This window comes from Stegodyphus dumicola, chromosome 12 (genome assembly GCF_044657685.1).
Source record: "Stegodyphus dumicola isolate Sdum_Otavi_A_Nest chromosome 12, ASM4465768v1".
Taxonomy (NCBI): domain Eukaryota; kingdom Metazoa; phylum Arthropoda; class Arachnida; order Araneae; family Eresidae; genus Stegodyphus; species Stegodyphus dumicola.
In genome coordinates, this window is record NC_140779.1 from 30458728 (window position 1) to 31612160 (window position 1153433).

Consider the following 1153433-nt stretch of genomic DNA (forward strand, 5'->3'; position numbering starts at 1 on the left):
TTCCACAATCTTCAACAGTTCACCTTCAGCGTTCAACAGTTCACCTTCAGCGTTCCGCTGTTTTTTGACATTTTTCATTCTGGACCGGAATCGATATGCATTCTGTGTTCAATTAACCTTTTGACTGTTAACGGGACATATAAGTCGCACTAAAAGTTTATAAATTACTGCTGGGTTAAAGAATCTCTTGAATGTTGGGGATTATCTTCCAATTGTTGCAAAATCAAGACTCCACTGTACTTGTTATACACAAATGAACATAAAGAGAAGAGCAAATATGAGTTGCCCAATGTGTAATGTTGCGTTATGCAAAGAATGCTATTTTACCCTGCACCATACGATGTAAATCTATTTCATATAATAATGTTTTCCACATTCAGGGTCTGGCATAGAATAGCCAGAAGAGTCACCCGAAGATGACTTTGAACACACCTGCTGGGCCCGGGGTCCCACATCCCCGAGACACCAACAATTTTGAAAGACCCTCTGCTAGATCGCTCAACGAACAGTGAGCCCATCTCTAAACACGAGCCAGTCAAGACCACCGTCCCGGCTGGACCGAGACCACGGTGGGATGGGCGATGAAAACTTGGGGCGATGACTAGCCGTTGATTGAGGCTACCTGCCAGCACTACACGGGATGCCCCTCTCCTTAGGCTTTACATGGAATTCCAGGACAGCAGTGACCAGACTCTCAATGGTCCAGTTTGCTATTTGGCTACCAATACTCTGGTAGAGAGGACTTACACCTCCCGGCCCATGAAGAGCAAGTATAGACTTACCCCATGGTCCATCGGGAACCGCCAAGTTCATAAATTTTATACCCCCGTGGCCGAGACTGCCTAAGTACAGATCCTAACCAGTACTGCGCAGAGTACTCTACGTCGACCCCGGGGGGGATAATAACTTAGAGTACTTAGAGTAAATCGATCGCGGCGTGTGGGACATATACAGGATGTATCAGTACAGCGGTGACAAACGTTCAGGAGAGACAGAGTACGCCTAGACGATCAGAAGTCACATAGCAATGCATGGTCAGAAAAGCTTTCCTGGTGCAGTAGTGGCGACACAAAACGCAAAAAAAGAAGAGCACAAACAGTGAGACAAAACATGTTTTATTAGGCTTAGTATAGCAGAAACCTACAAATAAGAACAAAAACAAACAACGATTGGTATTAAAGATGTTATAAATTACAACCCCGGACCGTGATGCAGGCCTCACCTTTCTGGCGTATTGAAGATCTGCATCAAGAATGGAAGATTGTATAGAAGATGCATGACGGTCTAGGTCCTGTATCACGGTCTAGGTCGTAATTTCAAACTCCTTCTTTGATGGTGATAGTTGTCTCTTTATATTGCTTTCTATTTGTTTTTGTTATAATCCGAATAATAAGCATGTTTTCTTACCTCTTTCTTTTTCTTCTTTCCTGACGTATGCGTGGTTACTACTGCGCCAGGAAAGCTTTTCCACTCATGCATTCCTATGTGATTTCCCATCATCTAGGTGTAGTCTGTCTCTCCTGAAAGTTTGTCACCGCTGTACTGACACATTGTAATGATACGGTGATAGGGGAGGGATTGGGACATATGCCTGTTTACCTATGATAGACACCAGGCGTCCCCGTCCTCCGTAAGCTGTAACCTGTAGTAATACACCCTGTATATGCCACCATTTATTACGGCTGTACATATGAGTCCCAGCTTTTGGCTTGAAAAACCGTTTGCCAAAAAATCCAACATGATTTTTTTTTCCAGGAATATTCGACTTGGCTGTTGAAGCACGGAAAGGTGGTTTCTATCATTTCGTCTTCTTTGGAGTATCGTAGTGGATTCATTTTTCATCACCAGTGGACTATACGATGCAAAAACCCCTTCGCTTATGCATGGCAAGCAGCATTTCACGATTAAAAATCGGCTTCAGTTCATATGGAACTCAGTTTCGTTGCTTTCGAAGTATTCCCAATAATTTTAACTATGTTATGTGAAATTGCTTGTTGAGTCACTAGTAACGTTATTAAGTGAACGTTCTAGTTACGTTTGACACGAATCTTCCTGCAGTGATGCTTCCCATTCCGTGTGTTCGTACGCTTTCATCCTTCCGCTCCGTTCTTTGTCTTTGATGACAGAGTCAACGTTCTTAAACCTTTAAAACCACTCGCGACAACTTCTCTCAATCAAGGCAGCTTCACCTTCTTAGCATGCCTTAGTGGTGTAGTGGTCAGCAAACTCGGCGCGTGTTCTAGAGGTCTGGAGAGGACGTTGCCAGTTTTTTATTTTTCCTGCTTCGGAAATAACCTCATGTCTCTACAGTGGCGCCCGAACTTAAAAAAAAGTGATGGATTATGATTCTCCACCAATAGGATTTGGCAATTGGATCCCCTCATTCCCAGTCGCCCTTTATAAGGTATTTCCCGCGTCTTCTTAGCGAGCCTTCGTGGTGTAGTGGTCTGCACGCTCAGCGCGTAATTGAGAGTTCCGCGGTTCGATTCCCGGCGAAGACGTTACAAATTTTTCACCTCTCCGGCCTCCAAAAAAAAAATCCTAATGTCTCTACATGGTTGAGTTGATAGCCCGCCAGGAGTTCATATCTCAGCGAAGATTTTTTATGACCACCCTGTATATATACCCACACAATGTTACTTACATGTGTCTATGAGTGTATACATACTTAAAAAATACATTTAATCAATATTATGCTGTTAATTTTGCAGGAATATCATAAGTTCCGTTTATTGAAAATATACACATACACAAACCACACACACACACATACACACACAAAAAAAAAAAAAAAATTATAGCCTTGCTTTGTAAAATCTCAAAGCATTCAGAAAAATGTACAAATGGAAAATTGTTTGAGGACAAACGATAGCTGCAGAAAAAAAAAAAAAAAAATCATACAACTTTATAAAGTTCTAATTTAATTTAGTGTTCTTGGCACCTAGAATTTTAGAAGGCACCTAGAAGGATCTCGCGAATATTCGCTGGTCTTCTTACAACTGTAAAGACAAAGTCCAAGGAAGGGTTAAAATACCCTTTTATTCACTCAATATTTGACAGATGACCCCTCTCGGGATTTAACTTCAGATAGCAAATAAGAAACTAGACTAATTCTAACTAGCTAAATTTAGCCTAAACCGTACAAAGATAACTAATTGAGTTGGCCCGTAATTAAACCCCACCGACGAATACTAACATGCACGTAAGACTACGATCGTATTTAATAAAATAGGCTTAAAGAACCGACGTGGCCGGAAAGCAGAACACGGTCTACTGAGAACTTCTGAGCTCTGCTATGAAACTGATTGAACTTCCCATTAAATACTGCTTCTACTTCATTTACATAAAACGCAATACTGAAAACTCATTCTGGTAGGGAGTAGTAGGTGGGGAACAAAAATTTAAAGGAAAGGATTTCAAAATTAAAAATAGCTTTTAGAAACCCTAAATAATGTAAAATTTTAACTTTGGAATCTTTTAAAAAGTATTAAAAAATTTGCATTTAGTTTATATGCATATTTGAGATTATAGATCTCATTAATAAAAGCATGAGTCTAACTCCACTGAAAAATAAATACCCTATTGAGATTCCAAATTATTTGTTTATGAAACAATACTAAGAATTTATTTGCCCACACATCAAACTTTTTAAAAATGTGCAATGACTTTCATTATAGATAATGTTTTTAGAACTGAGAAAAGAGAGCTCTTCTAGCTAAGTTAACTTGCTTATAATTAAGCTAAATATATGCAATCTATATTACGAAATATAAGACTGTATGAAAAATGAGGATGTTTAGTGATAAAATGAAGATGCCTTGTGTTAGATGATAAACTAGAATCCCACCACACATTCCTTATTTAGTCTGTTTTTATAGAGAACCTTTTATTACTGTATTCCGACAATTTTGTACTGGAATCTTGTGGAGGAAAATGCTTTTATAATATCATCAAATAAGTTGCATTTGCAGGTCTTAATTTGAACAAACTATGGCTATAGATATTAATTTAAAAGATATATATAAATAAATTATATAAATAAAAAGATATATATATCTTTTTATTAAAAAGATATAAATAAGATATATAAGATTATATAAGAGATATGTTATTATATAAGAGATATATAAGAGATATGAGATATATATAAGATACATATAAGATTATATAAGATGGCTCACCAGCGGCCGAGCGGTAAAAGCCGCTGAACACTGGCAGTTCGGTCCGGGATTCGAATCCCGGCAAACAGGCTGGCTGCATGGGCGTTTTCGTGGTTTTTCCCATGTGTAACGTGGATACGAGCCAGTTTACCTTAAAAAGACCTCCACGAGGCATCCCTCCCTTTCCGTGTAGTGCCTAAAGGCGGAGCACGTAATAAGTAAAAAAAAATTATATAAGTTATATATTAAAAAGATATATTGACTATAGATATTAAGCTCAAGAAAATTCAGTGACGAAATGCAACTTACGTTATAATATAAATGTGTTATACATCAGTAAGAAATATCATGACTCGTAATAACAGATTCTTGTTGCTTAATTAGGATAAATCATTGGTTTATATAAATTATTCCGAAGAAACGTTCATCACTCTTAGAGAGAATTCGGCACCAATTTGTAATCTGACCTTGCCATATCATATATGCTTTTGACAGCTACCAGACGCGATAAAAGACTTTAAAGCATAGCTGATGGAATATATATACAGAGAGCAAAATCTTACAATGAAAAGATGTTTATTTCAGTCAACACTTCTTTTAAGGGAACTTTCTATACGAAAGAACATTGACTTTGAAAATCAGGTAGCCCCTATTCGGATCAACTTAGCTTTTCTGTATTGCAGAGTTATCGTTCAAACTTCTGAGTAAAAATATTACATGGTAATTTTTGTGTATATAATTCTGTGTATATTAGGATCATCAAACTGGTCTTGATAAATTCAAAGATGAATGGATTTTAATTCTATGTTTATTACGTTGTAGAGATATTAGGTAATTTTTGGAAATCGGAGAGATGAAAAATTAGCAAACGCCTTCGCCGGGAATCGAACCATGGACCTCTGAAGTACCGGCTCAGTGTGCTAACCACTACACCACGAAGGCACGCTAGGAAAGTGGGAGAAGTACCTTTATACACTCCCCTTTTTAAAGGTCGACTGGGTTTTCAGGTGACCCAATTGCCAAATCCCGGGTGTGGAGAAACCTCATCCAACACCCTTTTAGTTCGGGCGCCACTGTAGAGAAATTAGGTTAATTGGAAAAGTCGGAGAGATGAAAAATATGCAACGCCTTCGCCGGGAATCGAACCATGGACCTCTGAAATACCGGTTCAAGTTGCTGACCACTACACCACGAAGGCACGCTAGGAAAGTGGGAGAAATACCTTATAACGTAATCATGCTGATTTTTATTGATCATAAAATACTAAACTCACTGGCGCAATAGCCTTAGTGGTCCACGGCCTGCAGTGTCCCGATATCCGCTTTCTTGACCTTGGGCCCCGGAATACGTCAGCATATGCCCTGGGCAAGTGGTCAGCTTGTCACAGAATCCCCGGTGTTTAGTCCCCAAGCGAGCTTGGTACTCATTTTAATCGACCCATTTAAGGGTTGAAAGGCTGAGTCAACCTTGCCCAGCCGGGGATCGAACCCCGAACCTGTGGTGCAGCTGCTCGACTTCAGCCACTTCGCCACCGGGTCGGTATTTTATGGATCATTCTAAAGGGAATTTGATGTGTTTTATCAAATCTCCCTTGCATTTTAAATCAGCTGCATAACTGTTCCAATACACACAAGATGTCTCTGGCAGTTCAATAACTTTCACGTATTCTTCATTGCTAGAATATATACGATATACTCAATATTGCAAGGGAGTGATGTTCGCATTAGGGAAAATGAAGACCAGTAAAGGTATGATATAAATATAGAATAAGCTGCTTAAATTTTTTTGTCTGACCTCTTTGTCAGATACTGGGAATAGCAAGAATGACATCATTATTTTATTTATTACTCTGATGCGCAATCTTACATTTATCACAAAGAAAGTACCGCTGTCCTCTGATTTCCTATCGAAGGTCACGAACCTGTTCTTGCTGCTGAAAAGCTTTCTGTTCTAGCTTTCTATTGTCTTGTCAACAGTATGAAAGAATTCGTGTATCACAGTCTCGATTTGCTACACTTCCAGTTTATCTCAAAAACAATGCGTTTCCAATCTCATCATGTGGTACTTTCAGGAAATCAGTGAAGAGTATGGTTAAGATTACCATTGAAGCATTTAACCCATACACTATTATTTGTTCTTTGTTGAATTAACCATTCTTCTTCGTCTTCGAATGCGAATAGAGGATATAAATTTATTAAGTAAATTGTGGCCTGCAAATGTGTCTAACTTTTCTCAGAATATAATTGGCATATCGTAATAATATGTACTGAAATTTCATGGCTACAAACTGGGACTTATCTCGCTTGTCTGACAGCAACATCAAAACAAGCCAACGAAATTCATCGTAGGTAGGGGTGCGAGATTACGCCTGTCGTTGCCAAGACCTTGACCACCATACAGGGTGACTACGAATTTGCTCAGTTCCACACCCCCCAATTTTGATGTAGGGCATCCCTGGGGCAAGACGGGTCTCAGGGTCTTCCATCCCTCTTCCCGTACCACTAACTCCTCGAGAGGGCTTTCGGCTCGCCGCGTATTTAGAGTGCCTCCATGCGTGCAGACACTACACATTTATAAACATACATGCCTTCTCCGGAATTCGAACCCGGTCCCCTCGGTATGACAGTCACGGTCACTAATCACTATCCTGTTTGAATGGCTCTGTAGAGCCTAAATGCATTTTAGTCAAAGATTTATCACAGAAGAAGTTTTATAATTTCTTTACGGGGATTAGTTAAACTGATAGGCATATCAAGTGGAAATTAAATGACAAGACAAAATTACAAATGTACGGAAGAAACACATACCAATGTAAAGCATAAAATAGGCCCATAAAGGACTTAAATTAGCGTAAACTATATGTGAGGAGCAAAATACATTTGCAGAATTTATAGCTTTTTGAAGGAAAAAGACTACTTTCGAAATGCATGGAGTTTTATGTAAAATCTAAACTAATCAAAATAATGATGTTTTTTTTGGACTAATGTCTGTTATAAAACAATGAAGAATCTGTATGTATTATGCATGTATGTTCCTCTCAATGTGGACATATAGAGGCAGGTAAAACAATCACATTTTTTGAACACCGGTAGTCCTCTATCGAATACGTGCAACTCGAAGCTCGAATTTTGAATTTCAAATTTGTTTTTGATTTGTTTCATACTTTATGAGAATTTAATGATTATTTCATTAACAAACTTAGAGATTTAATAGCTGTATATGAAGACTAGAAATAAAGCTTTTTATCTTTCAGGCACCAATTTGTTCCTATTCAGCAAAATGCAAATTATTTATAAGATTATTGCTACGAAACGACTACTGAATCCTCTATCATAGAATTCCTCAATAATAACAAAAACAGCGTGAAATAGAACAACTGATAGTCGAGCTAATGTCAAAATTGTCAATATATACAGAAAAACAATGTAAAATACCAAAAATAATATAAGTATATTTGAAACTTTCTAAAGAAAAACGAAATGCCATCCACATTTCCCATTCCTTACTGAATTATTAAGATTCTTTTATGCGCTGAAAAATAAAATGCTTTAGGATATTTTTCCGTATTCCAGACCTTTGCGAAGCATAATTAAAAAAAGGAGTTATCATAATAAACTGTATAATGACCTATACTATTCACTACAATTCATTGTATACTTCCTATTGTAATTAAAGTCTAAAATCGTTGGACTGGAAAGATTAATTAAATTAGTGTATTAAAAAAAGTAATACTTTTTTATTATTCACATCATTAAATGTTTTTACGAAGTGATAAATTTTATAATTATAAGTATCATTCGAAGATGTTTCAAGTGTTCTCAAAGCTACGTTTTATAAAGCAGAATAAAGATGGATAGAATTTCTAGAAAAAATATTATTCATTTCAACAACAGGATGTAAATAATGATATAATGTTTTCATAGCTACATTTTTACATAAGATTGGTATTTTTCTATCACCGTAGTTGATTTAACACTATGTTTACATTCTTGTGGCATGTTAAAGTTATATTATTACATTTATTTCCCATGAGGTCGCAATTTCTCATTTGTAAGATTTTAGAAAAAACTAGCCGGCTGCAGCCAAAGCAAAATTTATAAGTTCTATGTCTCCTGAAAAGCAAATGTATAAAAGCATTTCAATATGAATGAAATCAGTTCATTCTTTCCAAGCAACAACCAAGTTGTAAAAATTTTTTATTGCCAAATCAGGAAACAAAAACTTTTGATACTACAGATTAATACATATCACATCATGATTTAAATTTCATGTAATTTAACAGCATTTTCTCAATATAAATAGAAGAATTAACGTGCAAATAACATTTCTTGTCAATTATATTAACCTGAAACAAAAAATTTACTAACAACAGCAATTTATTTAAAATGCTGACATTTAACGAAACATTTTCGACATGCAATGACGTCACATGCAATCGCGGCTTTCTTCAACGTCAGAAAATATGACCGTATATAATAATAATAATATGTTTAATGTTTGGAAATGCTACTTTGATTTCATATTTTGTAAAGCTTACAAATTTTTGATTAATAAACTCTACAATTTGAAATCGAGCAGCAGTGGCAACATTTTTCGAAATAAAGCATTTTTATCTCCAGCGCACAAGAACGTTGCCACTCGGAAAAATGAGTGCGAAAATTAGCGTTTTTAGAGTTTTTAATTTACTATATCGTCTGATTAAAGTCGTACCAAAATTAGGATACTCGAAATGCCATCCCACGAATTTTTGGAATGCGGAATACTGTATTTGATGTTTGTCAATACTATTTTTATTTCTTATTTTGTAAAAACGTACATTTTGTTTATTAACTACGATTTGAAAGCGAGCAGTGGCAACAGTTTTCGAAATAAAGCAGATTTATATCTCCAGCATACTAGACTGTTGCCACTCGTAAAAATGAGGGCTAAAATTAGCGTTGTTTTCAGAGCTTTTACTCAATAGCTCGGCTTATTAAAGTCGTGAAGATGAGAATGATCGAAATGGCTTTCCACGAATTGATGGAATTTGGAAGTAACTCTTTCTAAACTAAACTTCCTGCCGTTCCGGAGGACGTAATGCCACAAAGAAACAAACAGAGGCGCAGAAATTTTAATAGTACAGATGTTCTAAATGTTTATTCCTCCAGAACAGAGGTTAACGTATTTAAATATCGCATAAAATACTTGAAACCAGTCTTAAAGATATATCGGTATTTCCGGCAATATTGAATTTGATATGAAGAACACTTAACCCTCCTTAAAGATATTACGTATAATAACAAATTGAAAAACAGGGTTTCGTAATTTTTGCGTGTTCAAAACAAATTTTTGTATCTGTTTCGTAAAAAAAGAATGCTTTCGTAATTTTAATTTGTCGAAGTTCACAATTTCTTACAGAAGTTCACTATATGGCACATTTTCGAAAATGCCTCTGGGAAAAAAAAAAGAGTATAAATATTTTTTTCTTACTTTAATCTCCGTTATATTAAAAGCGTTCATTTCGTCAAATGAATATGAAATAAAAAACATTAATGTTCCGTATGTGAACAACGAGAACACAGTTCATAATAAAACTGTTTACACTGAAAAACAGTTGTTTATCTGCCACTTTGAATGTTTTCCCCATTAATATTCAGATATAATGAAGAACAAAGACGCCAAACCAAAGACCACAAGGAAGCTAAAAGGCCGAAAGAAATGATCTTTTTTTTTCTTTCTATTTTTTATAAATGCAACTTCCTGAAATAGTATTCTTTTCCGAACAGCTTTAAATTATGTTATTTTCGGTCTGTTTTGAGTTCTTTCTTTTCCAGGAATTATTTATTTGCAATTTTGTCCATTCTTACATACCATTTACCTCATTTACTAAATACGTTTTTTAGAGCGCTATCCTAAATTACGACAATTGCCGTTTTAGTTGTACATATAAGAACGATTTTATAAGGTTATAATGAAATTGTGGATTGCTATTGGTTGTTTTCAACAAACTCTTCAAATTTAAAGTCCAATTATTTCTGTTCCGCTTTTCCTTTCTAGATAACGAAATGCACATTTGACCCTTTTATCTCAATCTCATAAAAACGGGAGTGTTTTTAGTTAAGCGGATGAGGTTGAACTAACTTGGATTCAGTTATAAATTTTATCTTCCACCCCAACGCTTTCCCTAACTAGAATATACATTCTGACAGTAAACATAAGACATAGGACGTAACATTTTTCCTGTTATTACGTCTTCTTATACCTGATTTATTAATTTTTTATTGCTATATTTATAAATACAAAGTTCGGTTGCAGATTCCATTCAGCATCGTCTGCGCTAGTAGTTGTTGTTGTCGTTATTATCTTCTCCATGTAACTCATGGAAGAATGGTAGCCAGAGCCTCAAGGAGGTTGGACATCTACTTCCACTAAATTTTGGTGGAAGCATAATTGGGGGGCGGCGAGGATCTGGTGCTAGAGAGGCGGAAGGACACATAATGCCATTTCAGAAACTGTAAGAAACTCAGTGTTAGCTCCTCCAGAATTCAGTCAAGATTTTTTGTGGAAACTCAAGTTTTAAATTTGAGTCTGTCGATAGCTCAAAAAAGTTCTTTTGGGCTTTATATGGGTGCGGGATCAATCTCATTTATGTCAATTTATGTAATTTCTATAAATGTGTCATTAATGTAATTTATTTAAATTCGTGTTTCTGAATAAAATTTTCCCGACCATAAAATTTCGCTTTGTTCCGTTTGGTGTTGCTACCCATAGTTTAATAAGCACTGGTTTAGGCCAACATAGTAAATTAGGTAAGGGCTGTATCTAAGAAAGGAATGAGGGAAAATGGTTGACATTCACATAATGGTTAGATTTCTGGATAAAAAGATAAGGAAACTCCGAAACACCTTTATCAGGTGTAAAACTACCTCAAACTACCAGTATGCAGGAATCTTATACATTTGTACATTAGTGTGCCTTTAGATTTTATATAAAATCTTTCACTAAAAGAAATTTTAATTTTACAGTATTCTGAAGAATCTAATTCATTATACATTATAAAGCATTTCTTTGATTTTTTGGAGACATTCAGGCATATTATAACCACAAATTCTCTCCGATCTAATTTATGCAAATTTGTTTAACAAGCATATCATGTTGTTCTTGCTGTTTTCTTGTTCACGAATTTCATGGAAGAATGGTTTCCAGAGCTTCAAGGAGGTTGGTCTTCTACTTTTGTAGATACATTAGGTTATTTCGAAGCAGGGGATATGAAAAATCAGCAGTGCCCTGGCCAGGACTTGAACCACGGACCTCTCGAATACGCGCCGAATGTGCTACCACTACACCATGAAGGCATGCTAAAAAGGCGGGAGAAATACCTTATATACTCCCCCTTTTAAAGAGCAACTCAGGAATAGGGGACCCAGTCGCCACATCCTCGTGGTGGAAAATCATCATCCACCACCTTTTATAGTTCGGGGGCCACTGTTGAGACATTAGATTATTTTCGAAGCAAGATAGATGAAAAATGAGTAATGCCCTCGCCTGGATTCGAACCACGGACCTCTCCAATACGCGCCGAGTGTGCTGACCACTACACCACGAAGGCATGCTAAGAAGGCGGTAAAAATAGCATATAAATTCACCGGAAGTTTGTGGGAGTGTAGGAGAGTACCCCGTGGGGAAGGAGAGTCCGAGAGTCTCCTACGTCTCTTGCCTATTGCCAAACCGCACGAGAGGACTTTTGGCTCACCATATATTTAGCGTCCCCATGCCGCAAAGACGTCAAGTCGTTTTTTCACAATACGAGAAACATACATACATTCATACAGATTCTTTATTATTTAATTTCTCTAAATATAATACAGGGCGATAATATTTGGTGGCAACAGTTTACGCCGTTTATAGTGAACAGATGCAGAATGCCGTTTCGAAATTAGCCCTTCTGGACAAATTGGCCCTTTTGGCTAATAAATTATCCATTGCATACACTTCGTTAAGTGCACAATACTTTTAGAATATATCCAGTCGAATACAACATTAAGTTAAAAAAATTACGTTAATACTTCAGAGACGTTAAAACTTGAGATTTTTAACACGTAAAATTTAAGCGAAAGGTCGTTATTGTTTTCTTAAATAAACTTTCTATCCTTAAAACAGGACAGGCTTGCAATTATAGTACTCTATACAATTGAGAATGAAGAAAATTTTTCTGTAAATATATTTATATATATATATATATATATACAGGTTAAATATAGTCATATAAATATAGTCATATAAATTAGTATTTTTTAAAGAATGAGTTTTGATGATATAAAGATTGTGAAGAAAGAACTTAGGAAAAGCAGGCAGGAAGAAGCGGAGAAATGAAAGTCATCCAGGCAGTTTAAAGAAAAACCGAATTCGTTTTTGGCAAGATCAGCTAGAATAATATAAACTCTTCTTGCTAGTAGAGATTACAGCAAAATTATAAAATTCCTCTTTTCTAATATTTTTGAATAAATTGACAACTAGGCAGGAATATTATAAGGTATCGCAAAGTTCTGGCTTTCCACCGATATTTGCATAAGAAAAGGAGAAAAATCTCAGTCAAAATCGGATTCAGTGTTTACTAATCAATATTTAAAGCAATATATGTCGTGTATTTAATGTGTGATACCGATTTAATTATAATTTTAGAGAATTATGCATTTTCTAAATTAAGTCTATTTGTGTTGATATTTATTAAAAAGGCCATTTTATTTTTGCTCATGTTTCACATTTAAAAAAATTCGTTTGTAATCCTAATGCTAAGTAGTTATTAACTCATGTTTGTAAAATATAATTTCATTTGTACATTTTTACATTCTGGTAACAACAATACATCACTTTATATTCCGGCTCTTATTTATAAAATTTAATTTTGTTTATTATCATATCTCTAGTTACAAAATATTATTCTGTACATAGTAATGTTCATATTTATAACGTAGGTTAATTTCACCATTTTGGCGCTTAATATTGAAAGGAATTATCTCAGTTACCCGTGGATAGTCTCGTGTAAGTGCTGTATATTTATTTAGGAAATGAAAAAAAAAGCGTGGTTTCTTACCCAATGAAGTCACTCATGTTTCATCACATTTCCTGTTTCCAAAAAGTCTAATAGATTCTACTTATATGTATTGAAGTAACTAAATATTCGATGACTACGTGAAATGTTTGTTGATGTTATCGAGCTGACTTGTCTCACAAAGGTTGTAGAGTCATTAGTTTAATTGGAAGCCAGAGAGATGAAAAATACGCAACCGCCTTCGCCGGGAATCGAACCACGGACCTCTGGAATACCGGCCCAGCGTGCTACCGTTACACCACGAAGGCACGCTAGGGAAGTGTAAGAAATACCTTATATGCTCCCCTTTTTAAAGGGCGACTAGGGTTTTAGGGGACCTAGTCGCCAAATCCTGGGTACGAAGAATCATCATCCACGACCCTTTTAGTTCGGGCGCCATTGTAGAGACATTAGGATTTTTTGGAAGCCAGAGAGATGAAAAATATGCAACCGCTTTCTCCGGGAATCGAACCACGGACCTCTGGAATACCGGCCCAGTGTGCTACCGTTACACCACGAAGGCACGCTAGGGAAGTGGGAGAAATGCCTTATAAGGTCAGCATAAGCCCACGCCACTCATTGTGGCAAGAACTCAAATGCGCCTGTCATTGGCAACAACCCTTAAGCACCACATAGATGACAGCCCGACTGTAGCCGACTTTCGACCCCCAATTTTGAGTGACAATGCCCCTACCAACAACCTCTCGAGAGAACGTTTGGTTCGCCGCGTATTTAGAGTGCCCTCAAGCCGCACAAACACTATACATTTACAGGCATCCATCTCCAGGATTAGAAACCGAACCCTTCGGTACGGGCGACAGCGTCGCTAATTACTATCCTGGTTGAGAGGCATGTGTAATATTTGATACCCATTATAAAACACTGCTTTAGCTAAATTAAAAATCATGTTCAAAATATTTTCTGATTAGAACAAATGACAAGTTATATTATTTTGCGAATAGATTAGATTTTTTGTTTCGCATTTCTACACATACTTCCTGTTTCACTCACTAATTCTAGAAGTGCATAATTAGGTAACTGAATGTGAAAGCATATTAAGGAGACGCTCATATATTTTCAAATCCGAAGTTAGCTACAAATCTACCTGTATTTTGTTGCCGAAAGTAATGTTCATAATAAATATTAACTTGGAATTTATCTAGAAAATTTTATTTTCTTGTGGAAAAAATAATTGTCGTGCCAAGCATAAGCACACACACACACACAAAGTTAAGGCTTAATAAAGTTTTTTGTTTTATATTGCAGATAATAGCATACGAGTTATTTAGTGTATTTTGAAATGTGAAGTTGTGGTAGTTATAATAGTTATGTAATAGCAAACGAAAAAGGATGTTATAATAACGCAAACTATTGTTACGAATTTTCGAACATTTGTAAATAATTTTAGTGAAATTATATGTGAAATTGTAGTATTTCCTTTCTTTGTGTAATATAACATAAAAAATCTAAAGAGGCGAAGATTTGCCAGACCAATTAAACGAGATAACCATTCATTCGATCGCAAATCGACTTTTCCCTGTATTCTTACTTTTCTGGCCAAGCTGGCGACCGTTTTGGCGACTAATGTTTGTCTCCAAATTTGTCAAGAAATCACTATTTGGCAACCTTTTGCTCCGGTCCATGTATAACTGTAATTAGTATTGTGATTAAATGAATATAATTAATCTAAATATGTAACTGTAACCGTATCCGGTCATCATATACCTTCCAGTAATTTCGAGAAGTGGAATGTACTAGAGATTTCTCGGCGGCCAGGGGATAACTATATAAGACGGAGAGACTACCCGTTACTCAGTAGTTGTTGTTTAGTTAGGCGGGTGTTCGGAGTATTGAGATATCTCCGTGTGAGCTTCGCTCTTTAGATGCGCTTTGCATTGCATTGTATTTAACGCTCTTAGTAGTTTGAAGTGTAACTACTGATTATACTGTGTAATACTGTGAAGAACTGCACTAGTATTTTTGTGGAAAGTTCCAAAACTGTGGACGTGTTTCTTTTGGTAAAATAAATTTTATCAAGCTATCATTGGTCCTGCGTGCAATTAAGTCTATTACGAAATCGTACGCACGCAACGATATACTATTATTAAGTTGGCTTTCTATTTAGAAACTTTGATTTTAAATTTAATGAAATTTTCTAAAGTAACATTTCTAAACGCTTTATCTTTCTGGAACTTCTAATGTAACTTTCATGTTTTTGGTAGCTCCTGCGTAATGTATTATACATGATTAGCCCATTCATAACAATTTTCCGTCGTCTCTTGAGTAATTTTCATTAAGGGGTATCAGGAAACCCTATACCGACAATATTAAATTGGTCATTTTCGATGTAGCTTTTTTTGAAAATCTGCTGTAGATACACGTTTGAAATTTGTATTTAACGTATACTTACCTGATTATACTGAAATGAGCTTTTGAAACATTTCAAATTGTAGAGTAATTTACACAATATTTTGTTGAGCATAATAAAATTTAGCACTTTCCTCACACAAAAACTTTTTAAATTTTTTTTCTTAGTTTATCACAAAAAGCTCATTTCAGTAAATATTAGGAAACCTAATAAATAAGCCATAAAATTTTTAAATTCCTGTGCGCAGTAGTTACTGAGAAAAGGTACATCGAATATAAAAAAAATCACGTTTGGAGAGAAACGCGTTTTTATGTAAAAATCCTCATTTAATGATCCTCATTAATCCTAATTTCATTCGATGACAAATTAAAACTAGATTTTTTATATTTCTAATTTTCATAGAGGTTAAAGAAGGGTATTTTTAGAAAGATAAAAGTTTAGAGAATTCGAAAATGCAAAAATCCGAAATTATCATTTTTTGAAGATTTTTGGGTTCTAACCCCTTAAGAGCAATGGCTGGTCTAAAGAGGAAACTCTGTTAAGAGGCAGTGAAAAGCTCATTAATGATTATAAAAAATTGCTGAACATTTTTACTCATTGGTCTTTCACATCTATAAAGGTTGCTTTATTTTTATTTTTTGCTTTAAAGAAATATTTTTAAAAAACTAAACATTATTTTTAGCTCAAAGAGGGCTATTAATTTCGTTTTGTCATTTTCCGTCGTCCAATATAAAACGATGTTTCACTTTTTAAATTGTTGCCACCAAATATTATTTCCCTGTGTTATATTTAAAAAAAATAAATAATGAAGAATCTGCATGAATGTACGTATGTTTCTCGCACTGCTAAAAAACAACGTACTTAGAGACATCAAATTTTAAATAACGTAGTCCTTCACCCGAATATAGGCGCCTGGAAACCTGGAATTTCGATTTTTCTTAATTATCTATTCCATATTTTGTAAAACGTAAAACGGATTTTTGATTAATTAACTCAACAATTTCAAAACGACCAATGGCAATACGAAAAAAAAAGGCATTTTTATCTCCAGCGCACGAGACTGCGTATCGGAAATTCTAAAGATATGCTCTTTTTAAATATTTTGTGATACTGCTGTTGAATTGAATTTTACGGTGTAAGTGCGAAGAAGATGATATTTAATAAATAAAGATAACGCGTAACACACAAAACGCTAAAACAAAAACCTTTGGGCGTAATCTAAAATCTGAAAGCCTTCAGATATTTTTAGTTACGCTGATAATTTAATTTGTCTTATTATGTAATTTTTATTGAAAATATAATATATTGAGTCTTAAGTTTGACTTATTATTTTTACAATGAAATAAATAAAATGATATTTCTTATTGAATGCTATTTTGATTCTTGAGTTGAATAGCTGTTATCCAAATTCTTATTTTTTAGAATATATTTGGTATATTTTAGAATATATTTTTTAGAATATATTTTTAGAATATATTTGTAAAGATCGTGACTTGTAGAGATCGTGACTTGTAAAGATCATGACTTGTAAAGATCATGACTTAAAGAGAACGTGAAATATAAATAATAGGATAAGAACTTGCATTTTACGGTGTGGCAACAAGAAGGGATTCGGAAGATTTTTATATTTTTTGTTTAGAGAGTTTAATTTTTTAGTATTTTAATAGTTGTAAGAGTTTAACTGTAGTAGTTAAGAGTTTAAAATTTTGATAGTTAAGAGCTGCAGCATTTATTTTTTTTGGTTCTGTTTTAAAATTCAAATAAAAGTATTTTTTTCATTCTGAAAATTTAGCTTTGTTCTTCCTACAAGGTTCAATATCCATTATATTGAAATGAGGAAAGGATTTTTACTATATTTGAAAGCTTAAGTCACTCAATGGCAATACCTAAGTAGTTACTATTCTTAACTATACAAGGATTTATTTTAATAATCCATTCACAACGAGTTTAATAAATAAAGGTAAGGCATGGAAATTTTACTTTTTTGTCATAAAAAAATGGTACATTATTTTTATATTAATCCATTCACAATAACACAAATCTAACTGCAAATAAAAAATATATATATTGAAAATGCATGTGTTTAATAAAATGAAACTTGCGAATGAATTATGGATTAGCGTCTCGATTAACCGATTCAAAGGAACGAATGAAGCCAAATGAGTTACCAAATTCTATAGTCAAGTCATTGGCCTTTGAGAAGTTGTATAAATGACAACACATTGAGCCCATTTTTGGTAATCAGCCTTTTATACCTGCATTTATTCCGTTTCCTGTCGAAACATTTAAATAATTTAGTTACCTTAGAAATTTAGAGGTTTGGTTAAATTAATGAATTTTCATTCTTTGCAGTTTTAATACAGTAAATACTGATTTGCGTTTTGGTGTACGTTAAGTGATTCATATGCACTGTAATTAGCCTCAATGTCTTGTGATCTAAATTTTCTTACCTATTTACCATTCATGATAAATTTATATTTGGGAGACATTGTTCCTCCAGGAATTCCAGACAGGAACTCATTGACGATAAAAGAATTCATACCCAGTGGTTCGTGCTTTACACTGCTGCAGCCTTTTCACCTCAAGGCCTTACCTTTGGCAATCAAGGTCACTGACTTCCCGAACTTGGCCGATTTCTTCCACAATTCTCGGAGGTTGTGGTCAGTGTGTCAGTGAAGGGAAGACGAGGAAAATCACCATTTAATGAGATGCGGGAAGAGAAATAATAAAGCATAAAAATAAAAATATAAAAATTTTGTAATATACCGCTTCATTACTTTCCAGGTTTATACTTGTAAAATCTGTAACTAACAAAACAATGCAAAAACTGAAATGTAGTTGTATTGATTTTCTTGAAGACAAAATATTCTTCTTTTCTTTTGGTTAAGTGCAGCAGAAATGGTAGTTAGGTAATAGGTTTTCTAAATATTCCTCAGAGGACTCGTTTAACTCTTAATTTATAAGAATGATAACTAATTATGATTAATGAAAGCTTAATTAAAATTTTATGTTTCAGATACGTACACTTTTGATTTTTTCCACCGAGGTCTGTGAACTTCGGTATGCTATTCAAAGCTTTTCCTTGAACTCGATTATCATCGTACAATTTATGCAGATACTTCATTGTGTGGTTTCCCTATGCGGATATTTCAACTGAATAAAATAATATATCAAACTAATTATCTGCATTCGTGTTAAAACTAATGAACCAGGAATCAACGTAATTAAGAATTTAAAGGCAAAAAAAAAAAAAAAAAATCTGAAATGTTTCAGATTTTAAATTACGTCCAAAGGGGCGTTTTTTAACATTTTGTGTGTTACCTTTCTTTATTAAATATCATGTTCCTCGCACTTAAACCATAAGATCCAGTGCAACAGCAATATCGCAAAATAGTTTTAAAACGAGCATATCTTTAGAATTTCCGATACAGAGACTCACGCGCTGGAGATAAAAATGTTTTTTCTGCACAACGTTGCCATTGCTCGCTTTGAAATCCTTGAGTTTGTTAATCAAAAATTCGTCAAAGTTTTAAAAAATAGGAAATCGATCATAAAACAAATTTCAAATTTCAAATTTGGTCTTCCACATGCTCATATTCGTTGGAGGATTACGTTATTCAAAATTCGATGACTCTATGTACCGTTGTTTTATGACAATGTGAGAAATATACATACATTTACGCAGATTTTCATTATTTAATTTCTTCAAATATAATGCAGGACTCTAACATTTTATGGCAACAGTTTGAAAAGTGAACCGACATTTATCCGTCCGACGCAAAATGCCAAAACGAAACTAATAGTCCTTCGGGATTCAAATCCCTTTGGACTAAAAAAAAAAAAAAAAAAAAAAAAAAAAAAAAAAAAAAAAAAAGTCTGAAAGCTTTCAGATTTTACATTACACCCAAAGGGGTGTATTTTTAACGTTTTTGTGAGTTACCTTTATTTATTAAATATCATGTTCTTCGCACTTAAATTTCAATTCAACAGCAGTATCGCAAAATAATTTTAAAATGAGCATATCTTTAGAAATTTCTGATACACAGTCTCGAGCGTTGGAGATAATTTTTTTTTGGCTGTACAGTGTTGTCATTACTCGCTTTGAAATCGTTTAATTTGTTAATAAAAAATTCGTTGAAGTGTACAAAATATGAAATCGAATATAAAACAAATTCCAAATTCGGGTATTCGGGTGGAGAGTTACGTTATTCAAATTTTGATGGCTCTAGGTACCATTGTTTTATCACAATGCGAAAACATACGTACATTAATACAGATTCTTCATTATTTAATTTCTTTAAATATAATACAGAGCTCTAATGTTTGGTGGCAATAATTTGAAAAGTGAACCGACATTTATAGTGAACCGACGCAAAATCCCAAAACGAAATTAATAGCCCTTCTGGGCTAACGCTCTTTGGGCTAAAAATAGAGCTTCAGTACCATACGGAAGTTTGTATGTCAAAATTTTTTAAAAGCATATATATATACAGTACACTCCCGATTATCCGCGGAATTGGGTGGCGCGGCCGCCGCGGATAACAAAAATCGCGGATAATCCGAAAAAAAGCTAAAAACGGGTATAGCAAAAGAAAAAACAGTCATTCCAACTTTTAAAAATCGTTTTATGTACAACAAAACGTAAAATAAACAGCAGAAAATGTTCAACTAACGCTTAATATTTTAGTATATCACTCCAAACTAACCTAAAATGCATTTTGTTAATGAAAACAGAAAAGTGCTTTGTATACTTACGAGAGGCGGCAAGAATATACAGAAAAAGTAATGCATAGGTACTGTTTTAATACTGTAATGTATTATGTACGAGTAATTACAAAAGCATAACTGTAAAACTACACCTTTTTGAAGAAATCAGTCATTTGTGTTTGCTTCTTGTTTGGAAGCATTTTCTCTTGATCCGAGATTGCATTTTTCGTAGCATAAGTTTCTCGGCCAACTCCGCGTCGTCTTGGTCTTCCAAATAGCTCAGCAATCCGTCGACTTGTTGCAAAGCCGCTTCGTGAGTCTTCCGCATCTGCACAGTGGGCTCTTCTTCGCCTTCACTTCACTGTCCTTCATTCTCGGTCTCTCCAGTTGCTTTCTTCACAATTTCTTCACAATTTCGTTCGAAGTCAGGTTCGTTGACGTCACACTCCAACCACTCCTTAATGTTTTCAGCATCGACGTTCTCACCATCCGGAACTGTTTTCACCATATCGGCAAGAGTTGCCATGGGCGTGTCTACATCTTCATTCTCTTCTTGACAACTCAAAGGGGTTAGGTTGTTGTTGGCTTTAACATTAGGCATGAGTTTTCTACGTGATTTTATGAGGGTTGACGGTTTCACTGAGTCCCATGCAGATGCAATATCGTAGATGCTGTCCAAGATTGTGCAGTGTTTCCAAATCTCTTTCAGATCATAACCTTCTTCAATTTTGGTCATTAGCAGCTTGGTTCCGTATGTTCTCTTCATTTTTGCAATGACTCCTTGTTCCATGGGTTGGATTAGCGCAGCAACACTTGGGGGGGGAGAAACGTTGCAAAAATTTGTCGATCATAAGACTTTAGCACGCTTGTTGCTGGGTGAGAAGGTGCGTTGTCGATCAACAGCACAGCTTTTTCAGGCAGGTTTTTTGATTTAAGATGTTCACGCACTTGAAGAACAAAGATGTTTTTGAACCATTCTTGAAAAATGTTTCGGTTCATCCATACTTTTTTTTTTTTTTTTTTTTTTTGGTTAAAGTAATCAACGGGCAAATTTTCTATCCTTGTGCCTTTGTAAGATCTCGGTTTGTTTTACTTTCCAATGACAACAAGTCTAAGTTTATGTCCACCCGTAGCGTTACTGCAAGACATGATAGTGATCCTTTCCTTGCTGCTTTTATGACCCGCCGCTTTACTTTCATTTTCAAATGGTAAAATGCGAGTGGGAAGACATTTCCACAAAAGTCTCGATTCGTCGGCATTGTAAATTTGTTCAAAAGATAGCTCTTCTTTTAAAACAAATTCTTCAAATTCATGGTGGAAATCGTCGGCTGCTTGTTGGTCACCACTAAGTTTCTCCCCATGAAGTCCAATTTTTCGAATTCTATGTCGCTGCTTAAAACGAGTCAACCAGCCAGAAGACGCATCAAAATTTCCTTTCAGGCCTAACAACTCAAAATAGGTTTTTGTCTTCGCCGCAATGATAGGATCATTTACAGGAGTACCCGTTTTCATTGCGAAAGCACATTGATGCAAAGTTCCCCAGTTTGTCCTTTTGCTTTAGAATGTCACGCACTGCTGTTTCCGCGATTCCGTAATCCAATTCCATCTGCTGCCTTGTAGCGCTGTCAGCTACTTTGGAAATTAATTCTAGTTTTTGCGCAATCGTCAACGCAACCTTCTTTCATTTTCCTGACATTTTAAATCGGTAACGAAACACACAAAACCAAAACGCACAAGCACTGAACACAATAAAAAATAAGAAATTTACTCGGACGGGTTCGCAAACACTATCAGGCTTAAACTAACAATGGCGAGTGGGAGGAAGTGGATGTGTCAGTAAGATTAAGACGAGAAAGGGCGGTGAAGCAGGCACTGTAAAGGTGAGTAAGAAATCAAAGGGGCCGAGAGGAAGGTTCCGAGAAGGCCTGGGATATTTTTGGTATAAGCACGATGTTAGCAAATTAAATGTTTCGCTCAGTTTTGTAAACATTTTTATTTTCTTTGCTTTACGCTTTAAAAAAAAAAAAAAAAAAAAAAAACAACTTTGTGCGGCAGACGCGGATAATCCACTCCGCGGATAATAGGGAGTCTAATGTATATATAAAAATAACGATCGGAACGAAAATCAGTTTTATTCCTGAAATATGAAGGTATAACCTTTCTCCTCCGGATAAAAGTTACCAAACTGAATAAACGCAAATTAATGAAACGTTCAAAAACAGAATCCTTAAATGAAAACTAAAATGAGAAAAGAGATTTTTAAAAAAATTATGTGAGATTACATATGACAAAACAAAATCAATTTGTTTATTAATCTTCTCCTCTCTCTTTTTTTTTCATTAACTTCCTTTTTATTATTATTAATTTGCTATAAGACACGCGCAGATTCATCTCTTTGCTTCCTTAATTTTTAATTTTTATAACTTCTTTAAAGATTATTCTCATTATCTTGCATTGACATTACACTCTATAAATAATCTTAAGTTAATTAATGAGAAACAACTGTATCCATCTTGAAAAACTGAATGAAGAAAATTATCGAAATATATATTTCGTCATGGGCTGCATGAAAAATGTCTTTAATACAAATCTTTTTTCAGCTCATAATAAGAGAGCCATGAGTTATTTAATGAAACTTAAATTTATATTATACCTCCGTTGTTATTGGTGTGAAATATATGGAGTTCGTAATGCAAAGTATTCGTAAATCTGTTCGAAGTTCGTAAATCTGTTCTTCCCTGAACTTTCTTAGGAATTTAAATTTATCTAGGAGAGGTTTGGTTTGGTTTATTTGATTCTGGCAAAGAACTCGAGGGCCATCTGCGTAAGGGGAAGGATGCTTTCGTGGAGGAGTTTCTAAGAGAAACTGCATCGTATTCACTTTATACATGATCAGACTAGTGGGCTTTTAAATATTTATTTGTAAAACTTAAACAAAGATTTCTGGGTTAATAAAAAGTAAACCAGCCCATTCAGCAGCATTCGAACTTGGACCAGTCTACGGCGTTTTTTAACGCTCGTCCTCTGGTAGGCTTAAATTTATTATAGAAAAGTTAAATCTGTCGTCTGTAATCCACTTTATACATGATCAGACCAGTGGGATTTTATATATTTATTTGTAAAACTTAAACAAATATTTCTGGGTTAATAAAAAGTAAACCAGCCCATTCAGCAGGATTCGAACTTGGACCAGTCTACAGGAGACAGGAGACCACTGGGTGAGCAGCTGTGCCGCCATGAAGACTTTCAGCTTTATTGCTCACTCAGTGGGACCACGTTTATTTAAAATTTTATTACAATAATATTACAATAATATATTTTATATTACAATAACTCATAAATAATTCACTGTTCATTATAGTGCACAGTTCATAAGTCTGTTAAAGTTTATTTATCTGTTGAAGTTAATAATTAGTCTGAAGTAAGTTCTGATAAAGCTCTGAGAAATTTTATAGTTTTATAGTTGGTAAGTTTCATATTTGTTGATTGAAGTTGGGCTGTCTTGAAGTGATGCTAATTATGCCGAAAAAATGCTGATGTGGAATTGTGATGACTTAATTTATGCTGCCTTTAGATTATCACAATTTTCAATGAGATATTCCATTAAATTATGAAGTTTATTGCGGAGAGATTTACTTCTGAGTAGTTGTTTGAACCATCCTTGGGCATTTTCACTTGTGAAAGGACGAAAGTGGAGGTCTTTAGTGATTGTACATGCAAACAGGTAATGATCTATTGTTCCTGTTGATCCACATATACAGTTGTCTGTATGATACAAGCCGAAATGAAAAAGATATGAAATGAAGGGTCCATGTGCTGTTAGAAGATATGTTATTGCATTATTTGTTGTAACTAAATTTCGTGTTGGTTTTAGTAGAAACATAAAAGTTCGTCTGCCCGTATTATCTTGTGACCACATGAGTTTCCATTGTAAAATCAAGACTTGTTCAAGTCCTGATTTTAAAAGTGATATTGGATTTGGTAAATACGTTATTGCTGTTATAGTACTATTTGCTGCTTCTTTTGCCAAGCTATCTGCCATTTCGTTGCCCAATGTTCCAACGTGGGCACGTGTCCAATGTAGTTTAGGTTTTTGTCCAGTTGGAAAATATGCGAGTAAATATTGTATATCTTGAACCAAAGGAGAGCGATTATGACCAGCTATTGCTTGAATACTTGATGCACTGTCAGAAATTATAACACTGGTTATTGAGAATTGCTTTGCATATGCTATTGCTTCTCTTATAGCCAATAGTTCTGCTTGAAATACTGAATTTGTATGATTAAATTTTGTTTTCCAGGTTTGTATAAGATTATTATTTCTGAAAACGCAATAAGCACTGCCTACGCCTAACTCTGTTTTTGATCCATCTGTAAAAATTTGAATTTGAAAATGATCTATATTTGAATTTACTATTAGATTTTCTGAATATAATTGATTTGGATGTAAGTTTACATTTTGTTTGAGTTCTTCATATTCTGTTGGATGATAGATATTAGAATTATATGTGCTTGTTTGTCGCAGGCGTGCAACTTTTGTTTTAACTGCTTCTTTCTGTAAAGTCAGAGTAATTGGTGGAATACCTGAAATTATTTGTAAAGAACTGGTAGGTGTTGTTCTATATGCTTTTGTTATTGCTTTTGTTAGCGACTTTTAACGCTCGTCCTCTGGTGGGCTAAAATTTATTATAGAAAAGTTAAATCTCTTGTCTGTAATGATCAGAAATTTTAGCCGCTAACATTAGCTTATAATTGGAGTTAGAATATAGATCTGTTAATTCAGAAGTCAAACAACAAAAATCAGCGTTAATTTTCAAAATTTTCACAGGACTAGTTTCGATGGTTTTTCCGAACCATCATCTTCAGCTGCAAAACCGCAAATGAACAAGATAGGAAATAATGTTTAGATAAGATAAGAAAGCCTGGACAAGAATAAGCAAGTGGCGCCATCTGTTGGCGAAACCAGAACTAAAACATAATTTCTCTAAAAGCCGAAGGCAAATTTGGATTGGAATTAGGATCGTTAACTAGAACAGAAAGATTTTTATGAATGTGAAATGCTTCTAGAAAATCCAGTTCTCCAATGGAAGATGTTTTTTGAATAATTTTGGCAGCAGAAAAATTGAAAGTGTGATTTTCGGACCAACAATGTTGAGCAACAGAAGACTTCTGTGTTTCCTTTTTTCTAACATATGCCTCATGTTCTTTGACGCGAAATTTTAAGGCTCTCTTAGTTTGGCCAATGTAAATTAAACCGCACTGGCAAGGAATCCTATAAATACCCCAGGAATTCATAACCGGAATGGGGCCCTCGAGTATAGAAGTTGGAATTTTATTGATGGGAGAGTAAACAACCCGAAAGTTAAATTTCTGCAAAATATGTGCAACTTTATAGCTAATTGATGGAAAGAAGGGAATGACAACAGAATTTTTATAATCTCCTAAAATAAGAGTGTGGCTTTTAGTGTGTTGAGATGAGAATTTTTTAACTGCTTGATTAATAATGTTGGGTGAAAAGCCCCTGTCAATAGCTATTGCTTTTAAATAATTTAGTTCTTCATCAAGGGCTAGTTTGGAGGAGCAAACTTGAAGAGCACGGAAAACATAGGAATAAAATGAAGCTAACTTTTGTTTAGTCGGATGACATGATTTAAAGTGTGGTGGAAGGCAAACCGATGAAGGTTTACGGTAAACTGTAGTACTGAAGTTGGATGTGTTACGTGTGACCAGAATGTCGAGAAACGGAAGAGAATTGCAAGTCTCAAGTTCAAAAGTGAACTGAATAGCAGGATCAATAGAATTCATTGTTGAAAGAACTCTATTTAAATCATCTTTATTACCTTCAAACAGGGTAAAGGTATCGTCTACGTAGCGGAACCATGCCGGGAAGTTTAAAGTTTCAAATAATTTTGATTCATAATAATGCATGTAGATATCAGCCAGGATGGGACTGAGGGGGCTTCCCATGGCTAATCCCTCAGTTTGCTTGTAATATTTATTTTCGAAAACAAAATGTGTTTGTTTCAAACAGAGTTGAGTGAGAGAAATTAGCTCATCAATTTCGATGCAAGAGAAATGAAATTCGCTAAGTCTGGTTTCTAGACATCTTAATGCACCCTCCACTGGGACATTGGTGAATAATGATTTTACATCAAAAGAAACCATGAGTAAATTACGAGGAGAAATGTTTTTAACCTTTTTTACAAACTCTATTGAATTTTTTATGGTGTAAATGTTATTGTCTAATAGAGTGGAAAATCTAGAAACTAAATATTTAGCTAATGGATACGAGGCAGTACCTAAATTTGATACAGTAGGGCGGAAAGGAATACCCCTTTTATGAATTTTGGGAAGAGCATATAATCTGGCACAATTCGCAACAGATGGGATAAGCGAATGTTTTAAGTTGCTTGAAATGATTTGTTATTGGTTCCTAATTATAGAAGCCCCAAACAGGCTTACATTTTGCTTTCTTTTTTGCACGTGGTGTGGCCGCCATTTTGTGAATGTAGGAGTTTCGGTGAGTACATTTTTGCAATTTTCAAGTTATGTTTATGTTTTGTACATTTGGATATTGTGCTTTGCTTGTCTGATTTCATGCATTTTGCTTACAAACATTTTGTTTTCTATTCATTTCAGTGAGGGATTTTTCTGCTATTTTGTGTGTACTTTTTTATTGCTCAGTTAATTTAGTTTGATTTTCTGCATTGTTTATCATGCCTTCATCCGTTAATCGTTTCACTAAATTACGCCAGAAACGGCAAAAATTCCTGAATCATCTTGACTTTTTACTTAAATGTAAATGTAAAAAATTGATCCCCAATTTTATTCAAATCAAATCTAATCAAAAACCTTCGAGTCGCGTTTCAAGAATTCTGTTAAATTGCAAACTTGCCTTACTTCGGTCCGTGATAAGGGATACACGTCAACAATTGTCCAAAATTGAACATGAACTCTATAAGCTTCATCTGGAACTCGCTAAAACATATCCAAAATTCACTGCCCTTGAACAAAAGTCTTGGTCTAGAACGGAGAATGCAGTTAACCGTCATAAAAACACCCTTGCAGTTAAATTCGAAAAACCTCTTTTACAGTCTTCCAGTCGAAGTAGTTCAAAAAATCTTCCCATTGTAAACATCAAGCCAATAGTTAATATTTCTAATGTTAGTCTTTCAGAAAAACAAGAGAGAATTCTAAAATATAATTTTAACTTCTCACAAACCTGTAAACCCTCGATTCCAAAGATTTTCGCTCCTATCGAAAAAGCTTTCAAGTTCAGTAAAGTTTCAGATTCACAGAAAGAAATGATTATCCATCTTATCGCTCATAATGTAAAATTCAATAATAAACCTTTGAAACCAAATCTAACTGCGAGAGAAAGAGCTACAATGCCCGAGATTCATTCTAACCCGGATATTTTCATTTCAAAGGCCGACAAAGGTGGCCAGATAGTCGTCATGGATAAGAACACTTACATCGATGGTGCCACTAAACTCTTAAACGAAGGACCATATAATCCGATCCCTAAAGATCCTTCACCTTCGGACTTATCCAAAATAAAAACTGCGATCAAATCTTCGCAAATCATTTCAAGCAACTTAAAACATTCGCTTATCCCATCTGTTGCGAATTGTGCCAGATTATATGCTCTTCCCAAAATTCATAAAAGGGGTATTCCTTTCCGCCCTACTGTATCAAATTTAGGTACTGCCTCGTATCCATTAGCTAAATATTTAGTTTCTAGATTTTCCACTCTATTAGACAATAACATTTACACCATAAAAAATTCAATAGAGTTTGTAAAAAAGGTTAAAAACATTTCTCCTCGTAATTTACTCATGGTTTCTTTTGATGTAAAATCATTATTCACCAATGTCCCAGTGGAGGGTGCATTAAGATGTCTAGAAACCAGACTTAGCGAATTTCATTTCTCTTGCATCGAAATTGATGAGCTAATTTCTCTCACTCAACTCTGTTTGAAACAAACACATTTTGTTTTCCAAAATAAATATTACAAGCAAACTGAGGGATTAGCCATGGGAAGCCCCCTCAGTCCCATCCTGGCTGATATCTACATGCATTATTATGAATCAAAATTATTTGAAACTTTAAACTTCCCGGCATGGTTCCGCTACGTAGACGATACCTTTACCCTGTTTGAAGGTAATAAAGATGATTTAAATAGAGTTCTTTCAACAATGAATTCTATTGATCCTGCTATTCAGTTCACTTTTGAACTTGAGACTTGCAATTCTCTTCCGTTTCTCGACATTCTGGTCACACGTAACACATCCAACTTCAGTACTACAGTTTACCGTAAACCTTCATCGGTTTGCCTTCCACCACACTTTAAATCATGTCATCCGACTAAACAAAAGTTAGCTTCATTTTATTCCTATGTTTTCCGTGCTCTTCAAGTTTGCTCCTCCAAACTAGCCCTTGATGAAGAACTAAATTATTTAAAAGCAATAGCTATTGACAGGGGCTTTTCACCCAACATTATTAATCAAGCAGTTAAAAAATTCTCATCTCAACACACTAAAAGCCACACTCTTATTTTAGGAGATTATAAAAATTCTGTTGTCATTCCCTTCTTTCCATCAATTAGCTATAAAGTTGCACATATTTTGCAGAAATTTAACTTTCGGGTTGTTTACTCTCCCATCAATAAAATTCCAACTTCTATACTCGAGGGCCCCATTCCGGTTATGAATTCCTGGGGTATTTATAGGATTCCTTGCCAGTGCGGTTTAATTTACATTGGCCAAACTAAGAGAGCCTTAAAATTTCGCGTCAAAGAACATGAGGCATATGTTAGAAAAAAGGAAACACAGAAGTCTTCTGTTGCTCAACATTGTTGGTCCGAAAATCACACTTTCAATTTTTCTGCTGCCAAAATTATTCAAAAAACATCTTCCATTGGAGAACTGGATTTTCTAGAGGCATTTCACATTCATAAAAATCTTTCTGTTCTAGTTAACGATCCTAATTCCAATCCAAATTTGCCTTCGGCTTTTAGAGAAATTATGTTTTAGTTCTGGTTTCGCCAACAGATGGCGCCCCTTGCTTATTCTTGTCCAGGCTTTCTTATCTTATCTAAACATTATTTCCTATCTTGTTCATTTGCGGTTTTGCAGCTGAAGATGATGGTTCAGTAAAACCATCGAAACTAGTCCTGTGAAAATTTTGAAAATTAACGCTGATTTTTGTTGTTTCACTTCTGAATTAGTATTTATTCGGCGTGTTATTGTGTCTTAAATATAGATCTGTTATTTGCACCTTTCTTTTAAATGCGCAGGATAGAGTATATGGTAGAGCTTCTTTTTATTTTTAATTTTTCTTTCATTTATAAGGTATTTCTTCCACTTCCCTAGCGTGCCTTCGTGGTGTAGTGGTTCTGCACGCTGGGCTGGTATTCCAGAGGTCCATGGTTCGATTCCCGGCGAAGGCGGTTGCTAATTTTTTATCTTTTCTGCTGCATATTAAACTAATGACTCTGCAAGTGGCGCCCGAACTAAAAGGGTTGTGGATGGTGATTCTCCGCACCCAGGATTTGGCGACTAGGTCCCCTAAAACCCTAGTCGCCCTTTAAAAATTGGAGTATATAAGGTATTTCTCCCACCTCCCTAGCATACCTTCGTGGTGTAGTGGTTCTGCACGCTGGGCTGGTATTCCAGAGGTCCGTGGTCCGATTCCCGGCAAAGGCGGTTGCTAATTTTTCATCTTTCCTGCTTCATATTAACCTAATGACTCTACACATTAAGCGCATTTTTTTAATTAGTTGCATGTATCTTAGAGCAGAAAGGTGGAATCCTTTTGTAGCTTCTTTATGTACGCCACAAGAAATGGTTTGCGATAATTAATGTCCTTTAAACTTTAACAATAATGTACATACGCTATTTAACAATGTAAGTAACCATGTACTTTGAAATAATTTTGATTTCCTTCCCTGTACTCATCAATTGTAGGAAGAAATGAAATCCTGCTTTACTTTTTAATTAAATCATCCTATGGATAATTTAAAAATTGACCTAGAATTAAAACAGCTCTGTATGGATCCTGCGTGTTTATCCTTACAAGTAATGTAAACACAAACGTGTTTCCTTTAGAAAGTCCTTCATGAAGGCATTCTTTCCTTTACACATAGGCCTTCATATACTTTGTCGTAGTTAAATAAGTAAACAAGTAAATAGATTTTGTATGTTTTATTTAATAGTATCATGCATTTAATTTATCAAATTTTGATATAGATCTGCAGTGTAATTTTAATGTATATTTGAAAAATATATTTCGACTGATATGAACATCCTAAGATTCTAAATTACCCAGTTTCTGTTCGATAATAACAAAAGTAGGATTCTGGTTTACTGTAGCAGGCTTGGAAGTTCGAGTTTCAATTAAGTTAATTATTCACAAATTATAATAACAAATTTGAAAATGTTGGTTTATTCATCACAGCACGCATAAATTGTTATACGCTCAAAGAAAAAAATAAATATGTAACTCTCTTATTTTAAACTTAGGTAAAAATTAGCACTGTTTTTTGCATTAATAAATTACTTCACGGTTTTACAATCTCAAATCCATAATAGTGATAGTTATTCTCAATGGCATCTTAGCATCTTCATTTACAGTATTCTAAACCTCATTTGAAGGTTTGGTAGATCCAAACATCATACGTTTTGCATTTCAAAATTTATTATATTATTCGCCGACTTAATATAACAGATTGGAAAAATTTCATTACTTTTTGCACAGAAGTATGAATTATAAATATTCAGTTTATTAATGAGAAATAACTGTATCCAATTCCAAAAATTAAAGTTAACTGGAAATTACCATCAAAAGAGCCTGAGAAATATGCACTTGCACGAAAATTACCATCAAAAGAGTATGAATTATGCACAACTACCATCAAAAGAACCTGCGAAATCTGCACATTGCATACGCAATGGTTTAACCCAGCAACTCCTTTTTTTCCCAGAAGAAGGATAATTGAAAAATAGAATGTTACAAAGATCTATCGAGCTACGGTACTGAAACTGAAATTGTACTGAAACTGAAAACGCATAGAGAATATAAATTTATGAAGATATCACAAATCTTCCAAAACTACACTGAAGAGACAAAACATTACAACTCGCATTGGCACGAATGCCACAGGTTCTTGGTAGATGACTGGAGACAGGTTGTACCAAATGTCTAAGCAGCGGTCACTCAAAGTCGAGACATACCGACATGGTGATGTTTGAGCTCTGAGTTACCGCTGCATGACATCGCAAATGTGCTACATTGGATTAGGATCTAGAGAGTTAGTTAGGTGACCAAGACGTTAATTGGAATTCATCGTTATGCTTCTCGAACCACTCGAACACAATTCGAGCCTTGTGAAATGGATCGGTGTCCTGCTGGATGATTCCATTTCCAGTTGAGAAGGCAAACGCCATGTATGGGTGTAACAGATCCTCAGTTATGTTCAGATAGTCCGTTGCTTTCATGGTCTATTCTACCACAACTAAGGATCCCAGAGCACGCCCATGAGAACGGCTCTAAAGCATAATACCGCCATCAACAGGCTGTGTATGACCTGTTGTAGAGGTGGGATAACTGTTCGCCAGGAAGACTGCGTATTCTGACACAACCATCTAGGTGATGAATGAGAAATCGTGATTCTTCTGACCAGGTCCTTCCACTTATCCATGGTCCAGTCTCGATGTTCCCTGGCTCATTTTAGGCATAGTTGACAATGACGCTTGGTCAACAGAGGCACACGAGTGGGACGTCTACTGCGCAGACCCATATCCAACAGCGTCTGCTGAACTGTGTGTTCCGAAATGCTAGGACTTGCATTGTACAGGTTGCTAGCTGAGCCATTGTCTGGACGCCGATTTTGCTGTACCTAGCAGGACAGCCTCCAACGTCCTTTTTCTTTGATGAAGTTTGGACGTTCCACACCTTGTCGTCCACTGCTGCTTTCTCCGTCATTTATTCACTTTGCCTAAATACTAACAACGGCAAGTCTTGCACAATCTATCAGTCTCGCAGTTTCGGAGATACTCGTTCCCAGACTTCAAACCCCTACAATCTGCACTCCTATCAGACCAGCAGCCTTTCCCAGTCACTCGCAAAAGTTTGTGCTGCAATGATTCCTTACCTTCTCAAGCAGCAGTCGAATGCCATTCCCACTTAATCACATGAGATCCACGTGATCCAGAACAGTTCATTGAAAAATGTGGAGATAGTCATACGGTTTTGGTTCGTCAATCTATATTTATATACGAAAGAACTGAAGTTTTACATTTTAATTTGCCAAACCTATCAGTTATTTAGCCGTCTCATGCCTCAGAACATAATCCAAAATAAATCACAAACAGCCACCGATTTTAGACCGCAAGAAGAATAGCTAGACAATTATGTTTATTAATGGTCTGGGATTCGTGTCCGAGACAAACAGCATAGCAGCTGATTACCCTTCCACTAAATACGAATTAGATTGAAATACGAATTCTGAACTTTAGGTAAAAAATAATTTTGTAAACCTTTTCCTATTGAAATTTTCATTAGAAATTCAATCCGAGAGATTCTTCCCAAAGTTATATTGAAATTTTCATTAGAAATTCAATCCGAGAGATTCTTCCCAAAGTTACATTGAAATTTTCATTAGAAATTCAATCCGAGAGATTCTTCGCAAAGTTATATTGAAATTTTCATTAGAAATTCAATTCGAGAGATTCTACTAAAAGTTATATTCAGTTAAAATAAGTAGTTTAGAATAAAGCTAAAAGTGACATCGTAACTCAGTTTATCTTCAAAGTCCTAATTATGATATTAGAGATATTATATCATTCTGGTTTTTGATGGAAGGAAGTTACTTACCAGATGAAAACTGACAGTTGTATTCATAAAGTAGAACAATATTTCATTTACAAAATAAGTCAATAAAATTTTATTTATTTTCATTTGTAAAACATTAACAAGGTGTATTGACAATTCTAGCTTCTTCTTACTATATGTCGATAAATCAGGCATAATAAGTGACCTAGAGTCTTGACTTAATATGGTAACTACATTTTCCACAAGCCGCTCCCTTTGTCTGAGACGCATGCCTATAACACTGAATTTTACATGTTCTACACCTGAAAATTATCGGAAATTTTAAATATTTCAATTTTCCTTATAACTTTTTTGTGAAATAAATATGATTATGCTAATTATTTTCTTTCATTGTTAGGACTTTTAATAGCCAGCAGTATATATAAATTTAGTTGTTGTCTCTGTATAAACAAATACTGAAAACTGTAGGGAATTCTCTAAAGCGACCACCAACGATTCTATATGGCTCTGGGCTTTTATACAGAAGCCATATAATAGCTATAATTATTTGCTCACTTTGTAAAGTTTGAATTAAAAAACTTGTACTTTTACTTTTGTTTGCCGGAAGTAGGTATGTTAGCTATCTTGTGCTTTTTTGCGTCTGCATTTAATTTATTATATTATTTTTACTTTAATGAAACAAATAAAATGTTCAGAAAGGGAGTTAAGCTTGTTAATTATTTCTAAATCTATTTGAAGTTAAAATTTAAGAGTTGAAAACACTGTATAAAGTTTTTTAGAATTTTTTATGCTGGAAATGTGAAAAATGTGTAATGTCCTCGTCGGGACTCGAACCCTAGACCTCTCGAATGTGTGTCGAGTATGCTTCCAATGACACCACGAAGGCATGCACTTTGACACTACGAAGGCATGCACTTTGACACTACGAAGGCATGCGGACAAGAGGGAGAAAATATCTTATATACTCCACCTTTTAAAGGGCGACTAGGGATGAGAGGACTCAATCGCCAAACTCTCGTGAGGACGAATTATCATCCACCACCTTTTAGTTTGAGTGCAATTTGTTGAGTCATTAAGCGATTAGGTTATTTTGAAGCAGGAGATGTGAAAAATTTGCAGTGTCCTCATCGGGGCTCAAAGCCTGGACCTTTCGAATACGCGTCAATTATGCTTACAATTACACCACGAAGGCGTGCGGAAAGTTGGGAGAAAATACTGTATAACTTTTAAAAGAAAAATATATATATGAAATATTTTAAAGTCCTTATGCAAACACTATTCAAATAAAGAGACTCATATTTACATTTCACATATGGAAAACCGTAAAAATAAACTATCAAACCCGCCTAGCTTTAGCTTGAAATGTGGCAAATGCTTCCGTCGCCATTTGAAGAAATTTGGAATTGTGACTAAATTTGAAAGGCATGTTCCACATGAGCTTACTGAGGCTAATCGAAGAAAACGTGTGAACATTTGCGCTGTTCTTCTTTCGTCTAAAAAAGGAAGAAAAAATCTCATTTCTTGAACCGTTTAGTGGCAGGTAATTTGAAGTTTTCAAAAATCTCGTTGATGGAAAAAATACAGATTCCCATGAATCTCTTCAGATAGACTTTCCATATCTCTCTCTCCAATAAGCCGGCTGAATTTTTTTACGAATTACATAAAAAACATGTTACAAAGTTAGAAAAAAGTAATTGATCCATATCAGGAATGTGCAGTTAAATTATTACCTTACATTACTATTTTTCTTCAAAACCTGCTTCAAGAAATTTTTCATTATAAATTTGAAATTTTTTTTTTTTTTTTTTTTAGAAAAGTACAGATAACTAATCTATCTAAAGCATGACTAACTCACCACTTGCTACATTTCGTTGATGAATTCGACATGGCTGGAACTTTGAATTCATACTGATCTCTACTTGCACATGATCGTTAAATTTTCAAGAATTAATTCGCTTATTAGTTATAATATTGTCGGACAGATGGCAGCACCATTTATACATAGCCTTATTCTCAAAAGAGCGTCGTTTATTTTGTCTTCTCCCTCAGAAAATTCCTTCACATTTATACATCGTTATTTTAAACATTTTATCCATTTGTGTTCATCCTCAAGCTGTTAGCTAGGGTTGTATTAATGTCTGTTAGTCTAGTTTGCATTAATGTATTGAGAAGTAAAGAATTATTCATATAGTCTTCATAATTAACATAATCGTAATTACTTGCATAATTTGTTATCAGTAAAAATTTGAATGACAAGTTGTAACCTTAAATAATAGTTGTAACCTTAAATAATCATCGATCAAATATGTGTAACAAGTAGGAAAGGGAAAATTAATGTTATATGTGGAAGCACTGTTATAGTGTAAGACAACGTGTCATCTTCTTTGAGAAACAGAAAGCAAACTGATATCGAAATTTTACAGTTAAATATTTACAGTCTATTTGGAATTAATATGCAATCTGTGTTTAATAATGCAGACTGCCCTTAATAATATACGATAAAAATACAGAGAACTGCAAAGAAAAGTTGCATTAAATTAAACAATGTTATGAATTAGAATATTTATAGACAATAAATTTCTTCTAGCTGTTACAAAAGTTATATCACACGCACACGAAATTTAAGGATTAGTTAAATTTAATATGCGTAAAGAAAAAATTGTTGACGAATGGGAAAACATATAGCAAACTATTTACTTCACATTATCTAATACAACAAGTGGTAGAATTTAGAGTGAAAAATTTAATTTATTTACTCTACACTATAAGCTAGTTGATATAAAAGTTTGGTTTATAATGTACACTGTGATATCTTTCTCTTTGATGTCATAATATGAACTACATACAATAAATTCAACAACTGATTTATCCCTAATCAACAACAAATTCAGGCAATTTGAGTAACATTTCCTTCGTTAAATAATCTGCGGCTTTGTTAGGCTTAATTCCACTTAAAGAACTTTTAAATTGTTTATAATTCTACAGCTATTGCATGCAGATTAACTAAAGGCATAAGAACTTTAACTGGAACATAATAACAACATAATTCAATTACATTTGAAGCAAAATATGCCCAATTTACCAACATATAATAAGAATAAAAAAAAAAAATTGAGCTCACCGAGCCGGATACCGGGTAACAGACAAAATATACATACGTTTTGGTGCGACCGACTGCAACGAAAAAGGGAAATGCACATTTATATATTATAGCAGTCCAATGTACAAAACTTCAACGCTCTGAGGCTACTCTGAGGCTATTTTTGAGTTAGGCGAAATGTGAAAAATACGTAGAGAATATACATACACTGGTGTGCAAAAATTAAGGACGAAGTCGAAAAATTAGCATATCAGCTGAACGAAGAGGCAGAGCGGACAGAAAGACCAATCAGGAGATTAAGTAAGGTGATGTACGGTAGCACATGCGCAGATATGCAGGTAAACGTATTGGGGGAGTGTCTGAGTAGTATAAAGCATGTTGTCGGTGTAAGATCAGTATTTCTGGCAAAGATATTGCACGCCGTATAGCAGTTAAAATCACACCGAGTTGCTGCCTCAGCGAGAAATGGCGAATAATCAATCTGTTAGACGACATCTGGATGCTTTTACCAGAGGTCGAATCATTGGGAAGCTGGAGGAAGGCCGCAGTGTGACAAGTGTGGCTGCAGAGTTCGGAATTGCTCACAGCATCGTTTCACGACTTTGGAGACAATTTCAAACTACAGGAACAGCTATCCGAGGGTATCAGTATCAGTATCAGTAGCGGGCGCAGCCCGACCCGCCTAACCAATCAAGTTGGTCTTATGGTCATGACAGGCCATGCCCATTTCAACAAATGAAAAAATAAAACATAAAATATCTAAATGAGAATAATCATGTGTAAAAAAAAATCATAAGCAAAAAGTGAAGAAAAGGAACAAATAAAAACATTTAGACAAGAGCAGACACTAAAGACAGAAACAAAAAAGCGAATAACAAACACAAACAATGGTAACAACAAATTATTAAAATATACCAATTAGTGATGGCAATTAAATGCAAATATCATACACTGATTCCCACTGCCCGGCGCTCACCGTCAATAAATTTCATCACAGATTTACATAATTGTGCGAAATCTTTATAGCATAAAAAGGGATTGTCAAAATCAATATTTTTATTGTTTCTTAAACCATTAAAGTAGGGACAGACCTCGAGGAAGTGCTTAGCATCACCAAACAGATCACATAGTTTACATTTATCGTCGTTCTGTATCTTAAACCTAGCGAAGTATCTCGGGAAACGCCCATGTCCGGTCAGAAACTGGTTAACTTCAAAATCATTAAAGGTAATTTTTTTTTTTCCTAATCAGTTCTAAATGTTTCAAATAGCGACTTTTCCTTTTAGAAGAATTCCATTGTAACTGCCATTGCTTAAAATAAAACGAATAAATAACTTTAGTTGCTATTTTTTTTTAACCCTGAACATAAGGCGTCCCCGAAACACTCCCTATGACAGCCTGTTTTGCGAGCACATTCGCTCTCTCATTACTTACCGTATATTCCGATATGGGCTTTAACCCAACCAAACTTAATATTAAAGGATAAGGATAGTTTTTGAAAAAGATTTTTAATATCGATAATCAGACCATTATTATTTATTATAAAGTGCATTATAAAGCATTATAAAGTGCATTTAAAGAAGGCATGCAATCTGTAAAAATATGGAAGTGAGAATTTCTTGCAAAATTACTTTTCAATATCCATTTAAGGGCATAGAGGACCGCAATGAGCTCGGCTTGATAAACAGAGTTATATTTTTCAAGGCCCAATTTATAGTGATAGATCTCAGTATCAAAATAATATGTTACAAAAGCCGAACCCACCCCGCCCTCATAACCCGATCCATCAGTAAAAATTTGGTATTCCGTTAAACAAGGATCATAAATATTATAATTGATAGAAATACGGTTTGCCGGATGGATCACATGTAAATTAAAGACAGAAAATGAGTCAGCAAAAACTGGGATTTCATCATAGTTAAATAAGTCCGAAATATTATTCCTTAATATAGTTTTATCATAATAAAACTTGTAGATTATCGAGAGAGGCGGAGTGCCCGCCAGGATGCAAAGCACCTCACTCGAGACTGTGTGGAAACAACGGGTGAGCGAGAGAAGCCAGCTCCGCTGAATGGAATTGAGTTTCGTACGTAAGTGTAGTAACTCCCTTGCCCTTCGACCCCAAGCCGTAATTCCATACATAACAATGGGTATAAAAACATTATTATAGAGAAGTCTTAAGATATCGTTTCTTTTATTCAAGATATTGGATGGGTAATTTCTTTTGTAAAAATTTTAAATTAAATCAGTTCGTTTTTGAATATAATTAAGATGATAATTAAAATTGAGTTTTGAATCCAAATAAACACCTAAATATTTAAATTCTTGATTGATTTTCAGAATTTCACAGTTAAATCTTAATCTAGAGGGCCGAGTGTGGCGACCGGACTTAGGAAAAAACAAAAATTTAGTTTTGGCAGCATTTGATTTCATTTGCTCCTCAGAACACCATTGATTAAAAATTTTCATAATGTTATTAAATTTATTTTCAACTCTTTCTAATGAATCAGCTGTAATTAGGAAAACCAAATCGTCCGCATAAGCAACCACATCGACCCCCGAATCAAATTCTGTCTTTAAAAATTTATAGACTATGAGGCCCCAGAACAGCGGAGCACTACAAGATCCTTGTGGACAAACCTTGAAGATACTTCTTTTAATTTCAATCATGTTATTCGGTTTATAGATTAGAATCCTATCATTGAAAAAAATCCCTAATGAGTCCGAAACTATTTGAGCTAATACCAATATTACACAAGGAGGAAAGAAGAGAAGGCCAAGAAACGGCGTCAAAGGCACCGGAAATATCGACGGAGACCACCGCGACGTGCAAATTAGGTTTATTATATCTTATAAAATCAACCACCCGGTAGAGAGCGCCCTCTGTTGACCTACCAGGGACAAAACCAAACTGTCTTTCTGAAATTAAGTTATTAATAAATAAATGGTGATAAATCCTTTTTGTAATCAACTTATCAAGAGTTTTAGCAAAAACTTTCAATAAACAAATCGGTCGAAAACGATTCTCTTCCTTCGGTATCAAAAAAATCTTAGCCATCTTCCAAGCGTTAGGAAATGTGCGTAATTTTAAACATTTATTAAACAGTGTTAAAAGAAAACCAGGAAAGAAATCAAAAAATATTTTCATAAAAGTCGGGGTGATCCCGTCGAGACCCGGTGCACTCCTTAATCGAATCGCGGAAATAACAGAAGCGAGTTCGGACCTGGTGAACTGTTTTTCCTCATAGCCAGCATAATCATCAAAGCACATTGTGTCATCACAAAAACCAAAATCAAGAGCATTATCCAATAAATTTTCGTAATAATGTTGAGGATTCAATAAATCACTTGCCGAGTAAAAAATATTTTTTTTACTCTTATTAGTAGCATTTTTAAAAGGTTTGTCATAATAATTTTTAATTTTTTTGAAATTGAATGTATTTAAATTCACGTTTAGATTTACGAATTAGTTTTCTGTATAATGCAAGTTCTCTTTTGTATTCAGTTTTTCTCTTAATTCTTTCATCGCAATCAAGGTCCCTGACCTGAGATCTGGACCTCAGAGCACGGACTCTCCTACGAGTACGAGCCAGTCCGTCATTCAAGTGGCTAAAGATTTATTTTTCTTCCTAGATTTTAAACGTTTTTTCATATTTGAAGTCAAAAACTCTTCCAGATCAAAAACAAAGTTTTTAAAGTCTTTTTTAGAGTCAATATTTCCGAGAAGATATTCAAATTTCCTAATTTCTTTTTTCAGTTTATTACAAAAGTAGCGAATTAGCTTGTTATAGGCCTAAATAACATAGTCATCAGAACTCAAAATTTTAATTTTTCTAATATCAATCAAAATAAAACGATGATCGCTGTGTGATTCTTCATCACGAATATCAAGCTGAATATCAAACTGATTGAAGGAGAAGAATCCGATTACAAGATCGGTCCACCCCTGCCCAACCGAGGAAACAAATGTAGGAGGGGAATCCGGCTCATTAAAAAGAATCAAGTTCATTTGAGTTATAAAATTAAGAGTTAACAGTCCCCGGGAATCGTTCAATTTAGCCCCCCCCATATAACATTTTTTGCATTAAAACCACCACAAATTATAAAATTATCAAAAAGACTAACAATCCCTTCCAGTTTCAATAAGTGTGGGTTAAGGTCCTCGGCGGGCGAGAAGTAGACCGAAATTACACCAAGATCAATCCCCTCGTCGTAAATACGTACTGCCACTATAGTATCCTCCACATGGGCTACCAAAAAATTAATAGAGCTATTTGGAAAAAGAATGGCGGCTCTTCCCCCCTCCTTGATAACTGTTCTCCAGTTTTCCGGCAGAAAAGCAGGGATGCCCCGAACCAAATAAAGCTCCTGGATTAATAAAATATCAATCTTTCTTTGAATTAAATTTTCAAGCATCGGCAGCTGACACGCAGCGGTTCTACAGTGGTTAAGATTAATGTTAAGAATATACATCAATTAAATTAAAATGAGGGAGTCCATCCACTCATAAAAAAATAAAACCATGTTAGTGTAAAATATAAATAATCCCTAACTCATTAAAATATTTAATAATAATAATTAATTTGAAATTTAAACATACAAATTATTGAAAACAAATATATCAGAGAGTTATAGAAAATGAACTTATAGAAAGTTCATTACACACCTAAAAATCCTGTGTCAAAATTCGTGTGTGCCTTAATGAAATTTAACTCCCTTTTATAGATAGGACATTCCTTTGAATTGGCATAATGAGCAATATCAGAATCAATGCGAGTCACATTATTAGCCGTAATACAATTAATACAACAGTGTTGATTCTTATTTTGGCATTCTCTCGAACTGTGTGTGCCAGCGCACCAACGACTGACTGAAGCATTTGGACAGAATTTGGCAACATGACCATATTCCTGACAGTTTAGGCACTGTTTAGGTCTTATAAAAAGATTAACATCATAGGTGTGCCATCCTATGGAGATACTTCGGTGATCCACGAAATCAACTTGACATAAAGGCAAAATCTGAAAAATCCTGTGGCTCAAATCATTGTCTCTCCTGTTCCAAATTTCAAAAAGAAAACGTGCACATTTCTCAGTACCACATTTGCAGTTACCCTTTAGGGCTTTTACTAAATCATCGTTTGAAAGATGCTTAGGCATATTATAGATGATAATCTTAGGAGTAATAAATCTTCTTCTTTTTGTACGAATGATCTCATTACATTCTTTTCGAGAGCGGATTTGTGCATCCAGCCTTGAAACCTCTTCGCTGGAGCCTAATCTTAGTACAACATCACCATTTCTCCTAACAAATCTCTTACGTGGATGAACCCCAAGGGATTCAGGGGCCGGTAAGTTCTCCAGTACAGATACACCTTCCTTCAAAGGGCATAAAATAATTTCATCATTACCCTTTGACACTTCATCCGTATCCATTGCCACGTTCGGTCTCACAAATTCTTTAATTAATAGAATTTCATCGTGCAGAACCTCCAGTTTTTGCATCACTTTAAGTTCATTCTGGTTTGAAAAATTGTTAGTAGTTATAACATCAAAAGTATCTCTTGTTGACACTTCCGCTTCAATAACTTTCAAGCATTGATTAGCTGCCAAGACATTAATATTTTCAAGATTTTCGGATATGGCATCTAGATATTTCTTCCCCACTTTCTTTTCTCTTAGTACGTTCACAGTCTGGAGAGTTTGTCGAACCAATGACATAATAGCACTGCCAACTTCGTGCATTTTGTTTCAAAATAAATACAATATCAATACAAGATCAATAATAAAAATTAAAGGTAAAATCACCAAGTATATGGATAATATTAATAATCAATAAAACATCTAAACAATCATATAATATTTACCAAAAGCGGTCTGTTTTCACAAGATAAATTGCACACACATGTTTACACCACAAACATATAAGGTATTTCACAAAGAACAACAATAATAATAAAATTCTCAAATGCAAACACTCAAATACTTAAATCAATCAGAACATTCGAAAAACACCTAAATATTCTTTAAAATCCAATTAATTATAATAAAAAGAACAAAATGAGAGTGTTCTGCGCTAAATCGACCATAGTGCACTCAATATTCATTAAGTCTCTCCTGGTGAGAAGGAGAGAAAATAGTAAAAACAATATCCCTGAGTTGGCAAAAAATTCAAAGTGCAAGGAGCAAAACTCAAAAATATCAAGTATCAACAAACGGCGGCCACATTAAGCCTAATCGTTCACTCGGAAAAGTAAAACGTTCTAAAAATCTATACTACATGTTCAAATGCAATAACTTCCTGTATGTAAGTAGAAAAACACATAATCAATCATAAATTAAAGTCAAAAATATCTTGCACAGTTTATAATTAGAGAAAAAAGCATAAACTTATGTTTGGTATGCAAATGAGCATCTCCTCTGACACAGAATACTAAAATCCTTATATCTTTGCGAAAACACGATGCATATCCAAAAGAAGCACTGTTTTATAAATCGGAACACCAGTAGATTCTAAAAATCACAAATACACAAGATTAAAACCACTATTCCACATAAAAAATGCATAATTGCCGAGAGCACTCAAAAAGCCAAGTAACATGGACGGCGACATGCACAGAGATGATATCCGGGGGTTTAGTAGTGGTGGTCCACGAGGAACCACACCCGCAGATGACCGGTATATTGCCTTACAGGCCAGAAGAAACAGGCAGCAGACAGCGGGAGAAATCGCTAGACACACGACACAGGTGACTGTACGACTGATATCGCGTTTTACCGTGGCCAGAAGACTGCACGGTGGTGGTCTGTTTGCACGACACCCTGTACGGTGTGTACCAGCGCCTGCCCATCGGAGAAGGCGTTCTCTGTGGTGCCGGAAACACCGGAATTGGAGAGACAATGAATGGGGACGAGTACTCTTTACAGATGAGAGCAGATTCAGTCTGAGTAGCGATTCTCATCGCATACTCATCTGGAGAGAGCGGGGAAGCCGCAATCATCCCTCGAATATCATTGAAAGGGACAGGTATGGAGGTGGCGGTGTTCTCGTTTGGGGAGGCATCATGCTTGGTAGTCGTACAAACCTTCACATCTTCGACGCAGGTTCAGTCAACGGGACCCGTTATTGTAACGAGATTCTTCTTCCATATGTGCATCTTTTTAGAGGCGCTATGGGTCCGCAGTTCCTTTTCATGGACGACAACGCACCATGTCATCGCATAGTAGCTGCCGAACAGCTCTTAGAGAGTGAGGATATTGAACGTATGTATTGGCCGGCACGATCTCCGGATCTCAATCCCATCGAGCATGTATGGGATTTTCTAGGCAAACGCTTGGCAGCTCGTACCTTACCACCAGTAACGATTCTGGAGCTTCGATTGGCGCTGCAAGACGAATGGGCAGCAATGCCTCAACAACTCATTGACACCCTCATTCCCAGCATGGGCAGACGCTGTGAAACCTGCCTAGCAGTCAGGGGAGATCATATCCCCTATTAAAGACCGGATGTTTCTTGCTGGACACCCATCCCAGGGATGTTTCGGCCTTCAGTCCCATTGCGCTCCATGCTACTTTTTCAATAAAGCTTCTTTTTATCCCTCTGATTTCTCTTTTAGTAAGTGTTGCTTACATTACTCATGTCCTTACGTATTGGGGATCTTACGGTATTAAATGTGTTGATTTGGAAAGCTTTTGTACAAAGTTATATTAAAAAAACCGTCTCGTCCTTAATTTTTGCACAACAGTGTACGTAGAGACATCACGAAAAAATCTTTTCTGAATCCATTGTAAATCCATTTTACAAACCGTTTCTGAAAAAAGAGAGTCTTTTTATTGTCCATACGTAGAGATGTCACGCAGAAACATTCTTCAGATGGATTCGAAAGCAGTAAAAATGGACATTTTCATTGAAATATGATACCCGAAATTTTTCGCGATTACAGTATTTCCTTTACTTCGTACAAGGAAGTAAATCAGCTTAAGTTTGTTAACCGCAGGGCGCTGTAAAAATTACCATTTCAAATCATCAAGGCAAAGTAAAATTCCAAAGAGTAATATAGAAAATATGTAAAATAACAATAACTGATAGCAGATTATACCAGGATATTTAGGAACTGTTTTTATCTATTTGTATTGTAGAGTCTCGCTATTTTAGGAAGTATGAAGTAAGACAAAAATCTTGATTAAACATCAGAGACTTATCGCTATGACTAGTTAATCACACAGAAACGTAATAAGGGTGTAAAAGATCCTTTTATTCAAAACTCAAACAACTGAACAGAAGGCTCTTGTTGTGCTTACAAAACCAGCCAGCATTTCTGGCCTAACTCAGAAGTAAAGAATTTCAAAGCTAATTGCTTCAAGATAATGATATGGCAGATAATGGTTTTCTTGGCAACCTAATTGTCACTTGGATTGATTTTTTCAAAATAAATGTATTCAGCAGTTAACAAAAAGCACAAAAGACATCATCTTTATTATAAAAATTAATATAGTTAATTCTATGTAAACTTTTAGCTTCGTAAAAATATTGTACATATCGAATTTAGATATTTAAATGAAATACATTTAGGAAAAAAATTATAATCCTAATTATCTTCCATACATTTGCTAGACGTATTTTTCTTCGAATTTATACAAATGATCAAAGCAATAATCTTCTTATTATTAAAACTTTTTAATGTTGTTGATTTCAGAAGCCTTCTGGTTGCAGCGCGTACGAAAGTAATATATATGCTTTTCGCAATGTTAAAAAATGAACCAGAGATAATACACAACACCGGAAATTAAGCAGTTTTCAGGAAATGTTGCCTCTTATTATAAAGCTCTGCAAATGTCCAGACAAAAACTGTTCAACCGCAGCGTTGGTGATACTGGTCTGATAAGGAAACTAAGACAAGATCCCACAATTTCTTTTGTAACCATCTGAGGGCTAAAACGTCCGAGATGGCCTTTTATTCAAACGACCACAAACGCCGAAATTACGATGTTGTTTTCTTCCCTCCCCCTATGGTTTACAGTACCAGGTGCCCTTTGCCCAAATGCATTATATCATATTAATGCGAACGGCTTTTCATAAAAAGTTAATAGAAGCTTCTTTGTTAGGAAGCAGAAAGGCTGTTATCTGAAATATTCACTCTTTGTGTGTTAATGAACGGGGAGAAGAAGAAACGGCCGGGACAGGTAGTGAACGGGACGGGCGTTTGGTATTTTAAGCATACAGGTTAGCGAAGTTTTCGGGTTACTAAGGGTTAAAGGATCAATTAGCTTTTCGAAGGGAAAGGAACTCAGATGAAAATATGCGGAAAGATCCACTCCAAGCGTACAGCAACTCATTGTCATGGGGGATTTCTTTGAAACTGAAAGCTTAGAAATATCCCCCCCCCCTCTCTGATTGATCCTAATACTTATTTCAATATTCATTAGTTTCTAAGGAAACGTTTCCAAGCAAGGAAGGACCAGCAGGAATAGTCCTTCCCCATAATGAAATTCTAACTCACTCTTTTACCAATATCACTAATGGCAAATCTACTTTTTTATGGGGTCAGACCAGAATCACTGTCTCACTGAACTAAGTCGGTTCTTTTTTATGACGTGCCACTCACTAACGATAACCTTGATGAACAAAATCAGAAAAGAGGAGTGAATAAAGAACGGTATTCATGATTGAAGGAAACAGCGAAGAGAATCGAGCGAGGAATAAGATTGGGAGAATCAACTGAACACACTGGACTAGTTTCTTTCAGCTGTAGTTTTGAGATTCTATAAAACCTTCTTTCAAAGTAGAAGGTAATAATATAATTCTAGAATTAAAAGAAAATTTAAGTACGAAAATCATAAAAATCCTATATGGAAAGTATAATGTGGAGCTATATTTTAATATGGAAGAGACAACGAGCCTGTCTCTAGTAAAATGTGAATCAAACCATCAAACGTTCCTGGCACGCTTCCAATAAGAAATCTTGAAGCAAGTACCGCTCAGTTTTGCTGAATCACTGTTCATTTCCTTAGTAAAGTGAATCGTTTATTTGAATCACTTTAAGAATGGGTCGCCTATCATTAAAGATCATAAAAGAAGATAAATATTGGCTAAGTTAAATAACTCAATCCCATGAAATACAGCCTCGGATTCTACAGAAATCATATGACCGGTCTGGATTTCATTTGATGTTTAAAATTCTACCAATTTCCATTTGAGAATCAAATCTTAACCTCTTCAGAGACACTCACGATAGGTATGATTAGTTTTCTTTAATTAAAATTATTCTAAACGAAAAATTAATTAAAATCTTGTGCAGAATTATTCACTTAAGAGTCTCTCAACAATGAAAAACGAAAACTCGTATGGTAACACTGATAATATTTTATCCTACTTGAAATAATCACTGTTTTTGTTCTTGAAATTAGATTAGACTATTTAGGTCACTATCCTAAAAAAAGGACATTAAAAATCTTTCAAAATATGTTGAAAAAAATTGTATAAGATGAGAGCGCTACTTCTGCGAAAGATTTAAAGAAACGGTATGTTCTGGACATACGAAACATTTTCATTGATATTTTGACATGAACGCTTAATGACCATAAATGTGGACATCATTTTGTCTGCATGTATGCGTGTGATTTTCCCCTTCTTTTTTTTTGCTTGGTCTCACTGAATTGCTTGGGATTTGAAATAGATAAAGCTTAATCAAACAAAAAATTAAAATATTTTTAATACTTTAAAATTGGTTTACTATTTTAAAGTATTCTTTCTGCGCAGCGATACGCATCAATGTTGAAAACAACCAGTGATTAGATAATTTCGGTACTTTCTTATTAAAGCGGCCTCTGGTTTTATTTGGCGATCTTAGGTTTACGCCAAGATCGCAGCTATCATTTCGCCAAGCTCGTGAAGCGCGCAGCTTCAAATAACTTCGTCCTTAACCTTTTAACTGTCATGCCCGAGATAATCTCGGGCACAGCACTGGTGTTCGAAAATGTCACGCCCGAGTATTACTCGGGGTAATTTTTTTTTGAGTGCATCGTATTGTTATAACCGAATATATATCGGGAGACGTTTATTTCGGCTTCATCTCTTTGTCAAACCCGACTGTATTTCAGGAAAAGTTAATGTGCGCTCAGTTCAATAGATGACAGCACTTTACTGAAGATTTCAAAGGTTAGAGGTTATTTGGTTCAAGGTGCATGTGATCTTTTTGTTGTAAAATAGCGTCCAGTTCTTTGAAACGTTATATAGATGATTTACATTCTTCAACCGAAGATGAAGGATGTGTGTTTGATGAGCAGTATTCATGATACTTCCATGGTCAGCCTCAAAAATAAAAAATGGCGATATACTCAAGCCGAAGATTGTTTCTAATTACGGTCTAACTATGGGTGGTGTAGATCGCTGTGATCAGGAAATATCCTTTCATCCAACAATCCGAAAACGTCAGAAAAAATATTATAAAAAGATATTTTTACATTTACTAGACAAGGTACTCTGGAACTCATATTTGCTCTATAAAAATGTAGTTGGGAAACGTATTACATTTTTAGAATTTCGAATCCAAGTTGTAGAAGAGCTTTTACATAAATATGATGATGCAACTTCTGGACAAAAGAATGTTGGCAGACCACCTACAATAGATAACCCTGCCCGTCTTACTGAACGACATTTTATATCCCATTTTCCTCCTATTCCTGCGAAACGTGAGCCTACAAGACAGTGCAAAGTGTGTTGTTCGAAAAAGGATAAAAATAGGGAAAAGATAAGGAAGGAATCACGATTCTGGTGTAGTGATTGTGGAGTTGGTTTGTGCTTGGAAAAGTGTTTCCAGTTGTACCACACAAGACTGAATTACTGGACTACTAATAGGTATTCACTTATATTTATTTATGTTTTAGAAAATAGTTGATTTTTTTTCATTTTTAGAAAATAATGCTCCACTAGAAGCGAACTTTGCAACTGCCATGTTGAGTGACAGCCGCCTCAAAGAAAATATGCAGTGGCTACAAAACTTTAAAAATTACGCCATGTACGTCAAAATATCAATTTTTAAGTACTTAAGTATATTTTATTTTGTACTAAACATTTGGTTTTTGCAATAAAAAAATTTGACAATTTGTGTATTCAAATCATCAAAATAACTTGACAGTTAAAGGGTTAACATATAGTTTCATGTTTTGCATATTTTCAAATATTTGCAGGTAGAAAACCTCATTCTTGAGAAAATGATATGACATCCACGTCTTTATTTCATAATCTCATAGTCACACACACAAAAAAATAAATAATAAAAACAATATTAAAAAAAAAAAAAAAAAAACTCTGCGAATTCGAAAGCCTTAGAAAAAAATTAAACATGCTGCTACGTGGTAAGAGCAAAAATGTAACGCAATACTAATATAGGCGAACGCAAAAATGTAACACGATACCAATATAAGTACACTTGGCGAGGTACGTGGTGAGATATCTCCTTTGATTAGCTATTCACTGTCTGGTGCTGCTATAATAAGAATTTACCGATAGTTCTTTATCATTTACTTCGAATGTCACCTTGCCTCAGAAAAAAAAAAAAAAAGTTTATAATTTTTTTCCCCTAAGGCTTAGCTGAAAACAACTACTAGGCTTAATTTAGCTCTGCTATTTTAAGTAAAAATATACCCAAATAGTAAAATATTAGTTGCAATGGCGAATGTACTTATGTTTAATTTTTTATTATTATTATTTCAGTCAATATTTTTAATTTTCCACTTACAATATTACCCTTGGATGTATCTTTGGTAGGCTTAATTTTAAAATTTTCGTACGTGAAGACTGATAATAGGCTAATGAAGACTAGATTAATATCCCAACCAATAGTTCATTATAAAAACTTCCTTCCTTAGTTGCTCTATCGAGCTCTAGATGGCAGCACTGCCAGAGACATCCCATAAACGTTAATTCCTCGACGCTAGTAAATTTTTCTTCTCTAAATAATTTAGAAACTTCGATTTGTACTTTAAATGACCTCTAAATTTTATTCAAAACGATTAAATAATGAAAGTTTAACAACGTAGAATAGAAGGAGAAAGTTTTCAATTTAGATTTTTTTTTTTTTTTTAATTACGATTTAGCTATTGAATAAAATTACGTACGCCCTCTGTTTGAACTCTCAGTAGAGACAGATATTTAGAATGAAAATATATTTGCTACAGTTTAGTGGGGTGTTTTGAATTTGGAGTTTTACAGCGATTGAACCAGTTTTCCAAGGTAACGTTTTGGCCGCCATGTTTTTTTAAGCTATTGAGAGACAAATTTTCCCGTAAAAGGTCTTAGTTTATTATGGCAAAGCATACTAGATCTATCTGCCAAAGAGAAGAGACGCCTTTGTGGAACAGTTTATAAGGGTAACTGGCTTGTATACACGTTACACATAGGGAAAACCACGAAAACACCCATGCAACCCGCCCGTTCACCTGGAATCGAACCTATTCGGAACTACCAGTGTTCAGCGATTTTACCACTCGGCCGCTGGTGGGTTCTTTTCCGTTCGAGAAACGTGAGACTGGTTATTCTGAAGAAGTAAACAAATGCAGAACTAAGAGCTGTTTCTTTTACTCTTCTTTTTTTACGAATTTGTGTGGATTTAGAGTCTTTGTTTATTACAACTCAGTTTTATTCTTTAATTTCTCTCTGGATTGTGAATTTATTTAGAAAAAGAAATAATAATAAAAAAAAGATTCACACTTTATATTCTATATTTTACAATTTTCACTTGCGTACGAAACCAATTGCAAATGCTTTATTGAAACTTCCTTTCAAATCCTTGAAACCAATTTTTCAGTAAAAACTTGATACGATCTATAAAATAGACCATAATGTAGAATAAATTAACGGTATGTTTTATTTCATTTTAAGTTCGAGAAGAATATCGTAGATATTATAAACTTTTCGGGTTTTTCAAATACGCAAGTTCGTATCCAAATTCACTTACGCAGATATACATATACCAGACGCAACCAACACGTTCACCGACATTTGAATCCTGATCGAATCACCAATTTTCAATGATCTTACTTCTCAAATACTTTTTGAATTAAACTGGCTCATATTTATTGGAAAAAACACGTAAAGCTCGAGCCTTCAGTGGAAATCAAACTTTGGTTGAACTATGAGTATTCAGCAGTCTTATCTACTTCGTTGCTTGATAGGCCTATTGATACTGATTATTATTATTTGCGTGTTCTTTCCTAAGGGAACAGGAAGGGAGGAATGCCTTCGTAGAGGACTTTCTAAGGAAACTTACTCGGCCACTGGTGGACTGTTGATACTGATGTGAGGCACAATTCTGGAGTTTTATGTGCTTTAATCTAGAAAGTTAAGATTTTTCTCACTTGTACTTGTTTTCCAGAAGACTACTACAGAAAACATAGCTGATTTAGCCAGTTTTTAATATTCACTGAAATATGGGAGACATATAAGCTTCCACAAGAGCCTTGTAACTCATAAATCAATCGCTACATTTAATTAAATAGTAGTAAATCTTTTGAATATTTATAAAGACACTAACTCAACACAAATCTTCAGTTTTGTAGTTCAGCGTGCGGGTATGCGGGCATTAACGTCGAATATTCCGAGAAGCTTTCTAAGCATAGCTACGGTATGTCGATTTAAAACGAGGTAAAACAACAGCATAGTAACCGTCATAAGAGTCCTAATCAAAATCTGTTCTAAAGGACTTTAAATAAAGGTGTCTTTTTGCTTAATTTTAAATTTCACATTTGTGTGTTTCACTTCCAGATGAATCAAAAGACTCAATTTTTTAAAATATTTTTTTGCCTTTTCTTACCGCAATATTTTTATGTTGTATACTACGAGTGTGTAAAATAAATGTATAAAGTATCTAAACCGTATATTTTTAAGCATATGAAGCACTTTAAAAGAATATATATAATATACAAGCATTTTAATCACATTTTTAGATTTATTTTTCGTAAATTTTAAAGATGGACTACCAATATTTGAAATAAATCATTCTTTTACAAAGATGTTAGTTATAAAAAAGAAATAAAAATTTCCAAACATTTTAAAAATACTTCCTAAAAAACATTCAGTATTATTATAAAAACAATATCACTAGAATAAAAGGTATACTTCTTTCTACTGCTTGTACTATAACTTAAAGGATATTATAATAAAAAAAATTTTAGATATGATCGATGATGACAAGATTTTCTATGTTACATCTGAAAAAAGAACTGTTATTAGAAACATACCAGCACAATTGAATTTCTTTCAGTACAGGCACAAGAAAACAATATAAAACAAGCATCCGGGGTTTCACAAAGGTGAGATAATATTCTGAACAATTATTTCGGAAGTGAGGAAATTTGGAGTCAAAATCATTTTTGAGAAAATGCATTTAAAGTTCATAAACTGTAGTAGTAAAACGTTTGGTTGTACGCCGCCCAAACAGGATAGTGATTAGGGGAGCCTACTGCGGTACTAAAGGGCTCGGATTAGAGATGGCATGGATGTTTGTAAATGTATAGTGTTCGTGCAGCATGGGGACACTCTAAATATGCGGAGAGCCAAAAGCGCTCTCGAGAAGTTGCTGGTAGGAAAAGAGAGGTTGGAGACCTTTCGACCCCAGGGTGCTGTTCATCAAAATTGGGGGCGAAACTGAGCGAAGTCGTACTGTCACCTGTATGGTGCTCAAAGCTCTTGCCAATGAAAAGCCCAATCTTGCACTCCTTGCCAGGATGAATTTGGTGGACTCGCTCTGATGTTACTGTCATCACGCACAGTTTGTTGTTCTAAACATTGCCTTACAGCTTTTACTTTCATAAAATACCTCTGAAGCTCTTATTTGTGTTCTTCCGTGTATGCATTTCAGTAATAAATTTCGATAACATAATCTTATATACACATGTGTAATTATATTTATTATGTTCTTTGGCTCGTTTCTGGATTTATTTCTGTATTTTGCTTAAGTTGCTTCAGCTTGTTAAAATTTGTATTGTCGTCCGTGGCCCGGCATGGCACAAATCATGCATCGGGTGCTTAACATTTGAACAACGACGGATATAGTTGTAATTCTTGCATACTTTGCAAATTATTTTCAGTTTATCAGTAAAGATAATACTTAATTTTCCCCGACGTCTTTTGAAACTCATAACCGACATGGTTTTGGAAGGTGTCCAATATATTCATATGTGATTACTTCTGTTTGTTAAGTTAATATTTCAAAATCTTATTGAAAATATTTCAAAACGTTTTTCACTGAATTAGTTCAATTGATTTCCAGGACTTTAAAGCCCCTTTTCTAAGATTTAAACGTTTCTAAGCTCGTACAAACTTCTAAAATTATATCAAGACAGCTAAGATTCTACTTCGAAAATTGCATTATGCAGTAGCATGTTAAAAAACGATGAACAAAATTAAGGCATTTTATGTGCAGAAAAGATTATCACCGATTCTTCAGGACCTGAAGCGAACAGAGCTGCTAGCCGAATTCCGATGATTTTACAACAAGCCTACGACAGGTAAGCTAGTTCTATCTCTTACGGCCCACTTTATTCTCGCTCTGGCGATGCTAACATAACTAAGAGAGCTAAGTACCATATTTTTTATATTCAATTGTCCTGGAGAACAATAACTCAGTTCTTTCATTTCGCCAAGCCACTCACTGTACAGGAAAAACTCGGACAAATGGAAGGCTCTAATATCAACTAGCCGATGTTAAACTAGCCAGTTAAACCAGTATCCTAGTGAAAGCTTCCACCATGTTCTTCCTACTCCATAAGCTTCAGTGCCATTTTGAACCAAAACTGGCCATTTCAACATCTACGACAGCCTTGAATGAATTTATTCAATAACCAACAGTTCTTTTATCGATGAATGTTAGGCAAATTTCTTTTTTGTTAAGCCTGAACCTATGGTGTGGTGGTGTCGATTAATCGGGGACTTCACGCGGCTTCGAACGGTTGGCAGTGTTGGCGAGAATGCCACTTATCTCAATTTTATATCAGCATTTTTAAGATACAAATAGATGTCTTACAGTGTAATGAAAAGCATTTTTCCTGAATCGTTGAAGAGATTTAATATGCATTTAATACACCCACTCGAGAAATTTGGGATTGGATATGATATGCAGAAGCCTAATATAAGATGATAGTTCGAAGTATTATTTACTGATGGTTTCGGCTTTCAGGATGGATGAGCTTGGGTTCGTTACCTTTTACTATGACGTGGAAGTTTGGTCACAAAAGCTGGGTCTTTATCATTTCAACTGTTATTTAGCCGAGGTCACGGCCGTTCTCAGAAATCCTAGGTGAATTACGAAAACCTTTGATCAGTCACACAACTTATATATATTTACAGACTACATGTCCTCTTCGGAGGCTCTGAAGAACCCAGAGAGTCTAAATATGATGATTAACGATATACAACATTGCACGAAAAACTCTGTAAACTGGTACAAAATTCACCTCGGTTAGGTAATGAGAGGACGAACACTCTAACCAAGGAAGCCCCTTTGGCAGCGTTTCAGGGTATCCCTGTGTCCAGAGTTCTAAACGAATAGCCACTAAACTATACATGTATTATTTTGAGACTTTTAACAAGCGAAGAAATTATAATGTGAATATAAACCTTAATGTAATCTAAATAACCTTAATGTAATATTAATAATGTAATATAAACCTTAAAAGAGAATATCTATTTTAAATGACTTTATAGATTTTTTTATAGACCTACTAGATATGGGCGCTTCCTGGAATACCTTTTGAGATTTAAATTACAATAAAACAGACTATATAGAATATGTCACGAGGTTCATAACACTCAGCACCTCGTCGAGAAATGTAAACTTTTATTAAGTTTTTACACACCTTCTTGTTGCTGAGCTGCAGAAATCGACATATAGTAGACAATACTTCTGGAGGTGTCTTTCCTCATGCTTGTAGACGAAAAACAATTTATGATAAAGAAGAAAATTAATGTAACGTTTTCTTTAAGTTATATTTATATGCTTTCCTTATGTGCAGTCTAAAATCCAACCTGAAAAAGTGTTTACGTTTGACTGGATGTATACTTAGTTCTATTATTTACTTTATTTGGAACTCAGGGCTGTGTTTTGCGGATTCCAGTAATATCTGTCAGGGCACTCTACGGATGGATTGCTCGACGTCCTCGTTTGTCGTTAGACTGGATGCAGTTCGCATAGTCTTAAAACCAACTATATGTCATTGAGGCAAGCTGGGGATACGGCCAATAATACTACCGTATTGGTGCTGCTGTTTATCATTATATTTTTACAGGCACCTACCTTGTTGCCATTGGAAATATCGTGTATTAAGTGAACTTTGTATATGATTTTAGAATGTAATTCTTAGTTATTCATAGGTACTGCGAGATGCTTTAATTTTATAGGTATCTAGCTGATGGTGTGGTAGTGTGTGTTACCAGATATACATATTATTCGTAATACATTTCAAAACTGGCATGAATTTTACCATTTTAAAAACTTTAGTACTATATGTATGCTATAACTAGAAAATAGTCAATTTCGCACTTCGCTAGTTTTCTGGCTGTACAAAATTCTGCGCTGCTGTTTAGCAACGTCAGTCAGTCTGGTGGTGCACTTATGTGAATTAGTTAACTGTTTTGCTCGCGCATTTCGCGCTGTCTCTGGAATTTATGCACCGTTTACGAGTTTTATAGAACAAAATGAACTGGAAGATATTATGCTGTGGGAAAAAAAGATCCATGAGTTGAAGTGACTTATGAGATATGGTATTTAATAAAAGTGCTCAGTGACACTTAAGATAACAGTAGAGGCGAAAATAAAATTTATAAGAATGGCAACCAATTTAGAAAAACAGGTGATGAACGCAGTAGATTTTACCGCATTTATCCAAAACGGCTGTTTATGAAACCGACTCTGAGGATCTGCCAGAAAAGCAAGGCAAAATGCCTAGTTTAGGAACTTCAAATGAAATTGGCGTTCCAGGACCATTTGCATAAAATAACGCCTGAAAGAAATACTATATGTATTAATATAGTGCATTTTGTTGCAACAGGAGTCCTACGTGATTATATGTTGCTCAAGAAAACCTATACCATACATCAAATTTTATGTGCATAAAAGTGATTTGCAGATTACCTTCCTTGTTTGTAGTTCCTATGGTATAAATGGCTGTATTGCGATATGAAATGCAACTTACAATAGATGTTGGCACAAGTGATAAATAACTGATCAAAACAAGTGTGTTATTTAACACCATATATATATAGTTGCTAAGAAAATTCCGGTCATATTTATAACTAACTGCGCCACTGTAGTCGTCTTGGTCTCACAGAAGGCATTGTGTTATACCGCCCTCAGTGTTAATTATCCGTAGTATGAGATTGTTATAGATTATGCCACTAACAGCAATTTTATAGCAATCTGCTTGGTATTAATTTCCCCCCGGGGGGTCGACGTAGAGAATTCTGCGAAGCTACTGGCTAGGATCCGTACCTAGGGAGTCTCGGCCAGGGGGTATAAAATTTATGAGCTTGGTGGTTCTGAAGGCCCTGGGAAAGGTCACTTATTGGCCGGCCTCGGCGGTCTCATGTTCTGAGCGGTTGGATCCCCGGTTTACTGGGTAACGGCCTTCTGCGACGGGCTCGCCCATGCGACTGGCAGGTAGCAATTGACGACCAGTGCTGCCTGGAAACGTTTTCAGGTGATGCGCTGCTCCTCTGGAGGGGATGTAAATATTTTGACGCGTCAATCATGCCCTAAATGATTTAATGGACCTTTTGCGTCAATTAATTCTTGAAGATAGGCTTATGCGTGTGTATGCTATAATTAGTTAAATGCAACTTATTTAAAACGCGCAGGCATTGTAATATACGCACACTCTGCAATTTGTTCTACCTATGTAAGTAGTTTGGTCTGCTCCAGGAACGTAGAGTATAGTATTGTGAATATTTAATTAAGGTATATGCACCAGTACTGGTTTATAAGGTATATCTTCAGTTTGTATATAGCATCGTAAGTATTTACTAAGGAATATTTCCGTTCGTATTAATTCATATTGTTTCCCCAGCATTTGATCAGTAAAGTAAAAAAAATCCGATGCCACTAGTGGTAGACTGTATTATTAATTACATGAAAGTCTGCTTATCTGCTTCTTGGAATGGATGCATACGTGAAGACGTTTGTAAAGGAAACTGGCCTGTATTTGCATTACAAATGATAACCATGAAACCTTCATAAAAACATTGTTTAACCCTTTTGACTATACTAACGGGACATGTATGTGCCACTAAAATTTTAAAAAACTACTGCTAAGTTAAAAAGTACTTAAAATCTGAATGCTGAGGATCATCTTCCAATACTTGGAAAACCAAGACACCGCCGTGCTCGTTGCACACAAATGAACATAGAAAAGAACAAATAGCAGTTGTCTAATGTGTAATGTTGGGTTATGCAAAGAATGCTTTACTCTGTACCATACGACATAAAATCTATTTCATGTAATAAAGTTTCCCAGAATAAAAGGTGTGCTTATAATAAGTCGACCGCGACATGTGGGACACATGTATTTCATCATAAACTATGACTGGGACATGTGTCCCAGCCTTTGGCGTGAAAACCCTTTGCGAAAAAATCCCAAATGCTAAATGTACCTTATTTACGACATATTTTGCTCACTTGAATAGAAAATAGGGGTCATTTTTTTAATTCGCAGTCAAAGGGTTAAAGCCCGAAAATAGAAATTACCACCGATTGCAGGTTATTTCTTGATTTTAACTACTCGGCTGCTGTTCGAACCATTTAAGGCAGCTAACATTGCAGTCCATGCTCGCGCTCTTACAATAAATAAACGTAAGGTTAGAAAATATCACTGTAAAATACAGTGTATATCAGTACAATAAGTGGCAAACTTTCAGAAGAGAGCGAGAGAGTACACCAAATGATGGGAAATCGCATATGAATACATGGTCGGAAACGCTTATCTGGCGCGGTATTGACGACAGAAAACTCAAGAAAGCACCCGAACGGAGTGAGAAAACATGTTTATTATTCGGAGCAGAGAAAAAACAAGGAATAAACAACAAAAAGAACGATCATCATCAAAGATGGTGTTTGAAATTACGACTCTGACAGTTACACAGGAATCGTGCGTCATGCATCTTCTACTATTGATGCAGATCTTCAATGTGCCAGACAAGTGAGGCCTGCATCACGGACTAGGGTCGTAATTTCGAACGCCTTGTTTAATGACGATCGTTGTTTTTCTTATTTGTAGGTTTCTGCTGTACTAAATAAAACTTGTTTCAATTTCCTTTCTTTTAGGAGTTTTGTGTCGTTACTACCGCGCCAGAAAAGCGTTTTCGATCATGCATTGCTATGCGATTTCCCATCGTCCCTTTGTCTCTCCTGAACGTTTGTCCTGAACGTCCTGTATAAAATTATTCCTTAACCCTTTGGCCTATATAACCACGAGTCTGACTCAGAGTAACGAATTTGCGTCATAAATAAAAGCCACGAGTCTTATTCGTGGTAAAGAATTTGGGTCAAACAAAAGCCACGAGTCTTACTCGTGGTAAAGAATTTGTGTCAAACAAAAGCCACGAGTCTGACTCGTGGTAAAGAACTTGTGTCATAAACAAAAGCCACAAGTCTTACTCGTGGTGAGGAATTTGTGCATAAATTGCCGCGTATTATTAAAATAAGCGATTGGAGTTATTCTACATCGAATATTTTCCTTTTTATTGTAACGTCAGTATTTTTTTTTCAGCTGTTTCTGACGAAACTGGATGATCTGTTACTTTAGTTCCGCGTAAAGCTTCGTTACGTTCACACGTTTCAAATATAATTTCGTATAAAGAATTAAAAAATACTCTTATACCCATCATGCCAAACTCTTATGCCAACCATGCTATTTTTATCAACTGATCAATTGATTATGATTACACCCTAGACGTCTTAGAATTACTATTTGTACCTAAAACATTGTTTATTATTTCACAATTCCTTTCGTTACACTGAAATATATATGTCATGAAAAGTATACATTTTATGCCAGTTTGGGTACACGGCTGAACAGTTGAATGGCACGTCGCGCGACCGACTTGTTTACTATAGCTCGCGCAATTGGCAGATATCGTGTAGCCAAAAGGTTAAGGAGCGTCGCTCCTCGTCCCTATGTTAGCAAAATCCTTATAATAGAAACTAGTTTTTCACTAGGTGAAGTCTGAAAATTTTTGACAACTGTAATTTAGGTATCTGAATATTAACTCTTTCGCATCGAAGTCGCCCGTAACGTCCGTTCATTCAGGCAACGGCAAACCGCCCCAACGCCTCGTTTATTTTCTACCTAGTGCTTTCCCCCTCCACGTTAGTGTATGGCTCATTGGTTTCGGGAGTTGTTAAGAGACATGTCAATCATTCTTTTGAAGCAACTAAAGAAGACATACGGAAAGCTATTAACGTCCGCAGGTGCAATCCGGCTCTAAGGTGAAACTGCACACAATGGATGAAACCGCAGAAAAACCCCCAAGAGAGAAGCAGTCATTTCACTTAAGTAGGTTATTGTTAATGCTGTAGCTATCTACCAGGCAGGGGGAAAGGACAACTATTCCAAGACAAATTCGTAAACACGGGCGTTTTCGATGTTTGATGAAAACAGATTTGGTCGTCTCTCGATGCGAAAGAGTCAAGCTATTTGCTTCCACTTACACTTAGTTTCATCATTTTTTAAATGGACTTGGAAGTAATGAATTTTCCTCCCATTTCATCGATGCATGTGATACAATTTTTTTTTCTTTCCGAATTTTTTGTTTTAGGGACATGTATTATCTGAAAGTTGGCATAACAAACCAAAGTATGAAGAACTGAAATAAAACCATTCTTTCGGAAACGACATTTTAATAACATTAACATACTGAACAAACTTAAAATGCTTACATTTTGTGATGAAACAGGATGATTGATTGTGAAGCTTGATTAAAGTTAACTATAATCATTACAAAACTTATGATAAAATTGCTGGAATCTTCTTTAAAATTTCTATGGATTAAAAAACCAATTATCCTTATAATAAAAGCACTTCGATAAAAATATTTAGAAAGCTTGCAAAAAATATTGCATGTCAGCCGAAATGTTTTATATTATGCATGAACATTTTATTTTTTAAAGGCGACTGCGTCTGCATAAGACTTTTTTGGCTCGGTTCCACTTATCTCTTGCTTATCTGGGTATATCACCTTATTGTTGACATGAATTTTAGGTAATAATTCACTTCGAACTATACTCGATTGATTTGATGATCCACATTCGCCGACATTAGAGTTACCACAATCACTAGAGTTGAAATTCTTGGATACTACACCGTGATTTTCATAAAGGCCTTCGCTTCTAGTGTTCGAATCACTTTTTGCGTGCTTTCGACGACTGCTACCAGTTTTAGGTACTGACTCATTTTGAATTATGGACCCTTGAGTTAATGAATCGTATGTTCCCAAATTATAGCTATAATTTTTGTATTTTTTACTCAAATTTGTAGGCTCTATTTTCCGCAATGATCGCGTGCTCCTTCTATAACAAAAAATTCCTGCTTTTCTCTTTAATGACGATTGAGAATATTTGGCAGAGGCACCTTTCGACGGAGTTGCCATGCAACCTCGCTTTAACCTCGCATCAGTTGTACTTGAAACGTTGAAATTTCTATCACCTCTTGATGCTGTTGCTAGGTTAGGCTTTTTCTTTACAAAACTGTCCCTTTTATCGTATCTAATCCTGTTTAAATCCGTTTCGTCGCATCTATGCGCTCTGTCTGAATCCGTTTCATCGTAGTATCCATGCGTTTTGTTTGAATAAGCGATCTCACCTTCCGTTCGAGTTCCAAAATCGCGCAATTGGTAACCTTTATTCATTGCATTAACGGGATCAAACATATCAAGTGCCTTTACTTGATTTGGAACTACATCCATCTTCTTATATTCAGAGAAATGAAAAGGCTCAAATGAAGCTTGATCACCTTTTTGGTGGACTTCAGTAGCTGTTTCAGACTTAACACTTATTTTAAATGAAGGGTTTTCGTGGACTGTATTGGAAGCACAGTTTGCGTTACTATTGCTTTGGAGTTCCTGTACCTGTTCCGAGCCATCTTGTTTCAAACAGAAATTACGAAGTTTTGGAATCATGCGTTTACATTTTTTGGCAGCTTTCAATATAGATTCCAAGCGGGGTTCTAAATCAGCGGTATTACAGTTCGTCACCTCTTGTGTAAAATCAGCTGTGCTGAAAATAAATAAGAAACGTATATTAAATGGACTCTAAATTTGCAACAAGGAAGACTTGTAAAGGCATATTTATTTACAAAAAACTAAGCAAAGGTTGCTTTTAAAGTATTTAAATAATTTAATTGCTGTTTAAGTGCTAAAACAGCATTATTTATAAAACGTATATTTCAACATTACATTTTTTTATTGCTCAAAAATAAGGATAAGTTAAAAACTGTCTTTAAATTGAATATATGAAATCACTCATGAAACAACTTATTCCACTCACTCAAGATATTACACTTCTTGCACTCCCACTACATATAAGAAACTACACTTGTTACATGCAATTCCTCTAAGTACAAAGACAAGAAGCTTTATAAAGTGTAGTTTTCTTGAATTAAGTTTTACATCGTGAAATATGAAAAATTGCGTGGAATATAAGGCAACAGTTGCTAACAATCAGCCGTCAGAATTCTACAACTTGTAACACTAACACAATCCATTTTCGTTTACCAAGATTTGCAACTAAACGTCCATTTCCATAGATAAAGAAAAGTTCGGAAGGACTATTTTAAATAATCAAATCCTGAAGCACGGAATGTACTGGAGAGCTGGAGGAATGCTGCTACAGGCTAGTAGAATATATATCGATGTGGAGGAATGCTGCTACAGGCTAGTAGAATATATATCGATGTGGAGGAATGCTGCTACATGCTAGTAGAAGATATACATATTACGTGGATAGTAAAACTAGTTGTACATAAATTATTGTTAAAGGTATCCATTTTCAAAAGAGATTGATTTAGACCTATGCAGCCACCGACTGCTGTATCAGAATACAAATCACGACTAACCGCAAAAAGAATGACAACCGACCTATTAAGTGAAATAATGTCCAAAGTCTTGAAGCTTTTGAACCGCATCGCGTACCAGAGGTGAGCGATGACCAGCACTACTCATAAAAATATGCTAAGGACGGCATATCGAATTGAATATTACCAATAGCCCCAATTAGACCTATACTACTACAGCATGCAGTATAATTTATTCATTTTTGATCATTATCTATATAATTGCCCTCAACATCCTTATAGTAAATGTATCAGTAAGCGTGTGACAAGTTATCTATGAAAATATCTTGTAAAACACTTTAAATGTCCTTTCATTCTACCCTCAATTTTGCACTTGCATCTTGCATCAAAAAATGGGACAGTTATGCATCTCCTGTTCTACTGGACAGATTGCCGAAATTTAACTTGCATTTTACTTGTGTCTCGAAATCGTGACGTAAGTTTATGTCAAGTAAGTATAGGTTAAGTGAGCATAGTTCATCGTGACGTAAGTATAGGATTTAAAGTATATAGCATTATTGTAACAGGTATTTTAACACAAAATCGGACTTTTCCGAAAATAACATTAATTTTTTTTATTTCGATTCTATAACTCAAATTATGCCTACATATTGAATTTTGTAATTTTTGGTGAGAAATTTATGAAGAAATTAAAAAAATTTATCTTGGCGCATTTTTCCCGTTTGCGCCAAGAATAATTCACTTGGCGAACTTCTTAATTTATAGCAAGCTGTTTTCCTTGCCTTTTCTGTTTGTACACGGTCACCGTTCATTACTTTCAAATAATTTTAACAGTGTAAACGGCATCTGTAGTGAGCTAGTTCTCGGAACAGGGAAGCCAAAACTTATAGTGTAAACGGCATTTGGCATTATTATCACGTATAACGAATATACTTCAAAACGTGCCGAAAAGGAAAATCACGTATTATCTTAGTTTGAACTAGAAAACTAATTTTTTTGCAGGAATCCTTAGAAATACATATACTTTAAAATGATGGTTAAAATTCTATAGGTTATAATTCAAAATTTTTTTCGAAAAGATTTTAAAAATTATTTAAAATTCCACATTTAAAAAATCATTAAAGTGCTCGAATTTTATATGGAATGAACCTAAGTTTCGAATTGTGACAGGAAGAATCAAATAAGTTTAATTAAAAAAGAGCTATTAATGAGTATATACCATATTCAATTAACATGGAGGAGCTAAAATTTTGAGGGAATTTTTAAGTACTTGCGAGGTTTTCACAAAACATGGCACTTTGGCGTAATTTGAATCGTAGAATCGAAATAATGAAAAAAATGGATATATTATTTCGGTTTGATTTGGTTTTGGTTTATTTAATTATGGCAAAGCACACTAGGGCTATCTGCCTAAGGGGAGGGATGCCTTCGCGGAGAACTTTCTAAGGGAAACTGGCTCGTATACACGTTACACATGGGGAAAACCACGAAAACGCCCATGCAGCCAGCCCGTTCGCGGGATTCAAATCTCGGACAGAACTACTAGTGTTCAGCGACTTTACCACTCGTCCGCTGGTGAGCCTTTATGTTATTTCGGAGAAAATCCGTTTTTGTGTCAAAATACGTATGTTAGAACAAATGCTACATATAATTCTAATATATATGTTACAGTAAAAAGGATAAATCGATGATTCTATAAAATTACCGATGATTATACATACCACTGAATTTGGTAAATATGATAAATTATTTCATATTTATCAAATTCACCGGTAACTCTATAAATTCCCCAACTCGTAATGGAAAACATAATAAATTTGGATTATTTTGTAGAAACAAACCAAACCCATATTCGATTGGGCAAAAAAAAAAAAAACATTTTTTTGCATTTACATCCAAGTTTACTTCTTTAGACGTATTACTGTTTTAGAATTACAAAGCTTGCCAGATTTTTTACATTTGCACTTATCATCCTAATCACCACTAAATTTGGGAAATATGCAACTCGTAATGGTAAATGATAAACATCAAGACTTATTGTGCAGGTTTTTTTAGTAGTTACTACTCGTAAAAATATTTTTTAGTTGGACAATATGGCGTAAGATACCACTAATTACAATATTTATGTTTTGCAATTAAAAAGTCAATAAATGGTTATTTTAGGTCACATATATTTATTTAGCCTGAACGAAATTTGAATAAGGGCCTGACCAGTGTTGTGAAATGAAAAAATGCAATTTGCATGAGCTTGTGCAAAACAGTTGCACATAAAAAAACTGTAGTTACATATAAAAAACAAACTAAGCCCATATTCTAGAGGGGAAAAACATTTTTTCAAATAACGTTAAATGTTATTACTACGAATTACTAAATATTTTAAGTTTACTTATTTAAGCATATTAGACTACTATGACATTTAGAATTACAAAGTTTGCCAAAATTTTTACATTTGCAGTTATCAGACTTGCATGGTTCATAAAGTCAGTATTAAAATCCGATACACCATAAAAGCGAAATTTCTTTTGAGGCGATGAAATGGAGGATATCCGTTCATTGGACTGTTGATTTAATTCAGGTTTATAATGTCAGAACCGCCTCTCCTTAATTCTCGTTATTTTTCGGAAGAAACAGGGACAAGAGAGATGCAAGTAAAGCACTTGCGTCAGGTGAAGACATAGAAGGGGCGCCAAATATTATATGAAAAGTTAAAAAAATTTCCTCTGCTTAGCAAAAATTACATTAATTTTCAACTTTGACAAAATAAAAGATGCTTTGTATTATATTTAAAATAACAAAACTATTAGCATTATTTCTGACAATTTGTAAGTATTATACTCATTTATTTTTATATCTCATTCTCTGCACTGTGTCATGTAATCAGACGTTATCAAGATTATTTACATTAAAGCATTATATTTTTTCATATATAATGCTTTAATGGGAAAAAGCATATTCTTGATGTTGCTTTCATTACTGTAAAAAAGCACTATATTCTTGATGTTGCTTTCATTACTGTAAAAAAGCACTATATTCTTGATGTTGCTTTCATTACTGTAAAAAAGCACTATATTCTTGATGTTGCTTTCATTACTGTAAAAAAGCACTATATTCTTGATGTTGCTTTCATTACTGTAAAAAAGCACTATATTCTTGATGTTGCTTTCATTACTGTAAAAAAGCACTATATTCTTGATGTTGCTTTCATTACTGTAAAAAAGCACTATATTCTTGATGTTGCTTTCATTACTGTAAAAAAGCACTATATTCTTGATGTTGCTTTCATTACTGTAAAAAAGCACTATATTCTTGATGTTGCTTTCATTACTGTAAAAAAGCACTATATTCTTGATGTTGCTTTCATTAATGTAAAAAAGCACTATATTCTTGATGTTGCTTTCATTAATGTAAAAAAGCACTATATTCTTGATGTTGCTTTCATTAATGTAAAAAAGCACTATATTCTTGATGTTGCTTTCATTAATGTAAAAACCATTATATTCTTGATATTGCTTTCATTAATGTAAAACCATTATATTCTTGATATTGCTTTCATTAATGTAAAAGCATTCTTTATATTGCTTTCATTAATCTAAAAAAAGCATTATATTCATGATATTGCTTTCATTTCCGTTAGATGGTAGTCTGATTTCCATTAACGATCTATCTCTCATAGCAGCCTCTTCAGACAGTAGGTGCCTCACCGTTAACGTATGGCACTGCTTAGTATCAAGAAAACAAGCAGCAAAATTTAGTCAAATATAAAATACATACAAATAAATATTATTCAGCAAAATTAACAAAATGTTATATTATTTCATTGCAATCGGGTTTCTTTAGCACACAAATTTATGCCATAATTTCTATTAATTCCTGGAAAGGCGTTTGGATTTGGTTCCGTTAACTTCGGTAAGTAACTGAAGGGTTACCTGCCAGTTGGGTAGGATGCCTCTGTGAAGAACCTTTTAAGGGTTTGGTTTATTTGATTACGGCAAAACCTCGAGGGTTACCTCGAGGGATGCCTTCGTTGGCAAAACCTCGAGGGATGCCTTCGTTGAGTACTTTAAAGGAAATTGGATCGTATGCACGTTACAGATGGAGAAAACCACGAAAACTGCCATGCGGCCAGGGCGTTCGCAAGATTCAAACGTCGAACTGAACTATCAGTGTTCAGTGACTTTACCGCTCGCCCGCCGTTGGGCCCAAACCTTTTAAGAAAAACTGGCTCATATCCATGCAACATACGAAAAAGCCCATGCACCCAGCCAGATCGAACTACCAGCGTTTCGTGACCTTAAGGCTAGACCACTGATGGGCTGGGAAGGAGTTAAGGGAGATTTTTCTTCATAAATAATGCAGGGGATAAAGATAATGACGTCAATTTGATTTAAAATTAACTGTTTCATAATACTACATACACCATCTTCTATTAAAATTTATTATTGTAACTAATGTACATAAGTGGATTTAAATTCGCCGTAATAAGCTTTATAGACTAAACCTACATAATAAGCAATACTTATTATATCAGTAGTTCTGTTTAATTTGAACTAGCTCTTTGTTTCATGAGGTATAAAACATAAAAAGTCGCGAAAACGATAGAGTTTTTTTTTTTTTTCAGTTGGCACAATTTAATCTGAAAATAAACTTTCTAAATTCCTTAGGTAAAACAATATAATGAAATTTAAACATGATTTTAGTTACGTTACATATAGCAAACTAATTTTGAGGACTTGGAGATAGTCAAGCAATTCGGGAACGACAAATGTATCTTTTTATGAAACAGCTATCTATAAACTGACGAGATAATATGAATGCCGAATTTATGTGATGCTCTTTTTTTTCAGTTCGAAACAGAACAGGTTTTTACTATGAATTCTGACTGGAGAGGATCCCGAGATCTGAGAATTAAACAACCTCGCGTTTTGTTCGGATGTCGTCCATCTCAAAGGAACTTGACCACCAGTAATCGAGCGGCAAAGTCGGTGAACACTAGTAGTTCGGTTCTAAGTTCGAATCCTGCCAACGGGCTGGGTGCATGGGCGTTTTTGTGGTTTTTTCCATGTGTGACGTGTACACTAGCTAGCTTCCCTTTGAAAGTCCTCCACGAAGGCACTGCTCCCCTTAGGCAGATAGTCCTCGAGGATTTGCCGTAATCACATAAAGCTGAAAGGAATCTAAATATTTCTTTCAAAGGACCACGAAAATATTCTTTTCACCGGAGAAAGCGTCTAATATTCTAAAGATTTCCTCCAACATCGCGGATAAGACGTTCTAAAAATTTAAATAGCTAATTATGTAACAGTTAACAGAAAGAAAAATTCTAGTTTATTAAATGAAATAATTTAAGCATAACTTCCATTTTGGGTAAGGCAAATCGTATGTGTTATGGTTAACATAATAAAACGCATACCAAAAAATGTTTTTCCATCTTACTTTGAATTTTCCTCACGTGGTACATTGTCAGGACCTTGAGCAAAATAGCGATGCAGAAATGCATTTTTAAAATTCTTTAGCTCCTTGTAAAGAGAATCGAGTTCATTCCTTGATTCTTCAACCCAAGATGGCGGTATTCCGTGCAAATCTAGATTCGCTTGATTTTCCATGCTCCGTGTTTCCGGCTTATTCTGTGCTTCTACAACACAAGATGGTGGTATTTCGTGCAAATCTAGATTCACTTGAGTTCTCCTGCTCCGCGTTTTCGGCTTATTCTTTGCTTCCTCAATCCAAGATGGCGGTATTCCGTGCAAATCTAGATTCGCTTGAGTTCTCCTGCTCCGTGTTTCTGGCTTATTCTTTGCTTCTACAACACAAGATGGTGGTATTTCGTGCAAATCTAGATTCGCTTGAGTTCTCCTGCTCCGTGTTTCTGGCTTATTCTTTGCTTCTACAACACAAGATGGTGGTATTCCGTGCAAATCTAGATTCGCTTGAGTTCTCCTGTTCCGCGTTTCCGGCTTCTTCCGACAACTTGAACATATATTAGTCTGTTGTCTAATCTGTTCGTCGTTATTTCCTTCTGCGACTCCAACTGTATAATAATAAGATGTCAATAAATTACTCGTAAAACTTCAGAGAACAAACAATACAACACTAAAATGTTTGGCATCATTAATTTATGGAAGAAATTATGCATTTAAACTATTTACAAGAGAAAAATATTAGAATAAGTAAATAAATCTGAGAAAAATTAAATATAGTGTAGCAAACATATTGCTATGCAGTGGGAGTACAATTATTATGTAAATAGGCAATTAAAATTAGACAAAAAGCATGTTTTTGTTTGGGATGGATTTTAAATAAAATTATCAATTTCGAATGCTATCAGACAAACGTTTCTGTCTCATTCAAAAGCGAAAATGTATTTTTTTTCCTTAATGCTACGAAATTTGGAGCCTATTCTCCGATAACCTGCGCGACAAAGCGATTCTGTTCAAAATTCGACTTAGAGTTTGACACTGAAACGGTCTATTGCCACTTTTTGCACATATCTTCGCATAAAACAAACTAAAAACAGATGAAAAACTTTACTACGTAGTTCAGTGGACAAATTGAAAAAGAATGGATGAAATTTGTCGGAATTATTAATACAATTTATTTGATTTTTAACTGTTTTTCAAAAATTTCTCGATTTTTCGACCATTTCACAGTTATTTAGAAATTTACATTTAAATACGATTTTAGTATAAAATTTTGAAGTAGTCATCTCTACATATAATAAAAGAAAGAACGTCTCTGTGTTACTTTCGTTCGTGCTGAGCGTAAGCTAATAGACCCAAGGCTACGAAATTTGGTACACAGGTGTATTTAGACAAGAGGCCAATGCACCTAGAAGCGATTTTTTTTCAAAATACGGATAAGTTTTTTTTTTTTTTTTTTTTTGGATGAAACCGCATCATTTTGAATAGTTTCATTCTTTAGAAATGTGGATTTGGCATTTCAATGTTTTGTATACTTGACTGCTGACTGTTGTAAATGAGATAAAATATTAATTATACTTTTACAGAATATTTTTGTTTGTTTGTTATAAAAAAACACGCTTCGCCGTTTTGAAACAAAAAATAGTAGACAAATTAAGCGATTTTCTTTTCTAACTAGCCTCTTCTTCAGCCAACATAATTTGTATCTATAATCGCCTGATCGGAAGCTAAAAAGTTATGAATGTATAACTATAATTTAGTAGTTATAGGCTTCTGTTTTATTAAGAATTTGATAAAGAAAGGTAGCATTGCCAGAACCTATTTAAAACACAATTCGATATTTAATTAAAAACAGACGATTTCTTACCAAACATGAATCGCTACCACTATAATGTAATCAGGATAAATAAATCAAAAATAATATTGCACAATCAGTTAACATATTTAGGCTTCAGAATTTTACATTCATTTTAAAGTTTAAATTATGAATATAGCGGTGTTTGATGAAATCTGTTAATGCATATAAAAAAGTTAAAGAACTCCAGAGACTGTTCAGTAAATTCTTGAAGGGTTAGATTCCGTGGAGGCCACGGTTGACCAGCGACGCGACCAACAGTAAAATCACATGATCAGAGTAAAATTTTTAAATAATACCATCGTTACTATAATGGTTTGAAGAATAATAAATCGCAAAAATGGTCTGCAGCTCCTCGGGAGAGGGATCACCGGTGACCCTCCCCCGAGGGTCAGGATTATATAACTCATCATATCTTCTGTAGATAATATTTTAACATAATATATATGGCATATACTGGCGCCATGGGCAAACCAAGTAAATCGCGCTTGGCAGTCAATGTGTTAATCACACGATTTCAATTTACACCAAAGATGAAAAATACAAAAAATATACTCTTTTTTTCCTTTTCCTTCTCTCTTTCCTAACATTCGGAGAACAGTATATATCCTTATTGAATTCTGTTAAGGGAATGAAACGTAATTGTGATAGAAATGTGTAATGAAATATCATTTCTGTGCAGAGCACTTACTTACCGATGCCAATAACTAGACAACGTTCAAGAATAAATGAACAAAACAGGGGCAAATGATGACACTTTGCATTGCTTCAATGGGTATGGGACCATGAATGTTCCAACTATGCCTATATGGCATTTTTTAAAATTTTTTTTCTTAAAAATGGAATTTTCGAATTTCGAAAGGCGAAGGGTAAAAACTGATTAGTGTTTTGCTGCCCTTTTTTCCATCGCTCAATATTATTTTGATGTCGCATTTGACTGCTATAGAGAAGCTCGCAAAAGATAATTTTGGTAACTGGAAGCTACAAACCGAAGCCGTATTGATTAAAAATGACCTGTGGGATTATGCGATCAGTAAAGAACTGAAGGAACCGAAAATGAAAAGAAATGGCTCCAAGCTATTAAAAAGCTTGCGAAGACATGAACTGTGTCATATAAAGCACTGGGAGCTTTGAAGAAACTCAAAACGTGTGTGAATGAAGGGATCCGCGAAGAAGTTTACCATATTAAAACTTTTATTTAGAAAAATGTACGAAAATCTATGAAGGTTAATATAACGGATGTAAAACAAAAAATACCAATTTGTTAAATCTAAAGCTTGCGATTTGCAGGTTGGTTGATTTTTTAAATGGCACAAAACCTCGAGGGTTATTATGCGTCAGACAAATGGGGAGTAAAATTCAAGATGCATAAACAAGTATCAAGTGAACTGATGAAATGAACGTGAAATGCTGATGAAGACATGGAGAAATGATTTTAAAATGTCCAGGCAGAAATGACTGAAAAATGCTCTAGCAACAGGTAGAGCAGGATAAAATGTAGTTCAAATCATATGGTAAAAGGAGATGTCTTTTATAAAACTTATGATGTTGATGTGAGGGTTTCTTCCAACGAGATCTGTTAACATTCGTAGAGTTAAAATAAAATTCGCGTTTCTAACTAAAAGCAGGACAGCAGGTTAAAATATGATTGAGTGAAACGGGAACGTTGCAAGTGCCACTAATAGGCTCATTATCTCCTTTCAAGAGGTACTGAGGTGTCAATCTGCAATGACCAATTGGTAAGCTGGCATCAAAGTCAGTAGTACACTCTCCTTTCGATTCCCTCTCAACTCCCAGAACTCCAAATTGGATTTTACCTGCTTTAACTTGTTCAGAGTTTGGCATTCCCAGAATTCTTGCCACCTGAACAAGACTTTTGTTCTAATGTAATTCCGTATGTCTGTAAAAGAAACATCGTTTCCTGAGGTAATATCAGCAGATTTTGCTGCAATATCGGCGAATTCATTGCCTTTGATGCCAGCGTGTCCAGGCACCCAGCAGTACGCGATATAATAACCTGAGTTTCTCAAACGGAGGTGTGCTTTTAAAATTTCTAAGACCAAAGGGTGGCTGATATTTGTATTTGATTCAAGAGCACTCAGAGAATCAGAGTAGATGATGAACGTTCTATTCTGCCTAGAGAGAAAGATTAAGGCATTCAAAATAGAAAAAGTTGCCGCAGTAAAGACAGATGCAGCCTTATGAAGTTCACCATTTATTTCTTTATCACAAACAAAAGCTGCCCCAACGTGGTCATTGATTCTTTGAGCCATCAGTAAAAATTGTCTTGTAGTTAGAATAACTACTTCTATGCTCTAGGAAAATTTGTTGGTAATGGACATCATTGGTATTGCTCTTCTTTAGTTCTCCAAAAATGTTAAGTAGGTGAATGTTCACTTCTTGCCAGGGAGCAGTACCGAAGAGGTCAAAGCTTTTGAGATGCAGATCATTTAGGTTAAATTCTTCAATCAGTGAGTGAATGCGAAGATCAAAAGGTGAGATACATGATGGACGGGCATGGTAAAGACGCCAGTACTGATCAGATGTCACGAGTCGGATAGGATGTTCGGCCTGTGACATTACTTTATAATGAAGATCAATGGACAACTGCTTGCGTCTGAATTCCAAAGATGGTTCAAAACCGATGACATATAAACTCTGGACTGGAGATGTTCTGAAGGCTCCACAGCAAATCCGTAGCGCTTGATGGGGGACTGGATCCAATTTCAGGAGCACAGAAGGTCTTGCTGATCCGTAGATAACACAGCCATAGTCAAGTTTGGAATGGATTAAAGCTCTATAAATGCGGAGATCTCCATGAGGTATTGGCCAGAACTTTCAGTATGTTGAGAGCTTTAGCACATTTTTTCTTTAGATTTAGGATATGCGGAAGGAAAGTGAGCTTTCTGTCAAAGATAACTCCTAAGAATTTTGCTTCTGGCTCAACGCGGATCAAAGAGCCGTCAAGATGCAGCTCTAGATCAGGATGTAGATTTCTTTTGCGACAAAAGTGCACGCAGACTGTCTTCTGGCTAGAAAACTTAAAACCATTGTTGTTGGACCACTTTATGATACTATTTAGAGCAATTTGTATCTCAATGCATCTGATTTCTTGACTTGACAATAGATCATCAGATCATAAACATACAGGGAACCATGCACTGTGGGAGGAAGTTCTCTTAAAATGGAATTAATTTTCAGGCTGAAAAGAGAGACACTGAGCACTGAACCTTGTAGTACACCTTGTTGTACAAATACTTGAGAAAGCAACGAACCAATCTTGACTTGGAAAGTGCGGCCCTTCAAAACGTTATGAGTAAAAACGAGAAGATTACCTCGCAATCCAGTGCTGTAAAGGTCATGAAGAGTCCCATACCGCCAAGTTCTATCGTATGCCTTTTCCATGTCAACGAAGATTGAAAACACATGATTTCTTTTCACAAATGCATTACGTACTGCGGTTTCTAAAAACAAGGCATTATCAAGTAAGGCTCTTCCCTTACGGAAACCACTTTGGTAAGGCGATAGGCAATGATTAGTCTCCAGATAGTAGGGTGAGGCGGTGATTTACCATTTTTTCCATAATCTTGCAAAGGCAGCTAGTGAGCGCGATGGGGAGATAATTTAAAGGATTTTTCGGGTCCATGCCGGGTTTTACTATAGGGATAACAAAGGCCCTGCACCAGGCAGTAGGAAAAATTTGTTCCTTCCATATCTTATTATACAGAGCAAGAAGGACCACTACAGATTCATAGGGCATGTACATTATCATCAGATAACTTATGCCATCAGGACCAGGGCAAGTCCTATCAGTGCGAGATAATACATTTCTTAATTCACACATGGTGAGATCTTTATTATAAGATTCTGCATTAGGATGGGAAAAGTCGATTTGAATCCTTTCCAAGCACATTTTTGTGGGCAGAAACTCTTGAGTAAATGCTACTGCCAGATACAAGAGCAAATGTATCACCTAAAAGCATCGGCTATTTCTTCTCTAGTGCTAATCAACTTTCCATCTTTTTCTAGAACAGAAAAGGAATAATCATTATATAGTCCAGAGGCTTTGCGGACTCTTTCCCAAACCTGTTTGCTAGACATTGAGGAGGTAATAATGGACACGTACTCTGCCCATGATTTTCTCAGACTTTGCCGCCTCACTTTTCTTGCATTCGCCTTAGCATTTTTAAAGGCAAGAAGATTTTCCAGTGTAGGATAACGGCGAAAGATACGCCAAGCTTTCTTTTGCTCTCTCGAAGTTTTATGACAATCATTGTTCCACCAGGGTTTAGGCCTTTGGAATCACCTTTTGGATACCTAATGACCTTTAGGATATTAACATTCCCTTTTGCATTTTTCCACAATTATTGTGACACCTTTTACTTTTCTTACTGTAAAATGTTCGACAATTTCATACATTTACCAAATGGAACATCTATAGTTTTAAACCGTAGTTTTAGTAAATACTTGGGTATAAAAACTCCAGAATGTCGTTAAACGTTGTACGTAGCGTATTCGGAAACTAAGCACCGTTTCATTCTAACGCCGTCGCAGCGCTGTGGTAGGCGTCTCGAGCATGCGCACTAGTCTTTCTTGTTCACTGACTTTCAATTGTCGCCATTTTGGTTGTTCTATGTTGTGTTTTCAGTTTGCTGTGCACATTCAAAATGTTTAAGACAACTAGTTCTCCCGCTGACTGTGAGATTCGTGCCGTGATTAAATTTTCGAACGCGAGGAATGTTAAACCAGCTGAAATTTATCGTCAAGTGACAGAAGTTTACGGTGAATACGCGATAAGTTCTGGAATGGTGAGAAAGTGGGTAAGAATGTTTAATGCAGGTCGAACAAATGTCCACGCCGAGGCTCGGAGTGGTCGGCCTTATGTTGTCACTGATGATTTGGTAAGGAAAGTTGACAGGAGAACAGACGCTTCACAATGACAACACTTTCAGAGGCATTTCCACAAATTTCACGTACTGTTTTGTTCGAAATTGTGTCTGAACGCTTGAATTATCGCAAACTGTTCCCGATGGGTTCCACAAATGCTCACTGATGTTCACAAAACAAAGCGACTTGGTAGTGCCCTGACATTTCTCACGCGGTACAGTGATGAGGGAGAAAACTTTTTAAACCAAATTGTGACAGGTGGTGAAACTTGGGTGTGTCATTTCACACCAGAATCTAAACAATCGATGTAGTGGAGACACACTCATTCTCCGAAAAAACAAAATTTCAAAGTGACATTGTCATCACAAAAAATCATGTGCACTGTCTTCTGGGATAGGAAAGGCGTTTTGCTTACTGAATTTCTTCCCAGGTGAAGGTGAAACCATTAATGCGGCACGATATTGTGATACTTTAACAAAATTAAGGCGTGCCATTCAAAACAAACGAAGAGGAATGCTCAGTAAAGGAATTGTGTTGCTCCATGACAATGCTCGGCCCCATACTGCTAGTGTCACTCAATCGTTAATTCGACAGTTTCATTGGGAGTAGTTCGATCACCCGCCGTACAGCCCGGACTTGGCGCCGTCCGACTATCACTTGTTCCTGCACATGAAGCGCGAGCTTGGTGGCAAGCGCTTTGGATCTGACGAAGACACGAAAAATGCTGTGGAGTCGTGGTTATCGAAACTGGCGGGAAGTTTCTTTGACGATGGTATACAAAAACTGGACACCCGCTATGACAAGCGTTTGATCATTGGCGGAAACTATGTTGAAAAATAGTTCAAGACATGTATTTTCATGTAAAAATAAAATTGGATTCGAAAAAATTGTTTTACTATTTTTTTTTTTTTTTTTTTCAAAACGGTACTTAGTTTCTGAATACGCCTCGTATACGCATTTTATACGTTTTATTATCGTCATTAACTATGTCGTTGCTTAAGCTCACTTGTCTGACGTAGTCAGTCCAAGCCCACGAAACTTCCTTGTGGTAAGGAGCGCTAGATTACGCCTGCCGTTGACAACAGCCTTGAGCAGCATCCAGGTGAAAATGCGATTAGCTCCGTTCAGCCCTCAAATTTTATAGAGAGCACTCCAGGGGGGGAGGGTCCCCATCCCTCTCCCCAAACCAAAAGAGGACGCATATTTAGTGTGCCGCCAAAGCCGCACCGACACGATTACATTTACAAACACCCACGACTTCTCCGGAATTCGAACCCGTGCCACTCGGCACGGTAGTCACGATGCTGACCGCTATACCAGTTGGGCGGCACGTTATTAAATACAAAACATTTCACTAACAAAAACACGTTTAAAGACTAAACAGAATTATCAGAAGTCTTCACACAAGTATAATTTTAGAAATATTCAACTTACTTTGATCCATCTTTTGCAAGGGAACGAAATAACCGTCATTTTCATCATTTTCTCTTGCCGCTCCCTCAGTATCGAAATAATTATCGTATTCTTCAATAATAGTAGATAATTCGGCTTTCTGGCAGCGAAGTTCTGCAGAAGATGGGGACTCTGATTGTTCAGAAGCTGGATTGTCCATCGAGTCTGAGTCACCAAACGAAGCAGCTCTGTTAAGAATTGTAGTAAATTTAAGAATTTATATGTCTGGTATTTTCATAGAATTGATAGAAATATAGAACAATACTAGAATATTACGACCATATTAAAGCCAGCCAATATTTTCTTAGTATCAGTTGCGTGATATAGCTAAGGATTTAAGCATGAAAAAGTTGAAGTTAAGAACTGTAACAATTCATAAAACTTCTTAAACGATGGAAGCAGTTGTGATAAATAGAGCCGAAAATTAGAATTTAAATTGGTTCGAATGCAAGACGGGAATTCGGATTCTAGGATTTAGCAACTGCATTTATCTAAGATTACATGAAACTGCGTAATAGTTAACATGCATATTTACACCGAGTCAACTGTTACTACTAATGCGATTAATTTTAAAACTATTGCTACTACACTTACAACTAAACTATTATTCATACCACTAAACTATTACTTCTATTCGTATTACTACTTTCAACAGTAAAATCCAACCGATTTTTATTCTTCCTATCACTGAACGATCACAATGATAGAAAGGATCACAGTTACATACAGGAGTATACAAGTATTAACGTAACTGATTTAGCAGAAGTCGCTAAATTTTCAAAATATGCTCCAAACTTTGGCATCAAGGCCCATAGCAGGTTTTCGTTTTAAGAAGCAAATATGCTTTCCTACGTGTTCTTTTAACTGTATTCCAAGCTACTGAGGTTTTTATAGCAACATTGTGATTTTCAGTCCAAAGGGGCAATTTTCACAGAAGGGCTATTTAGTTTTGGCATTTTGCGTTGGTTCACTTTTCAAATTGTTGCCACCAAATATTAGAGCCCTGTATTATATTTAAAGAAATTAAATAATGAAGAATCTGCATAAATGTACGTTTCTCGCATTGTGATAAAACAATGATACCCAGAGCCACCAAATTTTGAATAACGGTCGTTTCCACCCAAATATGAGCATCTGGAAGTCTAAATTGCGAATTTAGTTTTATTATCTGTTTCATAGTTTGTAAACTTTCAATGAATTTTTTATTAAGAAACTCAACGATTTCGAACCGAACAATGGGCAAAACTGTACGAAAAAAACAAAAAACCATTTTTATCTGCAGCGCGCGAGACTTTATCATAAATTCTAAAAATATGGTCATTTTAAAATTATTTTGCGATATTGCTGTTGACCGTAATTTTATGGTTTAAGTGCGAAGAACATATTGTTTAATAAATAAATAGAACACACAAAACGTTAAAAAGTCCCTTTGGGTGTAATGTAAAGTCTGAAAGCTTTCAGGTTTTTTTTGTTTTGTTTTTGATTTAAAAGAGGATTTTTGAAAATTGCATAGGAAGAAAATTGTTGTGAAATTCTAGAGAAATTAAATTTTTGACGCAAAAATACTAAATCAACAATTGCTTTGTGTCCACTCTTATGTACCAATTTCCCACTTAAACAAAGTAATTAAAACAGACCCAAAGTAAGCTCATTTTTGACTTTTCAGTATAAATACTTAAATTGAAACGTAAAACATGTGCGTAATAAATTATTTCTGAAATTTTAAATAATCATTCTTTCGGAAAAATTACTTGTGGCAATACGCAAGTACAATAATCATTCACTACTAAATATTTTAAGCTTTTCTAAAATATTGTCAGATGTGCACTGTGATTTGATAAATTTCATCTTAAAACTTAAAAATATTTCCTTTTACAGTAGGGTAATCATCAAAAGCTGTGCTAAATAAACTCTCATAAAAAGTCAAAATACACAGAAGGAAAGTGCTTCCATTTGAAGTTAAAAACCAAGGGGTAATGCATCATTAAACTGAAGTTTTCACTGGAAAATTTAAGTTTTGAAACTGAGAATAATCTGAATTTCTCGACCGAAAATTTTCGGCCTATTATTCCGACCAACTCCACTTTAATTTTGAATTCTGAGTAATGTTACGTTACCACTGTTAATTTATGTCGCCTTATTTAATAAAATATGTAGCGAATCAATTTCCAAAATTCTTTTGGAATTTGAACCGAGCTGTAAAGTATTATATTTATTAGAGACTTTTCTTAGAAAAAAGCACATAAAAATGCAGTTTTTACTCTGCGTTTTACGTAAACTCTTGCGTTACTTTTAGTCAGCGCTAAACTCAAGTATGGTGCAATATTTGCTGAATAACAAAAGGTGATGATAATACTGCATTCAGTTTTAGACATGTAAAAAGGAAAGCAAGCTCCACAGATATTTGATTTTTGTGAAGCTGTTAAATGCTATTGGTTAGTGATGTCTCTTAATAAAAACAAACATCGTTCAATGATAGAGTTCTTGGTAAAACAGAGCATAACATCAACATATATCCAAGAATGCTTGGTTGTGATTTATTGTAATAACCAGTTCTTCACATGCCGCCATCAAATGGTGAGCTGTCATGTTTAGACAAGGAAGTTATTCGAATATGATCCACGATTCAGACAGAAACGAGCATGTGGCCAATAAAGAAATGTGTGCTGAAGTCAAAGAAATCCAATGTGAAAGTGTGACAGTTTCTCTCAATGCACCGGAAATTGATGTTAGTATTGTATGACTGGAAACTATCTGGCATGAAGTGCTGGTGATGACGAGGGATTGGCCCCAAATGGAAACCTAAAATTTTTAAGCCAGAAATGAAGGAAAATTCGAATACTCTCAAGAGCCGGTTTTTGTAATAAACACCAATAAAAACCTGTATTTATCCATAGTAATAGGAAATGAATTAAAAGATTCACCACTGAACAGACTGCACACTAAAAAAGACTAGAAATCGTGGTGTGAAAAAGATGGATATCTCCACTTCCACAAGTTCAGATGCTAGAAATCCAAGGTATAAACTTCAGATTCTAATTTTCGAGGTGGTTAGGTTAGGTTATTTAATTACGGCAAAGCCTCGAGGGCTATCTGCCTAAGGAGAGGGATGCATTCGTGGAGGACTTTCTAAGGAAAACTGGCTTGTATACACGTTACAAATGGGGAAAACCACTAAAACACACTACAGCCACCCCGTTCGCGGGATTCGAACCTCAGACCGAACTACCAGTGTTCAGCGACTTTAGCGCTCGGCCGCTGCTGGGCCAACTTTCAAGGTGGAAAAGGAGAGACTATTTACAAGTTATATACCATACAATATCACAATACCATCTGTTTAGTATACGGATTGTGCATGAACTCCGGCTGCCTATAAAAGGCAAAATGACACGGCCAATGCAGCAAATTAAGTTTTGCATTTGTTGGATAACGGCTCCAACACTCCAACTTAGATTTGCTTATAGCTATTTAACTATTGTGGCTTCAATTTTGTATATTATACCCCTTATTGCTGTTTTCCATAATGTAAAGTATTAGATCTGGATCTAAGTAACTCTTTCTTTCCAAAACTGAAGCAGTATCGCAGCTATGAGAAGGACCTGAAGAATATATCTCAGCAATGATTTGAAGGTGATAACAAATCACTTATGTTAGAGACCGACGCTTGAAAAAATATCTCTGTACTAAACTTGACATCGAATAGGAAGCTACACAGAAAACTGAAAAAGTAATTTTGGACATTTACCTTGGGCAAGAACTTATTGGTCATCAATTCCATACCAATACTTATGTTTGGTATAAAACCAATATTACTACATAACGCTCGTTCTTTTAATAACAAAACTGAATAATTAAACATTTTATGAATAAAATTGTGTTTTAAGAAAAAATTAATTAAATTTTTAATTTTGATTTTTATTTAATTAATCATTTGAATTCGAGTTAACATTAATGACTTAATTTGTTTTCGTTGTATAAAAATTGCCGCATTGCACAAAATCTAAGCCGCAGTTTTTATTATGATAAAGTTAGGATGCGATTTATATTCATTTCAAATATTTTAACGCATTTCTTTCGATTGCGCCTTCCATTCCTGAAGAAATTATCAAAGAAAATGGCTGCATTTCACAATTTAAATGACATTGAAAATTGGGTACTGTTTTGTTATCGGGACCAGATTCAGAAATGTATGAATGTATGCGCATGTGTATGTATGTGCATATATGTGTATAAACTCATATTCGTGCTTACATATACATACGCATACAAGAACACATACATCCATACATACAGTTAGTCAATAAAGTCTGCGTACATCAAGAAAAGTAATATCAAATCCAAATTTTAAGGTGCGAAAAGGGTAATTTCTTAAAGTTTTATTTTTTAAATATTTAGTTTCAACAAGGGACTTTGAAATTATTTAACTCTAATATTTTCATATCTAATAATTTATGCACACTAATTTTTAAAAGATATGTGGCCGGAAATCAAAGCCAATAAAGTTTGCGTACAATGCGAAGGAAACGGGGGATTTCTTATCTAACTTTTAAACTTCAAACTTGAAAATGCAAAGAAGGTTACACTTTCAAGGTCATTGACTTCCGAAGCAAATTTTACGTTGATTGGAAGTTATTTCCATTTTCTTTGACGAAAACGACAACTAATAAAGAGATTCCTTTAGTTACGAGACAACTAATTATCAAATTGAGAGATGAAGGTAAAACTCTTCGCTATATTGGTAAAAACATTTCTAAAACATTTTCTAGTGTGCAAAGAGTTATTCAAAACTATCTTGACACTGGTAGTCTTACTGTAAAACCAAGATGTGGGAGACCGAAGAAGCTAACGCAGAGAGAAAAAAGAAAAATTCTTTTACGAATTAAGCAAAATCCTAAACTTTCTGCTGCAAACATTGCAAAAGAATTTTTTTAACTAGCAACAAGAAAATTTCTCCTGAAACTGTACGAAAAGGGCTGCGAAAGGCCGATTATCATGGATGCAAACCCAGGTCTAAGCCACACATTTCCGAGACAAATAGAAAGAAAAGAACTGCTTTTGCCAAAACATATTTAAACTCTTCGCAGGACTTCTGGAACAATCTAATTTGGTCAGATGAAAGTAAATTTACAGTATTTAAAGTTAATGACCCCCCTATCCCTATTGTATGGAGAAAACCAGGAACAGAACTGAATCTGAGAAATTTAAATCCAACTGTCAAACATGGAGCTGATGGTGTGATGGTATGAGGGTGTATGTCGTCGAAAGGAGTTGGAAATTTTCCCATTATTGTTAAAGTCATGGATAAGTATGTTTATCTGGATATTCTGAAGAAAAATCTACGAGACAGGCCCGAAATTTAAACCTTCCTAATATTTTTATTTTCCAAGACAACGACCCGAAACATACAGCTAAAATTGTGAAGGAATATCTCCTCTATCACACTCCAAGACAGTTGCGTACTCCTCCACAGTCCAATCGAACATTTGTGGTAAAAATTGAAGAAACGAATTTGAAAACACAATATTAAGTCTCGAAATGAGCAAATTAGTAAATTGCAGGAAGAATGGGCGAAATTTACGTTGGATGACACTGAAAAACTAGTTCAGTCAATGCCCAGACGTCTGCAAGCTGTTTTGAAGAATAAAGGATATCCAACAAAAGTGTTGAAGTAATGTAAAAAACTTATAGTTTGCTTTTTATTTTGAAAGCGTACGAAGACTTATTGGAGGGAATTTGAGTTTTTTTGAAAAATATATTTTAAAAAAAATGTAAAATGTATTACACTGATATTATTTACTTTTAAGCTTACAGTTTTAGCTAATAAAAAAAAAACGCAATGATTAAAATACATTTTTCTATGCTTTAAGTGTTTTTTTTTAAATTTAAAATTTAGTCTGTGCGAAGACTTGTGACTAACTGTACATTTCTTGATCCAGTCTTGATAATAAAACTGTACCGCTATTATGGGGTCAAAAATTCCAGTTGATAAAATAATTATAAAATCCGAAGCTTTTTGTACGTTTAAGTTTTTGCGCAAATAGCATTCATTATTAAACATTTCACATCTATTACACAAATTTTATATATAACAAAAAATTCTAAAATGACTTAAAAATAAGAAACAAAACTTTTCCTTTTACCTAATTAACCCAAGTAGAAAACCTGTGAGATATTTAAAGTTTTGAAACAAGTTCTTAAATTTCGCGTATTTTTAAGCTGAAAAGGTAAAAGTTACTTATAGAGAGCAAGATGTTGGCTTCTGCGCCCTTTTTCTGAACGATTCCCAAGCTATCGAAACTTTATCGTAAGTCGGTATATATTATCAATATATGAAAATAAAAAATGCTTAAGCAATTTAAAATACAAATTTGAATTCTTAACTAAGGGTTATGCGATACCTTAAAACATAAAACACTTACATTCATCTTAAAATGTTTAAGACATCATAGAATTGCGGAGAATCGCCTTCCTATAACCCTTGGCAGCTAATCTTTAGAATATGGTAACCATGTAGTTTGGCGACATTTTGGTAAGGCGATAAAGGTTACTAGCTAGGACTTTAGCAATAATCCGAGAAGTACACAGTTCGAATCAGATTACTTTGTCTCAGAGAAATGGAGATCATGAGACATGTAATGTGACATTTTCCGGAAAATTCCGATCGTGATTTTAGCTAATAAGCACTTACAATTTCGCTGCTAAAGTGCAGAATCGCCCACTTATGTTTTGGCGCTTTTTACAAGAGTGAAGAATTTGATATTTGTCAATTTTCTTTGACTTTTTAAGTGAAAATAGGTCGATGTGTGCATAGATAAAGTCAAGAGTGTGCGTAATGCTATTTTTGTGCAATTCTGGGATTTTTTTTTAGTGAAAATAGGTTGACATGAACATGGATACCGTGTATGTGCAATTCTTAAAAACGCGGCAAGCAAGTTTACGATTCTGCACTTTCTCCCAATTTCGCACCGAATCTTCGTCATGAGTAAGCATTTTTGTTCCATAAAAGTTCTAGTATACGCGTAATTCGGCTAACAGATTGTTGGAAAAAATGTTGAGTAAAAAAAACATGCCTTTACTTCGTGAAAACGAAATGGCGTCCAAAACAAAACTAGCAGGTTGCTGTAGCAGGGTTGGTCGCCAAATTTTCGCCAAAAAATCGCCAGGTTACCATAATATAAAGATTTACCCCCTTCGCAACAGCAGCTATCTAGGAAAGGCATTTCTTCATTATTCCCTTTAGAAAAGTTTCAGCAAAATTATGCATTTCTTCAGAAATTTTACCGCAGTTTCCTCCGTTGCTCGGAATACAACAAATAGAAAAAGAACGCATACTAAAATGGCAGCGTTATTTAATTGAAGGAGTGTTTCGAGCAGGGCTGCTGGAAGAATATGGTCACGCGCATGGTTGCCAGAGCTTGGCACATTCTGAATGTTTGGCGACGTCTAAGATGATTGCGTTGATGCGTAAGTAACGTACATTTTTACTTTCATTATTTTATGACATACCTTACATTTTGCTAATCAAAACTTCAATGAAATTAATAAAATCTGCTCTTTGGCTACACTTGACGTATCAGTACGTCCTGCATTTATTTGGGCAAAGACACACAACACTGAGAGGAGATTTAACTAGTTCATCCTGGTTTATTTCAAAGTGATGTGTACGTGTTGCAACGGTAGTTTGGTGAACCTTGTTTGGGATACACAACCCCATAATGACAAAAATAAATACATTTTATCAAAGTGATAACGACAGTTTTGATGAAAGTAGTAGGATGTTTGATGAAAGTAATCTTGAATCTGATGAATTTTATATTGATCCTTTAAGCGATAAAGCGGCATTTCAAAACTAAAATGAATATATTAAACTAGAAAGTAATAATGATAGTGAAATCATTCCAAGACGTATAAAACGCTTATCAAGCAGTGATAGTGAATCTTCTCGTGAAAAATTGGATGAATAGATTTGGGAAAAAAATTTACCTGATGTAAAACTTTTCTGAAGTAACTGGAATCAAAACTTTCATTAAAACTGCAGTTGTCCCTTTGATAAAATATATTCTCTATTTCTGCATTATGGGGTTGTGTATTCCAAACTAGATTCACCAAACTACTGAAATTATTTGTTATGTTGCAACAGATACACATTACTTTGAAATAAACCAGAATGAACTAAATTTCGTGTCAGTTTCAATGACATATCTGAATGCCATGTGCGTCTTTGTCCAAACAAATGCATGACGTACTGATACGTCAAATGGTTAAATATGCTCCAAGTGCAAAATGTTTTTCAAATAAATGTACACCCAAAGGGTTATTCCTATAATGTGTATACAGAGATAAACGTGATAAAAATGCATTATTCCAGACAGCAATACCAGTGATGTTTTTATTAAGGTTACTGTATCATTTTGAAGAAGTCTTATATAATTTTAAAATATTTCGAGGTCAAAATTTTGCATCAGGGCACTACGTTTGAAAATTGCTGTACTGAATTTTTTAATCAGTTTTTTTTCGTAAGAATTGTCATTTGACCAAGAGCGCCTACATGCATGTCAAAAATAAATACGATAGAAACAAAACTTCAGAAAATGCAAAAAGAAAAAACATTTTCGAGCATGTTTCGTGTATTGCTTATTCTTCATCAGTAGAGAAATAGCTGTAAGCATTATTAACGCATTGTTAATTGAATGCGTTAAAGTACAGCATACTATCTCCTTAAGAAACGATATTCCTTCACAGACAACTTTATAAGAAAAATTAACACGTATTTCCGCAACACGCATAAAACTCATGGAAATGTTCCTTCGGTCAGATTATTCTGTTGGGATAGGAATTCGAATGTGGGTGGGCCTGTCACACTGTCAGCTTGGGTTTGTAGTGCAGTTAGTGGGCAATTTTCGATGCAGAATTTTCTGCAAAATCATGTGGAATAAAATTTCAAAATATCTAAAATTCTTCAGAGAAATTTATGAAATCTAATTTAACACCATTTACCTTTTCAGATGGAAATATTTTTCGTTAGAAACCCAATATCTTGCTCATTTTTTTATTGTATACTGTGAATATAAAGAACTACTTCCTGCCAGGTAACGTTTGGTTAGTGTGATTACGGCGAAACCTCGAGGGTTATCTGCCGAAGGGATGACTTCGTGGAGGCCTTTCTAAGGGAAACTGGCTCGTATATACGTTACACATGGGAAAACCACGAAAGCGCCCATCCAATCAGCCCATTCGCGGAACTCGAACCTCGAACAGAACTACCAGTGCTCAGCGACTTCGCGCTCGGCCGCTGGCGGACCTAGGTAACGTTTATAAATAGATCATGCTTGATCTTTAAGGTTTTGCATGAGGACCCGTTGTCGTAAGACTGACACCGAAGATGTATTACAACTTATACTATCACGGTACACATGAGAACATACGATAATTTCTTATACATTTATTTTTCTAAAGTTTCTAGTCTTTCATTTACACCAATTTTGCAGGCAATTGTTAACGTGAACTTTCAAGCTGGAATAGTTTCCAGTTTTTTTATGGATCGATCCAAATAATTTCATTGCTTTACGGAAGTCGCTACTTCAGTATTTAATAAAAATTTACAGCTTACATTTCGAATTAAGGAATTAAATTATCTACAAATTTAAATTGCTTATGTCAGGGATTTCTGAATGATTACATTTAGACATGTATACGTGAAAGCAAATCGTTGCTGTATCTGATTTGGAAACTATATTTTTTTTACATTGATACTTTTATTCATTTCAAGATATACATAAACATAACCAAATTAGCAGACGTCGCCAAGTTATCAGAATGCAATAACCACTGGCAATCATGCCCATAACAATTACGACGTGGCTGTTTTCGTGTACAATCTTTTTAGTATTCCAACAAGTGGCTGAGTGGTGGTATAAAGAACGTAATATTTTCTAGTCCCATCTTCAAGTGTTCTGTACCAGTAACCGGTACAAAATGCCAAGCAGATATAAAACAGTACATTAGTGAACCCCACATGTTTCTCAATTAACACAAATTTCCAACTCTATACACCGATTTGTATTTCTTAGAGTCTTTAGTGAATATACAAGTGAATAACAAAGGCGACTAACTACGAATGTGGCAAGCAAATATTACACAGGAACTCTGAAAATGTGGTACATTAATATACCCAGTTGATATTGTTCAGAATATTACATCAGAATGACTTCTTATATCGAAGTTACCAGACGTCTAGTGTAAATATTCTCTGTAAATTCAGAATCACAGTGCATAAAACATTTCTAAAATCCTCATTCTGCACAGTCTTGTCAGGGTCACTTTCATAAATACAGGTCACAAATAGCCATCTTACGAAGTGACTTTACAGAATATTAAAATTTATAGCGGAATTTATAGGTTTTTGGCTTTTAATATTCTTTAGAGATTTAGGCCTAGTGACAATAGAATGCTTCACCAACTGAGTGCAATGCTGATAGTCGTAACAGGCGGTACAGCAACTCAGATGGTGGTAGGCAAGTATGCTAACAAGTTACACAAAAAAAAGTAGCTATAGTCCTAAACCGAATAGGCCAGCCAGATTTCGACAGAAATGCAGCATTTTACTTCAAAATGGCGAATGGGAAATATTCTTTTCAGTTTATTCTCAAAGCGATTGCGATGCAATTTCCACCAGAAAAAGAAATATCCCTTTTAAATAGGTGATTTTCAGAGTAAAACAATAGATGTATATAATGATTTTTGCAATTATAAGTCCTTTTCTGTCTATAAAAATCGCCTAAACTGCGCCGAGATGATTGCACCAATAAGTAAATATTTTATCTTAATCAGCAATAATTTGTTTAATATATTCTTTGATAACTTTACATTTAATTCACGATTATAGCTTACTGATTATCACATGAAACTTATCGTTTCGGCAATGTGGATCTGCAAAAGATGATACTCGGTAGTTATCGAATTCCCGTATTTTTCAAACCTTGGATTTCTTCTTTCCCTCTTTAGTTCGAACTGCCGAAACGAACATACCTTTTGTATTAGCTGTTGTAAAGGTGCTAAAATTGCTGGGTGAAAGGAAATATGTTGCTAACAAATAAACTCAAAATATAAGCAAATGAAACTTACGAATCACATGAAAATTAAAGTTCTGCATGGATCTTATATTTACATTTTGATTAGGAAAATAGGATTTTGAAATTAGTTGGTAGACCTCACTTATGAATTCGGATATAAAAGTGGTAGTATTATAAAATAGCTTGATAACATTGAATAAAATGAACCATTATGGAAGACCATAATAGTTCTTTTGATTTAAGTGAAGGACGCTTTTATGCATGACATATTAAGGAAAATTATAAACGGGTGTATACAGCAGCAAATAAATTGAGACATGATCGTACACGGTAAATAATCTGAAAATGCGGTTTATTTGTCTTACGATAAAACACGCGAAGACTATCTGGCTACTAGGAGAGTTACTATCACGGAGGATTATTTTAACCGGCTCATAGCCATTATTTGTCGCTCTACACATGTGGAAAACCACAGAAACTTGGATTCAACCAGCCTTTTATGACTGGAAATCTGATATAATTCAACAAACTTTGGTCACTGCTAGACTATTGCATTTTAAATTGGTATTAAATATGCATAAATTTTCAATACATTATATTTAATTGATTATTTATACTTGTATGGTACAGCAAATGCAGAAAAAGTCTATACAGCTAAACGTAAATTCATAAAAATAAATTTTAAAAATTCACGCGAAGTACTGGTAAGACCGCTGAACACTCAAATACACCAGAGTTTAAAAGTCAACGAACGTGCTGTATGGGTTGTTTATTATTTATTTTAAAAGAAACTGGATTCTGAAATAATATTTTTTGATTGAGAGCACGAGATTTTTTTTTTTTTTTTTTTGCTTTGCTATGCACAAGAGGTATATCTGTTTAAGAAGAATGCCCTTGGGTAGGACGTTCGAAGAAAATCTGACTCGTATTACACGCTTCAGATTGGAAAAACCACGAAAACATGCAAGCAGCCAGCCCGTTTTCCTGGAATCGAATCCAGGTCGAACTACCAATGCTTGGCGACTTTACCGTTCGGCCTGGATTTTGAACTATTTTGTGTAAAATTATTGAAATTCAGTTAACAAAGATTACAAATGATGGATACTTCAAATAAATTAGCAGCAACTTTGCAAAATTAATCGTTTTTACATATTGTTTTTAAGTATAACTTTAAAGTAGCTCCTAAAACAACGCGAAAAATACATGCCAACTTTAATGCTTGTCCAAATATAATTTCTCTTTTTCGACATTTTATTTAAACTCACTGTCAAGGTAAGGTTAAAATTTTGCAAGCTTTAAAATTTTTGATATAAAGTATGTCCTCAGTGAGATGCTAAAAAGCACAAATAATAGAGAATAATAATAATAAAAAAGAACGGAATTTTTACCTGGCTTGAGTCAAAGTTTATCTGGTTAGCCCGAAGTAGTGGAAAACACAAAACGCAATCGCCTTCTAAAGAGGAAACTTTTAATCAGGAACAGAAACTGGTTGCCAGATTCAAGAGAATTTATATTGTTAAACAGACTATTAGAATAAAGATATCTTCTTTAATTATTATGATAAAGAAAGAATAATCAGGATTATATGTTGTCAAAAATAACATTAATGTTAATTATTTAATTAAAAATAATAATGATATTTATACTTAAGTACAGGGGCCATTCGCACATTTTTAGACGGCTTTGTTTTGGTGTAAAAACGTCACTTACTTGGAAATATTTTAACTGCAGCTATAATTTTTAAAGTGTAAATTATCGTCTGCTGTTTCACAAATTTTTTTTTCATGCAAAATGTCGCTTCCAAAGAAAGAGTGGACGGAAGGCTAGGTTTACGCTCTTTCCAAAGAAAATTATTCGTATTTAGTTATTAAAAATAGTGTGAAAGCTATGATTTTTAAAGTGTAAATTATCGTCTGCTGTTTGACAAATTTTTTTTTCATGCAAAAGGGCGCTTCCAAAGAAAGAGTGGACGGAAGGCTAGGTTTACGCTCTTTCCAAAGAAAATTATTCGTATTTAGTTATTAAAAATTCTGTGAAAGCTATGATTCTTCGGTATCTAAAGCACCGATAGATAATTATCAATAAGAGAAGAGAAAAGGCAAAGTTTGGCTTCAAGGAGAAAAACTGTTCAAAACACATATGCAAATATAAAATGGAATGTTTCGAATGTTACAAAGGTAAGAACTTTAATGTTAAAAGCAAATTTTCGAAGTCAACGGATAAATGCATTATGATATTAAAATGCTCAATCTCAATTGTAAGACACAGGGATGAATGCTTATTTGAATCTTAAAAAGGCGAAAAAACGTAATACGCGTCGTCTTTTTTCACGACGCATTGCCAAAAGCAGAATTTATTCGGACAATAATGGAAAATATTGTAGCAATATATAAGTGTTGGGTGTATTTAAATGACAGCAATAAAAAGAGATCCATTATCATCAAAGTGAAGAAAAAAATTTTAGAACATGTTTCAAAGATTCTAGAAAACGTTTTTCAAAGGGATTTGTGATTGTTGATGGTTTTTGATATAATCACAAATAAAAATCAAAGGGAGTGCAGAAAACCATTTAGGTCAACTCCACATATTATCAGGAATATATTTCACACCCAATTTTCAAACATAAAATACCTTCTTTTACACACAGTACCATTAATCAGTAGAACTGCATCAAGACAAAGCAAGCAGACAGACATCAAAACCCATAGTTTATTTCCTGGGAAAAATCGATTAAGAAATGTGTATGGAAAACCATACCCTTCATTCATATCTCTACTAAATCTCCTTATATATCATCCACGAAATTTTGTGCTTTTAAACTTTTAAAAAGAAAATTGTCCAGACATCGACTTACAAGCCTCCTTGGACTTTGGAAATGGAACATTTAATTGTAGATAAATTATTTCTATACATACATTGAAAGTCGTCTACAAAATGTGTGAACAGCCTTAGTATATAACCCCAAAAGGGTAGAACTGAGAGTATTTTTCTTGAAGTCCATTTATTTTAAAGTTTCGAAACTTGAATGTGAGCTCTCAGTGTAAACTACATTGAGACGTTTAATTTTACGAAGCTTCTTTATGAATATTTTCATTATAACATTTACTCACTAAGTATATTTTTGTAATTATTTTGGATTTTCCATGCATTTGGTTTATAAAACTCGAGTTCACTATTACTAAAAATGTATATTAGTGAATGGGAATTGTGCACTGCGCAGTCACATTGCGTTGTTTGCTAGAAGCAAAATGAAAATCACTCTGTGGAAAATTCTAAACGGGCATACGATCTTGTCTCTGCAAGTTATATTCGACACAATGAAAAAGAGGCCATTATAAGTAATAGTATCATTTTATTCTTATTTACTCGTATAAGAATCAGAGACTTTACCTCAAGTCATCTGACTACATGTAATTGTATAATTTTATCTTTTGCAAAACCGAGAACATAAAACCTTCATAGAAAGCAACAATGATCTTTAAAGAAAGGTATTAATAATATAATATATACTTTCTTATCACCTCTTGTAAGCCTATCTAAAATACATTTTACTATTACCTATAAAGATTATTTAGCCACTGGTGGAAACAATCGGAGTAGTAGACTTTTGTTTCTTTGTTGCTTTGTCATGTAAATCTAAAATCTTTAAATAATAATCTGCAAAATCGAAGTACGATTTTGAAGTACTTCTTTCCCCAAATTCTACTGTTCTTTTTGTGTTGGGAGGACGCGAAGTGACAACTTTCAAAGCAGATATGTACGTAGGCATGAAATGCGTTTCATGATCAGAAAGGCTACTTTCCTTTTTTCCCTCATATTTATCCTTACTTGTTCCTTCAAAATCCTTTCTTAGGCTAGGAAAACTTAGAGTCTTTTCTCCTTCAATTATATTGTTGTTCCGGGATCTATCCGAAGAAAAACTTTCAAGTGTCTCGTAACTGTGTTTCTCCTTGTTTCCAGTGTCAAGCTTCTCCAAGTTTTCCGAAATGCTATTATTTTCGAGTCTAAAATTTAAATCTCTATGGTTCAGGATTTTATAACTTGATCCAAAACTCTTTTGCGATTCAGGAACTTTGAGCTGTCTGACATAAGTGTTTTTAGGCGAAGTCTGAGTTGTTAGAGTTACGCTATATCCAATAGGATTCTCAAAGAGACTGTCCATTTCAGTTTTCTTTCGAAGAGGAACCTGGCATTCTAATTTCGTTACAATTCGAGATAAGACATTTAACTCATTCTTCATATCATTTATCTGGTTTAACAGTATGGACAATGAGCGATAATCTGGAGGCCTTTGAGTTGGATAAGTAATAGGGCGACTGAAATATAAATGAAAATACATCATTAAACGTGGAAGTATTATGTTACGCAATTCGTATATTTCTCTAAAGAGTTACCATATTATGTTCTTTAATGAAATATATAACCTTATGCTTTAAATAACTTAACTCTAATTTTGTTTTCCGGTTCTAATTTAAGGCAATTGGACAAACACTTATCAGCAAAATTTCACTCCCAAAATGCATACTTACGTAGTCGCTCATCCTATTCCAAACGCAAGCCAGAGCAATTTAATAACACTGATTCATCTAATTATTATCAAAAATGTAAGTCACAAAAACAGTATTATTATTTATATTGTAATAATTAACATGAAAACACAGTGATCCTCTTTAAAATAGCAATGAAATATAATTAAGAATTACACTTTTCTCTAAAAGTGGCATATACAATAAATTCATACACTATATACCTGAGCTCAAATTTTCCTTTGAATTAACCACTTTATTCTATTTTTGATGGCCATCAACAAGCCCAGCTCACATTGCAATTACGCACGGTACTACTCGCAAATGAATACAACTAGCATTACAAATTTACGACTGACAGATATGAGTATTTGGGAAGAAAGAATTACTTACTCTCGAAACCTTCTGATAATTAATGTATATAGGTGTCCCCTTCAATTCCTACGTCTAATTGTAGTGGAATACAATTTGGCTAAGAGTGATTATGATGCAGGGTGCCCAGTTTCTCTTAAAATATCTATTATAGTTCGATGCCACTGTAGACCATCATTCAAATTTCAGCCATCCTTCCGTCACTAAACTAAACTAAACTACTTAATGAAATTTAGAACTGCAACCTTTTGACGTAATTGCCTTAATCTGTAATCTGAAAGGGTACATTCTCACAAATTTATACGTGCATGTGCTTTGCTTCTGAAAGCATGAAGTTTGGATTTGATAAACTTAATGCGATGCAGTTAGAAGACTATAAAGAAATTTGTCATTCTTTAAAAAATAAGATGATACAATGAGCGAAGACAGAAATCAAACTTTTAGAATAAAACAAAGGTTGGAAAAGATGAGATTATTTTATTAGAGCAAATAATAAAATGCATATTTTCCTACGGGTAAGGATAATTTCTTGGAGGATTTTCTGAAAAACTTTTGCCTGCACTGACGTTACCTGTGAGGTAAACAACGGAGCAACTAACTGAACCAGCTGATTCGAAGAAAGTTAAAAGTCACTAAACAGTGGCCTCATTGAGCCAGCTTTGTTCAAGCCGGTTTGTACAAGACGTCAAGATTAGAACAGGACTAAAACTTCAAATGTTTTGAGACGCTAACATCTCGAACACGGTTTATGCTGTCAAAAAGCATGGTCATTCATACTGGAGCTCATTAATACAATTAATGGATGACAAATCGAAACTGAAGCTAGTAGAAAAAATTTCGATATTCCAAAATTTGTCACATCGAGAAGAGTAGCATTCTTTTCAAATTGTACACTGCTCAAAATAAAAAATGGGACAGTGCTATATCTCCTGTTCTACTGGGGCGATTCACGAAATTCAAACTGCGTTCTTCATGTATCGAAAGCGCGACTTAGGATAAATATTAGATTTATATATAGCACTATTCTAACATAGGTATTTTGACACAAAATCGGACTTTTTCTGAAATAACATAACTATTTTTTTACATATTTCGATTCTACGATTCAAATTATGCCAGAATACCAAGTTTTGTAAAAATCGTACGAGTAGTTTTTGAAATATTAGTTCTCAAAATTTTAGCTCCTCAATGTTAATTGAATTTGGCAAATATTTATTTATATCTCTTTTTTTATTAAACTTTTTTGATTTTTTCTCTCACATTTCGAAATTTAAGTTCATTCCAAATAAAATTTACCCATTTTTTGTGTTTTATCTTTTAAATTTCTATTTTTAAATAATTTTTATAAATTTTTCGAAAAAAATTTTGAATTATAACCTATAAAATTTTTACCATCATCTTAAAGTAGGTATATTTTTAAGCATATCTGCAAAAAATTAGACTTTTTTATTCAAAATTTTCTAAGATATACACAAATTTACATATTTTCGCGCTTTGAAATTTGGCATCTTTTTTTTGAGCGATAATAACGCCAAATGTGGTCTATGGATTTTTGTTACACTGTATTGCCACAGCTATTTTTAACCTTAAATTTCAAGTAAAATATTACGGAGAATTAATTATATGACATTTTTTCCCTCAATGATGCGTAATAAATATTTATTAATACTATATGAAAAGCTATTTTTTAAAATTATAGATGATATTATTCAAATTTTAACAATGTTTTTTAATTTCTCTCTTTCTTCCTTTTTTTTTTAAAAAAAAAAAATAAGAGTACATTTTTCTAAGAGTAAATTTTTACCTTCGGCATTTTATCGTCTGCTACTTTACTTCGTTTAAATCGAATTGTCTAAAACAGAGAATTTTCGTTTGATGTTTATTTGAATTTTATGACATTAACTACACAATTTATTTCTAAACAAACGGATGCTTTTGAAGTGGCTGAAAGAGCGGCTGGTACTATCATCCATATTTTTAAAGCACAGTATATTTTTATAGAAACATAAGATTTAGAATAATCATTTTTATAAAAGTCAAATTATGATATAAATATACAACCCTCTAGAGACTGAATTAATGGAAGTTCAATGGTTATGTAGAAATGATCTGCAGCTACTTAATCGCTGGATAAGTCAGCAGATTCCGTGGACAAGTAAGAATAATTATATAAACGACACCCAACATTCTGAATTCAATTAACAACGAGGATACGATGTTTATTAAATGAATTCAAGGAGTTTTAAAACATAAAAAATCGACTCATTTTTTATCCTAAAATGTATTTTTGTGCGTAGCGTATTTTCATTATTCTAATTTAAAATTCTAATTTAGAATGTAATTGTCAAGAACTTATTCCTAATCATCAGTAATATAATAAGTAATTATTACGGTTATTAATAAATCCTTCTTAGAAAGTAATTGCAAATATTTCAAAAAACTTTCTGTCTGAATGCAAATATTTTTAATTTTATATTAATCAAGATTGCACACGATATTATTTATTTGCACTTCAATTCTTAACGTCAGTTCTAGTAGTAGTTACAAATCAATTATATTTAATTAAGGATTGGATTGGATTATTTAATTATGGCAAAGCACACGAGGGCTATCTGCCTAAAGGGAGGGATGCCTTCGTGGAGGACTTTCTAAGGGAAACTGGCCTCGTATACACGTTACACATCGGGAAAACCACGAAAACACCCATGCAACCAGCCCGTTCGCGGGATTCGAACCTCGGACCGAACTACCAGTGATCAGTGTCTTTACCGCTGGGCCGTTTGTGTGCCTTTATGAAATGAAAGGCGATAACTTTATTTAAAATGATTGTCAGAAATACCAAAATGTTTCGAAAAGTTGGATACTTTTTAATATACTTTCAGAATGCTTAAAGAAAAAGAGAAGAAAAATAAATTTTTTCGTAAAATTTAGTATCTGTATTTTTTTTTTAATTTAAAACTTCTCAATGTTATGATATTTGATTCTTGCGATTTCAAAAATAAAATATTTGACTAAAATATGAATAGCATTTTAAGAAACCAAATGTAGGATAAAATTGTGTAAAGCAATGGGCACAATGATAAAACTGTTTAAAGCAGTGTATGCAAGTCATCCTAAGTTAAAATGTCGGTTATACATCTGTCTTATTTATATATATCTTTTCTGAACGGAACATTGAAAGGCGTGTAAAACCGTGCTTTACTGTATTTTCTCTTTTAATATAGTATGCAGTTTTCAAACTCATCGTAGTCTAGGTTACAAATTATTCTTCCGAAAGAAACGTAGTTCAAATAAATAAAATCATATTCTGGAAAATTGATATTAATAAATATATTTAAAATGCTCAGTTCGAAGGAATAGATAGAAAATTTTAAAACAATTATCTGAAGAGACAATGCAACACAAACAATTAAAATAAAAGTATAAAAATTTAAAAATTACCTAAAATAATAACTATGACGAAAAATATATATATAGAAAACTATTTGAAAAAAAATAAACGCTGCACCTTTATTTACGCAGTTCGAACAGGTAAATAGAAATTTTTAAAACAGTTATTCGGAAAAAAAAAAAAAAAGTGCAACTTAAACAATTAAAATGAAATTCGAAAAAGAAAAAAATACTTAAAATAATAAGTTATAATTAAAAATATAATATAAAGAATATTATTTGGAAAAAAGGAACGATGGTGACTTTTTTCCCTCTCACGGGAAAGGAAACTAGGTTGCCATATATTAAGAAGTTCGCCAAGTGAAGTATTCTTGGCGCAAACTGACAAAAAAGTGCCAACATAAATTTGTGAATTTCTCCGTAAATTTCGCTCCAAATTTTACAAAATTTCATATTTAGGCGTAATTTGAGTCGTAGAATCGAAATATGTAAAAAAATTGGTATGTTATTTCAGAAAAAGTCCGATTTTGTGTCAAAATACCTATGTTAGAATAGTGCTATATATAAATCTAATATATATCCTAAGTCGCGCTTTCGAGACATGAAGAACGCAATTTGAATTTTGTCAATCGGCCCAGTAGATCGGGAGATATAGGACAGTCCCTTTTTTTTTTTTTTTTTTTTTTTTTTTTTTTTTTTTTTTGAGCAGTGTACATTTACTTCTGCTTATTGAAGTATCCGAAGTAATACAGCATTGTGACACAGAATAGCTATACTGTTAGTGTACATGAAAGTAATTATCTGAACCCTTTTCATTATTATACAAGACAGAAATCCTAGTATTTTTATTCTGGTCACCGGCGCAAATCTCGCCAAGCAGATTTTGTTGGCAACAACATACAGTATACACATAAAAAATGTTAATAAATGTTCCTAAGAATTTTTTTATTTTGAAGGCATAAACATTTTAATATGGTTTAAAATTTTGAAAAACGACAATAAATAAAGACAATAAATCTGTAAAAAGACATTAATTTAAGAATTTACTAAGCTTTCATGGTTCAACATCCTGATTCGCCGGTTCGTATCACGTGACCCCAAATGATCTTATTTCACGTAAACGACGCTACAAAAATCTAATTCAGCAATTTTCTACATTAATTTCAAGTTAAATCTTAATTTGGAATACAAGTCTAAATGAAAGAATTATTTCAATTCGTACGAATAGCTTACTCAGAAATTATGTAAAACCGCAGTGCTTTACTTCGCTAGTGCATTCTCATTAGAAGTGATTAATTTAACCCTTGATTTTGCCTCTTCTATATTTTCGCCTTCGGGTGAGCGGTGTGATTGCATTCTAAATGACTTAATTACCGCGAATGGTCTTGGCATAAAATTTAAATATTCTATGTAATTGTATGCCAGTATTGAAAGAAACAATCAATCTGGTAAGAAATGGCTGTGACTTGTTTTGAAAATGAGGCATAAAAGGTTACCAGCGAAGATATTCCGTTTGGCATCAGTTGTACCATTATTGGCGACTTTATCGTTTGCGCCGGCAAAACGGAAAAGTACCGAAATTCTTAATAACGAAAAGCCGTACGTGGTCTAGTTTTTAAAAATTCTTACATGGAATTCGATTCTAGTAAAGTACTAAATTTAATAGAACTATACAGAAATCTAGCTATGAACAAATGAAACCACATTCAAAAGAATGTGGTTTCATTTGTCATTCTAATGGACCTTTCTCTATGCGTAAAATGTAATTTTGTCGCCTTTTTGAAAGTATATTTTTATTTAAAAATGAAGCACTAAAGCTACCTAATAGAATGGTCATATATTTATGATATATAATATAATATATCATACATAATTAATTTCTTATGAAATCATATATATTTTTTCCTATATCTGAAATGCTATATTAAGAGAAATCATCTAAATATATTCAGATGATGTTACATAAAGTAACAGTTAATTTCATACCTTAATCGCAAGGCCTCAGTTTCAGACACAGACATCTTCTTTCGTCTTTTTCGTTGTTCAGCTACGAGATCTAAGTCAAGAGGTATATAGTAGTGCCTTTAGTAATTTTCTAATGCTTTTATCTCTTATATATTGGGCCCAGAAAATTTTTCAAAAACATTTATTAAGTTGCTCAGTTGTTGATGTAATGTCTTTACTTGCTTTCTAAGCCCGAAAACCCAAGATGCTGTCAGTCCAGATCAGTAGTGATCAGTCTGAACTCCTCTTCCTTCTTTCAAAACTCTCACGCTTTCTTGCCATCTAGGTGAGGAGGAATTTTGTCTTGTAAATTAAATCTAATCGGAAATAGAAATTTTTATAATTAAGGAAGATGGGAACTTATTCATGTAACAATGGTTAGTATTTTGTTTTTCAGTTTTAGTTCATTAATCATGTATCTAAGATTAGTTTGTTTAACCACTTTACTGTCCTACAGAACTCAAACATTTGTTACCTTTGTTACCTTCTTACTTGCAAACATAAACTTTTTGTTACTGAAAGTGGCCTCTGTTTAAGATACAGAAACATTTTTCCCATCCTTTAACAGGCTGTCAAGACCCATTTAGAAGATACCGAATCAATTTAAACAGCCTACTTATTGTACTCAAGGATGTTGAATAGTGTCAGCTTACCCAGGAGAAAAATTCTTTTGTTTTCCCTATTCCTCTTTTTTCCTCTTATTTGAAAATTAACAAGGCCAATCACAAATGAGCAGCAGTTCCCACTGCAACACCATTTGAAAGGGAGTAAAAACTCATTCTTATTTCCTGTCCATATGCTTTGTATGAACCTTAATGCAATCCCGCTCTATACAGCGCGTAAGCAGTTAAGCCATTAATTCCCTCTTTTAATTTTCGCCGTGTTCTGGGGGTTGGAAAATAAGAAGCGACAAGTCACTCTCGAGTGTAACGATCGAGGCCACATTAAAACCCGACGAGTATGTCTCGTTGCTGACGTCTGAGGACACGTTTCAAATCGATGAATCTTACTCGAGGGAAAAGGATAAGAAACTGATTCTATAGTGGATAATGATAATTAAATTTGCTGGTAACCTTTTAAATAGGTGATTTTCAGAATAAAAAAATCTGATATGTACACCACATGACTTCCTTGTACGGAATATTAAATTATACGCATTTTTTCTTGCATTTCATTTAAACTTATTGGATTGAATTAAATCTACTTCGCCGACAGCTCATAAACCACAATAGAATAAATGCATTCTTTAAAATTCACTCTAGTGTTTGTTTACCATAGCGAAACTCTGGCGCTAGATTCACTTAACAGTATTCACTTAACAGTTCGTTCATATCATAACTCATACTGCAGAAAATTTATATCATTTAAAGAATAGAATTATCTAATCGTTGCCACATGTTTTATTCCAATACTATAATAAAGCTAGAATGATGTATAAAAGAAATTAAGCAAATAAAACAAAAAAGGAACAGTTTTTCACAGACGATTGAGTATTTCTCATTCAATTAATTCAGTTCTCACTTCGCGAGAAGGCAAAAATACATAAATACTCAAAATATCTATATTAAAAATTACGAAGTAAATCTTAAACACTTATTTCCTCGAAAAAATTTCAGAAAGGATTAAGCATGATTTAATGGGCAAAATTAAATGAAGGCGTTATCTTTGTTGTTGCGAAGCTAAGTTTCTCTAGATTGGCAACAAATCCACTAGTCTGCTGTTTCAAATGTAAGCAATCAATGGCCGCCATAAAAAAGGCTTAGTGGCACTTAAACAACTTTAAAATTGTTGATAATTCTAAAAATATTGCATACAGATTTACTAAAGGCATAAAAACATTAACCGGAAGATAAAAACAACATAATTCAATCATTTTTAAAGCAAAAAATGTACAATTTACAAACATATAAGAGTAAAGAAGCTGAGATCATTGAGCCGGGTAACAGAGTGGATATAATTATAAATATATTTATATACGTTTGGTGAGGCCAATTGCAATCCAAATACGAGGTGCACATCTACATGTTATAGCAGTCCTATATACAAAATTTCAACGTTCTGAGGCTACTCGTTTTTGAGTTATGCGAGATACGTACGCACGTACGTACAAACGTTCGTACAGACGCCAAGAAAAATTCTCTTCAGAATTAATTTTAAAGCAGTTTTATAATTTTTTTGGAGGAAACGAGTCTTTTATTCCGTCCTTACGTACAGATATCATGCAAAAACATCGTTAAATTGCATTCAATAGCGGTCAAAATGGATATTTTCGTTGAAATATGCTGCCTGAAACTTTTCGCGATTACAATACTTTCTTTTCACTTCGTACAAGGAAGTAAAAAACAATTTTTACCTAGTTTTCTATTCAAGTGAACAAAATATGTCAAAAATAAGGCAAAATTTGCATTTGGGATGTTTTTGACAAACGGGTTTTGAAGCCAAAGGCTGGGCCACATGTGTCCCAACCATAGTTTTAATAATTAAGACACAATAACACGCCGAATAAATACTGATTCAGAAGTCAAACAACAAAAATCAGCGTTAATTCACAAAATTTTCACAGGACTAGTTTCGATGGTTTTACCGAACCATCATCTTCAGCTGCAAAACCGCAGATCAAATTGCGGTTTTGCAGCTGAAGATGATGGTTCGGTAAAACCATCGAAACTAGTCCTGTGAAAATTTTGTGAATTAACGCTGATTTTTGTTATTTGACTTCTGAATCATAGTTTTAATGTTGGTATACGTATGTCCCACACGTAGCGATAGACTTGCTATAAGCATACTTATTATTCTGGAAAACTTTATTACATGAAATAAATTTTACATCTTATGGCATTCTTTGCATAACCCAACATTACACATTGGGCAACTCCTATTTGTTCTTTTCTCTGTGTTCATTTGGTTACAACGAGCATAACGGTGTTTGATTTTCCAACTATTGGAAGATGATCGCCAACATTCAGAAGATTCCAAGTACGTTTTAACCCAGCAGTAATTTTTAAACTTTTAGTGGGACACTTATGTTGCGTTAGTAGTAAAAAATTATTTGATATGTGTTAGAATTGAGAGACATCAAATGAATCAGCACCAAAATCTAAGCAAATGCATCGAATTCCTTTGTTTCTAGTCTAAAACTATTTCTCCACTCTTATAATTCTTTTAAATGACTTTTATACAGGTCAAATATCACACATTCTTTTCAGTCACAGGCATAAAACTCTGCAGCATAGCTTTTCATTTTTAAAAACATTGTATAAAACCACATTCCAAATTTTCATATGCTAATTATTATAACAAGTGATATAGAATTATCAATCATGTGAGAAAGCTGTTAATTATTAATTTGGCACTTAAATCTAAAGAGAAATAATTTGGTATAGTTTCTGTGAACATTTAATCTGATACCCGAATTTCTTGCGAACTTTACGAAACTTGAGTAGTAACAGAAAGAAATTAGCTAATCAAATATGGTCACTGTGCTTTTATGATAGAAATTTAGGTAAAAAATGCAACAATTACTAAAGAAATAATTTTGAAATTCATTGCAATTTTTCAAATAATCGTCATTGCTATTAGCTAATGGTTCTAAAGCAGAATTTACCTTTCCTAACGTGTCTTCAGAGTCTTTTTTCTGTCGATGTTTCGGAAGATTTTGCAATGTCCTTTGCTTTATCAGCGTGAGCTGAAGAAATTTCTTCCACATTAAAATAACATAACGGGTTTCTCAAAACTACATAAAAATTATTTACATTTGCCATTGCTGATTTTTGAATAAAATATATAATACTTTTACCAAGAGCTACTTACGTATTAACGCAACCAGCCTGATGTAATTTGGTGATTTTTTACAGATGAAAATGTAAAAATTATCTATCCAGTGCAAGCTGGTGTTTTTCCAGGATTTTTTTAGAAAGATTCCCAAACTATCGGTATTTATCATAAATCGGCAAACATTATCAGCATATAAAAAGAAAACATACTTTTGTAATTTAAAATGCAAATATTAATTATTAAATAAGGATTACGTGATACATTAAAAAATAAAACGTTTACATTCTTCACCAAATATTTCCGTATTTTTTTCTCCGATATTCTTCTCTACAAATACACAGAGATATTTTCTTGTTTTAAAAATATCAGAGAATTGCAGAGATTCGACATCGTGTAAACGTCAACAACACCAGCTATCTACCAAAAGCATCTCCCTGCTGTTTCTTTTCAAGATTTCGTGGCAGAATTCTATATACCTTCAGAAATTTTACCGCAATTCTTTCCATTACTAGAAAATTACAGAAGCTCATAAAATTAAATTTAAGGCAATCAGGTTGCCTTAAATTTAAAAATCATAATAAGGGAATCAAGTTGCCTTAAATTTAGGCAATCAGGTTGCCTTAAATTTAGGCAATCATAATAATGCAATCAGGTTGCCTTAAATTGTTAGGTATGAAAATCACGACATCAAATATCATGATATCACAAAAAACCGAAATACAGTACTTGAAATACAAAGAAAAGAATGCATGCAAAATGGCGGCATTGCGTGACTGAAGGATTTTATGAGCATGGTTGCTTGAAGAACGGTTTATGCACATGGTTTACAATAGTTTGAAACATTCTGAAAATTTGGAGAGTTCTACTAAGGCGGTTGTAGTAACACGTAGTATGTATATTCGAAGCTATTTTAAGTGCAACTATCATGTGCATGTAATAAAAATATTAGTAAATATACATAAAAAGAAAGGAGAGGGGGAGAAAAAATGCCAGTTTATCTATCTTTAAATAAACTAACATCATAAAAATGTATGTATTCAGTTTAACTAAATATTACATTCCATTAATATTTCACATATCTCTTATAGTAAAAACATATTATTGTGTTTTGAAAGCATAACCATTTTCATCGTTATAACTATCTCCAACTTATATTTTAACAGGAAAATTCTGTAATATTTTTAAAATTTCCAATGATATTTTAAATAGGCAAGATAAGTGAAATGATCGTCGTCATTATTTTTATCATTTTCGTAAAATTATGGTACATATTTTTAATGAAAATTGCTTAGAAGTTATGAATAAAAATGACAGTGTTCATGAAAATAAAGATAATTCTAAAAAATTTATAAAATAACTTACAAATTGAATTTTTGGAAAACAAAAATGAAAAATTATACAGAATCAAAAATATTGCCTACCAAAGCCCTGTGAAGAGAGATTTTGAGGGTAGATCTGAGATACGGACTGAAAAAAATTTACATAAGAGCAAGAATAATTCCCTGTAAAAATGGCGAACTCGGTCAAATCAAAGAATTGAAAGATTAGTTGCCAGATTCTCAAACTTTATCGATGGAATTTTCAACGTAAACGTGTTTGATTTTCAGAATTGTTTTGATAATGAATTTGTGCATGTGATATCATCGATTTATTACTTCCTCGTACGAAGTAAAAATCTGATGTGTACACCACATGGCTTCTTTGCACGGAATATTAAATTATACGCAATTTTCCTGCATTTCATTTAAACACAATTAACAATTAACGAATTTTGAACTAAATCTACTTTGCCGATAGCGCATAAACCACAATAGAATAAAAGTTCTTTACTTCGTACAAGGAAGCAAAAAGGAAGTATTGTAATCTTGAAAAATTTCGGGTATCATATTTCAACGAAAATATCCATTTTGACCGCTATCGAATGCAATTTAACGATATTTTTTGCGTAACATCTGTACGTAATCACAGATTAGAAGACTCTTTTTCCCCAAACGGATTATAAAACCGATTTAAAATGGATTCAGAAAAACTTTTTTCATAGTGTCTGTACGTACGTACGTAGGTATGTATGAATCTCGCTTAACTCAAAAGCGAATAGCCTCAGAAAGTTGGAATTTTGTATATAGGACTGCTATAACATGTAGATGTGCACATCCCATTTTGGTTGCAATCAGCTGCACCAAAAATATATAAATATATGTATACATGTGTCCACTCTGTTACTCGGCTCAGTGATCTCAGTTTCCCTATTCTTATATGTTTGTAAATTGTGCTTTTTTTTTTTTTTTTTTTTTTTTGCTTTAAAAATGATTTAATTTTTCTGTTCTTATCTTAAGGTTTTTGTGCCTTTAGTAAATCTGCATGCAATATTTGTAGAATTATCAACAATTTAAAAGTTTTTCAAGTGCATCTAAACCGAATTATTTTTACCATGGCGTCCATGTTTGTTTACATTTGAAACTTAGCAGAATAGTGCATATGTTACCAATCCAGAGAAAGTAAGCTTCGGAACAACAAGGATAACGCACTTTATTGTGAATTAAATCATGTTCAATCCATTCTGGAATTTATTCGAGGAAATATGTGTTTAAGGTTTACTTCGTAATTTTTAATATAGATATCTTGAGTTTTTATGTATTTTCGCTTTGTCGCGAAGTCAGAACTGAATTAATTGAATGAGAAATACTAAATCGTCTGTCTGAAAAACTGTTTCTTTTTTGTTTGTTTGTTTGTTTGTTTAAGTTCTTTTATACATCATTTTAGATTTTTTATAGTATTTGAAGAGAATATATGGCAACGATTAAATAATTCTTCAGATGATATGAATTTTTTGCATTCTGAGTTATAAGATGAATAAAATGTACCGCTGCTACGTGAGCCTAGTGCCAGTGTGTCGCTATGGTAAACAAATATAGTGAATTTTAAAGAGTGCATTTATTCTATTGTGGTTTATGCGCTATCGACGAAGTAGATTTAATTCAATCCAATACGTTTAAATGAAATGCAAGAAAAAATGCGTATAATTTAATATTCCGTACAAGGAAGTCATGTGATGTACAAGTCAGTTTTTTTTTCATCTAAAATATTGACCATTTTTAAATTATAAACATTTGAAAACAGTGTATTTTCTGTATTATTTATAGGGTGCAACATGTTTAATTTTTTTCTCTTATTTTAGACTACGTAATAGCGTTCTTTTATTGTCCCCCTACCCCTCCAAAAAGATGGCCATTTTTATCACTCCATCAAATCCATTCAAATCCCTTTGAAAACTTTAGATTCTTTGAACCATGTTCTAAGATTTTTTTTCTTCTCTTTGATGACAATAAATAGATTTATTTCGTTGCGACCATTTAAATATATGCAAGACTAATTTATTGTGACAACATGTTTCCATTTTATCCCGAATAATTGCTTTTCATAGAGAATTCTGCAGCGCGTTCTGCTTTCGGCAATATATTGTGGAGAAAGGCGATGCACATTACATTTTTTCACCTTTTAAAGATTCCAATCAGCATTAATCTTTATGTTTACAGTTGATACTGAGCAAGTCATTTGACGTCGAATTGATAATGATTATGCAAGTCATTTGACGTCGAAGATTTTCTTTTAACTTTAAAGTTCTTATATTTGCATCATTCGAAAAATTCCGAGTTTATCTTGAATATGTATTTGAGCAATTTTTTCTCATTGAAGCCAAATTTTGGTGTATCGTTTCCTTGTTTATTGAAAATATTATTTATCTTATACTTAGATACCGAAAATATTAAATTAATCAGCTTTAAATAACGAAAACTCAAAGCTGTCACAGCTTCTTTTAATAACTAAATACGATTATTTTCTTTGAAAAGAGCACAAACATCGCCTCCCATCCATTGCTTCTTTAAAAGCGCCATTTTGTATGAAAACAAAATTGTCAAGTAGCAGACGATAATTTACACTTGAAAAATGTAGTAGTAGTTAAAAAACATATTCCAAGCTGGAGAATATTTTCGAAGCCGTATGCCAGATCATCAAGATTCACTTTAACTATAACTCTTAAAGTCCAAGTCATTTGATTAACAAATGCTAAAGTTATATCTTTCTGGTTTCAAGCATAAATAAAGCTTATGAAATGACCGCATTTTAACAATTATATACTAAATTCTGTTGTTGTTGTTACTTATAACCACTTGCCTGGCAGTGGTCATAAGTAACTATACATTTACAAAGTAACATAGGTAACTATACATTTACAAACATCCATGCCTTCTCCGAGATTCGAACCTAGGCCCTTCGGCACGCCAGACAGCGAAGCTAACCTCTATACTGGTTAGGCGATTTACTGAATTCTTTTGCGGTTAATCTGAGGTTGCAGACATCCCGGATTTTAATGAAATCATTCACTGTCTCAAAATAACGTTTTCTCTTTTCAAATGAAAATTTCTGAGATGGCTTAAATGCGAAGACATATAGTATTGGTTCTTAACCAGCTGAACGGTAATGCCGTATGTATACGGCCTATATTATTTTCGTGATATCTGTAATAACGTATATATACGCACATCATGAAATATGTCCAAGAAATTAAGGCAGTGTGTTAAAATTACATAAATCCAGGTATAAAGTACCAAGGGCATTTTAACATTAAAATCAAGAAAATACCTGCTACTCGTGGCAATTTTCGGAAATTTGGGCTTTATCAGGGCGCAATCCGGTCAAAGGGTTTTAAATTTTAGTTGGAAAAAGTATTTTCTGATCAAATTTGCCTTTGTTGGAAAATACTTTCTTCCATCCCTCTGCTTTGTGAGAATATTGACTTTCTTGCGCACAGCTGATGGTTTAATCTCATACCTCTAGTAACATTTTCATGGCAACGGTTTACGACCATTTTGTTAATCCTTCCTCTTGGATTTATGTCGACTCTCTGGTGTTCCTGAAATGCCAATTGTGAGTTAAATATCCTGGTTAATGCTCTTGTGATGCTTTAATCCTTATTATTTAACGTCAGTCCTTGCATATGTGTGCATTGATATTAAATTTGCACTTTGAAATTTAGATGCGATATCCCACATAGCACAGGAATATAGCTGGTATATTTCAGAAAGACTGCAAAAATATTCCAGCAAAATTCCATAGTCGTCCAGACTTGTATTAGAGTATACATGAACATCCGAATATTTCTGGTTATTATCATAAGCTAGGAATGCATCTAAAGGGCGCTGTTTAAATGCTCTAGGAAAGTTTCAGAAATTTAAGCTACGAACAAAAAGCAAATCTGTTTATTTATTAATAGCTTAAAATTTTCTATAGGCTTGTTTACAAAACACTGTCACAGTTTACCTGCATGAAAGATAAGTAAGACACCTGTATGAAATGTAATTTATTAATATAGATTCTTTGTTGTTGTTTTTAATCTTTTCATTACCGTCGAGGATCACTTCATCATAAGGGGAAATATGTACAGTTGGTTATCAAACTAAAATACTTTACTTTCATAAATAACTATTATGTCATCAGCTACTAAACACTTTTGCATAAAATTATATTATAAATATTTATCAGTAATGCAATAATATTAGTGACATGAATGTTTGGCGTACTATTTATTAACAGTTTCAATGATGCTACATTAAAGTTGAAGTAATACACCTTCGCATTTCAACATTAAGCATAATAGCTCCACATGAATTGCAGTGAAAAGAATCAGAATTCCTTTTATTCTGAAATACTTAGGTTCTCTGAGAACAAAGTTTAAACGAGTTCAGTACACTGCAACATGTTCTGCAAGTTTTGAAATTTAAGCATAATAATATTGGCAAAGATTTGAAATGAATATTTTACCTTTTACAGTGATCTCACTGTTTTGTATTCATAAAACATGCATTTCAATATCATATTAATTTAGAGAATGGATTGGAAATTATTCTAAATTATAAAATAAAACCAATCATACCAAAATTATGTCAGATATCAATACAGTACTCTTAAATAATTTTAAAATAAGAGTATAAAGAGAAGAAAAGAATCAGAAACATGAAAATAAATTTTAGCAGTTTAACCTTTACTAGATTTCATGAAAACAACATGTTTGGAACAACCCTGATTAACATATCTGTGTGATATAGTTACAAAAAAAAGAGAGAAATAACTCTGAACTATACTGATTTAGTCAAAGAAAAGGTCAAGAATGCAGCTAAATAATTAAAGGATTATAATTTTCAAATTAATCAGAAAGACTAACGTCTAAGATAGTTAAAATTTTTCTCAACGTTTCTTAATATTCTTAAAATTATTATAATACTTAATAAGTACTCATCTTTGGAATGAACATCAGTACATATGCACATTCCCTTCTGCATTTTCCCTTTCATTCTGTGGTAAAGGTGGAAAATCATTATCGTATGTTAGGGAGTCTTTGCTAAACGAAGCCGAAGATAAATTAGATCTTTCGCGTTTTATCAGATAAGATGGGAAGTAATTTTCACATGTTAAAGCGTCTTTGCTATATGAAACTGCAGTTAAAACAGATGATCTTTTGCACTGCGCCAGGTAAAATCGAAAGTCATCATCAGATTTCATAGATTTCTTTTCTGCAGGCAATATGGCTGAACTTTCGAAAGAGTTCCGATAATACGGGAATACATATCGATATCTTATAGGTTCCTCTTTTGTAGGTGAAACAGATGAACTTCCAGAAGGCATATAAAAAGGTGGTAAACTCTTATTAGTTCCTAAAGATTTCTTTTCGCAAAATGGAGGGGAGGAATTTTTGTGCATATAACCAGTACATGAAATACGAGAACGTTCTTCCGTGGTTAGACATCGAAGAAATCCTCCATTAAATTTCTTGGATTCCTCTTTGGTGGATAAAATGGCACCTGAAACTTCTGGTTGCTTGCAAGGAGCCGAACATTTGTAAGCTCTTGAGGGAAATGCAAAACTATGATTATATTTTTCATATCCCTCTTTCGTAGATGAGATAGCACACTCTGGAACCTGTGATGGCTTGTAAGTAGCTGAATGTTTCAGCGTTATCAGAGGAAGTTTAGTGGAGTTGTTAGATTTTAGCGATTCGTTGTTGCGAAAAATGGATGTCAAAGATATTCCAGAAAGTTTCGAATATGGTGAATCACTACTAGATTTACTGTACTTCTCCTTGTTAGCTGGAATGGAAGAAGCTAAATTCAAAAGATAAAATGGTGTACTTCTTTTGACGAATACAGGAAATACATGAGGAGATTGTACGGACACCAGTTTGCTTGAATCAACGGGAGAAAAAAATTTCACTTTGCGAAAGCTCAATGAAAGAGGTGAACTTTCGCAAGATTTCAAATGACGTGGAAAATCTGTACCGTTTCTCGATTTCTCCTTACTAGATGAAATGAAGAAAGCGGAATTGATCACAGAAAGCGGTGCACTTCTGTGAGACATTAGGGGATGTGAATTGCCATTAGATCGTGCGGACTCCATTTTATCAGACGTAATGGACGAAAAAACAGGTAGGCGTTTATAAGGCATCTGATGCTGTGGAAAACCATAACCTAATATTATGGATTTCTTTTGAGTAGACGAGGAAGATGAAATTTTATAGGACATATGTGGAATACGATCATCTGATTTCGTGGTTGTCTCCGCAATAAACATATCGGAAATTTCCCAAGGTTCCAGACGGCGTGGAAACTTACCATCAAGTTTTACAAATTCCCTTTTAGGAGAAGAAGTGTAAGATGGAAATAATTTATTTGCATGAGGTTTCAAGGGATATAACAAATTATGACCAAATTCAGATTTTATGTGCTTTCCTTCAGCAGGCTTTGTGTATTCCTTTTCAGAAAATTTCATGTGTTTCTTTTCAGCAAATTTTCCTGATTCCTCTTCCTTTATTTCTTTATATTTCTCTATAGCAGCAGACTTTGTGATTTGCTTTGCAGCAGATTTTCTGCAATCCTCTTCACCAGATGAAATACGTAGGCATCTACAAGAAATCATATGAGATTTTATTAAATTCTTATTCCATATGGGCAAGCAAAGTTCATGACATAATGGGCATTCTGTACCATGGCTGTATTCGCATTGATCTCCTTTGGGGCATTTATTAAATAACTCAAAGGTTAAACAAGAAGGTTTGATATCAATGTTCTTATTCCTTGATTTGCATATCTCATCGAAATGTAACAACTGCTCTGATTTAGACAATTCTTCATTTTTAGCAGAAGTTTCCTTTTTTGAAACTGCAACCATAAATTTCGATGCTTTCTCGGTAACAGGAAGGGTAGAAGTTTTTGCATTTGAATCATTTTTTGACAAAAGCTTATATAGCCGTTTCGAAAAGTCACGCTCACTCATAACTGCAATTTGAAACTTCCAAACTGTAGTTATTGACTCAGTAATTATTACTTAATATTAAGTATTTTCAGGCACCGTGAAACATTATCTTAGCATGCACATGCATTCTTAATCCGACGCTCAAAATGTATCATGAATCATCAACACAATGAGTCGGTGATCATTAATAATTCATGCAATTCATAGCCTGCCTGAACTATTTTATACTTATTTTAAACATCAGTTTCCAATAAATGGGTGCTCGTTGCTACTACTTCTACGAAGACGTTCTTCGTAATGAAGGATATTTTGCTTGCTGTGTTCTTAGAAATCGCTGTAAAGCGAAATACAGTTTCACATCCGGAATGCTATTAGGAAATGAACCGCACTTAAATACAAACAAAAACTAGGAATCAGTGGATTCAGGAATTATTATTAATAATAATTTTCATTCATTAAATGCGTAAGCAAAATTCGTATGAAATGTGAATTAAAATACGTAAGTGAAAGAAAAGCACTTGCAACCTGAAAACATTATATTGCCATCAAATATCTCAGAGAATATTTTAAGGCAATACCTATTGTTACCAATTTGATAAGGTATTTTCTTCCACCTTCTAGCATACCTTCGTGGTGTAATAGGAAGCCTACTCAGCGCGTATTCCTGAGGTCCAGGTTCGAGTCCTAGCGAGGGCATTGATCATTTTTCACATCCAAAAAGGTAATGCCTCTACAGTGACGTCCGAACTAAATGGTGATGAACAATAATTCGTCACCAGCAGGATTTGACGAATGGGTCCCCTAATTCCCAGTCTCCCTTTAAAAAAGGGGAAGTATGTGAGGTATTTTCTCCCTCCTTCCAGCATGCCTTGAAACAGTAACGGTAGCACACTTGGCGCGTATTCGAGAGGTCCAGGTTCGAGTCTCGGAGAGAGCATAGCACACGTCTCCTGTCGGAAAAAAAACTAATGACTCTACAGCATATAAAACTAAACGTTTTCTTCCGAATAAAATTAAGACTCATTTCAAAAAAGAATTTCCATTTTTAAAGGTCAATTTTTAGTCCAAAGGGGCTTTGTCCCTGAAGGACTAGTTTTTTCGTTTTGCGATTTTGCGTTGAATCACTATAAGTGTCCGTTTCACTTTTCAAACGGTTGCCCCCAAATGTTAGACTCCTGCATTATATTTGAAGAAATTAAATAATGAAAAATCTGTATAAATACATGTATATTTCTCGCATTGTGATAAAACAACGGTACATAGAGCCATCGAATTTTGAATGTTGTAATCGTCGTACGAATATAGGCATGTGGAAGACCAAATTTGAAATTTGGAATTGGTTTTATGATCGATTTCATATTTTTTAAAACTTTAACGAATATTTTGATTAACAAATTCAAGGATTTCAAAGCGAGCAATGGCAACACTCTACGGGGAGAAAGAATCCTTCTTATCTCCAGCGCGCGGAACTGTGTATCGGAAATTCTAAAGGTAGGCTCATTTTAAAATTACTTTGCGGCATTGCTCTTGAACTGAATTTTATGGTTTAAGTGCAAAGAACATGATATTTGATAAATAAAGGTAACGCACAAAACGTTAAAAAAACGCCTCTTTGGACGTAATTTAAAATCTGAAACCTTTCAGATTTTTCTTTCGGGGTTTACACTTTATACTGAACAAAAAGTAGCATAAACGGCAAAATATTTATTTATTTTTCAATGGCTGAACACTTTACTACTTAAGCATTCGTCAGAAATGGCAGAACCCCATTAAACACGTCATTCATCACTGACAGTTTTGTAATGGATGCATCACAAGGGGCACTAGCGTGAAAAAGGAAGCTCCGTCCCAAATTTGAAGGAGAATATCCCGGGAGGCATATTTCACAAGTGCACATCAGCGTAGCTACTGAGGGAGGGGTTTCGAAAATGAACCAATGAACTGCTATTGCTCTTGTGACGCTAAAGCTTCGTGCATGTGAGCGTATGTTGTTTACATTTTAATTTGCATTTGTTTCGAAGTTATAAATATATGGAATATATATAGCATTATAATATATACAGTAAAAAATCTCGTCGTGCTTTTGTTTTCTGAGTTTGATTAATCGCTAACATTTCATTTTCACGATTTTTATCAAGCATTAAATTAGGAATAGATGTTCACGGCATATTATGTGGATTAAGAGAATTCAAGAGTATAGTTTTTTTAAATGAGCTGAGAATGACTGAAAGTGTAACAAAGAATATAGTGTTTTCATATTTCAGTGCTTGCATTCTTTTGATTTTAAAGTGTAAGATTCAGAATAGTATATATGATCTGATTATATACATTGTTTAACATTAAAAATTATATGTGAATAAATTGAATATACGCCTTGTGAATACAATACATTCACTCTGTTTCATGAGTATTTCTTGTATAGACAGTTCACTTAAGAGTGAGCAGTTATTAAATGTGAAATTTAACACACTAAATGTATTCGAATGCAAATTAGTAAAGTTCACTTTGAATAAAATTCTGCATTGGTTATTATTATAGAACATCTTTTTCATATAGACTGCAATAAAAAGTGCTGACTTCTATTTACATTTTACTTTATTTTACTCATACGCATTATGTAAAGATTGGGTTTGGGCTCAGAACTTTATCACATATTTCTTCTTCATCTTATTTACCACTTATTAAGTAATATTTCACATCGATATTTTTGCGAAGTATCCAACATGTATTTGTATTTATTTCAACCAGGTAGCAAAATCTTCGCAATTGCTTATATTTGATCTAAATTCGCAATGAAAATTTTCAGAAGAAATCGACGATGCTTTAATTATTTTGTACAGAAAATTGCGTGGCAGAATATTTTCAACCATCTTGTTTAAATCTTAAAGCACGCGAAAGATCATGTAACATAACAGAAATATTTCTGGATGCCCATTGGTCCATCCTAGAAGCCACTCCCTCGGTGGCTATGCAGATGTGCACTTGTGAAATATGCTCCCGGGAGAATGATCTGACGATCTTCTGCCACTCTTCCCCTACCTACAGATGACCTTTCCTTCGACAGTTATTTTAACTTACTCCCCCAATGCCATAAAGACATTATGTACTTGAAAAACATCAACGACTTTTCTTTTCTTGGAATTGATTCTGAAACCAAGACTATGGCAGTAGGTTTTATTAACGTCATACCAGTGGTAAAATTTTCTTGTTGTTGTGTCTACTCTCGCTTATCAGATATCAGAGCAAGACCTCATAATTTATCGTGGCAAGAAGGTAGCATGGCGTTTGCCATTGACAACAGCCGAAGGCACCGTACATGTGACAACACTACTTTGCTCAGTTATGCCCTCAGTTTTGAAGATAAGCAACCTGGGGGGGGGACGGGGCCGAGTGTCTCCCACCCCTCTTCCCTTACCACCAACCCTTCGAGAGAACTTTTGCTTCACCGCATATCCCGCACCGAGTGCCTCCATGCCGCACAGACACTACATCTATGCCTTCTCTGAGACTCGAACCCAGGCTCTTTGGTCGCCCGGCAGTCAGGGTTGATACGGCATCACTATCCCGGTTGGGTGGCGGAAAAATTTTAAAATGTGCAACAAGAAACTTTTACCATAACCGAATAAAATTCAAAAACTGTAAGTGTAAAGGGAGGTTTTCAATCTAAATGTTACTATAAAATTTCATTACTATTAAATTTTGACAAAGATGAAAATGCACACAAAACGCAAACTTATAAATTTAGCAATCGATTATTGTGGTCGTAGTTAACATGGAAAATATTACTTACTACCAACTGAGTTGCTGTACCGCCTGTTAAATGACTATCAGCATTTGTACTCATTTGGTGGACATTCTGTTGTCGCTAGGCCCTGTCAAAAATCTTTATGGAATATTAAAATTTTGTAGCGAAATTTATAAAGTTACTTCGGAAGATGGGTATTTGTGACTTATGGTGATTACAGAAACTGTAAAGAGATTGACCGTGCTAAATGAGGATTTTAGCAATGTTTTATGCATTGTGATTCTGTGATTTAAATTGAAGTCGTCAAAGTAATTTTTTTAACTGGAGTAATGTCGTCAAGTAAGTTCAAAGTAGATTATAAAAATTGTTAAGTGACAGGAAGTTGCCGCTAAGTAAGGGGGTCAAGTCGCCAAAATGTTGAATTTCAATTTCAGTTAACCATTTAAAATTACGCAAAAATATAACCTCAGCTTGACGTAGATTTTGAATATCTTTATGAATTTTGAGAGCGATAAGTCTTAGGTCTCCCTTCTTCAGAAGCAAAGACATTTCTGAAAATTTATTTATTTTATAAAAAAAAATTCCTGAAAATATATATGCAAAACTATAAGATTGCATTTTTTTGTCTAATTTTAAAGTTTCAATTGGCATAATTTCTTCCAACGCGAAATGCGCTCTGAATATTAACACTAGGGGTACGTACAGCATTAGTCAAATAATTTTAAGAAACGTAACGAACAGTTCATAAATGAACATCAATTTTAAAGAAATTATGAGCAATTCATAAACAAATATTTGCGTTTTACTTATTAAAATGATGTATTTATATATTTCTAGTTGTATTTTAAATTCCATTGTTATTTTAAAGAATATTTTTTCGCATTGTTTAATGTTATCATTCAATTAATGTCCGTTGTCTTTTTTCCTTCATGCTGAAAAACTTGTGCTTTAACTTTAATTTATTATTTTCCAAATTACCTTTCATTTATCTTTTTAGTAATTCTTAATCGCAGCTATTCACAGCACTAAACAAACCTTCAACTGACGACTTTTTTTACTTATTCGGATTTTATTGTTTCTTTTTTTTAGCTCAATGGGGCAATTTGCTCAGAAGGACTATTTTATTTAGGCATTTTGCGTTGATTCACTATAAATGTTTATTCACTTTTCAAATTGTTGCCACCAAATATTAGAGCCCTATATTATATTTAAAGTAATTAAATAGTAAAGAATCTGCATAAATGTATATATGTATCCGCATTGTGATAAAACAACGGTTCATAGAGCCATCAGATTTTGAATAACGTAGTCTTTCACCGAATATGGGCGTCTGGAAACCGGAATTTGGAATTTGTTTTACTATCTATTTAATATTTTGTAAACCTTTTACGAATTTTGATTAACAAACTCAACGATTTCAAAGCGAGCAATGGCAACACTGTATGGGAAAAAAATTATCTCCAGCGCGGGAGACTGTGTATTGGAAATTCTAAAGATATGCTCATTTTAAAATTATTTTGCGATATTCTCTTGAATTGAATTTTATGGTTTAAGTGCAAAGAACATGATATTTAATAAATAAAGGTAACACACAAAACATTAAAAAACGCCCCTTTGGGCGTAATGTAAAAATCTGAAAGCCTTTTTTTTTTTTTTTTTTTAGGCTTTATTTCTTTCCTAGAATTCTAATAAGTCGTTTTAAACGAGATCATCTATTTTCTCTAAGAAATCTTAATAATCGATAATAATTGAAATGAATCGATAATAACCTTATCAGGGCATTGTTATATTTTCCCGGCATTTGTTTGCATTTCGAAGTATTTTAAAGATCTTTACAAAGCTGATGTATAAAAACTAAGAACTCCTTTGCAAATAAATGCCTTAAGTTTTGAATAAAAACGCATTTTGTTCTCAATTCATTTACATTGGAAAGAATTCAGGTGTTTGATATATAAATAATTTTATGAGCGCTATAAACCTTTGCCTCGTTATTTTATTTTATTCTGAGAAAAATGTATTTACTTTATTCCCACGCTCAATCGTCTGTATAAACATTAATAAGATTATTTCCATATTTTATTTACAGACGTACACTATTTATCCTGCTGTACGTGAACAAAGAGTAGGCGATCTTACTCATAAATCATTCGTCTGTCTACTTTAATACATCACAACAAATCCTCAAAATAAAACTGCACTGCTAGTAGAAAAGAATTAAGACCATTTTTCGACCGATAAGCCTTGCGAAGTTAGCTGAACAAATACGCTTCAGTCTGCTTATATACATACATGTATTTGCTCTAACACAAACGAATAAAATGCGTGTACAGTTAAAATATAGAAAGAAACGTTCATCCGTACATTTTGAACCACTAATACTACGTATAAGATACGTTAGAAAACGTTATAAAGCATGCGTTCCGTGCATTTTAGAGCTCGAACGTCGCGTAAATGCACGCAAGATAATTAAAAAATGTCTGGTAAACATGTAAAAGCAGGTAGAAGCAACCGAAATCAGTAGATTTTATAATGGAATGTGTGTGCTTAAATGGCGGGTTGAGGTAGTATAAGGCGCTGCTGAGCGGGAGATAAAACTGTTTCGCTGGAGCAAACTGTCATTCATCGTGCGGATTTTAAATATTATGCATTGTTACCCGAATGTGGAACTCGTCGATATAGATTTTATTTATGAAGCAATGGCTAAAATGGAGAAGCTACTAAAAAGAGGTACAAAGAACGATTCCCATGCATCGCATTTGAATACATCCAAACTTCTTGAAGTCCATTGTTACAGGTGATGAAACGTGATGTTTCCAATATCATCCTGAAACAAAGCGACAAAGTTCGGAATGGAAGTCACAAAATTCACCGCAAGCAAAACAAAAACAAGGAAAGTTCCATCCAGAATCAAAACAATGCTCATTACATTCTTAGATAGTAAAGGTATTATCCACAAAGAATTTGTTCCAACTGGACAAACCATCACAGGTTAATACTACTTAGCTGTTTTAAAGCGTTTGAAGGCCAGAATTAGTCACATTCGTCCAGACTATCGGACTGAAAGCAGTTGGTGTTTGTTACTCGACAATGTACAAAGTCATACCTCCCACCTCCCTTATTGTTGGTCGATTTTTGGCAAAAAATAATATTTATGAGTTGAACCTCCACCACATTCACCGAATTTACCACCCTGTGACTACTCCTTATTCCCAAAACTTAAAACGAAGTTAAAATGATGTTATTTTTTAAATACTTCTACCATACAAGCAGCTTCCACACGTGGTTTACAGATCATTCCACAAAGTGATTTACAACAGGCGTTCGATTCATTAACAAATCGCAGTAGAAAGTGCATTGAAGCTGGAGGGTTCTATTTTGAATAAAAACCAAAACAAGTATTAATTTCTTGTTTTCATTTCTTTTTACAGATCCAGTCTTAAAACTTAATTTGACGCATTGTGAACATCAATCTAAGACTGTTTTTGTCTAATTTTAATTCATAATTTTTGTGTATATAAGATCAATAGTTTCATTAAAAATGCAGTAATGCAAACCAATCCAAAAGTTTAATTTGAAATGCTATAATAAACTTTTCGTAACTAAAATATTAATAGCAGTCCTACTTGAGATTGCAACGATTCCGTGTTGATCCTTGTTATAAGAATGAGATACGAAGCAATGTTGAAGTTTAGTATCTGGTGAATTATAGTAATATTTATTACTACACAAAATTTATAGTGTATAATATACTTTAAAGATTACAACTGAGAAATAATTTACATGTAATATTAATTTTCAGAAGAAAGCTTGTGCCTTTTCAGATTTTGGAAACTTTAGTGGTGACGTTACAATGTAGTATAAATGACAAAAACACAAGTTCAGGTATTCTCTTTAAATTTCCAAAGTTTGGTTATCTTAGTAATACACATTCAGAGCGTTTACATCTAACTACTGACAAGGAATAGCGCGACTTAGGATATGTATTAGATTTATATATAGCATTGTTCTATTATAGGTATTTTGACACAAAATCGTACGTTTTTTGAAATAACATACCAATTGTTTTCCATATTTCAATTCTACGATTCAAATTACTGCAAACTACGGAGTTTTGTAAAACTCGCACGAGTAGTTTTTAAAAAATTAGCTCCTCAGTATTAATTGAGTTTGGTATATATTTATTAATCTCTCCTTTTTTATTAAGTTTATTTGTTTCTTCCTTTCACATTTCAAAATTCAGGATCATTCCAAAAAAATTCACCCATTTTTTTGTGATTTATTTTTTTAATTTGCATTTTTAAATAATTTTTATAAATTTTTCAAAAACATTTTAAATTATAAGCAATAAACGTTTTACCATCATCTTAAAGTAGACGTTTTTCTAACCATAATAAAAAATTACAATATTTTATTCAAAATTTCCGAAGATATACGTGAATTTATAAATTTGCGTGTTTTGAAATTTGACATATTTGTTGAAAGCGATAAAACATCAGATGTGGTTTAAACACTTTGCTAAAATTATGTGGAAGTAGAAACGATGTGACTTTTTTACCGTTTGGTATAATGGAAGGGAAAGGAAAATTGATTGCCATATATTAAGAAGTTCGCCAAGTGAATTAATTATTCTTGGCCAAACTGAAGAAATTTTGCCAAGAAAATTTTTTTATTTCTCCGTAAATTTCGCACCAAATTTTTAAAAATTTAATATCTAGGCATAATTTTAGTCGTAGAATCGTGATATGGAAAAAAATTGGTATCTTTTTTCTGAAAATCTCTGATTTTGTGTCAAAATACCTATGCTAGAACAATGCTATATATAAATTTAATATACCGTATATACCCGCGTATAAGTCGACCCCCCCCCACTTCGACATAAAAAATTCGTAGAAAATAAGAAAGCCGCGTATAAGTCGATCCCCCATTTTCGAAATCGATCGAGAAACTTCGAAAAAAAATTTTTAAGTACTACATTTATTCAAAATCATCTGAGAAAAAAAGTAAATATACGATTAAAAATACCTTGGTAAATAAACAAAATCAAAATCCTTCAACGTCCGATTCATGGTCAGATTCGCCAAACATTTCATAGAGCTCTTCTGTCGTCATTGGCTCGTCATCATACATATTTTCAGTCTCGAACTCTGTATTATTACAGTCACTACTAGAGCCTTCGTCGTGCCCGGTCGTTTTTATCACAATGCTGCCTTTGCAGTCAATTGTTTTATTTTCTGGTAAATCGAAACACATGGGGGTTTCGTCCATATTCCCTATTTGGGAAAGTTCAAAAGAAGTCCTTTTTTTTACATCGATAATGTATTTTTGAAACTCCATAACCTTTGCTTCCAAATCAGATGGTAACTAATCAGAAGTATGAAACTCTGTGATTAGTTCGTCACATAATTTAAGTCATGAAATTACTTCAAGTAAGTGACTTATTTGATAAGTCGTCCAATTTGAGTGCGGGAAGAAAACAACTGCATTATATAAAGAAATTTTTGAACTTCCGATTCTTTTAATTTTTTATGGCCCCGCGTATAAGTCGATCCCCCCCACTTTGAAGTCTTTTTTTTTCGTCCAAAATATCTCGACTTATACGCGGGTATATACGGTATATCCTAAGTCGCGCTTTCGAGACATGAAAAACGCAATATGAATTTTATCAAACGGCCTAGTAGAACGGGAGATATATAGGTCCTTGAAGGACATTTGTTTTCGTTTTGCGATTTTGCGTTGAATCACTATAAATGTCCGTTTCACTTTCCAAACTGTTGCCACCAAATGTTAGAATCATGCATTATATTTGAAAAAATTAAATAAAGAAAAATCTGCATAAATGTATGTCTATTTTTCGCATTGTGATAAAACAGCGGTACATAGTAGAGCTATCGAATTTTGAATGACGTAATCCTCCTACGAATATGGGCATGTGAAAGACCAAATTTGAAATTTGGAATTTGTTTTATTATCGATTTCATATTTCGTGAAACTTTAACGAATTTTTGATTAACAAACTCAATGATTTAAAAGCGAACAATGGCAACACTCTACGAAAAAACGACCTTTTTATCTCCAGCGCGCGGAACTGTGTATCGGAAATTCTAAAGATAGGCTAATTTCAAAATTATTTTGCAACACTGCTATTGAACTGAATTTTATGGTTAAGTGCAAGCATGATATTGAATAAATCATATAATAAGGTAACACACAAAACGTTAAAAAAACGCCCCTTTGAACCTCATTTAAAATCTGAAACCTTTCAGATTACTTTTTCTCAGTGTACATTGAGGTACAATGGTAATGGGAAAACAGCAAGGTATTTTTATAAATTTCTATAAACATTTAAATAGTTTTGATTACATTCCTATTTTTATGCATTTTTGTAATGTTATGCATTTGTTTACTCAGTCATTTAATTTTTGCATTTAGGATAATAGTTTTATAGTGTATTTTTTGCAATTAAATTTGTGACCACATATTTTATACTATGTAAGCGTTTTTCTTGCATAGAATTTTAGCTCTTTCAGCTCTGAATCCAACAGCATTTAAATTGTAAAAATAGCTCAATTGATCGTGAGATATGGGACAAAAGTTCCCTCCTGGCGACATCGGTAAAATGAATTTTTGAAGCTTTAGGAACAAATTTTCTCGAATCTTTCAGAATCTTGCATAACGCCATATAAATGTGGTTCTGATAGTAGGAATAGTCAGTTGATAATTAGCTGTAAATGTGTGCAGTTCAAACAGAGTTATCTGAATTGAGGTTTAGAATTTAATCTGATTGGTTCAGGGAATGAACGATATTTCTGGTGTGCTAAGGAAAAATTGCTTAATATCCGATTTCTCCTTGAGCTATTTACAGTTATTTATTTTGCTGTATTTAAATTACATTTGTATTTGGCCTTTACAGCTATATATTTTGCTGTATTTATTATTTATAAAAAATTGTCGATTTCTTCTTATATACTCATATACACTGATTACTTAAAGAGACAGCTATGAGCCTATAGCTTGCAATAGTTTAAGGAGTGTGGTAGATAAGTTTGTTTATATCGCAGACAGGAAAAACCCCTTGATCCGTTTGATTAAATAGAGTTACTTCTCAATAGCAATAACGTCTACTTCTGGATGGGTTTCGAGTCTTACAAACCAATACCAGATAACGGATGCCGTTGTATACCAGCTATATAAGAACACAAGACGTTAGGTAATGCTGTTTTCCCAGGTCATATGATTTCATACAAGTATACCTGTGTGCTGGTGTCTTTGTTTATTATGGAGCAAAGAACACAAGACCTGAACAACGACGCTGTAGAATACGATACGATTTTCATAATGAAAGAGCAGGTTCAGACTCAGCAATGGTTTTGGATAGTAGCTAATAGGACGAGGTCGTACAATAATGTAATGCCGACATTTTTGAAAGAAATCGATATAGTGCTCAAGGGTTTTCTTTTGGGAAATCATTATGCTGAATGGACCTCCAGGCATTGAAATTTGGGATTGAAGAGGTGTATTCTATTGTAGGTGAGATAATTCTAAATTATAAGAGCGTTAATGTTCTTCCCCAACATATTGCTACGAATTTTGCCTTTAGTTAGATATTTTTAGTAGAATTATAATTAAAATTGTTTCATTTGCCCGTGCAATGCAGCGGGTGACAAATTTTAAGAGAAAGCTCTGCCGGAAAAGTAAAATTACAGGAGCACGTGCATTTAACATTGAGTAAAAGTTTATCTCGGTAGTTTATATTTAATTTGAATAAATGTAATTGACTACTGTGTTAGGTGTAACCGTAATTCCATCCTCTTGTTGCTTTCCAGAAATCTCGACAAGCAAAGAAATTACTAGAACTCTCTCGCGACCGATTGAAAGCTTTGAAAAATCCCGGAGAGTCCAGTAGTTGTTTAGCTAGTTGCTGTTATTATTTTTTTGCGAATTCAGCGAGAACTTGGATTATCTTTCTCTTTAAATGCGTTGAACTGCGTTCTATGTAACATTTGCGTTTTACTGGATATTACTGCCTGATATTGTGAGCACATGTATGAATATCTCTGAGGAAAATCTCAGCGTTTTGTTATATCGCTTGTGATAAGAATAAATTTTATTAACATTTTATCGGACTTGTGTATTCAATCTATTATGAACCCGTACGCACGCAACAATATTGTTGTTGCTTAGACGTTGTTGAAAATTAGAGCATTGTTCGAATAGAGCATTCTTCAAACTTGAATATCATCGAATATACCTGGGATATATTACGCATATGTTTTCCGATGTGCTTACACTTCACCAGTAACAATTCAATATTTGAAGAAGATATTAGTAGAAAATTAGAAAATATTACTACAAAAAAGTACCAAAACGTTTTCCGAAATATATTCAAACTTCAGCATATGCATTGCTGCTCAAGGTATTCCCTAGTGAGCCTCAAGCAATCCATGCAATTTTCTGAGCAATTTTCAAGCAATTTTCTACCTCAAGCAATCCATGCAACTGGTGTTTCATATAAATTAAATATGCTAATAATTCTGTAATGTTTTATGATAGTTAATTCAGGTATCAAATTACTTTGGCTTTACGTTAACCTCTGCTTTGATCAGTTTTAACAGAAATAAAAATAAATTTTATAAAAAAAAAAAAAAAAAAAAAAAAAAAAAAAAAAATTCTGAAAGGTTTCAGATTTTAAATTACGTCCAAAGAGTTACGTTAACGTTTTGTGCGTTACCTTTATTAATTAAATATCGTGTTCTTTGCACTTAAACCATAAAATTCAGTTCAATAGCAATGTCGCAAAAAAATTTTTAAAATGAGCCTATCCTTAAAATTTCCGATACACAGTTCCGCGCGCTGGATATAAAAAGGTCGTTTTTCCCGGTAGAGTGTTGCCATTGCTCACTTTTAAATCGTTGAGTTTGTTACTCAAAAATTCGTTAAAGTTTTAGAAAATAAGAAATCGATCATAAAACAAATTCCAGATTTCAAATTTGGTGTTCCACATGCCCATATTCGTAGGAGAATTACGTCATGCAAAATTCGATGTCTCTATGTACCGTTGTTTTATCACAATGCGAGAAATATACATACACTTGTGTGCAGATTTTCCATTATTTAATTTCTTCAAATATAATGCAGGACTCTAACATTTGGTGGCAACAGTTTGAAAAGTGAAACGGACATTTACACTGGTGTGCAAAAATTAAGGACGAGACGGTTTTTTCAGTATAACATTGTACAAAAGATTTCCAAATCAACACATTTAATACCGTAAGATCCCCAATACGTAAGGACATGAGTAATGTAAGCAACACTTACTAAAAGAGAAATCAGAGGGATAAAAAGAAGCTTTACTGAAAAAGTAGCATGGAGCGCAATGCGACTCCGCCACCTCCATACCTGTTCCTTTCAATGATGTTCGATTGATGATTGCGGCTTCCCCGCTCTCTCCAGATGAGTATGCGATGAGAATCGCTACTCAGACTGAATCTGCTCTCATCTGTAAAGAGTACTCGTCCCCATTCGTTGTCTCTCCAATTCCGGCGTTCCCGGCACCACAGAGAACGCCTTCTCCGATGGGCAGGCGTTAGAGGTACACACCGTACAGGGCGTCGTGCAAACAGACCACCACCGTGCAGTCTTCTGGCCACGGTAAAACGCGATATCGGTCGTCCAGTCGCCTGTGTCGTGTGTCTAGCGATTTCTCACGCTGTCTGCCGCCTGTTTCTTCTAGCCTGTAAGGCAATATACCGGTCATCTGCGGGTGTGGTTCCTCGTGGACGACCACTACTAAACCCCCCGGATAGCTGTTCCTATAGTTTGAAATTGTTTCCAATGCTGTGAGCAATTCCGAACTCTGCAGCCACACTTGTCACACTGCGGCCTTCCTCCAACTTCCCAATGATTCGACCTCGGGTAAAAGCATCCAGATGTCGTCTAACAGATTGATTATTCGCCATTTCTCGCTGAGGCAGCAACTCGGTGTGATTTTAACTGCTATACGGCGTGCAATCTCTTTGCCAGAAATACTGATCTTACACCGACAACATGCTTTATATTACTCAGACACTCCTCCATTACGTCTACCTGCATATCTGCGCATGTGCTACCGTACATCACCTTACTTAATCTCCTGATTGGTCTTTCTGTCCGCTCTGCCTCTTCGTTCAGCTGATATGCTAATTTTTCGACTTCGTCCTTAATTTTTGCACACCAGTGTATAGTGATTCAACGCAAAATCGCAAAACGGAAACAATAGTTCTTCAAAGAAAAAGCCCTTTTGGACTAATAAGTTGAGAGTTCTTGAAGAGAGACCCCTTTGTAGAATAGGCTGACCGTCATTTTGCTTTATTAGCCCTGTTTTTGCAATTTGTCTTGCCGATATAAGCTTATGTCAGCCGAGATTATTCGTAAGCGCTTAGCGATGAGCCAACGCAAGGTTATCGCAGCTCTCTTTCTGTTACATTTGTGTTTGCGCAACCGTCTGCTTCTGCTTCGAAATAACCTATGTCCCCACAAACTGATAAGTAATTTTTTTAATTTATTAGAGCTTACTTAGATTTGTGGGTAATTATTTTAAAACAGTATGCTTAGAAACATGCAAAAGGCTTTAAGGATGTTGGAATGGAAAATAAAGAGCATCTACCTCATAAATTCTAGGATTTTTTGATACCTATAGATTTTGATAGGCATCAATTATTTTAATATGCTGCATAAATAAAATTAGAATTTCTATGATCATTAGGGCACTTTTAAAACTATAAAAAATGAAAAAGGCTCGCCAACATTTAAATATCAACATGCGTATGTGTGTTATACATTCAGAATAGTTCCAAAGAAGATTCAGTATTTTCTTAAAAAAGAATAATTACCTGTTCTACAATAGTGAGCTAGAAAACATGAGTTGATAAGCTTTGTGTATCTCAGCAGAAAGGTATTGTTCAATGCACGCATCATTAAGCATAGGAATATTTTTACTTTGACCTACTCTGTATAAACGTCAGATTATTCATCTAAATACGTATACTATTACGTGTTGCGTAGCTGAGATCTGCTATTGTTAAAAATATTAAAACTGGAATCTGTAAACTAAGCCTGACGCTTAATAAAATTTAATTTTAAAGTTTCAGAAAGTTTAAAAAAGTGTATTTAAATTTTTCAACTGCATTTAGCCAGTAAGTTATTGCTTCCTCTAACGTGTGACTGTGGATTAATAAAATCAGGTTTTTCCGAGTAACAAATATAGAAGTCAACAGTACTCTTAACGGAAGTCCAATCATGAATTTTCAAGCTACCAGCTGGATCCCATCTACATTAAAACAGCACAAACAGCACTTATGAGGGGGAGAGGGGATCCGTTAATTCCTTACGGCGTTTAATATCGTGTTGATATATTTCACAGTGATGTGAACAAGAAAGCCTAATGTAACGCTAATTATTAGCTCATCATTTTATAAGATATTTCTCCCGCCTTCCTAGCGTGCCTTCGTGGTGTAGTGGTTCTGTCCTCTGGCCCGGTATTCCAGAGGTCCGTGGTTCGATTTCCGGCGAAGGCGTCAAATGTGGGATCCTCACTTGTGTATTTCTCAGTTACGGTAGAAAGTGAAGAATCTTAAGAACTGCTAAGCAAATAATCGCTTGAATTCATGTGACAAGAAACAACAAGATGGAAGGGTAAATAACCCTTTATTATTCCAATAAGATTTAACAGAACTCCATCTTGGAGTGTACAATCAAAGCCGACACTTGGGCTTGAACTTAAGAGACTAAGAAATAAACTAAAATTAATTTTAAACTAAAAGAGATATAGCCGAAGCTATCAAGATTCTAACCGAGTTGTCCCTTAACACTAGTTGACTACGAAGCTGTCAAGGTCCTGAGTACGGCCGAGCGTAATAACAGCTTTGAGAGAGAGTAGCCAAAAAGGCAAACGCGAGCAAATCGGAAACTCTGATTCTCTCTAACTAAGCAAGTATGTGTATGGCATAATTAGTTAAATGCAACTCATTTAAAAAGCACAGGCATTGTAAGTATTTATTGTAAATATTGTGTATATACGCACACTCTACAATTTTTTCTACGTATGTAAGTAGTTTGGTCTGCTCCAGGAACGTAGACAGAGTATAGTATCGTGAATATTTAATAAGGTATATGCACCAGTACTGGTTTATAAGGTATATCTTCAGTTTGTACATAGCATCGTAAGTATTTACTAAGGAATATGTATGAAATAGAATAGGTGTATAAAATATATGTACATATGTATGTAACAGAACTGGTCAGTATGTCAGCTAATTTCAATGTAAATCAGTATCATTCAAGCATAAGTAATCTAGATATGTCTGCGATGTGTGTATATAAGTGTAAGCAAGCGTGTTCTAATGTATGTTATTTTTTATTTATTTATTCTATTTATTTTTATTGTGTTAGGTGTATATACTAGCTCTGTCTTATTATTCCAAAGCAAATTAAGGTAATGTCATGTAGGTATTACAAAGTATATGTATGTAACAGAACTGGATTGTATGTCAGCAAATATGTATTAACAGAAGCATGTAAATAACTACTAATGTATATCTGTCCTTGTTTAGCCATGTGCAATGCTATTTTTGAAGATTCAATAATCACTGAACCCGGGCACTTTGGACGGGAGTCTACCCGGTGGCATATGGTTCGCGGAACTGCCAACCGATGGTCCAGGCGGTGGGTTTGGGCAACTTGTGCAAGCATCCCATGTGGCCTCTCTGGATTTACTCTGGATAAGGACGGAAGTGGCCCTATATGCTAATTAACTTAATAGTAAGGGGGTGGTGGCCACGTCCTCCGTCACTATCACTATCACTAACTCAGCAAGTAGAACTTCGTGGTTAAATACTGTTCTTCCTTATTATGTATTCAGCGTGATTCTAAAACTACGTTCTGGCCGGAAGTAGTAAGTTGAAGTTAAAAATTTGGCAGGAAAGGAACTTAAAATTTAACTGTTAATAAAAATTAACATAATCTTTACAATTTCATGCGCGCTAAGCTAATTCGCGTTAACAGTGTAAGATTCTCACTAGTGCAAATCTCAGTTACTGGAGAAAGTGAAGAATCTTAAGAACTAGTTAGCGAATAATCGCTTACGTTCGTGTGACAAGAAACAACAAGATGGAAGGGTAACTAACCTTTTATTATTCCAATAAGATTTAACAAAACTCCGTCTTGGAGTGTACAATCAAAGCCGACACTTGGGCTTGAACTTAAGGGACTAAAAATTAAACTATAACTAAGATTAACTAAAGAAATATAGCGGAAGCTATCAAGATTCTGGACTATTTGGTCCCTTAACTCTATTTGACTACGAAGCTTAACATGGGCCTGAGTACGGCCGAGCGAAATAACAACTTTGAGAGAGAGAGTGGCCAAAAGGCAGACGCGCATAAATCAGAAACTCTGATTCTCTCTCGCTAAGACCAAAGAACTTCGCGGTTAAATACCGCTCTTCCTCATTATGCATTCAGACGTGATTCTAAAACTACGTTCTGGCCGGAAGTAGTAAGTTGGAATTAAGAATTTGACAGGAAAGGAACTTAAAATTTAACTGTTAATAAAATTAGCATAATCCTTACAACAGAATACCGAAAATAATTCACTTTTCACAATACAAGTGAATAATATAATTCACGTTTCACAATATAAGTGAATAATATAATTCACGTTTCACAATATAAGTGAATAATATAATTCACTTTTCATAATATAAGTGAATAGCATAATTCACTTTTCAGTTAACGTGAAATTGAAAAAAAAAAAAAAATGATAAAACTTTGTTAGAAGATAAAATCTTCACAGTTAATGAAAATTAGTTATCTCTGTTTTTAATGTTCAGATATTTTATTAATAAAAAATTATTATTAAATATTTTATTAATAAAGTAAAAAATCATTGAAAAATGAACGACTTTTTTATCTTGTGATGTAATTTTTGATAAATAGAGACTACATGGTCAAGATGTTGGTGGACTTTGAAACTTCATTGTTTCAGGATCAACTTTACAAAAATTCTATAGCATGCTCAATATCTGCTCGGGACTGAAATCTAGCTTAAAATCTTCTCAACCACCATCTGCTGAATCGTAACATACACTAAATGTTTGTGAAAAACGCAATACCATGAAGAAATTGTTTGAAATTAATAAAATTTATCTCACATATTATAGATAGTGGATCTAACTTACAAGACAAGACAAAAAAAATCTGAAAGCTTTCAGATTTTATATTACGTCCAAAGGGGCGTTTTTTTAACATTTTGTGTGTTACCTTTATATATTAAACATCATGTTCTTTGCACTTAAACCATACAATTCAGTTCAATAGCAATGTCGCAAAATAATTTTTAAATGAGCATATGTTTAGAATTTCCTATACACCGTACCGCGCGCTGGTGATAAAAAGGTTTTTACCCCCGTAGAGTGTTGCCATTGTTCGCTTTTAAATCGTCGAGTTTATTACTCAAAAAATGATTAAAGTTTTACAAAATAGGAAAACGATAATAAAATTTGGTCTTCCACATGCCCATATTAGTAGGAGGATTGCGTCATTCAAAATTGGATGGCTCTAAGTACAGTTGATTTACCACAATGCGAGAAATATACAGTTAGCCACGAAAGTCTGCGTACAGACTAAATTTTAAATTAAAATAAACACTTAAAGCATAGAAAAATGTATTTTAATCATTGTATTTTTTAATTTATTAGCTAAAATTGTAAGCTTAAATAAAAAGTAAATAATATCAGTGTAATATTTTTTACATTTTTTCAAAAATATATTTTGTCAAAAAAAAACTCAGAGAATCCCTTTAATAAGTCTGCGTACACTTTTTAAAAAAGTGTTTACATTACTTCAATACTTTGAAGGATATCCTTTATTCTTCAAAACAGCTTGCAGACGTCTTGGCATTGACTGAACTAGTTTTTCAGTATCATTCGACGTAAATTTCGCCCATTCTTCCTGCAATTTACTAATTAGCTCATTAGCTCATTTCGAGACGTAATATTGTGCTTTCGAATTCGTTTCTCCAATTTTGCCCACAAGTGTTCGATTGGATTGAGGTCTGGTGACTGTGGAGGAGTGCGCAACTGTCTTAGAGTGTGATAGAGGAGATATTCCTTCACAATTTTAGCTGTATATTTCGGGTCGTTGTCTTGTTGGAAAATAAATGTATTAAAAAGGTTTAAATTTCGGGCACTGTCTCGTAGATTTTTCCTTAGAATATCCAGATAAACATACTTATCCATGACTTTATCAATAATGTGAAAATTTCCAACTCCTTTCGACGACATACACTACCATACCATCACACCGCGAACTCCATGTTTGACAGTTGGATTTAAATTTCTCAGATTCAGTCCTGTTCCTGGTTTTCTCCATACAATAGGGTGGCCATTAACTTTAAATATTGTAAATTTACTTTCATCTGACCAAATTACATTATTCCAGAAGTCCTGCGAAGAGTTTAAATATGTTTTGGCAAAAGCAATTCTTTTCTTTCTATTTGTCTCGGTAATGTATGGCTTAGACCTAGGTTTGCGTCAATGATAATCGGCCTTTCGCAGCACTTTTCGTACAGTTTCAGGAAAAATTTTCTTGTTGCTAGTTAAAAAATGTCTTTTGCAATGCTTGCAGCAGAAAGTTTAGGATTTTGTTTAATTCGTAAAAGAATTTTTCTTTCTTCTCTCTGCGTTAGCTTCTTCGATCTCCCATATCTTGGTTTTACAGCAAGACTACCAGTGTCAAGATAGTTTTGAATAACTCTTTGCACACTAGAAAATGGGTTTCCGATGGTTTTACCAATATAACGAAGAGTTTTACCTTCATCTCTCAATTTGATAATTAGTTGTCTCGTAACTAAAGGAATTTCTTTATTGGTTGTCATTTTTGTCAAAGAAAGTAGAAATAATAACTTCCAATCAACGTGAAATTTGCTTCGGAAGTCAATGACCTTGAAAGTGTAACCTTCTTTGCATTCTCAAGTTTGAAGCTTGAAAGTTAGATAAGAAATCCCCCGCTTCCTTCGAGTTGTACGCAAACTTTATTGGCTTTGATTTCTGGCCACTTATCTTTTAAAAATTAGTGTGCATAAATTATTAGATATGAAAATATTGCAGTTCAATAATTTCTTATTACTCAATAGTCAAGTCCCTTATTAAAACTAAATATTAATTTCTTCAAATATAATGCAGAAGCGTAACATTTGATGGCAACAGTTTGACAAGTGAAACGGACATTTATAGTGATTCAACGCAAAATGAAAACAATAGTTCTTCAGAGACAAAGCCTCTTTGGACTAAAAAAAAAACGAACGTCGGAAATCAGTGCACTGTGCGTGTCCGCTACGCTTAGCGATGAAATCCGCTACATGTCGTGGCATTGAATGATAGAGTTCTGTATGTTATCTTGGGAACAGGATTCTATAGCGAAATCTGGTGTGCCCTAAAAAAGGCTTGTGCAGGTTGAGAAACATGTACACGAGCTTTATCCTGCTGACATAGAGCGCCCGGAATACGTAGAAGAATGGGAAAGACCTATTGGCTCCACAAATTCCTTATATAGCAATCACTGTTGAGGTTGCCCGCAATCTGCATTAGATGAGATCGACAATTATGCCCAATAGCTGTCCACGCCATGAAGCTAGTCGTTTGTGCGGTATGACTCCGGATAACACACCTATAGGAGCAGACGTTTCCCTCTGTAACGTCTGAAGGGTACTCTTCCATCATTGTGCTACAGACTATAGCGAGACTCATCGGAGATAACGGATTGTTGCCACAGGGCACGCATTGTGTGTCGTGCTACTTGAACTCGGAGGCGCCTCTGTTTCAGCGACAGGAAAATCCTACGTAGAGGGAACGTAGCACTCAGTTCATGCTGCAGGAGACGGCGACGAACCATAGAGCTAAACAACACAATACCTGCAACCTGTTTATTATCTGTACTATATAATTAACATCTGTTGGCCTTGATATTTTTAATTTTAATAATTTCTCTTGCCATTGAAAATAAAATAACATAAATAATTTTTCCAGTTGAAAAGGCTGTTAGAAGTACAATGAGTAATTTACGGGTAATTAATAGTTATTCACCTATTAATCTTAACAGATCTTAATAGGTGAATAACAGTCATAAAATAAATTTTTAAGGTATTTTTCCCACTTTTCCGCATGCCATTTGTGGTGTAGCTGGGTATTCGGGAGGTGTGGAGCTCGAATCCTGGTAACGGCACTGCACATTCTTCATTTTTCTGACATCGAAAATTCTATAAGAAGTATAAGTAAAAGCAGCACCCAAACCAAAAGGTGGAGGACGATAATTCATCCCCGCCAGGATTTGGCGATTGGGTTCCTTAATTCCCAATTCCACCATTTAATATGGGGGAGCCTGTAAGGCATTTTCTCCCTCTTTTCTGCAAGTCTTTGTAGTGTAACTAGAGGCAAGTTCGATGCGTACTCAGGAGGTCCAGAGTTCGAATCCTCGGGAGGGCACTGCACAATTTTAACGTTCCTGCATTGTTATAACCTAGCAATTCTTTACATTTCATCATTAAAATATATTTGTAACTAAATTACATTTTATTGTATAAGGATTTAAATTTTACTTTTATATATTTAAAAGAGTGGTCTTTCATCCGGTATTTTGTGATTCGGTTCTCGATCTCTCCAGGATAAATAAAATTTTATCTTAATGCTAAATTTTGTAATATGTATTCTTAGCACATTTTCAGAACATGTAGGACAATTCGGTTAAATAAATATTTATTATTTTTTGATAATTTACGTACGTACCTTCATACACAGTGATAATAATAAAATTAACAGGAAATATGTCTAATTTTAGTACAAATGATTTTTATAATGCTCTTTGGCATTGATTCTGCTAATCTTGTACATATATGTTTTACTTCATTATCATGAAATCACATTATTACAACATTCTTAATCATGCGTTATTTTGTTATACAATCCATTTTGCTAAGGTGTTCCTTCAGAATATACCACAAGTTTTCGATCGGATTTATGTCTGATGAATTCCCAGTCCAGTTTTTTCAACATGAATCTTCTGATAAATTTTGAATCGTGAAATACTGCCGATATTTTTTCTCGGGTATAGGTAGCTCGAATTATATTTCAGTCATTTTTGAGAATATGTTGCTTTATTATAGTTATGGTTCTATAACTCATTTTATAAAGATCAAAACACATATAAAAAGAGATAGAAACTCAGAATCTAACATTGTAACAGTTTATTAAAAATATATTAGTTTCTGTACAATATCCTAATTATAAAAACAAATATGATTAACAACAAAAAGCTCATTAAAATTGAAATAACATATTATGACATCATCCACGCCCGTGCTACCTTCCTATGACATTCGGGTGCAGAGCTGTGAGATCAGGATAATCAATGCCTTTGTCTCTGAAATATGGTCGAATGTCTTCGTAAGATGGAGTAGTTGGAATGTAAAAGGGATCGATGAAAGATCGAATTCTGTCTTGGACATCCTTGTCGAACTTTGGTGTAGGTCCATGCTTCAAAGGTCTGGATGGAAATCCAAATCTTCGGTAATAAATTGGATGATGATATGCTTCAGGCCAGAAAAAGGCTAAAGAATGGTGGACCATAATAGCCAGGATAACAGCTAAATGTATGGCAAAATTCCTGAAGTTATAAAACGGCCGCATCTGCAAAATACGAAAGTTTTTAAATATCTAATAACTCAGCATTATTCAGATTAAGTAAATAAGTTTTTTTTAAAGTTAAGAGACATATTATTTACTTCTGCACGAGCACAGTTTTATTTTTCTTAGAACTGTTAATTTCTTAACAGCAAAAATAAATTTTAAACTCTACTAACCAGTCTTTAAATTGACCAAAGCTAAATTGTATTTTTTTTTAAAAATTTAAATGAAGCTTCCGAGTACACTTCTCACATCTCACATCTTTAAAAATGTGATTTTGGCAACAATTTTCCTTTCTTATTGTTGCTGATAGATTTTTGATGAAATCGCGTCATTTTGAATAGTTTCATTCTTTTAGAAATGTGGGTTTGGGAACAATTTTCCATCGTATTTCTTATGTCACTGTTTTTAAGAGATTGGCATATTTCATTGTCTTTTTTTTTTAATATTTATAATACATTTTTATTGATTTTTTTTTTTTTTTTTGGATAAAGTTGTTTTGCAGAGTAAAATTCTGCGCGGAATTTTTTATTTTTGAGTTTCTTTCATGTTATTTTTTGCTTATTTTTCTATTTGTAAGATATCGAAAAGTTTTGTATGATTTGTTTTCCTTCAACGGAAAGTTGGTTAATTTTTTATTAGGATAATTAATATTTGTATTAAGGAATATAGCTTATTTCATTGCAATGTTTTTCTCTTTAAAATATAAGATAAAATATCATTAATTATACTTCGCTTTTCAGAATTTTTTGTTTTTTATATTCTTTTATGTTATTTATTTCTCATTTCACTGTCTTTAAGATAATGAAAAGTTTTGAGTGATTTTTTTAGGAAACAAAGTTCTTAACCTCCTTTATGACATTTGAGTTCTTAAGATTTTGCAAAGGGAATTTGGTTAATTTATTTATTAGGATAATTAATATTTGTATTAAGGGACATTGCTTATTTCATTGTAATTTTGCTATACGTAATAACTTTTTTTTATGAAGTTGTTCTGAAATTCTACGCAGGTTTTAAATTTAACGTTTGGTGTTCCCTTCAGCCATTTTTCAGGTACATTTAAAAGCCAAACGAAGGCTGGCAGCGAAGCTGCTATTTATAAAATATTACAGTTTTCATAGGGATCACGACAACGAAATTTGGCACAAAATATATTGGTCAGTTTTACAAAACTGTTAATTTTGAAAACTGCAAATATATTTATTTAACCCAAGAACATAAGAGAGCTTTAACGAAGCCTTAACAATCATGACAGAAAAATGAGACAGAATTCTATCTGATTAAAATGTTCATTCATATTATAAACCGTATAATATGAATCAGCATTTTAATCAGATAGATGAACATAGTAGATAGCATATGAGAGTTGAGAGCAGGGTTCGGACATGCGGGGGATTTCATCGACTATTTGGGTATCGTCTGGATCCCGCAACTGTCCAGAAAAACAATATTGCCAAACAGGAGCTGATGTAGGAAGACAGACGTACTGCGGATTCTTACAATACCAATGCTGAATTAAGACAGTAGCTATACATCGTTGTACATTATATATTAAGGTGACTCATACACCTTAAACCCCTCATGATCTTCGAATATGTGACTGTTGCAAGAATTGGGATATTTTATTTATTTTAAAAGCAATTATTTCCAACTTTTTACAGATGACTACATAACATAGCTGCTTTGGAAACTAGTAACTAGAAAGTTTGTGTTGCCACAAATATTTTTGTAATTTAATCCTCTTTGTGACAAAATATTTCGCCATGTTTCCACCTTGCGCGCATGATATTTTAAAAATGGCTAATGGTACGTGCTTGAAATTAGATGGACTTCTTTATGTGGGCACTATTTTCTATCTGAACCAACAATCTGATGAATATTTTAATATTGAAAAATTTTATGGACGAAAACGTTACAAATTTTGTTAATAAAATACATTTTATATACTCAACTCAAAATAAAATAAAAATTTAACATGAAATTTTTAGAATTTTAGGTTTACAGTAGTTTCCAAATGTTATAAAAGCTATATATTAAATATGGAATTAAATTATGAAACAGAATGTTTTAAACTGTGCGCGCAAGTTGGAAACATGACGAAAAATGTTGTCACAAACGGATTAAATTATAAAAATATTTTTGGCAACACAAACTTTCTGATTACTATTTCAGAAAGCAGCTATATTATATAGTCAGCTGTAAAATGTTGGTATTAATTGCTTTTAAAATAAATAAGTTATCCCAATTCTTGCAACAGTCACCTATTCGAACATCTTATGCGTTTTAAGGTGTATGAGTCCCCTTAATAGTGCACTCGATATATTAATACATACAATAATAAAAGTTCCTAAACTCTAAAGACATATTGCAATACCAGTGCACATTATGTAAGTTACGTTATAACTACATACTTCGTTATACATTCTACATTAATAATGCATGCATACATACGTTACGTTAATACATACATAACATAAAAAAGTGCACTCCCTTTTTCGAATCCATTGAGCGTTAAACTTATGCATTAACATTACATTAACTGGTATAAAATGTACGTATGTATGAGTTAGGTATCCTATGGCTAAATGGGACCCTGTTCTGCACTGCAGAGTTTAATGCCTAGCGCTTCGGGTTTTAACATCATTATGCGTATTTTCTTCTGTATTGAGGGTTGCTTGACCATAAATCTTTTGTAGGGGGCTGTATTTGTAGTTGACAAAGCCTGTCGGAAGTATTGTGAAAGTGGGCATCATGTCATATAATAATCAGAACATTGATAGCTTTGGCACAGGAGATAGAAAAAAAACGAAGCAAAGCATATACATAAAGAGAGAAAGCGCCTCTATAAGGGTGACTTGCGCATGCGTCAGAAGAAATCAAGCTCTAAGCCAGGAGTTCTCAACTTATGTTACGCACACCACTGGTGGTACGTAAGAGAAAAATAGGTGGTACGCAAAAAAAGCAAAGTGTTTTTAACTATTAAATTCAAAAATTAAAACCCCAACATCCTGATTGAGTTTTTTTCTCTAACAATCGTAAATTTATGCGATCCGAGCTTTCTTCAAGAGTGATGGTGGTAATGGTACTTTGTAGTGGTGGTACTAAAGGTTTTCAATTTTTGCTTAGATGATACGCGTTAGTCAAAAGGTTGAGAACCGCTGCGTCTAAGCTAAACAGCGGATATTAAAATCCAACGAATCGATCTACGTCTGTAGTAATTTTATTGCTGCTTCGAAGAACGATTTTAAGATGAAATGATTGCTACAACATCTATGATGTAATTTCGTTAGAATTCCAAAATGCAAAATGCATGAGCATACTACTAAACTTCCATTACTAAAATGCATGAGCTAATTTGCAGGTGCAATTTGCCTGCATACAGCGAAATGCATTTAGACTGGTTTTACATGGTAAAGGAGTTCCACAAAAAGGCCCCTGTTAAAATGGTGCAGGATGTAAAATAAATTCATAACTAAAAAACTGGTTCTAAAAATGATATCAATAATTCAACTAAAACTTGCTTTAAAATATCACATCTAAACTTTTAACTAAAGTTTTATATAAATCTATTTAAATAAAAGTTATGTTCAATAAACTTATATTCACCTGGTAAATATTATGGATACACTTTTATACATATGCTTTTTTTTTAAGAATTTTTCTTTTAGTTCATTCCCTTTTTAAAGAATTTCATATGTAATGCAATCTGTTTCATGCAATTTCAATCTAGATGTATTCTATTTTGCACCTCATCTTCTATCCAGAACCTTTTCACTCGTTGGGTTACATAAGCTGTCACCCACATACACTTAAGAACCGACTATGTTATTTATTTTTTTTATTGTACTTTATTAAAGTTTGGACAAAAAGTTCTGCATATATTTTGAAATGTCCTCAAAATTAAAGAAAACTACTATGATATTTTATACGGTTAACGAAACTGCACAAAATAATAATTTGAATAACATTTTCAATTATAACCGCACGACTACTTGATTGCGTCTCTAGATCAGATAACTTACATTTAATTTAAAAATTGTAAATAAAATGTATGACTTCAGTTTTAGCTACTCCACTAGATTTTTATTACGCAGATATTTTTAAACTCAGAAATACGCCCACCATGATGATGCGCCCAACAACAACATGTACACCAAAAAAATGTTGGATTATTATAGAGAAAAGATTTAGAATATAATATAAACAAATATAAGTGGTATAGAATATGCCTGAATGAAATTCGTCTTTGAAGAACATTTTTATACTAAATTGTGCTGCTGTCTAAAAAAGATTAATCGAAGCGTATATAAATTCAGTTGCACAAATTATTAAATAAAGGCAGAGCATCAAAAGCTGCACTTTAAAGCAATTATTTAATGGCAAATTGAAGGTCATTTCTTTCTCAGCTTGCATTAACTCTAATAAGAAAGATCATGAATTAAAAATAATCCACATTAGATCCACTAGAAGATTCCAAATAAAATAGTTTAAGTATTCTAGCCGCAGAATGCGACATTACTAAAAAGGCATATCATAATTAAACTGTGCATAGATCTTTGAAAATACATGCCCTCCTAAAAAATAGAAAAAAAAAAAACAAGACCTTGTTTTTATTTCGCATATTTTTACGTGTATATAAATACTAACTTTTGAATTAAATAAAAATGGACAGAATATCTTTGTAAATATTTAAAAAGATTCTTTTCAGTGAAAGTAATTTAAATAATGATAGCTTTCTGCGGGTTCGTGGATTTGGAGTAAGTGATGATAACACTTGATGAAAAATCAAAACACAATTTATTCCCAGTGGCATAGTTAGGGTGGGGCAAGGGGGGACATCTGACCCCGGGCGCACCATCCAAGGGGCGCCAAATTTATGCTACGAAATTTTTTAATGAAGTGTTTTCCATTCTTGGTACACAGAAAGGGGCGCAAATTCTTCAGTTGTCCCAGGGCGCTGGAAACTCTAGCTACGCCCCTGTTTATTCCCCAGTATTACATAGGACAGTTCAAAAGACACGTTTACAGTTCTCGAAAAACTACGATAAAGACGCTGAAACAGTGCACAACACTGCCTTCGGGGTATGACGGTGAAGACAGCTTCATGGCAACTAGAGTACAGCTTCCGACTCGGTCTATCCCTCTCAAGCTAATCTCCAAACTCAAGACACTACTACTGAACTCATGATACTCTACTACATTACTATTCTGCGCACAGGCAGGATATATATATCTTTAACCTACCTTCCAGAGTATTCCCAAGAAAACTGCTAAGAATGCATTCTAGAATGTTCTCGCTTCATCTATGGCATATAGCCAACTTTGTCGCCAATTATCGCCAAATGTGGAAACCAGACCTTTTCTTGCCGCTTTCTGGCAGCCCTAATGCCGCTTAGCCGGGAAGCTACCTCAGTAAAAGCTCGGCATTTCGCAACAATATGTATTATTTCGATAGTTTTCAATAAAGAGTGAGTAAAATTTAATTTGTTTTAGAGAAGGAGCTTAGTCTTGCTAACCTGGCCTTGTCCTTAATATTTTACCGTCTTCACGTTTGCTAAAATATTTCTCCTGTAAGTCGGCAATTTAGTTTTATTTCATAGAGCATCTTAATGTCAAGTATCTTTTGTTTCTCTTGTGAGAGATTCTTTTTCTAAAGAAGATTTCATATGGCAGATACTTTTTCTTTTAAGGCGTATGTGTATGGTGGTTTGGTTTATTTGATTATGGCAAAGCACTAGAGTGCTCTGCCTAAAGGGAGGGATGCCTTCTTTGGAAGACTTTCCTAAGTGTCTCCACACATGGGGAAAACGAAAACATCCATACAGCCAACCCTTCGAACCTCGAAACGGACTACCAGTGTTCAGCGACTTTACCGTGCAAAATTTAATAAATTTATATTGATTACAAAATGTTGAAATAAAACTTTTTGCTCTTACTTCCATTATACATCTAAACATCTGTATCTTTAAATACGCGATAAATACACGATTTAAATACTCAATGACATAGTTTAAATACATGATATTAGAGACTAGACTCACGTATATAATTAAGAAAGAACCAAGGAGAATTGAGCATGATTCGATGCTCAGAAGGGTATCATCAGAGTTAAATTCCCAGACTTTCGAAGTTAAAATCACTTGAGAAAACGTGGCGTAAAACCTTTTACGACTACGTTCTAGAAATCATTTCCTGTTCCTAGAAATTCTATAAATGTTTTCTTGAATAGAATATAACAAATTGAAAATGTGTTCTACGAGTTCTGGAAATATTTTCCAAAGACGTTAAATGATGTTTTCTAAATTAGCGTCATTTGGAATGGATTGTAAAAATAAATCATACAAAAAAATTTAACTTTCACTTAAATTAAAATCCAGTAAAAATCGTGAATAGCAAAAGTAGGTGTATTTTTGATTCATAATCGAAGAATAACACTAAACATATTAAAGAATAACACTACACAAAAATTTTAAACAGCATTAAATAGGTACAAGTAGGAGCTCAGGTGTTTGAAGTATTGTTGAATCTAGTTAACTGTTCGCGCTAATTTTGAGTGAGAACACCGTAGAAGGCGGTTTGAGGAACTCTCACCACTCCTCTTTTACCAAAAACCTCTCGAAAGGATCTTAGCTGTTTTGTGCAGTTCGAGTGCCCACTTTACTCTTAGAATTAATCACTTTACTCTTACACTCTATAAGCTTAGCATTAATTTAAATGCTAATTCTTAAGTGTTACGTTGAAGTACTAATAGTAATACAACGAAGGGTAATTTCCGTTTTTACATGCAGGTATTTTATACTCAGCTTTTTAATTCATATATGCCTGTTGTGGACCCAGAGCCGGGACAAGGGTGAGGCACGCTTAACCTCAGGTTAACAGCTAGAAGAAACGCCAAGCTGGTTATGAAAAGGTTAAAATAATTACGGTTGTTTAAAACAAATTACGATTGTTAATTTTTAGCTTTGAAAAGATCAATAAACCCTGTTTTAAGGCATCGTTTCTAAAGTAATATCTTTCATTCTCTGTGCTGTGTCAAATATTAAGAAATAAAACGCCTTTAACACAGTTTACAATGATTTAAAATCATTATATTCATGATACTGCTTTCATTTTCATTGCTATATTGCCAATTGCCTAATTTCTAATGGCCATCTTTCATAGCCGTCTTCTGCACAATAATGGAGCTCCGTGAGACACAGCAACGTCTCACGGAGCATAGTATCGTTAACGGAGAACATAGTGTCAGCATAGTGAGCATAGTGTCGTTAACATGAGACACAGCATAGTGTCAGTAAAGAACAAAATTATTCGATTGTAATGAAATGCTAATACAAATTATTCATCAGAATTTTCAAAATAATTTTCACATTCAAAATATCACATCCTTTTTAGAATGAGGTTCATTAATTTCTATAAAGGGATTAAGGAGAATTTTGTATTGTAAATAATTACTCGAAGTCTGAATGAAGTCAGTTTGTTCTCAAAACTTCTGTGGGTTTACAGTAATACATATGTATATATATATATATATACATATATATATAACATTATTAACATAACGTTAAAACATTATTAACATTTTACTTTCAAGTTACTTCAAAACATCTTTCAAAATATAACTTACTAGTATGGATTCACTCTTTTAAGATAATTCTACTTTAATTAAACTTAGGAGATAATCTAACCAATTAATCAATATTATTTAGTAAATAAATTAGTATATATATATATATATATATATATAATGTTGTATGATCTTAAATCCATTTAGTGTGAATACAAGTTATTACTACTTGCGCAATTGCTGCAAAGTAGGAAATATATATATATATGTGTGTGTGTGTAAGTAGCAGCACACACATAATATAAATATAATATGTAAGATAAAAAATATAAAAGCAAACTGCTAAATTTAATTCACTATAACCTCTTTTATTTTATTTGGGAACATCTATCTGTCCTAAAAATAGCTCTTAAGTCATTCAAATTAATCATGCAATCTTACGTAACCCTTAATGGAGATGCCTCTTGACCAATCATCAAATTGTAAACCAAAACTAAAAACTGAATCTCTCTCTTCTTTCTATGAATTAATGCGTCACTTTTGCTTATGTTCTCCTGTTGGCTAGACGTCTTTCTGCAATTATGTGTGTGCTGCTACTTTCGCTTCTATGGGAATAATATCAAAATTGAAAATGTTCTTTAATAGGCACGAGTAGAGTGCCAAGTGAGTTGTAGCCACAAGTGAATTAAAATAAATAAAAGGAATTTAATCCGTCTCGATTGCTTATTCTTCAACATAGATGGAGCTTCACGTATCTACGAAACTAGTATTTTCTACGCATCTACGTCTCAGTGTTCTTATTTCAGTGCCTCTAAAAGTGTTCTGTCATTACATTGTTCGGCCAGTTCTAATTATGAAGAAATCTACATGGGTTTTTTTATTCTGTGTTTGTTCACAGTGAATCATGGGAAATGTCCTGTTTCACCGAAACTTTTAATGCAAGTTTGTGCCGCATTCATAATCAAATCTTTCATGTCCTGTCACCCAACCAGTTTCATTACATATGTATATATACTATTCTCTAACATTAAAATTTATTATTGCAACTAACGTGTTGAAGACGATTTGCGTTTAATGAACTTCATTGATTAATCTTGCATGGGAAATGCCATACTGCTTCTTCTTCAACCAACGCTTGTCTTTGGCAAGCCGGCTATGTAACTCCGCGCCATCCAGTATAACCTTGTCCATCCTTCTAGTAAGTCTTCTCGAGTTTCCACCTCCACAGCGTTGCAGGTGGGGAGATGATCAGCGATTAAGCAGAAGCACCTGGGTCGACACGTCATTAAAATTGCCAGACACGGCACTGACCTTTGCGCAGTCGAATAATTAGTGCAAGGCCTGCATGGCTTTTGAGAAATGTCTCCTCAGATAACGCAAATATAGCGCTGAACAAGCAAACTCTACCAACAGTAAGTCAAACATGCCAAGTATACCACGTATGTGTACATGTACTGTATATCCGAAGCGTGCCGCAACATTTCAGCAGTACTGATCAAAATTCAAGCAATGTAAATAACTTAAGAACCATTATATAAAATAGCTCCTGCACATCAGCAAGTATGCGCGAACATCTCCACTAATTTAACAGTGAATATTAATTTGGATGACGTGTCAGACAAAGAAAGCACACAGCTGACTTCAGGCTCTGTCTAGACCTGAATTGCAAGTGTAATGCTACCCAATGCCCATCCCCATAAGTGGCTGCACAACCTAACTGCTTTAAATACGTGTATTTAAATGTAAATGTCGCATCGGATGTACTGAACAGTCAAAGGACAATATCTTAGAATATCTGTGCAAAAGCATATGTACAGTACAATCCTGCGCACACCGCAGTGACATAGCAAGATGCGCCTATGAACAGCAGAAATGTATACTTACATGCCCCGGCATGTCAGACATCCTAAGCTCATTTGCATAACTGCCAGAGCAATTATATTGCTCAATATGTATCAAAATCTAATGTCACATTGGACATAATAAAAACACTGCTGAATCCGAACACTGCACAAACTGTAAATGTAATACCACGTAACGCAAGTGTAACGTCATTTCCGCATAGTAATGTAAAGTCATATGTTGTATCGAATTACGTAACATAATATAGAAAATACTTACAGTACCGCATTATATGCAAACGCTGTCATAAATAAGTATCTATGTGTCTGTACAAAAATCAAACAGGTGCAGCAGGATCTCAGATGTAGCTGCCTTGAGCACATATAATGTCTATATATCAGGTCTGCCTGTACGCTATCCTAAAGCTCAATCACATAAATGCAAGAGCAAATATAGTGTAATAAATATTCTATATGCAATGTTCTATATACAATGTATTTACAGAGTTGAATCTGCATAATGTAATTCGTAAATGTAAAGTCAATAATGGTAATGTAATACCACTATTATCTCATATCTCATATATAATGTAAATGCCGTATTGCATAGTGTATATATAAGACATGCAATGTCATAATTATGTAAATATGTATATTCACAGCACTATTTATACGTGCACTGAAGTAATTTAGTTGCAACCGCCTTCTGCACACACGTAGTGTATATGTACTAGCCCTGCATGAAAGCTCCCCCAGGCTCACTTGCGTAATTACTGGAATAATTATTATGTTCTATACGTAGATATATGCAATCTCTAGCCAACTTTAGATAAGGGTGGACGTGGTGCTGTACTGATTAATCTTTACGGCAAAGGGACAGTGCCCACGTCCACCGACACTTATCACTTATCCCCTTCTCGTGAATACCCTTCTTTTACAACAGAATAAATTTCATACTATTTTAAAAGAAGTATGGAATCAACATAGATCTCCTTTCAAAGGGCAACCGTATGATCCTGCACTTGTTAACATTCAGAATGCAGACAGTATGATGTAGGTCCCTTCTCGTGAGTTGTACAGTGGGCATATGGGGAAGCTGACAATGCCTATTTTATGGAGATCGCTCTGGAAGTAGTCGTGGCCTGTGTTCAGTCTGAAAGATGGCCACAGTGACGTCTTAGCCTAGGTTGTTGGGGTGGATCTTGGTATTACAGTAGAGTCCCGCAAACACGACTCCCGATATCTCTCATTCCGTATAACTTGACAACTTTTTAGGAAATGTTTTACGTTATGTTTAGGACAAACAGAGGAAATATTACAAAATACAGTACATATAATTATTATTTATGTGTATGCCTTTCTTGTTCTGAGTACAATTAAACGTGAGTAGTTTTATAATAAAAATGTTTAATATTTTTATTACAACAAAAACTCTGAAACACTCTTGCAATGATCTTCTAGTAAAGGCTTCATGGCCGAGTGAATAAATCCATTGAATACGTAATAGCTCAATATATTTGGTAGGATTTGCTCAAATCTACCAAACGAGAGTTCACCAGAGGCCGAGCGGTAAAGTCGCTAAACACTGGTAATTCTACCCGGGTTCAAATCTCGACAAACAGGCTGACGGCATGGATATTTTCGTGGTTTTCACCATGTGTAACGCGTATACGAGCCCGGTTTCCTTAAATTTAAAAAGTCCTGCACGAAGGCATACCTCCCTTTAGGCAGATAGCCCTCGAGTGTTTTCCCATAATTAAATAAACCAAACCAAACGGTTGTGTTGTAGGTGTGCTTTCTTGTTTTTGCTCACGCGTAACGTGAACACAAGCTAGTTTCACTTAGAAATGTCTCCACGAAAATTCTCACTTATTTTGTCTTAATCAATTGACCAAACAAAAATGAAAAATTTATTTCATTATTAACTTTCGTCATTAAGTATTTGATTATTAAAAACTGTTTCATTATTTAATAAGTTTTATATTTCGGTCGAGTATTTAACATTTGAATTTGTGAGAATGTAAACTCAGTATCTCGTATTTTATTTAACTTTCAGATTGCTTAATATTTATATTAGTGCGTCAGATTTATATAAGGTATCAAATGATACACCATTACAAGGTGATAAAAATTATATTACCTTGAAGCAAAAAAGTATAAATTTCTTCTGTAGTTCACTTCTATCAAATTTACGATTACAAAAAAATAACGGAAAAGTTACATAAAATTCTTGCCATCAACATCTGCAACAGTACCTCAAGTTGGAAGTTCTAATACTATGATTGACTTTTGTTTGAATCTCGATTTTCAGTAATATTTCTTTGTAAATTTCAGTCGATGGCAACACATGAGTATTTATTTTTATTCAGTGCCCCGAAACAGAAATTTTTCGTTTCTTTGCCAGTACTGAACTAATGAACAGAGATCTCATCAATACCATGCCAAAAACACGAATTCTGCATTTTTTGGTTTCAATTTTTTAACTTTGTGGAGAAAAAAATATAAATATTTTCTTACAGAAATATAACTAAATTATTATATTAAAATCATAACTCAAATTTTTCCATCATTTCACCTGTCACAGTATGAGCATGATGTAAGACTACCTGTCATAATAATAGATTTAGTAGGTATATAGTACACGCTTACAGTAGTTACAGTAGGTATACGCTTTGGATAGCAAAAAGCATAGGTTTTGGGCTTTTAATAAATGGTCAGGTGGCGTTTCTGAAACTGTTCTAAACTTATTCAACATTTGTTAACGTAACAGCAAGGAAAATTAAATGTTTAACTTCAGTTTATGGAAAGCTGTAACAAATATTAATATTTCTTTTTAGAAATTTTTAAAAACATGTGTCTCACAGACGGCAGTCATCTGTGCACAACTAAAGTTCATATGAGATGCAAATAACAGTTAAAACTTTCATTAGTATTTGCTATGTTAAAATTTTGTGAAATTTTTATCTTAATCATTAACCGGAATAATTTTAAATGCCGAGAAAGATATGATTATGATTTCTCCTAAATATTTTGTCAATATGCTAAAAAAAGTGGTGCAAACGTAATCATCATATTTTTAATAAAATAAAATACTTAGGGATATTCCCTATACGGATGCATTGAAAAATGTCTCGTATTTTAAACTTGCTTTTCTTGAAGCAGTCATTTTACAGATTCGTGGTTTTGGCTTTGTGTTGACCATAGGGTTATTACATTGTCCGGTCTTTCAAGCAGTTTCTCTCAGTGAACTCAAATTTAGTTCTTTATGGAATATAAGCAATTTAGAATGATCCTAAAATGGAAAAACTTTGAGCATCATGCAAAATCGGTGACTCCAAAATTATTTTGCAATTATTTATGTGGTTCATCGCAATCGTTATGGAGCCTTAATTGCATAAAGAGAAAACTATATTGAATAATACATTCAAAATATAGAAAGAGCATTCTTACTTACCGCCTACGTCCGGAGTTGACCGGGAACAGCGAAACTCGTCAGATTGCAGGCAATAAGTGAATGTGTTGATGTTGACATAAACTCTCCATCTCGAAAGGAGGCGGGAACGAGCGTTTTTCATTTCTAACGTGTTCCACTTCTGGGTCTGTGGGTCGAGGACCCTTCAATAGAAGTTCCACCGCAGAGCTGTGGCAACAAACCCAAGATCAAGGCCATCAGGTCATTGTCCTGGGAAACGACCATACTCTCCAGAGTTGCCGACTGTCTCAGTAGGATGCCGGTAAAAATAATCAAGTAATTTCGCCATAGCAGAACTATGTTTCGTACTTTGATGAGAGTTTTTTGGGGTTTATTTATTTATATACAGGGAAAATGTCAAGGTAGCAAAAAACATAAAAAATGCAAAGGATGTTGTTGAGCTATTTTAAAGTCATAATGCTGTAGCTATAAGCTAAAAGTTACTCTCTTTTGGCCTGGCTTCGTGTTTTAGTTATTTATGGGGTTCTTATGATTTGAGGTTGATGAATTTCTCATTTCAAGAGCTATTTAAAAGTTAATACGTTTAAATGTTACGCATAATATAATATTAAGAAGAGGACAAATTCTACTTTTTCTCGAACTCGAATCCAAATCCTAAAATGTTCGTGAATTTCTCAGTATCTTCATATAAGCATATAATAATAATAACCAGGAGAGCTATTAGATTTAGTTATAAGCTTTTAACTAACACAAATTTCAAATCTGTGTATAATGAAAAATTTTTTCCTTTTTATCTAATATACCAAAAATATTTTATACTTAATTAAAATTTCTAAGCTTTCTAAGAATTTTGATGAATCGAAGCAAATACGTAGGAGGTAAGGATTATTTTAAGAGTTAAAGTAGATAAATACTGAACGCAGTACTCTAAATTTTCTCCAGAAAATGAGCAGTGTAGCTCTCAGAGTCGCCACAAGATGTTACTGGTAATCCAGGTTAACTAAAATTTCAACAATCGTATTCTTCTCTCCCCCCCTCCCAAAAATAGCCTCACCAGTGGCCGAGTGGTTAAAGACTTCTGAATACTGGTAGTTCAACCTGGGTTCCAATACTAGTAAGTGGGTGGACGGCATGTTTAGTTTTCGAGGTTTTTTCCACTTGTGACGTGAATACGATCCAAATGCCTTTAGAAAGTCCTCAACCAAGGCATCTGCTCCCTTAGGTAGATAGCCCTCGTGTGCTTTGCCTTATTCAGGTAACCTAACCTAACAATTAATGCTTGTGTTAGACTTTAATAAAAATGCCAATAAAACTAATCTTTCCAAAGTTTTAAATTGAATGAAAAGCTAAAAAATAAGGAAGTGAACAGTGAAAATCAATAATAAAACGCTAAAATAATTATGTCTTAAATGTGTCACTTGTATTACTAATATTATAAATCGGAACTACTCTGATATGCGCTCTCAAGTCGCCAAATTTCTCGCCAAACATTTTTGGTGAGAAACTCTACGCTGCCATATTACTATTTAAATTTTTTGTCTACATTTCGAACTTAAAGCCTAATATGTCTCCAAAAACGCGGTTTTCGCATATGCAAAAACCACGTTTTGAACACACAATTTAAGCTAAAAATCTGAAACAAAAACAAAAAATTTAGATATCAAAAACGTAAAGTTTCTAACCAAAAATATTTGACAAAAATCCATGTACACAGCGATATGTTTTAACTTAAAAAAACATCTACGAATTGCAAAATATAACCAGCAAAGAGATCTACGAACTACGCACACCTCGCTTTAATAAATTAACATAACAACAATGAATTTCAAAGAATACCATGTACACAGCATCCTGTTTAAACTTTAAAAAATATCTTCGAATTGCACAATTTAGGCAACGAACGAATCTACGAACTCCTCACACTTCGCTTTAATAAATTAACATAATAACAATAAGTTTCAAAGAATACCATGCACACAGCGTTCTGTTTCAACTTTAAAAAACATCTAAGAATTGCACAATCTAGACACTGCGCACTAATTAACAAAATAAACAAAAATAACTAAAATGAATTTCAAACAATTAAAGAAAAACAACAACAACTACAGAAATTCATACTAAAAACAATGACTATAACATTCTACAAAATAAGAACAGGAATAAAATAAAATGCACTTACCATGAATTAATGCTTTTTCGAACAGCAGAAATACCAATTTCATACCGCCTTTAACATGCCGCCACGTAATCACTATCGTATTTATATGACAGCCAGACACACTTTCCAGAAAATTCATGCTATGGTTCACAAATAAAAAAAAATCACAAATAATCACAAATCCCTACTTCTATCATGCACAGCCACTACAAATAATCTCCCAGACCCTCTTTCCACTCCTCCAAACACCCACTGCCTGTCAACAGGATGACCACAATGATATTTCTTTTTGCCGAAATTCAATTCAACAACTTCCACCATTTTATCTTTCCCCCTATCTTCTCAGACACAGACACGAACCAACGAGCTCCAGCGAAAGATTTTTCAACGTCAACAGGGTTGCCATACAATACGCAATCGCGCCAAAAACCAGCGCAGAACACATATCGCCACATTTGCTGAAATTAAGGCGTATATCAGAGTTGTACCTATAAAATAAAGTATATATAGCACTTTGTCCTTTAGCTAGGGCCGCCCCGCCGGTATAGTGGTTAGCGACCCTTATTGCCGTAACGATGGGTCTGGGTTTGAATCCCGGAGAAGCCAGGATTGTAACAATTCGTCCCTTCATAGGAAGCAATGATGGCCACCTTGCAGTGGCATAAGGCTAATGGCAATTAAATAAAGCGGCCGTCCGTTAAAATAATCCTTTATCTAGGAAATATACTATCACTATTACTTTTCCAAAACTACACCAGAACAGCGCTATCTTCTGATAACTGAAGGTATGGAACTATAAACCCACAACTGCGATAAATTTTACTGTCTTCACTTTTAAAATCTGCTAAAAAATTATCATAAATATTATTAAAAGCACTGCCCCATAACATATTGTTTTATATATTGAGCAGTTGGAATTTCAAAGCAAACAAAATACGGTTTACCAATTGCTAAGAAACACTAGTGCTAAAGCTTATAATGCAAAAATTCGAATAGAAGAGATTTTCAAGACATCACCAAAGTTTCTACAGAGTTTGGCAAAAGCGTTTAACATATAAAATAATTAAATTCAATTTTCCTGATTTTATCATTAAATTAATTGCACCTTATCTTCCTGATAGACTCTTTTATATTGACAATATTATTCTGCTAGGAGAAGAATTTTTGTGTTCTCAAGATTCTTTATTCACTCTGCATTTATCCTATATTTTGTATTTATTCTATATTTATGCAACTGATGTCTCTCGTTACTATACATCCAATTACATTTGCTTGTTGATGATACAACTATCTACAGTCAAGCTACAAATATGATTCAAAATCGATTACAAAATTATCTGAACAGTCTTGAAAATTGCTTTCTTCATTGGAGAAAAAATCAATACCCAGGAATTAACTACAATAATTTAATTTTTTAGCACTGGCATAACCTAAAAAAAAAAAAAAATAAGACAACATTGTAACATTGTGCTGTTTGAACAAGATATAGATTTTACAACATACCTGGGCATTACTATAAGTAGCAGTTTTCTTTCAGAGAACATTGTTAAAACTTCAACAATTCGGTTTTTTATTAATCTAAGGCCTTTATTAGTTAGATAAAGCAGACTTTCAGTATAAAACAAGGTAATCTTATACAAAACAATTTTAAGATCTGCATTACTACATGCAGTATCTATATGTAAACTGCAGCAAAAATAAACTTCAGAAGATTAATTTAATACATTGTCCTCGGTACATTAAAAATAAAGAAGTGCACCGTGGCTCAAATCTGCGTTGTCGCATAATTTATTTAAAATGCAACTTTTATTGTAAGTATCGGTATTTTGGGGATTTTAAATAAAATTTAGTGTGTCTTTTTTAATGATGTATAACGTGAAGTGGAAAGAATTCATAACAGCAATAAAGGAATTAATATTTTAGCTCAAAATGTATTCTTCAGAAATACTGATTGTAGGAACAAAAATTAGTATAAATTAAATAGTATGCTGACTTATTTAGTATAGATGAACACGAAAGAAATCAACTCATATTTTGTGAATAATAGAAAACATTTTGTTGCGCCAAATTCTCAAATTAGATAATTAAACTTTCAGATTTTTCGATTTTTGCTTCTTTGTAGGAAGTAAAAAAAACATTGTAATCAAGAAACATTTCGAGTATCATATTTCAATGAAAGTATCCATTTTGATCGGTTTCAAATCCATTCATACAAGTTATTGCGTGATATCTATACGTACGGACAGAATAACGGATAAATTTTTTTCCAAAATGGATTGCAGAATGCGGCTTTTTCGTGAAGTCTGTACGTGCGTACGTACGTACATACGTATCTATCTCGCTCAATTCAAAAACGATTAGCCGTATAGCTTTGAATTTTGTATATGGAACTGATATAATATCTAGTTGTGCACTTCCTCTTTCCTTTAAAGGGATTTGATTTTGTTGTTCTTATGTTCTGGTAAAGGTTTCTATATCTTTAGTTAATCAGCATGCAGTAGTTGTAGAATTTACAACAACTTATAATGCGTACGTTTTTGCTCAGCCTAACGGTGTCAGCTATTCGTTATGTTTAAACTCTTAGTACTACAGTGAATTAAGTCAGTTGGATCACCAACTTCAGTGCGTTTTTGAATCAGTAAATGCCATTGCTTTGTATTTCTCAGTAACTAGCCCTTATTTGCTTTTGAACATCTGTAAATGAACTCCCGATGCAGTGCTTTTGGAGCACAGGATCTGCTCGTCCGGACAGTACCGAAATAGTGTATGTAGGACGCTCGGGTGTCCTGACTTACTTTCACCTGACACCTGCCCAGTAGGACTAAAAGTTGACTTTAAATTTTTGTGCACCGAAAATTTTATCTTCTTGCCCGTTGAACAATTGCTTGATTTTTAGGTCCTACAAGGAAGTTATGTAGTGTCCACATCAGATTTTTAAGACTTAATCTCCTGTGTTATTTCGCAGAGATAGAAATTTGATAAAAGTAGAGGAAAAATAAACAAGAACTTTGGCTGCCATTAAAAGGGAACATAGTATTTTCATTTGGATGTTTCAGCAAGAAATTAATATATACGATTTACCTTAATTCAAGAATTGCTTGCGATTAAAATATGCTTGTCTCCGACCAAAATTCTTTCCTTTTTACCGAGTGATAATTCTAGCTTTTTATCTAACTCCCTCTCTATCTTAGTTTCCAGATTTTACAAAAGACCGGCAAGATCGAGCTAATTTTTCTAATGACAAAAATCTTGCAATAAATATATGATGCACTATAATTTAGTCAAATCTTCGTTACCTCTTTAACTTGCAAAGAAAACTCTCCAAAACAAAAAAGTTCATTAATTTCCTCAAAGAGGAATAACCAGGAAACAAGGAGGCGATGTTTTCCGTATTTTCTCCTTGACTGAACTGCCGGGTTTTTAACATGTTGAAACTAAAGTGTTTTCTTTTGCTCTATTCTTTCGTAAATAAACAGCGGATTAAATAAATGAACAGTTTAGAAAGAGAAAGTAACTACGGTTCATTGAGAAATACCGTAGGTTACAACCGAGCATTTCAAAGCAACTTCTAAACATTCTTCTATCGTTTGACGAGAATTTGTAGATTAATTAAAATCGATTGAATCAACTAATCTATATTTTATTACCGCTGAATAATTTTTTCTTAAGAATTATAGATTTGTGTTGTGATTATAAGAACACTGAAAATAAACCAAAATCAGATGAAAATAAGAACTCTGAAAATAAACCAAAATCAGAAAATAAACCAAAATCTGTCGTACAGATCTCTACTGAGTCTGAATAATTAGAGCAGTCAGCATAAGATAATTTGACTAAAAGCGCAAGCAAGGGTTGTTGTTCAAATTACCAATTATGAAAAAAACGCAGAACAAGAACTGACCAATATTGAAAGACTCTGGATCCATATTCAAAGGACGAAGTTCTTAAACAATTGAAACAATTTTCGCATAGCAGAGCGGTAGGAAATGAACCTTGATTGTTCGGTCTCGACCCTCTATTTGGATAAAGATAATACGCGCTTGGCAAGCCATCTCTATAATTCATGCTTGATTGCTAGTCGAAATCTTCTGTTGATAAAGCATCACATTGCTGAATTGTTAATTATGAGAGAGATCAAATGAATTGTTAAATTTTCGGTGAATCTTTACATTATGGTAACTTGGCGAAAATTTGGCGACCAACCCTGCCAACCAACCCTGCCAAGCCTGCTAAAGCAACCTGCTAGTTTTGTTTTGGACGCCATTTTGCTTCCACGAAGTAAAGGCATGTTTTTCCAACAATCTGCTAGCCGAATTACACTTATACTAGAACTTTTATGGAATAAAAATGCTTAATCTTGACGAAGATTAGGTGCGAAATTGGGAGAAAGTGCAGAATCGCAAACTGCTTGCCGCGTTTTTAAGGGGACTCGGTACCTTTTGAATGATTTTTTTTTTTATTTAAGCACTTTCATCTACTTTTTATGAATAATATTAAGTGGTTTTATGAGACAAAATGGTTTTAAGCTGAAAAAAAATTTTTTTTGCAATTAATTTTTGTTTAATTTGAATTTTTTTTTAAAAAGTTCAACAATTAAAAATTCTTTCTTCTTCCCCAATTTTCAATATTTTTGCTTCAAATTTTTTATTGTATTCATAATAGTGTTCTTAATAACTTTACGGATCGATTTTTCAATTAACGAATTAGTTTCTGTGAAAAAAAATAAAAAGCACATTTTTATATAAAAACTTTTAAAAAATATGGTTTCAGTAACATTTTTGCTTCCAATAATTTTTCTTTTCACTATTTTTCAAATCTCATCCTTGATTCTATGCAGTATATAATTTTAAATAAGCAGTAAATTTATTAAATAATTTGGTCCATATCTGAACAAGTTTTAGGACTTTAAGTAAAAGGATATATTAAAAAATTGCAAACTGAGAAATCGCAGTTTAAAGAATGTAAACTGTCTGGACGGTCATTAAATCATTTCCAATTTCTTAAAAATTTTATAACTGAATTTCAATACATATATATATTTATAATAATACTTACTACTGTTCAATTGATTAATATGAATATAAATTACAAGCTTTTGTTTAAAACCTTATCTGGCTAGATATATTGCAAAAATATCATAAAATGCAAGTAGAATTTTCCTTTACATGTTTTTGTTTTTTAAAACACTCTCAAAACAATTTTAATGCATGAATTAATTATAATATATTTTCTAAAACGCTTATAATCATTATTAATAATATTAATTTGTCGTTTTATTCATTTTTTAAAAAGCAAAATTTGAAATTTTAACGGACATAAAACATTTTATTTAAAAGCACTCAGCAGCTTATGTGATTTCTTCTCTTATTTTAGCCATTTGTTCTTGTATGAAAATTCCATTTTAAATTAATTTATGTGCATTTTAATCAATTAAAAAGTTTAATGTTTGTTCCAGCACTATTTCAATAATGCTACGGTCAGAAATTTGATCACTTTCATTACACCACCTCTTTCTGTTCGTATCTAATCACATATAATTTCAACTTTTGAATAAACATAGCATTTTTGTTGACTGTTAATACATATAAAATTATTTGCTGAGCTCAGTATAAATATATAAACTTGCCAGTTTAAAGGTGAAAAAAAAATTTTTTTCCAACTTTAATTTGTATTTAAATAAATCAGTATATACGCATAAATAGAGGTTTTTGATAGTTAGAGTTATATTTAATTACACTCTTTTTCATTTACACTGATTTTTAGTAAGTTACTGAAAAAATTAAAAAGTAAAAAAAAAAAAAAATAAACACTAAGGGGGTGTGGCATTTAAAGCGGTGTCAAAATTTTAAAAACCTTTTTATGGCATTTATTATCGTCAGATAATTTCAAAATTCCTCTTCAGTGTAGTAAGTGTATTAAAGTACGTTTTCAGCAAAAAATTGAAAAATCGGTAATTTCATTGATTTTTGGGGTACCGAGTCCCCTTAAGAATTGCACATACACGGTATGCATGTACACGTCGACCTATTTTCACTTAAAAAAACATCCCAGAATTGCACAAAAATGGCATTGCGCTTACTCGTGACTTTATCTATGTACACATCGACCTATTTTCACTTAAAAAGTCAAAGAAAATTGACAAAAATCCAATTCTTCTTACTCTTGTAAAAAGCACCAAACAAATAAGTGGGCGATTCCGCACTTTAGCAGCGAAATTGTTTCTAAGTGCTTATTAGCTAAAATCACGATAGGAATTTTCCGGAAAATGTCACATTACAGGTCTCATGATCTCTCATTTCTCTGAGACAAAATAAACTGTGATTCGAACTGTGTACTTCTGAGATTATTGCTAAAGTCCTAGCTGGTAACCTTTATCGCCTTACCAAAATGTCGCCAAACTACCTGTTATCATATTCTAAAGATTAGCCAAATTTTCATAATTGGTAATTTGATATTTAAGTTTCAATGACACTCTTAATGAAAGTTGGAGTGTCTAATGAATTAAAGCTTCCAAACCATTAAAAACGTTTATAAGGTATCTCTTCCGCCTTCCTAGCGTACCTTCGTGGTGTAGTGGCTCTGCTCGCTGGGCCGGGTTTCCAGAGGTCCGTGGTTCGTTTCCCGGCGAAGGTGATTGCTCATTTTTCATCGTGCCTGCTTCCAAAAAATACCTAATGTGTCTACACGTTTTGAACAATAGTTATAGATACAAAAGTAACGGCTGTGCTACCTCTAAAGATTCAAGCAGCATGAAGTCACATAAGTCGACTTTATTGGACAATTTTATAGAAGCATAAGTGGAAATTTACATATTATCTTCTCACATGTGCTCATCGTCTCTTCGAAAGCAGTTTTGAGCATAAAGAGGGCAAAGATTCGCCTGCCTTTAGATATTTTATCTGAAGACGTGAACTGTGTATGTTTATGTACAGTGACAAATGAAATATAAAAAAGAAAAAAAAATGTGATCTTCAAAAATGCGGAATTCCGTCACAGATGGTGAAATGGTAGATTTTTTGCAGCAGAAGAATAAATTTGAATACATAGAAAGAGTTGCTTAGTAGGGAGGGTTTGGAGAGAGGAAAGTAGAGGAAAGGAAATTGTATGAGTAAAGTTCCTAGAAAGAATTTTTTATATCTGATGAGCGTATCCATCCTTCATAAGAATATAACAAAATATTTATGTAAACGGCAACTCCAGCTTCCAGAACAGTAGTAGGTTGTATGCCTTCCAAAGGAATAGAACGATTCGTGTTGAGAAGTGTTTGTCCTTGCACTTGTTTTCGAGCACATGATATGTACCATGAGATTCTGCTGAAATAACGATGTGGAATGCAGCCGCTGCTGCTGGAACATGGTAATAAATGGGTCTTCAAGCATTCCGCATGTTTCTTGGAATCCGACAATACTAACATGGATTACATATGATTTTCGGTGGAATTTACAAGCTTTTCTAAAGCAACAAAAGATAGTAGATAAAAACGGACAATGCGTTGCTGAATATACCATTATACAATATAGCCTGCCGCTTAACCGGTATGGTGGTTAGCGTAGCTGAAGGCCGTGCCGAAGGGTCCGAGTTCGAATCTCAGAGAAAGCATGGATACGTAATGTCCGTACGTATCCATGCTTTATGTACTTATCCATGTATTTCTATCCGTGCTTTATGTACGTATCCATGATTTATGTACGTATCCATGTATTCCATGTACGTATCCATGTATTTCTCTAAAGCTACGTGTCTAAAGTACGTGTCTATGCGGCATGGCGGCACTCTAAATATGTGGCGAGCCGAAAGTCCTCTCGTGTGGTTTGATGCTCAAGGCTGTTGCCAACGACAGGCGTATGTTGCGATCTTTGCCATGAGGAACTACGTGGGTTTTGGCTGATGTTACCGTCAGACCAGTGAGCCATAAGTAACAACAATAATGTAACTGCTTTCAATAATGCATCGTCTTTCATTTGTGTTTAAAATATTTCATGCATTATTTCTGAATACAATGAATGCGTGCTCATTTGGGGATCATGCGGCCAAAAGCAACGATCATGCGGCCAAAATACTACGAAATTCCTGTTTCACACACACAAAAAAAAAATCAGTTTTCGTGCAATAATTTATCAGTCATCATCGTGATTAAAAAATATTATTGTGATCAATATTATGCATTGACTAAAAACATCTAATGCCATAGAAATTATATTTGTACATTTGTTTAAACAAAAGCATTTCAATAGACTTGGCACATAAATCCCTTTTTACTTCCTTCTACGAAGTAAAAAGGAAGTATTGTGATCCCGAAAAGTTTCAGGCAGCATATTTCAACTAAAATATCCATTTTGACCGCTATCGAATAAGATTTAACGATGTTTTTGCGTGATATCTGTACGGAAGGACAGAATAAAAGACACTTTTCCTCCAAAAAATTATAAAACTGCTTTAAAATTAATTCTGAAGACAATTTTTCTTAGCGTCTGTACGAAAGTATGTACGTACGTACGTACTTATCTCGCATAACTCAAAAACGAGTAACCTCAGAACGTTGTAATTTTGTATATAGGGGACTGCAATAACATGTAGATGTGCACCTCGTATTTTGGTTGCAATCGGCCGCACCAAACATATATAAATATATTTATATATATATCCACTCTGTTACCCGGCTCAGTGATCTCAGTTTTTCTTACTCTTATATGTTTGTCAATTGTACATTTTTTGCTTTCAAAATGATTGGATTATGTTGTTCTTATCATCCGGTTAAGGTTTTAATGCCTTTAGTATATCTGTATGCAATTTTTAGAATTATCAACAATTTTAAAGTTGTTTAAGAGCCGCTAAGCCTAATAATTGTTTTTGATGGCGGCCGTTGCTTGTTTACATTTGAAACAGCGTAACAGTGGATTTTTTGCCAATCTAGAGAAACTTAGCTTCGCAACAACAAAGATAACGTCTTCATTTATTATTGCGAATTAAATCATGCTTAATCCTTTCTGGAATTTTTTCAATGAAATAAGTGTTTAAGATTTACTTCGTAATTTTTAATACAGATATTTTGAGTTTTTATGTATTTTTGCCTTGTCGCGAAATCAGAACTGAATTAATTGAATGAGAAATAATCAATTGTCTGTGAAAAACGTTTTCTTTTTTGTTTTGTTTGCTTAATTTCTTTTATACATCGTCTAGCTTTATTATAGTATTTGAATAGAACATGTGGCAACGATTAGATAATTCTTTAAATGATATAAATTTTGTGCATTCTGAGTTATAATATGAACGAAATATAATAGTGTTAATTGAAACGGGCGCCAGGGTGTCACTATGGTAAACAAATAGAGTGAATTTTAAAGAATGCATTTATTCTATTGTGGTTTATGCGCTGTCGGCGAAGTAGATTTAATTCAATCCTATAAGTTTAAACGAAAAGCAAGAAAAAAATGCGTATAATTTAATATTCCGTACAAGGAAGTCATGTGGTGTACACATCAGATTTTGTTTTCGGAAATACGTGTAATCTCTTCAAGTATTTTAATATTGTAATATAAAGCACTTTCACATTTCCCAGACATACTGCCCCACATCACGTAGTAACAAGATACCTGCACGTGTGTCAGACACAAAAACAGCTTTCTCTGCCTCTTTATTTCAGTTTATTTTTATTTTTATTTTTAATGATAAGCAGATAATTACAATTACTTGCACGAACATTGTACGTGTCTCTAGATATGTTAAAGGAAACGAAGAAAATAAGCTTCATTTTCTGAACCATAGAACATTTATTCTGTTTTTACTATGCTTAATAAGTATATGCGCCGACACAAAACGTAAAAATTACGTTATACGTCTGTACTGTTTTAGCATAGACAGATTTTAGAGCTCTTTAGCTTCTAATTTAAACAGATGGTTGCTTATATCACTTTTGAAGCGCAATATATGTTCACTGCGTTTCAAAACCGTTAGAGCCATGTGTAACGTGTATACGAGCCAGTTTCCCTTAGAAAGTCCCCCACAAAGGCATCCCTTCCCTTAGGCAGATAGCCCTCGTGTGCTTTGCCATAATTAAATACACCAACACCAACCAACACGAAAACCGTTAGAGACCATTCACCATCAGAAACACAAATTTCTAGGCTGATATTGTATAGCTGTTCTTCACTCGTAGATTTGTAGCATTTAAATATCTAACGCATTATTTTGACTTTATTCTATTTCGGAACTATTATATTATTCTATTCGGAATTATATTATTCTATTTCGGAACGCACAAGTCTTTTAATTTTAAAATGCATAAATATAATGGTCTCAGTTTTCCACTAAACAGTGTCATCATAAAGACGCCGCTCTCTTGTAATCACAGTTTCGTGTGAAATTTTCTTTAGAAATGAATCTTAGAAAAACTTTCATTCTAAACATGTGGTATATGGTTACGTGAAACTATTCCTTGAAAACGGAAGAATAGTACTAGTAACCATTTCGAAATAAACGGGTGCTGTAGAATTTCATAGGGAAAATATCATTTTGAGTTACTTATATTATTCTGCTATCACTTTTTAAATACGAAATTAAAAAAGTTAATTCTAAGAATGCAGAAAGTTAGGAAAGAATCCTAATTTGATTTCTCAGACATTTTAGAATTACTGTAGATATTTTATATTAGAAAACGCAAAGAAAAAAATGTGTGTGCCACGAACGTTGTTGTAACTGTTTCAAAACTCCTTATTTTCTTGTTAGTTTGTAGAGTCATTGCGTTTCTTTTAAAAAAAAAAAAATGCAGGAGAGGTGAAACTAAGCAATGCCGTTCGCGCCACTCGAACCTAGACTACTCGAATATGATCCGAGTGTGTTACCATTGCACCACGAAGGCATGCTGGGAGGAAGGAGACCCTTTTAAAGGGCGATTGAGAATTATCAAATCCTGGTGGTGGCGGATTACTATCCACCACCATTATTTTTAATTCGGATGCCAGTGTTGATTCATTACGTTTTGTTTGTTTGTTTGTTTGTTTGTTTGAAGCGGGAGGAGACGTAGGGAAAGGGCTCGAATATGCTTCGCTTTGAGTATGCTACCGTGGGGCCACGACGGGGCGGCATGCTAGACGGAGGGTAAAAAATACCTTATAAGTCTCTTGTGTTACTCTGTTTTATATTAAACTAGCACCTTTGCTGCCAGCCTTCGTCTGGCTTTTAAATGTACCGGAAAAATACCTAAAAACTGCGTAGAATTTTACTCTGCAGAACAACTTTACAAAAACATCAATAAAAGTGTATTATATATATAAAAAAATGTGAATGAAATATACCAATCTCTTAAAAACAGTGACATAAGGAATGCGATGAAAAGTTGTTGCCAAACCTAGATTTCTAAAGGAATAAAACTATTCAAAAAATGATGCGATTTCATCAAAGAAATTTGAAACAACAATAAGAAAGGAAAATTGTTGCCAAAATCACATTTTTAAAGATGTGAGATGTGAGAAGTGTACTCGGAAGGTTCATTTAAAAAAATTTTTAAAATACAAAATATTGTCATTTTTCCAAAATTCTTTTTGTAAAAGCAGTCGCAAGGATGAAAGTTTAACGTGTCCAAAAATTAAAGAAAAATAAACTGTACATTTTTAAACATAAACTTTTATAGAAAAAAATCCCTTTGAAAAGGTGTTAAGCTCCCTTTGTTAAATAAATTCGTATTGAATCGATTTATTGAAATACGAAATTTATTTTAAGTTCGTAAAATAGCTAAGTGCCTACGTTTCATGACGATGTGAAAATGGAGTGTGTAGAGTAAAATCTCGCTTTACTATAGCCCATTATGTCTCCAAATGACGCGATTTCGTCAGAAAACATAAAATAAAAACAATTCCAAATCGAATTTCGAAAAAATCGCTTCGAGGTGCACTGGCTCTTGTCTAGATGCACCTATGTACCAAATTTCGTAGCCGTGGGTATATTAGCTTACGCGCAGCGCGAACGAAAGACACACAGAGACACACGCAGACAGACTCTTTCTTTTATTATATGCAGAGATGATAATGTTCTGAATTCTTTTTCTACATGCTGACATTTGTAAAAGTTGAGATTCTCCGAGATTACTTTTACCAAATTTACGAAAGGCATTTTAAGAAGCTAAATTCTTTATGAGTTCCAACACTGATATCCGTGAATAGAACTTTTAAAATTATTTTACGATGGTTAAAGCTGAGAACGAATTAGCAATAGGTAAATTAAAAGTGGAATGAACTTGCTTTACGATGTTTGCTTTCTGAAGCATGTAAGGAATTCGACACTTTCTTTTGTGCTCCTGATACCAGTAGGAATTTAGATATCTCATGTAAATAAAGTTGTTGATAAGGCAGAAAAGTTACTTAAAGAGGATATTTATCTATCTTTATTGATTGATTTTAATGAAATGGAATTTGATATTGCTGAAACTTACATGACGCGAATATTTCTAACACATCTACGGTCATTTATGATCACTAGCGGGCAAGTCCGCCAGATGAGCGGGCTGTGGAAAAAGTAAAAATTATAAGTTCTATGTATACCTGGAAAAAATGTATAAAAATATTTCAGTATGAAGGAAATTAGTTCATTCTCTCCAAGCAACAATCAATTCGTAAATATTTTTTTTGTTGCCAAACCAGCAAACAGTAACTTTTGACACATCAGGTTAATACATATGACGTCATGATTTGAATTTAATGTAATATATCGACTTTTTCTCAATAAAAAGTGGCAATAACATATCGTGTGAGTTATCTTAACCTGAAACAAAAAATTTACCAACAGCAGCTATTTGTGTTAAGGATTGTTGGAACTCCAAAATCTTCAAAAAATTGTGATTTCGGAATTTTGCATTTTCAAATTCTCTACACTTTTATCTTTCTAAAAATACCATTCATTAATCTCTATGAAAATTAGAACTGTAAAAAAAAATCTAGTTTTTAAATGTCATCTACTGCTTTGATCAATGAGGATTTTTACATAAAAACGCGTTTTTCTCCAAACGTGATTTTTTTATACTCGATGTACCTTTTCTCAGGAACTACTGCTCACAGGCATCTAAAAATAGTTTTTATGGCTTATTTATTAGGTTCCCTAATATTTACTGAAATGAGCTTTTGTAATAAACTTAGAAAAAAAAATTTTTTTTAATTTTTTTGTAAAAGAAAAGTGCTAAACTTTACTATGCCTAACAAAATGTTCTGTAATTTACTCTATAATTCAAAATGCTTCAAAAGCTCATTTCAGTATAATCAGATAGGTATGCTTTAATTACAGAAAAAATTCAAGCTTGTATCTACAGCAGAGTTTGAGAAAAGGTACATCGAAAATGGCCAATTTAACATTGTCGGTATAGGGGTTTCTGATACCCCTTTAATGTTGACATTAACGAAACTTTTTCGACATGCAATCGCGTGATTTCTACAACGTCAGAATATGAACTTATATAATAATAATATATTTAATGTTTGATAATACTATTTTTATTTTCTACTTTGTAAAACTTACAAATTTTATATTAACAGACTGTACGATTTGAAAGCGACAACGAAAATAGAGCAACACTTTTCGAAATAGAGCACATTTTTATCTCCAGCGCGCGAGAGTGTTGTCACTCGAAGAAATGAGTGCAAAAATTAGTGTTTTCAGAGTTTTTTGATTATATCTCTGCTGATTAAAGTCGTACCAAGAGCAAAGTGATTGAAATGGCTTCTCACGAATTTTTGGAATCCGGGAGTACCTCTCTCGAAATTCATCTCCTTTACGGAGGGCCCACCAGCGGCCGAACGGTAAAGTCGCTGAACACTGGTAATTCGGTCCGAGGTTCGAATCCCGCGAACGGGCTGTCTGCATGGGTGTTTTCGTAGTTTCCCCATGTGTAACGTGTATACGAGCCAGTTTCCCTTAGAAAGTCCTCCACGAAGGCATCCCTTCTCTTAGGCAGATAGCACTAGTGTGCTTTGGCATAATTAAATACACCAAGTCAAGATTGGTTCGTTGCTTACTCAAGTACAGAGGCAGTTCCCATACTTTTTTAGACGATGAATATTGTATCCACAAAACTAAATTACATAAAATTCTTGTGTTTTAAATGTTCTATTTGACATCCCTTATTCTGAACTATCTTTCGATACCGCAATTTCCAGGATAATAATGCCTTTTGACGTGGCAGAAGAAGTATCCTATCCCATGCCTCCCGAACAGCTTTCCAGAGTCCTGTTAGGGTTTGGGATGCCTCCACGAAAGCATCCCTCCCCTTAGACAGATAGTCCTCGAGGCTTTGCCTTAATTAAATAACCTAACCTAACCTTTACGAAGGAGATAATGTCACAAACAGACCAGCGCAGATTTTAATAGTATAGGATAGAGTTCACTGTATCAAAATTAAGCATCAAGGAATTTGATATAGTTCGGCGAAAGTAGGCAGCATTTTGTAGGACAATTCTGGGGTATTCATGGAGATAATCGCACTCGAGAAGAAGATGAGTTCCAGTATCTCATGGCTTCTTTAAAATTAGAATGCAAAGCTAGGGATACTGTGTAAAGTTATCCATCATCTAAAGATAATTACGTTTAAGACACAGAAGAATAGCATTCATTTATATTTGGAAGAAAAGATTTCTTAATTGAAGTATATATTATAGATCTTTTAGCGCTTATAAGATAAACGCCAAATATGAAATTAACATCACAATTCATTAAATTAGGTATGAATTTAAAGCATAGCCGTTATGACAACTAAACATTATGCCTCGATATTATATCCAATTGTTGTTGTTACTTATCTCACTTGTATGTAATTTTAGTATTATCTTTTTTCTATTTCTGCACTTCTGAATATTTTTAAAATTTCCTTTTAAATTTTCATCTTAAAAATAACGTAGTTTGCTTATTTTAAATGTTCTGTATTTATTGACCTTAGTTTTATTCTGCTCTGTTAAATATTATAGTGGATGACGTGATGTGTGAGTTATAAGACTTTTGAATATTTTTAATTGTTTTAAATCATTAAAACTGAATCACAACTAGTTTATCATTATTGTTGTTTAAGTGATTGTAAATCAAATTTTTAAAATGTTTCATTTTACATCATCTTACGAGAAGTAAGATCTTAACGAGATTATTTAAACTTAAAGTGTTTGTATTTTTAAATGATAATGGTAATTATGAAATTTTTTTACACTGAATTCATGAAGAATGGCTATGTCTTACCAATGCGATATTTTTGTTCGAACTGAACGAGTTTACTATGTCTTTAAGGAGAACAATTAAATATATTTACAGTTGATGAAAATATCACAGCCTTTGCAAAGAAAATTGATTTGTGGTGATCATACTGCAAGCAGATTAATTTTGCAGCATTTTCTACTTTAGGAAATTTTGTTATAGAAAACAAATTAAAAATCGTTCAATTTGCTATTAAACATACAATAACACATTCGACAGGTTTTAAATATAAATTTTGTTCTTATTTTCCGGAAGATTTTTCTAATTCTGAATGGATATGAAATCGCATTCTCTGTGCATTACCCAAAAATTTAGCATTTTATTTCATTCACTGAAAAACTGAGTTATCCTTTGGTGGAAAATCAAAATGTGTTTTCAGTGAGCTTGAATTCAACAATTTTTAGCTTAAAGTTCGAAATGAATTTCCTAACTGTCTGATGCAACTCTAAAGGTATTATTATCTTTTATATAATTTTATATGTGCGAGATGGTATTTTCTCAGTTTCCCTCTCGAAAATCTAAATACCGAGACAAAATGAACAGTAGAGCTACTTTTAGCACTAAAATTGAACAAAAAAATTCGCCTTTGTAGTTATTTAAACTGATTTTTTTTCCAATTCCTACATATTATATACGCTATGCTTAATTTTAGTTTACTAATGATTAATGCTAGCCAATTTTTCACCTACATATTTGGTAACTACATTGTTGATTTTTAGTTTACCGTACTTGATTTGACACTAATCTTTGTTTAGTAAGAATAAAAAAACGTCACTAGATGGCAGCACAAGAATACAATCTTTATGGAAAAAACACAACCTTAAAATGAAAAATTATAATTTTTCATTTGCGTGCTGGCCAGAACTCGATCTAAAAATAGTTGACGGGCCAGAACTTTTCTTTAAATTTAAAATTTGGTTAACATATTAAAGAAAATATTTAAAAAAAATTTTTAATTCCGCTTACTGAATTTTACCCAAACATACATTATCAGTAATAATAATATGGCAAAAGAAAAAAAAAAAACTTTTGTTAATGAATTTATATATATTTTCTATCTTAAATCTAAAATTTCATACCTACAACACATTTTTACCCTCCCTCTTGTTTATTAGTCCATAGGGGCTTTGTCTTTGAAGGACTATTGTTTTCGTTTTGCGGTTTTGCGTTGAATCACTATAAATGTCCGTTTCACTTTTTAAACTGCTGCCACCAAATGTTATAGTCCTGCATTATATTTGAAGAAATTAAATAGTGAAAAATATGCGTAAACGTATGTATATTTCTCGAATTATGATAAAACAACGGTACATAGAGCCATCGAATTTTGAATGACGTAATCCTCCTAAGAATATGGGCAAGTGGAAGATCAAATTTGAAATTTGGAATTTGTTTTATGATCAATTTCATATTTTGTAAAACTTTAATGAATTTTTGAGTAACAAGCTCGAAGATTTAAAAGCGAGCAATGGCAACACTCTATTGGAAGGGGGAATTTTTATTTCCAGCGCGCAAAACTCTGTATCGGAAATCCTAAAGATAGGTTCATTTTAAATTTATTTTGCGACATTGCTATTGAACTGAATTTTATGGTTTAAGTGCAAAGAACGTGATATTTAATAAATAAAGGTAACACACAAAACTTTAAAAAAACGCCTTTTGGATGTAATTTACTAAAATCTGAAACCTTTCAGAATTTTTTTTAATTTTTAAATTTTTCTTCGACGCAAAATTCAAACTACAAATGTTTGTATGTAATTTTGAACTTCTTTCTTTCTTAGTACAGCTGGACACTCGATGCCATTTCGATTCTCATAAAGTTTGTAGCCTTAGAGAGAAATTACTAGAAATAATTGTTATCATGGCTTGCAAATGCTCAGCGGTCAACAGGGTCATTGTCTTATTAAGTTTCAACTTTGAAAAAAGGCAGTTACATATATTATAGTGGATGACAAATACATTTCCAAGCAAAGCTATTTATTCTTAAAGATTTGTGGCTTAGCTTATTTACATTTTGACTCGTGTGAATAAAAATTAATGAAATTTTTACCGTAAAATTTTTAATAAGAGTTATATAACATTTTAAATTAATTACCTCTGTTTATAGACATTTTCGTGATTTAATAACGTTCGTTTTCAATGGAAATGAAAATAATATAAACTCGGTTTTCAAATAACTAAAATCTTGAAATCTATGCAAAAACGTGGTAACAGCAAATACATCATTGCAATTTCTTCTCAGACTGAATAAAACCATTTCGGGGGTAGCAAGCGCCGCTCGTGCGCCAGTTGGAGAACACTGGTTTAGATAATGAAATCATTAAATAAGTTCATTCTTTTGCAAAAAAAAAAAAAAAAAATCTATTCCTTTTTTGTGATAATGTCTTTATTTTTTTAAATTATAGCACTTATTTTATAGTGGATCTGTAATCAGTAGTAGGTAAGTAGGCAAAAAATACTGTTACTATATTTTTTGCTCTTAAATATTTATATATGTGCCAATAAATTTATTTACTTTTTCCATTAAATATAAATTTGAATTTTTAGCCCAAAGGGGCTTTAACCCAGAGGGACTATTTGTCTCGAAACGGCATTTTGCGCATAATTATTGTAAACGACTGTATAATGAAGAATTTGCATGGATATATGAATGTTTTTTGCATTGTGAAAAAGACAACGGAATCTAGATCCACCAAATTGTGAATAAGAATAGTTTCTGAATAAGTCCTCCTCCTGAATATGGGCCCCTGGAAGCACGAATCTCGAATTGGTTTTCATATTTTTAAACTTTTAAACGAATTTTAGGTTAAGAAACTCAACAATTTCAGTGGCAAAACATTGTGCGGAATAACATACTTTTTATCTCCAGCGAGGGAGACTGTCCATCGGAAATTCTAAAGATATGCTGTTTTTAAATATTTTTAGCCCAAACGGGGGACTAGATCAAATGCTCTCAAAAGGTGTATATGTGTAAATAAAATAAGCGACTTTTTGGTCTTAATATAAAATATAAACGTTTTTAGATTTTTATTACTATTTATATATTTTGATTTCAGATTCACCTTTTGATTTTTAAGGTAGTAAATAATTTCGTGCCAAATATTAAACCATCTAATCCCACACATTTAAGATTTTTCAATTACATATTTAGACTTCACAACACATTTAACATTAAAAATCTGTCAAAAAAGCATAAAAAGAAGCCTTGAAATCTGCATGTTTAAAAATACGTGTGTGTGATTATGGCAAAGCCTCGAGGACTATCTGCCTAAGGGGAGGGATGCCTTCGTAGAGAACTTTCTAAGGGAAACTGGCTCGTATACACGTTACACATGGGGAAAACCACGAAAACGCCCATGCAGCCAGCCCGTTCGCGGGATTCGAACCTCGCACGGAACTACCAGTGTTCAGCAACTTTACTGCTCGGCCGCTGGTAGGCCTCTTTAAAAATACGTAAATTATATATATATAATTAACGTATTTTTATAAATACAGATTATGAAATCTGCTGCTCCGTTTTTTCTTTAATTTAAGATTTATAGCTCTGCAGCTATCTGCGGAGATTTCTGTTCAAAGACAGAGTGTGATGACAATTACCTTTTGTCTCAATTAATAGGAAGGGTACACCAGCCCGCTGAGCAGTAAAATCACTGAACACTGGTAGTTCATTCCGGGGCTCGATTCCCTACGATTAAGGGTTGACTGAACAGGGTTTTTCCGTGTTTTTTCTCATGTGCAATATCTTGCTTATAGAAAGTCCTCCACGAAAGCCTCCCTCGCCTTAGGCGTACAGCCCTCCAGTACTTCGCCGCACTTAAATAAACAAAAACCCAACCTTTATTAATGGAGGAATTTTCTTTATTGTTTGCCAAATAATAAAACAGAAAAGAGCTGCGACTTTACGTCAACTTTTATTGAATTTAAGTTTTTCATTCAGAGACCATAGAATCTTCTTTATTTCCACTGAAAGGAAAGGAAAAGATTATTATGCTATCTTAGGACAAGTTTACTTTCAAATCTACTTTTAGGGAAGTATATATATATTACTGAGCTCTCTCAAATCATTGATATTGTCATAACATATGATGATTTTTCTGTGTGAGAATTTCTATGTGACAATGATATTTTTTCTCAGATACATGAGCCACTAAGCTGCACATACACTGCACGAACTGCCCACCAGCGGCCGAGCGGTAAAGTCGCTGCACACTGGTAGTTCGGTCCGAGGTTCGAATACCGCGAACAGGCTGGCTGCATTGGCGTTTTCGTGGTTTTCCCCATGTGTAACGTGTATACGAGCCAGTTTCCCTTAGAAAGTCCTCCACGAAGGCATCCCTCCCATTAGGCAGATAGCCCTCGAGGCTTTGCCATAATCACACACACACACACACTGCACGAACTTTTGCCAGTTGAAAATGAAATAGCTGTACAGAAATAATCGGAGTTTATTGTAATAATAAAGTAATAATGTAATAAATGTAATCTAAGATTACACTGATAAGTCGTAATAAAGTAGGTTAAGTTTATATTATAAAAAGTAATTTACGTTTATGTCGACCAACACCGTGCAGTGTAGAATTAATGCTGCAAAAAAGGCTAAATTTAGAGCAGGATCTCCATCTGAAAATTGTCGATGGACAAATATGCGTAAGAAAGCTTTGTGTAGTAAAATGTTTCCCAATAGTGCACTTTAATCTACGAAAAATATTGAAAAGTCTTAATTGCTGAATGAAAGTTAAAAACTTCAAATAGGGAAATATGCATTTGAGTTTATTTTTCCTTACCCTCAAAGCAAATCTTGAAATAAAATGTAGGTAAAAAGGATGTATATAATGCATGTAACGTAGATAAAAGGAACGTATATTTTCCAATAAAATTTCATTTTTACTGCTCATAATCATGATCAATAAAAGATAATTTTAAGTAATAAATATTTTTAGAATGCATTTTGGTTTTTGATATTTGAGATTTTTTATTGAAAATATAGTTTATCAGTTTAAAAAACGGCTCCGTACAATACCAAGCTGATGTAATTTCCTAAAAATTATAAACTGAGGAAATGCTATATTTTGCTATTCGTTGTTGCTGCAGAAATACTCTTGTGCGGAGATAGCTCAGTACTTCATCATGCTCAAAGGATTCATTGCAAAAATGCTTGAGAACTAGTAAACTACTTTACAACAATCGTCAACTTTCGATATAATAATAAGGAAAGTTGCCATCTCACACACTACGTAGTCGATCATTTCCATACTTTATGTATCATATCTATGGAGTATAAATACTTCTTATTGTTAATAAATAAAAGTTTCAAATTTCTTTAATAAACATTTTAAACTGCGCTAAGATACATATTCATGCCAGCTTCATATGTTAAGCTGGAAACTGAAATAAAATTGCAAATATTTTGTCTTTCCTTTCGTTTCTCTTTATTAATTTTCCTAACAGACGTAGAATAATAAACTGATAGGAAAAGGAGACTGAAAAGTACAGAACATAAAAATAATCATAAACCCACATATAATCATAAATTCCCAAAATTCTTCAAATTCACATTTTTGCACTGTTACTGGCAAAGATAAATTCCACTTTTTAAGCAGAAATAAATAGCTGATTAAAGTGCACTAGAAATAGAACTGTTTCTATTTATTTACTAAAATATATAGTTGTAAGATTTATCTTTATATATCTATCTATCTATCTATATATATATATAATTATTATAATCAATGCAAATTTGCATAAAGTGCCAAAATGCTTCTTAGATAACTCATCAGTTTTGATTTAAGACTTATAATAATGAGGCATGTGCATACTGAGTTTCAAATTACCGTTTTGAATTAACGACGTAACATCATATTGACATAAAGAAAATTAAATGTAAAATAGGTATTTGTTAAAAAGGCACTTTACATTCGCCTGAGACATGTGCAACATTTTTGGGTGTTGCCTGTGTTTAATAAAACATTAAGTTTTAAAGAACAACTTTTCATTATATTGATTTTACAAGCAATTTTTACAATTAAAAGCTGAATCTAAGTTCGGCTTTTAAAATAAGTTGCGCATTAGTTCGAAAGAGGAGGTAGACTTATATAAGCCCTTCAGCAATGTTGAGTTTTTTGGGGGAAAAGCATATAAACCCATCTATATAACAAATATCCCGCTGTATTAATATTTTAAAATCATGGATATTAGTGTGATAGAAATTCTAATCTAAATACATTTTAAACTCATGTTAAATTTCACTTTTCATTAAAAATATTACGAGGAAAAATGCTCAGCCAGTTGCGATATATTTGGTGCTGTCATCTGTTGTTACCTATAAACATCATTTATTGTATGTTGCTAGTTTTGTGAAATAACATAGCTAGTGCAGTTAAAAAAGTGTACTGCAGGTCATATAATTAACTTTTATTTTTAGATAATTCTTTGTTATATATTTCGAAGAATTTAAAAGCAGGGCATTTTTGATAACTTAGATTATGAACATTTCATTATTCGCATGGGACTGAAGGAGAGAGAAGACTATTATTTTTAACATCAAGAATTTATAATATGCAACATTAAAATCAATTTAAAAGTTATTCTAATGATTATTTTCAGTCCATTATTATTGAATTTCATCTTGTTATTATTGTTAAAATAATGTTACTTTGTTTCTAAGAATAAAAACTTTTTTTTTTTCTTTGTAGGAAAAGAATACCTCCCACCCATGCAACAAGCTGAAGAACACATGACAATATTCTTTGCTAGTTAACGCAGTGCCATCATCATATTGGAACAAATGTAAGCGGCTATCTTTCTTTCTGAGTCTATAGTGTTTATATTGCATTACAGTAAAGTTAATTAATAATAACGGAATAAATTATTAATTAACTTTGCTATAATGCAAAATATAATAAGTTAATAATAACGAAATAAATTAGATAAAAAATAGAAAGCAAAAATTAAACATTGTAACTTAATTTATTGAAGAAAAAAGAACGGAAGAAAACATATAGGAATTCTGAAAGGATTCAGTTTTTAAGGTTCGTTCAAAAGAGCTTTAATTTTTAAAATGGTGTATTGATAGAAATTATCAATAGAAATGTGCCAGTAGTGGAATAGAGAAAACTTTTGTAGTGCTAAATGAATATGCATTTAGACTACATGGGGCCATTATATGTCTTCTGTATATTTAAAAAGTGAAAAAATATATAAATGAAAATATTTAGCGTTTTTAACTAGATATATTATGAATTAAATACATTTTTTTAAAATCAAACCGATTAAAAAGTTAAAAGTAATCTAATGTAGCCAATATAAGTTCTCCCACCAGTTTAAATTTCATGTTGATGGAATAACAACGAGTCTTAAATAAACTGTTACTTTTCGGTTGATGGTTTGGTGCTTTCTGAAGAGAAATATTCCTATTCTACAATTCAAAAACGTTGTAGAAAGCGTGGTATTAAAATGTCTAATCGCAAAAAAGCAATATTAATCAGAAAGGAGAAAAACCCTTAGTAATTACTTCTACATGAAAAGAAAACTCCAAGCGAATACCCAAAAAATCGCACTATTTCTGAAGTTTCTAAAGTTAAATCGTTGGTAAACAGAAAAAGTTCGCAAATGCAAAAATCATTTGCTAAGTACTTAAGGGGACTCGTACACCTTAAAACCCATAAGATTTTCGAATATGTGACTGTTGCAAGAACAGGGATAACTTATTTATTTTAAAAGCAATTACTTCCAACTTTTTACAGATGACTACATAATATAGCCGTTTTCTGAAATAGTGATCAGAAAGTTTGTGTTGCCACAAATATTTTTATAATTTAATTCGCTTTTTGACAAACGTTTTCGTCATGTTTCCACCTTGCGCGCACACTTTAAAACATTCTGTTGCATAATTTAATTCCATATTTAATATATAGCTTTTATTACATTTGGAAACTACTGTGAACCAAAAAATTCTAAGAATTTCATGTTAAATTTTCATTTTGTTTGGAGTCGAGTTTATAAAATGTATTTTATTAAAAAAATCTGTAATGTTTTCGTCCATAATTTTTTTTAATATTAAAATAATCATCAGATTTTAGGTTCAGTTAAAAGATAGGGCTGATATAAAGAATTCCATGCATTTTCAAATATGTACCGTTAGCCATTTTTAAAATATCGTGCTCGCAAGGTGGAAACGTGACGAAACATTTTGTCGCAAAGCGGATTAAATTACAAAAATATTTGTGGCAACACAAACTTTCTGATCACTATTTCAGAAAGTAGCTGTATTATGTAGTCAGCTATAAAAAGTTGGAAGTAATTGATTTTAAAATAAATAAAATATCCCAATTCTTGCAACAATCACATATTCGAAGGGTGTTAAGGGGTCTAAGGTGTATGAGCCCCCTTAAATAGATTAGCAGCAACACGAAATAAAGTAATTTAACTAAGATTAAACAGGTTAAGATTTACAACTTAAAAACGCTATAAAACATAATGTTAGCTTTTGCGAGGCATATGGCTCAACGCTGAACAATTCGTAAAACTCTGTATAAGAATTATTTAGCCGGAGATAAATGGAAATACATTTTGACCCTTGGTGAAACATGGGTTTATCTAAATCACTGCAATAAAAAAAAGATCTATTTATTATTGAAAACGAAGGGAAAAGAATGTACAAACCTGGTTCTGTCAATGCAAAGAAAATAAGTAAAGAGTTAATGATTGTTACAGAATTATTTTTTAACTGGAAATTAAAAATAAAAAGGGTGACAAAAAAGCTAAATCAACTCAACGGCCTATCATGAGAACGTTTTACGCCTGAGGTTTACAAAAGAATTACAGCTCTTTATCACGTGACTTTCAAAGACAGAAACTTCAAGACAAAACAACAAGTCATAATTCAAAAAGTACTACTTCATTCCTTGAAAAAATGAAGACTGATATAGGTATTGCACATATACCTTTTCAATGCAATCCTGAGAAGTCTCGTGATGAAAGGCGTTTCATCTATGAACTTTTGTGCCTTTGGTTCCTTGATAACACTCTTTCTTAGCGCAAAACCACACTCTGGAAAGCAGTGGAAGATGCATGTAAATCCATAATCCATGTAATTTATGAAAAGCCCTTCTGTCATCGATACATGATGCATACATATAGCCCCGAAAAACGCTATTTCACTGAACGTTTAAACAAAGTCTATTTACATTTTAAACTCTAATTAAACAATCCCGAAATCATTCTGAAAATGTGTAAACACCTTTTATAGGTAAAAAATGTGTTAAAACATTTAAATGCATAAAAGACTTCAGTGTAAGGACTTATTAAGAACACAATAACGGCTAGTGAAAAATTATCTTTATTGAAAAACTAAACGTTTAGAGATGTCCATTTGAAATGAAATTTTGAAAACTGTTCTTTGCTTGATTCGGTCGTTTTGGAGAAGGGGAGAATAATAATATATATGGAATTGCAATACACGTCCAACAACTGAGTTTCATGTATATTTAACCATGGAAAATATTAGCAATGTTCAGCGATGAATGCTGTAACCACTTAACACAAATTCGATGAACGATAGCGATTAAATAAAACACGACATTAATAAAATCGTTACGTATGTGTTCAAATGAAATTTCAGAAAATTGACTTGAAACAATTCTGCAATATACATTTGTAACCTCATCAAATTCTGGCAAAAGCAGCATTGCAAATGATTTTACAGTTTGCCAGCAATTACCTGTGTGAAATGGAATTTTCATCACTTCTTGCACATAAAATGAAAAGCTAGAAATCTCTTTAAATTAAGTGATGACTTTTGGGTAGCTCTTTGAAAAATGAATTTTCGCTTCGGAACTGTTATTATGAATAAATAATAACTATCGTAGCCATTACAAATTGATACATCGTTTTGTACATAGATGTAAGTGTATATAGTATTAATTTATTAATTTATTTTTCAATAAATTATCATGCAACAAAGGTAGTTTTCTAAATAAAATATCTGATGTCAGCACCACGTGACTTTCTTGTACCGCCAATTAAATTATAGATATATATATATGGGATGTACCAGCTTTTGTCCAGAATAAAAGATTGGTGAAGAATCATAAATGTAGTCGTAGCTTAAATTATCAGACGATAAGTTTAAAAAAACGGGATCCATTTATTATTATTCAGGAGAAATAGCAGTTACAAAATCAGATATCCGGAGTAAATAAAAAGTATTACTAATAACTTTTTGTATGAAGTTTACTGCATCGTGACATTTAAGAAAAAGCCCCGATATTCTTTTGCGAGTCTTTTTATAGCCTCTGGAAAGGCGGAACTTCCAAGAAATGACGTCAGCCAATGAAGTTTGCTTTAAATATTTCCAGAACATCCTATAACTGTACTTGTAGAAAAGGTGGGAAAAACAACTTGACTACGGGGCTGTGGATTTAATTCCACGTACTTTCAAATAAGAGAACGTCGCCATTAAAAATGAAAAGAACATACAGTTAGAATTTTAAGTATATTCTTGACTATGGAATTTTATTATTATATATATATATATATATATATATTGCTGCACTTCATCGAAACTTATTTCCTCGAATTTCATTACACATCTGATTCAGACAGCTCTGATCTCACTTCACGGCAAAGTAAAAAATGTATAAAAATTCAATCTTCATTAAAAATTGTAACATACAGAAAACCATAAAACACCAAATACACACACAAAAAAAATTTACAATCAAAATTAGAGTTTCTACGCGAAAACGATAATTCGGCCAGCCGGCAGGAAGACAAAATTTTCGGTTCAAAAAATTGAAAGTTATCTATTGGTCACATTGGGTAAAGGGACCCTGGAGTTGGTGCACCAGCTAACTAGGCTACTAAGAGTTTCAAATATGAGCAAATGGTGGCCTCGTTAAGCTTAGAGCCACTTAAACTTTTAACTTGTTGATAATTCTACAATTCCTGTATGCAGATTAACTACAGGCATAAAAACCTTAACCGAAACATAAGAACAACGTAATCCAATCACTTTTGCTGCAAAAAATGCGCAATTCACCAGCTTATAAGAATAAAAAATCTGATGTGTACACCACATGACTTCCTTGTACGGAATATTAAATTATACGCATTTTTTCTTGCATTTCATTTAACTTATTAGATTGAATTAAACCTACTTCGCCGACAGCGCATAAACCACAATAGAATAAATGCATTCTTTAAAATTCACTTTGTTTACCATTGCGACACTCTGGCGCTAGGTTTACTTAACAGTATTGTATTTCGTTCATATTATAACTCACAATGCACAAAATTTGTATCATTTAAAGAATTATCTAATCTTTGCCACATGTTCTATTCAAATACTATAACAAAGCTAGAACGATGTATAAAAGAAATTAAGCAAACAAAACGAAAAAGAAACAGTTTTTCACAGACGATTGAGTATTTCTCATTCAATTAATTCAGTTTTCACTTCGCGACAAGGCAAAAATACATAAAAACTCAAAATATCTGTATTAAAAATTACGAAGTCAATCTTAAAGACTTATTTCCTCGAAAAAATTCCAGAAAGGATTAAGCATGATTTAAATCGCAATAATAAATGAAGGCATTATTTTTGTGTTGCGAAGCTTAGTCTCTCTAGATTGGCAACAAATCTACGATTCTGCTGTTTCAAATGTAAACAAATATGTCCGCCATGTTATTTAAAACTTAACCGCCCTTAAACAGCTTTTAAATTGTTGATAATTGTACAAATATTGCTTCCAGAATTACAAAAGGCATATAAACTTTAACCAGAAGATAAAAACAACATAATTAAATCATTTTGAAAGCAAAAAATGTACAATTAACAAACATATAAAAGTAAAGAAACTGAGATCACTGAGCCGGGTAACAGAGTGGATATATTTATAAATATATTTATATACGTTTGGCGAGGCCGATTGAAACCAAAATACGAGGTGCACATCTACATGTTATAGTAGTCTTATATACAAAATTTCAACGTTCTGAGGCTACTCGTTTTTGAGTTATGCGAGATACGTACGTACGCACGTACGTACATACGTTCGTACAGATGCCACGAAAAATTCTCTTCATAATTCATTTTAAAGCAGTTTTTTAGTTTTTTTGGAGGAAAAGAGTCTTTTATTCTGTCCCTACATATTGATATCACGCAAAAACATCGTTAAATTGCATTCGAAAGCGGTCAAAGTGGATATTTTCGTTGAAATATGCTGCCTGAAATTTTCGCGATTAGAATACTTCCTTTTTTCTTCGTACAAGGAAGTAAAAACCGAACTCACCGAGTCGTAAATGTGTGTATACATATAAAACACCAAACGTATACCATGAATGGTGCACCCAACGTTACTTTCGTTTCTATTAAACTTATAATGGAAATGTTATATTCAAATGAAAGAACTCATCAAATGCAAACTTATGACTATTCACATTTGTTTCTAGCTCGAATAGGTCATGAGATATCTTCAATCATAGAAACGTTTGATTGCAACTAGAAAGGGAAGTGCAGAACTACATAATATAGCAGTCCCATATACAAAATTTTCAACGTTCTGAGGATGTTTGTTTTTGAGTTAGACCGAGATTCGTACGTACACTGCGGTAAAAGAAAGAAAAATGGCACACCTCCTACATCACCCGTTCTAGTAAGCCGATTGACAAAATAAAGTTTGCACTTTCATACCACGAAAGCGCGAGTTAGGATATGTATTAGAGTTATATATAGCATTGTTCTAATACGAAAACAATCTCTTCTTAATGGATTTTAAATCCATTTTACAATCTTTTTGGGGTAAAATTAGACACGAATGAAAACACGTTTTCCGAATGAGTTTGGGAAAATATTTTCAGATTCAAGATAGTGCTGATCACTAAACAGATTAAGAACCGTTGCTGTAGAAGCCAAGACAGTGAAAAAGTACCTCAAAAGATGCATCTCACGACAAAGAAACTTTAGGCAACACCAAAGTCTACTCATTCATCAACAATATGCTTAGTGAGTGCTCCTGTATAATATAATGCTTAGTGAAGGTTGATTGCTTGCGCGAAACCAAAGATCTGGAGTTCAGCGCCTGAGTAAGACTTAGCTACATGTGTGATGCCCTTTCTCAGAGGTGTATTTTCGTTTGGCCTCTGTAATGGCAGCGTTCGATGGATGCGTTCTTGCCAATAAGACGGCCATACTATTAGAGGTTTGGCTGTTCGCAATGATTGCGCCAGAAGAAAGCGTGCGGCTATTGGAGGAAAAAAGAGAAAGAAAGAAAAAGAAATGTGTTTAATTGAATACACCATGAGATGACCACTTACACATATAATTCTATACAGATGATCACCTTATAGAGATCACATTCAATACGGATGTGTATTTGCATTCTCAGAGATATTAGTTGCATTCTGAATGTAGTCTCCTGCGGGTGAAGGACTTTTCGCCGTTGCCATTTCACCGTGGCCGTTTCGCCATCGATCCGTTTCGCTGTCGGTACGTTTCGCCGTCGCAGTCAAGATATATTTTTCTTTACATGACGGTATTATATCTCGCCGTATTATACTCGTATTAAATATATTTAGTTTAATAATTGTGTTGACCTTTTGTATACGTAATAAAGGTTGCTTATAATAGTATATATAGTTGCTTACAAATATGAGATATAAAGAAATTACACATAGTTAGTTAGAAAATTATGTGAGTATCAAAGAGAACTGGGCCTAAACCTATGATATAACAGAATTTATATTATCGATTTCAAGATTATTCAGATACAAATTTTACACTATTCGTCAAATTTTCTTGAAATTTTAATCGGTAGTTGAGAGAAAACACTCATGCAAGCAGGAAATTCATATTTGTATGAAATCTGAATAATTGAAAACGGAATTATTTTTGAATAGTGTCAGCATATTACTCTCTTAACCCTTTGTGCATACAAATAATTTAGAGAAGTTAAACGAAAATGTTTGTATTTTTTTCTACGTAAAATAACCTTACTACTAATAAAAAAAAATTAATTTTATTCAAAATTCGTTTTAAATAATTGCTACAGTTTGTTCACTACAGTGGACAGCATGCATATACGTACATGCATACAAATCTCTTCCCAACGATTTACGGTCATTGCATTTGAAATCATTTCCTGCCTTGTTTGCAGTGATCATGACCGTCTTCTAAATGGTAAATCTACAACTGACATGTACATACAGATCCCCCAAAATACCTTCATTTCGTCGATTGTGATTGAATTCATTTTGCTACGATTTTTTAACCTGTACCTATTGGATTCAAATATCAAATGTTCTAGAAATTCCTTGCCCAACATAAACATTTACAGTGGTGTTTTGGCTTGATAAACAGTACATTTATGGGTTTCAATTCACTCTTTTCCGTAGATCTTTTTCTACCCACTCCACAATTTTCTCAAACTGACATTTAAAATAAAATGTCTAAAATTACTAATTATGAATAAAAAATGGTAGTATAAGAAGATGTAAGCAATATTATATAATGTTTACTATGAGAAATTGTACTAACTTGGAAACAGAAGTAGCAGCCATTTTCCGAATAGCAATGCTTTACTTAGTGATCCTATACAGCCATCTATGATCAACAGTTGTAAGTTCTAATAATATAGAATGAATAAACATAGGAATGGAATCTGTTAAGGCATTTACAGAAGAATAAACAAATTTACACTTTTATCTACTAGAGTGGACATGATGAAACAAAGGGTTAAAATTAATATGTCATGCGTAACGATGTGTGTGTATAACATTGTATACAAAAACATTATATATATTATTCAAAAGCTTTTAATACGAAGAATTTGCTAAACTGTAAATGTTAACAAACTATCTGGTACTTTAACTGATACAAATTTAAAAAGTTCTTTTATGCGATTTGTTTAAAGTAGTACTTGCAAGAAATTGCAAAAGTTTTTTTTTTTCCTTTTAAAATTTAAGACAGAGGTATACAATAGGTGAGCAAAATCATTGAATTCAATGAAATTAATAATATAATATGGGAAGATATAATATAGGCATTTAAAAAAATATCTCTTAAATATACAATAGGTAAACAGAATTATTAAACTAAATAAACTTAATATACTACGTCAAGACATAATACAGCCACGCAAAGAAAAATATGTATTGACAGCGAAACGGCCACGACGAATAGTCCTATTCCCGTCTCAAAGATAAGTTTTATTATTTTATTTATGATATTCAAATAATATTTATTTAATATTAAATAATATTTTACAAGAATTAAATAATCAAAAGTCTTAGCGACTTCTCATTTCTTTGTTGATGAATGAGATTTATGCTCAAGTATATTACCGCCCCTAGGTCGATGCATAAATCGCAAAGGATGCCTCTTGGTAAAACCGGATCTGTTTAAACAGCCGTGAAGGCCGGATTTGTGTATCAGTTTAATGCATGAATAATTCGATCAGTGAAACAGCAGACTTTGATAAGATCTCTTCCATAATCACAGCTACCGTTTTAATTTCAGCCGAGTTTGTTATCGGTATAATGGGTAGCTCTTTCGCTTTCCTTAAACATTTATAGAAACATAAACATTAATAGTTCACTCTATCTAAAGAACAATTTCTTCGGAATCAGAGAATCAATTAACTTCCATGATCCCTATCTAGAGGTATTTTTTTGCTATGAAAAGCTCAATATTATCTTCAAGTGGGTAATAAAGATTACTGCTAGACATGATTGCCTAAATACAGTTTATGTATTTGTTGTTATTTGTTTTGTCAAATCAATTGCAGTGTCCCAAAGAAAGAGTCTTTTAAAATCTCAACATTCGAAACAATGGTTTCGTATCTCATGTCATCAACTACCTATAATTTTGATCTCTAGTTTCTATTCTATAGTTTTATCTCTTTTCATAATATTTAAATATTTTATCTTTAAGACCAATTTTATTTTTACATTGTCTTTGACACAAATATTATTAAGACAGCTATTCGATATTAAACCTTATTTAGGGCTCATTAAAATTGCATTTAAATTTGCCTTACGACTTTCTTTTCTTCATGTCTACGTTAATAAGAGATGCTAATAAATTTAAATCAATCAGGAAAACGTTTGACAGTTAATAAGTTAATGTTAGATTCCTGAATTCCATAGTAGTAACTCTTCGTACTTCAGAAAAACCTTCGATACGACAGTTTTGACAACATGCAGACTTTCAATACACATCTTACGAAAGAAGTAAGGCATTGAAAAAATGGTTGACAGCTGGAAATGTATAAAATTCTAAGATGTAATTCAGTGAAAGGTTTCTTTAGAATATTACAATATAGATATGTTACCGTGAAAGACCGATATTGGAGAATGTCAACTTTCACCGGAGAATGTCAACATTCACCAAATACGTCGGTGAAAGATCGAATATTGCACTACATTCTTGTATATTCGGACCCTCACCGGTGTATGTCGACAATCACAGCTATGCTCTGGTGAAAGTCGAAAAGAGAGGTTATAAAGTGCCATAATAGTTTAAGTTGTTGCAATAAATAAGATTTTAATCACATAATTTAGTAAGTTTTTTATTACTGTTATTTTACTTTCTCATTTAGAACGTACTGTATAATTAAACAGGTTTTTAACTTCTATTATTTTCCTCTCTCATTTTGAATGTATTGTGTGTTTTAGGTTCTCATGTTCTTATTTCAAGTCTCAAGTGCGTTTATTCGCGACTGAATTACGGAGAAGAAAGTATAATATTGTTATATGTTTAACATTCACCATTAGTACATGGTGAATGTCGACATTGACCGGTGTAAGTCAGAAATAAGAGTATTTGGAAAATATTTCGGACATACACCAAGAGACTCTGTGAATGTTGACATTCACCGGTGAAAGTCGACATTTTCCAGATTTCGGTGTTTCACCGTAACAGATACATTAGATACATAAGAGATACACAGATACATTAGAAAATGTATTTTAGAACGTTAAGTTCCAACAATGGTCCCCACTTGTTCTATCTTCAAATCTTATATTTTCCCCCTCAAAATTTAATAAAATTGCCTTTTATATTATATGATTATTTTAAATATAACTTAATATTTTCAATAATTTATTAATATTTTTATTTATATTTATATTTTAAATTACCTTGTTTAATTCTTTAAAATTTTATCTAACACCTAAAAAGGTGTCAAAACCTGGTTTCCTTGTAACGCGAAATGCACGAGTCCATCAAAAGAATCCAAACCTATTCTTTTAAGTATTAAAAGTATTTACTCGTACAATATGCATAATGCGATAGTTCCAAATTGAAACTATGAACATAATTTTGCTGAACTGCCGACCAGCATGAAATCATACAGATTAATTTGCAAGATTTGAGATCATATTGTTTATGTTCAAGCTTCAGAAAAGACCAATTCATTTTTAGCCCATTCAAATTGCTGCCATCACATATTAGAGTCCTGTATTATATTTAAAGAAATTAAATAATGAAAAATCTGCATGAATGTATGAATGTTTCTTGTATTGTGATAAAACGACAGTACCTAGAGCCATCCAATTTTGAATAACGTACACGTTTCAACCCAAAAACATGGGCATCTTGAAACCGTAATTTGGAATTTGTTTTATTATCTGTTACATATTTTGTCAGCCATTACAGAATTTTTGATTAACAAACTCCCCGATTTCAAAGCGAGCAATGACAACACTGTACGGAAGAAAAAAACATTTTTATCTGCAGGGCGCGAGTCTATGTATCGGAGATTCTAAAGATTTGCCCTTTTAAATATTTTGTGATATTGCTGTTGAATTGAATTTTACGGTTTAAGTACCAAGAACATCATATTTAATAAATAAAAACAACACACAAAACGTTAAAAAACTTCCTTTGGGCATAATATAAAATTTAAAAACTTTCACGTTTTTTTTAGTCCAAAGGGATTTGTCCCTGAAGGACTATTGTTTTCGTTTTGCGATTTTAGGTTGAATCACTATAAATGTCCGTTTCACTTTTCAAACTGTTGCCACCAAATGTTAAAATCCTACATTATATTTGAAGAAATTATATAATGAAAAATCTGTATAAATGTATGTATATTTCTCGTATTGTGATAAAACAACTGTACATAGAGACATCGAATTTTGAATGATGTAATCCTCCTACGAATATGGGCATGCGGAAGAGCAAATTTGAAATTTGGAATTGTTTTATGATCGATTTCATATTTTGTAAAACTGTAACGAATTTTTGATTAACAAACTGAAGAATTTCAAAGTGAGCAATGGCAACGTTGTACAGAAAAAAAAAAAAAAAAAACATTTTTCTCTCCAGCGCGCGAGACTCTGTATTGGAAATTATAAAGAAATGCTCAATTTAAAACTACTTTGCGATATTACTCTTGAACTGAATTTTATGGTTTAAGTGCAAAGAACGTGATATTTAATAAATAAAGGTAGCACACAAAATGTTAAAAAAACGCCCCTTTGGAAGTAATTTAAAATCTGAAACCTTTCAGATTTTTATCGTATATTTTAATGAAAAAAAGTGATTAAATAATTGTATTTACAAAATTCACCTACAATCTTATATGACAACAATATAAGCTTGGAGCGCCTAAACAACGAAATCTATTAATTTTACTGCTTTGGCAAATGTATAAGCTCTTATCATTTATATATATGTGATGTACCAGCTTTTGTCAGGAATAAATAGATTGTTGAAGAATCATAAATGTAGTCGTAGCTTAAATTATCAGACGATAAGTTTAAAAAACAGGATCCATTTATTATTCGTCAGGAAAAATAGCAGTTACAAAATCAGATATCAGGTGTAAATAAAAAAGAACTACTAATAATATTTTGTATGAAGTTTACTTCACCGTGACATTTAAAAAAAAGGCCCCGATATTCTTTTGCGAGTCCTTTTATAGCCTCTGGAAAGGAGGAGCTTCCAAGAAATGACATCAGCCTCGCCAGCCAATCCAGTTCGCTTTAAATATTCCCAGAACATTCTATAACTGTACGTGTAGAAAAGGCGGAAAAACAACTTGACTACGGGGCTGTGGATTTAATTCCACGTACTTTCAAATAAGAGACTCTCGCCATTAAAAATGAAAAGGACATACAGTTAGAATTTTAAGTGTATTCTTGACCATGGAATTTCATTCTTGTAGTAAAATATTAGTAGTATATGTAGTAAAAATAATTCTTACGGCACCATATGTGGTGAAAATAATAATTGAGAAAAGCTATATGTGGTGAAAATATTTGTAACAGTAAAAATATTTATATATTTTAATTTCTTATGTAATTATCAGCGAAGAAATTATAACAATGATTAAGAGTACATCACGTTGTTTTCGCAATAACCCGAATGACAGGGATAAAATATGTGACCCACAGAGGATAGCAAAATAAAGTACTTACCCCAGAATATGACAACTGTATGTTACCAAATCAATTATATTTTATTCTTCATCTTTGATATTGAAATAAGCATTAATATAAATAATTTTATCAGCCAGACAGACGAATGTATTTGAACATCAAGCACGAGTGATGCGCATCACTAGAGTTAACATTGCACTGAGAATAAAGTCAATCTTTCTCGATCCGCTCGAAACAAAGTCTTGGTGTAAAAGAAACAATCAAAATTTGATGGCAATCATTAAGCATACTTGATCAATCCTGGTATTTCTGCATTTTCTTCTTTAAATCAGGAAGTTTCAGATCTCACAAACACGTGCGCGCGAAGAGTTCTGGAAAGGAGGAAGAAGCTCAAAAAAATATTTTTTCTGCAATGATGTACAGGAAACAGGAGTAATTATTTTCTTGAATCTTCATGCAAAAATCTCACTGAAAGGATTTTCATCTATGGCAGGTAGCATCGAAGGAACAGCAAGGCGAAGCAGGAAAATGGCACATCATATTGGCCAGGGAGAGGACAGACCGAAGCCCGTCCTACACCCTCGAACGCCAGCAGCCGAAGAGGAAAAAAACCGGTCCAACAACTGCCACCAAGGGCTTGGACGATACGATGACGATTCTAGAAACGATATCGTCTGAAGGTAGATGCCGGCTTGCTAGCACATTCCCTCCGGCCAAAGAAAAAGCACAGATCACCGCATGAACACTGCTTTCACGTTTTTTTTAGTCCAAAGGGATTTGTCCCTGAAGGACTATTGTTTTCGTTTTGCGATTTTAGGTTGAATCACTATAAATGTCCGTTTCACTTTTCAAACTGTTGCCACCAAATGTTAAAATCCTACATTATATTTGAAGAAATTATATAATGAAAAATCTGCATAAATGTATGTATATTTCTCGTATTGTGATAAAACAACTGTACATAGAGACATCGAATTTTGAATGATGTAATCCTCCTACGAATATGGGCATGCGGAAGAGCAAATTTGAAATTTGGAATTGTTTTATGATCGATTTCATATTTTGTAAAACTGTAACGAATTTTTGATTAACAAACTGAAGAATTTCAAAGTGAGCAATGGCAACGTTGTACAGAAAAAAAAAAAAAAAAAAAAACATTTTTCTCTCCAGCGCGCGAGACTCTGTATTGGAAATTATAAAGAAATGCTCAATTTAAAACTACTTTGCGATATTACTCTTGAACTGAATTTTATGGTTTAAGTGCAAAGAACGTGATATTTAATAAATAAAGGTAGCACACAAAATGTTAAAAAAACGCCCCTTTGGAAGTAATTTAAAATCTGAAACCTTTCAGATTTTTATCGTATATTTTAATGAAAAAAAGTGGTTAAATAATTGTATTTACAAAATTCACCTACAATCTTATATGACAACAATATAAGCTTGGAGCGCCTAAACAACGAAATCTATTAATTTTACTGCTTTGGCAAATGTATAAGCTCTTATCATTTATATATATGTGATGTACCAGCTTTTGTCAGGAATAAATAGATTGTTGAAGAATCATAAATGTAGTCGTAGCTTAAATTATCAGACGATAAGTTTAAAAAACAGGATCCATTTATTATTCGTCAGGAAAAATAGCAGTTACAAAATCAGATATCAGGTGTAAATAAAAAAGAACTACTAATAATATTTTGTATGAAGTTTACTTCACCGTGACATTTAAAAAAAAGGCCCCGATATTCTTTTGCGAGTCCTTTTATAGCCTCTGGAAAGGAGGAGCTTCCAAGAAATGACATCAGCCTCGCCAGCCAATCCAGTTCGCTTTAAATATTCCCAGAACATTCTATAACTGTACGTGTAGAAAAGGCGGAAAAACAACTTGACTACGGGGCTGTGGATTTAATTCCACGTACTTTCAAATAAGAGACTGTCGCCATTAAAAATGAAAAGGACATACAGTTAGAATTTTAAGTGTATTCTTGACCATGGAATTTCATTCTTGTAGTAAAATATTAGTAGTATATGTAGTAAAAATAATTCTTACGGCACCATATGTGGTGAAAATAATAATTGAGAAAAGCTATATGTGGTGAAAATATTTGTAACAGTAAAAATATTTATATATTTTAATTTCTTATGTAATTATCAGCGAAGAAATTATAACAATGATTAAGAGTACATCACGTTGTTTTCGCAATAACCCGAATGACAGGGATAAAATATGTGACCCACAGAGGATAGCAAAATAAAGTACTTACCCCAGAATATGACAACTGTATGTTACCAAATCAATTATATTTTATTCTTCATCTTTGATATTGAAATAAGCATTAATATAAATAATTTTATCAGCCAGACAGACGAATGTATTTGAACATCAAGCACGAGTGATGCGCATCACTAGAGTTAACATTGCACTGAGAATAAAGTCAATCTTTCTCGATCCGCTCGAAACAAAGTCTTGGTGTAAAAGAAACAATCAAAATTTGATGGCAATCATTAAGCATACTTGATCAATCCTGGTATTTCTGCATTTTCTTCTTTAAATCAGGAAGTTTCAGATCTCACAAACACGTGCGCGCGAAGAGTTCTGGAAAGGAGGAAGAAGCTCAAAAAAATATTTTTTCTGCAATGATGTACAGGAAACAGGAGTAATTATTTTCTTGAATCTTCATGCAAAAATCTCACTGAAAGGATTTTCATCTATGGCAGGTAGCATCGAAGGAACAGCAAGGCGAAGCAGGAAAATGGCACATCATATTGGCCAGGGAGAGGACAGACCGAAGCCCGTCCTACACCCTCGAACGCCAGCAGCCGAAGAGGAAAAAAACCGGTCCAACAACTGCCACCAAGGGCTTGGACGATACGATGACGATTCTAGAAACGATATCGTCTGAAGGTAGATGCCGGCTTGCTAGCACATTCCCTCCGGCCAAAGAAAAAGCACAGATCACCGCATGAACACTGCTTTCACGTTTTTTTTAGTCCAAAGGGATTTGTCCCTGAAGGACTATTGTTTTCGTTTTGCGATTTTAGGTTGAATCACTATAAATGTCCGTTTCACTTTTCAAACTGTTGCCACCAAATGTTAAAATCCTACATTATATTTGAAGAAATTATATAATGAAAAATCTGCATAAATGTATGTATATTTCTCGTATTGTGATAAAACAACTGTACATAGAGACATCGAATTTTGAATGATGTAATCCTCCTACGAATATGGGCATGCGGAAGAGCAAATTTGAAATTTGGAATTGTTTTATGATCGATTTCATATTTTGTAAAACTGTAACGAATTTTTGATTAACAAACTGAAGAATTTCAAAGTGAGCAATGGCAACGTTGTACAGAAAAAAAAAAAAAAAAAAAAAAAAAACATTTTTCTCTCCAGCGCGCGAGACTCTGTATTGGAAATTATAAAGAAATGCTCAATTTAAAACTACTTTGCGATATTACTCTTGAACTGAATTTTATGGTTTAAGTGCAAAGAACGTGATATTTAATAAATAAAGGTAGCACACAAAATGTTAAAAAAACGCCCCTTTGGAAGTAATTTAAAATCTGAAACCTTTCAGATTTTTATCGTATATTTTAATGAAAAAAAGTGGTTAAATAATTGTATTTACAAAATTCACCTACAATCTTATATGACAACAATATAAGCTTGGAGCGCCTAAACAACGAAATCTATTAATTTTACTGCTTTGGCAAATGTATAAGCTCTTATCATTTATATATATGTGATGTACCAGCTTTTGTCAGGAATAAATAGATTGTTGAAGAATCATAAATGTAGTCGTAGCTTAAATTATCAGACGATAAGTTTAAAAAACAGGATCCATTTATTATTCGTCAGGAAAAATAGCAGTTACAAAATCAGATATCAGGTGTAAATAAAAAAGAACTACTAATAATATTTTGTATGAAGTTTACTTCACCGTGACATTTAAAAAAAAGGCCCCGATATTCTTTTGCGAGTCCTTTTATAGCCTCTGGAAAGGAGGAGCTTCCAAGAAATGACATCAGCCTCGCCAGCCAATCCAGTTCGCTTTAAATATTCCCAGAACATTCTATAACTGTACGTGTAGAAAAGGCGGAAAAACAACTTGACTACGGGGCTGTGGATTTAATTCCACGTACTTTCAAATAAGAGACTCTCGCCATTAAAAATGAAAAGGACATACAGTTAGAATTTTAAGTGTATTCTTGACCATGGAATTTCATTCTTGTAGTAAAATATTAGTAGTATATGTAGTAAAAATAATTCTTACGGCACCATATGTGGTGAAAATAATAATTGAGAAAAGCTATATGTGGTGAAAATATTTGTAACAGTAAAAATATTTATATATTTTAATTTCTTATGTAATTATCAGCGAAGAAATTATAACAATGATTAAGAGTACATCACGTTGTTTTCGCAATAACCCGAATGACAGGGATAAAATATGTGACCCACAGAGGATAGCAAAATAAAGTACTTACCCCAGAATATGACAACTGTATGTTACCAAATCAATTATATTTTATTCTTCATCTTTGATATTGAAATAAGCATTAATATAAATAATTTTATCAGCCAGACAGACGAATGTATTTGAACATCAAGCACGAGTGATGCGCATCACTAGAGTTAACATTGCACTGAGAATAAAGTCAATCTTTCTCGATCCGCTCGAAACAAAGTCTTGGTGTAAAAGAAACAATCAAAATTTGATGGCAATCATTAAGCATACTTGATCAATCCTGGTATTTCTGCATTTTCTTCTTTAAATCAGGAAGTTTCAGATCTCACAAACACGTGCGCGCGAAGAGTTCTGGAAAGGAGGAAGAAGCTCAAAAAAATATTTTTTCTGCAATGATGTACAGGAAACAGGAGTAATTATTTTCTTGAATCTTCATGCAAAAATCTCACTGAAAGGATTTTCATCTATGGCAGGTAGCATCGAAGGAACAGCAAGGCGAAGCAGGAAAATGGCACATCATATTGGCCAGGGAGAGGACAGACCGAAGCCCGTCCTACACCCTCGAACGCCAGCAGCCGAAGAGGAAAAAACCGGTCCAACAACTGCCACCAAGGGCTTGGACGATACGATGACGATTCTAGAAACGATATCGTCTGAAGGTAGATGCCGGCTTGCTAGCACATTCCCTCCGGCCAAAGAAAAAGCACAGATCACCGCATGAACACTGCTTTCACGTTTTTTTTAGTCCAAAGGGATTTGTCCCTGAAGGACTATTGTTTTCGTTTTGCGATTTTAGGTTGAATCACTATAAATGTCCGTTTCACTTTTCAAACTGTTGCCACCAAATGTTAAAATCCTACATTATATTTGAAGAAATTATATAATGAAAAATCTGCATAAATGTATGTATATTTCTCGTATTGTGATAAAACAACTGTACATAGAGACATCGAATTTTGAATGATGTAATCCTCCTACGAATATGGGCATGCGGAAGAGCAAATTTGAAATTTGGAATTGTTTTATGATCGATTTCATATTTTGTAAAACTGTAACGAATTTTTGATTAACAAACTGAAGAATTTCAAAGTGAGCAATGGCAACGTTGTACAGAAAAAAAAAAAAAAAAAAAAAAAAAAAAAAAACATTTTTCTCTCCAGCGCGCGAGACTCTGTATTGGAAATTATAAAGAAATGCTCAATTTAAAACTACTTTGCGATATTACTCTTGAACTGAATTTTATGGTTTAAGTGCAAAGAACGTGATATTTAATAAATAAAGGTAGCACACAAAATGTTAAAAAAACGCCCCTTTGGAAGTAATTTAAAATCTGAAACCTTTCAGATTTTTATCGTATATTTTAATGAGAAAAAGTGATTAAATAATTGTATTTACAAAATTCACCTACAATCTTATATGACAACAATATAAGCTTGGAGCGCCTAAACAACGAAATCTATTAATTTTACTGCTTTGGCAAATGTATAAGCTCTTATCATTTATATATATGTGATGTACCAGCTTTTGTCAGGAATAAATAGATTGTTGAAGAATCATAAATGTAGTCGTAGCTTAAATTATCAGACGATAAGTTTAAAAAACAGGATCCATTTATTATTCGTCAGGAGAAATAGCAGTTACAAAATCAGATATCAGGTGTAAATAAAAAAGAACTACTAATAATATTTTGTATGAAGTTTACTTCACCGTGACATTTAAAAAAAAGGCCCCGATATTCTTTTGCGAGTCCTTTTATAGCCTCTGGAAAGGAGGAGCTTCCAAGAAATGACATCAGCCTCGCCAGCCAATCCAGTTCGCTTTAAATATTCCCAGAACATTCTATAACTGTACGTGTAGAAAAGGCGGAAAAACAACTTGACTACGGGGCTGTTGATTTAATTCCACGTACTTTCAAATAAGAGACTGTCGCCATCAGATTTTTTTATATTGCTTGTAATTGTTTTACATGACCTTGGTTTATTCTCCAAACACTGTTGACATTTTTCACAAAAGTTTTTTGTATCTAAAAACATGCCCTTCCAGAAATACTTTTTCTTAATGAATTCATAAGTTTTACTAGTACCAAAATGCGGAGCATGAGCAATCTCTAAACAAGGTTTTACTAAAGAATTTGGAAGTAGAATTTTATTTTCTAAATGCCTTGTCTTTAAATGATGTGCTCTAGGTCTTAATTTTATCATTACTACACCATTTTTTTTATCAATAAAATATTTTCCACAAATATCAGCTTTATTATTGTTAATTTGGCTTAAGATATCCTTAATATTTTTGTCATTTCTTTGGTGATTAACTATATTTTGGATGCTTAACTGAGTATTATCTGAATGAAATAAATTGATATTGTTTACACTATGAGATGCTTCAGGAACTCTAGAAAGAAAATCTGCAGGATTGGAAAAACCAGGTATATGTTTTAGAGAGTAATCAAAATCCTGTAAATACAACAACCATCTGGCAACAATGTCAGGCTGCTTATCCAGCTGCATATGAAAAGTGAGTGGTCTAGCATCAGTTAAAATAGTAAATTTTTTGCCATATAAATGTTCATAAAAATGCTTGACAGAAGAAAAAATAGCATAAAGCTCACGCCTGATCGATGGGTATCTAGACTCAGCAGGAGTGAGAAGTTTCGAATAAAATTCTACAGGAAAGAATTATCATCAATCTTTTGTAACAGAATACCACACATAGCTACTTTAGAAGCATCAGTGATCAAAAATATCTCATGATTATCATCAATGTTGCTTATAGTTGGTTTGTCCAACATTATTGATTGTAATTTATCAAAAGCATCTTGGCAATCTTGATTCCAAACAAAGGGAACATGTCTTTTAGTTAAGTGTACTATTGGCTGAGTGATCTCAGCAAAATTATGGATTAAATGTCTAAAATAGTTCATCATGCCAAGAAAAGCCTGAACTTGTTTTACATCCTTTGGGATAGGAAATCTTGTAACCTTTGAAATATTTTCTTCAGAAGGAGAAAAACCTGCTTGTGAAATATTGAAACCCAAATAAGTTATTTCAGACCTACAGAGCTGCACTTTAGCTGGATCTAGAGTTAAATTAAATGATTTTAATCTGTCAAACACTTTTTGAAGAATTACTTTTAACTCACTCATACTATCAGCTGCAATAATAATGTCATCTAGAAAAAATTGAACATTACTACCTTTAATGTCATTTAAACATTTTGAAATTAATGTATGGAAATAAGAAGTGCTATTGCGAGCTCCAAAGGGAAGTCTACAAGGATGAAAATTACCCAGTTCGGTGCAAAATGCCAACTTTTCTTTATCAGAGTCCTGCAAATTGATCTGGAAAAAGGCTGACTTCAAATCCAGTACACAATACAATTTCCTACCAGCAATGTTATGCAAAATCTCAGAAATTTTTGGTAAACAAATTTTGTATGATTCTGTGATACAGTTTAATAGACGATAATCTACAACCATATGAATTTTTGGTGCATTTTTATCTTCACCAGGTAAATTCTTTTTCCTAACAAATATTACAGGAAAACTATAACTTGAAGAAGAGGGTTCTATTATGCCTGCTTCTAATAATTTTGCAATTTCTTGTTGAGCATACGGTTTTGCAATTTTAGGAATAGGGTAAGGTCTAGTTTGAATTGGGAAGTTGTGAAGAAGTTTAAATTCTGGTACAACTTTATCAGTAGATCCTAAAGTATTATATGATTTTGAAAACACAGCATAGTTATTCATTAGCAATTCTATCATTTCATTTTTTGCTTGTTCATTTAAATGATCTAGTTTAAAGTCTGATACATTTAGTTCCTCTTTTCTAAGTTTAATTACTTCTTGCAGATTTAGTGTGTTGATTTGTAAAGTCTCATGATTTTTGGGACTAACAATATCCTCAAAGTGAAATGGCACAGCAGTTCCAATAACAGAATTCTTCCTAAGAATTAATTTCTCATTGGTGTTGTTTTCAACAATAGTTTGAATGTGGTTGTGACAATCAACTATATGTAAAGATTCATTGATATGGAACTTATTTTTTGATGGCTTTGGAGAAAGCAAAATTTCTTTAAATTGTTTTAAAGCTTCAGGAACAGCTAAAGAAATGATTTGAGATTGACCTGGCTGGACAGTTATATTAGAAACCATTCTTAATGAGTTTAAATTACAATTTTTTTTCTTACATTAACTGAGTTGCTTAATTTTTTATTGGGATAATTTTCTTCAAAGTCCAAATGAGTATTATCTACTATGAGTTTCTTATTTATGGAGTCTAACAAAATTTTGTTACTTTGAATGAAGTCATAACCTAGGATTATCTGATTAGTAGAATTCCAATTATTTTGGGTGACATAAAATAAATTAGTGAACCATTTACTTTGAATTTTGAATTTTAAATTAACTGCAGACATGTAAGGGATGCATGAATCTTCAATAGTTTTTATTCTTACCATCCGAGAAACAAATTCAACTTTAGTGAATTGTTTAATTTCCTCAATAACATCTGGTTGGACTAAAGATAAATTAGCACCAGTATCAAGAAGAGCTTCATAAGTCTGAGAACCAATTTTAAGTTTGATTATTGGCAGATAATTAGAATTTTCTGAGTTACAAGACATCAACAATTTGTTTGAGTTTCTATTATTACATCTTTTATTTTTTGCAAACTTGTGTTGGACATTATTGCTGTTACTTTGGATCTTTTTTGGATTATGATGTCTATACAGGTGTTCTTTATAACCCCAGTCTCTGCGGATTCTTGCAAGGGGTCTAAAATTTTTGTTGTAATATATCTGGCAAGAATCCTTAGCTAGTTTAAATGCTTATTCTGACCTTTTTTGTATTGACTATTATTTCTGTAAGGATGATAGTTCCTCCGACAAGTGTTTCGAAATTGTCTGTGTCCCCTGAATGTGTTGTTTCTAAAATTATGCTGTTCTTGCCTAGGAAAATACCAACAATCTGTTGTTAAGTGTCTTTTGCTACATATATGACAAGATACACTATTAAAGTTGCTAGAATTTTGAGATGTAGAAGCATTGTGATTTATTCTTGTATAAGATGTGTTTATAGGCTTATTTTGAGAAAGTTGATTTACTTTATCTGTTAGCTCCTGAATAGTTTTATTCTGTTCAAGTCTTTCTTTGAGAAGATTATTAATCTCTAAATTTTCTCAACATTTATACTGTTCAAATATGTTTTCTCATCATTCAATGCATTTTCTATATTACTTGCCAATTCTACAGCCTTATCAAAGGAAGATGGACCTAATTTCTTAACTTCAATCCTAATGTCTGTTCTGAGGGCCTCAAGAAATTTAGTGAGCTTCATTTTCTCTTTTAATTTATGTAAACTAGAATCCTCAACTGAATCTTCATTTATGTATTTTGTCGCTGTTGTAGTAATCTCGTCAGCTAATTCCCTAACAGATTGGTTACACTTTTGAGAATTGCTGTAGAATGTCCTGAAAGGATTCAACTCGTGCAAATTTATTCTTTAATAATTTTTCTAAATTTTCAAATTTATTTTCCTTAGCGACTCTTGGATCATTAATTAGGAAATCTAGAGCTTTATCCCTACAGTTTATTTTCAGAATGATTATTTTCTTTTCCTCTGACCATTTTTCTAATTTAGCAACACTATTTATTTGATCAAGAAAGAAATTTACATTTTCAGATAAGTTGCCACTAAATGTGGGCAGAGCAGAAGCTAGGGAAGTTGCCATACCAGTGTTAGATCTACCTTTAAGCTTTGACATGGATGAAGAAATATAGTTACTTATGTTGCACTAACTTACAATCTGCTATTTCTATTTTAATGTTATTGAGATCTACATTATTTTACACAAACACTTAGCACTCTCTCTGATAATTTACATATACATTTACCAAACATGCATATAAGAGTAGATAGCAAAGTTAAGGTAATTTTTTTATATATATATATATATTTTTTATTTTAGTAATTAATTAGGATCTCCTGTAACTTCAACCATGCATATATCAAATTAGTGATGCAATATAAGTACATTGATCATTAACACTTCTGGATTCTAATACTGCTGAACATTATTTTATCATTACATACCACAATCCAATGAAATTACTGAAATCAGCTTTTGATTCAAATATCTTAAACTTTCTTTAAATATGCACATATATATAACAATACATATGAAATTGAATTTTTGAATTATCCAAAATAGAATTACTCTTTCATGGCATATTACCTATCATTTATCATAAATTTTCAACAATATAATTCATATGTGTAGCAAATATACTATAGGTCACACATTTTATTTGAATTCTCAACCTGAACTAAATGATTTTAAGTTATTTCTTTTGTCACGGCACCATATGTAGTAAATTATATAGTAGTATATGTAGTAAAAATAATTCTTACGGCACCATATGTGGTGAAAATAATAATTGAGAAAAGCTATATGTGGTGAAAATATTTGTAACAGTAAAAATATTTATATATTTTAATTTCTTATGTAATTATCAGCGAAGAAATTATAACAATGATTAAGAGTACATCACGTTGTTTTCGCAATAACCCGAATGACAGGGATAAAATATGTGACCCACAGAGGATAGCAAAATAAAGTACTTACCCCAGAATATGACAACTGTATGTTACCAAATCAATTATATTTTATTCTTCATCTTTGATATTGAAATAAGCATTAATATAAATAATTTTATCAGCCAGACAGACGAATGTATTTGAACATCAAGCACGAGTGATGCGCATCACTAGAGTTAACATTGCACTGAGAATAAAGTCAATCTTTCTCGATCCGCTCGAAACAAAGTCTTGGTGTAAAAGAAACAATCAAAATTTGATGGCAATCATTAAGCATACTTGATCAATCCTGGTATTTCTGCATTTTCTTCTTTAAATCAGGAAGTTTCAGATCTCACAAACACGTGCGCGCGAAGAGTTCTGGAAAGGAGGAAGAAGCTCAAAAAAATTTATTTTCTGCAATGATGTACAGGAAACAGGAGTAATTATTTTCTTGAATCTTCATGCAAAAATCTCACTGAAAGGATTTTCATCTATGGCAGGTAGCATCGAAGGAACAGCAAGGCGAAGCAGGAAAATGGCACATCATATTGGCCAGGGAGAGGACAGACCGAAGCCCGTCCTACACCCTCGAACGCCAGCAGCCGAAGAGGAAAAAACCGGTCCAACAACTGCCACCAAGGGCTTGGACGATACGATGACGATTCTAGAAACGATATCGTCTGAAGGTAGATGCCGGCTTGCTAGCACAATTATTACATATATATATATATATATATATATTTTCTTGTTTCTCACGACATTCAGCATACAAGGGGTAAAATGCGCCTGTTTTTAGCAAGAGCATTGGTCACCACATAGGTGAAAGATCGACATTTGCTCAGTTCTATCCACAAATTTGGACAGATCACCCCAGGGAGACGTGTCCTACAGTCTCCCACACCTTTTATCCTACCACTAATCTCTCGAGAGGACTTTCGACTCGCCGTATATTTAGAGTGCCTCCATCTTGTACAGACACTATACCTTTACGAACATCCGTACCTTCTCCAGGATTCGAACCCGGTCCCTTCGCTACGGCAGTCAGAGTCATCAGCCACTATCCCCGATGAGAGGTCTATTTTCTGTTTAGATTGCTTAAAATCACTTCATGGAATTTAAAGCCCTGGAAGATCAAAATTTAATAAATTAAATTCATGGAACATAGCAATTTAATTAATAAAAATAATATTCTTCAAATGAATTATTATTAAACTGTCTTTTTTACTTCTTTGTACGAAGTAAAGGAAGTATTGTAATCAAGAAAAATTCTGGCTATCATATTTCAAAGAAAATAGTCATTTTGACTTCTATCGAATGCAATTTAACGATGTTTTTGCATGATATCTCTACCTAAGGCCAGAATAAAGGAGCATTTTTCCCCAAACGGATTATAAAATGGAATTATAATGGATTCCGAAGAGTTTTTTTTTTTTTTTTTTTTTTCATGACGTCTATACGTACGTATGTATGTATCTCGCATAACTCAAAAATGACCAGCCTCAGAAAGTTGAAATTTTGCATCTATGACTGCTATAACATGCAGCGGTGTACATCCCTTTCTGCTTGCAATAGGTCACAACTAATGTTCGGTTGCAATCGGTTTGTTCTAATATGAATTCTTATTTTAATTTTAATTTGTTTAGACATTGTGTAAAACCTATTATACACAGTTGCAAATATGAATAATATTGTTGAGGAGCTTTCTTGCTTTGATTCCAATTTAATATTAACTTTAGATGATTTAACACCCACTCTGTTACTCGTCTTGTTTAAGTCAGTTTTTTTTTTTTTTTGTTCTTATATGTTGATAATTTGTGCTTTTTTTTGCTTTAAAAATGATTGAATTATGTTATTCTTATTTTCCACTTAAGGTTTCTGTGCCTTTAGTTAATCTGCATTAGCTGTAGAATTATTAACAATTTGAAAAATGTTTACGTGCGGCTAAGCCTATTTTTTTACAATAACAGCCATATTTGTTTACATTTGAAACTTAGCAGAATAGTGAAGTAAGTCAGTTTCTGCACCTTCAGTGTTTTTTTTTTTTGCCGTGTGGGACCAAAAGTAAACTTTCAAATTTATTCACCGAAAAATCTCCCTTGTTGCCTGCTGACCGAATTGCTTATTTTTGTGTAGAAACTCTAATTTTAATTGTAAAAATTGTTTTTTGAATTGTTTTAACTGTATTTGTGTTTTAATTTTTTTCTGTATTTTTCAATTTTTAATGAAGATATTTAGAGATTTTATGCATTTTATCCCTTACCGCGAAGTGAGAACTGAAATAACTGAATGAGAAATCTATCTGTAATGAAATTGGAGGAAATAAAGTTTAAATGAATTGCAGGAAAAAATGCGTATAATTAAATATTCCGTACAAGGAAGTCATGTGGCGTCCGCATCACGTTTTTTTATTATAGCTGTGTTTACAGATGTGAGAGTACTTCTCTCGCTTTCTTGAATATTTTAATTTAATTGACACGATGGGACTTTTTGAAAGCATTTTGATTTTCTGACAATAGAAAAAGCTGGCATGGTCGAAACAACTTTCTGTTTTGATAGGCAATGGCGGAAATGTGTGGTACTGACTTCATGTAACGAAAATGGATGATGTTTCATTCGAGTGCCCAGAATAATAACACCAAGGTGTTCATAAAAGCCTTTACGGAAGAATTATATTGTAGAAACAATATCAATATACAGTTGATCACAATTGAGCTTTCTTTAATCCGAGAGTAGTTCAACTAAAACCGATGTGCCAGATGCGGTCAGTGTAAATGTCTCGGTCAAAAGGAAAAGCTTCCACTGAACCAGGACTTCAAGATTTTCTTATTTAAAGAAGACAACTTATGTTCTAATCCTCGCCTTTTTGAAATTATTTCGGGTGGATGAGTAGACCTCTATCATTCTTTTGTCAGTTTAGAGGAAAAATATTAGAGTTTAGCTAATACAGTAAGACCCCGCTTTACGCTGTTTCGTTTAGCGCTGTTTCGGTTTAGCGCTCTTTTATTTCAACCCGAGGATTCCACGAAATCGCTCTCAGCATACGGGGATTCCCCGAAATATTATGCAGCGATATATTTCAAATACATATCCGAAAGAGTGAACTTGTATTTCTTGTTTGGTGCGGTATTGTACAGACATATTTTGAAGGGGTAAATGTGGAAGATGTCGAAGAAATAATTCAAGAAGCAGCGGCTAGTCTTTCTAATGATGAGCTCAAGGAATTAACTGAACAAGAAGAAAACAAAAATGTTGACAGCAGTGATTCAGAAGAAGAGCAAAAAGAACTTTCGATGGCGTTTGTAAAAAGGAGTTTGTCTACCATAACTGAAATAATGGATCAATTCATTGAAAATGATCCGAATTTTGACAGGAGCTCAAAAGTAAGGCATGGTGTTAGAGATGCTCTATCCGTTTATGAAGAACTTTTAAGAGAACAACGCAAAAGAAAAAGGCAAACAACATTAGATGCTTTTGTCACAAAAAGGCAGAACACTGAAAACGCGGAAGGCTAACTAAATATGACTGACTGCGAATTTTATTTTTTTTTTTTAAGAATATTCGTTTTGTTATTTATATTTTGTTTTTATTTTTGCAAGAAATAATAATGTGGTATTAATTTGGGCTTTAAGAAATCAATGTTTGGTTTTATTTTTATTAAAAAAACATACTTTTTAAATTTAATACCTAACCAATTTCCTAGCCATCTTCCCCTAACCCCAATATTTACATGTAAAGATAGCCTCGTTTAGCGCTGTTTCGCATTACGCTCTACTTTGATGGAACGTATCCCCCGCGTTAAGCGGGGTCTTACTGTACGTCATTTCGTCTAATAAAACTGTCATTTAGACCAATACTGGAAAATCTTTGGGACGAATTCACACATTGCTGCTCTTAAGCAGAGCTCTTTTTCACTAGTTATCCTGACACTTCATGATGTACCAACTTTCAATGATACTTCTCTATTGGCTGCATTATCGAACAGCTGTTAAACTACACTTTCATACACTAATTTAGTTAATTACATAGGAGAGCATGTTGTTACGTAAGAAATATTTCTTATGGTGCCAGTGGTTTTACTGTAAATTTAAAATGAGAAAAGTATCAGAAAGAAAATAAAATCTAAAAGCTTTCACATTTTATATTATTCCCAAAGAAGCGTTTTTTAACGTTTTTGTTAAAATTTTATTAAATATTATTAGCCAAAAGAGGCAATTTGCCCAAAAGGGCTATTACTTTTGTTTTGGCATTTTGCGTTCATTCACTATAAATGGGGAATCACTTTTTAAATTGTTGCCACCAAACATTAGAGCCCGGTATTATATTTAAAGAAATTAAATAATGAAGAATCTGAAAAAAATGTATGTATGTTTCTCGCATTGTGATAAAACAACGGTACATAGACCCATCAAATTTTAAATAACGTACATCTCCACTCGAATATGGGCATCTGGAAGCCCAAATTTGGAATTTGTTTTATTATCTCTTTCATATTTTGTAAAGCATTTATGAGTTTTTTTATTAAGAAACTCAACGATTTCAAAGCGAGCAATAGCAACACTGTACAAAAAATAACATTTTTATCTCCAACGCGTGAGACTGTATATCGAAAATTCTAAAGATATGCTGCTTTCAAATGTTTTGTTATATTGTTATTGAATTGAATTTTTTGTGGTTTAACTCTTTGAAATCCAGACCCTTCGCTAACCTTTATCCTCAAAAGACGGAACCGCCCGAAATACTTTTCCAGTTTCACAGCAATTTCCACCCCTCCCCGTCCATTAAAGCAAAAAATAGGTGTGAAGATTTCCAATGACATCCTTTGTACTTTCTAACAAAGATTCCATTAGCCTTTGACCCCGTTATTTATAAAACTATTCTGAAGGTCAGACAAACAAGCCTTTCTGGCTTTGTTATGATCACGACTGAGATTTTGTTTATTTCCGTTATTTTTATAGGAAGGAATAAATTGATTAAAAATAAATATAATCCTTAAATTTTTAAACTGCACTTTTATTGCTGTTTAAAGCTTAAAAGCACACTGTACCACAAAAGAATCAACAACGAAATGTCACGAGAAACCTCTTAGGACAAGCTGTCTGCAGTAAACTGATACAATGCATTTGAGAAAACTGCACCTGCTACTGCATACCTTAGGGGGAGAGAAGAAAACAAGATTACAATATCGGTCGTTTTCGGGCGGTTCTGGTTATTTCAATGTAGGGCCGTGTGGGGCGGATTTGTTGTGAAAGAATTAAGTGCGAAGAACATGATATTTGATAAATGAAGGTAAAACACAAAACGTTAAAAAGGCTCCCACCACCTGGTGTGTAATATAAAATCTGAAAGCTTTCAGATTTTTTTTTTTTTCATTTATTTCAACTTGAACATTTTGAACATTAATGTATTAAGATCACCAAAAGAAAAAAAAGGGGGGGAAGAAAGAAAGGGGGGAAAAGAGAGGAAATTTTATTCATGAAGCTTATTCAAATCGTAATTTCCGTCTTATAGTGAAAATCGCATGTTAATCTCAAATGCTGATGTTTTTATTGCATGTCTGGCAAGTTTTGCTTCGTTAGAGCTTTTTATTCTTCTCCAGCAAGCTGAAGTTGCAACTATAACAAAGAGGATCGGAACCACTGAATAATCAGTTTAATCTGTTGATAAAATATAGTTTGTTTCCCTCTTGTAAATCTTATTAAATAAGTTATAGTAAAATGAGTTATTCTAATGAATGAAATCTCAACAGTTGAATGCCCCGAGCTGAATATAACAAAGCAGAAGCTGAATGTAACAAATTCAAAATTTTCTTCGTCTTAAATTTCAGCCGACTGCTTATAAAACGCAAAAGTTCTCGCTTCGCTGCTTCTTAATCCTTTGTTTCCGGCAACGGGTTGGCAGCCAAGTCTGAACACATTCACCAAACCGTTCAGCTAACGTCACGAACGCGTCTCGTTCCCAGAGATTTAAATACCGGTTGACCTTCCAACCATTCATGCCCTTCAAGATCAATGGAATTTAGGTTTTAAAATCTGAGGTGAATGGGGATCAGGCATCGACATTCATATCATCATAGTTCTATCAAATCAATGTCAGCTTCATCGGTATAGCCCAATGTCTAGACGAAAGCCATATAAAAGAAAAGCCTTTTTATGATTAATTTTAAGTTAAATTTCTTTTGATGTCCAAAACTTCAACGGATTTTCAAGACTACTAACAACAAAAATTTCTGAATTTATGACAGTTTTGTTAAAACCAAGCCATGGTAATCTGAATGAGGAAGCAGCGAATATATAGGGAGGTTATAATTAAAGTGAACCCTATTCAGCCCCTCTAGAACCTGTCCTACTTATTGAATTTTGATGTAATTTGGTATATAAGTTATATGGTTCACAGGGAAACGAATTCTGCAATAAAAAAACAGTTCGGCATGGATCCTTTTCGCAATACCTTTAAATTACGATATCCATGCAATGCAGCTAAGCTATTGCTGCCGTTCTGATAAAACAGTTTTACCAGTAAAGCTAAAGCTTTCTTCTGTAAAGGCATTATTACGATGACAAATACACTCAAAATGGTTTTCTGGATCTGACTGTAAGTCTCTTTATAGGTTTGACTAATTTGTATGAGGAATGCTTGAAAATTGCCATCTAATGGTCAAAATTTGAACTATTTTTTATTGCAGAAATCTTTTCCTTATAGTCCATATAACGAATATACCAAGTTTCATCAAAATCCGATAGGCAGAACGGGTTCTACAGGGGTCTGAATAGGATCACTTTAATTATAACCACCCTGTATTTGGGGGATTTCTCGTTTGCTGTTCTCCCCAGAAAAAAAATTCAACTGTTCAATTTAATGCCTTTAAAGGCAGCTTTAATTTATAAAATAAGTGATCATTTTTGAAAAATGAAGTCGATCATACTCTCCGGAAACACTCATACGCCATAGTTTTTGACCATAGCCATAAGTGTTTTTGCCCATTACTGTCATTAAGAATGCTATTTTGGGCCCACCAGCGGCCGAGCGGTAAAGACGCTGAACACTGGTAGTTCGGTCTGAGGTTCGAATCCCGCGAACGGGCTGGCTGCATGGGCGTTTTCGTGGCTTTCCCCATGTGTAACGTGTATACAAGCCAGTTTCCCTTAGAAAGTCCTCAACGAAAGGCATCCCCCCCTTTAGGCAGATAGCCCTCGTGTGCTTTGCAATAATTAAATACACCAAAAATGCTATTTTTCAGAATTTATTACTTTGGAAACTATAAAATTCATATTTAATTAAGCATTAAACTTTTTAAGGAAATTTGCAGCTTTAATTTCCGTTTAATATTGTTAACTGTAAAATTTATTTTAATTTTCGAAAATACTTCTTTCGTTTTAAGGCGTTTATTGCTCAGAGTGTAAATAACTGTGGATACCAAAATAAACAAAGGAAGCAAACAAAAGAAAATTTAAATTCTGGATTACTGCTAGACTTTATCCAACTTTCTTTCAAAAATACGTAACAGAGCTATACAATTTTTAAGACATAACTTTTATCCAGGCCCTGTGGATAAGTTAAAGAGAAACTAGTGATAATATCTTAATTATTTATTCATTAGATTTGGAATTCGGCAATTAACTTCCACATTTTTTTCTACGAAGAGAGATTCTGCACTGAAAGAGGCAGATTTGGTAGCATTTCAAATATATATCGAAAACGAGACAAATAAATGAAAGAGCATATGCCAGTGGCTAGAATGTATGAAAATATCCAAACCCAAAGGTTCTATCAACATATCAATAATTATACAAGAATAATAAGAGTGTTTGCAGAAGATTAAATAGTAATATTGTTTTCTTCAAATATCGAATCTTTATAAATTCGGACTTAATGTTTTGTAGTTGTATTATATATATATTACCTGTAATGTTAAAGAAAGAAAAAGGTATTGAATTGAATGAAAAGCAATCAGGAAAATTGTAATGTATTGGTATATATACCATAAGCTTTGTATATTTGATTCAAATTATGCCGAATAAGATCAGTGAGAAATTAAATGTAGAAGGTATTCTCAGTTATTTGCTTTTTTTTTTTTTTTTTTTAATTTTTAAGACATTAATAGCAATTACGTAAGATACATGCCGCCCAACCGGGTTAGCGTCGCTGAATGTTGTACCGAAGAGCCCGAGTTCGAATCCTGGAGAAGGCATGGATGTTTGTAAACGTATAGTGTTTGTAAGACATAGGGTCACTGTAAATATGAGGAGAGCCGAAAGTCCTCTCGAGAGGTTGATGATAGAGAAAGAGGGGTGAAAGGACCCCCGGACACTTTCCCTCGAATGCTGTCCTCCAAGCTTGAGAGTGGAACTGGGTAAGTCGTACTGTCACCAGTATGGTGTTCAAGGCTGTTGCCAACGGCAGACGCAATCTTGCACTTCTTGCCACGATAAATTTTGTGGACTTGTTCTAATGTTGTTGTCAGACAAATGAGATACGTCACAATGCAACAAGTTCCCATATATGCGACTTGGCATTAAAGTCAGTGTAGGATATCCGTTGCCAGTAGAACCACCCACACACGAAACGTATATAATTCATGAATTAGAATATGATCTTTCATGTGAGCGCCTCTTCTGCCCAAATTAGCTTCATAATATAAATCACAAACGCAGTTAGCGAATACTTCAGCATTTTTTACTACCTTGTACGAAGTAAAAAGGAAGTATTGTAATCGAGAAAAGTTTCAGGCAGCATATTTCAACGAAAATATCCATTTTGACCGCTTTCGAATGCAATTTAGCGATGTTTTTGCGTGATATCTGTACGTAAGGACAGAATAAAAGACTCTTTTCCTCCAAAAAAATTATAAAACTGCTTTAAATTGAATTCTGAAGAGTATTTTTTGTAGTCCTCCCTCCCGCTCCTGTGTAACATAAATATAAGCCAGTTTCCTTCGAAAAGTCCTCACTGATAACTTCGCTCTCTTTAGGTAGACAGCCTCACTCCCTATAATCAATCGTGTTGAGTAAAATGAATAAACAAAAAGTTTATCACTTTTTGACTGACAACCAGATGATACAAGCTGTTCTTTCTATCTTTCTGTTTATCTTTCTGTTTCTTTTAGGCACTATTCATTTGTGCAACATTGTTTAGAATCACTGAATACTCGAGAATGCATCGAAAATTATAAGGTGTCCCTTTTTCTTCGTCTAAGGTAATGTAACCATTTTTACTTCCTAAGAAAACTAAGTATTATACTCGCGAAACATTTCGGTTATCATATTTCAACTGCTCTCAAAACCATTTCAACGATGTTTCTTTCTCACATCTGTACGTACGGACAGAATAAAAAACTGTTTTTGCCAAAAAGGATTGTAAAATGGATTTAAGATGGATTCAGAAGAGATTTTTTTTCCCTTCATATCTGCAAGTACGTACGAGTAGTCGTAGAACATTGAAATTTTGTAGATAGGATTGCTATAACATTTAGTTGTGCACCTCCCTTTTACGTTGAAATCGGCTGCACGAGTCGCATATGAATATATAAATATTCCGACTCTGTTACCTGGCTCGGTAAGCTCAGTTTTTTTCTTACATGTTGGTAAATTGTGCATTTTTTTGCTTTAAAAGTGATTAAGTCATGTGGTTTTTCTGTTCCGGTTAAGGTTTTTATGCCTTTAGTTAATTTGCATGCAGTAACTGTAGAATTATAGAAAATTTAAAAGTGACCAGTTAAACCTAAAGAATCACCATTTGTTTACATTTGAAACTCTGCAGAATAGTGAATTAAGTCAGTATCTGCACATTCAATGTCTTTTTGCCGACTGGGACGAAAAATAAACTTTCAGTTTTGTGGACCGAAAATTCTACATTCTTGTCCGCTGGCCAAAACGCTTGTTTTGCGTAGAAACTCTAATTTTAATTGTAAAAATTAATTTTTTTTTTTTTTTTTTTTTTTTTTTTTCTGCTTTAATTGTATTTAGTGTTTCATGTTTCTCTCTATTTTACAATTTTTAATTAAAATGTTTTGAGTTTTTATTTATTTTTGCTTTGCCGCGAAGTGAGAACTGAATTAATTGAGTGAAAAATGTATCTCTAATGAAATTCGTGAAAATAAGTTTAAGTGAAATGCAACACAAAATGTTTAGGCCATACAGGGAAGTCAATGTGGTGTCGACATCAGGCATTTTTCTTAGAAGTCATTTGAAGGTTATTCATTGAAGGTCATTTGAAGGTTATTCATTAAGGTCATTTGAAGGTTATTCATTGAAGGTCATCTGAAGGTTATTCGGATATTTCCTGAAGCAAAAAACCTTCGTGCGCTTTGATGTAATTAAGTATATCCCATTTTCGGATTAGACAAATTGTTGCCATACTTTTAGAGAAGAATAATGCTCAATTTCAAATGAAGAAAATTTTCTCCTTACTGCATGTCTTTGTGCTGCAATGAAAAGCATGACCAGCTAGCAGTCGGGAAGTCAAGAGTTCTAGTCTTGGTGCAAATCTTGCTTGTTTGTTTTTTTGCACTTCCTGTTCTGAGAAAAAAAACTGATTACTCTAATTATTAATTGACTTTTTATATATTTCAACAATATTGCGGCTGTCATACTAATTAAAATTTTAATTAAAGAACAAGAAGACTTTCGATGTTCAAACATCAAGCTAGATTTTACAGTTATGAAATGTTACATAGTGAATTTTTCGTATTAAGAGAAGTTAAGTATAGACATAAGTATGTATTTCTTCTCATGTGTTACACATTTTCAACTCTAAGTTAAAAAATTGAATATTCAATAATTCAGTTTTTCTAATGCTCAGGTTTTATAGGCGCAAATTAAGTAAAAGAGCAAAAAGTTTAGAGCTCAATGCAATGAACTGGAAACACTTTGGAATCCGCATATCCGCTTATATGAGGTTCAACTGTGTACCAAGACTTTGATGAGACTCCAAAAGTTTATGGCGTTTTTTTCAAATCATGTTACTTTACCCAGTTTCATTACATTAAAGATTTTTGAGGAAGTTTTACTTTAAGAGAAAAGATTTACTTGTATTTTCACGTCTATAATATTGGCTAATGTTTCTCTTCTTTTAGATAATAATTTGTATTTAAAATTATGAAAACGTTTCCTACTTTTCACCAGGCAAACTTGGTGGATTAGGTCCAAGAATTATATAATGGAATTTAGAAAGGGTTAGAATTAGCATTATTACGCTAAATTTTGATTCTTCCATTGGTACACTTTTCTTACTTTTCTGTGCATCTTTCATAGCAAAATCCTACTAGCTAAAAATCCATATTGCAGCTAAACAAAAACAATGCGGCTTTCTCATAAGCTTTAGAAAGTTTCGAAATCGAATTTTTTTAGCAAATATTTATGGTGAAGGGCCTTTTCCCTCTCTTCAGTTCTGAAAATTTCACTTGTCGGAAAAAAATAGAGCGATGCGAATTTGCTGAGGTGTAACGGGTTTCAAGTTAGAAATTTCTGCTTAGTTACTCATTTGTGGTTTCTTTCACGCTCGCGCTTTGTAAAGTAGCAGGATGCGCTGTTTATTTGTGCAGAAATTCGGTTTCTTGTACCCGATTCGGTTGTCATTTTTGTACTCTTTTTTTATTTTCCCATTACGAAAAAAATACTTTCCATCAATTTCTTACCTTAGGATATGTGAAATGGTGATTTTGTTTTACGTTCATTTCGTGAACTTTTCAGCAGTGGTAGATACCGGTTGTTGTTTCCTTTTAAAGTAAATCTAATTATTCATTTCTTTGAAAAAAAATTGATGTGGACACTATATGACTTCATTGTAGGGCCTATTAAATTTCACACCTTTTTTGCTGCCCCGTATTTTAAACTTATTTCCTCGAATTTCATTACAGATATATTTCCCATTCAAATAATTCAACTCTCACTCCACGGCAAGGCAAAAGTACATAAAAATTCAAAACATTTTCATTAAAATATTTTTTATACAGATTTTTATTAGGAGAAACTAAGTTGCCAGAAAAACCAATTTCAGATGTTATCACACACATTAAAAAATCTTTTTTAAAATAAATTTCAGTCGAATTACAGTTAATTTCTATTTATTGCATAATATAAAAATGTAAAATGCATAAAATTTAAGAAAATATTTATCGTAGTTTTTCGACGACTGTAAAGGTGTCTTTGGAACTCTCCTGTGTAATACTGGCTCAGGAATTGTGTTTTGATTCATCGTCAAGTGTTATAGCGTCAACTACTCCAAATCCACGAACCTGTAGAACGCAATAGTATCTAAGACGGAAGAGATCTTCCATAAATTGAACCGATATCTGCATTGCACCCCAAAAGCCCCTGGGAATATTGTCTTACTTTGTCACCACTACAGAGAAATATCACTCTGGACACGGAGCCATAACAATAAAATGGTATTCTAGTTCATGAAACCTCTTTGTATTATATTTAATAAAATCAAACCAATAAGACCATGTTGCTTTAAGCACTAAAAAATTTTAACATTTTAGTTTCAAAGTGAATTTTGTAATAATTATCCTGATCACGTTAAAAACTATTTTTGAGGTGTAGAACAAATAAATTTATAATTTTTGAGATTACAAAAAGGGCATTTATGGTTACTCAGAAGATAAATTAAACACACAAACAATTATTTGCAGTACATATCTGAATTATGTAAATATTCATTTGTGTAATATATTAGAGTTATGCTTTTATTATTTACCCAGTGTTTTCTTGTTTGCCCAGTAACTCGTATAAATTAAGCTGAAGATTGAACGCAACTACAGGAAAACCATTACAGTGTGCCAATAGTAATAAACAGCATAACCCGGACTATGGCCTTTTTTAACATTTGATAATTGATTCTTACGTAGTTTTAGGGTTAAATCCCAAAATGAACTTTCCTAGAGTTTCATCAGAAGTTTCTGTAAATCGGAAAGTTCAGAATTGCTAAAAGTCGAAAACTTGCGAAAATATTGTTGCGCTCTTCGGGTTCATGGATTTGGCGTGATCGATGACAATACTTGATGAAGAATCAAAACACAATTTATTCGTCGGGTACTACACAGGACAGTCCCAAAGACGCGTAACAGTAGTAAAAAAACTAACGACAAAGAGGCTGGAACAATCAGCATCACAGCTTTCAGGGTATCAATAGTGAATCTTCAGGCTATAATGTAACGGCGAAGACAGCTTTACGGCTAAGCACTAAAGTAGAGCTCTCAACTCCGTCGATCACTCTCGAGTAATCTCTGAACTCAAAGCACTGCTACTGAACTCAACACACTCAAGATACTCTTCAGGATAAACTCTTGATACACTGCTACTCCGCGTGCAGGCGTATTTATAACTTTTGACCGGCCTTTGGGAACATTCTGGGGAAAACAGATAAGAATTCATTCCAGAATGTTTTCGCTTCGTCTATGGCATATCGCCGATTTTGTCGCCAAATGTGTTATTTCGTGCCAAATCTGGCAACCCTGCCTTTCCTTGCCACTTTCTGGAAACCCTAAACCCGCTTTGAAGGAGAAGCTATCTTATTGCAGCTGGGTATTTCACATCAATATGATATGTTAAAATAGATATAATATATGTTTCCTTACAGGTTGTTTTTTCTGGCTAAGCATTCTTGTACATGGTAAAAAGTCAATTGAACCCTTCCATTTTGTAATAAAAATTACTTACATATTTTATTTATTTCAATTAACATTTGAAAATTTTTTTAAAGGTTTGATTGCTAAACACTTTGTCCTCCACTTAAAAGTTCGATAAAGGATAAAAGAAAAGTGTCCAATTTCGAGTTCCAACTACGTGGTGAGAGTCACGAAGTCATGAAAATGATTGTGACTTTTGTTCGACTAATGTTTACAGTTTCATTGTGAAGAACATAAAAAAAAATCATCTATCCAAATATGGCACCAGCTTTACGCTAGTTCCTCATGGCTCAGACGTACTAGTGTCAATTCTAGCAGAAAATTTACCCGAGACAAGACTGTTCCGCAAATGATTCAAATGAAAATAACATCCAAGTGTACCAGTTTGCTGATACCTGCGCACGAGAGTTTTTTCACAATCTAACCTGAACGATTTGGTTCAAGACTTCCATCTGACCAAAGAAAATTTAGAATTGCTTGGTTTGAGGCTTAATGAGCAGCTGCCACATCGTTTTGCTAGTTTAGGTACAGAGAAAAGCATATTCTCCCATGTTCTTATGTTCTTCGAAAGCACTACTACCGAAAACTTTATCTTCTGCACTGATGGACGTGGATTTTTGAATCAATTTAACATTTAGTACGACTTTATTGATTGAAGACTGTTCATACCTATTCTCCCAAAAGAAGCTTCAGTGTTTTTCTCCTTTATAATGAAAATTAGTACCCGTCGGATATTCGGCTCATTAAGAAAGCTTGGAATTCATTTTCGATAAAATTACACTGCTGGCCATTCAAATTGCAACACCATGAAGGAAGATCTGATGAACGTCAAAATCACATGAAAGAAAAGTTTGGGATATGCAAATGATTAGTATTTCAGCGCATTTAGCCGACGCAGGAGGGGCAAGCAACGGCTGAAATACTGCATAAAAGAAACGTTGTGTATTGGATTCCTCATTCGGAAAGCGCTTTGTGAGGTCGGAGATTGCTGAGAATATCGTGTTATACCTCGAATAATAAGAAGAAATGCTTACCAGCAAGTGTCCGAATTCGGTAGATATAGGATTGTTGCCTGTCGAGAGTGTGGAGTATCGTTCCATGATATCGCCAGTTGCACTGGTCGATATCAAACCAATGTCATGCGAATATGGAATCAACGAGTTGCTAAAGGTCATACTGAATAGCATGCAGGATCTCAACGCCGTCTCATGACTAGCGCCGGAGAGGAGAGACATATTGTGAGGTCAGCCCTGCAAATCCATACAACTGTATCACGGACCATTAGTCAGGAAATTGGCATTTTTTTGCGGCACGTCACGTAACCGCTCGTAGGGTGCGTCGACGTTTGCAGCAACGTGGTCTATCAGCACAGCGACCATTACTTCGGCTTCTCTTGACAAGGCTGCATAGAGAGAGACGGCGACTCTGCTGTCCCGAATGACAGATCTGGATACAGGAGTGGCACAATGTCGCCTTTTCAAACAAATCCCGTTTCTGTGTGCAGTATTCTGATGGCCGTATACGTGTCTGGAGGTTCCAAAGAGGCTGAACGCGCCTGCTTTCATTCGATATCGGCATAGGGACCCTGCACCTGATGTAATGGTTTGGGCAGTATCTCTAGCTCGTATTGACGGTAATTTTAAAGCTGATTAGGACATTTCTGACATCTTACGTTCAGTGGTTGTGCCTTATCTTCGATGCTTTCCAAACGCCCTATTTGAACACGATAATGCAAGACCATATGTTGCACATCGTGTTCTGACCTTCCTCGATACACAAAGTATTCGATTGCTCCCCTGCCCTGCACGGTCTCCAGATCCGTCACCCATTGAAAACATCTGCTCATGGTTTCCTGAGAGATTGGCTCCCCACCCCTATCCAGCTAATACGGTCAATGAAGTGCAATCAAGTGTCGTATATATTTGAAGCAGCATGGATTGAGTTGCTCTGTTCTGTCATCCAAGCCCAGTACGAATCCATGTCTAACCGGGTAAGAGCCATTTTAGCTGCCAGGGCTGGCAGATGTTTTCGCACCTTTGTAAACCCCCAGAGTGCCTACAAATTTTATTAGTTTGTCTTCACGCCATACTGTATTCGCACAATAAATATCTTTGTATTTGGTTTCCTTCGTGGTGTTGCAATTTTAATGGCAAGCAGCGTAAATACAACGATCGTAACTGGATTATTTGCGGGGACTTCAAAATAATATCGATGCCCCTAAGACAAATAGGAGAATACACAGTGTTTCCTTGTTTTTTTGTGCCAATGGGATAGAAGATACAGAGAAAAATGTAAAGGAAGACTGTCCTAAAAAGGCCTGGAAGATTATATAGAACCTGGAACCAAAACTATGCTCCGAAAAGCTCTCCTTTCGTGTCTGCATAACAAGTTAAGCTTGATGAAGCAACCAAAAGAAAGTCAATGTTTTAACTCTCTCGTGGCAAGACAAACCAATACTTCTTCACCTCAAACGTCTGAAACGCAGGTGTATACGAATTTCTGTTGAAATGGATTTTCTTACTCCCGTGCCTAGTAAACTGAGTGAAGTTTTTACTTCTCTTTTGGGGATCATTGTGCGGTCTCATACACTGTATGCAGTTTTCTCGTAGGACAAGATTGCAACTACGAGTACCAACAGACTCCTTTGTTTGACGCCAAACAAAGGAGAAGGAAGATGCATTCAAATAACAGAGCTCCTTCAGCAGTTTCAAAAGAATGATTGGCAAGTCATTTAATTACTCCCGAAAGCAATGAACCATGCTCTAGCATTATGAGGAAAAGAATCACATAGAAAATGTACGTAGGCGTTCAGGTTGTTTGCTGCTGTTTGATTGTATGGGCGTTACGGGCGGCTTCGCTGTGAAAATGTCAAAGGCATCTGCGAAAAATGTCCAGACTTATGAAGTGCCAAACTGAAAGAATGTGGCATTAGAAAATTTCTCAAAGATGGTAATTTTTGAGAAACAAATGAAAGTTGCGGAAAACGAAGCCTGAGGAGCCTTTAAATACTTAGTAAACAAGATTTTGAGTTGCCAGATAAGGACCCGAACTTTGAATCGAAAAATAACTGCAGAAATACAGAAATTTAGGCTGTTCCATGAGCTTAAAGGTTCACGTCTATTTTCCTGAAAATCTGGGTGCCGTTGAAGCGATGAAGCGATGAGTAAATGATTTCATGAAGTCTCTAAGAACTGGACAGGAGGTATCAAAGAAAATGGCCTACTTCGATGATGGCTGACTACTGCTGGATGTTACATTGAGATAAACACCATCAAGACCATAAAAAGAAGAACATCGTCAACGAGAACTACGTCCGAAGCGGTCAACGAAATCTCCCACACAAAATTATAAAATTGTGCATTTTAGATTAATTTATTATAAGCTGAAAATAGACCTTGACTTGACTGGTCGAAAATGAACGTCATTTTCGGATTCAGCGCCAAAAAACACATTGGAACCAATTAACGAAAGTTAAAAAACATGACACTACCCAAATTTGGCAGGCTTGTGTAATTCTTAAAGTGGCAAATGCTTTAAAGGTATTCTTAATAGGGGAAATTTACGAAAAAAGTATTTCACTCATTAACATGAATTAATTAGCGTCAGATTTAAAGAGTTTATGTATTTAATTGTTTCCTTTTAACCGATATGGTTTTTCTAATGTAAACTAATACGAACAATTACATAACTCATATAAATTCTTAACATAGATCCTATATATAAGATCCTATATAAATTCTTAAGATTTTTTGTAAAAATTTTTAGGTTAATACATGATGTAACTTTATGTATTAATGTTTATTTTGATTAACATAGGTTTTACAAAATTCTTTACATTAATGTTAAGTTTTATGCAATTTTAAGCGTAATGCGTTAATGTTTGGTGGCAGCAGTTTGAAAAGTGATACGCTGTATGTAGTGATTCAACGCAAAATCCTGTTCCAAAACCAATATCCCATTCAGGATTAACGTCTTTTTTTTTTGAGCTAAAAAAAGAAAAGAAACTTCAAAAGGAAAAAAATGCTAAAACTGTCAAAAATTAATTACTCGGAAGGTTTTCAATCACTAACCTAAAAGAATCATAACCAGGAAAATGGCACATCAGTATGTTTGTTGATGATATTCACAGGTTAATTATTAAATCCTCATAGAAATAAAGAATTCTCAAGTATTTCAATAGCTTATTTTTCTTTTATTCCACTATCAACGCTCTATTTAACATCTTATTGAAAGAAATTCTTTCGGAATGTCTAAAAGTATTTTTAATCATTCATAGAAACCGAAAAGTCAAATTCAACTCTGTAACAACAATTCAAACTATTTAGCATCTGGTTAACTTAAAATGCTTTTGAATGTTTTGCCTACAAAAAGTGATTATTGCTTTTAATTTAGCAGTCATTATTAAATTATCAAATTATCAGTCAATGGCGAAACGCTCTTTTGAAATTCAGCTTGCGACTGCATTTAAAGACTTTGTATATTGTAAAGACTTGTAAAGACTTGCATTTAAAGACTGATAATTGTTGATTTTACGCAAAAATACGAGTATTTATTAAAAAAGTAACTTATGAACTCCCCCAATAAAAAGGTAAGCTTTGAAATTGCTTCACGGGTAATAAATATTTTTTTTAATAAAGGTTAGAAATCTCAAGTCTTTCAGATTTTATATTTTGCCCAAAGAGGTGTTTTTTTAACGTTTTGTGTGTTACCTTTATTTATTAAATACCATGTTCTTTGTACTTAAATTGCATAAAATTCCATTCAACAGCAATATCACAAAATACTTAAAAACTGCATATCTTTAAAATTTCCAGTACACAGTCTCGCGCGCTGGAGATAAAAGATTTTTTTTTCGTACAGTGTTGCTATTTCTCGCTTTCAAATCGTTGAGTTTGTTAATAAAAAATTCTTTAAATATTTACAAAATATAAAAAAAGATAATATATCAAATTCGAAATTCGGGAGTCCAGCTTCAGCTGGAGGATTACGTTATTCAAAATTTGATTGTTCTAGATACCAAAACGAGAAACATGCATACATTCATGTAGATTCTTCATTATTTTAATTCTTAAAATATAATACCCGGCTATAATATTTGGTGGCAACAATTTGAAAAGTGAAACAACGCAAAATGCCGTTTCGAAACTAATAGCCCTTCTGATGGGTTGAAGCCCCTTTGTGCTAATAATTACAAATTCGTTTTTTAGTGTTAGAATATTTACTAATGCATTTCAAATCATATCCGTACTTTTGAACACACTTTCTTTGTTCAATTCTTCCCGAATTGATTCTACTGAAAAAAATTTCTATATTTTTATTCTGGCGCAACGCACTCCTTGCTAGAAGTTAGTTGATCAAACGAAACCATACTTCTGTTTTCTGAAATCGCTTCCAAATGATATACGCGAAAATATTTTACCGAAAATCAAGTTGAACAAGTCGAAAGTTACAAAAAACATAAGCTTACTGAAAAATTATAAGCTTACTGACGGCAGGTGCAACATTCTCCACCTACAGCAAAATTGAATGCTTGCTTATGTTAAATTACAGAAAATGTTAGGATGGCGCAATATTTTGTAGGTCTTTTGCATATAATAATTCCACTGTCAGAAAAATAGCTCATTTCAAAGTTGAAACTAAATTTGGTCTGACCGCATTAGCTTTCAGATAATGAAACAAAATAATTCAAAATTCGGGCTTCCAGCTGCCCATGTTCAGTGGAGGATTACGTTATTCAAAATTTAATGGCTGTAGGTACCGTCGCTTTTTTACCAGTGCGAGGAAAATACGTACATTTAATGCAGATTCTCGATTATTTAATTTCTGTAAATATAATACAAGCGATAGATAATATTTGGTGGCAACAATTTAAAAAATAAACCGACATTTATAATGAAATGCCACAAAATGCTGTTGAGACTAATAGCACGTCTGAGCTACTGTCCACTAGGGCTAATAAATATCCTGGATTTTTTTTTGCTATATTTGTCAACATTTTATCATTACTTTAAAGATGTATTATATGGCAAAAGAACAAACATCCAAAGTTTCATTCACTTATAAATAGCCTTATAATTCTCTTATAATATCAATTCTTCATAAAACCTTCACTGATGTATTTGCTCATATCAGAGTCAGAAATATTAAAACAAATTATTCATTTGAGTGATATTTCGGTCGATTATTTGAGTCAATTATTTATTCATATTTTCTGCAACATTTTCTGAAATTCACAAGATATGTTTTAATTACGCAGATCTAAAAATAATTAATTTGAAATTATTAATGGAATTTTCAACTATATTAACAAATTTTTCTTTTTCTTTTACATGAATAAAAGCCAAACTAATTGTGAAATAAGGGTTTGGAATACATTCCCACAGACATAATTCAGATACGCATTCGTTTATTTCTCCTTTATTGCATATATTGGTATTTAATGTAGATTTTGGTTCAGATTTTAAAGCAGATTCAAAACTTTGGTAAGAAACTGTAAGGGATTCAAGTATGTTAAGCTTCTCAAAATTACTGCAGTCCTTGAGGAATCAAGAGACTTTTTAATTGATATCATTGTATGAAATGCTGTAATAGGCCAAAGAAGCTTGAAGTAACAAATAAATAAGAATAAAAGGACTGGATATTTTTTACAGAGGTTAAAAATTTCTCTTCAGAAATATACATGATAATAATCCACGCAGAAGTTTTATTTGGGACTTAAGAACACGTTCAAGTTATTAAGCCGTTGACAAGGATGCGAACCAGATATAAAGAATGAAAAACTTCCTATAAATCTTACCTGGTTTCAATGTAGTTTATAATAATAACATAAGAGTAAAATTACGTACAGTCTACATAGCAAACGCGTGTAACATGCTTATTCTCTATTATAAATTTATTATATTGTTGCGTGCGTACGGGTTCGTTACGAAATGAATGCACAAGTCCGATAAAAAACTGAAGAAAATTTATTATTATCACAACAAATATGATTAAATGTCCTCAAATAATCGTGCAGTATCGCAATATATCACAGTAGTATCTTCTAACTACTCAAACGTTCAAGAGAACTTAATTCAAAACAGCTAAAGAAGGCTAATCCGCGAATTCGCTACAGTCAACAAGAGCAGTTTTCTAAACAACAACAAACTAAGTAACTCTTGAATTGAGAGGTTTTCCTCCTATTTATAAAATTTTAAAATCGCGCGCGAGAATTTTCTAGTACTTTCTCGAAATCTAAAACAGATATTTATTAAATGTTAAATGCACGCGCTCTTGTATTTTCAATTTTCCGGCTTAGCTTTCTTTTAATATTCGTCATGCGCTGCACTGTGCGAGAAATAAAACCATTTAATTTATAATTGAAATAACATTAGCTTTTTAAATACCAAATTCGTAACACTATTATTAAAAATATTGTTTTTGTCTTTTATAGATTAGCTGTGTACATCTTCTTTGCATTGAAAGTTCATTTATTACATATATACTGTTACGGATTTTGAATTTATTTAGCTATTTTTAGTGGAATTGTAATTAAAATTGTTTACTTCCCCGTGCTACGTAGCGCGTGACGAGTTCTAAGAGAAAGCTACACGGAAAAAGTAAAATTACAGAAGCGGGTGCATTTAACATTTAATAAACAGATATCTCGTAATTTATAAGGTATTTCTCCCACCTTTTTGGCGAGCCTTCGTAGTGTAGTGGTTTTGCAAACTGGGCCGGTATTCCAGAGGTCCGTGGTTCGTTTTTTGTGTTAATTGTAGTGAATTCGCATTAACGTTTTAGTAGTTTAAAATATAACTACTGTGTGATATTGTACGAATATTTGTGAGGAAACATTTCAGCATTTTGTTTTATTTCTTGTGAGAAGAATAAATTTTATTCACTTTTTATCGGACTTATGTATTCAATTTATTACGCACCGAACAATACAATATATTCCATACAACAGACACTTTATCTCAAAGACCGATGCACTTATTCTTAATTTCATTTTAAAATAAATTTATCAAGTCATCTTATATACCGCCTACAAGTGTTTTAAATTCCATAATCAAGTCTTCACATTCGTCAAATTTTTGGGGTTTTAAGGAATAAAACATTTATCTAGTAAAATGTATTATTTGATGAAATAAATGAATACTAATAGCCGTATAGGGTCATAAGGGAATTTTCAATATTTTATACATTTTGAAAGCACCTGTGAAAGTTAATTATGTCTACTGACCTCGCAATGATATAAAAAATGAGAAAATGATTTTTATCTTACTGCTAAGGCAAATATTTTTATTTAAAAGTACTTTTATTTGTCCTCAAACTATAGATAATATTCCGAGAAATGAAGCTGCACTGTGGAATATTTAAATCTTTAGCTGTGGTAACAGCCAAGTGCATAGCAGTAGTCTAAAAATATGGAAAATATCATAAGCAAATTCGAAAGATTATTTTAAAATGTAAAAGTCTCTTTTAAATTTTAATATTATAAATTTAAAAAAATAGTCTGTAAAGAAATTTTAATATATAAAAAAAAGAAATTTCAGAAGCTGGGCGGTGATATGATGGATCTAATTTTAAAATGAAACACAGTAAATTATTATTTAATTTTTTTATTGAAATCTGAAAATATCTGAAAATCACACGACCAGGAAAAGTTTGTCTTAAAACTCGATGGTTTCCCTTACTGCATGGCCTGTGGCCCCATTCTGTTGAAACCACATTTCTTCGAGTTCCATATCATCTGCCAGCGGCCGAGCGGTAAAATCGCTGAACACTGGTAGTTCGGTCAGAGGTTCGAATCCCGCGAACGGGCTGCATGGGCGTTTTCCTGGTTTTCCCCATGTGTAACGTGTTTCCCTTAGAAAGTCCTCCACGAAAGCATCTCTGCCCTTAGGCAGATAGGCCTAGTGTGCTTTGCCGTATTCTCAATACACCACCACTACACCACCACCATATCATACAAATGATCCCTTAAAAAGTTCGATATTATGTCTCAGTATAGTACTGCATTTACAGTTATAGCTTCTCCAGATTAACTTTTGTTGTTGTCACCAAATTTACTTGCCCTCAAGGTCAGCGGAAGCCCACGACATTCTTTGTAGCATGGAGTCACACGGGCCTGTCGTTGGCAAGAGCCTTGTGCGCCATATAAGTGATAGCCCGACTTTATCTCCGATAGTGAAAGAGAGCACCTCGGGGAGACGGGTCCGAGGTAGTTCAGACCTGGGCTCGATTCCGGGCGGACAGGCTAGCTGCATGAGCGGTTTCATTGTTTTCTTTCTATGTGTAACGTGTATACGAGCCAGTTTCCTTTGGAAAGTCCTCCACAGAGACATCCCATCCCTTCCTGTAGGCAAATAGCCTTACTGTGGTTCGCCATAATCTACTAACTCAAACCAAATCTAATCAGCTAAACGGTTGAAATGGAAATGTTTTATTCTTTTTCAAGTAAACACAGTAAAAAATTTGAAATTTTCTAAATTTTATGCAATGAAAATGCGTTAAATTTGCTATTTCGGTGTTGATTTTCAGTTACAATAAAATTTTTCTAGTTTCATATTAAGAATCTGGAAAGGCATTTCAGGCCCTGTGTATATTAATGAAATATATACTAAAGTTGTATTAAATGATTTTTTCTATATGACTTTAGAAAATAGAATATGCATAATAGACTTTAGAAAAGAATTGTTTGGAAGACATGGAAAGCATTTACGTTAAGTAGAACAGAATGCTTCGATTGATTGAGGTTAGATATTCGATATTTTAAGGAGTGTGTCAACGTGGATATCCTGGAAAAATTACACTCACATATTGCTGTGTCAAAAACAATTTAGTGCCACTCCAATTTCGACAGAAACTGTACCAAAAACAAGTTACTGTAGTTGAAACATCGTGATCGAAATTAAGGTTATTTTGTTCTCCTGATCGCGATTACATTGCTTTAGATGGTAATTGGCTTTTTGTTTCCACCGCTCTCGAAGAAGACTGCGTAAACAATAATAGAATTCACTCTTTGGCGGAGTTGAGGGTCACGCTTCACTGCTGCAGTAAGTAGACTAAAACACGTCCCAAGACATCTTTACTATAGAAAAGAACACTAGATTTAATTTTAACCGCCTTTTGATCTTCAAAACGGATGTGAGGTTTTTTAAAAAAAATTGTAGTTTGTAGGATAATTTACTGCAGAAGTAATTTTCCTCAATTAATGAAATACCTTTATTTATTTTTTATCTACGATTGAAATCAAAATTTGAATTTTTGAGTAGGTAGTTATTACAGATTTATCGCTTTTTTGGATTTCGCCTTAAGTTTAATCATCTCAATAATATTTCTAAAATTTCATATTTGTTTTGCAATTAAAGCCTTATTCCTTGATAATTGTTTGATTTTTATACTGTTGGAATGTTAGCCGGTTATTCTTGAGATTTGTTTCGATTCTTTTTGTTCTTTAAATTGTGATAAATAATCCTTCTAAAATATGAGAAGTATAGAATAAAATAGCTAAAATAAATTAATGCTATGTTTATTTTTAATTTCGTCTGCCTGGAAAGTCGCTACATTTTCGTATTTTAATTTACTTTTTTTCAGCTTTTTTATTGACGATTAGACGTGTTAAAATAGCTTTTAGACAACTAGTATTTTTATCTAATTTTTAAAAAGGGTTGTCATGGCAATTTACTTCAAAACATACTTGCACTCAAATTTTCTTTTTTTAAACTTTCATCAAATTTTAAAAATTTGATGGAGACACCACGTGACTTCCTCGTACGGTCTATTAAATTATACATTTTTCTTGTTGCACATCGTTTAAACTTTTTACTGTGAATTATTTTAGCTCAATTAACCGATCTCTCATGGCAAACTGAAAATGACACCAAAAACTGCAAATTTTCAAATACTCGGGACAATTTTTTTATAAAAGAACCAAATTTCTTACGATTTTATTTTTCCATAATGAAAATAAAATTTCTCCAAACATTAGTATACCGGGAGACCACATTAAAAGTTAGATTTCGTTATTTGCCGAAGAACATTTTTTAAAGTTTATATTGCCGAAACATGATTATTTTTGTCATTTAAAACATTTCTGTCATTGGAAGTATATGACTATGACCAACGATTGCAGAAATAAAGGCCATAAAAAGTAAACGTAAGGAAAGTGAGGTAAGGAAGTGGTATATATATATTAATATTCAAATGCAAGGGTGTAAGAACTTTGGTTCTGTGCCTAGGCTGCAATGGTTTAATTAAACATAATTATAATTAAAGGGGAATACTCCTATTAAAATTCGTATACTTCAAATCAAATTATGAAAGCTAATAAAGTAAAATAAATACGATTTGAAGACTATAAAAATTACAATTTACAAATACGTAAATTTTAAAATGTATTAAAATTTTTTCTAAATTTTGCAACGTTTAAGAAAAAATTTTACAAGTATTAAATAGTAGCAGTTAACAAGTTTTTACAAGTATTAAATAGTATCGTTTAGTACCAAAAGATTGTCCTTGGGAAGTTCAGGACAGTGGTCACCTCTGGTAGTGTTTAAATCGGCAATCCGCTACTATTAGCCGTTGCTGGTAAAGCTATTTTTTCATACCGATTTAACTTTTACTATTTTATATTTGTAAACATTTTTCTTAAACATTTTAAAAATTAAAAAAATTTTAATAATAACATTTAAAATGATACTTAAAATTTACGAATTTGTAAATTGGAATTTTTTTTAGACATCAAACTGTAAATCTTTTACTTTATTAGCTTTCTTAATTTAATTTGAAATATAAGAATTTTAATAGGACTTTACTTACGTATATATATATACACACGTTTGGTACTGCCATTTGCAATAGAACAGGAAGTGCATAATTAGAGGGTATGGCAGTTCCATGTGCAAAATTTCAACGTTCTACGGTTAATCGTTTTTCAGTTATGCAAGATACATATATAGGTACGTACAGGCGTCATTAAAAAAATTCGTTTTGAATACATTTTTAATCCATTTTACATTTCCGTTTTGGGGGAAAGTGTACTTTATTCTCTCCGTACGTGAATCATTTGAATTGATTTAGGATGGGTCAAAATGGATATTTCCGTTGAAATAAGATACCCGAATTTTTCACGATTACAATACTTTGTTTACTTCGTACAAGGAAGTAAAAAAGAATTAACCTTAATTCTGTTCGCCCAAATATAAACCCATACTTTTTCTCATAAAATAATTTTTTGAAACAATACGCAGTTTAGCGGCACAGTATTAGAAAAAAAATGTGTTATCTCTTATACCCCAGATGCTAAAAGAAGGTGTTAATTTAAAAGAAGACTTAATTTTATCCAATGATGCAATTTTTAGATAATTTAATTAACACTATCGGAAGTTAACTCATATATGCGAGGCCGTCTTACATTCGAACCTATATGGTATTTATTTATCAGCAGTTTATGACTAAAGAAAATGATTTAGAAGATATTTAGAAGATAAGAAGATGAAAGTAATTTCTTTGCTAATAACGTTTAGGATTTCTAACAATGAGTTTTAACAGTTTAACAACGGTAAGTACATTGAATTGAATATAACATACACTGAAGTTGAATTGTTTTTGAACGTATTTTTGAAAGAACTGATTTAAATTGGCATAAATTACATGATTTCCAGCTAAGCTCTTTGTCTCGAAAATAATGTTATTTTGTATAAATACTTTAGAAAGAAGAAAAATATTTTCACAGAAATTTCTTTTTATTTCTATACAAATTATTTATATTATAGAATAAGAAAAAATAAATAGCATTTCCATATTTTATTTTAGGTCTAAGATTCAGAGGGAAAGTACTGCTATAGAACTGCCAGCAATCTATCTTTTAGAATTGCTATAGAAATTTCTATGTTTTAAACTGAAGCTAGTGTATTATAAGACCATTCATTAAAGATTTCATTTTGCATGATACTTCCCCATTTAAATCGCTATTATTTAAAAAATAGTTAAAATCTTCACTTAATGCAAACTTCAAACTTGCATTAATATTTAGATTTATACGTTCTTGAAAATGTTCACTCTTTTCGGGACAAAAAAGAAAATCATTTAAAATATCATAATAAATTTATTGGTCTTCAAAATCTGTTCGCACAGTTTTTTGGAAATATCAAGTAACAAATATCAAGAAAATCAAGAAAACATTAAATATCAAGAAGACATTAAAGGAAACATATGTACAAAACAGTTTTTTGACGTCTAGCGTCAATAGGTGATAATAGCACACTTTTTCACTTGTGTTCGATACTCCTAGCTAAGAGCAATATTATGCTTATCATGTTACTATATTTACTATATTTAAGACAATGAATCTTGTGAAACAATATGACGGCCACCATCATTTAATCGTTTGCAAAGTTTGTGCGTATTTCTCGTACGACGTTATCACATGGGATGGGTAACTAGAGTTTCAAATTTCAACTTATCTGATGAAGTAACAGGAACATGTAATATTTTGAGCTCGAATTTCACTGCACAGAATGGTCTTATATAAAACAACGTTTCATTCTGGAGTTTTCACCGCGATTTATTAGTGTTCGATTCAGAAGCTATGCTGGCGGCTTCTTTATAAACACCATCATTTTCACTTACAGCTTCTTTATACACTGTATTTTGATCGCTACTGGAAGCCTGATATATTGGTTGAGCGGGAACATACGCATCCAGCGATGTCTGAAGAGGCTCAGCAGGGTCTTGACCATAAGATGGACCTTGGACAATCTTCAGGTCTTCACTGCTGTAGCCTATTTTTGAACTGGATGTTGGGTCATCCGGATGATAGAAAGTGGCGGATGGTGAAGATTCTAAAGCACTTGAATCCATAAATGTAAATGATTGACCTTTCTTACCTTCTTCAGAATCTGGAGAATTAGTATAGAATTTAATGATTGAGCTGGCTGATGACTGGACATGCTCTTCCATTTCATCCAGTTTGGAATTCTGAAGGGCATTGGAACTTTGTGCTTTGGTACCAGACTTTGCATGCAAGGCAAATGGATCGTTTTGTTCACGATTCTGTGACTGCTGCGCGCTTTGGAGTTGCGAAAATGTTTTAGGTAGGCCAATATTTAAAATGGGATTGGTTATTGCTGAGCTTGAGGAGTCGGGTATTTCATCACTAACTTGCTGACTGTAACTGTAGCTGTACGAAGTCGAAATCCCTGGATTTGTTAACAACGGTTTGGTGTTGCTGAAAGAGGTTAATGTTTCAGATTCATTTTGGCTAAATAATGGCATTTCTGGTTTAGATTGAACTGGCATCTGATAGGTTGCTTGAGGGGAGAATTCAAAAGACGGTTCAGGAGGAGAAAACTCAAATGATGGGCTTTGGTAAGAAGCTTGAGAAGAAGCGTCATAGGAATTGCTGTTTGAATAGCTTTTACTTGAATAGCTACTTAAGGAACTAGATGGTTGACTATAGGTTCCCGAACCAATATGAGTGGAATGACTAGTTGATGCTGAAGTTGGATGATTTTTACTAACTGAATTTGTCATTTGAGAACCATGGCTATGACTGTAGACTTCATTCGTGGCTTGCGGTGAGTAACTTCGAGCATCACCATAATTGTTTCCATATGCATTGCTACTGTATGACACTGAAGAACCAGAAGGTGTAAAAAGCCCAGGAACAGCAATATTTGAGCTTGAGGAGTAGGAATTTTGACTGGAACTTTGATCAAATTTTTCATTTTGCCTAAACATCGTGTTTTCGCTGCTGCTAGCCTGGAATCCAGCATGTGGCGGACTGTAACTATTGCTGTAACTACTACTACTAGCAGAAGAGCCAGATGGTAAGTAATCATTAAAGTTATGGAAATTATTTTTTGGTTCAGTGTTTATGGAAGATATGGCTTGAGAACCCGGTTTCAGACTACCTGGACTATTAAAAAAACCATTTTTCAGTCCTTCATTATTTTGCGTAGGTGTTTGCCCAAATAAGTGCTGGTTGTATTGTTGGAATTGTTGAAAATTATTGTCTTTCGTATTTTGATTCTGATAATTATTTGTCTGCCATGGTAGAGAATTGCCACGGCCCATTTGATACTCATTTACTTGTTTGTACATGTTATCAAAATCATAATTTTGTTTTTCTGGATATTTCGGCTTTGGAGCGTTATAATTTGAATATTGTTCTATTTGTGGAATATTGCTAAATCCATTCATTTGTTGTGAAGATCTGAATCCATTGTTAAAAGTATTAGATGGATATTGCTGATAATAGTTTTGCGTTTTTGATGCTTGTGTCAACATGCCTTGATCAGAAGCTTGTGCCATCATACCTTGGTTAGACACCTGTTGTTTCATATTTTGGTTAGATTCTTGATTATTTAGGCCTTGATTTGATGATTGTGATCCCATTCCTTGATTAGACATTTGAGACATTGTACTGTGACTGGGTTGTTGATTCATCAGCCCTGGACTAGATTGCGACATCATACTTTGGGCATCCGCTTGAGTCGTGACACCTTGATTAGACATATGTGACATAACTCCTTGACTGGGTAGTGACATGACTCCTTGACTGGATATTTGTGATGCAATTCCTTGATTGGAAGCTTGTGCCATTACATTTTGAAGACTGTCCTGAGCTGTTTTACTCGTTTCGTAAGATTGTGAATACTGCGAGATATTACTCTGAGAATATTCAGGCTGTTGATTACTTTGCTGTTGGCTCATTAGATATTCAGCATATCCTGCAGGATTATATACAGGTTGTGAATATTGTGTTGAAGACTGAGTATACTGAGGATTGCTAGATAGTTGCTGGGAACCGTAAGTATTACTTGCATAATTGTTTGAGCCTAAATTTTCTCTACCGTCATTAATTGCTTGCCCATTGTTGTAGTAAAGACCATTTGGTGCGTTATCCTGCCCATTTTGGTTGTAATTAGTTGGTGCAATCTCTGAGCTATAAGGAGCATCGTTTATCTTCACACCACGGGGACTGACATCGGCATCCAGTTCATAGCTTGTCCCGTGTACACCAGCAGGGTGTTTGTTGATATTAGAATTGTGGTTGTTAGAATACATTTGGCTTTTAGTTATTCCGTTGTTAGCGTTGTTAGTTTGCAAGCGATGAGCCCGGGGATATGACTGGGGTGGATAGAAAGGCCTTTGATGGAAATTTTTCCCCTGCTGTTGGAAATTCAGTTTCTCTCTTTCATTAAATTGCGCAGCGTTTAAATCAATGTTCTGTTGCATATTACTATAACTCTGATGCGATCCAAAGTCATCACTACCACCTTTTCCGTAATCAAACGCAAAGCTATTGTAAGGCCCATCCTGATGAAGGGAGCTTCCTTGGTTTCCACCAAAAAAGTTGTCGCCATCACTGCTGTACCCATTTCCAAAATCGCTGTCATAATGATTGCTGTAACTGCTACCAGTAAATGTGTTGCCATTTCCATAATCAGGTAAATGTGAATTCACGCTGTAAAATAAGCAAAATTAATCTTTGACAGTAATTTTCTAGATAAAAAATAAATTAATGTTTGTATGAAATATTCTTGAATTTAGAAAATGTTAGTTGAATCTCATAAGAGGCTCATATCATTCAGAAATCTAAACATTTTGCATAAAAACCTCAGATTAAATATTTTGAAAATCAATTTTGATTATTTCTTTTAAATTTTCAATGACTTCTTTCGTGAGCTTAAAAACATTAAAACGGAATAAATAGCATTTTGCATTATATCATATACATTAAATTAACCGCCATATCATACCTCAAAAATCAGCTTTTAACTGAAAGCACAGATCAAAACACTGCACTTTAAATTCTGCATTAATTGCTGAAAACTTCTACCTGTGCATTAATAATGTTTTTCATAAATTTACTTGTCATCCCGCCTATTATCTGCATCTACTTCTTAATATTTTACATATATACTTACATGTAATACATATCTATCTTAACTAATTGACTTAAGTATATAAAATTTTGAGACGGATTTATAAACGGAAATTATAGTACTTCCTATGATTCCAATAAATATGGATTTAACTGCTATATAATGAATTATCGTATAAGATTTTATGCAAATTGCAGTGTTATGAATAGTTACATTACGTTTAGAAATATTCAGGATAGAAATTTGGCGGTTTTTGAAGAAATTTGCCGATTTTGTGGCTCTAGAAAATCATTTGAGATTTACGTGTTTGAAGTTTCTATTGAAATTCATACTGTTGGCTGGGCCAGTGTTCGCTTTTAGGAAAAAAATTCTCCCCCCCCTCGAATTGCAAGCTTTAGCTGTTTATAAATGTTGGCCACTCATAAGACCGGAAGCGGTGGCCTCTTTATTATGGAAGCATCTAACAAGTGGCTCACCGTTGCCTCCTATGAAGGAATGGGTAAATTACATACATATGGGCAAATTAAATCCATGACTTCCCGAGGATTCGAACCCGGGCCTTTCGGTACGGAAGTCAGAGTCATTAACCACCTTCCCGTCTTGTCCGCTATTAATATTAAGGCCTCTTATCATTGAACCTTTTAGATCCTTTTTTGGCTATGAGAATCTGAAATTTAGGGTTATGATTACTAACAGAACAAGCATATTTTTTTCCATTGAACTATTGATAAACTTTTATTAAAGATTATGATACAAATCACTCTATTAGAAACCGGAAGTCGGTTTCTTAAAAAATCACATATAAATGCCTGCTTTTAAACTGTACTTTAACTGCATTAAATTTTAAAATTACTTCTTTATCTAAAGACAATAAATTTTTAAATAATAAATAAATCCCTTGTTAAGCTCTTCGTTTTGAAGAAAAAATAAAAAGTTAAATACACATTTATTCCTCTTAAAAAGTTAAATACATATTCCTAGCACATTTATTTATGTAGGAATTTTTTCGCTGTTAAGTAACTTTTAACTTCTCTGCTGTTATTGTTTAAATTTTTGGTTTGCTTGTAACTTTAATGTAAATATTTGTAAAATTTTTAATGCTAGAGAAAGAGAGAGAGTTTAACTTCTACTTTTATAAAAACTCTCTTTTAAATGTTAGCTAGCCATAAATGCATACTGATGTAAACTTTATTGAAAAGCATTGAGTACCACAGGTAGCAGTTAAAAGGTATTCATATCTTCTTCAGTTTGTCTTAAAACTGTTCCCTCCCTGGGGTCTAAGCCAGAAAACTGGCTAGGATCTGTACCTAGGCAGTCTCGACCATAGTGGTATATAATCACATTTTACAAAACTAGAACCTTCGTTCATTCGGAGGATGGTTCAGGCTGAGTAGGGACCATACGGTATTGTCTTGTCTGCCTCTCGGATGTGGGGTTATTACATGTTTCTGATATCGTAAGTGGTTCTTGGGGGTTTGGCTTCCCTTGGCAGCTCTAGGGGATATGGGACCCCATTCTGGGGGACAGTTGATATCCAACTGTGTTCTATGCGTTTTCGGTGGATGCGCAGACGTCCACCATTGACCTGTGACTTATTTCTTAGACATAGTGAAAAAAAATCGTCAGCCTAGGTTGACCACGAGTTATGCCTCCTTCGAAGCGCCACCAAGGTTTGCGGCATTTAATTGTTCGAGCCATATGCGGTCTAGCGTTATTATGATGAAACAACACTTTCTTGATATTCACCCATCGTGGGCGTTTTTTGATCCATTCTGAGTTTAAACGGCAAAGTTGTTCACTATAAACTACTGAATTAATCGTTTGATTTGGTTCTAACAGTTCAAAACGTCCTGAACGGGATTCATCATCCATGCTGCTTTTTCCAACTTAAAATTTTTTAAACCATTTCTGGGCAGTCCTTACACTAATAGTGTGTTCACCATGTACACTATTAATTTTTATCGCTGCAAACCTGGCAGATTCACCACACGAAAATAAAAAATGCAGCACAGCACATTTGTACTGATTACCTATATTCATCTTCTATGGGTACTAAAACGCGTTCGATATTTACGAAAGTTCGTGATGAACTGAATAATATGTTAATCGAACGATGACAAGTTTCAAAAGGTTCAAAATTGTATTGTTTTAGTAAGTGAATTCCAAGCATACTCTTAATGCGCACGAACTTATGGACTGACACGATAAAAGGCTATTAGTACGAGTCAGTTGGGTCAAGACTCTCAGTTTGTTTACACCACTATGGACTGACACGATGAAAGGCTATTAGTACGAGTCAGTTGGATCAAGACTCTCAGTTTGTTTACACCACTATGGACTGATACGATAAAAGGCTATTAGTACGAGTCAGTTGGGTCAAGACTCTCAGTTTGTTTACACCACTATGGACTGACACGATGAAAGGCTATTAGTACGAGTCAGTTGGATCAAGACTCTCAGTTTGTTTACACCACTATGGACTGATACGATAAAAGGCTATTAGTACGAGTCAGTTGGGTCAAGACTCTCAGTTTGTTTACACGACTATGAACTGACACGATAAAAGGCTATTAGTACGAGTCAGTTGGGTCAAGACTCTCAGTTTGTTTACACCACTGCTCCTTGGTTACTGTTTTTTACTTCATGTATGATTAAAAGTTTACACACGTATCTCTTTTTTGTAGACATTTTGACCATAGGAGTATGTAACTGACTTTAACATATTTTTAATAAAAAGAAATTGTACTTACTATACTGGAACATGTTTCTTGACATAATGTGGCACTTCTTTTATAACGTTGATAATTTTAGGCACTTTGTGGGGAATAGGCACAGGAACATGCTTGTAGACAGGTACAATAAAAGGCTTGGGCACTTTTACTTGTACTCGTACGGGGAACTTCTTAGCCACTGGAACAACCTTTGGCACGTGGATGAATACTGGCTTTGGAACTCGAACTGGAATCGGCAGGCTGATAAATTTAGGTACAGGAACGGTTTGCTGGACAGGAAATGAAGTGAAGTAAGGAATCGGTTTCTGGACATGCTTGATTACAGGAATCACGTGAGGTATTGCTACAGGTTTTGCTGCAAAACAAAAGTCCAGTATAAAACGTTCATATCAGCATGAGAAATAAATTTATCTAAATTTACTAAATTTACTGGTAATATATTTCATGACTCGCCTTGCTCATCGGTTAATTGAACAGATTTATCTTATTTAAATTCTAAGCCTAATGCGCTTCTGGGTAAAATGAACATATTTATGGCATAAATTACATTTACTACAAAGTTCAGATATTTCTGTTTTTACCAACAGCATATCTCACCTGTAAAAATTGATGATTAATAATTTATTATTTATTTCAAAGTAACTGCTAGATTATACTTAAGAATGTTTATTGATACAATTATCGACTCATTTTGCACATTGAGTTCGGCGTAACTTTAGATTTTCATCTTCAGCCACTTCTTGACAAAATACGAATAGCATTTAATATTATAATTGCATGCACTACGTAACATTTGATGACTTTAACTACATTATTTTGCATTTTTATGAATAATTTACTATTTAAATGACAGAATCTAAAACATCTTATTCCAAATTCTGTAGCTAATGAAGTTATATTATTTGATAAAAAAGTCTTTAAATTAACTAAGGTATTATATAATAGAAGTTTTTCTTTCTTTCTTCTATTTTTTTCTTATTTATTTTATTATAAATTGAACATGAGAAAGATTATTTTAATGTATATATCATAAAACATATTTTGGTAAAAAGAGATTAAAATAAAGATTTTTACCAGTGATAATGAAAATATTTATGTCCTACTTTGTCTTACTCCAAACGTCAGTTTTGTGGAAATGGAATTTGTAAAACACACAGCGAGAGCGAGATATCCGTCGATGTTGAAATGGTTTAAAATTTTTAAAAGAGGCAAAACTGACATTAATGAGAAATACTTTCAGAAGAATGAACAGAATTTCAGAGAGATGAATTGCGAGCATTTCCAGCGAAAGATTTTGTTCAAACACTGATTGGCTTGGAAAATGAATATGTAAATTTTATTTTTGTTAATTAAATAAATAGATCGAGGCTGTTCGCACATTTTTAGACGACTTTGCTTTGCTATAAAAACAATCGTCTGCTTGAGAATTCTTTTGGTAACTGCAACTATATTTTTGAAAGCATAAATTATCATCTGATACTTTACAATTTTGTTTTATGAAAAATGGATCCTTTAAAGAAGCAGTGGATAGAAGGTTACGATTGTGCTCTTTCCGAAGAATATTATTCGTATCTGGTCGCTAAACACCGCTGTGAAAGCCATGATTTTTCGACATCTAAAGCTACGATAGGTAATAGTGTTAACAAGAAGAAGGAAAATAGTCAGAGTTTGGGTTCAAGTGGAAAAAGTTTTACAAATACATACCCAAAGAGAAAACGAAATATTTCGAATGTTACAAAGGTAAGACCTTCAATGTTGAAAAAAAATCCGCCAAGTCAAAGGACACTTGTAAAATCATTAAAATGCTCAGAATTATATGCAGACAAAGTGATTAATGCTGATTTTAATCTTAAAAAGACGACAAAACATAATGTGCATCCTTTCTCTCCACGGCATATCACTGAAAGAAGAACCCACTGCAGAATTATTTACGAGAAACATTTATCCCGGCGAAAAAAAAAAAAAAAAAAAAAACTACGAATTTTGGGGTATTTAAATGACAGCAGTGAAAATAAGAGATCCATATGTTATCATTAAAGAGGAGAAAAAATTTTAAAACATATTTTAAAGTAGGGGGTCTTCAAACCTTTCCCGCCCGAGAGCCCCATCAATAAATTCACAAAGATCCGCGGGCCACATGACTGTCAAAACAATAGTGTAGTAGTGTAGTCATAAAATTTATATAAAAAAGGGAGTCCATTTTCAAGACTACAAATGATACTAAGCGAAGAGATAGTGTTACAGATTTGTATATACACTGACTACCAATAAGTATTTGGACACCTGGTGATAGAAAAGAAAAACTAACTTTATTCAAAATCAATAGGTTGGTAGAGCCTCCACGAGAGGTAATTACAGCGTGGATCCTCCGGGCATACTTTCCACAAGTCTTTGTATGACAGCTAGTGGTATTTTCTTCCACTCGGCTTGGAGAAGACATAGAAGTTCCTTCACCGATTTTGCACGGGTAGTGCACCCCTGAATTCGGCGATGCAACTCGTCCCAGAGGTTCTCGATAGAGTTCAGGTCTGGACTCTGGGCAGGCCAGTCCATTCGATGAACTCCATTGGCACCATACCAAGCCTTAGTTAACGTCGAAACATGACAACTGGCATTGTCGTCCTGAAAGTAACAGGGGTACAACCCGTAAAACTGCCACAACGTAGGAAGCACATTGTTATTCAGAATAGTGCAGTAGGTATCGGAGTTGAGCTTACCATGAATGGGAACCAAAGGTCCCAGCCCATACCAGGAGAAACACCCCCAGACCACAATTCCACCTCCGCCGAACTTGACTGTTGGCACAATGCATTCTGGCAGGAGACGTACCTGGAGGTAGACGCCAGACCCAGACCCTGCCATCCGAACGGTAAAGGGTGAACCTTGATTTATCACTCCAAAGAACCCGTTTCCACTGATCTACGGTCCAATTTCTATGTGCTTTGCACCATATTAGCCGAGCAGCGCGGTTAGACTTTGTGATCAAAGGCTTATGGGCAGCAGCACGACCATGAAAGCCAAGCAGATGTGCTTTATTACGGATAGTATTCATTGAAACAATACTCCCGGATGCTTGTTGAAACTCCTCGCGGATGAGGGCCATCGGTGGGTGCGGTTCTTCCGAATTTCTCTGGACAGCACTCGTCGGTCTCTATCTCCCAGTTTCGTTGGTCTGCCGACTCGGGGCACATTCCGACAATCACCGCTCACCTTCCACTTCTTAATCACATAGACCACTGTCGATTTTGGGTACTTCAGATCGCTAGATATGTCCCTAAAGCATCGGCCACATTTGTGATACCCTATAATTATACCTTTCTAGAAATCAGAGAGCTCCGAACTGCGAGGCATCTTGCATGCGACTAAAGCCGATGCTGTTTCCTACACGATATATACCAGCGGAGTCCGTGACGTACCTTAGGACCGCAGATATCGTCATTTGTATAGGTGTCCAAATACTTATTGGTAGACAGTGTATATGCATTGGTTCCAAAACGTCATACGGAAGTCGAATTTAAATGTTTTGCAACATTTTTTAACTATGGTAAAAAAATATAAAGATGATTGCACACAACGATGTTACAAAATGCATTTACGGTAAAAAATAAAGAGAAAAAACTTACATTACTAGCGGGAGAGGGTAGTTACTTTAGTTTTAATGAGAAATTTGACATTGCTTATTCTTGATTAAAGCTTCAATATATGGTTTAATATATAGGTATATAATTTATTTATAGGTACTGCCAAAGATAGAAGACAGGAAGGATGCATGTTTACGAATTCCTAAATACTTCTCTTCAGTCACGTACTCCAAATAAAAGTCAATTAATGTAGGATTTTAAAAAAGCTTGCATTTTACTGCAGAGTCACACTGTAAATCTATAAATTCTGATTGAAGTTCAGGTGGAACACTTCCAACGTTTACTGAAAATGGCGAGGATAACATTCTGATAAAAATTTCAGTTTAACTGAAATCGGAAAATCTGCTTTTGAATTCCTCTTTCAAATTTGAAATGCATTGTACATAATTATTTGAATTCCATGTTGTAGAGTCCTTCACACACTCCATCAATTTCGGAAAGTGAGGGAATTCTTATTTAGTAACTGACTTACATACAGGATTAATTTTGTCTCAAAAGCTTTCATAAAGTAATAAAGATTATGAACAAGTAGATCTTTTCCCAGTAAGCGGTAGTTAAAATCATTGAGATCCTTTTCAGAAACTTTTATCGCAAGTAATATCAGGCATGTGAATAAAATGCTTTAAATATCAAGAATAAAGTTAATTTTTACCTTACTTTCTCGTTTTCAGTTTTGAAGCAAAAAAGTGCTAAAATCTCAAACTGCAGTGTCTCTTTATTCCGTAATACTTCGCTGTATAATCTGGCATAATGACGCTAGATATAGAGAATCTGATAAAGCAAATTCTCGAAACAGCAGACGAAATATTGTCTAGTGCGTGAATTCAGCTTTCCTTTTGATTGCAAGTTTATATAAAAAAAGGTTCCGAATCATTTATACCGGAACTTTACACACTTGAATGAGAAAAAGAGCATTTTGGTAACTGAAGTCAGAGGGAGACAAGAGAGTTTGATTTTTAGAGCAAGTCGGAAGTTTTCCCGTCGGTTATAACTAAATGTAAATACATTCTGATGTGCTATTTTCATAGTATTATTTGACAATAAAGCATAGCTAATCCAAGTTAAGTTATTTTATAAAGAAGTAAAATAGAAATAAATCTTTAAATGGATTTCAAATGCTCTCTTGGCGCATTCTATATATAAATTACTAGACTTTGTCGATAGACTTACTAGACTTTGTTACAATACTTTGTCGATGAAGGTCTAAGCTGGGTACTTGTTTTACTTATAGCACTTTTTAATAAAGTCATAGATGGGTTTAATAGCTACTTTTTGGTGTGCAGTTATTTTCTCATTCAAATTTAAAAGAAACTAGCAGCCTGCAGCCAAAGCAAAATTTGGAAGTTATATATACCCCTGAAAAGCATATGTATAAAAACATTTCAGTATGAAAGAAATTAGTTCATTCTTTCCAAGCAACAACCAATTCGTAAATAATTTTTCTGTTGTCCAACCAGGAAAGAAAAACTATTGACACTTCAGGCTAATACGTATGACGCCATGATTTAAATTTAATGCAATATAACAGCATTTTCTCTATTAATAAAAGAAATAACGTGACAATAATATTAACCTGAAACAAAAAAAGTTGCCAGCAATAGCTATTTATTTAAAATGCTAACATTAACGAACAATTTCCGACATACAGTGACGTCACATGTAATCGCATGCTTTCTTCAGCGTCAAAATATGACCTTATATAATAATAACATGTTTAATGTTGTGAAATGTCATTTTTATTTCATATTTTGTAAAACAAATTTTTTGTTAAAAAACTCTACGATTTGAAAGCGAGCAGTGGCAACACTTTTCGAAATAAAGCGTTTTAATTTCCAACGCATAAGACTGTTGCCACTCGAAAAATGAGTGGGAAAATTAGTGTTTTATGAGTTTTTAATTAAAATCTCGGTTGATTAAAGTCTTACAAAGATGGGTCCAGACGAAATGGCCTCCCACAAATTTTTGTAATCGGGAATAACATATTTAATGTTTGGCAATGTTATTTTTATTTCATATTTTGTAAAACTTAGAAAATTATTATTAAGAAATTCTACGATTTGAAAGCGAGCAGTGGCAACACTTCTTGAAATGAAGCAGAATTTTACCTCCATCGTGCAAGACTGTTGTCACTGGGAAAAATGAGGGCGAAAATTAGAGATTTGAGAGTTTTTAATTAATATTTCAGACGCACCAGATTTTAAGAGTATAGATTGTACGTTCCATAGAACACTGCAAACTGATCTACATTTACCATTTGCTTTGATCTGAAATAAATGTTATAAATAAATGTTATAAGACTTATAAAATAAATTTATGTTGTTTCTTTACGAAATAAACAAAACTACTTTTTTTCCGCGGTTTAATTTTGCAATCTAGATACTTCATTTGACGTATAAAAAAGGACTTATTTCGGCACGGTCTGCCAATCACGCATGCTTCAATGTAACTCATAACGATCCCTTGAAACACTGGAATTAGAAATGAATGACAACTCGTCGTGGCCTAACAGTCTATCTCATTTTCCTTTGTCATTCTTCAAACTACTTAGATTGACACATCTTCTCCCACAATTTAATCCTAAATTTCTTTTCTTTTGTCACATTCAGGCACTTAAAAGGAAGGCGGATTTAGAAAAAAAAACGAACAATTAGCATTAGACGTTAAGCTCTGATTCCTGTCGAAATAACTCTCACTAACATAGTTCTCTGTTTTTTCTCATTAACATTCTACTTCACTAAAGGAGATTTTTTTCCTCATATGCACAGTAAGTAACTTCTACAGCTGTTATATCTTTTTATTAAGATGTACTATCTTAAATTAAGAGAATAACAATATATTTTACATATTTTCCCATATTAAGAAATAAGAGTTATATTATTTGGTATGATCTGAAAATTTTCTTTTTTTATATTTTAGCGTTTTTCATGATTTTGGTGTAAGAAACAAACACAGTGGAGTTTTTGCAACTCTGAAAGCCGTTGTATGGTGTTATGCAGCACTTAACAATCCGCACCACATGACCATACAAAGAGATGCAAGAGGGTTGTTTTAACTTCCATGTGACCTGCGTAGGCAATTTTTAGAGCATAGCGATTCGATTTGGAATAATATCTCTGAATAAACATTCAAATTGAAACTGCAATTCCAAACGAAACATTTTAAAAGTTATAAATATACTTTTCAGCAATTTAAAAATGTATTTAATAATCATTTATCTTTATTTCATGTTTAGTAATTTATTTAATTAATATTATTTATAACTCTTTTAATTGGTGTAATTTGTAATACATCCAATCAATAATTTTAAGATATATTTTTACCAAAACCGTAACTAATAAAAAATGCTACTGACGCTGTATGTTCTTTATCTTGGCAGAGAAAAATTATGTGCGTCTGTAATATTTGAATTAATGAATTGGATTTATTGCTAAAACTTCTTTAATGCTTCTCAGAAGAAAATAATTTAATAGCAGCATATATCTCACTGTACATAAATCCTGTGGTGACTGTTTAGTTTCGGCCTAACCACGGAAGAAAAACAGAGTAGCCAAAATATCCAGATTGTTTAATTTTCACTTGTCCTCCACGAAGGCTCCCTCTCTTTAGGCATATAGCCCTCGTGTGCTTTGCCATAATTAAATAATCCAATCTGTTTCATACTATTATTTCCTACCACACGTCTCTCGAGAGAAGTCCGCGTCTATTTCTCAAAAATCTCACCTTTAGAAACCTCCTAGCCCACCAGCGGCCGAGCGCTAAAATCGCTGAACACCGGGTAGTTCTGTCCGGGGTCCGAATCCCGGAAAACGAGCTGGCTGCATAAGCTTTTTCAAATTTTCTCCATGTGTAACGAGCCGATTTCCCTTAGAAAGTCTTCCACGAAGGCATCCCTCTCGTTAGGCAGACAGCCCTTTTGCGCATTGCCGTAATCAAATAAGCCAAAATAAACCCTAGAAACTCCGAGCCTTATCCAAGATTCTTACGCCAAACCAGCAAAGTAAGAATCAGTCAATCTTCGCTAACTAATGTTCCGTTTGAAGCATTCTTGAATTTATGAAAGATCACAACATTAATACTCCATCCAGCTTATAAATAAGTACAATAGGCTCCTATTCATGATAGTATCGGGAATGATGCCCACGCTAAACTTAAACTACAGTTAGTCCAAATGCATTTGAAAAATACAAGAAAAAGGAATAACATGTATTATAATTACCATAAAATACTGTTAAGTATTTACCTCTATTTTCAAGAACTTTAATCTGGAGAAAAAAATTCATTTGATCACATAAATTAAATCAGTTTTCATAGCAAAAATAATACACTAAATAACGAAAGAATAATTATCACTAAAAGAAACTAAGTTGTAAATGGCATTAAAGAACACTATTAAAAAAGAACTGAATATTTTTCATTGATTTCAAAATCGCGTAAAAAGATGATTAGAATTTTTGTTTTTATTCTATATTATTTGTATATTCATAATTATGTACAATTAAATGTGTAATTTTTTAAGATAAATATATTTCACAAATATTAAGAAAATATTTACTGAAATTATTCTACATGTTTTATTTTCTTTTTTCATTTCTCAGCAGTCAGTTTATTTTATATTAAGGTGTCAGGTACTAATTTTTCTATTGTTTCTCAATTAATAAGTTTAATTTTCTCTTTAATCCGCCCCTGGATAGATGGGATTTTTCCGTTAATCCGCTCCTGGATAAATGGGAGTTGGTTAAATAGTAGATTTAATTAATTGATAAGTTGTAGAGTATAGTTTAATTCTCTAACTAAAACTAAACTCAGTGGCGCAACAACAACAACATAGTGGGCCAAGAAAGACCTGCAGTGCCCTGAAATATGCTTTCTTGACCGGGGGCTCCGATGTGTGTGAGCATATGCCTTGAACTAGTGGTCAGCTTGTTGCAGCCCCCCCCCCCGTGTTTAATCCCCAAGCGAACTTGTAAGGATCCTAAGTTTTACTAACGTTTATCTTATTTTAAATCTTTACTATCACTTCTTATTTTCTACTTCCGGCCAGAATTAAAAGCTTTAACTTATTTATGCAAATTTGTCTTGCGAACGCCAAGTACTAAGTTGTGGCTTTTTGCCAAGCAAGAGAGAGGAAGGAGCTATTAGAAGCAGGCCGCTTGCCATAGTAGTTTTACTCGGCTGCTGGTTGACTTCAAGTCCAGAGGTTTAATCCTCTTGATAATTTTAAACGTATCGTAGTGTTAGCAGTTCTCTGTACTACATACGGCTTTTTGTTAATATACGGCCAATCTTGGAGTTAGGCACTTGTTTATTAATCCAAAGTTAGTTTAGTTAGATTTTTAGTTAATATTTTTTATATTCTTACGTTCAGACCACAAGTGGTTGGTCTCTGTATTCCGAAGTTCCGGAAATCATTGTAAAGAGAGAAAAATAAAGGGTTTCGTATACCCTTCCTGTGTGTATTGTCTACTTCCCAAACTTATTGAACATAGCTTGAGTAAGCTCCCTGTTCCGAGTCAGGACAGTCAATGTTCCCTAAGAAAGTAAGGAGGAACACAGAACCTGATAGTGGCGCCCGACGAAGAAGAATAACCATGGCCGAGTTTCAAGAAGAACCTGTGCTGCCTGCAGAAGCGGCTCAGAATCCAGAAATGCCAGCTGCCGCCCTGAAAGGATTTGGTTACATCATCCAGACCATGCGCGCATCGATGAAACCAGAAGCAACATTTAATGGAAACTCACCGGTAACCATTTTTTGGGAAAAATTGGATGACCACTTCATGCTGTATCCAGTACATGAGTTCCAGAAAGTCACCTTAGCTACCAGCGCTTTGAGGGGCCAAGCGCTTAATTGGTTCAAATGTATAGGCAGAAGCCTCTTGGGTCAAGCGGGAAGTCCCACCTATACTTACGAAAATTTTAAGACTGCCTTAGTAAAAGCCTTCCCTGTCGTAAGGGATCGTGCAAGATTAGAAACGGAACTTTTCAGCATATATCAGCAACGAATCGAAAATCTTTCCACCTTTATTTTAAGAAAAATTCACGTCTTTAAACTCTTGTATGGAAACCGTCCGGATCCTGAGATAATTCAAGTGATTTTGCCGAGGTTACTTCCCCAAGTACAAGACTTTATTGAATTAAGGAATCCGACTACACTGTAAAAGTTATTAGAGCTAGCAATCCAGTTTGAAAGTAGAAGAACGGCGGACATTGAAAGAAGACGCCAGTATGAGCAACGAAGCCAATTTGGTGCGCCAAGACCACAGCAAAGTCAAGAACACGGCTATGGAAGCAAAGCGACTCAGTGGGCAAGGAAACCCGAGTATCCAAAAACAACCGGCGAACGTCGACAGTTCAATAGTAAGCCAGAAAAAAAGTCTAAAGGCCAGCGGAAAAAGAAGGAAAGCATGGAAAGGAAGAAACAAGATTTAAACTAAAACGGATTTCTTCTGACGGGAGGGTGCGGAAATCCGAAGGCCAAGAAAACCCCTCTTCCTTCAAGTTAAATACAGTGATGGTGAAAAATTTGACTCTTCCAAAGATTGAAGTGTTGGTGAATAACATCCCATCCACCGCACTCCTGGATACAGGCGCGCAGTGTTCCTATGTGGCAGAAGATTTTTTTAGGAAGTATTTCCGTAAATACCGCATATATAATTCGGATAATACGACAGTGTTAGCTGCGCAGGGAGAAAGATGCAAGTGCATAGGTAAATTACCGTTATACATTCGTATCAAGGACGAACAAGTAAAGGTTATGTTTTTTATAGTAAAGAATCTGCAAGCACATATTATCTTAGGGATAGATTTTCTTTCAGAGGCAGAAGCAACGCTGGATTTTAATGAAGCGTCCCTTAAGCTGACGATGAAACCAGTTCGAGAAGAAAAAACAGAACCACCGACGTTAAACCTCGACCACCTGCCTAAGGAAGAGCAACAAAAAATTCGACAAATGGTAAGTGAATTTGCTTCGTTATTTAGTGATATTCCCGGATTTACTCAAGTTACTAACCATAGTATCGACACCGGAGATTCACTGCCAGTTCGCCACAAACCATACCGATATGATAAGAATAAAGAAAAAATTATAGAGTGGCACATTCGAGATATGTTACGTAAAAAGATCATAACGCCCATCTCAAGTAGTTATGCTAGCCCGGTTGTGTTATGTAAGAAAAATAATGACTATCCGGTAACACATCCGAAAAGGTGGCATTTTGCAATTGACTATCGTAAATTAAAGTCCATGACTAAATATCCGGTATATCCGTTACCTATTATCGAAGAAATTCTAAGGAACATAACTTCTACCAAATATATGACTACTTTAGACTTAACGACTGGTTATTTTCAAATAGGGGTTAGACCGGAAGATGTGCCTAAGACTGCTTTTATAACCAAGTCTGGCACTTATGCCTTCCTGCGTATGCCGTTTGGCCTTTCAGGGGCACCGGCAACATTTCAGCGATGTATGGACATTGTGCTAAGGCCTGTTCTTGGAAAGTCCACATTTATCTATTTAGACGATATCATTATTACTAGTGATAATCTGGACCAACATGTACAGGATTTAAGACAGGTGTTTTCATTATTAAATGAGGCCGGTCTAAAAGTTAATGTCGAAAAGTTCAAATTTGCAGCCCCTGAATTAAAATACTTAGGTTACAAAATATCTCAGAAAGGAATCGAGACAATCGAATCAAAAATAATCGCTGTGCAAAAGTATCCGCCGCCAAATACGGCGAAGAAGCTCTCTTCATTTCTAGGACTTTGTTCATATTATAGGTCCTTTATAAAAGATTTTGCAGCTATTGCTGAACCATTGTTAAAATTAAAAAGGAAAAAGGCAAGATTCTCGTGGACGGCCGAAGCCAATAGTGCTTTCGAAAAATTAAAGCAAGCATTAACGCAAGCCCCTGTTTTGAAATTTCCTGAAAATGATGAGAATTTAGAAATTTCAGCGGATGCTTCGGATTATGCGGTAGGAGTGGTACTTGCAAAATCAGCAGCCCGTGGCATTTTTTAGTCGAACTTTAAATCAAACACAAAGAAACTATTCCGCGACTGAGAGAGAGGCACTTGCAGTTCTGTTAGCAGTGCAAAAGTTCCGAGTCTATTTTGGAAGGGCGCCAATAACAGTGTATTCTGATCATGCGGCGGTAACTAGATTGTACTCAGGGAAAAACTTATCCCCAAGGTTAATAAGATGGGCACTCAAGTTACAAGAGTATAATCTGGTAATCAAGCACACCCCCGGAAAGGAAAATATCGTAGCAGATGCCCTAGCCAGAATTAAAATAGATGAAGAAGGTAATACTGTAAAGGTGGCAATGCTCACAGCATGTACAATAAAGTGCCGAGAAACTGTAATAACCGAACTGGGTAAGGATCCTGAATTTAAAAACATTTATGAGTATTTAAAGGATCCTGAAAATTTTAGCCACCAAGATATTGTGGCGATAAGAAATAGGGTGGCCCATTACGAACTAATAGATGTCTATTATTTTATACAAAAACTACGAATTCCAACAACGAATTTCGACCTGTTATCCCAGCTAGTCTTAGATTAAATATACTGCAGGAGTTACACGACTGCTATTAACTTCTCATGCTGGTATTCGAAAAACCATCCAACGCGTACGCGAAGCAGTTTATTTTCCTGAGCTGCAAAAGTTAACAGGGGCGTATGTCCAGTCCTGCCCAACATGTCAAGCAGTTAATTATATTAATTTCCGCCCGGCCGGGTTTCTAAATAGCATTAAATCGGAATTTCCAAATGAAATAATTGACAACGATTTATTGGGCCCTTTCTCAAAAAGTCAGTTAAATAAAAGTCGGTATCTCCTTGTTATGGTTGATCATTTTAGTACGTAGACCGAAATTGTTCCCTTAAAACGAGCCTCCGCGATATTAATTACAGATTCTATTTTAAATAAATATATTTTAAAATACGGGGCGCCTCTAAAAGTTATATCGGATAATGGTCCTCAATTTGTAAGTAATATATTTGAAGACATGTGCCAAAAACTGGGCATACGTCATTTAAAAATGGTCCCGTATCGGCCGCAATCAAATATAGCGGAACGGGTTAATAGAAATATAGTGAAAATTATCGGTAGTTATGTTAAAAAGTTTCATAAAAGCTGGGATAACTATGTCAATGAATTAGCTTTCACCCTTAGGACCGCAAAACATGATACGACGGGCAAAACTCCTGCTGAGTTATTTTTAGGCAGAAAGATTATAACGCCGTTACATAAACTATTTTATGTTCAAAAAAGAGCCCCAGAATTTAAAATGGGTGATATAGAAAATTTAATTATAGAAGCAAAAAAGAACACTGAAGTAGCACAGAGAAAACAGAAGCTTTATTATGATATGAAACGACGGGGAGTAATTTATAAAGTAGGAGATGAAGTGTTAAAAATTAAGCATTCACTTTCTTCAGCACCAGAAGATAAAACTGCCAAATTGTTTCCTCGATTTGAAGGTCCATATGTCATAGAAAAAATAACTCAGGCTGTAGTGGTGTTAAAAGCCAGGAATGGTGAAACATGCTCCACAAACATTGACCAGATAAAACCATTCTATAATCGTAATAAAATGCCAATATTTAAACATCTTTTGCAGGATCCGGCACTGCAGGCACAAGCACCAGAGGTGAAACAACGACAATCACAAGGGCAAGCCATTAGGAGGCAGGAGCAATTGAAAAGAAAGTTTCCCCGTCTACGTAGCAAATGTCGACGAATTGATGAAGGAACACCAGCTGCGGAGGCAAAGAAACAAGGAAAATTTGAACAGCCAGCAACGAGATCCAAGCAGGAACGAGAGAGAGTTGTCCCGGTTCTGCCAAGACCAGCTGCCATCAAACGGCCGAGACCACAGGCAGAGGCTAAAAAGAAGGTCTTCAAGGGTGACCGCACTGGAAGGAAAAGAAAGCTCATAGAGGAAGGAACTGAAGGGCGAACCCGCACAAGAAGGAAGATAAACCAAACGCTAGTCTTTGCTACCTTCCAGGACTGGGCAGAAATCTATATTAAGTCTCCCTTGAGTAGTCGTTTGTTTTGTCTTGAAAATTTATATTAAAATTAATTGTATTGTGGTTTTCAGAGCTAATTTATTTACTGCCTTTTACTTTGCAATCCTTCTTAAATAAGCACAAAGAAACCTGTATAAGATAACCTTTACTGTTTTGAAGATTTTGGTGTTCTTTAGAGACAGTTGCCTTATAGAGGTAATTACAGTATTTATTTATATTCTGTGAAAAACTAGCTATTTACGGAAGCGATCGTCTTACAGCAAGGAATGTCCATGTTAAGTTTCACTGGATATGTACTACATATAAATATCAATGTCTTTAAACTATATGTATAATTTAACGAATTAGTGAAGTAATTGTTTTAAAAACGGTATTGTTCACACTGGACATACATTTACTGCAGCATGCATGTAGATCTATAGTTGGAGCACTTCCTTTTCGCAATCAGTCGAGTACACAAGTTAGCTTCATATCTAAACCGCAAAATTAAAATGGTCTCTAAACAAATTACTTGAAACAATTAATGGTTTGTTTAGCTTGGCATTTAATGTATGCTTTCTAAAAACCTCCTTACAATAACTCTAGAATTAAAATGATAATTTGATAGCTCCATTCTTCTGTTCAGTTTGTTCAATTTGACTAATTAAGAAACGAATGAAATTGAGCCTCGTAGCAGCAGTTACCATTGAGTGGTTACCTCGTAGCTCGCTTTGTATATTCTGGATCAAAGTATAAATAAGGATGCAGCATTATTTTATGCTAGGAGTGCCAAAGCACAATTAAAAAAAGCTCTAAAATTGTTAAACAATGAGCGAATTATTGTGTGAGTTTTTCTAAAACATAACTACTCTGTGTAGTCTGAATATTTCTCGCGGAAGTAGATTAAAAAACGCTATCTGCAAAACAAATCAGAGAATTATTTCTGATTAACTTTATGTTATTGGTAAGTTAACATCAGGATAAGAATTCTCTCTAAGGATCCTTTACAAGCTGTCTAAAGTCAATTGATTTATGCAGTGTGGCTTTTAGTAACCTGATGCATGTTTTACAAACTTAACCAAATGAGAAACGAAAAAATGTTTTGCGAATGAAAATCTAATTTGCTTTCATGGACGCGCAATTTTCCATCCATGGAAATATAATGAGCAGATGGATTAAGACAATGACTTGAATGCTTATTTTTAGTACCAAAGTTACTATAATCCACTACTGTAGGATCTGGATATTCCATAAATTGAAACAACCCTCTAAGGAACACAAAACGTTTTAAGCAATATTCTTAAAACTATGATAGACTTTAAAAGAATTAAATTCAAACTATCCGAACATGTTTTATTAATAAATATATAAAAATATAATTACCTATAGCAAACGGTTTGAAATATTTGATGTACTTTGGAACTGGTACTTGGACAGGAGCCGGAATCGGGTGAGGAACAGCGATGTTCTTTACGATGTGTTTCACAACTGTTTTTACGGGTCTCTCCCATCCTTCATTATGTAGATCACCTCCAAATCCTCCACTATGAAGGTTCCCTCCGAATCCAGTGTTATCTCCGCCAAAACCATTTCCGTGAAAGCCGCCAAAGTCTTTGCTCTGCGTGTCTGTGCTGTATCCACTGCTGCCAATATCACTTGAAAATCCACTGCTACCAGCATTATTATGGATACCTGTACCATATCCGTTATTGCTAACGCCGCCGAATCCACTGCTACCAGCATTGCTGTGGATATCTAAAGCATAGCCGCTGTTGCTGACACCACCGCCAAATCCATTGCTATGAACATCGGTACCATACCCATTACCGTTGCCAAACCCATTGCTGTGGACGTCAGCACCGTAACCATTGTTGTTAACATCACCAGTAAAGGAGCTTCCGTGAATATCTGCGCTGTATCCACCGTTGCCAACTTCACCGCCGAAGTTGTTTCCATACCCACCACCAAAACCTATATCTCCTCCAGAATATTCACCCCCTGAAGAGTAGCTATTGACATCTCCTGTTGAATAGTCAGTCCCAGAAGAATATCCCCCTTCAATTTTCGGTTCATCATCTGCTATTGGATCATCTTGCCACTGTTTCTTTTCAGCTTTTGGCACAGTAGCACTACTGTTGAAAATATTGATAAGAAAACACAAAACAAACAGATAATGTGGACTGTACATGTTGTAGGATACCTGCAAAAAGATTTATTTTATAAGTAAGCAAATAAAAAACAGTTATATTGTATAATAATACACTGTATTAATTGCGATGCATATTTTGAACTATAGCTAAACATATTCTTTTCTGTTCAATCACAAACTTAGTTTTAAAGAGAGTTTAATGTTCTCCTTAGCCTTGAATTTTAGTTCAATTGATGTTTAATGCCAGTGCTTTGCTTAATAATATATTGAAATCAAGCTTAAAGAAGATGTTACTGCTTTTCTCTTCCTCTCTAATTTAGTATACATCATGGTTCTAAATCATGTGCAAGGAAAAAGAATGTCTGTCTCCACAATTTCATGTTTTTTACTCTTAACTTAAAATGTCTATTAAATGGCTATAATAAAATCAAAGAAATCAAATTCCTGTAAATATTATTTTAACTTGCTCATACCATTACCGTTTATATTAATCTCTTATTGAAGTATATTAGTAGGTTAGCAAACAAATAATTTGTATAAAAAAGTCTAACGTTTTTAATAAAATATTAATGCTAATAGAGAATGCCCATCTCTACAAATTTATGTTCTTTACGTCAACGTAAAGCTTTTGCTGAAACCCTGACTGATTTACGAATGCATATCGAGTACGCTTAAAAATGCATATTGAATTACTGAAATCTATTTGAAATACGTTTTTATTTGATAATCGGATTTTTTGGTGAAATTTTCACCAAAAACGTTATTGAGATGCATTAATTTAACTTTAAGAAGACTTTTGATCGAAAACATTTTCTTATTAATAATTATATGTATGTAAGGACTTGTAATTTTTGACCTCTTACTATATAAAGCAAAAATGAAAACAGAAGAAAAATACGCCAACATAAAATTCGCAACACTTCTTTGCTCCTGTGCTCCTGATGAAGAGGGACCTGTACCTGAGTTCCCTCGAAATCGATTGAAATATTGACTAAAATTACGCCGAACTCAAAGTTGGTGCCTTACTAGTTTTATATACAAAATAGCTGTTCATGCAGAATGTACTACTGAGTCAAAACAAAACGCATTAGAAATATCAAATTGCGGAAGCATTTGAAAATTAAATGCTGCCCAGATTAATTTTCAAAAACCTTTCCTTTGACGTTCAACCATATTATTTTAAATATTATTACTGAGATTATGTTTTTAGACTAACCATTTGATTATATTGAGTAAAAATCATTCATTAAAAATTACCCTTCCCATTGCTTCCTTAGTGGATATTCGTATTGTGAGGTAGTATTTTACAATAATCTGATTAATTTTAGTGTTACATAAAAAACAGAAACTGGTTTATATAATCAGCTAATTCCGTTTAAAAGCCTTTAATTTAAGTGCACGCAAAAGTATCGTAATTTAGTATAAATTAGATTACAAGTAATTTTCTCCCAAGAGATGAATATTTTCGTACCTTGATTTTCCATTAAAGATTCGAATTAAATTATGGAATTGTAAGTAGGGAAAAGATATTAAATAGTCCTTTCTCTTTTATCAAATCTTTTATTAGATCAATAGTATTCAAATGGCAAACGCAAGCCATACTTATTTCACCATTTAATTAATCGATTACAACCGTCCTCCTCCTTTTACAAGATAGGGCATGAAATAGTATAAGATGAATGCTACAGGAAAGGTATAATATGCCATGTGTACCGATTGCATTAAAATTGTCATTAGAATATACATGACTAGCCAGTATGGAGGACAAATTCACTATGTCTATACTACTGCATGGAAAATTTCTTTAAAGAGTTTTCTTTCACAACCCATAACTTCTTAACAGTTTTACAGCCCAAGTCCTCTGCTGATTCCTAGAAGAATGACCGAATGGACGCTTTCAGTTCCACTGCTTTTTGGGAGATATGACGTCACAAGAAGATTTATACAGAGTTTTTATAGCTACAGTACTCAATTGGTTTGATTGGTGTATATCAGTAAAACATTATACGGGGCTTAAACTATTCAAGGAACTATGTACAACATTCTGCGTTATTTTCTCATTATCCAGAACGTCTTCATTGAACAAATTCCGATGCCAAAAATGTTTTAGGTTTCCTACTTAAAAATTAGCAATTTTAAAACAGAAAGTTTATCTCAATACTAAGTGTCCGTCTATTTTTAAGGAATTAAAAGTCAACAAAGTGAATGTATTGAGCATTTTTAGTGGTCTGAGGGTCAGCAATTTAAAAATGCCAATACATGTATCTTTGCGTCCTCTAAAACACTTTTGTAATCTAGGCAAATGGTTTCGAAAATAAGGGCCGGGTAAGGAATTTGTGGAAGCTGTGTATAATTCCTGTAAGCTTATACCATATAAGCCTGTAAATCTTGTATATATCATCGCTCTTGTATATACCTAAGCTTTTACCTTCGTTCGTTTACAGTTGATTGATTCCTTCGCAGAAATCATCTTTTGCAGTACTGTTTTAAATCTCTGATAACGCTTTTCTGAATCTATCAGAATACAATATTTTAAGTTAGACTTCACTTTAGGGAATATTTTAGCAAAGGGAAAATTTTCAAGGAAAGCATTTCGTGAATAAAAGGTGTGGTTGAAAATTGTGATACTTTTCTCTGCTAGAAACTTCTTGATGAGAATCATGCGACGTAGTAACTCGCCAGCACGGTCTGTGTCAAGGTTTCTGAAATTGAAGCTTCTGCCGCAAACGTAAACCATCTGGAAACCCAAGTAGACGACAGCTGTTTAGTCTCAGAACAATAAGCAAAGCATCGAATTTCCCTTCAGCCACACTTTGTTTAAAACCAAAATCAGGATTGATATCTGTAGTGTGTATCAAATCACGGGATGCAGAAATTTAATTTTCATTACGTTTGACAGTCATGACTGGACAAAAAAAACTTATTTTCAAGACATGGCAATTTTATAAGAACAATATTATGTCTGTGACAGTTTTATAACAGTAAACTGGTGACTAGTTAAGCTCACCAGCTATCCGTCAGAGGAGGTTTCAACAACAATTATCGAACTCTGTTAGCGTTCTCATCCTTTCGAAACTGCGAAGGTTAACCACCTTTGTTTCATCATCAGTACCATCGTGCTGATCATGAAATCATCGTACTAACAAGAAACTTTAGTCTGTGTTTGTGATTATACCCTCCCCACAGGGGTCGACTGCAAACAATTCCGGCTAGGTCAATCCGACTTCTGGCTTAGTCAATATCTAAAGTCCCTATCACATATGCTTCCGCTACGCGGGACTGGAAGTCGAAAGGGTCATTTCTGAGAAACCGCTGCACATTTCTACTAAACCTACGTGTAGCTAGGTTACCATTTCCACTTACTAAACACACTTGAACACCAAACAGTAATCGATTGTCGCTCAGATAGAGATCGTGTGTTCCTTCAGAAGCAGAACTTTCGTTTAATTGGTTGATCTCTACCTGGGACAGATCTGCAGACGGAACATTTTCTGCCGAAGTTTTAAAATACCCGCGTAGCCGGAACATCTTTTCTGAAGCTAAGTGGGACTTATGTTCCAGCGGAGCTGTTTTTTCTAGGAATCCTTCCGTTTAAACTAATGCTACTAGAATCTCGTTTCTCAGAAAAGTCCCGTGTGGCGGGGACCGTCGCTAGATGTGATAACCCCTTAAACAGACTCGACTTCTGGGGAAATATCCGCAGTATCAACGTATATTTAAAACGTAAAGTAATGGAAACATCTAACAATTGAAGAATTGTGTATTTAATGTGGTGAAGGAGCAGATTCTGCATCCAAAAAATCATGGAATGTTTCTTGAGGTAGAGACATATAATGTTTACATGATGTTAATAAGTATTTTGTACCATTCTTCTGCCAGAATCTGTTGCCATTCTCTAAGAGATGCCAAAGGAGATAAAAGGGGTCTCAGTATATTTTCAATAGCAGACTTGCAACATTAAAGTAACATTTAAGTCATGTAATTGCACAAGCCAGGAAAAGTGTTCAACTTTATCCTCATGTTCTTTAAATCATAACCGAACAATGTTCGATGAAGGGAGGCATTTTTACTTGGAACGTCGCAGTTATCCAAAGAATATAACGTTAGCTCCATTGAATAGATACAGTAGCTAAAAAGGATTACACAATGACCGCTATTTATTTTCCTTTTTCTACAGTTTGACCTATTGCAAACAACGGTATTACTCTTCTACGGTTCTCTCATTTGAGCAAAGGCAGCGGTAATTATGCATGGTAAGCAGATGTAATTATGCAACTCAAAGCAGAGGTAATTAGGCATGGTTTCCCTTACCAGGGTTATCTGTGGTGCTGGTAAGAGATCGATAAAGTTCACCATGAGTCCAAAATCACAACGACAATCAAAATGTCACGACAGGAGTGCTCAAAACATAACTGATTCACTACTATATTTTAGTCCAAGGAGCATTAATCTGGTTTTAAAACTTCCGTTGTTGTTCTTTCACATATATACCCATCTTGAGGTGGAAGAGCATGTGAAAGTTAACTCATCAGAAAACTATACCTGTTTCCATTGATCGATAGACCTCGTTTTATGTTCGCGACACTATTTTAGCCTCCTTTTTGCATTTATTTGCAGTCTAAAAATTCAGGATAACAGCTTTCCCGTAAATATCCTGCTTGTGCCGTTCGCTTCGTATTGTATGCGTTGAAATTTGATTCTGTAGATGTATGATAACCTCAGCTGTAGACTTTGTCGCAGTAGTTTACCGTTTGGCATAATAAGCCTTCTCGCTCTACTAGTAAGCTTCATTTGCCTCGCACAATTGATCCTAGCATACGATGTTGTGCCATCGATACTATAGGCTATCACATTATGCACAGAACCTATCAATATCCCCTATAGTTTTGGAGCTAAACTAACAATAATCTCTTTGAAATTCAGTCAAAACACTCATTTGAAAAGTACAAATGAAATTTGTAATTTTAACACAACCTTGGGAATATATGTGAAATAGTCACACAAAGAATACGGTGACTATAGTTTAGGTTTACTACTTAATATATAGAAACAAAATTAGGTTTTTAATCGTAGTTTTTTCGTTCTTTTTGACACCGTTCTACATCTAAGGATGAAAGTGTAAGCCCTTCTAAAAAGACTTCTAAAAAGAAACTTCTAAAAAGACTTCTAAATTAGAAACTTCTAAAAAGACTCAGAGACAAATTCTAGAAAGAGACACGAGACTTTTTAAGACAACTATATTTTTTTCTCATATTAAGTTTTGTAGTAAATTTTCTAAACGAATAAGTTTCAAATATCCCATTTTGGAAGACTTGGAGAATAGGCGGTTTGAAAAATGGCGAAGCATATGAAAGCTTGTACAGTCATTAGGTTAGTTTGGAAGCAGGAGACATGGAAAATTAGTAATGCCCTCACCGGGACTCGAACATGGACCTCTCGAATACGTTCCGAGTGTGCTACCGTTACACCACGAAGACCTGCAGAAAAGAGGGGAAAATGCTTTATATACTCCCCCCTTTTAGATGGCGACTGGAAATTAGGGAACACACTCGCCAAATCCTGGTGGGGAAGAATCGTCATCCACCACCTTTTAGTTTGGGCGCCACTGTAGAGTCATTATGTTATTGCGAAGCAGAATACGTGAAAAACGAGCAGTGCCCTCGCCGGGATTCGAACCTAGACCTCTCGAATACGCGCCGAGTGTGCTACCGTTACATCACGAAGGCATGCAGAAAATAGGAAGAAAATGCCTTATAAGCTATTTGTGAATGTAGGCATTTCTTCGGCTATGACTTTTTAAAGAAACTGTCTCATGTTACGCATAATAAAAACCAATAAATCGCCCTTGCGTACAGGGATCCGAACTCAGGTTGAATAAGTGTCCAACGCTCTTATCCAGTTTACTAATGACTGGTTCAATGGGTACAGCTAGTTATATTGAATCTAGAAAGTGTTCCAAACGTATTTTTGCACTATAAAAGCTATTGCTTAAGCTTTTATGAATGTTGCTTAAGAAAAAAAAATTGTGCAGATATTTTTAGAAAGTAATAACTACAGAAGACTTAGAAGCATTAAAAAGAAGATGAAAAATTCATAGCTATTTGTTTTAATATCAAAAAATTAAAAACGTTGCACCTAAACTGATGCATCCTTATTTAACCAATATTAGTTGAATGCTGTATTGAATGCTGTATGTTAAGCATCCTTCGTCCGCCAGCTGTAATTAAAAAAATTTTCAGCTGGGAATAAATACGAATGAAATAAGAAATCAGTTACAACCACCTTTAATAAATGAGTGCCTTATAACAAAAGGGAAATTTGTAGAGTCATTAAGTCATTTGGAGCAGAAGACATGAAAATTATGCAACACCTTCGGCGAGTTTCTAAACCTGGACCTCTTCCATACGCGTTGAGTATGCTTCCAAATACACCACGAAGGCACGCAGAAAAGAGGTAGAAAATACCGCATATAATCCCCGCATCCCCCGAACTAAAATACCTCATATACTCCTACTCATCCCCTTCCCTAATATGGATGAGAATGAAGGGACCCAGTAGCCAAATCCTTGGTAGTGATGAATTATTATCCACCACCTTTTAGTTCAAGCGCCACTTGTAGAGACATTCGGTTTTTTTGAAGCGTGAGACTAAGGAAAATGTGCAGTGGCCTCAGCGGAACTCGAATCCTGGATCTCTCGAATATGCGTCGAGTATGATTCCAATTACACCACGAAGGTATAACAAAATAAGGGAGAAAAAATCTTATAAATGAAAACACTCATAAACTGCAGATTTCGTATTATTTCTGAAGAGTTAATTAATTTCACAAAGCCTCTTAAAAATAAAGACTAAATATTTCCAATACTTTTCTGCATTGGAAAAATCCGATGCTTTTCTATATGTAAGAACAACGTAAATAGCAACTTTAATAACTGAAGACGTAATGCTGCATTGGCCTAAAGTCGAACTAAGAGTTATGTTGTAAATAAACCCGCATGTTACAATTAGATATAAAAATTTTGTTATACTAATTGGCAACTGAAACTCTTATATTCATTAGATGGGACATTCACCTCACATTCCTCAATTTCCTTGTGTGTTTTAACAAATTTCGTATTTAGCTCCTCCACGGTCGTAATGTATTGCCTTGAACTCTTTTGAATAAAAAGAAACAAATACAAATAGAAATTTAGTACCTTTCAATATCTAATACATTTCTCCTGCATGCAAATAAAAAATATTTTTGGTGGGTTTTCAACACTGTTTCTAAATTCCGTAAGCTGGAACGCACTTAAAATTTTCATATTCACGCTATTTTTGTTGATTTTTTACGCAAATATCATCGCTTCTGGGCTAAAAGGAAGTATTGGAGAATATTCAGTATCCACTTTAACAGATTAAACTCTAATAATATCATTCATTCACGTCAATGTTCCAATTTCATTAAAATTAAATATATACTATGTAATATATTTGCTCTTAACAAGCCATAATCTCTGTACCAATATACGTTGATAATAACGCTTATCAAAAAAATAATGTTCTAATTTATATTACGGCAAAGCACACTAGGACTATCTGTCTAAGGAGAGGGATGCCTTCGTGGACGACTTTCTAAGGGAAACTGGCTCGTTACACATGGGGAAAATCACGAAAAGGCCCATGCTGCCAGCTCGTTTGGCTGGACACGAACCTAGGTCGGAACTACTAGTGTTCAGCGATTTTACCGCTCGGCCGCTGGTGAACCCAAGAAAATAATGTGTTTCAAAACACATTCAAAATTTTCAAAATTCTTAACTTCATCCATGCAGTTTGCAATTTTGCCGTCAAGAAAAACTCTTATATGCTTTACTCTCAGAAGCATATAAGGTATTTCTCCCACCTTCTTGGCGTATCTTCGTGGTATAGTGGTTCTGCACACTGGGCTGGTATTCCAGAGGTCCGTGGTTCGATTCGGTTGCTGATTTTTCATCTTGTTTGCTTCCAAAAAATACCTAATGTCTTTACAGACAAACTCTGCTTTTATAGCTGTGTCAATATCATGTATAAATTATGCTATATGTTTTGACTATATGTTGTATGTTGTATAGTAATATCAAACAAAGGCAAATATACTTCCACATTCTAAATGAAATGTGTTCATATATCTTCCTCCTTAAAGAAAAGGTATCACACATCAAGAAAGCAGACATTGCGTTTGGAATTTTGTATAAAATTTAATGATATTCTATCTCACTTTTTCTTTCCTAAATTGCTAGTTATAAAACGATTCTGCTAAGATTAACGATTTTCTCACACATTTTATCTTTTCCGTTAATAGCTCTTATATGGAGTCCCTGTTCTCTTTTTTATAATAATGTACCTAATTACCTGCGACTTCGATCTAATCTAATAGGAGAACAACATTCACATCGTATACAGCTTTCGAAATAATGAAAATAAAAACTTGCAAAAGGGTTTGCTGGCAGACTGTTACACTATAAACACAAAAATGAAAATATATACACAAATTCTCTCTCATAAATGAATTCAAATCAAAAATTAGTTTTTATTGTCTTAATATCCACATATTTTAAACATAATCAACAGAAATATATTTTATATCATATTTTTTTTTTATTTAGAAGAAAATGAGTTTAATGCGTAATTTGTCTGAACTAATTATAAGCACATCGAAAAATCTAGACACTTGGGTTACCTTTTACTTACTTACTTATTTACTGTATTACAAGAGGGTATTTTTTATTTTTTTTCATTTATCAGATTTTATGCCTACAAAGATTATATAACTAAAAACATTAAAAATACTTTTATCAAATAAACTAAAAGAAAATTACTGTTTTCAATAAAATTAAGTAGTTAAATTGATTTTTATTTGTCTAATCACAGCATATCATTGTTCCAACTAAAATGAACAAATGACATTAATTTTCTCGTTAGGGCCCAAAACCTAACCCCATAATCTTGATATTAGTTTTATTTTATTAAAATTAAATTCTACTAAAATTTACTATTAAAATTAAATAAATGATTTTGTTTTTTTGCTTAAAACGAAACACATAAACTCTTCCTGTTGAACAAAATTAAAATAAGATAAAAAAAAACCCTGAAATTTTTTAGATTTTATATCACGCCCAAAGGGACTTTTCAAAGTTTTGTGTGTTACCTTTATTTTTTAAAAATCATGTTCTTCGCACTTAAACAATAAAATTCAATTCAACATGAATATCACAAAATAATTTAAAAAGAGCATATCTTTAGAATTTCCGATACACAGTCTCGCGCTCTGGAGATAATTTTTTTTCCCCTACAATGTTACCATTGTTTGCTTCGAGATCGTTGTTGAATTTCTTAATCAAAAAGTCATAAATGCTTTACAAAATATGAAAGAGATAATAAAACAAATCCCAAATTCCAAATAAGGGCTTCCAGATGCCCATTAAACCTTAAAACTCAGTTCAACAGAAATATCGCAAAATAATTTTAAAATCAGCATATCTTTAGAATTACCAATACAGATTCTCGCGTGCTGGAGATAATTTTTTTTTCTGTACAACGTTGCCATTGTTCCCTTTGAAATTGTTTAGTTTGTTAATCAAAAATTCGCTAAAGTGTTAAAAATCTGAAATCGATAATAAAACAAATTTCAGATTCAAATTAGGGCTTCCACATGCCCATATTCTATGGAAGATTACGTTATAAGTTATTTCTCCCGCCTTCTTGGCTTGCCTTCGTGCTGTAGAGGTCTGCACGCTGGGCGCGTATTCCAGAGGTCCGCGGTTCGATTCTCGTCGAAGGCGTTTGCTCATTTTCCATCACTTCTGCTTCCAAAATACCTAATGTCTCTATAACGTTATTCAAATTTTGATGGCTGTAGGTACCGTAGTTTTATCACAATGCGAGAAACTTACTTACATTTATGCAGATTCTTCAGTATTTAATTTCTTTAAAAATAATGCAGGGCTCTAATAATTGGTGGCAACAGTTTGAAAAGTGAACCGACATTTCACGCACGACGAAAAATGCCAAAACAAAAATAATAGCCCTTCTGGGCAAATTGCCGCTTTAGGCTAATTAGAATGTTTTGCCGCAAAATAATAAAATTAACGAAATAATGTTGTCTTAGTATTTTTTTCATTTGCATTCTGCAATAAATTTAGAGTTTTAATGCACGGCAAAACTTGTAATACTTAGCTACAGTAAAACTTGTAATACTTAGCTACAGTAAAACTTGTAATACTTAGCTACAGTAAAACTTGTAATACTTAGCTACAGTAAAACTTGTAATACTTGTAATACTTAGTTAGACTTACATCAAAATATTGTGTCAACTTTTCATCTCATTTTAGTCAAACAAAATAATACAAACGAGCCAATAAATTAGTAACAAGTTTAATTTACATTTCCCACAGAGAGGTAATTCTTATGATCTTAATGGATTTTTCCATTGTAATACCCGATACTTCCATTGTAATACCCGATACCCGATATTAATACCCGATACTTAAAGTTCAGATAACACGAGTTCTTAATTTAATGCATTTTATTCGTTCTTTTAGATTTCGCATCGTCATTTTGATTTATTGAAATACTTTTACGTCATGGTGAGATTTTAAATTTACACTATTTTAAGTTTTCGAAACATGATATTTTAATAATATTTTAAGTATGTCTTCCCTTTTCACCATTCCTAAGATTTATTTAATACTATTATAAAAAATATGTCATTTATTGCTAAAAAACCTGACAATAATTCTAGAATATCACATTATTTTTCTGTTAATTTTTTAAAAGAATTTACTTCTTATTTTTAACCATGTGTTATTGCTTTACGCTTAAAAATTTATTTTTCCAGAGACCAAACTAATAAAATAAACCGCTTGATATAATGAAAATTTTATCATTTTTCTCGTGTGTTTATTCTTCCTTAAATCTTTGTTAGAACTGAGAATTTAGAAGAAAAATAGCTTGTTATTATAGCTATTAAAATTCATTATTCCAAAGACGGAACGGCATCTCTCGGCAGTTCTCGAAACGGCATTTTGCACTGAATCACTTTTTAGATCGTTTGCTACCAAATACTATCACCCTGTATTATATTTAAAGAAATTAAATAATGAAGACTCTACATGAATTAATGTATGTTTCTCGAACTGTGAACAAAAAGGCGGTACCTAGAGCCATCAAATTTTGAATAAAGTAGTCCTGCATCCGAATATGCGCACCCGGAAGCTCGAATTTGGAATTTCGAACTAGTTTATTATCTGTTTCATAATATCTAAACTTTAACGAAATTTTGATTAAGGTACTCAACAATTTCAAAGCGAGCAGTGGCAACTGTGTAGACAACAAAACATTTTTATCTCCAGGGCTCGAGATTGTCTATCGGAAATTCTAAAACTATGCTGTTTTTAAATATTTTTAGCACAAAGATGCTCTCAAAACGTGTATATATGTGCAAAATATATGTGTATATATGTGCAAAATATATGTGTATATATGTGCAAACGTGTATATATGTGTAAAAAACTCCCCTTTATAAAATCTAAAAGTTTTCGGCTTTTTTGAAGCGTTAATTCTTATTATTAAATATTTTCCTATAATCATTTGCTTTCTACGCTTAAAAACATGTAATAGGTTTCAGGTGAAATTGTCTACAATACAGACAATTCATTTAACCAACCATAAAAGAGCAAATATAATTAAAGCATTCATGTTAACTGCTCAGTTATAAATGTTCAAATAGATTCTTGAAGATGCCAATACTAATAAATTATTCTCATGGTTTATAACTGACCATGAACCATGAGAATAATTTATTACGAGATGTTAATAGTAATAAATTATTCTCATGGTTTATAACTCACAGATTAGTTCTGATCTTTTTTTTTAGTATTTCAAAGAAAAATCTTACTGCGATTTGGGAGATAAAACAAATTTCCAATCTGCTGAGGCAAATTACTCTGTACATGCTCAATAGTTTAGTGGTAAGTACAGTATATATATACATTGACATATTATATTATACATGACACAGTATATTATACATAGACAAAATTAGAATTGAAAAAAGTGCTTAAAAGCACAAAATCAGAAAGTATATCTAATCACTATTGAATATGGAGAATTAGAATAATATTCTTAATTCAAATTTACGAGAAAGTAAAAGATTTTAGTGGCATCAACTATCCGTTTAAAGAAGCTTTTTATATAGCTTTATCAGAGGTGAAACTAAGAGAACGACTGAAGCCTGAAAGAATGAAGATGCGTTAAATTTTTTTCTAAATTCCAGATATCCTTTATTTATCTTTTAACATTTCTTTTATAATAAATTGAACTTATTTGAAGGAAATCAACATCGAAGATATGCTTTTATCAGTTAGCAATATTCGAGTTACTGTCTAGCTTTCTACTTTATGATTTAAGAAATTAAGCATCTCAAATGGATGAGAGAAATTTGGGAAAATGTATTTAAAATCAAACCAAATATATTTCGAATTGTATCAATAACCAGGCTGGGTAGTTCTGAATAATTTCTCAGTCTGAAATGTAGATTCATTAAAAAAATCAACATTCTTTTCTCTCGAGATCTTATCTATCAAAATATTAATCTTATATTAAATTAAATTTGTTTGAGAATAAATGTTAATAAAATTTTAAGGTTAAATCTTCTTATTCTGTGTTTTACTCTATTCAATAGGTTAATACTTTCATCAAACAGGCGGCTAAATTATGCAAGTAATTGTACCTGCTTTATATTCTCAAGTGGAAAATTCAACATCGTTTAGATTTAATTCTTTGAGTTTTATTAACTAAATGTTTCAAACATCTTCGTTATAATTCGAGGACACTGATTAAAAACTCTTTTTAGCTTTTACTTAAATTTCCCATTATCATAATTCGTATATTAAAACTCCCATTCAAACAAAGCAAAACCTTTTTTGCACAGCTTACAATTATTGCCTTATTCACCCGTCGCTTTTAAAAAATCTTCCTTTTAAAACAATTTTAAATATTGATACTTTACATTACCGAACTCCGCTTAGTTGGATTTAGTTTAAAATGCGAGAAAAATTATAGCTTAATTCTATTTAAAAAAAAAAAAAAACAGACAGAGAGAGAGAGAGAAATTCTATTTAAAGAAAAACAGACAGACAGAGAGAAAGAGAAGTAACATTTTATATAATAACTTACTAATATATAATCCTAAACACTGTTAAGTGGGGGTATTCCAAACCAGACGTGGTGCTCCCCAAGAACCACGTGCAAAAGGCACTCACAGTAGGCACTAGGTTAGTTTTAAGAGATAGAGAAAATATTGAACTCCAATATGCGTTACATCTCCAAGAGAATGATGTGGATGATGAGAATCCAAATGTCTTTATGCCATGAATGTAGGGCTCAAGGTTTATTTACAACCGTTCAAGTTCGTTTCGGAAAAGGGAGCACCTTGAAAGATGATCCAGGGTTACCTGGCGGAAATTTTTTCTGCGCCAAAGATGACTCTTGGCGACATTTTTTTTCCCCTCACGCTCGCTTCATTAAGAACCGCTAAAGCAAAATAACTGTATAATGAGCTCTGCTTAGTGAATTGATGTAAAAGAATAAAAGCAGCACTTTTATTTTACCTTGTTAATTACGAATTAAGTGATTATTTTGTGCGGTAATTATCCCATATAACCAGATTTAAGGTTATTTAAATCAAAATGATGCGTTTTATTGACTGATGATGAAAATTAATTGCTTTTTTAATTTTTAATTTTTTATAATTAATAAAAATTAATTAAATAGGAACTCCATCTTTTTATTTATTTATTTGGGATTTGATAAGATTGGTTGAATAAAAGGAAAATGGCAACAAACATTTAAAAAAAGTAATATTTTTATGCAATTTGTATTCAGTTTTGAACAAAGTTAGCTGTATTACTTTTATAACAGTAACGAAAAGTGCTTTCAGTATTTAATGACATTTTTTTATTTTTGCATTGAACGCAGAATAACATTCATTCATCCTACAGATGGATATTGAAACTAAGCTTAAAATTTTCAAGGTTCTAATTACATAAAACTATCCTTGCAGCTGAAGATATTCCCAAAATATCAGGTTGCATTTATTCGATGAATACGTTACTTGATAAATACATTCTTGTTCCTAATGTATTAATGAGGTTTATAATTATATAAAAATACTTAAATTTCATAACATAAATATGTTTGTTACGAAATTTATAATTTTTAGGTACAGTTTGAACAATAATATTTTTAAGCACAGGCAGAATATATTAGGCAGAATAGTTTTCAGTTTTGATTTTTATTATAATTTATAGGATACTGATTACTGAAATTTACCAAGTTAAAAAAAAAAAAAAAAAAAAAAAAAAAAAAAAAAAACAGAAAAGGTAAAATCTTCTTCACGAATATTGCATAAGTCATACAAACTTTACAGTACTTACTGTATGACTAGAAAACTAATTTAAAAAATAACTACTATTAGCCCACCTGAATGGTGACTACTAGCTCATAGTATGATTAGCAGAGGCTGAATACTTGCTCATAAATGTGTGGACTTGACGTTCTTGTAAGGATGTATATAGGTATGCTTGGATGTATATGCGCTGTATTCCCACTCCGCTTGAGAATTTAATATTAGTTTTCCACATTGGTGAGCCATGAGTAATGTTTTGGCTCATGGGAATGTAGAGACATCAGATATTTTTTTACGTGAAAGACGTGAAAAATGAGCAATGCCCTTGCCGGGACTCGGACCTCTTGAATACGCACCGAGAGTGCTGACCATTACACCATGAAGGCATGCTCCCCCTTTTAAAGGGCGACTAGGAATTAGGAAACCCAATCGCCAAATCCTGGTGGGGAAGAATCCTCATTCACTACTTTGTTCCTGTTCGGGTGCCACTGTAGAGACATCAGGTATTTTTTATGCTGAAAAACGCAAAAAATAAGCAGTGCCCTTACCGGAACTCGAACCTCGAACCTCTCGAATACGCGCCGAGCATGCTGACCATTACACCACGAAGGCGGGAGAAATATCTTATAAGATGACCAAATGGTCTGTGGATTTGGTCATAACTCCCGAGAAATTTTCAATTAGTAAATGACTGGCTATTGAGGAGAACAATATTACATTGAATTCTGAATTTATCAATCCATTTATGAATACCTGAAAACTATTATTATGTTCCCTGAAAGAGCAATTTGTCCTAAAATAATTTTCCAGCAAGAGCTTTTAGGGGAAAACTAAACGAAGATTTTATGTTGCATCCATATACAACCTATAAAAATTTCTTTGCTCTTTATTAAAGGTAAAATAGTTGTTTGTTTGAATACCGCAAAATACAACCGATCAATCTCCTGACAAAAAACTTTGAACGTATGTAGTTCGTTCTGTGTTCAGATCATTGGTGAACGGGCTACTTGCATGGGTATTTTTCGTTCTTTTTTTCTTATGTATGATAATAAAACAACGTTTTCCTTAGAAAGTACATCCCGAGACTCATTGCATTTAAGAAGATAGTCCTTACGTGCTTTCCTGTAATCTAAATAAATCGACCTAATCTCAATGGGGAAATACTCAGGGATTTTTCTGCCTGAGGGAAGGTTTTTCTCTCCTGAACGATCCTCTAAAGATCCCTTTGCGAAGAGGGAGAACTATGGAAGCATTCATATAGCCCGTCCGTATAATAATCAATTAACATAAATTTTGTTAAGGTTTTAAATCCGGCCCTGTCTTAACCAGATACTTACGTCACTCAAAACGTTACTGTGTAAGTTATTTTCACCTTCCTGTTCCTGTGTTTTTTGCATGCCTTCGTGATGTAACGGTAGCACACTTGGCGCGTCTTCGAGAGGTCCGGGTTCGAATCCCGGCGAGGACATTGCACATTTTTGATGTTTCCTGCTTCAAAAAACTTAATGACTCTACAACTGATGTGCCAAAAGTTAAGCAAAGGCAGTATTCACCCCACTGACTAAGTATTAAACACTAAATAGCTTATACGTCTCCTCTAAATTTCTTATTTTATATTTAATTCTTATATTTTACTGATAGCGTATTTCTTTTTCATATTTTATTCTTCTGATAATTATTATATTATTTTGTTATTAAATTAATTTTTAACTTTGACTAAAAGTCAATTTCACTTGTTCTTTCACAATTGCAGTGTCAAATTTAAAGTAGTAATGAGTTCTATTACTTATCTAGTTTTCTATTAGGCTACTAGGCTACTATGGGCAATGATTTACCTTACGCAGTTTGGGCTTAAACTATTTCCACTTAATAACTTCCTTTTCAAATTTTTGGGACAAAAATCCACTGTGTAAATTAAATTATCAAAAAAGCAGCTATTTGATTGAGATAAGCACATTTCCTTCACTGAAGACAATGCAATATGCCAATCAACTTCTACTGACTCATATTTTTTGCATTATTTTAAAATACGTTTTCTTATTTTATTTCTTATTTATATCTTTCTGATTTCTTGTACTTAGCTTTCTTTCTATAAAACCGGCGGAGATTGGTGATTTGCTTTCCAAATTTTGCATTAAATGCATTAGATTAAAATTATTTACTGTTAAATCACTTAAAGTTTGTTTGCATATAATTACTATTCAAGGCAAATTATCAGTACTGTTAAAGTACAGGGGTTGGAGAAAATATGGAAACACCTTTAAAAAAACATGTTTCTTTGCTTAATATGTATTCTTCCTGCAAAACGGTGTAGGAAACCCGTTGGCATCCAAAACAGCTTGTAGTCTTCTCGGAATGGATAAATACAGTTCCTGTATGTTTGCCAAGGGAATATTATACCATTCTTCCTGCAAAACGGTGGCAAGTTCAGATAACGATGTTGGCGGTGGATAACGAGAACGCACTTTCCGATCCAATGTAGACCATAAAGGTTCGATAATATTCAGGTCTGGTGACTGTGGTGACCAGGGGACATGGGACAACTCTTCCTCGTGCTCAGAAAACCAGTCCTGGACAATGTGAGCTGTGTGAACAGGGGCTCTGTCGTCTTGGAAGACACCATCACCATCGGGGAACAAAGTTTGTACCATGGGATAAACTTGATCGGTCAAAATGTTCACATAAGTCTTGGCAGTCATGTGCCCTGACACAGTTATCATGGGGCTAGCAGAGAACCACGATATGGCTACCCAAACCATAACAGAACCCCCACCATGTTTCACTCTTGGCAACAAGCAGTCTGTATTATAGGCTTGAGATGGCGTTCTCCAGACGTAAACTCTGCCAGAAGTGGGAAACAATGTGTAAGATAGTCCAGGCTTTATGACTGCTCTATAGTCCAGGCTTTATGACTTAAACACCACCTTTTCCTGTTACGGGCATTAGCATCACTTATGAGTGGCTTCTCAATTGCAGCACGGCCAGCAATTCCCTGTTTATGAAGCTCCCTTCTAATTGTTTTAGTACTCACAAGGTTCGGTAACACAACATTCATTTCAGCAGTAACTTTTACAGCTGTGGTCTTCTTATTTTTCGTCACAATTGCCCTTAATGATCGTCTGTCACGATCACTCAGGACACACTTTCGTCCGCGCTGTGATTTAGCAGATGATGTTTTTCCGCTTTTCAAATATGCGGAATAAATCTTCGATACAGTACCTCTTGAAACACTAAACACCTCGGCTACCTTGCTTACGGAAGCACCTACCATACGTGCTCCAACAATTTGCCCACGTTCGAAGTCTGTTAACTCTGACATAATGCAATGACAACCTCACATAACAGTACTCCGACAACAACTGAACTGTTTAGCACATTTAAGAAGTTGTATAGGTGGCGTCAGTAGACGAAAACGCCAGCGCCACCTACATATTTCATTAAAATCAATCTTTCTTTTCAAACATGCATTTAACAAGGTGTTTCCATATTTTTGTCCATCCACTGTATGTCTCTAATGTGTTCTGCTTTGAACGCAGCACATTAATCTATCAATATTCTTTGTGTGTTACATTGCATTGTCATTTTCGTTGATGAATTGTATTTCGACTAAATACAATACATCAACAAAACTGACAATTCATTCATAGTGTATGCCGCTTTTGTAGTAATGTATGTTTATAAGTTCTTTAGATATTGTTTGTTTTTGTACTGGTATGAAGTTTGAATTACAATGAATAGCTGTTTATTTACTTATTTAAATCCACCTCTTCATATCTGACGTTCATTTTGCTAATTTAATCTCCCCCCCCTTGCTGTTGTTTTAAGTGAGAGGTAGAATTTTCATTGCATCGAATATTAATCAATTTATAAAAATACAGGAACTCAAATTACATCCCATTAAATTACCTTATCGTCTTGACTATCACGTTTTTTTGCCATTTCTTGAAGTGTAGATTTTTATTTTGTCTTAGTCATTCTTTTGAAAAAGAGCCGGTTCTGGGTGAATTTTAATTTGATTTAAAATCTGAATGTTACTTTAATTTAACCAGTTAATTGTCGCACCCTTGTTTAAGGGGCCTCATACATGTTTCGTCATGTTTCTATCTTGCGCGCATGATATTTTAAAAATGGCTAATGGTACATACTTAAAATTTCATGGAATTCTTTATATGAGCACTATTTTCTAACTGAACCAAAAATCTGATGAATATTTTAATATTAAAAAATTTTATGGACGAAAACATTACAGATTTTTTTAATAAAATACATTTTATAAACTCAACTCCAAATAAAATAAAAATTTAACATGAAATTCTTATAATTTTAGGTTCACAGTAGTTTCCAAATGTTATAAAAGCTATATATTAAATATGAAATTAAATTATGCAACAGAATGTCTTAAACTGTGTGCGCAAGGTGGAAACATGACGAAACATTTTGTCACAAAGCGGATTAAATTGTAAAAATATTTGTGGCAACACAAACTTTCTGATTACTATTTCAGAAAGCAGCTATATTATGTAGTCAACTGTAAAAATTTGGAAGTAATTGCTTCTAAAATAAATAAGTTATCCCAATTCTTGCAACAGTCCCATATTCGAAGATCTTATGGGTTTTAAGGTGTATGAGTCCCCTTAAACGTGCGCACCGTTTTGTATTACCAGAAACGAGCCATGACGAGTATATTCGTCAATCACAGAGTAAGTTGCGCTGGTAAGATATTGGATGAAAAAAATGGCTTTATTTTATAAAATTGTAAATTTTGTTACTAATATTCACTTATTTGGTTAACATAAGAATATGTTACATACATATTTAACTAAAAACGCAATAAATTAAATTAAATATTATACATATAAGAGTAAGAATTTAAATTCCTGCTGTGGAGTGATATTCAGCGAAACAGAGTACTATACGCAATGGGATTTTGCAAATCGAACAACAGTAACGCGATTCCTTCCTGATCTTAGGTTTGTAGCAAAGTGAACACTTTCGCGTAGCATTTTTTTTCTCGATGTTCCAGCTATATAATCCAGAGCACGATTCCCGCCTAATTGGCTTATATTAGGTCTAAATGGCTGAGTTCGTGTCAATTCTTTTCTTTCAATTGGATATGTCGCAAAAGTGTCTGCAATAAATTTGAGCAAAAAGTTGATTCGCGATAATGTTCAATTATTTTTTTATATAATATGAATGCATTCAGACACATTGTGTCTAAGAAATGGAGAAATATCTTTTTGTAGTACTTTTTGAGTAGTTTTCTTACTGTGGAGTACGCTATGATAATTCCATCGCTCATATTCACTCCACCCAATTTTTTATTACAATCAATCACTAGCTCCCGCTTCTTTGTTATTAGTTTTATTTTCTCTGTTTCTATTACTTTGTCATTATGTATAGTACTTACTAAATAAACTTCCCTCTTATCTTTCCATTTCATTATACGCATGACGAGTATACTCGTCAGTACACAAAACCGTGCTGCTTCTCTATGACGAGTATACTCGTCAATCACAGTTAACTGGTTAATAATATACCGTATTTACGCGAATCTAATGCGCATCGTTTTTGGCCAAATGTAGTATTCAAAATTGGGGTGCGCATTAGATTCGAGTGCAAAGTTCGCCGATGACGTCAACCAAATTTCTCGACTACATTTACCGTTACATTTATCGTTGACACATTATTGCATAGAGGATACAAACTGCAGAGTACGTAGTCACGAAATGGAGGGCAAACAGAGAAGAATGTCATATGACGCTACTTTCAAACGTAAAGTAATTCTTTATGCTGAAAAAAAATGGCAATAGAAAGGCAGGGAGAGAGTTCAACGTAGCTGAGAGCAATGTTCGCTTGTGGCGGCAACAGAAATTGGCACTGTTTGCAACTAAAGCTAGTAGAAAGAAATTCACTGGCCCTCGCAAAGGAAGACACCCTAAAATTGAAGAAAAAGTTTTGGAATTTGTACGTGAAAGGAGGAAGAATGGACAACCTGTGACTAGTGACACCATAAGAAATAAAGCAAAAGAGGAGGCTGAAGTTCTTGGAATACCGAAACAAGTTTAAGGCTAGCCGTGGATGGGTGGATCGGTAAACCGATCGGTAAAACGATCCACCCATCCACGGCTAGCGCTTCATAAATGAAGCGGATGGGTTTATCTCTAAGGCGCCGTACAACAATATGCCAAAAGCTTCCTGCAGATTTTGAAGGAAAATTACTAACATTTTAGCGGTATGTCATCACACTTCGGAAGGAAAAGAATTTTTCAATGGGGCGAATTGGCAACGCTGACGAGACGGCAATTTGGTTTGATATGCCTCGTAACTACACCTTTACGGAGAAGGGGACTAAGGAAGTTATCATCAAAACTTCGGGATGTGAAAAACAACGCGTAACAGTGATGCTGGCAATAACAGCAGACGGGTGCAAACTTTCCCCTTTCTTAATCTTCAAACGAAAAACATGCCCTAAAACCCCTAAGAATGAAAAGCTGTTCCCAGATGATGTCCTGATTCGAAACCAAGAGAAGGGGTGGATGACGGAATCATTAATGCTTAATTGGCTCCGAAATGTATGGAAACGCCGTCCCGGTGGGCTCTCTAATCCACCATCAATGCTTTGTCTGGACGCATTTCGTGGCCATCTCACCGACGACGTAAAAAAGAAGATGCACAGCCTAGGCAGTGATCTTGTTATCATTCCTGGAGGGATGACGTCTGTGTTACAACCCCTGGACGTTAGTATAAATAAACTTTTTAAGGGGTACGTCCAGGCGGAGCCCGAAAAATGGTTTTGTGAGCCAAACTGTGTATTGACCCCGACAGGAAAAATTAAGCGTGCTACACCGCACATTGTTGCACACTGGGTTTCTGCTGCCTGGAAAAGCATCGAAGCACCAATGATTGTGATATCTTTCAAGAAATGCTGCATTTCAAATGCATTGAATGGCAGTGACGATGACGTGCTCTGGAACGCCGCGGATGACGATGACGACGATGAGGAAAGAAGAAATGAATCTGCTTCTGACGAAGAGAGCTGCGAGGATTCCAGTGATGAAAACATTAGTGAATAAAGACGTTTACTATTAATCACTGATTGTAGAAACTGTTAGCTAGATAGAAATGCTACGATTTATTTCATGTTCATATTTTACGATAGAAACCGTATATACGGTAGTGCTAATTAACAATGATTGTTTCACATGACAATAGCCCACTAATAGGTTAATTCTATGTTCTGCTACTTTATGTATAAATCCATTGTTGTATAAAATATGGTATCTAAATTTAAATAAAATTATCATACCATTAATTGATAGTTTATATACAAATCCATTGTTGTATAAAATAAGATTCAATAAATTCCTCATATCATTGATGCGCATTACATTCGCCGACAAACAATTTTTTTATTATTTAAAGTTTCAAAATGGGGATGCGCATTAGATTCGGTGGCGCATTAGATTCGCATAAATACGGTATTTAATTTTCTTTTGTCTAAGTCTGATAAATTCGTTTAGTAGCAGTTTCAGGAATACGAGAGATACTTGCTATTCCTTTAATCAGTGTATTACCCATTTATTTTCCCAACCTGTTCTAGTTTTCTATTCTATTTCTGATCTCCATTAGGACTTTTCACTGATGGTACTACTTTGAAAAAAATGTTTCTGGTTTCTAAGGATTATTATTACTCTATTTGAATTTTCTACTTCTTATTTGCTTTTACGAGTGCTAGACATGAGGAATCTAAAAACCTTGGAATTAAAGTTTTAGTTAAGCATAATCGGGGACCACCCATTTTTAGAGTATTGTTTAAACGACTATTTAGTTTAAAGTATATTTGTATTGTGCTCTGTATTTATATTTGATTTTGAATTTTGGATTTGCATGTAATGTTTTTAGACCAATTTCGTTTCTTTCGAATGGTCATTTTACATAATGAAAATATTTATTTTTTTTTTCTTTTGTGTAGTCAGTTTGAAACAATGTTATGTTTTATTCTTTTTCTTAAGTATTTCGAAGACGTGTTGGGAAAATCTTGTCACATTTGAGTTTCACGTTTTTCGGTTTTATATGAATTTTAATGTAATGAAAATTTGTTTCTATTTTCGGTTTTTGATCGCAAATGAAGTAGGAGAACGAAACATGTTTTCGAAGCATATTAATCGACTTTTATGAAGCTCTAATTCATTCTTCCCTTTCTTCCCTGATGAGTTCTGAATTGTAGGTTCAGTAAAAAGGGGTATTTTTTTATATTTTTATTATGTTGCATGCTTTTACCCTTTGCATATTTAGGTTTCGAGTTTGTACTACTATGACCCTTTTTTTTAATAATCTTGACTTGTTTGATACTGTGTTCAACCTCTTTTACAAGGATGCAATTATTAATAATGTTGAAGAATTGCCTTGCTTTGACTCCAATTTACTTTTAGAAGCTTTAAGTTTCTTTTACTTTAATCCTGCAGCTATATCGCAGGACGAGTATAAAAAATGTGTTTCTAATTTTTGTCTTTATATCTGTATACATGTATGTATATATATATATATGTGTGTCTGTGTATCTGTGTGTATGTGCGTGTTGTAGAAAAAATTGTAATCAGTGTAGAACCTGTGCAATAAAATAAAATTTCAAGCGGACTGTATTACTAAAAACATATTTATTCAATAATAAAAGAACAGCAAAAATAAAATAAAAATCAACAAAGCAACGAATGATCACCAAGGCAATGCATGATCATTTCTTTATTCTCGCCATTTAGCTCGAGCAAGTAAATTTGCGTCTGCTTGTGGTTGCCATCTAATTTTGAAAATCTGGGCCTAAACAAATTGATTACATAGATATTGATCCATAACGAGCAGCAATCTTGGCAGCCGATGCAGATGAAATATTCATTATTGTTATATTTACCAATAGCGGGCTTTCATGGCCTTTACCAAACTGCTTAGCCACTACTAAAAGTGGTGGTCACTTTATTATGGAGGCACGTAATAGGTGGGCCACCTTTGCCCCTCCAGATCCATGTCGAAAAGACGTGGACAAGATCGATAATCATCCACAATGATGAATGAAGGTCGTTATTTGGCAAATTCAGCCCAGCGTCACAGGATTTATGCAGCTTAAGAGCTCGCCCATGAGCTGTACGCTGCCATTAGAATCCGAGTTTCATGGTCTAAACCATCCGAGTTTCATGGTCTTCGAGTAGCCCAAAGCCTTCATGAGAAAGGGCTGTTAGAAAGAAGACCCGCTGTTTGTGTCATGCTCACAACAGCATAAAAGAGAGTACGTTTATAATACAGACAACATGTGACTTGGACCAGACTCCTGTGGAGCACCGTGTTTTTACAGATAAATCGAGATTCAGCTTGGACAATGATGACTTACCTGCATCTGGGAAGAGCTTGAAACACGATAGCATCCCTTTCTCGGGAGATGATTACGGTGGAAAATCAGGAAGAATTAGAGAAAAGGATGATTGCGGTGATGGAGGTGTAATGGTTTGGGCAGGCATTAAGTTGGATGGCCGCACACTCCTGCATATGTTTCACAATGTCTTCCTGACTGCTATGAGGTAGAGAAAGAACATATTAGCGTTTAATATACTACTTTTCAGAAGCGTAGTTTGATCTGGGTTTCTGTTCATGGACAATAAAGCTCATCCATATAGGACTCAGTTTGTAAACGGTTATCTGGAAAGAGAGAATATTCTTCGTATGGATTAGCCAGCCTTATCCCCTCAACTTTATGGAGCATGTTTTTTGGGAGGGAAAATTCACCTCGCCATCCTTCTCCAAGAACCGTCCCAGAAACGAAAAATGTCTCGCTGCAGGAGTGGAATAGACTGCCACAGAGATTTTCGACTGCTTCCTGTTCAGAATGTCGTTTCGCTACGACCAAGCTGACTTTAACAGAGGATCACACCAGATATTAAATTCGTATTCAATTCGATATTACAGCGTAGATTTTGAACATCCCTGCGCTACGAGTTTTACTGATAATCACACTTAGACACGCGAAATAGCTTTTGAATGGCACATCTCCTTCTCTGTCATAAATGTAATTTCATATCAAATTTCAATAAAATCTGCTGGGTTTTCTTTCGGAATTCGACATAATGTGCAAACTCTTTTAACTTTTCACGCGAGTGTGTGTAGTGCAGAGTTTCGTTGCCTCTAACTTCTTCTCTCGAGGTGAATGTAACTAGAAGGAAATAGTTGTATAAAAATTGCTATTCAAACCGCAGCTACGTTTCTGTCAATCCATTGAAACCCGTTAAAGTACTCCCAAGGAGCATATCGGATCATTCTGTTACACGAATGATAAAGTAACTGTAACTTTTAATGCCAGAAACAGTAGGAGTGTTCCTGTGGTTTCTCTTATTTTAACATAAATACAACACAGTTTACTTGAAAATGATCTTCATGAAAAATTCTCACTCTAGGCAGAAAACCATTTAATGCTAATTATTGTAATAAATAGTTTCTCGATATATGCAATAATATAAGTTATATACTTGTAGGGACATTGGGTATTTTTGAAGCAGGAGACATGAAAAATAGCAATACCCTCACCAGGACTAGCACCTGGACCTCTCGAATACGCGCCCAGTGTGCTAACCGTTACACCACGAAGGCATGCCGGAAGTAGGGAGAAAATATCGCTTCTCAGCCTTTTGGCTAAGATCAAAGTGGACCTTCTATATTTATCATCACTATAAAAGAGAAACATAAGAAAATTACCATAAAAGAAAAATACCATAAAATAACTCTAAAATATACTACGAAATACAATAAAAAAGAAAAATAAAGAACAAGGTCATAAACTTATTACTATAAAAGTGAGGCACAGGAAAGGAAACTTTCAGACTTAAATGTTTTTTTGTCCTATCGTTAAATAGGTTAATTTATAAATAGTGGAACAATTAATCTGATATTCGTATTATCTTAATATTACCATAATCCAACTTATTACATTATTTTGATGTGAACATCGGATTAATTTTTCCGCTAATCTGAGTTTGATTCTAGACATTATCTAAGTCAATGACGCGAATAAAAATAGAGCCAATTGTGTCTTTTTCCAATTGACCGGTTTTGTTCTTAATTATTAAAGAAATGAACAGTGTAATTACTTTTCTTAAAAGGCATATAAGTATATACTATAGAAAATAATCTGAACTGATTATATCAATTAGTTTAATAGAAAAGCTACAACAGTATTTTCTTTTCTGTAATATTCGATAGTAAACAGTATTTATAGATTATTATTTGACGCTAAGAACTTATGCATTAAAAAAATAAATTCATTTTGCAGCAAATTAATATACATTCGAAAATCGTTCGAAATCCGGAGAAGATCTGTGACACACTTAAATGCTTATAAATTAATATTACCTTAAATATATTTTGTGTACTTATATAACTGCTCTTACCTTTCCAGTTTCTAAATTAATTATAGGTAACCTAATTCTTTTAAATGCTATCTTTGACTCCAGACTTTGAGCAGACAATCAGACGACTGATCGCCTTTGTCTTCAAGTGAAGTATACAATATAGAGAAGGTTTATAACGAGATTTTTTATTACTTCTTCAGGTTATTAAATTTAGACAGCTCATGCTTTAATTTGATTTCATTTATATGATTACGACAAAGCCTCGATAGCTATCTGCCTAAGAGGAGGGATGCCTTTGTAGAGGACTTTCTAAGGGAAACTCGTATACATGTTACACATGGGGAAAACCACGAAAACGCCATGCATCCAGCCCGTTTGCGGGATTCGAACCTCGGACCGCACAACCAGTGTTCAGCCACTTTACCACTCAACCGCCGGCGGCGCAATAGTTTGAGGAAGCCAGTTTGCTCATATGATATAGGTATGCCATCAGATGATGTGTTGACATTATGAAAAACTGCTAAACCAAAAAAAGAAGTCTGAATTTATAATATTCAAAGATCAGTCAAATGAGCAATACTAGATATTCGTTTTTTCTATCACCAAGTTTATTACTTTCCAAGTCACTGCGAAATGTTTAAACCCCTTACGTATTTTCACATGCGCAATGCATTCCAGCTTTTCTACTAAAATATCAAAGCTATAAATATTCGCGTCATTGGACCTTACCGGAACTTGTTGAATAAAGGTTTCTCGCTCCAAGCTTTAAGGTTTTTTGCATATTCCACTCCACCAGATGATTCGAATATTGAAATATTATTCTCAAGTAAAGTATTTTTGTTATACTTCTCTCCCCCACCCCTGTGCTCTTCAAAATTTTTCTGATAGTCACGAGCTAATACTGATTTTTTTTGTACATAACGAACAATGTTCTTTTAAACATTCAAATTTTACCATATGCTGCCATCAAATGATGCAGGCATGTCTGTATTATCATCATAATCTGTAACAGGTTTTGTAATTGCTTTCCACATTGCATCATTTACCACGTAAGCCCTAGAACAAATACTTGTCAGTGAGAATGAATTTTGATACAGACATGTCCATTTAAATGGAGGGGTTTGGAAGAATTTATTTACACATTTAAATGTTTCATATCTCATATCTTTAATTTTTTACAGTCATATACAAGCATTACGTTTTTGGAATAATCTAAGACTGAGTTACTTTCGTGCCTTAAAATCCAAAATTCGATTTGAACCATTTTTATTAATAACTTGAGCTTGAAAATCGATAATGTTTTATGTTTCTTCAACTAAAATAGAGTTCAATAGGAATATTAATTCCTGTTCGTCAGATGAACTCTTGGGAACCTCTCGCGCAAAGCTAGGTTTGTGAAAAGATTTGCAATGAGACTTTATTTGCTATTGATCCTATATATGTACTTTCAATTATTCTCCAAGTAATTTCGAGAATTTCATGCAAATAAATCCAGCAATATGGTTAGAACGGTTTTGTAACTATGAAATTTAATGCCTTACAGGAATAAAGGAAAAGGCCCAATTGATAAAATGTTCGTTTTGCTTTCGAAACGACACATACACGTATGTGTATGCGCGTGCATTACGCTTGTTACAGATATATGTAATTAATAGTTTCATGCGAGCATCTACAAAGTTTATTAAGAATGCTATTTTACCCAGTATGGGTCCATTAATTGTGAAGCTGAGATAATATCTTCTGGTGGCTTCTCCGTGAATTCAAGTGAATGTTATTCAGATTTACAAAGTGATATAATATTAATTGTGAAGCTGAGATAATATCTTCTGGTGGCTTCTCCATGAATTCAAGTGAATGTTATTCAGATTTACAAAGTGATATAATATTAATTGTGAAGCTGAGATAATATCTTCTGGTGGCTTCTCCATGAATTCAAGTGAATGTTATTCAGATTTACAAAGTGATATAATATTAAAAAGTGACCGAAGTCACTGAACTCTAGCTTTTGTTCAAGAACGTAAGCACATGAAGGCATGAAACTTTTAGTATTCGACTTATGAAAGCCTTATGGACGCCCCCATCGGCCCAGCGGTAAAGTCGCTGAACTCTGGTAGTTCCGTCGCTGAACTCTGGTAGTTCCGACCTGAGTTCCGTTTGAGGTGAACGGGCTGACTGCATGAGCGTTTTCGTGGATTTCCTCTTGTGCAACTTGCATAAGAGCCATTTTCCCTCAGAAAGTCCTTCACGAAAAACGTGTGCTTCCAGATGTAACTGGAAACACTTTCTGCAGTCTTGCACCGACATAACCTATTGACTCTACATATTGGTATTAATTGAGGGCGTTCTTGTGGTTAACGTGTATACGAGCCAGTTCCCCTCAGAAAATTCTCCATGAAGGCATCTCTCCTCTTAGGCAGATAGCCCTCGAGGCTCTGCCATAATCACCCAAACCAAACCAACCCTGAAAAAGGTCCTCCACGAAGGTGTCTTTCCCCTAGACCTTGCGTGCTTTGCCATAATAAAATTTTAAAAAAAAAGTGTAATAAAAATAATTTTAAAATGCTGTACTTCCCTTCCTACAGAAAATGCATGTTTTTCAAAACATAGAATAAAAGTGATGGACATCCAATAGCTGATATTTTCTTTATTTAAAATAAAAATACAAATAACATTTCTAAAATATTTTATTGTTTTCTATGACTTACAATTTTATTATCAGTAAGAATAAGAACTGATGAATTTTCTGAACAAAAACAGAAATACAAAGTTCTTTTCATTTAAGGTTTTTACGAGGGGATGGGAATAATATTCCACTTCTTTTTATCGAAAAATAAATATAGTTAAACAATTTGAGATTTACTGAGAAAATTCGACTTACATTTTGATTATTCGAACTGAAGAAATTTTACATACCAAAGAAAGTTAAATTAAAGTACATTTCTTCGGGAAAGAGAGAAGATATTCATTTAAATTTACTGAAAATTTTGAATTATCTACTTTCGAGTAACTGAAATTCTGTTGCATTTGCTAGAATTTTTATACGATTTATCCAAATCGATGATGTAAAAATCCAGCAAATATGAATAAATTTTGTAAAAGTGTTTTTCATTACCATTTGTGTATACGAGCCAGTTTCCCTTAGAAAATCGTTCACGAAGCCATCCCTCCTCTTAGGCAGATAGCCCTCGAGGGTTTGCCATAATCACCCAAACCAAACAAACCCTCAAATAGTCCTCCACGAAGGTGTTTCTCCCCTAGGCATATAGGCCTTGAGTGCTTTGCCATAATAAACTAAACCAACCTACCAAAACATTATGAAATTTTTACTCTATGGAATCTCGGATTGTTCTATGGGGACCATATAAAAATTGCATTTCGTATTCCCCCCCCCAGTTTTAAAACTATTTCCATCACACTTTCGATTTTATTTTTAATAATTTCGAATTTGGAAATGTCTGTCTAAGAAGTATATGCCAAGGAAATAAAACTTCCAGTCAATTGTTTGAAATACCCATCCACAATTCATCCAGAAGACATTTAATCTTGCGTTTAGAAGTATCCCGTTCAAGTAGACTCGCCGAAATCACTGATGTTAAATGTATTCGTTGTATTCAATCGTTACGTTCGTCTCAGAAATTAATGGTTAGAACATGAAATCAGTATCATGCTAGTTCTTAATTTCGATGAAAAAGCCAGAAAATGCCCCATTAAGCATTTGAGATAATAAGCTATGTTACTGAAGACCTAGTTGCGGATCAATAAAATGTGTACTGTTTAAGTTTATAGTAGAGCATTACCCAGTTTTATTCGCAACTTAATGTTATCTTAATGTTAATTAATGTCAAGCATATTTTAATGTTAATTTGTTCCAACCATTAATTTTTTGATCATGACGTAAAATATGGCAAAAAAAGCAGAATCTTCCAAAGCCATTTTGAAGTTTTATATTTTTAACGTACTGTATCTCTTCATCTGGAGTTAAAGTTTGTTAATATGTTATTGCCATCTTCCAGACACTTTTGTTAATTTCCCTCTGCTGTATAGATTTGAAACAAAGTGCACTTTCATCAGATTTTACAACTGAATTAATTGCTTTTAATTTATAAACTTTCAAAGTGTGTGAGGTTTACCACTGTGTATTTGCAGTCAAAAGTGAGTAACCTTAAGAACCAGTTAGCGAATAATCGCTTAAGTTCGTGTGACAAGAAACAACAAGATGGAAGGGTAACTAACCCTTTATTATTCCAATAAGATTTAACAGAACTCCATCTTGGAGTGTACAATCAAAGCCGACACTTGGGCTTGAACTTAAGAGACTAAGAAATAAACTAAAACTGAGATTAACTAAAGAGATATTGTCGAAGCTATCAAGATTCTAATCGAGTTAGCCCTTAACTCTATTTGACTACGAAGCTTATCAAGGGCCTGAGTACGGCCGAGAGTAATAACAGCTTTGGGAGAGAGTATCCAAAAGGCAGACGCGCGCAAATCAGAAACTCTGATTCTCTCTAACTCAGCAAGCAGACTTCGCTGTTTAAATACCGCTCCTCCTCATTAAGTATTCAGAGTGATTCCAGTACTACGTTCTGGCCGAAAGTAATAAGTTGAAGTAAGAATTTGACAGGAAGGGAACTTAAAATTTAACTGTTAATAAAATTAACATAATCCTTACAAGTGTACTGAATAATAAATCGTGCATGCAGAAAGAATTCTATAAATCTGTACTTTATTATTTTTTTAATTTCTAAGTATAAATTGCTAGAAATCTGTTACGTTGAGCTTGAGTACTTCAGCATAGTTTTACTTCCTCTTCCACATCTTCTTTAAGGTTTTTACGGCAAAGCTTCAACGGCTATTTGCCTAAGAGGAGGGATGCCTTCGTGGATTACTTTCTAAGGGGACTGGATCGTGTAGCCTTTACACATGGGGAAAACCACTAAAACGCCCATGTACTCAGCTTGTTCATGGAATTCGAACCTCGAACCGAAATGTGGTTGTTGACTAATGCTCACTTGTCTGACCTACAGTCAGCCCAAACCCACTAAAATTCCTGTGGCAAGGAGCGCAACATACCCCTGTCGTTGGCAACAGCCTTGAGCACCTTACAAGTGATTTAGCTCAGTTCCGCCCCCGATTTTGATGAAAAGCACCCCATGGGACGTGTCTCCCACTCCTCTTCCTCTACTACCAACCTCTTGAGGTGACTTTCGGATAGTCGTATTTAGAGTGCCCCGTGCCGCATGGATACTATACATTTACAAACATCCCTGCCTTCTTCGGGATTTGAACCCTGGCCCTTCGTCACGGCAGTCAACGACGCTAACCCACTATACCGGTTGGGCGGCTCGGACCGAACTACCAGTGTTCAGAGACTTTACCGCTAGGTCGCTGGTACCTTCTTTAAGGAAATAGATTGTTTTTGGATAACATATTTTCAGTTTTTGCTGCATTTTATTAATCATACCAAAGAAATATTTAAATATGACAGTCTTACTACTGAATTTCTTCTCAACACTGCATTTTTTACTGGATGAAATTAAAATTCCCTTATTCTAAGTGGTACGTTTTCTGCATTAGTCTTATTTTACAATCATAATTTATATACATTATTTATATCAGATCTGTTCCCTGCATAACCCCAAATAGTTTTATCATAAATATCATTAACTTCTATAATTCTGTGCCATATTTTATCAGAAATTATCCTTTTTATGAACCCATTGTCTTTATTAATTTTGCATTTCAGAAAACGAATTAATTATACTAGTTTTACAGTTCATTCTCTCAAGTAGAGTGTTATGTTAATTCTCAGTTGGTTTCGATAAAACGATTTTATATCTTTTATGAAAATTATAAAAGGAGTGTATTTACGACTTCGTAATTCTATTCTGAAACTCTAAGTAAAGTTATGCCCTTATACTCTTAAAAATATATGGCAGCAAATGTATTTTTAAAACAGGTTTACAAAATAAGTTTACCGCTGTTCTGTTCGTTTTAGGGTAAAACACACAATGAGAGCTACTGAAGAAAATTTATATTTTTCCACATTTTTAATTCTTTGCACGAAATATTGTAATCGCAAAATGTTTCGAGTTTCGGATTTCAACGGATTCGCATTAGATCAATGCACGGAAATTTCAAATACAGTTTTGAACCATTTGTAACCAAAGTCATTGCCAAGTAGAGAGATATTTCGCCAAAATCTTATCGCTCTTTCGATCTCGCGATGGTTCCGCCAAAGTGAGACTTGCGAAGAGACAAGCCACCTCTGCTCATTGATACGGAACGACCCACCTACAAAACAAATCTGAGATTCTACTTCAACCTAATGACGGAAAATATTCTCCTCGAAACGGTACATTTGGCAGCATTTCGCTCGGAGCTGTTTTAATCGTCAGAAACCTCTTTGCTTCAATGGGTGCTTTTATGTTAGCCATTTTGATTTTTCATGTGGACTCTCCTTGGGAGAACATCCATGAATACCTATTTATAAAAATTCAAGTTCTTATTCTACGAGAAACTTAAAGTATAAGAGAAAATGCCAAAATTTGTGCTTTCAGCACATTAATGTAAACTTTTTCTTAGTTCTACATAAAATAAAAAAATCTGATGTGTACACTACATGACTTCCTTGTATTGGAATATTAAATTGGAATATTAAATTATACGCATTTTTTTTTTTTTTTTTTCATTTCATTTAAACTTATTGGATTGAATTAAATCTACTTCGCCGACAACGCATACACCACAATAGAATAAATGCATACTTTAAAATTCACTCTAGTATTTGTTTACCATAGCGACATTCTGGCGCTAGATTCACTTAACAGTATTAATAATTATATAACAGTTAACTTATATAATAATTATATAACGGAAACTAAGTTAACTGTTATATAATCCAATAATTATATAACAGTTAACTTATATATTTCGTTCGTATTATAACTCATAATGCACAAAATTTATATCATTTAAAGAATAGAATTATCTAATCGTTGCCACATGTTCTATTCAAATATTATAATAAAGCTCGAATGATGTATAAAAGAAATTAAGCAAACAAAACAAAAAGGAAACAGTTTTTCACAGACGATTGAGTATTTCTCATTTAATTAATTCAGTTCTCACTTCTCGAGAAGGCAAAAATAAATAAAAACTCAAAATATCTACATTAAAAATTACTAAGTAAATCTCAAACACTTATTTCCTCGAAAAAATTCCAGAAAGAATTAAGCATGATTTAATTGGCAATAATAAATGAATGCGTTATCTTTCTTGTTGCGAAGCTAAGTTTCTCCAGATTGGCAACAAATCCACTACTCTCCTGTTTCAAATGTAAACATGCTAGTGTGCTTTGCCGTAATTAAATACATCACCACCACACCACACCACAAATGTAAACATCAATGGCCGCCATAAAAAAAAGGCTTAGCGTCACTTAGACAACTTTAAAATTGTTGATAATTCTAAAAATATTCCACACAGATTTACTAAAGGCATAAAATCCTTAACCGAAAGATAAAATCAACATAATACAATCATTTTTAAAGCAAAAAATATACAATTTACAAACATATAAGAGTAAAGAAACTGAGATCGCTGAGCCGGGTAACATAGTGGATATATATATAAATATATTTATATACGTTTGGTGCGGCCGATTGCAACCAAAATACGAGGTGCACATCTACATGTTATAGCAGTCCTATATACAAAATTTCAACGTTCTGAGGCTACTCGTTTTTGACTTATGCGAGATACGTACGTACGTACGCACGTACGTCCATACGTTCGTACAGACGCCACGAAAAATTCTCTTCAGAATTAATTTTAAAGCAGTTTTATAATTTTTTGAAGGAAAAGAGTATTTTATTCTGTCCTTACGTACAGATATCACGCAAAAACATTATTAAATTTCTTTCGATAGCAGTCAAAATGGATATTTTCGTTGAAATATGCTGCCTGAAACTTTTCGCGATTACAATATTTCCTTTTTACTTCGTACAAGGAAGTAAAAATTATTGAAAATATTTTTTACTAGCTTTACCCACGGCTTCGCTGGCGTTCCTGTCCTTAAATAAGTTTCAGCTCCGCGTACATTTTAAAAATACACTCCGCGTAAAATTGCAAAATAAAGAACATTTGATCGCCTTAAAATGATAAAACAAAATTTTTTATCGCACGCAGTAAAATGTAAAGAATATAAAATGTAAATGCAATTTTTCAAGCAACAATAACAAAAATATATAACACGAATGAATAGATCTTTATAAAAAATACGAAATAAAACATTAAATATATCACAAACGTCGAAATATTGATAACAGTTTAAGGTCAATGAGTTAATTAGGAGTTATTAATTTTAAAATGATTTTCGACGTGTAAATCCGTGAACTTTGACTTTTCGCCAACCCAACTGTCGACCGGATATCAGCTTCCCCCTCCCTCCGTCGCTTTCGAATTGCAGCCTGTTAACAAAGAGTTAACAATAGCAAGTGGAGTATTGTTTCATCTGTAATTAAGCTGAAAAAAATTAAGCGACAAAAACAGTTACACCATTGTTTCTATCATTCAGAGAGCGACACAAGTTTCTAAATTTCGAGAAGTTTGGATAATTAGATCAAAAGTTGTAATTTTTATCACCAATTCATTGGACCCACACATTAAGACTCAAAAAATCCCTAATGTCGTTATTGAGTCGCATTCAAATTAGCGTTTTCAGAGTTTTTAATTAGTATCTCAGCTGATTAAAGTCGTACGAAGCTGAGAATGGTATCGATGGATTCCGGCGAATTTTAGCGTATATGTGTTGGTGTCCGCCGATAACATCGCCGCAAAAACATCGCGGAGGAAAACGTCGCAGAGAAAACAACGCAAGGCGAAAACGTCGTGCTAAAAAACATCGTGGGCGAAAACATCGCTAAGAGAAAACATCGCAGTTCTAAAACATCGCGGTACAAAATATCGCCGTCGAAAATAAAGCGGTTCAAAAACTTCAATTTAAAAACATCGTCGTCGAAAATATCGTGGTAAAAAATAAAGTATCTACAAATCATCGCGTGACGATAACATCGCAGACATACTTTTTTCAGGTTTTAATAACTGTAAATGGATGTTCCCATAATGATTTGTGAGCGCAAGATGTTAAGAAGGAGAATTTTTACTTTCACATTTTTTTATTAACTAATAAATTTTTGCTGAAAAAGTAAGAAGAAACTTAAGCATAGAAAATTAAATGCAACTTATAGATTATAGTTTTCATGAAAAATTACCAGTAAAAACTTTATAAAAACGATTTATTAATGGCCTTTGTTAGTTAAGTATGTCAGTTTAAAATTCTATTAAGTGCTATAAGTTGCATTAATTTTCTATGCTTAAGTTTCCTTTTTATTTTCTCAGCAAAAAATTTATTGATTAATAAAAAATATGAAAGTAAAAATTATCCTTCTTTCCATCTTGCGCTCACAAATCATTACGGGAATATCCATTTACAATTATTAAAACCTGAAAAAAGTATGTCTGCGATGTTATCGTCATGCGATGATTTGTAGATACTTTATTTTTTACCACAATATTTTCGACGACGATGTTTTTAAACTGCGAAGTTTTTGAGCCGCTTTATTTTCGATGTCGATGTTTTGTACCACGATGTTTTAGAACTGCGATGTTTTCTCTTTGCGATGTATTCTCCCACGATGTTTTGTAGCACGACGTTTTCTTCTTGCGTTGTTTTCTCCGCGACGTTTTCGTCAAAGATGTTTTTGCCGCGATGTTTTCGGCTGTAACCATATGTGTTTTGAAATTCAACTAACCGCCATTCCATAGATATTTGTGAAAGTATAAATTGGCGCGTAGCCAAATCCCTTTAATAGGGAAAAACTCAACAAGTGAAAAATGTAGGGGAAAAGTAGTTTTTAATTAATATCTCCGCTAATTAAAGTCGTACGGAGACATTTTATAACCTATAACCTTTTTTAATATATCAAAAATATTTCTTGAAAATTTCATGATGATCGGTTAAGTAATAAGGCGTGAAATCGTAACAAACAAGCAAACAAACTCAGATTCGCATTTATAATATTAGTAAGGAAGTAAGGATTATTACCTTTTTCTTTCTGATAAATAATGGCCAGGATATGCTACTCAAATATGAGCCGTTCAGATGGTATGTTGATTAGCGAAGTCTACTGTGGCACCAAAGGACCCGGGTTCGAATCCCGGAGGAGGCATGGATGTTTCTAAATGTATAGTGTCCATGCGGCATGGGGCACACTAAATGTACGGCGAGGCGAAAATCCTCTCGAGAGTTTGGTGGTAGGGAAAGAGGGGTGGGAGACCCTCGGACCCGTCTTCCCCCCCCCCCCGAGGTGCCCACTATCAAATTTGGGGGCGGAACTGAGCGAAGTCGTACTGTCCCCTGTATAGTGTTCAACGCTTTTATCAACGATAGGCTCAATCTTGCACTCCTTGCCTCGATGAATTTCGTAGTCGTATTCTGATGTTACCATCAGACATGTGAGATAGATCACGCATTCGAATACGATAAAGCACTCAAGGGTTATCCCCTTAAAGGGAAAGGAGGCTTTCGTGGAAGGCTTTCTGAGGGAAATTGATTTTTAGTTACCTTACGCATGGAGAACATCAATCATGGAACTATGAGACCATTCTTAAGCGTTAAAATATTCTATTCCGTTTGCTTAGGATCGAACCTGGGTTGAGCTCCCAAGCGTCTTAACCACACAGCCACTGGTGGGAGCTTTTGAGAAATAATTAGACACTGTAATGGAACTCTAGGTTGCACTTGCTTTCGCATTTACTTCCCTCTTCTTTTGTTTTATTCGTTTAAAATTTTCCTTATGTTTTTCCGATTTGTAAATACATTTTGCATTGTTTACAACAAATAAGACTACTTAAATATTTTGTATGCAAACAGCTGCAATTAATTAATATGCAAATGTTTTCGAAGTAGAAATCTAATTAATTATTTTTAACCTAACCAAATAATATTTTTCAGTAACTGATAAAAAAATTAATGAATGAAGAAAATAAAATTCCAATGAAATACGTATATTTTCTAATTTTATTTAAAGATGAAATCAGCTTTTTAATCCCTGCTGTTTTATGAAATACACATTTATTACTGTATCACAAATGTTCTCCAAAAGTAAAAAAAAAATTATTTTAAAAGTATTATTTTCATGGATAATTAAGTCTAGTGGTCTTGTGACTAAAGCTGCAGAGTACTGATAGTTTCATCAAGCTTTTATATACATTGACGAGACTGGTTTCGTAGTTTCTTAATGTGTAACATAAATAGAGGGTGATTACTTTTAGGACATCCTTCGTGAAGAAACCCGTATCTGGGCTAATAGTCGTCCTGCATATATACAGTGTGTTCGGAAAATGATGGTACAAGCTGTATTTCGAGGCCCACCAGCGGCCGAGCGGTAAAAGCTAGTAGTTCGGTCCGATGTTCGGGTTGGCTGCATAGGTGTTTTCGTGGTTTTTTTCCATGTGTAACGTGGATACGAGCCAGTTTCCCTTAAAACGACCTCCACGGGGCATCCCACCGTGTAGTGCCTAATGGCGGAGCACGTAATAAGTAAAAAAAGTTGTATTTCGTTCAATATGGATTTTAGACACCGAATTTGAAGCATAAAGCTTTTCAAAGTAATGTATAATAAATACAGTAAGTTCAACGTTACGAACCGAAACACGATTTTTAATTATGAAATCTAAATTTTCATACGATCCCATAGAGCAAAAGTGAAATTTTCGTGTAGTCCCACAGAGAAAAAGTAAAATTTTCATTATGATTTAGTAATGTGAATATAAAAACTCCATACTTTTACAAATAATATTCGCATTAATGATGCAATGATTTAATGATTTAAGCCCCTTTTCTGTACTTGCCATAAAACAAAACGAAATTCTTTCGATATCTGCTGCTGAGTATTTAATCGACTCTATGAAAATGTTGTGCAAAACTACCAACGCTCCAAACGCTTTTGAACCAAACGTTCCGTTCAGACGGTGGTATAAATGTCATAGAAGCATAGTCATAAGGCAAAAAGGCGGGAGTTGCGCATGCGTGCATGTGTCTACACGTTTCACGCTTTCGATCTGATTGGTCGACACTTATACCAAGTAGGCATAAAGTTGGAAACTTTGAACTTTATGATAAAATCCCTAAACCAATTTTTGGGACATAGCAAGCTCTGGTTACTTAGCAACGAAGCTCGGCTTAAACCAATTATGACATTTATACCACTACTGAACGTAGCCTAACAAAGCTATGGAGCATTTTGCACTTACCTTAAAGCACCAAAAAAAAAATGTTTTTCTGACTGGAGCATTTGCTCTTCGGAAGTCATAGGTAAAACTTATTAGAGAAGTTGTCCCATCCAGAACCTTGAAATTGTTTTTGTAAAATGTTGTTCTTAATTTCAGAAACTTCTTAGTTTGAGATACAAGTCTAATAAATATGAGAAAATACATTGGTATTTTGATGTAAATCGGGTGAATCTTCTCTTAGGCATTTTGTGGTTTCCTAAATATATAGCAAGAATGCAGTTTCCTTTGCAAAGTCTTTCTGGACAGTGCTGTTCTTCTTATGCTGCTAATCTCGACTTCTCATGTTTTCTGTATTTGATTAACTAAACAAAATACGAAAATAAAACACAATTTTGGAACACACTGAACTAAGAGTAGTTTAATTATATTGTTGCGAATTTTGTACATAGCTATATAATTTTAGTGCAATTGTATGTGAAACTGTCGCATTTTTCTGCATATTCTAACATGAAAATCTAGAGAGAAGAAGCTTGCCGTAAAAATAAGAACGCAGGAAAAGACCTATTTAACATTGAGTAAATGTGTATCTCGGTAATTTGGCGAGATATCGCCAAGCTGAAACGGTTTTGGCAATTAATTTTGTTGTTAAATTTGGCGAGAAATCACCAAAAGTCGCCAAATTAGGCTACCATTTGGTGGCATTTTGGTCCGGTTCTCTGTATCATCGTAATAAGTATTGTAATTGAATAACTGCAATTCATTTCATGTGTAACTGCAGCCCGCAATTCCACCCTCATATGTAATTTCCAGTAATTCCCTCAAGTAATTTCGCGAAGCAGAATGTACTCGAAATATCTCAGCGGCCAGATGAAAAGTATATAAGACCAGATAGAGCATCTGCTCTTAGTTGTTAGTTCAGCTTCTTAGTTGTTGTTGTTAGTTCAGGCGTACGGAGATAGCTCGGGGTTACTTTTGCACTTTAGATGCGCTTTGCATTGCATTGTGTTTAACCTTCTTATTAGTTTGAAGTGTAATTCCTGATTGTACTCTGGGGTACTGTGAAAGAGTTATACCACTATTATAGTGGAAATTTCCAGAACTCTGAAGTGTTTCTTTCGGCAAAATAAATTTTATTAACCTATCATCGGAGCTGTGTGCGTTTAAACTATTATGAACCCGTACGCACGCAACAATATATACAATTTAATCTTTAACAGTCATGATTTCGGGGACATAAGAACTCTAAAAATGTTTATACTCCAGCATATAGTTTTATCAAATAGAATAACAATGCTTATCTTATTTAATAAAACTGAATAATAACTGAGAAATAAGCGTTTAAGCCCGAATGGATTTTTCCCTTAAGCATTAAAATCCTCTATTTAGCATTAAAATCTTTTAAGTATCAGTTAATTTAACATTATTACTATATAAAAAATCGTTCATCTAAATTTATTTGAATTTTTATTTAGAAGCACATTTGGTATATGTTTATTTAACCATTGCAAGCATGATTGAAGAAGAAATATTTTCTTATTATTAATGAAAACTGTGTCCTATTTTTTATATAAAACGAAGCTACTAATATAGGTTGAACCCGGAATGCCATATACCATTTACTTCGTTTTCGATCTAGAACGAAATATTTGCATCTCAGTTACGTTATGTTCGTGGTTATTTGGTCTAGTATCAGTATTTGTTCCTGTTTCCGTTCTCTTCTGAATTGTTATTCGAAATCACATCACGTGTCGAAATCCTCAATAGATAATCTTCAATTTGTCGCCTCCATTAAAGTCTAAATGTGACAATGTGATGTTCGAGTTAAATTCAGTTCTTATTATTTGAGGCTTTCTATCAGTTAACTAAGCGTAACGCTTCGAAGGCGTTGTGACTGCTATTCCCAAAGGCTGTTTGTTTTCTATCATAATTGGCCACAAGTACTTATAAGATCCGGATCTTTAAGTTGTTCGTAAATTCTTTCAGAGGAGGAAATTCGAACTAATTTGGGCTACTAGGACTTTTCTTTCAGCAAATAATGAAGTCACTTGTCGCGAGTGTTTAAAAAAAAAAAAAAAAAAAAAAAAAAAAAAAACCACGAAAAAGAATAACACAGCCATTTTGTTCTTAACAATGATGATAAACGGCTTAATCATAAAACTGAAATCCATAGAAAAGGTAGATACCTATTTTAAAAGCATTTGCTATTCATAGAAATTGTTCTTATTCTCTTTTATTGAACTTTCGAAACATTTTCCGCATCCGCATGATACGATGATACTGAACAAGAACCACAATATTTGGTTATCGTCTGTTTTTCTTCTTTGCATGCGTGTAGAATCTTATTAATCTGTTGGTATTTTTTCCTCGTAACAAACTTCACGTTGCATAGTCTGAAAAAGAGTTATTCCAATATAAACTTTAAGCTGTTTGTCATATACATCTCACAATATAATTTAATAAAGGTTCTTGTATGGATTAAAATTTTGCAATAAAAAACACAAACAAATATCTCGATTATCTTGAAATACTGCAGCTTAATACACGCATTTTTTATGCAAATAATCTGATACAGACACCACGTGACTTTCTCGTACGGCCTATTAAAATTATATACATTTTTGCTGCGCTTTCCTCGAATGAGATACACTCCGATGACTTCATTGATCACGTGACTTATGTATACCTTTTGTAAACAAACAATGCAGATGACTTCAGAGATCACGTGACTTATGTACAGCTAATGCAAACAAGCAAGTTCATTCTTCCTCTTCTTCTCTTGCGGAATGTATCTCATTTCATTAGAAATATATTTCTCATTCAATCATTTCGCACAGTTCTCAAAAAGACCCAAACACTCAAAACATTTCAATAAAACCTGAAATGTTTCAGGTTTTAAATTACGACCAAAGGCGCGTTTTTTAAACTTTTTGTCGGTTACCGTTATTTATTAAATATTATGTTGTACGTACTCAAACCATAAAATTCAATTCAACAGCAAAATCGCAAAAGAATTTTAAAATGAGCCTATCTTTAGAATTTCCGATACACATTCTCGCATGATCGAGATAAAAAAAAATTTTTCCGTACAGTGTTGCCATTGCACGCTTTGAAATCGTTTAGTTTTTTAATCAATAATTCGTTGAAGTGTTATAAAATTTGAAATCGATAATAAAAACTTTTCAAATTCAAATTAGGGCTTCCACATGCCCATATTCTATGGAAGATTACGTTATTCAAAATTTTATGGCTCTAGGTACAGTTGTTTTATCACAATGCACGAAACATACATGCATTCATGCAGATTCTTCATTGTTTAATTCCTTTAAATGTAATAGAGGGCGATAATATTTTGTGGCATCAATCTGAAAAGTAATTCGCCGTTTATAGTTTTCAACGCAAAATGCCAAAACGAAATTAATAATCCTTCAGGGCAACCCTTTGAGATAAAAAATTGTAAAACACACACACATAAAAAAAACTCTAAAAAGCTAAATACAGTTATAAAAAGACATTTAATTTTTTTTTTACAATTAAAATTAAAGTTTCTGCGCGACTACAAGCGATTCAGCCAACTGGCAGGAAGATCAACTTTTTCGTGCACAAAACTGAAAGCTAACTTTTGGTCACATTGTACAAAAACGCACAAAAATTGGTGCACCAACTGACATAGTTAGCTATTCTACTAAGAGCTTCAAATATAAATAAAAGGCAGCCTCGTTAGGCTTAGAGTCACTCAAACTTTTAAATTTTTGATAATTCTACAACTATTGCATGCGTATTAACTGAAGGCATAAAAACGTCAACGAAACATAAGAACAACATAATTCAACCACTTTTAAGTGCACAATTAACGAACATATAAGAATAAAAACTCTGAGCTTACTGAGCCGAGCAATAGTGTAGAAATATATATTATATATATTAAAATATATTATATATATTATGTAATATTATATATATATATATATATATGTATGTATCTTTGGTGAGGGCAACTGCAGCAAAAAAAAAAAAAAAAAAAGAGGTACAGAACTAAATGTTTCAGCACTCCCATATGCAAAATTTGAACGTTCTACGACCGTTCGGTTTTTTGTTCTGCGAGATATATTCATATATATAAACAGAGCGATTGAAATGGCTATTTTTGCTGGAATATGATACCGGATTTTTTTTCGCGATTACAATCATTCGCGATTACACTTCTTTTATTTCGTACAAGGAAGTAAAAATTTGTTATTGATGCATTTTCATTTTGTTATTTGAAATTGTTATGCTGCGGGTGTTCGTTCACGTGATAGGTTTCAAAATTTGATTGGTACAGTTAGAAATGCCAGATCCCATATTAGTGAACCTGGATTCGAATCTCGAAAAGGCAAGATATTTGTAAATTTCTAGAGCCTCTGAAACCTGTAGGCACTGAAAATACCATCCAGCCAAATGTCCTCTCGAGAGATTGGTAGCAGAAGGAAAGAGGAAGGAATCTTGCAGTTATCTCCGTGTGTTCTCTATCAAAAATGGGATGAAAGTTCTACCGTTGCCACTTGGCCATTATAAAATTCGCTGACCTGATTTAGCTTAGTTTCAAATGAGAAGGATTATTTAGAACAGCAGCACGTGTGTGGCATGTCAAGACTCTGTTAAAACAATTCTGAAAGAGTTCAGATTTTTGACAACCGCCGGTGGTTAATATGAGAGATTATCTGTACAGGTGGCCCAGGTAGCAAAGTATCTTATAGGAGGATTATGATTTAAGGTAGAGAAGTAATTTATAGGACATTAGCTAAATATATATTTAGACAAACATGGCAATGTTAATATATCTTCCGTATATTTAAAAAGTGAAAAAATACTTAACGTAATTCTATAAAAATATTTAATATTTTTAATTATATATATATATCATGAATTAAATGCATTTTTATGTAAATCAATCAGATTGAATAGCGATAATTGGGCTCCGTATATCTGTTCAAATGGTCTGCAATTGTTTCCTCTGTCTGATGTTGGTTCTGTTAGACTAAGTAAGCGATTCTCAACCTTTTGACTAGCGCGTAACCATCTAAACAAAAACTGAAAAACTTTGGTTACCACCGCTACATTTTACAATGATTATTTTTAAATTTCTTAATAGAAATATTTTTAAAAAATATATATTTTGTCATTTTCGAAATCTATTGGCTATTTGTTTTAAATATGTACGCATAAAAAATATTAGATTAAAAATTGGTTACCATTTTAATTAGTCTTTTAATTTACCTTATCAAAATTTGCCTTTAATTTACCTTATCAAAATTTACCTTAATTTACCTTATCATATTAATTTACCTTATCAAAATTTACCTTAATTTACCTTATCATATTAATTTACCTTATCAAAATTTACCTTAATTTACCTTATCATATTAATTTACCTTATCATATTAATTTACCTTATCAAAATTTACCTTAATTTACCTTATCAAATTAAGTTACGTTATCAAAATTTAAGTTGTGATACTTTAGAGTGAAATTCAGGTCTTTTTAAGAGAGATAAATTTCTTTTTGTGTGGTCTTATTTCTTTTAATTTTAACCATAAATTAGGATCCACTTTTAATATTTTTCTGGGTCTATTTATCAAAAATATCCTTGTTTATACAACTGGGTTGTGCAAAAAGGCAATAAAAATTTAATAGCTTTCTTTGAAATGCTTTTAAATTCTTTTATTTTCGGTTCAGCCAAAAGTTAACAAGTGTGATATTTTTGAACTCTTCAGTTAGAGATGAATGACAGGAAATTTCTATCAATTCTCCTTTTTCGTCACGAAATAAAATTTCGGGTACATCTGAATAAAATTCATTTCTAGTCCAATTTTCTTTTTTAATAATCCCCAGGAAAATACATGTTAAAAAATTATTTATCAATGAAAGACAATGATTTTTAATGTAGTACGCTAATTCTTTTATTTTTAAATTATTTTCGGTTAGAAAACTTTCCAAAAGTGGCAAAAATCTTAAAATATTATTACCCAATTCTTTTATTATTAGCTCGAGCTTTTTATCATTGCATTTTTTTATCTCTAATGGTAGACAAAGCAACACTTTGTTCTTGTAATCTTAAATTTCATTCACTTAAATTTCCAAAATTATCACCTAAATATGCTAAACGCGCCAACCATAATTCATTAAATAAACATTTTTGCAATTCAAATTTTGAATCACATACAAAAATTTGAATTTCTGTTCAAAGTTCAAAAAGATGAATTAAAACTTTGCCTCTGGATAACTACCTTACTTCGGAATATAACAAAAGCGTTTCATGTTCACTGCCCATCTCTTAGAAGAAAATCGTAAATATTCTTGAATTTAAAGCTCGGCTATTATTAAAATTAGCAATTTTCAAAGCTTGGTTCAAAACGATTTTCCGGTTTCCGGCGATTATTTTGGCTACTAAAGCTTCAAGATGAATAGCGCAGGGCGTAAATTTCGTTTCGGGTGCGACTTTATTGGAGGTACATAACTTCGAAATGTTTTCCTGTTAAAGCCCGAGCTCCATTACAGCATACGGCAAGGCACTTATTTCAAGGAATATCGCTTTCAAGTATAAAACTGTCAATTACTTTGAAAATTTCATTTGCAGTTACTCTATCTTGAGGAGATTCACAAAGTAAACACTCTTCGACAGTTCGTTTATCTTCTTCGAAACATATGTAAACTTAAAATTAAACAAATTTCGTTATGCCAGTACTTTCATCCAATTACAATGCGAAATACTCACTGCATTTTACTTCCTTGTACGAAGTAAAGAGGAAGTATTGTAATCGCGAAAAGTTTCAGGCAGCATATTTCAACGAAAGTATCCATTTTGACCGTTATCGAATGCAATTTAACGATGTTTTTGCGTGATATCTGTACGTAAGGACAGAATAAAATACTCTTTTCCTTCAAAAAAATTATAAAACTGCTTTAAAATTAATTCTGAAGAGAATTTTTCGTGGCGTCTGTACGAACGTATGTACGTACGTGCGTACGTACGTATCTCGCATAACTCAAAAACGAGTAGCCTCAGAACGTTGAAATTTTGTATATAGGACTGCTATAACATGTTGATGTGCACCTCGTATTTTGGTTGCAATCGGCCGCACCAAACGTATATAAATATAATGTATGAATGAAATATATTTATATATATATATACTCTATTAGACTACCACAAGAAATTTCTATCAATTCTCCTTTTTCTTCACGAGATAAAATTTCAGGTACATCTGATTAACTTCCTTGCTCAGCGATCTCCGTTTCTTTACTCTTATATGTTTGTAAATTGTACATTTTTTTCTTTAAAAATGATTGAATTATGTTGTTTTCATCTTCTGGTTAAGAATTTTATGCCTTTAGTAAATCTGTGGGCACTATTTTTAGAATTATCAGCAATTTTAAAGTTGTTTAATTGCCGCTAAGCCTGTTTTAATGGCGGCCATTAATGTTTACATTTGAAACAGGAGACTAGTGGATTAGTTGCCAATCTAGAGAAACTTAGCTTCGCAATAAAGATAACGCATCCATTTATTATTGCCAATTAAATCATGCTTAATTCTTTCTGGATTTTTTCCGAGGAAATAAGCGTTTGAGATTTACTTCGTAATTTTTAATATAGATATTTTGAGTTTTTATGTATTTTTGCCTTCTCGCGAAGTAAGAACTGAATTAATTAAATGAGAAATATTCAATCGTCTGTGAAAAACTGTTTCTTTTTTGTTTTATTTGCTTAATTTCTTTTATACATAGTTATAGCTTTATTATAGTATTTGAGTAGAACATGTGGCAACGATTAGATAATTCTTTAAATGATATACATTTTTCGCATTCTGAGTTATAATATGAATGAGATATAATACTGTTAAGTAAACCTAGCGCCAGAGTGTCGCTATGGTAAACAAAGTGAATTTTAAAGAATGCATTTATTCTAATGTGGTTTATGCGCTCTCGGTAAAGTAGGTTTAATTCAATCTAATAAGTTTAAATAAAATGCAAGAAAAAATACGTATAATTTAATATTCGGTACAAGGAAGTCATATGGTGTACACATCAGATTTTTATTTTTTGAATAAGTGTTTCTTTTATGGAATTTTCTATTTCATGACTTCGTCGACTAACTGTATCATTTGATAACGGAGTATTATTAAGCTCATTAGCCACTTTTCGTTGAATACTGTTAGAACGATATCTTTAGCTGCTTCTAATGCACGGTTTTCTCCAATAGTGTGATCCTGGCCAGTCTTGGTAATTCTTAGGTTTACTTGATAACTAGCTTTCAAAGATTTTTCACTTGAACTAACAAAACCTTTCATTACTTGTTTACTATTTTTAAACTCCGATAACTTCCTCTTAAAATATTCTTCAGATTTATCCTTCAAATTGTCATGCTTAGATTCAAGATGTGTTTTAAGAAACGACGGCTTCACACTTTGATTGGTTAATAGTTCACCGCAAACTGAGGTTGCGGTCCATTTCATCTAAATTCCAAGTAAACCCAAACGATAAATAACTTTCATTATATTTTCTAGAAATGATTTTTCTTTTCTTTTCAAAGCTGTTAGGTCTGTTAGATTATCCTGAATCCATCACCTGTGAATCATCACTTTTCCGCTTAGTCAATCCTAGCCATTTTTCCGTTTTAAAAATCTAGGTTTGTTTTATTATTTTTTCACAATTATTTAAATGCACAATATATTACGAGCTTCAAGAAAAAACGACGATATTCTCAAATCGCGTAGAAAATTAAGGAATACAAAGCAACAAGAAGACAAAATACCTGTTGTTAGAGACACAAAATCGAACTAAAAAATGATTCTAATTTAAATTAAAGCAATATGAGGCCCGAAAATGGTGACGGCATAAAGTGTAGACAAGCTAATAAATCGATCAACTCTAAAAGAATTAATGAGATATAGTATATTTTCATAGAAACTTAATTTTCTTTCCTATCAAATACAACATCCATTTCTCTCACTCCTTTTAAAAGTATCATTTAACAGAAAATTGTGTTAAATGATGTTACTGACTGTTACTGTGTTAAATGATGTTACTGCTGTTAGAAAACAAAATAGAACTAAAAAATGATTCTAATTTAAATTAAAGCAACATGAGCCCCGAAAATGGTAGCGGCATTAAGTGTAGACAAGCTAATAAACTGATCAACTCTAAAAGAATTAATGAGATATAGTATATTTTCATAGAAACTTAATTTTCTTTCCTATCAAATACAACATCCATTTCTCTCACTCCTTTTAAAAGTATCATTTAACAGAAAATTGTGTTAAATGATGTTACTGACTGTTACTGTGTTAAATGATGTTACTGCTGTTAGAAACACAAAATCGAACTAAAAAATGATTCTAATTTAAATTAAAGCAACATGAGCCCCGAAAATGGTAGCGGCATTAAGTGTAGACAAGCTAATAAACTGATCAACTCTAAAAGAATTAATGAGATATAGTATATTTTCATAGAAACTTAATTTTCTTTCCTATCAAATACAACATCCATTTCTCTCACTCCTTTTAAAAGTATCATATAACAGAAAATTGTGTTAAATGATGTTACTGACTGTTACTGTGTTAAATGATGTTACTGCTGTTAGAAACACAAAATCGAACTAAAAAATGATTCTAATTTAAATTAAAGCAACATGAGCCCCGAAAATGGTAGCGGCATTAAGTGTAGACAAGCTAATAAACTGATCAACTCTAAAAGAATTAATGAGATATAGTATATTTTCATAGAAACTTAATTTTCTTTCCTATCAAATACAACATCCATTTCTCTCACTCCTTTTAAAAGTATCATTTAACAGAAAATTGTGTTAAATGATGTTACTGACTGTTACTGTGTTAAATGATGTTACTGCTGTTAGAAACACAAAATCGAACTAAAAAATGATTCTAATTTAAATTAAAGCAACATGAGCCCCGAAAATGGTAGCGACATTAAGTGTAGACAAGCTAATAAACTGATCAACTCTAAAATAATTAATGAGATATAGTATATTTTCATAGAAACTTAATTTTCTTTCCTATCAAATACAACATCCATTTCTCTTACTCCTTTTAAAAGTATCCTTTAACACAAATTTAGTTATGTCTATGACTAAAAGAATAGTTGTGCAAATGAAAAGGGATTACTTTGCTAAAGTCTATGAGTGGCTATTGATCTTTAACAAAGCTAAGATCGCATAAATTTACGAGTGTTAGAAAAAAAAACTTAAACAGGATGTTGAGATATTTAATTTTTGAAGTTAACAGTTAAAAGTATTTTGCTTACCTTGTGTACTACCTATTTTTCTCTTAACCACTAGTGGTACGCGTACCATCGGTTGAGAATTGCTAGATGTGGTACTATAAAGTAGTTATAACTGAGCTATTCAAATATTTTTGGCCCTCATTTATGTACTACCTGTGCTCGTGAACGAATGCTACAGAAAATACCTAATTTTGTTAAACTCATTTCTCATACTTTGCCTTTTCAGCTTGCAGTTATTCTGTCTTAAACAAAGAAATGTTTCAGCCCACCAGCGGACGAGCGGTAAATTCGCTGAACACTGGTAGTTCCGACATGTGTTCGAATCCAGGCGAAAAGGCTGGCTGCATGGGCGTTTTCGCGGTGTTCCTCATGTGTAACGCGTATACAAGACAGTTTTCCTTAGAAAGACCTTCACGAAGACATCCCTCTCCTTCGGCAGATAGCACTAATGTGTTTTGCCAAAATAAACTTAAAAAAAAAATAAACCTAATGTTGTTTCGTTGCTTGAAGCACATCTACAACTCACTAAACATCCATAATGATCATCCTTACCTTTCAGGAACTTAAGACAAGTTTTCACATCATGCTTTTATAGTTTAAGCGATATGACATGACTTATGAAGCCACGATTCCAAAATCAGAATGCACATCAACTTCCTGCTAGAGATTTTATGCCAGCAGATCCTAACTATGTTGTTTAACTTTTGAGACTATAAAATCTTAAAAAGCTTTTGTTCCTTATTTTGTAATAAAAGTCAGAATAAATTAAAATTAAATCTTTAAAGTTAATGAATTTTGTGTTTACTTATTAATTTAATGTAAAATAGTATTAAGAGGTCAAAGTAATTTTGTCACAGTTTGCTTTCTGTTTATTCGCAAATACTGTTTTAGATAAACATTGAATATTTAATTATAGTATTTTTGCGATCACTCACAATTATTGATAATCCACTAATAACTACAATTATTGTCGATCTTGGTTATTTGATAATATGGGAATGCATCGTTAAGCCTGCGAGATGTTTCTGAAAGCCATGAAACGTCGCTTTCTTCGTCCTTGTAATAGAACCACCAGATAAAAGGATTATGGCTTAAATATCTTAATATGATAAAACTGATTGCGAAATTAAATCGCCAGTAAATGCTTGGAAGATTAGAATTCTCTAATGTATTGTATCTTATACCTGCACCCATTAGACTTGCAACAACTCGTATAAAATATAGTATATATACTCTGAGTTTTTAATTCTGAAATTTGGATAGATTTAGATGAAATAGATCTGAACTTCTGTACTAGACTTCTGTTATTAGCAGGCGTATACAGACAAGCAACGAGTTAACTCCACGCAAATGCATAGCATGAATTCAAAATTTACTTAGTTTTAAAGCTTCTCTAAAAAATGTTTAAAATAATGTCAAGAAAATATTTGCTTTGATGATATTAAAAAGTCGAGAAAGCAGGACGAGTCATAACGCTGCGTGAGAAATTTTACGGGATCAAAACTTCATTTTTTTTATTACCACATAGATTTATTTTCATACTAATCTCATAGCCTGTAAGATTCTGCATGAAACATGGAATTCAGTTTAAGCAGATAGTCCTCGCATTCTTTGCCTGGATTTTAAAAAAATTCAATCTATAGGGTGATTCGCTACCATACCAACAAACTTGCAGGGTGTGTGTGGGTTATAGAGATGACTGGAAATCACATAGGACTGCAGGGTCACAAATGCCATAGTTCCGAGCTATGGTGCAAAGAAGCAGAGAAAAAAAAACAGAAACAGCAACACATTAATGGGACAGAAAACATTACATTGAAGATTTGTACTACAACAGGTGTTCGAAATTACGACCAGAAGTCCTCAAGCAGGCCTGACAGTAGCGCTGCATGGAATTCCTTGCATTCTGGAAGATTTCTCCGGCAAGTCTTGCGGTAGATAGCGCTGAATGGAAGGTCGCCTGAACAGCGGAGTTGCTGAAAGTCATCATTGCGATCCTTTTCCTGAGGTAGTAGGATGAACGCATATTCAAACGATGAACTGGTCGACATGCTGGTTGTGTATGGAGCTGCGGTTTGTAACGGACAAAGCCGCTCAGCTGTTTTACTAAGAACGTTACCCGAACAAGAGTGCTCCACATCACGCGACCATCACAAGTATGAACAGAAGGTTATGTGAGACTGGTTGTTTAACTAGAGCTACAATGAATCGTCAGCGAAAAATGAGAACACCTGGCAATGGGGAGGCGGTCTTATGTCCGGCAGAAGACAATACGAGTACTCGTACGATAGCCCAACAAGTGAGTTTATCTCAATCCATTGTCCGAAGAATACTCGGAGCAAACCAAATGAGCGCATACCATCTTCATCGCGTCCGATTATAAGAGCCTGGGGATTATCCACTCCGAAGGACGCTTGCTACAGGGTTCCTGCAACAGAATGCTACAGACAGCGCATTTGCTGCATCCATATTGCTCACGGATGAAGCATACTTCACATGTGAGAGAGCCTTCAATCAGCATAACGCTCATGTGTGGGGTCTGGAGAATCATCATCGTACGTAACTACGTGCAGCTCAAAGACGTTTCTCGGTCAGTGTTTGGGCCGGCACTCTTGGAGACTATCTCATTGGACCCTACCTTCTGCCTCGTAAGGCATACCTTATCTTCTTGCAACAAGTCCTGCCGAACTTCTTGACGCAGCACATGTTCCTCCGTCGTTCCGCCGCTCCATGTGGTGCCAGCATGACGCGGCTCTTCCATATTACCCGACTGACGTCTGCCGACACCTCGACGTAACCTTTGGACAGCGGTGGACAGGTCGTCGTTACCCGGTTCATTGGCTTGCCAGATCACCGGACCTATCATACATGGAATTCTTCTTCTGATGTCATATGAAGAGTTTGGTGTACGAGACGCCCGTTCCTTCAAATGAATACCTCTTCGCTCGAATATCTGTATCTCCCGTGAGGATACGTGACATGCCAGGAGTACCCCAGTGTTGGCCGAGGGGTATGCTTTCTCGGATCGCCTCCAGGAGTTGGGCGATGAACCGTGCATGGCTAACTTAAGCTGGGTCTGTGTGCCCTTCTCCCTGGTGATCTATCAAATCGATCAAACAGATATTTCTTAGGCCGCATACAGCAGAAAAATCATGTATTTCTACTTTTTAGATGCTTCCTTTCTTGATTCATATTGTAAAGTTTATCCTAAGTTTTTAACAGTTAATTTTGAGTTAAAATCACTTTCCTATCATTCTTAACTTCAGATTACAATTTCCTGCTAGAACGTGTTTTCAGATTCGCGGTTGAAATGAAGATTGAATGAATGAAGAAATGAAGAAAGAGCAAGTCTTTAAAGTTGATGTTCTACTGCAGAGAGCCAGAGATTCTGACCAGCGCGCCTTCATCTTTTAGGCTACTCTCTCTCTCTCAAGCTATTTCTATGTTCGGCCGTATTTTATAGCTGTAAGTTATAGGTTGGAACATTACAATATGTAAAGTCACGGCTATGCTTTTAAGATTTACCTATGCAGCAAAACATTTCCTTGAGTGATATAAATTTTCTGTCACATATTTGGATTACAATAGTAGAAATATTGTCAGGCTTACCCATTTTGATTCGTAGGGGGGTAGAAGTAAAACTGATTTATTTAGCGTTTCAATATAGATGAAGAAGAAATATTCCAATCTCAACACGATTTAATTTTAAATTATCTGCGTGGGCTTATGAAGTGCAAAACATTAATTTTAAAGTATTTTGGAAAATAATCATTTTTCAGATTTTTCTCCACCTCTCCTTTAAACATTATATTTTATACACGTGTATTAAATTTGTAACACTGGACGATCCCCAAGATTTTAATCTTCCGACTCATCCGCTTTTGTTATTATTTACGAAACTGCTGCTGTTTGCATTTAAAAAATAAAACCTTTTAAAACAATAAAATGAACTTCAGTTTCTTCTAATGATGGTACGATGATTCTACATATAGTTTTCTAGATTTAAGCAACTTTTATTAGCATGTAAATCAGGCGTGAAATTGATTTTCTTTCAATAAGAGGTGATCGGCCTCCCCTAGTGACTTTCAAAAAACGTCATTTGTGGTCTAACGAACTCCAAGCTTCTAACATTTGGCAATGATGATCATCGCAAATGATCGTTAGCAAAAATGTTCTCAGTACGAACATAAGATGATCACCCGTCGAACGATTTAGTGAATTCCATTAGATTTTTTTTTAATATATAGGTTTTGTCCTTCTGGGAGTGATAACACCTTTTTAATGGAAAACATTCATCTGGCTGAGACATTGCCACCGCTGTTGGAGTAAATGAGGCAGAAACATGTGTTAGATTCTCATTGCATTTTTACATTTAATAGTTGTTATATCACGCAAAAGGTATCTTAGAAATCTATATACAAGTTTAAAAGCAATGGGGGGAAAATGGAATAACAAGGAAATTCTGATCATTTTTATCTTCTTACCTTTATTTTTATCTTTTTATCTTTATTTATATTCTAATCTTCAATTTCATGAGATTATGAACTTTGTCCTTACAAAATACAGAAATTTCTTTAAAATAAATCTTAGAAATTAAACTACACAGATTTTTGCTTTGAATTTTGCAATTTTTTTATCTTAGTGCATTTGTAATAAAAGTAATAAAAATTATATTAATCATTCGGTACAATGTAAGATCAGAGTAATATTAATTATTAAAATTCTATTTTAAGACATGTCAATAGTTAAAAGTCTAAAAGAATATAGCCTGCTCTGTCATGATCGATCAAATATCAGCAAACGTAGAGAAGAATAAAATTTCTAAGTTGCTTAGGAAATTTTTTCGTTAAACATTTAAATAATTTTTTGCCATATTATAGTGAATATGTAAAGAAGAAAAACCCACCAGCATCAAATATAAAATTAGGCAACAGTCATTTTTATATTAGCATTAATGTTTTTAAAAAACATTATCAGTGTTGAGGGAAATAGACATAGTTTTATATCAGCATTAATTTTTTAAAAACATTATCAGCTTTGAGGAAAATAGACATAGAAGTTTCTTTTTCAAGGAGCAAAAAATATTTTGTCAAATATTCTATATATTCTGGCTACGGAATAATTTCTGTAAAATTAAAGAATTCTTAAATTAATGGTTCACATTTAATTAATCCATGGCTGACATTTTGTCCAGTTTATATTAACCTAAGGGTTTCCAGTTCACCTTATCTGTAGTCTCCATCAAATCTGATTTTGACGGAAATTTTGAAGTTAAATCTTCAAGGTGATTCTATACTATTTTATCAATACTAGAATGACGCCTAAACTAGTTTAAGTCTCCATACGCGTACTTTTTATATTCGTCATCATTGCCCACTGTGATGAGTTCAACATTAAATGACACTCCTAATGATCCTTTTTTATTTAGCAGTTCTATACTTTTGGAACACTTTTTGATGGGAATATATTTGCAAAAATTCTTCTCGTGATATTTAATTTTAACAGATTCTCCAACCATGTATCTGCTATATGATTTCAAACTTTTAATAATAACATTTTCAGCTTCAAATGTAGCCTTGATGCTTCAGTTTAAACCGAGTTAGCAAATCTCGGAGCTACTGTATTTTAAATCAAGATTATGTTTCAATCTTTTAATATTTTCTCTGTTGCTTCAAATTACTGTGTAGAGACATTAGGTATTTTTCGGAGCAGGAGAGATCAAAAATGAGAAACGCCTTCGCGGGCATCGAACCGTGGACATCTGGAATACGCGCCCAGCATGCAGACTACTACACTACGAAGACACGCTAAGAAGGCGGAAGAAATACCTTATATACTACCCCTTTTAAAGGACGACTGGGGTTTTGCGGGACCCAATCGCCAAATCCTGAGTGTGGAGAATCATCAATCACCACCCTTTTAGTTCGGGCGCCACTGTAGCGATATTAGGTATTTTTCGGAGCAGGAGAGATGAAAAATGAACAACGCCCCGGGAATCGAACCGCGGACTTCTGGAATACGCTCTCAGCATGCAGACCACTACACCACGAAGGCACGCTAAGAAGGCGGGAGGAAGACCTTATAACTGAGTCCTTCGATATTACATTTAGACATACAGAACTCCACTTCTCTTTTTAAATCAATATTTTCGATAGCATTTCTAGCAATAAACACATTGCTCTTTCCTTTTATTGCAAGGAAAACATTTCATTCTGCTGAAGTCTTGTGGTTTGCCTCCTTTTAATTAATTTCTAACAACGTGTGATTTTTTTATTAATTCAGAAGAAGTTCTTCTCTCAAAATTACGTAAATAAAGACATATATAAAATGATGAGAAAAAATTGCACCAAAACATTTATAAACTTAAACTTTTAAAGCGCTTCGCTTTTAGGAAAAAAAAAAGAATTTTAGAGTTTAATAATAATTCTGAAATTTGTTAAGGGCTAATACAACGTCTTGTTAATCTCTGCCAAATCTAGTAAAACTCAAATCATTTTACTGAATCACAATGTAACTTTCCATGTTTATTTTGCAACACGACTTTACGTCGATTTCAAAATCGGGTTCAGAATCAACTTTCAGACATAAACAAAGAAAGGAAGCACACTCCATCAAATTAGAGTTAAATGTAAGGAAAAAGGAAGACACTGCTTCGAGTCTCAACCGCCAAATAAAATATATTTAATGTAGTTGTATTTCCAATAGAATATAACTAGAATAGAAGTAGTAATATATCCAATAGAAGTAGTAATATATCCAATAGAAGTAGTAATATATCCAATAGAAGTAGTAATATATCCAATAGAAGTAGTAATATATCCAATAGAAGTAGTAAATATATATAGTTTCGTTCCAATTAGAAGTAGTAAATATATATAGTTACGTTTCAATAGAAAAAGTAGTAAATATACTATATAGTTACGTTTATATTTTTATCTTAATGACTTTCGGTTTGCAAACTTTTAAACTAATATTAAGATTTAAAACATTTGCTTACAAGACGTGCTTTCATATATCTTCTTCATTTTAAATTTTTATAAATATTAATACTACCATTAATTCAATTATGAACTTTTTTCCTCCTCAATATTTTGGTCAATGATCTACATTCACAATATATAAATTATAAACTTTTCCTCATTAATAAAGTTATTAATAGAAGAAATGTTTCAGGCTTGAAATCCCCGAAGGGAATTTTTACTAAGCGTATCAGTTGATGCCATTATTCAAATTATTATATTCAAATTTCAATATTTAAATTTCATTTTAAAAAGGAAGGATAAAAACAAGGTAAGAACAGAAGTAATCCTTTGTGAATCATTAATAGACCATTCCTCTTTAGGGCACTGTGCTATCGGCATGTTCTTATACCACGGGATAAAAATACTTATACCACGGGATAGGAGATTTAGAATTAGATTCTCACGAAGATATACTTGATGTAAAACTCCTTTTCTTGATTCAAAAATCATGTCCTTGTTTGTTACTTGAAATAGGCGTCCTTGAAAGGTTCTGTAGAAAAGTTAGATTTCGAACAAGCTTTGACAGATACCGTTTATCACTTTAAAAGTTATAATCTCTCATATTAAATATCCTTCTCACAAAAGATATTAATTCCATTGAAAGTTAATAGTGTAACAAAAGATATTTCAGTTTTATTTGACATTTTATCTCATGGGAATTTTCTGTTATAAGATGTGAACAGGATGTGGAATACATTGGAGCATTTTTACCTTATTCAAAATTAAATGTTTTACAGCTAGCCAAATTTGCACTTATATCTTTTTAGTTAATTTCTTTAACTTGCTATCTTTTGCTGTGTTATTTTAAATATGAGTGTATACAATTCACTTAGTAGTGAATTTTTTTTTTTTATTTTTGTATAATTTTCTTTAATTTGTTTTGTATGTTAATTCTAATCAATGCAACAATAATCAACTGTAATCAATTTTAATCAATTTTTACAAAACAAAATTTTGTATTTCAAGTCTCGTGACTCTCAAGAGTCACAAGGTCAAAGGTTTCTCGAGGTTTGAGAGAATTATCAAATTTTACCCTTTAGCAAATTTATCTTTGCAACAGTAGTAAATTTATCATTTATTTTAGTACTTGCAATAGTAGTAAACTTATCTTTTATTTTAGTATTTACAATAGTGGCAAATTTATCTTTTCTAGAATTCTCAGACCTAGAAAAGATAAATTTGCTACTATTTAATTGATTCAAAAGTCTAAGGAAACCAAAAAGCTCGTAAAGCCAGAATGTTTACCAGATATTACTTTAAATATAAAATTTTTATCCTCCGGGGGAAAAAATTTAATATTATAATGTAATAACCTATCTTTTCTGTCTGCCTATACTGATAACAAAAAGTTAAACACTTTCATTTTTACATGTGCATTTTTTCATGTTCCTCTAATTGAGAGTGTAAATTTCGTTTGTTTGTCTTTATACTAAACACGCTACACTCTCAAATACAATACGGTTGATAAGGCATATTGAAGAAAATTTGGAATATTATATCAGAAGGATATAATATGAGTAAAGCGTTTTTAATTGAATTCTGCAGTACGCATACGGCATACATACTTCTGAAAAATGGATAAAAAATTCAAATCACATTTAATGCAAAAATAATAATAAAAATTGGCGGTAGGCCGTCTGTTGTTTAAAGAGCCATTGGTGTTTAATGCATGGGATTACTAACGGAAATGAGAGGATGTTATAGAACAAATAAAACAAACAAAAGATTTTACACATGCATGTGTTTTATTTTATTTTTTTATTTATCACATTTATTCATTCAGGGTGACTCTATGTAAAATTGATTGATGATATGAGAAATAAAATATATAATTTAAGACGTCTGCAGTTATATTTCTAGTAATTGTTCAATCTATAAATGAATTACCAAGTGTACTTGGATAGCTACTTGACACCGTATTAAGATTAAAATGATGCTTCATAAAATCGAATACCTTTTCATGTGGTATAAAATACAGTAAACACCACTCCAACACACTGTCTATCTTCGAGCAACAATCCACCAGACTGCCTTGCCACTTGGAGCAATAAAATTAAATATAGCAAACGCCACTCGAACGCACTGTCTGTCTACGCGCGATTGCCTAATAGATGACCTTGCAATCCCACGAGGTCACGCATGCGCACTGAACTTTGACATCACCCAAATTTTGCCATGGACCTTATAAGAAATAGACTAACCCAAATGGGTTTTCTCCCTCGTCTGAGGCGTTCCCGGCTGTCACCTTGATCACATCCGGAGGAGTAGGGACGACTTGCAGAAATTTAACATTAGTTGCCTATTGCAGCGTGTATAATTATCAAGAAAAAGCTGATTGTAGCGCCTCATTTCACGAATTAGAATTTCTACATATTTTTATTTTTGAAACTGAGATTGATTTTTTAAAAATTTAGCATATTTATCAAGCATAATTAACGTTCCAAATAATTATAAAGCTATTGCATGCTTTCAGAGCTGGATATTTTTTTAGCTTTTCCTATGCTGTAAGGAAATTTGTAACTACTCCTTTTAGAAAATAATATTTTAAATCTGAACTAATAGAAAATTTAAACCAGCACTTTTCACTTGCAATTTTTATGCTTTTTATTGGTGTAAATAAGTAAAAAATACTGAAATATTTAAAAACGAATTTTGAAAGTTTTGCTTAAAATTCTAAATTGTGCTGCTTTTTTTAAATTATAGATGAGTATTATAGCACAATTTCTATAAAGGAATTTTATTTCAATTATATTTCATAATACATCATAGTGATAAACACTTTTGACTCCTTAAAAATTTTTATACATTTAATTCTAATATTAAAATTGTATTTAACCGTAGTAATTAATTTTGCTTGTATTTTATAATGATTATTTTTTTGAATTTATTTTTAGTTCTGCATAAGATATTTTTATTTATTTACTATTAATTTAATTTATTAGCCCAAAGGGGCGGTAGCCTAGAAAGGCTGTTAGTTTCGAAGCGGCATTTTGCGCTGTTTTTCTGTAAATGTCCATGTCTCCTTGCAAATTGTTGCTACCAAATATTACCGCCCTGTATTATATTTAAGAAGGAAATGTAAAAAGGAAAAAGTGTTGCCAGAGAGTTTTCGCCACTTTGCGCTTTTTAAGAAGAATCAGTGCAAATACAAGAATACGCAGTTTCCAAACTTTTTTTTTTTTTTTTTTTTCTATTTGTTACAATAATTTTTTCCCACCAAAGTTATTCCTTTTCAGCAAAATTTTGGAAATTAAATTGTCTCGCATGAATAAGGTGTGAAAAGGTTCATTTCGAATACTTCAAAAATAAGGAATGTTTCTGGGAACAGTGATAGTTCAGCTCTAAAATTAAGTGGCAATAGACCTAATATGAAGTCCTATTTTGGAAATAAAACGGATTATAAAAGACGCTAAAGTAATGCTATTTCGATTGTTGACCTAGAAAAGTGAGTTGATACGTTTGAGAGAAAATGTTACGTTTCATCGAACATCTGATGTTGGTAAGTAATCGTAGTGAAAAAAAAATCTACCTTTCAATTTCTGTTTTTATACATTTGATTTCTTTCTTCCCATTTTGGTATTCAGTTTTTCGAGTTTATATTACGGTATACGAATTACAGTAATTTTGTTAACAAGAAAAGCACTAATCATGTTATTATTTTACTAACTCATATTTAATCAAAATGTCAATCCTGAATATCATGAAAAAATAAATAATGTTTCAAAGTAAGCTAAAGCTATCAAAGGCTGAAAATTGAAAGTTAAGTATCATAGTTGAATTATTGCACTAAGTATCAAAGAACAAAGAAGTGTGTGTTCATTTTATTTTCCTTTAAGTGTGATTATATGGAAACAAGTTACTCCGATTTTATTGTTATCGCAATGAATTTTTTGCGTGTAGCACAAATTAAAATACAAAATTGTTACTCACATTCGACTAACAGCGTATATTGATATGGGTTTCAAATTTAACATCACATATATTAAACATAATGGATAAAAGTACAGATCAAAATTAACGTATGTATTGAAATTAAAAATAATCATTATAGAATATTGTTGCTTGATTTTCCTTACTGATTTCTTAATTAATTAATCTTTTCTGAAAAAAACCATATTTTTAATTCAAACAATATAATGCATGCATCCATATAAAGCCCTTAACAGCCCATATCATTAAACGTAACGTTTGAACAAAAGGAGTATATTAAATATGTACGAAGATCGCGAAAGCATGAGACAACAATATGAAATTGTATTTTGTATATTGTAAAGTGCGATAGCCCAGAAGGGCTATTAATTTCGATTTGGCATTTTGCATCGATTTACTTTCCACGTTGATTCACTTTTCAAAGAGTTGCTACCGAATATTATCACCCTGTGTTACATTTAAAGAAATTAAATAATAAAGAATCTCCATAAAATGTATATATGTTTCTCGCATTGTGATAAACAACGGTCCCTAAAGCCATCAAATTTTGAATAACGCAATCTTCCAACGAAGATGGGCATCTGGAAGCCCTAATTTGGAATTTGTTTTATTGTCTATTTCATATTATGTCAGACATTAAAGAATTTTTGAATAGCATAGTCAATTATTCCAAAGCGAGCAAAGACAAAACTGTACGGGAAAAAAAAGAAGAAAAAAAAAACATTTTTATCTCCAGCGCGCGAGACTTTGTATCTGAAATTCTAAAGATATGCATATTTTGTGACATTGCTGTTGAATTGAATTTTATGGCTTAAGTGCGAAGAACATGATATTTAATAAGTAAAGGTAACACACAAAACGTTTAAAAAAAGTCTCTTTGAGCCTAATATAAAATATGAAAGCTTTCGTATTTTTTCCCTTATTTTCATATTTTTCTTTTTTTACTTCCTTCTACGAAGTAAAAAGGAAGTATTGTAATCGCGAAAAGTTTCAGGCAGCATATTTCAACGAAAATATCCATTTTGACCGCCATCGAATGCAATTTAAAGATGTTTTTGATATCTGTACATAAGGACAGAATAAAATACTCTTTTCCTTCAAAAAAATTATAAAACTGCTTTAAAATTAATTCTGAAAAGAATTTTTTGTGGCGTCTGTACGAACGTATGTACGTACGTACGTATCTCTCATAACTCAAAAACGAGTAGCCTCAGAACGTTGAAATTTTGTATATAGGACTGCTATAACATGTAGATGTGCACCTCGTATTTTGGTTGCAATCGGCAGCACTAAACGTATATAAATATATTTATATATATATATCCACTCTATTACCCGGCTCAGTGATCTCCGTTTCTTTACTCTTATATGTTTGTAAATTGTACATATTTTGCTTTAAAAATGATTGTATTATGTTCTTTTTAACTTCCGGTTAAGGGTTTTATGCCTTTAGTAAATCTGTATGCAATATTTTGAGAATTATCAACAATTTTAAAGTTGTCTAAGTACCGCTAAGCCTTTTTTTTATGGCGGCCGTTGATATTTACATTTGAAGCAGGAGACTAGTGGATTTGTTGCCAATCTAGAGAAACTTAGCTTCGCAACAACAAAGATAACGCATCCATTTATTATTGCCAATTAAATCATGCTTAATTCTTTTTGGAATATTTTCGAGGAAATATGTGTTTGAGATTTACTTCGTAATTTTTAATATAGATATTTTGAGTTTTTATGTATTTTTGCCTTCTCGCGCAGTGAGAACTGAATTAATTAAATGAGAAATACTCAATCGTCTGTGAAAAACTGTTTCTTTTTTGTTTTGTTTGCTTAATTTCTTTTATACATCGTTCTAGCTTTATTATAGTATTTGAATAGAACATGTGGCAACGATTAGATAATTCTATTCTTTAAATGATATAAATTTCGTTCATTATGAGTTATAATATGAACGAAATATATAAGTTAACTGTTATATAATTATTGGATTATATAACAGTTAACTTAGTTTCCGTTATATAATTATTATATAAGTTAACTGCTATATAATTATTAATACTGTTAAGTGAATCTAGCGCCAGAGTGTCGCTATGGTAAACAAATACTAGAGTGAATTTTAAAGAATGCATTTATTCTATTGTGGTTTATGCGCTGTCGGCGATTAGATTTAATTCAATCCAATAAGTTTAAATGAAATGCAAGAAAAAATGCGCATAATTTAATATTCCGTACAAGGAAGTTATGTGGTGTACACATCAGATTTTTTTTTTTTAACTCTTCAAAAATCTCCTAATTTTCATAAGATTCAGGTCATTGCAAAAACTAAATAAATTATACTAACATGCACAGCACTGCTTTATCTAGTTTTATAATATGTTATGTTTTATAATACGTACTAATGTACTATGTATGCTAATACGCTATGCTAGATTTTTCTTACGTTTGAACACATAAACATTGCGTCATTTGCGAGTTTAAGTGAGCTATAGTAAATACGTACACAGCCTTTTAAGCTTACTAACGTATATTGTTTACAGTCAAGTGTTTTGCATTCTTGTATTTTAAGGTAAGATGTTCATTAGTTTAATAACATTCTCAGAATGTTATTTTAGAACTTTATTTGCTTTTTGGGCGCAAAATATTAACTGATGTGTTTATGAAACTTGTGGAGTCATTAGTTTTTTTTTTGGGGGGGGAGATGCTGGAGATGAGCAGGAGGGAGGAAACACCTTGTACACTAATATTGACAGGTTGTTGATATAAATTTATAATTTTCAAATAGTAACTGAAATTATTTTACCCATATTTACAATAGCGTCGAAAATGCACTTTTCTATTGCAGCAGTCAATCATGTTAATTCTTTAAGTCTTCGCGTACCTTTCCTCAGTTTTGTTAATTTGAAAAAAGCGAATCCCGGAGAAGACATGGTTGTAACCGTCCGTCCCTTCGTAAGATGTAACGTGGCCACTTATTAGGCGCTTCCATAATGAAATGACTACCACTTTCGGCCCTCGTAGTGGCGCAAGACTAATGGTTATAAAATAAAGTGCCTGGCCATTAAAAAAAATATTGAATTCATAAAACCACTGCAGTGATGTCTCTGTTGTCATCTTGTGATGTATGTGAATCTGTGTCAGGATATTAAATTTATAAAATCTTCTGCCCTTGAAATATGGAAAGGAAATTTCTAGTTTTCGCAATACTGGAAGTCTTTCTTCTTTCATTCGAAAAGCCTAAACCAAAATATCATTCGAATACTTATAGGTTTTTACTTGATCTCGAACTAATAGCTTGTCCTAAGACAGATTACCAATTCGCCCTGTTACGTTCGAAATCAAAAGTTACATGAAGAATTGGGTATAGAACAACTTAAATGTTTTTACTGCCGGCTCGCCCGGAACTTTTATGCCAATCTTGTTAATATCAAAGCCCAGTTATAAGGATTTACGATTACTACTTTAATGACCCAAATAATAGTAAATGACCTATGGCCGCCATACTTAGGACCCATATTGTATAACTTATTTAATCTAATTATGTACCTCTTAATATTGTGTTATAGATTTAAGGTTTAATTATTACTAGTGCAGCAAGAAACTCACACTACTTTGCCTATTATTTATACGAATGTTTTTTCTGCATCAGGCTATAGCCTGCTCATTCCTCCTTTCTCGGCCTTCGCAGATAGCACTTCGGGTCTATTGAAACTTGACGCACACTTTATTCTTTTTAGAAATTTAACTTTTAATTTATCTTTTATCTTATCTCTATTCTTATAATTTAAAAAAAAATGCTAAAAACATGATTTAATTATATATATATATATATGTAATGATATTTTTAAATCAATTGATTGAATTAAATTCTATTAATATTGCTTAATAATGTGTTGGCGATTCTCTACCTAAATTGCATCCCTGTTCCTAAATTTTGGCGAAATCCTTTCTTCAGTATAAAATATATTAACCTGTTGGCGCCCGCCAAATCGCCAAACTCATAAATCTGTCATATTACATAAAGTACTTAAGAACACTCCTGATGAGAAGATAGCGTCACCTCGTGATTTCAATTAATATCGCTGATTGGAGGAGCCTCGTGACGTACACATATGTATAAATTGGGCTTCTGCTCAAGGTATGAGAAGAACGCTTGTGAGATGGATGCTAAAATAAACCTACCACTTTATATTCCAAAATTTTGTCTCATTCCTGTTGCCCCGGCTGCACAAAACAAATAATGTATGAGAAATTACATTTCATATATATATATATATATATATAAAGTTCTAAATATATACTAGTTACTCATGGCAGTATTCGAAATAACATATCTGTTCTACAAGGGGTAGGGTCCTTGACCCAGGCACCCTGGTGCTACGCTGTTTCCCCAGTGCGTCAACTAATAACTCCATCAGACGTGACGCGAATTATCCCCATTGACGCGAATTACCCCTATCGACGCGAATTATCCGATTTGAAGTAACTACAAGTCATGATAGGAAAACAGAGGTTAGAACATAAATGCATTTTTTTGTGCTAACTACATCAGCCACTACTCATGGTAAGACAACTAAACAGAAAAAGTCAGATTTAAGTTACACTTATAACAGTGGTCGAAGAATACACGGTTTAAATCTTACTCGAAGGTGGCTTAATAGTTCTACCCGAGCATCAGAATCAACATATCAGAGATTTAACGCAAAACCGAATAATTACAACTGTCAAAGCTGGAAAGAAAGAGACGCAGCGTGCACGCACAACCACAAATACGTACTGTCTTTAAATTCAAAAAACCCTTAGTTTAAATACTGGCTATCTAATTTACATTATGCTGAGGAAAATGAAAACGAAAAGTCATAGTAAATATCAAAATCATAACGGTTAATTTAAATAATATCCTTACAAACTCTTCTGAATACTGTTTCCCGAGAAATATTTTATCGAATTCTAATGAAATCGAAGTAATGAAAATCGGTTTTTGCTTTCAATGAATTCAGCTGCTTCTGAAGCACACTGTATAGTTCATCGCCATCAAATCGCATTTTAATGCCAGATTTCTGTAGTATGAAGATGTTAATCATAGTAACTCATTTTTAAAGAATAGCTTTCTCATTAAATTGGAAAGGTACAGTCTCTGTATAACTTTAAATAAAACTCCGTTCATTTCGAGGGCTATCAAACATGGGTCCCTTTTCTTCAGGAGCAAGTAGAAACTTTTATTTAAAATCTACGCCCAAATAATATTGCTGTTTTGTCTAATTTTAAGCAACAGTTGACAACAGCATATATCCTATACTATAGGACACATGACAAATCCTTTAATTAATATCCTTTTTATCATTTGATCCTTTAATAATCACATTAAGGAATTTTTCTTCAAATGTAACACACAGTTTTTTCCCCTTGTCACGTTTGCAAGATTATATTTCTGAAGTACGAGTATTTTCACTATGCTGATTGATGCATATATCTACAGGTTCTCATATCGCACGTATTACAGAGGAATAATCCTCTGCGTATCGGAAATGTGGCAAAAAGACTTGGAATTTGTCTCATTTTTAGGTTGGCTTATCCTACAGAAAATTTTCAAATTATAAGGTTATAGTAAATACACTAAAAATTGTAAAAAACTTTTTAGCTGTCATAAAATGTTTGCTCATAAGTGACTAGACATAAAACTGTGAGGTACCTAGATGTGAATCATATTAGAATGTTGTCAAGAAACTTGTATATATGTAAATATTTTTAAAGAAATTATATGTGAAATTGTAATATTTTTTTGCAACATGTAACAAGAAATGCTTGAAAGAGAAGATGCTCTGCCCGAAAAATAAATTGCAGGGGAAGTATATTTAACATTGAGTAAACGACTATCTTTCTAAATTCGCCAAATAGCGACAGTTCTGGCGACTTGGGACGCAAAATATGGCTAGAAATAGCCAAAAGTCGCCAAAATTGGCGACTATTTGGTCCAGTCTCTGTATAACTGTAATTGGTATTATGATTTGAATAAATGCAATTAGTCCCTATACGCGACTGTAACCATATCCAGCGTTCATATGCCTTCCAGTAATTTCGAGAAGAGCAAGGTATAGAGATTTGTCGGCGGTTGGGGGAAAACTGTATAAGACCGGACAGGTCATCAGTTTCTCAGTCGTTTTTAGTTAACAGACGACTTAGGAGTATTGAGATTATCTCCGTGTGAGTTTCGCTCTTTAGATGTGCTTTGCATTACGTTGTGTTTAACATTCTTAGTTGTTTAACATTCTCTTACATTGTAGTTTGAAGTGTAGCTACTGATTGTAATCTGTGATGCTGTGAAGAGCTGTTCGAGTATTTCTGTGTAAAGTTCCAGAACTGTAAATTGTTTCTTTGGCAAAATAAATTTTATCGAGCTATCTTTGGCTCATATGAATAATATATTATAATTGCTAAAAAATCATTTTACTTAGTGTGTTAAACTAAAAGAGTGAAACAGAACTATTTGTTTACACAAATAGTTCTGTTTAATCTATTCATTGTTAGAGGCAAAATTTTATTCTCTTCTGCGTTAAAAAATTTTTAAAAACGTTTTTTGAATCGTTTGTGGGTTACCTTTATTTATTAAATATTCTTTGCACTTAAATTCATTTCAACAGCAATATCGCAAAATAATTTTTAAATGAGTATATCTTTAGAATTTTCGATACACATTCTCGCGCGCTGGAGATAGAAATGTTATTTTTTTTCCGCATAGTGTTGTCATTGCTTGCTTTGAAATCGTTGAGTTTGTTAATCAAAAATTCGTTAAAGTTTTACAAAATATAAAATTGATAATAAAACAAATTTCAAATTTGGGCTTCCAGATGTCCATTTTCGAATGGAAACGTACGTTATTCAAACTTTTACTGCTCTAGATACCGTCGTTTTATCACAGTGCGAGAAACGTACATAAATACATCCAGATTCTTCATTATTTAATTTCTTTAAATATAATACAGGGCTGTAATATTTGGTGGTAACCGTTTTGAAAAATGAAAAGACATTTAAAGTTTTCTAGGCAAAATGCCAAAACGAAATTAATACCCCTTCTAGGGCTGACGCCCTTTAGGCTAATAAAATTCGATTTCATTGATATTTTAATATACGTCTTGATTTTGTAGCTCTTAATCCAGGAGATATCAAGAATCAGGCTTTAAAGACCAAATCTGAAAAACCACACATAAAGAATATTAATCGTTGCTTCCTTTATAATGTATGGGGAAAACGCGTTTTATTTCCTTAATATTTAATAAGATAAAACCATTTAATTTCCAAATTTATACAGTTAAGCTGCATTATCAGTTTGTTCGGTTAAGCCAAAACATTTCTTCATAGATTTTCTTTCAATAACTCGAATATGTTATCTAACTGATACGCATATGCATATCATGCACCAAAACTTTCCTAAATGTAAAATTCAAAGAAAAATTATCGTTACTTTCATATGCTGAAGTTTGATAAATTGCCATTAAAGAGACAATCAAACTTTTCTCACAGTTAGGGAATTGAGATCACTTTAGCATTTCCCCGTTTTAAGGATTTTTCTGCCTTTAGGGAATAAAGCAATAGGATGAAACTAACTCAGCCATTAGTTGTGGATGATTGTTTTGGAAAACATTCAGTGCTGCTCGGTGATATGCCAAGGAATCTTCAGTATTCAATGTTTGTGACACGCGCGTCACATAATAAAAGACTAAAAAGTCTTTTTTAACTTTATTATTCAATATTTTTTCGCATGTTGCTAGGCGAGACGTTTTATATCTGGGTCGGGAAAAAATACATCAAACAATGTTTCTTTTCTTTTGTTTTTGCGACATATTTTTGGATTATAAGAAAAAGAATATATTCCAAATTATGACTTCAATCTGGTATAACATGTGAATGATCGTCTTTTGTTTGCTTTGAGAAGCGGAGCGGCGGAAATACGAATAGGGTTTGCGGTTCGGTTAATAATAAGAGGGTATGGAATTTCAATTTTTTTCAATCAAAGAGCAGTTTTTAATCTGAATTCTGTAGCAATGTCAGATCGTTGACCGCCAAATGGCACAAGCGAGGCGAGTTATTTATGATGGCATCTTTAAGTGGTTGATAAGAAAATGCTACCTCAATCAAATAAAAAAACAAAAAAATTATAACAATACAATCAACGCTTGACTTTCTTTGGTTATGCTTCCAGGCGTGAAAAGATAGTTTTTGTCTTACACAGTGACAATAACATAGATTTAAAAAAAGTGAAAAATGTTATAAATATAGAATTTGTTGTATTATAATCCTGCCTGTCAATCTTAAGAAAAATGTTTTATGTAAATAATTGAAAAGATATCAATTTATGCGTGGTTCCTTCTATGCTTATATTTGACGAATATATGTCATAAAATGTAAATAATTAGTTTGAAAGTAACTTACAAATATTTGAATAATTATAAATGTTTTCTTTGCATTATATTGTATCATCGTTTTGGCAACAGTTTTTGTCTTTTGAATCCAATATGTTTTTAAAAGATGAATTCTGACTACTAAGTTGGTGAATAAAATTATATTTCGCGTTGCCATTTTAATCATTTTATTTTTATTTTTGTAGTTCAGTCAAACATCCTTAGAATAGTAAGAATTTGTTTGCAACTTATTGCGTTGTATCAACTGAGGATTCATAACAGGTGTATATATAAATATTATAAATTATTTGCATAGTATTTTATATTAGATAAATCACATAAAATACGTAATTGCCAATCTCCAACTGCTTATACACCTTTTTTTCCGATTACAATTATGTACTTCAGTTAAACAAATGTCGAATAAGGTATTGTGAATACTCATTATTATGACAGTAAATTATAGCTGAATCATTTGTAACGTTTTAAACTCTAAAAATGCCTCCTTATTATTCTTGATCAAATATTTTAATAAGTGCTATTCAAAACATTTAGTTTCGGGAAAAAATTGTATCGATAATTTTGTAGGAATAATTTTAGTTTTCTGAAAAGCCCAGAGATTTAGATTTTATATTAGACTATCGGGATGCAGTCAAAGAAAAATTTATAAGTTCTGTGTACACCTAAAAAGAAAATGCATAAAAATATTTCAATACGAATGAAATCAATACACCGAGCAAAAAAAAAAAAAAAAAAAAAAAAAGTCTGAAAGTTTCAGATTTTAAATTACGTCCAAAGGCACTTTTTTTTAACGTTTTGTGTGTTACCTTTATTTATTAAATATAATATTTTTTGCACTTAAACCATAAAATTCAGTTCAATAGCAATGTCGCAAAATAATTTTAAAATGAGCATATCTTCAGAATTTCCGATACGCAGTTCCGCGCCCCCTGGAGATAAAAAGGTCCCCCCCCCCCGCCGTAGAGTGTTGTCATTGCTCGCTTTTAAATCGTTGAATTGGTTATTCAAAAATTAGTGTTACAGTTTTACAAAATTTGAAATCAATAATAAAATAAATTCCAAATTTCAAATTTTGTCTTCCAAATGCCCATATTCGTAGGAGGATTACGTCATTCAAAATTCGATGGCTCTATGTACCGTTGTTTTATCACAATACGAGAAATATACATGCATTTATGCAGATTTTTCAATACTTAATTTCTTCAAATATAATGCAGGACTCTAACAATTGATGGCAACAGTTTGAAAAGTGATTCGTCGTTTATAATGATTCACCGCAAAATCGCAAAACGAAAACAATAGTCTTTCAAGGACAAAGCTCTTTGGAGTAAAAAAGGGGGGACTTGGACGAAAAAAGGACTAAAAAGGGGGGGCTCCTTTGGACTAAAAAAATTCTATATTCCCATTCTACTGGGCCTATTCACGAAATTCAATTTGAGTTTTTCATGCCTCGAAAGCGCGACTTAGGATCTGTATTAGATTTATATATCGTGTTATTCTAATGTAGGTATTTTGACACAAAATCGGACTTTTTCTGAAATGACATGCCAATTTTTCCCATATTTCACTTCTACGTCTCAAATTATGGCAAACTGCCACGTTTTGTAAAAATCGCACGAGTAGTTTTTAAAAAATCATCTCTCAAAATTTTATTTTCTCAATGTTAATCGAATTGGATATATATATTTATCAATACTCTTTTTTTCATTAAACTTACTTGATTCTTTCTTCCAGAATTCGAAATTTAAGCTTAATCCAAATATAATTCGCATATTTTTTATGATTTACTTTTAAAATTTGTATTTTTAAATAATTTTTATAAAATTTTTCGAACCCCTTTTTGTATTATAACCTATAAAATTTCTCCTATATATTCCTGTAAATTTAATCTGCAAATTACCTATTCCTATGAATTATCTATTTACCCTATTCCTATAAATTACCTATTTGCCTATTCCTATAAAATATCTTTTTACCTATTCCTATAAATTTAACATATAAATGTGAAATTTGAGTCGTAGAATCGAAATATGGAAAAAATTGGATGTCTTTTCAGAAAAAGTCTGATTTTCTCTCAAAATACTTACATTAGAACAATGTTATATATAAATTCAATACATAACCTACTTCGTGCTTTCAAGACATGAAAAACGCAATTTGAATTTCGTCAAAATTGCGCAGTGTACATTTTCCAAATAATAACCAATTCGTAAATAATATTTTGCTGCCAAACCAAGAAATGGAAACTTTTGACACTTCAGGATAATGCGTATAACGTCATTATTTAAATTTAATATAATATAACAACTTTTTCTTAGTATTAATAAAAGAATTAACATGGTAATAACATCCCGTATCTGAGACGTAACCTGAGACAGAAAGGTTTCCAACAGAGACTATTTATTTAAAACTAAAATGCCCGGCGGTCATGCGAAATGACAGCTGTTCTAGATATTATAAATTGTAATTAAAATTATTTGTGCAAAGGTGTCTGCTAATTCAAACTGAATTACCCAACGCAGGCGGCGAGGACGCCCCTTTGCTTACTGCCCCACGGGGTTTTCCCCTTCTACTTGCTTAATTGCTTAAACTAGAGTGCAATGAAGGAAACCATTGGCGGTACATTTCTTAAAGAGCCACCGCTAGCTCAATAAATAAAGGTGATTTAAATAATAAAATGTTAACTCACATCTGTCAAAAATTCTCGCACTCTTGAACAGGAATTCATGAACTCTTGCTTGATTGCTAATGCAAACAAATGTTCACATCCCCCCTGACACGCTCATTTTGTGTTCAGCTGAAAATTCAGTTTAAAATACAATGTCGGAATAAAATCGGTCAAAATTTTAAACTCTTTACGCGAAAGGATATTTAGCATAGGAGTTTGGGAGTTTGGATAACAGTTAAATACATAAAAATCTTAGTTTTATGTTGAGAGTTTTTCGTGGTGTAGGCCTATGAGGGATCCCGCCATGTTAAATAATGGGAACGCATCCCAATATGCAATACCTCATGGGTGATGTGGAAATCTGTGTATGACAGATTCTTTGATTGGCACTATATTTTCCGACTTTAAATTTAAATAATTTACATTAATTATCAATTCGAAATTAGACATTTCGTCCATATAAGAAGTCTAGGTTCACAATCAAATAGATAATGTACTCAGAAAAGCGGGCTAGTATCAGCTATTAATTTAATATTACGCAAAAGAAAGTCATGTGGTGTACATATCAGATTTTTTAATACATGTGTTATATGAATACTGAGAATTATTAAGTTAAAATGTATTATGTGAATGTTCAGCAAATCGAAAAAGTAATAAAATAAGTTATGCTGACTAACTTTGTCAATTATGGTATTATATTAATAATAAATTTCATTTCTATCCAGTATACTTCTATTAGCGCATGAATTTTTTATATCAAACGAAAATTTTTCCAATATATTTATTTCGTTCGCACATGTCGTAGACAGAAAGTTTGATCAAAATCCTATTTGAGTATTTGCAGTCATTCAGAATTTTTCATCTCAAACGAAAATTCTCCAATTTACTTAAATCGTCCGTGCATGCCGCAGACAGAAATTTTGCTTAAATTCCGATTTAAATATTTTTGGAACATGAAATCTTAATAAATCGGGTTCAAAATACTTAGTTACAAACGCTTACGATGTTTTAAAGAATTCCTTCATATGAGAGAACAGAAACTGGTTTGACTAATTCCAAATTTAAGTACCTTGTGAAAATTTACCTTTTTTGAATGTAAACAATTCAAACGATTACACTTCAAACCTATTTTAAAATGTTCATTATTAGATATTTCCTGCTTCCGTAACTATTATAACCAAACCGCAAGAGTTAAACAAATTTTCATATCATTTCTATTTAATTTTTTTAATTCATTCCCACACATCCGCAAAAAGCGTACTTTTACCTACTCCTTTTGTTTCGCAGACGTTGAAGCAGCATATCTGTGTGCTAACAGAAGCAGCATAAATATATTCAATCATTTAGATTTATTGAAATTACGCTTATTTTTTCGAAAATTCGGTTTGTGGAAGAACCGCTTGCCCTTGCATAGACTTAGCCTAGTTTACTCTTTTTAACGACTACTACTTCTTCTTCATTTCTTCTTTTTATCTCTTAGGCAGGCATAGATTTCACGGTCTCGAAATCACCGCCGAGGTTGCCATCGACTGATACAGAAAGTTTCAATCAAGCGTTGGGAGGTAAAAGTATCTCGAATCGTTAAATAAATCACTAACTTGTCTCCGAACATCTCCAAGTACAGAAGGAATGAATCAGTGAATTTCAGTTTTCGACGCTGAAACAATACGAAGTGTTATTCGAGTGTTAAGCAACTCTGTCAGCACTGAAGTATATAAAATTTATTAGTGAAAAAATAACAGAGTGATGACCCTTTTCATGTCCAGCTATTTATCATAGTAGACGCTCGCGTCCCCAGGCACATGTTACAAAAAATATTTTTAGTCCAAAGGGGCAATTTATCCTTAATTTCGTTTTGGCAGTTTACGTTAAAACTATAAACGGCGAATCACTTTTCAAATTGTTGCCACCAAATATTAGAGCCCTGTATTATATTAAAAGAAATTAAATAATGAAAAATCTGCATGAATGTATGTATGTTTCTCGCATTGTGATGAAACGACGGTACCTAGAACAATCAAAATTTGAATAACGTAATCTTTCATAGAATATGGGCATGAGGAAGCCCTAATTTGGAATTTGAAATTTGTTTTATTATCGATTTCAGATTTTGTAACACTTCAACGAATTTTCGATTAGCAAAATAGAAGATTTCAGAGCTAACAATAGCAACACTGTACGAAAAAAAAAATAATAATAATTCCAGAGCGCGAGACTCTGTATCGGTAAATATATGCGCATTTTATAAAATTATTTTGAGATATTGCTGTTGAATTGAATTTTATGGTTTCAGTACGTAAAACATGATATTTAATAAATAAAGGTGACACACGATAAGTTGAAAAAACATCCTTTCGGACGTAATTTAAAATCTGAAAACTTTCAGATTTTATTTTTATTTATTTATTTATTTTTAATATTATAAGGTATTTTCTCCCGCCACATTGTTCACATTTGCTGCTTCAGAAAAAATCAGGATCTACAAACGGCGTCCGAACTAAGAAGTGGTGGAAGATAATTCGTCAACACCATGATTTGGGGAATGGGTCTAATCCCCAGTCGACCCTTAAAAGAAAAGTACATAAGGTATTTTTTTCTTCCTCCTTTTTCCTCCTTTTTTCCCATTTTTCAAGTCTCCTGCTTCAAAAACGGCTATAATGTCTTCACAATATATAAATATTTTCTTGAGTGTATTCAATTTCAATATTTTCGGAATATGACATCTTAATAAATCAGTGCTCAATCTTTCAGTTACAAATGATTACGATGTTTAAAAAAAAAAAAATCTAATGAGCGAGCCGAAACTAGCACCACCAATTCCACCTTGCGAAAATTAACCTTGTTTTGAATATAAACAACTCAAACGATTGCACTTCAAAACTGTTGTTGCGTGCGTACGGGTTCGTCACGAAATGAATTCACAAGTCCGATGAAAAATGAACAAAAATTTATTATTATCACAACAAATATGCTTAAATTTCCTAAAATATTCGTGCAGTATTACAATATCTCAGAGTAGTTATCTTTTACCTACTCAAATGTTCAAGAGAGCTTAATTCAAAACAGCTAAAGAAAGCTAATCCACGAATTCGCTACAATCAACAAGAGAAGTTTTCTAAACAAACTCTTAAAACAACAACAAGCTAACTAAAATAACTGAATTGAGAGGTTCTCCTCCTTTTACAAGATTTTAAAATCGCGCGCGAGAATTTTCTAGTACTTTCTCGAAATCAAAAAGAGATATTTATTAAATGTTACATGCACGCGCTCTTGTATTTTCAATTTTCCGGCTTAGCTTTCTTTTAATAGTAGTCACGCGCTGCACTGCGCGGGAAATAAAACTATTTAATTTACAATTCAACTAACATAAGCTATTTAAATACCAAATCCGTAACACTGCCCCTTCCCAAGGACTGCACGTCCCGGGTAGTACAATCCCTGGACAGGAAGCCAAACTTACAACTGTGGCATAAATGCAATAATAATCATTACATTACAATAATAAACAACATGAACAATAAATGCAATAAATAAAACAAATGAAATGCTATCAAACACAAATCAAATACAAAATACAAATCAAATACTAAATACACATTTAGAAACAAAAAGGACGATGGTCTTACACTATTTACATTACGTACTATGGCCATAGTAATGAGCAAACCTGTTATAATGAACGACTTTAGGTTTAGAGTTCGAACCACGACGTCATTCAGCCTGTTGTTTAGGACCGTGTACGGACCATCCCAAGATGACTGTAATTTCGGACAAAGTGCTTTTCGTCGAGTCGGATTCCACAACCACACCTTGTTTCCTTCGTTGAATCTGTGTCTAGTAACTCTGGTATTGTATCTGGACTTAACTTTCTCCGTCGCCAGGTTGACTCGCTTTCGTGCGGAACCGAGCATCACTTCAAAATGGGCCTGGACATCTTGGATTATTCCTCAGGCGATGAAGGCGCGTCCGTATGGCGATCAAACAGGCGGTCACAAGGGAGACGTAGGTCACTACCGAAGAGCATTTGTGATGGGGAGTAGCTGGTAGTCTTGTATTTCTTTTCGACCCTAATAATTTCGGCAGCTTCCCGAGCTGGGTCTTTCGGACAAGGCGTCGGCATTTCCAGGTGAGGATCCCTTCTGAGGATGGATAGTCATGTCTTCAGATGCTGAAAGCAGTTTGTTGTTTTTGAAGTCTAAGGAAAAATTGTATTTCCTTAAAAAGTCCAGGCCGAGTATACATGGATCTGTAATATCCGCCACATAAGCCGTGTGACGGTAGGCGGCACTTCCAAACGTGATATTCACGTTTAACTTCCCAGCTATCTCGATCTTGTCACCAGACGCAGTCTGAAGGGTAACACAGGAGGGCGTCCAAATAAGTTTATCTTTAAACTGTTCAGCTACATCTTTCCTAATGATGGTAACATTAGCTCCTGTGTCAATGATCATATTGCAAGGAACTCCATCGATATTTCCGTTGATGGGTAGTCCGTTACTGTTGCCACTCACTCTAGAAATCTTGAGTGCTTTAAAACAAGGTTTTTCATTATCTGGCAACCTCCGTTCCTTGATATGGTCATTAATTTGTTTCCTGCGTCGTTGCTGAGAAATGGTCTCAATTTCCGTACCCTAAAGTGTTCTGCAATTCTTTCTTACGTGGCCTTCAGTTCCAGCACTTTGGTTTCTTCTCAATCCTTTTCTGTCCCATGGCATTTAATTGTCTATTTAACCCGCCTCTCTTATTTTCCGTGGGGTGTTCTGCAGTTCCTTCGTATGTGACCTTCAACACCGCAGTTCCAGCACTTTAGGGTTGGGTTCTTCTCACCAATATTCCGTCTCAAGGCATTCATTGGTCTTGTCAAATCATCCGTTTTATTATCCGTGCCCTGGGGTGTTCTGCATTGCCGTCGTATATGCCCTTCAATACCGCATTTCAAACACCTTAGAGCCACTTTGTTCTCACTCCTACTCCGTGTCAAAGCATTGACTTCTCTAGCTAAATCATCTAAACGAGCCATCAGTTGATCCACTGGCTCGTGGACTCGCATAGCTCTAACTGGGTAGCGGTCTCTATGAGTTGCTTGCTGGGCTGCCTCGAATTTCAAGGCGTACAACAGAGCACTTTTTATATCCTTAACATCCACCATTCGCAGTGCTTTCTGTAAATCAGGGTCCCGGATGCCATCGATGAAATATTGCAGCGACAGGATTTCCCTCGTTTCTGTCGGGCATTCCGAAAAGGCGAGATGGGACAGCCTTTCAACATCCGTGGCGAGCTCCTGAAGTGTTTCGGTAGGCTTCTGTTGACGAGATTTTAATTGGAGCCTGCTTTAGTCTTTTAAACACTTCTCCCCAAAGCGCAGCTCCAAGGCGCCGGACAAAGCTTCGAAATCTAACCTTTTGTTATCGGGAAGAGTCTGAAGGATATCCGCTGCGTCTGCTCTTAAAGAAGCGGCGAGATGACAGGCCTTAGCTTGGGAATCCCATCCATTCGCATCTGCAACTATAGAAAATTGGGTCTTATACACTTTCCAGGATGTCTTCCCATCATATGTGGATAGCTTCAGAGATGGACGAGCAGGCATCGGTAGAAATTTAAAACCATCCGGATTGCTCCCTGCCGTCGCTACGAATTTCTTTAAATCATCAACTTCTTTGGTGACCGCAGAAACTCTATCATTAATTTGTTGTTCCACGGCAGAAACTCTCTCTTTTGTTTCTTCTTTTACCGAAGAAACTTTTCCTTCAATGTTTCCAACTTTATTTTCAACTGCGTCAATTTTGCCTCCCATAACCTCGAATTTGTTTTCTATTAAGCTGGTAATTTCTCTTTCAATCTCTTCTTGTCTTGCTTCAATCTTTTCCTGTCCTGCTTCAATCTTTTCCTGATTAGATTTCATCTCCTCTTTGATTTCTTCTTTAAATGAGGCAAAGGATGATATCAACTGCCTTAATTGCTCTTCCATCGCTCTTGTTATTGGCATTCGAATCCCACATCTGACACCAAAAATTGTTGCGTGCGTACGGGTTCGTTACGAAATGAATGCGCAAGTCCGATGAAAAATGAACAAAAATTTATTATTATCACAACAAATATGCTTAAATTTCCGGTTTTCCTCCACGCGCTGTTGTATTTCCAATTTTCCGGCTTAGCTTTCTTTTAATATTCGTCACGCGCTGCACTGCGCGGGAAATAAAACCATTTAATTTACAATTCAACTAACATTAGCTTTTTAAATATCAAATTCGTAACACTATTGTTAAAAATATTGTTTTTGTTCCTTATTATTAAAAATATTGTTATTTAAATACCAAATCCGTAACACTATTTTAAAACGTTTAAGATTAGACATGTTCTGCTTCCGTAATTATTATAATCAAGCAGTAAACATTAATGTAATTTCGTAAAAATATTTAGTGACTTTAATAATATCCAAAGAAATATCGCTTTTTATATTAATTAATCAAGTTGTTCAAGCCGACTATTTTAAATGCCGATGCAATATAAACTATACTGTGAGCTGTAATGAATACTGCAGTCCCTTAAAGAAAATGTTTATTATGAAAATCATTTTATTCTTTTAATTATGCCGAAATAAATTATTTACATCTTTAAAGCACCAGATTGTTGCCATTCAGTCATTTTCTTTCAGATCTGAAGCGTCTGTTGCTGAGTAATAAACTAAGCCATTAAAAGCAATAAACGCAGTTCATATCAACTCTTATAATTTACTAGCTGGACCTGTGAAATCACATTAGCTGGTCTTAATAAAACCATTATGAATTAATAGCAACTTAAAGCAAATAAAAACAAATTCGGAATTTAAAATTCTGGCTTCGAGGTGCATATGTTTGCGTGCAAGACTATATATATTCAAAATTTTTTTATTCCAATTGTCGCCATCTTTCCACAATGCGGTTCACAAACATACTGTGCTCACCAGCGGCCGAGCGGTAAAGACTCTGAACACTGGTACTTCGGTCCGAGGTTCGAATCCCGCGAACGGGCTGGCTGCACGGAAGTTTATGTGGTTTCCCCCATGTGTAACGTGTATACGAGCCAGTTTTTCTTTAGAAAGTCCTCCACAAAGGCATCCCACAAAGGCACACGAGGGCAGATAGCCCTCGTGTGATTTGCCATAATTAAATAATCCAATCCAATCCACAAATATACTGTTGGGTGCGTACGGATTCGTAATGGATATTGAATGCCCACAGAAACGATGATAGCTTTATAAAATTTATTTTTGCTAAAAGAAACACTTTACCCAGTTTTGGACCTTCCCATAAAAATACTCGTACAGCTCTTCTCAGCATCAAAGAGCACAATCCGTAATTACACTCCGAACTACTAAAAACGTTAAACACAACACGATGCAAAGCGAATCTAAAAGGGAAAGCACTGACGAATATCTGAGTACCCCGAAGTCACTCTGAACTAACAACTGAGAAGCTGATGCTCTTTTAGGACTTATATACTTACGGTTACAGTTACATATAGGGAACAATTACATTTATTCAATTACAATACCAAATATAGTTATACCAAAACCGGAAAAAAAATGTTTCCATTCTGTAAAAAAGAAATTTTTAACTAATTTGGAATTTAGAAGCATAATGCAACTTTTTTTTCTTGGGAAATATAACTGTAAGCACTTTAATCTAACTTTTGAAAGACATATCTAGTTTTTATTTTCAAAATGTTTATTATTGCCCCCCCTCCCTGTACCACGATGCGTTACGTTATACTACCAAGGCATTAATTATTTAAAAAAAATAAATTAAAAAATTAAAAACTTTTCACAAAATTTAATTTTTAATTTTTAGGATTACCTCTAATTTATGTAATTCATATAACATTAGTATATTTAATAAAAGACATGTCAAATGTTATATTAATCATTAGTTATACATATTTTCCATATTATCTATGAATAAATTTGAGAATTTCAAATTAATAAATGCTTAATTAAACACTTAACATTAACAAAAATCTGAACCATCTTGTACTCTTTATACATATCCGTTTTAAATTATTAATTCATTATATTTGTATCTAATATTCCTTATCCAAAGCTAAAAATAACAGTCACATTTCTTAAACACTAATTTCATGAACTAATCTAGATACACTAAAAAATAGTAACAGAGTTTAACTAACTAAAGATATTAACAGAGATATTAAAATGTATTCTTAACTACTTGCAGTACAGTCTATATTAACATTTTTCCTGTACGGTAATTAAACATCTCATATTTTTAAAATATAGACTACGGCAGGATCGCTAAATTCTGAGAATGAATAATTTGTCGTCGCATTAAAAATCTGTGTTAAAAAAAAATTATAATTAATTATATTAAATCCATTAAAATTTTTGTTTTTCCTTTATTCTCAGATTTAAAAAGCCCCATGATAAAGCTCTAATTATGTCATTCCAAAATTAATCAACAAATAAGAAAGGAAGAAATAATTACTCTTGATATCCAGTTAAGGGAAGGAATTTAGAAAATTTACGACTGAAATAACCGAAATTAATCAACGGAGAAACTGTTTGGAATTGTCTTCGATTCGCATCCTTTATTGCAAACCCCGGTTGCTCCAAAATCTTAACTGGCTTTATTTCGCTAGTAGCATTTCATAAAAATCCGTAATTGACTTTTAATAATACATCGGTTAAATCTTAATGCTAGCGGCCAATAACGAGCAGATGGAAAAGGTTGTTTAGAGTCCAACTTGTAATCTAATTTTTCAAAGAGATCAATTGTGGTTTTTAAATATTTTCATTAACCATGAAGACCATTATTATTCCAGAGGGGCTTTGTTCCTGAAGGACTATTGTTTTCGTTTTGCGAATTTGCGTTGAAAACTTTAAAAGGCTGTATGTATCACTTTTCAAATCGTTGCCACCAAATACTATTGCCATGTATTATATTTGAAGAAATTAAATACTTAATCTGCATAAATGTATGTATGTTTCTCGCATTGTGATAAAACAAGAGCCATTCAATTTTGAATAACGTAATCGTATTGCGAATATGGGCATCTGAAAGCCCAAATTTGAAATTTGAAATTTGTTTTATTATCGATTTCCTATTTTTTAAAACTTTAAGGAATTTTTGATTAACAAACTCAACGATTTAAAAGCGAGCAATGGCAACACTCTACGAGGGAGGGGAACTTTTTTATCTCCAGCGCGTCGAACTGTGCATCAGAAATTCTAAATATATGCTCATTTTAAAATTATTTTGTGACATTGCTATTGAACTCAATTTTATGGTTTAAGCGCAAAGAACATGATATTTAATAAATAAAGGTAACATACAAAACGTTAAAAAAACGCCCCTTTGGACTTAATTTAAAATCTGAAACCTTTCAGATTTTTTTTTATTTATTTATTTACAATGTACAATTTGTTATCTATAGTTTTTGATAGATATTTTGGATTTCTCCTTTAACATGGTATGTGTAATTTATCAAGATTTTCTCCTATGTATTTTGCTTCGACAAAAACTTTTTTAATGAGTTAAATTTGTGTGTGTGAGAGAGACTTACCCACTTGTCTGACAGTAACAGCAGAAGAAAGTCCTCGAAATTCATCGTGGCAAGGAGGGCAAGATTGTACCTCTCGTTGGCAAGAGCCTTGAGCACCATACAGACTTTACTCTCTGACTGTACGCTTTTACTCAGTTCAGCCGCCAATTTTGATGGACATTACCCCGAAATGGACGGGTCCAAAGATCCTCCCTCTTCCTCTACCAGCAACGTCCCGACAGAACTTTCGGCTCGCCACATATTTTGAGTGCTCCCATGCCGCAAGGACAGATAGATGCCTTCTCCGGGACATTTACAAATATCCATGTCTTCTCCTGGATTCGAACCCGGGCCCTTCGGGACAGCAGTCGGCGTCGTTAACCTAATCGCTAGCATTTAAAGGAATTCTGTGTCCTTTTTCCCTCTTAAAAAGGTTGATTCTATTTTAACAGGTAGTTATACTCCGTTTCTTCATTTGTGTAACAAGTTTAATATTTAGATTGAATCAATTACAGTCATTCATTTCAATTTTAATGATCCTTTAAATTTTGTGTATCTGTTTTAATCTTTTAAATTAATTTACAGCGTATTTTATATATTTAAACAATTTTTATGGCTATTTTTATCACTATAAATGGCGAATCACTTCTTAAGTTGTTGCCACCAAATATTATCGTCCTGTATTATACTTAAAGAAATTAAATAGTGAAGAATCTGCATAAATGTATGTATGTTTCTCGCACTGTACGGTACCTAGAGCCATCAAATTTTGAATGACGTAATCCTGCTGCGAATATGGGCATTGGGAAGAATAATAAGGTACCTTTAAACCTTTAATAAATAGATGTAACACACAAAACATTAAAATAACACCCAGGGTGTATTATAAAATCTAAGATTTTTCAGATTTTTTTTTTTTCTTTTTGTTAGCTCTCATTAGGATGCAAATGAATTAAGAGTGTTTTAGATACAGAGCTTTTGGCAGCGACGCTCGTAACTTTACTTTCTGCCCACTATTCCAGCATTAGCTATTTGCTAAGCAAAGTGAAACGCTGAAAGAATCAATATCCTTTGCGTATGAAAACTAAACTAAAACAAAAATTTGCCATTTCTTTTTTAAGATTTCTACGAATGGAGAACGTAAAACTTGCGCTTTTTATAGATAGCTTCTCTGACGTAAATGTTGTCTTTTAGAAATCTGTGCTGATGAAGTTACACACCTGATAATTTTAACAGAAGAGACATTGGGTTCATCAAAATCTTAGTTAACGATATCTCGGATATTTTTGATCATGCAAGGAAAGAAGTGTTTTTCTAAATCAATTTAATTATAAAAGATACCTATCTCACTAACTTTTCATTTCTTTTTCGCTACAGCAACTACATAAACGTAAGTTTCATATATTTTACATGATCAAATTTGTTGCAGTTTGAAAGCTTATTAACTATTGAATTTGGAATTATACTAGATCTATGAGCAGTCATTCAAAACATATTAAGTAATTTTATGACATTCTGTACATAACGCCTTTCAAACTGTTTCCTGGATACAGCTCAGCAACAATAGGAAAAGTGGTAAACTTTCATAAGCAAAATGCATTAGGGCAAGACTGCTACCATTGCAGAAGACAGAATAAACAGCAAAAATAAAAGTAAAAATCTGTGTATGTCTTCTTTTAGCAGATGTTTAAGTTACACTGCATGCTTTATTTATTTATCATACTCTCTATTTTTTCTTTTTATTATTATCTTCTGTTTTTCAAATATACTTTATGAAATTTCGAAACAAACGCAGCACTATATAGTGCATTTAAGACCTTATACAAAGATATTCTTGTGCTTAAAAAAAGGGAAAATTTCATCGTAAAAACATTTTATCAGCCTAAAAATCAAGAAAGGAGAAGTAAGCAGTAAAGTTATGTATGCAATGTATAGTATAACCTCCTTTTTTCCAGGAAGTAGAATTTAAAAATGCGAGTGCTCCTACAAATAAAAATTTCCCTTCTCTTTCGTATGCAAGACTTTATATCACTTTGTTGCCAATTACAACGGAAACAATAAGCATTAATAAATAATAAAAGCATGAAATATATGCTATTAAGTTCTGAAAGGCCTTATCTCTTGCTTTAATTGCTCAACAAGATATGATATGAAACTTAGTTGGCCAAAATTTATCTTAAAATGTGCTTTTTGGGAAGCAATATTATAAATCATTTAGTACTGTTTAAAAGTAAGTTTCTATATTTTTAAAGGTTTGTTTATGTTTTTAACTAATCTTTACTATTACTTAAACTATTAAACATAATTTAAACTACTAAATTTTATTTAATAATGGCCACTGTAAAAATTATTTTTCAGAATCCTTCACTTTATAACATTTACATTTAGCCTCCGTATTATAAATGCGTTATAATATAATAATAATCCGAGGCCAAATAATAATCGCATAAAAGCAGTAGCTGGCGCCATCTATGAATCTTTTCATGACCTTGTTTGTCATGAGAATGCCGAATGAAACGCTATTCTGTGAAAGACCTCGTTAGCTAGAATGATAATATACATTTTTACCAACTTCTTTTAGTGTTAACTTATTCAAACTACAATAGAAGGGTTAAAAAAAAGAATACTTATTTTCATATCAAATTTATGCGGCTCTTCGAGTAGGGTAAAAATCCCAAGAAAGTTGTTCGAGATACACCTTACGCCATCTATTGATGAAACCTGAGAAAATATCAAAATTCAAAGAAAAGTTATTGAAATTACTAGATTCCAATAAAATTATCAGTCCGTTTTAGAAGCAAATACGTTAACTGTATTAAATTAAATTATCTTCATTTAATATAAAAGAAAACGTTTGTAAATTGTTTTTATATGTATAATTTGAGTGTGTTTATTATGATATACAATTATCTCCTTTTACCAACAGAAACTTGGAAATACTCATGGAATCAGTCTTATCTTCAGCCTACGAATTTTTATATTAATATTGAATTTCTGACATTCTATAAGAACTGTGCTTATGAGGAAGCTACAATACAAATTATTTATTGGTTAACATTTTAAATGTAAAAACAATTAACTATTAGCATTTTAAACGAGGTAAGAAAAAATTGGATTGCAGAGATCCAAATATTAATTTTTACCAACCATAGTCTTAGTTTGACTGATTTTATAATTAAATCAATGTACGAGTAACTGAAAATATTTGGGGTTCAGCATAACTTAAGAAGTCTTTATTTTCACAGTATAAATTAAAAGCCTATATTTTCACCGAATAGAGTAGTTTGCATTTTTTATACTTGTGTGTCTTTGGACGCCCTATTCATAACTCTATTTAAGGTAAGAAAATATTTACACAAATTAAATTTTCTTAACGTATTTATTTTCTATGTGTTTGCAAATTATTCTTCGTGCTATCATAAAAATCTTTAAATTGAAAAATCAAGTACCACAATAGATTTATAATGTGTGTAATTCGTATTTGTAAATTTTGCTTTCGCTGTTAAATGAATATGCCTCATATTTCCTGTTACATCATCCAATGATACTGTAGAAAATGAGAATTTTACTTTCAAACTAAACTCCTTTTTTAATTAGTTAGTATGATATTTTTCATGTTGTTAGCTACGTATATTGTTATAGTTATAAATCTTAAAAAAATCCTCAATTGTTTTGCTTTTCATTATTATTAGACGAGAAGGGTTATTAGTTTTGAAAGGGTATTTTGCGTCGAATCACTATAAACGGCTGTATCACTTTTCAAATTGTTACCACCAAATATTATCGCCCTGTATTATATATAAAGAAATTAAATAATGAAGAATCTGCATGAATGTATGTATGTTTCTCTTATTGTTGAAAAACAATGACACCTAGAGCCATCAAATTCTGAATAACTTCACCAGAATATGAACACTTTCACCTTCACCATTCACTCGAATATGGGCACCTGGAAGCCCGAATCTTGAATTTCGAATTGGTTTCATTTTTTATTTCATAGTTTTTAAACTTTCACGAATGTATAGCAACACTCTAGGGAATAAAATATTTCTATATCCAGGGCAGGAGACTGTCTGCTGGAGACTGCTGTTTTTAAATATTTTTAGCCCAAATGCTCTCAAAACATGTATGTATGTGTAAATGAAAAACACGCCCCTTTGGGCGTAATATAAAATGTGAAATCTTTCAGATTTTTCTTCCTTTAATTTATAGACATTATATGTTTAGCTTTCCCTCGAGTGTTTTGTCATGTATTTGCGAAGCAAATAATACCGTCTTTAATTATCATTACATATCTTGCAAAAATGCTAATTTGATCATATGTACCAGTGTTCTATAAACTCATTAGTCAAAAGAACCAAAGATCATCAATACAGATTTTAGCAGATTAATATTTTTTAGGCTCAAATTTCTTATCATGGAGCATGCTTTTAGAAGTCGGTTTAACCCTTAGGAGTCGGTCTCCTGTCCGCGAAAGTTTTCCCCCAGCGGCCGTCTGTTTTTCGTAGCGTGTAATGTTGTTTTCTCTGTACATCATAACTTTCCATACATGACTTTCGTAGTGGATGAATGTCAATGAATATTAAGTAAAATTATACGTAAAAAAAGCATAATGAAAAAATAATAATATCTCTGCTTATTTCTAACAGCAAGATAATTTAATAACATCTGATCCAGGCCGTCCACTCCTTCCATTTTGTTGTTGTAATCTTTTACAATTATTGGTTTTCCTTACAGTTCTTTTCCGTGTTCCAACATCAATCATCGAGTTATTATGGACTTTATTCATCAAACGTATATCCTTCTTGTCTTTCCAATTCACAACTTCATTTTTTCTCTTTTTCTGCTGAGTAGATGTTGAAGCCATCTCTCGCTGCCTTGTATCTTACGTAAAATGGCGCGAATATTCAAAAAGCCCTGGCAAATTCAATTAGAATACCTGATAGGCAAATTCAATTAGAATACCGAAATAGAATGCCTGATTAGTGCTATCTGCTAGGAGGTATTAGAACAAACAAAAATAAAACCTCAAACAAGTGAACATTTAGAAAACGTTTAAAAGTTTTAAAATGTAGAAGAACGCTTGAGGCGCGTTACGGACACCTTGCGAAAGTTTCACTAGAACGCGTTAGACGCGTTACGGACGACGAAGAGATTAAACTACCTACCAACGTTAAATAAACCCAGATATAAAAATATGGCAAAAGACAAGTTTAAACAATAACTTGCATTTTCTTTAAAAGTTTGAGTAAGTCAGATTTGTATTCCGTTGTTTTTATTTTTAAGCAGGATTCCAGGTTCTCAAGTAACTTCTGATAAGTTTCATGCTTGATGCTTGAAAAAGATTATTCGTTTGAATAAGTAGAGACAAATAGTGAAAGAACAGCAAATGCTAGCACTTTAATTGATCATATGAATCTAGAATATTATTTCAGGCGTTGAAAATTATCATACCTTCCTTCTCCAAGACTTTCAAAACGGACCACTTCTGCTGTGAATTAAGATTACAGTTGAACCTCGAGATACGAGTTTAACTCTCTGAGCTTGTATAAAAAATTTCTCGTATCTAGAAACAAACTTCCCAATTGAAAATAATGGAAATCCAGTTAATCCGTTCCGCAGCCCCAAAAATATCAAATTAAAAATAATTTTTTCTAATAAATAACACTGGTAAATAAAATAACCCCCGTAGTTTACCTTTATGATAACTTCCGACACCAACCTTTTAACTGCTTCTCCTTAATCCACACCAATTGCTTTATCAACATTTTCTAGGCGTTTTGGATGGTGCTTGAAAATAATGATTACTCATTTGGCTACATCAAGTTTCTTAATTTCTTCCTGCTTCTTCAGAATAGTGCAAATCGTAGATGTCGAAAGGCTGTAAGTCTTCGCCTATTCCGTCACTCTTATACCACGCTTGTTTATCTGATTTCTTTCTTAATTTCAACGGTCATGGCGTCCTTATTTTTCTTTGCAGTACTATGTGAGGCAACAATCTTTTTGGGAGGCATCGGGAAATAATTATTTTCACATTGAATGTAATAAACAATTGACTCACAAGCACACAAACAGGTAGATCAAAGTACACCGAGTGATCTGACGAGGGGATTTCCCGAGTCGAACTATATCGGGAAATGGCGCCATGCAGGGGGGCCCAAGAGCGATGCGCAGTGCAGGGAGAAAGTTATGCCACATACGCATGACGTCATGTGGGTGACAGCGTTAGTTCTTGGCGTTTGTTTACTTTCGTTACTTCATCAACAGTTTGATTTGATTTGTGTTGTTAATTTGCTATTATACCTAAGCGGAAGTGGCAAATTCTGCTATAGCGTTGTGTCAGAATTATACACGTTAATACGTTTTTTGACGGAAAACACTCTTTACAACCAGATAAAATAACTATTTTTTTAATGAATTTATGTAGTTTTCATACATAACTGTGATGTAATTTTACATTTATTTTTCATTTTACTGCTATTTTACATTTAAATTGAAAAATTTCTCATTTTAAATCATTTTTTATCATAATCTTCATTTTGTGTATGAGACTTACATCGTAGTGAGATATTTAAACTCAGTGTCATGTTTATCAATACTGAGTACCTGAATGATTAGTTAATAAATTCGCGTATCCAACTTCATTCACATGTTTTGGTTACTTTCTTTACATCCCAAACGTAATTCTATGTATTGAAGCAGCATCTGGGTTAAGCTTTGCGAACTAAGTAAACTGATACATGCCTCACCATGAGGAAAGGACAATTTCTCGACCACACTATGATGCAAACATCGAATGAGTGAGTGACATATTTCCTTCAGTGTTATTTAACTGATGCATACAGATATGTGTGATGTAATTTAATTGATATAACTTACACATGCTTGAACCTGAAGGAAAACAAATCTGTGTATAATGCTAGAATACGAATAGCGAAAGAGAAAGTAAGATATTCTGTTCAGTGTTATTTAACTGCTGCATATGTTTTAATTTTGATTCCATATAACTTGTTTTTAATTATAAGAGAAAGAAAAATAATTCAATATTGAACACATATTTCGAGTATAACAAAAGTATTTTAAGAAACAACCTAATAAAAATACATTAGTGATTAAAAATATTTAATTTGTGTACAGACTGAATTGAAATTAAGATGTGGTGGTGTATTTAATTATGGCAAAGCACACTAGGGCTATCTGCGTAATAGGTGTGATGCCTTCGTGGAGGACTTTCTCAGGGAAACTGGCTCGTATACACGTTACGCATGAGGAAAACCACGAAAACACCCATGCAGCCAGCCCGTTCGCGGCATTCGAACCGAACTACCCAGTGTTCAGCGACTTTACCGCTCGGCCGCTGGTGGGCCGAAACTAAGATGTAAGGCAAGTTTATTATTATTATTATTGTGCGTATATGTGTAAGAAAATGTATTTTAATTGTTCCATTTTTAATGTATGGAAGGAAGAATAGGATGCCAATATCAAAGATTATTTACTATAGCAAATAATCACATCAGGATAAATGTTATATAGAAATCTTGGGAGTGTAAGGGATTATAAGAGTACTTTTAGATTATACTGAAAATATACGCACTTCTGCTAAAATCTGAAGTGAATCGGTATGAAGTGACTTTTCACTTTAAAAAGAATGTGATAAGTATACTATTTAAAAGTATAATGACGGATATTAAGAAATTTGTAGAATTTTATGGTATTTAAATATGAATTTGTAAAGTCAAATCTCTTTACATATTTATTTTTGCTTGAGATATGTAATTTAAACTGAAAATCACGATCATATATTTCTCATGGAATGTCAAAGTTCATTTGTATTAAAAAAAGTGCATGAGTAATGAAAATAAATAGAATAATACTTTTTGATTATGTTTTTACCATGGTCTTAGCAGTTATGCCATCATGTGTTCTGTTCAACAAGATTTATTTAGTGCAAACAATACTACGAAAAAATATTGAAAAATACCTTGTTTTACAATATTTATTTCCCTTAATTAACTTAAATATCGTTTTTCATTTTCTAATGCTTTCCTTTACGAAAAGAATTTAATGTTTACAATTATTTTCAGCATTCGTACGAATTCTGTGCATAAACATTTTCTTTAACAAAATACTTAATCGGAAAGTATATACCAGGTATTTTCGGTGTATCTACTACATATAAAATGATCATTTTGCTTTAGTTTACATTTTTTCCATTACCAAAATCATGTAGCAGACGCGTCGGCCGATGCGTCTTGTCTCCCGGGTGACGTCACTACCAGCAACCAATGGCACGCTTTTTCCGTTCCTGGCCTAACCTTAGTATATTAAAGAACCTTGGGCGCCATGCATACCAACAGCCTGGCTCATTGCTTGTTACTCGAGTCAATGCTTGTATTTAGAGACAAAAGTTTCCCTCATACTTTCCTCGTACCTCGAATTTCTCGTATATAGAGGTGCTCTTATCTCGAGATTCCCCTGTACATTTGTTTTTCGCAAGTTTTCCATGTTAGTATAAGACGTTCAAACTTGGAGCTCCACAATTCTTTCCTTTTAATTCCACTAATTGCTTTCTAAAAGCTACATGTCAATGTTAAAGGGAGAAAAATTTAATTCTATTACGTCAGGACTGAGAGGATTTTAACAAAGGCTAAATCGCTATGCTATTTCTGAATTCCTGAAACCTCCTTAGGAGACAAAATAAATAAAAAAATAAGAAGAAGTAAAACATTTAAGCATTCAAAAACTGAAAATGAATGGAAAAATGATGCTGGGTATTTAACAGAATTTTTGACACATACAGTTAACTAATAAAATTAATTAATTAATTAATCTCTTTTCGAAAGTTCTGTTGGTAATTTATTATGAGAAATATAGTTTAGAAAAGATTTGAAAAAGGCAGACAAGTAGAACTATGTGATGACCTCTATTAAAATTGTTCAGTTAATTATAAAATTATAAACTCTGTCAGTTTTTAGAAGTAGCATTAATTTTCTACTCAATTTTAGTTTCTGAATGCTTAATTTTCCCTCTTAGTTTTTCAGCAAAAAATTATTAATTAATTCAAAAATATGAAAGTAAAAATATTCCTCTTTCCTTCTTGAGCGTAAACGCGTAAAGTCACTTAGACAAATACGCATTTACGACTGCCTGAAAAAGGCATGTCTGCGATGTTATCGTCGTGCGTTTATTTGAAAGTGTTTTTTACCACGATACTTTCGACAACGATATTTTTAACCTGCGAAGTTTTTGAACCGCTCTATTTTTAACGGTCATGTTTTGTATTGCGTTGTTTTAGAGCTGCAATGTTTTCTTCTTGCTTTTTTCCTCCCACGATGTTTTGCATGACGACGTGTTCGCTTTACGTTGTTTTCTCCGCGATGTTTTCGCCTTAATATCAACTTAATATCTTACTCTGCGTGTCGCGTTCATCTTCATCCTTCCCCTTCGCGTCACCACCTTTCTAGTTTTCCATTACATATCCAATTATGTCGTTGTCGCCTTGACAAAGTGTGAAAAGAACAGTACTTCACATCTTCTTCACTAATATTAACCTTTTTCGAACTAAATCTAAGATATTAGCCACGGGCGCCGAACGTGTTTTAAAACCAAGAGAATTTTTGTCAATTAATTCGCCATCTATCAACAGCCACATAAGGACACAAGCCACAATTTACGCCATAATATTCTTCACATTTTTCCGAGCAACAGACAAAGGAAAAATGGCGTCTTTTAATGTGAATCGTTTCTAAAAGTCCTGGACACTCCCTTCAAAGTTCACACATCGTTCTTTAAAATAGAGATGGATGATCCGCTTCGGAACTGATTCAAAGAACCGATTCACTTTACTGAGAGACTGATTTCCGATCTTGCGAAAACGGAGAGATAGTTCTTTAACAGTTCACGGAGAGCTATTGTTGGGAAGCGTACCCAAAATTTTATTCCTCTTAAACAGTAAAATTATTTCCTTTATTATTTACCAAAAACGTATCTGACCTTTTTTTATGTGTATGTTATATATGTGTGCTTTCGGTTTTTGCTTGTGTTCATCTAATGTATTTTTTAAGGCTGTAGTACAAAAAAAAAAAAAAAAAAAAAAAAAAAAAAAAAAACGATCCTACTGCATAGAAGAATCTTGAGCGATAATTGCTATCATTTTGTCAAATTAGATAAAAAAAAGGAAAATTTCAGTACTGTCAGCATACAATTTCCTGCTCTTTGGGATCTGCTTGCAAACTGAAAATTTAACTTTCTACTGTGTTTGTAGTAATAATAAAATTATAGTAATAAAGTAATGTAATTTTAACAAATGTGAGTTTAGTTTTCATTATTTTTTAAAGGTTTTAGCATTTTCTTATTACAGAGTTTTATTGTTGTTCTATACAGAAAGGCATTTTTAGGGAATCTAAAAGTACAATTGAAAGAAATCAGTCTAGACAGTGAGCGGTTTGATTGAGCCCATCCATCCTTTCAGTTTTCTAAGCCTGGAACAAACGGTGCTTCTGTATATGGCTTATGCGTTCTTGGTTACACTGTTTACGACATAAATAAATTTCACTTAATAAATCACTTTCAAAAAATCTCCTGCTGATGAGCAATTTTCAGCTTTGTTCATTCGATTATAGGAACTGCTTTATTAGCATTATTTTCTGTTTCAACGTTTACGAGTACGGCTTCCATTTTTTTAATCATCCATCATTAGAATTTTAACTCAACTGTTATTAAAAATAATAAAAGAATAAGTTAAATCTAATTACAATATATAATGATTGGAATCAAATTTAGACTCATACGCAGGAAATAAACATACGTTTTCAGTATGTAAATAATGAGAATATTGCATTTCATTTGAAGTAATTTCATATTAGCACACATATTATAAATAAGATTCTAGCCGTCTAGTCCTAGTATATGGTACGCATGGAAACTTGGTGACGTTCTTTTGTCAACTTTCGGTGACATTCGAAAGCTGATACAGTTCACATTCTGTATCAGTAGGTGTGGCGAGATTGGTAGGTTATTGCGTTTTTGTTGAACTGTTCATTGTATAGCCACTTTTCATCCATGAGCGTAAATGATTTTAGATTTAACAATTTATAGCCATTTTTTAATCTTAATAGCGTTATTTTTTGTTTATGATGAGCAGTAAATTCGTCATTTTTTGTTAGCCGCAATTTTTCACAATCGCCCCAAGGCCGTACCATGTACTAGGACTTTACCAAGATTCTTTTATATCTCTCTTTTTAAACAACCTTTTAATTATATTAAAAAAAAGACTGTTTATGTTTGTAGCCTTGGCTACTAATGTTTAAAATTAATTTATGACTAGTAACAGCATGAATTATAAACAAATAGCTAAATTATTGCATTTTATTTTCCAGCTATCGAAATGCGACGCTACGATCAACGTTTTGAAACCAAAACCTAGCAATCATGAATCAGAACTAGAACTAGTTGCCATTCAGCATAAAGAAATTTAAATATAAATATGAACTACTTATTGCCATTCAGCATAAAAGAAATATAAATATGAATATTAACAAAATATTAAAGTTAATTTTATAAAATAATTAAACACATGAACAAATATATGAAATAAAAAAATAATTATTTCTCATGCACTAACTGGGCCACTACACTACTCCCCCACCAGTAACTAAGTTACGTTACGAAGATGGAGAAATAGGTAGTAACTAGTATTGCAGTGTTAACGACTATCAAAATAATTTAGTCAGTCCTTGAATCTAACAGGTAAACGTATAGTTCTGCCTGTGCGAGAATGTTTTTGATTCACATCCGAATTTGAGTCCGGTCTCTGCAAATTAGTGTAGTCAGGTTGTATCAACTGAGAATTTTCCTTAGCTAAAATATATGCTGGTTTCAAGCGATCCAGGGATACATTAACATGTTTTCCTTTTATGCTAATAGTAAAATATTTGTCCTTGCGATCAATAACAGGAAATGGTCCTTCATAAGGAGGTTCCAAAGGTTTTTTTACCCGATCTATTCGCTGAAACACATGAGAACAAGTTTTTAAGTCTTTATGGACAAATATCTGTTCAGATGAATTTTTACGAATTAGTCTCGGTCCAACAACTTCCATCTGTTTCTGGAGTTTATTAGCAAAAGTCTCCGATGCTGTCTGGATACTTGGTTCGCTGAAAAACTCTCCAGGAAGTCTGAGACTCTGGCCATAAACTCCTTGTGCAATAGAATGATTGGTATCTTCTTGAATAGCAGTACGCAAACCCAAAAGTACTGTTGGTAACGTGTCCGTCCAAGATATGTTGTTGTGAGCTTTTAATGCTGTTTTTAATGTTCGATGAAGGCGCTCAACTTTGCCATTACACGAGGGGTGGTAGGCAGTAGTGTGTTGTAAATTGATGCCACAGATTTTGGACAAAGCTCGTAATGTATCACTTTTAAATTGGGATCCACGATCACTAATGAGTTTACTTGGCGTTCCGAAACGCGCAATCCAGTTGCTATAAAAGGCTCTTGCGACGTTCTCAGCGGAAATATTTTCTAAAGGAATTGCTTCCATCCAATTCGAAAATCTATCTATGCAAGTAAGACAATAAATATTCCCTTTAGATGGTTGAAGTGGCCCTATGAGATCGATATGGATAACAGAAAATCTTCCTGGTGGTACTTCAAACTCACCTAATTTTGTTTTGGTATGCCGACTGATTTTAGCTTTTTGGCAAGGAATGCAGGTTCTTGTCCACAACTGTACATCTTTTTTTATGTTAGGCCAAATGAATTTTGATGTCATTAATTTCATAGTCGATTTTATTCCTGGATGTGATAAACCATGAATTAGTTGAAAGACGTGTTTTCTGAAAGCCTGAGGAATATACGGCCGAATATGTTTAGTTGATGTATCACACCACAAATATTTCCCCGAAGGTAGAGAACATTGCTTGAAATTCAAGGAAGTAGTGGTTTGCAAACTCTTCAGTTCTTCATCTTCAGTTTGTTCATCAGCTATTTTATCATAATCTATCGATGAAATTTCATTAACTCTAGATAATGTATCCACCACAATATTATTCTCACCTTTTACATATTTGATATCAGTCGAAAACTGGGAGATGTATTGAAGTTGGCGAGCCTGTCTAGGTGCTGCTTTGTCAAGTTTTTGACGAAAGACGAATATTAAGGGCTTGTGATCTGTATAAATTGTAAATACTCTTCCTTCTAGATAATGCTTAAAGTGTCTAACCGAAAGATATATGCTTAATAGTTCTCTATCATAGGTGCTATATTTTTGCTGAGTATCACTTAATTTTTTAGAAAAAAATGCTATTGGCTTCCACGAGGAGTTTTCATATTGTTGCAACACTGAGCCAATCGCCGTATCTGAAGCATCTGTAAATAACGCCAGAGGTAATTCAGAATTGGGAAAAGACAACAGTGCCGTGTTCACCAGGTCATTCTTGCACGTTTCAAACTGTTTTTCAGCTTCTTCAGTCCATTCGATTTTACGTTTGTCCCTCTTTTTAGCTCCCTTGAGATACGCATGCAACAATGCTTGATTCTTCGCTGCATCCTTTATATAACGACGATAAAAGTTAATTATTCCAAGAAAGGTTCTAAGTTCATGAATTGTTTCTGGTTGTTTGTAGTTAGTAATAGCTTGAACTCTTTCTGGCAAAGGACGGGAACCCTTAGGTGTAATTAGGTAGCCTAGAAACTCGATTTGGGGAACAGAAAAGACAGATTTTGAAACATTAATTCTTAACCCAAATGTATGTAATCTTTCGAAAACTAATTTAAGGTGATTTTCGTGTTCTTCATGGGTACTGGATGCAATGAGTATATCGTCTAAATAGGGAAAAACGAATTCTAATCCTCTAAAGACTTCGTGAATAAATCTTTGGAACGTTGCAGGAGCATTTTTTAAACCGAAACTCATTACATTAAATTCGTATAAACCGAAAGGAGTGATGATAGCCGTTTTACATTTGTCTTCTTCTGCAATGGGAATTTGAAAATAAGCTTTGAATAAATCAATTTTAGAAAAAATATTTGTACCTCTTAAAATATGATGAAAATCTTCAATGCGAGGAATTGGGTATCGATCAGGTATCGTCTGAGCATTCAATCGTCGGTAGTCTCCGCAAGGACGATATGAACCATCCTTTTTCGTAACAAGGTGCAAGGGGCTTGACCACTGGGAGTTTGATGGACGAATTATTCCATTGTCAAGCATAAATTTAAATTCCTCTTTAGCTATAGCTAAGCATTTTGGATCGAGCTGTCGTGCCTTTGAATAAACGGGTTGACCATCAGTCGTAATAAAATGTGTAACACCATGTTTAATTTGTGTAGGGAAAAGGTTAGGTTTAGAAATTTCGGGATATTTCGACAGTAAATCGAAAATTTTTATGGATTTATTTAATGTGGTTACTGAGTAATCACTGGAAATAGCAGCGACATCACACTGGACACAAAGCTGTGTTACGCCATCAATTAATTTTTTCTTATTTATATCAATAAGCAATTTATATTTGTGAAGAAAGTCAGCTCCTAAAATACCTTTTGTGACATCAGCAATTATGAATGGAAACTGAAAATCACGACGTAATCCCAAATCAAGAGTTAGCGTTTTTATGCCATAAGTGGAAATATCTGTGCCATTAGCTGCATACAGTTTATATTCAGTTTTAGATTTATTCTGTGAAGTAGCAGGAATTATGCTTACGTCAGCTCCGCTATCAATAAGAAAGTGCAAATTTGATCTTCGGTCACGAACGAATAAACGAAATTTGCGACAATCCTTCATATTTTCTGCAGCAGCGTTTGCCGCTGAACCTACTGCAGATTCGAGTTTTCCTGGTTTTTGAAATCGTTTTTTACCCAAGCACACGGAGGCTTGCATTTCTCTGGAATGCATTTTGCTCCAAAACGAAAGTGATAAAAACAAAATTTGCCAGTAGGGTCATATCGTTTACGAGATCGTGAACGTGAATTACGTAAATTCGTGTCCCTGCGTCTTGAGCGAATGGTTATTTGATCAATTTTTTGTTCAAGAAAGGTAATTCTTTGCAACAAATCATTTGCGGGAACGGAAGGAGCATTAGTACTAAATACTTCTGGTTTCCGATTCATATCACTAATTTTATCTGCCATAGACGCTAACTTGGTTACATCTTCATCACTAACTAATAATATATTTTTTATGGAGTCAGGTAGCTTCTCCAGCCATAAAGTTTTGATTAGATTTTCAGACACATCTGTAGTAGCAACTGATCTCAACTTCTGCAAAAGTTGGCTTGGTTTCATGTCTCCAAGTTCGATACCAGTAATCAAATGTTTAATCCGAACATGTTCACTTTCTTTGAATAAATGTAATAACCTAATTTTAGCATCCGAATATTTTGTGGCACTATCGTTCGTTACAATGTCCCAAATATTTTCGACGAACTTAGGTTCAAGCTGTGAAACTAAATAATTAAATTTCGTTTCTTCTGAAACGATATTACTAATTTTGAACTGAGCTTCAACTTGAAAAAACCATATTTCCGGTTTATCAATCCAAAAAGGAGGTATTTTTACACTCACCTTATGAAGCTCCGGTGACTGCATCGTATCTTTCATAGCAGTTTCAGAAGAGTCATTTGTTGACATTTCGAAAATTAATCAGGGTCACCACGATGTAGCCTTGGCTACTAATGTTTAAAATTAATTTATGACTAGTAACAGCATGAATTATAAACAAATAGCTAAATTATTGCATTTTATTTTCCAGCTATCGAAATGCGACGCTACGAGCAACGTTTTGAAACCAAAACCTAGCAATCATGAATCAGAACTAGAACTAGTTGCCATTCAGTATAAAGAAATTTAAATATAAATATGAACTACTTATTGCCATTCAGCATAAAAGAAATATAAATATGAATATTAACAAAATATTAAAGTTAATTTTATAAAATAATTAAACACATGAACAAATATATGAAATAAAAAAATAATTATTTCTCATGCACTAACTGGGCCACTACATGTTCTTTAAATGCAGACTTACGGCGATTTAAATGCTTAATTTTGGTTTTCGTGTTTTATGACATCCTTAATATTTCTGTTTCCGTAGAAGCAAAAGCAGAAATTTAAGTAAGTAATCTATCCGATGAATAAATAAAAGAAAATTGGCATTTTGGCTAAAATTGGGTGCTCGGATATATGCAATAATAGTTGGGCGAATCAGCAAGCGGTCGGTTAGCAATTTAAGGCAGGAATTATTATATATATTTTGGCAATAGTTCCTTATGGTGAATCACTGTTTACGAGTTGGTCTGCTAGTGAATATGAAGTTATTGTAAATTTAAGTTTCATGTTCTGTATTTGTTTGTTTACTATATTACTGTAAAATGTATTTAGAAAAGTTAATTATATCTTGCACTGTTCTAGTGCTTGAACTTTGTTTCATTCCATTAGTAATCTCAGGTGAATATTCTGTGGGGTTTTAACTAATACCATTTACTGAATTTAAATGCCTCGTGTCTGTGCAACTGATGTGTGGACTTTTTAATTCATACATATTTTATCTTTAATCAGTTATTTAATTTTATGTTTTCCAGTTTCTTATCCGTATGTTACGTGCGGCTCTGTAATAAAGCTACTTAATAATAATATGAAAGTTCGGTTGCATTCTCATGATGTGAAGTACGGCTCGGGAAGCGGTCAGCAGGTGAGTTAAATAATTATTATATAATCTAGAAGTAAGTGCTGTTGTGAAAGCAAGTTTTATTTACATTTGTCTACCCCTCTGTCATATTAAAATTTGGCTCTTGAAGTTATGCAAACTGTTAACGTCTATGGTTTCTGAATAATTTTCATAAATACATTTTGTGTTAAAATTTAAATGTGTGTTAAAATTTTTGTGTTAAATTTTTGTGTTAATTTTTGTGTTAAAATTAAAAGTTTTTGCATATTTTAGTTAAACATTTCATCATCTCAAACTTATACATTCAACTCAAATTTATACATTCAACTCAAATTTACCAATTCTGCTGTTGTTGTTGTCTTGTCCATATTACATAGAACAGTGTTTGCCAGAGCCTATTCCGAAGGGAGATTGAACTTCTATTTTCTGCCCCCAATTTTGACGGAGAGCACCCCGGGGGGATCTGGGAGTCTCCCACCCTTCTCGCCACCCACCAATCCACATAAGAGGACTACACCACATACACCACATATTTAGAGTGCCGACATGCCACACTGACACTATAAATTTACGAGCATCCATGTCTTACCCGGGATTTGAACCCTCACCCTTCAGTATTGTAGTAGGCTTTCCTAACCACTATATTGTCTGGAGGATTATCAATTCTACTGAAAATCAAATATTTCTGTATATATATTATAGACGTTTACAGAAAACTGAAACATATGCTTGTAAATACACATTTATTAAAAGAATTTGGTTGATCTTTACATTATGGTAACTTAGCGATTTTTTGGCGAAAATTTGGCGACCAACTCTCCTACAGCAACCCTCTGTTTTTTTCCCCCCCGCCATTTTGTCTTCACGAAGTAAAGACATGTTGCTTTTCTTTTTATCTACTGAACACTTCTTCCAACAATCTACTAGCCGAATTACACTTATGCTAGAAATTTTATCTAACAAAACTGCTTAATCATGACAAATATTCACTGCAAAATTGGGAAAAAGTGCACAATACCATACTTACGTGTTTTTCAAAATAACACATACACATAAACCATGTACACGTCGACTTATTTTTACTTTAAAAAGCATCCCAGAATTAGACAAAAATGGCATTGCGCACACTCTTCACCATATCCATGTACACTGCTTTTTTCTCATAAATTAGAAAAATTTCACGAAAATACATGACAATTTTCTCAATCTTTAAACCCGGTAAAAAGAACATATATGAAATTACCTGATCGCGAAAGAGTATATAACTTTCCAAATATGAACATTTCCACATATAAAATAAATAAAATATCCAAAAACTTTTACCTTTAAATCATCTATTATATTATACACATCACCAACGAATTCATACCGCCAGCATTACAAATACTTAATGTCAAATATTTAAATTATTTCCATGCACGTTTACTTCAACTTAAACGTATACCAAATTCCTACAAACATAAAATTCACAAAACAACTATCATTTAATTAAAATATCACTAAACCATGTACACGTCGACTTATTTTTATTTAAAAAAAATCCCAGAATTGCACAAAAATGGCATTGCGCACACTCTTCACTATATCCACATACACTGCTTTTTTCTCATAAATTAGAAAAATTTCACGAAAATGAATAACAATTTTCTGAATCTTCAAACCTGGTAAAAAGAACATATATGAAATTACCTGATCGCGAAAAAGTATATACCCTTTCCAAATATGAACATTTCCCCGTATAAAATAAATAAAATATCCAGAAACTTTTACCTCTACATTATCTATTATATTACAAACGTCACTAACTAATTCATACCGTAAACATTACAAATGATTACAAATACTTAGTGTCAAATATTTAAATTATTTCCATGCACATTTACGCAAATTACTTTACTTCCACCTTACATTTAGAACAATGCATAAAAATAATATCCTCAAATAATTAAAAATACTAACTTACCAATTCTTCTTCAGAATCTTGATTACGTGTCCGATAAACTTTTCTTATTTCTGTTTCAGGATCTTTAAAATCATACCAAGGTACCAGGTAAAATAAATAACTTAATAAAACATCTTTACTTCTATCTCGCACAACCTTAAAGAAACACTTATTACTACCTTCAATCCCACTAAATACCCATTTTGAATTCACTTTAGTTAGGGCCATGGGATCCAAAAATTAACGAACACTGTTTCACACAACACAGAATAAAGCCAAATACAAAATTTCCAGGTTTTTTCCCGATTTCCCCCCTTTTCTGATTAAAGAACCATAATTTGTCCATTAATATCACATGACATATCCCATGATCTCTCATTTCCCTCACACAAAATAATGCGTAATCGGAACTGAGTACTGCTCACATTATTACCAAAGTCCCAGGTAGTAACCTTTATCGCCTCCAAAATGTCGCCAAACTACCAGTTACCATATTCTAAAGATCAGCCAAAAATGGCATTTCACACTCTTTATCCATGTACACGTTGACCTATTTTCACTTCAAAAAAAAAAAAAAAAAAATGTATATCCCAGAACTGCACAAACTTGCATTACACACTCCCTTTACTTTGTCCATGTACACATCGATATATTTTCACTTAAAAAGTTAAAGGAGCACCGAATTCTACAATATAGACAAACAAAAAATACATAATCTCAATAAAATACATTTTAAACCAAACAATAAAATAACATAAAAAAGGGAAAACATGTTATACATTTAAGCACTACCAAAAGTAAATATTCACTTACCGTGATTTTCAAGTTCACTTTGTACACCCAGAGCCATGTAAAAATCAAAATATCAATCATACTCAAATGACTTTTTTCAAACTAGGTACTCTTTCTGATCGAACGCTTCACATACTGACCATCTGAACCTTTCTTCCTACAAACCCATCTAAATGGTTTTTACGTTCGACTAGACGCATATACTTCCTACATACAGGACACTTATAATGGCTAATAAGTAAACCTTCATTTACACACCAGTCAATTAAAGCTCTTTTCCCCTTTCGCTCTACATCGTACAGAAACTTCAAATTAATTTTACTACATTCAGCCATTCTACCATCTTAAAGAATCAAACCAACACACACCACAAAAACGCTTACAAAACATCCCATGATTCAAAATTTCCCAGAATCATGCACCCGATTACGTCACAATAGGGTTTCCATAACATTCAACTACTCAGGCTACCATAAATGAAACCACAACTTGGCAATAAATCAAACAACTTCGCCATAATACAAAGGTTACGTTAAAGTCTACTCTACCCATTAATGCGGGGTGTGCATAGTTCATAGATTTGTTCGTTGCCTAGATTGTGCCATTCGTAGATGTTTTTTGAAGTTAAAATGTATCGCTGTGTACATGGATTTTTGTCAAATATGTTTGGTTAGAAACTTTACGTTTTTGCTATCTAATTTTTTTGTTTTTGTTTTGAATTTTTATCTTAAATTGTGTGTTCAAAACGTGGTTTTTGGAGACATTTTAGGCTTAAAGTTCGAAATGTAGACAAAAAATTTAGATAGTAATATGGCAGCGTGTTTGGCGAGAAATTTGGTGACTTGAGAGAACATATCAGAGTAGTTCCTCAATTTGTTCAGATGTTAAGTTATACATTTTTCAGTCTTTTCATTTTTTAAAATATTTATTTTGGTTTTACCCTGTCTAGAATTTCAAGCATTGCGCATGGACTATAAGCATTTCTTTTAGCTAATTAATTATTTTCAGTTTTTTTTCTTTCTATTTCTATTTTAGTTTTTTAATTTAATTTTTAGAAATTAATTATGCATATTTTAGCATTTTGTTTTTGTATTTTCATTTGTTTTTCATCACTGAAATGTTCTTTGTGAGTACTTGAGATATTTTTTTAAAAAACAAATAATGTATATTTTAAAAAAAAATTTGCATTCTTGTAAATTTGCAAGGCTTTGACTCTCTCTCTCTCTCTTTTTTTTTTTTTTTTTTTTAGTCCAAAGCAACTGTTTGCCCAGAAGGAATATTAATTTTGTTTTGGCATTTTCTGTCGATTCACTATAAACATTGATTCACTTTTCAAATTGTTGCCACCAAATGTTATTGCCATGTGTTATATTTAAAGAAATTAAATAATGAAGAATCTGCTTAAATGTATGTATGTTTCTGATATTGTTATAAAACAACGGTATCCAAAGCCATCAAATTTTGAATAATGTAATCTCCCACCGAATACATCTGGAAACCCTAATTTGGAATTTGAAATTTTTTTTATTATTGATTGCATATTTTATAACACTTTAATGGATTTTTTATCAAGAAACTCGATGAATTGAAAGTCAGCAATGGCAATACTGTATGTAGAAAAAAAAAAAAAAAAAAAGATTTTTATCTTCACCACGCGAGGCTGAATCGGAAATTCTAAAAATATGCTCATTTTAAAATTAGTTTGCCATATTGCTGTTGACTTGAATTTTATGGTTTAAGTCCAAAGAACATGATAATTAAGAAATAATGGTAACACACAAAATGTTAAAAAAATGCCCCTTTGGGCTTAATGTAAGATCTGAAAGCTTTCAGATTTTTAATTTTTATTATTTTATTAATTTTTTTTTTATTTTTATTTATAAGTTACTTGAGCAGTTTTGCCTCTTTGGTATTGCAGGTTACTACTTTTTAATTTATTGTATATTTTTAAAAATTTTTTCATTAAAATTTTGTAAATGATTCTGTACTTTGTTAATTGAAATTACTTTTCTGAATTTAATTCTTTTGAAATTAAAATTGTGTTTCTCCACATTAAACACACTCAGTCAAATTATCAATTTGACTGAGTGTTTAAATTATAATTTTTCTCGGACGGGTGTTGAAAGTTGCAATTGTCCTCCAAGACATGCTCTATAGGGTTGAGGTTTGGAGACCTGTCTGACCAATCCATCCGGCAAATATCCTCACTCTTGAGAAATTCATCGACCAGAAGAGTTCTGTGTGGCCTCGTGTTATCGTCCTGTAAGATGAACTCAGGGGCCACTGCACCCCTGAAAAGGTGAACTCCGAAAAGGCGAAGATTTCATCCTTGTACATCACACCAGTCACAGAGCCTCTGTCAAAGAAGTGGAGAGATGTGCGACCATCCAATATGATGCCTGCCCATCACACCACCAACGTCAATCACAACCAATCAATCACAACAACACAACCAATCACAACCAATCAATCACAACCACCTACATTACACCACCAACGCCATAATTGTTGATTTCACAGACATTGGAGGGTAGGTAGTGGGTTTCTGGCTCTCTTCATATGAAAGTATGGCGAGAATCAGTGTTTAGGCTAAAACAGGACTCGTCGTGAACAGAACGGTCGCTCATTGCTCCATACTCCAATCACTATGCTGCCTGCACCATGCTAATAGGACTCTCCTGTCTATAGACCTGAGTGAGATGCAAACAGCCGCACTTCTGGCAAACAAACCTAACTCATTCAGTTTTATGGAAACAGCCTTGCATACAGGTCCCGAGAGAGCTGAGAAGCTGTAGCCTTTCTGTTACACCTCGTTAAAATGGACAAATAGCGATCTTCTCAGGCTGTCGTGGCTCTTGAATGACCTTGCCCAGGTTTTCTCTTGATGGATCCGGTATCTTGGAACTGTTTCCATGGGTTACACACAATGCTGGGCATTAAATTAATCTCTCTGCAGATCTGGACTTGCAATTGGCCTGCCTCTAGCCTCCTCACAATTCGCCACCTCGTTCCATCATCTAAACATTGGTGGTTACTCATTTTTACTGTTCTGATGTGAATTTAATGTAATGCTGCAAGATAGCACCAAGAAATTCACCGAGGTGTGCTAGCGAACGCAATTCGTCGTACCCTTCACACGCTTATAAAACCTGTTTTTCTGCTGACTCCGCCTAAACACTTGTGTACACGTACCTATTTGCCGTACAAAATTTGCGTTTTTGCCTAGAAGCGCTGATTTTCCCTTCAATTCGGTTCTTTTCATGCAATTCAATAAAATATGCAAATTTTCATAATTTATTTCACCAGTGCATAATAATTCATAGTAAGTCTTTGGACTTACTATGCACCAGGTAACAAGTCTGAGTTACTGTTCACTATATGTATGTAAATAACAATTCTTTATTAACCCAAAATTTTCATATGAAATCTGATTATGTAAAATATTATATTATTGTATCTCTGATTTTTCAGTAATTGTTGTGCAAGTTATACATTATATTTGTTTGTGAAAATATTCTGTTCTGAAATTCTGGCTCAGAATTTTTTTTTGGTTAATTTTCTCATGTTATGCTAGATTTGTAGTTAGATTTAAAAACTTCTTCTAAAGGCATAATTTCTGCCATATTTAATTCTGAATTGTGAAAAGTAATGAAATTTTAAATAATTTAATAAAAAGTGTATACTTATCCAATTTCTTTAAAAATTTTGAATATTAAAAACTTTTCAGCTGTTTGGATATTAATTTTGCATTGTCTAGGTATTCTTAAATTTTTTTTCTTTCTAGTCAGTCACTGCAGTAGATATAGCTGATGATGTAAATAGTCATTGGGTTATAAAAGGTAAAAGTGGAAAAACATGCAAAAGAGGGTAAGTTTCTGCAGTTCTCATAATACTCTAAATAGGATTACATAATCGGTAGTTTATTTCATTGAGGAAAATATGCATTTTCTGTTATGAGTGTTCTCAGCAGTTTCATTGACATTGTTTTCCTAGATGTTGCTTTTGATAACTAAAATTAAAGGCACTGAAGTAAACATGGTCATGTCTAAGTAATCTTCCTTTTTCTCAATGCTTAATTTTTTTCCACCAAATGTTCAAAACTGTTTTTGGAATCATTTATTAAATGCTGTTAAGTTTGGTTGTCACAGTTTTCTTGATTTCTTCAGTATCCATAAAACACAATTATTAGCACTGAAGTGCTAATTTCTGCTTGGGGAACAGAAAGAAGTTGCTTTGATTACTATCAGCCTCTGAGGAAGAATGTTTTCATTGATAATACTTTAAGGGAAAATGGCTTTTATTTATATTAAAAAACTAAACTCAGCGGCGTAACAGCCCGCAGAGCAGCGTGAAATTGATAAACAGATTTCGGAATGATTAGAGAAACAAATCACCTCTCTGTCACTTTCTTCATACCTTTATCCATTTTTTGCAGCAATTCCACTTTTTGTTTGATTGACATCGAAACATAAGGCCTCATTCAATTGAAACAGCGATGATCGCTCAAACAGCGATCGTTGTATCCAGCATTAGCGATCACTTTTGAAAACGAGTGATTTTTCGTATTCATTTGAAACACTTCCCTACCAGTCGAACTCGTAGGGGTTGCCAGAGGTTACTTGATGCGCGATGCTGTTTGTCACGTGGTCGGAAGTTGCGTTTGTTTCGAAATAACCAATGAAAGAGCTACCAGATGTGCAGGTTGACTCCTTGTAACCATTCTTTAGGGTTGCAGTTCACGTTTGGTGTGCCATCTTTGGCTTTCCAGCGCTATTGTTTCAAAGTTTTATCTGTGAAAATTCTTCAAAGGTATTATTTTATTTTAATTCCTTTATGAAAACAGCTAATCTAAAAGACACATTCCATTCACATAAATCATATACATGTGAAAAATATAGGTCAAGTAAGTTTTGCATACTGAAAAAAAAGTGATTCAAAAGACCTCTTAAAGCAAAAGAAAAGAAAAATGTACCTAGTTCTATTAACAACTCAAAAAATACAATGTAATATATTCTAAAAGGAAAATTATATAATACACAATGATGTAGATTACATATATTTAATAAATACATAAAACTCTATAATGACTGTAATGTTCATAACTATATAATAAACGCCAACACATATCACATCATGGTACATAACACTGCTATGAAAGGAAGAATTTTTAATTAGAAACATACCTTTTATATTTATTTGATAACATAGACGAATAAAATATAAAGATGACAAGAAGTTATGAAAACACGTTATGCAACTTAAGAAACAGTAAGAAGCCTTTTAAGTTATTGCAATATCATAAGGCACTGATTAGGAAGTAAATATCATTTTTTCATTCTTTTACATCAGTAATACTTTTTTCATTAAAAACTTTAGCAGTGAAAGCCAAAACAGATTTATCATTGGCGCCTCTGATGCAAGGTCACACAAAAATAAACTTGATTTAGCAAATTTCTAAAACATTAAAATCAAAAATAGTAAATTACAGTAACATATATAATTAAATTATTTTAATTACACATAAAAAATTGCCTGAATTAAATTAAGAATCACTGACTAAGCTTGTACAGCATTTTAAAACGTATTTTATGTTGATACATTGGAAATAAATTGACAGCAATCGCAGTTAAATGAAAGAGCTGGAAATACAGTCTACACGATGTATAAATACAGTCAAAATTATTCGTTAAATACCTAAATTGATGCTTACCTTCTTCAAAATGAATATAAATATGATATATTAATGTTACTTTAAGGGAAACATTATATAATGCATAATTTCAATCATATTATCCAATGTTTACATTTTTTTTTTTTTTTTTTTTTTTTACATTGGAGGCCGACTGACAGATTTGGCGACAATATAATAAGGTCAAAAAATAACATACGATTTTAAACCATGAATCCCGCATTAAAATTTAAATAAAAAGTGCACTTCATAGTTATAATCACGCACAAAATTGAAATCAAATGTATAATATAATTATTTAAACTTTGTCCTTTCGCGATAATAACAATAAAGAAAATCACATCAGCATCTACTTATCGCCGTCGGTATTTGTGTATTGACTATACACATTCTGATATTCAATTGGTACATATAAATCAGTTTGTCATTAATTAGCAATACTTAAATGATAATACACATTTCGCTGAAACATGAACACTTATTTTTTTAACAATTATGCAAACATACGAAGTTGAACTTACTTCAAAAGCGCACGGTCTTGCGATCGGAATCTATTCCAATGGACAAGAATTAATTACCCATTATCTTCATTTCTCGGGAAATAGAACATACTAAAGTTATTTCTGGAACGATATGAATAATTTGATGCAGTGCATCCACGCATATTTCTCTGAATTAGGTAGCAATCCATCAAACAAATGTAAACAACACAACGCTAAATCAATGTCCACTAGCAACAAGTGCACTTAATTTGGATACAACACAGATGATGCGTCGGCTGCCCTTGCTAGGATCCTTATGCACCCTATACTTTGATATAAGTTGATGCTCACTCAGCAGATCTAAAGCATTTTCTTTAGCACACTTGATTTCTGTCCTCGTGAAAGCACAAACAACACAGCCGCCATATTGATTCGATCGTTTTTCGCCGAGGAATGATGGGTTCCAAGTGATCGCTATGAGAACGAGCGATCGCGAGCTCAGAGTGATCGTTGCGTTTGAATTGAATACCAAAACAGCACAATCAATCGCAACTGATGACGTATGACGGCTAACGATCACTAAATGTTTCAATTGAATGAGGCCTATACTTTCGTTTTGTAGATCCTTTGGGAGCTCCAGCATCGGAAATTCTATTTGACATAATTGAAAGTTCAAGCTTACTTTTATAAAATTGCTCTTACAGTCTGCAAAAAATAATAAGCCGGATCCAATTCGGAGATTAAGGAACAACGAAATCATCAACATTAACTGAAATAGATAATTAGATAATTTTAGCGTATACCATCCGTTATACATTAAACGCGCATGCGAAAACGTGTTCTGCACTTACGCACATGCATATGCGCAGTCGTAAAGGTCTTACGCGCACAGCGTAAACACCTATGTGCATGTGTCACCGCGCCGCATGTGCAGAAAGTTTTTAGCTTTGAGGTCCAGATTATAGATCATTCCGGATTATGGGTGTCCGAATTAACGACTTTTGACTATATTCTATGTAATTATGTGCCAGTTATGAAAGAAACAATCAATCTGGTAAGAAATGGCTGTGACTTGTTTTGAAAATGAGGCGTAAAAGGTTACCAGTGAAGATATTCCGTTTGGCATCAGTTGTACCATTATTAGTGACTTTATCGTTTGTGCCGGCAAAACGAAAAGTACCTATATCTTTTTGTATCCCTCTTGCAAAATCTTGTACAGTTGTTAGAGTGTTACTAGAGATATTTCTGTTACTTAATGTTTCACAGGAGTTATCTAATATTAAGATCTGGTGGTGGTGAATACCAATTGACTTCATTCTGAAGTTCTATAAAAATTAGGATGATGTGGGCAATGTGGTTTTGTGTTTTGTGATCCAGATTTGCTGATTTGTTCAAGATGAAGCTCTGTCCATCTTTAACAACACAACAAAAATTATTGGACTAAAATTAGTTTTGTAGAATTTTCAAGGTATGTTTACCCTGTAGTAAAACCTTTAGGGATTATAGACCTACAGTCACATAAAATAGTAACTGAGATCATCATGTTTTACAGCTATACTTCAGAGTTTATATGAATTGGACTAATTTTTAAATTATGGCAAAGCATATGAGGCCTGCTTGCTTATCTTCATGTCACATTTGCTGAAAAGAGTATTTTAGAAGAAATATGGGTATCTCATACTGTTCTTCACAGTTGGAACCAAACAGTCTGTAAGATATGCTTCTTTTGGAAGTCTCATTGTCCACTAAAAAAAGCAAATGATTTGACTAAAATGCATATTATTAGTTATTGGGTCTGATGCTTTTTATGCAATTCTATACATTTTATATTGCTGGTGATGTTATCCATGGATTACTGCATGGTAAATCATGGGAAGTGTTCTCAATGTTTCAGTGTATTTGTAAAAATTTTGCTACCAAAGTTTGAGCGTGAACGTATGCGCCATTAGCCAAATCACATTATGCAACTTTACTTACATTCCTTTCTGTCGAGCTGCAACATGTGACTTCAATCCTAAAAATGAATTTTCAAGATTATTTCTCCATTTATGTAAATTGTGAAAGTGAAAACTTTCCCATTAGCTGGTGCACGTCACGTGACCAAGAAATCGGAAGTTTCACCATTCTGCACTGTGTAAATAGAATTAGATAAAATATGAATTAAATAAAATATGAATTAGAGACAGAATATTAAGACTTTAAGACTGCAGTGCTTGATTCACCCGCTGATAAGAACTTTGTGAATTTACGAACTTAGCTTTCAATTCTAGACTTTGCCAAAATAACAGCGTTGCCTCCAGGTCTAAGGTGCGATTACACCATAATTAAAAAATTTACCATGATTTGTTTTAACACAATAAACTAACCAACTAGTAAAAACTCATGGTAGTTAAAGCTAGTAGTGAAGTAATGATCCATTTTGAGGAAGTTTTTAGATACAAGTCTTAACCCTCTCACTGCAGACTGTTTTATCAAAATAGGCTCAAAAATTGCATATTTTTATTACATATTTCAAATCTACATATATTTTAGAGTTAAAATATACAAAAATTTTTTGTGAAAGAGTTTTTTTTTTTTTTTTTTTTTTTTTTTTCAATATAGAATTAGATCATAGAAAAGGTTTCAGAATACTGAAATTGAAAAATAATGATATAAAAAGAAAATTTTGAAAATTAATATTGGTTAAATTATGATTTATTTTATAAAATACAAAGGTAAAGCATAAATGCTAATGAAAATATTTGCATAATGTAATATTTTGCACCACTTTCGAACGATTTCAATAGAAACTGAATTTTCAGATTCATCACTATCTGCAGAGGAATCCGAGAAATTCTCATCAGTTTCACTATAATTATCTTCAATATACTTGAAATAAGAGTCAAAACTACTACCAGTGCTGGAAATATCGTCAGGAATATAGATTATATCACTTGTGAAACGCTTCCTGCCAGACATCTTTCAGCTCTGAAAAGCATGCAAAATGCTACATTATGTATTCTTTTATATTTGGGCAGAAATGTGGACAACTAATGCCATCTGTTAACCCACATCTAAATAAACAATTAAACATCACAGAAGAGCCAAAAGGAAACCTTGAACAGGGAAAGAGTGGGTTGCACAGTTAAATAAACAGCAAAAATTCATCCCCGTGGAAATAGCAAGTTGCACAAATTTTGCTACTTCTATGTTGTCTGTGGAAATCGTAGGATGTGCAGCAAGAGGGTTTATTTTCCCCAAAAACATTTTTCAGTCAGTTGCTTCTTTATTTATAAGTGTATAATTCAAGTTATTACTTGACAGTCAAAATTGTTGTCTTTTTTTTGCTCTGCAGTTGTTTCAATTTAAGACAATTTAAAGTATTTGTGTATAATTTTTATAGCATTCCACTTACCATGTATAATTTCTGCCTTAAACATGCTGTTGTAATCATGACTGTTTTAAATCAACTACTGTTTTTTTTTTTTTTTTTTTTTTTCCCGCTTTTGGGCATAGATATGTACTTTTATTTGATTGACATCATTTTTGGGTGCATCCATTTATTATTTATTTCTTGCTATCTTATTCTTGAACATAACAAATCATGCAGTACTGAAACTGTGTATTTATACTGAAGTAAAAATTTTACCATGTGGATATCTAAAGGTGTTTACTTCATACCAAAATTTGAAACATTATGCATAATGGTTTTTATAATCATTAGATGCTGCAATTATTCTAGATGACCTGATTTTTCTTCTGTCTTCTCTTTCTCTAATCCTACTTGTAGATCTATTATAAATCTGTGTTAATACTTTTGTAGTTTTCAAGCACATAAGCTTTTATCTATATTCATTATAATTTTTCAGTGAACCCATTGCTTGTGGGTCTACTATCAGGCTGGAACATCTAGCCACTCATAAGAATTTACATAGCCATCATTTTCCATCGCCTTTATCAAGCAACCAAGAAGTGAGTGCATTTGGAGAAAATGGAGAAGGAGATACTGGTAATATATTTTATTTTGAAGTTATGAAATTACTCACCTAATAAAAGTGCAATATTATTTTTTTATTTATTTATTACATTTCATTTACTTTGTAATATTGATCTGATCATATAAAGTGAAATATCTATAAATCAGTTCCATTTATTAGTAGCTTTTAAGTAGTTTTATTGTATTAGTTTAATAGCAAGAAATAATTTGGGTAGAAAACTCATGTAAATATTTTAAACTTAAATAAAAAAAATACAGTAAAAAAGATCCAGACATTTAATATCTGAAATGATCTGAAATCCAGACCTTAAAGCCACCAGCAACCTCCTTTTTTTTTATATATATATATGCACTTTTGATTTTTTTTTACCCCATAATACAAGGTGTAGCGATCTCGAGAACATCTCAATGTTTGTAAATTTGAAAGAGTCGGAATTCTTGAAACTGATGATGTAACAGAGCTGTTTTGGGCTAGTGGTGAAGCATTCTACTCATAAGTAACTGACCCATGTTCAGGTCCTGGTCATGTGATGCAGCACTTCTTAACGGTGTTAATAGATGGTGACAGGAGCACCGAAATGTGTGATAGCTACATTGGTGACTTAGAGAACTACAGACTCCTCCCTCCACTGAGGACACAATGATGAACCATGTCACATGCTTCACCCCAGAATCTAATAGTAACATACAGCCAACAAAAACAGGGTTCTCCTGATATCTCATCATAGATGCTTGGGTGGGGAGTGTGTAGGGATCTGGAGAACATCTCAACACTCACAAATTTGAAAGAATTGGAATTCTTGAAACTAGCCCAACAGAGTTCTTGTGGGCTAGTGGTAAAGAATTCTACTCATAAATAACTGCCGCAGGTTCAAGTTTCGGTCATGCGATGAAGCATTTTTTACCACCGTTAATAGATGGCAACACAAGCAAGCCACTACCAAGGCTTCACTGAAATGTGATCGCTATTGCCATTTCTGATATGACATTGGAAGAGTGGACCCCAACGTAAAGTGGTTGCCAAACCTGGCGATGAAGTGGTTAGGATGGGAGTTCGGACATTGACCAAGAGTATAAAAGCGCACTGCATCAGTACTTCAATTATAACTCGCACAGCGACTGATTGAAATGGACGGATCAAAGATGCTCGTTAAAGGTGTTTGCTGTATGATTTTAAATTGGGCCTGTTAGCAGCAGAATTGAGTTGGTGAATTTGCTAAGCCTTTGGGAATGATGCTCTTAACGAACGAACCGCTAAGCAGTGGTTCCAGAATTTCAGGTCAGGGGATATGTCTCTTCGTCAATTTATGGTAGACAAAATTTTGGGAATTTAGAGAAGCACCGAGCAACAAAATTAAGGGATGACAAATTTTTTAGAGTTTAGTGAAAACGTTGGAACCCAAAATTTAGGGGCGGCAACATTTTAGATCTTAGAGAGGCGCTTGGTAGCAGAATTTAGGACTCGCAGAGACTGCATGAAATGGTAAGATAGCTAGCTCTGGCCCTCGATAAGTCTTTTAAGTATATGTGGGAATTTATTCAGGACTCGGATAAACCTCAAGCATGTGCAAGAAATAGACATAAGTATAATAAATAACTAAACTAATACAATTCAGGCTTATTTGTCTCAAGTGCTTGATAGAAGCAAGACATTCAGTAGAACAACTTGTCTTTCTTTGCTAGTCTCATGATACATAGCCAATAATGTACACAGTGGGCACTATTAAGCTAGGTTAAAATTATACTTTACTGATTCCAAGGAATTTCAGTTAATATAGCAGATTGCTCTGTTCCTTAACGTTCTGATTTGATCCAGCTTATTATTTTTGCAGGCTATTATTATTGCAGCAATTTTATGAAAATTAATGTTTGAACTTTTGATTATGTTGAAAAGAGTTTCTAATTCTGAAGCTGCAACAGAATCTACAAAGTGAAAGGTGTTTCGATGTCCATTAAACAAAAAGTGGGATTGCTGCAAATAGAAAATAAAGGTATATCTGTCTCAGAATTATGCGAGGAATATGGCATTGGAAACTCATTATATGTGACATAAGAAAAAGAATCTTTTTGAATTTTTAGGGGATTGTAAGATACCCCACTCGCAATGAATAACAGAAAAATTATTCGTTATGCTAAAAGTGATGATTGAATGTATCAGGCAGCGTTGCAGCGAGGTCGTGCCATTAACGGGTTCAATGCTAATGGCTCAAACCACAGTATTTTATGAAGAAATTATCTTAAAAACTGAGTGCACATATTTGACAGGTTGGTTAACCAAATTAAAAAATTACCACACTATAAGGCAAGAAAAAATTTCAGGTGAAAATGCTTCAGCTACTGAACTATTTGCAGATGAATTCATTGAACTCGTTAATAGCGAAGCTAACTAACTAAGAGCAGATGCTCTCACCAGCCTTATATAGTTTTCACCTGGCCGCTGAGATATTTCCAATACTTTCTATTTCTCGAAATTACTGGAAGGCAGTATGAGGGCTGAGTTAAGGTTACAGCTAATATAGCGGTCAATTATATTTATTCTATTACAATACCTATTATGGTGATTCAGAGTCTGGACAAAATGTCACCAAGTGGTTCCCAAGTTTGGCAACCTTTGGCAATTTTTGCCAAATTTGGCAACGAAAATTAGTTGCCAAAACCATTCCCAGCTTGGTGATATCTTGCCAAATTACTGAGATACTCATTTACTCAATATTAAACAGACTTGCCTCTGTATTCTTACTTTTTCGACAGAGCTTCTCTGTCTCAATTTTATGTTACATTACACAAAAAAACGCAATTTCAAGTATATTTGCATTTAAATTACTTATCTATGTGCACACTTCGAAACAGTACAATTGCCATTTTCACACTGCCTTAACAGGACTTCATGCTCAGTAGCAATGTTTATTGAATCAATATTGAAATATGATTATGCTGCTATCTGATGGTACTTTGTTAAACTATTAATGGCTGTCTTGTAATCCTGCAGCAGTTTTTACCTATTTATTGGCTTTCCCTGTAATCTAGGTAATTATACATCTAATAAACACACAACATAGTTTTGCAACAGTAGTTAGATAACTTATGATAATCTATCTGTAAGATGCATTTATTCAAAATATATAATGTTTAAATTTTTTTCCATTTCTCTAATAATTAATCTTTTCTATCACTGTATTTTTCCACTTTCTTTTTAATGATCTCCTCTCTAAAGTATAAATTGAGAGGAGTTATTGCAAAATTTTTATCATTTGTTTAATGATTCTCATTTTGTTATTAACATATATATTTTAAAATTTATGTTTATTATATGTTATATTGCTTTTTACAGGTGACCACTGGATTGTTGTTTGTAGTTCTGATAATTGGGAACGCTCAGGAACAATACGTTTGAAACATGCAGACACTGATATGTAAGAAATGTTTTTAAATATTTATTGCATAACATTGTTTAGGAAATGTAAACACTAATTATTACTGACTATCCGTGTCAAATCTATTTGTAGCATTAACAATTCTCAGTTGTGTCTTACACTGATATCTAAGTAACATATAACTGAAGTTTCTGTAGCTTCTTTGAACAATTAAATTGTACAAGAGCAAGTGGACATCATGAAATTTTATTGAAGTGAGAGTGAAGGAAGCATGAAATTTTGTTCATTTGCATTTATTACAGATGCAAATAACTGTCGCTGCAAATTTTGTGTAATTTGTTTTAGTCTGAATATGTTGAATACATTTCAAAACACATCTAAATGATACTTGGCTTTAGACAAACAATTACAAGTATGCTAATTTCTGCTTCGAATGAAAGAGATATAAAGAACAAGTTTAGAAAAATAATAAATATCCCACCCCCACCCTACTTCAGCAGTTGTAGTTAGCACAAACTTTATCTTTTATATTCTGTCTCCTTTTGGTATATGTTGAACATTTCATTTAAAGGATGTAAATGCAGTATTATTAAAGAAATGATTAATATAAACTTATTTATGTTTTGGGGAAATTGTGCATGTTATTATGTATCTCAGAATATGTGTTGATTATTATTTTCTGAAATGCAAAATGTATTTGTACAGCTTTATATTTCTACTGATTGTAACTATTTATGTTAATTGGGTAAAGTATTAGTCAGAAAACAATGATTTTCATCTGTATGCAATTTATACCTTTTGTTAATTGTTACTTGGTTGTAATTATTATCGATAATGTGAGTAAAAAAAAAAAAAAAAAAAAAAAAAAATGAAAAACCTTGTTACACTTTTTTTGAAATTTTCCTTATAAGAAGTGGATTTGGTTTCCCCCTTCTTAATGATTTTGTGTATACTTTGTATGGTGTTTGTCAAAAATGTAAATTTTGTCTCAGTTTGGTTATTATTCCGTTTGCATTTTATAAGCAGTAACTTTAAAAATTATTCTCTGATAGATGAGTTTTTTTAGTAGGTGTTATGTTTTTGTTAAAAGATCTTTGATTAAAATGTCATATATGGCTTGGGGTACATATGGTCGCAAATGTGGCGATATTTTGTGTTGGATGGTTTAGTTAAGATTTTGGTCAGATTTTGTTTGTATGGCAACTCTTTTTTTTACATGGACAGGTTTGGGGAAAATGTGGTTGTATTTTATCGTGATTGCTTGTTTATATGTTGAATAATGGCATATAGTTCCATGAAGAAAGTTGTGGAGATGTAATAGCTACATGTTTTAGAGCATATTCAAGCTAGATTTAGTTCGAGAAGATACGTTGTTGGAGTTATTAATGAAGCATTTGTTCATGTTCATTTGTTCATGCTGACAGAAGTGTACTTTTGCAGTTTTTATGGAGTAAAGGATTTTTGAAGCCCAACTTGACATGTGAGAACTGCGGCTCTGATATGAAGATTCAGAAGAAAAATTGTGTTTCTGATGGATTTTTGTGGATTTACAGAAAAATTGTTGAAGGTAAAGAAAGTGGTTCTTAACCAAGTTTGAGGTTTGGATCCTGGTTTTCCTGCAATAAGTTGACTTTGGAGGGTATTGTAATGTTTGAAATGTTGAATCATAGGACATCTGATATAGCTAATCATGGCATTTTGGTTCACATGCTTTGTGTGGTTGGCAAAGTTTTATTAATGAAATTATATTGGATTATATATGTGATATGTCTGTCCTTACAAGTTTTTGTTTGAAATTAATATTTTGCTTTTTTGAGAACTAGTTTGAATGGTAAGTGAATTTGCTTTTTTATTGTTTTAATTATGTATAGAGTTATTTTAATTTTTGCATTGCTTTCATTTTGTAAATTCGTTTTCATTTCTTTTGCCAAAAATGTTTGGCAGGAAATTTTTTGCCAACTCTGTCTAAATATGACAGCTGTTCTTTATCTTCTTTTCTAAGAGTTTTGAAGTTAATTTGACAAGTATAAACTATTTACTATTTTTGTTAATACTTCTAGAATTTTCATACTTAAAATCAAGGAGTTTATTTTCTGAGATCGAGTAATTTTAAAGAAGTGACTCTAAGACACATAGCATATGGCTTTTATTGTTCACCTTTTATTCTGTTCTTTGGAATGGAAAATTATCAATAGCATTTTATTAAGTCTTCTTTATCATCCTATTTCTACTGTATTGCATGACATAATTTTCTGGTGTACAGTTGTAATAATTTACACACTTTGGGGACCAAGGGTTATATGGATTAGTGAATTTTGCAGATTGGTCATGTCTCTCTGAGTTTTGCTTAGATTTTTTTCTAATCTAACTTTTATATTCATATATATTTTATTATTGCTTGCACATAAAATATATTTTATTATTGCTTGCACATAAATAACTTATAAAGTATTTCTCCCGCCTTCTTAGCGTGCCTTCATAGTGGTGTGGTCAGCATGCTCAATGCGTATTCAAGAGGTCTGTGGTTCAAGTCCCGGCGAGGGCATTGCTAATTTTTTATCTCTCCTGCTTCAAAATAACATACTAGCTCTACACTGATGCTCAAACTAAGAAGGTGGTGGATAGTAATTCTCCACACCAGGATTTGGCAATTTGGTTCCCTAATCCTCAGTTGCCCTTTAAAAGGGGGAGTATATAAGGTATATCTTCCACCTTCTTAGCATGCCTTTCTGGTGTAGTGGTCAGCACGCTCGACGCGTATTTGAGAGGTCCGTGGTTCGAGTCCCGGTGAGGGCATTGCTCATTTTTCACATCTCCTGCTTCCAGAAAACTCCTAATGTCTCTACAAACTAACTACAGATTTATTGAATATAAAACTATTTTTTTAATATATAATTTAATATAGAAAAAGTCTATGCAAGAGAAAAACATGGTGGAGAAATGAAACTTTTTGAGAAGGTAAAGAATATTTTCTTGATAAAAGTGTATTGAGGGATTTGATGTTGAAATATTTTGCATCCACTGAAGTAATTTTTACTGTTTTAAATAAGAGGGAAAATAAATACACTGTTTATAAAATCCCCAACAGTAAGGATTTTCTTAAATTGAATTCTTATGTAATTTTCTCATAATTGTGCAATTGAGTTATTAATGCTGCAAAAAGTGTTAGCACTGAAGTTTTGGATTTATTAAATGAAAATCCCTCTTTTTCAGCCTCTTTTTATGTACTATATTTATCATATTTTAATGCCAGAATAGCTTTAGATTTGCTGTTTTCAAGAGTATGTCCATATTCACTATCATACATGTAGTTGTAGTCTACACAGCCAATTTGAAGAAGTGTCCCATAGTGACTGCTATGTTCGTAGGCCCTCGTAATGAAATGAAAGGCATTCTTGATGAGGCTATATATGAAAGGAGAAGAGAAACATGCCAAGTGAAACATAAAATTAGTAACACAACAACCTCGAGTTTGGTGTAGATTTATAGTGTAGATTAAATCTATGCCCAATTCAAGGTTGCTATGTTACTAATTTTATGAGACTACATATGTTTTAAATTTCATTGAATCACAGCAGCTGCTGGATATATGCAAAGTGTGACACAACAAATCCTGTATGGACACCTTTCTCGAAGGTGCCTGCTGCTGTTGGTATACTATTGTTTTTAATGTTCAAACAGTAGGGAAATAATATTTTATCCTGTTTAGCCTTCATCTCTGCTTAATGTTATGCTTCATTATGCTACTTAAATTTGAGATCCATCCTTAGCAATTGTCCAGTAATATATATATTTATAATTAAAAATTAACTCAAGTAATATTTCTTGTTATTGGAAATAATTCTGAAGTTAGGGTAATTGAATATGGCAAAGCTCATAGAAGTTATCTGCTTAAGGGAAGGGATAGCCTTGTAGTTTTTCCAAGGAAAATGGGCTTGTAGTCATATTAAATTATGGGGAAAACCATGAAAATCAACCATACAGCCAGCCTGTTCGCCTTGGATCAAATTCCTATAATTTAGTAGTTTTAATTGGCCGCTGGTGACGCCTAAAGTTTTCAAGTATTTTAGCATAATTTTATATTGAGCAGATTTTGCTTAAGACGACTTCTACAAGTCCAGACAATTTTGATCTTGCATGGAGATTTATGCCTTTTAACAAATGATGTTTTGAATTTATAGGTCTAAATTTTTAGGTCTTTAGATGTAGTTGAAATGATAGGTTTTGTTTTATTTCATATAAAATATGATTTAGAAATACATAAAGCATTCTTTTTATGTATATTATCCAGGTGGATGGCCATATCTGGACATTCTTACGGAAGGCCTATTTCAGGACAAAAAGAAGTCTGTGCTATTTCATATTCTGACAGTACTTGCTACTGGAAAGCAGCAGAAGGTGTTTTTGTAAAACCATCTGATCCTCCACATCCATCTATAGCTCATGTTCATTCAGAATTATAGCTTCAAAATAATTAGGTCTTTTTTGTACATTAAATTATCACTTGATATTTAAAAACCTATTTTTATTTTTGGTTATTTTGTTTGAAATAAATATATTTATAAACTGCATTGCTTTAAAAATGGACTAAAAAATATCTAAGATATGTGGAAATTCATTTATCATATTTGTTACATTAGATCAATTGTAAAATAGTGGAACAGTGATGATAGTGATTTTAGAAGTTTTTTTTTAATTGCTCAGCAAATAAGAGACAATTTGCATCATATTTAATTTTTCTGTTATTTTATATAAATTATTCTAACAACTCTGTATTAAAAATTGGTACAACATTCTAAAATAACAAATTAAAAAATTGTTGCAGGATCTTCAAAAAAAAAAAAAAAAAGTTTTGCTTTGCTTTCTTTGAAGAGAGAAAGATCTGTTAACAAAAATAGTGGATCTCCTTATTAAATCAAACTATAGTGGAAAAAAAAGGAAACAAATATTTAATGGGAGTTCACATGACATAAATTTTAAGGATGGGAAAATACAAGAAATTTTAATATAACTTGCTAAGATTTTGTTCACAACACTAATGATTTTGATGGCAGAAATATATGTATGTATAAATGGAGGTCTGTGTTAATGTATGCATGAATATACATATGTACACTGTGCAAAAGGAACGAAAAAAAAAGGGGGAGGACAGTTCTATAACTCTCATTCTACTGGGCCGATTGACAAAACTCAAATTGCTCCTCTCGAAAGCACAACTTTGGATGTATATTAGATTTATATATAGCATTGTTCTAAAAAATAGGTATTTACATACAAAATCGGACATTTTCTGAAATAACATACCAATTTTTTTCCATATTTCGATTTTACAACTCAAATTATGCTTAGCTATTAAATTTTGTAAAATTTGGTGCAAAATTTATGGAGAAATTCAAAAATATATCCGGACACAATTTTTTCAGTTTTTGCCAAGAATAATTTACTTGGCGAACTTCTTAATACTATATGGCAAACTATTTTTCTTACCCTTCCATTATGCCGGAACGGAAAAAAAGGCACCTCTTTCCTATCTTTTTACATTGTAGATGAGCTGAAAAAGTCACATTGTTCTTTATTTCAAATAATTTTAACAAAGTGCCTAAACCACATTTTCTTTATTATTGCTTATAACAAATACGGCAAATTTCAAATAGCGCCAAAATGTAAATTCACGTATATGTTAGGAAATTTTGAGTAAAAATCTCTAATTTTTTGCAGGTATGCTTAAAAATACATCTACTTTAAGATGATTGTAAAAATTGTATAGATTATAATTCTAAATATTTTTCGAAAAATTAAAAAAAAATATTTAAAAATAAATCTTAAAAAAATGGGTGAATTTTATTTGGAATGAAACTAAATTTAGAACTGTGTAAGAAGGAATCAAATAAGTTTAATAAAAAAAGAGAGATATTAATGAATACATACCAAATTGAATTAACATTGACAAGCTAAAATTTTGAGAGCTAATTTTTTAAAAACTACTCTTGTGATTTTTACAAAACTTCGTAGTTTGTCATAATTTGAGTTGTGGAATTGAAATATGGAAATTCGTCAATCGGCCTGATAGAAAGAGAGATATAAAACTGTCCCATTTTTAAATTTTTTTTTTTTTTTATTTATTTATTTTTTTTATTTATTTTTTTTTTTTTTTGTGCAGTGTACGTATTGATCTGTAAGCTAGTGTTTCATATGAGCTTCTATATTATTAATTGATGAATGCTATGGGCAAAGTAAGGAACTGCATTTTTATCTTCTATTTTGGTCCATGTGGAAGAATAATATTTACTTTTTCATAACTTCTAATTTAAAATTTTAAAGGAACAGGAATAATGACAAAAACTGGCTTTTGGTGACAAAGTTACCTTATGCTGCATGCAGAGTTGCCAACTCTCCCGATTTAGACGTGAGATTCCTGATTCCCAACTGTTCTCCCGCCAACCTTATTTACAACATATTTCCCTGGATTTTCTCTTATTTTTAAAATTTCTCCAATGTTTATGGAGCTTTGCTTAATACTTCATTATTTGCATCCAAACATGTGATTTTTGTTATCTGAAAATGCTTGGTTTTTCTCGAGGTTACATATAAAAGCCATTATGGCATTCTTATAGAGAGACATTATGATCACGCCATAATGTCTCTCTATAAGAATGAGTGTCTTATAGATGTCTGAAAGCATTGTGTTCCTGTTCTCCAATGAGCATCAAGTGTCGCTGTGGGTCAAGGTTGTTATTTTACTCATTTCGCTGCCTAGCATTGAGAAAGAGTTTAAGAAATTGGAATCTTTTGTCTTAGTTGAGTCTGTGAAAAAATGAAATACTCATGTACTTTTCAAAAACTATACACAGATGACTTCTGTTATTTCATCAAGGGAACATAATCCCATTTGTCATTGCGAATTTTAGATTTCACACAATCTAAAGGAGGTTGTAAAATACCTATTCATATAAACGTAGAAAAATTTATAAAAGCAGCAGTAATCAACATCTAGTGGAATTTTAATTAGAAAATTGAAGGGCGCTGATGGAATTTTAATTACAGTGAACTATCTAGAATAATGTTGAACATCCTGGCAATTCCCTATAATAATGCAGAGTGTGAGAGAATTTTTCAGTATTGTTACTGAAACAAGGACTAAATTTGGATCCAATATTAGTATAGTAATGACACATTACAAAAACTTTTATTAGCAAAAGCAGACAAATACCAAAGAGTTTCTTTTTTAATGAAAATAAAACGTACAAGTAATAAAATTGTTTTTTTTTTTTACATGTAAGTATTTTTGTATTAGTTCCATTTAAGAATTAGTAACTGAACTTTCAGCAACTAAATAGTTAGTTAATTGAATATTAAGAAGTGCATTTCTTTTGTATATATTTTTATCATTTAAAAGATCTTGTTGTCATTGCGAAAATTCTGCTGATTTCTTTTAAAAAAAATCTTTTGATTTTTGAGTGTAGTAGTGTTGGCAAGTATATGTATGTAATGAGTGATATATAGGATTTTGAAAATAGCTGCTACAGAATTTTTTAAGAGAAGATGAAAGTCATTTTTATAATTGGCATCATCGGTTAATTCTGAGTTAAAAGAACAATTAAATAATCAGACAAGAATGCATGAGTGAAAAAAAATGTATCTGCCTTGTTTGAAATGTTAGTTACAATATCCAGAATTCTCTTTGAAAACTAAATTTTGAAGCCAAATTTCAATTATTGCATGGTTAAGATAAATGCTCATGTTACAAATGATCAGTGCATAATAAAATTATGCTATAATAGTACTTATGATATGCAATCATTATAATTCATTGTACTATGATATGCAATCATTATAATTCATTGTACTTTCGTGTAATCAAACATTTTTATAATTTCTGCTTTGAATGTTGTCTTAATTACTGGAGGATTTGTTTTCTGTGCATTTATTTTCTCATACTTGTGTGATAGATTGAATGCTGAATTGAAACTGAATGCTATTGCATTACCATGTAAACCATAAAATAATATATTTTCGTATTACTGTGAGTATAAATCTGCCTTTTGATAAAAAAGTGATGCTATAAGTAAGTTATAATGAAAATTATCTGGTGTAAAATCTCATATTGTAAGGTTGGACAACTGCTAACAACATAACCTTGAAATATTAGCAAATTTGTATCAGTATCATATATTTATTTCATATGAAAATGTTCTAGTTTTGAGCCAAATGAGCATCATTTGTGAGAACTTTTGATTTATTTCTTTAATTTGAAGATATCTGCAGCTGAGGTACATCAGTTGCTTGTAGAACCATATGGTGAGGCTGCCTTAAGTGAGAGAAGTTGTCATGAGTGGTTTCAAAAGTTTAAGAACAGTGAATTTGACATCGAAGACAAAGAATGTAGTAGAAGGATGATTCTGTATGAAGATGCAGAATTGGAAGCATTATTTGATGAAGATTCAATACCAACACAGTTAGATTTTGCACTTACATTAGGTGTGACTCAACAAACAATTTCACATCATTTTAATCACATTCACATCAAGTCATTAGGAATGATTCCAAAGCAAGGAAATTCTGTTCCATATAAACTGACACCAATTTTTATGCTTTATTTTGAGAACACTTATTTTTTATGCTGCTCGCCAGGCATAAATGAAAGGGGATTTTGCATCATATAGTCACTGGTGATGATAAACAGATTCACTGTGATAACCCAAGGGAGAAGAAATCATGGGGACCACCTGGCTATGCTTCAAAATTAACAGCTAAGATCAATAGTTATGGGAAAAAATCATATTGTGTATAAGGTGGGATCAACTTGGTGTCATGCATTATGAGTTTCTCAAACTAAATGAAACCATTACTGGAACTTTCTACCAAACAAAATTGATGAGATTGAGCTAAGCACTCAAGAGACATAACAAAATTATTCTCCTGCATAATAATGCTCATGCGCATGTTGCGGCATTGGTCAAAACCTACTTGGGAATACTCAAATGAAAAGTTTTGACTCTCCCACTGCATTCACCAGACATAGCTCTTTTTGATTACTATTTGTTTCAATTGATGACGCATAGTCTCTCTGAACAGCACTGCATATGAAGATAGCAAAAATTTGTTTGATTTATAGATAGCCTCAAAAGATGAAGTGTTCTTCCGATGTGCCATTCCTATACTGTCAGAATGATGGGAAAATTTAGTGGCTATCGGTGGACAATATTTTGAATGAAACATAATGTTCCATTCTTTCGCAATAAATGCCCAATTTTTGTTAAAAAAATGGTGGAGACTTATTTGTACTTCCTGTAGTACTTTAAGAAATTAAATATTGAATCAGTTAAGTAATTAAATGATTGTATTTTAAATATTGAAATAGTCTAGAAATTTGCTCCTTCACATTAGCTTAATTGTTTTTACATAAATAACTTTAATCACGGAGTGGATTCGTTTTTGTTAAGTGAATATTTAAATTTCCATAGGAGTTATCTGATAGGGTTTTGTGTTCATAACATTAATGTTTTTTTCATGTGCGTCATGCTTCAACCATATTACAAAAAATCTACAAAAGTATTGCAAATTATTTTAATATAATCTTGTGTATAATGCAAGTTCATAAAGTTTGAGTCTTAACAAGTACACAGTCTTTTTTTTTTTTCTTTACAATAAATGCATCGTGCAACAAAGGTACAGCTCTTTGAACATAAAATCAGCAGTACTTTGACTTTTCATATAACGTCACACTGAAACAGCAAAGAAAAATCTGTGCTATGCAAAGCAGGTTGAAATGAAAAATATCAATATTTAAAAGTCTTTTTAAATTCTCTTTCATTCTGTGTACATAATATATATATATATCCATCATTTTCAAAAGTAATTTTTTTTATTGAAGAGAATAAGTGTTTTTCTACACATCTACGAAACTAGATATTTCAAAAAGAAAAGGTTAAAAAAGAGAGACAACATTCAAAAATTTCAGCTCTACCTGCTAAAATATTTCAGTATAATATTTAGCAAACAAAAACCCTAAGCTATGATTAAATCATTTTAATTATTTGCAGTCTGTTAATGTTTAACATCAGGCATAATTAATGTATGTATACAATTCATGCATTCAAAATATTAACAAAAATTTCTTTGAAAACGCTACCTTTGTTTTATTAGCAACATCTCAATCTCCAAAAAGGTAAATATATTTGAATATATTTTTTATAGTTTAGTCTTTATCAATTACAAGATTTTCTCTACGAGTTCTTAAAATTTTAATTATAATTAAATCTTAGAGGCACTGCATTGAAGAAATGTTGGAAGATATTGAAAGATCTTTGTACATAAACACACTGCCGTGTTTTCAAAAACCTTGCATACATTCAATAGCAACATGATAGGCGCAGTGTACAACAGTTGTGGAAATTTTACACATATTATACGTTATCCATAGAAAGAACTAGTGCCTTAGGAACATTAACCTTCATTTTAATGCAAGCTGCATTAATTTGAAATTTATGTGATTTTCACAGACATTTCTGGAAAATGTTTTTTTTTTTTTCTTTTGGATGTGAAACATTTCTGGGATTTTGATTTTTAATTTTTACCAAAACTTGACTTGGTAAAATATTTTATTTGTGCATTTTAAATGTTTAATTAAATTTTTTAATATTTTATCGTTTAATTCATTTTTAGTTAACTAGTATTTTGTTCTTTTAATATTTTAAATTGGTATATGTTGTCTAATTTTCTTCAGATGAAGGTAGATAAAAAATACAGTTAAATTTGCTGAAACAGTATATGTGTTTATAGAATTATTATGAATCTTTTAATACATTTCTCTTTAACTGTTTAATTAAACATAGTTTATTATCCAACTTAAAATACATGTTTGATTATTATGAAGCAAAAGATATATATTAGAATGTTTTGCCCCTTCATTTTAAGATTAAAATTATCAAAATTATTTAAAATTTCAAAATTTTAATTACTTTTTGCCTTTTAGTAATAAATGAATAATTTGCTGAAATTCGGTATCATATATTTTCAGCAAATGGTGTTCTTATGATTTAAAAATCTTGAAGTTGGCATTTTAAGTTATATTTTTTAAATTATAAATACACATTTATCATTAATATGAAATTTGCCCTCACCAAATGAGCTATTTATGAACAAAGAAAAATTTATATACTACCATTTCATACATTATTTGTTAGTTATATTTATTATGGCAAAGTATTAAGAGCTTTCTTATATTTTGTGTAATTATTCTTCCACGGTATGTAAAGTTAATCAAAAAAATTATTTTGCTGATTTTATCATTCAGTTTTAACTGTGTAATCAATTTAGATAAGTTTGTTTGTTATTTTTAAGGGTGATTTCTCTAGCAGACTTTACCTTTTTTAAATACTAGAGTATTGAAGGAAAATGATTGATGTTGAGGGAATTCATCAGACTGGAGTAGAATGAGCATTTATTAGATAGGGTGTACAACCATTAAATTTAACAATATATTAATGCTTAGAGAGAAAATCAATGCATTTGCAGTATTTTAATATGAGGTAATTCAGAAAACTTACCTGATTTCAAATTGTAGTTTTAAAAATTCACATTATTTAATAGATTACATGAATGTAAAAGGAATTTTGAATGGTATGAATTTTAATGTACGAACATTAATTTTCATATTTTAATCCTTATTTTAATGTATGGAATGGTCTGAATTTTAATGTATAAAGAACAGAAGGCAACAGTTGAAAAAGTGGAAAGTTTTTGGGTATTGTCATTTGTGCGATGTCAGTTGGGTGCAGTGGATCAGATGATTCAGTTTTGAACAGCTGGCTTCATAAGTCAATAGTTATATCATATAGGACTCTTAGAGTATGTGAATGATCAGATATTTTTACCACCTGTGCCTAAATCGTGAATAAACTTTAAAATGCATTAGAAATAGTTACCATCAGTATATTGGAACGTGTCTTCTCCGAATTTTCATATTACCTTGACACAATTTTAAAAGAAATATTGAACATTTATAAAGTAAAATTTATACATTTTCTCTTTAATTGTTGCATTAATTGACATTGTGGGTGCTAATAATTTTTATAAAAATTAAAGTTAGTGGTTTTTTATGAATTGCTGTATACTATCAGTTCCGATTGCAATAACTTTATCATTTTTGAAATTGATATTCAATCTCATTAACTCGATCCATTATATTGTGATTATACTAATAATGGAATGCAAGAGTGGCTTCAAATTTTCATAAACTGAAAGGTATTTTTAGTCAATAAACATAAAATAAGCTAAAGGGATTTTTTTCTGAATACTAATTGTTTTGTTATCTTATTATAGAGATAAAATATTGATTCTTTACACTTTTAGTCAGTAAATATAAAAACTGGAGATTTTTTTCCCACTAATCGGCATGTTATATTATTATAGAGCTATATAATATTGATTCTTAACACTCTTAGTCCATAAGCATAAGAAATGGGGATTTTTTTCTGAATACCAATTGGTATGTTATTGTATAGATACAATGTTAATTTTTTACACTTTTAACCAATAATCATAAGAAATGCAGATTTTGTTCTGAACAATAATTGACATGTTATCTGATTATAGAGGTTCAATATTGATACTTTGCACTTTTAGTCAATAAACATAAGGAATAAAATTTTTTCTGAACACTTATTGGTATGTTATCTTATTATAGAGATATATAATATTGATTCTTAACACTTTTAGTCAATAAGCATAAGAAATGGGGATTTTTTTCTGAATACTAATTGGTAGGCTATTGCAGAGTTACAATATTGATTTGTTACACTTTAGCCAATAAATATAAGAAATGAGGATTTTGTCTGAGCAACTAATTGTTAAGTAATCTTATCATAGATATGCAATATTGATTCCTTACACTTTTAGCCAATAAACATAAAGCAAAGGGATTTTTTCTGAGCGGTAATTGGTATGTAATCTTATTGTAGCGATACAATCTTGATTCTTTACTTTTCCTATTAGGAAATAGGTCTTTTATTTCCATGAAGGTACATGTTACCCCATCCAGTTTCAGATGATAATTCTGGATGAAAGTAAACTTACATAAAAAACATGTATAATTTTGATAGAGTTGAACTTTATTTCAGAACGATTTGTGTATTTTTATCACTGTACAATTGTCACATGAATTAAAATGAGGCTGAGAAATGGAGAATATAGGACTTCAGTGCAGAACATTTGCTGAAAGATTTCTAAAGCTCTTTTGCAGTATAATTTTCTATACACTTGAATACAACTTAACTGGTTGATCTGCACTGCTTTACAATTGTTGCAGATTAAAAATGTTTCTGTTTACCTATGTGATATGTTTTCTTAATCATACGAGTTTTATCGATTAGAATAAAGCTATTAAGCTTATTTAATTTTTTTTCCTGCAGTAATGCACACAATTATTTAAAAATAGAGTTCATAACATTAGTATACTTTTTTATTTTTTGCAATTGATTTGTAATAAACGATTTAAAATAAATAAATAAAAAATAACAATTCCATGAACTGTTTAGAATTTTTGAATTAAACTTAGTTTTATAAACTGTTATGTATTCAAACTGAAGTAACCAATTTATTAACAAATGTTCCTGAAGCATAAAAGGTTTTTCAGATAAAAATGTGCTAAAATTTTTTAAAAATTCCTATTTTTTGTTCATAAACTAAGAAAGGATAAAATACTAATAGGTTTTTAAGAATGAGATTCAGTTATATCAGTTAATTCACCAAGGCGATACCAGTCATTTCTACGGAACTGTATTCCTTTTTTCACAGAACATGAAAATTATGTGAATATGCACTGTTACATGACACAGAAGATACATGCATTTATAATGGAACAAATAATGCAGATTTCTAGGCGAGTCCTTAGTTCTCTGAATTTTATTGCATATGATGTATATGCCTGGAGTTTCTACATTTTGATCTTGATATGAATTATTTGATTTTTTGCTTGTGCTTTAGCCAGCACTTACATTACCTGTACAGCTGCACTTTGGCTATTTCCTAAACTAGATCAATTTATAATGCATTCGTGATATCGTAAGTGATCATCTAGTGTCCTTGACTATCCATCACAGTTAGCAGAAGAAAATGACATAACAATAGTGCCAGAAACAAGACTGAGTGATTTCATGAGTGTGTGAAATCGAAAACTGTTTTTGAAAAGATTAATAATAATATAAATTAGCGTTGCAATATAGATTTGACAGCCGATACAATAATTGTGTTAAATTTGTCACAATACGCTGTAAATATCTATTTTGAGAATAGTCGACTGATATAATGCATTGTAATTACATGAAGTTTATTACCTTTGAGTAATGCTAATGAATCAATCCAGAACAGGGAATTTTATTACTCGCTGAGGTTTAATATAGATTGAATTCTGTTAAGTTAATTTTTCTAAGAACTGAAATGATTTAGGAATAATTAAACTACTATTTCATAATTATACCAGATTACAGTAAGTCTCGCAAAGTTTGACTTAACGTGCACTGAGAATGCTTCGTTCAGAAGACAGTTTTGTCGTCATGAAGCTTTGTGCTTTAAGGCATAAAAATCATTTGAGTCCGTTCATACTTGTTTAGCAGGGTTTAAACCGCAGCCAGTCAGGGAAGGGAAAGTTGTGCATGCGTAAAAGAGTAGTTGACTCGGCAAAATCGTTGACCGACATTTGTTTTGCTGTGATTGGTCGGCTTTTATGACAAGTGACATGTGTCTTAATTAAGTGACATAAAGTTGAAAAATTTAGAACATTTAGACAAAATCCTTAAACCAGTTTTTCTGGTTGCCTAGGAACAAGGCTCGACTTAGACCACTTATGATTTTAAAACGAACTGTGTGAATGAAACTTAAGTTGCAGTCTAAACTATCCGGCAGCATGCAACAAAGAAATGTGAGTGTCAATTGACAGTATTTACTTGATTTTCTTCAGCCACTTTGTTACTGAGAAGAGGAATAGAGAAAAGTGGAATTTGCTCGAGAAGAACAATACCTGCTACCAAATTCGTTATAATAGATTCTAAGAAACAGTGTCACAAAGAAAAAGAGATAAAAATTGCAAAATTAGAGTACCGTAATAAATATTTAAACATAACAGGTAAATATGCGACCATTCATTTGCATGAATATGCACTGTAATTACAGTAATGCGGTAATTAAAGTATACATATACAGTTTGCACCGTATAAGCGATGGTAGGAATTACTAGGCTAACTATTACCAATTTGTTTTGACTATTCCTTACAATAATTAAAAATAAATAACTTTACAATAACAAAGTGGAATTTTTTATAAAGGCAGCAAATTTTCGAAGATAAAAAGCTAACGAACTAACAACCTGTTTTGCTAGTAGCCTAATATAAAGAAGAAAATTTAATCAAAATAAGGCCGAACTGGCACGATTTTCAATGTTCTCACAGCAAACACCTGCAAAAAGAAATCGAAAGCCTGAAGTGGCCTTTTTGTTGCCAGCTCCAGAAAACCTGATGTAGGAAAGCTCATGGTTCAGGCAAGAAAGCATAATCCTAAGAAATTCGCAATATTGTAAAGTACAAATAAAAAAAAGTCTGAAAGAGAATCTGAAATCTTAGATTTTATATTACGACCAAAGAACCTTTATTTATTATTGTGAGTTACCTTTATTTATTAAATAAAAAACTCTATTTTTTAAGGTATGCCTAGAAATACATCTACTTTAAGACTATGGCCAAAATTTTATAGATTGTGTTTCAAAATGTTTTTCGAAAAATTTATAATACGAATTTTAAAAATAAATTGTAAAAAATTGGCAAATATTATTTGGAATGAACCTAAATTTCGAAATCAAGTAAGTTTAATAAAAAAAGAGGGATTAATAAATATATACCAAATTCAATTAACATGGAGAAGCTAAAATTCTGAGAGCTAATTTTTTAAAAACTACTCATGCGATTTTTACGAAACGTGGCACTCTGGCATAATTTGAATCGTAGAGACGAAATATGGAAAAGAATTGGGATTTTACTTCAGAAAAAGTTCGATTTTGTGTGAAAATACCTATGTTAGAAACAATTTGCTATATATAAATCTAATATATATCCTAAGTCGCGCTTTCGAGACATGAGAAATACCATTTGAATTTCGTCATTCGGTCCAGTAGAACAGAAGAAACAGAACTGTATCTTTTTTTTTTTTTTTTTCTGCGTAGTTGTACGTCTAAATATATTACTGTGCGTACATGTGAATCCTGACAGAAGCTCCACTATCATTCCTGTAAGTAATTTTGAATAATAATATATACGTTTAATATATCTTCTTGTTTGTTTTGAAATTTTTTATTAAAAAATAAATCCTTGCATTTATTAAAAATATACATTAGTTTTGTTTCCAGCTGTAGCAATATTATATTACAGTATGAGGTCATGCTTTAAGTGCTAAAAATATTTAGTTCTGTGTTATTTTAAAATTCCTTAACTTAGCACAGTTAATGAAGCAACTTTGCCACTAGGAAAAAAAGTTTCAGCGTAGGTTTTAAATACTCCTTTTTGCAACAGAAAATACGTAATTCGTTGTAAGCACAATCCAAAACACTGCATGTAAAGTTATAAGAAAATTAATACTACGGAGTGAAGTAGTATTTTTTTGAATTAATATTTGCAAATGTAAAGGTATGACCGACGCACTTCTCTCAGTGACTTTCAGATTATCTAAAAAAGCTGAGAATTTCAAACTGTTTTTATTTCATTACTTTCAAAGTTTTCGAAATAACGATTCAAAGGAGTAATTTTTTTGTGAGACTTTTGTAATTAACTATTTTGGGAAGTCTCAAATAATATTATACAATTAAATTAATTATGTTAATAGGAAAACATGTAACTAATGTACTTTCACGAACGGCTCTGCGAAGAAAATCACTAAAACACTTGCAGTTCGACTAAAATTCAAATCCCCAGAACGGATTGGCTGCATTGGGAGTTTCGTGGTTTTCCCTAAGTGTAATGTGAAAATACAAGCAAATTTGCTTCAGAAAATTCTTCACTAAGGTATTTTTCTGGTAACCTTCGTGTACTTTAAATTAAATACCTCACTTCTCTTCAACTGGAGCTTGCATAAATTGGTCATAAATTCCATGCAAAATATTTCATTAACTTTTCTGTTAATTATAAAATACATTTAACACAATTTAAAGATTAGCTAAGTATTATCCAAACTCTGCGGCACTGAATTAGTCGCGTTCATTTAAATAGTTAGTATTAGTTATTTTCATAAAACAACATTATTTAAATCTATAATAAAACTCCGATAAAACACCATTCTTTTATGTTTTCGCTGGTAAGCTGAAGATATGTATCAAATAATAAGGTAGCAGCTTCGGAAACTTCTTAGATTTATTGAAGATATATACTCGAATTATTTAACTGTCAACAATTTTTATGAAATGTGAAAGTTCTTTCGATACTGTTTTGGAAGAATTGATGCTATAGCATGATAATAAAGTGTCTAATCTTTCATTTGTCATTCAATTTTTATAAAAGTTCTCTTACACATTGCACTGGATTTTTAACATTAAGTTCTGATATGCTCAATTTTTTTTTGGAAATTATGAAAAAATTTAGAAAAATCTTACTATTCCGATTATATTAAGTGTTATATGGAATTTTATTCTTCGACACGAACATACAATTCAAGCAAATAACTTGGTGATTAAAGCTTTAAATAGAAGAATATGCGTTCATAAAAATTTTAATCTGTGAGGGCAAATGTTGAAAATATTAAAATTAACTATTTTAAAATTAAAACAAAGATTGTTAGATTACGAAATACTTAAATTAAAAAATAATTGTAATGCCTTGTGGTCACTCAGTCTTGTTTTTTAACTATGGCAGTATATTGAAGGTAATGCTCAGTGGCGGCTCGTATCGTTTGATATATCGTTTGGCATAAGTTAAATTGCACGATTCTACATAAACGACCAATTGATTAACGATCATCTGTTGATATTAATTACGTTTAGAAAAAAAACCTCATTTCTTAAAATAAACGTTATAAATATGCAACATTTCCAATATAAGGACATTTTAATTAAGTTATAAAAAAATGATTTTCTGTCTCTTATTAAACCAACCAATTGAAAATTTTTAGCATAGCTTCTTATCAAAACATTTTTAGTGTAGCAGCATTACTTCTTATATATGTTTTCTGATCGAAAACATACGTAAGAAAACTAAAACTTAAACTAAAACTCAGAATTCTGAGTGCAGTTCTTAATAAACCAAAATATGTTTTGATCGTCAAGAATTGTAAGATACGAGTGACTAACAAAGAAGATCTGATCAAAGTCGAAGTGTGATATTTAGAAAAATTCTCACAGGATAACATAGTCTTCAACAGGGAAGGAGACATCACTAGAATATGTTTGCGATATGAATTATCAATAACTCGAGAAACTTCTAATAGAAGATAGAGATTTCTGTTTAGTTGTAGATACGGATTGTTGGAGAAAACAAATAAAGCATTTTTGTTAGTTCTTCTTCAGTTGCTCTCGTAAATATTTAACAGTATTTTTTTGTCTCTTCGAATTTTGAAGATAAAAGACTTTTTTTTAATTTGTTTATGTAGCTTATTTAGAATGCAAATATTGATTTTTATCATTCATCGAGGAATTCAAATACATATATCATGTAGTTTGGATGAAGATAATAATATATAAAACATTTCAAAAATTTAAAAACAGCGAAAACGTTTGTGTTTTTTTTTTCTTATTAATCAGGTTTAAAAAACTGCATGGTCTGTAAACTGATGCAAGCTTCAAACTTTAAACAACCATTTATAGTATATTTAATTTATACGGTCATCTTTTTCATGTTTAGTCTGTTTCATCAAGATCTAAGTTTTTTTATAAGATACTGAACTACAGGCAGTCTCCAAACAGTCTAATTTAATGTCTAGGGAAATCAGGGTCATAATAACCCACATCAATGGAACAATGAATGTAAGAATAATTTTTAAAATGTGATTGAAAACCCGAAATTTATGCTATTAGTTTAATTTATTAAAATTAAAAAAAATTAAACATTTGAATCCATTTTGCCGATAACAGATATCTATAAATAAAAAGCAACTATTTAGGGGAAACTCAGAAAAATGACCCTACCTGTTATTGAAAAATATAGCAGATTGCTCGTTTTTCAGTTTTATGCTATTAGTTTAATTTATTAAAATTAAAAAAATTAAACACTTGAATCCATTTTGCCGGTAACAGATATCAATAAATAAAAAGCAACTATTTAGGGGAAACTTAGAAAAATGACCCTACCTGTTATTGAAAAATATAGCAGATTGCTCGTTTTTCAATTAATTAATCCTTAGGAAATCGCCAACTAATTTAGTTTTGGTAACATCATGTGAAGTAATAAAAAGTTCATTTTAGTAATCTGTTGAAGAGGCAACGATTAATTGGGTATGTGTTTTGTTACGTAATAATCGTTTCAGAAATAATAATAATTGCATATTTTTTATTATTATTATATATTTATTTTATGTTTGCGGAATTTAGAGGAGGAAATGAATTTAATAAAATATTACTTCTAAATGGGGAATTCTCGATTTTGTGCTAAAAGACGACCGGAAGATTGAGATAATCAGAAAAGGGGGAAATTCATCCAAAAACTTTAAAATTTTCCATTATGCTTGCATTTTCTTTTAATTGTTTGCTTACATAATTAATATATTTGTCAAACGTGTTTCATATTTCTCAGTATATAATGGTAGTATTTTTTACTGACGATTTATTTATTTTGAAAGAATAGTTCAACCAGAATGAGTAACTGTAATCATCATAAAATACTTTTTATTGTTTTATTGATTTATATTTTTATTACTTTTTATGCTTTAATTTTTTATTACTTAATTTTACTTTTATTGCTAAAGCAAGCAGAATAGTCGTTAGATATAATTTTTTGTTACTTAGAAAAAATGTAATTTTATGGGTTTAGCAGACAGGCCGTAATTTTTATATTCCATCGACTTTTATTGATTAAAATTAATTTTGCACAGTATTGAAGCACAGGCTTGTCTCATATCCAAAAGACATTTCATTAAAATGCAAACAAATCTACATTAATTGTTTATTTATAGGAATGCCCACAAAGAAAAGAATTAGGAAAACTCCAGATTAGACTGAAAACACTATATGTTTTCTTTGTTTAATTGCACCAGAAAGAGTATTTGCTTTATCAAAATATGGTTTAAAAAGTTGTCAAATTAATTCATTATAATAATAGTCTTCAGTATCAAGTTTTTCAGTTAGTTAGTCGTATAGAACGTCGTAAGTTAAACTAATTAATGAAAAATGGCTCAAACATGATTTGCGACTGTGAGATTTTTTTTTTGTGTAAAAAAAAGCCAAAATTGGGTTAGTATGTAGGATTCGAAAAGGGTGTATTTTGAAATATTGAATCCTAATTTAAAAAATAAAAAAGTTTTAGATTTCAAACCTTTACCAATTTAAATAAATTAAAAAATTAGCCAATTTAAATAAATTATTTATAACTCCTAGTTAATTATTTTAGTTTCAAATTTTCGCAGGACTAGTTTTGTATCATCCTCAGCTGCCAAACTGCAAATGAACGAGATGAAATATAGTGATTAGATAAGATAAGAATGGCTGGACAGGAGTTAAGCTACTGACTATCTGTTGATGAAACGAAAACTAAAACGTAATTTCCTTAAAGGCTGAAGGCAAAGCTCGATTGCAATTAGTGTCGTTAATTTCACATTTCAACAAAAATCACATTCGAAAAAATCTTTCTATTCTAGTTAACGTCCTTAATTCCAACCCATCTTTGACTTCAACCTTTAAGGAAATTATGTTTTAGTTCTAGTTTCATCAGCAGATGGCGCCAGTAGCTTAACTCCTGTCCAGCCATTCTTTTCTTATCTAATAATTTTAGTATTAGTTTTTTTAATTTACTACAGGAGGGAATCTGCTTTCATTGAACACATTACGTAAAATATACCTACTATTCAAATAAAAAGTTTTGAGAATAAATTTACTTTAGGAACTATTGTTGGAGTATTGCTTTCAGATATCACTCTTTCTTTGCAAATGGTATTTCGAATAAGAGGTTTATTTCATATTCATTGAAACTGAATGCACTTCTTGTTTAGCATTTTTTCGAAGGTCTTCCCCGCTGATGTTACTTCTTCTTCCATAACGAGCCGCCACTTTGCATCTTTTTTTTTGTTTTTACTGCTCAGAAGCATTGGATAGTTAGTTACTCCCTGTTCGCGTGCCACAGCGGCATAGGTTTGTGAATTTGCGATGCACATGTACACATCACACGAGTCACGTGGTGGGGGAACCATTATTACAGTGTTGATATGGTTAAAGCTCGGTGGAGACAGAGGCCGCTACGTTCACGCCTCCGCGGCCGCGACTGAAGCCGGGGAGGGCGTTTTCGGGGGTGATGACCCACCTCCGCCCGGTGGCGTGGTTGATGGTTCCGTGAACTGCATGAGGTTGAGAGCAGCAGACTGAGACGTGTAGGCCGGCCGCTGACTGCCTGCAGGACTTGGAACACCTGCCAGAGAAAAAAAAATAATAATACGTAATAAAGGTATATTCAAAACAGTGAGATGAGAAAAAAATTTAAACAATGCAATTTTATGAGCTAAACGAATCAGAGAAATTTTTAAATTTAATTGTGACGTCTCTCACTAACTCTAAAAGGTGGCTGAAGATGTCAAGGACAATTTCCTAACTAGCTTTACCCTGATTCTTAAACGTATACATCTTCAATAATTAACATATTGAACTCAGCTTTACATTTGTTAGCTTTCCGCCTTCTTAGACTGAATCCTTAGTAATTTTTAACTTTTTGGGGAGGTGGGGTAAGAGAAGTATACGAACGACAGACTCTTGCCAGGTAATAATCATTCTTCTATCTTCAACAGAAAAAGCACTTGTTAACACGTCAGTTCAACTAGAACCCCTCCCACCAATGCCTGACTTGTTTGGAAGTGCACTCTCCTGCTACGCCATTGGCTCTTCGACGATCTGACCAGTTAGCTCCACCTCCACGCTCAGCCTCCTCAGACTTCAAAGTTCTCTCACTCACTCTGACTGCCAGATAAGCTCAAACGAAGCTCAAACTACAATTTGCCATGTAATTGGCTGATTTCCTTTAAGCTGAACCGTAGCTAATCTATGCCGTTACACTGACCTGGTTTCTCCGGAGTAATTCTATATCTGAACACTTGCAAACATCCATCACAAGAGAATTAGTATTTCTGCTGGTTCTCACTTCACGTTATGCCAGCAAAAGTTCTGCCATGTTATGCTAGCAAAAGTTATGTAACTGCTCTCTGTTTCACTGTTCTGATGCGGCTATCGCCCAGGCGCCTGAATCAAGTGTCCTCTTGCACCTATGTTTTCAATTAGAATCAGGGTCGGGTTAAGACTTTGATGCCACTACGCTTGCGCCGGTTTTTCTGCCATTTTTTCTTTCTAATTCTTGGTTTAGCTACATTCATCCATAATAAAACCAGCAGTAAGACGTTTTTGTGATGCCCCTTTTGTTGGGTATCTAAGAGCTCTTTTTGGTGCCCCTTTCCTAGACGCCCTAAGTACGTGCTTATGTTGCTTGAGGGTTAATCCAGCTCTGACTACAAATTATTCAAAGCTGGTTGCCAGCTTCGGTAAGTGGGTAATAGAGTGTTTGGCTACATAATGCAAGAAGACCGGATTAAGACTTTTAAGCACTTAAAAGATTTTGGTGCCCTCAATATTTGTAATCTAACGTCTGTTTTTTCTCCAATTCCTTTTGTCTCGGTCTTGGTATAGCTGCGCCATGTAAAACTGATATTGGAAGTTTTTGTTGTGAACCCTTTCTTGAGTCCCTAAGCATATTTTTGCGAAGTTCCCTTTCCTTCATGTCTTACCGAATAGTCAGTGAAAGCCGCCCGGGTGTCCGGACCCTGCTCTCACCTGCCACCTGTCACCTGTCTTAAGCAAGTGCATATTTCGCTTAACCCCTTCGCGCCGACTGTCACGTATACGTGCCAGCAACGAACGCACTTATCTACCGGCCGACACGCAGGCGTGCCAGACCATTGTTGCGTTTTTTACCGAATGTCACGTCTTTGTGCCAGTACCTTGGAACGTTTTTCAAACTATAATTTCTGCCACAAGATGGCACTGTATGCCCATATGGTTTCAGATACATGTACATTAGACTTTCTACTCGAAATGAGAGAAGCATGACTCACATACACGTGTTTTTGATTATATAAACAAACGGGGAACTAAATGTTTCCGAATGGCGTGATTTATGACGTCTCTTTAAATCGCACTTTATTCGCACGTGGTAGTTGTTTATTGTAAGTAGAAGTTTTATATGCGCTAAAGCGTTGAGTATTTCGGTTTACAGTTCAGTTTTTAGAAAATAATTAGATCTTGTTAGACGTGAATTCTTTCTGTTTTTACCGTTGCAATGTCGAAGCGTCGAAAATGTTTAACAGAGCATGAAATAGCAGAAATGATGCAAAATATTTCAGATATTGATTCTGAAATTCTGATATTCTGATATTGATTCTGAAAGATTAACTGAATGACATTTTCCAAAACTTTGTTCAGAAGAGACTGATAAGAAAATGAGACGACGATGCTTCGTTTGTTCACATTCCCGGAAAAATCCTCCAAAACGGCAAATGAGTTATTACGAGTTCAAGGAATGTAACGTAGGACTGTGTGTAGATCTCTGTTTTAAAATTTTTCATACGAAAAGAGAATTTTAAGTAATATATTTAGTTTTCAGATGTATAATGTTAAAAGTCATAAAATGGTGAGTAATTAAAATAAAATGTGTAAAATATGCATTTAGACAAGAAATAAGGTAATTAAAGTATATATATAAAAATATCTATAAAGCATAAGCCGTTTAAATACTCTATAGAGCATTATTAAACAATGCGTTGATACTTCGGAAATTTCATGGATTTAGGCTTAGTAGCAAAAAAGCCCCCGGCCCTGGAGAGACGCTCGCGGAAGACACTGCGGGCCTCCGCGGTAAGCGCGCGTTTTCGCTACCCGGCGCGAAGGGGTTAATGGTTAATCCAACTCAGTCTAGAAATTATCCAAAGCTGGTTGCTAGCTCCAGTAACTGAGTGTTAGAGTGTCTGACTGCATAATGCAGGAAGACAGGGCCGGATTAAGACTTTTAGAATATTAATCATCTAGAGACATTAGGTATTTTTGAAAGTGGGAGCCATGAAAACTGAGCAGTGCCCTCGTCGGGACTCGAACCACGGACCTCTTGAGGGGGGGGGGAGGGCATCAGCTCTATTTCTGTTGTTCTAATCAGTTGATCAACAAAATTCAACGTGTATTTTTCAGATCTCGAAAGCATTATTTGGGATACATTATATTTACATATTGCGCCAATATACACATTTCGACAAAAATTCTGATTTTTTTTTTCAGAAATGACATTCGATTTTTGCTCCATATTTCGATTGGGCGTCTAAAATCATGCTTAAATTCGATTTGCTGATATCACAGGAGTAATTTTGCATTTATTTATATTTCAAGGTTGGAGCTTGATAAAAATCATTTCACTTATGGGACTATGTAATTTAATTTAAAGGTGGTCTTCTGTTTAATTCTATAAGCTGCTTTGCCTTATAAAGCAGTTATTATGAAAAAAGAAAAAAAAAATATGAATTTAATTGAGTCCAGTTGGCTTAATCTCTTAAAAATATATAACATCTTTAATAACAAACTAAAAGAATTCCTTTTGTCATTAGACTAATTGAATCATTTGTTCTGGTCCTACGGTTCTAGACGTTAGTCGTATTAGAAATTACATAATGAGTTGCAGTGAATATTTCAGATCTGTGCATAATTGCCTTAATATAACAATTATTTCTAATTATGCTAAGAAGGAATGGAAAGAAGAAAAATGTTTTAAACATTTTATATTTAAGTTCATAAAAGTATCATATTGTTTAATAATTACAATACGAAGAATGAAAAAGTATGAACTTATTTTTTCCTTCAGATCATCTCGATTATTACTATTATTATTTCTGTGGCAATTATAAGTTAGCTAAAATATTCCAACTGTTCCATTTTTAAATTTTCTTTTTCTTTCTTTTCTTTTTCTTTTTAGCCCAAAGGGCGTTAGCCCAGAAGGGCTATTAATTTCGTTTTGGCATTTTGCGTTGAAAACTTTGTGTTTCACTTTTCAAATTGTTGCCACCAAAGATTATCGCCCTGTGTTATATTTAATGAAATTAAATAATGTAGAATTTGCATAAATGTATGCATGTTTCTCGCATTGCGAAAAAACAACGGTACCTAGAGCCATCAAATTCTGAATAACGTACTTCTCCACCTGAATATGGGCATCTGGAAGCCCTAATTTGGAATTTGCTTTATTAGCTATTTCATATTTTGTCAAACATAAAAGAATTGATTAACAAATTCAACGATTTCAAAGCGAGCAATGGCAACACTGTACGAAAAAAAAAAAAAATTCTATCTCTAGCGCTCGAGACTGTGTATTGGAAATTCTAAAGATATGCTCTTTTTAAATTATTTTGCCATACTGTAATGCTATTAGATTGAATTTTATGGTTTAAGCGCGAAGAACATATTTAATAAAGGTAACGCACAAAACGTTAAAAAAAGCCCTTTAGGCGTAATATAAAATCAGAAAACTTTCAGATTTATTTTTTCCTTTCTTTCTTTTTCTTCTTTTCCTTTTTCTTAATAATTGAGGAATTGGATGATGAGAACACAAATTATCATATATATTATTTCCCCAGCAAATTTTCTTTTTTCCCTCTTTGCCTTCTGTATAACGAAACCTGAAGAATCTTTTTCAAAGAACATCGAAAAAAAGATCAAAAATGGAGCTTAATGGTGATATCATAAGACACAGGATAGACTGAACGTGTTAAGCATAATGAATCCTGAAGAATATTCCTACGAATTGTTAGCACGCGTTCAGCCTAAGCAAAATAATTACATCTAAAGCCTTCTGATTACGCTATAATACCTTAAAGAATTTCCTTAAAAAAATGTAAAAGAGACAAAAAAAAAAAAAAAAAAAAAAAAAAAGAGAGAGAGAGAATTTTGTATAATTACGTAACATATGGCATTAGGAAAATCTCAGCCAGAATAATAGTAAATAATAGTAGTCCACAAAATTATTAATTATATCGTATAACATGAAATGAATGCATTTTTATTCAAGTCACTCAAGGGGCTCAGAAGTAAAAAAAAAAAAAAAAATTGATGTGTACACCACATGACTTCCTTGTATTGGAATATTAAATTATACGCATTTTTTCTTGCATTTCTTTTAAACTTATTGGATTGAATTAAATCTTCGCCGACAGCGCATAAACCACAATAGAATAAATGCGTTCTTTAAAATTCACTCTAGTATTTGTTTACCATAGCGACACTCTGGCGCTAGATTCACTTAACAGTATTAATAATTATATAACAGATAACTTATATAATAATTATATAACGGAAACTAAGTTAACTGTTATATAATCCAATAATTATATAACAGTTAACGTATATATTTCGTTCATATTATAACTCATAATGCACAAAATTTATATCATTTAAAGAATAGAATTATTTAATCGTTGCCACATGTTCTATTCAAATACTATAATAAAGCTAGAAGGATGTATAAAAGAAATTAAGCAAGCAAAACAAAAAAGAAACAGTTTTTCACAGACGATTGAGTATTTCTCATTTAATTAATTCAGTTCTCACTTCGCGAGAAGGCAAAAATACATAAAAACTCAAAATATCTATATTAAAAATTACGAAGTAAATCTCAAACACTTATTCCCTCGAAAAAATTCCAGAAAGAATTATGCATGATCTAATTGGCGATAATAAATGAATGCGTTATCTTTGTTGTTGCGAAGCTAAGTTTCTCTAGATTGGCAACAAATCCGCTAGTCTCTTGTTTCAAATGTAAACATCAATGGCCGCCATTAAAAAAAGGTTTAGCGGCAATTAAACAACTTTAAAGTTGCTGATGATTCTAAAAATATTGCACACAGATTTACTAAAGGCATAAAATGCTTAACCGGAAGATAAAAACAACATAATTCAATCATTTTTAAAGCAAAAAAATGTACAATTTACAAACATATAAGAGTAAAGAAACTGAGATTACTGAGCCGGGTAACAGAGTGGATATATATATAAATATATTTATATACGTTTGGTGCGGCCGATTGCAACCAAAATACGAGGTGCACATCTACATGTTATAGCAGTCCTACATACAAAATTCCAACGTTCTGAGTCTACTCGTTTTTGAGTTATGCGAGATAAGTACGGACGTACGTACATACGTTCGTACAGACGCCAAGAAAAATTGTCTTCAGAATTAATATTAAAGCAGTTTTATAATTTTTTGGAGGAAAAGAGTATTTTATTCTGTCTTTACGTACAGATATCACGCAAAAACATCGTTAAATTGCATTCGATAGCGGTCAAAATGGATATTTTCGTTGAAATATGCTGCCTGAAACTTTTCGCGATTACAATACTTCCTTTTTACTTCATACAAGGAAGTAAAAAAGGATATTATTGTATAAGAACATATGTAATTTTGAAGTTCCAGAAACAGCCACTCCACTCCGTTGCATGTAGCTCCAGTCAAGTGTAATAATTAGCAGTGAGATGTCCTTGGAAAGTATTCAATTTTTCTTTGTGTGAAACATGCCACTAGATGTACTAGTTGTCAAAAAGAAGAATATTAGCTGAGTGTGCGTGTTTTCCTTGTGGTCGTAATTCATGATTTTGGATGGATTATTCAGTTATGGCAGAGCACACGAGGGCTATCTGTCTAAAGGGAGGGATGCCTTTCGTGGAGGACGTTATAAGGGAAACTGGCTCGTATACACGTTACACATGTGGAAAACCACGAAAACGCCCATGCAGCCAGCCTGTTCGCGGTATTCGAACCTCGGACCGAACTACCAGTGTTCAGGTATTATTTATTGTTTTATATAATTTATTAGCGGAAGTATCCGTAATGCATCTAACAACAGAGAGAATGATATGACTGTAATGCTTCTCTAATAACGATGCAAAAAATACGATTCATAGTTATACATTTTAGTCTGATACGATGGAACCCACATAAAAAGTTTCGATAGAAAAAAAAATAATACTCTCTCATTATATCAGAAACAATGGCACGCAGTTTTTAATGATTTTCGTCTTTCTAATCAAATGGTCGTAAAAGCTTAAGTTCCTTCCACTATTTCCATATTCAATTTTTGTCGATTAAATGTGGAAAAAATTGATCATAATTGATCATAATTGATCGAAAATCAATGACGCGAACAAACAAACACACACACAAACAGACATTCTTCTTTACATGTATAGATTGTGTAAAACTTACAAATTTTTGATTAACAAACTCAACGATTTCGTTCCCCGGGACGTTCAGTCCTTGGGAGGGGACAGTGTTACGAAATTTACAGGCGCGGTAAGATGGCTTTCCTGCAAAGCTGTTTTAGGGTTGCCATAAAATGGCCAGGGAAGGCAGGGTTGCCACATTTGGCGAGAAATCGTCCATTTTGTGGTAAAATTGGCAATGTACCACGGACGGATGGACAACCTTCCGGAACGAATTATTACCTGTTTAGCCCAGAATGTTCTCGAACACAAGCCGAAAGCTATATAAACCCGGCTGGTCCGCAATCAGTTAGTCTGTGCCTCGTCTAGCGAGCTGATAGTCATTGAGCGAGTGTCTCGAAGTCTAGTGCCGAGTCGGTCGTTGAGTGCATCGAGAGAGTCTTTTAGTGTATCGCGAATTAGTGGATCGTCGGGTTTTGTCTTAGACTGTGCTGAGTCGAGAGCTATACTCTTGTGTATCGTCGAGTGCATCGCGTGGAGAGTCTCGAGAGTACTTGGAGTTCTGAGAACGACCAAACAGAGTCGGGAGCTGTACTCTGGTGCTTTACAGTGAAGCTGTCTCCACCGTTATTGCCTGACAGTGTGAAAGCTGTGTCGCTGAACGTGTCAGCGTGCTTATAACAGTTCGACGACTGTAAAAGTGATTTTACTGTCTGATTAAATATTGGAGCTGTCTGATTAAATATTGGTAAATAAAGTGTGTTTCGATACTTCATCAAGTGTCGTCGTTATTCACTACAAATCTACGAACCCCGTACGAACGTAAAGAAAAAAAAAACCGCAACAATATACATAGTTTTTTTTACAAATATGATATATAAAGAAATTACACATATTTAGTTAGAAAATTATGTCAGTATCAAAAAGAACTTGGGCTAAACCTCTGATACAACAGAAGTTATATTATAGATTTCAAAATTATGCAGATGCAATTTTTACACGAATCATCAATACTTTAATCATTAATCAGTATTAACTCAGAAGCCAAACAAACAAAAAAAAAAAAAAAAAAAAAAATCGCTGATTTTTTGTTGTTTGGCTTCTGAGTTAATATTCGTTCGGCGTGTAATTGTATATTCATTACTTTAATCAGTAGTTCAGAGAAATCACTCACGCAAGTAGGAAATTCATATTTTTATGAAATCTGAATTGGAAATGTAAGTAATTATTTTGGAATCTTGTCAGCACATTACTCTCTTAAAATTAATATGTCATGCGTAACGATGTATTTGTACAAAATTGTGCACAAAAACATTGCATATAGTGTTACGAATTTGGTATTTAGAAAGCTAATGTTAGTTCAATTATAAATTAAATGGTTTTATTCCCCGCGCAGTGCAGCGCGTGACGAATATTAAAAGAAAGCTAAGCCGGAAAATTGAAAATACAAGAGCGCGTGCATTAAACATTTAATAAATATCTCTTTTTGATTTCGAGAAAGTGCTAGAAAATTCTCGCGCGCGATTTTAAAATTTTATAAATAGGAGGAAAACCTCTCAATTCGAGAGTTACTTAGTTTGTTGTTGTTTAGAAAACTGCTCTTGTTGACTGTAGCGAATTCGCGGATTAGCTTTCTTTAGTTGTTTTGAATTAAGTTCTTTTGAACGTTTGAGTAGTTAGAAGATAACTACTGTGATATATTGTGATACTGCACGATTATTTGAGGACATTTAATCATATTTGTTGTGATAATAATAAATTTTTGTTCATTTTTCATGGGACTTGTGCATTCATTTCGTAACGAACCCGTACGCACGCAACAATATTATTCAAAAGCTTTTAATACGAGGAATTTGCTAAACTGTAAATGTTAACAAACTATCTGGTTCTTTAAATGATAAAAATTTAGAAAGTTGTTTTATGCGATTTGTTTAAAGTTGTTTTATGCGATTTGTTTAAAGTAGTACTTGCAAGAAATTGCAAAAGTTTTTTTTTTTTTTTTTTTCTTTTAAAATTTAAGACAGCCATAGGTATACAATAGGTGAAAAAAATTATTAAATAAATAATAAATATAATTAATAGTGTAATATGGCAAGATATAATGTAGGCAAATAAAGAAAAAATATCTCTTAAATATGCGATAGGTAAATATAATTATTAAACTAAATCCACTTAATATAATATGTCCGGTTAATAAATCAGTCATGTAAAGAAAAATATGTATTGACGGCGAAACATCCTGACGGCGAAACAGCCGCGGCGAATAGTTCCATTCCCGAGTTCGCCCAGGTTACCGGGTTGTCTCAAACACCGTTCCACAAGAAGCCAACTTACATGTGAAATTCTAACTTTTGAGTTACTCCATAAATTCTGACTGGTTTTGTGAGCACAGGGAATTCCTTACATTCAGTTACTTAAATTCTTAATAAAAGGGTCTTTAACATTCTTCTTTTGTTTCCTGTTTCATATTGTTTCCTGTTTCTTAATGTACATGGCGATAAGTCGCTTAGCTACTTTATGAGTCTGGACACAGTGTATACAAACGAGAGAGACTCGTTGGAGGACTCTCGTAACTGTGAGGACACTTGAGAGAGACACTCGAGAGGACACTCGTAACTGTGAGGTTGTCATTGTAAATACTGAGTGCATTAAGATGATATTAAATTATGCCCTTTTATACAATATATTTTATTGTCTTGCCATTGTGGTGGTCCATGATATCTCGGGAAAGACCATACTACTTTCATAAAAAGAAAATCATTAACAATCCGTATTTCACATGTATCGTAGAGTGCATGGCGTGGAGAGTCTGGAGAGTACTTGGAGTTCCGAGAACGACCAAACAGAGTCGGGAGCTGTACTCTTGTGCTTTCCAGTGAAGCTGTCTCCACCGTTATTGCCTAACAGTCTGAAGGCTGTGTCGCTGAACGTGTCAGTGTGTTTATAACAGTTCGACGACTGTAAAAGTGGTTTTGGAGCTGTCTGATTAATATTAGTAAATAAAGTGTGTTTCGATACTTCCTCAAGTGTCGTCGTTATTCACTCTAAATCTACGAACCTCGTACATCGAATATAATTTAATGAGAAAATTATCGTGTTATTATATTACACTCTGAATTCTCTAAGTTTAACAAAAACAGTTTTAGAATTTGGATATATTATTTGCGGAATCTCTGCATATAATAAAAGAAAGAGTCTATCTGTCTGTGTGTGTCTTTCGTTCGTGCTGCGCGTAAGTTAATAGACCCAAGGTTACGAAATTTGGTACATAGGTGCACCTAGACAAGAGCCAGTGCACCTCGAAGCGATTTTTTTCAAAATTCGAATCAGATTTGTTTTGATGAAATCGCATCATTTTGAATAGTTTCATTCTTTTAGAAATATGGTTTTGGCAACAGTTTTTCATTCATTGCTTTTAATACTGGACTGCTGACTGTTGAAAATATGAGATAAAATATTATTAATTATACACGCAACACGCATATCGCATTCTTCTTATTCTGACGCGCATGTGCCTTGCGAAGCATAATAGAAAGAATTTTCTTTCTTTTTCTCTTTTTATTAGCTAAAGGCAAAGAGGTTTGTATATTTTGAATTATGTCATCCAAAGAGCAAAATTTTGATTGTTTATTGCTTTCTGATGATAGTCTCATTATTTAGAAATGTGATTTTGGCAACAGTTTTTCATTCATTGCTTTGGATACTGGACTGCTGACTGTTTTCTCTTGAAAATATGAGATTCATTGCTTATTTCATTGTAATTTTTAATATTATGTTTTAAATATATGTAATTTTAATTATATAAAAAGTTTTGCATGATTTTTTTTTTAGGAAACAAAGTTCTTAACTTCCTTTATACCATTTGAATTCTTAAGATTCTGCAACGGGAAGTTGGTTAATTTATTTATTAGGATAATTAATATTTGTGTTAAAGGATATTGCTTATTTCATTGTAATTTTTTTATATATAATACATTTTTATTGAAATTTCTGTTTTGCCTTTTTATTTTTTTCTGATAAAATTGTTCTGCAGAGTAAAATTCTATGCAGTTTTTAACTTTAATGTTTGGTGTTTCCTTTAGGCATTTTTCTGGTACATTTAAAAGCCAGACGATGGCTAGTTAATTAATAAATTAGAAGTGCTCCGAGTGAGATAATCAATGCCCTTGAGAAGGAATCATTCATGATCCCACATCTCATTTCTGGTTGGCGAAGAACAACACAATCCAATTGGAGTTCATCAATCAAAGAGAATTAACTATTCATTTCGCGGAAATCAACGATTGGATTCATCGCGAAAGCTTAACCTCTCGGCACGGGCCCTTATCGAAATCGTCGATATTGATTTTCTATTGTTAGGAACCGAATGGTCCGAGCGCTTACGTTGTATATAGTAAATGATAGCAATTCACGCTTAACGTCAAAATTACTCTCAAGATAATCAGCGTCATGAAGGGAAACATATAATGGAGAATTATATCCTTTAGGAGAATTAAAATACCAAAGATACCATTCCCAGACGAAAGTAGTTTATTGCGTTAATTACATTCATTATATGAACGTAGAAAGAGGGTATGCTATAAATATAAATATATGGCGTATTTAATAGCTATAACAAGATTTTCTTTAATCGATCGCCTCTTAAATGCAATTATTTACATAGCTTAGAGAAATAACTAATATTTTACGTATTGCTTTAATTATTTAAAATGTTAATTCACTTCAATTAACTTGCACCTTGCAGAAAAAAACAAGCAACCCCTCCCCCCGAAAAAGCGTTCTATATTTCCCGTTTTAATGGGGCGATTCAGAAAATTGTGTTTTCATGTCTAGAAAGCGCAAATTAAGACATATGCTAGATTTATATATAGCATTGTTCTAACATAGGCATTCTCACCCCAAATCGGACTATTTCTGAAAGGACATATCTACTTTTTTTCCATATTTGGATTATACGACTCAAATTATGCCAAAGTGCCAAGTTTTGTAAAAATCGCACGAGTAGTTTTTTAAAAAAATAGCTCTTGGAATTTTGGGTCGTCAATGTTAATTGAATTTGCTATATATTTATTACTATCTCTTTTTACTTCCTTGTACGAAGTAAAAAGGAAGTATTGTAAATCGCGAAAAGTTTCAGGCAGCACATTTCAACGAAAATATCCATTTTGACCGCTATCGAATGCAATTTAACAATGTTTTTGCGATTTTGTGTAAGGACAGAATAAAAGACTCTTTTCCTCCAAAAAAATTATAAAACTGCTTTAAAATGAATTCTGAAGAGAATTTTTCGTGGCGTCTGTACGAACGTATGTACGTACGTATTTCACATAACTCAAAAACGAGTAGCCTCAGAACGTTGAAATTTTGTATATAGAACGGCTATAACATGTAGATGTGCACCTCGTATTTTGGAAGGAATCGGTCGCACCAAACGTATATAATATATTTATATATATATATCCAGTCTGTTACCCGGCTCAGTGAACTCAGTTCTTTACTCTTATATGTTTGTAAATTGTACATTTTTTGCTTTAAAAAATGATTGTATTATGTTGTTCTTATCTTTCGGTTAAGGTTTTTATGCCTTTAGTAAATCTGTATGCAATATTTTTAGAATTATCAACAATTTAAAAATTGTTTAAGTGCCGCTAAGCCAAATTTGATGGCGGCCATTGCTCTTGTTGGCATTTGAAACAACTGAGTAGCGGATTTGTTGCCGATCTAGAGAAACTTAGCTTCGCAACAACAAAGATAAAGCCTTCATTTAATATTTAAATCATGCTTAATGTTTTCTGGAATTTTTTCGGGGAAATAATCGTTTCAAATTTACTTCGTAATTTTTAATACAGATATTTTGAGTTTTTATGTATTTTTGCCTTGTCGCGAAGTGAAAACTGAATTAACTGAATGAGAAATACTCAATCGTCTGTTAAAAACTGTTTCTTTTTTGTTTTGTTTGCTTAATTTCTTTTATACAGCGTTCTATCTTTATTATAGTATTTGAATAGAACATGTGTCAACGATTAGATAATTCTTTAAATGATATAAATTTTGCGCATTCTGAATTATAATATGAACGAAATATGTTAAGTGAATCTAGCGCCAGAGTGTCGCTATGGTAAACAAGTAGAGTGAATTTTAAAGAATGCATTTATTCTATTGTGGTTTATGCGCTGTCGGCGAAGTAGATTTAATTCAATCCAATAAGTGTAAATGAAATGAAAAAATAAATAAATAAATAAATAAATAAGTAAAAGATTAAATAAAAAAAATAAATAAAAATAAAAATGCGTATAATTTAATATTCTAAGTCGTGTGGAATATTAAATTGCGTATAATTTAATATCCCAAGTCGTGTACAAGGAAGTCGTGTCAGGAAGTCACATCAGATTTTTTTCATTAAATTTACTTGATTCGTTTTTTTTTTCACAATTCAAAATTTAGGTTCAATACAAATAAAATTCGCAGCTATTTCCTGATTTTTTTTTTTAAATTTGTATTTTTTATTAATTTCTACAAAATTTTCGAAAACCTTTTGGAATTATAACCCTTAAAATGTTTGTCACCATCTTAATATAGTTGTATTTCTAGGTGTACCTGAAAAAAATAGAATTTTTTATTTAAAATTTTCCAAGATCTACGTGAATTTTGATACTGGCATGTTTTAAAATTTTACATATTTGTTATAAGCGAAAATAACGCGAATCGTGGCTTATACGCTTTATTAAAATAATTTGAAAAAAAATTAGTTATGAACTTTTTTCCCGCTCATGCACAATGAAAGTGAAAAGAAATTAGGTTACTATAAATTAAGAATTTCGTTGGGTGAATTAGTCTTGGCCCAAATTGAAAATAGCGCGCCAAGACAAATTTTTTAATTTTTTGGTAAGTTTCTCACCAAATGTTACAAAATTTAATATTTAAGCAAAATTTGAGTCATAGAATGGAAATAAGAAGAAAATAGGCATATCATTTCAGAAAATGTTGATTTTGTGCCAAAATACGTATGTTAGAACAACGCTATATATAAATCTAATATATATCCTAAGTCGTGCTTTTGAGACATGAAAAACGCAGGTCAAATTTCTTCAATCGGCCCAATGGAACGAACGGGAGATACAGAACTGCCCCACTTTTTTGTGCAGAGTGTATATTTATTGTATATCAGCATACAAATAATGAAAAGAATGTAAAATTTAAGCAATCAAATGATATTAAACACTGTAATCAAGCAAGCTGATGTTTTGGCTTATCTCACTTGTCTGACAGTAACATCAGATTAAGTCCACGAATTTTATTATTGCGAGAAGTGTGATGTTTTGGAACAGATTGCTCAGATTCTTCTTTGATATCTGCTAATTTTGATATTTAATGTGGTAGAAATTTCATAACTGATTAAATTCATTATTTTTAACAATTTTGGGATTTTACCAACATTTTTCTGCTTTAGGTCTTGCCATAGGAGAGTATAAACAGATAATTTTCTTGGCAGGTTTTTGTAAATTTATAAAGTATTTCTCCCTTTTTCTTAGCGTACCTTCGTGGTGTAGTGATCTGCATGCTAGGCGCGTTTTTTAGAGGTTCGTGATACGGTTCCCGGCGAAGGCATTGCTCATTTTTCAAGTCTCCTGCTTCCAGAAAACCTAATGTCTCTACAGTGGCGCCCGAACTAAAAAGGGTTGTGAATGATGATTCTCCACACCCAGGATTTGGCGATTGGGTCCCCTAAAAAACGCCAGTGCCAGTATCCCTTTAAAAGGGGGGTATATAAGGTATTTCTCCCGCCTTCTTAGCGTGCCTTCGTGGTGTAGTGGTCTACACGCTGGCTGCGTATTCCAGAGGTCCGTGGTTCGATCCCCGGCGAAGGTGTTGCATGTTTTTCACGATTTCTGCTTCCAAAAAAAAATACCTTATGTCTCTACAATGACATCCTAACTAAAAGGGTGGTGGATGATGATTCTCCACACCCAAGATTTGGCGACCGGGTTCCCTAAAAAACCCAGTCACCCTTTATTCCAGAGGTCCGTGGTTCGACTCCCGGCGAAGACGTTGGATATTTTTCAGGATTCCTGTTTCCAAAAAAAAATACCTCATGTCTCTACAATGACGCCCGAACTGAAAGGGTGGTGGATGATGATTCTCCACACCCAGGATTTGGCAATTGCGTTCCTTAAAATACTGCATTCGCCCTCTAAAAGGGGAGTACATAAGGTATTTCTCCCGCCTTCTTAGCGTGCCTTCGTGATGCGGCGGTCTGCACGCTGGGCGCGTATTCCAGAGGTTTCTAGTTCGATTCCCGGCGAGGGCCTTGCATATTTTTCATGACTCCTGCTTCCAAAAACATACCTAATGTCTCTACAAATTTATAAGTTATTTTCTCCCTCTTTTCTGCATGCCTCCGTGGCGTAACGGTTAGCGTACTCGGCGCGTATTTGAGAGGTCCAGGATTCGAGTCCCGGCGAGGGTATTGAAAATTTTTCATTTCTCCCGTTTCAAAATAACCTAATAATTCTACAAACGTTTTATTATGATCTCTTCACTTATGCATTTAGATTTGAATCCCCGAGAATTGGTTGGCTTTTTGGCTGTTTTATTGTTTTCCACGACATGAAATATAAGTTTACCTCCAGAAACCCTTCACGAGCGCATCCTTTCCATAGGCAGATCGTTCTCATGGACGTTTCCGTATTCATTTAAATTAATAAACAACTTTATTATATACATCATGAACTTTGGAATTTTTTCGCATCTCTCTCGTTACATATCTGTTGGAATAAATCTTAAGTCATGTCCGTATTTCCTTGATCATTATTTTACTACAATTAGTTCACGGCATAATATATAATGACTGTATTTTAATGGCAGCCTTTCGAATCAGAGAAACAGTACACTCATGTCCATAAATTAAGGATAATTCGGAGTCACGCGGAAATCGAACCCTAAAATAAATATATCACCTGCAAAATCACTACACACATCTTCAAAAATCATATGCAAATTTCAGGAAGTAACCAGATGACACCGATGGTACGTCACAATGACGAGGGTGTAAGAGAGTGATATATAAGGAATACAGGCAAAGACGTAAAATTGTTCGCAGGCGCTTTATAAACATTTCAGTTCAATAACCGAATAGTTATGACACAAAGGACGCATTTGGATGGTTTTCTAAGTGGTAGAATGATCGGCCGTCTGGAATGTGAGCGTACCCAACTGGAAGTATCAGACGAACTTGGAATTGCCCAGAGTGTCATCTCCAGGCTTTCCCAACGATTCCAAGATGATGGTAATGTGAGTAGACGTTGCAGCACAGGTCGCCCCAGAGATACAACGCCGAATGAGGACCGGTATTCGGCAGTTACTGCCAAAAGAAACAGGCGGAGCACAGCCTCAGACCTGACGCGTCAGCTCTCTTCAGCCACTGGTACGACAATTTCAAGGCAGACCGTGTACAGACGCTTAGGGCAGATCAGTCTATACGCTCGTAAACCTGTCAGATGCGTTCCACTTACTGCAACTCACTGTCGCCTGCGGTTAGCCTGGAGTAGAGAGCATGCATTGTGGACACCGCAACAGTGGGTTTGTGTGATGTTTTCCGACGAGTCCAGGTTTAGCAGTCTGATTCTCCCGGGACTTTCATATGGAGAGCTCCAGGTACCCGTTACCACCAAGAAAACATAATTGAACGAAACCGTTACGGTGGTGGAGGAGTGCTCGTTTGGGGTGGCATTATTCTGGGTTCCAGAATTGACCTGCATGTTCAAATTGGAACCATGACAAGCCAAATCTATCGGGACATCATTCTGGAACAACATGTACATTTGTTTCGGGGCGCCATGGGCGCACAATTTGTGTTTATGGATGACAACGCCCGTCCTCACCGTGCAAACATCGTAAGCGAATGCCTTCAATCGGAGGATATCACCCGTATGGACTGGCCAGCATTCTCACCGGACTTGAATCCAGTAGGGCACGTGTGGGACATGCTTGGCCGACGAGTTGCAGCCCGTCAACCTCCTCCTATATGTCTACCGGAACTTCGGAGAGCATTGCTTTATGAGTGGTGTAATATCCCCCAAGATCAGATCGATAATTTGATACTCAGCATGCCTAGGCGTTGTACGGACTGTATTGCATCATGTGGGAGACATACAATGTATTAACAATCATACCAACCATGTAATATTGGTTTTTTGTAAATAGGTTTTTTTTTTTTTTGTAATTTGCTCCAGGGAGAAAAAATCGCTAATGTTTTTAATAATATCAAACATATAGCATCTTTTTTTGCTCTTTACCTTTTGTTTAATAAATAAGCTTTACAAATAAGTCAAATTTGTTTGGCTTCTAACTCTTCCTTTGCCTGATTTTGCATTATACTTAATTTATGGACATGAGTGTGAAAGGCAAATGTATTTGAAGTCTAAAATTCTTAGACTGTTCGCGTAATAATTTCTCTATATTTAATAAATATTTCTTCCAGTTCTGTCCTTTTCGATGCCTAAATTTGAGAAAAGCTTTCTTGTTTCATTTATTCTTATCTTTATTACACCCGAACACATAAATTGAAAAATGACGCTTCGAAATACATTGGAGCATTTAAAAATTATTCAGTATCTGGACGCATTTGCCTGGCTAACAATTGTGTTATTAAAGACAAAAAGTAAGCTATTTTGCATTTAATTAGCATATTATTTCATATTTATTCTCTCATAGTTAATTAATTATTACATTTTATGCTACGTATGCTGTTATATTAACAGTTGTAAAATATTTTATGCACAACATTAACTTGTTTTCAGGCAAAGTACTTTGCCTGGTAATTGAAAAAAAATTATGTTTTACACAGTTTTCTCTATCCCATTTCTTAATTTAAAATCTAGTATGACAGTTTTAGACATACTGGGGGAAAAATAGAAACTTTTTTAAAAATTTTTCATCTATTTCATAGCGACATATATTTTGCTAGATGAAAGAAGCAAACATTTTTGTAACTTGATACGTACGGAAACATGTCCTATTAAGTTTTTTATCTTTGGAAAACTAGAACAAGAATGGCGAAAAGTTTTTACTTTGGTAGTAGTACCAGACATTAACTGGTTTGCGAAACGCTTTCTGCCATATTTAAAAAATGTGAAAAATCTACTTGAAGCAAGTGATATGGTTGAGGAATATTATGTTAAAGAAAAAAGCAATTTAGTTGTAGAAATAACCACAGAAGAAAGATGAATTATACCTGAAAATTGGTTGCATGAATGTGGGATTAAGATATAAAACTGGAACAGGTAGAATAGTGGCAGAGGTGTTAACACTTTTTTTTAAGTAACGACGAAGTACGAAGTAAAAAGGAAGTATTGTAATCGCGAAAATTTCAGGCAGCATATTTCAACGAAAATATCCATTTTGACCGCTATCGAATGCAATTTAACGATGCTTTTGCGAGATATCTGTACGTAAGGACAGAATAAAATACACTTTTCCTTAAAAAAATAATAAAAATGCTTTAAAATAAATTCTGAAGAGAATTTTTCGTGGCGTCTGTACGAACATATGAACGTACGTGCGTACGTACGCATCTCGCATAACTCAAAAACGAGTAGCCTCAGAACGTTGAAATTTTGTATATAGGACTGCTATAACATGTAGATGTGCACCTCGTATTTTGGTTGCAATCGGCCGCACCAAACGTATGTAAATATATTTATATATATATCCACTCTGTTATCCGGCTCAGTGATCCCAGTTTCTTTACCCTTATATGTTTGTAAATTGTTCATTTTTTGCTTTAAAAATGATTGTATTATGTTGATTTTATATTCAGGTTAAGTTTTTTATGCCTTTAGTAAATCTGTGTGCAATATTTTTAGAATTATCAACAATTTTAAAGTTGTCTAAGTGCCACTAAGCCTTTTTTTTATGGCGGCCGTTGATGTTTACATTTGAAACAGGAGACTAGTGGATTTGTTGCCAATCTAGAGAAAGTTAGCTTCGCAACAACAAAGATAACGCCTTCATTTATTATGGCCAATTAAATCATGCTTATTTCTTTCTGGAATTTTTTCGAGGAAATAAGTGTTTGAGATTTACTTCGTAATTTTTAATTGAGTTTTTATGTATTTTTGCCTTGTCGCGAAGTGAGAACTGAATTAATTGAATGAGAAATACTCAATCGTCTGTGAAAAACTGTTTCTTTTTTGTTTTGTTTGCTTGATTTATTTTATACATCATTCTAGCTTTATTATAGTATTTGAATAGAACATGTGGCAACGATTAGATAATTCTATTCTTTAAATGATATAAATTTTGTGCATTATGAGTTATAATATGACGAAATATTTACGTTAACTCTTATATAATTATTGGATTATATAACAGTTAACTTAGTTTCCGTTATATAAATATTATATAAGTTAACTGTTATATAATTATTAACACTGTTAAGTGAATCTAGCGCCGGGGTGTCGCTATGGTAAACAAATACTAGAGTGAATTTTAAAGAATGCATTTATTCTATTGTGGTTTATGCGCTGTCGGCGAAGTAGATTTAATTCAATCCAATAAGTTTAAATGAAATGCAAGAAAAAATGCGTATAATTTAATATTCCTTACAAGGAAGTCATGTGGTGTACACATCAGATTTTTTTTTACAATAAAAACTTTTGATTCATTGTGAGCTGAGGACTATGTAGGTACTTCTTTCTGCAACAACGCAATGAGTAGCAGCTGACAAACCTCATTTTTCACCTTCCGGCCACATGATGAAGTTGTTGAAATTCTAATTTGCATTTTATATTTAGTTTTTAGATTAATTTGCATTTTATATTTAGTTTTTAGATTAATTTGCATTTTATATTTAGTTTTTAGATTAATTTGCATTTTATATCGTTTTTGTGTATCGGGGAAACCGCTGGCCATTAAAATTGCTACACCAGGAAAGAAAGCAATGATCTTTTTTATTGCACAAGCACAGTGTAATGGGAATGGGACATGATAAAATTTGCAGGTGGTATAGGGTACGCAGAGCGCAGAATTATGTACACCGAGCTGTTATCTCTGGAAGCCACTAGGACTGTAATCCGGCTGAAAATCGAGGTGAAAATGCGTCTTGCATTATCTTGTTGAAGGATGGCTTCGTGCAGACCTGGATGATAGGACACCGATACGAAGTTAACACGTCAGAAATATAACGACGAATGTTCACATTACTGCCTGTGAAAAGAGTCGCTTGTGACATCGAAGGAGCCATACTATACAGAGTTGAACACTTGAAAACCAGAAGAATTTGAAAAATATGTAACAATACCCACAGCTCGAGTCAAACTTGACAGTACCATTACGGTCCTTTCCGATCTTGAACATACTACCGTAAAAACGATGGTTCTAATCATTATGAAAGCAGGCTAATTATTTCCCATCTGCCAGCCACCTATGATGCACTCGTAAAAACACTGAGAACACAGCATGGAGGGAGTTCAGACACGTTAGCCGCATAAGAGGAAAGCATCCCACGCGTTGTTGCCTTTCTACAATCCCGATGTAGATCCTCAGAGTGGAGCGGCTATGCGAACGACAGGTGACCGCTTTCACATGTTTTCCAATGACATCCCATAGCAACACGCCAGCTGGAGAGCCAATAACTTGACGAATGCAAGCTGGCAGTGTTACGCTTCATTCTTCTAGGTGCCTCCAAACTCGGATACACCCGTCATGATGCTGTACCGGGATTCATGTGAAAAAGATAGATATCGTGGTATCATTTTTGTGTCCAGTGCTGTCTTTCGCTGCACTATTGTAAGCGCATCTGTCTCTGGTGCAGCATCAAGGGTGGGAAGCCCCAATAAATGTCGGCATTCTGTTAGTCCTTGGTGCTGCAAGACCACGTCACATTGTCTATCTGAACACTTGCTGTCCTGCACGCGATTTAAGTTCTTGACTTGATTTGTGAAGTGGTTGTACGATCCCGCAACGGCGAGAGGACAGCGCCCTTACATCCTGCATGGTGTTTACTATGGCCCACCTAGACCCAGTGCTTAGTTATGGGATCCTGACCAATACGAGCAATAATGTCTCCGAACGATAAACCGCAGTACCCATAGGCCATGACCCTGCAGCGATAGAATTAAGAGACGCGCTGATAGCAGTTTCTCCCTCTTACACGAGGTACAACGCAAACAACCAAAGTTCAAATGCGATTTAAAAATGAAAACCCCTTGTTATTAGCTTTGTGGGTATGTCCTGGAATGCTAACCATTTGCATGTCTTTCTTTCGATTTTGATATTTGTTGCAACCCGCCTTCATGATGTAGCAATTTCACACACCCGCGCATTAAATTCCGGTTCCATGGCTACAGAGGCTTTTCACACATTTTTTAGACGATGTATATTGCATTTCACAAAACTAAATTACATAAAATTCTTGTGTTTTAAATGTTCTATTTGACATCCCTTATCCTGAACTATCTTTCGACACCGCAATTTCCAGGATAATAATGCCTTTTGAAGTGGCAGAAGAGGTATTCTATCCCATTCCTCCTGAACAGCTTTCCAGAGTCATGGTAGGGTTTTGGGACAACGTTTGGATAATGCAGTTTTTAAAAGTTCGAAAGCCCAAAAATCCATAAGTGACACATCGGGAGATTTAGTAGGGATATTAGTGAAGGGTATGGCCTTGATACCAGTTTTTTGTTCCATTTCTTTTAGGAAATTTACAGTGAATTTTGATGTGTGACTGCTAGCTTTGTCCTGATGGAGTCTCACAGATGGATGGCACTGTGGGTAAAGCGATGGTATTTCATTCAGAAGCATTGGCGATAAAATATGTTCCTGATAGTATTTGGAGTTAATCTTGACATTTTTTTGCACTCTCTTTATTTTTAACTTGCCATTATAAGAAAAACCAGCAACAATCATGAATCCTTCAGAAAAACGTTTTTTCGATTCTTTGAACCACGTACTTACATTTTTTTATCCCCTTTTATGATAATAAATGGCCCTTTTTTGTTACAATTATTTAAATACGCCCATGCTTCATCTATTGTGACACCTGTTTTCTATTTTTCTTTAGATAAGTGTTTCTCATATAGAATTCTACAGCGTGCCCTGCGTTGAGCGATATGCTTTGGAAGAAGACGATGCAAATTGCGCTTTTTCGCTTTCTTAAGATTTAAATCAACGTTTATGATTTTGTTTACAGTGGACGCCCCATTGTAATGATTTTGCAACTGTCCTTTGACTAGGAAGATTTTCGTTTAACATTAAACAATGTACCTTTGCAATAGTCGAAGATGTACGTTTTTTCCTTGGATACTAGCTTGGAATTTTGTTCCACTTGAGGCTCCAATTTGATTTTTTTCCCTTTCTTGTTGATGATATTACCTATCGACGCTTTATATATCACAAAACCATGACTCTCACATCGTTTTTGGATAACGGAGTATGCATATTTCTCTTCGGAAAGAGAATAAATGTAGCCTTCGAACCACTGCTTTGTTAAATTCGCCATTTTGTATAAAAACAAAACTTTCAAGCCACAGACGATAATTTTGACTTTTAAAAACATAGTACAATTGCAATTACTTCTTTTGCAGCAAACGATTTTTTATTACCGCTTACCAAAATCGTCTAAAAAATGTGCGAACAGCCTCTATATTTTGCATAACGGTGTTCATGCCAAAAGCATTTAACGTAAGTAATTATTTGAAAAAGATTATTTACGATGTAAAACAATTTTTGAAAGAAAATCCATTAAAGCTTCAGATTTTCCAGGGACATAGACATAACTAATCCAAATTTAGAGTTACTGATTATGTTATTAGTTTCTGATCCTAAATGTACAAAATCGTATTGCATTCTTTCATAAAGAGGAAAATCCCTTCCACTACTCAAATCTGTTTAGAACTATCAATTCGTTAAGTTACTATCAACGGAAAATAGTAACTGACTTACCGTTGCTGGTGTTGGGGTGCCTTGTGCAATTGGCTGATCCTGATTGGTCTTTCGGCTGGATCTGAGACACAGCCGCAGAGGAGGATGCTGTAATCGACCCAGGTTCGATCCTAGGATTGGATTCACTACGTGTTCCATTACCAGGGCGGGGCAGAGAATCCTCCCTACTGTCCGAATGATTCAACATCAGCATTGGTATCGTTTCTTCACGGTTACTCATTCCTATAAAAGAAATGTTTTTAAATATCCCTCTAGCATAATGTAAATATTTTTAAATGATACACATTAAATCATAAAATAGGTTTTCGCCCTTATGCATTGTTGCACTATAAAGATAATTAATTTTGAGTATATGTAAGGTTCATTTACAGTTCGAGAATAGTACGAACGTATTTTAAATTATCGTATTTAAGCAACAAACGCCTATAGCAGCACTGAAGAAAAAACAATATTTCTTAATGCTTACCAAATTGGAGAACAATTACCGTAATTTCCGGAAGAAACGCCGCGGCGTTTACGTGTTTAAAACTTAAATTTTCAGCGGGTGCGGCGTTTCTACCCATGCGGCGTTTAGGTGCACTAAAAATAAAATATTTCCTATGATGGTCATTGTACATAGTTTGGATGGCCTTGTCATTGTGCATAGATTGGTGCTGTTCCCACACAAAAGACCACGCAGTTGCTTTTTGCGAACGTTATTTTGTTTACGTTCTTTCCCTTGAACGGACCTACATGCCTTATTCACCCTAAACGAGATCTCAGAACAATAACATTCTTCCCCCTTTCAAATCAACATTCTCATCAGTTTGAATAGTCTCTCTCCTCTGCCATTCGATGAATCTTCCAGGACCCATCCTCTTTCCACCCTTGCCTTTTCTGCAATTTTTTTCAAAGGCGGACACGACTCCACCTGCCTCGCTCGCAATAACGAACTCTGACGTATTTCCCCTTCAGCATGAATGGATTTTTCTTGGCATTCTGCCAAATACAGATCCCATCAGTTAGGGTACAAGTACTTGTTGGATAGTTTTTAATTAGGGAGCGGAAAATTTTTGAAAATGTCTCTAAACGGCACAGAAGCTATACATTTCTTACCTTTAATTTATTTTTGAGTTATGGTTTCATTTCATGCATTTTTCTTAACTGGTATGTCATATATCAGGACTTAAATTGACTTTTTGCATCTATACGGCCCACGACGATGTCTATTTAATCTATTGCTGCGTTTACGCTGATGCGGCGTTTCTGTGTAATTTTAATTTTTTTCCCGCCATTTTTCTCGAGTGCGGCGTTTACGCTGATGAGGCCTTTCTTCCGGAAATTACGGTAAATTAGTGATTTTTTTAAAGTTTCTTCATTATTAAAGGTTTATTACAGCTAATTTACAGAGAAAGGCAAGTATACTCTTCGATTTCATCGTAGAGTAGGGCCTCTGCATATGTAGGTTAGGGTAGATTTACAGTTCATAGCGTAGATTTACCATGTCTTCAACAACAGCTATGATCAAACACCGACTTTTCATATGTTCTTTGCTCATGAAGGAAAAATAAATTACATCTTATTAGACTCCATTTTTAAGAAAAATCAGTTTAGTATTATTGACGAAATACGATTTTGCTTTTCCACGAACAGTCTTTTGAACATGTACAATGTATGTGGTTTCATGTGAATATTGGTTTGTCAATATATACCATTGTATACAGATGCAAATTCGTGCAATTTCAGACACACGTCCATTAGAAAGCACTTAAGAATTAAAAAAAAAGTCTGGAGAAGCAGAGAGATCTGGCATATGGGTGCGTCAGAAAAAAATTGAAGCTGCCAGATTCTCTAAAGAAATTTTGTCGTGTTTCTTCTATTCAGTTCTTATGCCAACAGATAACCCGTAACATTATTAAACACCATGTGCCGCAAATGGGGAAAAAAACTGGAACCTCAATATCGTTAGGGTGAAAAAATTCCCTTTACAAAAGAATCAGTGGGGAAAAACTCATTGCCTGGTTCCAGTTAAGGTCAGAATTTGATTTGAGAATACGATGCGAATTTTTTAAGTATTGAATAAAAATAGAGCACGCTCATTCGACGGTAGCTTTGATTTATAATGCTATATGATAAAATAATGCGATTTGATTTTAGTTTTACGAGGTATATTGTACAATAATATGTTTTAAACATTATTTGTTACACAATAAGAATTATTTTTGACGTTTTCTGTTTTAATCAACTTATAAAGTTTTCATGTTAACGCTTCAGTTTCTTTTAATAATTAATAATAATTTTTATATTATAAGATTATAATTACAAGCACAAATTCTGAAAATGAAATAATAATTTGAGTGCTCCAACTTTTATAATGGCAATGATTTCTATGCCCTGTGATTGTGTGCTTTGTATTAAGAGACACAAAGAAAATAACTACTTAACCACTTTCATATACAAAAGTTTATAGTAATAAAATCAATTCTTTTAAATATATGAGGCAAATTTGTAAAATAAAAGTATATAAAATTTTAAAAGTTGACTAAGGATTTAAACTTACAAACGCCTATAGCAGTGCTGTCGAAAAGGCGGCCATCTTAGCTATATTAAGCACTCTGAGCAGCTGCCATTATGATCCAATTTCATCTAATTTTTGCTTCCTTGTACGAAGCAAAGGAAGTATTATAATAGAAAAAAATTTTGGGTATCATATTTCAACGAAAATATTAATTTTGACTGCTTTCGAATCCATTTAAACGATAGTTTTGCGTAACATCTGTACGTAAGGACAAGAGTAAAGGACATTTTTTTTTTCCAAAATTGATTGAAAATAAATTTAAGAGTAAATTAAATCACTTTGAAAAAAAAAAAAAAAAAAAAAAAAAGGAAAAGAAATTCTTTGAAAGAAAAATGAATCCAGTCAGTTTCTGCATCTTCAGTGTCTTTTTGCCGAGTGGTTCTAAAAGTAAACTTTCAGCTTTGTGCAGCGAAAAATCTGCTAACTTGTCCGTTGGCTCTACTGCATGTTTTTACTTAGAAACTCTAATTTTAATGTTAAAAAATTAACTGTATTTTATTTATTTATTTTTTTGTATCTTACAAATGTTAATGAAGATGATTTGATTTTTACGTATTTTTGCCTTACTGCTGCTTAGAAGCACTTATTTGTATGAAAGTGTATTCGTTAATCTGAAATTCATAAAGAATCATACAAAAATTGCCTCACACATTCTCATTCTTTTCTATCGCATATTATGCGACTTGCAACAGCAGAATATAATGTATTTCAAAATGCATAATTAGTCCAAAGGAGCTTTGTCCCTGAAGGACTATTGTTTTCGTTTTTCAATTTTGTGTTGAATCACTATAAATGTCCGTTTCACTTTTCAAACTGTTGCCATCAAATGTTAGAGTCCTGCATTATATTTGAAGAAATTAAATAATGAAAAATCTTCATAAATGTATGCATATTTCTCGCGTTGTGATAAAAAGACGGTGCATAGAGCCATTGAATTTTGAATGACGTAATCCTACTGCAAATATTGACATGTGGAAGCCCAAATTTGAAATCTGGAATTTGTTTTATGATCGATTTCATAATTTGTAAAACTTTAAGGAATTTTTGAGTAATAAACTCAACCATTTCAAAGCAAGCAATCTACGGTAAAAAAAAAAAAACAAAAACAAAAAAAAAAAACTTTTTATCTCTAGCGCGCGGAACTGTGTATCGGAAATTCTAAAGATAGGCTCATTTTAAAATTATTTTACGACACTGCTATTGAACTCAAATTTATGGTTTAAGTGCGAAGAACATGATATTTAATAAATAAAATGATAACACACAAAATGTAAAAAAAACGCCCCTTTGGACGTAATTTAAAATCTGAAACCTTTCAGATTTTTAAATATTTACCTGTAATAATAACGTAAACGAATTAGTAAATGAACTTTTTTAAAATTTTGATAATAGAATATCTTTTATTTTCAAGTTGCGGCCAGTTTCATTATGATTAAACACACATGTCTTACAGTTTTACGTTGTCGTCCTATTTCGATACATTATAGGTCCCCAAGTTTGTCAATAATACAGCCTTCTTAATTGCCGCTCTGAGAAATTTGCCATCCATGCCACATAAGACCTTTCACATATGGAAAGATGTGCGAAATTAAAATTGTAAATTGTTTAATTAACAGAAAAATATGAAAGCAATATAAGTCCTTCTTAATAAATTATATTTTCATTTCGTGTTTCTTGATAATTTATTTTATCAATTGTTTTCAAAGTTATGTGCCTAATGGATATCAGTTATACAGATTCTGTTCGTACATTTTTCAGATGATTTTCATTAAATATTTTACATGAAAGTTTTGTGTTTTAAATGTTCTGTCTGGCAACAGTTCCAAGATAATAAAGCCTTTGGTAGTATTGTAAGTATTATTTTATCTCATTGCTCTCTAATAGCTTTCCAAATTCTAAGGAGGTTGTAAGTCGACGTTAGGACAACCCGCTTTTTCAGAGTCCACAAGCGCAAAAATAAATTGTTGATAGATCGGAAGATTTAGTAAGGATATGAGAAGGGAATGGACTTGATACCTATTTCTTGTTTCGTTTCTTTCCGAGAATTAAACACTAGATTTGATGTGTCGCAGCTTGTTTTGTCTTGATGGAGTTCTATTGATTGAACACACAGTGTGTAAAGAGAATGTATTTAATTGTAGGGTTTATATTTATTTTAACTAACATTTATTTTAAGTTTAAACTATCTTTCCTGTCAAGCCTTACTTTCCCCTGGAACTGCCAATGCCAGAATATGTAAATTTTAGTAGAACGCGCAAGGATTCAAATTATCAGCGGAAGTATTCTGATTTAAATAGAAGGAAACGAGTTCGGTGTGATATTCTTACTGCACGAGCGCGGAGGTAGTTAGCGAGAATTGAAGAACCCCGCGTTGCGGCCTATGTGCTTGGCGGGAAGTAGTGGTAATCGTTCCAGTGAGCTTCAAGTCTGCTGAATTAGCAGCGGTATTGTAAAACGCGGTGAGTTAGTTATTTTAGAGAGCCTCGTAGTTAGAATCTTGTCTCTACTTTCTTTTCAGATTATTTTTATTTGACTGCCAAGTTGGCACAGTCTGTGAGCGTCAAGAGCACGCAATTGTAATTTTATTACGTTGAATAAAAAGGGACTTAACCCCTTCACAAGGCTCTATCTTTTATACAAGTTTTCACAGTCACCTCTTGGTTGCGTGCAAGTTGGAGGCGCGCAACGTTATATTGGCGCCCGAACACTTATCGAACTGAAATGGCCGAAAACTGGATGGAAGCCGCTGGACAACACCAAGAAATGACAACTCAGTTAGAAGGATTTGGATACCTGGTCCAGACTTTGAGAGCATCAATCAAGCCAAACGTCTATTTCGACGGAAAAAATTCGGTGGCGGTATTTCTCGAAGGTCTAGAAAACCACTTTCAGCTCTACCCTGTGCCTGAAAGACAAAAAGTTGCCATCGCCACATCAGCACTAAGAGGTCAGGCCGCGCTATGGTGGAAAAATATAGGTAAATTTTTATTAGGGGAATTTGCAAGCCAGACATATACATTTGAAAATTTCAAAAAATCGTTAGTAAAGGCCTTCCCCATAGTGAAAGATCGCGCACGGCTGGAAGCCGAACTATATAGTTTCTATCAACGGGATACAGCACAATTGACGGACTTTATTTTACGAAAAATCAAGCTAACGGATATGCTGTATGGGAAGAAACCCGATGCGGAGATTATTCAAAAAATATTACCAAGATTGTTACCCGCTGTCCAAGACTACTTTGAAATTAGAAATCCAAGCACATTGCAGGAACTTTTCGAATTGGCGGTGAAGTTTCAAAATCGCAGAATAGCGGAAAAAGCGAGAGGGGAAACATATTCTCAAACTACCCGAAGGAAGGAGGAAACCAGAAATGGAAATCGCTCTTATGGGGGAAAGAACTATCAAGCTAACGCATCGAAACTCGAAGGTCAAGGCCCAAAAAGAAAATTTGAAAATAAACATCCGCGTACCCAGAAGACAAAGATTGAAAGGAAAGCTTTAAACGAGTAGAGGGGCCTGTGAAAGGGAGGGTCCAGACCCCGGAAGTTTTAGAAAAACCCTTAAATAGACATTTAAACACGGTTATCGTAAAAAACTCACAGCTACCAATTATACAAGTCCTGGTTGGCGATGTACCAGTAGAAGCCCTCATAGATACAGGAGCAGAAGGAAATTTTATGAGTGAAAATTTCTTCAAAAAGAATTTTTATAGGATACGACTATTTAAAACCAGAAATACGGAAATTATAGCAGCGCAAGGAAAAACATGTCACTGCATCGGGAAATTATCATTAAACTTACAGGTAAAAGAGGAAAATCTCAAAGTATTAATTTTTGTGGTGAAAGACCTGCAACACTCTCTTATTTTAGGTATGGACTTTCTAAGGGCCGCGAGGGCGAAATTAAATTTTCAAGATAGTTCCGTGGTGTTGGAGATGGACCAGAGGGTGGTGGAACCTGTGGAGACACCTGAAGTGGACCTTAGCCATCTGAATGACCATGAAAGTAAAGCAATACAGCAAGTGGTGAGTAATTTTTCTCATTTGTTTTCAGAAAAACCAGGAAACTGCCAAATCGTGACTCACAAGATTCAATTAAATGCCGAAAAACCTTGTAGGACTAAAACGTATCGTTATGATAAACAAAAAGACCTAATCATCGAAGAACATATTCAGGAGATGTTAAAGAATAAAATAATAACGCCCATAAATAGTGAGTACGCGAGTCCAGTCGTACTATGTAGGAAAAAGAACGAGTTTCCTCCTTCGGATAAAAGGGCTTGGAGGTTTGCTATTGATTACAGAAAACTAAATAGTATTACCAAATTTCCAATTTACCCTTTGCCGGTTATAGACGAGATCATCAGACAGATCAAATCGACAAGATATATGTCTACTTTGGACTTAACGTCTGGCTACTATCAAATAGCTATGAGACCCGAAGATATACATAAAACCGCGTTTATAACAAAATCGGGCACTTATGCATTTTTACGCATGCCCTTTGGGTTGTGTGGGGCCCCATCAACATTCCAGAGAGCTATGGACATTGTTCTAAAGCCTGTCCTAGGAAAATCAACTTTAATTTATCTAGATGATATAATTATAACGAGTAGTACGTTGGAACAACACATTAATGACCTCGAACAAGTTTTTAAATTATTAAAAGAGGCCGGTCTTACAATTAACGCCTCAAAATGCAAGTTCGCAACTAAAGAACTTAAATATCTCGGTTATAAAATTTCGCAAAAGGGTATAGAAATGCAAGATTCAAAAATAAAAGCTATTAAGAATTTCCCACCGCACAACACCGCCAAGAAACTTTCATCTTTCCTTGGATTATGTTCTTACTATCGATCTTTCATAAAAGATTTCGCTAATATTGTTGAACCACTCTTAGTAATCAAAAGAAAAAAGAGTAAGTTTACGTGGACAGCGGAAGCTAACACAGCTTTTGAAAGATTAAAAGAAGTGCTTATTAATGCCCCTGTTTTAAAATTCCCTGAGGGGGACGAAAACCTGGAAATTGCAGCAGATGCGTCAGACTATGCGGTGGTGCGGTTCTTATGCAAAATAACCATCCGCTGGCATTTTTTAGTAAAACATTGAATCAGACACAAAGGAATTATACAGCTACAGAAAGAGAAACATTAGCCGTATTAATGGCTGTACACAAATTTCGAGTTTATTTCGGCAAATCGCCAGTAACAGTCTTTTCGGATCATGCGGCTGTTGGTAGACTTTACTCGGGGAAAAATCTAACGCCCAGGTTAATAAGATGGGCTTTAAAACTCCAAGAATATAATATCACAATAAAATATAAACCGGGTAAGGAAAACAATGTAGCTGACGCACTTTCTCGTATAAAACTGGACGATGAAGGAAATGAACTTAAATGCGCTGTGTTGACTTCAAAAATTTTAGATTCTAGAGATACGGTTATTACTGAACTGAAAGCTGATCCTGAATTTGGAAATATCTACGCTTATTTGAAAGACCCCGAAAGCTTTGAGCATACAGATATCGATGCGATAAGAAATAGAGCAAAAAACTATGAAATAATAGATAATTTATTATTCTATACGAAAACAACAAACGAAAATCTTGAGTATAAGCCAGTCATCCCAGCCTCGCTTCGATTAAGCATTTTGAAGGAGTTGCACGAAGAAAAAACAGCGGGCCACCTCGGGGTCAGAAAGACTATAAAAAGGGTACGCGAGGCGGTATATTTCCCGCAATTATACAAAATAGTAACGGCGTATGTCAGGTCTGCAATCAATGTCAGTTAATAAATGATATTAATTACAGCCCGGCCGGGTACTTAAATAGCATTCGCGCTACATTTCCGAATGAAATTTTAGGCATAGATCTCCTTGGTCCCTTCCCCCAGAGCGAGTTAAATAAAAATCGTTTTCTTTTAGTAATAGTAGATCATTTTTCAAAATGGATAGAAATTGTTCCACTTAAACGCGCGTCAGCCAAAACAGTCGCAGATGCATTCTTACACAGATACATTTTAAAATACGGTGCACCGATAAAAGTCATTAGCGATAACGGAAAACAATTCATTAGTCAAATATTTGAAAACATATGCAATGGACTTGGCATACGCCATATCAAAATGGTTCCGTATAGACCACAGGCTAACATAGCAGAAAGAGTTAATAAAAATATAGTAAAAATAATTCGCAGTTACGTGAGCACACATCACAAGCGCTGGGATGGCTACATAAATGAATTAGCTTATGCTTTAAGAACGGCACATCATGATACTACGGGAAAAACTCCAGCAGAATTATATTTGGCAGAAAGTTAATTACGCCTTTAGATAAATTATTCTTTGTGCAACAAAGAGAGCAGGAGTTTAAACAAAAAGATGTGCAAAAGCTAATTGATCAGGCACTTAAAAGCTCGGATACGGCAAGAAATAGGCAGAAACTATATTACGATAGAAAACGCCGTGAAGCAGATTTTAAAGTTGGGGATAAAGTATTGAAGCGGAAATTTTCTTTATCAAGTGCCCCAGACAATTTTATGGCAAAGCTAGCTCCAAAGTTTGAAGGCCCCTATGTAATTCAGGAAATCAAAGGAGTAGTCTTATATCTTAAGAACGAGAGAGGGGAAATCTGTAAAGCAAGTCCCGACCAGGTGAAAAAATACTATAATCCAAATGATTTTGAAATCCTTAAAAGTTTCTTGCAGGACTCAAGTCTAAACGAAGTAGAAGAGCCAGAGACTACAACAACTATTCCACCACCCAAGAAACAGAGAACTGAAGAGAGACCTAGCACTTCTACAACCCGGACGTCGGTATCAAAAAGAAAAAATAATTTTCAAACTCCAGCGTTTAAGGAAAACAAAAATACAGATGCACCGGGTAAAGAAACCGTGGAAAAGAGAAAAACATCACCTACAAAGGATAGTAGGAGAAATTACACATCAAGGAGAACGCGCACACGGCCACAGAGTCAGGTGCCAGCAAGGCCGCCGTTCCGGAAACTGAAACGCCAACAGGAGGCACAAAAATACGAGGAACAGAAGAAATTCAAGAAGGACTCCAGACCGGAGGACGTCAAGACCAGCCGTCCCCGGGAGAAACGGAAAGGCCAACAACCAGACGATTACTCCGTCAAGAGGCCAGCATGTAGAGGACGCAAAAGAAAAAGCAACGTGGACGACACTCGGAGATCAATAAGAAGAAGACTGACATCGATGAAACCTCTAACTTGGGATTAATTCTGCCAAAAACGAATGACGGAGTTTCAAGCATCGAAAACTCAAAGATAAGTTAAAACCTTCTATAAATTTTTTTTTCTCTTTTGTTCCGAAATGTTATGCATAAGTACGAAGTTCTATGTTTTGACGAAAGTCAATATGTATCGGTTGAGACTTAGTTTTGTTTTACTTTATTTAGCTAAGGCAAAAGTATTATTTTCTTTAAGTGTAAAAGCTAAAAACAAGCATTTTCTGTTGGTCGAAAGACTAATTCTGTTATGTTAAAGCCAAAATTTGGCCGAAGATAAAAATAAGTTCGTATTCTTGTATTAATAAGAATTTTAGTTTCAGTGCCGCCAGCTTCGCGAAGAATGAGTAAAGTAAAAATTTATTTTCTCTTATTCATTTTATGGTAAATTGTAAAAAGCATATGTATTAAAAATTTGTAAATGTATGTAAATACTTGAAGGTTATGTAAAAGTAGAATTTAGTCTAGAAGCATAAAATTGTAGATGCTAAAAGTGAATGCTTAAAAGCAATGAAGTCAAAATTTAAGTATTAAACTGTAAAGTCATGCTTTAGAGCGAAAGCCTGCATGTTTAAAGATGAATGAGGGGGAAGTTAGAATGAATGTGTTTTGTAGGGTTCTCCACCTACATTTGAGTTTTTAAGACTATTAAAGTAGCTCATTGAGTTGTAGAATGTCGAGTAAGGTGTGTCTATTTGGTCGTTGAATTCTAACAAATCATGGTGGTTAGGGGAAGTGTTGTAAGACTAAAACACGAATATTCCCGTTTGACACCACACACGGTGGAGAGCCAGGGTAAAGTTAAATTAATGCTTGAAAAATTGAATGAATGTGAAGTAAGCAATAACTAAGAAAAACGAATCGTTAAAAACAAAAATTTATTGTGTCAAGAAAGTGTAAATTATAATGTATGTAGAAAGATACTGATACTTATTCCTTCCAGATGCTGGAAGGAAAGACCAAGATTGATTGATGAAGTCCAGGAAAAGTTGCTGTATGAAGAAAGTTATAACGAGCAACAGAATTTTAGTATACAAATGGTTACATAAGATATTTTTTTTTTTTTTGTGTAAACGAGGTTCTCGCCAATTAGTTCAGAATTAGAGAAACTTACAACAGGTCGTTTGTAGGACCTGCTTCCAAGTTTTCCAAATTCTGGCAGCGGCAAATGTAGGGTTTATATTTATTTTAACTAACATTTATTTTAAGTTTAAACTATCTTTCCTGTCAAGCCTTACTTTCCCCTGGAACTGCCAATGCCAGAATATGTAAATTTTAGTAGAACGCGCAAGGATTCAAATTATCAGCGGAAGTATTCTGATTTAAATAGAAGGAAACGAGTTCGGTGTGATATTCTTACTGCACGAGCGCGGAGGTAGTTAGCGAGAATTGAAGAACCCCGCGTTGCGGCCTATGTGCTTGGCGGGAAGTAGTGGTAATCGTTCCAGTGAGCTTCAAGTCTGCTGAATTAGCAGCGGTATTGTAAAACGCGGTGAGTTAGTTATTTTAGAGAGCCTCGTAGTTAGAATCTTGTCTCTACTTTCTTTTCAGATTATTTTTATTTGACTGCCAAGTTGGCACAGTCTGTGAGCGTCAAGAGCACGCAATTGTAATTTTATTACGTTGAATAAAAAGGGACTTAACCCCTTCACAAGGCTCTATCTTTTATACAAGTTTTCACAGTCACCTCTTGGTTGCGTGCAAGTTGGAGGCGCGCAACGTTATATAATGTTTGAAAACTGGGTTTAAAATATGCTTTTTTTTATAATAGGTGGAGTTGACCTTAACATTTTTCTCCACTCTCTTTATTTTTAATTTGACGTTACATGTAAAACCAGCAGCAATCATGAATCTCTTATAAAAACTTTCTTTAAATTCCTTGAACCATGTTTCAAGGTTTTTTTCTTCTCTTTGATGATAATAAATGGATCTCTTTGTACTAAAGTCATTTGAGTACACCCAAGATTCGTCTATTGTGACAACATTTTTCCATTTTTGTCCGCATAAATGTTTCTCATAAACAATTCTGCAGCGCATTCTGCGTTCGACGATATGTCGTGGAGAAAGGCGAATCTTTCACATTTTTAAGATTAAAATCACTATTAATCACTTCGTTTACAGTTTACACTGAGCATTTTAATGATTTTGCAACTGTCGTTTGACTTTGAGCATTTTCGTTTAGCAATAGAGATCTTACTTTTGCAGCATTCGAAACATTTCGTATTTTCCTTGTATATGTATTTGTAACAATTTTTCCACTTGAAGGTAATTTTGACATTTTTACTTCCTTTCTTGTTGAGAACATCACCCATCGTAGCTTTAGATATAAAAGAAACACAGTTTTCACAACATTTTTTAATAACTATATCCGAATATTTTTTTTCGGAAAGAACACAAGCGCAGCCTCCCATCCACTGTTTCCCTAAAAGCTACATTTTGCATGGGAAAAAAAAAACTGTCAAATAGCAGCTAATAATTTATACTTTCAAAAATACAGTTGCAGTTAAAAACATTCCAAGCAGAAGTTTTTTTTTTTTTTTTTTTTTTTTTTACAGTGATACAAAATCGTCTAAAAATGTGCGAACTGTAACACATTTAACAAATAAACCACGTTTCTAAGAAGCCAACATTTGTAAATATCGTTTGGCGGGGCCTTGAATTGTAAGTAATTCAATAAGTAAAATCAGTTCTAAAGTGCATCTAAGAAATTACTTCCTTAAGAAAAAAAATTCGATTTGCATTAAAAATGCCTTAAAATGATTACTTGTTTCTAGGACTATAAATACATCAAATTTTAAAAAAGTGGAGGAAACAAAAAATACAATTTTTAAGAACTAATGTTTTTTTCAGAAAAAAAAAAAAAAAAAAAAAAAACAGATTAAACCAGAAGTAAGCTTTCTGATTTACAATACATTCTACATTCTCACTTTCACATACTTACTCTGAACTTAACAAAAAATTCGGAATTTGAAAAATTAATTTAAGGCAAGAAACTTAGATTTCCAGTGCAGTTTATCAAGCCTTATAAAGTACTTGATGTGCCACATTTAATTCTGAATTAAATTTGTATTGCATGTCTTAAAAGTCCATCGTTCCTCCACGGCGGGTAAACATACACCTTTTTTCGCGCAAGTAAAGATTTAATTTCACATAAAATAAAATAAAAGAAGGAGGGATTAGAAATAAAAACGAGATGTTAACTTTCAATAAAGGCCAGCATCGTAAAAGCAAGAAAAAAATATTTATGTATTTGTTCAGAACCTACAGACTAGGATTTTCTTCACCAATTAATTACCCGAGATTCCAAGGCTATCGCTTAGCAACGCCGCGATGTGACGTCAAAGAACCCGGGATTGCAGCTCAGGCAACACTAAGTCCTGTAACTCAAACATAGTGTGCTTCTTGGCGCTTTTGGCGCTTTTGGCGTTAGAGGTAAAAAAGAAAAGAAAAAGAAAGAAAGAAAATTGTTTTTTGTTGCTCATATGCCAAACGATAGTTGATAAAGGATTTTTTTTCAATTTTTAATAAGTATTTCTTGTCAAATCTAAGAAGGCTCTTAAGTTTAATAGTTTCAAGATCGCACGATATCTTTTGACGTTGGCAGAAAACTTATTCTTAACGAGCTGTTTCTAGACTTTGCATAGCATTTTTATGGAATAAAATTATTATTGGGTATGCAGTTTCGCCGTTGAGAAACTATTTTCCTCTTTTCTACTAACAAACAAAAATATTCTACCACAGGAAATTGAATTTCAGCAAATGAGAGGTAGTTTGGTTCGTTGCCAACTACCGTTAAGGAAAAATTTCAGATTTAAGCAGCATTATACCATGAAACTTCCTAACTTTGCAAAATATTTTAAATATTCCTAACAACAAAATATTTTGCTTCTTGAAACCATAATTTTTAGAATTCAGATCTTTAAATGATACTCTTCCGGATCCACTCATATATTTTTATTAAAAGACATCAATAAAATTTCAGATATACTTAGTTTGAGAATATTATTCAAATATATTCAAGTATTTTACTAATCCAATACACATTGCTTGGAAAAATATGCTAGAATTCATATGCAATGTTTTAAATAGTCTGAAGAAGACTTTCAGCTAAAACAAAACCGCTGTTGTAGATACCACACTAAAAGGCAAACGTGCTCGGTTTTACTAAATTTCTTTTCCTCGTTAATGTTTATAATTTGAAGAGATGAATGTTATGTGTAAGTTTTGTTTATGACATTTATCTCATTTATTAGTTGCAAATTTGTGGATTACTGAAATCGTATTTGTTTGAAAATTATATTTATTAAACCATGTTTATTTTGAAATAATTGCTTCCTTATATATAAAAATTTCAGAGAAATTTGAAATTTCCATCAACTGTCTAGTGGACTGAATATTAGATGCTTGCTGTCTTTTCATGTTTTAGTTTTAATATCTTCCCATCCCGAAAAAAAGTATAGCAATGACCTTTATAATAAAATAAGAAAAGCATAGATCCATCTTCATTTCTTCGCATCATCCGGTAGATGGAATCTGAGTATGTGAACAGAGCTCGTAAATTAGAAATTTAGCAAAGAGTTCAAATTTGATAAGGTGGCAAGCTGCTTAAAGCTTCTCACTGACAGCAACACTCCTACTGCAACTTACTATGACCCACATGTACACAAATATTCGGCATGGAAGTTCTCCGAATGTTACTTCTGTTTCTCAGACTATAAAAAATTCAGTACAAAAATATAAATAAAATCTGAAAGATTTCAGATTTTACATTATGGCCAAAGGGACCTTTTTTACTTCCTTGTACGAAGTAAAAAGGAAGTATTGTACTCGCGAAAAGCTTCAGGCAGCATATTTCAACGAAAATATCCACTTTGACCGCTTTCGAATGCAATTTAGCAATGTTTTTGCGTGATATCTATACGTAAGGACAGAATAAAAGACTCTTTTCCTCCAAAAAAACTAAAAAACTGCTTTAAAATGAATTCTGAAGAGAATTTTTCGTGGCGTCTGTACGAACGAATGTACGTACGTGCGTGCGTAGGTACGTATCTCGCATAACTCAAAAACGAGTAGCCTCAGAACGTTGAAATTTTGTATATAAGACTACTATAACACGTAGATGTGCACCTCGTATTTTGGTTTCAATCGGCCGCGCCAAACGTATATAAATATATTTATAAATATATCCACTCTGTTACCCGGTTCAGTGATCTCAGTTTCTTTACTCTTATATGTTTGTAAATTGTACATTTTTTGCTTTAAAAATGATTGAATTATGTTGTTTTTATCTTCCGGTTAAAGTTTTTATGCCTTTCGTAATTCTGGAAGCAATATTTGTACAATTATCAACAATTTAAAAGCTGTTTAAGTGCGGTTAAGTTTAAAATAATATGGCGGACATATTCGTTTATATTTGAAACAGCAGAATTGTAGATTTGTTGCCAATCTAGAGAGAGTAAGCTTCGCAACACAAAAATAACGCCTTCATTTATTATTGCGAATTAAATCATGCTTAATCCTTTCTGGAATTTTTTCGAGGAAATAAGTATTTAAGATTTACTTCGTAATTTTTAATACAGATATTTTGAGTTTTTATGTATTTTTGCCTTGTCGCGAAGTGAAAACTGAATTAATTGAATGAGAAATACTAAATCGTCTGTGAAAAACTGTTTCTTTTTCGTTTTGTTTGCTTAATTTCTTTTATACATCGTTCTAGCTTTGTTATAGTATTTGAATAAAACATTTGGCAACGATTAGATAATTCTTTAAATGATATACATTTTGTGCATTCTGAGTTATAATATGAAGGAAATATAATACTGTTAAGTAAACCTAGCGCCAGAGTGTCTCTATGGTAAACAAAGTGAATTTTAAAGAATGCATTTATTCTATTGTGGTTTATGCGCTGTCGGCGAAGTAGGTTTAATTCAATCTAATAAGTTAAATGAAATGCAAGAAAAAATGCCTAGAATTTAATATTCCGTACAAGGAAGTCATGTGGTGTACACATCAGATTTTTTAACATTTTGTGTGTTACTTTTATTTGTTAAATGTTCTTTGCACTTCAATCATAATATTCAGTTCAACAGCAATATCGCAAAATAATTTTAAGATGAGCCTATCTTTAGAATTTCCGATACACAGTCTCGCGCATTGGAGATAAAAATATTTTTTCTTTTCCGTACAGTTTTGCCATTGCTTACTTTGAAATCTTTGAGTTTGTTAATTAAAAATTTGTTAAGTGTTGCAAAACATTAAATAGATAAGAGAACAAATTTCAAATTCAAATTAGGGCTTCCAGATGCCCATATGTGGTGAAAGATTACGTTATTCAAAATTGGATGGCTCTGGTGCCGTTGTTATATCACAGTGCGAGAAACTTACATACATTTATGGAGATTCTTCATTATTTAATTTCTTTAAATATAATACAGGGCGATAATGTTTGGTGGCTGACAATTTGAAAAGAGAATCGATATTTAAAGTTTTCAATGCAAAATGCCAAAACGAAATTAATAGCCCTTCTGGGATGACGCTTTTTTGCCTAATAAACTTAAGACTGAACAAAATATAATAATATTGTAACGAAATAAATAAAAAAATTACGGTATTCACCAAGTACCCATTTTGTACCCAGATTTTGGGAATTACTGAAATATCTCATAGCGCTCGAGTATAATGTATATTATCTGATTCTGTGTCTCCTTTTAGTGCTATGTAATCTTCCACAGATTTTATATAATAATTTTATATAAATAATATCTATGAGATATTAGATATTTATACATTATATAATTCTTGATGTAAAAAAGCTTAATTATTAAATTTTGTACACTGAAAATCCATCTTTATTAATAGTCACACTAAGGTATATGCAGTTATAAATATTGATTAATTAAATAACTGAGAGAACAAAACTAAATCTCCATGGAAATATATAAAAATAAAATTTAAAAAGTGCTGAGCATTTAATGTATTTACAGATACAATTTCATGTATTTCCGCCAAAGGAAATTTATATAATGTAGTATTTAGCAGTATAAATAAATCTTCTACACACCCTCGTGTTAAAATTACTCTTATTTCAATTAAACGAATACATCACATATATTTGTTTACCAACAGTTTTATCTATTTTAATAATATCTATATAAACAGATAAATTTATCGTAAAACATTGTATCTGTCATTCCTGCAGTATAATTAATTTATAACTAAAGTAAGAAAATAATGTTTAAATATTATTTGAACTATATTTAAAAGTAATGCTAAAATAGTGCCTTTACAAAATTAATAATGTGAAAAGCTTTGGCTTTAATTGTTTTGTAAAACATTTCAATCCCTTTTGCCAAATTCACACGTGTGTAAAAATACGGCATTTAAATCAATTGATTATGAAGTGAAAAATTTCTAAAAATATCAAAAAATTGGAATACAGTCAAAAGTCGTTAATCCGGACTCGTCGGGACTTCGGCGATTCCGGATTATCGATTTTTCCGGATTATAGATCATCAGTTTAAATCTCGTAAGATGGCATGTAGAAATTCTAAAATTAAAAATATGAAACCGTAATTTATGAAATAAAGAACAATTATGATCTAAAGGGTATCAAAATTTCCAAAAAAAAAAAAAAAAAAAAAAAAAGCTTAATATTTATTTATTTACTTTATTAAACATTTCTTTCAATGTAAGTTGTTTAAGTTGCCTGGTTTTATGTGATAATACTTTCTCTTTAATTCTATAAACAGACATCATTTCTTGTTCAGTTACAAAGTTCCGCTGTTCAAGTCCCGTTAATTGCTGTGCCGAAAATACCGACTAACTTGTCAATCGAAATTTTTTCGTTTTCACTAACCTCTCTGTCACATTCTTTATGTTTTTATCCATTTTTTGCAGCAATTCCACTTTTTGTTTGATGGACATCGAAACATACTTTCGTCTTGTACGATCCTTTGGGAGCTCCAGAATCGGAAATTCTATTTGACATAATCGAAAGTTCAAGTTTACTTTTATAGTATTGCTCTTACAGTCTGCAAAAAATAATAAGCCGGATCCAATTCGAAAATTAAGGAACAACGCAATCATCAACCTTAACTGAAATAGATAATTAGATAATTTTAGCCTATACCGTCTGTTATACATAAAACGCGCACGCGAAAACGTATTCTGCACTTGCGCAAACGCAAATGCGCAGTCGTAAAAAGTCTTACGCGCACGCGTAAACGCCTATGCGCATGTGTCAACGCGGCGCATGCGCAGAACTTTTTTAGCTTTTGAGGTCCGGATTATAGATTATTCCGGATTATGGGTGTCCGAATTAACGACTTTTGACTGTATCTGGAACCGCAATTCCAGCTATTCCAATTTTTTTATACCTTACAGAACTATTAGTGTTCTTAAGCGGTCGCGGACACTTAGCCGACAGGACACTTAACCGACAAGACATTTAGCCGACAGGGACACTTAGCCGACATGGATACTTAGCCGACAGGACATTTAGCCGACAGGGACACATAGCCGACAGGACATTTAGCCGACAGGGACACTTAGCCGACAGGACATTTAGCCGACACGGACACTTAGCCGACAGGTCATTCAGCCGACACGGACAGTTAGCCGACACCAGTTAACCGACAAGACATTTAGCCGACAGGGACACTTAGCCGACATGGATACTTAGCCGACAGGACATTTAGCCGACAGGACATTTAGCCGACAGGACTTTTAACCGACACGGACACTTAGCCGACACAGACACTTAGCCGACAGGACATTTAGCCGACACGAGCACTTAACCGACAGGTCATTTAACCGACACGGACAGTTAGCCGACAGGACATTTTGCTGACACAGAGAGTTAGCCGTCAAGACATTTAATTACGGGACACTTAACTATCAACACATTTATTCGACAGGACATAAAGCCGACAGTAACGTTTATCTGGCACGTACCCAATAATTGTTCAAACTTAGTATCAATTACAAATTTCTCGACTTCTCCGTAAGTTCAATTAAATTAAAGTAAATTAAGTTATTTTTTAGTTCAATTAAATTAAGTAATTTAAGTTATTTTTCCACTATCAGTAAAATTCATTTTTCGATTCTTAAAGATCTCATATATACTTTTAATTATTGTGTTAATTTAGCATTGTTTGATATGTATCCATGGACCTTATAAGAAATAGACCAACTCAAATGGGTTTTCTCCCTTGCCTTGGCGTATTGCCGGCTGTGATCTTGACCACATCCGGAGGAGTAGGGACGACTTGCACAAACTTAACAATAGTTGGCTATTGCAGCGCGTATAATTTTCAAGAAAAAGCTGGTGATAGCACCTCATTTCACAAATTAGAGTTTTTAGATATTTTTATTTTTGAAACTGAGATTGATTTTTAAAAATTTAGCATGTTTATCAAGCGTAATTAATGTTTTAAATAATTATAAAGTTGTTACATGCTTTCAGGTCTGGATATTTTTTAGCTTTTCCTATGCTGTAAGGAAATTTGTATCGCTTTCTTTTAAAAAATAATATTTTAAATCTGAACTAATAGAAAACTTCAAACAAACAATTTTCTATTAAAATTTTTATGCTTTTTATTGGCGTAAATAAGTGAAAAATACAAAAATTAAAAAAAAAAAATGGATTTTTGAAAGTTTTTGCTTAAATTTTTTATTTGTACTGCTTTTTTTAAACGTATATCTAAATATTATAGCATAATATTCTGCAAAGAAGTTTTATTTCAATAATATTTCATAATACATAATAGTGATTAACACTTTTAACACTTTAATAATTTTAATGCATTTATTCTAATGTTAAAAATTGTATTTAACTGTAATAATTAATTGTACTAGTATTTTATAGTGATTATTTTTTTAAATTTATGTCTAGTTCTGCATAAGTTTTCTTGCTTATTGCTAGTTTATTTTATTAACCCAAAGGGGCGGCAGCTCAGAAAAGCTATTAGTTTCGAAACGGGATTTTGCTTTGTTTCACTATAAATGTCCGTTTCACTTTGCAAACTGTTGCCACCAAATATTATCGCCCTGTATTATATTTAAAGAAATTAAATGATGAAGAATCTGCATGAATGCATGTATGTTTCTCTCGCACTGTGAAAAAAACAACAGAATTTAGAATCATAAAATTTTGAATAACGTAATCCTCCACCCGAACATGTTCACCTGGATGGCCTAATTTCAAATTTGTTTCAATCCATTTGATATTTTATTATATATTTGATTTGTAACTTTAACGAAGTTTTGATTAAGAAACTTAACGAGTTCAAAGCAAGCAATGGCAACCCTGTACAGAAAATAACAATCTCCAGCGCGAAAATTCTAAAGATATGTCATTTTCAAATATTTTGTGATATTGTTCTTGAATTAAACTTTATGTGGTTTATTTGCGAAGAACATGATGTTTAATAAATAAAGGTAACACGCAAAACGTTACAAAACCGCTCCTTTGGGCGTAATATAAAATTATATTGCTGAGTGCTTTCAGAGTTTATCCTTTTTTCCCCCCTCATTACACTCAACAAAGTTTATGCTCCGAATTTTATGAATTACTAAAATAAATAATCATCTTGCAATGTTAATAATTAATGATCATATAATCAAATAAATGATAGTCTTGTTATGTTATAATAATTTTAAAAACTACTGCCTGAAAATGCTCATAAAATCAAAGAAAATTATCAGATCTTGTTTAATTTTACCTTATTTGTTTCAAAGCATCATATGCTATCAGTATTTTTTTAATTTTACTTTATTTGTACACAAAAGTAAGTTCATAAGTTTTGCGTTTAGAATTTTTACCGTTTTACTAAAGTAAAGAAATTTATACAAGAATTACGCTTGAAAAAAATGCGCAAAATGCAGTAAAAAGTGCTTTTATGAGCTATGTTAAATCTTGTTTGCAAAAACTGGGACTTTCATAATCTCATCACTTATACAACGTATCACATTTAATAATTAAAAACAGTTATGTGATACAAAAGCCAACGGTTTCCGTGTTAAAGTAATCCAGATCGTCCCTACTCTTTCTTACGGTCCCACCAGCGGCCGAGCGGTAACGTCGCTGAACACTGGTAGTTCGGTCCGAGGCTCGAATCCCGGGAACGAGCTGCCTGCATGGGTGGTATCGTGGTTTTCCCCATATGTAACGCGTATACGGGCCAGTTTTCCTTAAAAAATCCCTTTATAAAGCGCTGAAATTTCTCGTCAGGGAAAATGAATGAAATTTCGAAAGGAAAAACGAATATTTTTAGCTAAGTACGGCGGTCACTTAATTACATTTTAATTATCCATAAAATTAATTTAATTATCCATAAATTTTAATTATTCAAAAATTATCCATAAAGCTTCTTCATTTAATCAACTGGGTTCTATTGAACACTTTCACTTCATTAATAATTTTTCTTGTTTACTTAATGATATTAATTTTCCAATCTCGCTCTTCCAAATGCTTTCAAATTTTTAATACCTTTACGTTTCATTACTATTTTACACATCACACCATGTTACATTCTTTCCCTTACTAAATCGTGCGGCCGAGCGGTAAAGTCGCTGAACACTGGTAGTTAAGTCCGAGGTTCAAATCCCGCGAACGGTCTGGCTGCATAGGCGTTTTCGTGGTTTTATCCATGTGTAACGTGTATACGAGCCAGTTTCCGTTAGAAAGTCCTCCACGAAGGCATCCCTCCCTTAGGCAGATAACCCTAGTGTGCTTTGCCACAATTAAATAAACCAAAACCAAACCCTTACAAAATCGTTTGGCTCTTCCCACTAAGGAAATTTTCTTTCCCTGTCATGAGAAATCTGAATAATGCAATAAAAATTATTGTTATTCATGAATTATACTTTTATGGAAACATATGGTGGTGAGGATTAGTTTAGCAAATATATTTTATTTTGTTATTAAAAACAATTAAAAAAAGTGAATTTTTAAGACAAGCAAAGTGGCTCCGTCGACCCTGAAGCCTACTTCAGCGGTATGGATATATTAATGAAAAGCAAAGCATCCCTAAAGTGGAAAATAACTAGATTCGAAACTTTTGTGCAAACTGCAAATAATGATGTGGACTTAGTTGAACTTAAAGTTAAACTAAAAAACATTCAAGCTCTTCAGAAGAAAGTTGATGAACTACGAAGTGCGTGCTACGCACAAAGTGAAATGAAAGATGATGATCTGACCAAAATTGATGACGACTTAAACCAATGTGATGATCGTCTGGAAAAATTGGAGGTAAGAATTGAAATTCTCATTAATTCTTACAATAAGTTAAATTCTGCAAAAGCAGTAAATGTTACTGAAAGTAATGTAGATGAAAATTTTCAAATCAAAACTAAAATCCCAGCGTTAGTTTTGCCTGAATTTTCAGGAAAATATGAAGAATTTAGTTCATTTAAAACTCAATTTGATGATTTAATTACAAATAATGTTCAGCTGAGTCATTCACAGAAATTGTATTATCTAAGATCTTGTCTTACTAATGATGCTAAGCATTTAAGTAGTAACTTTGATAATTTTGAATCTTTGTACAATGCTTTAGAATCTCGCTATGATAATGAACGTCTGATTGTTGACATTCATGTGCAGAATATTTTAAATTTTGAAAAGATTCAATCCGAAAATGCGAAAGATATCAGAAGTATGATTGATTGTATACAAAAGAATTTACGCGCTTTGAAAGTATTAAAATATGAACAGAACAAGTTATGTGATGTTTTTCTAATAAATATTCTTCTTCAAAAACTAGATAAAGAATCTAGAAAAAATTTTGAATTATCTCACAAATCGAAAGTAGTTCCAAATTTGACGAGTTTATTAGATTTTTGGAACAGCGTGAATCAGTTTTGTTATCTATAAATAGAAATATTACACCCGGAAGTAGGGTTAATATAAATAAGAATTCCACTCATTCCCATAAATCGAAGGTTCTTTTGACAAATGAAAATAAAAGTAAAAATTGTGTTGTGTGTAGGAGCCTTCATCCTATTTTCCTTTGCGATACATTCTTAAAGTTAAGTGTTCATGAAAGATTAAAATTAATTCGTTCACATAAACTCTGCGAATTATGTCTAAAGCAAAATCATAAGAAAAGTCAGTGTCTCTCGAAATTTAAAAGCGCTTGCGGGGAAAAACACAATAAATTAATATGCATGGATAATGAAGGTCATTCGAAGACTCCTTGTCGCTCGGTGACGCCACTTAGACAAAACAAAAGTGAGCTCGATGCCGCCGCTGGAAAAGGTGACTCAGAATTGAAAGCGTTGAGTGTTTTAAGTAACAAGAATAAACAAAAAAGAAAAAGTGTACTTTTTTCTACTGCAGAGATTTATGTCCGTGACGCCAATAATCGAAGAATAAAAATCCGTGCGATTTTAGACAGCGCATCTAATATATGTGTTCTTACAGAAGTGAATGCTTAGGAATAAAAAGGGAGAAAATTAAAATGCCTGTTACAGGTCTTAATGGATCAATTCAAAATATTAAATGGAAAGTGAATACATTTATTTCAAATGAAGAATGTACCTTTAATGAACCAGTTGAATTCTTGATTGTAAATAAGATAACAGGACTAACTCCGTGTACTATGTTAGATATTTCGAAAGTAGAAATTCCACAATTTTTAAATTTAGCTGATAAATCATTTTATGAAGCTTCAGAGGTACATGCCCTTATAAGTGCTGATTTATTTTTTAAGGTTTTGAAAAATAATACGTATAAAATAAATGATGATTTATTGTTTAAAGAGTCTGAATTCGGATGGATCGCATGCGGGAAGCTTAACGAAATACAACCTTCTTATCAGGGACATTGTTTTCTTGTGCAAAATGACTCTCTTCAAAATACTTTAAAACTTTTCTTTGATTTAGAGGGACTTGGTATTCGTGATGATCCAGTTTTGCATGAAAAGGATCAGGCAATGGAAATTTTTAATGACACCATTGAATTTAAAAATGGACGGTATGTAGTACAACTACCTTTTAGGAAACATTATAAAGAATTATCTGATAATTATTCCTTGGCGCGGCAGCGCTTTCAGAATTTGTGGAGAAGATTTAGTCATGATCCTGAGTTACATCAACAATACCGTGAAATTATTTGTGATTATTTAAAAGAAGGCATAATCAGCATCGTAAATCCTGATACAAAAGAAAATGCTTTAAATAGGCCTATATATTATTTGCCTCATCAGGCTGTGCGGAAAGAAAGTAGTTTAACGTCGAAAACTAGGATCGTCTTTGATGCGGGTAGTCATCAAAATAATGAACTTTCTTTAAATGACTGCTTGTGGCCAGGGATTAACTTAAATCCAAATCTTTTGGATTTACTAATTAATTTCAGATTGAACAAAATTGCATTTTGTTCAGATGTTAAACAAGCTTTTCTGCAGATATGCCTCTCTGATGAACATAAGGATGCAGTTCGTTTTCTTTGGAGTAGTGATGATCCAAGTGTTGATAAAAGGCCCAATTTACAGATTTACCGTTTCAATCGAGTAAATTTCGGGGTCAGTTCGAGCCCATTCCTGTTAGCAGCTACTATTAGACATCATATTAAAAAATACAAGGAAGATTTTCCCGAAACAGTTGAAATTTTAGACCAGTGTTTTTATGTAGATGATCTCATTTCTGGAAGTGAGGATTTTGAAGAAGCACTTGAAGTATCTAAAAATGCCAAGAAAATTATGGAAGAGGCTGGAATGGTCCTCAGGAAGTGGATTAGCAATAATGCTGAATTAATGGAGCAATGGAAGAATGAAGAATTCGATACCTATCCTGCAGACGCTACTCTCAGCTTGGGCGCACACCAAACTAAAATCTTGGGACTTTCTTGGAAGACGCACGAAGATTATTTAACTATGGATACTAAAAATATTTTGGAATTTCTTTCTATGGACAAAAATATGAAACTCTTCTTACTTCAAGCAATAGGGAAGATATTTGATCCTTTAGGATTAATTTCGCCTTTCACCATTCGAGTTAAATGCCTCATCCAAGATCTCTGGAATGAAAAAATTCAGTGGGATGAACCTTTACCAAAGGAAATTGAAAAGGGATGGAAGAAGTGGTGTGCTGAACTTCATCACTTAGAAAATTTGAAAATACCTAGGTTGGTTAATGATTCTGCATCAAAGGAAGATACTGTTGAAATACACAGTTTTTGCGACGCAAGTAAAAAGGCATATGGCGCTGCCATATATTTGAAGGTGAAGACACTCAGTGGAATATCGGTGAAACTCCTAACTTCAAAAAGTCGTGTGGCTCCGTTAAACGGTGTAACCTTACCAAGATTAGAACTATTGGGTGCTCTAGTTGCAGCTCGTCTTAGTTCTAAGGTAAAGAGAATCGTGAATCTGAAAAGATCTTCTGTTGAATACCATTGGACAGATTCCAAGATTGCACTTTTTTGGATAAAGGGTGCAAAAACCCGATGGAAGCAATTTGTGGCAAACCGAGTGAACGAAATCACCAGCTTGACAGATCCCAACTCTTGGCATCACTGTGCAGGTAAAGAAAATCCCGCCGATCTTCTCTCACGTGGAATGAATGCTGATTCCTTGGTGACAGATTCTAGATGGTGGACAGGTCCAGAATTCTTGATGCAGCCTGACAATTTCAAGAACTTGCAACCATTTATTCCTGAGATTGAAACCATCGAACAAGTCGAAAAAGAAACTTTGCGGCGAGAAAGGAAAATTCCTTTTGAAGATGAGACTTATAAAGAGACAGCCCTGCTAAATGACAGCTCTCAACATTTTATTGTGGACGACCTCTTAGAACTTTCAAACAATTATTATAAAATTAACCATGTTTTGTCTTATATTTTCAGGTTTATTTTCAATTGCAGGAATAAGGTAAAAAACACAGGACCACTGTCAGTGGAGGAGGTAAGAGAAGCCGAAGAAGTGTTGATTAAGCATGAACAACGAGTTCTCCTTGAAGGAAAGAAACTGCCAAGTAATATTTCGAATTTATTTCCGTTTTTTGATGACAAAGGAATAGTACGTGTAGGAGGAAGGCTGAAGAATGCTTCAGTGCCATATTCTCAAAGACATCCTCCTATTTTACCTAAGGGTTCAAGATTAAGTAAAATTTATTTTGAAAGTTTACACAGGAAATTATTTCATGTTGGACCACAAGGTCTGCTAAATGCAGTGCGCTTGAAATTTTGGCCTTTAGGTGGCCGTAGTCTCGCACGCAAAACAGTACATCAATGTGTAACGTGCTTTAAATGTAAGCCCACTCTTTCTTCACAAATTATGGGTAATTTGCCTAGTGAAAGAGTTAATGTTTCAGCTCCATTTTCTATTACAGGTATTGATTTATGTGGCCCTTATTTAGTGAAATTTAAAAATCAACGTAAAGGTATTCTGAATAAATTGTATATTTGTATTTTTATATGTTTCTCAACAAAAGCCATCCATCTTGAGACATTAACAGATTTGACTTCCGATGCTTTAATTGCAACACTTAAACGTTTTACAAGTAGACGTGGCAAATGTTTCAAAATTTATACCGACAATGCTACTAACTTTGTTGGAGCGAATTCAAAATTGAAAAAATTTTATAAGCTCATTAATTTCCCAGACAAAGAATTAGCTAATCATTTTTCGCAAGAAAATATAGATTGGAATTTTATTCCACCCAAATCGCCTCACTTCGGTGGACTTTGGGAAGCTGGGATAAAATCGGTGAAGTACCATCTTAAATGTACGATTGGCAATTTTCATTTCACTTACGAAGAATTCGAAACGATTGTCATTCAGATAGAAGGAATATTAAATTCGCGACCGCTGACTCCTCTTTCTAGTGATTCAGAAAGTTTCGAAGTTCTGACGCCAGGTCATTTCTTGATAGGGCGACCTATAACAGCAATTTCTGAGCCGTTTTTAACGGATTTAAAGGAAAACCGCTTAAGTCGTTGGCAAAAAACTACAAAAACTATACAACTTATTTGGAAAAGATGGAAGTCTGATTACTTGAATACTTTACAGTCTAGATCAAAATGGATGGTTGAAAAAAATGATCTGATGATCGGCCAAATGGTTTTGATTAAAGAAGATTTTCTGCCAATTAACAATTGGCTTTTAGGGCGAATAACATCATTATACCACGGTTCTGATGGAAAAGTCCGTGTTGTAAAAGTTCGTACCAAAACAGGGGACTTTAAAAGGACAATTAATAAAATAGCTGTATTGCCTATTGAAGTTTAGCAAGTTGTGAATTATGTTACTCAGTTGTTAGTAATTATATTGAAAATTATTTTTCTCAATAATTTTGTATTCATGTTTTGTTTACTTATTTTATATTTTTCTATACATATTTTATTGTTTACATGAATAACTGAAACTCTAATACTGGTATTTCATAATTAAATTTATGTTAAGTTCTTGCATGTGAACATAGCAAGGCCGGGCGGGATGTTGGCGCATTTTACGCCAACGAATCTCGCCAAATTATCGCCTCCTACGATTGAGGCAGCAGACTTGAAGAAGAAATCTAACCGGTCTGACGTGAGCAATTACTTGTAACCGAAGCTCACAATTAAATTGTATTTTGCTTCACTGTAAATATTTGTATATGATGTTTTTCTAAATAAAATAATTAAAAACGAAGCAGTGAAGCTGGTCCGTCGATAAAAAATAACCTTTAAGAAAAATAAGTTTATTCACAAAGGTATAAATTATTTGTGACCTTTATAATTTGCAGTTCATGTCACCATTCTTGAGATAAAAATTCTGTAACATTTTATTGATTACGCCTCTCGCTTAAAATACTTACTTAGGTTAATGCTTATAGCCCTAAACTAGTGCATAATGTTTAATTTAGAAGTAAAATATTCTTTAAGGTTTTGTTTTATTTATTTTCGAGAAATTTCAGCGCTTTTTCAATTTGGCCAATGTACACCAAACAGCACGATACATATCAAACAATGCTTAATTAACACAATAAAATTAATAGCACATATGAGATCTTTAAGAATAGAAAAATGAATTTTACTGATAGGTGAAAAAAATGACTTTAAATATTGAACTTATGGAGTAGTCGAGAAATTTTTTAATTGATAGTTTAAATAATTTTTGGGTACGTGTCTGTTAAACGTCACTGTCGGCTTAGTAACCTGTTGACTAAGTATCTTGACAGGTAAGTGTCCCGTAGCTAAATGTCGTGACAGCTAACTTTCTGTGTCAGCCAAATGTCTTGTTGGCTAACTGTCCGTGTCGGCCAAATGTCCTGTCGGCTAAGTGTCCTTGTCGGCTAAATGTCCTGTCGGCTAACTGTCCGTCGGCTAAATGTCGTGTCGGCTAACTGTCCGTGTAGGCTAAATGTCCTGTCGGCTAACTGTCCGTGTCGGCTAAATGTCCTGTCGGCTAAGTGTCCTTGTCGGCTAAATGTCTTGTCGGCTAACTGTCCGTGTCGGCTAAATGACCTGTCGGCTAAGTGTCCGTGTCCGCTAAATGTCCTGTAGGCTAAGTGTCCGTGTCGGCTAAGTGTCCATGTCGGCTAAATGTCCTGTCGGCTAATTGGTGTCGGTTAAGTGTCCTGTCAGCTAAGTGGTTGTCGGCTAAGTGTCACGGACCCGTTCTTAAGTACTGTTATTAAATAATGTTCCTTTCCTAATGTCACTGTCAGATGTGGTCATTTTAAGGAAATATCCACTATAAAAGTTTTCACTTCATGGGCATTTTTTAAAAATAAATTGTTCTTATTTCTATCTTATACAGTAGAACTTTAATTATCCGAATCACCTGGGACCGGACCACATTCGGATAATCAAAATGTCGGATAACTGGATTTTTTCCGAAGAAAGGTTCTACATACACTTTAATTAATTACAGTATGAACTTGTATATTGAAAACGGGAGAAAAATACTATTTTTAAAGAAAAAGAGGTTTTAATTAATTAAAATGGAAAGACAACCCTTTTGCATAGATGTTATATAGCGTACAGTACTCATTGCTTGCTGAATATCTCGGTCAAAGTAAGCTGTCCGTTTCTTCATCCTTCTGTCTTCATTCGTTTTCGGGCAGCCAAGTCGCGCATCCACTTGACTTGGAAAGTTGCATGTGGCCACACTCGGGCTGACGTTCCATTCACTTCAGTGCAGATTCAAGACCGGCAAACGCTTCACTAGCCGATGGTCCTGTGTCTGCTTCAACCTCGACATTAAGGTCTTCTTCTTTCTCGACACGTTTCTCACACCTTCAATAAGTACATCATCATTTAGAATTTGAAACCCAGGGTCTGACGAATCAAACACCATCCATTCTGCTGTATCCTCAGCATTAACTTCTGAACATCAGGAATTTTCGAAAGAATGCTTATTAATTCCTCGAGTGACACATCATCCTCATCTTCCCCCGTTTCTTCCCTTTCCTTTTCTTGAGCTTCTTTTCCTTTTTTCGCATTTTCTTTCTCTTCTGCAGTTGATTCTGAAAAATTCTGAAATTCTGAAAGCGATTCGGATAATCAGCAATTAGGATAGTCGGAGTTCAGATAACTGGAGTTGTACTGTACTCCCAAGATTAGCACATTTAATATTACATAAATCCTGTTCACGACTGTATAATTCACGACTGTATTTCAAATGAAATTTCTGAAAAAAAAAAAAAAAAAAAAAAAAAAAAAAAAAAACCGTTCGAAATTTAATTCATCAAACTTGAAAGTGAGGGGTGGGGTGGATATTTTTCTCACTTCATTGTTAGCACGGAACAAAAATAGTTTTACTCTCAGAAAAGTTTCCATTTCGATCATAAAACTGATTGTTAAGAGACTAAACATTCAGTTTTTGATCCAAGAAAGAATGAAGAAAAGGCAGTCTCTATCCAAAAACGAGAAACTGTCACAGAAAGTATTTAAACAAGGCACGGTTTTTTAATCCGTTTGTTTATATATTTTTATGAACTGTGCTTTGAGCCTTCACCTGACGACCAGATTTGAAAATGGGCAGTATTTCGTAGAATGTAAACAAATATAAGGATTGCAGATTAGCTCATTAAGAAGATCACTTTTACAATTGACCAAAAGCGTCTGGAATCATGTGTGGTTTCTCAAACAGCATTCACTATGCATACATACAGCCAACCCTCTCGCAGCTATCACCTCTCTAAGATGACCAACTTCAAAGGGAAGCAGTATTATTGAGAGCATAAACACTGGCATTGAGTATCACCTCTATAAGGCGACCATTTCCAAAAAATCCATTTTGGTTTTCTGTAAAACTGGTAGCGTTGAGATGACGTTTAATACCAGTATATATTTATGCTTTCAGAAATGCTGATACATTCGTATATAAATGTGTGCGTGTGTATTCAGCAAATCAATTCGTGGCGACCACCTCTATCTGTCCTAAATGTCCTCTATCTGTCAACTTTTAAAAAAGACTAATATTTCTAAGAACATAAGTATATATTGGTATTGAACGTACCTCACCAAGGCGATTCCCTGCGAAGGAAAAAGTATGGATCTGTTGCTAGTCGCCTTAGTGAGACCTCATTTTGTGTGGATGTCTATATATTTATAAATGTAGGTATCGATCGTTGTATATTGTTTTCGACAAAAGTTTATAAAAATAAGCAGGGAAGTAAGCGTATATAGTGGACCCTCTCTAAGATGACCACCTGTGATTCCAATGCTCATGTTTATTTATATTTTTAGGTGGTTGGTCGCCATAGAGTGACTCATTTCGTGGAAACGAACTGCCTGAGACATACTGCTCTAAAAGGTACAAGAATAGAGAACATAGTATATACTGGTAATGAACTTCACTTCTCTAAGGCGACCAACTACAAAGAAAAAATTATGGGTAAGTGGCTGGCCGCCTTAGAGAGACCTTATTGTGTGGGAGGTATATGTATATTTAAGTATCCATTATTGGTATATTCTTTTCGACAAAAGTTTATAAAAATAAACAAGGAAATTAACATATATGAAGGATCCTCTCTGAGGCGACCACCTACGTTTTCCGGTTACTCTGATCGTTTTAAAGAGGTCATATTTAATGCTCGTGTATATTCTTAGCAATACTGATCGCTTACAAAGGTGTTGTTTTATGAGCTCTTTGTTTTTAAATTTTTAAACGTTTGTTTTGGTTGTAGAACAGAAATAACATTAATCTCAACAGTAGCAAACAAAGGAGTAAATAAAATAAAATAAAATAAAACAAATAAATGATTTAAAATATTCAATAGACAACAATGAATGCCAATGAATTTTGATTTGCTGATACCAGTATAAATTTCCTTTAACTTTCATTGTTTACAAGAGGTCTACTGATGTCAGTTAGAAAATTCATATAAACCCATATACACCAATAGGAGGATAGTTAACACCCACTTAGATTGTTTAGTATCAGTATAATTTTATTGATACCAATAAAGAAAACAAGTAGAAGTCAATAAAAAAAAAAAAAAAAAAAAAAAAAAAAAAAAAAAAGATAAAGCTTAATAGAAACGAATAGAATTCTATGGGTACCAATGTTTCTAGGGACATTTTTTAATACCAGTAAGAAAAACCAGTAGAGACCAACAGAAACCAGTGAAGCCCTTCGAATTCTATGGATACCCATACAAAGTTTTACTGGCCTTTTATAGAGCATTTTTATCAAGGAAGGTTTTGTTATTTATCTACCATTTTTATAACAATTAATGAATCTGTGATAATGATAGTGCTATTGTACCACGTTGATATTTATGTCTGATTTTATTATTTTACTCAGGTATCGTTTGTTTTAAGAGCATTTAATTTTCACATTGTAAATGTTATTTATTTTTAATTTACTCTTTATATACTCATCAATAGTTTTATTTAAATTATTTACTTATCAGTAGTTTTTATACAATATTTAATTAAAAATATTTATTATCAGCTTATTTATGCATTTTCTTTCACAGTAGATTGTGTTTCCCAAGACTTAAATCTTTACGTCTAGCAATTTTAAGACCTAGTTTAATACTACTATCTGTAATTTTCAACACAGTGGTGTATTAGTCTATTTTAAATATAGCTCCTTTTTATCATGTAATGAAAAGTAGCCTTAGATGCTAATCAGTTTCAGTTTAACATAAATTAAATGTCATTTCAACCGATTCTAAAACTATGCAGTTTAAGCACCTAGTCGACTTTACGGTCAATTTTTATATTATGATACTAAGAGTTTATGAATAATGACAATAGATGGCGCCACCGAAACAGATGATAAATGGGAAGGGAAAGATGCTGAGATAAAATTTTAAATTGGGCAAGAATGCGGTCTTAGTTTGTTGTAGATTTTAAGTAATAATGCTATTGATTTTGGTAAGACGCAGGTCTCTCTTCTTCAGGAGAAAAAAATGCCAAAATTTGTTTTTTGCTTCCAAAGAAGAGGGCCTATGCAGGGTAACCATCTTCTCTACATATAATAAAAGAAAGAGTCTGCGTGTGTGTGTGTCTTTCGTTCGCGCTGCGCTTAAGCTACTAGACCCACGGCTACGAAATTTGGTACATAGGTGCATCTAGACAAGAGCCAGTGCACCTCGAAGCGATTTTTTTGGAAATTCGAATTAGAATTTTTTTATTTTATGTTTTGTGACGAAATCGCGTCATTTTGAGACATAATGGGCTATACGAAAGCGAGATTTTACTCTACACACTCCATTTTCACATCGTCATGAAACGTAGGCACTTAGCTATTTTACGAACTTAAAAAAATAAATTTCGTGTTTCAATAAATCGATTCAATACGAATTTATTTAACAAAGGGAGCTTAACACCTTTTCAATGGGGTTTTTTCTAAAAAAGTTTATATTTAAAAATGTACAGTTTATTTTTCTTTGATTTTTGGACACCTTAAACTTTTATCCTTGCGACTGCTTTTACAAAAAGAATTTTGGAAAAATGATAATATTTTGTATTAAAAATTTTTTTTTTAAATGAACCTTCCGAGTTCACTTCTCAAATTTCACATCTTTAAAAATGTGATTTTGGCAACAATTTTCCTTTCTTATTGTTGTTGATAGATTTTTGATGAAATCGTATCATTTTGAATAGTTTCATTTTTTTAGAAATATGGGTTTGGCAACAATTTTTCATCGTATTTTCTTATGTCACTGTTTTTAAGAGATCGGCATATTTCATTGTCATTTTTATACATATATAATACATTTTTATTGATTTTTTTTTATTAAGTTGTTCTGCAGAGTAAAATTGTGCGCGGAATGTTTTTTTTTTTTTTTTTTTTTTTTTTTTTTTTTTTGAGTTTCTTTCATGTTATTTTTTGTTTATTTCTCTGTTTGTAAGATATTGAAAAGTTTTGCATGATTTTTTTTCTTCAATGGAAAGTTGGTTAATTTTTTTATTAGGATAATTAATATTTGTATTAAGGGATATAGCTTATTTCATTGTAATTTTTTTCTGTTGAAAATATGAAATAAAATATTAATTATTCTTTGCTCATTTCACTGTTTTTAAGATATTGAAAAGTTTTGAGTGATTTTTTTAGGAAACAAAGTTCTTAACCTCCTTTATACCATTTGAGTTCTTAAGATTTTGCAAACGGAAGTTGGTTAATTTATTTATTAGGATAATTAATATTTGTATCAACGGATATTGCTTATTTCATTGTAATTTTGTTATACGTAATAACTTTTTTTTTTAAGTTATTCTGCAGAGTAAAATTCTACGCAGTTTTTAAATTTAACGTTTGGTGTTCCCTTCAGCCATTTTCACGGTACATTTAAAAGCCAGACGAAGGCTGGCAGCAAAGCTGCTAGTCTCTAATATTTTATGTAAATTTTTAGCGCTCTAATATGTCCACTATCATATGCAGCCCCTTTTCCTTTTCGAGTAATGACAAAAAGAATAAAATGAGAGAGTCAGATTCATAAATTTTTACTCCATCTTAAGTGCAACAAATGATACATTTTACAAACCAAGGACTGAACTTTTAACTCCTCTACAGTATCCTTTCTTAAAGCACATTTTTTTTTTTATTTTTAATATTCAGCTCACCAGAAGTAGTAAATTTAAACTTAAATTGCTCTTTTAATTGAACATCTGTGGCCTTCGTCTTCTAATCTCATCAAAAGAAAATGAAATAAAAGTGATGATGAAATATTTTATGAAATCTTAATGTGTTACAATTCACAACTGAAAGATGCTAACAAGCTCAGTGCAGTTAATATACTATTATTTAGGAATGCGAGTGGAAGCTCTTTTGGAATGAGTTTAAGATGAAATTGAAGTTCCAGAGAAAAACATTAAAGAGAAATAACTACTTCTCAATTTAAATTGAATTCTTAGTCATGCTTACAAAAGAATGTATTTAAAAAATCTTGTATTAAGAAGTTGCTAAATTCTGAAGCGTGCAAATCAGACTGTTTTTAAATTATAATGCCCTTTGCTTTGAATTTCCCATATTTCATTGAATAAAATAGCTATGAAGATCTTGATAGAGAATCGTATCTAATGAGTGTAAAAACGCTAAAAAAAGGTAACAAATTTAGAGTGTTTCGAATAAAGCTTTTATAATGAAAATAGGCGTACGAAAGCAAAAATTTTCTAATTTAATAACACTAATTAAACGTTATTTTGCCTCGTTTGTGCGTTAGCAACATCTAAAAGAATATTTGTAATGAGTAACAGTAACAAGAAATTAGCTACGAATTTCCCTGATAAACGATTCCTTTTGACCAAGGAAAAAAAAATCAAACATTTGTGAGAATATTCGTGATATGATTTTACTGTACCTTACGAATTAATTAATTTAATAAAAATCTGCTAAAAATAATGATAAATATTTCCCGTATTTTTCTCCCGTATTTACATTACTTTCACTTCAGAAACTATTCAAAATATACCAATTCGAATGAAATTTCGGGCCATCTTTCTGTAATAAGCTAGTCATATTTCTACCATCAATCGCTCCGCACAAAGAGCGTTAACTCAGAAGGGCTATTAATTCCTTTTTGTCATTCTGCATCGAAAACGTTAAATGTCCATTTCACTTTTAAAATTGTAGGCACCAAATATCAACGCCCTGTGATGTCGTTAAAGAAATTAAATTATGAAGAATCTACACAAAAGTATGTATGTTTCTCGCATTGTGATAAAACAAAGGTACCTAGAGCCATCCAATTTTGAATAACGTAATCCTCCTGCGAATATGGGTATCTGGAAGCCCAAACTTAAAACTCGCAATTTGTTTTATTATATATTTAATATTTTGTAAAGAATTTATGAGCTTTTAATTAAGAAACTCAACGATTTCGAAGCGAGCAATGGCTGTAGCAGGAAAAAAATTATCTCCAGCGCGGGAGACTGTGCATCGGAAATTATAAACATATGCTCTTATATATATTTTGTGATATTGCCGTTGAACTGAATTTTATGGCTTAAGTGCGAAGAACATGATAGTTAATAAATAAAGGTAACACACAAATCGTTAAAAAAACGCCCCTTTGAACGTAATTAAAAATCTGAAACCTTTCAGACTTTTTTTTTTTTTTTTTTTTTTTTTGTTTTTGATTTTTTTGAAAGTAGGAACGATGGGACTTTTTTGTGATCATGCACAATGTAAAAAGATAGGAACGAAGTGCCTTTTTTCCGCTCTTGCATAATGGAAAGGAAAATTGGTTGCCATATATTAAGAAGTTCGCCAAGTGAATTATTTATGGCGCAAACTGAAAAAATTGCGCCAAAGTAAATTTTTGAATTTTTTCGTAAATTTCGCATCAAATTTTACAAAATTTAGTATCTGTGGATAATGAGTTGTAGAATCGAAATATGGAAAAGAATTGGTATGCTATTTCAGAAAAAGTCCGATTTTGTGTCAAAATACCTATGTTAGAACAATGCTATATATAAGTCTATTATGTTTTTTAAGTTGTGCTTTCGAGACATGAAAAACGAATTTAAATTCTGTCAATCGACCTAGTAGAACGGGAGATATAGAACTGTCCCCCCCCCCTTTTTTTTTTTTTTTTTTTTTTTTTTTTTTTTTGTGCAGTGTTCATTAAAATTTGCATGACACATATTTTCTGAAATATTTCAGAATATTCGATAATTGAAAGAACTTTTGACATATATGGAATTAGAAGAACTTTTCGCATGACATTTATGTTTTGCCAGTCAGAGTTTGTGGAAGTATGAACGATAGTTTTATAACGTCTTGTATGCTTGGCTAATATAAACTAAGCTCCATGTTAGAAGAGTGTTTAGTGAATAATCACTATGTCTTAAAGTACTTAGTTTTAAAGTCGGGAGAAGGGTGTAAAGGACCCTTTATCACTCAAATCAGGTTCACAGACGGCGCCAACTTGTGCTTACAAAAGTCAACACTTTTGGCTTAGCTCAAAATGAATAATATAGCTTAAAAGTAATAAAGTTAAGTATAGCCTAACGGCTTCACTGGTTAACTATAGCGCAAGCTGGCTCTGACTTAAAAGTCGGCATAAACAAGGTTAAAGGCAAGAATAGCTCAACGCTGCTGAATTTTGATCGAATCGCTAGAAAATAACGTGGCCTTGAGGCAGGCAGAACACGCTCTGATTTCCCCTTCCTAAAGCTTTCTTTAAATACTAACTTCTTTCTACCTCAGAATATCTCTAGGATTAGTGGATTTCCATATTATCATCCTATGAAATCGCTTGAGAACAATTAAAAGCATAATTTATCAATAAATGGAACAGATTTCATACAAGCATTTTGATTAGTTGGTGGAACAAAATGCTTAGTATGCTAAGTATTATTCTATAACTCTTTACACAGATATTTCGCCTGTAAGTGATTTGTCTTAAGGCTAGTTTACACTTGTCGGAGCAGCTCGTAGCGAGCCGCTCGTACGGGCGTCTCGAAACGAGTGAACGGACCTGTACTCTGATAAATTGTTTACACCAATCAGAGTGGACTGACAACTCGCCTCCGTCTGTTTACGAAATGGATACCGACGTGGCAGCTGCAGCAAAGAATATGCATTGAATATACATAGATATTCTTTGGCTGCAGCGCTTAAAGTCTGCGAAGCAGTTTCAAACGAATTAATTTCTGCTCTGGGGGAGGATAAGAGAAGAAGAAAAGGAAATGGATACGAGATTGGGTAGCTTGCGGCGATGAATTACGAGTATCAAATCAACTATTAAATGAATTTCGGGACGAGGATGTCCAAAGTGACAAAAACGTTATTGTATTTCAGATACAAGAACTTAAAATATATTCTGTAAACGTAATTGAAATTTATTCACTTTCAAAATATATTCATTAATCGATTTAAAAGAAATTCAGTTTATTGAAGGAAGTTAAAAGTCAATCGATTTAAAAGAAACTCACTTTATTGAGGCAAGTTATTTAGTCAACTGTGATTATTTAAATTCAAATTAAATACAACTGTTTATTTACACCTAATTAATCATTTACAAAATAATGTAAAAGTAATAATGTGTTTTATTATTTATTAATAGAAAGAATGTATTTATTCATCCAGAATCCACAGAATCGGTAGCTCTCTGTGTATGTAATTAACTATGCAGAGTTCTGACTGAAACTGTGTTATTTCTAGAGCAGAATGCAAAATTAACACATGGAATATTTATTCAACACGACAGAAATAAACTGTATAATATCTACGTAATTATTCAGAAAATCTTAAATAAATAAGAATTCGCAAAAAACTTGGGAGCATTGCATATATTATCACAGGTAAAAGAATATATATATTATGACATAATTCCAACAGGAAGATATTTATCGCAAATTGCTACTTTTGGATCCTACTGAAATTGTGTTTCTGGACAACACACAAAGTGATATCAACAAAATTAATAATGATTAAATATATTGATTACACTTAACTTTCAAAATGCTGAAATGTATAGTTTAAGAAGATTAGAATTCCTCTAGCATAATTTGTATAAATCTTAATACACCTTAATCCTCTAGCATAATTTGTATAAATCTTAATACACCTTAATCCTCTAGCATAATTTGTATAAATCTTAATACACCTTAATAGCATAATTTGTATAAATCTTAATACACCTTAATCCTCTAGGATAATTTGTATAAATCTTAATACACCTTAATAGCATAATTTGTATAAATCTTAATACACCTTAATCCTCTAGGATAATTTGTATAAATCTTAATACACCTTAATAGCATAATTTGTATAAATCTTAATACACCTTAATAGCATAATTTGTATAAATCTCAATACACCTTAATAGCATAATTTGTATAAATCTCAATACACCTTAATAGCATAATTTGTATAAATCTTAATACACCTTAATAGCATAATTTGTATAAATCTTAATACACCTTAACAGCATAATTTGTATAAATCTTAATACACCTTAATAGCATAATTTGTATAAATCTTAATACACCTTAATAGCATAATTTGTATAAATCTTAATACACCTTAATAGCATAATTTGTATAAATCTTAATACACCTTAAGTACTTGCACTCAGTGTTTCACATCCAAGCTGAATTGTAACGAATTATAGCCCAGAATGTTTTTATACAAAGCAACAAATTTAAATATACCCAATGAAACAGATCTACATATTTTTTTCATAATTCCATATTTATTTTTATACTTTATACTATCATATATTTATTGCATCCTCATGTATGGATGCTTGTAGAAATATTGTTGCGTGCGTACGGGTTCGTTATGAAATGAATGCACAAGTCCGATGAAAAAAAAATGAACAAAAATTTATTATTATCACAACAAAAATGCTTAAATTTTCTCAAATTATCACGCAGTATTACAATATCTCACAGTAGTTTTCTTTTAACTACACAAATGTCCAATAGAACGTAATTCAAAACAGATAAAGAACGCTAATCCACGAATTCGCTACAATCAACAACAGTAGTTTTTTTAAACAACAAACTAAGCAACTACTACAAACTGAGATGTTTTCCTCCTTTTATAAGATTTTACAATCACGCGCTAGAATTTTCCAGTACTTTCTCGAAATCAAAAAGAGATATTTATTTATTTAATGCACGCGCTCTTGTATTTTCAATTTTCCGGCTTAGCTTTCTTTTAATATTCGTCACGCGCTGCACTGCGCGAGAAATAAAACCAATTAATTTATAATTGAACTAATATTAGCTTTTTAAATACCAAATTCGTAACACTGCCCCCTTCCCAAGGACTGCACGTCCCGGGCAGTACAATCCCTGGACAGGAAGCTAAATTTACAACTGTGGCATAAATGCAACTGAGGCATAAACATTACATTACAATATCAAACAATATAAACAATAAATGCAATAACTAACTTGAACAAATCAAATGCTATCAAATACTAAATACAAAACAAATACTAAATACAAATCAAATACTAAATACAAATCAAATACTAAATGCAAATCAAATACTAAATACAAATCAAATCAAATACACATTTATAAACAAAAAGGACCATCGTCTTATACTATTTACAATTATTTACATTATGTACTATGGCCATAGTAATGTGCTAACCTGTCGTAATGAACGACTTTAGGTTTAGAGTTCGAAGACTTACGAATCCGAACCACGACGTCATTCAGCCTGTTTAGGACTGTGTACGGGCCATCCCAAGGTGACTGTAATTTCGGACAAAGTCCTTTCCGTCGAGTCGGATTCCACAACCACACCTTGTCTCCTTCGTGGAATTGATGTTCAGTAGCTCTTGTGTCGTATCGGGTCTTCATCTTCTCCGTCGCCAAGTTGACTCGCTCTCGTGCAAAGTTGTGCATCACTTCAAACCGGGCCTGGAGATCTTGAATATATTCCTCAGACGATGAAGGAGCATCCGGAGGGCGGCCAAACAATAGATCACAAGGCAGACGAAGGTCACGACCGAAGAGCATTTGTGATGGAGAATAGCCGGTAGTCTCGTGGACAGCACTGCGGTAAGCCAGTAAAAAGAGCGGTAATTTCTTGTCCCAGTCCTGTTGGTTTCTGGAAACCACTAATGAGAGGTTATTAAGGATGGTTCGATTGAACCCCTCTACCATGCCGTCCGACTGGGGATGCAATGGCGTCGTTTGAGTTTTGTCAATGCCGAGTAGTTTGCATAGTTCTTTGATTACTGCCGAGGTAAAATTCCTTCCCTGATCGGAATGTAACTGAAGAGGCACTCCGAACCTGGAAATCCAGTGCTGTATCATTACCTCAGCTACTGTGACAGCCTCTTGATCAGGAACAGGGTACGCTTCAGGCCACTTGGTGAAGTAATCAATGACAACGAGTATGTATTTGTTGCCATCAGCAGTTCGTGGCAGAGGTCCTAAGATGTCAAAGGCGATACGTTCAAAAGGCGCCCCTACGTTGTAACGTTGCAGCTTGCCTCAGCTGCGTCTCTTCGGTCCTTTCCGACCTGCACAGGCATCGCAGGATCGGCACCACTTTTGCACGTCATCCTTTGCATTATTCCAGTAAAAACGCTCACGAACTCTCTGTAAGGTCTTCATTATTCCAAAGTTACCTCCCGTAGGGCTGTTATGTAGTTCTTTAAGGACATCAGGAATGCGGGATCTTGGAAGTATCAGTTGCCATCGGAACGTCTTCCCATCATCCGATTCAAATTTCCGGTATAAGACGCCGTTTCGAATGTGAAGTGAATCCCAGAGTGCCCAATACTGTTTGGTTGTAGGACCTACAGATAGAAATGTCCTGCCAGGTAGGTTTTCTGGTTGATGACTCCATTAAATCAATTATCGGTTTAATGTCGCGGTCTTCCAGCTGGTCTTTCCTGACTTCGTCATCACTCCACGGTTCTCGATCAGCCGATGTTGATGTTGTAATTTGTCTTGCGACCGGAGTCAGCAGCTCGTATTTCGCTTCCACCCTGGAACAATATCGGCAGCTTTCTTGGCAAGATCTTCTAGACAGGGCGTCGGCGTTTCCGTGTGATGATCCCTTACGATGACGGATAGTGATGTCATATTCTTGGAGTCTCTGTATCCACCTGGCTATTTGACCCTCAGGATTCTTGAAATTTAAAAGCCAGGTCAATGATGCATGATCGGTGCGGAGCAGGAATTTTCTGCCATATAGATAGTGATGGAACTGTTCTACGGCTTTGACTATGGCGAGCAACTCTTTCCTGGTGACACAATAATTCCTCTCCGGTTTAGACAGGCACTTGCTCCAGTAGGCCACTACACGTTCTTGGCCGTCTATTTCTTGGGACAAAACAGCACCGACACTTTCATTGCTCGCGTCGGTGTCAAGAATAAATGGTCGGTCGAGCTGAGGATACGTCAGGATTGGAGCAGATGTTAAAGCCTCCTTTAAGTTGTTAAATGCATCCTCGCATTCTTTTGTCCACAAGAATCTTTGCTTGCTCTCTGTCAGCTTGTGAAGGGGTCTTGCGATGGAAGAAAAGTCCTTCACGAATCTCCTATAGTAGGTGCAAAGCCCTAGGAAGCTTCTCAGCTGATGGACATTTTCAGGACGTTTCCAGGATTTAACCGCTGATACCTTTTCAGGATCCGTGCGCACACCTTCTGCAGAGATGACATGTCCCAGGTAAGTCACTTCCTTTCGGAAAAATTTGCATTTAGCGGGACTCAGCTTCAGATTGGCTTCTTTCAGTTTCTGAAGCACCTTATAACGTTGCGCGCCTCTAACTAGCACGCAACCAAGGGTGACTGTGAAAGCTTGTATAAACCACAGAGTCTTATAAAGGGTTTAAGTCCCTTTTTATTCAACGTACTAAATTACAATTGCGTCCTCTTGACGCTTACAACTGTGCCAACTAGGCAGTCAAATAAAAATAAAACCCTGAAAAGAAAGTAAAGACAATATTCTAACTACGAGGCTCTCTAAAATAACTAAGTCACCGCGTTTTACAACTACCGCAGCTAATTCAGCAGACTTGAAGCTCACTGGAACAATTGCAACTACTTCCCGCCAAGCACATAGGCCGCAACGCGGGGTTCTTTAATTCTCGATTTCTACCTCCGCGCTCGCGAAGTAAGAATAACTCTCTCACCGAACTAGTTTCCTTCTATTTAAATCATACTACTTCCGCTGATAATTTGAATGCTTGCGCGTTCTACTCAAATTTACATATTCTGGCATTGGCAGTTCCAGGGAAAAGTAAGGCTTGACAGGAAAGATAGTTTAAACTTAAAATAAATGTTAGTTAAAATAAATATAAACCCTACAACCTTCCTAAGATTTTCTAAATGTTCTTCAAAACTCTTTCCGACGATGATGATGTCGTCCAGGTATATCAGGCAGGCTTCGTAGGAAAGACCTTTCAAAACAGTCTCCATAAGACGTTCGAATGTTGCCGGCGCATTACACAGTCCAAACGGCATCACCTTGAATTGCCAAAGCCCTTGTCCCGTAGTAAATGCCGTCTTTTCTCGGTCTTCAGGCTGTATTTCTATCTGCCAATACCCACTCTTTAAATCAAGTGTTGAGAACCACTTGCTTCCAGAAAGAGTGTCTAGAATGTCGTCAGTTCTAGGAAGAGGTTAACTGTCTTTCTTCGTAACCTCATTCAACCGGCGATAGTCAACGCAAAATCTTGTTGAGCCGTCTTTCTTTCTGACGAGAACGATGGGAGATGCCCATGGACTCGCTGAAGGCTCGATGACATCGCCTTCTTCCATATCTTTTAACAGTGTTCGCACCTCTTCCTGTTTAGCAAACGGTAGACGTCTTGGATTTTTGCTTGATCGGGGGATGATCGCCGGTATCTATTCTATGTTGTGTCAAACTAGTTCGACCCACGTCAGAAGACGAGCGAGAGAAAACAACTTGAAGATCTTTGATGACGCGATCGGCAGCATTCTTCTCTTCATCGTTCAATTGCGCATTCTGCAATAACTCCGATGTAATGCTCTCTGATGAGGACACGGATTCTTGGATATTGCTCTTTCTTTCAACGCTGGTTACTGGAGTACATGCTGCAACCACGTCGCCTTTCTTAATAACTCTCGCCTTCTCAGTTACATTGGCAACTCTCACCGGGATAACCATTCTCGATAGGTCGACGAGTGTTGAGGCTACTAGTACTCCTTTCGGGCTATTACAGTTATTGGGATATTCTATGATGCCGTAGCGGAAATCTCTGTTTTCGGCTATAGATCAAGGGAGTAATATTTCTGTTCTTGCCGGTATTGTGATATTGTCTTGTGCTATGATTCTGTGGACAGATTTAACTTCTTCATTATTAATTCCAAATAACGTTATGTCCTCAGACGCAGAATGCAATTCGTTATTTTTAAAGTCCAAGGAAAAATTGTATTTCCTTAGAAAGTCCAATCCGAGTATGCAAGAATCAGTGATCTCTGCTACATATGCCGTGTGATGGTAAGCGGCACTTCCAAACGTGATGTTAACATTTACTTTCCCATTGATGTCGATCTTCTCACCGGACACAGTCTGTAGGGTAACGCAGGGCGGCGTCCAGATAAGTTTGCTTTCCAGTTGTTGAGCCAAATCTTTTCGGATGATGGTAACGTTGGCTCCTGTGTCTATCGTCACTATCGTCATATTGCAGGGGACTCCGTTAATATATCCTATTATGAAAAGTCCATTACTGCCGCCTCTCACTGCAGAAATCTGAAGCGCTTTAAACTGGGGCTTTTCATTATCTGGCAACCTCCGCCCCGCGAGATGGCCACTAATTAGTTTCCCTGCTGCTTGTTAGAAGCGGTCTTAACATCCGTACCCTGGGGTATTCTGCAGTTTCGTCGTATGTGTCCTTCAGCACCGCAGTTCCAGCACTTAACGGTCGGTTTCTTCTCACCAATATTCCGTCTCAAGGCGTTCAGTTGTCTAGTTAAATCGTCTAGACGAGCGGTGACTTGATCCCTTGGCTCCTGGACTTGAGCAGCTCTGACTAGGTGGCGGTCTCGACGAGTGGCTTGCTGGGCTGCCTCGAATTTCATGGCGTACACTAGAGCGCTTTTTAAATCTTTTACATCCGCCATTCGTAGAGCTTTTTGTATTTCAGTATCCCGGATGCCATCGATGAAATATTGCAGGGACAGGATTTCCCTTGTTTCTGTCGGGCACTCCGAAAAGGCGTGATGTGACAGCCTTTCAACATCCGTGGCGAGCTCCTGAAGTGATTCAGTGGGCTTCTGTTGACGGGATTTTAATTGAAGCCTGCTGTAGTCTTTTAAACATTTCTCGCCAAAGCGCACCTCCAAAGCGCCGGACAGAGCTTCGAAATCTAACCTTTTATTTTCGGGAAGAGTCTGAAGGATATCCGCTGCGTCGGCTCTTAAAGAAGCGGCGAGATGACAGGCCTTAGCTTGGGAATCCCATCCATTCGCATCCGCAACGATAGAAAACTGGGTCTTGTACACTTGCCAGGATGTCTTCCCATCATATGTGGATAGCTTCAGAAATGGACGAGCAGGCATCGGTAAGAATTTAAAATCATCATTCTTGCTCCCTGCCGTCGCTACGAATTTCTTTAACGTTTTCATTTCTTTGGCAACTGCAGAAACTCTCTCATCAATTTGTTGTTCGACTTGGTGTTGGACGGCACAAACTCTTCCTTCAATTCGTTCCTCCACAGCCGAAACTCTCCCTTCTATATGTTCTTTTACAGAAGAAACTTTTTTTTCTATTTCTTCTTTCACCGAAGAAACTCTTTCTTCAATTTGATCTTTTACGAAAGAAACTTTTTCTTCAATTTGTCCAACTTTATTTTCAACTGTGTCAATTCTGCCTTCCATAGCTTCAAATTTATTTTCTATTATGCAGGTAATTTCTCTTTTCATTTCTTCTTGACATGCTTCAATCTTTTCTTGACCAGCTTGAACGGCTTTCATTTCGTCCTTAACGGATTCCTGGCCCAATTTCATTTCTTCCTTAACGGATTCCTGGCCCAATTTCATTTCTTCCTTAACGGATTTGACGGCCCCTTCCATCTTTTCTTGGAAAGCAGCAAATGCAGTCATCATTTGCCTGAATTGTTCTTCCATCGCTCTTGTTATTGGCATTCAAACCCCACTCCTGACACCAAAAATTGTTGCGTGCGTACGGGTTCGTTATGAAATGAATGCACAAGTCCGATGAAAAAAAATGAACAAAAATTTATTATTATCACAACAAAAATGCTTAAATTTTCCCAAATTATCACGCAGTATTACAATATCCCACAGTAGTTTTCTTTTAACTACTCAAATGTCCAATAGAACGTAATTCAAAACAGCTAAAGAACGCTAATCCACGAATTCGCTACAATCAACAACAGTAGTTTTTTTAAACAACAACAAACTAAGCAACTACTACAAACTGAGATGTTTTCCTCCTTTTATAAGATTTTACAATCACGCGCTAGAATTTTCCAGTACTTTCTCGAAATGAAAAAGAGATATTTATTTATTTAATGCACGCGCTCTTGTATTTTCAATTTTCCGGCTTAGCTTTCTTTTAATATTCGTCACGCGCTGCACTGCGCGAGAAATAAAACCAATTAATTTATAATTGAACTAATATTAGCTTTTTAAATACCAAATTCGTAACAATATGAATATAAGCTCACATAATTATAGAAGTATGCAACTTTTTAATGAAGCAGTGAAGTGTTTGTTCCCTAACACCTCATAAGATGCGTATGCATTAAAAAATGCCATGGTTTGGCTATCGCTCAATCTCGGCATTATAGAACTCACTGTCACGACGTCCCTGCGAACGCTGCTCGGAGTAACTACTGCCCGGATAGATTTTTCAACAGGTTCAAAGTAGAAACGGAATCGCTGACTCACTCCCTACATTTGTACTCCATTGATGTGAGCGTTTACATTATTGTCAAAGTAATCGTAACCAGCGGCTCGCTCCGAGTTGCTCTGACAGGTGTAAACTGACCTGATCTATAAAGAAGATAAGGATGGACTTATCAGACCTTGAGGACTATTCATTTTGTATTTTTATTTATAATTATTTATTTACGAAGTAGTAGCAGAACTTTCGTTGAATATGCTGCAAACGAAATGTGACGTATTTTTGCTAAAATAATTTCCTCCAAAAAGGAAGCAAAGATAACTGAACAGAGCTATTTATCGTAAGAAGTAAAGGAAGTATCGTAATCGCGAAAATTTTCAGGTATCATATTTCAACGAAAATATCCAATTTGACTGCTATCGAATGCGATTTATCTATGTTTTTGCTTGACATCTGTACATAAGGCCAGAATAAAGGACTCTTTTTCGCAAAACGGGCTGCAAAAAGGAATTAAAATGGATTCAGAAGAGAATTTTTTTGACGTCTGTACGTATGTCTGTATGTATCTCGCATAACTCAAAAAAGAGTAGCCTCCAAACGTTGAAATTTTGTATACAGGATTGCTATAAAATTTAGTTATGCACCTCCCTTTTTGGTTGCAAAGGCTGCACCAAAAGTACATAAATATATCTATACCCACTCTATTACTCGGCTCCGTGAACTCATTTTTTTATTCTTTTTATTCTTTTATTTTGGAAAATAGTGCATTTTTTGTTTTAAAAATAATTGAATTATGTTGTTCTTATCTTCCGGTTAAGGTTTTTATGCCTTTAGTTGTAGAATTATGAACTTCTACAACTACATGCAATAGATGCAGAATTATCAACAATTTAAAAGCTGGTTAAGTCTAATTTTTGTACTATAGCAGCCATATTTGTTTGCATTTGAAACTTAGCAGTGTAGAGGATTAAGTAAGTTTTTGCATCTTCAGAGCCTTTTTGCAGAATGGGATCAAAATTAAACTTTCAGTTTTGAGCACCAAAAAATCTGCCTTTTTGCCCGTTGGCGGCATTGCTTGTTTTTGCGTAGAAACTCTAATTTTTATTGTAAAAATTGTTTTTTAATTGTTTTATTTTTTTTATTTTACTGACATTTTTCAATTTTTAATAAAGATATTTTGTTCAATTTTTATTAAAGATATCTTGAGGTTTTATGTACTTTTGCCCTGCCGCGAAGTGAGAACTGAATTAGTTGAATGAAAAATATATCTCTAATGAAATTCGAGGAAATAAATTTAAATGAAATTCAGCAAAAATTGCGTATAATTTAATATTTCGTGCGAGGAAGTCATGTGGTGTGCACATCAGGATTTTCAAGACGGGAAAAATTAATACTTTCAAATTTGTTTCGGAAATCTAACCAAGAAGCAATTTTTTAAACATAGTACAAATATATGTATATTAATCGATGAAATTTTGGTGATAAACTTACTACTTTTATCTTGAATAATAAATAACTAAAACTCTCACGGAAGTTTCACATTTCTCGTATCGAAAGTAAGTACTTAGTAGAAGAATATTAAAAATTATTTTATTCTAGTTTTTCTCTAATGAAAATCTTTATTCCTTTATGCAAAGCAATGATTGAGCTGTAAGTGCTGTAAGTGTAAGTGAGTTGATCCTGCCAAACTGGAAAATTTTTTGCCAGTGTTTCACGATCTAATTGATTTTACCTATCTCTTATGAAAACAAAAGATTAGAAAATGAAGTATACTGAACTATTTAAAAAGATAGCGAAACGCCTTTTTAGTGTTTTCGCGAAGGCATCCCTCCCCCTTAGGCAGATAGCCCTTGTGTGCTTTGCCGTGATCAAATATACCAAACGCTTAGTATTTTCATGAACTACAAAATTAATGCTTCAGTATCCCTGATTATTTGAGCATTTATTAAGCTTTATTCTTCTGTACAGTGAAAATGCAGTGCTATTGAAAATTGTTTCGAATGATGCAAATGTGGGCACACAAATAGAAAAGTACGTTCTGAAAAATTATTTGTCTCGAGCAATTATACGTTCCGAGGATCATATACAGTAATAACAGTTGTACAGAGGCTGTTCATACATTTTTTAGACGATGTATATTGTATTCACAAAACTAAATTACATAAAATTCTTGTGTTTTAAATGTTCTATTTGACATCCCTTATTCTGAACTATCTTTCGACACCGCAATTTCCAGGACTATAATGCCTTTTGAAGTGGTAGAAGAGGTATTTTATCCCATTCCTCCCGAACAGCTTTCCAGAGTCCTGTTAGGGTTTTGGGACAACGTTTGGATAATGCAGTTTTTAAAAGTACGCAAGCACAAAAATCCATAGGTGACACATCGGGAGATTTAGTAGAGAATCAGTGAAGGGTATGGCCTTGATACCAGTTTTTTGTTCCATTTCATTTAGGAAATTTACAGTGGATTTTGATGTGTGACTGCTAGCTTTGTCCTGATGGTGTCTCACAGATGGATGGCACTGTGGGTAAAGCGATAGTATTTCATTCAGAAAAATTGGCAATAAAATATGTTCCTGATAGTATTTGGAGTTAATCTTGACATTTTTTTGCACTCTCTTTATTTTTAACTTGCCATTATAAGAAAAACCAGCAACAATCATGAATCCCTTAGAAAAACTTTCTTTCGATTCTTTGAACCATGTACTTAAATCTTTTTCTTTCCTTTTATGATAATAAATGGCTCTTTTTTGTTACAATCATTTCAATGAACCCATGCTTCATCTATTGTGACAACTGTTTTCCATTTTTCTTTGGTTAAGTGTTTCTCATATAGAATTCTATAGCGTGTCCTGCGTTGAGCGATATGCTTTGGAAGAATGCACATTGCGTTTTCTCGCTTTCTCAAGATTTAAATCAACGTTTATCATTTTGTTTACAGTGGACACCGAGCATTTTAATGATTTTGCAACTGTCCTTTGACTAGGGGGATTTTCTTTTAACATTAAACAACGTACCTTTGCAATAGTCGAAGATGTCCGTTTTTTCCTTGGATACTAGCTTGGAATTTTTGTCCCACTTGAGGCTCCAATTTGATTTTTTTTTCCTTTCTTTTTGATGATATTACCTATCGACGCTTTAGATATCACAAAACCATGACTCTCACATCGTTTTTGGATAACGGAGTATGCATATTTCTCTTCGGAAAGAGCGTAAATGTAGCCTTCGTACCACTGCTTTGTTAAATTCGCCATTTTGAATAAAAACAAAACTTTAAAGCCACAGACGATAGTTTTGACTTATAAAAACATAGTACAATTGCAATTACTTCTTTTGAAGCAAAGTATTTTTTAATTCCGCTTACCAAAATCGTCTAAAAATGTGCGAACAGCCTCTGTACATTCAACACTTTAAGATATATTTAGGCTATTTTTAATTAAAAGACCTTTGGTGAGTTTCGATTGAAATTTCGCGCGTGCGTGGACATGAGTGTATGCGCAGACTCCTAGCATTCTTTGCGTAGAATCCTTACTGCTTGTATTCATCCTGCATTACTGCTTGTATTCATGGAGTCTGTCTGTATGCTTCATATGTATGTCTGTATGCGAAATTAAAATGTTTAAGAAAATCGAGAGTCCCGCTGACAGGGAAATACAATTATTTATTCAATTCTTAACAATAAGAAACATGGAAACTGCGGATATTACTCCCCCCCCCGCCCCATATTGCGGGATGACAGTTGTATGAGAATGCATAAAAATGCTGAAGGAAGGTCGAACTATTTTACTAAAGAATAAAAACGACACTGAGTAACTGTCATTATAGGCGGTATATTTCTATAAGAAGGGTATCCAGAAACACGTTGTTTATTAAGATATATGTTTAAACTGACAAAAAATTAGCGAAGTAAAGAGCTGTATGTGCATTCAGAAAATAAATATTTTTTTAAAAATATTTTTACCTTTTGTTTTTTTATTGAAAAATAGACCTCACTTAAAAATTTCCCTTCGAAACTGAATAGCTAGGACTGCCATTATTTATCGAGTTCTTATTTATTGAATTATTTTTCTTATTTATTTATTATTATTCTAGTTTGTTGAGTTGTAAAGAAGCATTTAGTTTCAAGTTAACCAGTTTTGTTAGCTTATTTATCTTTTCTATCGTTCCTAATTTTCCATTTCCTGCCAGAATAATATTTCAGTTTCGCGTGGTATGCAAATTTTTTAAGCTGGTGTCTGAGACACTTCAGACGGAGCGTATTCTACCACTCGGCCACGTTGTTTGCTGATTTAAGCTTGATATTTTACGGCCGTGAAAATTAATTGCCTGTTTGTCTACGTCGGTGGTAGGGCCATGAGCCAACTGCGCGTTAAATACCTCTGTGCAATTTCGACTGATTGTTTAAGGTAGTTCTATATTTCTACTTTGAGTAGCAGTCAAACGCATTGGCTAAGTTTGTAAGCACCAAGAGTGCTGTCTGGAAATTTCCTTCTTGAGTTGAATAAAAGGGTCATTTTACCCTTCCTACATCTTGTCATTCATGCAGTTTTTGAACTTGGAGAATAGTCGCCACTCTACAGCTCAAGTAAAGCTCTAGCTATTAAAAAAAGTTAACTTTGCTAGAATCTTACAGAGGTAGTTATTGAATTCTATCCTACGATATTGTGGACTATGAATACTCCTATTCCCAGTGCACTTTTATTGCAAGGTTATTCAGGATCAAGTCCAGACCTACAAGCGGACGGGTAGTACAGTCGCTGAACATTGGTAGTTAGGTCCAGGATCCTAACCCCGGCGAACGGGCTGGCTGCATGGGCGTTTTCATGGTTTTCCTCATGTGTTACGTATATACGATCCAACTTCTCTTACAATCTACAAGGGCATCCCTCCCCTTAGGCAGATAACTATCTAGGGCCTTGCCATAATTAAATAAGACAAAGACTTTTGAGCCAAAAAGTCAAGTCCAAAAGATTTTCGGTTTGTAAGAGGCTTTTTGGAGATCATGCCGGAAAAGGAATTGTCTGGATATTTTGCAAAGGACGAATGCTGACGTTAATTTTGTGGTTCTGTGTTATGGTACTGGCAAGTGCCGTATAATATGCTCGACCAATGCGGAAGTGCAATGGGCTTCAGCTCTTCTTCGACAAATCAGCGTACTCTCAATCTCTTTATGCATATTAAATGCGATCAGTTTTTGAGGCTGATAGCAATAGAAGCACAAAATGGCTGTAACGAGAAATGTGACTTTTATCAGGGATCAGGCCGGTGCTGTTTCCAAAATTTGAGTCATTAGTCGTGGGGGACAGATTTAACATGGGCGCTGAACATCACGCTATGTCATTCGTCTCCTCATTCAGCTTTGATGTGACACCATTGCAAATATTCCCTACGAGAGATAAATATTAAAACAGAAATTTTTGCAAAGGAGAGTAGTTTGACTGTGGATGAAGCCAAACGATATGGAATTGTCTGCTTCGTATTAAAGCACCCAAATTTCTGAAAATACTACGTAGAGTGTTGCTAACAATGCGTCGTTAGACCACTGCTGCAAGAGGAGGGAACGTTGGTTAATACGTTGTGGCACTGACTTCTGCAACCAAATTTAATTACGACGACCGATATTATATCCTTCTAACTGTTACTTTCCAAATTTCACCCATAGCTGTTGCTTCAGATTCATATTCTTTTGCAATTCGAAGCACAAATACCAACGCTTTAGTTCACCAAATCGACCAAGTTGTTGTTATTGTGACTTATCTCGCATGCTTGACAGTGGCATCAAAACGAGTCCACGAAATTCATCGTGGCAAGGAGTGCAAAACTGCGCCTATCGTTTGCAAGAGCCTCGAGCACCATGCAGGTCACAGTACCCTCCGTTCCACCCCCAATTTTCTAAGACAGCACCCCGGACGGACGGGTCCGAGGGCCTCCCACCCTTCTTCCCTCCATCAAGAAGTCTCAAGAAGACTTTCCGCTCGCCGCATATTTAGAGTGCCCCCTATCCGCACAGAAAATATACATTTACAAATATCCATTCCTTCTCCGGAATTCAAACCCGAGCCCTTCTGTACTCCATTTAGCCTCGTTAACCAATATCCCAGCTGTGCGGCTAGAAAAAGATTGTAGCCGTTATCAGTTTCCCTTCTAAACATCAATATTCATTCTAACGAAGAAACCAGCAGGAAGAAACATTTCTATGGATTTGAGAAAATTTCAGCAATTAGTCTTAAAAACAAGCATTTCTACTAAAACGACATGAATATGAACTTCATAATATTGTTGCGTTTTTCTTTTCTGACACTAGTTGTTACGTTATTTTCTTCCTTCACGTTCGTACGGGGTTCGTAGATTTGGAGTCAATAACGACGACACTTGATGAAGTACCGAAACACACTTTATTTAGCCAATGCTGATCAGGACAGCTCCAAAGTCACGTTTTACAGTCGTCGAAAATCTACTATACAGAGTACAGCTCCCGACTCTTCTTGGTCGTTCTTGGAACTCCACGTACTCTCTAGAATCTCCACGCTACAACTGGCAATGCACTCGACAATACACAAGCGTATAGCTGTCGACTCAGCACAGTCTAAGACAAAACTCGACGATGCACTAACTCGCGATACACTAAAAGACTCTCTCGATGCACTCGACGACCAACTTCGAGACACTCGCTCAATGACTGACTATCAGCTCGTTAGACGAGGCACACACTAACTGACTGCGGACCAGCAGGGTTTATATAACTTTCGGCTTGTGTTCGAGAACATTCTGGTCTAAACCGGTAAGAATTCGTTCCAGAAGTTTCTCCATTCGTCCATGGCATATCGCCAATTTTGTCGCCAAATGGGTGATTTTTGACAGAATATAGCAACCCTGCCTTCCCATGCCATTTTATGGAAACCCTAAAACTGCATTGCGGGGAAGCTATCTTACCACGCGTGTACATTTCGTAACAATATGTTTCCATAAACATTCTTTGAATCTGAAAACGTATTGCAAGAAAATTTTCATGATTTTACATTTTCTCGCGAAGACTCTGTGTAGTGAGAAAGACACAGATTTACAGTTAATGTTAGACCATTATGAAATTTTTGCATGATCAACTAAATACTTCTAGATATGATAAGAATGAGAGTTTCAACTCCATTTAAATTAACTACAGAATTGCAAGGATTAGGTACGTAGCATCGGCAACAGAAATGATAACGAAGACGATAGCCAAATTGATTTTAGAAATATTCCAGCAGAGATGCTTTTATTTATAATTCAGTAATCGAAACCCAATTTAAAATAGAAAATTTTTATGTAAAGAAAAGTAGGTTTCAAAATTTACAATTTGAATAATTTGGATCGATAAATTCGCTTGAAGAGAGTTCAAATTCCTTTAAATCTCTTAAATAGAAACAATGCTAGTACAGAAACTATGATATTCTTGTGATTATAATTGTGCTTAATTAATTTTCTTGATTTATAGAGAAGCTGGTAACTAATTGAATATCTTACTGAACATTTAGTACTTAAAAAGTAAATTGTGTTTTTGAAGATAACAATTAATAAAACCAACTACAAAAAACTTCTGTTCTTGATCAAATTTTTTAAAGATTTTGATAAAACAAAACTACAAATGACTGAAGGATTTGTAAAATGTCAGAATAAAGGAATAAAGAACGTTTTTTTTTTTTTTTTTTTTTTTTTTTTTTTTTTTTTTTAGTCCAAAGGGATTTGAATCCCGAAGGACTATTAGTTTCGTTTTGGCATTCTGCGTCGGACGGATAAATGTCGGTTCACTTTTCAAACTGTTGCCACAAAATGTTAGAGTCCTGCATTATATTTGAAGAAATTAAATAATGAAAAATCTGCATAAATGTATGTATATTTCTCGTATTGTGATAAAACAACGGTACATAGAGTCATCGAATTTTGAATAACGTAATCCTCCAACGAATATGAGCATGTGGAAGACCAAATTTGAAATTTGAAATTTGTTTTATGATCGATTTCCTATTTTTTAAAACTTTGACGAATTTTTGATTGACAAACTCAAGGATTTCAAAGCGAGCAATGGCAACGTTGTGCAGAAAAAATATTTTTATCTCCAGCGCGTGAGTCTCTGTATCGGAAATTCTAAAGATATGCTCGTTTTAAAACTATTTTGCGATATTGCTGTTGCACTGGATCTTATGGTTTAAGTGCGAGGAACATGATATTTAATAAAGAAAGGTAACACACAAAATGTTAAAAAACGCCCCTTTGGACGTAATTTTTGACGTAATTTAAAATCTGAAACATTTCAGATTTTTTTTTTTTTTTTTTTCAAATTCTGAAAGGGAATAATCGTGGCAAGCTTTTAACTAACGGCTGAGAAATACAATTGGGAAAAGAATTGGATTTGAAAAATTTGATCACATATTTTTGAGACTTATTTAATTTTAGCCAATATTCTTATCTTTTCGTTCTACTCAGAAAATAATCTTACCTGATGAAAACTTCTGCTTTTGGTAATCGATTAATTTTAAATGAAAGTACGTTTCTCCCTGAATATTTCACGCCTTTATTATCATTTGAAACTGAATTAAACTAATTAAAACTGAATTTTCAGGCTTTAGAAGTAACATTCGGGATTTCTTCTGCGCAGAATTAAACAGTGCTTCATTTTAAAGTGCTTTCACTTAATTTTGAAATCGATTTGAAAGACACAATAGAAAAAGTAACAATACCTTTATTTACGATTTTTAATTTAGATTTTTTAATATCTCTGTTGGAAAATATTTATTGTTTGATATTTTCTTGGAAAAGGAAGACGTTTATGGCACTCCTGAAATATTTTAGAAAGAATTAGAATATTAGAATAGATTTGAAATTTATTTCGAAGTTTTGGAAGGATGAAATTACAGGAATTAAAGCTTTCTTGAAAATATTCCAGTTTATAGTTTTATTAAAGTGTCGCACTTTTCAATAAACACTGTAAAAGACTAGCAATAGGTAATGTGAAAAACGGATTGTCAACCGTTATGAAAGAAAATTTCCCTAAAATTATTTGTTATAATTCTATCCGCAACATCACGTTTTAGCTGTTTGTTTTGTAGAGGTATTACGTTTTTTACTTCCTTGTACGAAGTAAAAAGGAAGTATTGTAATCGCGAAAAGTTTCAGGCAGCATATTTCAACGAAAATATTCATTTTGACCGCTATCGAATGCAATTTAGCGATGTTTTTGCGTGATATCTGTTGGTAAAGACAGAATAAAATACTCTTTTCCTTCAAAAAAATTATAAAACTGCTTTAAAATTAATTCTGAAGAGAATTTTTCGTGGCGTCTGTACGAACGTATGTACGTACGTATCTCGCATAACTCAAAAACGAGTAGCCTCAGAACGTTGAAATTTTGTATATAGGACTGCTATAACATGTAGATGTGCACCTCGTATTTTGGTTGCAATCGGCCGCACAAAACGTATATAAATATATTTATACATATATCCACTTTGTTACCCGGCTCAGTAATCTCAGTTTCTTTACTCTTATATGTTTGTAAATTGTACATTTTTTGCTTTAGAATGATCGTATTAAGTTGTTCTTAACTGCCGGTTAAGGTTTTTATGCCTTTAGTAAATCTGTCTGCAATATTTTTAGAATTATCAACAATTTTAAAGTTGTCTAAGTGCCGCTAAGCCTTTTTTCTATGGCGGGCATTGATGTTTACATTTGAAACAAGAGACTAGTGGATTTGTTGCCAATCTAGAGAAACGTAGCTATGCAACATTAAAGACAACGCATTCATTTATTATTGCCAATTAAATCATGCTTAATTCGTTTTGGAATTTTTCGAGGAAATAAGTGTTTGAGATTTACTTCGTAATTTTTAATATAGATATTTTGAGTTTTTATGTATTTTTACCTTCTCGCGAAGTGAGAACTTAATTAATTAAATGAGAAATACTCAATCGTCTGTGAAAACTGTTTCTTTTTTGTTTTGTTTGCTTAATTTCTGTTATACATCATTCTAGCTTTATTATAGTATTTGAATAGAACATGTGGCAACGATTAGATAATTCTATTCTTTAAATGATATAAATTTTGTGCATTATGAGTTAGAATATGAACGAAATATATAAGTCAACTGTTATATAATTATTGGATTATATAACAGTTAACTTAGTTTCCGTTATATAATTATTATATAAGTTAACTGTTATATAATTAATTATACTGTTAAGCGAATCTAGCTCCAGAGGGTCGCTATGGTAAACAAATACTAGAGTGAATTTTAAAGAATGCATTTATTCTATTGTGGTCTATGCGCTGTCGGCGAAGTAGATTTAATTCAATCCAATAAGTTTAAATGAAATGCAAGAAAAATGCGTATAATTTAATTTTCCGCACAAGGAAGTCATGTGTTGTAGACATCAGATTTTTTGTAGTAGGAGACATGAAAAATGAGCAACTCCTCTGCAGGACTCCAACCTGGACTTCTCGAAATACGCATCGAGTATGCTACCGTTACAAGAAACGGAAAAATGTGTAGCACAAATTGAGGACTGGGTAAGTATGACGTAGGTGTGGGTGTCAATAAATAGAGCAACCGAAAAGGTGACCATCATTTTATCATGTCATTTCGTAAATAAAAATGTTGGAAATACCTCCTTAATGGAGAAAAAAGCATTGTTTTCGTTTTTAAATTTTACACCTCTTAAATATCCGATATTCCATCATTTGTCACCTGTTTCTAACTTTGGTATTCAAAACAGGGTACATCTGTACACAAATAATTTTCTTTACATTTTACACATTGAAGCACTTTTCTTTTTATATTTGCATTTATATATATTTCACTTGAGAGTTTGAAATGCATAAGTTTTTTACATTAGGAAAATACAATTTGAAGCCGTTAAAACTGTAATCTCATTTCTAAAACGTATTAAATATGTGACATGGGGTTGACGTTTTGAATTTGAAAAGGAATAATTGCTTATTCTCCAGGATTTGCAAAATCATTACAGACTCAAAAGAATCGTATCTCCTCTTTCTCATTTCTTATTCTTTCTTCGAAATGTATCTGAGATTGTAAGGAAACGTTTTAAAGATATCACTTCCATTCATTTCGGTATTCAAAAAAATCTGAAAGGTTTCAGATTTTAAATTACGTCCAAAGAGGCGTTTTTTTAACATTTCGGGTGTTACATTTATTTCTTAAATATCACGTTCTTCTCACTCAAACCATAAATTTCAGTTCAAGAACAATATCGCAAAATAATTTTAAACTGATTATATCTTTAGAATTTCCGATACGCAGTCTGACGCACTGGAGATAAAAAGGTTTTTTTTCTGTACAACGTTGCCACTGCTCGCTTTGAAATCCTTGAGTTTGTTAATGAGAAATACGTTAGTTTTACAAAATATGAAATCGGTAATAAAACAAATTCCAAATTTCAAATTTGGACTTCCACATGCTCCTATTCGCAGTAGGATTACGTCATTCAAAATTGGATAGCTCTAGGTACCGTTGTTTTATCACTATGGAGAGAAACATATTTACATTTCTGCAGATTCTTCATTGTTTAATTTTTTCAAATATAATACAAGACTCTAACATTTTGTGGCAACATTTTGGAAAGTGAAACGGACATTCAGAGTGATTCGAAGCAAAATTTGCAAAACGAAACAGTAGTTCCTCAGGGACAAAGCTGGACTAAAAAATAATAAATGAGAGTTTCCAGGATTTAAACAAAATAAAGGAAGGTAAACGGTATACGGCTCGCAAATCTGAAAGCACAATTTAAAGAATTTTTTTATTAAACGCACTATTGTCAATTTTTTGTATATATTCTGCGTTTAATTTTTTTATAATTTGCTTTCTATGAGTTTTTACTTCCTTGTACGAAGTAAAAAGAAAGTATTGTAATCGCGAAAAGATTCAGGCAGCATATTTCAACTAAAATATCCATTTTGACCGCTATCGAATGCAATTTAACGATGTTTTTGCGTGATATCTGTACGTAAGGACAGAATAAAAGACTCTTTTCCTCCAAAAGAAAATCTAAAACTGCTTTAAAATGAATTCTGAAGAGAATTTTTCGTGGCGTTTGTACGAACGTATGTACGTACATACGTATCTCGCATAACTCAAAAACGAGTAGCGTCAGAACCCTGAAATTTTGTGTATAGGACTGCTATAACGTGTAGATGTGCATCTCGTATTTTGGTTGCAATCGGCCGAGCCAAACGTATATAAATATATTTATATATATATATATTCACTCTGTTACCTGGCTCAATGATCACAGTTTCTTTTCTCTTATGTGTTTGTAAATTGTACATTTTTTGCTCTAAAAAGGATTGAATTATGTTGTTCTTATCTTCCGGTTAAGGGTTTTATGCCTTTAGTAAATCTGTATGCAATAAGTTTAGAATTATCAACAATTTTAAAGTTGTTTAAGTGCCGTTAAGGTCTAATAATGTTTTTGATGGCGGCCATTGCTTGTTTACATTTGAAACAGCAGAGTAATGGATTTGTTGCCAATCTGGAGAAACGTAGCTTCGCAACAACAAAGATAACGCCTTCATTTATTATTGCGAATTAAATCATGCTTAATCCTTTCTGGAATTTTTTCGAGGAAATAAGTGTTTAAGATTTACTTCGTAATTTTTAGTACAGATATTTTGAGTTTTTATGTATTTTTGCCTTGTCGCGAAGTGAGAACTGAATGAATTGAATGAGAAATACTCAATCGTCTGTGAAAAACTGTTTCATTTTTGTTTTGTTTGCTTAATTTCTTTTATATATCGTTCTAGCTTTATTATAATTAACAGAATGAAGTTATTGAACAGAACATGTGGCAACGATTAGATAATTCTTTAAGTGATATAAAGTTTGTGCATTCTGAGTTATAATATGAAGAAATATAATACTGTTAAGTGAACTTAGCGCCAGAGTGTCGCTATAAATAAATAGAGTGAATTTTAAAGAATGCATTTATTCTATTGTGGTTTATGCGCTGTTGGCGAAGTAGATTTAGTTAAATCCAATAATTTTAAATGAAATGCAAGAAAAAATGCGTATAATTTAATATTCCGTACAAGGAAGTTATGTGGTGTACACATCAGATTTTTTATTTCATGCATTTCTTTTTGTATCAGTTTCGCATTTTATTTAGTACTGAATTTGAAGTCGCTGACTGTGTATTTATAATATGTTTATTTCATATATTATTTTGTAAATTATTTAATTCTGAGTTAATTATCGAGGAACTGCAAGTACAGCTCGAGTACAACCGGATCGGAAATTGTGGTAGCCATCCTCATACTCGAGCTTGGGGACAATTTTTATCGTGTAGCTGGGGATATTTTATACTTTCTCAGCAATTTTGAGACATCCTGGATATTTTTAGAAATCATGTTTTCATAAAACCTAGGAGCGATTTTTCCTGATGCTTCTAGATTTGCTACCACTCCCCCTTCTGCAAGCCTATAAATAGGAGGCTGTGAGTGATATCCAATCAGTGAGACTGAAATTCTTGATCTGATTTTTATAAGTAAGCTTCTCACTAATTAACTGCTTTGAATCAGTTCTAGCAATCTAAGTTAAAAGTTTTAATTTTGCTTTTTGTTTTCAACATCTGTTAAGTTAATACGAGTAACAAGCAGTTGACATCTTTTTCTTTTCTTTTCTTTTTTTTTTTTTTGAAAATGAATAATTACTTTTTTTTCAAGACGTGCAAACCTACAACTTCTCTTCCTCGATCTTATTTCTTGTTAATTAAAATATGGTTGTGAATAAAAGCATCTGTTGTGAGGATATCACTTATTTTTATTTTAATCCCACAAAGAATTCAAAGATTCTTTGTGAAATGAGAAATGAATTCTTTGAAGAATAAGAGATTCAAATATATGAAGGGGTAAATTCGGTATCATGACAAGGCATATGAGCTGAAAAATTCGATGAATATTTCACAGAACTTTTAAATTATTAAGCGCATTGTTGTCAAAAAGAAATGATGTCTAGGGAAATAAAAAACACAAATTCTGAATTTATTTTAAGATGCCATTTTGCATTATTTTGGAAATCATATGTGGATATAACGTCTAAGTAATAAAGAGGTGTGGAGGTGTATTTAATTATGGCAAAGCACACTAGGGCTATCTGCCTAAGGGGAGGGATGCCTTCGTGGAGGACTTTCGAAGGGAAACTGGCTCGTATACACGTTACACATGGGGAAAACTACGAAAACACCCATGCAGCCAGCCCGTTCGCGGGATTCGAACCTCGGACCGAACTACCAGTGTTCAGCGACTTTACCGCTCGGCGACTGGTGGGCCTAAGTAACAAAGATGTGGATACGGCTATTTACATTGCTTTAATTAAATTGGTTTTCCTCTCTAGGACTTTAGTGTTTTTGCAGTTACTTGCGACAGAACGTTTTTCGCAAGTTACTTTCTGAGGGTAATTTTCCACTACAACACAACTCCAATTATTCGAGCTCCGAATACCGGAACTGCTAATTATCCGAATCACTTTGAGAATTTAAGAAAAAAAATTAAGACATAGGCATAGTGTTCGACAATCAACGATTTCAGACAAAAGGAGCAAACCTACACTTTTAAACTTGGTGTCACTGCTTGAAAACGAAGATGGAAGTTCTTCATGAAAATCAATGAAGGCAGCAAAAAACAAAAATTTAGAAGATGTCAGCAACGTCCAATGGAAAACCCAGTTTCCGCTCCGATTCTTTGTGAAAAAGCAAAGATCTTCGCTCAGAAACTTGGTTGGTCATCCTTTAAAGCATGTAATGGCTGGTTAAGAAGTTTCAAGTGCGGGCGCGGTGCCATTCAAACAGCTTACTTTGACCAAGATGTTCAGCAAGCAATGACTTTCAGCACTTGTAAGTACTGTACAGTACGCTAACTAACATGTACGTAAACGTACGTTGCCTTTTCATTTTAAGCAATGACTTTCAGCACTTGTAAGTACTGTACAGTACGCTAACTAACATGTACGTAAACGTACGTTGCCTTTTCATTTTTATAATTAATTAAAAACCGCTTTTTCTTTAAAAATAGTTTTTTTTTCCTCCCATTTTCAACGTGCAGTACATACAGTAATTAACAAAAGTGTACGTAGACCCTTTTTTCGGAAAAAATCCAGTCATTCGAATTTTTGATTATCCGAATGGGGTCCGGTCTCAATTGATTCGTATAACTGGAGTTTTGATTAAAATCTACGCCAAACATAAGGTTGCTGTTTTGTCTAATTTAAACAAGTGATTTTACTCCTGACGAAGAAGAACTTGTGCCTAATGGCCCTCGAAATCTATAGAGTTTTGATTAAAATCTACGCCAAACATAAGGTTTGTGTTTTGTCTAATTTAAACAAATGTTTTTACTCCTGACGAAGAAGAACTTGTGCCTAATGGGCTTTGAAATCTATAGAGTTTTCATTAAAATCTACGTCAAATATAAGGTTTCTGTTTTGTCTAATTTAAACAAATGTTTTTACTCCTGACGAAGAAGAACTTGTGCCTAATGGCCCTCGAAATCTATAGAGTTTTGATTAAAATCTACGCCAAATATAAGATTTCTGTTTTGTCTAATTTAAACAAATATTTTTACTCCTGACGAAGAAGAACTTGTGCCTAATGGCCCTCGAAATCTATAGAGTTTTGATTAAAATCTACGCCAAACATAAGGTTTGTGTTTTGTCTAATTTAAACAAATGTTTTTACTCCTGACGAACAAGAACATGTGCCTAATGGGCTTTGAAATCTATAGAGTTTTCATTAAAATCTACGCCAAATATAAGATTTCTGTTTTGTCTAATTTAAACAAATGTTTTTAATCCTGACGAAGAAGAACTTGTGCCTAATGGCCCTCGAAATCTATAGAGTTTTGATTAAAATCTACGCCAAACATAAGGTTTCTGTTTTGTCTAATTTAAAAAAATGTTTTTACTCCTGACGAACAAGAACATGTGCCTAATGGGCTTTGAAATCTATAGAGTTTTCATTAAAATCTACGCCAAATATAAGGTTGCTGTTTTGTCTAATTTAAACCCTTACACTGGCATGTTTTTCTGCTATCAAGGATGTTAGCTGGCCCAGTTCAGCCTTGGAGAGATTAAAGTTGTTGGCTGCAATGTATTGCGCTGTTGTATCTAGTTTTTGTTTTCTTATGACGTATTTAAATCTTTCTAAGCGGAGATTTTTCTGATTGATTCTTCAAGCATGGCCAAATATCTCTAGTCTTTTAAAATTCACATTATTCTAATTGACTCTTTTAATACCGGGAAAATTACTTTTATTCTAAAGAATTTCCTCCGAAACGTACAAATGCTATCAGGTACGTTTAGGTATTCTGAAGATTTTGTTTTTTTACATTTAAAGATATACAGAGGCTGTTCACATATTTTTTAGACGATGTATATTGTATTCACAAAACTAAATTACATAAAATTCATATGCTTTAAATGTTCTATTTGACATCCCTTATTTTGAACTATCTTTCGACACCGCAATTTCCAGGATAATAATCCCTTTTGAAGTGGCAGAAAAGGTATTCTATCCCATTCATCTAGAAAAGCTTTCCAGAGTCCTGTTAGGGCTTTGGGACAACGTTTGGATAATGCAGTTTTTAAAAGTCCGAAAGCACAAAATTCCATAGGTGACACATCGAGAGATTTAGTAGGGATATCAGTGAAGGGTATGGCCTTGATACCAGTTTTTTGTTCCATTTCGTTTAGGACATTTACAGTGGATTTTGATGTGTGACTGCTAGCTTTATCCTGATGGAGTCTCACAGATCGATGGCACTGTGGGTAAAGCGGTGGTATTTCATTCAGAAAAATTGGCGGTAAAATATATTCCTGATAGTATTTGGAGTTAATCTTGAGATTTGTTTGCACTCTCTTTATTTTTAACTTGCCATTATAAGAAAAACCAGCAACAATCATGAATCCCTTAGAAAAACTTTCTTTCGATTCTTTGAACCATGTACTTAAATTTTTTTATCCCCTTTTATGATAATAAATGGCTCTTTTTTTTATTACAATCATTTAAATACACCCATGCTTCATCTATTGTGACAATTGTTTTCCATTTTTCTTTGGATAAGTGTTTCTCATATAGAATTCTGCAGCGTGTCCTGCGTTGAGCGATATGCTTTGGAAGAAGACGATGCACATTGCGTTTTTTCGCTTTCTTAAGATTTAAATCAACGTTTATCATTTTGTTTACAGTGGACGCCCCATTGTAATGATTTTGCAACTGTCCTTTGACTAGGAAGATTTTCGTTTAACATTAAACAACGTACCTTTGCAATAGTCGAAGATGTACGTTTTTTCCTTGGATAATAGCTTGGAATTTTGTCCCACTTGAGGCTCCAATTTGATTTTTTTTCCCTTTCTTGTTGATGATATTACCTATCGACGCTTTAGATACCACAAACACATGACTCTCACATCGTTTTTGGATAACGGAGTATGCATATTTCTCTTCGGAAAGAGCGTAAATGTAGCCTTCAAACCACTGATTTGTTTAATTCGCCATTTCGAATAAAAACAAAACTTTCAAGCCACAGACAATAATTTGGACTTAAAAACATAGTACAATTGAAATTACGTCTTTTGCAGCAAGCGTTTTTATTATTGTTTACCAAAATCATCTAAAATATGTGCGAACAGCCTGTGTATCCCAACCTAGAACTGCCTGTAGCAATTTCTGTATTTCAACTGAATGTTCTTCAAGGAATTTAGATTTTTGTTTTCATTTAGCTCATTAGACATAAATTATGTTGATCCGGTTCTATTACATGATACATATTTACGCTAAAACGTTTGCTAAACCAAGAACTATGTAATGAACCATCTTTAAGATGATCATTCTCAACGATCTAGAAACTTTTCCTCTTATGCAGAAGTTCTCAGTTTAGTGAAGCCACCAGTCATGGATGTGGAATATTGATTTGCATAATAGATTTGCCATATTCAAGATGGTCATTTTTAGACGTAGTCATTTGAGAAGGCGATTGCTGGGAGAAGGTTCAATGCATTTAAATATCTCTCTCTGTCTTTTTTTAACAGATATACAGAGTGATTCAGAATTCATCATCAATATTTGATGAGGATGTAGGGAATAGGAAAAGAAGGAGATTTCACATAGGAAAGTATGAGCGCAGACGAACGCATGGTGGTGTAGAGGGCTCTGTGTGTACACAACTTCCATACATAAGCACAGCTTTTTGAAGAGTGCAGCCCTCATCCAATGCTAATCCCGCAACTAATGGTACCTCGACCAACAGATGGAGCCACCGGATCCAGACAAAGTATTTTTCATCACTAAGACGTACCCCGTAGGGTAAATAACTTCTGAATTAAAGTCCAAATACTCATCGATACTTCAATTCATGCCAATTCATGTGTGCAGCCAGTAGTTATTCGACTAGGTGACATTGCAGAAGAAACTTGAACCGGTATACGTGGAATGAACTTGTAGATATGCATGTAAATGTCAGTTGTCATTCGACTGCGTGACTTTGCAGAAGTAACATGAACCGGTATACGTGGAATGAACTTGCAGATATGCATGTAAATGTCAGTTGTCATTCGACTGCGTGACTTTGCAGAAGTAACATGAACCGGTATACGTGGAATGAACTTGCAGATATGCATGTAAATGCCAGTTGTCATTCGACCGGGTGACTTTGCAGAAGTAACATGAACCGGTATACGTGGAATGAACTTGCAGATGTGCATGTAAATGCCAGGCATATTCCAGAAGGTCCGGTTGTCCATGCAACGCCGTTGTGAGTCATGCATTCTAGCACATGGTCAGCAGTTCGAGCACCTCTGTAAAACCGATGCAAAGAAATGTTACATGTAAGATAATAAAATGTTTTTCCCTTACCACTTCCTTCTTATGTGTTCTTTCCATCATTGAACTGGGGTCATTTTGCCCTACTACATGTCATATGTGCCCCTGGTTTCCTATGTGAAATCTCCTTTTTTTCCTATTCCCTACCTCCCCACTAAATAATGATGATTAATTCTGAATCACCCTGTAGACTGGTTTCTCTTAAGAGCGAACGTTGATACAAAAATATTCCTAGATATTGATTGCAAGAAAAGAGGATAAAAAACGATGGATTTCCTCCCACCGGAATTTGATTTATTCAATCAAAATTAGAATGAACTTAGACATCGAGTGCTGTCGTAACTGAAAATCCAATTTAAGGCATTAGGCACAGAAGCCTGAAAATTTGAAAAATAAGCAAGCTACTTTTAAAAGGAAAGAAATATAAATGCATATCTTGTTTTTTATTTACGATGTAAAATGGGGCTCTGGGAAGGCTCACAGGATGAAAATCAATATCTTTTATCGCTCGCATGTTATTACTGTCGTAAACTACCAACGGATTTACATTTGCGGTTCTTAAGTACTCACATGCTACTATGTAAAAATATGAATTTAAAGCAGTAAAAATGGGTTTAAAGACGTTGAGATCAAACACAGACACTATCAGCTTTTCCTAAGTTGTCGTTTGTTTCCAAGATGATCATGAGTATTAAGCTTTTGAGATATATATTTTGGAATTTATTCCAAACCAGCTAGTTTATGTTAAATACTGTCACAGCTGGTAGCACCAATATTGGCAAAAGCAAAACAGAGGGTTTTAAAAAATACTTAATATTCTTAAATTCTTAGCCTCTTGTTGTTTTAAGAATTGTTCTAATGACATGTAAAATGTAAGAGTTTTGAATTTATTAATACGGCTGCGACTTGCCCTAAACGTGCTAAGAGTTGCATTCTTATCCTTGGTTCTGATTTATTACATATCATTAAAAAATCTGATGTGTACACCACATGACTTCTGTGTACGGAATATTAAATTATACGCATCTTTTCTTGTATTTCATTTAAACTTATTGGATTGAATTAAATCTACTTCGCCGACAGCGCATAAACCACAATAGAATAAATGCATTCTTTAAAATTCACTCTAGTATTTGTTTACCATAGCGACACCCCGGCGCTAGGTTCACTTAACACATTATATTTCGTTCATATTATAACTCAGAATGCATAAAATTTGTATCATTTAAAGAATTATCTAATCGTTGCCACATGTTTTATTCAAGTACTATAATAAAGCTAGAACGATGTATAAAAGAAATTAAACAAACAAAACAAAAAAAGAAACAGATTTTCACAGACGATTGAGTATTTCTCGTTCAATTAATTCAGTTCTCACTTCGCGACAAGGCAAAAATACATAAAACTCAAAATATCTGTATTAAAAATTCCGAAGTAAATCTTAAACACTTATTTCCTCTAAAAAATTCCGAAAAGGATTAAGCATGATTTAATTGGCAATAATAAATGAAGGCACTATCTTTGTTGTTGCGAAGCTAAGTTTCTCTAGATTGGCAACAAATTTACTACTCTGCTGTTTCAAATGTAAACAAGCAATGGCCGCCATCAAAAACATTATTAGACCTTAACGGCATTTAAACAACTTTAAAATTGTTGATAATTCTAAAATTATTGCATACAGATTTACTAAAGGCACAAAACCCTTAACCGGAAGATAAGAAAAACATAATTCAATCCTTTTTAGAGCAAAAAATGTACAATTTACAAACACATAAGAAAAAAGAAACTGAGATCACTGAGCCGGGTAACAGAGTGGATATATATATAAATATATTTTTATACGTTTGGCGCGGCCGATTGAAACCAAAATACGAGGTGCACATCTACGTGTTATAGTAGTCTTATATACAAAATTTCAACGTTCTGAGGCTACTCGTTTTTGAGTTATGCGAGATACGTACCTACGCACGCACGTACGTACATTCGTTCGTACAGACGCCACGAAAAATTCTCTTCAGAATTCATTTTAAAGCAGTTTTTTAGTTTTTTTGGAGGAAAAGAGTATTTTATTCTTTCCTTACGTACAGATATCACGCAAAAACATCCTTAAATTGCATTAGTTAGCGTCAAAATGGATATTTTCTTTGAAATATGCTGCCTGAAACTTTTCGCGATTACAATACTTCCTTTTTACTTCGTACAAGGAAGTAAAAAAGAAAATCTGAAAGCTTTCAGATTTCATATTATGCTCAAAAGGGTGTTTTTTCAACGTTTTGTGTGTTATCTTTATTTATTAAATATCATATTCTTTGCACTTAAACCACATAAATTTCAATTCAACAGCAATATCACAAAATATTTAAAACAGCGTATCTGTAGAATTTCCGATACACAGTCCTGTGCGCTGGAGATAAAAATGTTTTTTTTTTTTTTTTTTTTTTTTTTTTTCATACAGTGTTGCCATTGCTCACTTTGAAGTCGTTGAAATTGTAATAAACAATTTGTTAAAGTTCTACAAAAATTTAAATCGCTAATAAAACAAATTTGAAATTCAAAATTTGGGTTACCAAGTGCCCATGTTCGGTTGGAGTACTACGTTATTTAAGACTTGATGGTTCTAGGTACCTTTGTTTTTTCACAATGCGAGAAACATACATGCATTCATGCAAATTGTTCATTATTTAGTTTCTTTAAATACAAAACATGGTGATAATATTTGGTGGCAACAGCTTGAAAAGTGAACCAACGCAGAAAGTGAAACGACGCAAGATGCCGTTTTGAGAATAATAGCCATTTGGATTTAACGCCCCTTTGGGCTAAAAAAATTAATGTTTTATCATGTATTCATTTTCAAGTATTACTTTGTGACAGCGTCTCAAGGCATAATATTAGAAATTTTCCATTTCTATAATTTTGTTTCTCCTATTCGGCCCCACCAGTGGCTAATCACTGAATTCGAGCCGTGGTTCGAATTCTGGAGAACGGGCTAGCTGCAATAGGCGTTTCAGTGGTTTTTCCCATTTGCAACATTATACGAGCCTTCATAAAGGTATTCCTCCTCTTAACACTAGAAGCGCCAAGCTTTCTCCCTAACTAGAAGCGCCAACGGCAGTCAAATTGACTGCTCAACGAATTAATGTATGTATTTAAATGTAAATGCTTTATAATGCTTTTAAGAATATTAATTACAGTTGTTGAAGAACTTTAAAGAATAACAGATTATTTTAATAAAAAATAGAGGATATTTTATTATAAATTTCAGCCTACTCTTAATAAAACACATTTTACAGCTTTCCGCAATTTTTACGAAACACAACATTTTCAATATTGGAAGTGCATTTTCCACACACATAATGTGAACATTTTTTACACACATCACTTGTTTTGTTGTTGTTACAAAGTCCAATCTGGCATTGATGTCTTTTCTTCGAGAGTCTATTTGGAAATTTCCTGCGACAATTTTGCAGTTTTTCTTCTGTTTAAATAAAGCTCTCTTAATCCCTCTGCTAATTGAAATAGGAAGTCGTGCCTTGTAATATTTTTATCACTCAATTTATGGTAGATAATGTAGGCATTCGTCCCTGCTAAATCCAGCATATTATAGAAAACATGCACAGGCCATCTACGTGAAACAGCGCGAACAGAATATTTACGTGTCATCTTGTCAACGATATCAACTCTACATTTGGTTTTTGTTGTAGAACTCTACTGTTTCTGGAAGCTTTTTCTTATTTTGTGAGTCCATATTTACACTTGGATGTAAGGTACTTAGTTGCAGGACATTTTTATTCCTTTTTCCCTGATAGACAGTGAGCGTAGTTTCACCATTCTTTAGCAAAACTGTTTCAAATAGCCGGGTTTTTGATTTCCTTACTTCATGCGGAATTTCTTGTCGATATCTTCTTACTGTGCCGACAAAACTTGTGTTTTTCATTTTAAGCCTTCTAGCTAATGATAGTGAGGAAAAATAATTGTCCGTTGTCAAATTTCGACATGAATTCAGATAATGGCTTAGAAGACGCATTACTACATTTTCAGGAAGACTTTCAGTTTCACTTCTCGATGTATATTTTCCAAGATATGGAAAAGCATTGCACATATACTTCGAGTCTACATCGACTAACATCCAAAATTTGATACCGAATTTATCCGGCTTATTCGGCATATACTGTATAAACTTACACCTGGCTTTGGATGGAAATAACTGCTCATCCACAACTAGATTTTCTCCTGGTTTATAGGAAATCGCACAGTTCTGTATAAATTTATTCCAAATATCGGAAAAAAGTGCAAACTTATCACTTTCTAAACGCTGAGTCCTAGTTGACTTCAAGTCAAATCTTAGATATTTCATAATGTCTCGAAAACGATTGCGAGACATTGTTTCTCGGGAAATAATGTAATTCCTTCTGTAAATAATCAGTGAATGAAAGGAATGTATATGTACGCCAGATGTTTTTGCAAGAAAAAATATTTTTTGAGCGAGAATACCATATAAATCTACCCAGTATTACTAGCAGTCATTATGACTGTTCTTGGCGCTTTTAAGTATAACTAATAATATCTCCGTTAATTTTAATTTCATTCGATTTATATTTGGTACCAATAATTTTCGACATATTTTAGGAAAATACCAAAATTTCTGACTTCTTAAGATAAAGGGTTTTTAAGGAATCCAAGGTCAAATGATGAAAGCAGTCAAAATGACTGCTCTGGCACTTCTAGCGTTAACAGTAGATGACACTAGAGCAGATAGCTTACGAAGAGCATTTTGGTACTTTGTTAATGATGTTTCATCGCTTCCTTCCATTCAAGTTTCTTAAGAACCCATACACTTACGATGGTTTATTTTCTAAACTATCAGTCACTGCTTCCTACCAAACCCTTAAAGTTAAAAAAATTCAAATTTAACTTTTTATTAATTTCACGGTAGTTTAAATAATAATTTCAATTCACACTACGATGTAAAACTCTGACTTTTCTGAAAGCATAACAGAACTGGATTGATTTATTTGAATCACGACAGAGCCCACATGGATTATCTGCTTAAATGGGGGGGGAGACGCCTTCACGGAGACCACTAAGATGATAAGACCGCTAAACAGGTAGTTCGAACGGGGTTGCAATTCTTGCGTGGGCTGATGCAGCTGATGCATTTGCCTTAATATGCAATGTGGATACAAAGCCTTTGGTTGAACTTATAAGGAACTTTCCTCTTTCCTACTGCCCACCAGCGGCTGAGCGGTAAAGTCGCTGCACACTGGTAGTTCGGCCCGAGGTTCGAATCCCGCGAACGGGCTGGCTGCATGGGCGTTTTCGTGGTTTTCCCCATGTGTAACGTGTATACGAGCCAGTTTCCCTTAGAAAGTCCTCCACGAAGGCATCCCTCCCCTTAGGCAGATAGCTCTCGTGTGCTTTGCCATAATTAAATACACCAACACCTCTTTCCTACTGCATGCCTTCTTGATGCAAGTGGTTGCATATACAGCTTGCACCGGAAAATCCGGACTTCGAATTCAGCAAAAGCATTCCAGCATGCCAGCTCATGCTGGTCATACTAACTTTAATTCTTTTTACCACTATCTTTTCATAAATTCAAATATTTACTTTAAATTATTGTCGCCACTTTAAATATGGCTATATGTGCAAACAGAACGTATTCTTCCTCAGAATGTTCGGTTGGAAATAGCTAACTCATCTCATTAACCCCGAATTAAATAAAATTGCATTAAAAATCTTCTAGGCCATAAATAGCTCTAGAAATCTGAGCTTCTTTCACTTCATGTACACTCTAAATTCACAATCATTCATTGATTTCATCAACTAGTATGTTACTATGTATTCTACAAAGAGCTTCACTTGAATGAATTATTCGAGACGTCGCTGTCAGCATAGTATGACAGAAGATTTGATTACGTGAAATTAAGAATCCATTATTTTAAAGTAATTGCAATTCCGACGTGCTAATGATATCCCTTTCCTAGCGTTATCCCCTTTTCTAGAGTTACCCCTTTCCTAAAACTTGATCTTGAGTTACGGTTACGGTAGAGATTTCAGTGGTTTAAAAGTAAGTATACTTGAATTTCTGTAATGTGGACAACCGTGTAATCCCGTAGGTTTTGCTAAGAAATTAGTAAAGAAAGATCTTCAGCATTTAATAATACTTTATTTATACTTGAGATTAAAATGTCAAATAAGCATTGTTTCTGACGGTTAATTCTTCAAAAGCAGTTTCATGTGGAGGTAGAAATTAATTCCGAGCGTCACAGCAATCTCCTCTCACGATGCCGTTTTGAAAAATTTCATCATGCAATAATTCTGTCCATTCGTACATTACGGTGAAAATGGGACAGTTCTATACTTCCTGTTCTAGTGGGCCGATTAATGAAATTCAACTTGCGTTTTTCACGTTTCGAAAGCACGACTTAGGATATGTATTAGATTTAATATATACCATTGTTCTAATATAGGTATTTTTAATCAAAATTGGAAATTTTTTGAAATGACATGCGAATTTGTTTTCTATATTTCGATTCTACAACTCAAATTATGCCAAATTGCCAAGTTTTGCAAAAATCGCATGAGTAGTTTTTAAAAAAATAGCTCTCAAAATTTTAGCTCCTCAATGTTAATTGAATTTGATATATATTTATTAATATATCATTTTTATTAAATTTATTTTATACTTCCTTTCATATTTCGAAATTTAGGTTCATTCCAAATACAATTCGTCCATTTTTTATGATTTGTTCTTAAAATTTGTATTTTTAAATAATTTTTCGAAAACATTTTGAATTATAACCAATGAAAATTTTGCCGTAGTCATAAAGCATACCTGCAAAAAATTAGAACTTTTATTAAAACTTTCCTAAGCTATATGTTAATTTACATTTTGGAGCGTTTTGAAATTTGCATATTTATTGAAAGCGATAATAACGAAAATGCGGTTTACGCACGTTGTTAAAATGATTTGAAAGTATGAACGATGGCTTTTCTTCCGCTCGTGGACAATGGAAAAAAGGAAAGGAGAATAGGTTGCTATAAATTAAGAAGTTCGCCAAGTGAATTGTTCTTGGCGCAAGTGAAGAAAAAAATGCTCTAAGATAAATTTTTAAATTTCTCCTTAAATGTCTGACCAAAACCTACAAAATTTAATATCTAGGGATAATTTGAGTTATAGAATCGAAATATGAAAAAAAAAAAAAAAAAAAAAAAACTAGTATGTTCTTTCAGACAAAGTCCGATTTCGTGCCAAAATACATATATTAGAGCAATACTGTATATAAATCTAATATATATCCTAAGTCGCGCTTTCGAGACATAGAAACCGCAATTTGAATTTCGTGAATCAGCCCAGTAGAACGGGAGATATAGAACTATCCTTTTATTTTTATTTTATTTATTTATTTATTTTTGCGAAGTGTACCAGAAATGTGTGATATTGGTAAGTGGCAAATATTCATGCATTAGCAAATGATTTAATTTCGCTTTTTAGCCCAAAGGAAGAATTTTCACTATTAATTTCATTCTGGGATTTTGCGTTGGTTCACTATTAACAGCGTTTCACTTTTTACTTGTTGCCACCAAATATTAGAGACCTGCATTATATTTAAAGAAATTAAATAATGAAGAATCATTAAATATAATGATTCTTCATTATTAAATAATTAAATAATGAAGAATCTGCATGAAAGTATGTATGTTTCTCCCACTGGAAAAAAAAAAAAAAAAAAAAAAAAAAAAAACAAGGGTACCTAGAGACATAAAATTTTGAATAACGTAGTCCTGTACTCGAATATGAGAATCTGGAAGCCCAAATTTGGAGTTTGTTTTATTATCTATTTCATATTTTGTAAAACGTTAATGAATTTTTAATTAACAAACTGAACGATATCAAAGCGAGAAACAGCAACACGGAAAAAAAGAACTTTTTTATCTGCAATGCGCGAGATTGTGTATGGGAAATTCTAAAGATATGCTGTTTTTAAATTACTTTGTGATATTACTGTTGAATTGAATTTTATGGTTTAAGTGCGAAGAACATGGTATTTAATAAATAAATGTAATACACAAAACGTTAAAAAAAAAAAAAAAAAAAAACGCTTCTTTGGGCGTAATATAAAATCTAAAACATTTCAGATTTTTTTTTTTCATTTTCTTTTTATTTAAAGGAATTCCAAAGCTTTATTCAAAGAACCGTTGTAGAATTATTGCATATGTTTGTTTACAGGCAATGAAATGAGAAAAAGCTGCAAAAACTCGAGATTCATTGAAACACAGTGGTCTAAAATTTTCCTCTTTGCAGATTTTAGCAGTGCATACTCGAAGCAATTACAGTTACTTAATGAAGATATTATTTCCTTCATGACAACAGTACCTGCGGTGGTCACCGCAGTATCGCAGCGTTTTGAGCTTTTAATAAATTTTATAGCTAGAAGCTACTAAATTTTAGTACATTATTTTGCTTCTTACATATTGTGTAGGATATAGAACTGCGATGTTTTATTGCAATAGTAGCATATTTTTATTGAATATCTAGAATCCTTTAACTAAAAAATTTAGATTAATAGTTCGCACATTTTGTATACGAATTTCATTGTAATTGCTGCAATAATTTACCTAAAATTTTTATGTTTTAAATGTTCTATTTGATAATCCTTACTCTTCACTACCTTTATACACTGTAATTTTTAAGACAATAAAGTCTTTTACAATATCGAAAGAGGTATTTACATTTTGAATTACATATTTAACTATTTTTCTCTACTCTCTTTATTTTTAATTTGCTGTTATATGAAAAACCAGCAATCATCATTAATCCCTTAGAAAAACTTTCTGTAGATTCCTTGAACCATGCTTTAAGATTATTTTCTCCTCTTTGATGACAATAAATCGATCTGTTTTTATTGCAGTCATTTTAGTAATTCTGCAGCGCGTTCTCGTTCTGCGCTCTGTCGTGGAGAAAGACGATGCACATTATGTTTTTCGCCTTTTTTAAGATTCAAATCAGCATTAATATTTTTTTTACAGTTGACAGTGAGTATTTTAATAATTTTGCAACTTTCGTTTGACTTGGCGGATTTTCTGTTAACTTAAAAAGCTTACGTTTGCAACAATCGAAACATTACGCTTTTCCCTTGGATACGTATTTGGAACAATGTTTCCATTTGAAGCTAAATTCTGAGGGTTTTTTTTCCCTTTGTTGTCAACATTACCAACCCTAGCATTAGGTATAAAAACGTTTTAAAAACGTTTTCTATTAGCTAGATCCGAATAATTTTCTTCAGAAAGAACACATGTAGTGTCATTAGGATTTCTGTAGCAGGAGACTGGAAAAATGAGCAAAGGCCTCATTTCGAACCTCGGATATCTCGAGTATACGCGCCTAGCCTGCTGACCATTACACCACGAAGGCATGCTAAGAAGGCGGGAGAAATACCTTATATACTCCCCTTTTAAAGGGCGACTGGGAATTAGGCCAATCACCAAACCTTGGTGGGGGAGAATCATCATTCACCCCCTTATTTAGTTCGCACGCGACTGTAGAATCATTAGGAGTTTTTAAACAGGAGATTGGAAAAACGAGCAGTGCACTTGCCGGGGCTCGAACCTCGGTCTTTTCGAATAGACGCGCCGAGCGTGCCGACCATTACACCACTAAGGCATGCTAAGAAGGCGGACGAAATACATTATACACAAACATAGCATTCCGTCCCTTGCATCGTTTAAAAGCAACATTTTGCACGAAAAGTTTCGAGCAGCAGGCGATAATTTGTACTTTCAAAAATACAGTTGCAGTTTAAAAAAATTCCAAGCAGATTTTTTTTTACAACAGAGAAAAATCATCTAAACATTGTGCGAACCGCCTTTGTATTATTTAATTATGACTAAGAATTAATAAGAATTTTTTACGTTATTTTTTTTTTTTTTTTTTTTTTTGCTCAAGACGTCAGTTTATGTGAACTCTCTTTATACCTATAATAATAATTGATGGCCTAAAAGCCCTACTACTAAAATTAATATTAATTCTCATCTTTTAAAAAAATTACTTTAAAGTATAAAACACAGATTCTGCCGTAAATGAAAACATGCATTTATGAGATTTGATTCATGGGTCGTGACGTCGAATATAATCAGTTCCCCGAGTTTTGTCGCTTCACTTCAGGTGGAAGGTGTCGACTAATTACAGATGGCGAGGAAAGTAGCACAGATTCTAAAGGCATTTCAAATTCATATCTCACTCTTTCATTGACCTCCTTTTACAGTTATTTTACCCCCCCCAACCGCTCAGGCAGCTGTTCCCTGGTGACTCCCCTCGCTCTCATCGATCTGCGCCCGCTACCAACATTACCAACATAAACTGGCAAAAATAATCTTTTCATCGATTTGGTCTTCTCGCCGGCAAAGAGAAAGTGCAAACCAAATAAACAACAGGAGGCCATGTTTTATTTCTGTGGCTCATCTTCTTTACTTTAATCGCTATCACTTACTTCTTGTTTGTTTGTTTGTTTATTGATTGCTGTTGTTGCTGCTTTATTTTAATAGCGTAAACCGTCTTGCGCTGTCTAGGAAAGGAAGAAAAGGATGGGAAAAAAAATAAAGAATCTGGTGGAGAAAAAGAACTTACTGGTGATTTGAAGTTCTTAATGAATGAAACCGGAATGTGAGATAGTTTGGAATTGAGCTTTGAGATTAGCTGCCAATTTTTACGTTTAGCGCTTCTTCGAATTATTTACGTAAGAGAATTTGTTCGTCGGTGGAGTTTTATTCTATTGCTTTGAAGTGCCATTTTTATGTTCGTTGAACATGGTTTGTTAAATTCCTCTTTAATTAATTAAAAGCACTATGTTTTTTTCTTATCAAAGCAGTTTTTTCAGATTCCAGAATATGTTTCCAACATTTCCTTACAAAGAACTCTGGAGTTTTGTTATCAAAGGTGAAAGTTACAGTTCCCTTTTATGAAAAAAAAATTATTTTATAAAAGATTTATGATATTATTAAGACGTAGCATTTTATGTTTTTTACATACATGCAATTGACTGCCCATTAACCGATGGCAGACTAACCGGGTTGCAGATTAACCGGGTTGCAGATTAATCGGGTTGCAGATTAACCGAATCTTTATATATATATATATATATATATATATGTAAGATAAAAATATATGAATCAAAATTATAGATTAAACTATAAACATTAATTCTTCCTCTCTATTCTAAAATCGTAATAACTTCTTTGCATTGCGTCATTTCTAGATCACTCTATGATCGGCGCAGCTCTGATGACGTAATCATTGGGAACTGAAACTGTCCTTGTAAACCAAAACTTTTCTCTTCGCGTGCCTCCATCTTGCATAACTACGTCCTTCAGCTTTTGCTCTCTACTGTCCTAAGATGTAATTTCGCTGGCTTGCTTTCTATCCCAACAACATCAAAAATGTAAATCTTCTGTGGAAAGGCACGACTAGAGTGCCAAGTGATTGTGGCCACAAATATCAATTGGAAATAAAAATGGAATTAAAACTGCCTCGACTGCCAAGTTCTTTAAATACTACGCAATCAAAATTCTTCTTCAATATGGATCTAATCACGCATCTACACTGCTCCGTTATTTCCTTTGCTTTTATTATGACATATATATAATATCTGTGCGTCTGTTCGCTAATAACTCAGTTACTACTATAGGTATAGTCACCAAACTTTCTATAGTTCTTTTCGGGCCCTGGAAAAGGTCGACGTATACTTAAAAAATTTAAAAAAAAAAAAAAAAAAAAAAAAAAAAACTGAATTTAGAGATATTAATTAAAAACTCGGAAAAACGATAATTTTCGCCCTCATTTTTCCGAGTGGCAACAGTCTCGCAAGCTGAAAATTAAAATCTGCTTTATTTCAAAAGTTGTTACCACTGCTCTCTTTTAAATCGTACTGTTTATTAATAAGCAATTTCTAAGTTTTACAATGACAGAAAAATATAAAAGTTTTCAGATTTTAAATTACGTCCAAAGGGGTGTTTTTTAATGTTTTGTGTGTTACCTTTATTTATTAAATATCATAATCTACGTATTCAAACCATAAAATTCAGTTCAACAGCAATATCGCAAAATAATTTTAAAATGAGCATATCTTTAGAACTTCCAATACAGAGTCTCGCGCGCTGGAGATAAAGATGCTTCCCCCCCCCCGTACAGTGTTGCCATTTCTCGCTTTGAAATCGTTCATTTTTTTAATCAAGTACTCGTTGAAAAGTTGCGAAATGTGAAATCGATAATAAAACAGATATCAAATTTGGGCTTCCAGATGCCCTTATTCGCAGTAGTATTACGTCATTCAAAATTGGATGGTTCTAGGTACCGTTGTTTTACCATAATGCGAGAACCATACTTACATTTATGCAGATTCTTTATTATTTAATTTCTTCAAATACACTGGTGTAAGAAATTAAGAGAATTTTCATATCTGATCTACGATCTCCAGAACTACTGGACAAATTTTAATAAAATTTGGTGTGAACATAGGTGAATATAATACAAACAAAATAAACATTCAACAGTTATAATGGACACACATGTTCGTGTGTAACACTCATGGGAGTCTGAAGGTCTGAAACAGCGGTTTGCAGAAGACACAAAAGAAATGGGTTAATAGGGGGTATGTTACCCTCTTACAGCCATACAGGCCTCGCAGCGTGATGTCATGCTTTAAATAAGGCAGTTTATCAGTGCCTGTGGCGAATTGTCCCACTCATTCAGCAACGGTGTTTTCAGTTCCTGGATGTTTATCGGAGGGGGTTGCGAGTTGCAATTGCCCTGCCCAAGAGAGTCCCAGACATGCTCTATAGGGTTGAGATTTGGAAACTGGCTGGACAATCCAACCGGCGATTATTCTCACTCTCGAGAAATTCATCGACCAGAAGAACTCCATGTGGCCTCATGTTATCGACGTGTAAGATGAACTCGGGGCCCACTGCACCCCGGAAGAGGCGCACATAGGGCTCCAAGACCTCATCCCTATACATCACACCAGTCACAAAGCCTCTGTCAAAGACGTGGAGAGCTGTGCGACCATCCAATATGATGCCTGCCCAAACCATTACACCACCAAGGCCATAATTGTTGATTTCGCAGACATTGGAGGGTAGGTAGCGGGTTTCTGGCTCTCTTCATATGAAAGTACGGCGAGAATCAGTGTCTACGCTAAAACAGGACTCGTCGGTGAACAGAACGGTCGCTTATTGCTCCGTACTCCAATCACTATGCTGCCTGCACCATGCTAATCGGACTCTCCTGTCCATAGACCTGAGCGGGACGCAAACAGCCGGTCTTCTGGCAAACAAACCTAACTCATATAGTCTTGTACAGTTACCCTTGTACACGTTTTCCTGTGGCTGCATATAGGCCCCGAGAGGGTTGAAAAGCGACTGTTGAGAACCCTCTGTTATGTTGCTCTAAAATGGACAAATAGCGATCTTCTCTGGTCGTTGCGGCTTTTGGACGACCTTGCCCAGGCTTTCTCTCGATGGATCCGGTATCCTGGAACTGTTTCCATAAGTTACATACGACGCTGGGAGTTAAACTCTCTGCATTTCTGGACTTGCGATTGGCCTGCCTCTAGCCTCCCCACAATTCGCCACCTCATTCCATCATCTAAATGTTGGTGGTTACTCATTTGTACTGTTCCGATGTGAATTTAACCGATTGCTGCAAGATAACACCAAGAAATTCACGGAGGTGTGCTAGCGAATGCAATTCGTCTTACCCTACACGAGCTTATAAAGATTGTTTTTCTGCTGGCTTCGACTACACACACGTGTACGTTTACGTATTTGCCGTACTGGATATGCATTTTTTATCTAGAAGCATTTGCATTTTTATCAGTTCAGTTCAGTTCTTTTCATGCAATTCAATAAAATAGGCAAATTCTCTTAATTTATTTCACAGTGTATAATACGATAATATTACGTGGAAACTGTTTGAAAAGTGAAACGGACATTCAGAATGATTCGACGCAAAATCGTAAAAAGAAAACAATAGTCCGTCAGGGATAAAGTCCCTTGAGTAGATTATTTATAAGGCCCTTCAGAGCCAAGCGGTTAAGTCGCTGAACTCTGGTAGTTCCGTCCGGTGATCGAATCCTGGCGAAGGGGCCGGCTAAATGTTCGTTTTCGTATCTTTCCCCATGTGTGACGTGTATACGAGCCAGTTTTCCTTAGAAAGTCCTCCACGCAGGCAACCCTCCACTTAGGGAGATAGCCTTCAAGTGCTTTGCCATAAACAAAAAAATAAGTCAGTAGCCTTAAAACCCAAAGTGAGTTAAATATTTCGTGTCGAATAATTCTTTAATAGCATACAATCTTTATTTCTAAAAAGAAACATAGAAACAAGTTTTATACCGACAAAAACATTTGCTTTCGAATCACTTTCCAGAAGAAAAAGCCGTTAACGGCTCTTCCATTACTGACTGAAGTTATAGATTAAAACATTTCACGATCTTGTCAAATAAACGTTCGCCAAGAGGAAACGGATAGTACAAATATTGTTTCTGCTTTAAAAGTAGAAGTGTGTAGAGAGGATGAAGAAACATTTAAAAGAAACCTTATCTGATGGAATAAAAGTGGAAGTACAGAAAACTAAGCCACCTACTTTGAATTTTTTTTCCCGCAAACCAATTGAAGGATATCACTTTCAAACATTTGACTGGCGCCATAAATCTATTCGCTAATGGTTCCATGTTCTTTACATTAACTTTCAGCGAGTAAAAATGTAAACTAACTTCAGCAAAGCCTTTGCTTTCAAACAATAGTTTATAAACCAGAAATTTTCAATTTTAATTTCCTCACACATAAAAACTAAATAAAGATAAGACTGCTTCTCCAAATTTCGTTGTGTTCAATATGATTCAAATTAATGATCGTTTAAGGAAGTACTTACTAGGTATTTCTAAGAGTCTTAAATTGAATAAATATGCTTCCCTTAATAATGCAATTATTAATATAAATTTAATAATTAGAAGGCTAAGAGTTTATACAAAGACAGTAGTTTCCCTTAAACTAATTTTATATATAATTAAGTGCCTTCTTGTGATTTAGCCATAATAATTGAATCTACTTCAGGTCTTTAATTAAGTACTAGTGTGTAATGATAATTTTGCGTTCCTGAAAAAGTCATTACTTTATTGCGTTTAGATTAAAAACCGATTTTTGCAATTTCAGTAATTAACAGCAATGGTAAGCATTCTTCTATGTGTTAAAGTTGTTTAAATTGTACTTAAATGTTATTTTATTATCAAGTACTTAGATTATTTGGTACTTTTTCGTTTTGCCGGCGCAAGCGATAAAGTCGCTAATAATGGTGCAACCGATGCCAAACGGAATATTCTCGCTGGTAACCTTTTACGCCTCATTTTCGAAACAAGTCGCAGCTTTTTCTTATCAGATTGATTGTTTCTTTAAATACTGACATATAATTACATAGAATTTTTATCAGATAGTTCAGTTTTATGTCCAAGGCCATTTTCGGTAATTAAGTCAATTAGGATGCAATCACAGCGCTTACCCGAAGCCGAAAATATAGAAAAGGTAAAGTCAAGAGTTAAATTCATCAATTCTAATGAGAATGCATTAGCGAAGTAAAGCACTGCAGTTTTACATAATTTCTGAGTAAGCTATTCGTACGAATTGAAATATTTCTTGCATTTAAACTTGTGTTCCAAATTAAGATTTAACTTGAAATTAATCAGTAATTAACAGCAATGGTAAGCATTCTTCTATGTAGATAATTACTGAGAGCATTAGATTTTTGTAGAGAGTAGTTTACATGAGATGAGATCGCTTGGGTCACGTGATATGAACCGGCGAATCAGGATGCTGAACCATGAAAGCATAGTAAATTTTTAAATTAATGTCTTTTTATTAATTTATTGTCTTTATTTATCGGTTTTTTATAAAATTTTAAGCGATATTAAAATGTTTATGCCTTTAAAAAAAGAATTCTTAAAACTAACATTTTTTTTTTAAATATTTTTTATGTGTATACTGTATGTTGTCGCCAATAAAGTCTGCTTGGCGAGATTTGCGCCGGCGAAACGGAAAAGTACCGATTATTTTTACTGTTTAATTTAATTCTGGCGAATGAATTGCTTGCATTAAGGGCACAGCTTCAGTATAGTCCACCCAGAATTTTAAGCAAAAAATATCGCCAAGAGTTGCGATAAAGGATATGATGTGGTAACCCATACTATTCGCCAAACGCAATGTAAACAAGAGGATGGAATTACGGTTACAGTTAATATAGTAGTCAGTTACATTTATTCAATTTCAATACAAATTACCGAGATATCCATTTACTGATAGTTAAATGCACGTGCCAATGTATTCTTACTTTTCCGGCATAGCTTCTCTTAAAATTTATCTCGCGTTGCATTGCACGGGGAAATACAATATTTTTTAATTATAATTATACTAAAATTAACTATCTACAAAAAATTCGTAACACTATTTTCGGCGAATGTTTAACGCTCAGATATTGTGGAGAATACTGTTTTGGAGATAAGATTTTTGCATTTAGTTATCGATTGCTCTAAACCTGCTGTTAGTGATGCTGTAATTAAGTATCGAGGAATTTTAAAAGGAAATTTAAGGTGGGAGGTTTCAAACAAGCGTAAAAGTTTGGGAAATCGAGGCATTCCAAAGAAATATTTTATGTATGAATTAATAAGAGAGTATGAACTTTTTTAGAGGATTTTTGATGAATTGTGGATTATTGAAGGATAAACTTGTGAAAAATGTAAGATACCATGCAAAGATATCTTACATTTGGGAAAGCCAAGCAAAGGTGAGATTTTCCGGCATTGATTTTAAAATTACTTTCTTTTAACCTTAATCATTTTCATTAATCCTTCCTTAATATTAATTTCTTTTAAAATCGTGTATAATAGTCGTAAAATTATTTCTATTACCCACGATTTCTGTTGAAATCAAGTTGGCCGCCATTTTTGAAACACGGAGTTTCGTCGAAAATCTGGATGGCAATCATTTTTCAAAACAACATATTTTCTGTGCTTTGGCGCCAAAACAAATTCGCCAAACTTTAAAGGTGGGCTATACTAAAGCTGTTTCAAATTAAGCATATAGTCTTCACACCTTTAGTTGTAACGTAACAAATAAACAGTTTTCTTTTTCGCGTAGAGTGATGTGACTCGCTAATGAAGACTTGGTAGCGCTCTGAATACTCGGGTTCGGCAGTCCTGAGTAAAGCATGGATGTTTATAATCTATCTTATTCTTTTCTTTATCTCCAATGGCTAGGCAAAAAGTTACAAAAAACTAAAATCTTACAAACAGAAGTTACAAACAATAGAACTAAGAACACAAAGACCGAAGTCATTGCCTGAGGAGAGCTTCTGCCTCCCAATATCTCGACTCCTCTGTAAGACCACGAAAAGCCGCACATCGAAGCAAGCGCTCCCTGTCCATTTCTTCTCCAGAATCACAAAATGGGCTAACAGGATAGCTTGAAATACTCATGCGGTGGCAAAGCAATCATGTCCTGTAGACAGGCGGAAAGCCGCAATTGCATTGCGCCTTGGACTATCGGGAATAAGAGAAGGACTTACCATTCTCCAAACTTTTTAAGGCTGTACGAGTCTGAAGATCTCGTAAGATATTACACGTAAATAAACTTTTTAAAAACAGTTTAATCTTCCAATAAGAAATGGCTGTATTAGGAAGTTGGCGTGTCTTTTTGGAAGTAAGTGACCTTGCTCAATGCCCCAAAGACCACAATAGCCAGGCACTGACTGGAGAACGATTTGTTTCCACTTTAGTTCTCAGGAATTCTTGACATTGCAAAATTTCAGATGTTAATGGGTGTTTAACAGAGCTAATTGATTGAATGGCTGCGTGAGAATCAGAAAAAATGACTGCCTTTGCAAACTTGTAATAAATAGCTAATCATTGCTTGTAGGGCTATATTGATTGCTACTACTACACCATAAAGGTTGTGGATATTATACATGTTGCATCTTGGTATACTATCAATGATGAAACAACAAAACAGTGGATGAATTCAGAAACTCCCCAAAGGAAACTGTGACTAAAAGATTCCCGAACATTTAATGGTAGTTAATGTTCTTATGTAACAGAATTGCTACAATGCTTCCCCTCCCCAATGAAGAAAAGCATTATTGACACGCTTTCATCCCACTAGTATCAGGAAAAGAGACCGTTGGAGTGGTACTGGCGGTGCTTGATGGGGATTATTATGATGTATAGAAGGACGGAACTGCCCATTTTGACAGAGGATCACTCGCCGGAGATTGTTACTGTGATGAAATTATCCTCCCCAAATGCGTCTTCCCCGAGGTGTCATTGGTGCCTACTTTGTTTTGATGGATGACAATGCGCGGCCACAAGGGACGTATTCCATTGAGGATCTCCTGGTAAGTGAGGATATCCACAGAATAGATTGGACAGCATGCTTCCCTGATTTAAATCCTATTGAACATGTATGGAATAATTTAGAGAGATGACTGGCGGCACGACATTACCCTACGGAGAACACCAAACAGTTGAAGCAGGGACTCCTTGAAGAATAAGAACTCTTAATCTCAAGAACTGTTAGATAATCTGGTGTTGAGTGCGACTACGGTGCAAAGCATCCTCTGCGGTTAGGGGAGGTCATATTCCTTACTGAGGCTCTTTTAGTTCTCGCTCTAGGCCAGCCAGCGTTTCGCACCAACGCTATTCTATCTATAAAGCCTTTTTCAATTCATTCTGTACTGTATGCATCCTATTAATTTTTTTTGCTATTGTACTTCTTTCATCCCTTTAAGTACTATATTATGCCTCTAGAGAACGAATTTCATATTTCTCATTTGACATTTTGCAGAATTACGCACAGTGATTTCTGCCTACATTAATATTTTCTGTAACAATAATTAAAGAATTTTCGAAAATTCCTCGTTTTTAAGTCATTTGCATTTTAGATCGACTAATATTTCATATTTTTAATATTCTGAAAAGAAAAAGATAGCTTTTTTTTTATCATTCTTTCGCATAAATAAATAACAGAACAATTTTCCCCCCAAATTTCAGAGAAATATATTTGGGATAATATGTATCGTTATATGTTGTTATTCGTTAGTGGTTAACACTGATGAAAATTTTCAAGAATAAATAAGATGGAATAATAATTATTTTAACCTTTTAACTGTGTAAGGATTATGTTAATTTTATTAACAGTTAAATTTTAGTTAAAGTTCCTTTCCTGTCAAATTCTTAACTTCAACTTACTACTTCCGGCCAGAACGTAGTTTTGGAATCTTGCTGAATATTTAATGAGGAGGAGCGGTATTTAAACCACGAAGTTACCTGAGTCAGAGAGAATCACTCTGATTTACGCGCGTCTGCCTTTTTGGCCACTCTCTCTCAAAGCTGTTATTACGCACGGCCGTACTCAGGCCCTTGCTAAGCTTCGTAGTCAAATAAGTTAAGGGGCCAACTCGATTTGAAGCTTGATAGCTTCGGCTATACTTCTTTAGTTAATCTTAGTTTTAGTTTAAAGCTTAGTCTTTTAAGTTCAAGTCCAAGTGCGGGCTTTGCTTGTACACTCTCAGGCGGAGTTTTGTTAAATCTTATTGGAATAATAAAGGGTTAGTTACCCTTCTATCTTGTTGTTTCTTGTCACCTAACTCAAGCGATTATTCGCTTATCAGTTCTTAGATTCTTCACTTCCATCATTAACTTAGAATTCCAAAGTGAGGAACTCTACAACTGTCAAGTTATTTTGATGATTTGGGTGCATAAATTGTCAATTTTTTTTATTCCAAAAATGAAATGTTTGCCTTGCAATCAAAAAATCAAAAAAATGCCGCGTACTTTGAACTTTAACCTCTAGCCTTTGAAACCTTCAGTAAAATGCTGCCATCTGTTGAATTGAAGCTGAAATAATCTTCTCAAGATATATATTCGGGTATAACAATACGAAGCATTCAAAAAAATATTAGCCCGAGTTATATTTGGGCGTGACATTTTGGAATACCAGTGCTATGCCCGAGATTGTTTCGGGCATGACAGTTAAAAGGTTTTTAACAAGATAAAAACTCAAGAATGCAAAGTATTTCAGAGAAAATGTAATTCTTCCAAAATTTTCCTATCATATTTTTTTCATTTATTGTTTTATTTTAATTACAGTAGGTGGAAATGAAATAACATATTCACCCGCTTAAATTCCTCCTTAGCTTTACAGCACAAGTTTCTGAATTTTTTAATATTCACGTAATTTTCTCCTTTTTCGAAGAGTTCAGATAGTGAGCTCTCCTATATTTTAAAGTAGATTTGTACACGTAGTAATAGTTTTTGTCTTATTAATGGATTTGATTGTGGAATTTGGGAGCATGAGATCTGATTAATGGAGCGATAGTAGTGAAGATCGTCAAGAGAACGGAGGTATCGAATGCTCTGAATTGATCTGAAGGGGACTGTAAGCGGGAAGCGAGACTGAATGGTGACGAAGACAATGATAACAATGATCAGGCCGACGATCTACAATTTGTAACAAACATTACTAAAGAAGCACTGACTAATTTGAGGCTCACAGGGTAGCAGCATCCAACAATAACAGCGGCACGAGATTCAAGATATAGGGAAGTAGAAATGAAGAAATCTTGATTGATATTGTATTGTTAATAATAACTATGTATGCTTATTAAAATGTAGGTCTCTTTTAAATAAAAAATAGTGTGATAGTTACCGGTAGTTTATCCAATAAATACTTTTCATTTGCCGTATTCTTACTCTAGCCGTGTCCTTCCGAAATTTATTCGTATAATTCCCCTCTCCCAATTTTCATAGCATAATACGCATTTTTCTTGCATTTCGTTTAAACTTATTGGATTAAATTAAACCTACTTCGCCGACAGCGCATAAACCACAATACAATAAATTCATTCTTAAAAATTCACTGTATTTGTTTACCATAGCGACACTCTGGCGCTAGGTTTACTTAACAGTATTGTATTTCGTTCATATTATAACTCACAATGCACAAAATTTGTATCATTTAAAGAATTATCTAATCTTTGCCACATGTTCTATTCAAATACTATAACAAAGCTAGAACGATGTATAAAAGAAATTAAGCAAACAAAACGAAAAAGAAACAGTTTTTCACAGACGATTGAGTATTTCTCATTCAATTAATTCAGTTTTCACTTCGCGACAAGGCAAAAATACATAAAAACTCAAAATATCTGTATTAAAAATTACGAAGTCAATCTTAAAGACTTATTTCCTCGAAAAAATTCCAGAATGGATTAAGCATGATTTAATTCGCAATAATAAATGAATGCGTTATCTTTGTTGTTGCGAAGCTACGTTTCTCTAGATTGGCAACAACTCCACTACTCTGCTGCTTCAAATGTAAACAAGTAATGGCCGCCATCAAAAAAAATTATTAGGCTTAGCGGCACTTAAACAACTTTAAAACTGTTGATAATTCTAAACATATTGCATACAGATTTACTAAAGGCATAAAAACCTCAACGGGTATATAAGAACAACATAATTCAATCATTTTTAAAGCAAAAAATGTACACTTTACAAACATATAAGAGTAAAGAAACTGAGATCACTGAGCAGGGTAACAGAGTGGATATATATATATAAATATATTTACATACGTTTGGCGCGGCCGAATGCAACCAAAATACGAGGTGCACATCTAACATGCTATAGTAGTCCTATATACAAAATTGCAACGTTCTGAGGCTATTCGTTTTTGAGTTATGCGAGATACGTACGTACGTACGTACATACGTTCGTACAGACGGCAAGAAAAATTCTCTTCAGAATTCATTTTAAAGCAGTTTTATAATTTTTTTTTGGCGGAAAAGAGTCTTTTATTCTGTCCATACGTACAGATATCACGCAAATACATAGTTAAATTGCATTCGAAAGCGGTCAAAATGGATATTTTCTTTGAAATATGCTGCCTGAAACTTTTCGCGATTACAATACTTCTTTTTTGCTTCGTACAAGGAAGTAAAAAGGGGATAGAGAATTACGCAAATATATACGGTATTCTGTTTAATAAGCTAAATTCTAGATAATACAATTACAAGCCGAAAAGTTTCGTATACGAATAGATGAACAGAATATAATACAGTGTAAGGCATAAAAGAATTCCCGGTACAATGGAATTACAAATACGTCTATCAAGTTCTTCCCACAAAATGCTATTGTGCTTGCTACTAAAATATTCAGTGCGTGCCGGAAAACACGCCATTCCCTGCAGTTTTGGAAAATGCATTATGATCGTTTACTTCCGCCTCAATGAAAAAAAAAATCACCGCTTTTGATATAATTTACAGACTCGCTAGTGGCTTTTCTAGACTGGACCATCACTTTGAAAAATTAATCTGGCTTCAGCTAAATAAATTGATTAAATGAAAGAATTTGTTCAAATGAAACTAGCTTGGTTTCCATGGACACTAAGTTATTCATTGTAATAAACATACCCTTTAAACTAGCATGCCAAGTTTCCAGCAAATGCTTTTGCGAGTCCAAAACCTTTTTCTTGCAAAGTATTATATCAATCACTGTAATGAATCATAACTAATATTTTTTTTTTAAACTGCGCATGGAAAACGATTTTTAGAGTAATAATTGGGTATACGCACGCTTGTTATATACAATCGTGTGCAAAATTAGGAGAATCTGCACATTATGTCGAATTTCTGAAAAACTAATGGACAAATTTTAATGAAATTTGGTATGAATATTCATTTATAACAGATAAAAAGATGTTCCATTCAAAAGACATTTTATGCATGCATGATTATTAGTAAAGTTCATAGTGCAGGGATGTCAAAAGTCCAGGTTAACATGTAGAACTAGAAATGCATTTAATAAGGTGCACGATGTCCTCTTACAGCCATACAGCGTGACAGTATATTAGACAGGAGGCAGTCGAGGAGTACCTGTGCCACTCGATCCTATTCCTGCAGCATGTTAATTTTCAACTAAGGGATGGTCTCGGACGGAAATGGCGAGATAAAATTGCCATCTCAAGAGCTTCCCAGACATGCCGTTTAGGTCTAAGGTCAAAAGATCTGGCCGGCCAATTAGTGCTACGAATATACTCACTTTCCAGGCAATGATCGCCCATTTGAGACCTATGTGGAGGAGAGATCTCGTCCATTAACAGAAGCCCAGGACCAACTTCACTTCTGAAAAGTCGGATATAAGGCTCTAAGATCTCCTTTCTTTATCTGACAGCAGTCAGGGAGCCTTTGCAAAATATATGCAGGCGTGTGAGGCTGTCCAACACAATGTCTGCCCAAACCATTGTACGTCTACCACCGTAATGATCTTTTTCCCTGATGGTCTCGTGCTCCAGCCTCTGTCCAAATATAGGTATGTCAAGAAGCAACATCCAGGCTGAATCTCGACTCATCTGTAGAAGATCACGGTGATACACTGAAGTCTGGTCCAAGGCGCTTGTTTTCTGCACTACGATAAACGCGCTATCTTGTGCGCTGCAACGAGCGGGAAGAAAAAAGCGGGTCTTCTAGCATGCAGGCCTGTCTCATGAAGACTTCAGGCAACTGTAGACTGAAACTCGAGTTCTAGTGGCAGCATACAGCTCATGTGGGAGCTGTGAAGACCTGTATCAATCCTGTGTCGCCGGGCTGAAATGCTATATATTCATTCGTCGTTGGGGAACTTGGTCGATCTGGTCTATGTCTAATCGATATGTGTAATGTCCTGAAACTGTTTACATGAACTGCAGACGACACTGGGCGCTATATTCAACTCTTTAGCTAGCTTTCACCAGTCTACCGACAATTCTCCATTTTGTTACGTCATCCATACGTTCGTGGTCGCTTCATTTCAGAAGATACCTTATAAAATTTACCCTACTCTTGCGAGAAACATGGCGAATGTCGTGAAGGAGTAGGAGCCCACAAATCGCAGAAACCCTCTCGTGCGCTTATATCCCGTACGCAACCATATCTCTACAGACACACATGTCTTCGCTAACGTATTCGACCCTGAATATTTGCATAATTTTTCGGCAGCATAATTAGCAGTTGAATACTTTTCATAAAATAGTCATCAATTGCAAATTCTCTTAATTTTACGCAAGAACGCGGAAAGCGGCAAAAACTTTTGCTTTTGCAAAGTACGAAGATATATTTTATCACTGCCGTAACTGATAGAATTTTATTAAAAATTTGGCCATCTAACGTCGCTTTTGTGTATAATTTAAAATTTTACAATGGTATGTTTCTCTTCCATTTCGTAAAAACCAGCCTACTGTGGTAAAACAGCCTAATCCGGGGAGCATGAGTATATGGCCTGGACAAGTGGTCACCCTCTCGCAAGACCTCCGGCATTTAGTCTCCAAACGAACTTGGTACTCAATTTATCGACCCATTCAAAGTCTGAGTTAATCCTTCTGAACCTGGGGACCGAACCCCGGACCTGTGGTACCGCTGCGCAAAGCGCTAGTCACTGCGTCATCGGGCCTGCAATTTTTTAAATAAGTAGCATAAAAACAGATATTTGGGCTTGGGCCATTGTATGAGATTAACTTCAGAGATGGAGCTTTATCTCTACTTGCATGACTATGATTATCTCTGGCAGTAATAATTATAAGTACTGTATCAAATTCATGCGAACGTATGAGGAGTTATTTTGATGGTAGTTATGAGACCTATAACTTATGCATCCCTTATCTCCCTTCACAGGTTAGTATGGTTGAAATCAGCACACGTAATGCGAAATGAACTAAAGACCAATGGAAATCTTCACTTTTTCCGGAAACTGAAAAGTATCAAAGACAGGCTAAGATCAAAATAATATTTTTACGAACATTGCATAGTGTAACATTAACAGCCTGAAAAATAAGATTTCAGGGCAGGTCCACGTTCAGGTAAATGATTACCCCGCCAAGCCAACCTGGTGAAGGTTTTGGCAATTAATATGGCGAGAAATAGTCAAGTGCTGCCAAACTTGGCTATCACTTCGCGACATTTTTGTCCGGTCCCTGTGTAACAGTAATTGGAAGTGTAATTGATCTCTGTAATTTACCTGTAGCCGTATCCGGCCCTTATATATAACTTAATATGTGCCTTTCAATAGTTTCGAGAAATGGAAGATACTGGAATTTTTTCTTCTCCCGGGCTAAAACTATATAAGACAGGATAGAGCATCAGTTCTTAGTTTTTACTTCACAGCTGACTTCGCTGAATTGAGAGATTTCCGTTCGAGCTTCGCTTTTCGGATGCGTTTTGCATTGCGTTGTGTTTAATGTTATTAAGTAGTTTAAAGTAGTAACCATTGATTGTGCTCTTTTCGAATGAGAAGAACTGTGCGAATAGTTTTATGAAAATTTCCAGAACTGTAGTTTTTCTTTGGGAAATTCTTTGGAACTGTAGTTCTATTTTAAGCTTTCTTCAGTTCATAAGCTCATCAGTACGTAAGCTATCATCAGTTCTGTGTGCATTCAATCAAAAGCGGCTGATGAACAAAAAACTCAGTATTCAGATAGACCTTGAATATTTTGCCATAACTGAATGAGGAAAGAAACTGAAGATGTTACCACAGTCTATATTGAAGTATGGCTTGCATTGCTTTATTATAAACTAATTTCGAGTAGGCTTCTCTAAGACCTAGTTCTTATTTGAAAAACGTACCTCGTAATAAATTAGTATTTTACCGTTTTAAGATTCATGACGTAATTAATTCATACTCTTTTCGGATTTTATAGAAATCAATCCTATTTTTTTTTATTTTTGTTTACCAGAATTTCATAATAGCTCGCTAATTTCATAATTTTCCTTCAGTTTCCTTAGAGATATATTTCTCATTCAATTTATCCAGTTCTCACTTCGCGGCAAGGGAAAACCTGCACTCGAACCTGGACATCTCGAATACGCGCCGAGTGTGCTACCATTACACCAAGAAGGCAAGCAGAAACAAGGGAGAACATATCTTATAGCTTCAGTAACATTAGATGACGGTTGCAGTAAAGTATGATTTGAAATTAATAAATTTGGATATTAATTACTAAATTCTGGAGCATTAAATTTAAAACCACGGTTAAATATTACTAATGAGGCTGCTGGTGATTTGTTACTATGGAGAAAAATATGAATGTAATAGTGAATGTTTTCAAATAGCTAAGCAATGTATTGTTCAATGTAACTTTTTGAAATTTTTTTTAGCTATTAAGTCTATACAATAATTAACACGTAAACACGTAAAAACTCAAATATCTTCATTAAAAATCGAAAGATATATAAAAAAACATAAAACAGCAAATGCAGTTAAAACAGTTAAAAAACAATTTTTACAATTAAAATTACAGTATCTGCATAAAAACAAGCAATTGGATCAGCGGGCAAGAAGGCAGATTTTTCGGTGCACAATATATGATCCTATATTTGGCAAAAAGGCACTGAAGGCGTAGAAACTGATTTAATTTGTTGTGGACTCTATGCTGAGTCAATATATTGGATAATTCAAAAACTTAAATGTTAATTCCAGAATGGATTAAGAATAATTTAATTCGTAATAATAAAAGAAGACGTTTCTTTATGTTCCCACTCGGAAAAAAGACACTAAAAAGTGCAAAAAGTGACTTAATTCACTATTCTGCGCATTTTCAAATGTAAACAAATATGGCTGCTATGGTAAAAAAATAGGCCTAGCCGCACTTAAACAACTTTTAAATTGTTGATAATTCTACAACTATTGTATGCAGAGTAATTATAAACATAAAAAACTTAACCGGAAAATAAGAACAACATAATTCAAATCATTTTTAAAGCAAAAAATGCACAATTTACCAACATATAAGAATAAAAATACTGAGCTGATTGAGCCGAGTAACAGAATGAGTAGCCCTCTCCTTCTATCTATATTTATGTACTTTTCGTGCACCCGATGGAACCAAAAAAGGGAGGTGCACCACTACGTGTTATAGTAGTCCTATATACAAAATTTCAACGTTCTGAGACTACCCGTTTTTGAGTTATGCGAGATACATACATACATACGTAGGTAAGTACAGAAGACGCCACAAAAAAATCGCTTCTGTATCCATTTTAAATCATTTTTTTAATTTGTTTTACGAAAAGGAGTCTTTTTTTTTCCTTACATACATATGTTACGCAAAAACATCGTTAAATTGCATTCGATAGCGGTCAAAATGGATATTTTTGTTGAAATATGAAACCTGAAATTTACCGTGATTACAATACTTCTTTTACTTTGTAGAAGGAAGTAAAAAATGCCGCACCTATATCAAGCTGAAAAATTGCACCCAATTAATTTTCTAAAATATGTCCATACGGAAACTTATGTCGCAAGATAATCCAGAGAATCCTCTCATAGCGAGTTCTGCCGGTAAAAAGTATATTGAAAGATATCAGAATTTCTGAGATATATTTAAACATCGCTGCTAGTTATAATAACATTTTTCTCAAGGATGGCTTCTCCCTGAACTGTCTAAAACCATTCGATATGCATTTAAGGCGACCACCAAAATATCTCTTAGGAAGCTTTGTATTCTATACAAATCAAGAAGTTTAATTTCCATTTTTAACTATAATAATAAAACTACTTTTATGTTAAGCAGGAATTAAGCATTTTTAATCTTAATTTTAACTTTTGGCAATAGGTGTAGTCACATGGGAATTATTCAATTATCATGATACTCATTGAACATTTCTTTCTAGTACTCAAAAACTATTTTTAGATTACCTGTATTATATCTTATTTCATATTTGAGTAGCTAATAACGCGTAACAGATCAATATCCAAATTGATCCGAACAAATTTAACTCTCTTTCAGACAATTTTGCAAAAGGACAAGTTTATTTGAAAGCTGACAGTTTATAATTACCAAACGATTAGCATTAAATTAAGAGGTTTTGTAGAGTCATTAGGTTATTTGAGGCTGGTGTCATGAAACATGAGCAATGCCTTCGCCTGGACTCGAACCTGGACCTCTCGCATACGCGCCGAGTGTGCTACCATTACACCAAGAAGGCAAGCAAAAACAAGGGAGAAAATATCTTATAGTTTCAGTAACATTAGATGACGGTTGCAGTAAAGTATGATTTGAAATTAATAAATTTGGATATTAATTACTAAATTCTGGAGCATTAAATTTAAAACCACGGTTAAATATTACTAATGAGGCTGCTGGTGGTCTGTTACTATGGACAAAAATATGAATGTAATAATGAATGTTTTGAAATAGCTAAGAAATGTATTGTTCAATGTAACTTTAAAAAAATTTTTTTTTAACTATTAAAACTGTAGAGTAATTAATATGCAGTTGTAATATAATTTAAGAAAGTAAATAAGGTCATTGATTTACGTTTTTTGAGCTGAAATAATTTCAGAGAAAAAAGTGATGAACTGAAAGAGAAAGTCAAGTAAGCCGATTTGGCTGGATAAATAAATTTCTTAATAATGGCTGTTTAAAAATCCACCTCCCCTCAAAAAAAAAAAAAAAAAAAAAAAAAAAAAAAAAAGATTTACAATGTAAGGTTTCTGTAAATAATTCTGCTTTGCGCATGAAATTTGTTTATGTTATTTAAAATATTATTCACTTAACAATATTTCAATAAATTTAGTGTAAAATAATTTTTACCTTCTTTTTTGGTTGTGTTATTTATTACATATTATTAAAATAAATTCAAAATTTTGCTGATATATATATATATATATATCTGTGTTAATAAAGAAATGCATCGTAATTTTTCTCCAGGATTTTTTCCCCGCAGTGTTCAAGAGTCTTGTGTAGGACGTAAACTGATAATTAGTATCATTCACAATAATCATCTTCTATAAGACGACTTCTATGACAGAAGACAAAATCATCTTAGAAAGGGCTCAGTTTACACTTTTAGAAGAGCATTTATCAGTTGCGGGTAAGTGATATGTGCCTTTGTCAAAAATATCACCTTTAAACAGTAGACACCAAAAATTTTTCGTAAATGCAAACGCTGCTAAATGTTTCATATTAATATTCTTGGCAGAAAGCCTGAAATTTATGCTAATAAAAAAACGTAATACATTTAACTGAAGAATCATATAAATATTTATGCGTGCATCTGGAAATTTCCACATATTCTCCAAGACCTATTTCAGGTACTTTTTAATCGCTTCAATGAAATTTTGTATAAAAATCCATTTAACTGAATAGACATAGCAAATATGCTGTAGGTAAATCATGCAAAAATACTGGTCTATGTTCTTAAAAATAAATTATTATGTTTCGTTTACAAAATGACTATTTGAAACTTAACGTAAATTTTAAGGGTGCTACTTTGGTAGACGGTTGCACGGATTTTGGCAATTTTTTGGCGATTTTCCTTTGGCGAGTAATACAGCTTATGGTAAACCCATTGCTGGATAAGTTATTTATGGTAACCGATACTTCGTTGTCATTTTATTTAAAAAATAATGCGTTTTATTGTGCATAAATTCCTTGTTTAAAATATTATTTATGGCTTTTAAATATTAAAAATCAATTTAATTTTGCATTTTTATTTGAAATAAAAATTTTATTGTTCATCATATTTTATGAAATTTTATGTTGTGGATGATGTAATCAATGACGTCACCTTACTTTAAAAGTAATTCGTTTTAATATGTATAATTTTAATCTAATGTTTTAAACATTATTTATGGCTCTTAAATATTAAAATACAATTTAATTTTGCATTTTTTTAAAAAATGATTTTATTATGTATGAATTTTTAAATAATTTCAATTCTAGCCGTGATGTAATAAGCTCTCTGATTGGTTATAGAATATTTGTGCATTAACGAGCTGTAATCAGCTTCCTGATTGGTTACTGACAATTTGTGCATTTCCGCGCCGTTTTAAAATTTAATTTATATCTTCGAATTCCTTCAAAGATGTCTTCAAAGATGTTATCTAAATTATGATTCTGATTTTTTTTTGTGGTACTTATCAATAAACAACAGGTTAAACACTCAAAAAAATGTAAGTACATATTTTTCTTTTATTTTATAATTGTATTCTTCAATTTTTGTTAAAAAAATTAATACACTATTTTCAGAAATTGCTGAGATAATTATTGTCCATATGTTTTAATGTTAATTATATTCTATATAACGTATTTTAAAGTATTTGAATTTAATAATATTCTAATTCTTTTAAATGTTGGTATGATGGTTTTTAATTCGATATTCAATTTCAGTAATATTTTAATCTAATTAAACGTCGGCCCAATGTTTTTATAGCGGTGTTTTTATTCTCTTCTTTGCTATATGAAAGAAATAATAACCTTACTTTAGTATTATTAAGAAAGGCAACTGTATTATTATACTTTAGTATTATTAAGAAAGCTGTTTTCAAAACAGCTAAAGAACGCTAATCCGCGAATTCGCTACAATCAACAAGAGCAGTTTTCTAAACAACAACAAACTAAGCAACTACTACAAACTGAGATGTTTTCCTCCTTTTATAAGATTTTAAAATCACGCGCTAGAATTTTCCAGTACTTTCTCGAAATCAAAAAGAGATATTTATTTATTTAATGCACGCGCTCTTGTATTTTCAATTTTCCGGCTTAGCTTTCTTTTAATATTCGTCACGCGCTGCACTGCGCGAGAAATAAAACCATTTAATTTATAATTGAACTAATATTAGCTTTTTAAATACCAAATTCGTAACACTGCCCCCTTCCCAAGGACTGCACGTCCCGGGCAGTACAATCCCTGGACAGGAAGCTAAATTTACAACTGTGGCATAAATGCATTAATAAGCATTACATTACAATAATAAACAACATGAACAATAAATGCAATACATAAAACAAATCAAATGCTATCAAATTCAAATCAAATACTAAATGCAAATAAAATACTAAATACAAATCAAATCAAATACACATTTATAAACAAAAAGGACCATCGTCTTATACTATTTACAATTATTTACATTATGTACTATGGCCATAGTAATGTGCTAACCTGTCGTAATGAACGACCTTAGGTTTAGAGTTCGAAGACTTACGAATCCGAACCATGACGTCATTCAGCCTGTTTAGGACTGTGTACGGGCCATCCCAAGGTGACTGTAATTTCGGACAAAGTCCTTTCCGTCGAGTCGGATTCCACAACCACACCTTGTCTCCTTCGTGGAATTGATGTTCAGTAGCTCTTGTGTCGTATCGGGTCTTCATCTTCTCCGTCGCCAAGTTGACTCGCTCTCGTGCAAAGTTGTGCATCACTTCAAACCGGGCCTGGAGATCTTGAATATGTTCCTCAGACGATGAAGGAGCATCCGGAGGGCGGCCAAACAATAGATCACAAGGCAGACGAAGATCACGACCGAAGAGCATTTGTGATGGAGAATAGCCGGTAGTCTCGTGGACAGCACTGCGGTAAGCCAGTAAAAAGAGCGGTAATTTCTTGTCCCAGTCCTGTTGGTTTCTGGAAACCACTAATGAGAGGTTATTAAGGATGGTTCGATTGAACCTCTCTACCATGCCGTCCGACTGGGGATGCAATGGCGTCGTTTGAGTTTTGTCAATGCCGAGTAGTTTGCATAGTTCTTTGATTACTGCCGAGGCAAAATCCCTTCCCTGATCGGAATGTAACAGAAGAGGCACTCCGAACCTGGAAATCCAGTGCTGTATCATTACCTCAGCTACTGTGACAGCCTCTTGATCAGGAACAGGGTACGCTTCAGGCCACTTGGTGAAATAATCAATGACAACGAGTATGTATTTGTTGCCATCAGCAGTTCGTGGCAGAGGTCCTAAGATGTCAAAGGCGATACGTTCAAAAGGCGCCCCTACGTTGCAACGTTGCAGCTTGCCTCGGCTGCGTCTCTTCGGTCCTTTCCGACCTGCACAGGCATCGCAGGATCGGCACCACTTTTGCACGTCATCCTTTGCATTATTCCAGTAAAAGCGCTCACGAACTCTCTGTAAGGTCTTCATTATTCCAAAGTGACCTCCCGTAGGGCTGTTATGTAGTTCTTTAAGGACATCAGGAATGCGGGATCTTGGAAGTATCAGCTGCCATCGGAACGTCTTCCCATCATCCGATTCAAATTTCCGGTATAAGACGCCGTTTCGAATGTGAAGTGAATCCCAGAGTGCCCAATACTGTTTGGTTGTAGGACTACAGATAGAAATGTCCTGCCAGGTAGGTTTTCTGGTTGATGACTCCATTAAATCAATTATCGGTTTAATGTCGCGGTCTTCCAGCTGGTCTTTCCTGACTTCATCATCACTCCACGGTTCTCGATCAGCCGATGTTGATGTTGTAATTTGTCTTGCGACCGGAGTCAGCAGCTCGTATTTCGCTTCCACCCTGGAACAATATCGGCAGCTTTCTTGGCAAGGTCTTCTAGACAGGGCGTCGGCGTTTCCGTGTGATGATCCCTTACGATGACGGATAGTGATGTCATATTCTTGGAGTCTCTGTATCCACCTGGCTATTTGACCCTCAGGATTCTTGAAATTTAAAAGCCAGGTCAATGATGCATGATCGGTGCGGAGCAGGAATTTTCTGCCATATAGATAGTGATGGAACTGTTCTACAGCTTTGACTATGGCGAGCAACTCTTTCCTGGTGACACAATAATTCCTCTCCGGTTTAGACAGGCACTTGCTCCAGTACGCCACTACACGTTCTTGGCCGTCTATTTCTTGGGACAAAACAGCACCGACACTTTCATTGCTCGCGTCGGTGTCAAGAATAAATGGTCGGTCGAGCTGAGGATACGTCAGGATTGGAGCAGATGTTAAAGCCTCCTTTAAGTTGTTAAATGCATCCTCGCATTCTTTTGTCCACAAGAATCTTTGCTTGCTCTCTGTCAGCTTGTGAAGGGGTCTTGCGATGGAAGAAAAGTCCTTCACGAATCTCCTATAGTAGGTGCAAAGCCCTAGGAAGCTTCTCAGCTGATGGACATTTTCAGGACGTTTCCAGGAGTTAACCGCTGATACCTTTTCAGGATCCGTGCGCACACCTTCTTCAGAGATGACATGTTCCAGGTAAGTCACTTCCTTTCGGAACAATTTGCATTTAGCGGGACTCAGCTTCAGATTGGCTTCTTTCAGTTTCTGAAGCACCTTCCTAAGATTTTCTAAATGTTCTTCAAAACTCTTTCCGACGATGATGATGTCGTCCAGGTATATCAGGCAGGCTTCGTAGGAAAGACCTTTCAAAACAGTCTCCATAAGACGTTCGAATGTTGCCGGCGCATTACACAGTCCAAACGGCATCACCTTGAATTGCCAAAGCCCTTGTCCCGTAGTAAATGCCGTCTTTTCTCGGTCTTCAGGCTGTATTTCTACCTGCCAATACCCACTCTTTAAATCAAGTGTTGAGAACCACTTGCTTCCAGAAAGAGTGTCTAGAATGTCGTCAATTCTAGGAAGAGGGTAACTGTCTTTCTTCGTAACCTCATTCAACCGGCGATAGTCAACGCAAAATCTTGTTGAGCCGTCTTTCTTTCTGACGAGAACGATGGGAGATGCCCATGGACTCGCTGAAGGCTCGATGACATCGCCTTCTTCCATATCTTTTAACAGTGTTCGCACCTCTTCCTGTTTAGCAAACGATAGACGTCTTGGATGTTGCTTGATCGGGGGATGATCGCCGGTATCTATTCTATGTTGTGTCAAACTAGTTCGACCCACGTCAGAAGACGAGCGAGAGAAAACAACTTGAAGATCTTTGATGACGCGATCGGCAGCATTCTTCTCTTCATCGTTCAATTGCGCATTCTGCAATAACTCCGATGTAATGCTCTCTGATGAGGACACGGATTCTTGGATATTGCTCTTTCTTACAACGCTGGTTACTGGAGTACATGGTGCAAGCACGTCGCCTTTCTTAATAACTCTCGCCTTCTCGGTTACATTGGGAACTCTCACCGGGATAACCATTCTCGATAGGTCGACGAGTGTTGAGGCTACTAGTACGCCTTTCGGGCTATTACAGTTATTGGGATATTCTATGATGCCGTAGCGGAAATCTCTGTTTTCGGCTATAGATCCAGGGAGTAAAATTTCTGTTCTTGCCGGTATTGTGATATTGTCTTGTGCTATGATTCTGTGGACAGATTTAACTTCTTCATTATTAATTCCAAATAACGTTATGTCCTCAGACGCAGAATGCAATTCGTTATTTTTAAAGTCCAAGGAAAAATTGTATTTCCTTAGAAAGTCCAATCCGAGTATGCAAGAATCAGTGATCTCTGCTACATATGCCGTGTGATGGTAAGCGGCACTTCCAAACGTGATTTTAACATTTACTTTCCCATTGATGTCGATCTTCTCACCGGACACAGTCTGTAGGGTAACGCAGGGCGGCGTCCAGATAAGTTTGCTTTCCAGTTGTTGAGCCAAATCTTTTCGGATGATGGTAACGTTGGCTCCTGTGTCTATCGTCATATTGCAGGGGACTCCGTTAATATGTCCTATTATGAAAAGTCCATTACTGCCGCCTCTCACTGCAGAAATGTGAAGCGCTTTAAACTGGGCTTTTCATGATCTGGCAATCTCCGCCCCGCGAGATGGCCACTAATTAGTTTCCCTGCTGCTTGTTAGAAGCGGTCTTAACATCCGTACCCTGGGGTATTCTGCAGTTTTGTCGTATGTGTCCTTCAGCACCGCAGTTCCAGCACTTAACGGTCGGTTTCTTCTCACCAATATTCCGTCTCAAGGCGTTCAGTTGTCTAGTTAAATCGTCTAGACGAGCGGTGACTTGATCCCCTGGCTCCTGGACTTGAGCAGCTCTGACTGGGTGGCGGTCTCGACGAGTGGCTTGCTGGGCTGCCTCGAATTTCATGGCGTACACTAGAGCGCTTTTTAAATCTTTTACATCCGCCATTCGTAGAGCTTTTTGTATTTCAGTATCCCGGATGCCATCGATGAAATATAACAGGGACAGGATTTCCCTTGTTTCTGTCGGGCACTCCGAAAAGGCGTGATGTGACAGCCTTTCAACATCCGTGGCGAGCTCCTGAAGTGATTCAGTGGGCTTCTGTTGACGGGATTTTAATTGAAGCCTGCTGTAGTCTTTTAAACATTTCTTGCCAAAGCGCAGCTCCAAAGCGCCGGACAGAGCTTCGAAATCTAACCTTTTGTTTTCGGGAAGAGTCTGAAGGATATCCGCTGCGTCGGCTCTTAAAGAAGCGGTGAGATGATAGGCCTTAGCTTGGGAATCCCATCCATTCGCATCCGCAACGATAGAAAACTGGGTCTTGTACACTTGCAGGATGTCTTCCCATCATATGTGGATAGCTTCAGAAATGGACGAGCAGGCATCGGTAAGAATTTAAAATCATCATTCTTGCTCCCTGCCGTCGCTACGAATTTCTTTAACGTTTCCATTTCTTTGGCAACTGCAGAAACTCTCTCATCAATTTGTTGTTTGACTTGGTGTTGGACGGCACAAACTCTTCCTTCAATTCGTTCCTCCACAGCCGAAACTCTCCCTTCTATATGTTCTTTTACAGAAGAAACTTTTTTTTTTATTTCTTCTTTCACCGAAGAAACTCTTTCTTCAATTTGATCTTTTACGAAAGAAACTTTTTCTTCAATTTGTCCAACTTTATTTTCAACTGTGTCAATTCTGCCTTCCATAGCTTCAAATTTATTTTCTATTATGCAGGTAATTTCTCTTTTCATTTCTTCTTGACATGCTTCAATCTTTTCTTGACCAGCTTGAACGGCTTTCATTTCGTCCTTAACGGATTCCTGGCCCAATTTAATTTCTTCTTTAAATGAGGCAAAGGCTGATATTAACTGCCTTAATTGCTCTTCCATCGCTCTTGTTATTGGCATTCAAACCCCACTCCTGACACCAAAAATTGTTGCGTGCGTACGGGTTCGTTATGAAATGAATGCACAAGTCCGATGAAAAATGAACAAAAATTTATTATTATCACAACAAAAATGCTTAAATTTTCTCAAATTATCATGCAGTATTACAATATCTCACAGTAGTTATCTTTTAACTACTCAAATGTCCAATAGAACGTAATTCAAAACAGCTAAAGAACGCTAATCCGCGAATTCGCTACAATCAACAAGAGCAGTTTTCTAAACAACAACAAACTAAACAACTACTACAAACTGAGATGTTTTCCTCCTTTTATAAGATTTTAAAATCACGCGCTAGAATTTTCCAGTACTTTCTCGAAATCAAAAAGAGATATTTATTTATTTAATGCACGCGCTCTTGTATTTTCAATTTTCCGGCTTAGCTTTCTTTTAATATTCGTCACGCGCTGCACTGCGCGAGAAATAAAACCAATTAATTTATAATTGAACTAATATTAGCTTTTTAAATACCAAATTCGTAACAGTATTTTATACTCATAGTAAATGTATTTATTTACACTTGCCTGCCATCTTAAAAAAGACATTTTCAACAAAAAATTAATCCATTACTTTTAACGATATTTATTTATTTATTTTTTAAGTTTCGAATACTTTACTATGCGTAAAAACAGCGTTTTTCAAGATGGCTGACGTTTGTAAAAATCGCGCCAACAATTGTGCCAACGTAAATCGCCAAAAATCCGTGCAACCGTCTATCAAAGTAGCACCATTTTAAGAATGAATTGTCATAAACATCTACAATACTATGTCAAATGAAATTTGAAAAAAAAATTTCCATTGAAATTTTGTACACGAAAATTAAATCCAGGAAAGATGAGGGTTAAATTTTGGTATTTACGTATTAGCGCACTCACGTTCGAATAAATCATCAAATTTTCAGAATGTGCTAAATTCTAGCAACCATACGCAAAACAGCTCTTCAGCTACGTTGCTACGTTGTCAGCTACGTTCAGTCAAGCTACGTTGACATTTTTATATGCGTTTGCATACTTCAGTGTTTGACTGTTCTCAGGTAATTGTAATTATGCCGGGACGACGCAGTGCCGAGGTAGTGCGCGATGTCGTGTTTGAGCAATTCTGCGATATTGTTTTTAGAGAAAAAAGATGACTGTGAATATGGGTAGAATTTGTGTACGCATAGGAACCTTATTAAATTGGTAAATGTAATTTATTTTGATATGTTGATAATGTTTATCGACTTATTGATAGTTTGGCGATCTTTAAGAGAAAGTCTGTAGAACTGTCAATTTACATTTGATAAGTAACTTTTATTGAACTGAATGCTGACTTATGTCGCATTATTTTTCGTCTATAAAAATCGCTAAATTGCGAAAAAGTGGTTACATTAATACGTAATTGACAATAGTAACATAACAGTATGACTACCAGTTCCTAGTCGGACAGAAAAAAATAAGAAAGTTAACACATTAATACCATAACTTAAGTAATTAATAAATTTAAATTAATTAAAATTATTTCTAATTTCAGAAAATTATGTACACAAAGCTTTTCCAGCGAACATTCTTATCTGATTTTTTTGAAAATTTACTTTTAATATTGTTAAACTTTACAATTAATAGAGAAAAATGTTGAAATTTTCGAAAAACTTCTTTTGCAAAGCTTTAAATCTAGTAGAAAGTTTTAGTATTAGTTGGCATATTATCACGATAAACTTTATGCAGAATTTCAGAAAATTCCTTTTAACTACTTGTTTTGTTTTTTATATAAATTACAAATTAAAAATTTTTTAATGGTTTTAAGACTGTAAACTGCATTTTATTTATTTTTATATTACATATTTTCTTACAAACAGCGTAGTAATAATATAAATATTTCACACAACAAATAATTTCAGTACTTAAAAAATTTATAATTAGCTTTTTGTAACGTATCTTTGATACAGCATGAAACTAAATATTTTATTTACGCATAAAACAAAACAACATTTATTTAATTTTTGAAAATGATTAATAAAACTACTATATTCCGGTTATTGATAAAAACAGCTGAACGTTTTTACTAATAAAGCTTGAAATTTTAACTTTACCTTATTAGCACAAATTTAGGGATAATTGTTTAATTCTTTTCCAGCCATAGAATAATTATTTTCCGGTTATTAATAAAAGCATCTAACCGTTAAATACAATAAAACTTCAAATTTGAACGCATTCGTGAGACTCTTATTGCCACAAAATTATGGCTAACTGTTTGGTTGTTTGCCAGTCATAGAATATTTTAAATAATGGCAACTGAATACTGTATTCAACTTTTTAGGAAATTATATGAAGATTTTAGTTTCAGTTTGCATGCATTATAATTGTAGTATATATATATACAAAATATCATGAAAATAAAAAAGAATGATCTTTAATTATCCAAAAAATCAATATTTGTTGTTTATGGTCCTCAAAATTGAAGTGAAATCCTACAAAATTCTCAAATCACAGAATTTAAGCAATAAAAATTTTCCGTAAAATCCACAAAATATTCTCAAGTAATTTCCTTAATGATAAAATAAGATCCGTTAATATTGATTAAAAATATTGGAGATGCCAAAGAAAATTATATTTGTGAGCACAGCTTCATTAAACAAAAGTTTGAAATTAAATCTGAATTAAACTTTAAACACATTCCATTAACATAAAAATCTCTGCGAAACAGAAGGTACTTCTATTTTTTGCTATTGATTAGGAAACTTAATAATCCAGATAGATTTTATATATTGTATTTTAACAGTTCAGCGGAAGTTCTCAGTTGTAATAACTCTTGTTTAGGAGTCAGAGGGAAATAAAGTATAGTATCTTGTAGAGTGCAGTTTGTTATCTGTATAATTGATTTTGCTTTATTATACTTTGTTTTTAACAGTTTCCGGTGTCTGATGAAAATGCTAGTAAGCATTTAAACTCTTTCTTATAATCTTAGAAATTACCAGTATTTTATTGTTTCAGTAGAAACCCAGATAGAGATCTACATCTAGATAGAAATCTTTTTAATTTTCAGCAGAAATAGATATGACTGACTACACAGGCTGTTCGCACATTTTTTAGACGACTTTGCTTTGCTATGAAAAAAAAATTCCCTGTTTAGAAAAAATCTTTTTAACTGCAACTATATTTCTGAAAGTGCAAATTATCGTCTGTTACTTGACAAATTTGTTTTCATGCAAAATGGAGCTTTGCTTTTAAAGAAGCAACGGACGGAACGCTATGTTTACGCTCTTTCCGATGAAATTTATTCTTATTTAGTTATTAAAAAATATTGTGAAAGCTATGATTTTTCGGTACGTAAAGGGACGATAGATGGTATTGCCAATAAGAAAGGAAAAATTTGGCTTCAAAGAGAAAATTTGTTTAAAATACATATCCAAGGAAAAAACAAAATTGCAGTAAAGGTAAGAGCTTTAATGTTAAAAGAAAATCTGTGAAGTCAAAGGACAGATGTATAATCATTAAAATGCTCAATGCCAACTATAAACAAAGTGATTAATGCTGATTTTAATCTTAAAAGGGCGAAAAAACGTAATGTGCACCGTTTTTCTCCACGACGTATCGCTGAAAGCAGAATTCTCTATGAGAAACAATTATTGGGACAAAAATGGAAAAGTGTTGCCACAATAGATGAATCTTAGGTATATTTAAATGATCGCAATAAAAGAGATCTATTTATTATCATAAAAGAGAAGGAAAAAATCTTAGAACGTGGTTCAATGAATCTAAAGAAAGTTTTTCAAAGAGATTTAGGACTGTTGCTTACTTTCAATATAACGACAAATAAAAATTAAAGGGTGTGCAGAAACTGTTAAGGTCAACTCCATATATTATCAAGAACATATTCCACAACTAGTTTTCAAATATAAAATACCTTCTGAGCAAATACCTTCACCCACAGTGCCATGAATCAGTAGAACTGCACCAAGACAAAACAAGCAGGGTCACGTCAAAATTCATAGTTAATTTCCTGGAAAAATGGAACAAGAAACGTGTATCAGAGCCATACCCTTCACTCATATTCCTTCTAAATCTTCGGGTGAATCAGCCACGGATTTTTCCTTTTTTGGACTTCTGAAAAGCGAATTGTCCGGGCGTCCACCTATAATCCTCCTTGGACTTTGGAATATTGTTCGAGAGGAATGGGATAAAATACCTCTTTCGATACTAAAAAAGGCTTTTTTGTCTTTGAAATTGTTATATAAGAAGATAGTGCTGAATAAGTGTTACCAAATGGGACATTTAAAATACTAAACGTTTAGGTACAATATTTCTGTAAATACAATGAAAATGGTCTAAAAAATGTGCGAACAACCTCGATAATCATAAGTAATTAAATTTTTTAACTATAATCAGACACCTTTAAATAATATTCGAAACCTTCGAAGAATTTACAATTAAAATATTAAAAAGTTAAGTAAATGTTTAAGAAAATAAAAGTCGTAAGATTAAAAAGAAACACAAAATCTGATCTTGGTATACAGATTTCAATCCAATATCTGAAAGGATTTTGAGATAAACGTTTAAGAAGCAATTAATATAAGCTTACCAGCTTGAATTTGAATCCCAGAATTTAACAATATAGAACATAAAATTATTATTGTATTAAAGATGTAGAATATATAAGTAACACAAAATAGCAAAACCCATCTAAAGAAGAAACATTGCTATATTATTTTGTTACAAATGTTTTTATTCCCACGTGAAGACTTGTTTACTTATGCTTGAAGAATAGATCTAGTTGTTTAAATAGTTGAGCATTTGGTTCACTGGATCGTTTGCATATGAAGTTTTTAACAAATATTTTCACCGAATGGCAATACTTTGTATTTGGAAGGGTACAAAGTGCACGACTAGAAACAGTAAATGCTTTGCAAAGGATTCCTTTTCATGTTTAAAAACCATATTTAGCTACATAAAACTAAATTTTGCAATCAAGTGATCGATTTCAATGAAGTGTAAGACAAAAATGAACTACGTTTGATACATATAACCATTAATTTGGAATGCACAGCTGCTCAAACAATAAATGGAAATGTTGGTATAAACAATATAGAAATGGGATAAATTATTTACGTCATTTCAATCCAAAGCAATCCGATATGGTAAATTACACGACGCTAAATATATAGCCTTCGTGTATTTTATTACTTCCAATTAAACAAACCACACTGAATTAATGATTAATTACTAGGTTTCATAAAGTTAATTTTGCTGCTATAATTAAGAATCAAACATTAAAATTTTTTATTTATGTAGAACATAATATAATTTATTTCGAGAGTGAAATTAAACATTTGGTGGTCACATTCTGCATATTTGATGGTCTCGATCGAATTAATGAGCGGTTATCTTAAAGAATGCTGGTACAATTATCAATACCTATAGGTATTTGCATTTTGAGAAGCGCAGGTCATTTTCAGATATGGTCATCTACGAAAGGGATCGATGGAAGAGAGTCAACTGGGAAGTGGTCGCGCATTTTTCGTAGTAACATTGTTGAGTCATTAGGGTTTTTTGATTCGAACTCCGGATTTCCGGAATATGCGTCGAGTGTGCTTCCAGTTACACTACAAAGGCATGCGGAGGGAGAAAATGCCTTATATAACCTCCTTTTAAAGGACGACTGAGGATAACGGGACGCAGTCTCTAAATTCTGGTAGCGACAAATTATAGTCTACCACCTTTTACGTTACGTTAGTTCGGGCGCCACTTATGCAGTGCCCCCGCCGGGGCTCGAATCCTGCAGCTCTCGAATACGCGTCGGGTATGCGTCCAAATACACCACGAAGGTATGTGGAAAAGAAAGAGAAAGTATCTTAAAACGTCCTCAAATTTTTACTTTAAAATTTCGTTCTGTAACCTCATAGAATCCTGTGAAATTGCCTACATTATGCAATTTCAGGGTGCACATGCATTCAAGAGATCCACTTTGCATTCCTGTCACTTCCAAAAGAAAGATAATCTAAAAAATATATTTGAAAAATAAACCTAAAAAAAATTAAAATTTGAAAGTTTTCAGATTTTATATTACGACAGAAGGGGCGATTTTTTAACGTTTCGTGTGTTACCATAATTTATTAAATATCATCTTCTCCGCACTTAAACGAAATAAAATTCAGTTCACAGCAATATCGCAAAATATTTAAAAACAGCATGCCTTTAGAATTTCCGATCGATAGTGTCGTGCGCTGAAGATAAAAATGTTTTCAACCCTGCAATGTTGCCACTGCTCACTTTAAAATAGTTAAGTTTGTTAATCAAAAATTTGTTAAAATTTTACAAAATATAAAAAAGACAATAAAACAAATTCAAAATTCAAAGTTTGGGCTCCCAGGTGCTATGTTCGGGTGGAGGGTAACGTTATTCAAATTTGGATAGCGCTAGGTTCCATTGTTTTCTCACTATGCAAGACACATGTATACATTCATGCAGAATTTTCACTATTTGATTTTTTTTAATGCAGGGCAATAATACACTCTTAGATATAAAAAAAAAATCTGAAATGTTTCAGATTTTAAATTACGTCCAAAGGGGCGTTTTTTAACATTTTGTGTGTTACCTTTCTTTATTAAATATCATGTTCCTCGCACTTAAACCATAAGATCCAGTGCAACAGCAATATCGCAAAATAGTTTTAAAACGAGCATATCTTTAGAATTTCCGATACAGAGACTCACGCGCTGGAGATAAAAATATTTTTTCTGCACAACGTTGCCATTGCTCGCTTTGAAATCCTTGAGTTTGTCAATCAAAAATTCGTCAAAGTTTTAAAAAATAGGAAATCGATCATAAAACAAATTTCAAATTTCAAATTTGGTCTTCCACATGCTCATATTCGTTGGAGGATTACGTTATTCAAAATTCGATGACTCTATGTACCGTTGTTTTATCACAATACGAGAAATATACATACATTTATGCAGATTTTTCATTATTTAATTTCTTCAAATATAATGCAGGACTCTAACATTTTGTGGCAACAGTTTGAAAAGTGAACCGACATTTATGAGTCCGACGCAAAATGCCAAAACGAAACTAATAGTCCTTCGGGATTCAAATCCCTTTGGACATAAAAAAAAAAAAAAAAAAAAAAAAAAAAAAAAAAGACGCACGAAGAACGGAATTATCCCCGAATGGGATAAAAATCGGTAGAAGTGATGTACATGTACAGAAAAACAAATGATTACAGTTTGAGAAAAATTGGATGATTTATTGAAGTGATAGAGCTTCACAAAGTGAAAAAATCAGTAACGGTATTCAGTAACGTTGTCCACCTCTGTTCCTTATCCAAGCAGTTATTCTGCTTGGCATCGATTGATAGAGGTTGAGGATGTCCTCCCGAGGGATATCGTGCCAAATTCTGTCCAACTGGCGCGTTAGATCGTGCACATCCCGAGCTGGTTGAAGGGCCCTGCCCATAATGCTCCAAATGTGCTCAATAGGAGAGATATCCGGCGACCTTGCTGGCCAAAGTATTGTTCGGCAAGCACTACGGCAAGTAGTAGAAACATGTGAAGTGTGGGGGCGGGCATTGCTGAAATGTAAGCCCAGGGTGGCGTGACATGAAAAGCAACACAACGGGCCTTAGAACTTCGTCGACGTACCGCTGTGCTGTAAGGTTGCGACGGATGACAACCAAAGGGGTCCTACTATGAAATGAAATGACACCCCAGACCATCACTCCTGGTTGTCGGCCTGTCTGCCGGAAGACAGTCAGGTTGGTATCACATCGCTGTCTGGGGCGTCTCAAGACTCGTCTTCGCTGGTCATCGGGGCTCAGTTCAAAGCAGGACTCATCACTGAAGACTATTCTACTCCAGTCAATAAGATTCCAGTGAGAATGAGCTCGACACCACTGCAAACGGGCTTGACGTTATACAGAGGTCAATGGTAGTCGACACAAGGGGCGCCGTGACCTCAGCCCCCTTTCTGTGAGCCGTCTATGAATGGTCCTTGCGGTCACTGAAGCAGTAGTTGCACGTACAATCGATGATAATGATGCATCTGAGGCTGTAAGTGCCGCTGTGACGATTGCTCGGTCTTCACGTTCTGTCATTTCCCTAGGCCTACTGCTTCGTTCTTGACGCTGTGTGCGGCCATGGTTCACCTATTCCTGCCAACATCGTCTAATAGTGGCATTACTTCAGCTCAAATGTCCAGCTATTCTCCAATAAGACCAATTGGCTTCTTGGAGCCCAACTACACGACATCTCTCAAATTCTGACATCTGCGCATATCGTTCGCGCACCTGTATGCGAGGATACTTACTGTCTACCAGATTACACGGAATGAAATTCGTGAAGAATTTATGACCTCGAATCGTAATTTCTCCTCTTAAATATCCTATCATTGCGCACGCACATCAGATGCGCTGTAGCGACAACCGTTCATTTATTGGCAGCCAAAATGTAAAATTTTACATTTTCCGTCGGAACCTGTATGGATATTAATTATCTCCAATTTGCTTTATATCTTCTCGGTGCGTCGTGGTGCGTCGTTTTTTTTTTTTTTTTTTTTGTTCTAAGATTGTATTTGGTGGCAACAATCTTAAATGTAGTGATTCTACGCAAAATGGTGTTTCGAGACATTTTGGGGTAATAAAATTCTTCAGCATTCTTTGCTATATTTAGAATAATTCCTTATGAGAAATAAATATTCGTGATCAACATTTAAAAAAATAAAATCTGTAATAAATGTTTCTGAAAGTTGATACACTATGAAAGTAACCGGTTTACATTTGTCGATATAAGCAGCATTAAAAAGTTCGAAAAAGGAAATAAAATTTTTCCTTAAAGACTCGAAGCAGTTTACTTGATTATGGCAAGCACGGAAGGTCTCTCTACTTAAGGGAAAGGATGCTTTTGTGGAGGTCGTTTTAAAGGTAACTAGCTCGTAATCACGTTACACATTGGGAAACCAAGAAAACGCCCATGCAGATAGCAAATACAAATGTAAACGCCCCTCCAAAATGTTTAATGGCTCTACCGCTCGACTGCTGGTAAACCTAATTTCTTTCTTAAGACATGCAACAAGGGTTTTAGTATTATCGAATAAATTCCCACTTTTATCAGGCAAGTTTCAATTTTTTTTTATTTATGACTGGAAGCATACCGAATGCAGTTTATTACTTTAATGACTTTTTAACACACTGAAAAACTTGGACCTGGCTACACTTCTAGACAGGTCTTCAAAAGGTCTTCAAAACTCGCTATTCCTACTTTAAAGCAGTTTTTCACCATCATAATTTGGATACTAAAGTAAATTTCTCAAGCATACTATTGATATTACTCATATGTGTAGTAATGGAAACTTTAAGCCTTATTTTATAAAAATATGTAAGTAATGTTTCCCTCAGAAGACGTATCCGTGCGTGGTTTTGTCCGTTTTACGTTTATTAGTATGTTAGGAAATTTTCCGGCTGAATAAGGTATCAAAGGGAATTTAGGTTTAGTAGAATTTCCAATTTAAGAGGAATATATCATACACAAGCTCATGTTTCATGCAGCAAATACCTATCAGAAAATTCTTCTGAATAAACGTATCGTCACATGCTGTCCTGAAAATAGTTTTTCTTGAACAATTCATATCCGAGTGCCCAGCTTAGCACGTATCTCCCTGTTTCCAGACATCTGAAAGCGCTTCAGAAGATGCGTCTAATACCACATTCATATCCGACAAAAAGCAAAGTGCATTATTTTCTTCCAAAAAATAAATAACTAGCTAAGAATATTCTTCAAGGAAAAAAAAAGAGAATTCAATTTTCCAGTTTTTATTTCCTAGGCGTAGAATTCCGAACAGGTTCTTGGAGAATTTCAAACAGGGGACAATCGTGTAAACACTTGTTCGAATTATGGGCAGATACGGATATGACATCCGGCATTTGGGTGTTCTTATAGTAAACTTCGTAGTATGCTTTTGAAATGGATAAAATATCTTTTATTTGTATTGTGAAATTTTATGCCGTTCCTTTCAGTTTTCTTATATCTCAAGGATATTTTAGTACTGTTATTTAAATTCCGGATCACAGCAAGCAAAAGATTTTCCAAGATTTTAATTTTTACCAATTTTAATATTAGATGCTTTAAGCAAATATATTTTTCGTGCTTACAGTATCATTACTTAAATATTAATGTTTGGGCAGTAACTTGAACGGTTTCGCTAATTAAATAATACAATAGAATAATTTTAGTGGTTAAGAGTTAACTTTGAGAAATTAGGAAAAATGATGGCAAATAAAAAAGATCACAGAAGATGTAGCTGAAGTTTGGAAAAGTGTAAATCAGTATTTGAGTTTTGAAATGGCACAGAATATTTTATGTGAGGAACATTTTCCATCGAAAAGTTTAGGTTATATTTTTTCAGAAATAAAGGACGACATGCTAAAATATTGTGGTCGCCATTTGAGCATTCTAAAATCAGGCGCGATCTTTATTGTTTAAGCAAAAAATCATCCAAATAAATAGTACACTGGTGTTCGAAATTAAAAGAATTTTTCGATTTGGTCGATTATTTCCAGAATTGATCCACAAATTTTAATAAAATTTGGTAGAAGCATAAGTTGATATAATACAAGGGGTATATAAAAGTCACTGTACACTCTCATGATTGGCTCATCAGCGCGAGAAGGTCTAGAACTGAATTACAAGATCGACTAAAAAGGGTGATAATATAGGTATACTCTCGTAACAATAGTCATACAGCTAATAGTCATGTAGCTGTCTCTATTTGACATCATACTGGAAATGAGACAGCCTAAGTTCTTGTGACAATTAGTCCCCCCCCCCGGGGGTTGACTCAGGAGAATTCCTGGGAAGTACTGGTTAGGATCTGTACCTAGGCAATTAGTCCCCCCCGGGGGTTGACTCAGGAGAATTCCTGGGAAGTACTGGTTAGGATCTGTACCTAGGCAATCTCAACCACGGGGGTATACAAACAGTCTTCACAGGACTAGAACTCGAGTATTGTACTTAGGTTGGTTCAGGCTTGGCAGGGACCGTGCTGGTACTGTCGTGTCTGTTCCTCTGGCTGTGGTGGAGCTATATAGTAGTGTTACTCGACCTTCTCGGTGAGGGTTTGGCTCACAGTCCCAGTCACTGGGCTCACTGGGCCAAGTCACTGGGCCAGTCACTGGGCTCACAGTCCCAGTGACGGGGACTGACGGAGTAAGGTGAATGTTTCTGATGCCGAGGGAGTGGTGCCCCGAGGCAAAGCTGACTGATCGTTGTATTTTTGTATTTAGTATTTTGTTCTACCTCGCTGAGGCTACGTATAAAGCCGGGCAGGGACTGTGGGGTCTGCGCCGCCACTGAGGGGTCCCTACAAAGCCCGGTTCATCCAACTTCGAAAGGTATATCCAGGACGAGGGTACAGGCTTTGGCGACCTGTGACAATTAGTCTCATCCTTAGCAACACTGCTTTCAAATACTGGTCTTTAGGACGGAGGAGGAGAATTGCATTTGCTCCTCCAAGAACATCTCAGACATATTCTATAGGGTTTAGATCTGGAGATCTCTCTGTCCAATTCATGTGGTTAATATCCTCTGTTTAGGGAAAATCATCCACTAGTTTAGCCCTATGTAGGCCAGCATTGTCATCCATAAAAAGAAACTGAGGGCAACTGTCCTCCTGGATAGACAAGCATAGGGTTCAAAATCTAGTTTCATTCCAAGAAATGCTGTTGGTTGCATCCCACTAGACCAGGAAAAAGAACAGTAGCCCACTGGAGCCTGAAGCGTGCCTCAGGTGAATATATAGAAGGGTAGAAAAATAACTATAAAAATTTCGAAATTCATTTTAAAAAAGAAACTATTATCATTAATTTTCAACTTTGGAAAACATCAAGAAGCACCGAAAGAATATTGCGTTGTAAAACAATCGAGATGGGTTAAAAGGATTAATAGCATTAACTTATTCTCAAAAGCTTTAAGTTTTCACGGTGCTACTTATAGTGTTTTCTAATACTTAAAATTTATTGTTTGAGTTTACGCAGTGAAATTAATTTACGGTTGTTTATATTAACGTATTCAGCTTCATAGACTAAACTCGTCCAGAAAGCACCACAATTCCAACATTAGTAATTCTTCATCATGTCCCTTTAATATGAAGTATATCTGCTACTGCTTTACTTCGCCATAAGCTTTCCAAAGTTCGCTAACTAATAACCGACGGTGACGTAACTGCTTAGAGCTTCTTACAGCAGGCTTAAAGCATAAAGATCCGTCGGAATAACATTAAGAATCTAAACAATAATGCTTGAAATTGAAATACACAGTATATGATTATTTTTGAAGCAATTAGACATATTACTGGATAACTGAGCGAATATACTGTGCATCAGAGGAAACCTGACTCCTTTTTTTAAAAATGTCTTACTATTTATACTAAACTTATACGGTATTTCTCCTACTTCACTAGCGTGCCTTCGTGGTGTAACGGTAGCATACTGGTCCGGTATTCCAGAGGTCCGTGGTTCGATTCCCGGCGAAGGCGGTTGCATGTTTTTCATCTCTCTGGCTTCCAAAATACCTAATGTCTCTACAAGTGGCGCCCGATCTAAAAAGGGTTGTGGATGATGATTCTCCGCACCCAGGATTTGGCGACTAGGTCCCCTAAAACCCTAGTCGCCCTTTAAAAAGGGGAGTATATAAGGTATTTTTCCCACTTCCCTAGCGTGCCTTCTTGGTGTAACGGTAGCACACTGGGCCGGTATTCCAGAGGTCCGTGGTTCGATTCCAGGCGAAGGCGGTTGCATATTTTTTATCTTTTTGGCTTCTAATAAACCTAATGACTCCACAAAATCAGTGGCGCAACAGTCCTAGTGGGACACGGCCTGTAGTGCCCCGAAATCCGCTTTCTTGACTTGGGCCCGGGGGTGCATCAGAATATTCCCTGGGCAAGTGGTCAGCTTGTCGCAGTACCCCTGGTGTTTAGTCCCCAAGTACTCATTTTATCAACCCATTCAAGGGATGAAAAGCTCTGCGAAGCCACTGTCTAGGATCTGTACCTAGGCGGTCTCGGTCACGGTGGTATAAAATTTATGAACTTTGCTGTTCTGAAGGCCCAGAGAAAGGTCACGTATTGGCCAGCCTCAGGGTCTGGCACGTCTTAGCGCGACGTGATTCTAGTAGCCCGGGGGGTAGCGTCCCCGGGTATGCTGGGTAATGTCCCATAGCGGCGGGCAGCCCGAGCAACTGGTAGGTAGCAAGTCAACGACCAGTGCTGTCTGGTGAATTCCAGATGGTGCGCTGCTCTTCGGGAGGGGCAATAGCGCAAGTTGGACCTCTGCGACTTGCTCTGAAGGAGAAGTGGACCTGTAATGCAGTTAAGGCCTGTAATGTGAGGCAGGGAAGCCCAAATTGTCGTTGTTGCCCAGCCTGGGAATCGAACGCGGGACCTGTGGTGCAGCTGCGCGACGCGCTAGCCACATCACCACCGGACGGTCCCTACTATTTATAATGAAGAAAAAATGAATTATTTAGCATCAAACGAATAAAGAAGTAAGCTTAAAATTTTGAACTTTTACGGCAAACTGTTCTGGTTCATTTTAGTGTATTTGATATTGATGTGAAACTGCACACTTTATAAAGTATAGTTAAGTTAGAAAGTATAGATGACAAAGTGTGTTTTACAAAGTGCAACTGTGAGATAACTAGTATAAAAATACAAAGTGTGTTTTACAAAGTGTAACTGATATAAAAATACACTTACATAAGTTTCGATTCTTGTTAAAAAATGCTTAAGAAATATAATTTCGGAAAGATTGAAATGGGAAGAAAGAGAAATAAACAAAAGCAATAAAGCTGCTCATTAAATAAAAAAAAATCTGATGTGTACACCACATGACTTCATTGCACGGAATATTAAATTATACGCATTTTTTCTTGCATTTTATTTGAACTTATTAGATTGAATTAAACCTACTTTACCGAGAGCGCATAAACCACATTAGAATAAATACATTCTTTAAAATTCACTTTGTTTACTATAGCGACACTCTGGCGCTAGGTTTACTTAACAGTATTATATCTCATTCATATTATAACTCAGAATGCGAAAAATGTATATCATTTAAAGAATTATCTAATCGTTGCCACATGTTCTATTCAAATACTATAATAAAGCCAGAACTATGTATAAAAGAAATTAAGCAAACAAAACAAAAAAGAAACAGATTTTCACAGACGATTGAGTATTTCTCATTCAATTAATTCAGTTATCACTACGCGACAAGGCAAAAATACATAAAAACTCAAAATATCTGTATTAAAAATTACGAAGTAAATCTTAAACACTTATTTTGTCGAAAAGTTCCAGAAAGGATTAAGCATGATTTAATTCGCAATAATAAATGAAGGCGTTATCTTTGTTGTTGCGAAGCTACGTTTCTCTAGATTGGCAACAAATCCACTACTCTGCTGTTTCAAATGTAAACAAGCAATGGCCGCCATCTAAAAAATTATTAGGCTTAGCGGCACTTAAAGAACTTTAAAATTGTTGATAATTCTAAAAATATTGCATACAGATTTACTAAAGGCATAAAAACCTTAACCGGAAGATAAAAGCCACATAATTCAATCCTTTTTAAAGCAAAAAATGTACAATTTACAAATATATAAGAGTAAAGAAACTGAGATCACTGAGCCGGGTAACAGAGTGGATATATATATATAAGTATATTTATATCCGTTTGGTGAGGCCGATTGCAACCAAAATAGGAGGTGCACATCTGTATGTTATAGCAGTCCTATATACAAAATTTCAACGTTCTGAGGCTACTCGTTTCTGAGTTATGCGAGATACGTACGTATGCACGTACATACATACGTTCGTACAGACGCCACGAAAAATTCTCTTCAGAATACATTTTAAAGCAGTTTTATAATTTTTTTTTTTTTTTTTTTTGAGGAAAAGAGTGTTTTATGCTGTCCTTACACACAGATATCACGGAAATACATCGTTAATTTGCGTTTGAAGGAGGTCAAAATGGGATATTTTCGTTGAAACATGCTGCCTGAAACTTTTCGCGATTACAATACTTCCTTTTTATTTCGTACAAGGAAGTAAAAAGAACGAAAGGTGAAAGTAAAACATAGAAACAATCAGATTACGCATGTCAAACTACTTTATTGCTGTGAAAAAAATAATTGCAAACACGTACCATAGTCACTGAATGTAACACATTGCAAGTCCTGAGCTAACTGATGAAGCCCGGTAAAGGTAAAGCATGATGCATCATTAAACCTTACTAATTTTAAACCTGTGCTTATATCGTAGAGATATGATAAGAATGATAACCTATAAAATATTATCTGACAGCCAGTTTGTTGACCATATTTAAATCAAAGTTAACTAGCATATAAAGTTGTGGAATAATATACCTGGAAATAATGCTGTTGCGGGAATGGGACCGATTGCTGCAGGACTCCTTAATTTCACTATGAGGTCACATTGTGAGACCTATAAGATTAGCACAGAACGATATTCTGTACTAATCTTCATTTTATGCAGCCTTGCGACCTCTATATCATACCAATGAGTCTTATATACCACCTGCAGTGTGTACCATGACTGTTGTATGGTATATGCTTTTAAATTCGATCAGTCTGTGTTCATACCAAATTGTATTAATATCTGTTCTTGACATAATGAGAAAGCTATCTTAATCTGGAACATTAGTGTTAGTAGCGACTATTACGTAGTAGTTAAGGGGACTCATACACCTTAAACCCCTCATGATCTTCGAATATGTGACTATTGCAAGAATTGGAATATTTTATTTATTTTGAAAGCAATTACTTCCAACTTTTTACAGCTGACTTCATGATATAGCTGCTTTGGAAACTAGTAACCAGAAAGTTTGTGTTGCCACAAATAGTTTTGTAATTTAATCCTCTTTGTGGCAAAATATTTCGCCATGTTTCCACCTTGCGCGCATGATATTTTAAAAATGGCTAATGGAACATACTTGAAATTGGATGGAATTCTTTATATGGGCACTATTTTCTAACTGAACCAACAATCTGATGAATATTTTAATTTAAAAAAATTTTATGGACGAAAATATTACACATTTTTTTAATAAAATACATTTTATAAACTCATCTCAAAGTAAAATAAAAATTTAACATGAAAGTTTTAGAATTTTAGGTTCACAGTAGTTTCCAGATATTATAAAAGCTATATATTAAATATAGAATTAAATTATGAAACAGAATGTTTTAAACTGTGCGCGCAAGTTGGAAACATGAAGAAAAATGTTGTGACAAAGCGGATTAAATTATGGAAATATTTGCGGCAACACAAACTTTCTGATAACTATTTCAGAAAGCAGCTATATTATATAGTCATCTGTAAAAAGTTCGTAGTAATTGCTTTTAAAATAAATAAGTTATCCGAATTCTTGCAACAGTCACCTATTCGAAAATCTTATGGATTTTAAGGTGTATGAGTCCCCTTAAGTAAATGTAAGCTGCGTTGGTAGTATGAGAATAGTAATCTCTTTCTTGGAATGTTACTAATACATTCGATACTATTTATCGCAAATCGAGCTGATCATCCCGTGCTTGCACTGATTTCCTGTTGCGGGCCCTTCTCCAGGGAATTGGTTTGTTCACCGTGACCGTTTTGACGTCAATACATATTATTCTTTACATGACTTATTCTAAATTATATCTTGTTATATTATATTAAATAGATTTAGTTTAATAATTATGTTTACCTATTGTATATTTAAGATATATTTTTCTTTATATGCCTATATTACATCTTGCCATATTATATTATTAAGTTTATTTGATTTAAGAATTTTGTTTATGTATTGTATAACTCTGGCTCTCTTAAATTTTAAAAGAAAAAAAAAACTTTTGCAATTAAACACATCTTCTAGAATAACTAAATATTTCCTACAATCAATGACAATTTTCGCAGAAGACAATTTATTTGGAAGGGTGTTCTCAGTGTCATAATTAGATGTATTGTATGTATATAATAGTGAACTAATCGATTCAAATTTGAAAATATTTCGTCGAGTCGTGTAAATATTGTACCTGCTAAATTTTAAAATCGATAATATACCTTCTGTTACATCGAAGGTTTAGCCCCAGTTCTCTTTGATACTGACATAATTTTCTAACTAATTATGTGTAATTTCTTTATATCTCATATTTGTAAATAATTACGTATATTATAAGCAACCTTTATTACGTATATAAAGGATAAACAGAATTATTAAACTAAATAAATTTAATACGAGTATAATACGTCAAGATATAATATAGTCATGTAAAGAAAAATTTGTCTTGACGGCGAAACGTCCCAACGGCGAAATGTCCCTACGACGAAACGGTCACGACGAAACTGCCACGGTGGAATAGCGACGGCGAAAAGTCCCGGATCCCTTCTACACTTGTCGATTATAAATTTATACATAGGAAGTAATGTAATTTCGTTACACGATTTTAAGTCCCTGAGCTTAAAATCTATGGTTTAGCTATCTTCAGAGCAATCGCCATCAGATTTTCAAACTCTAGTGTCTCATTCCTGCCACACAAAGATTTTTGTGTCCACTTACATGACTATTACCACAAATATACAAGTAAACTTCATCGCAAGCATTTCTTGGAGATTTATCGTTGGGGACTTAGTAGACACTTGATTGCCGACGTCGAATAACGTCCAATAATGGGCCACAGCTACAATGGGAACTCGTCAATGAAGAGTATGTGCTTCAGTTGATCTTTAATCCATTTGATTCGGATGTGTATTCAATTCAACCTCTCTGTCTTGCGACAGTAGGTGAGAGGTGCATAAATTACTGGTTGGGTAGAATAGAGACCTCAGTTCATGACATCACCTATTTATTCAAAGTTGAAGCAAACCTCCCTAACTGTTATATCAAATAAAACCATAGACAATTCGAGAAGTTATTCTCATGCATCGGTTCTTGTGTAGGGATCTCAATTACAAGCTTCCGTTTATTGAACTTTGGGATTAACAAATCCTTGCTTAGAAGCTGATTTTGTAAACAATGTAACAAAATGTGTTACATTCAGTCACCGTGTAGCATTTGAATCTCTGGCATGTCTCAAGTCGCCTTTCTTAGGAAATAGCTCTTTAAGATATTAACTTGTGTTTAGAATAAAAAATAATGATTAGCTGAAATAGTATTGTCCCCAAATGATAACTCCAAATACCTTTCGATTGCTTGAGGCAATGAGGCAGATTTTCTTTCATTATGATCATGTCTTATTTTTTAATTGCACACATGACTAAATTTAGTCAAAATCATCTTATCATTCGGGATAAGCAATTATAAATGTTTTTATTATCTTTAACAGAAACATATTTTATTTGCAGAAAAATGCTAAAATCTTATATAAAAGGAGACACAGATGAACACTAAAACTTAAATATGCACGGATAAAATATGGGAGATTATTTAGAACTAAACGTAGATCTGAATTTAAGCAAAACTAAATTTTGTTAGTTATAGAGTCTCGTATGTTTTGGTAACATAAAGTCATGCGCTCTAGAAAGACTGTAAAGGAATTATCCTCGTGTCGTCAGGTAGACGATGTCAGAAGAATGGTTAAATAGCCTTTTTATCTGATCACAAAGACTTGTTGACCCCACTTGGGTTTACAGAAGCAAATACTTCACGCTTAACTGACACAAGTAATGATGAACATAAACTAAAATGTAATTTAGATTATCCAAACGGCTCACAGGATAAAGTAAACGCCCAGGAAGGCTCTGGCTCGTAGAAACTGTCGAGACAAGCTAAATGGCTGGAAGCATTCAATGCCACAGAATCAACGCTTAAGTTACGGTAATAGCGTGGCCTCAAACAGGCAGAACACGCTCTAAAATCAACTTTCGAAACCTTCGCTTAAATAGTACTACTTTCTTCCTCAATCTGAATAAACGGGCGCTGTCTAATTTACATTCTGGCATGAGAAACGTAGAAGAGAAGAGCGACAAGAAAGTTGTAGGGTTTATATTTATTTTAACTAACATTTATTTTAAGCTATCTTTCCTGTCAAGCCTTACTTCCCCCTGGAATTGCCAATGCCAGAATATGTAAATTTTAATAGAACGCGCAAAGTATTCAAAATTTTAGGAGAAGTAATTTGAGTTAAATAGAAGGGAAACGAGTTTGTAGGTGTGCTTTCTTGATTCACGAGCGTGAAGGTTGCTAGGTAGAAATTTAAGAACCGCGCGTTTCGGCCTGTGAGCCTACTTCGGCAATTAGTTGATTCTTTCAACTTCTTATAAGGAAGTTTGCTGAAATCTCAGCTGTATCTTAGAACGCGATTAATTTAGTCTCGTTTATAGAGCCTCGTAGGTAGTGACTTGTTATTTATTCATTTTTAGTTGTACTTTCTTATTTTTATTTAACCGCCGTGTCGGCGTAGTTCGTGAGCGTCAAGTGAACGCATCTGTAACTTCTAAAGTGGAATAAAAAGGGAGTTAAACCCTTCTTAAGAGTTTGTGTAATTCCAGTTCATAGCAGTTACTACTACTGTTGCGGGCAAGTTGGGGACACGCAACATCACAAGCAAAGAAGTTGCTTTAGAGACTATTAGTTATTAAATTAACTAGTAGTCAAACTAAATAAATAAATCCTCACAAGCTGACTGTTATAACATTATTACATTCCGCAAAAATCTAATGGTTCATGCCTGCAGTTCTGAGTTATATTTGAGTACGACTACCGCTTTTACAAAGGATTTTCAATTCTACTTTGCATTTTTGACACGAACAAGGACCAAATACTCGCGCATAACTCTTCACTATTGCTGGCATATCATCTTGAAAAAAATTAAATAGTTATTTTTATTCAGAATGTTGAGTGATGCTCAGATATTGTCGATATTGCTCAGTTGATATTGCTTGTGTTGATATTGCTCAGATTTTACATAATAAATTTCTCTAACAGCTTGCGAATCATGTTAAATGTCACCTGGGAAATATATAAAACAAATCAAGAATATTGTTATCTATATGGAAGACAACAATTTATACGAAAATTTAATTGTTGAATAATGTCAACAAATGTGGCAATATTGTGTCAACAACTGGTATATAATACAAATAGAATATCTGAAGAAGAATCGGTATCATTCGCATGTGCGAAACGAAGTCCTTTCCTTCCGCTCGTATAATAAAGTTACTAAGTTATAAAACATGACTTATTAGTAAACGTATTATAGACTTTACTAGGAATGTTATGATCGGATAGTAGCCAGAAAATATCTGAAAGTTCCTTAACAACTGAATAAATAAAACGATAAAATGAGAAGTTAAAACACGTATTGAATTTTTCAATGTTTACATGTTCTTAATATTTTACTTGATAATATTTGTATTTTTCTTGATGTAAATTTCATTATAATGTTATTTCTAAATTTTATTTGTTACGTTATTTGTCGAATTATCCTTCACTGAGTTCAAATTTCCTGTAGTTGTATTTATCGCGTAAGGTTTTCCTTTAAATTTCCAATCTTTTTAAATTCTTTTTTTCTCCAAAATGATTTAACATGGATGTTTTCTTAGAAAACTTCACAGAGTAAATCATGAAAGTTTTATAAAGAATTTTACACTTTATGTTATATAGAATATTGTTATACAGAATTTTTATTTTGTTACTTTTGTCTTTTATTTTATATGGCACTCTGTTATATAGACTGTTATATAGAATTTGTTTTGTTACGTAGAATATGACACTCTGTTATATAGAGTTTTATAATTCTATACGGACTCTGTTATATAGAACTTTATAATTTCAGGCTTTTAGAAAATGCAGTTACAAGCTTAGAATTTATCCGATATCTTTGCGGGAAATAGATCTGTAGGTAGCTCTAGATATCTAAGCATTCTTGTTCACAGGACTCTAATTTTCTTGTGTTTGAGAAATATTCTTGTTTGATTCTAGTAGCTAAATTTTTAAAATACCGTACTTATTGAAAATAAGTTTAGTTGAAAAAACGCCCTAAGCATAATTTTCAGGATAGTCGTAATGCAAGTCACACTCTCCAAAACAGCACTAATTAAGATCATCAGTCAGACAAGATACCATACCTATTGCCAATAGATTGGCTGAATCTGCAAAGCTTAGCTATTGGCTATTGGTACAGGGTGTAAGGTATTACAGCAAAGCAGGCTTTCGAAATTATTTTCAGAAAAGGAGATTCCAATAGATCACTTCAAGCCCTCGTCCTCTTGGTCAATCAATAGAATGGCTGGCAATACTATCTATCTAGGAGTAAATCTTAACAGCATGCTCATCCTCAAAAATCATTTAAAGAAAGTTAATGAAAAATTTAATTATACTATTAGCAATATGTTCCATCTTCATGGACGCCACAGCAAGCTCTCTATCGAAAACAAGCTTATACTGTACAACTCTGTCTTTCGTCCTGCTCTCCTCTACGTACCTTCTGTTTGGAGCCAAGCTGCTAAATCCATTCTTCACCAACAACAGATTCTTCTAAACAAGACTCTCCGAATGATTATGAACGCCCTTTAGTATATCAGGAACTCTGTCATCCACCACGAACTAAAATCTATATATCAATGATTACATAGAAATAACGCTATTAAGTTCTACTATTCAGTCAAACACTATCAAAATCCAATTATCTTCAATCAAAAACATAATCCGTTTTCACTGAAAAAAAAAAATGCTTATCCTGCTAACACTCCGATAGTTTAATTCCTTTTCCACCTCTACTGCTTTTGCAGATTTCCGGTTCACATCTCTAATCCGTTTCGAGTTTTTTCTCTGATATTGTCTCTGCTTGAATCTCAAAACTTTTAAACCAGAGCTTCGTAGGGAACTTTCTCACCTGCTCAGCTGTTTCCCTTAAACGCATTCTTGCTATTCAAGTGAAGAATTTTTAATACATACTTTGTAACTCATGTGGAGCAAAGGGAGCTTTTCTCCCGTTACTCCATTCAACATATGCTAAGTTAAGTGTTTGGGAAGAAGGGAGAAAATTAAGAGAGTGATCACTAGATCACAGCATATTTGCGAAGAAAGTATTATGCCAGTGAAGCACCCAAACGGTGGCAAAACAAGGATTGACGCCCCGGAACTGTCTTACTGTGTGCTTGGCGGGATTGAAAGGAAATCATTTACTATATATAAATAAGAATAAATTACATAAAAATGAATTTCCATCTCAACTTAATGACTTTATGCTTATACGCAGTACTATTCCAGTGTTAACTTGATGACTTTTCTATATTATACTGGAATAGTACTGCAATAGAGCTTGGGCACAGGTGGCCTTCGGCCACCCAAGCCTGTCACACATATTGCCGAATAACGAAACAGAGTGCAGACATAACCCACATGCTCGCTTGATAACGGATGTGGTAGTGACTACTTAGAATTTACTTAACTCAGTGCGTTCTGTGTTGCAACGGACACATTCGAGTGATATAAAGAAAGGTTTTTTTTTTAATCTTTTCCTGCAGTGTTTCACCATTTGTTTATTAACTCATCATCATAACAGATTTTATTGCCACTGCTACAGGGAAAAAGGAATCCAACAACGCCTCTGCTATTGGCGAATTCTGGTAGATTGCTGCTTTCAATCGCTCCAATTGCTGGCAATAGAGGTCTGAAGGAAGTGGTCGGCAGTTGGGAGAAGCTCATAGTAAATGATTCCCTTCTAATCCCGCCAAACACACAGTAAGACATTTCGGGCCGTCAATCCTTGTTTAGCCACCGTTTGGGGGCTTCACTGGCCTTCGACTATGAAAGCTGTCTCTTGACACTTTCGCACGGAACCAATTTCGTTTTGCCAGTTACCAATCTCTTCAGAAATGGCTGAATTCCGTTCCGTTTGGACTAGAACTCGCAGTTCATCAAGGTTTCTTTCGTCAACCCGTACGGTATATATCAATATAAAGCCTCGTTTTGAATCCAGCTTTATGCAACTAATTTGAAACTATTTTGTGGTTGATATTTAGTTCCGGAAGCTCTCATACTGGTCTGCTTCAAGCATTTACAAGATTTTATCGACAGTTTCGACGATAGGAGCATGGTGCATCTTTCACATCAAAATTATCGAAACACAATCGACGAAACCAAAATTGCGCTTGATTGGCTGTTATAATATGGAGACCAAAAACTCTATTTACAATTTTAGCTGCCTAACCTTGCGCTTTCATCTTTATCGAAGTAAAACCGTAAGACATACCGAATGTTTTCTTTGTTCACCTGCATCTTTAACGCTCTAACTCCCAACTAAATCTATAAATCACAACAAGGCAAACTGTGCTCATTTTGAAGGGAAAGTTTCGTCTTCAACGAGTGTAAGTTTGACTCGATAAGATAAATATAAAATAAAATATATGCCATTAACTACATCTAGCGAACAATTTTCCCCAATCTGATATTTCGTATTAACATTTGCTTTAATAAAAGTTCCAAAAGAAATGATATTTTGATCCTCAAAAAAGATGAAAGAATTATTTCATCGAGAACGAGAAAGGAATTATGTAACTTTCTGCAAAGAGAAGAAGTTAGATCTTCGAATGGTGCGAAAAAGCGGCAACAACAGCACGATAAATCACAGCATTCCGTAGTACAGTCTTAAAATTAGGAGTGACTATGAATTAACAACTCATTTTTGCATTACATTTGAAGTGATAACCAAACCGAAATACGGAAACTAATACCTTGGAGAAAGCATAGATTAAGAAAAATATGTCTGAGAGAAATAGAATATGCAGAAACATGAAATGAGCTTATAGATATAAAACTCTTAGAGAAAGAGAATTGTATGCAGCGATGTTGCATATGATTTCTTCTCTGACCACATAATTGTAAAATGTGGAGTCAAAATGGCACATTTTGATTTTCTTAGGGTTGTTCCGCGGTGAAGTCTCAGTGCAAATCATGATGGATTGAGCACAACAAGTACGAATGAACATTCCTAATATGTTTTTAAAGGAAAATGATACAAATACAGCTAGTATTATACGCGGAATTGCAGTAAATAACAAGGGTTTTGACACATGGTAAAAATAGGCGTCTTGTATCAATTTTGTGAACTATTAAAGAACATGAATACGGCATTATCCATCGTCTATTATTTTATGTAAATAACTAAAACATTTTTCATACTATAATACTGCTAACGAACATTAAACATGTTCATACAACTGCTTGTATCTGCATTAATATTCACCGCATAAAAATGGTTCGCATTTTCAATTATTTATAATGGAACGTAACTTGAAATAACAGATCAATATTTTGATTATAGGGTAAAATGTAACTGCGATAGAGGAAAATTTATGAAACTTCCCAGCCAAAATTCCTTATTCAGAATTTCGACTCTCATCTATATCAAAGCAATGCATCCACCGACTTTGAATTGCATTTCTAGCGGTTTTTTACATTCCTGTTTCTCATCATTTTCAAAACATGGCAGAAAGCCCAACATAAATACTTATGTCGGCTTAGGTGAAAAAGGGAGTTTTCTCCCCTCTTATAAATTAAATATATGAATAATTCAAAGCAAAATGTGCCTTTATTTAATTGTCGTTTGGTAGAACAACTTAATTATGATAGAAGGGCACGTTTGAATGATTTCTTGTGTACCGTGCTTTGGTAGCAAGCCTTCTGAAAATCGGCGCACTAGATGGTTGCCTATATTACTTATGCTTGTAGCTGGCATTGAATTGACAGTATGTATTACAACTAACTATTCTCAACAGTATAAATAGGCTAAAATTATATTTTAACTCTGACAGTAAACGAGAAAGTTGGTAAAAAGCAGTATGAACGAAAGTTAAGACGAAAGCCGAAAAGAAAGAAATTAGCTAACGAACAATATAACCTGGTGAAATAAATTAAGAGAATTTTGTGTCAGAATCCTATATTTATTACCAATATTCATTCCTATATAAGGCAGTGGCGGAGAAGGTGAATCTGGAGGTTTCTAGATCTCAGTTTCCATACAGACTGGATTGTTTAATTAGGGTACAATAGAAAGTTAATGGCCTAAGCCCGATTCCAATTTCCACTGAAAACACTAAAGGGTTTGGTATTCAAGGATTTCCTGCCATTATCAACTGGAAAAGACTTTCATATCAGTAAATATTTAAGTAGACATATTCTAGAAATAACACTATAATCAAGAATAACAATGGCATATCTGCCATTTCGACTCAAGAAAGCCCCGAATAATCAATCAGTTTCTCTTACAACCGCAATATCATTCCCTTACAATAGGAGGCACCGCGTATGGAAGGAGGAGATTTTTAACCCTTTGAAAGCCAAAACGCCCGAGGCAGCCTTACATTCAAACGATCACAACCGCCCGAAACGGTCGAGATTGCGATGTTGTTTTTCCTTCCCTCTAAGGTATTCAGTAACAGGTGCAGTTTCTTCATATGCCTTGTATCAGTTAATTGTAGATAGCTTTCCTAAAATGCTAATGGAAGCTTCTTTGTTAGGAAGTAGGAGGGATTCCATTTTAAATCTTCACACCTCTGTGTGCGTTAATGGACGAAGAAGGTTGCAAACGGACGGGTAATGGACGGGAACGGGCGTTTTGGTATTTTAAGCATACAGATTAGCGAAGACGTCGGTTTTTGTAAGGGTTAAAAATGCCATCAGTACAAAAGCATTTAAGTGTAACAGAAGTGGAAACAAATATATTAGTTAAGACATTACAGCTACTTAAATTCAGAAAACTGTCTAGTGCATTCTGAAACGTCACATGTATGCGATCCAAATTATGCAACAGTATATTAACTTGTAATTGTCACTATTTGCCGTAGATTTCTCTTGGCACTCTATAAAAATGCCATTCTTGATTCTAAAACATGAACAGATATAATGCATGTTTATAAGCGTGTTAATGAATTAATTTTTATAAGAGTGTTAATGTACTTATATTTTCTTTACATTCGGATCTAAATTTTGCTATGCCTGTTACCAATTGATTAGTCAGTACTTACATACTTTTATTGGACTACCTATTAATAAGTATCGAAATTTTATATCTTCCAAAGAATTCTGTTTATGAACGAACTAATTGACAAAAATTAATGAACTGATACTTATTACATAATCCTGGCCTTGTCATCCAATCTTTAACATTATGTTAATTACACTTTTGCAAAGTGCGATTAGTTATAATGAATGTCTCTGACTACATGCAATAATAACTATTTATATCTCCGAGAGTTGCAAATACTATTACCATAGAAACCTAAAGTTAATTAAAGAAAATTAACAGAGGAATTTTGCCTCCTAGTCAACCGTTGCATTACGGAGCAAATGGACTTCAAATTGTCAGAGCTTCAAGAAAATAGTAATTTAAAATAAATTTTGTGATAAAACGTTTAATATAATTTTTAGTGAATAAATTTTAAATATATATGCATGTATTTTAGATAGAGGAAAGTACAAATTTTATAATTAAAATAAATTATTTTGCAGATTAAAGTTAGGAAAGAAAATGAGGAGTTAGAGAAGTGTGTTTCAAATGCAACTATAATGCATAATTTAATGTGATAACAAATTTTGGTTTTTGTTGTTGATTGCTAATGTAAAAGCGGAATACATTTCAAAACTGTGACATTAAGAATTTGAAACTTGTGAATGGCAACAGTTTGGACGCATGTAAAAACACAAGCATGCTAGTACCGCAATACTGTATCATGCTGTGTATGTAAATAACTAGTTTAAACAATTAAAAGTGGAGATTATTTATTTTATATAGCTCTTTAGTAGTGTTATATTCTAAAAATTGAGAGGTCAAAGCTACCAAAGCGAAAGAAATGTAGTCGAAATCTTGCCTCCAACTAGCAAAGACGTCTGCACTTCGAAATTTACGAAATAGCCAGTGAATTACATAATAAAAAGGAAAGGAAGAGTTAATATTTCTCTTCATATAATACACAGTCCTATGTATAATATGAATATGCGGGGAATATGCAGGGGAAGGTAAATGTTGAAATAAAAAAAAGTTAAGACAAAATTTACAGAATATTATATATCTAAGAAAAATACTGTATATAAAAGACATTGAGTCATTACTAGAAGCCAAACTACGGCGAAAATCATAGATGAGTATTCTGCTCATCTTGTAAATAAAGTTAGAATATGTGAGTTTCCACAGTTAACAGATAGTTTAGTAGAGTATAAAAGTTTTGTGGTATTATAGACGATGTAGTGACAGAAAAATTATTTCATGAAACAGAATTAAAGTTAGGAAAAGCACTTGATATGCGCAGATTTTCAAACATTAGCGCCCGTCATGTGAAAATAAAAAAAAAAATGAAGATACTGTTTTAAACTGTTTACAACCGCAATATCATTCCCTTACAATAGGAGGCACCGCGTATGGAAGGAGGAGGTTTTTAACCCTTTGAAAGCCAAAACGCCCGAGGCAGCCTTACATTCAAACGATCACAACCGCCCGAAACGGTCGAGATTGCGATGTTGTTTTTCCTTCCCTCTAAGGTATTCAGTAACAGGTGCAGTTTCTTCATATGCTTTGTATCAGTTAATTGTAGATAGCTTTCCTAAAATGCTAATGGAAGCTTCTTTGTTAGGAAGTAGGAGGGATGCCATTTTAGTGTAAAAGAAACTATGTAAACATTATAAGAATACGTCCAAAGAAGATAAACATTGAGAAACAAAAGACCAAAGTTTGTTTCAAGTGCAGAACATCTCATAAATATCGAAAGTTCCTGAAAGGTGAGTATGGTAAAGGGCAAACCATTTTATAAATCAATGTAAAAACTAAAATTAAAAAAAATCCAAAAATTCAAAATAAACAAATAAATAAAAAAAATTACTAATTTATGGATCTGAGGAGAGTTAGAATTTTATGTGAGAATATTAGTCGTTGGTTCGGATAGCAGAAAAGAAAAATGAACTATTGAAGTTAATGCAAATAAAAACAATTCAATTTGCAGTTAGATACTGGAGCAATGTGCAATGTCTTTTATAAAGGCAAAGTGAAAATGCTGGACGTTTTTCTGTAGAAATCTGAAATTAAAATATTAGTTAAGTTTTTTAGGAATAAAATAAATATTATAGGAAAAGCTAAACTTAATTGCTAAAATAAAAAAAAAATAAATTAAAAATAAAAAAAAGACTTTGTTGCACATTTCCTTGTTAGCGCAGCCGCCTTGTCGCAATTTGGCGGGTTTTTTTTAGAAGGAAAAGGAGAATCGGCGAATTTCCAGATTACAGTTTACGATGGGTATGGTTACCTATAACTGTTATGTACATGGTTGCCAGAGTTTGGCAACGTATGGAAATTTGGCGATTTTTGCTGAAGTGGTTGAGATATATGTACCGAATTCCGAAACAAAGAAATACATTCGGTATTAGAATTAAAATCGTATCTACAATTAGGTTTGATGCAAAAGTAATGATTGTTTATACTGAAGACTTAAGAGAAGGAATACAATGATAAATTTGAAGGACTGAATATAGAATCCAGTTAAAGCCAGTAATTCGTCCTCCAGGAAAACTAGCCGGAGCTATCCAAGGTATAGTGAAGGTAGATCTACAAAGAATAGAAAATTTACATACCATTCACAAAGAGAACCAGCTGAAAGAGAAATTGAATGTCCCTTGTTTTAGAAATAGAAGAAAATATGTTAAACCCTAGTGATTCAATAAAGTGATAAAACGAGAAAATTATCCTATGTCAACTGCAGTTAAAATTGTCACTAGAATGTCAAAATCAAAAATATTTTTTGTTTTAGATGCTAATGGTGCTTTTTTGGGCAAATCCAACCTTGACAAAGTAGTAATTTGTGTATATTTAATGCCTCGATTTGCAGATACGAATTTAAAAGACAATTTTGTTTATGGCCGGCTTCAGAAATTTGTCAAAAGAAATTAAAGCAAATAAAACAAGACCTAGAATGAATTGAGTGTATTATATACGTATAATATCTTAATATATGAACCTAACCGAGCAGGAACATAACCTACGACGTACTGGAGAGAACAAAAGAGAATACTCCAGAAAGAGAATTCCAAAAATGAATACTTCAGAGAGCACGAGAAAATAATCTGGAGTTCAAAATAAGGATAAGTGTAAACTAAACGTTAATTGTGTGAATTATATAGAACATAAGTTAAGTGAAGTCTGGTTTAAACCTGATTTCTTTTACGTGGAAGCTGTTGATAAAATGCCACAACCTTAAGGGATGCCACTCTGACGTGTAGGAATGATTAACTACTAACCGGTTTTTAGACTAAGCGGATAGTCTGAAAGCGGTTATTATTTCTGAGGTTTTACTTAAATAACGTTATTGAGTATCACGATAGCTCGTTCTGCTAGGAAATTGCGAGAATAGTAGTACAGTGACTCGAAAAGTTATTTGGTTAAAAGAAACCATCAAACATTTAATAGAGAAAATTCAGTTTCTCTTTCATAACTAAATATATATTCATTAATTTTTCTGTGTCTAACTACCGTACTAAATCTATTATGATGAATAGAATACATAAACGGTGTGTTTAAATATCTTGCATTTAAGTATGAAATTAAGGTAAAAACGTATTGATGTATTAAGTAGTGATGGGCAACTTCGGTACATTCTTGTACCCGGTACGAGAGTAACGGGTACAGACAAGTACTCGGTACAAAATACCTGTTACTCAAGTAACCGTTACTTTGAAAAGTACCGAAAACCGATTTCAAGTACCGAGTACCTAAGTAACGATTTGGAGTACCGAAGTAACGAAATACCGGAGTAACGGTTTGCTGCATCGTAGTACCCTAGTAACGGTTTGCTGTACCGGAGTACCCTAGTAACGGTTTGCTGTACCGGAGTACCCTAGTAACGATTTGGAGTACCTAAGTACCCTAATAACGATTTGGAGTACCAAAGTACCCTAGTAACGATTTGGAGTACCGAAGTACCCTAGTAACGATTTGGAGTACCGAAATACGCAGCTAACGATTTTGCGCACTGAAGGAACTCTGCCACGTCACCACGTGTTTGATTTTATCTGTACGAAGTAAGATTTTGAATATCAGAAAACATGTCAACTACGGAAGTGTCTGAGGAGCAGACCATTCATGGACACAAGGAGCGCATATCACCATTTCGCAAATACAAGCAGATCCTACTGTCCTCGTACCAAAACCGAAGTGAGCTGAACCCTCATCGATCCTCCAGTAACGAATACCGAAATACCGAGAAGAGACGCATATTTTCGTTACAAAGTAACGAATACTGAAAAGCACCCGTTTCGGTACAGAAGTAACGAATACCGAAAAGTACCCGTTTCGGTACAGAAGTAACGAATACCGAAAAGTATCCGTTTCGGTACAAAATTAAGGAATACCGAAAAGTGCCCGTTTCGGTACAGAAGTAACGAATACCGAAAAGTACCCGTTTCGGTACAGAGTAACGAATACCGAAAACTGAACAGAGTAACGAATAACGAATACCGGTACTGAAGTAACGGGTACTTGGATGTACTGATTTTCAGTACCCGTTACAACTAAGTACCCGTTACAAAATACCCGGTTCGGTAGTACCAACTCATCACTAGTATTAAGGTAATAAAAAAAAAGAAAAGGGCAAAAAAAAGAAACTGAAAGAATTCAGATTTTAATGTCGCACCAGAAGATTTGTTAAACTTTTTAATGTTCTCGTTGAGCATTAAGTTTTTTTTTGCTCTTTAACACACTTCTGCTAACACAGCATAACTCAGTCCTGCTAACACATTCTTTTTTTTGCCTTTTTCACTTTATTATTAAACATTACTTTCTTCGCAAATACGCCACATGAAATTTTGCACCAGAATCATGTAATATTTAAAAGCAGCGTAGAATTCCCTACTACGCTGCATTTAGAATTCCCGACAAAGTGTGAAGTGTGGCCATATATTTTTATCCTCGCTATGTTATTTCTTTAAAATTAATACATGGCGGTATCATTTTGTTTATAATCATCATTTTATTTGAAAAGTGATACAGACAAATAAAGTGAGGAGAGAGACCAAAACCACCATTGGTGAATCAAAATCGCAGACCTTTCTTATAAAATGCGTTCAAGAAGGATTTTAGACTTGGAAAACATAAAATTTGCCGCCTAACCAGGATAGTAGTTAGGGACGCTGACTGACATATCGAAGGGCCTGGTTTGAATACCAGAGAAGGCATGGATGTTTATAAATGTACAGTGTCCTTGCACAATGGGAACACTCAAAATATTCAGCGAGCCGAAAGTCCTCTCAAGAATTTGATGGTAGGGGAAAAGGGGCACGTCCTCCCGGGGTGCTTTTCATCCAAATTCGGGATTCATCCAAATTGATTCAAAAAATATTCGGCGAGCCGAAAGTCCTCTCAAGAATTTGATGGTAGGGGAAAAGAGGCACGTCCTCCCGGGGTGCTTTTCATCCAAATTCGGGATTCATCCAAATTGATTCAAAAAATATTCGGCGAGCCGAAAGTCCTCTCAAGAATTTGATGGTGGGGGAAAAGAGGCACGTCCTCCCGGGGTGCTTTTCATCCAAATTCGGGATTCATCCAAATTGATTCAAAAAATATTCGGCGAGCCGAAAGTCCTCTCAAGAATTTGATGGTAGGGGAAAAGGGGCACGTCCTCCCGGGGTGCTCTTCATCCAAATTCGGGGCGGAATTGACCACAGTAGTACTATCATTTGTGTGGTGCTCAAAGCTCTCGCCAACGATAGGCTCAATCTTGCACTCTTTGCTACGATGAATTTCGTGGGCTTCTTCTGGTGTTACTGTCACACAAGCGAGATAAGTCACAACAACAAATATAAAATTTCAGGAACTACTTTGTTTAGCACGAGTCGAAAAAAAATTGTCATTTCCTTTGAAGTGGGGAAAAAAAATAAATAAATAAATACAAAATGTGAAATGTTTCAGATTTTAAATTACGTCCAAAGTGGCGTTTTTTAACGTTTTGTGTATTACCTTTATTTATTAAATATCATGTTCTTTGCACTTAAACCTTAAAATTGATTTCAATAGCAATGTCGCAAAATAATTTTAAAATGAGCACATATCTTTAGAATTTCCGATGCACAGTTCGACGCGCTGGAGATAAAAAAGTTCCCCCCCCCCCGTAGAGTGTTGCCATTGCTCGCTTTTAAATCGTTGAGTTTGTTACTAAAAAATTCGTTAAAGGTTTACAAAATATGAAATCGTTAATAAAACAAATTCCAAATTTCAAATTTGGGATTTCAGAAGCCCATATTCGCAGTAGGATTACGTCATACTAAATTGGATGGCTCTAGATACCGTTGTTTTATCACAATGCAAGAAATATACCTACATTTCTGCAGATTTTTCTTCCTGTTGACTAGAATATAAGTAAAAATATTATATATCGCGTTGAAAGTCAAATGTTAGCAGTTATTTAATTTGGTATCATATTGCTGAATTTCAAGTAGTTGAAATTAAAAATAGTATTTCTGTCATCTTTTATAATTTCGGCTTGTGAAGTTCATTTATAATTCAAATTAATTTATAACGAAATCATTTGCAACAATGAAATTTGAACTGATTTATTACGGTTATTATAGAATCATATAATTAAAAATATCACATCTAATAGAGAAGTACTACTCGTATATTGCAAAAACTTGCATTAGTTTCTCGAAAATATAAGCCCGGTTTGGTTTTGGTTTATTTGATTCCAGAAAAACGCGCTGGGCCTATGTGCCTTAAGGAGACAGATGGCTTCGTGGAGGACTTTCTAAAGGAAACTGGCTCGTACACGTTACACGTGAAAACGCCCATGAAGCTAGCTCGTTCTCTGGGATTCAAACCCCAGGCCGAACTATCAGTGTTCAGCAACTTCTACCGTTTGGCCACCTTGTTTAGAAGGTTGTAGAAAATATAAAGAGAGGAAATGCCAGTTATAACTTTAGCTCTCATTTAATCTTTTTGTGTGAAAGTAATCTAATATTGCATTTCTGTTATAGATTTTGATTTTTCAAGCGAAGAAATTGAACAATTTTTAATTAGTGCCATATATAATTTAAATTCGTCTCGTAATGCATTTAATTATTTCTTGACGTTCCACTAAAGAGTTTGATTTGTTTGAATGTGGCAAAGCACATGAGGACTATTTACTTAAGAGAAGTGTACATAGCCGTTCGCTAAAGAGAAACTTTTGTAGCAGATCCTTTTCAAAACTTTTGCACCATTACCTTAACACGTTGTTATCAAGCACGTGACTTAGTCAGTTTTCTATGTGTGGCCATTCTGCAAAATTTTTAATTTATATTTTAATAATAAAGATAAATGAAAAAATAAATGGACTTTTAAATTTGTATTTTTTAATACATTAAACACGGAGAATAATTATAATAAAGAGAAATGAAAAAATAAACGGACTTATTAATTTAAATTTGTATTTTTTAATACTGTGTGTAATTGATATAATTTAAAAATACATTACATTTGTATTGTGTTCAATTGATAAATTTTAAAATGACTTACAGCATTATTTTAACTAATACAAAAATGTTTCGAATGTTCTACACTAAACAATGGATACGGAATCGTTTTGTTTAGATTTGTAATATTCTTTACAGGTATGCTTGTATTTCTGCTTGGTTTTCTGCAATAATATATTAACAATGGCTAAAATTCATGCTTTGTTAGCTTGAATTTTCATGTAAGAGGTTCAGTTTATCTCGAGTTATAAGGTATTTCTCCCGCCTTCTTTGCACGCCTTCGTCGTGTGGTGGTCTGCACGCTGGGTGCGTATTCCAGAGGTCCGCGGTTCGATTCCCGGCGAAGACGTTACTCATTTTTCGCTTCTTCTGCTTCCAAAATACCTAATGTCTCTACAGTGACACCCGAACAGGGACGTGTGGTGGATGATGATTTTCCACACCCAGGATTTGGCGATTGGGTTCCCTGAAACCCCAGTCGCCCTTTAAAAGGGGTAGTATATAAGGTATTTCTCCCGCCTTCTTCGCATGCCTTCGTTGTGTGGTGGTCTGCACGTTGATCGTGTATTCCAGAGGTCTGCAGTTCGATTCCCGGCGAAGGCGATGATCATTTTTCTTTTCTCCTACTTCCAAAATACCTAATGTTTCTGTAGAGTGAGAAAGGTTTTCGCGTTCCTTGTCAAGAGCAAATTATTGAGCTTACTAATTCAGTCTAATATAACACAGCGGAGATTAGAACCATTTGTTATTGACGAAATGCAGTGAACAAACAAATAAAAATAATGAAGAAAGAAAAAAAAATCTGAGAGCTTTCAAATTTTACATTATGCCGATAGGAGCGTTTTATGAACGTTTTTCTGTAATACCTTTATTTATTAAATATCATGTTCTTAGCACTTAAACCATAAAATTGAGTTCAATAGCAATGTCGCAAAATAATTTTAACATGAGCCATATCTTTAGAATTTCCCATGCACAGTTCGACGCGCTGGAGACAAAAGTTCCCTCCCCCATTAGAGTGTTGCCATTGCTCGCTTTTAAATCGTTGAGTTTGTTACTAAAAAATTCGTTAAAGTTTTACAAAATATGAAATCGTTAATAAAACAAATTTCAAATTTCAAATTTGGGATTTCAGATGCCCATATTCGCAGTAGGATTACGTCATTCAAATTCGGATGGCACTAGATACCGTTGTTTTATCACAATGCAAGAAATATACCTACATTTCTGCAGATTTTTCATTATTTAATTTCTTCAAATATAATGCAGGACTCTAACATTTTGTGGCAACACTTTGAAAAGTGAAGCGACATTTATAGAAGTCCAACGAAAAATGCCAAAATGAAAGTAATAGTTCTTCAGGACTCAAATCTCTTTTGACTTAAAAAAAAAAAAAAAAAAAAATACAAAATCTGAAATGTTTCGGATTTTAAATTACGTCCAAAGGGGCGTTTTTTAACATTTTGTGTGTTACCTTTCTTTATTAAATATCATGTTCCTCGCACTTAAACCATAAGATCCAGTGCAACAGCAATATCGCAAAATAGTTTTAAAACGAGCATATCTTTAGAATTTCCGATACAGAGACTCACGCGCTGGAGATAAAAATGTTTTTTCTGCACAACGTTGCCATTGCTCGCTTTGAAATCCTTGAGTTTGTTAATCAAAAATTCGTCAAAGTTTTAAAAAATAGGAAATCGATCATAAAACAAATTTCAAATTTCAAATTGGGTCTTCCACATGCTCATATTCGTTGGAGGATTACGTTATTCAAAATTCGATGACTCTATGTACCGTTGTTTTATCACAATACGAGAAATATACATACATTTATGCAGATTTTTCATTATTTAATTTCTTCAAATATAATGCAGGACTCTAACATTTTGTGGCAACAGTTTGAAAAGTGAACCGACATTTATGAGTCCGACGCAAAATGCCAAAACGAAACTAATAGTCCTTCGGGATTCAAATCCCTTTGGACTAAAAAAAAAATTGCGGGTTTTCTTTGCAATTGTACATCTGAGAAAAAAAAAGTAGGTGAACTATTTTGTTGTATGCATATACTTTTCATAATGTAATTTCGAATAACCGTAAAAAATGTATCTACGTTCTCATCGTGAATTTTGATGAAATTTTTCAAAAAACTTTTTATCACTGTATTTCAAAGCTTATACGCTTACTTTCCCAAAACTATATTAGTTTTGTCTTTCCGGTGATTAGAAGCAAAGTAATTACTGTTCCTTTTCAACGCCGAAGTTGCTGTTCAAAACGCCTGAAGTTGTGCCTCTAAGAGACGCAAATTTCTTTAAATAGTACATTTTAAACCGGAAATCTTTCCTTTGAACACTTTTGAGAATGTTAAAAGGGTGAATTTCGAAACTTTCTATATATTATTAAATGCTCAGGAACAAAATTAGTTCCACAATTTCAGTTTGATATTTGAGAGCATTAGTTTTTTCATTCTGCTTGTGTTTACAATTCTAAGCGTTTAGTGTACTTGCTATTATTGTGTATTTACTTTATTTCTGCCTATTTGTTTAGCATTTTGATAAAAAAATTTCGTTTACTAAATATGCCGTCTGTTATTATAGCGGCATTTTTTCACTTCCGCTTTTCAAAAATACTCCTAATGCATATACAGTGTTTGAAGGGAGATGACAGCTTACTCAAATTTCAGAAATATACTACTTTTAAAGAAGATTATCAAGATGAAATTAAAGGTTTACAAACAGTATTATAAATGTTATAAAAGCTGTCTGCATGGAGCTTTTTTATGACGAATTGGCAAAGAGGTATTTGTTCGGAAAACTTAAAACACTAAAGATAGTTTTAATAAAGTATTATAGAGGTTAATGTATTATGCATTAATGTATTGTATTAATACCTAAAGAAGTGTTTTTCAATTAACAACATTGTGTTTGGACTCTTATGTAGAAGTAATGCAATTTAATTGCGTATTAAAGGTATGTTTGAAATGTATTAATACCTCAAGAAGTGTTTTTCAATTAACAACATTGCGTTTTGGCTCCTATGCAGAAGTAATGCAATTTAATTATGATTAAGGGTATGATTAAAATACTAGAGAAACCTAATATGAAATTTGCACAATATAGTGCCAAAGGACATAATTGCGTTGATAAAACGTAGATTGGTGTCTTAAAACGACATTCTTTAGTTTCTGTAAAAATTACGAGAAAAAAAATTAAGAACGAAAAGGAAGAAAAACCTTCTAAAATAGAGTTAAAAGAAGGTGGAACTTGCGAAACAGAACACTTTTTAAGAAATGTACTTGTATTAGTGTCTATATTTATTCGAAGAATATGAAAAGGAGTTTGGATATTTTCGACATTCTGCACAATATCCTTATGTTGTTGTTATTGCTTATACTCACTTGTGTGACGTAGTCAGCTCAAGCCCCCAGAATTCCCCGCGGCAAAGGAGCGTAAGTTTGCTCCCGTCCTTGTCAACAGCCTTGAGCACCTAACAAGTGGCAATGTGATTTGGCTCAATGCCGTCCCCAATTTTGATGGAGAGTATCCCCGGGGTGGGGACAAATCTGAGGGTCTCCCACCCCTCCCTTCCACCAAACCACATGAGAGGACTTTCGCCTCGCCGCATATTTAGAGTGCCGCCACGCCGCACCGACACATTTACAACCATTCATTTACAAACATCCATACCATTTCCGAGATTCGAACCCGGGTGCGTCGGCACCGCAGTCAGTGACGCTAACCACTATACCGATTGGGCGGCTCAACATCATTGAGATCGTCTAATGTATTCTGGAATATTAACCTGCAAAAAATTTCTTTTTCGCGCATTATTAAGTGAAATAGTCATTAATTTTCAGAAGAATGATTAAAATGACATAATGATCAAATAAGATCCTTATAAGTCATTTCTACAAAGTCATTTCTACTAAGTCATTGCAATACTGGTTCCCAAAAGATGTTCTGTTTCACTGCCTTACCAAGTACACCTGTATAAATCTTCACGTCAGTTTTCATCAGAAATATGTATTACGGAAAATGACGCAATAAAAATTCGGTGTCTGTTATTGACTAAAAGCATTATTCAATGCGGAAAAAGGAGAAATACTTTTCGTTGCATTTTCAACGAAGAAATCGTGCATTATGTCCGTTATACGGGTGTTTCTGATAGCCTCGAATGCTTTCAAATCTAAGTAACAAAGTTTTCACAAATAAATAACAATATTATGAATGGAAGTCTAGCTATTAATATACAGAGCATTACGAAATAGGCCCAACGAGCTAACGAAGTGTCGATGAATTCGGCTTCGGTTATATAAATGATACTGTTTCGAAGTTATAAATGATACATTTCCATTATAAAATAGAGGCTACCGCCTCATTTTGTACTATTTGTTTAATTTCTGTAATAAGATCTGAAGACATATATAACATATTTCTTTTACAATCTTCTACAATATATCTTTGAGATTAAACAGAACAGATTTATAAATTTTCCATATCCTGTGTCTTCCTCTATCTCTTTTTTATCTGGAAACGTATAATGAAAATTCCCGAAATCCCGCTATACATCAAATTGATAGGCCATTAATTCCGAGTTCACGAAGACAGTTCTTAATATATCCTCCCTGAATAATTAACCTTACTTCGTGGAACATCTTGTTGAGTCGACACTCATTTTCACTAGTTCACTTCACTTCGATTAAGAATGGGAGTTGATAAGTTCGTGACTTCAACCGTCACCTGTCGCATTAAGCAAGGCAGTTATTGCCATATATGTATGCATGTGTCTTTTTTCCTTACCGCTGTAAAAGAAGAAAAAAAAAATTTAATCATTGTCGCAATAGGAATCATGATTAAAATTTCACCTTGGAGCTAATGGAGACTTATCGCTATATCGCTTAATGAGAAAGAAGAATGGAATTTTTGATTTTGTCATTTAAAGACGTCTTGAAGACAGGTTAAAAGAATAGCGATTTTTTTTCTTTTTTATATTATGCTAGTACGTATAAATTAAAAAATAATCCAGAAGAATTATGAGTAGATAAAGATGATGAATTTCCCTAATACTTTCAAGTTTGATAAAAATGTGATCTTAAATGACTATCATTATTGGGAAACGTATAAGATATTCTTAGCTAGAAGATACGATTGGACATATACGTATTGCTGACATTTTGAATTAGTTTTAGTTCCGCGTAATTAGTAACAGACTCTTTTGAAAGATACAGTTTTTACGAGAAATACAGTAGTTAAATATTAAGGGAAGTAATCTTTCTAAGGAAATTGGATCCTATGCACGTTATATATGGGGAGAACCACGAAAACACCCACACAACCAGCCCCTTTTCTGGGATTCGAACCCTAGATCGAACTACCAGTGGTTACCGGCTTTACCACTCTGCAGCTGATGGCCAGCTTTAAAGACAGAATAGTTACGACTTCTATTCTAAACAAATGTGCCTCCAGTAAATATTAGCGCATCGCCCCCTCCGAAATCATGAAATTCCCACCTGTTTGACAATCCCTGAATTAAATACTAATACATTTTAAATCAAAATTAAATTCCGAATAGTTCAATAATCTGAACCGTGCATTATAAAGTGAATTAATATTAGTTTGGAGTACCTTTGAAATGGTGTTGCCACGCAGTATGAAAACCTTCGGATTTCCACACAAAATTCTTCTGGTTTTTAGGATTTCAAGGTTGGCAACTATGCAATATTATAAGCGCATGTTATTATAACATAATTTATGAATGAGTTATATATATTTTTATTCTAATTCATGCTTCTTATCTTTGAATTATGAGCTTGAAATATAATTTATAGGTTATTCCAGATTACTTATTAATAAAAACTACATGCCTGTCTGCATGTTTTTCGCAGAAACTCTAAAAAGATTTACTTTTGTAGATGTATTAAAATTCTGCTGCAAATTCTATATTATACAGCACTACACTTAAGGAGTATAGAACTGATAGAATATGCTTATTCGAAGCCTCTTAAAATAATTATAATACATACAATATCGTCATATTTATAACAATACAGTGTAATAAAATTTCTTTAATTACAAGTGTTATGAATTTAATCTTCATTTTTAATCAAAATTATGAACTCTAATTATGCCCATATTGGCCAACTAGCTGACTATAATCCTACTACTGAAAACACTTTTGAACGACCACGCATAATTCATTACAATGCTGCATATTAATCTCTCATTTTGATTGCACCTGTATATACTATTGTGCAAGTTTCATACCTTCTTTTAGTACCTTCTTACACGAAGGCAACCCTCCCCTTAAGCAGACAGACCTCGAGTGCATTGCCGTAATTAAATAAATCAAACCAAACCTTGTCTTTTATATTTGTGAACGGAACATTGTCTAACTACAAACGTGTACTAGGAAATGGGAAATAAGAGAATAGCTTCAACTGACGGTGAATTAGTATCAAATAAACTTAATATAATTAAATGAAAGATTTTACTAATCTCATATATCTCTTTCTAGACGTTGTAGAGTCCACCAGCTGCCAAGCGGTAAAATCACTGAACACTGGTAGTTCCGACCTGGATCCAATTCCCCCCCCCCAGGTGAACGGGCTGGCTGCGTGGGCATTTTCCTGGTTTTCCTCATGTTTAACATGTATAAGAGACAGTTCCCCTTAGAAAGTCCTCCACGAAGGCATCCCTTCCCTTAGGAAAATAGCCCTAGAGTGCTTTGTCATGACAAACTAAAGTAACCAAACTAAATCCAAACATGGACGTTGTAGTTTTGTATAATATAAAAGACTGCCAAGGTCGAAACTAAATTCACATCAGAAATGATATACGTTTCGGATAGGAACCTTAACAGCCAATGTTTACTGAAAAATCTTATTAAATTGTATGAGAGAAATGTTCAGATGATCACGAAACTGCATTCCTCTAGAACAGAAACTATATGACTAGGAATTTGGCATACAGAATTCTACGCATTTTCCACTAATTACTTATTAAAAATCATATTTGTAGATCTTTTGGAATGTTTGAATAGATTACATTCTTATCATTAATCTTAAAGGAAACTCGAGATATTTCAGCGTTCCGCTTACGTCCTGCTATTCCTGCTGCTAATTAGATGAAAATTAGCGCAACTTCCATCTAATAATTCATTTCTAAATAATAATGAAGATATTGCAGAAATGGTTCCATTGACTTAGACTGTCGTTGAATATTACAGCTGGATTAATGAATTTGAATCTGCTTTTGGGAGCATTTATTCACAAATATTCTACATGTAATAAAATGTACAATTTATTATTCATTAAAAAGGACAAAATTTGTTTTGGAGATGCAATTCTGTAGCTTCAATTAAAAATGTTTGAAATAGCTTACCTTGAGAATTTTGATTTATTTCATATTTTATAATGATTCACTGAAACAATTCTATTTTATTATCTTCTATATTACAACTATATTTTCTATTACTTAAATTTCATTAATAAAAACCTGGCAACAAGTGATTTACAGGTCTTTGAATTCAGCATTGGAGAAAATGTAGCCAGAGATTTTGAGGTCTTTCACCTTGGGAATTCTTTTGTTATCTATGACACCTCTAAGCAAAGTCGTAGGTTTGAAAATCAACAACAACGGCCTGGAGGAATTATTAGAAGATCATAAGAAAGAACTTTAAGGCGGCTCATACACCTTAAACCCCTCATGAGCTTCGAATTATGTGACTGTTGCAAGAATTGAGATATTTTATTTATTTTAAAAGTAATTACCTCCAATGTTTTACAGCTAACTACATAATATAGCTGCTTTGGAAACTAGTAACCAGAAAGTTTGTGTTGCCAAAAATATTTTTGTAATTTAATCCGCTTTGTGACAAAATGTTTCGTCATTTTTCCACCTTGCGCGCATGATATTTTAAAAATGGCTAACGGTACATACTTGAAATTTGATGGAATTCTTTAATGGGCACTATTTTCTAACTGAACCAACAATCTGATGAATATTTTAATATTAAAAAAATTTATGCACAAAAACATTACAGATTTTTTTAATAAAATACATTTTATAAACTCAACTCCAAATAAAATAAAAATTTAACATGAAATTCTCAGTTTTTTTTAGTTAATGTAGTTTCCAAATGTTATAAAAGCTATATATAACTATGGAAATAAATAATGCAACAAATAATTTTAAACTGTGCGCGGAAGTTGGAAACACGAGGAAAATTTTTGTCACAAAGCGGATTTAATTACAAAAATATTTGTGACAACACAAACGTTCTGATTATGATTTCAGAAAGCAGGTATATTATGTAGTCAGCCATAAAAAGTTGGAAGTAATTACTTTTAAAATAAATAAGTTATCCTAATTCTTGCAACAGTCACATATTCGAAGATCATAAGGGGTTTAAGGTATATGAGCCCCCTTAAGGGAAGGAACTGGAAAACCTTCAGAATCAGTAACAGGGAGGAAAAAATGAGGTTGTAAATGAAATGTTTTCAGAGGAAGACGAGGGAAAAGAAGATGAATCTAATTTTACAAAATGGGGATTTGTCCAAATTCAGATGCAAACTTTCATTTAATGATATTATCCTAATAAAGCAATAGGAAGCTACAGCAAAGCAGTTTCAAAAGCAATACCTTCTCTTACTTTAGAAACATTTTAAGATGCTAGTAATAAAAAATAATATTGGACGAGATTTGAGTAAAAGGAAAGCCCAATTAGCCTCAAGCAGAATCGAGTGCCTCTAAGCGACAAAGGAGAGATAAAAAGATGCCCCCAAAACACAGTTATCTGATGGCTATTATTAGGATGTTAGGATGTTATTGTTAGGAAGAGAGCTTTTCATACTGACAATAACATCTCTTCTTTTCTCTTTATCATCACTTTCCACTCTTTTCGAGAGTGAGGAAAATTATATTAAATTTTTGTCTATTTTATGTGAAGAATATTATGTTTACTCTTCTTTTGTTTCATATTTGATAACTTCATTAGTACGTATTAATGAACATGTGCACCAAGTCTCGTTGTAAATTTAAAAAAAATAATAATCTCTTTTCCAGGAACGAATGTATTCATTTCACATTAATAACATTAATAATTCCTATGGGAAAAATTAACTTTGCCTTACGAACATTTCAGATGATGAACGAGCTTTAGTAAAGAATTAATTTCGTAAACCGAGTTGCACCGTATTCCACAGCTAAATGTTTAACAAAAAAATCGAATTTTAATTTAGTTATTTAATCATATATAAAGGTGACTATTTTTAAATCATTTTAAACAATATTAACCAAAATATAGCTGGATGTTAGATCATGTTAAACTTGAGATCTGAAATGTAAAGAATCAGTTAGGGTACTAGCAATGATAAGTTCAGTTTACGAGTATGCTTGCAACGATAATAATCGGCCACCTGGTAGCAATGATAAGTATCATTTCTGGTTTTATATTCAAGCTTTAATGTATGCCTGAAATATTTTCCCTTCAAGCTTTAAATATTTGCTTCCCAAATGCCGCATGACATTTGTTAAGACGAAACAAAATAAAAAAAAAAGTTGTTTCTACTTTAAGTTTGTTTGTTATTACTTGTCCTATCTCTAAGATATGGATCATTACACACAGTCATAAAAAAGTTAATAGCACTTCCAAATCATTACACAGATATACCGACGTGTATACGACGACGATGACCGATATATATATATATAACCATACTAATTATAGTGTGTGTTTAAACCTCTCACAGATACCGTTAATAAAAGCTAGAGATAAAGAAATCGTTAATAGATTATTATAACTAACTTCCTTCGTGAGAAGAAACGTTAAAACGAATGTGTAGCACACTAGAAATAAACGAAAAGTAAAATAAAAATGGTAAAATCATACAAAATGAGCTAAGAATTTAATATTTTGTTCATTTCTAATACTGCGTTTAGGACAGCATTTGAAATGAATATCCTATAATTTTTAATTTGTCGTTAAATTGCTGCCGAATTCATATGTGTCTTGTTTGTATTCACGAGTTTGCAACAACTTCTTGGATGCAAATATTTCTTTGGAGGATGTTTATGTGAATTATTTCTAAGGAGCTACTTAATTAAAATTTGCTGAAGAGTTTAAAACTTCAGTTCAACATAATTGAAATAACTGAATTACAGGTATTAGCTCACAAATCTATCAGTTTGTTTATTCATGAATAATATTTCAACGCAGAGAAATCTGCAAAGCTGCTGGCTAGAATCTATACCTAGGCAGTCTCAGCCATGGGAGTACACGAATTACGAATCTAGTGGTTCTAAAGTTCCCAGAATGATCATTTATTGATCGGCCCCTGGGTCTGGCAAGTCCTAGAGCTCAAGCGTTTAGTAGCCGGGGGTGGCGTCCCGGGTTCTACTTGGGGGTGGCGCCCCGGGTTTTCTGGGTAATGTCCTTGGGCGAAGGGCAGCCCATGTGACTGCTAAGTAGCAAATGGACGACCAGTGTCGCTCTGGGCCTGTGTTGTCCTAGGTGCGATGGTACCAATCCCTCCAAGGCTCGAGGACAGGATTTGAACCCCAAGGCCTGATTTAGTAGAGGGTGTTGACTCGTTGTTCTATATTGTGTGGTGGAACGAAGAATGCCCAAAAAGTTAGTTAATGATGTAATTCATTTTATATTAGGCAGTAAAATTAGCTTAAAATTTTATAGTAGATAATAATTTCAGAAATCTGGATAACAATAATAAAAATACCTTCTTATACCTAGATGAAGGTAACATTTTGCATGCATTTATTTAAAAGTTATAGCTATTAATATCTGTGTATACACGAAATAAACGTTAAACATAAAATATTATCGGAATTAATACTTAAGTAAGCTGTTAACTAAATTAGCTTTTCAATGAAATAGTAATAAAGAAATTTGTTGCCATGCAGTTATTTACCACAGGAGAAGTACGTTTTCTTAGATATTCACTGTTGTTACTGGCTAGTTTAATGTAAGATGTCTGAACTATATAGTTCTTGAAACATTAATTTATTACCATGGAAAATAAGTAACAACTTAGTCACCTGTAATTATAAAATGCCGGAAACGCATGACGCTGTATAAAAAAAAAAAAAAAAAAAAGAATAAATTTAACTTACCAGTTCTCGTTCCTCCTAAAAAATCCTTTGGTATGTTCTGTTTTAGTGCGTTGATCCGTCGTGCTGGAGGGGGTGCTTCTGTTCTCATAGGCACGTGACTTCTCATCACATGGCCCCTGATCTGTTCGACTGGCATAACGCGCCGTCTCTTCTTAGGCAGTTTGGCCCTGGCTTGCGTGTGTGAATAAAACATTGCGAAGTTGGACACGATGACGGGCACGGGCAGTGATATGGTGAGCACACCCGCCAGTGCGCATAGGGCGCCCACAAACATGCCAGCATAAGTCTTGGGGACCATATCCCCATAGCCGACTGTGGTCATCGTCACCAGAGCCCACCACAGTCCTAAAGGTATGCTATTGAAGTCGTTGGTCGGGTTATACTGTATCCTTTCAGCATAGTAGACGAGCGACGCGAAGATAACAATGCCTAGCACCAGGAAGAATACAAGGAGGATAAGTTCCCCGGCACTAGCCTTGAAGGTTTGGATGAGAATTTTCAGTCCGGCAGAATGCCTGGTCAGCTTGAAAAGCCTCATGATGCGGATGATGCTGAAGAATTCTAGGATATCCGCGTTTTCTAAGTGTGAAGCAAACCTCTGTAGAGCGAGATCAATGTAGAAGGACAAGGTGGCCGTGAAGTCTATAAGGTTGACGGCACCACAAACGAACTCACTTTTTCTGGGACTCGCGATAAAGCGGACCGTTATCTCAAAGGTGAACCAGGCGTTGCAGACGCATTCGATGTAGAAGAAGACGTCGTGCGGGTAAGTGTGCGTCTTGTCCAAAGTCCATGCATGAGTAACCGTTGCATTTGGATTAGAGGAAGGGGGAGAGGTACGTACGGTAACGTTTCGTATTACTGGCACACGCATATTTGGATGCGTCTTCAGGCAGAATGAGAGAATAGAGACGCAGATGAAGAACACGGACATAATGCCTATCACCTGGAATGGAAATGAAAACCATGTATGAGAAAAGTAACAAAAAACATAACACTTTGGTAACACCATCATACAAGTTTCTCGTTGTATAAGAAATTAAATAAGAAAAAAAAAAAAAAATAGAAATTAAGAAAATTCCAGGCAATAGTACTTAAAAAGTAAAACAAATTCTCAAAATTGGATTGATTTTGATTTTCATTTGTGACACATCAATCTGGTTAGAGATAATTCTTAAACAAACGTAGGAAACGATAAGTAAGCGCGATTAAAACAAATTTTCCTAATCGGATTATGCATTGCTCTTTATGCTGCTGAAATATATGTAATGAAGAACATATCTTTTCTAAATCAGGTAGATATTATTTTCTGCTAAAAATTATTTTGTAATAAAAATTATGCATGCCCCTAAAGATACAAAATTTGGCGCATTACGATGTCTCATTATCAACTCATTTTGGAATCTGCCTGTACGTTTTCTAATTTTAAATCCAACTCTTTTCTTTGCCTTACAGTATTGATTTTGAGTCTGTAATTAGGAAGTTTACTTGAGATAGATATCCCTAAAGTTTTTCACCATAATAAATAATTAGTTAAACAGTAAGATTATTTTGAAACATTTTTATTCCTCAGAACTGAAGAATAAATTAAAAACTCGTGTCTAGAAAATTAACAAAATTATGGCATGCAGGCAGAAAAACTGGAGATCAATTAAAAAATTACGCAGAAATCCTAGAATACGAATTATTTTTCTCCATTAATTTTTGAAGCCAAACATTTGTTATTCTATACATCTTTTCAAGTTCATTTCAAGGTTACTCATGCTTTAATGAGTAACAGATAACCTAGTTTATGTTCCGATGTAATTATTACATAAAATAATCAATTTTATGAGTAAATTATTTTCTCAGTTTGAGTAATAGGAATGAGTTTCATGGCTCAAAGGAATGAGTTTTAAAATTTTAGACATAATGGTTCCAAATAAATAACATAAAAAAATGAAACTTTCTGTTCTCTTCAGTTTGATTTTCAAAACTGAGCAATTATTTTTGACAAACTTGTTAGAAAAACTGAGCAAATAAGACAAACGTATTAGTAAAGCAGCAATTTTAATTCCTTGTATGATTTATGAAACTTTCAGTATACTTTTAATTATACATAAAAGCTAGTAAGGCTTCAACCGTGCTTCGATATGCCGTCAGGTTCTAGAAGTTTGTTTATAGCTTAATCCCAAAGACTGTATAAACTGTAAATCTTTACGAAGCTTAATTTTATGAAGTGATATATTGGTTAATGGAAGAGAGTTTCTTAGGTGAGCGAAAATGATTACTAAAGCATAAATTAAAATATTTGGCAAAATAGAACGAAGGTCTTCAAAAACGGAAAAATTGCATATCTATGCAATATGTGGTTGCTATATCAATCAAGTAAAGTAAATTTTGTGATAAAATTTTAGTGTGAAGGAAATCTATAATATTGATTCAAAGTAACCCTAGTCTATACACTAATGAATCACAATTATCATTACAAAATTTTACGGAATGCAGTGATATATTTAAATTCCCAATAAAGTCCTGGGTTATATTTAAAAATATAACGTGGACACCGCATGATTTCCTTATACGGCCTGTTAAATTATACACATTATATTACTAGGCTTCATTTAAACTTATTTCCTCGAACTGCTTAAGAGATATATTTGCAATTCCATCAATTCAATACTACACTCATGTCCGTAAGTTAAGGATAATTCGGAGTCACGCGGAAATCGAACTCTAAAATAAATATATCACCTGTAAATTCACTACACACATCTTCAAGAATCATATGCAAATTTCAGGTAGTAACCAGATGACACCGATGGTACGTCACAATGACGAGAGTGTAAGAGAGTGATATATAAGGAATACAGGCAAAGAAGTAAAATTGTTCGCAGGCGCTTTATAAACATTTCAGTGCAATAACCGAATAGTTAGGGCACAAAGGACACATTTGGATGATTTTTTACGTGGTAGAATAATCGGCCGTCTGGAATGTGGGCGTACCCAACTAGAAGTATCAGACGAACTTGGAATTGCCCAGAGTGTCATCTCCAGGCAACGATTCCAAGATGATGGTAACGTGAGTAGACGTTACAGCACCAAGCTTAATTTTATGAAGAACCGAAACCCCAGAGTTACAACGCCAAATGAGGACTGGTATTTGGCAGTTACTGCCAAAAGAAACAAGCGGAGCACAGCCTCCGACCTGTCTCGTCAGCTCTCTTCAGCCACTGGTACGACAATTTCAAGGCAGACTTTCAAGGCGGACGTATAGGGCAGATTGGTTTATATGCTCGTAGACCTGTCTGATGCGTTCCACTTACTGCAACTCACTGTCGCCTGCGGTTAGCCTGGAGTAGAGAGCAAGCATTACGGACACCGGAACAGTGGGCTTGTGTGATGTTTTCCGACGAGTCCAGGTTTAGCTTGCAGTCTGATTCTCGCCGGACTTTCATATGGAGAGCTTCAGGTACTCGTTACCACCAAGAAAACATCATTGAACGACACCATTACGGTGGTGCAGGAGTGTTCGTTTGGGGTGGAATTATTTGGGTTCCAGAACTGACCTGCATGTTCAAATTGGAACCATGACAAGCCAAATCTATCCCGACGTTATTCTGGAACAACATGTACGTTTGTTTCGGGGCGCCATGGGCGCATAAAGGCATAAAAAAAACTTAACCGGAACTTAAGAATAACATAATTCAATCCCTTTTAAAACAAAAATGCACAGTTTACCAATGTATAAAAATACGAAAACTGATCTCACCGGGTCGGGTAGCAGAGTGACATAAATATATCTTTATATGCGAGTGGTGCTAAACGAAAAAAGGAGGTGCACAACTACATGTTATAGCAGTTCCATATATAAAATTTCAAAGTTCTGAGGCTACTCATTTTTGAGTATTGCGAGATATGTACACAGGTACGTAAATACAGACGTTACGAAAAATAATCTATTCTGAATCCATTTTAAATCCATTTTGCAATCCGTTTTGAAAAAAAGTTCCTTTATTCTGTCCGTATTTACACATGTCACGAAAAACCGTCCTTCAAATGCATTAGAGAGAGGTAAAAATGGATATTTTCGTTGGAATATGATACCCGGCATTTTTTGCGGTTATAGTTAAAATTTTATTTAACGTGATATCAAAATTTTAGCTTTTTTTAAAAATCTCATTCACTCCAATAGTAGCGCTAAATTCGCTATCATAAGATTTTACCTCACGTTAAAAGTTTTTTATAGTTGGAAGTGCATTTTCAAAGACATTTAGAGAATTAATAATCACAGCACATTTTTGATCGTCTTTTGAGTTTAATTTAAAATGCAAAATTATTTCAAATGATACTTTAGTTTAATAATTTACATTTTTTAATGTATTTGGTGCTATAACTGGAAATAAAATAAAACACTTAAATCGACCTTTATAAAATTTATAAACTTTGCTATCCAGATGTAATTAACTTTATTCTTGAAATAACGGCTTTGATATCATTTTGATAATATTTCAGTAACACGTTATTGGTGTTATAAACAGATAAAACTTTTAATGCAATATCCCGGTTTACTAATAGTGTATGAATAAGTCTTTAAAATGTGATCCTGTGATATGAATAAAAGCAAGCGCTTTGAGGTTTAATGGGAAAATACTAGAGTGAAGGAATTATCAATGAAGTTGAGAAGATAATTAGTTTAAACCTCACCCGGTATAACTCGGAAGATAAATGAGTTTATAATTGCGGAAATGTTGATGGCATAATCACTATTAGTGAACTGCAGTCTGTGGTTAACCTATTTAAATGATAAAATCATTGGAAAAGAATAAAATTTCAAAATTTGATTTCTAGATGCAAGATAAGCGCAGAAGAATAGCTCGAGTTTTAAAATTTTGCTCTCTTATTTATCTAAAACGATTGCTGAAATAAAATATTCTAAAATATTTAAACTTAGTAGTTTTAAAAATTCAGCTTTAGGGAATTGAAATTTAAGAATATAAAAATGGGAATAGTGTAAAAATAATAAAAATATGAAATATTTCGAGTTTAAAAAAAAAGCCTCTTAACAATTAGAAACCAAATTTAACAAAAATCCAAAGTTTTCAGCGAAAAAAACGGAGATAAAACATGATATTAGAAATACAAACTTATATTATTATAATATAATTTAAGACATATTAATGGAATAATTACTTATTGCTAAATTTAACTTTTAATTAAGTAATTTTCTTTCTTTTGTACGGTTTATGCTCTAAGAACAAATATATATATATATATATATATATATATAGTAGTAGTAGGTAGGAACATTGCAGCGACCTTGCTCAGATCGCTACATCAGATATTAATAAATTAAAACAGCTTTTTACTATTACAAAAATAGATAAAGCAACTAATAACTTTAGCATTATATGAAAACAATTCTACACTGAGATTATTCATAAAGAACTTCTCAACGCAACTACTTATCAATTAGCCAACCTTACAGAAACATCTATAATAAACAGGATTAAAACTTTTCATAAGAAACTCAATATTACTTTCAATGCAAACTACAACAGATTTACTAATCTTTATGCGATTCCCAAATTCCATAAAACACCATTAAAATTTAGATTTATAGCTAATGGAACTAATAATTACAAGAAAAATATAGACTATTATTTTTTCAATTCAACTTAATAAAACCTGTAAATTTATTTTCAATGATTGTAACACTAATCATAACTATTGCTGGATCATTCATAATAACACTCCTGTCATTAATACCATTCATACCATTAACATCCAAAACATTAACTGCTATGATTTTGAAAACTTATATACCTCACTTCCTCTAGAAGAAATCTATACCAGTCTACTTGATCTACCAAAACTTTTCCCTAATATACTCAATATCATGACTCTTGACAAATGGAAAACCTACCTAAAATGCACACTTTTTCATAACTATATCAAGTTTCAAAATCAACTTTTTAAACAAGTCAGAGGATTGCCAATGGGCTTACATTCCAGCACCTCGATCTGTAACATCTTTTTATTTGTCAAAGAATTTAACTTCCAAAAAAAATCTACAACCACAAGAGTTAAATTACTACAAACACACCTACAGATATATTGATGACCTTATTACAATTAATAATTTTGGTAAAATTGAAAACTCCGACATTTATCCGAATTGTCTTAAACTTAATAAAACTAATAATTCACAAAATAGCATAGACTTTCTAGATCTTCAAATCATTAACTACAAAAAAAATTTTACTTTTTGACAAAACAAGAAACTTCAATTTCAATACTAACAAATTAATAAATTGGAACTCCAACATATCCAAAAAAGTAATTAACAATACTATAATTAATCAAATACAACGAATTAAAACTATATGCACAGATACAATAGATTTACAACGCGAAATTTTGATTCTTATCAAAATTCTCAAAAATAATCTAATTCCCTTTCAATTTATCAACCATTGCCTTAAAAGAGCAGGCGTTAAATACTCACTCTAAATCATTTAACTGATAGGGATATGATAATTTATTCCTAAACCTGAGAAGGCGGTATAAGTTGGATGACTGTCAGTTGAAAGATTTGTATATAGTGTAATTACTCAATTGTATATATTGTAAAAAGCTAATTGTCTTCAGACATATACTGTTACTAAAAAAATGGGCCTATTTCCTGCCTTTAGACTGTCTATTAGCTCTTGGACAGCGAAAATGCCTTTTTCCTTTCTTAAATTCTTAATCATTGCGACACGACGATTAGCCAGAAATTAATTAATTTCCATTCACTAGTATTTTCAAAAAAGTCTTAACAGACGGTCTCTCTCAGATAAGAACTCCACAAAATACATCCCTCAAGAATTCCAGGTCCCACCCACTACCATAAATTACTTCACCCAAGTCTTACCGACTGATATTATTCAAAGGCCCTACTGCCGCTAAGAATTTTCGGACACCCTACACTTCTGAGTCAGACACGAAGAGAACACTTTGCCAACTCCCCCACTAGAAAGAATGTAAGTTACTTAATACCTTTCTGGCCTTTATATCTTCATGTACATTCACTGATCTTATTTATATTATTTTCTATATTATTTTTATATTTTCTTTGATTTGTTTTTACAAAGTTTGCATTATTTAGCTTTTTTATAATCTTCTATGTTTATTTCAACTTTACTTTGAATTCGATTTCATAATGACAATTTCCAATGTTTAATTTCTACAAATAATATAGTACTCAAGTGCATAAAGATGAAAGTGTCGGGGACGGTTACTTGAGTTTTACAGGATTTCTCTACAGTAATGGATTTTTACTCCAAATTGAATTGACTAAAATGCTTCATGAGAATAAGTTCTTTGTGTATCAGCATTGGTTCATAATTCCTACTATTCGCGGAAATATTTGGCCTGACTAGAATTGCTGGTTTGGCTTTAACTTATAACTCGAGTAAAGACGAAACACTTTCGTATTTACGTATTTTTATCAATTATTGTTCATTGAACGGGAGTTGGTTTGTTCCCCTTGAAAAGTCAACTAATTTCCGATCAATGACAATGATTACATGTTTTAATTTTTCCTTTTACAATTAAAATATTATTCTTCGTGATGATTTAACTCCAGTTAAAACATTATAAACAGAAAGTTAAAACATTATTAACATTTTGCTTTCAAATTACTTCAAAACATCTTTCAAAATATAACTTACCAGTATGGATGCACACTTTTAAAATAATTCTACTTTAATTAAACTTAGGAGATAATATAATCAATTAATCAATACTGTTGAGGAAATAAATTATTATTAACTAACTTTGCAGCAATTGCGCAAGTAATAATAACTTGTATTCGCACTAAATGGATTTAAGATCATACAACATTATATATATATATATATAAATGCGCGCATAAAAAGATTTACTCGAAACAATGCACAACACATCTTATACATCTGAAAACGTCTCATCATTTTAGGACTAATAACATTTACCAATCTTACGCTCAAAGGCGTGTTTTCTTCATTTACACACACATTCGCGTTTCCATTTGGGCTAAACGCCCATTTGGGCTAAAAATACTTAAAAACAGCATATCTTTAGAATTTCCGATAGACAGTATCGCGTGCTGGAGAAAAAAACAGTTTATTCCGCAAATTGTGTTGCCACTGCTTGCTTGTAAGTCGTTTAGTTTCTTTATTAAAAATTCGTTACAGTTTAAAACATATGTAATGGATAGTAAAAACAAATTCGAAATTCCAGATTTGGGCTTTCAGGTGTCCATATTATAATAACTACGTTATTCAAAATTTGATGGCTCTAGGTATCGTCGTTTTTTTACAATGCGAGAGACATACATATATTCATGAAGATTCTTCATTACTTAATTTCTTTAAATATAATAATGGGAGATAATATTTGGTGGCAACAATTTGAAAAGTAATACGACCGTTTATAGTTATTCGACGCAAAATGCTATTTCGAGGTAATAGCCATTCTGAGTTCACGCCCATTTGGGCTTAAAAAAATTCTCTAAGGTTTCAGATTTTATATTACTCCTAAATGGGTGTTTCTTTACGTTTAGTGTGTTATCTTTATTTATTAAATATCATGTTCTTCGCACTTCAAAATTCAATTCAAAAGAAACACAACAAAATAATTTAAAAAGAGCATATCTTTAGAATTGGAGATATAAATGTTTTTCCCCCGTAGAGTGTCGCCATTGTTCTCTTTGAAATCGTTGAGTTTGTTAATCAAAAATTCGTTAAAGTTTTACAAAATATTAAATAGATAATAACTCAAATTCCAAATTTCCAAATTCGACTTCCAGATGCCCATACTCGGAGGAAGATTATGTTAGTCAAAATGTTATATATATATATATATAATAATAAAATTCTATAGTCAAGAATACACTTAAAATTCTAACTGTATGTTCATTTCATTTTTAATGGCGACGTTCTCTTATTTGAAAGTCCGTGGAATTAAATCCACAGCCCCGTAGTCAAGTTGTTTTTCCCGCCTTTTCTACACGTACAGTTTTAGAATGTTCTGGAGATATTGAAAGCGAACTGGATTGACTGACGAGGCTGACGTCATTTCTTGGAAGCTCCTCCTTTCCAGAGGCTATAAAAGGACTCGCAAAAGAATATCGGCGGCTTTTTCTTTAATGTCACGATGCAGTAAACTTCATACGAAAAGTTATTAGTAATTCTTTTTATTTACTCTGGATATCTGATTTTGTAACTGCTATTTCTCCTGAATAATAATAAATGGATCCTCTTTTTTTTAAACTTATCGTCTGATAATTTAAGCTACGACTAAAGCTGGTACATCATATATATATATATATATATATATTTGCGCAGAAGAGGAAAGTTCAAAAATAGCTAATGCTTAAAAGTACATTTGATACTGCAGTTACAGAGTAAAAATGTTACACCAAGTATAAACAATAATATAAAAGTTATGGCGTAAAGTATATAATAACAATAATATAAAAGTTATGGCGTAAAGTATATAATAACAATAATATAAAAGTTATTGCGTAAAGTATATAATAACAATAATATAAAAGTTATGGCGTATAAACCTACAGTAATAACTACAAAAAAATATAAACTTCAAAACCAAAAAGAATTACAAAAAACTAAAAAAAATTGAAATCAAACCTGATGCATGCAACCATAAAAAAACATTACAAAGACAAAAAAATATATCCAAAGAATTGCAGTAAATAGTAAATTAGCCCCACTCGAGGTGTAACACGGACTTATCAAGGGAAAAGCGTGAAAAACTCGATTCTAGCTAATATCATTAGCGCGTTTCGTCAAACGAAAACAATTGAGATAGAAAGCAGAAGTTCATTAACAGAATTATGAAATTAAATTATCTTAATATAGCTCACTCTCAATGGTTTTGCTTCTTTTTTAGATGCGCCTGCAATTAAAAAACATTTTTAAAACTTGCTACTGTTGCAAGAAAAACTATACAAGGTAAGAAAAGCCCCGATATTCCTTTTGCGAGTCCTTTTATAGCCTCTGGGAAGGCGGAGCTTCCAAGAAATGACGTCAGCCAATCCAGTTCGCTTTAAATATCTCGAGAACATTCTATAACTGTACGTGTAGAAAAGGCGGGAAAAACCACTTGACTACGGGGCTGTGAATTTAATTCCACGTACTTTCAAATAAGAGACCGTCGCGAATATGCAATTAAATAGGTTGGCGAATATGCAATTAAAAATAAATAGCATAAATGCTGAAAAATACACAATTTTAAGGGAAAAAGCTCTAAACTCGAAGAATAAAATCTTTGTTAAAAAGAAGATTAAAATAAACATATATTGCTGTCTCAGAAACAAACTTTTTGCCATTCGAGATAGATATAAATCAAAACCGGAAGAAATGTCCATCATTTGCTATTTTTTCCCTTTTAAGTTCTGTAGCTTACCACACTGGAACTTAAATCTTAAGAAAAATAGAGACTATGTGCTAAACTCTTAAGTGTGTCAAAGCAACAAATCCAATGTTTATTTCTATCTTTTCCGAAGCATTTCAGTTTCGTAAAGGCTTAGAGGGTTTAGAGCTAAAAACAAACATAGAGACTGAAGTAACTCTTGTGAAACCTCGTAGTGAGGGTGCGATAAAATAAAACACACTCTTATCTTAGTTTTTCACTTTTGTTGCCTCCCACAAATAGCCCGTAAAGCAGTTGAAAAGAATCGAAGGGATAATGTTCAGTTTCTAGTATTTCTTTCATAAAAAGATATTATAGTTTAATATAGTAGAAAGGTAACATACATTAAATTTTACGAAATGTATCCTACAGAGTAAGTATCGTTTTTTAAATGTCAACTTTAAAAGCTTCCTCTTACCATTTTAGTGCAAAATAAAATATTGTGTGTATTGTAAGTAATATTGAACTAGGACACACAATGCCAAAAGATACTCTTGCATAAATTTCATTAGTTATATAAGTCTCTATATAGTTTTTTAAAATTTCAATTCCTCTTCTTTGGATAATTCTTTTAGTTTTACCGAAAAATATTCGTTCATTATATTCTAGGTCGGTTCTTTACTGTGAACAATTTTGTTAACAAATAAACGTTCAATACATTAACAGAGAGAAAAAAAATTGATAGTTTTCAGATTTTATATAATAAGGTATTTCTCCTGCCTTCTTAGCATGCCTTCGTGGTGTAGTGATCAGCACACTCGGCGCGTATTCGAGAGGTCCGTGGTTCGAGTCCAGGCGAGGACATTGCTAATTTTTCATGTCTCCTGCTTCAAAATAACCTAATGTGTCTACAGTGGCACCCAAACTAAAAAAGGTGGTGAATGATGATGGCGATTGGGGTCCGTAAACCCCAGTCGCCCTTTAAAAGGGGGCAGTGTATAAAGTATTTCTTCCGTCCTCTTAGCCTGCCGTCGTGGTGCAGTTGTCAGCACGCTCGGCGCGTATTCGAAAGGTCCGTGGTTCAAGTCCCGGCGAGGGCACTGTTCATTTTTCATCTCTCCTGTTTCGAAATAATCTAAAGTCTCTACAGTATTTCGCATAGAGGAGCGTTTTTTTTTAATGTTTTATGTGTTAACTTTATTAATTAAATATCACATTCTTACATTTCAAGCACATAAAATTCAATTCAACAAAAATATCACAAAATATTTAAAAACAGCATATCTTTAGAATTTCCGGCAGACAAGCAAGAGCGCTGGATATAAAAATGTTTTTTCCGTACAGGTGTTGCCATTGCTCGCTTTGATATCGGTGAGTTTGGTAATCAAAAATTCGTTAAAGTTTTAATTTCAAATATACAGTAAAACAAATTCGAAATTCAAAATTTGGATTTCTAGGTGCTCATCTTCTGGTGGAGGATTACGTTATTCAAAATTTGATGGCTTTAGGTACCGTCGTTTTTTCACAACGCTAGAAATATGCATACATTCATGCAGATTCTTCATTGTTTAATTTCTTTAAATATAATATACGGGCGTTAATATTTGGTGGCAACAATTTGAAAAGTAATTCGCCGTTTATATTGAAACCCACAAAATGCCGTTTTGAGACTAGTAGCCCTCCTGGGCTACCGCCCCTTTGGGCTAATAAATGGAGTGAGCAATATCTGCATTTTTAGGCAATCGACAGACAAAAATTCCCATTAAAGATTTGTCGAGTTACTTTTGAAGTATGTGATTTAGGATTATCCAGCTGAAGCATCTCATCAGGTCAAGTGATCAATTCAGGTAAAGTGATTGTTATAATCTTTTTAAAACTATCGTTTTGATTACAGAAGATATTAGCATTAATGGCTTGGCCATTTTCTGCCTATTCAAAATAAATCATACCTTTCACCATATACATGGTAAAATATTCTTGGTGTGTAAGCTTGGTTTTTCGCCGAAGCTTGGCTTCTCTTTTGGGCTCAACTGTTTTCTCAAGTAACATTTTTATACTGAATTTTTTTATCTTTTAGTTATATTTTATCTTTTTTATCTTTTATCTTTATCATTTTATGCTTACTTTATCTTTTACTTATCTTTTATCTTTTTATCTTTTATTTTTATCTCCTTATATTTATTTTATCTTTTATTTTTATCTTTTTATCTTTAATTGTAATTTTTATCTTTAAGAATTTTCTCTCACTTTACCTCGTGTGTCCATGGTATAACTGGAGAAGCACGTCCGTCTAGAAATCGGAAGGTCTGGAGTTCGAGACCACGCGAAGTCATTGCACATTTTTCATATGTCTATAAGGTATTTTCTCCCTGCTTTCTGCATGCGCCCGTGGTGTAACCGTAGCACACTCGGCGAGAATTCGAGAGGTCCATGTTCGAGTCCCGGCGAGGGTATGGCTCATTTTTATCTTCTCCCGTATCAAATACCTAACATGACTCTGCATGTCCTGCTTCTATTTGTAAGAAGTGTTTCAATTTCTTTATAAATATGTATTTATTTATGTGTTTATTTATATGTCTAATTGCATATCTATTATTTATATGTTATGTTTACACGTTATGTATTTATGTATGTTTATGTTCACCATCAACTGAACGCATGTCAAAAACTAGTAATGTACAACGAATATGTTGTAATGTACAAAGGCGCCCTTTTATGGCAATGTATGCATTTAATTTTAAAGCTAATAAACTCCCGATACGGCCCTGGGAGAACGCGGGACACATGTCTGTTTACCTATGTTATGCATGAGGCGTTCCGGTCCTCCGTCACCTACCTGCATGTCCTGCTTCGGAAACCCTAATGGACGCTACAATCTCCAGTTATAATGCAACTTAGAAAAAAGGTTCCCATTTCATACTTTATGAAGAAAGATTTGTAAATGAACACTTGTTGCCGCTGTATATTTATGTGGAAGAAATCATTAACTTTCTTTTTGAGATTTCTTAAATCCTCCTTTTCATTGATATTCAATTGTGGAATTTATGCTTAAGTTTTACAAACAAAATATCATTTAATGTACATCTTTCCTATATGCGTTACTAGCCGCCACGCTGCCAGTCTTCGTCTGGCTTTTAAATGTACCGTAAAAGTGCCTAAAGGGAACACCAAACATTGAATTTAAAACCTGCACAGAATTTTACTCTGCAGAACAACTTTATAAAAAAAATCAATAAAAAAGTATCACATATTAAAAATTTACAATGAAATAAGCACTATCCTTTAATACAAATATTAATTATACTAATAAATAAATTAATCAACTTCCCGTTGCAAAATCTTAAGAACTCAAATGGTAAGAAGAATGGTTAAGAACTTTGTTCCCTAAAACGAATCATGCAAAATTTTTTATATAATTAAAACATCATATAAAAAAATTATTTCAAAAGTATAAATTGAATTAAGAATAAATTAAGAATAAATTGAATTATTTTAACTTTAAATTTGCTTTTTTACGTATTTACATGTTTGTTTTAATATAAAAAAATTACAATGAAGTAAGCAATAAATCTAATATTTTCAAGAGAAAACAATCAGCAGTTCAGTATCCAAAGCAATGAATGAAAAACTGTTGCCAAAACTATATTTCTAAAAAATAAAACTATCATCGGAAAGCAAAAACCAATCAAAATTCTGCTTTGTATATGACATAATTCAAAATATACAAAGCTCTTTGCCTTTAGCTAATAAAGAGAGAAAGAGAAAGAAAATTCTTTCTGTTGGTGTCTCGCGAGATACATGCGCGTCAGAATAAGAAGACTGCGATGTACTTGTTGCGTGTCCAAAAATCAAAAGAAAATAAGCAGCATGAACTAAGCAATATCCCTTAATACAAATATCAATTATCCGAATAAATAAATTAACCAACTTCCTGTTGCAAAAAAAAAAAAAAAAAAAAAAAAATAAAATAAAATAAAATAAAAATAAAAATAAAAAAATAAATAAATAAATAAAAAAAGAATGGAAAAAAATCTGAAATGTTTCAGATTTTAAATTATGTCCAAAGGGGCGTTTTTTAACATTTTGTGTGTTACCTTTCTTTATTAAATATCATATTCTTCGCACTTAAACCATAAGAACCAGCTCAACAGCAATATCTCAAAATAGTTTAAAAATGAGCATATCTTTAGAATTTCCCATACAGAGACTCACGCGCTGCAGATAAAAATGTTTTTTCTGCACAACGTTGCCATTGCTCGCTTTGAAATCCTTGAGTTTGTTAATCAAAAATTCGTCAAAGTTTTAAAAAATAGGAAATCGATCATAAAACAAATTTCAAATTTCAAATTTGGTCTTCCACATGCTCATATTCGTTGGAGGATTACGTTATTCAAAATTCGATGACTCTATGTACCGTTATTTTATGACAATGTGAGAAATATACATACATTTACGCAGATTTTCATTATTTAATTTCTTCAAATATAATGCAGGACTCTAACATTTTATGGCAACAGTTTGAAAAGTGAACCGACATTTATCCGTCCGACGCAAAATGCCAAAACGAAAGTAATAGTCCGCCGGGACTCAAATCCCTTTGGATTAAAACAAAATCTGAAATGTTTCAGATTTTAAATTACGTCCAAAGGGGCGTTTTTTAACATTTTGTGTGTTACCTTTCTTTATTAAATATCATGTTCCTCGCACTTAAACCATAAGATCCAGTGCAACAGTAATATCGCAAAATAGTTTTAAAACGAGCATATCTTTAGAATTTCCGATATAGAAACTCACGCGCTGGAGATAAAAATGTTTTTTCTGCACTACGTTGCCATTGCTCGCTTTGAAATCCTTGAGTTTGTTAATCAAAAATTCGTCAAAGTTTTAAAAAATAGGAAATCGATCATAAAACAAATTTCAAATTTCAAATTTGGTCTTCCACATGCTCATATTCGTTGGAGGATCAAAATTTGATGACTCTATGTACCGTTGTTTTATCACAATACGAGAAATATACATACATTTATGCAGATTTTTCATTATTTAATTTCTTCAAATATAATGCAGGACTCTAACATTTTGTGGCAACAGTTTGAAAAGTGAACCGACATTTATGAGTCCGACGCAAAATGCCAAAACGAAACTAATAGTCCTTCGGGATTCAAATCCCTTTGGACTAAAAAAAAAATCATGCTAAACAATTCAGTATTTTAAAAACAGTGGACTAAGCAATGAGTATTTTATCTCATATTTTGAACAGTCAGAAGTCCAGTATACAAAGGACTAAATGAAAAATCTGTTGCCAAAACCACATTTCTAAAAGAATTAAACTGTTCAAAATGATGCTATTTCATCAAAAAAGATAAAAAATCTGATGTGTACACCACATGACGTCCTTGTACGGAATATTAATTTATACGCATTTTTCTTGCATTTCATTTAAACTTATTGGATTGAATTAAATCTACTTCGCCGACAGCGCATAAACCACAATAGAATAAATGCATTCTTTAAAATTCACTCTAGTATTTGTTTACCATAGCGACACTCTGGCGCTAGATTCACTTAAAAATTATTACTGTAACTAAATTTGTATTACTGTCAGTTTGCGCGCCACCGCACAGACAGACTCTTTCTTTTATTATATGTAGATATTTCGTCATGAAGTTTGCTCATTACAGAGTTCATAGAAATTTGACCAGCAAAAAAAGCAGTTTTGCTATAAGGTTAAAGGTGATCGTAAAAATGCCCACAGGAAAATTGCTCACAGGTATAAATGCTCACAGGAAAAAAACCCACACAGAAATATGCCCACAAAGTAAAAAGGCCACAAGAAAAAATGCTCACTTAGAAGTATATTCACACGGACATAGATATATGCTTACATGAAAATGAGCCCACTGTAAAAAAAAATGCGTAGAAATATCCTTACATTAATCAATCAATAATTAATCGATTTGAACGTCGTACACCTACTTGAGTTGTTCAGAGAAAAATTATTTAAATTACCAAAACATCTACGGTATATATATGTAAGATAAAAAAATATGTAAGCAAACTTCTAAACCTCTTTTATTTTCTATTTCATATGAGACCTTCATCTAGCTGTCTTAAAAATAGCGTTTTAGTCTAAACTGCGTCATTCAAATTAATCATGTGATCTTACGTAACCCTTAATGCAGATGCCTCTTGACTAATCACCAAATTGCAAACCAAAAACTTTTCTCTTCGCGTGCTTCCATCTTGCATTACTATGCACTTCAGCTTTGCTCTCTATTGTTCTAAGATGTGATTTTGCTGGCTTACTTTCTATCTCAATAATATCAAAAATGTAAATAATCTGTGTAAAGGCACGACCAGAGTGCCAAGTGATTGTGGCCACAAATATCAATTAGAAATAAAAATGGAATTAAAACCTCGCCTCGACTGCCAAGTTCTTTAGATACTACGCAATAAAAATTCTTCTTCAATATGGATCTAAGCAAGCATCGACACAGCTCCGGCCTTTCCTTGTGCTTTTAGTATTTCATATATATATGTAAAATATAAAAACATACGATGGCTTTGGTCTACGCGAAGAGGCAACCTTTAATTAACTTTCTGCAAGTTAGGTAAATAAAAATGGATCTTCCCAATTAGGATGGATCTAATTAGGATCTTCCCCTTAGACCATTACCTTCTAGAATTTGCTAGCCTATTACGTAACCGCTACTATAAATACTGAGTATGCGCCATTTTTCAGTCAGTTTCTTAATATCTCTGCTACAGGACTCCGTGCTTCTCTGTCCATCCTTCTTTCCGTTGTTAGAATTAGTTATGCCGCAGAAAGTTTAAATTCATACTTACTTAATTAAAATCACTATGGATATGTAATTTAGAGAGTTTTCATCTAAAAGTAAAGTGATCTGGTAATTGGATTAAATAAAAATGTGCGATTAAAAGCTAAATCAATTTGTGTCGTCTTTGGATATCGTCCTTACCACTCTGCAAAAAGCCATGTCTGAACTTTGATTCCAAGCTTCACCACGACTGCTAAAATATCACGGGTTTTTATTTTTCATACTTGTGGACACACCAACTGTAGACGAAAAAAGTTAAAAGCGCATTAAAATAATCCGCAGAAAGCTCTTCCCACACAGAATGATATCCTGTCCGACTAAATAAATAACTGTGATATTTTAGCAGTCGTGGTGAAGTTTGGCATCCAAGTTCAAGCATGGCTTTTTGCAGAGTGGTAAAGAGGATATCCAAGGACGACACAAATTGATTTAGCTCTTAATCGCACATTTTTATTTAATCCAATTACCAGATCACTTTACTTTTAGATGAAAACTCTCTAAATTACATAACCATAGTGATTTTAACTAAGTAGGATAGAATTTAAACTTTTTACGTCATAACTAATTCTAACAAAGGAAAGAAGGATGGACAGGGCAGCACGAAGTCTTGCAGCAGCGATATTAGGAAACAGTCTGACTGAAAAATGGCGCGTACTCAGTATTTATAGTAGCGGTTACGTAATAGCCCAGCAAATTCTAGAAGGTACTGGTCTAGGAAAAAGATCCTAAACTGCAGAAAGTTAAAGGATGCGTGTTCGCGCAGAGCAAAGCTATTGTATTTTTTATATTTTACATCTTAAAATTTATATCAGAATTAATTAAGAGTAAAATGTGTTGAAATTTGTTTGGAATTATGGTAAATGAATATTAATTATCAATAACTGTATGTTAAAATATGAAGTATGATGAGAGGATAACTGGTTAAGAATCAGAGGCCTGTTTTACCTCTGCATAATTGTTACTTTTACCCTCCTTATATAATATAAACCTTGAAAGCTCCCACTTTATTTAATATTTATATAAGATTTTTACTTTTTTATGTAATGGAGTGTTTTTTTTTTCATAATGGAATGTATTGCGCAGTTCATTAACCACTCATGAAAATGTAATACATGAGTCTGTTTAAAGTGGATTTGCCCAAATAGCTGGATGTGTGTATTAGGAGAAAGCTGTGGGGTCTTCTAGTTTGCGTAAAATTTGTAATAAAACTAGTAAGAGTAAAAACCATAATTTCAACAATGCTATTCCATATGATGAAAGTATTACTTATAGATGTGAAAATTGGTGTAAATTTTAAGATTTATGCTCATTCGTAATAACTAGTGGGTATATAAAATCGTTATAGTTGTGATCCTGTGTGCAAACATTTTTGGAAATCCTTCCCTGAAGTACCAAAATTATGATGTGAATGTGCCAGAAACAAGACAGATTGGACTCAAATCTTCATAGGACTCTAAAAATTATTTTTGAATTCAAAATTTTACGTATTATAAATTTAGTGTTCAAAAGCTGCCCATATTTTTTCACATAATTTTAAATTATTTTCTAACAAAATTTTTTTCTTTATTCTTGTTGTAGAGTAATATTTATTTCTAGTTTCCAAATTTTTCGCAAAGACTTTAACTTGATCATGCAAGTTATTTGTCTTAAATTTTAATTTTTTAGAATTTTGTATTTTTATTAAAACACTTTTATACAATGTACAATGCGAAAAACCAGTTACCTTTTATTAGGCAACGGAGGTTTTTTGATATTTTGTTCCTAGCACACCCCCCAACCATCAGCAAGGCTAGTCACGCTGATCTGTTGGCGAGGATATGCCAAAAATTTTGATTCAAAGTGTTATTGTGTTATTGTATCATATTATTTATATTGAATTGTATCGTAGTGTTTTGTATTGAATTTTTAAACTATTTCAAAATATGTCAATGTATTGCAATTACCTAAGATGAGAAGAATGAATGCACATAATACATTATTTATAAATTCTATAAATTGTATATATTTCTAAGTTTTATATGAAAAGAAAATTTTAAAAATCTTCTATTCAAAAATTATTATTGAATCATATTTATTGGAAAAAGTGCATAATATTTATGAACTTATTAGTCCACAAGTTGAAAATAAGCTGGACTTACTCGCACCAAGAGACTTTAAAAAGTATTTCATTCGCCTTCAATTATTTTTATGAAAGGACTTTAAAACTAAAATTTCGTTTTTAATGGACATTTTGAAGAAACCTCAGGACTTTTATGCTTTTAATTTATTTATTATTATTCTTCCATATAAAATTTAGTTAGATGTTTATTTATAAATCATTGTAAAATTGTATAATTCAAAAACTTTACATTTATAAATCATTGTAAAATTGTATAATTCAAAAACTTTACATTTATAAATCATTGTAAAATTGTAATTCAAAAACGTTACATTTATAAATCATTGTAAAATTGTATAATTCAAAAACCTTACAATTATATGAGAAAAGATCATGATCTGCTAAAATATCACACACATATATATATATATACCGTATATACCCGCGTATAAGTCGAGATATTTTGGACAAAAAAGAGACTTCAAAGTGGGGGGGGTCGACTTATACGCGGGGCCATAAAAAATTAAAAGAATCGGAAGTTCAAAAATTTCTTTATATAATTCAGTTGATTTCTTCCCGCACACAAATTGGACGACTTATCAAATAAGTCACTTACTTGAAGTAATTTCGTGACTTAAATTATGTGACGAACTAATCACAGAGTTTCATACTTTAACTAGAGTAGTTTTCGGCCCCCGAACAATAAAAAGCCCGATATTACATTAATTGCTCAGTGGGTTAAAGATGCTTGGAATGAAATACCCTCTGAAATGATTATAAAATCAGTTAAAAAATGTTGTATTAGCAACGAACTAGACGGCACGGAAGATGATACTGTTTTTGAAAGTGAAAATGACGACGAAGGCTCTAGTAGTGATTGTAACAATACAGAGTTCGAGACTGAAAATATGTATGATGACGAGCCAATGACGACAGAAGAGTTCTATGAAATGTTTGGCGAATCTGACCATGAATCGGACGTTGAAGGATTTTGATTTTGTTTATTTACCAAGGTATTTTTTATCGTATATTTACTTTTTTCTCAGATGATTTTGAATAAATGTAGTACTTAAAAAAATTTCTTCTAAGTTTCTCGATCGATTTCGGAAGTGGGGAGTCGACTTATACGCGGGTTTCTTATTTTCTACGAATTTTTTTATGTTGAAGTGGGGGGTCGACTTATACGCGGGTATATACAATATATCAAAAATTGTATAACTTATGTGTAGATTCTGTTGCTATATAAGATTAACAAATGGGTCGTTTTGAATTAGGAAAAGGAGAAAAAGAAGGAAGAAAAATGAAGCCGAATACATAACGAAAATTTATTACAATTTTAATTGTTAAAAAATAAAATAATAGTAGATATACATTACTCATTTTATAACATAAACATTTAGAAGCATAAGCAAACATAATTATTTTATTTAAATTACGTAAAATACCTTATTATATATAAATCAGAAATATATATTTCAAAAAGTTATAAATACATAAACGTGCTGAATATTAGCTAATATATGTAAATATCTAATTTTATCATCCATTTCATCATAGATCTTTTTAATTGAAAATTTTAAATCCTTGTGCACCACATAGTATTACACAAGGCTTACAGAAGTAAGTAAAAAAACAAACAAATACAACAACACAACACAAAATAAAATAAACTTACAAATTCACAGATGACACGTAAGAGATAAATTTACAGAAGAAAGAGAAAGCCATTTTATGTTGGATGAATGCATGAAGAGGAGGAGGAAATGTAATATTCACAGAGTTTAACCTAGAAATGAGTTCCTTTCGTCCTTCCTTGAGCTTTGAACAATAGAACAACAAATGTTCGACAATTTGCACTCCCCCGAAACTGCATGCACACAAGTCTGTACTAGATAATCTAAATCTCTTCAGATATGAATTGAATTTACCATGTCCAATTAGAAATTGAGTAACTTCAAAAGTGCAGAAAAAGTGTTTATTATTCAGTCTGTGAGGAATGGAAATAAAATATAGTTTAGTCAAAGAGGAAGTAGTAGAATTCCCTTATAGTTCATTCCACTCGAGTATTGTATCATCCCTACTTTTGTTCTTGTAAAATGACTTGGGAAGTATCATTGGAGTAGTTACTTGAAGATGTGTAGCTTGTTTTGCCAACCAATCAGCCCTTTCATTTCCTAGATTGCCAGTGTGGCCACGTACATGAGAAATTCATTTAATTCATCATAGTTTCTTACATGATTCGCGATTACCAAATGTAAGTTTTCGCATTTTCTTTTTTTTTTTTCTTCACTTCACTAAGCCATGTTTTTACAATAGCTAACAGTAATAAACGTTGAGAGACTAAATTTTTTTGCAGTCCGCCAAATAAAAACCACATACTGGAATGGCTACAATTAAATAATGAATTTAGTACCTTATGAAAACTTTCGTAACAACTTGTGGTTTTATCAGATTTTTTAAAGGCTGGATTGAAAACTGTGGCCTTCTAGAAGCATTTTGGCATCAAACTTAAATAACTACATTCAAACATGAATTTTTATAGATACACATCAAAAGAATGCAAAAATAGAGTAAAAAAAATAAAAATGAACTATTGGCAGTTACAGGAATAAAAATGTCGTACAGAGGCAGCAGTATAAAATATTATAGTAAATGCAAAATTTTATAATTTTTTTATTCTTTTATATACCGCCCATGAAAAGGTTTATGTGAGCCATCTGTCGAATACTTTTTTCAAATGATCAAATAATATTTCTTTTAAAAATTAAGTATGTATACGATGTTCAAATCGATTAATTATTGACTGATTAATGCAAGGATATTTCTAGGTATTTTATTTATCAGTGGACTTATTTCTATGTGAGCATATATCCATGTGAGCTTTTTTCCGTGTGAGCATATTTCTGAGCATTTTTCCATGTGAGCTTTTTCTATGCGGGCATATTTCTGTGTGGGCTTTTTTCCTGTGAGCATTTATACCTGTGAGCATTTTTCCTGTGGGTTCTTTTCCCTAAAGCCAAGGTTAGAAGAACTGCGCATAGCTGGCTGTAACAGTGTTAGCTTACCCTCCGCTACTGTACTGCTGTACAGAGTGTCGCTCTCTACTGGCAACTCCAATATTATCTTGAACAAGATATTAAAGATTTGGTTTTGGAAAGCTGAACAGTATGAACCTCTGTCATGTTCTAGGCGAAGCTTGTAGCCCCTAGCTGTTTGGCTTTGGTTTATTTCATATTGACAAACCATGTGAGGGCTCTCTGCCTAAGGGAAGGTATGCTTTCGGGGAAGACTTTCTATGGGAAACTGAATCGTAATACCGTTTACTTTATTACTTTTATTACCCTTTTATTACTTTTCCCCCGAAATGACATTTATTTCTGAGGAAAATTAATATGGATAATAAAGGAAATTTCTACAGTTTTCAGGCAATAAAAATTTACAGTTGATAATATTAATTGCATTGCTTATTTTATCTGCACATTTGAAGAGCCAAAAAATTTACCTAGGCTGATTTTTATCGCTTTTCTCCCCAAATGACATTTCGTTCTCAAGAAAATTAATATGGATTTTACCGAAAAACTTCTATAGTTTAAGTTATGCAATAAAAACTTACAGTTGTTTTACAGTTGATAATATTAATTGTATTGCTTTTTTAAATGCACATTTAAATAGCCAAAATACCGTTTACTTTATTACTTTTATTACCCTTTTATTACTTTTCCCCCGAAATGACATTTATTTCTGAGGAAAATTAATATGGATAATAAAGGAATTTTCTACAGTTTTCAGGCAATAAAAATTTACAGTTGATAATATTAATTGCATTGCTTATTTTATCTGCACATTTGAAGAGCCAAAAAATTTACCTAGGCTGATTTTTATCGCTTTTCTCCCCAAATGACATTTCGTTCTCAAGAAAATTAATATGAATTTTACCGAAAAACTTCTATAGTTTAAGTTATGCAATAAAAACTTACAATTGTTTTACAGTTGATAATATTAATTGTATTGCTTTTTTAAATGCACATTTAAATAGCCAAAAAATTTATGTATTTTGGCTTTTATCACTCCAAATAACATTTCTTTATAAAATAAATATGGATAATACTGAAAAATGTATGCAGACAAACTGCATAAATTATAAGTTAGACAAACTGCATAAATTATAAAAACTTACAGTTGATAATAAAATAAAAACTTACAGTTGATAATATTAATTGTATTGCTTCGTTACATATTCTAAAACTAGATTATGAAGCATATTTTAGGAATTAAATCAAAAGAGATCGCAAAATGAAACTTAAAAGTTAAAATAAACAAACTTAGAATACTCAGACTTACAGTTACACTTACTTATAGTTGATAATATTAATTGTATTGCTTTGTAGCATATTTTCAAACCAGATCATGAAAGGATAATTTAATATTTAATCAAAGGAGATCATAAAAGGCACCTCAAAAGCTAAAATCAGTAAAGATATATTACTGAGACTTAAAAATACACATACTTACAGTTAAAAGACTTAAGAGTTAATAATATTAATTCTTTTGCTTCGTTACATATTCTCAAACTAGATTATGAAAGCATAGGTTAGGAATTAAATCAAAAGAGATCCCGAAATATATTTTAAAAGTTATAAATAAACATGGATTAAAAATAACGTAGAGTTAGAATAATTTGCATAGATTTAAAAATCTAATCACCAGGCACGTTTGCGTATTATTTATAATAAAGTAAAGTGGTATATTCCTTAACTGAATAGAAGATATTCTTTTTTACTTCATCTTAGCGGGAAATTGTACCTCACCCGCACTTTATATAATTACAGTTTAATTGCTACTCTGAAAATGCTATGAAACTACTCACTGAGGCTTAAGAAGTTATATTAAGAATTTCTCTCTGAGCTAGCGCAGTAGTTAAAAATAAATCCAAACAGTTAATTTTATAAGGAAGCTTCTGCTTATAAACAGCAGGTAAACATGCAGGATCTAATAATTAAGGAATGTATTCCACGTCTAAAAAGAAATTATTTTTATCTAAACTTTTTAATTTTTTAAAGTGTTAAACAGACCAACCGAATAAATTGGAGATCACGTATGGTTTTTCAGAAGATATCCTAGTTATTAATCACGTAGATCCCACGTTGACTAATAGTTAAATATTTAAAAACTAGATTTAATTCTGTTGGTTTTTATCCAGACATAATTCTCGATACACGCGAGAAATTTTGTTTCATTTTGTATTAATTTATGTTATTAGTCCAAAAGACGTTGGCCCAGAAGGGCTATTAATTTCGTTTTGGCATTTTGCTTTGAATAACTATAAACGGCGAATCAATTTTAAATTGTTACCACCAAATATTATGTATTGTTACGGATTTCGTATTTAAATAACTAATGTTAGTTGAATTATAAATTAAATTGTTCTATTCTCCGTGCAGTGTAGCGCGTGACGAATATTATAGGAAAGCTAAGCCGGAAAATTAAAAATACAAGAGCACGTGCATTTAACATCTAATAAATAAATATATATCTTTTTTTGCTTTCGAGAAAATTCCAGATATTTCTCGCGCGCGATTTAAAATCATATTTGTTAAGACCATTGAATGCCTTGAGATGGAATATTGTTGAGAAGAAACCAATCCTAAAGTGCTGGAACTGCGGTGTTGAAGGCCACATACGAAGGAACTGCAGAACACCCCAGAACACGGAAAATAAGAGAGGCGGGTTAAACAGAGAATTAAATGGCATGAAACGGAAAAGAAGTGACAAAAAACCAAAGTACTGGTACTGTGGAGCTGAAGGCCATGTACGAAAGAATTGTAGAGCACCCCAGGGTACGAAAATTGAGACCATTTCTGAGCAACGACGCAGGAAACAAATTAATGACCATATCAAGGAACGGAGGTTGCCAGATAATGAAAAACCTTGTTTCAAAGCACTCAAGATTTCTACGGTGAGTGGCAACAGTAACGTACTGTACATCAATGGGCATATCGATGGAGTTCCTTGCAATATGATCATTGACAGAAGAGGTAATGTTACCATCATTCGGAGAGTTTAGCTCAACAGTTTAAAGATAAACTTACTTGGACGCCATCCTGTGTTATTCTTCAGACTGCGTCTGGTGGCAAGATCGAGATAGCTGGGAAGTTAAACATGAACATCACTTCTGGAAGTGCCGCCTACCGTCACACGGCTTATGTGGCGGATATTACAGATCCATGCATACTAGGACTGGACTTTTTAAGGAAATACAATTTTCCCTTAGACTTCAAAAACAACAAGTTGTTCTCAGCATCTGAGGACATGACTATCCATCCTCAAAAGGGATCCTCGCCTGGAAATGCCGACGCCTTGTCCGAAAGACACAGCTCGGGAAGCTGCCGAAATCATACTAGGGTCGAAAAGAAACGCAAGACTGCCAGCTATTCCCCACCACAGATGCTCTTTAGTCGTGACCTTCGTCTGCCTTGTGACCGCCTGTTTGATCGCCGTACGGATGCGCCTTCACCGCCTGAGGAATACATTCAAGATGTCCAGGCCCGGTTTGAAGTGATGCACAACTTTGCACGAGAGCGAGTCAACTTGGCGACGGAGAAGATGAAGACCCGATACGACACAAGAGCTACTGAACATCAATTCCACGCAGGAGACAAGGTGTGGTTGTCGAATCCGACTCGACGGAAGGGACTCTATCCTAAGTTACAGTCACCTTGGGATGGTCTGTACACTGTCCTAAACAGGCTGAATGATGTCGTGGTTCGGATCCGTAAGTCTTCGAACTCTAAACCTAAAGTCGTTCATTACGACAGGTTAGTGCATTACTATTGGGGACGTAGTGTAAATAATTGTAAATAGTGTAAGGCCATGATCCTGTTTGTTTCTAAATATGTATTTGATTTGATTTGTATTTAGTATTTGATTTGTATTTAGTATTTGATAGCATTTGATTTGTTTAAAGTTGTAGTTATTGCATTTATTGTTCATGCATTTTTATTGTTAGTCCAAAGGGATTTGAGTCCCGAAGGACTATTACTTTCGTTTTGGCATTTTGCGTCGGACTCCTATAAATGTCGGTTCACTTTTCAAACTGTTGCCACAAAATGTTAGAGTCCTGCATTATATTTGAAGAAATTAAATAATGAAAAACCTGCATAAATGTATGTATATTTCTCGCATTGTGATAAAACAACGGTATCTAGAGCCATATAATTTTGAATGACTTAATCCTACTGAGAATATGGGCATCTGAAATCCCAAATTTGAAATTAGGAATTTGTTTTATTATCGATTTTCTATTTTGTAAAACTTCAACGAATTTTTCAGTAACAAATTCAACGATTTAAAAGCGAGCAATGGCAACACTCTACGGGGGGAAAAAAACCTTTTTATGTCTAGCGCGTCGAACAGTGTATCGGAAATTCTAAAGATAAGCTTATTTTAAAATTATTTTGCGACATTGCTATTGAAATAATTTTTATGGTTTAAGTGCAAATACAAAATGTTGAAAACTCGCACTTTTGGACGTAATTTAAAATCTGAAACATTTCAGATTTTTTTTTCTTTCTTTTTTTTAGTCCAAAGGGATTTCAGTCCCGAAGGACTATTGCTTTCGTTTTGGCATTTTGCGTCGGACTCATAAACGTCGGTTCAGTTTTCAAACTGTTGCCACAAAATGTTAGAGTCCTGCATTATATTTGAAGAAATTAAATAATGAAAAATCTGCATAAATGATTGTCTGTTTCTCGCATTGTGATAAAACAATGGTACATAGAGCCATCGAATTTTGAATGACGAAATCCTACTGCGAATATGGGCATCTGAAATCCCAAAATTGGAATTTGTTTTATTATAGATTTTATATTTTGTAAAACTTTAACGAATTTTTGATTTACAAACTCAATGCTTTAAAAGCGAGAAATGGCAACGTTATATAGAAAAAAAATACTTTTATCTCCAGCTCGCGAGACTGTGTATATCGGAAATTTTAAAGATATGCTTAATTCAACATTATTTTGCGATATTGCTCTTGAACTGAATTTTATGGTTTAAGTGCAAAGAACATGATATTTAATAAATAAAGGTAACACTCAAAACGTTAAAAAAACGCCCCTTTAGACGTAATTTAAAATCTGAAAAATTTCAGATTTTTTTTTTGTTTTGTTATTGTAATGTAATGCTTATTATTGCATTTATGCTATAGTGTAAGTTTGGCTTCCTGTCCAGGGATTGTACTGCCCGGGACGTGCAATCCTTGGGAAGGGGGCAGTGTTATGGATTTGATATTTAAGTAACTAATCTTAGTTTAATTATAAATTAAATTGTTTTATTCCCTGTGCAGTGTAGCGCGTGGCGAATATCATAGGAAAGCTAAGCCGGAAAATTAAAAGTACAAGAGTACGTGCATTTAACATTTAATAAATAAATATATCTCTTTTTTTGCTTTCGAGAAAATTCCAGAAATTTCTCTCACGCGATTTAAAATCATATAAAAAGGAGAAAATCCTCTCAATTCGATGATTCGATGAGATATTTATGTTTTGAGCTTGTTGTTTTCAGTTCGTTGTTACGATTTTTTTTCTGAAGAATTTGATCAAGAATAATCAGAATGTGATTTTTGAAAAGGTTTATTTGACTGATTAATTACCTTCGGGTAGAAAATCTTCTTTTATAGGACACCACTCGATAGTTCTGATGAAGAGGACTACCGAAGCGAGCGTTCGTCCAAATCCAACAAGACCTATCCATTGAAGAAAGAGGATTTCATACTTACAAAGAAAAGAAAGAAATACAAAGAAAATAAAAGTAAAGCAAAAAAGGCGAAAACTATGTCAGATACGGAAAGCGAACAACTAAGTAAGAGGAAAGATGTTAAACCTGGTAAGGAAAAAAGAGACATTCAAACACCGAATGGAGAAGCTACTGATGAACAGACACCAGAAGATTTATCAATGGGAAATGATGAGGACATCCCAAAATTTAAGTCATGTTCTGAAGAAGAAATTCGGGACCAGATTTCGAAATTTGGATTTGACGTAATTTACAATTACTTTCATAAAAGAACTAAGGGTGAGATGGATGTAGAGACATTCACGAAAAAATTTTATCCAAGGCAGATAACTGAAAGAGGAACAGACAGCAGGGAACAAGAATGGATTTCTCCCAAGAAAACCGCGAAAGTATCAGAAAACGAAGCTCCAATGGAAGTTACGATGGAAAATCGATTTGAGCAGCTAAGTGAAGTAGAAGGTATGGAAGAAGAAGGAGGAGCCGAAAAAGAGGAAACTCCACCTCCAATAGTTTTCCAGCAAAGCGAAGTGGATTGGCCTAAAATTCATGAAATCCTTATCAATACCTGCAGTGAACAATTCGAAGCCAATATGAAAATGAAATTACTATATGTTAATTTAAAGTCAGTAGACAATTACAGAAAAGCAACTGGTTTTGCAGAAAAGAAATATACCATTTCATACTTTCCAGTTACTCAGCGAAAAACCTATTAAGGTTGTTCTTAAGGGCCTCCCATCGAAGATGAAGGAAGAAATAATCCAGGAGATCTGGAGAGAAGGAAATTCCCGATAAGTAAAGTCAAGCAATTTTCCAGACGAAGAGGAGACGCTATCGAGAAACTTCCAATTTTCCTGTTGGAACTGAAGAAAACGAAGGAAGGACGTGCAATTCATGGACTCAACAATATGTTAAGTGTTAATGTCAAGATCGAGAAGTTTGCCCCGAAAAAACGCGTAATTCAATGCTATAGATGTCAAGAATATGGACATTCGCAACATCTTTGCTCAAATCCTGAGCGATGCTGCAAGTGTGGACAGCACCACAGAAGTAAAGAATGCCCTCTAAAGCCAGAAGAAAAACCTAAGTGCATCTTCTGCTCACTACCGCATGTAAGTTCATACAGGGGTTGCCCCGTGTACAAGAAGCGATATGAAGCAAAGAAGCAGCAGGCGAAGCCAGCAGCTAAGATCCCTACGCCGGCAGATTTTTCGAAATTCATCGAAACAAAGGAAGACAGCAGTAAAAGCCAGATGAAACCTCTCTACAGTGATAGAGTAAAGAAAAAATTGGAAAACCCACCCACAGAGTACAAGGATATCGTAAACTGGATCCAAGATCCTAAAATCAAAAAATTTCTGAACAGTATGGTTGAGCACGTTGAGAAGATCCGCGCTGCAAAAACCACGGCTGAGAAGTTTACTGCCGGGTTCAAAGCAGCTATGACACTGATGAGATTTGCTGATAGTGAAGAGTAATCACCAGCTTAGAAGCATTTGAGGGAATTTCACTATGTTTACGATTTCTTTCACTTTTTCAACACACAGGTTCCTCTGTTTACAGCAGCAGAGCTCGGGGTCAGTACTTGGGTGGGTGACCACCCACGTGACTGGCCTCGACGTATCATCTTTCTTCAACTAGGGCTGTGTATCGGAAATTGTAAACATATGCTCTTTTAAATATTTTGTGATATTGCTGTTGAATTGAATTTTATCGTTTAAATGCGATGAACATGATATTTAATAAATAAAAGTAACATGCAAAACGTCACAAAAACGTCCATTTGGGTGTAATATAAAATCTGAAAGCTTTCAGATTTTTTAAAAATTATTTTGTGCTTTTCTATTAGCAAATTTACAATTTCGAATTTTATTTCTGCTTAATGTATCTTTTTATAGATTATTTAATTGATTTCGCCCCAATTTTCGTAACTTGATAACAATTATTATGTAGTAATTAATAATTTAAAATTTCTAATTCTTGAAATATTTAAATACTAGATACATGCGTAAAATTATAAAATTATTAGCCCAAAAGTGCGTTATCCAGAATGAACTATTAATGTCGAAACGGGATTCATTGGCCTATTATTTTAAATGTATGAATCACTTTTCAAACTTACGGGCCCACCAGCGGCCGAGCGGTAAAGACGCTGAACACTGGTAGTTCGGTCTGAGGTTCGAATCCCCAGAACGGGCTGGCTGCATGGGCGTTTTCGTGGTTTTCCCCATGTATAACGTGTATACGAGCCAGTTTCCCTTAGAAAGTCCTCCACGAAGGCATCCCTTCCTTTAGGCAGATAGCCCTTGTGTGCTTTGCCATAATTGAATAATCCAAACTAATGCCACCAAACATTATCGCCATGTATTATTTTTAACGAAATTAAATAATGAAGATTCTGCATGTAGGTACACGTTGAAAAATCGACGGTACCTAGAGTCATGAAATTTTGAATAACGTTGTCTTCCACCTGAACATGTGCACATAGAAGCCAGAATATTGAATTTCGTATTTTATATTTACTATTTGTAAATATTTAATGATTTTTAACAAACACAACGATTTAAAAATAAGCAGTGGCAACACCTTATAAGGTACTTCTGCCGCCTTCTTAGAATGCCATCGTAGCATGCCTTCAGTACACTCGACGAGTATTCGAGAGGTCCGTGGTTCGAGTCTCGGCGAGGGCATTGCCCATTTTTCATGTCTTCTGTTTTCGAAAAATCTTAATGTCTCTACAGTGGCACCCGAACTAAAAGGTGGTGAATGATGTTTCTTCACCACCAGGATTTGGCGTTTGGGTCCACTAAACCCCAGTCGCCCTTTCAAAAATTCCTAATCTTTCTAAAATCTTACGGATTAAAACATTTTTATTTCCACCGAGCGAGATTGTCTATCGGAAATTCTAAAGATATGCTGTTTTTAAATATTTTGTGATTTTGCTATTCAACTGAATTTTATGTGGCGTAAGGGCGAAGAATACGATATTTAATTAATGAGTTTAACACACACCCAAAAAATAATAATAAAAAGTTTCGCAAGCTGTCTTACTAAGAAAACTGTGCAGTGATATGATAAACTGACAAAAATCTGAAAAAAAAAAAAAAAAATGGAAAAATGTATGCTAAGAATTAACACTTCACCCAGAATTTCTAAATATATGCTGCTGTAAAAACATTTGCAATTTTGCTGTTGAACTGTATAGGGCGTTAAGTAGGAGGAAAATGGTTCTTAATAATAAAGCAAAAAAGACAAAAAGAAATGGGTTAGAGGAGTGATTGCAACAGCAGAGTGACAGACTGCTAGCAGAGCGAGAGCGCAAAAAAACCTTAACAAAACCTTTTGGGACGATCGCTAAAATACGAACCCTATTAGATTTTTGTTTATATTCTTTCTACTTCCTAGTACGAAGTAAAAAGGATGTATTGTAATCGCAAAAAGTTTCAGGCAGCATATTTCAACGAAAATACACATTTTGACCGCTTTCGAATGCAATTTGACGATGTTTTTGCGTGACATCTGTACGTAAGGACAGAATAAAAGACTCTTTTCCTCCAAAAAAATTATAAAACTGCTTTAAAATTAATTCTGACGAGAATTTTTCGTGGCGTCCATACGAACGCTTTCGTACGTACGTATCTCGCATAACTCAAAAACGAACAGCCTCAGCACCTTGAAATTTTGTATATAGGACTACTATAATATGTAGATGGTTGCAATCGTATTTTGGTTGCAATCGGCCGCCCCAAACGTATATAAATATATTTATATATATATCCACTCTGTTACCCGGCTCAGTGATCTCAGTTTTCTTTACTCTTATATGTTTGTAAATTGTACATTTTTTGCTTTAAAAATGATTGAATTCTGTTGTTCTTATCTTCCGGTTAAGGTTTTTATGCCTGTAGTAAATCTGCATGCAATATTTTTAGAATTATCAACAATTTAAAAGTTGTTTAAGTGCCGCTAAGCCTATAATTTTTTTGATGGCGGCCATTGCTTGTTTACATTTGAAACAGCAGAGTAGTGGATTTGTTGCCAATCTAGAGACAAACAAAAATAACGCCTTCATTTATTATTGCGATTTATATCATAAAGCAAAACATCATTTATATCATAAATCCTTTCTGTAATTTTTTCGAGGAAATAAGTGTTTAAGATTTACTTAATTTTTAATAATTAGTAATTTAAGTTTTAATAATTAGTAATTTTTAATACAGATATTTTCAGTTTTTATGTATTTTTGCCTTGTCGCAAAGTGAGAACTGAATTAATTGAATGAGAAATACTGAATCGTCTGTGAAAAAGCGTTCTTTTTTGTTTTGTTTGCTTAATTTCTTTCATATATCGTTCTATCTTTATTACAGTATTTGAATAGAACACGTGGCAACGATTAGATAATTCTTTAAATGATATAAGTTTTGTGTATTCTGTGTTATAATATGAACGAAATATAATACTGTTAAATGAACATAGCGCTAGATTGTCGCTATGGTAAACAAATAGAGTGAATTTTAAAGAATGCATTTATTTTACTGTGGTTTATGCGCTGTCGGCGAAGTAGATTTAATTAAATCCAAATATGTTTAAATGAAATGTAAGAAAAAATGCGTATAATTTAATATTCCATACAAGGAAGTCATGTGGTGTACACATCAGATTTTTCACTTTTTATCTGTTTAAATGGAACTGCTTTGATATGTAGCGTTAAAAACATTCAAGACAAGAAGAAATGTTAAAGTAAATTTAAAATATGTAAAAACTCGAATTTTAATTTTAGATTTATTTCGCATGTGAGTTTTATTACTTTATTTGTGTCAATGATTCAAGCAATATAACAGCCAAATGCCCAACGGTTATTGAAAAGTAATTTTTAAATTGCTTGATTCATTTATAAGGAAACGAAATATTTTTCTTTTTTAGTAACTTTACTCATAATGCTTCCAGAAGTAGGAGAAAAATATTTCGGTTGGAAAAATTCTACCGAAATTGATGTCGTAAAAGCAATTACAAATGTTCATGCTTGAATGAATATTCAGTTATTTAAAATTTTTACTCTTACATAAATATTTACCTTCGCTCTTACAGTTTTCATGACAAATAATTCTCAAGAGTCAATTCTAAAAAATGCAGTATAAATTATAATTTTTTTAACCAAAGATTTATTATTTTTGGGTTTGTTTTTTAATTTAAGGTTTATGACTTTTAAGCTCAGTCCCAAAACGCATAAAATAAATTTTTTATATATTCTACAAAGCAAAGGGAACAATAAAGGCTTTTCTACTATCACAAACGATTTTATTTTCCTGTTATATCTATATATGATATATAAATAAGTTTTGGGCTTTGAAGTATTGCAAGATAAAATTTATGCTAGCTGATAGCAATGTATATAAAAATTAAGGGTTTTCTTTTAATAAAACATTTAGATTAGTAATTTTTTTTTCGTATTCTACGTTTTTTGCATAATTAAAACAGTAAAAGCAATGCAATATAATGCATCGGGCCAGTCCATAAGTTCGTACGCATTTAAGACTATGCATGGAATTAACTATGACGCATTAACTAAAACAATACAATTTTAAACCTGTTGAAACTTGTCATCGCTTGACTAACATATTATTCAGTTCATCACCAACTTTCGTAAATATCGAACGCATTTTAGTACCCATAGAAGATGAATATAGATAATCAGTACAAATGTGCTGTGCTACATTTTTTATTTTCGTGGGGTGAATCTGCCAGGTTTGCAGCGATAAAAATTAAAAGCGTATATGGTGAACAAAATATTAGTGTAAGGACTGCCCAGAAATGATTTAAAAAATTTAAAGTTGTAAAAAGCAGCATTGGTGATGAACCCCGATTCAAGCAATTAATCGGTTAATTCCATTAACCGATTCAAAATCGATCGGATCAAACGATTGATTCAGAAGTTTATAGTGAACAACTTTGCCGTCTAAACTCAGAATTGATTTTTTTTATAAAGAGTCCAAAACTTTCGAAATCGTTTTACGGTTTTTACTTCCTTGTACGAAGTAAAAAGGAAGTATTGTAATAGCGGAAAGTTTCAGGCAGCATATTTCAACGAAAAATACCATTTTGGCCACTATCGAATGCAATTTAACGATGTTTTTGCTTCCGATGTTTGTACGTAAGGACAGAATAAAAGACTCGATTCCTCCAAAAAAAATTATAAAATTGCTTTAAAATTAATTCTGAAGAGAATTTTTCGTGGCGTCTGTACGAACGTATGTACGTACGTGCGTATGTACGTACGTATCCCGCATAACTCAAAAACGAGTAGCCTCAGAACGTTGAAATTTTGTATATAGAACTGCTATAACATGTAGATTTGCATCTCGTATTTTGGTTGCAATCGGCTGCACCAAACGTATATCCGCTCTGTTACCCGGCTCAGTGATCTCAGTTTCTTTACTCTTATATGTTTAAGACACAATAACACGCCGAATAAATACTAATTCAGAAGTCAAACAACAAAAATCAGCGTTATATTTACCAAATTTTCACAGGACTAGTTTCGATGGTTTTACCGAACCACCATCTTCAGCTGCAAAACCGCAAATGAAAATTCCTGTGAAAATTTGGTAAATATAACGCTGATTTTTGTTGTTTGACTTCTGAATTCTTATATGTTTGTAAATTGTACATTTTTTGCTTTAAAAATGATTGAATTATGTTGTTTTTATCTCCTGGTTAAGGTTTTTATGCCTTTAGTAAATCAGAATGCAATATTATTAGAGTTATCAACAATTTTAAAGTTGTTTAAGTGCCGTTAATCCTTTTTTTTAATGGCGGCCGTTGATTGTTTACATTAGAAACAGCAGACTAGTGGATTTGTTGCCAATCTAGAGAAACTTAGCTTCGCAACAACAAAGATAACGCCTTCATTTATTATTTCCAATTAAATCATGCTTAATCCTTTCTGCAATGTTTTCGAGGAAATAAGTGTTTAAGATTTACTTCGTAATTTTTAATGTAGATATTTTGAGTTTTTATGTATTTTTGCTTTCTCGCGAAGTGAGAACTGAATTAATTGAATGAGAAATACTCAATCGTCTGTGAAAAACTGTTTCTTTTTTGTTTTGTTTGCTTAATTTCTTTTATACATCATTCTAGCTTTATTATAGTATTTGAATAGTACATGTGGCAACGATTAGATAATTCTATTCTTTAAATCATATAAATTTTGTGCATTATGAGTTATAATATGAACGAAATATAATACTGTTAAGTGAATCTAGCGCCAGAGTGTCGCTATTATAAACAAATACTAGAGTGAATTTTAAAGAATGAATTTATTGTGTTGTGGTTTATGCGCTGTCGGTGAAGTAGATTTAATTCAATCCAATAAGTTTAAATGAAATGCATGAAAAAATGCATATAATTTAATATTCTGTACAAGGAAGTCATGTGGTGTATACATCAGATTAATTTTTATATGAACCAAGAGAGCGAAATATATTTCCGAAATATACTAATCGACTTTTATGAAGCTTTAATTCATTTACTGAAAGGAACATTTTCCTAAGATGAGTTCTAAATTGGACTTTCACTGAAAGGAGATTAATTTTTAATTGTTTAATTTTGTATATTTTTCCCTTTCCCATTTTTCGATTTTTTTCTGCTATGCTTTCTTTAATTTGGATTTGTTTCGATGCTGTGTTATACATCTTATACAAGGTTTCAATTAATTATATTATAGACGAATTGCTCCTTGTTTTTATTCCAATTTAATAATAAATTTAGATGCTTTAAGTTTATTCTACTTCAACCCTGCAGCTATAGCGCAGGACGGATTTACAATTTTTTCAATTCTAATTTTTAGTCTATTTTTATATTTTCTCTTCTCTCGCTGTATATATACGTGTGTATATGTTTCGTTCTGCCGATTGCAATATCAATTGAGGTACATAACTAAATGTTACAGCACAGTTACGTGAAATACATACATATATATATACATATGTACGTACGTACAGACGTCACAAGAAAATCTCTTTTGAATTCACTTTAAATCAATCTCACAATCCGTTTTGGACAAAACAGTCTTTTATTCTGTCCGTGCATACAGAAAACATGCAAAAAAAATCGTCCAAAAAAATTTCGGAACTCTAAATGTTAAAATATGATAGCCGAAAGTTTTCGCGATCACGATATTTCCTATATTTTGTACAAGGGATTAAAAATCTGATGCAGTCAGCTTATGATTTTACGTCAACTCCATGTTAAGTTGTGGAATTGGCGGAACAGCAACTAGGTTTTAAGAAAAATATCACTTCCGGCTGATAGTGTGTAAATAAAATTTATGGCTCACGGTTTAAAGATAAACACATCTGATTTTTTATTTTAGGTCCTCACGTAATAATGAAGACTATATATGTGACAATGATAATACAGATCCTCATGTATACATCAGGTATCGTGCTTTGATTTGAAAATATGTCTTCGATCTCAGTATATCTTCTGGTCGTGTACTATTTCGGATTCATAAATCTTTGATTTAACAACTATAAAAATTTAAAAGCAGCATATCTTTAGAATACTCGACAGAGTGTTAAAACCCTCTGAGCGGCCAGGGTTTTCGCTAAGAAAGCACAAATTTCCTAAAACTACTATGGTAACAAATTATTATTATTTTTTTTTATTTTAATGTAAAAACTATCCTGGTATTACATACCTGGATTTGTGTACTTTTGAAATATTGCCTTAATTTCATCGACATATTGTAATATGCACGTATATATATGTTCTTACAGATATCACAAAAAATATTCTAGGCCTATATATACGGCCTTGCCGCTTAGAGGGTTAAGTGTTGTGGTTACAGCCGAAAACATCGCGGCAAAAACATCGCAGACGAAAACGTTGCGGAGAAAACAACGCAAGGCGAAAACGTCGTGCTACAAAACATCTTGGGAGAAAACATCGCAAAGAAAAAACATCGCAGTTCTAAAACGTCGTGGCACAAAACATCGTCGTCGAAAATAAAGCGGCTCAAAAACTTCGCAGTTTAAAAACATCGTCCTCGAAAATATCGTGGTAAAAAATGAAGTATCTACAAATCATCGCATGACGATAACATCGCAGACATGATTTTTTCAGGCTTTAATAACTATAAATGCATGTTCCCGTAATGATTTGGGAGCGCAAGATGGAAAGAAGGATAATTTTTACTTTCATATATTTTATTAATCAATAAATTTTTGCTGAGAAAATATAAAGGAAACTTAAGCATAGAAAATTAATGCAACTTATAGCACTTAATAGAATTTTAAACCGACATACTAGTTAACTAACAAAGGTCATTAATAAATCATGTTTTATAAAGTTTTTACTGGTAATTTTTCATGAAAAGTATAATCTATAAGTTGCATTTAATTTTCTATGCTTAAGTTTCCTTCTTACTTTTTCAGCAAAAATTTATTAGTTAATAAAAAAGTGTGAAGGTAAAAGTTATCCTTCTTTCCATCTTGCGCTCACAAATCATTATGGGAATTACAATTATTAAAACCTGAAAAAAGCATGTCTGCGATGTTATCGTCATGCGATGATTTGTAGATACTTTATTTTTACCACGATATTTTCGACGACGATGTTTTTAAACTGCGAAGTTTTTGAACCGCTTTATTTTCGACGACGATATTTTGTACCGTGATGTTTTAGAACTGCGATGTTTTCTCTTTGCGATGTTTTCTCCCACGATGTTTTGTAGCACGACGTTTTCGCCTTGCGTTGTTTTCTCCGCGACGTTTTCGTCCGCGATGTTTTTGCCGCGATGTTATCGGCGGACAGCAAGTGTTGTCATACATTTAATTTTCTTTTCTCAATTTATGATATCAGAATTTAGTTTACTTAATAAGATGGCCAAGTTTTATTTGTCATTTTAGCTTTATCTATTAAACATTACTTTCTTCGCTTTCAAACCACATAAAATTCAATACCAAATTAAAAAAAAATCTTTAAAATCAGTAAATATATCATTAGAATTCTGTATAAAGTCTTAATTGTTGCAATGGGTATTTTTTGGTATTCGCTATATTTATAATTGTTATATTATTCCTTTCAAAATAATGTATAGTGATAACATTTGGTAGCTGCATCCTTTTATTTGAAAAGTGATTCGACACAAAAGCGACAACAATGCAGAATTTAGGACTGAGTCTAATAATTTGTTTCACAGCTAGAGCTCATCTTCGTGATGAACTTATTCTCTTCGCATTTATAAAAATCTCATGTGTACACCACATGACTTCCTTGCATGGACTATTGAATTATAGGCATATTTTCTGCATTTCATTTAAACTTATTGAATTGAATTAAATCTACTTCTTCAACAGCGCATAAACCACAATAGAATAAATTCACTCTTTAAAATTCACTATATGTATTTATCACAGCGGCACTCTGGCGCTAGGTTTACTTAGCAGCGTTACATATCATTCCTTTTATAACTCAGATTGCGCAAAAATTGTATCATTTGAAGAATTATCTAATCGTTGCCACATCTTTTATTCAAATCCTGTAATAAATCTAAAGTGATGTATAAAAGAAATTAGACAAATTAAAAAAAAAAAAAAAGTTGTTGCAAAGCTTAGATTTTTTAGATTGGCAAAAAATCCACTAAACTGCTAAGTTTCAAATGTAAACAAATATGGCTGCTATAGTAAAATAATTAGGCTTAGCTGCACTTAAACAACTTTTAAATTGTTGATAATTTTACAAATATTGCATTCAGGTTGACTAAAGGCATAAAACCCTTAACGGGAAGGTAAGAACAACACAATTCAATCATTTTTAAAGCAAAAAATGCACAATTTGCTAATATGTAAGAAAGAAATTGAACTCACGCAGCCTAGTTATAGAGTGGGTATATGTATATATATATATTGTTTCATAAGAATAAATTGAGTTTAATTAAAAAAAAATAAATTTAAATGCATTCTTTGCGCCATTGCTGCAAGGAATGAAATTTAAATTTAAACAAATTTAAATTCTTAACAAATACGTATAAAAGTAAAAAAGTAAAAAAGCAAATTTAAATTCTAAAAAAAGAAAAAAGCCAAAATAATTTAAAATAATTTAAAAATATGCAAACATGTAAAAGATTTAATTCTCGAACTAATCTACAATATCATTTAAATTCAGAAGCATAAACAAATCAAGTGCAAAATCTATCCATGAAAATAAATCTACTAATTTAATAAATTAAAATTAAATTAAACAATTTTTTTAGAATTTAAATTTGCTTTTTTACTTTTATACGTATTTGTTAAGAATTTAAATTTTTAACTGCTATGATTTTGAAAACTTATATACCTCACTTCCTCTAGAAGAAATCTATACCAGTCTACTTGATCTACCAAAACTTTTCCCTAATATACTCAATATCATGACTCTTGACAAATGGAAAACCTACCTAAAATGCACACTTTTTCATAACTACATCAAGTTTCAAAATCAACTTTTTAAACAAGTCAGAGGATTGCCAATGGGCTTACATTCCAGCACCTCGATCTGTAATATCTTTTTATTTGTCAAAGAATTTAACTTCCAAAAAAATCTACAACCACAAGAGTTAAATTACTACAAACACACCTACAGATTTATTGATGACCTTATTACAATTAATAATTTTGGTAAAATTGAAAACTCCGACATTTATCCGAATTGTCTTAAACTTAATAAAACTAATAATTCACAAAATAGCATAGACTTTCTAGATCTTCAAATCATTAACTACAAAAAAATTTTACTTTTTGACAAAACAAGAAACTTCAATTTCAATACTAACAAATTAATAAATTGGAACTCCAACATATCCAAAAAAGTAATTAACAATACTATAATTAATCAAATACAACGAATTAAAACTATATGCACAGATACAATAGATTTACAACGCGAAATTTTGATCCTTATCAAAATTCTCAAAAATAATCTAATTCCCTTTCAATTTATCAACCATTGCCTTAAAAGAGCAGGCGTTAAATACTCACTCTAAATCATTTAACTGATAGGGATATGACAATTTATTCCTAAGCCTGAGAAGGCGGTATAAGTTGGATGACTGTCAGTTGAAAGATTTGTATATAGTGTAATTACTCAATTGTATATATTGTAAAAAGCTAATTGTCTTCAGACATATACTGTTACTATACTGTTACTAAAAAATGGGCCTATTTCCTGCCTTTAGACTGTCTACTAGCTCTTGGATAGCGAAAATGCCTTTTTCCTTTCTTAAATTCTTAATCATTGCGACATGACAATTAGCCAGAAATTAATTAATTTCCATTCACTAGTATTTTTAAAAAAATCTTAACAGACGGTCTCTCTCAGATAAGAACTCCACAAAATACATCCCTCAAGAATTCCAAGTCCCTCCCACTACCATAAATTTCTTCACCCAAGTCTTGCCGACTGATATAATTCAAAGCCCCTACTGCCGCTAAGAATTTTCGGACACCCTACACTTCTGAGTCAGACACGAAGAGAACACACTGCCAACTCTCCCACTAGAAAGAATGTAAGTTACTTAATACCTTTCTGGCCTTTATATCTTCATGTACATTCACTGATCTTATTTATATTATTTTCTATTTTATTTTTATATTATTTTGATATTATTTTTATGTTCTCTTTGATTTGTTTTAGAAAGTTTGCATTATTTATCTTTTTTATAATCTTCTATGTTTATTTCAACTTTACTTTGATTTCGATTTCATAATGACAATTTCCAATGTTTAATTTCTACAAATAATATAGTACTCAAATACATAAAGATGATAGTGTTGGGGACAATTACTCGAGTTTTACAGGATTTCTCTACAGTGGTTGATTTTTACTCCAGGTTGAATTGACTAAAATGCTTCATGAGAATCAGTTCTTTGAGTAACAACTATTCGCGGAAATATTTGGCCTGACTGGAATTGCCGGTTTGGCTTTAATTTATAACTCGAGTAAAGACGAAACACTTTCATATTTACGTATTTCTATCAATTATTGATCATTGAACGGGAGTTGGTTTGTTCCCCTTGAAAAGTCAACTAATTTCCGATCAATGACAATAATTACATGTTTTAATTTTTACTTTTACAATTGTAATATTATTCTTCGTGATGATTTAACTCCAGTCCCCGTTAAAACATTATTAACATTTTGCTTTTAAATTACTTCAAAACATCTTTCAAAATATAACTTACCAGTATGGATGCACACTTTTAAAATAATTCTACTTTAATTAAACTTAGGAGATAATATAATCAATTAATCAATACGGTTTAGGAAATAAATTATTATTAACTAACTTTGCAGCAATTGCGCAAGTAATAATAACTTGTATTCGCACTAAATGGATTTAAGTTCATACAACATTATATATATATATATATATATATATATATATGTAACTTTCGTACTGCCGATTGCCATCAAAAAGGTAAGTGCGCAACTACATCCTATAGCCGCCCTCTATACAAAATTTCAGCGTTCTGAGGCTACTCTTTTTTGAGTTATAAAAGATAAATACATACATACGTACGTACGTACGTAAGTACGTACAGACAGACGCCACAAAAGAATCTCTCCTGAATCCATTTTAAAACAATTTTGTAATTTTTTGGGGAAGAAAATATTCCTTTATTCTGTCCATACGTACAGATGTCACGCAAAAACATCGTTAAATTGCATTCGAAAGCAGTCAATATGGATATTTTGTTGAAGTATTGTACCTGGAATTTTCTGTGATTACAAATGTACTCTTGGAATTACTACTTTCTTTACTTCGTACAAGGAAGTAATAATTCCAAGAGTACATTTAATATTTATATATGTAATACATGACTCCCAAACACGTGCCTATTTTAAGAGTTTTGAATTTTCTCATAATATAATTTTTATGAAGGTATGTTCAGAATTTCAAGTAAAATATTACTTATGGTTTCTGAATTTTAGGCAGAATATCACATGTTGTTCTCATTAATATAAAAGTTTTAAATACTAAAATTCAAGACTTTCGTATTATATTTTAATACAGGTTTTCATTAAAAATTCTAATCAACTTTCAAGTACCTGCTTTGATTTTCGAATTTACCCAGAATATATTAAGTTCTTCATAGGGACGTAGAAAGCTTAAATTTGTAAAATAGAAATTTTTGGAAGTTTCTTTATTTTTATTTATTTTTATTGCTTTTATATATCTAATGGTGGGCATTTGCCTATTCGACAATGGCCACCCCTAAGGCCAGAAGTGGTGGCCATTTTATTGTGCAGGCAGATAATAGGTGGCCATGTTAGCCTCCTCCGTCTAAAAAGGAATTCCGGAGAAGGAATTCCGGAATTCGAACTCGGACCCTTTGATATCGCAGCCTGCTACTTAACCACTACACCGTCTGTTCACATAACAGTTATCGTGGACAAAAAATCGTCAAACACATACATATACACAGACAGACAGACAAATTTCAAAAACTGTAAAAAAAAATGCTTGGGGAGTCCTAATTTGTGTTTATTCATTGAAAACTCATTATCGAGTCTTTGGAACTGAAAAACATTGCCTGCCTTATCTATGTATACAGGTTGGCGGGATTTAAAATTTCATTAGAGGGAGAGACGGTTCGGGCATAGCCATTTTTCAAAATCACTTTCTTTCAAAATTATTGCTGGTAAAATATCTCTAAAAAAGAACATCATTTATAGTTTCTGACAATTTTGATAGTACATGAGTGTTGTTAATTCCGATATCGATTAATTAAGTCAGGAAAGCGGAATAATTTGTAGAGTCATTAGGATCTTTTTGATGCTGGATACATGAAAAATGAGAAATATCCTCGTCGGGACTCGAATGTGGAACTTACGAGTACGCACAGAGTGTGATACCGTTACACCACGAAGGCATGCAGAAAGAAGGAAGAAAATGCTTTATATGCTTCCCCTTTTAAAGGGCGACTGGAGATTAGGGCACGCACTCGCCAAATCCTGGTGGTGAAGAATCATCATCCACCGTAGTTTACGTCTCTCTGCCTTTCCGTCATAAGTTTTTGTTCAGAGAAATATTCTACAAGAGTTTATGGGACTGAATAGATTCAGTATACTAAAAAAACATTGGACAAATTTCGTAGTTAATAATATGGTAGGAGGTTATGAAAGGTAGCCAACCGCATGTGGGAATAGAGAAAAATTAAATTAATATTTCGAAAAGTAATTTAAAAATATTTTAAAGTAATTTAACTGAGCTTTATGCAAACTTAAGAGAATGGGAAATATTTTCTTCAAGTAACAATCGAAATGAGAATGATAAGGGGGGTTAGGAAGAAAAAGGTCTGTTCTTTTCCTGTGAGCAATTCTGAATACTCTTTCTGCTCTCATTCATTCTCTATCAATCGACTATCTCCCAGCTAAGTAGATAGCTCTCGACCAAGAAGTGGTCCTGCGATAAGACGCTAAATTTTCGCCAAATGTTGTAGCTTTCGCTGGATAAGGAATCCGCTGTTTCTTCGGGATTAAGTGCCGGAGAAATTGGTAAAAGGGAATTGGGAGAGGGATGAAGAACGGGCGTGTAAAAGCTATTATCCAACATCTGACAATATCAATCGTTTAGGGCTGTAATTGAGTTTCTGGGAATGCTGGGATAAGCAGCGGCTGTCACGTGACCACTCGAGCGTCGCCTGATTGGTTACGGAGTGGGTGTTTGTGGATATGCGGGTTTTCCGTGGCTAGGAACAGTAATCGTTTCGCAAATGTATCTTCGATGAGTGTTCCATTTCAGATAACGCAGCTTTCAGTTGGAAACCATTTCTTACTTAGGTCCTATAAAAATGATATTATTGCATACAAATGCATATCGTACAAGCTAGAAGGTTATTTCAATTCTCTAAACCTTAAAATTATGCTTGAAAACAGCGCAAAGACCGTAAAAAACTTGTCTCACTTTTGAGCTCATAATGGAATCTCAAACCTTTGAAAAAGTGAACGGTAGGTTCTTTCTGTTAGTTTAAAGACTCGCTGGGGTTTAATGCATAGGATTACTAACGGGAAGTTTAGGATGTTAAAGAACAAATAAAACAAACGAAAGATTTTACACACACACAAATTTTGTTAGCCCAGAAGGGCTATTAATTTCGTTTTGGCATTTTGCGTCGATTCCCTTTCTGCGTTGATTCACTTTTTAACTGTTGCCACCAAATATTACAGCCCTGTATTATATTGAAAGAAATTAAATAATAAAGAATCTGCATAAATGTATATATATTTCTCTCATTGTGATAAAACGACAGTACCGGGAGCCATCAAGTGTTGAATAACGTAATCCTTATCTGGAAGCTGTAATTTGGAATTTGTTTTATTATCTGTTTCATAATTTGTCAGACATTAAAGAATTTTTGTTTAACAAACTCAGCGATTTCAAAGATGGGAATGGCAACAATATACGAGAAAAAAACATTTTAATCTCCAACGTGCGAGAGTCTGTATCGCAAATTCTAAAGATGTGCTCATTTTAAAATTATTTGGCGATATTGCTGTTGAATTGAATTTTATGGTTAAAGTGCGAAAAACATGATAAATAAATAAAGGTAACATGCAAAACGTTAAAAAAAGCGTTATGTAAAATCTGAAAGCTTTCAGATTTAATTTTTTCTTTTAATTTTTTATTACATTTATTCATTCGGAATGACCCTACGTAAAATTGGCCAATAATACGAGAAATAAGATACATGATTTAAGTTACTTTCCTAGTGAATGTTAAATCTATAAATGAATTAATTTCCAATGCACTTGGATATTTACTTGGCATCGTATTAATATTAAAATGACGTTTTATAAAAATCAAATGCCTTTTCATTTCTTTTGACATCTTTATTAAAAGTTCGCATCATAATAATAAGAACATCTATAAATACAGTAAACTTTTCATCGATTGATTAAGTAGTCTCAGAATATTTCATCCATGCACTAAACAGGATGACAACTGGATGAATAAAGACAGATGCTGGAATAAATCTTAACTGTCCGTTAACAGTTACATCAACCATATAAATATCGCTTGCTTTTGAATCTTGTATTCTCTTACGCTGCTTCAGTAAATTCTATTGGAACAGGATCTACTACAATTTTCATATGTTTATAAATCGTATACCACCACTAGTTTGGCGAGATAAAATAAAATACAGCCAACATCAGCAGAACGTCTACCAGACGACCTTGCCACTCATACGCGGTCGCGCATGCGCAAGGAACTTTTACTTCACCATACTTTTGCTATTTTGGACGCTATACTATGCTTATACCATTCGTCCTATTTAAAAAAAAAAAATTATGTTTACTAATGTGCTCTTTCAGCTATCTAATGATGTACTTAGACTGATTGCAACATTGGGACTTTTGAAGATATAAGCATTTGCGCATACCTCAAATAACGTTTTAATTTTTGCTTTCTCATCTTCTTTCTGTATTATGGAGGAACGTAATCCTCCGTTAAAACAGTTACCTTACTGCCTTTGACTAAAATCCACAGAGAAATAAATTAAAAATCAATTAAGTCTTTAGCGCATAAGATAAAAATTGCTGCCTTTAGTATATGAAAAATTATATTTCAGATAATGCGAACATAGAACACAGGCTGGCTCTTAATTAACAGGGAAATCTGTCGACTGTACTTGGGGTATAGACAAGTATACTTCAGAAGCTATTTGCAGGTGACATACAGCTAGACTTCCTTTTAAAGTTTAAACATACGAAATCGCTCTTTTTCTAGCATCTGTTATCAAAAATCTTCTAAGACGCTCTCTAGAGGAAAGAGTTCTAAGAGAAACCCTTTAGAAGTTTTATTCATACGTATCTTAAATGAGGATAGAATGAACATTTTTCTTCCTATGCTCTACGTCAATGACTTTCATTGCAGTTTATGTTGACAAAATAATAACATAATTATTTGTTTAAACTTTCCGTTTTTCTTTTTCAAAAGGAGCGTTTGGGAAACGAAGAAAGAAAAGAAATTATAATACTAAAATGTCAAACGTTACCACATATAGATAAGCACTATTTGGTTAAACACAAAATTTTCTAAGCTGTTAGGATTTTTTTTAAGAAGCAGATTAGATGAAAAATTAGCAATGCCTTCGCCGGGAATCGAACCGCGGAATTCTGGAATACGCGCCCAGGGTGCAGATCACCACACCACGAAGGCATGCGAAGAAGGACCTTATATACTCCCCCTCTTAAAAGGCGACTGGGGTTTTTAGGGAACCCAACCGCCAAATCCTGGGTGTAGAGAATCATGATCCAATACCCTTTTAGTTCGGGCGCCACTATTTATTTTTCCTTGCCCTAATTTTCGCAGGCTATCAAAACATTTTATGAGAACTACCATAAATATATGTTTGTTATATCAAAATAAGTTATGATTTTCTAAAAATTCTGCACAAAACAGGCCCTGAGATCTATTTTCGCTTTTCAACTTTCTTTGCAAAAACAATAATCGTCCTCAGATTTGTTTCATTAACTGATAAAAAGTATTAATTTAGCTCTAAAATATTTTTCAAAAATGTATTTCTGTAAATTTCAAAGAAAAGTTTCATTGAACAGTTGGCACAAACAAATCAATGTACAAAATTTAATAAATCGTGATAAACAAATCTTAATAACACTTGATTGCAACAAAAAACTTAATAAATCGTTATTTAAAAAACTGAAAATTTTATTACAGTTATACGTCTTTATTACAGTTATACGTTACAGTATACGTTTTATACAGTCTTCGATACGTGCCGTACCGAAGTTCGCGTGCGCTTTCATTTTCATTGTGAGACTATTTGAAATCATGGGATATAGTATATATATGTATGTGTGTTTGTGTATATGTTACGGTGAAACACCGAAATCTGGAGAATGTCGACTTTCACCGGTGAATATCAACAATCACCTAGTCGCTTGGTTATGTCCGAAATATTTTCCAAATACTCTAATTTCTGACTTACACCGGTGAATGTCGACATTCACCATGTACTAATGGTGAATGTTCAACATATAAGAATATTATATTTTCTTCTCCGTAATTCAGTCGCGATAAAACGCACTTGAGAGTTAAAATAATAATTAAAGAATATAAGAACTTAAAACACACGGTACATTCAAAATGAGAAAGGAAAATAGTAGGAATTAAAATCTTACTTAATTATACAGTACGTTCTAAATGAGAAAATAAAATAACAGTAATAAAAAACTTACTAAATTATGTGATTCAAATCTTATTTATTGCAACAACTTAAACTATTATGACATTTTATGATCTCTCTTTTTGACCTACACCAGAACATATCTGTGACTGTCAACATACACCGGTGAGGGTCCGAATGTACAAGAATGTAATTCAATATTCGATCTTTCACTGACGTATTTGGTGAATGTTGACATTCTCCGGTGAAAGTCGACATTCTCCAATTTCGGTCTTTCACGATAGCATAGACACATAAGGATCGTCGAACGACTGTAACAATATAGAAAGATTGTTTGTGACGGCACGTATCGAAGGTCGCGTGCGCTGGCAAATATAACCGTAATAAAAATTTTCAGTTTTTAAAATTCCTTTAAAATAACGATTTATTAAGTTTTGTGTTGTGATCTGTTAAGTGTTATTAAGTTTTGTTTATCACGATTTATTAAATTTTGGACATTGATTTGTTTGTGCCAACTGTTCAATGAAACCTTTCTTTGAAATTTACAGAAATAAATTTTTAAAAAATATTTTACAGAGCTAAATTAATGCTTTCTATCAATTAATGAAACAAATCTGAGGACGATTATTGCTTTTGCAAAGAAAGTTGAAAAGCGAAAGTAAATCTCAGCGCCTGTTTTGTGCAGCATTTTCAGAAAATCATAACTTATTTTGATATAATAAACAGATTTATGGTAGTTCTCATAAAATGTGTTGATAGCCTGCCGAAATTAGGGTAAGGAAAAATATACAGGTGTTTGATAAAAACATGGAAATACCGAAATAAAACATTTTGCTCTGACAATTGGTGTAGGAAAACTGCTGGCGTTCCAAACATCTTGCAGTCTTCTCGGATTGGATAAATAGAGGTTTTGTATTGTTGCGTTTTTTTTCTGACACCAGTTGTTACGTTTAATTTTCTTCACGGGTTCGTAGATTTGGAGTGATTAACGACGACTCTTGATGAAGTATCGAAACACACTTTATTATAGCCAATATTAATCAGGACAGCTCCAAAGTCACATTTAAAGTCTTCGAAGATCTACTATAAACACACTGGAACAATCAGCGACAAAGCCTTCGCACTGTCAGGAAATAACGGTAGAGACAGCTTTACTGCAAAGCACCAAAGAACAGCTCAGGACTCTGCTCGGTCGTTCTCGGAACTCTACGTACTCTCCACGCTCTCACTCGCGATGCACTCGACGACACACAGAGCACAGCTCCCGACTCTTCGGTTCAGTCGTTCCCGGAGCTTAACACACTTTCTCGACGATGCACTAACCGCGATACACTAAGAGACTCTTCGATACATTCGATGACCCACTCGGCACTCGCTGCCCGGCTGTCAACTCGATCGACTCCGCACGGACTGACTAACTTGAGACCAACTATCTCGCACTCTCTCTCTAGATGAGGCACACTCTCACACTGACTGCGAGCCAGCAGGGTTTATATAGCTACGATTTCTCGCCGAATGTGACAACCCTGCCTTCCTTGCTATTTTATGGTAGCCCAAAAACTGCTTTGCGGGGAAGCCATCTTACCGCGCCTGTACATTTCGTAACAGTATGCTCTGCAATGGAATCTTCCGTTCCATACTTCTTACAATGCGCAATCTTCCATACCATTCTTCCTGTGAAACGCTGGTAAGTTACGTTAACGGTGATGACGGTGGATCATGCTCACGCAGATTTATCTCCAAAATAGCCTACAAATGCTCAATAATATTGATATCTGGTGACTGTGGTGGCCATGGTAGATGCAAAAATTCACACTAATGCTTCAGAAAGGCCATCCTGGACGATGTGAGCTGAGTGAACAGCAGCTCTGTCGTCTTGGAATACGGCATCACCATTGGGGAATAACATTTGTACCATGCGATGCAAGTGTTCAGCCTAAATGGTCACATAATTCGTGGCAGTAATGTGACCTTGCACAGTAATAATGGCCCCATCGAATACCACGATGTGGCTGCCCGAACCATAAGCGAACCTCCGCCATATTTTCGGCAGCAAAGAGTTGCAGCAGCTGCGGCAAATGGGCGATACAAACTCAAAAACTCTAGAGAAAACCGCCAATTGGCGAAAGACAGTAAACCTGTATGGCAACCTTACGGGCTAACGGGGAGAGACGAGTTTTCTCTGGCAGTCTAGTCTGTGTCACTCTTCAGTCTGTGCATTTACCGGGATAAGTAAACTTCGGCATCATGTCTTTGTTGGAACCATGCTCGTTAAGCCATTATAATGTATCTATGTTACTTTTCCTTATTAAATTTCATTATTAATTATGTATGCCTATCTCAATTACGATTGCTGTTTTTCTAGGTAATGTTGTCAATTCCTTTGGAGGTACGTGTTACTTGCGCGTACCTCACAGTCTCTACCATACGCTTGGGATGGTGTTTACCAAATGTAAAGTCGCTCAGAAGTCGAAATCAGTGTAAGAAAGACTGGTGTGGAAAGATCGGACCGAATGACAGTCTTCCATTGCTTTGCAAGTCAAGGTTTCATAACCTCTGGTACCACTTTCTTACAGACTTTTGGCCACTGATGAGTGGCTTTTGAATTGCAGTTCACCCAAAAATACCTGCTTGTGGAGTTCGCTCGTATTGATTTCGTGCTGACAGGTTTTGAGGGTGCGACATTCAGTTTAGCAGTTAGTTTTGCATCACAGTCCTATTCAATGATCGTCTTTCATGATTGCTCTACACACTTTCTTGTCCGCGTTGTGATTTTCCTGTTTTCCTGTATGAGTTAAAAACCTTAGGTACAGTGCCTCTTGGAACACCAAACACTTCAACTATCTTAATTGCTGAAATACCCACTATACGAGTCCCAACAATTTGCCCACATTTGAATTCATTTAGCTCCGACATGCACTGACAACTGCACAAAACATTGCCACGATAACGAATGACACTTGCAACGTATTAAGGATGTTGTACAGGTGGCGTTTATGAGGAAACACATCAGCGCCACCAACAGTTTATAGGATCTAACTCCCATTGGCCACATAAACTAATCTAGATCCTACTAATTAACTTGACAACTTGTCGCACAGGCGTGAAATAATACCAGCACAGAAGGAGGGTAAAAATGACCCATTATTATTTTCAACTATGAACAGAAGGGCACGTACTTCGTGCTTTATAATAACACCGACAACTTCCGGTGGAACTTAAGAGTTGTTACAGAAATTATTTCAAGCCTAAAAAGAGTAGTGCTAAGCTAGCACCTTAGGTTACGCCTAAACTCGGTTGACTCGACAACCTATGAAGCGTGATAATTATTCAAATGGCCAAAACGCGTATCAGCAAAATCAGAAACGAAACGTGCGCTGGCTAGCGAGAACACGCTCTGTATTCAGAGCGTGTTCTCGCTAGCCAGCGCACGACTCCAAAATTTACCCGTTAAAATACTCACTTAAGTTTAAATTTACATCCTGGCGAGAAAATTAGAGGGAAGTTGAGGAGTTCAGGAAAGATAACAAAAATTTGAATAATGGGAATATTCAACTAAGGGGAACCCAACAAGTTTTGCAAGAATAAACATTTGATTTTAAACATGCATTTTACGAGGTGTTTGTTAGCAATTAAGCATACTATTTTACGTAATGTTTTTTACATCATCCAAAGCATACCAAATTTCGATTTTCGATATTGAACTAGTCAAGCATTGAAGCTGTAGACACGACGATATTGTAGATGAAAATAATGATAAGAAGACATAATTCTCTAAGTTAGAATCTTCTAGATATATATAATATTTAAAAGCGTTTAACTAATTTTGCTCTAACATCTTCCTATCGTATATAAACTGTTTAACAGTTGATGCGTGTTCGAGAATAAATTTTAGAGAATTCGAAAGACTCATATCGTGAAATAATCTATTAATTCAATGCAAGCGATAACTATTTCGTGGAAGCGAAGTGAAAATTGAATTAATAACCATAATCTAGTGAAATATGTTGATTTACTAAACAGCTGCTCAAAGGCTAGAAAATGATTCTGGAACCCTAAGGGATACCTAGATCATTATTTATCCCATGATCTGCTGGAATTGATTCGGTTGTAGCTTGGAACTGCGAAGTAAAGTTTCATGACATTTTCGAGCAATCCTCTCGATTTGTTAGGTAATCAGTTATTGAAAATTAAATTTCAGTTTGAGGGACTTTCATAGTTCGCAATCCTTTGGTACTGACTGAAATTTCAGTTAAATGTTCTGTGGGATGTTTAGACTTTTATTTCGACCAGCAATCAAATCCAGGATCTGATGATGTACACTTTTATTCAGCTATTGCTATAGCTTTCTCTGTGACTCTTCTTAACTTCTTGCATTTACCTGTTAGGCAACAGAAAAATTCCATCTTTAAAAATTTACCATATATTTTTCAAATTAAGCGCAACACTGATTACATACAACAAGATATAATTCTAAGAGGCCTGTTTCCTTTTTGACTTTCCCTTTTTTATGGATCTGTGAATAGTAGCTATTTTAAGCAGAAATCAAATGCTGGACGTCTTGATTTATCAAGCGCTTGTATCAACTAAATTTAGAGAACAATCATTTGGTAATTTTAAATTCTTGTTCTTGTGACTTACCACACTTGTCTGACAATAACATCAAAACCAGCCCATGAAATTGACAGGCGCATTCTCTCACCATGAGCACCATACAGGTGACATTACGACCTTGAGCTTGAGCACCGTACAGGTGACATTACGACCTCGAGCTTGAGCACCGTACAGGTGACATTACGACCTCGAGCTTGAGCACCATACAAGTGACATTACGACCTTGAGATTGAGCACCATACAGGTGACATTACGACCTTGAGCTCGAGTACCATACAGGTGACATTACGACTTCTCTCAGTTCCGCACCCAGTTTTGATAGAGGGTGCGGAACCCGGGGGAGACGGGTCCGAGGGTCTGCTACCCCTTTTTCCCTACCATTAACCTCTCCAGAGGACTTTCGTCTCGTCGCGTATTTAAAGTACCCCCATGCGGCACGGATACTATGCATTGAAAACATCAACGCCTTCTCCGGGATTCGAACCCGAGTCGTTCGGTACCACATTAGGCTTCCCTAACCACTATACCGTCTGGGTAGCATTTTAACTTCTTTCCCATTCTGAACGGTAGGAAATATGATTTGGAAAAACGGAAGGAAATCAATGGTAGGAAAGGGAACTTACTCTCGTTCGATCTACTGTAAAAGAAATAACTACGGTACCATTATTTCTAAATCGTCTGAAATTAATCTGCATATACTAATCTCATTCACATAAGGACTACTAAATATTTTCTCCTAAAAGTAGTTTTCTATTAAAAGTAATATGTTTTACTTTTTCGTTAGGAATTACTATTACAGACTGAAAACCTAAAATCTTAAGTAACAGTTCTAGGGTCATTACGCGTCTTTTCTTTAGTTATTATTGTTATTGAATTTAATTTTAGCGCTCTGGATTCAGTTCTAAGAAAGAAAGATGTAAGGTATTTACGTTAATTAACCAGTTGTTTTATGTTAAGAATTTATACTGTCACTTCTCTCTTTCCGTTTACCCACCAGAATGCAAATTAGCTCTTGTGTATTTAAGCGAGGGTTTGAGATTGTAATAGTCAGAGTGTGTTCTACCTGCTGAAGGCCACGTTACTAGCCGTTATTCTACGATAAGTCTTCCTGCCTACGGCACTGCTTTATTTTTGCATATTGTACAGTCCCAGTTGGGTGTTTTAAGAGCTAATTTGCATGTTTAAATATATCTGCGAAACTTTGGCTAATATTCAAACTGTTGCCACCAAATATTATACCCCTGTATTATATTTAAAGAAATTAAATAATGAATAATCTGCATAAATGTATGTATGTTTCTCGCATTGTGCTAAAACAACGTTACCTAGACCCATCGCATTATGAATAACGTAATCCTACTGCCAATATGGGCATCAGGAAGCCCAAATTTCAAATTTGGAATTTGTTTTATGATCGATTTTATGTTTTGTAAAACTTTAACGAATTGATTAACAAACTCAAGGATAAAAAAGCGAGAATGGCAACGTTGTACAGAAAAAACAGTTTTAACTCCAGCGCGGGAGACCGTGTATCGGAAACTCTAAAGATAGGCTCAATTTAAAATTATTTTGCGATATTGTTCTTGAACTGCATTTTATGGTTTATATGCGAAGAACATGATATTTAATAAATAAAGGTAACACGCAAAATGTTAAAAAAAGCCCCTTTGGACCTAATTTAAAATCTGGAACCTTTCAGATTTTCATTTTTTTACTATTTATATATTCGTTTATTAATGCCTAGGCGTATATTTTAATTTTTACAGTACGTTGAAGAATAAGCTTAGACAAATGAAAATAACGTTAATGGTTGTATTTTTCAAAGACAATTATACAGTTAAGATTTAAATGAATAAATAAATAAAAAAAATAAAATCTGAAAGCCTTCAGATTTGAGGGCGTTTTCTTAACGTTTTGTTACTTTATTGATTAAATATCACGTTTTTCGCATTTAAAACACATTCAATTCAACAGCAATATCATACATTTAAAAACAGCAAAGCAGTATATCTTTAGAATTTCCGATACACAGTCTCGCGCGATGGTGGTAAAAAGGTTTTTTTTCCCTTTTTCATAGAGTATTGCCATTGACCGCTTTGAAATCTTTTGAGTTTTTTAATTAAAAACGCGCTAAAGGTTTACGAAATGTGAGGTAGATAATAAAAAAATACTAAAATCTCAAATTCGGGCTTCCAGGTATCCATATTCGATTGGAGGACTACGTTATTCAAAATTGGAGAGCTCTAGGTAAAGTTGTTTTTCACAATGCGAGAAGCATTCTTACATTCATGCAGATTCCTTCATTATTTAATTTCTTTAAATATGATACAGGGCGATAATATTTGGTGGCAACAGTTTGAAAAGTGAACCAACGCAAAATGCCAAAACGAAATTAATAGCTCTTCTGGGATAACGCCCTTTAGTCTAAAAATAAAATGAAATAATACCCAATTTCATACATGACTAAATGCACTTATATTTTTGAGTATACGTATAAATGCACTTATATTTTTAATATTTTTGAGAAATGTTGATTGCTTTAAAATAGCAAATCTTGTTTCTATGGTGTTATTATTTCGTAGCAACAGCTTGAATACAAAATCGGAACTGATGTTTCTTAATAACAAAGACTTTTTTTATCAAAGGAGTTTGTAACATAAGAAAAGACAGTCATGATCAATGCTATGAATGATATCAATATTAAGAATGCAAACTGCGTGTGATTACGAGCTACTTCGGAGGGGGGGAAGAGAAAGGATTGGTAACCTTTCCCCGAAAACTGTTTTGTAACGTATCATCATAAAGATACATGACGCCTCTTGAATAAGACAGGAAAAAATAAAAATATAAATAAAGTTCTCAGTGGTGCGCAAAACGATTGTTTTGAAGGAGATACTCAGTATTTAACGTTCAAAATATCTTTTGTTAAATTTTAAGAATGATGTAAATATTTTTAAAAATTAGCAGGTAAATATGTCGTAAAGGACATGAATCATACGTATTATTCAGAATAATCAAAACAAAAGTTTGGTTATTTATTTGAAAAATAAAGACGTTGTGTTCGTCGAATGGTAGCTTTTTTAAGAACGGTTAGTTTGCCAGGGCGTGTTAATAGTAAAAGTTATAGATTTTATGTGTGTGGAATGACAACATGTTCCAGGATCATGAATAATCCTGGAACATGTTGTCATGGTAACGTCATATAACCAGATGCCACGCTAAGAATGTGTTAGCTTCCTTTTGTAGTTAAATTAATCACTCATAAAACGATTGTAAATGACAAACAAATATTTATTTAAAGATAAATCGTACTCGTTACTTAATAACCTACACGTAACGAATTCGTAAACGTACATAATAACAATTAACAGACGTTCTTACTGCATCGTACCAATATACATTTCAAGCGCACACCAACTGAATATATTTTAAAATTATACATAGACGGACATCCCAAGGAGGTTAGAATAGAAGGAGGGAAGGTTCAACTCAAACGGTGAAGCTTGGCGGCCATGTTACTGTTATCACTGTGACTTGTGCAAGGAAGTCTGTAATTGTAACATTTTTTTTTTTTCCTTTCCTTTTTGAAGCATGTCTGCTTATATTGCATATGGATGCACAAATAGATTTTCGAAAAATATTCCTGGGATTACTATTCACTCGTAAGTGTTTTCTTTTTTTTTTTTTTTTTATGTAATTTCATAAATATGTTAAAAAAATGTCACAATGTCATGTTGTTTTCTTTCCAGATGTGACAAAAAAGACTTAATAATAATCGAAACATGTTAAATACAATACATTTTAATGCTTTTGCTTACAGCTGGTATCTTCGTTCTTTAACATACAATGATATATCCTAGGATTATATGCTTGCTGTATAATTTGAACGCTTAGATAATTCGTTTTATAATTTTCACGAAAAGTAAGAAATCAGTTGTTACTATTTTTATGAATTGTAAAGGTGTTAAATAAAGCAACGCTTTTCTCTATGTATTAATTATTATTCATTCTTAAGTTTTGTGAACTGTTACGAATATAATCTGTGGATTTGATCAAGATAAACTGTTCTGTTGTTAAAATGTTTTTGCATAAGCTTACAAATTTCTGGGCAGTATAGCGATAAACGTAAGTAAAATATTTACACAATTGAACATGTGAAAAGATATATCCAAAAATTTATATAGGTATATTTCTGTAATTCAGCTTAATTCAAGGTAATTTCTTTGAGATTCATAAATATGAAACGCGCATAAACTGAAATCATTGAACTCACATAAGTCTGTTTTATTTTATTAATATTTATTTTCTTGTTGATATAAGGTTGTTGATTGTGAAAAGAATCTATTTAAAACTTTCATTTAAAAAAAAAGCAACATGTTACCATTTTTTTAGATAGTTATCTGCTATTAATTTCAGGTAAAAATGATTCTTTAATAAATTATAATAATATTGCGAATAAATCAGAAATATCACTTCTTAAAGAAACAATTGGAAAGTATACCAGAGAAGTTGCTAATAAAACCTAAACAAATTCTTGAAATTATGCAGAAACATAATTTGTAAAGGCTTTAATGTTATGTACATGCATTTAGATTTCGAAATATTTCTTAATGATTTTCTGTACTTAGTAAATTACAGATATCATCTTTATAACTTTAAAACAAAAAACTAACAATAGCGAAGCATTTCATTATAAATTTAACATATTTTTACTGGAAAATTCATGCACAGAACAGCTTACAAACACGTACGTTTCACTACCGTATTGCAATGTTTTGAAGTAACAAACATGGACGCCGCTTGTTCCGTGGAGTTTCATTCCCCGATAGTGGAGGAAATTGCGAACCCTCCCTCCTTCTATTCTAACCTCCTTGGGACATCCAGAAATTAGCTGTTGCCATATCTCAATAGATATTTTGTCTAATAACAATAAATTATTTACAATCCTGCTTACAAATGGAAAGACTCAGCTATAGATACATGCACACCAAAGCTTTTTATTTTCATTTTACATTTGCTTTAACTCGTATCTTACCTGATACATTACAAGGGAACTCCTATAACTAAACTGTTGATATTTAATATTTTGTAAATAGCTCAACACAATTTTAAATACACGGGAAGAGGGATTATATGTGACATGCGAAATCTGAAAGGTTCAGATTTTAACTGTCGTCCAAAAGGTTTTGTTAAGATTTAATACCCACAAAACTTTTTTGTCTCTTTATCACTAACGTTTTGTGCATTTACTTGATTATTAAATATCACGTTCTTGGCGTACAATTCGATTTAACAGCAAAATCGCAAAATATTTATAAGATTCTATTTAAATTTGTTTGCCCTGGGAACTAGAATACTTGAGAAGTGTGTGGCAATTATTTGCTGACTAGGCTAGAGGTTAAAGTAATAAGTACAAAGAAGGGTTAAAATATTCTATTATTTAACTTGAGCATGTTTATAGAGGGCCCCGTCTCGGGCTTACAGGAAGCCTCCACTTGGGCATTTATTTAGTATAGAAAATAACAAACTAAACTGATGCTAACTAATTATAAACTTAGCCCAAGCAGTACAGGAGTGATTAACAGAGTTGTCCCTTATTTAAACCTCGCCGGCGAATACTAACAGACACTTAACAATACGGCTTAGTAAGATCTGACTTAAAGTAACGACGTGTCCAGAAGACACAACACGCTCTTCTACGAAAGTGACAGAGATTTCCCCTTAAATACTGATCTAAATTATTTATATGAAACGAGATCCTGTAAACTCAGTCTGACAGGGAGTTGTAAACAAGAAACGATAAAATACAGGAAAGCTGTTCAAAATTAAAAACAACTATTAGGAAAATAAAATAGCCCTAACACATTTAAAAATAACATACATTTAGAATTTCCGATAGACAGTCTCGTGCGCTGGAGATAAAAATGTTTTATACTGTACAGTGTTGCAGTTACTTGCTTTGAAATAGTTGAGTTTGTTAATCAAATAGATCAAAAATTCATTAAAGTTTTACAAAATCAAAAATTCATTGAAGTTTTACAAAATATGAAATATAAAATTCCAAATTCCAAGTTCGGGCTTCCAGGAGCACATGTGTGGGCGAAAGACTACGTTATTCAAGATTTGACGGCTCTAGGTACCGTTGTACCGTTGTTTCCTCAAAGTGCGAGAAACATACATACATTTATGCATATTCTTCATTATTTAATTTCTTTAATACAGGGCAATCATATTTGATGGCAACAATTTGAAAGTGATACATCGCATTTAAGTGTTTCGATCCAGAATGTCGTTTTCAGACTAATATCCCATTGGGCATTAACGTCCCTTTTGGCTAAAAAATATTGTCTTGAAATAGTAAAATGTAGATCTGTTAAAACAAAGGAAAACATGCAATTTTTTTAATAAAGAATAATAATTGGAATTAGTTATAAAACTTATTAGAAGTTATTTTGAATCAGCTTTATTGGATTTATTCAAACAATAATCATATTTCATTATACCTTTATATTAATCATAAGTAAAGTTGTAAGAACAAAAAAGACCAATTTTTGGTCAAAATTTTTTGCGCAATGTGCTGCAAAATTAAGGAAATGAGAAGATAAATTGTAGATAGCTCGCCAAAAAGTTACCATTCAAAAGCTATATTTTCGGAAATTTTAACACAGTATTAAAAACTAATCAAATTGAATGAGGTAATATATTAGGTTATATGTGAAATAAAAAGTAAATTATAAAACACAGTAAAATACTAATCGATGGAACAAGGCAAAAATATATTAGAATTGAAAATTGAAAATTAAAAAGCGAAAATGGTAAATTAGCCCAATTAGAGGCCCATTCCGGCTTTTCAAGGGAAATTTCTGAATGAACATCGAACTAAGCTAACTCCATTACGCGTTTTGCCGAAACAGACAATTGAAACTTTGCCTTACAAAAATTTTTTACTTAATTAAATAAACTGTCCAAAAAATATTTTTTAGTCTCAATTCTCTGTTCATATTTCTTATAGTTCATGTTTAAGAGCTTGCTTTATCAAATCATCTGAAATTAAACAATTATAAAGCTCAAAATGCTTTACAAAAATTAATAATAAAATGCGTAATATTTATTTATTAGCCCACAGTGGCTATTAATTACGTTTTGCCATTTTGCGTTGGTTCACTATAAACGCCGTTTCGCTTTTCAAATTGTTGCCACTAAATATTAGAGCTTTGCATTTATATTTAAAGAAATTAAATAATAAATCTTCATGAATGTATGTATGTTTCTCGTACTGTAAAAAAACAACGTACCTAGAGCCATCAAATTTAGAATAACGTAGTCCTTCACTGGAATATTTTGTATTCGGAAGTCCAAATTTGGAAGTTGGAATTTGTTTTATCATCTATTTCATATTTTGTAAAACTTTAACGAATTTTTGATTAACAAACTCAACGATTTCAAAGCGAGCAATGGCAATACTTTACGGGAAAAAAATATATATATTTCCAGCTCGCAAGAATATGTATCGGAAATTATGGGGATATGTTCTTTTTAAATTTTTTTGTGATATTGCTATTGTATTGAATTTTATGATTTAAGTTCGAAGAATATGATATTTAATAAAAAAAGGGAACATGATATTAAGAAGACGGTGGACTTTAAAATAGCTAAAAATCAACCGAAATATTGCATTTCTTTATTTACTTTCATTATATTCCATATAAGAAACTATATCGTATGCAAAAAAAAAAAAAAAAAACGAGTTCGAATATTCTAATTTTTAAAGAAGTTACAAGCATTTAAAATGTGTAAACAACGTGAAATTTGCCCTTTAAATTTTGGAGAAAATTTTAAAGATTAAATTAAAAGAACTAAAGTTATGTACTGATGTAATAATTCATATATTTGCCAAAATGAAGTGCTTATTTCTGAAAAAAAAAGGCTAGGAAATTGATTGACAACTAAGTATTGACAACTATTAATTGAATTTAACTTTGGTTATGAGAATGCCATATGCGCAGAACAGGAGGAAATGAACTCGTTTTCCCTATTTGATGCAAAAAAGTAGGATCAACGTGGCTTGAACCAAATCAAAAAGAGAAGTTTACCTGTTTGAAAAAAAAAATAGAAATACGAGTAGTAAAAAATTATTGTAAAGCATTAAAAGATAATGTAAATATGACAAATGAAGGTAAAACATATGGTGCGGGTGAATTTTAAAAGTTTCATTGGATATAATGCATAAATTATTTCGCCCTATAACTTGAATCACATACCAACTTGCGATATGTTTATATTTGTCATTTTAAATATTATGAGACTAAAAATAGTTAAATGATACGAAAATGTTATCTAGTGTTTACAAATTCGTATTTAAAATTAATTTGCTGTTTCTCATGACCATGTATTAAAGAAAAATATTAAATTCGGTTTTCGCAAAAAAAATGTTTTCGCAGTTCGTATGTCTTGAAAATGCTCCATGCGATTCATTTTCAGTTCAAAATGAATGATATTTGGAAAACACTATCTTGTTATATGTTACAGTAGAACTGTGTATGCATTTTTGGATATGATGTTATTAAGAAGTTTAAACTTGTGATAATGTTTAACAAAAGGTGATATTTTTCCGAAAACTGGGTTTAAGTTTACAAAAGTTCTTTTTAAATTGAAAAATTTCTGAAACTTCAAAAAAGTTCCAATATATCATATTTAATAACAGATGCACAGAAAATTTTGTCATAACTAACTTAAAAGAAAAATTAGGAAAAAATATTGAAAATTAGCGCGCAAGGAGCCTTTTAAATATTTAATTAAAATAATTAATTATTTGTTTTAAAAATTTTTAATTTAAAATAAATTGAAATTTTGAACATTTATTTTATAAACTGATGTTGTAACACGTATATGTATAAAATTTCTTGTTGAAAACACAAAAACTTAAAAAACTAATTTTTAAATTCCAATATTTCTTTAAATTAAAAGCGCCCTCTTTGGGCGTACTATAAAATCTGTAAACGTTCAGATGTTTTACTTATTTATTGTTACTAACTACTATTTGTATGTTTCTTGTTCACAAATTGCCCTGTTTAATATTTTAATTCCGCCACTCTGCAAAACCTTTTACAGCATGCACCTGTTGCGTATTAAACCATTCTTAAATTGATCAGGAGATGCGTCTTTTTTTCTCTAGGTCGACGACGTCTCAGTGTTTGATGTTCTACGATAAAAGTTGAGATGTTTTCTTTTCATTTTATTTTATCTTTGTCTTAATTCATTATTATATTAGAAGGATGATATGAGTAAAGATTATACTCAAACTGTAGATACAATTAGGGTTTTTGTTTTTGGAGAGAAAAACTTAAAAAAATAACTATGCCCTCTCTGAGAGTCAAATAACGGATCTTCCAAATGCTGGTATATCACATGTGCGTACACGGGAAGAATGCTGTTATGTTTCATAAGTATCCATATTGGCATGGCTTTTACACCACTGTAGATTTAATTTTTTTCTCACTAGAAACTGTTGTTTAAAATTAGAAATATAGGAAGACTGAAACTCTATAACTATAATATTGTCTGATTACCAACAAATATTTCTAGATTAGACCAAAAGCAAGCACTGAACAATTAACATGGTTTGAATCAATCCGTAGACTAAAATCCCATATAACGCGGATCAAAAGTTGTTTACAATGGCCGTGGTAGCAATTTCAGCTTTTGCAGATGACAGTAGGAGGCTGCATAAAAGAATTCATAACCGTCCACTTCGATTATAACAATCCATACATTGTTTCAGGCTGTCTTCTTACATTTATTACCCTTTTTAAAATCATAAGAAGATGTTTTTCTTATGTTTACCAGTTCCCCCGGGGGTCGATGGAGAGCGCTCTGTGCAGTGCTGGCTAAGATCTCTACCTAGACAGTCTCGGCCACGGGGGTATAAAATTTATGAACTTGACGGTTCCCAATGGGTCATGGGGTGGGTTCTATACTCACTCTTCATGGGCCGGGAGGTGTCAGTCCCCTCCACCAGGGTATTGGTATTCAAATAGTACCTGGACATTGAGCGTCCTGTCACTGCTGTCCTTGGTATTCGATGTAAACCCTAAGAAGAGGGGCATCCCGTGTAGCTCTGACAGTTAGCCATTATAAACGGACAGTCATCGCTCCAAGTTCTCAAGCCCAACCCACCGTGGTCTCGGTCTGGCCGGGACTGTGGTTCTGACTGGCCTGTGTTTAGCGGTGGGAAAGAGGGAGCCTTAAATTTGCTGGTGTCCCGGGGGTGTGGGACCCCAGGCCCAGCAGGAGTGTTTAAAGTCATCTTTTGTGTGATTCCAACTGGTACTTTGTGCCAGTCCCCGAATGGGATTCAGTTCACGGGCGGTGGTATAAATGCAGTTGCAGTTATGTTTAGTAGCCTCCGCGGGGTTCAACGTAGATAACTCTGGCAAGCTACTGGTTAGGATCTGTACATAGGCAGCCTCGGCCATGGAGGTATACAAAGTACGAGCGAGCCTAGTGGTTCTGAAGGCCAGAGAAAAGTCAGTTATTGGCCGGCAACGTGGGTCTGGCACGTCCTAGAGCAGAAAGCTCTAGTAGCCCGAGGTTAGCATCCTGGGTTTGCTGGGCAATGTCCGTCTGTGACGGGCAGCCTGAGCGCTCGCTGACAAATGGCAAATCATAGACGGTGTCGCAAAAGCGATGCGTTCCTCTCTCCAAGGTGCGAGGTCAGAGGCTGAACCCCTGTGCCTGGTTCTGCGGCGTGAGAGGACTCTTAGTGCCTTTTTGTTGGCGGAAAGAGGAATGCGCATATATTGCTAGTTATGTTTACCAGATCCATATTAACAGACCATGTTAATAGACCGACTGACTATCGCAGCGTTTTGGAGGTCTTTTGCAAGGCATAAACCGAGCATCGTTGCTAGGCAACCAGACTTACTACGTCGCAGAAACTGGTAAAAATATTTTGCCTAAAAGTTCTAACTATCCTTAGTGCTCATACGTTAAGATAGTTCTGCAGTTCGTAATGAAGTTTATTCGATTCGTAAAAATTCATATCGGCTAGAATGTATATTTAGTTTCCAAAAATATTTAGAATTTTATCATTTTTTGTCAAATGAAATGATTTCTATATGATATTTTTAAGTTTCGAGTTAATCATATAACAATGCTAGTTTAAGGGGACTCAGTACCCCAAAAGTCAATGAAATTACCGATTTTTAAATTTTTTGCTGAAAAAGTACCTTAATACACTTACTACACTGAAGAGGAATTTTGAAATGATCTGACGATAATAAATGCTATAAAAAAGTTTTTAAAATTTGACATCCCTTTAAATGCCACACCCCCTCAGTGTTTATTTTTTTAATTTTTTTTTTTTTTTTTTACTTCTTAATTTTTTTCAGTAACTTACTAAAAATCAATGTAAATGAAGAGGAGTGTAATTAAATATGACTCCAACTATCAAAAAACTCTATTTGTGCGTATATACTGATTTATTTAAATGCAAATTAAAGTTGGAAAAAATTTTTTTCACCTTTAAACTGGCAAGTTTATATATTTATACTGAGCTCAGCAAATAATTTTATATGTATTATCAGTCAACAAAATGCTATGTTTATTCAAAAGTTGAAATTATCTGTGATTCGATACGAACAGAAAGAGGTGGTGTAATGAAAGTGATCAAATTTCTGACCGTAGCATTATTGAAATTGTGCTGGAACAAACATTAAACTTTTTAATTAATTAAAATGCACATAAATTAATTTAAAATGGAATTTATATACGAAAACAAATGGCTAAAATAAGACAAGAAATCACATAAGCTGCTGAGTGGTTTTAAATAAAATGTTTTATGTCCGTTAAAATTTCAAATTTTGCTTTTAAAAATGAATAAAACAACAAATTAATATTATTAATAATGATTATAAGCGTTTTAGAAAATATATTATAATTGATTCATGCATTAAAATTGTTTTGAGCGTGTTTTAAAAAACAAAAACAGGTAAAGGAAAATTCTACTTGCATTTTATGATATTTTTGCAATATTTCTAGTCAGATAAGGTTTTAAACAATAGCTTGTAATTTATATTCATATTAATCAATTGAGCAGTGCTAAGTTTTATTATAAATATATATATGTATTGAAATTCAGTAATAAAATTTTTAAGAAATTGGAAATGATTTAATGACCGTCCAGACAGTTTACATTCTTTAAACTTCGATTTCTCAGTTTGCAATTTTTTAATATATCCTTTTACTTAAAGTCCTAAAACTTGTTCAGATATGGACCAAATTATTTAATAAATTTACTGCTTATTTAAAATTATATACTAAATAGAATCAAGGATGGCATTTGAAAAATAATGAAAAGAAAAATTATTGGAAGTAAAAATGTTACTGAGATCATATTTTTTAAGATTTTTATATTAAAAATGTGCTTTTTATTTTTTTTCTCAGAAACTAATTCATTAATTGAAAAATCGATCCGTAAAGTTATTAAGAACACTATTATGAATACAATAAAAAATTTGAAGCAAAAATATTGAGAACTGGGGAAGAAGAAAGAATTTTTAATTGTTGAATTTTTTTAAATTCAAATTAAACAAAAATTAATAATAAAAACATTTTTTTCAGCTTAAAACCATTTTGCTCATAAAACCACTTAATATTATTCATAAAAAGTAGATGAAAGTGCTTAAATAAAAAAAATCATTCAAAATGTACCGAGTCCCCTTAAGAGTAAAAGTTAAAGGTGGCTCATTAAGAAATAGCTTGGAGCAAAAATATTCAGTTACTGAAACGTTTAGAGCAAAATATTGTATAGTTATTTAGTGCATTACATTCAAAAAACCTTTTTACATTATAAATATTTCCAAGGCGTACGTTTTATGCTATTCTTTCACAATGTTATTCAAAAATAAAAAAATGCATTTGAAAATAAATAAATGCCATTCTTATTTTAATATATTCATCTCTAATGAAAACTGAAGACATAAACAGACAGTTTGGTATTAATCACAGGTAATCTTCATTTCGGTAGATATGTATATAGACGTCTGATTTTATTGCAAGTTTTATGTAGTTTGACAGAAAGTGGCACGGAATCATATTCTTTAAGAAGCAAAAGCATTCTGCCTCAAGAAACATAAAATATTTCTTTAAAACTAATGTCAATCGTTCCGCTTAGGTTTAAATTCCTTTATTTTATTCTAATTTCTAGTAATTTCATATCTGAATGCTCGAAATATTTATTTTTATAGACGCTAAGTATAAAAACAGAGAGAAAACTGTTTGTGATGTTTTCCCCATTGTTTCATAGGGAGAGGTTTAAAGTGCCATCTCCACTTTCGTCTGTCTCCATTCGCTTAAAATGGGTTTTCCGCGTGTCCGTTTACAGGCGTTTAATATTTAAGCATCTTAATCTTGTTCCTTTCTCTAATAAGATTTACAGAGTTAACAAGCTTTTTGAGTGGACAGACAGAGTTACTGTCCTGTTAAAACATTGGAGCTTACAGAGTTAACAAGCTCCAATGTTTTAACAGGATTTAATCCAATGTCATTGAAGATATATAACTGAAATTATTCGTCCTTGTATTTTTTGCATAGTTATTACCAGAGTAATATTCTCAAATTACTTAATTCTGTTTCTTTCTATTGAGTATCATGAAGGAATAATGGACATTTTTAAACATACATCAGATATGCTATATACTAAATATACAATGGTTTTAAAACTAATTAGGACAGAAAATGTTATCGCGTAATCTTTATCTTTAATGCAAAATGAAGTATCTGTTGAACAGCGAGATGTGTATTATATAATGCTATTTCATTCTTTGCTATTTTTGAACACCCTTTCGTAAATCTGTATACTTAATTTATCATTTTTATTGCAAATGCGCTGTAATATTGAAATTGAACAAATTGATTTTCAGAAACCTATACATCACCAGATTCAAAACTTTGCGTTTAGAAAACCTTATATAGGAATATTTCGGGTTAATTTCAGGAAGAATTAACATAGTAATTGAAACAAAACTTAATAATTGTACAATATGTGTTTCTCCTCCTTATAGAGAAACTGTCAGTTAAATTTTAAGGAATGCAAAGTTGTGCGCGTAGGTTTCACAGCAGACGGTTGTTTAAGCGGTGCATTATTAAAATGTCTGCAGATAGACTTTATGCCTCAAAATAGGGTGAAGTCTGCTAGCGTTATGACAGGTTTACAGTAAAAGAAAAGCAGATTTTAAGCTAAGATTTAAATAACTGAGAATCTACGAAAACAATTTCACATATTCCATGTTTGACAGTGACTAAAAGCTATCTATCACTATAAATAAAGATAAAAGAAAATATTAAATAGTTTGGCTTTAAAAATTCATGCTATCATGCTCACACTTTTATTTTAATAACCAAATGAATCTTTCCTTTCTTCTGTTTATTCAGCTGTCTCGAAAATATATTTATTCGTTCAAAGATGCTGAACAGTCTTTATCTGGATATTTTCAGTCTTAGTAACATATTAAGAATCTACACAGAATTTTCTTTCAAAGTTTCGCTAATAGAAACATGTAAGACTGCATATGTCCGAGAACAACTTTAAGAAATTAAACAACGCTATAAATCAGAATGTTGCAGTTTTGGTGATGTAATCGTAAAAGTTTTAACTTATTACAAACATGGCAAATCTGAATCATGAAAACTGAAGAACACAGTAGAAGATAACTTTTATAAAGCTAAGCAATTTTGAATTTAAAATTGCTAGCGTCTGAAAATAATTCTGTATCATAAAATGGATAAAAAATATTGTTTATTTTTTATTGTTATTATTAAAATCTTATAAATAGTTAAGACTTGACCAAAACATTTGCAACATATTATATAGTACAACGTCAGATGTGTACTGCAGAATTTGGTAAAAAACTCAACTTTTGATTTGAAGTTTGGCTTCTAGTGATAAGACCTATAAGGGACAGCTTAATGTTTTCCTCTTCACGAGGGAAATTATTGTATATGCATATGTTAGTTCACTCACCTTAAGGGAACTCATACACCTTCAAATTCGTAAGATCTTCGAATATGTGACTGTTGAAAGAATCGGAATAACTTATTTATTTTTAAAAATATTGCTTCCAACTTTTTACGGCTGACTACATAATATAGCTGCTTTCTGAAATAGTAATCAGAAAGTTTGTGTTGCCACAAATATTTTTATAATTTAATCCGCTTTGTGACAAAATGTTCCGCTAAGTTTCCACCTTGCGCGCAGAGTTTAAAACATTCTGTTGCATAATTTAATTCCATATTTAATGTATAGCTTTTATAACATTTGGAAACTACTGTGAACCTAAAATTCTAAGAATGTCGTGTTAAATTTTTTTTTTTTTTTTTGGAGTTTATAAAATGTATTTTATTAAAAAAATCTGTAATGTTTTCGTGCATAATTTTTTTTGATACTAAAATATTCATCAAATTTTTGATTCACTTAGAACATAGTGCCCATAAAAAGAATTCCATGAAATTTCAAGTACGTACCATTAGCCATTTTTAAAATATCATGCGCGCAAGGTAGAAACATGACGAAAATTTTTGTCACAAAGCGGATTAAATTACAAAAATATTTGTGGGAACACAAACTATCTCGTTACTAGTTTCTAAAGCAGCTATATTATGTAGTCAGCTGTAAAAACTTGGAAGTAATTGCTTTTAAAATAAATAAAATATCCCAATTCTTGCAACAGTCACATATTCGAAGATCATAAGGGGTTTAAGGTATATGAGCTCCCTTAAATAAAATGGCAAATGGCATTTTGAGACATTTTTGATGAAATCTTTAACAGAATGAAAAAAAAAAAAACAAGAGAGAAAAGACGTTATCTGTACAAAAAAAAGGCATCAATGTTTTCCAATGTTTATAACTGTTACTGAAGGTAAGCCTATCGGAGTAGTGATATTAAAATTAAGGGTAAGAGATAACACTTATTTCCCTAACGTTTTAGTGGCTATTTGAGAACCAAATTTGTGTATACTAATTGGTGTATACAAATACTTCTAAAAATATGTAAACAACGATGAACAAAAACGCACTAGCGAGAATTATTAACGAAGCTTATCCACAAGGCTTTAATGTCAGAACTTTAAGAAGTTATAATAAAAGTAAGTACGAGAGGACTTCTAAATGCATTTCATTCATCGAAGCAGATTCTTCTCCCACTTTCGTATTTCGCCCCTTATACGATATAAAACTCTTTAGAACGAGTAAACAGTGTGTTCGTGATGAATACTATTCTTCCGAAAGGGAAGATAGTTCATCTTGTCTCTTGAACTATGCTGAAGGTTTCGACTTTAAATGACTATAAAAGGATTGAAATTTGCCATTTTCAAACTCTGCATCTAAACTAGCTGGCAAGCCTCCAGTGGGGGTTTCAGACCAACGCAACATTTATAAGTTTTATGTACACCTGTAAAGAAAATATATAAGAGTATATCAATACTAATAAAATCCGTTCATTCTTTCAGAGCAACAACCAATTCGTAAGTATTTGTTTTGTTGCCAAACCAGGAAACAAAAACTTTTGAGACATCAAAATGTTAATACGTATACGCATGACGTCATGATTTAAATTTAATGTAATATAAAAACGTTTTACCAATACCAATAAAAGAATTAATGGAGCAATAACATACCATGGCAATTATCCGAACCTGAAACAAAAACGTTGCCAAATGCAAAATGCTGGCATTAACGAAACATTTTCGACATACAGTGACGTCACATTGCAATCGCACGCTTTCTTCAACGTCAGAATATGACCTTATATAATAATTATATATTTAACGTTTCTAAATGTTATTTTATTTCATGTTTTGTAAAACTTACAAATGATTTATTAACAAACTCTACTATTTGTAAGCGAGCAAAGGCGACACTTCTCGAAATAAAGCAGATTTTTATCTCCAGCGCGCGAGAATGTTGCGAGTAAGAAAAATGAATGCGAACATTAGCGTTTTCGGAGTTTTTAATTAATATCTAGGCTTAATGAAGCCGTACGAAGATAAGAACGGTCGAAATGGCGTTCCACGAGCTTTTGGAATTTGAAGGTACTTCTCTCGAAACTCGATTCCCCGCCGTTCCGGAGGAGATGATATCACAAACAAACAGACAAACTCGCACATATATTAGTAGTACAGATTATCAAGATGAAATCAATGTCAAATGCTACTAGAACTATTTTTCATATTTTTATCTAATGAATCCGACGAAAGAACAATATTTTTCTTCTAATGTTCCTCCAACCTAGGACTCCGCTTTGTTATGTATTGATTCAATATTCCCGAGAGTAAAACACAAAAAAGGTTAGAACTTTTATCTATTTCTTTCCCGATCGCTTGAGGGGGCAGCGGACCATAAATGCTTGTTCAAGAGATCCAATAGAAAAGGAGAAACCTCAAATATCAAAAATGTGGTACACGCATATAAAAAGGAAGCTAGTACTGTCATAAAAATGCTCCTTCATCGACAGAAGGAGAATTACTTCGTCCTTTCTCCGGAAAATATATATCCGGGAGAGTCCAGAGAGTCGGAAATCTTTAAGAGGGGGAGATATATAGAATCCATGGCATGTTGTCAGTACGACATTTTGTTTGGAAAATGTTGAGTTATTCTCCAAGCAATTAGTAATCGCTTCGTTTTTACTTTATTATGTAGCATGGAAAAGAAATTTAAATGTAGTATCCACGAGAATAATTAAGGAGATCAATGACGAGGTTGGATATTTCCTGTTACACATTGAGAATTTTCTAAAATCTTCTTTTACATAAAGGTTCTAAATGGAAATTAGTTTAGAAACATATCATGGCAACAGAAAGAACATGTTGTGGATTGAGAATGCTCACACATAATCTATCTTTATATTGAATATGTAGGATTCAGTGTATTTTTATAAGTAACTTGGCGACATGCCATTTTCAGATGTAAGTCTACACAAGTCTCTAGCCGTAGGTTTAATAGGTATTAAAAGCAAATGAATAATTAAAACAGATATCAAAAAGAAAAAGAGGGCAGAAGGTAAACAAATGTATGAGAAAAAGCCAGTAAACATTTCCAAACAGTAAGGATAGATTCAATGCTAGTCTCATTGTCCAACAAAAACATAATTCTTCATACAAGTATATACACGTCTTAGCTGGAAATGTTCGCAAAAATATCACGTAATAAGCGTAAAACTCTCAGTTATTTAATTTGACTGTCAAATGGCATTACCATAATTTTTCTGGAAGGAACATATACCGTGAACAAAGAAACCGGGTGTTTTTATCGTAAGCAATTTATTGTTATATCACTCCTTTAGTTTGTGGCATGACAAGGATCCACTGTTTGCCTTCGAAATCCTATTGTTCTCTTTCTAATCATTATGGATTTAGAAGAACGACCAGGTTCTGCATAAATCAACATTTTATGATCATAAACACGTCATTGTCCCACTTGTGTCGTGACAAGGGATAGCTGCTGTTTTGGTTGTGTTATAACAAGGAATCGCTGTTAGGTTCTCACCTTCTAAATCCTTTTGTCACTGCTCATATTCAAGTCGTAGAGTTTGTTGTTAATAAGAAATTTGTAAATTTTACGAAAGCTGAAATAAAAATAGCATTGCTATACATTAAATACAGGGTGAATCTGAAAAAGTGGGCAAAACTTCACGGGGTGATGGAACACAGCTATACAAATAACATTTGTCATAGAAAGTTTGGCCGAACCGCAAACGGCAAGCCGCTAGGTGGCACTGTAAATGATATAAAAATGGTCTCCTTGCACCCAATGGTTGCTGCTTTAGGTCACATGATCAGCTAAACTACGGCTGACCACAGCCCCTTCCACAGCTAAGTCCAGTCTTGGTATTTTCTTGTACAAAGCAATGGGCTTCAAAGTTTTTCCCACCTTAGCTTGTACCTCACCTCGAGAATAGTATTTACGGACTTCCTCAGACGTCAGGCGCAATTCAGGATTTACTCAGGAATCTGAAAAGAGCAGGAACTGGTATTCCCCGCTGCATGCCAGAATAATAATAGTATGAAAATATCAGTAACCCAATGGCATTTTCCATCGTGGATTGCCATGAAGATGGCTGGTTATACGAACTACGAAATTTCCAAGGCGATGGAACTATGGTCGAGGTGGTCCCATAGCTTGGCCACCAAGATTATCAAATCTCTCGTGTTTGGACCTTTTTTCTTGTAAGGTCATATGAAAAGATATGAGTGCCCGGTTGAAACCAGTACTGATCTAGTCAACAGGATCGGTACCATAGCTTGGCCACCAAGATTTTCGAATCTCTCGTGTTTGGACCTTTTTCTTGTAGAGTCATATGAAAAGATATGAGTGCCCGGTTGAAACCAGTACTGATCTAGTCAACAGGATCGGTCCCATAGCTTGGCCACCAAGATTATCGAATCTCTTGTGTTTGGGCCTTTTTCTTGTAGAGTCATATGAAAAGATATGAGTGCCCGGTTGAAACCAGTACTGATCTAGTCAACAGGATCGGTCCCATAGCTTGGCCACCAAGATTATCGAATCTCTCGTGTTTGGATCATTTTCTTGTATGGTCATATGAAAAGCCTAGTCTATGAGTGCCAGGTTGAAACCAATACTGATCTAGTCAACAGGATCGGTCCCATAGCTTGGCCACCAAGATTATCGAATCTCTTGTGTTTGGGCCTTTTTCTTGTAAGGTCATATGAAAAGCCTAGTCTATGAATGCCCGGTTGAAACCAGTACTGATCTAGTCAACAGGATCAGTCCCATAGCTTGGCCACCAAGATTATCGAATCTCTCGTGTTTGGACCATTTTCTTGTATGGTCATATGAAAAGCCTAGTCTATGAGTGCCAGGTTGAAACCAGTACTGATCTAGTGAACAGAATCGCAGTTGCTGCCGGAGGTACTCAAGAAATATCTGGTGTCTTCGCAAATGTGCGCCAATTCCTATCCTGCAGGTGTGAAGCCTGCATTACAGCTGGCGGAAGGTCTTTTGAGTAATTTCTTTGAAGATGTACATCAATTACAATCCTGTTAATAAAACGTTTTCTGCAGTATCTCCTCTCATACTTGTGTTAATTATTTAAACGTGACAGTGGAAAACTACCTTTTAGCTTCTCATCGCTTGCGTTCCGACCATAAATTATATAAGGAATATTACTCATATAGCTGCGTTCTATCACCCCCGTTAAGTTATAAGGTATTTCTCCCACCTTCTCGGCGTGCCTTCGTGGTGTGGTGGTCTGCACACTGGACCGGTATTCCAGAGGTCCGCGTTTCGATTCCTGGCGAAGGCGTAGCTCATTTTTCATCTTGCCTGCTTACAAAAAATACCTAATGTCTCTACAGTGGCCCCCGAACTAAAAGGGTGTTGGATGATGAGTCTCCTCACCGAGGATTTGGCAATTGGGTCCCCTAAATAATCCCAATCGTTTTTTAAAAGAGGGAATATATAAGGTATTTCTCCCACCTTCTTGGCGTGCCTTCGTGGTGTGGTGGTCTGCAAACTGGGCCGGTATTTCAGAGATCCGCGGTTTGATTCCCGGCGAAGGCTTTAATAATTTTTCATCTTGCCTGCTTTCAAAAAATACCTAATGTCTCTACAAAGTTTTGTCCACTTTTTCAGATTCCCCCTGTATATTATTATCATTATATGAGGTCGTATTCTGACGTGTAAGAAAACATGCGATTCCATGTGATGTTATGTAGGGAAATTACCGGATAGCGTTATAAAAATTAGGTGAATGATTTTATGATTTATGGAAATTTAAATTTTATTTTGATTCTGAATTATTTAATTTAAGGCTTTAATTTTGGGGAGAAACAGATGCTTCTGGAAATATTATTTAGTTAAATGAATATTATTTATTTTCTTTTATTTGCAAATCTTGTACAAAACTTTTATTCATTGTGAAAGAAGCAGGGAAAGGGAGACAATTTTCGCCAAGTCATGATTTCGCGCGCTTTAGAATGTTCGAGAAAGAATTTTCATTGTTAGTTGACCTTAAGAGAGGAAAGTACGTGACGGAAAGGTCAAAGGTTGCTACTTGTCTTTCAATGTAAGTCATTCAGGTTTTTGGCGATTGAGGGTCCGGTTGTTGGCTAAGTGAAGAAGGGCGCGCATGCGCGATCACCCTTTTTTTTCCGCATTCTGGAGTTGAAAACGAAGATTTTGCCATAATTAAGGGGGCGATAAGTGAAGCCATAGTGGGAGCCCGTTTGGTGAAGGAGAAGAAGGAAATTTGAGTTGGACACACTTACTTTTGGCTGACTCTCGGACTGACTCGCTGATTTTTGGGCTTGCTGGACAAAATGTAAGTGACTCCGAGAGGTGTTTTCCGGCGGGGAGCGGCAAATATGCTCCCCGGCCGCGTTTGGTTAAGAGGCGAGACACACTTACTCTTGACCGGAGAAAGGAAAAGATTTAGTCGGCATCGAGCAGTGCTTCCGGCGGGGAGCGGCAATTATGCTCCCCGGCCGCGGGTTTTCTCAAAATGCGAAGAAAAAAAAAAAAAACTGTTGAGCGAATAACAAAAAAATTAACAGAGACTTGGGTCTCTATCTGTATCGGCAAAAGTCAGGACGATGTCCTCTGAACTCCGACTAGAAAACAGAAGGAATTATGTCACCTTAGTCAACTGGAAGCCTGCGTTAGCCGTTCTCTAAAATGCCTAGCTTCATTGTCTACGTTTTCCTTGGTGGAGCTGAGAGTCTGGGCAGACAGCCGTGCGGTGTAAGCTGTTCTCTTGCTTCCAGTGGGAATAATTTTCTTCTATGGAAACCAGTAGCAGGCGTAAGATTTGACGGTATAGCTGATGTAATTTATTGTCGTGCCGTTCGAGTCTCTGTCTTGCGGATTTGCCAAGTGACGTAAGGATAGAGCTAAGATATGAGCTCTCCTCCACTTCAAGATGTCCACTCAAGATAAGTATTATTTTTTTTGGTGTGTTGGAACTTTAGGCAAGTTTTTTCAAAAACGTCCTTAGCAGTAAAAACAACGTCGAATCTAAAATTTAACTCTCAGGCCATAAATTGTTTCCCTTTCCTTTCTTTTAAATCACCAGACAAACCTTAAGTTTTTTATGAATTTAAATGAACAGACTCTCAGATGAGGTTAAGACTTTTCTTATTGTGTTGTAATTGAATAAACTGATATTTAATCTGGAACCTCTTACAGTATGTTTTCTTTATATATTTAATATGAACTTTTCCTTTATATCTTGTATATGTTTTATGTTTTCGATCCTCTCACGGCGCGGTCCCGGAATGCATTTTTTTCACAACGCAAAAATGCTGTACACGTTTCACTATACGATCACTTCCTTTAACGGCAAGTAGTTTCATATTTAACATTTAACAAAATAGGAATTTAAGATATAACATTGGTCAAGATGTCTTTAACAGATAAGTTATATATATATATATTTTTTTTTTTTTTTTGTGTTTATACGATCCTTTCACGAAACATTTCTTCATAACAGTGAGGTCATAATTTGTCGAAAAGTTTTCGTTTATATCAGTGTTTGAAATAAATTGCTGCTGTTGGCAACTTTTCTGTTTCATGTTAGGGCAACTGATACGATATGTTGTTGCCATTATATTAAATTTAAATCATGACGTCATACGTATTAAACTAAAGAATCAAAAGTTTTCGCATTTCTAGTTTGGCAACAAAAAATATATTTACAAATTGGTTGTTGCTTGGAATTTCATTCATACTGGTTCATTCATGTTTGTATGCATTTTCTTTCCAGGGGCAAAAACGGAACTAGAGTCATAAATTTTGTTTCGGCCGCAGCTTGCTCATCTGACGGGCTTTCCCTCAAGTTACTGTTTAAAATTTGCATTTGTTTTGAAAATATTTCTGTGTATTTCTAATAATCAATATCTGAAAACAACTATCCAATAGCACCATGTAATCCAAAACAACGGATTTATTAATTAAATGTGATTGAAAAATCTGCAATTTTTTACACTAGTTTGAAAATGAAAGGTCACTTTTACTGATTAACCAGATTTTAAAAATTATTAAGAATTAAATTGTGGTTAATGTTTAAAGAAACGTTGATATTTAACATTGCACAAAGACAAACATACCGTGGAACATTTCAAGACTGTCAATCTAAATGAATTCCATTTCGTTTTATTGAAAGGAATATTCTGTTAAATCCTTTCGTATCGGAGTTTTATTTTTATCTCTCCTCATTCATGAGCGGTCTTCTGCCCATGCGTTGAATTTAAACTGAAATCACTGCCGAGGAGACAAAATCACTGAGACATTTCATTTATCAACACTGCGGGATACGCGAATCGTGAAGCACCAAGGTTTAAAAACTTATTCACAGACTTGGAGGGAAAAAAGAAATAAAAAGATGAAGCTTTTGAGAATCACTTGTGCTCTGCTCTCCTCCCCATACTCAACCCCGCACTCGAAGAAAAAAGTTTTCGGTTTTGTTTGGTGAAAAATACCGTGGTTAAACTCTTCTTCCTTTCTGCATTAAATAGAAATAAATTTATTCCTTTATTCAGTTGAAAGTACAGCAAGAACAGCATTTCCTTTCAGTAAACGCGGAACAGTTCACTGGGAGAAGATGAAAAATTTACCCAGTTTGTGAGTTACAAACGCTAAGAAACTTCAATTTCAAATCCATACCAAACATCTGAAATAAATGCCGTAAACTCAAACCTCTTCCCATTTTTTTCTTAAGATCTAGTTCTAGAATTAACGAAGTAATACCCCAAAATAAGAATTTTAAGGGATCATTTTTGTTAAAGATTTACATAATAGCAGATAAAACGGTAAACATTTTACCGGAGCAAAAATTAAAATTAAATTCACAACTATTTTTTATATCAGTGAGAGATATAACAAAATTCGAATCGTATCAAGAGATTTCATACTTTTTGTGTAGTCTCTGAGTACTAATGGCCTAGGGCAACAAGAAAATTAAATAGATTATATTTCAGCTTCTGCGCTGCCCATATTGTAAAATTTGAATTATTTTATTGGCGCATAAACAGGTTCCGTGTACCGCTAGCTCAATAAATAAAGGTGCTTTAAATAATAAAATGTTAATTCACATGTTAAAGATCTCTTTGTACACAACATTTCTTGTGTAGATCTTTCCATCATTTTTAAGCTCGCCTTGTAGAGCACCATCCATTATTTTTAATTTTACGTCCGTTCTTTCACGAACTCTTAAACAGGCAACATAAAGTTGACCGTGTCCAAATGAAGGCTCAGGTAAAAAAATGCCAACACGCTTAAGCGTTTGGCCCTGAGACTTATCGATGGTCATAGCAAAGGGAAGTTTTATAGGAAATTGTGTACGTCTCAATTGAAACGGGAACCCTGTGCCGTGGTAACTTCACCCCATTGGCTAGTACAGTTACGCAAGTAACCGATTAACTGTCGGCGACAAACAAACACTTAAGCAGCATATATATATGGGGTGAAGTAACATTATCTTTAACGAGTCTGTTTATCGAAACGGCTGGCTGCCGGGCTTAGCGAAGCACATCTTTGATTCCGCAGGTCCGTGGCACGCCATTTTGACCATTTGCGTCTTCTTGGGACTTTAATCATTCCAGATATTAATTAAAAACTAATTTTCCTCTACGTTTTCCCTACATTTTCCACTTTCTTTCTTGTGTTTTCCCTATTAGAGGGATTTGGCTAGGTGCCAAATTCTTTTTTCTCGAATGTCTACGGAACGGCGCCGAGTTGAAATTCGAGACGCATATCCTCGGATTCCAAAAAAAAAAAAAAATCTCCGAATCCATCGATACCGTTCTCATCTTCGAAAGACTTTAATCGGACGAGATATTAATTAAAAACTGCGGAAACGTTAATTTCAGCGCTCATTTTTCCGAGTGGCAACAATAAACTATCGGCGACACACACTTTAGCCGCTTATATATACAAAGATTATTATCCACATAAATATTATTATTATTATTAGCCGAGATGGGCTTTCGCCCAGAAGGGCTCTTAGTCTCAAAACGGCATTTTACGTCGAATCACTTTAAATGTCTGAATTATTTTACAAATTGTTGCCACCAAATATTGTCCCCCTGCATTATATTTAAAAAAAATTAAATAATGAAGAATATATATGAATGTATGTCTCTCTCACTGTGAAAAAGAACGGTAACTAGAGTCATAAAATTTTAAAAAGTCCTCCACATGAACATGGGCAACTGGAAGCCAGAATTCGGCATTTAGAATTCATATTTTGTAAAACTTAAAAAAAAATTTGATTAAAAGAATTAACGATTTTAGCAGTGGCAACACTGTAGGGAATAAAAAATTTGTATCTCCAGCGCCCGAGTCTGTTTATCGGAAATTCTAAACATACGCTGTTTTTAAATATTTTTAACGCAATGCGGTGTTAGGCCATACGCTCTAGAAACGCGCATGTGTTTGTAAATGACACACAAAAAAGAAACAAAAAAAAAAAAAAAAAAAAAAAAAAGCACGTTTGCGCTTAATATAAAAATCTGAAAGTTTTTTTTTTTTTTTTTCATTTTCTCTTTGTTTATTTTTTCCTTTATGATTACAAAAATATGAATATTAATAAATAACTGTAGGGAATATTAATAATAACAAGGCGTATTTTCAAGTAGGTCGACCACTTTTAAGATGTCGTAGGAAGACTTCCGAAGCGGGATAAATTTCAGTAAGAAACACAAAATTACGAGTATGTCTCGTGCTTTATTCTTCAACAAAAAGCTCGTAAAATAAAGGCAAAAATGTACTTACGCCGGTTCATAAAGCTATGGAAAGCTAAACATTTAATAAGAAATCTGTGCTGTGCATAGTTGAATACTTGGAAAAGACTCAACAGAAAGTGGCCGTTAATTTACCTCCAGATACAAGGTAATTGTGAAGTTAGTTTAAAATGTAACATTTACAAATATGAAATGGACAATAATGTATTTAATCCTTAAATGGTTAAAATCCTGATTTTCTTTTCTGAAGAATTATATTAGGACAAGCTTATATTTTAACTTCCATTATTTAATCTTTCTCAAATTCACGTCGCTTAGAAAAAAATTCAGCTACGATTACCAGACGGTGTTTTATTGCCAATAAAATACAAGCCGCCCAACCGGGACAGAAATTAGGGTTTCAGACTACCGTACCGAAGAGTTAAGTTTCGAATCCCGGAGAAGTCAGGGATGTTTGGTAAATAAGCATATAGTGTCTGTACGGCATGGGGGGGCACTGTAAATATACGGCTAACTGAAAGTCCTCTTGAGAGTTTAAATCTGATCTCTCGTAAGTGGAAGCAGTTGATAAAATGCCACAACCCTAAGGAATGCCTCTCTGACATGTAGGAATGATTAACGACTAACCGGTTTATAGACTAAGCGGTTAGTATTTCTGAGGACTTAATTAAATAACGTTACTGAGCATCACGACAGCTCGTTCTGCTAGGAAATTGCTTCCAGTGAATGCGAGAATAGTAGTGCCGTTACAAGGTATTTCTCCCGCCTTCTTAGCATGCTTTCGTAGTGTAGCGGTCAGCACGCTGGACGCGTATTCCAGAGGTCCGTGGCTCGGTTCTCGGCGAGGGCGTTACTCATTTTTCATCTCTTCTGCTTCCAATAAACCTAACGTCTCTACCCAGTGACTCAAAAAGTTATCTGAATAGAAGAAACCTTCAAACCTTTAACGAAGAAAATTTAATTGCATAACTAAATATATATTTATTGTTTTTTCTGTGTTTAAATACGGTACTAAATCTATTATGATGGATAAAAGTAATAAATAAATGGTGAGCTTAAAATATCCTCTAAGGTAAAAAACGTATTGATGTATTAAGGTAATTTAAAAAAACTGAAAGAATTCAGATTTTAATGTCGCACCAGAGGATTTGTTAAAGTTGTTAATGTTCTCGCTGAGCTTGAAGTTTACATGTTTGCTCTTTGACTTATTTCTGCTAACACAAGATTGTTTTTGTCTTTTTCACTTTGTTATTAAACATCGCTTTCTTTGCAGTTACGCCATATGAAATTTTGCAGCAAAATCATATAATATTTAAAAACAAGATATCTTTAGAATTCCCAACAAAGTATGAAGTGTTACCCTATATATTTATATTCGCTTTATTATTTCTTTAAAAATAATACATGGTGATATCATTTGGTGACAACATTCTTTTATTTGAAAAGTGATTCATACCCCCCCCCCCAAAAAAAAAATTAAGGAAAGAAGCTAATACAATCATTTGTGGAAAACAAATCACAGACTATTTTTACGAAATGCATTAAAAAAGGATTTTAAACCTGGAAAATAAAAAATTTGACTCCCAACAGGGAAAGTGGTTAGCGAAGCTGATTACCGTACCGAAGGGCCAGGGTTCGAGTTCGGTAAATATGTAGTGTCTGTGCGGCATGGAAGCACTGTAAATATACAACTATCTGAAAGTCCTCTTGAGAGTTATCGATAGTGGAAGAGTGGTAGGAGATGCTCGGATTCGTCCGTTCTAGCTGCTCTCTATCAAAATTCGTGGCGTAACTGAGGAAAGCCGTACTGTCACTTTCCTTGTATGATGCCCAAGTCTCTTGCCAACGCTAAGTGCAATCTTGACTCCTTGCCACGATGAGTTTCGTGAGATCAAAACAACAACAAAACACAAATACATCTATTAAGCGATGAACATCCAGGTCAGAATTTATGAATAATGCTTGAAGACGAGCTGAGATGTTATGGGCAACATAACACTATTGTTATGTGTCATTGGTACAGCCCTTTTTAACCACTGATGTGATCTTTGTATTACACACTCATTTCAACTGGGACTTACGCCGTTCCCATTTCACAGTGGCCCTTTTGCCATGGACGTTTCGCCGTCAAGATACGTATATTTCTCTTTACATGACTTGACTATATCTTGCCGTATTATACTCATATTAAATGTATGTGGTTTAATAGTTCTGTTTACCTTTTGTACACTTAATAAAGGTTGCTTGTAATAAATATAGTTATTTACAAGTATCAGGTATAAAGAAATTACCATAGTTAATTGGAAAATTATGTCAGTATCAAAGAGAACTGGGACTAAACTCCTGATATAACAGAAGTTATATTATAGATTTTAAAATCATGCGGATGCAATATTTTCATGATTCGCCAACAATTCTTGAAATTTTAACCGCCTCGTTCAGAGATATCACTCATACAAGCAGGAAATTCACAGTTTTATGAAATCCGAATGACTTTGGAAACTTGTCAGCACGTTACTCTCTTAAAATTAATATGTCATGTGTAATGGTGTATTTGTATAAAACTGTACACAAATATGTATATATTATTTTATATAAAATGTTTATTAAATTAAATTAATTTATTAACTAATTATTAATTAAAATCAACTTAATATAATACGGTAAGATATGATACAGTTGTGTAAAGAAAAATATGTCTCGACGATGAAATGTGTCGACGTCGAAACGGCCACGGGGAATAATGGAATTCCCTTTCAACTAGCGTATAAACAAATGTCGCGAGTCTCGTTTCCACAGAACTGCATGAGCATTTATAGTAAAATTGTTACATTCTGTTTAGAAACTGAGAGTTAGAATTCTTTTCGTAAGAAGTAATATGAAGATGAGCTCTATACTACATGAATATCAGAAAATATAATTCTTCTTTTATCTTCTCCGAAGTTTCTCTTCTTTTTACTTATTTTACTCGTTTAGATTTGTTATATTCAAGCAATAACATTATTTTCCAGTTAATTCAACCCTCTAAATAATAGGATATATTTTTAAGAGGAGAAAAATATTCTATGGCTTATTTACATTATCGTCCGTAGTGAGCGATATATGAATGAAGAAACGAAGCTTGTCGGAACTGCTAAATTTGAGTTTTTCAGACCTCAGTTTTCTTTTAAAAAATAAGTAACTGCATGATTGGTAATTATAAAATGAAGAAACGATCTATCATCGATATAGACACAGCCTGCATAATGTTTATTCACCGGAAAAGAGCACGTCCTTACACATTTCCTTAATGGTACTCACTTAATTCCTCCGATACTATTCGTTCATTGGTGAATTAATAACTGCTTTCTACGTGCCTTAGTCTGACGTCTAGAAAGATTAATTTACTGTATTTGCAAGCAAAAGGCATCAATAACACACAGATGCATAGAAACTGTATTTGCCAGGAGTTCTCTGGATATTCAGTGTGAAAATGATAGGTTTGAGTATTATTTCGAAAATGTTAAATGTTAAGAGTTGTAATGGCAAACACAACAGATTTTAAAATAATTTTAAAAAAAACGTTAAAAGATTATAAATCACAAAATGCATCATAAATAAACACTGTGTTATTGAGTTGGATAAATCGTTGAGTTGAATAAATATGAATTAGTAAATTTAATTTAGAGGAAGACAGATTTTTGTGTTTAATTTTTGCTTTTATATCGGGTGTTTAGTGTGAAAAAAATCTAAATTTTTTTTTCATACAAGAAATGAGCTTTAATCAGTCAAATACCTTCCATTCTGTTAGATGATCTTTTGCCATTTTTCTGATAACTTCACGATTCCCACCTCTTATAACTTCTGATGTTTATCGGGGAAAAAACTCAGCGAAGTGCGATTTGAGGTCATCTTTGTTACCAAAATTTTTACCACTTAAGAAATTTTATAAACGTAGAAATAAATTATAAACCTATGGTGCAAGGTCGGGGATACATGGGGGATGCTACATCACTTCCCAATCAAATCTCCAATAAAAACAGAAGAGAAAATGCTGAATGTTGTGCCACATAAAATATCACATACGCCAAATGACACATAGGATTAATAACTCAACTGTAGAAGCATTAGGTTTTTGATGATGGAGACGTGAAAAATGTGTAACATCCTCGCCAGCATTCGAACCTGCACCTCTTGAACACGCGCCGAGTGTGCTAACAGTTATACCACTAAGGCATGCAGAAAGGAGGGAGAAAATCCACTTTTAAAGGGCGATTGGGGATTAGGGGACCCAATCGCCAAATCCTAGTGGTGAGGAATCATCATTCACCGCCTTTTTTGCTTAGCTCGAGTGCCATTGTAGAGTCATTAACGTTTTTGATGCTGGAGACTTGAAAAATGTGCAGTGTTCTCACCGGGACTCGAACCTGGATCTCTTGAATACGCGTTTAGTGTGCTAGCGTTACACCACGGCAGAAAGGAGGGATCTTATACCAGCAGTTCTCAACCTTTTGACTAACGCGTACCATCTAAACAAAAATTGAAAACCTTTAGTACCGCCACTACCAAGTACTACTACTACCACCATTCTTGAACAAAGCTCAGATCGCATAAATTTACGAGTGTTAGAGGAGGATCAGGATGCTGGGGTTTTAAGTTTTTAATTTAATAGCTAAAAATAGTTTGCTTCTTTGCGTACCACCTATTCTTCCGCTGTGTGCCACCAGTGGTTCGCGTACCACCAGTTGAGAACTCCTGTCTTGAGCAATAAACTTGAGTATGGCGTAGATTATGTCAAGATCTGAATTTATTTCGAGGGCAAACAAGTAAGGTCCATTTTTGTCAGGAGCAAAGAAATCTGCCTGACGAAAAGGGACCTGTACTTGTTTTCCCTCAAAATCAATTGAGATCTTTACATAAATCTACTCCAAACTCAACGTTGTTGTGATACAAATTTTGGAAAAGCTCCAGTTATTTCGTACGTGTTGCTCCCACACTGTCGTGGTGGAATACGATTTTCCTGTGCGATTTGCCGGTTCTGGCCTTTATCCTCGATTACTTCCTCCAGTTCTATAACTTGTTGGTAGTAAATATCCGAGTTGAGCTTAACGGTTTTATTACTATATTACTTTCATTTTCAAGATGCTGATTTCTTTCTGTATGAAACTATTCTTGGTAGCGGATTGCATTTTATAAACTACGCCATTTCAGAATCATAATTATTCCGAAGTATTTAAATTTTTCATATTTCTCATTTAAATATTAACTGTTTTTGTTAATAAATCGCAATCAATTATTCAAACGATATTTGCAGGATATTTAGACAGTTTGAAGTTCTTTGAGAACATAGAGCAATATCAAATTCCTAAGAGACGTTGAGCGAATTATCGCTTTGTCTAATTACAGTCTTCAAAAGGCTAAAACAACCTTTTTGGTACTTTTCCATTTTAACCGGCGCAAGCGATAAAGTCGCCAAAAATGGTACAACCGATTCCACATTTTCCTCCTGGTAACCTTTTGCGCCTCATTTTCAAAACAAGTCGCAGTCATTTCTTATCAGATTTATTGTTTCTTTCAATACCGGCATAATTTTTACCAGATAGTTCAATTTTATGCCCTAAGGCCATTCTCGGTAATTAAGTCAATAAGGATGCAATCACACCGCTCACCCGAAGGCGAAAATATAGAAAAGGCAAAGTCAAGAGTTAAATTCATCAATTCTAATGAGAATGCATTTAGCGAAGTAAAGCACTGAGGTTTCACATAATTTTTGAGTAAGCTATTCGTACGAATTGAAATAATTCTTGCATTTAAATTTGTATTCCAAATTAAGATTTAACTTGAAATTAATGTAGATAATTACTGAGTGAATTAGATTTTTGTAGCGCAGTTTATGCGAGATGAGATCATTTGGGGTCACGTGATACGAAACGGCGAATCAGGATGTAGTACCATGAAAGCATAGTAAATTCTTAAATTAATGTCTTTTTAAATCTAATTAATTAGAACCATAACTGGCGTAAAAAATTAAATGTAAGCAGCTATAATGCAAAGCCAAGTAATTACAATCTTATCAAAGCTGGCGAAACCTAGTAACGTGGCCTCGAGATGCAGGAACACGCTCTGTCCTTGCAGCCAAAACGCTTTACTTAAATACTCTCTAATTAAATTTGCATTCTGGTGACGAAACGGTGAAGTAATACGAAATACTGGTTATTATGAAAAACTGAAATTTAGAAAATTAGAAAATACTGAAATTATAAATATTGGTTAATGCAAAATAATAGAAACCGTATATAATGTGTCTAACTACTTTGTCTATGCTTGACCTAGTAGAAACCTTGTTGAACTATGTAGCGACTTATAGCTGAGTCCAAATGTGTAAATGAAATGTCCACAGGAGGTTTAAACGCATCCTTTATTATCTCAAACTAAGATGGCTCCTTTCTTGGGCTTACAGAAAAGGCCTTCTCTTGGGTTTTAACTCAAGATAAGGAAATAAGAAACTTATCTAATGTTAAACTAAACTGAATTTAGCCGAAACTGTACAAAATTATCTAACGTAGTCGGTCCTTAATTAAATTAACTGGCGAATATCAGTAGACACGTACAATACAGCCAATCGTAGTTAGCTTTAAACAACGAAGTAGCCTGATGCAAACATTGCCTGAAACAAGCCTGACGGCGCTTGAAGGTCCACCACAATGATACAATTTCCCTTAAAAAGGCCTCCACGAAGGCATCCCTCCTTTTAGGAGGACGACCCTCGAGTGCTTTGCTATAGTCAAACAAACCAAAACATCAAAACACTTGAATAATAATCTAGAAATTCATACATTTCTAAATTTCTAGCTTCCATGAAAACGTTATAGCGTCTAGTATACTTAAGAAGCATATACTAACGAGCTCTGATAGGACTGTAGAAGTCTTATGATACTAACAAAAGTCAGAAGAAAGGTGTATAAGACCAAAAATGTTCACAGGCGACTCGCCTTGGGCTTACATAAGCCAACACGTTTGGCTTAACTTACACAAGAAATGCTGAACTAAAATTAAATGTAGTTATATTAGCATAATGGCTCACTGGATAAAGTAACGCGCAGGAAGGCTCTGGTTTTTTAGAAAACCGGCGAAACAAGCTTCATGGCTAGAAGCACTCTCAAATCGCTATTTAGTTACGGTAACAACGTGGCTGAAAATAGGAAGAATACGGTCTAAAATCAACTTGCGAAACCTTCGCTTAAATAGCATTTCTTTTCACCCTCAATATAAATTAAACGCTCGCTATCTTATTTACATTCTGGAATGAAACGCGTGGGTAAAAGGCAGAGCGATAGAAAAGTACTTTAACTTAAAATTACTATTAGTCAAAAATAAATAGATAAATCCTCACAACGTAAAACGTATACATGTCATGGCAAGTTGCTTTAAATCGGCATTTTGATGCAAAACAAGCAATCAAAACTCTATAACACATGAGAAAATGGAAAACAGTCTGAAAATACATAACAAAATAGAAAGCATTCCTAAAACACACAACTGTAAGGCTTTTGATAATAAAAAAAAGAAGACTCGAATGTCTTGTTGTATTGATAAAGTCATCGACAGATCTCATTCCAGTCGCTATTCCACAGATTAAAATGTGGACGACGAACCGGATATTGGCTTCCAAAAAAAAAAAAAAAAAAAAAAAAAAAAAAAAAAGGAAAATAGTGAGACGCATCAAGATAAATCGGGGAAATTATTTCTTTTTCAGGACTTTGGTAGTGGCAAGCATAATATGTGATAAAAAGGTTAGTCTGAAAGCTATGCATATTGAAGCCATGAAATATATGCTAGAGTGTTATGATAGAACAATAAAGAAATGTATTTCAAAAAAGAACAGCATAAGCAGTATATTTCGGTTATATGCCTCACTTTTAGTATTTTTTCTCCTATTCTGAAAATTTCGGGAGAGAATCTAAATTTTCTTTCAATATCATCAAGTATGTTTAAAATCCTGCGCATACATATATATTTTAAAAATCTGATCTGGACACCACATGACTTCCTCGTATGGCCTATTAAATTATAAAATTTTTGCTGCATTTTATTTTTATAATATTATTTTTGTTAAATTTTATTTGAGTTAAATAAAAGGGTCTCTTACACCCTTTCTCAGTCTCTGTGGTGCTCTCTAAGACTTTTCAGATTTAAGATAATTCACTTAGAGTTTGTGCTACTAGAGAAGACGAAACTTCATAATATATTTGTGTAATTTTTTTTTCTGTAAACTTATTTACAGCATTTAGATTTTCATTTATATGTTAAACTTTGGGTACTTATTGTTTCTAAATTTGTCTGTGTAATTCCTGTTTCGTAATTTTCATATTTGAAATTTAAATTATGGAGCAGCTGGAATAAAATAGTATTCTAAAACAGCGTCATGGTATAGTTCGACCGCCTCATCCGCGACCATGAGCACAAACATGCATGTTCCATTCGGACCGAATTATTCTCATAATAGGGTGGAAGGATGCGGGACTTTCTTTGCCTCCAGCATAGCTCTTTCCGGAGAAGAGAACACCTTTCACGTCGCAGGAAGTAATACCGCCCCTTTTGGGCGAGTCTATGTGTTTTGGCAGAATGCCAACCGGGGTTGCGCTTGAGACGGTCGAACTATACCATAGTATGAGATGTATGCCACTAGACAGGTAACTGTAAGACCATAAGAGGATTCAACAGATTTTAATATTAAAAGAAATACAAAAGAGAGTGAGTTTAAGTGTCATTAACATGATAATATAGATATATTTGTCATTTTATGCATGTTAAAAGTAATTTCAAACAGTATAATATAATTTAAAAAATATCCAGTTAAATAATTTAATTTTCCAGAAAGATAATGAACTAAAACATACAGTGATATTGTCACAAAAAATTTGTTGTATCTCTTCCGAATCAGTTCAGTTCTATATCTTCCTATCTACTAGGCTTATTGACGACATTTGACTTGCATTTTCCGAGTCTCCAAAGCGCCACTTAGGATATGCATTTAGATTTATATATAGCATTGTTTTAACATAGGTATTCTGACTCAAAATCGGACTTTTTATAAGATGGCATTACTATGTTTTTCCACATTTTAATTCTACGACTCAAATTATGCCGAAATGCCAAGTTTTGTAAAAAATCGCAGAATTTTTTCAAAAATTAGCTCTTAAAATTTTAGTTCCTCAGTGTTAATGGAATTCAGTATGTATTTATTTATACTTCTGGTTTTAAATTAAACTTACTTGATTCCTTCTCTCACAGTTCTAAATTTAGTTTTCAAACCAAATAAAATTTGCAGTTATGTTCTGATTTGTTTTTACAGTTTGCATTTTTCAGTAATTTTTATAAATTTTTCGAAACAAAATTTTAATTGTAGCCTATAAAATTTTTACAATCTCCTTCTAGTAGATGTAGTTCTAGGCATACTTGCAAAAAATTAGATTTTTTTATTCAACATTTTCAAAGATATACGTGAATTTATATACTGCCGGATTTTGAAATTTGGCATATTAGTTATAAGCGATAATAAGTCAAACGTGTTTTATGCACTGTGTTAAAATTATTTGAAAGAATGAAGGATGCTCCTTTTTTTCCGCTCGTGCGCGATGAAAAAGAAGAAGAGAAAACAGGTTACTATAAATTAAGAATTTCGCAGAGTGTTATTCTACGTGCAAACCAAAAATGTACGTGGCCACACTGGCAATCTAGGAAATGAAAGGGCTGATTGGTTGGCAAAACAAGCTACACATCTTCAAGTAATTACTCCAATGATACTTCCTAAGTCATTTTACAAGAACAAAAGTAGGGATGATACAATACTCGCGTGGAATCAACTATACAGGAATTCTACTACTGCCTCTTTGACTAAACTATATTTTCCTTCCATTCCTCACAGACTGAATAATAAACACTTTTTCTGCAATTTTGAAGTTACTCAATTTCTAACTGAACATGGTAAATTCAATTCATATCTGAAGAGATTTAGATTATCTAGTACAGACTTGTGTTCATGCAGTTTCGGGGGAGTGCAAAATGTCGAACATTAGTTGTTCTATTGTTAAAAGCTCAAGGAAGGACTAAAGGAACTCATTTCTAGGCTAAACTCTGTGAATATTACATTTCCTCCCCCTCTTCATGTTTTTGTCCAACATAAAATGGCTTTCTCTTTTTTCTGTAAATTTATCTCTTACGTGTCGTTGTATTTTTTTTTTTTTTTTTTTTTTTTTTTTTTTTTTGCTTTCTTCTGTAAGCCTTGTGTAATACTATGTGGTGCACAAGGATTTAAAATTTTCAATAAAAATAAAATAAAAAAAAAAAAAAAAAAAAAAAAAAAAAAAAAAAAAAAAAACGAAAATGTGCACAAAGGTAATTTTTTTTTTATTGTTGGGAAATTTCTCTCCAAATTAAAAAAAATACAATATTTGGGCATAGCTTGAATCGTAGAATCGAAATATGGAAAAAAAATCGGTATGATATTTAAGAAAAAGTCCGATTTTGTATCAAAATACTTATGTTAGAGCAATGCTATATGAAAATCTAAATATATATCCTAAGCCGCCCTTTGAAGACATGAAAAATGCAAGTTAAATTTCATGAATTAGGCCCAGTACAACGCAAGAAATAGAACTGTCCCATTTTTTACTGTGCAAAGCGTACACATTCACACAGTGACGAGACCTGAATCTCATTTAAGATTTGTGGGAAAGTTGTAACTAGACAGATACCGTAAGGAATATTTGAAAAGGGAATCTGAAAAATTAAAATCCCTTCGGAACGGAGATAACATGAAAATCTAAAGAAAGTGGAATTATTTAATATTTCAAACGAATGATGGTTTCACAAAGGCCCTGATATTCTGGAAAAAATCATAAAAACGAAATAGATTTTTGACAAAATGCCTGAAATATTATCCAGATGATTTTTCTTCTGATATATTGCCTCAATGCCCTCGACGTATTTAAAAGTACACATCTGTAATAATTACTTCAATACAGCAGAAGAAGTATTCTCAAATAAATTTATATAACTTGACTATTTAAAGTGTATTTTTAATACTTACTACGTGCTCCACCCTTAAGCAATATACGGAAAGGGAGGGATGCCCCTTGGAGGTATTTTTAAGGGAAACTGGCTCTTATCCTCATTCCACATGGGGAAATCCACGAAAACGCCCATGTAGCCAGACCTTTCGCCGGGTTTCGAACCCCGGACCGAACTAGCAGTGCTCAGCGGCTTTTACCGCTAGGCTTTTGGCGGGCCTTGAAGTGTACTTGGGAGTTAAAATGATTTCAAACAGCCAGCTATAAGTTATTGGTTGAAATCAATATAAAGACTGCAACAAGAGGTAATGATTCATTCGTAAAAGATAATGCAAATCTAGTAAATAAAGAAATTTTTATATCTTAAATACTGCATTTCTGATCTTTCTTGTAATTTATTACAATAATTCCAGCAAAAAGAAACTAGCTACATAACTGAAATTATTTAACATACTTATGTCGATAGCATTGTAACCATATGATATGAACTCCAGAAATAAGAAAAATGATATCTTTGTTAATTTTACATTGTTTTTTAGCCATTATTTTGTATCATTATGTTCAGGCTCTTTACAGCGATCTCGCATTTTTTCTCAAGTAATGAGATTTAGAATTTTATTGATAAAGAGATAATAAAAATTAGAGTTTTTTTTATGAAGCAACCGGTACAGGGATCTTTACTTCATTACCCGCATCAGAAGGTGAATTAAAAGTGAGTTAATTGTTAACAACAACGATGTAATGTTTGCCATTAGCCTCCGAATTAAAATATATGTCTAGGAAAAAAATTAAGAATATTCTTTGAAATTCATTTTAGGACTTCCAAATTTTAAAATATTATGCGAAGATTTCAGAGTTAAAATTAATTAAATTTCAGATGAAAATGAACTAATATTTTTGTGGATTAAGATACCGAATAAAAATTTAATATATTTTTGTTTAATTACTAAATAAACAAGATATTCTTCTTTTATATGAAAGTTAATCACAAGTAATCACCATTTTTTCAGATATATTATTTATTTTACCTATATGTCAAAACATAGTTTAGCAGCAAAAATAATAAGATATTCATAAAAATGTGTCTAAATTCCAAACCAAATACTAAGAATTGAGATTTTGTGAACGTCGGAGCCGTTTTAAAGTTATTTTTGATTCTGTTGTAGAATATAATTTAATTTTCTAACCCATTATTTTAAGTTAACTTACCAACCCAATCAAACCGCGTTTCATTTCCCTGCCAAAATGCAATGATCCAGCACGTGCGATATTCTAATTAGGCAGAAGAAGGAAGTATTTAAAGGCAGGTCTTGGAGGGTGAAATCAAAGCGTGTTCTGTCTGCCGAGGGCCACGTTGCTAACATTTATTCTCTAGCGATGATGTTCAGCCATTAGGCTATACTTAACTTCAAATATTTTAAAATTTTATTACCTTTTGATTTAAACCAAAAGTGGTGGTTTTTGTAAGCACGATTTGGCGCCGACTGTTAAACTTTATTTAAGTTAATAAAGGGATATGTACATCTTTCTCCTGACTTTGTAGTATTTTATAAGATAATTTACTAAATGATAATGATTTACAAGATAATTTACTAAATGATAACTAATATTATGTGATAATTTACTAAATGATAAATAATATTACATGGTAATTTACTAAATGATAATGATTTACAAGATAATTTACTAAATGATAAATAATATTACATGATAATTTACTAAATGATAAATAATATTACATGATAATTTACTAAATGATAAATGATAATTTCATGATAATTTACTAAACAGTCTTCAACGTTGCGCAGATTTTTATGATAGATAAGAATACACGACGTTACACTATATTCAACAAACATATGGCATTTTAGTGGAAACATGTGATTTACAGCATTCTAAAACAAAAGCATTCTTAAATGTGTTTTAGTAAACAAATTGAAAAAATAACTTTAAAAAAACTGAACACTTCTAGATTTTGTATTGTCCCTAAAGGGACCTTTTTTAACGTTTTGTGTGTTTCCTTTATTTATTATCATGTTTGTAATTAAACCAATTCAACAGCAATATGGCAAACTAATTTAAAAAGCGCATATCTTTAGAATTTCCGATACACAGCCTCGCGCGCTAGAGATAATTTTCCCCCGTACAGTGTTGCCATTTCTCGCTTTGCAATCGTTGAGTTTCTTACAAAATATGAAAAAGATAATAAAACAAATTCCAATTTGAGTTTCCAGACGCCCATATTTGAGTGTAGACGTACATTGTTTAAATTTTGATGGCTCTAAGTACTCTGTTTTATTACAATGCGAGAAACATACATACATTTATGCAGATTCTTCATTATTTAATTTCTTCAAATACAACACAGGGCGATAATATTTGGCGGCAACAATTTGAAAAATGAAACAGACATTTAAAATTGTCGACGCAAACTACCAAAACGAAATTAATAGCCCTTCTGTGCTAACGCTCTTTAGTCTAGTAAATTTTGTAACACTTGCTTTTGAGTGACAATATTGTACAGGCGTTTAGCAAACCTAATAGCATTTCTCATTCCAACAAGAATTTTCAGCAATTTGGAAAATTTGCCACTTTTGTTTTTCAGTCAGGCAATGACTCCCAATGAATTGATCTTAAATTTCATCTCATATTACAAATGCATACGCGACACTCCAAATCCAATCAATTTGCTTTGGCTGCACTTATATTACGCCGTTAAAAAAGGCCTTAAAAAAACATTTCCATAAAAACTTTAACTTCGCTTTGTAAGTCTAATAAAATACAGCATGTTCTTTTATTTCTCGACATGTGCTCAAAACAGAAAACACAATTCGATAATTCTTTCCCTCCTCGCTTGCCGCTCTGCTTTTCACAGCGTTAGGCAGTGAGAAAAAAAATTGCCAAGACGTGCTGAAGACATTTTGAGAGTATCTTCAATCCCAAAAGCAAACATGCCTCCGTAAAAAAAATAGCCAAGTTAGAAAAAAAGAGGTACAGGCGATATTGCGCATTGTTGCATTTTTTCCCTGTCACAGTCTACATTATTTATCGTTCCTGAGTGGCAACTGTCTGAGACGAAACTTGACAACTGAAGGATTTGTTCCTATTGGAAAGAAGAGATGGGTTATTGGAGGAAGACAGTGCTGCGAAATGAATAAAACTGTCACAATATGGGCATTGGAGTTCAGAGAATAAAGTGGGAGAAAGTCATTTAGATATTTTTTGGGGACGCGATGGTAGTTATAAGAGCAGAAAATTAAGTAAAAAAAGTTGAGGTGTACGCCACATGACTTCCTTGTACGGAATATTAAATTCTACGCATTTTTTCCTGCATTTTATTTAAGCTTAGTTCCCCGAATTTCATTAGAGATACATTTCTCATTCAATTAATTCAAATCTCACTTCGCGGCAAGGCAAAAATATGTAAAAACTCAAAATATTTTCATTAAAAAATTGAAAGATATAGCAAAACATAAAACACCAAATACAGTTAAACAATTGAAAAAAAAATTAAAAAAATAAAAATAAAAACAATTGTTACAATTAAAATTATGTCTATGCAAAAAAAAAAAAAAAAAAAAAAAAAAAAAGCAATTCGGCCAACAGGCAAGAGTGCACAAAACTAAAAGTTTCCTTTTGGTTCCACTCGGCAAAAGGACACTTAAGATGCAGAAAGACTTCACTCACTCTTCTGCTAAGTTTCAAATGTAAACAAAAATGACTGCCATGGTAAAAAAAAATATTTGGCACTTAAGCAACTTTTAAATTGTTGATAATTCTTCAACTATTGCATGCAGATTAGCTAAAGGCATAAAATCCTTAACCGGGAGATAAGAACAACATAAATCAATCATTTTTAAAGCAAAGAATGCGCAATTTACCAACATCTTACAATAAGAAAAACTGAGCTCCCTGAGCCGAGCAACAAATTGAGTATATATATATATACTCAATTTGTTACTTGTTATATATATATATATATATATATAACATATAACTTTATTTGTTATATATATATATATACTCATTTTTGGTAGAGCCGATTGAAACCGAAAAGAGAGGTACACGACTACATGTTATAGCAGTCCTATATACAAAATTTCAACGTTCTGAGGCTACTCGTTTTTGAGTTATGCAAGATATATACATAGTACTTACATGCAGAAAAGAGGCTTTTATTCTGTCCTTACGTACAGATATCACTCAATAACATTTTTAAATTGCATTCGATACAGGTCAAAATGGATATTTTTGTTGAAGTATGGTACCGGAATTTTTCGTGATTGCAATACAGTAGACTCCCGATTATCCGCGCCTGCCGCACAGAGGTTTTTTTTTTTTTTTTTTTTTTTTACAAGCGTAATGCAACGAAAATAAAAATGTTCACAAAACTGAGAGAAACGTTAAATATGCTAACATCTTATTATGGCAAAAATCTTATTATGGCTTATTTATGGCAAAAATATCCTAGGCCTTCTTGGAACCTTCCCCTCTTATGAATACATGGAGGTAGGATGGGTGAGTAAGTGATTTCTTACTCACCCTTGCAGTGCCCGCTCCACCGCCCTATCTCGTCTTAATCTTACTGACACGTCCACTTCCTCCCACTCGCCATTGTTAGTTTAAGCCGGATAGTGTTTGCGAACCAGACGGAATTAATTTCTTGTCTTTTATTGTGTTCAGTGCTTGTGCTTTTTGGTTTTATGTTTTTCGTTACCGATTTAAAATGTCAGGAAAACGAAAGAAAGTTGTGTTGTAGATTGCGCAAAAATTAGAATTAATTTCCAAAGTAGCAAACGGCGCTAATGTCGGACAGTGCTTCCGCAATGAAAACGCGAAAAACTATGAAGGGTTCTACCTTTGATGAGCTAGACATGGCATTGGCAGAGTGCTTAGCTCAAGTTCGAAAAGAGGGTACTCCTGTAAATGGTCCTATCATTGTGGCGAAGGTAAAAACCTTTTTTGAGATGTTAGGCCTGAAAGGAAACTTAAATATTAAGCGTTAGTTAAACATTTCCTGCTGTTTATTTTACATTTTATTGTGCATAAAACGATTTTTCAAAGTTTGAATGACTGTTTTCTTATTTGCTATAGCCGTTTTTAGCTTTTTTCGGATTATCCGCGTTTTTTGTTATCCGCGGCGGCCGCGCCACCCAATTCCGCGGATAATCGGGAGTGTACTGTACTTCCTTTAAGTCATACAATGAAGTAAAAATAAAATGAGAATTATTACAGGTTTTAACATCCTTGCTATTTCACTAATTTTATATTATTTCGATTTTAATATTGTTTTGGGCCTGTAATAGAGACTAGAGGAGAATTAACAAAGAATTTGTCAGGAAATGTTTACGTAAAACTTTAAAATCAGCGTAAAATTTAGCAAATTATATAAGGTAGCTGTTCTGAAAAATGCTTTTAGAGGTTGCTACATATTTGCAAAATGTTTGTCGAAAACGATCTCCAGGAAAAATATAAAAAATTAGACAATTCTGTTTTCACCAGATGGCACAAAGTGTGAATATTATGCAAGATATTTTCTACTTCCTTCCAGCATGCCATTATGTTGTAACGATAGCGCACTCGGCACGTGCCTGCGAGGTATCGAGTCTCGGTGAGGGCATTGCACATTTTTCATGTCTTCTGGTAAAAAAAAAAAAAAAAAAAAAAAAAAAAAAAACAATGACACTCTACTGCGGTGTTTTTATTATGCCATTAAGGGGACTCATACACCTTAAACCCCTCATGATCTTTGAATATGTGACTGTTGCAGGAATTGGGATATTTTATTTATTTTAAAAGTAATTACCTCCAACGTTTTACAGCTGACTACATAATATAGCTGCTTTGGAAACAAGTAACGGGAAAGTTTGTGTTGCCACAAATATTTTTGTAATTTAATCCTCTTTGCGGTAAAATATTTCGCCATGTTTCCACCTTGCGCGCATGATATTTTAAAAATGGCTAATGGTACATACTTGAAATTGGATGGAATTCTTTATATGGGCACTATTTTCTAACTGAACCAATAATCTGATGAATATTTTAATATTGAAAAATTTTATGGACGAAAACATTAAAAATTTTTTTAATAAAATACATTTTATAAACTCAACTCAAAATAAAATAAAAATTTAACACGACATTCTTAGAATTTTAGGTTCACAGTAGTTTCGAAATGTTATAAAAGCTATATATTAAATATGGAATTAAATTATGAAACAGAATGTTTTAAACTGTGCGCGCAAGTTGGAAACATGACGAAAACTGTTGTCACAAAGCGGATTAAATTATAAAAATATTTGTGGCAACACAAACTTTCTGATTACTATTTCAGAAAGCAGCTATATTATGTAGTCAGCTGTAAATAGTTGGTAGTAATTGCTTTTAAAATAATAAATTATCCCTATTCTTGCAACTGTCACCTATTCGAATATCTTATGGGTTTTAAGGTGTATGAGTCCCCTTAACACTGGCAACACGAGTTCAGATTTCAAAAGAGATGTAAGAACTTACCTGTAATTCTTTTTCGGTCGTCTTCTTTTGTGTAAATATGCAATGTTTTGTAACTACACTTTTTCGTGTTCGACATGTGAGAATTATTTGAAATTAAAATGTTTTCTTGGAATATATTTCAAGCACAGATCGCTGAAATTTTGTCTAGGCAAGCTTGGCCAGGATTTGAACCTTTCGAAGAAAAATATATCCAACTGTAAGGCTTTTGATAATAAAAAAGAAAAGAGAAGACATGATTGTCTTTCATTGCTTGATAAAGTTGCAGTCGGTGTAATTTAGAATTTTAAATTGAAATCCGTAATAAACTTTGTTATAATTTTCAAAAGTATTTTGTGTGAGTTAAAGTTTGTGGATATTGATGACGGCAGAAAAGAGTTTTAAACAGCAGGCATTTGGCCAAGCAGTCATTGCTCTATAAATGTTAGTTATTTTTATATATGCATTTGAGACAGTAAACTGAATCTTATGTATGAGTATCTCACTGAAACTTTTCAGATACAACTATTACAGACATATTATTACAGATACAACATATTTACCATATGATACAACAGATATATCATCATGTCTTATCATATTTATCTTATCAGATCTGTATCTTAACATATCTGTATTATTATCATATCTTATTATATTTGAATTATTATTATTATCTGTATCTTATCTTATCTGTATATATTATTATCTGTATCTTATCATATCTCCATATCTGTATTATATCTGATTTATCTTATCATATCCTGTATTACAGATACAACAGATTTATCATATCTTAGAAAAGTTCAAAGTAGTTTTTGCCAACATTAATGCACTTTTGTAGGCTAATTCCCCAAAGATTAAATACATCAAGTCCCTCCATATCTTAGAATCGATGAAAAAGATGCTTTTATGGCCTCATCAACCTCAAATGCGGAATCAAAACGATAGGCACGTAAATTTTGTTTTAGATATTAAAAAAAGATAAAAGTCACGCAAAGATTAAAAGAATACGGTGGATGTTCGTTTGATCACTTTGATGTATTTTTGTTTAAGAGATTCGAATCTCAATCTTGCTGAATGTAAAGATGCGTTGCCATGGTGAAATATAAGTCACCTATTATTCAGTTCTTTATTAATGTCTGGAGCATATGTAGTAGTGTAGCAGTCAGTTGTAAATGGCTTCTGTTTCTCTAAATTTATGACTTTGCCCACTTTCGTATTTCTGAAGAAAACGTCATACATTACATTTTACACTGCTCGTTTCCTTTTCACTATTGTTGGTTTGGGGTCACCTTTAATGACCCATTATTTACTTTCTTGAAAGGCTGCAACATTGCAGAAACAGAATGAATATTGTCATAATTTTATTAATTTAATTATAACATCACTTGTTATAATTTTATACATGATGCACTTTCCACCATCATTAAGTAGCTTTAGGGCTTCTTTAGTGATTCTGACATTTTCTAATTTTAGGCGTTCTATTACAAACTAGCCTGTTACAAACTGGGCCCAATGACAAACTAGATTTCATATACAGCTCTTCATCGATTATTTTATGTACAAGAGAGCATTCAATGTCAAGTTTCTCTAGTATCATTGGGTAGGTACAGCGATTATCACTGTACGATCGCGTCCAGCATGCTGAATACTACACCATGAAGGCATGCTAAGAAGGGGTGAGAAATACATTATACACTGATTAACACTTCTCATATAGTCAATATATTAGCTGGGCTTACAACTGATAAAAGGTCTTCCTGTGTGGTCTTCTTCCAGAAAAGAAGTTCGATCTCTATGAAATTCTGTAAACCCTCTGAAAGGGGTGTCAGCAACCCCTATACAGACAATGTTAAATTGGCCATTTTCGACGTACCTTTTCTCAAAATCTGATGTCGATACACACTTGACATTTTTTATGTAATTAAAGTATATCTATCTTATTACACTGAAATGAGCTTTTGAAACATTTCGAATTTTAGAGTAATTTACAAGATATTTTGTTAGGCATTGTAAAATTTAGCACTTTTCTCACACAATTTTTTTTCTTAGTTTATCACAAAAAGCTCATTTCAGTAAATATTAGGAAACCTAATAAATAAGCCATAAAAATTTTAGATACCTGTGAACAGTAGTTCCTGAAAAAGAGTGCATCGAGTATAAAAAATCACGTTTGGAGAAAAAAGGCGATTTTATGTAAAAATCCACAATTATCAAAGTATTCGATGAAAAATTAAAACTAGATTTTTTACAGTTCTAATTTTCATAGAGATCAAAGAATGGTATTTTTAGAAAGATAAAAGGTGTAGAGAATTTGAAAATGCAAAAATCCCAAATCACCATTTTCTGAAGATTTTGGGGTTCCCTTGAATACATCGGCACGAAATGGAACTTCATTTCCATATGATATTTTTAGATGTCGAAGAAATTCTTAATTTTAAACCTATTTTAAAATCATAGAAAATAACAGCTCTAATCCTATCACGTCAGCTCCATTTTCTTCTCTTTCAAAACTTAATGCACCATAGATACATTGCAATCGTTACCACAAAATATCGTCCGGAGTTAAAGAATTGAGAGTTTTACATATCTAATAAATAATACTTTTAGCTGATTTTGTCGGCTACTGTCCGAAAACCTATTTACCTACATATAAACAATTAAATAAAATGAATCACTTTCGGTTCACATTTATTCAGTTTTTTTCAGATTAATGTTTTTTTCATGTTGAAAATTTCATCAAAACAGAACTTGAGGTTCACTCAGTACTTGCAACAACTGCAACATTGAACTCTCATACAGTTATTATTGATGTATGAAAATCTCAATTATCCTTAGTGACATTACTAATAACATCATATCAAATGCAAATTAAAAATGAGGTCTTAAATGCACAGAAGCAACAGTGACTTAGTCTTTAGGCTTTCAAAGTTAAGTCCAGTTATTCTTCTTCATATTTCCGAAGATACAGTTCTTCGTTACAGAAATCTTGACAATTATTTCTTCTTGAGACTTTCAAGATGTTCTGTCTGGGGCATTTACTGATTGAATAGTCACTCTCTTTTCGTTTTTCTGTTGTAGTTTACGTTTAGTGATTAGCATGTTTAGACACGATATCAGAGGAACTTCAGGATCACCGTTTGTCGGAAATCTTTCTAGAATTAAATGTGGTGAAAGACTCACTGCAGATCACCAAGATCCATTGATACTTGCCGTGAAGTTATGACATTTTTAATATGACAAGTAGAGACCTTACTGAATAAATTATTAGTCAATACAATAACACGCCAAACAAATACTAATTTAGAAGTCTAACAGCAAAATCAGCGTTATATTTTCAAATTTTCACAGGACTAGTTTCGATGGTTTTACCGAACCGTCATCCTCAGCTGCAAAAGCGCAAACGAACGAGATAAGATATAATGATTAGATAAGATAGGATAAGAAAGCCTAGACAGGAGATAAGCCACTGGCGGCATCTGTTGATGAAACCAGAATTAAAACATAATTTGTTTAAAGGCTGAAGGCAAAGATGGATTGAAATTAGGGTCGTTAACTAGAACAGAAAGTTTTTTTTGAATGTGAAATGCCTCTATAAATTCCAGTTCACCAACATAAGATATTTTTTGAATAATTTTGGCAGCAGAAAAATTGAAAGTGTGATTTTCAGACCAACAATGTTGAACAACAGAAGACTTCTGTGTTTCCTTTTTCCTAACATATGCCTCATGTTACTTGACGCGAAATTTTAAGGCTCTGTTAGTTTGGCCAATGTAAATTAAACTACACTGTAAATACGCCAGGAATTCATATCCGGAATGGGGTCCTTGAGTATGGAACTCGGAATTTTATTGATGGGAGAATAAACGACCCGAAAGTTAAATTTCTGCAAAATATGTGCAACTTTATAGCTAATTGATGGAAAGAAGGGAATGACAACAGAATTTTTATAATCTCCTAAAACAAGAGTATGTCTTTTGGTGTATTGAGATGATAATTTTTTAACTGCTTGATTAATAATGTTGGGTGAAACGCGCCTGTCGATAGCTATTGCTTTAAATAAGTTAGTTCTTCATCAAGGGATAGTTTGGAGGAGCAAACTTGAACAGCACGGAAAACATAGGAATAAAATGAAGCTAACTTTTGTTTAGTCGAATCACGATTTAAAGTGTGGTGGAAGGCAAACCAATGAAGGTTTACGGTAAACCATAGTCCTGAAGTAGGATGTGTTCGGTGTGACTAAAATTTTGAGGAATGGAAGAGAATTGCATGTTTCAAGTTCAAAAGTGAACGGAATAGCAGGATCAATAGAAGTCATTGTTGAAAGAACTTTATTTAAATCATCTTTATTACTTTCAAACAGGGTAAAATTATCGTCTACGTAGCGGAACCATACCGGGAAGTTTAAAGTTTCAAACACTTTTGATTCATAATAATGCATGTAGATATCAGCCAGGATGTGACTGAGGGGGGCTTCCCATGGCTAATCCCTCAGTTTGCTTGTAATATTTATTTTGGAAAACAAAATGCATTTGTTTCAAATAGAATTACATATTTTTTTTATCTTCATGTGGATGGTCGCAATTTAATCTAGTCACAAAATTCTGCCCTTTAATAGTCTTCAAATAAGCTAAACTGATTTCAATATTTAGAATTGTTTTAAATAACAAATTAAAAGATAAGAATTTCATAACAACGAATCGTATCGAATCAATTAATTATGAATGCGAATGCTCCCTTTGGACCTTCTTTCACCGATAAAACTGCAATCATGCAATCAAACAGATGTGAATTTTCCGGCACGAAAAATCGATAACAATGGAGCACTCTCACCCTAAAGGACCCAAGACGCTGCTATTTAATTATTCTTACTTATGCTCGTATGTATGTAATGAAAGCGAATTCAGAAGTATTGATATAGGAATACTGAGACGTGAAACGAAGACATACTGATAGTTAACAAGCAGATCCATGTTAAAGAGGATAAATTTTGATTGCGCAATCATGTTGAAATGTTGAATCCTTAGTGATTAGGAAACATGGCAGCCGAGTAATATTAAATTCGATTTTTATTTAAATTGACATTCGTAGACACAATTCAGTAGGTACTCCAATCGTACCTATTTCCAGAACATTAACATTTTTAAAACTGTTGCGATAGGAAGCGAGCACAGCGAATGGTAAATGTGATTCTTTGACCAACAATGTTGGACAACATATGATTTATGCATTTCATGTAGTCTAACGTATGCCGCATGTTCCTTAGTGCGAGATTTTATAGTTTGATTTTTATAGTGTTTTTATAGTTTGATTTATAGTACTTTTTATAGTTTGATTTCATAGGCTGGCTGCATGGGGAATTTTATTGTGTTCCCATGTATAACATGTATACGAGTCAGGGTCCCTTAAAAAGTCCTCCACGAAAGCATCCTTCCTCTTAGGAAGATAACCCTCGAGTGCTTTGAAGTAATCAAATAAACCAAACCAAACAAAAGGTAACAGAGCTAGGATGAACCATAGGTTTACTTTTCATAGATCAGAAGATAATTTTAAACACCCTAAAAGGTATTTCTCCCGCCTTCCTAGCGTGCCTTCGTGGTGTAGTGGTTCTGCACCCTGGGCCGTTATTCCAGAGGTCCGTGGTTCGATCCCGGCGAAAGCGATTGCTAATTTTTCACCTCTTCGGCTTTTCCAATTAACCTAATGTCTCTACAATGGCGCTCGAACTAAAAGGGTGTTAGATGAGGTCTCTCCACACCCAGGATTTGGTGATTGGTTCTGCACGCTGGGCCGGTATTCCAGAGGTCCGTGGTTCGATTCCCGGCAAAGGCGATTGCTAATTTTTCATCTCTCCGGTTTTTCCAATTAAACCTATTGTCTCTACAACCCAATGAAATAAAAGTCTGCAAGAAATTTTACTTTATTTGAATTTGAATAAAATTTAAAAAGAAGTAAAAACTTATATTATGTAGTTGAAAACAAATCTGAAAGGAGTAAGAAATGTTACTTAATATTAAGAAGACTATTATTATTTCTGCAGTTTCTAACAATATTGAAATTTTTAACGATTTCTAACTAAATATTGCTCAATAATAATAAGATTATTATTTTTAACAACGGGTCTAGGCCTTAAAATGTTTGCATTCATTTAGACGAGAGATCAATAACCGAATAGTTATAACACAAAGGACGCATTTTGATGATTTTTTACGTGGTAGAATTATCGGCCGTTTGGAATGTGGGTGTACCCAACTAGAAGTATCAGATGAACTTGGAATACAGAGTGTCATCTCCAGGCTTTGGCAACGATTCCAAGATGATGGTAATGTGAGTAGACGTTACAGCACAGGTCGCCACAGAGTTACAACGCCGAATGAGGATCGGTATTTGTTAGTTACTGCCGAAAGAAACAGGCGGAGCACAGCCTCAGACTGTCTCGTCAGCTCTCTTCAGCCACTGGTACGACAATTTCAAGGCAGATCGTGTACAGACGCTTAGGGCAGATTGGTCTATATGCTCCTAGACCTGTCAGATGCGTTCCACGTACTGCAACTCACTGTCGCCTGCGGTTAGCCTGGAGTAGAGAGCGTGCATTGTGGACACCGCAACAGTGGGCTTGTGTGATGTTTTCCGACGAGTCCGGGTTTAGCTTGCAGTCTGATTCTCGCCGGACTTTCATATAGAGAGCTCCAGGTACCCGTTACCACCAAGAAAATATCATTGAACGACACGGTTACGGTGGTGCAGGAGTGCTCGTTCGGAATGGAATTGTTCTGGGTTCCAGAAATGACCTGCATGTTCAAATTGGAACCATGACAAGCCAAATCTATCGGGACGTCATTCAGGAACAGCATGTACGTTTGTTTCGGGGCGCCATGGGCGCACAATTTGTGTTTATGGATGACAACGCCCGTCCTCACCGTGCAAACATCGTAAGCGAATGCCTTCAATCGGAGGATATCACCCGTATGGTCTGGCCAGCATTCTCACCGGACCTGAATCCAGTAGAGCACGTATGGGATATGCTTGGTCGACGAGTTGCAGCCCGTCAACCTCCTCCTCCATGTCTACCGGAACTTCGGAGAGCATTGCTTTTTGAGTGGTGTAATATCCCCCAAGATCAGATCGATAATTTGATACTCAGCATGCCTAGGCGTCGTATGGACTGTATTGCATCGTCTGGGAGACATACAATGTATTAACAATCATACCAACCATGTAATAGTGGTTTTTTGTAAATAGGTTTTTTTGTAATTTGCTCCAGGGAGAAAAAATCGCTAATTTTTTTTAATAATATCAAACATATAGCATCTTTTTTTTTTTGCTCTTTACCTTTTGTTTAATAAATAAGCTTTACAAATAAGTCAAATTTGATTTGCTTCTAACTCTTCCTTTGCCTGATTTTGCATTATCCTTAATTTATGGACATGAGTGTAGAACAGAAAGATTTTTTGAATGTGAAATGCATTCTTTTCTTAGCTTATCTTATCACTGTATCTTATCTTGTTCATTTGCGTTTTGGCAGCATCGAAACTACTCCTGTAAAATTTTGGAAATATACGCTGATTTTTGTTGTTTGACTTCTAAATTAATACTATTTCGGCATGTTATTTTATTTTAAGTTTATGTTTGTTAAGATTCATATGTTTATGGGGAGCTGATAGAAATAATTTTGCTTTCTGTATAAAGGATTTTTTTCCCTATAAAGAATTCCTCTATAAAGGAAGTCCTTTTTTCACAGAATGAGAAGTAACTAACAATTTTTTAATTTTAAAGCATGCTATTATTTTTCCTATATATATCACTGAAACTCCAGGGAAAAAAACAAATCTTTACTTTTTAGATATCATTTTTAGTTCTTTTGTTAAAATTTAATTCCATATGTGTAGTAAATAGCTCGCCAATCAATGTATCGTGAACTTTCTAGCTGTTTCATTTGTCTGGATTTAAGTTTGTTATCACATACAGAGTTATCATATTAGTTTACAAGAAGTACCACTTTCAATTTCGTCGGCTCCCACTAGGACACAAATTTGCCAGAGAACAGATTTTTTGAATTTAACAAAAATCCTTTACCAGCGACCTCTGACTGATCAAGGAAAAAAGGAGGATGAAGGAAAATTCTTCCAAATCAAGGAAAAAAGGAGGCGGAGCAGTACGATATCTCCCGTTCCTACCGGGCCGATAAACTAAATTTAACTTGCATTTTTCCTGTCTCAAAAGCGCGACATAGGATATGTGTTAAATTTACATATACGAGTCTCGTATTTGTCTTTGTTTAACTATTTTAGCACACAATCGGACTTTTTCTGACATGACATACCGATATGTTTTCCATATTTCAAATCAGCGACTCAAATTATGCTCAAATATTAAATTCTGTAAAATATGTTGAGAAACTTAGAAATTCGAAAATTTATCTTGGCGCATTTTTTTTCAGTTTGCGCAAAGAACTATTCCCTTGGCAAAATTCTTAATTTATAGTAATCTGATTTCCGTTCCCTTTTTACATCGTGCACGAGAGGGGAAAAAACTGGGCACCGTTAATTCTTTCAAATAATTTTAATAAAATCCGTAAAGCCCGTTTGGCGTTATTATCGCTTACAAAATATGTGCCAAATTTCAAAACACCCCATTATATAAATTCACGTATATCGTGTGAAATTTTGAATGAAAAACTGTACATTTTTACAGGTATGCCTTGAAATACATCTACATTAATATGATATTAAAACGTTTACAGGTTATAATTCAGAAACCATTTCGAAAAATTTATAATAATCACTAAAATACAGACTTTTGAAATAAACCAGAAAATATCTGCGAATTTTATTTGGATTAAACCTAAATTGTTATAAAAGGTACCAAGTAAGTTTAAGAATAAAAGAGATATTAATAAACATACATCAAATTCAATTGACCCACCAGCGGCCGAGCGGTAACATCGCTGAACACTGGTAGTTCGGTCCGAGGTTCGAATCGCGCGAACGGGCTGGCTGTATGGGCATTTTCGTGGTTTTCCCCATGTGCAACGTGTTTACGAGCCAGTTTCCCAATTAGCTTATACCTAGGTAAAATTTTGAGAACCAATTTTTCGAAGAACATTTCATGCTGTTTTAACATAATTTAAAATCAAAGTATGAAAAATATAGCTATGGTCATTTCAGATAATGCCTGATTTTGTGTCGAAAAACGTACATTTGAAAAATGCTTTATATAAATCCAATATATACTTAGTCGAACTTCCGAGACATGAAATTTCGTTAATCGGTCCAGTAGAATGGGAGATATAGAAGTGTAATTTTTTTTTGTGTGCAAAGTGTGCAATTTATTTGTAAATGTTCTTAGAATACTTAAGGTAATTATTAAAAATTCACTTTGAATCAAATAGAAAGAGCTACTGTTTTGCAGAATAATGTTTTTATTTCCATAAATCATCTAATTAGAGCTAAGCTCATCAAGAGGGAAGGACCTCATTAGGCCGGATTATGACAGATCCTCTATTTCAAAAATCATTAGGGTAATGACCATGCAGAGTTTTATCTTCAATTTTGTTAAAGCATATGGATCTTTTATAAGCTTTAAATGAAGAATATTAAATCACTGTAATTCATTATCATAATCTAAATGGGCAAAGGGAATACTTTTATTTTCTTAAATATAGGAAACATGATATTTATTACCTATTTTCAGTATATATATAGAAAAGAAACTACAAAATAATAAATAAGCATCAATTAATTAAAGATTAATTTTTGTATGTGGCTAACGGTAAGTCATCACTTTTACGATTGCTATCATTCAAAGAATATGGTACCTTACATTGTATTAGGAGCTATTAATTAATTTAATGTTATTGTCAAGAGAAAGTGGTATTTGCATAAGATTAAAAATTCTTGAATTCACGCAGAATTTTCCGTACAAAACAGAATAAAAGAAACAGATAAAAGTTTCATTGCATCAGTTTAAATATTCTTTAATTCCTTTGGGATTTTTCATACAAAAGAATAAAAGTTGCATTTGTGAAAAACTGCTAAAGACTTTACTTTTAAATATTGTTTTACTTATTTATGAACCAGATAGAACTTTAGAAGCGAAATGTAAGTTTTTCCGTGGGACATCTATTGGCCTTACGCTGATTCAAACCTGAATATATAAGGAATATATCTACCTCAAATTTGAAAAGAGGGAAAAATCTTCTTCCCAGGTTTCTTGATATTGAAGAAATCCTTTTATATTTAGGATTTGATTGTTTTCTGATTACGGATGATAACAAAATAAAATGCAGTGTAGCTTTACTGAAATATTTGTTATATATCTCGTGCGCTATCAGTTCAGGGAAGTAAGTAAATAGTTACGTTTTGAGCAATTAAGTTTTCTTTTTTAGTCCAAAAGGTCGTTAGACCCAGAGGACTATTAGTTTCAAAACGGCATTTTGCGTCGTTTCGCTTTCTACATTGGTTCTATTTTCAAACTGTTGCCACCAAATATCAAGTGTTATATTTAAAGAAACTGAATATTGAAGACTCTGCATGAATGCTTCCGGCATTGTGAAAAAACTGATACACATTTCATGTACATTTGTCAAAGATTACTAATTATTACCTATACACACTAGGAAAGCCTAATTATAATTACACACTATAGAAGCTTAATCGGAAAAGGTAATTAAACATGCCGAGTGAAAGTTATTCTAGAAATTAAAAAATCTTATGTGTACACCACACATTCCTTTTACTGAATATTAAATTTTACTCATTTCTTCCTGCCTTTCTTTTAAACTTATTTCTCATTTAGTAAGGCAAAAAAATACATAAAAACTCAAAATATCTTTATTAAAAATTTAAAGACATAGAAAAAAAAGGTAAAATACAGTTAATACAAACAAAAAAAAAAATTATAAATGAAATTACAGTTTCTGCGCAAAACCAAGCAATTCGGTCACAAAATTTAGCAAAAAAGCAGTACGTTTAATATTATAAAGTGTGAAATTCCTTCATATATAAAGAGTAGTATGTTTAGTACTTACTATTAAGTGAAAAATTACTATTAATTTACTATTAAACATTTGCTTCCTATTACTATTACCCGTTGGACGAGACTTCTTATTTCAGACCAACCTGATGATCATTTCACAAAGGCATCCTGTCGCGATGAAAACATCTTAACGCGCAGTAATTACATTTACTATTTAATTCTCCTCTTTTATAACTCAGCTTCGGTTGAAGTTAACAACTAGCGAGTAAAATCTTGTTTACAGAAAGTCTCATCTAATTGCCTCCCAACAGCCCATTTCAAATAGCTGTGAAAAAATAATTCGTTAGAGGGCGCCCTGTTACAACCGCAGCACACACAGGCAAGAAAGCAGATTTTTCGTTGGACAAAACTAAGATTCGTTTTGGTCTCACTCGGCAAAAAGACGCTGAAGGTGTAGAATGGCTTAATTCACTATTCTGCTAACTGTCAAATGTAAACAAGTATGGCTACTATGGTAAAATGAAATAGGCTTAGTCGCACTTAAACAACTTTTAAATTGATGACAATTCTGCAACTACTGCGTGCAGATTAACTAAGAGCATAAAAACATTAACCGGAAGAAAAGAATAACATAATTGGATCATTTTTAAAGCAAAAAATGCACAATTTACCAGCATATAAGAATTAAAAAAGTGAGCTCATTGAGCCGAGTAACATAGTTATTATATATGTAATGTTTTAATGCGTAGATGAAGGAATCGGGTACTTTAATTTCTGGCCTTCGAAGACACTTTATTGCGTAGTTGGAAGAATGAATCCACAAACTAAAATCTTCCAGATATGGCCGTTTCGAAACATAATTTTATTGCAGGATAATTCACATCAGATCATCTTCCTCTAGATAAGATATTTTTCAGTGATAGTTAAATGCAATACTTTCCATGTACATTTTCCAAGTGCGATGTATCTTATGCATGTAAGCAGCAGCGTGGATGAGAAGCGTCTTGCCAGAAAGGAAGTGTAAGCGAAAAAGGGACGCAGCAATCAGAGGAAGAAGGTTTCAGTTTCAAAATGTTTCAGGTCCGAGTTAAAAAGTTTTGGTTTATAATTATTTGATTGGGCAAGAGATATCTGCATCATGCGCTACGTAGGATCGCATGATTAATTTGAATGATGCAGTTTAAATTTATAGTGATATTTTTAAGAAAGACAGAGGGTCCCCAAATTAAATAAAAAATAAAAGAGGTCATAGCCAATTAAAGTTAGAAGTTTGCTTTCATATTTTTTATCTTACCAAAATTCTCGCTGTTCATTACGGATTCAACCGCCTGCGTTTTACTACAGAATCTCTTACACTCACACACACATATATATGTGTGTGTATCTGTAACATAACGTATATATATATATATATATGTAACCTAACACGTGTATATATATATATATATATATATATATATATATACACTGAAGTGACAAATGTCACGGGATACTTCCTACTAATTTGTCGGTCCTCCTTTTGCCCGGCGAAGTGCAGCAACTCGACGTGGCATGGACTCAACAAGTCGTTGGAAGTCCCCTGCAGGAATATTGAGCCATGCTGCCTCTATAGACGTCCATAATTGTGAAAGTGTTGACGGTGCAGGGTTTTGGGCACGAACTGACCTCCGATGATGTCCCATAAATGTTCGATGGGATTCATGTCGGGCGATCTAGGTGGCCAGATCATTCGCTGGAATTGTCCAGAATGTTCTTCTAACCAATCGCGAACAATTGTGGCCCGGTAACATGGCGCATTGTCATCCATAAAAAATCCCATCGTTGTTTGAGTACGTGAAGTCCATGAATGGCTGTAAGTGATCTCCAAGTAGCTGAAGGTATCCATTTCCAGTCAATGATCGGTTCAGTTGCAACAGAGGACCGAGTCCATGCCATGTAAAAACAGCCCAGACCATTATGGAACCACCACCAGCTTGAACAGTGCCTTGTTGACAACTTGGGTTCATGGCTTCGGGGTCTGCGCCACACTCGAACCCTACCATCAGCTCTTACCAGCTGAAATCGTGACTCATCTGACCAAGCCACGGTTTTCCATTCGTTTAAGGACCAACCAATATGCGCACGAGCCCACGAGAGTCGCTGCAGGCGATGTCGTGCTGTCAGTAAAGGCACTCGAGTCGGTCTTCTGCTGGCATAGCCCAAGGAAGACAAATTTCGCCGCACTGTCCTATCGGACACGTCCCTCGTACGTCCCACATTGATTTCTGCGGTTAATTGACGCAGTGTTGCTTGTCTGTGAACATTGACAACTCTACGCAGACGTCGCTGGTGTCGGTCGTTAAGTGCAGGTCATCGGCCACTGTGCTGTCCATGGTGCTATGTTATGCCTGAAATTAGATACTCTCGGTACACTCTTGACACTGTGGATCTCGGAATATTGAATTCCCTAACAATATCCGAAATGGAATGACCCATGCGTCTAGCTCCAACTACCATTCCGCGTTCAAAGTCTGTTAATTCTCGTCATGCGGCCATAATCACGTCAAAGCCTCTTCACATGAATAACTTGAACACAAATGAAAGCCCTGCCAAAGCACATCGCATTTATACATTTTCTACGCGATACTACTGCCATCTGTATATTTGCATATTCCTATCCCATGACTTTTGTCACTTCAGTGTATATATATAAAAGTTTCGTGCTGTCAATTTGAACCAAAATGGGAGGTTCACAATTACATGTTATAGCAGTCCTATATACAAAATTTAAACGTTCTGAGGCTACTCGGTTTTCAGTTATGCGAGATACATACCTATACGTACGTACAAAGACGCTAAGAAAAAAAAATCTCTTCTGAAACCATTTTGAATGAGTTTTATAATTTGTTTAGGGAAAAAGAGTCCTTTATGTTACTTACGTACAGATGACACTGAAAAACATCATTAAATTGCATTCAATAGCAGTCAAAATGGATATTTTCGTTGAAATATGATGCCTGGAATTTTTCGTGATTACAATACTTCCTTTACTTTGTACAAAGGAGTAAAAAATAAAACACCTTCTTTAACTAAACAGATATATCACAAGGAAACCAAAGCTCTTTTTAGAGAAAGAATAATAATGATCAAATTATGAGAGCATCGCAAAATATATTTTGCGCTTTTTCCGTATCAACTAATGATGACTTGCATTCAGTGACTGATCTGATCAGGTTCAATATGATTGATGATCCATGTTAATTAATGATGATCTATGATATAAACCATGAAATTAAAGATTGATAGCTTTGGAGAATGTATTTGCTTTGATGATTGTACAAACAGAAGCTCTCATTTAATTTAAATGGGTGATGTCTATGCAATGCGAATTCTGGCTCATCAGAATGAAGGATTTCTCTTAATGTTTACGTGGAGAACATAATTATATGCATATACTCAAGGTATTATTTACATCTGGCCCGATTCCAAAACAATCTTCACCTTTTGTATAAGATAAAAATCAATGTTAAGTCAACCCACGTTCTTCCACAGTTAAATGGACCGCTAAATGCATCCATTACTAACTATGACAAACATTTTATTTTCCTGAAAATATAGGAATGAAAGTGGTATGTTTTGTGCTATTAAGTGAGTAATTGCTTCATGTAATAAAACGGTATGTTGAGTATTATTAAATGAAAAATTGCTTAACTAAAGATTTAGTTATACCATGTGTAAAAGATGATGCCGATTAAACTATTCAAATAACCAATAATTTAACCTTAGTTTGATATTTATTCATTTACAAAACAATAACGTATTTTTTTAAAACTAAAAAAAATTAATTACGAATTCTTTTTTTAAAATAAAATTTAGCCTTCTTTTTTACTTCCTTGTACGAAGTAAAAAGGATGTATTGTAATTGCGAAAAATTTCAGGCAGCGTATTTCAACGAAAATATCCATTTTGACCGCTATCGAATGCAATTTAACGATGTTTTTGCATGATTTCTGTACGTAAGGACAGAATAAAAGACTCTTTTCCTCCAAAAAAATTATAAAACTGCTTTAAAATTAATTCTGAAGAGAATTTTTCGTCGTGTCTGTACAAACGTATGTAAGTACGTATCTCGCATAACTCAAAAACGAGTAGCTTCAGAACGTTGAAATTTTGTATATAGCACTGCTATAACATGTAGATGTGCACCTCGCATTTTGGTTGCAGTCGGCCGCGCCAAAAGTATATAAATATATTTATATATATATCCACTCTGTTACCCGGCTCAGTGATCTCAGACTCTTTTCTCTTATATATTTGTAAATTGTACATTTTTTGCTTTAAAAATGATTGAATTATGTTGTTTTTACCTTCCGGTTAAGTTTTTTATGCCTTTAGTAAATCTGTATGCAATATTTCTAGAATTATCAACAATTCTAAAGTTGTTTAAGTGGCGCTAAGCCTTTTTTTATGGCGGCCATTGATTGTTTACATTTGAAAAGCAGACTGGTGGATTTGTTGCCAATCTAGAGAAACTTAGCTTCGCAACAACAAAGATAACGCCTTCATTTATTATTTCCAATTAAATCATGCTTATTCCTTTCTGGAATGTTTTCGAGGAAATAAGTGTTTAAGATTTACTTCGTAATTTTTAATGTAGATATTTTGAGTTTTTATGTATTTTTGCTTTCTCGCGAAGTGAGAACTGAATTAATTGAATGAGAAATACTCAATCGTCTGTGAAAAACTGTTCTTTTTTGTTTTGTTTGCTTAATTTTTTTATACATCATTATAGCTTTAATATAGTATTTGAATAGAACATGTGGTAACGATTAGATAATTCTATTCCTTAAATGATATAAATTTTGTGCATTATGAGTTATAATATGAACGAAATATAATACTGTCAAGTAAATCTAGCGCCAGAGTGTCGCTATGGTAAACACATACTAGAGTGAATTTTAAAGAATGCATTTATTCTATTGTGGTTTATGCGGTGTCGGCGAAGTAGATTTAATTCAATCCAATAAGTTTAAATGAAATGCAAGAAAAAATGCGTATAATTTAATATTCCGTGCAAGGAAGTGATGTGGTGTACACATAAGGTTTTTTAAAATAAAATTTAGCCTTCTTTTTTTTAATTATGTATGTTGTTAAATGAAACATTCTTATTTCAATAAAGTTTGATTTAGTTTTTTTAATTCCGTCAAAGTTATCCGCCTTAGAGGAAAGTACCTTCGTAGTGAACTTTCTAAGGGAAACTGGCTCGTATACACGTTACGCATGGGGAAAACCATGAAAATGCCGAGGCAGCTAACGCGCTTGTGCAGATTCGAAACCCGGACCGATCTGGTTAGCAACTTTACCGTTCGGCCGATAGTGGGACTTATTTGAATCACAATCAAACTTAAATTGAATTTTTGTCCATTAGATATTTACCCCTTAGGCCTTTCGTTACGTTAGCCCCAAAAATGAAGCTTAAAAATTATTTAAGATATATTTACAAATACATGAATATTTTTCTCACCAAATTGTGCAGACATAGGAAAATTCATTAATATTTATATAGAACTGCTGTAGAATAATATTTATTGATGAGGAAGGAGTATTTGCTGTACGTAAAGAAATAGAATGCATTATTAAATATAAAATGAATCTAAGGGTAATTTATTACAGAGGAGGTGTTTATTATCCAAAAGCATAAGACAACTGTTGTACCTATTGTAATAAAAAAGAATAACAGACATTTATTTCATAGATTTTTTAAATGCATTCGAAATATAGAGTTTCATTAGTTTAAGTTAATCTGCAATTACAGAAATCTCTAGAGAAGACTTCAAATGGTTATTGTGCTTTTTTAATCTTACCCGTCAGACAAATGTGAGATTTCTTATTTCAGGACCAACCTGATGATCATTTCACAAAGGCGTCCTGTCGCGACGAAAACATCTTAACACGCAGTAATTACATTTAATATTTAATTTTCCTCTTTTTATAACTCAGCTGCGGTTGAAGTTAACAGCTAGCGAGTAAAATCTTGTTTAAAGAAAGTCTCATCTAATTGCCTCTAACCGCCCATTTCAAAGAGCTTTATGAAAATAGTTCGTTAGAGGGCGCTCTCTTATGACCGTCGCACACACAGGTGCGGTTGTTGCCATTAAAAGTATAAAAGTCCTTAAATATGGAAGAGGTTTTATGACGGCGAATATAGTTTTCATGTTTAAAAATACACAAGAATTTTAAGATTAAGAATCTGAGTAATAACGAAGTTTAATTCGCTTTTTATAATTAAGGAATCATTAAAAGGAGTAATTTCGGAGAAGACTCTGCTAATAGAATTATCCGAGTTACTGATACTGAGTATTTCATACATTGCTGTATAATTTTGAAACGATATAATTAAATAAAAACGATAATTTTGAAACGATATAATTAAATAAAAACGATAATTTTGAAACGATATAATTTAATTTTAAAGCAAAATTTCAAAACTGTAATCCGTAAGAATAATAAGAGCAGCTACATTTATCATATACGAATATGATTCTACTCTTTTATGTACAGGATAGCACATATTCTACCTATAAATATTAAATAACCACAGATAGACGGTATACAAATAAGCATTTAATGCAGTATATAATACGGATAATAGAGAAACTAGTGACGACTTCAAATTAATGCCCACTAAATTCATCTGGTGATGCTAATTTAGACCTGAACAGACGTAAAGAGAATTATAGCTTTGATATTCCTGAGAAGATTAAAATAATCTCTTTATTTAAATAGAACATAAAGGAGCTTTCTTATGCTGCAATATAATCAAATTTATCAATGATTCAAATAAATCAAACAGTTCCATTTAAATCAAACTTTGAACAGTATTCAAGAACTACACAATCAAATACTGCTAGAAGCGGCTCGCTGATTCTTCTACAGAATTAAGCTGTCGGCAGCGATATAACGCAAAGCCGAATAATTACAACTAGTAGGGCTGGCAAGAAACTAGCCATGTAGCACGCACGCGATGCTAAGAACATTCTCTGCCTCAAATCCATAAACCTCAATTTAAATACTCGCTAATAATTTACATTTTTGGTAAGGAATACGAAAAGTAAAAGTTATATTATAGTATTAGAAATAACTGGTTAATTAAATTATGATTCCCTACAACCTTATTTAAAATTTCACAGTTGCACTTTGGAAAGCCTTATTAAGTTTTCTGAACCAAGAGGCATGAAGAATGTGTTATACCTTCGTCAGGACTCGAACTCCTGAAGTTCCAATTGCCAGGCTAGATTTATGTTCCATTTACTCCCAGAAGCTACGCGGTTAAAAGGGAGAAAAACCTCATAGTCTCCTCCCGTCTTCCCCACTTAAAGGTGGATTTAGGAGAAAGGTTTCAATCGTCAAATCCAAGTGGTGATGAATTAGCGTACACCACCTCTTATTTCGGGCACTACTTCAACGTTTATTTAAATATTTTGAAGCAGAAAGTGTGAAAAATATTTAATGCCCCTGCCAGGACTCGAACTCTGAATCTTCTGATTGCAAGCCATCACACTACGAAGGCAAGAAGGAGAAAAGAGGGCGAATAAGTAAAAATTTCATAGACTGCTTCTGAAGTATAAAAAGAAGGAACAATTTTAAAAACTGGAACACCTCTAACATACACTTTATAAAAATGGCAAGTGGTTTATATGAATTCAGTTTCATTAGGTTTCAGATACTCTATTCTAATTCAGCAAAGAAAAATTGTTTTGAAAACATAAGTTTACCAATGAATGTTTTAAACAACTTTTGTAATGGTGGTTGACATATTGGCATTTTGTCTACATCAAAATATGCAGTAGATCTACGATAAATCTGCTAAAATATGGAACTTAACATTGATGACTCACCATGAATTTTCAAATTTTCCATATTTTTTTCCCTGTTTTCTTCAGCAATCGGGTTACAAAAAATTGACTCTACATATTCGACACCAAGCCAAAATATCGAATCTGCAATTTCGGCAATTAACATTTATCTGCATCTTCTATGGCATTTAGAACAATTCAGGAAAAAATGTATACAGTTTTGGAACAATTCAGGAAAAAATGTATACAGTTTTGGAAAATGGCCAATGCCATCGTTCGAAAATGTAAAAAAAATTAACATTTAGCATATTAATTTAAATTCTGAGAATTTCTAAAGCTTATGAAAAATTATTTCCTTCACTATTTTTATATATACTATTTACTATCGACTAGAGGGTTAGAAGAGGAAATATATTTCAGATATCGTTCATAAATGTTTCATCGCAGTGATGAATTTATTACAGGATTACTAGTCACAGGCTTAAAAACAACTATTTTTGAAGTCCTTTTGCTGCAGAAACTCAGATTCGTGCAAAAACCGTGATCGAATTTTCACGGCAGATTATAATCTGACTCATCAGCACCGAGACGACAAAATGACACTTCCGATGTCATGCAATAATGGCCCCACCAGTGCACTACTGGCAACACTCTGCGCAATACGTAGAGTGATGAGTACTTTAAATACTCGTCGATGGTCTGAGACAGATTTGCAGTTAAACCTACCTATGTTATGTTATGTTATGTTATCTACCTATGCAAAAATTGCTCTACAATTAAACATGATCCTGAATTTTCAGTGTGATGTCAAAATTAAATGCGGTAATGAATCACACTGTATGCAGCCCAATGGGATATTGGCTAATACCTTTGACTACCGTACCGAAGCGCTCGGTTTCGAAACATGGAGAAGGCATGAAACATTATAAAGGTATAGTATCTTTGCGTTATGGGGTCACTCTAAACATACGGCAAGCCAAAAGTACTTTCCTGTGGTAGCGGGAGAGGGGTAGGAGCCCTCAAATCCATCTTCCGGAGTGTTCTGTCTGGTCTGGTCTGGTAGAAATGTAGTGGGACACCCAATGTTTACTATACGTTATGTAGATATAGTCCCACCACACTTCAATCTAGAGAAAACCCAAAAGATCACAGGGTTCAGCAAGCTGTCGTGGCTGGAAACAACTGTTTCACCTCCCACCGACAGTCCTGTGGTCTTCTGTGAACCCCGGGACTCCCAACCAGGGTTCACAGGAGGCCTCGGGACTGTCGTTGGGAGGTAAAATAGTTGTTTCCAGCCACGACTTCTCGGCGAGCCCTGTGTTCTTTTGGGTTTCCTTATGTCCCAAAAGTCCCATGTTTTCTAATTTCTTTTGGAATGTTCTGTCCCAAAATTAGTACGAAACTGAACAGAAGACATCTATCACCTGTACGTGCTCAAGACTCCTGTCAAAACGCAGGCGCAAAAATTGCACTCCTTGCCAAGATAATGTTCATGGATTTGTTTTGAATATACCAGACAAATCAGATACGACAACAACAACAATGACACTATATGGTATTCAGTGTTCATCTTGATTCTTTCTCAGCAGAATATTTACAGAAGTTTAAGGTAATGTGGCAATCATGCGGCTCCTTCTACCACTATTCAGTATTACACAGCTATTTAACAAGGAGTCACGATTTAGGATCCAATTAGCTTCACACCTTAGAATGTGTAAAATGAAGAATGTCTTGAAAATGATGAAAGAAAATGAAGAATGAAGGCAATTTGATGAAGAGCAGCTGTATCTCATTGTCTTCTGTACCTTATCTTCTGAGAGTAAGGTAGTATCTTATCTTCTGAGAGTACTTCTACCATTGTACCTTATCTTCTGAGAGTACTTCTACCATTGTACCTTATCTTCTGAGAGTAAGGTAGCATCTTATCTTCTGAGAGTACTTCTACCATTGTACCTTATCTTCTGAGAGTGCCATATGGTATTTCTTAGTTCTTAATATGAAGAAATATTTAATTAATTTGTTGCGCTTGTATTATTTGACTCTATTTGCGCATTCTAGATTTAACACTTTCCATCTAGACGGTGTAGTGGTTAGGGAAGCCTATGCGGTACCGATTCGCCCAGGTTCGAATCCCGGAGAAGGCATGTCTGTAACTGTCCATTCCTTCATAGGAGGTAAAAGTGGCCCACTATTAACGTAAAGCATCTCTTATAGGAAGCGATAGGAAGCGAACTTAAGCTTGGCCACTTCCATAATAAAGTGGCCAAGGTTAAGTTGGCTAATCTCCGCCAATGGAAAAAATTAACATCTGCATCTTAATTGCCCAGATTTGCCATTTAATCTAACTTGGTCTCTCTATATTATAGTCCCATACAAATGGTTCACAGATTGTTGTAGCTGTACATATTCTTTATATACTCTAATTTTATACATTGTATCTGCGCATTCTCTTAATGTATGGCTTGTTAAATATAATGCTTATTTAACTCTGCACTTAGTTCTTTAAATTAAATTTTTGTGCCAACCGATAGTGTGCATTCGATAAAACTGAACTTGAGCTTACAGTATTGTAATCACATAATGTATTTATACGTGGCCCAGTACATATCAAATACATTTTGATCAGCACTAGCGTATGTACGCTTCTGTACCCTCTTCCTATTCAGCAGCAGCATTTTTTTAATTTTCTGTAAGGATTATGTTAGTTTATCTAACAGTTAAAATTTGAGTTAAAGTTACTTTCCTATCGCTTCTTAATTTCAAGCTCACAACTTCCGGCTAGAACGTAGTTTTAGAATCGCGGTTGAATGCAAATGAGAAGAAGTATTTAACTGTGAAGCTCTACTGACTTCGTTAGAGAGAACCCGTGATTCTGACTAGCGCGCGTCCGCCTTTTTAAGCTACTCTCTCTTAAGTTATTATTACCCTCGGCCGTACTTTAGGCCCTTGACAGCTTCGCCGTTATTTAATAACGTGAAGGGGCCAACTCTGTTAGAATCTTGACAGCTTCGGTTATATCTTTTTAGTTAAGATTAGTTAAGTTTAATTTCTTAGTTACTGAATTCAAACCCGAGTGGAGGCTTTATTGTAAAACTCCAAGAAGGAGTTCTATGAAATTAATTTGGAATAATAAAGGGTCTGCCTTCCCAAGTTTTATATTTTGTCTCACGAACTCAAGAGATTATTCGCGTACCAGTTCTTAAAGATTCTTTAACTTTAACTGTAACTTAAAAGTACACAAGTTAGAATCTTACATTTCTATTTCGCATTTTGTGCTTTATACCCCATACAGCAAAACATACGTATCATCCTATGGGATGTCATTGCATTTCCAGATGACTCAATCTCGGATGAAACTCTATCTCATCTCTACGGCATTGATTCTATAACACATGGACATGACATCTGATAGCAGCTGCCATCATTTACGAAGTGATGATTGCTTGACAAAAACGATCCCTAGATCTCTCTCGAGTCGAGGATTTAAAGGATGTGATTGATTTTCATGTTAATTCACTAAAAATGAATGGGAAATGTTGTAACCATCCGGTCTACCGCACTTTAGAATTCAACCGTTCGCTGAATCAGTGCAATGCTAACTTACAATTAACCGAAAATTTACTTAAACTCCCTGTATATATACCTCTCTAAACATTTGACACATAAAAGTGGTAAATGAAAAATTTTTTTTATAACGTACGTCTTTATACAATGTGTAATGTTATTCCCCACAATTTTTCATGCCATTTCACTTTCTTCCTAGAGCAGTTACATGCTAATTGTTTTTATTCATAATAAGAGGTACTTTTTACTTCGAAAGTGGCATAAAAAAAGATTAAACAAAATAAAAATAAAAAAATCTGAAAAGTTTCAGATTTTAAATTACGTCCTTTTTTAACGTTTTGCGTGTTACCTTTATTTATTAAATATCATGTTCTTCGCACTTAACCCAATAACCGCCAAAACTACAAGGAATGTTTCTTTTCTCATGAAAATAATAACAAATATTAAATTAAGCATTTATAACATAAATTTACATTGAAAATAAAAAAAATGCTCTTACCTGGGAAAAAGCGAGTGTTGCGTTCGCGCAACGTCAGCGGAATAAGACTACGGATGTTTAGTGAGTAGGATTGTACTCGTGTGATGTTTCTTTTGAGTGGAGCGCAGGATTACTTTTTAGCTCTATAACGTTTTATAAATCTACAAATCACTTTACTTGTAATTAATTTAATATTAAAATATACATTGTATTTCTTTTACAAATACAGATTATTTCATTTGAAAGATTCAAGCATGAAAAGCTTGATTACGATCATGATGTAAAGCTACATTACATACTTTGCATCTATAAACAGTCTGGCTATGGTACCCTTTACAACAAAGTCTTTTGTTATCAACGGACTTTACGACAAAATGTCTACCATCTCCATGCAATGGTTTTTGAATACTGAATTTACTAGGTCTTCCTGTTGCTGATCTATTTCTGGCTAGTTCTACACTCTCAATAGGAGTTTGCAAAAGAAATAATGCATTCTCGCTTCTGAAATCTAAAAGAGACTTTATATTTCCAGTAGTAAAAAGTAGTGATATTTAGTACGTTTAGATAGACATAACTAACAGTTCCTTTTTTATCCACTTCAAGATTTCAGTCTTCTGCTTTTTAAACTTTTTAGTATGACTATAACTGTTTTTAGAAGGCTGAAACTTACTTCTTACGTGAAGTTCAACTTCCCCAGCAGTGTCATTTGGCAAAATATAATTATCATTATTTAAAACATTGCCATTCCTTTCTTCTTCGTCACCAGCCTCTGCAATTTCTGGGAGAACAACAACAATATCAGTTTCATTCTGGTTATTATTAACATTATCATTATCTGTTTCTTCATCAAAAAATCTTTGAAGGGCTTCTTTTAACGTAAGATGCCTCGTTCTAGGCATTTTTAAACAACCAGAACATGAACCAGAACATCGAAAGGAATGATCAAAAAGGAGATTGACTACCCGTTTCCTGCTAACGTTGCGTCAACGCAGCACCTGTTTTCCCTCCCTTCCCAACACAAATATAAACATCTGACTGATGTAACGTTCTGATAAACGGTGACCTTGACTAAAAGTAGATCACTCATAAAGACGGCGATTCTTTCGTTAAATATTTTCAGCAAAAATACCCGGTCGAAAATTTTGCTTAAAGTATGAGATTAATTATTATAAACAAAATGATTGTTGAAGGCACATATTTTTTTACACAAATAATCTTCATAATATTCCCTACACAAAAATATCTGCTGGTATAAAATATCTTAGGTAGTTATATTTATATACGCATTTATTTTGACCGTTGCGTCAACGCAACACCAGCGGTTAATGGGTTAAAGCATAAATTCAGTTTAACAGCAATATCGCAAAATAATTTTAAAATTAGCCTATCTTTAGAATTTCCGATATGCAGTTCCGCGCGCTGGAGGTAAAATGGTGTTTTTCCCCCCGTAGAGTGCTGCCATTGTTGGCTATGAAATCGTTGAGTTTGTTAACCAAAAATTTGTTAAAGATTTACAATATATGAAATAGATAATAAAACCAATTCCAAATTCCGAATTTCTAAATATGAGCTTCTAGTTGCCCATATTCGGGTGGAAACGTACGTTATTCGAAATTGGATGGCTCTAGGAACCGCTGTTTTATCACAATGCGAGAAACATACATACATTTATGCAGACTCTTCATTATTTAATTTTTTTAATATAATACATGGCGAGAGTATTTGGTGGCAAAAATTTCAAAAGTGAATTGGACATTTATAGTGAACCATCGCAAAATGCCAAAAAGAAAATAATACTCCTTCAGGGCAAATTGCCTCTAATAATCTGTAAAGCAAACGATATTAGGTTTACCAACGTATTATTCTATAATGATAATTCTAATTTATAGTACTTCGACATGGATCTTTAAACAAAACTTTGAACTTTCTTCTAATTATTACTTTTTGATGACAGTTTGGAGTAGATCATGGAATGAGACTTAGTATTTCACAGTAACATACAATCCTGCCACCCGTCATGTGATCATATTCTCCATCACGAGCTAGTAACAACTATTTCCGACTTCGCATCATATGATCTGATCTCTCAGCGTTCAGCCGTCTCATCTGGACAATCATTTCCTCGGTCATCACTGCCACGAGTTGTCAAATAAGATAATCGATTTGATGCAATCGATGCTTCCGTGATGGTGAGATGAAATATTACTGATAATGGAATTTGATATCACCGCTATGTACTCCTTGCGACATTATCCAATATTTATGCGAATTTATGTAGATACACCTGAGTAAAATGAACTTTTTCAATGCAGTTAACATTAAGATATGAAATAATACTGCCCGAACCTTGTCATATTAATGATAAAAGCATGTTTCAGCTCTCTCTCTAAGTTTCTTGTGTAAGAATTTGCTTAACAACTCTCTACTGCGTAAGCGAAGGAATGCCTTCATGGAGGACGTTGTAAAAGAAAGTAAAAATCATGGCCCTGTCTCAACCAGATGGGTAACACGCAGCAGTAGTAAAAGGTTCTGCCCTATTTCTATGTCACTCAAAATTTTGGTTTATATTGGGAAAAGCACTAAAGCTTCGTGCAACCAGTTTTTTTCATTGGGATTTGGATGTGCTTGAGGGACCAGTGTTCAACAGTAACACCCATTTTAAAATTTTGCGTCATAAAATTAAAACAAAAAAAAAAAAACAAAATTTAATTAAAAAAAAACTGAAAAGTTTCAGATTTTAAATTACATCCACAGAGGCATTTTTTAATGTTTTGTGTGCTACGTTTATTTATTAAATATCATATTCTTCGCACTTCAACCATAAAATTCAGTTCAACAGCAATATCGCAAAATAATAACTTCCTTGTACGAAGTAAAAAGGAAGTATTGTAATCGCGAAAAGCTTCAGGCAGCATAATTCAACGAAAATATCCACTTTAACCGCTTTCGAATGCAATTTAACGATGTTCTTGCGTGATATCTGTACGTAAGAACAGAATAAAATACTTTTTTCCTTCAAAAAAATTATGAAACTGCTTTAAAATGAATTCTGAAGAGAATTTTTCGTGGCATCTGTACGAACGGATGTACGTACGTGCGTGCGTGCGTACGTACATATCTTGCATAACTCAAAAACGAGTAGCCTCAGGACATTGAAATTTTGTACATAGGACTGCTGTAACATGTAGATGTGCACCTCGTATTTTGGTTGCAATCGGCCTCACCAAACGCATATAAATATATTTATATATACATCCACTCTGTTACCCGGCTCAGTGATCTCAGTTTCTTTACTCTTACATGCTTGTAAATTGTACATTTTTTGCTTTAAAATGATTGAATTACGTTGTTTTAATCATCCGTTTAAGGGTATTATGCCTTTAGTAAATATGTATGCAATATTTTTAGAATTATCAACAATTTAAAAATTGTTTAAGTGCAGCTAAGCCTAATTTGATGGCGGCCATTGATCTTGTTTACATTTGGAACAACTGAGTAGCGGATTTGTTGCCGATCTAGAGAAACTTAGCTTCGCAACAACAAAGATAACGCCTTCATTTAATATTTAAATCATGCTTAATGTTTTCTGGAATTTTTTCGAGGAAATAAGCGTTTCAGATTTACTTCGTAATTTTTAATACAGATATTTTGAGTTTTTATGTATTTTTGCCTTGTCGCGAAGTGAAAACTGAATTAACTGAATGAGAAATGCTCAATCGTCTGTGAAAAACTGTTTCTTTTTTGTTTTGTTTGCTTAGTTTCTTTTATACATAGTTCTAGCTTTATTATAGTATTTGAATAGAACATGTGACAAAGATTAGATAATTCTTTAAATGATATAAATTTTGTGCATTCTGAGTTATAATACGAACGAAATATAATACTGTTAAGTAAACCTAGCGCCAGAGTGTCGCTATGGTAAACAAAGTGAATTTTAAAGAATGCATTTATTCTATAGTGGTTTATGCGCTGTCGGCGAAGTAGGTTTAATTCAATCTAATAAGTTTAAATGAAATGCAAGAAAAAATGCGTATAATTTATTATTCCGTACAAGGAAGTCATGTGGTGTACACATCAGATTTTTTTAAAATGAGCCTATCTTAAGAATTTCCGATACACAGTCTCAGGCGCTTGAGATAAAAATGTTTTTTTTTTTCGTACATTATTGCCATTGCTCGCTTTGGAATCGTTGAGTTTCTTTATCAAAAATTTTTTAAAGTGTTACAAAATATGAAATAGATAATAAAACAAATTTTAGATTCCAAAACAGGGCTTCCAGATGCGCATATTCAGTTGAAGATTATGTTATTCAAAATTTAATGGCTCTATCTATCGTTGTTTTATCACAATGCGAGAAACATACGTACATTTATGGAGATTCTTCATTATTTAATGTCTTTAAATATAACACAGGGCAATAATATTTGGTGGCAACAATTTGAAAAGTGAAACAACATTTATAGTGAACCAACGCGAAATGCCAAAACGAAATTAATAATCCCTCTGGGTAAATTGCCCCTTTGACGAAAAGCACGATTCATAGTCATACATATTTCAGTCTGATGCGATATGAAATTTACATACAAAATTTTGATCGAAAAATAAACTAATTCTGTCTCGTTATATCTGCAACAATGGCACGCAGGTTTTAATTATTTTCGTCTTTTTAATGAAAGTAAAAGCTCAAGTTACATCCAATATTTCACCTGTTTTCAATTTTAGTCGATTAAATGTAGAAAAAAATTGTCATAATTGATTAGAAATGAATAACGCGAACAAGCGAACAAACACACAAACATTCTTTATATATATATATATATATATATATATATATAAAGAGAGAGAGAGATGTTCTTAATTTTTTTTTTTTTTTTGATTAACAAACCCTACGATTAGAAAGCGATCAGTAGCAACACTTTTCGAAATAAAGCACTTCTATCTCCAACATACGAGATTGTCGTCTCTCGGAAAAAATTAGTGTTTTCAGCGTTTATAATTAATACCTCAGCTGATTAAAGTCGTACGAAAATGGGAACAGTCAAAATGGCTTTCCACGAGTTTGTAGAATCGGGAATAATGTATTTAAAGTTTGGCAACGCTATTTTTATTTCATTGTAAAACAGAGAAATTTTTACTTCCTTGTACGAAGTAAAAAGGAAGTATTGTAATCGCGAAAAGTTTCAGGCAACATATTTCAACGAAAGTATCTATTTTGACCGCTGTCGAATGCAATTTAACGGTGTTTTTGCGTGATATCTATGCGTAAAGACAGAATAAAAGACACCTTTCCTTCAAAAAATTTATAAAACAGCTTTAAAATTAATTCTGAAGAGAATTTTTCGTGGCATCTGTGCGAACGTATATACGTACGTGCGTACGTACGTATCTCGCATAACTCAAAAACGAGTAGCCTCAGGACGTTCAAATTTTGTATATAGAACTGCTATATGCACCTCGTATTTCGGTTGCAATCGGCCGCACCAAACGTATATAAATATATTTATATATATATCCACTCTGTTACCCGGATCAGTGATCTCAGTATCTTTACTCTTATATGTCTGTAAATTGCACAATTTTTGCTTTAAAAATGATTGAATTATGTTGTTTTTATCTTCCGGTGAAGGTTTTTATGCCTTTCGTAATTCTTGAAGCAATATTTGTACAATTATCAACAATTTAAAAGCTGTTAAAGTGCGGTTAAGTTTTAAATAACATGGCGGACATACTTGTTTACATTTGAAACAGCAGAATTGTAGATTTGTTGCCAATCTAGAGAGACTAAGCTTCGCAACACAAAAATAACGCCTTCATTTATTATTGCGAATTAAATCATGCTTAATCCTTTCTGGAATTTTTTCGAGGAAATAAGTGTTTAAGATTTACTTCGTAATTTTTAATGCCGATATTTTGAGTTTTTAAGTATTTTTGCCTTGTCGCGAAGTGAGAGCTGAATGAATTGAATGAGAAATACTAAATCGTCTGTGAAAAACTGTTTCTTTTCTGTTTTGTTTACTTAATTTCTTTCATACATCGTTTCAGCTTTATTATAGTGTTTGAATAGAACATGTGGCAACGATAATTCTTCAAATGATATAAATTTTGTGCATTCAGAGTGTCGTTATAATAAAGAAATATAGTGAAATTTAAAGAGTGCATTTATTCTATTGTGGTTTATGCGCTGTCGACGAAGTAGATTTAATTCAATCCAATCAATTGAAATGAAATTGAACAAAAAATGCGTATAATTTAATATTCCGTACAAGGAAGTCATGTGGTGTACACATCAGATTTTTTATTAAGAAATTCTACGATTTGAAAGCGAGCAATGGCAGCGCTTCTCAAAAGAAAGCAGATTTTTATCTCCAGAGTGCCAGAGTGTTGTCACTCAAAACAAGGAGGCTAAAATTAGCATTTTCAGAGTTTTTAATTAATGTATCGGATTTTAGCGTTTTAGTCCAAAGGGGCTTTGTCCCTGAAGGGCTATTGTTTTGGTTTTGCGATTTTTCCTTGAATCACTATAAATGTCCGTTTCACTTTTCAAACTGTTGCTACCAAATGTTAGAATCCTGCATTATATTTGAAGAAATTAAAGAATGAAAAATCTGCATAAATTTACGTATATTTCTCGCATTGTGATAATACAATGGTACATAGAACCATCGAATTTTGAATGACGTAATCCTTCTACGAATATGGGCATGTAGAATACCAAATTTGAAATTTGGAATTTATTTTATGATCGATTTCATATTTTGTAAACCTTTAAAGAATTCTTAAGTAACAAACTGAATGACTTAAAAGCGAGCAATGGCAACACTCTACGGTGGGGAAGAAAAAAAAACCTTTTCATCTCCAGCGGGCGCGGAACTGTGTATCGGAAATTCTAAATATTACTCATTTAAAAATTATTTTGCGACATTGCTACTGAACTGAATTTTATGGTTTAAGTGCAAAGAACATGATATTTAATAAATAAAGGTAACACAGGAAACGTTAAGAAACGCCCCTTTGGACGTAATTTAAAATCTGAAACCTTTCATATTTTTGGGGGGGAAGTGGACGTCAACCTTTCGCAGGAACCCCCAAAAATTTATAGAAAGTTTGGTGACGATAGCTACACTAGTGAGTAAGTTAATCGCGAAGAAACACACAAACACACAGACATTCTTCTCTCTCTATGTATATAACAAAATACTTTATGCCGATAGTTCCTAAATTTATGTTTCCAGTTAGTATGTAAAATTTTTTTGTAAACATGACTAGAAGAGGAAAGCCTTCGGTTTTGTATAAAATACTGTTACAAATTATGTACTTAAATAGATGATTTTAGTAGAATTATAAGCAAAATTGTTGTATTTCATTTGTAACATGAAAGAGAAACTATACGAAAATGTAAGAATACAGTGCCAAGTGTATTTAACATTGAGTAAATGGATATTTCAGTAATGTTGCAAGAAATCTCCAAAAGTCGCCAATTTTGGCGACCATATGGCGAAATTTTGGTTCCGTTCCTGCATCACCATAATATCCCGGTAATTTGTGTTGAAATTGAATAAATGTAATTGACCACTATGTTAGCTGTAACCTTAATTCTGTCCTTGTATTTGCTTTCGAGTAATTTCGAGAAGCAGAAAGTACTAGAAATATCTCGCCAGCCGACTGAAAAACTATTTAAGGCCGAAGAGAGAGAATCTGCTCTCAGTGGCTTAGTTATTGTTGTTGCGAGTTGTAAATCCTTGTGAAGTGAGGTAAATCCAGGTTATCTTTCTCTTTAGATGCACTTTGCCTTGCCTTGTGTTTAACGTTCTTAGTTTTTCGAAGTGTAACTACTTACTATACTGTGTGATACCGTGAACTCTTATACAAATATTTCTGTGGAAAATTCCAGACATTTGAAATATTTATTTTAATAAAAATAAATTTTATTAACCTCTTATCGGACTTGTACATTTAATCTGTTACGAACCCATAAGCAATCAACAATACCACTGGTTTATTTGGTAACATGTCGGATCACTGGTAAACACACAAAGAGCCAAAACTATTATTTAACTCTTTATCCACCCTTAATGAAAAGCACAATGTTTTATTCAAATTTACTATAAGGAACTTTATAACTATTTTTAGGCCAAAGACGCCTAGAAGGCCTAAGACATTTCGCATCGAATTACTAAAAGATTTGAATCACTTTTCAAATTGTTGCCACCAAATATTATCGGCCTGTATTACATTTACAGAAATTAAAGAATGAAGAATTTGAATTCTGAATGCATGTATGTTTCTCGCATAGTGAAAAACCAACGATACCTAGAGCTGTTAAATTTTGAATAACTTAGTCTTCCACCCGAATATGAGCACCCGGAAGCCCGAATTTTAATTTCGGGTTTGTTTTCTGTTTATTTATTTCATATTTTGAAAAACTTTAACAAATTTTTGATTAAAAAACTCGAAGATATCAAAGAGAGAAACTGTAACATTGCACGGAATAAAATTTTATCTCCAGCGCGCAAAACTGTCTATCGGAAATTCTAAAGATATGCCTTTTTTAAATATTTTTTAGCCTAAACGGGGGTAAGCCCAAATGCTCTCGAAACTGTTCTTGAAAATATATGCGTTTGTAAATGAAAAAAATTAATAAATAAAATAAATAAATAAAATAAATGCCCCTTTGAGCTCATTACAAAATCTGAAGGCTTTCATATTTTTTTTGGTCTTTTCTCAGTTCAGTTTTCTTACTAAGATGGATTTACACCCCCTTTTTTTCCTGCTTCTGTGATATACTTGAGTACGCAAATGTCATGTAATTATGTATCGACATAATTTGCAAGAAACATGGTTTGAAAATAAAAAAAAAATAAAAAAATATATTAATTTTTAGAAAAGTATCTTTGACCTTCCAGCACGCGCGGATGCGCAAAATTTACGAAAAATTTAGTTTTTAATGCATATTTTTTTGCATATCGAAGCTGAGACGGCTGAATGTCATTTCTATTCCTCCTTTCTACCCTTCCCCACATCATGGAATGTGCCAACAGGAAGTAATTTGAATTTTTTTTCTTTACGGGGCAGCTTTTTTGTAAAAGTTACGACACACGCGTGGTCGTGGGAGAAAATTTGGAAAATATTTTTTTCACAAACATTTTGTAATTTTTTGTTATTAATTGTCGTGTATTATTTTAATTTGAATACATTTGGCTCTGCAAATTTTATATCGGTTTTCATGTCAAAAAAAAAAAAATATGTGCAACAAGCTAATTTTGCTCGAATTCTTCAGGAATTATCTGATGAAGAAAAGGAAGACAAGGAAACCTTTGGATGGGAGAACAATAGCGATTTCCATTACTTATTCTCTTTTATTTTTGTTTTTAGAAATAAAAGAAAATAAATATTTGATTTCTGTTTATTATTTCTGTTTTTAGAAATAAATAAAAATATTAAAGTTAGTTTAAAGTGCTTTTTTGTAACCAGTTAGAAGTAAATTTCCTTGCAGAAGTATGTAATGCTAAGCTTACTTTTTTTTCCTACCAAGGTGTTTTCCTTTTTTATTTGTCTCTACTTGCCTTTGATGAATATTTAAATTAGCTTCGATTAAAAATATAATTATTAAATAATAAATTAAAAATATTTTATAATGAAATACATCATTGCATTTCCATCTCACTAACATAAGAACTTAAAAATAATTTACTTACATTTGAATGTCATATCATTTGGATTTTGCAATAATAAGATTAATATTTTATTTCTTAACAAATTTATTATCAATATTCACTCATTTCTGTCGTTTTTCGTGCCAAAAATGGTAAAATAACGGATGCCGTAAAAATTACGACGCGCGCGTGCACATGTAAAATTGCCAAGCGCGCGTGCTGGAAGGTTTAAAAAAAAAACAGGAATTATATGTATCACCAATAAAAACTTAGTTAATACATGTTAAAGCTATAGAAACTGATATATTTGCTTTTCTTGAAACAAAGCTCGTTTAGAAATCTTCGGTTAATGTCACAAACATTCTTTATCTTATATCTTATTATTTATCTTATATATCTTATTATATTTAACATTTTTTTTTTTTTTTTTTTTTTTTTACGTTTGATTGGTTTTATAAAATTGGTTTATCACTTTTCGTCCTAAGCTCTCCGAAATTCGTACTTTTTTAGGAGGTTTGTGTTGCTTCTGATGCTTCAGGTAAGGAAAACTTCATTAGCAACACATATCTAACTACCCTTTCATTTGAAAGTTGCATATAATTACCAAATTTTCTTGTTAATCTCTTAATTGCATATATTTTTCTGGTTTTCAATAAAAACAACGGAGGAATTTTCAGGACAGAATATTGTCCTTCCTAAGCAGATTTAAGGAACACTTGACTATTTTAATTATCAAAACGAAAATCAGATTAAAATATAAAGTTAAAAGCAAGGCTCGTATTAAGAAGCAATATTAAGGCATGGATTCCATACACTTTCTGCTGTTCTATCAAATAAAGAAAAAGAATTTACCAAAACAAGGTTTTAAAGTATGTTAAGAATCTTTTAATGAGGAAATAACTATGAACTTGGCAAAGACTACCAGAGGATAATAATTCAGTGAGCTGACAGGGCGTCTAGATATTATCAGATTCCCAGATAGTTTCTGAATCCAATAACTAATACCCAATAAATCTTTTTTTATATCGAATGGCGGGCATTCCTAAGGCCAGAAGGGATAGACATTTTGTTGTAGAAGCACCTAATAGGCGGCCACTGTTATCTTCGATATAGGGACGGACAGTTTCAACCATGCCTTTTCTGACACTCCAGCCCGGGCCCTTTGGTATCGCAGTTGGCTCTCCTAACCACTATACTGTCAGTAAGTCTAGATACTAATACTAGATTTTGTTTATTGCTAAGCTAAAAACCGCATAATATATCTCAGTTGATGATTATGAATAAGTTAGTATTTTTTTCTTCTTTCGGATATTAATATAGTCAAATAAGAAATTGTAGCAAATTATTAGGAAATTTCATACAGCTACAGACATTATTGAAGAAATGGTAGAACCAGCAAATAAATCAAAATTTTTTAAATTTGGTAATCCGTTAAAATTTTCTATTGAAGATTCAGTCAAGATTACTGACAGAAAATAATAGAAATTCTATGGACATATAAATACGAAATATAGTGAGATGCTAATAATGCTGTACAGCAAAAAATCAGAAATTAGGTACATAGAATTCTATAATTAACTTAAGTATTGAAGAATGAACCTAGAAGATTCTGTATTATGAAATGCACGTTCATGCTACAGGAGAAACAATTTTCTGTGCCTTAAATAAATTTCTTAAGGGGACTCATACACCTTAAAACCCATAAGATATTCGAATAGGTGACTGTTGCAAGAATTAGGATAACTTATTTATTTTAAAAGCAATTACTACCAACTTTTTACAGCTGACTACATAATATAGCTGCTTTCTGAAATAGTCATCAGAAAGTTTGTGTTGCCACAAATATTTTTATAATTTAATCCGCTTTGTGACAAAATTTTTCGTCATGTTTCCACCTTGCGCGCACAGTTTAAACCATTCTGTTGCATAATTTAATTCCATATTTAATATATACCTTTTATAACATTTGGAAACTAATGTGAACCTAAAATTCTAAGAATTTCATGTTAAATTTTTATTTTATTTGGAGTTGAGTTTATAAAATGTATTTTTTTTAAAAAAAATTTTAATGTTTTCGTGCATAAATTTTTTAATACTAAAATATTCATCAAAATTTTGGTTCAGTTAGAAAATACTGCCCATATAAAAAATTCTATGAAATTTCAAGTACGTACCATTAGCCATTTTTAAATTATCATGCGCGCATAGTGGAAAGATTACGAAATATTTTGTCACAAAGCGGATTAAATTACAAAAATATTTGTGGCAACACAAACTTTCTGGTTACTAATTTCCAAAGCAGCTATATTATGTAGTCATCAGTAAAAAGTTGGAAGTAATTGCTTTTAAAATAAATAAAATATCCCAATTCTTGCAACAGTCACATATTCAAAGATCATGAGGGGTTTAAGGTGTATGAGTCCCCTTAAAGCGCCGGTATGTTTGGTCTGCCATTTTGGTAAGTGGCCATTATAATTTCTAGCAAGTAATGAAAGATATTGTCTTATATTTGAGAGAAACCGTCCAGATGGTATAGTGGTTAGAGCAGCCGACTGCGATATTGAACGGCCCGGGTCCGAATCCTGTAGAAGGCATAGTTGTAAATGTCCGTTTCTTCTTAGGAGGCAAAAGTGGCCCACCTATTCGGTGCTTCCATAATAAAGTGACCACCACATCTGGTCTTATTTATGGCCAAGCCGAAGTCGGCTGAGGACCGACATGAGAAAAAACTTATTTGAGAGATAAAGTGAAACTGTACTCACCTTAGCAGGAGTTGACGAATAGGGCTCATCAAATAGCGCCCACATTCGAGGTTTGATCTTTTGCCAGCAAGATAGAGTTCCTGCCCGAAATTCCTCTTCCATTCCAAACTTGAGTGCAATTTCTTCATCACTTGGCTTATCCGTGTCCAAATCTAGTTGGTCCAATACTGCTAAAGTCTCTTTTGTATCTCTGTGCTGAGTGTAAGTCATCCAACAACAAGGTTCGACTTGGTTGGAATCCAAGCCCCAGAACTCGAGTTCTTCTTCAAATAGTGGTCCACAGACGTCGGTGGGATAATGCAACTTGCCAGATCGGTAGTAGTTAAGAATCTGGGCGAAAACACCAGGATGGCGATCAAAGAAGTACTCGTTCAAGACGGGATCGTAGTTGGCCAACGCTTCTGTTAATCTAGACAATCTCGTGGCTGGAATTTTTTTGAGAGTGGCTTTGTAGGTCTCGTGTCGGATTCCTCCCACGTTTAGGACTACCCTATTCTCTGCGTCCAAGTTCATTTTAGGTATTTAATTTATTCAAGATGTTAAATAGTTCTATATTTGATGGACTGTCATTGTCTTGTTTTATGTGGCCCTAATTCGCTAATTTTCATCTTAACTGTATGTGCACAAGACAAAATTTTCGTACTGTCTGAAAAGACATAGCTTTGTTGTAGAATAAATATATACGTCGGTACTTCTTTAATCGATATTCATATATTTTCTATTTTGAAATAAAATTAAAGGTATCTCCAAAAAATTACTTTGGAGATTGTGTCTAATATTTTTATAATTTTGATTTTGTTGTGAAAAATAACGGTAAAAACAGAGCTAAAATTCATTTGAAGGCATCAAGGTTTCATCTGATAAGAAAGAGATTATTTTTTCTAGTTTACTACCTTATTTTATCTTCCTTTATGCATTATGACATTTCGGAGAAACTGTGTAATTCAAAAAGTAATTTCATAAAAATTTTGCGATAACGTATAAATGTTATTTTTTAGGTTTTACTTTAAATTTAGCTAAATAATACGTTTAATTTCTGCATGCATATATTGTATGTATTATAAAAGATGCATTGATATAGTAAAGTTAGTTCAAAAGTTTCTTTCTGTGACATTATAATTTCGAAACCAGAACTTTAAATTTTATATAAAACATTTGAAGATAGGTGTTGGGGATACAATGAAGCAGAAGAATTTAAAGCTATTTTAATCATAAAGCTTTTTTACGGCTATGAATATTGATAGTTAATTCCTTTATCAGTTTTTTAAAGAAAAGTCATTTTTCTGCTGTAAGGTTTAAAGAAGTCATATTTTAGCTACAAAACAAATTCTTAAATTTCTTCCATCAATAGCAATTTCATACTCGCAAAAAATAAATCTTGACACGAGTGATGCAGAAATATCTTTTCTTTTCTTTTTAATGTCGGTGTCAGCAACTACATGAATATGTCCACCTGCAAGAAAAAGAATTTTATTAAATGTATGTCCTTAAAAAAATCATTTTATGAGTAGCAATGAAACAAGGAAAATAAAAATAATAAAAGTAACTATATTATTTTCTACGCGATTAATCTTTTTTATACGTGGTTTCTGAACCGTGGATCACGCAACGTATTCACGCAACGTAGGGTGGAGCAGAAAGGGGGAAAATAAAATTACCAGACAGCCAAGAAAAAAAAAATGAAACACGTAGTCTTGAATTTCAAAACTACAGGTTGTTGGAAACATGTCGCTTTTTTTATTACGATTTTACCAGCTTAAAGACGTGAGAGTATAATAACGTGTCACAGAAAACTCAGCGAGTAGGCGTACAATTTTACATTATCTAAAAACCATTAGTTTAGTTAAATCATTCAACGAGATGAATTAATCTGGTAATGCAATTATTATCATGAGATTCTGGCCAATTCCAAATGTACATGGTGTTCATAATTAAAGAAACCTATTTCAAAGTCATCTACAAGCGAAACCAGTGATTAGAGAATTGTGAAATTTTGTGGCGGACTAAATGAAAGTGTGAAAATGTCTTTCAGCGAAAAAAATAGTTATAATAGCCTCATCGGAGTTATATTAATAAATTATACATTTAGCCACATCTTAACAGTCGTTTTAAAATTTTACAAATTTTGTTATCAGGAAAAAATATTCCGCATGATGGTCATCATTTTCAGCTACCATCTAAAATTTCAAGGTGGCATTTTCCTCAGTTGAAGGTCTTCTATCCAGCGCCTCTGCTACAAGTCGAACATTGGAGCTAGCCTGAAAGCTCGAAGCTGTGTCTTCGACGACCTGAAGCGCAACCTCCTGTACTGATTCTGCAGAAATAAGGTTTCTTCCTCATCCAGGACGAACAGAAAACAAACGATCATATTTCTTCAAATTTCGTTATCATTTTCAGTTCCATGTCCAAACTTCCACCTCATGATGGAACTAAAAATACATTTCAAAAAGTATGGCAACATTGGTGGGATTCCGCGGAGCAGAGCAGGTGCACATGCCACCTATATGCAAGAATAAACGCCACCCCCAAACGTCGTCAGTAGACAAATAACATGGCTGATTTCAGGCCATGGCCCTTCCCCCCCCATTTCTTCAAGAGGAATCTCGCCCACTTAGACCTATGCGTATGTGGGGAGGGGAGCGATCCACAGCATTACCTTATTGGCTCTGGATGCCTGTTCATTACCTTTCTTGTTCACAAGCATCATAACAACCTGTTCACAAGCATCATAACAACCTGCTTACAAGCATCATAACAACAGGTCTGCAACTGAAGAGACCTGAAGACTAGAACAAGATGAGATTCTGTACGCCAAATGTGCAATCAGTAATAGCCATATGAAGAAGCGTATAACCCAAATAATGGATATTCTGGCATCAAAAGAGCGCCTAGAACTCTGGCAACACAAGGTGATCCCACCCTAATCATTATGCAAACCGCAGCACATCAGCACCATAATGGTACCGTGAGCCCCAGGAAGGTGTTATAACTCTGGATAGCTAGTGTAAGAGGCCTATACCTTCTTACTTAGGGTAAATAATAGGTGACCCCTGCACTTATACCTAACCTAACTGAGCCTATTATTTTCCGAAGTTTCTTTTTAACATTCATTGGACCTCTTACAATCCTTTTCAAAGTCCGAAATTTCTGTAATCCAGCTACTGAGGAATTACTGTTTTGGTAAAACAATTTTAGTAACAAAGCGCTGTTTCGTAAACTGATCGTCATTGTGAGTAACAAGTACATTGAAAATAAAGTCTCCGTGAATATTTGTAGGTTTCATAACAGCTGCTGGATGACGTTAACAAAGATTTACATTTTTACTACAGGTTTTAAAAGTAAAACGTCCTCTGGTGACGCTATTAGTAACTAATTCTTTTTTTTTTTTTTTTTTTTTCGCTGAAAGAATTTCTCATCCTTCATTAAGTCTGCCACAAGATTTCACAATTTTCTGATCACTAGTTTCGTTTCTAGGTGTCTTTTAAATAGAGTTTTATATTTGTAGACATCCTGTATTTAAAGATGGGACAAAATAACATCAGAAATTTATTGCGATTTGGTCTGCCTATTGTTATCAAAATTATTTTAAAAACTTAAAGTCGCAAAATTTCAAGACACAAAATGCTGTAAAGCTACGTAAGGCATTCTACAAATATATGTGCAAGTAAATATATCTACTATATATAAGTAAAAATATACATTACTTCTGCTGTCCTTATTCGTTTTTAATATGTTTAAATTAAGATAGCATAGTATAATATATGTTCTGGGGTATACTGTAGTGTCATTAGGAGTTTTGGAGTAAGAAACACGGAAAATGAGCAATGCCTTCCCCGGGACTCGAATATGCGCCGAGTGTGCTAACTGTTACACCAAGAAGGCATGCGGAAAAGGAGGGAGAAAATACCTTATATACTTTCCCATTTGAAGGGCGACTGGGGATTAAGAGAACCAATCGCCAAATCCTAGAGGTGAAGAATCATCATCCATTACCCTTTAGTTCGGGCACCACTGTAGTGTAATTAGGTTATTTTGATGCTGTAAAAGTGAAAAATGAGCAATGGCCTCGCACCTGGACCTCTCGAATACGTGCCGAGTGTGGTAATCGTTACACCACGAAGGCATGCAGAAAGGAGGGGGAAAATAGCTTATGATACATGCTAGAAGAGTTTTCCTTTTTAGTCATACACTTTTAAATGTATATGTTCTCTTAACATCGGATAGTTCGAACTCTTTTTCAGAGAACCTTTAAGCTCGAATTAAGGATCGTCCACTGTATTTTAAAGAGAATTCGTAAATACTTTTTAAGGTTAACTATGTGTTACGTAGAACAAAAACAAGTCGAGATTTTATTCAGATGTCCTAATAATTTCGTAAGATGTAACTTTTGTAATTATGATATTACATCTGAAACGGCGTACTCAATTTTATTACTTGTAATAATTCTGAGACAAAACTCCCGATCAGTTGACGTTTGTGTTTCCACACCCTTTGTCCAGCCATTTCTGTAACCCCAATGAGTAATGGTTTTCGCTGACGTGAATGCAGAAAGGATTTTACTGCTGCAGTGAATTTTGTCACCAACGTTTTTGGAAGGGAAAAAATGATCTCCAAATACAAAGCAAATTCCAACGAAAAAAAAAAAAAAATTCGCCATATGTTCACTTTACTCTACGGAAATTGGTTTCTAGGGGACAAAAGTGGCTATGACTTCAATCGCGCTAAAAGCGTCTGAGTTTTTATGGGATCCCCCCCCTCCATCCCATTTGGAACGTATAAAAGACATATTAAGAGAGCAAAGACGAGAGGGAGGACATGTATACCTTGCCTGTTAGGTTCAAAGATCTGTTCTTCAATTCTGGTGCAAAGAAAATGTCTTTACGATGTAAAAATTCTATTATGGTTTGTAGCTGCCAATGCAGGAAAGTTGCATTTTGCTATGTTTAAAATCTACAGATCAAAAAAGTTTTTAAAAAAAATCTGAAAGGTTTCAAATTTGAAATTACATCCAAAGGGCCGTTTTTTTAACATCTTGTGCGTTACCTATATTTATTAAATATCATGTTCTTCTCACTTAACCCATAAAATTCATTTCAAGAGCAATATCGCAAAATAATTTTAAAATGAGATTATCTTTAGAATTTCCGATACACAGACTCGCGCGCTGGAGATAAAAATGTTTTTTTCTGTTTCACTATTAACACTTTTTGAATATTCTTAGAAGAAAGGAAAATCCTATTGTTTAAAACTGTTTCAAATTTAAGCAAAGAAAAATAAGTCCGTCAGTTATAAAATTCTTCAAAATTAAATTCTGATTACTCTTCAACAGAAATCATGTTATGAAAAAAGAATAATATTCATATATTTGTCTTATTATATTCATATATTTGTCATATATTTGTCGTATTTAAAAATTCAATATCAGATAATTATGATAGCCTTAGAATTCAAATGTGATGAAAATATTGAGATGTACTATGTATCTAATATGTAAAATATGTTTTTATTAACAATTTAAAATTTGAATGAACAATTTGGTTGAAATATTTGAGTTGATATTAAAGATACGATTATTATTTCATTACTCTTATCCTAAAGATTTAAAGTAATGAAGTAATGATTGCTAATTTCAAATTAAGGTAAATAATATAAAACTAAACTGCAGAAAAATGAAAATATTAGTTACGAAATTACTAAATGTATGAAAAGTTAATTACAGAACAAGTTCAAGAAGGTGAAAAAATAGCTTATTTTTCACTCCAGTCACGTTTTCTAAAAATTCAAAACCTGCTTCCTTTTAATTTCCTACATAACGAGAAAAGCTATTCAATAAAAAATAAATAATAAATAATAATAAAAAATAAATAATAAATAATTCAATAAAATTTTTTTTCATCCACATACTGCGCGACTTTCTCAAGAACGTCTTCAAGGGTATGACGTACTCCTGTGCCCTGCCAGGTCACCAGACTTCTCGGCAATAGAGTATGTTTGGGACATACTTGGAAGTCAACTGCAGCCGTCACGGAATATCGGAGAATTAACTCTCCGATATTCCAGTTGCAAAGATTATGGCAAAGATATTCTCCAGTTGCAAAGATTATGGCATGATCTTCCGCAGGTAATCACAGATAACCTACTTGACCCGATGCCACGCCGTGTTTCGGCTTGTATAGTTGCCAGAGGTGACTATACTACTTACTGATTTGTAACATTTTTGTAACTTACTGATTTGTATGATTTGTAACCTTCTGGGTGCATGTATCTTTTTGTGACAGAGTGTATTTCCAAAGTGGTTTTTGAAAATAAAACGATATAAAACTTTATTATGAAATAAACTGCATAATTTTGACAAAATTAGACAAAACGTTAAGTATCTTAATTTATCTCCATTGCGTTACTAGAATACAAAGTTGGTACTGTCAGGAATCATCGCCGTAGCTATGATTTAAGTTTCTATTTTGAAAATGTAACGACGTTAATTCCTTCAGACTGTAATTACACGTTCTTGATAAAATTATACGAAATGCTAAGTATTATTTTAACTTACACTTAAATAGTTGCTTTTGTGCAAATTTAGTATTATAAGAAATCATCACACTGCTCCACGTGTGTTCTGTTTTAAGTGTGTGATTTCAAATTCAGACTACCTGTGGACCTAATGCACGATCTAAAAGCAGATGATGGGTTAGAATGTTTAAAAAATGAGAGTGAACATATATAAATATATACTGCATTGTATATACTGCAGTATGCAAGATATTCTAAAGAATTACGCACCGATTCCGAGCGATAGATATTGATACAATATGCATCTACCAACAAGCACACGCACAAAAAAAGATTAAAGCGTTCAGATTTCAACGATTATCTAAAAAGATTTGTTAAGGCTTTTCAAGTTCTCGCTGAGCTCACAGTCTACCCAGTCTGCTGTTGCAATCATTACTGTTAACCTATTTCTCTTTACCGTTTTAGCTTTATTGTTAAACACAGTTTTTTTTTTTTTTTTTTTTTTTTTTTTTGCACTTACGCCATATACAATTTAACAGAAAAACTGCAAAAATCTTAAAAGCACTCTAGCAGCAAATGTTTAGAATTCTCGATGAAGCGTCAAGTGTCGCCATACATGTTTCAATTATTTTAATCTTGTTCATCAAATCAAAGTTTAGGTTATTTAGTAAGATTACTTGCAACATTTTGTTTTGGTTTTTTAGTCCAAAGGGGCTTTTTCCCTGAAGGACTATTGTTTTAGTTTTGAGATTTTTCGTTGAATCGCTATAAATGTCCGTTTCACTTTTCAAACTGTTGCCACCCAATTTTAGAGTCCTGCATTAAATAATGAAAAATCTGCATAAATGTATGGATATTTCTCGCTATGTGATAAAACAACGGTACCTAGAGCCATCCAATTTTGAATGACGTAATCCTCCTACGAATATGGGCATGTGGAAGACCAAATTTGAAATTTGTTTTATTATCGATTTCATATTTTGTAAAACTTTAACGAATTTTTGATTAAGAAACTCAACGATTTCAAAGTGAGCAATGGCAACACTCTACGGGGAGGGGGATTTTTTTATCTCCAGCGGGCGCAGAACTGTGTATCGGAAATTCTAAAAGTATGCTCATTTTAAAATTATTTTGCGACATTGCTATTGAAGTAAATTTTAAGTGCAAAGAACATGATATTTAATAAATAAAGGTAACACACAAAACGTTAAAAACGCCCCTTTGGACGTAATTTAAAATCTGAAACCTTTCAGATTTTTTTTATTATTAACGTTATGTTTGTTAAGTTTATTTATTAATTATCATGTTCTTTGCACTTATGCTCCATAAAACTCGATTAAAAAGCAAATTATAAAATACTTTAGGACTACTTTATTCAGAATTTGATAGCCCAAGGTACCGTCATCGATTCACAATGCGATGGACATATATAAATACATGCAGGCAGTTTCTTCCTTATATAATTTCAGGAAAAATAATACAGGGCGATAATGTTTGGTGACAACAATGTGAAAAACGATACAGTCGTTTATAATGGATGATGGAAAACTAACAGCTCATTCGAGCCAATATATTTTAGCCTAACAAACAGGTTTTTTAGCTGTCTGTTAGTCTGTCTGTATCTATTGAACTATATAAAAGGCGCAGTATGTATCTATCTAAAGGATTAGTCATAAACCCATCATATTTACAACAAATACATAATTCGCTAACCATATAAAACTGCTTCGAGAAACAGATGCCTGAAACCACTTTCATAAGTGATTATCAAGATGTAATGATCTGAATTATAGATTTGGAGAAGAAAATGAACTTCAAGTGTCTATTTTAAAGTAACAGACTATCGTCCTGATTGCTGTGTCGTCGCTTACTTTTATTTCTTTCTTGGGATCCAATACCTTTCATTCTAACACTATCTGTTGCAACGTCGATTACAGTTCTCTTAGTCTTAAAAAAATTATGATAATAATTATGATAAATAAAATCATACATCATAGAATAATATTACATTTAACTAATTATATATATATAACCAGTCTGCGAGTAGTTATTTCTCCCTGGAATTACTTTAAAACCCATGGGTCATTTCACGATTTCCTTACCAAAACGTTACCCAAGGTGCAATAGATGGGCAACCAATAATACACCCAGATTAAAAACAAAAACGCTCAAGAAAACAAGCCTTATATACTAAGAATAGCACTATTTCCAATTAGAAACAATAATTCAGAAGAGCGAGAGCGAAGAAAACCTTAACAAATCCTTTTCGATGATCTTTGACATCTGAACCCTTTCATATTATTTGTGCTTGTTGGTAGATGTATATTATATCAATATCTATCGGTCGGAATCCGTGCGTAAGTTTTGAGAATTTCTTGCGTACTGCTTATACAACGCAATATATATTTATATATGTTCGCTCTAATTTTTTAAGAAACATTCTTGTGTTGCTTGAGATCATGCATTTAATCTTGTCTGCACCCTCTGCTTTAGAATGCTAATCGTTTCAGCTAACAGCATATCATGTAGGCCAATGAATTGGAAATATTGATACAATTTTTCTAAAATTAACATAAACCAATATTAAAGTTGGAGATCCTTTTTAGAATAAGAACAACACGCAATTTGCTTACTGCAAAAAGCCTGAGAGCATTTTCTACATTAATAACGCTTTGCAGATCGGCTGCAACGTAGTTGTTGAAAATGGGAAAAATAATGCTAAAGATTTAGCTCTTTCATCTAAAAAAACCTAGGAACGTAACACTGAAGAACTACTACGCTAATTCATTTTGAAGCCCTTATCATAATTTTGTTCAATGAACGCAAAGTATATTTGATTTATTTAATATTGCAATATGTTACAATAAGAAATATAAAACTGAGACATGGATTCTTTCAAAATAACAATTCTTGTACAGCCATTAGGTTTTTTTATCATTTGAAATAGGAAACACGAAAAATGAGCAATGCCTTCGCCGAGATTCGAACCTGCACCTCTCGAATCCGAGCAGAGCCTGCTACCGTTACACCAAGAAGGCATGAAGAAAAGAGGGAGAAAAAACTTATATACTCCCCCTTTTAAGTTCGGACACCACTGTAGAGCCATTTGTTTTTTAATTATTATTTTTTTTATGTGACAGCCTTGATAAATGAGCAATGCCGTCGCTGAATCTCGAGCCTGGGCCTCTCGAATACGTGCCAAGTACCCTAATCACCACACCTCGAAGGCATGCTGGAAGGAGGGAGAATATATAAACTTTTAAAGGACGACTAAAGAGGAAGCCAGTGGTGACGAAATATTGTCCACTACTTTTTAGTTCCGGCGCCACTGTAGAGTCATTAGGCCTTTTTTTAAGTAGGAAACACAAGACATGAGTAATGCCTTCGCCGGGACTCGAACTTGGACCTCTCGAATACTCGCCGTTAATATAATACCGTTACACCATGAAGGCATGCGAAAAGGAGGGAGAAAATACCCTCTTTTTTTAAAGGGCGACTGGGGAGTAAGGGACCCAATCGCCAAATCCTCATGGTAAAGAATCATCAACCACCATATTTCAATTCGGGCGCCACTGTTTAGTCATTAGGTTATTTAGAAGCAGGAAACATAAAAAATGTGCAATGCCCTCGCCGGGACTAGAACCTGAACTACTCGAATACGCGCCGAGTGTGCTAGCCTTACACCACGAAGGGAACGCAGATAGGAAGTAGAAAATTCCTTAAACGTTTATCAGAATGTAACGAAAAAATTCATTGACAGAAGTCGAAATTAGAGCATAAGGAAATTACCCAGCTTGCTCAGCACCTCATTTTTCTAAGAAATTCTCAACATTTTCATTAACTCTAAAAGGAATAAAAGTATTTTCTATGCTAAAGTGCTTAATTACAAATTATTAAGTTATTTTAATACCAAAAAAAAAAAAAACAGCTACGCACATACATATTGCCAATATAAAGGAAGAAAAAGAACGCATGGTTAGAATTAAGACCTTATTTATGTAAACAGGCATACAGATATATTTACATGATCCCCTAAATTTCAGATAAATATTTTGCTACATATATACAATCGCTTTTATAGTACACGGACAGTGATCAAACGCAAAATTTAAATACGATAAATCAAAGAAGAAGTGACAGAATATATCGGAAGGAAACCCAACATTAAAATCACATTTGCCGATTTGGAAAATGTGGTGATGCGAAAGGTGTAGTGAACGTATACGCTGGGAGAAACGATGGCCACTAGCAGCCCCTTTTACGTTTTGAAAGGATGCCAAGAGACTTTAAAAGGAAATTCAAGGCGATTTAGGGAAGGAATTTCCAAAGATGAATAAGATCTTCTGAGAGATAGTTAAAATAAACCCCTCTCCATCCTTCAACGGTCCATCGACTTCTCGAATTTCGTGCTCCATTCAATAACTGGCTCGCTTTTCAGATTAACGAGGCTGTTCACGGTAGTTGTGGACACGATTTATCACGAAAGGATAACGACGTTACACATGATCTCCCTTCCGCCTGAGCGCTCTGCGTTGTTCTCCAATCGTTAAATTCGTTTAACTAGTAGATAACTTTGTTTTGCTTAAATTTGGACTTTGTAATGAGTCATCTAGGAAACGAAAATTCGCGCATAGGGTATTAAATTTAATATAATGGAGGAAAGTAAAGCAACATTGCTTGGTTTCTGGTCACAGTACGATTATTTTAGCCACACAGACGATAAAATGGTTAGGGAAAAAAAAACCGCTGATTTGGATTCCGACCCAGGTATTGATATACCCATGCAGAATTGGTTACCATTTCAGCGGGAGTTAACCACTAGCTGCCAGGCAGCCCCGGCTGAGCAGACGACATTTATAAAATGCAAAAAAGAAATATACATGTGCATACATGGCACTTGAAGAAGAATACAACAATGTACAAAGAAATATACATGTGCATTCAAGGCACTTGAAGAAGAATACAATTCAAAATATATGTATATCCATATAAATACGAACTCAGATACAGATATATATATACACACTTACATACAAATGTATTCCGAAACAAATAAAAGTATACATACTCTCACTCATATTCATATTTACATCTATATATATACGTTATCATGATAGTTAAAGTTTACATGAAGCATGCCATTGAGGTATGCGTGATCCTCAGTATAAATTATGTTCCATAAATAAAAAATATAAACAAGTACAGAATTACATATTGAACATACGTGTCACATACTCTGTTGCTGACTTACTGAACTAGCTTATGAAGACTTTTATGGCTACTATCTTCCAGCGTCAGAAGAGTAATTGCTAGTACAGTAGTCAATTATTGTTAACAGTTTCCGTTGGGCAACTCTGTTACTTTGTAGATTCTGGAACCAATTTGGCTAGAATCTGGCTCCTGGTTGCCTGAGGCTGTTAAGTGCTGTGTGTGGGCAAGAGAACACAAAATGGTCTGGATGACCCTCCTCCCCACATTCACAGTTACCATTCTCTCTCAAGCCAAAGCGGCACAGATATGAAGGGAAGGCCCCAGGACCAGTGAGGAAATACGTCATTTAATTGCAATGGTTAGGGGAGCCTACTGCGGTACAGAAGAGCCCGGGTTCGCATCCCGCAGAAAGCATGGATGTTTGTAAATGTATAGTGTGTTTGCGGCCTGAGGGGAATTCTAAATATATGTCGAGTATAAAGTCCTCTCGAGAGGTTGGTGGCAGGGGAAGAGAGGTGGGAGGCCCTTGGACCGGACCCCCCGGGGGGTTGCTCTCCATCAAAATGGAGGCGGAACTGTGCGAAGTCGTATTGTAACCTGTATGATCTTCAAGGCTCTTGTCAACGACAGGTGCAATCCGGCTGTCTTTGCCACGATGAATTTTGTGGGCTTGTACTGACGTTACTATCAGATAAGTGTGATAAGTCTCAACAACGTCCAACATAATTAAAGAGATATTAAAGTAAATAGAGATAGTTTAGATTGGCTGAATGCTATAGTTATCTTTTCAAAAGGTAGCAGCTGAACGGGCTGATACTTAAGTTGTAACGTATGGCCTGTGCTTCGTCAAAGCCTAAATGATTTGTTTGGTTGAGGCTTATTAGATTATGGCAATGAACTCTAGGCTATCTTCCTTAAGGAAGGGCTGCCTTCCTGGAGGTTTGTATGTGTCTTCATATGTGCAAGTGTAAGTGTATGTATTTGTATATGCTGTAATTAGTGTTTAACAAACCAAGATGTAACAAATCATTCGCCTATCGATCAAAACTAATGTATTCTTAAGACGCCTCTGGCCAAGTACAATTACGTAAAATTCTTCAATAAACTCCCGAGGTGGCCGGTCCCCCCCGGGGGTCGACGTAGAGAGCTCTGCGAAGCTACTGGTTAGGATCTGTACCTAGGCAGTCTCGACCACGGGGGTATAAAATTTATGAACTTGGTGGTTCTGAAGGCTCTGGGAAAGGTCACTTATTGGCCGGCCCCGGAGTCAGGCACGTCCTAGCGCGGCGTGGTTCTAGTAACCCAGGGGTCTCCCCCGGGGTCGCTGGGTAATGTCCCGCTGCGACGGGCTCGCCCAAGCGACTGGTAGGAGCATTAGACGACCGGTGCTGCCTGGGGTGCGTCCCCAGGTGGTGCGCTGCTCTCCTGGAGGGTAATAGTGGAGGTTGAACCACCATGATGTGCCCAAAGGCAGAGTGGACCCGGAATGAGATTGAGTTCTTGATACGGGGAATGCCCTAATCTTCTTCATGAGGCTCCTGGGAATTGCTGCCACTAGATAGGGGAGGGCGCGGGCCATATATCTGTTTACCTCTGTTAAACATCAGGCGTCTCCGTCCTCCGTCACCTGTCACCTGCCTTGACTCAGGCGAATGCCTGGGAAGTACTGGTTAGGATCTGTACCTAGGCAGTCTCAACCACGGGGTTATAAAAACAGACTTCACAGTAGGCCTGAGGGCTATCGGGACAGAGTAGGCTCGGAAAGGACCGTACTGGTACTGCCTTATCTTCCCTTTCTCTGTGGGGTCGCAACATGGTAGATTGTTTCGTGGATAGGGTGGTACTAATCCCGTTTGGCAATGTACCTTAGGTCGGGAGCCCCCTGCTCCTCAGCGTCGCCTTCGTAGAGGACGTTCTAAGGAAAACTGGCTCGTATACACGCTACACATAAGGAGAACACAAAAACACCCGTGCAGCCAGCTCGTTAGCGGGATTTGAACCCCGGACTGAACTGCCAGTGTTAAGCGACTCGGCCGCTGGTGGGTCCACGTATTCTAAATAAATGAACTGTAACAATAGTAGGAATAGTAGCAGGAATGTACACTTCTGGCAGAATTACCAATTATGTTTTAGTTTGCAAATTACTAGCTTATTAATGTTCAACGTCGAAACAACAAAGAAGCAGACTTTAAAATTAACTAGCATCTAGTGTTTATTTATTGTCTATTATGTCACTACTTATTTAAACTAAAAGGTAAGACATAAGCAGTAAACATATTTTTTGCTTTTACAGAATCTATGAAAAAGGCGAGAATGCAAGCAAGTATTGCTAGTAAAATAGTATGTAAAATCTAACAAACTCAACGATTTCAAAGCGAGTAGTGGTAACACTGAATGAAAAAAAAAAAAAAAAAAAAAAAAAAAAACATTTTTATCTCCAACGCACGAGATGCTAAATCCAAATTCTAAAGAGATGCTGTTTTGCTGTTTTTAAATAATTTGTGATATTGCTGTTGAATTGAATTTTAGGTAGCTTAAGTACGAAGAACATGATGATTAATAAATAAAGACAACACAACGATAAAAAAAAATTAAGAGAATTAATCCAGATTTACTAATTTATATATTTATTTAAATTTTATAATATATTTCTTACTTAGTGTGATATTCAATGCAGTATCAGTTGTAAATAATAAAGTTGCGATTTATCTAACATCTTCCTTGTGTAAATTATGCTTAAAATGTGCATTTTGCAATGAAATAAAGGAATTAAGACAACTTACTATGAAACAAATTAATTATTGTGGTTTATTTTAAATATTGGTTCAAGCATTAGTTTACGTTTATCAGGCATTTAAATTAAATCATGTTAATCCTGGCTACATTAAAAGTGCAACATTTATATGTAAATATTACATTTAACAACTGAATGTTTTACAAAAGAACATGTTTTGATTAATTTACTTTAGAAAAAACTACTCTTCATATTTTTTTTAACTTATTTGATTGTTCAAGACAGGAGAGAGAAAAAGACAAAGAATACAAGGCTTTGCAAATTAATTGTGACGTTAATTTAATTAAAAGCTGAATTAGAACTTCGGTAAGGGGTGAAAAAACATATCCCTAGAGTTATCAATGGTCATCATAAATTCAGGTGAGAGCGGCTCAAACACAAATGGATATTGATTTGCGCGAAAAGAATATGGAAGTAATATTTCTTCTTCGGTGCCTTGGTAAACCCTTTCTTATCTCAAAGAATGCGCAGTTTATGAAGACAACGTTTTTTCAAAGAATGATGATTGTGAAAGACATAAAATAAATTAAAAAATTCATTGCCTCATGTTTAAAATCCAGAAGCGTAATTGGTGTAAGTCAAGTAGATGTGTCTTGAAAGGATTGGTGCTATATATATGTAACTTTACATCCATCTATAAAAAAACTAAACTCCGTGGCGTTACAGCCCTAGTGGGCCACGGCCTGTAGGGCCCCGAGATCTGCTTTCTTGACCATGTGTCCCGGGGCGCATCAGCATATGCCATGGACAAGTGGTTAGCTTGTGGCAGGATCAGTTGATTAGCCTCCAAGCGAACTTGGTACTCATTTTATCATGTTGGGATAATCAGGATAATCATGTTGCCCTTGTAAAGCACGAGATAGGATTTTATTTATTTTTTTATCATATTCCATACCAAAAAATTTACATAGTTAAAAGAAATAAAATCATTTTCTTTCTGCGAACGAACAGAAAGGTAATAGTTAATACTCTATTTTCGACAAAAAAGGAAACAAAGATCTTGTTTTTTGATTGCGTAATTATGCAACCCATTCCTCATAAATATAGTTTTGTAATAATGTTTAAACTGAAATAAAGCCCCTCTCTCCACATTTATTCTGCCTATATTTTGGAAACTACCATTTGTTACATCTAAGCAATGATTCACACTGCAAGCAAAGAAAAACATCTTATATATATGAAAGGTAATTGATTTTCTTGTAATGTTTATTACATTTGCCGAGTAGAGTCGAACGCCTATTATCCATTAGTTCTGCGGACCATTATAGCTAAACTTATAGGTGGAAAACAGGAAACCTTCCACCATCAATAATGAGAGTGGATGTTGAAGATGAATTTTTAAAATAATACATTGTCTAGTACATGTAAAAAGTAATATTAAAAGTGAAAACCCCTCACACTAATAAACCTTACTCTGCGTACACATAATAAAGATATAGTTTTTGAAATTAATCCCGTATAGTCTTATACGTATAGTTTATACAACGTGATACTCGACTTTCCAATTTAAATTGAACATAAAAATATCCTGCTGTATCCTTTAGCTGTTGTAATTGTAGAAGCTAGAAAGTATTACATTTTTCAATAAGAAGCCGGAAAAGTAGTATTAAAAATTGAGGACACAACTGGATATCATTTTGTTGTGCCAGGTATGCAAAACATTGAGTTTTTAATAGATAATTTGCGACTCTGAGTTTTTAGAACATGATGTTAATATGGCAAAGGCATGCATGTAACAAACTAAAGAGTTGGACAAGAAGATGGTATCCTTGTAATAGTGTGCCATACAACAGCAACGAAGTGTTGCGAGATTTTTGTTAAGCGAAGAAATAAAACTTACATATGGTTAAAATCGAGTAAGAATTCGATTGAGCATGGGTCACTTAACACTTAACATCAGGTCATCATAAAATTAACCCATTATTTTTAGTTCAAAGGGACAATTTGCGCAGAAGAGGTATTAATTTCTTTTTGGCATTTTGCGTCGGTTCACTATAAGCGACGTTTCACTTTTCAAATTATTGCCACTAAGTATTAGAGCCTGCATTATATTTGAAGAAATTGAATAATGAAGAATCTGCTTGAATGTATATATGTTTCTCGCACTGTGAAGGAACAACGGTACAAAGACATATCAAATTTGAAATAGCGTATTCCTTCCCTCGAATATGGGCATCTGGAAGCCCGAATTCGGAAATTTGGAATTCGTTTTATTATCGATTTCATATTTTGTAAAACTTTAACAAAACGTTGATTAATAAACTCAACGATTTCAAAGCGAACATTGGCAACATAGCTCGAAAATAAAAATCTCCAGCGCGAAAGTTTCTGTATCGGAAATTCTGAAGAGATGCTTCTTGTAAATTATTTTGTCATATTGCTTTTGAATTGAATTTTATGGTTTGAATGCAGCGAACATGATATTTAATAAATAAAGATAACACAGAAAACGTTAAGAAAACTTCTCTTTTTACGCAATATAAAATCTGAAAGCTTTCAGATCTTGTTTTATTATTTATTTTTACTTTATTATAACTTTTTCCTTTTTCAGCTCCCATCAAGATGCAAATGAGTTATCGTATATAAAATTCGGAAATGAGCTTTTGGGCACTACACTGACCGCCGAGTTCTTAGAAGTATTAGAAACGGCTGTAACTTTTACTGAATTCCGCATGCAATGACTACTGTGTTTGTAAAGCACGAACTATGCATTTGCGTTAAGGACTATAATAAGAAGGTTTGTTTTAAACATTCTTTCGAATAAGCTATTTCACCAAAACGAGGCGCTAAGTCGCCAGACACATTATATGGAAACAGAAGTTAGTTTTTAAATATTGGGTTACTCTACGACCTACAGTTGTAGAGAGGCATCTGGATACTTGTTCATAGCATCTCCATGCCAGTGAGGCTCGTGGTAAAGCACTTTAGCAGCGTATCGTCATCGGAGCTAGGTACTGAGCAGAACGAAGCTCTCCGTCGATGAGATTCTGCCATCGGTGCGTAAGTGGCTGCACACCTGCCAGGATGAATCAATTTCTCACGGTGTCTGTATACTAATGAAACGCTAGAATAAGCGAGTTCAACTAAACAGGAGCAATGGTGAACAGTTATATTGCATTTATTGAATGTTTGCAATAACATTCTGTAAAAACAAAAATACTGGTTTTTAAGTGAACGGAATAATATGCATAAAATTTAAGAACAGTTAATGATAAGATAGTTCTTTGTTATTTACTATGCAATTAAAATGCATACAGTATCTGAATGCAAAACATAATTTACTGTTACGCAGTAAGTAATCGTATAGTGGTTAGGGGAGTGAACCGTTCAGTTGGCTTCTGACACAGGTATAGACATATCTATGCAGAATTGGTTACCAACTCAGCAGGAGTCAATCACTGGCTGCCAGGATGCAGCCCTGGACAGCCCCGGCTGAGCAGACGACATTTGTAAAATGCAAAAAAGAAATATACATGTGCATACAAGGCACTTGAAGAGTACAATCAAAATATATGTATATACATATAAATACCAACTCAGATACAGATATATACACACATATATATTCCGTAACAAATATATGTATACATACTTTCACTCATATTCATATTTACATCTCTCTCTCTATATATATAATAATTTATTTACAAAATAATATTGATTATATTATCTCCTAAGATTAATTATAGTAGAATTATCTGAAAAGAGTGAATCCAAAGTTCACTCTTTTCAGATAGTTTCAGTTGCAGACAATCAAGTTACTTCAAAACACCTTTCGAAATAGAACTTACTAAGTATGGATTCACTCTTTTCAGATAATTCTACTATAATTAATCTTAGGAGATAATATAATGAATATTATTTAGTAAATAAATTATTATTAACTTACTTTGCAGCAATTGCGCAAGTAGTAGAATAACTCGATTTCGCACTAAGTGAATTTAAGATCACACAACATTTGATATATATATACGTTATCATGATAGTTGAAGTTTACATGAAGCATGCCATTGAGGTACGCGTGATCCTTAGTATAAATTTGGTAACATAAATAAAAGATATATATATGTACAGGTAAAGTACGAACTTTGTGTATGAAAACAATGGCACAGCATAAATGCAAAATTACATATTGAACATACATATCATATACTGCTGTTGCTGACATATTGAATTAACTTATAGACTTTATGGCTACTATCTTCCGACGTCAGAAGAGTAATTGCTAGTACAATAGTCAATTATTGTTTTCAGTTTTCGCTGGGCAATTCTGTTACTCTGTAGATAGTGGTTAGGGAAGCCTACTACGATACTGAAAGGTCTGGGTTCGAATCTTAGTTAAGACATGGATTTTTCGAGAGTATCGATGTGGCACACTGAATATACAGCGAGCCGAAAGTCCTTTCTTGTGGATTCGTGGGAAAGGAAAGGGATAGAGAGGTGGGAGAGGAAAGAGACCCCCGTGGCCTCTCCGCGGTGCTTTCCCTCAAAATTGGGGATGGAAAATACAAATCCAACCTTTCTCTTAAAACCATTGTTCCATGTGGTATGGGCAACACACAGTTACAACTGTAGGATTGCCCACTGTGTAATTCGAAGTTGCAGTTGGATGTGAAGAATCTTAAGAATTAACTAATAAGCGAATAATCGCTTGAATTCGTGAGACAGTAAATAAACTTGCAAAGGGTTAAAAGACCGTTTATTATTCAAATAAGGTTTAACAGAACTCCGTCTTGGAGTTGCACAATAAAGCCGACATTCGGGCTTGAACTTAAGAGACTAAGAATTAAACTAATCTTAACTAAAGATATATATAGCCGAAGTTATCAAGATTCTAACGGAGTTGGTCCCTTAACGCTAATTGACTGCGAAGCTATCAAGGGCCTAAAGTACGGCAGCTAATAATGGCTTACGAGAGAGTAGCCTAAAAAGGCGGACGCGTGCTAGCCAGAATATTTGGTATCTCTCTCACTAAGACAGTAGAACTTCGCGGTTAAATACCGCTCTTTCTCATTAGCATTCAGACGGGATTCTAAAACTACGTTCTGGACGGAAGTGGTAAGTTGAAATTAAGAAGCGATAGGAAAGGAAGTTTAACTCAAAATTTAACTGTTAATAAAATTAACATAATTCTTACAATACAGTACAAAAAATTACAAATTAAGTTTCAAAGGAAAGGCAGAAGAAGGCGGCTTCAAAGGAAAAAGATTTAAAGGGAAAAGGTATAAAATTACAACAAAAGCTTTTAAAAAGAAAATGGAAATTTTTCTGTAGAAGGTGGAAAAAATGTGTTAACAAGTAATTCATAAAGATGGATTTTTTATTCACTATATTAAGTAAAAAGATAAAAGATATATAAAAAGATATATATAAAGATATATACAATACATGTAAAATGAAGGAAAGAAATTAAGATAGAAGAAAGGAAGATTTAACGAAGATTAAATGAAAGGAAGATTAAAGGAAAGAGAAGAACGAAGAAAAGAAGAAGAACGAAAGAGATCTTCTTGAAGAAGAACGAGCGAATAAGTTTCAAACGTTTTTTTACTAAGAACAAATTTCGACATTTTATAAAGAATTACATACAAAGATACACTTCATGAAGGACTATAAAGAAGGACTTTAAGATTTTTATTTTTATTTATTTTTTTTATATGGCACTTTATGGCACACTATATGGCAATGTAAAAAACTTTGATTTATTAATAAATACTAGATAAGGGCGGACGTGGACAGAACCGATTAACCGTAATTGTAGAGGGAAATGGTGCCCACGTCCTCCGTTACTACTACTACTACTACTACTACAACATAGTACACAGCACACGGCCAGTATTAATGCAAGTATGGGTCTTTGCGTAGTTTTATTCGATGGTACCGTTCCCCATTCTTTAAAATAGTATTTTATCATTCTATTTTAAATTCCTTATGCATGGTAAATATTTATCATTCATTCGATAACAATACAGTCGTAGATTTACCGAATAAATTACTATTTTGATTTTACATACATTTAATTCTTTGCTTAGTGTATTCATTCTGCCCATTGTCATTTATTAATTTCTTAAATAATTAACAATTTACTATTTTTTCTATTTATTCTTACTTTTGTGGCCATATTTTAATATTATGTAGAATTAGCCATTTTTCCATTCGCCTACACCCAATTTCCTTAAAGATTCGAATTGGGCTAATCTACCATTTACCGCTTTTTGTCTTTGCATTTTTGTTTAAGTCTTATGTCACAACACGTTTATTCTATTGTTAAAAGTATGTCTTACCTTAATCAGCATATTACTTACAATTAGTTTTGAATTTTATTTGTAAATATTCTAGTGTTAATATTGTTTATTTAATGTTTACACTTTTCATTGCACTTAATTTACTTATGTTAAAATTGTCACCGGAACTCCAGTATCTAAGCTACTTTTTAGCGTAAGCACTAAGAATTGTCTTTTAACTTGTTTTCTAAATTTTGCAGCTTAATGCGCAAACTTCTTGATCACAAGGTCCTTTTTATTTGTTTTATTTTCTTTAATTATCTTAAATAATTATTTATATACTGCCCCATTGTACCATTTTATGTACGTATTTAATTCAACAGTATAGTCCATAACATGGGAAATATATTATAAAGAAGATTCAGTTGGCACAGAGAAGAAAACAATCGATTGGCAAATTTGTATGTCGCGATATTTGCATCCCACAGAGCTGAAGGTCAAGTTTATTTGTATCCAAAGTGAGCACATTCCATTGCCAAATATTAAGATCCTGGAGTAATATACAGTGTTACTGGCATACCTTAAACATACTGAACATTTGCTATAGATCAAAGACCTGTATATTATACTCACAATGCAGTAGTTGTACGTATTTTAAAAACTCTGAATAGCTGATTTTAATTTTCAAATTCCTTTTCATGTTAAGAATTATTTTTACTCTACATAACGCCATTATTCTCACGATCACCCATAATTTGTCATCTTTTTTAAAGTTTTTGGAAGTTTTTACAATTCCTATACTAGTGTTAAGTGTTTTATTTATTGCTTTTAATAAATTGTTGGTCTGGTTCAACTAAGATTTAAAAATTAGCATATATGTTGTGATACAAGAATACTTTTTTTGGGGGGGGGATCGTTTGAATATTTTTTTTTTTTTTTATTATTCTTAATGGCGGGCACAAGTTGGCAACATCAGAGACGTTGGCCACTACTAAGGCCACAGTATTACGGAAGCACCCAATAGGTGGGCCACCTTTGACTTCTCTGAAGAGACGGAGAGTTAAAACCATGCTTTCTACGGGATTCGAACTCGGGTCCTTTGGTTTCGCAGTTGGCTGTCCTAACAACTATACCACCTGTGCGGCAGATTGAATGTTATTTGTATAGAGAATTTTGATTTTGCTATTGCATGCTGGTATTGTTCATTCTGTCCGTTCTTTGAGCAGACTATTTTCCAGAAAATGTTTCGATTCTTTCTCCTCATTGGTCTTTAAAATATTTAAAATTATTTTTCAAATGCTTCTTAAATTATTTTAGAAATAAATCCAAAAACGTAATTGCTCATGCGCAACTGTGGTCTGCTTCCTGATAATGAGCTGCAGTTTTATATGTTCTTTCTATTTGCATATTTATATGAATTTCCGCCATTTAAATATTTGGGAAATATTTTCATTCTCTCCTTTGTTTACTTAACTTGCAAGCTATGAAAGATGAAAAATATTTCTTACAATTCACTTCCTTTATATACATATTTGTGTATTAATCTAAAATATATTTAATATTTATTTATTATTGTGTATTAATCTAAAATACATAATGTTTATTATGTGATATTTGTATACAAAATATCAAGACAGAAATTCAACTAAACTGCGATAATACTTTCTAAATGAAACCACAATAGAATACCTAAATTATATGTAAGACAACAGTAATCAAAATTGTTTTCCGTATCAAACTGAAATGGTATAACAACGAGACAATAAAACAATACAATAAAGATAATATTTACATACCGTAAGGTAGACATGATGACCAGAGCTAACATAATTAACGCATATCCTAATGGAAATTCTGGAAACGCTCAACGCAGATTCATTTGGCTCTGTGCCTCCCGCGGAACCAATTAACAGAGATAAGAGAGAGATACCCGCATGAAATATATAATAAGATACAGATACGACATCTTCATTTTGTGTTATAGCTTAAGTGACACAGATGTTACTTCGCAATGCAACACAAATATTTAATATTTGCAATAACCAAATCCAAAAATGGTTGTAATCAAAGAAGTCTTTTAAGAACATCGCATTGCAATTTGTAAAACATTAATTATACAGCCTCAGGTATAGCGTTCAGGAATTAATCAGAAGAGAATAAACGCTTCGCTGCTTCACATTCTCTGAAGTACAAAATCAGGAGAGTGAATTCCAATCATGGCTGGTATTTAATATAAGAAATGGATATTTAAATAGTGGTATTTTAACAGCGTTTAAAATTATACATATTTTTGGCATCTTGTCTATATGCTTTGTCTAAAAATTATAAACATAAAAATTAGCACCCTCTGAAAAACATTGGCAAAATTTAGCTTAACGTTCTAAGTTCCTTCGGCTCAGATTTGCCGCTTAATCCTTTCAGTCCCAATGGGTTACATAAATTTCAGTAAATGTTTAAAGAAGCCTAGAGGGAATTACACGCATCAATTTACTACGTGGTGGATGTCCCACTGGTAGTAGGCATCATTTCTAACATCCCCAAAGTTATCGCGCGCATCTTATACAGGCTTAGTGACAGACTGTCAATATAAGTTTGTCAATTCCATTTGCGACATTTGTTATATTTACCAAGAATACATAAAAAAATCAAGTCAGGTGAAATAAACAAATAAATTGTAACTGAAAGGGTTAAGACGCAATTCTAGCTACTAAAGACAACCACGTCTTAGTACTTACACTCGAGTGCAAAATTAAGAGAATTTGCAAATTATGTCTTACTTTTAAAAAAGATTTGAACCCAAAGTATTAATTATGCTGCCAACGAACTACGCAAATATTTAGAGTCGAATATACAAGCAAACAGTTTAGTATTTGGAACCTGTGATTGTGGAGGGGATTTAATCGCACGAGGGGTTTCGGTGATTTGCTAGATGGTAATCCTTCACGACATTTGCATTGTTTTTCGCAAGAGTTGGTTAAATTTTATAAGGTATCAGGTAAAATGAAGAAGCCAGGGACGTATAGATAACGTAACGAAATGGAGAATTAATGGCAGATTGGAGGGAGGTCAGTGTCACAATCGCATATGGCTACAGAGCTCGATGCAAAGCCCAGTGTCGTCCACAATTTGTTGGAAACAGTTTCAGGACACTGGATTCATGTCGAGAAGACCTGACAAGGTAGCTCAAGATCCACAACAACGAATGACGTATGGATAACGTAACGAAATGGAGAATTAATGGCAGATTGGAGGGAGGTCAGTGTCACAAGCGCATGTGGCTACAGAGCTCGATGCAAAGTCCAGTGTCGTACACAATTTGTTGGAAACAGTTTCAGGACACTGGATTCATGTCGAGAAGACCTGACAAGGTAGCTCAAGATCCACAACAACGAATGACGTATGGATAACGTAAAGAAATAGAGAATTAATGGCAGATTGGAGGGAGGTCAGTGTCACAAGCGCATGTGGCTACAGAGCTCGATGCAAAGTCCAGTGTCATCCACAATTTGTTGGAAACAGTTTCAGGACACTGGATTCATGTCGAGAAGACCTGACAAGGTAGCTCAAGATCCACAACAACGAATGACGTATGGATAACGTAACGAAATAGAGAATTAATGGCAGATTGGAGGGAGGTCAGTGTCACAAGCGCATGTGGCTACAGAGCTCGATGCAAAGTCCAATGTCGTCCACAATTTGTTGGAAACAGTTTCAGGACACTGGATTCATGTCGAGAAGACCTTACAAGGTAGCTCAAGATCCACAACAACGAATGACGTATGGATAACGTAACGAAATGGAGAATTAATGGCAGATTGGAGGGAGATCAGTGTCACAAGCGCATGTGGCTACAGAGCTCGATGCAAAGTCCAGTGTCGTCCACAATTTGTTGGAAACAGTTTCAAGACACTGGATTCATGTCGAGAAGACCTGACAAGGTAGCTCAAGATCCACAACAACGAATAAGGATCGTTATTTGTCAAGACTGCTATAGCTTCATAGCTTTCACGTGAGCTGTATGCCGCTGCTGAAATTCGAGTTTCATGGTCTACAGTTGCCTTAAGGCTTCTTGAGGTAGAACTGCATACCAGAAGATTCGCTGTTTGCGTTTCGCTCCCTGAAATACACAAGAGAGAGCGTTTACCATAGTGCAGTGAACATGCACCTTGCATCAAATTTCACTGGGCTAGTTTTCAGCCCGGCTTCGCTGTTGTTATGGTATCTGAAATTCTGATTTCGGATTTATTAGAAGCAATTACCAATTGAAATTGCTTACAGCGTGCCGAAAATAAGACAAAAAGAAAAGGGAAACTAATCCTGAGCGTACAGTGGAAATTTTAAAATATAAAAAAAATCTGTTCAGTGCATTTCCGCGTTACAAATATCTTCGCAAAGTAGAGATCGCTATCCGGAAAATATTAAATGGTTTTCATCAGAATCGCATAAAGGAAAGTTTACTTAAAAAGGCTGGAAATTGCAATACACTTTCGGTCTCTTTCAGCTGGGATTTCAGAGGAACTACTGCAGATTTGTAAGCTTGCCCTTAGGAGATTATGTATCTCAGTTTATCAGGATTTGTGTTCCTCTTTACTTGCTTTGGAAACATGAACTATCCTGACTCGGAACAGGGAGCTTACTAAAGCTATGTTCAATAAGTTGTGAAGTAGACAATACACACAGGAAGAGTATACGAAACCCTTTATTTTTCTATCTTTACGGCGATTTCCGGAACTTCGAAATACAGAGACCAACCACTTGTGGTCTGAACGTAAGAATATAAAAATACTAACTAAAAACTCTAACTGAAACTAACTTTGGATTAATATACAAGTGCCTAACTTCAAGATTAGCCGTTATTTAACAAAAATCCGTATGTAGTACAGAGAGCTGCTAAAACTACGATACGTTTAAAATTATCAAGAGGATTAAACCTCTGCCCTTGAAGGCAACCAGCAAACGAGTAAAACTACTATGGCCAGCGGCCTGCTTCTAATAACTCCTTCCTCTCTCTTGCTTGGCAAAAAGCCACAACTTAAGTACTTTGCGTTAGCAAGACAAATTTGCATAAATAAGTTAAAGCTCTTAATTCTGGCCGGAAGTAGAAAATAAGAAGTGATAGTATAGATTTAAAATAAAATAAACGTTAGTAAAACTTAGGATCCTTACAGGTTTCCAGATAAGAAACTAGGGAACAGGAAAGAATTTTTCTCCTGGCTATGGAGATAATATTCAACATACTTAAGTGTAACAAGTAGGCAGTTTTCTGAATAGGACTTGACAGATGATGAAAGAGGAAAAACTATTTCTAAAGCCAGTTAGAGAGCAGTTTATCTTTGGAGGGAAAAAATAATTTAAGGGGTATCAGAAACACCTATATCGACAATGTTAAATTTGCCATATTCGATGTACCTTTTCTCAAAATCTGCTGTAGATACAAGCTTGAAATCTTTTCTGTAATCAAAGTATACCTATCTGATTATACTGAAATGAGCTTTTGAAACATTTTGAATTTTAGAGTAAATTACAGAATATTTTGTTAGACATAGTAAAATTTAGCACTTTTTTCACACAAAAAAAAATTGAAAAAATTATTTCGAAGTTTATTACAAAAAGCTCATTTCAGTAAATATTAGGGAAACTAATAAATAAGCCATAAAAATTTTAGATACCTGTGAGCAGTCGTTCCTGAGAAAAGGTTACATAGAGTATAAAAAAATCACGTTTAGAGAAAAACGCGTTTTTATGCAAAAATCTTCATTGATCAAAGCAGTAGATGACAAATTAAAAGTAGATTTTTTTACAGTTCTAATTTTCATTGAGATTAAAGAATGGTATTTTTAGAAAGATAAAAGTGTAGAGAATTTGAAAATGCAAAAATCCGAAATCACAATTTTTTGAAGATTTTGGGGTTCCAACACCGCTTAAATATTTAAGTTTAAATTCTTAAAGTAATTATTTAAGTTTTGTAGGACGGTGAAATGGTTAAAATTTAGGTTTCTTTGTGCATATGTACATAATTTGTTTTAAAATGAATTAATTTCTGCTTTTAAATTTGCCGCAGATTTAACTTTTACTAAAGTATCCCAAAGAGAGAATAAAATGATCGTGTAAAATCCAAGAGACACGATCGAGTATAATAACAACTTTAGAAACACTAAACTAGACATTCAAGATTGTTACTTGGAAAGCAGAACTTTGCTTAATTTTCCTACAGAACTGACTTAGCACGAGTATTCATGTAAGTCTGCAGTTTATTTAGAAGAATAAAATAAGACGAAACAACTAAGATGCAATGTTCGTTTTCTTCCTTACAGAAGAATATATTAAAAATTCATGGCTGAATTCGTATGATTGAAATCTCATTTTCGTAATGTTCTTATGGGTTTAAACTTTGGGTATAAAATACCATGTTTGAAGTTTAAGTAAAATGTTGAAATGTTTTCCTGCATTATATTTCAACGAATGAATGTTTTTTATCTTGAATGTAGATACATTTAATTACCAAAATATTGATTGTAAATACAGTGTATTCCTTGCGTTTTATTACTTGTGCTTGCTATAGATATTTGAAACCAGTTACACTTAATAAATATTTATTAAGTAATTATAGATTAAAATCAAATTGTAATATTTTGTGTTGTTTGAAACTGCAAAGAAATTAAAATATTCAGTCTAAAAATTAGCTTCAATGACCCTGAAATTTATTGCTGACTGCAGTTTCGTTGGAACACATCCATACAGCGTATTCCTTGTGCTTTATTATTTGTGCTTGCTATAGATATTTGAAACCAGTTACACTTAAATCAATAAATATTTATTAAGTAATTATAGAGAGATATCAAATTGTAATATTTTGTGTTGTTTGAAACTGCAAATAAATTAAAATATTCAGTCTAAAAATTAGCTTCAATGACCCTGAAATTTATTGCTGACTGCAGTTTCGTTGGAACACATCCATACAGCGTATTCCTTGTGCTTTATTATTTGTGCTTGCTATAGATATTTGAAACCAGTTACACTTAAATCAATAAATATTTATTAAGTAATTATAGAGAGATATCAAATTGTAATATTTTGTGTTGTTTGAAACTGCAAATAAATTAAAATATTCAGTCTAAAAATTAGCTTAAATGACACTGAAATTTATTGCTGACTGCAGTTTCGTTGGAACACATCCATACAGCGTATTCCTTGTGCTTTATTATTTGTGCTTGCTATAGATATTTGAAACCAGTTACACTTAAATCAATAAATATTTATTAAGTAATTATAGAGAGATATCAAATTGTAATATTTTGTGTTGTTTGAAACTGCAAATAAATTAAAATATTCAGTCTAAAAATTAGCTTCAATGACCCTGAAATTTATTGCTGACTGCAGTTTCGTTGGAACACATCCATACAGCGTATTCCTTGTGCTTTATTATTTGTGCTTGCTATAGATATTTGAAACCAGTTACACTTAAATCAATAAATATTTATTAAGTAATTATAGAGAAATATCAAATTGTAATATTTTGTGTTGTTTGAAACTGCAAATAAATTAAAATATTCAGTCTAAAAATTAGCTTCAATGACCCTGAAATTTATTGCTGACTGCAGTTTCGTTGGAACACATCCATACAGCGTATTCCTTGTGCTTTATTATTTGTTCTTGCTATAGATATTTGAAACCAGTTACACTTAAATCAATAAATATTTATTAAGTAATTATAGAGAGATATCAAATTGTAATATTTTGTGTTGTTTGAAACTGCAAAGAAATTAAAATATTCAGTCTAAAAATTAGCTTCAATGACCCTGAAATTTATTGCTGACTGCAGTTTCGTTGGAACACATCCATACAGCGTATTCCTTGTGCTTTATTATTTGTGCTTGCTATAGATATTTGAAACCAGTTACACTTAAATCAATAAATATTTATTAAGTAATTATAGAGAGATATCAAATTGTAATATTTTGTGTTGTTTGAAACTGCAAAGAAATTAAAATATTCAGTCTAAAAATTAGCTTCAATGACCCTGAAATTTATTGCTGACTGCAGTTTCGTTGGAACACATCCATACAGCGTATTCCTTGTGCTTTATTATTTGTGCTTGCTATAGATATTTGAAACCAGTTACACTTAAATCAATAAATATTTATTAAGTAATTATAGAGAGATATCAAATTGTAATATTTTGTGTTGTTTGAAACTGCAAAGAAATTAAAATATTCAGTCTAAAAATTAGCTTAAATGACACTGAAATTTATTGCTGACTGCAATTTCGTTAGATTCTCCCAGTTTCATCAAATCGCTGTTGTTATGGTTAATATCCTAAGCTGTAAAAGCTGTAATGTTAGCTACATTGCTACGACTAATGTTTAACATTCATTATAGCAAAGCTTTGAAAATATTGTAATAAGTTTCTAACAAAACTGTTGGCAGCAATAAATGTAACGCTTCTTTGTTCCATATTTTTTGTTGAATTTCTTAATTTATTCGCTAATACGTGAGCAATGTTATATATTTATTTGTAATCTTACGTTATGTGTGCTTGCAAAATTATTTGTTATATGTAAAATGCATTACGGTAATCTTTATTTCAAGGAATATAAATTTTCAGCCATTCTTTTCCAGATATTTCGGATGGTTTTCAGGGTTGCCCCTCATTTTCTATATTTTGTTATGTATTTTTAATTTGTTAATACTGCTCAGGTTCTAGCCCAATTGGATTGAACATGACATTATAAATGTGAACAGGAATAAATGAGCTTAGTATAAGATATATTTTTCTTGGAAACTGTAATGATAGATATTTGTTTGACAAAGCGCAGTTATTGCCTTTAAAACAGGCAAATTGAATATAGCATTAAAGATACGTTATTACGACTCATTACATTATACAGTCAAAAGTCGTTAATTCGGACACCCATAATCCGGAATGATCTATAATCCGGACCTCAAAGCTAAAAACTTTCTGCGCATGCGCCGCATTCACACATGCGCACAGGCGTTTACGCGTGCGCGTAAGATCTTTACGACTGCGCATATGCGTGTGCGCAAGTGCAGAATACGTTTTCGCGTGCGCGTTTAATGTATAACGGACGGTATAAGCTAAAATTATCTGATTATCTATTTCAGTTAATGTTGATGATTGCGTTGTTCCTTAATCTTCGAACTGGATCCGGCTTATTACTTTTTTCAGACTGTAAGAGCAATTTTACAAAAGTAAACTTGAACTTTCGATTATGTCAAATAGAATTTCCGATGCTGGAGATTCCAAATGATCTACAAAACGAAAGTATGTTTCGATGTCCATCAAACACAAAATGGAATTGCTGCAAAAAATGGATAAAGACATGAAGAAGGTGACAGAGAGGTTAGTGAAAACGAAAAAATTTCGATTGACAAGTTAGTCGGTATTCTCGGCACAGCAATTACGGGACTTGAATAGCGGAACTTTGTAACTGAACAAGAAATTATGTCTGTTTATAGAATTAAAGAGAAAGTATTATCACGATAAAACGAAGCAACTTAAACAACTTACATTGAAAGAAATGTTTAATAAAGTAAACAAATAAATATTAAGCTTTTTTTTGTAAATTTTGATACCCTTTAGATCATAATTGTTCTTTTTTTCATAAATTACGGTTTCATATTTTTAATTTTAGAATTTCTGCATGCCATCTTACGATATTTAAACTGATGATCTATAATCCGGAAAAATCGATAATCCGGAATCGCCGAAGTCCCGACGAGTCCGGATTAACGACTTTTGACTGTATAAAGCATGAAGATTCATCAAGAGCATCTATAATATTGTGATGAATTTTGTATATAAGCAATTTATGTGTAACTTTATGCGAAATTGTTGCAGGTTTTGTATAATATAGAATGAAAGTTCTGAAGAGACTAAGCTTTGCCGGAAGAATACGATTACAGGGAAGCGTCTATTTAACATTGAGATAAATAGCTATCTCATTTAACTGGCGATCCAGCGAACGGGCTGGCTGCATGGGCGTTTTCGTGGTTTTCCCCATGTGTAACGTGTATACCATCCAGTTTCCCTTAGAAAGTCCTCCACGAAGGCATCCCTCCCCTTAGGCTGATAGCCCTAGTGTGCTTTGCTGTATTCTCAATGCACGAATACACCATTAAACTGACGAGATATCGCCAAGTTGGCGATAATTTCGGCAACAAATATTTGTCGCCAGATATTTGGCGAGAAATCGCAAAATTCGCCAATGGTGGCCCCCATTTAGCTATATTTTGGTTCAGTCTCTGTATTACGATAACTGGTACTGTTGGTACAATTAACGCATTTGCCGGCACATAAGACATCGATACTCAGCTTATACGTCGATACTCAGCTTTTGAGTACATTAATTTCTGGAAATTTCCTGCATTCGGAGTTATGCGATTTTTTTTTTTTTTGTTTCTTTACAGAATCTGGAAATATTAGTTACGTAGAGTTAGGGATTGTGCATGCGCTGCCTACGAAGATGACAGCTCGGTTCGTTTAAAATTTCCAATTTTTGAGAACGACTTTTAAGTGTGTGAAATTTCTACTCTTCAGTTTTCTTAAATTTATTGGCAAGTTATGGTTCAAAATCAACGTTGGCATTGCTATAACATAGCATACAAGCTACGTGTGATTGCCTATGCTAAAGATCATAGAAATAAAGCTACAGAGAGGCGTTTCGGCCTCTCTGTAGCTTTATTGAGAAAATGATAAGAACTTGGCAGAAACAGGAAGAGGATCTAAAGAAAAGCGACTAACAGTAAACATGTCCTACGAAAGGGAACTAACTGCACACTGACCTGAACTAACAGTCATCATACTGCAATTATATTTTTCCATAAATATGTGGTTACCGCATGATACGGAATTCAGACTTTAGCGTAACAGAATTGCATAAATAAATGTTTAACTTTTTCCAGTTACGAAATACAGTAAAAGTAAATGAATAATGTATGGTATTTTTGTAGCTGCGTCCAGACAGATTGGGTGTGGTCACATAACAAGAGCATTCACTCGAACAAACACGCAAATGTATGTAAACAAAGACATTTACTCGCGTAGTTTGTGACAGGAATCAATCATTGTCACCGAAATGAAAAGATAATTAATTTTAATTCTTTCCCAGGTTTTTGTATAAATAATAACTAAGTTGCTGAATTCACAGAACAGATATATATCAAATTATCTGGTTCAGACTTAATCTTTCGGAAATGTTGTCTGTTATATTATAGGAAGATATGTATTTAAATTAGTGAATGAACTGTAAGCTATGAGCGATGGCATTGTAAACGTTCTTTTCGCAAAGAAAGCTTCTTACTTTAACTAATTTAACAGCACCATCAGTGCAAACCCACGAAATTCTTCTTGGCAAAGAGTGCAAGATTGCTCCTGTCTTTGGCAAAAGCCTTGAGTACCATACAAGTGACAATACGGCCTTTCAAAGTTCAGTCCTAAATGATGATACAGACCACCCTGGGGGAGAAGGTTTCGATGGTCCTCCACCCCTCTTTCCCTACCACAAATTCTCGAGAGGACTTTTGGCTAGCCGCGTATTTAGAGTGACCCCATGCCGCATAAACATTTACAAACATCCATGTCTTCTCCAGGATTCGAAACAGGGGTCTTCGGCAGGGCAGTCAGCGTCCGCTAACCACTATCCCAATTGGGCTGCAAAGAAACATGTAACATAAAACAATATGAAAATAAAATTAAAAAAAAAATCTGAAAGGTTTCATATTTTAAATTGCATTCAAAGGAGCGTTTTTTAACATTTTGTGCGTTACCTTTATTTATTAAATATCATGTTCTTCTCACTCTAACCATATAATTCAGTTCAAGATCAATATCGCAAAATAATTTTAAAATGAGAATATCTTTAGAATTTCCGATACACAGTCTCGCGCGCTGGGGATAAAAATGTTTTTTCTGTACAACGTTGCCATCCTCGCTTTGAAGTCCTTGAGTTTGTTAATAAAAAATTCGTTAAAGTTTTACAAAATATGAAATCGATCATAAAACAAATTCTAAATTTCAAATTTGACCTTCCACATGCCCATATTCGTAGGAGGATTACGCCATTCAAAATTCGGTGGCTCTATGTACCGTTGTTTTATCACAATGCGAGAAATGTACCTACATTTATACAGATTTTTCATTATTCAATTTCTTCAAATATAATGCAGGACTCAACATTTGGTGGCAACAGTTTGAAAAGCGAAACGAACATTTTTAGTGATTCGATGCAAAATCGCAAAGCGAAAACAATAGTCCTTTAGGGACAAAGTCCCTTTGGACTAATGAAAATCTTTTATCTTCTAGATCAGGAGTATTTGCATTAGGTTTTCTGAAGAAGGTACACGAAAAATGTGCGGTACCTTCGCCGAGATTCGAACTCCGGGTCTTCCACTGCTATCCGGATGTGTGTTTCACTTACATCAGAAAGATAAGAGACAAGAAAGGAGAGAAAATACCTTACATACTCTTCCTTTTTAAGGTCGAATAGGGAAAAAGAGGCACAATATCAAATCCTAGTGGTGGTGACGAATTATAGTCTACCGCCTTTTTTATTCTGGTGACACTTGTAAAGTAACTAAGTTTATTGAAATAGAAAATGGGCAATATCTTCAGCAGGATTTGAATTCCGGACCTTTTGAATGCTAGCCGTGCATGGTTTTCAAGAACACCACGAAAGCAAATGGCAAGAAAGACAAAAATGCTTTACATGGGCAATTTTAATGTACTATTACTTGCTAATTGATAATCAGTGCATATATGTGCATTAATAAACACAGTGAAACAAATTTCGAAAAGTAATTGCACAATGTCATAAGGTAGAAAACGGATTTTATATTTAGGGTAAAATTACTTAAATTATTATCAGATAATATGATTATCTGCTTTGGGTATTACGGAAATCCGATATTTAAAAAATCTGATGTGTACACCACATGACTTGTATTGGAATATTAAATTATACGCATTTTTTTCTTGTATTTCATTTAAACTTATTGGATTGAATTAAATCTACTTCGCCGACAGCACATAAACCACAATAGAATAAATGCATTCTTTAAAATTCACTCTAGTATTTGTTTACCATAGCGACACTCTGGCGCTAGATTCACTTAACAGTATTAATAATTATATAACAGTTAACTTATATAATAAATATATAACGGAAACTAAGTTAACTGTTATATAATCCAATAATTATATAACAGTTAACTTATATATTTCGTTCATATTATAACTCATAATGCACAAAATTTATATCATTTAAAGAATAGAATTATCTAATCGTTGCCACATGTTCTATTCAAATACTATAATAAAGCTAGAATGATGTATAAAAGAAATTAAGCAAACAAAACAAAAAAGAAACAGTTTTTCACAGACGATTGAGTATTTCTCATTTAATTAATTCAGTTCTCACTTCGCGAGAAGGCAAAAATACATAAAAACTCAAAATATCTATATGCAAGTTTCTGCTTTGATACTGAAAATTCAGCCTTCTTCAAACTGATTAAAATAAAGTGTAAAAACTTCCTGAATTAAGAATTATCAAACATATTATTCTTAAACCTTAGTTGACATTAAAAATCAGCAACAGCTTCTTTAATTTCTTTCCTCTTTAAAGGTGATCTCCGTTTTGTCGTATTTTCCAGTTTGATGGCAAATTATCATCCTTAGAAGAAGTAAAATCCGTTTTACGATCCTGAACTCTCCTGCTTTTAGGACTGGCGTTGCGCTAAAATAACCTAGTGTACAGGCTGGCTACCTTGCTAAGTTTAAAGCTTTTGTTTGGTCCTACACTTACTGTTATAAGAACACTTACTGTTACACACTTACTGTAGACATAACATTTTCATTTAAAACTTTTTTGTTTTTCATGTTACCTAAATATTACTTATAATATACAGTCAGGTCAAACTGCATAACGGAAAGCTTCTTTTTCCTAAGAAAAATTAGAATCAAATAACACATTTTTATCACATAAGCCCTTTCGTTTTTTTTTTTTTTTTTTTTTCCGGAAGTGCCCATGACGTGAATATAATCTACTTGATAGCACCTCTTTTCTCTAAATTTCATAAATTGAGCTCGTGAATTTAAAAACAGCAAAACTTTGGCTATATATTAATGACACATGTACTGTCGGGTTTCACTTATTTTGGATAACAGATTATTTTTTAATTTGATACCTTTCCTGAACTCCTCAACTTCCCCTTGCATTTTCTCGCCAGGATGTTTTCGCTAACCAGCGCACGTTTCGTTGCTGTTACGCTAGTACGCCTCTTGGCCATTTCGGATTATCGTCACGCCTATTAGGCTTTGTTGAATTAACCCAAGTTTAGACGTAATTTAATGTGTTAATCCACCAGATTTTGAATTGAATCATAGTCTACGTTTTAGTTTCACCGCAAGTTGCCTTGTCATTGTAAAGCACGGAGATCCTGTCTTTCTGTTATTTGTTGGAATTAAATAAAGGATTATTTTCATCCTTCTTCGGTGCGCATTTACGCCTGCGCGAGAATTTGCCAGGCTCATTGTAGGATCTAGTTCCGTTTACGTGGAATAGAAGACAGATCTTACAGTACTAAAATACATTTTAATACACCTTTTATTTTCGCATTTTTAAAGTAACGTTGTCTCATTTTGAGGACTATTTTTATCATATTTTGAATCAGTTATAAATTAGCAGCTAACGTGCAGTTTATTTATCGCGACATTCCAATAGGATAACCCTTAAAACAATACATTTCGGTCAATATTTAACACCCTAAAATGAAGGTATCAAGATAAACGACAAAAAATTTGAAAAAGTTTGAAAAACCAGAATAATAGAATTTAAAGAAGCGGCTATATTAGTGAAGGTGTAATTGCATAGCGAATACATTAGTAACGAATAATTAGTAATAGTTAAATGATATAATTAGTAATGGTGCAATTGTATAATTAGTAATAGCGAATAATTAAAATGGTACAATGGTATAATTAGTAAAGGCAAACGCATCAGTAATTTAAAAGTGAATACATTTATAACTACACCTAACGGTTATATGCATTCAAACTCCTTAGAAGTGGTATCCTGTACGAAAACATTTCAATATACTTTGATTTCTTCTGATTATTTTTTCAAAGCTATCTCTTTTCGGGAAAGTTTTTGACTATATGATTTTTAAGTTGAATTATCCAGTACTTTGCAAGGTTAGGAATGGAAAGTAAAATTTTTAAACTAATTTTATATTACACATATAAGTTCTTTGAAGTACAATGAAAATAGAATAATTATAAAGAGCTTTTGATGTTACCTTTTTTTTTTTTTTTTTTTATTGATCCTAATTCGTTAGCCATGAGGCTAGGCCATATTAATGAATCCAAGAACCGTCAATAAATCCAAAATGAAAGAGGGTCTTTCAATAGGTCCTATTTTACAAGTTTCAAGCAGATAAGAAGATGTTCAGGGGTGAAATGATCAGTATTACGTTTCCGAAAGATGCGGGAGATCTTATTTCCCCCGGTAACATTTAAGGCACTTAAGGTGCCGCTTAAGGGGACTCATACACCTTAAACCCCTTATGATCTTCGAATATGTGACTGTTGCAAGAATTGGGATAACTTATTTATTTTAAAAGCAATTACTTCCAACTTTTTACAGCTGACTACATAATATAGCTGCTTTCGAAACTAGTAACCAGAAAGTTTGTGTTGCCACAAATATTTTTGTAATTTAATCCTCTTTGTGACAAAATATTTCGCCACGTTTCCACCTTGCGCGCACGATATTTTAAAAATGGCTAACGGTACATACTTGAAATTGGATGAAATTCTTTATATGGGCACTATTTTCTAACTGAACCAAAAATTTGATGACTATTTTATTATTGAAAAATTTTATGGACGGAAACATTACAAATTTTTTTAATAAAATACATTTTATAAACTCAACGCAAAATAAAATAAAAATTGAACATGAAATTTTTAGAATTTTAGGTTCACAGTAGTTTCCAAATGTTATAAAAGCTATATATTAAATATGAAATTAAATTATGAAACAGAATATTTTAAACTGTGCGCGCAAGTTGGAAACATGACGAAAAATGTTCTCGCAAAGCGGATTTAATTATAAAAATATTTGTCGCAACGCAAACTTTGTGATGACTATTTCAGAAAGCAGCTATATTATGTAGTCAGCTGTAAAAAGTTGGTAGTAATTGCTTTTAAAATAAATAAGTTATCCCAATTCTTGCAACAGTCCCCTATTCGAACATCTTATGGGTTTTAAGGTGTATGAGTCCCCTTAAGAGCCTCATCAAAGTAGTCTGCTAAGCACGATTACCTCCAAAAGCAACAGCACTTCCCAGTTGCCTACCAAAGTACCAGTCATGAGTTGGAGGGTAATGCCAGAAAGAGGCAACAGTAGATTTAACTCTCGAGCAGGTCTCCAGAAAGAACAGGGGCCAGTGGTCAGAGTCACTAAGTATCTTCCTTAGCTAAGACATCACCCATTTCATTACCACTGAGAACAATATGTAAAGGGATTCTATTGCAGATGTAAATGATGATGGGAAGACAGTTTTTGAAGCAAAGTCAAACTATAAAGTGACGTCTTATCACCAGTATGAGGCAAATTTCGCAGGTGCTTGGTAGAACTGCGACTATCAGTCAAAATCCAGATATCTTGTACACAGTGCAAAGCGCATTTCCCGTGTTCATTTTTACTGCCGTCATTGAAATTCTGAAGGGCCTTAGAGGGAATGCCATTTAATGTTTTCAGTGCAATCTGGCAAGGATAATCTGGTGAATCCATTTTTTCTGCTGGTGTAAGAGGTTATGTTGGTGTGAAAATAAACTCTAGAATGCCCTTCCAATGGGTTGATATGTTATGTTATGTTATGTAGAAGTGAGGGGGGCCACCTAATATTTACCCTAAGTAAGCAGGTATTAGCCTCACACACCAACTAGAAAACTAACAACATTCTGGCATCATTCCTCGACTGCTATTGCACAACAGTTAGGATTTTATATACATTCTTCAACTTCCATGGAATGAATTAATAAGGAAAATAATTAAAGGAATAAATACTTTAACATTTTTAATTTAAGGACATTAATTGGAAACTGTTCTTCAGAAGAATTGCCTAACTGAAATACAAATAGTTCATCTGTAAGCCAAATAAATTTCGCCTTCCTGTATGGTATTGAATATATAAGAATAACACTTTCAGTTTAATGTTTAATCTTCCAACGAAATTCCTTTACCGCGCTATCATTCCCTGGAGCCGTAAGACATTCAACCGATATCTTTTTTTCATAATTTATGACTTGTTCTAGCAATATATCAGCTTCTCTAGAGAGTACGTTGCTAAACTATTTTCTGTTGTATGTTCTACGAGATTCTTCCTTTTGGTTCTTACTGCCTTTATTGCTATGCTTTCTTTGAAAATTAGCAAAAAGGGAATACATTGATGCGTTGAAAATCCACAAATGCTTTGCTGCTATTTATTATATTATTTTGTCTAATTAAATACTGAAATGTGCTTTGGTATATATGACATGCTACTTGATTAGAATTCTCACGTATTCGAAATGTATTCGTGAAACAACTATTAAGAACCATCTGTTATGGCAGGAAAAAAAAATCTGATGTATACACCAGACTTCCTTGTACGGAACATTAAATTATACGCATTGTTTCCTTGAATTTCATTTAAATTGATTGGATTGAATTAAATCTACTTCGTAGACAGCGCATAAACCACAATAGAATAAATGTACTCTTTAAAATTCACTATATTTGTTTACTATAACGACACTCTGAATGCACAAAATTTATATCATTTGAAGAATTATCGTTGCCACATGTTCTATTCAAATACTATAATAAAGTTAAAACGATGTATGAAAGAAATTAAGCAAAAAAAAAAAAAAAAAACCATAAAAGAATCAGTTTTTCACAGACAATTCAGCATTTCTCATTCAATTAATTCAGTTCTCACTTCAAGACAAGGCAAAAATACATAGAAACTCAAAATATCTGCATTAAAAATTACGAAATAAATCTTAAACACTTATTTCCTCAAAAAAATTCCAGAAGGGATTAAGCATCATTTAACTCGCAATAATAAATGAAGGCGTTATTTTTGTGTTGCGAAGCTTAGTCTCTCTAGATTGGCAACAAATCTACAATTCTGCTGTTCCAAATGTAAACAAATATGTCCGCCATGTTATTTAAAACTTAACCGCACTTAAACAGCTTTTAAATTTTTGATAATTGTACAAATATTGCTTCCAGAATTACGAAAGACATAAAAACCTTAACCGGAAGATAAAAACAACGTAATTCAATCATTTTTAAAGCAAAAAAATATACAATTTACAAACATATAAGAGTAAAGAAACTGAAATCACTAAGCCGGGTAACAGAGTGGATATATATATAAATATATTTATATACGTTTGGTGCGGCCGATTGCAACCAAAATACGAGGTGCACATCTACATCTTATAGCAGGCCTATATACAAAATTTCAACGTTCCGAGGCTACTCGTTTTTGAGTTAAGCGAGATAAGTACGTACGTACATATGTTCGTACAGACGCCACGAAAAATTCTCTTCAGAATTAATTTTAAAGCAGTTTTATAATTTTTTTTTTGGAGGAAAAGAGTCTTTTATTCTGTCCTTACGTACAGAAATCATGCAAAAACATCGTTAAATTGCATTCGATAGCGGTCAAAATGGATATTTTCTTTGAAATATGTTGCCTGAAACTTTTCGCGATTACAATACTTCCTTTTTTTACTTCGTACAAGGAAGTAAAAAACACCAAGACAACATTTTGGACTATAGTTACTAAATGGACTTACTAAATTTCCGTAGATTTTATCCGTACGGAATAACTGTTGTTCCATTCTGATAAATAAATTCTCATAATCTGAATGAATTAATTTATTTTTTTACTCATGGGTTTCGTATACCTTAACACATTAGTGAGTTCTGCGCATGTTGGAATCCATGTTGGATGGTTGTTTATGTGCTCCCGCTTAAAGTTGCTATTTTCCTGTGTAAAAGTTGATTGTGGATTGTGAAAGTGTATAATTATTTTTAATTAAGTGTTCCGCTTTCGAAAAAGATATTGTGCAAATTCTGAAATTGGTTTTCTTTCAAGATATGAGGAATTTAAATTCTGTCTACACCGGAACGCCCATCTTGCATGGACGAGTAGGTTTTACATTGATTATATGATGAATTATTTCTGCAATTTTAATTTGTCGGCTGTTTTAGACTCTTACATGTTCTATCTAGTTGTATATTTAAAAGCACAGTTCTATCTTTCATGGTTTTGAATAGACGAGGTTGACATTTGTTTATATTAGAAGATTTATGTTATTGGAAGGAATAATCATTTGGTGCACCATATAATAAAGTATTTTTGCCCAATGGAGGGGTCGATTTGCTCAGTTTTTATGCTAGAACTCTCGTTTTTATTGTAAAAATTATTTCACGCATTGCAGATACTGATTTTAGCATTTTATGGATAATTTATTGAATTTTAGAACTTTTATGAATTTTTGAAGAGAATTTGCTGTATTAGAAATAGATTTCTATCTTTTTTAAGAAGTTTTAACACTATAGATGTATTAACTTTGAACTTTTAGGGTTTTTAGAGTTTTATTATAATAGGATTTATCTATATGCATTGATTTTTATGAGGTAATTTGATTTGTTTGTCCCCAAGCCGACATAATATAATTTCTGATCCAAAGATGAGTCAAAACGTACTTTCGGTTACTGATACCATCTTAGATTTTGCAAGTAATGAATATGATATTCTGACGGTTATGTGTAATATGAATAAGATCGTTGACACGTTGAGGGAAAAGAGAGTCCCAAAGATTCTTATTGCGAATTTAAGTAATGGTCTAAATTTTATAACTGACTGCATTGCTAAAAGAGAGACAAATAATGTAAATGATAATGAAAGATTGATAGTGAGTAAATTGGATGCGATTGAAAAAGAGGTCTATGAAATTAAGGAGAAGATGACCAATGAAACTACTCGAGAAGAACCATGGATTGAAATTAGATCAAAAAGAAATGGGAGGAAGAGAGAAATGAATAGAGAAGACAATTTAAGAGCAAATGAGGTCATCTTACGCCCGATGAAGGATGGAGTTGATGTTTATGAAGAAGTTAAATCCAATGTAGACCCACAAAAGATAAGAATTGGAATAGTTAGTTCCTTTTGCCGCAAGAACGGTGATATGGTGGTAAAACTTGAAAATCGGAATGAATGCAAGAGATTAGAGGAAGTAATTAAGAATAATGAGAAAATATGTTCTTTAGTAAGACCAAGAAGAAGGAAATTTATTAGACCAAAGATTGTTATTTATAACGTTTCAGAAGAAGTATCAGACGATAAGATTACGCAAGCACTGAAAAGAAATTGCTGTTGTGAGGGGAATTGTGTCAAGCCGTTATTTAGAATGAGGGCCTCAGAGCAGTTCGTGTCACATCGTGTGTATCAGGTTACTAGAAAATGCCAGGGTAACACTATTGAAGATCAACGATTAAGGATTGATTGGAAGGCCTATAGTACTAAGATCTTTTTAAGACCTAAACGTTGTACTAACTGTTTGGCCTTTGGACATTCAAAAAGATTTTGCGAGAATGTCAAAATATGTGCCGCCTGCTCTAAGGAGCATGGAAAGGAAGATTGTGAAAGAAGCATGGAAAGGAAGTGAAGAGTTTATTTGCATTAACTGTGTGGAATTCAATAAGAAGTTTCACACAGATTTTGATGTACACCATCATGCTTTTTCTAAGGATTGTTCCGTATACTTAGAGGAAATGAAATTTATAAAGGATCATTTGGACATCTAGATTTTATTGAGAGATAAGGTGTCGGCGGGGACTTTTTGTTTCTTTATTTTTTAATTCAATACTAAAAAGGAGTGTGATATTGTTTATCTTATTTAACTTTTTTCTGTTATTATTGATTGGCCTTGGGGTAAGTATTTTATTTTGGAAGCCAGTAAAGAAGAAGAAGAAGATTTTGCCCTCACCCCTGGTAAGCTGCTCTGGTTTTAATAAAGACTTTGAACCTTCTGAGGTTGATTTTATTTATTTATGTCAATTGAACTTTTACCAAGACTTTTACTGGATTTTAATTGATTGATTTTAATACCGTTTTTATTTGTACATATTGATTTTAAAATATTGCTTTTAATGTGGATTTGTTTTATTTTGTTATACATGAATATTTTAAATACTAATTTAAATCATTGTGCGGCCGCTTCTTGCCAGCTCTCTGCAATTAATAATATCATTAAAGAGCCTTTGAATGTGACTATGCTGCAAGAGCCCTATACTATTAAGGGTAAGATTGCTCATCTACTTGGAAATTGGAGAGTTGTAGGAATTGATAATGGCAGGACTGGTATTATTGTCGCAATTGGCAGGACTGGTATTGTCGCAATCACTGTTTTCCTGGATCAAGTTAAATTAGCTCTTATTTCAGTTTATTTTTCACCTGCAGAGGATTTGGAGATGCATTTATTTCAACTTGAAAATGTTTTTAAACTCTATAGTTATGATTTTATAGTTGTTGGTGATTTTAATTCCAAGAATTTTAATTGGGGAGCTAGGGAAATGGATCAAAGAGGAGTTTTAACTTATGATTTTATTGTACAATATAATTTGAAGCTTTTAAATATTCAAGATTTTACTCCAACCTTTTTTTCCTCTGTGGGGAGTGGCTGGACTGACCTTGCACTTTGTTCATCTGGTATGGATATCAGTAATGTTAAATATGAAGTTCTAGATTTGGATACCCTTAGCGACCACAGATATATTTTGATTAATTTGAATGATATTAAAGTCAATAGTGACATTAGAAAGAAGTACTCTAGAAACATTAAAAGAATTGAAATAATGGTGAAGAAGAGTCGCAGGGATATTTTTGATATTGAAGACAAAGTTAGTTGTTCCTCCAACGCTTTAGAGTTGAATAATTGTATTAGTGAAATGGAGAGACTGTTGATTAGTAATATGAATAGATATCTATTGATTAAGAAGACCTTGCAACATAAGAACTATATCGTATGGTGGACTAATGAATTGGACAGTCTTAGAAGGAAATTAAGAGCCTCTAGGAAAAGCTACCAAGTTAAAAACATTCCTGATGAGTTGCGTATTAAAAGGAAAGTGAATTATAAAAGAAACCTTGCATTTTATAAGAAAAAGATTAAGTTTAATAAAAGACAATATAGAGAAGAAATATTTTTGAATAGTAAATATTATTATGATAAGTATTACAGGATTGCTACAAATAAAAGAAGACAACATATTATTTTGGATAGGGAAGATAAGAATAATGATTCAGTCGAACAGTACTATGACTGTATTATCCGCAGTGCTTTGAAATTGGATGAGGGCCATTCCGGTGGAGTGGAGGACTCTGTGATGAGAGACTCTTATGAAGAAGATATAGGACATGAAGAAAATAGTCAGGATTATAGAGAAGTTTATGATTCCCCTTTTACGTACGAAGAAATTTATTGTGTGATTTCAAGATTAAGAACAAGATCTGCTCCTGGTTTGGATGGGATAGGTGCTTCTATTATTAAAAAATTGTTTTGTGAATATCCTTCCTTTTTTATAATTTTATATAATCGATGTTTAATTTTATCTGTTTTCCCTGACTGTTGGAAAATTGGAAAAATTGTTCTTGTTCCGAAGAGTGAAGGTCGTTATCGTCCAATCTGTCTTCTGAAAGTTTTTGGTAAGGTTTTAGATAAACTTTTCACAAATCGTCTTAATTTTATTCTATACAAGGAAGATTTTATTAGCCCTAGACAATATGGATTTAGAAGAGGGCGTTCTACTGAACTTGCACTTTATCACACTATACAGTTGATTAGGGAAAAGAAGAAGGACTTTCATGTTGCACTTGTCTCATTTGATATACATGGTGCCTTTGACTCTATTGCCTGGCCTTTACTCCTTTCTGCCTTTAGGAAATTAGGTGTTATTGGAAGATTATACTACTTAATTGAAGATTATCTAAGAAATAGACAAGTGTTCTTTCAAGGTAATAGTGATGGTGTTAACCTGAAATATGAGATCACGAAAGGATGCCCGCAGGGCTCTTGCAGCGCTCCCCTGTTTTGGAGCCTTATAATTAATGAAATACTTATCGATTTACCAAATATTGAAATTAACTGCTTTGCCGATGATATTCTGGTCTTGGTGTATGATTCTTCTTTGGAAAAGTTGGAACAGAGGTTTTCCCGGTTTATCTATTAAATAAATGATAGATCATTTATTTAATAGATGGAGCCATAAACAATTTATTCGCTTTAATTTGGATAAAACAAATGCTATTTTCTTTCCAAAGGGTGGCTTTCATACTAGACCACCTAAGTTGAAATTTAACGGAAAAAATCTACGCTTTAAGGATGAGATAAAATATTTGGGTGTTATTTTAGACCAGAAATTGAATTTTATTTCCCATTTTAAAGATATACAACGAAAGATAGAGAAGGTTTTAACTTTTTATGTTTATAATTTTAATCCAAGTACTCTGGCTCAGAAAGGTGCCACCCTGAGAGAAATTTATATCAGCGTTATTCTTCCCAAGATCATATATGGCATTGGCGCATGGGGTGTCCGGGCAGGGGAGCTCCTCCGTTTAAGAACTAAATTAGACTCTTTGCAGAGAGGCTGGCTCTTGGCTGTTACCAGAGCTTTTAGGACGGTCTCGACGGAGGTTCTGTGCATACTTGCCGGTGTGCCCCCTCTCTCGATTTTTTACCAGTTATATTTTCAAAAATTTTTACTAAGTAATGGATTGAGAGACTCTTTTAATTATAATGATTTTAAAGTTTGTGCCAATTTTATTAAATATTTTAATCCAGAGAGTGTTTCTCCTATGGACTATTGTAGCATTAGTTTTGATTGCAATAAATTGGACCTACAGGAAATTGAAATTTATACGGATGGCTCTGGCTTCGAGGGGGGAGTCGGTTCAGCTTTTGTTGTCTATTTTTATGGACTTGAGATACACGTAGAGAAATTTAAAATGTCTGAACATAATTCAGTTTATCAGGCTGAGATGGCTGCTTTGAGGGAAACTCTTAACTGGATATTAAGAGAACTTACTAAGAGACACTGTATACATATATACTCAGATGCCCTATCTGTGCTAACGGCTCTCTCCCGGCCAGAGCCTAAAAATGAAATTTTGGAAGGCATTAAAGATCTGTTTAAAAGAGCATTAGGATATCATGTTATCCATGTTCAGTGGATTAAGGCACATATTGGACATCCTGGCAATGAGAGGGCGGACGCACTGGTAAAGGAGGCTGCCCCGGGGGATAGTATGGATTATTTTGATGTAAGACCGGCTAGAAGAAAGATGATCTCAATTATGAAGAATTTTTACTTTGATAAATGGAAGCAGGTTTGGTCTACCTCTATTAAAAGAAATAGGTTCTTGAACTTTATTGAAGTTTCAAACAGAATGAAATGTTATATGAATATTGATGCCAACCAGATTATAACCAATCATGGAAGATTTCCCTTCTATTTACATAGATTCCATCTCCAGGGCAACGATAAATGCCTCATTTGTGATAAGATCGGTGACGCAGATCACTTCGTCGAGTCGTGTATTCTTACCCGGGGTGTGAGGCTTAAGTACGGAGACAAGAAGATTGAAGAAATGATCGTAAATAGTAACAGATTTAAAGATTTTGCTCAAGAAATAATGAAAATTATTAATGGCAATAAAGAAAAGATCGGAATTGAGAGTTAAGATCTTCTGACCTATTCAATAATTTTGTGCTCATTCGAAGGCTGATCAAGATTTTACAAGAAGTTCTTTTTATGTTTTGTATGAATGGTTCTGTGTCGTTTTGTCTTGGTTTCATGTTATTACTAACTTTGTGGATTTTATTATTTTCCGGGCCTGTCCCATTTTGGCCATGTGGCCGATTTAAATCGGCTGGGGGGTCGGGGCTGCGCCCATACAAAATACAAACACCTTAACACATTAAAAGTTGTATGATCTTAAAGTCACTTAGTTCGAAAACAAGACAGGTACAAAATAACGTATTGCTTTATTTAATTTTAATACCATATTATCAATCAAAACAAGAGCTTTAAGTAGCCTTTTTATTTTCTAGGATAACGTTTTTCAAGTGTTTGATGATAAATATGGTATCAAAGTAATAAGAAGTATGAAAGTAGTTCATAGTAAGAAGTATCAAAGTGGTTCATAAGAAGTATTAAAGTGGTTCATAAGAAGTATCCAAGTGGCTTCGGAATGAAACACGATGTAAGGTGAAAGAAGGCAAAGCGGACTTCGGAAACGTAAACTTGCTTCTAAATCTGGGTATTATTTTGATCTTGAATTTCCAGTATCTTCAGATGTCCATATTACACAAAACTGTAAGCAACGTTTGTACCTAATTCTCCGAATTAGTACTAATAAAAAATTATTATTATCGATTCAGCTCTTTTCATATGGTGAATTCAAATATCAATCAAACGTTGTGCGCTAAAATATGCAGAAATATATATTTTCACCCTAAATATTTATTCAGTATAGAAATACATATATATAGATATATATGTCAGATAAAAATACGCAAATCAAAATTATAATTTAAATTAGCAATAGCCTCTTAATTCCTCCTTTTTATTTTGCATATTTGCTCTCTGTATTCTAAAAATTAAATAAATTTTCTGGACTGCGTCGTTTCTAGATCAGTCTATGTCATGTGACTTAATAACGGCATGGAGGCACTCTACCAATGCGACGAGCCGAAAGTTTTCTCAAGAGGTTGGTGATAGGAAAAGATGGGTGGGCGACTATCAGACCCGTCCACTCGGGATGTTCTCGATAAAAACTGGGGAAGGTCCTTTCCTTGCCGCGATGAATTTCGAGGCATTGTTCTGATGTTACTGTGAGGCAAGTGAGATAAGTCACAACAAGTCATTGGATTCGTATGTTGTTCTTATTTTTATAATTTAAGATATTTTGGTGTTCACCATACGTTTGTGTTCTGGGTAAACCAATACATTTATTTTATTATTTCATTCAGAATTTCTATTGAAAATCGTAGTTGCTTTTCGTACGTTTCTAGAAAATGAGTAGAATTTTTCTTTTTCACCAAAATACTGTGATTAGAATTGCGTTTTCAAATATCACCTGTTAATGAACGAAAATGCTTTTTTAAACAAAAAAAACTACGAATATAGCAAAAGAGATTTAAAAAATTGTCTTTTTCAGAAATGTAAGTATTAAATAAAAATGTAAATGCAGCGCAAATCTTAATTTTAAAAAAAGTTTTAATGACAGAAAAGCGCATAAAATTAAGAAAAATTAATTTTTGAAAGCAAATTGCTAGTGATTATTAAAATTTGTGCTATGTAGAAAAGACAGAATACAGTGCTTTGTATGGAAAAGTTAAAAAAAATCCTTCGTCAATGGAATATATTTATTTTCAACTCGTGAAGAGAAGCTATTTCTAAACATAGCGCGCTTAAAATTCAGAATTATTTAGAAATTTTAGAATTTACAAGAATTAATCCTACAATAAAATTTTTCTCTTGACAGAAACAAAAGCATGTAAACAGAAAAGCGTAAAATTAGGAAAAATTAATTTTTGAAAGCAAATTGCTAGTGATTATTAAAATTTGTGCTATATAGAGAAGACAGAATACAGTGATTTTACAAAATTGCGCTGCAGATGCTTTTTTTCTGTGATTTCATTTGATTTTTAACCACCTCTAAGCAGAAATGTTTTAACATGAGTAAAAGGGTTCATGTTTCAGATATTAAGAATTATGGATACTACTCTGTATCATATATTATGAGCTCTAGATTTTTTTTACAACACTGTAATGAACTGTCTGGGGATCAAAGGCGGGGATTAAAAGTCAGATTCTCTTCCCGAAAGTTGTTATTTCGCTGAAATATAACTCGCCTGCTAACTTTTGCTGCGCAAACGGCATTTACGAATGATTTATTATCTCTCTCATCTCCTCTACGCCCCGTTGAAATTGAGTACCCTGCATAAATTTTTAACGTAGGGATAGTTGGAAATATTTCTTTAACTGTAGAATACTGACTCTTCAGTTTGACGTTACACGAAGGATATTTGAGTTATTTTTCCAACGGTATTTTGAAATGTGCAAGCTAGTGAGAAATCTAGAATTTCTCGTTTTCTCAGTAAATTGACATCCACAGTAATCGTAAATCTCTCATTCGAAATCCAGCATCAGTATTAGACCCAACGTTGTTCTCGCTATTCATTACACAGAACCTCGAAAGACCATAACCGTAATGAATTTGCTGGGAAACTTTCACCGACAGTAATTAACCGGTGAATGGCAACGTGTAAAATATCAGTGACGGTCCTCCAGTTTTGCTAGAAGCTTGTAAAGTTAATAACGTTTTCAGCCATAGCTACCATTCGGCGCTTGGTGTAGTTGCCAGATTACGGTCAATAAATGTATGCCATTAAGAGAGAAAACACTAGCGTCGTCATGGAAACACGTGAAAACCGAACAAAGAGAACGCCTCGTCCTTGGAAATGGGACAGATAGGAATTGACTGCGGACTTTAATTCTACGTTTAATTTGCAAATTGGAAGATTCTGTAAATACAGATGGCTTACAAAAATATGCGCAAAGTTTTGGAATGATTGTAAGAGAGATATTGTGGAGAATAAGGAAATGTATATTTAGAGAAATAATTTAAGTTTAATAGCATAAAGAATCGAATTCATTTAAGGACGTTAACTCTCTTTAGTAATTTTGAAATCTACATTTCATTAGAATATTTAATGCCCTAATTAATTCTGTTCTGGAACGGAAAAGGATTATTTTAATGAAATTATTCATCGTTATGAATATTTCATATAAGTACATATATTCATAGGAAAAAGGATGTCCTATCAGTGTTCACATTTCCTATTCTCTAACTGGAAATTTGCAGAAGGGAATTAGATGTAAATGAGAACTGTTGTCTACACCCATGTTGCATTTGTTTTACTTGCAATGCTGTTCTTTTTACCTGTGCTGCATTTGTTTTACTTACAATCTCATTTAAAATTTAATTCATATTGTTGTCAAGATGTCAAACTGCTTTGTCTATAGCGTAGTTTTGTAGTCATTTGCTTAATTACATTTATATCAGCTAGTTATATGTGGTTTAGAAATACCGCAAAAGGCTTAAAAGAATCGTAAAATATCAACAGCACTTTTGCTAAATTTTAGAAAATTTAGCTCTTGCAGAAGTAAGTTATAACTGGAAGCCAAAGAAGAGGAAGAAATCAAAAGCTCCTATAGGCAAACATATGTTTCTGACCTTTCATAACTGCCTTTAAGAAAGTTGCGGAAGAAAAGAGAAAAGTAAAAGAGAGATGAGGAAAAGAGATAAATGAAAAAGAGAAAGAATCCTATGTGATAAAGGGAAAATAAAATCTACGTCAATCACCTTTGTGATTTTTCATATTCTTCCTACGTGTTCTTATATTGTAATAGTTAGCATACTAAACCAATCTAAGGTCCAAGGTTCGATCCTCTCATCAGCGGCCGAGCGGCAAAGTGGCTTAGCACTGGTGATTCTTTTGGGGTTAAAATCCTGTCAAACAGGTTGGCTGCATTAGCATTTTCGTAATTTCCTTCACGTGTAACGAAGCAGTTTTCCTTGGCGAGTCTTCCAAGATGGCATCTCTCTTCTTCGGTAGATAGCCATAGCAAGCTTTCACATAATCAAACCAAAACATGTTTGATAGCAAATGCATCGACTTTCCTGGCTTATTTTCTAGCCAGGAAAGTAGGACTAGTGATTTTCAAATACATTGCATACACTTTTTGGAGTGCATAATCGAAAATGAATAGCATACCGCTTTCCTTCAATTAGTATTAATATATTAACATTTTTGGCTTGTTAGTATTAATACACTTGTTAGTTTTAATATACTAACATTTTTAGCTTGTTAATGTTAATATCCTTGTTAGTATTAATTAGTGTTAGTTCAGAAGTCAAACAACAAAAATCAACGTTATATTTTCAAAATTTTCACAGGACTAGTTTCGATGGTTTTACCGAATCACCATCCTCAACTGCAAAACCGCAGATGAAGAAGATATGAAATAATGATTAGATAAGATAAGAAAGCATGGACAAGAGTAAGCAAGTGGCGCCATCTGTTGGTGAAACCAGAACTAAAACATAATATTTTTAAAGGCCCAAGGCAAAGATGGATTGGAATTAGGATCGTTAACTAGAACAGTAAGATTTTTTGAATGTGAAATACCTTTAGAAAATCCTGTTCTCCAATGGAAGATGTTTTTTGAATAATTTTGGCAGCTGAAAAGTTGAAAGTGGGATTTTCGGACCAACAATGTTGGGCAACAGAAGACTTCTGTGTTTCCTTTTTTCTAACATATGCCTCATGTTCCTCGACGCGAAATTTTAAGGCTCTATTTGTTTGGCCAATGTAAATTAAACCACATTGTAAATACCCCTGAAATTCATATCGGGAATGGGGTCCTTGAGTATGGAACTCGGAATTTTATTGATGGGAGAATAAACGACCCGAATAACGAGTTAAATTTCTGCAAAATATGTGCAACTTTATAGCTAATTGATGGAAAGAAGGGAATGACAACAGAATCTTCAAACAGGTGACATAAAGATGATTTAAATAAAGTTCTTTCAACAATAAATTCTATTGATCCTGCTAATCAGTTCACTTTCGAACTTGAGTCTTGCAATTCTCTTCCGTTTCTCGACATTCTGGTCACACGTAACACATCTAACTTCAGTACTACGGTTTACCGTAAACCATCATCGGTTTGCCTTCCACCACATTTTAAATCATGTCATCCGACTAAACAAAAGTTAGCTTCATTTTATTCCTATGTTTTCCGTGCTTTTCAAGTTTGCTCCTCAAACTATCCCTTGATGAAGAACTAAATTATTTAAAAGCAATAGCTATTGACAGGGGCTTTTCACCCAACATTATTAATCGAGCAGTTAAAAAATTCTCATCTCAACACACTAAAAGGCACACTCTTGTTTTAGGAGATTATAAAAATTCTGTTGTCATTCCCTTCTTTCCATCAATTAGCTATAAAGTTGCACATATTTTGCAGAAATTTAACGTTCGGGTTGTTTATTCTCCTATCAATAAAATTCCGAGTTCCATACTTAAGGACCCCATTCCGGATATGAATTCCTGGGGTATTTATAGGATTCCTTGCCAGTGTGGTTTAATTTACATTGGCCAAACGAAGAGATCCTTAAAATTTCGCGTCAAAGAACATGAGGCATATGTTATAAAAGAGGAAACACAGAAGTCTTCTGTTGCTCAACACTGTTGGTCCGAAAATCACACTTTCTATTCTTCTGCTGCCAAAATTATTCGAAAAACATCTTCCATTGGAGAACTGGATTTTCTAGAGGCATTTCACATTAAAGAAAATCTTACTATTCTAGTTAACGATCCTAATTCCAATCCATCTTTGTCTTCGGCCTTTAAAGAAATTATGTTTTAGTTCTGGTTTCACCAACAGATGGCGCCACTTGCTTACTCCTGTCCATGCTTTCTTATCTTATATAATCATTATTCCTATCTTGTTCATTTGCGGTTTTGCAGCTGAGGATGGTGGTTCGGTTAAACCATTGAAACTAGTCCTGTGAAAATTTTTAAAATATAACGCTGATTTTTGTTGTTTGACTTCTGAATTAGTATTTGTTCGGCGTGTTATTGTGTCTTAATAAATGTTAGTATTAATATACATGTTAGTATTAATATACTAACAATCTTGGCTTTTTGGCTTTTGTACGATATTTTTATTAAAAATCATGTAGCAAAACGTAAATAAATTTTACAATGCTAATTAGTCCAAGAAATAAGAACTCGTTGTTACATGTTCTCAAACTAATAGTCTGTATTGAAGTCTTTGAAATATATGGAGTTATAAATATATTTTATAAATTGAAAAAAAAAAAAAAAAAAAGCATATATTTACAACAAATTTTAGTTAGATATAAATCGCATGTATTAGACAGTATAACTTATACCAATCTGAGAAACTTGTATCTTTTTATTTTATTTATAAACAGTGTAGTGTATCGGTTTATTTTCTAGCTACTTTTTATGTCAATCCGCTTTTCTTAGCTTCCCGAATTTCGGTTTTCCTGTTAGAATGTAAATTTCCAGCTAGTGTGATATTTAGACGAGGTAGAAAGAAGAGAGCATTTTAAAGAAAAGTCTAAGAGGGTAGAATTAAAGCGTATTCTGCCTGCTGAAAATCACGTTGCTAAACTCATTCTCTTGCTAGTAATATTTTGCTACGCCTCGCCGTTAGGCTTGTTATGTCGATAGGTCAGCGCCACATTGCGCGTTATTCTAATTGTGCAGGCATTAGGGTAACTTTCGTTTTAGTTAATCAGTTATCGTTAATTTAAGCCATAATTGTTGGCTTTGGTAAGCACGAGTGTTGACGTCTGTTAACTTTTATTTGAGTTAGCAAAAGGTTCCTTTAAACCTTTTCCCTGTCTATGTGGGACTCACAAGACATATTGTTTAATTCACTACTAGTCCGCACAACATTTCGTATATTGGATTCTTGCGAAGAAGAAGAAACGTCACAAAGGTTAAAACCTTTTAGATACAACAAGCATGCACACCGCTTTTAAATCACTTAATTAAATAAACAATGCGTAGTTTTACTCATAAACCATCCATTTTGTCGATATCTTAAAATCAACCTTTCCGCACCACTTTCACTTTTTGGCCTGTTCTGAGATTTAAAAAATATATTCCGATTTTGATGTATTTTTAATGTAAGTTATATTTTTTTCAGGTCTTAGGTAAATTTTTCGTTTATAACAAATTTTCTAGATGCTCCATATTCAAGATCGACTTAAACGTCTAAAAAAAACTAAATTTAAAGATTATTTCAATGAAATCACAAAGTCGACTTATATGCCACGTATACTGTATGCAGTATTCATTACGGATTTTATTTAGATTATTTTGACAGTAACAGAGAAAATACACAGCGTGATTCAAAAGTCATACACATCAAACTTTCGAAAGTTTTGGGAATTTCAAAGTGATTACTAATGGCAAATTGTGTAAATGGATAATATCTCTGCATTAACCCTCAAGTGCATGAATTTTTATTTTTATTTTTAAAATCAAAAATACTTTAGAATTGATATCAAATAAAACAGGAAAAATACTATAAAAATATAAACAAAGTTTTTATTCGAATTTTTGAAAAAATAATATTAACTTTTAAAACAAAAGTATGATAGGCAATGATAGATAACTTATAAACTTGTTCAAACAACTTTAAAACTTTGAATGCATCAAAATAATAGCACACACAAAATCAAAAATTCGTAAACACAAATGATGTCCGCAGCTACAATCCACATCGACTCCCCAAATGACCGTTACACCACTCTGAACCTTTCTAAACTATATACAATAATGACCGTTACACCACTCTGAACCTTTCTAAACTATATACAATAATGACCGTTACACCGTTACACTACTCTGAACCTTTCTAAACTATATACAATAATGACCGTTACACCGTTACACCACTCTGAACCTCTTAAACTATATACAATAATGACAGTTATACCACTCTGAACTTTTCTAAACTATATATATTAATGACCGTTACACCGTCACACCACTCTGAACTTTTCTAAACTATGTACAATAATGATCGTTACACCACTCTGAACCCTTCTAAACTATATACAATAATGACCGTTACACCGTCACACCACTCTGAACCTTTCTAAACTATATACAATAATGACCGTTACACCACTCTGAACTTTTCTAAACTATATACAATAATGACCGTTACACCGTTACACCACTCTGAACCTTTCTAAACTACATATGAAAACAGCATGTATCCAACTAGTTACAATATGCAGTAAGTTCAAATTTGTGTTTTGATTTGATTTACATGACTACGTAAATATGAGTATGTTGCCAAATGGCACACTACATTTAAGGGTTAAGCAACGGATTCGCGCATATAGGAAATAGTGCCAGATTCAAAATATTGATAACGATGTTCGTATAGGAAGGAAAATTCGATATAAGAAAGAAATAGTTGCATATAAGAAAATGATAAACGCCAAAGTAAAATAGGAATTTTTTGTTGACAGCACAAAATATGATGGAGGATTTTCTGGCAGTTTCTTTTGCTAGAAAATAATAGCTTCATCTTCATTTACTTCATTCATTTACTTCATCATCTTCATTCTTACTTTTTATTTTGCTGGCATTCAAGTTAATAATTTAGGACTGGAAATTTAAATAGCGCAACCACTGAAACGTGAGCTTTCGAAATCAAAGTTGCTACCTGCATCAATGTCAAAAGTCGTAATGAAGTGTCTTGGCAACAAATGGAATTAATTTATTGTTTGCTATCAAGTGCCCAAAATATAAAGGAAAACAAAATTGAATAAATAATTTACAAATATGAGAAAACTTTATTGCTGTATTATAACTACCTAATGAAGCCTGTATGGTACATTACAACCACAATGAGAAATATTTAAATTAATGATTATTCATAAACGGTGTTATTGTTATAGTAAGAATAATTCATCAATGTGTGAGGTATATATTAATTTTATTACAGTTATTTTTAGTTTTGAAACTCTTCCCTTTCAATTCTTGTTTGTTTCCCACTTACAACTCCCTACTAGAATGAGTTTTAGAATCACATTGAATGCAGATACGTTAGAAGAAGTATTTAAAAGAAGTTCAACTTACTTCGAGAGAGAGAACTTAGGAACTTCTAAGAGTCCTCAGAGGGCGCGTGTTTGCCTGCTGGCTGCTTCGTTCTTGAATCTACTGTACTCGGCTGTATTGTACATACCTGCTGATAATCGCCGGCAAGGTTAATTTAAGGGCCAGTTACATTAGATATTTGAGCCTAGCTTCGGCCAAGTCTATTTAGATTAGTATTAGATTAGTTTCTCATTTTCTTATCCTGATTTAAAAGTACAGGCAAATTTCAAGTAGAGGCTTTGCTGTAAGCCCGAGAAGGAGCCATCTCTTAATATTTCTTTAAGTGAATGAAAGGGTATTTTATTCTTAAGTTTATTCTAAAGTCTCTGTAGCTACTATTTGAACTCAACGATACTTCGCTACTTAGTTTATAAGGTATTTCTCCCACTTTCCTAGCATGCCTTCGTGGTGTAGTGGTATTCCAGAGGTCCGTGGTTCGATTCCCGGCAAAGGCGGTTGCTAATTTTTCATCTCCCCGGCTTTTCCAATTAACCTAATGTCTCTACAGTGGCGCCCGAACTAAAAGGGTGTTGGATGAGGTTTCTTCCCACCCAGGATTTGGCGACTGGGTTCTCTAAAAACCCCAGTCGCCCTTTAAAAAGGTGAGTATATAAGGTATTTCTCCCGCTTTCCTAGCGTGCCTTCGTGGTGTAGTGGTTCTGCACGCTGGGCCGGTATTCCAGAGGTCCGTGGTTCGATTCCCAGCGAAGGCGGTTGCTAAGTTTTCATCTCTTCGGCTTTTTAAATTAACCTAATGTCTCTACAAGTTCACTAGGTTCGTCGACATTTTGTCTAGACAAATTACTAAGGAATATTTTAAATATTCGTATTGTAATAGGAAATATAGCTTTTTTATTTAGTATACAAAATATTTTACTTTGATACCGAAGTAAAGCATTTTGCAGATGCCATAGGACTGGGGTTCAGAAGCAAAAGATGTTTAACAGAAGCGTTTAAAGCTATTGAGAGGGCATTTGGTAAACTAATAGACCTTATTGTTAAAAATTTCATTTATCTGGTATCGATGTTTAACAACAACTACATCCTACCCGAAATGAAGAGACGTCTCGTTGCGGTTAATAAAGCTTATTATGAATTAAAGCATTTATTTAGATCTGGTTTTATTATGTGCAGAGACAAAGCTATTACTCTACAAGATCCTAATCTGTCTTGTCCTGACTTATGCTTCGGAGACCTGGACTGTGACCGCGAAGGAAAAAGTGATCTTGGAAACTTAAGAACGCCTGGTCTTGAGAACCATTTTCTGAGGAATTCAGGAAAATGGGAATTTGGCGTAAAAGACGCAACACGAATTATAACGAATGTTCAAAGTACCAGATGTTGTACATTACATTAAAATAAGCCTCCTCGATTGGACTTGGCATGGTATTCGTATGAATGACAGTAATATGCTAAAAGAAATGTTTTTAACTAAAGACCAAGTAGCATAAGAAGCAAAGAAAGACCTAAACTTCCATGAATAGATACTGTGGAGGAGAATTTAGTCATTAACACTAACAACTGGTAGAGTTTGGCTGCTAGTAGAGGTGGTTGGAAACGTCTACAGTGGTGGCCAGAATTGTGGAAACTTTTGGAAATTTTTATGTTTTTGAATTTTGTATGCTTATAGAAAATGTTACGTTTCGCAAAATGCAAACTTGTATATATCATTTTAAAGAGAATTTATTACTGAATTCAATACAAAACACAAAATTCAATTATTTGCAATACAAAAAAGTTATATGTACTTTAATATAAATACAAAACACAGTTATGAAGTGGTTTGTAATGTCTAGCTTTCCTGGCCAATCACTGATCTTGTTCTGAGAACCAATCAAATGTTAGTAACTGCCAGTAGAAGCTGACATCATGTTTATACTTGAAACAACTCATTAATCAAATAAAAGAGTAGATTGGATACCTAGAAAGAGATGTAATATTATTGTGTTACGAAAAGGTGGTCTTTCCTATGCTGAAATTGCAAGACAGGTGGGTGGTTCAGTGACTACATGTGGAGTCCGAAAGTTTTGTTTACGATATCAGGAGACAAATTCAATAAAAAACAAAGAAGGAAAAGGTCGAAAAAGGTGCACCACATCTATTGATGACAGAAGAATAAAAAGACTATGTCTCCAAGATAGAAAAATGTCATTAGCGGCCATCAGAAGTGATCTGAATGATGCTGATGTTTTTGTCAGTTCAAGAACAATCAGGAGAAGATTAACAGATGTTGAACTGAGAGGTTGAATTCCACAAAAAAAGCCTTATCTTAATTTTCAGCAACGAAAAAAAAAAGACTACAGTGGGCAAAGGAACACATTAATTGTACAGATGATCAGTGGTCACAAGTTATATGGAGTGATGAAACTAAGATATCGTTATTCGGTAGTGATGGGCGAAAATATGTAAGACGTAGAATAGGAGAAGAGCTACATCTTCACTGCATTCAAGCAACTGTGAAGAACCCAGTTAGTGTTATGATTTGGTCATGCATGTCAGCAGATGATATTGGTCGCCTTTATGTCATCAATGGGACACTGAATGCCAGAAAATACATTGACACTATTCTAGAACCAAAACTTCTACCTTCCATCAGACATCCCTTTCTCAACAATACTTCGTTTATTTTTCAGCAGGATTCTGCTACTTGCCACACGGCCAAAATATCGAAAGAGTGGTTTCGTACAAAGAGCATTAAATTGTTGTCACTGCCAGGAAACAGTACTGACCTCAATCCTATCGAAAATTTGTGCCACCGTTTGAAAAATCTTGTCCGAATGAGGCGTCCATCAAATAAATGGGAACTAATTGAGGTTATAATTGTTTCTTGGCATCATATAATAACGAAGGGAGAGCTTAAAACTCTTGTCAGCTCAATGGAACGTCTATGTGAAGCTGTAATCAAAAATAAAGGGTACCCTACTAAGTACTGATAACTCACTGCAATCATCACTATCTAATGTATATCGATAACTATTGTCGTTTAACTTTATTGTATTGCAAATAATTGAATTTTATGTTTTGTATTGAATTCAGTAATAAATTCTCTTTAAAATGTTAAAATACAAGTTTGCATTTTGTGAAACGTAACATTTTCTATAAGCATACAAAGTTCAAAAACATAAAAAGTTCCAAAAGTGGCCACAATTTTGGCCAACACTGTAGTTTAGAAGACCTTGCCTAACCCTGGGCTGTCGCGATAAGGGCGATGATAGTTAATTCACATTTGAAAGTCTGGTTAAGAATGACAGAATAACGTTATGCTTATCAATAGGTTTTCATAAATACTGGTCATAGGTTGTTGATTTAGAGGTTGTCTGAGTTTCGTATGGTTGCTTTGTAATCTCAAGTACAAATAGAATGTACTAGATTTATAGTTTCTATCTTTTAATATTTTTATTTTACGGAACAAATTAGTATATGGAAGAAATATAATAACAAATTAATAAAAATGGAAGTCCATTTACAGAAATCTTTTTAATTTAACGCCGAGAATAAATAAATGTCTTACAATAGGCAGTATTTAGCAGGAAGTAATGAAATATCACAACAATTTTCTGATCATTTCCAAATTTCAACATTTTATTTCAGTTCCATGATGAGAAAATTTTATAACTCATATTCAGTTTAAAAATTTTACATGTGTAAATATTTTTTTTCAAAATTACAAAAATCTTAAATTCCATTAAGAGGCGCAGAAATATAAAAATTAAAAGCTTCTCATTTAATAAGCTTTTATTACAACATATTAGATGCTATTTTTTTGTAATTTTCATATTTTCCAGCTTTCGATCACGAAGAGGTAAAAATCCTAAAATGACAATGTTAAAGTTATTTACATTTGCACAGCATCTTTTAATTCTTTATATTGCATTTGCTTTCTTTGTGATTTTTATGGTTTCTATTATTTGACTTTCTCGTAAGTTAAATTACTAGTTATTATAACTGCCAAACAGATCACCGGTTTTAAAATGAGATAATTTTATAATGAGTTTTAATCATATGGGAATATATTTTCTTTACTTTTTCACAATTTTATTTGTACAAACGCACCAAACTCTTAAATTCACCAGAAAAGTAAAATAACCGTCCAATTCATTCTATTTTATATTATCAATTTCTAATCCGCAAAAGAATTCCTAGATTACTGAGTGCATGAGGAATAATTGTCTATGTAGTATTTGTATAACTAGGACTTTCAGTTTCGTGAAGCTCTGTCTAATTTAGCCCCTTTGCATTTCAGAAATAACTTTTAATTTAAACCGACTACAGAGTCGTTCCTTTTAATAATGGATAGTTTTCCATCACTGTTTAGAGGGCCCACCAGCGGCTGAGCGGTAAAGTCGCTGAACACTGGTAGTTCGGTCCGAGGTTCGAATCCCGCGAACGGGCTGGCTGCATGGGCGTTTTCGTGGTTTTCCCCATGTGTAACGTGTATACGAGCCAGTTTCCGTTAGAAAGTCCTCCACGAAGGCATCCCCCTCCTTAGACAGGTAGCCCTCGAGGCTTTGCCATAATCACAAACGCACCCATCAATGTTTAGAAAAGGAACATCTTAATGTAATTTTTAACATGCATTTCCGGAAGAGTTATATAAATTTAGAAGAGAATCGTTCATGTTTCTGATGTTAGAAAAGTCGCTTCAGTTTTTTTCAACTCCATAACCTAACATTGCGCTACGTTACCCCGGGCTTAAACTGCCCATGTAAACGAGTAAGCATTGCCTTTCCACAAGGCATACGATAGGTTTCGAGGTCCATCGTTGTACAACATCTTTGCGTTGTTTCGGTAAGGTTGATTTTAAGAAATCGACAAAATGGATACATCGTGCATACATTTTACGAAATATACAATAAAGCAATAGATGTGGCTGGAGCTAAATGTAAAATAAATGAAAAATGTAATTTCAGAGATTATGATGGATGATTTTGAAATCTATGTCTAGAATCTAGAGATAACTCAATAAAACAAGGAAAATTTACCTGCAAAAATTTATTATATGCTTCTTATATTTTCGGCACCATAGACAGCCAACAATGCTTTATATCCCTTAACATAATTTTCATAGAGTAATAAATACCTCTCTGTTTTCATAAAAAGTAACTTTTTATTTGTAATGATTTTTCTAGATTTTAGACCAATATGCTATTAATCACTTTTATTCAATGTAATCGTAATCATTCACCTGGTTAACAAGCAGAAGCCATGATGACACTTTACACCCGGCTTGTATTACCTTTTAGGGTTACTAGAACATTTAGGGGATATTCCGTTAGCTTGAAACCTTGATTTATAAATAGTAAAATACAGTATGTATTATGAATGTTATTGATAACAATAAAGGTGAAAATTTTGAATAGATTGTCAGTAATCTTAAATGCTCAAAATGGGGTAAGAAAATGATATTATTTCATATTTTTGTAATATTAACAGAAACCTTTACTTATTTAAATGTTCCCTAAAAAAGAAATTAACAAATAATAGTAAACTAAAGCGAAGTTTGTAAAAAGCGAGAGCCCTTAAATGTAGTTAAGAAATCACGTATCACATAATACAGCACGGAGTGGAAATGATCACAAATTTAAACTTATAGTGTGGAGACATTAGGTATTTTTTGAAAGCGGAAGAGATGGCAAATGAGCAACGCCTTCGCGGGAACTACCCCGCGAAGCCACGGGCCTCTCGAATACGCGCCGAGTGTGCTGACCACTACACTACGAAGGCATGCTAAGAAAGCGGGAGAAATACCTTATAACTATAAAATGTTGTGATTAATCAGTATCAAAAACCTACAGGGAGGACCTACCTTCATATATAATTCATATCATACTTTTATTTGAAAAATCAGGTAACATTTTATTATATCTCAAATGTATATTACCACTGGGAAATAAATAACCTTTGGCGTAAATACTTAACATGACTTTTACCTTCTTGAGAGCTCATCTGTACGTGTCGTTTCATATTCCTTATCTTTCGCTAGGGCACTGTTACATATGCCTGTTAACCTCTGTTAAACTTCAGGCGTTCGCGTCCTCCGTCACCTGTCACCTGTATAAGCAAATTTCGGGAAATATACTGGTGACAGAATACATTCTGTACATTTATATGCTCGGATTCTTCATTTTTATGAATTTTTAAGCACAATAAATTTTGGTTGGTTTGGTTTACTTGATTATGAAAGAGCACTCAAGGCACTATCTGCCTAAAGGGAGGTATGCCTTATAGGAGGACTTTCTAAGAAAATAGTTCATATACATGTTACACATGGGGAAAACCACGAAAACGCCCGTGCAGCCAGCCCGCTTGCCGGATTCAAACTCCTAACCGAACTACCTGAGTTCAGCGACTTTACCGGTCGGCTAATGGTGGGCTTTTAATAAATTTGATTTTAAGATTATGTATCTCATTTTTAATTGGACTAAGATATTTTTATAAGAAATTCATGATTTATCTCCAATTCAGCAAAACTTTGAGGATTTTATTTCCTAATTATAACTTCTCTGTCTTTTGATATGTTTTATTGATTCAGTTCCTAACAAAGTAATAAAAAAATCAATATAACAACGTAATAAAACATGTAAAACCAAAGTAGTATAACATGCAAGTAAGTAATAGAAGTAACACATGTGTATTAAGTAATGAAACAAAACAATTCAGTACAACAAAATAATAAAAACAGGGTACGCGACTCATTTCGATTCAGAAATTAGATATGTAACACTAGCACTGGAATTTGCAAGCAAAGCAGATACTGAAGGTTCTACAAATTAATTATTTACAACGTGTATGCATACAGAAACAGCAAATAAAAACGTCAGAACTAAAGAAAAGGCAAGATTATAGCACTCAACCCATTTAAAATGCACCATATGTACACTCAAGTCTAAGAGAAGTTACCCGAGATAAAATACATTAGACTCCAGTTCCTTACGATCTGCCGAAAATAATCTAACTTGAAATAAAACAAAATTCTTCACGGATATACCAGAAAGGGAAAAAAATAAGTGTTTAAGTCAATAACAATAAAATAATTATCCAAATAAAAAGAGTATAGCCGCAACTTGCGGTTTCTTGGCACTTTTATATCGTAACTAATTTTGAAGCATTTTTACAGTTCTGAGAGGAAAATCACATTTCAGTTAAGGAAAGGCAGGACAATTAACTTGAATCCGAAGATTTTTGCGGAAATAAATTGCTACAGCCTTGCGCGTCGTGATATAAATCTCATTCTATCAAATCTAAAGCTAAATATTATTCGAGTCGTTTTAATTATCTTTGCGTTTGTTGTAATATTGTAACTTAGAAAGGCTATTAATCTCAAGACGGCATTTTGAGGCAATTCACTATAAACAGTGAATCATTATTTTAAAAATTGTTGCCACCAAATACAATCGCCTTGTATTTCATTTATTAAAGAAATTAAATAATGAAGAATCTGCATAAATGTATGTATTTTTCTCTCACTATGATAACGACTGTACCTACAACCATCAAATATTGAGTAACGTGTAATCCTCCACCCGAACATAGGCACTTGAACGAACAAATTTTGAATTTCGAATTTTCTTCATGACCTACACTCATGTCCATAAATTAAGGATAATTCGGAGTCACGCGGAAATCGTAATCTAAAATAAATATATCACCTGTAAAATCATTACAAGCATGTTCAAGAATCATATGCAAATTTCAGGAAGTAACCAGATGACACCGATGGTACGTCACAATGAGGAGAGTGTAAGAGAGTGATATATAAGGAATACAGGCAAAGAAGTAAAATTGTTCGCAGGCGCTTTATAAGCATTTCAGTGAAATAACCGAATAGTTATGACACAAAGGACGCATTTGGATGATTTGTTACGTGGTAAAATTATCGGCCATCTGGAATGTGGGCGTACCCAACTGGAAGTATCAGACGAATTTGGAATTGCCCAGTGTCATCTCCAGGCTTTGGCAACGATTCCAAGATGATGGTAATGTGAGTAGACGTTACAGCACAGGTCGCCCCAGAGTTACAACGCCGAATGAGGACCGGTATTCGGCAGTTACTGCCAAAAGAAACCGGTGGAGCACAGCCTCAGACCTGTCTCGTCATATCACCCGTATGGACTGGCCAGCATTCTCACCAGACTTGAATCCAGTAGAGCACGTGTGGGATATGCTTGGCCGACGAGTTGCAGCCCATCAACCTACTCCTACATGTCTACCGGAACTTCGGAGAGCATTGCTTTTTGAGTGGTGTAATATCCCCCAAGATCAGATCGATAATTTGATACTCAGCATGCCTAGGCGTTGTACGGACTGTATTGCATCGTCTGGGAGACATACAATGGATTACCAATCATACCAACCATGTAATATTGGTTTTTTGTAAATAGGTTTCTTTTGTAATGTGCTCCGGGGAGAAAAAATCGCTAATTTTTTTAATAATGTCAAACATATGGCATATTTTTTTCCTCTTTACCTTTTGTTTAATAAATAAGCTTTACAAATAAGTCAAATTTCTTTTGCTTCTAACTCTTTCTTTGCCTGATTTTGCATTATCCTTAATTTATGGACATGAGTGTATTTTATATTTTGTAAAACTTTAACGAATTTTTTTTTGATAAATTCAACGATTCCAAAGCAAGAAATGGCAACACTATACGAAAAAAAAAACATTTTTATCACCAGCGCTCTAGACTGTCTATTGGAAATTCTAAAAATATGCTGTTTTTAAACATTTTGCGATATTTCTGTTGAACTGAATTTTATGTGGTTAAAGTGCGAAGAACATGATATTTAATAAATAGATGTAACACACATAAAGTTACAAAATGCCCCATTGGGTGTAATATATAAGATAGCTTTCAGATTTTATTATTTTTTTATCTATATGTCTAATTTTTGTTATTAGGGCAATAATTTTAGGATGCAGTTTTGTGTAATTAAATTAGTAGCTATATGTTTTATATATTAGTGCACATTAATTGCAGAGAGTTTTAAGTTTTCTGATTCGTGATTAATTAATGGGGATCATACACCTTAAACCCTTTTTGATCTCCGACTATGTGACTGTTGCAAGAATTGAGATATTTTATTTATTTTAAAAGCAATTACTTGCAATTTTTACAGCTGACTGCATAATATAGCTGCTTTGGAAACTAGTAACCAAAATGTTTGCGTTGCCACAAGTGTTCTTGTAATTTAATCCGCTTTGTGACACAATTTTTTGTCATGTTTCCACTTTGCTCGCACGATACTTTAAAAATGGCTGATGGTACATACTTGAAATTTGATGGAATTCTTTATATGGGCACTATGTTCTAAGTAAACCAAAAATTTGATGAATATTTTAGTATTAAAAAAAAATTATGCACGAAAACATTACAGATTTTTTTAATAAAATACATTTTATAAACTCAACTCCAAATAAAATAAATATTTAAGATGAAATTCTTGGAATTTTTGATTCACAGTAGTTTCCAGATGTTATAAAAGCTATATATTAAATATGGAATTAAATTATGCAACAAAATGTGTTAAACTGTGCTCGCAAGTTTGAAAGACGACGAAACATTTTATCACAAAGCGGATTCAATTATAAAAATATTTTTGGCAGCACATACTTTCTGATTACTATTTCAGAAAGCAGCTATATTATGTAGTCAGCTGTAAAATGTTGGAAGTAATTGCTTTTAAAATAAATAAGTTATCCCAATTCTTGCAATAGTCACATATTCGAAGATCTTATGCTTTTTAAGGTGTATGACTTTCCTTAAGATCTATAGTGTGAAAATACCTCATGACGAAATACAGAATATATTGATATAACAGGCATTAAATACCTCATGTAGAAATATAGAAAAATTGTGAAAATATATCATATTTGAGCAGAAATGCTTATAATCAGTTTTAATGAAAAAAACTGCAGTTAATTCGCGACATTTGATAGTTTTTTGCCAAAAAAATTCCCTTTTGTAGCTCCGGATGAAATTTCTCCTGAAGTTTCCAGACGGCCTGGAGAAACTATAAAATACTGCTTTGCGTAGTGGTAATTTATTTATTTATTTTAACTAATAGTTAATTTGAAGCTAAATCATATTTTTTGTTCACCCACTCTTTCCTGCCAGAATGCTAATCTGTTAGCGCTGTTTGATTCAAATTATGGGGAAAATAAGTTTCATTTAAGCCGAGATTTCGGAAGTTGATTTTAGAGCATGTTATACCTGACAGAAACAGAAAACATTTTATTGAAAGGTGCTACAGCAAGTGCAACCTTCCAGGTACAACCATAAGGTGTTAGAAATTACGACCAGAAATTGTCTGACAGCTTGGAATTCCTTACGTACAGGAAGATTCCTGGCATGTCAAAAATCCTTTCGCAGCTACAGATATTCCAGCGACGAGGTCTTCAACTAGCGGATCAGGCGTCTCCGTAAGCCAAATTCTTCCTGTGACCCCAGAAGAAGTCCAGCGCAGCAAATGCACAGCAAATCCAGCGCAGCAAATGCGCTGTGTCTGTAGCATTCTGTTGTAGAAACCATGTAGCAAGCGTTCTCCGGAGTGGATAATCCTCAAGCTCTAATAATTGGACGCGATGAAGATGGTATGTGCTCATTTGGTTTGATGCGAGTATCCTCTAGACAAGGACTAAGATAAACCCACTTGTTGGGCCATAGCTCGAGTACTCTAGGTTGTCTTCCGCCAGACGTAAGATTGCCTTCTCATTCCCAGGTGTCCAAGTCGTTTACTAGCGATTCGTTGTAGCTCTCGTCGAAAACCCAGTCTCACGTAACCTTAGATTCAATTAACACTGGACCCGGGCACTTTGGACGGGAGTCTACCCGGTGGCATTTGTTTCTCGAAACTGCCAACCGGATGGTCCAGGCATTGGGTTTGGGCGCCGTGTGCCTCATTTTCCATGTGGCCTCTCCGGCTTTAGTCTGGATAAGGGCGAACGTGGCCCTATATGCTAATTAACTTAATAGTAAAGGGGTGATGGCCATGTCCTCCGTCACTATCACTATCACTACCTCGAGAAACGAATGCAAACGACGACTTCCAGTAGGATCGCTGTTCACGCAACCCTCCGTTCAGCACCATCTACCGCAAGACTGCCTTGAAGAATCTTCCAAAACATAAAGATTCCATGTAGTGCCACTGTCAGGCCTGCCTGACGGCTTCTGGTCGTAATTTCGAACACCTGTTGCAGTACAGTCTTTCAATAAAATGTCTTTTGTCTCATTAATGTGTTGCTGTTTCTGTTTTTTTCCTGTGCTTCTTTGCACCATAGCTCGCAAATACAGCATTTGCGACCCTGCATTCCTATGTAATTCCGAATCGTCTCACTACTCCCTACATACCCTGCAAGTTTGTCGGTCTAATAGCGAATCATCCTGTATACATATTGCTACCAGTAATTATTAATTACAATAAATTAGCACCATCTTTCTGCTCATCTGGAGTCATTATTTAAAGAGAACTCACGAAAAGGTATCGCGCAACAAAATATGCGCATAACTTAAAGCATTCTCCTCAAAGAGAAAATGGAGGCATTTAATTTAATTGCATTTACCTCATCCGATTAAGTTTAATTTTATAATGTATTGTTAAAACACAATTACATTTATAAACAAAAAATAATAAACATAAAGAACAAGATAGTTAGGAGACTGTAGCTGTGTGAAACGTGAAGCAGAAAGCCAAAATCAAACACCAACAGAGATAGGAAACAATAACTTTTGGCATTTTATGTCCACATAACTGGTGGATGCCACATTTTTACATTCATTGATTATATATTTTAGATATGTAACCTTTTATGTTTACTGATTATAAATTTGGTTTGTTCCTTTACTACTTACCGTTTCTTAATACGCGTTAAAAAACTGGCATTTAAAAATTTTGAATATATGTGTATAATTTTAAATATTTTCCTATATGTGCATAAATAGTGGCATAAAATTTGATAATTCTTAACCGCAATATAAATCATATCTCTGTATTTATGAATAAGCTTAGCATATTTTCCTAATTATCCGCTAATTATCTATATTTATTTAACGATTAATTAATAATTTATCAAAGGCAATTCCGAGATTTGTTTTCTTAGACACCGTATACGGAATGAATGTACAGTTTTTCAAGCAGAACTTCTGTGCATTTATCTTGCCGTCAAGTGGATCCAGGATCATGGGACAGCATCCTCAAAGTACCTTATTTGTTCTGCTTCTCTTTCTTCTCTTCAACTTTTGAACAGTATTACCAGCTGCGATAAATTAGTTATCGAAACCCTAGTAAATGTTAATTCACTTAGAATTAGAGGTATTGATATCTGCTTTGCTTATGTGCGTGCTCATCATGGTTTCTACGGAAATGAAAGAGCTGATTTCTTAGCTAAAGATGCCTTAAATTTACCCATTGATATCAACATTAGCATTCCAAAGAGTTATTGGAAGTCCTTTCATTATAAAAAGCTCTTAGCTATGTGGAATGAGGAATACATTTCATCTTGTAATGCGGTAGTCACCAAAAAGTTCCTTCCTTCTATTTACCATAGACTGAATTCCGAGTCTTTCCTCTCGTTAAATTTTAAAGTGTCTCAGTTTTTATCTGGTCACGGTAAATTTGCAAGTTATCTGTTTCGTTTTAATCTACGATCAAACAATTTATGTGAATGTTCAAAAAGAGTTCCTCAGGATGTGGAACATTTGATTTTCTCGTGCCCTACATTTGATGGCCCTAGATTATGCTTACAGAACGATTTGAAAATGTTCGGAGTGACTTGGCCAGTGAACTTATCTGTTTTCGTGAAGTCCAGACTGCTGTTCTCTGCTTTTGTTCGTTTTATTTATGCATGTAATTTTTAATGTTTATTTATACATGTAACCTTTAATGTTCTAGTTAACTTACTTCTGTAAGCCCCGTGTTGTACATATGTGGTGCACGGGGAGTCTGTATGTTCTCAAAGGAAAAAAAAAGGCACTAAATTATATATTAATTTAACTTTTTGATATTAGTTTAAATTTTCAAAATGTAAGAATAAACAGAGTGAAGAATGATAACAGAAAACGTTAAAGGTACTTTTAAAAGAGTTAAGGTTATTTTTGAAAGGCTGTTAAATCTCCTTTTTATTTCCTTGTACGAAGTAAAACGGAAGTATTGTAATCGCGAAAAGTTTCAGGCAGCATATTTCAACGAAAATATCCATTTTGACCGCTATCGAATGCAATTTAACGATGTTTTTGCATGATATCTGTACGTAAGAACAGAATAAGATACCCTTTTCCTTCAAAAAAATTATAAAACTGCTTTAAAATTAATTCTGAAGAGAATTTTTCGTGACGTCTGTACGAACGTATGTACGTAGGTGCGTACGTATGTATCTCGCATAACTCAAAAACGGGTAACCTCAGAACGTTGAATTTTTCTATATAGGACTGCTATAACGTGTAGATGTGCATCTCGTATTTGGTTGCAATCGGCCGCACCAAACGTATATAAATATATTTATATATACATCCACTCTATTACCCGGCTCAGTAATCTCAGTTTCTTTACTCTTCTATGTTTGTAAATTGTACATTTTTTGCTTTAAATATGATTGAATTATGTTGTTTTTATCTTCCGGTTAAGGATTTTATGCCTTTAGTAAATCTGTGTGCAACATGTTTAGAATTATCAGCAATTTTAAAGTTGTTTAATTGCCGCTAAGCCTGTTTTTAATGGCGGCCATTGATGTTGACATTTGAAACAGGAGACTAGTGGGTTTGTTGCCAATCTAGAGAAACTTAGCTTCGCAACAACAAAGATAACGCATTCATTTATTACCAATTAAATCATGCTTAATTCTTTCTGGAATTTTTTCGAGGAAATAAGTGTTTAAAATTTACTTCGTAATTTTTAATATAGAGATTTTGAATTTTTATGCATTTTTGCCTTCTCGCGAAGTGAGAACTGAATTAATTAAATGAGAAATACTCAATCGTCTGTGAAAAACTGTTTCTTTTTTGTTTTGTTTGCTTAATTTCTTTTATACATCGTTCTAGCTTTATTATAGTATTTGAATAGAACATATGACAACGATTAGATAATTCTTTAAATGATATACATTTTGTGCATTCTGAGTTATAATATGAACGAAATATAATACTGTTAACTAAACCTAGCGCCAGATTGTCGCTATGGTAAACAAAGTGAATTTTAAAGAATGCATTTATTCTATTGTGGTTTATGCCCTGTCGGCGAAGTAGGTTTAATTCAATCTAATAAGTTTAAATAAAATGCAAGAAAAAATGCGTATAATTTAATATTCCGTACAGGGAAGTCATGTGGTGTACACATCATATTTTTTATTTTAAATAATTTCTTCAGTTAAATTAAATCTCATCCCTTGTTGGTACAATCGGATTGAAAATGTTCATTTTCTTTGCTTCTCATTTTACTCATTAGAAATCTAAGGAGGGATTAAAACGGGCTAGTTTAGTTCTGAGTCACCATCTGGTGAAAATGTTGTCTTCGGACACCGTCATGGAAGGGATCGACGTTTTAATTATCCTTCATTGACAGTTGCCGATCAGTCTGCTCTACACAACCTCATTAGCATCGTTTTCAACAGATGCTTCTCACTTCCACTTCAGAGAGAGGAAGGACATTATTCTCCCAAAGGATTCTGCAAAGTTTGAAATAGGGATTAGGGTTCATTGTTCTTGTGGAAATGGTTGCTTAATGAGAACAGAGGCTTTTAGCCATTTGCAATTAAAGTAAATTATAAGCTGAAAGTACAGAATAAAAGTTACAGCAGTAAAGTAAATGAATTTCAAACATGCAGCTATTATTAAAAATTATGGAAGCAAAAATCTACTTGAAAATTGCATGGTATCATACTAGCTTATAACGCCCTATACAGTTATATGGAAAGACAATAATATCTGTTAAATTTTACTTCCTTGTACGAAGTAAAGGAAGTATTGTAATCGCAAAACACTTTGATCGCTCTCGAATCCATTTGAAGTACGTTTTTGGGTGACATCTCTATTTACAGGCAGAACAAAGAACTCTTTTATCCGAAACGGATACTTCAGAACGTACGTACACATGAATATATCTCGCATTACTCAAAAACGAGTAGCCTCAGAAAATTGAAATTTTATATATAGGACTGCAGTAATGCGTAGTTGTGTACCTCCCTTTTTGGTTGCAATCGGCCGCTATTATCCGGCTGAGTAAACTCAGGATTTTTTAGTCTTATGCGTTGGAAATCATTCATTTTTTGCTTTAAAAGTGATTGAATTTTGTTGATTTTATATTTTGGTTAAGGTTGTTATGCCATTAGTTAACCTGCGTGCAATACTTATAAAATTATCAACAATTTAAGATTTTAAGTCGTGCTAAGCGCAACAAGACCGCCATTTATTTAGATTTGAAACTTTTAGTAGAATAGTGAATTTTGTCAGCTGGTGCACCAACTTCAGTGTCTTTTAGCCCGGTGTGGCCAAAAGTTAACTTTCAATTTTATGCAAAGAACATTTAATGATGTTTCCGAATTGCTTATATTGTACCAAATGCCATCAAGATACTTCACATAAATCAGTTTTTGAGTGAAATGCATATTTTCAATTACAATTTCATTTATATATTTAAATTTATATAAATATATTGTAATGTAACATATAATATAACGTTTAACGTAATAACATATAATGTATAATGTAACATATAACGCAAAATCTAAAGAAGCAAAGCTTTGCCGGAAAAATACAAATACAGGGGCAAGTTTATTTATTGTTCTGGCGGTAATTTTTTATTGCTTTAGGCGACCATTTGGCGACATTTTGGACCGGTCCCTGCAATGGGTATTGCAACTTAATAACTATAATTGATCCTATAAGTAACTGTAGCCGCATTCGGCTCTCATATGCCTTCCAGTAATTTCCAGAATTGGCTAACGATTTCTCGGCAGCCGGGGGAAAACTATACAAGACAGATTTGAGCATTAGTTTCTCAGTTGTATAGTTGAGCTTGAGCTCGGAGTATTGAGATATCTTATCTCCGTGTGAGCTTCGCTCTTTAAATGCGCTTTGCACCGCGTTGTGTTTAACGCTCTTGGTAGCTTGAAATGTAATTACTCATTGTAGTATGTGGTACTGTGAAGAGTTTTACGAGTACCTTTGCGGAAAGTTCCAGAAATATAAAGTGTTTGGTTTGGTAAAATAAACTTTATCAAGCTATCATCGGTTCGTGTGCACTCAGTCTACTACGAAGTTGTACGTACGCAACAATATAAATAATTACATGTGCCGTATTGAAGTTAATTTACGACAGTTTTTTTGAATTGATGACAAGTATTTGAAAGCTTTCATTTACTTTTGAAAACGATGTAAAAACAGAATTCGAAAAACTTTAAGAACACTTTAAGAAATGCGCCCTTTGTAATGATTTTATCAACTACATAAAAAATCACTAAGAAATACTCTATTTTATTACAGTGTTTAAAAATAATAAAATTCTTATTTTTGATTGATATGTTACACAAAAACATTATTGCGCAATAATCATGATAATTGCTTTGGCATAAAGAGAACAATTTTGTTAGCTCTTATTTCTAATAGTTTTTAAAGATTTCGAATTTGTTTTTCATATGCAATAGTTGCTTTTCATTAAATTTTATATTTCTGTTTACCTACGTTTCCTTGATACGTGTTTTGTTAAAATCTCTTCCTTGTAAAAATTATAAACTTATCAGAAAGTGTACAAGCTATAAAAGAATAAATTAAACGATTTATTTAACTTTAAAATCCACATTTAGAAACATGAAAGTTTAAAATGGAACAACATAACTGATAACTATGATTAGTAGTTATTATAAAATTTTCAAAATTTAATTACATACTTTTGAAATATTAACACTGGAGTTTTAATTAAGTTTCAATTTTTATTAACTAATAATTTGGTTATTAGTTAATAAATTGGTTTAGTTAAAATTATATGGTTTTGTATTATTTAGACATATACTGAAGTAATAGGCAAAGGAAGTTTTAAATTTACAGCAAAATTTTTACCCAACAGATGTTAAATAATATTGTCCGAAAATACCTTCAAGAAAAATATTAAAGATAATAATTTATAAAGAAAATTGATAAAAGCATATATCTGTTTACAAATGAGCCATTTAAGTACGAATGAATACACTCGGAGTCGAAAATTATAAAGCGAAGTACAAAGAATATTTAAAGGAATGAATACGATGTAACGTTTGCAGGAATTTATTAAAGTACTTTGAAAAGAATCTCTTCGGGTATCTAAAACATAACATGGGAGTAACTGAAAAGTGAGAGAGATAACATGCATTATTAGTAACTGATAAAACTGGCTGCTGCCTTTAAACAATCTGACTAACTATTATATGACATTCAAATAAATGGGCTTAAACATTTTTACATTTTCCAAAAAACAGCCAGAAACTGAAATAATCGGTTTTTAACAATTCTTATCTTAAAACAGTATCTGTCTTATTTCGGTAGTTTTTTAAGTACATACTATATGCAGATACGTACTTAAAAAGACAATAGGAATTTGTTATATAAATATGCATTCAGTCCTCCAAACGTTATCGATTCCACGCAAGTTTCTGTTTTTAACACCAATGTAAATTTTTTCGCTTGATATTTCACTTCTTTTTTTCAATAGTAAATTTGTTAGCTTACGTTTAAATGTTTTTTTTTTTTTTTGTAATGGAATGTAATCGATAATACACAAGGAAATAGCGTATCAACGAAGACCATATCTCTACTCAACCCCGTTATGATATTAAATGCACCTGAGCACACTGCGGTGATTTTTTTAACTAATTATTTTGAAGAAGGAAAGTACTTTATAAAGCAGTCAAGCAACAACAGCAACATCAAAAAGCAGTTTATCCGTTAATTCTTTCTCAGCGAAGTCAGCTGAAACGCCCGTGCATTCAGACATCAGCAGGTCTCCTTAACTCCTGCATCCATTTTCTACCTGATTCTTTCCTTCATCACGTTAGTGCACAGCTCGGTGGCTTCGGAATTGATAAATGGCATGGCAGTCATTCTTTTGAAGCACTAAAAGTGCTCTCTTTTTTTAATGCAGTTCTTTGTTTAGCGTCAACGTTTAGCTATTGATGTTCTCAGTTGCAATCCTATCCTAAAGGAATACTGCACACAGTGGGTGAAACTGCACGAAGATCCTCAAAAGAGAAGTAATCGCTTCACTTAAATAGGTTATTGTTAACGCTGTAGCATTGTACTTGGCATGGAGGAAGGCACTTCATTCTAAAAAATTCGTAAACTCGCTTAAGCGGGCGTTTCAGTTGTTTGAAAAGATTTAACTTCACAGTTGAAAACAGATTTTAAATTCTACCGATGCTAAAGAGTTAACCGAAAAGCAGCTGCGAAATATCTGAACGTAAATACCTGGGGTAAAATTAAAATGCTATTAAAATTTTATTATTAGTGAAGAAGGGAAGAGTTTATAAACTTAGTAAGAGGAAAATATACTCCCGTCACAAAGCTTTTCCGCATTTAGAAGGAAGAGCAGAGTTTATAAAGATATTAATATAAAGTGATATATATATATAGATTTCTTACAGATTTTTCTTACATTGTTGCATTGTATTAATTTTTTTAGGCATAAAAATGGGATAAAAATGCTAAGTTTCTAAGTTTCATATAAATATGACTTTAAAAAAGAACATTTATAACAGCGTTTGGGAGAGATGTCAAAGACCCGTTATTTTAAATTACACTGTTCAGAACAAAAACACGGAACGAAATCCAAAAGTCTGAATAGAGGCAAGCTTTTGGGTAAGTTTTATAAAATTTCTTGAATATAGAAAAAGAGGGCTTGTTCATTGTCTGTTCCCTCTGAGATCATTTTAGAAATTTCAGCTGACAACGTCAGTTGCTGTTTCAAATAGCCGCCAGTCAGATCCACATCCTTCTTGACATTATCTCTCGTAACGACTTGCGGATAAAAGTCAATGGGAAACAGAGGCCGAATGAATGGAAAGGAGAAGTGTGCTTTAAGGTTACCTTTTCGTCCTAATCAAATGAAGAACGATTTGATGCGAGAAGAAACTACATCAATTTATAAAACTTTGAAATACTAAATCTTCTTCTTTTATAGTATAGATCTTCTTATTGTTATAGACCTTCTTCTTATTGTATTGTATAGATTTCATCTTATTGTTATAGACCTTCTTTTTATTGTTATAGATCTTCTTCTTATTGTATTGTATAGATTTCATCTTATTGTTATAGACCTTCTTCTTATTGTATTGCATAAATTTCTTCTTATTGTATATAAACCTTCCAGTTATTTAAAATAAATTTTTCACTTATTACTTCCTTGTACGAAGTAAAAAGGATGTATTGTAATCTCGAAAAGTTTCAGGCAGCATATTTCAACGAAAATATTCATTTTGAGAGCTATCGAATGCAATTTAACGATATTTTTGCGTGATATCTGTTGGTAAGGACAGAATAAAATACTCTTTTCCTTCAAAAAAATTATAAAACTGCTTTAAAATTAATTCTGAAGAGAATTTTTCGTGGCGTCTGTACGAACGTATGTACGTACGTGCGTACGTACGTACGTATCTCGCATAACTCAAAAACGAGTAGCCTCAGAACGTTGAAATTTTGTGTATAGGACTGCTATAACGTGTAGATGTGCACCTCGTATTTTGGTTGCAATCGGCAGCACCAAACGTATATAAATATATTTATGTATATATCCACTCTATTACCCGGCTCAGTGATCTCAGTTTCTTTACTCTTATATGTTTGTAAATTGTACATTTTTTGCTTTAAAAATGATTGAATTATGTTGTTTTTATCTTCCGGTTAAGGATTTTATGCCTTTAGTAAATCTGTGTGCAATATATTTAGAATTATCAGCAATTTTAAAGTTGTTTAATTGCCGCTAAGCCTGTTTTTAATGGCGGCCATTGATGTTTACATTTGAAACAGGAGACTAGTGGATTTGTTGCCAATCTAGAGAAACTTAGCTTCGCAACAACAAAGATAACGCATTCATTTATTATTGCCAATTAAATCATGCTTAATTCTTTCTGGAATTTTTTCGAGGAAATAAGTGTTTAAGATTTACTTCGTAATTTTTAATATAGAGATTTTGAGTTTTTATGTATTTTTGCCTTCTCGCGAAGTGAGAACAATTAATTAAATGAGAAATACTCAATCGTCTGTGGAAAACTGTTTCTTTTTTGTTTTGTTTGCTTAATTTCTTTTATACATCATTCTAGCTTTATTATAGTATTTGAATAGAACATATGGCAACGATTAGATAATTCTATTCTTTAAATGATATAAATTTTGTGCATTATGAGTTATAATATGAACGAAATGTATAAGTTAACTGTTGTATAATTATTGGATTATATAACAGTTAACTTATTTTCCGTTATATAATTATTATATAAGTTAACTCTCATATAATTATTAATACTGTTAAGTGAATCTAACGCCAGAGTGTCGCTATGATAAACAAATGCTAGAGTGAATTTTAAAGAATGCCTTTATTCTATTGTGGTTTATGCGCTGTCGGCGAAGTAGATTTAATTCAATCCAATAAGTTTAAATGAAATGCAAGGAAAAATGCGTATAATTTAATATTCCGTGCAAGGAAGTCATGTGGTGTACACATCAGATTTTTTTTTTTTTCTTACAGTCATGAATAGCAATTCCCGATGTTTCTTTGCACACAGCATGTAAAAAACAATATGCAAAAAACAATTATTTAAAAAACATTAAAACACCTAAAAATATTTTTCTTTCCATACATTCCATTGTGCATTTCGAATGGAACTAATGAATATTATCATTTAAGTTCAATGTCTCAGCAGCACGAACACTTTTATAGACAGACAGCTTGAATTAAAGGTTTTGCAGGACACAAAACTGAAATAAAAACGCGCATTTATTAGATAGATGGAACATGGAGGTTAGAATAGATGGAGTAAGCCTTCTCCGCATGTGCCGTGTATTAAAACTGAAGCCATGAAACATCAGAGTATGACGTCACAATTTATCATAGCAGCTGCAGTAAACGGGCTTTTGGTTGGCTTGGTTGGAATATCAGTGGAAGTTCCAGTGGTATTTTATGAAAATTATGCTTATTCTGAGCTTGTGGACTTTGATATTTGCTTTCAAATTTGGTGCAATTTTGTTTGAAAATATGTTTCGTCGTCTTCCCCGTACGTTGTATTGCAGCTATGATACGTCACGTTGCTGACATTTCTTCAGCTTCAGTTTTGTGAAGTCATACTTACTTCCATTATACGGTGGTTAGAATAGATGTCAGCAGTATATATTAGTTCCGTTGCCAGTCTGCGATATTGAAATATATATCATAAATATTTGCTATAATCTAATTTGTATAAATTGTTGTTGCATAAAATTTACATTATTTGATAATACACGCAATGCAAATTTTACAAATAAGACAATATTTGTAGAATTACTTACTTATTTGTAGATATTTAGAATTACTTAATATAAATTAAGAGATTAATTACTTAATATAAATTAAGATATAAATTAAGAGATTTGTAGATATTTAGAATTACTTAATATAAATTAAGAGATTTGTAGATATTTAGAATTACTTAATATAAATTAAGAGATAAATTAAGAGATACTTAATATAAATTATAATATGCATTAGTTCCATTCGAAATGTATGTAAATTTGTAGATATTTAGAATTACTTAATATAAATTAAGAGATTTAAAGATAAATCTGTGGCTTTGCTTGAATTATTTTATTGTTCTTAGATTTTGTTCCTGAAATTTATACATCTAGTACACAAGATGCAAGAAGCTAAGTGCTTATGAAAATATTTAGGAAGTGAAATATATTCGACATTTAATATACATATGAAAACCCGATGGCAATTAAAATTCTCAAATGGAAATACCTATGTATCACAGCATAACAGAAAACAAATTCCATCCTTTCTCCGAATATAAAAGTGTGAAAAAAACATCGTTTTCAATCATTTCGTTTCGTTTATAATTTAATCGTTCAGTGTTTTAACTAAGATGTTAAAGATTGGAACTCAGAAGAGAATAGAGATGAGAGAGAAGTAATTGGGGTTTTAAAAGTGCTCCCTTAAAAAGAAACCAAATTAAATTTAGCATGCATAGGCAACAACATAAGGTATTTCAAATTAGGCAACGTGTCCGAAGTTTCCCTTTTTAATTATAGATAAAAATAGCTGAAACTTTCAGATTTTACTTTACTACTAAAGGAGCGATTTTTGACGTTTTGTGTGTTATCTTTATTTATTAAATATCATGTTCTTCGCACTTAAACCATAAAATTCAATTCAACAGCAATATTACAAAATTTAAAAAGAGAATATTTTTAAAATTTCTGATACACAGTCTCCCGCTCTGAAGATAATTTTCTTTTCTTTTTTCGTACACTTTTGCCATTCCTCGCTTTGAAATCTTTGGTTTGTTAATCAAAAATTCATTAAAGTTTTTTAAAATATAAAATACATAATAAAACAAATTAAAAATTAAAAATTTGGGCTTCCAAATGCCCATACTCGAATGGAAAACTACATTATTCAGAAGTAGATTTCTATTTGAGAAACATACATACATTCATGCAAATTCTTCATTATTTAATTTCTTTAAGGGGGCTCATATACCTTAAACCCCTTATGGTCTTCGAATATGTGACTGTTGCAAGAATTGGGATATTTTATTTATTAGTCCAAAGGGGCTTTGTCCCTGAAGGACTATTGTTATCGTTTTGCGATTTTGCGTCGGACTCATAAACGTCGGTTCACTTTTCAAACTGTTGCCACAAAATGTTAGAGTCCTGCATTATATTTGAAGAAATTAAATAATGAAAAATCTGCATAAATGATTGTCTATTTCTCGCATTGTGATAAAACAATGGTACATAGAGCCATCGAATTTTGAATGACGAAATCCTACTGCGAATATGGGCATCTGAAATCCCAAATTTGGAATTTGTTTTATTATAGATTTTATATTTTGTAAAACTTTAACGAATTTTTGATTTACAAACTCAATGCTTTAAAAGCGAGAAATGGCAACGTTATATAGAAAAAAAATACTTTTATCTCCAGCTCGCGAGACTGTGTATATCGGAAATTCTAAAGATATGCTTAATTTAACATTATTTTGCGATATTGCTCTTGAACTGAATTTTATGGTTTAAGTGCCAAGAACATGATATTTAATAAATAAAGGTAACACTCAAAACGTTAAAAAAACGCCCCTTTGGACGTAATTTAAAATCTGAAACATTTCAGATTTTTATTTATTTTTTTTAAAGCAATTACTTCCAAGTTTTTACAGCTGACTACATAATATAGCTGCTTTCTGAAATAGTCATCAGAAAGTTTGTGCTGCCAAAAATATTTTTGTAATTTAATCCGCTTTGTGACAAAATATTTCGTCATGTTTCCACCTTGCGCTCATGATATTTTAAAAATGGCTAATGGTAAGTACTTGAAATTTCATGGAATTCTTTATATGGGCACTATTCTAAGTGAACCAAAAATTTGATGAATATTTTAGTATCAAAAAAAATTATGCACAAAAACATTACAGATTTTTTTAATAAAATACATTTTATAAACTGAACTAAAAAAAAATAACTAAAAATTTAACACGACATTCTTAGAATTTTAGGTTCACAGTAGTTTCGAAATGTTATAAAAGCTGTATATTAAATATGGAATTAAATTATGCAACAGAATGTTTTAAACTCTGCGCGCAAGGTAGAAACTTGACGAAAAATTTTGTCACAAAGTGGATTAAATTATAAAAATATTTGTGGCAACACAAACTTTCTGATTACTAATTCAGAAAGCAGCTATATTATGTAGTCAGCCGTAAAAAGTTGGAAATAATATCTTTTAAAATAAATAAGTTATCCCGATTCTTGCAACAGTCACATATTCGAAGATCTTACGAATTTGAAGGTGTATGAGTACCTTTAAATATAATTCAGAGCTTTACCGTTTGGTTGCAACAATTTGGAAAATGAAACACATTTATAATGAAGCAACGCAAAACACCAAAGTGATATTAATAACCCTTCTGGGTTAAAAATATGAATCTTTCACCTTTGGGCTAAAAATATGAATCATTACTTTTATTTACTCAACTTTAATAAATGAAGAAAATTTGACCAAATATAATTAGTAATCTGTTTCTTAGTAAAGTACATTTTATTTACCTTGTTAAGGGCAAATGTAATTTGAGACTACTTTTGTTGTTTTTCCATCTGTACTCATATTATTTACGCATACCTTTAGCTGTAAATAACAGTAAACATGCGTATAATCCCGTAAGAATTGTAACACGAAACTGAAATAAGGTGCACAGCACATTATGTTGATACATACCCCTTAAAAACCAAAACGCAAAAAGACACTTTACTTTCAGTTGGTTTATCTCGTCTAAATACTACTTGACTAGCGAGTATTTTGGAATTCTTCTCCAACATTAACCGTTAACTCTTATTACGACTCCAATATTAACCGCTTACTTGTATGCAACATTAACCGTAACGTATGTTGTATTTAAAAACACAACGAAACTGTAGCTTTAATACAGAAAATGTTGAGCACAGGATGTCTAAAATTATGCCATTAGTTTAACATGCTGGTCTATCATACCACGATAAACAAGATTTGCGAAGGAACTTGTGTCCCGAAATGCGAATGGCGAACGCTAGAGAGCAATGTTCTCAAGCCTAGAGAAGAAGAAAGAAAGGATGTCGAAAGAGGTGTTAACATGACTTTTATTAAAGAACCTAGTTAAATCACAGAAGATGGTCATAATTCCTTCCATTCTCAGCAATGCATGCTTCAACACGTCGACGCAGGGATTCACAGATCCGTGTGGACACGGATGGGCGCGTCACGGACACGTGCTGCTGCTTCCACGATCTTGGCAATGAGATCCATGTCTAGGTTCGTATCGTCTCATACACCATCGACTTCATGTAGTCCCATAGATAGAAACCCAGGGGAGTCAGGTCAGAGGATCACGGTTGCCATGCGACCGGTCCGTCATTGAAAATCCAGCGATCAGGATACGCCCTATCGAGGTAGTTACTATCGAGGCACAGTATTGCTGAAGTGCTTAGTTGCTCTATCATGCTGAAACCAGATGTTTCGGCGAGAAGTTGCTGGAACGTCAATCATCATATCCAGAAAAATATTTCCACAAAATGTTCATAAAGAACTGTGTTAGGAAACCGGATCATCTTTCCCCTTTGACGGCCTCGCCTGAAATGATCAAACTTCCCAATCTCCGATAAGGTTGCGAACATCGCCCTCTAGCGGTCGCCGTTCGCATTTTCGAACGCAAGTTTCTATCTAAATTTTGATTGTTATGGTATGAGGGACTAACATGTTAAGTCATCGCCCTCTAGCGGTCGCCGTTCGCATTTTCGAACGCAAGTTTCTATCTAAATTTTGATTGTTATGGTATGAGGGACTAACATGTTAAGTTTGGCAACAAAAGTTTGAGGCACATTGATATTTTAACCAAAGTTTCAAACTGCAGTAAATCTAAAAGAAGGCACTATTTACATTATTTACCTTGATAATTACGACTTATTTACCTTAGTACTGCAAATAGGGATGCCAGAGTACCTGAAACTTTTACATAAAATAGTTCTAGACTCAAATAAATAAAATATTTTCGTTGGTTTCATTAGTTGATTTCTTACCCAAGACTCAGTTCACGTCAAACAAGTACCATAATCTGAATAGGCTATTGTAAGCAATAAAAATAAATTTACCTAAATATTTTTCACCATACACTGCAAAACACATACTCTCTCTTGCATGTGCACTGGTGTCCAAAATCTCAAAAAGCATGATTTATAAAACATGGGAGAACGTGAGTTAATATTAATTAAACTGTTCAGATTCACTTGTGAAAAAGCATTGTTTGAAAGTGATCAGTGTGAATATGCAAATTATTTCAGTCGAAGTTGGCATGCGCAAAACATGTGCATCAGAAAGAATATAAAACAGTTTCACGTGCCATTAATTTTTCATCTTGCCTGCTTCCAAAAATGCCTAATGTCTCTTGCAAACTGCGCTAAGTCAGAGCGGCAGTTGTGCCAGAGAACTTGTTTCAGCGTTCACAGCCACCACAGGAGAACGCGTTTCGAGACAAACTGTTTATAGGACACTCCATCAGGCTGGTTTGTATGCTAGACGACTAGCCATTTGCATTTCTCTCATTCCTGCTCATAAATGCGCTCGTCTAAACTGGACTTTGAAACATCAGCACTTAAGTTTGTAAGAGTGGGACAATGTGGTGTTTAGTCACGAGTCCCGATTTACTCTGAACACTGATTCTCGTCATATAACGATACGGAGAGAACAGGAATTCGTTTTCAAACAAGAACCATCCCGAAACGACATCAGAGAGTCATAGTATAGGCAGGCATAATGCTGGATGGCCACACAGACCTTCACATCTTTGACACGGGGTTTCCGACTGGTAAGAGGAAACAGAGACGAACTCTTTAAGTTATGTTCGCCTGATTCGATATGTTGTGTTAATATTCATGGATGAAAACGTGCCTTTTCACCGTGAGATGATGGTCGACAACTCTTCAGCAAGTGAAATTACCCAACACATGCACTGGCCACCTCATTCTCCTGATTTTAATCCTACTGAGCAAGTGTGGGTTATGCTCGGAAGACAAATTGCAGCTCTTCTGCACCCATCAAACTCCGTCCCAGAACTGAAAAGAGCTCTCCTTAATACTTGTAGCTGTTTGAGACCACAAATCATCCGCACTCTCATAGCACATATGAGCAATCTATATGCAGCATGCGTGGGTACTAGAGACAAACACGCGTCTTTCCAAAGGGCCAAATAACCTTTTTTTTTTAATTTTTTTTCGCTAAAGTACAAACCATTAGTTAGCGCTGTTTTCTTTCAAACTGTTTCTATGGATAGCAAAAGTGAAATATTCTTCTTTTGAGTTGTTTTCTTATGGTATAACCGTATTTATTATCCTCGCATACCATCCTGACTTAGATTTCATTAAATATTCCCATAAACATCAATTGTGCGCTTAACCTTTGGACACCAGTGTGTATTCCTGTTCACTAGGTATGCGTTTCAACATTCATAATATTCAGCAAATATGTATTAGACAATAAATATTTCAGCTCTTTTCATACAAGCCCCAGTCTTTTATTCACTTTCTAATATTCATCACAAACCGAACCCTTCACAAATCGACCTCAGAAAGCTAGTCCAGCAGGGAAAAAAAGACACGAATAGGGTTCTTTATTATCAAAACGACGTCTGCAGCAGACAACAGCTGTCGCAGGTAATAGAACGAAGGAGAAAAGGAACGGCCAGTTGCGTCGTAACTCGGTCTCAGAGGTCAAGAGGGGCATACGAAAAAGACAAAAACTGTGCCAGAACTCTTTCCTTAAAGCCTCAGCATGTCAGTGAACGGATGAAAAGGTATGGAACTACATTATCAATCCATTTATTTTCTTTTATTGTATAGCGGTGATGAAACTTAAGTATGATTGGTAAATACTTGGTTACTTAGATATGTTTGATAAAGACATACTGAGCCATTTTTATAATAGTTCTTAGTGAAGATTTGTTTAAGATATTATTTTATACGATTATTAATAAAATTCAAATGCACTGAATCATGCAGGTTATATCTTGAAGAACAATTCTAGAAGTCACTACATAACACTACAATAATATAGAAGAATAACACTACATAAATATAATATGAAAAGCATTTAGTCAACGTATGAATGCTGAATGTTTTACAAGAATTTAGAATTCCAACAGAAGATTGTATTTAGTGGACATTTCTTTAGAAATCAACTACCTGGAACTTCGTAAACCACAAATAATTTTAAGTTGTAAATATTTTAAATAAACACAAAAATAAGAAAAGAATTAAACAAAAATTATAAAAAATCTGAAAGTTTTCAGATTTTATTGTCGCCTAAATGGACTTTTTTTTTTTTTTTTTTATCGTTTTGCATGTTACCTTTATTTAACAAATATCATGTTCTTCGTACTCAAACTACGAAAATCAATTCAACAGCAATATCGCAAAATAATTTTAAAATCAGCCTATCTTTAGAATTTCGGATACTCAGTTTCGCGCGCTGGAGATAATTTTTTTTTTCCAGTTCTGCCATTGCTCGCTTTGAAATCTTTAACCAAAACTCGTGTTAAAGTGTTATAAAATATGAAATCGATGATAAAACAAATTTCAAATTTCAAATTAGGGCTTCCAGGTGCCCATATTCAGCGAAAGATTACGTTATTCAAAATTTGATGCCTCCAGGCACCTTTGTTTATCACAATGCGAGGAACATACATGCATTTATGTAGATTCTTTATTATTTAGTTTCTTTAAATATCACACACGGCGATAATATTTGGTGTCAACAATTTTAAAAGTGAACCAACATTTATAGTGAACCAACGCAAAATACTAAATTAATAGCACTTCTGGGCTAACGCACTTTGGGCTAAAAATTTGAAAGCTTTCGGATTTTATATTACTCCAAAATGGGCTTCCCCCCCTCATTTACACACATATACACGTTTCTAGAGCATTTGGGCTAATTATCCCTCTCTGCACAAAAATTTCTCGCACTTGTTATTTTAATTGGTTATTATTTTACTAAAAGCCTAATATTAAACGCAAAAGTTAATCAATACTAAAATGCATACTTCAGTTATCTTATAAATATTATCGTGATCATATGAATAAATTATGAAAAGAGTTTTATAAAAATAAAATGTAAGGGACGGTTTAAATACCAAGAATTTTTTTTAAATTTAAATTATCATTAAAAGCTTTTAAATGACCAAACTTTATGGAAATTTTCTTATACAAGAGTAAAATTAACCTCGGCTTTTTAAAAAATCTTTTTATGCATATCACTTGCATTATTTTTTGGAAGTAAAAAAAAAAATGAAATTTCCAATTTTTTAAATAAATTTACTAATTTGAACGTTCATTGTGGTCTAAAACAGAATCACTTACTTCCTTTCGGATTTTAACTTAAAATAGAAACTCTATTTATAAGAGTTATTTAAAGTTACTCTTATAATTCTAATTTTTAATTTAAGTACCAAAAATTATTTCTGATTATCTGTGCAACGTGTACAGAGGCAAGCATGTTCTCCTTAAATCAGGCACAAGCTTTATTTAGAATACACTGAACCTCTTAATATGTTACCCACGATCCAAAAAGATTTTGATATTGTAAAAGAGGGCGGTGGTACCACTGGAAAGAATAATTATGAAATATATTGTTACGAATTTGGTATTTAAAAAGCTAATGTTAGTTCAATTATTAATTAAATGGTTTTATTTCTCGCGCAGTGCAGCGCGTGACGAATATTAAAAGAAAGCTAAGCCGGAAAATTGAAAATACAAGAGCACGTGCATTAAATAAATAAATATCTCTTTTTGATTTCGAGAAAGTACCAGAAAATTCTAGCGCGTGATTTTAAAATCTTATAAAAGGAGGAAAACATCTCAGTTCGTTTGCTTAGTTTGTTGTTGTTTAGAAAACTGCTCTTGTTGATTGTAGCGAATTCGCGGATTAGCTTTCTTTAGCTGTTTTGAATTACGTTCTATTGGCCATTTGAGTAGTTAAAAGATAACTACTGTGATATATTGTGATACTGCAGGATTATTTGAGAAACTTTAAGCATTTTTTTGTTGTGATAATAATAAATTTTTGTTCATTTTTCATCGGACTTGTGCATTTATTTCATAACGAACCCGTACGCACGCAATAATATTCATTAGGTTATATATCTTTGTAAAAGAACTGACAACTTTCAGATATTATTACTTGAAGAATAACATTGCGATGAACAGTTACAGTGTATGTATGCTTAAGAAATTACAGTGGATGGACAAAAAGGTAGCCGAGGTGTTTAGTGTTTCAAGAGGTACTGTATCGAAGATTTATTCCGCATATTTGAAAAGCGGAAAAACATCATCTGCTAAATCACAGCGCTGACGAAAGTGTGTCCTGAGTGATCGTGACAGACGATCATTAAGGGCAATTGTGACGAAAAATAAGAAGACCACAGCTGCAAAAGTTACTGCTGAAATGAAATGAATGAAATATGTGTTACCGAACACTGTGAATACCAAAACAAGTAGAAGGGAGCTTCATAAACTGGGAACTGCTGGCCGTGCTGCAATTGAGAAGCCACTCATCAGTGATGCTAATGCCCGCAACAGGAAAAGGTGGTGTTTAAGTCATAAAGCCTGGACTATAGAGCAGTGGAAGCGAGTAATATGGTCTGACGAGTCTTCTTTCACATTGTTTCCCACTTCTGGCCGAGTTTACGTCTGGAGAACGCCATCTCGAGCCTATAATACAGACTGCTTGTTGCCAAGAGTGAAACACGGCGGGGGTTCTGTTATGGTTTGGGCAGCCATATCGTGGTTCTCTGCTAGCCCTATGATAACTGTGTCAGGGCACATGACTTCCAAGACTTATGTGAACATTTTGGCCGATCAAGTTCATCCCGATCAAGTTTTCCGATGGTGATGGTGTCTTCCAAGACAACAAAGCCCCTGTTCACACAGCTCACATTGTCCAGGACTTGTTTTCTGAGCACGAGGATGAGTTGTCCCATCTCCCCTGGCCGCTACAGTCACCAGACCTGAATATTATCGAACCTTTGTGGTCTGCATTGGAACGGAAAGTGCGTTCTCGTTATCCACCACCAACATCGTTATCTGAACTTGCCACCGTTTTGCAGGAAGAATGGTATAATATTCCCTTGGCAAACATAGAGGAACTGTATTTATCCATTCCGAGAAGACTGCAAGCTGTTTTGGATGCCAACGGGTTTCCTACACCATATTAAGCAAAGAAATATGTTTTTTTAAAGGTGTTTCCATATTTTTGTCCAACCCCTGTACTTTGCCGCCCAACTGGTAAACAGGTTAGCGTCGCTGACTGCCGTGCCGAAGACCCCAGATTCGAATCTCAGAGATGGCATGAATGTTTGTAAATGTATAGTATCATTGCCGCATTGAGGCACTCTAAATATGTGGAGAACCGAAAGTCCTCTCGTGTGGTTTGATGGAAAGGGAAAGGGGTGGGAAACCATCGGAACTGTCACCCCCCCCGAGGTGCTCTCCACCAAAATTGGGGGGGGCGGAACTGAGCTAAATTGCACTGTCATCTGTAAGATGCCCAAGGCAGTTTCCAACGACAGGCGTACCTTGCCACAAGGAATTTCGTAGGCTTGGGCTGATGTTACTGTCAAACAAATGAACATAAGTAACAACAACAACAAAAGTTATTTTATTACACACCCGTTCACTTCGCTTAAAATTTTTTAGTATCTATTACACAACTACCTATAATACAACGCGTAATAAAACTTTTAATATTAAGAACTGCGTATAATAGAAAGTAAAATGATTACTTCATAGTAAAACATATGACACCTGGAGGGAAATAAGAAAATATTGAAACCGAATATTCTGTGGACATTGTATCATATGAATAAAAAGAAGCAAGTTTTGTCATTAATAATGCCTTATTGAGCACTAAGAAACACAATAAATAGGCAAGAAAAGCAGTTGGAGATGGAATTCTGAATGAACTGGAGAAGATGAAATCTGAAATTCATATTTAAAAACTTGTGTTCCAAGCTGTATGCACAAATAATTATTCCTTGAATAACTCATCTTAAAACCCTGATTCAAGATATAAATCAAATATGGTAAGCATTAAGGCTAAACAATTTGTAAAACACAAATCAAAAACTAAATTTCTAAACAAAGACGCAACTACTCTTGCATATTTATAGAATCACCTTGAGACAGCTACGTGTTTCGAGAAATTTAAAACAATGAAATAAAATTTATTAAAATTTTATTTCTCTTTTTTGGTGTTAGATGTAGTAATCATGTACTGACATTTATAAAGGTAACAACATTAGGCTATTCTTAATTGGAATCACGAAACGTCAGCTGTGCCCGAAGCGGGAGTTAAACCACGATCCTCCAATCACAGAAAACCACAAAATGAGCAGCTATTTCATCTGAAAGACTTTCAACTCTCTCTGCTCATTTAGCGGTTTTTATTTTAAAAAAGTAATAGAATAATATTACAAAAGTAAACTATTATCTGTAAGATTATAAACCACTTTTGTGACTACTACGTACATTAATAACATTAATAAGTAAAAAATTATAAATAAAAAGGAGAATTATACTGCATTGAGAGTGTCGCTGTTTATAATAAGATAGTTCATTAGTGGTGGTGCATTAAATTACGACAAAGCACACTAGGGCTATCTGCCTAAGGGGATGGGATGCCTTTCGTGGAGGACTTTCTAAGTGAAACTGGCTCGTATACACGTTTACACATGGGGAAAACCACGAAAATACCCATGCAGCCAGCCAGTTCGCGGGACTCGAACCTCGGACCGAACTACCAGTGTTCAGCGACTTTACCGCTCGGCCGCTGGTGGGAGATAGTTCATTAGAGTCTGAAGCTTCTGGCGAAAATATTTATTCCTTAAAATCTGCTGAAATCATTCACGAGCATTGTTTTTGTATACGGCCACAAATATAGATCTTTGGTTACTTGACACTGAAACAAGTAGTGGTCGTCCTAACCACCACTCTACAAGAGCACGTGGGAATTTGGTAAAAGAGAGAATAGAGAAAGGAACTAGGCCCTGTCGATACAAGAGATTATCTTCTTCTTCTTCTTCTGAGGCACTACAGCCTATTGCAGGCCAAAGACGTCTCAATCAGTCTACGACATCTGGACCTATTCATGGCAATACTACTCATCTCTCCCTCATGTGTGGTATTAATATCATCCTCAACAGCATCAAGCCACTTACGTACGTACATCAAGCCATTTCGTAATTGGTGGCCTTCCTCGCTTTCTAGCTCCCATCAGTTTGGTAACTGTGAGTTGTTTTACTGGGGTTGCTTCTTCAGTTCTCTATAAATGACCCAGCCAACGAATCCGGTGGCGTTTTATGACCTTGACAATATCAGGATGTCTGAATGTTTGAAAGATTTCATGATTATACATTCATCTCCAAACACCTTTCACAAGAGATTATCTACCATAGCATTTTTAGTCCAAAGACCACTGTAGAGATGTGACCAATATTCCAGGAAATTTGAGAAATCAACTGTTTTCTCCAGGATTTAAACTAAGGATCCTCCAACTGTCAGTTGGGCATGGTAACCATTCTACTATGAAGACACGTTTAGCGCATGCGGTAATTTCTAGCGATGCACTGATTCGTCTGATTTTGAAACTAAACCAACACCGTTTTCAGGATTCGTTCACAGTTAGTGCGTTATGATGGATAAAAACAACAACAAATTTGGGCTTCCCTTACCCGTGAACTCAATCACATTACAGGTCCACTCTCCCTTTGGGCACTTCGTGGAGGTTCAACCTCCATTATTACCCTTCCAAGAGAACAGCGCACCACCTGGATAAGACACCAGGCAGCACCGGTCGTCAAGTTGCTCCTACCAGTCGCATGGGCTCGCAGTGGGCCGTTACCCAGGAAACCGAGGGGAACTAGCCCTCCGGCTGCGGTTCCACACCGCTCAGGACATGCCAGTCCCCGAGGCCAGCCAATAAGTGACCTTTCCCAGGGGCTTCAGAACCACCAAGTTCATAAATTTTATCCCTCGTGGCCGAGACTGCCTAGGTACAGATCCTAGTCAGTAGCTTCGCAGAGTTCTCTACGTCAACCCCCCGGGGGAGGATGATGGATGAAAAGCCGAATGCTAAGAAAATACGGAGATGTATGACTGGGTTTTGTGTTAAACTTCAGAATAGCAGTTCTGGAACGCTTGAAATGTTATGCATATGTTGACGAAAAAACATAGAAGCTTGTTTCATTATTTCAAGTGGTGGCTGTTCAAAGGCCAACAGCCGATACGATTTATTGACAAAGATAGTTTTGATAAGCCATTCACCTCTGTTATGAATACTAAGCTTTGTCAGATGGGGCCGGCAAGTAAACGTTACAATTATGAAAACATCCAGAAATTCCATTTGCTATGGGAAACCATGAGAAGGAACATACTACATTTACTCAAGAAACTAATGTCGGGCCAAGTTTTAGCTGCTCAGTGTCTGAGCATGCTAATATTTGGCATCGACGACAAAAGAAATTGGTTCAGTGAGTTTTTCAAGCTCGTTTTTTCTTCGTACAAGGAAGTATTGTAATCGTGAAAATTTTCGGGTGTCATGTTTAAACGAAAATATCCATTTTGACCGTTATCGAATGCATTTTGACGATGTTTTTGCAAGATATCTGTACGTAAGGACAAAACAAAGGACTCTTTTTCCCAAAACGGGTTGCAAAAAGAATTTAAAATGAATTCAGAAGAGATTTTTTCTGTGACATTTGTACGTACGTACGTATGTATATTATTTCGTATAACTTAAAAATGAGTAGCCTCAGAACGTTAAAATATTGTATTTAGAACTGCTATAACATGTAGTTGTGCACATCCGTTTTTTGATTGCAATCGGCAACACCAAAAGTATATAAATATATATACCCACTTTCTGTTACTCGGCTCAGTGAGCTCAGTTCTTTTTATTCTCATATATTGGTAAATTGTGCATTTTTTGCTTTAAAAATTATGTTGTTCTTTATCTTCCGGTTAAGGCTTTTATGCCTTGAACAGAAAATTACATTTTTTATTATTTGATTTCATTTTGTGATCAGTGATTGACAAAATTATTTTATTTCCTAATTTATTCTAAACTCATCAGTAAGTATTGATTCTGAAAGATTTCGTTTATGTATATATTGCTCTTTACACCTGAAATCTGTTAATAAATTGAAAATTTAGAAAAGAACCATAACAAAAATAAATGTAATTTTTTAAGTATTATTTAAAACATTAAGGATATTTTTCACTATAAATTTCAATAGAAAATTGCAGCTTAACCTGGAAAATTACGTAAATTGGATTCAGCGATTTCTTAGGTAAAAATAACACAAACTGGAAAAATATTCTAAGAATTTTAATATGTATTGAAATCTCAAAATTCTAGTAAACGAACTTTTTAATAAATAATTTAATTAATCAGCATGCAATAGTTGTAGAATCATCAACAATTTAAAAGTTGTTCAAGTGCAACTACTAAGCCCAATGTTTCTACCATAGCAGCCATATTTGTTTACATTTGAAACTTAGCAGAATAGTGAATTAAGCCATTCTACACCTTCAGCGTCTTTTTGCCGAGTGAGACTAAAACGAAACTTAGTTTTGTCCATGAAAAATCTGATTTCTTGCCTGTGTGTGCTGCGGTCATAACAGGGCGCCCTCTAACGAACTATTTTCTCACAGGTCTTTGAAATGGGCGGTTGGGAGGCAATGGGAGGTCACCAAAACTAAATTTTCAGTTTTTGCGCACCGAATTGCTTTTTTTTCACAGAAACTCTAATTTAATTGTACAAATTGTTTTAACTGTATTAGTTGTTTTATACTTTTCCATACTTTTTATTTTTTAATAAAGATATTTTGAGGTTTTATGTACTCTGTCCTTGTTGCGAAGTGAGAACTGAATTAGCTGAGTGAGAAAACAATCTCTAATAAAATTCGAGAAAATAAATTTAAATCAAAAGCAGGAAAAGTATGTTTAATTTAATATTTCGTACAAGGAAGTCATGTGATGTACACATCAGATGTTTTCCATTTGAAATGTAAATCCAAGCCCTTTTTCTTACGATAATATTTTACGAAGGCATTTTTCATTTAGGTATATTGATTTTCCGTAATGGATTAATGGAATCTATATCAACGTGTAATCGAAGATGTGTTTTTAAATGAGAAGAAAATTTTGTATAAAAATTACACCTTTTATTATTTGATTTGATTTTGTGATCAATGTTTGAGAAAACTATATGGGTGGCCATAATTAAACTGACAGTGCTCACAGTGTTCTATAGCGCGATCTATTTGCGAGAATGACGCCACATTTTGTAGGAAGATTAAACAAGACGGGGGACGAAGGATTCCGCGAAAAAAAAATTAGTTCCAAAAGTCACCGCTAGGGAAATATTTGGCGCTGTGTAATAGAAAATAGAGTGTTAACAAATGCAAATTAATACGGAATAAAATTACCTTTTATTATGGATATACCTTATGGAATATGAATATGCCTTACAGTACGGTATGGAAAATCTTACGAAAGATTATCAACTTCTATCCGTACAAGATCAGCCGTGTACAGGAGTTATTGTACCCCGACCATGATAAGCGATTGACTTTTGCTCTCACCTTTCTTGTCAAAATGGAGGTGGATGATGCTTGGCCGTGATGGATGATCTTATGGGGAGACAAGGCCGACTTTTACCTGAATGGAACTGTGAATACCCAGAACTGCCGAACATGGGATGACAAATCACCACATGCAGTCACAGCAATTCCCTTACATTCACGAAAGGTAACTGTTTGGTGTGGGTTCACAGCGGAATTTATCATAGGTCCATTCTTCTATGAGAACATCACCCCGACAGGACCGGAAACCTGTTCTGTTACCGGAGAGAAATATCGCCACATATTGAACAGCTTTGCCATTCCGGCTTTTCAGCAAAGACAATGCCTGGAGGAAATCATTTTCATGCAAGAGGGAGCCCCTCCACACGTTGCTGTACGGGTGCAACAGATGCTACGACAGAAATTCACAACAGAAAGAGTCATTAGCCGCTACTATCCAACTGCATGGCCACCTCGGTCGTCTGATCTTACCCCATGCGACTTCTTGCTATGGGGTTACCTTAAGTCCAAGGCCTATCAAGGAGGGGTCCAGGACCTGTCGACGTTGAAGGATAACATATCACGGACTGTACGGGAGATTCCTGCAGACATATTACTTTCTGCTGTTGTGCATACTGTGCACAGAATGCAATGTGTGGTCCACAACAACGGCAGCCACTTTGAACCTCATTTGAATGCAAAATAAAAGGTAATTTCCCTATTGATTTGCATTTGTTAACACTCTATTTTCTATTACACAGTGCCAAATATTCCCGTAGCGGTGACTTTTGGAACTAATTTGTTTTTTCGCGGAATCCTTCGTCCCCTGTCTTGTTTAATCTTCTTACAAAATGTGGCGTCATTCTCGCAAATAGATCGCGCTACAGAACACTGTGAGCACTGTCAGTTTAATTATGGCCACCCGTTATTTCCTAACTTATCCTAAGCTCATCAGTAAGCAATGATTTTGAAAGCTTTTTCTGTGTATTTATCCCTCTTTAAACTAAAAATGTGCTATGAATGAAATATTTAGAAAAGAAGTATAAAAATGTGCATTTTGTTAAGTGTTATTTAAAATATTAAGGATATTTTTCATTATAAGTTTAAATCTAAAATTATAGCTTGACCTGGAAAATTAAGTAAGTTGGATTCAGAGATTTCTTAGGTAAATATAAGACAAATTGGGAAAATATCCTAAGAATTTTAATCGTTTCTGAAGCATCAAATTTCTAGTAAACAAATTTTGTAATACATCAAAGCCATAAAAAGAATTAATCTAGCAATCATATGTTATGTGCCTATTCTGTTTATAATAAAATCCCCACCGCTCCGTTAATAAAATATGACTTTTCAGATACTGTCGCTGCAACTGCAGTATGTAATATTAAAAACAAACAAAACAAAACAAAACAAGCTGTTACATGTTAACTATGCACATAGTAAATGTTGTTTTAAAGACATTAAATAATGGTTCCTGTTTTTACAACATTCTAAGGATTCAAATTCGTGTCTGGAACGAATCACTTACATTTTTCTACAATTTCTTGAGTCCAAATCATGTTTCTCTCCCCCTGCAGATAATGCCTGAACTAAAAATAGCTGATAATAACTCATCATCAAACTTGCATTGGTTGTCCATCTGCTTTGCGATGTAATGGTCAGCAAATCGATGCTGTAATTTGAAAGTTCCAAGTAAGCTGATAGGTTCGCGGCAATTTTTCAACGATTTCTTGCTACAGCATGGCATATAGGTGCATTTCTACAATAGTGCTTGTAGGGCAGATTAAGCCATTTGTAAATTTCCGAATGGTCTTTGAATTGGAAACTAAATTACATTGATATAAGTTGTATTGCTACTGATATATTTGGTTCGGTGTTTTTAAAATCTTATGCTTGGCAAGAAATATAGATTCATTTAGAATAACAATTACGCTTTTAATAGTTTCAGAATTATTACAATGTTTAATTCACTTAAATGAATTCAATAGCTTACAAAATAATAAAATGAATTCAACAATTTACAAAATAATAAAATGAATTCAACTGTTTACAAAATAATAAAATGAATTCAACAGTTTACAAAATAATAAAATGAATTCAACAGTTTACAAAATAATAAAATGATTTCAACAAATTTGTTAACGTTATTTCATTAAAAAAACATATACAAATACAATTACGTAGAAATTAAATTAAATTACCAATTAAGACAACAAAGGAAAACATCTAAAACGAAAGTTAGGTAAAACAAAATTATTGGCTATATATATGTGATGTACCAGCCTTTGTCAGGAATAAATAGATTGTTGAAGAATCATAAATGTAGTCGTAGCTTAAATTATCAGACGATACGTTATCAGACGATACGCCATATTATGTTTAAAAAACAGGATCCATTTATTATTGATCAGGAGAAATAGCAGTTACAAAATCAGATATCCGGAGTAAATAAAAAAGAATTACTAATAACTTTTTGTATGAAGTTTACTGCATCATTATATTTAAGAAAAAGCCCCCGATATTCTTTTGCGAGTCCTTTTATAGCCTCTGGAAAGGCGGAGCTTCCAAGAAATGACGTCAACCTCGTCAGCTAATCCAGTTCGCTTTAAATATTTCCAGAACAATCTATAACTGTACGCGTAGAAAAGGCGGGAAAAACAACTTGACTACGGGGCTGTAGATTTAATTCCACGTACTTTCAAATAAGAGAACGTCGCCATTAAAAATGAAAAGAACATACAGTTAGAATTTTAAGTGTATTCTTGACTATGGAATTTTATTATTACATATATATATAATAATTCATTTGATATGATTAGTTTTTTTTTTATATTGCGTAAACAAAATTATTTAAGTAGAAGATTTTTCGTAAGAAAATGGAATATGCAGTCTTGTGGAATGCCTTTTTTTTTTTTTTTATCTGGCAAGTATTTATTTACATTTGAATATTGCAATATATTGTTTTTACGTAATCGTATATATAGTGATGAGTATTGTGACGTCAGTACAATATTTATGAACCGAATACACATAAAAGCAAAGACAGCTTAATAAAATTTATTTTCTAAAAAAAAATTTTTAATATCTGAACCTTTTCACAAAAGTGCTCGTACAGCTCTTCTCAGTATTAAAATACACAATCAGTAGCTATAATTTCAAATGTATGTTAAATACAGTGGAATGCAAAGCACAGCGAAACTCGCCCGGAGATCTATCAATACTCTGAACTCAGCTCTTAGCTAAAAACTGTGAACTTACGTTCTGTCGAATCTTTCATAGTTTTCTACGGCCGCCAAGAAATTCCCAGTATCTTCGATTTCTCGAAACTGCTAGAAGGCATGTGCAGTTTCACTTAGAAGTGATATAAATTACAGTTATAAAGGGATCTGACCAGGTTGTCGCCAAGTTCGACAACTTTTGCGATTTTGAAAAATTACTGGAAAAAAAAACTTTGCCAGCTTGGCGCTATTTCTTCCAATTGGCGAAATAGCCATTTACCTCAATGCTAAATGGACTTGCCCTGTAATATTAGTTTTCAATTTTGAGGCATTTCATATTATAATATACAAGAGATATTAAAATTTCACATATAATTTCACTAAAATTATATATATATATATATATATATACGTAATTTGTAACCGTATGATGTCTGATGTCGTGCAAAAACTATCTCAACTCGAAAGACTTATATCCTTAAATTTTGCAGATAAGTGTCATGTCACAAACACGGATTAAAGAATAAACTTAGAGATCGAAAGTTTCATCGCGTGCCTCTATAAAGCACGAAAGCTGTAAATTGTAACAACTTAAAATTCTGCATACAAATTTTGCAGCAAAATACTGAATTTTCGTTTGGTACTTTTATTTGGCATTCGCAGAGAGTTTTTACGATGCTTCATCAAATATTAAATTCTTCGAAAATTAATTCAGTACAGTTTTTTTTTGTTAATATTTCTCGTTCGCATTAGGAAATTTAATGCCATCATCAAATGCTTTCTATTAACATTGTCCTGCCTACGAGCGGCAGAGCGGTAATGTAACTGAACACTGGTAATTCGGTTCGAGGTTCGAACCCCGCGAACGGGCTAGTGGCTGTATGGACGCTTTCGTGTTTTTCCTCATGTCTAACGTGTATACGAGCCAGTTTCCCTTAGAAAGTCTTCCACGAAAACATCCCTCCTCTAATGCAGATAGCCCTTGAGGTTTTGTCGTAATCACATAAACCAAAGCATTACTGATTGTGTATTTTCTAGTAATTACTGATTGTGTATTTTCATACTGAGAAGAGCTGTACGAGCACTTTTGTAAAAAGGTTCAGATATTATTTTTTTTTTTTTAGAAAATAAATTTTATTAAGCTGTCTTTGCTTCTATGTGGATTCGGTTCATAAATATTGTACTGACGTAAGAATACTCATCATTATATATGCGATTAAGTAAAAACAATATATTGCAATATTCAGATGTAAATAAATACTTGCCAGGTACAAAAAAAAGCATTCCACAAGACTGCATTTTCCATTTTCTTACGAAAAATCTTCTACTTAAATAATTTTGTTTACGCAATATTAAAAAACCTGATCATATCAGATGAATTATTATTATAGTCAAGAATTTTTTTTTACCTAACTTTCGTTTTAGAAGATGCTTTCCTTTGTTGTCTTAATTGGTAATTTAATTTAATTTCTACGTAATTGTATTTGTATATCTTTTTTTCACGAAATAACGTTAACAGTTTTGTTGAATTCATTTAATTATTTTGTAAACAAACATCGTTTTTTTTTTTTTTGTTCCAAACATTGTTTTGTTGTTCCGTTTCAATGCATTGGTACTTTTGTTAATATGTTTATCAAAAATATTCTCTTCTTTAGTAGCAAAGCATAAACGCGCATGACTATTTTTCGCCTCATTTGCTTGGAATCATTTTTAATTTTAACCATCAGATCAAGTGAAAAATAGTTTACAAAACCATTTATAGAATTACGTTTTGTCATAAATAGGCTGTATCAACATACAGTCTTGCTGCTGTGTCTGTTGATTCAACAGTCGATGTTCAGGATGGCAGAAGGATAATACATTATTCCAGTAAATTGTAACTTTCGAAATGCAAGCAATATTCTATAGCTCATTCCAAATACAGCAGCTCAAACAAGCCAAGGGCTGCCTTCTGATAAACTAGCACTCTCATTCATATGTAATAAATACTGGGAACAGAAATATTCACTGCTGAACATATGTGCAGTCATTGCGTACAGGAAAAACCCTCATCTGAGCTCATATTCCTACATGATGGTCATAAACATGTTGACAGGGAATCTTAGGCTATCAGTATCAGTCAAAATTTGCCTGATCCTTATTTTTCTACATCCATACATCCTTTTACATTCTCTCCCTGCATTTACCTATTCTAATTAATAGAATGTCATGATGGTTCTTTACACTTGATGTTCTTATTTATTGCAATATGCACTACAAAATTTAAGAGTAGCGATGTTACATTATAAGGTATTTCTACCACCTTCTTAGCGTGCCTTCGTGGTGTAGTGGTCTGCACGCTCGGCGCGTATTCGAGAGGTCCGTGGTTCGACTCCCGGCGATGGCACTGCTCATTTTTCACGACTCCTGCTTCCAAATAACCTAATATCTCTACAGCATGTTCTTTGAAATTAGTGGATTATTAGCAATAAGAAACTGAAAGATCAATTATTCGGTGATCGTGTGAAACAATATGTGTTCTTATATAAGAACTGCATTTCTTGATTTCTCGATTGTGCTTTAAGGATTAAGTCTAAGTAACAGTATTTTGTAATCCTTATTTACAAGACAGTATATTTTTAATTACGTTACTTAGAAACATATTTTTGTATTTAGTGTAAAATATACTGCAGTGTAAAGGAAATTCTATTATTTTATTTAATATTAGAAGTGTCATTCTTAAATTATTTATCAATGAAATTTAGCCAAGTTTATTTATATTACCATACATCCTCGTTTGTTAAACGTCCACTATTATCCCCCGTAAGTGTTGGGATACGTTACCAGCAAATATAGGGGTACTAATGTATGTAATGCAAGAGCTATATAATTTTTGTATATTTTATTATAGGGTCGCAGCACACTCGTACATTACATTGCATTAGAATTCCTTTCATCTGAATTCAATGGAGCAGAACTATTTCGCATAACAACTTTCAGTAAAAATATGATAATTATTTTAGCTATTTAATGTAAACGTGTGGGTCAAAAGATTTTCAAAAGAAAATATCATATAATAGCAAGAATTTACTTGAAAATTCCCAGAAGAGGATTATCCGATAATAGCATGACTTTGCTTGAAAATTCTCAGAAGAAAATTATCGCATAATAGCAAGAATTTATTTGAAAATTCTCAGAAGAAAATTATCGCATAATAGCAAGAATTTATTTGAAAATTCCCAGAAGAAAATTATCTTACAATAGCAAGAGGAATTTAAGATTAACATCAGAATGTTGAAATTTCGTATATGGGTTTATACAACATATAGATGTGCACCTCCCTCTCCTTATTGCAATCGATCGTACCAAATGTATATATGCGTAAGATAAAAAGTATTTAAATCAAAATTATAATTTAAACTAACGCTAACCACTTACTTCTCTCTCTCTATTCTAAGAATTGTAATAATGTCACTGGATTGCGTCATTTCTAGATAAATCCATCTTGCATGGCCTGCGCAACGCTCGTGACGTTGTTATTTCGGAATCTAAACTCTGAGACCTGAAACCTTTCTAACTTAAACCAAAACCTTTCTTTTAACAGACTGCCAGATTGGATAAACGCGCAGTTAGCTTGTAGCTCTGTTGCCTTTTGGACACTGTTTCATTTTGCTGTGCGTTTTTGCTCTGCTAACTATGCTGTTGTTTAAAATGTGATACTCTATATAAAATTGTGGTGGGCGTATTGCTCTCATGAGCATGTGTAATGAGAAATACGGTCTTGATAATTAGCTCGTGTCCAGCAGCAAAGATTATGTTCAGTTTGGTTACGTTTGTGTACAAGTCTCTCCTTCAAGTGTCATCTTTCTACTAAGTATGTAGTAAAGCCTCTCTAAGTTATAATGCAGAGAACCATCGTCAATCCATTGCAGCTTACTCCAAGTTTTTATCACATACAGTGGCTCCCAAAAGTATTCGTACACTTATGATTTTCATTGAAATAGGGCTTTATCTATTAATTAAAAGTAAACTTTCTGAATGAGATTTTAATAATAAGATCTATAGTCTATTCGTAACAAAATGACATGAAATATTTTTAAAATATAGCGAAACTTTAGTTTTAAGAAATCAATAATAAAAAAAAATCTGATGTGTACACCACATAACTTCCTTGTACGGAATATTAAATTATACGCATTTTTTTTCATTTTATTTAAACTTATTAGATTGAATTAAACCTACTTCGCCGACAGCGCATAAACCACAATAAAATAAATGCATTCTTTAAAATTCACTTTGTTTACCATAGCGACACTCTGGCGCTAGGTTTACTTAACAGTATTATATTTCATTCATATTATAACTCAGAATGCACAAAATGTATATCATTTAAAGAATTATCTAATCGTTGCCACATGTTCTATTCAAATACTATAATAAAGCTAGAACTATGTACAAAAGAAATTAAGCAAATAAAACAAAAAAGAAACAGTTTTTCACAGACGACTGAGTATGTCGCATTTAATTAATTCAGTTCTTACTTCGCGAGAAGGCAAAAATACATAAAAACTCAAAATATCTATATTAGAAATTACGAAGTAAATTTCAAACGCTTATTTCCTCGAAAAAAAATCCAGAAAGAATTAAGCATGATTTAATTGGCAATAATAAATGAATGCGTTATCTTTGTTGTTGCGAAGCTAAGTTTCTCTAGATTGGCAACAAATCCACTAGTCTCCTGTTTCAAATGTAAACATCAATGGCCGCCATTAAAACAGGCTTAGCGGCAATTAAACAACTTTAAAATTGCTGATAATTCTAAAAATATTGCACACAGATTTACTAAAGGCATAAAATCCTTAACCGGAAGGTAAAAACAATATAATTCAATCATTTTTAAAGAAAAAAATGTACAATTTACAAACATATAAGAGTAAAGAAACTGAGATCACTGAGCCGGGTAACAGAGTGGATATATATATATAAATATATTTATATGCGTTTGGGGCGGCCGATTGCAACCAAAATACGAGGTGCACATCTACATGTTATAGCAGTCCTATATACAAAATTTCAACGTTTTGAGGCTACTCGTTTTAGAGTTATGCGAGATACGTACGTACATACGTTCGTACAGACGCCACGAAAAATTCTCTTTAGAATTTATTTTAAAGCAGTTTTATAATTTTTTTTTTTTTGAAGGAAAAGAGTATTTTATTCTGTCCTTACTTAGAGATATCCCGCAAAACATCGTTAAATTGCATTCGATAGCTTTCAAAATGGATATTTTCGATGAAATATGCTGCCTGAAACTTTTCGCGATTACAATACTTCCTTTTTACTTCGTACAAGGAAGTAAAAATGACAAACATTTTATCTCACAAATGTCTTCATACACTTCAAAAAAATCTTGACATAATGGTAAATATTTTCATTTTTCGTTAAATTAATATTTAGTAGGATATCCTTTAGCATCCACAACAGCTTTTAAACGTCTGGGACAAGATTTTACTAGTTTGTTTGTAATTTCTGTATCAATTCCATTCTTCCATCATGACTGTTTTGAGTTCGTTGTTCGTTTCGATGTCGTGTTTCCGTACACTAACATCTAGCTCTTTCCAAATGGGCACTATGGGATTTAAATCTGGCGACTGAGGTAGTGCTTTCGGGACAATTATGCAGACACTACATGCGAACGTTGAGAGCCGTATACTTAAGATCGTTATCATGATTAAAAATAAAGTTGTTTCCAATACCCAAATTTTGGGCAGATAGTTTTAAATTGTCTCTTAAAATATTTAAATAAAGAGAATGATTCATTATGCCATCAATAAATACCAAATTACCTAGTCCTGATGCTGCCATGCACCCCCACACAACAACACCTCCACCGACATGCTTAACTGTTCCAACTAAGTTCTTAGAATGAAGTTCCTCATTTTTTCTTCTCCATACACTTATTCGACCATCGAAACCAAAAATGTTAAATTTGCTTGCACTCAAACGTGGTTTTTTTCACAAATTTTCAAATAATAAATCTCTCATCACGTTTAGTTAACTTTCTCGGTCGACCGTTTCTTAGCTTGTTTTCAATCCGATTTTCTTCTTTAAAGCGTTTTATCACATACTGCACTGTAGAATGGGATAAATTAACTAATTTAGCGATATTTTGAATTGGTTTACCCCCTACTATGGTGAAAAATGATCAATTTTCGAATGTAATTTCTTTACGACTGCGACCCATTTTTCTATAATAAATAGAATATTATGAAGTAAACAATAAAAAATTAAAGCAAACAATTTTTTAAATGTCACCATAATGCAAAAATTAAAAAAAGCGGCAAACGATAATTTTAATTTTGATTTTATCCAAAAATATTTCAGTGTACGAAGACTTTTGTGAGATAAAATATTTGTCATTTTTTTATTATTAATTTCTTAAAAATAAAGTTTCGCTTAAAAATTTAAATATTTAAAAAATATTTCACGTAATTTTGTTACGAATAGATTATAGATCTTATTATTAAAATCTCATTCAGAAAGTCTACTTTTAATTAATGGATAGAGCCCTATTTCAATGAAAATCACAAGTGCACGAACACTTTTGGGAACCACTGTATAATATATGTTACCGTGAAAGACCGAAATTGGAGAATGCCGACTTTCACCGGAGAATATCAACATTCACCAAATACATCGGTGAAAGACCTAATATTTCACTACATTCTTGTATATTCGGACCCTCACCGGTGTATGTCGACAATCACAGATATGCTCTGGTGAAAGTCGAAAAGAGAGGTCATAATTTAATAGGCCGTACAAGGAAGTTATTTGGTGTCCACCTCTGATTTTTGTAAACCCTTTTTGCATCTGTATAAACTTTAGATACTTTTTATTTTCTATAGCTTTAATCTTTTTAGTTTTTGCAAACTATTCGCTAAAATACTTGCTCTTCGCGTAGGTGTGTTTCCGTCGAAGTGATGTATCTCACGGAACCTTGTTATGAAACTGGATTCCCATTTTTACAGTAATCTGTTACCCAACTTTCCTCGAAACGAGATGCTGTATAGATGACGTGAGTCAATTTAATATATCGATATCATCACTTCACCGTTCCATTCCATAAACTATCGCGTACACATCCCAAAAGCCAATTTTGGTAGTTTACTGTCAAACATATTAACGTTTGGAACCGCTCTACAAGCACGCCTCCTGTCTCTTACAATGGTGAGTATTTTTGGAGCAGAGTAAATGACCGGCGAGATCGTAACCGTAACTCAGTCTTGTCAATTAAGCGGTAGGAGATAAGTGTGTGAGAAGCAAGTGATGCCGCACGCGGGATTAATATTTTCTAATTCCATCTTTTTTTTTTTTTTTTTTTTTTTTTCAGAGAAGAAACTTCCAGCGTTTATCTTCGAAAATTACTAGCAATAAGAAGATATCGAAGTTATATCGCCCTCCTCAAAGTTGTATAATTCCAGCTTCTCCTATGCTAACAATAATAATTTTTCTCCTATCATTGAGAGAAATAATGGGCAAAATTGAAACGCAAGCCACAGGAAAAATAATATAAACATACGCACACAGGCAATGAGCATGGATCGGCGAGGAGGATGAATTCTTTACACAAAAAGAAAAGTAATTTAAAATTAAAATTTTTGATAAATCCAATTTTACTTGTCTTGTTTCATCTAGAAACGAAAATAATTTCTTTTCCGAAATTAGCCTGCACTATCTGCTAAAAGATAATATTCAAGTTAAAAACAAATTATAACATTCTATCTCTCAGTCCAACATCTGTTAATCTTCTCCTGATTGTTCTTGAACTGACAGAAATACCAGCATCATTCAGATCACTTCTGATGGCCGCTGATGACATTTTTCTATCTTGGAGACATAGTCGTTTTATTCTTCTGTCATCAATAGATGTGATGCACCTTTTTCGGCCTTTTCCTTCTATGTTTTTTATTGAATTTCTCTCCTGATATCGCAAAAAAACTTTCGGACTCCAGATGTAGTCACTGAACCACCCACCTGTCTTGCAATTTCAGCATAGGAAAGACCACTTTCTCGTAACACAATAATATTACATCTCTTTCTAGGTGTCCAATCTACTCTTTTATTTGATGTCATTGCTTCTTGACTAAATATTAAAAATTTTTACAAAAATTCCTACTTGTACTTGGAGTGTATAAGAAACAGGTTCTCCTTCTACAGAACAAAGCAAATTAATGAATTGTTTCAAGTGTAAACATGATGTCAGCTTCTACTGGCAGTTACTAACATTTGGTTGGTTCTCAGAACAAGAACAGTGATTGGCCAGGAAAGCTAGACATTACAAACCACTTCATAACTGTGTTTTTTATTTATATTAAAGTACACATAACTTTTTTGTATTGCAAATAATTGAATTTTGTGTTTTGTATTGAATTCAGTAATAAATTCTCTTTAAAATGATATATACAAGTTTGCATTTTGCGAAACGTAACATTTTCTATAACCATACAAAATTCAAAAACATAAAAATTTCCAAAAGTGTCCACAATTTTGGCCACCACTGTACATTAAAAATCTGATATGTACACCACATGGCTTTCCTTATAGGACCGACTAAATTATACACGTTTTTTGCTGCACTTTCTTTATACTTATTTATTTGAATTTCACTTCTAAATCAATACAGTTCAAGGAAAAAATACATAAAATTTCAAAATATCTTCATTAAAAGATTGTAAAATGCAAACAAAATCTAAACCACCAAATACAGTAAAAAACAGTTGAAACACTATTTTAAAAATTAAAATTAGAATTTCTACTTCAAAAATAGCATTTCAATCAAAGGTAGAAAAACAAATATTTCGGTGCACAAAAATTTAAAGTTAACTTTGCTGCACCAAATGGGTTAATTAACTATTCCATATCTAAGCCAATTTCGGTCTCATAGGCCTAGCTCCACTTTTAAATTGTTGATAATTCTACAACTATTGCATGCAGATTGACTAAAATTATAAAATTCTTACCCGGAACATAAAAACAACATAATTCAACCACGTTTAAAACAAAAAATATGAATTTATGAACATATAAGAATAAAAATACTGAGCTCACCGAGCCGGGTAAAATGGTGGGAATATACATAATATACATTGCTGAGTGAGTATGGGTTCATAATGGAATGAAAAAGTTTTAAAAAATTATTCTCATTCCAAGAAATAAAGCAAAATGCTGAAGTTTCTTCAAAGATATTCGTACAGTATCACAATATCTCACAGCACTTATATTTTAAACTACTGAAGCATTAAATAGAACACAATTCAAAGCAGAGAAAGCTAATTCGATCTCACCGCGAATTTGCTACAGTCAACAACAACAAATAAGTAAACAACTGAATTGAGATGCTTTGCTACGACTTTTATAAGCTTTCTAATCGTGCACGAGATATCTATTTAATAAATGTTAAATGCGCGTGCTGCTGTTACTTTTTTGGCGTAGCGTTCTCTTAAAACTCGTAACCCGCTGAATTGCACGGGGAAATGAAATAATTTTAATTACAATTCTATTAAAAATAGCAAATTAAATACAAAAACCTTAACACTGCCCCCTTTCCAAGGACTGCACATCCCGGGCCGTACAATCCCTGGCCATGAAGCCAAATTTACAGCTGAGGCATCAGTGCAAAAATAAATATTACATAACAAATAACATAAACAAAAATTGCAATACGTAACTTAAAACAAATTAAATACTATCAAATACTAATAACAAATCAAATCAAATACAAATTTAGAAACAATACGTACGTACGTACTATAATAAGGAGCTAACCTGTCCTAATAAACGACTTTAGGCTGAAAGTTGGATGACTTATGTATCCGAACTACGACGTCATTCAACCTGTTTAGGACTGTGTACGGACCATTCCAAGGTGACTGTAGTTTCGGACAGACTCCATTCCGTCGAGTCGGATACCACAACCCCGGATTGTCTCCTTCGTTGAATCGATGTCCAGTAGCTCTGGTGTGGTACCGCGTCTTCATCTTCTCCGTCGCCAAGTTGACTCACTCTCGTGCAAAGTTGTGCATCACTTCAAACTGGGCCTGGAGATTTTGCCTGTATTTCTCAGGCGATGAAGGTGCATCCGGAGGGAGACCAAATAAAAGATCGTATGGCAGACGAAGGTCATGAACGATGAGCATCTGAGATGGAGAGTAGCCTTTAGTTTGGTGATTCTCTTAATATGATTTCGGCAGCTTTCTGAGCAGGGTCTTTCAGGCAAGGCGTCTCAGTTTTCAGGTGAGGATCCCTTCTGATGATAATAGTTATGTACTCTGATGCTGAAAGCAGTTTGTTATTTTTGAAGTATATATTGTATTTCATTTAAAAGATTCCAAGGAAATATTGTATTTCCTTAAAACGTCCACTCCGAGTACTCAAGGATCTGTAATCTCTGCTACATATGCCGTGTGATGGTAAGCGGCATTTCCAAATGCGACGTTCACGTTTAACTTCCCATCTACAGGGTGATTCAGAATTCATCATCAGTATTTGGTGGGGAGGTAAGGAATAGGAAAAGAAGGAGATTTCACATAGGAATGCCTGGGCGCATATGCCATGTATTAGGGCAAAATGAACCCAGTTTAATAATGGAAAGAATACATAAGAAGGAAGTAGTAAGGAAAACAAACATTTATTATCTTACATTTAACATTTCTTTGCATCGGTTTTACAGACTTACAAGACATGCTCTAACTGCTGACCATGTGCTAGAATGCATGACTTACAACGGCATTGCATGGACAACTGGACCTTCTGGAATATGCCTGGCATTTACATGCATATCTGCAAGTTCATTCCACGTATACCAGTTCATATTACTTCTGCAAAGTCACCTAGACTGGCTGCACGCATCAAACAGCTGTACTTATGTATGGAAGTTATGTACACATAGCACCCTCTACACCCCCAATGCGTTCGTCTGCGCCCATACTTTCCTATATGAAATCTCCTTCTTTTCCTATTCCCTGCCTCACCACCAAATATTGATGATGAATTTTGAATCCCCCTTTATATCCATTCCATAGATATGCTTACATGCCCAGCTTATAAATAAAAAGCGTATTTTGCAAACATGCATGATTCAATTTTTTAATAGTTTTGGAATAATACCAATAGTTTTAAAGGGAAGGTTTTGATACACTAAAACACAAAGTACTCATCTATTGAACAGATAAAAACTAAAATACAAAGTACTAAAACACAAAGTACTCATCTATTGAAAGATGAATTCTATCATGCAGTTTGACAACTTGTATAATTAAACACTGAGTTAGAAGATAACGTGATAATAAGCAAAATATAAAATTATTGAGTTTAGATCTGCTAAAAACCTCCAAAATTTGAAGAATTAAATATTTATAGCGTTCACAATGATAATAAAGGAGTAATTGGAGTTAGAGTAGGAATTCAGTTTCGCACTCTAACCCCATTTATACGCTTTTAAAAATTCAAATGAATATTTCCATTTCAGCGCTTGAAATATGATACGATGAGTAGTAAGTGGCGCTTCGCTCCCGCGTGGTATTTGATACGGGGGGCTATGGACGGAAACGAAAGCATATTCTGTATTAAATGGGAGACAGGAGACAATCATCCTTAATATTTCTCGAACGACTCCAACACAATTCCAGCTTTGTGATATGAGGGGTTGTCCTGCTGGAAGATTACATTTCCAGTTGGGAAGACAGACGCCCTGTGATGGTGCAACTGATCCGCAATTATGTTCTAATAGTTCGTAACTACAAGAACTAACAGTCCCAGAGTCGCCTATGAGAACGTCCCCCAAACCATGTATGACCTATGTATGACTTACAATACAGGGCAGGAGAAAGTGTTCGCCTGGTAGACGACGTACCCTGACACGACCATCGATGTGATGAATGAGAAATCGTGATTCATCTGACTAGGCATCTATCTTTTATTTATATATGGTCCAGTCTCGTTGTTTTCGTGCCCACAGTGAACGTAGTTGACAATGATACTTGGTCAACCAAGGCACACGAGTGAGACATCTGCTGCGCAGTCCCATATCCAACAGTGTCAGTTGAAGTGCGTGTTCTGAAACACTTGAATTTTATCGCACACTTTCACATTTTATTGCACACTTCCACCTGCATTTTATTGGGCTGTCTGCTGAGCCACTGTTTGGCGCCGGTTTTCCTATACCAAGCGGGTCACAGTCTGACGTCCTTTGGACGTCCAACTATTTGGCGTCTACTGCTGGTTTCACTCTAATTTATCCATTTTGCATAAATACTAACAACGGCAGATCGTGAAGAACCTTCCAGTCGTGCAATTTCGGAGTTACTCTTTCCGACTTTCAGCGACACTACAATCTGTCCTCTATTAAATTTGCTTCAGGTCAGCAGCCTTTCTCATCACTTCCGAGATTAAGTGCAAGAATGATTCCTTGCCTTCTCCAGCAGCAGTTAAATATCATTGCCACTTAATCACATACCCTTCACGTCATCCAGACGTGTTCATTGAAATATATGGGGATTGTCATAATGTTTTGATGCATCAGTGTGTATCTCTTTACATTAAAAAAATCTGTTTTATTTATTTATCTTTCTTATTACCGCTGACGACTTTTCTTGGGGCTTCGACACTTCTAATTTTAGGAATTAATCTCTACCGGAATCTCCAGAAGACATGCTATATTATGGGAGATACTGTTCCTTTTTATTCTGATATTAACCGCAGAACTGGTCAACAACGATAGCACCAGTATCTTTTATCGACCAGTTTCATATCATTGTGGGTGAACGCATTCATCAAAAAGGTATCCAGTCAAAGTCTTGTCTTCTAGCTAACTCTTAGATACTCAGAAAATTAAGAAAGATATTTTTTACCTTTTGTCATATGGATAAGTCAACGAGTAACATTTTTTATTCTTTTCTCACAAATTTAAAAGAAATAGAAATAAGTACTTTAAATTTTACTTTGAATTGCAAGTTTTCTAGTGCCTTTTTATAGTGCTAGTTGCGTTCAAACTTTCATAGCATCCTAATGTTGGAAACTTTTATTATTAATTTGAAAAGTTTTGTTTAATTGACAGTTTTTATGTTATGCTTTCGTTTAGTAATATGTGCCTGAACCATTTATCTTCAATTTATTTGGTTTAAAATTTAAGAGCAAGCTTTAACTGAAAAATTATTTAAGAAAATAACACATATTATTAGTGCTTAGTACATTACAGAGTAACGGTAATTTTGTAACTGATGTAATATAAATGTTAATGTGGTAAAAACAAAACATGGTTTATTGATTATATTGTTTGTACAAATGTTTAGAAAATTTTTTATTTGATACATAAATTTCATTATTTTAGGGATCTGCGATGGTAGCATTGGAAGAAACATCAAACATCAAACTATCATAATATCAAAACTAGAGTTATTTTACTGAAATAACCAATATAACCAAAATTACCCCGGGGAAATTTAACACCAATATTCTAAGTTAAATCTCCGAAAAGTCTCTAAAATAAAATAAGATAAATGTTTCGTTACACAGCTTTCGTCGTTTATAGAAGGGAGTATATATTGCAAACTGAATGAAAAGCGAAAAAATACGTACCGCAATATAAGCTGTAGAGAAGAATGTAGCCTAATCTTTATAAACGGCTCTTTCGGAAATAAAACAATTTAACTGGAAGGGAAAGACGATGATATAAAAACTGAAATTACGCAAAAAATTTCATTTTAGATTCAGTGTTTTATGCCAATTAAAAGTTTTTTTAAAAAGGAGGCAGATTTTGAATTTGAAACAGTTACCTTACTTTAGTCTTAAATAAAAATTGTAAATTAACTTTACTTGTAAAATTAATATCTTATTTCTACAAAAAGACAATAGAATGTGTAACTATTCTAATTCCAGGGGAAGGGGTACAGAAATGAAAATCACATTTTTATTTTTTTGCATCTTAAATCTACATTTCCTCTAAAATTATTTAAATATTTTAATAAACTTCATTTAAATTCCAAAGAATTTTTCCCAACTTACATAGGTTTTTATTTATTTATTTTTGTTTTTTGTTATTATAAAAGGAGAAAATAAAAAAAAATTGGTCCGTTATGTCCGCAATCTAAAATTTACAGACAATTCTTATAAAAGAATTTTTAAAGCAAAAAGCTGTTGGAGTTCTCATTAAAGCCTGTCAGAAAACAGCGCCTTTCAAGATTTCAATATTCTTTTCTTGAAGTAGCTGTCAACCAGTTCTTAAAAAACATCTTAGAGATGTTTATCATTAAATCAGCAGAGAATGTTTTTTTTGCGGGGGTGGGGGGGTCTAAATTTTTCTGAAGTTATTAGCATTGAATTTTTTGTCTAAATCTATGCCAAATACAAGGTGTTTTTACTAAGATTTTCCTAATCGCCGTATTTTCTTCTAGTTTTATTCATGTAAATAAATATAAATGCTTTTTGGAAAAAATCTCTCTATATATTTCATGCTAAAAAATGAGTCGTTTTTACTGATTGTGGGAAAAAATAGTAAACCAGAAAATATTCATATTGTAGAGACATTAGTTATTTTTTTGGATGCAGGTAAGATGAAAAATTAGCAAACACTTTCGCCGGGAATCGAACCACGTATCTCTGGAATACCGGCACAGCGTGCAGAACCACTATACCACGAAGGCACGCTAGGAAAGTAGGAGAAATACCTTATAATATATAGAAATTTAGAAACCTTAGCCTCGAATTAAATGTTTATTTTAATTATTTAAAATAAGTTAATGTTAGATAGAGAAATATTATAATTCTAACTGTCATTGGACTTTATTTATTGCCGTTAAAGATACGAAAGTATTTGAAAACTACAGCAAACTCTTTCCTAGACGGCGCGTAGAATATTATTCATTTTACTACTATTTTTGTCTATAGTTATATATTTTAGTTGAGTTTTGTATTTCTTTTTTATTCTATAATTGCTGCTTTGGTTATTCGTATACACTAAAACATATTTTTCCCTCAGGCTCTGTGTTTATAAAATTAAAGGAATTACTTTCAGTACCAATATGGATATTATTCTGTCTTGAATCAGTGTAACCATTTTACAATTGACTTGTAATGCAATAGTTATTTATTTTTAATTTCTGTTTTCAGTATATTACATAGTATTTTATTTAATAAGTATCAAAGAGGTATGCAACTTGATTATATATCACACGTGTAAAAAGCAAATGTTGACTGACCGAGAATGGATCATTGCCGTTATAAAAGACCTTCCCTGTACTATGAAAGTTTCTTTGTTCTTTGGAACTGTTTGAATGACAAAGTCTCTCATAATGGCCTGTTAACGTGAATGTGTGTTTCCTTCAGATTATTTTCTTCATCCAGGTTTGGTATCTTTGCAAGTGGTTCGGTTTGGTTTATTTGATTATGGCAAAGCACTCGAGGGATAACTGCCTAAGAGAAGAAATGCTTTCGTTGAAGACTTTCTAAGGGAGACTCGCTCGTATACACGTTACACATGTAGACAACCATGAAAACGCCGATCTTTGCAATTGTCTCAAAAATGAAAATTACTAGGTACTTCTATAATTTAGTCATCTAAAGCTACTTATTCTTACTATTGATGTCATCATTTCTCTTTTTTTAGAGTTATTTCATTTTGTAAGATTTAACATTTTCTAGCCAGTTGACACATTCTTCTGTAATACTTTAGTATCTTTTTTCTGTACATAAAAATATGAACTGAATCCTACTGGATGTTGAATCACGCATAATAGCATTTAAAAATGTCAGAAAATTGCATTGAGACTTCTTTTCGATGGAATTGTTTCTTAAATATGAAACTACTTCTGAAATACAAAAGACAAGCTGTGATTGGTGATTAGCTGTGTTTATTAGCATCAGTAATACAAGTTATTTGATTAGTGCAGTTAAGAGAACAATACAACATATGTATTATGCTTTTTTTATTTACTTCATTTTTAATATCAAAGTTTAATTTTAGGTATTTTTGTATCCTCCTATATTGTACCCCCCCAAAAAAAAAGTGAAAATTGTGTATTAACTAAAATAATCTGACCACAGAGGCGTTATTTTAGCACAAGTTGAACAATCCGCCAAGGGCCATGTTTAAGCCTATGGCGAACAATAATAGTGCTCAAGTTACTGTATGTGTGTGTCTATATTTTTGTAAAAATATGACATGAATAAAAGAACTTTAATAACTTATATTTTACAATTATTAAAATTACATGCTAGTTAAAGTAATAATTATTGTTAGTTTTAATACATAAAGAGAGTTCGTACGCCGTTTAGATGATTTTCATCGTATTTACAGAAATAATTTACGTAACAGTTTTGTGTTTTAAACCCTTACTCTATCAGGTTCAATGTTTCTTCTTACCTTCTTCGGAAACATACAATGACCTGACTAGAACAGAGAGCTTACTAAAGCTATGTTCACTAATTGTAGTAAGTAGACAGGATACAGACGAAGGGTATACAAAACCCTTTATTTTTCTTTATATACAATGACTTCCGTACTTCGGAATACAATGACCCTCCACTCGGGGTCTAACGTAAAAGATATCAAAATAAAACTAAACTCTAATTTAACTTTAGAATAAGATTGGCCTTATAATAACAGGAAGCGTATGTAGCACAGAGACTGTGAACACTACAATACGTTTAATTTATCAAGAGGATTAAAACCTCTGGCCTGGAAGGCAAATAGCAACTGCGTAACTTCTAAGGTAAGCGGCCTGCTTCGAACTCACTGCTTCCTCTCTTCTGCTTGGCAAAAAGGCCACACTTAAATACTTGGCGTTCGCCAGACAACTTTGCATAAACTCCTTCACGCTTATAATTCTGGCCGGAAGTAGAAAATAAGAAGTGATAGTAAAGATTTAAAATAAAATAAACGTTAGTAAAACTTAAGATCCTTACATACTTCCCGCCAGAGTTAATTTGTTTGAAACTGAGGTCTAAAACGACCTTGTTGAAAACTTTTAACTCTAAAAACTAACGCGAGGCCAACCTTTTACAATCATAACTTAGCTAGAAACTAGAAAATTTAAAAGAAAGAAATTTGTTACAATAGCAGCTCCCGGGATATACAACAATCTTTTTTTTCTTTTTCATCTGTACTGCATCTAAACAGGAGCTTTATTCAATTCTGGATCTGGAAGGAAAACTAGTTTAATGAAATGTTACAGAATGACATTGCAAATAACATATAGAATATACTTTTCTAAACATTCTTATTTCATTCATGACTATTTTAATTATCTCTCCCCGTGCTCTCTGACATGTGTTGTAAAAGAACACCAACCACGAATGTGTTTCTGTCTACGTGTGCCACACTTCCTCCTACAATCAAAACACTAACGTGTTAAAATTCAACATACGAGACCTCTTAACACACCCTAATTTCAACTCTAGACCCTGAGGTACTATTCTGAAAGTGGCTAACTCTAAAGTGTAGCGTCAGAGAGCCTAACTACATCATTCAACCTTTAACATATATTCGTCATGATTTAATCTTTACAGTCACACGAATAACAAATTTTTAACATTACTTTCACTTTTACCATATCACGGTATTTCTTAACATTCAAAATAACAGTTCACATGTATACAAGAACATATCAACATGCCGTTAATTTTACACATTTGAAAACATACATTAGTAGTACATTGTTAACTTCTATTCTTTTCAAAGCAAGTGCCAATTCTTTCTACATTGAAATAATACTACATTTCAAAAAGTCTTTCAGACTAAAACTTCTTTCTTGCTAGAATGTTTTAAATAAAATTTATACAATAACTTTTTACAATATTTAAGTCTTTACACAACGCTATTATACATCAACTTTAGTTTTACGCGCGAGTAATTGAAAAACATAATAAGAAAATCGGTCACAACTCATTTCTCGCCCTTTTGGCGATAAAGGTAGACCTCGCATGAGGTAAAACTTCTTGAAATCTGCCACTTGCAGTAAGAATGAAAGATTAACTTAAGTTTGTAAAGTAACATAAAATTTTACTTATCTTTGTAATATTCAGACATCCTTTTCTGGGCCCAGTCTTTAAAGGTATAGCTGATAGTAGCTTGGTTGATCCTCCTTCTTGTACGGGCTCGCCCTTCAGTGCTTTCCTCTGGAAGCTTCCGTTTTTCACCACTACGGCCACCCTTGAACATCTTCCTTCTGTCCTCTGCTTGTGGTCTTGGCCGTTTGAAGGCAGCTGGTCTTGGTGGAACCGGGAAACTTCTGTCGTGATCCTGCTTGGACCTCGTTGTTGGCCGTTCAAATTTTTCTTGTACTTTTTCCTCCGCCGCTGATGGCCCTTCCGCAGTTCGGCGACTTTTGCTGCGGAGAGTTCTGTCGGATGAGTCAATCTTCCGTTTCACAGCCGGGTTATAGTTGCCGTCCTTTCTCCCGCTCCTTTCCACATACGTCGTCCTTCTCCCTTCTTCATTCTGGGGATGTTCGTGAACTCTGTTTTCTGGCCAGTGGAACGGCTTCTTTTTCTTTTTACCTTCAGTTTTTCCGCGGGGCAATTCTCTTTTCACTTGCTTCTGTCTCTCATTGGCTTGCCCTTGTACTTGTCGTTTTCCCACCTCTGGAACTTGTACCTGCGGTGTCTGCCGTACCGGATCCTGCAAAAGATCTGAAAAGATTTTCATTTTATTACGATCGAAGTAGGGTTTAATTTGATCCATATTTGCGGAACAGGTTTCACCATTTCTTGCCTTTAACACTACAACAGCGTGAGTTCTATAACATATGGTCCTTCAAAGCGTGGAAAAAATTTGGCAGTTTTATCTTCTGGTGCTGAAGAAAGTGAATGCTTAATTTTTAAAACTTCATCCCCTACTTTATAAGTTACTCCCCGTCGTTTCAGATCATAGTATAACTTCTGTTTTCTTTGTGCTACTTCCGTATTCTTTTCTGCTTCTTTTATTAGTTTTTCTATATCACCCATTTTAAATTCTGGGGCTCTTTGTTGCACATAAAATAGTTTATCTAACGGTGTTATAACCTTTCTGCCTAGAAATAACTCAGCAGGAGTTTTGCCCGTTGTATCATGTTTTGCGGTCCTAAGGGCGAAAGCAAATTCATTGACATAGTTATCCCAGCTTTTATGAAAATTTTTAACATAACTACGGATAATTTTCACTATATTTCTGTTGACCCGTTCCGCTATATTTGATTGCGGCCGATACGGGACCATTTTTAAATGACGTATGCCCAGTTTTTGACACATGTCTTCAAATATATTACTTACAAATTGAGGACCATTATCCGATATAACTTTTAGGGGCGCCCCGTATTTTAAAATATATTTATTTAAAATAGAATCAGTAACTAATTTCGCGGAGGCTCGTTTTAAGGGAACAATTTCGGTCCATTTACTAAAATGATCAACCATAACAAGGAGATAGCGATTTTTATTTAACTGACTTTTTGGGAAAGGGCCCAATAAATCGATGCCGATTATTTCATTTGGAAATTCGGATTTAATACTATTTAGAAACCCGGCCGGGCGGAAATTAATATAATTAACGGCTTGACATGTTGGGCAGGACTGGACATACGCCCTTGTTAACTTTTGCAGTTCAGGAAAGTAGACTGCCTCGCGTACGCGTTGGATAGTTTTTCGAATACCAGCATGAGAAGCTAAAGGGCTGTCATGGAGCTCTTGCAGGATATTTAATCTAAGACTAGCTGGGATAACAGGTCGAAATTCGTTGTTGGAATTCATAGTTTTTGTGTAGAATAATAGACCATCTATTAGTTCGTAATGGGCCGCCCTATTTCTTATCGCCACAATATCTTGGTGGCTAAAATTTTCAGGATCCTTCAAATACTCATAAATACTTCCAAACTCAGGATCCTTATCCAGTTCGGTTATTACAGTTTCTCGGGAATTTATTGTACACGCTGTCAGCATTGCAACTTTTACGGTATTACCCTGTTCGTCTAATTTAATTCGTGATAGGGCATCTGCTACGATATTTTCCTTTCCGGGGGTATGCTTGATTACCAGATTATATTCTTGCAGCTTGAGTGCCCATCTTATTAACCTTGGGGATAAATTTTTCCCTGAGTACAATCTAGTTACCGCCGCATGATCAGAATATACTGTTATCGGCGCCTTTCCAAAATAGACTCGGAACTTTTGCACTGCTAACAGAACTGCAAGTGCCTCTCTCTCGGTCGCGGAATAGTTTCTTTGTGTTTGATTTAAAGTTCGGCTATAAAATGCCACGGGCTGCTGATTTTGCGAAAGTACCGCTCCTACCGCATAATCCGAAGCATCCGCTGAAATTTCTAAATTTTCATCCTTTTCAGGAAATTTCAACACAGGGGCTTGCGTTAATGCTTGTTTTAATTTTTCGAAAGCACTATTGGCTTCGGCAGTCCACGAGAATCTTGCCTTTTTCCTTTTTAATTTTAACAATGGCTCAGCGATAGCCGCAAAATCTTTTATAAAGGACCTATAATATGAACAAAGTCCTAGAAAAGAAGAGAGCTTCTTTGCCGTGTTTGGAGTCGGATACTTTTGTACAGCGATTATTTTTGATTCATCTGTCTCGATCCCTTTTTGCGATATTTTGTAACCTAAATATTTTAATTCAGGGGCTGCAAAGTTGCACTTTTCGACATTAACTTTTAGACCGGCCTCATTTAATAAAGAAAACACCTGTCTTAAATCCTGTATATGTTGGTCGAGATTACCACTAGTAATAATGATATCATCTAAATAGATAAATGTGGACTTTCCAAGAACAGGTCTTAACACAATGTCCATGCATCGCTGAAATGTTGCTGGGGCGCCTGAAAGGCCAAACGGCATTCGCAAAAATGCATAAGTGCCAGACTTGGTTATAAAAGCAGTCTTAGGCACGTCCTCAGGCCTGACCCCTATTTGAAAATAACCATTCGTTAAGTCTAAAGTCGTCATAAATTTGGTTGATTTTATGTTCCTTAAAATTTCTTCTATGATCGGTAACGGATATACCGGATATTTCGTTATGGAATTTAATTTACGGTAATCAATAGCGAATCTCCACCTTTTTGGATGCTCCAAAGGATAATCATTATTTTTCTTACATAAAACCACCGGACTAGCATAACTACTTGAGATAGGCGTTATGATCTTTTTACGTAGCATATCGGTGATATGCCATTCTATAATTTTTTCCTTATTCTTATCATACCGGTATGGTTTTTGACGAACCGGCAATGCATCTCCGGTGTCAATACTATGGTTAGTAACCTGAGTAAATCCTGGAATATCACTAAATAAGGAAGCAAATTCACTTACCACTTGTCGGATTCTATCTTGCTTGTCATTAGGCAGGTGGTCAAGATTTAACCTTGGCGGTTCAACCTTTTCTACACGCACTGGTTTCATCGTCAGCTTAAGGGACGCTGCATTAAAATCCAGTGTAGCTTGTGCGTCTGAAAGAAAGTCTATTCCTAGGATTAAATTTGCTTGCAAATTCTTTACTATAAAAAACATCACCTTTACTTGTTCGTCCTTGATACGGATGTACAAAGGTACTTTACCTACGCACTTACATTGTTCTCCTTGCGCCGCTAATACTGTTGTATTATCCGCATTATATATGCGGTATTTGCGAAAATACTTTCTAAAAAAGACTTCTGCCACACAGGAACACTGCGCGCCGGTATCCAGGAGTGCGGTGGCCGGGATATTATTTACCAAGACTTCAATCTTCGGAAGAGTTAAATTTTTCACCATTACTGTATTTAACTTGTAGGAAGAGGGGTTTTCGTGGCCTTCAGATTTCTGCACCCTCTCGTCAGCAGAAATCCGTTTTAGTTTAAATTATTTTTCCTTTCGGTGCTTTCCTTCTTTCTCCACTGGCCTTGAGACTTTTTTCCTGGGTTGCTATTGAACTGTCGACGTTCGCCGGCTGTTTTTGAATGCTCGGGTTTCCTTGCCCACTGATTCGCTTTTTCTCCGTAGCCATGTGCTTGAGTTTGCTGTAGTCTTGGCGTACCAAATTGGTTTCGCTGTTGATATTGGCGTCTTCTTTCGACGTCCGCCGTTCTTCTACTTTCAAACTGCATTGCTAGCTCAAATAACTTTTCCAGTGTAGTCGGATTTCGTAATTCAATAAAGTCTTGCACTTGGGGTAGTAACCTCGGCAAAATCACTTGAATTATTTCAGGATCCGGACGGTTTCCATACAAGAGCTTGAAAACGTGAATTTTTCTTAAAATAAAGCTCGAGAGGTTTTCCATTCTTTGTTGATATATACTGAAAAGTTCTGTTTCTAATTTCGCACGATCCCTTACAACAGGGAAGGCTTTTAGTAGGGCAGTCTTGAAATTTTCGTAAGTATAGGTGGGACTTCCTGCTTGACCCAAGAGACTTCTGCCGATACATTTGAACCAGTTAAGCGCTTGTTGGCCCCTCAAAGCGCTGGTAGCTAAGGTAACTTTTTGAAACTCGTGCACGGGGTAGAGCATGAAGTGGTCATCCAATTTTTCCAAAAAACTGGTTACCTGTGAGTTTCCATTAAACGTTGCTTCTGGTTTCATCGAAGCGCGCATGGTCTGGACGATGTACCCAAATCCTTCCAGAGCGGCAGCTGGCATTTCTGGATTCTGAGCCGTTTCTGCAGGCAGCACAGGGTCTTCTTGAAATTCGGCCATGGTTATTCTTCGTCGGGCGCCACTATCAGGTTCAATGTTTCTTCTTACCTTCTTCGGAAACATACAATGACCTGACTAGAACAGAGAGCTTACTAAAGCTATGTTCACTAATTGTAGTAAGTAGACAGGATACAGACGAAGGGTATACAAAACCCTTTATTTTTCTTTATATACAATGACTTCCGTACTTCGGAATACAATGACCCTCCACTCGGGGTCTAACGTAAAAGATATCAAAATAAAACTAAACTCTAATTTAACTTTAGAATAAGATTGGCCTTATAATAACAGGAAGCGTATGTAGCACAGAGACTGTGAACACTACAATACGTTTAATTTATCAAGAGGATTAAAACCTCTGGCCTGGAAGGCAAATAGCAACTGCGTAACTTCTAAGGTAAGCGGCCTGCTTCGAACTCACTGCTTCCTCTCTTCTGCTTGGCAAAAAGGCCACACTTAAATACTTGGCGTTCGCCAGACAACTTTGCATAAACTCCTTCACGCTTATAATTCTGGCCGGAAGTAGAAAATAAGAAGTGATAGTAAAGATTTAAAATAAAATAAACGTTAGTAAAACTTAAGATCCTTACAACTCTTCATACATCTTTCTGCACCGTAATTTCTAAGACAATAAAACATTTGTTGTATTGGAAGAGGTATTTTATCCAATTCCTCTTGAACAGCTTTCCAAACTACAAGGAGGGTTTACGTCGACGTTTGGACAAACTGCCTTTTATAAGTCAAAAAAGCGCAAAAGTCAATGACTGATAGATAATTGTATATCAAGAAATTTAGTAGGGATATGAATGAAGGATATGGACTTGATACCCGCTTCTTGTTCCATTTTCGTCCGCGAAATTAACAGTGGATTTTGATATGTAGCTGCTTCCTTCGACTTGAATACAGTTTGTGATTGGTGGCTGTGTGGGTAAAGAGAAGTTATTTGATATTTGAAAATTGAGCAGAGAAGTTGATATTATTTTTTTTCCATTCTCTTTGTTTTTAATTTGCCGTTATATGAAAAACCAACAACATTCATAAATTACTTTGAAAAATTTTCTTTAAATTCTTTGAACCATATTTTAAGATTTTTTCTCCCGTTTGATGAATGGACCTCTTATTATTGCAGTCGTTTAAATACACCTAAGATACATCTACTGTGACAAACGTTTCTTATCCGCATTAGTGTTTTACAGAAATCTGCAAAGTCTTCTGCATTCGAGATATCTCGTGGAGGAAGACAATGCACAGTATGTTTTTTCACCTTTTTAAGATTCTAATCAGCATTAACGACATTGCTTAACTGAGCATTTTTTTGATTTTGCAGCTGTCATTGAACTTGCCGGATTTTCTTTTAACAGTAGAGATCTTACCTTTGCAACATTCGGAACATTTCTTTTTTACCTTGGACATGTTTTGGAAAAATGTTTTCACTTTAAATTTAATTTTTTTTTCTTGTTAACAATATTGCCTATCGCAGCATTAGATATTGAAAAATCATAGCGCTCACAGTACTTTTTACTTCCTTGTACGAAGTAAAAAGAAAGTATTGTAATCGCGAAAAGTTTCAGGCAGCATATTTCAACGAAAATATCTATTTTGACCGCTATCGAATGAAATTTAACGATGTTTTTGCGTAATATCTGTACGTAAGGACAAAATAAATGCTTCTTTTCCTCCAAAAAAAAAAATTATAAAACTGCTTTAAAATGAATTCTGAAGAGAATTTTTCGTGGTGTCTGCACGAACGGATGTACGTACGTACGTAAGTACGTATCTCGCATAACTCAAAAACAAGTAGCCTCAGAACGTTGAAATTTTGTATATAGGACTGCTATGACATGTAGATGTGCACCTCGTATTTTCGTTGCAATCGGCGGCGCCAAACATATATAAATATATTTATATATATATCCACTCTGTTACCAGGGTCAGTTATCTCAGTTTCTTTACTCTTATATGTTCGTAAATTGTACATTTTTTGCTTTAAAATTGATTGAATTATGTTGTTCTTATCTTCCGGTTAAGGGTTTTATGCCTTTAGTAAATCTGTATGCAATATTTTGAGAATTATCAACAATTTTAAAGCTGTTTAGGTGCCGCTAGGCCTAATAATTTTTTTGATGGCGGCCATTGCTTGTTTACATTTGAAACAGCAGACTAGTGGATTTGCTGCCAATCTAGAGAAACGTAGCTTCGCAACAACAAAGATAACGTCTTCATTTATTATTGCGAATTAAATGATGCTTAATCCTTTCTGGAAATTTTTCGAGGAAATAAGTGTTTAAGATTTACTTCGTAATTTTTAATACATATTGTTACGAAATGTACAGGCGCGGTAAGATGGCTTCCCCGCAAAGCAGTTTCAGTTTGCCATAAAATGGGAAAGGAGAGCAGGGTTGCCACATTTAGCGAGAAATCTCCCATTTGGCGACATTTGACGACAAAATTGACGATATACCATGGACGGTTGGAGAACCTTCTGGAACGAATTCTTACCGGTTTAGCCCAGAATGTTCCCGAACAGAAGCCGAAAGCTATATAAACCCTGTTGGTCCGCAGTCAGTTAGTTTGTCTCAGAGAGTGTGCTTCGTGTAGCGAGCCGTTCGGAGTCGATCGAGTTGACAGCCGGGCAACGAGTGCCTAGTGGGTCGTCGAGTGCATCGAGAGAGTCTTTTAGTGCAGCGTCGAGTTTTGCCTCTTGTGTATCGTCGAGTTCATCGTGTGGAGAGTCTCGAAAGTTCGTGGAGTTCCGAGAACAACCAAGCAGAGTTGGGAGCTGTACTTGGGTGCTTTGCAGTGAAGCTGTCTCCACCGTGATAGCCTGATAACCTGGAGACTGTGTCGCTGATCGTGTCAGCGTGTTTATAGTAGATCTTCGACGACTGTAAAACTTGACTTTGGAGCTGTCCTGATTAATATTGGCTTAATAAAGTGTGTTTCGATACTTCATCACGTAGTGTCGTCATTATTCACTCCAAATCTACGAACCCCGTAAGAACGTGAAGGAAGTAAATAACGTAACAACTGGTGTCAGAAATAAGAAAAAAAAAAGTAACAATATATTGAGTTTTTATGTATTTTTGCCTTGTCGCGAAGTCAGAACTGAATTAATTGAATGAGAAATACTCAATCGTCTGTAAAAAAACGGTTTCTTTTTTGTTTTGTTTGCTTAATTTCTTTTATACATCGTTCTAGCTTTATTATAGGATTTGAATAGACCATGTGACAACGATTAGATAATTCTTGAAATGATATAAATTTTGTGCATTCTGAATTATAATATGAACGAAATATAATACTGTTAAGTGAACCTAGCGCCAGAGTGTCGCTGTGTTAAACAAATAGAGTGAATTTTAAAGAATGCATTTATTCTATCGTGATTTATGCGCTGTCGAAGTAGATTTAATTCAATCCAATAGGTTTAATTGAAATGCAAGAAAAATGCGTATAGTTTAATATTCCGTACAAGGAAGTTATGTGGTGTACACATCTGATTTTTTAATAACAAGATACGAATAATTTTCTTTGAAAAGATCACAAATATGTTCTTCCATTCATTGTCTCTTTAAACGCGCCATTTTGCATGAAAAGAAAACTGTCAAGTAGTGGACTATAATTTATATTTTCGAAAAAATATACTTCCAGTTTGGAAAAAAAGAATCAAGCTGATGATTTTTTATAGCAAAGCAAAATCGTCTAAAAAGTGTGCAAGCGGCCCCTTTATGAATTTTAATATGCACAGTTTGTATTTATTAAAAATAATTTAGAAAAATAATTTGTACAACATTTTTATTATTAAAATCTAGCGGAAGTACCCGATGGTAGTTAAGTGAGATTGATGGTAATGTATCTAACAACAGAGAGAACGATACCGCTGTAATCCTTCTCTAATAGCGATACAAAAAGTACGATTCATAGTCATACATTTTTCAGTCTTATGCGATATGTGATCCACATAAAATATGTCGATAGAAAAATAAACGAACTCGCTCTCATTACGTCAGCAACAATGGCACGCAGTTTTTAATGATTTTCGTCTTTCTAATCAGATGCTTTAGCTCTAGCTCCATCCAGTATTTCCCTATATTTCAATTTTAGTCGATTAAATGTGGCAGAAAATTGATCAAAATTAATCAGAAATCAATAACCCAAACAAACACACAAACAGACATTCTTCCTTATATATATAGATTTTGTAAAATATACAAATTTTTGATTAACAAGCTCTACAATTTGAAAGCGAGCAGTAGTAACACTTTTTGAAATATAGCACATGTTTATCTCCAACGCGCAAGACCGTTGTCAATCAGAAAATAGGGTGCGAAAATGGTGCTACCTTGGTAAACGGTTGCACGGATTTTGGCGATTTTGTTTTGGCGAGCAATAAGACTTCAAAATAATAAAAATGAATTTAATTTTGCATTTTTATTTGAAATAAAAATTTTATTGTTTATGATATTTTATGTTGTGAATGATGTAATGAATGACGTCACATTATTTTAAAAGTAATTGGTTTTAATATCTATAAATTTAATCTAATTTTTAAACATTATTTATGGGTGTTAAATATTAAAATACAATTTAATTTTGCATTTTTTTTAAAATATGATTTTATTATGAATGATTATTTGGTACTTTTCCGTTTCGCCGGCGCAAATCTCGCCAAGCAGAATTTATTGGCGACAACATACAGTATACACATAAAAAATATTAAAAAAATGTTAGTTCTAAGAATTCTTTTTTTTTTTTTTTTTTTTTGAAGGCATAAACATTTTAATATCGCTTAAAATTTTATAAAAAACCGATAAATAAAGACAATAAATTTGTAAAAAGACATCAATTTAAGAATTTACTATGTTTTCATGGTTCAACATTCTGATTCGCCGGTTCATATCACGTGACCCACAAGCAATCTCATCTCACGTAAACTACTCTACAAAAATCTAATGCTCTCAGTAATTATCTACATTAATTTCAAGTTAAATTTTAATTTGGAACACAAGTTTAAATGCAAGAAATATTTCAATTCGTACGAATAGCTTACTCAGAAATTATGTAAAAGTGCAGTGCTTTACTTCGCTAATGCATTCGCATTAGAATTGATGAATTTAACTCTTGACTTTACCTTTTCTATATTTTCAGCTTCGGGTAAGCGCTGTGATTGCATCCTAATTGACTTAATTACCGAAAATGGCCTTTGACATAAAACTGAACTGTCTGATAAAAATTCTATGTAATTATATGCCAGTATTGAAAGAAACAATCAATCTGATAAGAAAAGCTGCGACTTGTTTTCAAAATGAGGTGTAAAAGGTTACCAGCGAGAATATTCCGTTTGGCATCGGTTGTACCATTATTGGCGACTTTATCGCTTGCGCCGGCAAAACGGAAAAGTACCGATTATTTAACTAATTTTAATTCTATGCGTGATGTAATCAGCTCCCTGATTGGTTACTGAATATTTGTGCATTACCGCGCCATTTTAAAATTTTATTATGCATCTGTTCGAATTCCTCAGATTTCAAAGCGAATGGATGTGTCTGTTTCGAATATGAATGCTGTTATTGGTAATTACCAAGATTATTGGTATCGGCATAAAAAAATTGCCGTTTGAGACCTTATTTTGGCCAACCTTGCTTTCCTAATCAAAGATTTATTTATAAATTGTTAATAGCGTCAGAGGAAATTTATTTTAAATTTTTGGAGAAAACCTGGCTAATTGCTTCTTCAATGAAGTGTGAGAGATGTGGATCACACAGATGAGGATCGTTAGCGGCCCAGTTTTTTTTTTTTTGTGTGTGTGTGTGGTACTTATCAATATACGACATGTTAAAAAATGTGAGTACATAATTTTCTATTACTTCATAAATGTATACTTCAATTTTTATTAAAAAATTAATACAATGTTTTAAAAAATTCCTGAGATATTTATTGCCGCATATGTTTTAATGTTAAATAATTAAATCCTATAAAACTTATTTTAAAGTATTTAAGTAATATTTTAATTTTCTTAAAATTTGGTATGATGTTTTTAATTCGATATTCAATTTAAGTAATATTTTATTCCAATTAAATGTAGCGCAATGTTTTTATAGCGGTGTTTTTATTCTATTATATGAAAGTAATAATTTAACCTTACTTTAGCATTTTATACTCTTAGTAAATGTATTTATTTACATTTGCCAGCCATCTTAAAAAACAACGTTTTCAACAAAAAATTAATCCATTATTTTTAAAGATAATTATTTTTTTTAAAGTTTCGAATACTATAACGCTTTTTTTAAAGTTACTATACTATATGCGTAAAATATGCAAAAACAGCATTTTTCAAGATGGCTGACGACTGTAAAAACCGCACCAACAATTGCGCCAATGTAAATCGCGAAAAATCAATGCAACCGTCTACCAAAGTAGTACCGCGAAAATTTATGTTTTCGGAGTTTTTAACTAATATACTTATACTAACTTTAAAGTCGTACGCAGTCAAAATGGCTTCCCACTAGTTTTTTGAATCGAGAATAATGTATTTAATGTTTGGCAATGCTATTTTAATTTCATTGTAAAACTTTAAAGTTTTTTTATTAACAAACTCTACGATTTGAAAGTAAGCAGTGGCAACAACTTTCGAAATAAAGCAGAGCAGATTTTTATCTCGAGCTTGCGAGACTGTTGAGGGCGAAACAGAAATGATGGCAAAAATTATCGTTTTTCCGAGTTTTTAATTAATACTATTTCTGATTTTAGCTACTTTTTTTTCGGGGGGGGGGAAGTAGACGTCGAACTTCTTCAGGACTCAGAAAAGAAAAAGAATTGTTAAATGTTTGGTGAGAGTTATAATAATGGTGACTGAGTTATTAGCTAACAAACAAACAGACTTAATATAATAATATAATGGTGACTGAGTTATTAGCTAACAAACAAATAATAAATAAACAAACAGACTTAATATAATAATATAATGGTGACTGTGTTATTAGCTAACAAACAAACAGACTTTCTTCGTTATATATATATACTAGATGAAAAAATTGGAAATATTATGATAATTATTATTGTTAATAAATACAGTTAGTTAGTTAGTTCTAAGCACTAGCCCCCAGCCCACCTAGCAGGCGAAACCTGCCATATGGCATATGGCTCTGAGGGGACAGTCCAAGCCACAAAGGCTTAACAACAGCACAAAAAAAAAAAAAAAAAAAAAAAAGTAAAGTAGATATATACATTCCAAGCACTCTCGGTGAATTAGTATATAAATGCGTCGTTTCTATTTCTGTAGTTTAAAATCTTTATAAGTTTTACTTTCAATCAGTTATTATTATTCAAATCTTTTGTATATTATCAAAATTCATCTTAAATTTATAAGTTACCTCAATTATTTCTGTTTTCAGTATGATTTTCTGCTTTGTTATATCTCGATACCAATATTCTTCTTATTCTCATTCATTAATAAATACAGTGTCATAAATGCTTTAATTGGTAAATTGCCATTTCCTACGGATCTTCGTTGCCAGTAAAGCAAATATTATATTCTTTCGGCAGAGCGCCAGACTTAATTAGAACACATTTTTAGCTTACAATACGGAAACTTATAAAATTCCTAACTGTAGAATATGACATAACGATTGTAAAGGTAAAAGTGCATGCAGATATATAAAATATTTTCATTCTTTTATATTATCACTTTCAGAAACTTCTTATATAAATGATGAAAAGGTTTAAACCCTGGTAATAAATTTCATAATGTTCAGCATTATATATAAAAAATGGGGCACTTAGAAATGTCATATAATTTAGGCATGAAAAAGCAACAGTTCAGATTTTCTCAGCGGAACATTATTATGCAGCAGTACATTTCCAGAAAATAATGTATGGCAATATTTAGCCATTTTCCTCTAAAAGGAAGAGCTCAAAAAATAAAATGACTCCGGATATTTTTTGTGCTTTCTGAGTAAGAATTTCTATCACTAGCAGATGGTGAAAAGTCTCTACCACAGTAAGTACTGGAAATATGTATTATCTTGGGCAGAGCAAAATCGATTCGCCCAGTAAATGTGCTTCTCATATCTACAGCAACCTTCTCCACCTCTACGGAAATCGTTTACAATCTGTCTTCCTGATTTTCAACAAAGATAAAAATAGTAGACGAGGGTTTTGAGGGATAGATTATGCCATGATTTTTTTTTATCTTTCATAATTTATTTTCTTCCACATCTTTTATGTTACTTTTTTTTCAATTTTCAATCTATTTATTTTATTTCGTTTTTGCTGCGTCTGCTTCTTCGAAAGTAATATTTGTGCATAAACGAAGGGAATTTTCCACTAAAATATTCTTTTTTTCTTTTTTGAAATCTTCTTTTTTATTTTGATATACTTTTTTTCCCTTTCCATTGAAGAGGAACTTCGACGGACAGCAGTTTGGTATTATCTTTTTGCCTAAGCTAGCGGCAGAGTGAAAACTTTTGAGATAACATAATTGTTTCTAGATTTAATGCTGTACAGCAGGGGTTCCCAAACCTATGCTCGCGGGCCATATGCTGCCCGCCGATCGCTTAACGTGTGCCCGCCGCTGTGCGATAAGAATAAAAATGTTTTAGTTTTCAATAAATTATATGTGAAGGTTTTCTCATTTTTAATGAAATAGAAATGGTGTCCAACCTAGATACCAGTACAGAGCAAAATGGCGACCGATTTCTTTTTTACGTGCATTTTCACATTTCTTGCTCTTCGTTAACCTGATGTCAGTACGCCCGAATTAGAAGGTTGCGAAATGATGATACTTCACCATCCGCCACTACTAAAATGGTGGTGGATGATGATACTTCACCATTAGGATTTGGTGATTGAGTCCCCTAATCCCCAGTCGCCCTTTAAGGTATCCGACTACGTTCGGAGCACTTTTTTTCAAAAAAGCAGTATAAGTATACTATAAACAAATTTTCTCATTTATTATCTACAGAGATTAATTATACAATATCAAAATGTAATATATTCTATTATTGTCCTGCAAAAAATATTAAATTTACGTGAAATTTTAAGCAAATTGTAAAACAATTTGAAACATTCTATACGAAAAAATATTAAAGTTATATTAAAAAAAGTCATAGAATAATAAATTACATGCTTTTACCTAGAAAATGACATAGGGTTTTAAAAATATCCTAAATAGTAAAAAAATTTCAGAATTTTGAATTTTTTTTACGACATTTTCGATAAATTCACGATGTTATTATTTAAATAACAAGCCACAATTTCAAAAATATTCAATATATAAATATTCTGGTATGTCATTCCCTAGATAATTATATATAGATTAACCATACAACGTTTCATAGAAATAAAGTAATGATAATTTGATTTATCTTTCACCAAGTGAGCCGGTTTTTAGAAAAAATAGATTTTGAGAAAAATACATTTAAAGTTTAAAATGCTTTATTTTTAATATTAAATCTTGACCTAGATACCTAAACCTCCCTATATCTATAGGTTATACCTTCCTTTTGTTCCACTTTATCTGTTTTTCTGTTTATATTCAGCCTATTTGTTTTTTGTGGCAATTTTTACTCTGGGTAGTGAATGACATTTTGATTTACTCATTCGCTCCGTGTCGAGCTTACTAAATCATTCGACTGCATATTCACCATGATGCATACCTATATAATTTAAAATATCTAGTAAGCCTAAAAGCCCTCTGTTAAAGTGTATAACAGCTATATATGCCTCCAATTTAAGAGTTTGTAATTCCACAATGGCAACCATCGGCAGGGGCGTAGATAGAGTTTCCAGCTCCCCGGAAGAACTGAAGAATTTGCGCCCATTTCTATGTGCCAAGAATGGAAAGAAATCATTAAAAAATTCCGTAGCATCCATTTGGCGCCCCTTGGATGCTGCGCCCGGGGACAGATGTCCCCCCTTGCCCCACCCTAGCTACGCCACCCTAGCTACCGATGGTTCATCGGTATAAATTTCCAAAAAATGTCATTAAAAATTTTGTTTGCATTTTGTGTCTTCCTTTTTTATAAGCATTTTTAAAAGAACTGCTGCTCACATAGTTTTATATACGTTCTGAAGAATATTAATTACATTCTTTGGGCCAGTCCTTTGAATTTGGTTGTATACACTATTCTAACTGATACAGGTAACTGATATTTGTAAAAAATGTCTGGCCCATCTGGACACTGACCATGTATAGGTAGATTTGCACTAGAGAAAGTGTGAAAAAAATAGAGGAATTACAGCACTTTCCATTCATTGTTCCTGATTCTAACTCCATTTTGAAATTTGTTAATAAAGACATCATTAGTGAGCGAAATTGACCCCTCCATCAAGATACTTTTTTTTTTCCCTTCAATTTTCTAACTCTGGAACGGGGCTTCTGAATATGACTTACGCGTTCATATTTGGTGAACACTACTTAAATATAAATATCTTTTACATCACAAATCTTTTTCAAAAACATCTCCTGCCGATGAGAAGCATTTTAATTTTAGTTCGCTCGATGGGAATTGCTTTATTAATATTATTCTCTATTTCCTTCGCAACACGTTTCTTACACGTTTTCGTTTACAAACACGGCTTCGATTTTCTTATCACCCTTTATTATACTTTTAACTCGAATGAATGAATGAATAAAAGAAAATTGCCATTTTTTGCCAAAATTGGCCTTTTCAACGTGTTTGGATACCTTAAAAGGAGGATTATATATGGTATTTCCTTCCTCCTTCTGCATTCCTTCGTGGTGTAACGGTAGCACACTTGTCGCGTATTCAAGAAGTTCAGATTCGAGTTCCGGAGAGGGAATTGCACATCTTTCACATTTCCTGCTTAAAATAACCTGATGTCTCTAAAGTGGCGCCGCACTAAAATTGTGGTGGCTGATGATTCTTCACCACCAGGATTTGGCGATTGGGTCCCCAGGCGATTGGGTCCTCAGGCGATTGGGTCCCCAGGCGATTGGGTCCCAGTCCCAGTCCCAGTCCCCTCCTTTCTGAAGTAGCCTTGGTGTAGCAGTAGCCCATTCGGCGCATATTCGAGAGGTCCAGGTTCGAGTCCCGGGCGAGGGCATTTCACATTTTTCATGTCTTCAGCATAAAAAAAATAATAATAAAGAAAAACATTTCTGTCAAATTCTACTGATCCACTCTGAAGAATGAATCAATATGTTAATGAAATTTGCGTAGTTCGTTTTATGACAAGGAATCTTTTCTAATTCTGCTGTTCTCAATTAAATCAACTATGCCAAACATAAAAGCTATCTGCAACATAACATATAGACATATTAATTTTCAGTAATATTTATAAGGTATTTCTCCCGACTTCTTAGTGTAGTGGTCACTCCCGACTTTGTAGTGTAGTGGTCAGCACGCTCGACGCGTATTCGAGAAGTCAGTGGTTCAATTCCCGGCCGGGGGCACTGCTCGTTTTTCATCTTTCCTGCTCAAAATAACCTACTACAGTAGCACCCAAACTAAAAGGTGGTGAATGATGATTCTTCACCATCAGAATTTGGCGATTGGGTCCCCTAAAACCCCAGTCGCCCTTTAAAAGGGGGAGGATATAAGGTACTTCTCTCGCCTTCTTAGCATACCTTCGTAGTGCAGTGGTCAGCGTATTCGAGAGGCCAGTGGTCCGAATTCCGGGGGGGGGGGGAGCATTGCTCATTTTTCATGTCTCCTGCTTCGAAATAACCTAATATCTCTACATATTTACTATTTTTTACTGATGTAGTTGATTCGTGTTTTAAAGAATTCATTCCTAAGACAAAATTTCAGATTTTGATTTGGTGAATCAAGTTTTCATACGTAGCTTCAGCGAATCAGAACGTCGAGAAAAATGTTCCCAAAACAAAAAACAGGACAATTTATTAAGGTTATACCAACTGGTTTATGTTTCCAAATCTTTCGGCTTGAAAGCAAATGAATTCTATTCCGTGAACATGCATTAGTTTATGTGATTTCGTGTCACGAAACATTTTGTCCTCATTATCGTGATCATAAATTAAGCCCAAATATAAATCAAGAGCTCCTCCGACAAAACTATTTTTTAAAGACAATTCAAATCACGGAAATATCAATGCACAAAATAAATTTTGCAAATGCAGTTACCGATATTTGTACTGCAATTAAGAAAGGCATACCAGTTTGAACTGCAAAATTGATTTTTAAACGAAAGATTAAATATTCATATTTAGAGAAGGATTCTGACACAAATGTCAACATTACCCTATTGAAAAGACACTCGAATCAAATAATATTTTTAATTAATTTTTTTAGCTTTTTATTTTAAATTAACACCGGAGTTTGCATTTTTAACTCATTTGTAATATTATAAGCATTAACATTTGCAGAAACATAAATAAACTACCGAGCTTCGGCCAAAGTAAAATTTATAAGTTCAATGGACACCTGAAAAGAAAATGTGTAAAAACATTTCAGTATGAATGAAATCAGTTCATTCTTTCCAAGTAGCAACCAATTCCTAATATTTTTTTTTTTTGTTGCCAAACTAGAAAACAAAATATTTTGACACATCAGGTTGATATGGATACGTATGACGTCGAGATTTAAATTGAATGTAATATAACAACGTTTTCTCAATATCAATAAAAGAATTAACTTGGTAGTAACGTACCTTATCAGTTATCCTAACCTGAAATAAAAACAATTAACCAGCAGCAGCTATTTAGTTAAAATGTTTACATAAACGAAACATATTCGATGTACAATGACGTCAAATGCCATCGAGTGCTTTTTTCAACGTCAGAATATGACCTTATATAATAATAATGCTATTTTTATTTCATTATTTGTAAATATATAGTAGTTTAGTAAATATTTCATTTTATTGCATTATTTGAGAAATTCTGAAGCATAAAAGAAAATATAAATCATCGAAGAACCAGTTTTACTTATTTATTCCTTTTACTAGCTGCCAGCCTTCGTCTGGCTTTTAAGTGTACAGGAAAAATGCCTGAAGGGAACACCAAACGTTAAATTTAAAAAGTGCACAGAATTTTACTTTGAAGAACAACTTCATCAAAAAATAAATAAATAAATATAAATTTTTAAAAAAAATCTGAAAGGTTTCACATTTTAAATTACGTCCAAAGGGGCCTTTTTTTACTTTTTGTGTGTTACCTTTATTTATTAAATATAAAAATGTATTATGCATATATAAAATGACAATGAAATATGCCAATCTCTTAAAAACAGTGACATAAGAAATACGATGAAAAATTTTTGCCAAACCTATATTTCTACAAGAATGAAACTATGAAACTATTCAAAATGATGCGTTTTCATCAAAAATATATCAACAACAATAAGAAAGGAAAATTGTTGCCAAAATCGCATTTTTAAAGATGTAAGATGTGAGAAGTGTACTCGGAAGCTTCATTTAAAAATTTTTTTTAAATACAAAATGTTGTCATTTTTCGAAAATTCTTTTTGTAAAAGCATGCGCAAGAATGAAAGTTTAACATGTCCAAAAATCAAAGAAAAATAAACTGTACGTTTTTAAAAATAAACTTTTTTTGAAAAAAAAGTCCCGTTGAAAAGGTGTTAAGCTCACTTTGGTAAATAAATTCGTATTTAATCGATTTATTGAAACATGAAATGTATTTTAAGTTCGTAAAATAGCTATCGTCGTTTCATGACGATGTGAAAATGGAGTGTGTAATGTAAAATCTCGCTTTCCTATAGCCCATTGTGTCTCAAAATGACACGATTTCGTCACAAAACATAAAATAAAAAAATTATAATTCGAATTTCGAAAAAAGCGTGTACCACATTTCGTAGCCGTGGGTCTATTAGCTTACGTGTAGCGCGAACAACACACACACAGACAGACTCTTTCTTTTATTATATGTAGAGATTGTTAATCATTGAACATATTATTATATTGAACATATTAATTGAATATATTATTATTTTATACATTTTAATAATATAAAGAATATAAATAAAAATTATCTCTTAGGAAACACGAAGTCAAATTTAGAAAGCAAATGTGCGCTACTGTGGAAATTATTAATTTTAATTTGTAAATAAATACACTGGAATTGCCAATTAAAACGTAAACTTATATATATATATATATAATTATTAAAAGAAAAGGGAAAATTGGAACTTAAATCATATAATATATTTATATTTTATCCCTGTGAAGGTGATAATTTATAATTTAATCCCTATGAAGTCCCTAACAATTATTTCTCACTTAAAGTCGCAGCCCAAAAGAAGTGCAAGTAAAATTAAACTTCGAATAAGTATATACAATTCTGTATACTTCATTATACAATAAATACAAAATATTACAAAAAAGAAGAATAAACAAAAAATATCTATTAATCTCCTTTGTTTAATACTTCGAACAGAACTTGTTGATGTAAAATTGTTTTGAAGCCTTAAACCAAGTTGATTAATGAGTTCCGCATGCATGTTTTCTTCCTCTGAAACATTTGAGACTCTAGAATGCTTTTCTTGAATAAAATTTTCGATTTAAAACAACATTTAAGTGGCTCTCAAATGTTCAGATCTTTTCCCTACATGCACTCTAAACCCCAGAACTACAAAAATAAAATATACAAAAGAAAATGCAAAATAAAAACACAAATTAAAAATCGCAGAAAATTTTAAAAACTGCCGAGTTTAATGCAGGATTAGTTTCTTGTTGGCTGATTGCATAGGTAGGCTTCCCAAATTTTTAGTAAAGTAATTTTGGGGGGATTTTTACAAACTTTTAACATAAATAATAGCATAACTTCAATAGAAAATCCTCTGTGAGGGGATCTCATGTAGGGTAGATACGTCACACACGAGATCGCGTGCGGCAGATTTTTCGCGTAACGCCAAGTGAAACTTAAAAGTTGAGCGCTTCAAATAGAATCAGCGTCAGCTGCACGATTTTGCACGACCTATTTCAAAGGTTAACTAGAAAAATTCGAGTGAACTTGGTCACTTCTGCAGCTGATAACGAAACTTCTATTTAAAACTAGTCCTGAATATCGCAGCCGAGTCACTAGAATAGGAAAATATGGATTTCTTTTCTTACAGCCACCTTCTATGCAGTCTGTAAAATATAGTATACCTTGATAATCGCTTTCCTGTAATGGCAGACAACTCCCTTGCAATTTAGACATTTTTCGGTTAGTTATAATTTTCAAATGACGGTTATAATTTTCAAATCACGGTTATAATGCAAAGATGTTTTCGTTAGCATGTTATATGTTATAATATTGTTATGAAATGTCCAGGCGCGGTAAGATTGCTTCCCCGCAAAGCAGGTTTAGGGTTGCCATAAAATAACAAGGAAAGGCATGGTTGCCACATTTGGCGAAAAATCGCCCATTTGGCGAAAAAATTGCCATGGACGGATGGAGAACCTTCTGGAACGAATTCTTACCGGTTTAGCCCAGAATGTTCTCGAACACAAGCCAATAGCTATATAAACCCTGCTGATACGCGGAGAGTCAGTATCGAGTGTGTGTCTCGTCTAGCGAGTCAAACCTTTCGGAGTCGATCGAGTTGACAGCCGGGCAGCGAGTGCCGTGTGGGTCGTCGATTGCACCGAAAGAGTCTCATACTGTATCGCGGTTAGTGTATCGTCGAGAGAGCCTGTTGAGCTCCGGGAACGACTGAATCGAACAGTCGACAGCTGTACTCTGTGCGTCGTCAAGTGCATTACGAGTTGTAGCATGGAGAGTCTCGAGAGTACGTGGAGTTCCGAGAACGACCGTGCAGAGTCGGGAGCTGTACTCTTGTGCTTTGAAAGTCAAGCTGTCTTCACCGTGATAGATGATAGCCTGAAGGCTGTGTAACTGATTGCTCCAGAGAGTGTATAGTAGATCTTCGACGACTGTAAAAGTGTTTTGGAGCTGTCCTGATTAATACTGGTAAATAAAGTGTGTTTCGATACTTCATTAAGTGCTGTTGTCGTTATTCACTCCAAATCTACGAACCCCGTACGAGCGTGGAGGAAGAAAATAACGTAACAATATAAAGCATGTTTTCAGCCTTATTCTATTATCTGCATACATTTGTCATTCTCTTTAAACCTTTCCTAGATTCTCGCCGTGAGGCGGTTGTCTATTTAAAAGGCTTTATATAGCTGTGTCAAATTGTGTCATTCTAAAATCTGCATACCATTTCTCATAATCCATCATATGCCTTTTCAAATACATGTCTCATATACCGCACGCAAAACTTTTATCCAGATATTAATACATTTCTTGAAATTAGAAACTATAGCACAATCTTGAACTCCTTTCTACTCATGTTGGAAGATCGTGTGAAAAGAGTAGCATATTTCCATGCAACGCAGATAAATAAATCCAATTCAAATACGTGTTAATGTTGGCTTGAGCTACCAACCAACTATCTTTCATGTTAACATAAATGACCTCCTTTTAGTTGTTCCGCCAGTGTATTCTTTTGAGAGTGAGGGTTCAAATTAAATTTCGAAATTATTCTTGCAGATTTATTCATGTTACAATGAGTCTTGTTGCTCATTATTGGTTTCTTTACCATTTGTTTTTCGGCTCGTTTTTTTTTTATTTTATTTGCTATACTTAATATTTCTTCTTGTTACAATATATGTTTATTACGTATATACGTTTTAAAATGCTAGACAAAACATTTAACAACGAATTCAAATTTTAAAAGTGGCTTTACCCTGAGATTTTCTCATTCGATAGCACAAAGTTTTTACTTCCTTATTCTAAAAAAGTATTATAATCGCGAAAAACGAGTAGCCTCAGAACGTTGAAATTGTGTATATGAGACTGCTTCATATGTAGCTGTGCACCACCTTTTTGGTTGCAATTAGTCGCACCAAAGTATATATATATATATATATCTAAGTCCACTCTGTAATCTGGGTCGGTAAGCATAGTTTTTTATTCTTGCATGTTGGGAAGTAGTGCATTTTTTGCTTTAAAGGGGTTTAATTATGCTATTCTTATGTTCCGGTTAAAGTTTTTATGCTTTTAGGTAATGCATGCAATAGTTGTAGAATTATTAACAATTTAAAATTTTTTAAGTGTTACTAAGCCTATCGAAGTTGCGCTTTGTTTACATTTGAAACTCCTGGTAGAACAGTGAATTAAGTCAGTTTCTGCACCAACTTCAGTGTCCTTTTGCCAAGTGGGACCAAAAGCAAACTTTCAGTTTTGTTCAGCAAAAAAGTCTATCTCTTTGCCCACTGGCCGAATTGCTTGCTTTTGCGTATAAACTCTGCTTTTAATTGTAAAAATTTTTTTAACTGTTTCGTCTGTGTTTGGCGTTTAGTATTTTTCTGTTTTTTGCAATTTTTAATGAAGATGGTTTGGTCTTTTATGTAGTTTTGCCTTGCCGTGAAGGCGGAACGAAACTGAATGAATGAGGAATATATCTCTGATGAAACTATAGGAAATACATGTAAAAGAAATACAGCAAAAAATGTGTATAATTTAATAAGCCATACTAGGAAGTAATGTAGTGTCCACATCAAATTTTCTTCCAGGTATAGGGAAAGGAAAAAATTCGTAGGAAGTAGTCAGTTAGTAAATGTTATATTATTTTGATCAAATATAATATTGGTAGTAGCAGCTGTTGTTTATGATTTTCCATGATGAAAATAAAAATAAAACTCGTATTCGCGTTATGCAAAATGAAAACCATAAATCTCTTAGCCTTCCAACTAGTTCGACCCCCTAGAATCGAGTTAGATTTGAACGAACAGTACTGCACGGCTTGAAGCTCTTTGGCAACTAATGTTTTCCATATGCAATGGAAGGGACACATCGCAAACAGTACTTTCAGAACTCAGCGGAGCCACGGGATTGCCAGAAACAGCATTCACGATGCGATTCCGTCTCAGGGAACGACGGAAAGGATACATTAAATGGATTGTTGAATGCGACTCCCCAGATTTTGCTGCGGTCATGCGTCGGCGAAAAATTTTCGTCGGCTGGCAAGCTCACAGAGCCACTGAATTTATTGGAATTAAAAGATGTTACTCCTGTCAGCAATATGGCCATCTGCAAACAGAATGCAAAAGTAAGCGAAAATACTGCTCCTACTGTGCAGGAGATCACGGGCTCAAAGATTGTACAGCTCAAACACCTGAATGTATCAACTGTGGCGAAGCCAATAATCGTTACGGTGCCAGATATGACTTCGCCCATCGCGCCTACCACCCCGATTGTCCAGAGTATCAACGTCGCGTCCAGCTCATCAGGGCAAACACAGACTACTAACTTCAATCCTTATCGTCTAGCATCAGGTAACTTAGTATCTGATTCTTCATTGGATCATATACAAAAAGATCTTAATACCACTCTTCTGCAACGAACTTTACCGGCGAAATGTCTACAAATAAACCTTCAACATGCTCGAGCTGCGACGGCACAGACTGTAGAATATGCTACTTCTGAGCATATTGACTTCATCTTAATCCAGGAGCCGTATTGTCTAAATGGTAAGGCGGTTGGCTTTCCACTGCACTGGACACTATATCAAAAGGAAGATCCTTTACTTCCACCCCGTGCAATTATTGTCAATTGTAATTCTTCCTGGTCTCCTTTACTTGTCACTGCGCAGCGAGATATTGTTGCTGTTCTTCTGGAAGTTCATCATCTGACAGTCCTTCTGGTTTCCATTTATTCCTCACCGTCCTCAGAAATTGAACCTGTGCTCTCTGCGATGCAAGATTTACTGACCTCAATTCAAATTCCAAATTTGCTCTTATCTGGTGATTTTAATGCTCATAATGTTTCGTGGGGATATGCTACTACGGACGTAAAGGGTAGACTTCTGGAAGATTTTATATCCAGTTTTAATCCAGTTAATTTTATATCCAGTTTTAATGAAACATAATTCACATGATGCTCCTCCGACTTTTGATCGTCAACATTCACATGGTTGGCCAGATTTGACTTTGTCTACTTTGCCTATGGCCTCTCTTCTTCAAGATTGGCGAGTAATTGAGGGTCTAAGTCTATCAGACCATAACTATATACGTTTTTCACTCGCGGGAACTACAGCCACCTCAATCATACGGCGTTATAATTTACCTGGCCGAAAGGTCAGACAGTTTACTGCAGCCATTCAAGCCAATTTGGCCTCTTATCATTCTCGTCTTCAATCTCTGCATTCTAGTGAAGATCTACAAAATTTTACTAGTGATCTTATGGCTACCATTCGAATAGTATGTGATAGTGTTTTGCCTATTCGTACCACTAAGAAGTTATGTACATTAAATTGGTGGAATGCTCAGCTTCGTACTCAACAACAAAAATGTAGAGCTCTTCGACGTCGGCTAAAGCAAGAGCGTCGAAATAATATCAGCTCCAATACTCTGCCTCTTTACCGACAGGAAAGAGCATGTTACAAACAAATGATTATACGTGCCAAATTAACTAGCTGGCGCAAATTTTGTTCTGAGACAACATCTGTTTATGGTATTCATCATAAGATTGCGACCGACAAGCTGTTTAAGCCAGCAACTTTCCATCTTTTACCTACAGTTAGTCCTAATAGTCACCTGACTGAATCAACTCTATCAGAAGTCCTTGATACGGTTTTTTCTACAGATGATAATTCAACTGATTCCTCCTTTCATCAGACTATTCGAAATCAAACTTCTAGTCTTCAAACACCAGACGATGTTATTTTTACTACTCAAGAAATTCGGCAAGTCTTACGCCAACTCCCTAATAAGCGCGCACCGGGTCCAGATGGTGTTGACTATCGTATTGTCAAATTGATTATTAGCACCAATCTCAGTCTCTTCCAAAGCCTGTTTAATAAGCTATTCAATAGTGGAACTTTTCCTCAATGTTTTAAAATTGGCCAGGTGATCTTATTTTTAAAGAAACACCGTGATTCAGCCCGTGCCGATTCTTATCGCCCTATTTGTTTGTTGTCAGCTTTTGGCAAAACTTTTGAAAAACTTCTTATGGGACGATTGAGATTTCATTTGCACTCAACAAATTATCTGTGTCCTTTTCAATACGGTTTTCGCACCAAAAGATCAACACTGCGCGCTTTAAAGGAAGTTCAAGATACCATCCTGCGCAATAAGTTCTCCGGCCACCACACAGCGTTTATCTCAGTGGATTTAAAGAGCGCCTTCGATACGCTGTGGAGGCCGGCAGTTCTATATGCATTAAGAGATGCCAATTGCCCCCGCAATTTATATAATACTCTTGCACATTATCTGTCCGATCGACATTTGATCATTTCCTATAATGGAGGCCTGGTACATACATCTCAGACTCGAGGGTGCCCGCAGGGTTCAGCCCCTTTCTCTGGAATGTGACATACAATCTTATCCTTAAGCAGCCATGGCCTGAACATACAACTGTGGTTACTTATGCCGATGATACCGCATTCATAGTGCGAGGTAGGACTCGTGATCAACTTCAAGCAAACTCACAGGAGACCTGTTCTTTGTTTCAGACTAGATGTGAAGATTTTAAATTGCAAATCTCTGAAGAGAAATCGCAAATTCTGATCATTCCTAAGAAGGGTGGTTCTATGACTCGTCAGCCGAGAACAACCATAAATGGCAAGCGTCTTCGTATTAAACGTGAACTTAAATACCTTGGAATTATTTTCGACGACAAACTCAATTGGATTCCCCATGTGTTAGATCTCAAGAAGCGTACTGCTATGATTGCTCAACGCCTTAAACTTATGAAGGGAATCCACTGGGGCTTAAATCCACATCTTCTTAAAGTTTTATATGCAACAGTAACTGAAAAGATTGTTTCATATGGTGCTGCAATTTGGGCAGCACCAATGCAAGGACGCAAAGTCCGACATTTAAATAGTATACAGAGACCATTTCTCTTAAATATCACTCGTGCCTTCCGCACATCACCAACTAACGCCCTCGCAGTTGCAGCTGGAGTCTTGCCTTTACCTATTGCGGTTGAAAAGGACGCAGCTTATCAGTTGATTAGACAATTTGGCTGTTCGGTTCAGTTTGGAGATCTGTTTCTTTCTCCTCCCATGATTACGAAGCAGCAATAAACAGAGAAGATCAACACCCCTCCCTCTATGGTACGGGAGTTAAAGTTAATCTCAAACCGAGTCATCAAGTTTCTCATGCTGATCTGGTCTTTTATACTGATGGCTCTAAATTGGAAGATCAGGTTGGCTGTGCATATATAGCCACACTACAAGATCAAACAACTCTTCACCAGTGGAAATGTCATCTGTCTTCTTTTAACAGCGTCTTCCAGAGTGAGGCTATTGCTATTCGACAAGCCATACAAACAATCATTAATCATCGATATTCACATTCCTATGTTCTTACCGATAGTCTCTCCACATTGTATGCCATTTTAAATCCTCTGCATTCATCCCCCATTATTGTGGACATTCAAACTAGTTGTCTCGACATAAAAATCTACACATTTGTTTAGAATGGACAAAAGCTCATGTGGGGAACTACGGTAATGAAACTGTCGATAGGCTTGCTAAAGAAGCAGCACAGAATCACGAGATAACACAGACTTTGACGGTTTCACGCCCAGTATCTAATCTAAAGCGTCACTTACTTCTCACAGCCATCTCCTTGTGGCAAAATGCATGGAGTTCGGAGGAAACTGGTCGCCGAGCATTTGCCCATGTCCCTAAAGTAGATTTAGACCGATTAATCATGCCACCACAGCTGATCTTCTACATTACGGGCCACGGGCCTTTTCCCTTATATTTCGAGAGACATGGACTCTTTTCCTCAGCACTCTGTAGTTGTGGACAACTGGGCAATCCAGAACACTATCTAATCGATTGTCCACTTACTACTGAATTCCATATTCCTTTTCCACCAACGGATAGGACTGCCTTTAGTCGTTTTTTGATTAAGCAACGGCATCAAGTCAAAAAGATAGTCCGTTTAATTGACAAACTGATGAATCTGGGACTTGATCTTTGTGCCTTATAATATCGACATATGATTCAACTTCTTCAACTGCTTGTATATATTATAATCCATCTACTTTTATGCTCTGAAGTGTTTGTAACCATTGTGATCTATTGTAATCCATCTGTTATAAGTCGCTGTGTATAGCAGCAGTCAAATATTTGTATATTCTCTCTCAGCATCTTTTTCTAAGTGCAACCAGGTAATATTGTCTATAACAGCTGTCCTTGTACCTATGGTACATTTAATACCAGGTGCTGTTTAGTATCTGTATATCTTGCATTTGCCTATTTACCGATGAATAATAATGTTATCTTTTGCATATGCACATTTATTATCAAGTGCTGTTAAATATCTGTATATATTGAATTTGCATATTTATCTGTTGCATATGTATTGTCCTAATAGTCTCTTTGTTGTCCATAGCAGCTATCAATGTACTTATGGTACATTTATTACCAGGTGCTGTTAAATATCTGAATATATTGAATTCGCATATTTATCTGTTACATATGTCCCGTCCTAATAATCTCTTTGCTGTCCATAGCAGCTATCAATGTACTTATGGTACATTTTTTACCAGGTGCTGTTAAATATCTGAATATATTAAATCTGCATATTTACCTATGAATAATAATGTTATTGTCTTTATTTTTATCTTTTGCCCATGTATTATCAAACATATAACTGTCTGTATTCCCTCACAATGCACTATGATAATATCTACATTGAACGTATTTTGCGTTTTTCACTGTATAATAGTATATAATATCTTGGCATATCTAGTTGGGCGTATTAATGGTACATTGTTTGCCAGTTGCTGTTAAACATCGGTATACCATATACTTGCATATTTGGCTATACATTATACTGTTACTGTCTTCTTTTCATCAATTGCCCATGTAATATCATACATTTAATTCTCTGTGTAATAATAACACTGAATGTATTGGGGTCGCTAGAGATTTTCATTGTATAATATATCCAACCATTATCCATTGTTTTAAATATATCCATTGTTTTAAATATATCCATTGTATTTATACCAACATTGAATGTATTTTGTGTTTTTCACGGTATAATATATGTTCATAATTTGTAGCATACTTAAGTCTATATTTCATCCTTTGCAAATGTATAGTAACACATTTAACTGTCTGCATCAATTTATTTGCTACATAAGGATCACAAGTGTCATGACAATTTTAAATGTATATTTGTGTTACCAACACTGAATGTATTTTATATTTTTATTGTATAGTATTGTATAGTATCTACTGTATCGTATCGTATTATGGTATTGTTTTGTATTGTATAGTATCTTATATCAGTTGGCTTTATACAGGTTAAATATGTTAATTTTTATTCATTATAATCGTTTAATTAGCTTTTGTATTGTATTGTATTGTAGTATTGTATAGTATTGTATGGTATCTTATATAAGGTATCTTTTATGCAGGTAACTGCATCTATTTATTTGCTGCATTAGGATCACTGGTGTCATGACAATTTTAAATGTATTTTTGTGTCACCAACACTGAATGTATTTTGTATTTTCATCACTAGTGTCATGACAATTTTAAATGTATTTTTATGTCACCAACACTGAATGTATTTTGTATTTTCATTGTATAGTATTGTATAGCATCTACTGTATCTTATTATATTGTGGTATTGTATCTACTGTATCGTATTGTATTGTGGTATTGTATAGTATTGTATAGTATCTTATATCAGTTGGCTTTTAGTACAGGTTAAATATGTTATTATTTTTTTTTGTATTGTATTGTAATATTGTATAGTATTGTATGGTATCTTATATTCGTTAACTTTTATGCAGGCTAAATATGTTATTTTTATTCCTCATAATCGTATAATTAGCCTTATTGCATGTTTTTCCCACAATACCACGTGATCAATTGTATTGTACCGCTATTGCATTCTGTTACATTCTATTCTTTTATTTTTATTTCTTTTGGTATATCCTCTGTGTATTGCTGTAATCATTTACATTCATTATTTCACTATGTTCTCTATTTTTATGTTATATTGTCATTAAGTCTAATTCTACTGTCTATATTTTACTCATTGTATATTATTGGGCTGCCCAACATCAGACTGTACTTTAGCTTATGTATATTCTATATTTGTGTGTATTACACCTTTGTAAAATTTTTGCTTATTGTCAAAACTCGCCCTTTTTAGCCCTGCATGCTTTTGTTATTTTATTTAATAAATGTGGGGCCTGGGCGGTTGTTGGGACTGTCTTTCGTGGGCATTTGGTCTGTTGGACTGCCCCCGGGTTGAATTTGGCTCTGGGTTTGGGCGCCCGGTGAGTGGCGTCTTGTGATTCCTCTTTAGGCTCTAGATATAGGTGGACGTGGTGCTATACTGATTAACCTTTTGGTAAAGGGGCAGTGCCCACGTCCTCCGTTGCTTATCGCTTATCGCTTATCGCTTATTATGAATGAGAATATTTCTTTAAAAAGCGGACTGAGACAATATTATATTTTTATAAAAATTATTTATGAGTCCAAAACGGTAATACGAAAGTATTGCATCATTTCTGATCTATTTTCACTCTGTAATTCAGAGACATGTTTTAAACACGAAACTTTAAACCCGATTCAGGAAAAATCCTCATTATGAAATTTTTCTATTGCATAAGAAACTTTTAAGCCTTAAAAGATATCATCGTTCTTAGACTAAGACTCACACATCGTGGCAAAAATACATGTACGTCTATTTTCCCTCTAAGCGGCAAGGCCGTATATATACGGCCTAGAATATTTTTTGTGATATCTGTAAGAACGTATATATACGTGCATATTAAAATATGTCAAAGAAATTAAGGCAATATATCAAAAGAAAACAAATACAGGTATGAAATAACAGGAGAGTTTTTACATTAAAATCAAAAAAATTATTTGTTCTCATAGTAGTTTTGGGAAATTTGTACTTTCTTAGAGAAAACCCTAGCCGCTCAGAGGGTTAAAAGAATCAGTGGAGAGTATAGAGTTATTTACTTATGTAAAAACTTATAAGTAGGTGAATTCTGGACAGGATATTATAACAGAACTGGTTTGATTTTAATGATTACGAACAAAGCCCTGGGAGCTATCTTGCTAAGGAAACGGAGGACTTTCTAAGGGAATGCGGCTTGTATACACGTCACACATGAGGTAAACAACGAAAACGTCCATAGACCCAGCTTTTTCATGAAATTCGTAACTTCGATCGAACTACCAGTGTTCGCCGACTTACCGCTCGGTCGCTAATGGGTCCTATTGTAACATAAATGACATCTTATCGGATTTCGGCGAGTATTATCAAATAAACAGTTGTAAAAAGTCGTATATGAGTCATAAATATATAACGCATGTCAATTGTGTCAAGACTGCTTTTCAACAGAATTAAATAATATTGAAGATTTTTTTAACAATACGTTTTTGAAAGTATATAAGAATAAATTATCATTATTACTCATACAATTTAATTAACCCTAAGTTTCAAATATTTTGACCTTATAACGTATGCCTATAATACAAAAACTACTCAATAATGTTTAATTTTCTTTAAATGTGGTAATCTATACTGTTTTCTTCAAGAAGTTCTGAAATAAATATATTTATGTCGCCGGTACTCGAATTTGGGCCTCTCGAATGTGCTAACGTTACTTCACGAAGGCTTGCTGTAAGAGAGAGAAAAGAAACCCAGTCGAGGAGACCAGTGGGATCCATGAGAAGGACCCAGTCGCCAAACGACGGGGCGACGAATTATTGTCAACATATTTTAGTTCTGGAGGCACTGTAGAGTCAGTAGATATTTTTGAAGCAGGAGAGGGGATAAATGTGCAATGCTCACTCCTGGATTCGAACCTGGATCTCTCGAACAAGCTCTGAATGTGCTACCGTTACACCACTAAGGCTTGCTGGGAAGAGGTGCAAAAATACCTTACAAAGTACTTTTAATCATTTGGATTCCACTATTTCAAGCAAATAATGTGTATACGTTCGTATTGCTTTATTTATGCATTAAAGCATAAAGTAGCTTATGCCAATACAAAATACCAAATAAGTATGAGAAGTATCCAGAATGTGCATTTCTGATAAATTCCGAAGCATTTTAAGTTCCAAATTGTATAGGAAGCGCACGTTTTCCGATAACAATCTGGGATTTGTTTGCTTGGTTTACTTTTACAAGTTTGTCTTTTTTTACGAGTTTAATGTAGCTATGACCATAAGCTTTTGTAACACACTGTAAAAAAGATAATATGCAGATTGCTCTCGAAACATGCATCTGAAAAAGTGATATTAAAAATATTTTCAGCATAAAAGCAGATTCAGAGCAAACAACTAGCAGTGGAAAATTTTATTTGTCTTATCGTCCCAAAGAAAGTGGCAAATTAAGGTCTTACAATAAAACATTTCCTTCTTTGGCTGTCCACCAAATGTTTCAAAAACCATTCTAGCATTAAAACCGCTGTCGTCTGCAAAGAAACGAAGAACTCATCTTTTGGCTCGTTGCCACAGGGTCAAACGTAGCTTACAGAGCACTTTTTAAAGTAACTTTACCACCTCTCAGTCAAACAGTTTAATGTGCACTGTGTAAACAGTAACTAAAATTACCCGATTTCTTTCGAGAAGATGGCGAAAAATATTTTCTTCTCCAACCGTTTGTTTTCGCAAACCTCTAGTGGCAGGGAACATTATTTAGAGAAGAGGAAGTATGTCTATAAAAGAACACCAGCGTAAACTTCTTATCTTTAGTAAATACGAATTTCATGCTTTGAATGTTAACTCATGCCTTGAATCGATGGTGTCGAAGTAACTTTTTTATACCAAAAAACAGCAATCGCTTTTTCATACCGGTATGCCTTTTAATTTATATTTTCAGTTAAGACCTTTGATTTGAGTTTAAGGAATTTAACAAAACGATTTTTTGATTTAAGTTTAACAAATCAGAAACACAGAATATTATTAACTCATGCATCGAATCTATGGTGTTATACAACAAACAGCGAACGTTTTTTTCGCACGGGTATACTTTTTAATTTATATTTTAATTTCAGATTTTGATTTAAGATTAAATAATTAAACGGAACGATTTTTAATTTAAGATTAACGAATCAGAAAAAGAGAACATTAACTCACGCTTTGAATCGATGGTGTCCAAGAACCTTTTTTCATACCAAAAACTGCAAATGTTTTTTCGTACCGATATACTTTTTATATTTTCAATTTAGATTTTTGATTTATGTTTAACGAATTAAACAAAACGATTTTTGATTTAAGATTAACGAATCAGAAAGAGAGAATACTAACTCGAGCCTTGAATCGATGGTGTTCAAGGATCTTTTTCATGCCAAAAAACAGCAAGCGCTTTTTCATACCGATATGCTTTTTAATTTATATTTTCAAATCAGATTTTTGTTTTAAGTTTAACGAAAGAAGCAAAATGTTTTTTGATTTAAGATTAATGAGTCAGAAAGACAGAGCATTAACTCATGCCTTGAATCGATGATGTTATACAACAAACAGCAAACCCTTTTTTGCATCGGTGTACTTTTTAATTTATATTTTCAAATCAGATTTTTGATTTAAGTTTAACGAATTGAGCGGAACGATTTTTGACTTAAGATTAACGAATCAGAAAGTCAAATCATTAACTCACGCCTTGAATCGATGATGTCCAAGAATGTTTTTCACACCAAAAAACAGCAAACGCTTTTTCATACCAGTATACTTTTAATTTAAACTTTCAGTCGAGACTTTTGATTTAAACTTAACGAATTAAACGAAACGATTAGCGACTGAGCTGATTATTTGATTAGGCAAAGCATATGATCCCGCAGTCAAGAACTAACCAGATCCAGTGCTGTATAAGCAGATGTTAAGCTTCCTGGACATTGAATCTCAAGCAATGAACTTCTAATTAATCTCAAATTCAGTTATTCAAATTATGTTTAAATCGCGTCTCAACCATACTCTGATATTGAGTCATCATCTGCAACTGAGCATGTCACTTCCAGTAACTTAACAATATCTTAGACACCTGACGAAATCTGTGAACAATTTAAAGGGTTCTGTGTAATAAACAGTTTCACCAATGTCTTTTTCGTACCTATAAAACAGAATATTTAACTATATTGAATAACATTCAGAGGAATGTAACATTAGATGCCGAAGACATTAGACTATATTTACATTATCAATATAATTTAATATTATTTTTAACATTTAAAAGTTTCACGTATGTACATTTGTGGTTGTCGCAGCCCATAAAAAGACCATAGGAAGACGTAAAATCTGTCAGGAGGATCGAGCTTCGCCCCCTCACATTGCCTCACACATTTTTGGTATTCAAGTGCGCAAGCATGTAGAGCTATTAGGTTATTACGAAGCAGGAGTATTGAAAAATGAGCAACGCCTTCATAGGGACTCGAACCACGGACGTCTCGAATACGCGTCAAGCGTACTGACCACTACACTACGAAAGCATGTTAAGAAAGCTGGAGAAATACCTTATAAGCTTTTTTTGTCAAAAACGTTTCAATCCCTAATTATACTTCAGAAATCTTTGTATGTACTGATTAAACATTTCCTAAACTCAGATTCGTAAGATTACGAAAAAAAGATGAAACTAATCAATGCGATACTTTGTTATATTAATTTGAAATATATTTATTAAATGCGGCTTAAGTGTCTGTTTGTCGCAGATAGTTTATTGGTTGCTTGCGTAACTGTACTAGCCGATGGGTGAAGTTGCCACGGCATTCAAATAGTCCATATACATTGATACCATACATGCAGTTATCATTCTTTTAATTAATTATCATGGTATTTAGGAACATTTAAATATTTTTAATTCATATATTGTTGCTTATTATGCATTTAACTATATTTACATATGAATTACGTAGAAACATGCAAACGTTGATAAATTAAAAGAGACGAAACCAACTAACGAGTTGTGGGTAGTACATCTCATCAGGTAGGTTTACTCAAACTCCTATGCTAAATATCCTTTCGCGTAAAGAGTTTAAAATTTTGACCGATTTTATTACTACATTGTATTATAAACTGAATTTTCAGCTGAACGCAAATTGAGCGTGTCAGGGGGAACGTGAATTTTTGTTTGCATTAGCAATCATCTGTTTTTGAAACAATTTAAGGCTGAACGCAAACTGAGCGTGTCAGGGGGAACGAAAACATTTGTTTGCATTGGCAATCATCTGTTTTACATAAAAATTACGTCTTAACGTAATTTATTTTAAGAATGCCTCCTAGAAAATACAGCACTGAAGATGAGAGAAAAAAAGCTAAAGCTGCACAAAATCGGCTTTCTCGACAATAACAAACACCTTTGCACAAATAATTTTAATTACAATTTATAATATCTAGAACAGTGATCGTTTCGCATGACCGCTGGGCTTTCTATATTATATATCTGCATTAAGTATACTTTTAGACAAAAAAAAAAAAAAAAAAAAAAAAAAAAAACGACGCACCGAGAAGATGTAAAGCAAATTGGACACAAATTGATATGCATACAGGTTTCGACGAAAAATGCAAGATTTTACATTTTGGTTGCCAATGAATGAACGGTTATCGCTACAGCCCATCTGATCTGCGCGACTGGCAGGATATCTAAGAGCAGAAATTACGATTCCAGGTCATAAATTCTTCACGACTTTCATTCCTTGTACTCTGGTAGAAAGTAACTATGCCTCGCATACAGGTGCGCGAACGATATGCGCAGTTGTCAGACTTTGGGATAGGTCCTGTAGTTAGCTTCAGAGAAGCCGGATGGTCTTATCGGTGAATAGCTCGACATTTCAGCAAGAGCGATGCCACTATTAGATGATGTCGCCAGAAATGGGTGAACCATGGCCGCACACAGCGTCAAGAAGGAAGCGGTAGGCCTAGAGAAACGACAGAACCTGAAGACTCAGCAATCGGCAGAGCGGCACTCGCAGCCCCAGATGCATCATTATCATCACTTGTTGAGCACGTTTGGAGCATTATGGGCAGGGCTCTCCAACCAGCTCGGGATGTTGACGATCTAACGCGCCGTTGGACAGAATTTGGCACGGTATCCCTCGGGAGGACATCCGCAACCTCTATCAATCGATGGCAAGCAGAATAACTGCTTGGATAAGGACCAGAGGTGGACAAACGCGTTACTGACTTTTTCACTTTGTGAAGCTCTATCACTTCAATAAATCATCCAATTTTTCTCAAACTGTAATCATTTGTTTTTCTGTACATGTACATCACTTTTACCGATTTTCGTTGCGTTCGTATAACTCCTTCTTGGCGCGACTTTTTTTTTTTTTTTTTTTTTTTTTTTTTGTCTAATAGTGTAATTAGATTCAGGATTTTAATAGATGCTATGATTTTCAGATGAGCAAATATGGACCTTTGAATCCGACTTCTATTCTCAAAATATCAATACAGAAACTCCCCTCTTTACGAAATCGTTGCGTTCTGAACGTCCGTTCGTACTATGTATTTGTTCGCAATTTGTTACTAACTTCACCACGCATATTTTCTAACAATGTTCGTGAGAACAGATCTAGAATAATTTTCGAATATACAATCAAAAATACTAAAACCAATAAATAACACATTTTAAATTTAAAATTCACAAAAAATGAACCAAGAATTACTTTATTATACAGTAGGTTACCTTAGAGAGTCGACTTTCATGCATGTGTGAATGTGGCAGGTGGGGTATTGGAACTAATGGACCTTTACATAGTGAGAATGCAGGCATTCACATTTGAACTTCGATTATTTAATCGTTATCGATTTCACTCAGCGAGTACATAAATTCTCGTCTACACAGCTTACACTTTTCTAAACTGCGAGTAGCAGAGGTAAAGAAGCTTTGGTTTCACTCATTCCGCTACCTGTGTTTGATCGTGTATCAAGATTGTCTCCAGGGTCGTGATTTTTCATAGAAATATAAAGTTGTAATTAGCTTTAAAGTCTCGCACTAAAAATACCTCATTTCCATGATAATTGATGTGATTTATAACCAGCATGTATTTTGTATTTCTTGCTGTGCCATGCGCCGATGTCTGAAATCCAACCCTTTCCTAATCTAAAGATGTTTACTGGCGAGAGTTCAATGAAACTGATACTTTACTGATACTTTATTGATGACTCTTTACTGATATTTCCTTATTCAAGATTTAATAATAATAGTATTTATGAGGATTAGCCAAGATAGCGATATGGCTTCATAAACTTCAGCGTTTTGAGTCTATATTACAGAGCGTTCAAAGACTTTTAATATGTAAATTATGTTTTCCTTTTGACTTCCTTTTGCATGCCCAGAATGAATACTTTTAAGTAGCTACTAGCAAATAAAGAATCACGTGTAAAATGCAGTTATTTCTTTAATTGGCACTATGCAGTGAAAGCTCTATAAAACAGTTATTATTCTATTTTCTAGCTATTGGCTAAGAAAGATTATTCTTATCCTTCTTTAACTTTTGCTTATTACTTCAAAAACGCCTTGTACTAAGTTTCTATCTAAAAATAATTGTTTATTAGGCTCATACAGCTTAACTTCTTCCTTCTCACATTTGACACTTTGACCATAACATTTATAACAACATCATTATAACGCATAGGTGAGGGGGTATCATCTGACAATGATATATAAATGAAAAATAATGCAGATTAAATTATTTAGTAAGATAAATATATAGCGATGCACGATGCATCTAATTTATAAATTCATGAGTCGAAATTAATTTAAACCGTCTCTCTAGTGAATGGACGAAATAATTTTGGCATTTTAATAGGAAACGCCCTTTAATCCTTGGTTAGAGACTAGGAGGTTAAGTCTCATATCCTCCATTAGATGATAGCTTTAGGCAATTTGTAATGTACATAGCGGGATAAATCCTAAAAGTTTCAGTGAATCTTCTCTACAGCTGCCATAAATAATGATTCGAAATGTTGTAGAAATAAATATTTATAAATTTCGGAAACTTGAGTAATTGTTAGATTATTACATATGACTCATGCTTTGAAGTCTTATAACTCCCAAATTATGGATCACATGAACATCTGCCATTTATTTAACGAATAAAAGTATCTTAATTTTAAAATTCGTGTATGCGATCGTCCTTGTGACTCAGATCGTGTAGCAGATATGAGTTTAGTTTCGAAATGGCCATTTTACAACAGTTTTCGTAACATAGTTTTGTATTTTAAAATATGCGACCAGTTTCCTGATTGCTATTGTACAACATACGTTTTGAAAGTGCAGATCTGTCATGCTATCTGAGCATTCCAGGATGCTATTGATAATATAAGAAGATCGCTGCGTAAATGCAAGAGCCTCGAACAACCATTTAATTCTAACAAAACTATGTGGAAAGTCAAAGAAGGTTTCGAGCGTAACCCTAAATTATCAATAAACCAGACTAGTCACGAACTTGGTATTCTGCAGCCAGCCATTTGGAAGATTTTACGTCGGCGATTGCAATTCAAAATATACAATTTTCAGATATCGCAACATTTAAAGCTACATGATTATTTTAAGTAATATCAATTGTGTAGTCACGTGCAAGAAGCATTGCAAGACAACGAGTTTGCCCTCCTTCTACTGTTCAGTAACTAAGCGAATTCATTTGTGCGGAATGGTAAACAATCATCATATCGAGATAGGGGTCATGGACTCCTTTAGTTGAACAGCTGCTAGGAGGGTGAAGCACCGTGAGATGATCATACTCTATGTTAGCCAAACCATTCAAAAAATTCATATTTTAGCTGGCATTGGTTTTTCATTTGCACATCGCGAAACCGCATGATTATATTGCCATGTTACTATTGGCTTTCTCATAATAATGGGCATCTCTGTACCAAATTTCAATTATTTTTGGTGTAATCTAAGCAGCTGTGTAAATGCCCCATATGCCCAAGTCCGAACCATAAAGAGCCATTCACACTAAAGTTTATCTGAGCTAACGGGGTAATTTCCATTTGTCTGCAGTTCAGATTTTTCAACGTGCGCGTTATGGGGAAAAAATGGTTTTGGAGATGGGTCGACTACGTCAGTCGTCTCCGTTAGCTCAGATAAGCCCCAGTGTGAATGGCCCTTAAGACGGAACAACTGATGACACCGCTAGGGCTGGCAGAGATTGCGATGTTAGTTGCATCAAATAACAGTAGAACCTCGGTACCAGAACGGCACCGTGGATCCCAGAAACGCGATCCTAATCTGGATAGATAGCTCACCCAACCTTTACCTAGTAACTCAAGGTAAATAATAAATGGCGTCTGCATTTATACCTAATATATACCTAACATAATTTACTATTTTTGGTGATATCACATGTTTTGTGTTTATAACAATTTTGGACACTAGTGTTATAAAAGAACGAATTGAATTGAATTTAAGTCACATTCAATTAAGACAAGGGCATTTTAATTGATTCTTTGTACATGCAACGGAACTTTAAAATTTGCAAAAATCTTGACACAGAGATAACATTTGTAGCAAATAGGATGATGGAACGAAACAAAATCTTGCGCTGTTTAAATATCATTTATTTAAACTCATTTGTATAGCTCATATATATCCAATAAAAAATGAAATAATTAATTTTATAACCCCATCATATAATATAGCTTATAAGCTTCTTTCCAAACTTATTCTAATTACTTGATAATCTATATCTATCCCATTGTTTATTATGTTTGCTACACAAGAGTTCATTTATCGCATAAAGAGTGAGATTTCAATATATTACTATCATCTGACTTTTTCGGTACACAAAACTGAATATTTACCTTTGGTCCCACTAGGCAAAAAGATACTGAAGTTGGTGCAAAAGCTGACTTAATTCACTATGCTACTACGCGAGATTATAATATCTCTCTATTATGCGACATACATACGTACCTACGCATAGATGTTCGAAAATATCTTTTCTGAATCCATTTAAAATCCATTTTACAATACTTTCTGGGAAAAGAGTCCTTTATTCTGTCCGTACGTACAGGTATCATGCAAAGATATTGTTCAAAGATTCCAAAGCTGTCAAAATAGATATTTTTATTGAAATACGATACCCGAAATTTTTCGGGATATCAATACACCCTTTACTTCGTACAAACAAGTAGAAACAGAAGTATACATACACTGAAGTGACAAAAGTCATGGGATACCTCCTAATATTTTGTGGGTCCTCCTTTTGCCCGGCGACGTGCAGCAACTCGACGTGGCATGGACTCAACAAGTCGTTGGAAGTCCCCTGCAGGAATATTGACCTATGCTGCCTCTATAGACGTCCATAATTGTGAAAGTGTTGACGGTGCAGGGTTTTGGGCACGAACTGACCTCTCGATGATGTCCCATAAATGTTCGATGGGATTCATGTCGGGGCGATCTAGGTGGCCAGATCATTCGCTGGAATAGTCCAGAATGTTCTTCTAACCAATCGCGAACAATTGTGGCCCGGTGACATGGCGCATTGTCCTCCATAAAAAGTCCCATCGTTGTTTGAGTACGTGAAGTCCATGAATGGCTGTAAGTGATCTCCAAGTAGCTGAAGGTATCGATTTCCAGTCAATGATCGGTTCAGTTGCACCAGAGGACCGAGTCCATGCCATGTAAAAACAGCCCAGACCATTATGGAACCACCACCAGCTTGAACAGTGCCTTGTTGACAACTTGGGTCCATGGCGTCGGGGTCTGCGCCACACTCGAACCCTACCATCAGCTCTTACCAACTGAAATCGTGACTCATCTGACCAAGCCACGGTTTCCCATTCGTTTAGGGACCAACCAATATGCGCACGAAGTCACGAGAGTCGCTGCAGGCGATGTCGTGCTGTCAGTAATGGCACTCGAGTCGGTCTTCTGCTGGCATAGCCCAAGGAAGACAAATTTCGCCGCACTGTCCTATCGGACACGTCCGTCGTACGTCCCACATTGATTTCTGCGATTATTTGACGCAGTCTTGGTTGTCTGTGAACATTGACAACTCTACGCAGACGTCGCTGGTGTCGGTCGTTAAGTGCAGGTGGTCGGCCACTGTGCTGTCCATGGTGCTATGTTATGCTTGAAATTAGATACTCTCGGTACACTCTTGACACTATGGATCTCGGAATTCCCTAACGATATTCGAAATGGAATGACCCATGCGTCCAGCTCCAACTACCATTCCGCGTTCAAAGTCTGTTAATTCTCGTCGTGCGGCCATAATCACGTCAAAGCCTCTTCACATGAATAACTTGAACACAATTGAAATCCCTGCCAAAGCACTTCGCATTTATACATTTTCTACGCGATACTACTGCCATCTCTATATTTGCACATTGCTATCCGATGACTTTTGTCAGTTCAGTGTATAGGCCCATATTAGAGCCCATGTTCCCTGAAGTCAAAAGGACTATGGACTATGGACCTTCCGATCTTGTATAATGATTCCTATTATCAAACAGGGAACAAAGTAATCATCAAATATGTAAATGTCACACGTGACATCATAATAATACTGTAGTAAAAAGCCTAATTCCAATACAGACTATGTCCAACTCGCTACAAAATCGTAAAAAGTGTCCATATTATACCTGTTTACGCAATTTCTTTTTGTAATATCGTTTAAACAAAGTACGTACATTCACACAAATTCCACTGCTGCAGCAACGATCAAGTGAAGGATTTTTCTCTTGTACAGCCAATGTAATAGCCCCTGAAACTCCAATAATTTATCACCTGTGGTGTCGCAACCGTAGTGAAATGGCGGGCAGTCTATTGGTAATTGCTACAATGTACCTACAGAGAAAAAAAGGTACTGCACCTATATGCTGATTCTTGACATTTTGCATTACAAGCTAGAATATTTGGAATATTTTAAGAATTTTTAAAAGTCTCCATTACAGAGTGTATGCTTACTGGAGAAGTCAAGCATCAAGAATCAGCGTTATATTTGTAAATTTTGCAAGACTTGTTTCTATGGTTTAACTACAGAACCATCTCCCTCAGCTGCTAAAGTTTAAATGAACCATCTAAGATATGGTGATAAGATAAGCTACTGGCGCCATCTATTGATGAAACAAGAAGACTAAAACATAATTTCCTTAAAGTCTGAAGGTAAAGATGGATTGGAACTGGGGTCGTTAACTATAACAGAAAGATTTTTTTAAATGTGAAATGCCTCTAGAAAATCTAACTCATCATTGGAAGATGCTATTTGAATAAGTTTGGCTGCAGAAAAATGGAAAGTATGAGTTACGGACCAGCAGGGCTGGGCAATATAGGATTTCTGTGTTTCTGTTTTTCCTAACATATGCGTCATATTCCTTAACGAGAAATTTTAAGGCTTTCTTATATTGACCAATGTAAATTAAACCACATCGGCAAGGAATCCTGTAAATATGCTGTTCAGCATTAAAAAAAGTGCAAGCTGTTAAGTATTTTTCAAAAAAAAAAGAAAGAAAGAAAAATAATGTATGCTATTAAGTATTTGTCAAAGAAAACAACTTATAATATAACTCTAATATCGTTAGGATACGAATGTTCATCAAGAGTGCATAAATCTCTGGCGAAACTCTTTGTCATATTAACTGATGAAATACGGTATATTAATCCTAGTTTTCTTATATTAAATCTTAAACTTAGAAAAAGCTTTAAAACAGTTTCAGCAGACATTACCGAACGGCTTCTATTATTATGTAACCATTCTTCATTTGAATACAAAAGTTGAATTATGTGAATATTTCTGTAGCAAACAGAAAGATTCAACTTCCAGATTTTAAGCAAAAGTGATTGTATCTTCTTGAAAACCTTGAAGAGATAATACCATGGCCTTGTGAAGCAGAAAAAAATGACTGCTGTAATTACTCATTAAATTCCGGGAAGTCTTAGTCTTCTTAATTAGGTTGCGCCTTTTGTCCGCTAATGATCTTCACGTAACAGAGTTAAAAATTCCGTTTCATTGTTATTAGTTGATTATGCGAACCATTGTTCCCAAGAGGTCAAAATAGCTGCAGCTTCTGGCGTCTGAAAAACGGAGCACATTTAATTACAGCGCACTTTAATATGTCTCTAGAGCGAGCTATTCACACATTGGATCAATGTCGGAAAGGCTGCAAAGTATCGGAAAATTTCAAGAAAATGCCGTTAACCTGAAAGAAAATATTTTCATTTACCATAGTTTAAGCTATAAGCAAAATAGATTAAAATATCCTGAGTGTGCCGAAGAAAAAAGTACCGAAAAACTCATAAAAATAAAAATATCTGGTATGGACACCACACGATTTTATTGTAGGTGCTACTAAATTATATACATTTTTGGGCTACACTGCGCGAATTTCGTTAGAGATACACTCAATCAATTCAGTTCTCATTTCCCGGCGAGGCTAAAATGCATTAAATAAAAACTCAAAGAATCTTTATTAAAATTATCAAATACAAAAACACCTAAAACACCAAATACAGTTCAAAACAGCTAAAAAACAGCAACGGTTATTAAAATATACATATTTTTTGCTGCACTTCATTAAAATATATTTCCTAGAATTTTCATCAAAGATATATTTAATCAATTCAGTTAGTTCTCACATCGCGGCAGGACAAAATACATAAAAATTCAAAGCATTTTCATTAACAAATATCAAATACAGAAGCAACCTAAAACACCAAATACAGCTAATAGCATTTAGAGAAAAGAATTTTCTCAATTAAAATTAGAATTTCTGAGCAAAAACAAGCAATCAATTCGGCTAGCGAGCAGGAAGACAAAACTTTCGTGCACAAAACTGGGAGTTAACTTTTGATCCCACTGGACAAAAAGACACTCAAGCTCGTGCACCAACTGACTTAATTTACTATTCTACTAAGAGTTTTAAATGTCAACAAATGGCCACCTCGTTAGGCTTAAATTTCCACTTAAATATTTAAATTGTTGATAACTCTACAATTACTGCATGAAAATTAATTAAAGGCATAAAAACCTGAAGTGGAATATAAGAAAAATATAATTCAATCACTTTTAAGGGAAAAAAAAAAGGCATAATTTTTTCATTCAAACTTTTTTCCTTGAATTTCATTAGTGATACAATTCAGTTTATTCAGCTCTCATTTCGTGGCAACATAAACATCTGATTATCAGGAAACTTCTGATTATTCAAGAGGATTTATTTCAGCAAAGGTTTAGAATTATGGTTCTATGGCTTTTTATTAGTCATTATTCTAAAAGACGGAATTCTATTTTAATAATACTAAGACAATAATGGTTCACAAAGACGTATAATTGATATTGATACACAATAAAGTAGATAATGGCAAGTAAATGAGTTTTTCATGCTAAATTTTAATAGAAAAAGAATGTTTTAGGTATGACTAATATTTATGAGAAACATTTTTATTTTTATAATATTTCTAGAAACACATAAAAATTCACATTAGCGTAGCGAAACTTATTTGAAAACTAAAAATCTCATTTGACTAAAGGCAATAGGGTGAAAGATATAAGGAAAAATAAACCTTAGATACATGGAAAAGATATAAATAATATTTAACTTAAAAGAGTGAAGAAGATAACGAGTTAGATAATATCTTTTATCGTTCCGCGAGTAACTCCTAATAATATTAACTTTTATAATCTCGAACCCACAAGACATGCTATTGCCCAACCAAATAAGATTCTGGTTTTTAATGAGAATTTTACAGCATGCTTACTCAAAATTAAATTCGAGGTTGATCGCCAGCTCCTTCAGATTTTAATTTATGCAAAGAGATATGTCTGCTCTATAGAAGATTCTTAAAAGCTTTAAACGACTTTGCATGTGTGATACTGTGAAACTTAATAGAGAAATATCATCCAAGTTGAAGATTTTAAAATGGCGATAAAATGTTTCACGTGTACAAAGCTATTTCAAAACATCTGATGTGTATACCACATGACTTCCTTGTACGGAACATTAAATTATACACAATTTTCCTGCATTTCATATAAAGACATTGAATTAACAGTTAACAAATTTTGAATTAAATCTACTTCGTCGATAGCGTATAAATCTCAATAGAATAAATGCACTCTTTAAAGTTCATTATATTTATTTAACATAGCGACACTTTAGCCCTGGGTTCACTTAACAGCGTTATATATAATTCATTTTATAACTCAGAGTGCACAAAATTATATCATCTGAATAATTACATGTTTTAATCAAATACTATAATAAATATAAAACTATGTATAACAGAAATTAAACAAATGAAAAAGAAACAGTTTTTCAGTTATAATGGATATTCTATTTCAGATTGATATACAAATTTCTCTAGCATTTGTTTTTCCAAAATTCAAATAACAACAGGCTAATTTTTAAAATGTCAAATGCGCTGATAGACACTTGCTAAGGACATATGACAGTAGGGGCAATAGCAACCACAAAATGGAAGTCAAGAAAAATGTGGAAATTAGCATAAGTGCGGGATACACTAAGAAATGTTGTGCGTAGGCAAATTTTGGATTGCCTAAGTTGTTCGTCACGTAATAGCGTTGATAAGAGGTATAAAGAATACTGACCATTGTTGTTAAAAAGCCAAATTTAACGCAAAAGAATCAGTTGACGACCTTGTAATTTTCGGTATGTCTTCCCGGCAGCATTTAAATGATTTTAAGCGTAAACGCGTTAATAGCAAGACTTAAGAAAAGAGAAAAATAACATATGCTGTTAATTAATTCGACATCAGCTACAGTGTTGTTCCAAAGATTTGGATATTATTTCAAACAAATGTGGTGCGACGCAAAACTCACGGAGGTGGTCGTGTTCCCAGTACGCCACCTGCACCAGAGAGGTACATAGTTCTATAGACAAAACGGAACCAGCGCAACACTGCTGCTGAGGTAGAAAATCTGTTACTTGCTGCTGCTGGCAAGGGAATTTCCTAAAAAACTTTAGCCAGGCGTTTGCATCAATGAGGACTGTACGCCTGTCTTCCCGTTGTGTGCATGCTATTGTCCAGACGCCACCATTCCGCACGTTTGCGATTGTGTAGTCAGCATCGCAACTGGAGGGAAGACGTCTGGGCTTCTGCACTAATCTCAAATGAAAGTAAATTCAGTCTGCCGTCTGATTATGGACGACAACTAATGTGACATGCAACTGATACTGCATATATACCGGCAAACCTGCAGGAAAGGACCAATATCCGAGAAGCAATATCATGGTATGGGCTGGCACTATGATAAATGGCCGCACGCCCTTACATATGATTGCAACTGAGACTAAGTCTGGTCAGTTATACATTAATGATGTTTTGATGCCTCATGTTTGCATGTTCATTGCTGCTGTCGGTGACAACTTTCTTTTTATGGAAGGCAAACCACATGTCATCGAACAGTCGCTGTCCAGAAGTGTCTGGAGAACGGGGATATTCAAAGCCTCGTATGGCCAGCAGGCTGTCGAAATCTGAATACTACTGAAAATGCTTGGGATGTATTTGAATAAGAATCTGATTGGTCGACAACGCCCTCCATTAACAAGGACACTCTCATCCATGAATTGACAGAGGAATGGGATAAATTATCCTAACAGCTGTTGGATAATGTTGTATACAGCATTAAAACGACGTGTGAAATCTTGTACGACGTGTGAAATCACCCTCCATATCCCGTATTGATATCTTTCCCCAGAATGCCTGGGGACAGTAAATGAATTTTATTCACTTTTACTTACAGCACAAAATGACCATTTGCCCCTTGAACACTTTCCAAAGCCTTCAGGATTTCAGAGAACAATAAATTATCTTTATTGTTATATCCTAGTAGTCCGGCATTATTTTATTTCACTTGTCATTTACCACACTTAACTAACAAAGGCCATTAATAAATCATTTTTATAAAGTTTTTACTGGTAATTTTTCATGAAAAGTATAATCTATAATTTGCATTTAATTTTTTATGCTTAAGTTTCCTTCTTACTTTTTCAGCAAACATTTATTAGTTAATAAAATATGTGAAAATAAAAATTATCCTTCTTTACATACTGCGCTCACAAATCATTATGGGAATATCCATTTACAATAATTAAAACCTGAAAAAAGCATGTCTGCGAAGTTATCGTCATGCGATGATTTGTAGATACTTTATTTTTTCCCACGATATTTTCGACGACGATGTTTATAAACTGCGAAGTTTTTGAACCGCTTTATTTTCGACGACGATGTTTTGTACCACGATGTTTTAGAACTGCGATGTTTTCTCTTTGCGATGTTTTCTCCCGCGATGTTTTGTAGCACGACGTTTTCACCTTGCGTTGTTTTCTCCGCGACGTTTTCGTCCGGGATGTTTTTGTCGCGATGTTATCGGCGGACACCAAACGTTTTAACAAAGATAAACAGACTTAATTCTTTTTCTTTTAAATTACCTATTAAAAATGATAGAATAAAATGTTTTATGAAAACAAAATGAATCTTGGAAGAATAAAATTTAACGCACTGTAATTAAAATTATAATTTTATTTTAAATAATAAATAAAATTTAATGCCTTCTAATTAACAATGTAAAGTGTTTTTAAAATACCGCTCAATTTTAATATTTACATTTAGTAAAATATCCACTAGGATCACGAATTCTCATTAAAATAATTCCTACATTTCTATGACATTAACAATTGTTTATTAGTAATTCATGAGTTCTATGTAATATATTATTACTTGGATACGTATATTTTCTGTTTAGTAATGTATTGCAAATAATTCGACAATTGTTTTATAGTAACATAATTTGGAAAAATGAGCAAAAAAATTCTAAATTAGTAAACCTGTAAAATTTGAATTTATTTGTTCAAATTGGTAAATTTTAGTGGGAAAAAAAACATAATAACCGAATCGCAGATCTGAGTTCCACTTAAAGTTCGCTTATCAATTTCGGGAACAAACCTATTTCTCAGTATGCTTCTACCAGACAGCGAGAAAGTGAAGGAGAACCCAAAATTAAGGGCTGGAGTGCACCAACCGTAAAAGCCCTTACGACTCTGCAATTCCCGTTTTATGCTGGCTCGTGAGCACTATAGTGAATGACCAGCAGAATTCCCAATGATTTATTAGTGGCAAATGCTTTTTGTGATGAAGCGGTCATCCACTTCTTGATGGATGGTTCCTTGGCGATTGACTTCTGATGCAGGGTAATTGAGAACTCTTGATTTAAAATTGTATTACATTTATTTGGGTGATTACAGTCAAAATGCACCATTGTTGGTATTGAAAAAAAAAAAAAGAACCAACGTTCTATTTCTAAACATGAAATACCAGAAACCAAGCTCAGTGCTTAACGAAAGTGCCTGTTGCTGAAGAAAAATATCATTTTTAGTTCAAAGGGGCTTTGTTCCTGAAGGACTATTGTTTTCATTTTGAGATTTAGCGTTGAATCACTATAAATGTCCGTTTCACTTTTTAAACTGTTGCCACCAAATGTTAGAGTCCTACATTATATTTGAAGAAATTGAATAATGAAAAATCTGCATAAATGTATGCATATTTCTCGCACTGTGATAAAACAACGGTACATAGAGCCATCGAATTTTGAATGACGTAATCCTACTGCAAATGTGGGCATGTGGAAGCCCAAATTTGAAATTTGGAATTTATTTTATTATCGGTTTCATATTTTGTAAAACGTTAATGTATTTTTGAGTAACAAACTCAACGATTTAAACGCTAGCAATGGCAACACTCTACGGGGAAAAAAAAAACCTTTTTATCTTCAACGCGCGGAAATGTGCATCGGAAATTCTAAAGATAGGCTCATTTTAAAATTATTTTGCGACATTGCTATTGAAGTGAATTTTATGGTTTAAGTGCGAAGATATTTCATAAATAAAGGTAACACACAAAACGTTAAAAAAACGCCCCTTTGGACGTAATTTAAAATTTGAAATCTTTTAGATTTTTTTCCTTAATATATTTCTGTTTCCTGTTTTTTATTCGAACTGTTGGGCCCACCAGCGGCCGAGCGGTAAAATCGCTGAACACTGGTAATTCGGTCCGAGGTTTGAATCCCGCGAACGGGCTGGCTGCATGGGCGTTTTCGTGGTTTTCCCCATGTGTAACGTGTATACGAGCCAGTTTTCCTTAGAAAGTCCTCCACGAAGGCATCCCTCCTCTTAGGCAGATAGCCCTCGAGGCTTTGCCATAAACTTCAGCGTTTTGAGTCTATATTACAGAGCGTTCAAAGACTTTTAATATGTAAATTATGTTTTCCTTTTGACTTCCTTTTGCATGCCCAGAATGAATACTTTTAAGTAGCTACTAGCAAATAAAGAATCACGTGTAAAATGCAGTTATTTCTTTAATTGGCACTATGCAGTGAAAGCTCTATAAAACAGTTATTATTCTATTTTCTAGCTATTGGCTAAGAAAGATTATTCTTATCCTTCTTTAACTTTTGCTTATTACTTCAAAAACGCCTTGTACTAAGTTTCTATCTAAAAATAATTGTTTATTAGGCTCATACAGCTTAACTTCTTCCTTCTCACATTTGACACTTTGACCATAACATTTATAACAACATCATTATAACGCATAGGTGAGGGGGTATCATCTGACAATGATATATAAATGAAAAATAATGCAGATTAAATTATTTAGTAAGATAAATATATAGCGATGCACGATGCATCTAATTTATAAATTCATGAGTCGAAATTAATTTAAACCGTCTCTCTAGTGAATGGACGAAATAATTTTGGCATTTTAATAGGAAACGCCCTTTAATCCTTGGTTAGAGACTAGGAGGTTAAGTCTCATATCCTCCATTAGATGATAGCTTTAGGCAATTTGTAATGTACATAGCGGGATAAATCCTAAAAGTTTCAGTGAATCTTCTCTACAGCTGCCATAAATAATGATTCGAAATGTTGTAGAAATAAATATTTATAAATTTCGGAAACTTGAGTAATTGTTAGATTATTACATATGACTCATGCTTTGAAGTCTTATAACTCCCAAATTATGGATCACATGAACATCTGCCATTTATTTAAAGAATAAAAATATCTTAATTTTAAAATTCGTGTATGCGATCGTCCTTGTGACTCAGATCGTGTAGCAGATATGAGTTTAGTTTCGAAATGGCCATTTTACAACAGTTTTCGTAACATAGTTTTGTATTTTAAAATATGCGACCAGTTTCCTGATTGCTATTGTACAACATACGTTTTGAAAGTGCAGATCTGTCATGCTATCTGAGCATTCCAGGATGCTATTGATAATATAAAAAGATCGCTGCGTAAATGCAAGAGCCTCGAACAACCATTTAATTCTAACAAAACTATGTGGAAAGTCAAAGAAGGTTTCGAGCGTAACCCTAAATTATCAATAAACCAGACTAGTCACGAACTTGGTATTCTGCAGCCAGCCATTTGGAAGATTTTACGTCGGCGATTGCAATTCAAAATATACAATTTTCAGATATCGCAACATTTAAAGCTACATGATTATTTTAAGTAATATCAATTGTGTAGTCACGTGCAAGAAGCATTGCAAGACAACGAGTTTGCCCTCCTTCTACTGTTCAGTAACTAAGCGAATTCATTTGTGCGGAATGGTAAACAATCATCATATCGAGATAGGGGTCATGGACTCCTTTAGTTGAACAGCTGCTAGGAGGGTGAAGCACCGTGAGATGATCATACTCTATGTTAGCCAAACCATTCAAAAAATTCATATTTTAGCTGGCATTGGTTTTTCATTTGCACATCGCGAAACCGCATGATTATATTGCCATGTTACTATTGGCTTTCTCATAATAATGGGCATCTCTGTACCAAATTTCAATTATTTTTGGTGTAATCTAAGCAGCTGTGTAAATGCCCCATATGCCCAAGTCCGAACCATAAAGAGCCATTCACACTAAAGTTTATCTGAGCTAACGGGGTAATTTCCATTTGTCTGCAGTTCAGATTTTTCAACGTGCGCGTTATGGGGAAAAAATGGTTTTGGAGATGGGTCGACTACGTCAGTCGTCTCCGTTAGCTCAGATAAGCCCCAGTGTGAATGGCCCTTAAGACGGAACAACTGATGACACCGCTAGGGCTGGCAGAGATTGCGATGTTAGTTGCATCAAATAACAGTAGAACCTCGGTACCAGAACGGCACCGTGGATCCCAGAAACGCGATCCTAATCTGGATAGATAGCTCACCCAACCTTTACCTAGTAACTCAAGGTAAATAATAAATGGCGTCTGCATTTATACCTAATATATACCTAACATAATTTACTATTTTTGGTGATATCACATGTTTTGTGTTTATAACAATTTTGGACACTAGTGTTATAAAAGAACGAATTGAATTGAATTTAAGTCACATTCAATTAAGACAAGGGCATTTTAATTGATTCTTTGTACATGCAACGGAACTTTAAAATTTGCAAAAATCTTGACACAGAGATAACATTTGTAGCAAATAGGATGATGGAACGAAACAAAATCTTGCGCTGTTTAAATATCATTTATTTAAACTCATTTGTATAGCTCATATATATCCAATAAAAAATGAAATAATTAATTTTATAACCCCATCATATAATATAGCTTATAAGCTTCTTTCCAAACTTATTCTAATTACTTGATAATCTATATCTATCCCATTGTTTATTATGTTTGCTACACAAGAGTTCATTTATCGCATAAAGAGTGAGATTTCAATATATTACTATCATCTGACTTTTTCGGTACACAAAACTGAATATTTACCTTTGGTCCCACTAGGCAAAAAGATACTGAAGTTGGTGCAAAAGCTGACTTAATTCAATAATGTCAAATGCGCTGATAGACACTTGCTAAGGACATATGACAGTAGGGGCAATAGCAACCACAAAATGGAAGTCAAGAAAAATGTGGAAATTAGCATAAGTGCGGGATACACTAAGAAATGTTGTGCGTAGGCAAATTTTGGATTGCCTAAGTTGTTCGTCACGTAATAGCGTTGATAAGAGGTATAAAGAATACTGACCATTGTTGTTAAAAAGCCAAATTTAACGCAAAAGAATCAGTTGACGACCTTGTAATTTTCGGTATGTCTTCCCGGCAGCATTTAAATGATTTTAAGCGTAAACGCGTTAATAGCAAGACTTAAGAAAAGAGAAAAATAACATATGCTGTTAATTAATTCGACATCAGCTACAGTGTTGTTCCAAAGATTTGGATATTATTTCAAACAAATGTGGTGCGACGCAAAACTCACGGAGGTGGTCGTGTTCCCAGTACGCCACCTGCACCAGAGAGGTACATAGTTCTATAGACAAAACGGAACCAGCGCAACACTGCTGCTGAGGTAGAAAATCTGTTACTTGCTGCTGCTGGCAAGGGAATTTCCTAAAAAACTTTAGCCAGGCGTTTGCATCAATGAGGACTGTACGCCTGTCTTCCCGTTGTGTGCATGCTATTGTCCAGACGCCACCATTCCGCACGTTTGCGATTGTGTAGTCAGCATCGCAACTGGAGGGAAGACGTCTGGGCTTCTGCACTAATCTCAAATGAAAGTAAATTCAGTCTGCCGTCTGATTATGGACGACAACTAATGTGACATGCAACTGATACTGCATATATACCGGCAAACCTGCAGGAAAGGACCAATATCCGAGAAGCAATATCATGGTATGGGCTGGCACTATGATAAATGGCCGCACGCCCTTACATATGATTGCAACTGAGACTAAGTCTGGTCAGTTATACATTAATGATGTTTTGATGACTCATGTTTGCATGTTCATTGCTGCTGTCGGTGACAACTTTCTTTTTATGGAAGGCAAACCACATGTCATCGAACAGTCGCTGTCCAGAAGTGTCTGGAGAACGGGGATATTCAAAGCCTCGTATGGCCAGCAGGCTGTCGAAATCTGAATACTACTGAAAATGCTTGGGATGTATTTGAATAAGAATCTGATTGGTCGACAACGCCCTCCATTAACAAGGACACTCTCATCCATGAATTGACAGAGGAATGGGATAAATTATCCTAACAGCTGTTGGATAATGTTGTATACAGCATTAAAACGACGTGTGAAATCTTGTACGACGTGTGAAATCACCCTCCATATCCCGTATTGATATCTTTCCCCAGAATGCCTGGGGACAGTAAATGAATTTTATTCACTTTTACTTACAGCACAAAATGACCATTTGCCCCTTGAACACTTTCCAAAGCCTTCAGGATTTCAGAGAACAATAAATTATCTTTATTGTTATATCCTAGTAGTCCGGCATTATTTTATTTCACTTGTCATTTACCACACTTAACTAACAAAGGCCATTAATAAATCATTTTTATAAAGTTTTTACTGGTAATTTTTCATGAAAAGTATAATCTATAATTTGCATTTAATTTTTTATGCTTAAGTTTCCTTCTTACTTTTTCAGCAAACATTTATTAGTTAATAAAATATGTGAAAATAAAAATTATCCTTCTTTACATACTGCGCTCACAAATCATTATGGGAATATCCATTTACAATAATTAAAACCTGAAAAAAGCATGTCTGCGAAGTTATCGTCATGCGATGATTTGTAGATACTTTATTTTTTCCCACGATATTTTCGACGACGATGTTTATAAACTGCGAAGTTTTTGAACCGCTTTATTTTCGACGACGATGTTTTGTACCACGATGTTTTAGAACTGCGATGTTTTCTCTTTGCGATGTTTTCTCTCTGCGATGTTTTCTCCCGCGATGTTTTGTAGCACGACGTTTTCACCTTGCGTTGTTTTCTCCGCGACGTTTTCGTCCGGGATGTTTTTGTCGCGATGTTATCGGCGGACACCAAACGTTTTAACAAAGATAAACAGACTTAATTCTTTTTCTTTTAAATTACCTATTAAAAATGATAGAATAAAATGTTTTATGAAAACAAAATGAATCTTGGAAGAATAAAATTTAACGCACTGTAATTAAAATTATAATTTTATTTTAAATAATAAATAAAATTTAATGCCTTCTAATTAACAATGTAAAGTGTTTTTAAAATACCGCTCAATTTTAATATTTACATTTAGTAAAATATCCACTAGGATCACGAATTCTCATTAAAATAATTCCTACATTTCTATGACATTAACAATTGTTTATTAGTAATTCATGAGTTCTATGTAATATATTATTACTTGGATACGTATATTTTCTGTTTAGTAATGTATTGCAAATAATTCGACAATTGTTTTATAGTAACATAATTTGGAAAAATGAGCAAAAAAATTCTAAATTAGTAAACCTGTAAAATTTGAATTTATTTGTTCAAATTGGTAAATTTTAGTGGGAAAAAAAACATAATAACCGAATCGCAGATCTGAGTTCCACTTAAAGTTCGCTTATCAATTTCGGGAACAAACCTATTTCTCAGTATGCTTCTACCAGACAGCGAGAAAGTGAAGGAGAACCCAAAATTAAGGGCTGGAGTGCACCAACCGTAAAAGCCCTTACGACTCTGCAATTCCCGTTTTATGCTGGCTCGTGAGCACTATAGTGAATGACCAGCAGAATTCCCAATGATTTATTAGTGGCAAATGCTTTTTGTGATGAAGCGGTCATCCACTTCTTGATGGATGGTTCCTTGGCGATTGACTTCTGATGCAGGGTAATTGAGAACTCTTGATTTAAAATTGTATTACATTTATTTGGGTGATTACAGTCAAAATGCACCATTGTTGGTATTGAAAAAAAAAAAAGAACCAACGTTCTATTTCTAAACATGAAATACCAGAAACCAAGCTCAGTGCTTAACGAAAGTGCCTGTTGCTGAAGAAAAATATCATTTTTAGTTCAAAGGGGCTTTGTTCCTGAAGGACTATTGTTTTCATTTTGAGATTTAGCGTTGAATCACTATAAATGTCCGTTTCACTTTTTAAACTGTTGCCACCAAATGTTAGAGTCCTACATTATATTTGAAGAAATTGAATAATGAAAAATCTGCATAAATGTATGCATATTTCTCGCACTGTGATAAAACAACGGTACATAGAGCCATCGAATTTTGAATGACGTAATCCTACTGCAAATGTGGGCATGTGGAAGCCCAAATTTGAAATTTGGAATTTATTTTATTATCGGTTTCATATTTTGTAAAACGTTAATGTATTTTTGAGTAACAAACTCAACGATTTAAACGCTAGCAATGGCAACACTCTACGGGGAAAAAAAAAACCTTTTTATCTTCAACGCGCGGAAATATGCATCGGAAATTCTAAAGATAGGCTCATTTTAAAATTATTTTGCGACATTGCTATTGAAGTGAATTTTATGGTTTAAGTGCGAAGATATTTCATAAATAAAGGTAACACACAAAACGTTAAAAAAACGCCCCTTTGGACGTAATTTAAAATTTGAAATCTTTTAGATTTTTTTCCTTAATATATTTCTGTTTCCTGTTTTTTATTCGAACTGTTGGGCCCACCAGCGGCCGAGCGGTAAAATCGCTGAACACTGGTAATTCGGTCCGAGGTTTGAATCCCGCGAACGGGCTGGCTGCATGGGCGTTTTCGTGGTTTTCCCCATGTGTAACGTGTATACGAGCCAGTTTTCCTTAGAAAGTCCTCCACGAAGGCATCCCTCCTCTTAGGCAGATAGCCCTCGAGGCTTTGCCATAATCACGCACATACATTATTCGAACTGTTAATGATTTAATTTATCTAACATTCTGGTGATGCAACATGGTTATCAATTTCCTTTTTCTGGGAGGCTACACTTTTCTTAAATTTGTACTACTTTTGTCAGAATTGAATTTACCTTATAATAACCGAAAATGTGGTTTAAGATTTTATTCCTTTTCTATATAGCTTTCCATTGAATTGCTGTTTAGACATTATTCAGAATAATTAAGTTAATTTCAATTCATTAGGAATTTATCATTAGATAATTTATTTCTTCATGTTAGATGACCTTATAAGCTGATAATATAGCCCAAGTAATTAAAATACTTTTGAAATATTGATAAAAGATGCTTTCGCGTTTCGTGAACTGATCTGAAGAATTTAGGAAGTAACGAAAACGATTCCTAATGACGTGACGAAATAATCGTCGTCTTGCAAAAGCGTCAACTTCGTTCTCAAAGCTGGTACCAAGTTCTCAGGGCAGTGTATACAAAATTATGCAAATAAAAATGACACTTGTTTATGAGCAGATCCCAATATTAGCTTCCTACTTTTGAACCTTTGGGCTTATCAAGAAGTCTTTCATAAGCGTAAGATTTGGTTTATTTTGGTTTAGTTTAGTTTATTATGGCAAAGCACACTAGGACTATCTGCCTAAGGGAAGTGATGCTTCGTGAAGAACTTTCTTAGGAAATCTAGCTCTATACTTTACACAAGGGGAAAGCCACGAAAACACCCATGCAGCCAACCCATTCGCCTGAATTTGAACCCAAACCGAAACTGATATTATTTAGCCATTTTACTACTCGGCTGCTGGTGGGCCCCTCATAAGAGTGAGGAGAAAAAGAAAAATGTGAAATAGCAGCAAAAACATAGAACAAAAAAAGAAAACACGCAAGAAAATCCTCGCTGAAAAGTAAATTTGAAAGAAAAAAAATAGATGTTAAAACTTTTACAGTGTAGATGTATGGTCTCTGTCAGTAGAGTACACCAATCAGCAGAATGCATCAGTCTAGTATACTCAATTTGTGCATAACTGTTTATTGTTTACAGATGCAATATCTGCTTTATGTGCAAAAGTGCGATTAATGCAAAAGGAATACAATGCGATGTGAAATCAGAAAAAGTACTGAATGAACGTAAAGTCCTGCAGCGTGAAAGTAAGCTGATAGCAACAGAGAAATCTCAAAGTTTGACTATGAGAAAGGCTCAGAAAAAACAAACGTACTATTTGGAGAAAATCAATCCTAAGAAATTTCAAATAAATTATTAAACCAAAGAGAAAGGTAAGACAACTTACTTATTAAGTAACTAAGTAAGTAGGTTTGCTTTTTAAGGCTGTAATGTTGCGCGCTTCCAACCTGCACGCAACAATAGTGGTGACTTCTAAGAACTGGAAAGTAGACCAAAGTCTTGAGAAGGGTTTAAATCCCTTTTTATTCAACTTTAGAAATTACAAATGCGTGCTCTTGACGCTCACAAACTACGCCGACCCGGCGGTAAAATAAAAATAAGAAACTAAGAAAAGAATAGTAACAAGTGACTAACTACGAGGCTCTCTAAACGTAACTAACCTCACCGCGTTCTAAAATACCGCTGATAATTCAGCAAACTTCTGAATATTACGTTGAAAGATTAACAAACTGCCGAGGCAAGCACACATGCCGAAACGCGTGCTTCTTCAATTTCTAACTAGTCACCTCCACGCTCGTGAAGTAAGAAAGCACCTTTTCGAACTCGTTTCCCTTCTATTTAACTCAGATTACTTCCGCTGATAATTTGAATCCTTGCGCGTTCTGCTAAAATTTATACTCTGGCATTGGCAATTCCAGGGGAAAGTAAGGCTTGACAGGAAAGATAGTTTAAACTTAAAATAAATGTTAGTTAAAATAAATATAAACCCTACAAGGCAAAGCTCACGGAAGCTTTCTGACCTAAGAAAGGAGGGATAGTTTTATGGAGGACTTCCTAAGGAAAACTAAGCCATGTTTTTGTGACACTCTGAAGGAAAAATCGCAGAATCTTGTCCCTTTATTCAAGGGTTAAGAAGATATATATGGCTTTTCTATACCTATGTCCAGTAGCTGTTTTAGGCTTTAACAATATCACAAGACTCAAGAAAAACGAATAATTTTAGCTTTCACATAATTTTCGGTGAATTTTTGACTTGGCTCCGATCTGTCTGTTTAATAAAATAACGTAGAATACACATCATTCACATACAAAACGAAAGTGCTCTGGTGTAAATTATGACTAAATATGAGACTTTATGACTTTACAAATTAGTTACTTAATTAAAAGGAAAATGGAAAAACCTTTTGAAAGGAAAAAGAAGGATAAAACTCTTTCTAAAATATAGAGATAAACTCTATGGCTGTATAATTTAGTTTCTTTAAACAGTGTTCTTTCAAAATCCCAAACCACTAAGGATCATGCACATAAGCTCTACGACATATAGACAGTCTTATATAAAAATCTGATAGAGTTTAATGGAAACAAAAGTAGTGATTTCACACAAATTGTCACACAAACAACTCTAGACAAAATTATAGTTCATTCTTTCTTTATTTAAAGGAAAATTAGCATTTAATTTTAATAGGGCGTCATGTTTTTCTGAATATGCTAATAATTTGTTTTTTCTTTTAATGTAGAACAGTGTATAAGAAATTCTGATTATATTTTAGAATTACTTCAAAATATTTCCTCTAATACATTTATTTTTTATTTCAACTTTCATATACACTTTAAAGTTCTCATTAACTCTATGGAATTTAATATCCATAAAATGCCTTGTGTTTTAAAAACTTGTACCAGTTATGTTACTAAAACAGTCATAAGTTTCAAAAGACTAATCCTTTGTAAACAAACATATTTTCAAAATTCCTCTCAGAAATATGTTTACTTTTTTCTTGCATATATTTAAGTAACAAATATTTCAGACAAAAGCAATAATGTGTGCTAAATTTAGTATTTGCATTATGTTTCATTATAAATAATATTTTCTGAAATCTTAATTTAACTTATCTAAATTTTCTAAGTTAGTTATTCTTTCTTAAAAAAGATTGCAATAAAATTATTCGACTACATATTTAATGCCTGACGTGCAGCCATTTTAACATCGTTTGAGAAGAAACTATCGAAATAAATATATCCGCAGCCATTTTTTCAAATATGTTCAGATATTTCAGGCTTCAAATACTTTACAATTAGCGATTAATTTGCATTCGCAACCTCATGCAGTTTTTCTATTAAATACTAATTTTAATGTGCAAAAATTTCAAATAGTGAATGGGATTTAGTATTATTTAGGAATAATTTAAAAACTCAAGATTCGTAGATAAATTCAAAGAATCTAATAGCTTCAAAAGCTATCCACAAGTCAAGCAACAATTTCAAAAATTTAGGACCGAAAGTCCTTTCTGAGAGGTTCGTGGTAGGGAAAGAGGGGTGAGAGGCCCTCAGTCCTGTCCCCCCGGGTGCTCTTCACCAAACCTGGAGATGGAACTGAGTAAAATCACCTGTATGTTGCTCAAGGGTTTCGCCAACAACAGGCGCAATCTTGCACTCATTGGCAAGATGAATTTTGCGGACTTGTACTGATGTTATTATCAGACAAGTGAGATAAGTCACAATAAAAGCAACAACAAATACAATGCAAATATAAGAATCTTCTCTCTGTTTACTAAAGAGGGGGAAATAAAACAAAGAAAGAAAACAAATTCTTTACATTCCTGAGTTAATATGCATGGATAATCACAAATATATTCAACAGCATAACTTAGTGTCGAATGCAGATCTAGTTTTGTCAGATTCGTTAATTTGACCATACCGAAAAATCGTACAGTACTTACTAACTGTTTATTTTTATAATAATAGAAAGTATAGCTTTTACGTGTCGCATATTTTAATAATTTAATTTAATCTTGTAAAAATATACGTATGGGAAATCTTCCCAGGAACAATATGCATTTCCCTAATTTAGGTATAATTTATTACAAGTAATAATCTTTTCGGGGAAAAAAGGAGTAGTATCTGATTTGGCAAATTTTATCTTAATTTCAGTTGAATTATTAAATCAGACATCTCACTCGCTGCCCTTCACTGATTTTCTCCGACACTCGATTCACCCCGAGAAAATTAAAAAGTGTATATAATTATAAAACATTAATAAAAATTGGAATTCCACTCTATATCGCTATGTATACACAAATTCGGGACTAAAAATGACTCTTAAGACAGTCTCTTAGCAAAAATATTCTCTCAACCGACGTCCAAGAAGTGCCAGTCCTTTACAAATGGAATTAACAGGAATTTAGTGGGACTTAAGTGTAAATCAAAAGCTGAGTGAAATGGGTATCTCGAATTTTACAAATACTTGCATGTGCGGTTTCCCAAAATTCGCAAATATGTGATTTCGATGTTCGCTAGTACATATCAAAGAGAACAACTTTAGAATCCAGTCTTGTGTGAGCAGCATGTCTTCAGACATGTGAAAGCTAGTTGAAGGGAAAAGGTAAGGTATAGTTCGGCCGCCTCGTTCGCGACCATGACCGCAAACACGCATGCGCCATTCGGACTGAATTATTCTCAAAATAGGGTGGAAGCATGTGGACCTTCTTTCCCTGGAGCATATCAATTCTCTATTTGGGCAGGGCTTCGCGTGACCTTTCACGATGCGGCAAGTAATAACGTCCCTTTCGGACGAGTCTATGTGTTTTGGCAGAATGTCAGCCAAGGTTGCATATGACACATTGTCGAACTATATTAGCTGTTAGGAAAGAAACAGTGCATATCAACCGGCTTTTCTTCTTTTCGCCAATGACAGAACATCTCGCTCACTGGTTAGCTGCTCTTCAGCTTCCTGGATCCGTCGATGGAATTAAAAAATGGAGCTTAGTACTTTGTCCACCGGGTTCCTTCGGGGGTTAACTCCGGAGAATTCATAGGAAGTACTGACTAGGATCTGTACTTCGACAGTCTCAACCACGAGGGTAGAATGCCAGTCTTCAATGGACTGGAACCTGAGTTTGCTTGGGATGGTCTAGGCTTGGCAGGGACCGTACTGGTACTGTCGCGTCTGCCCCTTGATCGTGGTGCCGCCACATTTTAGATAAATAAGTAGGGGGAGGCATTTAATTCCGATTAGCAATAGGCTTAGGACGGAAATTGTCCCATCACAAGAGTTAGTTGTGTCCTCCGGGAACTGATTTCATTTAGAGCTTAGTGTTGTGTCCTCCAGGAATTGACTACGTTAAGTGAGGAACACTGAAAGAAAGACCAGAACGTGGAAAGAAACTATATAGTGGAGACTGCTGAGACTAAGAGGGAGGGGAAATACTGACGACCACTTATCTTGAGCGCTGCAAGTTTGCTCTTGCTTGCAAGGAGGTCAAGTACAACGGCACTATTATTGTATTTATCAATATGCAAATTCTGTATATTTATTTAATAAGCGCCGCTGATCGCCAGCCATTCCCAAGGCTGTGCGTAGCAGTTGGTAAATGATGCCATCAGTAAGCATCATAAGCTTAATGTCTTACAGGCGGCGCAGCTGCTCATATGAAGAAAATAAAATAAATAAATCCATGTATTGAACAAGATTTCCTTCTGGTCTTTATACTTATTAAAGAATTACAGATATACGTAGAAGCAGACGAGAAACCGGAGTCTCATCATTGGCCATAAAAATATAACCCTACAGTATTAACTATAGAGTTCCGCCTTAATTTCATGTCGATAATAAAACAAATTTGAAATTCAAATTAGGGCTTCCACAGGCCCATATTCTATGGAAGATTACGTTATTCAAACTTTGAATCAAACCATGGCTCTAGGTACCACTGTTTTATCACAATGCGAGAAACATACAATACATTCATGCATATTTTTCATTATTAATTTCTTTAAATAGAATACAGGGCGATAATAAAGTGATTCGCCGTTTATAGTTTTCAAAGCAAAATGCCAAAAGAAAAATTAATAGCCCTTCAGGGTAAATTGCCCCTTTAAACAAGGAAGAAATGCTAATTCATAGGACGAAATACTAAGCTATAAAATAATTAGTTAGCGCAGCTTGGTAAATAAGTCATAAATTTTAATAATTATTAGCTGTTGTGTTTTAAAATCATTATTTGTTATCAAGAAAAATCAGAAAAGAAAGTAAAATTTGAAAAAGTCATCATGCAAGTTGATTTTATGTAGAAATGTCTCGTATCAGAGTTTTTTGTTGATTCTGAAAACGAACTGCTGCTAAGCATTTATCACCAGGCCTTCAACGTCGGAATTCTGAAAAGTGAGCGTAACAACATTCCTTACAAAGATAAATTTGAGCATAGAAAAGCTTTTAAAGCAGAAGGAGTTTATCAGACTCAAATTAATAAACTATATTGTTTACAAGTCTGTAAATGCAAATAAAGTTCCTAACCAAAAGCCGAACAACAAACGTAATCACACACTGGGACGAAATAATTAATCTTAGAGTGAAATAGAACTCTGGAACAAAAGGAAAAGTTGGTGCCCTTTGCTGTGACTTGCTCACAACAAAATGGCGGCGGGAACCGGAAGTCGAGGTAATTAAATTTCTAGAAAATCCAGGGATAAAACTTGGCGTTCTCGTGACGGATGCTTAGGAATTTCTCCTCTCAGTGCATAGAACTTCAAATCTCAACGACATAAAAGCTCTCTTCGAATAAGTAAATGAATTTATTCGATTCGAGAAAAGTATCTATTTCCGGGAAGAATTATAAGATAACGTTCGAAACGCTTTTAAGTATATGATTTGAATCGGAAAAAGAACTTCAGATTTTTCACATTAATCAATAAATTTGTCTTTATAGATACATTTAAACTAGTTGATATAAGTTTCCTTTTGATTAGCAAACAGATATATGATAAAGTAGAAGAGAAACACGCCAATGTGGCAATCAAAATCGCAATAACATCTTTGTATTTAGCGTACGTATATTAAATATGTACGTTAATATATATATATATATATATATATATATATATACACATTCTATTACTTGATTCGATGAGCTCAGTTTCTTTTTTATTCTTATATTTTGGTAAATTGAGCATTTTTTGCTTTAAAAATTATTGCATTATGTTGCTCTTATGGTCCGATTAAGGTTTTATGCCTTTAATTAACCTGTATGCAGTTGTAGAATTTTCAATAATTTAAAAGTTGTTCGAGTGTGGCTAAGCCTAAGTTAGCAGCCATATTTCTTTACATTTAGAGCTTAACAGAATACTCAATCAAATCAGTTTCCACATCTTCAGTGCCTCTTTGCCGAGTGGGACAAAAAATTAAACTTTCAGTTTTGGGCACTAAAATATATGTCTTCTGGCCTGCTGGCCTGATTCCTTGTTTTCTCCTAGAAACTTTAATTTTAATTATATTTTTTTCAAATTATTTTAACTAATTAATTATTTTAATTATTTTAACTATTTAATTGTATTTTATGTTTTATGGCATTCTATATTTTCCAAATTCAAATGAATGTATTTTGGGGTTCTATGTATTTTTGGCCTTGCCGCAAAGCGAGAACTGAATTAATTAAATGAGAATTATATATCTCATGAAATTCGGGGAAATAAGTTTAAATGAAATGCAGCACAAAAATTTGTACGATTTAATAAACCGTATAAAGTCATGTGGTGTGTTTTTTTAGAATGATTCTTAATTCTTGGGAAAATTTAAGAATTTTACACAATTGTATAAATATACACTATATTTATTACACACACATATAAATATATATATGATGTACCAGCTTTTGTCCGGAATAAATAGATTGGTGAAGAATCATAGATGTAGTCGTAGCTTAAATTATCAGACGATAAGTTTAAAAAACAGGATCCATTTATTATTGGTCAGGAGAAAATAGCAGTTACAAAAATTAAGATCTCCGGAGTAAATACAAAAGAACTATTAATAACTTTTTGTATTAAGTTTACTGCATCGTTACATTAAAGAAAAGACCCCGATATTCCTTTGCGAGTCCTTTTATAGCCTCTGGAAAGGCAGAGCTTCCAAGAAATGACGTCAGCCTCATCAGCAATTCCAGTTCGCTTTAAATATTTCCAGAACATTCTATAACTGTACGTGTAGAAAAGGCGGGAAAAACAACTTGACTACGGGGCTGTGTATTTTATTCCACGTATTTCCAAATAAGAGACCGTCGCGATTAAAAATGAAAAGAACATACAGTTAGAATTTGAAGTGTATTTTTGACTATGGAATTTTATTATTATTATTATATATATATATATATATATATATATATATATAATAGCAAAGAAAAGTCGGAGCAGCATCGAAGCGTAGTCGTTAGATATTATAGATCGTTATCCATATTGAAGAGGAAGCATTCCTCTTCAATATGGAGTATGCTAACTGCGTAGTATGCTAATAGTTCGTAATATCTAAGAAACTTTGCAGTCGAGGCAGTTTTAATTCCATTTTTATTTGCAATTGACATTTGTGGCCACAGTTCACTTGCCACTCTAGTTGTGCCTATTCATGAAAATTTACGTTTTTGACATTTTTCCGATAGGAACAGAGCAGAATGAAATAGCGTCTAAGCGGCAAAAGCTAAAGTGCAGATGGAAAACTTTCTTGCGTATTAATTACGTCTCCACTGATCAAAGTAAAAAAACGTTAACTTTTAGCAAAGTATCAATTTCTCTCGATTCATGTAATGCGGGAACTTAATAAATCCTAGACTTTCATATAAACTCAATGGTAGTTTTACATTCGGAATGTTTCCTGCACTTTAGTCGTTTATATAAGCGGACATAGAAACTTTGAAACTAGTATTGAATTGATATGTATACAACAAATCGACCTCTCCAGTAGATGCTGTATTAAAACCTCCTAAACATAGTCAAATAATAACAAGATCTCCCCATAATACCTTCAAATCTTTTATGCTGAATCGTAAACTAATAGCACCTTTCCTACCAATGAACGATTTTTCTTTACCTGAGTCTAGCAAATATCTACAGTTTCTGAATTTCAGTTTTAAAATATAATTAAAGCAATACACAACAGTACATGACTGCGTTTACCATTTTACAATATTTGCACTTTTAAACGCTTTCACTTTATGGAGATTAGGCAAACAATTAAAAGAACAATGTCCATTAATCTTAACAAGCTTTAGTCGTTTTTGGACTAGTAAGTTTAAAAATTTAGAATACTTGTGTAAAAATTATCTTCTTCACAGAATAAGTAAGAAAGTAGACTTAAAGTAGCCCTATTATACACTGGTTTGTCTGGTTTATGCGTTTTACTAATTAAAAGTTTACTGTTGTTTATTGTTCTAGTATAATTCTTTAAAATTGTAATGAAGTATTCAACTTTGACATTTCGTCTTTTTTTAATTCATGCTCCCACTATAACTTTGTCGAAACATCAAGTCTTTGTAAAATAATATACATCAACAAAGTATCCCTAAAATTATTTGTCTTTTGATCTAATATTTCTAACGAGAGAGCTATTTCGTTTACATTATCTACTAAATTTAATATCGCGGATGCAGATTTCGTTTGTATTTGCGAAACTTTAACAATCGTTTAATGTAAGCAAATATATGTTCTCTCTCATTACAAAATCTCTGTTCTAGTAAATTCCAATTAATATTAAAATTTAGATCTGCTGCAAAATTCGGCTAAATAATGCGATAAGCATAATGTTTCAAAAAACTTTTTAAATATTGCAATTTTTTAGCTCCAGAAAGATTGGGATTGTTGCGGACACTGGCGTTAAATACATCTTTAAAAGTTATCCCACCTGTTAAATTTCCTCTAAATGTGGGTAAAGATGATAATTTTGGTAATTTTAAACTGGCACGATTGGTTTCAGTAGGATAACCAATTGAGCGTCATTTATATTTACGACATTTTCTTTCTTTAACTTGCAAATAAATTTTAACTAGACCTTCTAAATTTTCTCTAAAATCAGCAGTTCTTACTAAATAAAAGTGCCCATTTTATCCTGATCACAATTTGTATAAATTTCGTAAAACGTAGATTAGAAATTATCTTTAAAAATTTTACATTTTTTTATAATTAGTCATGCTTTAGCGATACCAAAACTACAGTGTATTCAATATGTAAGTGCACGTTCAATTCAAAAGCGGTGCGTAAGGTGTACTTCAGTCTTGTTTTTGTTACTTTTGTTTCGTTATGCCCATTGTTACGGGCAAAGTTCATTGCAGCCCAAGGGGACGTGGTAAGAAGAGAAGTAATGGTAGGACTCATTGTCAGTTTTAGGTGTTCCAACCGTACTGCTGAGTTGTGTTTGTTGTTCGTTTAGTAAGAAATTGCCCTCTAGGATGCCCTTTAGTGTTCAAGAACGTGCCTTCATCGATGAATATTACTTCAGAAAAAATTCATTCGAAAAAAGCAGTAAATTCATGGAAATGTTCGTTTAGAATACCCCGATTGTAAGTTCAATTCAAAAAATAGTCAGTAAATTCTAAGAGACAGGGTCTGTATGTAACCTGAAACATCGATATAAGCGGAATGTACTAACACAAGAGGCAGTGACTAGTAAAATAATGACAGAAATCTCCCCACAAACTCTTACGACGCCTAAACCAGGAGACAGAAATATTAACGAAGGATCAGCCCATATAGCAGTGAGAAAAATGTTAAAATTATATCCATACGGAAATCAAGTTTTCCATGAATTAAAACAAACTGACTACCCTAATCTTAAATAAAGGACTTCATTGGGAATGACATCACTGTTGGACAACGTGTTCTTTTCTGATAAAGCATGGTTTCTCCTAAATGGTTACGTGTCTTCACAAAATTATCGAACATGGAGCTTTAAAAATCTTTACCCGAGGTTTCTTGAAACAAAAGAGATAGTGAAACTTATTAAGCACTTTGTTGCAATCTTGGAACCAGAGGAATATCAATGTTGGTTTCAGCAGGACGGATACTTCCAATGAGACTACTTCAATATTATGATATATCTTTGGACACAGGTTTATTTCAATCGGACTGTGGCCTGCCAGATTCCTAGATCTTTCATGCTCAAACTTGTCTGGGGTTTTGAAACAAAAAGTATACAGGCAGGATCCACGCATCTTAGAAGAGGTGAGGCACAACATAAATGTGGAAATTAAACGTATAAGTGTAGATGTCCTCCTTAATGTTTCAAGAAATGCATTAACATGTCTATTCAAGAACACCGTCATCACTTTCAACATTTAAGTTAAGAATCTTTCTTGTTTATTGTATATTTGTATTCCATATTGGTTTTAAATTGAACTCTGTATCATAATCTATTTTCTGGAAGAATTTCGTTAACTGCGTTTAGAAAGCTGTTTTCCTTTTTGTTCTTTATCTGAAATTTTGGAAATATTCTGAACTCCCAATTTTGCACATATTTCAGTAATAAAACAGCAAGAATAAAGAAATGTGAAGTGCAATTAAAATGCGCTAAATTTCTCACCCACCTCGTACATCATATCCATTGCTTAACTCTTAGCTATTCCAATCTATTCCAAACGAAAGAGCACTGTCAGCAATATTATGAAGACCAAGAAAAACACCTGTTCATAACTGCTTGATTTCAACCTCCGGGTGGATGGAGCAGAATGTTTTATGCCTTTTTCTCGTGTTAAATTAATAACAGTAAGAACATATATCCACTGTAGAATCGTACATCTTTAACTTTGCGTTAAACGTAAAAGCATCTTTGCGGGAACGCAACAAAGTTACATTTAGCGAAAGACAAAAATAAAGTAACTCTCTCTCTCTCTCTCTATATATATATATATATGTGTGTGTGTGTGTGTAAGATTTAATAAAATATCATGGTTGCGTTAAGAAATAATTGGGAACCTTAAAATTGACTATTCTGAATTTTATGTTCTCCTTCTAAGTTCATCCTTTCCCCCAAATTAGAGATCTTTCCAAATTACATAACACTGCTTGAAAAATATAGCTAAAACCAAATCAACCAATCACGGCTTAGCTTCACATTTGCACCTACGTAGTTAAAATACTGCTTTGAGCAATTACGCCTTCGCTGACTTCTGCTATGCAAATAGCACTGCGCCGCTTATGCTTCCCAGCCTGAAATGACGTCATATCGTTTTACCTATGTATATAAAAATTTATTGTATTCATCGATGATTGCAAAGTAATTTGTATGCCAAAGAGATGATTTGAGATGTGAAAAAATAAAGATGGTGATTCGCGGAACTTAATTTTGCCAAAGTCTTCTTCGCTAATCATCTATTACGCCACCACCAAGTTTCAAATCATTCATATCATGTCATATATATACTATATTTATTTATGTGTGTGTGTGTAATAAAAAAAGGCCTAGCAATATTGGTTGCACAGAATGTTAATGCATATTGAAAAGTAAATTTGAAAGTCGAGGCAGATTACATATTCATCTTTATTTCAACTGATATTTGCAACAGCAATTTACTTGGAACTCTAATTGTACCTGTTGAAGAACATTTATAATTTGAATACTATTGCAATAGGAACAGAAGTATCAAGTCAGCATGTAGTAATAAAATTGCGCAATTAATCTTATATATCAACCCATTAAAAGAAAGTTTTCGTTTACGTTCCGAATTTGCTACATCAGAATTATAATTTATACTAACAATATATCCCTAACTCCTCCTCACTCTTCTCAAAATGATAACAACTATTTCTGGACTGCGTCATTTCTAGATTAGTCCATATCATATGACATGCATACCGCTGATCACGTAGCTAATTCGGAATCTGAACTCAAAATTTCGAGAAATGAAACTTTCTCTTGGCGAGCTATATAACTGCGCACTTCTACTTCTACCTATTCTCTCACTAAAACGCTCCTTCGCTGCTCTCTTTCCATTGCAACAATATCAGAAATGGATATGTTATTGAACAGGCATGATTAGAGTGCTAAGTGCATTGTGGCTACAAATGTTAGTTGAAATAAAGGTGAGTATTTAATCAGCCTAGATTCCCAAGTTCTGTCTCATTATGGATCTGAATTTCTACGCCATTTAATACTAGTAAGTCTTTTTATTACATATATATATGTGTGTAATAAAAAGTATATATATATGTAATAAATATATATATATATATATATATAACCAGAAAAAGAAGCTTTTAGTTAATATTAGAGTTTATAATCAAGATAAAATATAAATCTGCGTTTAATGAAAAAAACATTTTAAGTACACGTATTCTAAAAAAATATTTACATTTATTAATCAAATGTAAATACATTTAGTAAAGGAAGTACTCCTAAACCTCTTGAAATATCCTTGAGAAAAAATAATAAAAATCTGGAATCTCGAGATTCACTTTATGAATTTAATTCGATAAAAAATATTTAAGTAGCAATTCAGATTTTTACATTTTCCACTGTCTCTTAAAGTCAAAGCAAGTGCTGAGAAGATTATCTGAAGTGTTGATATACTTGTAACTAGAAACGTTGAACTATAAACTGAGTGTGCAACCTGTAGAAAACTTTAAATGCTACACGCAAAGCAATTTGCCACGATCAGCCAAGATCCGTTAAAAGTACGTACATTTTGTTTTTGTATCCAGAACTATCAGAGCGACCGAGATATAGTTTTGAGAATTTCACAGAAATTGTAAAATGTAATTTTTAGAAAATTCCCACAATGTACGACATGTTGAAAACAGTGGAATATTTACTAAGAACGGAGTTATTTTTTAACGAACGCTTCTACTGGACATCAAGAAAAATTAGTTTTTCCAAGATTTGAGTTAAATGCTCAATTTCTTTTAAGTTAGGATTTCAAAGACTTGAAGTCAATATAAAAAGAAGGAAGATTTGAATCCTCAAATCCGAAGTTCGGAAAGAATCATATCTATAAAATTCCTTTCTTGATCAAATCAAGAACAAAAGGATTTTTTATTGATAACAAACAAAAGACTTCTTACTAAACAATTCATCCTCTGCCCGGCCATAGTTTTCGCTAAGAAAGCACAGATTTCCCAAGCATAAATGAGTAAGAATTATTTTCTTGCTTTTAATGTAAAACTTCTTCTGGTATTTTATACCTGTATTGTGTGTACTTTTAATATATTGTCTTACTTTCCTTGACATATTTTAATATGAACGTATATATACGCTCTTACAGATATCGCAAAAAATATTCTAGGCCGTATATATACGGCCTTGCCGGTTAGAGGAAATATCTTTCAGAAAGCGTAATCAGAGATGTTTCCTAATCTGAATTTTACACTTTATTTCTAGTGACATATATTATATTTTATTGCGACGAAGAAACATTTCTCAAGAAAAATCGCACTTCATTCTAAGAACCTCCCTTAGACATTCAGAGAGTGAGAATTTATTTCTGTTCTGTCGCTAGTTGAAACATCCATCTCCTCCCCTGCCCCGCATCGCATCTGAATTGAATCGATCCTTTTCATCGCCAGAAAGGAAAAAGTGTTTCTCTTCATCAGAAGAGCAAGCCCGGATGGATTCACCAGAGAAAAAAACTCCAGGTTTCAGCTTCTATTATTTTCGTATTTACCGTCGACTGGCTTTTATTGAAATTACTCCATTGGAAGGATTTTTTTTTTGTAAACTGGCATTTTGATTATGACAATAGTGGCTTCTATGCCTTTGCTTGATATATATGCTTCGTCAGATAGATTTCTGATACGATCCTCTCTCTTTATCTTTCATTAAATTCAATCTCGAAGTATAACCATGCAGATGGCAAATTGAATTACACACAAAAAAAAAAAAAAAAAAAAAATCCACCGAAGGAAATAGGTAACAATAAATAAAAATTAAAAGTATCTGAAAGCTTTCAGATTTTATATCAAGCCCAAAAGAGCGCTTTTCACTTGCCCATACACACACTTTTGGAAAGCATTTGGACTAATGCAACTTTGAAATAAAAACGCTTAAAACCAGCATATCGCTATAATTTCCGTTTGACAGTCTCGTGCCCTGGAGATAAAAATATTTAATTCAGTAGAGTATGTTGTTACTGCTGACCTTGAAATTGTTGAGTTTCTTAGTCATAGTTCGTTAAAGTTTAAAATTCTTGAAATAGATAATAAAATAAATTCGAAATTCAAGATTCCGGCTTCCAGGTGCCGAGGACTATGTTATTGAAAATTTCATGGCTATAGGTGTAGAGATATTAGGTATTTTTTGAAAGCAGAAGAGATATGGTCACTTTACTTAACCTGTTCCGCCAAACTGAGTTAATGGCACTACAGGGTTAGGAAGTTATCCTATTCATTGCTAGCAATCTGACGGTTAGGCCGCCTTTCTACATTTTACTTTAATCTGTAGTTTCTTGGATATAATTATTTTCATTCACTTGCTTCATTATCTCTAAGATGCCCTTGTTGCAGTAATAGTCCGTGAACAGTCTATTCACAGGATATGTGATGTAGTCGGAAGGAAAGAACTGCTGTCGAAGGTGCTCTGTCAGAGGGCAGGAGAGCAGGTAATGAAGTGCGTCCGCGTCTTCCCCGCGAAAACCGCAAGAACAGTTGACGTCCCGTCTGAGGAAACGTCTGTAATACGCTGGGAATTTCCCGTGGTTGGTACAGGCTTGGAGGAAGAGTCGGTTGCATTTCAGCCTCTTGAGAGAAGGTATTGGGAAGATGTTGTAAGTAAATCTTCCTGTCTCTTCTTCCTGCCATCGTGATGCCCATGTTTCTTGAAATGCTGTCTTGAGGAGCCTTTTTGCAACTTCTGCGGAAAGCGGAACTTCCTTGTCAATTTCTGGTTTAAGAGCTGCAGTCTTAGCTAGTTCATCCGCTCGTTCGTTGCCTTTCTGCCCGGTATGTCCTTTTATCCAGTTGATCTTTAAAGGTATGGAAGAGCCTAACGTCAAGAAGATCTCTCTAAGTGCTGCCGTGTGTGGATGTTTTGGAGGAAAGGAATTCAGCGCATTCAGAACGCTCATGCTATCTGTGAAGAATGAAGTGTGAGCTGCTGGTTGTGTACCTAACCATAGTGCTGCTTCTTTGAGTGCTAGGGACTCGGCTTGGAAGACTGAAGCATGATCGCTTAGACGGAATTGTGCTTGATAAATTTCTTCATTGTTCGAAAAGACCGTGAACGCTGCCCCTACTCGTCCTGAAATTTTTGAACCGTCAGAAAAAATCTCTCTTTGTTGTCCTGAGGGTGGCGATTTGCACCAGGAAAGGATGGGTAGATCTCCTGGGTGTAAGTTAGGGGAATCTTGGAAGCTTTCTATGCTGGCATATGATAGATGTAAATCTTTTTTAGTGTGAAGGTCCTCTTTGTAATGTAGAAGTCGATAGATTGATCTTTCTAATTCTGCTTTTAGGTCGAGTGGGAGCGTGCCAGCTAAGACCTGAAGTGCTGCGGTTGATGTGGTGCTATACGCACTGGTGATTTTTAACAGGATTACTCGCTGTATTTGATGTAGTTTTTGACATATTCTTGCTGTGCCATTCATCCAGACTGGGCAGCCGTAGAGGATCATGCGTTCAATTGCATTAAGGTATAGATGTTTTAACAGGCGCCCCTTTTGGCTCCACTTGTCTGTGATTATCCTGTTTAGTTTATTGATGATTCGATGCGTCTTATCTCGGACTTCCGTAAGATGTGATACCCACGTGAGCTTCTTATCAAGCGTGAATCCGAGGTATTTAATGGTATTCTGGCGTCGCAATGGATGCCCTTCCCACTTTATGCGTGGTGGATTCGCGTCTATTTTTGAACTTTTTGGAAAGACTATCATCTGTGTCTTTTCAATACTGAAACACAGTTTGTTGTCTTGACTCCATTTTGCAAGCAATTTGAGTGCTGCGTCTGCTTTACGCTCTATTGTTGTCCTATTGCCACCGTCTATTATGAGTATAATATCGTCGGCGTAAGCTTGTATCTTGGCATTGTCTCCAAAGTTGATGTTCAGCGCTGAGTCTGCAATTATGTTCCACAAGATGGGTCCGATATTAGACCCCTGTGGGGCTCCTTTGTGGTAATTCATCGTGATATTTAAGCCATCTCTTTTGTAGGTCACTTGACGTTCTGTGAGGTAGCTTGCGATCAGTTGGTAAAGATTCTTTGGACATCGCAGGTCTTTTAGTTTTGTTTTGAGCGCTGGCCACCATAGTTTATTGAATGCGGAAGCTACGTCAAGCGATATTATACACGTATGGAGGTTATTTTGTCTGTTATTTAAGATGATGTCTTGAACACGGTTGAGGGCGTCGGTGGTGCTCCGCCCTTTAGTAAACCCGAATTGGGCGGGGTTTAGTAGTTTGTTTTTGACCAGGTAATACGTTAATCTCTGCGTAAGCATCTTGTCAAGGACCTTGCCCCACGCTGAGAGTAAGCAGATAGGTCTGTAAGAACTGGGCATGGACTTTGGTTTTCCCTCTTTCTGGAACAATACTAGCTCTGCGTTTTTCCATTCCTTTGGAAAATAACCTAATTCAAGGCACTTGTTAAAGAGTGCTAGAATTTGTTTGTCGTCCGCGAGCCTAAGCTCTTCAATGGTTTCAATCGTGAGGCCATCCAGCCCAGGAGCTTTACCTCGGCGTGTTGAGTTTATCGTACGTTGCATTTCTTCGAGTGTGAACGGCTGATCGTCTTCCGAGTTTGAAATCTCGGTTGATTGGGAACGAATATCTGCATGGTATGTAGAGTCCTCGTTGGGGTCGTCTTCTGGAAAATGGAACCTCATGATTTCTCTAATTGTATCCTCAATTGTGTTCGTCATTGTGCCATCTTCTTTTTGAACTGAACCTATCTGTAATGGATCCATGCTCTTCCCTTTAGCTAGATCGAAGTATGTTCCGAACGGAGAGCTAACAGTGATTTTATTCCATGTCATGTCCCATGCTTTTTTCTTTTCTTTATACATCTTTTGCCGGTACTGTGCACGTACCCTCTGGTAAAGCAGCCTGTTATGGGTCCTTTCCTCTCCAGTTGTTTTTTGGAATCTTTTCCTTGTTGCTCTGACCTTTTTCCTGAGAATAGTGAGATCTTTTGTCCACCATGGACAGGTGCGCGATCTTGGTTTCGAGTTATGTGAGAGAACTGTTCTTTGATAGATCTCGTGAAGACTAGTGGTAACTTCTCTTACATATTTATCGATTTCTTCGATAGTTGTCAGATTTCTAGGGTCTGCTAAAGATTTTGAGATATACCTTTTGAAACTTAGCCAGTCGGTATGTCGTACATTGATTTTCGATCTTCTCCATGTTGGGTAATGAATGCTGGAGACGTCAAAATAGATATTATTATGATCGCTATTGTTTGCTTCGTCCGTTACCTTCCAATTATCGATCCGGATTCTGTCTCTGCTTATGATAAGTGTGAGGTCAATCCAGCTGTTACCACTTACTCCTGCGAAGGTTGGCGTATCCCCTATTTCATTGACTATCGATAGTCCCAGTGCTGGCAATGAATTCGCATACTTTGAGGCCTCGTGTGTCCGTATTATGTGAGCCCCATAGGGGACTTTTGGCATTGAAATCTCCGGTAATTATTGTAGTCATGTTGTTATTGTCCTGCATAAACCTTTCTAGGGTTGTCAGGATTGGTGCAATATCTCGCGATGGAGGACAGTATACCGTGATTAGTATAAATCTTGAGTCACTGCCTATTGCAAGCGCTATAATCTCCGGAGAGCTGAAAAGTTCCAGAACTGGGAGATTTGAGTCCGCTATAATCACTGCAGTTATTGCGTCTGTTCGAGAGTAGAACTTCCTATATTTTGTGGGGAATCCGTACAGTTTGTTCTGTACTGTGTACGGTTCCTGGATACATGCTACTTTGAGTTTGTCGTTTTGTTCAAAATTTATCTTTAAGTTTTCTGTTGCACTCCTGGAGTGCTTAAGATTAATCTGGATTATTTGGATACTATCCATAATTTGTTCGTTGTTTTAATCTTTCGAGCTCTTTTAGGTAGCATGGGCATTTCTTATCTCGGCTATCATGTTGGGCATCGAGGCCTGTATTATATCGTTTATTCACCTTTGTGCAGTTGACACAGCTGACTGCTTTTTGGTCACAGTTGGTCTTCTCGTGGTGTGTGGAGCCGCATCCGGCACAGACTTTATCTTCCTTGCAATATTTTGCTGGGTGGTTATACCCAAGGCATTTGACACATTGCGAAACCTTTATAAACTCCCTTACGTTATATCTTGACCATTGTATGTTCAACTTCTTCGTTTTCATAAGGATCTTGAAAGCTACTGGGTCTATAGATAGAACCCAGTGCTGTCCAAAGCGGGCCTTCATGGCGAACAGAATCTCTATTTCACTTTCTGCTAGGTCGGTGTTCTGTATTTTAATGAAGTTTACTATCTCGTCTTTATTAATGTTCTCGTTGACATTGTAGACTATTATTCTGGGGTTTCTTTTTTGTGGATGTTTCGTCTCCACTACGTCCTTCAGCTTCCGATTTTCATTTATGGCCTCTTCAAGTATTGCCAGTTCTTCCTTTTTCGTAACTTCTACTAGGAGCCCTCCTTTGTTAACTCTCTTTATATTCTTGACGCCTACTTTGAGTTTTCCTGGATCTATGTACTTCACCAGCTTCTCCTTTACCTCGTCGGATGTACTACCCTCAGTCTTAGGATAGACTAGTAATACATGCTCTGTCTCTTGCCGTGATCTTGATTGTGATCGTCTAGATCTAGAACTACTTCTGGATGGCCGTCGAGATCTTGCAACTTCTGCAAAAGACAGCTTTTGAGTGGCGACTATTCCTTGGATGTATGTCTCTATATTCTTAGTTTGTTCAATTTGTCCTTCCAAATTGGCAATTTTGTAACTCTGCTTCGAGACTATTCTTAACATATGGTCAAAGAAACCTCGTATCTTTTTGTTTGCTTTTGTGGAAATGTCGTCTCTATTTAAATATCCAATTAGATTAGTATAGCACTCTGAAGCCTCTTGATACTCTGTACTGGCATCTACCAAAGTTATATCAACGTCTAGCTGTCGTGTACTGCTCTGTTTCTGTGTCTTATCTATTATTGGAGCACTGGCCGACTGCGTCTCATTGTCGGGGCGTTGCCCCTTAGGCTCTTTATTTTTTGGACGAACCATCTCACTTTGTGTTTAGCAGAATTTTTTAAGCAGAAATTTGAATTATCTGACGAAAATTAAACAAATTGACCAACGTGCATGAAGACTTCAAAAATCGATGCACCAAAAAGTTTGATCTACCCCTCTCGACAGGCAGAAAGTCTTTTGTAGATGGTGCACCAAATTCGTGGTGTCAACATATATCCGCCACACTAAGCCTAACGCTTACTCAGAATTACAAATGCATATAACATTTTTCATACATGTACCAAAATCACAATTTTCAAAAAATAGGTAAAGAAACAGATATAAAATCCTATTTTGTACTCAAAAGTTATTAGCACAGTATATAAAAGCCTTGAGAGACAATGCTTACTCAGGATATGCAAATGAGGGCGGCGGACAGCAACAATTTTAAAAGTCTTCCTATCCTCGGAGATTTCCCTTCTTCGCAGAGAAACACCACAAATATCGCAACCGGAACTAGTAATCCATGGAAGAATCACATTTTCACAAACACAAGTGGTATAATTACCAAGATTTTAGCACTTTTAACGGAGCACACAAAAACACAACCAATATGGCCGCTGACATGCGCAGAAACCCCGAAGCAGAAGAGATGAAAGATGAGCAATGCCTAAGCCGGGCCTCGAGCGACTTACCTCTCGAATACGCTCCGAGTGTGCTGGCCATTACTCCACGAAGGCATGCTAAGAAGGCGGAAGAAATACCTTATATTTATATATCATATATACTTCCCCTTTTCAAGGGCGACTGGGGATTAGGGGACCCAGTCACCAAATCCTGGTGGTTGAGAATCATCATCCACTACCTTTTTTAGCTCGGGCGCCACTCTAGAAGCATTTTAGAATTTTTCGAAATAAGGACATCGAAGAAATGAGCAATGCCTTCACCTGGACTCGAACCACGCACCTACGCACCGAGTGTGCTGACCACTGCATTCCGAAGGCATGCTAAGAAGGCGGGAGATATATCTAAAATGGGTACCGTTGTCTTTTCACATTGCGAAAAACATGCATATATTCATTCAAATTCTTCATCATTTAATTTCTTTAAACATAATAGAGGTGATAATATTTGGTGGCAACAATTTCAAAAGTGATGCATCCCTTTATAGTGATGCAACGCTAAATGCTGTTTCGGGATTAATAGCCCTTCTGTGCTAACGTCCCTCGAGGCTAATAATTATTCAATTAAATTTTAAAATAAATTTAATTATTTAAGGGGACTCGTACACCCTAAACCCCTTATAATCTTCGAATATGTGACTGTTGCGAAAATTGGGATATTTTATTTATTTTAAAATCAATTACTTCCAACCTTTTACAGATGACTACAAAATATAGCTGCTTTGGGAACTAGTAACCAGAAATTTTGTGTTGCCACAAATAATTTTCTAATTTAATCCGCTTTGTGACAAAATGTTTCGTCGTGTTTCCACCTTGCGCGCATGCTATTTTAAAAATGGCTAATGGTGCATACTTGAAATTGGATGGAATTCTTTATATGGGCACTATTTCCTAACTGAACCAAAAATCTGATGAATATTTTAATATTAAAAAATTTTATGGACGAAAACATTATAGATTTTTTTAATAAAATACATTTTATAAACTCAACTCCAAATAAAATAAAAATTTAACAGGAAATTCTTAGAAGTTTAGGTTCACAGTAGTTTCCAAATGATATAAAAGCTATATATTAAGTGTGGAATTAAATTATACAACAGAAAGTTTCAAACTGTGCGAGCAAGGTGGAAACTTGACGAAATATTTTATCAAAAATCGGATTAAATTATAAACATATTTGTGGCAACACAAACTTTCTAATTACAATTTAAAAAAGCAGCTATATTATGTAGTCAGCGGTAAAAAGTTGGAAGTAATTGCTTTTAAAATAAATAAATTATCCCAATTCTTGCAACAATCACATATTCGAAGAAATTATGGGTTTTTAAGGTGTACGAGTCCCCTTAAGGTAATACAAAGAGGAAAGCTGTATGCCTAGGCCTTATTTTCATGGTTTGTTTTAAGTTCATTGTTAAATATCAAAGGCAAAGTGAATACATTTTTGTATCTCTCAATGAAAATAGTTATGGTGCATGCGTATGCAATAATGTCACAGGACGTCAGTGGTTCTAGTAGCAGTACTATGAGTCATACCAGGAAGGAGAAACTTTCTTTAAAAGTTTGAGAAGTAAAATGAAGTCTATTCTTAAGGCTATATAATAACTATTTATATAATTCAATTAAAACACGTTGAATGATTTGGATCAACACTTTACAGGTTAATGGATTTTATCCACATATTTCCAGACTTCATTATATTCTTCATGGTCAGAAATACCTGTAGCAAGTTTTTACTGAGTTGCTGAAATTGTCTCATGATGTATGTCCGCAGATTTGCTGCAAAAGGTAAATGGATTGAATCCTTAAAGCATGGTTATAACATTGCGACTGAACTGTATACAAGTTTCTGTTTTTTCGGTGCAATTTCTTTCCCGATTTTGCCCGCAAAGCTCGCTATACACGAGTTAGAACTTAAAGTATTTAAAATAAAAAAATGGTATTAATTGATTGCTTCCACTTAAAGGAGTATTTTAGTTGCAGACTGCCTCCTAAATGCAGAGTTTTCTTAACTGAAATTGTTTTAATTAACGGTTATTGAAATTTTTTTAATTAACGAATTAATTGGAATTGTCATGTAAGGGTAAATTGAGGCAAATGTGTCGTAAGGTTTATCTTAAGTTTCTAAGTTATTTTTAGTTAAAGCCACTTTCCTATCTTTCCTAATTTCAGCTTACAATTTTCGACCAGAATGTGTTTCTAGAATTGCGGTTGAATGCATATGAAGGAAGAGCAAGTATTTAAAGTAGAAGTTTCCGCTGACTTTGTTATAGAGCCAGTGATTCTGAGCAGCGCACGTTCACCTTTCGGCTACACTCTCTCTAAGCCCTCGATAGCTTCGCCGTTTAGTTAGCGTTATAGCTTCGGCTATATCTTTTTATCTTGAGTTTAAGACCAAGTAGAGGCTTTACTGTAAGTCCTGAGAGAGGACCGAATGTGGACTTTATGTTGATCAATAAAGAGTAATCAACGCTTCTTGAGTTTTTGTCTCCTGAACTATAGCAATTACTCGCTTACCAATTCCCAAGGTTCCACACAATTAGCTGTAAATTCTAGGTTGGAACATTACAGTGTCTAGCATTTTTAATAAGTTTTACACACATACAAAGAGCTATTCTAATAATAGATGATAAAATGCAAAATAGGTAGTTGTGATTATTTGATTACAGCAAAGCTTCGAAGGGAAGAGATGCCTTCGTGGAGGACTTTCTAAAGAAAACTGTTTTGTATACATTGTGACGAATTCGAAAGACAAGAGGTAGCGTAACTGAATTTTATTTGGGTTCTTTCTAGGCTACATGCAAAAAACATATAAATAAATAAACTTATAAAATATTGTTCTCACAGTGGAGTGAATAAAATGAAAGTTCTTGTTTCGAAATAGTTCAAGATGAGGGTAGGCTCAAGATGAGGCTGTCTTGAATAAATCGAATCTCTAAGCCGGTGGTTGCCGGACTGAGCTGTGTCCGAGTAGGATGCTCTTCGTAAGGTAGCGGCGAACACGGCTACCTCGCTGGAAATCTCTTGACCAAGATATTAATATCGCTCTACGCACAGCGAAGCAATAATTTGCTAGTGGCCGAGCTAGAAAACCCGAGAGAAGGTTTCTCTCACTACTTACTGCAACTAACTCTCACTTTTTTCTCTCTCTCTCGAACTGCGTTCCATGATTTTGTTCAAGTTGTCCTGGGCGTGTAGGAAAAACTTCTAGGATCCTTATTTGTCCGTAATTTTTAGAATTAATTGGCGAGAGCACTTTGATTAAAAACTGGATAATGATGAAGACATCCTGGGAAAAAGTCCGTGGGAACTTTTCGATTCCAACTGAGGGTCTCAAACCGGGTGGTCTGAGACACTGAACCTATAAACTGATGAAAGGGAACTGAACAATGTCTCCTTTCGAACAACTATAAGAGGAACAAAAAAACTGAAATTGTTTTGTGACTGCTGGTCACTTCCTCTTTCCGAGAATTCGCTAAGAAATACTCTGTCCGTGGGAACTTTCGGGGTGGTCATTCCTTTTCTGAGAACTTCGTGATGGTCGATAAAATAGCTTAAGACGTTACAACATGTTACGCATAGGGAAAACGGCGAAAACGCCATTGCGGCCAGCCGGTACTCGGGATTCGAACCTCGGACCGAACTACAAGCGTTCAGCGACTTTACCGCTCGACCGCTGGTGGGCCGCAAAATAGATGAAAATGATATGTAAAATAAATAATCACTTATCTCAAAAATCGCTAAAACTCTCAGTAACTGTCTTTCTTAGTAACCGCCATCATTTTGTAGTTGCTATTATTTATTCTCCAGCACATTTTTCATAACGGAGAAATTACTTTTGTTTCAACGAACTTCATTCTAATATACAGTTCAAAGATAAACATAAATAAACGTAATAAGATACATTTAATAAGACTTCCGTAGTTTAAAGATAAAAGTACCTCTATAAGTTGGTAAGCATGTGTAGCATGTGTATGATGAAACATAGTTTTTAAATTGCTTTAGGAAAACTGCTCTACAGAATTTTCTATTTGCTAAATGTTGGAATTAGAGACGCTGAAATAAATCTGTTTACTCCTTTATAAATCTAATTTATTTAAATTATATCAACAATAGGCAATTAATCAACAACAAGGAGATGCAATAAGGAAATTTGTTATAAAAGTCATTTTATTGGTGTGTTCCGGCACAAATGTTAATTTCAACACAAAGCGGAGATAAAAACTGGAAGAAAACATCTTTGAAATATTTGTAATTAACTCTGCATATAATGTTTTCCCTTTAGCACATAGAGGAGTATTTTCTAGTTTCGCTCAAATACTTCTCCAATTAATTTCCAGGTGACAAGCTCCAATTAGGACAGCGAGCTGTTACCTGGTTTATGTGAATACCTAATTTGTTTTCTCCACATTAGATTTCATTTAGTTAACCCACGCTAGCAATAGTTTAGTAGTTAATAATCCAATTTCAGTTGGCAGCGTAGGTAGTTTTATATTTTATCTGTATCAGATTCGAGTTCAATTAAAGGTACGGGTAATTTATACATAGCTGAATTAATGGCAACATTTGTTTTACTTATGGAAGAATTCTTGAATTTAAAAAATTGGAAAAAAATTGAAAATTATGTTTAGCATTAGATTTGAATTTGGTAGAAACTGCATAATAGGCTTGGGGCTGAATTGCTCAACTCTCTTCAATAAAAACAACATGCAAATGAATAATAGTATTTAGTATTAATTATACATATATTAGCTTAAACCAGAAAATAATGCAAATGTAAACAGCGCAAGGAAATTTAAAGGATAGCGAATGTTAAGTGCAATTCATGCGTTTTTTAAATTTAAATTTTCTTTATTACGCAAAACCGTTGTTTCTCGCATCTAGAACATGACGTCTGTTTTACTTCCTCGTACGAAGTAAAAAGGAAGTATTGTAATCGCGAAAAGTTTCAGACAGCATATTTCAACGAAAATATCCCATTTTGACCTCTTTCAAATGCAATTTAACGATGTATTTCCGTGATATCTGTATGTAAGGACAGAATAAAACACTCTTTTCCTCCAAAAAAATTATAAAACTGCTTTAAAATGAATTCTGAAGAGAATTCTTCGTGGCGTCTGTACGAACGTATGTACGTGCGTACGTACGTATCTCGCATTACTCAAAAACGAGTAGCCTCAGAACGTTGAAATTTTGTATATAGGACTGCTGAACGCTGCTCAAGTGGACTGCCGCCCTTAACTATAGTAAGCCTTACGGTATTTGTTTCCACTTGGCAGATGCTGTCTAATCATGACTCGCTGATCCGACAGCATTTATTATTTCAAAATCTTAGGTTTCATAATCACTTATTATTTTACATAGGTTTTTAGTATCTATAACTGCCTGGTTGTTAACTCAAGTTCTATTTTAACTACTACGCTGCTAAATATACTACACTACTTTAACATGGGCAATGTTGCTATACTTCCTTTACAATACAATACTACTTCAATGTTTTACACTAGACCACAATACATTTTACACTGAGAACTATACATTGTAACAATATCATATATAATTGCAAGACATAGAAGAATATATTAATGCAAGACATAGAATATCCTATATAAATGCAAGACATAGTAAACCTGGTTATAAATATAATACGATAATATTAGATAATTTTTCTATCGCAAAATTTCGAGTACATACAATGCCTACAAAACTTTACACTCTAGTACCTACAAAAGTACAAACTCGGCTAGAATTGCATTTTACATTGGATACAATACATTGTGATTCTATTATATATATGTACAAAATTTACAAAATATATAAGCATTAAAGTCGCATAACCTCATACTACTACTTATACATATATACTGAACAATTACTGTAAATACAGTAGCTCTATATCTTGATTACAATTCACACTGTACTAGTTAGCCATATAATTACAAAATTAAGAAATAATATACAATGTTAATCAAACCATACACTGTTATTCATTATTGATGCAGGTACCCAAAGATAATACTATAAATGAAAAATGCTAAGGTTAGGTTACAATACACTTTTCAAAACCATTCCTAGTTAGCAAATACAGCGGAACTACCAACAACATGATTTAAACATTGATATTTCAAGCATAAAGCATAATCCAATTTATATTCTGTACTCTAACTTAAAAAAAATAAAAAAAAAAAATTGGGGGGGAGGTAACAATAGGTTATGCCTCCATCTATGCTGAGTAAATAAATAAATATAATTCTGCCAATGATGGAATAGAAACAATTCAACAATGATACAGTTATATAACTAGTAATTTTTACAATACGTTTTAATGATTCTTTCAGTTATGAGACTTATTAATTGTAGGGTAATCTAAAAGTCACAAAGATGTGTACAATGAAAAATTAAGAATCTATGCACCAATGTGGTTAAATCACACAAACATTGAACAGTTCAAGGTTCTGCAATGGTAATAAAGCTAATGTTATGTCATTCACAAGGAAGTCTTTACCCTAAGATGATCCTTTAATTGTGAGCGTACAAGGTACAGATGTGTGCAGTAATTGTCAATTATTCTGAAGTGTTCGCTCTGTTTATGCCTGCATGATTCTGTGCACAGTACTTTAATACCTCATTCAATTTGCGTTTAGCAATACTATTCTTGCAGATTGTTTCTGCCCATTGTGGCCAAAATAAATCACTTGGTCTCCTCAGGTGATAAGGTTTGGTGGATGCACAATGGAAGAGATAGTGATCTGGATCACCTACCTCTCCACATTCACAGAATTCTGTTCCGCTTAAGTGGAACCTCTTTAAATAGGTAGGGAATGGTCCATGTCCAGAAAAAAAGTGGGTCTGTGCACCGTTCGTGACTTTTGCTACAGTTCCCACTTTTGGAAAAAAAGAGTAGGTCCTTCTACCCGTGGGTGCTGAGTCCCACCTTTCCTGCCACTGGCATAATAAATTTTCAAGAGTACTTCTCTTGAGATAAGAGGTTGGGAGTTTCACAGGATATTCTCTCAGGCTTTTATCATTTGCTGCCGATTTGGCAAGCTCATCTGCCTTTTCATTGCCTGTGATGCCCACATGAGCTGGGACCCAGACCAAGTGTGGACGTAAGGAGGGAGGGCAATGCAAAAGAATTTTTTTGAGCTCTTGTACATAAGAGCTCCTGCTTTTATTTCCTCTAATCGCTGACAGGCTAGAGGCCGAGTCACTGAAGATTGTTGCTCTGAATCTAAGTGAATAAACTGCAAATGTAATTGCTGCTTTTAGCGCTGCAACCTCTGTCTGAAAGACTGTATTTCTAATATCTAGTCTTCTTTTCCATGTTTTAATAATAGTCTCCCCTTGTAAAGCGCAAAATGCACTACCGGCGCCTCGCTCTGTTTTGGATCCATCCGTGTAGAGGCTGAAGCTGTTCTTTTTTGAAGATGCGTACACAAGTTGGATGCTATGGGACAAGTCTATGTCTGCGGGGTGCCCTAAAAGAACTGGTTTGTGCTTTTCATAGTCTGTGTGATAATAGTTCTGATTCCATAATGTTGCATAGGACTGCTATAACATGTAGATGTGCACCTCGTATTTTGGTTGTAATCGGCAGCACCAAACGATATAAATATATTTATATATATATCCACTTTGTTACCCGGCTCAGTGACCTCAGTTTCTTTACTCTTATATGTTTGTAAATTGTACATTTTTTACTTTAAAAATGATTGAATTATGTTGTTCCTATCTTCCGGTTAAGGTTTTTATGCCTTTAGTAAATCTGTATGCAATATTTTTAGAATTATCAACAATTTTAAAATTGTTTAAGTGCCGCTAAGCCTAATAATGATTTTGATGGCGGCTAATAATGCTTTTGTTTACATTTGAAACAGCAGGATAGCGGATTTGTTGCCAATATAGAGAAACGTAGCTTCGCAACAACAAAGATAACGCCTTCATTTATTATTTAAATCATGCTTAATCCTTTCTGGAATTTTTTTGGGGAAATAAGCGTTTAAGATTTACTTCGTAATTTTTAATACAGATATTTTGAGTTTTTATGTATTTTTGCCTTGTCGCGAAGTGAAAACTGAATTAATTGAATGAGAAATACTCAATCGTCTGTGAAAAACTGTTTTTTTTTTTTGTTTTGTTTCCTTAATTTCTTTTATTCATCGTTCTAGCTTTATTATAGTATTTGAATAGAACATGTGGCAACGATTAGATAATTCTTTAAATGATATAAATTTTGTGCATTCTGAGTTATAATATGAACGAAATAGAATACTGTTAAGTAAACCTAACGCCAGAGTGTGGCTATGGTAAACAAAGTGAATTTTAAAGAATGCATTTATTCTATTGTGGTTTATGCGCTGTCGGCGAAGTTAGTTTAATTCAATCCAATAAGTTTAAATGAAATGCAAGAAAAAATGGTATAATTTATTATTCCGTACAAAGAAGTCATGTGGTGTACACATCAGATTTTTTATTAAATTAAAGGCACACGAAATTGCATAAGTCCTCATTTACTGAGAACAAAAAAAGACACCGGTTCCATTTGTAAAATAGGTGTACGTCTATGTATCTGAAGAATTTTAAAAAGATTATTCAGTTTAAAAACACAAGGGTATATGTCAGCGTACTTCCATTATTTTTTATCTTTAAATAAGCTAGATTTCAGTTCTCATTTTCCAAATATTCAATTGATAATATATTGGAATACATTCATCAGCATTCAAGTTACTTTTATAGACTGATAATATTGTTACGTGCGTACGGGTTCGTAATGGATTAAACGCACAAGTCTATAAAAAGTTAATAAAAATTTATTCTTATCCCAAGAAATAAAACAAAATGCTGAAGGTTCCTCAGACATATTCGTACAATATCGCAATATCTCACAGTAGTTATATTTTGAACTACTAAAGTATAAATAGAACTCAATTCAAAAGCACAGAGAAAGCTAATCCGTTCTCTCCGCAAATTCGTTACAATCAATAACAGCACTAAGCAAACAACTTTGTAAGCAAATGAATTGGGAGGTTTTTTTTTCTTCGGCTTTCATAATATTTTTAATCCTGCACGAGAACATTCTGGTATTTTCTCGATTTTTCTGGATAGCAAAAGAGTGCAATTACGAGATATCTATTTATTAAAATGTTAAATGTGCGTGCTCCTGTATTTTAATGCTTTTCGGCGTAGCTTTCTCTTCAAATAAGTCTCGTGCTGCATTGCACGCGACTATAAAACAATTTAATTACAAATTCTACTAAAAATAGCTAAATAAATACGAAATTCGTAACAATACTAATACCAGCTTACAAAAATACTTATAAGTATTTGTTTGTACAAGTATGTATAATTGTAATGCAAAGAAAGGATAAGGATAAGGAACGGTGGACGTGGGCACTATGTCTCTACCATACGGTTAATTAGTATAGCACCGCGTCCACCATGATCTAGAGAACCCTTAAGACCACACTAATTCAAATACGTGAGTACATTATTGAAAATGAATGATTGATTACAAACAATTGTGGTATACCTTGGCAGTAAAATTGTTGCATTTGAGTAAATGACAAATTGCATTTGTGTAAATAACAAGTTACGATAAAGACAAAGATGTAGTGATAGTCTGTAAAGTGCTAACGATTAGTATTCCAGTTATTTCCATTAAAAGAGGATTCTTCCTGCTGTAATGGTCACTCCAGGGTCATTTATTCTGCTGCGCAGAGGTCCGTGCCGAGACTGGCTAGCTTCTCCATAATTTTGATGAGCTGCCGGCAGAGGTGCTTCTGTTTGCCCATGAGCTTACAGAATGCCTGTGTGTTTGTAGTGGGAATACGTATGTGCATCCCGTTGGTCAGAGAGCAGGTAATGACGTAATGCTCCGGAGTACCCAGGTGACCGCAGCTGCACCGGTCTGTGTCAGTCGTGCCGTGCCTGGCAAAGTACTCTGGGAAAGGTCCATGGCCTGTAACATAACGGACCAGGTGCGGGTAATGCCAAGAAAGAGTGCCATGCATTTGTATATATATATAATTATTTCCCACATATAAATGCTGCGGGCACAACTGGATATTTTCATTAATTCAATGGCCTGGCACTTTCTCCGTAGCAATTAGTCGGAAATAACCGAACCCATCGGTATTTTAGCCGTCTTATTACCGAGAACGCTGTTCAGGGTGCACCACAGAGGGCATACCGATATTGCACAAGGTAGACAATATTATTTATTGATAAAATATGGGAATGCCAACGCGGGAGTTCCACCCTCAACCTAAAATTCGGACTAGCAGTGATCCTCCACTATCAGCTATTACCGTCCCGAGAGAGCGAATTAGAAATATAGGAACTAATAACTTCGTTTCCTACAGAAAATGATTTGGAGATAACTGGTGAAAATTTAGGTGCCCACGAAATTTGAAGATCATTGAGGAAAAGGTAGATATCCTGACAACAAAATTTAAAGGTAGTTTGTGATTTTCACTTTTTTGGAAATTACTATTTTAAGTTCTTTTCAATAATTAAGTTAAACATTAACCTACCGTCTTTTATATTTCACGTCAAACGTCACGTCAAACTTAAACCAGAAGTAAATGCAAATGAAAACTGAGCAAGAAAATTTTAAAGCTATCGATTGTTTACTGCAACTCACGTCTTTTTTCAGAAGCTTGTTTGTGTTGGTCCTACCATCAATCAAACACTTTGCTTTAGAAACAGAGTAACCTTTGCCTGGGGACCGTGCTAATTCTTATTGCCCTCCTTGGTTTTTACGTAAATCTTCACGTATAGAATCAAACATCTTTATCTTTTCAGGACTCGAGTCCCACGATCAGCATTTGTTATTCACCGTTCTGGCAGGGATAAGTTATTTTCAAGGATGTTTAGTTTTTCAATGATTAGATTTAAGACCAGAAATAATTTTCGTCAACTGTTTCGCTATTTAACCGTCAGAAATCGGAAGCCTTCGCTAACCTGTATGCTTAAACTACCGAACCGCCAAAAAATTCTTTTCGAGATTCACAGCAATTCCCTTCCTTCCCCGTCCATTAACGCTCAAAGAAATTTTAAGATTCCAAATGACATCATTTCTACTTCCTAACAAAGAAGCTTCTATTAGCCTTTTAGGACAAGCTGTCTGCCATAAACCGATACGGTGCATTTTGGGATACCGTTCTTGCTACGGCATACTTTAGGGGTAGGGAAGAAAACAATATTGCAATCTCGGTCGTTTTGGAGGGTTGTGGTCATTTCAATGATAGGCCGTCTCGGGAGTTGGACCTTGAAAATGTTAAACAAAACCTATAGATGTAATTCTAATTATAAACCTAGGCCAAACGTTCACATCAAAATAAAGGTCTGCAATCTTCTTCGTTTGAGCTTAACAAATTTTCCATGAGCTTGATAATTTTAAACTTTTCCAAAATAATATGAAAAGCAGGTAATATCTTATCAGCAGCTGCATTGTTGCAGCAGATAAAAGCCCTCAATTCTCAGGTTACTAAAATTTTCCTTTTTATTACTATTAATATTTTCGTCTTAGTTCTAATAGTTATAAATTTAAGATGCCTTTATTTACATTTTGCACCAAAAATTCATCATTTAATGCTGTCTCTAAAGAAGGAAGAAACAAAACAATCAATTTTATTACCGTTTTCCTAAAATGCAGTGGCATAAAGACAAATATATTCTTTTGATTTTTCAGATAATAATGTCTCACACAAGAACTAAAGGTCTTCCTTTGCCACTAATACCAGAATTATGTTTATTGAATATACAAATTACTTAAATGCACTTTTATTACCTATAAAATATAAAGCAGGATTTGTTTTATCTCCATAAAATTATTCAAACGAGATTTCACGCTCCTCCCTCAATTAGAAGTTACAAACATCTAAGAGAAAAGTGATACTGTTGAGCATAATATTCTTCGTAAGCACTTATTATTATATTGGATTCTAGTTTCATGGACTTGTCTCCTAACTGGATTTAGAATTTTCATTATTTCTAAGAATACATTAGTTGGAGGCACAAATCAAATTCTAAATTGTGAAAGAAGCCTGGAGCTCTTGAACTAGTGAATACAAGACTGTTAAATTTAATAGCTTATTTATATTTAACGAGTGTGAACTATCTTAATTACAAAGCCTTTTACCTTGTTGAATTATATTAAACTTTGTATCTGCTTATGTCATCTGAGAATGTAATTTTAGCTTTTGCTTTTGTTGTATATTGTATGAAGCAGGTTATGAATACTGTCACAAAATATTTAAAGCTAATTTTAATGAAACTTATTCGTAAGTTTTAAATGTTTTTAATCTTCATTGCAGATATCATTCATTATGCTCAGACATCTGACATGCATTTCTGGAATTTAGCAGGTCTGAACTTTCTGTATTTGCTTTAAAATAACAGAAATCGTTCAAGAAAATACGAAAGTAAGTATAATGCTAATATTGTAAGGATCTTAAGTTTTACTAACGTTTATTTTATTTTAAATCTTTACTATCACTTCTTATTTTATACTTCCTGCCAGAATTATAAGCGTTAAGGTTTTTATGCAAAGTTTGTCTGGCGAACGCCAAGTACTTAAGTTGTGGCTTTTTGCCAAGCAAGAGAGAGAGGAAGCAGTGAGTCAAAGCAGGCCGCTTACCTCAGAAGTTACGCAGTTGCTGTTTGCCTTCCAGGCCAGAGGTTTTAATCCTCTTGATAAATTTAAACGTATTGTAGTGTTCTCAGTTATCTGTGCTACATACGCCTTCCTGTTAATATAAGGCCAATCTTCCACGTTTATTATTCTAAAGTGAAATTAGAGTTTAGTTTTATTTTTATACTTTTACGTTAGACCCCGAGTAGCGAATCGGTGTATTCCGAAGTACGGAAGTTATTGTATATAGAGAAAAATAAAGGGTTTTGTATACCCTTCGTCTGTATCCTGTCTACTTACCACAATTAGTGAACATAGCTTTAGTAAGCTCTCTGTTCCGAGTCAGGTCCTTGTATGTTCCCGAAGAAGGTAAGAAGGAACATTGACCCTGATAATATAAGTATATAAGCAAATGATTGTTCATGTTTTATTTCCAAATTCTTTAGTAATTTGTTCATTGCAACCACATACCATGAAAATTAAGAAACGTTAAGGTTAATGTAACTTTTGCTAAAAAAGAATCAGATAAAAAAGGGTGTTTTAATCCAGTAAATTTTTAACTCTGAACAATTTTGAAACATAAATTTTAACTTTTCTTTAACCCCTTTAATTGATTGCTGAAGGCTACAAAACTATTTGATGAACATTCAACTTAGTATCATCTTCATCAATAACTTATCTGTTCCAGTATTTTATTTCCTGAGAAAAATCAAATAACATTTTGTTAACCAAGAGGAAAATTAATATTTTCTTCTTCTGCAGAATTAGTTCTATGTCATCAAAATTATTTTTATTCTGTTATTTTTACTATGTTATCAAAATTATTATCTACCAATTTAAAATGTACATATTAGATTCCTTGCCGCCGAAACGGTATAGTGATCTACTGCGGCACTGAAGGGTTTCGAATCCAGGAGAAGGTATCGATGTTTCTAAATGGATAGTAGGTTTACGGCAAGGGGCACTCTAAATATAGTGCGAGCCGAAAGTCTACTTGTGTGGTTTTGGTGATAGGGAAAGGCGTGGGAGACACTTGAACAATTCCAGGGTGCTTTTCTTCAGAACTGAAGTGGATGTAGAAGCGCAACCTCTTGAGACCCTGGCAACCATAGTTCCATGAAATTCATGGATAAGACAACAACAAGAACAAACAAATTAGGTTCCTTAAAGCAAATAATAACGTTCTTCCTATAAAAAGATTAAATTTTCTGATCAATGATCAATGCAATCCTTTTGCTGCATAATTGTTCTATCACATATGCGAAATAGTAAAGAAGAAATGATTATTTTAAAATAAGTGGATTATATAAATGTTGAAAGTATATATTCGAAACAGTAGATAGAATAATTGTACAAATCTAATAACATTGTTGTTGTTTCTTGTGGCTTTATTCGGAAATCAATCCATTTACATCAGGCCACTCGCTAAAAACAAAACATTAAATTGAAAATTGATATCACGAAAATATTAAAAATAGTTAAAAGTTACAAAACTGAAATCATGTCTTTACAATACCAATAAGATAAGACAAATGTTTCACAATAAAAAGCTCAAAAATCGTCAGTCATTAAACGAGAAGCAACCGTGTGCTCAGGCCATAAGATCCCTGGCCATCCAATACAGCAGGAGAACATCACCATTATATTGTAATTTAGGGTCATGGTCCATACAGGTGAACAAGTGCTACTTATTCGTAGCGTCTGTTTTACAAGTAGGACATTGCCTATTCTGTTGTCAATATGCCTATTCTGTTGAGATGTTCAGCTAAGCGGCCCCCCTGTACTCAGTCTAAAATTAGCAACAGTCTCTCTAGGTGGCCTGCGATTGAACTCATTCCAGTCATTCCTGATGTTCTCGCAGAGTTTATTCTTCGATGTAATTCGTAGTTCTGTATTGTAAGCCGGCGTAAGATTCTCTCGAATACTTCTTCTAAGAGAATTGAAGGGAATGGAACTCTATTCAATAAATAACTCAGTACCCCTCTTTGCCAAGAGATCTGCTTTTTCGTTACCATCGTGGGATGGTATCCACTGAATACGGTTTTACTGTTCCTATGTAGTTTTCTGGTACAGTACAACTCCAATTATCTGAACTCCGACTATCCGAGTCGCTTTTCAGAATTTCAGAATCAGCTGAAGAAAAGCAGGAAAATGAGAAAAGGAAAAAGAAGCTCAAGAAAAGGAAAGGAAAGAGACAGGAGAAGATGAGAATGACGTGTGCCTTGCGGAATTAAGAAACATTCTTTTGAAAATCCCTGGATGTTCAGAAGTTAGTGCTGAGGATGCAGCAAAATATATTGTGTGTGATTCGACATCCTCTCAGTTTCAAATTCTAAATGATGATGAACTTATTGAAAGTGAAAGAAGAAGGTGACCTTAAAGTAGAAGTTGAATCAGACACGGGACCATCAGCTAATGAAGCGTTTGTCGGCCTTGAAGCTGCAGAAAAGTGAATAGAGTGTCAGCCCGACGGTGACCACATGGAACTTCTTATTGTCAAGCGGATGCGCGACTTGGCTGCCCGAAAACGGATGAAGACAGTCAGATAGCTTACTTTGACCTAGATATTCAGCAGGCAATGACTTTCATTAGTTGTAAGTACTGTACAGTGCGCTATATAACATGTACGTAAAAGTAAGTAGACTCTTTCTTTGGGAAAAATTCAATTATCCGAATGGGGGTCCAGTCCCAACTGATTCGGATAATTGGACTTCTACTGTATCTTGTTTTCTTTTTGTCAAGAAAGGTAGCTCAGAGTGGTTTTGAAAAGCTGTTGCTTCTATGCTCGACTTAGAATCAACACGAATGATGGCCTTTGTAAAAAACTCAATCCTAGATTTTAAGTTAGACAGCCTGAAAGGCCTATGAACTTCTGCATCAATGTAAGAAAAATATTGACCCCCTGCGGCGTACTGTAAAAATACTTTACTATATACACCTGCATCAGTAGCATTATCATTCTAGAGAATGCACCCATGCATTGTGGTTCAGAAGGGTTATTGTCCAACAGTGACAAGGCATTTGCTTGTAGAACAAATAGTGTAGTCACTGTTGAAGGAGTATATTAGATTTTCAATACGCATATGAAGGCTTAAATCATAAAATATATAACAGATTTCCAGAAATCATGATAAAACAATTCATTAATTCATGCTACATATTATTAAATCTAAAACCATGAATTATCATGAATTATGTTATCTGTAAATCTAAGCTTAGGATATTATCGCTGTCCAGCAAGACAAAAAACAATAAAGTTGAACAAAACAAGTCTTTCGAACGAAACATTCGCTTAATTTTTAAAGTTCGAAAGATACTATAAGAAGAGCGGTATCCTTTTTCTATTTTATTTCAGCGAATTCTCTCCTTTTGTCTAGGTCTTTTGTTCCTGTACGTGCTTGAATTTCGAAAATAAAAATAAACTTGCAAAAGGATGTAATAAATCATGATTCAGTTGCCTTTTATAAAACTATTTAACTATGTAACAAAGAAATATTTTTTGCAGCTTCTATAATATCTTAGCAAATATTTGAAATTTTGTTTTTTATCTTTTAATTTAGTTAAGCATTACCAGAGACTCAAATAAAAATTATCTATAGAATTAAATATTAGATTTATTAAATGAAAACTGCCAAAAATTATAGAAAAATGCAGATTATTTTAAAAGTATTTACTTATTTTGCAACATCGGTTGTTTTGTTTTAAATATGCCATGCTGATACAAATAATAGTTGTTTTAAATCAGCTCGTGTGGATAAAAAAAATTAGTTGTCTGGTATCATAGTGCTTTTACACGAGGAATTTTATAGGATTATTTTACAAGAGATACTATTCTAAAAACAAATGCCTTGTCACTGTCATTTATTTATTTTTTAGGATAATTATTTTATTTTATTTATTTTTATAGAATAATTATTTTATTTTATTTATTTTTATAGAATAATTATTTTATTTTATTTATTTTTATAGGATAATTATTTTATTTATTTTTATAGGATAATTATTTTATTTTATTTATTTTTATAGGATAATTATTTTATTTTATTTATTTTTATAGAATAATTATTTTATTTTATTTATTTTTATAGAATAATTATTTTATTTTATTTATTTTTATAGGATAATTATTTTATTTTATTTATTTTATAGGATAATTATTTTATTTTATTTATTTTTATAGGATTATTTTAGAGAAATTTTTACAGTGTTCATCCTTAGAATGGTCATTGGCTTATTTATTTGTTTCAACACTACGATATCTTTTCTTCTGAAGTTTAAATGAAATGTATATTATTAAAAGAATAAGCCCAATTTCGAAGTCTTATTACCGATACAATTCTGAAAATATTATCTTAAACATTTGACCTTACGGGGGTGATAGGAAAATCCTACCACGGTCAACTGGTAAAAGCCGCTTAAGGGGACTCATACACCTTAAAACCCATAAGATGTAACTATTGCAAGAATTGGGATAACTTATTTATTTTAAAAGCAATTACTTCCAACTTTTTACAGCTGACTACATAATATAGTTGCTTTCTGAAATAGTCATCAGAAAGGTTGTGTTGCCACAAATATTTTTATAATTTAATCGGCTTTGTGACAACATTTTTCGTCATGTTTCCACCTTGCGCGCACAGTTTAAAATATTCTGTTGCATAATTTAATTCCATATTTAATATATAGCTTTTATAACATTTGGAGACTACTGTGAACCTAAAATTCTAAAAATTTCTTGTTAAATTTTTATTTTATTTGGAGTTGAGTTTATAAAATGTATTTTATTAAACAAATTTGTAATGTTTTCGTCCATAAAATTTTTCAATATTAAAATATTTATCATGTTTTTGGTACAGTTAGAAAATAGTGCCCATATAAAGAATTCCATCCAATTTCAAGTATGTACCATCAGCCATTTTTAAAATATCGTGCGCGCAAGGTGGAAACATGGCGAAATATTTTGTCACAAAGAGGATTAAATTACAAAAATATTTGTGGCAACACAAACTTTCTGGTTACTAGTTTCCAAAGCAACTATATTATGTAGTCAGCTGTAAAAGGTTGGAAGTAATTGCTTTTAAAATAAATAAAATATCCCAATTCTTGCAACAGTCACATTTTCGAAGATCATGAGGGTGTATGAGTTTAGGTTTAAGGTGTATGAGCCCCCTTAACATTGGTAGCTCAATCTGGAGTTCGAGTCCCAGCGAATGGCCGGCTGCATGGGCGTATTCGTAGATTTTCCCGTGCGTAAAATGGATACGCGTCAACTTCTCCTATAAAGTTCTGCACTGAGCATCCCTCATTTTCCACGTAATTATTAATATTTTATTGTGGAGGCACCTAATAGAATGCAACAAATGAATAAAGATTATGAAAGAAATTATAGAAGTACGTACAATGCATAGAGATCAATAACTTCAACAGCACTAAGTACTTTTCAAGAATTTGCTTTAGAAATAAATATGTATTTTGTATTTTAAACTATATTTTCTTAAACTTATAATGTATTTCTCCCCGCCTTATTAACATGCCTTCGTGATATAGTGGTCAGCATTACTCAGCGTATATGCGGAGAGGTCCGAAGTTCGGGTCCCGGCGAGGCCACTGCTCATTTTTCGTGTCTCCTGCTTCGAAATAATCTAATTCTCTACAGTATCGCTTGAGCTAAAAAAAAAAAGCGGTGGATGATGATTCTCCACCAGTATTTGGCGATTGGTTCCCCTAATCCCCATTCGCCCTTTAAAAGGGGGAGTATATAAGATGTTTCTCCCGCCTTGTTAGCATGTCTTCGTGGTGTAGTGGTCAGCACACTTGTATAATGTAACATGAAAAGCCTGAAGGGATTGAACCTTCGCCGGAAAGCTACGATTTCAGAGGCAAATCCATTTAACTTTCTTTTTCCAATGGCAAGCGCTTGCGTATAACAGCACTAGCCAGAAGTCAAGGCCTAAGGCCAGAAGTGGGGAACATTTTATTGTGGAGGCACCTAATAGTCCGCCACAGCTAATATCTATGAAAGGACAGACAATTTTACATCCACGCCTTTTTCGGGATTTGAACCCGGGACCTTCGGTATTACAGTCAGGCTTTCCTAACCATTATACCGTCTAGGCTGCAATCCATTTAACATAAGTATATGCCTATCTTGCCAAATTAGCGAGATAGCATCAAACTGACAATGGTTTTGGCAACTAATTTTGTCGCGAAACAAGCCGCCAAAATTGGCGACCATTTGGCATCATTTCAGTTCGATCCCAATATAACTGCAGTTTGTCAAACCTTTTATGTAACTGTAGCCGTCTCTATATAAAACTGTTTATGAATTTCAGCAATTACGAGAAATCTAAGTTACTGGAAATTTCTCGATGGACTGGGAAACCATATGGAACCGGAGAGAAGCATCTGTCCTCAGTTTTTACTTCAGTACAGAGAGCTCTCCGTGCCAGCTTCGCTCTTTTAGATGCACTTTTCATTCCGTTGTGTTTAACGTTCTTAGTAGTTTGATGTGACTAATTGTGCTCTGTCATATTGAAAAGAGCTATATGAGTATTTTTATGAAAATTTCCAGAACTGTAATTTTTTTTCACTCTATCACCGACTTTGTGCATATTCAATCCATTACAAGCCCACAACCACGTAACAAAAGTAATCCTAAATAACTGAGAAAACATGCGGCGCTACTTTTATGTTAATAACTGACTGACTTTTCTGAAAACCTAAGAGAACTTTCGTCGAATCAGCAAGTAGAATTAGGCTATCATTGCTTAAGATGTGTTTAGTAATAAGTTTAGTTAAAGCAGTAGGAGGAAATGCAGATCTTGTAAAATCGTTTAGATCAGCGGTTCTCAACCTTTTGATTAATACGTACCATCTGAACAAAAACTAGAAAACTTTTGTACCACCACTACATTTTACAATCATTATTTTTCAGTTTCTCATTAGAAATATTAAAAAGTATATATATTTTGCCATTTGCACAACCTATTGGCGATCTGTATTAAATGTGCACACATAAAAAATATGAGATTAAAAATTGGTTACAATTTTAATTATCAAAATTTAAGTTATAATACTTTAATTATAAATTTAGTGTGAAATTTGGGCCTGTTTAAGAGGGATCAATTTCTTTATGTCTGGTCTTATTTCACGTAGTTTTAACCGTAAGTTAGGATCCACTTTTAATTTTGTTCTGTATTTATTTTTCAAATATAACATGGAAGAAAATCCTTGTTTACAGAAATAGGTTCTGCAAAAGGCAATAAAAATTTAATTGCTTTATTTGAAAGGCCTTTAAATTCTTTTTCACGGTTCAGCCAAAAGTTAACGAGTGTGTTATTTTTGAAATCTTCAGTTAGAGTTCGATCATAGGAAATTCTTTTTTAATCTTCAGTTAGAGTTCGATCATATGAACGTTTTTTGAAATCTTCAGTTAGAGTTCGATCATAGGAATTTGTTTTAAAATCTTCAGTTAGAATTCGATCATAGGAATTTTTTTTAATTTTCAGTTAGAGTTCGATCATAGGAAAGGATTTTGAAATCTTCAGTTAGAATTCGATCATAGGAATTTGTTTTGAAATCTTCAGTTAGAATCCGATCATAGGAAAGTTTTTTTTTTAACATCTTCAGTTAGAGTTCGATCATAGGAATTTTTTGTTTTAATTTTCAGTTAGAGTTCGACCATAGGAAAGGTTTTTTGAAATCTTCAGTTAGAGTTCGATCACAAGAAATTTTTTTTAAATGTTCAGTTAGAGTTCGATCATAGGAAAGTATTTTGAAATCTTCAGTTAGAATTCGATCATAGGAAAGTTTTTTTTTTTGACATCTTCAGTTAGAGTTCGATAATAGGAATTTTTTTTAATTTTCAGTTAGAGTTCGATCATAGGAATTCTTTTTTAAATTTTGAGTTAGAGTTCGATCGTAGGAAAGTTTTTTTTTTTTTTTTTGAAATCTTCAGTTAGATTTCGATCATAGGAAAGTTTTTTTGAAATCTTCAGTTAGAAGTTCGATCATAGGAAATTTGTTTGAAATCTTCATATAGAGTGTAGATCACAGGAAATTTGTATCAGTTGTTCTTTTCCCTCACGAGATTGTTTAATAATTGATAATACTTTGTTCCTTTGCGTGCCACCTATTTTTCTCTTGCGTATCATCAGCGGTACGCGTACCACCGGTTGAGAATCGCTGGTTTAGATTCTAGAAATTTAGAGGCTATAATTATTAATTTAATTTTTTTAAATATCGAAAGAAATTATACATGTTAATTGAAATATTATGTTTCGCTAGATTAAAAAGAACACTAAATTGCATAACAATGTTGAAATTAAATTACCAATAATCGCCTGTCTTCGAAATTTTACCAAAATAAGCTGCATTTCGACTCAAAAATAGAAGCGCAATGTATTAGACAACATTGTAAATACTCGTAATAAACATATTTGTTTGAGCGAAATCATTTCTGCGATGTCGCAAATGATGACTGTGTCTTTCTGAAAACTCATCTACATTACCACATGTATGTTTAGTTCAGGAACGTACTGTCACTACTCGTTATTGAACAGCCTACATGTCTTAGCATTTTAATTTACCTTACAGAAACCGAAGTCTTAAAGGCTTTCATATACATATTCAGATTCATCTACACTAAGAATAAATTTGAAAGTTATGAATAAAGAAACAACATTTAAAATTTTGTTTGATCTGAAAACTGCTTTGCAATAGTGGAATTTATAATGACAATGTATTAGGTGTCTGTTCAAAACGTTTAACAAGTTAAGGGGGCTCATACACCTTAAACCCCTTATGATCTTCGAATATGTGATTGTTGCAAGAAGTGGGTTATTTTATTTATTTTAAAAGCAGTTACTTCCAACCTTTTACATCCGACTACATAATACAGCTGCTTTGGAAACTAGTAGCCAGAAAGTTTGTACTGCCACAAATATTTTTGTAATTTAATCCGCTTGAGAAATTGTTTCGCCACCTTGCGCGCATGATATTTTAAAAATGGCTAAAGGTGCATACTTGAAATTTGATGAAATTCTTTATATGGGCACTATTTTCTCACTAAACCATAAATCTGATGAATATTTTAATATTAAAAATTTTATGAATGAAAACATTACAGATTTTTTAATAAAATACATTTTATAAACTCAACACCAAATAAAATAAAAATTTAACATGAAATTCTTAGAATGTTTGGTTCACAGTAGTTTCCAAAAGTTATAAAAGCTATATATTAAATAGGGAATTAAATTATGCAACAGAATGTTTTAAACTGTGCGCGCAAGGTGGAAACATAACGAAAAATTTTGTCACAAAGAGGATTAAATTACAAAAATATTTGTGGCAACACAAACTTTTTGATTATTATTTCAGAAAGCAGCTATGTTATGTAGTCAGCTGTAAAACGTTGGAAGTAATTGCTTTTAAAATAAATACGTTATCCGAATTCTTGCAGCAGTCACATATTCGAAGAGCTTGCCAGTTTTAAGGTGTATGACTCCTCTTAATATATAAGGTATTTGACATACCTTCATGGTGTGGTGGTCTGCACGCTGGCCGCGTATTCCAGAAGTCCTCGGTTCGATTCTCAGTGAAGGCGTTGCTAATTTTTCATCTTGCCTTCTTAAAAAAAATACCTAATGCCTCTATAGTGGCGCCCCCCCTGAACTAAAAGTGTGTTGGGTGATGATTCTCCTCAACCAAATTTTGGAGATTGGGTCCCCTAAGAACCCCAGTCGCCCTTTAAAAGGGGGATTATATAAGATATTTCTCCCGCCTTGTTGACATGCCCTCGTTATGTGGTGGTCTGCACGCTGGGCACGTATTCCAGAGGTCTGCGGTTCGATTTCCTACGAAGGCGTTGTTAATTTTTCATCTTTCCTTCTTAAAATATGCCTAATGTCTCTGCAAATATACTATTTTATAAATTTCAATGCATGCGATACATGCAAATAATATTTGTGATACCCTGGAACTCAAGGAGACGTACGTAAAATTCATTCTAACATGTGTCATTATTTAAAATAAGTCATACTGATCACCTAATCGAAGATCATCTATCCTTTACTTATAAATTATTTGCTATCATCTCTGTCAATTACCCACATGTTACTATTATCATCCATCCAGAAAGCACTTTAACTTACTCGGCATCGGGAATTAAATTAATGCGTGCCTGAATTGACCATTCCATGCTCCAGTGATTCTGACTTCTGCACTGTGCGAGCTTAAGTGTATTATTCTATGTAACTTTTATTCGCTTAACTGGCATTAGAAGCAAGACAGCTGGAAAGGAAAAAAACTGGTTAATTACAAGGACGTCTTACTACACAAATCGCATCAAAAATTTGTAATTTGAGATAAATGACGCTCGTATTTAAATAGTCTTTGATCAGTTAATGATAATGCATTCATTTCTTTGCATTCAAGTTCAGCGATCTGTCAAATAACAATTCGAATATTCGTAGCAATAGGAATTCTTATTAAATTTAACAGAATATTTCGCAGCGGATTAACTTACAGGCTTCAAATTCTAACTATATTCCGTCTACAAAATCACCATAACCGTACTCTAATAATAAAAAGCAGTAGAAATATTTTCATTTTCATTTAGATCAAGTAATTTTCATTTAGATTGTTCAGTTTTACATGCGTAAAACTGAACGATCTAAATGAAAATTACTTTAATACACAATATCTAATAATCATCCACTAGAAGAATACCTACACAAACGTATATACATACATATGTGTGTATATATATATACTAGAAAGCCCGGCGGTCATACGAAATGACCGCTGTTCTGGATATTATAAATTGAAATTAAAATTATTTGTGCAAAGGTGTCTGCTAATTCAAACAAACCCAGGGCCCCTTTTGCTTACTTTGAGGACGCCCCTTTTTGCTTACTGCTCCAAGAGGATTTCCCCTTGCTTAAATCCTTAAAGTAGAGTGTAATGAAGGAAACCACTGACGGTACATTTGGTTAAGAGCCACCGCTAGCTCAGTAAATAAAGGTTATTTAAATAATAAGATGTTAATTCACATGTCAAAGATCTCTTTATACACAATATTTCTTGTGTAGATCTTTCCATCATTTTAAGCTCGTCTTGCAGAGGACCATCCATTATTTTTAAATTTACGTCCGTTCTTTCACGTACACTTGAACAGGCAACCTAACGTTGACCGTGTCCAAATGCATGCTCAGGTAAAAACAAATGCCAACATGCTTAAGCGTTGGGCCCTGAGACTTATTGATAGACATAGCAAAGGCAAGTTTTACAGTAAATTATCTACGCCTGAATGGAAACAGCACCCCTGTGCCGTTTGCAACTTCACCCTATTGAGTAGTACAGTTACACAAGCAACCAATAAACTATCGGCGACGAACAGACACTTAAGCCGCATATATATATGGGATGAAGTAACATCATGTCCTCCGAAACGGCTGGTTCCCGGGCTTAGCGAAGCACACAGTTGGATTCCGCAGGTTCGTGGCACGCCATTTTGACCATTCGCGTCTTCTTGGAACTTTAATCAGCCGAGATATTAACTAAAAACTAATTTTCCCGTACGTTTTCCCTACCTTTTCTACTTTCTTTCTTGGGTTTTTCCTATTAGAGGGATTTGGCTACGTGCCAAATTATTTTTTCTCGAGTATCTACGGAACGGCGCCGAGTTGAAATTCGAGACGCGTATCCTCGGATTCTAAAAAATTCTCCGAATCCATCGATACCGTTCTCATCTTTGTACGACTTTAATCGGTTGAGATATTAATTAAAAACTGCGGAAACGTTAATTTCCGCGCTCATTGTTCCTAATGGCAACAATAAACTATCGGCGGCACACACTTTAGCTGCTTATATATATAAAGATATACAGAGAGAATATGTATTTGCAGTAACTTCCTTAGTTTTCTAACAAATGTTTTTAAATTAATCCTTTAAATTGATTAACAATAAATGCATCCATTTCATATTTCGAAAGGGTTATTCTCAATATATAGCATGTGTTCAGTTAACACTTTAATCGCTAAGAAGAAATACTAGCATTACTTCTTTCAAAAATGTTTTGAAATTTTCATTTCAGTATTGTTTTCTTTTTTAATCAGTACTTTGATTTCAGTCTGATTTCTTTTTTAGAAAAATGTGCAATGTCCTCGCCAGGACTCGAACCTGAATCTCACGAATGCACGCAGAGTGTGCTACTGTTACACCACGATGGCATGCAGAAAGGAGGGAGAGTGACTGGGGATTGGAGAACCCAGTCGCCAAATCCTGGTGATGAAGAATCAGCAGCCATTACTTTTTAGTTCGGGCACTTTTTAGTCGTTAGATATTTTTCAGCAGGAAGATGCGAAAAATGTGCCGTACCCTCTCTGGGACTTGAACCTTGACCTCTCGAATACTCGCGGATTGTGCTACCGTTATACCACGAAGGCATGCAGAAAGGAGGGAGAAAATACCTTATAGTATGAAACACGATTTTCTTTTCAGAAGATGTTACAAACTTAGTGTCGGTCAGGTGTCTTATAAATTAGAATAAAGAATGATCTTTCCTCAACACAGGTTTCTTTTGAAAATCTTCGGTCGTAGCTTTTCTAACAAGATTGCATTCTCAAATATCACAATAAATTACATATGGTACTTTCCTATTTATTCGTTGCAACACTAAAAATAAATAAATAATAAAAAACATAAAAAATCTGGAAGCTTTCAGATTTTATATTTTATATTACGGGCGTTTTTTAACGTTTTGCGTGTTACCATCAGTTATGAAATATCATGTTCTTCGCACTTAAACCACGTAAAGTTCAATTCAACAGAAATATCTATTTAAATATCTACTTAACTATTTTAAAACAGCATATCTTTAGAATTTCCGATAGACACTCTCGCGCGAAGGATATAGATTTTTTTTCCTGTACAGTGTTACCAATGTTCGCTTTAAAATCGTTCAGTTTGTTTGTAAGGATCCTAAATTTTACTAACGTTTATTTTATTTTAAAACCGTACTATCTCTTCTTATTTTCTACTCCCCGCCAGAAGTAAATGCTTTAACTTGTTTATGCAAATTGTCTTGCTAACGCCAAGTACTTAAGTTGTGGCTTTTTGCCAAGAGAGAGAGAGGAAGGAGTTATAGGAAGCAAGCCGCTTGCCACTGTAGTTTTACGAGTTTTCACTCTGTTGCTGGTTGCCTTTAAGGCCAGAGGTTTAGCCCTCTTGATAATTGCAGACGTATCGTAGTTTTAGCAGCTCGGCGTACTACATACGTACCTTTGTTAAATAAAAGCCAATCTTATTGCTAGGCATTTGTATACTAATTCAAAATTAGTTTTTAGTTAGAGTTTCAGTTAGTAGCTTTTATATTCTTACGTTCAGACCACAAGTGGTTGGTCTTTGTATTCCGAAGCTCGGAAGATCCTGTAAGAGATTGAAAATAAAGAGTTTCGTATACCCTTCTTGCTTGTGTTGTCTACTTCACACCTTCCTGAACATAGCTTGAGTAAGCTCCCTGTTCTTATTCAGGACCATTCATGTTTCCAAAGCAAGTCAAGAGAAACACTAGTCCTGATATGTTAATCAAAATTCGTTAAAGGTTTACAAAAGGTGAAATAAATTCGAATTCAAAATTCGAGATTCCAGGTGCCCATGCTCAGGTGGAGGATTACGTTATTCAAAATTTGATACCTCTAGGTATCGTCGTTTTTTCATAATGCGAGGAACATATCTACATTTTCCTTTATTTAATTTCTTTTAAAATTATATAGGGCAATAATATTTGGTGACAACAATCTGCAAAGTAATTCAACTTTTACAGTGACTCAACGCAAAATCCGTTTCCCGACAAATAGCTCTTCTGAACTAACGTTCCTTTGGGCTAAAAATACAATAAACAATCTTAAAAGTTGTAGCAGGTAATTTCGCAACAATTGGCAGTTGATTTAACTTTCTCAGCGCTAATAATGCTGACCGCTTATGCCATTTATACAGAAACCGATAACATTTTATTTTATCGTTTAATTTTTGAGAATTTTCAATGTTTTTGGTTAAAAAGAACCATGTGACATCATAACTAGATAAGACATTGTTATTAATATGATGCTAAATTTCTTAAAAGAAAGGGAGAATTTAATTGTACATTTATCTAGAATCTATTATCTAGAATCTAGAATTATTATCTAGAATTATCTAGAATCTAGAATCTTAATTATCTAGAATTTCCTTGTGGTTATTTAATGATTTTTAGATACAATTTTAATTTTCTACGGTTTCGCGGGTTTGGACTGAACGACGACAACACTTGATGAAGAATGAAAAGACGATTTAATAGCCCTTATTACTAAAGACAGTTCCAAAACCACGTTTACAGTCGTAAAAAAACTACGACAAGCACGCTGAAACAACCATCAACTTAGCCTTCAGGCTATAACGGTGAAGATAACCTCTCAGGGTTAAGCACTAAAGTACAGCTCCCGACTCGGTCGATCGCTCTCAAGTTAATCTCTGAACTCACGTCGCTAACACATACTACTTAAGATACTCTTTTACAATACACTGCTACTCCACGTACAGGCCCGTATTATTTACAGCTTTTGACCTGCCTTCGAGAACATTCTGGGGAAAACCGATAAGAATTCGTTCTAGAATGTTCTTGCTTCGTCTATGGCATATCGCCAGTTTTGTTGCCAAATGTCGACAAATGATCGATCTCGCGCCAAATATGGCAACCCTACCATTCTTAGTCTGGCAACCCTAAACCTGCTTTGCGGGGAAGCTATTTTACCGCAGCTCGGCTTTTCTTAATAGTATGTTAATTAAACACTATAATTTTAGAACTGTAAAAAAGAAAAATATTTTTAAATATATGATGACTTTTTCATTTACGTAATTTACTATGTTATTCGCTTTCAGATTATTCGAAATGAATGCCCACACAATTTTTAACACCAAGGTTAGATGGAGTTACTATCTTTCTCATGCGCTTCAAGCAAATATTTTAATCTATAAGACGAAAATTTCTTCTTCGTCAAGGCAAATACAGCTGGGGAAATGAAATCCACTTGTATATTAAATTAGATCCAAGAAATGAGCATCGGAAATAATAAAGAAGACAAACGTAAGAAATGAGAAACGATCAATTTAGACTCTTTTCAACTCTTAGCAACTATGTCAGTGCATCGGAAGGAAACTAATTCTGTTTTTTGAAGTGAAAAAAATTATAGCACTTTCTCAAGAATCCTTTACAAGTTTAATCATATACAATTGTTTCTTTCCTTTCACTAGAGCGATGCTGCATTATTCTACACGCCAGTTATCGTTTCTTTTACTGAAAAACATTACGAGGTAGAGCTCAAAATTACAGATTCATATTAAATATCACAATTGAACTTCATTTTCATCATTGAAGTTATTCTGAAAAGAATGAAAATGAAGAATAATCAAAAAAGGCTGAATTAAATAGATACGGAGAAAGCACAATAAATGAGAGAAAATTTTCCTATATAGTTTTTGCTTCGTTTTCATTGTTCTAAAATGTACAGTCTCATGAATGTAATATTAACACTTTTCAAACAAGATGCCATAAGGTCACATATCATGAAAAATATCAGTTTTCAAGAACTCGAACAGTTTTATAAGTATGCATATATTATGTAAAGCATTATTGTTTACAGAATTTCTAATATACATGCTATACATTTAAATTCTAAACTTTATGCTCTATCTTCTTGCGCTCTTCAAACATCGGTTGGGAAATATTGTCCTAGCATGGTGTTTATAAGCTAAGTCTCATATTTTCACGAGCGAAGAAATAAAAACATTTTATGTAGCATATTTAATTTGGAGAAGATACGAATTTCTACTGAAATGTTTCGTCTTTTAATATAAATTAACACATATTGAGACAAAACGAGAAAATGTTCTAATTTTTACATATATAAATTTATATGTTATATATAATTAAATAAAATTTGCATTTGAAAAAAAATATATATGTATAGGGGACTCCATAGCCTAACATTTTTCTCTAGCACTATCTAATTCTTAACTGTTTACTGCACGAGTAAAATTGATGGAACTTTCGCCACCTTTTACTTCCTTGTACCATATAAAAAGGAAGTATTGTAATCGCGAAAAGCTTCAGGCAGCATATTTCAACGAAAATATCCACTTTGAATGCTTTCGAATGCAATTTAACGATGTTTTTGCGTGATATCTGTACGTAAGGACAGAATAAAAGACTCTTTTCCTCCAAAAAAACTGAAAAACTGCTTTAAAATGAATTCTGAAGAGAATTTTTCGTGGCGTCTGTACGAACGTATGTACGTACGTGCCTACGAACGTACGTACGTACTTATCTCGCATAACTCAAAAATGAGTAGCCTCAGAACGTTGAAATTTTGTATATAAGACTGCTATAACATGTAGATGTGCACCTCGTATTTTGATTTCAATCGGCCGCGCCAAACGTATATAAATATATTTATAAATATATCCACTCTGTTACCCGGCTCAGTGATCTCAGTTTCTTTACTCTTATATGTTTGTAAATTGTACATTTTTTGCTTTCAAAATGATTGAATTCTGTTGTTTTTATCTTCCGGTTAAAGTTTTTATGCCTTTAGTAAATCTGTATATATATTTTTAGAATTATCAACAATTTTAAAATTGTTTAAGTGCCGCTAAGCCTAATTTGATGGCGGCCGTTGATGTTTACATTTGAAACAGGAGACTAGTGGATTTGTTGCCAATCTAGAGAAACTTAGCTTCGCAACAACAAAGATAACGCATTCATTTATTATTGCCAATTAAATCGTGCTTATTCCTTTCTTGAATTTTTTCGAGGAAATAAGCGTTTAAGACTTACTTCGTAACTTTTAATACAGATATTTTGAGTTTTTATGTATTTTTGCCTTGTCGGAAGTGAGAACTGAATTAATTGAATGAGAAATACTCAATCGTCTGTGAAAAACCGTTTCTTTCTTTTTTTTTTTTTTGCTTAATTTCTTTTATACATAGTTCTATTTTGTTTAGTTTATAGTATTTGAATAGAACATGTGGCAACGATTAGATAATTCTTAAAATGATATAAATTTTGTGCATTCAGAGTTATAATATGAACGAAATGTAATGCTATTAAGTGAATCTAGCGCCAGAGTGTCGCTATGGTAAACAGAATTTTAAAGAATGCATTTATTCTATTGTGGTTTATGCGCTGTCGGCGAAGTAGGTTTAATTCAATCTAATAAATTTAAATAAAATGCAAGAAAAAATGCGTATAGCTTAATATTCCGTACAAGGAAGTCATGTGGTGTACACATCAGATTTTTTTTAAGTGAGATGAACAATGTTATATAGGTATTAATAGATGAAAGATGCTGTATATTATTTAATGTTTCATTGAATGTGTTTTGTTTTAAGATGAGTTGTGATTTTCCAAAGACAAACTCCACACACAGGGTTTGTTTGGGAAATAGTCGGACTGATTGTTCCGCCAAAACGTGGTGAAGGAGAAGAATGTTACTGCACTGGTTGTGTTGTGGGGGGGGGAGATCATAGCTACCAGCAGCATTAGTCGTCAGTAGTCTCCAAGCCTTGGCGGAGTGTAGATCGAGTTTAAGGTGAGCCCTTTTCAAGGCACCTTGTCATCTCCACAGTGAATCGTTCGTAAGAGCAGCGTTACGCGGTGACGGTTTGCGTCAAACTGGGTTAAACTGCGAGTGAGACCCATGACATGATACAGATTTCTCATGGAAGAGATGCCATGGGTCGACATCGCATTACTTCCATGGAACCTCCTGAACACTTTTTTTAAGTGGAAAAAGTGTTTAGGAGAGAAGAGAGCAAGTTGAAGATGAGCAAAGATACTTTGCAACGCAAGTTAACGGCAAAAAGTGACGAAAACTTAATGAAAGTGCGAAATCTTTTGCACTCTGCCCACCTCAGCTAAAACACGAGTTGCCTGCTTATGTCCATCAATCGCTGGACCACGGAGGTTCCATCACGACAATGCGCCGAGCCAAATCGCCTTTGCTGCCATGGATTTCCTGACCAAACATGGCATCAGACAGCTTTCCAGCCATCCCAAAGCCCAGAAGTTTCTCCTTCAGACTTCTTCTTCTTCCCCCGACTGAAAAGTGTCTTGAACGGAGGGCACCATGGCTCGGTCCAGGCCATTTAAGAGGCCGTAACGAAGGAGCTGAAGATCATTCCAGGGAGGCTTCAGTGATTAGCAGAGTCGCTGGAAATGCTGTGTTGTTGCAAAAGGACATTTTGAAAACTATTAAGTCGATGTGTCAAAATTGTGAATATTTTTTTTACACAAATTTAGTCCTACTACTTTCCGAACAAACCCTGTATGTATATGTAGTATATATTCATTATATATTAACGATAATTTAATTCAGCTGGAGGGAAACGATACATTTACTCTGAATAAGATGTATAGTCTCCTACAATAAATCGCTGCTCTGTCCGATACGATAAATACGATAATTCCATAAAGAAATAAATCAGATCAAACATTAAGATATGCAGAAAAGGTTAAATTTACCTTTTGGTGTTAATACTAAATTAAATAATTTGCATAAATATTGATGCAAATATCTTTCAAACAAAATAAAAATTCTAACAATTTATAGCTAAATGAGTGATAAAATCTTACCTGGTATGCGAAGTGAAGCTTCTGTTGCCCATTAATGAGCTTCAGTTGGTAAAAGGAATTCTAGTAAGGACCGTTCAGAGTAGAATTCCCATTAAGGAGCCCATTAATGACCAACTGAACTTTTACCAACTGAAGCCCTTTAATGAGCTTCAGTTGGTAAAATTAATTCTACTCTAAACAGTAAAGAACTAGCGGCTGCAATTATCACTATACTATGGAAGTCTTTTGTACAGTGTCTTGCTGCAGCCGAAAATGTTTTTTTTCTCGTGAGGTTAGTGATTATATGTCTTCAAACGGAGCACTGCTAACCACGAATGCTGTGTAAATGGCGTTTCTTTGCGAGTCAACAGAAGTAAATCTAAATCAACATGAAATGAAATCGAACTTCTGCCCAGTTATGCTTACCATAGTTTCAGTTAAAATTGGAATTGTCCGTAAGCAGAACTATTGTAATCGCAGCGGAGATTTATTAATCTAAAACTAATATCTAAGATGAACATTACTCTTTATGTCAAAACAACTCTTTAACGTAGTTTTGTCTTTTCTGCATTCTATGTCGAATTTCTTCTCGCGGAGAGAATCTGTCAACTTTCGCAATACTGATGGGTGCATATTTGTTGTCGTTGACGTTTCCGTTTAGATAAATGGAAAGATCATTTTAATATAAGAATTTTGAATATCATAACGAAACAGAAATTTAAAGAAAAAGAACTGAAGGAAAATTAAATAAAAAAATATAAGTTATATTATAGCATAACCTATTTTATCACTGTTTGCGTTTATGTTGTTCGCTACCCAAACAACATTTAAAAGAATCTAAATGTCCATGCAGTCCTCTACAAACACCATTTTCAACATATCGCCACTTATGAAATATCAGTCTCAAAATCAATAAACATATTGCGGATTCAATATGTACGAAACTGATTCCATATGTCATAGATGTGCTTCTCTGAAGAGATGATTTATTTTGTAACTTAGTGGAGGAATCATAGTTGATATGGCAAAGAAGCATTTTCATGTCAATTTTTTTTTCCTCGCATATCTATATACGAGGGTTGAGGCAAAAGTCGTGGCAACTATTTTTTTTTCTTGTAGATATGTGAACGGATCACAAAACGTATATGTGTCGTGTGGAAGTTCTCCAGGCATAGTGTGTATGCAGAGCAACAGATGGCTCTGCGATAGCTGGCTCTGTGGTAGCGAGGGCTCTGAAATCAGTCAGTTGGTGAGTGCCGTGCGAGATGGAAGTAACCCGTGTTGAGCAGCGCGCTTACATCAAAACAGCCGTTCTCCGAGGGAGAAATGCGATGGAATGTCACAGCGAATTAGTAGAAGCCTTTGGGAATAATGCTCTACCATATCGTACAGTAGCACGGTGGGTAGGAAAGTTTCAGCAAGGACTTGTGTCAACCACTGATGAGCAACGTTCGGGACGACAGGTGAGTGTACAGACCGATTTGGCACGTTCCGTCATCGAGCACCTCATGAATGAAGACAGACGATGGACATTACTGGAGTTAGAGAGGGCAAGTGGCATCGAGAAACGCACCGTCCACAGGATATAGCGTAATGAGCTAGCGTCAGAATCCTTTCTCAGTCAAATTGATGGTGATCGTCACGTATGGCGTAGGGGTGTCATTGTTTGCCACATTTTCAAGAAAAACAATAGTTGCCATGACTTTTGCCCCAACCTACTTACCTATCTATCTATAAGTATATATACACTGATGTTCAAAATTAACAACATTAATAATAATTACAACTGCCAGAGTTGGTAGTAAACTAACAACTGTGGCGCGAGCGAGATGCCAAAAACACGCTTTGTCTTATAATCCAAAATCCCCAGTTTATATACTGGCTACTCATTTGCGTTTCGGTTAGGGATACGGAAAGGAGAAGTTATAGAAAAAGCTGAAATTACAAATAAATGATTAATTATCATAAAATTCCTTGCAAATACAACACCATTGAACGCATTTCGGCGCAATACATTTTTCGAACAGCACAACACAGAACTATCAATGAAATTAAGGGGTAAACTCTGGGAGAATATCAGGAATGAGTTCTGTCGCAGACCATGTAGAAAGGCTGTGGCTAATTTCAGATTACGTAGAGGGCACGACTTTTTAGCCGAGCATCTCAGCAGAATAGGCATACTGACTGATAGGCAATGCCTTATTTGTAAAACAGACACTATGAATAAGCAGCACTTACTCGTCTGTCCGAGCCTTGACCTTAAGTTACAATACAGTGGTGATGTTCTCTAACTGTACTGGATAGACAGGGATCTTATGTCCTGAGTACACGGTTATTTCACTTATAGTAACTCAGGATTTTTTATGATTTTAATTTGTGAAATTCTTATGTCTTTATTTTTTGATACTGTAAAGATTTTAATGCTGTAATTCTGAAGTAATTTTAACATTTCGAGATGTAATTTTGATGTAATCTTGAATTTAATGCTCTTTTATTGGCGTGTGGCCCGATGTAAACGGATTGATTTCCGAATAAAGCTGTAAGAAACAACAACTTTGCGAACAGGTTGTTCAAAAGGTGTATGCAAACTCATTTAAGCAAATTGGTAATCGCCATTACCAGTATCCATCTTCTCTAGGTAGATAATATTCAAAAACAACAAAATTGGCAAGAATGATGCATAGCTGTCTTAAATAGGGATTCTAACATGTACATTTCTGAAAATATGCTGTCTAAAAACATAATAAATATCTTGTAAACAATTTCTCAAAGCCCAAACAAAGAATTTTTCAGAAACCAAAAGGTCTAATTTAAAACCCATCGTCTAAAAATTAACATTCATATAAATCTATACGCTGTTTCATCAACGGAAAAACTTACAAATCATATAACACCGTTTAAAACACGACTTGCGTATGACCACGCCACCAGACTTGGATATTTCCGCAATCGGTTTCACTTCCTTGTACGAAATGTAAAGGAAACACTGTAATCGCTAAAATTTTCGGGTGTCATATTTCAATGAAATATTTATTTTAACCGCTCTCGAATCCATCTCAACTATGTTTTTGCGCGATATTTATATGTACGAACAGAATAAAGGTCTCTTTTTCCAAAAATGGATTTAAAATGGATACAAAAGCGATTTTTTTCGTGACGTCTGTACGTACGTACGTATGTATGTATCTCTCAAAGCTCAAAAACGAGTATCCTCAGAATGTTGAAATTTTTTATATGGGACTGCTATAACATGTAGTTGTGCATCTTCTTTTTTGGTTGCAATCGGCCTCGCCAAATACAAATACATATATATATGTAACAGAGTGGTATACATATATAAAATATATACGTATATATATACCCACACTGTTACTTGGCTCTGTCAGCTCAGATTTTCTATTCTTATATGTTTTTTAACTTGTACATTTATTGCTATAAAAGTGATTGAATTATGTTATTCTTTATGTTCCGGTTAAGGCCTCTACGTCTCTAGGTAATCTGCATGCAATAGTTGTAGAATTTTCAACAATTTAAAATTTTAAGTGCTGAGTTAAGCCTAACAATCCGCCATTTGTTTACATTTGAAACTCCGTAGAATAGTGAATTAAGTCAGTTTCTTCACCTTCAATGTGTTTTTGCCGAGTGAGAGCAAACGTAAATTTTAGTTTTGTACAACGAAAAATTTGCTTTCTTCCCCGCTGGCCGAATTGCGTATTTTTATATAGAAACTCTAATCGTAAAAATTGTTTTATAAACTCTTTTAATTGTAACTCTTTTAACTTTTAACTATTTCGTCTCTGGTCTCCACGATGCTGATTGAGCATGCTGAAGCCAAAGATGCTCATCAACGTAATGCCGATTGAACCACAGTTTTTTGTTCTAAACAAAGGAACCTAAACTGTGAAGCAGTATACTTAGAGAAAAAGATTTACGCGTTAATCTCTCACTTAAAATTCTAACAAAATCGCCAACACAGAAAGCCTAAGTTCTTCATGAATAAATAACGTACTGTTATCATGATTTTTTATTATTAACAGAAAATTTGCTATCAGTGTCGATCCTCACACTGAAATAAAAGAATGCTGCTACGAAATGATATCGCTATGTATTGGTTTTAAAGAAATAATATAGCGAGTGTAAAAAACGTCTGGCAGCACTTATTGGGAATGCTAAAAATATGCTGTTTTTAAATATTTTGTGATTTTTCTGCTGAATTTTATGTTGCGCAAGTGAAACGAAAGTGATGTTTAATAAAGTTAAAAAGACAAAAATGTAATAATAAAAAGACAAAGAAGGTGTGAAAGTCATTTTTCTAAGAGATTTGAATAAAGTGAACTGAAAAGAACTGAAAAACGTAAAGGGCAACACTTAACGTTGGATCATAAATTCTAAACATATACTGCTGTTAAATTTTTTTTCTGAATTTGCTGTTGAATTTTATGTGTTATAAATTTGAAGAAAATGGTGTTTAATAATAAAATTAAAAATACAAGACAAGTTATATAAGCCATCTTGCTATAGAAACTGAAAACTAATGTGATGAACTGAGAAAAGAATAAAAAAGGGGGAAAGTTTAGAGCAACATTTAACACTTCATCGGGAATTCTAAAATATGTTCCTTTTTAAAAAATTAATATTACATTTCACTGTTGAATTTTATGTGATATAAGTGCAATAATAAAGTTAAAAGGACAAAAAAGTTATGTTAGCAGGATTGAGTTCAAGAATACATTGGTAAACTGCGAGTTCAAAGAGAGCTCATAAAACATTAACCAGTCCGCTGATGTGACGTTACAATGTGATGTGATGTCCTTTCAGATGTTTTCCCTTTTTATTTGCGTATCACTGAAATATAAACATAATTAATTTGTTAGTTAATTTCACAGAAAATGAAAATTTTTTAAATAAATCACTCTGTTTCGAGATAATGGCGTTTAATTTTGATATCATCCGTTTCAGACGTTTAGAAATCACTGATGTATTTATTGATGCAGAATTTTCATCATTGCCAGTCTCAATTTGTGTTTCCCCTTAATTCCTAAAAGCATGTGAAATAAACACCGCTGTGATGTCATCTGAATTTATTCTGAATGAATTGAAATTATTTTATAAGGTTTATTAACATTACTCCTCCTTTAAATTTTTTAGAAATAATTTGATTCTGAACATAACATTTTAATAATAAATGCAAAAACCGAAAAGAAATAAATAACAGAAAACATAATCCCTGAACATTAAAATTAAATCCTTTACGAACGAAAATTATAAGACATGAGTATCAGTAGCTTCCTGTAAGGTTAACTTACCCGAATGTTTCATGTAAATGCGGAAAAACCCGCTCTACAGGCAAGGTAATAATTTGTTGAACAAAAAATTGTGAAAACGTTATGAAGCAAAAGTGAATTAAAAAAAAATTCTTCTATTTACAGACTTAATAAATATTTCAGGTAAGGTATTTAATATTATGGAAAGGGTTAATAAATATTAATAACTGATGCACAAAAAATTGTGAAAACATTATAGAGCAAAAGTCTTTTATTTACAGACTTAAGAAATATTACAGGCGTTATTAATATTATTAAGGGTTATTAATATTAAAGTCTTTTATTTGCAGACTTAAGAAATATTACAAGCGTTATTAATATTAATATTATTATATTAATATTAGAAATATTACAAGCGTTATTAATATTAATATTATAGTCTTTTATTTACAGACTTAAGAAATGCTACAGGCAAGGTATTTAATATGACGGAAAGAATTAATAAATCTTAATAACTGTTGAACAAAAAATTATGAAAACATTATAGAGAAAAAGTGAATTTTTTTTTTTTTTATTTACAGATTTAAGAAATATTATAGGCAAGATATTTAATATGAAGGAAAAGTAAATAAATCTTAATAATTTGTTGAATAAAAAATTTTCCGAACATTATAGAGCAAAAGTGAGTTAAAAAAACCATTCTTTTATTTACAGACTTTAGAAATATTAGTACAGCTTCCGAAGTGTTTAACAAAATCGAAGAAACATTACCATGACATCTCATCCTACATCTAAAGCCTTTTTAATTACATAAGATCAGCTGTTTCATTTATCAGATGTAAGAAGATAGAACATTAGCAAAAGTCATGAGCAGTATTCAAACCTAACTTTAGGATTAGTTATATAAATAAACAGGTATTTCAAGAAATAGTGTTCCTTGAAATTAAATGCACAAAATCTTTTATTTAAACTCAACATCAATACAAATTAAACTTTGTTTAATTCATTTAATAATTGATAAAATTCGACTTTTGGCTTTAATTACTATATAAAAGATGACCAATTTTTATTTAAACTCAGCGTCAATTTGTGTAAGAGATTCATTTAATAACTGATAAAATTCAACTGTTAGCTTTAATTACTGTATTTAGGATGACCTTACACTTCGATAAACAACAAGCACACGATTACTTGCTGTCACGGTGATCGTGATGAGTCGGAATACATTCAACGACTTACACTTGACAGTCTTTTGTGATCTTGGAAAAGTGACTAATTTAAAAATTATTAAATTTTGAATTCTATCAAATAAATAACCTTTATTAAATATTTACTCTTATCAGTAGACAGAGTTAGTACAAGGATCTCCGATTTCATGGCAGCATTTGTGAGCCACAATCTAATGAATCAATTTGAATTATTTTAATATAATTACTACTAATATTGCCAATGGAAGGGAGAAATAATTTAAAATTATTACTACTTAAACATCACACACTAATACATTATTTTTGGAGGTGTAGTTACAGAATTTAGAGCTTACAATGGATTAGTTGTAGTAACTATAGTTGTTTAGATTAATATTACAACTCAACATATATCAAGCTTCTAGTGGTCTTCGATATAAGCATATATTATCAAAATTATCAAATTATTAGCAAATGCAAAATGTCTACTGACACAGAATAATTTGTGATCTAATAACTTTTCACATTAGCCAAAAATTAAAATCCTTTTATGCCAGTGTGACATAAAAAACAATCATCGAAAATGTTTTAGTCAGTAACCACACATTAATTATAAGATTTTCTTGATTGTATACAAAAAGTATGCTTATTTTGTAAAATAGCACATCTTGAAGGCACTGATTGGCCGGATGTGTGCGGGTATGGTTTCCTTTTTGCTTGTGATGTTTGAAGTCTAGCGTTTGCGTACTATATTCCTTAATTAGCTTCAGTAAGTTGATTTACAAAAAAATGACACTTTTCCTAAATACTTTTTCAGGTTTCTGTACACCTGTTGGACACGCAAATGAGTTTCGATCTACTAACAAATAGTAATTATACAGATTGTGGTTAAATTATGGATGGAATGTATGTTAAATATAAATTATTCATATTTGTTTGTCAAAGTATTCAAGTGCTTACGAAATTTACGTATGGAAATATCATACAGGTACATAATCACCCACTTATGTTGAAGCATGTTTCCTACCAGATACCAATTTTCAACCTGAAAGACATCTAAGAATTTATCATACACTAATTCAACTCTACTCAAAAACAGATATTTTTGCACTTATAAGCAATTCAAGAAATTATAATTATACATTAATTCAGCTCAAAATTTCTAAACTAATAATTTTATAATTGAACGTCTTAAAATTAGCAGTGTTTCAATACAGGATTCACGAAACTATCATTCCGTTTAAGAAATCCACGAAAACATACACGCAGCATGAGAATATACAACTGTACTATTGCTAAACTGCTGAACCTACTCAATATAACAACAAAAATTTAATAATAAGATTGCAAAATTCGACAGTTTTGCTTTTCCTCTCCCAGTGATTGTATACGATACTACTTTTTCGAAAGACCTTCTTTTATTAAATGCTTATATATTTTACATACACGAGCATAATAAAAATATATACACCTATCATCTTTATTATATTAACTGCTCCATTAAAATCTATGTTTTCCTTTATTATGCTGGCAGGTATATTTTATACTCATTAACTATTACTTAATGAACATTTGAGTAATTTTTATAAATTTTCTATTAAAAATTTTCTCCTGTCTAATATTTTTGAAAGCTGTGCTTAATGCATTCATTTTTGTAGGAATCATTTCAGATGGCTTGTCAAAAACGTTTCCATATATTTGCATTAAAACTCTAATATCACTATATTTAACATTCTTGTTTCATAAATCCATTTTTTTCCTTACATTCTAATATGTAATTTCAAATCTTTAGCTAAGTATCTCAAATCAGAATATATTCTTTATTTATATTTCTCAAATACTCTTCTCCTTTCTTTCACATTTAATCCAAATTTAGACACACATATATATATATATATATATATATATATATATATATCCCCAATATATTTCTTTTAATTTGTTTGCAACAGTTATAGCGCTATTCCTGCCAATTTTTTTCTTATATGTCTATAGAATTAATTGGTAATTAAAAATAATTAAAGGCTAATTATATTGTAAAAATTTTTCAGAATTTCATTTTCTTGCTAGCCATCAAAATAAAAAAAAACTATGAAACTAAACACAACATAATAAAAAGCAATGAACGTTTAAAGAATTTCCGTTCATACAAGAAAAGGTACACATATTTAAGTTATTATCGGAAGGGTCAATTTCATTTAACATTTAGAAAATGACTTCAAATATTTAATAAGAAATGAAAAAAAATATTTAGCAAGCATATACTAATATCTTTAAAATCAAAATATTGAAAAATTTGCCATAAAGCACTCAGTTTGTTTTCGAAGGCGAGTACAGTTTAAGATCTCTTTACTTCTACAACAACAGTTTTTAAACGATATCGAAATTATTTCTAAAACATTACTGAGTAATTTATACGAAGTTTTGACAAATGCATCATATATCTTGATAACAAAATTGTTTTGAAATATCAGGAAATCATAATATCATTTTGAATTTACCTCAGATATTATTAGCAAAATTTCTGCCTTCTTCCCAACTAACAGTTCGCATATTTAAGTAAATTGCATTCATGTTTTATGCTAATTTATATTATTTATATGACTCACAAATGGTATATAAGACACTAAATTATACTACTAAGTATTTTCATATTTCACGAAGCTACAAACGATGTATTCTTAAAAACATTTATCTTGAACATTTTCACAGTACTTCAGTATATACGAAGAACATTTTCTTGAACGTTGCTTAAAAATTACGCATTAAAACTCCTCAAATGTTTGCTTGTGCACTGCATGAAAAGGATAGCGTTTTATATTAACTACTAATTAATATCAGCCCAGAATGAAGGCTCGGCGTTGTAATAATAATCTATTTTGGTTTCACTAAAGAAAATTAATCGCATGTATACATACAGAGTATAGTAAAATGAAAATATCCTCAATGTATTATAACAAGAATACACATCTTTTAACATTACTAAAAGCTGTAAAACCAACGTAAGTATTCTAATTACATGGAACATTAAAGTATAGGTAATGGAAGGAATTTCGTATATGCATGGCAATGTGTAAGAATCTTCTAAAGGAAAAAGATGCTTCTCGGTGGGGTCGGAATACATTCCTAAGATAGAATAATGTATGATATATGTGGTTTAGATATTTAAATTTTTTTTATTCTGCATTCACATTACACATTCATTAATTGCACTTCTTATGAAATAATCTGTTTTTAGCTTACCTTTCTAATGCATATTCCTATTATAAAGAGTCCAAATCCATTATCTTATTTCTTCGGATATAATAAGAGCAGTCCAAAATACATTTCCCGAGACCCACAACGAAAAATACACATTAAAGAAAACGAAAGAACAGCCTGTTGGATTAGAAAGGCTGCATTGTAATCCCAAATTCTGAGGATTTTACTGTTCAGGTTCGGCGGAAGTGCTCGCCAGAACCCAATATCGAACCTAATTTTATAGAACCAGTTAACCCACAAAACGGTCTGTAGAAGGTGGACATATTATTCATTCTTTTAATAACGGTATTCTGCATCTTCGCAGGTCTGAAGTACGCTCCTGTTATTATGCTACGGAAGGTGGAGGGCAGGGTTGCAGGAAAAGACTCGGGCAGAAAACGCCAGGACGCTCGCCACGTTTTAACGCCAAATCGCCAAGGATGTCAGCAACAGGCTCACCAGACTGGACGTGATCTTGGGCTTCCATGGTAGCAGCAATCAATAGAAAACCTTTTATGGGAGAAATAAAAATCCGACGCGTCTATGAACTGATAATTAAGTGGAGAAAATACCACAAACAATAGATAATATTATTATTTATGTTTTGACTGTGAAGCTTTGCAGTTAATAATATATATAACCTGTGAGTGTTAAATAAAATATTTGCTTTGAACTTCAATAGGCGGTATATATATTCATATATACAATGCCTATTTGTGAGGCAAAAATTAAGGCAACAGATTATTTTATAGTAACTGCTCCTTCACTTTGGCTAGAAGTTTGGTATCCAAAATTCGCCACCGAGTTGCTTTCTGTAAAGTGAATGATAGAAACAGCAAAGGGAGCAAGAAGGTTTTAGAAAGTTATTGCAATATAATTAGAATAATATTCTAACTTAGAAATAGGATTTTCAAATATAATTAAAATATAAAGCAAGCCGTAGAATTCATAAGAAAAGGAATCATGTAAAGGAAAGGTGAAATTTTGAATGACACAATTAAATGTCAGATTCTTTTACAGTTCAGTAATCAACATGAGTGACTTTCTACAAAGTGAGTGGCAAAACGAATTGGTTGGAACCATAATTTTTTTCCTAGATTGCGATATATATTTTAAGCATAAAATAAGCTATTGGAATAAAAAAGTAGATAAGATGAGAAATTGAATCATAAAAGCTAATGGCATATTCCTGAATGCTATAACTATAAATTTTATTATCCATGCAGATGAATTCCAATTCATGTAAGGGTCATGAGCAATCATAAATCCGACATCCGGCCAAGCAAGCTGCCGATGCCAAAATTACCGTTCACAGCGTCCCAGAGCCACTTATTTCGAGACTAAGCTCATTAAATGATTCAAATTGTTAGAAAAATGACTGGGTTTGCAGCGGATACAGGAAAATAACTTTTCGTTTGATCCCGAAAGTTATCACAGAGCTAAAAGTATTAACTCAATTGTAACGCAGGTTTAATGGATCACGGATCACTCCAGAGAAATCGGCGCACGTTTAAAAAACGTGATAATAACCTACGTGAGTGTAGAGAGGTAGAGGATGAGAATCTTTACGTGTATGAATGCGCCTTGAACCGAAGAATGATACTTGACGAATCTAGCGCCTGTCAACTTGTCAATGGACTACCAACGAATTATGCAACAGGCGAGTAAAATGTTGCGTATGGAAACGTTTGCTCTGAATTGCATAAAATTTAAGACTCACATAATGATATCCAGTACATTTGCATTTGTAATCCACTCAGAACCTTTTATTCTCCAATGGCGGGCACTAGCCATTGTAGACGTTGGCCACTACTGAGGACAGAAGTGGTGGTCACTTTATTATGGAGGCACATAATAGGTGAGCCACCATTGGATCCTATGTTAGGACATATCATTTACATTCATGCCTTCTCGGGATTCAAACCCAGGCTCTTCGCTACGGCAGTCAGAGTCACTAAGCAGTTTTCTATTTGAGAGGCATCCACTCAGAACTAATTATCCATATACAGTACAATGTCCGTAATCCGGACCCGTCGGAACTTCAACGATTCTGGATTCTGGATTTTTCCGGATTATAGATCATCAATTTGAATCTGGTAAGATGGCATACAGAAATTATACAATTAAAAATATGAAACCGTAATTTATGAAATAAAAAGCAATTATGATATAAAGGGTATCAAAATTTACAAAAAATAGCTTAATATTTATTTGTTTACTTTATTAAACATTTCTTTAGTTAGTTTCTTTAGTTAGTTAGTTCTTTAGTTAGTTTAAACATTTCTTTAGTTTAGTTCATGTTAGTTGCTTAAGTTGCTTCGTTTTTTGTGCCAATACTTTCTCTTTAATTCTATAAACAGACATAATTTCTTGTTTAGTTACAAAGTTCCACTGTTCAAGTTCTGTAATTGCTGTGTCGAGAATACCGACTAAATGGTCAATTGAAATTTTTTCGTTTTCAATAACCTCTGTCACTTTCTTCACTATCGGAAGGGGTATTTTCTGGATCTAGAACCATACTACAGATTTCGTCGTCCGTTAATTGATTGTCGTCGCAACGAAAAACTTCTGTTATATCATCTTCATTTATTACTGCTTCTCCACATTTCCTTACAAAATCCAAAAACTGAAAAATTTCATCTTTAGTTTGCGATGTCCGAAAACCTTCAAATTCGCGGCTACCATCTTCATCGTCCTCACCATGAAATATGGTAGCTGGCCATAAATTATGTCAAACATTTTTTAACGTATCTGGAGACACATCCTCACAACGCGCATGCGCATGCGTAAAGCCTACAAAAAAAAGTTTGTGCCTTTGAGGTCCGGATTATAGATCATTCCGGATAATGGACGTCCGCATTACGGACTTTGTACTATAATTCATATCTGCAACTGTATTTATTATTACACACCAGTACGCAGCATTGTTTTTTTATTCGTTACCTGAATCAGTACGATCACAGTTTTAGATACTTTACATTTTTTATATATTATTTAGAACTGCTCAGTTTATACCAACAAATAGAATGTTTGTAGAACATCCATTTGCTTCAGTATCTCCATGCTCAATAGTGCTTCTGTTACAGATATCATCATTATTAATGCCTGAATTTTGTATATTTGATTAGTTTTCTGCACATTCTAACTATGTTGCTTGTAAAGATATTAGGTTATTTTGATGCTGGAGACGAGCAGTGCTCTATCAAAACTTTACCCGTGCCTATATATTCGCTGTGTAATGTTTGTATCTGTTCACATCATTAGGATACCTGCTTGAGGTGTTGTTTTGGTTCTTGGCTGATTTATTGTAGTTAGAACACTCCAGTGTTATTACAGCGCTTTGGCTACACGATCAGAAGCTGGTAAAGGGCGAAAATACCGCCTTTTAGTAAATAAAAGTGTTTAGATTTGCAAGGGATTTTATGAACTTTAAAAATGGCAATAAAACAATACCGGAAATTTTGGTTTGATGCTTTTAACTGTATTTCGGGTTTTAATCTTTTATTTTAATACTTTACTATGTTTTTGTTTGTCTGTGTTGTGTATGCTGCGTTAATCATGAGGCAGACTATTATCAACCAGGAGGCTTGCAGCAAACTTGTATGTTACATTACATTACGTTACCCGCTTTTAAAGGCGAACCAGCCGTCCCTTCATGGTGATGAAGAATTATCGTCCACCACTTTTTAGTTCGGGCGCCACTGTAGAGGCATGAAAAAATGTTTTGATATCAGGAAACTTAAGAAATCGGCGTTGCCCTTGCCGGGATTCAAACTCCAGGCCAGGATTCAAACACCCGCCGAGTATGCTTCCAATTACACCACCAAGGCATGCGAAAAACAGAGATAAAATACCTTATAACTAACTTGAAACAATAAACTTAATTAAGCGTCATTTCACATTCAGCACTGTTTCAATTAAGCAGGATTTCAGCGTAATCATTAAAATAATCAAATTATATTCTGAACAGATAGAATTAAGCATGTATTCCTATGTAACTGTTTAAATTAATTTATCTCTCTCTACAGCTAAATTTCTTTACATTGCATGTTAAGGCACTGACATATACTCAACATAGATAAAGCTATATGAAACGAATTTATATAATGACATATATATTTTAGCTTCATAATAAATCTAGGGGCCCACCAGCGGCCGAGCGGAAAAGTCGCTGAACACTGGTAGTTCGGTCCGAGGTTCGAATCCCGCGAACGGGCTGGCTGCGTGGGCGTTTTCGTGGTTTTCCCCATGTGTAACGTGTATACGAGCCAGTTTCCCTTAGAAAGTCCTCCACGAAGGCATTCCTCCTGTTAGGCAGATAGCCCTCGAGGCTTTGCCATAATCACACACACACACACACTCATAATAAATCGAAATAAACATAAAGGCGCACAGAATATAAGCAGATAAAATAAATATTGGACATTGTTTCCCATTTTGAATGGTTTTTCGTCAAATGAATCACCTTTTAAATGAAATGTAATTGCCAAAATTGATCCCCGTTACACCTTGTAATTATGCTTTAAATCTACAAGTAATGTAACATTTGAGCATAGGGCAACATCGTTATGTTTCGGACAAGGAGTTTCAAGCAACTCATTAATACAAATATAATCAAATCTCTATTTAACAACTGACAAGGAATTATTGCAAATTGTCGTTAAATCAGGGTTATAGCTAAATTGAGGGCAGCTTTAATACAATTTTAAATATGTTTTATATTAAAAAATGCTGAAATTGCTGAAAGTATGCTTCTCATATATCTAACTCTTACGTATATGTTACGGTGAAACACCGAAATCTGGAGAATGTCGACTTTCACCGGTGAATGTCAACATTCACATAGTCTCTTGGTGTATGTCCGAAATAGTTTCCAAATACTTTTATTTCTGACTTTCACCGGTCAATGTCGACATTCACCATGTACTAATCGTGAATGTTGAACATATAACAATATTAAATTTTCTTCTCCGTAATTCAGTCGCGAATAAACGCACTTGAGACTTGAAATAAGAACTTAAGAACATGAGAACCTAAAACACACAATACATTCAAAATGAGAAAGGAAAATAATAGAAGTTAAAAACTTACTTATTTATACAGTACGTTCTAAATGAGAAAATTAAATAACAGTAATAAAAAACTTACTAAATTATGTGATTCGAATCTTATTTATTGCAACAACTTAAACTATTATGGCACTTTATGACCTCTCTTTTCGACTTTCACCAGAGCATATCTGTGATTGTCGACATACACCGGTGAGGGTCCGAATATACAAGAATGCAGTGTAATATTCGATCTTTCCCCGACGTATTTGGTGAATGTTGATATTCTCCGGTGTAAGTCGACATTCTCCAATTTCGGTCTTTCACGGTAACATATACATAGAAATGTATGCACCAAATAGTTACTGACGTGAACAAAAATAATAAATATGATGCACATATCCAACTCATCTGTACATATACAAAAACGCCGCCTAACCTGGACAGTGTTTAGCGACGCTGACTGCTGTACCAAGCGATAAGCAACGGAGGACGTGGGCACTGTCCCTTTACCAAAAGGTTAATCGGTATAGCACCACGTCCACCTATATCTAGAGCCTAAAGAGGAATCACAAGACGCCACGCACCAGGCGCCCAAACCCAAAGCCAAATTCAAACCGGGGGCAGTCCAACAGACCAAATGCCCACGAAAGACAGTCCCAACAACCGCCCAGGCCCCACATTTATTAAATAAAATAACAAAAGCATACAGGGCCAAACAAGGGCGAGTTTTGACAATAAGCGAAAATTTTACAAAGGTGTAATACACACAAATATAGAATATACATAGGCTAAAGTACAGTCCGATGTTGGGCAGCCCAAGAATATATAATGAGTAAAATATAGATAGTAGAATTAGACTTTGACAATATAACATAAAACAGAGAACATAGTGACATAATGAATGTAAATGATTACAGCAATACACAGAGGATATACCAAAAGAAATAAAAATAAAAGAATACAATAGCCATCAGTGTGTGACTGGAAGTACTGATACATGGGAAATGCGTAAAGCATTCAGAATTCGACTTAATTCAGAAGACTAACAACTGGATCGGGGTATATTGCATAGCCAAGTACATATATTTGACAAAACAACATATTGAAAGTCAGTGTAATCAACTAGATATTCGCTATGACAAAGTCATGTTACAATATCGCAGGTAGTGATGTGGTACAGAAGAAGTAGGTAGCGTACAACATAATTTGATCTCGGTACGCATTCAATCCCTATAGTACAACAATAGTTAGGAAAAAGGAATATGTTATACAAAATATATTTAGCATGCAACTGTGTTTAAGAAATACAAAGGTCGATACATTGGTTACTACCAATTATGGTACAGAACTCGTACCACACTTAGTAACAGAATGCAATAGCGGTACAATACAATTGATCACGTGGTATTGTGGGAAAAGCATGCAATAAGGCTAATTATACGATTATGAGGAATAAAAATAACATATTTAGCCTGCATAAAAGTTAACAAATATAAGATACCATTCAATACTATACAATATTACAATACAATACAATACAAAAAAATTAACATATTTAACCTGTACTAAAAGCCAGACTGCTGTACCAAAGGGGCATGGGTTCGAATCCAGGAGATGGCACGTGTTTTTGTAAATATATAGTGTTTGTGCGGCATGGGAACACTCTAAATATGCGGCTAGCCGAAAGTTCTCTCGATAGGTTGGTGGTAGGAGAGAATGGGGTGGGAGGCCTGTCGGACCCATACCCGGTATAGCCTCTCCATAAAAACTGAAAGTGTAATTGAGCAAAGTCGTATTATAGGCTGAATGGTGTTCAAGGTATCGTATTGAAACTGTATCGGTGTTCAAGGTATGGTATTGAAACTGTATCGGTGTTCAAGGCTCTTGAACAGGCGCAATCTCGCACACCTTGCCACGATGAATTTCGTGGGTTTGTTCTGATATTACTATACTCTGCTTATGTTATCTACACTATTCTTTCTTGCTTTTATTCTTATGCTAAAGATGTGTAAACGTAGAATTTGCAAATAACTCAGTGGTGATTTATCGAAATCTCTTATAACATTAAAGCGCAAGATGACCACTCACATCTCTGGATTATTTGGATCTTGTACAGAGACAGCTGGCTTACAGAAGATTCTCAAAATCTATGTTTATCTTGATTCCATGAAATTCAGTTGTGGTTGTCTGTTGGAGATGGTAGCGATAAGAGGATTCTCTGTATTTTGTTTAATTCTTGAATACTTTCCATGGAAGCCGAAAGCATCAGCTTTGTTTAAACATTATATGATGCGTTTTAAATTTTTTAGGTTTTAAATTCTATATAATATTACTCATATCTTTGCATTATCTCATTTATTTATATGCAAACACGGAGGGTAGTCCAGAAGAAAAACTGAATTTTAAAATCTTGCACGAGTTCTGTGACTTACCTTTTTTCGAGATGATACTCTGCTCAGCGCCCTTCGAATGGAGTCGTAGATCTTGACTGACAAACCTACGGTACTGTTATGCGATTGAGTTCTAAGAAGTAAGAGCGATTCTTATTCCAGATTATCCGATACCAGAAACTGTAAATGTTAGTTTGACATCATGTTAGCTAATTGCATCGTACTATCTATCGCTGTATGAATCTGTCAACTTTTTAATTAAAAAGTAAATATTATATAGCATATAGCATTTGTATATGTTCTTGTTTACCTATCGAATTTTGAGCCAAGCATTTATACAGATTTCATGTTGGTTTGTTTGCACTGTACTGTATTTTCTACTGTTTTTACGCATTTTTCATTTTACTACTTGTTTATATGAAAGTAATTGTTGTATGCTTTTCTTTTTATATTATATTAGCATGCATTATCATCCAGTCAACAAATCTAGCATCATCAGTACACTATGTTACTATGTTCTATTGTACTATATGTTCAACTGTATTATTTCTGTCAGCTCTTTACCATACCAAAAATTGTAAATGTTAGTTTGATGGCAACATGTTAGTTATTTATTTTGAACTTATCTAATGTAGTAAGAATTTGTCACATTAGCCTGCATCGGGCTCCCAACTATTTAGCCAGTTTGTATTGTACAATTTTTTACTGAATGTAAAAACCTTATCCTACTGAGCCGACTACATCCTACTGACTTGCAAAATCTGCAAATTTAAGCAATATACATGAATTAAATAAACAAAATATTTAACTTGCAGACTTTGATCTATAGATTTTGTACTACATCTATAGAATATGGACTATAGACTTTGAACTGTGAATTCTGAATATAGACTTTGAACTATAGACTTTTGTTGGAACTACAAACTACTCTTCATCACTACTATTTCTTTTCGTCGCATATTATATTCAAAATTCCGCGCATATTTTAAAGAGTTATGTCATATATTATGTTTAAAATTTTTGTATTACATTCAAAATTTTGTACGTTTATAATTATGCTATTTTATACATTATGCTTCAATTTTTTTTTCTTTCCAAACTATGTATCATAGCAAATTATGTATTCATTTCAAATTATGTATTCATTTCAATTATGTATCATTGCAAATTTTTTATTCATTTCAAATTATGTATCTGTTTGCTAATATTAATAAACGGCTGGGATCACGTAGTGGGGAGATAGCGCTAAACCAATTAACCAAATGGTAAAGGCGTGGTGCCCGTCTTCCCCGTTCCTAAATCCTAAATCCAAATTATCCGAGATTGCTGGAAGTTCCCAGTTTCAGCTCGGCCCTAAATTAATGTATGAAATGCTGGGCTGTAACAAAAGTTTCAACATCGGCAACTAGCTCAAGTACTTTCAATCCAAGAACTATCTGTTGCACACATGGACTGTTATCAGGAATTTTGCTATGGTCCTCCACCATCACGGAGTCTGGATTGTCTAAAAGACATAAACATCTTTTTTCTTACTTTTCTTTCTTATTTTCCCTCTAACAGTATTAAATTATTGGTTGCTTTTTGAAGGGTATAGAGAACTACTTTTTCATTTATTGAAGTCAATGATAGTCGCTAGGAAAGAAATGTTAAAGCATGTTTCTTATATATAAGTCATTTATAATGAATCATGAAAGAAAAATTTTTTGAAGATTTTTTGGTCAAAATATTTTAGGCATCTTAGAATTTTAAAGTACATGCTAAGTAATTTACATGAGCATGTTATTTGTAAAATAATTTTGCTTCAGCAAAACATGTATTGCATCTGTAAAATAACTCGAACGTAGTATATTAGATTCATTTTTGACAAATGTTGTGTCATCAAGATAATGTACTTTCCTATTTCAAATGCTTCATATCTGTAAATTTTGAAGAGAATACATTTTCAATGTGTATATGAGGCAATTTCTCTTGGAATGTCTTCTATAAAAGCTTCCATTCCCTTAGAGCCCAAATGCAAAACCTCCCTCAAATGCTCTGAAATGAACTAAATAATCCATTCCGAGTAGAGTGCAGTGTTAGGTAACTGTTATCAAAAGACCACGTATTCAAGATACAAATTAAAAAGTGAAATATTGTCTACACTATTGCACAAGAATTATTATTTTTCTCACATTCTTCTGAACATTTGTTTTTGGGTTTGTTAACTTTGACAAAAGAGAAAATAAGCTTGCATTTTATATCTACATAAGAGAAACCTTTGCATAGTCAAGCTGTATGTCAGTAGCAAATGAATTTAGTCCTAGCTGACTTTTCCACTGATACTTATACACTCAGTCGACAGGATTTCATAAATAAAATAGCTGCACATATTGCATATGATGGTTCAAGTGTTCTAGATGGTGCGAGAAATATCTTTTAATAATATAACAAATTTCTGAGCAATAAGCAAAAGCAATAATTAAGGATATATTATTAGGACATCTAGGGCTTCCACATGTCACACACGTAGCTTCCAGGCCTACCACTTAAGCGCTCGATGCACAGTTAGCGCCCTCTACCGAATAGTCTGGGAAATACATAACAGCGCGCAAATTAAGTCAATATACGATTCTCAAGAAAAACGTTCTTCTAAATTTAAGATGCACTATTAATAATAAGAAAAATACCTTTTTTTCCTGAAGAAGACTCAATGCTTACCTTCTGTAAAATGCATAAAGCTTATATGTAACTAAATTATACTTTAAATGTTCAAATCAAATTTAGCAAAGATCAGCATCAGAATGGTGTTGGTTTCCTCGACAAATTGTATGGACACCCTTTCCAGGCACATGAGTCCAGGCACATTCTCAGACATATTTCAAAGCACATTTCCAGACTCTGACATGAGTCTTTTTTCTTCAATGAACAGAACTATTTCAGGAACTAAAATGTTATACAAAAACGTTTTACTTCAAGCAATCATAGGATGGCCGTTTTATGTAAGTGTCAAATTAGTTTTTCCTGGTGAAAGACGCTAAACTGGGAACTAGTCGTCCTGGTGCGGTATAGGTTTCGTAAAAAATTAGATTAATATGAAGTTGAACTTTGTATAATGTTTAATGAATAGAATTTTTCTACTAAATTAACGTCAACCAGACACTGAGCTTAAAACATAAGTAAGATATTAAAGCGAAAAATATCCAGATAATTATATTTTAGCAGTATTGGTATTTGAATAAATAAAAATAAAAATAAATTTAAAAACAAATAAATAAAAAAATCTCAAAGCTTTCAGATTTTCTATTACGCCCAAAGGGGGATTTTTTAACGTTTTGTGTGTTGCTTTTATTTACGAAATATCATTTTCTTCGCACTTAAACAATAAAATTCAATTCAACAGCAATATTGCAAAATCATTTTAAAATGGGCATATCTTTAGAATTTCCGATACACAGTCTCGCGTCCTGGAGAAAAATTATATGATGATTGCTTCCCGTACAGTATTGCCATTGCTCGCTTTAAAATCGTTGAGTTTGTTAATCAAAAATTCGTTAAAGTTTTACAAAATATAAAAATAGGTAATAAAATAAATTCCAAACTTGGGCTTAAGGATGCCCATATTCCATGGATCCATGGAGGACTAAGTTATTCAAAATTTGACGTTTCTAAGTATAGTTATTTTTTCACAGTACGAGAAACATACATTCTTCAAACTTGGACTTAAGGATGCCCATATTCCATGGAGGACTAAGTTATTCAAAATTTGACGTTTCTAAGTATAGTTATTTTTTCACAGTACGAGAAACATACATTCTTTCAGATTCTTCATCATGTTATTTCTTTAAGGCAGGGCAACAATTTGAAAAGTGAACGCCGTTTATAGTGAACTAACACAAATTCCAAAACGAAATTAATAGCCGTTCTGGGCAAATTGACCTCTTGGGCTAATAAAAAATAAACATGCTAAATAAATATAAATATATCGTAATAATAAATATATAAAATTAAAATAATCAATAATAAATACATAAAATTAAAATAATCAATAATAAATATATAAAATCAAAATAATCAATAATAAATATATAAAATTAAAATAATCAATAATAAATATATAAAATTAAAATAATCAATAATAAATATATAAAATTAAAAAATATACATGAATGCATAAAAGGTAAAAATAGAGAACATTAAGAAGCATATTTTTTAAAATCTTCAAACATTGTTTGTTAGGTATGACATTCTGATTAATTTTAATTTTCTGCCATCGTAAACAATCTAGTTCGACATTGCAAATTTTGCAAAGGAAATCACCATAACAAATTATTCCATAAGTAATATTTATCAAAGCAGAAAAATGTCGGTATACGCATTTGAAAATCGGTTTATCTGGGTGTTCTTTCATTTTAAAACTCTTTGAAAGCGTTTGACTCAAATTTATTCCAAGCTTCCAAACTTGTAATAGAAATATTATGAATATAATTTTTGCATCTCATTCATTTTCTCAAATCAAATACAAACCTGACTTTTGAGAGACAACTTAAATTCAAACTTCAGTAATAAATACAAGTTAATTCCTAGGTACATTAATATAACAATAGCAGAGATTTGAATTTATGCGTCCTGGACTCCCTACGGCTAACAACAGCCACTACCAAGATATGAAGAGCATGGTCGAAGTCATAAATAGAGCATTGCGATAATGCAAGGCAACTGGAAGCAATTATCATGTAAAAGGAGCTCGGCGTTTGTCATTGTTATCTGCATATCAAAGTTCATGTTCAACAACGAGGGAGAAATGCAGAATATAATGGACTTAATGGTAAGAAAGATGTACTCGACATTTATCTGGGAGCTAGGTATTTACCTGGGAGCATTATATTTCATATTTTAATCCATATTGATTCCTTAGCATTTTCCTTCTGTTTTGTGTATGTATATATATATTCTCTCTGTCTTTTGGGAAAATAAATTTAAAATTCTTGCGCTCTTCCTCTCCTATCTCTCACTCTTTGTCTCGCTCTGTAAATATCAAAATCTTAATTTAATAATAAGTAGATTAAAATATTTTAGAAAAATTCCAAAATTTTATTAAAAGAAACCTATTAGATTTAAAAACGTGAAACAAAAGTTAAGACGCTTTTTCATAGTATTTTTTAACTTTTTAATTTATTTAAAATGAACTTAGTTATTTTTACATCTATGCAAAACGAAGTAGAATAAATCATTCCAGAAAAATTCCAAACCTGTATTAATAGAAACCTATGAAATATAAAAACATGAAACAAAATTTAGGATGCTTTTCCGTACTATTTTTTAATTTTTTAAATTTATTTAAAATAACCTTATTCACTTTAAAATTTATTTAAAGTGAAGTAGATTAAACCATTCTAAGAAAATTCCAAAATTGTATTAACAGAAACTTATTAAATTTAAAAACGTGAAGTAAAAGTTAAGACGATTTTCCATACTATTCTTGAATTTTTTTAAAATTTATTTAAAGTGAACTTATCAGTCATATTAAAATTTTTCAATACATTTTAGATTGCTCAAATTTTTATGTTACAGACCGACTTCTCAAGAGGTAAAAATCTGAACGATTAAAACCTGAATAATACAAAGAAACTGCAGTACATTTGTGTGTATTTACAAAAAATACAAGTGTATACATGCAACAAAAGTTAAATTTCCAATTTTCTTTTCTCCTTCCAAGAGTAAGTTTCAACTTCTCTTAATTTGATATGCAATTTTTGTTCTCAGTTAATAACAATTCTTTTCGTAAATGTAACTTGAGATTTCTCTATATTTTGCAAATTATTACGTTTTAATTTCAATTTTAATATTAGTAAGTTGTATATGTATTACATTTGCTTTTCTAGCCAAATTGAATATATTCCATTTAAATTGTGTTTTGTGTATTTTTGATTTCTTATAAAAGTAAAACGACTATGTAGAGGGAGAATTCAGAATTTGGGGATGAGCTATTATAATTAAATAATTTAAAACAGTTCATAAGCTAATTTCGAATGAACAGAAAAACGGTGGTTTTTCTAGGAATGGGGTTGAACTGAAACTGATCTACCTCCTCTTGTTAATGTTGAATCAGATTTTAGGTGTACTCCTTTTCTACTTTTTTTTTTTTTTTTTTTTGTATTTTTATGTATTTCTGTGGTTTTCGGGATTTCTTCTGTGGTTTTTTTACATTTTTTACTGGGAGATTTCGGGATTATTCTGGTTTTAAATTTCATTTCTTTCATATCTTTGTGGTTTTAGTCCTTAATTTATTACTTTTTGTGTATAACTAATTAATTTTTAGCAGTATATTGGCGAACATAATATTAAGAAAGAAGGAGGGTAGTAGAATTACAAGCATATTTATAGTAAATATTTTCGTTAATCAGATTGGCTAAAACTTGTAGGCAATTCATAAGTTTCAAGATGACATAATGCTCAATATGTTTTCAGATATGACGCAATTTAGAGAAAGTTATTACTAGAGAAAAGTACCGAAATTAAAAATGAGCAATTAAGGGGCATTTTAAATTATAATTTTGATTTGCATTTTTTATCTTACATATACATATGTAAGATAAAAAATATAAAAGCAAACTTCTAAATTTAATTCACAATAACCTCCTTTATTTTTTATTTTATTTGGGAACTTCATCTATCTGTCCTAGAAATAGCGCTCTAAGTCTAAACTGCGTCAGGCCCACCAGCGGCCGAGCGGTAAAGTCGCTGAAGACTGGTAGCTCGGTTTGACGTTCGAATCCCCCGAACGGGCTGACTGCATGGGCGTTTTCGTTGTTTTCCCCCCATGTGTAACGTGTATACGAAGCAGTTTCCCTTAGAAAGTCCTCCACGAAGGCATCCCTCCTCTTAGGCAGATAGCCCTCGAGGCTTTGCCATAATTATACACACACACACACACTAAACTGCGTCATTCAAATTAATCATGCAATCTTACGTAACCCTTAACGCAAATGCCTGTTGACCAATCATCAGATTGTAAACCAAAACTAAAAACTGACTTCCTCCGTTCTTTCTATGAACTAATGCGTAACTTCTGCTTGTCGCTGCTTCCTCTTGGCCAAACCTCTTTCTGCAAGTATGGAAGTAAGCGAAAGTAGTGTGTTGCTACTTTCGCTTCTATGGCATTAATATAAAAATTGAAAATGTTCTTTAATATGCACGAGTAGAGTGCCAAGGGAATTGTGGCCACATGTGAATTAAAATAAATAAAAGGAACTTAATCCGGCTCGATTGCTTATTCTTCAACACGGGTTTTCCGTTCAACATGGGTTTTCAACGTTAATTTCCGCGCTCATTTTTCCGAGTGGCTACAACAAACTATCGGCGACACACACTTTAGCCGCTTATATATATAAAGATATGTGCACACACATACTATAATCTGAAGAAGTAAATTTGAATAGAACCTGAAACTGAATAACTCGCCAAAAGCTGCAGTAAATTAAGTGGCAATAAGAATAATATAATAACCAATAATAATAAGGCAATAAGAACCAGGAATAAATTCACCTCCTTTTTTCGAATAGCAAAATACCAATACCGTAGAGTAAAAATCGAAACCAAAACGAAGTGTCATATTTCTTCTAACATCTGATCAGGGAGTCGGTTCTATTAAAAGAGCAACAGATAGTCCCATTTTTATAATATATAACGAACAATTTAATAAAACTAAACGTAACTTCTAAAAAAATAAATAACCACATTAAATGAAGCTGCATTGTATTTTACTAAAGTTTTATTCAATGAATAACGATAAAGCATTAATTATTTATTAATAACCAGTCTAACACATTACTGAACAATTAACGTTATGCGGTTGGACCTCAGCCACGTACTTAGCTATTTTGCCTTATCGCTTTCGTTCTAATGAAACAGATCTTTTCAGGGCATGAAGGGATTAGACTAACTTAACTTCACTTACTATAAAATTTCGTTTTATTAAACTATTCACTGAAAAGGAGAAAAATATAGCTACATGTCATACTTCTCGGGATACAGCCGCCTAAGCTAAGGAGATCTTACGAGAAATCTAACTCGACGTTTTGCTTTTATTTCTTTGTGCGGAGCAAAAGTATTATAATCACGAAAAATTCCAGGTATCATATTTCAACGAAAATATCCTAATTTGTTCGCTATCGAACGCAATTTAACGATGTTTTTGCGAGAAAGCTGCACATAAGGACTGTATAAAGGACTTTTTTTTTTTTCAAACGAATTATAAAATAAGTTTATAATGGATTCAGAAGAGACGTTTTCGTGCTGCTGTATCGTGATACGACACATACCTACGTATGTATGTATCTTGTAGAATTCAAAAATGACTAACCTCATGCTATAACATATAGTTGTGCACCTCCCTTTTTGGTTTTGTTGATATTGGCTATATTTTACTTGTGAGTTACTCAGGTCCGTGAGCTCATTTTTTTATTCTTTTATGTTGGTAAATTGTGCATTTTTATTTCTTTAAATATTATTGAGTTATGTTGTTCTTATCTTCTGGTTAAGGTTTTTATACTTTTATATAATCAGCATGCAATAGTTGTAGAATTATCAATAATTTAAAAGTTGTTTGAGTGGGGCTAAGCCTAATGTATTTTTACCATAGCAGCCAGCCATATTTCTTTTCATTTGAAACTTATCATAATGGTGAATTCTGCACATTCAGTCTCTTTATGCGGAGTAGGATCAAAAGAAAACTTTTAGTTTTGTGCACCGAAACATCTGCCTTCTTGCCTGCTCGCCGAATTACTTATGTTTGTACATAAACTATAATTTTAACTGTAATTTTTTTTTAATTGATTTAACTATATTTGCTGTTTAATGTTTTCTATATCTTTCAATTTTTAATGAAGATATTTTGAGGTTTTCATGTCCTTCTGCCTTGCCGCGAAATGAGAACTGAATTAATTGAACGAGAAATATATTTTTAAATAAATAAGTTTAAATTAAATGCAGAAAAAACAGCGTATAGTGTAATATTCGATACAAGAAAGTCATGAAGTGTACACGTCAGAGTTTTTACTTTTATTCTAGTGTAGTCTTGCCGTTTTACAAAAAATCTGAATTTATTCATTATTTGATTTTATCATTAATATTATTATTATAGACACAGAATGCAACAGTTATAAATTAAATTTGCTGGGGGTGCAGAATTCTAAAAAAAAGTAATAATAAATAAAGAAATATTAAGAAAACTGTGTAAACTTTAAAGAATTGCAAATTATGTGTCATTAAAGTAAACTTGATTTTTACATTATATTTTACGATTCCTTGGATTTGTTTTGATTCGATGTAAATCTTATAGAATTGTTGACAACCACAGCTGGCCACAGTTGGTGCCAGCAAACAGTCATTTTTGATGAATTCTCTTGTTCCCATGTGAATTTAATCATTAATCCTCATGCTGAATTGCTTCCAAAATGCCATTGTGTTTTCATCTTAGTATCCGCTTTCCTTCGTCTATTGCTTTATTTCAGAGATGTAAGCACGTCTAACACATAGGCCTATAAACTCTGAATGTTTTTATGATTCTTTCATCCATTAGTTGGATTAAGGAAGGGGTATTCAGTGGAAAGAATAAATCCCCTTCATTTTGAAAGCAATGTCGTCAGAGCTTTTAGTACCGTATCCTGAAGCATTATCCAAGATTAGAACAACTTCAAAGCTCAAGTTTTAGTACTATTTGACTTCGAATTTTAAAACCTCTAAGTGTTGTTGTTGTTCTTTTCCACATTGCATGGAACAATGGCTGTCAGAGCCTACTCAAAAGAGAGGTTGGACTACTATTTCCCACCTCCATTTCTGAGGAAGAGCACCTCGGGGGGGAGGGGTCGGAGGTCTCACATCCCTCTCCACTCCCACCAATCCACGCGAGAGGACTTTCCGCTTGCTGTATATTTATAGTGCCGCCATACATTTACAAATATCCATGTCTTCTCCGGGATTCGACCCTGGGCCTTTCGGTACAATAGTCGATTCGCCTAACCACTAGGTTCTTGTCTTGGACCCGTTCTTTGGAACATAGTTGCTAACTCAGTTTTTTCAGTCTTTGAAAACAAAGAAGGAGTAAGGCTTTTAGCATACGCAGACGACTTTTTACTCATTGTAGCAGGCCGAAGCGACCTTGAAATGAGAAATAATTATTTTATTTGCTGACTGGGTGAGAGAACATAAGCTGAAACTCTCGGTGCCTAAAACACAAGCACTCATAATTAATCGAGGCTCTCCATTACGTAGAAACCCCTGTCTAAAACTCTTGGGGTCCTCCATTAAATGTGTTAAACAACTTAAGTACCTAGGAGTAGTAATAGATAATAGACTTTCCTGGCAACCACACATCTCTTCTTTAAAGTTAAGAATCAATAGATTGACTACTTCCATGCGATCAACAGCCTCGTTAAGATGGGGTATCCCATGTCACTTGCTTCGAATACGGTACAAGACAGTAGTGGAAAAATTTATTCTGTATGCCGCTGCTATTTGTGAAACTTACATCTCTTCCCAAATGAGATGTCCACTACTCTCTATACAGCGACACCAGCTTCTTCTCATTTGCAAGGCTTATCGTACCACGTCCACGGCAGCCTTACAAATTATCGCAGGCACGCCGCCTCTGGACTTGTTAATTAAACGAGAGGCTGCAGTGGTTAACGTAAGCAGACTACGACACACCATGAGTCTCTGGGGACAAATTTATATCCGTACTGATTATGAGCATCACATACCGCAAGCTCCCTGCCACCCTGCTAAAAATAACCTTGTGGACACTATCTACTTTAATAGAACACAGGACTTGGGATTTGCATATGGTGTTGATGGCTCGAAAACTCCAGGGGGCACGAGAAGCGGATTCTGTATACTTTCTGGAGGAGCTTTAACGTATGAGTGGAAACGAAAGCTCGCTTCTGAAAACTCTGTCTTTCAGGCGGAGCTCATAGCAATCAGAGCAGCTCTTATCCACCTGAAGAATAATTCCACAGTGCCCAATATCATCTACACAGATTCAGCCTCAAGCCTCGCTGTGATACCTGGAATTCGTTCTCGCAGTCCCATCGTCAGCAGCATTAGAGACATTCTAACACGCATGCCTGCTTCGCAAAGACCCTCACCCATCTGGGTGCCCGCTCATACGGGAATAGAAGGAAATGAGAGAGCAGATGTTGTCGCAAAGGAAGCAGCGGATTCATCCACTTTGCGAGAAGTCCCGACCCTTAGGACAGCCTCGGACTTAAAGAGACGGACATTCCATCAGCTCCTTGGGATCAAGCCTCCACAGGAAGACATGCTTACAATCTCATTCTCAAGGTCAAGACAACAATCCAAACTAATAGCAATTACATGACGTATTTCCTCACTGGTCATGGGCCCTTTCTTTCATACCTCTGCCGCTTTGGCTTGAGAGAGAATGATACCTGTGAATGTGGGAAGGAGGGTCATCCAGATCATTTTGTGTTCTCCTGCCCATACACAGCACTTAACAGCCTCAAGCAACCAGGAGCCAGATTCTGGCCAAATTGGTTCCAGACTCTACAAAGTAACAGAGTTGCCCAGCGGAAACTGATAACAATAATTGACTAATGTACTGGCAATTACTCTTCTGACACTGGAAGATAGTTGTCATAAAAGTCTATATAAGCTAGTTCAATATGTCAGCAACAGAGTATGTGATGTGTATGTACAATATGTAATTTTGTATTTATGCTGTGCCAGGTTCTCATACATAAAGTTCGTACTGTATCTGAATGCTGTAATGTATCTGTACATGTTTATATCTTTTATTTATGGTACCTAATTTATACTAAGGATCTATTATCATGCGTACCTCAATGGCATGCTTCTTGTAAAACTTTAACTATCATGATAACGTATATGTATGGGTGTATATATCAATATGAGTGAGAGTATGTATACTTTTATTTGTTTCGGAATATCTACGTATGTGTGTACTATATATCTGTATATGAGTTTGTATTTATATGTATATACATATATTTTGATTGTACTCTTCTTCAAGTGCCTTGTATGCACATGTATATATTTCTTTGTACATTGTTGTACTCTTCTTCGAGTGACTTATATGCACATGTATATATTCCTTTGTACATTGTTGCACTCTTCTTCAAGTGCCTTGTATGCACATGTATATCTCATTATTGCATTTTATAAATGTCGTCTGCTCAGCCGGGACTGCCCAGGGCTGCGGCCTGGTAGCTAGTGGTTGACTCCCGCCGAGTTGGTAACCAATTCTGCATGGATATATCCATACGTGGGTCGGAAGCCAACTCAGCGGTTTACCTCCCCTAACTACTATACTGTCTGAGTGACAAAACATCTAATTAAAGAAGACTATCATAACGCGACCGACGATTTGCAGCGTACCACGTGTAAGTGAACTTCTAGCATTAAACAAATTAAATGGAGACAATTAAGAAATTTCATATATGCAAACCCTTGGTAACCGAAATATGACCGAGGTATTTTATTTTTAAAATGGAGAAATTTTATTTTTAAACTGTACACAAAATGAAGAGCGAAATAATATCGTTTGTACATAACTAAAAATAAAACATCTGTATAGAGAAATATTTCTCACGTAATTTCTCACGTAATTAGATAAATGAATATGTAGTTTGTGGTAAAGAAGATTTGATTGATATAATTTCCATATAATCGTTACTCTCAATCATACTATCTTATAGTTTAAGTTTGTTCTATAAAATACAGGCAAGCAGTATTGCTCTAACATCATTTTCAAAAGCAAAGAGTTAAAATATTTCTGGCTTAAAGAAATTTTTTATGATTATTTGATTTTTATTGCAAAGAAATATGTCGTATTTATAGCTTTAGAAAATTAACAAAATATTTCTACGAAAATGCTTTTGAAATACTATTTGCCGAAGTATTGGAAATTAAGATATTTTACATGCTTGTAAATCACATAAAATATCGTTCAGTGTCATTTACAGAGAAATAATCAACCTCAATTATTTAAAATTTTTATTAATCAACACCTCATGGCGGGTTAAAAATACTGTCAAATTTAAAATTAAATACCTCAAACTATTTTCTAGTCTCACATCAGTCAAAACTTTTGTATTTTATTTTTACTTCCTTGTACGAAGTAAACAGGAAGTATTGTAATCCCGAAAAGTTTCAGGCATTATAGTATTTCAACGAAAATATCCATTTTGACCGCTATCGAATGCAATTTAACAATGTTTTTGCGTGATATCTATACGTAAGAACAGAATAAAAAACTCGTTTCTTCCAAAAAAATTATAAAACTGCTTTAAAATGAATTCTGAAGAGAATTTTTTGTGGCGTCTGTACGAACGTACGTACGTACGTATCTCACATAACTCAAAAATGAGTAGTTCAGAACTTTGAAATTTTGTATATATGGGACTACTATAACATGTAGATGTGCACCTCGTATTTTGGTTGCAATCGGCCACGCCAAACGTATATAAATATATTTAAGTATATATCCACTCTGTTACCCGGCTCAGTAATCTCAGTTTCTTTACTCTTATATGTTTGTAAATTGTACATTTTTTTTCTTTAAAAATGATTGAATTATGTTATTCTTATCTTCCGGTTAAGGTTTTTATGCCTTTAGTAAATCTATATGCAATATTTTTAGAATTATCAACAATTTTAAAGTTCTTTAAGTGCCGCTAAGCCTAATAATTGTTTTGATGGCGGCCATTGCTTGTTTACATTTGAAACAGCAGAGTAGTGGATTTGTTGCCAATCTAGAGAAACGTAGCTTAGCAACAACAAAGATAACGCCTTCATTTATTATTGCCAATTAAATCATGCTTAATCCTTTCTGGAATTTTTTTGAGGAAATAAGTGTTTAAGATTTACTTCGTAATTTTTAATATAGATATTTTGAGTTTTTATGTATTTTGCCTTCTCGCGAAGTGAGAACTGAATTAATTGAATGAGAAATACTCAATCGTCTGTGAAAAACTGTTTTTTTTTTATTTTGTTTGCTTAATTTCTTTTATACATAATTCTAGCTTTATTATAGTATTTGAATAGAACATGTGGCAACGATTAGATAATTCTATTCTTTAAATGATATAAATTTTGTACATTATGAGTTATAATATGAACGAAATATAATACTGTTAAGTGAATCTAGCGCCAGAGTGTTGCTATAGTAAACAAATACTGGAGTGAATTTTAAAGAATGCATTTATTCTATTGTGGTTTATGCGCTGTCGGCGAAGTAGATTTAATTCAATCCAATAAGTTTAAACGAAATGCAAGAAAAAATGCATACAATTTAATATTCCGTACAAGGAAGTCATGTGGTGTACACATCAGATTTTTTATAATAAGTATAAAGTTTTCGTAAATACAATCATAGGAACCAGAAGGCTGGAAAAAATTAGATTTCGTAATTTTTTATAATTTGAATAATGCGAAAACACGACTATTTGTTTAATTTAAAACCTTTTTATAATTGAAAGACTATACTTATGACCTACGCTGGAAAAATAAAGGCATAGTAAAGTTGCAATATTTGAACATATTTTGGACATTTAAAGGAAGAATTTAAAACTCATTAAATAAAATGACTTTCAAAAATAAAACACAGTTCAAGATACTCCTTGAAACACAATGGTTTGGTTTATTTAATTGTGGGAGCGCACTCACGGGCTATAGGCCTAAGGGAAGGGATGCTTTCATGGAGGACTTTCTGAGGAAACCTGACTTGTACACATACATGTTACACATGAAGAAAAACACAAAGACGCTCGTTTGCAAGCAGTTTGACCCAAAAGGTCAACAAATAATATATTTTAGACTTGATGCAGTCATATGCAAAAGCTAAAGCAACAAAGTATTAATGATTTAAACTAAACACGAAGGCGCTCGTTTGCAAGCAGTTTGACCCAAAAGGTGAACAAATAATATATTTTAGACTTGATGCGGTCATATGCAAGAGCTAAAGCAACAAAGTACTAATGATTTAAACTCTCAAACATTTTTTTTTTCTTTTTTACGGTAGGTAGCCGAATACTTTTGTGCGGATATTTAAGTCTCCCTTTTTGTTTTTAGATAAAATTTGCTTACGCTTTGAATTAATTTATTTTTATGTCTGATAGTAATATTAAAGTAAAATAGAGAATTCCGGTTAATATTTTTATTTTTCATTTTTACTGACTTTAGCATGTTAAGTTACTTGAAATTGCAGGATATATAAAGTGCCCAAATAATTCTCTACCTGATGTATATGGAATGTTTCTTTGAAAACTTATTTTTTTCATGTTCGTCTTCATTTTTGTTTAAGTTATCCCATTCTAAATCCGTTTCTGCTTATTTTTGGCGATAAGTTCTTTTCCTCCAGCATGTATAACTTATTATTCTTAAGCTATATTCACTTTACATTGCTCACAGATTTGAAACACATTTTTAATTTATAATATATTTTAGAATAATATAGTTTTTTCATTGCTTTAAATACGTGCAATTAATTTACATCCGCTCTTAGAATTTAAATGGTATTGTAAATTAGTTCGCAGCAATAATCATTATTTATTTTTATTTCTTTGCAATTTAAATTTTAATTTTATATTTGCTTTAAACGAATTGGAGAATATTTGTTAAATTCAAATTTTTAATTGATATAGTATTTTCCCCCTCCTTTCTGCATGCTTTTTTGTGCTGTAACTGTAGCATAACTGGCACGTATTCGAGAGGTCCAGGTTCGAGTCTCAGCGAGGGCATTGCTCATGTTTCATGTCTTATGCTTCAAAATAACCTAATGGCTGTACAGTGGCACCCGAACTAAAAGGTGGTGGATGAAGATGATTCTTCACCACCAGGATTTGGAGATTGGGTCCCCTAATCCCCAGTCAGCCTTTAAAAAGAGGAATATATAAGGTATTTTTTCCCTCCTTTCTGCATGCCTTCGTGGTGTAGCGGTAGCAAAATCAGTGCGTATTCAAGAGGTCAAAGTTCGAGTCCTGCGATTGCATTGCACATTTATCACATCTCCTGCTCCCAAATAACCGAATATCTCTACAATTTAATGCATACTTAAAGCCCTCTTTATCATGCCCTTTCGTTTTCAGTTGTTTCGAGTTTCTTCATCTTGTTAAAGCCTTTATTCTTGAAGAAAATATTCCTGCACTACAAGCTTACTCTTATTCGCTTTTTGTTAGACTGTTTACAGCATTTAACAGAGGGATCAAGCACGAAATTTTAAGAATTTTGATAATTTATTTTAAGCTATATTTCCAGCTGTAAAATACATTAACACTACACTGTAATTATTACAGTGTTTACGTATTTCCATTTTCCTGTAGGAATATAAGCCAGTCCGATATTCAAATCAATCCTATCGCCCTAATTTTCATTTTCCTGCTAGCTCGCGTGATATTCAAATGAGATAGAAAAAAGAAATTACTTAAGGTTTTAGAGTGTAGAATCAGAGAGCGTGTTCTGTCTGCTAGAAGGCCACGTATCTAAATTGATTCTCTTGCGAATATTATTCTACGGCATTGAGCATTATTCCAATTGGGAAGTCGTTAGGCTAACTTACTTTCTTAATTTAAGTTAATTCATTATCTCTGAGTTAAGCCATAACTGTTGGCTTCTGTGCCGTTTGTTAAACTTTATCTGAGTTAATACATAAGGTATTTCCCCCGCCTTCTTAGCATGGCTTCGTGGTGTAGTGGTCAGCACGCTCGACGCGTATTCTAGGTGTCCGTGGTTCGAGTTCCCGCGTGGCCATTGCTCATTTTTCATATCTCCTGCTTCGACATAATCTAATGTCTCTACAAATATAAAGGTCTGTGGTATTTACAAGACACAGCGATAATTCGCTACTAGTCTTTTAGAGTTTTAGTCTAGTTACTGCTACCTAAGAACAGCAAACTCTGTACTATCATAAAATTTCAGAACTCCCGTTGTTGTATGGTATACCAAATAATATGTTAACGTACATGCAGCTAATTTGCATAATCCGATAAAAAATATTTCTATTTAAATATTTCTATTAAATTTTAAAATAAATAATGATATTCTAATGCCATTGCTTTTAGAATAATTCGATCTACGGTAATTTCAGAATAGTTTTGTTGTATTGGATACATTTTTATAAAATAATATCTACATTTTATCTAAAATTTGGATGATTAAATTTTGCCACATGCTAATGATACAAATATTTCAATTAATTATATTTGTGTTATAAAAAGCAGCTCTTAATTTGAAAGTTGGGCTCATAGAAATAACTGAGGTGTTCTAATATATATATGAAGGAAGCCTGTAAGGAATTTAAATTAAAAAATTATCTGTATCATAAAAACGTATATATATATACAACGTTATGGAACCATTCATAAAAAAACCAGAATATTTTAATGTTTTTTTTCTTATAAATCTGAATATTTTTCATTACCCTTACAGTTGCTTTTTAATCTAACTTGCTTTAAGCAATAAAATAATTACATCTGCATATGAAATATTTCCTCTTCTTCAGTTATAAGTACTTAGTAAAAAACGCAATAATAAATTCTTTTATATTTATTAAAATTAATTGAATTCATAATTGGATTAAGGAAAAATTCTTAGTAATTTAAAAAATAATGAAAAAACGAAAATTCTCAAACTGAATCCTTTCTTTAAGTTTTTCAGTTAAGTACCTAAAGCAACACTAAAAGTACATGCACGTCACTTGGCCAGTATATGGTATTTCATTTTAGTGTAAAAAAAAAGAGCATACTTTTAGTGCAGACGTTAAAAAAATGAGAATACCAAATCAAGTGGAAACTCTAGAGGCATTCTAATCGTATAATAGCTCTGTTCTTTTTCCCTTAAAAAAAAATAATTTTTTAATCACTAGCGCTTTGTTCCAACAGAAATCATTTCCATTTCGCAATGCGTATTTTTTTAGTAACGCATAAGTTGTGAATAATTTAAAATTGAAAATTGTATCATAAAGTCTCAAAATCAAATTTTCAGTGAAACCAAAATTTAATAATTTAATGTATAAGAAGAACAAAACATAACGTTGATTCTAGAAACGACTGAGAATTTTTTATATATAATAAGCATGAAATAAGAACTAACATTTTTGATTTCTTAGCCTTTTAAACGCATAGAAACGCTTTAAAAATAGGTAATGAGAGACAATGTATTCATTTAAATGAAAATGTATGAATGTAATGAATGAAAATGTATTGTCATTAGGTTTTTAGACCAAAGGGCGTTAGCCCAGAAGGGCTATTAATTTCGTTTTGGCATTTACGTCGAATCACTATAAACGGGTACCACTTTTCAAATTGTTGCCACCAAATATTAGAGTCCTGCATTATATTTAATGAAATTAAATAATGAAGAACCTATATAAGTGTATCTATGTTTTTCGTATTATGAGAATGCAATGGTACCTAAAGCCATCAAATTTTGAATAATGTAATCATTCATCCAAACATGGGTACCTGGGAGCCCGAATTTGGAATTTGTTTTATTGTATGTTTCATATTTTCTAAATCTTTAACGAATTTTTTAATGAAAGAACTTAACAATTTCAAAGCGAGCAGTGGCAACACTGCAAGGCTGCTATCACACAACTGTTTGGAACAATTTTTCTGCTTTGCCACAACAGCCAATCATCATAGACCGCTTTGGGGTTAACACAGCGGAAACTGGTTTCCCGTTACAAACAAGCTGATAGCTGATTGGTTGAAAATGAGCAACATGAAAAGGAAGGAAAAGGTCGCACGACTTTATTTCAATAGTAAACCACGCAGAAAAGTTGTCCGAAACCGTTGTTCGTGTGAAACAAATGCTGTGTGATAGGGCCCTAAGGAATAAAACATTTTTACCTACAGAGAGACTGCCTATTGGAAATTCTAAATGTATATTGTTTTTAAATTATTTTGTGATATTGCTGTTGAATTAGTTTTTATGGTTTAAGTGCGAAGAACACGATATTTAATAAATAAAGCTTACACACAAATCGTTTAATTAAATCCCCTTTGGGCGTAATATAAAAAAATGAAAAATTTCAGTTTTTTTTTTCGGGGGGGGGGGGGGAAGACATGAAAATTGTGCAATGTCCTCGCCAAGACTCGAAATTCGACCTCTGGAATACGCGCCGAGTGTGCTAAAACCGTTGCGGCGCAGTGTGTCCGGTCTGGACACACCCAAAAATTACCTTCTGTACGCACAGAAAAATTGAAGGAAAAACGATTTATAAGTTACTATAGGTTACTCTGAACCTTCTTTATTTATAGTAGATGGCAGCTCAACACAAAGTAGTTTACATATTTTAGCCATGTTAATTTTTTAAGACCCTCATTTTTCAGAGAAATCTTCCAGATTTTTTTTTTTAGGGTATAAAAGAAATTGTTTGAAAAGAAATTTCTATCTTATTTTTTGTTGGCTGTATGCTAATCTCCTTATCCTATATTAGTTTTAAATTTTTACCTTGAAATCTTGCCTAAATTAAACGGCCATCCCTAGTTGTGCCCAGACCAGGCTCACCGATAATCTAGGACAGCTGAGAGTCTGTATTCTTTGTTTATCCGCATCTCATCGGTCAGTTCATTGACACCAATGCTCGTTTCAGCACTCTTTTCGAAGCTCTATTCAATCAGTGTGCCACTTCGGGCACACCCACAGAATGAAAACGATAAGTGCTATCTTCACAAAATTTTACTTGTGTTCTCCTCTAGGCCTAATTAGACTACCTACTTTTTTTTTTTTTTTTTTTTTTTTCTTATCAAAACGCCGACTTTAAAAGGTAGCGTGCCGGAAAGGATTAAAGAATATGTGTATTTCATATCTTTGAGACTGATCATTTTTAGAGACACGATTCTTGAATTCCCCGCGTTTTAAAAGAGAAATCGGATTTCAAACTCAAACCCTTGGACACTTTCTGTCATTCGGATCTTTCGAATTCTAACTTGAAAACCTTTTACACTATTTAACTCTAAACTTTCAAATGGTTTACATTTAATGTTGAATATAAATAATTATTACAAAAGAACGCAGTTCTTCAAGTTCACTATACCTGGATCAAGATGGTCTAACTTTGTGCCAGCCTAGAACACTCCTAAATTCGTGGAAGGAAATTAACATTTCACATTTATTTTTTTTTCTATGTTAATACTTAAACAAATCTTCCTCATACTGAAAAATTTTTAAAAAATTAACAGTTACCCAATATTTTGTCCAGTAATATTTAGAAATGAAGCTTATGATTCAAAAGTTTTAATTCCGCACTTCTTTTACAAAACTGCCCTTGTACCTCTGAATTTTCCAGCCGGCTATGACATATTCATACGCTCCTCATAATTTTTATAATACCTTAAATAAGTTATAACATATTTTCTCCCTCCTTTCTGCATGCCTTCGTGGTGTAAGGGTAGCACACTCGGAGCGTATTTGAGGGGTTCAGGTTCGAGCTCCAGCAAGGGCATTGATCATTTTTTTCTCATGTTTCCTGCTTCAAAATAACGTAACGTCTCTACAGTGGCGCAACTAAAAGGTAGTGCATGATGATTCTTCACCACCAGGATTTGGCGATTGGATTTTTTTTAATCCCAGCCTCCTTTAAAAGGGGAAATATATACGATATTTTCTCGCTCCTTTCTTCATGCATTCGTAGTGTATCAGTAGCACACTCGACGCGTATTCGAGAGTTTCAGGTTCGAGTCTTGGATATGGCATTGCTCATTTTTTGTGTCTCCTGTTTCAAAATAATCTAACGACACTACAAAGTATATATATATATATATATATATATATATATACGTAATAATAAAATTCCTTAGTCAAGAATACACTTAAAATTCTAACTGTATGTTCTTTTCATTTTTTAATGGCGATGGTCTCTTATTTGCAAGTACGTGGAATTAAATTCACAGCCCCGTAGTCAAGTTGTTTTTCCCGCCTTTTCTACAAGTATAGTTATAGAATGTTGTGGAGATATTTAAAGCGAACTGGAATGGCTGATGAGGCTGACGTCATTTCTTGGAAGCTCCGCCTTTCCAGAGGCTATAAAAGGAATCGCAAAGGAATATCGGGGTCTTTTCTTTAATGTAACGATGCAGTAAACTTCATACAAAAAGTTATTAATAATTCTTTTTTATTTACTCCGGAAATATGATTTTTGTAACTGCTATTTCTCCTGAACCAATAATAAATGGATCCTGTTTTTTTTAAACTTACCGTGTGATAATTTATTTTACGACTACATCTATATTTCTTCACCAATCTATTTATTACGGACAAAAGCTGGTACATGATATATATATGTTGTATGATCTTAAATTCACTTAGTGCGAAATCGAGTTATACTATTACTTGCGCAATTGCTGCTAAGTAAGTTAATAATAATTTATTTATTAAATAATATTGATTATATTATCTCCTAAGATTAATTAGAGTAGAATTATCTGAAAAGAGTGAATCCATATTTAGTAAGTTCTATTTCGAAAGATGTTTTGAAGTAACTTGAATGTAAATTGTTAAGAATGTTTAACGGGGACTTGAATTAAATCATGAATAACAAAATTTCAATTGCAAAAGGAATAAATTAAAAGCAAGTAATTAAATTAAATGCAAGAAATCATTGCCATTGATCGGAAATTAGTTGACTTCTCAGGAGAACAAGCCAACTCCCGTCTCATATACCAAACGCATATATATATATGCGTTTAGTGCGGCCGATTTAAACCCAAAAGGGAAGTGCATAACTACATGTCATAGCAGTCCTATACACAAAATTTCAATGTTCTGAGTCTAGTCGTTTTGTAGTTATGCGCGATACATACATACGAAAAAAATCCCTTCAAGTCCATTTTAAATCTTTCTTACAATCAGTTTTGTAAAAAAGAGTCTTTATTTTGTCCGTATGTATAGATGTCACTCAAAAACATTGTTCCAATGGATTCGAGACCAGTCAAAATGGATATTTTCGTTGAGATATGACATCCGAAATTTTTCGCGATTACATTACTACCTTTAGTTCGTACAAAGAAGTAAAAACTGATTTTTTTTTAATCTCAGGTTACATCTCAATTAGAGTAGCAACAAATTTAGCACATAAATCTTTCGCCACCTCTATTTAATTCCACATTAAATTATATTTCCAGAAAATTACACAGTTTCATCCCAGGTACTTATTATGTATAATTTTAAGCTTACTTTATCCATCTGAAGACATTTGAGTTAATACCTATAAAACGATTCTACGATGAATAAGTTAATACCGCTTATCCCAATTAATTGAATAGTCTTACGCTTGGATTATGGGAAAATCTGAATCTCTCAAAATCGGTTCTCGCAATTACGCTTGAAATTCACGCGAACACCCCTAATTTTGAAAGAGCGATAGTTGGCGTCGGATAGCAACGCAATAAAGCCTAAATGGAATCGATTTTTGGCCTCGTTCCTCAGGAATCGCTTTTTAAGTAGAGTTTTTGCTTTACTTATTTACTTTTTTTTGCCTATATGCTGATCACTTAAATACAGGAAATTTTAGTACTTCGTATTAAACTTTTGAACCGGTTCCAAAAGCCATTCTTTTCTAATGACCGGAAAATATATCCAGTGTTTTATTTACTTTTAAGAGCAAAGACAGCACACACAAAGCATCTGGATTAAAAAAGGTGCTCTTTAAGAATTCTTTTTATTACAAAATGCACAGATTTTAAGGAGAACATCCGTTCCAGAAATTGCCAGTGATAATTTAGTTGAGGTATTTTTATGCGTTTAATCACTACGTATCCAAATATCCTTTTCACACAAAAAAAAAAAGGATCCACGTAAAATAAAATCTATGCATTTTTTACTTTAAATGTTGAATCATTTTACTTAGTATATTGCAAATGTTAAAGAACAGGGTGTTTATAATTTGTGTTCCCATTTGAGATGGTCATAAAAGGAAAACTACTGGACCAAATTTTATCAAACTTGTTAATCGTGTAAAGGATTTCATGGGAATTCATTTTTCGCGTAAACAAAAAGTTCAAAAACTTACCACCAGGGGGAAAATGGCGCTGTATGCAATATTGTTAAACGAAATAAGACACAAAGACATTTATTTAAAATGTGTTTCATCGTTTCTGAAGTGTCACAAAGCAAGTTCAATGTGGCGTCCACCATTTCCTGAAAGCAGTTAAATCGTATTACTGCATTCTCAACGGCAGCTATTAGCATATCAGGAGGAATGTTACAGACATCCAGACATGTCGGTGTATCACACCTTTCAATTCCTCCAAACTGTTTAGATTACCAACATAAACAGTGCTGCTGTAAGCCAATACGATTCTGCATAACCCCACAAACATTTTCGTTTTAGAAGCGATTAAAAACATTTTAAACATTTAAATCTCCATGTCTCAGGGCGGAATTCAGGCTTCAAATATCACAAATTACAGATCTGTAAGAAAACGATTTGCGGAATGCGCACACGTTTTCCGAGTGATTTGCTAACTATTTTCAGGCTTAGGTTCACATTTTCTAATCACTAATTTGTGGTTCTCACCGACGGATTTCTCCGTTACACCAATAACGCACTCGACTTTTATCGTCTTTAAAGCCTTTAAATGGTAATTTTGTTTAGGTCAACGTTTCGTAAGGGTATACAACATGCTAAACCGTGTAACAAAATGTTAAGTTAGATTCCGACCCTTATTTCATTTAACAATAATGCATGCAGCTCCATTTCCCCATCTGGTGGTGAGTTTTTGAACTTTTTCTCGCAAAGAATAAATTCCCATGACCTCCTTTACACGATTACCAAGTTTAATAAAATTTGGTCCAATAGTTTTCCTGTTATGGCCATTTCAAAGTGGAACTTTAATTATAACCCCCCCCCGTAATTTTTAAGCTTTCATTTGGCTCATTCAAGGTGTTTCCATACGGATGAAATTTTGTCGTCGATTTTTAATATAATTTTTGATAAGCTATTAGATTCAAATTTTCTGCACACAGTGTTTACTGTGTGATGTCAATGTAATGTGGTGAAGAGATGTCCTTTAGGACTTAGGTGTTTCTAATGTATTATAATGCCTATTGTTCTTTGGAAGTGATATGTCGTGTATTTAACACAATTAAAGCGTTTAGGTGTACTGCCCTCTATTTAGCACAGTTAAAGAACCATTATTTAGAATACCTATGATATATTTATTTAATAAGTTAGAGAGTTTGCTTAGCTCAAATAGAACACAAAACAAAGTTAGCAGTCTTCACAAGCACTGAGGTGTTGTAAAAAGAGACAACACTTCAACACTTACAAAAGACTCACTTATAAGTTTGAACTATTTTCAGGCTTAGGTAAAAATAGCAGTAGTATATTCCATAAAAAAAGGTAACATGCCTGAAAAATAACGAAGCTCAAATACAAAATCGTTTTAAGACTTCTGCATCAAAAACATAGGTAGAATACCTCTCTCACCAATATATCGTTTGGCGCTCGTTTGTTTATGACGTTGCCCAGTTTCATAAGGCAAACGTGACACTTATTTATTCTAACAGGAAATATAAAATTTACGAAATATTTTAAAGACTTCGAAATTAATTATTATTATTATGTCTTGACAGAGTCAGGGAAAAGGGTGTGAAGGACGTTTTTATTTGACTCATAGAAAAGTTAATAGAAGACACCATCGTGCTTACAAACTATTGCCAGCAATTATGGTTTAAATCAAAGCTAAATAATTTGAATTGACTAAATACGTTAGCCTAACGGCTGCACAATTAAAGTAACGACCAAGTCGTTCTAACTTAAAGGTCGGTGTGATAAGCCTAATGTCGAGAATGAAGCAATTCCGCAGAATACTCCTCTCAGGAGAATCAAAATTAGCAACATGGTCTTCCACAAACAGAAAAACTCTGATTCTCCCCTATAAAAACCTTCCTTTAAATACTGTCTCCTCTCTGCTTAATTTAAATAATAGGCGAGCCAGAAATCTACATTCTGGCGGGAAAATTGGAAATGACTAAGATATACTCTAGTTCGTTTAGCTATCATAAAATGTAACTGGACACGCCTAAGTGTTAATCTTTGCGAATTCTCGCGCTGGCTTGAAGATAAAAACAGCCAGGGGAAGAGGGTAAAAGCCCCTTTTATTGAACACAATATAATTAACAAACAGCACAGACTTATATTCTTACAAATACTGACCACTTGCGATGAGAAAAAGAATAATGTAACACTAAATTTAAAGATAAAGAGTAGTTCAAGACTACACAATTCAATTTAAGCTAACAGATTGACTCAGAATCTTCATCGGCAGAATAGTAACTCAGCCGATATTAAGGTTAACAGCTGAAAGAAGGTAGAAATGTGCGCTCACAATAGCGGAATCACGTTCGTCCCAAAAGTTTAAATATACTCGTTCACACTATCTCATTTACATCCTGGCGAGGAACACGTGGGGAAGTATCAGAAGAGTCTCACAAATTAATCCGGCGAAAATCGCACCAAGAAAAGTTACTAGAGTGGGCGCGTGGGGTATCACATACCCCAATATTTAAAATATGATAAAAATAGTATCATTTAGTTTTAAAACTTTTTTTGTTTTTGTTCTCGTGTATTATAAATATACCATGCTTATTTTATTTCTTCACACTTTGAACGAAATACATTCATGTGTTCTTGGCACAGAATGTTTTCACATTTTAAACATTGCATTCACGTTCTTCTGCCCTTGGCGCGAGGGCAAAAAATTTATCACATCTTTCATACTTAGTTGTTTCGAATTTCATGTATTCGTTTTAATTATTCGTCGAAACTTCTGCTTTTGTTTTGCATGCAGTACGTCAATTTCTTGGAAAAAATATCTGATTCTTTGTTCAATACTTTTTTTCATTAATTATAATGCTAAGTCCTTCAAAAACAGACTTCTGTTTCTGGTTGGGGGATTAGCAGTTGAATGTAATATAATTGAAGCATTTATTGCAGCAACATTCAGTGCAGGAAAGAAAATTACCATTGCCCACCTCCTTGTTATTCTGGCAATTGAATAATTGGCTGACCTTTCATCCCCCATATCCACTGCTCCTTTATTCATATTATTAAAACATATAATTCCTGACGTTTTATTTTCTCCAATAGTATCATCTATAGTATGATCATTATAATGTTCAAGGCATAAGAACAGTTTTTCCTTTTTTAGGAACATCAGGAATTAATGTTTTATCTTTTTCGAAACCAATACATTGTAGAAAATATTCTTAATTTCATCTTCAGTTTCCGAAATGCAATCTTCATCGCTTTCAAATATTTCTAATAAATCTCACATGCGTTGCATCTCGAGTTCATAGGGACTCATTCTTTTTATCATAATGCAGTTAGAAATTTTTAATAATTTAATGTCAAGTACTTTAAAATCACTTGCGAGTAGAAATATTTACTGTTACACTCTAGAAATAAATTTCTGAACTAAATATTCAGTCAGAAAAACACTTACACAGACAGGAGCGTGTGTCATACCCTAGCTCCAACAACATACCGATAAATCTTTTTCTGAAACACACAGTCAAAGAAAAAGCGGTTCTGAAAGTCAACCACAACTAGAAACTCAGCTACTGAAAGCAGCACAGAATTTCAGTTTCACAAGTTAGGAATATTCCACTTTTATGTAGGGTTGGGGTATGATACACCCCACGCGCTTTTCCGCGGGTTAAGCTGACTATTAGTAAAAATAAATGAAACCCTAAACCTTATTGTTAAGTTTAGGATTGTGTATCCATAGATCGCCAATAGATGGCGGTAGTGTTTGTTTGTAAAAAGAAACTAATGCTAATTATGTATATGTATCAGTTCGTCTTTGGTGTTCGTGAATAAATGTTGTGTGGAAGAACGCTCCTCTGTTTATTACTTTAACTGCGATCCAGTCTGATTTATTAGAGATTTACACATATTTTGTTTATGGTGCCTGCAAACCGGTATTATTACGAACCAGAAAATCGACAGACTGAATATTTCGAAAATGGAGGGCGTTCTTGAAAATTTGAAAAAGAAACGATCGGTTGTTAGACAATTAACTACGAAACTGATAACCAAAGTCGAATCGAATTTAGCAAATAATATTCCGCTAAATGAGAAAATTGAGATAATCGAGGATTTATATGAACAGTTAATTGAGAAAATCAATGAACTGAAAAGTTTAGATTCAGAAATAGAAACGAAAGTAACTTCGGAGGAGATTGAAAATGAAGTTACCTCAAGTCAAGAATACCAGGATAAAACTGTTATATGGAGAGGAAGAATGCAACGATTTTTGAAGAAGAATTCGGAATCTTCTAGAACAGTTCATCAGAACGAAACGGCTAATGTTGCACTTCCAGTTGAAATAAAACCAGTGAAGTTACCACGTCTGCAAATCGGAACTTATTACGGAGATTCGTGTAAATGGTTAGACTTTTGGAACCAATTCGAAAATACAATTCATAATCATAGTGGATTGAGAAAAACTGAAACATTTGCGTACCTAAAATCCTTACTTGGAGGTAATGCTTTAGCTGCCATTTCCGGTTTCGCTTTAAGTGACCAGAATTATGATTACGCAGTAGAAATATTGAAAGAACGTTTTGGAAGACAAGATGTTGTTATCACTTCGCATATGAATAAATTATTATCCCTTGAACCAGTGGGAAACATTTCAAATGTTAAAGCACTGCGTAAGCTGTACGATGAATGCGAAGTCAACATTCGAAGTTTAGAATCGTTAAACGTTACTTCTGGAAGTTATGGAAATATTCTCTGTCCTATCATTTTGCAGAAATTTCCAGAGGAATTAAATTTGAAATTTAATCGAAGTCGAAATATGGAAGCAGGATTTGATATACAGGAACTTATAGAATTCTTAAAAAAGGAAGTTAACTGTCGAGAAGCTGCAAGTTTAATGAACTCTGAGAAAACGAATCAGAAACCATACTTTCGTCAAAATGAACAACGCACGAAAGTTTATCCGAATTATAAACCGAAAGTTCCGACTGCTTCAGCTTTATCAACAATTGGATACAAATGTATATTTTGTGACAAAGAAGATCATACGAAATATAAATTTACTGAGGTGAACGCTGATGAGAAACGCAACATTTTGAAATGTACAGGAAAATGTTTTCTGTGTTTTGGATGTAAACATTTAGCTATCAACTGTAAAAACAAACAGTTTTCCTGCAAAAAGTGCCGCGGTAAACATCATGAAAGTGTGTGTGTGAATCCCGCATCAGCTGTCTCCAGTGCAAAAAATAAGGAAACCGAAACATCGGCGGAAATTGTTCAAAATTCTTCTGCCAAAACTGGATCTAATATTATGCTTCAAACGGTGTATGCTGTGGCTGAGGGCAGAAATAAGAATTGTATTGTGAGATGTCTTCTTGACGGCGGTAGCCAAATCTCTGCAATTCGAGAAGATTTATCAAGAAAATTACAATTGCCAGTGAAAGGAGAAACTGTTTTAAATCTACATACCTTCGGTGAAAAGAACGGGAAATATTGGCGTCGAAAGAAAGTTGAACTTACGCTCCGAAATATTAATGACCCTGAAAAATCCATAAATCTAGAAGTCATTGAAATACCAGTCATAACAAATGCCGATATACGAGTACCAGATGTAGAAATCAAATCCAAACTCCAAGCATTCGGCGTCACTTTGACAGACTGCGGCGGCGCCGATGGAATGAATCATATTTCCGTTTTAATCGGCGCGGACATTATGTTAAAATTAGAAAGCGAAGAAATAAAAAGGATAAACAGAAATGCCGTAGCTATGAAAACCTTGTTTGGGTGGTGTATACAAGGCAAATTTCCTTCATCAGACTTTCAAATCCATGATGCGTGTTTAAACGTAAGTGTAGAAGAGAAACTTCTAAAAAGCGTCGAATCGTTTTGGAATATTGAATCCATAGGAACTAAAAATATTTCTGACGAAGAACAAAATGAAATGGCCATGCAAATATTTAACAACTCGATTACACAAAAGGGTAATAGATACGAAGTTAGACTTCCATGGAAAGATCAGAATGTGACTTTAAGAGACAATTTTAAGAATGCTGAAAGACGATTTTTAAATCTGATCGAACAATTTAAATCAAACTTGAACTTTTATGCGCATTATAAAGAAGTGATTGACTATCAGCTTAAGGAAGAAATCATAGAAAAGGTCGATCTTGGTACTCCATCTGGGAGACGAACTTACTACATACCTCACCGTGCTGTCATCCGTGAAGATCATAATTCTACAAAGCTTCTCATTGTTTATGATGCTTCTTCAAAGGATAAAAATCATGAATCTCTAAATGATAATAATTTACTACAAGGACCAAATCTTCTTCCTGAACTTTTGAAAGTTTTAATAAATTTTCGACTTCATCGAATTGCATTTACGTCAGATATTGAGAAAGCGTTTTTGCAAATTTCTGTTGCACCTGAAGATCGGGATTCAATGCGATTTTTGTGGATTGATGAGAATTCAAGTTTGAGAAATCCGAGAATTCAAGTTTATCGGATGTGTCGTGTAATGTTTGGAGCAAAATCAAGTCCATTTTTGCTGAGCGCTTGCATTAAGCATCATATAAAGAAATTTGAAGACATCCATCCCAGAACTGTAGAAATGTTAGAAAACTTCATGTATGTTGACGATTTTATTTGTGGATCAGATACGGAGGAGGAAGCTATACAGATATATCATGAAGCCAATGATATAATGAAAAAGGCATCAATGACTTTGACCAAATGGAATTCTAATTCGGATACTGTAAAAAACCAGTATAAATCAAGTGACAACTTCGTTAGCTTTAAATTGCCTGACTGTGATTCCCCCTCAAAGATTCTTGGACTTCAATGGGATACAATTAAGGATATCTTCTGTTTTAATGCGCAAGACGTTATTGATTTCATCCAGTCAAATGACCAAACAAAACGCTGTGTTTTAAAAGCTGCTTCAAAAATCTTCGATCCTGTTGGGTTTCTTGCTCCATATGTTATTCAAGCAAAAGTTCTGTTTCAGGATTTATGGCTGAAAGGTGTTGATTGGGATGAAATTATCCCACCAGAATTGCAAGACAAGTGGAACAAATGGTATAGGCAACTATGTGATCTACCTAATATCCAGATACCTCGGTGGTATTTTCGTGATGTTGATGAAACGCCTGAAACACTGGAACTATATTGTTTTTGTGATTCATCTCAAAGTGCTTACGGAGCAGCAGTGTACGTGAAATTCCGTAGCTTAAAATATTGTGGAACAAGTTTAGTGATAGCCAAGAGCAGAGTGGCTCCCCTGAAAAAATTATCTTTACCAAGACTCGAGCTCATGGCAGCAGTGTTAGGTGCAAGACTTGTAACTACAGTCCGTGTGCATTTTACTCAAGCTAAGATTCATTTATGGACAGATTCTCTTATTGTGCTTCATTGGATAAAAAACTCACCACGGCGATGGAAAACATTCGTACAAAATCGAGTGTCTGAAATTCAAGACAAAACATCTCCGAGCATGTGGCATCATTGTCCTGGCTCAGATAATCCAGCCGATAAAATTACACGTGGTGTTAAAGTGAGTGATCTTGTAGTAGATCAAGTGTGGTGGCATGGACCTCCATGGCTTCATCAAGATGAAATAAATTGGCCTAAAGTGAACGAGCATTGTAACATAGTAGATAGTGCTGAAGAAAGAGTTGTGACTCAAGTTACTAGCAGTGTTCAACCCTTACAACCTGTGTTAAAAATAGAAAACTTTAGTGACTTAGGTAAACTTTTAAGAGTCACGTCATATGTATTTGGATTCATTAATAATTTAAAATCACAGAATAGAGTGATTGGTCCTGTGACCAAAAATGAAATATGTAATGCTATGTGTTATTGGATTATCTTATCACAAGGTGAGTACTTTTTTGAAGAGTTGAATGATGTTAAATGTAAAAAACCATTGTCTCATAATTCCAAATTGTTTGGGTTAAATCCAGTAATGGATGAAAAGGGTTGTTTAAGAGTTGGAAGTAGATTAGTGAAATCATCATTAGATGTCGATGAAATTCAGCCTATAATATTACCAAATAATTATTTTTCTCGTTTAATTATTTTGAATTGTCATGAAAAGGTACTTCATAGTGGTGTAAATGAAACTTTAGTGCAAGTAAGAGGGAAATTTTGGATTTTAAAAGCTAGACGTTTTGTAAAATCTGTGTTACATGATTGTAGATTTTGTAAAAAATATAATGCTAAAGCTGGACACGAGATATCGGCTCCTCTTCCTGCTGATCGAGTGGAGAAAGCTCAACCATTTGAGGTAAGTGGCATAGATTTCGCTGGCCCTTTGTATTTAAAGGATGGTACAAAAGTGTATATTTCATTGTTTACCTGTGCAGTGACTCGAGGAGTCCATTTAGAATTGTTATCAAATTTAAGTGCAGAGTGTTTCATTCAAGCCTTACGTAGATTTTTTGCACGTAGGGGTATTTGTAGAGTTATATATTCTGATAATGCTAAAACCTTTAAGACTGCTGATCGTGAATTAAAATATTTGTATAAATTATGTAAAGATGAAAAGGTTCTAAATTTCCTTGGTAAAAATGAATTTGAATGGAAATTTATTGTAGAAGGTGCTCCTTGGTGGGGCGGATTCTGGGAACGTTTGGTAAGATCTGTAAAAACTTGTTTAAAACGTATCTTAGGTAAAGCTTCTTTATATTATGAAGGACTGTATACTGTTTTAGTTGAAGTTGAAGCTGTTATTAATTCTAGACCTATAACGTATGTATACAATGAACCAAATGAACCTGATCCTTTTTCACCATCTCATTTTATAACTGGATCTAGATTGACTGTTTTACCTTCACCTGAATCTAAATTAGAATCTACAAGATCTCAGTTGATTAAAAGATGGAAGCATAGGCAATTAATATTAGAGCATTTTTGGAAAAGGTTTTATAAAGAATATTTGTTAGAATTAAGATCAGTCATGTTTTCAAAAACTCCAAAGAATTCTCCCGTGTTTAAAATTAATGATCTTGTACTTGTACGAGAAGATAATGTGAAACGCTGTAACTGGAAGATAGGTGGGATTAAGGAATTATTTCACGGAAGAGATGATAGAATTAGATCTTGTGAGATTCAGTTGGATAAGGGTGTTGTTAGAAGACCAATTGAAAGACTTTATAATCTTGAAGTTCAATAAAATTGATGCATCCGTTACGGATGCATGGGGGGAGAGTGTTAAGTTTAGGATTGTGTATCCGTAGATCGCCAATAGATGGCGGTAGTGTTTGTTTGTAAAAAGAAACTGATGCTAATTATGTATATGTATCAGTTCGTCTTTGGTGTTCGTGAATAAATGTGTGGAAGAACGCTCCTCTGTTTATTACTTTAACTGCGATCCAGTCTGATTTATTAGAGATTTACACATATTTTGTTTACTTATAAGGTATTTCTCCCCCTTTCCTAGCGTGCCTTCGTGGTGTAGTGGTTCTGCACGCTGGGCCGGTATTCCAGAGGCCCGTGGTTCGATTCCCGGCGAAGGCGTTGCTAATTTTTTATCCTGCCAGCTTCCAAAAATACTTATTTCTCTACAACCTTATTCCGCCAGAACTTAACCATAGTCACTAAAAGGTTTAAATGACCTTGATAAAGATAATTAAACTCTAATCTTAACTCTGAGCCAACCTTCACAAATTTTTTAGTCTTAAGATTAATTTATTTTACAGACGACTTTCCGCATTCCATTACATACACAGCCTTCTTCTTATAATTGTTTTCCCTTGTCTCTGGAAGGAAAATAGCTTAGTAAAGGTCGCATACATTTAATATAGTCACATCCTTTTTACAGGCTTTACACAGTTAGATTTATTTTCATTTAATATCATATGGTTAAATTATGCTCAATACATTCTTTTCAAATTTAGACCTCCCTCCCCCTACTCTCCAGCATGGTATACTGATATGGGAGCATGTGTTCATGTTAAGCGTGTTCCACACTCCAGTCTAACCGGCAACCTGCATGTCAGAATTTAGACATTCGGGACCTCACAATTGCACATTGCATTCAATGCTCAGCCCCGAGATGCTAAAGAATTATAACATTAAGATAATATTGGCTGGAAAGCTAATATTAAATTTCATGCATTTTCAAGTTAGATTTTAATTTAAAGTACTATATTAGCTTTCCTTTAACATTTTCAGGCAAATGTATTTCTTTTCCCGTTTTACAAGCATGCAAAAATGCTTTAAGATTTATCCCGTATTTTACAAAAACTTTTACATTTACAATTTCTTTACTTCATTTGTTTTGACTTTATTTACTTATGCATGACAATTTCAAATCCTTTATATTCAACAAAATTTTCTAGTTTAAAGAATAACGAAGATGCTTTATTTTTTTGAAAGTATGCAAAATTTCCTACACTCAGCCTCTGAGACTAAAAGTGAACATCTTGTTTTAACTTAAAACTGTATTGCTGGAAATGATTAAAGCGTCTTGCTCAATCCGAAATTAAAACTGTCCTCAATCGAAGAAAAAACTAAAAAAAACATTTCCAGCAAATTTCGTATTTGGAATTATAATAAAACTTAAATTTCCGCTTTTCTTTTGTTTGTTGAAGTCTTCCATCCTTTTTAAAGAAACTGTTCCTAAGAGAGAAATGTGCTGATCTGCTGAATCCATAGTTGCTGACGTGGTTCACCGCTGTCCTCCTTGTCCATCGGCTCTTTTCTTTTGTATGCCTCTCTTTTCTTCCAAATTACCTTCATCTGGCGTTGACTAAGGTTGACTAAAGTTGCTGGCCACCCCTGAGCTCTGGCCGTCGAACGTTTCTTGCTGTGTTCTGGAGCTGCAGACCTGGTTCATCAGAGAATTCCGATTCTTTCGAAAAACTTCGTCCCCTGGGATGTTTGTTCCTCCAACAGCCGCTTCCATGGTGGAATCTACTCTACAATCTAATTATTGCCCTCCTTTCTCGGTATTTGCAACCCGGATGGTTGATTTCTTGACTGGCGTTGTTTATCCTTCACCCGCTGGCTGCATCTTATTGGTGGTTCCCTTCTGCTTCCGTTTCTTGTCGACTTTCTGCTCTTTCATCCTAGCCCCAGCTGTTTCCTTTGGACTGTTCTCTCTGTTCATGCTGACTCTGTTCATGCTGTTTCCTTTGGACTCCTCATTGTCTGCGTCTTTTGACTTCTGCTTTCCCCCATTCTGGATTCCTTTCTTTTCTTTTCTGGAATCACCATCCTTGGCGTAGAATGCCCATCGTTTGTCTTTGTTGTTGTTGCTTGCTTTCTACCAGAAGTTGATTCCTGCGAAACATCTTTGAACATTTGTATATATAAGCGAGGTAGTAATATTTTTTCTCTTGGTCCACGTTCGGGACAGTATTATCCCAGTTATTTTCTTTTAAGTAACATACGATACACCAAATTATTCGTATAATGAATGGCCCTTCGCATTTTGGTCAAAATTCAGCCAGTTTTTCTTGTGCTGTCCAAGACAACGGATGTTTTATTTTAAGTACTTCCCCCCCCCCAGATTTTTAGGTCGAAATCTTTTCTTTTCCGGTCATAGAAAAGTTTTTGTTTTGCTCTTACAGTATTCAAATTTATTATTGCCTGATTAATCATTTTCTGAATGTCTGTTAATTACAATACAAGCGTCAGTGGTAAGTTTTTACATAGCTATGAATAATTTTAACTGTATTCCTGTTTACGCACTCCTCAGTACTTCAATGTTTACGTACTGTAGCCGATACCGAACCATTTTTAAATGGCATATACCAAGCCCTGTACACATTTCTTTGAAAATTTGGTTAATAAACTTGGAATCATTGCCTGATATTATCCTAAGTGGTGCATCATATTTTAAGATAATATTTATTTAGCAAAGAATCAGATACAGTTTTAGCTGAGGCTCTTTTAAGGGGAACTGTTGTTTCTCACTTTGAAAAATAATCAACAATAACTAGCAAATATCTGTTTTTATTCCTTTTACTACATGGGTATGGACCTAACAAATTTATTCCTATTAATTCATTTTCGAAAGTAGCTCTTATGCTATCTAAATACCTGACGGGGCTATAATTTACATCGTTAACTAATTGACACGTATGGCAGGACCTGATACATTGCGTCTTCGTAAAAAATGTTTGAAGTTGCGGAAAAACAATCACCTCGCGTACTCTCTGCAACGTTTTTCTAATGCAAAGATGGCCAACAGTAGATGGCTTATGCAATTCTTGCAAAATACTGAGCCGTAAATTGGTTAATTCACTATTCTCATTTAGTATAAAATAAGAGATTATCAATTATCCTACATATTTCTACTCTGTTTCTAATGGCCACTATATCCGGATGTTCAAAGTTTTCCGGATCCATTGAGTTTGTGAAATAATAGCTTGTAAGATACTTCCCGGTAAGTTTGAAGCCAAACGCAGCTAAATAATCTTGAATAACTAAATATTTTCTTGTTATGGCATATTTAACTAGGTGTCATGAAATAACTTAAACACATTTTCAGCCTAGAAAGATCGATTTTTGTTTTTTCGTCACACATATTCTTTGAAATAATCGTGGAAAATTGACAGCGGGAGTTTCCATTAATCTCTTCACCTCGCCATATTCAGTGAACAGGTTAAGTCTCGTGGCTGTTCTTCATTTATTTAATTGTCTTAAGCTTTCTTGATCAACGTAAGACAGAGAACTACTTTCAGTTATTAGAGAACATACATTCCAAACTTATAATCCTAGCTTAATATATACACGCCAAGGCTCCTTATTTCCATAACTAGACAGATCGCTTTCTAAAAGATTTTGGAATTCTGCAGAGCAAGAAGAAATATTTTATCAAGACATACAATTTAGTAAAGGAAGTTTGTATATCCGCCTGCTAGTCTCTATTCCTGTAAGGCAAACATCACAAAGATATGATATTGAGAGAATGAAAAAGATGGCGAAATTAATATTCGCGTCAAACATATACACAAAAATATGTGTACCTTTTAAGCTATCGTGCTGTGCTTTGAGCTATAATATTAAATTCCTTACAGCATTTGCATTTAATTATCTTATGAATATCAATAGCATTATGTTTCCATACTTTTAATGCGTTTTTTGTTTCGATTTCTGCAGCGATAATTAATTTTAAATGCAATATATTTTGTCTCGTTCTCAATAATAACACATAAACGAACTAACTGTAAGTCTCCTTTATTGTTTTCATATTATCTCAAACTCACAATTATTTAATAACTCCTAAATCCCCTCTTTTCCTTTCACACAATTCCTGCTCTTCTTCAGCAGAGATTACTTTGAAGTAAATTAAGCTGGGCATGCCGCAGTGCCTGCGCAAACATGATGTATTTTATTCATTTTGAATTTAGTTCTCTATTTTTATATTACTTGCTCATATTTATCTAATTTTTCTATTAGTTAATATTATATGAAATATGCGTTATTTATTATTTTTTATCCTATTGTTCTTTTATTATTCCTTTCTTATTTGATTTACTTATATCGATCGACACCATTTTGTAATGTATTTCTTTTAACTTAATCAAACATTATTATGTATATATCGCTTTTAAATACATAATAATAAAATATCAGGCGTATAAGATATTTTTCAGAAACGAACACATTCTGTTAGAATATTTTTATCGAATTCTTTAATCTTCAAAAAAAGAGCAATTTGAAAACTTATGGTTATCGGTACAAAGTCCAAACATTCTGCTAAAACTGGACACCTAAAAAACAACTTTGGACTTCATGTCAACAAACCTCTTCTGGTTGTCTAATTTCACCCAAAATCTAATTTATTTTTTATATAAATACAGAAAGCTTAAATATGGAAAATGGAATCGCTTGGAAGTTTCATATAAGAGTAATCGTAGACAAAAAGACTGCTACACACATACATACAGACAGACAGATATTATTCTAAAAACAGTAAAAACGTGTTATGGAGACCCTAATTTGTGCTTATTCACTGAAAATGCCCTATCTAGTTTTTGAAATGAAAACATCACTTCCATGGCCCACCAGTCGCGGTGTCCGCCGATAACATCGCGGCAAAAACATCGTGGACGAAACAACGCGACATCGGTCGCGGAGAAAACAACGCAAGGCGAAAACATCGTGCTACAAAACATCGTGGGAGAAAACATCGCAAAGAGAAAACATCGCAGTTCTAAAACATCGTGGTACAAAACATCGTCGTAGAAAATAAAGCGGTTCAAAAACATCGTGGTACAAAACATCGTCGTAGAAAATAAAGCGGTTCGAAAACATCGCAGTTTAAAAATATCGTCGTCGAAAATATCGTGGTAAAAAATAAAGTATCTACAAATCATCGCATGACGATAACATCGCAGACATGCTTTTTTCAGGTTTTAATAATTGTAAATGGATATTCCCATAATGATTTGTGAGCGCAAGGTGTAAAGAAGGATAAATTTTACTTTCACATATTTTATTAACTAATAAATTTTTGCTGAAAACGTAAGAAGGAAACTTAAGCATAGAAAATTAAATGTAACTTATAGATTATACTTTTCATGAAATATTACCAGTAAAAACTTTATAAAAATGATTTATTAATGGCCTTTGTTAGTTAACTATGTCGGTTTAAAATTCTATTAAGTGCTATAAGTTGCATTAATTTTTTATGCTTAAGTTTCCTTTTTATTTTCTCAGCAAAAATTTATTAATTAATAAAAAATATGAAAGTAAAAATTATCCTTCTTTCCATCTTGCGCTCACAAATCATTATGGGAATATCCATTTACACTTATTAAAGCATGCCTTAAAAAAGCATGTCTGCGATGTTATCGTCATGCGATGATTTGTAGATACTTTATTTTTTACTACGATATTTTCAACGACGATGTTTTTAAACTGCGATGTTTTTGAACCGCTTTATTTTTGACGACGATGTTTTGTACCACGACGTTTTCGCCTTGCGTTGTTTTCTCCGCGACATTTTCGTCTGCGATGTTTTTGCCGCGATGTTTTCGGCTGTAACCCCAGTCGCCGAGGCTGAATCGCTGAACACCGGTAGTTTGGTGCAGGCCGACCACCACAAGCGTGCTGACCACCACACTACGAAGGCATGCAAAGAAGATGGGAGAAATACCTTATATAATTCTCAAGGCTCCACACAGCTGTAAATTGTACATAGGAACCTTAAGAAGTGATAAATTAAATAAAATAATAAGGTAATTTGTGTACTACAGTGCATAATTATCTGTGCTGTTAAATAAAATAGTGTAAAATACTTTTTTTCTTTTACCCATGAAATAAGAGATTCTAATGTTTTAATTTAACTTGCATAAGAAAAGCAAGAAATGAAGACAACAGCTTTTATATCGTGCAGCTTAAAATACTATTTCAGAGAATGATTCTTGTAGAAATAAGAATAATTTATTTTCCTACTTCTAAGAACACACTATTACTAGTACTCTCAGCTGAGCAGGCTCCCGACCACGGTTATGCACTATGCGGGATTATCACCCACTCATCGTAGTGGATCTTACTCCGGCCAAACTTCAACCAAGAGCTGGGATAACATTACAGACAGCATTATTATGTTCCTATGAAAAATAAGAACATGAGCAAATAAAGCTCTTGCAGAAAGTACATGTTTTCAATGTAGAAACACCATTAGTGTTGTTTTACAAATGAACAGGGCAATCATTATATAAGGTGATGCGAGATTAATACATTATAATATAATAAATGCACAAGTGAGTACGAGATATACTCCTGCGTTACCCAATACACGTGTTAAAGTTAACAATAAACTGATACTAAAGAATGAAATGATACTAGAAAATCCTAACATGAGCAAACAAGTTTCTTGAAGAGAGTACATGTTTTCAGTGTGGAGGTATAGCTATGGTACTGTTTTAGAAATGAACAGTATATTGCACTACATAAGGTGCAGACAAATTATACACAGTATAATATAAATACACAATTCACCACCAGATATACTTCTGGATTACAGAATATACATATTAAAAATGAAGTTACAATACAAGTTAAAAATGAAATGATTCTAGATTAAATACACTATAAGGAATCTTCTTTTTTTTGTCCGCATGCCTTCGTGGTGTGAATGAAAGCAATACCCGACTTGTATTCGAGAGGTCCATGCTTCAGGTCCTTGCGAGGGCATTGATCATTTTTCATTACTCTTGTTTTAAAAAATTACCGAATGACTCAAACACATAATTGCGGACAGTAGGTGGAGTTTGATGCAACTAGGTATAAATGCAATTAAATGTAAAAATAAGGGAAGATCACATACATAATAAAAATACAATCTGAAATCTTTCGGATTTTACATTAAGCCCAAAGGGGCGTTTATTTAACGTTTTGTGTGTTACCTTTATTTATTAAATATGATGTTCTTAGCATTTAAACCATAAAATTGAACTCAACAGAAGTATCACAAAAGTAATTTTAAAATGAACAAAGAATTAGAATTTCCGCTACACACACTCGCATGCTAGAGTTTTTTTTTTTTTTTTTTTTTTTTTTTTTTTTTTGTAATTGCTGGCTTTGAAATCGTTGAGTTTGTTAATCAAAAATTCGTTAAAGTTTTATAAAATATGAAATAGATAATAAAAGAAATTTCAAATTCCAAACTTGGGCTTCCAGATTCCCATATTCGGTGGAAGATTTTGTTATTCAAAATTCGATGTCTCTAGCTTCCGTTATTTTATCACAATGCGAGAAATATGCATACATTCATGCAGATTTTGCATTATTAATTTCTTTAAATATAATACAGGGCCATGACATCCAGTTTCTTAATTAAAAATTCGTTAAATTTTTACAAGATATGAAATAGATAATAAAACAAATTCTAAATTCCAAATTTGGGCTTCCAAATACCCATATTCGAGTGGAACCATACATTATTCAAAATTGAATGGCTCTAGGTACCGTTGTTTTATCCCAATGTGAGAAACATACATACATTAATGCAAATTCTTCATGATTCAATTTCTTTAAAACAGGTCGATAATATTTGGTGGCAACAATTTGAAAAGTGAACCGACATTCGTAATGAATCAACGCAAAATGTCAAAACGAAATTAATAGTCCTTCAGGGCAAATTGCCCCTTTGTACTAATAAATAGGATTAATATGATTCTAATCTAAGTTCACAATGTATAAACATCCTAATTTCACAACATATAAATATATGCGTATTATTTATTGTATGTGCGGGTTATTGTATGCTGATGATGCATTACTATCACATGCTGAAAATTCAGGAAATAATACAGTTATATACATACACAATAAAGAATTCCATTCATAAGAGCTCATAATAATATTTATTTTCATTCGTACGTTAATGTGAGTTTACGTTCCGTTTTTACGCAATTAATTATAAAGTTTATAAAAGATTAGACATTATATTAAAAGCTACAAATAATCCGAATATGAACGAAGTGTTAATTGATTAAATGTAGTAGACATAATAGACAAAGCAGCGTAAAATCCTTCATCCATACAAAAAAAAGCCACATTGTTAAACACATAGATGATGACACATTGTTACTGTGGGCAGTTACCGTACCGAGTACAAACACAAGATACAAATTCCATATTCAGAAAAGTAATATACAGCTACCAACAATTCTCAGTACTTGGAATATTCAATTTCAATTCTTGTTTGAGCAATAGTCTTAAAGCATACTGGCTAGTCTTATGGGAAATACACAATACATTCAGTTGTAAGACAGTACAGATTATACTATTCATTCTACGTCTCGTGTAGAATATACAGCGCTGTGCAATACATTCTTAACTTATATTAAATTGTAAGAAAGCGTTAAGTTACATTTTATTTACGGTAATGGTAGCATTCATTTTCAGAGCATATGTTCATTTCATTTAGAGCATATGTTCAGTTCACTTAAGTACATTTTAAAGCATACATTCCAAACATTTTACCTTACGTGGAAATATTAAAACTTATATTCAAAGATCGTACAGTTTTAATACTACGTATACTAAAAATTCAAAATTTGAATGACTACAAAAAGGATAAGAGCCATAAAGTGCAATTCTGTTTACCATCTTACAAAGGGGCCCATGCGGAACTAATGCTGCGACTGAAACATCGTATGAGCTATTCCCCCCCCCACACACCGAAGTAGCTCATGATATGTTCAAATTGTGCAATGTTGATCTATTTTCTAGACCGCTGACTGTTCAGACTGGTCAGTGCTCATGAGAAGGCGTACCTAAATGTGAGCCCGCTGTCTTCATACATAATGCAAAGTGGTATAGGTCATTTTCAACTCCGCACACTCACAGTTATTAGAATTACTGAGGTTAAAGCGATGCAGGTACAATGATAAGTGCTCATTTGTTAAAGGAAACAGGAAATTTCACTGCTCCATACATGACACGTTATTGGCTACCTCGTCTGCTAGCATATCAGCATAGCCATTGCCCTGGATTCTCATGTGGACAGGCACCCATCTCAGAATCGATATTGGATCCAGGTATGTTTTGAGCAGCATACTCTGTAGATTTTGATTTAAATGACTTCTACTAGTTCCTGCTCTTTCTTTTAGACTTGAAATCAAATCCTCGTTTTTGATGGTAATACGCTTAGATTGTTGAAAAGCATAGCGAATGGCTGTTTGTAGAAATGTCAGTTCCGCCTATTACACACGGAATCATGTGCTCTAAGACGTCGTTTTCAACTATGGAGTTATATTAGTCCCTATTATTACACAGTGGCTGCTTCCCGTACCTAGTTCAGTTTTGGAACCATTTGTGTAGATGGTCGCAGAATGTTCTTCCTGCAATGGTGGAGTTTGATGTATCAGTCGCTTCACGTCAGACCTCGCAGGATAGTCCTAATCAATTGTGTTGTGTTTCTCATAATCTGCGTGTATGTAATTATCATAGCACAGCCTCGTTGATATGCACTTCTCTCTCTTCTGCTCTAAAAGTGGGCTATGGTGGTATGACACGGCTTTAGCAAAATGTTGAAGGAAAAATGCAAGAAGATGAAAAGCTAAATAAGGAATAATATTATAAACGAGTTTTTCTAATTCTAAATCAGCGCAAACAGATGTTCTGCTGAACTTTGCTGGAAAACCCAACGATTCTTCATTAAGGTCTGTCTACACGAGGAGATATATCTCTGGACATCTGTGGCGCTTGCGCAAGGAGGCTTGACCGTTGACCATGACCAGATACATAGTCGCTCGACATATATTTGGCGATAATAAATAAAGATGGGTATGAAAATCCCGTGTACGGAAAGCAATGGTGGCTACTAATCAGCTTTTAGCTTGCTGAATTATAATATACTGCGAATTATTTGCAGTGTTTTTGTTATTATTTTAACAAACTTAATTTATGATGCGAATAATAATTTGCGACTGATTCCTTTGTAAATATTTTTTTAACCTTCATATAAGTAATTTGCTATTGTAAGCTAAAGATTTTTGGCTTATTTTTGGCCTCATTTATGGCTCTCATTTATTAACTAAATCTGCTAGAATTTTTTTTTTTTTTTTTTTTTTTTTTTCCTGTTTAAGGGGATTGGTATATTCTTAAGTTCTCAGAATTCTGGTAAACAAGGAAAACATAATTTATCGTCTGTTTCCATTTGTTTATAATTCCGATTTTCTATTTTTAATGATTTTTAAATTTTGGGGCTAGATCTAGTGATCTCGATTGCTTGGTGTACTTACCGAGCCGTTGAATTTTTAATAAACCAGCAAATCGTGAGTTCGGATGAAGTTGAACTTTTCTGATTTTTCACTAGAAATAAATGTTTCATTGCTACTGTATTTAACAGAATTCTGTTAATATGAAAATTATTAACATGCAACTTTTTATATGTAGGGCATACTAATTTTACATTACATATACATTACACCTAAAATATAAATTTCATATAAATTAATTAGTTTTCATATAATTTTACATTTATTATATAAAGATAATTATTAGATTTTTTACATTTTTAAAGTAATAAAGTTTCTTTTCCCCTCTTCCGTGTACTTAAAGTGCATGCTTTATTATAAATGTAATCATCAGCAATGTATAATATATTTTATGCTATACATATAAATTAATTAATTTTTCTTCTTTTATGCAAAACAATGATTATATGTATAAATATAGATAGATAGATATAGGCAATAAGTTTCACATTTATTTACTTTCCCTTTCAGCTTTGTTAAATGAATTTTTAACTTAAAACTTTACTTATTTTTTGTATTTTGCATTTTTATTGGCACATTTAACCACGGTTATTCTGCTTTTAAATCTCCTATTTATTATTATTATTATTATTATTATTATTATTATTATTATTACAGATTATTTAGAAAATTAAGCTCTGAGAAATGAAGGTATGAAAACTTTGCTAAGTTATGTTTACTGTCAGATTGGTGAAGGTTTCCTATTGGATATAAAGCACTTTATCTGCTTTGATTTGCTCTGACTGCTGTGATTGGCTCAAAAGCTCAAAGCAACTTAGGTGCAAAATCCTTCTGCTTAAAAAAAATGCTCTTCGACAACAAGTCTTTGAGGGAGACTTTACTGTGTCGTTGAGCACAGAAATATATATTATTTTAGAAATATATTTTAGTTATTTCAGTGAAATTACAAGTGTTCATAAAATTAACATATGAATATATTATAAATATTATTTGGATACAATGTAAATCAAATGCATTTTAATGTACACTAGTTATATATATATGTTATTAATAATAAAGTAAATGCATAATTTGTTAAGAAGTGCATTTGCTGCTCCGTTTACTTAGCAATTACAGACTCATCAAGTCTCAAAGATAAATTAAAAATCTTATTCTTTGGCAATGTTCTTAAAACTGTTTATTTTGCTATCGTTAATAGAAGAAACATTAAGGTATATTGCGCTTGGAGATGACACTTGCAAAGATACTTGAATAAAAGCATAATAGCATGTAGCATATTACACTCTTTTGCAAAAAACATCGAAGCACTAGGAAGGATTTTTGCGATCTTGACGAAATTTGGTATGGAAAAACATCTTGATTGAATATGCAAATGATCTAAGTTTCAAGGCAAATGAACAGGAATTACGATCACAGCGCACATTTCTAGTGCGCAATTCGCAAAGTATAAAACCAGTAACAGAGGCGGAAAATTTATCTTTTTTTGTTGCTGCATTTGTAATTCCGTAAAGAAGCAACTAGCGATGCTATTACGACGATATCATGTACCTACAAATAACTAAACGACTTCGAACGTGATCTCATTGTAGGGTTGCGTGAAGCTGGGTGGTCATACCGAGCAACGGGCCGCCACTTGCAGCGTACAGATACTGCTGTGCAAAGATGTTGGCAGCAATAGTTGCTACAAGGAAATTGCCGACGAAATGAAGGCTCTAGAAGGCCAAGGAGCACAAATGCGAAGCAAGATAGGATGATTGTTCACCAGGCCCAAACCGCCCCAACGGTACCATTGTCGACTATTCAACGCACTACAGCCACGTCTATACCTCCCATGGTGTCATCATGCTGGTATTGTATTGTGTTCAGCGATGAATCCCGCTTCACTCTTGACCACCGTGTTCGTGTCTGAAGAGGACGGGGCCAGCAGTCCCAATCAGCCTTTGTTTTACAAAGGCATACTAAGATAACCCCTGGTGTGCTGGTGTAGGACTCTATTTCTTATGACAGCAGGTCGTCTTTAGTCAACCTCCGTACATCTTTAACAGCTCAACGATATATTGATTCCATCCTGCGGCCGGTTGCATTACCCTTCATGGTACGTCATCCTGGGGCCATTTATCAACAAGATAATGCCAGGCCACATATCGCTCGCATATCTCTGGATTGTCTCCGTGCGGTTGATATTCTTGAGACCTTTCACGAATCGTCCATGTCTGAGAATCCATGTCTGAGTCACGAATCGTCCATGTCCATGTCTACCATGTCTGAGACATGGTAGGCAGCCAGATTAGGGCACCACAAAATATTGGAGATCTGAAGCGACAACTGATGAATGCCTGGCAGAATGTGGCGCAGGATGGCATTAGGAACCTCTACCACTCCTTGTCTCGACGAATTCAAGCATGCATTGCCGCCAGGATCGATTCGACCAACTACTAATTTGAACACTCAATGGGTGATTGTGAGCCGTGAACAGGTACTATGACCTTGATTTTTTAATCATTTTATTATCTGTGTGTGAGCTATGCACATATTCAATTTCATCAAAAACAAAAACTTCCTTTATAGTGCTTCTATTTTTTTTTGCCAAAGAGTGTATAACTGTTCAAGAAGAACTTTAATAAGTCCATTAATGCCGAACTTTTCAATAAGAGTACATGCCAATAAATTAATGAAACATTAACACAGAGTAACATGAAAAGAATAACGCTACTTACTGATACTCTAACAGAAATATACAGCTAACAGAATAATAATATTATTCTGAGATAAACTCCTACCTGCACTGTTAGACGTGATGATGAGATTATTACTCACAGTGTCTCTACATAATATATAACACTGCTGCTTATGAAATTGGAATAAAAGTTAAATAGTGAAAACAGACTGTAGAGCCCTAAGGTTATTTTGAAGCTGGAGTAGTAACAATTGTGCAATGCCTTCGCCGGAACTCCAAACTCGGACCTCTCGAATGTGTGTTGAGTATGCTACCATCCCACCCCTAAGGTATGCTGGAAGGAGGGAGAAAGTTCCTTAGATATCCCCCTTTTAAAAAGCGACTGGCGATTAGGAGACTCAGTTATCAAATCCTGATGATGACGAATTATTGTCCACCACATTTTCTGTTCGGGTGCCAATGTACAGCCCTTAGGTTGAACCTGGAGACGTGAAGAATAGGCAATGCCCTCTCCGGGATCGAATTTGGATTTCTCGAATACACGCCGAGTATGCTACCATTACACCACGAAGGAATGCTAGAAGGAGGTAGAAAATACCTTATTACGAAGGTAAAAGAGTTACGATAACGTGGCAATCAAGCACAATATAATTATATCTCTAAAAATATTATTGTAATCGGCATATTGTACATCAGATCTGCTTTATAGGATAACGTAGTAAATCACGTACTCATTATGGTATTGTGTATAGCTCTGCTGAGCTCTATCATCATATTTCGAAGATATTTTCGGATTGCTGCTTTGGTAAAAGTCATCGGAATCTTATATATATGCGACTTAAACGTCTGTTTGGCTCAAGTGTATTAGTTGCTTGCGTAACTGTACTAGCCAACGGGGTGAAGTTGCCACGGCATTCAAATAGTCCATATACACTTATACCATACATGCACTTATCATTGTTTTAATTAAATTATCATGGTATTTAGGAACATTTAAGTAATTTTAATTCATACAATTGTTGCTTATGATGCATTTAACTATATATATACATATGAATTACCAAACTTGAAAGCGTTGAGAAATTGAAGGAGACGAAACCAACTAACGAGTTGTGGGTAGTACATCTCATCAGGTAGGTTTACCCAAACTCCTATGCTAAATATCCTTTCGCGTAAAGAGTTTAAAATTTTGCCCGATTTTATTCCGACATTGTATTTTAAACTGAATTTTCAGCTGAACGCAGATTGAGCGTGTGTCAGGGAGACCATGAATTAGCAATCATCTGTTTTTGAAATGGTGTACAACTGAACACAAGAGTTCGTCAGTTCCTGTTCAAGAGTTATTGAAAGAACGGACGTAAAATTAAAAATAATGGATGGTCCTTTGCAAGGTGAGCTTAAAAATGATGGAAAGATCTACACACGAAATGTTGTGTACAAAGAGGTCTTTGACAGGTGAATTAACATTTTATTATTTAAATCACCTTTATTTATTGAGCTAGCGGTGGATCTTAAGAAGTGTACCGCCAGTGGTTTTCTTCATTGTACTCTAAGCAATTAAGCAAGTAGAAGGGTGAAACCCCGTGGGGCAGTAAGCAAAGGGGCGTCCTCGCTGACGAGACCAGAGTCATTCAGACCGATCTGCTTACTTTCTACCCTGGGTAAGGTTTTCGAAAAGATACTCATGACAAGGCTAAGACACCATCTGCACAGAACCCGGTTCCTGAGTCCAATTCAATTTGGCTTTAGCCCAGGTAAATCAACACTACATGCTCTGATGGAAGTGAAAAACCAAATACTGGCTAACAGATCCTCTGGCTACCACACAGCGTTCATTTCAATAGATCTCAAGAGCGCTTTTGATACGCTGTGGTGGCCAGCAATATTACAAGCTCTACGAACCGCTTACTGCCCAAGCAATATTTACAACACCATCGTAAACTATTTAGCGGACCACCGGCTGATCCTTCCACATAACAGCGGAATTATAGAACAAGATCAGACACAGGGATGCCCGCAAGGCTCATGCGCCGGACCGTTCCTATGGAACATAACCTTCAACGGAGGCCTCAACAACCCATGGCCTGACCATACAAGGATCATCGCTTACGCAGACGATACAGCCCTAATCGTCAAAGGAAGAACCAGGGAAAAGCTTCAGGCCAATGCAATCGAATCCTGCTCCCTTTTTCAGGAAAGATGCACAGCCCTAAAACTTCAAATAGCAGAGGCCAAATCTCAAATTTTGCTCGTCCCAAAAAAAGGCGGATCGCTGGCAAGACAGCCAAGGATAACTTTAAACGGACATCGCCTCCGCATCACTCCAGTGCTAAAATATCTAGGAATTCTCTTCGACACCAAATTAAACTGGATCCCCCATGTGCTGGAGCTGAAAAAGAAAACTGCAAGATTAGCCCAACAACTAAGATATATGCAGGGCTATAAATGGGGTCTCAATCCCTATATCCAGAAAACGCTTTGCACAACAGTAGCCGAGAAAGTTATAACTTATGGAGCGGCTGTTTGGTCAGCGCCTATGCAGGGCCTCAAAGTCAAGCATCTACTTAGCATACAAAGGCCTTTTCTCCTGAATGTCTCCAAGGCCTTCCGAACATCCCCTACAAATGCGTTATGCGTACTAGCGGGATTGCTACCGCTCCATCTGAGCGTAGAAAAGGAAGCAGCCTATCAGGAGATCACTCAACTTGGCAATCTAACCACCTTCAGAGACGAGCTATACTCACCAGCCGAATTTAAACAAAAGATGATACGCCTTGCCGATCACCCCTCAACGCAGGGACAGGGAGTAAAGATTAGCATCAAGCAAAACACCAATGTAAAGGAAGATGATCTAGTCTATTATACCGACGGGTCAAAACTAGATGAAAATACAGGTTGCGCCTATGTTCCCCTCAGACAGCAAAGCACAATAGCACAATGGAAAGGTCACCTGGACACAAACAACAGCGTGTTCCAGAGTGAAGTAATGGCCATCAAACAAGCTCTACTTACGATAATCCAACAGCGGCAAAGAGACAGCTTCATTATAACAGACAGCCTCTCCTCCCTGTATGCAATTGTGAACCCTGTGCACAGCTCCCCTCTGATTCCAGAGATTCAGACACATCTGCGCGACCACAGCCATCTTAACACCAGGATAGAATGGACCAAGGCCCACGTCGGCAACAGGGGGAACGAGCAAGCAGATCAACTTGCAAAGGAGGCTGCAAGAAACATCAATGCGGAACATATCACCATCCCTTGGCCAGTTTCATATTTAAAGAAAAGTCTGAAACACAAGGCAAAATCCGTTTGGCAGGAGGAATGGGATACTGGTGAGACAGGACGCCGTGCTCACTATCACGTCCCTACGGTAGACTCAAACCGTCTCATAGTGCATGCACAAATGGTCCGATACATTACCGGACACGGTCCTTTTCCCTTGTACTATGAAAAACACGGGATCGCACAAAATGCACATTATATATGTGGTGAGATGGGCACCCCAGATCATTATGTTACCCAATGCCCGCTTACAGCAGATCTGCATCTGCCAATTCCAACTACAAACACGCAGGCTTTCTGCAGATTTATGGTTAAAGACAAACGTACTGTCCGAAAAATCAACAAGATAGTTGATAAACTCATGAACGTGGGCACAGACTTATGTCTAATCTAAAGCAAACGTGCTAAGATATGATATGCAAATGCAAGGTGGAGTGTGCAACGCCATTTACCATGTGCCATGTATCGTGTAAATTAAAAACCATGTCATACAAACTCCATGTATACATAACTATCGGCATGATGTGCTACGAGCAGCTCACAAACTAAAACTGTAAATATTGCAAATGAACTGAGTCAGTAATGAACATTACGCACTGAGGTCAGTTATCGTGCACTTTGCAGCGCGTATAACTGCCTTCAACAGAACAGCAACGTGTCAATACTGGCAAATTACGCAATGCAGGACAGTTCATGTACTACGCGTACTAATACCATCACATCCATATACCGCGACCTATTCTAAGGTGCGAAATGTAAGTAATGGAGAAATGCACAGATGCAAAATTCTGCAGTAATATGCTAACTGTAAATGCAAAAGTAATCTATGTATATTAGGAATGCTAATGTAATCCATTATATGTTTTTGTACATGGTAAATATATTAATGTAATGATTAAGCAACGTATTATAAGTGTAAAGAACTTCGGTACAGAATAACATTGTAAAGCTTACCGGTTTAATTATAAGGAGTAATGTAATATGCACTTTCGTATAAGTTAGTCAGTATAATTTATCCTGCATAATGTTTCACCAGTGCATAACAAATTTCCCTGCGTGTAACTTAACACGCATCATGTATATACCCCCTTCTGTGCATAATGTTTTTCCTACGTATCACTAATTTCCCTGTGTATAATTTAATGCGCATCCTGCGTTGAATGCGCAGCCAGTGCAAAACAACATTATTACAATCTGATGATAATGTATCTGTTACCAGTATACGGTATATTAGGAAAGAAAATTAATGTAATAAGTATTGGGAAGTTAATGTAATGTTAAGGAAAGGCGTTATTTTGTCTTGTCAATCTGATGTGTAGAATATAATGTAATGTGTAAACCATGTATCGCATTATAAAATATGTAGTGTAGCATGTACTGATAAACTATCTTGTTAATTTGATATGTAGTACATTATCTAATACGTAAGCCAAGTATCGTAATATGTAATGTAATCGTAATAGTGTCATATGTATCATAATATATAATGTAATATGTAATGCAATCGTATTAGTGTCATATGTATCATAATAAATAATGTAATATGTAATGCAATCGTAATAGTGTCATATGTATCATAATATATAATATAATATGTAATGTAATCGTAATAATGTCATATGTATCATAATACATAATGTAATATGTAATGTAATCGTAATAGTGTCATATGTATCATAATATGCAATGTAATATGTAATGTAGTATGTACTGATTAATGAGCAATATGACACAGAATGCAAAGCTTATCGCTTATCGCTGCCTGCCCTGGGTAATTCAGTTTGAATTAGCAGACACCTTTGTACAAATCATTTTAATTACAATTTATAATATCTAAAAGAGCGGCCATTTCGTATGACCGCTGGGCTTTCTAGTATTTTATAACGTAAAAATCTAGGTGGGTATTTTGTCAATGTTAGGTTACAGTGTGGGATTTTTTTTAATGGTAGATTTTGAACAATTACAAATGCAACCCAGTCCATTAACCTATACAAGGCCGGATGTGGTGATCACTTTATTATGGAGGCACCTATAATAGGTGGGCCACTATCGCCTTTCTTATGAAAGAATGGACAGTTACAACCATGCCTTCTCCTGGAGTCGAACCCAGGCTCGGTTCCCTGACCACTATACCGACTGGTGGCACATTGTGTAATTTCTTCTAAGAAAAAGGAAATAAGTTGCATTTTATACAAAGGAACATGACAACTCCCTTATTTTATTTTTTTTTTTTTTCGAAATGACATTTAGATGGTCATACAAAGGAGCAGTATTAATCAAAGTGCTTTTAAAGTCGTACTATGTCGTTCATAACCCCAAAGGAGAATTCAGAATATTTCATTGAAACATAACACAATTGTTCTATTACTGAATATCCGATTTCGCGTAGCATCTTAATGAAATTGATGGTTGGAGAACGTAGAACGTAGAATAATAATGGGTAATGGTCAATATATATTGCAAATGGGTTAGGAATTCCAAAGTATATTGTTGCTATAAAGCGCAATGATTTAACGAAGCCATTAAACCCCTATAACTGGAAGAATGCACTCATGATAACGGTATTATCTATTAAATTGGTCTGTTATCAAACTGTCTTTAAATTCTGTTTTTGATACAGTTTTCTGTGACATGCTTGAGATATTCCTTCTATTTGTATTATTAATATTACCTGATTGTGAACCCTATGGTGAACTTTAAATTTTGATCGTAGGAACGGTGAACATTAATACACGCTGCTTTTTGAATTACCATTTGTTGAGAAATTACTGATTAGTTATATTCAAGAATTTCTGACCATGATGTAATCTTTTCCAGTATTATTGATAAAATATTTTTATTGCAGGTTTTCTAAATGCGTTAAAGATTTACCGAGATTATCATTTCTTTTGTTTATGAATAAATCTTATCATCAATCAGCCAAGCAGCCATAAAGTATAGAAGATTCGCATTCTATTTGGCTGGACCACTTCTACAGAACTAATCTGATTAAATGGTCATTCGCATGTCGCTTCTTACCATTCTCCGCTACGAATCTCATATACAACCACAAGAAATGGTTGCTATTATAGATAGTATAGATTTCATTTTTATTTTACTGAATACATTACAACCACTGAAAGGCCAAAATTGTTATCCTGTCCCATGGTTCTTAAAGTGAATTTTATTTCACTAACATTGGCCATACGCCGTCCAGATGGTATAGTGGTTAGGGCAGCCTGGAAGCCTGACCGCGATACCGAAGGGCCCGGGTTCGAATCCCAGAGAAGGGATAGATGTAAAATTGTCTGTCTCTTCACAGGAGATAACGGTGGTCGCCTATTAGGTGCCTCCGCGATAAAATGTCCACCACTTCTGGCCTTAGGAGTGGCCAATGCCGTTACAGACAAGTGCCCTCCATTGGAAAAAAAAATAGCCATATCCCCAGCTCCTGGCCAACAGGTATTTGAAAGCGACATGCCTGCAAGGTAGTTCAATTTGTGAAGAGAATAATAGCATTTATAGCATATTTGTCTTCTCTTGCTTAGTATTCTATCCTCAATTCCTAGCCTTTGTAAGCAGGTATGCGTTTTTACTTCCTTGTAAAGTAAAAAGGAAGTATTGTAATCGCGAAAAGCTTCAGGCAGTATTTCAACGAAAATATCCATTTTGACCGCCATCGAATGCAATTTAACGATGTTTTTGCGTGACATCCGTACATAAGGACAGAATAAAAGACTCTTTTCTAAAGGAAAAAAAAAATATATATATATATATATAACTGCTTTAAAATGAATTCTGAAGAGAATTTTTGGTGGCGTCTGTACGAACGTATGTACGTACGTACGTATCCCGCATAACTCAAAAACGACTAGCCTCAGAACGTTGACATTTTGTATGTAGGACTGCTATAACATGTAGATGTGCCTCTCGTACTTTGGTTCCAATCGGCCGCTTCAATGTATATAAATATATGTATATATATTCCACTCTGTTACTCGGCTCAGTGAGCTCAGTTTCTTTATCCTTATACGTTTGTAAATTGTGCATTTTTTGCTTTAAAAATGATTGAATTATGTTGTTCTTATCTTCCGGTTAAGGTTTTTATGCCTTTAGTAAATCTGCAAGCAATATTGGTACAATTATCAACAATTTAAAAGCTGTTTAAAGTGCGATTAAGTCTAATTTTAAATATCATGGCGGGCATATTTGTTTACATTTGAAACATCTGAATAGTAGATTTGTTGCCAATCTAGAGAGACAACAAAGATAACGCCTTCATTTATTATTGCGAATTAAATCATGTTTAATCCTTTCTGGGATTTATTCGATGAAACAAGTGTTTAAGATTTACTTCGTAATTTTTAATAGAGATATTTTGAGTTTTTATGTATTTTTGCCTTGTCGGGAAGTGAGAACTCAATTAATTGAATGACAAATACTAAATCATCTGTGAAAAACTGTTTCTTTTTTGTTTTGTTTGCTTAAATTCTTTTATACATCTTTCTAGATTTATTATAGTATTTGAATAGAATATGTGGCAACGATTAGATAATTCTTCAAATGATATAAATTTTGTGCATTCTGAGTTATAATATGAGCTCTCGGTTACTACAGTTTTTGTCAAAAGATGGCGCCATGTTTACTTCTCTTCTAGAGACTCTGCACTAGGTGCAAAAATTACTTTCCATCTTACTGGTTTCAACTCATTAAAGATACCCTATTTATATTATATTGGTAAAGGCCACACTAGGCCGATTGCCTCTTAATTGCGTTACGACATAGACATAGTCATATAGTTATAATATGAAGGAAATATAACTCTGTTAAGGGAATCTAGCGCCAGAGTGTCGCTATGGTAAACAAATATGGAGAATTTTAAAGAGTGCATTTATTCTTTTGCGGTTTATGCGCTATCAACGAAGTAGATTTAATTCAATCCAATAAGTTTAAATGAAATGTAAGAAAAAATGCGTATAATTTAAGATTGCATACAAGGAAGTCATGTGGTGTACACATCAGAATTTTTTTTCTGGTTCAAAGTATAAATCACGTCTTGTTTTCTGAATAGATTGTTTCTGCAAATAATTTCTGTTAGGAGTTTTTCTTATTATTATTTCATTTTGCTTTACCCAAAGAAGTGAGAATTGTCTGAATCAGTTATCACATACTATTTATAACGTATACAATGTTTAAATTTCTATAATATAGTTACATTATATTTGATAATTATAATCTCAATTATAATCTCATTTTAAAAGCTATGTAGAAAACGAAATATTTCCATTTTTATTAAAAATTATGTTTTTCTAGCATTTTGAGCAAGCAATAACTAATTTAGGTTAAAACAACACGCCGAATAATGATTATTGGAGAAGTCAAACAACGAGAATTATAGTTGTAAATTTTCCAGGACTAGTGTCGATGGTTTAACTGCCGAACAATCTTCCTCAGCTGCCAAAGGTCAACTTCCAGATCAAGCAAAATTTTTCCCACCAGATTCTACACTCATGTCCATAAATTAAGGATAATGCAAAATCAGGCAAAGGAAGAGTTAGAAGCAAAACAAATTTGACTTATTTGTAAAGCTTATTTAAGTAAAGAGAAAAAAAAGATGCTATATGTTTGATATTATTAAAAAAAAATTAGCGATTTTTTCTCCCTGGAGCAAATTACAAAAGAAACCTATTTACAAAAAACCAATATTACATGGTTGGTATGATTGTTAATACATTGTATGTCTCCCACACGATGCAATACAGTCCGTACAACGCCTAGGAATGCTGAGTATCAAATTATCGATCTGATCTTGGGTGATATTACACCACTCAAAAAGCAATGCTCTCCGAAGTTCCGGTAGACATGTAGGAGGAGGTTGACGGGCTGCAACTCGTCGGCAAAGCATATCCCACACGTGCTTTACTGGATTCAAGTCCGGTGAGAATGCTGGCCAGTTCATGCGGGTGATATCCTACGATTGAAGGCATTCGCTTACGATGTTTGCACGGTGAGGACGGGCGTTGTCATCCATAAACACAAATTGTACGCCCATGGCACCCCGAAACAAACATACATGTTGTTCCAGAATGACGTCCCGATAGATTTGGCTTGTCATGTTTCCAATTTGAACATGGAGGTCAGTTCTGGAACCCAGAATAATTCCGCTCCAAACAAGCACTCCTGCGCCACCGTAACGGTGTCGTTCAATGATGTTTTCTTGGTGGTAACGGGTACCTGGAGCTCTCCGTATGAAAGTCCGGCGAGAATCAGACTGCAAGCTAAACCTGGACTCGTCAGAAAACATCACACAATCTATCGAGCATATAGACCAATCTGCCCTAAGCGTCTGTACGCGGTCTGCCTTGAAATTGTCGTACCAGTGGCTGAAGAGAGCTGACGAGACAGGTCTGAGGCTGTGCTCCGCCTGTTTCTTTTGGCAGTAACTGCCAAATACCGGTCCTCATTCGGCGTTGTAACTCTGAAGCGACCTGTGCTGTAACGACTACTCACATTACCATCATCTTGTAATCGTTGCCAAAGCCTGGAGATGACACTGGGCAATTCCAAGTTCGTCTGATACTTCCAGTTGGGTACGCCACATTCCAGACGGCCGATAATTCTTCCACTTAAAAAATCATCCAAATGCGTCCTTTGTGTCATAACTATACGGTTATTGCACTGAAATGCTTATAAAGCGCCTGCGAACAATTTTACTTCTTTGCCTGTATTCCTTATATATCACTCTCTTACACTCTCCTCATTGTGACGTACCATCGGTGTCATCTGGTTATTTCCTGAAATTTGCATATGATTCTTGAAGATGTGTGTAGTGCTTTTACAGGTGATGTATTTATTTTAGAGTTCGATTTCCTCGTGACTCCGAATTATCCTTAATTTATGCACATGAGTGTAGATCCAGCAATGTTTCACGCGAAATTCCAGATATAGTAAGATTTGTCAGAGTGCCATTTGCGCTTTAGTAGCTGTGGAGATGGTTCGGTAGTTAAACCATCGAAACTAGTCCAAGAAAATTTACAAATATAGCTCTGATTCTTGTTGTTTGACTTCTACAAAAAGAAATAAATAATTTGAAATTACAGGTTTTACAATTTTTTCTTGTTTTTCGTGCTCCAAAATTCACATTAGGAAATATAGCGTTTCATAATAGTAAGTTTAGTAACTACAAAGAAAACTGACGAAAAATACCTTTCATTTTTTCATCTTTTTTCAAAACTTTAAGTGATGAAAGATACGATTTAATATTATTATTTTTTTTTTTTCATTTCTCTTAGCTAGATGATAAGCAACTTTTCCGAGGTATAGCTGCAGAAAAATAATGAAAAAAAGAGATTTTCTGCAGCCCACCGTAGTGAGCAGTGATGGTAAATTTTTGTAATATGTATTTTAATATCTACATTATCCTCATGATGCAAAATGCATAGTCATGTACACATGTTCAAAGTGTAATAAATAGTTTCTTAAATATAGTATCAAAAGAACCATCCGATTCTCTGAATTCATTAACTATTTAATTTGTCGAAATTGAAAGTTTGCATTTATTTCTCTCTGCAGGCATTTAAGCATATGCTTTCTGGTCAAAACAGTTTGGAGGAATACATCAATGTTTTCAAAAATGAGGTGTTGAATTAATCCAAAGGTAAACTATTAACAAAATTTAATATTTTGAAAACAACTTTATTAAATGGCAAACAACTTTACTGTCGAGATTTTACATGATTTTCAATAACATATTCTCATGTTTTCCTCATTAAGTAAATATCTACTCTTTCATTCAAATTTTGTGAAATTTTCATTCGAACATTTCGAATATTTTTGCAACGTATCTTTTATATTTTACATTTTTATCATTTTGAAGCGCCAGAACTCGTACAAACACATCTTTCATATGGGGACCCTTTTGAAATATAGAAATTCCGTACAAACTGACTGGGAAAGAAATATCCACTTAAATATCATACATAAATAATTCAAAAACTTCTTAGTATTTATTTCAAAGTAATCAGATAGTATGTATGTACCGGAATCTTTTAAGAAATCGGAGCTCCTATATGTAAAAAAAAAAGCTGACAAAAAAAGTTACATTTTATTTACTTTTTGAAGTTGTAAGATGCTTTCAGGAGCTCAGGAAATACTTTTTTAGAGATATGTACTCGTATTATTGAGTTCAAGGATATTATTGAGACCAGCGGCATAATGAACAGAGACGAAGCTTACTATAATGAACCTTGCTGTCCTATAGAGAAAAAAGGTATCATAATAAAGTGGTTGTTATACCAAAAATAGATTTAATATATTCTCATTAGAAAAGGACGTTTCATAATGGTTGTTGTAAAAGAATACCTGTATCGGGTATCGAGAATCGTTGTATGAATAATTGTTAAGAGCTGTTCAGATTGGGGTTTATTTGAGGTAAGGGAGACAATTGACCATGGAGGTAGGAAGTAAGATGGAGTCGCCCTAAACAAGTTTCTCCGCTACCCTGCTCTGAAGCACCGGCGATCCCTACGTGGTGACCAAAACATTGGGTGATTTACCATTGAGTTCTATGGGATTTGACGCGTTCGGGTGTAAATATTTTGTAATTACGTCGTAAATATACATATAAATGTATATATTTTCTTTTTCTACAACACTTCAGAGTTCTAAGTATGTGAAAACAACATATTTTTAAACAACATTTCATTCTGAACGGAATTAAATGCTATACTTTTCACAGGACAGTTTTCTCAGAATGGTTTAATTTGAATGAAATATTTTCACATGTTTTCGTTAATTACATTAGAAAAAAAAAATTAAGGTAATTCGATTTTATTCGGTTAAGGTACAAAAATTAAGATCAAAGTTTATTGTATTATTAATATTAAAATTATGCATTATTTCTTTTCTATTTATAGAGCTTCTTCCTAAAATACTTTCTTAAATATGACATGATTTTTTGGCTTCTTTTAAATCGAAAAATGTAAGTCAATATTTAATTAATGCTCTATTCGGTTCATTTTAAATTAGAGAATTATTAGGAATTAAATAGTATTTGACTTTCTCTGAACATTTCCGAAAAGGAATAAAATAAGTTTTTTTTTTTTTTTAAGTATTATTTAAAACTTGTAACTGAGTTATTATAAAATGTAAAGTGAATAATTCTTTTAATTATACTTATCAGATTTTTTTTTTTTTTTTTTTTTTTTTTTTTACCCTTCATTTCAACAATACATATTCCAAAACTCTTCATTACGTTCTTAAGTACGCATCTCATAGCATTTGCTTTACAATACCTTTTAACAGATTGCTTTCCAATACGAACAATTCTTGCTTAAATAGTTTTATAACGTATTTGTCAACAGGATTTCAATTTATGTTTACAATTCAATATTAAGGTTATTATACATTTAGATAACCTTTATAATCATTATAAATTAGATACACTTAATCATTAGATTTCTTCACAGTACTTTAACAGTTGTTTATAAGTGAATAAATTCTTCATTTCAAATACATTTATAAATAATTTAATGAATATTTAAGTATTTTGTCAAAGGCAGATACATGCTTTTTGCAAGCAAATGCATAAATACCCATACATATTTCCTATTTATCTTTTCCGGCATGTGTAAATTTTTAATTTCTGTGCATTCACTATATTTTTCGTGTAAAGTAATTTACACTCATTTAGCATAGACCCGAAAGTTTTACATAAAAAATATATATGAATATAATTTGAATGAAAATTATAAGTATTATTTTAATACCCACTCAAAGGTCAGTTTTTCTTCAAAATTCCTCCACAATGGCATCTCTCTCTTTAGGCAGATTGCCCTTGCATGCATTACTCTATTTAATAAAAACTTAATCTGACCTATGTGCCTAATTACAAATATTTTAACATACATAATTTTATATTTACATTTAGCCATCAAGTTTCAAACTTTTCAAATCTTCTAGAAAATAAATTTTGGCAGATCTCTTTTAGCAATTTTCTTAAAATCTATATTTTTGTAGTGCAACAGCTTAGAATTTTATAAAACAAATTCATAATCAAAATCGCTGTTGTTAGTTATCGAAAAATAACCAAGATGTGATTTTTGCGTAAATGTCAGTAAACTATACAAATTGCTATTATCCATCGCACTATGAATGTTTCTTTCATGCAAGAGTGTCCCTTTTTCGATTTCTATGGAACTGTCGTGTGTCGAAATGCTATCAGAATCTTGTCAAGCGAGCTTCTGAATGTAAACAAAGAACACCCCGTCTGGTGACCCAAGCTTCAAAGCAGTGCTTCACTTCTAGCGCGGAATGGCCCCTCCTCCCTTTCTTACCTCCATGATTGACTTAGCCGATCCCTCTCCAAAACCAGTTTTTCCTCATACCACAGCAAGTTGAAACATCTGACCTGCACGCATAGCAGAGCTAGTCTACACATGGAACCGACTCCGTTATCTCATAAAACCCAGCCTGAACGGCCCTTTAGGGCATCATTCTATTGTAAGCATCATAATTTCCCCTAGGATCAACTGATGCAATCTAGCTAAGACCTGTACTTAGACTCTGTTTCTGGGGTACATTCGGTGTAATCGGTCTCCATAGTGACCAGAACGATTGCCATTTCGGTGGTCCGTTCAAGCGGGGCAAGGGCTGTTCACACTTGGGTTTATCTGAGCTAACACAGACGTCTGACACAGCCCACGCAGCTCCAAAACCAGTTTTTCCTCATAGGCGGAGCGAGCTGAAAAATCTGAACTGCACGTATAGCGGAGCTAGTCGGCACATGGAAGTGACTCCGTTAGCTCAGATAAACCGCAGTGTGAATGACCTTGAAGGGACCGCAATGTCACTGTCAAATCTGTCTCGGACTGTGTGATCGCTACATGGTAGATGAAATAAAGGTCGTCCTCGGGGGTTCGCTTCCGTTGGTCAACTCAAGGAGACTGACGTTGTCAAGCGTTGTTTTAGTTTTCGGTGACCAGCACTGACTGGTCGCCCTGTTTTGCGTTAATATAAACCTGACCTTGTTCATTGTAGCGCGGGGCTGACCACTGGAGGCTTGTACCCCCGTGGATCGCTGTTAGAAGTTCAGGCGTCACTCCGTGTTAAGGGCTTTTCATACCACAAGTCAGAAATATCTACCTTGTACTAGTGTACTGTAAGCATGATAAATTATAACGAATATTTCGTTTTTACCGTGTAATTTCTAAATACTCTAATGAACGTTTAGAAAATATATCGAAATTAAATAGGTTTGTAGAGACATTACGTATATTTTGGAAGCAGGAAAGATGAAGAATTAGCACACGCCTTCGCCAGGAATCGAACCACGGACCTCTGGAATACCGGCCCAGCGTGCAGAACCACTACACCACGAAGGCACGCAAGGAAGGCGGGAGAAATACCTTAAAGTTTAACCTTTTCTAACCCTGAAAATGGATACAAAGCACTCAGAATTATACCCGTTGCAGTTAACATCGCGGTAACCACCGTTGCAGTTAACATCGCGGTAAGTTGGTTTAAGTGATGTGAGCGTGATGTTTAATAAATAAAGGTAACAGACAAAATGTAAAAAAAATGCCCCTTTGGACGTAATTTAAAATCTGAAACCTTTCAGATTTTATTTTATTTATTATTATTATTATTATTATTATTATTATTATTATTATTATTATTATTATTATTATTATTATTATTGAAAAAGTGGATGTCGACTTTTTCCGGGACCCAGAAAAGAATTGTAAAACATTTGGTGATGATAGCTATAGTAGCGACTGAGTGAAACCCGAACACACACACACATTCTTCTTTATATATATATATATATATATATATATATATTCTTCTTTATATATATATATATACATTCTTCTTTATATATATATATATACATTAAATTATTAAAATATAAACTAATAAATATTTGCTTAATTATTAAATTATTTATTATTCAATTTTTGTTTACTGAAAAATTTTACTACATTGTACATAATCAAAAGTTGGCTGAAATGTTTGTCTTATCTCTTATTAAGATGGGATTACTTTTTGCCGCAAAAATATAAATACGCTCGTAGAGTATTCAAATGAATGTTAGTGAGCATAATGGCTACTGGTTTTAGTTGCACATTTTAGTTGTATACCCTGTTTTTAGTTGCATATTTTTAATTATGTTGAGAAAAGTATCAGTAATAACTTTTACATATTTACTCTATACAAACGAAATGAAAACGAAGCAAATTTCAAACGATAAATTCATCGATGCCATAGAATTCTCTTGGAATAAATAAATCTTGAATTGCGATAGTTATTAAAGGTATAGGTGGCAATATCTTATATATATGCGACTTAAGTGTTTGTTTGTCGCCGATAGTTTATTGGTTGCTTGCGTAACTGTACTAGCCAATGGGGTGAAGTTGCCACGGCATTCAAATAGTCCATATACACTGATACCATAAATGCAGTTATTGTTTTAATTAAATTATCATGGTACTTAAGAACATTTAAATATTTTTAATTCATACAATTGTTGCTTATTATGCATTTAACTATATTTACAGATGAATTACCTAGAAACTTGCAAACGTTGAGATGTTAAAGGAGACGAAACCAACTAACGAGTTGTGCGTAGTACATCTCATCAGGTAGGTTTACCCAAACTCCTATGCTAAATATCCTTTCGCGTAAAGAGTTTACAATTTTGCCCGATTTTATTCCGACATTGTATTTTAAACTGAATTTTCAGCTGAACGCAAATGGAGCGTGTCAGGGGGAACGTGAACATTTGTTTGCATTAGCAATCATCTGTTTTTGAAATGGTTTACTACTGAACGCAAGAGTTCGTGAGTTCCTGTTCAAGAGTTCGAGAAAGAACGGAAGTAAAATTAAAAATAATGGATGGTCTTCTGTAAGGCGAGCTTAAAAATGATGGAAGGATCTACACAAGAAATGTTGTGTACAAAGAGATCTTTGACATGTGAGTTAACATTTTATGATTTAAATCACCTTTATTTATTAAGCTAGCGGTGGGCTATTAAGAAATGTACCGCTAGTGGTTTCCTTCATTGCACTCTGCTTTAAACAATTAGGCTAGTAGAAAAGGGAAACCCCGTTGGGCAGTAAGCAAAGAGGCGTCCCCGCCGCTTGCCCTGGGTAATTCAGTTTGAATTAGCAAACACCTTTGCACAAATCATTTTAATTACAATTTATAATATCTAGAACAGCGGTCATTTCGTATGACCGCCGGACTTTCTAGTACTGCATATTTAACTAGACATATGTTGGGTTAGTAACCAGGTAAGACGAAATGCCATCAGGACACACCCTGAATACAAGGAACTAGGAATTACAGTAGTTAATGTGAGATAAACTGAGAATAAATTAGGAATATCAAAGAACATATGGGGATGCAACCTATATCAGGAATGCAGAATGTACATTTATGCAGAATATATATTGTTACGAATTTGGTATTTAAAAAGCAAATGTTAGTTCAATTATAAATTAAATGGTTTTATTTCTCGCGCAGTGCAGCGCGTGACGAATATTAAAAGAAAGCTAAGCCGGAAAATTGAAAATACAAGAGCGCGTGCATTAAATAAATAAATATCTCTTTTTGATTTCGAGAAAGTGCTGGAAAATTCTAGCGCGTGATTTTAAAATCTTATAAAAGGAGGAAAACATCTCAGTTTGTAGTAGTTGCTTAGTTTGTTGTTGTTTAGAAAACTACTGTTGTTGATTGTAGCGAATTCGCGGATTAGCGTTCTTTAGCTGTTTTGAATTACGTTCTATTGGACATTTGAGTAGTTAAAAGAAAACTACTGTGAGATATTGTAATACTGCGTGATAATTTGAGAAAATTTAAGCATTTTTGTTGTGATAATAATAAATTTTTGTTCATTTTTCATCGGACTTGTGCATTCATTTAGTAACGAATCCGTACGCACGCAACAATTTTTGGTGTCAGGAGTGGGGTTTGAATGCCAATAACAAGAGCGATGGAAGAGCAGTTAAGGCAATTGATAACAGCCTTTGCCTCGTTTAAAGAAGAAATGAAAGAAGAGATGAAATCTAGCCAAGGAAAGATGGAAGGGGCCGTCAACTCTGTTAAGGACGAAATGAAAGCCGTTCAAGCTGGTCAAGAAAAGATTGAATCAGGTCAAGAAGAAATGAAAAGAGAGATTACCTGCATAATAGAAAATAAATTTGAAGCTATGGAAGGCAGAATTGACACAGTTGAAAATAAAGTTGGACTAATTGAAGAAAGAGTTTCTTCGGTGAAAGAAGAAATAGAAGAAAGAGTTTCTTCTGTAAAAGAACATATAGAAGGGAGAGTTTCTGCTGTGGAGGAACGAATTGAAGGAAGAGTTTGTGCCGTCCAACACCAAATCGAACAACAAATTGATGAGAGAGTTTCTGAAGTTGCCAAAGAAATGGATACTTTAAAGAAATTCGTAGCGTCGGCAGGGAGCAGGAGTGATGATTTTAAATTCTTACCAATGCCTGCTCGTCCACCTTTGAAGCTATCCACATATGATGGGAAGACCTCCTCGCAGGTGTATAAGACACAATTTTCTATCGTGGCGGATGCGAATGGATGGGATTCCCAAGCTAAGGCCTGTCATCTCGCCGCTTCTCTAAGAGCCGACGCAGCGGATATCCTTCAGACTCTTCCCGAAAACAAAAGGTTAGATTTCGAAGCTCTGTCCGGCGCCTTGGAGTTGCGCTTTGGGGAGAAGTGTTTAAAAGACTACAGCAGGCTCCAATTAAAATCTCGTCAACAGAAGCCTACCGAAACACTTCAGGAGCTCGCCGCGGATGTTGAAAGTCTGTCCCATCTCGCCTTTTCGGAATGCCCGACAGAAACAAGGGAAATCCTGTCCTTGCAATACTTTATCGACGGCATCCGAGATACTGAAATACAGAAAGCTCTACGAATGGCGGATGTAAAAGATTTAAAAAGTGCTCTAGTGTACGCCATGAAATTTGAGGCAGCCCAGCAAGCCACTCGTCGAGACCGCCACCCAGTCAGAGCTGCTCAAGTCCAGGAGCCAGGGGATCAAGTCACCGCTCGACTTGACGATTTAACTAGACAACTGAACGCCTTGAGACGGAATATTGGTGAGAAGAAACCGACCGTTAAGTGCTGGAACTGCGGTGCTGAAGGACACATACGAAGAAACTGCAAAACACCCCAGGGCTGCAGGGATCAAGCAGCAGGGAAACTAATTAGTGGCCATCTCGCGGGGCGGAGGTTGCCAGATAATGAAAAGCCCCCGTTTAAAGCGCTTCAGATTTCTGCAATGAGAGGCGGCAGTAATGGACTTTTCATAATAGGACATATTAATGGAGTTCCGTGCAATATGACTATAGATACAGGAGCCAACGTCACTATCATCCAAAAAGATTTGGCTCAACAACTAGGAAACAAACTTATCTGGACGCCGCCCTGCGTTACCCTCCAGACTGTGTCCGGTGAGAAGATCGACATCGACGGAAAAGTAAATGTTAACATCACGTTTGGAAGTGCCGCTTACCATCACACGGCATATGTAGCAGAGATCACTGATTCTTGCATACTCGGATTGGACTTTCTAAGGAAATACAATTTTTCCTTGGATTTTAAAAATAACGAATTGCATTCTACATCTGAGGACATAGCGTTATTTCTCGTTAATGATGAAGAAGTTAAATCTGTCCATAAAATCATAGCACAAGACTATATCACAATACCGGCAAGAACAGAAATTTTACTTCCTTGATCCATAGCCGAAAATAGAAATTTCCGCTACGGCATCATAGAATATCCCAATAACTGTAATATCCCAAAAGGAGTACTAGTAGCCTCAACACTCGTCGACCTATCCAGAACGGTTATCCCGGTGAGAGTCGCCAATGTAACTGAAAAGTCGAGAGTTATTAAGAAAGGTGAAGTGGTTGCAACATGTACTCCAGTAACCAGCGTTGAAAGAGAGAGTAACATCCCAGAATCCGTGTCCTCAGAGAGCATTACATCGGAGTTATTGCAGAATGCACAATTAAACGATAAAGAGAAAAATGCTGCCGATCGCGTCATTAAAGATCTTCAAGTTGTTTTCTCCCTCTCGTCTTCTAACGTGGGTCGAACTAGTTTGACACAACATAGAATAGATACTGGCGATCATCCCCCGATCAAGCAACATCCAAGACGTCTACCGTTTGCTAAACAGGAAGAGGTGTGAACACTGTTAAAAGATATGGAAGAAGGCGATGTCATCGAGCCTTCAGCGAGTCCATGGGCATCTCCCATCGTTCTCGTCAGAAAGAAAGACGGCTCAACAAGATTTTGCGTTGACTATCGCCGGTTGAATGAGGTTACGAAGAAAGACAGTTACCCTCTTCCTAGAATTGATGACATTCTAGACACTCTTTCTGGAAGCAAGTGGTTCTCAACACTTGATTTAAAGAGTGGGTATTGGCAGGTAGAAATCCATCCTGATGACCGAGAAAAGACGGCATTTACTACGGGACAAGGACTTTGGCAGTTCAAAGTGATGCCGTTTGGACTGTGTAATGCGCCGGCAACATTCGAACGTCTTATGGAGACTGTTTTGAAAGGCCTTTCCTACGAAGCCTGTCTGATATACCTGGACGATATCATCATCATCGGAAAGAGTTTTGAAGAGCATCTAGAAAATCTAAGAAAGGTGCTTCAGAAACTGAAAGAGGCCAATCTGAAGCTGACTCCCGCTAAATGCAAATTGTTTCGAAAGGAAGTGACTTACCTGGGACATGTCATCTCTGCAGAAGGTGTGCGCACGGATCCTGAAAAGGTATCAGCGGTTAAATCCTGAACGCGTCCCGAAAATGTCCATCAGCTGAGAAGCTTCCTAGGGCTTTGCACCTACTATAGGAGATTCGTGAAGAACTTTTCTTCCATCGCAAGACCACTTCACAAGCTGACAGAGAGCAAGCAAAGATTCTTGTGGACAAAGGAATGCGAGGATGCATTTAACAACTTAAAGGAAGCTTTAACATCTGCTCCAATCCTGACGTATCCTCAGCTCGACAGACCATTTATTCTCGACACCGACGCGAGCAATGAAAGTGTCGGTGCTGTTTTGTCCCAAGAAATAGACGGCCAAGAACGTGTAGTAGCTTACTGGAGCAAGTGCCTGTCTAAACCGGAGAGGAATTACTGTGTCACAAGGAAAGAGTTGCTCGCCATAGTCAAAGCTGTAGAACATTTCCATCATTATCTATACGGGAGAAAATTCCTCCTCCGCACGGACCATGCCTCATTGGCCTGGCTTTTAAATTTCAAAAATCCTGAGGGTCAAATAGCCAGGTGGATACAGAGACTCCAAGAATATGACATCACTATCCGTCATCGTAAGGGATCATCACACGGAAACGCCGACGCCCTGTCTAGAAGACCTTGCCAAGGAAGCTGCGGATATTGTTCCAGGGTGGAAGCGAAATACGAGCTGCTGACTCCGGTCGCAAGACAAATTACAACATCAACATCGGCTGATCGAGACCCGTGGAGTGATGATGAAGTCAGGAAAGACCAGCTGGAAGACCGCGACATTAAACCCATACTTGATTTAATAGAGTCATCAAACAGAAAACCTACATGGCAGGACATTTCTATCTGTAGTCCTACAACAAAACAATACTGGGCACTCTGGGATTCACTTCACATTCGAAACGGCGTCTTATACCGGAAATTCGAGTCGGATGATGGAAAGACGTTCCGATGGCAACTGATACTTCCAAGATCCCGGATTCCTCATGTCCTCAAAGAACTACATAACAGCCCTACAGGAGGTCACTTTGGAATTATGAAGACCTTACAGAGAGTTCGTGAGCGCTTTTACTGGAATAATGCAAAGAATGACGTGCAAAAGTGGTGCCGATCTTGCGATGCCTGTGCAGGTCGGAAAGGACCGAGGAAACGCAGCCGAGGCAGACTGCAACGTTACAACGTAGGTGCGCCTTTTGAACGTATCGCCTTTGACATCCTGGGACCTCTGCCACGAACTGCTGATGGCAACAAATACATACTCGTTGTCATTGATTACTTCACCAAGTGGCCTGAAGCTTATCCTATTCCTGATCAAGAGGCAGTCACAGTAGCTGAGGTAATGATACAGCACTGGATTTCCAGGTTCGGAGTGCCTCTTCAGTTACATTCCGATCAGGGAAGGAATTTTGCCTCGGCAGTAATCAAAGAACTATGCAAACTACTTGGCATTGACAAAACTCAAACGACGCCATTGCATCCCCAGTCGGACGGCATGGTAGAGAGGTTCAATCGAACCATCCTTAATAACCTCTCATTAGTGGTTTCCAGAAACCAACAGGACTGGGACAAGAAATTACCACTCTTTTTACTGGCTTACCGCAGTGCTGTCCACGAGACTACCGGCTATTCTCCATCACAGATGCTCTTCGGTCGTGACCTTCGTCTGCCTTGTGATCTATTGTTTGGCCGCCCTCCGGATGCTCCTTCATCGTCTGAGGAATATATTCAAGATCTCCAGGCCCGGTTTGAAGTGATGCAAAATTTTGCACGAGAGCGAGTCAACTTGGCGACGGAGAAGATGAAGACCCGATACGACACAAGAGCTACTGAACATCAATTCCACGAAGGAGACAAGGTGTGGTTGTGGAATCCGACTCGACGGAAAGGACTTTGTCCGAAATTACAGTCACCTTGGGATGGGCCGTACACAGTCCTAAACAGGCTGAATGACGTCGTGGTTCGGATTCGTAAGTCTTCGAACTCTAAACCTAAAGTCGTTCATTACGACAGGTTAGCTCATTACTATGGCCATAGTACATAATGTAAATAATTGTAAATAGTATAAGACCATGGTCCTTTTTGTTTTTAAATGTGTATTTGATTTGATTTGTATTTAGTATTTGATTTGTATTTAGTATTTGTTTTATATTTAGTATTTGATAGCATTTGATTTGTTCAAGTTAGTTATTGCATTTATTGTTCATGTTGTTTGATATTGTAATGTAATGTTTATGCCTCAGTTGCATTTATGCCACAGTTGTAAGTTTAGCTTCCTATCCAGGGATTGTACTGCCCGGGACGTGCAGTCCTTGGGAAGGGGGCAGTGTTACGAATTTGGTATTTAAAAAGCAAATGTTAGTTCAATTATAAATTAAATGGTTTTATTTCTCGCGCAGTGCAGCGCGTGACGAATATTAAAAGAAAGCTAAGCCGGAAAATTGAAAATACAAGAGCGCGTGCATTAAATAAATAAATATCTCTTTTTGATTTCGAGAAAGTGCTGGAAAATTCTAGCGCGTGATTTTAAAATCTTATAAAAGGAGGAAAACATCTCAGTTTGTAGTAGTTGCTTAGTTTGTTGTTGTTTAGAAAACTACTGTTGTTGATTGTAGCGAATTCGCGGATTAGCGTTCTTTAGCTGTTTTGAATTACGTTCTATTGGACATTTGAGTAGTTAAAAGAAAACTACTGTGAGATATTGTAATACTGCGTGATAATTTGAGAAAATTTAAGCATTTTTGTTGTGATAATAATAAATTTTTGTTCATTTTTCATCGGACTTGTGCATTCATTTAGTAACGAATCCGTACGCACGCAACAATATTAAAAATGATTATTTTGGGAAACACAGAAATACAAGAGAAATTCAAAGAAGTCTAGAAATATGAAGATATCTAAAGAATTAATGAAATAAAACATATGCTGAAGATACAACTTGCATTGACCTTAAAGCAAGCAACCCTAGTGTTTGCGTCAAAACTGATAGGCATTCTAATTTTGGTCATTCAGCTGACAGGCTTTCCTCTTACCAATAAACAGCTGCCGGTTCCAGTTAGGTTTGTGAGCAGACACTTCCTTTGATTAAATAACATTTTGCTGTCTTCTATCCATAAATAGTTTGGTGATGGTCAAGTATTAAGAACAATTGAATTATTGCAAAAGTAGCTGATTTCCGCTTTCATCAAATTTTCTAATAGAACTACGAACGTTTTTACAAAGTGAGAAGAGTGTTTGTAGGAAAATTGAATTATTGCTAGTAATTAAATGCCATTATTTCCATCGAAAGGGGTCGTTGATATGATAATGATTAAACAGGAAGATTAAATATATTCTCGAATGCAGAATTAAATTTTTGTCTTACGAAAGGAGAAGCTAAGCGTTATCAACTTCATAGACAACTTATTTGGGATCAATTTGGTTCAAAAGTATTTAAGCGATTATATTGAATTTTATTTCTTGCTTTATTTTCGTGCTAATCGCTTTTGTTGAAATTATTCCAAAAAAGAATACGTTGCACTTTATGCACCAGCAGATACACATGAAAACACTTTTATTACATACGCTTTAAACGAGATGGAGATTGCCAAGAGATATTGCTTTTCATTAACCAATGGTCGACTGGAAAGACCTCTGAACTTTGGTAATTCGTCACTGGTAAATAGCTTCGCTGGGTGGATATTTATACCCATTTTTACAAATGTAGCGAAAATACACAACAGATGAAAATTTCCACTTAAAAAGACCATCAAAAAAGACTCTTTTTCTGTTATGCAGGTAGGCCTCCGTGCAGTGCTAAGGTATTTATTTTTTATATTAACCAGTTATTTTATGTTTAGTACCTGTATTGTCATTTCTCCTTTTCCAATCTCCCACCAAAATGCAAATTTTAGTTCGAGCGTACTTAAATGGGGTCGAAAGAGATAGTAACCTGTTTCTGAATCTTACCTGCTTCTGAAATAAAAGTTCTCAAACCTACGATTCCAATTTAAATTGTTTTACAAATCGTTGCCATTCACACTTACAAAGCTGAGATTAATTACATTCAAGATTTTGATATTTTGTATTGTTTTCAAATACTAAGTTAGTGTTTTTGTGTGCTAAAATCTCTGATAAACTTTGTGGATAAACATGCCGGAAGAGCAAACAAAAAATACAACTCTAAGCAATAACAATTTTTACGGGTAATTGTCAAATACTTTCATCAATTTACATCCCAAATATAAAAAAAAACCTGATCACCACATGACGTTCTTGTACCGAATGTTAAATTACAAGCATTTTTTCTTGCATTTCATTTAAGTTATATTGGATTGGATTAAATCTACTTCGTCAATAGCGCATAAACCACAACAGAATAAATGCACTCTTTAAAATTCGCTATATTTGTTTACCATAGCGACACTGTGGCGCTATGTTCACTTAACAGAGTTACATTTCTTTCATTTTATGATTCAGAATGCACAAAAATTATATCATCTTAAGAATTATCTAATTGTTGCCACATGCTCTATTCAAATACTATTTCTCAACGATTCAAATACTCAACGATTTCAAAGCAAGTAATGGCAATAATGTATGAATAAAAAAAACATATTTATCTCTATCGCGCGAGACTGTCTATCGGAAATTCTAAAGACAGGCTCTTTTTGAATATTTTTAGCCCAAAGAAACGTTAGACCAAATGCTCTTGAAAAGTGTATGTTTATGTAAATGAAAAAAAATGCCCCTTTCGGCGTTTTATAAAATCTGAGAGGTTTCAGATTTTTTTTAATGTTTTATTCGAAAATTTTATTAGTTATGGCTCAAAGAAATTTTATACTTAAAATACCAAAATTTAGTCTTCTTTCATATCTAATAATTAAAATCGATTTTCCCGAAAGGATAAAGAACTAACTGGACCGCAAATGAATTAATTACTACTTTTCCTTGAAGCTAAATGCAATAATTAATTCTACGAATTCATTATCAGTTTATACAAAGATAAGAAAATGCCCTAAATGGAAATTATTCTTCCCGAAGAATATCCTCGTTTACAGTTCGAAATTCTTTGACAATTAAAAAAACTAATTACACGCATTGTGCATTTTATGTATAAATTTCTTTTAAAAATTTCCTTTCATGTTTTTAAAGGAATGTATATTAATTAAGTATTTTTGCAAATTATAAAATAGCTAAAATCACCATAAATAGCTTTTAATTCTTTCAGTTCGTTTTTCAAGGAATGTCATGATATCTTACCAGCCAAATTGATAACCAGAAGCGGGTTTAGAATTACTAAAAACTAGATATTGTTGATCTTCCAGGAAGAGTCAAATTAATATCCCTATGAACTGACAATTAGACTATTTATATTTATTTACATTATTAAAATAAAAGGATAAATATAAAGTAAAAATCCTGCCGCTGTTTGCACTATAATAAACTTTTACGGCTATTTATACAAAGACAATTACTGAAATACTTCAAATATTTACACATTAAACCTCTCTCTTCCTTTTAAAGAATTAAAAGCTATATAAAAGAGTATTGTAATATCTAATGAACTGTAACAAGCGTTTTAAATAAATAGATTTTTTTTATAATAAACATATTTATTTTAATGAAATTTCTTATCGTTCGGAGTAATCTTTTTCAATATTCATTGCATTCATAATCACTCCAAAACGTTTACTTACGTTTTAAGTAATACCTCCGCCTGAAATATATAAAATCAAATTTCCATAATCTCTACATGTAATAAAAGAAAGAGTCTGTCTCATGGTGTGTGTGTGTGTGTGTGTGTCTTTCGTTCGCGCTGCGCGTAAGCTAATAGACCCACGGCTACGAAATTTGGTACACAGGTGCATCTAGACAGGAGCCAGTGCACCTCGAAGCGATTTTTTAGAAATTCGAATTAGAATTGTTTTTATTTCATGTTTTGTGACGAAATCGCATTATTTTGAGACATACTGGGCTACAGGAAAGCGAGATTTTACTCTACGCACTCCATTTTCACATCGTCATGAAACGTAGGCACTTAGCAATTTTACGAACTTAAAAGAAATTTCGTGTTTCAATAAATCGATTAAATACGAATTTATTTAACAAAGTGAGCTTAACACCTTTTCAACGGGATTTTTTGTAAAAAGGTTTATATTTAAAAATGTACAGTTTATTTTTCTTTGATTTTTGGACACGTTAAACTTTCAACCTTGCGACTGCTTTTACAAAAAGAATTTTGGAAAAATGATAATATTTTGTATTTTTAAAAAAATTTTTAAATGATGCTTCCGATTACACTTCTCGCATCTCACATCTTTAAAAATGTGATTTTGTCAACAATTTTCCTTTCTTATTGTTGTTCATAAATTTTTGATGAAATCGCATCATTTTAAATAGTTTCATTCTTTTAGAAATATGGGTTTGGCAACAATTTTTCATAGCATTTCATATGTCAGTGTTTTTAAGAGATTGTCATTTTTTATATATATAATAAATTTTTATTGATGTTTTTTATAAAGTTGTTCTGCAGAGTAAAATTGTGCGCGGAATTTTTTGTTTTTTCAGTTTCTTTCATGTTATTTTTTGCTTATTTCACTGTTTGTAAGATATTGAAAAGTTTTGCATGATTTGTTTTCTTCGACGGAAAGTTGGTCAATTTTTTTATTAGGATAATTAATATTTGTATTAAGGGATATAGCTTATTTCATTGTAAATTTTTTGTCTTGAAAATATAAGATAAAATATCATTAATTATACTTTTCTTTTCAGAATTTTTTTTTTATTCTTTTAAGTTATTTATTGCTCATTTCACTGTTTTTAAAATATTGAAACGTTTTGAGTGATTTTTTAGGAAACAAAGTCCTTAACCTCCTTTATACCATTTGAGTTGTTAAGATTTTGCAAAGGGAAGTTGGTTAATTTATTTATTAGGATAATTAATATTTGTATTAAGGGATATTGCTTATTTCATTGTAATTTTGTTATACGTAATAACTTTTTTTATGAAGTTTTTCTGTAGAGTAAAATTCTACGCAATTTTTAAATTTAACGTTTGGTGTTCCCTTCAGCCATTTTTCCGGTACATTTAAAAGCCAGAGGAAGGCTGGCAACGAAGCTGCTAGTCAAGCATTTAAGTTGTAGGGAATCTTATACTAATTGACCATTTACTGTAATTTCTGTCTTTAGTATAACGTCTCCTTTCCCTGTTCCTGACCAGAATGCATTTAGCTGTGAGTATTTAAACTGAGGTTTCTGGATTTGACTCGGAGATTGTTTCTGGTATCGCGTGCGGGCTGCATAGTTAGTTTCCTACCAGTTCTAATAGGTGAAATGATTCAACTGTGCGGTCTCTCGCTGCCTAGATTTTGATTTTGACGCACCGGTAGATTTATTGAGCCAGCTTCCGGTATAGTTTTAGATTGGATAATCCTTGACTACTGTTCAACGTTTGATTTAAAATAGACTGTTCAGTTTATTTTCACCACTATGAGTTGTGATTATTTGTGCCTTATATTCTAAATTATGTTTAAATAGAAAATATTAGTTTGCCTTTTCAAGTCTCGGTCATTTTCGGAGATATAGGAATAATTCGCTTTAACTCTGTTAGAGTTATATGACTAAAACAGAAATACCAGATAAAGTTTATAGCTAAAACGTTTCTGAATTAGTTGGAGAAATGATGAATACCCAGCATTCATTTAGCACATTTAGTAATGTGATTTTCATTATGCTATAATACGCATTTAAACCATATTTTATACTTAGAATTATTAAAATTATTTTAAAAAAGCATTATACTTTTCAAAAAGCACCTAGCAACTTATTTTGTCCTGTAAATAGTATTATTAATTAATATATTACATGGCAGGAGGCTAAATATTCAAACTACACTCTGTAAAGAAAATAAGAGAATTTTCATATTTGTTCTACGATCTCCAGAACTACTGGACAGATTTTAATAAAATTTGATGTGAACATAGGTTGATATAATACAAACAAATTAACATTCAAGTTATAATATTTATAATAGACGCACATGTTCGTGTGTAACACTCATGGGAGTCTGAAGGTCTGAAACAGCGGTTGCAGAAGACACAAAAGAAGTGGGTTAACAGGGGGTATGGTCCCCTCTTACAGCCATACAGGCCTCGCAGCATTATGTCATACTGGAAATTAGGCAGTTATCAGTGTGCCTTTGGCAATTGTTCCCACTCATTCAGCAAAGCTGTTTTCAGTTCCTGGATGGTTCTCGGAGAGGGATTGCGAGTTGCAATTGCCCTTCCCAGAGCGTTGCAGACATGCTCTATAGGGTTGAGGTTTGGAGACCTGGCTGACCAATCCATCCGGCGAATATCCTCACTCTCGAAAAATTCGTCGACCAGAAGAGATCTATGTGGCCTTGCGTTTTCGTCCTGTAAGATGAACTCGGGGCCCACTCCACCCCGGAAAAGGTGAACATAAAGCTCCAAGACATCATTTCTATACCTCACACCCGTCAGAAAGCCTCTGTCAAAGACGTGGAGAGGTGTGTGGCCATCCAGCATTATGCCTGCCCAGACCATTTCACCGCCACCGCCATAATTGTTGATTTCGTGGACATTGGAGGGTAGGTAGCGGAGCCCTGGTTCTCTTCATATGAAAGTACGGCGAGAATCGTTGTTAAGGCTAAAACGGAACTCGTCGGTGAACAAAACGGTCGTCCATTGCTCCGTAATCCAATCACTATGATGCCTGCACTATGCTAATCGGACTCTCCTGCCCGTAGACGTGAGCCGGACGCAAACAGCCGGTCTCCTGGCAAACCATCCTCCCTCATTCAGTCTTTTGAAAACAGTCACCCTTATTACACGGGTTCTTGTGGCTGCATACAGGTCCCGAAACATCTGAGAAGCTGTATCCCCTCTGCTAAGCCTCGCTAAAATGGACAAATAGCGATCTTCTGGCCATCGTGGCTCTTGGCGACCTTGTACAGGTTTTCTCTCGATGGATCCAGTATCCTGGAACTGTTTCCATAGGTTACACACGACGCTGGGCGTTAAATTAAACTCTCTGCATATCTGGACTTGCGATTGGCCTGCCTCTAGCCTCCCCACAATTCGCCACTTCATTCCATCATTTAAACGTTGATGGTGGTTACTCATTTTTACTCTTCCGATGTGAATTGAACCGATTGCTGCAAGATGACACCAAGAAATTCGCCGAGGTTGTGCTAGCAAATGCAATTCGTCTATGTTTATGTCTAATGTCTTTGTCACATTCTTGCCACTAGGTGGCGGGCATCTCTTCCTTTACTTTTGCTGTAATTAAGTTCCGAGAAGCAGTCGAGATTGGAACCGCTCTGAGGAGCGTAAAGACTCAGAATTAAAAATGTACTGTCTTAAAATAATTATCACCTACCTTGTAAATACTGTATATTAGCGTTTTCTTTGAATAAATAATTAAAAGACAAGATGGCCTGCTAATTGTAATAGAAACTCTTACTGGAAAACGTGATTATTAGAAGCCTGGCGTCGAGAACACTGAAGATGTAGCAGGTAAGGAATTTTACATTAATTTTATTGTAAATAGAAGAACCTGATGCAACATTTTTATGGCACCCGAACAGGGATGCCAGGTTTTTTGAAAAGTTCTAATAAAGTGAATTCAAAAGCTGAATATTAAAATTGAAGATTTTAATACTTGTTCTTGAAGTATTCAGCAAAAGAATAATTTTGTTTTCTAAGTAAGTGTTAAATATTTGTTTTTCATGAGACGTATATTTTTTGTGTAAGTGTTTGAATCTAAGAAAGATAATGGCTGAAGTAGATAAATTAAAAAAGAAAAGAAGTATCTTAAGAACTGCCGTTACAAAACTATTTAAGAAAATCGAAAGTGAATTAAATAAATCTGAAGGTAGTATTAATGAGCTCGAAGAATTGTTAGAACAGCTTAATGCTAAAACCGAAACGCTATCTAATGCCGATGTGGAAGTTGAACCAATTCTGAGTGTAGATGAATTCGAAAATGAATTCGAAATTACAGAACAATATCGCGAGAAGATAACGTTATGGAAATTCAGGCTTAAGAAACGGATTAAGGAACTTAATCATGACTCAAATGCACCGAACACTCAGCAAAATATAAAAGACACACCTAATGTTAAATTACCAAAACTTTCGATTCCCGTATTTTATGGGAACAGTAGTCAATGGCTTACTTTTTGGAATAGTTTTGAGTCCTCAATACATAATAACGAATCATTGAACAAAGTAGACAAATTTAATTACCTGAAAGCATATTTAGGAGGAACAGCTGCTAGCTGCGTTCAAGGATTTCCGTTATCGCCAAAACATTATGATTCAGCAATTCAAATTTTACACGACCGTTTTGGAAGGAGAGACATTCTATTAATGCGCACATGAATAATTTGCTGAATATTGAATCATTAAAAAATGCGAATGACATAAAAACATTTTGTAACTTGTATGATAAAGTACAAACGCAGATTAAATGTCTCGAAGCGTTAGATGTTGTATCGGAATTTTACAGCGCTTTGCTGTGTCCGATGATTTTGAAGTTATTGCCTTCAGAATTAACGCTTGAATTTCATAGAACACAAAATGTTGGCACCGATTATAACATAAAAGATTTAATGTCATTTTTACACGCAGAACTTTCATCCCGTGAACGCACGAGGTCAACGGTTTCGCAACAGCAAAAAGTATCCGATCGGCGACAGTCTTCTTCCCCCCCTGCAACGAAAAGCGCATATGGTCTCTCAAATAGACATAATAAACCAAAGATTCCGACCGCTACAGATTTGTTTACAAAATCCGAATGCAGAGAGGAAAATATGAACTGCGTCTTCTGTAATCAATTCCACAAGATTTATGACTGTAGTTTCGTTTCTGGCTTATCATTACAAGAAAAAAGGGACATTTTTAAAAGAAAATGTGCTTGCTATAAATGCCTAAAATTACACCATTTGGCTCAAAACTGGAAAACAAAACTTCGGAAAACAAAAATAACTTGTTCTATTTGTAAAAAACAACATGCAACTATTATGTGTAATAAACAAAATCCTTCTGTCGAGGTTTCGGAAATTAAAAAAGACGAACAGATAGAAAATAAAGTACTTTCAAATCAAGCAGGATGTTCAGAAGTATATTTGCAAACTTTAATTGTTCGCATATATGGAAGAGGGAATAACCAATTTGTTCGAGCGATAATTGACACCGGAAGTCAAAACTCATACATAAGCAGGTATGCAGCAGAAAGGTTACAATTAAGAAGCTTAGGTGAACAAAGTGTAACCCACGGACTTTTCGGTGGCATAGAAGTTTCGGAAAAACATAAACGTTATAGAATAAAATTGGGTAGCGTAGATAAACGGTATAATTGCGAAATAAATGTATTGGATGAAAGAAAAATATGTTCTTCGGTCCCTAAAATCAAAAATATACACTGGATTAGGGAACTTAGAAGAAGAGGAATTTACGTCAGTGATGTTTTTGAAAATGGAAATTGCAGATTATTCCAGGAGAACCCTCAAGAGATTCATTTGTTGTTAGGGGCAGATGTTGCTGCAAATTTATTTACAGGTAAAATCGAAGTTCTTCCTTGGGGAAGATTAGTTGCTGTAAGTACAAATCTTGGGTGGACAGTCATGGGGAAAGCGAACACTGACAATTATGAAATAGAAAATTCCTTTTCCACGCTTTCGTTATCTTTACATATTTCTGATGCCACGCTGTCAGAACTGTGGAGGCTTGATGTTATCGGAATAACAGATCCAGTTACAAAAAAGGCTAGAGAGGAAAGGGATTTGCAAGCGAAATTCCAATTCGAAAATTCTGTATCTCTAAACGGCGAAGAAGGGCGTTATGAAGTCGCACTTCCGTGGGCGGAGAATCATGTACCACTCTCCACCCACAAGGATTTAGCGTTGAAACGTCTACAATCTACCACCCAGAAACTTTTATCTCAAAATTTATTTTCTTCATACAATGCAGTTTTTAATGACTGGTGTAACTTAGGAGTGATCGAAGAAGTTAAAGAAAATATTGCGGTTGACTATGGACATTATTTACCGCATAGACCGGTGATCAAAGAAAATAGCTCAACACCAATTCGACCGGTGTTTGATGCGTCTGCGAGGAAACAATCGTCTCCTTCTCTAAATCAGTGTTTGGAGTGTGGACCAAATTTGATAGAACTAATTCCATCTCTTTTGTTGAGATTTCGGGAAGGCAAGTTTGCTGCTATAGCAGACATTGAAAAGGCTTTCTTACAGATCAGTGTAAGGCCTCAAGATAGAGACTGGCTTCGGTTTTTCTGGTGGAATGATGTGGAAGAAAGGAAAACGAAAATATTTCGTCATACTAGGGTAGTATTTGGGGTTAAGAGTAGTCCTTTCCTTTTGGCAGCTGTTATAGAATTCCATCTACAAAAGTACATGAAAAATTCCTCATATGATACGGAGATGATAGCTAAACTCTTGCGTAGCTTCTACGTAGATAACGTTGTTGCCAGTTTTGACAAAAAATCCGAGATGATCCAGTTCATCGAAAAATCTCGAGAAATAATGTATGAAGGAAAGTTTAATCTTCGAGGTTGGTTACATAACGGAGATAACTTGAAACAGGAAACTATTTCACCCGTATTGGGTCTGTTATGGAACTCTCAGAAAGATAATTTAACTTTGAATCTGAATTGGCTAGAAGATTTTGAAATGGGTATAATAACGAAGAGAACAATTATCGCTGTAACACACAAAATATTTGATCCTATTGGTATTGTGAGTCCTGTTCTCTTGTATCCTAAAGTATTGTTGCAGAACCTATGGAAAACAGGAATTTCTTGGGATACTGAAGTCGACGAGAGTACAAAACAAAATTTTGTGAATTGGTATAAAAGCCTTTTTCTCTTAAAAGAAATATCCCTCCTACGTTGGATACATTCCAGCAAGGACAATAGGAAGTTCTGCAGCATTCACACATTCTGTGATGCCAGTAGTAATGCGTATGCTGCTGCAGTTTTCTTGAGAACTGTGACGAATTCTGGAGTTGAAGTTCATCTGTTGTCATCGAAGTCTAGGGTAGCTCCCGTGAAATCTATTACGATCCCTCGTCTGGAATTGATAACTGCCACGATAGGTGCCAGACTATGCTCTTCTGTTTTAAATGGTTTACAATGGCAAAATGTGGAAACGCATTTTTGGACGGATTCTACAACAGTTTTGACATGGATTCAAAGGGAAGAGATTGTCTGGGCTGTCTTTGTGGAAAACAGAGTCAGGGAGATTAGAAAACTCACAGATCCAAAAACGTGGAAACATAATGCTGGAACAAAAAATCCAGCTGACCTCCCATCAAGAGGTTGCACCGCTAAACAACTTTTAGCAGTTAGATGGTGGGAGGGCCCCGACTGGCTGAAGAAAAATCAGGAAGAATGGCCTAGACAAAGGGAAATACCGGACATGGAAATAGTGAATTCAGAAAAAAGGAAATCAGTCATTTCTGCACTAAATACGCAAAGGGTAGAACATTTTTTTGAGAAATATTCATCTTACCATAAAATGTTAAGAATAACTGCTTGGATATGCAGATTTATCAACAACTGCAGAAGACCAGATTCTAAACAATCAGGAGAACTCACGGTCCCTGAAATAGAAACTGTAGAAAAGAAAATATGCAAGATAATACAAATAGAAGCATTTGGCAAAGAACTTAAAGTTAGCAACCTTTGTACCTCTTTTCGCTCAGATGGCCTTATTCGGTTAAAGACCAAGATTACTAGAATAGAGGAAGAAGAAAATTTTCTCTGTCCAATTGTATTGCCCTCAAATCATGACTTAGTTCATAGGTTAATTTTAGATTACCATTTGCGACTATCCCACGCTGGTGTGCAATTCGTACTAGCCAATATTCGACAGAAATTCTGGGTCCTGAGAGGAAGAAAAACAGTACGTAAAGTTCTTATGAAGTGTGTTCGCTGTAGAAGATATAGCGCAAAGAATATAGAGACTGTTCCAGCACCTCTTCCTGAAGATCGAGTTCGAGATGCTCTGGTGTTTGAAGTGACCGGAGTCGATGTAGCCGGTCCTCTTTATTTACGAAAAGGAAAAAAGGCATGGATCTTGCTCTTTACTTGCGCGGTCTATCGCGCGATACATCTTGAGCTGATAGAAAGTTTATCAACAAATGCGTTCATCTTGGGATTAAGGAGATTTATTGCCAGAAGAGGTCGTCCAGGTATTATTTACAGCGACAATGGTACTAATTTCGTTGGAACTGAAAATCTGTTAAGATCGATAGATTGGAAAGAAATAGAATGTCATTCAACTAGTATGAGAATACAGTGGAAGTTTAATACCCCAACTGCTTCATGGTGGGGCGGTTGGTGGGAGAGGTTGGTACAAACAGTGAAGAAGATGTTGAGAAATGTTCTCGGCAAGTCCTGTGTCTCTTACGAGGAAATGTTGACTATACTTTGTGATATCGAATCAGTGATTAACTCAAGACCCCTTACGTACCTTTCAGAAGATCCAAATGATCTTACGGCACTAACTCCTTCAATGTTTCTACAAGATGTGCACGACGTCGGAGTGCCTGACTTAGACTACCTGGATACCATTAATCTGACAAAAAGATACAAGTTCTTGCAGAACTTAAGAGAACATTTTCGCAAAAGATTTCGTGATGAATATTTAGCTATCCTAGTGCAAAAACCATCTAAACGATCTACTCGGACTATCAACAAAAATGACTTGGTGTTTGTCGGCAGCGACAACAAGAAGAGAATAGATTGGCCAATAGGTCGTGTTGTAGAACTATATCCTGGGAAAGACAACGAAGTACGTGTTGTCAAAGTGAAAACTGCAACAGGTGAACTCCTAAGACCTGTGAAACATATTTATCCTCTCGAACTTGATAGACCTAACTTGTTTAGTGACTTCACCATGAACAGAAAAAACTCTGCCGATAAGTGTGACAGTGATATGAACTATCAAACTAGATATGGACGTAAAACTGTAAAACCTGTTACATATTTTTAAATTGCTATACTAATTTTTGTTTCTTTTCAGTATTTTAGAAATTTAATTGTCCTAACAGTAGTCAATTGGAACATGTTATCTGGATATGGTATGAATGTAATGCAGAAAATGTTTAGATGTGTAATCCTTCTTTGTAAGTATTAATTTTAGAGCATTAGTTACTTTTCATATTTGTGAAAGTTGTACTTGAATTTTTGTTTGATTATTGATAAATTTTGTTTTGATTTTCCCATCTTATCGAGGTAAAATCAAAAGGTGGGAGGATGTCACATTCTTGCCACTAGGTGGCGGGCATCTCTTCCTTTACTTTTGCTGTAATTAAGTTCCGAGAAGCAGTCGAGATTGGAACCGCTCTGAGGAGCGTAAAGACTCAGAATTTAAAATGTACTGTCTTAAAATAATTATCACCTACCTTGTAAATAGTGTATATTAGCGTTTTCTTTGAATAAATAATTAAAAGACAAGATGGCCTGCTAATTGTAATAGAAATTCTTACTGGAAAACGTGATTATTAGAAGCCTGGCGTCGAGAACACTGAAGATGCAGCAGGTAAGGAATTTTACATTAATTTTATTGTAAATAGAAGAACCTGATGCAACAGTCTTATCACTTAGTAAGAGGCAATCGACCATGTACGGCCTTTGCCAATATATAACTTATATTGGCAAACAATATATAACCATATACTTGACTTTTAAATGTTTGAAGAATCGAGTAAGTTGTATCCAATAATATGGAAGTACTTGTGCACATGCTGTGCTAGAACTCAGAGATTACTAGCGACGGAGGCTCCTGTACCGCCGTCCGTAGAATAAGTAAACTTTGAACAAATGAGGCGCTCGTAATGCAATTCCTCTTACCCTCCACGGGCTTATAAGGCCTGCTTTTCTGCTGTCTCCGCCTGCATACACGTGTAGGCTTACCTATTTGCCGTACAAGATTTGCAATTTTATCTAGAAGCAATGGTTTTTCCTTCATTTCAGTTCTTTTCATGCAATTCGATAAAATATCCAAATTCTTTCAATTTATTTCGCCAGTGTAGTAAATCTGAAACGCATTTACGAATTTAGGCCGAAATTTTTCAGTTCTTCTCTAGGGTAAAAATACACAGTAAAAATAATATTTATATGTAAATATTCGTAAAATTTACATTATATGGAGTTGTGTTTTTGTTATAAAGATTAACAAATTTAATGCCGTCTTTCAATTCGCGGATATTACATATCATCACCAGATAATATCGCCCTGTGTTGTATTTAAAGAAATTAAATAATGAAGAATTTGTATAAATGTATGTATGTTTCTCGCATTGTAAAAAAACGACCGTACATAGAGCCATCAAATTCTGAATAACGTAATCCTCCACTCGCATATAGGCACCTGGAAGCCCGAATTTTGAATTTCGAATTTTTTTATTATTTATTTCATATTTTGTAAAACATTAACAAATATTTGGTTAACAAACTAAACAACGTCAAAACGAGCAGTGGCAACACTGTACGGAAAAAAAAAAATTATCTCCGCGCTATATTATCTATCTGAAATTCTAAAGATATGTTTTTTGTAAATATTTTGTGATATTGCCGTTGAACTGAATTTTACGTTGTGTGTGTGCAAAGAACATGATGATGAACATGATGATGAACTTTAATAAGTAAAGGCAACACACAAAACGTTTAAAAAGCCCCTTTGGGCGCAATATAAAATCTGGGAGCTGTCTGAATTTGAATTTTTTCTTTCATTTTATTTTATCAAACCACTTTTAAAAATAAAGGATGTTCATTTTTCAAATAAGTGAAAATTATGAAACAATCTACAGTTTCTAAAATTTTCTGATTCCGATAAATAACAAAAAAAAAAAAAAAAAAAAAAAAGATTTTTTTTTCCAAAGTCGTATAAATCTGCGAGTTTTCCTGTCGTAAAAATAAGGATGAGAATAAGAGAATGCGGTAACTATTTGTATTAATACAATTTTAAAAATTTAAAGAATTCAAGATCTGGATACACTTGCCTCAATTTATATAAATACTCAACGTCCATATAGCTTTTTTCTCTTTCTATTTTTATTTCCTTGTACGAAGTACAGGAAGTATTGTAATCAAGAAACATTCCGGGTATCAAATTTCAATTTGTTACTCGGCTCTGTGACTTCAGTTTTTTTATTCTTATATGTTGGTATATTGCGCTTTTTTTGCTTTAAAAATGATTGAATTATGTTGTTCTTATCTTTCGGTTAAGGTTTTTATGCCTTTAGTTAATCTGCATGCAACAATTGCAGAATTATGAACAATTTTAAAATTGTTTAAGTGCAGCTAAACCTAATAATGTTTTTGATGGCGGCCATTGCTCTTGTTTACATTTGAAACAGCAGGATAGCGGATTTGTTGCCAATCTAGAGAAACTTAGCTTCGCAACAACAAAGATAACGCCTTCATTTATTATTTAAATCATGCTTAATCCTTTCTGGAATTCTTTCGAGGAAATAAGCGTTTAAGATTTACTTCGTAATTTTTAATACAGATATTTTGAGTTTTTATGTATTTTTGCCTTGTCGCGAAGTGAAAACTGAATTAATTGAATGAGAAATACTCAATCGTCTGTGAAAAACTGTTTCTTTTTTGTTTTGTTTGCTTAATTTCTTTTATACATCGTTCTAGCTTTATTATAGTATTTGAAGAGAACATGTGGCAACGATTAGATAACTCTTTAAATGATATAAATTTTGTGCATTCTGAGTTACAATATGAACGAAATATAATACTGTTAAGTGAACCTAGCGCCAGAGTGTCGCTATGGTAAACAAAGTGAATTTTAAAGAATGCATTTATTCTATTGTGGTTTATGCGCTGTCGGCGAAGTAGGTTTAATTCAATCTAATAAGTTTAAATGAAATGCAAGAAAAAGTGCGTATAATTTAATATTCCGTACAAGGAAGTCATGTGGTGTACACATCAGATTTTTTCCTTTCCGCGAACTGAGATCAGAATTAATGAATGAGAAATATATCTCTAATGAAATTCGAGGAAATAACTTTTAATGAAATGCAGCAAAAAGTGCGTATAATTTAATATTCCGTACTATGAAGTTTTGTAGTGTACACATCAGCTTTTTATAGATAATGATGAATTTCCAAACCATAACTTACAATGTATGTTCTTTTGTTTAATTCGGGTAGAGTATTAGAAAGGATCTCAGATTATTCCAATACTTGCGTTACTTTTCATAGATGTATTTGAGATACTTATTGTGTGAATATTGCGACAGTGTAGCATAATTTAGTAATTAATACAAACTGTGTATTGGTCATTTTTACAGAAAATTGTCGGAATTTGTTAGAATTAAAATTCATAATATGGCCACATTAAAATATTTGATACCTTCAGTGCAACTAATGTCAGTGTCTGAAGGTTGGGATTATATTTTTTGCATTTCTCTCTCTTTCGTTTACCAAAATCTACCTTTTGCAGTCTTCTAGTATGGCTGAAAGCACCGTTTTCCCTTGATACGTTTTCTGAACTATCTAGAAACTCGTTCTCTTTCTGGAACCTCATCCAAAGAGTCAATGACGCTTCAAATGGAGGTCTTAATAGTGACCAGAAATGACCGCCTTTGATCCTGTGGGGATACTTGGAGTTTTCTTTTGTATGTATGTGTATATGTGTGACTACTGCACACAGCTTGTGAACGAATAAAATGTTTTTTTTTTTTTCTTTTCTTTTTTTGTTCACTTAACGGTGCCAATGATTGCATAAAAGCAATCACATACTTTATATTAAAAAGATTATATTCAGTAAGGTAAAATCAAAAATACATGCAATATTCGAGGATCTTTACATATATTTTAAATTATGTCAATGTAGACCAAAAATGTTATGATGTTTTCTAAATGGGATAGATTTACAAAATTAGTTCTTCAGATAATATTACACCTTGCATTATTATAATGCTATCCAACAAATACAACATCCATTATGAGCTCAAACTAAAAAATGCATTACTTATGTTAAAAATAGTGATCTAATATTAATAATAAAATTATACATACTCTTGAAAAAACAATTTTAATCGAAATATTGACCTGAGAAATGAGGCAGTTAACTTTTAGTTTAAATTGAAACTTTGGAACAAAAGAAACGTTAAAAAATTCAGATATAAAAAGAGAGGAAAAAAATTTAAAAACAAGTTTCAGATTTTAACTGTCTCTCAAAAGAATTTGCTAAGGTTTTTTACTCTCCCGCTGAGTTTGCAGTCCATCAGTCTGCTCTTCAACTCACTGCTGCTAAACCATTTTTTTTAACTTTTGTCTTTGTTTTTTTAACTTTATTACTAATCATCTTTTTTTAGCACTTACGCCATATAGAACTCAACACTAAAACCACAAAAATTTTAAAAACAGCTTAGCAGCATATGTTTAGTATTCGCGATGAAGTGTTAAGTGTTAGCACACGTTTTTAAAATCTTTTCTCAGTTCATTATAGCAGTGTTCAGTTTTCTTAATAAGATGGCTACAAAAAACTTTCTCTTTTATTATTAACTTTACTACTTTCTCTTTTATTATTAACTTTTACTACTTTCACTTTTATTATTAACTTTTACTGCGTATTCTTTTATTATTAACTTTTACTATTTTCTCTTTTATTATTAACTTTTACTACTCTTTCTCTTTTATTATTAAATTTTTGTGTGTTAACTTTATTTATTAAATATCATTATCTTTCCACTTACGCCACATAAAATTCAACTAACATAAAATAGCATATCTTCAAAATTTCCGATACACAGTCTCACGAGCAGTAGATAAAAATTCTTTATTCCGTAGAATGTTGCTACTGCTCACTTCCAAATCTTTGAGTTTGTTAATAAAATATTCATTAAAGTTTTTATAAAATATAGAACCATTAAAAGCAAAATGTATATGATATCATTCTGTGAAAATATCGAATATTTGTAGTTGGACAGATCATGAATTAATTCATTTAGTCTACATTGACATAAATTAAATTCATTTTTATTATTTGAATCAAACCGATTAAAAATTTAAAAACGAATATTCTTAACTATATCTATTGCTTTCAAATAGCTTAGTCTGTTAATCAATAACAGAGAGAGATTCGATTTGAATGATAAATACATTATGTTTTGTCTAATGATAACAGACTCGAATGAAAAGTAAAACGATGAATTTAAAATCGATATGCAAATCGATAAAGAAATCGATATGCAAATTGAAATCTAATTCAAAATTGATACATAATTGAACTTGTTCATACCTTAAAATTATTCGCCTAGCTCTTTGTAAGAGAGAAAGAATGAAAAAGAAAGAGAATGTAAATTACAGAATCACTAAATGCTGAAATCTCTACATATAATAAAAGAAAGAGCCTGTCTGCGTGTGGGGGGGGGCGTCTTTCGTTCGCGCTGCGCGTAAGCTAATACACGCACGGCTACGAAATTTGGTACATACGTGCATCTAGACAAGAGCCAGTGCACCTCGAAGCGATTTTTTCGAAATTCGAATTAGACTTTTTTATTTTAAGTTTTGTGACGAAATCGCGTCATTTTGAGACATAATGGGCTATAGGAAAGCGAGATTTTACTCTACAGACTCCATTTTCACCTCGTCATGAAACGTAGACACTTAGCTATTTTACGAACTTAAAATAAATTTCGTGTTTCAATAAATCGAATAAATACGAATTTATTTAACGAATTGAGCTTAACACCTTTTCAGCGAGAATTTTTGTAAAAAGGTTTATGTTTAAAAATGTGCAGTTTATTTTTCTTTGATTTTTGGATACGTTAAACTTTCATCCTTGAGACTGCTTTTACAAAAAGAATTTTGGAAAAATGATAATATTTTGTATTTTTAAAAATTTTTTCAATGAAGCTTCCGAGTACACTTCTCACATCTCATATCTTTAAAAATGTGATTTTGGCAACAATTTTCCTTTCTTATTGTTGTTGATATTCTTTTTATAAAATCGCATCATTTTGAATAGTTTCATTCTTTTAGAAATATGGGTTTGGCAACAATTTTTCACAGTATTTCTTATGTCATGGTTTTTAAGAGATTGGCATATTTCATTGTCATTTTTACTTCCTTGTACGAAGTAAAAAGGAAGTATTGTAATCGCGAAAAGTTTCAGGCAGCATATATCAACGAAAATATCCATTTTGACCGCTATCGAATGCAATTTAACGATGTTTTTGCGTGATATCTGTACGTAAAGACAGAATAAAATACTCTTTTTCTTCAAAAAAAATTATAAAACTGCTTTGAAATTAATTCTGAAGAGAATTTTTCGTGTCGTTTGTACGAACGTATGTACGTACATGCTTACGTACGTATCTCGCATAACTCAAAAACGAGTAGCCTCAGGACATTGAAATTTTGTATATAGGACTGCTATAACATGTTGATGTGCACCTCGTATTTTGGTTGCAATTGGCCGCACCAAACGTATATAAATATATTTATATATATATCCACTCTGTTACCCGGCTCAATGATCTCAGTATCTTTACTCTTATATGTTTGTAAATTGTACTTTTTTTGCTTTAAAAATGATTGTATTATGTTCTTTTTATCTTCCGGTTAAGGTTTTTATGCCTTTAGTAAATCTGTATGCAATATTTTTAGAATTATCAACAATTTTAAAGTTGTCTAAGTGCCGCTAAGGCTTATTTTAATGGCGGCCATTGATGGTTACATTTGAAACAGGATACTAGTGGATTTGTTGCCAATCTAGAGAAACTTAGCTTCGCAACAACAAAGATAACGCATTCATTTATTATTGCCAACTAAATCATGCTTAATTCTTTGTGGAATTTTTTCGAGGAAATAAGTGTTTAAGATTTTAATATAGATAATATTACTCGTAATTTTTAATATAGATATTTTGAGTTTTTAAGTATTTTTGCCTTCTCGGGAAGTGAGAACTGAATTAATTAAATGAGAAATACTCAATCGTCTGTGAAAAACTGTTTCTTTTTTATTTTATTTGCTTAATTTCTTTTATACATAGTTCTAGCTTTATTATAGTATTTGAATGGAACATGTGGCAACGATTAGATAATTCTATTCTTTAAATGATATAAATTTTGTGCCTTGTGAGTTATTATATGAACGAAATATATAAGTTAACTGTTATCTAATTATTATATTATATAACAGTTAACTTAGTTTCCATTATATAATTATTATACAGGGGTTGGACAAAAATATGGAAACACCTTTAAAAAAACATGTTTCTTTGCTTAATATGGTGTAGGAAACCCGTTGGCATCCAAAACAGCTTGCAGTCTTCTCGGAATAGATAAATACAGTTCCTGTATGTTTGCCAAGGGAATATTATACCATTCTTCCTGCAAAACGGTGGCAAGTTCAGATAACGATGTTGGCGGTGGATAACGAGAATGCACTTTCCGTTCCAATGTAGACCACAAAGGTTCGATAATATTTAGGTCTGGTGACTGTAGTGGCCAGGAGAGATGGGACAACTCATCCTCGTGCTCAGAAAACCAGTCCTGGACAATGTGAGCTGTGGGAACAGGGGCTTTGTCGTCTTGGAAGACACCATCACCATCGGGGAACAAAGTTTGTACCATGGGATGAACTTGATCGGCCAAAATGTTCACATAAGTCTTGGCAGTCATGTGCTCTGACACAGTTATCATGGGGCTAGCAGAGAACCACGATATGGCTGCCCAAACCATAACAGAACCCCCGCCATGTTTCATTCTTGGCAACAAGCAGTCTGTATTATAGGCTTGAGATGGCGTTCTCCAGACGTAAACTCGGCCAGAAGTGGGAAACGATGTGAAAGAAGACTCGTCAGACCATATTACTCGCTTCCACTGCTCTATAGTCCAGGCTTTATGACTTAAACACCACCTTTTCCTGTTGCGGGCATTAGCATCACGGATGAGTGACTTTTCAATTGCAACACGGGCAACAATTGCCTGTTTATGAAGCTCCCTTCTAATTGTTTTGGTACTCACAGGGTTCGGTAACACAGCATTCATTTCAGCAGTAACGTTTGCAGTGGTCTTCTTATTTTTCGTCACAATTGCCCTTAATGATCGTCTGTCACGATCACTCAGGACACACTTTCGTCCGCGCTGTGATTTAGCAGATGATGTTTTTCCGCTTTTCAAATATGCGGAATAAATCTTCGATACAGTACCTCTTGAAACACTAAACACCTCGGCTACCTTGCTTACGGAAGCACCTACCATACGTGCTCCAACAATTTACCCACGTTCGAAGTCTGTTAACTCTGACATAATGCAATGACAACCTCACATAACAGTACTCCGACAACAACTGAACTGTTTAGCACATTTACGAAGTTGTATAGGTGGCGTCAGTAGTCAAAAACGCCATCGCCACCTACATATTTCATTAAAATCAATCTTTCTTTTCAAACATGCATTTCACAAGGTGTTTCCATATTTTTGTCCATCCACTGTATAAGTTAACTGTTATATAATTATTAATACTGTTAAGTGAATCTTGCGCCAGAGTTTCGCTATGGTAATTTTAAAGAGAATTTTAAAGAATGCATTTATTCTATTGTCGTTTATGCGCTGTCGGCGAAGTAGATTTAATTCAATCCAATAAGTTTAAATGAAATGCAAGAAAAAATGCGTATAATTTAATATTCCGTACAAGGAAGTCATGTGACGTACACATCAGATTTTTTTAAACATCAAATTTCGGAATAAACATAAGAAACAAAGCCATTTCGCGTAAAGAAAAAAGCCTGGTGTGGAAACCACATGACATCCTTGTGCACCTATTATACGCATTTTATGCTGCACTCATTTAAACTCATTTAAAATCCTCGATGTATTCTGACTTAATTATCCGATCCCTGAAGACAAGTTCAAAGTGACGTCAAGAATTGCAAATTTTGAAATTAAATATACTGATCAATTTTTGTTCTACAAGATTCAAACTTCTTATAATTTGATTTTTTCATAACGAGCATAAAACCTTTCCAATTCTAAGTACTTAGGAACACGAAGATCAAATTAAAAGTTAGATTTTGCTATTTGTCCGAAACGATTTTTTTTTTCGACATTGCAGAAATGAGAATATTTTTATCGGTTTAAATACATTTGCAAATGGAAGTGTCTACAAGTGACGGTTGCTAAAATACAGGCGGAGTACGGATTTTAAGGCAGTAAAGGAGTGGTCGGATCTCTTTCTCTCTCTCTCTTTCAGAGGATATATATGTATATATATATATATATATAATTTATTTCCTAAACAGTATTGATTAATTGATTATATTATCTCCTAAGTTTAATTAAAGTAGAATTATTTTAAAAGTGTGAATCCATACTGGTAAATTATATTTTGAAAGATGTTTTGAAGTAATTTGAAAGCAAAATGTTAATAATGTTTTAACGGGGACTGGAGTTAAATCATTACGAAGAATAAAATTTCAATTGTAAAAGGAAAAATTAAAACATGTAATCATTGTCATTGATCGGAAATTAGTTGACTTTTCAAGGGGAACAAACCAACTCCCGTTCAATGAACAATAATTGATAAAAATACGTAAATACGAAAGTGTTTCGTCTTTACTCGAGTTATAAGTTAAAGCCAAACCGGCAATTCTAGTCAGGCCAAATATTTCCGCGAATAGAAGGAATTATGAACCAATGCTGATATTCAAAGAACTTATTCTTATGAAGCATTTTAGTCAATTCAATTTGGAGTAAAAATCAATTACTGTAGAGAAATCCTATTTAACTCGGTAATCGTCCCCGACACTTTCATGTTTATGCATTTGATTTCTATATTATTTGTAGAAATTAAACATTGGAAATTGTCATTATGAAATCGAATTCAAAGTAAAGTTGAAATAAACATAGAAGATTATAAAAAAAAAAAGATAAATAATGCAATCTTCGTAAAAACAAATCAAAGACAATATAAAAATAATATAAAAAATAATATAGAAAATAATATAAATAAGATCAGTGAATGTACATGAAGATATAAAGGCCAGAAAGGTATTAAGTAACTTACATTCTTTCTAGTGGGGGAGTTGGCAGTGTGTTCTCTTCGTGTCTGACTCAGAAGTGTAGTGTGTCCGAAAATTCTTAGCGGCAGTAGGGGCTTTGAATAATATCAGTCGGTAAGACTTGGGTGAAGTAATTTATGGTAGTGGGTGGGACTTGGAATTCTTGAGGGATGTATTTTGTGGAGTTCTTATCTGAGCGCATTGTAGTAAAAAGGAGAAGCACGCAGTTAGATGTCATAGCAGCCCCATGTACAAAATATTAACATTAAACGGTTAATCGTTATTGAGTTATGCGAGAAACGTACCTACGTACGTACATACACACATCTCGAAAAAAATCCATCATAAATTTCATTTGCAATTCGTTTTGGAAAAGAGTCCTTTATTCAGACGTCACGAAAAAAAAAAAAAAAAAAAAAGAAAAAAAAAAGAGAGAGAGAGAGAGAAAGGTTTCAGATTTTAAATTACGTCCAAAGGGGCGTTTTTTTAACATTTTGAGTGTCACCTTTATTTACTAAATATCACATTCTTTGCATTTAAACCATAAAATTCAGTTCAAGAGCAATATCGCAAAACAGTTTTAAATTGAGCATATCTTTAGAATTTCCGATACAGAGACTCGCGCGTTGGAGATAAAAATGTTTTTTTTTTTTTTTTTTTTTTTTGTGTGTGTGTGTGTACAACGTTGCCATGGCTCCTTTGAAATCCTTGAGTTTGTTAATCAAAAATTCGTAACGTTTTACAAAATATGAAATCGATAGTGAAACAATTTCCAAATTTCAAATTTGGGCTTCCACATGCCCATATTCGCAGTAGGATTACGTCATTCAAAATTCGATTGCTCTATGTATCGTTGTTTTATCACAATGCGAGAAATATACATACATTTGTGCAGATTTTTCATTATTTAATTTCTTTAAATATAATGCAGGACTCTAATATTTGGTGGCAACCGTTTGACGGACATGTATAGTGAATCGTCGCAAAACGGAAACAACAGTACTTCGTGGGAGAGCCCCTTTGGACTAAAAAATACTCAAAATTGATTCCGAGTGTTCAAAAGTGATATTTCCATTGAAATATATGATACCCAAAATTTTTCGAGGTGATAAAACTTCCCTTACTTCGTAGAAGGAAGCAAAAAGTAAAATTCGTGTGCTTTTTCGCAAAATTCAACAATAAATTTAATTTTTAGAAGAGCGATAACTCGCCAACATTGGCATTCAATATCTCGTCATTGGCGCACTCTCAGTGCCTTCGTGCTCTGTGTGTTCAGGACCGCGTTCACAGAAGCTGCCTATTGCACGAAAAAAAGTGTCCGTTCCTGTCCACGCCCGCTCTACCACTCGAGCACGTTCCTATGGCAACAAGAGGGAATATAAGTAGATATGCAGAAATATCTTTTTTTTAACCTTGGTTGCCAGATTTGCGTTATATTCACGTATACTTCCTACCCTGCTACTGCTTATGATTCTTTTATGATGTGTGGGGACATTTGAAGTAGCGATACTGTCAAGTGCTGTGTTTTCCCTACCTTGTCCCTCCTTCCCCATCCTTTACGTTCGAAGACACAGAATATTTTATTTATTCCTTAAATTCTGTGATTAAACTAACTTTGTTAAGAATTTTTCATTTGTTTAGATTTTATGAATGGAAATGTCAGTCAAACGCATGCGAAAAATCAAGTTGATATTTAAATGCAAGCACATCATAAATACGAAGAAATAAAATCGTAATCAATATTCGCGTATGTGAAGTCGGATATGAAACAGTTCTCTTTGCTCCAAATTAATTCACTGAACTTGATATAATAATTTTTTAAAAAAGAGTGTCATTCTTCATAGAAATATTGTCTTCAATACCAGTATAGTGTTGTATTAAACTAAATGCCTAAGACTTATAAGAAAGAGTTCAATATTTAACCAAAATAAAATAAAATATGTCAAATAATGTAAAACCGCTTTACTTAAATAAAAGCAGATTTGAGGATATATTCAAGTGAGAATTTATTAATTGAGGATCTTTTCTGTATCTACGTATTTTCAACATTACCCAGGACAATCAAGAGCAATTTTAAAAGCCAAACATCAAAAGTTACTCTTTTTATAAATAAATAATGCTTTATCATTTTATTGCTTTTAAGTATATATCTATGAAATTTGCATGTAAAAAAAAATAAAGAAGATTTTGTTTTAAACTAGTTAAACTAAGCGAGTATTCCACGAATTTTATTCTACGAGAATTATAGGAAATGTTAGATTTTATTTTTACAGAAATCCCCAACCTGCAGTTTTCAAGCTGCTATGAAAAACCCCATATACTTAATTTTATAAAATTCTGTAAATGGAAGTCTGAAAAATAATTTTTAAGATTTTAACAACTCTTTATGTTGTTTATTCTAACTAAGAATGGCACTCCTTTTTCAAAAAATATTATATAAAATTCAGTGAATTAGTTTGAAGCAACGAGAACTGTTTCATATCCGACTCCACATATGCGAATATTGATTACGATTTTATTTGTTTGTATTATGCGTTTCCAATTAAATACCAACTTTATTTTTTGCATGCGTTTGGCTGACATTTCCATTCATAAAATCTAAACAAACGAAAAATTCTTAACAAAGTTAAATTAATCACAGAATTTAAGGAATAAATAAAATATTCAGTGTCTTCGAACGTAAAGGATGGGGAGGAGGGTCAAGGTAGGGAAAACACAGCACTTTACACTTGTTGCTCAATTTCTTTTGCTTGTTTAGTTATAATTAATTTTTCTATACATTATTTTTAATTCAATCTTTGCAGCAGTTTGTGCAGGTGAATTTTCAAGATACTTTTACAACATTTTTTGTAATGCATATATATGTAGCGTCATTAGGGTTTTTTGAGGCTGGGAAAAAAAAATGTGCACGGCCTTCGCTGGGACTCTAACCTGAACTCTCGAATACGCGCCGAGTGTGCTAACCATTACACCACGAAGGCATGCAGAAAGCAGGGAGAAAATAACGAATATACTCCCCCTTTTAAAGGGTGACTGGGGATTAGGGGACCATATCGCCAAATCCTGGTAATGAAGAATCATCATTCACGACCTTTTAGTTCAAATGCCATTATAGAGACATTGTGGAAACAGGAGGCATTAGTGTCCTCGTTGGACCTGGATCTCTGGAATATGCACCGAGTGTGCTACTGTTAAAACATAAAAGCATGCAGAAAGGAGGGAGAAAATACCTTATAGCATAATATAAATATCTGTGGGGCTCTCTCTCTCTCTATATATATATATGATTAATATTTATATGGTATTTCTCCTGCCTTCTTAGCATTCCTTCGTGGTGTAGTGGTCAGCACATTCGGCGCATATTCGATAAGTCCGTGGTTTGAGTCCCGACAAAGGCACTGCTCATTTTTCATCTCTCCTGCTCTCCAAAAATCTTATGTGTACACCACATGACTTCCTTGTACGGAATATTAAATTATACGCATTTTTTCTTGCATTTCATTTAAACTTATTAGATTGAATTAAATCTACTTCGTCGATAGCGCATAAACCACAATAGAATAAATGCACTCTTTAAAATTCACTATATTTGTTTACCATAGCGACACTCTGGCGTTGGGTTTACTTAACAGCGTTATATTTCGTTCATATTATAACTCAGAATGCACAAAATTTATATCATATGAAGAATTATGTAATCCTTGCCACATGTTCTATTCAAATACTATAATAAATCTAGAACGATGTATAAAAGAAATTAAGCAAACAAAAAAAAAAAAAAAATGTTTTCACAGACGGCTCAGTAATTCTCATTCAATTAATTCAGTTCTCACTTCGCGACAAGGCAAAAATTCACAAAAACTCAAAACTTAATCGAAGTAACACTTATTTCCTCGAAAAAATTCCACAAAGAATTAAGCAGGATTTAATTCGCAATAATAAATGAAGGCGTTATCTTTGTTGTTGCGAAGCTTAGTCTCTCTATATTGGCAACAAATCTACTATTCTGCTGTTTCAAACAGGGCTAAAGGGCTAGTTCATCAGCTTCTCGCGGCTGAAACCGAAAGAAGAGACTGATGACGTAGTTGGGTTCGCTTGGTCAGTTCTGTTCAGTTTCTTAAGCATTTGCTTGAGAATCAAAATGCTTTGAAGAATAGTTTAAAAACCAATATGAGCCGAGATTTTAGCGCATGAAATTGCAATATACATGCAATCTATATATGAACTAGAAATGTATTTACGTCATACCAAATTAAACTCTTAATATGCGTAAAATGTAAGTAAAACATGCATAAACATAACTATTTTTTAATTAACACAGATGCGTAAACATAACTAATCTTTTTAGGTCGACTGTACCCTAAATGTAGTAATTCTTTTTCATAATCATCTTTCTAAATATATGTTAATAGTAACCTACCGATAACACGTAAATTTCTACATTTACGAAGAATTCTTTTTGCGTTAAAATATAAGTTAGTCGCAAAGTAATTTGCATTATAGAAATATTAAATAAAAATATGCAAATACATTTTGAGAATACATGCTGAAGACATTACACATCTATCTAATTAAAAATTAGTTAATGCTAATAATAGATTTCATAACACATTAAAACGAAACAAATTTCACTTCTTCCATTTTTGCTTTTCAATTAGCGTTGATAATGAGTAGTAGAATTTTGTAAGCTTTTGCAATGTCTATTATGAAAACATTATTATGGAACATCAGTATTATTATTTAACGTCAATTACTCAAAAAATAATGAAAATATTTTAAAATAGTATTTATATATTTTGGAATAATAGCATGTATTCTTACATTTTAAAAGTATATGCTCTGATACTAATTTATGTTTATGCAGAATTTCATGTTTTATTTTATATAGTAAAATTTAGCAGTCTAAATTAGTATATAATAATATATAATATTTTATATAGCAGTCCAAATAATTAACTGAAACGTGCATAAATTAGGTCACAAATTAAGTGAATAATAAACAAAGTAATGATTCAAATTATTATTTTTGGAAGGAATAATATGAATCAACTTACATGATTTTTTTTCTATATAGTTTGGTTCGATAATCCTCTATTACTCTTCAACCATTTATTTGCTTTCTGGTCAGCTTTTCTTGCCGATACAAGGGTTGCATTCCTATTCAAGTGCCGAAACCTTATAAATGTTCGTAAACGGCAAAATACACGAATTGCACTCTTATTCACGGAGGGAAAACGTTTCTCAAGTTCAGAAATGAGATTCTGAATTACACCTCTACCTTTTCGAAAAGAACTGCTATGAATAGAACGGAAAACATTTTCCATTTTCATCATCGTTTCCATCCAAACTGGTGATGGTACAGTTAATCCTCCTTTAGATAATAAAAATACCCAATTTGAGTCGTTAGGAATATCTACGAATTTGTTTGATATTTCACCCAAAGTAGGATCTTTATCTTTCACACGATATGCAGTATAACCTGCCACATAAGCGAGCGATTCTTGTTCATATGCAGATATATCTTTCGTTGAATCATAAATTTCGGTTTCCCAAGGAAGTGATGTACATTCATCACAGATGTCTTCGTAATTAATTAAATCATCTTCGTATAAGGAAGACTCAAACATTTGTGCTTTTTCATTTGAAGAAAAAGCTGTTTCTAACAGCTCTTTTGTCAAATATGCTTCGGCCCACCAGCGGCCGAGCGGTAAAGTCGCTGAACACTGGTAGTTCGGTCAGAGGTTCGAATCCCGCGAACGGGCTGGCTGCATGGGCGTTTTCGTGGTTTTCCCCATGTGTAACGTGTATACGAGCCAGTTTCCCTTAGAAAGTCCTCCACGAAAGGCATCCCTCCCCTTAGGCAGATAGCCCAAGTGTGCTTTGCCATAATTAAATACACCACCACCACCACACAAATATGCTTCAACTTTCTTCACATCTTCACAGTCATTAGCATTTGTCTTTAACGACAGTTTAGGCAATTTGTTTGCCAATAGTAAACTTTTCAGGCGAATTATTACGTCTGATGGAGACGGATGGTCATTAAAACGCCCTAGACCCCGAATCTGGCTGAACAAGCTTTCTAATACATCTTGAGTCAGTCTGGATGTTAAAATATAGTTCACATTTATAGATTTTACGACGTCAAATAAACCGAAAAGCGAATTTATCGATATGATAATACCTTTCTGAAAAGGTAGCATTGTCTTCTTTCCGCATACTCTGAGATCAAAAATCATTTGCTTAATCTCATTTAATTTTTCTTTTTGTACTTCATAATAGCTTTCTAGGCCGAAAGCAGCTTTTAAAGGCTTATTGCTAGAGGGTAATGGTACACTACTATTCATAATGTCAAAAAAATCATCAACCATTGAAAAAAAAATTACTTGTTGCAGCATTACCAGTCAAATGCATAATTGCTTTAGACGTTGTGGAGGAAAATAATGCTTTTGCTGGTGCTACTTTCTGTCTCTCCTTCCCTTTTACAGATAAAAATTGAGGTTTCAGTTTATAGCACAGTTTAATTTCTCCGATATCTTTATTGAGTACTTCACATATAACGTCTTTGTTTACAATTTTACCATTTCCGAGCATAAAACCTTTATCAAGAAAATGGTTTCTCAAAAGCTTTATGCAATGCGGCATATCAGCGAAAACCCATATTTTGGTGCTGGACTTGGGAATGTAAAAGAAAGATTTATCTGTTGAAATTTGTAATTCTTTCCAAAGGGTCTGACTACCTCCCAATACAATTGCTTTGACTCGAAGCCCAAACGATTCAAGTACAATTAAAATGGAAGACAGATTTTCCTTCATTTGACGATCAAAATCAAAATAAATGGGCTGTTTCCATTGCGAAATGACTCCTCAAACCAATACAAATTGAGTCTTTTTAAAAGGAGCTAATATCTGATCTAATTTTGAATCATAACAGAGTCTTGAATCTATATGAATTTCATCGAAACTTAATACACATAATCTTTCTTCGTCAGTTGCATTTTGGCAAGTTTTTTTATCAATAACAGTACATGATTTAAAATGCCAGGAATGCAACTGAATCTTGAGCACCATCTTTTCAGTGTAGTTGCACTTGGAAGCGGAATACACATTTTTTCTTTCCAGAAGTCGTATGACTTGACGGATAACGATCTGATTACTATGCTTTTTGAAATGTCGTCTGGGGACCATTTTATTCGCTTTTTTTTTTTTTTTTTTTCATTAATGCATTTATTTGAGTTTCGGTAAATATGTTTTGAATATACGTTTTCATTTTTCTTAGTTTTCCATTTTCTTGATTCACTTTTTTAATGTCTTTCCTCAGTTTCTGAACTTTTTCTAATATTAGTTTTCTATTCCTTTTAAATATTTTTCTTTGCTGGGGATTCTTTGCTGAGTTTTTAAATGCTGCTTTCTCTCAGTCTGTAAAACAGAAACCTTATTCTCAAGAGCTGATAATTTTGTGATTAAATCATTCACATTTTTCAGGAAGTTGGAACAGTTACAACATTGCTAAGTAATATTATTTTCAGTGAGCTCCTCATAGCTATTATTGTTATCGTTTTGAAGTTCCAGACATGCCTTTTAGGGCTTAAATACTGAATTTTTTCAAATGCACTTTGTAAATTTTTTCTTTTTTGTTGCCTTTGCTGCCTTGGTGTATTCTGATAAATAATTAATTCAGGAATACAAGCAGTTGGAATAGCAGTTGACTTCAGTATCTTTTTTGTCGGTAATCCTAGCAACCTATTTTTCATATCATCCTCATAATCAGATTCAGTGAAGTGATTGCTGCATATTCGAGCACTCTTTGTGTTAACAATATCCGCTCTCCGACACCTATGCAACCATTCTTTCGTTAACTGAATATTTTTGTACGGAAATCTATGAAATACCACGCTAGTTTCTTTCGTATTATGATTATGATACGTATTGCTACAGGTAGCAACGGCACACGATACCATTTTTTCAGTTATTTCTCATTACAAGAATTTCTAAATACAAAATCCCTTTAAAAGTATCATCACTTATAACTTTCAAGTATATATATATATATATATAACCACCTTTCTCTGAAATAAACAGAGCTAAAGAAAGAGTATCCAAGAACTAAAGATTCAATCTTTCGCACTGATGCTCTGGTCAGTCGACGACGGGACGAACCCAGTGACGTCACATAACACCCGGTATACTCCCCAAGAGGGGTTCGTGTCGGCATCGTTCTTCTCAAAGGGATGACCCAGCCCTTCTCTTCCTTTAGCCCTGTGTTTCAAACGTAAACAAATATGTTCGCCATGTTATTTAAAACTTAAGACCTAACCGCATTTAAACCGCTTTTAAATTGTTGATAATTGTACAAATATTGCTTGCAGATTTATCAAAGGCATAAAAACATTAACCGGAAAAGAAGAACGACATAATTCAATCATTTTAAAGCAAAAAGTGCGCAATTTACAAGCGTATATAAGAAACTGAGATCACTGAGACGGGTAACAGAGTGGATTACTTTTAAAAAATTACTTCTATGTTAATATTTTAAAAAATACTGCGTTGAACTATTTCATGGAGCCACAGCTCCCGGTAACTTTTTAGCAAGCTCACTACAATATTTCTTCCTATTATTTCATGTCTTTGCAGCATTTTGTACAAAACATTTTTAAGACCAAATAGGTCTTACGTCACATTACTTGTAACTTTTTAATTTCTATTTCGATTATATAAATATATTTATATACGTTTCGGGGGGCCGATTCCAACCAAAATACGAGGTGCACATCTACATGTTATAGCAGTCTTATATACAAAATTTCAACGTTCTGAGGCTACTCGTTTTTGAGTTATGCGCAATACATACGTACGTGCGTACAGACACCACGAAACATTCTCTTCAGAATTCATATTAAAGCAGTTTTGTAATTTTTTTGGAGGAAAATAGTCTTTTATTCTCTCCTTACGTACAAATGTCACGCAAAAACGTCGTTAAATTTCATTCCATAGCGGTCAAAACGGATATTTTCGTTGAAATATGCTGCCTGAAACTTTTCGTGATTACAATACATCCTTTTTACTTCGTACAAGGAAGTAAAAATACCTAATGTGTCTAAATATTTAAAGAAAAATGTTTATATCGACATTTTTATTATGTATATAGGGAATACACACTGCTCACATTAATATTGCTCTACCATGAACGAAAGCGATTAGAAGAATGACATTTATTTTACAAATATTGAAATGAAAGGGTGAAATGATTAAAATTTTCAGCAATTTTGAGATACAGATTATTCCTATGTCATTCTATGTCGCCCTTCACCTGTTTCCCTGATTTTCGTGTATTGTCGTTGCGCGTCCCCTTTGTCTGAAATTGACCAGACGTTTTCAGTTCAAGAAAGATTTGGAGGAAGACTGTATCTAATATACTGAGGAAATGCAATATCGCGTGCCATCTCGCTTTGTCTTCTTGAGGGTAGAGGCGACGGAGACTCCGAAAGGGATACCTATGGGCAGCAAAATCTCAGTCAAAGAAGGCGAACTATGTGGTCTAGATTGGAAAAGGATTTTGAGCTATTGGCACCACATATCATCAATCTTGGACCTCCGACAGTTTGATGATAAAGAAATCGGGTTTGCAACGTTCCTTCCCTTGTTCCCTTATTACTTTTTCAGCAAAAATTTATTGGTTAATAAAAAAATGTGAAAGTAAAATTTATCCTTTTTACGCTCACAAATCATTATGAGAATATCCACTTACAATTATTAAAACCTGACAAAAAGCATGTCTGCGATGTTATCGTTATGCGAGGATTTGTAGATACGTTATTTCTTACCACGACATTTTCGACGAAGATGTTTTTGATCCGCTTTATTTTTGACGACGATATTTTGTACCACGATATTTTAGAACTGCGATGTTTTCTCTTTGCGATGTTTTCTCCCGCGATGTTTTGTAACACGACGTTTTCGCCTTGCGTTGTTTTCTCCGCGACGTTTTCGTCCGCGATGTTTTTGCCGCGATGTTATCGGTGGACACCTCCACAGACGCATATGATCATCTTGACGTTATGAGCAAAAGCGTGGTCATCAGAAAAGATGCCGTCATGCCAGTGACCTTCCATGTGCGTCATTAAATGCTCCATTGCAAGTATTGATTACTGCGTTGTAGCAACAAAGAAAGCAGAAGCAGTCGTTATTTTAATGACAATACATAGTGCTTTTGTACTGCTCCAGATGTCGATCGTTTAATTCAGCCGTCTCATCTGCGCCCAACAGCGCAAACACGCATGCGCTATTAGGACTGAATTATTCTCAAAGTAGGTTGGAAGGATGGGGAATTTTCTTTCCTTCGAGCATAGAAATCCTCTTTTTCCGGAAAAGCCAAGACTTCACGTGGCCTTTCACGTCGCAGTAAGTAATAGAGCCTCTTTTGAATGAGTCTATATGTTTTGGCAGAATGCCAACAAAGGTTGCGTTTGAGATAGTTGAACTACCGTATTTATGCGAATCTAATGCGTCATCGAATCTAATGCGCATCCCCATTTTAAAACTTTAAATAATAAAAATATTGTTTGTCGGCGAATGTAATGCGCATCAATGATATGAGGAATTTATTGAATCTTATTTTATACAACAATGGATTTGTATATAAACTATCAATTAATGGTATGATAATTTTATTTAAATTTAGATACCATATTTTACACAACAATGGATTTATACATAAAGTAGCAGAACATAGAATTAACCTATTAGTGGGCAATTGTTATGTGAAACAATCATTGTTAATTACTACTACCGTATATCCATCCACGGCTAGCCTTAAACTCTTGTTTCGGTATTCCAAGAACTTCAGCCTCCTCTTTTGCTTTATTTCTCATGGTGTCACTAGTCACAGGTTGTCCATTCTTCCTCCTTTCACGTACAAATTCCAAAACGTTTTCTTCAATTTTAGGGTGTCTTCCTTTGCGAGGGCCAGTGAATTTCTTTCTACTAGCTTTAGTTGCAAACAGTGCCAATTTCTGTTGCCGCCACAAGCGAACATTGCTCTCAGCTACGTTGAACTCTCTCCCTGCCTTTCTATTGCCATTTTTTTAAGCAGAAAGAATTACTTTATGTTTGAAAGTAGCGTCATATGACATTCTTCTCTGTTTGCCCTCCATTTCGTGACTACGTACTCTGCAGTTTGTATCCTCTATGCAATAATGTGTCAACGATAAATGTAACTGTAAATGTAGTCGAGAAATACAGTAATTCGTTGTTACGATTTAAATTTGTTTGACGCCATCAGCGAACTGCTGACGTCATCGGCGAACTTTGCACTTGAATCTAATGCGCCATCGAATCTAATTCGCACCCCAATTTTGAATACTACATTTGGCCAAAAACGATGCGCATTAGATTCGCATAAATACGGTATACCTATAATGTGCGCATGCCATGAAATGCTGTTGATTTGCATATCATATCATCTTCTACTTTCCATGAAACTTTGGGTTTTAGTGTGCCTCATTAATTGTGTAGCAATTTTAAATGGTCAGCAGTATTACATGATATCCCACTTTACACTCAGATCTCTATCTATTAAGATGGAAATGTCTGATGTATCTGATCAAATAAAAGTAAATACTGTGCCGCCGTCGCAAGAAGAAATTTAATGACGTTATGAAATCGAATTTGCAACAAGAGCTGAATTATGTATTAAAACCTCTGCAGCAGCTTCTAATTATATGGATTTGTTGAAAAGGTTTCAGATTGATTCTTTTATTCAGAAAACTGATTACTGAACTAGCTGTATATTTTTCTTGTATTCAAAGTAAAGTGTTTCGTACTAAAATATACTTTTATAGTATTTTAGAGTCCAAAAACAAGAGCGTAAACAGGCATACGCAAGGTAAGCTTTGCAAAGAGGTCAAAGCTTGAGAGGCATATGTGTGTCCTGTCCTGCTAAACTATTTTCCCATATTTAAACGTTAAACAAAAGTACTTTCTATAAACATATGTATATGATGCAAGTACGGAACTTTCAGAAATTCATAAAAGAAGCCATATCACTGTTATACATATCAAATCTTCAAAGGAAAGCAAACTCGAAAAGGAAACGAAAGAAGCTACCCATATTTGTCTTAATTCTCTGATAGACAAGCGGTTTCACATCATTAATGTCGAGGTTTTACAGAACTGCAATCTGAGTATAATTTTATTTGAGAGGTCTCTCTCTCTCTCTCACTCATATATATATATATATATATATGTTTGTGTGTGTAAGATATAAGAAAATATGATAGCTGCTTTAAAAATAATTGGCGATCTCAAAAGTAACATTCTAGATTTGGTACTTTTCCCCTAAATTCATCTGTTCTCCCAAATTCGAGATCTTTCTATGTTATGTAACGCTACCTGGAAAAGGGCAACTAAAACTTATATTAATTAACCAATCATAGCCTGCCTTTACAATTACATCAAACTTAGCATAAATACTCTTGGCACAATAACTACATCATTATTCTGTTGCATTCCTTTCCAAGCTTCCGCCTTGCAGACATCTCTATTTTGCTATGCCTTCCTTTATTCTTATTCTAAGATGATATAACGTGCATATAAAAAACATTATAATTGCTTATGATCTAGAGATGTCTTATATACTAAGAAATGATTTCATTATGTGCGAAAATAAAGCTTGGTGATTTATAGAAATCCAGGTTTTGTTATCTTCATCGGTATGCCTTAACCATCAGCCATGACGGACATCGAGATCTGTTGAAAGTTCCAGCGTTCGACTGCACATTGAAAATCATTACACACGCACACACACACACACACACATATATATATATATGTTGTATGATCTTAAATTCACTTAGTGCGAAATCGAGTTATTCTACTACTTGCGCAATTTCTGCAAAGTAAGTTAATAATAATTTATTTACTAAAGAATATTGATTATATTATCGCCTAAGATTAATTAGTAGAATTATCTGAAAAGAGGGAATCCAAATTTAGTAAGTTCTATTTCGAAAGATGTTTTGAAGTAACTTGAATGTAAATTGTTAAAAATGTTTAACGGGGACTTGAATTAAATCATGATTAGCAAAATTTCAATTGCGAAAGGAATAAATAAAAAACAAGTAATTAAATTTAATGCAGGTAATCATTGCCATTGATCTGAAATTAGTTGACTTTTCAAGGGGAACAAACCAACTCCCGTTCAATGAACAATAAAACAATTTCCAATGTTTAATTTTTACAAATAATATTGTACTAAACTGCATAAACACGAGTGTGTCGGGGGACAGTTACTCGAGCGATATCAATTTTACTGCAGAAATTGCTATTCATTAAAAATTGAATCAGCTAAAATGCTTAATCGGAATGAGTTCTTTGGTTCTCTGCATTAGTTCTTAATACCTTCTATTCACGGAAATGTTTGGCCTATCTTGAATTGCCGGTTTGGCATCGCCTTATTGCTGGAGTAAAAGAGTAAACACCTTCGTATTTATTTCTTAATTATTGTTCATTGAACGGGAGTTGGTTTGTTCCCCTTGAAAAGTCAACTAATTTCAGATCAATGGCAATGATTACCTGCATTTAATTTAATTACTTGCTTTTAATTTATTCCTTTTGCAATTGAAATTTTGTTAATCATGATTTAATTCAAGTGCGCCTTAAACATTTTTAACAATTTACATTCAAATTACTTCAAAACATCTTTCGAAATAGAACTTACTAAATTTGGATTCACTCTTTTCAGATAATTCTACTAATTAATCTTAGGAGATAACATAATCAATATTATTTAGTATATATAATATATGTATATACGTAATTCAGTTATTTTCCCTTTCCGTTTTTTAAGAAAAAAAAAATCTGTTCATAATTAAGTTTTCTGAAATCTTTCATTCTGGAATTATTAGCTTTCGCATTGTCCATACACAATGCCATTGGCAAATAAATCCCTTCCGTAAAAACAAAAGTTAATGTTTTCTCTTATTTTTTCTCTTATTGAAATCAGATTTACTAATCAGTACAGATCAGGAAAAACGATATTCATGCATTTTGTAGTAAGATAATTTCTTCTATTCTTAATCTATCACTGTAAAATAATTTTCTTTTAACGCCTGTTCTTCGTCTAATGAATATGCAGTCTACAAGCTGCATGGCCAGTTTTATATACATATAGCCAGTTTCATACTCGCTGTTTGTCGCATAATCCAGTTGTATACTACGCTTAACCCATTAGCCGCTGGTGTTGTGTTGACGCAACGGTCAAAATAAATGCGTATATAAATAAATATAACTACCTAAGATATTTTATACCAGCAGATGATTTTGTGTAGGGAATATTATGAAGATTATTTCTGTAAAAAAGTATTTGCCTTCAACAATCATTTTGTTTATAATAATTAATCTCATACTTTAAACAAAATTTAAGCAAAATTTTCGACCGATTATTTTTGCTGAAAATATTTAACGAAGGAATCGCCGTCTTTATGAGTGATCTATTTTTAGTCAAGATCACTGTTTATCAGAACATTACATCAGTCAGATGTTTATATTTGTGTTGGGAAGCAAGGAAAAACAGGTGTTGCGCTGACGCAACGTCAGCAGGAAACGGGTAGTCAATCTCCTTTTTCACTCATTTCTTTCGATGTTCTGGTTCATGTTTCGGTTGTTCAAAAATGCCTAGAACGAGGTATCTTACATTAGAAGAAGCCCTTCAAAGATTTTTTGATGAAGAAACAGATGATGATAATGTTAATAATGACCAGAATGAAACTGATATTGTTGTTGTTTCCCCAGAAATTGCAGAAACTAGTGACGAAGAAGAAACGAATGGCAATATTTTAAATAATGATAATGATATTTTACCAAATATTTCTGGGAAAGTTGAAATTCACGTAAGAAGTTAAGTTTCAGCAGTCTAAAAGCAGTTATAGTCATACTAAAAAGTTTAAAAAGCAGAAGATTGAAATCTTGAAGTGGATAAAAAAGGAACTGTTAGTTATGTACAGGAAGAACATGAAGAAAGAGATAGAAGAGAAATTATAAAAGACAAAATACAAGGTAAAATTAGTGCACAGATTTTTGATTTTCGTTTTGGTTTAGACATTTACTCTCTTCTTGTTGAACAGATAAATATATACGGTCAGAGGGAAAAAAACAGAATTTATTGCATCTGAAGCCTATATGAGAAGATTTATTGGAATATTATTGCTTATAGGATATTATTCTTTACCTCAAGAAAAAATGTATTGGTCTTTTGATAAGGACATTTCTGTTCCTGTTGTACGAGAATTGATATCACGTTTGCAGTACAGGAATATGAAGCAGAATTTGCCTTTGGCAGTAGTCAAATTGACAATACTGATAAATTATATGAGGTGAGACCGTATCTAAATTTACTAAATATCACCACTTTTTACTACTGGAAATATAAAGTCTCTTTTAGATTTCAGACGCGAGAACGCATTATTCCTTTTGCAAACTCCTATTGAGAGTGTAGAATTAGCCATAAATAGATCAGCAACAGGAAGACCTAGTAAATTCAAAACCATTTCATGGAGATGGTAGACATTTTATCGTAAAGTGCGTTGATAACAAAAGACTTTGTTGTAAAGAGTACCATAGCCAGACTGTTTATAGATGCAAAGTATGTAATGTAGCTTTACATCATGATTGTAATCAAGCTTTTCATGCTTGAATCTTTCAATTGAAATAATCTGTATTTGTAAAAGAAATATAATGTATATTTTAATATTAAATTAATTACAAGTAAAGTGATTTGTAGATTTATAAAACCTTATACAGCTAAAAAAGTAATCCTGCGCTCCACTCAAAAGAAACATCACACGAGTGAAATCCTACTCACTAAACATCCGTATTCTTATTCCGCTGACGTTGCGCGAACGCAACACTCGCGTTTTTCACAGGTAAGAGCATTTTTTTTTTTTTTTTTTTTTTTTTAATTTTCAATGTAAATTTATGTTATAAATGCTTAATTTGATATTTGTTATTATTTTCATGAGAAAAGAAACATTCCTTGTAGTTTTGGCGGTTAATGGGTTAAGATACTATAATAACGATATGAAATTTACGCTTAGTAAACTGAGCACATACGCGACTCTTATGCCAAAATATACAAATAAGACGAAAGCGTGAAAATCATGAAACAAATCCTGTTTGGCGACATGTGCATACTTTCGTTAAACTTTGTCGATTGTACGTATACATACTTCTTAAACCAGTAAATATATTAATAATCAGATGCTATAACTTTTGAAAAACGGGTAGATAACGGCTAGGCAATATGAGTGAACTGTAGAATCGGGCCAGTTCAAATGTAGTTGGACATTACCATAGAACCTTTTTTTTTTTTTCTTCCTACCACAATTTTTCGCTGCTTCTGTATTCTTCATGTATACTTTAATGTTTCATAGCTATCAAAATATTTTTATATCAGAACAACAATTAATACACAGGCATTTTAATTCCTCAGAGTCCTTGAGCCTTACCAGATATGTTCCAGTACTTTCCAGAATTTGCAAATTGATTTAAGTAAGTTATAAGTACAGTTTTAAATATCTTAACATAGAGTTTTAAATATCTTAGTTTAAAGCTATCTTTTAAATATCTTTCTATATTTATTTTTATCTTTTTCTTTCTATCTTTATCTATCTATATTTCTATCTTTTAAGTATTTTTAAATATTTTAGTTTTAAATATCTTAAGATCTAAGATTTAAATATCTTATTTCTTCAAATCCTTTAATTACTTAATTTTATAAACATATTTAACATTTATTTAATAGGAACCGTAGGCATCATAGTCTTTTGTATTCAGAGAACCAGGAAGAGTCAGATATGTTATCATTTATACACCTATCAAATACACGTTAAACTTTCAGATATTTTCTAATATTATCTCGAATTACCATCATATTTTAAATATTTTATTAGATGTTTGACATATTTTCTCTGAATATTTTATATTCCTTCACAAAGTTTAACTAGGTTGTCGGAAGTTTTTAAGTATTCCAAAAGTTTATGAAGACAAACATTTTCCCAGATTATGAGGCTTCATTCTGCGTGACATTTTCAAAACTGCAACTTTTTAATTCGGAATTTTAAAATATTTTGCCTCATTTTAGTTCTATCATTACCCACAACTGCATCTTCCGCTTTTTTCCAAGCTTGGATATTTTCATGGCACAAGAACCTGACAAACTCCTCAAAGTATTTAAATATTTTACATATTCTTTACGCAAACTTTTATCTTCGGAATATTTTTATAAATACTTTTTAATGCATGACGTCATATCTTACAGTGCATCATGACGTCAGATCATGGCTACATACAAAATATGATGAAATATTTATTCGTGTCATTCTTAATGAAATTTCCTTCTATGCTCCAGGGAATGGCAAGAAATTCGAGCAAAAACTCAAATCCGATGCATTTGGCCAAACGCCTTTTTATTTATTTTCTTATTTTTTCATAAATCTTCACTTCACCCGGAACTGGAAGCGGCCCATCAAAGTTAATAGTATGTCTTCTCCTCTCTGTAATCAATAATATGTATCCGATATTCTTCACTTCGGTATCATCGCTGTACTATCTATCGGCAAACGAAGACAGAGAAATGAGAGGTACTTTAAGAAAAAGTTTCCAATAGTCTGCTTTTATGCAATCGAAAAACTTTTTTATATCATGTTTCCGATATTTTCCGCCCCAATTTCTAGAGAAATCAACTTTTAAGGAATTATTTAATATTTTTTTCCAACTCTATTTCTTTTAGATTTTAAATTGGATTCCAGAGATTTATTTTAAAACTTAGTAAATTTTATATTACATTTATCACAATAACAAAAACTTCACGGAAATTTATGTGTTGATCAATTTTGGATTTATTTATAAATATAAAATTTAATTTCAATTATTTCTCAGTTTTGGTATTTCTGCTTTTTCGCCATTTTGAAACAGGCTTGTCATTTATATTGCTTTTTCTTCTCATATGAGAAAGGAACAATCCATGCTCAGGACAAGTTTAACAATTTGTTATTTTATTACCACTAAATATTGCACTCTTTTCCTTATTTTCATTTCAAAATATTTTATTAAAAATATTTTATCCAGAGGCTCTTTTTCTGTTCTTTTTATTAGCCCAAAGGGCGTTAGCACAGAAGGCCTATTAATTTTGTTTTGGCATTTTGTAGCGTTTCACTTTTCAAATTGTTGCCACCAAATATTATCGCCCTATATTATATTTAGAAAAATTAAAATAATTAAGAATCTGCATAGATATATATATGTTTCTCGCATTGTGCTAAAACGCTTAGTAAACTGAGCACAGTTTACTAAGCGTTAAAAAGCGTTAAGCTTAGTAAACTGAGCACAGTTTACTAAATGTTTACTGTAGCGTTCCACTTTTCAAATTGTTGCCACCAAATATTATCGCCCTATATTATATTTAGAAAAATTAAAATAATTAAGAATCTTCATAGATATATATATGTTTCTCGCATTGTGCTAAAACGCTTAGTAAACTGAGCACAGTTTACTAAGCGTTAAAAAGCGTTAAGCTTAGTAAACTGAGCACAGTTTACTAAACTGAGCACAGTTACTAAGAATTATATAATCGTTGCCACATGTTCTATTCAAATACTATAATAAAGTAGAACTATATATAAAAGAAATTAAGCAAACAAAACAACAACAAAAAAAAAAAAAAAAAAAAAAAAAAAAAAAACAGTTTTTCACAGACGATTGAGTATTTCTTATTTAATTAATTCAGTTCTCACTTCGCTAGAAGGCAAAAATACATAAAAACTCAAAATATCCATATTAAAAATTACGAAGTAAATCTCAAACGCTTATTTCGTCGAAAAAATTCCAGAAAGAATTAAGCATGATTTAATTGGCAATAATAAATGAATGCGTATCTTTGTTGTTGCGAAGCTAAGTTTCTCTAGATTGGCAACAAATCCACTAGTCTCCTGTTTTAAATGTAAGCATCAATGGCCGCCATTAAAAACAGGCTTAGCGGCAATTAAACAACTTTAAAATTGCTGATAATTCTAAAAATATTGCACACAGATTTACTAAAGGCATAAAATCCTTAACCGGAAGATAAAAACAACATAATTCAATCATTTTTAAAGCAAAAAAATTACAATTTACAAAAATATAAGAGTAAAGAAACTGACATCACTGAGCCGGGTAATAGAGTGGATATATATATAAATATATTTATATACGTTTGGTGCGGCCGATTGCAACCAAAATACGAGGTGCACATTTACATGTTATAGCAGTTCTATATATAAAATTTCAACTTTCTGAGGCTACTCGTTTTTGAGTTATGCGAGATACGTACGTTCGCGCGCACGTACGTACGTACGCACGTACATACATACGTTCGTACAGACGCCACGAAAGATTCTCTTCAGAATTAATTTTAAAGCAGTTTTATAATTTTTTTGAAGGAAAAGAGTATATTATTCTGTCCTTACGTACAGATCTCACGCAAAAACATCATTAAAATGCATTCGATAGTGGTGAAAATGGATATTTTCGTTGAAATATGCTGCCTGAAACTTTTCGCGATTACAATACTTCCTTTTTACTTCGTACAAGGAAGTAAAAAAAACAGATGAGGGATCTGTTTAAAAGTTTTCCTTAAATCAATAATGTAAAAGGTATCGCTTTTCAGAAAGGCAATGATGAAACGAATAAAAAAAACTTTAATACTTTTCTATAAATAATATTAGTGATGAAAATCGTCTGAAAGGGATTATCTCTTCGTATCGACAGATAAAGCACAGAATGTTATGGACTATAATAAATATGCTTATGAAACTATTCTTAGAAATTTGAAGAGAAAAAAATTATCTTTCATCTTGCAAGGGACTTAAACGGATGCCTTAAGAGTGTTACACAAATAACCACTTTTTGAATGGGTGGCTAAAAAAGGCAGTCTTTAACCAGGTGAGACAGCGTTTTTGCTGTCGGGATCATTTACATGAAAACTAACTTCTTTGTGCTAATTTACACCAATCTTTAGATTAAAAATTATTCCTTCTCTCTTTCTTATTTTTCATTGCTTTCATGATTTGTAATAGTAAATAACAATAAAATTAGCAGTCTTTATCTATAGCATGAAAAATACAAATCGTAGGCTGTTGCAAATGCAAATTTAGTGATAGGAGCTTCTGCGTATTTCACACTGCTTTAGGACGGCTTCTCCAATAACAAAGTGACCATATTTTATAAATAATAATACAGATTGATAAAGTACACATTTTAATTTAAAAACAAAACAGAAAAAAAAAAAAAAAAAAAAAAAAAAAAAAAAAAAACTGAAGGTTTTCAGATTTTATATTACGCCCGAAGGGGCTTTTGCTAAACGCATTTTGCGTTACTTTTATTTATTAAATATCATGTTCATCGCATTTAAACCGTAAAACTCAATTCAACAGCAATATCACAAAATATTTAAAAGAACATATCTTTAGAATTTCCGATACACAATCTCGGGCTGTAGGTAATATTTTCCCATCCCCGTACGTTGTTGCCATTGTTCGCTTGCCCATATTCGGGTGGAGAAGTTTGTTATTCAAAATTATAGTCTTGCCTATACTGGGTGAAGAATTATATATGTTATTTGTTGGCTCTAGGTAATGAATTCAAAATTACGCTTTACCCGGCAGTTTTATGGCTGTTAGAAATTAAAATTGTCATGTTTCAGTTTTCATTTCTTTTTGTAGTAAAATTTAGACCTGAAATTTTTCTGTTTCCTTAAGGTAGATGACATATCATTAATCAATGAATGGTCTTTACGTATAACTACGTAAATATGTTATCTAAATATCATTTTACCTACGCTATTTTTGGAAATGTAAAATGACGCTGAAACTTTTTTTTAGTATTTGTATTATATTGCATATAATGCGCTAAATTTTTTAGGTACCTTAATTATCATCTTCTCACAATTACTATTGATATTTTGAATTAAATTAATGTTACTTTCTTGTATCAGTCCAGTATTATTATCACGCGCATGGCATCTTTCTTTAATGGGCACCTTTGATTTTCCTTGTAATCCTTAATAAGGAATTTGGCTATTTTTTTTTTTTTTTTTTAAATTTATTTTTTAATGGCTACGCAAAAGTTACAAAGAACTACAATCTTACACACAAAGGTTACAAACAATAGAACTGAGAACAAAAAGGCCGAAGTCATTGCCTAAGGATCGCTTTTGCCACCCAGTATCTCCGCTCCTCTGTAAGATGACAAAGAGCCCCACATCGAAGCAGGTGGTTCCTGTCCATTTCTTCTCCAGAATCACAAAGCGGGAGAATAGGAACGCTTATAATCCCTATACGGTGAAGGTGGGCGGCAAGGCCATCATGTAGAAAGGCGGAAAGACGCAACTGGAATTGCGTCTTGAACTATCGGGAAGCGTAATGGCAGACCGCACATTGAGTTGAACAGTGTTAAACGAATGTCGCATACTGCGCATGCCCAGAAAACAATTTGGCGTAATTACTATGTTGGCGCGATTTGAAAAGAAGATAAATACGGTATATGGTATATGTACCGCCATCTGATTGTAAACAAATCTGGCGTTTAAATCTTCGTAGAGTATAATGTAAATGTAAATTAATTACTGTGTTAAAATACTATTTTTTGCCGTACTGCTCAAACAACTAGAAAGCTGAAATTATTGCGAAGTAATGTGAAGCAGTATTTGCATTCAAAATGTAAAATATAATACCTATGAAATTCTGCACATTCCTTTGGAACTGTACAAATTTTCGTTCAGAAAAAGACTGAAATTTAGGATATATTAGTTGAAAATTTATTCATTATACTTTTAAGCAATAAAAACAATTCATGAGTTACCATACGTTCCATTCGTACATACATGAAGAAACACTGAGGAATATAACAAGTGCTTGCAAATAACACTGAAGAAATTTTACAATTCCTTAATGCTAGTTATTAAATTCTTTGAAATGAGAAAATAAAAGCGCGAATATACGCTAACAAACTAAGCGAGATACTCCAGTTTACAATTACTGAATTATAACACGTAAACAAATTACATTTAAATAACAAATATTAAATGCACTGTTATTGACAAATTACAATGAAATATATATAGAAAAATAAGCAAGTGCAATCGGTATGGACGTTAAAATAACTGATAAGCAAAGTTCCACAACATTACAGTTGTAAACATCATTCGAACACACTCGACAGCCATGGTGATCACGAATAAGCTAGCGTAGGGTTGCTTAGTCGCCAATATTTCTCCCCGCGCCAAAGGTACACCATCAAGCATGCGCAGTAAGCGAAATTTGCTTAACATTGTTCAACTCAATGTGCGGTCTGCCATTACGCTATCGGAAACAAGAGAAGAACTTAAATACCGAATGCGTATTTCGATGCCCTATATGTAGCAAAACATGGTATTCTAGATATTACCTACCTTCTTACTAACGTTTTGCCAACTGTGTCCGCCAACATGTCCATACCAACTGCGACGAATTAAAATGAAATCGCTGCTAGATGAGAAAAGAACGAATGTACGATGAAAAGTCCAAAATTTGCCACCGAGAATGTAACAAGATTTCCCGATTGTAGCTATCGTTTGTCGGTGAACGTTAGCAGAACAGACTATCGCAGTCAGAAGTCAGTAAATATTCGATTATTAAACTATGCACGCCTCCGAATAGAATTGGCAAACATCATGCATTTGTACTAATACCAAAATACGGTAATCATCACATTCATTGTAGACGAGTGCTATTACTATCCTACATTACCAGTGCCAAAGCATTACAGAGAATAAGGTCGCTTGAAAGGCATATTATTGAAAGCATGGCAAACCATGATCCATTCTCTGTGTCTCATAGTGATCAGAAACTACTAATGACGCTAACAGTACACACAACTCACACTTTTAAAAACCCAAATGATGAATACTAAACAAATTAAATTTTCAAATTGGAGTTGGCATAACGGAAAAATTCTTCGTATTTCAAAGCTGAATGGAACCAAGTTTCTCTTTAAGGAAAAGTTTGATTTAAAATTTCAAACTAATGAGTTTTCTCCATGCAGTATTAAATCTGATGAGCATGCTCTTTCGGAATATTGTTTCACATAACAGATTGAAGTGATGCATCAGTTCGATCCCAGTTATTTGTCTTTTCTGTTATTGCAAAATTCTCGAGAAATCTTTTGTTTGCCATAATTTTCGAAATGATGGGAATCTCAGAACACCAGTGACATGGTAATTCAACAGAAAGAATATAATATTACATTTTATAAATGAACATAAAAACATTCATTCGAGACTGAATCATACACGTAGATCAATGTAATCAATGAAATGTCGCGTTATAGTTATATTGTGCCGAAATAAAGTTTGCTTTTGAAGCAATCATTTCAACGAACTCCCATTTGAGTGTCCATCATAAGTACCTAAGCTTGAAAGCCTAAAAAGAATCTTTTTGAATAATTTAAGTTTATAATTTAGACACTTTTGATTTTAGAAAGAAAGGTCATAACAATAAATGTATTACCTAACAAAAGAAAATCCAATATTATGCACTGTTGTGCAAAGGGTAGTGCACTTGCATAAAAATAATTGCATTTGCAAGCCATAACATTCGGGATATAAGCATTCAAACAAATCTCAGTTTCGACATCATTGTGGCTATAATACGCGACGATGTCGACCATTTCTGAGTCTGATGAAAGAAGACAAGGTAAGGCTTTAGGGCATTCTTCTACAAGCTGTTGATAAATAGGGGAGGGCACAGGGCATTTTATGGTATGCTTCAGTATCTCTTGAAGCTTCTTTCAGCATGTTGGGGGAAGAGCGGTTTGATGCCATAAATACTGGCAGAATTTCGCGACGATGCATCCGAGAAGGAAATGTGTAACACCACAGAGGGTGCGAACAGTTTCACGACTATTAGCTAATGCGGATAAAGTATCCAGCCGTCTTTTAGGAAGGTTTCTATTTACAGCAAGACATTATTGTGATTGTTTGCAATGATGTTGCACTAGACTTGCTTGGAATGCCGAATAGAACAGAATGGATTTCAGCGACGAATCTTGCTTCTGCTCCACATAGGATGACAGGAGTATGAAACTCTGGCGACGATGTTGCCGCTAGGCCGAGACACCCACCGTTTTCAAACGGCACGCAGCTTGTAAGCGTGGAATAATAGTTCGAGGTGCCTTTAGTTCTATTAACTGTTCAACACTAGTGCATAGTGCACATTAGGACGCCCCTGTGCTTAAGACTAACTGCAGCTTCATATGTTTCCGTATTTTTAGGGCATCCCATACGTCATTTTCCCATGCGTCTTCTTACCCCTGAATGAACTGCAAGGTGTGTAAGTGCTCCTTCTGCCACATGGAGGTAGGAAAGGGAGGAGGGGCCATTCCGCGCTAGAAGTGAAGCACTGCTTTGAAGCTTGGGTCACCAGGCCGGGTGTTCTTTGTTTACATTCAGAAGCTCGCTTGACAAGATTCTGATAGTATTTCGACACACGACAGTTCCATAGAAATCGAAAAAGGGACACTCTTGCATGAAAGAAACATTCATAGTGCGATGGATAATAGCAATCTGTATAGTTTACTGACATTTACGCAAAAATCACATCTTGGTTATTTTTCGATAACTAACAACAGCGATTTTGATTATGAATTTGTTTTATAAAATTCTAAGCTGTTGCACTACAAAAATATAGATTTTAAGAAAATTGCTAAAAGAGATCTGCCAAAATTTATTTTCTAGAAGATTTGAAAAGTTTGAAACTTGATGGCTAAATGTAAATATAAAATTATGTATGTTAAAATATTTGTAATTAGGCACATAGGTCAGATTAAGTTTTTATTAAATAGAGTAACGCATGCAAGGGCTATCTGCCTAAAGAGAGAGATGCCATCGTGGAGGAATTTTGAAGAAAAACTGACCTTTGAGTGGGTATTAAAAATAATACTTATAATTTTCATTCAAATTATATTCATATATATTTTTTATGTAAAACTTTCGGGTGTATGCTAAATTAGTGTAAATTACTTTACACGAAAAATATAATGAATGCCCAGAAATTAAAGATTTGCACATGCCGGAAATGATAAATAGGAAATATGTACGGGTATTTATGCATGTGCTTGCAAAAAGCATGTATCTGCCTTTGACAAAATACTTAAATATTCATTAAATTATTTATAAATGTATTTGAAATGAAGAATTTATTCACTTATAAACAACTGTGAAAGTACTGTGAAGAAATCTAATGATTAAATGTATCTAATTTATAATGATTATAAATGTTACCTAAATATATAATAACCTTAATATTGAAATGTAAACATAAATTGAAATCCTGTTGACAAATACGTTATAAAACTATTTAAGCAAGAATTGTTCGTATTGGAAAGCAATCTGTTAAAAGGTATTGTAAAGCAAATGCTATAAGATGCGCACTTAAGAACGTAATAAAGAGTTTTGGAATATGTATTGTTGAAATGAAGGGTTAAAAAAAATCTGATAAGTATAATTAAAAGAATTATTCCCTTTACATTTTATAATAACTCAGTTACAAGTTTTAAATTATACTAAAAAAATAAAAAAAAAAAATAAAATAATAAAAAAAAAAAAACTTATTTTATTCCCTTTCAGAAATGTTCAGAGAAAGTCAAGTACTATTTAAAGTATTTCGCTAATTCCTAATAATTCTCTAATTTAAAATGAACCGAATAGAGCATTAATTAAATATTGACTTACATTTTTCGATTTAAAAGAAGCCAAAAAATCATGTCATATTTAAGAAAGTATTTTAGGAAGAGGCTCTATAAATAGAAAAGAAATAATGCATAATTTTAATATTAATAATACAATAAATTTTGATCTTAATTTTTGTACCTTAACCGAATAAAATCGAATTACCTTAATTTTTTTTTCTAATGTAATTAACGAAAACTTGTGAAAATATTTCATTCAAATTAAACCATTCTGAGAAAACTGTCCTGTGAAAAGTATAGCATTTAATTCCGTTTAGAATGAAATGTTGTTTAAAAATATGTTGTTTTCACATACTTAGGACTCTGAAGTGTTGTAGAAAAAGAAAATATATACATTTATATGTATATTTGCGACGTAATTACAAAATATTTACACCCGAACGCGTCAAATCCCATAGAACTCAATGGTAAATGACCCAATGTTTTGGTCACCACGTAGGGATCGCCGGTGCTTCAGAGCAGGGTACGGAGAAACTTGTTTAGGGCGACTCCTTCTTACTTCCTACCTCCATGTTCTGTCAGCGTGACCGCCTGTTCTCTTCTTATTTGTAGGACCATGATTGGGCACTGGTTGAATTACTCCTGTGGTTCACGAAACGCATATAAACTATGCGGCCACGTCAGAAATACGTGGTACTTTGTACCTTCAATGAAATGCTGATACTCATTGGTTCTGTGTAATATGTTCAAGAATATGTGTTGTCTGAAATGATTCATTGATGATTCGCATATCTGAACGTCTTATCGTTGTATAGCGTTAAGAATTAAATAATTTGTTACGTATTTGATGTACATATGTACAGTGTTTGATCTCTTATCTATCATTATTTCATTTTCTTTTCGCTTTTAATCAGCGTATATTGAAAGCAAAAGAGGGCAGCTGCAACTTATCCACTAAAGTTGGTTTGGTTTATTGAGATTACGGCAAAGCACACTAGGGCTATCTGCCGCAGGGGAGGGATGCCTTCATGGAGGACTTTCTAAGGGAAACTGGCTCGTATACACGTTACACATGGGGAAAACCATGAAAACGTCCATGCAGACAGCCCGTTCGCGGGATTCGAACCTCGAACCGAACTTCCAGTGTTCAGCGACCTTACCGCTCGGCCGCTGGTGGGCCTTATCCACTAAAGATTGCGTCTGTGTCCAATTACGCTAACAGGGGGAATGGGTTATAAGGAAATGAGATATTTCTCCCAAGTAGTTTTGTGGTGCATTGACTAACATATCAGTGTGGTAACTCAAAAGACACTTCCTAGAGAATATAAGCTGTGTACCTTTGTGAAATGTAAATTAACGAAAACATTTTTGAAATTTTTATTCTTTTAGCATTCCTTTTCATACAGTTATGTCGTCATTCCGAAGTGTAGTAAAACGCTAACTTCAGTCCAAAAAGTAATTGCTTTATTAAAACTGTTACAGTCTTTTATTTAATAATATAATTCTTAAAGTAGGAAACGTCAAAACTGAAGACACAACATTAGCTGCTTTTAACTGTAATGTGTATTTATATAACATTTAATACAATAGTTTTTAATTCAGGAAATTAAGGTTTTATTTGCTATGAATGGCTTTTCTTCAGGAATTTGAATAGAAGACATACCTAACAAAAGTTCGGAAAAGACATGCATTCCTATACTCAGCGTAGCTTCTGATAATTATGTTTTACTAAATACGTTCTAGCATTTCGTTTAGAAAATTATCTAAATGAAAAAAAAAAAATTGGTTCTAATTCGCTTAACTTATTTTTAAATAAGGAATTCAAAATGAATGCATGTAAAAATTTAATGAATCATTTCAGTTACGAGTGTTTATGCTGTAACGTCTGAACACCCGTGCTGAATGAAAGGAAAAGAGCAGTTGTCTTTTAAATATTTACTTTAAAAACTTATAAAAAGAATTTATTGAATACTAATAAGTAAAATAATCGAAACATTACAGCCATAATACAAAACAATGGTCGCTGGATGCGGCAACGACGTGGGTTGCGTCTTCTTTCAAGTCTTTCATTGCATAAAAAGCTCACACAAAAGGCCCTCTCTTTCGTTTCGTTAAACGTCTTGTCGGAAATACCTTGGAATGGGGTAATTTACGACGTCCCTTGTGTTCGGAAACCTCACCAGGGGATTTCCGCAACACTTTTCCTCAAAGTTCTAACTGACAATTAGTCTCTGGATAAAACAGGAAGTTCTTCTCATTAAGGGGACTCATACACCTTATGATCTTCAAATATGTGACTGTTGCAAGAATTGGGGTGTTTTATTTATTTTAAAAGCAATTACTTTCAACTTTTTACAGATGACTGCATAATATAGCTGCTTTGGAAACTAGTAACCAGAACGTTTGCGTTGCCACAAATATTTTTGTAATTCAATCCACTTTGTGACAAAATTTCTTGTTATGTTTCCACCTTGCGCGCATGATATTTTAAAAATGGCTAATGGTACATACTTGAAATTTGATGAAATTCTTTATATGGACACTATTTTCTAACTGAACCAAAAAACTGCAGAATATTTAATTATTAAAAAATTTATGCACGAAAACATTACAGACTGTTTTAATAAAATACGTTTTATAAACTCAAACAAAATAAAAATTTAATATGAAATTCTTAGAATTTTTGGTTCATAGCAGTTTCCAAATGTTATATATTATATATGGAACTAAATTATGCGACAGAATGTTTTAAACTGTGCGTGCAAGGGGGAATCATGAGGAAAACTTTTGTCACAAAGCGGATTCAATTATAAAAATATTTGTGGCAACACAAACTTCTGATTACTACTTCAGAAAGCAGCCATATTATGCAGTCAGCTGGAAAAAGTTGGAAGTAATTGCTTTTAAAATAAATAAGTTATCCCAATACTTGCAACAGTCATATATTCGAAGATGTATGAATCCCCTTAAACAAATGTGTGTCAGAGGTGTGCACATTATTACAACGCTGTCTGTTAATATGCTCAGGTGAATTTGATGGTTAGATTTTGGGACCACTGAAACAACCAGAGGATCGCTATGACGGTTAGAATGATAATAATAATATTTTATTTGCAGTCAGATTCAAATATTACTTGGAAAGACAGAATATAATTTAAAATTAATTTAAGCTGAAAATCTGTAGAATATGTTATTTAGTCAAGACTATTAATTATAAATACACTATTATATTTTTATAGATTTCGTTAAAAATCGTCTGATTTTCTTTGTTTTATACAGCATCACTTTTCATAAGCTATTTAAAACGAAGAACTCTTATGATGAAGTAAAACTGCTTCCTGTCAAAAATTTAACAAATTAAATTTAGTAAGAAGTCTTTCTGGTTGAGCATCAGTGTTATCAGATTATAAACAGGACATCTGCTGATAAAAGTTAAATTAAATTACTATCAATTAAATGTGCAATTTATCCTTCAATTAAATCTGCAATTTCATTAAACTTTAAGTAACTTCTTAATGAAAAATATCAAGAACTTCACATTTTAAACAAAATGATAATAAAGCGATATATGAATATTACTTTAAAGCAAATATTATCCTGCGTTAAAATCTCAAGACAGTAACAGAAAAGATCTTAAGAATTCATTTTTCATAATATTTAAATAACAGCTTTATTTCTGTAGAACGTGAAAGGGAATTTTAAAAGGGAGGAATTTGTGATGAAAGTCTTATGATACTATGTTTATCTTTGAAATCTTATTTTAAAAGAGTAATAAAATTGTATTCATGGTCAATTGCATAAATGTCTCAACACACATCCGATTGTATAAAATAATATTACAATATTTCGCGAAATTTTTAGCCGTTACAGTAATGATGTATCTTTGCTTCTGAACACTTTTATAAGAGTCCTATCAAATGTGGTAGAGACATTAGGAATTTTTGAAAGCAGTAGTGATGAAAAGTGAGCGACGCCCTGGCCGGGAATCGAACCGCGGCCCTCTGGAATACGTGCAGACCACTACACAACGAAGGCACGCTAAGAAGGTGGAAAAAATACCTTATATACTCCCTCTTTTCCAATCTCCTAAGGGCGACTGGGGATTTTTAGAGGACCCAATCGCCAAATCCTGGATGTGGAGAATTATCATCCATTACCATTTTAGTTGGGGCGTCGCTGTAGACACATTAGGAAGTTTTTGAACTCAAGAGTGATGAAAAATGAGCAACGCCCTCGCCAAGAATTGAACCACGGACCTCTGGAATATGCGCCTAGCATGCAGACCACTACACCACGAAGGCACGCTAAGAAGGTAGAATAAATACCTTATAATGTTAAACACTTGGTGAAAATTCGGAAATTATATCAAATTGTGAATATTCATAAAAGATTTGTTCCATAATATTCAAAAAGTTTCAGTTTAACAGAAAGCTTTCCCAGAAGTATTAAGAACTCGTAAATTGAATTAATGAAGTAATTTCCAAATCTCGATAAAATACTGCAAGACAAACATCGTATCATAACAACAATAACAACAATAATTGGCATTCCCTGCTGCGCGTACTTAATCGCACTACAGGTCCCCCCCCCACTCCTTAGAACCAGACTCGGAGGTTCAACCTCCTTTCTGGCCCCTTAGAGAGGGAGGCGCACCGCCCAGGTAGTCACCCGGCACAGCAATGGTCATTATTTGCTACCTACCAGTCGCTCGGGCTGCCCAACGCCGCGCTAGGACGTGCCAGACCCCGAGGCCGGCCAATAAGTGACCTTTCCCGGAGCCTTCAGAAACACCAAGTTCATAAATTTTATACCCCCGTGGCTGAGACTGTCTAGGTCATGGAGGTAGGAAAGGGAGGAGGGGCCATTCCGCGCTAGAAGTGAAGCACTGCTTTGAAGCTTGGGTCACCAAACCAAAGAATATGTATTGTTACATAGACATTCTTTGACCAGACGGAGTGTTCTTTGTTTACATTCAGAAGCTCGCTTGACAAGATTCTGATAGTATTTCGACACACGACAGTTCCATAGAAATCGAAAAAGGGACACTCTCGCATGAAAGAAACATTCATAGTGTGATGGATAATAGCAATTTGTATCGTTTACTGACATTTACGCAAAAATCACATCTTGGTTATTTTTCGATAACTAACAACAGCGATTTTGATTATGAATTTGTTTTATAAAATTATAAGCTGTTGCACTACAAAAATATAGATTTTAAGAAAATTTCTAAAAGAGATCTGTCAAAATTTATTTTCTAGCAGATTTGAAAAGTTTGAAACTTGATGGCTAAATGTAAATATAAAATTATGTATGTTAAAATATTTGTAATTAGGCACATAGGTCAGATTAAGTTTTTATTAAATAGAGTAACGCATGCAAGGGCTATCTGCCTAAAGAGAGAGATGCCATCGTGGAGGAATTTTGAAGAAAGGGTGTGGCGTATTTAATTATGGCAAAGCACACGAGGGCTATCTGCCTAAAGGGAGGGATGTCTTTCGTGGAGAACTTTCTAAGGGAAACTGGCTCGTATACACGTTACACATGGGAAAACCACGAAAACGCCCATGCAGCCAGCCCGTTCGCGGGATTCGAACCTCAGACCGAACTACCAGTGTTCAGCGTCTTTACCGCTCGGCCGCTGGTGGGCGAATTTTGAAGAAAAACTGACCTTTGAGTGGATATTAAAAATAATACTTATAATTTTCATTCAAATTATATTCATATATATTTTTTATGTAAAACTTTCGGGTGTATGCTAAATTAGTGTAAATTACTTTACACGAAAAATATAGTGAATGCACAGAAATTAAAGATTTGCACATGCCGGAAATGATAAATAGGAAATATGTATGGATATTTATGCATGTGCTTGCAAAAAGCATGTATCTGCCTTTGACAAAATACTTAAATATTCATTAAATTATTTATAAATGTATTTGAAATGAAGAGTTTATTAACTTATAAACAACTGTGAAAGTACTGTGAAGAAATCTAATGATTAAATGTATCTAATTTATAATGATTATAAATGTTATCTAAATATATAATAACCTTAATATTGAATTGTAAACATAAATTGAAATCCTGTTGACAAATACGTTATAAAACTATTTAAGCAAGAATTGTTCGTATTGGAAAGCAATCTGTTAAAAGGTATTGTAAAGCAAATGCTATGAGATGCGCACTTAAGAACGTAATAAAGAGTTTTGGAATATGTATTGTTGAAATGAAGGGAAAAAAAAATCTGATAAGTATAATTAAAAGAATTATTCCCTTTACATTTTATAATAACTCAGTTACAAGTTTTAAATAAAACTTAAAAAAAAAAAAAAAAACTTATTTTATTCCCTTTCAGAAATGTTCAGAGAAAGTCAAATACTATTTAATACCTATTTAATTATTAGGAATTAGCGAAATACTTATTTAAAGTATTTCGCTAATTCCTAATAATTCTCTAATTTAAAATGAACCGAATAGAGTATTAATTATAAATTGACTTACATTTTTCGATTTAAAAGAAGCCAAAAAATCATGTCATATTTAAGAAAGTATTTTAGGAAAAACTCTATAAATAGAAAAGAAATAATGCATAATTTTAATATTAATAATACAATAAACTTTGATCTTAATTTTTGTAATTACAAAATATTTACACTCGAACGCGTCAAATCCCATCGAACTCAATGGTAAATGACCCAATGTTTTGGTCACCACGTAGGGATCGCCAGTGCTTCAGAGCAGGGTACGGAGAAACTTGTTTAGGGCGACTCCATCTTACTTCCTACCTCCATGGTCTAGGTACAGATCCTAGCCAGTAGCTTCGCAGAGTTCTCTACGTCGACCCCCGGGGGGGGATGACAACAGCTATTCCGGTATTTCATCGTGCAGTGCTTCTTAGCTAATATTAATTTATTTCTAAAAGTATCGCGATGATTTAAGTTGCCTGTCCCTGAACTTTTAAATGAATTTTAAATATTTTCTTACTGTAAACATTCAGCTTGGAGAGCTTTTAGTTGATGATAAATCTTATTAAATGGAGATCATATAAACTCTTATCCCATCTGTTAATTTCCGAACGCTTGATCATTTAAGATTTCTGAACCACATTTTCCAAATAATTTTGAAAATCCATAATTAGTTAGTTAGTTTACATTTAAGTAGAGAAGCGTGATAATGCGAAGAGATTTACCTGATTTGATTCGCAGCTGCTTTAATTTCCAAAAGAACGAATTTATGAAAAAGAATATTTAGGTCTACCTGATTTTCCTCCCTTGAACCCAGTAATATTTCGATCTAAATTTATTTATTTAGCAAATGCTATTCTTGCGATATTTAAGCTGATCAAATCAATATGCTTATTTATTAGTTTGTTTGCGTTTATTGCAAATTCACTAAAATCTTCAATTTAGGTTTCCTGGATTGGTGCCTTTTCTTTACAGATTATTACATTTACGCCAGGTGATGGTTACATGCTGCTTCCACGTTATGAAAGTAATGAAAATAATCAAGTTGGTTTGATATGCGTGGAGTGGAATTGAAAGTGGTCGCCTTAGAAATGTAACATTTATAACCTATATTTGTTTACATTCTTAGAAATACTGGTCACTTTCACAGCAGCCGTGTAAAAAGGGAGATCATCATAATAGGTTTCACTGTTATTTCTGTAAGAGAGAAATAAATACTGAGACTGGTTTTTTAAAAAACTTAGATTCTTCTAACATGTAAAATCATACTCAGTTTTCGATTCTAAATTGATACATGAAATTCTAAAATTAAGAATTTCTTGATATTTAAAAGATCAGATGACAAATAAACTAAAAGTCAGGTGAAATTTACGTGGTTGGTTAATCTCCCTCTCGAGTGGAGTCTCCCACCCCTCTTCTTCTGCAGCACTTAAGCAAGGAGGTAAGAAAGATCTTACTTTCTATCTCCATGAACTCAAGAGTCTCCTACCACCAATCACGAAGACCAACTGCCTTAGAATGAACGACCTTGTGGAGGGCTTTCTAAATATAACTGGCTTGTATTCTCATCCCACATAGATTAAAATTACAGAAAACTTATCTAGTCAACCTGCTTATTGAGAACTAACTGAACCCGGAATAACTAATTACTAGAGTTCTTATCATTAAGGCTGGTTTACACTTCTACGAGTGACTTTCGGCAAGTACCTCGTGTCCCAGCGTCTCAAACGGAGTGAACGGAACTGTAATCTGATAGATTGTTTACATCAATCAGAGCCGGACTGACAACTGGTCCCCATTTGTTTACAAAATGGATACCGACGTACAAGTTCGAAGTTTGCGAAGTTTACGAAGTTTGTGCTTGAAGTTTGCGAAACAGTTTCCAACGAATTCTGTTGGGGGAGGGGGAAGAAGAAGAGGGAAATAAAATCAAAACGTGAGTGGGTAGCTCGCCGTGAGTATTAAATCCACTTTTAAATGAACTTCGGGGCGAGGATATCCAAAAATTTCATTAGAACGGATGAAGGATAATTTGAAACTTTATTTGAAATGGCCACTCCACTTTTCAAACAAAAGAATACCGTTCTTTCGAGATGCTCTGCCAAAATTAAAACGTAGATAGCGCTTCGGCTTCTGGAGACGGGTAGTCTTACAGTTCTCTGCAATATTTATTTTGAGTGCCAAAATACACAATCAGCATATTTATTCCGGAAGTTTTTGAGGCCATTTTCTGTGTATGAGGTTGAGCGAAAATTATTAATCTTTTGCTTGATCTCTTCAGCCCCCTCAAATTTTAACATGTTAATAATAGCCTCAAGCGCCTTCTGACGGCGATTTTGAGTTTAATACTGACTGATCGTTTGTAAATAAAATCTGATTTGTTGTTTAAATAAAAAGGAAAGTCTATAAAAAAATTTCAAAATTTTAGATTATACTTTATTAGGTGTAACTGGCCTTGAGTAAAACCTGGTTTTACGAAATTTATATCAACAAAATAAAATGTTTGCTCTTTCATTTTTTTTTTTTTTTTTTTTTTTTTTTTAAATTCAAAACTGTATTTTGTTGTTGAATTATTTTATTGGGTAGTGATAAAATAAATAACATATAATAACATATATTTTAACTGTTTTTAAAAAATAACATATAATTTATTTGTTTTTTGATTAAAGAAAACTCAGAAATAAATATATTTAAAATCAATATTTTGAATCCAATACCCTAATTCAATTTTTTTCTACAGTATCTAAAACCTAAATTCATTCTGATCAGTAATTATATCCATGTTATATTTAGGTATTAGTAAATAATGGTCGTACTACTCAGGTACTGAAGTATCCCATAATACTTCACAAAATTCTTAGACATAAAAAAATGCCATAATTAGATTATCGCTCCATCTCGGCATTTTCGATATGACGAAAAAAATTGTACACGACGTCACTGCGAACACCTGTTCGGAGTTACTGACTAGATAGATTTTCAACTGGTTCAAAGTAGAAACGATATCGCTGGATCATCTCCCCTACATTTCTATTCGGACGAAGTGAGCGTTAACAATGTCAAAGAAGTCGTAGGAAGGGGCTCCCTGCGGGTCTTTCTGACAAGTGTAAACTGGCCTTTAGACTAAATGGACTCAAATCTCATGACGCAAAGCTTATTCTTCCTCTGATGTCATTACTAAAATACGGATTTCTAAGAATTATATTATTTTAAATGTGATTTAATTTGCATTAAAATGAATTGAAAATTAAGATTTTCCCTTTTAATAAAATTCTACAACATTTTCATGCCTTTTTGGCTTAAGTAGCAAATGGTATTTCAAATATATCATGTTAGTTCTTACTGAAATGGAACAAATTGCAGTAAAACTAGCTCGACCTAAGCAATTAATTTCAAAAGTGAGTCAAAATAGTGTTTTTTAATCTTTTATTATACTGATTCAACATTCAGCCATTAAAAAAAAGTAAACTCGCGTCGATAGTTCTAAAAATAACCTCTTACACAATATAACTTTGTATTTACGCTACCTAACACGAAAAGTCTCTTTTGTCTCTTTTAACAGTACTTTTATGTATCCAGTAATAGTATTTTTGCACAGTTTACATTTTTACACCACAGTTTTACACTTACTGTTTACAATACAGTTTAGTAGTTTTATGCATCCAGTTTAACAGTATTTTTATATATTTTAACAGTAGGTTTATGTATATTAACAGTATTTTTATGTATCCTCGGACTACGAGAATCACATTGCCCACTCTCCTTGCCACCCTGCAGACTTCGATATAGAAGCAAACTGTAATCCTCCAAGTGCATTACAATCTTTAGCCGTATATACTGATGGCTCCAAAGCAGAATTCAGGACTGGCAGTGCCTGGTGTGCAATGGAGGGTGACCACATAATCCATTCCTGGGTTAAGAAGCTTCATCCCAGTAACTCGGTGTTTCAGGCAAAACTTACAGCTCTAAAGGCAGCACTGGACTTTACTGCTATCAATGGCAGGTATAAAGTAATTTATACAGACTCAATGTCAAGCTTGCAGGCCATCCAGGGCGGCCGCATTATCAGAGACATACAAAAACTATTAATTTCGATTTCTGCAAGTCTGAGGCCCCAGCTACAATGGGTTCCAGTCCATACGGGGATTAAAGGAAATGAAGCAGCGAATATGATTGCGAATGGCGCAGCCAATGAATCCCACGTGAGTAACATTGGTGTGCCCCTTCCGCACTCGTATCTGAAAACTACTCTCAAATGTGAGCTAATGAAGCAGTGGCAAAACTACTGGGAGACAAGCACCACAGGCTGCTCTGGACTGTATGATTTCCGACCAAAAGTTAAACTCAATTTAAATAGCAGCTCTTCGCACCTCACACAGTATCTGACAGGGCAGGGCCCATATATGTCCTATCTTCACAGATTTCGCCTAAGAGACAGTGACCAATGTATTTGTGGCAGTACTGGTGACCCAGTTTGTTTGACTGCTCGCCCACAGGGAATTCACATTTAAAAAGACCAACTGAAATCAATATGTCGGCATGGTTCAAGAACACAATTAAGGATAAATATTCGCTCAGCCGCATTAGAGACTGCACTACCATTGCTAAAAGCATTGCTAACAACCTGGAGTGACTTTCATTGGACACCGTGCCCTCAGCAGCCTGCTCCATACACATATTAATTTACTTAATGTCTTGTGTTTTGTTTGTTTGTTTTGTTTTTTGTTTTTTGTTTTTGCTGTTTTTAATTATATTTAATATTATGATTAATCCAGAACTCATTTAATGTATTTGTTATGTATTTGGTCATCTTTACATCTGTACCTTATTTTTTATAGCACATCCTTAATATAACCGTATGCCTAACATGTACGATAATAGTGAAAAGTGTTCCGCTTAGTCTCAGCAGTCCCCGCCATGCACCTTCTTTCCATGTTCTGGTCCTTACTTCAATGTTCCTCGTTTCGTGGCCAATCCCCGGAGGACACAGTACTGAGCTCTTTATTTAAGTTTATTCATGTATTTACACAGGTGTGCAAAAATTAAGGACGAAGTCGAAAAGTTAGCATAACAGCTGAACGAAGAGGCAGAGCGGACAGAAAGACCAATCGGGAGATTAAGTAAGGTGATGTACAGTAGCACATGCGCAGATATGCAGATAGACGTAATGGGGGAGTGTCTGAGTAGTATAAAGCATGTTGTCGGTGTAAGATCAGTATTTCTGGCAAAGAGATTGCACGCCGTATAGCAGTTAAAATCACACCGAGTTGCTGCCTCAGCGAGAAATGGCGAATAATCAATCTGTTAGACGACATCTGGATGCTTTTACCCGAGGTCGAATCTTTGGGAAGTTGGAGGAAGGCCGCAGTGTGACAAGTGTGGCTGCAGAGTTCGGAATAGCTCACAGCATCGTTTCACGACTTTGGAGACAATTTCAAACTACAGGAACAGCTATCCGGAGGTTTAGTAGTGGTCGTCCACGAGGAACCACACCCTCAGATGACCGGTATATTGCCTTACAGGCCAGAAGAAACAGGCGGCAGACAGCGGGAGAAATCGCTTGACACACGACACAGGCGACTGGACGACCGATATCGCGTTTTACCGTGTCCAGAGGACTGCACGTGGTGGTCTGTTTGCACGACGCCCTGTACGGTGTGTACCTCTAACGCCTGCCCATCGGAGAAGGCGTTCTCTGAGGTGCCGGGAACACCGGAATTGGAGAGACAATGAATGGGGACGAGTACTCTTTACAGATGAGAGCAGAAGGTATGGTCTGCTGTTGCTGAGGAGATGTTGTTATTGTTATTGTGACTAATCTCGCTTGTCTGATATCAGAACACAAGCCCACGAAATTCATCGCGGCAAGAAATATAAGATTACACTTGTCGTTAGCAAGAGTCTCGGCAACATATAGGTCACATTACGGTTTTACCCTAGTTCCACCCCAATTTTGAGGGAAAGCAGCCCGGGAGTAGGTACGTGAGTCTCTCAGCCTTCTTGCTCTACCATCAATCCACACGAGAGTACTTTTGGCTGGCCATGTATTTAGAGTGCCACCATGCCACGAAGAAACTGTAAATTTACAAGAATCCATGCCTTTTGCGGGATTCGAACTCGGGCCCTTCGGTACGGCATTCAGAATCACTAACCACTATCCCGTTTGGGAAGCATGAGCTAAGATGACCTATCCTATGCCAGCATAGAAAGCTTCCAAGATCCCCCTGACTTACACCCAGGAGATCTACCCATCCTTTCCTGGTGCAAATCGCCACCCTCAGGACAACAAAGAGAGATTTTTTCTGACGGTTCAAAAATTTCAGGATGAGTAGGGGCAGCGTTCACGGTCTTTACGAACAATGAAGAAATTTATCAAGCACAATTCCGTCTAAGCAATCATGCTTCAGTCTTCCAACCCGAGTCCCTAGCACTCAAAGAAGCAGCACTATGGTTAGGTACGCAACCAGCAGCTCACACTTCATTCTTCACAGATAGCATGAGCGTTCTGAATGCGCTGAATTCCTTTCCTCCAAAACATCCGCACACTGCAGCACTTAGAGAGATCTTCTTGACGTTAGGCTCTTTCATACCTTTAAAGATCAACTGGATAAAAGGACATACCGGGCAGAAAGGCAACGAACGAGCGGATGAACTAGCTAAGACTGCAGCTCTCAAACCAGAAATTGACAAGGAAGTTCCGCTTTCCGCAGAAGTTGCAAAAAGGCTCCTCAAGACAGCATTTCAAGAGACATGGTCAGGAAGAAGAGACAGGAAGATTTACTTACAACATCTTCCCAATACCTTCTCTCAAGAGGCTGAAATGCAACCGACTCTTCCTCCAAGCCTGTACCAACCACGGGAAATTCCCAGCGTATTACAGACGTTTCCTCAGACGGGACGTCAACTGTTCTTGCGGTTTTCGCGGGGAAAACGCGGACGCACTTCATTACCTGCTCTCTTGCCCTCTGACAGAGCACCTTCGACAGCAGTTCTTTCCTTCCGACTACATCACATATCCTGTGAATAGACTGTTCACGGACTATTACTGCAACAAGGGCATCTTAGAGATAATGAAGCAAGTGAATGAAAATAATTATATCCAAGAAACTACAGATTAAAGTAAAATGTAGAAAGGCGGCCTAACCGTCAGATTGCTAGCAATGACTAGGATGACTTCCTAACCCTGTAGTGCCATTAACTCAGTTTGGCGGAACAGGTTAAGTAAAGTGACCATATATAACAATTTCTCAAAATTACGCCCTTTGTTAGAGATGCTCGTAAAATTGCTTACTTCATTTCATCAGGAATCATACTAAAAATACGTTATTTTACTACATATTTAAGAAAGATAAAAAATGCATTTTACCAATATGAATCAAAATACTTTCTATTAATTTCGAATAAAAACTTTGCAACGAAGTACTAACCGAGGTTAAATTGCAACGCGTTATAAATTTATTTTTAGAAATAGATGCGAAGAAAAAAGGAGTAAACATGTAACAAAATTTTAGTGTGACTATGGAACTTACACGTTGGTGAATATGGAGCTTTAGTGTGAATATGGAGCTCACACTTTATTAAGCTCACATGGTTGTAAAAAAGTGTTTGGTTATAGTGAAAGCGTGTTATTATAGGCAATTTATTTTCTTTGTTGCCCAACTTTACCTTTAGAAACTAAATGACTGCCATAACAATAAGTCTAATGTCTTGGACTATTACTCACAAAATACCTATTCTTTTAAAAATATACTTCTGTGTACATAACTAGGGATCCATTAGCGATATTGCATGAAAAATTAGAAGTCGATAAAGAACAACTGCGTTATCAATTGCTTAAAAAATTACCCTTGTCCATTGTTGATAATGACTTGACTAAAAATAAGACCTTTTTCCATTGCTAAATAAATACTTAACACTTAACAAAATATTAAATCATACTTCTGTGAAAACCTTATCAGTTTAACAATTTTGCATTTTAATTAGTTGCATCATTATGCGCTTTTCCCCATTTTCACGTATCTTAGATTTGCAGTAGATTTTACAGTGTCTGTCTGAATGCATATCCTAATGTCTATTCTTCAGTTAACACATATTTGAATCAATTACTTTAACTTATAGAAAGCGAGCTTTTATGTAAACTAAAGTTAAACTCTGTCGTACTATATATTATATCTAGTTCTAATCGTATTAGCTCAAAGGGTGTTAATCTAGAAGGGCTATTAATTTCGTTTTGGCATTTTGCGTCGAAGATTTTAAATGTTCATTTCACTTTTCAAATTGTTGCCACTAAATATTATCGCCCTCTGCTACATTTAAAGAAATTAAATAATAAAAAATCTGCATAAATGTATGTATATTTATAGCATTGTGATAAAACAACGGTACATAGAGCCATCGAATTTTGAATGACGTAATCCTCCTACGAATATGGGCATGTGGAAGACCAACTTTGAAATTTGGAATTTGGTTTATTAATCGATTTCATATTTTGTAACACTTTAACGAATTTTTGATTAACAAACTCAACGATTTTAAAGCAAGCGATGGCGAAACTGTACGGGAAAAAAAAAAAAAACATTTTTATCACTACCGGTGCGAGACTGCATATCGGAAATTCTAAAGATAAGCTCATTTTAAAATTATTTTGTGATATTGCTGTAGAATTGAATTCTATGTTTTAAATACGAAGAACATGATATTTAATAAATAAATGTAACACACAAAACTTTAAAAAATTTAAAAAATTGCCCCTTTCTGCGTAATGTCAAATCTGAAAGCTTTCAATTTTTTTTAATTGATTTTCTTTGCATTGTATAAGCAGTACGCAAGAAATTCTCCAAAATTACGCACCGATTCCGAGCGATAGATATTGATACAATATGCATCTACTAACAAGCACAAAAAAAAAAAATATTAAAGGGTTCAGATTTCAACGATTATCCAAAAGGATTTGTTAAGGCTTTTCAAGTTCTCGCTGAGCTTACAGTCTACCAGTCTGCTGTTGCAATCACTACTGTTAACCCCTATTTCTCTTTGCCTTTTTAGCTTTATATTTAGACACAATTTTTTTGCACTTACGCCATACACACTTCAACAGCAAAACTGCAAAAGTTTAAAAGCAGTCTAGCAGCAAATGTTTAGAATTCTCAATGCAGCGTCAAGTGTCGCCATACATGTTCCAATTTTTTTCAATCTTGTCTCAGTTCATCAAATCATAGCTCAGGTTATTTAGTAAGCTTACTTTCAATAAATCTTTTGGAGTTTTTTTAGTCCAAAGGGGCTTTGTCCCTGATTAGATTATATAAATAACTGAGTTCATAAATTTAGTGCAAAGCACATTAGATTACATGACGATCTCGACTCAAATATAAAGGCATATATGCTAGTAAGTATATTATGATTGCAATTTTGTCGCATTCTGTTCCTTTCACATTGCAGAAAATATTTCCTTTGCAACTGTATATGTTATTTCCATGTTTAATGTCCACGTTTTTCACACTTCTAATATTCCGTTGCCTTAAATGAAAGAAAAAAGCGCATTTAGTATATTCGCTGAATACACGTATATGAAAAACTTTCTTCTCTGATAAACACTATTTTTATGCAAAGGTACAAATATATTATATATTAAAATATGAGCAGTATTTATAAAGCATAGATTTATGTGAAATATTAAATTTATGCGTAGTTATCTCTGTGATACAAATCTAGTAATTTAACTTCAAAAATAAATTTTACACTTTCAGACTGACTACAAATATCGTGAATTTACTGTGTAATATGTTAGCTCCTAACGTTTTTCCTGTTTCTGAAAACTGACTTGTTTCCGGAGATTGTATCTGCAAAGAATCTATATTGAATGAACATGAATCAATAAATTAATAATCACGAAACCTTTAATATGAAAGCATTTAAATTAAGAATACATTTATTAAAAAATCTCTGCACATAATATTAATACACATTGATGAAGTTATTGATTTTCTTCTCTATGAAAAAGAAAAAGTACTATATTTTTTATATTAAATTCATCATACTACAGTGCCATAATAAGAGTAATCCGCAATACAAATTCAGCACACGTCATTAACGATAATAATCTTTTTGGTACTGCTATCAAAATGTAAATAAACGGTATGGAGGTGTATTTTCGAGCTTAAGCAAAGTCAAGGCGTTCCTAAGCGTAGAGAAAATGATGTCATCGGAAGCCGTATCCAATCACCGGGATGGATTTTTCCTTATGCGCGTGGTGCGGTACAGAATGCTTATATGCTGCCGGGACTCGAATCACGGACCACTCAAATACGTGCCAAGTATGCTGACCATTACACCATGAAGGCATGCTAAGAAGGCGGGAGAAATACCTTATAAAGTAATGTGTAATGTGATATTTGTAGATATCTCATTTATTCTAAAAAATGACAACAAAATGTAAGCTAAGCAGAAATATATAGCACTCATTTCGAAAGTCCCAATTTGTTGCTACACTTTAAGCTTGCTGTTCTACAGCTGTATATGTATTTGCCATTTATTACTAATTAAGGTTCAATTCCGCGAGTTTGTTTCTGTGCAGCTTCGGCTGGTTAATTTCATTTATCATTAGATTATGTACTTCTTCAGTATTCTAACTCTGAAGGAACTCTATTTTAGTTAGCTATTACAAATGTATATTCATGCCAAATTTCATTAAAATATGTCACTTAGTTTCTAGAAATTCGACATAACACGTTCTCTTAACTTTGCACCTGAGTATGCATTGAAGTAAAAATGCTGACACATATCCTTTATGACAAAGTAAGATTAAATTGGATTAACCATGGGAGGTTTAACAGCATTGTAAACACTAATAAGAATCTAATTTAAAAAAAAAACCACGCGCATAAGAATATATGATTTGATAACTATTCATTTTTATTGATCCTGTGTCCACTTTCCGTATATGTCGTATGTACGGAGAGTGGATACAGGACAAATGATCTTCGCCAAATATTACACGATAAAAATGTTATGTTGTCATCGAAACAGATTATAAAAGTAGTATCGAAACGTTTTTTCGTGAAATTCCTTTCCATTTTACAGGAATTATTTCTGAAAATTTTAAAACGCACTATAATTTAGCTGCTTTATAAAAATGTTAATTTTTGATGTTACTAGACTATTTAAACAATTCCCTAGTAAAACCTCTTGAAAACGCGACATTTTAATTAACAATTTACTATAGTGAATTACTTCAATTAATATATTAGAATATCTTAGTTTTCCTATACGTAAAATTTAGTACCATATTTTGCATGCATTTGTCTAACATCAGGAAGTACTGTTGTGTAAAATATAATGTTCCCTAAAGCATAATTTAAGTTTTTCATAGATTACAGAGAAATAATCAATCGAGAATTAAATCTTTCAGCCTGTATTGAATAAAGTAAAGAAAATCAAATTCAAAAAAGGGAGAAATAATTTTATAATAGATATATTTTTCAAAACTTAAGACTGAATATGAAATAATATTGAAGCCTTGTCTTAATGGAGCATGACCAGTGGTTTTTCATACATGGTTTATAGCTATAACTGTAACCCTTGACACCTTATCCGTGAAGACATAGCTTCCAAGATAAATATCTTCGGAGTAATATATTATTTCCTAATTATCAGATAGGCTTCCGCAGATGATCATATAAAGAATGATGTTTCTTATTATTTCCTTCAGAGACTGTCGATAAAGTTTCTCAAAGACTTCTTGATGAATTAATATCAGAAATATATCTACTAATATGAGAAAAACCTGAATTAGCTTCTTGCTCTTGATGTTGCATCTGAAGTTTGTTCATGCATAGATTATCCGTGAAGACATAGCTTCCAAGATAAATATCTTCGGAGTAATATATTATTTCTTAATTCTTAGATAGGCTTCCGCAGATGACCATATAAAGAATGATGTTTCTTATTATTTCCTTCAGAGACTGTCGATAAAGTTTCTCAAAGACTTCTTGATGAATTAATATCAGAAATATATCTACTAATATGAGAAAAACCTGAATTAGCTTCTTGCTCTTGATGTTGCATCTGAAGTTTCTTCATGCATAGATTATCCGTGAAGACATAGCTTCCAAGATAAATATCTTCGGAGTAATATATTATTTCTTAATTATTAGATAGGCTTCCGCAGATGACCATATAAAGAATGATGTTTCTTATTATTTCCTTCAGAGACTGTCGATAAAGTTTCTCAAAGACTTCTTGATGAATTAATATCAGAAATATATCTACTAATATGAGAAAAACCTGAATTAGCTTCTTGCTCTTGATGTTGCATCTGAAGTTTGTTCATGCATAGATTATCCGTGAAGACATAGCTTCCAAGATAAATATCTTCGGAGTAATATATTATTTCTTAATTATTAGATAGGCTTCCGCAGATGACCATATAAAGAATGATGTTTCTTATTATTTCCTTCAGAGACTGTCGATAAAGTTTCTCAAAGACTTCTTGATGAATTAATATCAGAAATATATCTACTAATATGAGAAAAACCTGAATTAGCTTCTTGCTCTTGATGTTGCATCTGAAGTTTGTTCATGCATAGATTATCCGTGAAGACATAGCTTCCAAGATAAATATCTTCGGAGTAATACATTATTTCCCAATTATCAGATAGGCTTCCGCAGATGATCATATAAAGAATGATGTTTCTTATTATTTCCTTCAGAGACTGTCGATAAAGTTTCTCAAAGACTTCTTGATGAATTAATATCAGAAATATATCTACTAATATGAGAAAAACCTGAATTAGCTTCTTGCTCTTGATGTTGCATCTGAAGTTTGTTCATGCATAGATTATCCGTGAAGACATAGCTTCCAAGATAAATATCTTCGGAGTAATATATTATTTCTTAATTATTAGATAGGCTTCCGCAGATGACCATATAAAGAATGATGTTTCTTATTATTTCCTTCAGAGACTGTCGATAAAGTTTCTCAAAGACTTCCTGATGAATTAATATCAGAAATATATCTACTAATATGAGAAAAACCTGAATTAGCTTCTTGCTCTTGATGTTGCATCTGAAGTTTGTTCATGCATAGATTATCCATGAAGACATAGCTTCCAAGATAAATATCTTCGGAGTAATATATTATTTCCTAATTATCAGATAGGCTTCCGCAGATGATCATATAAAGAATGATGTTTCTTATTATTTCCTTCAGAGACTGTCGATAAAGTTTCTCAAAGACTTCTTGATGAATTAATATCAGAAATATATCTACTAATATGAGAAAAACCTGAATTAGCTTCTTGCTCTTGATGTTGCATCTGAAGTTTGTTCATGCATAGATTATCCGTGAAGACATAGCTTCCAAGATAAATATCTTCGGAGTAATATATTATTTCCTAATTATCAGATAGGCTTCCGCAGATGATCATATAAAGAATGATGTTTCTTATTATTTCCTTCAGAGACTGTCGATAAAGTTTCTCAAAGACTTCTTGATGAATTAATATCAGAAATATATCTACTAATATGAGAAAAACCTGAATTAGCTTCTTGCTCTTGATGTTGCATCTGAAGTTTGTTCATGCATAGATTATCCGTGAAGACATAGCTTCCAAGATAAATATCTTCGGAGTAATATATTATTTCTTAATTATTAGATAGGCTTCCGCAGATGACTATATAAAGAATGATGTTTCTTATTATTTCCTTCAGAGACTGTCGATAAAGTTTCTCAAAGACTTCTTGATGAATTAATATCAGAAATATATCTACTAATATGAGAAAAACCTGAATTAGCTTCTTGCTCTTGATGTTGCATCTGAAGTTTGTTCATGCATAGATTATCCGTGAAGACATAGCTTCCAAGATAAATATCTTCGGAGTAATATATTATTTCCTAATTATCAGATAGGCTTCCGCAGATGATCATATAAAGAATGATGTTTCTTATTATTTCCTTCAGAGACTGTCGATAAAGTTTCTCAAAGACTTCTTGATGAATTAATATCAGAAATATATCTACTAATATGAGAAAAACCTGAATTAGCTTCTTGCTCTTGATGTTGCATCTGAAGTTTGTTCATGCATAGATTATCCGTGAAGACATAGCTTCCAAGATAAATATCTTCGGAGTAATATATTATTTCCCAATTATCACATAGGCTTCCGCAGATGATCATATAAAGAATGATGTTTCTTATTATTTCCTTCAGAGACTGTCGATAAAGTTTCTCAAAGACTTCTTGATGAATTAATATCAGAAATATATCTACTAATATGAGAAAAACCTGAATTAGCTTCTTGCTCTTGATGTTGCATCTGAAGTTTGTTCATGCATAGATTATCCGTGAAGACATAGCTTCCAAGATAAATATCTTCGGAGTAATATATTATTTCTTAATTATTAGATAGGCTTCCGCAGATGACCATATAAAGAATGATGTTTCTTATTATTTCCTTCAGAGACTGTCGATAAAGTTTCTCAAAGACTTCTTGATGAATTAATATCAGAAATATATCTACTAATATGAGAAAAACCTGAATTAGCTTCTTGCTCTTGATGTTGCATCTGAAGTTTGTTCATGCATAGATTATCCGTGAAGACATAGCTTCCAAGATAAATATCTTCGGAGTAATATATTATTTCTTAATTATTAGATAGGCTTCCGCAGATGACCATATAAAGAATGATGTTTCTTATTATTTCCTTCAGAGACTGTCGATAAAGTTTCTCAAAGACTTCTTGATGAATTAATATCAGAAATATATCTACTAATATGAGAAAAACCTGAATTAGCTTCTTGCTCTTGATGTTGCATCTGAAGTTTGTTCATGCATAGATTATCCGTGAAGACATAGCTTCCAAGATAAATATCTTCGGAGTAATATATTATTTCCCAATTATCAGATAGGCTTCCGCAGATGATCATATAAAGAATGATGTTTCTTATTATTTCCTTCAGAGACTGTCGATAAAGTTTCTCAAAGACTTCTTGATGAATTAATATCAGAAATATATCTACTAATATGAGAAAAACCTGAATTAGCTTCTTGCTCTTGATGTTGCATCTGAAGTTTGTTCATGCATAGATTATCCGTGAAGACATAGCTTCCAAGATAAATATCTTCGGAGTAATATATTATTTCCTAATTATCAGATAGGCTTCCGCAGATGATCATATAAAGAATGATGTTTCTTGTTATTTCCTTCAGAGACTGTCGATAAAGTTTCTCAAAGACTTCTTGATGAATTAATATCAGAAATATATCTACTAATATGAGAAAAACCTGAATTAGCTTCTTGCTCTTGATGTTGCATCTGAAGTTTGTTCATGCATAGATTATCCGTGAAGACATAGCTTCCAAGATAAATATCTTCGGAGTAATATATTATTTCCTAATTATCAGATAGGCTTCCGCAGATGATCATATAAAGAATGATGTTTCTTATTATTTCCTTCAGAGACTGTCGATAAAGTTTCTCAAAGACTTCTTGATGAATTAATATCAGAAATATATCTACTAATATGAGAAAAACCTGAATTAGCTTCTTGCTCTTGATGTTGCATCTGAAGTTTGTTCATGCATAGATTATCCGTGAAGACATAGCTTCCAAGATAAATATCTTCGGAGTAATATATTATTTCTTAATTATTAGATAGGCTTCCGCAGATGACCATATAAAGAATGATGTTTCTTATTATTTCCTTCAGAGACTGTCGATAAAGTTTCTCAAAGACTTCTTGAACGAATTAATACCAGAAATATATCTACTAATATGAGAAAAACCTGAATTAGCTTCTTGCTCTTGATGTTGCATCTGAAGTTTGTTCATGCATAGATTATCCGTGAAGACATAGCTTCCAAGATAAATATCTTCGGAGTAATATATTATTTCCTAATTATCAGATAGGCTTCCGCAGATGATCATATAAAGAATGATGTTTCTTATTATTTCCTTCAGAGACTGTCGATAAAGTTTCTCAAAGACTTCTTGATGAATTCATATCAGAAATATATCTACTAATATGAGAAAAACCTGAATTAGCTTCTTGCTCTTGATGTTGCATCTGAAGTTTGTTCATGCATAGATTATCCGTGAAGACATAGCTTCCAAGATAAATATCTTCGGAGTAATATATTATTTCCCAATTATCACATAGGCTTCCGCAGATGATCATATAAAGAATGATGTTTCTTATTATTTCCTTCAGAGACTGTCGATAAAGTTTCTCAAAGACTTCTTGATGAATTAATATCAGAAATATATCTACTAATATGAGAAAAACCTGAATTAGCTTCTTGCTCTTGATGTTGCATCTGAAGTTTGTTCATGCATAGATTATCCGTGAAGACATAGCTTCCAAGATAAATATCTTCGGAGTAATATATTATTTCCTAATTATCAGATAGGCTTCCGCAGATGATCATATAAAGAATGATGTTTCTTATTATTTCCTTCAGAGACTGTCGATAAAGTTTCTCAAAGACTTCTTGATGAATTAATATCAGAAATATATCTACTAATATGAGAAAAACCTGAATTAGCTTCTTGCTCTTGATGTTGCATCTGAAGTTTGTTCATGCATAGATTATCCGTGAAGACATAGCTTCCAAGATAAATATCTTCGGTGTAATATATTATTTCCTAATTATCAGATAGGCTTCCGCAGATGATCATATAAAGAATGATGTTTCTTATTATTTCCTTCAGAGACTGTCGATAAAGTTTCTCAAAGACTTCTTGATGAATTAATATCAGAAATATATCTACTAATATGAGAAAAACCTGAATTAGCTTCTTGCTCTTGATGTTGCATCTGAAGTTTGTTCATGCATAGATTATCCGTGAAGACATAGCTTCCAAGATAAATATCTTCGGAGTAATATATTATTTCTTAATTAGTAGATAGGCTTCCGCAGATGACCATATAAAGAATGATGTTTCTTATTATTTCCTTCAGAGACTGTCGATAAAGTTTCTCAAAGACTTCTTGATGAATTAATACCAGAAATATATCTACTAATATGAGAAAAACCTGAATTAGCTTCTTGCTCTTGATGTTGCATCTGAAGTTTGTTCATGCATAGATTATCCGTGAAGACATAGCTTCCAAGATAAATATCTTCGGAGTAATATATTATTTCCTAATTATCAGATAGGCTTCCGCAGATGATCATATAAAGAATGATGTTTCTTATTATTTCCTTCAGAGACTGTCGATAAAGTTTCTCAAAGACTTCTTGATGAATTAATATCAGAAATATATCTACTAATATGAGAAAAACCTGAATTAGCTTCTTGCTCTTGATGTTGCATCTGAAGTTTGTTCATGCATAGATTATCCGTGAAGACATAGCTTCCAAGATAAATATCTTCGGAGTAATATATTATTTCCCAATTATCACATAGGCTTCCGCAGATGATCATATAAAGAATGATGTTTCTTATTATTTCCTTCAGAGACTGTCGATAAAGTTTCTCAAAGACTTCTTGATGAATTAATATCAGAAATATATCTACTAATATGAGAAAAACCTGAATTAGCTTCTTGCTCTTGATGTTGCATCTGAAGTTTGTTCATGCATAGATTATCCGTGAAGACATAGCTTCCAAGATAAATATCTTCGGAGTAATATATTATTTCTTAATTATTAGATAGGCTTCCGCAGATGACCATATAAAGAATGATGTTTCTTATTATTTCCTTCAGAGACTGTCGATAAAGTTTCTCATAGACTTCTTGATGAATTAATATCAGAAATATATCTACTAATATGAGAAAAACCTGAATTAGCTTCTTGCTCTTGATGTTGCATCTGAAGTTTGTTCATGCATAGATTATCCGTGAAGACATAGCTTCCAAGATAAATATCTTCGGAGTAATATATTATTTCTTAATTATTAGATAGGCTTCCGCAGATGACCATATAAAGAATGATGTTTCTTATTATTTCCTTCAGAGACTGTCGATAAAGTTTCTCAAAGACTTCTTGATGAATTAATATCAGAAATATATCTACTAATATGAGAAAAACCTGAATTAGCTTCTTGCTCTTGATGTTGCATCTGAAGTTTGTTCATGCATAGATTATCCGTGAAGACATAGCTTCCAAGATAAATATCTTCGGAGTAATATATTATTTCCCAATTATCACATAGGCTTCCGCAGATGATCATATAAAGAATGATGTTTCTTATTATTTCCTTCAGAGACTGTCGATAAAGTTTCTCAAAGACTTCTTGATGAATTAATATCAGAAATATATCTACTAATATGAGAAAAACCTGAATTAGCTTCTTGCTCTTGATGTTGCATCTGAAGTTTGTTCATGCATAGATTATCCGTGAAGACATAGCTTCCAAGATAAATATCTTCGGAGTAATATATTATTTCCTAATTATCAGATAGGCTTCCGCAGATGATCATATAAAGAATGATGTTTCTTATTATTTCCTTCAGAGACTGTCGATAAAGTTTCTCAAAGACTTCTTGATGAATTAATATCAGAAATATATCTACTAATATGAGAAAAACCTGAATTAGCTTCTTGCTCTTGATGTTGCATCTGAAGTTTGTTCATGCATAGATTATCCGTGAAGACATAGCTTCCAAGATAAATATCTTCGGAGTAATATATTATTTCTTAATTATTAGATAGGCTTCCGCAGATGACCATATAAAGAATGATGTTTCTTATTATTTCCTTCAGAGACTGTCGATAAAGTTTCTCAAAGACTTCTTGATGAATTAATACCAGAAATATATCTACTAATATGAGAAAAACCTGAATTAGCTTCTTGCTCTTGATGTTGCATCTGAAGTTTGTTCATGCATAGATTATCCGTGAAGACATAGCTTCCAAGATAAATATCTTCGGAGTAATATATTATTTCCTAATTATCAGATAGGCTTCCGCAGATGATCATATAAAGAATGATGTTTCTTATTATTTCCTTCAGAGACTGTCGATAAAGTTTCTCAAAGACTTCTTGATGAATTAATATCAGAAATATATCTACTAATATGAGAAAAACCTGAATTAGCTTCTTGCTCTTGATGTTGCATCTGAAGTTTGTTCATGCATAGATTATCCGTGAAGACATAGCTTCCAAGATAAATATCTTCGGAGTAATATATTATTTCCCAATTATCACATAGGCTTCCGCAGATGATCATATAAAGAATGATGTTTCTTATTATTTCCTTCAGAGACTGTCGATAAAGTTTCTCAAAGACTTCTTGATGAATTAATATCAGAAATATATCTACTAATATGAGAAAAACCTGAATTAGCTTCTTGCTCTTGATGTTGCATCTGAAGTTTGTTCATGCATAGATTATCCGTGAAGACATAGCTTCCAAGATAAATATCTTCGGAGTAATATATTATTTCTTAATTATTAGATAGGCTTCCGCAGATGACCATATAAAGAATGATGTTTCTTATTATTTCCTTCAGAGACTGTCGATAAAGTTTCTCATAGACTTCTTGATGAATTAATATCAGAAATATATCTACTAATATGAGAAAAACCTGAATTAGCTTCTTGCTCTTGATGTTGCATCTGAAGTTTGTTCATGCATAGATTATCCGTGAAGACATAGCTTCCAAGATAAATATCTTCGGAGTAATATATTATTTCTTAATTATTAGATAGGCTTCCGCAGATGACCATATAAAGAATGATGTTTCTTATTATTTCCTTCAGAGACTGTCGATAAAGTTTCTCAAAGACTTCTTGATGAATTAATATCAGAAATATATCTACTAATATGAGAAAAACCTGAATTAGCTTCTTGCTCTTGATGTTGCATCTGAAGTTTGTTCATGCATAGATTATCCGTGAAGACATAGCTTCCAAGATAAATATCTTCGGAGTAATATATTATTTCCCAATTATCAGATAGGCTTCCGCAGATGATCATATAAAGAATGATGTTTCTTATTATTTCCTTCAGAGACTGTCGATAAAGTTTCTCAAAGACTTCTTGATGAATTAATATCAGAAATATATCTACTAATATGAGAAAAACCTGAATTAGCTTCTTGCTCTTGATGTTGCATCTGAAGTTTGTTCATGCATAGATTATCCGTGAAGACATAGCTTCCAAGATAAATATCTTCGGAGTAATATATTATTTCCTAATTATCAGATAGGCTTCCGCAGATGATCATATAAAGAATGATGTTTCTTATTATTTCCTTCAGAGACTGTCGATAAAGTTTCTCAAAGACTTCTTGATGAATTAATATCAGAAATATATCTACTAATATGAGAAAAACCTGAATTAGCTTCTTGCTCTTGATGTTGCATCTGAAGTTTGTTCATGCATAGATTATCCGTGAAGACATAGCTTCCAAGATAAATATCTTCGGAGTAATATATTATTTCCTAATTATCAGATAGGCTTCCGCAGATGATCATATAAAGAATGATGTTTCTTATTATTTCCTTCAGAGACTGTCGATAAAGTTTCTCAAAGACTTCTTGATGAATTAATATCAGAAATATATCTACTAATATGAGAAAAACCTGAATTAGCTTCTTGCTCTTGATGTTGCATCTGAAGTTTGTTCATTCATAGATTATCCGTGAAGACATAGCTTCCAAGATAAATATCTTCGGAATAATATATTATTTCCTAATTATCAGATAGGCTTCCGCAGATGATCATATAAAGAATGATGTTTCTTATTATTTCCTTCAGAGACTGTCGATAAAGTTTCTCAAAGACTTCTTGATGAATTAATATCAGAAATATATCTACTAATATGAGAAAAACCTGAATTAGCTTCTTGCTCTTGATGTTGCATCTGAAGTTTGTTCATGCATAGATTTTCCGTGAAGACATAGCTTCCAAGATAAATATCTTCGGAGTAATATATTATTTCCTAATTATCACATAGGCTTCCGCAGATGATCATATAAAGAATGATGTTTCTTATTATTTCCTTCAGAGACTGTCGATAAAGTTTCTCAAAGACTTCTTGATGAATTAATATCAGAAATATATCTACTAATATGAGAAAAACCTCAATTAGCTTCTTGCTGTTGATGTTGCATCTGAAGTTTGTTCATGTATAGATTATCCGTGAAGACATAGCTTCCAAGATAAATATCTTCGGAGTAATATATTATTTCCTAATTATCAGATAGGCTTCCGCAGATGATCATATAAAGAATGATGTTTCTTATTATTTCCTTCAGAGACTGTCGATAAAGTTTCTCAAAGACTTCTTGATGAATTAATATCAGAAATATATCTACTAATATGAGAAAAACCTGAATTAGCTTCTTGCTCTTGATGTTGCATCTGAAGTTTGTTCATGCATAGATTATCCGTGAAGACATAGCTTCCAAGATAAATATCTTTGGAGTAATATATTATTTATTAATTATTAGATAGGCTTCCGCAGATGACCATATAAAGAATGATGTTTCTTATTATTTCCTTCAGAGACTGTCGATAAAGTTTCTCAAAGACTTCTTGATGAATTAATATCAGAAATATATCTACTAATATGAGAAAAACCTGAATTAGCTTCTTGCTCTTGATGTTGCATCTGAAGTTTGTTCATGCATAGATTATCCGTGAAGACATAGCTTCCAAGATAAATATCTTCGGAGTAATATATTATTTCCTAATTATCAGATAGGCTTCCGCAGATGATCATATAAAGAATGATGTTTCTTATTATTTCCTTCAGAGACTGTCGATAAAGTTTCTCAAAGACTTCTTGATGAATTAATATCAGAAATATATCTACTAATATGAGAAAAACCTGAATTAGCTTCTTGCTCTTGATGTTGCATCTGAAGTTTGTTCATGCATAGATTATCCGTGAAGACATAGCTTCCAAGATAAATATCTTCGGAATAATATATTATTTCCTAATTATCAGATAGGCTTCCGCAGATGATCATATAAAGAATGATGTTTCTTATTATTTCCTTCAGAGACTGTCGATAAAGTTTCTCAAAGACTTCTTGATGAATTAATATCAGAAATATATCTACTAATATGAGAAAAACCTGAATTAGCTTCTTGCTCTTGATGTTGCATCTGAAGTTTGTTCATGCATAGATTATCCGTGAAGACATAGCTTCCAAGATAAATATCTTCGGAGTAATATATTATTTCCTAATTATCACATAGGCTTCCGCAGATGATCATATAAAGAATGATGTTTCTTATTATTTCCTTCAGAGACTGTCGATAAAGTTTCTCAAAGACTTCTTGATGAATTAATATCAGAAATATATCTACTAATATGAGAAAAACCTGAATTAGCTTCTTGCTCTTGATGTTGCATCTGAAGTTTGTTCATGCATAGATTATCCGTGAAGACATAGCTTCCAAGATAAATATCTTCGGAGTAATATATTATTTCCTAATTATCAGATAGGCTTCCGCAGATGATCATATAAAGAATGATGTTTCTTATTATTTCCTTCAGAGACTGTCGATAAAGTTTCTCAAAGACTTCTTGATGAATTAATATCAGAAATATATCTACTAATATGAGAAAAACCTGAATTAGCTTCTTGCTCTTGATGTTGCATCTGAAGTTTGTTCATGCATAGATTATCCGTGAAGACATAGCTTCCAAGATAAATATCTTCGGAGTAATATATTATTTATTAATTATTAGATAGGCTTCCGCAGATGACCATATAAAGAATGATGTTTCTTATTATTTCCTTCAGAGACTGTCGATAAAGTTTCTCAAAGACTTCTTGATGAATTAATATCAGAAATATATCTACTAATATGAGAAAAACCTGAATTAGCTTCTTGCTCTTGATGTTGCATCTGAAGTTTGTTCATGCATAGATTATCCGTGAAGACATAGCTTCCAAGATAAATATCTTCGGAGTAATATATTATTTCCTAATTATCAGATAGGCTTCCGCAGATGATCATATAAAGAATGATGTTTCTTATTATTTCCTTCAGAGACTGTCGATAAAGTTTCTCAAAGACTTCTTGATGAATTAATATCAGAAATATATCTACTAATATGAGAAAAACCTGAATTAGCTTCTTGCTCTTGATGTTGCATCTGAAGTTTGTTCATGCATAGATTTTCCGTGAAGACATAGCTTCCAAGATAAATATCTTCGGAGTAATATATTATTTCCTAATTATCACATAGGCTTCCGCAGATGATCATATAAAGAATGATGTTTCTTATTATTTCCTTCAGAGACTGTCGATAAAGTTTCTCAAAGACTTCTTGATGAATTAATATCAGAAATATATCTACTAATATGAGAAAAACCTGAATTAGCTTCTTGCTCTTGATGTTGCATCTGAAGTTTGTTCATGCATAGATTATCCGTGAAGACATAGCTTCCAAGATAAATATCTTCGGAGTAATATATTATTTCCTAATTATCAGATAGGCTTCCGCAGATGATCATATAAAGAATGATGTTTCTTATTATTTCCTTCAGAGACTGTCGATAAAGTTTCTCAAAGACTTCTTGATGAATTAATATCAGAAATATATCTACTAATATGAGAAAAACCTGAATTAGCTTCTTGCTCTTGATGTTGCATCTGAAGTTTGTTCATGCATAGATTTTCCGTGAAGACATAGCTTCCAAGATAAATATCTTCGGAGTAATATATTATTTCCTAATTATCACATAGGCTTCCGCAGATGATCATATAAAGAATGATGTTTCTTATTATTTCCTTCAGAGACTGTCGATAAAGTTTCTCAAAGACTTCTTGATGAATTAATATCAGAAATATATCTACTAATATGAGAAAAACCTGAATTAGCTTCTTGCTCTTGATGTTGCATCTGAAGTTTGTTCATGCATAGATTATCCGTGAAGACATAGCTTCCAAGATAAATATCTTCGGAATAATATATTATTTCCTAATTATCAGATAGGCTTCCGCAGATGATCATATAAAGAATGATGTTTCTTATTATTTCCTTCAGAGACTGTCGATAAAGTTTCTCAAAGACTTCTTGATGAATTAATATCAGAAATATATCTACTAATATGAGAAAAACCTGAATTAGCTTCTTGCTCTTGATGTTGCATCTGAAGTTTGTTCATGCATAGATTATCCGTGAAGACATAGCTTCCAAGATAAATATCTTCGGAGTAAGATATTATTTCCTAATTATCACATAGGCTTCCGCAGATGATCATATAAAGAATGATGTTTCTTATTATTTCCTTCAGAGACTGTCGATAAAGTTTCTCAAAGACTTCTTGATGAATTAATATCAGAAATATATCTACTAATATGAGAAAAACCTGAATTAGCTTCTTGCTCTTGATGTTGCATCTGAAGTTTGTTCATGCATAGATTATCCGTGAAGACATAGCTTCCAAGATAAATATCCTCGGAGTAATATATTATTTCCTAATTATCAGATAGGCTTCCGCAGATGATCATATAAAGAATGATGTTTCTTATTATTTCCTTCAGAGACTGTCGATAAAGTTTCTCAAAGACTTCTTGATGAATTAATATCAGAAATATATCTACTAATATGAGAAAAACCTGAATTAGCTTCTTGCTCTTGATGTTGCATCTGAAGTTTGTTCATGCATAGATTATCCGTGAAGACATAGCTTCCAAGATAAATATCTTCGGAGTAATATATTATTTATTAATTATTAGATAGGCTTCCGCAGATGACCATATAAAGAATGATGTTTCTTATTATTTCCTTCAGAGACTGTCGATAAAGTTTCTCAAAGACTTCTTGATGAATTAATATCAGAAATATATCTACTAATATGAGAAAAACCTGAATTAGCTTCTTGCTCTTGATGTTGCATCTGAAGTTTGTTCATGCATAGATTATCCGTGAATACATAGCTTCCAAGATAAATATCTTCGGAGTAATATATTATTTCCTAATTATCACATAGGCTTCCGCAGATGATCATATAAAGAATGAATTTCTTATTATTTCCTTCAGAGACTGTCGATAAAGTTTCTCAAAGACTTCTTGATGAATTAATATCAGAAATATATCTACTAATATGAGAAAAACCTGAATTAGCTTCTTGCTCTTGATGTTGCATCTGAAGTTTGTTCATGCATAGATTATCCGTGAAGACATAGCTTCCAAGATAAATATCTTCGGAGTAATATATTATTTCCTAATTATCAGATAGGCTTCCGCAGATGATCATATAAAGAATGATGTTTCTTATTATTTCCTTCAGAGACTGTCGATAAAGTTTCTCAAAGACTTCTTGATGAATTAATATCAGAAATATATCTACTAATATGAGAAAAACCTGAATTAGCTTCTTGCTCTTGATGTTGCATCTGAAGTTTGTTCATGCATAGATTATCCGTGAAGACATAGCTTCCAAGATAAATATCTTCGGAATAATATATTATTTCCTAATTATCACATAGGCTTCCGCAGATGATCATATAAAGAATGATGTTTCTTATTATTTCCTTCAGAGACTGTCGATAAAGTTTCTCAAAGACTTCTTGATGAATTAATATCAGAAATATATCTACTAATATGAGAAAAACCTGAATTAGCTTCTTGCTCTTGATGTTGCATCTGAAGTTTGTTCATGCATAGATTATCCGTGAAGACATAGCTTCCAAGATAAATATCTTCGGAATAATATATTATTTCCTAATTATCAGATAGGCTTCCGCAGATGATCATATAAAGAATGATGTTTCTTATTATTTCCTTCAGAGACTGTCGATAAAGTTTCTCAAAGACTTCTTGATGAATTAATATCAGAAATATATCTACTAATATGAGAAAAACCTGAATTAGCTTCTTGCTCTTGATGTTGCATCTGAAGTTTGTTCATGCATAGATTATCCGTGAAGACATAGCTTCCAAGATAAATATCTTCGGAGTAATATATTATTTCCTAATTATCACATAGGCTTCCGCAGATGATCATATAAAGAATGATGTTTCTTATTATTTCCTTCAGAGACTGTCGATAAAGTTTCTCAAAGACTTCTTGATGAATTAATATCAGAAATATATCTACTAATATGAGAAAAACCTGAATTAGCTTCTTGCTCTTGATGTTGCATCTGAAGTTTGTTCATGCATAGATTATCCGTGAAGACATAGCTTCCAAGATAAATATCTTCGGAGTAATATATTATTTCCTAATTATCAGATAGGCTTCCGCAGATGATCATATAAAGAATGATGTTTCTTATTATTTCCTTCAGAGACTGTCGATAAAGTTTCTCAAAGACTTCTTGATGAATTAATATCAGAAATATATCTACTAATATGAGAAAAACCTGAATTAGCTTCTTGCTCTTGATGTTGCATCTGAAGTTTGTTCATGCATAGATTATCCGTGAAGACATAGCTTCCAAGATAAATATCTTCGGAGTAATATATTATTTATTAATTATTAGATAGGCTTCCGCAGATGACCATATAAAGAATGATGTTTCTTATTATTTCCTTCAGAGACTGTCGATAAAGTTTCTCAAAGACTTCTTGATGAATTAATATCAGAAATATATCTACTAATATGAGAAAAACCTGAATTAGCTTCTTGCTCTTGATGTTGCATCTGAAGTTTGTTCATGCATAGATTATCCGTGAAGACATAGCTTCCAAGATAAATATCTTCGGAGTAATATATTATTTCTTAATTATTAGATAGGCTTCCGCAGATGACCATATAAAGAATGATGTTTCTTATTATTTCCTTCAGAGACTGTCGATAAAGTTTCTCAAAGACTTCTTGAACGAATTAATACCAGAAATATATCTACTAATATGAGAAAAACCTGAATTAGCTTCTTGCTCTTGATGTTGCATCTGAAGTTTGTTCATGCATAGATTATCCGTGAAGACATAGCTTCCAAGATAAATATCTTCGGAGTAATATATTATTTCCTAATTATCAGATAGGCTTCCGCAGATGATCATATAAAGAATGATGTTTCTTATTATTTCCTTCAGAGACTGTCGATAAAGTTTCTCAAAGACTTCTTGATGAATTCATATCAGAAATATATCTACTAATATGAGAAAAACCTGAATTAGCTTCTTGCTCTTGATGTTGCATCTGAAGTTTGTTCATGCATAGATTATCCGTGAAGACATAGCTTCCAAGATAAATATCTTCGGAGTAATATATTATTTCCCAATTATCACATAGGCTTCCGCAGATGATCATATAAAGAATGATGTTTCTTATTATTTCCTTCAGAGACTGTCGATAAAGTTTCTCAAAGACTTCTTGATGAATTAATATCAGAAATATATCTACTAATATGAGAAAAACCTGAATTAGCTTCTTGCTCTTGATGTTGCATCTGAAGTTTGTTCATGCATAGATTATCCGTGAAGACATAGCTTCCAAGATAAATATCTTCGGAGTAATATATTATTTCCTAATTATCAGATAGGCTTCCGCAGATGATCATATAAAGAATGATGTTTCTTATTATTTCCTTCAGAGACTGTCGATAAAGTTTCTCAAAGACTTCTTGATGAATTAATATCAGAAATATATCTACTAATATGAGAAAAACCTGAATTAGCTTCTTGCTCTTGATGTTGCATCTGAAGTTTGTTCATGCATAGATTATCCGTGAAGACATAGCTTCCAAGATAAATATCTTCGGTGTAATATATTATTTCCTAATTATCAGATAGGCTTCCGCAGATGATCATATAAAGAATGATGTTTCTTATTATTTCCTTCAGAGACTGTCGATAAAGTTTCTCAAAGACTTCTTGATGAATTAATATCAGAAATATATCTACTAATATGAGAAAAACCTGAATTAGCTTCTTGCTCTTGATGTTGCATCTGAAGTTTGTTCATGCATAGATTATCCGTGAAGACATAGCTTCCAAGATAAATATCTTCGGAGTAATATATTATTTCTTAATTAGTAGATAGGCTTCCGCAGATGACCATATAAAGAATGATGTTTCTTATTATTTCCTTCAGAGACTGTCGATAAAGTTTCTCAAAGACTTCTTGATGAATTAATACCAGAAATATATCTACTAATATGAGAAAAACCTGAATTAGCTTCTTGCTCTTGATGTTGCATCTGAAGTTTGTTCATGCATAGATTATCCGTGAAGACATAGCTTCCAAGATAAATATCTTCGGAGTAATATATTATTTCCTAATTATCAGATAGGCTTCCGCAGATGATCATATAAAGAATGATGTTTCTTATTATTTCCTTCAGAGACTGTCGATAAAGTTTCTCAAAGACTTCTTGATGAATTAATATCAGAAATATATCTACTAATATGAGAAAAACCTGAATTAGCTTCTTGCTCTTGATGTTGCATCTGAAGTTTGTTCATGCATAGATTATCCGTGAAGACATAGCTTCCAAGATAAATATCTTCGGAGTAATATATTATTTCCCAATTATCACATAGGCTTCCGCAGATGATCATATAAAGAATGATGTTTCTTATTATTTCCTTCAGAGACTGTCGATAAAGTTTCTCAAAGACTTCTTGATGAATTAATATCAGAAATATATCTACTAATATGAGAAAAACCTGAATTAGCTTCTTGCTCTTGATGTTGCATCTGAAGTTTGTTCATGCATAGATTATCCGTGAAGACATAGCTTCCAAGATAAATATCTTCGGAGTAATATATTATTTCTTAATTATTAGATAGGCTTCCGCAGATGACCATATAAAGAATGATGTTTCTTATTATTTCCTTCAGAGACTGTCGATAAAGTTTCTCATAGACTTCTTGATGAATTAATATCAGAAATATATCTACTAATATGAGAAAAACCTGAATTAGCTTCTTGCTCTTGATGTTGCATCTGAAGTTTGTTCATGCATAGATTATCCGTGAAGACATAGCTTCCAAGATAAATATCTTCGGAGTAATATATTATTTCTTAATTATTAGATAGGCTTCCGCAGATGACCATATAAAGAATGATGTTTCTTATTATTTCCTTCAGAGACTGTCGATAAAGTTTCTCAAAGACTTCTTGATGAATTAATATCAGAAATATATCTACTAATATGAGAAAAACCTGAATTAGCTTCTTGCTCTTGATGTTGCATCTGAAGTTTGTTCATGCATAGATTATCCGTGAAGACATAGCTTCCAAGATAAATATCTTCGGAGTAATATATTATTTCCCAATTATCACATAGGCTTCCGCAGATGATCATATAAAGAATGATGTTTCTTATTATTTCCTTCAGAGACTGTCGATAAAGTTTCTCAAAGACTTCTTGATGAATTAATATCAGAAATATATCTACTAATATGAGAAAAACCTGAATTAGCTTCTTGCTCTTGATGTTGCATCTGAAGTTTGTTCATGCATAGATTATCCGTGAAGACATAGCTTCCAAGATAAATATCTTCGGAGTAATATATTATTTCCTAATTATCAGATAGGCTTCCGCAGATGATCATATAAAGAATGATGTTTCTTATTATTTCCTTCAGAGACTGTCGATAAAGTTTCTCAAAGACTTCTTGATGAATTAATATCAGAAATATATCTACTAATATGAGAAAAACCTGAATTAGCTTCTTGCTCTTGATGTTGCATCTGAAGTTTGTTCATGCATAGATTATCCGTGAAGACATAGCTTCCAAGATAAATATCTTCGGAGTAATATATTATTTCTTAATTATTAGATAGGCTTCCGCAGATGACCATATAAAGAATGATGTTTCTTATTATTTCCTTCAGAGACTGTCGATAAAGTTTCTCAAAGACTTCTTGATGAATTAATACCAGAAATATATCTACTAATATGAGAAAAACCTGAATTAGCTTCTTGCTCTTGATGTTGCATCTGAAGTTTGTTCATGCATAGATTATCCGTGAAGACATAGCTTCCAAGATAAATATCTTCGGAGTAATATATTATTTCCTAATTATCAGATAGGCTTCCGCAGATGATCATATAAAGAATGATGTTTCTTATTATTTCCTTCAGAGACTGTCGATAAAGTTTCTCAAAGACTTCTTGATGAATTAATATCAGAAATATATCTACTAATATGAGAAAAACCTGAATTAGCTTCTTGCTCTTGATGTTGCATCTGAAGTTTGTTCATGCATAGATTATCCGTGAAGACATAGCTTCCAAGATAAATATCTTCGGAGTAATATATTATTTCCCAATTATCACATAGGCTTCCGCAGATGATCATATAAAGAATGATGTTTCTTATTATTTCCTTCAGAGACTGTCGATAAAGTTTCTCAAAGACTTCTTGATGAATTAATATCAGAAATATATCTACTAATATGAGAAAAACCTGAATTAGCTTCTTGCTCTTGATGTTGCATCTGAAGTTTGTTCATGCATAGATTATCCGTGAAGACATAGCTTCCAAGATAAATATCTTCGGAGTAATATATTATTTCTTAATTATTAGATAGGCTTCCGCAGATGACCATATAAAGAATGATGTTTCTTATTATTTCCTTCAGAGACTGTCGATAAAGTTTCTCATAGACTTCTTGATGAATTAATATCAGAAATATATCTACTAATATGAGAAAAACCTGAATTAGCTTCTTGCTCTTGATGTTGCATCTGAAGTTTGTTCATGCATAGATTATCCGTGAAGACATAGCTTCCAAGATAAATATCTTCGGAGTAATATATTATTTCTTAATTATTAGATAGGCTTCCGCAGATGACCATATAAAGAATGATGTTTCTTATTATTTCCTTCAGAGACTGTCGATAAAGTTTCTCAAAGACTTCTTGATGAATTAATATCAGAAATATATCTACTAATATGAGAAAAACCTGAATTAGCTTCTTGCTCTTGATGTTGCATCTGAAGTTTGTTCATGCATAGATTATCCGTGAAGACATAGCTTCCAAGATAAATATCTTCGGAGTAATATATTATTTCCCAATTATCAGATAGGCTTCCGCAGATGATCATATAAAGAATGATGTTTCTTATTATTTCCTTCAGAGACTGTCGATAAAGTTTCTCAAAGACTTCTTGATGAATTAATATCAGAAATATATCTACTAATATGAGAAAAACCTGAATTAGCTTCTTGCTCTTGATGTTGCATCTGAAGTTTGTTCATGCATAGATTATCCGTGAAGACATAGCTTCCAAGATAAATATCTTCGGAGTAATATATTATTTCCTAATTATCAGATAGGCTTCCGCAGATGATCATATAAAGAATGATGTTTCTTATTATTTCCTTCAGAGACTGTCGATAAAGTTTCTCAAAGACTTCTTGATGAATTAATATCAGAAATATATCTACTAATATGAGAAAAACCTGAATTAGCTTCTTGCTCTTGATGTTGCATCTGAAGTTTGTTCATGCATAGATTATCCGTGAAGACATAGCTTCCAAGATAAATATCTTCGGAGTAATATATTATTTCCTAATTATCAGATAGGCTTCCGCAGATGATCATATAAAGAATGATGTTTCTTATTATTTCCTTCAGAGACTGTCGATAAAGTTTCTCAAAGACTTCTTGATGAATTAATATCAGAAATATATCTACTAATATGAGAAAAACCTGAATTAGCTTCTTGCTCTTGATGTTGCATCTGAAGTTTGTTCATTCATAGATTATCCGTGAAGACATAGCTTCCAAGATAAATATCTTCGGAATAATATATTATTTCCTAATTATCAGATAGGCTTCCGCAGATGATCATATAAAGAATGATGTTTCTTATTATTTCCTTCAGAGACTGTCGATAAAGTTTCTCAAAGACTTCTTGATGAATTAATATCAGAAATATATCTACTAATATGAGAAAAACCTGAATTAGCTTCTTGCTCTTGATGTTGCATCTGAAGTTTGTTCATGCATAGATTTTCCGTGAAGACATAGCTTCCAAGATAAATATCTTCGGAGTAATATATTATTTCCTAATTATCACATAGGCTTCCGCAGATGATCATATAAAGAATGATGTTTCTTATTATTTCCTTCAGAGACTGTCGATAAAGTTTCTCAAAGACTTCTTGATGAATTAATATCAGAAATATATCTACTAATATGAGAAAAACCTGAATTAGCTTCTTGCTGTTGATGTTGCATCTGAAGTTTGTTCATGTATAGATTATCCGTGAAGACATAGCTTCCAAGATAAATATCTTCGGAGTAATATATTATTTCCTAATTATCAGATAGGCTTCCGCAGATGATCATATAAAGAATGATGTTTCTTATTATTTCCTTCAGAGACTGTCGATAAAGTTTCTCAAAGACTTCTTGATGAATTAATATCAGAAATATATCTACTAATATGAGAAAAACCTGAATTAGCTTCTTGCTCTTGATGTTGCATCTGAAGTTTGTTCATGCATAGATTATCCGTGAAGACATAGCTTCCAAGATAAATATCTTTGGAGTAATATATTATTTATTAATTATTAGATAGGCTTCCGCAGATGACCATATAAAGAATGATGTTTCTTATTATTTCCTTCAGAGACTGTCGATAAAGTTTCTCAAAGACTTCTTGATGAATTAATATCAGAAATATATCTACTAATATGAGAAAAACCTGAATTAGCTTCTTGCTCTTGATGTTGCATCTGAAGTTTGTTCATGCATAGATTATCCGTGAAGACATAGCTTCCAAGATAAATATCTTCGGAGTAATATATTATTTCCTAATTATCAGATAGGCTTCCGCAGATGATCATATAAAGAATGATGTTTCTTATTATTTCCTTCAGAGACTGTCGATAAAGTTTCTCAAAGACTTCTTGATGAATTAATATCAGAAATATATCTACTAATATGAGAAAAACCTGAATTAGCTTCTTGCTCTTGATGTTGCATCTGAAGTTTGTTCATGCATAGATTATCCGTGAAGACATAGCTTCCAAGATAAATATCTTCGGAATAATATATTATTTCCTAATTATCAGATAGGCTTCCGCAGATGATCATATAAAGAATGATGTTTCTTATTATTTCCTTCAGAGACTGTCGATAAAGTTTCTCAAAGACTTCTTGATGAATTAATATCAGAAATATATCTACTAATATGAGAAAAACCTGAATTAGCTTCTTGCTCTTGATGTTGCATCTGAAGTTTGTTCATGCATAGATTATCCGTGAAGACATAGCTTCCAAGATAAATATCTTCGGAGTAATATATTATTTCCTAATTATCACATAGGCTTCCGCAGATGATCATATAAAGAATGATGTTTCTTATTATTTCCTTCAGAGACTGTCGATAAAGTTTCTCAAAGACTTCTTGATGAATTAATATCAGAAATATATCTACTAATATGAGAAAAACCTGAATTAGCTTCTTGCTCTTGATGTTGCATCTGAAGTTTGTTCATGCATAGATTATCCGTGAAGACATAGCTTCCAAGATAAATATCTTCGGAGTAATATATTATTTCCTAATTATCAGATAGGCTTCCGCAGATGATCATATAAAGAATGATGTTTCTTATTATTTCCTTCAGAGACTGTCGATAAAGTTTCTCAAAGACTTCTTGATGAATTAATATCAGAAATATATCTACTAATATGAGAAAAACCTGAATTAGCTTCTTGCTCTTGATGTTGCATCTGAAGTTTGTTCATGCATAGATTATCCGTGAAGACATAGCTTCCAAGATAAATATCTTCGGAGTAATATATTATTTATTAATTATTAGATAGGCTTCCGCAGATGACCATATAAAGAATGATGTTTCTTATTATTTCCTTCAGAGACTGTCGATAAAGTTTCTCAAAGACTTCTTGATGAATTAATATCAGAAATATATCTACTAATATGAGAAAAACCTGAATTAGCTTCTTGCTCTTGATGTTGCATCTGAAGTTTGTTCATGCATAGATTATCCGTGAAGACATAGCTTCCAAGATAAATATCTTCGGAGTAATATATTATTTCCTAATTATCAGATAGGCTTCCGCAGATGATCATATAAAGAATGATGTTTCTTATTATTTCCTTCAGAGGACTGTCGATAAAGTTTCTCAAAGACTTCTTGATGAATTAATATCAGAAATATATCTACTAATATGAGAAAAACCTGAATTAGCTTCTTGCTCTTGATGTTGCATCTGAAGTTTGTTCATGCATAGATTTTCCGTGAAGACATAGCTTCCAAGATAAATATCTTCGGAGTAATATATTATTTCCTAATTATCACATAGGCTTCCGCAGATGATCATATAAAGAATGATGTTTCTTATTATTTCCTTCAGAGACTGTCGATAAAGTTTCTCAAAGACTTCTTGATGAATTAATATCAGAAATATATCTACTAATATGAGAAAAACCTGAATTAGCTTCTTGCTCTTGATGTTGCATCTGAAGTTTGTTCATGCATAGATTATCCGTGAAGACATAGCTTCCAAGATAAATATCTTCGGAGTAATATATTATTTCCTAATTATCAGATAGGCTTCCGCAGATGATCATATAAAGAATGATGTTTCTTATTATTTCCTTCAGAGACTGTCGATAAAGTTTCTCAAAGACTTCTTGATGAATTAATATCAGAAATATATCTACTAATATGAGAAAAACCTGAATTAGCTTCTTGCTCTTGATGTTGCATCTGAAGTTTGTTCATGCATAGATTTTCCCGTGAAGACATAGCTTCCAAGATAAATATCTTCGGGAGTAATATATTATTTCCTAATTATCACATAGGCTTCCGCAGATGATCATATAAAGAATGATGTTTCTTATTATTTCCTTCAGAGACTGTCGATAAAGTTTCTCAAAGACTTCTTGATGAATTAATATCAGAAATATATCTACTAATATGAGAAAAACCTGAATTAGCTTCTTGCTCTTGATGTTGCATCTGAAGGTTCATGCATAGATTATCCGTGAAGACATAGCTTCCAAGATAAATATCTTCGGAATAATATATTATTTCCTAATTATCAGATAGGCTTCCGCAGATGATCATATAAAGAATGATGTTTCTTATTATTTCCTTCAGAGACTGTCGATAAAGTTTCTCAAAGACTTCTTGATGAATTAATATCAGAAATATATCTACTAATATGAGAAAAACCTGAATTAGCTTCTTGCTCTTGATGTTGCATCTGAAGTTTGTTCATGCATAGATTATCCGTGAAGACATAGCTTCCAAGATAAATATCTTCGGAGTAAGATATTATTTCCTAATTATCACATAGGCTTCCGCAGATGATCATATAAAGAATGATGTTTCTTATTATTTCCTTCAGAGACTGTCGATAAAGTTTCTCAAAGACTTCTTGATGAATTAATATCAGAAATATATCTACTAATATGAGAAAAACCTGAATTAGCTTCTTGCTCTTGATGTTGCATCTGAAGTTTGTTCATGCATAGATTATCCGTGAAGACATAGCTTCCAAGATAAATATCCTCGGAGTAATATATTATTTCCTAATTATCAGATAGGCTTCCGCAGATGATCATATAAAGAATGATGTTTCTTATTATTTCCTTCAGAGACTGTCGATAAAGTTTCTCAAAGACTTCTTGATGAATTAATATCAGAAATATATCTACTAATATGAGAAAAACCTGAATTAGCTTCTTGCTCTTGATGTTGCATCTGAAGTTTGTTCATGCATAGATTATCCGTGAAGACATAGCTTCCAAGATAAATATCTTCGGAGTAATATATTATTTATTAATTATTAGATAGGCTTCCGCAGATGACCATATAAAGAATGATGTTTCTTATTATTTCCTTCAGAGACTGTCGATAAAGTTTCTCAAAGACTTCTTGATGAATTAATATCAGAAATATATCTACTAATATGAGAAAAACCTGAATTAGCTTCTTGCTCTTGATGTTGCATCTGAAGTTTGTTCATGCATAGATTATCCGTGAATACATAGCTTCCAAGATAAATATCTTCGGAGTAATATATTATTTCCTAATTATCACATAGGCTTCCGCAGATGATCATATAAAGAATGATGTTTCTTATTATTTCCTTCAGAGACTGTCGATAAAGTTTCTCAAAGACTTCTTGATGAATTAATATCAGAAATATATCTACTAATATGAGAAAAACCTGAATTAGCTTCTTGCTCTTGATGTTGCATCTGAAGTTTGTTCATGCATAGATTATCCGTGAAGACATAGCTTCCAAGATAAATATCTTCGGAGTAATATATTATTTCCTAATTATCAGATAGGCTTCCGCAGATGATCATATAAAGAATGATGTTTCTTATTATTTCCTTCAGAGACTGTCGATAAAGTTTCTCAAAGACTTCTTGATGAATTAATATCAGAAATATATCTACTAATATGAGAAAAACCTGAATTAGCTTCTTGCTCTTGATGTTGCATCTGAAGTTTGTTCATGCATAGATTATCCGTGAAGACATAGCTTCCAAGATAAATATCTTCGGAATAATATATTATTTCCTAATTATCACATAGGCTTCCGCAGATGATCATATAAAGAATGATGTTTCTTATTATTTCCTTCAGAGACTGTCGATAAAGTTTCTCAAAGACTTCTTGATGAATTAATATCAGAAATATATCTACTAATATGAGAAAAACCTGAATTAGCTTCTTGCTCTTGATGTTGCATCTGAAGTTTGTTCATGCATAGATTATCCGTGAAGACATAGCTTCCAAGATAAATATCTTCGGAATAATATATTATTTCCTAATTATCAGATAGGCTTCCGCAGATGATCATATAAAGAATGATGTTTCTTATTATTTCCTTCAGAGACTGTCGATAAAGTTTCTCAAAGACTTCTTGATGAATTAATATCAGAAATATATCTACTAATATGAGAAAAACCTGAATTAGCTTCTTGCTCTTGATGTTGCATCTGAAGTTTGTTCATGCATAGATTATCCGTGAAGACATAGCTTCCAAGATAAATATCTTCGGAGTAATATATTATTTCCTAATTATCACATAGGCTTCCGCAGATGATCATATAAAGAATGATGTTTCTTATTATTTCCTTCAGAGACTGTCGATAAAGTTTCTCAAAGACTTCTTGATGAATTAATATCAGAAATATATCTACTAATATGAGAAAAACCTGAATTAGCTTCTTGCTCTTGATGTTGCATCTGAAGTTTGTTCATGCATAGATTATCCGTGAAGACATAGCTTCCAAGATAAATATCTTCGGAGTAATATATTATTTCCTAATTATCAGATAGGCTTCCGCAGATGATCATATAAAGAATGATGTTTCTTATTATTTCCTTCAGAGACTGTCGATAAAGTTTCTCAAAGACTTCTTGATGAATTAATATCAGAAATATATCTACTAATATGAGAAAAACCTGAATTAGCTTCTTGCTCTTGATGTTGCATCTGAAGTTTGTTCATGCATAGATTATCCGTGAAGACATAGCTTCCAAGATAAATATCTTCGGAGTAATATATTATTTATTAATTATTAGATAGGCTTCCGCAGATGACCATATAAAGAATGATGTTTCTTATTATTTCCTTCAGAGACTGTCGATAAAGTTTCTCAAAGACTTCTTGATGAATTAATATCAGAAATATATCTACTAATATGAGAAAAACCTGAATTAGCTTCTTGCTCTTGATGTTGCATCTGAAGTTTGTTCATGCATAGATTATCCGTGAAGACATAGCTTCCAAGATAAATATCTTCGGAGTAATATATTATTTCCTAATTATCAGATAGGCTTCCGCAGATGATCATATAAAGAATGATGTTTCTTATTATTTCCTTCAGAGACTGTCGATAAAGTTTCTCAAAGACTTCTTGATGAATTAATATCAGAAATATATCTACTAATATGAGAAAAACCTGAATTAGCTTCTTGCTCTAGATGTTGCATCTGAAGTTTGTTCATGCATAGATTTTCCGTGAAGACATAGCTTCCAAGATAAATATCTTCGGAGTAATATATTATTTCCTAATTATCACATAGGCTTCCGCAGATGATCATATAAAGAATGATGTTTCTTATTATTTCCTTCAGAGACTGTCGATAAAGTTTCTCAAAGACTTCTTGATGAATTAATATCAGAAATATATCTACTAATATGAGAAAAACCTGAATTAGCTTCTTGCTCTTGATGTTGCATCTGAAGTTTGTTCATGCATAGATTATCCGTGAAGACATAGCTTCCAAGATAAATATCTTCGGAGTAATATATTATTTCCTAATTATCAGAGAGGCTTCCGCAGATGATCATATAAAGAATGATGTTTCTTATTATTTCCTTCAGAGACTGTCGATAAAGTTTCTCAAAGACTTCTTGATGAATTAATATCAGAAATATATCTACTAATATGAGAAAAACCTGAATTAGCTTCTTGCTCTTGATGTTGCATCTGAAGGTTGTTCATGCATACATTATCCGTGAAGACATAGCTTCCAAGATAAATATCTTCGGAGTAATATATTATTTCTTAATTATTAGATAGGCTTCCGCAGATGACCATATAAAGAATGATGTTTCTTATTATTTCCTTCAGAGACTGTCGATAAAGTTTCTCAAAGACTTCTTGATGAATTAATATCAGAAATATATCTACTAATATGAGAAAAACCTGAATTAGCTTCTTGCTCTTGATGTTGCATCTGAAGTTTGTTCATGCATAGATTATCCGTGAAGACATAGCTTCCAAGATAAATATCTTCGGAATAATATATTATTTCCCAATTATCAGATAGGCTTCAGCAGATGATCATATAAAGAATGATGTTTCTTATTATTTCCTTCAGAGACTGTCGATAAAGTTTCTCAAAGACTTCTTGATGAATTAATATCAGAAATATATCTACTAATATGAGAAAAACCTGAATTAGCTTCTTGCTCTTGATGTTGCATCTGAAGTTTGTTCATGCATAGATTATCCGTGAAGACATAGCTTCCAAAATAAATATCTTCGGAGTAATATATTATTTCCTAATTATCAGATAGGCTTCCGCAGATGATCATATAAAGAATGATGTGTCTTATTATTTCCTTCAGAGACTGTCGATAAAGTTTCTCAAAGACTTCTTGATGAATTAATATCAGAAATATATCTACTAATATGAGAAAAACCTGAATTAGCTTCTTGCTCTTGATGTTGCATCTGAAGTTTGTTCATGCATAGATTATCCGTGAAGACATAGCTTCCAAGATAAATATCTTCGGAGTAATATATTATTTCTTAATTATTAGATAGGCTTCCGCAGATGACCATATAAAGAATGATGTTTCTTATTATTTCCTTCAGAGACTGTCGATAAAGTTTCTCAAAGACTTCTTGATGAATTAATATCAGAAATATATCTACTAATATGAGAAAAACCTGAATTAGCTTCTTGCTCTTGATGTTGCATCTGAAGTTTGTTCATGCATAGATTATCCGTGAAGACATAGCTTCCAAGATAAATATCTTCGGAGTAATATATTATTTCCCAATTATCAGATAGGCTTCCGCAGATGATCATATAAAGAATGATGTTTCTTATTATTTCCTTCAGAGACTGTCGATAAAGTTTCTCAAAGACTTCTTGATGAATTAATATCAGAAATATATCTACTAATATGAGAAAAACCTGAATTAGCTTCTTGCTCTTGATGTTGCATCTAAAGTTTGTTCATGCATAGATTATCCGTGAAGACATAGCTTCCAAGATAAATATCTTCGGAGTAATATATTATTTCTTAATTATTAGATAGGCTTCCGCAGATGACCATATAAAGAATGATGTTTCTTATTATTTCCTTCAGAGACTGTCGATAAAGTTTCTCAAAGACTTCTTGATGAATTAATATCAGAAATATATCTACTAATATGAGAAAAACCTGAATTAGCTTCTTGCTCTTGATGTTGCATCTGAAGGTTGTTCATGCATACATTATCCGTGAAGACATAGCTTCCAAGATAAATATCTTCGGAGTAATATATTATTTCCTAATTATCAGATAGGCTTCCGCAGATGACCATATAAAGAATGATGTTTCTTATTATTTCCTTCAGAGACTGTCGATAAAGTTTCTCAAAGACTTCTTGATGAATTAATATCAGAAATATATCTACTAATATGAGAAAAACCTGAATTAGCTTCTTGCTCTTGATGTTGCATCTGAAGTTTGTTCATGCATAGATTATCCGTGAAGACATAGCTTCCAAGATAAATATCTTCGGAGTAATATATTATTTCCTAATTATCAGATAGGCTTCCGCAGATGATCATATAAAGAATGATGTTTCTTATTATTTCCTTCAGAGACTGTCGATAAAGTTTCTCAAAGACTTCTTGATGAATTAATATCAGAAATATATCTACTAATATGAGAAAAACCTGAATTAGCTTCTTGCTCTTGATGTTGCATCTGAAGTTTGTTCATGCATAGATTATCCGTGAAGACATAGCTTCCAAGATAAATATCTTCGGAGTAATATATTATTTCTTAATTATTAGATAGGCTTCCGCAGATGACCATATAAAGAATGATGTTTCTTATTATTTCCTTCAGAGACTGTCGATAAAGTTTCTCAAAGACTTCTTGATGAATTAATATCAGAAATATATCTACTAATATGAGAAAAACCTGAATTAGCTTCTTGCTCTTGATGTTGCATCTGAAGTTTGTTCATGCATAGATTTTCCGTGAAGACATAGCTTCCAAGATAAATATCTTCGGAGTAATATATTATTTCCTAATTATCACATAGGCTTCCGCAGATGATCATATAAAGAATGATGTTTCTTATTATTTCCTTCAGAGACTGTCGATAAAGTTTCTCAAAGACTTCTTGATGAATTAATATCAGAAATATATCTACTAATATGAGAAAAACCTGAATTAGCTTCTTGCTCTTGATGTTGCATCTGAAGTTTGTTCATGCATAGATTATCCGTGAAGACATAGCTTCCAAGATAAATATCTTCGGAGTAATATATTATTTCCTAATTATCAGATAGGCTTCCGCAGATGATCATATAAAGAATGATGTTTCTTATTATTTCCTTCAGAGACTGTCGATAAAGTTTCTCAAAGACTTCTTGATGAATTAATATCAGAAATATATCTACTAATATGAGAAAAACCTGAATTAGCTTCTTGCTCTTGATGTTGCATCTGAAGTTTGTTCATGCATAGATTATCCGTGAAGACATAGCTTCCAAGATAAATATCTTCGGAGTAATATATTATTTCTTAATTATTAGATAGGCTTCCGCAGATGACCATATAAAGAATGATGTTTCTTATTATTTCCTTCAGAGACTGTCGATAAAGTTTCTCAAAGACTTCTTGATGAATTAATATCAGAAATATATCTACTAATATGAGAAAAACCTGAATTAGCTTCTTGCTCTTGATGTTGCATCTGAAGTTTGTTCATGCATAGATTATCCGTGAAGACATAGCTTCCAAGATAAATATCTTCGGAGTAATATATTATTTCCTAATTATCAGATAGGCTTCCGCAGATGATCATATAAAGAATGATGTTTCTTATTATTTCCTTCAGAGACTGTCGATAAAGTTTCTCAAAGACTTCTTGATGAATTAATATCAGAAATATATCTACTAATATGAGAAAAACCTGAATTAGCTTCTTGCTCTTGATGTTGCATCTGAAGTTTGTTCATGCATAGATTATCCGTGAAGACATAGCTTTCAAGATAAATATCTTCGGAGTAATATATTATTTCTTAATTATTAGATAGGCTTCCGCAGATGACCATATAAAGAATGATGTTTCTTATTATTTCCTTCAGAGACTGTCGATAAAGTTTCTCAAAGACTTCTTGATGAATTAATATCAGAAATATATCTACTAATATGAGAAAAACCTGAATTAGCTTCTTGCTCTTGATGTTGCATCTGAAGTTTGTTCATGCATAGATTATCCGTGAAGACATAGCTTCCAAGATAAATATCTTCGGAGTAATATATTATTTCCTAATTATCAGATAGGCTTCCGCAGATGATCATATAAAGAATGATGTTTCTTATTATTTCCTTCAGAGACTGTCGATAAAGTTTCTCAAAGACTTCTTGATGAATTAATATCAGAAATATATCTACTAATATGAGAAAAACCTGAATTAGCTTCTTGCTCTTGATGTTGCATCTGAAGTTTGTTCATGCATAGATTTTCCGTGAAGACATAGCTTCCAAGATAAATATCTTCGGAGTAATATATTATTTCCTAATTATCACATAGGCTTCCGCAGATGATCATATAAAGAATGATGTTTCTTATTATTTCCTTCAGAGACTGTCGATAAAGTTTCTCAAAGACTTCTTGATGAATTAATATCAGAAATATATCTACTAATATGAGAAAAACCTGAATTAGCTTCTTGCTCTTGATGTTGCATCTGAAGTTTGTTCATGCATAGATTATCCGTGAAGACATAGCTTCCAAGATAAATATCTTCGGAGTAATATATTATTTCCTAATTATCAGATAGGCTTCCGCAGATGATCATATAAAGAATGATGTTTCTTATTATTTCCTTCAGAGACTGTCGATAAAGTTTGTCAAAGACTTCTTGATGAATTAATATCAGAAATATATCTACTAATATGAGAAAAACCTGAATTAGCTTCTTGCTCTTGATGTTGCATCTGAAGTTTGTTCATGCATAGATTATCCGTGAAGACATAGCTTCCAAGATAAATATCTTCGGAGTAATATATTATTTCTTAATTATTAGATAGGCTTCCGCAGATGACCATATAAAGAATGATGTTTCTTATTATTTCCTTCAGAGACTGTCGATAAAGTTTCTCAAAGACTTCTTGATGAATTAATATCAGAAATATATCTACTAATATCAGAAAAACCTGAATTAGCTTCTTGCTCTTGATGTTGCATCTGAAGTTTGTTCATGCATAGATTATCCGTGAAGACATAGCTTCCAAGATAAATATCTTCGGAATAATATATTATTTCCTAATTATCAGATAGGCTTCCGCAGATGATCATATAAAGAATGATGTTTCTTATTATTTCCTTCAGAGACTGTCGATAAAGTTTCTCAAAGACTTCTTGATGAATTAATATCAGAAATATATCTACTAATATGAGAAAAACCTGAATTAGCTTCTTGCTCTTGATGTTGCATCTGAAGTTTGTTCATGCATAGATTTTCCGTGAAGACATAGCTTCCAAGATAAATATCTTCGGAGTAATATATTATTTCCTAATTATCACATAGGCTTCCGCAGATGATCATATAAAGAATGATGTTTCTTATTATTTCCTTCAGAGACTGTCGATAAAGTTTCTCAAAGACTTCTTGATGAATTAATATCAGAAATATATCTACTAATATGAGAAAAACCTGAATTAGCTTCTTGCTCTTGATGTTGCATCTGAAGTTTGTTCATGCATAGATTATCCGTGAAGACATAGCTTCCAAGATAAATATCTTCGGAGTAATATATTATTTATTAATTATTAGATAGGCTTCCGCAGATGATCATATAAAGAATGATGTTTCTTATTATTTCCTTCAGAGACTGTCGATAAAGTTTCTCAAAGACTTCTTGATGAATTAATATCAGAAATATATCTACTAATATGAGAAAAACCTGAATTAGCTTCTTGCTCTTGATGTTGCATCTGAAGTTTGTTCATGCATAGATTATCCGTGAAGACATAGCTTCCAAGATAAATATCTTCGGAGTAATATATTATTTCCTAATTATCAGATAGGCTTCCGCAGATGATCATATAAAGAATGATGTTTCTTATTATTTCCTTCAGAGACTGTCGATAAAGTTTCTCAAAGACTTCTTGATGAATTAATATCAGAAATATATCTACTAATTTGAGAAAAACCTGAATTAGCTTCTTGCTCTTGATGTTGCATCTGAAGTTTGTTCATGCATAGATTTTCCGTGAAGACATAGCTTCCAAGATAAATATCTTCGGAGTAATATATTATTTCCTAATTATCACATAGGCTTCCGCAGATGATCATATAAAGAAAGATGTTTCTTATTATTTCCTTCAGAGACTGTCGATAAAGTTTCTCAAAGACTTCTTGATGAATTAATATCAGAAATATATCTACTAATATGAGAAAAACCTGAATTAGCTTCTTGCTCTTGATGTTGCATCTGAAGTTTGTTCATGCATAGATTATCCGTGAAGACATAGCTTCCAAGATAAATATCTTCGGAGTAATATATTATTTCCTAATTATCAGATAGGCTTCCGCAGATGATCATATAAAGAATGATGTTTCTTATTATTTCCTTCAGAGACTGTCGATAAAGTTTGTCAAAGACTTCTTGATGAATTAATATCAGAAATATATCTACTAATATGAGAAAAACCTGAATTAGCTTCTTGCTCTTGATGTTGCATCTGAAGGTTGTTCATGCATAGATTATCCGTGAAGACATAGCTTCCAAGATAAATATCTTCGGAGTAATATATTATTTCTTAATTATTAGATAGGCTTCCGCAGATGACCATATAAAGAATGATGTTTCTTGTTATTTCCTTCAGAGACTGTCGATAAAGTTTCTCAAAGACTTCTTGATGAATTAATATCAGAAATATATCTACTAATATGAGAAAAACCTGAATTAGCTTCTTGCTCTTGATGTTGCATCTGAAGTTTGTTCATGCATAGATTATCCGTGAAGACATAGCTTCCAAGATAAATATCTTCGGAATAATATATTATTTCCCAATTATCAGATAGGCTTCCGCAGATGATCATATAAAGAATGATGTTTCTTATTATTTCCTTCAGAGACTGTCGATAAAGTTTCTCAAAGACTTCTTGATGAATTAATATCAGAAATATATCTACTAATATGAGAAAAACCTGAATTAGCTTCTTGCTCTTGATGTTGCATCTGAAGTTTGTTCATGCATAGATTATCCGTGAAGACATAGCTTCCAAAATAAATATCTTCGGAGTAATATATTATTTCCTAATTATCAGATAGGCTTCCGCAGATGATCATATAAAGAATGATGTTTCTTATTATTTCCTTCAGAGACTGTCGATGAAGTTTCTCAAAGACTTCTTGATGAATTAATATCAGAAATATATCTACTAATATGAGAAAAACCTGAATTAGCTTCTTGCTCTTGATGTTGCATCTGAAGTTTGTTCATGCATAGATTATCCGTGAAGACATAGCTTCCAAGATAAATATCTTCGGAGTAATATATTATTTCTTAATTATTAGATAGGCTTCCGCAGATGACCATATAAAGAATGATGTTTCTTATTATTTCCTTCAGAGACTGTCGATAAAGTTTCTCAAAGACTTCTTGATGAATTAATATCAGAAATATATCTACTAATATGAGAAAAACCTGAATTAGCTTCTTGCTCTTGATGTTGCATCTGAAGTTTGTTCATGCATAGATTATCCGTGAAGACATAGCTTCCAAGATAAATATCTTCGGAGTAATATATTATTTCCTAATTATCAGATAGGCTTCCGCAGATGATCATATAAAGAATGATGTTTCTTATTATTTCCTTCAGAGACTGTCGATAAAGTTTCTCAAAAACTTCTTGATGAATTAATATCAGAAATATATCTACTAATATGAGAAAAACCTGAATTAGCTTCTTGCTCTTGATGTTGCATCTGAAGTTTGTTCATGCATAGATTTTCCGTGAAGACATAGCTTCCAAGATAAATATCTTCGGAGTAATATATTATTTCCTAATTATCACATAGGCTTCCGCAGATGATCATATAAAGAAAGATGTTTCTTATTATTTCCTTCAGAGACTGTCGATAAAGTTTCTCAAAGACTTCTTGATGAATTAATATCAGAAATATATCTACTAATATGAGAAAAACCTGAATTAGCTTCTTGCTCTTGATGTTGCATCTGAAGTTTGTTCATGCATAGATTATCCGTGAAGACATAGCTTCCAAGATAAATATCTTCGGAGTAATATATTATTTCCCAATTATCAGATAGGCTTCCGCAGATGATCATATAAAGAATGATGTTTCTTATTATTTCCTTCAGAGACTGTCGATAAAGTTTCTCAAAGACTTCTTGATGAATTAATATCAGAAATATATCTACTAATATGAGAAAAACCTGAATTAGCTTCTTGCTCTTGATGTTGCATCTGAAGTTTGTTCATGCATAGATTATCCGTGAAGACATAGCTTCCAAGATAAATATCTTCGGAGTAATATATTATTTCTTAATTATTAGATAGGCTTCCGCAGATGACCATATAAAGAATGATGTTTCTTATTATTTCCTTCAGAGACTGTCGATAAAGTTTCTCAAAGACTTCTTGATGAATTAATATCAGAAATATATCTACTAATATGAGAAAAACCTGAATTAGCTTCTTGCTCTTGATGTTGCATCTGAAGGTTGTTCATGCATAGATTATCCGTGAAGACATAGCTTCCAAGATAAATATCTTCGGAGTAATATATTATTTCCTAATTATCAGATAGGCTTCCGCAGATGATCATATAAAGAATGATGTTTCTTATTATTTCCTTCAGAGACTGTCGATAAAGTTTGTCAAAGACTTCTTGATGAATTAATATCAGAAATATATCTACTAATATGAGAAAAACCTGAATTAGCTTCTTGCTCTTGATGTTGCATCTGAAGGTTGTTCATGCATAGATTATCCGTGAAGACATAGCTTCCAAGATAAATATCTTCGGAGTAATATATTATTTCTTAATTATTAGATAGGCTTCCGCAGATGACCATATAAAGAATGATGTTTCTTATTATTTCCTTCAGAGACTGTCGATAAAGTTTCTCAAAGACTTCTTGATGAATTAATATCAGAAATATATCTACTAATATGAGAAAAACCTGAATTAGCTTCTTGCTCTTGATGTTGCATCTGAAGTTTGTTCATGCATAGATTATCCGTGAAGACATAGCTTCCAAGATAAATATCTTCGGAATAATATATTATTTCCTAATTATCAGATAGGCTTCCGCAGATGATCATATAAAGAATGATGTTTCTTATTATTTCCTTCAGAGACTGTCGATAAAGTTTCTCAAAGACTTCTTGATGAATTAATATCAGAAATATATCTACTAATATGAGAAAAACCTGAATTAGCTTCTTGCTCTTGATGTTGCATCTGAAGTTTGTTCATGCATAGATTTTCCGTGAAGACATAGCTTCCAAGATAAATATCTTCGGAGTAATATATTATTTCCTAATTATCACATAGGCTTCCGCAGATGATCATATAAAGAATGATGTTTCTTATTATTTCCTTCAGAGACTGTCGATAAAGTTTCTCAAAGACTTCTTGATGAATTAATATCAGAAATATATCTACTAATATGAGAAAAACCTGAATTAGCTTCTTGCTCTTGATGTTGCATCTGAAGTTTGTTCATGCATAGATTATCCGTGAAGACATAGCTTCCAAGATAAATATCTTCGGAGTAATATATTATTTCCTAATTATCAGATAGGCTTCCGCAGATGATCATATAAAGAATGATGTTTCTTATTATTTCCTTCAGAGACTGTCGATAAAGTTTCTCAAAGACTTCTTGATGAATTAATATCAGAAATATATCTACTAATATGAGAAAAACCTGAATTAGCTTCTTGCTCTTGATGTTGCATCTGAAGGTTGTTCATGCATAGATTATCCGTGAAGACATAGCTTCCAAGATAAATATCTTCGGAGTAATATATTATTTCTTAATTATTAGATAGGCTTCCGCAGATGACCATATAAAGAATGATGTTTCTTATTATTTCCTTCAGAGACTGTCGATAAAGTTTCTCAAAGACTTCTTGATGAATTAATATCAGAAATATATCTACTAATATGAGAAAAACCTGAATTAGCTTCTTGCTCTTGATGTTGCATCTGAAGTTTGTTCATGCATAGATTATCCGTGAAGACATAGCTTCCAAGATAAATATCTTCGGAGTAATATATTATTTCCTAATTATCAGATAGGCTTCCGCAGATGATCATATAAAGAATGATGTTTCTTATTATTTCCTTCAGAGACTGTCGATAAAGTTTGTCAAAGACTTCTTGATGAATTAATATCAGAAATATATCTACTAATATGAGAAAAACCTGAATTAGCTTCTTGCTCTTGATGTTGCATCTGAAGGTTGTTCATGCATAGATTATCCGTGAAGACATAGCTTCCAAGATAAATATCTTCGGAGTAATATATTATTTCTTAATTATTAGATAGGCTTCCGCAGATGATCATATAAAGAATGATGTTTCTTATTATTTCCTTCAGAGACTGTCGATAAAGTTTCTCAAAGACTTCTTGATGAATTAATATCAGAAATATATCTACTAATATGAGAAAAACCTGAATTAGCTTCTTGCTCTTGATGTTGCATCTGAAGGTTGTTCATGCATAGATTATCCGTGAAGACATAGCTTCCAAGATAAATATCTTCGGAGTAATATATTATTTCTTAATTATTAGATAGGCTTCCGCAGATGATCATATAAAGAATGATGTTTCTTATTATTTCCTTCAGAGACTGTCGATAAAGTTTGTCAAAGACTTCTTGATGAATTAATATCAGAAATATATCTACTAATATGAGAAAAACCTGAATTAGCTTCTTGCTCTTGATGTTGCATCTGAAGTTTGTTCATGCATAGATTATCCGTGAAGACATAGCTTCCAAGATAAATATCTTCGGAGTAATATATTATTTATTAATTATTAGATAGGCTTCCGCAGATGATCATATAAAGAATGATGTTTCTTATTATTTCCTTCAGAGACTGTCGATAAAGTTTCTCAAAGACTTCTTGATGAATTAATATCAGAAATATATCTACTAATATGAGAAAAACCTGAATTAGCTTCTTGCTCTTGATGTTGCATCTGAAGGTTGTTCATGCATAGATTATCCGTGAAGACATAGCTTCCAAGATAAATATCTTCGGAGTAATATATTATTTCTTAATTATTAGATAGGCTTCCGCAGATGACCATATAAAGAATGATGTTTCTTATTATTTCCTTCAGAGACTGTCGATAAAGTTTCTCAAAGACTTCTTGATGAATTAATATCAGAAATATATCTACTAATATGAGAAAAACCTGAATTAGCTTCTTGCTCTTGATGTTGCATCTGAAGTTTGTTCATGCATAGATTATCCGTGAAGACATAGCTTCCAAGATAAATATCTTCGGAATAATATATTATTTCCTAATTATCAGATAGGCTTCCGCAGATGATCATATAAAGAATGATGTTTCTTATTATTTCCTTCAGAGACTGTCGATAAAGTTTCTCAAAGACTTCTTGATGAATTAATATCAGAAATATATCTACTAATATGAGAAAAACCTGAATTAGCTTCTTGCTCTTGATGTTGCATCTGAAGTTTGTTCATGCATAGATTATCCGTGAAGACATAGCTTCCAAGATAAATATCTTCGGAGTAATATATTATTTATTAATTATTAGATAGGCTTCCGCAGATGATCATATAAAGAATGATGTTTCTTATTATTTCCTTCAGAGACTGTCGATAAAGTTTCTCAAAGACTTCTTGATGAATTAATATCAGAAATATATCTACTAATATGAGAAAAACCTGAATTAGCTTCTTGCTCTTGATGTTGCATCTGAAGTTTGTTCATGCATAGATTATCCGTGAAGACATAGCTTCCAAGATAAATATCTTCGGAGTAATATATTATTTCCTAATTATCAGATAGGCTTCCGCAGATGATCATATAAAGAATGATGTTTCTTATTATTTCCTTCAGAGACTGTCGATAAAGTTTCTCAAAGACTTCTTGATGAATTAATATCAGAAATATATCTACTAATTTGAGAAAAACCTGAATTAGCTTCTTGCTCTTGATGTTGCATCTGAAGTTTGTTCATGCATAGATTTTCCGTGAAGACATAGCTTCCAAGATAAATATCTTCGGAGTAATATATTATTTCCTAATTATCACATAGGCTTCCGCAGATGATCATATAAAGAAAGATGTTTCTTATTATTTCCTTCAGAGACTGTCGATAAAGTTTCTCAAAGACTTCTTGATGAATTAATATCAGAAATATATCTACTAATATGAGAAAAACCTGAATTAGCTTCTTGCTCTTGATGTTGCATCTGAAGTTTGTTCATGCATAGATTATCCGTGAAGACATAGCTTCCAAGATAAATATCTTCGGAGTAATATATTATTTCCTAATTATCAGATAGGCTTCCGCAGATGATCATATAAAGAATGATGTTTCTTATTATTTCCTTCAGAGACTGTCGATAAAGTTTGTCAAAGACTTCTTGATGAATTAATATCAGAAATATATCTACTAATATGAGAAAAACCTGAATTAGCTTCTTGCTCTTGATGTTGCATCTGAAGGTTGTTCATGCATAGATTATCCGTGAAGACATAGCTTCCAAGATAAATATCTTCGGAGTAATATATTATTTCTTAATTATTAGATAGGCTTCCGCAGATGACCATATAAAGAATGATGTTTCTTGTTATTTCCTTCAGAGACTGTCGATAAAGTTTCTCAAAGACTTCTTGATGAATTAATATCAGAAATATATCTACTAATATGAGAAAAACCTGAATTAGCTTCTTGCTCTTGATGTTGCATCTGAAGTTTGTTCATGCATAGATTATCCGTGAAGACATAGCTTCCAAGATAAATATCTTCGGAATAATATATTATTTCCCAATTATCAGATAGGCTTCCGCAGATGATCATATAAAGAATGATGTTTCTTATTATTTCCTTCAGAGACTGTCGATAAAGTTTCTCAAAGACTTCTTGATGAATTAATATCAGAAATATATCTACTAATATGAGAAAAACCTGAATTAGCTTCTTGCTCTTGATGTTGCATCTGAAGTTTGTTCATGCATAGATTATCCGTGAAGACATAGCTTCCAAAATAAATATCTTCGGAGTAATATATTATTTCCTAATTATCAGATAGGCTTCCGCAGATGATCATATAAAGAATGATGTTTCTTATTATTTCCTTCAGAGACTGTCGATGAAGTTTCTCAAAGACTTCTTGATGAATTAATATCAGAAATATATCTACTAATATGAGAAAAACCTGAATTAGCTTCTTGCTCTTGATGTTGCATCTGAAGTTTGTTCATGCATAGATTATCCGTGAAGACATAGCTTCCAAGATAAATATCTTCGGAGTAATATATTATTTCTTAATTATTAGATAGGCTTCCGCAGATGACCATATAAAGAATGATGTTTCTTATTATTTCCTTCAGAGACTGTCGATAAAGTTTCTCAAAGACTTCTTGATGAATTAATATCAGAAATATATCTACTAATATGAGAAAAACCTGAATTAGCTTCTTGCTCTTGATGTTGCATCTGAAGTTTGTTCATGCATAGATTATCCGTGAAGACATAGCTTCCAAGATAAATATCTTCGGAGTAATATATTATTTCCTAATTATCAGATAGGCTTCCGCAGATGATCATATAAAGAATGATGTTTCTTATTATTTCCTTCAGAGACTGTCGATAAAGTTTCTCAAAGACTTCTTGATGAATTAATATCAGAAATATATCTACTAATATGAGAAAAACCTGAATTAGCTTCTTGCTCTTGATGTTGCATCTGAAGTTTGTTCATGCATAGATTTTCCGTGAAGACATAGCTTCCAAGATAAATATCTTCGGAGTAATATATTATTTCCTAAATATCACATAGGCTTCCGCAGATGATCATATAAAGAAAGATGTTTCTTATTATTTCCTTCAGAGACTGTCGATAAAGTTTCTCAAAGACTTCTTGATGAATTAATATCAGAAATATATCTACTAATATGAGAAAAACCTGAATTAGCTTCTTGCTCTTGATGTTGCATCTGAAGTTTGTTCATGCATAGATTATCCGTGAAGACATAGCTTCCAAGATAAATATCTTCGGAGTAATATATTATTTCCCAATTATCAGATAGGCTTCCGCAGATGATCATATAAAGAATGATGTTTCTTATTATTTCCTTCAGAGACTGTCGATAAAGTTTCTCAAAGACTTCTTGATGAATTAATATCAGAAATATATCTACTAATATGAGAAAAACCTGAATTAGCTTCTTGCTCTTGATGTTGCATCTGAAGTTTGTTCATGCATAGATTATCCGTGAAGACATAGCTTCCAAGATAAATATCTTCGGAGTAATATATTATTTCTTAATTATTAGATAGGCTTCCGCAGATGACCATATAAAGAATGATGTTTCTTATTATTTCCTTCAGAGACTGTCGATAAAGTTTCTCAAAGACTTCTTGATGAATTAATATCAGAAATATATCTACTAATATGAGAAAAACCTGAATTAGCTTCTTGCTCTTGATGTTGCATCTGAAGGTTGTTCATGCATAGATTATCCGTGAAGACATAGCTTCCAAGATAAATATCTTCGGAGTAATATATTATTTCCTAATTATCAGATAGGCTTCCGCAGATGATCATATAAAGAATGATGTTTCTTATTATTTCCTTCAGAGACTGTCGATAAAGTTTGTCAAAGACTTCTTGATGAATTAATATCAGAAATATATCTACTAATATGAGAAAAACCTGAATTAGCTTCTTGCTCTTGATGTTGCATCTGAAGGTTGTTCATGCATAGATTATCCGTGAAGACATAGCTTCCAAGATAAATATCTTCGGAGTAATATATTATTTCTTAATTATTAGATAGGCTTCCGCAGATGACCATATAAAGAATGATGTTTCTTATTATTTCCTTCAGAGACTGTCGATAAAGTTTCTCAAAGACTTCTTGATGAATTAATATCAGAAATATATCTACTAATATGAGAAAAACCTGAATTAGCTTCTTGCTCTTGATGTTGCATCTGAAGTTTGTTCATGCATAGATTATCCGTGAAGACATAGCTTCCAAGATAAATATCTTCGGAATAATATATTATTTCCTAATTATCAGATAGGCTTCCGCAGATGATCATATAAAGAATGATGTTTCTTATTATTTCCTTCAGAGACTGTCGATAAAGTTTCTCAAAGACTTCTTGATGAATTAATATCAGAAATATATCTACTAATATGAGAAAAACCTGAATTAGCTTCTTGCTCTTGATGTTGCATCTGAAGTTTGTTCATGCATAGATTTTCCGTGAAGACATAGCTTCCAAGATAAATATCTTCGGAGTAATATATTATTTCCTAATTATCACATAGGCTTCCGCAGATGATCATATAAAGAATGATGTTTCTTATTATTTCCTTCAGAGACTGTCGATAAAGTTTCTCAAAGACTTCTTGATGAATTAATATCAGAAATATATCTACTAATATGAGAAAAACCTGAATTAGCTTCTTGCTCTTGATGTTGCATCTGAAGTTTGTTCATGCATAGATTATCCGTGAAGACATAGCTTCCAAGATAAATATCTTCGGAGTAATATATTATTTCCTAATTATCAGATAGGCTTCCGCAGATGATCATATAAAGAATGATGTTTCTTATTATTTCCTTCAGAGACTGTCGATAAAGTTTCTCAAAGACTTCTTGATGAATTAATATCAGAAATATATCTACTAATATGAGAAAAACCTGAATTAGCTTCTTGCTCTTGATGTTGCATCTGAAGTTTGTTCATGCATAGATTATCCGTGAAGACATAGCTTCCAAGATAAATATCTTCGGAGTAATATATTATTTATTAATTATTAGATAGGCTTCCGCAGATGATCATATAAAGAATGATGTTTCTTATTATTTCCTTCAGAGACTGTCGATAAAGTTTCTCAAAGACTTCTTGATGAATTAATATCAGAAATATATCTACTAATATGAGAAAAACCTGAATTAGCTTCTTGCTCTTGATGTTGCATCTGAAGTTTGTTCATGCATAGATTATCCGTGAAGACATAGCTTCCAAGATAAATATCTTCGGAGTAATATATTATTTCCTAATTATCAGATAGGCTTCCGCAGATGATCATATAAAGAATGATGTTTCTTATTATTTCCTTCAGAGACTGTCGATAAAGTTTCTCAAAGACTTCTTGATGAATTAATATCAGAAATATATCTACTAATATGAGAAAAACCTGAATTAGCTTCTTGCTCTTGATGTTGCATCTGAAGTTTGTTCATGCATAGATTATCCGTGAAGACATAGCTTCCAAGATAAATATCTTCGGAATAATATATTATTTCCCAATTATCAGATAGGCTTCCGCAGATGATCATATAAAGAATGATGTTTCTTATTATTTCCTTCAGAGACTGTCGATAAAGTTTCTCAAAGACTTCTTGATGAATTAATATCAGAAATATATCTACTAATATGAGAAAAACCTGAATTAGCTTCTTGCTCTTGATGTTGCATCTGAAGTTTGTTCATGCATAGATTATCCGTGAAGACATAGCTTCCAAGATAAATATCTTCGGAGTAATATATTATTTCTTAATTATTAGATAGGCTTCCGCAGATGACCATATAAAGAATGATGTTTCTTATTATTTCCTTCAGAGACTGTCGATAAAGTTTCTCAAAGACTTCTTGATGAATTAATATCAGAAATATATCTACTAATATGAGAAAAACCTGAATTAGCTTCTTGCTCTTGATGTTGCATCTGAAGTTTGTTCATGCATAGATTATCCGTGAAGACATAGCTTCCAAGATAAATATCTTCGGAATAATATATTATTTCCCAATTATCAGATAGGCTTCCGCAGATGATCATATAAAGAATGATGTTTCTTATTATTTCCTTCAGAGACTGTCGATAAAGTTTCTCAAAGACTTCTTGATGAATTAATATCAGAAATATATCTACTAATATGAGAAAAACCTGAATTAGCTTCTTGCTCTTGATGTTGCATCTGAAGTTTGTTCATGCATAGATTATCCGTGAAGACATAGCTTCCAAAATAAATATCTTCGGAGTAATATATTATTTCCTAATTATCAGATAGGCTTCCGCAGATGATCATATAAAGAATGATGTTTCTTATTATTTCCTTCAGAGACTGTCGATAAAGTTTCTCAAAGACTTCTTGATGAATTAATATCAGAAATATATCTACTAATATGAGAAAAACCTGAATTAGCTTCTTGCTCTTGATGTTGCATCTGAAATTTGTTCATGCATAGATTATCCGTGAAGACATAGCTTCCAAGATAAATATCTTCGGAGTAATATATTATTTCTTAATTATTAGATAGGCTTCCGCAGATGACCATATAAAGAATGATGTTTCTTATTATTTCCTTCAGAGACTGTCGATAAAGTTTCTCAAAGACTTCTTGATGAATTAATATCAGAAATATATCTACTAATATGAGAAAAACCTGAATTAGCTTCTTGCTCTTGATGTTGCATCTGAAGTTTGTTCATGCATAGATTATCCGTGAAGACATAGCTTCCAAGATAAATATCTTCGGAGTAATATATTATTTCCCAATTATCAGATAGGCTTCCGCAGATGATCATATAAAGAATGATGTTTCTTATTATTTCCTTCAGAGACTGTCGATAAAGTTTCTCAAAGACTTCTTGATGAATTAATATCAGAAATATATCTACTAATATGAGAAAAACCTGAATTAGCTTCTTGCTCTTGATGTTGCATCTGAAGTTTGTTCATGCATAGATTATCCGTGAAGACATAGCTTCCAAGATAAATATCTTCGGAGTAATATATTATTTCTTAATTATTAGATAGGCTTCCGCAGATGACCATATAAAGAATGATGTTTCTTATTATTTCCTTCAGAGACTGTCGATAAAGTTTCTCAAAGACTTCTTGATGAATTAATATCAGAAATATATCTACTAATATGAGAAAAACCTGAATTAGCTTCTTGCTCTTGATGTTGCATCTGAAGTTTGTTTATGCATAGATTATCCGTGAAGACATAGCTTCCAAGATAAATATCTTCGGAGTAATATATTATTTCCTAATTATCAGATAGGCTTCCGCAGATGATCATATAAAGAATGATGTTTCTTATTATTTCCTTCAGAGACTGTCGTTAAAGTTTCTCAAAGATTTCTTGATGAATTAATATCAGAAATATATCTACTAATATGAGAAAAACCTGAATTAGCTTCTTGCTCTTGATGTTGCATCTGAAGTTTGTTCATGCATAGATTTTCCGTGAAGACATAGCTTCCAAGATAAATATCTTCGGAGTAATATATTATTTCCTAATTATCACATAGGCTTCCGCAGATGATCATATAAAGAATGATGTTTCTTATTATTTCCTTCAGAGACTGTCGATAAAGTTTCTCAAAGACTTCTTGATGAATTAATATCAGAAATATATCTACTAATATGAGAAAAACCTGAATTAGCTTCTTGCTCTTGATGTTGCATCTGAAGTTTGTTCATGCATAGATTATCCGTGAAGACATAGCTTCCAAGATAAATATCTTCGGAGTAATATATTATTTCCTAATTATCAGATAGGCTTCCGCAGATGATCATATAAAGAATGATGTTTCTTATTATTTCCTTCAGAGACTGTCGATAAAGTTTCTCAAAGACTTCTTGATGAATTAATATCAGAAATATATCTACTAATATGAGAAAAACCTGAATTAGCTTCTTGCTCTTGATGTTGCATCTGAAGTTTGTTCATGCATAGATTATCCGTGAAGACATAGCTTCCAAGATAAATATCTTCGGAGTAATATATTATTTCCTAATTATCAGATAGGCTTCCGCAGATGATCATATAAAGAATGATGTTTCTTATTATTTCCTTCAGAGACTGTCGATAAAGTTTCTCAAAGACTTCTTGATGAATTAATATCAGAAATATATCTACTAATATGAGAAAAACCTGAATTAGCTTCTTGCTCTTGATGTTGCATCTGAAGTTTGTTCATGCATAGATTATCCGTGAAGACATAGCTTCCAAGATAAATATCTTCGGAATAATATATTATTTCCCAATTATCAGATAGGCTTCCGCAGATGATCATATAAAGAATGATGTTTCTTATTATTTCCTTCAGAGACTGTCGATAAAGTTTCTCAAAGACTTCTTGATGAATTAATATCAGAAATATATCTACTAATATGAGAAAAACCTGAATTAGCTTCTTGCTCTTGATGTTGCATCTGAAGTTTGTTCATGCATAGATTATCCGTGAAGACATAGCTTCCAAAATAAATATCTTCGGAGTAATATATTATTTCCTAATTATCAGATAGGCTTCCGCAGATGATCATATAAAGAATGATGTTTCTTATTATTTCCTTCAGAGACTGTCGATAAAGTTTCTCAAAGACTTCTTGATGAATTAATATCAGAAATATATCTACTAATATGAGAAAAACCTGAATTAGCTTCTTGCTCTTGATGTTGCATCTGAAATTTGTTCATGCATAGATTATCCGTGAAGACATAGCTTCCAAGATAAATATCTTCGGAGTAATATATTATTTCCTAATTATCACATAGGCTTCCGCAGATGATCATATAAAGAATGATGTTTCTTATTATTTCCTTCAGAGACTGTCGATAAAGTTTCTCAAAGACTTCTTGATGAATTAATATCAGAAATATATCTACTAATATGAGAAAAACCTGAATTAGCTTCTTGCTCTTGATGTTGCATCTGAAGTTTGTTCATGCATAGATTATCCGTGAAGACATAGCTTCCAAAATAAATATCTTCGGAGTAATATATTATTTCCTAATTATCAGATAGGCTTCCGCAGATGATCATATAAAGAATGATGTTTCTTATTATTTCCTTCAGAGACTGTCGATAAAGTTTCTCAAAGACTTCTTGATGAATTAATATCAGAAATATATCTACTAATATGAGAAAAACCTGAATTAGCTTCTTGCTCTTGATGTTGCATCTGAAGTTTGTTCATGCATAGATTTTCCGTGAAGACATAGCTTCCAAGATAAATATCTTCGGAGTAATATATTATTTCCTAATTATCACATAGGCTTCCGCAGATGATCATATAAAGAATGATGTTTCTTATTATTTCCTTCAGAGACTGTCGATAAAGTTTCTCAAAGACTTCTTGATGAATTAATATCAGAAATATATCTACTAATATGAGAAAAACCTGAATTAGCTTCTTGCTCTTGATGTTGCATCTGAAGTTTGTTCATGCATAGATTATCCGTGAAGACATAGCTTCCAAGATAAATATCTTCGGAGTAATATATTATTTCCTAATTATCAGATAGGCTTCCGCAGATGATCATATAAAGAATGATGTTTCTTATTATTTCCTTCAGAGACTGTCGATAAAGTTTCTCAAAGACTTCTTGATGAATTAATATCAGAAATATATCTACTAATATGAGAAAAACCTGAATTAGCTTCTTGCTCTTGATGTTGCATCTGAAGTTTGTTCATGCATAGATTATCCGTGAAGACATAGCTTCCAAGATAAATATCTTCGGAGTAATATATTATTTCCTAATTATCAGATAGGCTTCCGCAGATGATCATATAAAGAATGATGTTTCTTATTATTTCCTTCAGAGACTGTCGATAAAGTTTCTCAAAGACTTCTTGATGAATTAATATCAGAAATATATCTACTAATATGAGAAAAACCTGAATTAGCTTCTTGCTCTTGATGTTGCATCTGAAGTTTGTTCATGCATAGATTATCCGTGAAGACATAGCTTCCAAGATAAATATCTTCGGAATAATATATTATTTCCCAATTATCAGATAGGCTTCCGCAGATGATCATATAAAGAATGATGTTTCTTATTATTTCCTTCAGAGACTGTCGATAAAGTTTCTCAAAGACTTCTTGATGAATTAATATCAGAAATATATCTACTAATATGAGAAAAACCTGAATTAGCTTCTTGCTCTTGATGTTGCATCTGAAGTTTGTTCATGCATAGATTATCCGTGAAGACATAGCTTCCAAAATAAATATCTTCGGAGTAATATATTATTTCCTAATTATCAGATAGGCTTCCGCAGATGATCATATAAAGAATGATGTTTCTTATTATTTCCTTCAGAGACTGTCGATAAAGTTTCTCAAAGACTTCTTGATGAATTAATATCAGAAATATATCTACTAATATGAGAAAAACCTGAATTAGCTTCTTGCTCTTGATGTTGCATCTGAAATTTGTTCATGCATAGATTATCCGTGAAGACATAGCTTCCAAGATAAATATCTTCGGAGTAATATATTATTTCTTAATTATTAGATAGGCTTCCGCAGATGACCATATAAAGAATGATGTTTCTTATTATTTCCTTCAGAGACTGTCGATAAAGTTTCTCAAAGACTTCTTGATGAATTAATATCAGAAATATATCTACTAATATGAGAAAAACCTGAATTAGCTTCTTGCTCTTGATGTTGCATCTGAAGTTTGTTCATGCATAGATTATCCGTGAAGACATAGCTTCCAAGATAAATATCTTCGGAGTAATATATTATTTCCCAATTATCAGATAGGCTTCCGCAGATGATCATATAAAGAATGATGTTTCTTATTATTTCCTTCAGAGACTGTCGATAAAGTTTCTCAAAGACTTCTTGATGAATTAATATCAGAAATATATCTACTAATATGAGAAAAACCTGAATTAGCTTCTTGCTCTTGATGTTGCATCTGAAGTTTGTTCATGCATAGATTATCCGTGAAGACATAGCTTCCAAGATAAATATCTTCGGAGTAATATATTATTTCTTAATTATTAGATAGGCTTCCGCAGATGACCATATAAAGAATGATGTTTCTTATTATTTCCTTCAGAGACTGTCGATAAAGTTTCTCAAAGACTTCTTGATGAATTAATATCAGAAATATATCTACTAATATGAGAAAAACCTGAATTAGCTTCTTGCTCTTGATGTTGCATCTGAAGTTTGTTTATGCATAGATTATCCGTGAAGACATAGCTTCCAAGATAAATATCTTCGGAGTAATATATTATTTCCTAATTATCAGATAGGCTTCCGCAGATGATCATATAAAGAATGATGTTTCTTATTATTTCCTTCAGAGACTGTCGTTAAAGTTTCTCAAAGATTTCTTGATGAATTAATATCAGAAATATATCTACTAATATGAGAAAAACCTGAATTAGCTTCTTGCTCTTGATGTTGCATCTGAAGTTTGTTCATGCATAGATTTTCCGTGAAGACATAGCTTCCAAGATAAATATCTTCGGAGTAATATATTATTTCCTAATTATCACATAGGCTTCCGCAGATGATCATATAAAGAATGATGTTTCTTATTATTTCCTTCAGAGACTGTCGATAAAGTTTCTCAAAGACTTCTTGATGAATTAATATCAGAAATATATCTACTAATATGAGAAAAACCTGAATTAGCTTCTTGCTCTTGATGTTGCATCTGAAGTTTGTTCATGCATAGATTATCCGTGAAGACATAGCTTCCAAGATAAATATCTTCGGAGTAATATATTATTTCCTAATTATCAGATAGGCTTCCGCAGATGATCATATAAAGAATGATGTTTCTTATTATTTCCTTCAGAGACTGTCGATAAAGTTTGTCAAAGACTTCTTGATGAATTAATATCAGAAATATATCTACTAATATGAGAAAAACCTGAATTAGCTTCTTGCTCTTGATGTTGCATCTGAAGTTTGTTCATGCATAGATTATCCGTGAAGACATAGCTTCCAAGATAAATATCTTCGGAGTAATATATTATTTCTTAATTATTAGATAGGCTTCCGCAGATGACCATATAAAGAATGATGTTTCTTATTATTTCCTTCAGAGACTGTCGATAAAGTTTCTCAAAGACTTCTTGATGAATTAATATCAGAAATATATCTACTAATATGAGAAAAACCTGAATTAGCTTCTTGCTCTTGATGTTGCATCTGAAGTTTGTTCATGCATAGATTATCCGTGAAGACATAGCTTCCAAGATAAATATCTTCGGAATAATATATTATTTCCTAATTATCAGATAGGCTTCCGCAGATGATCATATAAAGAATGATGTTTCTTATTATTTCCTTCAGAGACTGTCGATAAAGTTTCTCAAAGACTTCTTGATGAATTAATATCAGAAATATATCTACTAATATGAGAAAAACCTGAATTAGCTTCTTGCTCTTGATGTTGCATCTGAAGTTTGTTCATGCATAGATTTTCCGTGAAGACATAGCTTCCAAGATAAATATCTTCGGAGTAATATATTATTTCCTAATTATCAGATAGGCTTCCGCAGATGATCATATAAAGAATGATGTTTCTTATTATTTCCTTCAGAGACTGTCGATAAAGTTTCTCAAAGACATCTTGATGAATTAATATCAGAAATATATCTACTAATATGAGAAAAACCTGAATTAGCTTCTTGCTCTTGATGTTGCATCTGAAGTTTGTTCATGCATAGATTATCCGTGAAGACATAGCTTCCAAGATAAATATCTTCGGAGTAATATATTATTTCCTAATTATCAGATAGGCTTCCGCAGATGATCATATAAAGAATGATGTTTCTTATTATTTCCTTCAGAGACTGTCGATAAAGTTTCTCAAAGACTTCTTGATGAATTAATATCAGAAATATATCTACTAATATGAGAAAAACCTGAATTAGCTTCTTGCTCTTGATGTTGCATCTGAAGTTTGTTCATGCATAGATTATCCGTGAAGACATAGCTTCCAAGATAAATATCTTCGGAGTAATATATTATTTATTAATTATTAGATAGGCTTCCGCAGATGATCATATAAAGAATGATGTTTCTTATTATTTCCTTCAGAGACTGTCGATAAAGTTTCTCAAAGACTTCTTGATGAATTAATATCAGAAATATATCTACTAATATGAGAAAAACCTGAATTAGCTTCTTGCTCTTGATGTTGCATCTGAAGTTTGTTCATGCATAGATTATCCGTGAAGACATAGCTTCCAAGATAAATATCTTCGGAGTAATATATTATTTCCTAATTATCAGATAGGCTTCCGCAGATGATCATATAAAGAATGATGTTTCTTATTATTTCCTTCAGAGACTGTCGATAAAGTTTGTCAAAGACTTCTTGATGAATTAATATCAGAAATATATCTACTAATATGAGAAAAACCTGAATTAGCTTCTTGCTCTTGATGTTGCATCTGAAGGTTGTTCATGCATAGATTATCCGTGAAGACATAGCTTCCAAGATAAATATCTTCGGAGTAATATATTATTTCTTAATTATTAGATAGGCTTCCGCAGATGACCATATAAAGAATGATGTTTCTTATTATTTCCTTCAGAGACTGTCGATAAAGTTTCTCAAAGACTTCTTGATGAATTAATATCAGAAATATATCTACTAATATGAGAAAAACCTGAATTAGCTTCTTGCTCTTGATGTTGCATCTGAAGTTTGTTCATGCATAGATTATCCGTGAAGACATAGCTTCCAAGATAAATATCTTCGGAATAATATATTATTTCCCAATTATCAGATAGGCTTCCGCAGATGATCATATAAAGAATGATGTTTCTTATTATTTCCTTCAGAGACTGTCGATAAAGTTTCTCAAAGACTTCTTGATGAATTAATATCAGAAATATATCTACTAATATGAGAAAAACCTGAATTAGCTTCTTGCTCTTGATGTTGCATCTGAAGTTTGTTCATGCATAGATTATCCGTGAAGACATAGCTTCCAAAATAAATATCTTCGGAGTAATATATTATTTCCTAATTATCAGATAGGCTTCCGCAGATGATCATATAAAGAATGATGTTTCTTATTATTTCCTTCAGAGACTGTCGATAAAGTTTCTCAAAGACTTCTTGATGAATTAATATCAGAAATATATCTACTAATATGAGAAAAACCTGAATTAGCTTCTTGCTCTTGATGTTGCATCTGAAGTTTGTTCATGCATAGATTATCCGTGAAGACATAGCTTCCAAGATAAATATCTTCGGAGTAATATATTATTTCTTAATTATTAGATAGGCTTCCGCAGATGACCATATAAAGAGTGATGTTTCTTATTATTTCCTTCAGAGACTGTCGATAAAGTTTCTCAAAGACTTCTTGATGAATTAATATCAGAAATATATCTACTAATATGAGAAAAACCTGAATTAGCTTCTTGCTCTTGATGTTGCATCTGAAGGTTGTTCATGCATAGATTATCCGTGAAGACATAGCTTCCAAGATAAATATCTTCGGAGTAATATATTATTTCCTAATTATCAGATAGGCTTCCGCAGATGACCATATAAAGAATGATGTTTCTTATTATTTCCTTCAGAGACTGTCGATAAAGTTTCTCAAAGACTTCTTGATGAATTAATATCAGAAATATATCTACTAATATGAGAAAAACCTGAATTAGCTTCTTGCTCTTGATGTTGCATCTGAAGTTTGTTCATGCATAGATTACATAGATTATCCGTGAAGACATAGCTTCCAAGATAAATATCTTCGGAGTAATATATTATTTCCTAATTATCAGATAGACTTCCGCAGATGATCATATAAAAAATGATGTTTCTTATTATTTCCTTCAGAGACTGTCGATAAAGTTTCTCAAAGACTTCTTGATGAATTAATATCAGAAATATATCTACTAATATGAGAAAAACCTGAATTAGCTTCTTGCTCTTGATGTTGCATCTGAAGTTTGTTCATGCATAGATTATCCGTGAAGACATAGCTTCCAAGATAAATATCTTCGGAGTAATATATTATTTCTTAATTATTAGATAGGCTTCCGCAGATGACCATATAAAGAATGATGTTTCTTATTATTTCCTTCAGAGACTGTCGATAAAGTTTCTCAAAGACTTCTTGATGAATTAATATCAGAAATATATCTACTAATATGAGAAAAACCTGAATTAGCTTCTTGCTCTTGATGTTGCATCTGAAGTTTGTTCATGCATAGATTATCCGTGAAGACATAGCTTCCAAGATAAATATCTTCGGAGTAATATATTATTTCCTAATTATCAGATAGGCTTCCGCAGATGATCATATAAAGAATGATGTTTCTTATTATTTCCTTCAGAGACTGTCGATAAAGTTTCTCAAAGACTTCTTGATGAATTAATATCAGAAATATATCTACTAATATGCGAAAAACCTGAATTAGCTTCTTGCTCTTGATGTTGCATCTGAAGTTTGTTCATGCATAGATTATCCGTGAAGACATAGCTTCCAAGATAAATATCTTCGGAGTAATATATTATTTCCTAATTATCAGATAGGCTTCCGCAGATGATCATATAAAGAATGATGTTTCTTATTATTTCCTTCAGAGACTGTCGATAAAGTTTCTCAAAGACTTCTTGATGAATTAATATCAGAAATATATCTACTAATATGAGAAAAACCTGAATTAGCTTCTTGCTCTTGATGTTGCATCTGAAGTTTGTTCATGCATAGATTATCCGTGAAGACATAGCTTCCAAGATAAATATCTTCGGAGTAATATATTATTTCTTAATTATTAGATAGGCTTCTGCAGATGACCATATAAAGAATGATGTTTCTTATTATTTCCTTCAGAGACTGTCGATAAATTTTCTCAAAGACTTCTTGATGAATTAATATCAGAAATATATCTACTAATATGAGAAAAACCTGAATTAGCTTCTTGCTCTTGATGCTGCATCTGAAGTTTGTTCATGCATAGATTATCCGTGAAGACATAGCTTCCAAGATAAATATCTTCGGAGTAATATATTATTTCCTAATTATCAGATAGGCTTCCGCAGATGATCATATAAAGAATGATGTTTCTTATTATTTCCTTCAGAGACTGTCGATAAAGTTTCTCAAAGACTTCTTGATGAATTAATATCAGAAATATATCTACTAATATGAGAAAAACCTGAATTAGCTTCTTGCTCTTGATGTTGCATCTGAAGTTTGTTCATGCATAGATTATCCGTGAAGACATAGCTTCCAAGATAAATATCTTCGGAGTAATATATTATTTCCTAATTATCAGATAGGCTTCCGCAGATGATCATATAAAGAATGATGTTTCTTATTATTTCCTTCAGAGACTATCGATAAAGTTTCTCAAAGACTTCTTGATGAATTAACATCAGAAATATATCTACTAATATGAGAAAAACCTGAATTAGCTTCTTGCTCTTGATGTTGCATCTGAAGTTTGTTCATGCATAGATTATCCGTGAAGACATAGCTTCCAAGATAAATATCTTCGGAGTAATATATTATTTCTTAATTATTAGATAGGCTTCCGCAGATGACCATATAAAGATTGATGTTTCTTATTATTTCCTTCAGAGACTGTCGATAAAGTTTCTCAAAGACTTCTTGATGAATTAATATCAGAAATATATCTACTAATATGAGAAAAACCTGAATTAGCTTCTTGCTCTTGATGTTGCATCTGAAGTTTGTTCATGCATAGATTATCCGTGAAGACATAGCTTCCAAGATAAATATCTTCGGAGTAATATATTATTTCCTAATTATCAGATAGGCTTCCGCAGATGATCATATAAAGAATGATGTTTCTTATTATTTCCTTCAGAGACTGTCGATAAAGTTTCTCAAAGACTTCTTGATGAATTAATATCAGAAATATATCTACTAATATGAGAAAAACCTGAATTAGCTTCTTGCTCTTGATGTTGCATCTGAAGTTTGTTCATGCATAGATTATCCGTGAAGACATAGCTTCCAAGATAAATATCTTCGGAGTAATATATTATTTCTTAATTATTAGATAGGCTTCCGCAGATGACCATATAAAGAATGATGTTTCTTATTCTTTCCTTCAGAGACTGTCGATAAAGTTTCTCAAAGACTTCTTGATGAATTAATATCAGAAATATATCTACTAATATGAGAAAAACCTGAATTAGCTTCTTGCTCTTGATGTTGCATCTGAAGTTTGTTCATGCATAGATTATCCGTGAAGACATAGCTTCCAAGATAAATATCTTCGGAGTAATATATTATTTCCTAATTATCAGATAGGCTTCCGCAGATGATCATATAAAGAATGATGTTTCTTATTATTTCCTTCAGAGACTGTCGATAAAGTTTGTCAAAGACTTCTTGATGAATTAATATCAGAAATATATCTACTAATATGAGAAAAACCTGAATTAGCTTCTTGCTCTTGATGTTGCATCTGAAGTTTGTTCATGCATAGATTATCCGTGAAGACATAGCTTCCAAGATAAATATCTTCGGAGTAATATATTATTTCCTAATTATCAGATAGGCTTCCGCAGATGATCATATAAAGAATGATGTTTCTTATTATTTCCTTCAGAGACTGTCGATAAAGTTTCTCAAAGACTTCTTGATGAATTAATATCAGAAATATATCTACTAATATGAGAAAAACCTGAATTAGCTTCTTGCTCTTGATGTTGCATCTGAAGTTTGTTCATGCATAGATTATCCGTGAAGACATAGCTTCCAAGATAAATATCTTCGGAGTAATATATTATTTCTTAATTATTAGATAGGCTTCCGCAGATGACCATATAAAGAATGATGTTTCTTATTATTTCCTTCAGAGACTGTCGATAAAGTTTCTCAAAGACTTCTTGATGAATTAATATCAGAAATATATCTACTAATATGAGAAAAACCTGAATTAGCTTCTTGCTCTTGATGTTGCATCTGAAGTTTGTTCATGCATAGATTATCCGTGAAGACATAGCTTCCAAGATAAATATCTTCGGAGTAATATATTATTTCCTAATTATCAGATAGGCTTCCGCAGATGATCATATAAAGAATGATGTTTCTTATTATTTCCTTCAGAGACTGTCGATAAAGTTTCTCAAAGACTTCTTGATGAATTAATATCAGAAATATATCTACTAATATGAGAAAAACCTGAATTAGCTTCTTGCTCTTGATGTTGCATCTGAAGTTTGTTCATGCATAGATTTGTTCACGAATTCAACGAACATATTCTAGAAATATCCGTCTAATTAATTTGCAAACAAATGAAGCTAAAGTCTCAAAATATAATAGAGATATAGCGAGCCTCAACATGTAAGAAAATAAATATATTCAACTCGTATGATAATAGTTGGGAAAGATAAAGGCGACTTATATTACTGTAATAGAAGTGTATAAGGCATGTTATTAATTTATTTAAATTATCAACAGAAATTTGTTCAAAAGCATTAGTTAACATAAATTACAATATTTGGCAATTGTTATTCGTAAGATATTGAAATTGAAGAAAGATGGAAAATTTAAGTCACCTATGCGTGTCAAGTTTGCCGGGAATCGAAACACGGACCTCTGGAATACACACCCAGAGTGCAGACCACCACACTACGAAGGCATGCCAAGGAAGCCTGGAGAAATACCTTATATACTTCCCCTTTTAAAAGGCGACTGGGGTTTTTAGAGGATCCAATTGTCAAATAATGGGTGGAGAGAATCATGATTCCACCACCCTTTCAGTTCGGGCGCTACTTTTAGAGACATTAGGTATTTTGAAAGCAGGAAAGATGAAAAATATGCAACGCCTTCGCCGGGAATCGAACCACGGACCTCTGGAATACGCACCCAGCGTTCAAACCACTACACCACGAAGACACGCTAGGAAGGCGGGATAAATACCTTATACACCCCCTAGGACGACTGGGGTTTTAGAAGGCCCAGTCGCCGAATCGTGGGTGTAGAGAATCGTCATCCATCACCTATTTTAGTTCGGGCGTTACTGTACAGTCATTAGGTTTTTTTTATTTGGAAGCAAGAGTCGTGAAAAATGAGCAACGCCTTCGCCGGGAATTGAACCACGAACCTCTGGAATACGCGGCCAGCGTGCAGACCACCACACCACGAAGGCATGTCAAGGAAAGCTGGAGAAATACCTTATATGCGTACCTCACATCTTGATTTCCTAGCCTTTAACGAAGTTTGGATCAAGTCTTGTGAAATTGCATTGCACTCTTGTAAAAGTGCACTTTTTAGCTCCTGGAGGGTCAGGAGTGGAATTTCACGCACTGAAATTCAGCATCTTATAGCATCCTACACATGCTCAATCGGTTTTACATTGGGTAAGGTTGGCAATCCATTCGAGTGATATCTTCTCTTTGCAAGTATTCTGACACCACACATGCTCGATGAGACCGAGCATTGTCATCCATTAGCAAAAACTCTGGACTCATAGCACCCCTAAACAATCAAACTTGGGGTTTGAATACCTCATCCACATACCTCCCAGGGGTTACAGAATCTCCTTGAAAGATATGCAATTCGATGCGGCCATCTGTCATAATTTCTTCCCAAACCGTTAAAACGCGGTCGCAGAACCGGCATATTTCATGGACATAGGGAAGGCAAGTTGTGCGTTCCTTTCTCTCTACAGATCAAAACACATCTAGATTCATTATTCAGACTATATATGGACTCGTCAGTAAACAATACTCGGGCCCATTCCTCTTAGCTCCATTGAACATGATGACGGAACCAATTCTAAACGGGACCTTCTAGAAGCTGGAGCAAGTGGGACACAAACCATCGGTTTTCTCGCGTACAGTCCAACCTTATTAAGCCTTTGTGCAGCAGTAGAACGGCTAATTCGAGTTCCTGTGGCAGCTTGTAGGTATAAACTCAAATCTCTTGTAGTCGCTTCGCGGTTTCTTCTAGCCAACAACGACAGAAAATGATCTTTTGATGCATGCTGTTGGTCGCCTTTGGCCAGGCTGTCTGTCAACTGATCCAGTGCTTAAAAGCGGCTCCAAGCTCATTACATGACATTTTGAAGGATATTGAGATCTTGGGCAACTTTCATCTGTGTTTTACATCCCTCGATTCTACTAATTATTCGCCACTTTGGATCTTCACTTAAATGATGCCTTTAAGCCCAAAACTACTGAGTACTCATCCCTCTCAGAAGCCACATTCACTTTAAGCAACATAACAGACAGGAATTCTAACACGCATCCATTGCGCACCACATTGCCAATCACCGAATTTGCATATTTCCGGCGCTAACATATGCACGGAAGTGCAATTGCATTTAATTGACATAAATAATTACATCACTGGGCATTGGTTGCAGCATTAACTTAATATATTTTTCCTCATTATCCTTTACTTATGATGCCCGGTGTAGAAAAGTTTCGTATAGTTTAATTATACCGAAAATCACAAATCCCTTAGAAAACATTGTCAAAGACTGCAAGGAGAATAATTTTATTTTAAAAGCTATAAAGTTCGGAAACAAAAAGCATCAATCATCAAATACTAAGACATCATTATACCGTTTAAGCTGTAGAGACATTACGTTATTTTGAAGCGGGTGACATAAAAAAATGTGCAGTACCCTCGCCGGGACTCGAACCTGAGACCTGTCGAATACACTCTAAGTGTGCTACCTTTATACCACGAAGGCATGCAGAAAGGAGGTAGAAAATACCTCATGTACTCCCCCCTCTTAACGGTTGACTGGGGACCCAATCGCCAAATTCTTGGTGGTGAAGAATCATCCTCTACCACCTTTTAGTTCGGGTGCCATTGTTGAAATATTAGGTTATTTTGAAGAAGGAGACATGACAAATGTGCAGTGCCCTCGCCGGGACTTGAACCTGGACCTCTCGATTACGCGCCGAGTGTGCTACCGTTACACAATGAAGGCACGCAGAAAAGAGGGATGAAATGCCCCAGAAATTTTTTTAAGATTGCCCAGATTTTTTAAGAATGCAATGGAATCTGGGATGAGGATTTTTTCTGAAATTTGTCTTGTCGTTAACACATGATCTATTATCATTTCCAATTCTACAGTTAGTCTCCAAACAACAACTTTCAAATACAATTATATTTACTATTAGAACACAATTAGCTGATTCACTGTTCCGTATTAAATAAATTATATCACTAAGTATTATTACATTTTCGTATGAATTGTGTTATATATTAAATATGCTTGTTAGGCAAACTGATATATCATTTTAATGTTACAAATTTCTAACTTTGATTATCAATTCTATTAGATAAAGAGAGTATTATTTAAAGTGTAAAGCATTTATTTTGTATTGTTTGCAGTATTATAGAAATAAGAATAAAAAAAAAATACAGGCTTTTCATATTTCCTTTCACTTTTTCTTAGAACACTCAGCAAGTTCTGCGAAATTTCACAGGTACGTTTTGATGAACTAGAGAAAATATTCTTTTTACAATCCCCATTCTTCAAAGCTCCGAATACAGTACTTGTAACTTTGATGTAAAGAATGATACTTGAGAGTTATTTATTGAAACACGCTTATACATAAAAATAAGTCATAAAATATTTAAAATTGCTAGCTTGCAGCTAAAAACAGTTTATTTTTTAGAGCACTCCAGGAAATGTAAATCTGAAAATCAAGTGTATTGAACAGCATTCTAAACAGAAATCATAGGAAAACATCTTCCAAGTACAGAAGAAATGCAAGAAAAATGCCAGATCAAATGGATTAATGCATTTTTTAGCTAAAAAGGCTTAAACCAATATCATGTAATAAACTTTATTACATAATAAAATTAATGCTTTTCGTGCTTAATAGCTATGGTTAAATCTTATTAAAGGACTTATAAATGTGCAGAAACAGAATACGTAATTCAAAATTACTCTCTACTGTTTAACTGAATATTAATTTCAAGGTACGAAATGAAGTAAGGCCTTGAAACGAAGAACTTCCACTTTGAAACGACTTTCTTTTAAATTAGCACAACATTTCGAATTCCGTTTAGCATTTAGTAGAAGTATAATTAAATCTCAAAATCAGAATTAATATTTAAATGCTTATATATTTGAGTTTATATTTGTGTATTGTAATCACAATACATGCATATAAATTATTCTTTCTCGTTATCTCTCAGAATAGATAAAACTATTGCATACTTCTCAATTTCCTCAAGATTCAAATTCGGAATGAGAAATGAAATGGATATTTGTAAAAATTTTGCTAAGTGTAACCTTAGAATGTCCTCTGGGAAAATATTGTCCATGTTTGAAGTAATTGTTGGATACTTACCATTATTGTGAGAAAATAATTTGCGTAAAGATAATTAGTTTAATTGTTTTTTATCAACTCTTCGAGTAGATCTGCTGCCCAAACGGGATAGTGGTTAGTTACTGTCCTACCAAAAGGCCTGAGTTCGAATCTGGAGAAGGCATGGATGTTTCTAAATGTATAATGCCTGTGGGACATGGGGGCACTCTAAATATGCAGCAAACCGAACGTCCTCTCGACAGGTTGGTGATAGGATCAGAAAGGTAGGAGATCCTTGGATCTGACCCTCTTCCCAGAGTGCTCTTTCCCGAAATTCGGGGCCGAACTGAGCTAAAGTCGGGCTGTCACCCATATGGCGCTCAGGGCTCTTGACTATAACAAGCGAATTTGACTCCTTTCCATGATGAATGCCGTGGGGTTGTCCTAACCATTGTCAGACAGTTGACACTGATAATAATGAGTAGATCTGCAATTATTGAACCAAGGTTCGAAATTACACTAACACTTTGATTCATAAGCATCTTATTCAGTAAACAGGTTAAACATACAAAACTCTTGTATTTCAAAATAAATCGTGTTAGTATTTGCTCTCAGTTACCAGATGAATTTAGATTTCAGAATTTATGAAAAGATAATTTTTCAGAATTTAATGAATTTAGATTCTCCCCGTACTTTAACACAAGGGGATCGATAAAAAAATTCCAGTATACCGTAATATGCTTATTTTAGGACGTTACTGGTAATTATTAGCAGCGTCCGAATGATGCGTAGGATAATTACTAATCTTCGGTTTTCATTTCACGCTTTTAAACATTGATAAATATTTATACATTTCAGATATAGTACATGTAAAACTGTTAAAAAATATAAGAAATTATTTATGTTAATTATGTAAAACTTTTAATTAAAATTGGCAATAAATTATCTGCAGGCGTATTTTTCAAAATTGCAGCGAGGACTATCAGTGTATAACTTTAGAATGATAAAAATTTTGAAAAAGGAGTCAAGTAATATTTTCACTCAGAGTTGCCTATTCCAGTATCCCCAGCTCGGTGACCGGAAAAATGCCCGTAGGAAAAAAATTCACAGGAATAATGCTCACAGAATAATGCTCACAGGTATAAATGCTCACAGAAAAAACCCACACAGAAATATACGAACACAAGAAAAAAGCTCATATGGAAAAATGCTCACTTAGAAATATACTGACACGGAAAATAGCTCACATAGATATATGCTCACATGGAAATAAGCCCACTGATAAATAAAATACGTAGAAATAATCCTTACATTAATCAATCAATAATTGAACATCATTACACCTACTTGAAGTTTTCAAAAAAAATTATTTAAATTACCAAAGCATCTATGGTGTATATATATATATATATATATATATATACACCATAGATGCTTTGGTATATATATATACATATCAAAAACTGTATAACTTATGCGTAGATTTAGTTGCTAAGATTGTAGAGTAATTAGGTTTATTGGAAGCAGAAAAGATGAAAAATAGCAAACGCCTTCGCCGGGAATCGAACCACGGATCTCTGGAATACCGGCCCAGCGTGTTACCGTTACACCACGAAGGCACGCTAGGGAAGTGGGAGAAATACCTTATATACTCCCCTTTTTAAAGGGCGACTAGGGTTTTTTTAGGGAACCTAGTCGCCAAATCCTGGGTGCGGAGAATCATCATCCACAACCCCTTTAGTTCTGGCGCCACTTGTAGAGTCATTAGGTTAATTGGAAGCAGAAAAGATGAAAACTAGCAAACGCCTTCGCCGGGAATCGAACCACGGACCTCTGGAATATCGGCCCAGGGTGCTACCGTTACACCACGAAGGCACGCTAGGGAAGTGGGAGAAATACCTTATAAGATTAACAAATGGACTGTTTTGAATTAGGAAAAGGAGAGGCGGAAGTAAGAAAAATGAAACAGAATATACAGTGAAAATATCATTGCAATTTTAATTGTTATAAAAAATAAAATAATAGTAAATACAAGTTACACATTTTATAATATAAACATTTAGAAGAGTAGCGAATATAAATAATTATTTTATTTAAATTACGTAAAATACCTTATTATATATAAATCATAAATATATATTTCAAAAAGTTATAAATACGTAAAATTACTGAATATTAGCTAATATGTGTAAATATATAATTTTATCATCGATTTCATAATAGTTTCTTACATGATTCGCGATTACTAAATGTAAGTTTTCATATTTTCTTTTGTTTAACTTCAGTACACCCTGTATTTACAATAGCTAATAATAAACGTTGACAGGCTAAATCTTTTTTCAGTCCGTCAAATAAAAACCACATACTGGGATGGCTACAATTAAATAATGAATTTAGTACATTATGAAAGCTTTCGTAACGATTTATGATTTTAGGAGAATTTTTCTGAGGCTGCTTCATTATCATTCCACACTTCGATTGGAAACTGTGGTCTTCTAGAAATTTTTTGGTTCCAAACTTAAAAAATCAAACATCAGTTCTATAGATACGCATCAAAAGTATGTAAAAATAGAGTAAATAATTGCCAATTGGCAGTTACAAGAATAAAAATGTACAGGAGGCAATAGTATAAAATGTTACAGTACACGCAAAATTTTACTATAGTTTTCATTCTTTTATATACCGCCTCTGAAAAGGTTAATGTGAATATTTTTCCAATAATTTTTTTAAATGATTAAACAATTTTTCTTTTAAAAATTAAGTAGGTGTATGATGTCCAGATCGATTAATTATTGACTGATTAATGTAAGGATATCTCTACGTATTTTATTTATCAATGGTCTTATTTCCCTGTGAGCATATATCCATGTGAGCTTTTTTCCGCGTGATTATATTTCTAAGTGAGCATTTTTCCATGTGAGCTTTTTCCTGTATGAGTATATTTCTGCGTGGCTTTTTTCCTGTGAGCATTTATACCTGTGAGCATTTTTCCTGTGGGCTTTTTCTCCTAGAACCCCGAGCTCTACTACAAGTATGTTTCTGTATCACAGAACCGGATTAGAATAGAGGTACTCGATGAAGCACGCAGCACAGAACCATCTGAACCGAAAGTTAATGGAGATACTCTATGTAATACTCACTTCTCTAAAAGTAGTTAATTAATAATCGAGCTGTGACACTTTGTGGGTAACAATATAAAAATATAAATTTCCTATTGAGAAATTATATAAAACAAATAAAGAATTAAAAAGAAATATATAAATTAGTAATTAGTTAATTTTCAGAATCTCCTTGTTTTTAACAGGCTGAAAATTTCAAATCTGAGATAGAAATTTTTTTAATAAAAATGGAATATCCAAAAAAATAATGGGAAAAAATTCTATATTAAAAAACACAAATAATCACAGGAGAACATTTTGAGGAAAATTCAACTTTTTTAATAATAAAGTATCAAAAATGTCCGTAATAGATTTTTTTAAACAAAATGACAATACTACGATTTCAAAATGACGAGTACAGATTCTATATTAAACATTTTTTTAATGGTTGAAGCTAAAAATATAAATAACTTACAGTAATAAAATATAGATATTTGAATAAATACTTACATGAAGCAGTCTTAATGAAACGTTCGAATAATAAAAAAGCCACTGCAGTAAGTTACGCTTGGAATTAAAAAGGTAAGGAACTTTTTTTTTTATAAGGAAGCGATATGATAGTTATTTCCTATTTCTTTTTCACAAGACTCCTACCCTTGAAACTGATCTAATATTCCATTTGAATTGGGAGTAAATTATTTGCAACTTAAACCTGGATTTTTTAAGGTTAAAAGGAAATAGATAAATCACAGTGTGATAAGCGAAGTAGCCAAGTTTTTTTGCGCTTAGAGAAATGACGTGATATTTAGATTTCATAACATTGTAACGAAAGTAATATATTATTTTTATTTGATAAATCTAATATTGTCTTTCAACATAGCTTGTTTTATTAAAGGTGACTGAATTTTTGTTCATATCGCAGTTGTTATCCTGTCTGAGATCAAAGCGTATGAGATAACCAGGTCCCTGTCCCGTGATAAACTGTGTCAGATAATCCCTCACTTAATGCGATTTCAACTACATTTTGGGAAGAAACTAATAGCCCCAACATTATGTCATTTCCGGGCTCCATTGCTCTTGCCATAATTTTTGAAGAGTCTGGTTCTTCAGGAATACTATCTGCCTTAAAGATGGAATGTCCCTTAGTGAAGTGGAGTTCTTCATTTCTTTGGCAGCTAACTGATTGGCTAGGAATGGGTTTTCGTGAAAGTGGCATTGGTAGCAGGATGCCTCTAATGCTCTGCTCTTTTGGATTCCTGGAACTGACCTAGGCTATTGCTGATAAGCTCTAGGCAGAATTGGTTTATATGTGCTTAAAGAAGTTCTTGATTGAGTGAGATCTGTTACTGGTATTAAATGTCTTTCTTAGGCAAACTATCTAGTTATCTGGACTGAATTCGAAAGAAATTTACTAAACAACTTACTGAACGCATCCTGGAATATTTTCTGTAGTACGGACGAATTGATGTATATGGAAATGAGTGTAAATAAAACAGTATTATGGTTTATCCCCCCTTGTTCCCCTAATATTTTCATCCCCAGTTATTTTCTGAGAATTTACCTTGAATCATATCGTTTCTAATACTTAGATTCGTAGGCTAACATAAAAGTTAGGTACTGAGTATTGTCGATAGGGTTTCCATATTATCTGAATTTCTTTAATTGACTTTCAAATCCCAGATGGGTTAATTATTGTCTTCATTCGATGCCTAAAAATTTATATCGTTTTCGATCTTTTATTATTTTGAACGTCTGATTATTTTAAATTAATAGAACATGCATTCAATTGAGAAATTTAAAATCAGCTTATTCTTTTATTCATCTGACCAAAGCAAACAACCCTCATAGAAACAATGCTGACATGTACAGAAAACGCATCTGCTACGTAAATGTTTGAAATAGCTCTTTTCATGCAAAAAGCAATATATCCACAAAGAAAACTTACATTTCTGAGTTGTGGCATTTCAAATCTTTCTAAAAATAAAAAAAATCAATACAATTTTTCACGAACGTTTATCTACGGGAAGAAACGTTCTCGCATAAATTACAGGTTTCTTCAATGAGTGATAGCCAGAAAAAGGAAAGAAACCCTTTTCCGGGCTCGTATTGCACTAAAACCATGGAAGCTTTAAAAAATGAAGTGTAGTTAAGATCACTAATCTATGAAACCATTGACATTTTAGTATATCCCTAAATCTGAATGGTACGTGTATATAGTGACTAGTCCAGCTTATATTACTGTATATATTTGGGAGAAAGTATAGCTTGAGATCCTTTTGTCTGTTTTAGCGCTGTAATGGTGGAAAACTACAGCAGTTTTGATGAAGAGGAAAAACATTATGAATTGTTCTTTGACAGCAGCTATACCGTTTGGATTATTTCTTTAAACTGGTTATGTTCTTTGATGAAAAAACAATTCCACGGGATACTGAAAATAGTGATTTGTACTTAAAGTTATTGAAGTTATTAATGTAGTCCGTTTTACGGTATTTTTCTTACAGAAACATCTTGCAATATATAACTGGTGACCGTAACAGTCAAGATAATTAAAGGGCGAACTCTCTGGCTGAAAGAAACATTTATCATTTAAATATCCCCTGAAGACAACCTGTACCACAGCATTAAATTCCTGGCGCAAAAATATACTTACAGATAATATCATTCAGATATTTTTGACAAATTGTCTCAGACGATATGCTGTAACAAGATCCCATGCATCTTAAAGCATCCAGGGAGGAAAGGAATTGCAGAACTCCGATTTTCTACATGCTATAATTCTATATTCAAACAATTATAACGCATAAACATTTCTTTCGGAAGACATCTTTGGTAAGTCCTCAAATCTTCGAAATAAATTGAACTCAGACATCTAACTCCATTGACTCGTTCTTTTCAAGTGAGAAACAAGTGAGAAAACGGTTGAGGTGTAGAGTTCCTCACTTTTTAATTCTATGTTAATGTTGGAAGTGAATAATCTTAAGAACTGATAAGCGAATAATCGCTCAGGTTCGGGTGACAAGAAACAACAAGATAGAAGGGTAACTAAACCTTTATTATTCCAATAAGATTTAACAAAACTCCGCCTGGAAGTGTACAAACAAAGCCCTCACTTGGGCTTGAACTTAAGAGACTAAGAATTAAACTAAGATTTAACTAAAGAAATATAGCCGAAGCTATCAAGATTCAAATCGAGTTGGCCCCTTAACTTATTTGACTACGAAGCTTAGCAAGGGCCTGAGTACGGCCGAGCGTAATAACAGCTTTGAGAGGGAGAGTGGCCAAAAAGGCAGACGCGCGTAAATCAGAAACTCCGATTCTCTCTGACTCTGTAAGTAACTTCGTGGGATTTGAGCTCCGTCTATTTGTTCAATAACTACGGACATTTTACTCGCATCGACTTGGTAGTAGTTGCTATCTGTTCCTAAGATCAACAGGAACAATTTGATACCCCATTTATATATGTTGGTCAATTTGTTCTTTAATTATCATTTTTACAACAAATTAGCATTGAGCTGTGTTATTCCCAGCGGATATACCACCTTTAAAGTCCTCTGAGGGAGCTGTTGTTATCCGTCGCGACCTAAAAGTTACATCATCTTGTAGAGATAAATTCCCTCTTCAATTCAAGATATGTGTGAAAACAATTGGATAATTACAAAATTAATTATGGACAAATTACTGTAATTACATAGCAGCATTTCGATTCGGAAGACGATTTGACCGTTGAAGCTTCGTAACGGTCGCATTCCACCCCCCTCGTGAGCAGAGGAAGCTGTCAAGGCCAAATCCAACGGCGAATTTCTTCATAGTAGGCTTTTAATCAGGACACTGCTAATTAGACCGCTAATTATTGTATCAACTTGAAACCTGTGCCATACTTCCAATAAGATTACGGAAGGTTCAAGTTTCCAAATTTGAAACAGATCCGTTAATTAGAAGCGGAGATACAAATTTTTGCACTAATTTTTGGACTTAGTGAAAATTGTGTTTTGTGACTCACTTACGATTTGAAATAGTGTGCGCTCAGTGTGTAACACCTGAATGTAACAGCTTTTGGATTACAGCAAGTTTTAAAACAGATGAAAAACAGAGAAGTTTAACGACCAAGTTTATTACAAGTTTTGGAGTGCACCCAACATTGTTAGGTTATTAAGTACAGTCTGCCACCTTTACAATTGTTCAGTCATCGAGTACTTTAAGCATTTACAGAATTCTTCTTTGAAATATGTCCTGTCAATCAGTTCTCCCGATTGACGGTGATTCAGCACATCCAGAAAATGGACTTGATCCTACATTAGTATTGGCATCTGATTTACCTCATACTGATAAAATTACTGCACTGTGTGACGACATTCGAAGAATTGCAACTACTAAACGAAGTTAAAAATTTTCGCTGCCCACGGATTTACGCACTAGACTCTTAAATTCTCTTACTGCTTTTTACAAACTCTTGCTTCAGCGGGTCCTGAATGTGTATTAAAGCCCGCCAAGGTTGATATTGGTGTTAACACCTCCACAGTACTTTGTTGCGAATTAGCTCATTCCTCGCCATCACTTCCTTCTGTTCCTTTGCTAAGTGATTTACCGGCGTCTACATCTTTGCCTGTTCCTCCAATACCCACTTTTGCGGAGATTGCTAGAAAACATAACAAGCCTCGTATATATATTAATCCCAAAGCGCATGTCTCAGAAGTTGAGCTCAAAGCTGAATTAAATGCTAAAGTTCCTCTCTCAAAACTTAAGGTTGGCATTGAGAGAATTATTAAAACCCGCCGAGGTGGTTTAGAGGTGGTGTGTAACTCTAATGATGACGCCAATGTCCTTGAAAAAGAAATCCAAAACCAGGACATCCCAGCGGAGATTAGCCGTCCCCGCCGGCACAGACCTCGATGCGCAGTTCATGACCTGCCCGAATCCATCAAGCCAGAGGATGTCGTTGCCGAAACCAGTGGTGCCATTGGCATGCCCAGTAACATCTTCAAGCCTCTCCATCGACTTAGAGAGCGCCGTAAAGGGCACGTTAAGTGGATCTTTGAGTGCGAGCCCCGAGGCTTCTGTGCACTCATGCAACAACACAAGATCTTCCTCGGCTGGCAGGCACATAGAGTCTCGGAACACATTGGAATTAGCAGATGCTTCCGATGTCAGCAGTTCGGTCATCTACAAGCCAACTGCAAGAGTCGAAAACAATTTTGTTCCTACTGTGCTGAGGAGCACGGCATTCGGGACTGTACAGCGCAAAATCCACTGTGTATCAACTGCAGTGATGCCAATGCTCGATTCGGAACTGGTTTCGACTACGACCATCCTGCCTACGACTCAGCCTGTATCCAGTACCAACGTCGTGTGCAATCCATCCGAGATAAGACAAACTATGAGTACTAATAATCAGTCCTTGCCTTCTATTGGAAATGCATCGGCTGATACTATAAACATGGATTTTATCCGCAGTGGACTTTCAATTAAATGTATACAGATCAATCTTCAACACGCTAAGGCTGCTGTTGCTCAACTTACGCATTACGCAGTAGAACGTGAGGCTGATCTCATCTTTGTTCAGGAGCCTTATATTAAGGACGGACTTGCTGTGGGTTTCCCGCTTCAGTGGTCTATCTTTCAAGCAGGCGATTTGGAGAAACCACCCAGGGCCATCATTATCAATTGCAACAAGGATTGGAAACCGACAGTCGTCGCAGCTAATAGGGATAATGTAGCCATTCTTCTTGATGTACAGGAAACCTCCATGCTTTTTATTTCACAATATTCATCTCCATCCGAGTCCATTCTTCCTTCATTGACTTTTCTATCAACTACTCTACAGCGCATTAAAATCCCTCTTCAGTTTATTGTGGGTGATTATAACGCCCATAATACAACTTGGGGTTATGCTTCAACGGATGAAAAAGGCCATTCTTTGGAGGATTTTCTATCAGCACATCATTTAATTCTGCATAACTCAATTGATGCCCCTCCAACCTTCGACAGAATACATTCACGTGGATGGCCGGATCTGACTATTAGTTCCACTTCTGCGGCTTCTCTCCTCCAGAACTGGACAGTTGAAGATGAAATAAGTCTTAGCGACCATCGCTATATTACATTTACAATAGCTCAGCCTACAACCATTCAAATTATTCGACGCTACAATCTGCCAGGGAAACGGATACGTGCCTTTACTGATCGTATGAAAGCATTAGTAAATGATCTCGATGGTCAACTTTCTTCAGCCAATACTCGCGCTGATTTGGAGAATTTCACGGTTGTTCTACAGAAGAGTCTTCAACAAATCTGTAATGATCTTTTACCACAACGCCATGCCAAAAAGCTTAATAATATACAATGGTGGAACAGTGAACTTCGTTCCCAGCAGAAAAAATGCCGCGCTTTACGACGGCGAATCAAATATGAGCGACGAATGCATCTACCACCAACTTCGCTCCCTCTATATCAACAGGAGAGAGCAAAATATAAACGTTCAATTTTACAAGCGAAATTGAATTCCTGGCATGCCTTCTGTATCGAATCGCATGATACATATGGGATTCATCATAAGATAATGACAGGCAAATTATTCAAACCTGCTCAATTATTTCTTCCTCTTGGTTCAACAGCCTCACAAGATTTTACCAAAGATACTCTGACTCATATCTTGGATACTGTTTTTGGACCGTCTGATCTCTATGAGGGTACTTCCCATCACTCATCGATATCTGAAGAAGAGCTCTCATCCACTGCGTCTCCGGACAAAGAAATTACTTTAAAAGAATTAAAATTCATTGTTGCCCATTTGCCGAAACGGAAAGCTCCAGGCCCGGATGGCATTGACTATGCCATCGTCAAAACTGCTATCTTGGCCTCACCAGTATTTTTTGTTATATTTTTCAACAAGTTATTGGCAACTGGTACTTTTCCTAGGTCTTTTAAAATAGGCCAGGTTGTCTTGTTTTTAAAGAAGGATAGAAACCCGACTGAGGCTACTTCATTTCGACCCATTTGCCTACTTCCAGCGATTGGGAAAATTTTTGAGAAGATACTGATGACTCGTCTGCGTTTTCATCTACATCAGCACCAAATTATTAGTTCTCGGCAATATGGCTTTCGGCCCGGTTCATCTACATTACATGCACTGCATGATATCACACAAGACATTCTAAATAATAAATTCTCTGGCTACCACACCGCATTAGTCAGCTTAGATCTTAAAAGCGCATTCGACTGTTTGTGGTGGGTAGCTATTAAGCAAGCTCTGGTAAACTCCAATTGTCCGAGTAATATTTATAAAGTTTTAGAACACTATTTGCAAGACAGACGTCTTATTGCAGTACATCCAGCGGGAATTATCGAAAAAGTACAGACAAGAGGATGCCCGCAAGGTTCTTGCGCAGGTCCTCAACTCTGGAACCTCACTTTTAATAAGATCCTTCAAGCTCCCTGGCCTGATCATACGCATATATATGCGTATGCCGATGATGTGGCTCTTGTTATCCGGGGACATTCTCGCGAAGTTTTACAGCAAAATTGCAATGAGTCTCTTCAACTCTTTCTACAGCATTGTGATGATCTGAAATTGATTATTGCTGAAAACAAATCCAAGGTACTTCTTGTACCTAAGAAAGGAGGTTCCTTGGTCAGGCGACCAAGAATTGTCCTCAATAGCCACAGGTTGCAAATCCTTAGAGAAATCAAATATTTGGGAGTTATCATTGATGATAAGTTAACCTGGATCCCACATATTCTGTCCATTAAAAAACGAACACAGATGATTGCCAAACAGCTTCGTTATCTTCAGGGATATCGATGGGGATTAAACCACCATATCCAAAAAATTCTATATACTACTGTCACAGAAAAGATTGTTACTTACGCCGCTGCTGTTTGGGCACTCCCCATGCAGGGGAGAAAAGTCAAACATCTTTCAACCATCCAACGCCCTTTTGCCCTGAGTATAACTCGGGCATATATTACAACTTCTTCGGACTCACTAAATGTTCTAGCCGGTGTACTCCCTCTTCATATTAGAACTGAGGAAGAGGCTGTTCGTCAGTCACTTGTGCAACTACGCAGGCCTATCACATTTGATGGAGAACATTATTTGCCTGATGACTATGAAGCAAAACTGAAACCTTTTAGTATTCATCCAGCAGACTATGGGGTTGGAGTTAGGCTCCATATTCCACCATCAGTGTTTCGTAATTCTTCAAGCCACGTGATATATACTGATGGATCAAAGATAGATGATAACGTAGGAAGCGCTTTTGTTGTTTTTCGTGATAATCTTCCTCTAGCCCACTGGAAGGGACATTTATCTATGCAGAATAGTGTTTTTCAAGGGGAAGCAGTGGCGATAGCACGCGCTATCCGTTACTTGCTGACTCAGAATATAACACAAGCGACAATCCATTCTGATAGCCTTTCTGTCATCCATGCCATTGGCAATCCTGAGCATTCCTCTCCAATTATACGAGACATTCAACAGGACTTACGTGCTTCTCCGTCTTTCACTATTCATATTGCTTGGGTTAAAGCGCATGTGGGAGAATATGGTAACGAACTTGCAGATGCCTATGCCAAGGAGGCGGCTTCTGGTGATGCTGATGAGAATATATCCATTCCTTGGCCACATTCTTTTCTCAAGCGAACTTTACGTCCTCGAGCAATTAGTAAGTGGCAAGAGGAATGGGACAATAGCTTCACCGGTCGACGTACTTTCTACCATCTTTCATATGTGTCGACTGATCGCTGCTGTGGCAATACCCATCTTTCCCGTTACATTTCGGGGCATGGTCCTTTTCCTGAATTCTTCGCACGCTTTGGCATAAGTGATACCAACGTCTGCAGTTGTGGTGAACTCGGCTCTCCGGAGCACTATTTAGCCAATTGTCCCCTGACAGAAGGCCTACACATACGATTTCCTACGCAAAATCGTCAGGCATTTTGCAAACTCTTAGTTAAGCAAAGACACCTGATCCGCAAACTAAATTGCGTAATGGAGAAAGTCTCCAGCATTGGGCTTGACCTATGTCAAGTTTAATCTAAATGGTTTTCAGGAAATATATTAACCATGTACTATCTGCTTTTTGCAGCTAGACTGTTAATAACAAATGAAATATAAGTTTGACTGCATCACGTTAGTTTGTCTGTATCGAACTCCATCTATCACCTTTTCAGGTTTGTTAGAAATTTTTATTTTTATTTTTATTTATCTATTTATATACATATATATATATATATATTTATATTTAAGCTATGCCTTTACATATTTCTCACGTTGGTTTGATTGTACTGTACTCTTCTATCGATAGTATGCTTTTCTTATTAAGTTGATTGTCTATAAGACAATCATTATCTTAATCATTGTATCATGCTTACAAGTATCTTCATTCAGTATAGTATTATTAGTAAATTATGTTGGTATGTTGTATTGTAATGTTGTATTGAAATGTAGCCTTTGTACTATAACAGAAATTGTAAATGTTTATTTGATGGCATCATGTTAATCTAATTACATTGAAATCTGTCTCATGTTGTAAGAATATATCTACTTTTTATTTAGTACACGATTTCAATATCATTGTTTCTTGTCTCATGTTAGCTAGTTTCATTCTTAAGTCAGCAAGTATAGCATTATCAGTAAATAATTCTAGTCGATCTGCAAATATCGCATTCAGTAAGTAATATAGTTCTGTCGGTACTGTAGTTATTGTTGACAATATGGATAGTTTCAGTCAGCAAGTATAGCTTTTTCCGCAAATTCTTCTTTATTTTGTATGCAACTCTCTGTCTTTGTATATGTTTTTGTTTAACTATTGCATATTTGAGCCTAGTATTTTTACAGATGACTTGTTTGTTTGTTCCGTACTCTCCTACTGTTCATATGCTTTTTTTTTTTTTTTTTTTTTTTACCTTCCAAACTGTGTATCATTGCAAATTATGTATTCATTTCAATTATGTATCATTGCAAATTTTGTATTCATTTCAAATTATGTATCTGTTTGCTAATATCAATAAACGACTGGGATCACGTAGTGGGGAGACGGCGCTAAACCAATTAACCAAATGGTAAAGGCGTGGTGCCCGTCTTCCCCGTTCCTAAATCCTAAATCCTAAATCCTAAGTAACTTCGTGGTTTAAATACCGCTTCTCCTCATTAAATATTCAGCAAGATTCCAAAACTACGTTCTGGCCGGAAGTAGTAAGTTGAAGTTAAGAATCTGACAGGAAAGGAACTTTAACTTAAAATTTAACTGTTAATAAAATTAACATAATCCTTACAGAGGAAAATGGGTGGGTTCTAGACATTTCCTTGTTCAGTCGCAGCTAGTTCTCTTTATTCATGTTTTTTATTTATCCTTACATTTTCTTAATATTTCCTATCTGATGTGTATCTATCTATCTTAGTAGGATTACATTTTTGACTTCGGATATCGTTCTAAAACCTACCATAGTAACAAAAATTTTTAAATGCTGTAATTATTGTTCGGCAAGAGATGTTAAGAAATTAAATCAAATTTATGTATACACGGAACATTAAAAATCCTAAAAGTTATTTTAAGTTTCATTGTACTAAAAATAATGCTTCGTAAATTTAAATTTTAAAACAAGGAGCAAACCTTTTCTGTTCGGAGTTCTCAATTTAACTTTTTCTAAATCAGCGCTAGAGAGTTTCTCTTTAAAGGTATTCTTTTAGTGTGCTTGGCTAGTGCAACATCCGTCCAGTTGTATTCATATTTATTAGTTCTGGTTTTTGCCTTATTTCCAAATGGTACATCTTCGAATTTCATACCTTTTACTCAACATTTATTTCTGAATTAAATGCTATTTCAAACTTACCTACTAATTCAAATATATTTCAAATTTTCCTATGCATAAGAAAAAAAATCTGATGTGTACACCCCATGATTTTCTTGTTCGGAATATTAAATTATACGCATTTTTTCTTTCATTTCATTTACACTTATTGGATTGAATTAAATCTACTTCGCCGACAGCGCATAAACCACAATAGAATAAATGCATTCTTTAAAATTCCCTCTATTTGTTTACCATAGCGACACTCTGGCGCTAGATTCACTTAAGAGTATTATATTTCGTTCATATTATAACTCAGAATGCACAAAATTTATATCATTTAAAGAATTATCTAATCGTTGCCACATGTTCTATTCAAATACTATAATAAAGCTAGAACGATGTATAAAAGAAATTAAGCAAACAAAACAAAAGAGAAACAGTTTTTCACAGACGATTGAGTATTTCTCATTCAATTAATTCAGTTCTCTCTTCGCGACAAGGCAAATATACATAAAAACTCAAAATATCTGTATTAAAAATTACGAAGTAAATCTTAAACGCTTACTTCCTCGAAAAAATTCAAGAAAGGATTAAGCATGATTTAATTGGCAATAATAAATGAATGCGTTATCTTTGTTGTTGTGAAGCTAAGTTTCTCTAGATTGGCAACAAATCCACTAGTCTTCTGTTTCAAATGTAAACATCAATGGCCGCCATCAAATTAGGCTTAGCGGCACTTAAACAATTTTAAAATTGTTGATAATTCTAAAAATATTGCATACATATTTACTAAAGGCATAAAAACCTTAACCGGAAGATAAAAACAACATAATTCAATTATTTTTAAAGGAAAAAATGTACAATTTACAAACATATAAGAGTAAAGAAACTGAGATCACTGATAACAGAGTGGATATATATAAAAATATATTTATATACGTTTGGTGCTGCCGATTGCAACCAAAATACCAGGTGCACATCTACATGTTATAGTAGTCCTATATACAAATTTCAACGTTCTGAAGCTACTCGTTTTTAAGTTATGCTTGATACGTACGTACAGACGCCACGAAAGATTCTCCTCAGAATTCATTATAAAGCAGTTTTATAATTTTTTTGGAGGAAAAGTGTCTTTTATTCTGTCCTTACGTACAGATATCGCGCAAAAACATCGTTAAATTGCATTCGAAAGCGGTCACAATGGATATTTTCGTTGAAATATGCTGCCTGAAACTTTTCACGATTACAATACTTCCTTTTTACTTAGTACAAGGAAGTAAAAGGGATCTGTAATAGCAATGTATAATGTAAGGCGTTTAGAAGCATCTATTTTTCGAACTAATGGTAAACATTCGTAAATTTTCACTAAATCATTTGTAATTACAGGTAAGTCAGAATTTATTAACCTATGATAATTGTTTCAATCCTTGAGGCATTTGGAGATGTACCAGAATTGGGATATAAATTCATAAAGGTGATTTATCGTCTTCTGCGAAAGTGCAGAACTGTTTCCTGAGCTGAGGAAATTCACAGGATAGAATGCTATCAAAATTAAATTCTGTTATCTGTTTGATAATTTTTACTCTTTAATTAAATATTGCAACCTGTTTGGATATACGAAATTCCTATTATTTCATTAATTCCTATTAATTCCGATTTGAGTGAAATGTAAGCCATGGAATACGGAATCGCAATCTAACATTTACAAATGCACCGTGTGCATCGTATTTACTCGTATATCCAATATTAAGTCTCAGTTTGACCAGTTATTGATAATCTTGCTGTTGTCGGAAATTATCAAAATATTACCGAGACACATACAGTGGATGGACAAAAATATGGAAACACCTTATGAAATGCATGTTTGAAAAGAAAGATTGATTTTAATGAAATATGTAGGTGGCGATGGCGTTTTTGACTACTGACGCCACCTATACAACTTCGTAAATGTGCTAAACAGTTCAGTTGTTGTCGGAGTACTGTTATGTGAGGTTGTCATTGCATTATGTCAGAGTTAACAGACTTCGAACGTGGGTAAATTGTTGGAGCACGTATGGTAGGTGCTTCCGTAAGCAAGGTAGCCGAGGTGTTTAGTGTTTCAAGAGGTACTGTATCGAAGATTTATTCCGCATATTTGAAAAGCGGAAAAACATCATCTGCTAAATCACAGCGCGGACGAAAGTGTGTCCTGAGTGATCGTGACAGACGATCATTAAGGGCAATTGTGACGAAAAATAAGAAGACCACTGCAAACGTTACTGCTGAAATGAATGTTGTGTTACCGAACCCTGTGAGTACCAAAACAATTAGAAGGGAGCTTCATAAACAGGCAATTGTTGCCCGTGTTGCAATTGAAAAGTCACTCATCCGTGATGCTAATGCCCGCAACAGGAAAAGGTGGTGTTTAAGTCATAAAGCCTGGACTATAGAGCAGTGGAAGCGAGTAATATGGTCTGACGAGTCTTCTTTCACATCGTTTCCCACTTCTGGCCGAGTTTACGTCTGGAGAACGCCATCTCAAGCCTATAATACAGACTGCTTGTTGCCAAGAATGAAACATGGCGGGGGTTCTGTTATGGTTTGGGCAGCCATATCGTGGTTCTCTGCTAGCCCCATGATAACTGTGTCAGAGCACATGACTGCCAAGACTTATGTGAACATTTTGGCCGATCAAGTTCATCCCATGGTACAAACTTTGTTCCCCGATGGTGATGGTGTCTTCCAAGACGACAAAGCCCCTGTTCCCACAGCTCACATTGTCCAGGACTGGTTTTCTGAGCACGAGGATGAGTTGTCCCATCTCTCCTGGCCACTACAGTCACCAGACCTAAATATTATCGAACCTTTGTGGTCTACATTGGAACGGAAAGTGCATTCTCGTTATCCACCGCCAACATCGTTATCTGAACTTGCCACCGTTTTGCAGGAAGAATGGTATAATATTCCCTTGGCAAACATACAGGAACTGTATTTATCTATTCCGAGAAGACTGCAAGCTGTTTTGGATGCCAACGGGTTTCCTACACCATATTAAGCAAAGAAACATGTTTTTTAAAGGTGTTTCCATATTTTTGTCCAACCCCTGTATAATAATTATATAATGGAAACTAAGTTAACTGTTATATAATATAATAATTAGATAACAGTTAACTTATATATTTCGTTCATATAATAACTCACAAGGCACAAAATTTATATCATTTAAAGAATAGAATTATCTAATCGTTGCCACATGTTCCATTCAAATACTATAATAAAGCTAGAACTATGTATAAAAGAAATTAAGCAAATAAAATAAAAAAGAAACAGTTTTTCACAGACGATTGAGTATTTCTCATTTAATTAATTCAGTTCTCACTTCCCGAGAAGGCAAAAATACTTAAAAACTCAAAATATCTATATTAAAAATTACGAGTAATATTATCTATATTAAAATCTTAAACACTTATTTCCTCGAAAAAATTCCACAAAGAATTAAGCATGATTTAGTTGGCAATAATAAATGAATGCGTTATCTTTGTTGTTGCGAAGCTAAGTTTCTCTAGATTGGCAACAAATCCACTAGTATCCTGTTTCAAATGTAACCATCAATGGCCGCCATTAAAATAAGCCTTAGCGGCACTTAGACAACTTTAAAATTGTTGATAATTCTAAAAATATTGCATACAGATTTACTAAAGGCATAAAAACCTTAACCGGAAGATAAAAAGAACATAATACAATCATTTTTAAAGCAAAAAAAGTACAATTTACAAACATATAAGAGTAAAGATACTGAGATCATTGAGCCGGGTAACAGAGTGGATATATATATAAATATATTTATATACGTTTGGTGCGGCCAATTGCAACCAAAATACGAGGTGCACATCAACATGTTATAGCAGTCCTATATACAAAATTTCAATGTCCTGAGGCTACTCGTTTTTGAGTTATGCGAGATACGTACGTAAGCATGTACGTACATACGTTCGTACAAACGACACGAAAAATTCTCTTCAGAATTAATTTCAAAGCAGTTTTATAATTTTTTTTGAAGAAAAAGAGTATTTTATTCTGTCTTTACGTACAGATATCACGCAAAAACATCGTTAAATTGCATTCGATAGCGGTCAAAATGGATATTTTCGTTGATATATGCTGCCTGAAACTTTTCACGATTACAATACTTCCTTTTTACTTAGTACAAGGAAGTAAAAGGGATCTGTAATAGCAATGTATAATGTAAGGCGTTTAGAAGCATCTATTTTTCGAACTAATGGTAAACATTCGTAAATTTTCACTAAATCATTTGTAATTACAGGTAAGTCAGAATTTATTAACCTATGATAATTGTTTCAATCCTTGAGGCATTTGGAGATGTACCAGAATTGGGATATAAATTCATAAAGGTGATTTATCGTCTTCTGCGAAAGTGCAGAACTGTTTCCTGAGCTGAGGAAATTCACAGGATAGAATGCTATCAAAATTAAATTCTGTTATCTGTTTGATAATTTTTACTCTTTAATTAAATATTGCAACCTGTTTGGATATACGAAATTCCTATTATTTCATTAATTCCTATTAATTCCGATTTGAGTGAAATGTAAGCCATGGAATACGGAATCGCAATCTAACATTTACAAATGCACCGTGTGCATCGTATTTACTCGTATATCCAATATTAAGTCTCAGTTTGACCAGTTATTGATAATCTTGCTGTTGTCGGAAATTATCAAAATATTACCGAGACACATACAGTGGATGGACAAAAATATGGAAACACCTTATGAAATGCATGTTTGAAAAGAAAGATTGATTTTAATGAAATATGTAGGTGGCGCTGGCGTTTTTGACTACTGACGCCACCTATACAACTTCGTAAATGTGCTAAACAGTTCAGTTGTTGTTGGAGAACTGTTATGTGAGGTTGTCATTGCATTATGTCAGAGTTAACAGACTTCGAACGTGGTCAAATTGGTGGAGCACGTATGGTAGGTGCTTTCGTAAGCAAGGTAGCCGAGGTGTTTAGTGTTTCAAGAGGTAGTGTATCGAAGATTTATTCCGCATATTTGAAAAGCGGAAAAACATCATCTGCTAAATCACAGCGCTGACGAAAGTGTGTCCTGAGTGATCGTGACACACGATCATTAAGCGCAATTGTGACGAAAAATAAGAAAACCACAGCTGCAAACGTTACTGCTGAAATTAATATTGTGTTACCGAACCCTGTGAGTACCAAAACAATTAAAAGGGAGCTTCATAAACAGGGAATTGCTGGCCGTGCTGCAATTGAGAAGCCACTCATCAGTGATGCTAATGCCCGTAACAGGAAAAGGTGGTGTTTAAGTCATAAAGCCTGGACTATAGAGCAGTGAAAGCGAGTAATATGGTCTGACGAGTCTTCTTTCACATTGTTTCCCACTTCTGCCCGAGTTTACGTCTGGAGAACGCCATCTCAAGCCTATAATACAGACTGCTTGTTGCCAAGAGTGAAACATGGCGGGGGTTCTGTTATGGTTTGGGCAGGCATATCGTGGTTCTCTGCTAGCCCCATGATAACTGTGTCAGGGCACATGACTTCCAAGACTTATGTGAACATTTTGGCCGATCAAGTTCATCCCATGGTACAAACTTTGTTCCCCGATGGTGATGGTGTCTTCCAAGACTACAAAGCCCCTGTTCACACAGCTCACATTGTCCAGGACTGGTTTTTTAAGCACGAGGATGAGTTGTCCCATCTCCCCTGGCCACCACAGTCACCAGACCTGAATATTATCGAAACTTTGTGGTCTACATTGGAACGGAAAGTGCGTTCTCGTTATCCACCGCCAACGTCGTTATCTGAACTTGCCACCGTTTTGCAGGAAGAATGGTATAATATTCCCTTGGCAAACATACAGGAACTGTATTTATCCATTCCGAGAAGACTGTAAGCTGTTCTGGATGCCAACGGTTTTCCTACACCATATTTAGCAAAGAAACGTGTTTTTTTTTCAAGGTGTTTCCATATTTTTGTCCAACCCCTGTAAATATTGCTAAATATTTGCATGATTGGCTCTAGTGACGGCAGCCGCCGGGGATAAAAGGTGAAGTTACGCTCACGAAAGAGTAGTTCAATTTGGTTGCTTCATGGCGAAGCAAGTCTGCCGAAGGAGCTCTGAGGAGATGTTTGGCGCATGAAAAGAAGAATAAATCATGCCAAACCTCATTGATCTTAATGGCAAGTCACTGACTGTTTTGGTCTCCACTAGGGGATCGCCACTGCTTCAAAGCAGTGAATGTGGAAAACCAGTTAAGGCCTCTCCTCTGATTTCCTACCTCCAATGGTTTGCCGAATGGATGGGTTACAGCCTTCAGCCCAGTCCGGCTCGATTCAGTTCCAGTAGACCAATGATTCTGTAAAAGCGGATACAGAGTACAGTCTAATCCTGATGGCGATTTATATCAGGGGCACCAAGTGGTTCTTGGACCTACGCACGATGTAGTCTTCTTCCTGGTTAGTGAGCTAAAAGGGAGCATTTTCTAAGGAGTTTAAATTCACGAGAGTCTGCACCTAAGATGTTACGTTTAATTTGGAGATTAAATTTTCCTTCTTGAAAATTTTTGCTGTTAAATAAACCATTGAGATTCTGATCAAGGTTTGATGTTCTTCAAAATTAAGATTCGAAGTCAGATATTTTCAAACAGGATTATCTAGGAATAACGCCAAAAAATCAACACTCTTTTGAAAGGGCTCTGTTTTCTTTATACTGGTAAAAATATACTATTGTACAAAGGGTAAATTCATGTTACGATGTTCATTTGCGTAATATTATTAAAAACTCTTTCAATAATTCCTTCGTGGAATGTCCTAAGCTCTGGAAAAAAAATCATCAAAAGAACTCTGGATGTACACGATGATAGTGAATTCTGACTAGGTTTCTGACTAATATATCAATAAATTCGAGAAAATTATTTAATTCAATAAACAGATAGTTAAAAAGTTTATTTCTGATTAACATTAGTTTCTTAAACCTATAAGGTATTTCCCCCACTTCCCTAGCGTGCCTTCGTGGTGTAACGGTAGCACGCTGGGCCGGTATTCCAGAGGTCCGTGGTTCGATTATCGGCGAAGGCGTTTGCTAATTTTTCATCTCTCTGGCTTCCAAAAAATCCTAATGTCTCTAAAGTGGCGCCCGAACTAAAAGGGTTGTGGATGATGATTCTCCGCACCCAGGATTTGGCGACTAGGTACCCTAAAACCCTAGTCGCCCTTTAAAAAGGGGAGTATATAAGGTATTTCCCCCACTTTCCTACCGTGCCTTCGTGGTGTAACGGTAGCACGCTGGGCCGGTATTTCAGAGGTCTGTGGTTCGATTCCCGACGAAGGCGTTTGCTAGTTTTTCATCTCTCTGGCTTCCAAAAAATCGTAACGTCTCTACAAACCTAATGCCGAAAGGATAAACAAAATGGAATTTTTGCAATTTCTCACAGTTAAAATATGCGTGTATGTCTTGCATTCATACTGAATTCTCTTTTCACTTCATTTTACTTCATTTACTATAAAATTCTTTTTTTTTTTTCCTGAAATTTAAATGACAAAAGTTTAGGCAGAACTAAATCCATAACAAACCCACAGGAAGTAATCTTATTAAAAAAAGCACGTCAACTTTCCATTTTTTTCTTTTCTTTTTTTTCTTTTCTTTTTTTTTTTTTTTTTTCTTTCTTTCTTTCTTTTTTTTTTTTTTTTAGTCCAAAGGGATTTGAATCCCGAAGGATTATTAGTTTCGTTTTGGCATTTTGCGTCGGACTCATAAATGTCGGTTCACTTTTCAAACTGTTGCCACAAAATGTTAGAGTCCTGCATTATATTTGAAGAAATTAAATAATGAAAAATCTGCATAAATGTATGTATATTTCTCGTATTGTGATAAAACAACGGTACATAGAGTCATCGAATTTTGAATAACGTAATCCTCCAACGAATATGAGCATGTAGAAGACCAAATTTGAAATTTGAAATTTGTTTTATGATCGATTTCCTATTTTTTAAAACTTTGACGAATTTTTGATTAACAAACTCAAGAATTTCAAAGCGAGCAATGGCAACGTTGTGCAGAAAAAACATTTTTATCTCCAGCGCGTGAGTCTCTGTATCGGAAATTCTAAAGATATGCTCGTTTTAAAACTATTTTGCGATATTGCTGTTGCACTGGATCTTATGGTTTAAGTGCGAGGAACATGATATTTAATAAAGAAAGGTAACACACAAAATGTTAAAAAACGCCCCTTTGGACGTAATTTAAAATCTGAAACATTTCAGATTTTGTTTTTCTGTTTGAATTCCCTCGTTTTTTTTTTTTTTTTTTTTTTTTTTTTTGTCTAAACGTTTTAAAAAAACAACATGATTTAACAAGCTTTAAAGTGCATTCTTCATGATTTAAAACTTTTTCTCATGAAAGAAGTATTTCTACATCATAAAATACAATACGCGGTGCGCCAGTGTAAAAAATAACAAGAACGTACTGTAATTCCATTAAACTCTGTCATTAACAACATTGTAATAGCAAACCAAAACACTTAAACTGTAGAGTCATTAGGATATTTTAAAGCAGGAGGCGTGAAAAATGAGCAATGCCCTCACCAGTACTCGAACCTGGACCTCTCGGATACCCGCCGAGTGTGCAACCGTTACACCAAGAAGGCATACAGAAAGCAGGGAGAAAATACTTTAAATACTCCCCCTTTTAGGGCGACTGGGGTTTAGGGGACCAAATAGCCAAATCCTGTTGGTGAAGAGTCATCATCTACCACATTAGTTTTAGTTCGGGCGCCACTGTAGAGTCATTAGATTTTTTTTTAAAGCAGGAAGTGAGAAGAAAAGCAATGTCCTCGCCGGGACTCGAACCTGGACTTTTCGAATACGCGCCGAGTGTGCTATTCGTTACACCACGAGGGCATGCAGAAAGGAGTGAGAAAATACTTTATAAAACTGAAGACTGCATCTATTGCAAATAATGTTTGAGGCACTGATATAATATAAAACTGAGTATCTAACTCATACCTGTACTTAGTTACAATAGTAAAATTTCGACATAAAAAATAATATCATTGTTAATTCTAATGGTGTGTTTTAGAAGGCTCTTATTCGAAACTGAAAAGAAAATTAAGGATTATCTATATGTGATGCTATTTATGTATTTTCTTTTTTCCTCGACTTCTCTTTTATGTAAGAATGCAATATCCCTCTACAGTGTAAAATCGATTGGCTAATTCTTTCAGAAGAGACAAATTACTTTCCTTGTAATAGCAGAGAAATGTCGAATGCGAGGCTGATGACGCACTTGCTTAAAGCAGACACACGAGAGGAGTCAAAATTAAAATCAAATAAATTCAGTTTAATTGAAAATACAAATCTGATGTATATGTTACCGTGAAAGACTGACATTGGAAAACGTCGACTTTCACCGGAGAATATCAACATTCACCAAACACGTCGGCGAAAGACCGAATATTTCACTACATTCTTGTATATTCGGACCCTCACCGGTGTATGTCGACAATCACAGATATGCTCTGGTGAAAGTCGAAAAGAGAGGTCATAAAGTGCCATAATAGCTTAAGTTGTTGCAATAAATAAGATTTGAATCACATAATAAGTTTTTTATTACTGTTATTTTATTTTCTCATTCAGAACGTACTTCATAAATAAGTAAGTTTTTAACTTCTATTATTTTCCTTTCTCATTTTGAATGTATTGTGTGTTTTAGGTTCTCATGTTCTTAAGTTCTTATTTCAAGTCTCAAGTGCGTTTATTCGCGACTGAATTACGGATAAGAAAATATAATATTGTTATATGTTCAACATTCACCATTAGTACATGGTGAATGTCGACATTGACCGGTGTAAGTCAGAAATAAGAGTATTTGGAAAATATTTCGGACATGCACCAAGAGACTATGTGAATGTTGACATTCACCGGTGAAAGTCGACATTCTCCAGATTTCGGTGTTTCACCGTAACATATACACCACATGATTTCCTTGTACTGAATATTAAATTATACGCATTTTTTCTTGCATTTCATAACTTATTGGATTGAATTAAATCTACTTCGTCGACAGCGCATAAACCACAAACTCAGAATGCACAAAATTTATATCATTTGAAGATTTATCTTATCGTTGCCACATGTTCTATTCAAATACTATAGTAGAGCTAGAACAATGTATAAAAGTAATTAAGCAATCAAAACAAAAAAGAAATAGTTTTTCATAGACGATTCAGTATTTCTCCTTCAATTAATTCCGTTCTCACTTCGCGACAATGAAAAAATACGTAAAAACTCAAAATAACTGTATTAAAAATTACGAAGTAAATCTTAAACACTTATTTCGTCGAAAAAATTCCAGAAACAATTAAGCATGATTTAATTCGCAATAATAAATGAAGGCGTTATCTTTGTTGTTGCGAAGCTTTGTCTCTCTAGATTGGCAACAAATCCACTATTCTGCTGTTTCAAATGTAAACAAGTATGTCCGCCATGTTATTTAAAACTTAACCGCACTTAAACAGCTTTTAAATTGTTGATAATTGTACAAATATTGCTTCCAGATTTACGAAAGTCATAAAAACCTTAACCGGAAGATAAGAACAACATAAGTCAATCATTTTTAAAGCAAAAAATGTACAATTTACAAACATATAAGAGTAAAGAAGAGATCACTGAGCCGAGTAACAGAGTGGATATGTATATAAAAATATATTTATATACGTTTGGTGCGGCCGATTGCAACCAAAATACGAGGTGCACATCTGCATGTTATAGCAGTCTTATATACAAAGTTTCAACGTTCTGAGGCTACTCGATTCGGAGTTACGCGAGATACGTACGTACATACGTTCGTACAGACGGCACGAAAAATTCTCTTCAGAATTCATTTTAAAGCAGTTTTATAATTTTTTTGGAGGAAAATGGTTTTTTATTCTGTCCTTACGTACAGATGTCACGCAAAAACATCGTTAAATTGCTTTCGATAGCGGTCAAAATGGATATTTTCGTTGAAATATGCGCCTGAACCTTTTCGCGATTACAATTCTTCCTTTTTACTTCGTACAAGGAAGTAAAAAGGATATAAGGGATGTACTTCTGAGATTTGCCTTACTTGTTAGAAACATGTCAACATGCTTTAAAAAAAGGCGTTGATGTTTAGAAAGAAACAATTTCAATTTTTTTTTTTTTTTTTTTTTTTTTTGTTTTTGTTTTTCGTCCAAACGTTCCAAAAAAGAACATGATTTAACAAGCTTTAAATTGTATTCTTTATGATTTAAAACTTTTTTTCTCATGAAAAAGATACTTTTACATCATAAAATATAATACGCCGGTGTAAAAAGTAACGAGAACTTACTGTACTAAATCATCCTTTTTCAGTTCCTAACTTTTGGGCAGATAAATACTATCCGTTAGCTGATAAATCATCATCAATTCATCAGTGTCATACTCACTGACCTCTACAGACAGTGAAAACGGCAGAAGTATTTTCTCAAACTTCCTCAGCTTATACGTGACAAACTGTTTTTATACTAATAACAAAAACGCTTCCAAAATTACAATTTGTTAGAATCATTTTCCTTTAAAGTGTTACTTAAAAACTGGAAATTAATACTTAATTAATTTTTCTTATTTGAATTTTGTCTGCCTCGCCTCTTCTCATCGCTTTTGTATGTAAATAAACGGTATATATTCCGTAATGCAATACACAGCAAGAAGTCTTTAACATCTCTAAATATCTCACAATAATTTTCAAGACATACTAATATTTCTAAATGAATGTTTAGGTTTCTAAGTGTATATTTTCAAAGGAAATTCAATCTACCAATTTACAGTTTAAAGTAGTATTCTTATATTTTTAAGGCTAACTCGAAATTATACCTGCTGTAGACCACTAGACAAATAGCAAAGGAGTCAGGATTATTGTTTTCAGGTTTATTCAAACAATATTGAGCTTCAAATTTAATTTAGGTATTGAAAACCTTGATGATGTATTTCAAATGATTCGTTTTGCACATTCTCATTGCAAAAATAATCTGCAATTCAAAGCAATGAAACGTATTAAGAATATCTTTAAACTAAGCAAAGGCCTATTAACAATAATAGCCGACATAAAACTACCTTCATAAACGAGCTAATCGTGGTTTATTTATAAATAAATAAAAATAAATATTTTTAGTTCAATGTGGCGTTAGCCCAAATGGTCTTGAAATGCGTACGTGTCTGTAAATGAAAAAAAAAAAAAAAAAACTCTTGGGCGTAATATAAAAACCGAAAGCTTTCAGTTCTTTTTTTCTTTGTGTGCGCTTTGCTTGACATTGTTTTCTTATCTAAATCATAAATTTATTGCAACCTGTAATAAGACGTAGAATATCTTTACTTTCTTTGCTTTATTATCTGCCTTTTTAAATATCATCTATTAACTTTGTAGAAACATTAGGTTATTACAGTGCCCTCGCCAGGACTCGAACCTCGGACTCTCGAAGTATGCGCCGAGCGTGTTGACCATTACACCACGAAGGCATGCTAAATACCTTACATACTCCCTCTTTAAAGGGCGACTGGGGATTAGGGGACCCAATCGCCAAATTCTGGGGGTGAAGAATCATCATTCACTTCCTTTTTTAGTTCAGGCACCAGTGTAGTGTCATGTAGAATATTTTTGAATCAAGATATTGAAGAAATGTTCAGTGTCCTCCCCGGGACTCGAACCACGGAGCTCTCGACTACGCGACGAGCATGCTGACTATTACACCACGAAGGCAAGCTAAGAAAGCGGGAGAAATAGGTTATAACTTTAATTTTAATTAATAAAAGGCATTCATGGGTTTTGTTTTGTGCAAGTAAAAGTAACATTTTTGTTTAATTTTAACACAGTAAAAATAAAAACAAAAATATTCGCTCAGATTTAGAATCTTGACAGATAGAAATAAAATTCATTGTTTTAATTTAATTAATAGGAATCGGCTGCATGCTTAAAGGTCTGTTATCTCAAACTGACATTTTAGTTATGTATTTGTTGCAAATAGGATTTTGCATAGATTTCGTGATTTTAATTATACAAGTTTACATTAATTTCACCACTGATAAAAAGAAACGTGAATAACACACCAAAAAATCTATAAAGTAAGCTCATTAATTTAGAATGTGATATAAATTTTATTCAAAGACTTGAAGATACAGATTATGTGAATAGAGTTTTTTAAAAGTTGAAAATTAATAAGAAAAAACGCGATTCACCGATAATCATCCACAATCCGTGATGAGGATGATTTCTAGCAATTTTTCTCCTGCATGAACAGATTATAAACAAATTTTGTATTTGCATATAAAATTTACAATTATTTAAATATAAAATTTGCAAGTATTCACATTCAAATGTGTATTTTAATTTATGTGTTCGGTGAAAAATTTAACAAATAAGATTCTCTTATTGACCAGGTTAGAGACCAGGTTGATAATATTTTTTATCAATTCTTGTCCCGCTTGGAATGTTTTCTCCCCAAATTTAGAAAGTGTTCATAATCTGTTTATTTTTATTTTAAATTAAAGAAAGTTATTATAATAATTAGTTAAATATAATAGAATTATTTGAAACAATTTTCTGTCAGAAACACTGGTGTACAAAAACTAAGGACGAGACGGTTTTTTCAATATAACTTTGTACAAAAGATTTCCAAATCAACACATTTAATACCGTAAGATCCCCAATACGTAAGGACATGAGTAATGTAAGCAACACTTACTAAAAGAGAAATCAGAGGGATAAAAAGAAGCTTTATTGAAAAAGTAGCATGGAGCGCAATGCGACTGAAGGCCGAAACATCCCTGTGATGGGTGTCCAGCAAGAAACATCCGCTCTTTAATAGGGGATATGATCTCCCCTGACTGCTAGGCAGATTTCACAGCGTCTGCCCATCCTGAGAATGAGGGTGTCAATGAGTTGTTGAGGCATTGCTGCCCATTCGTCTTGCAGCGCCAATCGAAGCTCCGGAATCGTTACTGGTGGTAAGGTACGAGCTGCCAAGCGTCTGATTAGAAAATCCCATACATGCTCGATGGGATTGAGATCCGGAGATCGTGCCGGACAATCCATACGTTCAATATCCTCACTCTCTAAGAGCTGTTCGGCAGCTACTGTGCGATGACATGGTGCATTGTCGTCCATGAAAAGGAACTGCGGACCCATAGCGCCTCTAAAAAGACGCACATATGGAAGAAGAATCTCGTTACAATAACGGGTCCCGTTGCCTGAACCTGCGTCGAAGATGAGAAGGTCTGTACGACTACCAAGCATGATGCCTCCTCGAACGAGAACACCGCCACCTCCATACCTGTCCCTTTCGATGATGTTCGAGGGATGATTGCGGCTTCCCCGCTCTCTCCAGATGAGTATTCGATGAGAATCGCTACTCAGACTGAATCTGCTCTCATCTGTAAAGAGTACTCGTCCCCATTCATTGTTTCTCCAATTCCGGTGTTCCCGGCACCACAGAGAACGCCTTCTCCGATGGGCAGGCTTTAGAGGTACACACCGTACAGGGCGTCATGCAAACAGACCACCACCGTGCAGTCTTCTGGCCACGGTAAAACGCGATATCGGTCGTCCAGTCGCCTGTGTCGTGTGTCTAGCGATTTCTCCCGCTGTCTGCCGCCTGTTTCTTCTGGCCTGTAAGGCAATATACCGGTCATCTACGGGTGTGGTTCCTCGTGGACGACCACTACTAAACCCCCGGATAGCTGTTCCTGTAGTTTGAAATTGTCTCCGAAGTCGTGAAACGATGCACTCTGCAGCCACACTTGTCACACTGCGGCCTTCCTCCAACTTCCCAATGATTCGACCTCGGGCAAAAGCATCCAGATGTCGTCTAACAAATTGATTATTCACCATTTTTCGCTGAGGTAGCAACTCGGTGTGATTTTAACTGCTATACGGCGTGCAATCTCTTTGCCAGAAATACTGATCTTACACCGACAACATGCTTTATACTACTCAGACACTCACTTGCAATCTTTTGCTGAGGTTTCATCGCTCAAGGCAAACTGTTTATAACAATTTCTTTCCAATTTAGATGTTGAAAGTGCAAATGAGCAAGTTTTTTTTGTACACTTTTTATTCGTCTCAAGTTTAAGCTTTACAGTACTTTGAAGCATAGAATAAACCCAAAATCAGTTTCGTCTCAGTTATTGGATTCTTTCAAAAATTCTGCGTTGTTTATTTATTTAAGTCTTATGCTTGCATAACAAAAGTAAACTGAAAATTATTGCAAGGGAATTTAAAATTCTACATCTTAATTTTTTTTCAAAGCTTCGTTTACATATTTATTTATGTATACAATACATCATAAAATATACTGAGTATGTCATAGAGAAATCAAATGGAAAAGAAACATACCATCATAGTTGGACATTAATAAATAAGAATTTTGACTTTGGATCTGTGAAAATTATCCATAAAGGTTCTTCAGCCGATGAACTGGATTTCCTTGAAGCTTTTCATGCTTACAAACATTTGTCTTCTTTTATTAAAAACATTAACTTCAAGCCAGTCCATCCTAATGCTTTTAGAATTCTAACGGCTTAGCTTTTCGTAATTTATAACTATTTTCCGTAATAGATGATTGCTCCGCCTATTTCTTTCACTATAATTTCGGTCGTTGCTCCTCCAATTTTTCAATTTTTTCCTTCCCTTCTGAATAAAATTGTCCTCTAGTTGATCGCCTTCGAAATCGATTCAGTTTCTCAAAATCTTCAATTTTAAATTACTCAGAAATATTTCTTGCGTTATACAGAAATAGATATAATAGCAAAATTGTCTATTCTTCTGATCTGGAAAAACACTTGGATCACTTTAATTTAAATTACATTGCAGATAAAAATTAGGAGGAATTTAAATTTATGTTGTTGAGACATTACGTTATTTCGAAGCAGGAGAGATGAAAAATGAACAATGCCCTCGCGGGACTCGAACCACGGACCTCTCGAATACGCGTCGAATGTGCTGACCACTACACCACGAAGGCATGTAAGAAGGCTATAGAAGTACCTTATAATGTTATCATAAATATCATAATATATACACACACACATATATATATATATATACATATTAATTTTCAATGGTCTTTAAATTTCTATTTTAATTTAGATATTTTCCCTTTCTGTTCTATAAATATTAATTGCTTATAATAAATCTCTCTAAACAGCTTCACTTCCAAATAATATCATGTCATATGATCCTAACATAATGCTATTGAAGCAAAAACTTACGTAATACTTCAACAAGTGATAATTTCAGGTAGTTAATATTAGCCAATAAAATAACAGCTAAGCCTAAAATAAAATTGAGCTTTCAATTTAAACACCTCGCATTATATCTCTATTGCTTGTTAGACTAGCTGTCGCCGGCTGCTTCTCATCCCACCGCAACGACTTCAAAAATGTTAAAATTCTATATACTAACTTCTTATTTTTACATCTGCATTTACTTAAGAATGTTTTTCAACAATAATAACAAAAATATTAAATCGGCCTCTACGATTGTTATCCTATTCGTGCGAAACCTTTTACTCAGGAAACCATGTTCTTCAATGTCCCGTCACTTTCTACATCATCATCATCATTATCACATACATTATGATTCAGATTTCCAGGCCTCTAAAATTTAGCCGTTACAGTTCGATAGTTGAACACATTCACATTGAGATGTACTCGATCTTTATATGATACCATCCGAAACCATCTGCATTATGATTCGCTTCGAGGATTTAGATAAAATTGTAAGACGTCCCGTGGTTTTCGAAGGTACACTTATCAAAATCAAACTTTAGGCTGAAATATGATTGGTTTGTAAACAATGTACAGTGAAACTTCGCTTCATGAACTTAATTCGTTGCTGTTGGGCGTTCGTAAATCGAAACATTTGTCTCCTTAAAAGTGAATTTAAAATGGATTAATTTGTTCTTTTCCAACAAAAGGATATTCAGACATTAAAAGATAAAGCAATTAAATGTCAGATAAAACTCAACTTATTTTATTAGAGAAACAGAGACAAAAGGATATTAGAATTGTTGATAAAGCGGTAAAGATGAGTCACACGTTGTGATCTGCACAAACAAGAAATAGGTAAATTTAAGGAAATATTTCTGGAACCTTTTCTTGTAAACACAAAGCAAAACGTGGAAATAACATAGAATGACAAGGGACATACAAGCTCCACAAACGTAGATCAACAAAAGAAATATTAAGACAGTTAAAGCATGCCTTTTTTGAAGCAGTTGAGTTGGTTAGAAGTACCTTCAACATCGCCAAGTATCCAGGATAATAATGACGCACAAGAAGAGATCGCAGAAAGTAGCTCGAGAAAAAGGACCTAACAGAGGCGATCCAAAAAGGACATTAAATCAAACTGAAAATGTACAAAGAGACTTCAGAAAAAAGGTTCGAGAAGACAAAATAGTAACAGGAGTACTAAAATGGTGCGCAACACAATGTGAAGAAAATTAAGAAAAAGAAATACAGGATACAGAAGGTAAAGTGGCTATAATTACACGTACGAACCATTGTAATACACATATAAATAACTGGGCGTTAACACTGATTATGAAAAGAAACCGTAAATTGAACGAGCACAAGAAAGTAGTTCAAAGAAACAAGCCGAGAAGAATGCCCAATTTTCAGGCATTCTTTTCGGCTTGTTTTCTTCGAACTAGTTTTGATTTAAGAAAACATTTACGATAAGTCTTTATCCAGAAAAGCTAACCAAATGTACCATACGTATAAACTTTACAACAGTGCACAGACTCTTAATTTTAATCTTTTCTATCACTAAGTCGTGCAGCTCAATCTCTCTCATTAGACATGTAAATTCTTGATACGAGCGTAAGACTATAAGTAGATTAACCATAGAAGTCTATCTGAAGTTGTCTGAAGAATATCAGTCCGAGTCTGCCTCTTGCTGTGACGGAGAGAACTAAACGATGAAGCCACGAACAAGCAGCTGCTGATAAATACCATGTTTAATCCTGGCCGGATTAGCTTATTCTGGAGAAGCCCTGGCCAAAACAGTAAGCTATGGTTGACAGTTTAGCGCATCAAAATTACAAAGAATTTTTGCTCCTCTTAGAGTAATACTGAATTGTTAATTTTAGCGTAGTCAAGTGGCTTGTTATCTGGATTTTAAAGTAAAATCTCAAGTAGTGACTCATCATTATTGATTAAATTAAACATTATTGACTCCTCGTCTACATGAACCCGGAAAAGTTCCTGTCCCCGCGATAACTCCTGTAAGGAAATCAGTGATACATAATAACCCACAGAGCTAACTGTGGAGTTAACTTTAGAACTAACCACATAGCTTTTTAACTACACATTTTTAACTGTAGAACTAACTTTTTATTGCAGTCACTTAAATATACCCAAGATTCATCTATTATGACAATATTTTTCCATTTTTGTCCGAATAATTGTTTCCCATAGAGAATTCGACAGCGAGTTCTGTTTTCAGCGTATATCGTGCAGAAAGATTATGTACACTGCGTTTCTTCGCCTTTTTAGGATTCAAATCAACATGAATCACATTTTTTACAGATGACACTGAAAATTTTAATAATTATGCAACTGCCCTTTTCATTAAAGTTGTTACCTTTGCAACATTCGGAACATTCAGTTTTTTCTAGGATACTCATTTGGAACAATTTTTATACTTGAAGCTAAATTTTGACGTCTTTTTCCCTTTATTGTTGACAGCATTACCTATCATACTATATCGAAACATAATGGCTTTTGCAATGTTTTATAACAGCAAGAAACGAATAACTTTCTTCAGAAAGAATACGAACATAGCCTTCCTTCCATTGCTTCTTTAAAAGCGCCATTTTGAATGAAAACAAAATTGTCAAGTAACAGACGTTAATTTACACTTTCAAAAATATAGTGTCAGTTAAAAAAAATTTCCAGCAGGCGATTTTTTGTAGCAAAGAAAAGGTCGTCTAAAAAATGAGCCGATAGTTTCCGTATTACATTTTTCATGTACGGTTAAATATTTTAAAATAGGTTTTGGCATAACAACTGCCTACGCAGTAAATTAAAGGAGCATACTTTTAAATCAAATCCCCTTCTGAAATATTAATTGCAAATATTTTTGCAAATTCGTAACTCTGAAACAGTAATCAACTAATTAAACTGTTATTTTAAATTTACCAGTCTAAACAATGATTGATTTTCATACTTAAATTTATTCGTTACTTGAACAATTTTTAAGGCATCCAACTACATTGAACACCCAAATTTCGGAAAAAAATACAAATGTATTTATTATTAGTATTATTTAGCAGAATACCACTAAAAATTATAGGAAAAGGTGATGGACATATTATCAAAGTAAAATTTTTGGATTTTTCTGACGTTTTGGTTTAAAAATGAAGAAATTTCAGGATTACTTGGTATGTTTCCACAAAATTATTTATCAATATTTTCTTTTATTTTTGCCACTTATATTTATTACCGTATAAGAAATTAGATGGAGTAAAAATCTAAGTGATAAAGTAAACCGTCTATTAACTACTATATCTGTTTGAGTACATGTGCTAGCTATTTTTCGGTAAATTTCTCTCTTTTCACTTACAAAAGCATCTGAAAAAAATTTAGATATATACATAAACCTAAATTTTAGTTTATTTAATTCACAGTATTTCATAGAATATTTATGAAAAGTTTCATAAAATTACTGTAGTAATACTTTAAGCTAAACATTTTTTCTCAACAGAAAACTTCTCAACAGAAAAATCAAGCTTTTCAAAAAAATAGATTTACGTAGCGTATTCGGAAACTAAGTACCGTTTCATTCTAGCGCCGTCGCCGCGCCGTGGTAGGCGTCCCGCGCATGCGCACTAGTCTTTCTTGTTCACTGACTTTCAATTGTCGCCATTTTGGTTGCTCTATGTTGTGTTTTCAGTTTGCTGTGCACATTCAAAATGTTTAAGACAATTAGTTCTCCCGCTGACTGTGAGATTCGTGCCGTGATTAAATTTTTGAACGCGAGGAATGTTAAACCGGCCGAAATTTATCGTCAAGTGACACAGGTTTACGGTGAATACGCGATAAGTGATGAAATGGTGAGAAAGTGGGTAAGAATGTTTAATGCAGGTCGAACAAATGTCCACGCCGAGGCTCGGAGTGGTCGGCCTTCTGTTGTCACCGATGATTTGGTAAGGAAAGTTGATGAAGCAATTCATGAGAACAGACGCTTCACAATGACAACTCTTTCAGAGGCATTTCCACAAATTTCACGTACTGTTTTGTTCGAAATTGTGTCTGACCGCTCGAATTATCGCAAACTGTGTTTCCGATGGGTTCCAAAAATGCTCACTGATGTTCACAAAACAAAGCGACTTGGTAGTGCCCTGACATTTCTCACGCGGTACAGTGATGAGGGAGAAAACTTTTTAAACTAAATTGTGACAGGTGATGAAACTGGGGTGTGTCATTTCACACCAGAATCGAAACAACAATCGATGGAGTGGAGACACACTCATTCACCGAAAAGTGTGGAGTCGTGGTTATCGAAACTGGCGGGAAGTTTCTTTGACGATGGTATACAAAAACTGGTCACCCGCTATGACAAGTGTTTGATCATTGGCGGAAACTATGTTGAAAAATAGTTTAAGACATGTATTTTCATGTAAAAATAAAATTGGATTCGAAAAAATTGTTTTACTATTTTTTTTTTTTCAAAACGGTACTTAGTTTCCGAATACGCCTCGTAGTATAATGCAAACACAAACAGAAGGGGAAAACAATGTTGCCAAGTATAAAAATTAAATTGCAAAAACTAATCTTGTTCCCGAGCACTTAATAACAAAATTGAAGGTTCAAAATCATCTTTTGAACATCACCAAAAGTGTTCAAATGAAAAATTCTCATTTTAAAGTTATTACTCTGTGTGCCATTAAACATCAACTTCCGCGTTCTTAAACAGAAACTTCCGGTTTACGGCGAAGAGTGAGTGAGTGCACCGCTAAGATGGCTTACCACAAAGGAGGTGAACCAACCAAACGGAATTATATACCATCACAGCGGGGAAATCTCCAAAGTTACAATACTGAATATTATGCACTAATAGCATTTTCTATATTTTACAAAATCTTCCTTGTCCAAATTTAGTTCATATTAATAATCGTACTAAGAACTTGAAAAAATCGCTCAGATTCATATTTCTTGCTGAATGGCAACAAGCCACAAGCCTTACTAGCCTCTGATAAACTTACGATTAGTTTAAGGATTATTTAGCGTGACGAGAAAAGCCATGATTCTGTTTCTAATAGTTTGGTTTAGTTATGGAAAAGCACTCGAGGGCTCTGTGCCTAAGGGAAGGGATGCCCTCGTGGAGGACATTCTATAAGAAACTGGTTCATATACTTGTTACACATGGAGGGAAACCACGAAAACGGCCATACAGCCAGTCTTTTGCTGAGATTCGAACCTCAGATCGAACTACCAGTGTTCAGCAACTTTACGGCTCGGTCGCTGATGAACCGTCTCTGTTTCTAATGACCAGAGAGACAAAAAAAGTAGTTTGAGGAAGCTTAATATATAAGCTTTAAAATAAAGAAATAAATATTTTTTGAAAAACTTCACTGTAAAAAAAAACCTCGAAGTTTACAGACAAAAGTCTTGTATAGTTACAGAAATGCGAACAATTACGAAGGAAATACCTGTAACGAACACAGAACCAAACGAAACTGTAAACTCTACAGGAGTTTTTCAAGAAGTTTTGCTTGGATTTTGTCCGTAGCGTGTGATCACGTGGCTTAAAACGGCTGAGAGAGAAGAACCAATCAGGAAGAAGGTGGAAAAGCAGCGTCTTAGCGGGAGAGTTCAACGATAGTCGCCATTATTTTTGCTATGGTCGAGGTAAGTTCGAAATAGTGTTTGACGTGTATTTTACTAATTTTATGTAATGTATTTGTTATGTTCTTTACACTATCTATAATTAAATTCTTTTAATGTTTAGCTTATAATTCTAATGCTCCTAAATAAACCTGTGTTGAATTATTGTTACAGTTCAAATCACAGAGCTTGTGTTCCATTTAGTAAAATAACAACTTTTATTCGTTACATCTGCAGGTGTCTGCAGTTAAACTGCTCATATTTATAAACAGAAACAAATTTGTTAATATGTTAGTTTAAAAACAAATAAGCTTAATATTAATGTTCTATCTATAGTCTAATAATTCTCATGTTAAATATTTATGTATCTTTTAAAACATATCGCGTTAGAATATTCATATTTTTCATTTTGTTGACAGATGTAACATTATTATTCCATACATGTTATCATTAATCCCAGCGTGAACTGCTTTAGAATATTTTTCAGAGCATTATTACACTATGTATGTTATTATTAATCTCAACGAAAAAGAAAAAAATAAATGTAATATATTTAAAAAATTCGACAAAATAACTTAACATACATTAAAAATGGAATATCATTTCATTAATACATGTGATAAGTTCGCCTTAAAAGATTATATAATCGGATAGCAATTACATATTTGTAAAAGTATTCAATGTATATTATTTCTTGTGTTAAAGATAGTTTTAATCCAGGACAGTCTTTACCAACTTATATAGCATCTATTAAGTTACATTATAACCAACATTTACAAAAGGCAATCGAAATGCCGTGACTTTGACGTATTTTTAACTATGATGTAACATACTAGGAACATTAAAGAAAAAAAATTCTATTTTTTCCTTTATGCTTGTTGAAAAGTAAAATATTAATAAAATGGTACAACATTCATTCTAGTACTTACAATGTAAATTTACATATAAATTTACTATAAATTTTGGTGCAAAGTTCATTATAAAATGCATTTGCTAATATTTAATAATTATAGCATTCAATATCAAATCATGGAAATATTAGTAATGATACGTCAGTTGCATATATTAATTTCAATACTCAGCTCAATGCCAAATTTCTTCTATATCTGAGATAACATGTATTTTTTGAAAATAATTATTTTGTGTCATCTTTTCACTTAAAAATCTCTTTCAGATATATTTTAATGTGAATTATTTTCAAAATTATCCTCATTAGAATGAATGTTGTTCTCTTTATTATGTTTGAAACTGCCGTTACGCTAAAAAATATATTCAGAAAACTATTTATTGCTGAATGTTTAAAATAAGTTCTACTGCTCCTTTTTGACAAAGAGTATCCATTTGAATTGCAGTTGGTTTTAATTAATCGTTGGTTGTATTTTTAAGAACTACTTGATAAAATTCAACAAATTAGTTCAATCTATGAGTTCATCTGAAAAACCTAAAATTTTTATTCCAATTCTGTCATGTGTATATATTTCAAGAATGAAAAAGAATTACAAATTCACTATCCAACAATACTGAGTAATATGTTGTTGATATAGCCAAACTTAAAATGACCCATTTTAAAACCAGATTAAATAAATCATCGCGTATTTTCGGTCATCGAATTTCTTTGGCGTTAAAAGTGTCATAGATTTAGTAAATCCAAGGGTCAAGGTAAGCTCAAATATTTTTTTTCATAGTTCATATTTGCTAAGTTATAAATTTTGCTGATGCAAAAGTTATGTAACTTATGCAAACGTATGCTTAGAGTATTTGAACTAGTGTTGAAAAATCACTGGAATTTAAAATGTAATTGACAGTATGCCTTAAAGCTTGTTTTGGTAAAAGCATATTTATGGGTGCCCCTTGGCAAAATTTGGCGATTTTTGGCAGTACATGGATACCGAGTTTGTGCAATTCTTTGACCATGTTATTTTGGCTTGTGTAGCTACGATTTGTGTGCCAAAAACCGCCGCTACACGAAGACAGATTGCACATACTCGGTATCCATGTACACATCGACCTATTTTCACTTAAAAAAAATCTGTGAATTGTACAAACTTGGCATCGCGCACTCCCTTGACTTTATCCATGTACACATCGAACTATTTTCACTTAAGAAAACATCAGAGAATTGCACAAACTTGCGCTCCCTTGATAATACAGGGAGCACCCTTCAATATACTCTAACTGCTGTTTTTCATAAATTAAAACATTTTAGGCATTTAAGATATCTTCCTGTAAGTTACAACTAAATGAATGACTCTTAAGCATAAAAATTTCAAATTTTTATGCTTAAGAGTAGAAGGAGTTATATACTTTTTAAATAACAGTGTCAGAAAAATATACTTTTTAAAATATGTAAACCATTGTTTGAAGTATAGAAAACCTTCCTTAGCAACTATACCTCTTTAAGTGATTATGTCAAGTATTCTGGTGATACAAACATTGATATTAATTATCACTGAGAATCATGCTTTGTGAAGTAACCACCTCCATTAAATATCAAAATTGTACAAAATTATGGAAAAGTTATAGAGTGGTTTTACTGTATACTTAAAGTATATCATATCACTGTTAGATATTGATGATGTAAAAGATATTATCTAATCATAAATATTTCAAGCATTAAATAGCTTAGTGTAAGTCAATAAGTTTTCAGATTCTGACTTTGTACCCTATTTCACTATGTAATATTTTTCTAGCAACTGTGTTAAGTACCAGTAAGTAAGTTTGTCTTAAATACCACTTAATGTAATCAGGTATCATCTGTTCTGTCTGTAAAACTTAATCGTAATAAGTGAACAAATGAATATCTGTAAAACTAAAGATGACACTCTATGTAAAAAATACAAGTATTAAAATGTCTATGAGAGGAACATTTAAAATATTAAATCCACGATCAATTTTTGCGACATCTAAGATAGAAAATACCCAAACTGACTAGTTAATTCAGAGGATGAATGCATGTAACATCATTGTTCATGTGTTTGTTAATTGTGTAAGTATTGAAGTTCATGCATTAATTGTTGATAACTATATTATTGGCCTTATATATATATACTTGCATTTCAAAATTTTGTATATTTTGCCAGTGAGCAAAGTATTAAATGCTGTTACGTATAAGTTCATATTATGTGGAAAAGTAGTTTTTTTTTTAGTAGTAACACTTTCTGAGAATTTTTTAATGTTGATCATCAAGCTTAAAGCATATGGCTGAAATTACCAGTATTAACCATAATTTAATTATTCTCCTGTTTCAGCGTTTCTTAAACTTTTTTCAAATAGAGATTATGTGAATTATCATAATTTGTGAATCACCTTGCTGCTGTTCCCTTCGAAAGCATTTTTTAGCATATATTACTACTAGTACACTTATATTTTAATATATAATTAAAATCCGTTATATTTCCATAATTAAGTCCATTGAAGAAAAGTTATATTTCTAATATTTCAAGATTATTAAGGAGAAGGATGATTTGTAATTCTTGCATGGCTCTTCTATATTTGGATATATGATGGTAAGACCACAGTCTTAGTGGATATATGATAGTATATTTGGATATATGGTGGTAAGTACCACAGTTATAGTGCTTTAAATCCATCTTTTACTGCTAAGACTGAGCGGGAAGTCTGTAAGTAGGGTAACCAATAATAAATTTCATAAAATGTCTATCTTACGAGAAAAGGTGATAGATGATTGTCATATGTAACTTTTTAAACTCTGAGATTTTTCAACTAAATTTTTTTGTCTGTTTGGAAACTTCGGAGGACCATGAGGGCAAGCTGTATGATCCACAGATTGAGAAGTGCTACCTTAATACATTTCAGTTTCTAGAGAAATTAATCTTAAAAAAAATCTGATCATTATTAAAACTACTTTACAGATTTATTTTATATTACAAATAAATATAGTAAATATCTAATAAACCTCAAATTATTTTCTGCAAAATGAATTATTTAAATTTGTACTGTTTTTGCTTCAAAAATGGATGATACATGCAATTTATGATTTCATGAAAGGACCAAAAGGAATCTTGTTTGCAATTTAATTATTTAATTTTAAAAAAGATTTAAATCATTTGGAATATGTGCAAGTGCATGCAATTATTATGAAGAGATTCTAAATTAAAATGTCACATAACAAATTTAGAATATGTTATGTACTTCTAACGAATGTGATTTTTTCTTTATTTAGGAGCCATGCTTTGAATCCTAAGAAGAAGAGGACTGCACCTTCACAACTAGTTAATTAAAAATAACAATAATATAAATTTTACCTATTTTTTATTTTATTTTCCTTTTGGATAGTTTTCAAATAAAAATAAATCTATTTTTGTTTCTATATTCTGTGTATTGGAATAAAGAGTCGAAATCCATTGCAATATCCAATATTTTCAAAATATGATATTTTTTGAAATAAAATATATGATTATGGAATATTACGTTAAAATGAAATGGTTCCTTATGTAACCTGTATGTTACACTAAAAGGCTTCATCGAATACTTGTAAAGTAATGAGCAAATACTAAGTTAATATCTTGTGTGAATGAATATTATCTTACAGAATTTTTTATTCCATAAAAATCTATCTAAAAATATAATTTTGTTGAATGAAGATTTAAACATTTTTCCCGAAGATTTAAAAAGTCGTTTGAAATAATGATAACAAAAACATTAATCTGAACCATTTAATAAATGAATAGAAAATTTTGAGAACAATTAAATCATCCACAGGAATTTTGAAATAATCATCGTATTTTTGACATCAGTTAAAGAAAGAAAATCTGAGTCATTTTGATTATAGTGATAAATTAGTTCCATTAATAGTAGGATAGAAAATTAAAATTTTAAGGAGCCATTATGCATTATCAATTTTTCATTAAAAATTTTTTAGTTTATTACTACTATCATATCAATTATTAATGCTGAATTCTTTATCTTCAGTTTTTACATTCTTTTCTTAATTTTCTAGGCATAGCAGAGAAAAATATAATTATAGGATCAAGGCATTTCCAAATACATTATATTTTCTTCCTTAAATTTTTAAGATCATTCTATATTCATCATGTATTATAGACACAGTATCAGGGGATTCTGTTCAATTTTTCAGTTAGAATTTGGGACGAAGTTGTGAAGTCATACCTACATTAAATGCTTGAATTGATTATTTGAAATATGACAAAGCAAGAGAGGGCCATCTGTCCAAGGAAAGGAATATTTTAAGGAAAACTTCATGTTACACAAACATTTACACAGGCAGCCCATTATCTAGGATTTAAATCTAGAGCCAAATGCTAGTGTTCAGCTTACTGTCTGGCTGCCTGTAGGCAATAAATGTTTTAGTAGAAGGAATACTTGAAAAATTAAATTTAGGACTAACTAATTCTTCAATTTTGTATTCAATGAGAAGAATGTAATTTATTAATAAAGTTTTAAATCTGGGAAAATACCTGTACAACTGTCCGATTAATTAATCTATTATTTCAATTAATGGTCAGTAGCAGAAGAGATTAAAAAGCATTTATGCCTAAAAGAATTATATGTTGTAATTAAAATGAATAATGCAATTAAGCATGAAAATAATTTTGGATAACTTGTGATAACTGAATTTAAGTTCATTGTTGAGTTACATAAGTAATTTTTTTTAGAATTTGAAAAAATATTTAGAATTGTTTATTGAAACAATTTCATTAAAATATTTTTTTACTGTAATCATATCCAATTGCAGTCTCTTTAGATTACACTGTTGGGTATAAGGAGAATGATTTGGTTTAGTTTACTTAAGTATGGCAAAACACACTAGGACTATCTGCCTAAGTGGAGAAATGCCTTTGTGGAGGACTTTCGAAGGGAAACTGACTTATATACATGTTACACATGGAGAAAACCATGAAAATACCCATACAACCAGCCCATTCGCGGGATTTGAACCTCGGACCGAACTACCAGTGTTCAGCGAGGGAATTCTAGAACATTACTAATTTATTGCCAAAAAACCATTAAGTCTAATACACAAGTTTTTTTTTCCAGCTATTTCGTGATGCATATGTAACTTTGAGATGTCTTAAAATCCAATAAAGGAAAGTAATGCAGATGTAAGAAAAACATAAAATTTGAGCTTCTTTTTAACATTGGAAATATTTTGAAAGAAAATGTTGTATATCTTTTAGAAAATCTAAGGTATTTTTCCTTAAAAAAAAACTTAATATTTAAAGTTACATAACTTCCCTTTCCCCACAAATAAATAAATGCAGCATATTTTGTTACAAGCAGTAGCTGTAACATTTCACATAAAACATATGTTCTACATGTGTAATTATTTATAGTAATATTACAATCAAAATATTTAATATTTAGGAATACATCATTTTTGTATTTTGTATAAGACAAATATGTTCTATATGCATAATTATTTGGAAGAACTTTTAAGTAAATTATCTGCAACTTTTACATATATATCCTTTAAAATTTCACATGAAAATACATGTTCTTACATAATCACTTGCAATAACCTTACAAGCAGAACACTAGTAATCTACAAATATTCCCTTTAGTAATTCACATTCAAAAATTACGATCTACTTACACTATTATTTCCTGTAATCTTTACAGATGTTTACATTGGTAAATCACATATGAAAAACATGTTATACTTACACGATAATTTCCTGTAACATTACAGATCAAAGATCTGTAACCTTTACAGGCATATGCTTCGGTAATCAACATACAAAAACTTTGTTATGCCTACAGAATAACTTCCTGTAACATTACGTGTCAAACATTTGTAACCATTACAGGTATAATCTCTGTAAAGTTACTAAGAAAATTCCTGTTTTGATTACTCAAATAATCCATGGCATCCCAGTTTCCACGACTTTTCTTAGTAACTTTACAGATTTTTTTTTACAGTGTTCATCAAATTTGACGATTAGAAAAAAGTCGAATAACTTAAAAATAGTTCTTAGATATTTTACTTCAATGTGATTAAAAAAAATATAAATATCAGGTCCTCATCTTCAGATGTTCTTATTTCAAGTGCATATTTTAAGGCATTGCCCTTAAGCCGTTATCTACATTTTAGCATTTATTTTAATATTTCCCCTGATTTTACATGTTACTTAGAATTTGAACTTTAATGTAATTCTTTTACTAAAATTTATTTTTAAAATCTTTACTCAATATTCCGAATTATTAATATTTAGAATTCAGAACCCATTCTACGCGTAACATATTTTATGAAATTATTCTAGCTTTTTTTCAACATGATTGTAGAACTTACGTTTTGGGCACTGTTTGCTGAACTTATTCATCGTTTTTAAGGCTAAATCTGCGTTCTTTATGTACTCCATTCATTTTTTAATACGACAAGAAATCAGAAGATTTCCGCGCCCTGTTGTTTGCGAAAGCTTTAAAACCATTTGCTTTGCTCATAAAATATGATTTCCTTCTTCCAGAAATTCTTCGAAAATCAAACAAAACACGACTTCTCCCCCCCCTCAGTAAACCTTCAAGGAACGCTTCATACTAACATGTGCACAATTCCTTCCATGTAATAGCTGTTCCCAAATTCTGTCAAATTGTTCAGAAAGGGCAATAAGTGGGTAAATACAGTGGCTCACAGCAGTGTGCGCACATTCACGAGTTTAATTGAAATATTGCTTAATTCATTAATAAAAATGAATATTTTAGAATGAAATTTTTTAAATAATATCTATAATTTTCTCTTAGCAAAACTACATTAATTATTTTATAAACGTATAAAACTTTGTTTTGGAAAATCAACAGTAAAAATGGTAACAAAAAAGTTATCTTACATAAGTCTTCGTACGCTAGAAATCCATACATATTAGTAAATATTATAGTACTTCTGTGAGTTATTATTTTGTAGTATATCCTGCAATATTTATGACAGTTTTCAAACGTCTGGGCATAGAGTTCACCAGTTTTTTTTTTTTTTTTTTTTTTTTTTTTTTTTTTGGTGATATCTGCATAAATGTTCCTCCATTATTCCATCATTGCGGTTTTTTTATTTAGGTTTTTGTTTCAATATTATATGTTCGCAATCAAACCTGTAATTCTCTCCAGATGTGTTCTCTTGGGTTTAAGTCTGGTGTCTCAGGTGGTTGGTGTCTTCAGAACTTGTGGACAATTATAGACACCTAAAAAGCGAACGTTGAGGGCAGTGTGCTTAGAATCGTTAACCTGATGAAAAATAAAGTTATTTCTAGTATCCAAATTTTGGGCGGATAATTTTAAATTATCTTTTAAAATATTTAAATAAAGAGCATAATTCCTTGTGCCATCAATAAATAATAAATTATTTAATCCCGATGCTGACATGCACCCTCATACAAGAACACCTCCACCGCCATGCTTTACACTACCAACCAAGGGCTTGGGGTTGAAATCCTCATTTTTTTTCTGCATACAATTGTATGTCCATCGAAATCAAAAACGTTAAATTTACTTTCATTTGAACATAAGACAAGATTCTAATAGGCTTTGGGCTTATTTACCACTGATTTTGAGAAGAAAACCCAGAGCTTTCTATTTTTTGCACTTCCAAAAAATTTTCTTTTAGCAGAGCGCCCTTTAATCCATCTGATTTGAGTACTCGTCGAACAGTTTAAAGTGAAACTGAAGTAGAAATTTTGAAGTAAATTCCGTAGAAATCTTTAAAACACTCAAACATGAATTTTTTCACAGACTTTCTAACTATAAATCTCCTGATCATGTTGAGTCACGTCAGGTCCTCTTTGCTGGACATCTTTTTACTTTACTTTTGGTTGCGATTTTCTTCTTTAAAGAATTTTATCACATATTGCACCACAGAATGGGATAAATTTATTCGGAATATTTTAGCGATATACCGAATTGAATTTCCACCAGTATGATAAAAAAATGATGAAATTTCTAATGCTGTTGTTTCCTAACCATTACGAGATATCCTTAAACATTAAATAAAATACAACGAAGTAAGCAAGGCAATTTTTTAACGGCACCAAAATGCAAAAATTTTTAAAAAGTGGTAGACGATAATTTTATTTATGAAATTTTACTAAAATGTTTCGATGTATAATTAGTTTTGTGTCGTGTTTTATCTGTGCATCCGTACATTTTTAGTTTTAGAAAAAGAAAATAAGTCAGTATTAAAAAATAAAAAGTTTGGTTTTATCACATGGAGTCACATGGAGATGGTATGAAAAAATATTGGGTTTTATATTCGAATCCAATTCCGTGTTACAGCGCTTTTCCTTCAATTTAGTAAAATGTGCAAAAACGTTTCTTGAGACACTGTGCATTAACCCATGTTTGAACGAAGTCTTTTTTCCCGATGCATCTTAATTTAGCTGATTTTAGATGGGTGAGAAAAACATTTCTTTATTGATAAATTCTTCATTAGGCTTAGTTGATGCAAAAATGAAAATAAACATTCTATCCGTATGCCAATTGGAAATTTCCCAAAATTTAGTTTTTTACAGCCTTGTACGAAGTAAAAAGGAAGTATTGTAATCTCGAAAAGTTTCAGGCAGCATATTTCAACGAAAATATCCATTTTGACCGAATTCGAATGCAATTTAACGATGTTTTTGCATGATATCTGTACGTAAGGACAGAATAAAAGACTCCTTTCCTCCAAAAAATTATAAAACTGCTTTAAAATTAATTCTGAAGAGAATTTTTCGTGGCGTCTGTACGAACGTACATACGTAAGTATCTCGCATAACTCAAAAACGAGTAGCCTCAGAACGTTGAAATTTTGTATATAGGACTTCTATAACATGTAGATGTGCACCTCGTATTTTGGTTGCAATCGGCCGAATCAAACGTATGTAAATATATTTATATATATATCCACTCTGTTACCCGGCTCAGTGATCTCAATTTCTTTACTCTTATATGTTAGTAAATTGTACATTTTTTGCTTTAAAAATGATTGTATTATGTTGTTTTTATCTTCCGGTTTAGGTTTTTATGCCTTTAGTAAATCTGTATGCAATATTTTTAGAATTATCAACAATTTTAAAGTTGTCTAATTGCCGCTAAGCTTTTTTTTAATGGCGGCCATTGATGTTTACATTTGAAACAGGAGACTAGTGAATTTGTTTCCAATCTAGAGAAACGTAGCTTAGCAACAACAAAAATAATGCCTTCATTTATTATTGCGAATTAAATCATGCTTAATCCAGTCTGGAATTCATTCGAGGAAATAAGTGTTTAAGATTTATTTCGTAATTTTTAATGTAGATATTTTGAGTTTTTATGTATTTTTGCCTTTTCGTGAAGTGAGAACTAAATTAATTGAATGAGAAATACTGAATCATCTGTGAAAAACAATTTCTTTTTTGTTTTGTTTGCTTAATTTCTTTTATACATCGTTCTAGATTCATTATAATATTTGAATAGAACATGTGGCAAGGATTAGATAATTTTTAAAATGATATAAATTTTGTGCATTCTGAGTTATAATAGGAACGAAATATAATACTGTTTAGTGAACTTAGCGCCAGAGTGTTGCTATGGTAAACAAATAGAGTGAATTTTAAAGAATGCATTTATTCTATTGTGGTTTATGCGCTGTCGGCGAAGTAGATTTAATTCAATCCAATAAGTTTAAACGAAATGCAAGAAAAAATGCGTATAATTTAATATTCCGTACAAGGAAGTCATGTGGTGTACACATCAGATTTTTTTGTTTAACAGAAGCTCTCTTTTGGCAGAAAGTGAATATTATAATGATAATTTTTCCCATGATCGGATTTTTGTGTTTTATTAATATCGATATATTCGAAAAGAATTGAGATGACTCATTTCTATCATTTGCGACCAAATACACATGATCTTTTGACCTTTAAAACAGTAGGCATGTGTCGTCTGTCGTCTGTTAGGATCCTCTGGGAGCTATGAGCAGTTCTTTACCAGAAGATATCCTCCAATATAGTAGGTTATTGCAAAGATTTTTTTTCTTACCACTACATTTTCGTTCCAAGCCTAGAATTTGATGAAAGAAGATCACAATTTTTTCCAAAATTGATGATGTAGGTAACTCATTAGTAGATGATTATCAAGGTACTAAGTTAGCAAATGGTTCTTCTGATAATTGCGGAAAGATCAGCGTTTTTTGCAATAGCTTTTAGGCAAATTGATATCTATATTAGCGGATCAATTCTTATCGAACAACTTTTTCTAACTTTCTGCGCATTTGCTGCATATTAGCATTTAATCTAAATTTTTGCAGGTAAATTGACTGTTAAAAGTTTGATTGCAGAGCCTTAATTTATTTAACTTAGAATTCCATTACTGTCTCATATAATTTTATTCATTTCCATTTGTTAATCAAGAAACTCTTCTAAATGGCTGTTCGCACATTTTTAGACTATTTTCACTGTATTAACAGAAACATATTGCCTAAAATTATTGTATTTTAAATGTTCCATTTGGAACATTTAAAATACAAGAATTATTATTCTTAAGTGAAGTTGACTTAACAATTTTCTGCACTTTCTTTAAAATTTATTTGTCATTATATAAAAAACTTTCTTTAGATTCTTTGAACCATGTTATAAAATATTTTTCTTCTCTTTCACGATAATTAATGGATCTCTGTTTATTGCAGTCTTTTATTTAAAAGACTACAATAAACAGAGATCCATTAATTAGTTAAAAGATCCATTAGTTAGGTTTTAGGTAAAAGGTACCAAAAAGGTATATTTATACCTAAGATTCATCTATTGTGACATTTTTCCATTTTTGTCTGAAAAATTGTTCCTCACAGAGAACTCTGCAGCGCGGTCTGCTTTCGGCCGTACGTCGGGGAGAAACACAATGGCACATTACGTTTTTTCTCTTTTTACTTCCTTGTACGAATAAAAAGGAAGTACTGTAATCGCGAAAAGTTTCAGGCAGCATATTTCACCGAAAATATCCATTTTCACCGCTATCGAATGCAATTTAACGATGTTTTTGCGTGATATCTGTACGTAAGGACAGAATTAAATACTCTTTTCCCCCAAAATAATTATAAAACTGCTTTAAAATGAATTCTGAAAAGAATTTTTCGTGGCGTCTGTACGTACGTATCTCGCATAACTCAAAAGCGAGTAGCCTCAGAACGTTGAAATTTTGTACATAGGACTGCTATAACATGTAGATGTACACCTCGTATTTTGGTTGCAATCGATGTTGGACTCGTATTAACAGATGTACACCTCGTATTAACAGATGTTAACACCTCGTATTAACAGATGTTGGAGTGAGAGGTAGAATTCCACGAAAAAAGCCTTATCTTAATTTTCTGCAACGAAAAAAAAGACTACAGTGGGCAAAGGAACACATTAATTGGACAGATGATCAGTGGTCACAAGTTATATGGAGTGATGAAACTAAGATATCGTTATTCGGTAGTGATGGGCGAAAATATGTAAGACGTAGACTAGGAGAAGAGCTACATCCTGACTGCATTCAAGCAACTGTGAAGAACCCAGTTAGTGTTATGATTTGGTCATGCATGTCAGCAGATGGTATTGGTCGCCTTCGTGTCGTCGATGGGACACTGAATGCCAGAAAATACATTGACACTATTCTAGAACCAAAACTTCTACCTTCTATCAGAGATCTCTTTCCCAACAATGCTTCGTTTATATTTCAACAGGATTCTGCTCCTTGCCACACGGCCAAAATATCAAAAGAGTGGTTTCGTACAAAGAGCATTAAATTGTTGTCATGGCCAGGAAACAGTCCTGACCTCAATCCTATCGAAAATTTGTGGCACCGTTTGAAAACTCTTGTCCGAATGAGGCGTCCATCAAATAAAAGGGAACTAATTGAGGCTATAATTGTTTCCTGGCATCATGTAATAACGAAAGAAGAGCCTAAAACTCTTGTCAGCTCAATAAAACGTCGATGTGAAGCTGTAATCAAAAATAAAGGGTACCCTACTAAGTACTGATAACTCACTGCAATCATCACTATCTAATGTATATCGATAACTATTATCGTTTAACTTTTTTGTATTGCAAATAATTGAATTTTGTGTTTTGTATTGAATTCAGTAATAAATTCTCTTTAAAATGATATATACAAGTTTGCATTTTGTGAAACGTAACGTTTTCTATAAGCATACAAAGTTCAAAAACATAAACATTTCCAAAAGTGTCTACAATTTTGGCCACCACTGTATATGTATCGGTGAAACACCGAAATCTGGAGAATGTCGAGTTTCACCGGTGAATGTCAGCATTCACATAGTCTCTTGGTGTATGTCCGAATATTTTGCAAATACTCTTATTTCTGACTTACACCCGTCAATGTCGACATTCACCATGTACTAATGGTGAATGTTGAACATATAACAATATTACATTTTCTTCTCCGTAATTCAGTCGCGAATAAATTGTGACTTGAAATAAGAACTTACCAACATGAGAACCTAAAACACACAATACATTCAAAATAAGAAAGAAAAATAATAGAAGTTAAAAACTTACTTATTTATTCAGTACGTTCTAAATGAGAAAATAAAATAACAGTAATAAAAAACTTACTAAATTATGTGATTCAAATCTTATTTATTGCAACAACTTAAACTATTATGGCACTTTATGACCTCTCTTTTCGACTTTCACCAGAGCATATCTGTGATTGTCGACATACACCGGTGAAGGTCCGAATATACAAGAATGTAGTGAAATATTCGGTTCTTTATTTGGTGAATGTTGATGGTCTTTCACGGTAACATATATATACTATAAATATAGTAAGAAATTTAAAACTAATTTTTCTCAAAGTCCAAATATTGAAATTTATGATTAATAAATTTCAAATACAGAATACAGAAATAAATGCAATACAGAATTTAGAAAATGTTAAAATCAAAACTTTTCAAATAAGCAATACCTCAATTCAAAAAATTTAAAAAATTAAAGAAAAACGAACATAATAGGAGAGGAATTTAATCAACTTCAATGGCACTTTGTCAGGAGGAGGAACAATGAAATCAATTGAAATATCTCTTCCAAAAATATCCTTAATTTTCTGTATCCACAATTAGACGATGAAACATTTCAATATTTTTAATTATAATAGTTCACCCGAAATTTCTGGCCCCTCCCCAAAGCATGTGAAAAAAAAAATTCTAATTAGATTCCAATCAGATTTAGATTTACCTTAAGAGAATTCTTGTTAAAGAATGAAAATGTAAGAGAAATAATAAAATACTTCAGTGAAAAATTCAAATCAACATTTTACCTTTAAACAAATAGCATATAATCTAAAGAATTTAACGTATTCGTAAGTAAAATTATAAAACTTTATTCAAAAGACTTGATTAAAATTCACATGAAGCAATTAAAAACTTCGAGCACTTTCAATAGAACGTAATCGAAACTGTGATGATTATTAGATATGTAAAGTTTTGTGGCTTTTTTGAGTAGTCAATTTAGCACAATGTTATGTTTTTTTCATTTTACCAGGTGTTTCGAAGGCGTGTAGGACACGTCCTCATACATTTGAGATTCAAGTTTTCGGTTTTATGTGAATATTAGTGTCTTAAATGAAAATTTAATAGATTCTTTTTTCGGTTTCTGATGTCAAACAAACCAGGAGAACGAAACATATTAATAGACTTTTATAAAGCTTTATTTTTCCCTAATGAGTTCTGAATTGGAGTTTCAGCAAAACGAGATTAATTTTTAATTTTACATTTTTATTATCTTGATTTTTTTTTCTTTTGCATTTTCATTTTTGTTTTTTGTACTACTATGAATTCTTAGTTTAATTTTGATAAGTTTGGATATTGTGTTAAACCTCTTATACACGATTGCTATTATTGATATTGTTGAGGAATATACAGTGGATGGACAAAAATATAAAAACACCTTGTGAAATGCATGTTTGAAAAGAAAGATTGATTTTAATGAAATATGTAGGTGGCGCTGGCATTTTTGACTACTGACGCCACCTATACAACTTCGTAAATGTGCTAAACAGTTCAGTTGTTGTCGGAGTACTGTTATGTGAGGTTGTCATTGCATTATGTCAGAGTTAACAGACTTCGAACGTGGGCAAATTGTTGGAGCACGTATGGTAGGTGCTTCCGTAAGCAAGGTAGCCGAGGTGTTTAGTGTTTCAAGAGGTACTGTATCGAAGATTTATTCCGCATATTTGAAAAGCGGAAAAACATCATCTGCTAAATCACAGTGATCGTGACAGACGATCATTAAGGGCACTTGTGACGAAAAATAAGAAGACCACGGCTGCAAAAGTTACTGCTGAAATGAATGTTGTGTTACCGAACCCTGTGAGTACCAAAACAATTAGAAGGAAACTTCATAAACAGGAAATTGCTGGCCGTACTGCAATTAAGAAGCCACTCATCAGTGATGCTAATGCCCGTAACAAGAAAAAGTGGTGTTTAAGTCATAAAGCCTGGACTATAGAGCAGTGGAAGCGAGTAATATGGTCTGACGAGTCTTCTTTCACATTGTTTCCCACTTCTGGCCGAGTTTACGTCTGGAGAACGCCATCTCAAGCCTATAATACAGGCTGCTTGTTGCCA

The 1153433-nt window shown here is 33.7% G+C and overlaps 5 protein-coding genes across 8 annotated transcripts; 1 reads left to right on the forward strand and 4 right to left on the reverse strand.

Annotated features, from left to right (window-relative positions):
- Window positions 1-59107: 59107 nt before the first annotated feature.
- Window positions 59108-101570, reverse strand: LOC118189498 (uncharacterized). 4 transcript variants are annotated; one of them, XM_035360118.2, is made up of 6 exons: window positions 101468-101568; window positions 96255-96589; window positions 87369-87433; window positions 74891-75096; window positions 66731-67325; window positions 59108-60501 (listed from the first exon to the last, which is right to left on the reverse strand). In XM_035360118.2, the coding sequence occupies exons 4-6, from the start codon at window positions 75066-75068 to the stop codon at window positions 59385-59387; spliced, it is 1890 nt and encodes a 629-aa protein (XP_035216009.2). In that variant the 5' UTR covers window positions 75069-75096; window positions 87369-87433; window positions 96255-96589; window positions 101468-101568; the 3' UTR covers window positions 59108-59384. The 4 variants fall into 4 exon arrangements, with proteins under 4 accessions (XP_035216009.2, XP_035216008.2, XP_035216007.2 ...); XM_035360117.2 differs by lacking the exon at window positions 87369-87433 and having other exon boundaries at window positions 96255-96554; window positions 101468-101570; XM_035360116.2 differs by lacking the exon at window positions 87369-87433.
- Window positions 101571-130348: 28778 nt separating this feature from the next.
- LOC118199955 (uncharacterized) lies at window positions 130349-143829 on the reverse strand. Its single transcript, XM_085827377.1, has 2 exons — window positions 143670-143829; window positions 130349-130813 (listed from the first exon to the last, which is right to left on the reverse strand). Exon 2 carries the CDS (start codon window positions 130811-130813, stop codon window positions 130487-130489), a length of 327 nt encoding a protein of 108 aa, XP_085683503.1. The 5' UTR covers window positions 143670-143829; the 3' UTR covers window positions 130349-130486.
- A 74328-nt stretch (window positions 143830-218157) lies between these two features.
- On the reverse strand, window positions 218158-253885 carry LOC118182044 (uncharacterized). The gene is made up of 4 exons (XM_035351311.2): window positions 253693-253885; window positions 239733-240549; window positions 224712-225048; window positions 218158-221540 (listed from the first exon to the last, which is right to left on the reverse strand). The coding sequence occupies exons 2-4, from the start codon at window positions 240535-240537 to the stop codon at window positions 218627-218629; spliced, it is 4056 nt and encodes a 1351-aa protein (XP_035207202.2). The 5' UTR covers window positions 240538-240549; window positions 253693-253885; the 3' UTR covers window positions 218158-218626.
- Window positions 253886-336723: 82838 nt separating this feature from the next.
- Window positions 336724-357951, forward strand: LOC118181371 (stromal cell-derived factor 2). Its single transcript, XM_035350502.2, has 6 exons — window positions 336724-336905; window positions 337040-337149; window positions 343644-343726; window positions 349879-350018; window positions 353338-353419; window positions 357672-357951. The coding sequence occupies exons 1-6, from the start codon at window positions 336830-336832 to the stop codon at window positions 357841-357843; spliced, it is 663 nt and encodes a 220-aa protein (XP_035206393.1). The 5' UTR covers window positions 336724-336829; the 3' UTR covers window positions 357844-357951.
- A 4982-nt stretch (window positions 357952-362933) lies between these two features.
- On the reverse strand, window positions 362934-901412 carry LOC118193319 (potassium voltage-gated channel protein Shaw-like). The gene is made up of 5 exons (XM_085827595.1): window positions 901084-901412; window positions 673026-674478; window positions 542554-543499; window positions 397737-397958; window positions 362934-374967 (listed from the first exon to the last, which is right to left on the reverse strand). Exons 2-5 carry the CDS (start codon window positions 673536-673538, stop codon window positions 374804-374806), a joined length of 1845 nt encoding a protein of 614 aa, XP_085683721.1. The 5' UTR covers window positions 673539-674478; window positions 901084-901412; the 3' UTR covers window positions 362934-374803.
- Window positions 901413-1153433: the final 252021 nt, after the last annotated feature.

Bases quoted from the DNA above. Each gene is read 5' to 3' on its own strand.
- LOC118182044 (XM_035351311.2), bottom strand. From the start codon at position 240,537: ATGTACAGTCCACATTATCTGTTTGTTTTGTGTTTTCTTATCAATATT. The intron at 225,049-239,732 runs GTAATTATATTT...TTTGTTTTGCAG, and splicing joins TTTCAAACCGTTTGCTATAG to CAAAACCTGTAGCAATACCT. The intron at 221,541-224,711 runs GTAAGTACAATT...CTTATTTTACAG, and splicing joins AAGAAACATGTTCCAGTATA to CGTGAATTCACATTTACCTG.
- LOC118199955 (XM_085827377.1), bottom strand. From the start codon at position 130,813: ATGCGGCCGTTTTATAACTTCAGGAATTTTGCCATACATTTAGCTGTT.
- LOC118181371 (XM_035350502.2), top strand. From the start codon at position 336,830: ATGTATTTAGAAAAGTTAATTATATCTTGCACTGTTCTAGTGCTTGAA. The intron at 343,727-349,878 runs GTAAGTTTCTGC...ATAATTTTTCAG, and splicing joins GGAAAAACATGCAAAAGAGG to TGAACCCATTGCTTGTGGGT. The intron at 350,019-353,337 runs GTAATATATTTT...TGCTTTTTACAG, and splicing joins AAATGGAGAAGGAGATACTG to GTGACCACTGGATTGTTGTT.
- LOC118189498 (XM_035360117.2), bottom strand. From the start codon at position 96,289: ATGTCTGTGTCTGAAACTGAGGCCTTGCGATTAAG. The intron at 75,097-96,254 runs GTATGAAATTAA...AATTCTTAACAG, and splicing joins ACTGAGGCCTTGCGATTAAG to AGCTGCTTCGTTTGGTGACT. The intron at 67,326-74,890 runs GTAAGTTGAATA...ATTATTATACAG, and splicing joins CTTGCAAAAGATGGATCAAA to TTGGAGTCGCAGAAGGAAAT.
- LOC118193319 (XM_085827595.1), bottom strand. From the start codon at position 673,538: ATGAACTTGGACGCAGAGAATAGGGTAGTCCTAAACGTGGGAGGAATC. The intron at 543,500-673,025 runs GTGAGTACAGTT...TTTCCATTCCAG, and splicing joins ATTCGTCAACTCCTGCTAAG to GTGATAGGCATTATGTCCGT. The intron at 397,959-542,553 runs GTAAGTTAAATT...TTTCTTTTATAG, and splicing joins TTTAGGAGGAACGAGAACTG to GAATGAGTAACCGTGAAGAA.